Source organism: Dama dama, chromosome 30 (assembly GCF_033118175.1).
Source record: "Dama dama isolate Ldn47 chromosome 30, ASM3311817v1, whole genome shotgun sequence".
NCBI lineage: Eukaryota > Metazoa > Chordata > Mammalia > Artiodactyla > Cervidae > Dama > Dama dama.
The window spans coordinates 50,908,364-52,061,796 of record NC_083710.1 but is presented as its reverse complement, the minus strand read 5'-3'; the positions used below and the strand labels follow the sequence as shown (position 1 = coordinate 52,061,796).

General features: G+C 39.0%; 1 protein-coding gene, 1 long non-coding RNA gene and 1 other non-coding gene across 12 annotated transcripts; 1 reads left to right on the top strand and 2 right to left on the bottom strand.

The window, feature by feature from the left end:
• Positions 1–182,261: 182,261 nt before the first annotated feature.
• LOC133049283 (uncharacterized) lies at positions 182,262–430,803 on the bottom strand. Of its 2 annotated transcripts, none has more exons than XR_009691281.1 (3): positions 430,654–430,803; positions 389,722–389,907; positions 182,262–182,337 (listed from the first exon to the last, which is right to left on the bottom strand). It is a non-coding gene; the product is annotated as an uncharacterized LOC133049283 (long non-coding RNA). The 2 variants fall into 2 exon arrangements; XR_009691280.1 differs by lacking the exon at positions 182,262–182,337 and adding an exon at positions 257,456–258,265.
• KLF12 (KLF transcription factor 12) lies at positions 417,058–1,074,744 on the top strand. 9 transcript variants are annotated; one of them, XM_061133271.1, is made up of 9 exons: positions 564,390–564,565; positions 727,312–727,375; positions 771,837–771,889; positions 800,489–800,578; positions 912,034–912,580; positions 940,223–940,358; positions 991,261–991,323; positions 1,044,465–1,044,622; positions 1,065,034–1,074,744. In XM_061133271.1, the coding sequence occupies exons 4-9, from the start codon at positions 800,513–800,515 to the stop codon at positions 1,065,213–1,065,215; spliced, it is 1,152 nt and encodes a 383-aa protein (XP_060989254.1). In that variant the 5' UTR covers positions 564,390–564,565; positions 727,312–727,375; positions 771,837–771,889; positions 800,489–800,512; the 3' UTR covers positions 1,065,216–1,074,744. The 9 variants fall into 9 exon arrangements, with proteins under 9 accessions (XP_060989252.1, XP_060989254.1, XP_060989248.1 ...); XM_061133272.1 differs by lacking the exons at positions 564,390–564,565; positions 771,837–771,889 and adding exons at positions 564,633–564,838; positions 826,740–826,825; XM_061133270.1 differs by lacking the exon at positions 564,390–564,565 and adding an exon at positions 564,633–564,838.
• On the bottom strand, positions 478,356–478,427 carry TRNAC-GCA (transfer RNA cysteine (anticodon GCA)). The gene has a single exon. It is a non-coding gene; the product is annotated as a tRNA-Cys (tRNA).
• Positions 1,074,745–1,153,433: the final 78,689 nt, after the last annotated feature.

The following is a 1,153,433-nucleotide window of genomic DNA, read 5'->3' as shown; positions in this document are numbered from 1 at the left end:
TCAGTTGAGTAATAATGTGAAGAATGGATTGAAGAGAGATAAAAGTTGATGTGGAGGGACCATAAGGAAGCATAGAAGTCCAGATTGCTTGGGTAGGTTAGTTTTAGTGATGTGACAGAAGTAGCAAGGAAGAGAAAGGGACAGATTGCCAAGAAATTTAGGAGGTAGACTTAATGGAACTTGTTGAGTCTTCAGGAGTTAAATATGGGCTATGTATATATAATTTTGGATGGCAAAAGAGACATCAGCTAAGGAGACTATTAAGGAGCGAACAGTATGGTAAGAGAAGAATGAAAGAGTGCAGTTTCTGGGAGGCAAAAATGTGACAAGTTTAAAGAGAAGGGAAAGCTCAAATGGGGGGAAAGCTGCTGAAGTTAAGCTCATAGGGAGCAGTGTGACTAATCGTTAGTCCTAACAAGTGAAATTATCATAGTGTGATGAGGGCAGAAGTCATGTTGGAGTAAATTAAAGATGGAAACAGATTAAAAAGTAACAAAATTGGAGAAATATTTATTTATTAATTTGGTTGCACCAGATCTTAGTTGTAGCATGTGAAATATTTAGTTGTGGCATGTGGGATCTAGGTCCCTGTCCAGGGGTGAAACTTGTGCCCTCTGTGTTGGGAGCGCAGTCTTAGCCACTGGACCATCAGGGAAGTCCCAAAAATATTTTTAAGTTTGGCTGTTAGTTTGTTATAGAGAGTACAGTAACTGGAATAAGGGGATATGAATATTATTCTGAGTTGAAATTTACACATATAATGAAGTCTGATATATTCCCACCACTCTCCCAATTATATCTGGTGATAATAATTTAGAAAAGACAATACAAATTGCCAATAACAAATCTTCCAAAGTTTTTTATTTATATGACACCATTCATGGGCATATTTCAGAGGGTTTTAAGATGAAAGAGAAACACTGAGCTGATTTCTTATACTGGAAAAGCAGAAAGATTGACACCCAATATGATGTAAATGTAGCTTTAAAAAATAATAGTAAATACGCCCTGGCTAAGACATGCTTTTTAGGCTATGGGCTTTGGGTGAGAAGTCTTTGGATTTCCCTCACCTCATTAAAGAGATAAGTAGCTCAGATCCCAAATCTGCTCATCTTCAGAGATGTGGAACTGGTGCAAGTTCTCAATGTCCTCGTTCTTTCATCCAGAACGCTTTAACATCGGGCAATAGCTCTTTCAAAAAAATATTTATTATTATTATTATTATCATTTTTTGGCTGTGCTGGGTCTTCATTGCTGTGTGGGCTTTCCCTAGTTGTAGCAAGTGGGAGTTACTTTCTAATTTCAGGGCTCCGGGCTCTCATCACAGTGGCTTCTCTTGATGTGGAGCATGGTCACTAGAGCACAGGTCAAATAGGCTTAGTTGCTCCAAGACATGTGGGATCTTCCCAGACCAGGGATGGAACCTGTGCCTCCTGCATTGGCAGGCATTTTTTTTTTTTTAAACCAATAAGCCACCAAGGACGTTCTGGAGAGTAACTCATTGTATATTTTAAGTGCCCACTGGCAAGTTGTGCTTTCACTAGGCTTGAACACCAAGGACATTAATATGTTAATAAAATTGGAGAAATATGTTGCTGGAATCACAATATTGAGAAATTTACTTTGAATTGAGGAAAATAAATTTTAAAATACTACTCTCAAGATACTGTAAAAACGATATAGCTCTGAATGTGATTTTTGCAACAGCATAAGAGGACAACTAGCTAAAACTATCACAAAATGATCCTTGAAAAAAAACTGAATTTAGTACATGGTCGATGCACACCAATAAAATCTCAGGGATATATCTTAAAAAAAGTGAGACTCAGAAAAATCTCATCTCTTGATTGGCCATCCTGAAGAGCCATGATCCCTAGTTTTGGGCAGAAGAAGGGAAGATAGGGTAATTTATTCAAATAACTTTTGTTAGCATAACACTCATTGAGAAAATGCCCAGATGATAAGCTCATGGACTATTACAAAGTGAATACACCCATGAGACAAGCTCCCAAGTCAATAAATAGGCCAGCACCCCACACAACAGAAGCTGCCTCAGGCCCCCGTCCTCCACAAGGTCCACTCTCCTCCCAGTTGGTATCTCTTAGCCTTTCTTCTAAACCCCTAGACTAGCTTTACCTAATTTTCACTATATACATATTGGAATTTTTACAGGACATATTCATTTCTGTTTGACTTTTTTGCTCTAAATTATATTGTCAAGTCTAGATGTAGTTCATTTTCACTGACGCACAGTATTCAGTTGAACAAATCTACCACAATTTATTTATTCTTCCTTTGTTCTACATGAAGGGTTTTTCCAGTCTTTGGATCTTAAGAACAATGCTACTATAAATACCCACACACACCCTCATCCTACCATCCTATTACTCCCCACATTTTTGTTTGTTATATGCCTAAGGACAGAAATTATTGGATCACAGTGGAGTCATACGTTCATCATTAGTAGATGATGTCAAACTCTTTTCCAGAGTGGCTGTACCAATATATAATCTTCCTAACTTTAGCAATTCTGTGTGTGTAGTGACACCTCATTGTGGTTTTCTTTTGCATTTTCCTGATGACTAACTAGTAAGGTTATGTAGCTTCAATGTGCGTATTAGCTATTTGGATATCCATGTTTGTAAAGTGCATATTCACGCATGTCCATGTTTCTCTCACTTTTGTTTCTTTTTGTTACGAATTTGTGGGATTTCTTTATAGATTTTTGGTTTGAGCCCTTTGTTGGGTATATGTATAGGAAATATCACCTCCCACTCTTTGACTTGCTTATTCATGCTATTAATGTGACTGCCAACAGATAAGCATCTTTAATTATAAAATCCATATCATTTTTCCCCTTTTTTTCTGGTTAGTGTTATTTGTGATTATAACATATTCCCTGAGGAGTTCTGCTCCCACTTAGCAGCTAGAAGTCTTCAAGATAATATTGCTCCCATCCTAATAAAAAGAGAGCTGAATAATTAACATCATGTATTTTCTTCAACCAGCCAGAGATCTAAGGTTGCAAAACAATCAAATGAACTTAAGTTCAGAGTGACAAGCCTCTCTGAATAAAACCAGGAAGCTCAGATTTGTTTCAGGTCTGACATAGTACAAGACGAAGACATAGAAGCAATTAGAAGAAATCATCTGAAATCTGAACAAATTCTTAAATTTTGAGCCTGAGCTTGCACATCATTTTAGGGTTTCTGGGAGCCCAGACAGAAAGAGTTTGTACTTTCTCTCTGGCTCTTTTCAAAGGGTCTGCACTGGTGTCTTGCAGGAAGAAGGTTATCAGCTGCTGTTAGGGGTCAAGTGTGAAACATCACCCAAGTCCTCAGACAATTTACTCATAGAATAAAATGCTATAAGCCATCAGGGGAGGAGAAACAATCCCCCAGGTACCAAAAGCCACCAAGGTAAAGACTAGAAGTGAAAAGCCTATATATCCTTCTACCGCCTCTGGTAGAAGGATAGGAAGAGCCTAGCAGGATCAACAGTAACCATCCCCCGGGGGAGGGACAAAAAGTAGAGGGAGACCGCTTCCTTGACACAGGAGGGGCAGAGACTACTAGGCACACGCTAAACACAAAATATAAGAGAAATATACAAAAAGTCAATTGTATTTCTATATACTAGCAATAAAAATATAGATGCATGCTAAGTCACTTCAGTTGTGTCCAACTTTTTGCAACCTGTGGACTGTAACCTGGGATTCTCTAGGCAAGAATACCTAGAGAATTGGGTTGCCATCGCCTCCTCATTGGAATCCTGCAGCCTCAGGGATCCAATCCACATCTCTTATGTCTCCTGCATTGGCAGGCAGGTTCTTTACCACTAGCACCACGTGGGAAGCCCAAGAATGTAGATACTGAAATTAAAAATTCAATCAGTTCAGTTCAGTCACTCAGTCATGTCTGACTCTTTATGACCCCATGGACGGCAGCACGCCAGGCTTCCCTGTCCATCATCAACTCCCGGAGTATCCTAAAACTCATGTCCATCGAGTCAGTGATGCCATCCAACCATCTCATCCTCTGTCGTCCCCTTCTTCTTTCAATCTTTCACAGCATCAGAGTCTTTTCTGATGAGTCAGCTGTTCACATTAGGTGGCAAAAGTTTTGGAACTCCAGCTTCAGCATCAGTCCTTCCAATGAACATTCAGGACTGATTTCCTTTAGGATTGATTGGTTGGATCTCCTTGCAGTCCAAGGGACTCTCAGAACCTTCTCCAACACCACAGTTCCAAAGCATCAATTCTTCCACGTTCAGCTTTCTTTATGATCCCACTCTCACATCCATTCATGACTACTGGAAAAACCATAGCTTTGACTAGATGGAACTTTGTCAGTAAGTAATGTCTCTAATATGGTGTCTAGATTTGTCATAGCCTTTCTTCCAAGGAGCAAGTGTCTTTTACTTTCATGGCTGCAGTCACCATCTGCAGTGATTTTGAAGCCCAAGAAAATAAAGTCTGTCATGGTTTCCACTGTTTCCCCATATATTTGCCATGAAGTGATGGGACCAGGTGCCATGATCTTAGTTTTCTGAATGTTGAGCTTTAAGCCGACTTTTTCACTCTTCTCTTTCACTTTCATCAAGAGGCTCTTTAGTTCTTCTTCACTTTCTGCCATAAGGATGGTGTCATCTGCATATATGATGTTATTGATATTTCTCCCAGCAATCTTTATTCCAGCTTATGCTTCTTCTAGCCCAGAGTTTCTCATGATGTACTCTGCATATAAGTTAAATAAGCAGAGTGACAATATACAACCTTGACCTACTACTTTCTCAATTTGGAACCAGTTTGTTGTTCCATGTCCAATTCTAACTGTTGCATCTTGACCTGCATACAGATTTCATAGGAGGCAAGTAAGGTGGTCTGGTATTCACATTTCTTTAAGAATTTTTCCAGTTTGTTACGATCCACACAGTCAAAGGCAGTAGCATAGTCAATGAAGCAAAAGTGATGTTTTTCTGGAACACTTGCTTTCTCAATGACCCAAAGAATGTTGGCAATTTGATCTCTGGTTCCTCTGCCTTTTGTAAAACCAGCTTGAACATCTGGAAGTTCATAGTTCATGTATTGTTAAAGACTTGCTTGGAGAATTTTGAACATTACTTTGATAGCACATGAGATGAGTGCAGTTGTGCAGTAGTGCAGTAGTTTGAACATTCTTTGGCATTGCCCGTCTTTGGGATTGGAATGAAAACTGATCTTTTCCAGTCCTGTGGCCACTGCTGAATTTTATAAATTTGCTGGCATATTGAGTGCAGCACTTTCAAAGCATCATCTTTTAGAATTTGAATTAGCTCAGCTGGAATTCCATCACCTCCACTAGCTTTGTTCGTAGTGATGCTTCCTAAGGCCCACTTGTCTGCATACTCCAAGATGTCTGGCTCTAGGTGAGTGATCACACCATCGTGGTTATCTGGGTCATGAAGATATTTTTTGTATAGTTCTGTGTATTCTTGTCACCTCCTCTTAATATCTTCTGCATCTGTTAGGTTCATATTGTTCCTGTCCTTTATTGTGCCCACCTTTGCATGGAATGTTCCCTTGGTATCTCTCATTTTCTTGGAGAGATCTCTAGTCTTTCCCATTCTATTGCTTTCCTCTATTTCTTTGCATTGATTGCTGAGGAAGGCTTTCTTATCTCTCCTTGCTATTCTTTGGCACTCTGCATTCAGATGGGCATATCTTTCCTTTTCTCCTTTGCCTTTTGCTTCTCTTCTTTTCTCAGATATTTGTAAGTCCTCCTCAGACAACCATTTTGCCTTTTGCATTTCTTCTTCTGGTGGATAGTTTTGATCACCGCCTCCTGTACAATGTTATGCGCCTCTGTCCATAGTTCTTCAGGCACTCTGTCTATCAGTTTGAATCCCTTGAATCTATTTTTCAGTTTCACTGTATAATTGTAAAGGATTTGATTTAGGTCATACCTGAATGGTCTAGTGGTTTTCCCTACTTTCTTCAATTTAAATCTGAATTTTGCAATAAGGAGTCATTATCTGATACAATACCATGTACAGTTATTTTTGAAAATACATATATCATGTACAGTAATTTTTAAAAATGAAATGCTTGGATGTGAATCTAATAAATCAATATATGTAGTATTTATAAACTGAAAACTACAAAATGCTGATAAAATAAATCTAAGACCTAAATAAGTGAATAGATAGGCATGTTCCTGGTTTGGCAGATTCAACATGTTAAAGATGTTTATTCTCTCCAATTTATATGCATGTAAAACACAATTTCTAGCAAAATTCTAGCAAGAATGTTTATAAAGATGAGATTATGCTCAAATTTATCTAAGATGGGAAATGAACTAGAATAGGTGAAACATTCTGAAAAACAAGATTACAATGGGAAGAATCCTCCTACCCATCCACTTATATAATCAACTATCATATACATACAATAGCTAAGATTGTGCAGTTTTCCCAAAGGTATAGATACACAGATAAATGGAATAGAATTGAGAATACAGAAATAGAGCCACACAAATATGCCCAACTGATTTTTGATAGAGCTATTAAGTTGAGGAAAGATCATCTTTTTAATAAGTAGTGCTTTAGTAATTTGAAAGTCAAAGGGAAAAAATAAAGATAAACCAAATAAACAAGCAAAAGAAAACCCTCAACCTAAAACTTACACACTTAGATATAAAACATAAAACTGCAATATGAAATGAAAAAGAATAGGAGAATATCTAAAGGACTTAGAACTAGACCAAGAGTTATTAGACTTGACACTGAAAGCACTATCCATAAAGTAAAAAACTGACAAATTAGGCTTTATGAAAATTAAAATGCTTCCTCTGTGAATGATCCTATTAAGAGGATGAGAAACAAGCTACAGATTGGGAGAAAATATTTGTAAACCGTGTACTCAACAAAGGACTAATTCATAGAATATATTAAAAATTCAGTAGCAAAACCAAACAAACCAATTACAAAATGGGTAAAAGACATAAAAAATATATCAGCAAAGAGGATATACAGATGGCAAATAAACCCATGAAAATATGTTCAACAACATTAACCATTAGGGGAGGTAGATTAAAGCCACAATGAGATAATATGATTAGAATAGCTAAAATAATAAAGAGTGATATCATGAAATGTTGGTGAGGATTCAGAGAAGCAGGATCATTCTGCATTGCTGGTGAGAATATAAAACAGTTCTGCCAATGAAAAAATATTCTTTAATTAGACACGCAACTGTCACGTGCTGTGCTGTGCTTAGTCGTTCAGTCATGTCTGACTCTTTGTGACCCCATGTACTATAGCCCTCCAGGCTCCTCTCTCCATGGAGATTCTCCAGGGAAGAATACTGGAGTGGGTTGCCATGCCCTTCCCAACCCAGGGATCAAGCCCAGGTCCCCCACATTGCAGGCAGATTCTTTACCATTGAGCCACAAAGGAAGCCCACCATACAACCAAGCAATTGTTCTTGTGGCTATTTATCCCAAGAACACGAAAACTTATATTTACACGACAATGTGTGCACAAATGTTTTGGGCAGCTTTATTGATAATAGCTCCAAACTAGAACAATACAGTTGTAGTCCTTTCACATGCTAACAAGGTTATGCTCAAAATCCTTCAAGCTAGGCTTCAGCAGGACAGGAACCAAGAACTTCCAGATGTATAAGCTGGATTTTAAAAAGGCAGAGAAACCAGAGATCAAATGGCCAACATGTGTTGAATCATGGAGAAAGGAAAGGAATTCCGGAGAAAAATCTATGTCTGCTTCACTGATGGTACACTAAAGCCTTTGACTGTGGATCACAACAAACTGTGGAAAATCTTAAAGAGACAGGTGTACCAGACCACATTATTACCTGTCTCCTGAGAAACCTATATACAAGCAAGAAGAAACAGTAAGAACCAGTCATGGAACAACTGACTAGTTCCAGATTGGGAAAGGGTACATCAAGGTTGTGTATTAACCTACTTATTTAACTTATATGCAGAGTACATCATGTGAAATGCTGTGGGTGGATGTATCACAATCTGAAATCAAGATTGCTGGAGGAGAAATATCAACAACCTCAGATATGCAAATAATATGACTCTAATGGCAGAAAGTGAAGAGGAACTAATGAGCCTCTTGATGAAAGTAAAAGAGGAGAGTGAAAAAGCTGGTTTAAAACTCAACATTCAAAAAACTAAGATCATGGTCCCATAACTTCATCCCATCCCCACTTCATGAGAAAAATGTGGAAACAGTGACAGATTTTATTTCCTTGGGCTCCAGAATCACTGGGGATGGTGACTGCAGCCATGAAATTAAAAGACACTTGCTCCTTGGAAGAAAATATATGACAAACCTAGATAGTGTATTAAAAAGCAGAGACATCACTTTGCTGACAAAGGTCCATATAGTCAAAGGTATGGTTTTTCCAGCAGTCATATATGTATGTGAGAATTGGAACATAAAGAGGGCTGAGTGCTGAAGAACTGATGTTTTCAAACTGTCTTGTTGGAGAAGACTCTTGAAAGTCCCTTGGACTGCAAGGAGATCAAATCAGTCAATCCTAAAGGAAATCAGTTCTGAATATTCATTGGAAGGACTGATGCTGAAGCTGGAGCTTCAATACTTTGGTCACCTGATGCAAAGAGCTGACTCATTGGAAAAGATCCTGATGCTGGGAAAGATTGAAGACAGGAGGAAAAGGTGATGACATAAGATGAGATTGTTAGACAGTATCATCAACTCAAAGGATGTAAATTTGAGCAAACTCCAGTAGATAGTGGAGGACAGAGGAGCCTAGCAAACTGCAGTCCAATGGGTTGCAAAGAGTTGGACACAACTTAACAACTGTAAAACAACAACAAAAAGAAACAATGTCCACAGTGGGTGAGTGGCTAAATAAACTGTGATACATCATTCCTTGGAGTACCACTTAGCAGTAAAAAGGAATAATCTATTTATTTATGCAACAACCTGACAAATTTTAGGGAATTTTCCTGCATGCAAAAAACCAATCCCAAAATACTGCATGCTGTATTTTGCTTTATATAACATTCCTAAAAGGACAACACTCCCAAAATGGAGAACATTATAGGGGTTAGTTTATTGGTTACCAGGACTTAAGAAGGGTTTGGAGCCAGGAAGGAAGCAGATGTGGCTGTAAAAGGGCAACATGGGGATCCTTGTAGTAAAAATGGTCTGTATTTTCACTTCATTCATGTCAGTATCCTGGTTGTGATACTGTAAGGTGTTACCATTGAAGAAAACTGGGTTGAGTGCCCATGATCTCTCTGTATTATTTTTTACAACTGCACGTGAGTCCACAAATTTTTCTGTATTATTTCTTACAATGGCATATGCATCCACAATTATCTCAAAATAAAAGTTTTAACTAAGGAAAAGTATATGGGGAACTAGCAAGACATAGCAGTTTTTGAAAAAGTAGCCATTTTTGTTATGTTTTTCACCTATGATGAAATGTTACTTTGTTACTAAAAACATTAAAAAAATAAGGCCTGTATAATTTTAGGCTTTTTAAAATGTCTAGCATATAGAAGCTGGTGGTTTCTATTTTGAACTGGCCATTGTAAGTGGTATAGTGCCAGCTTCTGGGTACTGCACACTAAGAGGAACTTACAGGAAATTCAAGATCAAAATATAGGATGAAGATGACACTGAAAACCCTGGCACATGTGAAATAGTGAGAAAAATATACAGCGTTTATGCACAAGAGAGGAGTGGTGGACACAAGACTGTACTTTTTGATTATCTGAAGAATTACTTTAAGAAAGGATTAGTGGACTTCCCTGAGGTCCAGTGGTTAAAACTTCTTCCAGTGCAGAGGATGTGGGTTCAATTCCTGTTCAGGAAGTTAAGATCCCACATGCCTCTCAGCCAAAAGACCAAAACATAAAGCAGGAGCAATATTGTAACAAATTCAATGAAAACAGTCCGCATCAAAATATCTTTTTTTATAAAAAGGGTTAGATTTCTCTATACAACCCAAGAAGTGAAAATAGAACCATCTGGTAGAAAGTATAAGAAAAGAGATTTCAGTTTGGTTACTAGGGGGTGGGGAGTGAGGGAAATGGGGAGAGGCTGGCCAAAGAAGACAAACCCCTGGTTATAAGATGGATAAGTTCTGGGGATCTAATATACAGCCTGGTAATTATAGTTAATAATACTGTATTATATACCTGGCAGTTGCTACGAGTAGATCTTAAGGGTACTCACCACTAAAAAGAAATGGCAGCTATGCAGTGTGATGAAGGTGTTAGCTAACACAGTGCTGGTAATGTTTTTGAAATATATAAATATATTAAATCAACACTTTAAATGTATACAATGTTGTGCATGTGTGCATGCTAAGTTGCTTTGGTTGTGTCCGACTCTTTGCCATCCTATGGGCTGCAACCCACCAGGCTCCTCTGTCCATGGGAGTCTCCAGACAAGAATACTAGAGTGGGTTGCCATGGCCTCCTCCAGGGGATCTTCCTGATCCAGGGACTGAACCCATGTCTCTATGTCCCCTACATTGGCAGGTAGGTTCTTTACCACCCTTGGCACCTGGGAATGCCATACAATGTTATATGTCAGTTGTCTCAGTAAAGATGGCCAGTTGAGGGGATGGTGTGACCCTTGTCTGGAGTGAAAGATCTTTCCAACAAAAATGTAGCCAGCCCCCTTTGCAACATTAGTTGTATGACTCTGAATAGGTAAACATGGGTTGGTACATGTGGCCAGAGTGTGGTTGTGTGGAGTTTGAGTTTGGGCAGGATTTCTATTCTTAAATACATTGGCTTTACCTGGGCTAGTGTTACCACCACCAGTCTTTCTTCAGGATATTCACATGTGGGCCCATCTCCTTGGCCAAGTATCCAGTGGTTCAGCTTGAGGTAGTGTCACTCAGAGTCCAGAAGGACGGGGTGACCTGGGTGCAGCTGGTGTAAACAGTCTACAATGCAGCTGTGTTCCTAAAGAAAGTGGATCTGCGCCAGATACGGGACACAGAGCTATGACAAAAGATGCTCCTCTGCTCTCTCATCTAACATAGGAAGAACGGCCCAAGTGAGAATTATCCTATCTTACAGGAAAGGACATCCTTCCAAAAGAGATGTTTGCACATTCTGGAAGAACCATACTGAAGTGCCAATAAGGATCCCTTAATTTCTAATCTCCCCATGGAGCACATGGTGAGGGGTTGTGTGCATGGCTTGGGAGAAAGGCCTCACCTCCAAACTTTGTGCTGTTTTCTGTATGAGGTCCTTGAAGAAGCCCTGCTTGTGCCCACAAGCACACAAAGTTCCTTAGAAGAATACTATTAACTTCTGTCTCCTTAGCTTTTGAATGTACAAATTATTTGTATGCTACTATGAAAGTGAAAGTGAAGTCACTCAGTCGTATCCGACTCTTTGAGACCCCATGAATTGCAGCACGCCAGGCTTCCCTGTCCATCACAAACTCCCAGAGTTTATTCAAACCCATGTCCATTGAGTCGGTGATGCCATCCAGCCATCTCACTCTCTGTCGTCCTCTTCTCCACCTGCCCCCAATCCCTCCCAGCATCAGGGTCTTTTCCAATGAGTCAACTCTTCGCATGAGGTGGCCAAAGTATTGGAGTTTCAGCTTCAGCATCAGTCCTTCCAGCGAACACCCAGGACTGATCTCCGTTAGGATGGATTGGTTGGATTTTCTTGCAGTCCGAGGGACTCTCAAGAGTCTTCTCCAACACCACAGTTCAATAGAATCAATTCTTCAGCACTCAGCTTTCTTTACAGTCCAACTCTCACATCCATACATGACCACTGGAAAAACCATAGCCTTGACTAGACAGACCTTTGTTGACAAATTAATCTCTCTGCTTTTCAATATGCTGTCTAGGTTGGTTATAACTTTCCTTCCAAGGAATAAGCATCTTTTAATTTAATGGATGCAGTCACCATCTGCAGTGATTTTGGAGCCCAAGAAAATAAAGTCTGACACTGTTTCCACTGTTTCCCCATCTATTTCCCTTGAAGTGATGGGACTAGATGCCATGATCTTAGTTTTCTGAATGTTGAGCTTTAAGCCAACTTTTTCTCTGTCCTCTTTTACTTTCATCAAGAGGCTCTTTACTTCCTCTTCACTTTCTGCCATAAGGGTGTCATCTGCATATCTGAGGTTATGGATATTTCTCCCAGCAATCTTGATTCCAGCTTGTGCTTCCTCTAGCCCAGCATTTCTCATGATGTACTCTGTATATAAATTAAATAAGCAGGGTGACAATATACAGCCTTGACATAGTCCTTTTCCTATCTGGAACCAGTCTGTTGTTCCATGTCCAGTTCTAACTGTTGCTTCCTGACCTGCATACAGGTTTCTCAAGAGGCAGGTCAGATGGTCTGGTATTCCCATCTCTTTCAGAATTTTCCACAGTTTGTTGTGATCCACACAGTCAAAGCCTTTGGCATAGTCAATAAAGCAGAAATAGATGTTTTTCTGGAACTCTCTTGCTTTTTCGATGATCCAGCAGATGTTGGCAATTTGATCTCTGGTTCCTCTGCCTTTTCTGAAACCAGCTTGAACATCTGGAAGTTCACGGTTCATATATTGCTAAAGCCTGGCTTGGAGAATTTTGAGCATTACTTTACTAGCATGTGAGATGAGTGCAATTGTGCGGTAGTTCAAGCATTCTTTGGCATTGCCTTTCTTTGGGATTGGAATGAAAACTGCCCTTTTCCAGTCCTGTGGCCACTGCTGAGTTTTCTAAATTTGCTGGCATCTTGTGTGCAGCACTTTCACAGCATCATCTTTCAGGATATGAAATAGCTCAACTGGAATTCCATCACCTCCACTAGCTTTGTTCATAGTGATGCTTTCTAAGGCCCACTTGAGTTCACATTTCAGGATGTCTGGCTCTAGGTGAGTGATCACACCATCGTGATTATCTGGGTCATGAAGATCTTTTTTGTACAGTTCTTCTGTGTATTCTTGCCACCTCTTCTTAATATCTTCTGCTTCTGTTAGGTCCATACCATTTCTGTCCTTTATCGAACCCATCTTTGCATGAAATGTTCCCTTGGTATCTCTAATTTTCTTGAAGAGATCTCTAGTCTTTCCCACTCTGTTCTTTTCCTCTATTTCTTTGCATTGATTGCTGAGGAAGGCTTTCTTATCTCTCCTTGCTCTTCTTTGGAACTCTGCATTCAGATGGGACTATCTTTCATTTTCTCCTTTGGTTTTCTCTTCTCTTCTTTTTACAGCTATTTGTAAGACCTCCTCAGAAAGCCATTTTGCTTTTTTGCATTTCTTTTCCATGGGGATGGTCTTAATCCCTGTCTCCTGTACAAAGTCACGAACCTCCGTCCATAGTTCATCAGGCTCTCTGTCTATCAGATCTAGTCCCTTAAATCTATTTCTCACTTCCACTGTATAATCATAAGGGACTTGGTTTAGGTCATACCTGAATGGTCTAGTGGTTTTCCCTACTTTCTTCAATTTCAGTCTGAATTTGGCAATAAGGAGTTCATGATCTGAGCCACAGTCAGCTCCTGGTCTTGTTTTTGTGTAGCCTACTAAAATCCTCTGCCCTTGGGATTCTCCAGGCAAGAATACTGGAGCGGGTTGCCATTTCCTTCTCCAGGGGATCCTCCCAACCCACGGATTGAACCCATGCCTTTCCACATTGTAGGTGGACGCTTTACCATCTGAGCCACCAGGGAATATAGTATACTGAAATTAAATACATCACAGTGCCTGCCAGGCAAACACCATTCCTCCTCTCCTTCCTTCTTCTTTACTTTCTGACTTTCCCTTCTGCACATCCTTCCTTTTTCTCCAGAAGTTCTTATGAAATGATTGAAGATAGATTTTGGTATATGTGGTTATTGTTTTTCAGTTGCTATGTCATGTCCAACTCTTTGAGACCCCATGGACTGTAGCTCGCCAGGCTCGTCTGTCCATGGGGTTTCCCAGGCAAGAATACTGGAGTGGGTTGCCACTTCTTTCTCCAGGGGATCTTCCCGTCCCTGGGATTGAACCCATCTCCTTCGTTGCAGGTGTATTCTTTACTGCTGAACCACCAGGGAAGCCTTTATATTGAATAGACAGTGATATTAAAATTCTCTTAGAGCAATGTGATATGGCCTCAGACAATTAAAACAGATGCAAATTGTGGTGTTCCCCTCCTGTGAGGTGTTAACCCTTTAGTTGCTGGATCATGGATCAGTACTATCGAGGGGCTGTGCATAAAGGAATGGCACGTGGGGGCTCAGGGAAGAAGCTATAAGTCAACCAGTATAAATTATTCACCATCTGCATGGCCATCCTGTTGCATATCTTCTCTAGACTGAGAGAAAGTGTGCATAAGGAAGGGAGAAAGGACATATGGTGAAGGTAGGAGATACTAAAAGTCAGGCAAAAATGTTTGAGATATATGTGGGTCACCCATGGTGAATCTTTAATCTTGTTTGCAGGTCTTTTCCTAAAAGATCTGCAGGCTTCCAGAGGAGAATCCTTTCCCTGTTGACCTCCCTTCACATCCATTCACCAAATTCATGTGTACTTTTAGAATGCAAACTTATTCGAGTTTTAGCCTGCACAAAATATAATTATGAAGCTTCCTTTGCAAATCTGCTGGAGGAAAAAAAGCATTAAATAAATTCAATTTCAAGTGAATTAAAATGCATTTCATTTCTCTCTGCATGATATAGCCAAAAGACTGTGAGATGGTAAACCAGGAGTGAATAGAATTGGGTTCGGTTTTTCTTATTGTCCTGCTAACACTGTATATGTTACTAAACTTCTCTAAGTCTTAATTTCCTCCTCTATAAAGTGAGAGAATGAGACTAAACTTCTAAATTAACAATAAATGTTTGAAAAACACCAAAAGGGACAAAAGTAAGAATATAAACAATATATTGAGTTGCTGGTAAAAGTACAGCAAAGAAAAATATTGTTGAATATAAGATTTCTTAATTTTATAACTTTTCAGACATTTTATCATAGTTTATATTTACATTTATTAAACATAATATATATTATGGCTAAAGTCTATTGTTATTCCTCAGGATGGCGGGTTGAATCTAACTCACACCTAAATGGTTTATTTTATAAATGTTTCATATTCTCATTAAAAACAATATTCAAAGGTAAGGTTAAGAGTTAAAGTCAATAAGCCTTAGGATAAATGAAAGTCAAAGCACAATCTATCACTTTACAACCTTTAAATAGAAATTTGCAGCTTGAAAAATCAGTTAAAGTCTTTGCTAACATTGGTTACTGCATGGTACTAGGCTTATGGACATTTTTCTTCTTTATTCTCTTTGAACATTTTCTGCAAGGAGTATGCATTAATCTTGTGATCAGAATAATAAATTTTTATTGAAAATAATTGAAAGGCAGTAAGTAGAAGGCAGGAGGATAAGAATAATCTAGCTACCTGATGATCTTTGGTAGATAGCAGCTAGTCGTTAGCCCCTAGGTCTTAGTTGAATGGTAATACTTTGAATTTACATAATATCACATACAAGGAATTAAAGTGATTTGATCTTTATTTTTTTAGCATAGCTACTTTTATATAACTGAGGGAACATATCATACATTTTGAAGATGGATCCATGGAGAAGATAATATTAAATTTTAAAAAGGAAATTCCTATACCTAATTGACTATTCCACTTGCATTAAAATAATCATAATGGAAGAGTTTTGGAGGTAGGAGTTGTTTGTTTGCTTGGATTATTTTTTACGTATAAAGAGCTGGCATTGTTTCTGTTGTCTTCGATGTCTTCGATGATCCCTTTGAGGAAGATTACTTAGCCCAATTTGATGAAGCCTCTATCCTTCTCTTACTTACAGAAACGCTCAGGGCACATAGTAGGACATATCTCCAGATCGTACTTGCTGACTAGAGTAATTGCTGCAAGAGGGACTCCCCTGGCAAAATTTTTGTGAGTGGCTCTAATAGAGCTGCATTTAACCCATGTTGCTACTAGAGGTGCAGTGAGGCAAAGGGCAGCTTTAATTATTATGCATTTGTAAATTTTCTAATGAATTCTAATATGATATGATTAGTGGTAAAGAATCTGCCTGCCAATCCATAAGATGTAAGATACACAGGCTCAATACCAGGGTCAAGAAGATCCCCTGGAGAAGGGAATGGCTACCCACTCCAGTATTCTTGCCTGGGGAATTCCATGACAGAGGAGACTGGCAGGCTACAGTCCATGGGGTCGCAAAAAGGTGGACACGACCTAGTGACTGAGCACACACATTTAAATCAGAAAACAGGCTTAAATACATTAACTTATTCACACTCACTGTCTAGCTAGTATAAGTATCTCATGTTTAGATGCCATTTCTCTTTACTCCCTGGTAAACTCCCTGGTTGTACTTCCCTGCTGGCTCAGCTTAAAAAGAATACACCTGCAATGCAGGAGACCTGGTTTTGATCCCTGGGTTGGGAAGATCCCCTGGAGAAGGGAACGACTACCCACTTCAGTATTCTGGCCTGGAGAATTCCACGGACAGAGGAGCCTAGCAAGCTATAGCCCATGGGGTCACAAAGAGTTGGACACAACTGAGCAAATTTCACTCTCTTTACTCCCACCTGGGTATAGACCTCTAAAGCAAACATGGCCTTATAAAGGTGATTAGGCCACCACTGAGATGAACGGTTTCTTTAGATGTCTTCGTTTGTAAAGATTTCCTTTGGATTACAGGTGACCAGTGATAACACTCATGTATCACTACTTTGACATAAAGGAAATGTCACCTAATGAGGTGAACCTGAGAAATATGCTTCCAGGAAACAAACCAAATGACGTTCTTTTAAAAGCACCTAACAGTCCCAAATGTCAGAAAATAACAAAATTTATTATTGTTTTACTCTCAGAAAAGAAAGAGAACACGGACTAAAGAAAACAAGAGTTAATTTTAAATGGTTAGTTTTATTTTATTATTATTTTTTTAAATGGTTAATTTTAATTTAGTGCATGGAATAGAATTCTTAACAATATAACTAGAAGGATCCCTTTTCTATGGCTTATATTGATGTTTTGAACAGTTTTTTATCTAATACTCTCAACAACACAAACAGAAAACCAATGAGCATCTCTTCTACTGTTTCTGGTTTATTCACTGTTTGTTTACATTTCTCCACATTGCATTGTTACTCAAATTATCTCATCCAGAGTTTCAGGGTGCACTAGTGTGTGGAAGCTCAGGCAGGAGCAAGGGGGTTTGGAAGTAGCATACTGTGGAAACACAGGAAGAATTCCTCAACAGCTGGTAGTAGGACCCTGCCTTGGGGCTGAATTCCAACTCTGGTGTGAGGGAGATCTAAAGAGATGAAAAAAATCAATATAGGGTCTCAGTTTTAAGAAGCTATGATTCTTACTACTAAATAAGAAATAAAGCTCAATATCATAAGACAAGAACTCAGTGATGGAATCTGGCATACAAGGTTGGAAGCTGCGTATGTAGGATGGCTCACTTTTTCCCTAATGTCCTTAGACAGTATCTCTGGTGGCAGAGAGAATTATATTTATGCTTCTTATAATTAATAATTATGATCAACAAGATTTATGAAGAATCTACCAGTCCTCAAATACTGTATCTTATCTTTTAACACAGATTATTTAATTCCTTTAACAATCTGCCTGAATTGATACACAAAAATTTTTTAAAAAGATTAAAAACACACAGTCCAACTGTGGTATTCGTTTTGCATTTATGACATTCTATTTTGAGTTGGTTTCTAAAGAAATTAGATCCAGCATTCTGACAAGTTCTCAGCCTTTTGAAATTTATTACAAATACAGATTATATGTCAAGATTAAGTGTGTCGTTACATCCTTTTTGAGTGTTTGCAAATCATGAAACTCATCATCAATTTGAGAGAAAGTGGAGACTGGCAGATAGGTGCAAACTGATCCAAGGAGGTTATACCATTTTTTCAAAGTTAAGAACCATTTTATGTATCATATGTCTTCGCTGTCAATTTTTAATCATCATGTTTTATTTAATTTGTAATAAAGTTTCCAAGAAAAAGATGCTTTTGAGATTGCAGCTCTCTCAATGTATCTGCATTGTCATCTTCCCATTTTCTTTACACTAGCATCATTTTGTCCCTTCCTCCAGCTACACTGAGAACTTTGTAATATCCTTTAGTTTCTCATGACCCTCACTCAATGACAGGGCTTCCCTGTAGCTCAGATGATAAAGAATCTGCCTGCAATGCAGGATACCCAAGTTAGATCCCTGGGTCACGAAGATCCTCTGGAGAAGGGAGTGGCAATCCACTCCAGTATTCTTGCCTGGAGAATTCCATGGACAGAGGAGTGTGGCAGACGGCAGTCCATGGGGTCACAAAGAGTCAGACACGACTGAGCAACTAACACTACCTCTACTCACTCAGTTATGGGAAAACTACACATAAACACGCACCGAGACACAGATATGCACTGTCAACAGCTGCAGGTATCTTCTCCTTGCCCACAAAGATCTTTGCTTTGAGATGACCTCTATTTATACATTCATCCCCAATGAATGAACTAGAACCATACGCCCCTATTTTTGTTTTATGAAATAAACATAGAATGTATATTTTAATTTTGATTAGATATGTATATACTGACCTTTTGAAACAAATCTTATTAAACTTGAAAATTTCGATAGAAAAATATCTTAATGAATTATAAGCAATAATCTAATCATTCTGTAAATGAAACTATCTATATACCTTTTTCTAATTTATCACACAAAATTGCATTTTTAGAATCACTATTTTGAAACTGATATTAACACAATTCAAAAAGCATCCTTATGCACTTGGAATATGATTATACTATAGATTAAATTGATAGACCATATTTATAGGGTTTTCCTGCACTTGTGATGATTTAACTGGTATATGTGTTACATAATAACCTGAGTTTCATTTTGATATTTATTGCTGAAGAAAGCTCTTGTTGCTTTTCCATATTATTACTTGTACTAAGAGTTAAACATGACTGTGAGTCTGATCACTATTGCTGAACTGATTTTTTCAAATTATTTATTCCACATATAACTGATACATAATCATCTCCCCAATGAGATATTTTGCCATTCACGTCATGTGAAATAAATAGAAATCCCCATCTTATGGATCAGTAAACAGCTGGTATTGTTTAGTCCCTCAGTCATGGTCAACTCTTTTGCAACCCCGAGTAGCCCACCAGGCTCCTCTGTCCATGGGATTCTCCAGGCAAGAATACTGGAGTGGGTTGCCATTTCCTTCTCCAGGGACTCTTCCCAACCCAAGGATCAAACCTGCGTCTCCTGCATTGCAGGCAGATTCTTCACCACTGAGCCACCAGAGAAGCCCCCAGCAAGCAGGGGTTTAAGTTAGTAATGTTGATGCCAAAATGAGTTCTCTCTATTCTGAGGCATTACCAGTATCTCTTAAGCTATTGAAATACTTTGAACTGGCAACCTAACTACACATGGGAAGTTCTTTCAAGCTATAAGTTAATCATGAAAGTCTGTAAGTTCCATGTGACTAGAGACTTCATCTATTTTCTTCAACTGTTTCTGGTGAGAGGCATGCTGTTTCACCAGGAACAGTTACTGACACAGAATGAGCCATCGATAAACATCTATTCAACAGATAGTAAACCAGAATGCTAAATTATTAACATTATTTTTGAGTTTTTATTTTTTATGATAATAATGAAAGGTTGGCCAACAGATTCCAAAGGATAGCAAGGAGAGATAAGAAAGCCTTCCTCGGTGATCAGTGCAAAGAAATAGAGGAAAACAATAGAATTGGAAAGACTAGAGATCTCTTCAAGAAAATTAGAGATACTAAGGGAATATTTCATACAAAGATGGGCACAATAAAGGACAGAAATGGTATGGACATGACAGAAGCAGATATATTAAAAAGAGGTGGCAAGAATACACAGAAGAGCTATACAAAAAAGATCTTCATGACCCAGATAACCACAATAGTGTGATCACTCACCTAGAGCCAGACATCCTGGATGTGAAGTCAAGTGGGCCTTAGGAAGCATCACTATGAACAAAGCTAGTGGAGGTGATGAAATTCCAACTGAGCTATTTCAAATCCGGACCTGAAAGATGATGCTGTGAAAGTGCTGCACTCAATATGCCAGCAAATTTGGAAAACTCAGCAGTGGTCACAGGACTGGAAAAGGGCAGTTTTCATTCCAATCCCAAAGAAAGGCAATGCCAGATAATGTTCAAACTACCACACAATTGCACTCATCTCACACGCTAGCAAAGTAATACTCAAAATTCTCCAAGCCAGGCTTTAACAGTATGTGAACTGTGAACTTCCAGATCAAACTGGATTTAGAAAAGGCCAAGGAACCAGAGATCAAATTGCCACCCTCTGTTGGATCATTGAAAAAGCAAGAGAGTTCCAGAAAAACATCTACTTTGGCTTCACTGACTATGCCAAAGCCTTTGACTGTGTGGATCACAACAAACTGTGGAAAATTCTTAAAGAGATGGGAACACCAGACCACCTGACCTGCCTCCTGAGAAATCTGTATGCAGGTCAGGAAGCAACAGTTAGAACTGGACATGGAATAGCAGACTGGTTCCAAATCGGGAAAGGAGTATATCAAGGCTGTATATCGTCACTCTGCTTATTTAATACATGTAGAGTGCATTATGAGAAATGCCAGGCTGGAGGAAGCACAAGCTGGAATTAAGATTGCTTGGAGAAATATCAGTAACCTCAGATATGCAGATGACTCCACCCTTATGGCAGAAAGTGAAGAAGAATGAAAGAGCCTATTGATGAAACTGAAAGAGGAGAGTGAAAAGCTGGCTTAAAACTCAACATTCAGGAAATGAAGGTCATGGCACCTGGTCCCATCTCTTCATGGCAAATAGATGGGGAAACAATGGAAACAGTGAGAGACTTTATTTTCTTGGTCTCCAAAATCACTGCAGATGGTGACTGCAGTCATGAAATTAAAAGATGCTTGTTCCTTGGGAGAAAAGCTATGACAAAACAAGACAGCATATTAAAAAGCAGAGACATTACTTTGCCAACAAAGATCCGTCTAGTCAAAGCTATGGTTTTTCCAGTAGTCATGTATGGGTGTGAGAGTTGGACTATAAAGAAATTTGAACACATGCTTTTGAATTGTGGTGTTGGGGAAGACTCTCGAGAGTCCTTTGGACTGCAAGGAGATCCAACCGGTCCATCCTAAAGGAAATCAGTCCTGAATATTCATTGGAAGAACTGATGCTGAAGCTGACACTCCAATACTCTGGCTACCTGTTGAGAAGAACTGACTCATTGGAAAAGACCCTGATGCTGGGGAAAGATTGAAGGTGGAAGGAGAAGGGGATGACAAAGGATGAGATGGGTGGATGGCATCACTGACTCGATGGACATGAGTTTGAACAAACTCTGGGTGTTGATGAAGGACAGGGAAGCCTGCCGTGCTGCAGTCCATGGGGTTGCAAAGAGTTGGACACGACTGAGCAACTGAACTGAACTGAACTGACCAACAGGAATAAATATCCAATGCCCAGAACACTTCATTATAAATCAAAAATTAGTTACTACCTATGCTAAGATATATTATAAAATCTGGCTTAATATTTAATAGCTCAAATATCAAGAGTGTATCAGATACAGTTGCATCAATAAGACTTGCAGAAAACAGCAGTCACTCTACCAACCTCAAGCAGAAGAGATTTGTAATAGTACATTAAACAGCTAAAGATTTGCTAGGAAAGCTAAAGAAACAGCCGTTAGACTGAGCCTCTAGGAACAGCATAGGCAAGCTGGGCTGCTGTAGAAATTTTTGCCTTGATTAGGAAGTTGTAGTCTCAGAAAATTGTCAGTGAGATTGGGAAATTGGTGATTATTGTCATCATAAACTGTGCAAACAGAATTGATATTTCTAAGCCTGACTCTTTCCCAATCTAGTTTGGTTCAGGACTCACAGAAATATGTCTGATTCATAGAATCTGAAGCTCATCATGAAAGCTAGCTGGAAGGAATACTGGGAAATGTAATTTTAGCATTCCAGCCTCAGTATTATATAAAGTCACATAATTCACTATAAATGGCTTAGAACTTTTATCTATCCCCCCAAAACATGGTACTGCACCAAATTCAGTTTTGTAATTCCTTCCTAATAAATTAGACGGTTGGTCATTAGACCAATCCAAGGTTATGGGGTATGTGAAGTCTGATGAGTTTCCACATCACCCACCAGTCATGTATGAAATGATGATAACAAATCCCCGAACTAATTGCCACACCATAGTTAGAAAGCCATATTTAGTGCTACACCACTCTCAGATTAGATATTTTGCTCTATTAACAGTTTGAAAGCATAGAAGACAGTAGAATGCTCTAGCTGAAACAGAATTATAAACAAGGAAGTAGGGAAAAAAATGTAGCATAGTTTTGGCACAACAGAAACTTCAGCAACTGGGAAGCCAAGCTGGCATCCAGAACATGCTGGCTATATGATTCCTGGAAATGTCTTAATCTCTCTGTGTTTCAGTTTCCTTAATAATAAAATAGAGTAAATAAAAGTATGTCACTTACTGGGTTTTATGAAAATAATTGGATTAGAATCGTGCCTGGAATATACTAAGTAAACAATAAATGTCAGCTATTATAATTAGTCAGTTAGCTAATAAACCAAATTTGTATTTAATAATTAACCTCAACACTAGGGCCTGAGATTGATGCATTATAAAATGAGACACACTTAGAGTTTAATTTAGAAGAAGTAGAAATACAAGAGGTTAGAAAGCATTTCATTTGAATTGCAAAAATAGGAGAAAGAGCATGGACTTGGTTTTTTGTTTTCTGTTTTAGTAAAGGCCTTAGGAAGATTGGAAAGTGGAATTTCAGAGAGCAGCATTTTTGACAAGTAGAAATTGCCAGTATAAAACAAGGGAAGATCTAGAAGTCAGCATGCTGAACACAGTTGGGCTCATGTGCATCTTTCCAGCCAAGCTAATATCTAATAAAAGCCATTACAGGTTATAACTTTTTCTATGACTCAGAGGAGGTATGGTCTTAGATAAAATGTATCAAGCTTCTTCATTTTTATTTTGATCCTATTTTTTCTATAAACAAATAACATGAGTAATCAGGCATCCATTCAGCTGCTTATATAGCATTTGTGTGATAAAGAGGGAATGGAACAAAATTAAAAGTCAAAAAACATGAAAGCGATTCGCTTTGAAAAGTAAGTCCAAAGTATGCTGCCTCTGTGTGTGCTCAGTCATGTCCGACACTTTGCTCTGGCTGCTCTCACGAACTGTGGAGTTTTTCAAGTAAGAATATTGGAATGGGTTGCCACTTCCTACTCCAGGGTGTCTTCTGACCCAGGGAGTTGAACCCACATCTTACTTCTCCAGCGTTGTTGTGCTAAGTCGCTTCAGTCCTGTCCCAACTCTTTGCAATCTTATGGACTGTAGCCCGACACACTCTTCTGTCCATGGGATTCTCCAGGTGAGAATGCTGGAGTGGGTTGCCATGCCCTCCTCCAGGGGATCTTCCTGACCCAGGGATTGAACCTGTGTCTCTTTTGTCTCCTGCATTGGCAGGTGGGTTTTTTCCCACTAGCACCGCCTGGGAAGCCTCATGGTATAGCATTAAAGCAAGCAATAGGAAATGCAATCATCTATACATCTCAAGGTACAACCAGCATCTGGCAAGAAACAGTCAATTTATGTGGGATTTCATTTTTCTGTAAGTGCTAGAAGAATATCCATTTTAATAAAGCATTGTTGTGGAGGATTTTCTGAAGAGGAGATGTGAAATATTTCCTCCTAAATCCTCTTAGGATGATGAACTTCTTTCTTTTCATATAGCCAGGTGCTTCACAGAAAGGAATATTCTTTTGTGATTATTTAATAGTCCAAGAGAAAGCTTTTTATCTAGAATTGCAATAAACATCTGATTCCCCAAGTTTAAGGGAAACAATATATTCAACATACATTTACTGAGCCTCTGTTCCAAGCTTGACACTTACCAGGTGCTGTAGGAATACAAAGTTAAAGATGAATTCTCTGCTTACAGAGACTTTCAATCTAGTTGGTGGGGCAAATTATACACAGATAAAAAGGCAAATAATCAATTTTGATTTCCTTAGGGTATATGCCTAGGAATGGGATTGCTGGGTCATATGGTGGTTTTATTCCTAGTTTTTAAGGAATCTCCATACCATCTTCCACAGTGGCTGGAAGGGTGGGATGAGGAGGGAGATGGGAGGGAGGGACCAAAGGGAGGGGATACAGGTACACCAATGGCTGATTCATGTTGAGGTTTGATAGAAAACAACAAAATTGTGTAAATCAATTATACTTCAATTAAAAATAAATTTTTTTAAAAGGGCAAGCAATCAAAGTTATATAAAAAAATACAAGGTAAGAATTAATATAAATACTAAGTTTTACAGGTTAAATGTTATAGATATGTGATTACTGAGGCCAAATATGGAGCAAGCAAGAAAAATTAATTGTGGAGGGAGGGAAAATGATGGAAGTTGAACAGAATTAGTAGAGAGGAAGAAAAGGGCATTCCATGGGGGTGGGAAAGAGCATGAGCAAAATGCATTTGAATGAATCTGTAGAGTTCAAATTGTTGATGTAGAGAATATTCAGAGTGGACCAAGAGAAAAAAGAAAGAAAATGCTGATTGGAGACAGAGTGTGGAAGTCTTTGGATGCCCAGGTAAGGAGTTGATGGATGAGGGAGTTCCACTCAGGGCTTTCAGCAGGAGAGGAAAAGATGAAATGGGTCTGGCAATATGAGCAAGACAATCTGAATGGAGGGAGGCAAGCTGGAGAATTTTATAGAAAGTCAGGCTTGATGTGCTGAAGGTCTAAAGTAGGCTGACAACTCTCAGCAGAGAGAGGGGTGTATGGAGGTAGAAGATATTTTTAACGAAGAAAGGAGAAAGAGCTTGGTGCTTATTAGGGAATAATTGGTAGCCTTGTTTTAGGTTGGCCAAAAATTTTTTTCTTAAGATAGTACAGAAAAACCTGAATGAACTTTTCGGCCAACCTAATAAAACTGATGAAAGTATTTTTCATTCTTGATGAAACAGAAAGATGGAGACAGAGAGAGAAAAATAGGTTTGACTTATTTTCAGATAGAGTTCCAAAGGCAAAAACTATTAAAAACTGTGGGCAAGAATTTTGTATTTTAATTCTCTCTAAAAAAAAAAAAAAAAAAAAAAAAAAACAAGGAAGGGAGATGTTTTCAGTTGACCAGTGTGTAAATTATGCTTTTTCATCTTCTAAGTAGTAACATACTGATAGGAGCTTTTTGACACTGTTAAGTTTACCGTAAGTCTCTCAGATTAGCATACTGCGGAGATCTAATAACCTGCTTCTGGTGAAACAATTAATTGAAGAGGAGTAGTTAATTGCTACAAAATGGTCATCTAAAATAGTCACCCATTACCGGTTCAAAGGAAAACCCACTGTGTTGAAACCACAGCAGCATTGACTTTATAGAATACCTCCTGAACCTTACTCACATTTCTAGGATTCTTCTGGGTCACCCACGTAGATAAATATTGATTTACCATCAAATCATCTCAGTAAATAAGCCTACAATAATCATTATCATGAACACAAAACAAAATAGAATGCTTGCGATAAAGTGGATTTCAGGGTGAGAGAATGGGAAGTACTCTGCACCAACTAGACGAAATCTTTAGGAAGCGACTGGTTTCATTTTCCTGGACCACTTTCCTTCCTGGCTAGTACTTTATGAGCACAATAGAAATACCAGGTATCAAATGAAAAATATCTATGTATTCTCCATTTAAAAGCATTTAATTTAGCATGAGAATTCTACATATGGCATTATCAAATGTATTATCTGAATTATTGGAAAGGCATATTTCTACACGTTAAAGGTTACCTTGTGGCTATGATGACTAAAAATTAACCCTAACCAATGCATCCCTCTAAAAGCTCAGTGAAATATTAAATAAGGAGCTACTGACATAGGAAGGTCCAATTTTGATTACTCTGTTAGAAGCTGTTTACTGAAAACTATCCAAAGAGTTAAATGGTGGTGGAAGAAAGGTATACTCGCAAGAAAAACAAACAAAAAACCAATGAATGAATGAATGCTCTTGCTGTAAGTTCTCCCCAGTGTAGAATCTACAATTTTCGTTGTCAATGCATATTGTGAACTCATTTTTGAAGCGGTGTCCTTTCAGTTCTGAAACAAATCACTGCAAAGCAAAATGCAGTGCCCAGCTGGGAAAGCAGGTGTAAAATGGCCCAACTAATTATAGCCTTGTCAAGTAATGGCTACGAGGCAACCAGTGACTGCCCTCCTAGTGAATTTTGGGTGATTTCAACCAATTGGATAAGAAAACACACATAAGAAGGAAAAAAAACACATACAAATCACAGAGAAAGACGAGACAAGACTGGAATGGTTTTTGATCTGAGGAGAGAAAGGATAGAGCTCCTTAGGAAACAGACTGTTAAGCCAAACAGAGAGAGAAGAAGATGGTTAGCTTATTCAGGGCAACTTGCAGGTTCCTCACTCTAGTTTATTTGCCAGAATACTGAGTTAGACTTGATCAAAAAAGGAGCCCGCAGATGGGAAACCCAGCTCTCCCATTCACCATCCTCAATAGTAGATTCAGCAGGCTTTCTGACAATCTTTTATGAAGCTATAACTATGAAAACTCTCTGAATTGCGACCAAAAAATAAAGAATCCGTAGTACCCTGAAACAGTCAACAGTAAACAAAGCTTGAATGTCTGGGACAGCAGCCGCATTTCAATTCTGATATCCTGGGCCTTTTCTTTAAAACCTTCACGAAATGCAAGCAGGCTCTAAATCCCAAAGGGAAAGGCAAGTTATTACCAGGATCTATAGGGCTGCCTACTCCCCCCACAATTCTTTGCCCAGAGGCCAGGAATACAGCATTTTATCAGAGCCCTGCTCAGTGGAGTGGAGGACACATATCCAGATGGCAGAGTCACCTGCTTCCAGGCAAGGCATAGAAGCAATTATTGCTCTTTGGCTTCAGTCCAGAGCAAAAATAAAGAGTTTAATATATTAGGTCCAGTCACTATATCCCAGTTGATCCAGGAAGTTTTAGGTAAATCATACAATCTCTTTAAGAAAGGGTTTCATTTTGAACTATGATGGTAAAAAATACCATCAATACTTTTAATAATAATCTTACTACATTGTTATTTTGAAATCTGGCAATTCTTAAAAAAAAAAAAACAAAACCTCTAGATCAGTGTTCTCTAATCATAGTTTAGAATATGTCTTTGTGTCAGTAAAGACACCAAAAATGTAAACAAGAGGCTGGTCTATAAGACAAATAACTGTTGTTAGCATGGGTTTGTTCACATTTGGAAAATAGGTCATTTCTCCTGAGCCAGGATTCCTGCTCCTTCTCAGTCATGTCCGACTTTTTGTGATCCCATAGATTGCAACCTGCCAGGCTTCTCTGTCCGTGGGATTTTCCAGGCAAAAATACTGTAGTAGGTTGCCATTTCCTCCTCCAGGGGATCTTCCTGGCCAGGGATTGAACTCGCATCTCCTGAACTGGCAAGCAGATTCTTCACCGCTGAGCCAAGAGCCAGGGTTACATGAGAATAATTCAACATTTGTATAGCTATAATCCCTTACTAAGTTAATTAATGACAAGTGAGTGAAAGTTTTTCTTAACACAAAATTACTTCTATTAGACTTACAACCATCAGTTGCTTATTGCTTCCCACATGAAGTATAATTCCTTAACATAATTAATGTCATTTTTTTAAATAAAGAGGCAAAATGGCCCTCTTCTTACTTTGTTTCAAAAGTAATTTAAGAAAGTATATAAAAATTAAGAAAAACAGATGAAGAAATTGGGAAGGGTGACAGTAGATATTTCCAGGTTCTGATTGAGAACTAATAATTTACTAGTAATTCTGTGTTTCCCCTCCATCTAATGGCATGCCCCCATCCCAAGAAAAATCTATTAAAATATTATTTTTGAACCTACCCAGCCTGGAAGTCTTTGGACATTTTGTCTCTGAGTTATATGACAGCCAGCATATACAACAGCCAACTGCACTCCAGTATTCTCATGGAGATGAAAGACTCTCCAGATTCAAGTCACCATCATATATAATAGAACGATGCTAAACCCTGCATGACTAGTAAAGTCTTAATAAATGAAATATCTTTATATCTTCAGATTAATCCAATAGTGTTTGGATGGGCTTCTCAGGTGGCACTAGTGGCAAAGAATCTGCCAAGTAAGAGACGTGTGGTTTCAGCCCCAGCTCAGGAAGATCCCCTGGAGTAGGAAATGGCAACCCACTCCAGTATTCTTGCCTGGGAAACCCCAGAGACAGAGGAGCCTGGCAGGCTACAGTCCAAGGGGTCACAAAGAGTCAGACATGGCTAAGCGATTGAGCACTGGAAACTCTGCATTACTAGTAAAGTCTTAATAAATGAAATGTGTTTATTTCATTTATAATCTGAAAATATAAACATATTTTCAGATTAATCCAATAGTGTTTGGAAGATTTGCAAAAGCTAAAGTTTTCTAGTAAGATCCTTTCTTCTTATTCCCACTCATTTAAATTGCAATCCCTTATTGTCGCCAACATGTGCCCCAAGAGTGACGTGTGTATTGAACTCCTCAACAAATGTCTGTTGAGTGTTCAATATAGACTAGATGCTCAGGGAGGTCAGCACTGCACCCTAACGTTGGCAAGCAGCCAACAGACAACTAGTTATCTCACGCTTGCTCTACTTCATCCCCTGTCTCACCTTATTCTTAGCCCTCCCTTTGTAATGACAGACAGGGGGAGTTGATCGTAAGACAAGGGTGACAATAATGAAAAATAGAGACAGAGAAGGGAGGACACTCAGAAGGAAGAAATCAGCATGTCTTGTTTATTGTTTGCCCGGGATGAGGGTGTGGTTGGGTGTACAGAAAGAGGAGTACCAAGATTCATTCGTAGCTTTCTAACTTACGAAGCTCAGAGCATGCTGATGCCATTCACCAAATAGGAAAAACCAGAGAAGGTGCAGCTGGAAGCCAGGGCTGGCAATCACGAACTCGGTTTTTCTTTTAATGCTACATTTAACCGGTTTTAGAAAATTTAGAGTTGGGATGTGGTTGTACAGGTCAGAAGTGTCAAGTGGACAGAGGGAACAGATGGAGATTTTCCAACAGTTACATCATAGTTAAAGTGTGCAAGCACCTGAGATGAAGCAGGAAAGTGAATGGAGAAGTGTGCCAACGTCAGGACCCTATGGGTTATCCATACTTAAGAAACATCCTCAGAAGAGAAATGCATCTGGAAGCTGAGAAATAAAAGGCAGGAGAGATCTGTGTTAGCCTGTTGTTGAGTGTGCTGTGGTTGTCTGTGTGCTTATTCGCTCAGTCGTGTCTGACTCTTTGCGACCCCACAAACTGTAGCCCACCAGAATTCTGTTCATGGAATTCTCCAGGCAAGAATACTAAAGTGGGTTGCCATTCCCTCCTCCAGAGGATCTTCCTGACCCAGGGATCAAACACTCATCTCCTGTATCTCCTGCATTGCAGGCAGATTCTTTACCTGCTGGGCCATTGGGTAAGCCCCTGTGTTAGCCTAGGTTACCCCCCCAAACCAGAACCTGAGACAGTATTTTGGTGCAAGTAGTTTATTTTGATAACCCACTCCAATGAATAGGGACAAGTTGAACAAGGAGGGGGGAGTGTCAATCTGAGGTGTCTCGTGTCTCATTGAGTTCACCATGACCTTGGGCAACAGAGATTTAGTTCTGCTGGGGACCTCTGAGAAGCCATATATAATGCAGTCCAAAATTGTCCACCCCACGGGACATAAAGGGGCAGCATTTAGTGATAGGCTCTGATTCCCAGCGGTCAATTTGTTTCTTGGGTTGTCAGTAGCCTTGCACTTCCAGGTTTATGCTTGTGTCAGGATGAGTGAAAAGGTTCAGTGGTATGAGGAAGCTCTGAGACAGAAAGAGATCTATGAAGGGAGATGTTTTCAGTTGACCAGTGTGTGCAGCCAGATACCATAGTAATAGCTGGAGTAAAAAGCCAAGGATGAGAGGTGTGACACAGATATGTCTGCTCTTGCATCACTCATATCTGCTCATGCTCCTCATTAATAGCAATCCATCCTAGATGCTCTGATTATGTAGCTATCTATAATCTCTAAAAGAAAATACTTAATATACAAGGGTGAGTGGACAAACTCCAGTTCCAGCTAATGTCATCCTAATGCCTTTATTAATATTCATCATCTTTCTTCTACCACCCACTCAAGTTATCTCTCATACTCAATTAGCACTTAAGGGTGTTCAGCTTGCTTGCTCACACAGAGGGGTGACTTCATCCAGGAGAAGATGGAGCTCACAGTTGTTTCATTCTTGCTGGATTGTGATTGCTGCTATTGCTTCTTTACAGTTTTCGCTGGTCAGGGACTTAGGTGTACTCCTTGGGATCTGATAGCAATCAGATCACCATGAAGTGGCTGGTTGGAATCCTCAAGAGATGGAGTCAGCAGTGGTTTCTGCTGCTGAAAGAAAGGTGGGCCTTTGCATAGCTCTCTTCCCTGCTACCATGATTTATCACTTTGGATCCAGTCAGGGAAGATAAATCACACAATAATTTGACAGAGAAAGTTCAATTACAGAATTATTGGCTATAGCTTAATTATGGTGATCATTTCACAATGCATACATGTAACAAAACATTGAGTTATGCACCTTTGTTCTTGTTCAGTTGCTCAGTTTTGTCGAAATCTTTGTGACCCCATGTACTGCAGCATCCCAGGCTTCCTTGTCCATTACAGTCTCCCAGTTTGCTCAAACTCATGTCCATTGAGTCACTGATGCCATCCAAACATCTCATCCTCTGTCATCCCCTTTCTCCTCCTGCCGTCAGTATTTCCCAGAATCAAGAGTCTTTTTTAATGAGTCAGCTCTTCACATCAGGTGGCCAAAGTATTGGAGCTTCAGCTTTAGCACCAGTCCTTCCAATGAATGTTCAGTGTTGATTTCCTTTTAGGGTTGACTGGTTTGATCTCCCTGCAGTCCAAGGGATTTCAAGAGTCTTCTCCAGCACCACAGTTCAAAAGCATCAATTTTTTGGTGCTCAACCTTCTTTATGGTCCAGCTCTCTTAAATATATGCAATTTTTATTTATCAATTATGCTCTCAATAAAGCTGAAAAAAGAATTATTACTTGTAAGTGAGTGTTTGAATAATAAGAGATTGGCTAGCCAAAAAAACAAAGGGAACCCTAAAGAATACAGAAAGAGCAGATGTAAGGAGCAGGCAGTGCCCCTAGGATGAGACGCAGCACCCAAAGAAGTCTAAACTGCAAATCTGGGCCTGTGATCAAGATCTTGTTGGAGACACAGCTGTGTCTCACTGGGTGGCTGTAAAGTTAGTGTGCTGTCATACCAACAAAACGTGCAGAAAATCTACCCTCTGGGGCTGGTTTGAAATCTGCTCTCTAGGGTGCTGGGGAGAAGTGGCTCATGGTACCACACAAGCAATGTGCAGAAGGAGGGGGGCTGCTGGGTCTACTGGCAGCCCTGGCCTGCCCAGGCAACTCAGTCCTGTGGCACTGAGCTAAATGGATCAGAGTATCCTTTTATTGTCCTTGGCACGGTGATGAGTCTGGTGAGGTCACAGAGTCATTATGTCACTGGTCCTCTCAGCACTTTGGAGCTGCCAAGAGGGGCCTGAGACAGCAACATCCTCTGAGTCAGTCCCCGTAACCATTGACAGCTTTAGCCATTTATCATTTTCCATGTGCATCATGACATGAACATAAATGAAGTTGCGAGAGGTAGCAAATAAAATGAAAGTCACTCAGTCGTGTCCGACTCTTTGCGACCCCATGACTGTAGTCCACGGAATTCGCCAGGCCAGAATACTGGAGTGGGTAGCCTTTCCCTTCTCCAGGGGATCTTCCCAACCCAGGGATTGAACCCAGGTCTCCCACATTGCAGACAGATTCTTTACCACCTGAGCCACCAGGGAAGCCCAAAATAAAGTATATCTGAGAAAATCTTTCATAAAAGCTGGCAGAGAAGGACAAAAAGGAAGTACAACTCTGGCCTGCCAAAACTCAGATCGTAAGGGGCTTGATGTGTAGTGTGGAGGGATTTTCAGTATGTCTGTGTGTGAGAGGAAGGAGGGAAGGAGAAGAGAAGAAAGGAGAGGAGAGAGTAAAAGAGAGGACTGGAGGGAGGAGGGGAGGGGAAGAGAGGAATGGAGAGGTATAAGATCCAGGAACAAACTCCAATATGGAGAAAGTTCTTTAGGAAACAATCCCATATACTGGTGGACAGATTATCCTTATACGCAATAAAATATGCTTTTACAAAGTGAAAGTTTCCTAAATGAGTTTTCCAAATAAGACTTCAGAAGACACGTTTTGTATTTGCATCACATTCTTCACATAGCATCCGAGTGAGGTGCCAGTCTCCAGTGAATCCCTAAATATAACTTGACTGAGTTAAACACAATGTTCTCCATCTGAACTTTTCCTTGAGTATTAATTAGAAGTTCATGGAAATAGATTCTCAGGTTCAGGCCACTAGACCCCCAAACAACCAGATAAAGTCTGTAAGAATGAACAACATCTGTAATGGAATTTTTAAAAAATTAATATGAATCTATTTTTTAAAGTCAGAATAGATTATATATGTGTATGTGTATTTGAATTGTTATTGTTCAGTTGCTAAGTTGTGTCTGACTCTTTGCAACCCCATGGACTGCAACATGCCAGGTTTCCCTGTCCTTCATTACCTCTCAGAGTTTGCTCAAATTCATGTCCATTGAGTCAGTGCTATCTAACCATCTCATCCTTTGCCGCCTTCTTCTCCTTTTGCCTTCAATGTTTCCCAGCATCGGGGTCTTTTCCAACGAGTTGGCTCTTTACATCAGATGGTCAGAGTATTGGTGCTTCAGCTTTAGCATCAGTCCTTCCAGTCAATATTCAGGGTTGATTTCACTTAGGATTGATTGGTTTGATCTCCTCCTATATATATTTTTATAGATTATCTAATTATTATATTTTATTATATTAGTATTATACATTGTTTCAAGCTTTTATTTTCTAATAGAAAGAGCTGACAAAAGTTCTAAAGAGAAGACAGTTATCCATTCAGCATTTGATCTGATTCTGCTTTCATTATCTCTGTTGATGGGCTCTGTTTTTAATCTCATTCTGTTGATTCTATTTTTCTATTTTGCATATTGACAACTTATTCGATTCTGGAAAACGTGTCTTTTCTTGTTGGTACGTCTCAGTATTGGTATGTCTGCTGTGCGGAACTCATAAGAATTCATCACTCTTCTTTGCTAGATTTACACGCACATGTCTCTAACCCTCAGGCAACTCAACAGAATCAGGTTACTTTAATATAATAAATACTCTGCTCTAGTAAATATGTAAAACAGTGTAAGCAGTATGACACCCATGGCAAAATCCAAGTAGAAACAACAATTTGCACAAAGCTGACAAAAAATGAGGTTAATTCAGAAGCTCAAGAAGCCGGGTTTAACAGTGTCTTTTGGAGCACTTTCAAAACCACAAGAGCATCATCATGTTGTAGCATTCCTGTATCCTCAGAAGCCATTTGTGCTCCTCCTAATGGTCTAAGCAAGGATTACTTAATTGCTGTTTTTTCATCTGTGAAACATGAAGTATTGCATTTCATGCTTTCATTCTATTGGGATCTTCTTCCTCCCAAAGAGTTCTCACTCTGTTTGCATTGGTATGTGAACTCGTTCCTTCACACACACATACACACACATACACACACGTCTTGCAAGAACAAGCAACATTTTACAACTGGGGAAAAAACATTTCTTCAAACCTCTGTGCTTGCCCCCCTCTCCAATACCCTAAGGAAAAAGGACATTTTAGCTTAAGAGATATAGTTCTACCTCAATCATATTTGGAGCAATTTACTTTTCAAAGTAAAATATTTACACTTTAATTCAGATTAATGGTGATTTTATAGTTTTTTTCCCCCACAATATGCTTTACATGGATCACTGCAGGTCTCATTCTGGGATTTTCCCTAACACAATGAGTTATTTTGAAATAAATTGAAATATACATACTGATAAGGTTTTTTTTGAAACAAAACGCAGCCATACATTTGCATAGCCTATGAATGCAGGCTAGCTACTTCAAATGAAAGATAGTTTTGGTGTAAAGAATTAACTATGTTGTGAGTACCAAACTTTTAAAATTAAATTAATGACTTAGACCCCATATGACGTGACTACTGATAATTTACTGACCATAAAGGTAAAATATTAGTCTTTAAATTTTATCTGTCATTTTAAATTGTGTCAGCCAAGGTCTGTGTGCTATTAAATCCATAACATTTAAAAATATTTCCTCATTAGTGACACTGCTGCAGTTACTGCTTTCATTTGTGATCCTGGTTTATATTAATAAAACATTATATAAAGTTCAATATCTATTGCTGCTCATTATTTTTAATCATATGGAGGTGAACAACATGATTTGCTGAAATATGCAGACCAGAGTTCATATAACAAAGTGCTGTGACTTAAGACATTTAATGATAAGGCCAGTTCTTACAATAACATCAGGTTGTGTAAGATCTGTATTGAAGCAAATACGCATGAATACATAGGCCATATATTATTATTTATATTTAGGAACTGTAGTAGTATTAACAGGCATAAAAGGGAATGGTAAGAACATATATCCTACAGAACATCATAACTCACAGACTTTGTACAGAAAGCCTAACCATCACTGCCTAAAAATGGGGAGAATGTCTTGAGACAAATGAATTCTCCCATAACTTTCCCTTCTCATTCCTTGAACTATTTTAACCATAATGGTATAAAACGACCTACTAAATTTTGAAATTAGAAAAATTTTAAGGTTGGCTTCTATTAAATTTTTCATTAAAAACAATATTTTTAGTTTTTAGGAGCAGGAAGCAAATCTAATGCTTCCTTCTCCCAACACTCAATAAATATTCCTATGTGAAATAGGCCTATGTGTTGGAATGTTGTTACAGTTATTATTTTGTTTTAATGGAATCAGTCCTTTTCATTTCAAAATCATGAATCTTTCATAGTTGTATTAGGTTTCCATAATCTTTTCATTTTAAAATAAAAGATACTCAGATATTTATGAAGTATAGTTTGCATACTCTGATTAATTTCTCCTTTCTTATTTGTCAATAGTATTTCTCAAACTGCTTATATAAAGATTGACCAAGTTAGAGAAGTTGGCAGCTACATGCATTTAAAGACATTCTGAGTGAAGTGGACTTTCCGAGTGAAGACATTCTGAGTGAAGTGAAAAGATAATGATCTTACCACAAAGTTTGCAGAGGCACTTTCGTAGTTACTTGATTTTACAATTCTAATCTATGAAAAATGCCAGTTCACGTCATCTAAATGCACAGCCACAGCAGTAAGTGAATCAAACTGAAAGATGCTCAGGAAGAACATTCTTCCAATCGAGGCTTCTATTTTGTTTTGATGGGTGTTAACATCAAGAATTTCATAAGGTAAATACTGGGCTTCCCAGGTGACGCTAGTGGTAAAGAAACCCCCTGCCATTTCAGGAGATGTAAGAATCGCGGGTGTGATCCCTGGGTTGGGAAGATCCCCTGAAGGAGGATATAGCAACTCACCCCAGGATTCTTTCTGGGAAAATCCCAAGGACAGAGGAGCCTGACAGGCTACGGTAATAGAGTCGCAAAGAGTTGGACACAAATGAAGCAACTTGGCATGCATGCATGCACAACACACACACACAAGGTAAGTACTCACTTGGACCGGCCAGACTGACCAAGACTTTTCAAAGGATTTTAAACCTGCCTCCTCCACAAATAGAACCCTACTGCTGGAGATTTTTTTTTTTCCTATAGAGTTTCAATCACTTGGATTTTGGGTTTAGCATGAAGGTAAAAGTACAGCCCCTCTCTCACAGAATTTTGACATTTTAAGTCTGTCCAAAAGGGAATATGCTCATCAGAAAAATATATCTCTGTTGTTCTCAAGCTCTACAAACAATTGAGGATGTCTCTCTAATCTTGGAGAGGGAGTAAGACAGAGAGAAGGTTGCATCCAAGACCTATGAAGGGAGTTTTATGGCCTCAAATAGGCGTTCAACAAACATTATGAACTACTTTATGAACCAAACTTCCATGTCAGGATATAACGAGCTGGGCTTTCTGATGGCAGAACTGGCCCGACATTAAAGCCAAGCAGCTCAGCCTTTGCATAAACACCACTAAAGGAAATGTAGTTAGTAGCTTTTTTTTTTTTTTTTTAATTTATTTATTTTTTCAGTGGGTTTTGTCATACATTGACATGAATCAGCAATAGATTTACACGTATTCCCCATCCCGATCCCCCCTCCCACCTCCCTCTCCACCCGATTCCTCTGGGTCTTCCCAGTGCACCAGGCCCGAGCACTTGTCTCATGCATCCCACCTGGGCTGGTGATCTGTTTCACCATAGATAGTATACATGCTGTTCTTTCACAACATCCCACCCTCACCTTCTCCCACAGAGTTCAAAAGTCTGTTCTGTACTTCTGTGTCTCTTTTTCTGTTTTGCATATAGGGTTATCGTTACCATCTTTCTAAACTCCATATATATGTGTTAGTATGCTGTAATTTTCTTTATCTTTCTGGCTTACTTCACTCTGTATAATGGGCTCCAGCTTCATCCATCTCATTAGAACTGGTTCAAATGAATTCTTTTTAACAGTTGAGTAATATTCCATGGTGTATATGTACCACAGCTTCCTTATCCATTCATCTGCTGATGGGCATCTAGGTTGCTTCCATGTCCTGGCTATTATAAACAGTGCTGCGATGAACATTGGGGTGCACGTGTCTCTTTCAGATCTGGTTTCCTCAGTGTGTATGCCCTAAAGTGGGATTGCTGGGTCATATGGCAGTTCTATTTCCAATTTTTTAAGAAATCTCCACACTGTTCTCCATAGCGGCTGTACTAGTTTGCATTCCCACCAACAGTGTAAGAGGGTTCCCTTTTCTCCACACCCTCTCCAGCATTTATTGCTTGTAGACTTTTGGATAGCAGCCATCCTGACTGGCATGTAATGGTACCTCATTGTGGTTTTGATTTGCATTTCTCTGATAATGAGTGATGTTGAGCATCTTTTCATGTGTTTGTTAGCCATCTGTATGTCTTCTTTGGAGAAATGTCTGTTTAGTTCTTTGGCCCATTTTTTGATTGGGTCATTTATTTTTCTGGAATTGAGCTTCAAGAGTTGCTTGTATATTTTTGAGATTAATCCTTTGTTTCTTCATATGCTATTATTTTCTCCCAATCTGAGGGCTGTCTTTTCACCTTACTTATAGTTTCCTTTGTTGTGCAAAAGCTTTTAAGTTTCATTAGGTCCCATTTGTTTAGTTTTGCTTTTATTTCCAATATTCTGGGAGGTGGGTCATAGAGGATCTTGCTGTGATTTAGGTCGGAGAGTGTTTTGCCTATGTTCTCCTCTAGGAGTTTTATAGTTGGGAAAGCTGGTCAACCACTTGTAAAAGAATGAAACTAGAACACTTTCTAATACCATACACAAAAATAAACTCAAAATGGATTAAGATCTAAATGTAAGACCAGAAACTAGTTAGTAGCTTTTACAGCCTTATTTTGGCAGTGCATGCAGCTCACTATTGACTACTGCTTGTGATACAATTCATGTGTGTTCATCATTTGTTGTTCTGCGTATAAGAAGTAAGTTATAAAATACAGAGCAAATTGTGTTTGTAGAGTCTGATCATAGTACCTTGTATGTTTGTGTTTCAGCTTAGTTTCTTTTCTTTATAACATAATCTTCAAGTTACTATAGTACCTGAAGATGGAATAAACAGAGATTATTATTTCATTAATTCATGCTTGTGGACAGAAATGAATTCATAAAGTTATCAAAGAACTATAAAAGTGCAGTAATTGGCAGCAGGAAGACTGCTCATCCAATAAATTTTCAGTGTTTTTCTTTTTATGGTTTTGGTTTTATTTCTGTTTATTTTTTAGAAGACATGGCTTTTTTTTTTTTTTTTTTTACATTTTCCCTTAGCTTATAAAGAGTATCTATTCCAAGTAATATATTTGAAAATCAGTAAAATTTTTCATACAAAAGAAGTCATTAGTTCATGATTACATTTTAGCCCATGACTGTCAATCATTAAAATTCATGTTATTACAGTTATTTCTAAATTCACAAAAAGACCCCTTTGTGTGCAATGGCCTGGAGAAGTAATGTAATATATAATTATGGCCCTTCTGAAAATGCTAATTACAGGATGAAGCTAAATGTCCTCTGTACCATGACTGGAATAACCATATGACTTACTCCTATCTCATAGCTAATCAGATATACCTATATTGGCTTTTAGCAAAGGACCCCAACTTGATCAACTGATTTAACTGTCTTTAAACAGATTTGTGTATATGCTGGTTGTGACAACTCAATTGTATATTGTGTTTTTCATATATACTTCTTCAGAACTAGTCTCTCAAATAAAATTTAAGCAGTGCACCATAAAAAGACAAATGTGAAGCTGAATACTTAGGTCAAGGCTCACAAAATAATAGCTAGAAAATGAAAGAAAGGACGCACTTGAAAACTAAGGTAAAATAGCTACATTTGTTAAATTGAGACTCAATGGACATGAGTTTGAGCAAACTCTGGGAGATACTGGAGACCAGGGATGCCTGGCATGCTGGAGTTCGTGGGGTCACAAAGAGTTGGAAATGAGAGAATGACTGAACAACAAATTGTCGATTTACAAGTTTGTGTTAATTACTGCTATACTGGCAAGTGATTCAGTTATACATAGACATACATTCGTTTTTTTATATTATTTTCCATTATGTTTTATCCTAGGATACTGAATATAGTTCTCTGTGCTATACAGTAGGACCTCATTGTTTATCCATTCTATATATAACAAAGCTTACTTCTGCTAACCCCAATCTCCTTCTACATTTGATCAACAAAGGCACATCCCAAGCAAAAAGGAGACAATGAAAGGAAGCAGAATGGTTCACTGGGAGAAACCACTTTTTCTCAGCGTTATCCTGCTCAGGACAAAGTCTATTTGTCACACTGTTTTTGGTATTAGAAGTGATGAATACATTTGTAGGCCTGTTGATTGCTATAGGATTTAATAAATAGTAATGATGAAAACTTTATTTGTTTATTAAGACAGTCATTAATTTCAAGTACATATGCACAGTGGGACTAGGCAGGATATTGTCAAACAGATAGAATCTGCTTTGTTAATATAAGAGAATAGTTTCTCTCCAGAATCCTGTTCCTCATGGTCAGTCTACAAACTGTGATTTTTAAATGAATGCTTTGGTTTGTATAATACCCACCCTATAATTTCCAATCATCTGGATTTAGAAAATGTGAAAGAGGATTTTGGCGTCAGATTAAATCTTGTGCTGCATGTTCCGGAAGAGGCTATATGGTCCAAATCAGAGAGATTCAGTACCAGATTAATGAGTGAATTAATTGGTGATTTTCTTAATCAACTACTATGTACAGGGGCTTCCCAGGTGGTACTAGTGGTAGAGAACCCACTCCTCAATGCCAGAGACTTAAGAAACTCAGGTTCGACCCCTGAGTCGGGAAGAAACCCACTCCAGTATTCTTGCCTGGAGAATCTCATGTAAGCTGCCATTCATAGGTAACAAAGAGTTGGACGCTACTGAAGCTACTGGCTCAGACAGTGAATAATCTGCCTGCAGTGTGGGAGACCCAAGTTTGATCCCTGGGATGAGAAGATTCCCCTGGAGAAGGGCAGGGCAACCATGCATTCTCCAGGATTCTTGCCTGGAGAATCCCATGGACAGAAGAGCCTGGTGGACTACAGTCCATAGGGGTCACAAAGAGTCAGACACAATTGAGCAGCTACACTTCCTTTCTACGGGGTACAGAGCACATATCAGACCTGAAAGAGGAATAAGACTCATCTCATTCAGAGTTGACAAATTTTTTCTATGAAAAGTCAAATAGGACATATTTTCACTCTGTGGTCTACTTAACTCTTCGGTTTTATTGCAAAAGTAGCCAGAGATAATATGTAAGCAAACAGGTGTAGCTGTGTTGCGGGAGAAATATCAATAACCTCAGATATGCAGGTGACACCACCCTTACGGCAGAAAGTGAAGAACTAAAGAGCCTCTTTTTTTTTTTTTTTTAAGATTTATTTATTTATTTATTTTTTATTAGTTGGAGGCTAATTACTTCACAACATTTCAGTGGGTTTTGTCATACATTGATATGAATCAGCCATAGATTTACACGTATTCCCCATCCCGATCCCCACTCCCACCTCCTTCTCCACCCGATTCCTCTGGGTCTTCCCAGTGCACCAGGCCGGAGCACTTGTCTCATGCATCCCACCTGGGCTGGTGATCTGTTTCACCATAGATAATGTACATGCTGTTCTTTCGAAACATCCCACCCTCACCTTCTCCCACAGAGTTCAAAAGTCTGTTCTGTACTTCTGTGTCCTAAAGAGCCTCTTGATGAAAGTGAAAGAGGAGAGTGAAAAAGTTGACTTAAAGCTCAACATTCAGAAAACTAAGATCATGGCATCCGGTCCCATCACTTCATGGCAAATAGATGGGGAAGCAGTGGAAAGAGTGGCTGACTTTATTTTTCTGGGCTCCAAAATCACTGCAGATGGTGATTGCAGCCATGAAATTAAAAGACACTTACTCCTTGGAAGGAAAGTTATGACCAACCTAGACAGCATATTAAAAAGCAGAGACATTACTTTGTCAACAAAGGTCCATCTAGTCAAGGCTATGGTTTTTCCAGTGGTCATGCATGGGTGTGAGAGTTAGACTATAAAGAAAGCTGACTGCCGAAGAATTGATGCTTTTGAACTGTGGTATTGGAGAAGACCCTTGAGAGTCCCTTGGACTGCAAGGAGATCCAACCAGTCCATCCTAAAGGAGATCAGTCCTGGGTGTTCATTGGAAGGACTGATGTTGAAGCTGAGACTCCAATACTTTGGCCACCTGATGCGAAGAGCTGACTTATTTGAGAAGACCCTGATGCTGGGAAAGATTGAGGGCAGGAGGAGAAGAGGACAACAAAGGATGAGATGGTTGGATGGCATCACCGACTCTATGGACATGGGTTTGGGTGAACTCTGGGAGTTGGTGATGGACAGGGAGGCCTGGCATGCTGTGGTTCATGGGTTCCCAAAGAGTCAGACACGACTGAGCAGCTGAACTGAACTGAACTGAACTGAACGGTGTGCCAATAAAATTTTATTTACAAGAACAGGCAGTAGTCAGATTTGACCCACCTGCCCTAGTCTGCCAAACTTTGAGCTAAGTAAATAGAATGGATGCTCACCTTTTTTTCTAAGTTTTTTAATTTATTTTTTAATTGGAGAAAAATTGCTTCACAACTTTGTGATGGTTTCTGCCATCACAAAGGCATCACAGCTGCCATCACAGTAAGGCAAATCATCCATAGTTATATGTATATCATGGATAAGGGAATGTCAACCCACTCCAGCATTCTTGCCTGGGAAAGCCCACAGACAGAGGAGGCTGGCAAGCTACAGTCCATGGGGTTGCAAAGAGTCAGACATGACTGAACCTGCATGAACCCATGCATACATATATCACCTCCCTCCAGAGCCCCCTTCCTACTGAGATGTTCATTGACAGATAAATGCATAAAGAAGATGTGGTACATATATACATTGGAATATTACTCAGCCATAAAAAAGAATGAATTTAAGTCAATTCTTGTGAGGTGGGTTAGCCTAGAGCCTTTTATATAGAGTGAAGTAAATCAGAAAGAGAATTTTGTATGTTAATGCACATAGATGGAATCTAGAAAAATGATTTTGATGAACCTATTTGTATGGAAGGAATGGAGCTACAGACACAGAGAATGGGTATGTGGGCACAGTGGGGGAAGGAGAAAGTGGGACAAATGGAGATAACATGGACATATATACACTATCATGTGTAAAATAGATAGCTGATGAGATACTCAGCTTTGAAATGCTGGAGACAAAAGGTTTTTTCCTGTCTTGGATACTTTTTAACCAGCTTGTGCTCCACTGGAGTAGAATATCACTTTGTAATGGGTTGGGAGGACTATCAAAAAAAGAATGGTTGAAGAGTTCTTCATGATCTCCTCCTGCAAATCCCAGCCCTTGATGACCTTTTCTTTCCTGATTTAATTATGGAAACACAATCTTCAATGAGATTTCTTTTTTATCTGATATAAACTTTGGAAAGAATGAGAAAATTTCTAGTGCTTTCCCATAAAACTACTTTGGTTCTCATATTTATTCAAATAATACAATGTTCTAATTGATCCTTATGAGCCTGGCATGATACCCATATTTTTTAAAATCATGTGATATTCAAGGGGTTTTAGTATCATTAGGGCATCCACACATACATATTAAAATATTATAAGAGAATACAGTGAAGAAAATAAAATAAGGACATTAAGACAAGGACATTGATAAATCTGTGTTGGAAATCCTCTTCATTGGAGCCACTAAGTTTGTGGATCAAACTGACAGCATTGTGTATAATCAATAAATATCTTCTGACATACCATGCAGATTTACTGAAAAGTGCAGACAAAAGACAGTAAGCAGTGTTCTTATTTTGGCAAGTTCTTCCTGGGAATTATTTAGTTACTATCATTCTGGCAAAGAAAGGGGGGAATGTTAAAAGGAAGGCAAAGTTCTCTAATAATTGTAGATTATAATCATTTTTTTTTCTCATGGATGTGAGTTTGTTTTACTTTCTAATTTTATTGCTATTTCATATGCCACATCTTCTGCCAGCCACTGAACTGAGAAGCAAAGAGGATGAAAATCTGGCAAGTCCACTGAACTCTCAGATGTTATAGTGGAATCTATGCATATTAAATATAAAGTGGAAAAGAAAATCAACTTTCAATTAAAAATAAATCTTTATTCAAAATATTTGGAACTTTCTGTCTGTCAAGGAGAAGAGAAAAAAGCTTTCTATCCCCAAGCCTGGATATAAAATTCAGTTTGTTCTTTCCTTATTGAAACATAATATTTTAACTTGTGCCAAGCATTATATGAGTTTCTGTGGGAGACTTTTTAAAATTAATAATAACATGTTGTATTTAACCTCCATGAGCTTATAATTTTCTTTGGTAAAACAAAACAAACATAAAATAAGACAAACATAGCCTTGTGTTTAATCACTGATACATTGCTTATATATATGTGTACACTGCATATATATATGTGTGTGTGTGTGTATATGTGTATATATATATATGCTCTATTTGAGAATGGAAAACAGCATTGTCAGATGAATAAAAAGATAAGATTTCATGAAACTGAGAGAAATGAATTCAACTTCCAATGACTGTTAGAATGAAAATACAGATAATATACAGGTCCCTAAAAGTATAAAAGGGCTTCCCTGGTAGCTCTGACTGCAAAGCAGGAGACTTGAATTTGATCCCTGGGTCAGGAAGATCCCCTGGAGAAGAAAATGGTAACCCACTCCAGTATTCTTGCCTGGGAAATCCCATGGAAGATGAGCCCGGCAAGCTACAGTCCACAGGGTCACAAAGCGTCAGACACAACTTAGTGACTAAAACAACAGTGACAAAAGAACAAAGAGCAGTTTGGCCTTGACACTCAGGTAATTGGGATCTATTTCAGTGTCCTGAAAAGGAAAGTGATAATGAAGAAATTTGTATTCATTTACTTATATAATCTCGAAATTTCAAAAATATTAAATGAAAGAACTACATGTATGTATATATGAAGTTCTCAGCATAAAATAAAACCTTGGCTATTATTACGATCTCTTAGAATAATCTCTTCAGTTTACAGATAAGATCTCCAGGTCCCTGAGTGGTGTAGTGATTTGTTCCATGTCATACAAGAGAGTTGCTTATAGGGCAGGCCTCCTTCTACTAAATCATGATTAAGAGAGATAAGCCTGGCCTGTTATGAATGGCCTTCCTGGAGTTCTACAATCTGGCAGCTTAAGCTTGATGGACTGTTTTACTGGTCTTGCATGCTAACAACTTAAAAATAGATGTAGAATTTAAATGGAGAAGGAAAAGACAGCAATCTGGCTTCCACTCAGGCCAAATTCTAACCCCCAAATCCCTTTTGCCCAAGCAGATATTAACATGTTTCTATTTAAGGTATTAAGCAGATTGGGTTTGAATTCTGGCTCTATCATTTAGAAAATGAGAGGCTTCTAATTTACTGAACTTCTCTGTCTCAATTTCCTTATCTTTAAAATAGAACATAGCTCATATAGGTGAAAAGACAGAATTATTTGATATCTAAAAAGAGATTAAGAGAGAATCTGGCATAGAGTAGACACTCCATAAGTGATAGCTATAATAATTGTCTACTAGACTTTGCTCATTAAATTTCTTTATTTATTTTGAATCATACCTAAATCAATATCACAGTTTCTTTGGAACTTAGAATGCAATGGAAGGAAATTTGGTTGACTAGGTAGATAAGATGCATTCATTTTTCTGTAGCCCATCCTGAATTTCTAGTATTTTGAAATTAAAGGAGGTAAAGGAGAAAGTAGTAAAAGGCATACACAATTTTAAATAAGGACAGTGATCAAAGGGGAGGATATGAAAACAGACAAGAGATGTTAACACAGCTTTGAAAGTTGGACAGCAGATAACTGAAGTGTAATTATTAGAGCAGCAACACTGAAGCATAACTTCCTACAGGGAGAACTAATTTTCATCACAGAATCCTAGAAAGGATTCCCAAAAAAATTGGAAGCACGAGTTATCTCTGAAAATGAGTATTAATGGATTAGGCTGAAAACAGGATGACTGAAGATTTCTCTAAGGAACAATTAAAATCCTTTCCTTTGTCCCACATATCTGGGCAACCCTCAACATTCCTGTTGCCACAAAGACTTGAGAACTAACCTCCTATCTAGTCCTGCAGAAGGGCTGGGCACAGCAGAGTTTAAAAATAGGACATCATGGATCCCATAGTTTTCATCAACTGACTGCCCAAGTTCACTTTCTATGCATGCTTTTGATTGGCAGTTAATGCAACATCACCCAGTGCTCAGAATTAAAACTTCTATAAATATATTTTGATTATAAATAGTACTCAGTTCAAGGTTATGGCCAGGAAAAGCCTTTCAAAATCTTTTTGACTTTCTTTATTTTCTTCGATTCCAATTAATATTTGATTTCATCAGTATTCTATTCTTTGATTCCATCAGTAATTATTGTAGTAGATGGTGACTGAATAAGATACCTCAAAGAAAGGCAGAACAGTCCTTGAGTAGAAAAGATTCATGTCCACTTTTTATCTGATACCTGGATAGTGACAGACTACATAAGTTTGCTGGGTAAATGTGGTGGGAATTCAAATGGCTACTTTGCGATGTTACTTCTCTGACAGCCTCAGGTAGTCTCCAAGATTCTCCCTCAGCACTAGAAGCATCTGTGTTCTCTAGAAAACAGAGGAAGCTAGTTGAGGGACGACTGGCAGATCTGGTACTGATCTGATGGTCAGGAAAAGGAAGACAGGCATCTCATGGGGAATGAAAGTCTCATCAGGTCCTACATGAACAGATGTATGAACCCACTTGAGATGCATGAAAATCAGATATAGTTACATCTCAGCCCACAAAGATCCATGTAGTCAAGGCTATGATTTTTCCAGTAGTCAAGTACAGATGTGAGAGTTGGATCATAAAGAAGATTGAGCACAGAAGAAGTGATGCTCTTGAACTGTGGTGCTGGAGAAGACTCTTGAGAGTCCCTTGGATAGCAAGGAGATCAACCCTGTGAATCCTAAAGGAAATCAACCCTGAATATTCATTGGAAGGACTGATGCTGAAGCTGAAGCTCCAATACTCTGACCACTTGACGTGAAGAACCGACTCATTGGAAAAGCCCTGGATGCTGGGAAAGATTGGAGGCAGGAGGAGAAGGGATGACAGAGGATGAGATGGTTGGATGACTTCACCAACTTGGTGGAAATGAGTTTGAGCAAACTCAGGGAGATAGTGAAGGGAGAAGCCTGGATGCTGCAGTCCATGGGGCCACAAAAAGTCAGACACAACTTAGTGACTGAACAACAGCCCACTCTGACCCTCCTCACCAATCACATGGTACATGTGCGCCTTCAAGGACTTAGTTGTCTCTGAGCCGCAAAGCAGGAGCAGGGAGAAATACTGAACTAACTGAATTTAAACCTGAAAAAAACCTGGAATTTATTCACCAAAGTAAGGTTTCTGCATTTGGGGGGGAAAAAGAAAACAGGAGTTTGAGATGGAAAACTAAATGAAGTTATATTTTTGGCAAAGTTAGATTTTTTTTTCCACTGGAAAATTCATACCCACTGGCCTTGTAACTCCTCCTCTACTTGACTTTTCCTGGAACCGATTCCACCAGAGTTGTATTGTGTTTCCTTTTCCTCTCACTGTATTTTCTCTTTGGTGACTTAGTTTTTCACATGATATTAACTCCATCTCTGAGAAGATGAATCCAAACTCTCTTCATGTTTAATCTCCATTTTCCCTTAAATTCCAGTCCAAGTTTCAAGCAGTTTCTATACTTACTTCAAATGCTCTCAAGATGCCAAGTTGCTTTTCCTGTCTTCATACTTTCTGCTAGCCCTGCATATTCATCCTGGCCAGCTGAGACTAAATCACAGCATTTTCCCTCGAACCGCTTCCCCTTCACTCTTGGCCCGCATACACTGGCTCTCTCTCTCCAGGACCTAGATTTCTGACTTTACATTCTGGATTTGGCACCTTCTTCCGGCACTTTGACCTCTGCACTTCCGTGCTCTACGTTTGAGTTCCTGCTTAATTGTCAGGTTCACTGGCTCCCTCAGGCTTGTATACACTATGGCAGCAAGTAGTCTTCCCTGTCCCTTCCAATCCCACATATCGGCCTGGAGGTGGCAAATCCTGCCATTCATAGGCCTCTTGTGTGCCATCTTCCTAAGTCACCCATCTCGGAATTCTCTTCAGAAACTTCCTCCTCAGAAACTTCTGGGTATCCTTCCTCTCTCTTACTTGGTGCCTACTTCTTGTCTTGCGTGCGTGCTCAGGCCCTTCAGTTGTGTCCAATTGTTTGTGACTCAATGGACTGTAGCCCACCACACTCCTGTCCTTTGGAATCTCCAGGCAAGAATACTGGAGTGGGTTGCTATGCCCTCCTCCAGGGGATCTTCCCAACATAGGGAATGAACCTGCGTCTCTTATGTGTCCTGCATTGGTAGGAGGGTTCTTTACCTCTTGGGAAACCCACTTGGAGACTTAAGTGCTCATAATTCGGTCTTCTAAGTGTATTTAACATTGGTTTCCTCCTTTGCATTCTCATTACCCTTTGTTAACTGAAATGGCATCTTACCTGGTTGCACCCCTTACAAGTCTCCACCCCTGAAATACAAGATGTATTGCTGTATGAACCAGCTTCCTAGAATTTTCCTGTTTATTCTCAATCTTATTCTTTAAAAGACTTATGTGGAAAATCAAAACAAAACGTTATTCTTCCCCACCCACCTTCAATGACTCCCCATTGTCCACAAACAAAATCCAGACACCACCTGCTTTTATAACCTCACGCTCACCATGTCTCCTTGAGTCTAATTTTCCAGGTCTACTGTACCCCTCGCCATGTACAATCTAACATGTACTCCTCTGTTTCTAAATATTTATCCTCCTTTTCCACCTTCCAAGAAACCTGTTCCTCCCATATCTGCCTATCAAAACTTTGCCCTCCTTTTATATACAGTGTAAGTGTCCCTTCCTTCTTGAAGGCTTTTTTGATCCTATAGTTATAATTAAATTTATTAGGATATGTATGTGCAATCTAGAAAAAGTGGTACAGATTAACCCATTTTCTGGGCAGGAATAGAGACTAAGATGGTGAGAATGAATGTGGATACTCAGATGGGTGAGAAGGAGAGGGTGGGACAAACTGAGTAGCACTGACATATATACACTACAATTTGTAAAATATATAGCTAGTGAGAACTTACTATATAGCATAGGGAGCTCAGCTCAGGGCTCTGTGATGACCTAGAGGGGTGGGATAGGGGTGTTCAAGAGGGAGGGAATTTGTGTATACATATAGCTGATTCACTTCATTGTATAGCAGAAACTAACGCAACATCGTCAAGCAATTATTGTGTTGTTCAGTCACCCAGTTGTGTCTGACTCTTTGCAACCCCATGGACTGCAGCATCCGAGCCCTCTCTGTCCCTCACCATTTCCCAAAGCCTACCCACATTCATGGCCATTGCATCAGTGATGCCATCCAGCCATCTCAGCCTCTGATGCCCTCTTCTCCTTCTGCCCTCAATCTTTCCCATCATCAGGAACTTTTCCAATGAGTCAGCTGTTCGCATCAGATGACCATGATATTGGATTTTCAACTTTAAATTGAGCATCATTCTACTAAAAAAAAAAAAAAAAAAAAGTTACCTGATAGTTACCTGATAGCAAAAGGATAGTTGCTTTTCCTATCTATCCTGAACTTTCTATATACCTCTACCCAGCATGGATCACACTTTACCTGGCAGAAGATTTATTCATTCATGTCTCCATCACTAGATTATTGTTTCTTTTAATGATAATCCCCATGTTTTTCCCATGACATTTAAGAGTGTGCCTAGCACATAATGGGTGCTCAGTAGGTGAACGTTGAAATCAGTATACTAGAATTGCAGAAATATACCGGTAAAAAACACTATCCTTGCTTAAATCCAACTGCTCACCCTCTCTAATCTTCCTTCTTCCGTTCTGTTCGTACAATTGCATTGAGCTAGAGAAAAAGGTACACGCATGTTTGGGTTTCTTGCCTTTAAGGCACAGTCCTATAACTATCAGCCAATCAAAACAAGTAGGTACCACCAACATAGAGCCAAAAGAAGTGGCATCTGCTCTCCAAAGCTACCACATAGTAGCACTTTCAGAGAGAAGCTATTCACTTAGTCTAATTATTTATCTGTAAAGAAGGAGTGTACTCATAATCTTTATATTTAGGATGATTCCATCATGTTCTGACATTCATTCCAGAGAGACCTCAAGAGAATTTGTGGGCTGGATGTGTTCCATGCTCCACATGTTACCATGCCTTTAGTTTAAACCTGACAAAAAACTGTTCTTTTATCAAGGCTGATTTTTGTGCAGAAACTTTAAAGCAGCAGGAAAATATTTAAAATGAATTCTTTGCTTGCAAGTGTTTTGATTTAGAGGCTGCGAAATCCCACATTTCTTTGTGTTGAGTGGAATGGAACATCTGTAACTTTCAGAACTCAGAATATGTATTCCATAGAAGGGTTTAAGTGAGCATGAGTGATTTCTTTAACTAAAAAAATAGATTATTACTTTTTAAAGTATCATTCTGAAAGTATAGTTATTTTATCCTTTTGTTAAATATTTGCAATGTACTCATTAGGCAATTTCTGTGTTAGATGACCATTAGAATGTGGCTACGATTCAGTCAGAAGCTTCACCCACCTTTAAATAAATGCCATGAGGCATATAATGTACATGACACATTTTTCTCTGTATTATTAAGGAAGATATCACTGAATTGGCTCTTCCGTGTTTCTCATATTCACACGAGAGAATAAAGTATATTAAATCAGAGAAAAATGGAAAGGGTATCACAAATGAATCCTAGAGAGTTCATTCAAACAAAAGAAGGATGTAGAAGTCACGGAGGCTTTTTATGATCAGCGGGCTTTTTTTGACACCTCCTTCACTTAAGCCTTTCTGAATGGACCTGGAGAGTCTCCTTCCACTAATCACTTTGCTGTGACCTTCTCTCCCGGATCTCATCTGGAGTAAAATTATGAGTTGCCTCAGCTCTGCACAGGGTTAGTATCCTAATCAAGTGTACCCTGAAATCCAGCAAAGATTCAATTAGTGCTGGTGAGGTGAGACCCCATGGTGCCCGCTGCTCTCTGTGAAGGTAGAAGACTAGAAAAAGAAATGGAAAGCTATGATGGCAGCTGAGGAAATGGAGGTTCAGACTTCCAAGTCCAAATAACGGTTGTGGAAACCTCTTGCCTGATTGTCTATATTCTCTTTGGGTTTAATTCCACTAAAAGCAAAACCAAACCTGTAACTCTTAAACGATATGTGTGAAACACTCTTCCTTGGAAATATACTATATAATGGGGATAGAATGATGGACGTGTCCAAATTCCATCCAAAAGAAACTTAATTCTACTGAAAGAGATAAATTTGAATAGAGATGACTGTAAAACCTGGCAGAATAATAAATACTCTGAGTGATGTGAAAATTCTTTAGGAGGTAAGAATAGTATTTTTGTGGTTTTTAGGTGGTTAAAATTAGGGGAGGTTTCACTGAGGAGTTGGTATTTAAATAGGATTGTAAATAATTGGTAAAATTTCAAGAACTGGGTGGGAAGCATTGGCATTGGAAACTCTGAAGCAGTTTTGGAAACTGCAAAGTAGATATAGTGGAAAAACAAAACAGAGAGGTTTAAGCTGTTATCTCTCTTCAAGTAAGGCCAAAAAGGCTAAATGAATTATATAGATCATTTCCATCTGTTTTACAGGAGGAATTGAATTTGTTATCCTGAAACTATGTAAGATACTATACTTCTACTATGAACACAAAGTGTATGTTGATATGTTCCCATCATTATGTAAAAATTCAGACTGAATTGTTTGTTGTCAAGTCAAAGAGTAGGGAAGATACTTTTCTCTTTTCAAACCTAAAAAGTGATGTTTTAAATAAGAAGTACTAGATGGATAAGACATCCAGTATTAATAAGAAACACAGTTGTGTCTATGGATTCCAAGAAAGACTAAGTTCTCTTTGCTTCTGGTGGGATAGTCCAGGATGGATGCAGAATGCAAAAAGATGTTGCAGTCACTGAACATCTGGACTGAGAAACTTTTGATAAGAAGCAAATAAACCAAAACACATGTACTTTCCAGCTGTGAGCATTTGAAGCAGTCTAATGCTCATATTTCTGATTCGTATGGAAGACAAGAATTTCCTTAATGTAAGCTCATGCATTCATGACGCTATGACTCTATGTTGGTACTATAAGTTCCTCTAGTTATGTAGCAGCATCTTTTCTATATTTGGAAAATGTAAAAGCTTATGAAAGATTCAGGTTTTGGAGGCTATTTGAATTCATTTTAGATTTCTCAGAATATAACTATGTCAAACCTAAATACAACCACAAATATGACCAAGTCTTAAAATTACCATGTATGCCAAATCTTTTAGAATACTTCATTTGAAAGAATTTGTTTAGTTCAAGTTTTCAGAAAAGTAAAAAATTATATGAATAGTGGAGTGGAACAGCAAATGCATGAATAGCACTACTATTTCTTTAAAAAAGGAAGCAAGATGCTAACAATGAACATTGGGATATTTCTATAAATGTGTGACCTCCTCAAAGTCTGAGTAAATCAACATTGAAATGACACAGAAATATGCAGGCCTGGCTTCAGACAGATGTGCCTGAACATCACACTCAATGGGAGCTCCTGTTGTGGTGATTCCTAAAAAGATAATATGATACGGGCATCTCTCAGCAAAGGGGAAGTGGCATTAGTAAGATTAGCAATTAGACAACCAGACATTTTTCCAGGATTTTGGACAAGTTTCTAAAACCCTCCCAGGATCGGTTTACTCTGGCATGGATTTAAACAAGAATAAAATGAAGTAAAATAGATATCATGCTAATTTCATGCTGGAACCTAGTAAGGATCTAATCAGCACTTCCCAGGTGGTGCAATGGCAAAGAATCTGCCTCCCAATGTGGGAGATTCAGCAGATGTGGATTCGATCCCTAAATCAGGAAGATTCCCCTGGAAGAGGAAATGACAACCCAAAATGGCAACCCACTCCAGTATTCTTGCCTGGAGAATCCCATGGGCAGAGGAGCCTGGTGGGCTACACCAAAGAGTCAGACACGACTTAGCGACTGAACAACAACAACAAAGGATTCACTAAATGTTAGTTTTTTTTTCATCTCTTCTGTGAATAAATAGAGAGGGTTGAGTTGGTACCAAAAGACCCTTTGGCTCTGTTTTTAGGACAGCATATGGGGATTTAGCCAGGCACACAATTACAGCTCATTAACAATGACAGTTGCTTCCAGGCCAAGTTCCTTTCTCAGACCTCAACACAAATCTTTAGCATATGGCTGAAGCAGCCTTAAAGATTTAAGGGTAAACATCTCCTGTTTGTCATGAAACTATGTATTTGCTAACTCGATTACTTACCTTTTGAAAGAATAGGAAATACATTTACATTCATCTTTCACATCTACAGTACTCTTACTCCCCTCCCAAGGAAACCTAAAGAATTTCTATCAGTTTTGGCAGGGCATAAGCAGCCCACCTTGATGAGAATTATGCTTCCTTTTTACTTTGGATCCTTGAATTATAAATGGTTAAAGAAAATTGTAACTGGAGAACAAAAATTCTGGATAGCTATGACTTTTTGATTGTTATTAACATAGGTCTCCAACATCTGTTATATCTTATTGAAATGCATCAGGGTAAACACAGCTGCTATTCCATTGGAAAGTGGGAATAAGGAATGGAGGAAGTGAGGAAGGATTTTTTTTTTTCCTTTGTGAAAATAGGAAAAAGAAAATACTTTTTTTTTTTTTTTTTACTGTTGCTTAACTTGAGTATCCTAGGACTTTCTTGGACTTCCTGAAACTGTAGCATAGCAGACAGACAGATGTAATAAGTATAAACTTAAAACACCCTTTAGAAGAAATATATTTCACGCACCTTGTGAACCGAGGAAAACTGTACTAAAGTGTGTTTCTGCTTCTGAAAGAAATGGGTACATCTTTGTGTAGTAATTTACAGTTTCTCTTTCTCCCTAAAAGCAGGAAAATCAGTCATACAGGACATCATTTCTTCAAAAACTGAAGTGCACCCATACACAAAGTGTCATGGTAACTAATGTCTACAGGTATGAGGTGGTCAGTGGTGTCACTGGACACAAAGGTGAAGCTATTCATAGCTCCTGAATCAGTGCTTCTTACCCTGTACTGTTTCCTCCACTTAGCAGCACGCATCAATCTATATTAGAGACTCAAGCACATTTTTAAAAAGATCATTTCCTTTACTGAACAAGTACTTCAAAATAATCTGAAAAGTGACTAAAAACAAAAAATTCAAATTTTGCATATTTCTGAAACATGACCTTGGAAATGACCAGATGCGCCATTTTCCTCTCCACTTTCCTTCCCTGGTTTATTTTTAGAAAGGCAAGGGCAATGTAGCACCTTGTTGTGTCCCATATATTGAAGCACAATAAATGGATGAGAAGTCAGTGCTATTCATCTCCATATTCCCCAACAACTCAGTGTAAGCTATCTGTGAACTGCAACACTGAAATCAAAGCACATTTATCATGTTTTTATTTGAAACCTTAATGCAGAATAAAAGGGGGATGAGATGGTCTGTAATATATTTAGGAGACGTTTCAAAAAGTGAATAAAATCTTGCTCCAGGGAAGAATCTATTATAGACAATTTAGGATCCACTGCAGTTGGAGTTGAACTTGAAAACATGCAAATGATGATATAGCACTAAATTTCAGAAACTTGAATGATCTTGAGAGTAGATGAGAACCAGCACCATGACATAAATTGTTCAGTCAGTGTGTCTAGCTTTTCTATTTCTTTTCCTTTCATTGCAAACTTGTTTATATGAATGCTAACACATATGAGATCCTTGGATACAAAATGGTCACAAATTTTTATGATTCAAGCACTCCTGTTCAGATTTCTAAGTGAAGAAAACCATTCTGATGGGCTGTAAGGCAGTGTAAGTGGGAAAATGGATTGGAGCAAAGCCTTCCACCTGTATTGCTAAAGGCTCTTCTTAACCTGATGACATATTTCTCTAACACCCTTGTGCACACTTGCCATTACATTCCTATTTTCCTCATCTCACTAGGATCATTAGAGGATTCTCTGAGCAATCAGACAAGCAATTGCTGTACCGCAGTCTCAATACTAGCTAGTCAACGTGGACTCAGCAGCCAATGTACTTAAGTCAGAAGGCACCATTGCTAGTAAAGGGCATTTATGCTTGCAGAGTGTGAGAATGTGCAGAAGAAACTGGGTTCAAAAGCTTAGCAAGTGAGTGCCTTTGTTTATTTCCATCAAAGACTTGGCTCTGGTGAATATTTAGGAAAACAATATTAATGCTGCTGCTTCAGAGGATCCTCAGGGAAATCTGATAAATATCTGATTAAATTTGTCTCCAACATAATTACATTAAAGTCAAACTTGTTTAACTTTTTCTATGCTTGGTTATCTCTACACAGCCAAAAAGATGTTAATTGGCAACCTAGCTTCTAATGTATTTATACCACTGGTGGTTTATTAGGTTCAGATTTTAGAATGCAAATGAGAAGAAAATGAAGCTTTTTTTAAGGTTAACTCAACTTTGAGGTTTTTAGTTTTCAATGAAGGTGATGAACCCTTCAGTTCTCTCTTTTTTTTAATATTGCTCTTTTAAGAATGTAAATTTTTGGAAGATATTAGATGTGCATAGAAGTTTTCTGTAACCCTATACATTAGAAAATAGAGTCTAGGAAAATTTAAAACATTAGAGAGACCCTACCCAACCCACACTGGCAGTATTAGAGAAGGACTTTTCCTTGAGAATTTACCATAGGAGAAAGGTCTTCACATTTGAATTGCCTTCTCCAACTCTATTATCAGTTATGTGGCTTGGGTTTACCCTTAAAGAGCTTATAATTTAACACAAAGACTTCCCTGGTGGCCCATTGATAAAGAATCCACCTACCAATGCAGAAGACACAAGTTTGATCCCTGAGTCAGGAAGATCCCCTGGAGGAGGAAATGGAAACCCACTCCAGTATTCTTGCCTGGGAAATCCCAGGGACAGAGGAGGCTGGTGGGCTACGTCCATGGGGTTGCAAAAGAGTCAGACAACCTAGCAACTAAACAACAGCACAAGGAACATGACATAAAAAAGGGCACAAGGGACTTCCCCGGTGGTCCAGTGGTTAAGGCTCCACACTCCCACTCCAGGGGATAGGGTTCAATCCTTGATTCAGAAACTAAGATCCCACATGCCTCAGTTCAGTTCAGTTCAGTCGCTCAGTCGTGTCTGACTCTCTGCGACCCCACGAACCGCAGCACACCAGGCCTCCCTGTCCATCACCATCTCCTGGAGTTTACCCAAACTCATGTCCATTAAGTTGGTGATGCCATCTAACCATCTCATCCTCTGTCGTCCCCTTCTCCTCCTGCCCTCAATCTTTCCCAACATCAGGGTCTTTTCAAATGAGTCAGCTCTTCTCATCAGGTGGCCAAAATACTGGAGTTTCAGCTTCAAAATCAGTCCTTCCAATGAGCACCCAGGACTGATCTCCTTTACGATGGACTGGTTGGATCTCCTTGCAGTTCAAGGGACTCTCAAGAGTCTTCTCCAACACCACAGTTCAAAAGCATCAATTCTTCTGCACTCAGCTTTCTTTATAATCCAACTCTCACAGGGCATGGCCAAGAAAGAAAAGCCAAAAAAAAGAACAAAAAGCCCAAAAACAATGTTTCTAAAAATAGAAACAGTGCATTAAATCACTATATATGCAAAGAACACAACTGCCATCTATATTCCTAAGTTTTATTGAACATATTGATGGATTTCTATATCCAAATGAAACAGGACATTAAAATGGAAATTGTCCTTTGTCTTCATTCTGGATAAAGCCCCAAAGTTAAGACAAATTCTGTTCAGTGCTTACACATTCTTAATAGTGGAGCCAAAACATCTATGCATGATTTGCTAAAGGTTGATAGCAAATCTAGTCCAGTATACCATAGACAGTCACCACCTCCAGGATATATAGACGGGAATATGACTGATCAAAGTGTACTGGTATAGAGGGCTTCTTCAGAGAATCTATTGTCAGAGTACTGTGTTCTGTCTCATGCAAACATTGGAAGAGAGTGACATCTGTCTGCAAGTAGCTGTCTGGAGGACCCTGTAGCTGCAGAGCTAAGAGATAGTGCTGCTCTGGGAACAGCCTACACTTCCTGGTTCAGTTCAGTTCAGTTGCTCAAACGTGTCCAACTCTTTGTGACCCCATGAACTGCATGCAGCACACCAGGCTTCTCTGTCCATCATCAACTCCCGGAGCTTACTCAAATGCATGTCCCAGAGTGTAGCTGAACAAAAAAACTTTTATTTCCTGTGGACACATCTGAACTCGGTAGAAGGGTGGGGAATTGGGTCCTTCATAGAGACCCTGCCCATGAGGACTGCTTGAAGGAATGATGTGGCTCTTACAGAGATGAAATAATAGAGTCATGGACCATGTGGAGAGCAATAGGCAGCCAACTCAAGTGTCAGGAAGCATTTAACAAGAGGCTTCCTGTGTGCTGTTTTGGATCTGTCAGGAACCCTCTGGCCCTTATTGATTCCTGAATATTCAGGAATTAAGAGGAGAGGCACGCCTTTCCCAGGGCTGAGGAATCCAGGCATTTCTCATTACAGTGATAAGTACCCTCTTCCTTTTTATGAGTCATACGGTAAAAGGTGATTGTTTGCAACTCTCTCTCTTTGATAGGGATCATCTTACGTTTTGTAAGTCTGGAGTTTTAATCTTTGTCTTTGCTGAGAATAACCACCTTGTAAGACAGTATATATGCCCACGCCATGTTGATTAAAACACCTTTGCTCCATCAAAGCTTTGGTCCCCGTGTTTTTCTTTCTTTCTTTCTCTTTCTTTCTTTCCTTCCTTCCTCCCTCCCTCCCTTCCTTCCTTTCTGTCTTTCTCTCTTTCTTTCTTTCTATTCGTTCTGTCTTTCTCTCTATCTTTCTATTCTTTCTGTCTTTCTCTCTATCTCTCTATTTCTGGCTAATTCCTTGGAGCACGGAGGCCTGCTGAGCTCACTTTCTTGCCCGGGCTTCTAAGCCCCTCTAGAGAAGGCGCACTGTGGCTTCACCCACTCGAGAGGGCACCTGGTGCCCACGTGCAGCAGCGCGAGCCCTAAGAACAGGGCTCTATTGGCTTTCCACGTAAACCAGGGGATGTCAGCCTTTTTCTCTCTCTTACTCTCGGAACCACCAGGTTCCGGTCCATTAAAGGACCAAAAAGCGCTCTCTCTTACTTTCTTATCGTCGACTCCGGACCACCAGGTTCTGGTCCATTAAAGGACCAACACTCAAGAAACATCAACCTATTATGGAGCCACAGATGGAAGGCTCCCACTGGGGATTACTGAGGGGCCCCTAGATTCACTTGTACCAAAAAAGGGCCATTAAGCACCCAAAACTCCTAGAGGGCATGAGTAACAGGTTACACCTGTAAACTCCAGGTTTTTCTGAAACTTATCTCTCATCCCACTTCATCAAGAGACTGTACAGTAAAAAGGGCTGGGAGCAAAAATCATGAAGAAGAACACCACAAATCCCCTCCCCTCTGTAATTTTCCCAATGGTACCTAGCAAAGAGGAAGCTTCTCTTAAAGATTCCAAAATTTGTCTATCTCACCAGGTTTCATTTATTCTTGTACATTCAAATGTTCAATATTGTCTATCAATGTGCATTTAATATTAATGATGATGATATGGTGATGAGGGTGGTGGTGGTGATGGTGATTGTAGGGGTAATGGTGATGATGAAGTGGTGATGAAGACTACACCTACCATTGTGAATGTTAATGTGCTAAGTGTTTTATAAGATTTATTTCATTTAGTCCTTACAATAAACATGTGAAATAGGTTATATTGTCTCTAATATAGATGAGAAAATTGAGCTCATCAATTAACAGAGATTTAATAATTTTTATGTTATTCAGATTCTTAATGGATGATGCAGAATTCACACTTGTTTGTTTAAAACATAGTAAAAATTCAAATTGAAATTATTTTCTCTATAAAGGTTATTCTTACAAGTGTAATATGCACAAGAACTATTTCTTCTGTCCACTTTGGATTTTATTTTCTCTTTTTTTTCCAATTTGCTAAGGTGAAAGTTTAGATTATTGATCTTAAATCTATGTTTTTCCTTCAGTTATGCTTTCAATGCTATATATTCCCACTAAGTACTGTTTTCCATGCATCCTACAAACTTTGATATTTTGTGGCCCAAAACATGATCTATCTTGGTGAGTGTTCTATGTGAATTGAGAAGAAATGTGTATTCTACTGCTGTTGGCTGCCAATTAGATTCAGTTGACTGATGGTGCTGTCAGTTCACTATGTCTTTACTGACTTTCTGCCTACTGGACCCATCAATTAATAATAGACGGGTGTTAAAGTTTCCAACTAATATAATAGTGGATTTATATATTTCTCCTTGCAAATGTATCAGTTTTTGCATCACATATTTTTGATGCTCTATTATACGGCACATGTACATTATTGATTGTTAATGTCTTCTTAAAGAATTTACCCCTTTATCATTATGTAATGCCCTACTTTATCCCTAATAATTTCCTTTTCTCTAAAACCTTTTTTGTAATGAATTTAGTTACTTCAGCTTTCTTTTGATGAGTATTAGCATGGTATAACTTTTTCTATCTCTTTACTTTTAATCTATATGTCGCTTTATATTGAAAGTGAGCTTCTTGTAAATAACATACAGTTGTTTCTGTATCCACTCTGAAAGTCTCTGACTTAACTAGTTTATTTAGATCATTGATGTTTAAAGTGATTATTGCTATGTCTATATTAATATGTAAAATGTTTATATTAATATGTGAAATATTTATTACTGTTTTTATTGATTGCTCATATTCTTTGTTTCTTTTCTTTTTTGCCTTCTACTCTTTTTATGCTTTCTCTAGTTTAATCAAGTATTTTATATTATTGTAATTTTTCTCCTTTTAATTATACTACTACTTATTCTTTTTCACTTTAAAAAATTCTCTTGAGTTTGCAATATATATTTACAGCTAATCCAAAACCTCTTTCAAGTAACATTATAACACTTCATGGCTAAGGCAAGTGGCTAAGGAAAAAGAATTCTCAATTCCTCTTGCCCATCTCTTAGGATAATGATGTTATTAATTTCACTTATTCACAACCAATAATCACTAAATAAATTGTTTCTATTGTTTTTTTAACAAACTTTCATTGTTAGATCAATTAAGAGTAAGAAAAAAGGATTTTGTTTTACTTTTGTCTTTCTATCACGTGCTTCCTTCTTTTACATGGATTGAAATTTCTATATCATTTGCCTTCTTTCTGTATGATTTATTTTAGCCTTATGTTTTTGCAGGATAGGTGACAAATTCAATGGATTCTTATTTATCTGAGAAAGGCTTTATTTCTCTTTCACTTTTAAAGGAAATTTTTGCTGGATACAGAATTCTAGGTTGATTTTTTTCCCTTTCAACACTAAATATTTCATTCCATTCTTTTTGTGTGATTTCTGAAAGAAGTCCAATGTAATTCTCATCCTTGTTCCTCTATATGTAAGGTAACTTTTTCTTCTGCCTTCTTTCAATGTCTTTGCCTGTTATCTATTAACAATTTGAATATAGTGTAACTAGAAATAGTTTTCTGGTATTTAACCTTAGTATTGTCTGAGCTTCCTAGATCTTAGATTCCTGGCTCTGTCATTAATTTTGGAAAATTCTCACCTATTAATACAACTTCAAGTATTTTCTTGTTTCTTCCTTTCTTCTCCTTTTGGTACTCTCATTATGTATATGCAGCCATTTTGCAATCATTTCACAGTTCTTGAATATTACATTCCATCTTTTTCTTTTTATTCATTGTATTTCAGTTTTGGAAGTCTCTATTGATATAACTTCAAGCTCACTGATTTTTTTCTCAGTTATGTCCAATCTACTGATGAGTCCACAAATGACATTCTTCATTTCTATTACAGTGTTCTGTTTTTCCTACCATTTCCTTTTGATTCTTTCACAGAATTTCCATCTTTCTGCTTAAATTGCCCATCTGTTCTTGCGTATTGTCTATTTTTTCCATTAGAGCCCTGTCAAGTGTTTAGCTGAGCTGCTCTATGCTATTGCTGCCTTGGTATTTATTTTGCTTGCCAAAGTGGCTTACTGGGACCTTAAACTGACATCAGCTCCCTCATGCAAGCACATGCTCTAGATAATGGTCAATAAGCAAATGTAACTTCCTGACAGAGCTTCTCATCAGAAGTCTCCCCTACCTCTGTGGGCCTATCCTTTGCTCAGGTTTAGACAAGACCCCTATGGAGCTCACCAAAATTCTGTTTTTTTGTTTGTTTGCTTGAAATCAATTCAGCCTTAGCCAGGAACTTCAAATTACCCCAGCTACAGACTCTTCTAGAGGCAAGGACCCCAGGTCCTGCCTCTCTCTCTGCCGGCACCCTTTCTTGACCTCCCCATGTGGCCCCCTCAAATCATTCTGTGTACTTTCTCCAGCACCTGTGAGTAATAAACTTCTCTACTTCAATTTATCTTGTGGTCTTTTGAGGAACTGCATCTGCCCCCTGTGCTGTGTTTAATAAATGTTAATTTTACAAAGTCACAACAAGCCCTTAGTATGTTATTCATAGTTATTTAAAATTCCTGTTCTAAAAATCCCAAAACCTCTACCATATCTGAGACAGGTCCCTATGCTGTGTCCTACTCTTCAGGCTGTATTTCTTTTTTTGCCTATTTTCATCCTTGTATGTATTGTTGAAAGCCAGAGAAAATGCATTAAGTAAAAAGAATAGTGGTAGACAGGCCTTTTATATGAGATTTTATGTTTTTCTAGCTAGAGGTTAGAATATATTTCCTGTTTACTGTAGTTGTGGTGTCAGAGACTAAGTTTTCCTCTGTTGTGTTGCTTCTGTCTCCATTGTTGTTTCTAAGTTTTACTATTTCTGAAATAGGGTTTGAGGTTTGTAATTTTTAGCTGTGTTTTTAGCTGCAGTCTCCTGTTATCACACAGAAGCCCTCTTGATGTGTAGGTAAGTTGTGTGGGCAGAGGTGTGTTCTCCAGTGCTATGATTAGGTCTCAGTCTTTTAGTGAGACTGAACTAGGTATTTCCCTTCCCCCATGTCAAAGGCTAAAGGGGGCTGGGGTTGGGTGTTTCTTTTCCTCTAGATTTATTATGTTCAGGTAAAATAGTTTCCCTTTAGGGAAAAGAAGCCCTCATGTAAGAAAACAGAGAGCTCTGGACATACTTCACATTTGTTCCTTTTCTTGCCCCCTTGCTACAAGCAAATGGAGATTTTTCTCATATCTTCACAGTGGGAGTTTGATAGTGATCCTGGAGGCTAAAACTTTCAAAAGTATGGGGGCTCTTCCAAGACTAGCTTAGAGTTAAAAACTCCCAGGGGTCCCAGTGTTCAGGGGAGGATTTTTTTCTCAAGGTGAATTGGTAGGTTGTGGTAAAACTGGTGGGGTTCAAGAGAACTTAAGAGTTTGATCTGTTGTCTCCTAGGATTATGCTGATACCCAGTACTTGATACCTGACTGTTTAAGAACAGAGGATATGAAAAGTGTACACCCAACTGAGACAGTATCTTGAGACTGAAAAATTAGGCAGGCATCTCTGTATAATCAATGAATCAGTTTATTATAAGGTAACCCTTAGGAAGGGCTTCCCAGGAGGCTCAGTGGTAAAGAACCCACCTGTCAAGCAGGAGATGTAGATTCAATCCCTGGGTTGGGAAGATCCCCTGGAGTAGGAAATGGGAATCCACTCTAGTCTTTTTGCCTGGAAAATGCCATGGGCAGAGAAGCCTGGCAGGCTATAATCCATAGAGTCGCAAAGAGTTGAGCATGACTTAGCAACTAAACAACTTACAGGGTGGAATCAATTAAACAATGACACAGAAGCATTCACAGCCACACTCCACACCACCAGGAGGCCATTGGAACAATTCTATAGTTAATTCTAGAGTATTGGGGTACATGCTTAGAAACAGGAAGTGCATGCCTAAGTCAAGATTTATGGATGGTAACTAGGTTCGTGAGCACTAGGAATACATCAGTGAAGGTCTTCATCATCCTAATGATTACTAAACAAAATGTATTAAATACAAAGCCGTTGATGACACAGAAGTGATTTACCATGCAGTACAGTCTTGGGCAGGGCCAGTGGAAGGACAGGAGGAACTGGAGGGGCTCCAGATGGTGTCAGTTTTGTTAATAGCCATACACTGACGGACACCTGAAGGGACTAAAAGCAGGAGCTGCTCCAATGACAAAATTTGGTACAGTAAAACAAATGTGAGTTTTGGGGTGGCAGCAACTGAAGACTCAGTGGGAGGAAACCAGACTGGTCATTATGAAAGGAATTCCATTCAAATGGAATGTCAGACAAGGCGATTCCCACAGTGGTTATAAACCACAGAAAACCAGAAACTGAAAATGGAGCCGTTAGTGTCCTGCTATAGAAAACATCACTTGCATTAAGGTATTGCAGGTGATGATGAATCCCCAACAGGAAACTATGAAAACACCAGAGAGATTTCTTCATTTGGAATCCTCCACACTCGGCACGAAGACCGGGTTACAACTGTCGTAGTCAAGTAAGCTGTTCTGCCCTGTGTCACATTCTTTTCTACATTCCAACTCTGGAGCAGCAAGATGCAGCCTGGTGCATGGAATAGAAACAGTAAAAGAGATAGCTGGAAAAATTAAGAAACTTTACCATGTCCCATAATCCCAAGTACACCTGAGATGGGAGATAAGTTTTAAGGAAAGTGGTTTGAAGTCACTGTGATTATTAGAATGAATGAATGAAAGCATTTATTACCTACAACTGACAATAAAAGCTATGAGATATGGCAGAGATTTCATCTAAGGTAGCGGTCTCTAACATTTTGGCACCAGGGACGGGTTTCACAGGTTCCATCCCTGGGTCAGGAAGATCCTCTGGTGGAAGGCACACCAACCCACTCCAGTATTCTTGCCTGGAGAATCCCATGGACAGAGGAGCCTGGCAGGCTACAGTCCATAAGATTGCAAAGAGTCAGACACGACCGAAGCGGCTTAGCAGGCATGCACACACAGCTCCACTCAGATCATCAGGCAGTAGGTCCTAGAAGTTGGGAACTCCTGATCTAAGAGGTTGAAGACTGGTAGTATAAGTTGAGAGAGTAGATTTAAAGGAGGTTTGTAGGAAAAGGATGGAATTACTTTCTGTTCATATGTGCTTATTCCCTCAGCTGCGCCTGACTCTTTGAGACTCCATGCTCTGCAGCCTGCCAGACTCCTCTGTCCATGGAATTCTCTAGGCAGGAATATTGGAGTGGGTTGCCATTTCCTTCTTCAGGTGATCTTCCTGACCCAGGGATCAAATCTGTGTCTTCAAAGTCTCCTGCATTGGCAAGCAGATTCTTTACCACTGAGCCCCCTGGAAAGTCCTTCTGCTTCTATAAACTCCAGTTAATTCAAGCCAGTTACACTTATAATAAGGCCACAGACAGCAAGCATGAGGACTTGAATTAAAGTTGATTGTGTTACTGAAGGATTTGGTATACAGGAGCCTTAAGAGTGCTAGAATGTTTGCATCTAATGCGTGAGGTAAAGCCATAGTACGTCTAGGTCTGCTGTGTATCATTGGGGCCAGTTTTTGGCAGAGGAAATAAGTGCTCCCTTTATGAGATAAGACTGCCAAGCCCTCTTTAAACAGATGGCTGTTATTTCATTATTCAACATATCTTCCCTGGACACTTCTCTCTGTGACAATTATTGCTGCAGATATAATACTTTATTTGGGAGAAATTATAGTTTTTGAGAAACAGTATCCAAAGGCTTGAAGGATTTTACTCTATTTCTTTATCCACCTTCCAATCTGCATCTGAAATTACATTGGCGATAAACTAAGACTGATTTCAATCATTGATAGTTCACAGAGAATTACATAAACCATTTCAATTGATTGATCTTAGTGACTTAGTACTGGCTATCTCAAATCCTTTTTGGAGTGAAGTAGAGATACCTAGTTGGGTATATAGCCATACATAGATATATATCTTTCAATGAAAACTTAGAATTTCACAGTTGAAAAGAATAGTTAAGTTCATCTATGTCTCATCCAATAGAGGAAAGCCATTTCATGTAACTGATATGGATATTTTGTAAGCAGAGTAGGATGCTGGCTTTAGAACTCTATTTTATACAACCTCTGAGCCTTGCTTATTCCTTGGTAGACTTTTTCTTGGACAGTAATTCCCTACACAATGTTAGATAAGGCACTGGATAACTCTAGTCTTGTAATATCCTGCAACTAGACATCCAAGACCTGTCTCTTGAGAAATCTGTGTGCAGGTCAGGAAACAACAGTTAGAACTGGACATGAAACAACAGACTGGTTCCAAATCAGGAAAGGAGTACGTCAAGGCTATATATTGTCACCCTGCTTATTTAACTTACATGCAGAGTATATTATGAGAAACGCTGGAGGAAGCACAACTGGAACCAAAATTGCTGGGAGAAACATCAATAACCTCAGATATGCAGATGACACCACCCTTGTGGCAGAAAGTGAAGAAGAACTAAAGAGCCTGTTGATGAAAGTGAAAGAGGAGAGTGAAAAAGTTGGCTTAAAGTTCAACATTCAGAACACTAAGATCATGGCATCTGGTCCCATCACTTCATGGGAAATAGATGGGGAAACAATGGAAACAGTGACAGATTTTATTTTGGGGGGACTCCAAAATCACTGCAGAAGGTGACTGCAGTCATGAAATAAAAAGATGCTTGCTCCTTGGAAGAAAAGTTGTGACTAACCTAGATAGCATATTAAAAAACAGAGACATTATTTTGCCAAAAAAGGTCCATCTAGTCAAAGCTATGATTTTTCCAGTAGTCATAAATGGATGTGAAAGTTGGACTATAAAGAAAGCTGAGCGCCGAAGAATTGGTGCTTTTGAACTGTGGTGTTGAAGAAGACTCGAGAGTTCCTTGGACTGCAAGGAGATCCAACCAGTCCATCCTAAAGGAGATCAGTCCTGAATATTCATTGGAAGGACTGAAGCTGAGGCTGAAACTCCAATACTTTGGCCATCTGGTGCAAAGAACTGACTCATTTGAAAAGAGCCTGATGCTGGGAAAGATTGAAGGAAGGAGGAGTAGGGGATGACAGAGGATGTGATAGTTGGATGGCATCACTGACTCAATAGACATGAGTTTGAGTAAACTCCAGGAGTTGGTGATGCATAGGGAGGCCTGGCATGCTGCAGTCCATGGGGTCACCAAGACTGAGCAACTGAACTGAACTGAACTGAGTCATCCAAGAGAAGACAGTGTCACTTTCACAATGATTCTAAAATAAGTCCTAGGAAGAACTTCTGCTTGTAGTGGAGTTCATGAGTGTGGTATCAGAATTAGGATGTCATAGTAATCAGTGTCAGAAGCCAAAGAACCCAGAATTCACAGCCAGATGCTGGACTCATGAAAACAGTGAGGTGACCCAACAACTGGGATACAGGATATAGGACACTGGGGAATCTAGTTAAACCAAATCCTACAGATATTTTTTTGAGTAACTGTTACATGCAAGCCACTGGGAATTGTAATTAAATGAAAAGATAAGATGTAGACTTTATTCCGAAAGAGGGAATAAACTGCTAGAGAGACATAAGAGAAAGGCATTATGAGAATATACACGAGGAAGAGAACACTGAAGATTTAAGGATGTTCAAAGGATTTATTACAAAATGTTTCATCGAACAGGTGAAATTAGAAATGTGTCTTGAAGAATGGGTAAGATTTTGATAGGCACACTTAGAAGTGAAATGAGAATTTTTCAGAGTTGCTATATAGCACCAAGAGCTCAGCTTGGTGCTTTGTAATGACCTAGAGGAATAGGATGGTCAGGGTGGGATAGGGGCTCAAGAGGGAGCAGATATATGTATACTTACGGCTGATTCAGAGTGTTGCACTGCAGAAACTAACACATTGTAAAGCAATTATCCTCCAATAAAAAAATAAAATAAATGGGGATAGAGATCACAGGGTTTGTTATGCTAAATTTCAAAAACCGGTTCCAGATTTTGGAAAACTGATGCTACAAAGTTAGGAAGTACCCAGCAGTATGGCTGATTTACAATACCTGGCCCTTCAGATGCTTACTATGTATACAGAATGTCTGGGGGGGCAAAGGCACATGTGCTTTATCCCTGAGTCACAGACAGATTGCTCCAAAACCAGCCCACACCAAAGGCTCAGGAAAGGTTAACAGATGAATTTTTGTCTGAGACTGGCGAGTGTGTGAGGGCATTCAAAATCAGTGTTACTCAAAATGTTTTGGTTTTTTAGACACTGAAAACAGTACTAACAAAGCATTTTGGTGAGGAAATGTACATTTTAGAGAACAATCCCTTCAACATAATGAAGAGAATTCGTTGTTCAGGCTTCCTTAACTTTTAAGTGAATTTAGAGTTTGGGGTAACAACTCAGAGAGTTGCTTAAGCTTAATATATCATAGTAGCTATAAATGGAATATAACCTTTAAAAATTGTGAATCACTATGTTGTATACCTGAAACTTACATAATATTGTACATAAACTATATCTCAATTTTTAGAAGTTGTTCTCTATAGTTACAGTCATTTTCAGATAAAAGCTATCATTTTCAGAAAAAAAAGATTTTTTTGAATTAACACGAGGTATTATTTTACTCTGGCCTATGACTTTCAGCCATAAGTCAGTCTGTTGGCACTGCAACAATAAAATATTTTCATCCAACTTATTGTGGTTAAATTCTGATTTACAGTATAAAGTAACTAAATGGTAGTTTAATGATTATCAATTATTTCTTCCAGGGATATTTTCTTTTCAAAACTTATTTTTGCATGTTTAGGATGGATATCATCATTGTATATTCTCAGTCACTATATTAGCTGTGTGTCAGAAGGCTCTTATACTCTAAATATGGACATTTTGGATACCATTTTTCGCTCAGATATCGAGATGACTTTTTGTATTTCATCATGTCACAGCAATTTCAGAATTGGTAGCAAGTGTTTCATGCATTACTATTGAAAAAACAGCAGGAATCTCAGTTTGGTGCCAAATTGTAGCCATTCACTCATTTCCCATTTGGCAAAGGATTTCATCTATCATGAATGTACTCTAGCGACAGTAATGATTTCCTTTCAATTTCCTAATTCCAAACACCTAGGAAACCTGCGTTACCATAGAAATTACTTTTCCATTTATGTATAATTTAACTCAGCTAGGTTATTATTTGAAGAGATTCCAAATTTGATCACTGTTAAACTACAATCATAATCTTTCCTATAATGAATTCACACTTCTAGGATTCTACTCTGGCTTAAAGTTACAATCTTGTACAATAGTACATTCGAAAATGTGAGACATAGGGGGATTTTCAGTCTTCAATGTGCATTCTAATTACCTGGAGACCTTGTTCAAATGCAGATTCTGATTTAGTAGATCCAGGCTGGGGCCTGGGATTCTGCATTTCTGACAAGCTTCCATATAATACTGATGCTGCTCATCCTAGCTAGGATCACACACTGAGGACCAAGGGGATGAAGAATCTATTTTGTTGTTCTTAAGAAAGTTTAAGTGTTTTAAATTATTTTAATAATACTTTATATTTGATGTTTGGTAATTTATCAAAGATTGCTTCTTTCTGTTGATCACAAATTAGTTAATAGAGCACAGACATATACGATTGTATCAAGTTGAGAACTGAGAACAATGTAGGTTAAGTAACATAATAGGAACCACCATATAGTCATATCTCTTTATCACAAGCACTTGAAGATCAAGTCAGTAAATGTCTTCCTCTTGGAATTTTAAGAACAGCATTTATCATAGGTATAAATTCTGCTGATATGGTCTCTTCAATACAGAGATGAAAGAAAGAAATATCTCTAGTATAAGAGACGTTTATTTCATAATACAAAAAAATGTGGAGTTCTTTAAGAGTTTATTTTTCTTCTGACCTCCAATTTAAATATAGAATACTGGTTTTCACAACATTAAAAACGATGCCGGTGTCTGAATCCAAAAGTATTCTCTTGATGCTAGCTGGTAAAGTGTTATTTCTGCAAAGCTAAAAATATTTCACAACACCACCCCTGCAAAAACAGGTAGAAATACACAGGTATGATTTCTGTCTTTTGGAAGCTGAATAGCTCTTCTCCAAGGAAACACTTACAGAGCATGAATCAAGGCCCTCTTTTCAGGGTAACTGGAGAGACCCTTGAGAAGACAGTGAAACTGAAAAGAAGTTTTAAGGGTCCGTCAATCATGGATGCCTTTGCTGAGACTAAAGCATCTAGCTTACCTATTCCAAATTCTTGTTTTCTGTAACCAAGTCTTCAGTGGCTCAAATTGAAAATATAAGCAAGACAATCAAAATAAACAGCTTTTGCATCTCCCAGCTGAATAGCAGTAATGATTTTAGACACTATTTCTCTAATAGCTTAATACCAGTAATGTCATCTCCCATTTGAAATAATGTTCTTGTGGAGTAGATAACTCTAAAGCACATAAGATGACAGTACCACGGGCTTAAAATAAATACTCTGGATTATTACTTAAGGAATCATGGAGTCAAAGGCAGACAAGCCAAGCAGAAAAATCTGTGCTTTAGTTTCACAGGAAAGGTAAGGTGGCTTAGGCAAAGCTTCTTTTGCACCCCCAGCCCATTAAAAAGAAAATCTTCAACAATCCTTATATCCAAAAGAAAAAAAGGAAAATTTCCACTTATCCATATCTATAATACATTATATACTTAATTTTAGAAGGGTCAATATTTTGATGAAATTTCAGTTTTTCATTTCCAATTGATAGACTTTTATTTTTACAGTCTCCCATCATTTTCCATCCTCATGCTAGATCTCTCAAAGAGACCTGTATTTGCCTTTTCTCTTCTTTTGACTTTAGAAATGCTTAGACTGCATAGAATGTGACCGTTCATCTTGGTAACACCTGTCTTTCAATGGTTCTCTGTCACTTAGAGTCCAAATACCATCAGTTCAGTTCAGTCACTCAGTCGTGTCCGACTATTTGTGACCCCATGAATCGCAACACGCCAGGCTTCCCCATCCATCACAAACTCCCGAAGTTTATTCAAACTCATATCCACTGAGTCGGTGATGCCATCCAGCCATCTCATCCTCTGTCATCCCCTTCTCCTCCTGCCCCCAATCCCTCCAAGCATCAGGGACTTTTCCAGTGAGTCAACTCTTCGCATGAGGTGGACAAAGTATTGGAGTTTCAGCTTCAGCATCAGTCCTTCCAATGAACACCCAGGACTGATCTCTTTTAGGATGGACTGGTTGGATCTCCTTGCAGTCCAAGGGACTCTCAGGAATCTTCTCCAACACCTCAGTTCAAAAGCATCAATTTTTCGGTGCTCAGCCTTCTTGAGTCCAGCTCTCACATCCATATACGACTACTGGAAAAACCATAGCATTGACTAGACGGACTTTTGTTGGCAAAGTAATGTCTCTGCTTTTTAATATGCTGTCTAGGTTGGTCATAACTTTCCTTCCAGGGAGTAAGCATCTTTTAATTTCATGGTTGCAATCACCATCTGCAGTGATTTTGGAGCCCCCCAAAATAAAGTCTGTCATTGTTTCCACTGTTTCCCCATCTATTTGCCATGAAGTGATAGGACCAGATGCCATGATCTTCGTTTTCTGAATGTTGAGCTTTAAGCCAAATTTTTCACTCTCCTCTTTCACTTTCATCAACAGACTCTTTAGATCTACTTCACATTCTGCCATAAGGGTGGTGTTGTCTGCATATCTGAGGTTATGGATATTTCTCCCAGCAATCTTGATTCCAGCTTGTGCTTCTTCCAGCCCAGCGTTTCTCATGATGTACTCTGCATATAAGTTAAATAAGCAGAGTGACAATATACTGCCTTGACATACTCCTTTTCCCATTTGGAACCAGTCTGTTGTTCCATGTCCAGTTCTAACTGTTGCTTCCTGACCTGCATATAGGTTTCTCAAGAGGTGAGTCAAGTGGTCTGGTATTCCCATCTCTTTCAGAACTTTCTACAGTTTATTGTGATCCACACAGTCAAAGGCTTTGGCATAGTCAATAAAGCAGAAGTAGATGTTTTTCTGGAACTCTCTTACTTTTTTGATGATCCAGCAGATGTTGGCAATTTGATCTCTGGTTCCTCTGCCTTTTCTGAAACCAGCTTGAACATCTGGAAGTTCATGGTTCACGTATTGCTGAAGCCTGGCTTGGAGAATTTTGAGCATTACTTTACTAGTGTGTGAGATGAGTGCAATTGTGTGGTAGTTTGAGCATTCTTTGGCATTGCCTTTCTTTGGGATTGGAATGAAAACTGATCTTTTTCAGTCCTGTGACCACTGCTGAGTTTTCCAAATTTGCTGTCATATTGAGTGCAGCACTTTCACAGCATCATCTTTCAGGATTTGAAATAGCTCAACTGGAATTCCATCACTTCCACTAGCTTTGCTCATAGTGATGCTTTCTAAGGCCCACCTGACTTCACATTCCAGGATGTCTGGCTCTAGGTGAGAGATCACACCATCGTGATGATCTGGGTCATGAAGATCTTTTTTTTGTATAGTTCTTCTGTGTATTCTTGCCACCTCTTCTTAATATCTTCTGCTTCTGTTAGGTCCATACCATTTATGTCCTTTATTGAGCCCATCTTTGCATGAAATATTCCCTTGGTACCTCTAATTTTCTGGAGGAGATCTCTAGTCTTTCCCATTCTGTTCTTTTCTTCTATTTCTTTGCATTGATCGCTGAAGAAGGCTTTCTTATCTCTCCTTGCTATTCTTTGGAACTCTACATTCAGATGGGAATATATTTCCTTTTCTCCTTTGCTTTTCACTTCTCTTGTTTTCACAGTTATTTGTAAGGCCTCCTCAGACAACCATTTTGCCTTTTTGCATTTCTTTTTCATGGTGATGGTCTTGATCCCTGTCTCCTGTACAATGTCACAAACCTCTATCCATAGTTCATCAGGCACTCTGTCCATCAGATCTAATCCCTTAAATCTATTTCTCACTTCCACTGTATAGTCATAAGGGATTTGATTTAGGTCTTACCTGAATGGTCTAGTGGTTTTCCCTACTTTCTTCAATTTCAGCCTGAATTTGGCAATAAGGAGTTCATGATCTGAGCCACAGTCAGCTCCCGGTCTTGTTTTTGCTGACTGTATAGAGCTTCTCCATCTTTGGCTGCAAAGAATATAATCAATCTGATTTAAGTCTTGACCATCTGGTGATGTCCATGTGTAGAGTCTTCTCTTGTGTCGTTGGAAGAGGGTGTTTGTCAAGTGTGTTCTCTTGGCAAAACTCTATTAGCCTTTGCCCTGCTTCATTCCGTACTCCAAGGCCAAATTTGCCTGTTCCTCCAGGTGTTTCTCGACTTCCTACCCCACATCCAAGGAGCGGCAGCTACGGGAGCACAGGAGGGCCGAGAGGAGCTACTTCACGTTCAAGGTCAGGAGGGGCGGCCATGAGGAGATACCCCTCGTCCAAGGTGAGGAGCAGTGGCTGCGCTTTGCTGGAGCAGCCCTGAAGAGATACCCCATGTCCAAGGTAAGAGGAACCCAAGTAAGATGGTAGGTGTTGCCAGAGGGCATCAGAGGGCAGACACACTAAAACCATAATCACAGAAAACTAGCCAATCTGATCACAGGACCACAGTCTTGTCTAACTCAATGAAACTAAGCCATGCTGTGTGGGGCCACCCAAGACAGACGGGCCATGGTGGAGAGGTCTGACAAAATGTGGTCCACTGGAGAAGGGAATGGCAAACCACTTCAGTATTCTTGCCTTGAGAACCCCATGAACAGTATGAAAAGGAAAAATGATAGGATACTGAAAGAGGAACTCCTCAGGTCAGTGGGTGCCCAGTATGCTACTGGAGATCAGTGGAGAAAGAACTCCAGAAAGAATGAAGGGATGGAGCCAAAGCAAAAAGAATACCGTTGTGGATGGGACTGGTGATAGAAGCTAGGTCCAATGCGGTAAAGAGCAATATTGCATAGGAACCTGAAATGTTAGATCCATGAATAAAGGCAAATTGGAAGTGGTCAAACAGGAGATGGCAAGAGTGAATGTCGACATTCTAGGAATCAGCAAACTAAAATGGACTGGAATGGGTGAATTTAACTCAGATGACCATTATATCTACTACTGTGAGCAGGAATCCCTTAGAAGAAATGGAGTAGCCATCATGATCAACAAAAGAGTCCGAAATGCAGTACTTGGATGCAGTCTCAAAAATAACAGAATGATCTCTGTTCTTTTCCAAGGCAAACCATTCAATATCACAGTAATCCAAGCCTATGCCCCAACCAGTAACACTGAAGAAGCTGAAGTTGAATGGTTCTATGAAGACCTACAAGACCGTTTAGAACTAACACCCAAATACCACAGAGTAGCATAATAACGTCGTCATGGTTTTGATTGCAGTTTGTATCCTCACTTCAGCCTCAGTTTCTATCATCCTCACCACATCTTCTTACCCACGTTATGGAAGAAACCCTGACCCTAACACAAGAGCAGCAAGGAAGTGAGAGGTAGAGTCCACACCCATGATAAACCCATGACATCTCTCTCTTTCAAAGGCTTTATCCCTAGAAACCAGTCTTAATCTGTATTCACAAACTTTAAATAGTGCCTCTTCTTCTTAGGAAGTGACGTTCTTTGGACGGGAACCTATAACCTTAAATATTACTGGAGATTTAAAGGTATAAATAATTGTTCTCCTTTTAAAACTCACTACTCCTATCAATTTATTTACATCTTTTCTGTCCATCAACACCTTGTGCTTCCTATAATCAGATGCATATTATATTTATGCTTATTACAAAATAACTAGCATAGGATTCAGCATATAGTATTCTTTTAAAAAGTTTAACACATACATGAATATAACACTGTTTCTCCTGGCAGATTGTGTGTACAAGAGTTAGGAATTAATTTGTCATTTTCACTAAAGATTTGTCAACAACATGTAGATCTCCTTAAAAGGTGTTGCCTCGAAGTTATGTAGATTTTAGCTGCTTAGTGCCTTGAAACATGTGGCTTTTTTTTTAAATTATGAAATATATTTATACAGTAGAAGAGAGTATAAAACCTATATGACTATTTTAAAGAATAATGAGTAAGCCAACATCAAAGTAGCCAAAATGCTCTTTTTTTTTTTTTTTTTTTTAATGAGACTAGAAAGGAGTAGCTTTATTGATTTGCCAGCCTAAGGGGGACCATAGCAAGCTAACAGTTTCAAGACTATGCCCTGCTTCCTGGGAAGTTGGAAATGTCTTATCGTTCTAGGATGGAAAATGGGGCTGAAGATAAGGGTCAGGGTTGATATGAGCCTACATTCTCCTCCTTCTCCTGGGGGCACTGAGATCATTAGGGCTGGCTTCAAGTGATTCCATGACAGCTTCTGGTGATCCCCAAGGTCATTGTCCCATGACATTCTTTCTGGAATGAAGAATGCTCCCAGAGGAAAGGAGTGTTAGGGAATATTGTCTTGGAGGGGTAAACATCAGGTGTAGCTAGAGGGCAATCATTTTCAGATTGCAATTAAGCAAGTAAAAATGAGAGCACAAACATCTGTAGGTTGAATGGGTTGAGAGAACAGGGACTGGATAAGGGCTAACAAATGGGTTGCCTCATTAGTTTCTGCTACACGAAATGCCCCACTGCTAGTTCATTTCTTCCATTTCAATGGAAAAAGAGTATGGGCATTGTTCTCATCTGGCTGCTTCCTAATGAGTGGGGATGGGAGGGGGAGGATGAAAAGGGGTTCTTCTTGTGAAAGGAAAGAATGTTCTTATGCCAGCAAAATGCTGTTTAAGAAATAAGCACTACCAGTAATTTGCAAGTCTCTGACCCAGTTGTCTTTGATGGCATATCCTTCTCTTCCTATACCTACTATCTCTATCTAGGAGGATAGTAACTAGTAACTACTATCCTCACTGATGTAAGAATAACTTTGTTGCTGTTTATGATTTTAGCATTTTCTATATGTTCTCTCTAATAATGTATTATTTGATTTTGCTTGCTTTTGAATTGGGTATAAATGGAATTATGCCATATGAATATTTTAAGTTATGTATCTTTCATTCACTGTTATGTTTGTGAAATTTGATGATGTCTGCAGCTATAGTAAATTCATTTTCACTGCTATATTATGTCATTGACTGACAGCATCCCACTTTATATATTCAATCTAGTCTATTAAGATCTAGGCTGCTGTGAATGCAAATGTATTCTGTATGCATAAATAAGAATTATCTAATTTTTTGAAACTTAGTAATAGAATCGCTGGGTCATGGGGCATATGTACTTCATATTCAGGTAAAACCAATATGATTTTAAAGAAAGTTTTGCAATTTATGATTCATTGAGCAATGTATGAAAGTGCCTGTTGATTCATGTCCTCTCTAATGTTCGATAATATACAGACATAACATTTTCACTAGTTTAGTGTGTGTGATATGGCATTTCATTCTAACTTTTATTTTCAATTTCTTGATTATTACTGAATCTCAGTATGTTTTCTCTTGGTTGTTGTTTATTCAAATCTCCTCTTCTTTGAAGGGCCTATTCAACTATCTTACCCAATTTTCTATTGAACTATTTAAAATTTTCCTCCAGATGAGCTTGCCTTGTGGCTCAGCTGGTAAAGAATCAGCCTGCAATGTGGGAGACCTGGATTCCATCCCTGGGTTGGGAAGATCTCCTGGAGAAGGGAATGGCTACCCACTCCAGCATTCTGGCCTAGAGAATTCCATGGACTGTATAGTCCATGGGGTCGCAAAGAGTTGGACATGACTGAGCTACTCGCACTTTCCGGATGTTAGTCATTTCTAAACTTCATGTATATAAATATATTCTCAGATTTTGTGGCTTGAGTTTTTACTTCCTATAGAGTGTCTTGAGCAGAAAATCCTCATTTTTTTATATAATCACACATTATCCTACATTTTGCTTTGCACTATTAGTATTTTAGTCTATCCAGACTTGATTTTTTGGTTTCATAAGAGTTAGAAATATAATTTTCTTTCCCTCCCCACAGTTAGCACCATCTACTGCACTGTCCATTGTATTTCCCCTACTTGACATCCAATAGCATGACTGTCAAGTAACAAGTGTGCATGTATATGAAGTCTATTTCTGAGCTCTTATTTCAGTTTTTCATTGGTCTTCTTGTCTCATGGGATAACAATTAGAGAAGAGAGAAATAGCACAAGAGAAAAAGGAAAGAGCTACACATATTTTAGAATGAAGTTATGGTTGGTTGTAATATAAGCATTAGGACTATTTATTTTTTAACACCAAAAGTACCACCTCATGGACTATTTGGGCAGAACTGTAAGTCAGATAAACAAGACCACCTATGTGATTTGGAGAACCCAGTAAAAAATGGAAATAAAAGACCCTTTGTTAAAAAGTATTAAGAATTTCAAGCAGGTGCTATCAGAGCATTAAATCAAGCATGGGCCCCTTCTGAGAATGGGGCCCTGTGAAATTGCACAGATCACATAGCCTTGAGGTCAACCCTGCAGATAAAATGTGATGAGCTAGTTCACTTTTCCTATGAGAAATATAACATGATGCAAGAGTGAGACCCAAATTCTTACAGAATATAGCTTTCCATCATGAAAACTAGATATCCAAAAGAAAGAAAACACCCAGCATGGAATCAGGTAGAATTGTTAACACTAAATTACATTTAATACTACTCAATATTTCTATAATGTCAAGGACTCCAACAACTAATGAGAAGAATTAGTTTTTAAGTTTTCTGCTTTTATCCCTCTTCTTTAAAAGTTTGAATCTCTGACTTTTTACATGTTATTAAGAGATGGAGCCAAAGCAAAAACAATACCCAGTTGTGGATGTGACTGGTGATAGAAGCAAAGTCTGATATTGTAAAGAACAATATTGCATAGGAACGTGAAATGTTAGATCCATGAATCAAGGCAAATTGGAAGTGGTCAAATAGGAGATGGCAAGAGTGAACATTGACATTTTAGGAATCAGCAAACTAAAATGGACTGGAATGGGTGAATTTAACTCAGATGACCAATGTATCTACTACTGAGGGCAAGAATCTCTTAGAAGAAATGGAGTAGCCATTATAGTCAACAAAAGAGTCTGAAATGCAGTACTTGGATGCAATCTCAAAAACGACAGAATAATCTCTTTTTGCTTCCAAGGCAAACCATTCAATATCATGGTATCCAAGTCTATGCCCTGACCAGTAATGCTAAAGAAGCTGAAGTTGAACGGTTCTGTGAAGACCTACAAGATCTTCTAGAATTAACACACAAAAAAGATGTCCTTTTCATTATAGGGAACTGGATGCAAAAGTAGGAAGTCAAGAAACACCTGGAGTAACAGGCAAATTTGGCCTTGGAGTAAAGAATGAAGCAAGGCAAAGACTAATAGAGTTTTGCTGAGAGAATGCACTGGTCATAGCAAACACCCTCTTCCAGCAACACAAGAGAAGACTCTACACATGGACATCACCAGATGGTCAATACCAAAATCAGATTGATTATATTCTTTGCAGCCAAAGATGGAGAAGCTCTATACAGTCAGCAAAAACAAGACCGGGAGCTGACTATGGCTCAGATCATGAATTCCTTATTGCCAAATTCAGACTTAAAGAAAGTAAGGAAAACCACTAGATCATTCAGGTATGACCTAAATCATATCTCTTAGGATTATACAGTGGAAGTAAGAAATAGATTCAAGGGATTAGGTTTGATAGACAAAGTGCCTGAAGAACTATGGACGGAAGTTTGTGACCTTGTACAGGAGACAGGGATCAAGACCATCCCCATGGAAAAGAAATGCAAAAAAGCAAAATGGCTGTCTTAGGAGGCCTTGCAAATAGCTGTGAAAAGAAGAGAAGCAAAAAGCAAAGGAGAAAAAGAAAGATATACCCATCTGAATGCAGAGTTCCGAAGAATAACAAGGAGAGATAAGTAAGCAGGGTGACAACATATAGCCTTGACGTACTCCTTTCCTGATTTGGAACCAGTGTGTTGGTCCATGTCAAGTTCTAAGTGTTGCTTCCTGACCTGCATACAGCTTTCTCAAGAGGCAGGTCAGGTGGTCTGGTATGGCCATCACTTTAATAATTTTCCACAGTTTGTGGTGATCCACACAGTCAAAGCCTTTGGCATAGTCAATAAGGAAGAAATAGATGTTTTTCTGGAACTCTCTTACTTTTTTGATAATCCAATGGATGTTGGCAATTTGATTACTGATTTCTCTGCCTTTTCTAAAACCAGCTTGAACATCTGGAATTTCATGGTTCACGTACCGTTGAAGCCTGGCTTGGAGAATTTTGAGCATTACTTTACTAGCGTGTGAGATGAGTGCAATTGTGTAGTAGTTTGAGCATTCTTTGGCATTGCCTTTCTTTGGGATTGGAATGAAAACCGACCTTTTCCAGTCCTGTGGCCACTGCTGAGTTTTCCAAATTTGCTGACATATTGAGTGCAGCACTTTCACAGCATCATCTTTCAGGATTTGAAATAGCTCAACTGGAATTCCATTACCTCCACTAGCTTTGTTCATAGTGATGCTTCCTAAGGCCCACTTGACTTCACATTCCAGGATGTCTGGCTCTATGTGAATGATCATACGATCGTGATTATCTGGGTCATGAAGATCTTTTTTGTATAGTCCTGTGTATTCTTGCACCTCTTCTTAATATCTTCTACTTCTGTTAGGTCCATACCATTTCTGTCCTTTATTGTGCCCATCTTTGCATGAAATATTCCCTTGGTATCTCTAATTTTCTTGAAGATATCTCTAGTTTTTCCCATTCTATTGTTTTCCTCTATTTCTTTGCACTGATCAACGAGGAAGACTAACTTATATGCAGAGTACATCATGAGAAACGCTGGGCTGGAGGAAGCACAAGCTGGAATCAAGATTGCCAGGAGAAATATCAATAACCTCAGATAATCAGATGACACCACCCTTATGGCAGAATGTGAAGTAGATCTAAAGAGCCTGTTGATGAAATTGAAAGAGGAGAGTGAAAAAGTTGGCTTAAAGCTCAACGTTCAGAAAACTAAGATCATGGCATCTAGTCCCATCACTTCATGGCAAATAGATGGGGAAACAGTGGAAACAATGACAGACTTTATTTTGGGAGGCTCCAAAATCACTGCAGATGGTGACTGCAGCCATGAAATTAAAGACGCTTACTCCTTGGAAGAAAAGCTATGACAAACCTAGACAGCATATTAAAAAGCAGAGACATTACTTTGCCAGCAAAGGTCCATCTAGTCAAAGTTTTGTTTTTTCCAGTAGTCATGTATGAATGTGAGAGTTGGAGTATAAAGAAAGCTGAGCATGGAAGAATTGATGCTTTTGAACTGTGGTGTTGAAGAAATCTCTTGAGAGTCCCTTGGACTACAAGGAGAACCAACCAGTCCATCCTAAAGGAAATCAGTCCTGACTAGTCACTGGAAGGACTAATGCTGAAACTGAAACTCCCATAGTTGGCCACCTGATGCGAAGAACTGACTCATTTGAAAATAACCCGATGCTGGGAAGGATTGAAGTTGGGAGAAGAAGGGGACAACAGAGGGTGAGATGGTTGGATGGCATCACCGACTCAATGGAGATGAGTTTGAGTAAACTCTGGGAGTTGGTGATGGACAGGGAAGGCTGGCATGCTGCAGTCCATGGGGTCACAAAGTCAGACATGACTGAGCTTCTGAACTGAACTGAACTGATACTTTTCCTTGAATGTCATACCATATTACATGTAACAAGCTTAGATTCAGTGCCATAACACAGCAAACTCAATATATTCTTTACATAGTTTCCTGCTGCGTTTACTTTATGATGTCTTAAATAAATGTCGAAAAGAATTTATAGCTCCCCCATACTAGCTCATGTGCCAAGAACTCTTAACTGAAAGATTATTTGAATTAGTGCCTGTGGATGTATCCTCTTATAACCTCTTATTAGATGTTTTAGTACTTGCTAAAGGAATAAGCTATTTGTAATGTTAAAAGTTGGCTCAACTTTGTATAGAATATATTAAATAACGTCTCTGTTATGCAGTATTGTTATGGATTCTGGTATGCCATTTAATTAAATTTTAGAGAATACAAAAAATTGCCATTTTTTTCTTTCTTCATTTTTTAATTGGAATATGATTTCTTTACAATATTGTATTAGTTGCTGCTGTCCAACATCATGAATCAGCCATATGTATATTTTATCTATATCCCCTCCATCTTAGGCCCCCCTTCCTCCACTCCAGGGCATCACAGAGCACCACGCTGACCTCTGTGTGCTATAGAGCAGCTTCCTGCTAACTATCTACTTTATACATGGTAGTATGTATGTGTCAGTGCTATTCTTTCAATTCATAAAACAACGTTTTACCATTCTTTTTCTACACTGAAAATAAGACCTTTCTGATCTTTGCAATTTACTACCTTGACTTTGTAAAAGAGTATCTCAAACATTACTTAACCTTTTCTTTATAGTTTGGATATCATTGTAGGCTTTATTTTGAACACCAATTGTTGGGCAGGTTGTAACAGCTAAGTCATCTGTGGATATAGTTGTTGAACCTCATTTCATTGATTCTTCTGCTCACTGATTCTGAGTTAGATTGTCAACTACTGCTTGAGCATATTCACATGCTTTCAGATTATGCCCTGTTGTAATTTGCTTTCCTTAATGTGATTAGGAAAGTGCTTATTAATTTATGAGAATTCTGTGTCAAATAATTCAGAGGCTTCAAAGAAGCAACCAACCTAGACAGAAGCACATGAATTTTAGTACCAGCTCTTTTGACTGATTTAGATCACTAACCAACCTTCCATTCTTAACATTTAGATTCACTGCTCTGTTCTGAATGTGCCAAAGAAAGAACTCTACTGATGCATTTGGTATTGTAATGAGTAGTTAATTCTCCGAGTCTGGCTTATTCTTCGTTTATGGACTTCTTATTCCTCCAGTATTTATTACATTTCTTTCCTGCTGCCTGGAGTTTTGTAGCTCCTGTGCCCAAATCAGTGCCAAATAACTCAAATTAATTTGTTCATGTGTATGTATAATTACAAGGAAATAACAATTATTGTATATCTACCCATGAATAACCTGATTATTTATCCACACACATACACAAATAAGAGAAATTATTACTATCTTAGAGATCATAAAACAAAACCTTTAAGAAAATATAAAGAAGTTATAAAAATCACCCATGTTTATACATACATCACAGACTAACAAAGCATGTGCCAGTTGAAGAGTCAACAAATATTTCTTAAATAAGTGAATGTTATTCAATGCATTTAATGTCTGGCTTCAAAATAGCAGATAATATCACAACATAAAGGAGATAAGCAGAGATGGTGACTTAACTGAAAGCAGATTTGGAATTATTCTTTGTTGTTGTTTAGTCACTAAGTTGTGTCCCACTCTTTGTGACCCATGGACTGTAGCCTACCAGGCTCCTCTGTCCAGGAGATTTCCCAGGCAAGCATATTGGAGTGGGTTGCCATTTCCCTCTCCAGGGGATATTCCTGACCCAAGGATCAAACCAGAGCCTCCTGCATTGACAGGTGGATTCTTTACCACTGAGACACCAGGGAAGCCCTGGGATTATTCTCGGTTTTCATTTAATTATGATAAGCTTTCTATGGCAGAGACAGTATCAAAATTAAATGTACTAAATAACAAAAATTTAAAAAGACTCAAAATGAGTCTCAGAGTTATAACCCACAACATTCCACCATCATAAGAAAGCAAGATAATCCAGCATGTGTGCCTATAATTCTGGTTAATATTTACAAATAGATAATCTGTGATAGGAAGTTATTATAACTGCAGAAACTGTTAAATTCAGAAATGTCAGTTTGCTGTGCTAAAGACTATTGAATAAGATTGAACCGTACCTATTCGAATCAACTAATACTCAGAAAGCTTTATTTGTATAGAATTGTTTCAAAAGAAAGAAATCCCAGCTTCTTTCCTCATTTATTGATGGTGGCTTTTCTTCCATCTAGTTCTATTGAGATGTAATTGACATATAGCACTGACTAAGTGTAGGCTTCCCAGGTGGCACAGTTGTAAAGAATCCGTCCACCAGTGCAGGAGGAGCAAGAGATGGCTTTGATACCTGGATCAGGAAGGTCCCCCGGGGTAGGAAATGGCAATCCACTCCACTATTCTTGCCTGGAAAATTCCATGGACATAGGAGGCTGGCAGGCTACAGACCAGGGTGTTGCAAAGAGTCAGACATGACGGAGTGACTGAGCTTACACACACTGAATAAGTTTAAGGTTACAGCATAATGATTTGACATATATATCTTCAAATGGTTGCCACAAGTTTAGTGAACACCCATCATCTTGTATAGATATAAAATTAAAGAAATATAAAAACATTTTTTTCCTTTTGATGAGAACTCAGGATTTAACAGCTGTCATTCACAATATACTGCTGTCTTAATTACATTAATCATGTTAATCATTAATCATCTCTTGTAATTGGAAGTTTGTATCTTTTGACTATCTTCATCCAGTTTCCCCTGCCCTACATACCCTGCCTCTGATAACCACAGATCTGATCTTTTTTTTTTCCTATGAGTTTTTTTGTTTGAATGTTTTTGAAGTATAATTGACCTAAACTGCTGTTATTTCTTGGTATATAATATTATATGACATTCCTATACATTTAAAAATGATCAACAGGATAAATCTAAGTTACCATCTGTCACCATACAAATATGTAATTATTGACTATATTCTTCACACTGTACATTTCATAACCATGAAATTTACATTTCATGTAAATAAATGTACATGTAAATAAATTTACATGTACATTTCATTTATTTTGCAACTGGAAGTTTGCACCTCATAATCTCCATCACCTGTTTCTCAGTCTCCAAATCCTCCTCCTCTCTGGCAACCACATGATTCTTCTCTGTATCTATAACTCTGCTTCTGTTTTACTCCACTTCATGTTTTGTTGTTTTAGATTCCAAACATGAATGAAATAACACAAATGTTGTATTTCTCTAGATGACTCATTTCTAGAATAATACACTCTAGATCATTCCATATCATTACAAATGGCAAGATTTATTTTTATGACTTAGTAATATTCTCTTGTATATTTTTTTTCTCTTGTATATTTTAATATGTACTATATCTTCTTTGTTTATCTTTCATATGTTGCTTTCATATGTTGACTATTGTAAATAATGCTTCAATGAACATAAAGGGTGCATACATCTTTTTAATTAGTGTTTTTGTTTTCTTCAGATAAATACTCAGGAGTGGAATTATTGAATCATACAGTATTTCTACTTTTAATTTCGTTGAGGAATCTCCATACTGTTTCCCATAGAGGATGTATCAAATTCCTTTCTCACAAACAGCACATGAGGGTTCCCTTTTCACCACATCCTCACCAGCCTTTATTATTTGTTGTCTTTTTGATGATAGCCATTCTGAAAGGTAATATCTCATTATGGTTTTGATTTGCATTTCTCTGATAACTAGTGATGTTGAACATTTTTCAGCCCACAAATCACCCTAGATCTCCACTGCATATTCCCTAAGTGTGAAACATTTCTCCAAAGAGTTACCATCCAGCATCCACTGGTTGGGGGTATAGTGAGGTAGGAGATTGAGCTTGCAGGGAGAAGGGTGCTAGTCTCTTGACATGCTAGATCATGGTTACTCTCAATACAGCTGCTCCACCACCTTCTCTGTATTCAACTATTTTGTTGTACTTCTAACTTCTCTGTTGCTTCTGGACTGAGAAATCAGAATTCTCAGGAACTCTTGGAGATTTCCCCAATCAACAGTTAATTTGTACTTTTCATTAGGCTTCATCTGAGTGCTTTTGAATGGTAATGAGTAATCATAATAATAAGTAGTAAATAATTTTTCTGTAATAGAATCAAACTAAATTTGCAGAAGTTTGGGGTGAAAAACAGTAATAAATACACAGTTTATTCATTATTATGAGCTAATATCATTTTGACAAGACTATGTATTTTAATAACATGGTAAAATGACCATTGATATAGACACTTGACAATAAAAAAATTCAAAGAAGGAAACACAAAACTAAATGCTAAATAAATATCATTAAAAGTATTGAAAGATAATACCAGTAATACATAAAATATTTTAGTTATTTTTCTTAAAATTAAAATTTAAAGCACACAAAGCATTTACAGTTCCATCAAATAATCCTGATCTTTATTTTGTTACAAATATTACGTTTCATAGAAAAAGTCCTTCCATTTTATGACGGTGTTGGTAGAGTGGTCCAAAAAAGGTTCAAGTTGAATGTTAGGCTATATGTTACTTCATAAAAGTTCATTTCCTTTTTAAATGTTGAAAATATTTCACTCACTTGCCTGAATTTGCTTTTGCCATTGAAATCTACTTTGCTTTTGCTGGTTCAGTTTTTAGGTCAGATGCTAATTCTATGTCTGAATATTCTATAACAACATTCTTATTTTCTTTCCTTGCCTTGCTTCTGTTAGAGTATAAGTTGAGCATCAAAGAATTGATGCTTGTGAACTGTGGTGTTGGAGAAGACTCGCGAGTCCCCTGGACTGCAAGGAGATCCAACCAGTCCATCCTAAAGGAGATCAGTCCTGGGTGTTCATTGGAAGGACTGATGCTGAAGCTGAAACTCCAATACTTTGGCCACCTAATGTGAAGAACTGACTCATTTGAAAAGATCCTGATGCTGGGAAAGATTGAAGGTGGGAGGAGAAGGGGATGACAGAGGATGAGATGATTGGATGGTATCACTGACTCGATAGACATGAGTTTGAGTAAACTCCGGGAGTTGGTGATGGACAGGGAGGCATGGCGTGCTGCAGTCCATGGGGTCACAAAGTGCTGGACATGACTGAGTGACTGAACTGAACTGAACTGTAGCCTATGGAATATTTTCTAACATTAGACAAAGCAACCCAATATCGTTGAGTAGTATTAGAGTAACACAACAGTTAACAGTACTACATAGAATCAAGTGTGGAAACTGCCAACTACACATTGGTATATTTAAAATGCATAACCAACAAGGACTTACTGTATAGCACATGGAACTCTGCTCAATGTTAAGTGGCAGCCTGGATGGGAGGGGAGTGTGCAGGGAATGGATAAATGTGTATGTATGGCTGAGTCCCTTTGCTATTCTCCTGAAACTATCACAACTTTGTTAATCAGCTATACCCCCCCCCCCAAAAAAAATAGAAAATTTTAAAAAAATAACTTATTTTACTTATGGAACTTGCTATTTCTTGGAACAGAGTCTAAGGATTTATATAAAGCATGCTACACATATTAATGCATTGACATTTATTTCATTGGCAAGAAAGCTACTGTATGACCTAGCAATCCCACTACCGGGCATATACTCTGAGAAAACCATATTTCAAAAAGTCGTGTGTATCTCTGTGTTCATTGCAACACTATTTACAATAGCCAGTACATGGAAGCATCTAAATGTCCGTTGACAGATGAATGGATAAAGATGTGGTATATATGTATATAGTTGAATATTACTCAGTCATTACAAGGAAAGAAATTGGATCATTTGTAGTGATGTGATTGAACCCAGAGTCTGTCATAGAGAGTGAAGCAAGTCAGAAAGAGAAAAACAAATATCATATATTAATGCATATATATGGAATCTAGGAAAAAAATGGCACAGATGAACTTAGTTGCAGGGAAGGAAGAGAGATGCACATAGAGAACTGATGTGTGGACACGGGGAGGGCGTGGATTGAATTTGGAAAGCAGCATTGACTTATATACACTACCATATAAAGAACAGTAGGAAGCTGCTGTAAGCACAGGAAGCTCAGTGCTCTGTGGTGACCTAGAGGGATGGGATGGGGGTAGGGAGGGAGAGAAGCTCGAGAGAGAGGGCATATATGTACACATATAGCTGATTCGCTTTGTTGTATAACAGAATGTAGCAAAATTATATTCCAATTATAAGAAAAGCAATTATACCCCAATTATAAAAAAAAAGAATGATATCCCCTTAACAGTAGATGGGGTCACAAACACACATGGCAACAGACCCTGATTAGATCTTAACTGCTTCTCTCCACCTGGCTCATGCCCGAGTTCTGAAAATGTCCATTGATATAGACATTACCCTTCAGCTCGGCACCTCAGTAATTATTGCACTTGCTCCCACTTGACATCAGTCTATTTATTCAAATTAGTAAACATAGCCATTGTGGTTATTAAGCTTTAATTCTAGTAGGGGAATTGAAATTCTTTTTCTTATTTTCCCAACTGATTTTTTATTTGGACTCAGAACATAAAATTTCTCCAAAATTCTGGAAAAGAATCCCTTTGTAGAAACTCTGCACCACCCTCCATTCTATCTGGGGTCCCTCTAATCATCAGGGCTCTCACAATTCCATGAAGTAAACTGGCTCATTCCTTACCCCTCTGCAGTAATTAGGTTAAATTTTGCCTATTTTCCTAAATTGATTATTTTCCTTTTGCTTCTCATCTCTCCACATTTCATTGAATGTCTCATCTACTATTTTCTTTTTTCTAGTTATTTTTGTTCTTATGGACTAATATCTTTATGCAAATATTGGTGATATTTGGGGGGGTTGAAAAGAGACAGAAGTGAGGTATGATTCGATCATTTTTACTCATGCTCTGTCTCACCTTTTCTGTGGGTTAACTTACCTACCCATAGATGATAAAGAGAAACCTTTATGTATCACACAACTCTACCCTATCTCCTACACATCACAGATTAGAGAACAAATAGTGAACTCTAGCCCCAAGCTGTATTTGTCAGATTCTTTCATTCAGATAGTTTAAATTGTATTACTAAAAAATACACAGCAAGAGTAATCTCTAATGTGGAAAGAACTGACCCTTCGTTTTTATGTATCCTCACTTTTTTCATTCATTTTTGTGGGCTCAGTCGTGTTCAACTCTTTGTGACCCCATGGACTGTAGCCCTCAGGCTCCTCTGCCCAAGAAATTTTACAAGTGAAAATACTGGAGTAGGTTTCCATTCCCTTCTCCAGGGGATCTTCCTGACCTGGGGATCAAACTCACATCTCTTGTGTCTCCTGCATCTGCGGGCAGATTCTTTAACACTAGCACCACCTGGGAAGCCCATTCATTTATTACCAGCTAATTAATTGAACATCTATTATGCACCTAGTTACAGAAAAGTTTGGCAGGCTACAGACCATGGTGTGGCAAAGAGTCAGACACAACGGAGCATCTAACACTTTCACTTTTTCACTTTACTTTGTGTAAGTACTATGATTACAAAATGAATGATTCATACTCTCTGCCATCCAGTCTCATCTAAGGCATAAACAAGTCAACAGATAATTATCCCATTATGTTTAACACGGATATATTTACTAAATGTTTATAAAACAGAGAAAGAAGTGCTTATTTTCCAGGCTATCAAGAAAGGCTTCACAGAGGACCAGAACATTGAGCTGTGACATTGAGCTGATAAGATGGAGGTGGACAATAAAGGGACCAAAAAAATCTAGATGGAGCAAAGTGTATATGCAACATCCTAGAAGTAAGAGAGAAAAGAATGTGTTCAGGATGAGCACAAAATACCACAGGATGGAGAATAAGGTGCTTGGGTGGAAGGTACAATATTTGGAGGTTACAGGTGCAGACTGGAAAGGATAATGAAGGAAAAGTTTGACATTTATTCTGAAGACAGGAACTTTTAGACATGAGAGTGATATGGTTTTATTTGCATTTTTATAAGATGATAGTGATATTGTGGGGGTTTTGTGAGTAGCTGAGAGAGGTGCCAGGTTGAAGGTCCTAAGGCAGTTTTCACATTAAGTCAGGAGAGAGGACAATGGTCCAAAAGTTATAGGCTTTTTTTTTTTTAGTGGGGATATCAGAAAAGTAAGTGTATTTTTCACATTCTTCAAGAAGACTTTCCTGTCCACTCTACAAGTCTGAGTGATATTTCACTCATCCTTAAAATTATCACACACTTTATCAGAATTCCATATTTAGTTTTTGGCACATTGAAGGCAATGGTGATCTAGCTTTATTTATATCTGTATATTTAAGACCTAGTGAGACTTATGGAGACTACATGGGTACCCAAAAAGTATTTATTGAGTAAATGAATAAATGCAAGATAACTTTCTGAGACACCTCAAGCAGTCACTACATTCTCCCAACTGCTAGGAAATAGGAAATGATGTACTGATGTCTATAACATAAACACAAGAGCATCTCAAGAATGGTAACCAGACCACCAGCAGCTATAACATCTGGGAATTGGTTGGAAATGCAAATTCATGGAACCCATCCTAATCCTATTGAATCAAAAACTCCGAAGTCAGGGGACCAACAGTTGGTGTTAACAAGCTCTCCAGGTCATTCTGATGCAAGCTAAAGCTTGAAGACCACTGATACAGCCCATTCCAAAAGTAACCTCAGTTCAGTTCAGTTCAGTTCAGTTGCTCAGTTGTGTCCGACTCTTTGCGACCTTTGCAAAAAGTCTATGTGGTCTTTTTACTGCACTTGAAATCCTATGTTCTGTAGCCACAAGTCTGTAAATGAGGTTCCACAGGACTAGAAGGGTATGAAATGAAGACTTTTATTGTCACTATCCTGAATAGAAAACTCAACAATCAATACCCATCTAGTTATAAAAGATCTACATGCTAATTTCATGAACAAGAACTCGTTGCATGGGACCATCTCAATGACTCTCCTGGGAAGTATAATTGAACCACTTCAGTCCTTAAGCAGACAGTTCTGACTTACATTGAATAGATGTGTCAAATCAGACCACATTGCCACATTGACATTCTATGGACTTCTTTGGTTCAATTCTCTAATAAATGGAAATGTGGCAATTGCTGTGTTGGAATCAGTAATATCTCATCAAAATGTGCACTTGATCAATTTTATTTTCACTTCTTTTGGTAACTGCCAGAATTCTAGCTCTCTCTGTCTGCCAGGCCAGCGGGATGTCCTAATCTCAATCTGAGTTAAAGTCATCAATGAAAACAGTATCAAGATGGCCATAATTTTTTGATTAAGCCCAATGAAAGTGATAGTGCTAATAAAGACATGCTAATCTTATTCAAGCAAAGAGTGACCGGAACAGTCACTCTAGGAGGGCTTATTCAAGAGCAATTTCTTTTGCTCACTTTTTCACATCCTTAGTATTTTAATCATTTCTTGTTCTGTTATGTTCCACCTTCACAGTGAATATACATTACATAGCTCAAGCATACTGATTTTCACTTCATGAATCTATAAACCCTATAATTCTTACCCAAAACCTGGCAGTTTAACCTGTCTTTGGAGGAATGATTTAATAACAGAGACATGTAATGAGAGCTCTTATCACTAAAATGTCACTGTATTTACAAAATATACTACAGGGCACTTACTAATATACTACAAAGTGCTGTCATAAATCATTTAGCCTAGGCTACACTTTAGAAAATACATTAATAAAGTAGAAATGGTTCAGTATCCTTGGCTTTACAACACCCATTTTTTTTCTAATCTGAAATGTTTCAAGTGCTCTCAATTACCACTTTATGTCTTTTCTTTATTTAATACTCTCTTGTTGATAGTTTTTATCAAGCACTAACTTGAAGATAGCCTACTGTACACTTTTACTATATTTATAGATAATACTAGATGTATCAGGAGTTAAGGAGAAAAAGAACGGTAGAAAACAACTATTGAATAAATGCTAATTATAACACTGCCATTGATCTTTATCTACAAGGTGACAAGAATAGCACATAACCTCACATGCCCAGTATGGGTAGGCTGCTGAGTAGATGCTTAATACACACAAGAAACCTGTGAAGTAGGTATTAGGGGTTTCGTTTTGTAGGACAGGAAACAAAGGTACAGAGAAGGTTAGCACCCTACCCCAGGACTAAGGACTGCTGCTGGTGGTGGTTTACTTGCTAAGTTGTGCCCAACTCTTGCGACCCCATGGACTGTAACCCACCCTCTGTCCATGGGATTTCCCAGGCAGAAATACTGATGTGGGTTGCCATTTCCTTCTCCAGGGGCTCTTCCAGACCCAGGGATAGAACCCATGTCTCTTGCATCTCCTGCATTGGCGGGTGGATTCTTCACCACTGAGCCACCTGGGAAGTCCCCTAAGGTCTATCAGGGAACTCTGAGATCTATCACCTCAGAAGAATCAGAAAGAGTGTTATGAAAAGCAATTAAAATTTTGACTAAGAAAGAGAGAGAAAGTGTTTGCTTTTCTGTGACATCTTTGAAAATACTGAGAGAGACCTGAATGGTAAGGAAATACAAAAAACAGAGGATACATGTAAATATATAGCTGATTCACTTTGCCATATAGCAGAAACTAATATAACAGTGTAAAACAATTATACTCCAATTAAAAAAAAAAAGAAAGAAAATACTGAAAGAAGAAATTACAAGCACAGGCACCATGAGCCTGTGCTCCTTTACCAAACACTCTCCGTCAGTATCCACACTTTTGGTCCTCAGTGAGGAAAACCTAACATTCCAGGGTTGGCAGTGTACAATATACAAATTAGAGAGTGTGAGGAAAGCAGTTCCTTTTCTACCTCCATTCTTATCCTGACTTTTCTTAACAATTATAAGAATTCAGATCACCTTAGGCCTTTGAGTTTCGAAATTACTGCAATCAAGCCCTAGTAAAATTTTCATCATTAAAGTTTCTTTCCTCAAAAAATAAAGATTACCAGACATTAGCTACTTCCCCATAAAAGGAACAAAACTTCTGAAGCACTCTTGATGAAAATGAAATCAAGATTCTTATCAAAACTCTAGATTTACCTACCAATACTAAGATGTGTAAGAGATAAAGATATATATTAAGCAGTAAAGAGGATACAATCAGGAAATGCCAAATGTGAGACATGCTGCAAAACAAAAGACCTAATTTCTTCAACAAATAAATAACAAGGAAAAAATAAAAGAGATGATGGAGAAACTTTAATATTAAAAAGATAAATCAACTGATTTCAATGTGTGAACCTTGTTTATATACTGATGAAACTTTAAAACAAATTATAAAAATATTATGATATTATGGGATTGTTAATTCTTTAAGATATGATCATTAAGTATTAAAAATTATTTTTGAAGAGTCCTTAGATTTTAGACATATACTGAGATACTTACAGAGGAAGGTAATATGACTTTGATACTTCCTGCAAAAAACTCCAGTGATTTTATGAAAAAGTGAAAATATAGGTAAAGTATTACAGGTCATCTGAGGATGTTTGCTGCAGCTAAGCATGGGTAGTGTATGAAGTATGCATTACTATTCATCATTCTCTACTTTTGTGCATACTTGAAATTCTCCAAAACAAAGTTTATAAACATTGTTTTATCTACTATAAAATCAACTTACTATGTGTTTCCCTTGAAATAAATAGTGATCTGAAGGGGAAAAGACATTATAATCTCACTAGAGGTAAGTTATACAAGTACATGCCATGATTTACAACTTAGTTTCCTGAGTAAATTCTATTATACTATTTTTAATATTTCAAAAAAACTAAGGAAATCACTACCCAAAAGTTATGCAGGCCATCCACCATACCAAGTTACTTATGTTTTGACTGAAGTAATATCAACTTAGTGTTACTCATCTGGTTATCTTATTTTTTAAAATATATTAGTTAAAATTTGATAGAAAAAAATCTTTCACAATAGTGGTATTCCATGTGAGATTGAATGATTTAATAATTGGTTTCTTTGACTAATTATTATAAAACCTTGGTGCTGTGGACAGAATTGTGGCACCTTGATCTTAGACTTTTCAGCCTCTAGAATATCAGAAAATTCATTTTTGTTGTCTAAACCATCCAGTTGATATTACTTGTGATAGCAGCCTAAGCTGACTGAGACACGTAGTGTATGCAATCATCACTTCTAGAGAGTGTTTAAAAGAAACAAAGACAAAACTAAAAATATATAATTGCACTTTGAGACATCTAGACTCTGCCCCAGTCCCACCCATGCATCTGAAGTTGTAAGTAGCTCACAGGTGACACTGGTGCTCACCAGAAATCATGTTCATGTCCATACTGTGTATGTGTGGAAAGCATCCACAATCAAGGACGAAACTCTGGCACCGGTGCCATGTCCCTCACCTGTTTTATACTGCATTTCCAGAAAAGCAGCTGGAGTTGCACTCATTCTCTTTGCAAATCAGAGGATCAATTTAATAATGTTTAAAGAACCTCCTTAATCAAAGCAGCTGGAAAACCTAAAATGTTCTCTCCAGATGGAAATGTCGGCAAAGATTCAGTTAGCACTTTATATACACTGTTTTCTAGCTGCTCTCCCTTCAATGGAGAAGAACTACATTCTTAACTCATGTACAATTAATCAATAAATTAATGTCCAGGAACTTAGAATTCCAGAATCTAAACAGAGTAATTAAGGTTTTCAGACACTATAGGAGGGATAGGTCTTCTTTTCATTTTAGTAATTTTCACTAATAATTTTCACTCCAGATTAGTTTCCCCACTGAATCAATGGTTCATGAAAGAAACCAGATTTACATAGTTAGAGTCAAAATAACAGTTTTTACCCATATTTTAAAATTAAAACATAATTCAAACATACAAAAAATACAAAAGCCAATATAGCACTAATGTGTCTACTGATTTAAATAAAACAAATAATGCTAAAATTGACCACTTTTAATGAAAACTTTTATCTAGTGGCCCTGTCAAAGTATAATTTACATATAATTGAATCAACCAGTGCTAAGTATAAATTTAGATGTTTCAACAAATATTTATATACTGTCATGTAATCACCATCACAATCATGATATGAAATATTTCCAACAGTCTCGGGAATATTCTCTCATTCCTCTTTGCACCCAATGCTCTCCCTCCCTCTTAGATCCTAGCAACCACTGATATGCTTTAAGTGAAAAAGCAAGCCATGGAAAAGAAAACATTTGCAAGATAGATATCTGATAAAGCATTAGTACAAAGAACTCTTACAACTCAATAAAACAACCCAGGGTGGGAGGTGGGGGAGAATGAGCAAAAGATTTTAATAAAAACACTTTCCCAAAGAACACAAATAGAAAATTAAAGGATACCCAACATCACTATTATTAGACAAATGCCTATTAAAACCACAAGATACCACTGCATACATTCTACTGGTAATAGATTGGCCAGAATCACGCTGATAACAAAACTAGATGAAGACATCACACACAAAACAGAAAATTCCAGGCCAGTGTCCTTTAAGAACATAGATGCAGAAATCCTCAACAAAATGTTAGCAAGTCAAATTTTTACAATGCATTGAAAGAATCATACATTATGGTCAAGTGAGATTTATTGCAGAAATGGAGGGATGGTCGACTACATGGAAATCAATCAATATGACATACCACATTAACAAGGTGAAGAATAAAAATCTCAGTAGGTACAGAAAAAGCTTTTGACAAAATTCAATGTCCATTTATGATAAAACCTCTCAACAAAATGGGTATAAAAGGGACAAACCTCAACATATGAAAGGCCTCATAATGACAAATCCACAGCCAACATCATACTCAGATAGTGAAAAGTTAAAAGCACTTCTAAGATCAAGAACAAAGCATGTATGCCCACTCTCACTACTTTTATTCATCGTAGTATGAAACGTTCTAGCCAGAGGAAACAGACCAGAAAAAGAGATTAAAGGAATCCAAATTGGAAAGGAAGACATAAAACTCTCTCTTTTTGCAGTTGCCAAGATTCTATATATAGAAAATTCTAAGCATGCTACCAAAAAATATTACAACTAATAAATGAATTTCAGTAAAGTTGCAAAATAAAAAATCAATATTCACAATTCTGATGAGTTTCTACACTAACAATGAACTTTCAGAAAAACAAATGAGGGAAAAAAATCCCGTTTACAATTGCATCAAAAAGAATAAAATACCTAGGAATAAATCTAACTAAGGAGGTAAAAGATATGTACTCAGGAATTTATGACACATTGATAAACTAAGTTGAAGATAGTAGACACAAATAAAAAATATCCCATGTTTAGGGACTGAAACAATTTATATTATTAAAATAACCATACTACCCAGGGCAATATACAGTTCCAGTGCAATCCCTATCAAAATAACAATGGTATTTCTGACAGAACGAGAACTAATAATTCTAAAATTTGTATGCAAATTCAAAGACTCCAGAGAGCCAAAACAATCTTAAAAGGAAAACAAAGCTGGAGGTATCACAGTCCCTGATTCAAACTATACTACAAAGTAACAGTAATGAAAACATTTTGTTATTGGCATAAAAACAGACTTATAGATCAATGCAGCAGAATAAAAAAACATAGAAGTGAACTCATAATTACATTGGCAATTAATCTATGACAACAGAGATAAGACAATATAATGGGGAAAAGACAGCCTGTTCAATTAACACTGTTGGGGAAATTGGACAGTTACATGCAAAAGAATAAAATGGGACTACTTTCTCACACCATAAAGAAAAATAAACCACAAATGGATTAAATGGTTAAAATATAAGACTAAAACTATAAAATTCCTAGAAGAAAACATAGCTAGTAAGCTATTTGACATAAGTTTTAGCAATATTTTTGGGGTCTGTCTCTTCAGGGAAGGGAAACAAAAGCAAGAATAGACCATGAGACAATATCAGACTAAAAAGCTTTTGCATAGTGATGGAGCTATCAACCAATCAAAAAGCACACCTACTGAATAGGAAATGATACTTGCAAAAGATGTGTCCAACAGGGGATTAATATCCAAAATATTACAAAAAACTCATACAAGTCAACATCAAAAAAAAAAAAAAAAGAACCTGATTAAAAAATGGGCAGAGGACCTGAATATACATTTTTTTAAAGAAGACATACAGATAACTAACAGACACATGGAAAGATTCTCAACATCACTAATCATCAGGAAAATGCAAATCAAACCAGTGAGGTATCATCTTACACCTGTCAGCATGGCTCTTATCAAAAAGACAACAAATAACATGTGTTTGCAAAGGATGTGCAGGAAAGGGAGTCCTCATGCACTGCTGGTGGGAATGTAAATGGGTGCATGTTCATGCTCAGTCCCTTCATTTCGGTTCAGTTCAGTCACTCAGTCGGGTCTGACTATTTGCAGCCCCATGGACTGCAGCACGCCAGGCCTCCCTGTCCATCACCAACTACCGGAGTCTACCCAAACCCATGTCCATCGAGTCGGTGATGCCATCTGACCATCTCATCCTCTGTCGTTCCCTTCTCCTACCCTCAATCTTTCCCAGCATCAGGGTCTTTTCCAATGAGTCAGTTCTTCACATCAGGTGGCCAAAGTATTGGAGTCTCAGCTTTAACATCAGTCCTTCCAATGAACACCCAGGACTGATCTCCTTTAGGATGGACTGGTTGGATCTCCTTGCAGTCCAAGGGACTCAAGAGTCTTCTCCAACACCACAGTTCAAAAGCATCAATTCTCCGGCACTCAGCTCTCTTTATAGTCCAACTCTCACATCCATACACGACTACTGGAAAAAAAACATAGCCTTAACTAGACAGACCTTTGTTGGCAAAGTAATGCTTTTTAATATGCTGTCTAGGTTGTTCATAACTTTCCTTCCAAGGAGTAAGCATCTTTTAATTTAATTGCTGCAATCAACCTCTGCAGTGATTTTGGAGCCCCAAAAAATTAAGTCAGCCACTGTTTCCCCATCTATTTGCCATGAAGTGATGGGACCAGATGCCATGATCTTAGTTTTCTGAATGTTGAGCTCTAAGCCAACTTTTTCACTCTCCTCTTTCACTTTCATCAAGGGGCTCTTTAGTTCTTCTTCACTTTCTGCCATAAGGGTGGTGTCATCTGCATATCTGAGGTTATTGATATTTCTCCTGGCAATCTTGATTCCAGCTTGTGCTTCTTCCAGCCCAGCGTTTCTCATGATGTACTCTGCATATAAATTAAATAAGCAGGCTGACAATATACAGCCTTGACATACTCCTTTTCTTATTTGGAACCAGTCTGTTGTTCCATGTCCAGTTCTAACTGTTGCTTCCTGACCTGTATACAGGTTTCTCAAGAGGCAGGTCAGGTGGTCTGTATTCCCATCTCTTTCAGAATTTTCCACAGTTTATTGTGATCCACACAGTCATAGGCTCAGTCCCTTAGTTGTGTCCAATTCTTTGTGACACCATGGACTGTATGCAGCCCGTCAGGCTCCTCTGTCCATGAAATTTTCCAGGCAAGAATACTGGAGTGAGTTGCCATTTCCTTCTTCAGAGAAATTGGTGCAGCTTCTATGAAAATCAGTATGACATGCCTTCCATCACCACCCCACCGCAAATTAAACTAGAACTATCATAAAATCCAGAAGTTTCACTTCTTTGTATTTTTCCTTATAGAACAAAAACACAAATTTGAAAAGATATATATATCCATATATTCATTGCTTGGTGGCTCAGACAGTAGAGAATCTTCCTGCAATCCAGGAGACACATGTTTGATCCCTGGGTCAGGAAGATCCCCTGGAGAAGGCAATGGCTACCCAATCCAGCATTCTTGGCTGGAGAATTCCATGGACACAGGCGCTTGGCAGGCTACAGTCCATGAGGTCGCAAAGAGTCAAACACATCTGAGTGACTAACACTTTCACTTCATATTCGTTGCATCATTATTTACAATAGCCAAGATGTGGAAGCAACCTAAGTGCCCCTTAATAAATGATTGGATTAACATATCACACACACACACACACACACACACACACATATGTACAATGCAATATTACTGAGCCATAGAAAAAGGAAATCTTACCATTTGTGACAATATGGATGGGTATTATGCTAAGTGTAGTAACAGCCTCCTATTGCTACTAACCCTAATAGTACTTCCCCATTCTTTGTCAGTTTCTCTTTTATTATGTGATCTTTTTGTGTGTGTGTTTCAGTGTCAGTTTCTCTTAACCCTTGGTTTCAGCTCTGTAAACAGTCCCTTCATTAGGAAACTGTTTTCAGTTACTTTTTTTAAAGTGTATCATCTATTTCCTGCTGGGACCCTGACCAATAGAATGGTTTTTCAACTTATGTATCCACACTTGAGAATTCCTGTTTCATCCTTGCCAATATTTAATATTAACAGTTCTTCATTTTGCCAATTGGATGAGTGTGAAATGAAGACTCATGATTATCTTAATTTGAATTTCCTGATTAGAAGTAGAGCATCTTTTCATATTTATTTTAGTTATTTAGATTTCTTCCTTAGGGAATTATCTTTTCATCTTTATTGCCCATATCTTATTGAATCATCTCTTTCTAACTGATTTGTAGAAATAATATACATGTATATATATACATACATACATATACACACACACACACACACATATATATATATATCCTAAAAACTAATGCTGTGTCAATTATGGGCATTGAAAATACCTTTTAGTATTTATAAACAATTTGTGGCTTAAAATAAAACTTTAGTATGGTATCTTTTATAGTGCATAATTTGTTTGAATGGCATCTAATTTATCAATATTTATGTTTTCATGATTTTGGCTTGCTTAGGAAGTTTTCCATGCTTTCATGTCATTAAATCATCCTATTCTTTTTCTAAATTAAAAAAATTTAATCTTATATGTTTTGTTCTATACATCTGGAGTTTTTGTTTACAGTATGTTGATACAGTGTTATCATCTTCCATATGGATAGTTGATTGTCCCAACATCTTTCAATGAATAGGCTATTCATTTCTCATTGAATTGTAATGATACTTTGTCATTCAATAAGATTCTTACATGCATTAGTCTGTTTCTATGCTCCTTATTTTGTCCTACTTTTATATTTGTCTGACACTACACAATATCAACATGTATAAATCATTCTAGCTGTATAGAAGTTTCATAATAGGAGTTCTTCCATTTCATTTCTCCTTAAATTGCATTTTTAAAATTTATTTTGGCCAATTGCTTTCCTATGTAAATATTATAATAAGCTAGCAAAACTCTCCAAAAATAAAAATCTGCTAGAACTTTGACTGGCAGTGAATAAAGTTTTTAGATTAAACCCAGTGGATCTGACTTCTTTATAATATTGACTCTTGCCATCTATCCATGATTACTGTATCTCTATGTACATGTGTGTGTGCCCACACCTGTGTGTGTCTATATATATACACATATATGTGCATGTCCTTCATTTAGTTCTCATTTTGAGAATACTTTCTGTAAAATTTTGCATTTTTTTTGCATCTATTCCTGAGAATCTTATATATTTTTGTTACTATTGAGGATGAGATCATTATATTCTCTAATTGTTATTAGTACCTGGGAAGGCTGTGTACTGAAATTTCTATTTTGAGACTTAATTTAGAAAATTTTCTGAACACTTTTATTAGTACTGAGTCAAACACTTTCTTAGGTTAATTTTACTAATGCATAATTTTATCATTTGAAACAACTATGATCTTGTTTCATCCTTTTCAGTTCTTATACTTTCACTTTTTTCTTTGTTGCCTTATTTTCTTGTTTCACTGCACTTTATTTTCTTGTCTTATTGCACTTTTGCATTCTCTAATACAATATTTAATGGTAGACTAAAAACAAGTGTCCTCATCCTAACTCCAACTTTAAAGAAAGTGCTTCCTACCTCTCACTATTAAGTATGTGGTTCCTTTAATGTACTGAAGATATATTTTGTAAGATTAAGGAAAACAGGTTTTTTTCATACTGCTAAGAATTTGTATCATGAGCTGGAATTGACCTCTTCATGCATTTTTTTCTACATTTTTTTAACTTAGCATTCTGCTTCTTTTTTTACTCTATTCTCTCTTCAATGAATTATATTAATAGAGATTAAACTATTATTTAATTCATTGGGTAAAGGTTTCAGTGGTTACATTTGATTGCTCATAATTTATTTTTTTTTAATCTATGATAATAAATGACATTTGTCCACAATTTTCCTTCCTTATATTTCCTTACTCATGTTTTGTAATGTACACCTTTGGATGAGGAGTGAGGAGTATAGGAGTTGCTTATAAGATTTTGTTTGTTTGGACTTTTTATTAATATGAATCTACATATACAATTCTTTTGTCAATCATATAAATTTAAAAAGCATCATCAACATTATTATTTATGTTTTTCATTAATTTTGTAAAGTTACTTGCCATAGTTAAGAATACTGTCTTTACATTTTCTCTTTGCTCTCCTTTTGGAACTCCAATTTTGGTTATTTAAATTCTAGCTCCCATGTCATTTGACATCTCATATGTGCCATTTCTTTATCTGTGTACTGAAGTCTAGTTTTTGAGGTCCATTTTCCAAATCACTAATTTTTCCACTCAGCTATGTGAAATATGCTAATCAACACATTCCTTGATGTCATTTCAAAGACCTTTTTTCACTTCTTGACGTTATTTTTTTTAATTTTGTCTCTTCATGTTTTCATAATAATCTGTTCATTGTTTGTGATACCTTACCTTTTCCTCCTTATTTATATTTTCTGAGTCTTCCAAACTGTTAACAAGGTCAATTCTTATTACACACAGTTGTGTTTTCCAAGGAAGGCCTATCAGTTCAGTTCAGTTCAGTCGATCAGTCATGTCTGACTCTTTGCAACCCCATGAACTGCAGCACACCAGGCCTCCTTGTCCATCACCAGCTCCTGGAGTCCACCCAAACCCATGTCCATTGAGTCAGTGATGCCATCCAACCATCTCATCCTCTGTCATCCCCTTCTCCTCCTGCCCTCATTCTTTCCCAGCATCAAGGTCTTTTCCAATGAGTCAGCTCTTCACATCAGGTGGCCAAAGTATTGGAGTTTCAGCTTCAACATCAGTCTTTCCAATGAACACCCGGGACTGATTTCCTTTAGGATGCACTGGTTTAATCTCCTTGCAATCCAAGGGACTCTCAAGAGTCTTCACCAACACCACAGTTCAAAAGCACCAATTCTCCTGTACTCAGCTCCCTTTATAGTCCAACTCTCACATCCATACATGACCCCTGGAAAAACCATAGCCTTGATTAGATGGACCTTTGTTGGCAAAGTAATATCTCTGCTTTTTAATATGCTGTCTAGGTTGGTCATAACTTTCCTTCCAAGGAGTAAGCATCGTTTCATTTCATGGCTGCATTCACCATCTGCAGTGATTTTGGAGCCCCCAAAAATTAAGTCTGACACTGTTTCCACTGTTTCCCCATCTATTTGCCATGAAGTGATGGGACCAGATGCCATGATCTTAGTTTTCTGAATGTTAAGCCAACTTTTCCACTCACCTCTTTCACTTTCATCAAGAGGCTCTTTAGTTCTTCACTTTCTGCCATAAGGATGGTGTCATCTGCATATCTGAGGTTATTGATATTTCTCCTGGCAATCTTGATTCCAGCTTGTGCTTCTTCCAGCCCAGTGTTTCTCATGATGTACTCTGCAGATAAGTTAAATAAACAGGGTGACAATATACAGCCTTGATGTACTCCTTTTCCTATTTGGAACCAGTCTGTTCCATGTCCAGTTCTAACTGTTGCTTCCTGACCTGCATACAGGTTTCTCAAGAGGCAGGTCAAATGGTCTGGTATTCCCATCTCTTTCAGAATTTCCCACAGTTTATTGTGATCCACACAGTCAAAGGCTTTGGCATAGTCACTAAAGCAGAAATAGATTTCTTCTGGAACTCTCTTGCTTTTTCAATGATCCAGCAGATGTTGGCAATTTGACCTCTAGTTCCTCTGCCTTTTCTAAAACCAGCTTGAACATCTGGAAGTTCACAGTTCACATATTGAGGAAGGCCAATAGTAAAATCCATATCCACAGCATTCGTAAACGATTGTTTTATTTTGTACTATGTTAGGGGTATTATTCGTCATGATCTGATGTCTGTTAATTTCATAAATCTGGGGTCTTACACCAAATGCCTTATGAGTAATGTAAAATTGACCCTTGATACTTGTGTTGAGCAGCCTTATTGTTTCAACACCTCATACACCCCAGGTGCTTTTTTCTTGGTCCAGCAGGGATGATCTCTTTTATCCCCTTTCATGGAGAAGGCATATATTCCAAAGTCCTGACGTTATGAAAAGGCATTATTTCTTTTCTTTTCCCTTGCACATGCCCATTGCCATGCCCTCCAGGTGGGTTGCCAAAGACCCTTCATGGCAGATAAAATTTCATTCCCTGGCATTTGGTTCTTTAACTGAGCCTGATAGCCCCAAAACTGCCCCAGTGTAGGTTCATATGCTTACTTCTCAGACTTTGAGTTTCTTCTTTGCTTTTGGCATCTGAAGATTTCTGCTGTTCTTTTCAAGATTAGACCAGTAGATAAATAAATGATAAATACAACATTTTGCAGCATATCTATGCATTAGAGGTATGAACAGTCTACTTTATGGCATCTTACCAGAGTGCTGGAACCAAATGTGTGGAGTGCTTCTGTCCTCAACTATCTCCCTTAACTCTTTCCACTTCTAACCTCTGTTAGGTAAACTTGGGCATTTTGATCCTTGTACACTGTGTAGGCAATATGGTGACAGCCCTGGCTAAAGATAAGGGTTAGAAGGACACGCTTCCACCTTTTTTCCAACAAGTTTAGAAGAGACAGACTCACAGCAGAAATCAACACAAAGTTGCTGCTCTTATTGAACCCTTGGGCACATCCTCATCCTCTCCCAGGTGGGAGAAATTGATTAGAATCTGGTTATAGGAAGGAATATAGGATGGCATCACCAGTGCAATGCACATAAACTTGGGAAAACTCTGGGAGATGGTGAGGGACAGGGAGGCCTGGTGTGCTACAGTCCATCGGGTTGCAAAGAGTCTGACACGACTGAGTGTCTGAACAAGAACAACAACATAAGAAGGAAGAGCCCCCCACTCTCCCAGTGGCAGAGAATCTGCCTGCCGATGCAAAAGATACAGAAGACGTTAGTTCGATCCCTGGGATGGAAAGAGCCCCTGGAGAAGGAAATGGCAACCCACTCCAGTATTCTTGCCTGGAGAATTCCATGGACAGAGGAACCTGGCAGGCTGCAGTCCGTGGGGTCGCAAAGAGTCTGACATGACTGTGCAACTGCGCACACACCCATCCTCAATCTCCCGACTATAGTGAGCAACACACCAACATTTTGCAGTGTCGAGTAGCTTTCTTTGGGTCTGTCCTAAGCAACCCAAAGCAGGAAATCCTAGAGTGCTCCTAAAATGATCTGTAAACTGCCAGCTGTGCTCTGAATACCCATAGGACCAAGGTTGTTTGGCTGAATTTCAAAATGTATTTTGGCTTTTAAAATACATTTCATAAGAAAATAAACAGTTCAATTATATTTCAAATCTTGATTTATTTTTATCAAGTATACACCATTCCTCCTAAGCTTGTTCTGTTTTCACTAATTTGTATTAGCAACCCAACACAGCATAAACTGGCATTACTTCAGATGTCTTTGTGTGTCAGTGGGAAAACAGTCATCAGGATATTCAAAGGGCATCACGATTTTCAGAATCACCAAAAGGGACCTTTGTGGTGATTTTATATTTTCCAAAGATTTTCCCTCAGTGGTTGTAAATATCCTTGAAAAGCCATGTGAATGGTATCACAGTTGTTCAGGAGAAATGTTTGCTTAATTTGTCAGCTGAGATACTTCCATAAACAATAGGCCCCCATGAGAAAGCCAGATTCCCAATGTGGTTGACTAACAGTTTGCTGTATTTGCCAAATTGGAGAATTTGGCAATATTATATTCCTCTCTGTGGCAGGATGGGCTTCCCTGGTGGCTCAAATGGTAAAGAATCTGTCTACAATGCAGGAGACCCAGGGTCAATCCCTGGGTGGGAAAGATCCCCTGGAGAAGGAAATGGCAACCCACTATAGTATTCTTGCCTGGGAGATCTCATGGACAGAGGAGCCTGGTGGACTACAATCTATTGGTTGCGAAGAGTTGGACACGACTGAGCGACTAACATGCTCTGGCAGGAATTATTTATTCTTTCGAACAAAATGAAATTATTTCAGTTATATGTAAAGTCAACAGCAAGCTTCTCACACTGGACCTCTCAGTTTTACAGATCTTTGGGTCTGGTGTCTTTATGATGTCTCTTGGTCTTGTATTTAACACTTTCTGAATTAAACGTCTGTGGCTAAACTTCGCCTGACATAACAGAATCAGATGAAAACAAGAGGAGGTGAAGGTTGTACTTTGAACGTTTTTGCCTGTGCATGACACTGTTGATTTTCTTATTTTCATTACACAGTACTAGTTGTATGTGAAAGTAAAAGTGTTAATTGTTCAATTGTGTCCAACTCTTTCCAGTTCCAAGGACTGGACCCCACCAGAGTCCTCTGTCCATGGGATTCCCCAGGTAAGAATGTTGGAGTAGGCAACCATTCCCTTCTCCATGGGATCTTCCCAACTCAGGCATCAAACCCAGGTCTCCTGCATTGCAGGTGGATTCTTATACCATCTGAGTCACTTGTATATTTCCTCTCAAAGGATATTTAAGCATATTCATTTTGAAAACATATAAGATGGTATTTACTACACAATGTTTTTAAGAGCAAGACACTAGTTTGGGCACTTTCACAAGCAATATGTTATTTAATCTGAACATACACCTTTTGCATGAAGGAGACATCAATCCTGGCTGTTACTTTTTATGGCCAATTCCATTATCTCTTCTCCTATAATTTGTCTGCATTTCTTCTTTGCCTCCCTTCCCTTAATGCTAAAGTCCTCATTCTTACCTTGGTTGGAACACACACATCAAGTGGCTTTGACACTCAGGTGCAATTACCAATGATGCATTTGCCTCGATGCAAATGTCAGAATGTAGCAGCAGAAAGGTTACCTCCCACACTGCAGGAATAATCACCCTGCAAAGTGCCAGAGCTCTATTCACTCCATGTCTCTTTCGGTTCCAGTTCCAGAGAGGTTTCTCTCATCAGTCACCGAAACTGACCCCTAAATCTGCGTCTCCCAGGACAGTCGCACTAATTGGCAATCCCAGGTTTTGTTTTCTCTGAATGCTCAGGGAAGGAAGTTCCTCTGTGGAAATATCAGGTGGATTTGACTTCGGGGGACCCATTCTTGAAGGGTTTTTACCTCCCATCTGATAAAGAGCTTCGGTCTTTAGAGCCCGTGGGTCATCCCCTGTTGATGTCTTCGAGCTGAAAGTCAGGGGGACGTGACATCGGGGTTCATTATGAATGCCTGGCATCCCTGTCTCCTTCAATCTCTGAAGATCTCATCTCTCTTTTTTCCCTGTCTTTAATGATCCCATTAAGGAGAAGAACAGGTGAAGCCAGAGGCACTTCCGGGGGCTCGGGGAGAGAGTGGGAGACAGGAAAACAGGGAACTGGCGTGGGGTAGATGGAGGAGTACATTTCAGCTCTGGTGGCGGCTGCTATTTTGCTCCTCTCTCTCTAGTTTGGAGAGGAGGTAGGGACACTCCTGCTGGCTTTCTCTCCAACGCAGCTGAGACCTTTATGAAATCACTGCAGAGGCAGGGGCGGCAGGCACTATTTTTATCTCCAAATTGATTCAGCTGCAGGGGCTGCTGTGCCTCTGACTTCCTTGCTGCCCGGCCCTCCCCCTCGCGACCCCCCTCCCTGCCTCCGCCTGATTTGGAGACATCTCTCCGCTCAGCCCCGCGGCCCGGCGGGCGGGGCGCGGGCCGGGCTCTGCGGGTTGCTGATAGCGGCGGGAGCCGACCCTCGGCAGGCTCTGACAGCCCTCGGAGGCGCCCAGCAGACAGCCTCTCGGGCCACGCCAGCCTCTAATTGTTCTCCCTCCAATTTCCCCTGCCGTTGGGAACACGGGTTCCACAAAGAAATTTCATCAATTGAAATGCTGCGCGCCTGAACATTTGCCCAATGCGCGCCATCCGAGGAAGGTCCGGGGCTTGCAGACGCTGTTGCTGGGAGGAAAAGACATTTACAAGCAAGCCTTTTCAGCTCCTCTTCCTTCCCTGGTTGATGGGCTTCAAACTGAAGCTTTTGGAGAAGGCGGCTTGCCTGAGGGACTGAGGGAGATTTCCTTGTTGGAGGACCAAAGGCACATGGCTGCCTGTGCCACCTCCGTTTTGCATGGGATGCTTGAGACTCTCTCTCCCTCTCTCTGAAATGCTGGGAGCTTTGCCAGCACCAGGTAGTTCTATTCACATCTCCCTCCCCTGTGCCTAGTGAGTAGGGAGCTGGTCCTCAGAAACCCGTGTTACAGTGGGCCCTCTGGGGGCAGAGAGGAGTGCTTATTTAAAGGATCACAGCCTTATGCCCTGTGATGACTTAGATGGATGGATGAAGGTGGAGGGTGGAACAGAGACCCAAGAGGGAGGGGATATGTCTATACATCTAGCTGATTTTCTTCCTTACATACCAGAAACTAACATGACATTGCAAAGCAACTATACCCCCAATAAATTTAAAAAAAAGAAAGACAAAGTGTTCATTGGTTGTGGATCAGGCTGTCTCCAGGACTCCTTGGTCAATTACTGAAACTCTCAGACTTGACATGGATCCTGCACTGAGCCTGGTGAAGGATCAGTGAAGGCAGGTGGGTGGGCTGGTGGATTAAGTGAGTGACTGAGTGACCTCATTCAGGGCAAGTTGTGATAGTCTCAGCAAACACTGGATATGGTGGTCAATGTTCTGGGGGGCAACACAGTTGATTTCACTAGAAGGAGCCTATCACCTAGTAAGGGACGTGGAATATGAGCAACTCCAAAATGAGGCCTCGATGGAATTAGATACAAGGTGAAAAGGAAGGTGACCGGTAAGGGTTTAAATGCAGGCCTTCAGGATACTGATTCCCTGGTGGATTGGATGGTTAAGAATCTGCCTGCAATGGGGGAGACCTAGGTTTGATCCCTGAGTTGGAAAGATCCCCTAAAGAAGGGGATGGCTACCCAAGAAGGGTATTCTTGCCTGGAAAATTCCATGGACAAAGGAGCCTGGCAGGCTACAGTCCATTAGGTCACAAAGAGTTGAACAAGACTGAGCGACTCTCACTTTCTTTGACTTTCAACCTATGTTAATACAGTTCAGTCGCTCAGTCATGTCCGACTCTGCAACCCCATGAACTGCAGCACGCCAGGATTCCCTGTCCATCACCAACTCCCAGATCTTGGTCATACTCATGTCCATTGAGTTGGTAATGCCGTCCAACAATCTCATCTTCTGTCGTCCCCTTCTCCTCCTGCCTCCAATCTTTCCCAGCATCAGAGTCTTTTCCAATGAGTCAGTTCTTCCCATCAGGTAGCCAAAGTATTGAAGTTTCACCTTCAGCATCAGCCCTTCCAATGAATATTCAGGACTGATTTCCTTTAGGATAGACTGGTTTCATCTCCTTGCAGTCCAAGGGACTCTCAAGAGTCTTCTCCAACACCACAGTTCAAAAGCATCAAGTCTTTAGTGCCCAGCTTTCTTTATGGTACAACTCTCACATCCATACATGAATACTGGAAAAATCACAGCTTTGACTCTTTGGACAATTGTTGGCAAAGTAATATCTCTGCTTTTTAATATGCTGTCTAGTTTGGTCATAGCTTTTCTTTCAAGGAGCAAGCGTCTTTTAATTTCATAGCTGCAGTCACAATCTTCAGTGATTTTGGAGCCCAAAAAAATAAAGTCTCTCACTGTTTCCATTGTTTCCCCATCTATTTGCCATGAAGTGATGAGACTGCATACCATGATCTTAGTTTTTTGAATGTTGAGTTTTAAGACAACTTTTTCACTCTCCTCTTTCACTTTCATCAAGAGGCTTTATAGTTTTTCTTTGCTTTCTGCCATAAGGGTGGTGTCATCTGCATATCTGAGTTTACTAATATTTCTCCCAGCAATCTTGATTCCAGCTTGCGCGTCATCCAGCCTGGCATTTCACATGATATACTCTGCATATAAGTTAAATAAACAGGGTGAAAATATGCAGCCTTGATGTACTCCTTTCCCAATTTGGAACCCATGTTGTTCCATGTCCATTTCTAACTGTTCCTTCTTGACCTGCATACAGATTTCTCAGGAGGCAGGTAAGGTGGTCTGATAGTCCCATCTCCTGAAAAATTTTCCACAGTTTGTTGTGATCCACGCAGTCAAAGGCTTTGGCATAGTCAATGAAGCAGTGGTAGATTTTTTCTGGAACTCTCTTGCTTTTTCGATGATCCAGCGGATGTTGGCAATTTGATCTCTGGTTCCTTTGCCTTTTCTACATCCAGCTTAAACATCTGGAAGTTCTCAGTTCACATACTGTTGAAGCCTCACTTGGAGAATTTTGAGCATTACTTTTCTAGCTTGTAAGATGAGTACAATGTGCGCTAGTTTGAACATTCTTTGACATGAAAAGGACATCTTTTTTGCGTGTTAGTTCTGGAAGGTCTTAAAGGTCTTCATAGAACCATTCAACTTCAGCTTCTTCGGCATTACTGGTTGGGGCATAGACTTGGATTACTCTGATGTTGACTGGTTTACCTTGGAAACAAACACAGATCATTTTGTCATTTTTGAGATTGTACCCAAACACTGCATTTTGGACTCTTTTTGATGATGAGGGCTACTCCATTTCTTCTAAGGGATTCTTGCCCACAGTAGTAGATGTAATGGTCATCTGAATTAAATTCACACATTCCAGTCCATTTTAGTTCACTGATGGCTAAAATGTCGATGGTCACTCTTGCCATCTCCTGTTTGACCACTTCCAATTTACCTTGATTCATGTACCTAACATTCCAGGTTCCGATGCAATATTGTTCTTTACTTCCAGCATCGGACTGTACTTCCATCATGTTTTAGTGTCATATCTTTTTGCCTATGTACTAGGTAATGATAAATGGGTATTATTTGGACATGAAATGAAACAGAAGAACAATATTTAGGTCTGCTGCTGTCCAACAAGGCAGCTACTCAGTAGCTTGGAGTGATTGGAGTGGTGGACACTTAAAAGGAAGCAATCAGAAATCTAGAGACAAAGGATACTGCTATACTCAGTTGCTCAGTTGTGTCTGACTCTTTCTGGCCCAGTGGGCTGTAGTCTGCCGGGTTCCTCTATGCGTGGAATTTTCCAAGCAAGAATTTAGAGTGGGTGTCATTTCCTACTCTAGGGGACTAAAGGGTACAGGCTACTAAATATGAGGCTTAGACATTTAAACATATTTTGCTGGTAATAGATCATCCTTGAAGGTCCACAAGCAGGGAGGTGACTTGATCAGAACTCTGTTTCTTAAAGATACATATACTGGCTGTGCCTAAGGTAGTTTTGAGTGTTTTGTTTTCTGATTTATCTATTTATGCATCTATTATAGAATTTAATTCTTAAAACAAGCCTGTGCATAAGGTAAAGCAAGTGATATAGATAAAAAGTTTCCATCATCACCAGAAAGACAGAACCATGAAAAGAGCCACAGAGAAGTAAAACAAAACAAACTCATAGCTTTGAAAAGCAGTTTTCTTACTCTGCCACATTGACCCATAGGTGAATTTCTTCTTCTTGTGTCATAAGCTATTGATATGTTATAGTCCCAGGAGTTGAACTACAGTGCTAGACACCAATAACCCTGAAGAGAAGGCAAAAGTCATGTGACAAAGTAGCTTCAAATTTGACTTAAGAAAGACAAAAATCATAACAACAACAATTCAGAGCCATTTAAAAGAAAACTATTTGGCTTCCTTTGGTTGCTGTGATGGTAAAGAATCTGCCTGCAATGCAGAAGACCCGGGTTTGATCCCCTGGAGGAGGGAATGGCAACCCAGTCCAGTATTCTGGCCTGGAGAATCCCATGGACAGAGGGGCCGGACAGACTACTGTCCATGGGGTCACAAAGAGTCAGACACAACTGAAGTGACTTAAGCAGACATGAGCATGGCCTTGGGTAAACTAATTAACTTCTCTGACCCTAAACTTTCTCATAAATTTGTAAAAAATTATAGCTATTAATATTTCTCAGGGCCATTGAGAGGATTCATTGTGAGCTATATAAACCATGTAGTGAGTGACCAGTATACAGTTGAAGCTACCTGAAGATAGGTATATGTGTATTAACATGTACATAAAAGGCAAATAGGCTATTTTGGCTCCAGATCAGGAAACATGAAGAATGTTTATCAGACCGATATAAAGTCTTCATTCCAAGTTCCTAAAAATTATCACTCCTCTTTTGAAAAAAACCACAAGTTTTTCCAGCTCCCTGGTGAGAGACTGTAAATTCACAGACAGAATGTTGCCTGTTTCCCTCCCATCAGTCTAGCCATGGATGTGAAACACAAATAGAGCTTGGTCTTCTGAGAGAGAGTTTATATGGATTTAGTCAGGTGCAAATCCCAGTGTAAAGGTAAAGTTTGATTTTTGTTACTGATATAAACCAGTTGCTTCAGGCCTAAACTACTGTCCCCTCCCTACCCTTAATCCTGCATTCTTTCCAGACCCCAATAAACAGAGCAAATTTTACTGGCTGCCTCATTCACAATACATTATTGCCTCTTTTGTTTGTGATATATTCCTGGCTTAAATAAGCTGCGGGCACTTATAAGGCCATTTCCTCTTCTGGTTGCACCAGTAACAATTGCAACATGAAATAGTCCTGTTTTTTTTCTCTTAGCTTCTTCTATTTGGGGAAAAGGTTTTCCTCTAATTTTCATCAAAGCAGCTGCCTCTCCCAATCTCTTAGAAAGCAAAGTAAATGGAAAAAGAACCTTCTTAAACAAGCTAAACCAAGACCACTGTTTAAAAGGTCTTTAAGAAATAAAGAGAGCATTTGAAGTGAGAGAAACAAATGCCTTGTGAAGCTTAGAAACTAAATCCCCTGAGATGTAGGGGTAAGCAGATACCTTTTCTTCCATCGAAGCACCTCCAGTGCCTCTAAGGAGCTCGCTAGCCTAATCTTTTGCTGGCCCACTCCAGCTAAGAAATACGAAAGAGCCCAGTTAAAACTATATTCATCTTCTGGAAAAGGCAACTGAGAGCTTTGAATGCATTTTTTTTCATCATCCTTCTTCTTGCAGCCCCAATTATTCTAGGTTCTTCTGAGTTTCTGGCCATTGAAGATTCTTTTTTAATAGAGCTTGGGTGGTCACATGAGCAACCTTCCCATGAAGCCTGGGTTGTTCATGGATGAACCAAATGTTTCTTTAGCATAATGTTTTGGAGAGGTAGTGGCATTTCTTCAGATCCAAATAACAGCTGTTTTTAGCATTAAAGGTGGAAAGAAAGGGAAAGGAGAGAGAGGAAAAGAGAAGTTCGTTAGCCTTTCCATACTAGGTGTCCAGTGTTTTCCTAACATTTTCAGTGCACCGTCCTGTGCTTGCAGAGCTGCTCCTCGGTCTGCTCGGTGCCGAGGAAGGGAGGCCACCTCGCCCAGGGCGAGAGAATCTGGCTCCAGTGATCTGAATGTTAGGAAAAGGAGGACCATCTCAGCCTAGATCTTTATGCTCATCCAGCAGGGAATGCCAGGGAGGACCAAATTAGACAGTCTTTAATGGGGAGGCTCTCAGAGGCCTCCAAATGAGGACAGGGTGTGATTGGGAGATGGATTGCTAATTTTTAGCAAGGAGAACTGTTCAGTGAAGCTTCTGTACTATGGGAGGGACCTAGGGGGAAATCAAGAAAACTAAACAAAACAAAACAAAAAATGTGTTCTTTGCCTGGATATCTTTACCTTGGGAACATTTGAGCCACACTAATGACTTTGTGAAAAAAATGCGGAGGCTCAATTTTAAAACACTTTTGTAGTTGAATTTTGATTTGTTGTTTTGACCAAATGAATATGGAAGAAATTACCAAGTTTTCCTCTTATTTTTAAGTATATTTTTCCATTGTGTATATGAAAGAAAATTTCAAAACAGCAAAAATTAGTGGCAACTTTGCTATTTTTGACTTAAAAAATAGTCACAATCTGAAAGGTGAAACTTATGTTTTATTCATCAGAAATTTTTAGGACTTAAGCCCACAGGGCAGCATGTCAAGTAGCCCTGAGAGAACTGCTCTGAGGAGGAGAGGGGAGAAGCCAGGCTGTATAGAAGTTTTGCAACAAAGGGCAGGTAGTCTGAACATCAAAAGACTATTGTTAATTAAAGAAAGCCAGCTGTCCCAAGTTAAGGAATTTAGTGCTTTGCTATGTGTGGGAAGATGCAAGAGACTGAATTCACTGAAATCATTCATTCACATATATCTAAGCTATCTGGGCTTCCCTGGTCGCTCAGACAGTAAAGCGTCTGCTTGCAATGCAGGAGACCCAGGTTTGGTCCCTGGGTTTGGGAAGATCCCCTGGAGAAGGAAATGGCAACCCACTCCAGTACTCTTGCCTGGAAAATCCCATGGACAGAGGAGCCTGGTAGGATACAGTCCGTGGGGCTGCAACGAGTCAGACACGACTGAGCGATTTCACTTTCACACTATCTGGGGCCAGTGTTCTGTGTTTTTCACATCCTGAAGTTCCTTCGGGCTCACCATAGGGAGTGACTGCAGCCTGATGGCTGCTGATTGCAGGTGTTTTTCTCCTCCCTGAGTGCCCTGGAGGGCTGGAAACCCTGATGACTGTGACATCCTTGTTTATTGATATGGCTGGAAGTATTCCAATTCTTATTATCTTTCATAAAAAAAGAAACCACAATCATCACTGAGCTGGAATACTGCAGCCCAATTTTGGTGGCTCAAATGCTGGTAAGAGTAAGCACATGGTAGGTAATGCCCATAGTTCAAGGCCGTTATGAGTTTCAAAGCACTCATGTTATACACACATCATGGCCTAAAGTGGGTTCTTTGCACAAGTAGGAATGTTTGTTACTGGCATGCAATATTTTTTTGTAAGGGATAGAAAATGTGCATGTTATAATTTCATATTTACTTGTGCTTCCCATGATATAGCACATCTTCAAAGTCTTGGCCATTAAAGACAATTGTCATTCACTTCAACAACAAAAAAAAATCATAAATTGGTTCAGTAGTCATAAAAGGGAGAAGGCAATGGCAACCCACTCTAGTACTCTTGCCTGCGAAATCCCATGGATGGAGGAGCCTGGTAGGCTGCAGTCCATGAGGTCGCTAAGAGTCAGGCACAACTGAGTGACTTCACTTTCAGTTTTCACTTTCATGCATTGGAGAAGGAAATGAAAACCCACTCCAGTGTTCTTGCCTGGAGAATCCCAGGGACGGGGGAGCCTGGTGGGCTGCCGTCTATGGGGTCACAGAGTCGGACACGACTGAAATGACTTAGCAGCAGCAGCAGTCATAAAAGAGTTAAAAAGTAGCTGGACTTTCATGTTTCCTTCTGTAATAGACATTCTCAAAATACCTTTTTTCACCTAATTTTTTACTAGATTAGTTCAAATAATGAGATTAAAAACTATTTTAAATGTATATGAAAATGTCCATCAGTGCCAGGGACAATGTAGGTGCTCAATAAATGTTTTTGTTTCCTTCCAAGCAGGTTAGTCTGGCTCAGGTGGCAAAAAACCTGCCTGCAGTGCAGGAGACCTGAGTTCAGGCTCTGGATCGGGATGATGCCCTGGAGAAGGGAATGGCTACCCACTCCAGTATTCACACCTGGAGAATTCCATGGACAGGAGGCTGGTGGGCTACGTTCCATGGGGTGGCAAAGAGTGAGACACGACTGAGTGACTAACACTTTCAGTTCACACAAGCGGGTTAAAAATATTTCAGTCTCATTAGTGAGATCATTTACTATGCAAACCAGATATTTCCAAAGGGAAAGGCTTTGAATAATGGGAAAGGCTCTTCCAAGATATCAGCCTTAGAATAGAGCCTTACTTGGAAAGAACATAAGACTCATTCTTTTTTGACAAGGAGAACATCATGTCCATTAGCCTTGGGAAGAATTATGTAAAATACTCATGTCTTTGCATGAAGACCGAGTTCGTGTCATGGAAATTAGGGCCAGGAAGAGGAAGAACTATATAAATGATGAATTCCATGTACCTGAGGCAGAAACACTGAACTTTGAAACTGGCACTTTGCCCAGTTGTAGACAGAGTTTGCCCAATACAAAAGATTCCTGATGTGAGCGTATTAGCATTAACACTGAGAACTGATACTGTCAGTGTGGCAGCCTGCCAAGCAGAGTGAATGATACAGATCATCAACATGAACAGCGACAAACAGAAGCGTGACCTAGCCACCTCTGACCATAGATGAGAAAAGATGGCAGTTAATGAGAGGGTCAGTCTTGTGAGACAATTTACATACCTCATTTAATCCCTGTAGCTTCAAAAGGTAAATATCATTATTACCATTTCAAAGAAGGAACTGAGGTTGTTTAATTTCCCCTTCGGCCATCTGTTAAGTAGTCGAACAAGAAACTGGACCTGGGTATGTTTAATTTTAAAGCTCAACCTCTTATACCATACCCTTTCCTGTTTTATAATTTTATCTAGTTTTTATTTCTAAAACATTCAAAATAACTGCAAGTGAATTCTGAAGTGTATAATATAAAATATTTTATTTTTTCCCAGTGAATCTCTTAATTGCCTCTTGGAAGCCCCAAGTGAAAATATCACTTTCAGTTATTTCTAAAAATCTGGATCAAATCTAAGTGGTCCTAAGTTGATTGTTTTCATCAGTGTTGAAATGATGGGATAAAATGGAACATTTTTCTGTCACCAACTGATACAAGATAATGAAAATAAGCACTAAAAACTTCTTTAAAGGTGCATGGTGCCTTAAGGCAATGGGTTTTAATTATCATCTTCACCATTATCATTATCATAATTGCAATGGACTGAATGTTTGTGTCCCTCCCAATTTCATAGGTTGAAATCCTAACCCCCAATGTGATGGTATTAGGTGATGGAGCCTTAGGTCATGAGGGTGGAGCCTTCAAGAATGGGATATGTGTGTACTAAGTTGCTTCAGTCATGTCCAGCTCTTTGCGACCCTGTGAACTGTAGCCCGCCAGGCTCCTCTGTCCATGGGATTCTCCAGGCAGGAATACTGGAGTGAGTTGCCGTGCCCTTCTCCAGGGGATCTTGCCTCACGAATGGGGTCAGTACCCTTGTAAAAGAGACCCCAAAGAACTAGCTCTCTTGCCCCTTCTGCCCTATGAAGAAACAAGGAGTCAACGGTCTGCAGCCAAAAGAGAGCTCTCACCATAGCCTGACCACGCTAGCACCTTGTTCTCAGACTTCCAGCCTCTAAAACTGCAAGAGACAAATTTCTCTTGTTTTTAAACCACCCTGTCTATGGCATTTGGTTATAGCAGCCCAAACAAGACAATGATCATTATTTTTAGTCATCCGAGTGTGAACTGATAAAACAGAAAAGCAGGGCTTCTGGGATTAAAGCCAGGTACAGGTAAGCGAGGCCTGCAAGACACCCCTCTCTCTCTCTCTCCTAAACTGCACTGAGGGGACTCTGAAGGATTCCTATTGTGCAGGAAACCCAGCTGGAAAATTCCCAGTTTAGCCATTCATTAGTGTGTGTGTGTGCTTTATTTGTAAGAATTGTGGTAGCCTTGTATATACTATGAATGTAAAGGTAATTCAGATAGGACTTTTGACCCCCCAAAAGTGAACAATCTAGACATGAAGCTTCATTTTCATGCAATAAGTGGTCAGTCTCTGTCCATCATCACTTTCCCATGAAGGCATCACTAGCTTTTCCTCATATGCACTGCTCCGTTTTGGTGCTCACCTACACATCTACTCAGAAGACTCAGTATCGCAGTGCTTTTAGCATGTGTCTAGTCTGTTCTCTTATGAGTCAAAGGAGTTGGTGGGGAGGTGGGGGGACCTAGCTCTCTCTTCTCCCTTCTTGTCATTTGTCTTTTGCTAATTAAAGTTTTTAAGTATATTTTCATTGTTCAGAATATGGATGGAACCAAATTATCAATTCTTTAGAAATGTACTTAATATTTCTATTTAGAAAACTACAGCCATTTCTTAAGTTCTGAATATATAACATATGGTAGCAGGACAGATCACCCCTCAGTGTCTGGGCAAAAGACCTATTCCCCAAAGCATCATACTCCCTACTCAGTGTGTGCTGAGAGAGGTTACTGCTTTTGCTCTTGTTTTCTTTCCTTGAATCTGTCCATCAACATCTAACATGGCTGTAGCAAGGAACTTGGGTCCGCTATGAGCTGCTATAATTCCATCTGACTGTGCCATATGGAGTGGAATATTCTATGGAAACTATTGTATAATACTAGACTGACCCACACTCTTCAACCAAGAACACACAAACACACACACATGGTGGTTATAATACTAGACTGACCCACACTTTTCAACCTCGCATCCAGTGTGTGGAACAAGAAAACAGGAGCTGGTACCTCAAGAAAAGGAAGGAGCAAGAAGTAAGGTCTCAGTAAGTAGTTTTGTTATAACTGGCAAGAAACAATTAGCATCAGCTATATTACTGATAAAAATAGCATTTATGGCCTACCTGTAAAATCCTATCTTTTTTACTGGTATTTCTCTGGAATGTGCATATATATATCTAAATTATTAGAGTATAATTGTGTGAACTTTCAGGTACTTTCCTGTGTAGCTGGAATTTAGAGATGATGCCATGATAGGCCCTAATGTGGGCATTTGGTGGCTTCCTGTATCATGGAAAGAGCCAATTTTTCTGCAACTTTGTCTCAGATTCTCTTTCTCTAGGCTCTAGAGTCAGGCTCCTTAAGTTCTATCCTGCATCCTCCACTATTTAGCTGTGAGACTTTGGAAACTTGTGATCCTCTGTAAAATGTGGATTGTATCACATACCGTTTGGGCTTCCCTGGTGGCTCAGTAGTAAAGAATCCACCTGCAGTGCAAGAGACCAGGGTTCGATCCCTGAATCAGGATAATACCCTGGAGGGCATGGCAATCCACTCCAGTATTCTTGCCTAGAGAATCCCATGGACATAGGAAGCTGGCAGGCTACAGTCCATAGGGTGGCACAGAGTTGGACATGACTGAAGCAGCTAAGCAGCAGCAACAGCACGTACTGCTTACTTTGTAAGTTGCTACGAGGATGGAATGAGTTAACGCATGTGGCATGCCAGAACAGCCCCTCCCAAATAGTCACTCTTCTGCAAACTTCTCCTTCTCCACTCTCTCCGCCTCCTCCTCCTCTGTCATCATCACCATCAATTCTCATCGGCCAACACCTTCCCCCCTCCATGGTACACACCTCATCACTTTCTATCTCCTCTTCTCATTGCATTTAACTCTCAGAGTTATCTCACATCAGCAACCTTCACCAAAGAAGTTTTGTTTATTTTTCTATTCTTTTTTTCTTTCCTTTCTCTACTTCCTTTACAGTCTTTCTTTGGGTAATTCTAATCTCTCCTTAAATAACACATGTATGCAAATAATTTTTCTAATTATATTTCTAAATGTATCTTCCCCCCAATATCAAGTCCCACAAATCCAGCTCTGCTATTAACTATATCCTAGATGTAACACCACAATCTCAAACCAAATCAACATCAGCTGAAGTAACACTTGATATTACCGTGTGCCCCATGAGGCGCTGAGAAGCAGTTCTTTCTACTCAAACCCTCATAATGACACAAATAATCTCAGCATTGCACTGACTGTGCAAGTTTCAAGAAAGCATTTAAGTTTCCCTCTCACCTCAGAGAATTAAGATACTTCAATTCACCCACACTAGACCTATAAATTTTCTCGGAATGATTGATCTCAAATGAGAAGTTTTCAAATTGCATAATTAGTTGAAGTTTTTAGGAGTTGTTCAAAATCAGTTCTCCAGTAGAATTATGGATCTTTGTGCTCGAGGGAATTTGGGCCTCCTGCCATCTCCTGTGTATGTGATAAGCACAAGTCACTGAGTTCAGTGTTAGGCATACAAAGAAATCCAAGATAAATCTTTCCTTCAACCACATGCTGATTTATTAGGATTGAAGATATGCAAGAAAGTTGGGTAGACTACTGTGTGCCAAGATCTAAAATGGCAAATCCTACAGAAACATTAAAAAGAGCAAACAGGGAATGGTGGCCCAACTCTTCAATGGTATACAATTATCTCTAATTTGGACAAATTACAAAGATTTGGGCTGATAACTCAGAGGAAGCATAGTTTCCTTATCTCCTCCCTCAGCTTTCAGTGTATCCACCAAGCCAGTTGCACACACAGTCACTGAAGTCTCTAGTTCTTACCCACCTGAAGTTAAAATTTTCTTTCTTGCTTGCTAAATGTGAGTAGTTGCATGGTGGTTAATCTCTCCCTCCCAGTTTGAACCTTCTTTGAGTGTGCACCGTTATTCTCTGTTGTCACAGGCTACTTCACTGGGCAGGTTTGGGCTCCTTCACTAAAAGCACTAACCTCATACTTTTGAGAGTGGGTCTGGATGCAAATATAGTTGAAATCACCACATGGTACAAAATAGCTTCTGTATTCTTCAGATCCAAATTGCTCATTACATTTGAGCATTTAATTTTTCCATCATCGAAACAGTACATTTTAAATATATTTAATTAACTCCTATGTCCCACAAACCAACTGTACCATATAGAGCCAAAGGTAATTTAGTGTGTGGGCAGTTCTTAATAAGAACCAGGTGCTTGGTTTTCTATGAACGGTACTCTGACTTTCTTAGTGTTTTCACAAGGTTCTTGCCATTCACAATATATTTCTTTTGCATAATGGAAAGAAAAGAGTTAGACATATCATCATGCCTATTCCTTACATTTTGATCCTTTAGTGTGAAGTTGAAACACGCTATAAATTTCTTTCCTGTAAAGCACAGGTCTGGCTCCAATATGTATGGGGCCACTGTCCCCAGAAGTTTGCCTCCTGATATTTGAAAAATTCCACTCCAAAAGCTCAACTGCATTGAGGTCTGGTGTTAAATGTTACCATTTTATTCCATTTTGTAAGCCTGTGGTCTTCGTTAAAAATTCAGAATATCCTTAATGTACATATATAGTATCTAGAGAAATAGTACTGATGTACCTCTTTGCAGGGCAGGAAGAGAGACACAGATGTGGAGAATGGCCTTGTGGACACAGTGGAGAGGGGAGGGGAGGATGAACTGAGAGTGGCATTGACATAAATATGCTATCTTGTGTAGAATAGTTAGTTAGCAGGAAGCTGCTCTATAGCACAGAGAGCTCAGCTCAGTGCTCTGTGATGACCTAGGGGGACAGGGATGGCAGGGTTGGGGGAGGTTCAAGAGGGAGGGAGTATATGAATACACATAGCTTATTCATACTGTTGTATGGTAGAAACTAGTACAACATTGTAAAGTAATAATCCTCCAATAAAAATAAATTTTAAAAAGTCAAAATGTCCAAAATCACAAAAACAAACTTAAGCTCCTACTATATCAGGGTACTAAACTAGGTAGTATGCATGCATGCATGCTAAGTCTCTTCAGTCGTGTCCGACTCTGTGCGACCCCATGGACAGCAGCCCACCAGGCTCCTCTGTCCACAGGATTCTCCAGGCAAGAATACTGGAATGGGTTGCCATTTCTTTCTCCAAAACTAGATAGTATAATTACAATTAAAAAACCCACTGAGTTCTAAACTTTCATAAAACAATAGGCATGTTTCAGTTACTCGAGCAGAGTACTGTGCTCACAGAGGGATTCCTCTACCTTTAGCAAGAAAGGAAAAATGATGTTCTATTCCACTTCATATTCTTGCCTTGAGGACCCCATGAACAGTATGAAAAGTTGAAAAGATATGACACTGACATATGAACTCCCCAGGTTACTGGGTGCCCAATCTGCTACTGGAGAAGAGAGGAGAAATAACACCAGAAAGAATGAAGAGATGGAGCCAAAGTGAAAACAATGCCTAGTTGTGGATGACTGGTGATGGAAATAAAGTGTGATGCTATGAAGTGCAATATTGCTTAGGAACCTGGAATGTTAGGTTCATGAATCAATGTAAATTGGAAGTAGTCACACAGGAGATGGCAAGAGTGAACATCGATATTTTAGGAATCAGTGAACTAAAATGGACTAGAATGGGTGAAATTAAGTCAGATGAACATTATATCTACTACTGTGGGCAAGAATCCCTTAGAAGAAATGGAGTAGCCATCACAGTCAACAAAAGAGTCTGAAATGCAGTACTTGGATGCAATCTCAAAAATGACAGAATGATCTCTGTTAATTTCCAAGGCAAGCCATTCAATATCACAGTAATCCAAGTCTATGCCTCAACCAGTAATGCTGAAGAAGCTGAAGTTGATCGGATCTAAGAAGACTTACAAGACCTTCTAGAATTAACACCCAATAAAGATACTCTTTTCACTATAGGGGACTGAAATGCAAAAAGTAGGAAGTCAAGAGATACCTGGAGTAACAGGCAAATTTGGCCTTGGAGTACAAAATGAGGAAGGGCAAAGGCTAATAGAGTTTCACCGAGAGAATGCACTGGTCATAGCAAACACCCTCTTCCGACAACACAAGAGAAGACTCTACCCATGGACATCGCCAGATGGTCAACACCGAAATCAGATTGATTATATTCTTTGCAGCCAAAGATGGAGAAGCTCTATACAGTCAGCAAAAACAAGACCAGGAGCTGACTGTGGCTCAGATCATGAACTTCTCATGGCCAAATTCAGACTTATTGAAGAAAATAGGGAAAACCACTAGACAATTCAGGTATGACCTAAATCAAATCCCTTACAATTATACAGTGGAAGTAAGAAATAGATTAAAGGGCTCAGATCTTATAGACAGAGTGCCTAATGAACTGTGGACAGAGGTTCGTGACATTGTATAGGAGGCAGGGATCAAGACCATCCCCAAGAAAAAGAAATGCAAAAGGGCAAATGGTTGTCTGAGGAGGTCTTACAAATAGCTAAGAAAAGAAAGGAAGCCAAAGGTAAAGGAGAAAAGGAAAAATATACCCATTTGAATGCAAAGTTCCAAAGAATAGCATGGAGAGAAAAGAAAGTCTTCCTCAGTTGTCAATGCAAATAAATAGAGGAAAACAATAGAATACAAAAGACAAAGATCTCTTCAAGAAAATTTGTGATACCATGGGAACATTTCATGCAAAAGTGGGCACAATAAAGGACAGAAACCGTATGGACCTAACAGAAGCAGAAGATATTAAGAAGAGGTGGCAAGAATACACAGAGAAACTATACAAAAAAGATCTTCATGACCCAGATAACCACAAGAGTGTGATCACTCACCTAGAGCAAGACATCCTGGAATGTAAAGTCAAGTGGGCCTTAGGAAGCATCACTATAAACAAAATTAGTACAAGTGATGAAATTCCAGTTGAGCTTTTTCAAATCCTAAAAGATAATGCTGTGAAGGTGCTGCACTCAAGATGCCAGAAAATTTGGAAAACTCAGCAGTGGCCACAGCACTGGAAAAGGTCAGTTTTCATTCCAATCCCAAAGAAAGTAAATGCCAAAGAATGCTCAAACTACCACACAATTGCACTCATCTCGCACGCTAGCAAACTAATGCTCAAAATTCTCCAAGCTAGGCTTCAACAATATGTGAACAGTGAACTTCCAGATGTTCAAGCTGGATTTAGCAAAGGCAGAGAAACCAGAGATTAAATTGCTACCATCCACTGGATCATCAAAAAAGCAAGAGAGTGCCAGAAAAACATCTACTTCTGCTTTATTGACTACACCAAAGCCTCTGACTCTGTATATCACAACAAACTGCGAAAAATTCTGAAAGAGATAGAAATACCAGACCACCTTACCTGCCTCCTGAGAAATCTGTATGCAAGTCAAGAAGCAACAGTTAGAACTGGACATGGAACAACAGACTAGTTCCAAACAGAGAAAAGAGTATGTCAAATTTGTATATTGTCATGCTGCGTATTTAACTTATATGCAGAGTACATCATAAGAAATGCTGGGCTGGATGAAGCACAAGCTGGAATCAAGATTGCTGGGAGAAATATCAGTAGCCTCCAGATGATACCACCCTTATGGCAGAAAGTGAGGAAGAACTGAAGAGCCTCTTGATGAAAGTGAAAGAAGAGAGTGAAAAAATTGGCTTAAAAAACTCAACATTCAGAAAACTAAGATCATGGCATCCAGCCCCATCACTTCATGGCAAATAGACAGAGAAACAATGGAAACAGTGAGAGACTTTATTTTCTTGGTCTCCAAAATCACTGCAGTTGGTGAGTGCAGCCATGAAATTAAAAGATGCTTGCTCCTTGGAAGAAAAGCTATGACCACTCTAGAGAGCATCTTAAAAAGCAGACTTTACTTTGCCAATAAAGGTCCATCTAGTCAAAGCTGTGGTTTTTCCAGTATTCATGTATGGATGTGAGAGTTGAACTATAACTAAAGCTGAGCAGTGAAGACTTGATGCTTTTGAACTGTGGTGTTGGAGAAGACTCTTGAGAGTCCCTTGCACTACAAGGAGATCCAATGAGTCCATCCTAAAGGAAATCAGTCCTGAATATTCATTGGAAGGACTGAAGCCAAAACTCCAATACTTTGGCCACCTGATGCGAAAAACTGACTCATTGGAAAAGACCCTGATGCTGGGAAAGGCTGAAGGCAGGAGGAGAAGGGGACGACAGAGGATGTGATGGTTAGATGGCATCACTGACTCGATGGACATGAGTTTCAGCCAGCTCCGGGGGTTCCCCACACCAGGGAAGCCTGGTGTGCTGCAATCCATGGGGTCACAAAGAGTGAGACACAACTGAGTGATTGAACTGATGAACCGATTCCTTCCATATTTTAACTCAAAATTCAGATATTCCACTAATACCTAGCAGATAGAGAAATGGTGTTCACAGTTGCCATAAGATCTGAGGTGTACAGCAGTGATGACATTTACTACCAACCCCACCAGCTGCCCCAGAAGAAGCAGTTTAGCTGGGGTGGCAATTCCATGTTAAGAACTATGGAACTAACACCTCTGTTTTGTGTAGCGATTGAGGAGTTAGTCTCAGAAAGCATTTATACCATCAACCACCAGAAGAAATCTGTCCATGCCATTTAAGTGTGATAATATTTATAGATAATTCCAAAGTTCACATTATTCTAATTAACTGTAAAAATGCTCACCCTCAGATCTCAAGTTTTGTTCTAATATATTGCTACTTCTAAATGTTTGTAGTCATCAGGAGCTGAGTTTCAGTATAATTCCAGGCAAGACCTTTTGTAATGGAGTGCTAATATTTTTCAAAAGAATAATTCTGAGACATTTCCCATATCAGCATCTGGCTTTTTCATAGCTCCCTATGGAAAGGACTTACAAGGGAAAGCAGTGGAATAATTACATTTATTAACAGTTTATTTTATGTGTGAAATTTTCTGCACATCTGTAAGCAGCCCACATTTTCAGGTACCAACTGGTTCTGTTTTCTTTTATTTGTCTCTGAATACCTGACATGAATGATAACATCTAGCAAGGCACCTTGCCCAGTACACACACACACACACACACACACACACACACACACACACACATGCACGCACGTACACTTCAGTGGGTGTTCAATAAGATTCAGTTCCATAATAAATATCTGGAGTTCATTGGGTGGAACACATTATTCCAATACACAAACTTTTCTTTTGTAATCAAATTATTTTCAGGAAATGTCACTAGTCACACTAATTTCAAATTAAGGAACAATTAAATAGACAGAATATGGAGGAGAGTTCAACAGCCCAGACATGTAAATAGAAATAATAGGAGAGCAATAGTTCTTCAGCTCCACTGAGGTAGCAAAAGAAAGACAAGTGTGACCATGCAAATATTTGCAAAACGTGGACAATATGCTGTTTTTTTAGGAAAAGGATCTATAAAATTCACTGGATTCTCAGTGAGACCTACTGTCCTACCTCTTTTATTATTCTTTACTGTAAGTCATTATTGAATTTCAGAAAATATCATGAGAATACAGACAATATTGGATTATTTAAATGTAGGTAATAGTAAGCTGCCTTATTTGTTTCAACATAGGATTTATGAAGTCATTGGGTCACCTTAATGTGAATTAAAGAAGGTCTCCCCTCAGGCAAAGTATACCCTAATAAAGGAGACATATGTGTACATAGACAAATATAATAGCAGGCACGATGCCATAAATGACCTAAGTGGAACAGACATAATTTCTATAGGAATTCTGAGAGGCCTAGATTGGCATTAGAACAGGGAAAATAATCCATGAAGATGGCTTCTAAGCAGAATTTTGAGTGATGCTTAGAATTTCATTTGGTGGAAATGATGAGAAATGCAATCCAGTAAGAAAAGATTAAATATCGTAGAAGTAAAAAGAAAAATATTAAGTGGGTGTTGTCTCACTGGAATGTATAGTAATCTTGAAACATAACATGGGGGAGATGGTTTGGGATAAAGTTTATGTAAAAATAAATGAGGAAACTTGGATATTTGAGCAACTGGTTGCATGAAACATAGATAAGCCACTGAAGCATGGGAGAGAAACAAAAAAGAATATTTAAGTTATAAAATACAGCTTTTAAACTGTGAGGATAATGAGTCTGGTTATCAGAAGATACCATTGTTTTCCTACATATGTGGGTACTGCTGCAAATAGAAGTTTCAAGGTAAGAATTGAGAAAGTATTATTCTGTATGAGGGGACAGATAAAAATGTGAAGTTCCCAAGGGAAAAAAAATCCAGGAAAAAGATCAGAAGAGTCAGATTAGATACTGTTTGGGAAAACGGCCAAAGGAGAAAAAAATTGTTAAAGAACGGTCAAAGAGAGGTTTAAAGAGGGTTAAAGAAAGAGACATCTAACAAGACTTTTTTTTTCTCTTTTTATTTTTAATTTATTTATTTTAATTGGAGGATAATCGCTTTATAATATTGTGATGTTTTATGTCATACATCAACATGAGTTTGCCACAGGTTCTTTTATTTTTAATTGGAGGATAATAGCTTTATAAGGTTGCATTGACTTCTGCTGCATAACAGTGTGTATCAGCCATAAGTATACATATGTCCTCTCCCCCGTGAACCGCCCTCCCTTTCCCCACCCCAGCCTTGGGCTTGTTACAGAGCACCGTGTTGAGTTCCCCGTGTTATATAGCAACTTCCCACTAGCTATCTGTTTATGTATTGTAATGTGTATGTTTCAATGCTACTCTCCCAATTCATACCAAGACATTTTTTAAGTTGTTCTCTGAAGTCCTTGGATATCAGTCCTTTTGTCTGTCTCTCCCATGTATATGTTACACCCTGTAGCAGATACACTGGCGTGCTGAGTTCTGTACCCATATGGGAGAACTCCTAATAGGATACCTAGAAGCACAGACCATGAGAACTGATGACATTTGATATATGCATTATCCCAGGGGGATGGGCATTGATCTTCAGAGCAAGGAGTCTGGATTTCATCAACCAGGTAATGAGGAGCCACTGAAACTTAGCTTCTCTTGTTTTTTTTTATTTTAATCAAATCTGCACTTTAGAAATATGCCTCTGACAACAATGTACAGAATATCTTGGAAAAGTAGAGGTTGGGAAGGAGAGAAACAGATGAGGAAACTATGAAATAATCTGGTTTAGTGGAACTGTTCAACTGAATTGGGGCCATGGCAGTAGGAAAGGAAATGGAGAGAGAGTTTTTGACAAGAGTTTGCCAATAAAGCCAAAAGGAATTGGCACACCATCAGTTACAATGATGTTGAAAAAGTGATCTCAAAGATCTCCTGGCAAAGAAAATGCAAGCTGCTTTCAGTAATCTGTTAGGAATATTATATTCTTATTTCAAAACTAGCTTACAAATAACATTTCATTAGTTAAACTAAAACTAGTATTTTCAGCATGAGATGATAAATACAAAAATTCAACCAAGAAATTAAGTAAAACCACATTATTTTATATTTTATTGTAAATATCACTATCAGCTCACTATTTTTTTTTCTTGTATGTACCTATTTAGCTCTATCTTCTGAAATTTCCCAGAAGCAATGACAAGTGATAGCAATGAACACTCCAGCTCTTTGACTGTTGTCTCTCAGTATCATCTTCAGATCAGTAGGAAACAGAATCCAAATTGAAATGGCTTCCACTGATCCAAGATGAGACCATTTGGCGTTAAGCATCCAAATTCAGAATGTGGAATATTCTACAAGACAAGTTACACATTTCCTCCAACAAATAATGGCATATGGAAAAGTTTCAAGATGCCATTGTAACATAAAAGATATTTAAGAAACATAATATTAAATGCAATATATGGTTTTTATGTAGAGCTCATTAGAACAACCCACCTGTTCAAAATTATCATGAAAACATTGGATGGCATTAAGAATGTGCTCTTCATCATGCATGCAAGTGGCAAATAACTATGTAGTACCCCTGAAACTAACATAATATTGTATGTCAACTATATTTCAATTGAAAAAAAATAAAAAGAATTGGCTCTTTATTCTGTTAGGTGTACTTTTAGTAGGAAGAAGGAGAAAGAAAGATGTCCTTATAAATCAAAGATGTAGTCTAAAGCTTGTTTATCTCTGGTGAAATTATATGATATTCTATGTTTGCCTCAAAATACTGAAGGAAACTATTTGAAACAAAAGGTGTGGAGATGGAGGTGTGCAGATTGAAATCAACTTGGCAGAATGTTGAGTTGAAATGGGTGATAAGTATATACAATTCATTAAACTATTTTCTCTAAATTTTAGTATGGAAATTTCCACAAAATCATATTTAAAGAAAAGATCACTCCTAGGCTTTACATTACAAAGTAGAATACTCCAATAACCTCATAGCTGGTCTCCCCATCTTATGTATATCCCTGTTTGACTCAACTCCAAAACTGTCACCATGTTCTGTTTTCTTGATCATGTGTCTTCTCCATGTCCATAGATTTCAATGGCCCCACATTGCTCACCAAATTAAGCAAAATCTCACATAGGTTCTGCCATTTAAGGTCCCTGACATTTAAGGTACTTTTCAAATTGAGATGAGATTCATGTAACATAAAATTAATCATCTTATCATGAACAATTCAGTGACATTTAGTACATTCACATTCACAATGTTCAAACAGCATCTCTATCTGGTTCCAAAATATTTTCATCCCTCCAAAAGGGAATTCAAACCCATTAAGAAATTACTTTATTGTTGTTGTTGTTGTTGTTTTTAGTGGCTAAGTTGTGTCTAACTGTTTTGTGACCCCATGGGCTGTAGCCCACCAGGCTCCTCTGACCATGGAATTTCCCAGGTAAGAATACCAGAGTAGGTTATCACGCCCTCCTCCAGGGGATCTTCCTGACCCAGGCATTGAACTCATGTCTCCTGCATTGGCAGGCAGATTCTTTACCACTGAGCCACCAGGGAAGCCCCCTAGGTCATTTTTTAATCTGGCCTAAACTGGGGAATTAACTGATCATGGCATCCAGTCCCATCACTTCATGGCAAATAGGTGGGGAAACAGTGGAAACAGGGGCTGACTTTATTTTTTTGGACTCCAAAATCACTGTAGATGGTGATTGCAGCCATGAAATTACAAGACGCTTACTGCTTGGAAGGAAAGTTATGACCAACCTAGACAGCATGTTAAAAAGCAGAGGCATTACTTTATCAACAAAAGTCCATCTAGTCAAGGCTATGGTTTTTCCAGTAGTCATGTATGGATATGAGAGTTGAACTATAAAGAAAGTTGAGCGCTGAAGAATTGATGCTTTTGAACTGTGGTGTTGGAGAAGACTCTTGAGAGTCCCTTGGACTGCAAGGAGATCCAACCAGTCCATCCTAAAGGAGATCAGTCCTGGGTGTTCTTTGGGAGGACTGATGTTGAAGCTGAAATTCCAATACTTTAGCCACCTGATGCGAAGAGCTGACCCATTTGAAAAGACCCTGATGCTGGGAAAGATTGAGGGCAGGAGGAGGAGAGGACAACAGAGGATGAGATGGTTGGATGGCATCATCGACTCAATGGACATGGGTTTGAGTAACTCCAGGAGTTGGTGATGGACAGAGAGGCCTGGCATGCTGCGGTTCATGGGGTCGCAAAGAGTCGGACACGACTGAGTGGCTGAACTGAAACTGAAACTGGGGAATTAGCTGTGTTTCTGAATATGGTCAATGTCTTTTTTGTTCCCACATTTGCTTATATTTATTCTCCAATAATGCCTTCCCTGATTTCTGTCTTTAAATATAAAACTCAGTTAAGGCCCAGACCATACCCCACCCCAGTGATGAAGTCTCAACAATGTGATCAATCAGGCAGTTTTCCACCTGCTCTGAATTCCAGCCTTGACACGTCTTTTAAAAATAAAAGATTGTGCTCTTTAATATATAGAATTATACTAAACATAGAGTTTATGTTTCACAGTTTATTATTTCAATGATAACAGAGGAAAAACGACCCTTAGAAGAAATTAAAATTTTCCCCCAACCAGTTTTTTTGCTCTGTTATATCTAAGGGAAAAAAAAAAACAAAAAACAGAGAAAAACAGAGCCCACAGCTCTGCAATAGCTAGATGTTCTGAACGAGACTGACTCCACATTAAGTCACAGTGTGGGGGAGAAAGGTACCATGATTGCCAATACTGTCAAAGCGTCTAGTAAGAGAGAGGCTTCCAAAATACTTCTCAGAAACAAAATGAAACAAAATGTGCGGTGAGGCTGAAAATAATAATGAGGAAAATCTATGGGTATAAATGTTCAGCCTTTGAAAATTCTCCACAAGGTCATTGCTGGCAAATATGTTGTGGTTGGTTTGGTCTGGCACTCCAACTGTGCAGGAGAAACGGAGCCTTCCAGATCCACCTGGTTCCGCTCCATGGCACCATCTGAGCCTGGCACAGGTGAGGATGGATCACAGAATCACAGAAATACTGGAATTAGAAAAGCCTGTATGCTTTAGACAACCAAGTCCAATCTCCTTATCCTGACAATGAGGAAATGGGGCACTGAGGAGGGGATATCAGGTTTCCTAAACTTACTTAATTAGTATGTTAAACCCGTCTTTAGACTTAGATATTCCTGTCCTGATTGGAAAACTCTTACTGTGTTAAGACCTAAGCTATTTATTTACATATTCATTTACTTTATTAGATTTTAATGAACTTGCTTATTTCATTTTTCTAGACACAGGAGTTTTCTTTAAAAGTCTGGTTGGTGGTTATCTCTCTTTTCCTGGAAGAAAAGAGACTCATAAGCATCAAATTAATTTATTTGCTTTATTCAAAAGTAAAAGACACTTTATAGCAATTTGCTATAATTTGCTAAGTAGTATTAGGTCTCTAGACCACAGTGCTAACAGTAAAGAGAGGGGGAAAATGAACAATAAGTTCAACAGAACTTAGAGAGTTCTAAGAGAAGAATTGATGCTTTTGAACTGTGGTGTTGGAGAAGACTCTTGAGAGTCCCTTGGACTGCAAGGAGATCCAACTAGTCCATCCTAAAGGAGATTAGTCCTGGGTGTTCATTGGAAGGACTGATGTTGAAGCTAAAACTCCAATACTTTGGCCACCTCATGTGAAGAGTTGACTCACTGGAAAAGACCCTGATGCTGGGAGGGGTTGGGGGCAGGAGGAGAAGGGGACAACAGAGGATGAGATGGCTGCTTGGCATCACTGCCTCGATGGACATGAGTTTTAGTAAACTCCGGGAGTTGATGATGGACAGGGAGACCTGGCGTGCTGCCGTTCATGGGGTCACAAAGAGTCAGACACGACTGAGCAACTAAACTGAATGGAAGAGAAGAAAGTTCTAAGAGAACTAAGAGAAGAAATGCATCTCTTCTTGGGAAATAAGTCCAACATCTGACTCAGTTTCTGGCTTTCCTGTGATGTGCACCCAAATAGAGGCCCAGCTCAGCCAAGCTGTGGGCCACAGAGAGTGTCTAAGTTTGCATCCACTGCAATGATCTTTCAGTCCTGTGTTTTTTGAATTTGTTAGGGCTGCTGTCACAATACACCACAAAGTAGGTGGCTTAAATAACAAAAAATTATTCTCCCAGCTCTGAAGACTAGAACTCTGAGTCAAAGTGCTAACAGGGTTAGTACCTTCTGGGGGCTGTTCCCTCTGTATCAGGCCTCTGTCCCAGCTTCTGGTGGTTTTCTGACAATTTTAGGCATTCTTGGCTTTTAGACACATCACCCCTGTATTAGTATTTATTTCCCATAGTTCTTGAGGCTAGGAAGCCCAAGATCAAGATGCTAGGTGACTTGGGGTCTTGTAAAGCCTCTTCCTTTCTTATAGAAAGTCACCAGCTCACTGCGTCCTTACATTGTGAAGGGTTTTGGAGAGAGACAGAGACAGAGAGCACTCTGGTACCTTATAATGGCACTAATTCAATCAGATTAGAGCCCCACCCTGATGACCTTATTTGACTTTCATTATCTGCTTATGGACCTTATTTCCAAATATAGTCACATTGGGGGTTAGGACTTCAGATGATTTTGGGGAGGACAAATTCAGTCCATAGCAACCCCGATCTCTGTCTTCAAGATTACATGGGGTTTACCCTGTGCAGATCTATTTCTGTCTCTAAATTTACCTTTTTTCATAAGCACCCGGTTCTATTAGATTAGGGGTCTGCTTTAATCCTAACAAATTTTATATGCTACAACTTAATTTCCAAATAATGCCACATTCTGAGGTACTACCCTGATAGACTTCAACACCTGAATTTGGGAGGGGCTACAGTCCAACTTATAACATGTGTGTTGATCCTTTCCTTGGACCACGATATCCAACAGTATAGGTGGTGTCTTGGTTTTTGTTCTTCCATAAGCAAATCTCAAGACAAGACTTTGAGTGAAAGTAGTTATTTGGGACGGAGAAGGCAATGGCACCCCACTCCAGTACTCTTGCCTGGAAAATCCCATGGATGGAGGAGCCTGGTGGGCTGAAGTCCATGGGGTCACTAAGAGTCGGACACAACTGAGCGACTTCACTTTCACTTTTCACTTTCATGCCTTAGAGAAGGAAATGGCAACCCACTCCAGTGTTCTTGCCTGGAGAATCCCAGGGACGGGGGAGCCTGGTGGGCTGCCGTCTATGGGGTTGCACAGAGTCGGACACGACTGAAGCGACTTAGCAGCAGCAGCAGTTATTTGGGATGTACACAAACATGAGCAGAGATGTGGGGAAATGACTTGAGAAAGATGTGTAATTGAGACTGCTGCCATAGTGGTGACTAGGGATACCCTGTTAATCCCATAAAGAAGATAAAGGAAGCAGAGTTATCCCTCCAGAGATAAGGAAGTAGGAGTATTTCAACACCAGTTTCCCTGTCTGTCATTGGTTGGAAGCTGCTGTGTTCTTCCTCCTCCTCCCCTTCCCCCCTCCTTCCTCTTTTCTTCTTCTTCCCCTCCCCCTCCCTCTTCTTGTTGTTGTTTTTCTCCTCCTCCTCCTCTTTCTTCCTTCTTCTTCTCCCTCGCTTGTTCTTTCTCTTTTTTTGCTTTAGCTTAGACCAACTATCTCTGTGGAGAATGCGTTTACACATCAAACACGCACCACCAGTGTCCCAAGTCTACTTCAGCACTCTTTAAATACTAATCTGGATTTCTGCCAGTTTTCTTCTGTCATATCTGGGAATAACACTTAGAAACATTCCCAGTAAAAAAGATTTTTCTCTCCTGTATCTCACATCTGGCATCAAAAAATCTTCCATAGCCCAGCCTCACTCTAGACACTGAGCTATGTTCCCAACTTAGAATCTTACTCTGGAAACTATGCACATGTATCTACATTCTTTATCTGCCACTATGACAGAAAAACAAACAAGCATAACAGATGTGAAAAAAATTTAGAATCTATTTGCTTATGCTATGTGGCAATCTTAATGTGTACTTGTGTCTTATCAGTAAAACTTTGCTAACAGAGATCCCATTTTTGTGTAAAATCATTTTCGCCATAAATGGCAGCTTTTCAGACTATCTCTAAATGTTCCTCAGTTCCTAGAACATTTGGCCCATGTGCATAACTGGTGAAAATAAACAATATAAACAACCCTAAACTGCCTACCAAGTTTTAAAAAAGACACATCCAAAAGCACAAAGAAAGACTACAATTTAAGAGCTACTTGCAAATATCATTTCCCCAAATTATTTCATTGGAAACGATGAAGGGGTAAAATTGACAAGTGCTTGAAACTGGAAGTGGCAGATAGGAGAGAGTGGTAAACTGTGTTGACCGCTGCAAGTTTGGGTAAAATGAAGATGGAGAATTAGCTGGTGGGTTTGGCAAAATGCAAGCTGAAGCTCCAATACTTTGCCCAACTGATATGAAGAGCTGACTCATTGGAATAGACCCTGATGCTGGGAAAGACTGAAGGCAAAAGGAGAAGAGGATGGCAGAGGATGAGATGGTTGGATGGCATCATTGACTCTATGGACATGAGTTTGAGCAAACTCTGGGAGATAGTGAAAAACAGGGTAGCCTGACATGCTGCAGTCCATGAGGTTGCAAAGAGTCAGACACAACTGAGCAATTAAATAAGACATTAATGAGTTTGATAGGAGGTCTTTCAGTGGAATGGTGGAAAGAAGATTTAAATTTAATTTAATTTAAAGTAAATTGGACAGAAAAAACAAGTGAGAAAAGTGGAAAGGGTGAATATTGCCGACTCTTCTGAGATTTATCTATTGGGGAGCAGAAAAGAGAAATGGTATTTGGAGAGCGGTGTGAGGTCAAGTAGAAAAAATATATATATATATATATTTATAATTTTAGAATGTATAATATTAAGTCATGTTTTTAAATAAATTAAAATGATCCAGTCGAGACTGATGATATTACAGAATAGAAATGGGGATAACTGGGTGAGCAAATTGAGTAAGAAAGTATAGTGGAGAGGTTGTCTTTGATAAGAAAGCCCCTAAGAGAAGAGAAAGCTATCCAAACAAATACAAGTGGATTTATGAGTTTGGTGAAAATATGAGATTGTTTTCATCTGACTGCATCGATTTTATGAATGAAATGCAAGATGACATCACCCAGTGGTGGGAAAAGAGGAACAGAAAGGATTAGAGTTATGAGACAAGAGGGTTGTGTTAGTTTCCTAGAGCTGTATGAACATGCTGGATTGTTCAGTTTTTCTTGCCACTGCCTTACTCAGTGGCTGCCTATATAAGATGATCCCAAGGATCATGGGTTTACAGGATTCAAACCTCAGATCTTGGGCTTCTCCATGTACTTTGTCCCCTCTTCTTAGGACACTCCCAACCCCTAAGAGACCCTCTTTGGTGGCTTAAAAGATGGTCCACAGATTCTCCACCTGCCTCCACCTCTAGAGGCAGAGCTTAATCCCCTCCCCTGAGGAAGGGCTGGACTTAGTGACTTACTTCTATTGAATATCAAAAGGCAGAAGTGAAGGAATAACACTTTAAGATACACTTATATGAAGACTTCAAGTGGGACAATGACTCACTGCCTCATAGCAGATAGGTGAGGTTGAAGTTCAGCTCTCCTTCATCCAGCTGACAACCTTCCAGTGGAAGGATAGTACCAACTCACCCAGAGGGCATCAGATCAGCTCCTCTCTGACACCCACTGCCACCACAGGGCAAACATGCCAGTAACCCCCAAGCCCACCTCCTACCACCTCATCCAGCCTCTGTGAACACGGAGCTTTCAGAAGTTTTTCTCTCGAATTTGGGCTGGAGTAGGGTGAATATTTCTGAAACTTTTTTCCTTAAATAGACCATTGTTTCCCCCATCCTTTGGCAAGAGGAAACAGGGTTTTTCTTGGAGCTTTTTATATCTGTGCCTGATGCTGATGATGGGTTGGCAGCTTCTGAGGCACTCTCTGGGATGTATGAGAGGAATTATCTGGGGAGGCAACCACCACCATACTGTTTCTCAAGTCCGAAAGTCCTAGGCAATCAGTCTCCTTTCAGCTTTCAGAGACTTTCTCTGCTTGTAGTATGTCTAGGGAATTTCGCTGTTGCTGTTGTTAAAGGGGAGGAGCTGGGAGGAATGGGACTACTGCATGGAGGAACGGGGAGCCTAGTTTTTAATTTTGATCAATATCCCGCCATGTCCTAAGTTTTAAAGGAGGAAACACAAAGTTTCAGGTTTAAGACTGCAAAGGATGGACTGACAATGATGATTAGTGTAAATGCCGATGAAGATTTGATAGCTTTCATTATGTTTGTGTTCTGCCTACAGTAGTCCATAGGTTTTGAGTCCCAACCCTATTTTGCCTATGAAAGTGAAAGTGTTAGTTGCTCAGTTGTGTCCAATTCTTTGCAACCCTATTAACTGTAGCCTGTCAGACACCTTTGTCCATGGAATTATCCAGGCAAGAAGACTGCAGTAGGTAGCCATTCCCTTCTCCAGAGGATCTGCCTGACCCAAGGACTGAACCTGGGTATCCCGCATTGCAGGCAGATTCTTTACCATCTGAGCCACCAGGGAAGCGCCTATAAGTTCTGTTAATTTCTAAGCACTCTTTTGCAGTTTACAAAGGTTTTTTTTTCTGGAGCATTTATATAATGTTAGAACAGACATATCTATATTCTGTAATCTGAATTTGTAAAGTATTTATCTTCAACAGGTAAACTCACCATCTCGCCTCTCTCTTAACACACTTACTTTAACTATCTGTTATGTATTAGCTTGATTTCCTCTAACAAGATCTCTTTCAGGTAAGAATGTCTGTCATTATAAGGTCTGTCCCTCTTTGTGGTCCATCTACTAGTTAGGATGTCACTTGAGAATGCTCCCTCACAAAGGACAATCTATTGTCCTATTCCTGTTCATAAAGTACAATTGAGCACTTTAAATATTTCATTTATTTTTAATACCTTCATGACAATAACCAGTTCAATGGACTCTGCAGATAAAATACTCCCAAAATGCAGTGTTTCTTTCCTTTCACAAATGGCTATTTTTTTTTCATATCACACTACATCTATGCTTGAGTCAATAAAGCAGAAGCCCATGCATATGTAATAATCATGTATTTCACTTCCTCCTTCTAGGTTGGATGAAGTATTTAGTTCGGTCTAAGAGAGATGGTCTTGAAGATCCCCTAATTATTACATGTTCTCTTATTTTTAAGCACCTACTCTATAGCCCCAGTTTTCTTAAAATAAAACTAGCTCTTTTCAAGAGGTAGGTACATTCATCAAATTCCTTTTATCGATACAGTCCTTAATATTTATAAATATTTTCTCATATCCTTTTATTTTGACCTCCTCAATAGAAATAAAAGTTAAATAGGTAGCAGTCTTTTTAATTAGCATTTTTCAAGTGAGGAAATGAAATCTCAGGTTAAATGACATGTCCAGACTCCACATGGAATGAATTATGGTATCAGGGATTAAACAAGGACTTCTTGATATCCTAATATATTAAATCATCAGGAGGAAAGACTATCTTTTACATGTGAGCAAATTCAGATCTGATAGTTTGGGTTATATGCTGAAACCATCTCAGGGATGGTTCTCATACTTCATTTTATGCAAAAAAAGCAAAACCCCCTCCCCTACCTTTAACAATCTGTCTCTCATTATCTTCACTTGTATTTCACATGACTGAGTTTGCTATTTCAGGAATCATCAGAGTATTATTCCAAACGGAGGAAAATCAGATAAAACCCAGTGTTCCTGGCTACGGTCTGTGTGATTATGAACACAATACTGTATTTACAGTAGGATGCTGGAGTGAATAGAGGCGGCTGCCTTTGAAAGGATGAGCATTCGTTCTGACCTAATAACTATCTAACACTGGGTACAATTATCTTTCTGCAAGTGGCACATTATTATTTGACACATTAATTGTGTCATTTCTTTCGGAAAGGCAGATTGGGAGTCTAATACAAACCAGAGGCTTTATGAATTATCCATGTCATATGCTTCAGCACTGATGTACCTTTCCCAAAATAAAATCAACCAAATCTCATCTTCTGTTCTCAATTACCATGGGCCAATCTGTGCCACCCTGTGACCCCGAGAGCCTTCTTCCTGTATCTTGGCATTTCTGATAAACATCAGCCATGGTCCACTTACTTACTACAGCTATGAACGCGTTCCTCCTCATAGGCAAGCCACAGAGACATATCTTTAGTAGCAGGAACATTCTTTATGACATAGCTTTTGCCTTGGGATTATTGCACCAGAGTAATAGATCTCCTTTTACTGTGTCCCTTTGACCTTAGTTCCACTCTTTTCCAGGAAGGGCTCTTTGGATCGAGAACGGTTTCCAGGGCAAAAAGACCCCAGCAAGACCCAAACATTCAAGTCTGAATGACCTTCCATTGCTGCAGCTGCCACTCGGCAGCCTTCGAAGCTGATGGGCTGGCGGCCCTGGGTTTGCCTCTGGGCCTGTCATCTGTCGTGTTGTTAGACCGCTGATGGGCTGTCGCTGCCTGCGCTCCCCGCCTTCCCCCAACCCCCTCAACCCCGAAGCTCGCAACTCCTTAGTCCAACGTGGACTGCCGCTGGATGATAAAATCAGGCAACCTCGCAGCCCTTCATCCTCCTCCAGATCCCCGTGGTTGATTCAGTCTCAAAGCAGAAAACACAACCTTCCCATTGTCCTCCCAAATACACTGGGTGTGCATATTCCACAACAAATTACCTTTTTAAAAAAAAAATCAGAATTAGAATGCACTTGATGTTCTGTACTTCGCTGCTAGTGAATGCCACGCCCCCCGCAAGACCCATCTCCCCTTTGGTTTTAATTGGGTTCTTTCTGTTGCTTTCATATCAGTTTGCACCTGACTGACATATACTGCTGCTGATTACCAAGTGAGTTGTTCGGTGAGCGAGAGGTATGATAAATTAAACATGCTATGTATCACTCACTGCACCCATCTTTGGTTGCTTCATGGTACATTATAATTTGGGAAGGCACTATTAAAATGAAATATTAAAGAATAAGCAGAAACAGCCCACTGTTAACATGTCCAATGGCAAGAGAAAATTACAGGTTTCATTGTATATGCGGCACCATCTGCCTCTTCACCGAGGCTGAGCCTTCGGCTCTCCCGGGGGAAATTGCTGTGGATAAGTTATTCAATTAGAACAGCATTATTGGCCAGCTCCCTTGGAGAATTGGGTTGATGATGTTGTGATTATCCTGCTCTGCATTCCTTCATGTGTCTGGCGGGCTGCAGTGCAGGGCAACTTCCTTAAGTGTTTACCGAGCCCTACAGTAGAGGTGAACAATTGGAATGAAGAATACCAAGGATTCCTGAAAGAAAATCAATTTTGAATGAACTTTTCTTGCTTAGCTACAGCTTCAATATTCTGAATCATACTGTATTTTGGTGGACTTTCATTGAAGTAAGCGATAGAAAGGGCACTAGAGAGGAAAGTGAATTTCATGATATGCATTTAACCTGTGGCATTGCACAAAATAGTCCTTCATGTGAGATTACAAGAGAAATACTTCAGTGTCCTCAAATAGGATATTAATCTTAGAGATGGGGAAATCTCATAGGAGCTCATTGCTTGTTTTAATAAAGACTTTAGCGATCCTTCAAAAACATTTGTTTTATAAAAAGTAATAATTATTTATGAGTCACTCTCTACCAAGAGGTCAGAGCCCTTCCTTTACAGATCAAGCCATTCAGCCAGCTTCCTAAATGGAAGGTTGTTGGAGTTGTTTATTTTTATCTGTAGATCCCGTGGTTTGCAACTGAAGATCTAACAGTATTCCTTTTGCCTCATGCAAATAGACTGTATATACCTTACATGTATATATAGCATATGTATATATATGTAATTTTTATATTTTTAAAAATTATAACTGACCACTGCAGAAAGTTGGAAATACAGAAAGATATTTAAAAATGAAATTCTAAAATCATTTATTTTCACACTTCTCATTAACATGTATATAGACATACACTCTGCTATGGCAAATATTTCCAAAGTGCTTATTTGCATCCTGGGGTCAGTCGGGACCAGCTTTTATGATTGCTAATTGAGCAGGAACTCAAATGTTCCCCTCATCGCTGGCTCAGATGCTGATGGATCTGGAAGGTGGCTGTCTGTATTTCAGCCTTCATGAACTGTAAGAATTTATAAGCTCATATTCTTTGTTCCCATTCTTTCTTGACAAGCTGGTGTTAATAGTCCCTCATTTTTTAAGACCTCCTTATAATATGAGGATATTAACCTTTTATTGTCAGTGCATGGTTACAGTAAAAAGCAGAGGAACTTTTATTCCATTAAATTAACTTTCTACAACAATACACCCTTTTGTACCGGTAGGCAGCCAGAGCTGATACCTCCCACCAACCTGTCCTTGGTAAACCACTGCCTGTCAGATTCTTGCCGTGTAGTAGATTTCCCAATATAAGACGTCCTTCTATTCCTGGAACCAGAACTATTTGGAAAATTCTTTTGGATTGGGTTGGCCAGAAATTTCATCCAGGGTTTTCCATAGGATGCTATGGAAAACCTGAACAAGCTTTTTGTAAAACCCAACATATACACTATGTAAAATTTGGTTTGTAGATCCTTTATTTAGAATTATTGCTTCTATATTTATATTAGAAATTGGTGTATAATTTTGGGGCAGTGAGAAGACATCATATTACATTAACAATATAAAATAAGTTTAGTAATTATTCTTGCTTTAATATTCATTTAATTCAGAAGTATGCATGCATTTATTTATTCTAAATTCCATAAACTTAGGAACAGTATACATAGAATGGGGATTATTGATTCCTTAAGAGCTGGAAAGAACTTACCCATTACATTGTCTATTTCCTTAATAAACTTTTAATTGCATTTCATGTTTTTTGTAGGAGTTTCACTCCTTAATAATGAAGAAAACAAGCATTTTACTGATTTTTTAAAAAAAATATTGACAAAGTTATATTTTGTTGTCTCTTGGTTGCCCTAATTAGTCCCTGTTTTATATGTCTCAGTGAATTCTAGTGCTCCAGGATTATATTTTTAAAATTTTGTCTGCATTTTTTTAAGCTATGAGAAGTTTATCATTTGTTTTCTGCCTTTAGGTATTCTGATTCACTCATTTGTGTTATTATCTTGGTTTCTATTTTGATTTTTTTTTTTTTGTTAACTTTCCTTCTTTAATTTCTTCACTTAATGAATGCATTTCCCCCTCCATTTCTTAATTTTTAAGGCAATAGGGAATAAACTGGACTGTTAATGGGTAATAGTATCTTTTTCTTTATGTTCTACATAATCCTTTTTTTTTTTACATAATCCAATAATTTTAGATATTTCTTTGGTACAATAATTATTTAAGATCTTTAAATTTTCTATAGTTTTCTCTTTTTATTTCCTAAATTTTGTTATTACTAATTCTGTTATGGCCATTGAAGATAATTCAATTTTTGTTTTTGGGTGAAGAAATTTTTGTGGCCTAGTAAATAGTCTTTATAATGTTCCATGTTTGATCATAAATAAATTTTGTTGAAATGCATGTTTATTAAAATTGTGTTATCTACAGACCTTTGATGAAAACAAAAACTAAATTTGCAAATGAAAATCATCATTCTGAATTCCAGCATGGTTCACACAAAATATGCCTTTTTCAAGGACTTTCAATAGTAATTGAATTGATGCCACATCCGTTTTTATATTTGTACTCGATATCATCATTCTGAATTCCAGCATGGTTCACACAAATATGCCTTTTTCAAGGACTTTCAATAGTAATTGAATTGATGCCACATCCGTTTTTATATTTGTACTCGATATAGAGAGACCTGTGTTCACACCTCTGCTTTATTGCTTACACACTAGCTTATGACCCTGGAAAAGTCACTGACATTCTGACCCCTTAGTTTCATCATCAGTAAAATGAAGACAATGATGGGACCTACTAGAAGAGGTCTTGTGAGGATTAGAAGGATAAATGGATGTCAAGTGCAATAATAAAGTGTGCCAATAATGAACACTAAAAATGTCAACCCTTCCTATTTGAAGACTTCTAGGCAGGGTTTCTCGTGATGATTTGTGAGACCCAGATGATTCTTTGCTCTACCTGTTCCGAGAACACCTTTTCCTTCTGCTCTGTTGGCTCTCAGTATACTCAGTTCTACCGTCTGTTCTGCACATTAGCAGTTGGGGGAATGTTATACCATCTCAGTTTTTGATAGAAAGAATAACTGTTGTTCTTAGAACAGTTATAGGCTGAAATTATATATCTCAATTCCCTGAAACATGAATTTTTTTGACACTTCCTGAGTGAAAGAATGAGAAGAGCAGGTAGAGAATTTGACTGCTTGGCCATTTCACAAATTCTGTACTGAGCATGACTGGTCTCCATTGTGTGTGTGTGTGTGTGTGTGTGTGTGTGTGTGTATCTGATCAGTGAAACTTACAGATAACTTTAGTGATCATTTGTTTCTGCTAGCAATTTTTCACACTAGAAAATGGACACAAAAGCATTAGATTACTGCCAAAACCTCTGATTAACTTGCCCTTTGAGCTATGTTATAGAAATATGACTCGCTAGTTAATAAATAAATAACTGTATTTCAAAACAGCTAAACCATTATGGAATATTTTAATTTTTTAATTTGTAAAATGTGTATTTTTAGCACAAATTTTGGCACATATTAAGTACTCAGCAATACTTCTTGATTTGTTAATTTTAATTTGCTGAAAGTAAAACACAGAGAGTCTTCTCTATGAGGTTTGGAAAAAGGACAATAAATCATACCCTTTATTTTTATTCTGCTCAATATGGAAAACCAGCATGACATTACCATCTTTTTACCAAAAGTGCAGTTGCCTTTGCAAAGTCCTAAATATTTTCCATAATCAGAAAGCATGTGTCTAACTATTAATGTAGGATCTATAGCATTCTCATTGCTGATCATTGTTTGCAGAGATGCTTCTGTTAATAATGTCACTATATAAATCTGCTAATGAACAGAAAAGGTCAACCTGTGATAGTTTTTTGGCAAAGAGCATTGCCCAAATCTGAAAAGCAAATAATATGAGAATGTGCATGTGTGCTAAGTTGCTTCAGTCATGTCTGACTCTTTGCAAACTATAGATTGTAGCCCTCCAGGCTCCTCTGTCCGTGGAATTCAGGCAAGAATACTGGAGTAGGTTGCCATGCCCTCCTCCAGAGGATCTTCCCAACCCAGGGAACTAACCCTCATCCCTTATGTCTTCTGTAGTGGCAGACAGGGTCTGTACAACTAGCTCCACCTGGAAGACTAATATGAAAGCACTTAAAGTCTTTTGGCGATTACAGAATATGAATGAAGTTTGTTAGTAAATAGATCATCAGATCATGTCATCTTTAACTCAGTTAACTATATGACAAATTCCCGTGAAATATTATTTTCAATGTAGTATGAATTTTGAAGCATGTCACAGGTATCATTGCACTTTCATTAATTACATACTTCATAGAATGATACAAGACCTTTTACTAGACTCTACTAAACTCATTGGCTTCTCTGGTGGTTTGGTGGTTAAGCATCCATCTGCCAACGCAGGAGATGCAGTTTAGATCCCTGGAGTCAGAAAGATCCCTGTGAAGGAGGGGAATCCCCACAGATCCCCTGAGAAGAAAGTGTCAATGTACTCCAGTATTCTTGCCTGGGAAATCCCATGGACAGAGGTGCTGGTGGGCTACAGTCCCAAAAGAGTCGGACTTGACTCAGTGACTAATCAATATAGCAACAGTAAACTAATCACAGTAATATTATGAGTTATAGTATTATCTTTATTGTAAAACTAAGAAAACCAAGTTCACAAAACCTGTGAATGTGGTAATTCATTTTGAATCATGTGTGTGCATATTTATTTATTGATATACATATTAATACACACAATATAATTAGACACATTATATAATATATACATATACAATGATATGTGTGTGCTCATACTTGTATTTTAATAAAACCAAAAAAATGAAAGAATTAACATTAAAATTTGGCAGAAAAAACTAAAATTTACATGGTGGAATATTGGAATAAAGTAAAGAGAATGGGAATAAAAGGTAGATTTTGGAGCATATACCTTATCATCCCTATTAGGAAACCCATTTTTATGTTCAATCTAAATTGTTTTAATGCCTTGACAGCAGAGACTACATCCAAGTTGGTCAATTGTCCATAGGTGGTAGCATAAACAGAATCCCCTAGAAATCTTCTCATCATGTCTCATTGGCCAAAACTTACATCAGTAAGTTTCTGGAAAAGGAGGAAAAATCAACTACCCTCATACTTGTGTATTGTAGGGCTAAATACTGTAACAAAACTGATTTGTTCGAAAAGGGGAAGGAGGAATGAATACTGTTATAGGCAACCCAATATGACTATTTCAGTGATTCAATGGAAAACGTCCTTGTTATTTATCTTTACCAAATCCCCAAGATATATTTTATATGATCATGTCACTTGCATCTTTGTTAGTGGTCAATGGCTCATATGAAAGCACATCTCAGCTAAGGCTAGTGAGAATCAAATATGTAGCCTGACTTTCAACTTTATTCAAGTGAGATTGAACTGAGAATTCCTAAATGAATGAATTGAAAGCACTTCCCTTTGACTTGAGTTTTCTAACCCAAATTACACTTTATTAATTTTAAAATTATTTTAAGACTTCCCTAGTGGTCCATTAGTTAAGAATCTACCTGCCAATGCAGGGGATTGGGTTTGATTCCTGGTCCAGCAAGTTTCTACATGCTACAGGGCAACTTAAGCCTGTATGCCAAAATGACTGAAGGATGTGTGCGGCAGCTATTGAAGTCCATGTGCCCTAGACCCAGTGCTCTGAAACAAGCCACAGAATGAGAAGCCCATGCACCACAATGAAGTATAGCCCATGCACAGCAACAAAGACCCAGCACAGTAAAAAATAAACGAAGTTTAAAAACATAAAGTAGTTGTATCATTTAAAGAAATTATTTTAGGTTACTTCTATGGCAAGAACAGGGTTTCTCAGTGGTAAAGAGTCTACCTGCCAATGCAGGAAAAGTAGGTTCAAACCCTGGGCTGGAAAGATCCCCTGGGAGGAGGAAATGGCAGCCCACTTCAGTATTCTTGCCTGGGAAATCCCACGGACAGAGAAGCCTGGTGGGCTACAATCCATGGGATTATAAAGAGTGGGACATGAGTTAGTGAACTGAGCATGCAGCAAGCATGACAAGAAACTAGGATGCTAGTATTTTCAAAAGGTAGATCCATAAGCATAAGAATGAGAACTAGTCAGAAAGACGGAAAAGCTATCAATTATAATGTTTTCTCACCAGGAGGAAGACCATTTTACTTCTTGCTATAGGAGTTCCAAGAAGAAACATCATTTTTACTTGAGAATGTGTCATTGAACAGGCTCTAAGCAAAGTTCTTAACAGAGACCATAAACTTCCACACTAGGCAACAGGACAGTGTATCTTTTCCTGAGTCATTTTCAGAGGATGTGTTACCATAGTCATGCCAGACATAGAGTAATCTTGGAAACATCCTTGTAGGGAAATGAAGCTAAGCATCATCACCAGTGAAGGCCAACATGGCTTCTTGGCCCATTATATCTATCATCTCTGGAGAAGGAACTGACAACCCACTCCAGTATTTTTGCCTGGAGAATCCCATGGACAGAGGAGCCTGGAGGGCTAGAGTCCATCCATGGGATCGCAAAGAATCAGACACGACTGAGTGACCAGCACGCGCACACACACACACACACACACACACACACACACACACATCTACAACCTCAATACCAAATATATTCTCTAAATATGTAGAATTATTTTAAAGAAGTCCATTCAACATTAGGGAATTTCTGTCACAAGATAAGCTTGTAGTTTTCTCATAGTTACATAGAGTACATCTTATTTAACAGCAGATTCCAGAATCATTTGTCTCTTAAGGCCCCACTTGTTTCAAACTGTTAAAGATGTCATTACTTACTAGAGGGGCCCATAAATAAACCTTACTTTAAAAAGCAATCAGATCACTAAAGATAAAGGGAAATAACTGAATCAACACTAGAAACTACTTTAGAATAACTGAAAATCTGTGTTAAGCTCCTGCATCTTGGCCAGTAGCCATTTTCCTGTCCACAGAATCGATGACAAGGGAAAAGTTAGTGAAAGCTACCAGGAGACTTACCTTGATAAACTGCTGAGAATTGTATTCAGCTGCATATTACGGAAATCTGACAAACAATGGCTCAGACAACTAAGGATTTTCTTTTTAAATCTCACATAATAAGGAATAAAGTTGAAAGTCATGTGGGACCATACAAAAAGAGCCAGGCTACTGCTATCTCTGGTCACAGAAGACAGAAAGGCAGTTATATTTCTAGGCACCACATCTACATTCAGTGAAAGAAGGATATAGATGAAGTGGCAAAAATTTACACCAATTCACTGAGTCTATGTCTGTGTGTGTGTTTAATGCACTCATACTTATCTAAGTTACCAGAAAGCGCCATTTGCCCATGAATACCTCCACTTACATCACATTAGCTCCATCTGGAAAACAAGACCACCTTTAGCTTCAAGGGAATCTAAGAAAAGAAATATTTTAAATTCAATACATCTCGTCTCTCCAAAAATTAGGTTTCTGCTGAAAAGCAAGGGAAAAATGAATATTGGGAGGACAGTTGGGAGTATCTGCTTCAATAATTTTTCAGAGAGTTCTCCATCATATTAAAAAAGGCACAACTGCAAATTTTTTTAAAAGTTGGACCAACCTCTACTTGTTCTTCACATTGCGTGTGTGCGCTCAATTGTGTCTCTTTGTGACCCCAGGAACTGTAGCTCACCAGGCTCTACTATCTGTGGAATTTTCTAGGCAAAAATACTGGAGAGGGTTGCCATTTCCTACTCCAGTGGATCTTCTCAACCCAGGGATCAAACCTAGGTCTCTCACCTTGCAGGCAGATTCTTTACTAGCTGAGCTATCAGGGAAGCCCCTTCACATTATACACTTCAAATATCTTCCCATTATACATTGGGCTAAAAAGATACTGGATGCTTTTGAATTGTGGTGCTGGATAAGACTCTCGAAGGATCCCTTGGACAGCAAGGAGATCAAACCAGTCAATCATAAGGGAAATCAATCCTGAATACTCATTGGAAGGACTGATGCTGAAGCTGAAGCTCCAAATTTTGGTCACCTGATGTGAAGAGCCAACTCATTGGAAAAGAGCCTGATGCTGGGAAGATTGAAGGGAAAAGGAGAATAAGGCATCAGAGGATGAGATGGTTGGATGGCATCATGGACTCAATGGACATAAACTTCAGCAAACTCTGGGGAAGCCTGGTGTGCTGCAGTCCTTGGGGTCACAAAGAGTCAGACAGACTTAATGACTGAACAACAACCACCACAGCAACAAGATATTTATCTGTTCATTCAAAAGTCATTATTATATGCAGATTCTGAGTAGGCACTGTTGTTTAGATGTTGAGACAAATGAGACATAAAGCCACCCTCAAGCAGCTTACAATTTGGTAGATAAGAAAGACTATTTAACATTAAAATATCCAAGGAGTAAAGGAAACCAGAATATAGTGCCCCCAAATGTGCCTTGTGATGTAAAATTTCCTTTAACATGAAGGCAGCTAAATGAGCAAGAAAGAAAAATCTCCCTCTTTCCTGCCTAGACAGGATATAAATTCTTTTTTACTGGAGAAAGACTCTTATCAACCTAGAGACCATCTGCAAATGAATCTCCCTCCATTAGTGTTCAGCCTAAAACTGCTATCCTTTGACATGTCATTTCTCTATCAAGTTATTGTCCTTTGTGGAAGATTCTAGATAAGCTGGAATTTTAAACCATCTTTTTGAATTACCTACCTTTGGTTTAGTGTTCTTCCACCTGATGTGTACTACATCAGTAATAATCTGTGTTTTTCTCTTGGTAATCTGTCTTTTTGAGTTTCAGCTGCAAACCTAAGGTGGGTAGAGGTGGTTTTGCCTCCCTACAGGGATTTTTGTCCAGGAACCAGGGGTAACAACAGAAATAGTGATGCATTTTACCTGGGGAGAAGAGAAATGAGAATGTCAGAAATGACTTCATGCCAGAGTTAGTCATGATCAGACTTTTGAAAGGAAGTAGGCTTCTGCTAAATAGATTGCCTGGGGTGATATGGAGGAAATAGGACATTTCCATAAGTTTAAACAAAATCACATAAGATTCAGAGAGCTTAGAGCTTAGTATTTACAGGAATCACGATTTTCTTTTGTGGCACAAAGCTGTGAGGGAATATCAAAATTAAACTCTAGTGAAAAGGAAAACACTTTGTGTAAATATAGCAAATTATCAAATAAGCCATTTTCAAAACAAAATATGATTCCCCAAGCTTTTTTCTTAGAGAGGAAGTTCCAATAAATCTTAGATTGAGTTATTCTGAGAATTTAAATAAAAATGGTGGTTCCATTTCCCTGTCCGAAGCCACTCAATAGTGCTAAATTAGCTTGCAATAGTGGGGATCCACACTGCTGGCCTGGGGGTTAAAGCAGGATCTGTAATTTCATTGTTTGTCTCTCCCAGCTATATTGCAAAATCCATCACTTCCTCTGGCTCTACAGGAAGAAATGTCTCTACGGAGTGTCTCACAGCATCTTTATTATTCATCATTTCCATTTTCTTGATCCAACATCTTTTCAGTGGCTCTAAGGCAGGAGATAGATGGGCCCCAGGCCAAACAGCTGGAGTTCATTCCCTGTGGACAAAAACTCCATAATAGCAGGAGGCTAAGCCCTGCCCAGATAAGAGATGAGAGACCACGTATTTCTCATTCTCAAAGTCAAGGAGATCTTCCTGACCATAAATTGGAGGTCAAAAGAAGAATGATGTCCAGACTACCCATAGGTCTCTTTCCCAGAATCTATCTTGGCTAAGAGATGCTCACGCATGTGGGGAAGGATCCTAGGATATACCAATTATTGACTGGAACTGGGCAAATCAAAATGATTGGCCAAAGGAAACCCAGAATAAATGTCCCATAAAAGTGATTCAAGCTACCAAAAGGACAGACTCTCTGAGTCTGCCCATGTGTCCATCCACATGTCTTGCACTATTCTCCTCCTCATAAATACTTGTTTCTCTCTTTGTCTTTGTGGGAATTCTTTTCTGTTAAGCTGAAAGGCCAGGATCTTGTCACTGACCACTGGTCTAATGGCTAGGGTTCAGTGCTCTCACTACTTCGGCCCAACCTCAAGCTCTGGCTGAGAACTGAAACCCTGCTTCAATCTGCTGCAGGCCAGAGTTACCTGAGATCAGACAAATGCTGATTGACAATTTCTAGTGAAATTGAAACTTCCATGAAACATGGATACCAGGAGGAAACAGAAGTCATTTTCAAAGGTTCATAGAAAGAGATTGTAATAAACAAATAATATATAGAAGGAGTGAGCAGGATTAAAAGTGACTCAGTAGGTAAAAAGTCCACCTTCAATGCACTAGAAGTAGGAGATGTGGGTTCCATCCCTGGGTTGGAAAGCTCCTCTGGAGGAGGAAATGGCAATCCACTCCAGTATTCTTGCCTAGAGAATCCTATGGACAGAGGAGCCTGGTGGGCTACGTCCATAGGATCGTAGGGAGTTGGACACAACTGAAGCAATTTAGCATGCATACACAAGGAATTAAGAGGCTTCTAGAGATTAGCAATAGTCATAGCTGTTCTAAGCTGGCGCTGAAGAAGAGGCATTTTCAGAGATCAGTGGGAAAGGCAAGTTAGAACAAACTGCAGGGCGGTAGGTGCGATTGTGGAGAGACTTAGCACCAAGGAAGGAGGGGGGATACATATGCTTTGATTTTCTCCTCCCCCCTCCTCTGTCTTATATGGACCATTTTTTCTGGCCAACCCCAAGGGAAAACCAGGGCGGGCAACTTTTAGGCACAGAGCAGGAAAGGGAGTAAAACAGATCTGTTACAAAACAAGAGAAAGTAGTAACCAAGGAATCATTCTATGTATCTTTTAGGTTGACAACACTTATTTTTCATATTCCAGAAAACTCCAAGTATCAGATAGCAAGTTACATTATGCTCTGGTTCAGATCAGATCTCTTGGCACTTGGACACTAAAATAATGAGAGGAACTGAGTAACATTGACTCCAACATTTTTTTTTTAACTCATATTTTTTTAAAAACCTGAGTTTGAATTGTGGCTGTACTAATTAACTTTGTTAAGTTATTTTGTCTCTATGAACAGTTTTCCCATGTAACAAATGGGACAAGTTCAGGAGAAAGGTAAATATTAAGGAAATAATTTCTGTTAAGCAATCATCACAATGACTATCACATTGCAAGCAGTTTGTAAATATTAGCTATTATTATCAGAAATTATAAATGGCTATTTTAACCATGTAGCTTTGGATACAATAATACCTACATCAGAAAATTGTGAGAACTAAATGAATAAATGAATAAATACATGGAAAGCGCTTAAGGAAAAAAGATCAAAAAAGCTAGTATTGTTGTTATTATTAAAAAATCATTATTTAATAGTACATTCATTGAAATTTTTATAAGGTTAACAATACATTGTTATATTTTAAAAAGCAAGGGATAATAGAACACATATGGTGTGGCCCCATTTTTGTAAAAATTTAATGTCCCATGATGCCCAGTGAAGAACTTTGAAGTATTGTAGCAAAATGAATACACATCAAAGTTACTGGCTGCTAGTAGTAGAAATAACACACCAGCACTGGGGAACATGACTCTGCTTTGGAAAGGACACCAGGATGGCCATTTAGCTTTACACACTCTAGAAAATGACCCTCATCATTGACTAGTCCATAGATCAGGGAGTCTCTGTGATAGACTGTGGTTACCGACTTTAGGAGCAATGATGTCTGATGCACAATTATTCTCTTTGGCATCATAATTCTCTTATGGTACAGAATTTCTCTCGTGCCTTGGACAGTGAAATAAGACATTGTATCCATTTTGTGAGATGAGATAGTTTTAAGAAAGGCAGTGTAGGACTGAGAGCGATGATGAGAACTGTGTGACTGTGAATTACAAAAACTCTAAAATGAATAAAGGGAGAGCCTTTTAATCATGAAGAAATTCAGTCCTTTACCTGCTTAAAATGCTTATGGTCTAAGTCTGAATGTATGCATTAAGTTGAGAAAAATTGAGACTTCAGTGTAAATCATTCAGCATCCAGTTGGTATGATATATAAAGATTTTATTAATAGAAAGATAAAGATTGACAGGCAGACCATAATGAAAGAACATCTAGATTAAACATCAGCATTTTGAAATACTGAAGATATTGATTTGATTTCCCCAACAAAATGAAGTTGAAAAATATCAGAAATTATGAAACATGATGCAAATGAATGTTTTAAGCTAGAAATGATATTCACCAATTATAGTTTAAACTGCTGCCCCTTTTTTCTTCATTGTAATCACACTGCTGCTACCGCTGTTTAGTTACTAAGGCATGTTGGATTCTTTGTGACCCGAAGGACTGTGGTCTGCCAGGTTCCTCTGTCCATGGGATTTCCCAGGCAAGAATACTGGAGTGGGTTGCCATTTCCTTCTCCAGGGGATCTTCCCTACCCAGGGGTCAAACCCATGTCTCTTTCATTACAGGCGGATTCTTTATCAATAAGCCTCCTGGGGAGCCCCTGTAACCATACTATTTCAGATATAATCATGGCATGCTAAGATCTCCTGAAACCCTTCAATGGCTTCCATTTGCACTTGGAATAAAACTAGAACTTTATGCTTTTATGTTGAAAACCCTATCAGGTCTTACTCCTGAATAGTTTGAAATCTCATCAACAAATCTATTTACCAACTGTGTTCCAATAGTTGGTTGGATATGGGACCATTCTCCTTGTCTCAGAGACTTCACATTTGTCCTTCCTTCAGCCTAGAACATGTTCCTCCAAGATAGTCACATTGCTGACTTTTTATTTTGATTTCTTTTTAAACGTCACTCCTCTGAAAGGCTTTTGATGACTCTCATTTCTAAAGCATCTTAAAAGTTTACTTTCTCTGAGGGTCATCTTATTACACGAAATTTGAGGTTTTTATTTATTTTTCTGCTCTTGTGTCTGTCTAGTTGGCCTGGGGAGAATCAGTGGAGGTGTACTATCTGGGTAGCTTGAAAGCTCCACTGGAATGTAGAATTGATTAAACCTGGTTGAGGCTGACCAGCTGCCATCAAGTATTCACTCTCACCTCCATGTTAACCGCAGCTCCACCTTCCCCACCACCTTTAATCCAGGTATAGTACAACACAACCTAAGGGTGCTGCCTCTCCTATATCTGCTTATTTTTAAGAGGTGTTACCTGGCCAAAAGTTAGCAAGCAGAATCTTTATTAGTGGTTCTGTGGCACTTGGATTTCTCCGGGCCTAAGTTCATCCCCTCCCTCTTTTCAAACATACAAGGAAAATATACTGAATATGGTAACTGGACTTAAAACATAAAAAGAGATATTAAACATATATATATATACCACATTGTGATTTAATAATACATGCTATACATCTATAATATATACAACAGAAAAGTTATTTTTAAAAAAGAACCAAGTGGTGGTATGAAGTATAAAAGTATATATGAAGTATAAGAAATAGAATGGGAAAATACAGAACACAATGCTTGGGGGAAAAGTAGGATGAACCTTCAAGTACAATAAATTAGAGGGCTGAAATATCAAGTTAGGAAAGTCCCTGTTGCAGAAAAAAAGGAAAAAACTGAGCAAAAATAAAAAGAGACATGGAAGATACAAATGGAATTGCCAGATCCAGAAATTAGATGCCCTAGAAGGAGAGGAAAAGAATGGATAGAATGAAATATTTCAAGTAGTCCCCTGAATTAAAGGAAGAAAGACCCAAGTGTGATAGCACCAAATAGATTGTCAAAGGGAAGCCCCCACACTCAGACTATACAGTAACATTAAATTATATCAAAGCACAAATCTTAGAGGTTTGAAGGAGAAAGCACAGATTATCCAAAAAGAACATCAAGAATCACTGACATCATGCATTTCAGCATGAATTGAAGATTGGAAAGCCAAGGAGGTAATGTTTTATTTCTTTTTAACTATTTATCTATGCTTTTATTTCTTCTTTTTTTAATTAATTAATTTGTTTATTTATTTTACTTTACAACATTGTATTGCTTTTGCCATACATTGACTTGAATCTACCATGGGTGTACAGGAGGTAATATTTTAGAGTAAAATAATTATGACACTAGAACTAGATGTACAACCAAATTATCATTTAAAAGTGAGGGTATAATAAAATCTATCCTTGCAAGTAAGTCTTTAAAATTTTTTTCACAAAGCAATCCATTTTTTAAAAAGAGCATTTCTAATACTCTTGGGATTTGATTTAGGTCCCTGAATGGCCTAGAGGCTTTCCCCATTTTCTTCAATTTAAATCTGAATTTGGCAATAAGGAGTTCATGATCTGAGCCACAGTCAGCTCCTGGTCTTGTTTTTGCTGACTGTATAGAGCTTCTCCACCTTTGGCTGCAAAGAATATAATCAATCTGATTTCAGTGTTGGCCATCTGCTGATGCCCATCTGTAGAGTCTTCTCTTGTGTTGTTGGAAGAGGGTGTTTGCCATGACCAGTGCATTCTCTTGGCAAAACTCTGCTAGCTGTTTGAATGCAGAGTTCCAAAGAATAGCAAGGAGAGATAAGAAAGCCTTCCTCAGCAATCAATGCAAAGAAATAGAGGAAAACAATAGAATGGGAAAGACTGCCACAGGACTGGAAAAGGTCAGTTTTCATTCCAATCCCAAAGAAAGGCAATCCCAAAGAATGCTCAAACTACCGCACAATTGCACTCATCTCACACAGTAGTAAAGTAATGCTTAAAATTCTCCAAGCCAGGCTTCAGCAATATGTGAACCGTGAACTTCCAGATGTTCAAGTTGGTTTTAGAAAAGGCAGAGGAACCAGAGATCAAATTGCCAACATCTGCTGGATCATCGAAAAAGCAAGAGAGTTCCAGAAAAACATCTATTTCTGCTTTATTGACTATGCCAAAGCCTTTGACTGTATGGATCACCACAAACTGGAAAATTCTGAAAGAGATGGGCATACCAGACCACCTGACCTGCCACTTCAGAAACCTGTATGCAGGTCAGGAAGCAACAGCTAGAACTGGACATGGAACAACAAACTGGTTCCAAATTGGGAAAGGAGTACTTCAAGGCTGTATATTGTCACCCTGCTTATTTAATTTATATGCAGAGTACATCATGAGAAATGCTGGGCTGGAAGAAGCACAAGTTAGAATCAAGATTGCCAGGAGAAATATCAATAACCTCAGATATGCAGGTGACACTACCCTTATGGCAGAAAGTGAAGAAGAACTAAAGAGCCTCTTGATGAAAGTGAAAGAGGAGAGTGAAAAAGTTGGCTTAAAGCTCAACATTCAGAAAACTAAGATCATGGCATCTGGTCCCATCACTTCATGGTAAATAGATGGGGAAACAGTGGAAACAGGGGCTGAACTTTATTTTTCTGGGCTCCAAAATCACTGCAGATGGTGACTGCAGCCATGAAATGAAAAGACGCTTACTCCTTGGAAGGAAAGTTGCGACCAACCTAGATGGCGTATTAAATAGCAGAGACATTACTTTGCCAACAAAAGTCTGTCTAGTCAAGGCTGTGGTTTTTCCAGTAGTCATGTATGGATGTGAGAGTTGGACTATAAAGAAAGCTGAGCACAGAAGAATTGATGCTTTTGAACTGTGGTGTTGGAGAAGACTCTTGAGAGTCCCTTGGATTGCAAGGAGATCCAACCAGTCCATCCTAAAGGAGATCAGTCCTGGGTATTCTTTGGAAGGACTGATGTTGAAGCTGAAGCTCCAATATTTTGGCCACCTGATGTGAAGAGCTGACTCATTTGAGAAGACCCTGATGCTGGGAAAGATTGACGGCAGGAGGAGAAGGGGACGACAGAGGATGAGATGGCTGGATGGCAACACCGACTCAATGGACATGAGTTTGGGTAAACTCTGGGAGTTGGTGATGGACAGAGAGGCCTGGCATGCTGCGGTTTACTGGGTCACAAAGAGTCAGACACAATTGAGTGACTGAACTGAACTGAACTGAATACTCTTAGAAATAATGAAACAAGAAGGGCATTAAATTTTAGAGGTTTTCATAAGAGATATAGGAAATAGGGGTGATAAAATATCCTCAAATTCCAATATAAACACTGTTCTCAAAGACAAAAAAAGATTATAAAAATTTTAAGAACTCAAAATTCTAGACATATCAGAACAGGTAGATGGAGACCAAGTGAATAAGAAAAATATGCTGAAATATATATTTTATGGAAAAAGATATGTAAGCAGCCATAAATTTAGAAAATTAACACAGGTAAATAAACATGATTGTTGGGCTTACTTTAAGGGTAATTGCAATAAAAGCAAAGTTTAATGTATAACTCTTAAGCCAACTTAGAAAACCTTGATTAACCCAATAAAAAGCAGGGGAAAAGAAAAAATAAAGTGCACAGTGGTAAAAAAAAAAAAAAATATATGGAAGATATGACAAAAGTAACTCAAAGTTATTTTTTTCATGTAAAGTGTTCATAATCATCAGTTAAAAGACAAAGAATTTGCTTTTCTTCCTTACAATTTTGCCGTATGGTTTCTGCAAGAGACACACTGGATATAAAAAGGCCCCCAAAAAGGTCAAAAATGAAAATTTGTAGAAGACAATTTCAGGTAAATTTGAGCCAAATAGATCATGTGTAGCCACATTAATGAAAAAGAAAAGTATTTTATTTTTTTGAAAGCTATTTTAAAATGCAAAATGGAGGTTATAAATTGGTAAAAGAAAAGACAGAGCAGGAAGATATGATTTTATGAGCAAAGATATATATAACAATAGAATTTCAAAATGTATAAAGAAACAACTGACAGAATTTCAGGGAAAAATTGATAAATCTCATTAATTAAAAATTTAGATTTTAATATACCCTTTGAAACCCCAGTTCAAACAGAGAAAAAATAAATAGTAATATCAAAGATTTAAACAAATCAGTTAATAAGTCAGGCTATCGGATAATATAAAACTGTTGAACAAAAAACAGAGAATACATAGATTTTATGCACACACATAGAAAATTAAGCTTCTATATATTGAGCTCAAAGAAAGCTTCATTTTAATCCAAGTGTCAGTGTCATGAAAGCTGTGTTCTCTGACTATAACTCAATAATGTTAAAAATAACAACAAAGTCATATGATTGAAAATGAGAAGAAAAAGCATTTCATATAATTAGCATTGAATTAAAAAGAAATTATAAAGGAAACTGAAAAATGCTAGAACTGAATACCAATGAAAACAATAAAGGGCAAAAATTGTAAGATAAAAATTATGCTAAATATTAATTACAACAAAAGTTCAAGTCTAAATACATTTATTGATAAATAAGAGAAAAATAAAAATTGAGTAAGAAAGTACTCAAAGACTCAAGAAGAAAGAAAATAATAAAGATATAGTAAGATTAATCAAGTAGAAAACAAAAAATATTAACAAAATCAGTAATTGGTTCTTGGAAAGTTTAATGACATAAACTTATCAGACAAGTAACCAAAATATGAAAGAATATACAGATAACAATATAAAATGAAAATAATGAAATAACTACCAACTAACAGAGGTAGAAAATTACTGAGAGAATAATATCAACAGCTATATTTTTAAAAATTGACCAAGTGGATAAAAAATCCAAAATTAAAGAAGAAATAGCAAACCTGAATAAACCAACAAGCATTAAATAAACCAAATGATAAGAAAAAGTATGCCCCTCACCAAAAACCCCAAACTTTTATTGTTTTATAGATAATTCTGCCAACATTTTAAGGAATATTTAACTCTTATCATAACTCAGCCATCCCAAAAATTAGAAAAAATAAAATAAATTAGACTTGCCTGACTAATCTTTGAATCTGATGAAATCTTGATTCCAAAAACAGATAAGGAAAACCAAAGAAAATAAATTACAGCTCCATTTTACTTACAGACCCAAATATGTTAAATAAAACAGTGATTTTATAAGGCATACTTAAAATACATATGGTCAAGATTAATTATTCCAAAAATGCAAGGATAGTTCAACAACAGAAATTTCATTAATTTGCAACAATTGCCATAGGGGAAAAACACATATTTACCATAATGGATGCAGGCCATGCATAGGATAAAATTCAACATTAATTTACATAGCAAGAAAACATGGAAAATATGGAATAAAACAGAATATCCCTGTTAGTGAAGATTATATAACAAAACCTATCACAAGTATTTTTAATATAGAAGCATTAAGACTGGGAAAAGACAAATATATTTCTTTCAATACTACTATTTGATATAATTTTGGAGATTCTCCCAGCACTAAAAGGAAAAGAAAATAAGATGTAAGAAATGATATAAACTGGTAAAATTATCATACTTTTAGATTTTAAAATATAGTCCTCAAGCTATTAGAAATAATGAGAACTCTACAAAGTAACTGACTTCAAGATAAATAAGTTCATTTGAACCCTGAAAAAAGAGTACAAACGAACTTTTTTACAAAGCAGAAATAGTGATGTAGAAAACAAATTTATGGCTGCTGCTGCTACTGCTGCCAAGTCGCTTCAGGCGTGTCTGACTCTGGGCGACCCCATAGACGGCAGCCCACCAGGCTCCACTGTCCCTGGGATTCTCCAGGCGAGAACACTGGAGTGGGCTGCCATTTCCTTCTCCAGGGTGGAAAAGGGGTGGTAAATTGGGAGACTGGGATTGACATATACACATTACTATATATAAAACAGATAACTGATAAGGACCCCCTGTGTAGCACAGGAAATTCTCAATACTCTGTAATGGCCTGTATGGCAAAAGAATCTAAAAATGAGTGGATATATGTAAGTGAAATGAAAATCACTCAGTTGTGTCTGACTCTTTGTGACCCCGTGGAAAGTAGCCTGTCAGGCTTCTTTGTCCATGGAGTTCTTCAGGCAAGAATACTGGAGTGGGTTGCCATTCCCTTCTCTAAGGGATCTTCCCAACCCAGGGATCGAACCCAGCTCTCCCTCATTGCAGGTGGATTCTTTACCATCTGAGCCATCAGGGAAGCTCAGATATAACTGATTCACTTTGATGTACACCTGAAACTAACACAGCATTGTAAATAAACTGCACTCCAATAAAAATTTTTAAAAATGCGACAAACTTTCAAAGAATCTATAGCATTTGTCTATACCAGAAATAAGCTAGGGAGCATCATTCACAATGGCAAAGAAACTAAAAAATGTCAAATAAATAGCTCAATTAAAATGCACAGCATCTTTGATAAATTACATAGATGCATGATCCAGCAGGCTCATTACAGGTAGTAAGGTATCTATCCTAACTATAGCCTCATGCACAACAAGCTCTTAGAGCATATTTATTGCAGTATATGTTGAGTTGACAGGGAATTGGAGTCGAAGTATCCTTCAATGGCTATTAGATACCACCAGGTAAAATACACCTGGAGTAGAAAATGACAACTACTCCAGTATTCTTCCATGAAAAATCCTTTGGGCAGAGGAGCCTGGTGGGCTACAGTCCATGGGGTTGCAAAAAGTAGGACACTACTGAGCAAGCATGCGTGTAAGTAGAATACAAAGTAATATTAGAAGCAAAGAGTACATGTATACACAGCAACCTGGGGAAAATGTTCAAAGCATAATTCTCAGTGAAAAAATAGTCAACCAAATGAAATTTTTACTGCAATAGCATTTATGCCAACTTACATTTTAGGTGCACAAAATAAAAGTTTTACAAGAACACACAAAAATATAAAGCTACATGAGGTGTTTGAATGGTTGTCAATTGTTGTGTCTAGGGGTATGGAAGGGAAGAGTGTGAGACATGGGGTCAAAAGGAAATAATAAATTAAAATGTAACTGAAGTAATAACAAGAAAGGAGTTTGGCAAGGACAAGTAAACGTAGACTGCCATAAACTGAGAAGTATAACTAACCCAATCTTTTGCACCTTATATCCAGAAAAATAAGATAAGCTCATCCTCTATTTTTAAGCACCTGTCTTCAGAGCTATGGCAACAATGGCAACAGAGAAGAGGTGAAATGGTTAAGGCCAGCTCCGCTGGTAGCAGACCCACAAGATAAATGAGGCAAGGGAGCAGCACCATTGGTTCTGTGCTGTGTCCATCTTTCTTGCAGCAGCGCAAACAAGACAGCAACACATTGATTTACAGTAAAAGGACCTATCTTTGCAACCAGAAGGATTGGAAACTTTATTTTTTTTCGATAAGAGCAAATCACTCTTTTAAGAAAGTCGCTGAACATCTAAAGAGAGGCTTTGAAAAATAAGTTGATAACATAGCTGGGTGCTTTATGTGTCTTCTCAAAGAGCATCATAATTTTCAACTTTATAGGAGCCATTTTTCCTTCCTTACCTGGTTCAACTGCAACCCAGGTGATTACAGACATTATTGGGGACCATCCTGAAATGGGGATTTGCTAATGATAGCCTGTATTGCTAATTTGAGGTTCCTTACGGTATAATGAATAATATTTAACATCATTATTATGCGCTAGAAAAAGAAAGGGGGAAGGGGTTTGTTCATGGAGTGATGAAGCTAGAGACTTTAGACTGAATCTCAAAGGTGACTGGTATTTAGGGAAATGAGGGATGCTATTTCCTGCAAACGATTCTTGTATGCTGCCAAATGCCAATTTAGGATTCACATAATACAATGACTGCCTTGCCACTTGAACTCCAGAATGAAATAACCTCTCTGTCTGGGGCTTCGTCAACTGCTTTCAGCTAGTTCGTTTTGGCTGGCTACCTGAATTTTGTTTCATTCATACAAATCTATCTGGAGAGAAAAATTATTTTCTCTTTTGCAGGAACCCAATTTTTAAGCTCAATGGGGAAAAAGAAAGAATGATGGATTTTGGCAAGCTTTTCAAAGTTATTTCTTTGGAATCTGAAATGATGTTATTAATCTCCTGATAAAGGCATTATATTTATTCCATTAAGGGAAAAATTGAATATTTTTCTGTTTATCTAAGAACCTCCTGGGAATTGAGAGCATAACTTCAAGGAATACAAAATATGCCAGCAATGTAGTCTCCAGGGTATAGAGACAATGTACTAGGGATAATAAAATGCAACTATTTGACTTTTATTATCTCCAACATTTTTATTGTTCATTTCAGCTCATGGTCATTGAGGATCTGATATTTCTAGGTATTCTGTGTGATACAAAATAGAAACATGTCTTAACTCCTAGCCTCAAAGAACTTGAATATCAGAACTTAGAGAAGAGGATATATACACTACTAATTGTAACTCAATATGAAAAGTGAAAAAGTTAAAGTGTTAGTTGCTTAGTCATGTCCAACTCTTTGTGACTCCATGGACTGTAGCCTGCCAGGCTTCTCTGTCCATGAAATTCTCCAGGCAAGAATACTGGAGTGGGTAGCCATTCCTTTCTCCAGGGGATCCTCCTGATCCAGGGATCGAACTCAGACCTCCTGCACTGCAGGTGGACTCTTCACCACATGAGCCTCCAGTAATGCAATATATGATGCAAAAAGTAACACAAAAGACATCTAGAGAAAGTAACATTGGCAGAAAGAAGAGCAAGGAATTAACTTCTGAGAAGGGAATCTAGAAATACTCAATGGAGAAAGTGACATTTGAACAAATCATTTAAGGATGTATAGAATTTCACTGGAAGACAGGGGAGTGCAAACTCACTCTGTGCAACAATATCAATACATACAGGGGAAGGAGTAGAAGTTGCACATCTACGGAATAATGAATAGTTTCTACCATTGAAAGTATGGAACAGCTGTACTTCTCAGCACATAAGGCCTGGTGGTAGAAGGCTTGACCTTGATGCAAAGGAGACTGGGTTTACTATAGGGATAATATTCAGGTGCCAAAACCTACTTGAGAAGAACATATATAAACACGCTTTCTCAAGTTCATTTTTCTATGACTTTTGCCCTCTTCAGCCAGTGGCAGATATGACTTATGAATTATTAGGACTATAATATTATTATGTATGTAATATGTATGTAATATTATTATGTAATGAATTATTAGGACTATAATAATAAAAGTGAAAGAGAACCTAAAAGGCGATATTGAGCTGTTAACCATTAAGAGAAAAATTTGACAATAACCTTTAAGACTAGCTCTGTCATATCAAGATTACTTATGAAAAAGAGAGAGAATGAAACCTGGAAAGACAGATCACTTTTACAAAAGAGACCTCTGGGAACTTGTGGAACTATGTTAAATAGGAAGAGATGATATACCTCAAATTTGCAGTTTTGAGTACTCACAACACCCGATTACCCACCACCATCACCAGAATAAATAAGCTGTGAGCTCAAAAATGATATTAGAATCAGAGATAAATCCACGAACCTATGGACACCTTATCTTTGACAAAGAAGGCAAGGATATACAATGGAAAAAAGACAACCTCTTTAACAAGTGGTGCTGGGAAAACTGGTCAACCACTTGTAAAAGAATGAAACTAGAACACTTTCTAACACCATGCACAAAAATAAACTCAAAATGGATTAAAGATCTAAATGTAAGACCCAAAACTATAAAACTCCTAGAGGAGAACATAAGCAAAACACTCTCCAGCATAAATCACAGCAGGATCCTCTATGACCCACCTCCCAAAATATTGGAAATAAAAGCAAAAATAAACAAATGGGACCTAATGAAACTTAAAAGCTTTTGCACAACAAAGGAAACTACAAGCAAGGTGAAAAGACAAAAAGACAGCCCTCAGATTGGGAGAAAATAATAGCAAACAGACAAAGGATTAATCTCAAAAATATACAAGCAACTCCTGAAGCTCAACTCCAGAAAAATAAATGACCCAATCAAAACATGGGCCAAAGAACTAAACAGACATTTCTCCAAAGAAGACGGACAGATGGCTAACAAACACATGAAAAGATGCTCAACATCACTCATTATCAGAGAAATGCAAATCAAAACCACAATGAGGTACCATTACACGCCAGTCAGGATGGCTGCTATCCAAAAGTCTACAAGCAATAAATGCTGGAGAGGGTGTGGAGAAAAGGGAACCCTCTTACACTGTTGGTGGGAATGCAAACTAGTACAGCCGCTATGGAGAACAGTGTGGAGATTTCTTAAAAAACTGGAAATAGAACTGCCATATGACCCAGCAATCCCACTTCTGGGCATACACACTGAGGAAACCAGATCTGAAAGAGACACATGCACCCCAGTGTTCATCGCAGCACTGTTTATAATAGCCAGGACATGGAAGCAACCTAGATGCCCATCAGCAGATGAATGGATAAGGAAGCTGTGGTACATATACACCATGGAATATTACTCAGCCGTTAAAAAGAATTCATTTGAATCAGTTCTAATGAGATGGATGAAACTGGAGCGCATTCTACAGAGTGAAGTAAGCCAGAAAGATAAAGACCATTACAGTATACTAACACATATATATGGAACTTAGAAAGATGGTAATGATAACCCTATATGCAAAACAGAAAAAGAGACACAGATGTACAGAACAGACTTTTGGACTCTGTGGGAGAAGGCAAGGGTGGGATGTTTCGAGAGAACAGCATCTAAACATGTATATTATCTATGGTGAAACAGATCACCAGCCCAGGTTGGGTGCATGAGACAAGTGCTCTGGCCTGGTGCACTGGGAAGACCCAGAGGGATCGGGTAGAGAGGGAGGTGGGAGGGTGGGATCGGGATGGGGAGTACATGTAAATCCATGGCTGATTCATGTCAATGTATGGCAAAAACCACTACAATATTGTAAAGTAATTAGCCTCCAACTAATAAAAATAAATGAAAAAAAAAATGACATTAGAATTATATAAACGGACTTCCTTGGCAGTCTAGTGGTTAAAACTTCACTTTCCAAGGCAGAGGATGCAGGTTTGATCCCTAGGTGGGGAGCTAAGATCCCACCAGCCTCGTGGCCAAAAATCAAAACATAAAACAGAAGCAGTATTGTGACAAATTCAGTAAGGACTTTTTAAAAAATTGTAAAAAATATAAAAGAATTATATAGGATATGAAGTTACATGTTCATTGTGCATTATCAGTACTCTACATAATCAGTGGTGGTGGTGGCGTTAGTTGCTCAGTTGTGTCCAACTCTTTGTGACCCCATGGGCTACAGTCCACCAGGCTCCTCTGTCCATGGAATTCTCCAGGCAAAAATACTGGAATAGGTTGCCGTTCCCTTCTCTAGGGGATCTTCCCAACCAGGGATCGAACCTGGGTCTCCCACGTTGCAGGCAGATTCTTTACCATCTGAGCCACCAGGGAAGCCCACATAATCAATAGTACTTGCTAACAGATTAAAAGGGCTCAGAGTAAAAAAATAAAATAAAATAAAATAAAAAGGCTCAGAGTAAAGGGTAATGGGTCAGAAGAAAACAAATAGCATCCAGACTTTGGAATCTGGGTTAAAGGAGGATAATGGTCTCAGTAATTGAAGTAGGGAAGAAGGTAGAGAGATGGGATTAATAGCATCTGTTTAGAGCTCTTGATGCTTAAGCACCAACCTGGCTTAGCTGGCAACTGGAACTAGGTATCTGGGTGGGCATCTATACTGGAGGGTCAGCCCATCAAATTGACTTTAGAAGCCAGAAGTAAATACAATTTACTTCCTGTCTTAGTACAGACTGCTCTAACAAGGTACCATAGAGTGGCAGTTTGAACAACAGACATATATTTCTCACAGTTTTGGAGTCTGTGAACTCCAAGATCAAGGTGCCAGTAGATTGAGCTCCTAGTGTTAGCCCACTTCTTCACTTGCAGCTGGCCACTATCTCACTGTGTGCTCACAGAACCTCTTCTTTTCACATGTATGGAGAGAGATCTCTATGTCTTCCTTTTCAAATAAGGCCACTTATCCCATCATGGAAGGCCCCACCCACCTAACCTCGTCTAAACCTAATCATTTCCCAATGGCCTCACTTCCAAATATGATAACACTGTGGGTTAGGGTTTCAACTTATGAGTTTGAGGGGAGACACAAACATTCAGCCCATAGCACTTGCCTTGGAATAAAGTAGAGGGGGAAAGAAAAAAAGGATGAGAAAATATCCATAAAAACAAACCTTTAAGATGTGTGTGTATGGCAGGTGGCAGCCACAGTTATAAGAAACTAAGGATAGAGTAGAATCAGTCAGAGAAAGAGGAATAGAAGCAAGAGTGAGATATGAGAGTGTCAGAGGGAAAGAGAACATTGAGCCAGTGGATGTTCTAACCAGGCAAAATGTTTCAGAAAAGGTAGCTCTGAAAAGGACCAGAAACGGCCACAGAGTGTGGCTGCTAACAGTGATGGTATTACTTGATATGCTTTCTACCTCAACATTGCCAGCTGCTGTCTTAATTGTTCTTGTTTTAATAATAATATTATACAGGCTCCATAAAGACATTTTATCTAAATCAGCTTTGCCCTCTGGTTCTTTATCTGAGGTATAAAAAATAATGCAGGTTGTCATTCAGCTAGCTTATGAGCATATTAGGAAATTTAATTAACGCTTTTAAGTCAGTGCTGCTCTAGTGACCAAAATAATGGTCTTGAGTCCTGTCCAAGTTAACAAAGCTTCCCAAGTGTTTAATTAATGGGCAAATTGAATAGCATTTGCAATAGAACAATTTCTTGTGCTCTAAGTTCCTCTCTGGCAATGTTTTCTGCAAAGTTATCAATTAGTGACCTGTGACGACTAAATGGATTTTTCATTCCAGTTTTCACCATATGACCCCTAAATTTGCTATTGCTATAATCAATCACTATGGTGTATACATAGTACTTAGAACTGACTCCATAAAATAATTGGACATTACTTTCCTACTAGCATTATGAATTTGAATTCAGAATCTCGGATTAAGATTTCAAAAAGCATTACTTTAACCTTTTTACAAAACCAAACTAAGTGGTCAATGGTGGAAGACAATCCAACAAAAGAAACACTTGCAAAGTAACCCTAGGCTTGTAGCATCAAATAAAACACATTTTCTATTTTAGTTCTTAATATGAGCATGAAAAAATTAAACATAAATGTGGTTATATTATCAGTTAAAGTAATAGTCAGGCTGGACTTCTCTAGCGGCTCAGTGGTGAAGAATCTGACTACCAATGCAGGAGATGCAAGAGATGGGGGTTCGATCCCTGGGTGGGGAAAATCCCCTGGAGAAGGAAATGGCAAACCACTCCAATATTCTTGCTGGGGAAATCCCATGGAAAGAGTGGCCTGGTGGGCTACAGTTGATGGGCTCACAAGAGTCAGACATGACTTAGTGATCAAACAACAGAAAGGAGGTTATATAGCTAGTATCTTGATTTAAAATGACTGTGAACATGCCAATTTATAATGAGAGGCTTAAAAGAGATTCCTAAAAATTTCACAAAATATCTATATAAATATATTATAGAATCTTGGTTTCTTTCCACAAAAAAATAACACTAGAAATGGCAATCAAATGGTTTGTTATTGTTTTGTTCTTTTAAAAGCCAATTCTGAGAGAAAATATGGCTGACAAGAAATGATAAATCCAGTGAAGCATACCAGTACTCGGATTATTAGGCAGCAAATGGTCAAGCATATCATGTGCCTAATTGTAGCTTTTACTAAAGAATGATAAATAATCATAGTAAAAATAGTAAGTAACGGCAAGATCAATTTAACTCTTATTTTGTGCTAATATTCGAAATGTTTGTCATGCAATATTTAGTGAATCTTCACTATAACCTTCTGCAGTAAACACTATAATTATCTATTCTAAATAATACTATACTTGACACTATTTTACAGGTTGGAAAAATGAAGCCCAAGAGGTTAAACAAGTTTCCCAAAGTTGTAACACTTTGGGTTTCTAAGTGATAGTTCCTACATTTCTCATCTCTTTGATAAGGTCTGTCTCTTAATAGTCTGAAGAAGTTATGTGGGAGAACTGACTTTTATGAACCCATGGGATATGGGGAAGACATCTCTTCTACCCACCATTAATGTGTAAGCCTTATTTTCATTATTTTTGACTTAATTTGTATCTTTCTACCTTCACTTGCTGATCTCCTTTAGGCCCCAGATCAAAGTATGTTGGGTGTTACATTTTAAAACAAGCCAATGGGCTCCTGGGTCCTCTGGGGAAAAATAAAAGAACATAAGAAGGCTTGCTATCTTGAAAAAAGATAATAGTCAAGAGTACGAAGTGAATTCTATCTCAGTTGTTGGATGGCTCAATACTTGTGAACTCTTGATCTTTTTTGCTAAATGAAGGCAAAGGAGAAATTAGCCCTGAAAGTATTTTTTAAAATGTAAAACTCAGCATCAGTACTATGTCTTTCAAGAACTGTACATTGAATCGGATAGTTCTGATATACAGTAAAAATAAACCAAGATATGATAACTATTGAGGACATTACAATATTGCTGTTTTTAAACATTCTCATTTGCCTTTTTTCTCCATAAATGATCATTTTTACAATTATGAGGTTACCAATGCTGCATATTCTCCAGATGCCGTAGGTATTAAATGAGATGGTGGTTATGAAGGCATTCTATGAACCCTAGCACATCATAAAAAGATAAGCTATTTTGATTATCATAACTGGGTTGAAACAATCCACTATGGCATTAATTCTCAGTTATGGAGATAGCGGTGAGGTGCTCTGAAACTATTGCTCTTGTGAGAAACAGAGGTAGAAATTACAAGCTGCTCCACAGTCCACTGAACCATGACCTTGGTATTCACTCATCACTCTTAGAAACTGCATTTCCCCTCCTCCGTTCCCATATCTCTTTTTCTTCCCCTGCTTCCTTCTCTGTCTCTGATTGATTGTTAAGGCTCCAGTGACTTTAATTAGGCTCTCCCTCTGGCATATTCTCCAGCTCAAAAATCTAGAGGAGTTGTTAGCCTGTTTATTTATTTATTTATACACTGATTGTTTTTTCTCTCATAAAGGCTTAGGGGTCCTAAGAGGTTAAATTATTTTTAAGAGTATATTTCATTCCCCAAATTATATGCTTGATGCAGAGCTCAGAAAGGCACCATTGCACAGACTAACACTTGCATTAGATTTCAATCCTTATCCTTTTAATAAAAAGAATGTGCTATGAATTATTGAAGTGGTGTTTTGTTTTGTTTACTAGTCAAGCACCATACTAGCTTATCTACTTAATTTTCCCTGTTGAAACTGTCAATAACCCTGCAAAGGAAATTTTACTTTCCCCACAATAGAGATGAGAAACTGAGACTCGGTATAACTAATGTAATTTGCCCCAAATGACACACAAGCTAATGTATGGAGTCAAGATTCAAATGCAATTCTGGTTGACATCAAAAATATTACATTGCATTAGAGGAGTTTGTTTATTTTTTTGTTTGAACTCATTCACTAAATTTAAACCCCATTATGCTTATGAGCATAAAGCAACATAATAATCCCCTTAATGTTGTATAGAGCAGTGGTCCCCAGTCTTTTTGGCACCAGTGAACAGTTTTGTGGAAGACAGTTTTTCCAGAGATGGGGGTGGGGGTGGGGGGACAGATGGTTCAGGCAGTAACATGAGCCATGGGGAGCAACAGATGAAGCTTTGCCCACTTGCTGACCATTAACCTCCTACTATACAGCCTGGTTTTGCCCCAGGCACTGGGAACCCCAGAGGATAATTTAGTCTAATTCTCTGTATAATCTACTAGTGTGTGTAATAATTTCCATCTACACTTAAACTGGTGATTCTGTTATTTACCAAGAATGAAACTGATTGCCAAAAAGACATCACTAGTCATGAACTTTGGAGTAGAGTAGGCCGAGTCACGTTCACAACCTAGACACACCTCCCTGGAATGCTTGTTCTCCCACTAAAAGTCATTTTTAAAAAATGCAGTGATTCATGTAGCATAATGTCTTCATGGTCCCCTCATGTTGTTGCAAATGCCAACATTTCATTCTTTTTATGGCTGAGGAGTATTCCACTGTATTTATGTACCACATCTTCTTTATCCATGCTCCCACTGCAAACAACTTAGGTTATTTCTGTATCTTACTTTTTGTAAATAGTGTTATAATGAACATATGGGTACATATATCTTTTGAACTTGTGTTTTCCATTTTTTAAAATAAATTCCCCAAAGTGGAAAAGGATTAAGAGGCTCAGACACCCAGCTATAAAATAATAAATCACAAGGGTATAATATACACAGGGGTACTATAGTCAGTAATATTGTAACAACCTTGGGACTTCTCTGGAGATCCAGTGGTTAAGAATCTGCCTTCCAAAACAAGAAACAACACACACCTGTTGGAATAGCTGTCATCAAAAAGACAAATGACAAAAATTGATGATGATGAAGAGAAAAGAAAAATCTTGTACACTGTTAGAGAAAATGCAAATTGGTGCAACAACTATGGAAAACATTATGGAGGGTCCTCAGAAAAACTAAAAATAGAACCACCATGAGATCTAGCAATTCTACTCCTTGGTATATATCCAAAGAAAACAAATACATAAATTTGAAAAGATACACATAGTCCAATGATCATAAGAGTGTCATTTTTAATAGTCAAGATATGAAGCAACCTAAATATCCATTTAGGCTACATGGATAAAGAAGATGTGATATACATAGTGGAATATTACTTAGCAGTAAAAAGACTGAAGTTTTGCCATTTGCAACAACATGAATAAACATGGAGGGTACTCTGCTTAATGAGGTAAGACTTCAGTGAAGTAAGAGAAAGACAAATACACTGATACGTGGAATCTGAAAAATAAAACAGTGTATATAACAAAATAAAAAGAAACTCCAAGATATAGAGAACAAACTAGTGGTTACTAGTGGAGAAAGAGAGGCAGAGAGGGGCAAGATTGCCCTATGGGATTAAGAGATATAAGCTTCCATGTATAAAATAGGTAAGCAACATGGATATATTGTTATACCACAGAGAAATACATGCATTATTTTATAATAACTTCAGATGGAATATAGTCTATAAAAATATTGAAGGACTATGTTGTACAACTAAAGCTAACATAACATTGTAAAGCAACTCTACTTCAATTAAGAAATATTTTACTCAGCTTGGCATGAGGTGAATGAAGAATCCTTGAGTAGTTTGAGTGTTAAAGGCTTTACCACTTTGAGGAAACCTTAGCAGCCCATCTAAGGCTCAGCCTCATTCCTACTTGAGAGGCCATGCAGTCAGCAACCTGGCAAAATGGAAAGGACAGGGAACTCACAGGCTGAAAATGAATCTTGGCACTGTTATTTACTATTTGCATGGTTATATTCACACTTCACAACATAAATTATAATATCTGTAAAATGGTGTTATGAACACCAACCTTATTTAAATGCCAGGAATTTCAAATATGTATAATACATATTATATTATACATTATATATTATTATATATTATATATAATATCTATTATAAAACTATATATATTATATATAATAATATATACAATATATTATTATATATTATAAAACTATATATTATATGTATTTATATAAAATAAATATATAAATTATATTATATTATACTTATTATATTATTTTATTAATTAATATTTAATGAATTATATAATTGTATTGTCATATCATTTTTATATTTATTATATTATTTTATTATTATATTTTATTATTAAATATATTATATTTATATATTAATGTATATTTATTATATATATTATATATAATTATAGTCAATTAATATAATTAATTATATATAATTTTATTATATTTATTATATATTATTAAATACATTATATTTATATATTATATTTTATAATTATAAATTATATAATATATATTTATTACATATATATATTTGAAATTTCTGACCTTTTTGCAAAATTCAAACTTAAATTGAAGAAAGTAGGGAAAGTTGCTAGAGCATTCATTTATGACCTAAATCAAATCCCTTATGATTACACAGTGGAAGTGACAAATAGATTCAAGGGATTAGATTTGATAGACAGAGTGCCTGAAGAACTATGGATGGAGGCTTGTACATTGTACAGGAAGCAGTGGAAAAAACCATCCCCAAGAATAAGAAATGCAAAAAGGGAAAATGGTTGTCCAAGGAGGCCTTACATAGAGCTAAGAAAAGAAGAGAACTGAAAGGCAAAGGAGAAAAGATATATCCATCTGAAGGCAGAGCTCCACAAAATAGCAAGGAGTGGAAAAAGCCTTCCTCAGTGATCAATGCAAAGACCTAGAGAAAAACAATAGAATGGGAAAGACTAGAGATCTCTTCAAGAAAATTAGAGATACCAGTGGAATACTTCAAGCAAAGATGGACACAATAAAGGAGAGAAGTGGTATGGACATAACAGAAGCAGAAGATATTAAGAAGAGGTGGCAAGAATACACAGAACTGTACAAAAAAGATCTTCATGACCCAGATAACCACGATGGTGACTCACCTAGAGCCAGACATCCTGGAATGTGAAGTCAAGTGGGCCTTAGGAAGTATCACTATGAACAAAGCTAGGTGACAGAATTCCAGCTGAGCTATTTCAAATCCTAAAAGATGATGCTGTGAAAGTGCTGCACTCAATATGCCAGCAAATTTGGGAAACTCAGTGGTGGCCACAGGACTGGAAAAGGTCAGTTTTCATTCCAATCCTAAGGAAAGGCAATGCCAAAGAATGCTCAAACTACCACACAATTGCACTCATCTCAAATGCTAGCAAAGTAATGCTCAAAATTCTCCAAGCTACTCTTCAACAGTACATGAACTGAGAACTTCCAGATATTTAAGCTGGGTTTAGGAAAGGGAGAGGAACCAAGAGATCAAATTGCCAACACCTATTGGATCATAGAAAAAGCAAGAGAATTTCAGAAAAAACATCTGCTTCATTGACTACATTAAAGCCTTTGATTGTGTGGATCACAAGAACCTATGGAAAATTCTGAAAGAGATGGGAATACCAGACTACCTGACCTGCCTCCTGAGAAACCTGTATGCAGGTCAAGAAACAATAACTAGAATCAGACATGCAACAACCAACTGGTTCCAAATTGGGAATGGAGTATGTTAAGGCTGTATATTGTTACCCTGCTTATTTAACTTATATGCAGAGTACATCATGCGAAATGCCAGGATGGATGAAGCACAAGCTGAAATCAACACTGTCAGGAGAAATATCAATAACCTCAGATATGCAGATGACACCAACCTATGGCAGAAAGTGAAGAGGAACTAAAGAGTCTCTTTATGAAAGTGAAAGAGGAGAACAAAAAAGGTGGCTTAAAACTCAACATACAGAAAACTAAGATCATGGCATCTGGTCCCATCACTTCATAGCAAATAGATGGGGAAGCAATGGAAACAGTGATAGACTTTATTTTCTTGGGCTCCAAAATCACTGCAGATGGTGACTGCAGCCATGAAATTAAAAGATGCTTGCTCCTTGGAAGAAAAGTTATGACCAACCTAGACAGAATATTAAAAAGCAGAGACATTACTTTGCCAACAAAGGTCCATCTAGTCAAAGCTATGATTTTTCCAATATTCATGTATGGATGTGAGAGTTGGACTATAAAGAAAGCTGAGCACCAAAGAATTGATGCTTTTGAACTGTGGTGTTGGAGAAGACTCTTGAGAGTCCCTTGGACAGCAAGGAGATCCAACCAGTCAATCCTAAAGGAAATCAGTCCTGAATATTCTTTGGAAGCTCCAATACTTTGGCCACCTGATGCGAAGAACTGACCCATTTGAAAAGACCCTGATGCTGGGGAAGATTGAAGTGGGGAGGAGAAGGGGATGACAGAGAATGAGATGGTTGGATGGCATCACTGACTCAATGGACCTGAGTTTGAGTAAACTCCGGGAGTTGGCAATGGACAGGGAGATCTTCTGTGCTGCAGTCCATGGGGTTGCAAAGAGTCAGATACGACTGAGCAACCAAACTGAACTGAATCAATGCAGATGGTGACTGCAGCCATGAAATTAAAAGACACTTGCTCCTTGGAATAAGAATTATGACCTAGACAGTTTGTCATTAAAAAGGAGAGACATTAGTTTGCCAACACAAGTCCATATAGTGAAAGTTATTGTTTTACCAGTAGTCATGTATAGATGTGAGAGTTGTATCATAAAGAAACCTGAGTGCCAAAGAATTGATGCTTTTGAATTGTCGTGTTGGAGAAGACTCTTGAGAGTCTCTTGGACTTCAAGATCAACCCAGTCAGCCCTAATGGAAATCAATCCTGAATTTTCATTGGAAGGACTGATGGTGAAGTTGAAGCTGAATACTTTTGTCACCTGTTGCGAAGAACTGACTCATTGGAAAAGACCCTGATGCTGGGGAAAGATTGAAGGCAGGAGGACAAGGAGATGACAGAGGATGAGATGGTTGGATGGCATCACCAACTCAAAGGACATGAGTTTGAGCAAACTCCTGGAGTTGGTGAAGGACAGGAAGGCCTGGTGTGCTGCAGTCCATGGGGTCACAAAGAGTTGGACACAACTGAGTGACTGAACGGAACCGAACTGAATATATTCACACAGTGTCTGACACATTACATGGTAGCCCCCTAATTGTTAGTAATATTATTATTATTATCATTAAATTAAGCATGAAATGGTAAGGTTTTATTGCATGGTTAAACATACCCAAATTAATTGCAGTTTTTTTAATGATTCCATGGATCGGCTTGGTGTTCTTCCAGCCTAGCTCATTTCGGATTATTTTGTTCAAGACCACTTCAGTCACATGTCTGGCAGTTGGCACCTTATTGGTCTAAGAGGACCTGAGCTTGGACAATTCATTTTTGCCTCATATAGTATCTCCTGTTCTAGCTAGTCTATCTTTCTTCACATGGGAGTCTCAGAGTTCCAAATAGGAACATGAAAGCAAGGATCAAAATGCAAATGCTTTCTGAGTTTCTGTTCACATCATGTTTGCTAGTGTCTGAATGGCCAGGCAAATCATCAGATAGACCACTAGGAGGTAGAGTCTATGTGAGACAGTGCTCCCAAAGACATGGATAAAGGGTATGAAATGACTGGTAGACATTTTCACCAAGATCTACCAAAATCCCTAATTATATTAGCGATATATTATCCCTCTTTGGAGCCCATGGCACAAAAACAATCTGTAAGTTTCCCTCATAATTTAACATTTGTTTCATTTATTCCATTTTGTTTGTCATGAATATGTCTATTTTCTCATTTCTAATTGTTTTCCATCAAATGATGTTATCCTAGGATTGTAATACTGTATGTGTTCAATGTACTCACAACTAATTTATTTTGAAAATGAAGACGATGTACTAGTGATTCTTCTGTCTGGAAATGTGTGTGTGTGTGTGCGTGTTAGTCACTCAGCATGTCTGACTCTTTGTCACCCCATGAACCATAGTCCACCAGGCTCTTCTGTTCATGGAATTCTCCAGGCAAGAATACTGGTGTGGGTAGTCATTCCCTTCTCCAGGGGCTTTTCCTGACCCAGAGATCGAAACCAGGTCTCCTGCATTGCCGGCACATTCTTTACCATCTAAGACACCAGGGAAGCCTCAGCTGGATATAGGAATCGCTAAATATATAATACTGTAAAGCCATATCACACTGATAAAACATAAAGGATTTTCCTAATATCTGTCACTCATAACTATGCTGTGGGACTTGTTGCTATTTGAAGAATGGTGTCCTGGTGCAGTAGACAGTAATTTTGCTCAAACTAAGTCACCCTGTCCTTGGCTGTTGCATACTAGTACATTCTCTCGGCTTTAGTTGTTTCTCTGTTCTCTGCTGTGATGTTACATTGCTTCAGGCTGTGATTCAGTGAATCCTTCAAAAGCATCCTTGGCCACTCGTGCTCAACCAATGTCCTCGAGCTTAATCTAAGCTACTTTTCAATGTACTTTATTTTTCCATCACTCATAATCCTAACATGTTTGAGCTCAGCAAGGGTGAATTTCTGATATTTGAGTATCTGGCTACTAAAAGCTTTGTCTATCACATGTTATGAAGAAAAATTTGTGAGAAATAAGAACAGAATTTATCCAAATAGCTAAATGGGGCATTTGTAAGTATCACAGTCACATAAATAGGAGAGGACATTTTCACATCGTGTAAGCTGAAACATTATAAGGAAACAAGTTCCAGACCAAAATCAGCTTTTCCATCTCCTGAGGGAGTCAGTGACATATGAAATTCAGACAATTTAAAAAATAAGATTACCAGCTTTCTGGACATGATGTAGTTTTCCACAGCTCAGCAAGCAAACATGGTCTTAAACACAAAACTGGCTTCTTCCTGGAAGATTGCTGCATTATTTATAGTCTCTGAAACAAGGATGATTTTCTCTTTCATGTTGGTTTATTTTGAATTTTGAAGCACTTTACTCCGAGCATGACCCAAGCTTCCTCTGTTACACAAGTTGCTTTAACTCCTGGTTTCTCCTGTGGCCGTCCATCGTTGACTGGTTTGGGAATCCTGAGGCTGTTTTGAATCACAAGAGGTTAATCAAAAGAACTGGTCACAATACAATAAAAGGGGAAATAGTCTTGAGTTTGTAAAACCCACCAAGAGAACTCTCAAGACAAGTGGAAAGTTCTCAATTTAGTCACAAAACCTGAGCTTCCTCCACTCCTGCGGTCTTCACTGTTGTACCCAGCCTGTCACTGAAGCGAGATGCTTGTCTTCACCTTCACTGTGGAATGGTCATACGTGTTCATTATACATGCTGTTGCCACTAGAAAAGCAGATATGGGCGCATTCTTCTTAAGAACAGTTTAATTCTTTGGAGGGACTCCCAAAAGTTGCTTCATTTTGTTCTCTGCTGTTTGAAACAGCCCATTCCAAGTCTTAATCCTCTCACCTTGAGATCAAGTTATCAGCATTTTCAAAATCCTCAATATCATTTATTCTAAGAGATCCACTAGATAGCTAGGCTAATAAGACTCTTATCACTGCAGATAGCTGTTCCTAACTTCAAAATATTACAGCAGTTAGCTTTTCAAAACTTAAACCCTGCTGTACCAATAAGAGCCAACTTTGTGAAAGGGTGACTTTTCACCTTTCTCACTTACTTTTCTAAGACTCTCACAGATTAAAATGCCTTTTGTTCCTTCAGTAATCATATTTCATTGAATGAGATTTAAAACGAACTCATTACTTTGTAGCAAAGTGAGGCACACTTGAGGTTCCGTTGGACCCCGTCTCTGAATTCTGCTCTGACATCACTCCCATCTACATCATTCTCTTTTCCATATCCTCTTATTTTTCCCCATTGTCTTATGTTTGTTTGTTTGTTCTTCCACCCCACTTATCTATCTCCTATTCTTCATCTTTATTGTTGTTGTTGTTTAGTTGCTAAGTCATGTCCAGGCTTTCATCTACCTCTACTAATTATGGATTCTTCTCCCTCCAATCCTCTTGTCAGTGATACAATACTGTTCTACTTCTGTGCATGCCATGCCATGCATGTGTGTGCTCAGTTATATCCCATTCTTTGAGACCCTAGGGACTGTAGCCCACTAGGCTCCTCTGTCTATGGGATTTTCCCAACAAGCATACTGGAGTGGGTTGCCATTTCCTCCTCCAGGGGATCTTCCCAACCCAGGGAATGAACCCATGTCTCCTTCATTGGCAGAGGGATTCTTTACCACTGAACCACCTGGGAAGCCTGTACTGTACAGCAAGAGAGATTTCTGTAAAGTATATCCCCACTTCCTGTATGTGAATCTGTGTGTATACACACATATGGTTGCATACCTTAATTCATTCATCCCAGAGTGGATGCCTTAAACATTTGTTTTTTTAAGCTAGGGAGTTCGCGATCAAAGCACCACCAGATTTGGTATCTGGTGAGTCTCTGCTTCCTGGTTCACAGACAGATATCTTCTAGCCATATCCTCACATGCCAGAAGAGTCAAGGGAGATCTCTTCAGTCCCTTTTATAAGGGCAGTAATCCAATTCATGAAGACTCTGCCCTCATGACCTAATCAACTCTCCATCCCCCTAACAGCATTCCTAACAGCATTATATTGAGGGCTAGCATTTCAGCATATAAATTTGGAGCATCACAGACATTCGATCCATAGAGTGCAGGTGTGCTTTTGTGGTGGGCGTGGGTGGGAAGTAGAGACAGTGATGGTGTTGGTCATTGAGGCAGAAATCTACTGCATGGTTTTTATAAGTGAGATTATTTAAATATTCTCACCCAAAGGAATCCAATGGACCTATGTTAACACATAATAATGAAGAGAGATTCCTTTCAGATTTAATTCAGAATCTTGAAACATTTAGTGAAATGTGCATTTGCCCTTTCGGGGCTTTTAAGTACAGAATATTTTGGATTATATAAAATACATAATTTATTCAAGTAATGATTACTTAATGTTTTTTCTAAGGTAAATTTCATATTATCTTGCTCTCATTTGCTATTTTCTGTTCATTTGGGCAACAGCATTCCCTACCTGATCTGTCATGTACATTTTCAATGAGGCTCCCTGAGGTCATTACTGTGATGAATAAAGGAATCTGTATATTTGTACTACACAGTCCTCACTGAATTAATGAGAGCCGTGCCAGTGGGGCTAAATCAAGCCTATCATTTCTGAAAGGCTTTGATTTTTGGACATTCATGCCAATTACCATGTTGTTGTTGACAAGACAATGAGATATCCAGCATAACATTGGTCAAAATTATTTTTACTGAAGGGAGATGACTAATGTTAACCTAGATGCAGTATGAGTTTTTCAAAGGGTAAATTTTTTATGAAGAAAAAAAAATGAAGGGGAAAAAACCTTCTACCTTCTGTTGGAAATGAAACATAGATGTACTTTGATTTTTTCATTTCATTCAAACTAGAGTTGGTGGAACCCAGCAGGGTAGTGTTGAGGACATTCTCTAATTTCCTGGTCTTTTTCTTCAGAAGCATATTAAGCTTTCTAAAACATCAATCAGGAGACAAAAAACAACTTTTGAGGTAAAAACAGAAGGTATTGCCTTTTTCCTTCATGTGTTTTCTCCTCTCCACTCCTCCCTACTACCTGCTATTCTGTTTCTTCTTTCTTTTCCCTTTCAGACAACATAATCACCACATTCTTTCTGCTTACTGCTACTCTCTGCTCTCATTCCAGGGCCGACTTTTGAAGTCCCAGTATGGTTATTTGGTAATTCATTCATTTATTCTGTCAGTCAGCTCTTCATCAGACATGTGAATATGTACGGTAGATGGAATATTTGTATCTGATTAATATATTTGTGGTCTTTGTATATTTTTATGAAGTAAAAGCATAATGACTTTATGATTTGGCCAGCATATAGCAGACATCACTATGAAACAATTTCCTACCATAAAAGCTTGCCAAAGATGACAATTATGAAACTTAGAATTTAGGAGAAATTAAGTGGAGTTTGAGAAATAAATGGGAATTTTTTTTGAGATTAATTGTCCTCCTTCTTCTCCTAAAATAGGTCTATAAGTTTGCTTCAGGGATATTCAGTGGAGTCCACAACTTCCAGTCTTATTTAAACTCTGGATGGCCTTTTTCTGTCTTGAGGTTGGATGAGATAGAAGAGAAAAGAATGAGCTTAGCTGTCAGATGTCTGAGTAGCCAGTCAAGTGCTCAACTTGCTGAGTCCTGTCCAACTCTTTGTGACCCCGTGGTGTAGCCCACCAGGTTTCTCTGTCCATAGAATTTTCCAAGCAAGAATACTGGAGTGAATTGCCACTTCTTACTCCTTGGGATCTTCCTAACTCAGAGATCAAATCTGCATCTCCTGCATCTCCTGCCTTGGCAGGTGGACTCTTTACCACTAGCACCACCTGAGAAGCCCAATCAAAGCACAAGTCAAAAATGAGAGAGTAAGCCTTTAACCACTTACTATGGATGTTACAAGTAGAACTTTAAAACCCAAGGAAACACGGTTCTGTTTTCCCCCACGGAATGTCAGCTTGGTCCAGAGTCAGGTAGAACAACACAGAGGTGGAGATCATCTCTATGAACAAGCCTCTGGAGGTTTTATGAACTCTAGGATCATGGGGAGGATGTAACGGAAGGACTAGGAGTAGAACAGAAGTGGGTACTTAGTCAGAGTGGGGAAAATTATCTTCAAGTTTTCTCCTTCCTCTCCTCATAAGAAGGCCTTAGCAGAGGCATCTGAAGAAGACCTTGGCTCAGAATGTCAGATAAAGAGACCTAAGAATGAATGCACTGGGACTGGATATAAAAATACATGACAGAACATGACTAGCGAGACCTGAATTCTTGACCGCAACTCCCTTCTGAGACTATATTGCCCTGGCCAAGCACCAAGTCTGGTGTGGGGAGAGCAGTTGTCCCATGGAGGCCTGCCAAGTAAAGCCATTGTCATTGCCTAGGTTCCAGCCTAAAAAAAATCTCGCATAGGTTTTTAGCCAGAAGACCAACCCTTCATCCTTTATTTTCCATGTTGGCATAAAAAATAGAGAACGAACATCAGAAGCAAGATTAATAGGTAGGTTTCAGACAGTATCAGAAAACAAACAGACAACAGGTTTAAAAGGTTGTGGTATAATATCAGTACCCCAAAACCACAGCCTCAAGAAAAAATATATTCATAAAAACATTTGGAAGTAGATTGCTTGTTTCAAATATCATAGATATTTTAACATAGAACAGACATGCACACATCCTCAGTCACTCAGTTGTGTCTGATTCTTTGCGACCCCATGGACTGTAGCCCACCAGGTTCCTCTGTCCATGGGATTCCCCAGGCAAGAATACTGGAATGGGTTGCCATTTCCTCTTCCAGAGGATCTTCCCAACCCAGGGGTCAAACCCGGGTTTCCTGTGTGGCAGGTGGATTCTTTACTACTGAGCCACCTGAGAAGCCCATAAAACAGACACAAAGACATAAAAGATTTCAGCCTCTTTTTAGAATTCCTGCATTTTCCCCACTCCATTTTGCTCCATGCGATCCTAATCTCTTGAATTATCTTTAGCCCTAAGTTACCTGTTTGTTTCTATCTTATCAAGTATAGGTGGCATGGAAGGATAGACCCATGTGGCGTTAGGAGAGAACATGAACTTTGGAATTAGTGCTGCAACCTTGGACAAGTTACTGAATCTCTGTCTCAGTTTCCTCACCTGTATGTTGAGAATAGTAATACTGAACTAATACCTACAGTGGGGAATAAAGGAGATAATCCATGTACCTTCACATTCTACTCAGTTATTTAATGGTAACTTTTGTTCCTCTTCCTTAGTTCTGAGAGTACCAAGTAAATTGCTACGTGAAAATTTCTAGTCACATATCATGAGTGTAGGTGATGAGAAAGACACAGAAGATGAAGAGGTAAAGGTATTTGTGATCCAAAATTGATCCCAGCCTGAAGACTGTGTTCCAAAATTCAGGTTATGAGGGCTCTCTGGTGATACTGAAATGATGGTTAGAGACTGGATTAGCTGGAATTGCCTGGTGATATCCCTAGTGATAGTGTTTAGGTGCTCTAAGCACAGGATATAACAATGCCCCTATTTGTAAGCCAAAATAAAAATATACTAACTTAAAAAATAAATTTAATGAAATCAAACAATATTTTGTCTATACTTACTACTTTGATGCTTAAAAAAATATATTAAATAAAAAATTCTTTAGAAAAAAAGGGACTTCCCTTGTGACTCAGACAGTAAAGAATCTTCCTGCAATGCAGCAGACCCAAGTTTGGTCCCTGGGTTGGGAAGATCCCCTGGAGAAGGGAATGGCTACCTACTGCAGTACTCTAACCTGGGAAATCCCATGGACAGAGGAGCCTGGCAGGCTAAAATCCATAGGGTTGCCAAGAGTCAACTATGACTGAGTGATTAGACACTCTGGAAAAAAAAATAGCTTTGCTTTGATGGTATATGGGAATTTGCTTAGTCTTCTTAATTGGAAATTTAGCTAAGGAAACACCTAGATCCTTTCCATTGACTTTTATTTCCCCACACTTCATTATGGCCATTATGCTTAAAAGTCCCCTGTTCAAAACACTTCAGTGAAATTCTGGTTCCAGACAAGACCAAGCAATTGATTCTTTTCCATTTATCCCACTGAATGCAAATATAAAATCCTGAAAGAAGTCAAGCAACCATCTGAGGACTCAGGAAAGTAGATGATAGCAGATATCCTCACATTCTGAATTAAAAAGTGGGAAAGGACACTCCTGTATTGATATCATGGGGGAAGGTGGCACTACAAAGAGGCATTTTGGGGATATGGGGGGAGGTGGAACTGTTTTTCATCCTTATTGCAATGGTAGTTCCAGTAACCTATATGTATTAAAGTTCATAGACTCCACACACCAAAACATGTCCATTTCACTTGGTGTTAACCATAAAAATTAAAGCAGGCTCAAGGTAAAAATAAGATTATGGGCAAATTCTGTTTCCAAAGGCCATTATCTAATACTGGGGTGCATGTGTGCATTGCCAAGTCACTTCAGTCCTGTCTGACTCTGTCAGAGTCCAAAGGGTTTAATTGATAAAGGAGCTTTCTCAAAGACTACAGTTAGTGCCAATCATGGCACACTCCTATTTCTGGAAATACCTGAGAGCAAAAATAAATATTTGTTGTTGTGAGCAACTAAAATTTTGAGGTTTTTTGTTTTTTTTTTACAATTTCTCTTTTCTGCTACTATATTGTGTGTGTGTGTGTGTGTTGAAGGACAATGGGAGTGTAGGGAAGCAGATAACTTGTATTTTTACATCAAACTTTCCAGACCAAGACAGACTATATTCACATCTAATGTAAGGACTGTTGTGAATCCAGAGATTTGAAGACTTGAGTTCAATGCTATGTCTAAATAGGATTGAATTGTCTCAAAGAAGAGAAAGAGGTCTCTTAGAGGAGGTCTTGAGGAAGAGATGTGTGTGTTCCACAAGTAATAGGAAGAGTCAATTCTATAATTTGTGACGAGAAGACAGATTCTGGTAAATTTGTGACTCAGACTGAAGCACACAAGCAAGGATGTGAGATATTCTTGCACTCTTTCCTCTTGCTGTGATGACAAAGGGGCTGTGTTCCAGGTGTTCCAGGTGATGTAATCACAGAATGGTGGATCCTTTGAGTCTGGATCCCTGAATGACCATATGAGGCAGAAACCTCCCGCCACACTGGCCCCTGTGAACACACTACAGACATAGAGCAGGATTTGTGTCCTGACCAAGGTACTCCTCCACCTTCACTTCTGGGTAATAATCTTTGGTAAACTGAGAATCATCTTGGCCATTCATTCCACAATGACACCATGAAGAAGACAGAGCTGATGAAACTAGCACATTGGTGAAAAAGATAGAGCCCAGTTTGGTCATCTGAGGGTGACACACACACAAATTGCCTTTCAAAATAGGATTACAGTGCCCTCATGCCATAATATTAGCTGTTCTGGTCATCTGAGGGTGACACACACACAAATTGCCTTTCAAAATAGGATTACAGTGCCCTCATGCCATAATATTAGCTGTTCTGCATATCCATCTATGTAAGAAAATATGGCCTTGCACACATAGCTCATTTCTAAACCATTTCCACTACAAGTCAGCTACATGTGAGATGCATGATTATAAATCCAGAGCTTACAGAGTAATTTTCCAACGCAAAGTAACATGAAGAGAGTAATTCATAGATGCATGCCTCTATTCACCAGTTCAGTTTATGTCCACATTTTAACTTTTAGGCAAAATCCAATATTTACCAGCAAATAAAAGAGTGCTAATAGCGCTAACTCTACTAATCGAAGAGGTCAGTTCTTTTGCTCTCTTATTTGTGTTCATTCTTCTTCAAATCAGTAGAGTTGGGTGTGTGGGGAGACTGACAATAAGCTCTCTTTCTGGTAAATACCAGTTGCTACTGGGTTGGCATGGGGGAGATTTTATTTTCCATTTCCTACCACTGCATCTGGGACTGTTTATTAGTTTCCTTTTGATAGATGGGGAGAAGATGAACAAATCACAAGATTTATTTTTCAGGGCACCTATCATAGAATCAGAGACCTTTCACCCTTCTATATACTGCCTGGAAGAGTCGAACCAGACCAACGTAATATGATTGGGTCTCCTCAGACTTTGTTAAAGCAGCTCTTTGACAGATAAAACTGTACCAAGCTGCTTTTTTTTTTTTCTTTGATGAAACACAAGTCTAAGACAAAGTCATAGATCAAGGGCTACATGAAACATAACATATCCAGTTTTTCTTCATAAAAGATTTTCTGTGATGGTATAGATAATGGATAAGGTCTGCATGAAATACATAACACCTTGACAAGTTAACAAAGCAGTGTCTCTGAAAGATATATTCAATTTCTAAAATATATTCACTGGGAATAACTAACCCACTATTGAGAACTGAAAAAAACAAATAACAAAGACATATGTGAAGAGTATACTTCAAAACTGCCTCATGGCAGTCCCAGAGTTTCCAAATCAAAGTTTGGGGATTAAAGACCTGTGAGTCTCTACTGGTGGCCTAATGAGAGTTTTTATTTGAAAATCTAATAAAATTGATGGCTACCAGAGTGAGTAAGTAGGCGTTTAGGGAAAAGAGTAGACAGAATTTTCCATGTTCATAAATTTGACTTATGAATATATGTAAGTATATTATCTAAACAAAATTAACATTAAAATAATTTTTAAATAAGTGAAATAAAATCCAATCAAAATGTATTTGATGTTACTCAGAAAGCCTTGAGTATTGACCAACATCAAGTACAGACCACCAGACTCTTTAATTCATCCCACATTGATTGACCCCAATCCTCCTGGTTAAGACCTTCTTTGTATGAGCAATTCCAACCAAGTGGGAGTGTGAGGCCCATGGTCCGCAGTCTACTGGTCTTTCTTCTATTACATTATCCCTTTTTTCGGACTGCTCTCTCCTCCCCTAATTATTCTCTCATTCTCTCTTCTCATCTTGACATATCGTTTAACATCGAGAATACACACTTATTGCCATTTTTCAAACTTCAAAAAGAGAGGAGAAAGGAAAGGTTGGTGGAAACAGAGGAAAGATGGGGTTGAGGGTAAGCAGAGGAGTTTGGGAAATAAGTTCTCTTCTATTACTTGGCTGTGCTGACCCATTAGGAAGAAGCCTAGAAAGATTTCAAATCAATAAGGAAAACAAACCACTGGAGCCCATTATACAGAGTGAAGTAAGCCAGAAAGATAAAGACCAATACAGCATATTAACGCATATATATGGAATTTAGAAAGATGGTAATGATAACCCTATATGCAAAACAGAAAAAGAAAAACAGATGTACAGAACAGAATTTTGGACTCTGTGGGAGAAGGCGATGGTGGGATATTTCGAGAGAACAGCATCGAAACATGTATATTATCTATGGTGAAACAGATCACCAGCCCAGGCTGGATGCATGAGACAAGTGCTCGGGCCTGGTGCACTGGGAAGACCCAGAGGGATCGGGTGGAGAGGGAGGTGGGAGGGGGGATCGGGATGGGGAATACATGTAAATCCATGGCTCATTCATGTCAATGTATGACAAAAACCACTACAATATTGTAATTAGCCTCCAACTAATAAAAATAAATGAAAAAAAAAAACCACTGACTGCCTCAGAATTTGTCTTTCCTCAGGGACATTGGGTTTCCTTTCATAAAAGACATGAACAGAGGCTGGACAAGTTGGCAGGGTGTTGTAAAGGGGACTGAACGGCATTCATATTGGAAATAATGTCCCGGAACTGATTCTGCCTTGAAATATAAAGATAATTCCACAACTCTTATGGTATACTTTGTCTTTGAAGATCCACTCAGTCCTTTCTCAATGTGTTTCTGAACCAGTCTAAGATTAACATCTCTTTGCTAAACAGATGATTAATCAGGAATAGGAATTTCTGACATTAGCCCCATCGTTTGTAATTCTCAAAATATGTGATACTATTCAAAGGTTGTCCATGATCTACACATTTATTGACATATTATAACTAGATTCCATTGTCTTTGTGCTTCAAAAAATATATTCTAAAATAGCATTTATGAGTTTAAAAGAATTAATAGCTCTTTTTTATTTGGCCACCAAATACTTATACAAGATCATATATTAACCACAATTTTTGTACACAATCAGATGACACTGGAAGAGAAATATTAGCTGATCGCTTCTGAAGCTTTAAATTGCATTAAGTTTTTAAAATGTATAAACTATAATGATAGAATTACACTACGAATCCTTAAGTATTTTTCAAAAGAATGAAAACTTTGAAAACTTTTCTTGTAACTATAACAACCCATCAAATTACTTTTGCTGTTGTTGAATCAGTGAAGAAACCAACAAAGAAAATAATTTCTTCCCTTTGCATAAAAAAGAAAATTTATACTGACAGTACATTACATTTTCAGGCATTTTGGGTATAGATTTATTTTGTTTTTATATTTGTTTGTCAACACCTAATGTGCAGTTGTTGAGTCATATAATCAAAATTATTCCAAATGTATCTATAAATTCTGCCATGTAAATTAGTAGAAATTAGTCTATAGCATACAATGGATGAATCAGGGTAGAATTGTTTTCAGTTTGCAGAAGAATTTTTTTAAAGCAAGATTCCTTAAAAATTAAAATCCCCTATTTCCCTTAAAATAAAATTCCAGCTGCTTCTATTTACATCCAAATTTCCTGGACACACTATCGTATAAAATGAAGGATATTGATCGTTTTCATGCTTAAGATTTTATAATTACCTGACAGACTTCCTTTCCTATTTTCACCTCCAAACTGAATCTTTTCATTTTGTCAAAAATGATTGTATACTACACAGCATCTTAATTGCATGCTTGCTGCCAAAGTTGAAATTAAGTGAATAGTCCACAGTATCGAATGGGAAGATAAAACTGTTTTTACCTCTGTAATCTCCCACTCTAAATGGATTTGTGTTCATTTGGAGTTGGAACACTTTTGGAAACGATGTCACCATGATGTTAACCAGCCCTTGGAGGCCTGAACTTCATTTTTATTTCTTCAGAAGGGATGAAAGACCAGTAGCTGTTAAATGAATATGATTTGAATACTGGAAACAGTTTCGGCAAAGATGTTAACAGAGACTTTTTTCATGACAAATCACCACAAGAATTCCTAAGAAAACCAAATTTTTTACTCCTTTATCTATCTTTTCTTTAGGTAAAAAATGAGGCAGGTTAACTTTCCAAACAATCGTGCAAACTGTTGGAAAGCATATGTTTCAATTAAACACAGCTCAAAGTAGGTTTTTACAACAGTGAACTGAGTACCAGGGCCATTAAGCATTTTATGTTTCCTTTGCTCATTATCCTATAATTCATTGTCCTATTTGTATGTGCAAATTACAGAATACTGGTTAAAATATTTACTTCTTTATTCACTGTTAATTCCACCTTCACTGTTTTGGCTGTCTGCATATATAAAATATACTTTTGAGGGAAATTATTTGCTTTATAATCTCACCCTAAAAGGAAAATATTTCCTTTACAAAATAAATATTTGTTTCCTATTTTTTATATTGCTGGTGGAAAGATATGCCATATACATAGGTATGCCAAAAAGGGAAGGAGATTTTAGAAAACAATCTACTCTAAATCAGGTTTTCAGTATCTCTATCTTCTGAGTATGAAAACTATTAACATCTACTTGAATAAGTTTCAATCTTATTTTAAATTTATTATTATAGCAGAGTAGTGTTGTGAGTTTTTTTGCACACAATGCAACTTACAGCACCATTTTAAGCCTCAGAGATCTAAAGACTACATGAGATGAAAGGGAATCAGAAGAATCCTTCTGAACCACTACAATATTGTAAAGTAATTAGCCTCCAACTAATAAAAAATAAATGAAAAAAAAAAAAAGAAGAAGAATCCTTCTGGTTTATAGATATCTGAAGTCAGTCTGTTAATCTTACCTTGAAGGAAAGCTTTCCAGAAATCATTAAGGCCCCCTCTCCATGTCTCACAATATTCCAACTGGATCACAAACTGTGTGTATGCCCTGACAGATTTTGAATAGAGGTGTGGCTTAAGAATCCACCACAATGTTAAATCCCAACTTCAGCAACAGTTAGGCAATGATAGTTTCACTTTGTGGCATCTCACGTCTCACTTATGAGTTTCTGTTCCCTTCAAAAGTCCCTTCATAGATGCTTCTGTTTTAATTTACTAGTTTGTTAGCTTATTTATCTATCTAATAAACATTTTGTGAACACCTGCTTTGTGCTGAGCATGAGAAAGGATGTGACTATGAGAATAAATGGCTGAGGAGGGGAGAAGTTGAAAGTCTAGTGACCAAAAAGCTTAAAATGCTGACCACATGTAACACAGACTAGCCTGTGAGTGGGCCACTCTCAGTATGGACCACTAACTCATCTACAACAAGGTATATATAGAATTTGTAAGTCTTAGAAACTTTCATAGCAATTTGACACATCTCTGATGTGATCAATGGACTCATCTTGTTGAACAGGATGACTCATTTGATGTGGTTGAATTCATGTGGTTACTTGCCTGTGACATGAACTTGGTAAGGCTGTATGTAAGTCCTCAGCAGTTTTTCAATAGATAGTTTCAGGCACTTGCCTAAAAAAAGATATAACAATCTTCAGAGAGCAAAACTTTTCACTTTCAACTAATCTATGCTCTCTAATGACTTTTAACAATTCATCTGATGTGTGCAGATCAGAGGAAACAACATAGAAGGCAAGATACTAACAACTTTTGCGCTTTGCCAAATATTAATTTTAGACAAGTTGGCATAGTCTACTGGATCCACTATTATCCCAACTTTCTAGTAAAACTGATTAAATAGTTATAGCCAAAAATAAAAATCTACTTTCAGTCTGGTGTGTTTTAAACACACCTAGATCCATAGATGCAATGGCACTCACTCCAGTACTCTTGCCTGGAAAATCCCATGGACGGAGGAGCCTGGTAGACTGCAGTCCATGGGGTCTCAAAGAGTCGGACATGACTGAGTGACTTCACTTTCACTTTTCACTTTTATGCATTGGAGAAGAAAATGGCAACCCACTCCAGTGTTCTTGCCTGGAGAATCCCAGGGATCAGGTCACACAGAGTTGGACATGACTGAAGTGACTTAGCAGTAGCAGCAGCAATCAGTTAGACAAATCCCTAATAAGGCCATACTTTCCCTTGCATTTGGCTTGAAATCAAAAGTTTTGTCAAAAAATTGTTATTAAGACATTCTTGATTCAAATGTTAACAGGAATCAATTATTTAAAAAGAATATTTATACTTTTCTTTTGGAAGGACGAAAAGTGAAAGTTGCTCAGTGGTGTCAAACTTTTTGTGACCCTATGGAGTATACAGTCCACAGACATCTCCAGGCCAGAAGACCTGAGTGGGTAGCCTTTCCCTTCTCCAGGGGATCTTTCCAACCCAGGGATTGAACCCAGGTCTCCTGCATTACAGGTGGATTCTTTGCCAGCTGAGCCACAAGGGAAGCCCATAGAGTTGAAAAATCTTTGGTCTTATTAAAAGGTAGCACTTAATCCTTATGCTCTTCAGTGATGTTAAGTACAAGAACACACAAATGTGGAAAGTACATATTGTTCAATATGATTTCCATGTAAAGTCTTTGAGATTTAAGTAGAAAATATTCCTTTCATTTAATCAACAAAATTGTTGAGAGTCGGCTATGTGCCAGTTACTATAGACAGTCTTGGGGGAAATGTACAAAAGATGTTTCTATTCCACTGAAGCTCAATGGTCTCGTGTGGAAGACAGACATATATAAATAATGACAACCCAACAAAATGCTATCACAGGCAGTTCTTGCCTTGAATAATCCTATGAAACAGTAAAAATGATTATGCAAGCTGAAATTAAGCAGATAAAACTTAATCAATAGGAAATATTGCAATTTTTCTGTGACCAGTCTATTTTTTTTTTTTTTTTGTCAAAACATTAAGGCTGTCTTGCTGTTGGTTATAAACATATAGGTAATTGAAAAAATATAAAATCAATATTTATTTAGTACACTGTCACCCTACATACCAGAAATTTTGAGAACTGAAGTCCTTCATCTCATTTTAAGAAACTGTTAAAGTTGTTTAAACAGTGCTTTCCTTCCTCTGATTGATATGGAGCAAGGATCTTTTTAATGCCATGGTCAGTTGCCATATTCCCTTCTAAGTATGAATCAACTTCCAACATTTTATCCTTTTTGCTTTCAATGTCATGAAACATCTTCAAGAATTCCTTTCATTTAAAGTACTCTTTTGCCATTGTCTCTCCTTCTGGGACATCTCAATCCTTTCCTACTCACCACTTTCCTCACTTATGTTCATCAGTTCACCTTTGCTGAATCTCTTGCCAGCACATCTAGAGTGTCTTGAACGGTGGCCGTGTTCTACACTTCATGGTCAACTATTTCTGCTATAATACTATGTTCAATTCAAATTTAATTTAAAGCACTGCTATAATACTATGTTCAATTCAAATTTCATTTAAAGCACTATCACTTTTTATTTCTTTACTACACTTTCATTATTGATGACCAGTCCCATTTTCATTATCCATTATATGAAATATCATGTGAGTTTATCCCTTCAAAACAAGAAGCCAATCAAACTACATGCTTTGCAGTCTCTTCAGAACTGAATAAGAGATGTGTAATGACCTATCACTGAGACTTCCCTGGCAGTCCACTGGGTTCCCTAGTGGTTCAGACAGTAAAGCATCCATCTGCAATGCAGGAGACCCAAGTTCAGTACCTAGGTCGGGAAGATCCGCTGGACAAGGGCATGGCAACCCACTCCAGTATTCTTGCTTGGGAAATCCCATGAACAGAGGAGCATGGTGAGCTATGGTCCATGGGATCAAAAAGAATCACACATGACTGAACAACAAACACACAGAATGACCTATCACCAACAGATTTTAAAAGAAGCAACATAACTGGTCACTGATCATGATGCACGTATATTATTCAAATCGTGATTTGTACACTGAAGAGCTAGCAGCAAAGGTTGTATGTTATACAAATACTTTTAGTTGAGTTACCCTAGTAACTGAAATTTGAAATGTGTTGTTGAGGGACTGATGTTATTTAAATAAACCATAGTAACTGAATTTATGCATAGTGGAATGATGAAAATCAACAACTGCCTAGACGTAAAGACACGGAGACCTTTAACAAATAATTAAAAGCATAGTGTGTCCAGGGAGGGCCAGTCAGTCTAGATGTAACCAAGTTTGTAGGAGGTAAATGGAGGTCATGCAGAAATTGTAAAGATGAGGTTTGAGACAAGATTCTTTGGCATAAAATCCCAAGTAACCACTGATGCCCTGTCTGGAAGGAAGCTATTCGTAACTTCATCCCTATTCTACCTAGTTCCTTCTGTATTTTACCAAAAGTTGCCCAGACATCAAAACTGCAGACCCTACATCACCCTTTCATTTGATCATTTTAACCTGACCTTTCTGGTGAGTCTGAGAATTCTGGGGACCATTTTCTCCTCTGTGCCAGCATGTAGCTTCCTCTTTACAGCCAGCTGAAACGATAGCAGAATTCAATCTGGAACTGTCTCAACTTTTCTGATACGGAAAATTCTTTTACTTTTAGCCCAGTGTAAAGGGGCTTTCCAGGTGACAATAGGTGGAATCCACCTGCCAATGTAGGAGACATAAAAGAGATGTGGGTTTGATTCCTGAGTTAGGAAGATCCCCTAGAGGAAAGTATGGCAACCCACTCCAGTATTCTTGCCTGGAGAATCCCAAGGACAGAGGAGCCTGGTGGGCTACAGTCCATAGCATCACACCGGACAGTACTGAAGCAACTTAGCATACAGCAACAATGTAGTGAGAATCATGGACATTAACAATAACTGTTGTCATCTGTATCTGGCTCTGGCAATTGAGTGAAAGAGTGAAAAGGCCAGTGGATGCAGTCAAGCAGTGTGTTTCAGTTCCTAGTCCACCAAATAGTATTCTTGAGCAATTTATTTCACTTCCCTGAGTCTAAGTTGCCAAAAGATAAAAAGATCTCAGACCTCTCAGACATACTTCTCTAAATGCTATGCTTATCTGTGGTTCATCATGTGTTTTCTCAAAGATTACATCAAATGAGATGTTAAGTGTGAAACAAGAGAGAAAAAGAAAAAAGTTAAATAGAATACACACTTTCTTAAGAATTGATGAAGGCTCCTTAGACAGCTATGTTCAGAAACAATGGCTTTTTCTCCAAAACAATCTTGAAGAGTTCTGGTAGTCTTCCTTTCCCCAAACTTCCACACAGTTGAGTCTAAAGTTCCATACAGTAGTGAAGTTCTACCTTAGTTCTCAAATTGCCTCCAACAAAATGCAATTGCAGCTTCCCACTACAAACTCCAGTTCTTTCCATAGACTGGACCAAGATATTTTTCACCTAGTATTAAAAAAATTAATTATGAGGAAAATATATAAATGGCACCATCTAAGAGACAGAGGAAAAGAAACAAATGATTTGAAATAAAAAATAAGATTGAGGTCTTCAGAAGAATGTAAGAGACTAAATTCATGTGAAATTGTAGTGAAAATGAGTAATAAGGATAAAGTTAATTTGGAGAATGTGTAGGAGCAGAAAATCGGAGGTGGAAGTGGTGATAGGTGAATAAGGACTAGAGATGGTTATTCAAAACCTAACTCGGTCTTAAAATTTTCTAGATCATTGTGTGTGTGTATGTGTGCATGTGTGTGCTCAGTTGCTCAGTTATGTCTGACTCTTTTTGACCCCACGGACTGTAGCTTGCCAGACTCCTCTATCCAAGGGATTTCCCAAGCAAGAATACTGGAGTGTGTTGCCATTTTTTTCTCCAGGGAATCTTCTCAACCCAGGGATCGAACCTGATTCTCCTGCATCTCCTGCATTGCACACGGATTCTTTACTGAGGTTATTATACTGCCTTTATATTAGATACAGAGGTGGGAATCCAAGAAACAGAACGTACAAGGCATTACCCTTGACTGTCTACATACATGTATAATGCACTTTGAAAATGCAAGGGAAAGTGAGTATTTGAAACAAGCAACTTGAGCTGGACAGATTTGGTAATCCCACATAATGAGCTAACAATAGCCATAGAATTAAATTTTTCTCTTCAAAAGAAAATCTTGATTTGAGGAATTTTCTCAAGACTACAGCAACAAAGATGGAATATAAAATTCGCTCATTTCTTTTCACTGTATATTTTTCAGACAAGCAGCATAAATGCTGCTTTTCTGTCCTTCCCTGAGGAAGTACAAAACTTGAAAAATGAGATTGAGTGCCTGAGATAGCTAGAAGTGAAAGAATCACACCTCAAAATAATGTTCTTCCACTGTTTTTTAAAAGAAGTTTCCACCTAACCTAATGTCACAGTCATTTTTTTGTCTTCACTTTTTTCAAAGTACAACTTGACTGACAGTGGCATCTGAATTTCAGCAGATCTTACCAGTTAAAGATTGGCTGTGCAAAGCATATGGAATAAACTGGAGGTCATTACTGTTCTATTGTTAGTTGCTCAGTCATGTCTGACTCTTTGAGAACCCATGGACTGTAGCCCCCCAGGCATCTCTGTCCATGGAATTCTCCAGGCAAGAATATTGGAGTGGGTAGCCATTCCCTTCTCCAGAGGATCTTCCCAACCCAAGAATCGAACCTGGATCTCCTGCATTGCAGGCAGATTCTTTACCATCTGAGCTACTAGGGAAGTTGTTCTTACTTATCAACAAACCAGATAAGCCAAATAAATCAATAAAATAAGTCAATTGGAAATTTTGGCTGATTCACAGGTTGGCAGGGATATTTAGTTTGTTTTTCATTCAAGGATTTTCTAAAATTTCTCCCTTTTTAATGACCTCTGGATATTAGCATAGAAAAAAAGAAAAGGTAGAACTCTGGAAATCTATTAGAATAATGAAAATACTCTCATTTACAAGTCTTTGGTCACATGTACAAAAAAAACATGTAACCTTACTCCTGAGCAACTATTTTACAGAACCTCTCAACTGATTAGAATTTCTCAGGTGGCCTGATGACCTACCAAGGGGCTCATTGTTGCCTCAGATGCTGCAAATATGATTTTTACAGGGATAGAATAAAGAGAGATTTAGATCCTCCCAAAAGAGTCTCCATTTCTGTTTTGAGAAACAGATCTCATAAAAGCCCATGAAGCAAACTGTCTTAGAATATATCATACAAGTTATGGTGGAGTCTACATTTTGTAACCCTAATTTTACTATGCAGTTAACATGTCAGGTCACTCAGAAGTGCTCTAATTTGTTGTTGAATAAAGTCATGTTATTTGGCTTTTGAGATCATTTCTTTCTAGGTTTCTGTTGAAGCCATGGCAGTTGTAATAATTGATCTGTATTTGAGATTGCAAAACATTTCTTTCAGTTCCACATATACATGTCTACTTGAGCAGGCACAGGGAAAAAAAAGAATGGAAAATTAGTAGACTGGAAAAAGTCATTAGTAGAATTCTAAAAAATTAGTAGACTGGAAGGACAAATTTTATTCATGCATAGATCAATGGCTACAGAAGTGCTATGAAATCATGGACTTTTTCTTTCTTCTTCACGAACTTTCACTTGATAGGGAGATCTTTTTAAACTTTGTTATTGTCTGGTCATTGAAACTGCTTCAGAATTTCTTATAGCCTGTTTTATCTCCTTAGAATCTTTTATTATAAGTTTTCATTTGCATAAATCACATTTTTTATAAAACTAAACAATACATGCATTTAAAAAATACAACATTGTGTGTCTTTTTCCTAACACTGAAGCCAAACTAATTCAAAATTGAAATAAAGGCTTATCTTTGCAATTCTTTTATTCCCATTTGCTTTTCCTTAATTTAGCCTCCTCATTTAAGTTGTGGCATATTATTTTTCTTGTAATTATTTCTTCTATGTCCCTTGAATCATATTACAGCATGAATTTCATTTTCCTTATTTGGATTTATGAAGTTCCTTAAGAGCTGAAATTGCACCTTGTAATTATTTTGTATGATATGTAGCCATAATATAATTGATGTTTTTAATTGTATTGAACTATAACCTAAATGTAGAAGTATACAAAAATCCTAAGTGCACAGTTCACTGAATTATAAAAATTAAATATGTCCATGTATCCAACTATCAAATCAAGAAACAGAACACTATCAGCATCCCCAGGAGTTCTCTTCATACTTCCTTCATCACTTGATCTCAACTAGGGGTAACCACTGTCCTGACTTCCTAACATCACTGGTTAATTTTGCCTGATTTTCAACACTAAAAAATAAAGTCATCTATGCACTCTTTGTGTCTGGCCCTTTTTGTGTTTCTTATGTTTGTGAGATCCATCCATCTTGTCACAAATAGTTTCAGTTCATTAAGTCTTTTCTCTTTACAAGATTCTATTGACAGAATATACCACAATTAATTAACTCATCCTTTCCACTCTTGATATTCTGGCATTTGACAAAGTCCAGCTCTTGACTAGTATAAATATTGCTACCAAGAGAATCGTTATACACATCTTTTGGTGAAAATATGTACCCACTTCAGTAGGATATATACTTAGGAGTAGAATTTTTGAGTCATGGGTTATGTATATTTTCAGCTTAACAGATGCTGTAATTGTTGTTCAGTTGCTAAGTCATGTCTGACTCTTTTTGACCCGACGGAGTGCACCATGCCAGGCTCCCCTGTCCTTCTCTGTCTTCCAAAGTTTGCTCAAATTCGTGTCCATTGATTTGGTAATGTTTCTAACCATCTCATCCTCAGTTGTCCCCTTCTCCTCCTACCCTCAATCTTTCCCAGCATCAGGGTCTTTTCCAATGAGTCATCTCTTCACATCAGGTGGCCAAAGTATAAGAACTTCAGCTTCAGCATCAGTCCTTCCAAAGAAGATTCATGGTTGATTTTCTTTAGGATAGACTGGTTTGATTTCCTTGAGTCTAAAGGAGTCTCAAGAGTCTTCTTCTTCGGCACCACAATTCAAAAGCATCAATTCTTCAGTGCTCAGTCTTTTTTATGGTCCAACTCTCATATCTGTGCATGACTGCACAGATATGAAAAAACCATAGATACTACCAAGGAGTTTCCAAATGGTGTTACCAATTTCTACCCCCAAAGCAGTATTGGAAATTTCAGATTATTTCAAATCCTTGTCAACACTTGAATTTGTCTGACTTTTCCTTCTTAATCACTCATATGAGTATGTATTATAATAATACATAATGCTATAACATTATGCTTTTAATTTACATTTCCCTCATGAGTTTCCCTCAATGTTTGGTACTTTTTAATGTTTGTTGCTATTTCATGTGTCATTTTCATTTCATATGTTATTCGGCCATTTTGATATGTTCTTTGTGATATGCCCTCAAGGCTTTTGTCCATTTTCCTTTTGAGGTGATTAGCTCTTATTGGTTAGTAGGCATTTTTTGTGAATTCTAGATAAAGTCTTTTTCAAATATATGGAAATATTATATCCCCTGATGAGGCTTTTCTTCTCAGTTTAGTAAAATGTCTTTTTAAAAAATGAAGTTCATAATGTAAATATAGTTCAATTTATCCATTTTTTCCTTTCTGCAGAGTTCTTTGCCAATTTCACGGTAACTTACTCAAGGTAACAAAGACACTCTCCCATATTTCTTTCTAAAAGTCTTTATGTCTTTTATCTTTTGAATTTAGATCTGCAGTACATCTGGATTTGGTTTTTGTGTATGGTGTGAGATCAAGCTTACATTTTTTCCAAGTGGATGTCAGCCAAACCAGCATCACTTTATGAAAAGACATTCCACTGTACTATAGTATCACATTTGACATCAATCTGGCATCTGTGTGTGTGGTTAATTTCTTGGGAGAAGATGGTCATTTTTCTCTTTATTACGTGGTTAGTCTAGTTATCTATACTTGAACTAATACCAACTGTGATTATTAGTTTTCAATAAGTCTTGAAATCTGGTAGGATAAATCCTCTTGCTTTGTTTTACTAATTGAAATTGACTTAACTCTTCTTGGTCTTCTGATTTCAATATAAATGTTATTAAAGAATGTCATTTCCAATGAACAACTTCCTGATTTTAATTGACATTGTGAAAAATCTATAGAATAGTTTGAAGAGGTTTGACATTTGACATTTTGTCTTCCAATTGATAAGCGTGCTGCATTTCTTATTTCAATACTCCTTAAGAACTTTAATAATGTTATTTTCAGTGTGGAAGTGCTAAATATCTTTCTTAGATATTTTGCTGGATACGTCATGTTTTTTAATATATTATAAGTGGTATCTTTTACAATTTTACTTTCATTTTGTTGCTGCTGCTGCTAAAATTGATTTTATATTTCCATTTTATTCAGCAATTCAGCTACTAAGTTCTAGTAGTTTTCTTATAATCTTTTTTTACATTTTCTACATACACAATTGTGTGGTTAAACAAGCAAAAAGACAACCTACAGTCCTGTTTCTCAATTATTTTACATTTTTGGGAGGATCGAATGTAATGTGTTTTCTTGCCTGATTGAATTGGCAACAGCCTACAACACATTTTAATATAATTATCTTTAGCTGTTCTCAAGCTGAGGGAAAAGCTTTGGATGTTTCACCACTAAGTATTATATTTGTGATCAGTTCAGTTAAGTCACTCAGTTGTGTCCTAATCTTTGTGACCCCGTGGACTGCAGCACACTACGCATCCTTGTCCATCACCCAGAGGTTGCTCAACTCATGTCGATCCAGTCAGAGATGGCATCCAACCATCTCATCCTCTGTCATCCCCTTCTCCTCCAGCCTTCACTCTTTCCCAGCATCAGGGTCTGCTTCAGCATCAATCCTTCCAATAAATATTCAGGACTGATTTTCTTTAGGATTGACTGGCTTGATCTCCCTGCAGTCCAAGGGACTCTCAAGAGTCTTCTCCAACACCAAAGTTTAAAAGCATCAATTCTTCAGCACTCAGCTTTCTTTATGGTCCAACTCTCACATCCATATCTGAATACTGGAAAAACCATAACTTTGACTATACAAACCTTTGGGAGCAAAGTAATGTCTCTGCTTTTTAATATGCTGTCTAAGTTGGTCATACCTTTTCTTCCAAGCAGCAAGCATCTTTTAATTTCCTGGCTGCATTCACCATCTGCAGTGATTTTAAAATAAAATCTGTCACTGTTTCCATTGCTTCCCCATCTATTTGCCATGAAGAGATGGAACCAGACGCCATGATCTTAGTTTTTGAATCTTGAGTTTTAAGTCAGCTTTTTCACTCTCCTCTTTGACTTTCATCAAGAGGCTCTTTAGTTCCTCTTCACTTTCTGCTATAAGGGTGATGTCATCTGCATATCTGAGATTATTGATATTTCTCCTGGCAATCTTGATTCCAGCTTGTGCTTCTTCCAGCCCAGCATTTCACATGATATACTCTGCATATAAGTTAAATAAGCAGGGTGATAATATACAGCCTTGACTTACTTCTTTCCCAATTTGGAACCAGTTCGTTTTTCCTTGTCCAATTCTAACTGTTGCTTCTTGACCTGCATACAGGTTCTTTGAAGACAGGTAAGGTGGTCTGGTATTCCCGTCTCTTGAAGAATTTTCCATAGTTTGTTGTGATCCACACAAAGTCTTTAGTGTAATCAATGAAGCAGAAATATATGTTTTTCAGGAATTCTTTTGCTTATTCTATGATCCAACGGATGTTGGCAATTTGATCTCTGGTTCCTCTGCTTTTTCTAGCTCCAGCTTGCACATCTGGGAGTTCTTGGTTCATGTATTGTTGAAGCCTGGTTTGGAGAATTTTGAGTACTACTTTGCTACCGTGTGAGATAAGTGCAATTTGTAGAATTCTGCAATTCTGCAAAAATTGTGCAGAACTTAGAACATTCTTTGGGATTAGAATGGAAACTGACCTTTTCCAGTCCTGTGGCCACTGCTGAGTTTTCCAAATTTGCTGGCATATTGAGTGCAGCACTTTGGCAGCATCATCTTTTAGGATTTGAAATAGCTCGACTGGAATTCCATCACCTCCACTATCTTTGTTCACAGTGATGCTTCCTTATGCCCACTTGAGTTCAGATTCCAGGATGTCTGGTTCTAGGTGAGTGATCACACCATCATGGTTATCTGGGTCATGAAGATCTTTTTTGTATTCTTGCCACCTCTTCTTAATACCTTCTGCTTCTGTTAGGTCCATACCATTTCTGTCCTTTATTGTGCCCATCTTTGCATGAAATATTACCTTGAAATCTCTAATTTTCTTGAAGAGATCTCTAGTCTTTCCCACTTTATTGTTTTCCTCTTGTTCTTTGCATTGATCACTTAGAAAGGCTTTTATCTCTCCTTGCTATTCTTTGGAACTCTGCATTCAGATGGATATATCTTCCTTTTCTCCTTTGCCTTTTGCTCGTCTTTTCTCAGCTATTTGTAAGGCCTCCTCAGACAGGCATTTTGCATTTCTTACTCTTGAGGATGGTTTTTTGGGGGATCACTGCCTCCTGTACAATTGACATGAACCTCCATCCATAGTTCTTTAGGCACTCTATCAGAGCTAATCCCTCGAATTTATTTGTCACTTCCACTGTATAATCGTAAGAGATTTGATTTAGGTCATACCTGAATTGTCTATTGGTTTTCCCTACTTTCTTCAATTTAGGCCTAAATTTGGCAATAAGGAGTTCATGATCTGAGCCACAGTCAGCTCCTGGTCTTGTTTTTGCTGACTGTATGGAACTTCTCCATCTTTGACTGCAAAGAATATAATCAACCTATTACGGTATTGATCATCTGGTGATGTCCATGTGTAGATTCTTCTCTTGTGTTGTTCGAAGAGGGTGTCTGCTGTGACCAGTCTGTTCTCTTCTCCAAACTCTGCTCACCTTTGCCCTGCGTCATTCTGCACTCCAAGGCCATACTTACTTACTACTCCAGGTATCTCTTGACTTCCTACTTTTGCATTCCAGTCCCCTATGTTGAAAAGGACATTTGTGTGTGTGTGCGTTTGTTCTGGTAGTTTTTCTTAAATTGATTTTTAAACAAATATTAGATTATTTTTATATCCAAATGAATGTCCATTTCAAAGTGTTTTAGGAGTCAACATATTAAGTTCATTACTCAGAAGATTTTCATTTTCTTCTTGGGTCTTGCTACTAGAACTTTATAAGATATATATAGTATTATAGGATGTATATACATATATGTATGTATATATATATATCAGCATTATCTTTAGAAATTTAATGCCTTGCTTTAAATCTCAAGATAAAGATTATTTCATTTGTTTTTTTTCTATCCCTTGTATTTCTCTATAACTTCTCTCTAAAATTCTTTAGTTGCTTGTTTTTCAATCAATATGTGTTAACTGATTACAAATCAACTTTGAAGACTCTTCTCCTTTACTAAAGCCAAATTTATTACATTGCTTTACTATAGTTTACTGTAGCTGCCTCTTATTTACTTTTCTAATGTTGAGATTCCAACTTAAGGCTCCCTCTTTCACTATATAAAATCTGGTTACCAGCTATAGTCACAGCATGCCTCAAAATTTAAAAAAAAAAAAAAAAACATTGATTAGGCCATTTGCCAAATGCTACACTTAGCTCCCCAATGTACACATTAACTGTTATGCTCTCTTTTGAAAGTACTGGGATCTCTGAGAATTCCTAGGGCTTAACTTGGTTACTTCTAACAATTTCTTATTCTCAGTGAACTGCTGGTCTCACTCATGTTATTGTTATCCTTGGCAAAGTTAGCTAATTGCCCCTCCACCCCAGTATCCGTTCTCACTCATCTTTTGACTTAGAATTCCCCTCCTACCAGGCTTCAGCAAGGCGCAGCATTAGTCAGATAGAGACTTCATTTCCCAGTTTCTTTTACACCCAGATGGGACTATCTGACCTTGTTCTGGCCAGTGATGTTTAACAGGAAACAATGTTTGCAACTTCTGAGGCATTGCCTTCTACAAAGAAGCTGTTCACCTTTTGTTCTTTTTTTTACTTTCTGCTGGTTAGAAGTCAGTAATAATAACTTAGTCAACTTGGGCCCATAAATGCTCACTAACCTGGGTCTCTTGATGACCTGGTGGAGAGTTGCCTGCCTGACTTGGACTGATGACTGACCCTTGGACTGTGAGATCAAAGAGAATTGAACTTCTGTTTTATGTAAACCACTGTGTTTGTCTGTTCCTTGTTACAGAAACTTAGCTTGTATTCTATATTACTCAGCACTCAACTCTTCTCTCTTCTGTCCCACACTGTCTGTTTCTTCTCTCTGTCCCATCCAGGTTAAGGCTTGGATCAAAGATCTTTTACCTTGATTTTGTGCACATGCTACTCAATCAGGAAGTGATAGAAGTTTATTGAAGATTTGGGGATAACAGCACTAGTCACATTAGACAGAGAACAGCTCTGCTGATAACCTAATACAGAATATTGCATCTCACTCTCTGTAGAAAAGTATCCAAGTCCTACCTGCTGTTATGGGCTGAATTGTGTCCCCAACGAAATATTGAACTCTTAACCCTTGGTACCTGTGAACATGATCTTATTTGAAAATAGGATCTTTGTTGGTTAATCAATTTAAGGTGAGGTCCTTGGGGTGGGCCCTAATTCAACATGACTGGTGTTCATGTAGAAGAGAAGAGAGCCATGTAGAGCTCCAGACACATGAGGAGAATATCATGTGACCCTCAAGACTGAGTTTGCAGTGATACAGCAAAAAGTCAAGGAACACCAAGGATGGCCAAGGATCCCAGAAGTTGGAAAGAAGCAAAGAAAGATTCTTTCCTACAGGTTTCAGAGCAAGCGTAACCCTACTAATACCTTCATTTTGGATTCCTAGTGATGCTTTTGCGCTGTGGTGCTGGAGAAGATTCTTGAGAGTCCTTTGGATGGTAAGGAGCTCAAACCAGCCTATCCTAAAGGAAATTAACCCCGAATAGTCACTGGAAGAACTGATGGTGAAGCTGGAGCTCCAATACTTTGGCCACCTGATGCAAAGAGTTGACTCATTGAAAAAGGCCCTGATGCTGGAAAAGATTTAAGGCAGGAAAAGAGGGCGACAGAGGATGAGATGGCTGGATGGAATCACTGATTCAATGGATGTGAATTTGGGCAAACTCTGAGATGGTGAAAGACAGGTTGGCCTGGCGTGCTGCAGTCCATGGGGTAGCAAAGAATCGGACATGACTTGGCAACTAAACAGCAACAAGAAGCCTCCAGAACAAACCTGTTATTTTAAGTCACTCAGTTTGTGATACTTCATTATGGCAAGCCTGGAAAGCTAATATACATCCATGAGGTGTTTCCCCTAGACCACCACTTTCTTCCTAACGTCCTTAAGCCTCTAGTTGAGATGCCAATCCTGTCTTTCCCCAAAGTATTCTGTCATCCCAACTCCCCAGTGTTCTTCTAGAGCAACAGAGAAAGAAGAGATTCCAGAGTGCCATTTCAGCTTGCATAACTCCAAGACAACATTTCTAAAGTTTCATCTATATGAAGTTGCCAACAACAGTAAAAGGTATCAACTGTATGGTAGCTGTAATTAAGAAAACTATAGATTTCTCCAGAATATCCCCAAACACACATTTGGCACATGCTTTTCTTTTTACTGGTGCCATTCCTATAATGAGATCTCTTGCTAAAATTTCCAAGTTCCAAGAATATGTTTTCATACCCTGGTAATGTAGCTCTATACACGTGTATATATATATATATATATATACAATACAATATTTTATGTATGCTATATATAACATTGTGCTCAGTTGCTAAGTTGTGTTTGACTCTTTGCAACCCCATGGACTCTAGCCCAGCAAGCTCCTCTGTCTGCAGAATTTTCCAGGCAAGAATACTGAATTAGGCTGCTAATATAGTATTTGTTTACATTATATATTTAATATAATAACAAATTTAATAATCTATAAAATAAATTTATTAAATATAATAAATAAATTTAATGATATATTTAATAAATACATAATATAATATATTATAAAACAATAACATATTATTTACATTATCATTTTATTATTGGTAATTGTGAAAAAATCAATTACTTTAAAAACCCAAGATTTGATATGACTTTGGCTTCCTAGATAAATACATATTTCTTACGTTGACTAGGAGCTTAATTGGATTGAATTGAATCAAATTAAGTTGTGGGACTTGGACATGACATAGCAACTGAACAACAACATTTCACTTACTTAGCTCTATTCTAGAATAAAAAACAAAAGTTTTTGAAAAATTCTGCTTTTATCATAGACACACTTATTATTAAATGATCTGTTCATTGTTGTCCTATTACTTCAAGATTGTTCTATATTAGAATCATTGCAGCTAAAGATAAATTTATTTTATTCCCTGATGATTCCTTTTTTGAGGTACAGACATCAGAGTGATGCACATTATACAGTCTGCTTGTCAGAATGAAAGTCAGTGTCTTTCCTGAATATTTTCTGATTCCATTTTTGTGTAATTGAGCTCAAGTTACATAACATTCCTGTGCTGTAAACTACTGATTTTGTCAATGTTTTGTGATTTTTAAACAAGTAAGACCAGAACATGGTAGACAGTTGTGGTACCAGAAATGGAATGCTCAGCTCTGCAAAGAACAAACGAATGATATTTTTTTCATCTCATTCTACATTCTGACAAAGCTGGAGACCTACTTATATTTTCAGCATTTCAGTTCCACTTCAATAGGCTTTTAACAGTGACTCTACCATGTAAATAAATATATGTAAACACATGTATATATAAATTTAAATGTTGCTTACAATTCTCATCTCCCTCTTCCTCTCTCTGATCACTCAAAATAATGTTTTCTTATTTAAGAGACTATGGCTTTCTTAGAGGAAAAATGCCACCAGATTCATTTATAGGCATAGTTATTTAGTAGAAAACTTTGCTGCTGGCCTTCTCAATTTTTATTTTCTATTGCTCCCGTTCCTTTCCATGTGTCTACTCTTTTGATCAGTACCATCTTCATTATAGGTAGCCATACATCACCCTCAACCTGAGTCTGTAAGTCTGCATATCCATGCCTTGACAACCATTCCCTTTATCAGTTCCAGTTTTCCATGAAGGCATTTATATTTTTGCTCTGTTTTTTAGGTGTCTAATTTTCTTATCTTTCACAAAATACTCAAGAGAGTTTTCTACATATAATTTCTTTTTTTTTTTCCTGCATCTCCCACTAACTCTCTGACAGGATAATGTCTTTCTGATCACTTCATCCAAACTGCTCTCATGGAGGCCACTGATGGCCTGCATTGCCAAAGTGGAGAGACAGTTCTTCTGGGTCCTAACATCTCAGCCACACCCAAGATAATCAACTCTTCTCCTTTTCATTAAACAGTCCCTTCTTTTGGCTTTTATGACTCAACACTGCCCTGGTTGATGTATCTTAGGGTTCTTTTCTTTTTCTTTTGCACTCTCTATGTGATCTTCCTACCCTTGTGCCTCCTGTTACATCTAAAATCATACATTTGTATGATGAGATGCCCCATGATGGAGGGAATAAGGTATAGCCAGACACTGGTTGAGCAGAGGGAGCTAAGATTATAACCAACAGCAGTAATGAGGTTCTTGCATGGTGAGAAATAAGAATAAAATTTTTATAAGTGATGACATAAAGGAATAGCATCCAAGGAAGATAAAGAGTAAGGAGAGAAAGGAATAAATGGAGGAATGATTGGTAGAGTGGGCAGGAACAGGAGTAGTGAGGTAGAGGTTTATGTTGCCTCTGCCCTCTCTCTTGCTATCTCACACACCTTGCCACCAGTGAGCTTTAAAACAAGACAATAGAGACAAGAACCAGGATCAAGTAGTGAGAACAATGAAGTGGTAAGGAGCTAAAAGAGGGTGATATGGTCTGGGATCTGCATTTTTAAAAAAAATAAGGGAAAGGAACCAAAATCAACTTGTGAAATAAGCATCTGCAGTAGTAAAAGGGCATCTCTGCTGGAGTATCCAATTATATGTGAGAAATACATTGCATGTTAATTAAAGTAATGCCAGCAATTGGAATGGATGAATTCCAAAACGTGTAATGGCTCATGCACAAGAGAAAATTGTTTCTCATGTATGTAAAGACCAGAGCAAGTATTCCTAACTAGAATACAGCTTCCTTTGAATAGCGACCCAGACTTCTTTATATTTTGGCTTCTCCATCTTTAAAACATGCATTCCAAATTCACTGTGCCCAACTGCCTCAAACCAGCACAAGATGTAAGAGTGTGGAAGCTCGTGCCTGGGAAGATGTCATGGGCCAAGTGTGGAGATGGAACACATTTCAGTAACCAAAACTCAGCTACATGGCCAGACCTAACTTAAAAGGAAGACTAGGAAATACCATCTGACTACTTGCCCAGGAGGAAGAGGAAGGCAGCTAATTGAACAGCTAGTAAGTTTCTGACACACATGGTAAAATAAGAATACATATGCTTCCAGAAAGAGTGCACTTAAATGTAATGTGTTCATCAGTGGCCAATGACTTACTGGCAACCCAAGCACAATTGAAGTTGAAGGCCAATGGCATGTTGAGATGCTCTGATGAAAATGTGTCCATTGAGCATATTTCTATATTCTTGAAATTGAGACATTCAATGTAGTTCTGTCTTAAAGCTTGGTGCAAAACAGCGTGTCGGGTTTGATATGTTGCTTCTTATCCATCACATAATATCATTGTGCATGCAGGAATATTTGGTAGTGTGCCTTTCCTTGTGGGTTTTCCAACTTCAAGTCCTCCCAAGAGTCCTTTAATTTCTGAAACAAGGGCTCCATGCCCAAGACTTCAGACTTCCCTGCACCTCAGAGCCATGCCTATCAGTGGATTAAGTGAGAAACAAAGAAAGCACCAGGAATTCATTAGCTCTAGAAGGAAATTCCTCGGCCACTTCTGCAATTGCAAATGTCATCATTCTCACATAGTGATAGAATATCACTTGAATCAGTTTCTCACTAACTGATATGACAATAAAAACAAGTTAGCCCTGCTGGCTAATTTTCTCTTTTATGTGGATTTTTTGGCCATGAGGCACTAACCTTTCCCAGTAAGCATGACATTTTGGAATTATACATGATGAAAGTATACAGCTGTAGGTGTGCATTTATTGCAAACAGAATTCATATATTTTTAGATGAGCAGTTGACCAGTGTGCTCTACACAGAGAAAGTGTTATTAGAGATATTAGTTGAGTGCATTAGGATTTAGAATAGCATGATATATCTTTCACTGGGTGGGAAACAGATTTGGAGAATTTACTTGTATGTATCTCTAAATGTAGTATAAATTGAAAATGTCAGTCTTTCAGTCATGTCCAACTCTTTGCAACCCCATGGACTATATATAGCACACCAGACTCTTCTGTCCATGAAATTCTCCAGGCAAGAATACTGGAGTGGGTTGACATTACTTCTCCAGGGGATCTTCCCGACCCAGGGATCGAATCTGAGTCTCCCACATTGTACGTAATTCTTTACCATATGAGCCACCAGGGAAGCCTAAATGTAACATAATTCATATGCAAAGATCTTTGCTGTTTTTTTATATATAAACTTCCTTTACTCAAATGAAGTTGATCTTTCTCAATATTTAAACATAGAAATAATAAAAGGGATAAAGGTCCAGAAAGGAGGAGTAGAATGACAAAAAGAATCAATGCTTAAAAAATAGATATCCTTTCTGAAATGATATATTCTAAAGGATACATTCTAAAAAATATATATCCTTGTCTTTTAATTATTTATTTCTTCATTCAATAAATCTTTCAAGGGCCTGTAGAATGTTGTTAATCAAAGCGCAGTTTTCAGAGCAGCAACAGGGGCAAAACTTAGAGCTTGTTAAAAATGTACCACCTTAGGATCCAACTCAGATTTCCTGAATCTGACATCCAGTGGACAGAAGCCAAGGACGCTGTGAAGCAACCTACAAGGCATAGAACAGCCCCCCACAACAAAGAATTATCCTGCCCAAAACGTCCATGGAGTCCTGGTGGGAAGCCAGAACTTAAGCATGTGTTAGAATGACCTAGAAGGCTTGTTAGAATGTAGGCTGCTGGGCTCATCCCCAATCTTCCTGATTAGGTCTAGGGTGAGGCCTGTGAATGTGTGTTTCTAGTAAGTCCCGAGATAATTCCAGTCCTAAAATTCCAGAGACAATTTCAGTGACAAAGCTAATCAATGCTGAATTCCACTGCTGCCAGTTCTAAAGCCATACTCTAAGAAGCACTGGTAGAGAGTGAGAGGGGAGGCTACTTGTCCCATGGGGGCCTTTTACTTTAACCTCTTGAAGAATCTGGAAACTCCTGGTGCCTTGATAGTTAGAGGTTGACAAGAGAAGCTGAGGATTGCTGGGGGGGTGGGGAGGTGGTGCAGACAGGGCTGAGTCAACAGAGAAGATACAGGGCCATTGTCATTTACAGATGATACCAGATGGCAGCTAAATTCAGAGTCCAGACTGCCTGAAGGGCTTGCTAATTACAAGAGACTTCAGCTGCAGGAAACACCCTAATCACCCCAATGGCAGCTGGGCAGCCCCAGGGAAGGCCCGATTGCCAGTAAAAAATTTTTGTTTGGTATAAAGTAGGACTGGAAGGGTAAAAATGACAAGTTCAATTTGGACCATATTTAACAGCGAAGAGAGGGAGAGAGAAATATATTTATGATGGGGGTGGTAGGGAGGGAACCAGGGGGATAGCTCGATCTGATAGGAATCAGCACAGAAGATGATGAGCAGCTAGAGCCCAGGGTGGGCCTCTGAGAGAGGCCCAGCCCTAGCCCCACCTGACCCCAGCCCCCCATCTCACCCCCTCACACACACAAATGTCCCAGGCATCCCTGCCCACCACACCTAAAAGGATGGCCGTGGCAGGTTCTCCAACAAAGACTCAAAGGTGGAACTTCTGGTTCTGACCACCCCTGCTGTATGCCCTCTCCTTCTTGTTATTCCTTTCCCAAAAAAAGCTATTGGTGTTAACACCTTTAGGGAGGAAGGAAGACATCTTCTGCTTTGTTTTAATCAGCTAACTGCCTTTCTTTGGTTGGCACGAAGCACTGAGATAATTTTGTTCTACCCGCGGCATTTAGCAAAACCCCGGGACTGTGAATGAGGACGAAGCCGCAGGGAGGGAACTACCCAAGCAGCTGCTTCTGGGCTGCACCCCAAGTCGTGGGGTTTGCGCCAACTTCACCGTATTCTCCTCTCCTGAAAATTTTAACAGAAGGTCCTTAAAGGGAGGAGTAAATTGGAGAAATGCACCTAAAATAAAATTGCTTACAATTTAATATAGTGGGACATAAGATTTTTTACAAGACTTTTTTTTTTAATTTGGTGTTACACCAACCAAAAAAATTAAGAAGAATAGAATTTCAAGTGTGTTCATATGTGAATACCACTTAAGACTTTATGTGGCCACCTGATGCAAAGAACTGATTCATTTGAAAAGACCCTGATGCTGCGAAAGATTGAAGGCGGGAGGAAAAGGGGACGACAGAGGATGAGATGGTTAGACGGCATCATGACTCAATGGACATAAGTTTGAGTAAGCTCCAGGAGTTGGTGATGGACAGAGCGGGCTGGCGTGATGCAGTCCATGGGTATGCGAAGAGTCAAACACGACTGAGCAACTGAACTGAACTAGGAATTTATTTTGTGTCTCTCTGTTGTATCCTGTAATTTTGCAAAATGTGTAGAGAGAGGTACATTACATTTCTGGAGAGAAAACATTAATTAATAGTCCTTCCCAGTCTTACTTTCCTTTATTTTTCCTCTCCGGGAACCTTTTGGTGCATATGCAATATAGCACAGCCCCAACAGTATAGCTGGGGGCCTCTTTCCTGCCAAGATTCTGGTCACACCCTTTATACCACAAGAGTGGGGCCAAGATTCCTATGCAGCCATCTTGCTCTCAGGCTACCATCTTTCAAATTCTTCATAAACCTGATTCAACCACCAAATTAAGCTTTCTCTTTTTAACATGGGAGCTTCACATGTATCTCAGTGGTAAAGAATTCGCCTGCCAATGCAGGAGACGTAGGAGACACAGGTTGGATCCCTGGGTTAGGAAGATCACCTGGACTAGGAAATGGCAACCCATTCCAGTCTCCTTGCAAGGAGAATCCCATGGACAGAGGAGCCTGGCAGGCTACAGTCCATGGGGTAACAAAGAGTCAGACAGGACTGAGTGACTAAGCATGCATGCACGCACTTGTTAATATGGCATGGTGAACTCACAGCTCCTAGTTATGCTAGAACTCTCCTTTCCTATTAGTTGAAGAGCAGTTACAGGTCCACAATGTGAAAGTTGCAACTCTGCTCTAACAAAAAGTAAAAAAGCTGAACAGATTTTGAAAAAATGAACTCCTCTTAGATCCATAAAAGAAGTCAGGTCACAGGGCAAACCGCTGGCCCCCAAATTGAAGAGACCGATAGGAGATGACAGAATCACAATTACAGAAACACAAGCACAGAAACTTCCCTGGGAACCAAATCAGGGGTATCAGCATGAAGAGATAAGTAAAGGAGAAGGGAGAGACCCCATCTACCAGTCTTTCACTCAGCTACACACACGCTTTTCTTCTTCCTTCCCACTTCCCCACCCCCTACTGCAGAACACTGAGTGTTTCACATTGGTTACTAAAACTCCGCATTTATAATTTTTGGACTGATATTAAAGGGCATTCTTTATATGAAAATAGTACTTTGACTAGTACTTTTTTTTCCCCACCTATGAAAGTCATTCCTAAAAATATAATCATTTCTTTTGTGAGAACAAACAAACTTAGAGGCAAAAATCTGGTTCTTGTTTAGTCGCTAAACTGTGTCTGACTCTTTTGTAACCCGCTGGACTGGAGCCCACCAGGCTCCTCTGTCCATGGGATTTCCCAGGCAAGAATACTGGAGTGGGTTTCCATTTCCTTCTCCCACTTGGCCCTTGACTGATGGACAAAACAAATTTTCTTGTCAAGTCCTTACTGTAAAGCCCAGGAAGGGCTCTATTCAGTGCACAACCAAACCCCGTGTTCATACATTCTTTACCCTGAGAATCACACCATAGGTTCAAAAACAGCTTCTGTTTTGTGGGCATGTGCTCATTGTGAGGATGTTCAGACAACTGGAAAAAGAGCAAGTACTGAATTGCAGCAGCTACCAAACTCAAGCTACCTTGGAGTTTTAATATTTTGTTCAGGATAACATAGCGCTGACAGTTATCCATAGGATTTTAATTATAAACACATCATACACATATCAGTATAACAAACTTGAACCTAATTTTTAATAGACACACTACAATTTTTATGATAATTATAAAAAGAATGTGTTGTTGCTTATCTACTGCCATTAAGCAAAAGTATTGGGCTAAGAGGCAACCAGTAAAGCTTCAAATTTTAGGCTATGTTTATTTTTCAATTAAGAGATCTAGAAGTGAATCTTGCTCTATCTCAAAGGTATGGGTACATTTTAAATTCTCAGTTCTCTTTATCTTTTTTTTAAGATTTTTTTAATGTGGACCTTTTTTAAAGTTTTTATTGAACTTGCTACAATATTGCTTCTATTTTATGCTTTGGTATTTTGGCCCCAAGGGATGTAAGATCTTAGCTCTCTGACCAGGGATAGAACTCACACCCCTGCATTGAAAGGCGAGTCTTTACCACTGGACCACCAGGAAGTCCCTCCATTCTCTTTATTAAAGATGTTCACTTACCTGCCGTAGGTTTAATAAGTCCTGGCTCTGGAATGTACATATTTAAATGTTGTATTATTAATTTATTTCCATATATTTCCTTTGTCTCCCTAACTAATTCCATACACTTTCCCTCTAGTTAGGGACATAACTAAACACATAAAGTTATGCTTAGTTCGAGAAACACATGGAAGGTAGAATAGTGACTCAGAAGAAGCAAAAATGGGGGAAGGGTGGAGGGCAGCCGTAGTTAAGGAGTTTGGGATCGACATGTATACACTGCTATATTTAAAACAGATCACCAACAAGGACCTACTCTATAGCACAGGGAATCCTGCTCAATATTGTGCGGGGGCCTGGATGGGAGGAGAGTTTAGGGGAGAACGGATGTATGTATGTGTATGACTGGGTCGCTCTACTATACACCTGAAATTATCACAATGCTGTTAATTGTCTACACTCCAACACAAAATAGAAAGTTTAAGAGAAAAAAGAAGAAAAAGCAAAAGGAAGTCATTCGTGGTGCCCAACTGACTTTGGAATTCTGAGAATTTATAGTATTTAAATAATGTCCAAGCACATGGGAACATTTCTTTAGAATAAAATGCATAAACCATTTTGTAGTGGGTCAGAAAGTTTTCTTCTAGTCATCCCCTTGAAATAGAAAATTTTTACCAAAATAACAGCACTAAGTATTTCTGTGAAGGGAAACTTGCTTTAGAAGCTCAGAAGGAAGAAGGAGGCCTTACTGGAAGCCCCAATGTCTCAATATTAACCACAAGGCATTTGAAAGTATTTAAGAATTCTTAACAGTAGGTTGGGACATAACAGAGATGAAAAATACTTTCACAAGGCAAAGGGGGATAAAGCAGAGGCTTGGTATGCTAATTTTCCCCAGAGGCTTAATTTTCTTACTCTTGTGAATCCAAAGCTTTGTTGTAGTCCATATCCCTGGGTGTATTTGATGTTTGAATCTTTATGGCTAAGGATAATTGACCTTAAAAAAATGGAATAATTTTGACCTCACACCGACATATGCACATTCACAATTTTGTAGCAAAAATGAAAACTTTTACCAGAGGTCCAAATAGTGCCCATTAAAATGTTAAGGGGTAAAGTTAAGAGAGGAAAATTTGTTTTAAATTCAAATCATCCAATAGTGATTCTACTTGGTTTTTCCTAAGATTTCTCTGGAGTCCTGCAAAGGTCTTCTCTGACCTTCCCCCTCTTCAGCCAGGGGGGTGTGACAGCTACCTTCTCTTCTTCTCTTGCTCTTTCTCCCACTTAATGGCACTTTATTTTTCAATTGAATTATTTGCTGTACAATACTATATAAATTATAGGTGTATAACATAGTGACTCACAATTTTTAAGGTTATATTCCATTTGTAGTTATAAATTAATAGCTATATTCTCCCACATTTTATAATGTGTCTTTGTACCATATCTTATACCTAATAGCTTGTATCTTCTACTCCCCAACTGCTATCTTACCCCTCCTCCCTCCCTCACCCCACTGGTAAGCACTAGTTTGTTCTCTATATCTGTGAGTCTGTTTCATTTTTTATTATACTTACTAGTTTTCTGTATTTTTTTTACAGTCCACATATAAGTGAGATCATACAGCATTTGCCTTTCTCTGACTTACTTCACTTTAGCATAATACCCTCCAAGTACGTCTCTGCTGTAGAAAATGGCAAAAATTCATTCTTTTTATGGCTGAGTAATATTTCTTTGTGTGTGTGTGTGTGTGTGACATCTTCATCCATTCATCTGTTGCTGCACACTTAGATTGTTTTCCGATCTTGACCGTTGTAAATAATGCTGCTATGAATATTGGGATGTATGTATCTTTTCAAGTTAGTGGGTATTTTTTTCAGCTATATGCCCAGGAATAGAATTGCTGGGTCATATGGTAATTCTATCTGTAGTTTTTTGAAGGACCTCCATACTGTGTCTGTACCAATTTACATTCCCACCAACAGTGCACAAGAGTTCCCTTTTCTCCACATCCTCGCCAACATGTGTTATTTGAGCTCTTGTTGATGTCAGCCATTCCGACAGGTGTAAGGTAATACCTCACCACGGTTTTCATTTGCATTTCTCTGACTATTAGCAATTCTTTACTCTTTGACGTTTTGCCTCAAGCACTGGGTAACGTGTAATTTTCATTGACACAGGCAAGGGACACCAAAACAGGAGATGATAGAAAAGGAAGGACTCCCTAAATGCATTCCTGCTCCTGGTGCCTCTCTGAAGAGTGCTGACCTTGAAGGTCAAGCCAACACTGTCTGAGCACTCAGTATATGCTAAACACTCTTTCGGGTGCTTTTTATTGGTTCATTTAGCACTCATGAGCCTCAAGGAGGTGGATACTGCTGTTATTCCCATTTCACATATGAGCAAACTGAGGCACAGAGAGCTTAAATGATGCTTTTAACTAAGGTGATATGCCTAGGGATATCTAGAAGCCAGTGAGTCCTAAAGATGAGAAGCACAGTTTCATCTTACTTTTTTCTTTAACTGAGGGAAAAAAAGAATGAGAATTCAATTATAGAAACAATTTAAAAATTTAAAAAGAGATATAACAAACAAACCTCACACCCCTAAACCTGGACAAGAGGGTTTCACATACTGTAAGAAGCTCTACCAAATAAAAACAAAACTTGTGATTTTTATCAGCATTCATTTTTCTTCAGGATATAGTTCAAACAAACTAGTTACCTGGATCCTGAAGAGCAACAGAGTCAGTTAAACTTGGTCAGTTTCCACGTCTATAGAATGAGTATTCTAATAAATAATTCCTGCCTGATCTACCTCCTGGAGTTGCTGGAATCATATGAGATATGGTGTGTAGAGCTCTGTGATCACAGACAATGTGGTGTAAGTTCCTCTTCCACATTATAAAACATTTTCCCATAGGAGGCGCCAGATTCTGTACTCAGATAATGCACTGAGTAGATGCATTTCTTAATTGTAATCATGATAGCAAACAATTGTGGAGTAAATTCCGTGTACCAGATCATATCAATGTACATTTAAGTTCCTCAAGAAGACTATGAGGAAGGTACTATTATCATCCCCACTTTACACATGGGGAAATGAAGGCATAGCTAGGTTGCCTAAGGTCACACTGCTAAGGAGAGTAAGAACTGGTATTGAACACAGGAAGTTAAATATATATATTATCTCTAAGGAAGTGATCAATTGAAGGCAAAAGGAGAAGGGGGTAGCAGAGGATGAGATGGTTAGATAGCATCAGCAACTCAATGAACATGAATTTGAGCAAACTCTGGGAGATAGTGGAAGACAGAGGAACCTGGTGGGTTAAGGTCCACAGGATCACAAAGAGTCAGACACAGCTTAGTGACTGAACAACAAGGATATAATCATAAAAATAGGATCAAAAATATGCACATCTCTTTTTTGCTAAGAAGGGATTTTATAACAAATAAATCATCTACATTCAAACTAGCAGTCAAGATTTTGCCAGTGTGTTTAACTACCATGATTCTAGAATTACTGAAGTGTTTCTCATCAGCTTTGAAAATCCACAAATGTTGACTGAACACAGGCTACATATCCTATGAGGAGATAAAGAAATAGGGCACAGTTCCTCCCCTAAGCATTTAGATTCTACCTAATAGAAAAGAATTCTTTAGTAGTTGGAAATTGTTTTAATGTTTAACACTTATAACCTTGATTATATGTATGTGTGTGCTACGCTCAGTCATGTCTTATTTTCTGTGACTCTGTGGAGTGTAAACCTACAGACTCTAGGCTCCTCCGTCCGTGAGATTTTCCAGGCTAGAATACTGGAGTGGGTTGCCATATAATTGAAAATAAAATCAGAATCTAAGAAATGAGTAACTAAGCTTTTAGGACTCTAGTGCCATCCTATAGGCATTTGTTGTGAAGTGAAACTGTTACTCACTCAGTCACGTAGCCGCCCAGGCTCCTCTCTCCATGGAATTCTCCAGGCAAGAATACTGGAGTGGTAGTCATTCCCTTCTCCAGGGGATCTTATTATTGATTAACTGTCAGGAATATAATAATGTATCCCTGACCTTGAGAAGTTTGAAGTCTAGTGAGAATATTAGACTATTAAATAAATCATATTGATAATATATGACAATATTGTATGTAAGTAAAAAGGACCATGGGCTTCCCTGTAGCTCAGACCATAAAGAATCTGCTTGCAATGTAGGAGACCCAGGTTCAACACCTGGGTCAGGAAGATCCCCTGGAGAAGGAAATGGCAACCCACTCCAGTATTCTTGCCGGGGAAACCCCATGGACAGAAGAGCCTGGTGGGCTACTGTCCATGGTTTTGCAGAGTCGAACACAACTGAGTGATTAACACTTTCACTTTCAAAAAGAACTATACACAAGGTGCTTATGGAACACATATAAAGTGAGAGCTCATAAATTCATTCTTAAAGGAATTAGGAATTGGTTTGGTTAACTATGAGAAAGTTTTAGATGGAAGTCTGTAAATTCAATCAACTCCAGTAGTCTTGCCTGGAGAATTCCATGGACAGAGGAGCCTGGCAGGCTACAGTCCATAGGGTCGCAAAGAATCAGACACAACTGAAGTGACTTAGCACACATACACACTATATAAATTCATTTGCTGTATAGTTTTGATTGATGTATTGGAGGGAGAGAGGGGAAAGGAAGGGGGTGAGAGAGGGGAAAAAGGAGGAGTAGGAGGTGACACAGGAGGAAACAGGAGGAGGAGTCTTTCAACATTAAATATATTAACTGTTGAGTTTTTAGTAAATGCTTTTTATTGTGTTAGGTTTTGTTTCATTACTAGCTTTTAAGTGCTTTTAGCATTGCAAGGTGATGGACCTTTTCACATGCATATTTGCAAATGTATACAGGTCTGGAGTTTACTCTTATTTTGATATAACTATCTGGTTTGTGCATTAATGAATAGTATTATTTTCAGGCTACTGCTGACATTACAAAGTGTTTAGGAAGTGTTATCTTCTTGTCCTTGGAAGAATTTTTATGTATGCAGCTATTTCTTCTTTGAACATTTTATAGAATTCACTAGTGAAATCAGCTTTTCTTTCTCTGAGTATTAACTAAATCACTTGTTGTAAGTCTGCTCAGATTTTCTATTTCTTCTTAAATCAATTTCAGCAGTTGTCTTTCTAAGAATTTGCCTATTTCATCATGGTCACATAATTTGTTGACATATAACTGTTCATGGTATTCCCTTATAGTTCATTTTTTCTGTAAGGTTAATAATAATGTCTCCCCTCTTATTCATGATGTTAGTCATTTGAGTCATCTGTATTTTTTTCTTTTTTTTCTTGATTTGTCACATGTTTTTAAATAGCTAAATTTTTGTTTTATTGATTTTTCTACTCTCTATTTCAATTATGTCCTTCCCTCTGCTTGTCTGAGTTGTGTTTCTTCTTGTTTTTCTGGTTTCATAATATGGAAGGTTAGATTATTAATTTATTATTACACAGTTCTTCTTTTCTAATACAGATACTTACATCTCTAGGCATTGTTTTTGCTACATTATACAAGTTCTTGATGTGTTCTATTTTTGTTTTTATTCATCATGTTTTCTAATTTCCCCCATGATTTATTCTGTGACCCACTGATTATTTAAGAGTGTGATGTTTAATTTCCACATATTAGTGATTTTCCTAGATTTATTTCTGTTATTGATTTCTAATTTTATTCCCTTTTGGTTGGATAACATACTTTATGTGATTTTAATAATTTTTTATTTATTGCATGAATGTTCCGTGTGCATGAGGTATTTTGTTCATGTTTGTGCTGAGAATTACAATTGACATTTTAATTTATCTTTTTTGGATTAAAAACAACTAATTCCAATGATATATGAATAAGTTATAAAACCAGATGTTCATTGCTGGTATAAGAAAGCAGTTGATTTTTTTGACTGCATTGGGTCTTTGTTGCTGCACATTGGCTTTCTCTAGTTGTGGCAAGCAGAGGCTACTGTTTGTTAAGTTATTCAGGCTTCTCACTGCAGTGGCTTCTCTTGTTGTGGAACATGGGATCTAGGTGAATGCGCTGCAGTAGTTGCAGAATATGGCTTCAGCAGCTGTGGTGCATGTGGGCTTAGATGCTCTGTTACATGTGGAATAATATTCCCAGACCAGTGATCAAACCTGTGTCCCCTGTGATAGCAGGTGGATTCTTACAACTAGGCCACCAGGGATTAATTTATATATATTAACCTTCTATCCTACAACCTTGCTGTAACTTATTAGTTCCAGGAGGTTTTTTTGTTAATCATGTGACATTTTCTACATAGACAATCATGTCATCTGCAAAGACAGTTATATTTCTTCTTTCCCACTCTACATACCTGTCATTTCTTTTCCTGCTGGAACCTCCAGTACAATGTTGAATAGGAGTAGTGAGAGTGGACATATAGCCTTTTTCCCAGTCTTAGAGATAAAGCATTTACTTTGTCACCATTAAGTTTGGAGTTAGCTATAAATTTTTTGTAGATGTTCTTTATCAAGCTGTTTAGTTTTTCATTGTCCTTTTTTGTTTCTATTCTTTAAACCAGGTAATCTCAATTGACCAGACAATCTTCAAGTTCACTGATTCCTTTTTCTGCCCACTCAATCTGCTGTTGAACCTCTTTAGTAAATTGTACTTTTCAACCCCAGAATTTCTTCTCTATAGTTTATATCTCTTTTTTGATAGTCTCTACTTGGTGATAAAATCCTGCTCATAATTTTTTTAATTCCTTATACATTGCTTTAATTCATTCTTTGAACATATTTATAATAGCTGGTTTAAATTGTCTAGTGAGTTTGATTTCCAGTAGTCATGTATGGTAAGAGTTGGACCATAAAGAAAACTGAGCACTGAAGAATTGATGCTTTTGAACTGTGGTGTTGGAGAAGACTCTTGAGAGTCCCTTGGACTGTGAGGAGATCAAACCAGTCAATCCTAAAGGAAATCAGTCCTGAATACTCACTGAAATGAGTGATACTGAAGCTGAAACTTCAATACTTTGGCCACCTGATGTGAAGAACTGACTCATTGGAAAACACTCTGATGCTGGGAAAGACTAATGGCAGGAGGAGAAGGGGATGACAGAGGATGAAATGGTTGGATGGCATCACCAACTCGATGGACATGAATTTGAGCAAGCTCCGGGAGCTGGTGATGGACTAGGAAGCCTGGCGTGCTGCAATCCATGGGGTGTCAAAGAGTCGGACACGACTGAGCAACTGAACTGAACTGAACTGAGTTTGAATATCCAGCCTTTTTTCTCTGTGTATGACTCAGACCTTCCTGTTTCTTGAGATATCTCATAATTTTCCCTTGAAAATTGGACATTTTCATTAATATAATGTGGCAACTCCAGAAACTGCAGAAATTCTTTTTTCCCAGGGTTTGTTATTATTGTTGCTGCTGCTGATTGATTATTTAGTGACTTTCCCAAGATAATTCTGTTAGATTTCTGTTCTTTGACATCTGTAGCCACTGAAACCTCTGGTCAGTTAGCTTCAGTTCAGTTCAGTCGCTCAGTTGTGCCTGACTCTGCGACCCCATGAAGCGCAGCACGCCAGGCCTCCCTGTCCATCACCAACTCCCCATGTCCATCGAGTCGGTGATGCCATCCAGCCATCTCATCCTCTGTCGTCCCCTTCTCCTCCTGCCCCCAATCCCTCCTAGCATCGGGTCTTCTCCAATGAGTCAACTCTTCGCATGAGGTGGCCAAAGCACTGGTCAGTTAGCTTAGTGGTCAGCAAACATTTAGACAAAGATTTTCTTAAATGCCTTGATCCGTATGTTTCATAGCCTTTGTCAGTGTGTTTTGAATGAGTATTAGAGCACATATTCAATATGTATTAAACTTTCACTTCTATATATGCTAAGCTTCAAGGTGAGCCCTGTATTTGTGCATAATCTTCTAGCTTCCCAGGGTTATATAAGAGCATTTCAGAGCTCTCTCTGGATATTTCATGCCCAGATTCTGCTTTAAAGTGTTCTGGTCTGCCCCTGTTTGCCCAAAATACTACTTTTGCCTCAGGCACTAGACTAAATGATTGCCATTGATTGTTTTCATCAGTTGCCTCACAGTGAGTGACTGCTGTGTCAAGTCCAATAAGGATGAGCATTGCAGGCAGGAAATTCTAAGTACCCAATGATCCAGGACTACGTAATCCATGAAAAAGCAATGTCTAGAAGCTACTTTTCGTGTATTTTCTTATCTGTGCTTTGTTCATTTACTCTTAGTTTCTAACATAAGTTTATTGTTAAGTATTGGGTCTCTATTCCTGCCCTGCAAATAGGTTTATCTGTACCATTTTTCTAGATTCCACATATATGCATTAACATGCAACATTTGTTTTTCTTTTTCAGACTTATTCCACTCTCTATGACAGACTCTAGATTCATCCACATCACTACAAATGACTTAATTTTGTTCTTTTTAATGGCTATGTGTACCACATCTTCTTTATATATGTGTGTTCCACATTTTCTTTATCTATTCATCTGGATGAACATTCAGATTGCTTCCATGTCCTGGGTATTGTAAATTGTGCTGTAATGAACATTGGGTGCATGCGTCTTTTTTAATTATGAGATTGACATATGTCCACCATCAAGTATAAAACAGATAGCTAGTGGGAACCTGCTGTCTGGCACAGGGAGCTCAGGTCGGTGCTCTGTGGTGACCTCGTGGGTGGGATGGGGGTTGTAGATTCAAAAGGGAAGGGATATATGTGTACATATAGATAAGCCATTTCATTGTGAAGCAGAAACAAACACACTGTAAAACAACTATACTCCAACTTTCTTAAATGATCTTTTCTTTGCTGAATGAAGCAGAAAAGATATTTTCCCCTTTCCAGTTGGGTGATCATCTGCCCACTGTTGACTGCAGTGATAGAAAATTCTAGAAGCAAGGATGGACAGGTGTGCTATGAACGCCAGGAAGGGCAGACAGACAGGGAAATTTTGAGAAGTTGCTTGTTTCCTTTGCTGGCTAGTCCTTTTCATGGTATAATGAGAGAAATAGTAGCATTCCTAGAAGTAAACACTGAATCTTTTTTAACAGTGTATGTAAATTTCTCTTCTACAATAGTAGTTTTTCTTTTTTCTTTTCTTTTTACAAATTTCAAATAAAAACACTATGAGAGAAGTTCTGTTTTCAAATTTCCTTTAGCATTACCTATTATATACATAATTTAAATTTTTCACAATGAACGTAGAACTTTGAAGAATTTACACATGAGAAAATAAAAATAACGGTATAAGACAGTACAGAAAAGCAAGGGTAATATGAGACCAGAGGTCAGAAGGTTATTTTTAATCTGTTTCTTAATCGTCTTGTATAGGAGCCAATCTCAGCTAGGTGCTTTGGCTAGAATGTCAAAAATGCCAGAGTTTGTGTCTCAGGAATTCACAGCTTAGCAGGGAAGAAAAATGTATAAACAAACAATCAGAATATAACATGAACAGTGCTGATAACATGAAGTAAGTCTCTAGGGAATGCAGAGGAGGAGGTGGGTGATGCTCAGCTTGTGGGTTTAAGGAAGAGAATATCTCACAGAGACAAGCTTCCCGTCTCTGTCTGGGAGTAGCTTTTCCATGTGAATCTGCCCCTGACAAGCAGGGTGAGATTTCAGTCAACTTAAGTACAATGTCTCGTTGGACCTCGTCACTGTGAAAGCCCTCCTCAAAGTCTCTATGGCACTTTTTGTTCAAGAAAGAAGTTGGTATTATATGAGTTCAGATAAAGGTAGGATGTCCATTTAGTATATTCACACCATCTTATTTGCCCTACTTCTGAGCAATCCTGGCTATATCCACCCTAGAAATGTTTGGATAACTGGCCATACACATTCTTTTGAGAGGAAGAGCAGGCATCTCACTCCTGAAAGAAGGTATACAATGGAGCTTGCCCCCACCCCTTTCATTTCTCATCCTCTAGATCAGCTATCAGAGTTTTCCAAAGTAATATTCATTTGGGAACATGAATATTACAGCAACTATGTTTTTACTTTGACCCCATCTTGACACGGTTTTCTCTCTTGGCCTTTGGGAAATATTTTGAAAATGATGTGAGCATAACATGTTTTTTCAATATTGAGTCATAAGATTATTTCATTCATTTTAATATCTTTGTTTGGAGAACTCTAGTTTATGCATACTGCAGGAATCTGCAGAGTTCCAACTCACATATGTTTGCCTGTGTAAAATTTGCCTTTTACTCTTGAACCTCATGATCCCCTCAAGATAATAACAAGTCTTACACACTGTGTCTTTATCTCATGGTCATGCTACCACACTCTTGTTTGGTTTGCATGAGTAACATGCTATAAAGCTTTGTAAGTTAGCCTAACCTTACCTAAAAAAAAGGTCCATTCTAGCCCAGAGAGCAAGTGGCTCAGTGTCAGAAGTGAGAACAGATGCTCGGTTTACAGAATATTCTCAGGGACGCACAGACAACGTTACTAAAGGTATCATGATTTTCTCCTGTCACTGCAGAATTTGTTAAGGATATCCCCTTTCTTCCATAGGTAGTAAAGATGGGAGGAAAGTACTAGACTGGAGACGTGTATTTTCCATTCCATTCTCAGTGGAGAGTTTAAGGTTACAATTTGATGAACTGGGATAATTTGAAAGTGGTGTGGAGTTCCCAGGTGGGGGAACTGGATTGAGAGAAGCGGCAGAAACTGGCCTTGGCCAGAGCGTGGGCAGCTGAGAGGGGCAGAGGCAAGCCAAACCCAAAGGGCACACAGAAGAGTTGGGGAAAGTGTGAGCGAAACCAGAAAAGAAGATCCAGGAGAGATGCACATCAATTTCTCAATGGCTAAAGCACTGAAGCCTTCGCTCGTTGTTTTCCCAAGTTTGCCGTGTATAACGGCCCAGGACAGTCCTGTGAGGAAAGGTCAGCCTCCTGACCTTGCTGCCAACACAGTTTCCATCAACAGAACGCCTAGTATTTTCTTCTCTTGAAGTCTTTAACATCAGAAAAGTAGTCATCTTTTCTGTATTTCTCTTAGGAAAAGAATTAGTGAGTTTTCCTCTCAAACCTACAGAAAATGATTCTAGCTAAGGTATATGAAATGTATTTATTGAATTCATAAAACTCACAAATTCAAAAGGAGCTTGGACAACAAGGTTCTAAAAATACCAGGAAAGATTCAGATGCCATGTTAGCATGAATTAAGTGACAGTATCTTTAGGTCTATACCATGGGGATGAATGTGTCCCAACTGCTTTTGTTCTCTGTCTCTGCTTCACCCTCCTCAGAGTTTGGAGTCTTGGCAGAGAGAGTGTGGGCAGCACCAGTTGAATGATGATGCCTATCCCCTGGGGAAGGCAGGTGACTTTTTCAGGGAACCGAACCTCACCTACAAACAGTAGAAAAAAGTCACCCCTAATTGAATTCATTACTAAAACAAGAAAGGATAGAAACAGCAGATAAAATATTCACAGTGAGAGTCATGGCAACATGCTCTCCAGTTTCCTAAATTAAATAAGATTACTTTTCTAGTAGTAGGAGGAATTTTTTGGTAAAAGTTAGGCTTAAATAAGAGCAATGGTAGTCAAGAATGTAATGCTGAAAACCAGAACCAACACCAACAGAGTTAATGAAAATTAAGAATTCAGTGTCAAGTTAAGTGAATTAGCCTGAAGCCCAAGACAATTACTCAGGTCAATCCATGAAGACACTACCCATGGCAAAATACAGTGGGAGAATGGAGTAACAATCTATGTTCATGACCAACGCTAGAGCCCCCAGTGAAGAAAAGATGACATTGTCTAATGAAAGTAATAATTTGGATGGGGAGAACTTCTGAGCTGTAATGAAAGAAAATTCATATGAATAAATAAATGAGAAAAAAAGGATAGCTCTTCTCTACAGTAGTATTCTAATTAATAAAAATAAATTAATAGTGGAGATGGAAAATCACAATTTGTCCAAAACCATGGACAAATCACTGTTGCAGGTAAGAATCATCTATATGATAATGTAGCATCACAATGATCTTCCCATGAGGTGCTTATCAATTACAAAGGAAAAATTTTAATTTACAATGGAAAACCCTGGCAGGAACCATGTTAACCAAGTGATTGGGTGAAGTTAACATCACCAATAAGACGACATATAAAACTCGTGTATCTTCTGGTGTGATATATTGGGAAGGGCACAGCATCTCTTTTGTGATATTCTTGCCAATAATGCAAAACTTCTTTTTGGTAAAGTTCTACAAAAAACTAGCTGGTACTCTTCAAATTTGTTGGGTTGATTAGACAGAGAAAAAGAGCCATTGAAATCACCATGCTGAAGAGAAAAGAGATATGCCGTCTAAATGCAACATGAGATCCTAGGTTGGATGGTAAAACATAAAAAGATACATGAGACAGTTGGCAAATTTCAAAAAGTGTATGCAAATTAGCTAATAGTATTGGATCAATATTCCCCTTCATGGATCACAGCCTTGTCTTGGAAAAGGGTCTTGCACAACCCAGTGAAGCTATGAGCCATGTCATACAGGGCCAGCTAAGATGGACGGGTCATAGTGAAGAAGTTCTGACAAAATGTGGTCTCCTGGAAGAGAGAATGGCAAACCACTCCAGTATTATTGCTACCAGAACCCCATGAACAGTATGAAAAGACAAAAATATATGATAAAATAAGCCCTTTAAGTTGGAAAGTATCCAATATGCTACTGTGGAAGAGTAGAGGGAAATTACTAATAGATCCAGAAAGAATTGGAGAAGGAAATGGCAACCCACTCCATTACTCTTGCCTGGAAAATCCCATGGATGAAGGAGCCTGGTAGGCTACAGTCCCTGGGGTCACAAAGAGTCAGACTCGACTGAGTGACTTTACTTCCTTCCAGAAAGAATGAAGCAACTAGGCCAAAGCAGAAATGACACTCAGCTGTGGATGTGTCTGGTGGTGAAGTAAAGTCCAATGCTGTTAAGAACAATATTGTATAGGAACCTGGAATGTTAGGTCCATGAATCAAGGTAAACTGGACATTCAAGCAAGAGATGGCAAGAGGGAACATTCATATTTTAGGAATGGGTGAACTAAAATAGATGGGAATGGAAAATTTAATCCAGAAGACCAAGTATATCTGCTATAGCAGGCAAGAATCCCTTAGAAGAAATGGAGTAGGGCTCACAGTCAACAAAAGAGTCCAAAATGCAGTGCTTGGGTAAAACTTCAGCTCATTTCCAAGGCAAAGCAATCATCGTTATAGTAATCCAGGCATATGCCCCAACCACTGAAGTGGAAGAAACTGAAGTTGGCTGGTTCTATGAAGATCTACAATACCTTCTAAAATTAATACCAAAAAAAGACATCCTTTTTATCATAGGGGATTAGAATGCAGAATTAGGAAGTCAAGAGATGGCCAGAATAACAGGCAAGTTTGGGTTTGGAGTGCAAAATGAATCAGAGGCTAACAGAGTTTTGTCAAGAGAACACACTAGTCATAGAAAACGCCATTTTCCAACAACACAAGAGATGACTCTTCACATGGACATAGAAAGATGATCAACACCAAAATCAGATTGATTATACTCTTTGCAGCCAAGATGGAGAGGTTTTCACAGTCAGCAAAAAGAAGACCTGGAGTTGGCTGTGGCTCAGATCATGAGCTCCTTATTGCATATTTCAGGCTTAAATTGAAGAAAATAGGGAAAACCACTAGCCCATTCAGGTATGACCTAAATCAAATTCCTTATGATTATGCAGTGGAGGTGATGAATAGAGGCAAGGGATTAGATCTGGTAGAAAGAGTGCCTGAAGAACTATGGATGAAAGTTCATAAAATTATACAGGAAGCAGTGACCAAAACCACCCCCAAGAAAAAGGAATGCAAGAAACAAAGTGGTTGTCTGAGGAGACTATAAATAGCTGAGGAGAGAAGAAAAGTGAAAGACAAGGGAGAAAGGGAAAGATACCACACTGAATGCAGAGTTCCTGAGAACACCAAGGAGAGATAAGAAGGCATTGTTAAATGAGCAATGAAATGTAACAGAGGAAAACAATAGAATGGAAAGACTAAAGATCTCTTCAAGAAAATTGGAGATATCAAGGGAACAATTCATGCAAGGATGGGCACAATAAAGGACAGAAATGGTATGGACCTAACAGAAGCAGCAGGGATTAAGAAGAGTTGGCAAGAACACACACAAGAACTGTATAAGAAACTCTTAATGACCCAGATAACCGCGATGGTTACCTAGGTCACTCACCTAGAGCCAGATATCTTGGAGTGTGAAGTTAAGTGGGGCTTAGAAAGCAATACTATGAACAAAGCTGGTGGAGTTGACAAAATTCCAGCTGAGCTATTTAAAATCCTAAAAAAATCATGCTGTTAAAGTGCCTCACTCAGTATGTCAGAAAATTTGAAAAATTCAGCAATGGCTACAGGACTGGAAAATGTCATTTTTTCATTCCAATCCCAAAGAAGGGCAATGCCAAGGAATGTTCAAACTACCATATCATTGCTCATTTCACATGTTAGCCAGGTAATGCTCAAAACTCTTCAAGTTATGCTTCAGCACTACGTGACCTGAGAACTTCCAAATGTACAAGCTAGATTTAGAAAAGACAGAGGAACCAGAGATCAAATTGTCAACATTCATTGGATCATAGAGAAAGCAAGAGATTCCAGAAAAGCGTCTACTTCTGCTTCACTTACTATACTAAATCTTTGACTGGACCACAGCAAACTGTGGACAATTCTTAAACAGATGGGAATATCAGACCACTTTACCTGTCTCCTGAGAAACCTATATTCAACTCAAGCAGCAACAGTTAGAACCAGACATCAAACAGCTAATAGCCTCCAAATTTGGAAAAGAGTTTGTCCAGGCTGTATATTGTCACCCTTCTTATTTAAATTACATGCAGAGTACATCGTGTGAAATGCCAGGCTGGATGAAGCACAAGCTGAAATCAAGATTTCCTGGAGAAATATCAATAACCTCAGATATGCAGGTGACACCACCCTTTGGCAGAAAGCAAAGAAAAAATAAAGAGCCTCTTGATGAAAGTGAAAGAGGAGAGTGAAAAAGTTGGCTTAAAACTCAGTGTTCAAAACACTGAGATCATGGCACTCCTCCCACCTCTTCATGGCAAGTAGAAGGGGAAAAAGTGGAAGCAGTGACAGAATTTATTTTCATGGGCTCCAAAATCACTGCAGATGGTGACTGCAGTCGTGAAATTAAAAGAAGCTTGCTCTTTGGAAGAAAAACTATGACAAACCTAGACAACATATTTAAAAAGCAGAGACATCACTTAGCTGACAAAGGTCTGTACAGTCAAAGCTATGTTTTTTCCAATAGTCATGTTTGGATGTGAGAGTTGGATCATAAAGAAGGCTGAGCACCGAAGAACTGGTACTTTCAAGTTGTGGTGCTGAAGAAGACTCTTGAGAGTTTCTAGGACAGCAAGGAGATCAAATCAGTCAACCCTAAAGGAAATAAACCCTGAATATTCATTGGAAGGACTGATGCTGACACAAGCTCCAATACTTTGGCCACCTGATGCCAAGAGCTGGTTCACTGGAGAAGACCTGGATGATGGGAAAGATTGAGGGCAAAAGAAGAGAGTGGCAGATGATGAGATGGTTAGGTAGTTTCACTGACTCAGTGGGTATGAATTTAAGAAAACTATCAGAAATAATGAAGTACAGAGGAGCATAGTGTACTATAGTCCATGGAATTGCAAAAGCTGGACATGACTTAGTGACTGAACAGCAATCATTATTAACTTACTGGTTTGGATAGCTGTGCTCTAATTATTGAAGATATTGACATCTTGGAAAAGTATATGAGAACTCCAAGTATTATTTTTACAACTCTTTGTGAAGGTCTAAAATATTTCAAAATAAAAAGTTTAAAAATATTAAGAATAGAAAGAAAAAAGGGAGAGAGAGAGGCGAGGGCTCTTGCTTCTCTAAGTGATACTGCCAACATAATTACTCTCCATTTCTAGGTACCTTCATTGACCCTACTGAGCTCCATTCACAGCTAAGCTTGCTGTTACGGACTGAATGTTTATTTCTCCCAAAACTCATGAGCTGATATTCCTTCCTCTGTACTGAGGGTATTAAAAGGTGGGAGCTTTAGGGTGCTTATGTTATGAGGGTGGAGCTCTCATGAATGAGATTAGTGCCATTATATAAAAGACCCCAGAAGACTCTCACCTCTTCCACATGTGAGTACACAGAAGATAGCTGTCTGTGAACCAGGAGGCAGGTCCTCACAGACACCAAATCTGCAGGCACCTTAATCTTGGACTTCTCAGCCTCCAGAACTATGAGAAATGTATCCTTGTTTAAGCCAGTCCATCTATGGTATTTTTGACACAGTAGCACTGAACAGACTGACATCTCCTAAGACAAACAGCCATTAATTCTATGCCTCAGTTTCTAGTTGAAACAGCAATCAGCCAAATAAATGATATTTTCAAATACACAACTATTTGTTAATTTTTTTTATCTTGTAAAAAGAAATTCATTTCATTTTTTTTAAGTTGGGAAATTATTTTTCATTCTTTCTTCATCTTATGATTAAGAGTAATGTGATTTTCTTTCTACCTTGTTCTCCTGTGTGTCTCTAGTTTTTCCTGAATAAATGCTAAATTCTAATCTTCCTACATATACAGAATCAAAGTATGTAAATATGTGCTGTGAAAAATGAATTTCTGCATGTGAGATCATCTCTTTTAATTGATTTTCACTGTATATATTGTGTCTGTGTTCCTATAGAATAAAATTTAGTCTTCAAATGATATGCACAATTAGAGGAATATTTGACCAACCATACAACCATGGATCAACACAATAACTTGATTTAGTTTCTGATGCCTTTCCAGTAGAGAGATAGAGTCATAATCAATAACCTACATAGCAATCTATATCTCAAGAACTTCTGCTTATGGATTGTTCTCACACAGTTTGAATGTGTTCTATATTTCTTTATGAAATCTTTCCAAATACCACCTTCAGAGCCTTTGTCAAAATATTATTGGTTATATAATACTCCAAAGTCAAGAGAAATGGTTTCTAAGAGCCCAAGAATACAATGAGTCTTTACTTAATATGTGTGGCAAATGTGGATGAAATCTTTCCAATAATATTTTGAATTTATTTTAAGACTTTGTGAATATGTTGTTTCTCAGTGATTTAATGTAAAACCACTGACTTGCAGGCCAAATGGGAGTAGAGGCTAGTGACAACTGTAGACTGGTTAAACTTGATGATAATCTGAGATTTAAAAACTAAGTCCCAAAGCAATAAAATATCTTTGTTAAAATAAGTAATGTTTGCATGTTAGGACCTTTCAAGCAGCAAGTGCAAAGCCACCTTCAGATACCTCATGTAATAGAGTTTTATTTTAAAGGATGCCCAAGGGAGTAAGACAGACAAGAAACAGCTGCATCGCCAGGTTTTCAAGCAACTAGGATAACTTTCAGAATCCTCCCACAATAACAAAGCTGGGGCTCATGGAGAAAAGAAATGCTGTTCAGAATACAACCTGGCTGGGAAGACCTTGCTGTCATTTTATGCCACTGGGAGCAGGCTCCCTTTATGCACTGCTCAGCATGGTTATTCAGCTCCTCTCTGCCACTGCTTCTTCTGCTCCAACTGCTCCTGATGAAATGTTCTCTGCTCTGCAATCTGCTGCACAACTCTTTCCTGTTCACAACATCTGCTCCCTTGTAACTTCTACTGGATTATCACATCTTCTTACTACCTTCTCTCTCATCAAGCTCCATTTCTGCATCACTTATGTGTTTGTGTCCCTCTCTGCGTCTTCTAAAACCCCCTAAAAAAGAAGATTTTATCCATTTTACTACTTAATTTGGGGGTCTAGCTCTCATGGCAGGCCCCCTCATTAAGGCCACTGACTAGTCTACAAATGATTGGGTTTTAGTTGACATTCATTTCAAGTCTAGTTCAAGAATGCTAGTATTTCCAGGTCAAATGAACCAACGTAGAGTTACTATATATCCTTTGTGTAGAAATCGCTAAGAAGACAATGTGGGCATGGCAAGTTATATGCAGATTCTCAAAAACAGGCTATAAGCACTTTGCCTGGCTTACCCATTCAACTTTTCACACCTCTCTGAATCCAGAAAGAAAATACAGCTTTAAGGTTTTATCCATAAAGTTGGTTCTATTACTGGGATCAGCTGGATATAAGACTGCCATGTAGGATCCAAATCACCATCGATCATGACTAAACAAAGCAGTTAACTGTCTTATGGAGCTGTAGTGCTTTTTCCTGCTGTGACCATTAGCACAGCTAACCAGCTCAGCTAACCAGCTGTTATAACCAGTTATAACACATAAACACACTCTCACACCTAAACACAGCCATCACTAGCAAAGTGCATCAGTGATGAATGAGATTCAATCAGCCTTCTGGCCTTCCAGGCTCAAGATAACATTCCTGCTATTGATAGTATCAATTTATAATTTAATTTCAGGTCCTAGCTCTTAAGAGATAAGACTGTTTGCAGAGCTAAAATCTAATCCAGTGGGGGGTTTTGGACAGAGTTCCATAAATTCTGATGATCACAAGATAGTCTGATTTCCTTAAACCTCTGCTAGAATACATTTTATAAACCTGAATTTCTAAAACAAGGAATAATGAAAACGATGATGCCAAATTTAATCTTTGCTTATCCATTTACCCAAATGCATGAACTGGATGATCAGCCTCAATGTACTCTTGTAAAGAAAAAGGAAAAAAAGGAAGCAATCTGCTTGTGATCTTCACAAAAGTGCAGGCAAATTACAGCTTCCTCTGAGTTGTCAGTGACAATTGAGTCCATATTTTTATTAATTTAATATTGACTTTTTAAGAAAACAACACTTGCTTATGGTGAAAGTCTCAAACCATACAGAATGATAAACAGAGGTCATTACTAATCATTCCATATCTGGCTTCTTCGTTGAGGGTCTGCCTTCTGTGTATTTATTTCAGGAGATCTGCCGCTGTAAACCCTGCCACCTTCAGCTCTCCTTGAGGGCGAACGCTCCTTTCTGCTCTGGGATTGATGTAGGCGTAGACTAAGTTATCAGGCGGCTCCTGACCCATCCAAGGAGGATAATTTTATTGTGTGTCTGTTTAGCCTCTGTCTTGTGCTCTCTTGAAGGCATCAGTTCTCTCAGGTAAAGAACACAAATAAAATTTAGAACTGCTCCCTCAGGCTAAAGGTTAGGAATCATGCCAAGATTTCGCTGAATGAAGTCACTGTCTGCATAATCTCCCCTGCTCTGGCCAGCTCTCTCTACAGCATGCTGCCCTTTGATTAGAGAAGTATTAAAGGCAATGGAAAGTCACTCAGGGGTTTGATTGCCAGTCATTTTCTTCTCTTATCCAGTTTCTGTTTCATAGGATAATCCCAAGATGATCACTTGTTCTGCCCTCTCTTTTGCCATTTTTCTTAGGCACATATGTGTGGCAAGTGTGTGCCTGAAACCTATGAAACAACTAGCAACAATAAGCATCTCCTCAGTCTTTTTCTTTGGCTGCACCACACCCTCCTCCTCTCCTAACAAAGAACTTTGGAGAAATCGCCTTTCTCCTAGTGTGGAGCAAAGTCATTAAATAAAAATTATAGGGTGGTTTAGCCAATTTCTCCACTCTACTGTGAATTCTTCAAAGCTGTTATCCCAGGATGCTGCCTGCATATTTCTTCCTATTCTAAGCATCTTCCACTAAAGTATAAACAATGATGAGTCAGTTCATCAAAATGGTCATAGATGTAGAGTTTAGCTCTTGATTATCAGCCTCCATTCTTCCTCCTTGGGCCAAGTTTCTTCTTTACTCATCCTAGGGCACTGGATTCTGAAATAATGCAAAAGTAAGTTCCTTGTAAAATAAACGTATTCTTTGAAAATCTGAATAAAGATGAAACACATTCTTCACATTTTACATGTAAATACTTTAAGTCTAAATTGTGTAAAAATATTCATTATTATCAATAGCAAAACAACCACCTGAGTAGTTGGGAAATTAAAAAAATCAAAAATTTTGCTAAGCCTGAATGTTGACTAATTTTTTAAAATGCATTTTTCCCCGGATTGACAAATGTGTCCTGGAATCTCATTGTACTGACATCCATGGAACTGGGCATCTAATCCTAGTTTTACCTCTTCTTCATTGTGAGTTCTGGGCAATTTATTCTCCCTCTTTTTCTACACCATTAAATGAGATGATTGGTTTCATAGAACTCTAGCATCTTTCCTTGCTTTCTTATCCCTTGGACATCAGGGAGAACACTAAATTCCCTCTTCTCACCTATCCATAGGGAAAGACTTCCAAAAATGATCATTCCAGGCCTCACCCTCACATCTCTCCCAATTAATGAATTTGGAAGTCCATTCCTGTGGAGGCATCAGCCTGAACCCACAAAGCATACTTCCCCCATTCTTCTAAGGCTCAAGTTTTCCAGTGCAGACCTCTGGTGGAAAAGCCTAGTGTTTTCTAACTCAGAATGTGACTGGATGAGTAAATTTAATTCCGAGGTAAAGTGTAAGTGTATCTTCACATTCTGTAGAGAATAGGTAATAAAGCGGGTACTTTGATGTTCCTTTTTTTGCCTGACTCCTTATGGTTATCTCTCCATTGGCTCTAAACTTGAGGGAATAGGAAAGAACTGTTATGTATTAAGTTCTCTGTAAAATCTCAGTCAAAGAAACAAAGTCTTGGTGAGAAAAACTAGAATCAAGGGAGAGAGGGAGGGAGAAAGGAGGAAGCAAGGAAAGAAGGATTGAAAAAATATTTGTTGGATAGGTAACTGCTGCTGCTGCTGCTAAGTCACGTCATTCGTGTCCGACTCTGGGCGACCCCGTAGACCACAGCCCACCAGGCCCCCCTGACCCTGGGATTCTCCAGGCAAGAACACTGGAGTGGGTTGCCATTTCCTTCTCCAATGCATGAAAGTGAAAAGGGAAAGTGAAGTCGCTCAGTCGTGTCCAACTCTTAGCGACCCCATGGACTGCAGCCCACCAGGCTCCTCCCTCCATGGGATTTTCCAGGCAAGAGTACTGGAGTGGCTTGCCATTGCCTTCTCCACTGGATGGGTAAACTGATAGGCAAATCAACAAATGCCTCTTATTACTTGTTAGCAGAACAATTTTGCATAGATGCTTATTTTAATAAAGTAGTCTGACATTTGCTGGATTATTACAAATGAGTGTACATGTTTTATGTACATGTGAGTGTACATTTTTTGTCTGTATGTAAATATACTTTATTCTGAGCAAATTCCATACACAAAGTATATTGTCAGATTACACGGTGTAGTACCACATCAAGGACTATTTGGGGCTTCTTTGATGCCTAATAAACTCTAGATCGCAAGCTCTTATAGAGTAGGAAGGGCTTCCTCAGTGGCTCAGCGGTAAAAAAAAAAAAAAAAAAGAAAAGAAAAGAAAATGCGCTTGTAATGCAGGAGATACAGGTTCAATCCGTGAGTTGGGAAGATCCCCTGGAGGAGGGCATGGCAACCCACTCTAGCATTCTTGCCTGGAGAATCCCATGGACAGAGGAGCTTGGCCAGCTATAGTCCATAGGGTCGAAAAGAGTGGGACACGACCGAAGCAACTGAGCATGCGTGCAAGGAGGAGGAAACCTGTTCCTTTTGGTTTTCTTGTGCTTACGATGTAGCTTAGCATTTACGTTTATTTGCTAAAATAGCAGGATGATACCTTGGAGGTGCTTCCCAGTCCTCTCTTAACTGAGTGCTTGCTGGATGCAGATGCCAATGATCAATGACCCTGAATTCTGAACCAATTCAAAGGGAACCTTGACAGGATGCTTTGAAAAGGAAGGAAGCTAGTATTCAATTCCCTTGTGACTTAGCTGTAAAGAATCTGCCTGCAATGCAGCAGACCTGGGTTTGATCCCTGGGTTGGGAAGAACCCCTGGAGAAGGGAAATGCTACCCACTCCAGTATTCTGGTCTGGAGAATTCCATGGACTGTTCCGTCCATGGGGTCGCAAAGAGTCAGACACAACTGAGTGACTTTCCCTTTCACTTTCTTGAATATATATAATTTATTTAATGATGGAAATCACAACTGCTACTTGAATATTAGCTTTAGTTTTCAAATTAAAATGTCTTCTTAAAAATAGAAATTCCTTCATACACTATTGGTGGGAGTGTAAATTGATACATACTTTTTGTAGAATAATTTGGCAAGATTTATCAAAAGCTTCAAAAATAACTGCTAACTTTCACCCAGAAACATCTCTTTGGGAATTTATACTAAGAAAACCATTATGCCTGTGCACAAAATTTTTTCAGTAGATAATTCTTATAATAGTAAAACTTTAGAAACTTTGAAAATGTCCCAAATTAGGAATCTTTTTTGAATGTAAATCTATATTTAGGAACACAGCATCTTATAAAATTATGGAGCAAAAAGCACAAAATATTCTCAAGTTTATGACATAGTATTACTGAAGGATCTAACTTTTTAAAGTAAATATGTTTGTCTATACATATCCGCCCTCCCCCCAAGATGCCATGTCATTCTTTTTACTACATATTTTAGTTGTAATTAGTTTATATATTTGGGGATCTCTTTTTATGGGTCTCTTGCATTTCTGTTTATTTCTCAAGTATTGACTACTCTTTTTTTAGACTATCTTTCTGGGAATGCTTGTGTTGTGAACAGTCTTGGAAGATACAGGTAGTTTCTCCTTCTGTAGCAAAGGGTACTTGGGTGTACTATTCAGTTTAATACAGATAGTGTCTCCTCTGAGACCAAGTTCTGACAGGCTATTGCCCGTAAGAAATGATTCAGTGTCCGTCTTCTGGAGTACAGTCCACTGTGCGTAGGGGTGCTCTTGGGCCCTCTTTGTGTGACCCGGTGGCAATTGAGGCTCAGAAAGTAGATGAGGACATGCCGATACTCTCTTGTTGTAATAAACTGTCGTTTATCCCTAACATAGGAGACCATGTCTTCTACCAGCATCCGTAAAACTATGACAGGCTAAGCTTGCAGCTTGCAGTTGTTAATAGTGTAAGTTGTGTAATTTGTGATTCTTTACATGCTGCAATCTTCCTATAATAAATACAGATAACTTTAGAACCAGATGTTTAATGCTGCTTTTTAAAACAATCTGAAAGCCAGGCGCAATGTCTCAATAATGTGCCAATAATAGCATCAGAGGGTCTACACAGCAGGACTCGGGGGCGAAGCAGCTAAAGAGACTCTGCCTGTTGGTAAACTGGGATCTTCTGGTGATGCTTTTCACGTGTCAAAATCCTTGAGGGCTCTGTTTTCAGTTTAGAGCCTATTGAAGTCTCAGGCAATCCACTGATTATTCTTTTATGCAGTTCATAGGGCAAGGAACTGTCCCAACAAAATAATTTGGTCTCTTGGAAAAAATGTCAGCTGCAACATCTGACAGGGAACAGGTGTTTAGTGCATAGGATTCAGAGTCAAGAACCTTCTGCCTTTAAGTGTAACTGTCAAGTGATAAGCGTCCACTGGCAAATAGCACTGGGAACAGTGCCTTTCTTTATAGAACAGATGAGACTTTATAGTCGCTGGAGGTTATAAATGTTTGTGAATATGGCTGTGCATGCATATGTTCTCTCATCAACATCCTTTGGAACACAGAAGTAAAATGGTTATGAAAATGTCTTTATCCGGTGGTAGTTTCATTTCTATAATTTGAAGTAAGATGAAATGAATAGACTGTAATTATCTACAGATTTCTTTGGCATATATTTCCACTCTACCTTGGAACTCAGCAATGGTGGTTTAAGGCAAATAAAACAAAGAGAAGGAAGAGAGGTTCTTTACTTGCCTCTTAAGCCATTGTGTTAGATTCTCAGGAACAGAAAGGGGAGGGCTGAGTCCATGTCTGATTGATTTCAGGGAATGCAGACTTAGAATAATTAAATTGGGGCTTTCTTTCATTCCTAAAAGAATTTTAAAGTTTTAAAGTAACTACTGCTACATAAATCCAACCTTTAAGAAGCCCCTTTAAGTAGAAGTTGACTCAACAATTAAAATTTTAATCCATTATAAATGAGTACAAATAAACCTAATCCAGTTTCCTAGCACACAGTTGCCTCCCATTTACTCTTTTAGGTTTAATGTGGATTTCTGAATTGGGCTTCGATTCCCAGGCCCCTTTCTCATAGACCTCTAGAGTCACATCAGTTTTTACTTTACAGCACACTGTTAGTTTCTTCCACCAACATCCATCATCACTGTCCACCTTAGTAACAGAACTCAAGTTTTATTCAGGATGGCTGTGCTTTAAGGTCAAAGACTACAGTTCCCAGGTTTTTTGTTTTGTATTGTTTTCTATGATTAGATGTAGCCAATGACTAATTTTTGATCAAATACAAGTACCCTGCTGATTTTCTAGGAAGTTTCTTTAGAAGGGAAATAATGCTTTCTCCTCTTCTTTTTCATTTTTTAAATTACGAAAGTATGATAACACATTTACAGAGACTTGGAAAGTATGGAACAAAGTTATTAATACTTAGAGTTACACTATGTATTACAACTATTTTTTAAGTAGATAAAGTAAGATTTTTAGTTGAAGTTTCAATATCAAACTCTCAAAAATTAACAGAATGAATACATAGAAAAGTAGAAAGATATAGTAGACCTGAAAGAAAGATAGCGTTGAGTCATGTCCAACTCTTGCTCCCATGAACTGTAGCTGCCAGGCTCCTCTGTCCATGGGTTTCTCCAGGCAAGAATACTGGAGTGGGTTACCATTTCCTTCTCCAGGGAAACTTCCTGACCCAGAAATTGAACCCAGGTCTCTCCCACATTGCAAGCAGATGCTTTACCAACTGATCCCTTGGTAGATCTGAAAAGCACCATAAACCAATTCAACATAATTAAGATCTATACAATTTTCAGACAACAGTAGGATACAAATTCTATTCAAGTTCCCATAGACTATAAGCTAGGAGACACTGGAACATACCCAGTGAATTTCTCCTCTTTTTCCCCTTCTCTCTCTCTCTCCTTTTTCTATCTCATTCTTGCAGATGAAATCACCGCAATTATCTTGCTAATGCAAATCAAGGAGCACAGAAAGATGGCAGTATCTTGGGCTCTATGAATTTTGTGCTTTCTCCAGACAGTCTCCTCTGAATATTTTTGTTATTGTGGTTGTTTACATAAAAGAATACACTCTGGGAGGACAGCTAATTCAATAACTCTAACTGAATCAAGTGATTCTAGCTTACACAGATTGGCAGCCCACAGATTAGACATTTATCACAAACTGATTGGTCAATGTTTAAAATGGATTAGAAAATTTATCTCTCTTAAAAGAGATAAAGAAATGGTGTAAGGTAGATTAAAAAAACCTAGGCACTGAATTAGAAGGAGGATTATATTGTTGGCGATGGAATTCCAGTTGAGCTATTTCAAATCCTAAAAGATGATGCTGTGAAAGTGCTGCACCCAATATGCCAGCAAATCTGGAACACTCAGCAGTGGCCACAGGACTGAAAAAGGTCCGTTTTCATTCCAACCCCAAAGAAAGGCAATGCCAAAGAATGCTCAAACTACCTCACAATTGCACTCATCTCACACGCTAGTAAAGTAATGCTCAAAATTCTCCAAGCCAGGCTTCAGCAATATATGAACCATGAACTTCCAGATGTTCAAGCTGGTTTTAGAAAAGGCAGAGGAACCAGAGATCAAATTGCCAACATCCATTGGGTCATCAAAAAAGCAAGAGAGTTCCAGAAGAACATCTACTTCTGCTTTATTGACTATGCCAAAGCCTTTGACTGTGTGGATTACAATAAACTGTGGAAAATTCTGAAAGAGATGGGAATACCAGACCACCTGACCTGCCTCTTGAGAAGCCTGTATGCAGGTCAGGAGGCAACAGTTAGAATTGAACAGGGAACAACAGACTGGTTCCAAATAGGAAAAGGAGTACGTCAAGGCAGTATATTTTCACCCTGCTTATTTAACTTATATGCAGAGTACATCATGAGAAACTCTGGGCTGGAAGAAGCACAAGCTGGAATCAAGATTGCTGGGAGAAATATCAATAACCTCAGATATGCAGATGACACCACTCTTATGGCAGAAAGTGAAGAAGAACTAAAGAGCCTCTTGATGAAAGTGAAAGAGGAGAGTGAAAAAGTTGGCTTAAAGCTTAACATTCAGAAAACTAAGATCATGGCATCCGGTCCCATCACTTCATGGCAAATAGATGTGGAAACAGGGGCTGACTTTATATTTTTTGGGCTCCAAAATCACTGCAGATAGTGACTGCAGCCATGAAATTAAAAGACACTTGCTCCTTGAAAGGAACCAACTTAGACAGCATATTAAAAAGCAGAGACATTACTTTGTCAACAAAAGTCCATCTAGTCAAGGCTATGGTTTTTCCAGTGGTCATGTATGGATGTGAGTTGGACTATAAAGAAAGCTGAGCACTGAAGAATTGATGCTTTTGAACTGTGGTGTTGGAAAAGACTCTTGAGAGTCCCAAGGACTGCAAGAAGATCCAACCAGTCCATCCTAAAGATCAGTCCTGGGTGTTCATTGGAAGGACTGATGTTGAAGCTGAAACTTCAATACTTTGGCCAGCTGATGCAAAGAGCTGACTCATTTGAAAAATCCCTGATTCTGAGAAAGATTGAGGGCAGGAGGAGAAGGGGACAACAGAGGATGAGATGGTTGGATGGCACCACCGACTCAATGGACATGAGTTTGGGTAAACTCTGGGAGTTGGTGATGGACAGGGAGGCCTGGCGTGCTGCACTTCATGGGGTCCCACAGAGTCAGACATGACTGAGCGACTGAACTGACTGAACTACATTGTTCTATATTTGAAACTGTTACTGAGTCCAAGCTTGCTCTGCTCACCATATGACAGGCCAATGAATCCAAGAGACATGATGTTTATTTTTTTTTACTTTGTACATGTGTTCCCCATCCTGAACCCCCCTCCCACCCCCTCCCATCCCATCCCTCAGGGTGATCCCAGTGTTACCAGCCCTGAGCACCCTGTCTCATGCATCGATCCTGGACTGGTAATCTGTTTCATATATGATAATACATAATACATGTTTCAATGATATTCTCTCAAATAATCCCGCCCTCACCTTCTCCCACAGAGTTCAAAAGACTGTTCTATACATCTGTGTTTCTTTTGCTGTCTTGCATATAGGGTCATAGTTACCATGTTCTAAATTCCATATATATGCATTAGTATACTGTATTGGTGTTTTTCTTTCTGACTTACTTCACTCAGTATAATAGGCTCCAGTTTCATCCACCTCATTAGAATTGATTCAAATATATTCTTTTTTAATGGCTGAGTAATATTCCATTGTGTATATGTACCACAGCTTTCTTATCCAAACATCTAAACAAGATGTTTAGGCAAGGAATACAACCTTATTTGGGAAGCTAGCAGACCAAGAAGATGGCAGACTAATGTCTCAGAGTAACCATCTTGCTGGGGCCTGGACACCAGGTTCTTTTATAGAGTCAGAGAGAGAAATAGACAATGAGGAACTAAAGTCAAAAGGAAGATTAGAGAGGGAAAGGCAGTGAGGAAGTAAAGTTAAAATGGTCTTCAGTGTTACAAAAAATCTCCAAGAAGGGTCAGCCTTTGGAGAGGGTGTGTTAATCTCTTCTATTCATAGGTGGGCAGGGTCAGATTATCTTTCTATTAGCTGAACAAAGCACTTTAGTTTACAGTCAGGCAGAGGGGCAGGGTCCTTTAAAAGGCAGGTTATTATGTTATTATAATAACAAAAGCCAACAGAAAGCAAGTCAAAGAAACAGTTTCCAACATGGAGTCAGAAGTGGCTTCTTTTCTGAAACAAAATTAATGGATAAATACATGTAAAAAGATTTTCAATAGTTCATTCTGTTTTTACTTACATCAGAGAGGCATTATAGTGACATGATCTGAAATCAGATAGCTTGGATTTGTACCTGGTGGCACGTCAGGCCAGCATGTGAAAGTAAACAAGTTTCTCTCTATTCTCTCTTTCTCTCTCTCTGTTACAAAATGAAGTATATGACTTGTTTGTGTTTATGGATATTGGAGGAGGGTCAACATCAGAGGTGATCAGACTGTCAACAACATGGAAAACATGCTTCTCCCTTTCCCTCCAAACTCTCTTCCCCATCTATCATCAACGATGCCACAAAGTAAATGGTAAAGTTGTTCAAGTATGTAAGAAGTATGCCTCCTAAACAGACTAAATTTTATTTCTTATGTCTGCATTCCCAGCTCAAAATAATAGGATTTGAGGGTATGTGAAAAATGCAATCTCACTTATCTTCTGCTATCTTGCTTTGGTTTATGATCAATTCAAGGATTAAATCTGCAGCCTAAATCTTTGCATGTATATAAACAATTTACATCCATTTTTAAAATTTTATTTAGGGCAAGTCTTACTTATTGCTAGTCATCTGTAGTTACATCAATTGACACTCTTTTTCATGCATAATATATGCATTATATTTTTGAATAACTGGCTGTGTATAGGGCAAAAAATATTCTCCAATATATTCCAGTGTTCATGTGGTTCGTTATTGCTGACTTTATTCATTTCTTTTGTACATGATGGGAGCATAAGACAGATCCAAGTGCCCTTATATGCCTTTACTTAGATTTACTTATCCCACCCTTTCCTCCCTTTATGATGTTGCATTTCTAATTCTTTTATGTTTTTATTTTTATTTTTATTTTTGGCTGCATCAGGTCTCAGTTGTGCCTTGCAGGATCTTCACTGTGGCACACAGACTCTCTAGTTTCGGTATGTGGAATCTTAGTTCCCAGACTAGGGATTGAATTCACATCCCCTATTTTGCAAGGCAGATTCTTAACCACTGGATCATAAGAGAAGTTCTAAATTCTTTTCTGTCTTTATTCTCAATTACTTTCTGGTATTTCTTAATCATCTACATTAAGGTTGCCCATCATCAAAATTTATTATTCTGTAGAATTCATCCATGGAAAGGAATTATCTGTTCATCACTGAATTATGCCTTTATAACCATGGGGTCACAAAGAGTCGGACATGACTGAGCAACTTTCACTTTCAACTGAGTACTACACAATAATTCCCTTCTGGTTCTCTTTCTTGCATTGAGGATCAGTCAGTTCAGTTCAGTTCAGTCACTCAGTCGTGTCCGACTCTTTGTGAACCCCATGAATTGCAACACGCCAGGCCTCCCTGTCAATCACCAACTCCCGGAGTTTACTCAAACCCATGCCCATCGAGTCAGTGATGCCATCCAGCCATCTCATCCTCTGTCGTCCCCTTCTCCTCCTGCCCCCAATCCCTCCCAGCATCAGGGTCTTTTCCAATGATCAACCCTTCACATCAGGTGGCCAAAGTATTGGAGTTTCAGCTTCAGCATCAGTCCGTCCAATGAACACCCAGGACTGATCTCCTTTACGATGGACTGGTTGGATCTCCTTGCAGTCCAAGGGACTCTCAACAGTCTTCTCCAACACCACAGTTCAAAAGCATCAATTTTTCGGTGCTCAGCTTTCTTCACAGTCCAACTCTCACATCCATACATAACCACTGGAAAAACTATAACCTTGACCAGATGGACCTTTGTTGGCAAAGTAATGTCTCTGCTTTTTAATATGCTATCTAGGTTGGTCATAACTTTCCTTCCAAGGAGTAAGCGTCTTTTAATTTCATGGCTGCAGTCACCATCTGCAGTGATTTTGGAGCCCCAAAAAAAATAAAGTCTGACATTGTTTCCACTGTCTCCCCATCTATTTCCCATGAGGTGATGGGACAAGATGCCATGATCTTAGTTTTCTGAATGTTGAGCTTTAAGCCAACTTTTTCACTCTCCTCTTTCACTTTCATCAAGAGGCTTTTCAGTTCCTCTTCACTTTCTGCCATAAGGGTGGTGTAATCTGCATATTTGAGGTTATTGATATTTCTCCCAGCAATCTTGATTCCAGCTTGTGCTTCTTCCAGCCCAGCGTTTCTCATGATGTACTCTGCATATAAGTTAAATAAGAAGGGTGACAATATACAGCCTTGACGTACTCCTTTTCCTATTTGGAACCAGTCTGTTGTTCCCTGTTCACTTCTAACTGTTGCCTCCTGACCTGCATACAGGTTTCTCAAGAGGCAGGTCAGGTGGTCTGGTATTCCCATCTCTTTCAGAATTTTCCACAGTTTATTGTAATCCACACAGTCGAAGGCTTTGGCATAGTCAATAAAGCAGAAATAGATGTTTTTGTGGAGCTCTCTTGCTTTTTCGATGATCCAGCGGATATTGGCAATTTGATCTCTGGTTCCTCTGCCTTTTCTAAAACTAGCTTGAACATCTGGAAGTTCTTGGTTCACCTATTGCTGAAGCCTAGCTTGGAGAATTTTGAGCATTACTTTACTAGCGTGTGAGATGAGTGCAATTGTGCGACAGCATGAGCATTCTTTGGGATTGCCTTTCTTAGGGATTGGAATGAAAACGGACATTTTCCAGTCCTGTGGCCACTGCTGAGTTTTCCAAATTTTCTGACATATTGCATGCAACACTTTCACAGCATCATCTTTCAGGATTTGAAATAGTTCAACTGGAATTCCATCACTTCCACTAACTTTGTTCGTAGTGATGCTTTCTAAGGCCCACTTGACTTTACATTCCAGGATGTCTGGCTCTAGGTGAGTGATCACACCATTGTGATTATCTGGCTCATGAAGATCTTTTTTGTACAGTTCTTCTGTGTATTAATAGTTACTGATTATTTACCTTCTTATTATTTCTTAACCAACTGGAAAGATATTTTATGTACTATCTTTAGGAATAGTGAACCAGTATAGTGTATCAGTCAAAATCACATTTTAATAAAATAATTTCTTATAAACATGCATTCTACCACACTGTCTAACCTTCCTGTAACGCACTTGTTTTTTTATTTCTAAATCCATACCTATCAACCATCTTTGCCTTATCATGTCACTGTTGACCATTGGTCATATTGTGGATATTTCCAAATATTCCACTCAAGATCCTTAGTTTCAGTGTATAATATTTTCTGAATGGAAAATATTTTATGAGCTCTCAAACCAAGCTATTTAGAATCCAGCTTCTTATTGTCTCAAAGCAAAGAAACTAGAATCACACTAGCAAAGTGAAGAATATCTCGAGAAGACGTTTCAAATGAGTTCAAAAAGTTGCCATCTCCCAATTATCCTCAGTTAGGATGGACAAAAAATTTTGACTGGCAACCCACTCCAGTACTCTTGCCTGGAAAATCCCATGGATGGAGGAGTCTGGTAGGCTGCAGTCCATCGGGTAGCTAAGAGTTGGACACGACTGAGTGACTTCACTTTCCCTTTTCCCTTTCATGCTTTGGAGAAGGAAATGGCAACCCACGCCAGTGTTCTTGCCTGGAGAATCCCAGGGACGGGGAAGCCTGGTGGGCTGCCATCTATGGGGTCACACAGAGTCGGACACGACTGAAGCGACTTAGCAGCAGCAGCAGCAGCAGCAACAGACTTCAAAAATGATATTTAAGCCTTTGGTTTCACTCATATCCCCCTATACTTTTAACAGCATTGCTTATTTACTGCAGATCTGGTCGTACCAAGTTTTCTAAATTTTGTTTTCCTTGCCTCTCTAACATTCTAGTTCTGCTGACCTAATTCTTTTAATAATTTACTATAATCACCTCTGTTTCTCTCTCTAAGCTATGCTTATATCATGTAGACTGTAATAGAATTTCAATAAATAGCTGTTTGAGGTAAGGAAGGACTGGATGATACAGAGAGGAATGAAAAGACTATTAAATCTTTAAGTAGATAAGTAGAAGGAAGAAAAGGAGGGGTGATGATCATGGTCATGGACAATCACCTGCATATGTCAGGCTGTTATATAGATACCCAATGCATTCATTTAAAATTAAAATCAGGCACTGGCATTTGACTCCTGATAACTTTTATAAGACACTCTACCATTCCCCATGTTGAGTTCTTCCCATCTCTCTCTCTTTTTTTTTTGGATTAACATGTTAATTTTCCTTTCTGCCAAAGCAGTCATTTGAGATAGAAACATTAGTTCATTGGAGCAGAAGTGTCAATATCACTCGAGAAGGAAAAAAAAAAAAAAGGCTATAGCCCATACAGAGCTGAAAAAACAGGCACAATTTTCATCCTTTTTAAAAACCTCAAAAAAAATAAATAAATAAAAAATGAAAACCTCTGTCACATGGAGCATTTATTAGAATAAGAGCAAGGCTGCCAGGTTTTTCTAGGACTGGTAGAAGTTCAGGCCCATTTTTAATATGTATTATTGTCCTTAATCCTCACAACGGTTGGAACTGTGGGGAAAGGTTAAGAGTGACGTCAAGCACAACAGTATCTCTAATAGAAAATATGCTTAATTAGGAATAAGTAGATTTGAGTTCTGGTTCCAATTCTGCCACTAACTACCTTGAGGAATTAACTTGAGTTACTTGGCTCCTCTGGGATTTAATTTTCTCATCTATAAAATGAAGGGCTTAGACAGTAAGCTCTAGCTATAAAATTCAGTGTGCACTTTCATCAAAGAAAATGCATTTCAGCCACTCATTTCAAAGCAAGGATTCTTATTACTAAAGTTAGAAATAACACAGGTGGCTTAAGCATCATTGCAAAGGATGAGCTACCTTCTTTTTACGTGTCAGAATGTCACTCCCCTTTGCCCAAAAAAGCCCATGGAGTTCTCTGATCATATTTTACATGGAAAATTGTTTCCTGCCACCTCCCTATCTTCTCTTTCCTGTTGCTAAAGGTCAGTATTTGGCTTCCAGATAAGACATTGGAAAGGTAATGCCATGGGACCAACCTACAAGATGTAAATTTCAAAATTTTTGAAATTTACTAGTACATGATACTAGGAAGAATGCTATCTGTATACCAGAAATTTTGAGGTGCTTGGAATGGCTGGACTGAGTAATCATTAACTAACTAACATGCCTTGAAAGTTAATGGAGGAGACAAAGCAGAATATCCTTACATCCTCTAAACCAGAGGGAGAAGAGAGGCTGCTTCAGGTACAAATAATATAGAAGCAGTAGGAACTCCTCTCTGAGCTAATGGCCAGATGTGCTGACACTGGGGAAAGGCCTCCTCCAGAAGGGAGTACTACCTAGTTGTAGATGTACAGAGCACATTTAAATCTTGGAGCAGAGCACTTTTTTACCCCCTCTTTTCTATGCAATAAGATTATTTTCAGTAATAATCGTGAAAAGAAGCAAATTACAATAATGATCAAGAAAAAAGCCACGGGTATAGAAAATTCTTTTCAGTAACTTTGTCATAATTATCCCCATAAACTAAACTTACTAATTAAAGAAAAATCAATATTAGAGTAATAGTGTAACTAGAAATAAAACATAAATCTACATACAGGTCTGTTGCAGTAAGTAATAAAAACAAGAACAGGCCTTAACTTAAACAGATTAGAAAATGATGTCTAAAAAACTATTTTTCCTTCACATATTCACATTCATAGACAGTGCAGCCTTGTTGCTATAGTTGCTCTTAATTGAGCAAAAACTATTTTTATTAATTTTCATTTCAAAACTATTTTTTTAATAAAGCAATGATATACATACAAGGAAAGCTTTAAATATAATTTTTGCAAATAGTTATAAAAATTTCATTTAACAATAAATTCCATAACCTGCAAACTGCCTATGTCATTGCTTCTTCAAAATTGATCAAAGCAGACATCAGATTTCTCTACAGTCAAAAAATTTCCACCAAAGTAGCTTCACCAGAGAATTCATTATGTCTTATTTCTTCTAATTTAAAAACCACTATGCTCTTTTGAGGGGCTTACCCGGTGGCTCAGAAGGTAAAGAATCTGCCTACAATACAGAAGACCTGGCTTCAGTCCCTGGGTTGGAAACATACCCTGGAGGGGGAAACGATAACCCACTTCAATAATCTTGCCTGGGAAGTCTCATGGAGAGAGGAGCCTGACAGGCTACAACCCATAGGGTCAGAAAGAGTTGGACACGATTGAGCTACTAGCATACACACATGTTCCTTTGTTCATTCTGTATCTGCTATTTAAATGCTGGAATATCCACTTCCTCAGGAGCTGGGAAACGACTCCCCAAGCAAGCTTACATTATCATGAAGTTTTAAAATTTACTCTTCAAACAAGCATGTGTAGCTAATCTCTGTGTTAGAAGCTGACTATATAATTTGGAGTTCTCTGAATTACCTTCCATAGAGAATATGATGTTTATCTAGTGATAAGTAATTTTAAAATGTACTAATTTGTAGCCCTGTATATGTTATTAAATCTCAACCATAACCATGTCAATTGCTTAGAACTTAAATCAACAAAACATTTTTTAGGAGAGGAGTATTTTATCACTGTGGTGGTTTAGTTGCTAAGTCATGCCTGACTCTTGCAACTTCCTGGACTATAGCCCACCAGGCTCCTCTGTCCATAGGATTTCCCAGGCGAGATTAGTGGAGTGAGTTGCCATTTCCTGCTCCAGGAAGGTTTCTTCCCAACCTAGAGATTAAACCCGCTTCTCTTGCATGGTAAGCAGAGTGTTTACTGCTGAGCCACTAGGGAAGTCCTATTTTATCATTAACTTTGTTTAAATTTGCTGGTACATAGGAATAATAAAAAGCAGATTAACATTGGTCAGTTATTTTGTTGTTTGTGCGGATTCTCTGCAGTCAATACACACCCTTATTGTCTACACCCAAGCTGACCACTCCCATTACCTCAACTTTGGTCCATTTCCAGCTTCCAAAAGCTAAAAAGCAGCCAGTACCAAGGCTGTCCCAAGAAGAAAGGAACACTAGAGAACTGAGTCTAAGTTAGTCTTTTGTACCACAGTACAAAACATGGCTTAAACTCATGTCCAGAGTTGATGATGCCATCCAACCATCTCATCCTCTGTCACCCCCTTACCTCCTGCCTTCAGTCTTTCCCAGACTATTTTTTGAATTTATAGACATAAATACTTGAACTATTTCTTCTATATAGACTAAGTATATGTCTATACTAAGATATGTCTATACTAAGATATAAAAACAAAATGCGAAATAGGAGACCTTGAAGATCACTCCGTGAAACAGAATGCAAAACCCAACTCTAGTCAATTAAGAATTGGGTCTATGACAAAAATGGCATTTCAAGTTGGGAAAAGGAGAACTATGTATTGGGGTAGCTGCATTTATAGGCACTTGTGAGTTCAGTCGCTCAATAGTGTCCAATCTTTTGGGACCCGCTGGACTATTGCCAGCGAGGGTCTTCTGTCTATGGGATTATCCCAGGAAGAATACTAGAGATTGGTGCCATTTTCTCCTCCAAGGGATCTTCCTGACCCAGGGATTGAACCAGCATCTCCTATATTGGCAGCTGGGTTCTTTACCACTGTACCACCTGCAAAGCCCAGACAACTGTATAAGTACATGTAAAAGATATAAATGTGGTTCATTTCTCATTTCACACACACAAAATGATTTCCAGATAGTCCAAAGAGTCAAATTTAGTAAAAAAAAAAAAAAAAAAAAGAGAGAGAGAGAGAGAGAGAGACAAAATCCACAAAACACAAAACAGAAAGGAAATATATGTGAGTTTTTATATGTTATTGGGTCAAGAAAGCAATCTCAAGGCATAAAGTCAAAGATAGACTGACATCATCAGTGGCATAAAAATTAAATTTTTATACTTTAAAATAAACCATAAACATAATGAAAAGGCAAGTAGAATCCTGGGAAAAAATACACTGTGTCACGTATGACAGAAAAAGAGCTTTCACAGATCAGTAAAAAAAAAAATATTAATAATAATGGCTATTATTATTATTATAGTAATAATAATCTTTTTTTCTTTTTTTCATTTATTTTTATTAGTTGGAGGCTAATTACTTTACAATATTGTAGTGGTTTTTGCCATACATTGACATGAATCAGCCATGGATTTATATGTATTCCCCATCCCGATCTCCCCTCCCACCTCCCTCTCTAGCAGATCCCTCTGGATCTTCCCAGTGCACCAGGCCCGAGCACTTGTCTCATGCATCCAACCTGGGCTGGTGATCTGTTTCACCCTAGATAATATACATGTTTTGATGCTGTTCTCTCGAAACATCCCACCCTCGCCTTCTCCCACAGAGTCCAAAAGTCTGTTCTGTACATCTGTGTCTCTTTTTCTGTTTTGCATATAATCTTGAATGAAAAATGAACAAAGAATATGGAAAGGCAATTCACAAAATCAGGAACGTGGATAAAAGAAAAAAGTTCATCAGCATTATAAAATGGAAAAGAAGCAAACAAAGCAACAATGATGTAAGCAAACTCAAGTTCAGCAACCTGCTGCTTGAAAGTCAATACTTGAGAGTTAAGTGTTAGTTGAAAAAGGAAAGATTGCTCCATTCAGGAGGCTGGGAACCTGGGGGAAGGAAGACTCATGTCCAAAATCCAACTGTGAAAATTGCGTTCAACCATGAAAGTTTTTAAAGGGAGACACATCTGGAGGATCTTCACTATCTTCCAGTGTGTGCAGACATTCTTCTGATTGATTGTAGTAACAGGGTGGTGTTCTGCAAATACTGTGCTCAACCAGTAGTTACGATCCTCCAACCTGGGTGGAGGCCTTTGTTGTTGTAGTTCAGTCATTCAATTGTGTCCCACTCTTTGCTACCCATGGACTGCAGGATGCCAGGCTTCTCTGTTGTTCACTATCTCCCAGCGTTGGCTTAAACTCATGTCCAGAGTTGATGATGCCATCCAACCATCTCATCCTCTGTCACCCCCTTACCTCCTGCCTTCAGTCTTTCTCAGCATCAGGGTTTTTTTCTATTGAGTCAGCTCTTCTTATCAGGAGGCCAAAGTATTGGAGCTTCAGCTTCAGCATCAGTCCTTCCAATGAATATTCAGGGTAGGTTTCCTTTAGAATTAAATGGTTGGATCTCCTTGCAGTCCAAGGGACTCTCAAAAATCTTCTCCAGCACCACAATTCAAAAGCATTGATTCTTCAGCATTTCTTTATGGTCCAAAGCTCGCATGACTATGGTCCATCCGTACTGGAAAAACCAAAACTTTGTATGGACTTTTGTTGGAAAAGTGATGTCTCTACTTTTCAATATGCTGTCCAGTTTCGTCATAGCTTTTCTTCCAAAGAGCAAGTGTCCTTTAATTTCATGGTTGCAGTCACCATCTGCAGTGATTTTGAAGCCCAAGAATAAAGGCTGTCACTGTTTCCATTTTTTCCCCATCTATTTGCCATGAAGTGATGGGACCAAATGTCATGATCTTAGTTTTTCGAATGTTGAGTTTTAAACCAGTTTTTCACTCTCCTCTTTCACCTTCATCAAGAGGCTCTTTATTTCCTCTTCACTTTCTGCCATAAGGATGATGCCATCTGCATATCTGAGGTTATTGATATTTCTCCCAGCAATCTTGATTCCAGCTTGTGCTTCATCAAGCCCGTATTTCACATGATGTACTCTGCATATAGTTAAACAAGTAGGGTGACAATATACAGCCTTAATGTACTCCATTCCCAACTTGGAACCAGTCCATTGTTTCATGTCTGTTTCTTCTTGACCTGCATAAAAGTTTCTCAGGAGGAAGGTAAGATCGCCTGGTATTCTCATGTCTTTAAGAATTTTCCACAGCTTGTGATTCACACTGTTAAAGGTTTTAGCATAGTCAATGAAACAGAAGTAGATGTTTTTTCTGGAATTCCCTTGCTTTTTCTATGATCCAACAGATGTTGGCAATTTGATCTCCGGTTCCTCTGCTTTTTCTAAATCCAGCTTGAATATCTGTAATTTCTTGGTTTATGTACTTCTGAAGCCTAGCTTGAAGGATTTTTAGTATTACATTGCTAGCATGTGAAATGAGCACAATTGTGTGGTAGTTTGAACATTTTTGGCATTGGGCTTCTTTGGGATTGGAATGAGAACAGACCCTTTTTCTGTCCTGTGGCCACAGCTGAGTTTTCCAGATTTACTGACATATTGAGTGCAGCACTTTAACAGTATCATCTTTTAGGATTTGAAATAGCTCAGCTGGAATTCCATCACCTCCACTAGCGTTGTTCATAGTGATGCTTCTTAAGGCCCACTTGGCTTCACACTCCAGGATCTCTGGCTCACACCATCATGGTTATCTGGGTCATTAAGTTTTTTGGTTTGCTTATTTATTTGTTTGTTTTGAGAAGGAAATGGGAATCCACTCCAGTATCCTTGCCTGGAGAATCCTATGGAAAGAGGAGCCTGGCAGACTATAGTCCATGTGATCGCAAAGAGTAAGACACAACTTAGCAACTAAACAAGAACAACAAAATCACCTATGTTTTCTACATGTTCTACAATGATCATGAAACCAAATAGGATTCTGAAGAGCCCTCCCAGGCTCAGAAACTTTTCTGTATGCCCTATTTCTTGTTTGCAGGAAAAAGGTTTCATCCTCCATCCCTGGGTTCCAAAGAGCAGCTTCAAACTGCTACTAATTAGGGAAGTGAGAGAATTATTATTGTTCAGTCACTAAGTCATGTCTGGCTCTTTCCAATCCCATGAACTGCAGCATGTCAGGCTTCCCTGTCCTTCATCATCTCCTAGCGTTTGCTCAAGCTCATGTCATCGAGTCAATGATGCCATCCAACCGTCTCATCCTCTGTCGTCCCCTTCCCCTCCTGCCCTCAATCTTTCCCAGCATCATGGTCTTTTCCAATGAGTCAGGTCTTCACATCAGGTGGCCAGAGTATTGGAGCTTTAGCACCAGTGCTGTTGCTGCTGCTACGTCGCTTCAGTCGTGTCTGACTCTTAGCGACCCCATAGACTGAAGCCTACCAGGCTCCTCCGTCCGTGGGATCTTCCAGGCAAGAGTACTGGAGTGGGGTGCCATTGCCTTCTCCTAGCATCAGTGAGAGAATACCAAAATGAAAAAAAAGTACAGCAATTGGGCAGGTCTTGGTTACCCCTTGGGTAATGTGCATAACAACCTGATACAAATCTCTAAGTTCTTCTGTAGGAGCTGGAGCCCCCACCAAAGGGTTGATGATTGAGATTCCCAGAACACCACCCTGTTAGCTCCCCACCAATCAATCAGAGGAAGGTCACACACCCTGCAGCCCTCCCCCCCCCCCCAAGCTTTGCCTATAAAAGAATTCTCCCTAGAAACCATCAGGGAGTTCATGTCTTTTTTTGAGCATGAGCCATCCTGTTCTCTTTGCTGAGTCCTGCAATAAACCTTTCTCCAGTCCAAACTCCAAAGTTTCAGGTTATTTGGCCTCACAGTGCATCAGGCATGTGAACTTGGATTTGGTAACAATCATTTAATGCTTTCATAATCTGAAAGAAAGCAACGAGATTATAAGAAGGAGAAAAATGGACTAAACTTGGTATAGTCCATTGACTTTATATGGTATAGTCCATATGTAAACTCCATTGATTCTGACTGCCACCACAATCTCTGTGCTGAAAGGATTCCTTGCTGATTTCTTTTGTAGGAGGAGGGAGGCGGTTTTCTCCAGGGTTACCCCTTTTCTCCAGGCCAAGATTAGTTCAGCAAACCATTATATGAAGTGACATGATTTGTAATATATGTAATTTGTAATATTTGTAATATCTCCTCACCAGGGTCCTCCAAATAGTTCCTCACCAGAGATAAGATTTGTTATGGGTTGAGTCATGTCCCCCATCCCAAATATTCTATTTTGAAATCTTAACCCTAGTTAGTACCTCAGAATGTGACCTTATTTGAAAATAGGAGGGTCACAGATGTAATTGGCTAACTTGGATGAGGCTCTACTGGATTAGGATAGTTGGAATGGGGTGCCTCTAATCCATTATGGGCTTCCCAGGTGGCTCAGTGGTTAAAAATCCACCTACCAGTTCAGGAGCCTCAAGAGACATGGGTTCAATCCCTGGGTCAAGAAAATCCCCTGGAGTAGGAAATGGCAACCCATTCTAATATACTTGCCAGGATAATCCCATGGACAGAGGAGTCTGGCAGACTACAATGCATGGAGTTGCAAAGAGTCAAACAAAACTGAGTGACTGAGCACGCGCACACACACACACACACACACACACGCACATGCACACAATCCACTATGACTGGTATCCTTATAAAAAGAAAGATTTGGATGCAGAGATATGCAGAGAAGGAAGATGGACAGAAGACCTGGGAAGCACATCACATGAATGTGAAGGCAGAGATTCAGGTGATGCCTTTACCAGGCAAGGAAAGTCAGAGAAGGGAGGGCAGAGCATCTTGCTTACCACCATCCAAAAGAACCAACTTCACCAACACCTCAATCGTGGACTTCTAGAATTTTTATTTATTGTCTCCAGAGTTGTAAGCAATAAATGTTGTGGTTTAAGCTACCCAATTTGTGGTACTTTGTTTTGGTAGACCTAGGAATCTAATATAGACTCAAGTATTCTTGGCACTTGATCAGGTGTCTATTTTTCTAAAGGTTGAATCCAAACTGAAGGGAAATTGTGATTTTTGTCCAGGGGGTAATCATTTTGCAATCTTTCTGCCTTGGCAAATGTAAAACATAAATCTCACTCTGCAGTGGTGAGACCCAGAGTGGCACTAATGGTAAAGAAAAGTGAAAGTGAAGTCGCTCAGTCATGTCCCACTCTTTGTGACCCCATGGACTGTAGCCCACCAGGCTCCTCCGTCCATGGGCTTTCCCAGGCAAGAATACTGGAGTGGTTTGCCATTTCCTTCTCCAAAAAGAACCTACCTGCAAATGCAGAAGATGTAACAGACACAGGTTCTGTCCCCGGGTAGGAAAGATTCCCTGGAGGGGCGTGGCAACCCACTCCAGTATTCTTGCCTGGAGAATTCCATGGACAGAGGAGACTGGCGGGCTCTCTGGATCCATAGGGTCCCAAAGAGGTGGCCACGACGGAAGCGACTTAGCATAGCACAAGATTAACAGGTTTAAGAGCTCTGCAAAATAACATTGAGATGCCCTTCACCAGGGATGGAATTGTACACTTGCTGATACTTTTTACTGAGAAACATGCATTTCTCTCTGGTTGTGGCAGTCAAGGGGAGGGGATGGACCTATCATGGGGGAGGAATAAATGGAAGAGAGTCACTTTGGAAGCAAGAAGTACCTGCAGGTACTCAGGCTACAGACTACAGGCTGGGGAGAAAAAGTGGTCCTGCTGGGAGAGCCTGGGTTATGAACTGGGAAAGGTTATTTATAGTTTCCGGCTTTGTTCCCTCTGAATTGCAAATCTTATCTGCTAGCCCCAAACCTTCAGAAAATCTTCTCAAGGATTATGGACTCACTTATCACTGTGGGGAATCAGAGGCCAGGGAATGTAACCCATGGGGGGTAGATGGGAAAGGATTGATAGCCTGTTGAGAGAATCCAGCCTCAGGACCACAGGTGGTGACTCACACAAAAGTCATGCTGGGTCTAGAGACCCTTGGTTGGCTCAAGTGGCAGATGGCCGCCAGGACAGATTTGGGAAACAAGTCCATTTTCCCTGACAAATAAAACTGGTAAAAGACTAAACTTCCTGAACACTGCCAGGGCGGTACTTACACTACTGCTTTTTTAGGTACTTAGTTTTCGTGAGATATCAAAACTGAGCAAATCTGGGACATCTTTATTTTTTTTTTAATTAAAGTAGTAGTTGACTTACAATATTACAGGATGACACAATTCTCTATAACACTATGCCAGATACCCAGTTTTTTCAAGATGTTCATGCATTCAGCATTTTCTTTTCAACTGCTCTCCATAGATATGGCATCAAATCCACAAAGTTATAGGGACAATACTATCCCAGTAATATTTCAGCCTATAGATTTTATTCGAAAGTGTTGCTACGTCTTAAGAAACGATATAAGCTTAACCAAATGATAATAATCAGTATCGCGCTTCCCAGAAGGCTCAGTGGTAACGAATCCGCCTGCCTCTGCAGAAGACGCAGGAGACACGGGTTCAATCCCTAGGTCAGGAAGATCTCCTGAATGAGGGCTTGGTTGCCCACTCCAGTGTTCTTGCCTGGAGAATTCTATGAACAGAGGAGCCTAGCGGGCTGCAATCCATGGGGTCACAAAGAGTCAGACATGTCTGAGAGACTGGAGGCGCGCACACACACACACATTTGTCTATGCGGTGCTCTCTTTTTTCTTTTTTGATGAAATAGATAAATCACAAATAGGTTGTCTCTATCTTCCCGTGGCTGTAGTCCAATCTACCATAACCTCTGATTTAGGCCTCCTGCATCTCTTTTATTTTCCTTCAATCCATTTTCTCTCCAGGAGTTAAATTAACTAAAAATGCTAGTTTAACTCTGTAATCTTCAGTTTAAAAGTCTGCAATACTTCACCAAGGAAAAAGAATTAAATTTGTCAGGGACATGGAGCAGGCTTTATCTCTACCCTCATCCCCTTCTCTATCTGGAGATTTTTTCTCCTCACTTAGCCTAATTCCTAATTTTCCTTCAGGTTTTAAATTTAACAGCACTTTCTCAAGGGAGTCTTTACAATCTTGAATCTAAGTCACCTGCCTATATCACCCTACTCTTTAACTGTCTTCAATTAAAACTGTATCTTCTAATTATGTATTTGTTAATGTATTTGTATAATATTCATCTTCCCCATTTTTAAATTCTTTTAAGGCATAGATTGTTTTCCCACTGAGTTGTGCTCCATCCCAAGGTTCTAACAGAATTTCTCATCTATCATAGCTGTATTATAAATGCTTAATAAATACTTGTTGAATAAGTAAGTAGATGCCCTTGAAATAGTACTTAAATTTTGTCTTAAAGAAAACACTCAAATATACTAAATTCTTTTTTTTCAAGGCCAAGATTTTTTTTTTAAGCAAAGGGTGAAATCTTCACACTTGCTTAAAGATGAAAAATTTCATCTTCTTGAGAAGATTCTTGAGTCTTGAATTTTTCAGTTTCTCAGAAGCAAATCTTGTAAAGCTTCTCAGTCCATCCACCATTTTGATGAAGTAAGAGTATCTCTGAATCAATTTTAATGATATACTCGACTGAAAGTCCCTCAGAATAATTTTTTTCTTCCACCCCAAGACCTTCCTTGGACATGGTTTGGTATTGTGTTCTTCAGCTTTAAGCAAGCATAGTCTGTCCCTTGAATTTCTTTTCTCCATGAAAGAAAATATAATCCCTTGCCTTAAGTATATAACTCTGACTTCAATTTCTTCATCTATCAAATGGGAATAACAACCAAGTTCCTAACTAACAGAGCTATTTTAAGGATCAAGTGATTAATGACTGAAAATGTAAAATTCCTTATTTTATAATGGCAAAGTATTAGACACAGAACTGTTTCATAAATACTATTGGTGCTAGCATGCTAAATCACTTCAGTCCTATCGAACTCTTTGCAACCCTATGGACTGTAGCCTGCCAGGCTTCTGTCCATGGGATTTTCCAGGCAAGAATACTGGAGTGGGTTGCCATGCCCTCCTCCAGGGGAATCTTCCAGACCCAGGGATTGAACCCACAACTCTTATGTCTCCTGCATTGGCGGCCAGGTTCTTTACCACTCTTGCCACTGGGGAAGCCCAAATACTATTGATATGCATAGCTAATTGTTGCATTTCCAATGAGTTTATCTAATGATGTGTGACTGGTGTTTTTATTTGTAAACATACATCTATTAGTAAGCGTCAACCTATATATAACTAATCAAATAAAAAGTCTAGGAATATATGGAGAAAGAAAAAAATACAAACCAAATTTGATTAATAAAATAGAAGCAATGAATTTAAGGTAGAAATAAATTACCCACTCCAGTTTTATGCATTTTATTTCTAAAGTTTATGCAAGTTCCCTTATATATGGTCTTAGTTTTACATTTTGACAATTTTATTAGCAATACTGAAAGATTTTAAACTGTCATTACATTTAATCTTCTTCCTAAAGCTCCTTGTTTCATTGGCAGTAAAGACATAAATTGTCATTGCCTATTCCTATTCAACTTTGACGTATAATATTCTTTTTGTTTAGCTAACCTAAATCAGCCATGTAATGTTGCCCCTTTGGGTAATAATTATACCTGAAATATGCACCTGAGTAGAAGAAAGGAAAACATCTCAATTCCAGCTTCTTTTCATTTTGCTTTATGATTACTGATTTATGTATTTCTTGGGTCTCCTATTATTCAACAGAAATAAACCTCTCCACCTCCCAGGATATTTGCAAATATATGTCAATGAATTATGTAGCCCTCCCTCCCCCCTACCACCACCCCTACACACAAACACAGACACATAATTTTAATTTTTTGTAAATTAGCATAAAGCACATGTTGCATGTCATTATTTGACACTAAATCATTTCAACAACTATATTTTAAATCAACTTAAAAGTAGCAAAATGAAATTTTAGTAAACTGCACTCAGTGTTGCCAAAAAAAAACTTATATTCTCAAAATATTTCTACATTGTAATAATAAATTTTTCACATCCTCATCAACAACCTATAAAATTAATGTTGATAAAGGCATTATACGCTTATTGGGAAAACAGTTCCCTATCGAGTCATAAAAAAGAAACTCTAGGTCAATTTCAAGGTTGTTCTCATTTTATAGTGAGGATATTCAAGGAATGAGTCTTCTGCAAAATGCTAAAGCAAGATTTTGCTTTTGTTCGTGGTTGTTTTTGACACTAAAAAGACAAGCAATGTGAAGATTGGTTAGGGCAATGCGCCTGGTGTTTAAGCTGTCCTCCGCTGGCAGCCGCTGCAGCACTGGGCAGGGTGTCATTTACTATCAGGGTCATTGTCACTGAGTCACCCTCCCTGCCTGTCTCTCTCTCTCTCCCCCTGCCTTCTCTTTCTCTTTCTCATTAATCAACTTGCATGACCAAATAAATAGTCACAAGGAACACCCTTTTATAATATCATCCCCATTCCCTCAGGTTGCCAGACTGCATATTGTGCATACTTCCCCATTATTTGCCTTGATTGAAAGGGACCTTCAAGAGTGTTCCTTCAGAGAATGAGAGGCTGAGTTCCTTTTCCAGATTATAGCCATTAGTGAGAGTCATGGTTAGTGAGAGAGTCAATTCCTAGGCAAGTTGATAAGAAGTCTGGGTCCCCAAGGAGGAGATAGGGGTCTGGAATTCTCAAGGAGGAGCAAAGGACAAGCAACTTTTTTTTCTCTACATTCCTTAGTCTTAGTCACATAAAACTTTTTTTTTTTCTTTAAGTCAGGAATGGGTGATTACACAACAAACAACTCAGTTTAAACACTGCTCACTTCAGTTCAGTTCAGTCGCTCGGTCATGTCCGACTCTTTGCAAAGTCCTGAATCGCAACACGCCAGGCCTCCCTGTCCATCACCAACTCCCGGAGTTTACTCAAACTCATATCCACAGAGTCGGTGATACCATCCAACCATCTCATCCTCTGTCGTCCCCTTCTCTTCCCTTCTTCAATCTTTCCCAGCATCAGGGTCTTTTCCAATGAGTCAGTTCTTCACATTAGGTGGCCAAAGTACTGGAGTTTCACCTTCAGCATCAGTCCTTCCAGTGAACACTCAGGACTGATCCCTGTAGGATGGACTGGTTGGATCTCCTTGCAGTCCAAGGGACTCACAAGAGTCCTCCAATACCACAGTTCAAAAGCATCCGTTCTTCAGCGCTCAGCTTTCTTTATAGTCCAACTCTCACATCCATACATGACTACTGGAAAAACCATAGCCTTGACTAGATGGACCTTTGTTGGCAAAACAATGTCTCTGCTTTTTAATATGTTGTCTAGATTGGTCATAACTTTTCTTCCAAAGAGTAAGCATCTTTTAATTTCATGGCTGCAGTCACCATCTGCAGTGATTTTGGAGTCTGATAAAATAAAGTCTGCCACTGTTTCCCCATCTATTTACCATGAAGTGATGGGACCAGATGCCATAATTTTAGTTTTCTGAATGTTGAGCTTTAAGCCAACTTTTTCACTCTCCTCTTTTACTTTCATCAAGAAGCTCTTTAGTTCCTCACTTTCTGCCATAAGGGTGGTATCATCTACATATCTTAGGTTATTGATATTTCTCCTGGCAATCTTGATTCCAGCTTGTGCTTCATCTGGCCCAGCATTTCTCATTATGTACTCTGCATATAAGTTAAATAAGCAGGGTGACAATATACAGCATTGATGTACTCCTTTTCCAATTTAGAACCAGTCCGTTGTCCCATGTCCAGTTCTAATTGTTGCTTCTTGACCTGCACACAGATTTCTCAAGAGGCTGGTCAGGTGGCTTGGTATTCCCATCTCTTTAAGACTCTTCCACAGTTTGTGGTGATCCACACAGTTAAAGGTTTTGGCATAGTCAATAAAGCAGATGTTTTTCTGGAACTCACTTGCTTTTTAAATGATCCAATGAATGTTGGCAATTTGATCACTGGTTCTTCTGCCTTTTCTAAATCCAGCTTGAACATCTGGAAGTTCATTGCTCTTGATGCCTGGCTTGGAGAATTGTGCAGTAGTTTGAGCATTCTTTGGCATTGCCTTTCTTTGGGGTTGAAATGAAAACTGACTTTTCCAGTCCTGTGGCCACTGCAGAGTTTTCCAAATTTGCTGGCACATTAGGTGCAGTATTTTCAGAGCATCATCTTATAGGATTTGAAATAGCTCAACTGGAATTCCATCACCTCCACTAGCTTTGTTCATAGTGATTCTTCCTAAGGCCCACTTGACTTTTTATTCCAAAATGTCTGGCTCTAGGTGAGTGATTATACCAACGTGATTATCTGGGTCATGAAGATCTTTTTTGTATAGTTCTTCTGTGTATTCTTGCCACCTCTTCTTAATATTTCTGCTTCTGTTAGGTCCATACCATTTCCGTCCTTTATTGAGCCCATCTTTGCATGAAATATTCCCTTGGTATCTCTAATTTTCTTGAAGAGATCTCTAGTCTTTCCCATTCTATTGTTTTTCTCTATTTCTTTGCACTGATCACTGAGGCTTTTTTATTTCTTCTCCTTGCTATTCTTTGGAACTCTGCATTCAAATAGGTATATTTTTCCTTTTCTCCTTTGCTTTTTGCTTCTCTTCTTTTCACAGCTATTTGTAAGGCCTCCTCAGACAGACATTTTTCCTTTTTGCATTTGCTTTTCTTGGGGATGGTCTTGTTCCCTGTCTCTTGTACAATGTCACGAACCATAGTTGATCAGGCACTCTGTCTATCAGATCTAATCCCTTGAATCTATTTCTCACTTCCTCTATGTAATCATAAGGGATTTGATTTAGGTCATACCTGAATGGTCTAGTGGTTTTCCCTACTTTCTTCAATTTAAGGCTGAACTTAAGTCTGAAGTCTGCATTTTAAACTCTGTACTAAGGATTATATAACAACAATGTATCCAGTTTGAGGACAGTTTCTCCTTCCTGAAAACCTTCTGACTAATCCTGATATTTTAGAATGTACATTATGGGAGTGGATCTGGTAAAATCTTTCTATCGTTAAGTTCTAATCCTGTTATCTTAAAATGTAAACTGTGGGAGTGGGTCTAGTAAGATCTTTACAACCCTGAGATATTCTTTTGATTTACTGTAATAATCAATTTAAAAAGTATATAACTCCCTTGCTAAGACTGGCAAGGGGGGGCACTCTCTGTCCGCCTTCTGATTATGTCAGAAGCTTTCTCTGTCCCTTTTCCACTTCAGTACAACTCTGCTACAAACAAAAGCTCTTGAGTGATCAAGCCTAGTCCCTGGTCCCTGGTCCCGATGCTAAATCTTCTTTGAAGATCATGAATCCAACATCATTCACCGTAAAATCTCTGTACACTTTAAAAACAATAACAAACTTTAAAGCCAATTCAGTACTTCTGGAACAGATCAGTGTTCATATTTACTAAAATAATACATACCCATGGTAAAACGTTAAGCATAATACAAAACATTCAAAATAGTCATAATCTTAAGTATATTACAAAACATGCACAAAAAAATGGTCATTATCTTACTTCCTAAAGGTAAACAATTTTGAAAATTCTCGATAAACAGTGAGTGCAAACATTCAGAATACAAAATCCCTATTATATATTTTTAAAATAGTACTTCTCACCTTCAGGTAAACATTCCATCTAGTAGCCAAAACCTTATCTTATTTAATTCAGTGTTAACTCATTCCCACCAGAGTTTGAGAAGTCAATGAAGTGTTTTCACAGAAAAAAGTATAATTTGTTCAGTCAATTAGGCTTTCCCACTATCCTTATCTCTAGAATTGTATCCAGTTTTTTATTTAGTTCGAGATACTACACAGGTGTCGGGGCAGAGATGTGGATCCTCTCCCATGTCGTCTGTTCACACAACATTTGCTTGTTCACATTTACTCTTGTTGGCCTTTAATGAGATCTCCTATATACCATTTAGTCTTCCTTCCCAAGGTCAAGCCTTCTACATCCTCTTTCCACAACAAGCCCTTTTGATTCTCAGTTCTCAGCTACATCCAGACCCTGTTTGAGGGATACAGAAGCAAGTACTAGTTGACTATGCTCCTCAAACTCTGGAGCTGCCTGAAACCCATCAGCCTGGTAACTTCTGCAACCATTGCTACTCCATAGCTTAGGGATCATGCAGGACACAGGGCATGCCAACATAGAAGGCATGCCGACATAAAAGGTTTGCCCACTCTCCAGTCACCCTTTGAAATACAAGTCACAGGCACCTTCTGTATTCCATGCTGCCCTGCCCCAAGCGCAGTAAGAGGTTGTAGAACACTCTACCTGCTAGCAGTTCAGTTCTAGGTTATCTTAGGTAAGTGACAGTTCTCGATACAAGTTTCTAAAGCAGAGTGGTGGCATCCTTTTCAGTCCTCCTCCTTCCCCCAGTTTTGACAATATTTAACCTAAGGTCCAAGGATAGGCTTCTGTTATCTTTCCACACTATTAGTTAGAGAAGCAACGGTATGTCTTCTGGCTTAGCCTTTTAGAAATACAATATGCTGACCCTTACAGGTCAAAAGCTCTGGCTTTCAAGACTATGTCTCTACTATGAGTCTCAAGAGTGTATTTTGGAACTCAGAAGCCAAGGTATTGACATTTTGTCCACTATATTCAATGTAATTTATCCCCTGAGACATTGCGTGTTAATGAATTAATAGGGGAAAGGTCACTGGGAAAAAAGGGAAATAGATCATATCACATAGAGAAGAATTTCAGTTAACATAATAGGATTCTATGCATCTGTCTAGCCAACTGCATATTCACATATTTATCTTTCTAGAGAACTATTTTTTTTCTCTAGAGAATTCAGACATGTCCATCGCTTATTTCTCAGAATTTTTCCATTTTCCCACTTTGTCTGAAGCTGTGCTTTAGCAAATACACCATGCATTTCTTCTGCCTTCACTATCATTCCATTTTATTTATGATTGAGTTCATTGGTTACCCCTTGTTTATGCCCCAAATCATAGGGTTTCAGAGGAAAACAGCATTGTTTCACAGGTAATACATTACTATTTTCTGACAAGTTAGAATATCAGAATAGACTCTTCTTTTTCTTTTTGTCTACTCTTTTCCTTTTTTTTTTTTTTGGTGGGGGGCAGTATTTTGGGGAGTGGGGAGTAGGTGAAGTGCCTATAACTCACACTGAGAAAGCTATGCAAAAAGTTGAAATGTAATAACTGAAGGAGATCTAAACATAAAAACCTCTTAGGCATTTGTCAGTAAAATTGCAATAAAAATTCTTCAGTGTTCATAACTATTTCTTTCATTCTTACTACTAACCCTGTAATTAGTCTAGGTCTCCATGATTGTCATGTAGACCAAGAGTCTGAAAACTTTTTTCTGTTAATGACCAGATAGTAAATATTTTGGTCTTTGCATACTATCTGGTCTCTGTCACAACTACCCAACTCTTCTGGGGCAGGGCAACAGCTACCATAGAAAATATACATGTGAATGAATATGAAAGAAAGTGAAAATGAAGTTGTTCAGTCATGTCTGACTCTTTACAACCCTGTGGACTATAGCCCACCAGGCTCCTCCTCTGCCCATGGGATTTTCCAGGCAAGAATAAAAGAGTGAGTTGCCATTTTCTTCTCCAGGGGATCTTCCCGACCCAGGGATCAAACTCAGGTCTCCCACATTGCAGGCAGACTCTTTACCCTCTGAGCCACCAGGGAAACCCAAATGAGGTTGGCTGCATTCTATTAAATGTTATTTACACACACACACACACACAAAGCAGGTGTCAGACCCCTATTTAGACTATCTAGACACTATCTAAAAGTGTCCTCCCTTTTTAATCCATTCTGCATTTTCTGTCCTATGAGTCTGTGGAGTGTACAACTTCCCCTGATGAGATGACATGACTTACATATGGATCTCTTAATATTTCTCATACTGTTCTTTAAGATCCTCTACAAGATGACCGTTAGTAAGGGAAAGAAAACTGGAACCAAGCGGAAGAAAGTGTTGGGAAATCTGATCTGACCATGGGTTCTGATTTTGGCAAGGACAGTTCAAGGAGACTTTTCAAAAGATGTAGAAACTTCAGGCATAAACCAGGTCACTATGCCTGCTCACCTCTCTCGGAATATTGGACACCAGAGGGGAGGATCCAGATGGTCATCAAACATTCAGTGGCCAAGAGGCATCATTTGCAGTTTTTTCTCTATATGAAAGGCCCTCAGCCAGGAATCCATAGAGACAGAGACGAGCTATAGTACAGTTCTTGAGCCAGGCACTCAGCAAGTTTATCATAAATTCACAGTCAAGCCAAATCTTTGTTTCTAGGCCTCTGGATACCATCCAAATGGCTAGAGTTCATGGCAAAGCCAGAGGCTGGATACATATTAAGCCAAAGAATTAGATTGACCAAAGAGTTGGGAGCAAAGATAGACATGATCCTAACTTAGAGCAAACACTGTAAAAACCTATTCAGAAGGATAAAATTGGTTGTGGTACCATAAAGGGAAGGCTACCTGGTTCTGGATGGAGTCGCCCTAGGAACTGCCTCAATTAGTTAAGTCACTTAAGGGATCTGTACATCTGTACATTCTTCTGCAATGAATGTACAACCTCTCCTTCTTGATGGTGGTCAGAAAAATAGGTGATGAGAGACTGAAAGATTGTAACTTAAAAGCATCTAAGACTATAGAAGTCACATAAATCCTGACTTGCATATACTCAATGAGAAATCTAACTGACACAACGAGCAAATTACTGGCCTCAGCAAGTGCTCAGCTGCAGTCTGGTTTTCAGAGAAATCAAATAATATTCAAAGACCACTTTATTAAGTCATCTTAAAAAATCATTGTCATAGATAACAAAGGTATTTATCATCTGTATGAGCAATTAATGTTTGCCTGCAGAAAAAACTAATTGAAAAATCAAATCATAATTAGATAGTAACTAAGTAAGCAGGGGTGATATGCTATATAAATTGCTTAATGACATTAGGCTAAGATAACATAAAACACATCTACTTTATCATAAAATTTTCCTCTTATGAATGGATACAGAACGTGCTGCGTCCATAACCTTCAGTTCCTTGCATCTCTTTTCACAAGAGGGATATCTTTCTTGGGAAGGAAGTTTTTGAGTCTCAAAGTGGGTATTTAGAAGGCAACCGTTCCTTTGACTATTCTTGCATTAGCGCAGCCAAGATTTATCTCCTGTAACTCTTCATGTTCTATATTTCTATGACTGGCCAAGCTTGATTTTATAAGACACAGTCTTTAGTTAAATAAATCTATTTGGATAACCACATCACAATCAGATCTTGCTGCATGAAAACTGTCCTTTGCTTTTCCCATAACTTATCTGTTCTTTGCTGTATTACCTAACATTTTTACTCTCAAGGGATATTCTTTTATTTAATTTGCAAGATAGTAAAAGTCTTCACAGGCTGTCAAAGAGACAGCCTTGAACTGGAAACCTCAGAGGCACATAAAGCATAAACAAAACACATTGGATTCCTATCTGGTTGGCAGACATGGACACGTGGGGGCCCAGCTGTTGGAGTTGAGATCAATGGATCTTGTTAAAGTAATTTAATTCCAAGACTCACTACACCAAGATCTACTTCCTGCCTCAATTAGCATTGGCTTAGGAACAGATGTGGAACTAAACCTGGGGGGGTTTTTGGTGGGGGGAGGGTACATAAGGGTATGGGGCTTATATATCAGAAGATTTAGATGCTGGGCAGCTGGTGAAATTAGAGACAGTGTGACACAGAATGCCAGCCATAAAGGAGAGTAGGAGCTTGCAGTGGGGAAATGAGTAAATATTGGCCTGGGTGAATGCAAGGGGAAACAAAGTGATATTCTAGGGAGCTGAGAGCCAGGAATCTGTCCTGAACACAATTTGGAATATTAGCTACACAGGATGGAAAACAGAGAAAAGAGAGTGGGAAAATATAGCAGTAAGTACCAATGAAGAGACTATTTAGTATTCTGAAGTCCTCAGTGATGGGTTGCTTAACTACAAACAAGTCTCTGACACTCACCAGCTTATTTAAAAAATGGGGACAATAAAACTAACTCACTGGGTTATTGAAAGATAGCCCATATAAAGTGCTTATTATAATAAAATTTATAGCTTATTATTACTATTAAAAACTCAACATTCCGAAAACTAAGATCATGGCATCTGGTCCCATCACTTCATGGCAAATATATGGGGAAACAAGGGAAACAGTGACAGACTTTATTTTCTTGGGCTCCAAAATCACCGCAGACAGTGACTGCAGCCATGAAATTAGAAGACACTTGCTTCTTGGAAGGAAAGCTATGACAAATCTAGACAGCATATTACAAAGCAGAGACATCACTTTGCCAACAAAGGTCTGTATTGTTAAAGCTATGGTTTTTCCAGTCGTCATGTACAGATGTGAGAGTTGAACCATAAAGAAGACTGAGTGTAGAAGCATTGATGCTTTCGAACTGTGGTGCTGGAGTCCCTTGGATAGGAAGTTCACACCAGACAGTCTTAAAGGAAATCAACCTTGAGTATTCATTGGAAGGACTGATGCTGAAGCTAGAGCTCCAATACTTTGGCCACCTGATACAAAGAGCCGACTCATTGGAAAAGACCCTGATGCTGGGAAAGACTGAGGGCAGGAGGAGAAGGGGATGACAGAGGATGAGATGGTTGGATGGCATCACCAGCTCTATGGACCTGAGTTTGAGCAAACTCCAGTAGTAGTGAAGGACAGAGAAGCCTGGCATGCAATAGTCCATGAGTTTGCAAAGAGTCATACATAGCAACTGAACAACAACAAATTTTTATTATTATATCTGATACATGGAATACTGATAAAAACTACTTTCCTCATCTCTAATATAGAAGATCCTTAATGTGAAATCTATGGCCCAAGGGAGAATCATAATTGGGTATTTGCAAACAAGTGAACCACTTGTTCCAAAGTGGAACCACTTCAAATTGTTTACAGAAATTTGTGCGTGTGTGTGTGTGCACTTTTCGGAGAAAAGGGTTTATATCTTTTATCTGATTTTATCTCAAGAATGCCCATGACCTGAACCAAGGTTGAGAAGCACTGAGCTGGTACGCAGGAGTGAAGGTTTTCACAACTCACTCACTAGTTGGCAAAAATGTGATCCTACTATATTAGCAGGCCAGTTTCCCATGGATTCAGCCTGGATAGGACAATACTTTAGGAAATAGTCCTTTCATTCTGACAGCTGGATATGGCAACTGTGTTTGGGAGTGAAGAGTAATTGTACAGCAAACAACACTTTGGTTGGTGACTCAATTCCCTACTTGGATCTGTTCACACATTGGAACTTTTCTCTCCTTTCTGCTTTTTCTTCCATCATTAACTGAATCATCCTCATGATTGGTGCCTGACCTTGTATTCCAGGATGACAAATGTTTCCATACTTCCTCTGGTTCTTCCTGGTCTGAAAGCAAAAAGACAGTCATTGTAACAGAAATAAAAAGATTCCAGAAGCATTCTCCTGCTTTTATTCAGATGATCTCTTTTGCCAATATTTATCAACTAGAACATATTTAGCACCAGGTTGTTGATAGAGGATTATGCTAATAAAATGGATGTTTTCATTCATAATGAAAACAATGATGACAAATAATATTCTGTATAAGGACAATTGCAACATCTGGATCTACTTGACAAAGTAGAAGTAACATTCAGAAGTATTGAAAAAGAGATTTTGCATTAATATAAAATAAAGGTCAGGTCTGAATATAATCCATATACCATGTTTTGGAATGATAAAATCATTAATTATTCTGTATACAACTGTGACGATATTATATTGAGACATAAAATACGGTTTTTCATAAATTAAAAATAAGTCAATATAAGTTCTTTGTCAAAGTTCATCTTACTAGATAAATAGGAAAACATAGGATTAATAAATATGCAGAGTCATAACTCTAGCACTTTAACATATTCATGAGCCAATTAAGAAAATATGGTTGGCATTCCATTATTGGTGGTGGTAGCTTTGGTTCAAAGAATAATTGGTCTTCTGGTGCATGAGATTATATGCTGAATTCTTTCTCATATATAACCTGCAGAAAATTAAGGTCTATTTTATGTCCTTTTTAAAAAATAATTTTGGTGACTATCAATAAAGCAACAAGAAAATATTTCTAAGGACAAAATGATATTTTTTTGCAGATGATTGTCAATATATGAATAAGTACTTAGTGAATATTGTATTTAAAGAGCCATCAGTTCCCTTCTAAAGGGGCTGCCCTATTACAGATTGAGGGATTTGCATTTACATTGCTTTACTTGTCAATCAGTTTTACTCACTGAGCTTTAATGAAGCAAGCTTAGAAATGTGAACCAGAGGAGAGAAAATGGTAAAACTTTCAGTACATCTGTTTTAACACCTCAGAATCATGCAGGTTTTAGCTGAAATATTTTACAGGTAAACTATACCACTGCTAACTCAAATTTTCACCTTCAAAACACCTTAAAAATCAGTTTTTATGTAAAGATCAGTGTATAGGTCAGTAAACAAAAGAAGGCCAAGTTAAGTTTTCAGATGATAGGAGCAAAAGGTAGATATGATGAAAACTGATAACGAAAGATAGATGCAGAGATATAAGATTTGACATAATGAAAAAAAGAGAAAAAAAACAGTCTATATATTCCACACAGACAGGGATTGTGTTTGCTTCAATGTGGTATCTCCATTTCTTAGGACTATGTTTGTGTCAGATAGCAGGCACTCAAAAGTCTGAGTGGATTTGTGACTGATACAACTTTAAAGCTGAGTCAGACAACATGTTGCTGGAACACTCCAATAAAGACAGAATAACAAGGGGCTAGAGATGCTGCTACAGCAGAGATGTTGAATGAAGGGCTCAAGTTTCACTAAACCGTTTAGACTTAAGCGCCATTATTTATGGCTCTGCTTAATTATGAACTTACATGTCTTAGCATAAGAGAAACATGGTGAGTACATGAGTCCTCTACATATGAACCTTCACGTTTTGAACTTTCAAAGATATAAACATGGACTTACTGTTGAAGTACTGTTGGAAAGGAGTCCCAGAGAAAGAACCAAGAGAGTCGAGGGAAAGTAGAAGTAACTGAAGAACCAAAGAGACTCATGATGCAGGAAACGGCAAGGGGATTTTCTTAATCTGAGAGGCACTGTTAATTTTTGAGGCAAAGCACCCCAACATAGACTGGCACACGAAGGTTGCAGCAGCCATTCAGAATGCAATCCAGTGTTATCATGTCATCTGTGATGAGAAAGCTTCCCTGACAGCTCAGTTGATAAAGAATCCGCCTGCAATGCAGGAAGATCCCAATTTGATTCCTGGGTTGGAAAGATCCGCTGGAGAAGGGAAAGGCTATCCACTCCAGTATTCTACCCTGGAAAATTCCATGGACCGTATAGTCCATGGAGTCGTGAAGTGCTGGACACAACTGAGCGACTTTATTTTCATGATGAAAAAAAAAGCTACCACCCAGACATCACTGGATCATTTTTTCATTTTTTCAATCTATCTACCGATAGAATTAAATCCACAAGAAACCAGAACCTGTGCCATCAGTGTCGGGCATGAGTGAAATTTCAGCTTGCCCTCCATCTCCTATTGCTGATGATCTTTCAGCTCTGCACTCTTCCTCCTGCAGTCAGTAACTCTTCTTGGCTGTGCACTTGATGCCAGCCCTGGTATGCCAGCGTGGTACTATACTATTGTACTTTTCAAGGTACTGTACAGTATGATTCAAAATATTTTATTTTTGTGTGTTTGTGTTTGCTCTTTATATATTATTTGTGTGAAAAGTATCATAAACCTATTAAAGTACAGTACTATATAACTGATGCTGAAAAAGATTGAAGGCAGAAAGAGAAGGGGATGACAGAGGACAAGATGATTGGCTGGCTCACCAACTCGATGGACATGAGTTTGAGCAAGTTCTGGGAGTTGGTGATTGACAGGGACGCCTGGCATGTTGCAGTCCATGAGGTCGCAAAGAGTTGGACACAACCAAGAGACTGAACTGAACTGAATTATATAACCAATTGTGTTTGTTGGGTACTGAGGCTAACTTTGTTGGACTTACGAACAAGCTGGACTTATGAACAAATTAGACTTACAAATATGCTCTCAGAATGGAACTTGTTCCTATATAGGAGACTTACTGTAATTGAGTGTGGATGCTAAGTCTCTTCAGTCGTGTCTGACTCTTTGCAACCCTATGGACTGCAGCCCACCAGGCTCTTCCGTCCATGGGATTCTCCAGACAAGAACACTGGAGTGGGTACTGTGATTGTATACCTCATCTAAGATAAAAAGGAAAAATGATGTGTTTGTCTACAAAATATAGATTCTCAAGTTTCTTTTTGAGCCCTTGTCTAAAGAGCCAGAATAAACTGGAAACACTTCCAAGACCAACTAATAAATAAGATGTTCATCAAACATGTTTTTTATATCAAATTTAATCACTAAAGTTAATTTGATTGAGCATTTAAATTAGCAGAAACCAAATTGAGAGTAATTTTTCAACTTTCAGGTAAATTGGAGTGTTTAGCACAATCTAATTAAGAGATATCTGAGCTAGTTGTTATGGGTCACTAGTTACTACTAATCAGAAACTCTTGAATATATTTGTAGAATTTTTCTACCTCAGTCTTGTATTGAATTTCTTTCCTTTCCATAAGATTAAAAATCTGAGTTTTTTTTTAATTGGTTTGTTTGAAGCGCAAACTTTTAAACATCTTTCTAATGAAATTGCTTCTTTAGACAGGCAAATAATTTGTGACAAATTGTCAGTTTCAGTGATTGGCTTGAAACAAGACCATAAATATTCAGCTTGACATCACAAAACATCTGCTCTTTGATTGCAATATGCTACTTTTATGTTTTGGTTTCAAGAACCCTGACTTTTATTTACATGTACCAGATTACATCCTTTTATAAAACTTGAAATGATGGTTAGCATTAAGACTTGCAAATAATATCAAAATATATGCACACACATATAAGCAGACATGTTGGCCTTCATATTCTTCCCTCATGGTACAGTAGTTCATAGTCAGCCAGTAATTCCATGGAAGAGAGGCAAGGATCCAGAGATCTGGAGTTCATTTCATTCCTGACTAATTTCACACATATGTAAAAGACATTAATTATAGTAGAGTTCACTGCTAAGGCTAAAAAGCAAGATATATGTGAGGGGGCAGGAGAGGGTGGGGGAGAGGTGGAAATCTACCTCTTATGAATATTGAGTTACTCAATTCAGGAAAAACATCGTGTTTTGGACTGATCTGAGTCCTCTTTATAGAATGAGAATTCTCTTGCTTTCCATTTTCTGTCTCTTTACCAAAAAGCTTATAGTTCCCTCACTACAAACTGATTCTAAGGTTTGGCTTCTAAAGTGCTCTTTTCAAAGCTCTCAATTACTTGCAAATCCCTGAATTTTCTAAGATCCCCCAGGTGCTGTATTTATTTTAAAGGAATTGTGTGTACATGCTTTGTTCATTAATCACAAATTGGGAGGTGTATTAGCAGTTGAAAAGATTCTTCAGGAACTTTACAACTGAGAGTACTGAACAATAAATTCAGAAATATTGGTCAAATAATGACAAGAGAAAAGCTTGGCTACCATTTTGTTTAATCCATCACTGAAACTGGCTGTTCTGTTTAGAAAATATTTCTTGGAAATCTTGTTTTTTATTTAGTCTGTTTGGTGATGTTTTTCATTGGCAAGCATAAGAAAACAGAACAGTGAAGTTTGCAAGTCTTTGCTTGTTTGTGTGTGTGTGCTCAGTCAGGTCTGACTCTTTGCAAACCCATGGACTGTAGCCAGCCAGGGTTCTCTCTCCATGGAATTTTCCAGGCAAGAATACTGGAGTGGATTGCCATTTTCTACTCCAGGGGATCTTTCCCACCCAGGGATTGAACACATGTCTCTTAGCAGGAGTATTCTTTACCACTGTGTTATCTGGGAAGTATTCTTTACCACTGTGTTATCTGGGAAGTATTCTTTACCACTGTGTTATCTGGGAAGTACCACTTTCTTGAGGGTTGGGCTAAAAAACAGGAACTGATGCCCAGCATCAGAGTCAAGAGTCATTCAGTCACTGAGATTCACCAACACTTTCCAAGTCAGCCAGGAAATGCTGAATTAGAAGCTCATCAATGAGGCTAACTGGGCAGCTTTGCAGATTTATATTCAGTTAGGAATATTTTTCCAAAGATCTTGAAGTTGACTTTTGCAAGAATTTTTCTTAATCTCTTTGAATACCTGAAAAATAGATTTGCATACAGGTCTGTATAGGAACTGTTTAAATAATGCAGGGCTATTTCTCTAATTAAAGTCTTAAAAGCTGTATTCATGGTCAAGCTTAAACCTTTAGGAAGGATTTCCCCCAAATGATTTGATTCATATTAGGATATATATTACTTGTACCTTACCAAGAAAGAGACTCTCCTAGGAATTAATGAAATGTTCAAAACTTCTTTTATAATACATAGCTTAAATGAGCAGAATTTTGAGTGGATATCCAGAAGCTAACCACTTTAACTGGCAAAACATTCCCTTCCCCAGTTACTCAAGTATGGAACACCTTATTTGTTATTAATCTGTGTCTTATGTTTGTGATGTTAAAAATGAATTAAAGTGATTAGCCTCTCAATACCCCTCAAAATTCTGCTCATTTAGACTATATATTATAAAAGAAGTTTTGAATGTTTCATTAATTGGCTTCATAATTTTAAAGAGAATGAAGACTAGCCCACTCATTTATATCACCTAACACTGTTTGCCTGGTAGCTCAGCAGGTAAGGAATCCACCTGCAGAGCAGGACACCCGGGTTCTATTCCTACATAGGGAATAGCCCCTGGAAAACGGATACCCTACCCACTCCAGTATTTATCGGCTTCCCCGGTGGTTCAGAGGGTAAAGTGTCTGCCTGCAATGCAGGAGACCCAGGTTCGATTCCTGGGTCGGGAAGATCCCCTGGAAGAGGAAATGGCAACCCACTCCGGTACTCTTGCCTGGAAAATCCCATAGATGGAGAAGCCTATAGGCTACAGTCTATGGTAGGCTACAGTCTATGGTAGGCTACAGTCTATGCGGTTGCAGAGAGTCGGACACAACAAAGGGACTTCATTTTTCACTGGTGGCTCAGACAGTAAAGAATCCACCCTCAATGTGGGAGACCTGGGTTCGACCCCTGGGTTGGGAAGATCCCCTGGAGGAGGGCATGGAGAATCCCCCTGGGCAGAGGAGCCTGGTGGGGTCGCACATGGGGTCGTCCATGGGGTCGCACAGAGTCAGACACGACTGAGCGAAAAAGCACAGCGCAACACTGTTTCACCAAGTAAAAATGTTTTGCTTCAGTAGTGTGCGACCACATGCGACGATAGCCCACCAGGCCCCTCTCTCAGGTTTCTCCAGCCAAGAATACTGGATTGGGTTGCCATACCTTCTTCCCAAGGATCTTCCCCACCCAGGGATCGAACCTGCGTTTCTTATGTCCCCTACATTGGCAGGCGACATCTTTACCTCTAGCGCAACCTGGGAAGCCCCTACTTAGAATCTAATAACTGCAAAATGTTTAAGGAATTAAACCTGCAATAATGCTGTAGTGATTGTCATAGTTTATCTGCTTTGAAAATGAATGCCTAGAAATTTTTCTAGCAATCTTAGGTAATGTTTAACCCCTATGCTTATTGGATAACTTAGTTAAGAAGCTCTGGGTGGATTATTTCTATTTAATCATGACAAAGGCCCTCGGGGATAAGTAGAACTTCTGTTTACTGTTCTCCATGTGATCAAGTGAGTACACTGATATGTATTTATTTTCTAAATTATCTCCAAAAATGCAGGTGTAGAAATAACATCCTACATGATGTATTTCAACTTAGAGTTTTTAGGTGCTGAAAATATACCTGCACTATTATATGGCACTGTGAGCTATTCCATTTTTCACTCCTTTGATATAAATTTAAATTTAAAAAAAAAGAATGTGGTTATATTCCCATTCTTGATTCTCCTCTATTTTTAATGCACTGGTAATCAGTCCAAGTTTATTAATTTTTTTTGCCCATTCAATAAATTTTCATTAAGACCCACAATTTCCATGGATTAAATCATTCACCAAAATAGTCTTGCAAATACTCTAGGCTTCTAAGAACTAAGGATGAAGAATATTCATTGATGAAGAATATTTAATACACACAATACATTAATTTACATTAATTTTGTGTGGACACATGGATATGAAATGTAACACCTCAAACATCCAAGATTTGTTTTCAGATTTATTATGAGAGAAAATGAGTGACCTTGGAAATACCAAAATATTGAATAGTATAAGTTTCAAAATGGGGCATATTGAGAAAGAAATGAAAGATAGCATCTAACACAGTGATTTCAAAATAGTAAGCACTTGAGAAAAAGTCTTTGTTAAACATTACTTGAGTGTTCTATAAAATAAGTCAAAACATAAGCATTACATAAACTTTTCCTTAAGGGCAGTATATTACTAAAACATTTCAGGAAAAAAAATAACAAAGTTCACGATGAACTGACTTATGAAAAAACAGCATTATGATATTTTTAGGCCAAAATTATGATCTTATGACTATTCCCCCAAGGCTTTAAAGTATCTGGGCCAGATTCAGCTTAACCAATGGCTTATTTTCCGGAGTCTTCCCACTGGTCCAACAAAATCTTGGTTCTGAATCTTGGTTCCCATTTAAACTTGAGGAAGCCAACTGCAGCAAATGCTAGGAATACCCTCCTCAAAACCTACAAAATAGGTTAAAATAAGGAGCAGCTTTCCCTGTAGTCAACATAAACAGTAACCACTCTTTCTGACCTCCAGAAAACATTAGGCAAAGAGAGTCAAAGACTGATATTTAAAATCTGAAGTTGTATAAACTTTTAGGATATTTAAAGTGAGATATATCTTTTATTGTCTTGAAAGTGTTACTCAACCAAACTTGGATCCCCTCTCCCACATGCAGTAAAGTCAACATAATGACGTGAGTTTGTCGTGAAGGAAAATACAGTGTTTATTGCAGGGCGTCAAGCAGAGTCCAGAGCAGCTAGTACACAAGACACCTGAACTCCCCAATGGGTTTCAGAAAGGCATTTGTTTAAAATTTTATTGGAGTATAATTGCTGTACACTGCTGTGTTAGTTTCTGCTATAAGCAAAGTGAATCAGTTATATATATACATATACCCCTCTTTTTTTTTTTTAGATTTCCTTCCCATTTTGATGATCACAAAGCACTTAGTAGAGTTCCATGTGCTATCCAGTAGGTTCTCATTAGTTATCTGTTTTATGAATAGCAGTGTGTATATTTCAGTCTCAATCTCCTGATTCATTCCACCCCCCACTTCCCACCTTGGTCCATAACTTTGTTCTCATATCTGTTCTCTACAACTAATGGACACCAAGCTTTATAAATAAAGGTTGCCCATACAATTTTTTAGATTCCATATGTAAGCCATATTGTGCAATATTTGTTTTTCTCTTTATGACTTCACTCTACATGACAGTCTTTAGATCTATCCACATTTCTGCAAATTGCACTGTTTTATATCAACAGAGGAATGGGTAAAGATGTGGTACATATATATCATGGGATATTACTCAACCATCAAAAGGGATGAAATAGTGCCATTTTCAGCAGAGCATTTTTACAGACAAGGTGAGGGAAGGTCATTTCAGGGTATGTAATAAGTGATCACAGTCATCAAGTAGTTAATTTCTTGCATTTGATGGGGGTTTTAGCATCTGTAAAACAGCTCAGGGAATGTGCACCAGATACTATTACCTAGGTACTTCAGAGAGGAGCTGAAGCAGAGGAAATGAGTGGGTGTCTGCCCCACCAAGGCCCCATAAGGCCCTGCTTCCTTACACAAGAAGAGACACTGCATTGGCTATAATCATGGAGACAAAGGCAGCTCACCTCATCAAGTGACAAGATAGATTAAATCAAACTCTACCAACATGCCAAATTAAAATATCTTCAGTACCAGTTGAACTTGATGTTGGAAAACCCTCATTAGAGAATTTGCACATGTCCTTGGCATCTCAAGTAGGAATGCTTCACCACCCACTCAGTCCCTGGAGATCCTTTCATACCATCTTCCCTCCCTCTTCACTTCAGAGGAAATCATCCCCTAGTTCCACTGCCAGGAACTGGATCACAAAAAGTCTTGAGCTGCTTTACTTCAGTTTTTATCATAGTCACTTTCCAGTCTTCCCGTTCCTCCCTTCTGCTTGTGACCCATGAGATTCTTAGCTGGGCTCCTCTCTTCCACTCCCTCCAGAAAACATTGTTCCCTCTGACTTCCTGAGGGCATTTCCCCTTGTGTTCATTCAACAGACTCGGGGTTCCTTCTCTTGTTTCTTCTCCATGCATTCAATGTCTTTAAATATCAAGCTACCAGGCATTCACTCAACCCAAAGGTTTTTTTCCTTCTCGTTGTTTCTTTTGTTTGTTTGAGAAGGAGGTGAGGGGATTTTTGCTTTTTAGTTTGTTTTTGATAGGTTAGAAACCAGCCTTTTTAAAAGTATTTGTATGTGAATAGGAGATTGGAAAGTAAAAGGGCCACACTATGGTGTGACAGTGTGCACAAAGGCATGCACCCCACTAAACTCCACTGTCCTAGACTGTCTGCAGGCAGCAGTTTGGAACTTGGTGTGACTGGAGCCTCCAAACAGGTCTCCTGAAATCCAGCTCTTCCAGTTAGCCTTCTGTCGACCAAAGCTACCCATGTCCCTCACTCCACTGGAGGATGGAGAGGGCCACCGGGTTGGCTGAATGGGGAGGTTTTCTTTGCTATTCATAATGGTCTTTTCTCAAAGAATTCAGTTCTTGCAAGACTTCATGTCTTCCCAATGATTGTCTAAGTAGTCAGGAGGCAGCGGTCTACCAGAAACTGAGTTCTACCAGTCCTCCACTGAGTTTTGTCCCAGAAATCAGAAGCCTTTTCCTGGAACAGCCAAATTCACAAGGGAAAAAAAAATCACATTTCAGGTCCATACTGGCTCATGCAACACATGGACGGATGGATGGGCGGACCACACACAGACATACACATTCACACACACATTGACAGACACACACACACCTCTGCCATGCAGATATGGGGAAAGGAGGTAGGGTCCCAGCAAGTAGGAACATGCTTTCCATGACACTCAGTTAGATGCAGTGGTCTTCATGCCACCCCTCACACAGCAACAAGTCTACCACCCAGACCACCCCCAGAGCACAGTGATGAATACTGAAGCCAGTGCTCCTCAGGTTGCCAGAGCCTTCCAGTAGCCTCTGTATGTGGGACTCTTGGGAAAAGGTGTTGAGGTCAGCAGAGAGGAAGATGGGCTGGACACAGGTGCTGGTGTGGGCCATCTAGGAGGTTGCTTCAGAGTAGCAATGTCAGCATTGAGCAGGATGAGGTTGTAGTTGGGCTGCAGAATGATAGCAGGAATCTGCAGTTTCTGGATAATTTTTTCATCCCAGTTGTCATCCTGGTCGTATTTCCCCAGAGGACTTTGAGGACTGCTGTCTTAATCACAGTGGCCTTCCCCAGGTGGATTAGCACTGACTGGGGCCAGTCAGTGCTCTGGTTCACCGTGGGCACTGCAGACTTCAACCGCGCATCCTTCTGCAGACTGCCACCATGTACTCCTCTGGCCCTCCAGTAGAGGGCCACCTGCAGCAGCCAGCACACTCCATGGGTTTGGGAAACTACTGTCTCCATTTTCCTAGACTATGGAGAAAGCCCCAGCTTAGTAAAGATAAACTCAGATCTCCCCTTCCAAAGGGTAATGTATCAATCCCTCAACCAGGAAAGTACAAATCTGGAAAGGTGGTCCCCATGACTGTGATGACCGCTAAGCCACCTGGCCTCTTTTTCTTTTTACTTTAAATAGTAATCAACTACCTTGACATGGCTAGCAACAAAGATCAAGGTTAAAATTAAAGGTTTTGAAAGCAAATGAAATCTGGGTTCCAGCCCCAGGCGCTTACTGGCAATAAAGTGAAAGTTGCTCAGTATTGTCAAACTCTTTGCAACCCCATGGACTATACAGTTCATGAAATTATCCAGGCCAGAATACTGGAATGGGTAGCCTTTCCCTTTTCCAGGGGATCTTCCCAACCCAGGGATCGAACCCAGGTCTCCCGCATTGCAGGCAGATTCTTTACCATCTGAGCCACAAGAGAAGCCCTAATGACAAGAAGACCTTGGACAAATCGCCAAATCTCTAAAAGTCTTCTCCTGCCTATAAGATGAATATAGTAGTGCTGTTCTTAGTCACTCAGTCATGTCCGACTCTTTGTGAATCCACAGACTGCAGCCTGCCAGGCTCCTCTGTCCATGGGGATTCACCAGGCTAGAATACTAGAGTGGGTTGCCACGCCATTTTCTCATTCTTCAGGAGATGGGATGATATGATGCAGGTAAATAGACTCAAAACATCATTATAAACATGACCACCATGAACTAAGTCATACTATTCTCCTCTGACAAAAAGAATGGAGAAGGTGGCTTAGTGTGTGCAAGACTCCGCTCAAGGGTTTTTAAAGCTTTTTTCTTCTTACTATAAAGAGAAAAAAGAAAAACAAATATCTGCAGTTTGACTTGAAATATATAAAATTTATGAAGCATAGGGAAAAACTGAAAGAAAATATTGGAAATGTCAATAGTTGCTCTGGTGGGCTTTTTTCCTACTTTCCTGCCTCCTTGTATTTTCTATTAGTGGGCCTGTCTGATTTTCACAGTGAAATATTACCATCATTTTAAGATATAAAGAATTTGTTTTAAAAGTTCCATCTTCTTGTTTTCTTTTTGATACATACATAATATTTTTAAATTTAAAAAACCAAGCAGATGATTACAAAACATTGTATGATATATGACTTATTACATATTTTGGTTAAGATACAAATTGGAATCTACAATAAACCAAACAGCAAAAATGAGACTTGTGATAGACATTTTCTTTTAAAATCTTTTAAAATCTATGTAAGTTTACATAGTATCATAAAATCAATATACTTCCAAAGGAAAGCAAAAGTGTTCCTGATTCTTTTTAAAAAACATAGATCTAGAAACACAGATTATAATTCTGGTATATACACATTTGTTACTTTGAGGAAAATGAACAATAAAATTATATTTGTATTTTCTACATGTATAGATGTAAGAGTTGGACTATAAAGAAAGCTGAGCGCAGAAGAATTTATGCTTTTGAACTGTGATGCTGGAGAAGACTCTTGAGAGTCCTTTGCAAACGGCAAGGAGATCCAACCAGTCCATCCTAAAGGAGATCAGTCCTGGGTGTTCACTGGAAGGACTGATGCTGAAGCTGAAACTCCAATACTTTGGCCACCTGACGCGAAGAACTGACTCATTGGAAAAGACCCTGATGCTGAGAAGGATTGAAGGTGGGAGGAGAAGGGGACGACAGAGGATGAGATGGTTGCATGGCATCACTGACTCAATGGACATGAGTTTGAGTAAACTCCGGGACTTGGTGATGGACAGGGAGGCCTGGCGGGCTGTAGTCCATGGAGTCACAAAGAGTCAGACACGACTGTGCGACTGAACTGACTGACTGATGTATTCAGTTACCTTCCTAAGGTTTTATTTATCAAATTTTTTCTTTCTACTTTTAATATAAAATGCATATTGATTTGCATATTATTTAATAATGAGCATCCTCCATAAGTCACAGCTATGCAGAGAAGCAGGACGTCCTGCAATTTTGGAAGAGCATCCATCAGTTCAGTCTTTCTCAGCATGAATGTTGTGTCTCTCTGTCCAAGAAAACAGGGCTCTAGAAATGCTTAAAAGGTGGAATTCAGTAAGCTTGCGAGTTTCTATACTTAAGCGTATACTTGAACTTGTTATCTAAGTATTCATTCTGTGAGCGCTTTGTATTCTGAGGTTGCATACAGAAGCAAACATCATCCTAATCTGAAAACTTCTCTAATAAACTGGTGTCATTCCATAGATGACTCTAGTGTCTACTGATACACGGGAGCACAGGTCTCTCGATGATTTTGGGATATCTGATAATACTACACATTTCCCTTGCAAATGGAAAGTGAAGTTAAAAGATTACTTAAAACATACACAAAGTTATTGATAAATTAATGCCCAGCAAAATTAGACTTGTCAACAATCAGTTTAGAGAAAAAGGAAAGAATGATAGGAAGAGACAAGAATGATGACTAAATAAGGATTAAAAGAGACATTTAAGATAACTGATCTTCAGGACAAATGACTTCATGATTACAATGCATAAGGATGAAGTGAAAATTATCTGTTTTCATATTATTTTGTCTGAAAAATTATAGCCATCAAAATCAAACCTTGATTCATTCTTGGTCATACAAATATAACATACATAACATTGTATAAAATATAATTTCATTTTAAGATGACATTATAATCAAACCTTTTTTTCTTTCTTGGCTGTTTACCATGATATTTTGGTCTCTTTTAAGTGGTCTTTTTACTCAAAGTGTCAATTTTTCTCATGTTAATGAGACCATGAGTATATTATTTTACAACATAAATCTTAACAAAATTAAATTTCTTTCAGGAAAGGGAGAGAGATAGTTGTTGTTCAGTCACTAAGTTGCGTCCGACTCTTTGAGACCCCATGGACTACAGCAAACCATACTTCCCTATCCATCACCAACTCCCGGAGCTTGCTCAAATTCATGTCTATTGAATCAGTGATGCCATCCAACCATCTCAACCTCTGTCATCCGCTTCTCCTCCCTTCAATCTTTCCCAGCATGAAGGTCTTTTCCAATGAAAGAGTCAGTTCTTCGCATCAGGTGGCCAAAGTATTGGAGCTTCAGCTTCAGCATCAGTCCTTCAAAAGAATGTTCAGGATAATTTCCTTTAGGAGGGACTGGAGATTGAGTTAAACACCAAATGACCAATAATTTAATCAATGTAACCTACATAATAAAACCTCCATAAAAATCCCAAACAAAATGGGACCTAATTAAACTTAAAAGCTTTTGCACAACAAAGGAAACTACAAGCAAGGTGAAAAGACAGCCCTCATATTGGGAGAAGATAATAGCACACGAAGCAACAGACAAAGGATTAATCTCAAAAATATACAAGCAACTCCTGAAGCTCAATTCCAGAAAAATAAATGACCCAATCAAAAAATGGGCCAAAGAACTAAATAGACATTTCTCCAAAGAAGACATACAGATGGCTAACAAACACATGAAAAGATGCTCAACATCACTCATTATCAGAGAAATGCAAATCAAAACCACAATGAGGTACCATTACACGCCAGTCAGGATGGCTGCTATCCAAAAGTCTACAAGCAATAAATGCTGGAGAGGGTGTGGAGAAAAGGGAACCCTCTTACACTGTTGGTGGGAATGCAAACTAGTACAGCCGCTATGGAGAACAGTGTGGAGATTTCTTAAAAAACTGGAAATAGAACTGCCATATGACCCAGCAATACCACTCCTGGGCATACACACCGAGGAAACCAGATCTGAAAGAGACACGTGCACCCTAGTGTTCATCACAGCACTGTTTATAATAGCCAGGACATGGAAGCAACCTAGATGCCCATCAGCAGACGAATGGATAAGGAAGCTGTGGTACATATACACCATGGAATATTACTCAGCCATTAAAAAGAATTCATTTGAATCAGTTCTAATGATATGGATGAAACTGGAGCCCATTATACAGAGTGAAGTAAGCCAGAAAGATAAAGACCAATACAGTATACTAATGCATATATAGGGAATTTAGAAAGATGGTAACGATAACCCTATATGCAAAACAGAAAAAGAGACACAGATGTACAGAACAGACTTTTGGGAGAAGGCGAGGGTGGGACGTTTAGAGAGAACAGCATCGAAACATGTATACTATCTATGGTGAAACAGATCACCAGCCCAGGTTGGATGCATGAGACAAGTGCTCAGGGCTGGTGCACTGGGATGACCCAGAGGGATCAGGTGGAGAGGGAGGTGGGAGGGGGGATTGGGATGGGGAATACATGTAAATCCATGGCTGATTCATGTCAATGTATGGCAAAAACCACTACAATATTGTAAAGTAATTAGCTTCCAACTAATAAAAATAAATAGAAAAAAAAATCCCACACAAAAGTGTTCAGAATACATCTGAATCAGTGAACAGACTGAGGAGCTGGGGAGAGTGGCTTGGCCAGTGAGGGCACGGGGGCCCCGTCTTAAACTGGTCCTGAGTCCTGTCAGCTCCTCTGGAAAATGACCCACCTGAGGAGACGATCAGGGAATCCCCCGTGTGTAGCTGGTCTGTTGAATAAGCATGGGAGGCCTGGGGCTTGTGATAGTACCTGAAGTGGAGGCAGTCTGTGGCACTGAGCCCTTAACATGCGGGATCTCAGACTAGGTAGTTAATGTCAGCATTGAACTGAATCACTGAACACCAGCTGATGTCCAGGGAGTCAGAGAATTAGTCATCAGTGTGGAAAAAATCCACATCTGGTATCAGAAATCTTGTGAACAGAGACTGTTTTCCTTTAATTATGAAAATAGTTTTGGCTTTCTAGATTTCTAAATGGGTTCTAGGGACCCCCAGGCTTCTATGAATCGCATTTTGAGAGCCTCCACTCCATCATAATAGCAAAATGTATCATTCTACAAAATATTGGGTTAGCCAAAAAGTTCTTGTATGATCTTACAGAAAAACCCAAATTTTTTGGTCAAACCAATAATATTGACACTGGTTACACAGAGAAAGATATGGAATCTTTTTTTAATTTGTTTTATTGAAATACAGTTGATTTACAATGCTGTGTTAATTTTGGCTGTACAGCAAAGTGATTCAGTTATACATATATATATATATATATATATATATATATATATTCTTTTTCATAATGGTTTTTCACAGGATATTGAGAGAGGGAAGATAATTCCTCACTCTGCATACCTCATCCTACCTCTGCAAACCACACCTTCCTCAAAGGCCAAAGTGTTGGTAGTTCGTGACTATTCTTTCTATTGGCATAGGTAGAAGTGGGGAAAGAAAGCAACTTTCCCCCTTATGGACCTCATTCCACTTCATTTCAAGCAATGGGTAAGAAATAAACATGGGGAAAGTATGCCTTGGACAGAAGACACATCTCGTACAAACACTACCCAAACATAAAAATATTCAACATGGTTTAAAGACATCAGGATAGTGGAATACTTAGATGCTTTTCTAAGGTAGTTATGAATGTGCTCAACTCCTCAGTCATGTCCAACTCTTTGCAACCCCTTGAACTGCAGCCCACCAGGCTCCTCTGTCCATGGGATTTTCCAGGCAAGAATACTGGAGTGGGTTATAAATAACCTTATAATATCAAATAATTGATCTCTAAATAAAAACTAATAAATTTAGAATATCCACCTTGGAAAGAGTAATAAAAAGAATATTGATTTTATAGCACACTAATATTTTTGAAACAATAAAAATATGTAGTTATTCCAAAATCAGCTGTGATGCAATTAAATATAGAGGCATTTCATTGCACCTCCTACTATCTGACATTTATTTGAATGAAAAGTAGCATAACCCTCTTGAATTGCTACTCTTTCAGAAAGCAAAAGAAGTGTTAGAGATGTTATTTAACCTATGAAATACTTAACCTAATTGTGTAAATAATTGCATCTTGAATCCAAACATAATAACATAACATACACTATCTAATGCAAGTTGAAAGTATGGTCTAAACTTTTCTTAGCCATTAAAATTTTTGTGGAGGTTGCATGATTTTGGTGGTGAAACTGATGAAACCTCATGCATATAATGCAAGAGAAAAGAGAAATTGAGACAATCTGGAAATCTGTACCTATTCCCTAAAATTCCACTTTCTAGTAGAGACCTGCATTTGAGTTTGCTAGATGTCTGTGCAAGAAGAATGTCAGCTCAACAGAAATGCAAAAAAAAAACCAAAACTTCAAATCCTTTGATGATGCAAAGTTTTGAACACAAAAGTCAATCACTCTTCAATTAACAGTGGAAGAATATATATTGAATTATTTCTAGGTTTAACAATTATACTTAACATCTTTTTGCTAAAATCCACATTTCCTGTAATAAAAGATGATCACATCTCAACAGAAGGCCTTAATGAGTGCTGGAAAGTAAGCAAACATTACGCACAAGTGAGCTAAATTGACTAACAGCAAACACTCTCATTGGAATCCATGAATTTCTGCTCTGTTAGATCCGGATCACATGACCAAGACATTATTGCTCCCACACTTAACAAGCTGGAGAAAGTACAAAGTCATAACCTCTCTCTCTCTCTTTTTTTTTTTTAAACTCATCATAAAGTTGAGTACACAAAGAGACTTCAATGAACAAAATCCCAGAAAGTGGTAAACTTTTCATATGAAAGACCTGAGTCTACTCTCCTCCTTAGAAAAATAGAATAAGGTAACCAGCCAAACCATTAATAGGTGTTTATTGGTAAAGTGTGAGCAAGCATGACAGATAAAAATTCTAAGGCAGTACATACACAATAGAGGACTGAGCCAAGATGAAAACTCTCCCAGAGATGCTCATTGAGTGTTCAGGAGTTTTGCACTATCTCCTGGAGGCAGGCAGGGGAACAAGAACAGAATGACAGGAGACTTCTTGTCAGAGAATGTGTAAGCCAAAAGACAACAGAACAACATAGAGGACTGGAAGAAAATAGCTGGCAACCTAGATTTCTATATCTAGCAAAAATATGTCAAAACATGAAGGTAAAGAGAAGATTTTTTTTAGAAAAGCAAAAGATGAAAAAGTGTGTTACCAGCAGACCTATAATAAGAAACATGATAAGGACAGTTTTTCAAACTGATAGAAAATGCCACCAAATGAAAACTTGGATCCACAGAAAGCAAATGGTGCTAGAAATGGTAAGTATGTAATAAATAGGAAAGACATTTTGTCATTCATTACCTCTTTAAAATTTAATTAAGGGATGAACTGAAAACTCACTAAAAATATTTGAAAATGAAGCTTAAAATTGAAATGTTTTCAACCTCACTCAAATTAGAGAAATTAAAATATAAATAATGTGTGTGTTTGTGTGTGTTGGTCACTCAGTCATGTCTGACTCTTTGCAACCCTGTAGACTGTAGCCCTCTAGGCTCCTCTGTCCATGGAACTCCCCAGGCAAGAATAATGAAGTAGGCTGCCATTCCCTTCTACAGAGGATCTTCCTGGGATGGAACCCAGGTCTACTGCATTGCAGGTAGATTCTTTACCATCTGAGCCACCAGGGAAGCCCAATGTAAACAATACTAAAGTATTATTTTTCATATATCAGACTGGAAAAAGTTAAAAAAAAAACAAGAAAAGCTTTCTTTTGGCAAGGTATGGGGAAACAGACACTCTCATACGTTGTTCTTGGGAAATTGTTATGTCCCTTCTGGAGAAAAATGTGGCAATATTCAACAAAATTACATACACATTTACCTTCTGACTCAGCAATCCCACTTCTAGGAATCTCTCCTGGAGATACTCTTCTAGCAATATAAAAATATATATGCATGAGGCTACTCATTGCAGTGTTGTTTGTACAGACTAGCCTCAAACAGTATACAAGTGCATATGTATGAGGTTATTTATTGCAGTATTGTTTGCCCAGCTGGCCCTTGGATAAAGGTCCCAGGGGTCCTCTACGCACTTAAAAATGTGAAGGACTTTACAGTCAGCCCTCTGCATTCACAGTTCTGCATCTGTAGATTCAACCAATCACAGATTATGTAGTACTACAGTGTTTATACAAAAAAAAAAAAAAAAAATCCACATACAAGTAGACCCAGGCAACTCAAATCCATGTTGTTCAGGAGTCGACTGTATTTGAAAATTTTAGAAAGAAAACAGATATCCATAAATAGGAGAATCATTGAATAAATTATGATATATTTATATAACACAATAATCTGCAGGTATAAAAGAATAAGGCAGATTCCTCTATACTGATTTGGGTATTTTCTAGGACATATTGTTAAATGAGGAAGTAAAATGCAAAGGAGTAGCTATAGTATTCTACACTTCATGTGAGAAAGAAGGGACTACTAGCTTGACTATAATAAAAAGATGGATAATAACAAGTTGACAAATGTATAAAAGTTAAAATTCTCACAGCACTGCTAAGGAGAATGTAAAATGCAGTGGTGCAGCCACTTTGGAAAAATAGTCTGGCAAGTCCCCAAAAGGTTAAACATAAAGTCACCAGATAACCCAGCAATTCCACTCCTAGCCATGTATTCAAGAGAAATGAAAACATATATCCACACAAAATTTGTATGCAAGTGTTCAGAGCAACATGATTTATGATAGCCCAAAAGTAGAAACAATCTAAATGTCCATCAACTGATGAATGAATAAATAAAATGGGGTATATCCATACAATGGAATATTATTCAACCATAAAAAGAAATAAAGTACTGATCCATGCAGGGGTGAAGTTTGAAAATATTAATATTATGCTAAGTACAAGAAGTTGGTATTCAAAGATCACATTGATTAGTGATTATATAGGACTGGGAGTGGGAGAGGATGATGAATGGGTGCAGGATTTCTTTGGAAGAGATGAAAATGTTCTAAAATTGATGAGGTAATAGTTGAACAACCATGTGAATACACTAAAAACCAACGGCATGTATACTTGAAATTAGTGAATTTTGTGGCATGAGAATTACGTCAACAAATTTGTTATATTAAAAGGGGATATTAGAAACTACACATTACACTCATATGCAAAATAAATACAGGAAGTGTAAATCAGAAAATAAATAGATTTGTTACCTACAAAGGGTAAGTATGAAAGAGAAGAAAGAAGAAGGAAATGGGAACCTAGTGACGGTAATTAAGAAGGAGCAATATTTCCTGATGATTGATATTATCCTGGATACAATCATGAGGTTTCTTGAGCAAGGCAGCTTACTATTACTCACAGTAATAACCATATCAATTCTAGGGCAACCATGAACACACATTCACGGAGATATAACTTTAGAAAAGCATTTCTTAAGAAAAAATGAAATATGAAAAAGTATGTAGTTCATTCAAAAGAAGTTAAGATGAGGGGAACTGAGACAAAGAACAAATAGGATACATAAAAACCAAAAGTCAGAAAACTACAGGCCAATATCACTGATGAACATAGATGCAAAAATCCTTAACAAAATTCTAGCAAACAGAATCCAACAACATATTAAAAAAATCATACACCATGACCAAGTGGGCTTTATCCCAGGAATGCAAGGATTCTTTAATATCCACAAATCAATCAATGTAATATACCACATTAACAAATTGAAAGATAAAAACCATATGATTATCTCAATAGATGCAGAGAAAGCCTTTGACAAAATTCAACACTCATTTATGATTAAAACTCTCCAAAAGGCAGGAATAGAAGGAACATACCTCAACATAATAAAAGCTATATATGACAAACCCACAGCAAGCATCACCCTCAATGGTGAAAAATTGAAGGCATTTCCCCTGAAATCAGGAACAAGACAAGGGTGCCCACTCTCACCACTACTATTCAACATAGTGTTGGAAGTTCTGGCCACAGCAATCAGAGCAGAAAAAGAAGTAAAATGAATCCAGATAGGAAAAGAAGAAGTAAAACTCTCACTGTTTGCAGATGACATGATCCTCTACATAGAAAACCCTAAAGACTCTACCAGAAAATTACTAGAGCTAATCAATGAATATAGTAAAGTTGCAGGATATAAAATTAACACACAGAAATCCCTTGCATTCCTATATACTAACAATGAAAAAACAGAGAGAGAAATTAAGGAAACAATACCATTCACCATTGCAACAAAAAGAATAAAATACTTAGGAGTATATCTACCTAAAGAAACAAAGGACCTATACATAGAAAACTATAAAACACTGATGAAAGAAATCAAAGAGGACACAAACAGATGGAGAAACATACCGTGTTCATGGATTGGAAGAATTAATATTGTCAAAATGGCTATTCTACCCAAAGCAGTCTATAGATTCAATGCAATCCCTATCAAGCTACCAACGGTATTTTTCACAGAACTAGACCAAAGAATTTCACAATTTGTATGGAAATACAAAAAACCTCGAATAGCCAAAGTAATCTTGAGAAAGAAGAATGGAACTGGAGGAATCAACCTGCCTGACTTCAGACTCTACTACAAAGCCACAGTCATCAAGACAGTATGGTACTGGCACAAAGACAGAAATATAGATCAATGGAACAGAATAGAAAGCCCAGAGATAAATCCACGAACCTATGGACACCTTATCTTTGACAAAGGAGGCAAGGATATACAATGGAAAAAAGACAACCTCTTTAACAAGTGGTGCTGGGAAAACTGGTCAACCACTTGTAAAAGAATGAAACTAGAACACTTTCTAACACCATACACAAAAATAAACTCAAAATGGATTAAAGATCTAAATGTAAGACCAGAAACTATAAAACTCCTAGAGGAGAACATAGGCAAAACACTCTCCGACATAAATCAAAGCAAGATCCTCTATGACCCACCTCCCAGAATATTGGAAATAAAAGCAAAACTAAACAAATGGGACCTAATGAAACTTAAAAGCTTTTGCACTACAAAGGAAACTATAAGTAAGGTGAAAAGACAGCCCTCAGATTGGGAGAAAATAATAGCAAATGAAGAAACAGACAAAGGATTAACCTCAAAAATATACAAGCAACTCCTGCAGCTCAATTCCAGAAAAATAAATGACCCAATCAAAAAATGGGCCAAAGAACTAAACAGACATTTCTCCAAAGAAGACATACAGATGGCTAACAAACACATGAAAAGATGCTCAACATCACTCATTATTAGAGAAATGCAAATCAAAACCACAATGAGGTACCATTACACGCCAGTCAGGATGGCTGCTATCCAAAAGTCTACAAGCAATAAATGCTGGAGAGGGTGTGGAGAAAAGGGAACCCTCTTACACTGTTGGTGGGAATGCAAACTAGTACAGCCGCTATGGAGAACAGTGTGGAGATTTCTTAAAAAACTGGAAATAGAACTGCCATATGACCCAGCAATCCCACTTCTGGGCATACACACTGAGGAAACCAGATCTGAAAGAGACACGTGCACCCCAGTGTTCATCGCAGCACTGTTTATAATAGCCAGGACATGGAAGCAACCTAGATGCCCATCAGCAGATGAATGGATAAGGAAGCTGTGGTACATATACACCATGGAATATTACTCAGCCATTAAAAAGAATTCATTTGAACCAGTCCTAATGAGATGGATGAAGCTGAAGCCCATTATACAGAGTGAAGTAAGCCAGAAAGATAAAGAACATTACAGCATACTAACACATATATATGGAATTTAGAAAGATGGTAACGATAACCCTATATGCAAAACAGAAAAAGAGACACAGAAATACAGAACAGACTTTTGAACTCTGTGGGAGAATGTGAGGGTGGGATATTTCAAAAGAACAGCATGTATACTATCTGTGGTGAAACAGATCACCAGCCCAGGTGGGATGCATGAGACAAGTGCTCTGGCCTGGTGCACTGGGAAGACCCAGAGGAATCGGGTGGAGAGGGAGGTGGGAGGGGGGATCGGGATTGGGAATACATGTAAATCCATGGCTGATTCATATCAATGTATGACAAAACCCACTGAAAAAAAAAAAAAAAAAAAAACCAAAAGTCAAGATGGGAGACTTAAATCCAATCATTTCAATGTTACATTAAATGTAAATGAACTCAATTTCCAATAGATAGAAATTGAGTTAGAGGCAGATATTATCAATGGATATTTTTAATAAAAGCTATAAAATTACTGTCTTTAAAAACTCATTTTATGTATACATACAGTGAACGTTGTTCAAACTGGGACTCTTGAGAGTGAAGGGGGTGCTACTCATAATTATGCCAGAATAGTGATAAAAAACCAGGACTGATTGTTACTCCACTTATCAACAGTTGGTGGTATGGGTTTCTCTAGCCAACAGGGTTTAGATCATAAATACAGAAGGCCAGAATTTGCAAGTTTCTTGTCTGCTCTCTGTTAGCTTTTAAAATTTCCATATTTTTTCCATGGTTTCACTACTAGTGAAAGAGGCAGATGAGAAGCTGGATAAAACCATATATAAATGTGCTGATTCAGGGATATTAAAATGAACATGAACAGCACAGAGCTGAATTTTTCCAGGGAAGTGGTAGAATGTTTCTGAGATGAGGAGATATTTGTGTCTGCATCTTAAAGAATAAATTAAAAATAAATAAAACAGAGTCAGAGAAGGCTATTCCAAAGGAGAGAATAGCAGATGGAAGAACAGTTATAAGTGGGTCTGGTGTTTGGTTAATTGTAAAAATTTCAGCAAAGCATCTTAATGAATTGAAGATTAATGTTTTTGATTTATTAAGACACATATTGTAATGAACTGAAGATTAGAGGAAGAATGGTGAAAAAGAAATCTGGACAGATGTGGGGAGATGAGCAGATTGTTAAGGATATTATAACAGTATAATGAGTTGGAATTTGGTCCTATAGTTTGGGCAAAGGAAACTAACAGAGCTTTCTAAAGAAAGTGATGTGATCAGGTTTACAAGAGTCCGGTGCCAGGGACAGTATGAATTAGACCAAAAAAAGAGACTAAAATAAGATAGTGAAGAGGAGAAGTTGCTTCAGCTGTTTCGACTCTTTGTGACCCTACGGCCTGTAGTCTGCCTAGACTACATAGACAGCCTCCAAACTGTCTATGGAGTATTCCAGGCAACAGTATTGGAGTAGGTTGCCGTTTCCTCCTCCAGGGGGTCTTCCAACCCAGGGATCAAACCCGTGTCCTCTCCTGCATTGGCAGGAGGGTTCTTTACCCCTAAAGCCACCTGGGAAGCCATAACAAGGTAATGATAGGGACGAGGAAAATAAGAGCCAGATTCAATAGAGAGATTGAAGGGATGAGGAGAATCATGGCAGTCAGGCATACAGCATGGCATATAGCATGAGTGAATTTTGTACAATAAAATGGGTTCTAAAACCAAAGACAGAACTGATTTTGAAGAGAAAAGTGATGAATTCCCTTCTATAAACTCTGGTAAACCTACAATAGCTGTTAATAAGGATAATATTTTTAGAACAGGAAGTAACCTAATCTGAGACAAGTTTCTGAGTGTGTTCACTCAAAAACCCAGCCAGGAACTGGACGGGTCATATTCCATGGAAACTGCCCAAGAAAACAGGGCATATATGCATCATTCTGAATGAGCCTGGGAAGGTTCTCTTAATTTTCCCATAATTATATTTCTCTTCATTTTCCTTCACATTTCTAATATTTCTTTTGCTTCAAGTATTATAATGCTACACTATTTTTTATAATAATCACAACTCGAAGAGCTACAGGGAGAATTGCTCCATTTAACAATTGTAAATGTTGCCTTTTGTCTTAATGTTTGTGTCCTGAAACAAAGAATGTTATGCTTATCTTTTCTGTTTGCATTTGTGTAAAAATTCTTTCTTGCCATTTTATATTAAACTTTTCTGTATCATATAGATTTAAATGCATCCCTTGTAAAACAGCACACAGTTACATTTTAAATCTTTCTAAGTCTTTGCTTTTTAAGAGTATAAAGAGTATAAACTGTATTTCTTGAAATAATGAATCCATGTCAGTTTATGAATACATAATAGCTTTTTGCATTTCCAAGCTATTTGCTTTATTTTTTACTTAGATTCTCCCCTTTTCCCAGTTTTATTTAAATTTAACTGACATGTAGCAATATATAAATTTAAGGTGTACATAATGATACATGTAAATATCATGGAATGATTACCACAATAAATTCAGTTTAATACATCTATCACCTCACACTTACAATTTTTTTCTTATGATGAAATGTCTGATTTACTCTTTAAGCAACTTTCAAATACACAATACAGTATTTTCACCATATGTAATTAGCATTTTTTTATTTTGAAAACTTTAAAACTTAGTCTCTTAGCAACTTTTAAACATGCAATACCGTATTATTAACTAGTCACCATGCTGTGCAATACATCATCAGAGTTTATTTCTCCTATAGTAACTGGGAGTTTGTACCTCTGATCGCCAGCCCTGGTCTCTGGCAACCACCTGTCTGTTCTGTTTCTATGAATTTGGGTTTTTTTAGGTTTCACATGTAAGTGAGAACATATATTATTTATCTTTCTCTGTCTGACATTTCATGTAGCATAATATCTTCCAGGTTCATCCATGTACTTGCAAGCGATGGGATTTCCTTCTTTTTTATGGCTGATTAATATTCTATTGTGTATACTTACCATGTTTCTTTATCCATGAATAGACACTTAGGATATTTTCATGTCTTGACTATTGAAAATAATGCTACCGTAAACAAAGAAGTGCAGACACCTCTTTAAGACAGTGATTTTATTTCCTTCATATATATAGTCAGAAGTGGAATTGCTGGATCATATGGTAGCTCTATTTTTAACTTTTTGAGGAAGCACCATAGTTTGCTTTTTTAAAATTTTATTTGTTTATTCATTTTTGGCTATGCTGTGTCTTCACTGCTGTTTGGGGTTTTCTCTGGTTGGGACAGAGGCTCCTCTATCCTTCTCGTGCGCAGCCTTCTCACTGAGGCAGTTTCTGTTGTTTCTGAGCACAGGCTCTAGGGAGTGCGGGTTTCAATATTTGCAGCACATGGGCTCAGGAGCTGTAGCTCTCAGGCTCTGGTTCAGTTCAGTTCAGTTGCTCAGTCGTGTCCGACTCTTTGCAACCCCATGGACCGCAGCACGCCAGGCTTCCCTGTCCATCACCAACTCCCGGAGCTTGCTCACACTCATGTCCATCCAGTCGGTGGTGCCATCCAACCATCTCATCTATCATCCATCTCCTTCTCCTTCCACCTTCAATCTTTTCCAGCATCAGGGTCTTTTCCATTGAGTTGGTTCTTCACATCAGATGGCCTAAGTACTGGAGTTTCAGCTTCAGCATCAGTCCTTCCAATGAATATTCAGGACTGATTTCTTTTTGGATTGACTGGTTTGATCTCCTTGCAGTCCAAGGGACTCTCAAGAGTCTTCTCCAACACCATAGTTCAAAAGCATCAGTTCTTCAGCGCTGAACTTTCTTTTAGTTCAACTCTCACATCCATACATGACTACTAGAAAAACCATAGCTTTGACTAGATGGACCTTTGTTGGCAAAGTAATGTCTCTGCTTTTTAATATGCTGTCTAAGTTGGTGATAACTTTTCTTCCAAGGAGTAAGCGACTTTTAATTCCATGGCTGCAGTCACCATCTGCAGTGATTTTGGAGCCAAAGAAAATAAAGTCTCACTGTTTCCACTGTTTCCCCATCTATTTCCCATGAAGTGATGGGACCAGATGCCATGATCTTAGTTTTCTGAATGTTGAGCTTTAAGCCAACTTTTTCACTCTCCTCTTTCACTTTCATCAAGAGGCTTCTTAGTTCTTCTTCACTTTCTGCCATAAGGGTGGTGTCATCTGCATATCTGAGGTTATTGATATTCCTCCCGGCAATCTTGATTCCAGCTTATGCTTCATCCAGCCCAGCATTTTGCATGATGTACTCTGCATATTAGTTATATATTCAGGGTGACAATATACAACCTTGATGCACTCCTTTCCCAATTTGGAACCAGTCTGTTGTCCCATGTCCAGTTCTAACTGTTGCTTCTTGACCTGCATACAGATATCTCAGGAGGCAGGTCAGGTGTCCTGGTATTCTCATCTCTTTAAGAATTTTCCAGAGTTTGTTGTGATCCACACAGTCAAATGCTTTGGTGTAGTCAGTAAAGTAGAAGTAGATATTTTTTTCTGGAACTGTCTTGGTTTTCCGATGATCCGATGGATGTTGGCATGTTGGCAATTTGATCTCTGGTTCCTCTGCCTTTTCTAAATGCAGCTTGAACATCTAGAAGTTCACAGTTCAAGTACTGTTGAAGCCTGGCTTGGAGAATTTTGAGCATTACTTTATTAGTGTGTGAGATGAGTACAATTATGCAGTAGTTTGAACATCCTTTGGCATTGCCCTTCTTTGGGATTGGAATGAAGACTGACATTTTCCAGTCCTTCTGAGTCTTCCAAATTTGCTGGCATATTGAGTGCAGCACTTTCACAGCATCATCTTTTAGAATTTGAAATAGCTCAGCTGGAATTCCATCACCTCCACTAGCTTTGTTCAGAATGATGCTTCCTAAGACCCATTGGACTTCACACACCAGGATGTCTGGCTCTAGGTGAGTGATCACACCATTGTGTTTATCTGGGTCATGAAGATCTTTGTATAGTCCAACTCTCACATCCATACATTACCACTCAGGCTCTAGAGCACAGACCAATTGTTGTGGCACTCAGGCTTAGCTGCTCCGTGGCATGTGGGATCTTCCCAGATCAGGGATCAAGCCCATGTCTCCTACATTGGCAAGTGGATTCTTTACCACTGACCCACCACCAGGAAAGCCCCATAGTATTCCCCATGATGTGGTGGTCATAATTTATATCTCCATCAATAGTGCACAGGGATCCCCTTTTCACAACATCCTCACTAGCACCTGTCATCTAATGTCTTTTTGATGATAGCCATTCTAACAGATATGAAATGATATCTCATTGTGGTTTTAACTTGCATTCTTGATGATTAGTGACACTGAATTCCTTTTAATGTATTTGCTTACTATTCAAATGTCTTTTTGGGAAAAATATCTATTCAAGTCCTTTGCCCATTTTTAAATTGGATTATTTGGAGTTTTTTTTTTTTTTTTACTGTTGGGCTGTATGAATTCCTTATATAATTTTAATATTAACCTCTTATTAGATATATGATATGAAAAAAATTTTCCCATTCTGTAGGTTGCTTTTCATTTTGTAAATCATTTCTTTTACTGTTCAGAAGCTTTTTAGTTTGACATGGTCCCACTTGTTTATTTACTTGTGCTTTAAGTGTCACATCCAGAAAAATCACTGCCAAGACCAATATAAAGGAATTTTCCCAATATTTTCTTCTAGGAATTTTATGGTCTTATATTTACATCTTTGGAGAAGGCAATGGCAACCCACTCCAGTACTCTTGCCTGGAAAATCCCATGGATGGAGAAGCCTGGTAGGCTGAAGTCCATGGGGTCGCTAAGAGCCGGACATGACTGAGAGACTTGACTTTCACTTTTCACTGTTATGCATTGGAGAAGGAAATGGCAACCCACTCCAGTGTTCTTGCCTGGAGAATCCCAGGGACGGGGGAGCCTGGTGGGCTGCCCATCTATGGGGTTGCAGAGAGTTGGACACAACTGAAGCGACTTAGCAGCAGCAGCATTTACATCCTTAATCTTTATCAAGTTAATTTTGGAGCATGTAAAATATGGGTCTGGCTTCATTCTTTTGCATGTGAATATCCAGTTTTCCCAACACTATTTAGGAAGATCTAAACAGTGAAGTTGCTCAGTCGTGTCCGACTCTTTGTGATCCCATAGACTATACCCTACTAGGCTCCTCCATCCCTGAAATTTTCCAGGCAAGAGTACTGGAGTGGGTTGCCATTGCCTTCTCCAGGGGATCTTCCTGACCTGGGGATCGAACCCAGGTCTCCCGCATGGCAGGCAGACGCCTTACTGTCTGAGCTACCAGGGAAGCCCCATTTAGGAAGGAGACTATCTTTTCTCCAATGATTATTCTTGACTCCCTTGTCAAATGCTAGTTGAAGGTATATAAGCAGGTTGATTTCTGGACTCTTGATTCTGTTCTGTTGGTCTGCGTGTCTGTTTTGAATGCCAGTGCCATACTGCTTTACTTACTATAGCTTTGTAATATAGTTTGAAATTGGGACATGTGAGCTTCCAGCTTTGTTCTTCTTTCTCAATAATGCCTTGGCTGTTTAGGGTCTTTTGTGGTGCCATGCACGTTTTAGGATTGATTTTTCTATTTCTATGAAAAATGCCATTATAATCTTGATAAAGGTTGCATTGACTCTGTAGAGTGCATTGGGTAATATGGACATTTTAACAATATTAGTTCTTTCAACTCATAAAGATGGTATATCTTTCCATTTATTTGCATATTCTTCAATTTTGCTCATCAATTTATTATAGCTTTAAGTATATATACATATATATATTTAACTCAGTTAAATTTATTCCATTTTAATTTTTTATACTATTGCCAGTGGCACTGCTTTCTTTATTTCATTTTTAGATAATTTTTAATGCATAGAAATTCAACCAATTTTTGTATATTGCTTTTATACCCACTAACTTTACTAAACTTGTTTATTGGTCTAAAAGTCTTTTGGTGTTGCCTTTAGGATTTTCTACATATAATATCATGCAATCTAAAAATAATGATAGTTTTACTTCTTCCTTTGTGATTTGAATGCCATTTAATTTTTCTTTTCTTGCCTGATTTCTCTAGCTAGGTCTTCCACTACTATTCTGAGTAGTAGTGGTAAGAGTAGACACTTTTGTCTTGTTCCTGATCTTAGAGGAAAAGCTTTCATGCTTTCCCAAGGAACATGATGTTGATGGGCTAGTCTTATATGTTCTTATATGAGAACTATATATAGTTCTTATACGTTCTTATACTATGTTAAGTTTTATTCCTTCCATACCCATCTTGTTGAGAGTTTTTATCATGAATAGGGTTGAATTTTGTCAAATAATTTTTCCACATCTATTGAAATGATCATGTTTTTTTCAGTTATTCTTTTATTTATTAATGTGATGTATCACACTGAGACTTGCTTGCATTGCATCATCCTACTTGATCATAGTTTATGATCCTTTTAATGTGCAGCTGAGGTTCAGTTTTCCAGTATTTTGTTGAGAATTTTTTGCATTTATATTAACGAGGGTTATAATTCTCTAGTTTTCTGGTTTTGTCCTTATTGACTTTGGTATCAGGATAATGCTGTCCTCATAAAATGAGTTTGAAAGTGTTCCCATCTCTTCAGTATTTTGAAAGAGTTTTAAATAACAGTCATTAATTCTTCTTTGAATGTTCAGTAAAGTTCAACAGTGAAACTATCTAGTTCTGGACTTTAGTTTGTTGGGAGGTTTTTGACTACTGGTCTAATCTCCTTACTTGTTATTGGTCTGTCAAGATTTCCTATTTCTTCATAATTCAGTTTTAGTAGGCTGTATGTTTCCAGGAATTTATCTATTTTTCTAGATTGTCCTATTTATTAGCATATAGTTAATTCACAGTAATCTCTTACAATCCTTTATACTCTGTAATATGACTTGTAATGTCTCCCTTTTCTTTCATAATTTTATTTATTTGGGTCCTCTCTATTCTTGGTCAGTATAGCTAAAGGTTTTGTGAATTTTGTTTATCTTTTTAAGGATCATAATCTTAGTTTTTATAACTTTTCTATTGTTTTCCTGTTCTGTATTTCATTTATTTCCACTCTAATCTTTATTACTTCTATTCTTCTGCTAACTTTGAACTTAGTTTGTTCCTTCTTTCTAGTTCCTTGATATGTAAAGTCAAGTTGTCTATTTGAGATATTTCTCATTTTTTAATATGTGTATTTAATGCCATAAACATGCCTCTTAGAACTGCTTTTGCTACATCCCATATGCTGTCATTCCATTTTTGTTTGTCTCAAGAAATTTTTTGTTTCCCTTTGATTTCTTCTTTGATCTATTGATTGAACAATGTGTTCTTTAATTTCCATGTATTTGTGAATTTTTCATTTTTCCTCCCCCTATTGATTTTTAATTTTATACCAATATGGTTGGAAGAAACTCTTGGTTTTATTTCAATCTTATTAAATTTGTTAAGACTTATTTTGTGGTGTAACATTTGATTAATCTTAGAAAAGGTCCGGTATTCTAGGTTTCAAATTTACTTCCTAGCCCCACCAGGGCTGTGGAACAGGCTCTATGACTAGTGCGGTTTGTTGACTAAATCAGACAGTACTGTTCACTGAGATCTCTGGCCAGCCTGGGCTACAAGCTTGGCTCTGTTAATGGCCAGAGCTGACGGCTGGACTGTCTGCTCAAGGGCCACTGCAAGCAGGGACGTAAGGTGGGCCCCACAGCTTCCCAGGTGCTCTGCTTAAACCTCATGGTCAGGTAAGACTGATGGCTATATTCCGCAGTAGGCACAGCCACAGACCTCCCTACTTGTGAACAGTGGGAGAATAGGCTCCAAGACCAGCGTGACTTGTGGTTGGGGATATGAATTAGCCAGCACTTTCCACCAGGTTCCATAGCTTGACAAGGCCACTGACTGGGATCTGAAAATGAACAGAGCCGTTGGCTGGGTTCTCTGCTCAGATGCTGTTAAAAGTGGCATTACGAGGTGAGCTACATAGCTTCTCAGATGCTCTATTTAAGCTTCCTGTTCAGATGGGGTTGGAAGCTATATTCAGTAGCAGATGTGGTTTCAAATTTGTTTTCCTGCCCTGACAGAGTTGTAGAACATTCTAAGGCCAGAATATCTCAACTGGGGACTCAAATCAGGCAGCTCCTGCCTACCACTGGCCAGAGAGTGCCACCAGCTCAGCTCTGCAGATGAACAAAGCCACTGTCTGGGCTCTCTGCTAGGTATTTCCTGTGAGGTGAGATGTAAGTTGGTCTCCTGGTAGCATCCCACAAAGTTGGGGAAGCTGGATGTCAATCTTGAGCTCTATTTTCCACACTGGAGAAGCCAGAGACCTAGAGGAACCGTCTCAGTGGACCCCTGTGCCAGCCTGGAGGAGGGGCAATGTGGCTAATGTTCAGCCATTCTCTTACCCTTCTAAAGAGGTCCTTCTTGGCCCCTGTGGCCCAGAGGTATGCTTCAGCCTCAACTCCATGTTCTGGGGTTTTCCCAATGGTGTCTCATCTATGGTTGCTAGTTTGTTTCCTTGTGATGGGAATTGAAGTCAGAAATGACCTCCTGTCACCATCTTGATGATGTCACTCCTCTTTTTGATTTAGGTGAATGAATATTGTATTTATTTTCTTCTAATGCAATGATTTGAAACAAATATGTTTTATTTTAATCACCCTAGTGATAACCTTTAAGTTTTTCTAGAACATTACTTAGTTAAATTCCTCTAATTATCAGAATAACTAATGAGTGAATCTTCCTAATACTTCTGTTTGTAAGATCAGGGCACATGCAGGTTACATGACCCAGGTTTTACTGTCTCTATTGGGCCAGCAGTGCTTTTTATATGTAAAACTTAATGGATATATTATTACTCACTGGCAAATAAATTGGCATGAATACAGTAAATGTTGATTTGATGCAAGGGTAACATATGTTAAAGAAATGAAAACTTATTGCCTAAAATAAAATCCACTTAAGAGGTACTCAGTATTGGATTTTTGTTTGTTGTTGTTCCCCTTAACTAAGGGTTTAGGAAAAGAGCACGTTAGTTTCATTCTAACCTAAATTGAGGGCACCAGTAGAGTGACTGCAATTCAATATTCAAATAGCTGGCTTTTCCTGGAGGAAAAAAAAAAGGCTCAAGTTGACTTAACAAATTCCATTTATTGAAGGCACATCCTAAGCTTCATTTTCAGCTCAGACTCCAGAAACTGACTTAGTTAATTGGGACAATTAAGAATCACCAAGGGTATAATTGCCCCTTTCATTTTGCTTTGGAAGGAAAGAGAGTGATTTATTTCAGAAAACAAGAGCCTAGGGGCCTGCAAAGAAAGAGAATGAGAACACTTGGGTTAAAGAGAAATATCAGGAAAGCTCTTTTGCAATCAACTCAAGAGATGATAAGCCCTCACCTTCTCTCTACGACAATAGAAATGAAGGAAAGTCTACAATTGATGTTCTAAAACTCCTACAATCTATGATTTCTAAAAGGGAAAGAGCCTGTTAGCCATTTGTATCAGCTGCTACCCTTGGTCAATGCTTCACACACACACACACAGACATGTTTACAAACACTCACCAGAATAAATGTAAAAATGAGTGCTGATTTTACTGGTATGATAAGAATATTAGTATTCAAATCAAAAGTATATTTTAAAAAAACTTCCAGATTCTAGAACCTGGGTAAATTTTAAGCCACTCTTACAACTTAGTATCAAACATATGCATAGATCACATCAAAAAAATTGCAGAGGTCTCATTTATTATATATATTAAAATTGGATACTGTTAAGTTTAATAATTTTAAGACATATATCACAGCACAAACTCATGCAGATGTTTGAAAATATAAACTTTCAATCTTTTATTTATGATTCTACTATTTGAGCATATCATAATTTGGTTATTGTCATTTTAAAAATATAGCCCCTTAACTTCCTAAGTGGGTTGACCATACGAATCTGGAAAAGATAAAGAATCCATTGTAGAATTAGCTGTCTTTTATATTTGTTGTGTCTACCCAAAACCGAAGTACAAAGTTTAGTCAGATATTCCACTATTTTGTCTATACAAGGCCACCCATCGGGCTGTGAAGTCTGCCTGTATTACATTGTTCTTCTCAAAAGGAATATTTTGCTTGATAAGAATAAAAGATTATTTTTATCTTCCATTTTGAAAACACTGGAATGTCATCTAGTCTTTTCTTTGGGCATTAATTTCAATTTTGTCCTGGAAAATTATGATAACATTTGATTCTCAGATTATTAGACCAAATTAAAATAGTTTACGTAAGAAATAAAATTGGTTTTTCCTTTGACCACTTTGAGTGCTCCATGCAACCTGTAAACCTAAAAAACTGGCATAAGTATTCTGCTGAGGCTTGCTCTGCCTTGCTCTGCTTAGCTCTGCCCTCGATATGAGAAAGAATATGGGAGATGCCCTGTGTCAAGTTACAAAAATTGACATGAGAAAGGAGAGGAAATTAGATCTATGTTAGCTATGAAGACTGAGGAAAGCAAAGTGTGAAACTGGAAAAGGCAAATTTTCTACAGCCCATCTCTCTTGCCAAGTCATCTGTGTGAGTGAAAGAAGACCTTTAAGTGAACTCTTCGAAGGCCTGCGGGCATATTTCTTAGTCTGTTCCTGAGAACTGCTTATCTCCAAAGAAAGCCATGTGCATGCTCAGTCACTTCAGTCATGTCCAACTCTTTGTGACCCTATGGACCATAGCCTGCCAGGCTCCTCTGTCCATGGGATTTTCCAGGCAAGAATATTGGAGTGGTTGCTATTTCCTACTCCAGGGGATCTTCCCAACCCAGGGATCAAAATTGTGTCACTTACATCTCTTGCACTAGCAGGTGGATCCTTTTTTAATTAATTTATTCATTTTAATTGGAGGATAATTAATTTACAATATTTTGATGGTTTCTGCCATACATCAACAAGAATAAGCACAAGTATACATGTGTCCCCCCGATCCCAAACCCCTCTCCCACCTCCCTCCCCATCCTCTGGTTGTCTCAGAGCACCAACTTTGGGGCACCTTGTTTCATTCATTGAACTTGCCCTGGTCAACTATTTTACATATGGTAATGTACATGTTTCAATGCTATTCTCTCAAATCATCCCACCCTCACTTTCTTGCACTGAGTCCAAAAGTCTGATCTTTACATCTGTGTCTCCTTTACTGCCCTGCAGATAGGATCATTGGTACCATAATTCTAAATTCCATATATATGCATTAATATACAGTCTTTGTCTTTCTCTTTCTGACTTACTTCTCTGTATAATGGGCTCCAGGTTCACCCATCTCATTAGAACTGACTCAAATGCATTCCTTTTTAGAGCTGAGTAATATTCCACTGTGTATGTGTACCACAACTTCCTTTTCCATTCATCTGCCAATGGACATCTTGTTGTTTCCGTGTCCTAGCTATTGTAAATAGTCCTGAAATGAACACTGTTATACATGTGTCTTTTAATTTGAATTCTGGTTTCCTCCAGGTGTATGCCCAGCACTGGGATTGCTGGGTCATATGGCAGTTCTATTACCAGTTTTTGAAGGACTCTCCACAGTTCGCCATTGTAGTTGTACCAGTCTGCATTCCCACCAACAGTGTAAGAGGGTTGCCTTTTCTCCACACCCTCTCCAGCATTTATTGTTTGTAGACTTTTTGATGATGCCCATTCTAACCAGTGTGAGGTGATATCTCATTGTAGTTTTGATTTGCATTTCTCTAATAATGAGTGATGTTGAGCATCTTTTCATGTGTTTGTTGGTCATCTGTATGTCTTCTTTGGAGAAACGTCTGTTAGTTCTTTTGCCAGTTTTTTGGTGAATTCTTTACCACTGGGCCACCTGGAAGCCCAAAAATGTATGTCCTTGATTTTAGGCAAATAGTGGGAGGACAGAGAGGTCTTATTAATATTTGTGTGTTTGTTTTTAATCAGTTTCTTTGCAATTGCCTTAAGCGCCTTATGCCAAAGTGATGTATTTTTGGCATTTTCTGCCACCCTTCACCATGAAGACTGCTTTTCTGCACTCACACAACATGTCTGAAATCTTTTGAACAATGAACTCACTGTGTTGCATCATCTCTACAAAATTAGAACTGTGTAGAAAACTAAAATTTGTTGCATTGAATTATATTTTTCCTTTTATTTGAAGGAGAGTAACTTTTGCCAACACTATAGCAGCTACAATTTCTGTACTCCAGGGATTTAAGATTATTTATTTCCAGTTGAAGTGTTTTATTAATTAGAGTAAGTGAACAGTTGTCTGGAATAGCAATTAATGAAGTATATCCAACAGACTTTAAATACGCTAAGAGATGGGGATTGGCATTATGAAGCATCTCTCATGGGTCAATATTAAGCTTGGCATGTTAAGCCTTTGTCTTAATAAAGGGTTATCACAACCATCCTGTGAGATAGGTGTACCTGCCTTTTATATGCTGGGAAATGGAGATTCAGAAATGTTAAGGAGCTTATCCAGGGTCTTTGTTATAGTAAATAGTAATCAGTATTGTGACACAGGTCTTTCAAATCCTGAAGCCTATGCTCTTTATATGATAAAAAGCTGTTTAAATAAACTGGGTATAGGCACATGAGTTTTGATAAAAAAAATAATAATAATACATAATGGAATTTTTGTAGGATGGAATCCAATAGGAAATGAAGTTTGCCCAACATGCTTTAATTGACTCTCTTTCAAGAGTCATTTAGTAAACTAAGAATATTAGAATGTTCATGAGATAAAATATAATATTCATCTATAGTTTTATTTCTCTTTTTCTGTTTTTTTATAGCTGTATTTCTCTTGGTCCAAAAAAGTTTAACTTATTTCTATAATGATGCAAGTATTATTTTAAATACTCTATTTTTATCTGTGGAAATATCCTGACTGGCTGTTGGTGAACCATTTCTCCTTTCCTCTGAGTACTTAACAGGACTACAATTCGAAGCTCCCACTGTATTTAGATGTGGCCAAAAGACTGAGTCTCTGCCAATGGAATGTGGGCAAGCACAATTGCATCATTTCCAGGCAAGGTCCATAAATCTTCCTGGATGGTAACACCCAGTGTACCCATAGAAGCCACATGTTGAAGATAAAAATGTCTCTATGAACCTGGGCCCACAAATAATTGTATAGGCTGAACTTCAAATTTCCACCACTGCACCAGCTCCTCTTTATTTAAGTGATAAATAGACATCTATTATATGAATTAAAGTGACTCTATGTCCCACGACACCCAAAACCATCCCAGTTTATACTTCTCAGCCCAGTATATTTGATAAAAGTTCTCCCTTTCATTCTCAAAATGCTCCAATTTGAATAAAAAATGTGATCTTTGCAAAGTGCTGGCCACAGAGACTTACATGTAAAATAAGTGTTTAGTTGCTCAATCATGTCTGACTTTTTGTGACCCCATGAACTATAGCCTTCCTGGCTTCTCTGTCCATGGGGATTCTCCAGGCAAGGATACTGGAGTCAGTAGTCATTCCGCTCTCCATGAGATCTTCCCAACCCAGGGATCAAACCCGGGTGTCCTGCATTGTAGGCAGATTCTTTACTGTCTGAGCCACCATGGAAGTTCCACAAATAACATTACTTTCATTTAAATCATTGGTTATATTTGTTTTATACTGTTCATTTTCTTTATCATATAATTGCTAAGCAGGCTGTTTTCATTTTAAAAGTTTAACAAAAGCAAACACAATAAATTGCATTTTGTTTGATTTATTATATACATTTAAGACTCTGGTCCCATTTGGCTAGGTCCATTTCAGTGAGTATGTGTGTGGATGGAAAGGAAATAATATCTTCTTGGTAGATATAAACCTAGGTTTAATGACTGGCATATAGCAATAACCAATTAAATATTTATTGCTAATGCTATCTGTTCTTTTTCTATTTTTATTCTATTATTTTTAATTACCTGATCATTAAAAAATATTAATTAATGCAATCTTTTTGAAAAGTAATCTGGTAAAATTATTAGTCGGTGTTACCTATGTCTAAATAATCTCATTTCTAAGAAACCTGAGCCATGAGAACAGATCATTCTGATTAACCAGCTTGATCTGGTTTAATGGGGGTATATTGATTTTCATTATTGAGGTGGTGCTGGTTAGGGGAGAGGGGATGATTGGTTAAATAGCCCCACCAACGTCACATGGTGGGCAGTACTTACTCAAATGAGACAAAGATGGATAGACAGACAAGTTAACAATAATCTCTACAAAATGATAGATACATAACCAAACATATTGTCCATTACATTATTATATTATATATTATAATGTTGTAATGATATGCCCATTGTATTATTACTTATGTTTGAAAAAATTCATACCAATTTCACATCCAGCAAGGGAAATATTTAATAATAGTTAATGATCTATCCCATAAGATTTAAAATTATGTCATCATAAAATCATGGCTTTGATAAATAATGATATGAGAATGTTCATGACATACCATTCCTGATGGTTACTCTGATTGTCAACTTGACTGGGCCACAGGATATCCAGATATTTGATTAAATATTATTCTAGGTGTTTCTCTGAGGATCTATCTGGTTGGAATTTGTAGACTGAGTAAAGAAGATTGCCCTCCCCATTGTGGGTAAGCCTCAACCATTTGGAAACCTGACTAGAATGAAGAGGGTAGAGTAAAAGAGAATTCATTCACTCTCTCTGTAAGCCAGTCTTCAAGGGGGGATGGACATCAGTCCTTTCTTCTCTTCAAGACTGATTCAGACTTGGACTAAAACATACCATCAGCTCACCAGGACCTCGAGCTTGCTGACTACAGATCAGTAAGTGCATACGTGCTCAGTCTTGTCCAACTCTTTGCCACCCCATGGACTGCAGCCTGCCAGGCTCCTCTGTCCATGGGATTTCCCAGGCAAGAATGTAGGAGTGAGTTGCCTTTCTCTTCTCCAGGGCAATCTTCCCTATCTAGGAATCAAACCCATGTCTCCTGTGTCTCCTACATTGGCAGGCAAATTCTTTACCACTGAGCTAACTGGGAAGACTTGATAGCAGATCATGTAGTCTCTATAACTGTATCAGACAGTTCCTTACAGTAAATAAAGCTCTGATTCTGTTTCTCTAATACAGACTAATACAATTGCACTCATCTCACATGCTAGCAAAATAATGCTTAAAATTCTCCAAGCCAGGCTTCAAGAGTACATGAACCGTGAACTTCCAGATACTCCAGCTGGATTTTGAAAAGATAGAGGAACCAGAGATCAAATTGACAACATCCATTGAATCAGCAAAAAAGTAAGAGAGTTCCAGAAAAATATCTACTTCTACTGTATTGACTATGCCAAAACCTTTGACTGTGTGGATCACAGCAAACTGTGGAAAATTCTGAAAGAGATGGGCATACCAGACCACCGGAACTGCCTCTTGAGATATCTGTATGCAGGTCAAGAAGGAACAGTTAGAAATGGACATGGAACAACAGACTGGTTCCAAACTGGAGTATGTCAAGGCTGTATATTTTCACCCTGCTTATTTAACTTATATGCAGAGCACATCATAAGAAATGCTGGGCTGGATGAAGCACAATCTGGAATCAAGATTGCCAGAAGAAATATCAACAACCTCAGATAAGCAGATGACACCACCCTTATGGAAGAAAGTGAAGAGGAACTAAAAGAGCCTTTTGATGAAAGTGAAGGAAAGTGAACAAGTTGGCTTAAAACTCAACATTCAGAAAACTAGGATCATGGCATCCAGTCCCATCACTTCATGGCAAATAGATGGGGAAACAGTGGAAACAGTGAGAGACTTTATTTTTGGGGCTCCAAAATCACTGCAGTTGGTGAGTACACCATGAAATTAAATGACGCTTGCTCCTTGGAAGAAAAGTTATGACCAAACTAGACACCATACTAAAAAGCAGAGACATTGCTTTGCCAACAAAAGTCAATCTAGTCAAAGCTATAGTTTTTCTAGTAGTCATGTATGGATGTGAGAGTTGGACTACAAAGAAAGCTGAGAGCAGAAGAATTGATGCTTTTGAATGGTGGTGTTGGAAAAGACTCTTAAGAGTCCCTTGGACTGCAAGAAGCTCAAACTTGTCCATCCTAATGGAAATCAGTTCTGAATATTCATTGGAAGGACTGATGCTGAAGCTGAAACTCCAATACTTTGGCCACCTAATGCAAAGAACTGACTCATTTGAAAAGAGCCTGATGCTGGGAAAGATTGAGGGCAGGAGGAAAAGGGGATGACAGAGGATGAGATGGTTGGATGGCATCACCAACTCGATGGACATGAGTTTGGGTAAGCTCCAGGACCTGGCAATGGACAGGGAAGCCTGACATGCTGCAATCCATGGGGTCGCAAAGAGTCAGACATGACTGAGTGACTGAGCTGAGCTGAATACAAGTACTTTAGTGGGAAACTCAGTATTTAGTATCAATCCTACAAAATATTTCACAAACTTGTTACTTCCTTCATTGCTTCAATAAACAACTTATTTTATATGAATAAAATGATTATATATTCCTCTTTATGATGCAAAGGAAGATATGCGCACAATTTTGCTTAAGATCATTGTAAAAGACAGAATATTAGATAGAGTTTGAAAAATAAATGATCAGATAGATGAAAAATTATCTCTACCAAATAGGAAATTAGAGTTGCTGTCCTTCCTCTTTCTGCAAGGAAGTTGAGTGCAAAAAAAAAAAAAAATTTGAGCTGAAATGATTGAAATATAATGGAGCAATGTTCAATTTCAGTTTGATAATATCTTCTGTGTACCTATCTGTGGGCAGCACTGTTCTGGGCCCTGAGTGTATAAGGTTGAAAATAGCTTTGAAGAACATTCTATGTCAACATGGAAAATAAATACATAGTTGAAATGTATCATGGTAAAGCTAATCATAATGATGTTTAGGAATCTTAAGGAAGTACAGAGGGACTCAGGTTGGTTAAAAAAAAGTTTGGATAATCCTTCCTGGAGGATGTAGTACCTGAAATAAGTCTTCATTACTTAGTGAGGAAGGGGAAACAGGAATAGAGTATATTTCACATAAGAGAAAGAGCATAAACAAGACCACTGGTTTATATATTAATGTATACTGTTTGAGGAGCTAATCTAGCATTTTTGGACATCAGATGTGAACATCAGTGAACATAAAGAGGAAAGTAGGGACCAGCAAATTGTCGACTTTGTATAATTCATCAAAGAAATTGAATGCTATCTGATAAGTGATGGAGAACGACTGATAGATTTTAGTGGAGTAAGGGGTTTAGTTTATATTCATTTCAGATAGGTCATGCAAGTATTAGTATGGCTGGTAAATTTGAGAAGGGCAAATTTGGAGACTGGAACGCAGTTAGGATGCCATTATAACATTCCGGGGCTTTGGAATGGGCAGAAAGAGTGTGCTACTAGGTAGTGACAGCAGGATTAGAGAAGAGGTGACAGAATAAAAATACCGTTGGTATATCATTAACACTTAGGGCTTCACTTTTAATGGGGTGGGGGAGGCAAGCAGGAAGTGAGATAATGGTGATAAACAGGAAGTACTTTAGGATGACTCCCAGGAGTCTCTATTGGTTGACTAGGTTAGGCGATGTTGTAAACTGGCTAATGAAGAAGCAGGATTCCATTTAAGGATTCGAATGAGGGAAGAAAGTAAGTTCCATTTCAGACGTAGCAAATTTAAGGAGAGAATTGGTGTTTCAGTGCCCAGGATTTATTTACTATGTAGTTGGAAGTAAAAAGGCGAAGTTGGCCAGAGATACATATTATTAAACTTTCAGAATATGGATTTTAATTGAACCACTAAGTGTTCCTGTGGAGAGGGCAGTGTAGAGCATTGCACACAGTGAAGAGAGAGGAGGAAATAAAAGGAGAGTGCCATAGAGGAAACCAGCAAACGTCAGAGATGCGGAAGGAGAAGCAGGAAGAAGTACTGAGAAAATATCTGAAAGAGCAGACAGGTTTTTTTGTTTGTTTGTTTGTTTTGATTTTTTTTTCATTTATTTTTATTAGTTGGAGCCTAATTACTTTACAATATTATAGTGGTTTTTGTCACACATTGACATGACCCAAGGATTTTTGCCAGTATGTATTTTTTTTTAAGAAATACATACTGGTAAAAATCCTTGGGTCAAACAGGTGACTCTCCATTGGAAAATGTGTGCTTCCCTTTCCTTAGTAGAAATTGTACTGGCCAACCATCCAGGACTCTACACATCCTCCTCAACTTATCACAGGGTTTACATCATAAACCCACTGTGAATTGAAAATATCAAGTCCAAAATGTATTTGATACCTTTAACCTGCCAAACATCACAGCTTAGCCTAGCCCACTTAGAATGTGCTCAGAACACTTATGTTAGCCTCCAGTTGGGCAAAATCATTTAACACAAAGCCTATTTGATAATGAAGTGTTGAATATCTTGTGTAGTTTATGGAATACCGTGCAGCTGGGTGGCATTGGAGCAGCAGTGAGGAGATACCCCATGTCCAAGGTCAAGAGCAGCAGCTGTGCTTTGCTGGAGCGGCCGTGAGGAGATACTCCATGTCCAAGGTCAGAGAAACCCCAGCAAGAAGGTAGGCACTGAAGTGGCAGCCACACAGTGCTGAGGCGGCTGTGAGGAGATACCCCACGCCCAAGGGCAAAGGAGAAGCCCCAGTAAGATGGTAGGAGGGGCGAATTCCCGTTTAGAATCAAACCCCATTCCCGTCAGAGACGCTCAGAGGGCTCAAACAAATCTTGTGTGCACCAGGACCCAGGAACCCCACAGAGACTGAGACAGAACTGTGTTTGAGCATCTCCTGTGGAGGTACGGGTCAGCAGTGGCCTGACGCAAGGACAGGGGCTCTGGGTGCAGCAGACGTGGGTATGGCATAAGCCCTCTTGGAGGAGGTTGCCATTAACCCCACCATAGAGCTGCCAGAACTTACATGGGACTGGGAAGTACTCTTGAAAGGCACAAACAGAACCTTGTGTGCACCAGGACCCAGGAGAAAGGAGCAGTGACCCCACAGGAGACCAACCCATACTTGCCCGGGAGTGTATAGGAGTCTCCAGCAGAGGCGTGGGTCGGCGGTGGCCTGCTGCAGGTTTGGGGGCAGTGAGTGTAGCAGTACATGCATGGGATCTTTTGAAGGAGTTCACCATTATCTTCATTACCTCCACCATAAATTGGCCCCAGGTAAATAGCAGGGAGGGAACACAGCTCCACCCATCAACCGAAAATTGGGTTAAAGATTTACTGAGCATGGCCCCACTCATCAAAACAAGACCCAGTTTTCCTCTCAGTCAGTCTCTCCCATCAGGAAGCTTCCATAAGCCTCTTATCCTTCTCCATATAGGGCAGACAGACTGAAAACCATAGTCACAGAAAACTTAGCAATCTGATCACATGGACCACAGTCTTGTCTAACTCAGTGAAACGATGAGCCAGGCCGTGTAGGGCCACCCAAGACGGATGGGTCTTGGTGGACAGTTCTGACGAAATGTGGTCCACTGGAGATGGGAATGGCAAACCACTTTAGTATTCTTGCCTTGAGAACCCCATGAACAGTATGAAAAGGCAAAAAGATAGGACACTGAAAGATGAACTCCCTAGGTCAGTAGGTGCCCAATATGCTACTGTAGATGAGTGGAGAAATAACTCCAGAAAGAATGAAGAGACAGAGCCAATGCAAAAACAACACCCGCTTGTGGATGTGACTGGTGATACAAGTAAAGTCCAATGCTGTAAAGAACAATATTGCATAGGAACCTGGAATGTTAGGTCCATGTATCAAGGCAAATTGGAAGCAGTCAAACAGGAGATGACAAGAGTGAATGTTGACATTTTAGGAATCAGCAAACTAAAATGGACTGGAATGGGTGAATTTAACTCAGATGACCATTATATCTACTTAGATATATCTATAAGAATCCCTTAGAAAAAAATGGAGTAGCCATCATAGTCAACAAAAGACTCTGAAATACAGTATATGAATGCAGTCTCAAAAATCACAAAATGAGCTCTGTTCGTTTCCAAGGCAAACCATTCACTATCACAGTAATCCAAGTCTATGCCCCAACAAGTAATGCTGAAAAGCTGAAGTTGAATGGTTCTATCAAGGCCTACAAGACCTTCTAGAAATAACACCCAAAAAAGATGTCCTTTTCATTATAGTGGACTGGAATGCAAAAGTAGGAAGTCAAGAAACACCTGGAGTAATAGGCAAATTTGGCCTTGGAATACAGAATGAAGCAGGGTAAAGGCTAATAGAATTTTGTCAAAAGAACACATTGGTTGTAGCAAACACCCTCTTCTGACAGCACAAGAGCGGACTCTACACATGGACATCACCAGATGGCCAACACCGAAATCAGGTTGATTGTATTCTTTGCAGCCAAAGATGGAGAAGCTCTATACATTCAGCAAACACAAGACGGGGAGCTGACTGTGGGTCAGATCATGACCTCCTGATTACCAAATTCAGACCTAAATTGAAGAAAGTAGCGGAAACCACGAGACCATTCAGGTATGACCTAAATCAAATCCCTTACAATTATACAATGGAAGTGAGAAATAGATTAAAGGGATTAGATCTGATAGACAGAGTGCCTGATGAACTATGAACGGAGGTTCGTGACATTATATAGAAGACAGGGATCAAGACCATCCCCAAGGAAAAGAAATGCAAAAAAGCAAAATGGCTATCTAAGGAGGTCTTACAAATAGCTGTGAAAAGAAAAGAAGCCAAAAGAAAAGGAGAAAAGGAAAGACATACCCAATTGAATGCAGAGTTCCGAAGAAAAGGAGAGATAAGAAAGCCTTCTTCATTGATCAGTACAAAGAAATAGAGGAAAACAATAGAATGGGAAAGACCAGAGATCTCTTCAAGAAAATTAGAGATACCAAGGGAACATTTCATACAAAGATGTGCTCAATAAAGGACAGAAATGGTATGGACCTAAGAGAAGCAGAAGATATTAAGAAGAGGTGGCAATAATACACAGAAGAACTATATAAAAAAGATCTTCATGACCCAGATAATCATGACAGTATGATTACTCACCTAGAGCCAGACATTCTGGAATGTGAAGTCAGGCAGTTCTTAGGAAGCATCATGATGAACAAGCTAGTGGAAGTGATGGAATTCCAGTTGAGGTATTTCAAATCCTAAAAGATGATGCTGTGAAAGTGTTGCACTCAATATGTCAGCAAATCTGGAAAACTCCACAGTGGCCACAGGACTGGAAAAGGTCAGCTTTCATTCCAATCCCAAAGAAAAGCAATGCCAAAGAATGCTTAAAGTACTGCACAATTGCATTCATCTCACACACTGGTAAAGTAATGTTTAAAATTCTCCAAGCCAGGCTTCAGCAATACGTGAACCATGAACTTCCAGATGTTCAACCTGGATTTAGAAAAGGCAGAGGAACCAGAGATCAAATTGCCAACATCCGTTGGATCATCAAAAAAGCAAGAGAGTTCCAGAAATCATCTATTTCTGCTTTATAGACTATGCCAAAGCTTGACTGTGTGGATCACAACAAACTCTGGAAAATTCTTTAAAAGATGGAAATACTAGACCATGTGACCTGCCTCTTGAGAAAGCTGTATGGAGGTCAGGAAGCAACAGTTAAAACTGAACATGGAACAATAGACTGATTCCAAGTAGGGAAAGGAGTACATCAAGACTGTATATTGTCACTCTGTTTATTTAACTTATATGCAGAGTAAGTACATCATGAGGAATCCTGGGCTGGATGAAGCACAAGTTGGAATCAAGATTGCCAGGAGAAATATCAATAACCTCAGATATGCAGATGACACCACCCTTATGGCAGAAAGCTAAGAGGAACTAAAGAGCCTCTTGATGAAAGTGAAAGAGAAGACTGAAAAAGTTGGCTTAAAATTCAACATTCAGAATACTAAGATCATGGCATCCAGTACCATCACTTCATGGCAAATGGATGGGGAAACAATGGAAACAGTGACAGACTTTATTTGGGGGGGCTCCAAAATCACTGCAGATGGTGACTGCAGCCATGAAATTAAAAGACGCTTGCTCCTTGGAAGGAAAGTTATGACCATCCTAGACAGCATATTAAAAAGCAGAGACATTACTTTGCCAACAAAGGTCCGACTAGTCAAGGCTATGGTTTTTCCAGTGGTCATGTATGGATGTGAGAGTTGGACTATGAACTGTGGTGTTGGAGAAGACTCTTGGGAGTGCTTTGGACTGCAAGGGGATCTGACCAGTGTATCCTAAAGGAAATCAGTCCTGAATATTCATTGGAAGGACTGATGCTGAAGCTGAAACTCCAATACTCTGGCCACTTGATGCAAAGAACTGACTCATTTGAAAAGACCCTGATTCTGGGAAAGATTGAAGGTGGGAGGAGAAGCTGTCAACAGAGGATGAGATGGTTGAATGGCGTCACCGACCCGATGATTGCTGCAGTCCATGGGGTTGCAAAGAGTCAGACATTACTGAGCAACTGGTCTGAACTGAACCGTACCAAAAGTGTAAAATGGAAAAGGCTACATGAGCACAGAGCTGTCATTAGTTTATCAGTTGTTTACCATCATGATGGTGCAGCTGGCTGGGACCTGCGGCCCTCTGCCCTTCCTGGCATCACGAGAGAGTACCCTACTACATATCACCAGCCCAGGAGATCAAAATTCAGAATGTGAGTATGGTTTCTTTTGAATGCATATAGCTTTCACACCATTGTGAATTTGAAAAGTTATAAGTCATCATAAGTCGGGGATAGTCTGTAGCATCATCATAAATACAATAAAAACTGAAAATTGTCCATCGAATTTAACTAGGGAATGGTTGAAAACACAGGAATAATTGAATAGTAGCTAAATAGAGATGGAACATCAAAGAAGGTTTTTGTTCTGATAATAGGACCAGAGGAGATTTAATCACATTTTACAGGCTGAGCAGGAGAAGCCATTATAGACAGAATGGGTCCAGAATAGAGTAGGAATCAGTCTAGGAACAAAGGTCATGGAGGAGATCCTACAGTGGGGGCGGGGGTAACCTTGATTACAAGGACCAACACCTCTTCCTATAACTGTAAGAGGATGAAGGACTGTAAAATAATGAACAGATATAGAAGTAGGTTAAGTCTGAGGAACACTAAGATTTCAGTTAAATTACAGCCATAATAATAAACATCAAAGTTGTACAGATTTTGGCAATTAAGTATTGATTGTAATATTTTAAAATGTGCAAAGATCCATATGAAAACCCCTGGTATCCTGTCATTTCCTATCTACCATTACTGAAAAGGAGACCTTTTACATTTCCTTTTCTTCAACTAGCTCATTCTCATTTAATTCTATCAATACTTTAAAGGTGATATATAAGACAAAGAGCCCTTCTCACTAAACAACATCACCATAGCTCTAACATCAAATTCTGTCCCTAGAAAAGAATTGCCTATTAAGAATAATTCTATCTTCGACACACTTCTTCCCAACTGAGAGCAACATGACAAGGCAATCTGATGATTCGCCTTGGTAGTTTGTAATGTTTCTGGCTTATGGATATATTTATACAGCCCCATTGTGGGACTGAATCTGAAATAACAAACACTAAGCTAAAAATGTCCCCAAGTGCTGGAAATGATGGAAATGAATGGGGGGATGGAGGAGAGGAAGTGATGGGAGGAGGACAGAGAAAGAAAAGTAGTGCTCACTGTCTGTTATATTCAGTTTCTGGAAGAAATGGTCAGTGCCTCCCAATCTAAACCCCCATTTTCATGTATTATTACATTTTCATGATAATGTTATTTGGTAACTTCTTATAATCAATATGTTTGTGTAATGTGAGACATTTTTGTTAAATGTACCTGATCTATGATCATGAAGCAACTTTATTCTTTCTTAGATGGTCCCTCTAAACCAGCTCTTTGAATTTGTGGGGGTTTTTTTTCCCCTCCCTTGAAGAAATCTCAGGCAGGTTCTAAAGCTTTTCAAGACCCTCTCAGTCATTAGAAAAGTCCCATGTCAGCTAGGAAAATAAGCAGATTGATGAAATGAGGACAAATTTTAACACCCTTCAACTCAAAGCTTTTTCTCTGCTGTTGAAGAACTCTTGCTCCATCTCTCCTAACTCCAGCTCCTCGACCCTCACCGGCCAACATCATACCAAGCAGGAGAGAGTCTCTGGGGAAATAACACACTCTTGGGGTATTTTCCACTGGTTCCTTCTAGACAGGGGCCACTCTTCAGTCTCCCCTCACCCCCTCAGTTTCATGGAGTGCCCTTGTAGGGTATATTTTAGCAGAGGGAAGGTAGGGTAACCCTGCATCATCTCTCTGGGGTAGATTATAACACTCCTCAACAGAGTTTAGGATCCTCTCCCTTAGCTCTTGGGGGCATCAGTTGATCCACCTCCCACCTTTCTTTTGGAGGTCAGTCTCTTCCTCCAGGCAGTGTGCTGGAGCTCTCCTGTGTCCACAAAGAGAACTCACTCGTCCTAATCCAGCACTTTAGTAGAAGAAATGCTTCTCCCAGAGCAATATTTTTCTCTTTGCTACCAGACAGGCACAACCCCCTCTACACTCTTGGGAGGAGCAAGAGTGCCTTCCACATCTTCCTGGCACATATGTCAATCAAGCCCTCTCTTAAAGCCCTGACAATGGCTCTGAGGAATTCTCTCTCATTCTCTCTCTCTCTTGTTCTCACCCTCGGTCTTGATCTCAATTTCTTCTCCACTGTTTTCTGGGTGGGAGGTGAGAGGTAGTGACAAAGACTCTTTGCTTGAGCAAACTTCAGTCAAATTCCTGAGACCTCTTCTAAACCCACCTGTGCATTTCCTTATAAAATCTAGTTGTAGAAAGATTTCTTGGTAGCTGATCACCCTCAATATCTAAGCAGGTTCCTCTCCTCCACCATCTCCCAGATAGTGTCTGATCACCCTGACCTAACTTCGCCAAGAATCTTGTTAGATTGATTTAACCATAGCCCCCTTACCCCCGATGTTTCCTCTTAGTAATTGTCCATCCACTGACCCCCAACCCTGGTCTCTGGCTACAGATTTCTACTGCCTATGCTGTATTTGGGGTTGACCCCAATCTCTCTTATCTCTTTCTCTCTCTCACCATAAAACTGCATTGCTGTGGTCCCTATACTATTGTGATGGTCTTCAATAAACTCTATTTTCGCATCTGTAACAAGTATCATGAAATATTTTTTTTAACCATAGTTGATGCTGCTCTGGCAGAGGGTTTGACCACTGGTGTCTGCTACATTAGTAATCTCTCCTTTCCCTTAGGGATACTAAGTAGCTTGGAAGTCTTTGTGTCCTTCTCATTTTTGAGAGAGGAAACAAGGACAAAAAGAGCCCCTTTACCACATCTTGTACATTATTTTTACCCCACCCCACCCCCAACACCACCCTCCAGACTGAAAGCTCCATGAGGGCAGAGACAATTGTGCACTAATGTGTTTCTCAGTACCCAACAGTGTCTGGAATATAGTATGTACTCAATAGATACTTGTTAGATTAATTCTGTTCCATTTATTCATTTCTGAGAAAAAAAATCTCCTTTTTTAACATAATTTCCCAAAGCCCAAATTAGCAGCAGCAAAGTACATCCCAGCTTTAAGAACGGGAACATTTTGTTTCTCTTTGCCATACAAAAATAAATCTTCATATAGGTTTGCAGTAGTTAGAGAATGTCTCCATTATTAGGTGTTTAAATGAGTTGATATCAACTCACATAATTTAACTGACAGAGGAGACTTTAGAAATAACTTAACTACTCAGTTTAAATGACAGAGATGGAGTGATTTGTGCAAAATCTCGAGATCAGCTAGTGCTTGGCAAGACATAAGGCAGAACCCAGACGGCTTTCAGTCTGCCATGACGGCATGTTCCTTTCATTAAACATGAGGCAGTCTCCATGCTACTTCATGGAATGCCTGCCAACATGATCAAGTTAAAGTTTGTATTTTGAATACAATTGACAGACTCCATCATTTGTAATTTTCTTGGAATAGTGGAGATATTTTTCAAATGTGTGACTTTTTTATACAATTCTAACCAAACTAGACATATTGATTATTTAACTAACTGAGCCTGAAATGCTTAAAGGGGATTTTTTTTTTTTTTGCAAGTCCTTTAAAGTAATTATTTAAGATAGAAATCTGATCATAGGAAAATTGTTTCTATTTTTTTTAACTTTGCCGTAAACTGTTTTCTGCAGCAAAAATTCCATTTACTATACCTCTAACAGCATGGAGGGTTTTCTCTCCTTCCATAGAATTCCCATAGAAGTTATGGCTGGAATAGGAACCCTGCCATAACAGTGGTGGGTTATTGCTAGCTCTTGTCCATGGGCAAACATATTTCTTATGCTCTCTGTTATATTATAAGCAGCTTGTCAACAATGCATACAATTTTGTGCCTTCTCACAGCACCTAGCATGGTATAAATATTCTTTAATATATTGTTGAATTGTTGCTGTCGTTCAGTCACTCAGTCGTGTCCGACTCTTTGCGACCCCATGGACGGCAGCACACCAGGCCTCCCTGCCCATCACCAACTCCTGGACTTTACTCAAACTCATGTCCATTGAGTCTGTGATGCCATCCAACCATCTCATCCTCTGTTGTCCCCTTCTCCTCCAGCCCTAAATCTTTCTGAGCATCAGGGTATTTTCCAGTGAGTCAACTTTCTTCTCTTCAGGTGGCCAAACTATTGGAGCTTCAGGTTCAGCATCAGTCCTTCCAATGAAATTCAGGGTTGATTTCCTTTAGGATTGACTGGCTTGATCTCCTTGCTGTATAAGGGACCCTCAAGAGTCTTCTCCAGTACCACAATTTGAAACCATTGTATATATGCATCAAAATTTAAAGTTTGGATAGTTTCTCTCTTGGAAATATGACAACATCTTCTTTAAGTAGTATATTGTAAATATCTTAGCAAATATAAATTTTAAAAGGAATGGAAAATTACTAATAAATTCAGAATATTTTCTTATAAGTAAATCATCTTTTTTTCCCAAATTGTGCTACTTTACCATTTTATGGTGTTCGCAGACATCACTATTTACAATATCACTTATTACAATGATTGTTGTCCTTAGTATGACTGCAAATGCACACAATTTTGTTTTGAACTTACAGGGCTCTTACTGAGTTATTGTCAGGTAACTTTCTGAGCTCACACCTCACACCAGTTCATTCAACAATCTTGGAGGAGCAAAACATCTAAATGACGTTGAAGACAAAAACTTTTTTCAGAAATAGCTGGATTTAGATCTTTCTTTTACTGCTTTATGACGTTGACAATTTAAGTAATTTCTTAAATCTTAGTTTCCTCTTTGATAAATGGAGATAATAGCAGAACCTATCTCATAGAGTACTTATGATAATAAGTAAGAGAAGGGCTGTCAAACATTGGGCATTGCCTGATGCTTAGGTACTCGGTATATTTTGTTAAAATGTTTGATCATGATTATCAGAATTTAACTATATTTCATTGTACTAACTACATTCTTGACACAAAGGCAACAAATCACAAGAAATCATGTGCAAATAATTCCATGATGATAGTCTGAACATCACAGGATATAAGTGATGGTGACAGTGGTGTGCAGGTTACACAGTGAAGCTTCTTAAGAATACATGATTTCTTAAGTAAGATTCGCATGTGCGAACAAGTACAGGAAGGACCATTACAGCAATACTTTTCAAAATCAAGGTTCTTAGAAATGCTATGGCAGTTCAGAGGAGAAAGTGATCGCTATATGTTAAGAGACGAGAGAAGACTGGTAGAAATTGGTCTTCCCTGGAGAAGTGGCATAGGAGTGAGTCTTAACGGATCAGTAGGATTTAGAGAGAAAAAATATAGGGAGAATGGCACAGCCATCTGAGGGAATCATGCAGGGGGCCTGAAGGGAAACACAGGATGTGTTTGTTGAGCTCCCTTCTGGTCTCAGGATCTTCCCAGGTGGCGTGGCGGTAAAGAACCTGCATGCTAATGCAGGAGACATTAGAGACGCTGGTTTGATCCCTGGGTCAGGAAGATCCCCTGCCCACTCCAGTATTCTGGCCTGGAGAATCCCGTGGACAGAGGAGCCTGATGGGTTGCAGTCTATGGGGTCTCAAGGAGTCGGACACGACTGAAGCCGCTAAGCACACGTGTACCACGTGTTCTCAGAGTGTGGTGACTGTTGAAAGTGGAAAGGTAGGGGGACCTCCTTGGTGGTTCAGTGGTTAAGAATCCACCTTACAATGCAAGAAATGTGAGCTCAATCCCCTGTCGGGGAATTAAAATCCCACATGCCATGGGACAAGTGAGCCTCCAGGCCACAACTAAGACCCAGTGCAGCCAAATAAATAAATAAATATTTTTTAGAAAAAGAAAGGGCTTCCCTGATAGCTCAGTTGGTAAAGAATCCACCTGCAATGCAGGAGACCACGGTTCAATTTCTGGGTTGGGAAGATCCCCTGGAGAAGGGAAAGGCTACCCCACTCTAGGATTCTGGCCTGGGTCACAAAGAGTTGGACATGACTCTGCAACTTTCACTTCAGTATACAAAAAGAAAGAAAGTAGAAAGGTAGGTCCATGAGCAATCATAAGAGTTCCAAATGTCTTACCAGAGGACTGATCTCTCTTCTGAAGGCAAGGTTCAGGTCTCTTTTGAATCCATTGCAGATTTTGGAAGCACCATATGGGTAGTTTAAAAAAAAAAAAAATGTAGGGTGAAAGAACAATTTAAAGAAAGAAACTCCTATTGAAGTTACAGCAATAGTGCAACTGAGGAGTGACAAGAATCTAGGCTTTGTCAATGGAACTGGAGGGAAAAGTTAAGGCTAACAGTGGATTTGGCAGCACTGGTTACTATTCAGAAAACAGCAATTAGATGATAAAGAAATAGTTATTTGTCTTGCTTTTCTGCATAAACTGTATTTCAGGGTAACCAAATAGTCCTAAATGATGTGAGAAAGTTATTTTTCAAATTGAACTAGTTAATATATATGGCAAGACAATATTAATAGAAACTACATTTTGCAACTCTTAAGAAAATAATTGATCCAAGCAACAGTTATCAGTGGATGAAACCATTAGATGAAACTTCAATTGGAAATTTCCAATGGAGGGTTCTGGCTATCCCATTGAAAACAGGAAACGAGAAACATGAGTCCTTCTGATAAGATATAACACATAGCCCACAGTTTCCCAAAGTACCTCAGCCAAAACACTGTGTGCCTAAATCTATTCAAGTTTCCAGAGCTAAACTCCATTTATAAAAATTATGGAAGGTAGCAGGGAAAATAAAATGATACCACAAGAAAGCAAACAGACAAATCCAAAATGTGAGAAATTCTGCAAGATGACAATAAATTCAGTATTACTTGATTCAGTTTCAGTATTAAATCAATTGCAGTGGATAAAAGGAGGCAGGGGTAGGGAGATAGGATCTAAAATATTTAAAGAACTAAAACAACCAAATATGATTTGCGGACATTGTTTGGATTCCTATTCAAACTAATCAATTTCAGAAAACATTTCTGAGAAAGTCTGAGAAATTTTATATGGATAGGTTACTAAAGGAGTCCAAGAAATATTATTTTTAAATTAATTACATGCAATATAATGGCATCAGGGTTACGTAAGAAAGGGTTCATATTTTGTAGCGATATGGGGGTGAAATGGCATGATACTCCAAATTGGCTTTTTAAAAAGAAGGGAAGGGGAGGTGGGAAGGCGAGAAGGAACGGACAGAAGGAAAAAATAAATAAATTTTTAAAAAAAGGACAGAAGGACAGAGAAAGCCCAAATGGAAAAATCTTGATAATGTTGGAATGTGGATAATTATTATATTGAGGTTCTTTTTATTTCCTTATTTTGTGCATACTTGAAATTGTGCGTATAAAAAAATCACTTTTTTGTTTGTTATATAACTTGATGCTGTAAGTTTCATATCTAAAAAAGCAGATGCTGATACTTTTGTGGATCTTATTTTTTGGAATTTTTTCATCATTTCATTAGTATATGACATTCTGCACCAAAATGATCTTTTGTTAAAATTTATTTTATTGAAATATACTTGATTTACAATATTGTCTTCATTTCTACTATACAGCAAAGTGATTCATTTACAGATATTCTTTTAATATCCTTTTCCATTATGGTTTATCACGTGATATCGAATACAGGTAGCTGTGCTATACAGTAGGACCTTGTTGTTTATGCATTCTGTATATATCGGCTTGCATCTGCTAATCCCAAACTCCTAATCCATCCTTCACCCACCCCTTCACATTTGTGAGTCTATTTTTGTTTTGTAGATAGGTTTATTTGTGTCATATTTTAAATTCCACATATAAGTGATATCATATGGTATTTGTCTTTTTCTGACTTACTTCACTTAGTATGCTAATCTTTAGGTCCATCCATATTGCTGCAAATGACATTATCTTATTCCTTTTTATGTCTGAGTAGTATTCCATTGTATGTATGTACCACATCTTCTATATCCCATTCATCTGTCAAAGGACATGAATTACTGTTTTAAGAAATCTCGTTCTCAGCATGTATTGATCCTAAGGACAGAGAACTATAGTAGAAATTATTAAAGTTAAGACAAAGGATACAAAAATATATGGACCTTAAAAATATATCAACATAATTACTCCTACACTCACTAAGTCAACATTGTCTTGATTCTCATTTTGTTATAGCAAAGGATTTAGTCATTATTGTTAGTAATGGACTTAGATACAAGGAAAAATGATTACTTTTACTGCCTACATGATGATTTTTAAAAACTATAGATTGCAAGATGTTTAATTACTTCTGATTCCTCTACTGCTGTTGCTCATTCTATGACAACAATCTAGCATCTTCGAAGTGATTAATTATATGCTTAAAGCAAAAGTATTACTACATTTATCTTTGTTGATCTTGGCTATTTTGTGTTCTTGATAAAGGAACAAAATGCACTTTTTGTATGTTTTAACCATCTGAGAAGTAAATATGTTCTTACAATCCTCAAGTATGAGATATAGCTAAATTGCACACTAGTTATTTTTCTTTAATATTACTATGAAATAAGCAGAAATTTCAAAGATGGTGAATAACCAAAACTAAAATCTAAGAATGAGACTTAACATAAGAGAACATAAGATATCTTTGAAATAGTTTTCCCAAGTTAATCATTTTTTAATGCCTATAACTCATGGAACTATGAAAAATACTACAAAAATCTAACTTACAAAATGCCTTAAGCAATAATGAAATTATTCACTCTGGAATCAGTCAATAAATCACAGTTGATTTATTAGTCATATATTTCCTGTAGTCATGTACAGATGTGAGAGTTGGACCATAAAGAAGGCTGAGAGCCGAAGAATTGATGTTTTCAAACTGTGATGCTGGAGAAGACGCTTGAGGGTCCCTTGGACTGCAAGGAGAACAAACCAATCAATCCTAAAGGAAATCAACCCCAAATATTCATTGGAAGGACTGATGCTAAAGCTGCAATACTTTGGCCTCCTTATGCAAAGAGCTGACACATTGGAAAAGACCCTGACACTGGGAAGATTGAGGGCAGGAGGAGAAAGGGGTGATAGAGGATGAGATGGTTGGATGACATCACCGGCTCAATGGACATGAGTCTGAGCAAACTCAGGGAGATAATGAAGGACAGGCAAGCCTGGCCCATGGGGTCACGGAGAGTCAGACACAACTTGGTGACTGGACAGCAACAACAAGCCATTTTCTCACAATAGACCTTTGAAAGCACTCAGATGATTACTTTCATTTTACAGAGGGAAGTGGCTTCATAGAGGGCTTAGGGATCTATCTGAGGGTCGACTGCTGGTGGGAGGGGGAGGCACTGAGACCCAGATTCAGAACCTGCAGCCTGAAGTTCACTCATTCACCCCTGACAGCCCCAGAATGCCCAGTATTAGGAACAGTCTCTGGCACAGATGAAATTCTAACATGATCAGAGACACAACTGATCTTCCCACCAACTCCTAACCTAATTTGTGGATTACAGGCCAGACAAGTGAAATTCTTCATAATAACACAAGACAAGAATTCAGGAGTAATCCCAAAATAGACCATGATGCATTTCCAAATGAATGAAGGAGAAATACTTACTGACATAAGCTGTTTTATTGTCAGTGTCCCTAACTCCACATGATAGAGGAGGAAGGATGTGGTATGTTATATATTAAGGTTGTTACATTTCTTTCCTTCTTATAAGATATAACTGTGGATTCCTGAGTGATTATAATCAGTTGTAATTGGCAAAATAAGATGCAAGGAATATATCAATACTATGATTCTGACACTACATTGTCTCATTTAGTCAGCAAGACAATCCTGAGAGGTATGTTAGTGTTACACATTTTACTGAGAGAGAAGTAAAGTCTTAGATTAAGTAATTTTTCCATGAAAACATAGTTAGTAAGTGAGACCAAAGCCCAGCACTGTCCAATTCTCAAGCCTACATTCCTCACCACAAAACTATGCTTTGCCTCCCTTTTCCATCCCTCCCTGCAAATAGCAATTACAGCAACATTCCAAAGGTTATGCAGAGAGAAAACATTTTCAAATAAAATGATTTATTCATTATTCCAATATATTTGTACTGAGCCTCATCTTTACACATAAGCATGCGTTACGTGGTTCCTGCTATATAGGAGTTACTCCCTATGTAAGAAAGCGAGACACACCACACACACACACACCCTAGCACAATACTACTCACACTAACACTGATTGCTTCTTGTCACCAAGGTGTTCCTATGTGTCCAGTTGTTCGAATGCATTCCATGTGGTAGTACAGTTAATTCTCAGAGTCCCGTGATAGAGCATTCCATTTATCTGATTGCATATTATGTTGCCTGATGTTTCAGATTATGACTTTCATATTTCCAAGATGGAACGATTATAGTTCATTCTATAATAATCCAAACCCAAATTGTCATTTTAAGAAAGTCATTTTACGGATGTTCTTCCTTCAAATAACTCTCAACTATGTAGCTCTGTAATTTTAACTTCAAATCATTCATTCATTCAATAAGTGTTATCAAGTACTATATATGTACTGCCTTTAGCCAGTTGTTATTAAGAATACTTAAGTATGAATAAGTATCTCCAAGGAGCTTATTAGTAGGAATATAATGATCAAACCAACTTGTGTACCATCAGAAATGATGTAGCATGTCCTTGCCCTGTTTCTCCTGCATCTGCCTATGACAGCTACTATTGGTGTGCCCACTAACAACCCCTCAGAGCAGACTCAGCGCTATTAAGTTTCCTAAAGCACATAAGATAATGGATACCTTGCCCCCACCAACTGGTGGGTCTTGGTAATCACTGACATCCTACATCTAAATTTTAATGGTCAGGTACATATTTTTCTGGTATTTATAGAACATCTACTATGTTCCAAGTGCAGTAGTAGGTCCTGAGAATACAGCAACAAACAAAGCCTTGCCCTCATAGAGTTTGCATTCTGGTGTTGGGAAACAGAAAATCAACAAAGAAATATATAGTATGACAGGTTCTAAAAACAGTTGTGGAGAAAAACAAAGAGAACTGGGGAAAGACAGTGTAGTCTTTTCCAGTAAGATAAAACATGAGCAGAGTCTTGAACTAAGTGAAGGAATAAACCATGTGGACATTTGCAGGAAACACCTTCCAGGCAAGGGCCGTTGTGTGTGCAAAGGTCTTGATGACAACATATCCAGCCTGTTAGAGGCTGCAGTTGGATGAGCACGAAGGGAAGTGTTCAGAGATGAGGATGCAGCTGAGCAGAAGCAAGAAAATGCGTGTTCACTTCACATTGCCCTCAAGAGCCCTCTTAAATCAAATAGAGCCTGGAATACATACACCAGGAAGGAAAATTCAATGTGCACAGAGTCCCCAAATAACATAGTCAGGATTCAGCTTTGCCTTCATTTTAATTCTGTAGTCTGCCTGCTTCCCCCACTCAGAATCCAGTCTCAAAATAGTGAAGTGGGCATGAGAAAGTAGAGATAGGTGCATTCTAAATGCAGGCAAATCATCAGTATCATCTATTATTGTTCTTTAAAGTCAGGAACCCATCCTTCAAGTCTGCAGAGTTTGGATGGATTCTCTATACACTGCCTAGCTCTTATCATTACCTTTTTCCTGTATCAAAATGTACAGCACATTGTCTATTAACACATATATGCAGAATCTGGAAAAATGGTAGAGACGAAGAAGCTATTTGCAAAGAAGAAATAGAGACACAGATGTAGAGAGCAAATGTAAATGCAAATACCAAGAGGGTACGGGGTTCGGGGATGAACCGGGAAGTTGGGATCGACATATATACACTACTATATATAGACTAGATAACTAGTGAGAACCTGCTGTAGGGCATAGGGAACGCCACTCAGTGCTCTGTGGTGACCTAATAGGGAAGGAAATCCAAAAAAGAGAGGATATACGTACAAATATAACTGATTCACCCTGCTCTAAGTAAAATTAAAACACATTGTATACAAAGCAACTACACTCCGGTTAACTTTTTTTTTCAATATCCAACTAAGGGCTCTGCCATGATGAATAAATCTCCTAGGAGAATAAAACCACCACCTTGCCTAGCACCTGATATACACCTTCCATCCTTTACTTTTTTGGAGAACTCATATCAGCAACAGCTGAATTCAACTGTGAAACTTTTGTTTCCCTTGAGTGCTGAGCCCAGACTACCTGATACCCTCCAGGACTAATATTTTAAGTCCATTGTGTTTCCCCTAAACACTTCTGGCTTGAGGACCAGGCAGTCCTGAGTCTTCCCAGGTCATAGTAGGATAAGGCAAGTAGCAAATGCATGGAAACAGTGTAATAAGCCATCACGCCATCCGGGTGATGATAAGGGCTTTATGGAGGCAGTGACAGCAGAACTGTCCTTGTCTCACCGATGCTCTGGCTCCCTCACGGCTGAGGCCACTTGTACTCACACTTAACGCTGACTTGTTTGATTGTCCTATTCACTTCTTGACCCACAATCAATCAAGGCAGGACATGTGTCAGAAGCCTTCTACAAATGACTTTGGTTGATGAAATTAAGGGTCGTTCTCAGAACTGGAATTGGATGACTTCCACTTTAACCCCTTCATCCCTCCCCTTCATCTCCAACCATTCAAATGATATTGACAAACCATCCCTTTGATTCAACATGGATGTCACACAGAAATATTACCAAGACAAGTGACCCAGTGCCAGCTGCTCCATCAGGGAACTGTAACTCAGTAGGCTGAAACCAGGCAGATGTGGTTTCTCTGTTGTTGTCATTGTCATTACTGTTGTTCATTCACTAAGTTGTGTCCAACTTTTTGCAACCCCATGGACTGCAGCATGCCAGGCTCCTCTGTCACCTGCTACCTCCCAGAGATTGCTCAGACTCACATCCATATTTCTGTGTGACATCCATGTTGAATTAAAGGGATGGTTTTTCAAAATCATTTGAATGGTTGGAGATGAAGGGGAGGGATGAAGGGGTTAAAGTGGAAGTCATCCAATTCCAGGTCTGAAAATGACACTTAATTTCATCAACCAATGTCATTTGTAGAAGGCTTCTGACACTTGTCCTGCCTTGATGCTGTCTAATCATCTCATCCTCTGCCATCCCCTTCTCCTTTTGCCTTCAATCTTTCCCAGCACCGGGGTCTTTCCCAATGAGTGAGCTCTTCACATTAAGTGGCCAAAATATTGGCACTTCAGCTTCTACATTAGTCCTTCTAGTGAATATTCAGGGTTGATTAGGATTGACTGGTTTGATCTCCTTGCTGTCCAAGGGACTGTCAAGGGTCTTCTGCAACATCATGATTTGAAAGCATCAATTCTTTGACATTCAGCCTTCTTTATGGTCCAACTCTCACATTTGTATGGTTTCTTTGGTCCTTCACAAAGCCTTAGTGCATGTGATGTGAGTCAATGACAGATGGAACCACCAGTAATGTATATTCAATGTCTGTTCATTGAACAATATTATTCAACTTAAGCCCATAATATTTCTCTTTCTTCCCCACTCTAAGGAACTATGCTTTATTCATTTTAATCTTAGTTCCTGATACATGAATGATGCTTAATAAATAACCTAGTGGATTACTGACTTAATTATTTAGCTAATTAATACACAAGCCAGATACAAGCAATGAGGTGCAGAGTTGAAGTGATCTCTCAGCTATACACTCCCTAATCATCTCTTTCTCATCCCTGTATCTGGGAATAGATTTCAACCTTGTTTATTCACTGTATCATGAGCTTACTTACCCTACCTGGTAGTTCAGTTCCTATATAGGACTTTAATTTTACCCTGAAACCCAGTTGATGACTAGGATTTGCAGGCAAATCAATTTTCAGCAACCATTATTTCAGAGAGTTAAGTCATATTCTTTGTATTCCCATCCCTGTAGCAAGCAGACTTTCTCTATTTCAAATATTAATAACTTCCAAATCCACTGCAATCCCACAAAATTTCAAAGTTAGGAGTCTCCTGAAATTTGGGCAGGACTTCCTGTACTTTTGTCTAAGCCATATTTTGTCTTTCTGTGTCTTTTAGACAGTTGGCTTTAGACAACTTCTGCTGCCTCTTTGGTCAGTATCTCTTTGCATCCTAGGCTCTACAAAGTGGATCACAACTAAAACCCAGAATCTTTTCCTCCCCACACTTAGTGCAAAGGAATGAGCACATTCTAGTTAATCCTTAAAAGATGGACCGTATTTTATAACACATGTATTTAAAGGTGTTTCAGGAAAAGCGGTGAGCAAGTATATAGAGTTTAAAACATCCATTTGATTTCTTTGGGGAATGGAAAGTAATCTTGTTTGGAACATAAGGTTTATTTCAGAGAATAGATTGAAATGATTAATGTGATATGAGTATAGATGACTGTATATAATCTAAATATTCTGATATATGGAAATCTTGCATATTAATTCAAATAACTGTCAAGCTGGAACATTGGAACCTAAATATATTGACAATGGTTTTTGTTTAGTCACTACATCATGTCTGACTCTTTGCGACCCCATGAAGTGTAGCCCACCAGGCTCCTCTGTCCATGGCGTTCTTCAGGCAAGAATACTGGACTAGGTTGCCATTTCCTTCTCCAGGGGATCTTCCTGGATCAGGAGTTGAACCCACATCTCCTGCATTGGCAGGTGGATTCTTTACCCCTGAACCACCAGGGATACATTATATAAAATAAAGCTGCAGTCTTCTGAGAGTAGGAATAGAGCATCTTTAGATATGGGAGACATTCACTGGCCCAGATTTAGAGATTACAGTGGAATATGGCATGGTGGCTGGTATGCACATGTGTGTGTATGAAGTTGCTTTAGTCGTGTCCGACTCTTTGGAACACTATGGACTGTAGCCCACAAGGTTCCTCTGTCCATGGGATTCTTCAGGCAAAAAATACCGGAGTGGGTTGCCAAGCCCTTCTCCAGGTGATCTTCCCAACCCAGGGATTGAACCCAGGTCTCTCAGGTTCTTTACCACTAGCGCCACCTGGGAAGCCCTGGTATGAACATGCTGCTGCTGCTGCTGCTAAATCGCTTCAGTCGTGTCTGACTCTGTGCGACCCCATAGACAGCAGCCCACCAGGCTCCCCCATCCCTGGGATTCTCCAGGTAAGAACACTGGAGTGGGTTGCCATTTCCTTCTCCAATGCACAAAAGTGAGAAGTGAAAGTAAAGTCGCTCAGTCGTGTCCGACTCTTAGCGACCCCATGGACTGCAGCCTACCAGGCTCCTCCATTCATGGGATTTTCCAGGCAAGAGTACCTTCTCCGGGTATGAACATGAGAAGGTGCTAAAACATTCAAAGCATGGAAAGCAAACAGATGAGTTAGGCAAGACCTTCCCCACAGCAGGTGTCTCCTCTCGGATATGTTAAGATGCACAGGTGTTACAGGTTGCATCATTGTAATTCTTGCAAATAAATTTAGTTCGGGCTACAAGTCACCAGAATTTGTTAGGCTAGATCTGCATTCAAATTTTGGCTCATTTATTTGCCAACTGTGAGTCCTTGGGCCATAATTATAACCTCTCTAATATTGTTTTCTTCTTTGTGAAATATAATACCTACTTCACAGATTGCTAGAAGGATTACATGAAATAATCTAAGTACAAGTGTACAACACAGTGCCTGGAATATAATAAATGCTTAGCAAATGTCAGTTTTTCATACTCTGTTAAAAGAATTTATTCTTTCATATATCCATGTTCATACTTGGATAGAGATAACATCTGCTTTTACTATTGAATAAAAAACTAAAGAGGAGATACTATACCAGATACTATACCAGGGATTCAGGATACCAAAGGCAGACAGGGTGAAATCCCTTCCAGCGTGAAGGAAAGCTGTAAAATACCACCATGTATATGTAGGAGGGTTATTTCCAGGGTGCTATGAGAGCAGAGATAAAGCGGAGCCTAGTTTTGCCCAAGGAATGAAATATACCTCATAGGGGAGGTGATAACTAAACTGAACCTTGAAGATTGAGTAGAAGTTAGACAGCTAGGCAAGGAGATTTCAGTTACAGTGTGTAACTATTTTTCTTCCACTATCATCCACCCAACCATCAATGCTTATATAAACACACACCCCACTCACACACACACACACACACACACACTCTTGTATAATCCTCCCTTCCCATTCCCTTCTTCTATTTCTTGAAATTTAAGTTTGTTGATGGAGGAAAAGATCTATTAATCAATGACATAATTTATATCAATTATTGAAATTTCTTGAAATTTGAAGCAGCAAATTTCATTTTAAAGATGGCGACAGGTAAGTGGTTATTCTGATGTGATTACAGTATCATCAGAAACCACTACCTTTCACGTCACACCCATGAGACACACCTTACTCAGCAGAAGCTGAGTGAATTAGTGGATCTCAAACATAGGAGTGTATCAGAATCTTCAGGGAGGCGTAATAAATACTCAGACACACAAGCATTCCTCTTCTCTCCCTCCCCATTTCTGACACCATGTCTTTGCCCAGACCTATTGAGTCAGAATTTCTGGTGATAGAAATTGAGTTTGAGAAACTAAGAAATAAAGTTCTCCATATAAATTAAGAGTTTCCTTGTTAAGAAATTTGCACCCACTGGGAAGACCCAGAGGAATCGGGTGGAGAGGGAGGTGGGAGGGGGGATCGGGATGGGGAATACGTGTAAATCTATGGCTGAGTCATATCAATGTATGACAAAACCCACTGAAAATAAATAAAGAAATAGATAAAGGAGAAACTGAAAAAAAAAAAAAAGAAATTTGCACCCATGTATATCTCCATTTGCATTTTCTGATGCTATGTAGATGTGCCCTGCATAATAGAGAAATTTTTTTATTTTTTCTTAGAGAATATTTTTTATTTTTACTAAGAGAAATAAATGAATAATGTTCTAAATCATCTGAACCACAAGTTGTTAATTTAATGGAATATTGTTTAAAAAAAAACAATCTACCTGATTTTAAAAAATAAAACCCACTTAACACAAAAATAAACCAGGTAGGTCTCCCTTCCTCAAGTACCTTCTCTTCTACAAACTGCTAAGTTTTAGAGCTAGTTGGGGCTTCCCTGGAGGCTCACACAGTAAAGAATCTGCCTACAATGCAGGAGACTCAGGTTCAACCCCTGGCTTGGGAAGATCCCCTGGAGAAGGAAATGGCAACGCACTCCAGTATTCTTGTCTGGAGAATTCCACGGATAGAGAAGCCCGACAGACTACAGTCCATAGGATTGCAAAAAGAGTCATACATGACTGAACAACTAAGCGCACACACACACAATAATTAGGATAAAAGCTAAAAAGATGTAGCAAAGAAGCCAATAATACAATAACTAAGGTAAGGCAGAAGTTCATTTCTCACACAGCAGATTGGCCAGTATAAACTGTCGGCATATCTCAGTTCCACAGTCGTTCATGGATCAAGGTTCTTTCTGTCTTCCAACTATCCCTCCAGTATTATCCTTGTCTCCTTGGAACAAAAAAGGCCAGGGACATGTTTATTTTCCAGAAAACAGGAAGGAGGAAAGAGTCAAAGTCCAGGGCAAATAACTTTTGATCATATCCCATTGGCTCAAACACAGTCACAAAAATGATGCAGCAGGAAGAAAGCTACGAAGTCTAGACTCTGGCTGTAAAGCCATGAGTTCAGGACAAAGGGAGAAACAGATTATAGGGAACAAATAGTGACCATCAATAATAGTAAAACAGTTTACAGAGTTGCTCATTAAGACAACAGATCAACTTCAAATTACAACAGCTCTCTGATAACCTCAATTTTTGCATTACACCCAGAATGCAAGAGTAAGTCCCCTCTGAAATGCATGTACTTACAACAACAACTCATCTACAAAATAGAATTAATATAAGTTTTCCAATGTTTACCCTGCAAGTTGTGATGAATAATCAGAGACTTGTGTTTTTCAATATTGCTCTCTTGAGTTTAATATGCTGCATCTAATAATTGCATAAGGTCATTATACAAGTATCACAATTTTCATTTTTGACCAATACAAGATTATTTCTCTCTAGAAAATAAAATTAAAATGTTAACACTCTTCTTTCTATATAAAAGTGCAAGAAACTCTCTTTTTGAATATTCATGGCTTTTAATTTTCAAATTCTTAATTTCCCAAATTGTACCTAATTGTGATTTACTAAACTATTATACTCTGGTTTTTACAAGTCCCATTTGGGATTTGTTTTAGACAGTACAAGCAAAGTTCTTTTTCTATATGCAAAATGTCATGTTGAACAGATTGTCCCTTTTATAACACAAGTTTCTGGAAGAACTAAGCAGAGGTATATTTTTCCCTGACACAGCAAGTTATTATTTTTTTTCAAGTTGAATATTTAACCTCCGTAAGTCATCTCTACATGTCTTAAGTGACAATTATAACTACAAAATATTGTCTTCTTGCATAGTGACTATATACTCTAAAGAGTCCTGATCCCACAGAAAGAGTATGTACAAGTATAAGAAAGAGCAAAGGCACCATTTATCCATGTAGATGAAACTTAGTACCTATATGTCACTGTAACTTTACATTAGCCACACAAAAAAAAAAGCAAGAGAGATTTGAAAAAAATAGGCATCAGGCATATAACACTTAAAAATCTAACAGTATTAAATCTAATCCCAACACTCGCCACTCACCAAACACACACTCAAACATACTATGCTATTTGTGTTTTCACCTAGTTCTTTGCTCAAACTAGCTTCCATATGGCTTTATCTTTATATTTTATTTTCCCCAACTCATTATTTTCCCTAAGCTCATTAGCTCAATTCAGTCACTCAGTCACGTCCAACTCCTTGCGACCCTATGGACTACAGTACGCCAGGCTTCCCTGTCCATCACTAACTCCCAGAGCCCTCTCAAACTCGTGTCTATCGCGTCAGTGATGCCATCCAACCATCTCATCCTCTGTCGTCCCCTTCTCCTCCTGCCTTCAATCTTTCCCAGCATCAGGGTCTTTTTCAATGAGTCAGTTCTTCACATCAGGTGGCCAAAGTACTGGAGTTTCAGCTTTAGCATCAGTCCTTCCAATGAATATTCAGGACTGATTTCCTTTAGGATGGATTGGTTGGATCTTCTTACAGTCCAAGGGACTCTCAAGACTCTTCTCCAACACCATAGTTCAAAAGCATCAATTCTTCGGCACTCAGCTTTCTTTATAGTCCAACTCTCACATCCATACATGACTACTGGGAAAACCATAGCTTTGATTAGTTGGACCTTTGTTGCTAAAGTAATGTCTCTGCTTTTTAACATGCTGTCTATGTTGGTCATGGATTTTCTTCCAAGGAGCAAGTGCCTTTTAATTTCATGGCTGTACTCACCATCTGTAGTGATTTTGGAGCCCCCAAAAATAAAGTCTCTCACTGTTTCCACTGTTTCCCCATCTATTTGCTGTGAAGTGATGGGACTGGATGCCATGATCTTCGTTTTCTGAATGTTGAGTTTTAAGCCAACTTTTTCAGTCTCCTCTTTCACTTCCATCAAAAAGCTCTTTAGTTTCTCTTTGCTTTCTGCCATAAAGGTGGTGTCATCTGCTTATCTGAGGTTGTTGGTATTTCTCCTGGAAGTCTTGATTCCAGCTTGTGCTTCCTCCAGCCCAGCATTTCTCATGATGTACTCTGTGTATAAGTTATATAAGCAGAGTGACAATATACAGCCTCGACGTACTCCTTTCCCTATTTGGAACTAGGCTGTTGTTCCATGTCCAGTTCTAACTGTTGCTTCTTGACCTGCATACAGATTTCTCAGGAGGCAGTTCAGGTGGTCTGGTATTCCCATCTCTTGAAGAATTTTCCACAGTTTGTGTGATCCACACATTCAAAGGCTTTGGCATAGTCAATGAAGCAGAAGTAGATGTTTTTCTGGAACTTTCTTGCTTTTTTGCTGATCCAACAGATGTTGGCAATTTGATCTCTGGTTCCTCTGCCTTTTCTAAATCCAGCTTGAACATCTGGAAGTTCACAATTCATGTACTGTTGAAGGCTGACTTGGAGAATTTTGAGCATTACTTTGCTAGCATGTGAGATGAGTGCAATTGTGTAACAGTTTGAACATTCTTTGGCATTGCCTTTCTTTGGGATTGGAATGAAAACTGACCTTTTCCAGTCCTGTGGCCACTTCTGAGTTTTCCAAATTTGCTAGCATATTGAGAGCAGGACTTTCAGGGCATTATCTTTTAGGATTCGAAATAGCTCAACTGGAATTCCATCACCTCCACTAGCTTTGTTTGTAGTGATGCCTCCTAAGGCCCACTTGACTTTGCATTCCAGGATGTCTGGCTGTAGGTGACTGATCATACCATCATTGTTATCTGGGTCATGAAGATGTTTTTTGTACAGTCCTGTGTATTCTTGCCACTTCTTAATATCTTTTGCTTCTGTTAGGTCCATACCATTTCTGTCCTTTATTGCATTTATCCTTGCATGAAATGTTTCCTTTGTATCTCTAATTTTCTTGAAGAGACATCTAGTCTTTCCCATTCTATTGTTTTCCTCTATTTCTTTGCACTGATGGCTGAAGAATTCTCATTTTTAAAAATTTGTATTTCAATATAGTTGATTTACAATGTTGTGTTAGTTTCTGCTGTACTGCCAAATCAATCAATCAGTTATATATATATCCCCTCTTTTTAAGATTCTTTTTCCTTATCGGTCACAAAAGTGTACTGACTAGAGTTCCTTGTGCTATATAGTAAGTCATTATTAGTTCTCTATTTTATATATAGTAGTGTGTATATACTAATCCCAATCTCCCAGTTCATCCTTCCATCCTTCCCCCTCCCTGGTAGCAACAAATTTGTTTTCTGTATCTGTGACTCAATTCTGTTTTGTAAGAAAGTTTATTTGCACCATTTTTTTTTATATTCCACATATAAGCAATATCATATGATGTGTCTTTCTCAGCCTAATTTACTTCACTCAGTATGACAGTCTATAGGTCCTTCCATTTTGCTGCAAATGGCATTTTCCATTCTTTTTTATGACTGAGTAATAGCATGTTAAAAAGCAGAGACATTACTTTGCCAACAAAGGCTCATCTGGTCAAGGCTATGGTTTTTCCAGTGGTCATGTATAGATGTGAGAGTTGGACTGTGAAGAAAGCTGAGTGCCAAAAAATTGATGCTTTTGAACTATGGTGTTGGAGAAGACTCTTGAGAGTCCCTTGAACTGCAAGGAGACCCAACCAGTCCATCCTGAAGGAGATAAGTCCTGGTGTTCATTGTAAGGACTGATGCTGAAGCTGAAACTCCAATACTTTAGCCACCTCATGCCAAGAGTTGACTCTTTGGAAAAGACCCTGATGCTGGGAGGGATTGGGGGCAGGAGGAGAAGGGGACGACAGAGGATGAGATGGCTAGATGGCATCACCAACTCAATGGGCATGAGTTTGAGTAAACTCTGGGAGTTTGTGATGGACAGGGAGGCCTGGCATGCTGAGATTCATGGGGTCACGAAGAGTTGGACACGACTGAGCGACTGAACTGAACTGAACTGAATATTGCATTGTATATAGGTACCACATCTTCTCTATTTCCTCTTTTAATGGAAATTTAGTTTCTTTCCATGTCTTGGCTATTGTAAATAGTACTGAAATGAACATTGGGAATGCATGTATCTCTTTAAATTATGGTTTTCCACAGATATATGCCCAGGAATGGGATTGCTGTATTACACGGTAATTCAATCGTTAGTTTTCTGAGGAAATTTATACTGTTTTCCATAGTGGTTGTGCCAATTTACATTCCCACCAGCGGCATAGGAGGGCTGTGTCTTCACATCCTCTCCAGCCTTTATTGTTTGTAGATTTTTTGATGACGGCCTCACTCAGTTCAGCTCTTGTGTCCTCTAGGAGCTCTCTCTGAGCCTTCAGGATGGGTTGAGTGCTCCTTCTCTATTTATTTCTTTGATTATATTTACTATGATGTGATGATCTCTTTTTATATCTGCTTCTTCACTTGGCTGGAAACTCCTGTGCATGCATGCATGCATGCTAAGTCGCTTCAGTAGTGGCCGACTCCTTGCGACACTATGGACTGTAGCCCACCAGGTTCCTCGGTCCAAGGGATTCTCCAGGCGAGAATACTGGAGTGGGTTGCCATGTCCTTCTCCAGGGGATTCTTCCCAACCCAGGGATTGAACCCGCATCTCTTATATCTCCTGCATTGTCAGGTGGGTTCTTTACCATTAGCACCATCTGGGAAGCCCATAGCAATGTATTTTATTCCTCTATATATATAAATGCCTAACTGAATACCTGATACATGATATGTACTCAATATATATGTGTTGAAATAAGCTAATGAGCTCAAAAATATCATAATATCTGCAACAATAATATAATGCCACATCATTGAATTGTAAGGGTTTTAGAGGCATAACTTAACCAAAATTATTGTCGACATTAATTAAAATAATTATTTTAATGTACTTTTTTAAAAAAGAGGAATAAGTTACTTTTGGTTTAGCATCTATTATAAACAGAACTTTTTGGCACATATTATCTCAACTCTTCCTTCATTCAACAAATATGTACAAATTGCATACTGTGTGCCAGTAACTATTTTAGGCAATAGAGATGCACAGTAAAGAAAGGAATGGAGGGAGAGAAAGAAAAGAAGCAGAGATGGAGGAAGGAAGAGGAAGGAAGAAAACCTCTGCCTGCGTGGGACCATGTGGGGAAAGGGCTGGATGATGAAGGGCCAGCAGGGGGGGGATGAGACAGAAAATAAATGAGAAAATTACCTGAAATATATTAAACAGTGCTAATTTCTAAGACTGGCAGGAAATATGAGATAGATAGCAATTTTCACAAGGATGATATGTTATACAAGTACAGTAGGAGAATGTTTTGAAATTTTTTATTGTTCACAATAAAAAAAAAATAAAATCTACATAGAATTATATAACAAAGGCCATGTGCCCACCATTCAGCATCAGCAGTTACCAACTCTTGGCCAGTTTTATTCCATCTCTGTCCTCACCTACTTCCCTCTCCCACAGTCAAATTATTTGGAAGTAAATAAGCATCATATCATTTTAAAAGTGCAGTCGCTTAGTCGTGTCTGACTCTTTGCAACCTCATGGTTGGATTTCCTACCAGGTTCCTCCTGATTTCCCACCAGGCTCCTCCGTCCATGGGATTTTCCAGGCAAGAGTACCGGAGTGGGTTGCCATTTCCTTCTCCAGAGGATCTTCCCAACCCAGGGATCGAACCCAGGACTCCCACATTGTAGGCAGATGCTTTCCCATCTGAGCCACCAGGGAAGTCCTTCATATCATTTTATCGGTATTAATTTCAGTTGAAGAGTTAAAAATAAGTAATTTTCATGGCTTACTTATGTAAGAACAAGGGTGGAAAAAACATTTAAGTTCATCATCTTTGGCAGTACCCAAGTTCAAGATCTACAAAAAAAGTTGTATTTTTAGATGACCATATGGGCTTGGAACACACCTTGCCTCCTTACTGTTTTTCAACTTGCACATCAAGGCCCTCAATATTCTGGTCTCGTCTTTTTTTTTTTTCCACTCTTAAACTCTTTTCACACATGTTTATATATTTTAATTAATTTTTTAATTGGAATATAGTTGATTTACAATGTCTTTAGTTTCTGCTCAACAGCAAAGTGAGTCAATTATACCCACACATATACCATTCTTTTTAGATTCTGTTCCCATGTAGATCATTACCGAGTATCAAGTAGAGTTCCCTGTGCTATCCAGCGGTTCTTATTAGTTATCTATTTTATATACAATAATGTATATATGTCAATTCTATCTTACAAATGCAAACTGTTTCCCATTGTCATCCTCCTTCACTGATGCCACAATCAAACCCGTTTGCCTCTCTCAGTTTTAGAACACCGCTTCTCCTCTTTCAAACGCAACACCTCTTTTCCAGCTTAAGTGCAACCTTCTTGGAGCTGCCCTCCTGAAGTAGTATGAATCACAGTAGCTTCTCATTTCTTAACCCAATTGCTCTTAGAGTTGGACCTTCACTGTGCAAAATTTTGTTACATATACTCTTCTGTGTTGGTTTCCCAACTTGATTTAAAAAGTTCCTATATAACAGGCATTATAATTTATAACTGATTTATATCTTAACTTCGTAGTATCTGTCACAGAACTGGTTACATAGCCAGTGCTCAGTAAATATGTATTGGACTTCCCTGGTAGTCCAGGGGTTGGGAGTCCACCTGCCAATAATGCAGGGGACACGGGTTCGATCCCTGATCAGAGAGAATCCCACATGCCGAGGAGCAGCTAAGCCTGTGTGCCACAATTACTGAATCAGAGCTCTAGAGCCTGTGCGCTGCAAAAAGAGAAGGCACACAGGTATCACACCTAGAGAGTAGCCCGTGCTGACCGCAGCTACAGATAGCCCAGGAGCAGCAACGAAGAACCAGCACAGCCAAAAATAAATAAATAAGTAAATAAAATGTACTTAAAAATATGCATTCATTTAGTGCTTCCCCGGTGGCTCAGTGGTAAAGAATCCACCGGCAATGCAGGAGTCACAGGAGATGCAGGTTCAATGCCTGGATCAGGAAGATCCCCTGGAGGAGGGCATGGCAACCTACTGCAGTATTCTCACCTGGAGAATCCCATGGACGGAGGAGCCTGACAGGCTACAGTTCATAGGGTCACAAACAGTCGGACACGCTGAAGCGACTTAGCATGCAGGCATGTATTCATTTACAAATGGATTTAGCAGGGCCCAATAACTACATGGGACTGGATGTGCCAGACTGAGTTTCTTAGCATGAAGGATATGCATTTAAATGTTCAAATTGCTAAACTTCTGCCAAAGGGAAATTTACTAACTGCCTACAGCCTGTTAGCACATTTTAAAAAATCAAGACTCTAATTTAAACTCCTCAAGATTTGATATTTACCTAATCATGATAATAGTCCTGACATAGATTTCCGGGGTATTTATTTCTTATAAAGTCACTGAAAGTCATCTCCTTAAGAAGTACCAGGAACACTTCAGTGGAGACTGAATGTTCTTTCTTATTTCAAGAGATTTCATCATAAATGCTGAGTAGGGGACAGCCTCGAAAATAGCACTACTCAATCTATTTCATTTATATCGCAAAGCATTTGAAAATGGAATATTTTTATGTGCTGAGCCAATTTGATTTCTCTGTATGATTTGCCATTCATGTTTTTTCTTCTTCATCTCAAACCTATGATTTCAATAGTGATTATGTACAGTGACAAATGTGTGAATGAAAGTGATATGGAATTTATTATTCTTGATAGAAACAGTATGGTACTATATGAAAATTTGATATTAAAATGCATTCCATGATAATCTTAGAAAGAAAATAACCTAGCTATCTTGACAATATTCATTAAAATATCTGGAGTAGCTATTGACAATCATTAGGTGTTATTATTTCCTATATTAATTATCTCTAAACTGCAAACTCTATTATGTCAACTTTTGTTTACTGTTTCTACTATCACCGGCACCTGATATGTGAGCACATGCATGCTAAGTCGATTCAGTCAGGTCCGACTCTTTGTGACCCTATGGACTGTAGCCTGCCAGGACTCGTCTTCCACGGGATTCTCCAGGCAAGAATACTGGAGTGGGTTGCCATCCCTTCTCCAGGGGATCTTCTTGACCCAGGGATGGAACTCACATCTCTTATGTCTCCTGCATTGGCAGGCAGGTTCTTCACTATCAGTGCCACCTGGGAAGCCCACCTGATATGTATGTGCCCCATAAGTACTTGATGGGAGGAGTTATTTGAGTTACGATGTTAATGTTCTAAAGAAGCAAGAAGGAAGATGCCTCTCACTGATAGTATTTGGAAGAAAATACTCTCCAGGTAAAATGATAATTTGTTGTTTGTTGTTTAGTCACTCAGTCATGTCCAACTCTTTGTGACCCCATGAACTATATCCTGCCAGGCTCCTCTGTCCATGGGATTCTCCAGGCAAGAATACTGGAGTGGGTTTCCTTCTCCAGGGGATCGTCCCAGTCTAGGGATGGAAACTGCATCTCCTGCATTGGCAGGCAGATACTTTCCCACTGAGTCATCAGGGAAGCCCATGAACTGATAAGATTCCATCTTAAATTTTAATCCCCAATAGGAGAAAGTCAATGGGAAGGAAAGGATTGTAAACCCCTCTCCATATTCTCCCCTTATGCTGGAAGGTCTGACTACCAACACTCAGAAATTCCAAGTCTCAGCCCCTAGAGGAAGTAGAGAAATAGCACTGTGGCTTCAACATCAAGATAAATGATAAAAACCTAAAATGATAAAAACCTAAAACACAGTGCTTACAGTGCTTACTCTGTGTCAATCACTGCATTAAGTGCTCTGCAGGCATTATCTCCTTTTAACTTCGTCACAAAACTTTAAGGTGGATATTATTTTATGTCCATATTGCAGCCAAGGAACTGAGAGCTCTGAGGTCCTGGGTCATTAGCATAGAGCCCTCACACTTAGCTTCCCTTCATCCTGCCTCTTCCCCAAGAAAACTCCTCTCCACTGGCCCTTATCTTAGCACTTATTCTTCAACATAGGTCACGGCCTGTATCCCAACCCCCAGTGGTAAATTTCCAAAACCTGCCACTGTGACTAGTTAGTGTGACCTCATTCATTTGCCCACAATCTTAATGTAACCTGAAGCCTGTTGTGTTGCACTTGCTCACCATCTTCCCTTGTGAGAGGTTTATCTTCCAATAATATAAGAACTGCTATCAAACATGACCCCAGTCTTAGACATTTCACTCAGCCTTCTCTCCCCTAATTGAATGAAAGGCCAATGTCTGATTGAACTTTGTCCTTTGTCACAGTACAAGCAACCTGCCTGCCCAGCCTCAGAACTGAGCTCCAGGTCTTAATCCAATCTCCGGGACTCACATCCTCATCTTAGTCTTCCATAATGAACTCTTGAGGCATCACCTGGCTCCTAGTGCCCCTTCTCCCTGGGACCCAGCCAGTTTGCTTCTGCTCCTCTGCTCACTCAGCTTCCACCCTCACAGAGAGGGAAGTCATTGCCTCAGTCTGGCAGGGTTTCCTTCTCCCCCAAGAAGTAAACCTTCAGAAATCTGTCTGGCTCCAAACCCTATGTGGATGATACATTCAAACTCGATATTCATTTATAGTAGAAGTAACATTTTTGAATGGAAATATGAGTTTGTACCTGAAATTGTAACTTATGTTACAATTTTAATTATTTAAATAATTTTAAGTTTAATAATTTAAAATTATTTTTCAGCATCCTTTGGTATCCCCCAATAGATGATGTCTAAAGGCCATCCCTGGATACACAGAGCCATGGGGAGACATGAACCCAAATACCTCTGGTTTTCTCATTTGTACTTTTTTCCTCAATTATGTACCCTCTGCACAAAAAAGGGGGGCTCAAGTGAAGCCAACTTTGGCGCCTGAACTGGATCTGGTCTCCTCGGAGAATGTACTGTCACTTAACACTATTTTCACTTTTTTATTTCACTCAAAGCAAATTTTGAAAAATGACCCCCAACTTTTTTCTCAAACAGACTCCTTTGACAAACAAATTTACATCACAGTGGCAATTAACTTATAACCGCTCATGCTCCATCTTTCTTGATAACAGCTATATATTTAACGAGCACACTTGGAAAGCAACCCACATAAACCAAAACAATATGTTTCTAGTTATGAAGTTTCAGGAAACGTGATAGAAGATAAATTAGATTAGAGAGATTTTCTTTATGTTTCTAAATTGACACCAACTAAAAACAGCTCTGTTGTTTGGCCTTGTAGTTATGTTTCCAAATGTATATAAAGATGTACTATCTTTAGAGAAGAGAAATGATATTTCTTGAGCACTCACTCTGTTCCTAAGTATTGTGTTTTGCATATTCAATGTCATTTAATTCCTAATTATTATCCCCCATTTCACAGTTGCAGAAATTGGGGCCCGATAACATTAGGTAAGATTCTAAATTGTTCTCAGTTAAGTAATAAGTCTAGATTTGGAACCCGGGTGTGCCTGTCTCTCTACCATATCTTTTACTCACACTGTTCGATGTGACCCTGCCCACTGATGGTATGTTACCTAAATGACTGGCCTGCAGTCCTCACTGATGGATCATTTTGTACTGTGGTAACTTACATGATGAAACAGACTTTCCAGATGTGATTAAGTGTATGGACACTGAGATGAGGAGAGCATTATGGATTATCCAGGTGGACCCAATGTAATCACATGAATCTTAAGAGTGAAGAACTTTTCCAAGAGTTGGCCAGGGGAACAGATGTGAAGACAACAAAAAGGGTTTAAAGGAGATGCCACATCTCTTTGAAACTGAAGGAAGTAAAGGGCCAAAGCCAAGGAATACAATAGCCTTGAAAATCTGGAAAAAGCTAGAGTCTACAGAAAGGAACACACTGTTGCTGACCCCTTGGATTTAGCTCAGAATGACCAGTGTCAGACTTCAGTCTTATTGAGCTGCAAGATCACATATTTGTGTTGTTTTAAGCCTCTACATTTCTTGGCAGCTATTGCAGCAGCAGTTAATTAAGTTCAGTCACCCAGTCGTGTCCGACTCTTTGCAACCCCATGGACTGCAGCACACCAGACTTGCCTGTCCATCACCAACTCCTGGAGCTTGCTCAAACTCATGTCCATCAAGTCGGTGATGCCATCCAACCATCTCATCCCCTTCTCCTCCTGCCTTCAATCTTTCCCAGCATCAGGGTCTTTTCTAGTGAGTCAGTTCTTCGCATCAGGTGGGCAAATTATTGGCGTTTCAGCTTCAGCATCAGTCCTTCCAATGAATAGTCAGGATTGATTTTCATTAAGGTGGACTGGTAGGAGCTTCTTGCAGTCCAAGGGACTCTCAAGAGTCTTCTTAAACACCACAGTTCAAAAGCATCAATTCTTCGGTGCTCAGCTTTCTTTATAGTCCAACTCTCACATCCATACGTGACTACTGGAAAAAACAGCTTTGACTAGATGGACCTTTGTTAGTAAAGTAATGTCTCTGTTTTTTAATATGCTGTCTGAGTTGATCATAACTTTTCCTTCCAAAAAGCAAGTGTTTTTTAATTTCATGGCTGCACTCACCATCTGAAGTGATTTTGGAGCCCCAAAAAAATAAAGTCTCACTGTTTCCATTGTTTCCCCATCTATTTGCCATGAAGTGATGGGACTGAATGCCTTGATCTTCATTATCTGAATGTTGAGTCTTAAGCCAACTTTTTCACTCTCCTTTCACTTTCATCAAAAGGCTCTTTAGTTCTTCTTCACTTTCTGCAATAAGGGTGGTGTCATCTGCATATCTGAGGTTATTGATATTTTTCCAGGCAATCTTGATTCCAGCTTGTGCTTTATCCAGCCCAGCATTAAGCATATACTCTGCATATAAGTTAAATAAGCAGGGTGACAATATACAGCCTTGACGTACTCTTTTGGAACCAGTCAGTTGTTCCACGTCCAGTTCTAACTGTTGCTTCTTGACCTGCATACCGATTTCTCAGGAGGCAGTTCAGGTGGTCTGGTATTCCCATCTCTTGTAGAATTTTCCAACAGTTTGTTGTGATCCACACAATCAAAGGCTTTGGCATAGTCAATAAGGCAGAAGTAGATGTTTTTCTGGAACTCTCTTTCTTTTTCACTGATCCAATGGATGTTGGCAATTTGATCTCTGGTTCTTCTGCCTTTTCTAAAACCAGCTTGAACATCTGGAAGTTCACGGTTCACATACTGTTGAAGCCTGGCTTGGAGAATTGTGAGCATTACTTTGCCAGCGTGTGAGATGAGTGCAATTGTGTGGTAGTTTGAACATTCTTTGGCATTGCCTTTCTTTACGATTGGAATGAAAACTGACCTTTTCCAGTCCTGTGGCTACTGCTGAGTTTTCCAAATTTGCTGGCATATTGAGAGCAGCACTTTCACAGCATCATCTTTTAGGATTTGAAATAGGTCAACTGGCATTTTATCACCTCCAGTAGCTTTGTTTGTAGTGATGCTTCCTAAGGCCCACTTGACTTTGCATTCCAGGATGTCTGGCTCTAGGTGAGTGATCACACCGTTGTGGTTACCTGGGTCATGAAGATTTTTTTTGCATAGTTCTTCTGTGTATTCAGATGACCATTATATCTACTACTGCAGCAGCAATACAAAACTAATATAGTGGCTTAATATTTGTAGACCAAATAAATGAATTAATCCACAGGTTGACCTTGTTTTTATGAACTGGACATGCATATCAAGGATAAAAATTGCAAAGATTTAATACTTCCTAGGTGGCGCTAAAGTTAAAGCACCTGCCTGCCAATGCAGTAAACGTAAGAGATGCGGGTTTGATCTTTGGGTAGGAAGATCCCCTGGAGAAGGAAATGACAACCCACTCATGTATTCTTGCCTGGAGAATCCCATGGACAGAGAAGCCTGGTAGACTATACAGTCCGTAGGATCACATAGAGTCAGACACGACTGAACCAACTTAGTACTGAACTCTCAGGTGATCTTCTGTGAGGAGCCAGTTTTCCATGGAGTTTGCTAAATCAGGAGTTTATGATTCAATGAGATTTACATCTATTTAATTTAGTTCTACACTGTATATTTCAACAAAACATATTTGCCTTTGGATCGATCTAATCAAAGGATCACAAAGACCCATGTACTGAGAGCTATGAGCTTAATTACACTTGTTTTTTCCTCTACTTGCTCTCATGGTCATGTAAAATCAAGCTTCAGATCAGGCTGATTGCCTCTGTCCTAAAAGAAGAAACATGTTTGTTCTTTAATGATGTCTAAATGAGTCTAAACACAAAAATAAGCTAGAAAGATGGGAGTACTGAAGATCCTCAGCAACATACTCCAGTGAACACGGTCATCCTCAGATACAATAGGCTAGTATCTTACATGCCCTAGAAATGAGAGCACTTTCCTTGCTGTAAAAAAAAAAAAAAAAAAAAATAGTCTTTGCTACAGTTGAAAGAGTGTGTTGTTTCTTTTGGTATATTTCTTTCTATTTAGCCAGAACCTTTTAAGTAAAATAATTATTAAAATATATTCTGGGGCTTCTAAATACGATTTTAAAAAATCTTAAAATGCACCATTTTTTAAAATCAAAGAAATATTTATCTGGCAAGTGCAAAACAGCTAAAAATGTAAGAGATCATTAGTGAATTCTCAAAATCAAAGATCCAGAGAAAATAAGAAGGACTAGAACAGAAGCATTTAAAGGAAAAAGTAAAAATTATCAAAGAGACAAGAGAGTATTTTAAAATACTGTATGAGCTTTTTTTTTTTTTTAATTCCAAGAAAGTTTATCTGCTGAAATTCCAATGTCAGGAGTTTAGAATGAAAGGAAGAAAACAAGGAAGGTACAGAGAAGGAAGGAAGAAAAAGAAAAGGAGGGGCATTGGGGGAGAATTAAGGCAGTTGTTTCAAGTAAAGTAAGAGGTGTTTTACATACTATTTTTTAAAATACCTGGGATGATTTTCTTCATGACAACTGTTACAAAGACTTTTCAAACCACTGCGTTTTAGTGACGTTAAAACAAAAGCTTAGTTCAATTCTTAACACCCAAATTTTTAATACTTCAACAGTTACTCTGTATCTATAGCACCTATTATCAAGCTGTCTGTGATATTATCAGCCCCATTTAGAGAAGATTTCCATCTTTAGTATCCAAAGTATCAATACCATGCATACATTTCCCCAAATCGACTGAACAGAATGACTGAGGTCATTGAGGGTTCTCCTGTGGGTACTAGAAGCTTACGCTGAATGAAAATAAAGCTGATGTCTTTAAGTACAAAGTGGGCACATAGGGAATGATTCAAAAGGAAAGGTGACTTGGCTTTTCTGTGACTAGGAAAATAATAAGATCCAGTGGGTTGCTGAGAGAATAGGAATGAATCAGTTGAAGACAGTGAGTGTAGTAGTAACTTGTAAGGAGGTTTGCTGCAGAAGGGAGCTGAGGAAACTTTGGATGAAAGTGTTTGCCTCCGTGTATAGCTTTCTCTGATGTGCTGATTTACATACTGGATTTGCTTTATCAGTTTTTACTATTTTGAGGGACTGGAGATTATGGTGATCATTAGTGCAATTCACTGAATATTTCTGGATCTCCCTTCAGAGCACATGGAAGGATTGAGCTTGCTCTCTCCCCACGTGACCAGTTGTGGGAGTGATGTGTGTCATCTTCAGGTGGAAGCTTGAAGAATTAGTGCAGAATTTTCTCTCCTGCACTAGCAAATAACCACCTTCAAAATAGGGTCTGCCCCATCAGCCTGGGTCCTGGCGTGAGGATGCATGAACCAGGGTCTTCAGTCAAGACCTGATAGCAGGTCATGTACCTAAGATATAAATCTTTGTGGCTAAAAGCCAATAGGTCTCAGGACTTTGTGTTACCACAGCATAACCTAGTCTAACTCAACTGACACAAGAACGAATCAAATATACTTATATTTTTAACGATATATCAAAAAAAAATTTAAAGACCCAATATACATTCAAGTTATCTAAATGTCACCTAAACTGAAGCTAACACCATATTTATCCCACCCACTGTAATAAATTACAAAAATTACATTCAAATGTCATCTCCTGAAGCTATTAATATAAGAAGTCTTATAGATGTTGAATTTCATTAACCTGATTGAATCTAACCCCCATTTAAGTGACAGTTTTAGGGAAAAAAATCTATCAGCTTGAAAGTAAGGATAGTCTTAAGTAAGGATAATAATAAAATATCATAGTTGGGAATTCCCTGGCTGTCCAGTAGTTAGGGTTCTACACTTTCACTGCTGTGGCCCGGCTTTAATCTTTGGTAAGGGAACTAAGATTCCACAAGCTGTGTGACCTGGCCAAAAATATACACATATCAGAGATTCTGTGTGTTTTTTTAGCTCGTTTAGGAACACTTGAAGGCCTCTTCTGCTTAAAAAAGAAAAGTAATGTGTCATGTTTATAAACAGTCACTGAATCTATTACTCCAGGGTAATTTTGGATCTTTCATATCTCAATCAGAACCAATTCAGATTAGGACAATATGAAACTTCCCTGAACCCAGGTTAAAAAAAGAAAGAAAAAAAAAATACTGAACATTGTAGGTGATCTTTTAAACAGGTACAACCATAATCATTCACCTTGACTATGAGAAAAATTTTGTCTCTCATCATGTTACACACAGACTAGTCCTTAATTATGTCAAAGATATAGACACAGAGACAAACATAGTCTTACAAAGTTTCAATGGATTTTTCATTCTCAGCAATGAGAAGATGCTGTTCGCTTTATGTGGTGCCCTTTGACATGGCATCGAGCTTTTCAAAATCATTCCTTGGCTGGTTTGGAATCATTTCCTTTTACCATTTTTGTACCAATGATAAAAACAAACAGTATTGGTGCAGTCATCGCAACCCCTTTAGGTTCTAAAAGCAATTTCCATTTATGGTATGAAGCTAGCAGTTTCACACCACAGGGGTCTGCTGCTTTTTATAATCTGCTTTTTATAATTCTTAGACACAGAATGGTGTCCATTTGCAAATCGCCCCCTTAGTGCTAACTTTCTCTCTGCTTAGTCTGTAAAAATTTTCCGCTAGAAGAACCAAAAGGCCACAAAGCCCTCATATTCTCTATGGGCGGGCAGCAATGTGGAGAGCAGAGTAGGGAGCTGAGTGTGTTTTGGCAGAGAGCCATGTGAAGAGACAATTCTTGGCTACATCGAGCTGCTCTGTATTTATCTGTGATTGAAAGATGTGTAAATCATAGATCCAGCAGAAGTGCTTACACACAGTAGTCACCTTGTAAAAATGAGTGATTCTATAGCTTTTATTTGACATTGTTCTTATATAGACATATGAACAACTGTAGTGAAAATACCAATTTAAAACACAGCTGTGACACTTGCTTTATGCTCTTGGAAAAATCATTTCATTGCTTATCTGACAACTCACTTCCAACACATGTCTCTTTATTTTTCTTTCAAATTCCTCCTTTCTTTACTTTTATCTTCCACCTTTAAAACTGGAGACCTGGTGGAGGTGGTTTAGTCACTAAGTTACGTCGGACTCTTGGGACACCATAGACTGTAGCCCACCAGGCTCCTCTGTCCATGGGACTCTCCAGGTAAGAATACTGGCGTGGGTTGCCATTTCCTTGTTCAGGGGATCTTCCTGACCCAGAGATCAAACCCGAGTCTCCTATACTGCAGGCCATTTCTTTTTCACTGAGCAGCAGGGAAGCCCAAAACTGGAGATCTAGTAGAGGGTCATAATCTTCATTTCTCCTGGGCAAGAGATTGTGTTCCTAAGTGTCTGAATGGTGTTTCTTGTTATTAGGATTATGCTATTATAATAAAACAGATAGAGCTTGGACTCTAGATCAAGACTGTCTGGGATCTCCTATTATCTGTTACTCTCTGGTTGTGCAACTTTATCACTTATCTTTATCTCATCTCCTTATATGTTCCTATGAAGATAAAACTATTTAATAAATGTAAAGATTTTAGAAAAGATTCTTGCACATAGTAACTGGTATTTATGTTTTCCATTGTTACTCATAGAAAAAAGAACAACTCACTGCAGTCCATTGGTTCCAAGAAAAAGTCATTATAGTGGTAAGTTTATGCTGCAGGAAAAGGGCATGGCAACCCATTCCAATGTTCTTTCCTGGAGAATCCCATGGACAGAGGAGCCTGGCGGGCTGCAGTCCACAGGGTTGCACAGAGTCAGACATGACTGAAGCAACTTAGCATGCATGCAATGCAAGGTTATTCTGAAGACCTTCAAATTTCCAAGAACAAAAGATTCAATTACAAGCCAGTTGAGAGAGCCACTACTTGAAGAGAGAAGTTAAATAGCATTCCAACCTTATACACCTTTATCTACCTAATAAAAACTCTAATCGTTAATGTCTTGATCACCTTCTACCACAGTTCTCTGGACTTGAGGCCATGGAAGCTCACTGAAATAAAGCCTTTATCTGCATAGCCCCATCTAATCACAATTCTCACAAGGTATGTAAAAGGAGCACCATCACTTCAGTTCAGTCGCTCAGTCATGTCCGACTCTTTGCGACCCCATGGACTGCAGGACACCAGGCCTCCCTGTCCATCACCAACTCTCAGAGTTTACTCAAACCCATGTCCACTGAGTCGGTGATGCCATCCAACCATCTCATCCTCTGTCGTCCCCTTCTCCTCTCACCGTCAATCTTTCCCAACATCAGGGTCTTTGCAAATGAGTCAGTTCTTCACATCAGGTGGCCAAAGTATTGGCATTTCAGCTTCAGCATCAGTCCTTCCAAAGAACACCCAGGACTGATCTCCTTTAGGATGGACTGGTTGGATCTCCTTTCAGTCCAAGGGACTCTCAAGAGTCTTCTCCAACACCACAGTTCAAAAACATCAATTCTTCAGCTCTCAGCTTTCATTATGGTCCAACTCTCACATCCATACATGAATACTGGAAAAGCCATAGCTTTGACTAGATGGACCTTTGTTGGCAAAGTAATGTCTCTGCTTTTTAACATGCTGTCTAAGTTGGTCATAACTTTTCTTCCAAGAAGCTAGTGTCTTTTAAAGAGCACCACAGCCACCTCTAAAGACCTATACACACTTGGCAATGCAACAACTCACAGAGCAGAATTAGCAATTTCCATGAAGTAAAAATGACATATTAAGTTATTATTGTCGAACCCTTCAGAAGTCACAGTTAGAAGCAGAATACTGCTAATTCTGCTTAGCAATATTGCTTAGCAGAATATTGCTAACTAACATTCTTAATGTTATAAACATTAACTGATTTTATTCATTCAGTTACTCAACTTAAAAATGAACTCATCAAAGACAAATTTTGAGACCTCCATTTTAAATAGGGAAGAACTCAGTAATTAATATCATATCTGTCATTGAGGAAACCAATGGTTCTTTTATTTAATTTCTTCAAAACAACAAAAAACTAACAAGACAGTGAACAATTTCCTGATTAAAAAACCTAAGGAATTGAGAAACAGAAAGATCAGCCGGTCACTCAATGTTTCTTTATCCTGAGGTCATTTGTTAATTGCTGAGGCTGGGAGGAAACAGAGGAAACAATAGCTGACTTTATTTTTCTGGGCTCCAAAATCACTGCAGATGGTGACTGCAGCCATGAAATTAAAAAACACTTACTCCTTGGAAGGAAAGTTATGACTAACCTAGACAGCCTATTAAAAAGCAGAGACATTACTTTGCCAACAAAGGTCCATCTAGTCAAGGCTATGGTTTTTCCATTGGTCATGTATGGATGTGAGAGTTGGACTGTGAAGAAAGCTGAGCGCCTAAGAGTTGATGTTTTTGAACTGTGGTGTTGGAGAAGACTCTTGAGAGTCCCTTGGACTGCAAGGAGATCCAACCAGTCCATCCTAAAGGAGATCAGTTCTGGGTGTTCACTGGAAGGACTGATGCTGAAGCTGAAACTCCAGTACTTTGGTCACCTGATGCGAAGAGCTGACTCATTGGAAAAGACCCCCCTGATGCTGGGAAAGATTGAGGGCAGGAGGAGAAGGGGATGACAGAGGATGAGATGGTTGGATGGCATCACCGACTCAATGGACATGGGTTTGAGTAAACTCCGGGAGTTGGTGATGGACAGGGAGGCCTGGCATACTGCGGTTCATGGGGTTGCAAAGAGTCGGACATGACTGAGCGACTGAACTGAACTGAACTGAGGCTGGGAGGAGATCATCATTAACAGAGTAGCACTTTTGCAGACTACTGGAACTGTCAAAGCCCAGAATTCAAAATTTGAACCTTTGATAAACCAGACCCCAATTTCAGCCCCCTCCAAGAATTGAAATTAGCTGAATGAATAGGTTTTGCATAAGATTAGACATAGCTAAAGAAAGAATTCATGAACCAAAAAATAGATAATAAAAAATTATTAAGAAAGTAAAGAAACAGACAAAGAAATGAAAATGCAGCATAGAGAGACAGAAAATATAGTGAACAGAAGGATAGGTCAGAGAAAATGAAATAAAGGCATTAACAAAAGGTATACTTAATCCCTAGAACTAAGGAGAAACATCAATTCACAGAACCAAGAATCCCAAGAGATCACCTGCAGTATAAATGAAAAGATATCCATATCTATACATCATAGTAGAGAAAAACAGATAATTAACATAGTCTCACCCCACAAGGCACTTACAACCTAAAAAGTTAGGCATCAGGGTAGGACGTGTACCAGCCACGAGCCAGCCTTATTTTAAGGTTTGGTCTTGTTCTTGATGTTGCACCATTAAACTTTACACACAAATCACTTTTCCCCCATTTTACTTAGATGCAAAAGAACAATTTCACTTTTACTTAATCCAGGATACAACAGTGAATCCACAGGAAATGTCCACCTCCCCTGGCCTCCCTCAGTTCCACAGGGACACTCGGGGCAGCAAATAAGAATCTGAGAAATCTAAGAAGCCCTCATCAGTTCTCAACAATGTAAAAGTATCTCACAGCCTACTTTCATGCCAGCAGTCAGAAGGGGGAGTTTACAAACAGACACCCCCACCACACACACATATAATCATTTCTGAGGGAAACACGTGAGCTTCCTCCGTGTCTCAGGGGTAAAGAATCTGCCTGCCGAACAGGAGACACATGAGATGCTGATTCGATCCCTGGATTGAGAAGATCCCCTGGAGGAGGGCATGGCAACCCACTCCAGTATTCTTGCTCAGAGAATCCCCATGGACAGAGGAGCCTGGCAGGCTACAGTCCACAGATTTGCAAAGAGTGGGATGTGACTAAAGCGACTGAGCACATACGGGGGAGACACAAAGATGGCATTTCTACTTAACCAGTAATATCCAGTGCATTTCTCTTAACAGAATGCTTCAACTTAGTAGAGTATACATTCAAAATGCATATAATATTTTTACTTCCAAATAGAAAACAAAAACCAAGTCTTGTAATTCCATAGTTATTAGTACCTAGAAGAATACACACAAGAAGCAGTATTTATTATAGTATAATATGAAATTTATCATTCTTCTCCCAATCCAATGATTTAATAGGGAGCATGATGTAATGGACCAAGACAAAGTTTAGTTCCAGTCTCAGTCCTGTCATTTATTGGCTGTGTGGTCATGTATGGGTTTCTTATCCTCCTCTCTGGGCCTCCATTTCCTTGCCAATGTATTGATGCAGTAGACAACAGTGGGACTGAGTATGTGGCATATACTCCTGACCTACCACTTCAAGTATCTTTCCCCCAATTATCTATAATGCTCTCCATCACTATATGTTGTAATAGACCCTGGAGCCTAAATACTTGGGTTAAAATCCTGGTACTTACACTTATTATATGATCATGGGCAAGTAAGTTAAATTCCTCATGCTTTACTTTTCTAAACTATAAAATGAAGATGATTATAGCATTTAACTTTTAAGGTTGTTGCAAATGTAAATGAGTAAACATCTGTAAAGTGCTTAGAACAAGGCTTGGCACATAGTAGGCACTCAATTGCATTATTATTACTATTAGCTATAATTATTAGGTTGAGTGATGAAATTGCTATTCTTAAGAAGATAGTACTGATTTCATATAGTTCACATAATATTGTATGTTCCTGCCGCATGTCACCTCTGAGTACCTGGCCAAAACTGAACTAATGAATCTCTTCCCAGGCATTTTTTTCTTTCTTTTTTTTTTTTTTTTTGAGTAACAGCAGTTATGCTGAAAGATATAAAGCTCAGGAGTCATTAGCAACAATGCTTCCATTATGGAGAGAAAACCAGAAATAAACAGGAGAAAGAAAGAGAGGGGGAGGAAAACTAAGTCCACAAACAGAACAGTGATGATAGACAGTATCCTGATGGCCTTGAGATCTAAGTCTATCCAGCTGTCTGCAGAGCCCAGCTGCAGTCACAGCTGGTTTATTCTGAGATAACCTGGCATACGTGTGTGCACGCATGCTGTCACTTCAGTCACGTCCAGCTCTTTGCGACCCCATGGACTGTAGCCCGCCAGGCTCCTCTGTCCTCTGTGGGATTCTGCAGGCAAGAATCCTGGAGTGGGTTGCCATGCCCTTCTCCAACCTGGCATACTTCTCCCTACAAATTAAGCTTTCTGCTTAAACTTTTTCAAACAAATTTTCTCTTTCTTAGAACAAGAGAGCTCCAACAAATATACTGTGTTTATAAGCTTAAAATAATCACATCTATCATGGAGGATTTTGAGCTTATTGAAGGAATGGATATAATGTATGTGATGATTCATTCAAAGTGTCTGGCATGAGAGAAAACATGGTGGCTTATATTAATTCTTTCACTCTAATCTAAATTATCTGGTACACATGTTGTGAAAGACAGACAAATACAGAGGCTTAGATTATACCAGATGAGATGCAGATGTGATTCAAGACAGTTGGAATAAAACCTTTTGCCTGGCCATTTTTTAATAAAATTTCCAAGAAAGCATATCTCCAAGTTCTAGCTCTGTGAAAGTTTTCCAACTGCAAGCTTTCCCAAATAGATTAATCAGGCCTTTATTATGAAATGAAATTCATCCAACTCCAAATTGTGCTTATGTTAAGGCTTTGTTCCAATTCATCTAATTTCTTTCCTTTTTAAAAAGACTTCCTAAGACTCCTTGGCTTCCCTGGTGGCTCAGTGGTAAAGAATCCTCCCGCCAATGCAAGATACGTGAGTTTGATCCCTAGGCCAGGAAGATCCCCTGGAAAAGGAAATAGCAACCCTCTCTAGTATTCTTGCCTGGGAAATCCCATGACCAGAGAAGCCTGGTAGGCTACAGTCCATAGGGTTACAAAAGAGTAGGACAGGACTTAGTGACTAAACCACAACAACAAACAAAACTGCTTACCTGTTACTTACTTCTAGTCTTTGCCTTTGTGTTCCATGTTTTTTTTTTTTTTTATCCCAAGAACCTTCAGAAAAAATCATCCTGATATGTATTTTGCCTTCTTCATTGGTCTGACTCCTAATCAGGAGTTTAGGAGTTAATGCAATTAACAAGGCATTCCTTTGGAATTAATCATTGCATTTAGCAAAGTCACTAGATACAAGATCAGCATTATATTTCAAAGCAACTTTATGTCTTTATAATAGCAACAAATTTGTATAAAATAAATTTAAGAAATCACATTTACCATGACAATGTTAAACATGAAACATTAAACAATAAATGTAATTTCAAAAACTATCACAAACTCTACACAAAGATGATATAACATTTTTAGGAAAAATTAAACAAGACTTAAATAAATTTTCATAATTTGAAACACTGAATTCTCTCCAAAATGATCACTGCAACCCCCTTAAATAAAAGGTCCTCAGATTACATTTTATGGAAATGTATACAGTTAATCTAAATGACCAAGAATAACTGAGATAATTTTAAATAAGAATAAAGGTGAAAGATTTTTAGTTCTATAATGTTGCTATTGTAGTTGCTAAGTCTTGTCCAACTCTTTGGGACCCAATGGGCTACCCTTCTAGGCAACCTGGTACACAGAATTTTCGAGACAAGAATACAGTAGTGGGTTGCTATTCCCTTCTGCAGGGCATCATCCTGATCCAGGGATCAAACTTGAGTCTCCTGCACTCCTGCTTTGCAGGTGGATTCTTTACTCCTGAACCACCAGGTAAGGCCCAAAGTTTTATAATAAAGCTATGCTAATTAAGACCATGTGGTATTAGCAAAAGGGTAGAGAAGGTCCAGAACAGAAACTGCAGAACTAGAACAAAAGAGAAAATCCAGAAAAACACCCAGGCATTTAAGGACACTTGACATTACAAAAATGGTACTGCAAAAAGTGATACTGGGAAAGGATGGACTTTTCAGTAGATGATCCTGAGTTAATTGGATGAACACATGGAATCAACTGAATGTTGACTTCCAACCAAGACCACATACAATCAATTCCAGATGGATTATTAATCTAAATGTTAATGGTGCAAGATTAAAGCTTCTAGAAAATAATGCAAGAAGTTGTCTTCAAATCTTTGCAATAGGCAAAGATTTTCTAAACAGAAGTAAAAATTCATTAATCATAAATTAAAACTAAGAAATTCTGTATCTCAAAAGAAACCTTCAAGAGAGTTTAAGAGGTTAGCCACAGATAGGAGAAAATAGTGTCTGAAACATTTATAAACAAGTGACATTTAAGGCAAGTATATGAAGAACTTAATAGAAAAATGACCAAAAGTCTAAGACATTTCATAAAAGAGGATATACCAACGGCCAGTAAACACAGGAAAACATGCTAGTCTCATTAGTTATCAGGAATTGTAAAATAAAACTTGACATAACATTACACACCCCTTGAAAAATTTAGAAAAGCTGAAGTTAAATAGATTGACGAAACTAGGGGGTACTGAAGAAATGGAAGAACTGGAAATTTTGCATACTGATGAAGGAATGCAAATAGGAAAAAAAATATTTTGGAAAATCTATGACAATAGTGGGAAGTAGAAGGGAACTTTTTAAGTACTGGGAATATGCTGTTTCTTGATCTATGTGGTGGTTATTCATCAAGCTATATTCTTACAATTTGTGCAAATATCACAATGTGCAGTATGTATGTTATACTGCATTGAACGTATGTTTTGTTTAGTTTTTTTTTTTCTAGCCAAGCTCTTTTCACACATTGATTAGGTATTTTATAAGTTGCTGGTAAATTGAATTTTATTTCTTATTTTCAATGACAATATAATCTCAGTGGTGAAAATTTGATCTTAAAAAGATACTACAGCCAAATTAGAAAAAAAATACATATACAAACCATTATAATAGATAATAAATATTACTGCATTTTAGCCTCAGCAACATAATCATCCTCAAAGACTCCTTCTTCAGGGAACCTCTCAGCAAGGGTAAAAATAGTGAACCAAACAGGCTCTCTGACGTCTGAGATAGATCAATCACCAAATGTTTACAGGCTCCTTATCATATATAACATGAGATACTACAGAGAAAGAAATATAAACTTGATCTCTTTCTAGGAGGTTTGAATTGCTCTTAAGTACTTGGGGGGTGGGGGAAGCATTTATTAATCCAATATATTAAGTGATTGTATTAAATTGCACAGGTTGCCGAGAGAAAGAAAGCATTTTAGATGGGCCTGGTCAAGGAACAGTTTCTGGAGGAGGTAGTTTTATCAGAATTATAGTAAATATATTAAGGGTGTACTGAGCACTGGAGGCTAGTGATTAGATAAGGTTGGAATGGTTAAAATTAAGTCATCATTGAATAAATGAATGTTGGATACAGACTGTGTAAGCCTAAGGAGAGTGGAGAACCACTAAAGGTTTTGAGCCAAGAAATTATATGATTTGTTCCCCTAAGAAAAAGTTAATCACTTGTTTCTCCCATTACATGTATCGTAATCAAATTCTGGTATGAATTATAGTTTGTTCTTCCTATGCTTATCTTGTTCATTAGATAGCAACAATAGCTAGCCTGACTATCTATAGATAGTCTTAGATAGCTTGACTCTTGAAGTCAAGCATCAATTAACAGTCATCTTTATTCATCCTAGGACATCCAGATTAGAGCCTTACATGTGGTTCACTCTCAATAGTTGTGTGTTAAGTTAATCAATCAATAAATCAGTCAATAATACAGGTAAAATAAAGATACCCATCAACAACCACATAATAAATCTAGAGTTGTGACTTTAATGAATTAATTGTGAGATTACAGAAATGTAAATGGATGATTAAAAGCATTAGGAAAAAGCAAAATGGGTTCTTAGTGAATCTAGGAGAAAAGAAGACCCTGAGCTGTCTGGGGAATCTGCCAGAGAGCTTAGAAGCAGTCAAGACAGTCAGTGCTTGAAGACTTCTTGGCTCCTGAATTGGTAGTGACTATGAAATGCTTCATAGATTGGAGACCAGCTCCTTTAGGACCAAGTAGGTTGGTATTTATGGACTCTCACCATAATAGTATTTACTTTCTTTTGGAAATTAATAGATAAATCTAGTATTGTAATTAGTTTTGGAAGTCATGAGATGAAACATGCTCTATAAGAAGCAAATTATATATGTTCAACCATTTAGCTGTTTTCAGCTTCTAATCCTTACTACTGAAAATATTCAAAACTAAGCAATAAAAAGAGAAGCATTCATTTTTCGTGCAGCTTTTAACCAAGTTAATGATCTTTAAAGTGGCTTTTGGTGTATTTAAATGAGGAAGCATTACTGTGTAGCTTTAGTCAAACAGCTCTGAGTAAACCTGTCTCCTTGACCATGATCAAGTTACATTTCCTCTTTACTAGCTAGTATCAAAGAGAGCATTAAGTGCATTAAAGCGCATACAGCACCCAGTATAATAGTTAGATCATAGTAGGTATTCAATACATGTTCATTTTCCTTCAAGTATGCTAAACCAGGTAAAACACAAGTTAACACATTATGAATTAGGTAAAGATTTTTTCCATACAGATATTTTGCTTTCAAATAACTCTGACCACACTAAGCAGACACTATTGTGTATGCTTCTGCCGATCTTCAGTCGCTAAGTCATGTCCAACTCTTTGCAACCACATGGACTGCAGCCTGTCAGACTCCTCTGTCCATGGGGTTTTCCAGGCAAGAATACTGGAGTGGGATGCCTTTTCCCTCTCCAGGGATCTTCATGACCCAGGGATTGAACCTGTGTCTCCTGCTTTGCAGCGGATTCTTTACCACTGAGGCACCTGGGAAGCCCTTATTGCTGTGTATGCGAAGTCGCTCAGTCTGTCCGACTCTTTGCAGCCCCATAGACTGTAGCCTACCAGGCTCCTCCGTCCATGGGATTTTCCAGGCAAGAGTACTGGAGTGGGTTGCCATTTCCCTCTCCAGAGGATCTTCCCATCCCAGGGATCAAACCTGGGTCTCCCTCACTGTAGTCAGATGCTTTACCATCTGAGCCACCTGGGAAGTGTATACATGTCATTAAATTTATTAATAATTAAATTATGTTTGTTCATTAAATTATAATAATTCAGTTAAATTTTTATGACAAATTATCTTTCATAACTTGACATCGAGTCCTTCTAATCTTTATCATCTTTAACATCTTTAACTTCTTGGACTCTCATATTAAATACATTCCAAACAGAGGTACTCTTTTTAAGAAGTCAAAGGCATCATCCTACATCATCATCAAAGCAGAACATCATCATACAGAACTCTAGTCAGTCTTACAGATAGAACTAAATTAGCAAGGAGAAACCATAGCTTTGCACCAGGGTTAAAGCTATACCAGATATAATAGGAATGTGACGCAGTTCTAGTATCTGTATCACCACATACATAGAATATGGAATCAGAGATAAAATTTGTCTTAGCATAATAAAGTCCAGTATGATCAGTTGACTGTTGCAGCCAAGGTCAAACTGAAATTACCAAAAAGGGAATCACAAGATATACTTCCAGCAGGAAGGCAAAGTCTTTCTAGGTTATTGCTTTGGCTCTCATGGGGCTCAGTGTATTTTCTATAGGCAGTAATTATAAAATCATAATTGTACCGGCTTCTAAATGTCATCAATCTGTACCTCATGTAATTAGCCATCCTGTTAGACTATTTTGCTCAATGGTGTTGTGGTAAACAAACAAACAAATGAATTATTAGGACAATAAGCTAACATAACCCTTGGCAAATTCCAAGATGATGTATATGCCAGGTTTTCTTCCAGGTCAAGCATTTCTTTAATATATTTACTTATAGTATGTATAGCAGGAGCTGCATTTATGTTCACTAAACAAAATGGGCCATATTCCATTAATAAATAGCTTTAAATTACAGACTATTTTTATTTATTAATAGAGGGAAAGAGTGTTAGCACTACCCTTTCTGCCTGTGTTTATTTAGTGCCTTCTAATATGACTGTCTAATGCTACATGAACTTTAAGCAGACTCTCAGTTATGTGGGAAGATTGTTTTTTCCCCACTCTCTTTCCTTGATGACTGTTGTTTGATGGATTCTGTGTGAGGGAGAATGTGGTGTTTGGTTGATGTGTTGGGGGCAAGAAAATACTGCATTCTCAAATAAATGACAGAAATTCCTTCCAGGAAAAGAAGGGAAATCTTTTAGAAATGAACTCACTGAATACAACTGCAGTAGATAAACAGGCCACAACCATGTAAGTAATACCTTGAATACTCTATGACAAAAGTGTCCATTAGTCACCAGTGAGAGAGAATCCTTAGGTAAGAACAAATCTCTTTATGCACATCCCTGTTGCTACTAAAACTCAACCCTCAGAGGTTGCTTGTTTATCTCATGCACGTTGAGTCTACAACTGAAAATAAAATGCATGTTTAGTTAGCCAGATCTGAAAGGTACAACTGTACATTTTGTGGCATGGTTTGGGAGGCAAGCAAACTCTTCTGAAAAACCTGTGGACTTAGTCCATAAAGAATGTGTGCTTTAAAATTGTTGTTGTTGTCAGTCGCTAAGTCTTGTCTGACTCTTTGCAAGCCCATGAACCGCAGAATGCCAGGCTTTCCTGTCCTCCACTATATTCTGTAGTTTGCTCAAACACATGTCCATTTAGTTCACTGATGCCATCTAACCATCTCATCTTCTGTCATCCCCTTCTTCTCCTGCCTTCAATATTTCCCAGAATCAGGGTCTTTTCCAGTGAGTTGGCTCTTCACATCAGGTGGCCAAAATATTAGAGCTTCAGCTTCAGTGTCAGTCCTTCCAATGTATATTCAGGGTTGATTTCTTACAGAATTCACTGGTTTGATCTCCTTGTTATCCAAAGGACTCTCAAGAGTCTTCTCTAGCACCACATTTTGGTAGTACCAGCTCTTCAGTGCTCAGCCTTCTTTATGGTCAGACTCTCACATCCATACATGATTCCTAGAAAAACCATAGCTTTGATTATACAGACCTTTGTCAACAAAGTGATGTCTCTCCTTTTTAATATGCTATCTAGGTTTGTCATAGCTTTTCTTTCAAGAAGTAAGCGACTTTTAATTTCATAGCTGCAGTCAAAATCCACAGTAATGTTGAAGTCCAAGAAAATAAAATCTGTCACTGTTTCCATTGTTTCCTCATCTATTTGCTATGAAGTGATGAAATTGGATATCATGATCTTCATTTTTTAATGTTGAGTTTTAAGCCAGCTTTTTCACTCTCCTCTTTCAGTTTCATCAAGAGCCTCTTTAGTTCTCCACTTTCTGCCATAAGGGTGGTGTCATCTGCATATCTGAGGTTATTGATATTTCTCTGAGCAATCTTCATTCCAGTTGTGCTTCATCTAGTCTGGCATTTCCCATGATGTACTCTGCATGTAAGTTAAATAAGCAGGGTGACAATATACATTCTTGACATAGTCCTTTCCCAATTTTGAACCAGTCTGTTGTTCCATGTCCAGTTCTAACTGTTGCTTCTTGACCTGCATATAGGTTTCTCAGGAAGCAAGTAAGACGGTCTGATATTCCCATCCCTTGAAGAATTTTCCACAGTTTGTTGTGATAAACACAATGAAAGGCTTTAGCATAGTCAATGAAGCAGAAGTAGATGTTTTTCTGGAGTTCTGTTTCTTTTTCCTATGATCCAGTGGATATTGGCAATTTGATCTCTGGTTCTTCCTTTGCCTTTTCTAAATCAAGCATCTGGAAGTTCTCAGTTCACATACTGTTGAAGCCTAGCTTGAAGGATTTTGAACATTACCTTGCTAGCATGTGAAATGAGTACAACTGTGCAGTAGTTTGAATATTTTTTGACATTTCCCTTCTTTGATATTGGAATGAAAGTTGACTTTTTCCAGTCCTGTGGCCACTGCTGAGTTTTCCAAATTTGTTGGCATATTGAGTGCAGCACTTTAGCAGCAGCATCTCTTAGGATTTGAAATAGCTTGGCTGGAATTCCATCACCTCCACTAGCTTTGTTTGTAGTGATGCTTCCTAAGGCCCACTTGACTTCACATTCCAGAATGTCTGCCTAGGTGAGTGACCACACTATTGTGGATACTGTGTCATTAAGACTTTTTTTTTGTATCGTTCTTCTGTGTATTCTTGCCACCTCTTCTTAGTCTCTTCTGTTTCTGTTAGGTCCTTACTATTTCTTTCCTTTATACTGCCCATTATTACATAAATGTTTCCTTGGTAACTCTAATTTTCTTGAAGAGATCTTTAGTCTTTCTTATTCTTCTGTTTTCCTCTATTTCTTTGCATTGTTCATTTAAGAAGGATTTCCTATCTCTCCTTGCTATTCTCTGGAACTCTGAATTCAGTTGGATATATTTTTCCCTTTCTCTCTTGCCTTTCACTCCTCTTCTTTCCTCAGCTATTTTTAGAGTCTCCTCAGACAACCACTTTGGCTTCTTGCATTTGTTTTTCTATAGGATGGTTTTGGTCCCTGCCTCCTAGTTAGTACAATGCTACTAACCTCCATCCATAGTTCTTCAAGCACTCTATCTACCAGATCTAATCCCTTGAATCTATTCATCACCTCCACTGCATAATCATAAGGCATTTGATTTAGGCCATACCTGAATGGGCTAGAGTTTTAACTACTTTCTTCAATTTAAGCCTGAATTTTGCAATAAGGAACTGATGATCTGAGCCACAGTCAGCTCCAGGTCTTGTTTTTGCCAAATATATAGAGCTTCTCCATCTTCGGCTGCAAAGAATATAATTAATCTGATTTCGGCATTGACCATCTGGTGATGTCCAATTGTAGAGTCCTCTCTTGTGTTGTTGGAAAGTGTGTTTGCTATGACCAGCATGTTCTCTTGACAAAACTCTGTTAGCCTTTGCCCTGCTTCATTTTGTACTCCAAGGCCAAACTTGTCTGTTACTCCAGGGATCTCTTGACTTCCTACTTCAGCATTCCAATCCCCTATGATGAAAAGGACACCCTTTTTTGGTGTTAGTTCTGGAAAGTGTTGTAGATCTTCATAGAACTGGTCAACTTAAGCTTCTTCAACATCAGTGGTTGGGGCATAGACTTGGGTTACTGTGATCTTAAATGATTTGCCTTGAAAACAAACAGAGGTCAGTCTATTGTTTTTGAGATTGCACCCAAGTACTGCATTTCAGACTCTTTCGTTGACTATGAGGGCTACTCCATTTCTTCTAAGGGATTCTTGCCCACAGTAGTAGATACAATAGACATCTGAATTAAATTCACCCATTCCTGTACCTTTTAGTTCTCTGATTTCTAAAATGTCAATGTTCACTCCTGCCATCCCCTGCTTAACCATGTCCAATATACCTCGATTCATGGATCTAACATTCCAGGTTCCTATGCAATATTGGTTCTACAACATCAGACTTTACTTTCACCACCAGACATACCCACAACTGGGCGTCATTTCTGCTTTGGCCCAGCCTCTTCATTCTCTCTGGAGCTATTTCTCAGCTCTTCCCCAGTGGCATATTGGACACCTACTGATCTGTGGGGTTCATCTTCTGGTATCATTACTTCTTACCTTTTCATACTGTTTATTGGATTCTCGAGGCAAGAATACTGAAGTGGTTTGCCATTGCCTTCTCCATAGGACCACGTTTTGTCAGAAACTCTCCAACATGACCCATCCTGCATGCCGAAACTCATAGCTTCATTGAGGAACTGGCTGTGGGGAAAACTGGGTCTTGCTCTACTGGATAAGGCCACATTCAGTAAAACTTTAATCCAATTGTCTGCTGATGAGTGGGGTTGTGCTCCCCCCCTGTTAGTTGTTTGGCCTGAGGCAATGCTTTCCTGGAGTCTATAGACTCTCTTCAGTTCAGTTCAGTTCAGTCGCTCAGTCCTGTCCAACTCTTTGCGACCCCATGAATTGCAGCAGGCCAGGCCTCCCTGTCCATCACCAATGCCCGGAGTTTGCTCAAACTCATGTCCATCGAGTCAGTGATGCCATCCAGCCATCTCATCCTCTGTCATCCCTTTTTCCTCCTGCCCCCAATCCCTCCAAGCATCAGGGTCTTTTCCAATGAGTCCATTCTTCACATGAGGTGGCCAAAATATTTGAGTTTCAGCTTCAGCATCAGTCCTTCCAATGAACACCCAGGACTGATCTCCTTTAGGATGGACTGGTTGGATCTCCTTGCAGTCCAAGGGACTCTCAAGAGTCTTCTCCAATACCACAGTTCAAAAGCGTCAGTTCTTCGGCACTCAGCTCTCCTTATAGTCCAACTCTCACATCCATACATGACCACTGGAAAAACCATAGCCTTGACTAGATGGACCTTTGTTGGCAAAGTAATGTCTTTGCTTTTTAATATGCTGTCTAGGTTGGTCATAACTTTCCTACTAAGGAGTAAACGTCTTTTAATTTCATGGCTGCAGTCACCATCTGCAGTGATTTTGGAGCCCAAAAAAATTAAGTCTGACACTGTTTCCACTGTTTCCCCACCTATTTGCCATGAAGTGATGGGACCAGATGCCATGATCTTTGCTTTCTGAATGTTGAGCTTTAAGCCAACTTTTTCACTCTCCTCCTTCACTTTCATCAAGAGGCTTTTTAGTTCCTCTTCACTTTCTGCCATAAGGGTGGTGTCATCTGCATATCTGAGGTTATTGATATTTCTCCTGGCAATCTTGATTGCAGCTTGTGCTTCCTCCAGCCCAGCGTTTCTCATGATGTACTCTGCATATAAGTTAAAATTAGCAGGGTGACAATATACAGCCTTGATGTACTCCTTTTCCTATTTAGAACCAGTCTGTTGTTCTATGCCCAGTTCTAACTGTTTCTTTCTGACCTTGAATCTATTTGTCACGTCCACTGTATAATTGTAAGGGATTTGATTTAGGTTATAGCTGAATGGTGTAGTGGTTTTCCCTACTTTTTTCAATTTCAGTCTGAATTTGGCAATAAGGAGTTCATGATCTGAGCCACAGTCAGTTCCCGGTCTTATTTTTGCTGACTGTAAAGAGCTTCTCCATCTTTGGCTGCAAAGAATATAATCAGTCTGATTTTGGTGCTGACCATCTGGTGATGTCCATGTGTAGAGGACTCTCGTGTTGTTGGGAGAGGGTGTTTGCTATGACAAGTGCGTTCTCTTGGCAAAGCTCTATTAGCCTTTGCCCTGCTTCATTCCTTACTCCAAGGCCAAATTTGCCTCTTACTCCAGGTGTTTCTTTACTTCCTACTTTTGCATTCCAGTCCCCTATAATGAAAAGGATGTCTTTTGGGGGTGTTAGTTCTAAAAGGTCTTGTGGGTCTTCTGAGAACCGTTCAACTTCACCTTCTTCAGCATTACTGGCTGGGGCATAGGCTTGGATTATCGTGATACTGATTGGTTTGCCTTGGAAATGAACAGAGATCATTCTGTTATTTTTGAGATTGCATCCAAGCATTGCATTTCGGACTCTTTTTTTGACCATGATGGCTACTCCATTTCTTCTAAGTGATTCCTGTGCACAGTAGTAGATATAATGGTCATCTGAGTTAAATTCACCCATTCCAGTCCATTTTAGTTTGCTGGTTCCTAGAATGTCGATGTTCACTCTTGCCATCTCCTGTTTGACCACTTCCAATTTGCCTTTATTTATGAATCTAACATTTCAGGTTCCTATGCAATATTGCTCTTTACCGCATTGGACCTAGCTTCTATCACCAGTCCCATCCACAACGGTATTCTTTTTGCTTTGGCTCCATCCCTTCATTCTTTCTAGAGTTATTTCTCCACTGATCTCCAGTAGCATACTGGGCACCTACTGACCTGAGGAGTTCCTCTTTCAGTATCCTATCATTTTTCCTTTTCATACTGTTCATGGGGTTCCCAAGGCAAGAATACTGAAGTGGGTTGCCATTCCCTTCTCCAGTGGACCACATTCTGTCAGTGCTCTCCACCATGACCCGACCGTCTTGGCTGGCCCCACATGGCATAGCTTAGTTTCACTGAGTTAGACACGACTGTGGTCCTGTGATCAGATTGGCTAGTTTTCTGTGATTATGGTTTCAATGTGTCTGCCTACTGATGCCTCTCACAACACCTACCATCTTACTTGAGTTTCTCTTACCTTGTATGTTGGGTATCTCTTCACAGCCGCTCCAGCAAAGCACAGCCACTGCTCCTTACCTTGGACAAGGGATATCTCCTCACGGCCGCCCCTCCTGACCTTGAACATGGAGTAGCTCCTCTCAGCCCTCCTGCGGCAGCCGCCGCTCCTTGGACATGGGGTTGCTTCTCTCAGCCGCTGGCCCTGACCTCGGGTGTAGTAAGGCTAAAACTATTGAGCCAACAGGTACCTCCCAGGACTGCGGCTGACAGTGCCTTTGTCCCTGCAGCCGGCCACTGCAAATGCACACCTCCACAGGAAACCCTCAGACACTCACAGGCAGGTCTGATTCAGTCTCTTCTACTTTAAAATATTGATCCTAAAATTTTAAGACTCATAAGACTTTCTCTACAGAGCCTGAATGCCAAGTCAGACTCAAAGAGGAAATTTAAATTGCCGTGTTTTAACATCTAAAACATCTTGAGTAATATTGAATGATACCTAGTGTGAACTTTATGAATTACATGATCCTAGAAAATTGAAACCATCATGCATCTGATTCCAAGGTGAGAGGAGATTGTTGGAGAAATTGCAGAAGGAGCTATTTGGGAATTAACTGTGAAGGGTCTCAATATTCCACCTTCCTCAAATTCAAAAAGAAACTTCCTTCCTCCCTCCCCCAAGTTTTTTTCAGTACATTCCAAAGCACCTGGAGCCTTCTAAGATTAAATTTTAGCTAATTTAGTAAAATGCAATGACAGTATTTTTTAACTTTCAAAAACCACGTTTGCCATAGGACAGGGGTGATGACAGTGAAAGTGAAAGTTGCTCAGTGATGTCAGACTCTTCGCGACCCCATGGACTATACAGTTCATGGAATTCTCCAGGCCAGAACACTGGAATGAGTAGCCTTTGCCTTCTCCAGGGGATCTTCCCAACCCAGGGTTAGAACCCAGGATTCTCACATTGCAGGCAGATTCTTTACCAGCTGAGCTACAAGAGAATAGATTAGATGAATCTATAGACAGATAGATGAATCCCGCATTCATTCTTGTGTATGAAAACACTGGAGGTGGCTGGACGATGGGTATCATGGATTTTTACTAGCCTGGAACTGTCATTCAGAAACAGGATGGAAAGCAAGACTGGTATAGTCTATAACCAGAAGAAATTAAACTCATGATGTTTAGAAAATCATTTTCCTTTTCAATAAAAAAGGTGTTTTGCAGCAATAGGAAAAAATATTTAAGCTGGATTTTTAATAAACTAGCTTTTTAATCCTAAAATTGCTTTTCCACTTTTGTTCCAGGTTCAGAATTTTAACTGAAATGGCATAGAGCTCCTAATTCTCTCTCATCAGTTTTAAAATCTACCTTGTTTTGTTTTTCCATTAGATAGAACCTTGGTATTCCAGACATCTCCTTGAGTTGACACTACTCTTTCTATTTCATTCTCTTTTCTGATTTCTTTCTTTTGTAGCTCTTAAAGCATGTACATTCTAGGCCTAATAACGAAGTTGGTTACTTATAAATTGCTATAAATAGTATGTAACAAAAATTATCTTTGAACTGCTCAATATATGCTATAGCTGGGGCCAAAAACTGCCGGTTACTAATGCGAGTGCTTCAGGATTTTCCTAACCATATTAGGTTACCTAGAATCTAGTTCAAGAATTATTCAGTTCAGTTCAGTTCAGTCGCTCAGTCCTGTCCAACTCTTTGTGACCCCATGGACTGCAGCATGCCAGGCCTCCCTGTCCATCACCAACTTCTGCAGTTAACTCAAACTCATGTCCATTGAGTCGGTGATGCCATCCAACCATCTCATCCTCTGTCGTCCCCTTCACCTTCCACCTTCAATCTTTCCCAGCATATAGGTCTTTTCCAATGAGTCAGTTCTTTGCAGCAGGTGGCCAAAGTATTGGAGTTTCAGCTTCAACATCAGTCCTCCCAATGAATATTAAGGACTGATTTCCTTTAGGATGGACTGGTTGGATCTCCTTTCAGTCCAAGGGACCCTCAAGAGTTTTCTCCAACACCATAGTTGAAAAGCTTCAATTCTTCGGTGCTCAGCTTTCTTTATAGTCCAACTCTCACATCCATATATGACTACTAGAAATACCATAGCTTTGACTAGATGGACCTTTGTTGGCAAAGTAATGTCTCTGCTTTTTAATATGCTGTCTAGGTTGGTCATAACTTTTCTTCCAAGGAGTAAGCATCTTTTAATTTCATTGCTGCAATCACCATCTGCAGTGATTTTGGAGCCCAAAAAGATAAAGTCTGCCACTGTTTCCCCATCTATTGCCATGAAGTGATGGGACCAGATGCCACGACCTTAGTTTTCTGATGTTGAGTTTTAAGCCAACTTTTCACTCTCCTCCTTCACTTTCATCAAGAGGCTCTGTAGTTCTTCTTCACTTTCTGCCATAAGGGTGGTGTCATCTGCATATCTGAGGTTACTGATATCTCTCCCAGCAATCTTGATTCCAGCTTGTACTTCATCCAGGCCAGCATTTCTCATGATGTACTCTGCATATAAGATAAATAAGCAGGGTGACGATATACAGCCTTGACGTACTCCTTTCCTTATTTGGAACCAGTCTGTTGTTCCATGTCCAGTTCTAACTGTTGCTTCTCAAGGTACATACAGATATTTCAGGAGGCAGGTCAGGTGGCCTGGTATTCCCATCTCTTTCAGAATTTTCCAGTTTGTGGTGATCCATACAGTCAAAGGCTTTGGCATAGTCAATAAAGCAGAAGTAGATATTTTTCTGGAACTCTCTTACTTTTTCGGTGATCCAATGGATGTTGGCAATTTGATCTCTGGTTCCCCTGACTTTTCTAAATCCAGTTTGAACACCTGAAGTTCAAGGTTCATGTACTGTTGAAGCCTGGCTTGGAGAATTTTGAGCATTACTTTACTAGTGTGTGAGATGAGTGCAATTGTGTGGTAGTTTGAGCATTCTTTGGCATTGCCTATCTTTGGGATTGGAATGAAAACTGACCTTTTCCAGTCCTGTGGCCACTGCCAACAATTATTGGAGAACCTTTATTTTTACATCACATTACCCTACCTTGAGATATAATCTAGTGATGTGATCTTCAATTTTATTTCCTTTTTCAAAGGTCCTTTGTCATTTATTAAGTTTCAAACCTCTTTTTATTTTGTATAACCAAATTTATTCCTTCTATGTTTACACAATCAATGCTTCCATAACCTCAATTTTTCCTCACTTTAAAAAAATAGACTTTTCTGGTCTGTGCGTAATAACTTATTCCATGGTTTCTAATACACTTGAGTTTTGACTACGATTATATTTGATTAATCAGTGCATTCCATTGCTTTCTCACCTATGATATGTTTCAATTGGCTAGAACATAGTTAATCTCATTTTGAGACTTTCCACAGTACCTTTTGACGAACCAAGACACCCTTGTATGCCAAAGCAGTCTTCTTAATTTACTGTTTCCAGTGCCAGCTATGCTGTAGCCTTGGTAATAGCTTCCAGATTCAAGAACTATATCTGAATCAGAATTGACTCCTTGTGCATCCCTAGAAGGACTTCCCAAGTGGTGCTAGTGGTAAAGAACCCTCCTGCCAATGTAGAAGACATAAGAGATGCAGGTCCATTCCCTGGGTCAGGAAGATCCCCTGGAGGAGAGCATGGCAACCTACTCCAGTATTCTTGCCTGGAGAATCCCATGGACAGAGGAGCCTGGTGGGTTACACTCCTTGGGATCACAAAGATCGGACCCAACTGAAGCAACTTAGCAAGCAAGCAAGTAATCCCTAGAAATCTTGGAAAGCAAAAGTTATGGGAACACAGGAGTGTAGAGTGAGAAGAGATTATACCAAATGCCTCATCTTTCAGAGGAGCAAACTGAACCCTGGACAGTGAAGGGACTCCCAGGGTCCAGGTTCCAGTGTTTAGGGCCAGGAGCCAGGGATTTGGGTAGCATTCCTTTCCCTCTTTCTGAGTTGAAGACTAAAAAGTTAGCTAACTAGATGGTACAATAGCCTCTGAACTTTAAAATGACATGCTGATGCTTCTTGAGGAATATGTGTTTAATGAGTGAACTTTAAAACAACTTAATTTACTTAAAGAAGGAAATTACTGAATTTGTGCTAATGTAGAGGGTAGGGGCTAAAACAGCAGCTAAACTCTTTCAAATGTTTTGCTAATCTTTTGCTAATTAGTTCATGAGTCTCAGTTCCATCTTTAGAGAAATGACACTAACAAGTAATACCTGATTGGGTTTTTTTTCCTGGCATTTCCAGCTGTGGGAATAAGTGCACTGTAAATACACACAAGCACAGGCTAAGCATGTGTCGAGGACCATTTTTGTTGTTGGTGTTGTTTAGTTGTCAGATTCTTTGCGACCCCATGGACTGCAGCATGTCAGGCTCTTCTGTCCTCCACTGTCTCCTGGAGTTTGCTCAAATTCATGTCCATCTAGTAAAAGGCACAGTTTTTCGTCATGTTTGGATGTGAGAGTTGGACTATAAAGAAAGCCAAGTGCAGAAGAATTGATGCTTTTGAACGGTGGTGTTGGAGAAGACTCTTGAGAGTCCCTTAGACCACAAGGAGACCCTACCAGTCCATCCTAAAGGAAGCCAGTCCTGAATATTCATTGGAAGGAAGGACTGATGTTGAAGCTGAAACTCCAATACTTTGGTCACCTGATGCAAACAGCTGACTCATTGGAAAAGACCCTGAAGCTGCAAAAGACTGAAGGTGGGAGGAGAAAGGGATGACAGAGGATAAGATGGTTGGATGGCATCACCGACTCAATAGACATGAGTTTGAGTAAACTCCGGGAGTTGGTGATGGACAGGGAGGCCTGGCATGCTGTAGTCCATGGGGTCACAAAGAGTTGGACAGGACTGAGCAACTGAACTGAATGATTAATCATTATGTGATCATTTAATTCATTAAGTGACCGCATATAAAACTACTCCATATTTCATAATTCCATGTGAAAAAGTAGACTATCCCATGTGAATTTTGTGGAACCTTCATTCTAGACTATTCCACATGAATTTCCATATCAACTACATTCACCTTCAAACACATTTCTCCAGAGGCAAAAATATACATGTATGTGAGTATGGTAGATATAGATAGATAGATAGATAGATACAAACATATACACAAAGAGAGACTCTTCAACTTGATTTACAAAAGTGTCCTACAAAACAATATGAAATGTTTAGCTGATCTCCAAGTTTTCTTGATAAATGTCTTGCATGTTTTACAGATAAGCATAATAATTATAGTACTACCGGTGGCTATGCTTTTCTTCCTAGCCTCATTTGGCAAATTCAATAAAAACTCTACAGGAAGATAATGATTCAAAAAAGTTCAATCACAAAATGCAGGGTTGCATTATTGGGAGGGTACAAGTTGTTGGGTTGCCTCCATTGGGATGATCTTCACTCACTCTTCACTACAGTAGCTCACTCTCCTAACCCACACTATTATTGACTGAATTGTGGCTCTCTAAAATTCACATCTGAAGCTTTAACCCCCAATGTAACTGTATCTGGGGACAGGGCTTTTAAGGAGGTAATTAAGGTTAAATGAGGTCATGAGGGTGGATCCTAATCCAATAAGACTGGTGTCTTTGTAAGAAAAGGGAGATACCAAATATGCCCACCTACAAAGGAAAGACCGTGGGAGGACCCAGAGGGAAGGTGGAAGCTCTAAGCCAAGGAGACAAGTCTTGAGAGAAATCAACACTATCTGGATCTTAGCACCTTGATCTTGGGTTTCCAGATTGTGAGAAATAAATTTCTGTTGTTTAAGCCATCCAGTGTGGGTATTTTGATGTAGCAGCCCTTGCTGACTAATACACTTGGCATGACTTTTAAAACCATAAAGCACAAACTGTTCTTTTTACCACAAAAGCCAAGCCTTCCAACTTACCACTTTTCACCCCCAAGTATTCTTCTATCTAAGCTCATTGAGAACTCCAGTCCCCAAATGTTGGCTTTTATCCCACATTTATCTCTGGAGAGCTGTTCATAAGATAGTTCCAATCAGTAGGTAGAGCATCCACCAGCTGACAGTTCACAACACATGTTGGCATGTGGACTCCTGTACTAAACCTATTCTTTCCAAGGTTACTAATGATCTCCATGATACACTCAAACCAATGGGAATTTGTATGATTTTTACCTCACTTGACTTCTCTCCAGAATTATTCTCTCGATCACTCCTTCTTCTGGAAGCTCTTTTCTTCCCCATGATTGTGAAACACTGCTTTGCTCTGTTTTATTTTTCTTCTGTCTGAACATTTTCTTTCTCTGTTTTCCTTTCTGGGCCCCCTTACTCCAGCTGCCCCCTTTGGATGTGATGCCCTGGGCTCACAGTCAGCTCCCTTCTCTTCACATCATTATATTCACTTTCTCATTGGATGATCTCATCCACATCCATGGCTTCGAAAATGATGCATATACCCACATCTCCCCAGTGTGCAGCCCCATCTTTGATCCTTGATTTCTCATCTGACCTCTAAGTGGAAATATAATTGTCTTTTCTGTCTAGATATTCCAGGAGCCTCCAAATGTAACTTTCGCTAGACTGAACACAGCATATATCCATGAAATCCTTTTTATCAATGAAAAAATAACAATTCATCCATTTTTCAGGAATAGAAAGCACAAATTGTCCTACTTAAAGGTTTCCATTTCCCTTTGCTCTCTCTCTCTCACACACACCCCTCCCCGCCTCCACTAGCCAATACCATTGAGTCTATCTTCTTAAAATCTCTCATATCTATTTACTTTTCCCAAGCCCCACTACCTGACTTCAGGTCTTGCTTGTTTCTGTCCTTAATGACAATGTTAGGCAACCATGCTGGATATTTTTATTTCCCATCATACTCCCACCTCAAGACACTTTCTGTCTAGATAAACTTATTAGTAAAGCAGAAATAGAGACAGAGACATAGAGAACAAATGTTTGGATACTAAGGGGGAGTGGGGATGGGGTGGATTGGCAGATTGGGAATGGTATCAATACACTCAGTTCAGTTCAGTTCAGCCACTCAGTCGTGTCCGACTCTTTGCGACCCCATGAATCACAGCACGCCAGGCCTCCCTGTCCATCACCAACTCCCGGAGTTTACCCAAACTCATGTCCATCGAGTCGGTGATGCCATCCAGCCATCTCATCCTCTGTCGTCCCCTTCTCTTCCTGCCCCCAATCCCTCCCAGCATCAGGGTCTTTTCCAATGAGTAAACTCTTTGCATGAGGTGGCCAAAGTATTGGAGTTTCAGCTTCAGCATCAGTCCTTCCAATGAACACCCAGGACTGATCAATACACTACTATTTATAAAATAGATAATTAATGCAATCCTACTGTAGAGAACAGGGAACTCTACTCAGTGCTCTGCAGTGCCCTAAATGGGAAAGAAATCCAAGGAAGAAGGGAAATATGTAAATGTGTGGCTGATTCACTTTGCTATACAGCAGAATTAACACAACATTGTAAAGCATCTATACTCCACTTCTTTAAAAAAAGATACTTTCTCTTCATTTCTCTATAGAACTATCTTCTACACCTCAAGAGGTAATCTCTACTTACTGCAATGTCTAGCTTTTCTTCTCTGCAGCCTCCCATTGGTTTCAGCTTCTGGTAATAAATATAAAGCACGAAGAGCTTCCTACTGTTATGGTTCCCTGGGTGCCTCACCATCCTTTGCTAATTCCCTTAACCCTGCTCACACCCCTGTAAATAGTCCCTCAATAATCCATCTACAGTTAGCCCCTGGAAAGTGCCACCTCTTTCCTGCTGAGACTTCAACTGAACCTCAGGCTAACTTGTATCCCCAGTTTCAGTCCATTGCCATCCTTCTTATGCTACCACTAGACTAATAGAGCTCAGTCAAAATCTAATGATCATTCCTCAGTGACCTACAGTGGTATTCAAGTTAAAGTCCATATCCCTTGGCTTAGCCCACAAACCTCCATGATATGATCATATCCATCATCTCGTCTCCTCTTCCACACTGCTCTTTCCTTCTGTAAATGGAAAACTTATATGGTGTTCCTCAAACAAACCATGCTAATCATTCCTCCTTTCCTTTCCATTCCATTTTCTTTAACAGAATTCTTTACTCTCCCTTCAGTTAGCTAACTTCTATTTCATAAAAATTCATCTCAAATATCCCATTTTTGGGGATCTTTCAATCTCATTGAGATGCCCACCATTGTATATATACCTGTTGTATTTTTATCAGATTTCAGTAGTAATTGTAAATTAATGTCAATTCTGCCCTCCCTCATATAAAACACCTTGAGGGCAGGGAAAGTGACTCCTTTTACCTTGTAGGTCCTAGAAAGATTTGATCTAGAAACTTACCTATATCTCAGGCATGTATTTGGTGACCACACACTTGGTGTTGAAACTCTTGACCAATAGGTATGTCCCTGAAACTTTTAGCAGAGACAAAATAAGAAAGGGTTCTCTCTCCTTTCTAATGACTGTTAAAAAATGTTCTTAAATCTCTGAAAACTCTAACCTAGGGCCTTGAATCCTCATTATCCGTCTTTATAATGGGAAAACAAACACTAGCTATTCTTTCCAGACCAGAGTCTAAGAAATAATAAGTAAAGGATCTCTCTAGAGATCACATTCTCAGTAGCCACTCCTTCTCTTGCCATAGATCAGTTGAGCCCCTTACAAGGCACGTGGCTGAGAACAGGAATCTGGGAGGTCTCCTAGTTGAGCAGGTTTGCACTAGACACGGGTTTCCCAGTTTCTCCTTGTGGGAATGTATAGGGTATATGTGTGTGTTTACATGTCTTTAAGGGACCAGAGAGTCAAATTCTTAGGAGAGTGGGTATGAGACTCTAAAAGAGACACTGATTCAGTCACACCTGTCATCTCCTGGTCCTTGTCTATAGCCCTAAATTTTAAGAGAAGGAGATAGAGACAGACAAACTGACAGAGACAAAGAAAGGCAGACAGACAAAGAGGTTGACACTCATTAGTAATGCAGTATTATTGTCATCTCCTGAATGAGCAATCTAACCATGAAAATTTTTCTTTTTTTATGAAAACATCACCTTCCCCTACATCAAAATCTTCTGCCTCAGGTGGTAGAAATGGATGCAGAGGGGGTGCTGGAACCCTAACCATCACCCCATCACTTTCACTCAATCACTGAAAGCTCTTCATAACCCTCAAATCACACACATGGTTTTGGTTTATAAATCACCATGGTAATAAGCACGACACAAATAACTCACAGAGTTCAATCGGAAAAAAAGCTAATGACGAAAATGAATGAGGGAGTAGGGGCTTGGTGCACTAGTTCCAACTACACTGCTCAAAATAAATAAAGCACTTGTACTTTCTTGAATCTGTGGGTGCTGGCCCTTTTTGCCTACAGAGAATAAAAACAGAAGTAAAAGAGAGAAAAATAGATTTACTGAGTCAAACATAGTTTAAAAATAAGGAAAATAGCCTGAAGAGTAACAGGAGAAATAAGAGCAGCTTCAATAAAAATAAGCTTAAAATTTTTTTTTCTAATGTTTAAAAGAAAAAACTCTCCCAACAGGTTAGAGTTAAATATAAAATTGGTGACTACAGTGAAGCCAAATAAGCCTAGGAAATGGTTAATAATGTTTTGTCAAGTTCAGTCATGATAGCATGAACTAGAAAAAGTCTGTCTTTTAATATTTTGGCAAAAGTCTGATAAAGAACCAACAGGGGTTTTCACTCAGCACCTTAAAAGCCTGTCTTATCCTTGGGGTTTCTGCAGCCAATGAAAGTTTGTCATGATGATGTAATGCTCCTGAGTTGTTTCAGCACCGGGTGTGTGGTCACCGGATACCATGCCTGAGATGTAGGTAAGTTTCTGGATCAAATCTTTCTTTCCAGCCTGTTCCCCTGCTTAAACTAATTTCAGCAGAGATCATTTGTTTCTGGTCTATTTTACTATCTCTGAACAATTTTTTTTTTTTTTTTTTTTTTTTTTTTGTAATGTGGCTAGGGTGATTATAGGATTGTAAAGACAGCTGGTAAACAAAATGATGGGATCTTAGAGTCAATTTTCCTCTGTTATTAGTGTGAAGGCTTTTACTCCTCAGCAATTTATCATCACCGCAGAGCGAAAGAGCAGCAAACAGGGTTATGTTTTATTTGTTAAAGGATTCCTAGTCATTTAACAAACACGTTTTACTAGAAAGATGTTTTCAGGGAGATGGGGAAGATTCTTTTTAAGGATTCACACTGAATTTGACTTCTTAAGTGAGCCCCATTGAACTGTAAGCAAAGAAGAAAGTTTCATGTTTATTATAAGGAAAAAATATATAGGTCCTGCCCTCACAAAGTTTAAATCCTAGAGAAAGAAAGAGAGAGGAAAAGGCAGCACACTGTTTTTTCCAATTTTAAGTTAAAAACAATTGAGAAAGAAAAAAAAAGCTGAAGATTTAGTAACCTTTAATAGCCTCAATAGTTATACAAAGTTAAATGAAGAAAAGTTAAATGTAAATAACTAAGCCAATTCTAATACATGACTGTGCAAATACTTTTATCTATAAGCACCATTTTAAAAGTCGGAGTATTTCAAAAATTGGAACCAGGTAATCAGCATAGCCAATGAAAATGTAGCTCTTTATTTCCTCTCTATGATACCCCCTGCAGATGCGGAGATTTTAAAAGAATTCTTACTAATACCAATCAAGCTACATATATTCAAGTAATGTGAACTGTAGAAAACATTTATCCAGATAACTCAAGGTTTCTAAAAAATTCAAGAGTGCTACTGGGGAAAATAAGAATGAGACATGGGGAAAGGGCCACAGGGAGGGGAAGAATTTAATAGTGTGTTCCCAGAGACACTGATTGAATTACCCAGATAATTAGTCATGTTTCACCTTAATTCTGACCATATAGACATAGACTCTGAGAAGAGCATCTAAAATAAAACTGTGACTATTGCTTTAATTAGTTCTCTTATAATTACATGGAGATTAATTTTCACTCTGAGTATCAAATCACAGAAATCAAATAAAAATTTATTGAGTGTTTAAAAAATAAAATAAAAGTATGAAAAAGATTTATCATCAGTCATGAGGAATGGCAGAAAATGTGAAATGTTGTGGAATTTCTAACAGGAAAAATATTTTTTCTTATTTTGTAAAACATGATGTCTGATGGGAACTGCTGCATGTCTTCTTTTATTAAAAACTTCTCGGCTCTCTACTCAGAGCTACTTCTCTCTACCTTCGGCTGATTTTATCAATTACACATCATTTTCCACTGCATTTTCATTCACCTTACTTCCAAAGAACTTGGTCATCTCTCTACCATACTTTCTCAATGGTTACGAGATATTCACCCCTTACATGAAATTAGCCTCTTCTCTTCCGTTCCTTAGTTAGTCATTTTTTTTCTCAATTTAATAGCTGAAATCCCAAATACTTGGTATCATAAAGTAAGCCTTACATAAATTTTAAACTGTATTAGTCAGCATAATGTTAAATGACTCATTTTAACTGTTTTTTTTTTAATATATTATTGCTCTGGTGCAGTAATTGGTACTGACACTTGGGACTTAACAGATGAAATTCCATCTGTTAGTAGCATCTTATGCTTTGTTTTCTGCACCATCCACTCTAAACAGAGAGCCAGTGTGGCGACAAGAAAGGGTACAGTGTCCTACTCTAGAATTGAAAGAATGAGTAAGAGGTGCTTTAGAATGACTGATAGAAGGAGAAAACATTTCCAAGAGAGGGAAACAGAATGGATAAGGTGGAGAATAATGAGAACAAGAGGAAATACCCTGGCTTCTGATATGGAATTTATTTGGTTTGGGGCTTTGGTCTATGCTGAAAGCTGAGGTCTTCATCACAGAGCTGTGGTGGAATAGGATTTGCTTATTTGACTTGGGCTCCCAATCCTTCCAGCACCCAACTGGAAAGCAGGCTCATTAGTTGTCCACTGGGCCTTCGAAGAGACCCAGAAGGAATCTGCTTGATGTTCTGCTTGACCTAGTGAAGCTCTTTGATCCTCATTCTGAGATGCAAAGATGCAGGAAAAAATCAAGATTTTTTAAATCTCTGTCTCATCAGAAATATATTGTTTCAAGAAAGTCCTTAGGATGTAATCTGAATAGGAACCAGGGACCAGGCACATGCCCTTGTGATTCATTTTGAGGATAGAGTGGACCTCGGAAAAGATAATTCAGCGTAGATCTGGTGCGCATAAGATCAGAAGAGTTCAGTCTGATTTCAGCATTCCCCTGATCACAGAGTCATTTCTATTCAAAAGACAACCTGGAGGATTTTTGAGTAAGTCCAGTAACTCTGAAAGGTAGCTTGGTTGGGAAAAACTATGATAGTGTTCCATTGTATGTAATAAAGTAGGTGCCATCTGATTTTAAGAATTAACTTTTAAAATACCTTGCTTTCCATTCCATCCCCAAAGCATTTTTTCATTAAGTAATTAGAATCTTCCATAAGTGGAAATGGTCTAGGCTTATTTAGTTTTTACCTTACACTCTTTAGTGGGGAGGAAGCCACATTAGTGCCACTGTCAGAAGAAAAGAGTGATGATAAGCAAGAGGAAAAGGAGTTAGCCATACCTCCCAGTGTGGATATTGGGAGCTAGTGCACTCTCTAAATGCATGGGAAATTTAAACGTGGGAGTATGTGTGAGGAGGAAGGATAAAGACTTCATAGTCGTACTCAATTATAATTCCACAGTGAAGGTCCGTGGGGCACCTACCATGTGCCAAGCATGAAATGAGATGCTGGGTACACGAAGGAGAAGCCACCTTTTCTATCGTGTGAGAGCTTTCAGTTTCTCTTCAATTGCTATGTCTTAAAGAATAGAGTAGGTTTTCATCAAGCACAGAAAAGTAGATAACACGAGGATGACTGTACATCCCAGTTTGCCAAAGACATCCCAGCATATGCCTCCTGCCCTGGGGTAATTACCAGTTGCACTTCTGTGCATTCTCCAATGTTCCCTAGCTTGGCACTAACAAATGAGGAACTTTTCAGAGATTTAAAATATGAGTTAAAGAAGGGGGACCACTAACCTGGGCAAGATATTCAGAGACCTTGACCCAGGGCTGGGGTCATGATGATAGACTGGAACAGACAGCAGTCATTTCTCCAGCTTTTAGAGACAGTCCCCCCACCTCCTTCGGGAGAATGTCTCCTTCCTGGCCCTTTATGTAAATTAAGGGCACTCTGTTTTCTTGAAGCCAAGGGGTGGCATGAGATCCATGAGGCAATGGGACACTCTCTCCCGGAGCTCTGCCCCTGGAGCACAAGGAGGAGATGAGAGAAGATGGGGCAGGGCTTGGGGAACGGGAAGCTTGGAGAAAGAAAGCTCGCAGCAGTGTCCTGATTCAGTTTCACCATGTGGTTCCTGCTGCAGAGACCCCCAGAAGGGCCTGGGTCCTGTGGTCTGGGGAGTCGGTTTCTTCAGCCTTTCTTTCATTCTGTGAGCCTTCCAATAAATATCTTTTTGGTTTAAAGTGGCCGGAGTTCGGTTTCCTCCACTCACAACAAATGAAGCCACATTGATCCCGATGTTTTGTCAAGAGGCCGTACTTACAGATGAAGGGGATGAAGGAAGGAGGAATGATACTCTCACTAGCCAGCACTTTTCTTTTTCGCTCTGTATCTTAACCATTATTTTTGCACGGGAACACCATGCCGTAATCTCCCTCCATCGCCGCATCACTGTAAAATGCTCTATCTGCTTCCCTGCTTATTTGTCAACCATCATGTACGTATGCTCACAAATGGAGGTGCGCTCTGTAAAAAGCTAATTGTGAGTAGTGACTTGGAAGGTCTTGCCTCTCCCCCTGAGAGTCCTCCAGCCCTCCTGTGTTGGTTCCCATGCTGCCGCAGGGGCTGCAAAAACAAGGCTAGGATTTGACACGAACAACACAGACTTCTCAAACAGACCTTTTCTTGGAGCTTATTTGTCAATGAAATGAACGTGCGTGGGTGACCTGAAAGAACTTTTTATTGGGGCACGTTCTCCTTGAAAGCATTCGCGGCACGGAGTGATGGCTCTGCGGTTCTAAGGGCTGGAGGGCGCTGAGCAGTGGTCTAAGGCGGGCAGCACAGGCTTGCTTCAGGTGGGGAGGCGAAGGAAAATCGGGGCGGGCACGCCTGCACACCCCGTGATTGGCTGGATTTTGATGCAGCAAACACTCTAACGTCCTGAAATATGGGATGCAGGAAGTCTCCACAGATGCACTCTGCTGCAGTTCTTGAAAGGCAGGAACAAATTTAACTGGGTTTTGTAAAAACAAATGACATCATTCCTGCACGCTCTTCTGAAAAGCTGCAGCCCCAATGGAACATTTTCCCCTTTTGCTCTTTTCTGTGTCCCACTGCAGGGCTTCAGGTTTTGATGAGCACGTTTCACTGGCTAAATCTTGCAGGGAATAACCTTTCATCACTTGCCTCTAAAAATAATAAAATCCGAGAAGAAAATATAGAGGCACACGTAAAAGTTCGTTTAAACTCACATTTCATCTCCCTGCGCTGTTATCTGGAGACATGACAGCGCATGGGAAGAATTCTAGGGATGTGAAGGGAACAATAACAAAATGCTGTTTGGGGGACTGTCATCATGGAAATTATAGCACTGATTTATTTTGGGTGGCCTTCACTGTACAGTGGGTGGTGTGGGTGACTGGGAGACTAGGATTTCCATGTAGGGATTTTTCAGAGTTTGCATTGTTAGCTGCAAAAGTAATCAGGGATCTGGAATAGTTACAGTAGTCAGTTAAGAGCTATACTGAAATACTGTTCCCCGTTGTAGAATTCTATATTAAAAAATGCAAGTTTAAAAGATTTTTTAAGACACAGCAGAGTTAACAGACTTTAAGAATGTGGTTTTTTCATCTTCAGAAGCTAGATACCTAGAAATGCAATAGTGAATCATCAACATATCAGAGCGTGATGGAAATTTTCTCACCAAAAAAATACTTGTTTAAGCACTGTCTTTAGGTAAAGGACGTCCCAGGAAGTTCCCTATTTGTCAATGTCAGTCCCATAGGAGCAAGTCCATGAGCAAGAACAGTGAGAACCCACCCAGGTATGAAGCCGACCTGGTTTTCTCAGTCCCATCCCGAAACCCAGACCCAATTATTCACTTTCCTAAAACCAGCTCCTGCAGCTAATTCTGGAAACAGCTCTTCTTTTTTGAGCAGACTATTAAAAATCTTTTTAGTTCAGTTTTATTCAATATTATGATGAGATGGCAAACAAGAAATGAATTTTATCTTAAAAATGACATTCAGTGACATCTAAGCTGAGGTTTGACACCACATACCTCTCAAACTTATGGCAAATTTTTATTTAGGAAAGCAATATGATGATTGTCTTTCTCTCTGAAATGAAGCTAGCCTAGGGAGAATCTTAAGGAGAAATGGAAAAACAAGTCCACATACACACCCCCACCCTCCCCCTTAATATTAATTTTATACCTCTGTTCTTGATTCTTGGTTCTCCATATACTCCCTTTGACCATCAAAGCCTAGAGGTCATCTCTGAGAACCACACTCTCATTTATGCTGCCATGAATCAAATGATGGCTACTATGCAGACCCAAATAAAGTCACATGTGAGCAATCAGAACAATCTCTAACTAGAGCTACATTTAGTAGTCAGGAAACACAAGAGAGTATTTTCTTTTTTTTTTCTTTTTTTTTTTTTCGAGACTATTTTCTTATTATTAAGGATACCATTTATTTATTTTCATTGTCCTCTTGGCTCAGACAGTAAAGAATATACCTGCAATACAGGAGACTTGGGTTTGATCCTTGAGTCAGAAAGATCCCCTGGAGAAGGGAATGGCAACCCACGCCAGTGTTCTTGCCTGGAGAATTGCATGGACAGAGGAACCTGGCGGGCTACAGTCCACAGGGTCAAAAAGTGTCAGACATGACTGAACGACAAACACTTTCATTGTCCTCTTCTTCAAAATTTCCCTCTCATTCTGAAAGAAATTTTTTAAAAATATTTTTCTGCATCATTTTCTCCATTCAACTGAAATGGTTTCCACTCAAAAAGGAAACTCAACTAGGTCTTCACATGGAATTAAGGAATTTCTTCTTGGTGTAATCAGATACTATGATACTTTTTATACATAGATGAAATTTGCTTTATTCTATCCAGTCTAGGAAAAGAAGAAGAGAGAACTTTCTAGCATTTCTCTCTCTTTCTGACTTTCTAGTAGACTCTCTTCCTCTGTCTTATTTTGTCATCTTTTAGCGCCCCTGGACTGCTGGAACTGAAAAAACAGAACTAGAAGCTTGAGGCCATTGTTGCTGCTCTTGCCCTCCTTTGGGCCGAAGTCACCTGAGCTTTAAAAAACAAACCAAAAAAAAAAATTTTTTTTTAATATTTTTAAAGAAGAAATAAAAAATAGGAAGGACACTTGACAATTTCTAAGGTCTACTCTCTTTGCTTTGAAGTCCCTCCCTGGAATGCACATGCTGTTGGAATTTCCCTTCAAAATGTATCGTACTGGCACTTAAAACTGAGAGTTTATAAAAAGAGATGAGGTTTCAGGAATTATGAAGAAACTTTCATTTGCTTTTGCTGATAGTTGCTGCATAACCTAAAACAAGTTAATGGCATTTAGAATCAAATAGAAATTCTACCATTAATTAAATTTGCCCAAATTTTTGTAGGAAAGAACTCCACAATGCTGAGGTAATCATGTATATGTTCTACTCCAGTTTATAAGGAAAGCAAATAAAAAGGTATTTTGAGAGGTATATATGGGGTGCAAGAACAGAAAATCACCAGAAGAGGGTAAGTCAGATCCCACGGCTGTTTTGTTCAGAACTTTCCATGGCTTCCCATCTCTTGGCAAAAAAAGCCCAGTGCCTTTGCAAAGGGCCTTGATTTCCATCTGCTCTCTGCCCCTCCTTCCTGTCTCATCTCAGCTTCTTCCCTCTCCTTCTCATTCCCTCAATTCCAGCCACACTAAACCTCTTGTTTATTGGACAGCCCAAACATATGTCAGCCTCAGGACCTTTGCATAAACTGCTTCCTGTACTTGGAACAGTGTTCATCCACCTCCACAAAGCTCCTGCATTTCGTTCAGATCTCTGCTCAAATGCTGTCCTTTTCATCAGATTTTCTCTGACCACGTTATGTAAACCAGCAGCCTCCACTATCAGTCAATGGTACTTGCTACTTCCAGTATCATGATTCCCTGTAGCCTTTTTTATTTTTTCCAGAACACATATCAACATCTGACATTGCATGTATTTGTTGATTTGCTTATAATCTGCCCTCCCTCATTGAAAGGCAAACTTCATTACAGCATGGACTTGGCTTTACTCCCCAAGTGTTGACAACAATGCCCTGCAGAGAGAAGGGCCTCCACAAATATTTGTTGAATAAATGAATGAAGAATGACTGAAACTCCAGCTTTGAAATCCTGAGATAATTTCATATTTCTAAGCCCTCTTTATTTTTGTGTATCTGCAGCAAAATCATACATACCTTTGTTCCTAAATCTTAAATCAGTGACATTGGAATTAGACATGTTTAACATTAAAATAAAAACTAAGAGGTTTTTTCATATTTAAAATTATACATAGATGTTAGTGACATATTTCTTTCTAATACAGTCTTCTTTGGGGCTTGCAGTATTATACATATTGCCTTTTCTCTACTTTTCTTGCTTAAAAATTAAAATAGTAGCATTCCATGGTCTTTACAGTGAATTTTCACACAGTAATTTCCTTGATTGGTTTCAATCTGTGTTTCATTTGGCTCCAGCTCAGGAAGCTCTCCTCCCCCTTCTCTTCATTCCTAATGTTTTCCCCATTCCTGTCCATGTCTCTGAAGCCTATTCCAAGTGTCTAAAAACTGACCTTGCACATGACAAACACTCCATAAATGATGTTCATACTAGTTATTATTAAAGACAAATGGATTTACTTGTAAAATATATGCACTGTTGTTGTTTAGTCACTAAGTCATGTCTGATTTTTTGCTATCAGACTGAATCCTACCAGGCTCCTTTGTCCACAGGATTTCCCAGGCAAGAATACTGGAGTGGGTTGCCATGCTTTCCTCCAGGGGATCTTCCCAACTCAGGGATCGAACCAAGGTCTCCCGCCTTACCAGGCGGATTCTTTACCAGCTGAGCTACCAGGGAAGCTCCAACACAAAGTACTACTTACTGATAAAATCCTGGCATTTTAGCCTCTCTTCTTTTTCCCTACTCCTAACTCTCACATGGATCTGATTCTGTATATAAATATTGTTGTTCAATAGAACTTTCTGCAGTAATGGAAATGTTCTGTATCTGTACTATTCAATACAGTAACCACAGTCACATGAGTCTAGAGCATTTGAAACATGGCTGAATTTTTAATTTCCAGAGGCATCTTTAATGAAGATAAATTTCACTACCAAACAGGGAAATAGAGGATGATGGTCAGTTTACAATCTATTTCTATATCCTCCTGCAAACCCCATATCCTTATCTTCTCTCAGTCACACACTTTATTACTGCCAATGGTTTTCAGGCAAGTTTCTTAGAAAAAAATAAAATTACTTTAACAGTTATCCCTCAGGTATCTGTAATGAGAGAGTACATGTTTATCAATAACAAAATGATGCCAGGACTGCACAATAAGTTTAGGTTTAAAATCTTGTACATTGACTCTGCTACTGCAATTGTACAATAAACTTAATTTTATTCCTGTTGATCACATTGTACAGGCCATGATTTCCAGATGACAAAATTCAGAGTAGAAAGAGAAAGTGACATCAAGACCTTGAAATCAGACTTCTGAAATACCACATATATTTATTGTATAAAATTTAAATTCTCCCATTTTTGTCAGTTCACTATTATTACCTATGATAATTGAACATTAGTTGAAAATCAACAATATTCTTAGCAATACTGTGGTTTTAAAACAGAGAATTTCAGGCTTATCCAAATGAAGTCATTCAAAATGTATTTATAATACTGTAGGAGATTCGGTTGATTCTTAAATTTTCGATCTTTATAATTACAGAATCCTTCTCTGTGTTTTTACAGAGGATTTCTTTTTCATTACTCTGTAGACATCAAGTCTGCACTGGGTTGCTACAATGACGCCACACCAGTGAGCAGGACACTAGCCCACAGCCAGACAAAATAATTTGAAAGCCGGAGGGGAAAACACACTTGTCCAGAGCATAACAGTATCTCCTCTGCAGACTAGTACTTTTGAGATACTCCCTGAACAAAACAAATCGAAGAGACAGCAACTTTACTCTCCCTGGAGAGCAGTGATACACATTGACCTCCAGAGTCTGGAAACTTCAGTAGCAAAGAAACCTGTTGACTTTTTTTCAAACTCAGTGTTTCTCTGTGACTGTGACCTTAGAACACTTTACATTCTCACTTAACATCTCTTAATAGCCTAAGGAACTAATGTTCCAGGGAATACACTAGGCATTAAGTATTTTAGGTATCAATTTCCTGTTCCCAAATATTCTGACTTATTCTAGATGTATACAGATACATTGAACCAATTCAGAAACCCTATCAATTTAACAGAATGTCAGCTATGTCTAGGTTAAGGGGTTTCCAAGAGATCAAAGAGACCCTTAGATAAATAAATAAACTAATAAATAACTTCTACTGCGTATTCCTAGAGTCCCCACTGAGAACTCTTCGAACAGTTTTTCATTGCTTTGCCAAAAGGCTTCAAACACATTTGGGGTCACATTTGCTCTTCAAGCTACAAATTTGTCACTAATTGTAGATGTAATTAACTATACGATTATTGTCTATAAGTTGTTGGGCTTATAACCTATTGTCTATAGGTTCTTGGGCTTCCCAGGTGGCACTAGTGGTAAAGAACCTTCCTGCCAATGCAGGAGATCTAAGAGACGAGGGCAACCCACTCCAGTATTCTTGCCTGGAGAGTCCCATGGACAGAGGAGCCTGGCGGGCTACAGTCCTTGGGGTATCAAAGAGTCGGACATGGCTAAAGTGACTTAGCACACAGCACAGGCTCTTGTAGACAAGATTTCCTCTCCTGAAAATACCTAGAGTCTGTTACAAATAGCAGTTCCCAAGACCAGATAACATACAGTAGTTTTCATGACCAGCCTTACTTTCAGCTTGTTTTCTTTGAGACTATAGGAAAAAGCTCTCCTACATAATTTATTTAAGAAAATTATCTGTGTGAGGACTGCCTATGAAACTAATGTGCGACAAAAAATGAAAAGTATCTTTGAAAGTCAAAAAGGCATCATTAAAATGGTTTTCCCTCAGGAAGAAGACTGCTTAATGGCTTCTTCAAAACAAATAATACGTGAAAAGAAAAGGATTTACAAGGTGTCCAGATTTTAGAAATTTACAGTTCTGAGTTATGTTTTATCTACTAATAATTACTCTCTCCAAACCATTTAAATATATGACTGTCACAGAGGGTGGCTTTATCTGTGTCACAAATTCTTCTCTAGCAGAGATCTCTACCCATGATTTTAACCTATATTTAAGAGGAAGCTGAAACCAGGTTATAACAGCAGATTGCATGAGATAATACTGGGTAGAAGACAAATTGAAATCATAAAGACGTAGTTCAAATCCCTACTCAAACAACTGTAAACTGCATGACCACAGAGGATATTTAATTTTTCTGAATGTCAGAGTTTCTGTATCTGTGAATCAGATAGTATATCACCTACAATAAAACATCATCAAACGAATCTGATGAGACACTGTGTGTAAATCACTTAAAATCAGGCCTGAAAAACAGTAAAATATGTTAAATATGCTTAAAAGTGGGGATTGTTACTCTAAACAACTATTTTGGTCTAAAAGAAATTTCAGAATTATTTTTTCTATGTAGTTTCTGGAATATAATACTCAAGCATCCATTTCTTAAACTACATACCACATTGATTCCCTTCCTTTATTAAACAAACACTCACGTTACTAAGGATCAGGAAATAAGAGAAAGTCCTGGCCACTGAGAGGTCACCACCTAGCTGAAAGATAGCTAAGGCCCAGATCACAGCAGTACATCACTGCAAGTGCATTATGGGAGAGGTGTGGTCACGGTGCTGTGGGAAGACAGGAAGACAATGGTAAGTTCTACCCAAGTATGCAGGTTCTGTCTTCTCAGGAAAGAAAGAGGAGAAGCTGTGCCTTGAAGGATGAAGGGGATTTGCCAAGTGAAGGACAATAGGATGGGTCTTTTGGCAGATGTATCAGGAAAAGCAATGTTCAGTGAAGCTAAAAAGTACATGCATGTGGCCTGTAGGGAGCGGAGGGAGGACAAGAAGACAGAAGTTCAAAAATGTTCACATCAGAGGTTTAAAGGCCAAAAGTGGTCAGACTGGAAAGAAACAGGGGGAAAAGGTAATTAAGTTCTGAACAGGGCCTCCCAGGTGGTTTAGCAGTAAAGAATCTGCCTACAATGCAGGTGATGCAGGTTTGATACCTGGGTTGGGAGGATCTCCTGGAGCAGGAAATGACAACCCACTCCAGTTTTCTTGCCTGGAGAATCCCATGGACAGAGTAGCCTGGTGGGCTACAGTCCATGGGGTCACAAAGAGTCAGACATGACTTGTGACTAAACCACCACCACCAAGTTACTGAACACCTACTGTGGCTGGCATCATACCAGGCACCCCACTACAATTTTTCATTTAAATCATAGGACAACACTCAGAGATAAGCAGTATTATCTCCATTGTGCAGACGAGGAAAGTGTGGTTCTCTGAAGTTAAGCAAATTGCTCAAAAGTACATACAAAGAAATTAAAGAAACTTGGATTCCAGCCCAGGTTTGTTGATAGAGTCTACACCAACCTCTATTTTAAGCAAGGGAACCAGCAGGGGTCTTTAATCAAGGAAGTGACCTCATCAAAAAAAAAAAAAAAATGTGTTTTGGAAGGAAAGTATGTGACAGAATATAAAATGTTGGCTTGGAAGAGGAGATGGCTGGGAATTAGGAGATTAGGTAGAAGTTATAGCAGCTTTGCAGGGGAGAGATGAGGAAGTCTTCAGTGAGCAAGCTCCTGTGCAGATGGAGAGAAAAGAAACACTTCCTAGAGAGACTCCAAGAGGCTTGGGTGACAATTGGATGTGAATATGCTTCAGAATGAAGTCTCTGAAAACAGATATCTTAAAATGTAAGCGAGGGAGAATAGTAAGCTACTTTATTTTAAAATGTTACATTAAGTGGGAAGGGCAGACTCAAACTTATGGCATTGTGCCATCTAAACCTGTCTACCCAAAATATGGTCCACAAGCCACCATGTCATTTCACCTAGAAGTTTGTTGGAAATGCCAAATTTCATGCCCTGAGCATTTTAACAAGATCTTCATGTAAAAGAAGCACTAATCTACAAGATCTAAAATTGAAGGTAATAGAGGAGGTAGGTGTCAGAGAAGAGAGGAAATTTTCTTTAAAAATAGGCTCCAAAGCTTGAAATCTATAATCTTTCAAATGCATTCTGCTTAGCAATGATCTTATTTCCTATTACTTTTATTATGCTAAGAAGTTTCTAGAAGTAGCAGCCACAGGTGCTGACATAGCCGACATAGCCGAGTGCAGAAGGCAGATGCTCCTTCAATTCAGTATTTTATAAAGACTGCCAAATCCAAGCTGTAACCGAATGATTAGGTGGCATTTGATCTGCTCATTTGGAATGTCAGCAAGGATAATGCTTACATAAGCACTATGCTGTCTTATATTGTCCTTCAGTGAGGTACCAGGAAAACAGAAATCCAAATGCAAGTCTATTTTATCATTATGACTGACTGAAAGGGGGACAGAACAGAAAGATCTTAAAATATTTTCTGAACTTTCAATCCATTCAATCAATACATGTGTATATTAATGTGTGTGTGTGTGTGTGTGTGTAATGTTGAGAAAGTCTTAAACCCTGTCCTGAATTAACTTTTCTCTCTAGTTGTTATAGATCCAAAGTCTCTAGATTGTACACAACAATTACTTAGAACCAGAACCAAGACAGATAAGTTCAGTAGAGCCTGGAAGGGGAAAAAAATGAAAGAAAGGTACACGAGCTAAAATTCTTCACCCAGTTCTTCACCCTGGAATCTCTTCTAAACCAATGGCCCAGTGATTGTACCAGCTTTCTCCCATTCCATCTACCCTGATGACCATTGGTACCTTTTGAAAAGAATATTGGGATCATATATTTCCCTTGTCTTATAACTTGATCCTTTAGATGTGTTGGGCAAATTTAAATATTTCATCTTGCCTCAGTAAGAAAAGTTTGTATACATTTTTAACATTGGCAAGAGGCCACTGTGATGCTTCCTCCTTGGTCCATGCATTCATATCCCTGTAATGGCAATATCCTGGAGAGCGTAGGGTTTCATTGCTATCTTCATCATCATGTTGTTTGTTATCAAACTTTTTTGAGAACTTGCTATGATCAGGCAATTGTCTAGGCTCTGGGGCACAGAGGTGACCAAAACCACTGCTCACACAGACCTGACATCCAGGTGAGTAAAACAGATGTTGAACAAATGGAAAATAAATCATAAAGTAATGTGTCTGTGAGTGATAAGTGATCATGAAAAAGCATGAATGTGATGCTATGAGAAACAGCAACAAGGATGCTGTTTTAGACAGGGCGTTAAGTCAGATTTCTCCAAGGAGTAGATATTTAAGCTGAGACCTGAATAAAATAAAGAGGTTAGACCTGTGAGGAGAGACATTCCAGGCAAAAGAAGCTGCAAAGGCAAAGTTCTTTGGGCTGAAGTGCATTAGGCATGTTTGGGAAATTCCTAGGTCAACATCCTGCAGCAAAGGGAGAGGGAAGAGGAGAGGAAATGATCAACCAGGTGCCATCATGTAGGCCCTTGACAAACCCTGAAGGTCATAATAGAATTAAAACAAAAACAAAGAAATCTTTCCTACATTGAGATGATGCTTGAATCTTTCATACACTACATATACTACACTGACAAAACCTACCTACATTACTCAGACTAATCCTCACAGTAATCCTATATATGGGCATCTCATTATCCTTCAAGAAAAATGACACTTAGATTAATGAACATGACTAAGGTCAGACCAGAGAAGGCAATGTCACCCCACTCCAGTACTCTTGCCTGGAAAATCCCATGAATGGAGGAGCCTGGTAGGCTGAGGTCCATGGGGTCACTAAGAGTTGGACGCAACCGAGCGACTTCACTTTCACTTTTCACTTCCATGCATTGGAGAAGGAAGTGGCAACCCACTCCAGTGTTCTTGCCTGGAGAATCCCAGGGATGGAGGAGCCTGGTAGGCTGACGTCTATGGGGTCGCACAGAGTCGGACACGACTGAAATGACTTAGCAGTAGCAAGGTCAGACAGCTACTGTGTTGGACCTGGAATTTGAACTCAGGTCTGTCTGAGACCAGAGGCCATGATACTTTCCACAATTCCACAATGACAGCTGAATCTCTGGAATCAAAATTTATGTACAGTTAATTACTAGAAATACTATGATATTTAAGCAAAACAGACATGATTGTGGTTCCTTCTACATTTAACAAAAGGGTAGAACTATATTCTCTAGTCTTTACCACAATTAAATTTTATTTTTGGTCACATTTTCCATGCTTCAACACAGTAGGATTCCCACTGAATGATCAAAGTCCACAATGATTTTGTACAAGGATTTACATAAATTATTACATAATCAAATCTTTATAACATCTAGTTAACCTCTCATCAAAATCAGCAGACAATAAGCCATCATACACAGCTGTGAAGACATACTTATTTCAGAAATATTTGATACTGGGTACTGAATTTAAGCAATGGATGTTCAAAATATTTGGTAGTTCCTACTTCTTCCTAATTTACATCATTGTTGTTAATTTGTGCACCTGTTTTTCTAAATTTAATCTCACAATAGGTTTTCAAACCTATTTGCAGGGGTTTCCTCAGAAAAGCCCTAGAATCTCAGTGAGCTGGACACACATTTTAATGACACAAAAACCTACCTGATTTTAAAAAATAAAATCTACTTTAACACAAAAATAAAGCAGGTAGGTCTCCCGTCCTCTAGTACCTTCTCTCCCACAAACTGCTAAGTTTCAGAGCTATTCAGGGCTTCCCTTGTAGCTCAGATGATGAAGAATCTGCCTGCAATGCAGGATACCCAGGTTTGATCCCTAGGTTGGGAAGATCCCTTAGAGAAAGGAATGGCTACCTACTCCAGTATTCTTGCCTGGAGAATTCTATGAACAGAGGAGCCTGGTGGGCTACAGTTTATGGGCCACAAAGACTCGGACATGACTGAGGAACTATCACTTCTTTTTAGGAAGCTCTGTTCCATGGGGCAAAAAGTTTTTGTAAGACAAATGGAAAAATTTGTTTTCCATTAGGTCAATGCCAACAATATTAAGCTTAGCAAGACCTTTCTATGAACACGTCAATGAAAGCTCTGTTCACATAGTTTTTTCTTTTGAGCAAAAGGTAGACTTTTCTTATCCTGCTGTTATACTGCAAATGGACATGACATCAGAGGCCATGTAAATCAGGTATAAACTATAAAAGATTTGTATTTATTTTCAGGGCTCTAGTGTTAAAATACTCTATAGTCTCCAATAATTTGTTGAAGTGCAGAAGCTGAAAAAATTCTGGGCTTGTAAAGAAACTGCAGTGTCTAAAACTCTCCAGGAGCACCCAGAATGACAGGGCTCTTAACCAATAAAATGTGAGACACAAGGAACACATTGTCACAACTCAGCAAATAACAAGGAGCAGGTATAAGTATGACATCACTGCAAAACCCTCTCATTGGCGGTTCCTCTGTGTGCTGGTTACTGTTCTATTTGTGGAAGCAGCAGCATTATTCAAATTAACCTTTTCAGGCAGAGGGGAGGAGGGAGGTGGTGAGTAATACGCTGCAGTCTTTTCCCTGAAGGTGATGTGCTCTCAAATTCACTTTACATTGCCTGTGAGCAGGCAAAATAAAAATAAATTCAGCTGTGGCAGTGTTTCACAGGAATAATAGCTGCTGGAATTAGATCAGGTCAGTGCAAAGGAATGGAATAGAAGCTGTTTTGAGTTCAAACAAATTTCTGAATTTTCCCTTCGTTTTTATTCCTTCCCCCCGCCCCCCTTATTATTTCTCCGTGTCTCTTCCTGGACTCAATTGCTGCACAGACTAAACTTGGTATTCCTCCAATCAGCCATTTGGGGGAGGGATTTCTTTGAATACTAATACCTCCAGCCAGTGCCATCTAGCCAACAGGTCAGGTTAATGAATGGTTCTGTGCCATGGTAGAAATACTCAGGAGTATGAAGCTGATGAGATAATTTAATCACATTTACTGTAGTCTGTGAGGAACTGTCATTTTCCATCCTGTTACTGTTATATAACATAGGCCCTCCAGCTACATCCATGATACACAGGAGGGTCCATGCTGTTTTTAACTCTTAGTTCTTTGCTTAACTCGGGAAGCTCCAATGTAGGGGGCAGTCCCTATGCCTGGTCCCCATCTAGACCCGCTTATAGTGGTCTGCACAGCTTTGCTCAAATAAAATGCTTTGGATCTTTGGCTTTATTTCCTTTACATCCTCAAACTTCTCTCTTGTCATCTGTGAAGACCATCTACAATACAAACCATGTAAAATTTTGAATCCTGCTTTAGAGTAAATTGGCAATTTTTTTTTTCTGAATTTTATATTTTCTTTCCTTCTGTTGCCACCTCTTCCTTCCTACCTCAAAATGTGTCTACTTGTCAAAGACAAATTTTAAAACTGCAAGTGAGAAAGGTCTTCACAATGTTGACAAACTATAACATGGGCCACAATCTGGAGTGTTTTGGTCCATTTGGGTTCCTAGGGCTTCCCAGGTGGTGCTAGTGGTAGTGGTAAAGAACTTGCCTGCCAATGCAGGAGACATAAGAGACATGGGCTCAATCCCCGGGTCGGGAAGATCCCCTGGAGTAGGAAATGGCAACCCATTCCAATATTCCTGCCTGGAGAATCCCATGGACAGAGGAGCCTGGCAGGCTACAGTTCATAGGATCACAAAGAGTTGGACATGACTGAGATGACTTAACACACAAACAAATTGCCTCTGACTGAGTGGCTTTTAAACAGCAGAGACATATTTCTCACAGTTTTGGAGGCTGGAAGTCTGAGATCACGGTGAGGTGAGGGATCTCTCCAGGTACAGATTTCTCCTTGTATCTTCCTTGGGTCCTCACATGGTGGAAGGGGCCAGGGACCTCTGTGGGTCTCTTTTATAAGAGCACTAATCCCATTCAGGGTCCCATCCTCATGACTTAAACCCCCTCAATGGCCACCTGAGAATACCATCATCTCTGGGGGTTAGAATTTTAACATACGAATTTGGGGGTGGGGGAGACACAAATGTTCCGATTAAACCTTAGGCCAAAATGGCTTTATTTCAGGCCAGAAACAAGTTGTTACATAAAAAGAGCTGGCTCTTTTTACTTCAAACATGCTCCATGTCCTTAAAGAGGTGTTGACTCTGAGATCCTAGTGAAAGTGTAAGTGTTAGTCACTTAGTCGTGTCTGACTCTTTTCGATCCCATGGACTACAGCCCACCAGGCTCCTCTGTCCATGGAATTCTCCAGGCAAGAATACTAGAGTGGGCTGCCATGCCCTTAATATCAATAATCTTGTCATCAAACATTAATGACAATGGCACCAGCATGACCCTACATGTTACCAAGCCATTTGGACTCTGGGCCTCTGTTTTACCTCTGTAACTTACAATTCCTTTAAATTATCTTGGTCTTGTAGCTGTTACTGGGTTCTGAACAAATCTATACAGAAAATAGTAGCTTGTCTGAGGACGGCTAGAGCACTACAATTTCATCACCGCTGAATAAATAATGCAAGAGAAGGTGAACCTGAGGAAGCCTGAGAAGCAGGTTGGCTGGTGGGGAGCAGGTGTGCGCTGGGGCGATGGGCCGAATGGAGACAGGAAAGATGGGGTGTAGACTGCCGAACTCACTGCCACCCTCCTGAACTGGCCCTGCCCAAGCCCTGGCAGCTTTTTGCCAGGGACCACCGAAAACTGTGGGCTATTTCAGGAGGAGTTGCTGAGACCCCAGGAACGGGTGTCTGGAGCAGTTTTCAGCACGGCTGTCTGTCTGTCGCTGAAATCCAGCAATCCTGTGAGCCCAGCTTTCCCTTTTTTGACTTTTTACACCTTTCCCTGCCTAATCCCAGCCCTTCCTTTGAAAGGAGACTGTTCTGGGGCCAACCTTGGCAAGCCACTCGGGGAGAGACGATCTCAGGGGTCACTGGCTTGACCTGGCGCACCACGCGTCCTTCGCTCACGCAGCTTGAATGCGGCATTGTTCCCGTGCTGAATGAAGTTTTAGAAAATGACTTTCAGATGTTACATTCCCATTCTGGGGCTGTTTTACCCCCTTGCTGTTTATAATCTAATAAAACCCATCATCTTTGTTTGGCTCTGGACAAAAATGAAAAGACTCATAAAACTGCATCCTGGATGAGATGCACTGATATCTGCTGGCAATGCTTCCGCCTAAGACCACCTCCAAATACCTGGACGATTGTCCTTCCACTGGACTTACCTTTTGGATTTGTCTGTTTGCTTCTTTTCTGCCACTGTCAAATCCGCGGGGTTATTTTAGGCGGCGCCCGCAAATGACTGTGACCCTCTTTATCTGAACTCTGATCAGAAAGCTGCCTAGTTCTCCTCCGTTTTTTTTTTTTCCTCCCCCCACTCCCCCCTTCAAACCAGAAAAGTAGCTGCTGAAAGCAGAACAGTTGCCATGGCAACCTCTTGGCAGCTTCCTCAGTGAGTAACAGTGTTGATTTCCCGAGGAGGCCTGGTGGGAGGGGGTGGAGCTCTGAGGAGGGAAAGGAAGGTTACTGTGCACTTAGTTAATATGCAAAACCACTTACGCAGTGCTGGATGCGCTGTGAATAAGCGCAAACAAAGCCACGCTTGATCAGCTAACACGGACTTTGCACACTAGTTGATCTGTCCAAGGAGGCAGATGTTGGCTCCGCAAGAAATTTTGCAGTTGGACAGTAAAGGACACCAGAGGTAGTCCGACAAGAGGTTAAACACTATTTTTGTAATGGCTGGTGAATACAGAAGAAAGGAACAGACCTGAGGTGTAATTGCCTGGCTCCTCTTTGCTTTGTTCAGAGAAAAACACAGCAATCTAAATCCACAGGCATGGTGTTTTCTCAGAAAATCTAACATACTGAAGTTCAAGTTTGCATCAATTAAACTCTATGTAAGATAAACCAATATGTTCAGATATAAGCAAGTATAGCATAATTGGGTTTGTGCTGGAACAAAACATACGGCTCAAGTAGCGTCTTTCACCTCGGAGTTTTCAGACAAAGAAGCAACGGTATAGTAACTTGGGGCTGGAAGTGGGGGCGGATACTGTCTGCTCCTCTCTCTGCTCCTTCTCTCTCTTTCTAACTTTGATGAATCCCTGCTTTTTCCTGGGGGCCGGACAGGTTGAAAACCAAGCCCCCGAGAAAGTACTGGGAAGACTCCAGGGCAGTACAGTCCTGGCAAAGGTCACCTACAGGAGAAATGAGCAGACTGGCTGTGAGCTGAGGAGGCTGCCTGCCAGCCCCTTACCTCTCGGCCTGCAGCTTTGCGTGTTAAAGAAGAGATAGGCGGATGGAGCCTGCAGTAGTGAGCTGAGGTCTGCCCAGCAGGTGTCACTAGGGATTTAAAGCTTACCAGACCTTTGGGACAAGGCCTAGGAAACAGCCTAATAATGATTAATGAAGCTTACTTTAAAATATTTTTGAGAGGTTAGATGGGACGTAATTCCAAGGTGTTCTCCTTCCAAGGGGCATTGAAACAATAGCTGCAACTTGGTTTAAATGATTCCTGAACAATGGTCTCCAAGGTTCTCTCTCCATTTCTGAGCCCCCATTCCAAAAACCGCCATGGCCTTGAACACACTGAATCCAACACAGTGGGGAAGTTACCCCACAAAGCCAAAGCAAGTGCAGAAAATGATGACTACGGTAGTGTCCCATTTACAAAGTCAGCTTCCAGGTCTTAACACCACAGATGTTGATTTTGTGAGTCATCTCAGGGCTAAGATCAGAGTTCACTGTATAAATGCAGATGCCCCCAGGAGTCACTGTGAATGTGAGGTCAGCTTGTATTTTATCAACGTGAATATTGTTAACAAAGTCATATAAAGACTATCTCTACTTTTAAAAAACTGCATATACGATGGTATCTCCTGAATACTTTTTTTTTTTACTGTTTTTGTCTTTGTCTGCCTGGAAGTTCAATGTTACATTGCATCATGAATTTCAGTAGCTTCCCAGACTTAGAGTTGCTTGTATAATTTTTCCTCCATTCATTTCACATTCCAGTAATGGCCTCCTACCTTGTTTTAATCAGTTTATAGCTTCAATGTATTTGTACTTTTCAACTGTGCATATCCCCTCACATCCATTTTGGTGTGATATACCCATTTAGAAGGGAGAGAAGGAGGAGGAAAGAGGGTAAAGAGAGAGGAAAAGGAAGAAATAACACAACTCTGTTGTTAACACTCAACATCTTATGATAAACTCGTTCATTGCATTTATCTTGTTACCCTTTGCAAGGTGGAGAAGGGGAGCTAGAGTAGTGATTTTTGGGGAACTCAGCTTGACTGTGCACAAGAGGCCTCCTTGTGCCTGAGAAAATAACTTACACACTCTGGGCATCTGAACTGGGAGAAGAAGTGTGAACGGACAAAAGAAGTACACCTGTTTCTGGGGTTGGCTGAGAATTATTGGAGAGTGTTTATCTTTCTTTTAAATTACAAAGCATCATTCTGTGCAGTTTTTTAAAGAAGCTCATCAAATTTTATTAAACATTTGGATACAGATTTAATGTATCTGATTCTCTCAAACACTTCAAATTCTCAACATCAGATCTACAGTCAGTGTTCATTGCAGGAAACAGAAACACTCTAGGTGTTTTAAAATTCTCCAGGCAAGAATACTGGATCGGGTTGCCATTTCCTTCTCCAGAGGATCTTCCCGACCCAGGGGTCAAACCTGCACCTCCTGCATTGGCAGGTGGATTCTTTACCACTGAGCCAAATGGGAAGCCCATACAGGATTTAGGTACTGACAAAATTGTTGGAAGAAATGGAGGAGTGGGCTCAAGGTGCACCTGTAGGTATAACTCATGTGTAATTTTACTTGCAAACCAAATGAAATTTCTGCCAAATAGACATAACTCCTCCCATCTCACAGATGAGAGAAACTGAGGTTCAGGGGATGCTATCCTGTAACAGCCACAGGGCATTATATAACAGAGTCAGGATGAGGAACTAGCCCTGTGCTCACATTTCTGCTATTGATAACTCCAGCCTGGAGAGAATGAAAGAAAACCACAGGACACACAGCGACATCATGCAGAAAAATGCCCTGTGTTCTCTTCTTCCTCCTGGGGATGCCCCATCACACAATACCACCAAGGAAACTCTCCCACAGATTAAAAATGCCAGTCTGCAGTGATGCAATTGTGGCAGAATTTCATTACCTTCTTAGTCAGTCATTATATTTATTTCTGTTTCATGAGGGAAGGAATAAATGACTTCAGCAATATTGATGTCTACAGGCCCATTTTCTAACCACAACTCTAACCATTCTCTAATCACTTAACTGATGTTGTTTTAATGAGAGCTATTGTTATTATACATTATTAATAAAGGGCCACCATTGCTATTAATATCACTTAGGGAAGATTCTATAAAGAGCTTTGAGACTGCAGATGCAATTAACAAGAGGCCAAATTCTCCATGGTGTGAAAAATATCAGATAGGGTTGGTGACACATTTGATCTTATAAAAGTGTTAAGGGGGTCATAAGTGGATTTCACATGCCCAAAAGAAAAACCATGAACTCCACAAAGATTGATGTATGTGATAACTTCTCCTCCATAGAGGAGAAAGTTGATGAGCTGAAAGGGACTTTCATAAACCTCTGATCTCATGACCATGACAATGGAATGTATGGATATAGCACGTCATATTTCAGGGACTTTGTGCTTATCTGAAAGGTCAAACTCATGATGGATAAAAACAAATATTTACACTTTAAAATAAGGATGTTGGATAATTCTATGACATAGTCTAAATAAACCGTGAAGCCCTTCATTCTCATAGGCTTCATAGTATATCCAAGCGCTGAGAACTCCAGTGTGGGGCAAAGACCCCTTACCCATGTCTTCCTTTCAATCATATTTCCTCTGAAAGTCCTTCCCAGACCCCCAAAGCTGCCATTGCTTACCAGGCTCAGAGATGTAGGATCACTCTGTCTCTCTGTTGGGAAGGGCTGAATTAGAAGCAACTTGAGCACAGAAGGACAGAGCCTCGGCTTCTGAGTCTCCTATCCCATAAATGGAAAAGGAAGACTGGGCTGTGGTCTCATCCCCATCAAGGTAAGCATGGAGTTCTGCATGCTAACAAAGAGATCACCTTAGCAGAGGGGGCCAGTTGACTCATCATCCAGGGAGCCCTGTGTTTCACTAAAAGCATGTGTTCTCTGAGTTGCTATCATTGTTCAGTCATGTCCAACTCTTTGTGACCCTATGGTCAGCTGGGTGACCCAAGGGCAAAAAGGGTGAGTCCATTCACAGTTAAATCATAGGCAGACCTGGACATTTTTAAGGGCTCTGAGAAGCTAACAAAACTTTCAGTCATGTTCAAAGATTATATTTTTTGCCAAAAACCTCAGTCTTACTGAAATAACAAGAATCATTGTATGCTTAACTAGGAATGCATAGTCTTTAGCACAATTATAGATTTTCAAATTCTATAATTTAATCTCACATTGATCAGGTGAGTATCATTATCCCCATTTTAACAGATGTGGAAACAGAGGCCCAAGGTTTAAGAGTGGAGAAAGTCATAGAGTGAAAAATGAAAGAATTTAAAATAAAATCCAAATTCCCCTGACTTCTAGCCTAATGCCTGCCCTACTTATTAACATATGCTCTCTTATTAATTAATGAAAACTCAGAACACCTGTGACAGAGTATCTACATGGAAATGTATGTATCTTGAGTTTATGCCTTGTCTGGAAGAATTGATTTTTCTGATTTATTCTTGCAAGGCTCTTGGGTTATTCCACTGGACTTATTTGCATTTTTATTTGTTTTGCTCTTTTTCAAATTATGGCTCGGCAGGTAATAGCTACAAAGCGTTCACAAAAGCTTTGGATTATGCCAATAATATCTTCTTAGTGGTTTTATTAATCAAGAGAAAACATCCTGTTAATGTTAGAATACCCATGAAGTAACCATTGGAAGGGCTTCCCAGGTGGCTCAGTTGTAAAGAATCCACCTGCCAACACAGGAGACATAGGAGCTGTGGGTTCCATCCCTAGGTTCGGAAGATCGCCTGGAGGAGGAAATGGCAACCCACTCCAGTGTTCTTGCCTGGAGAATTCCCTAACAGAGGAGCCTGGCAGGCTACACACAGTACACGGGGTCTCAAAGAGTTGAACATGACTGAGCTACTAAACAACAACAATAATTGAAACAATATTGTCTTGAGTTTTTGGAAGATACTTTCTAGCTGGCTTAGATGATTTACACAGGTATAATTTTTCTGTGCAGTTTTGTAGTATATTTCCTCTGGAATCTCCAGTAGGTTCAGTTCAGTTCAGGTCAGTCACTCAGTCATGTCCAACTCTTTGCGACCCCATGGACTGCAGCAGGCCAGGCCTCCCTGTCCATCACCAACTCCCGCAGTCTACTCAAATTCATGTTCATTGAGTCAGCGATGCCGTTCAACTACCTCATCTTCTGTCATCCCCTTCTCCTTCTGCCTTCAATCAGGTTGGGAACTAATGTGCATATTATTTTTTAAGGTTGAGATTTTTGTGAATTTTAAGTCTTCTTTTGGCTACTTTTAAACTAATATTCTTGTTAAATCATTGTAACATGTCATCAACAATCAACACACTTGTGTTTTGCTGTAATAAGCTGCACGAACATATTGAAAGTCAAAATATGAGCGTAGAGATAATAGAATACTAGGATGTTAGAATTATAAAATACCACATGAGTCATATAGTCAAAACACACCTGGGAAGGAAACTATGACCCAGAGAAATTAAGCACCTCACCCTCGGTCACACAGCACTCAGGAACAGAACTCAAACTGTCATGAAGGTCCTCAAGCTCTGGACTTATCCTTGTGTCATTACCCTTCCTAGTCATTTTTGGCTTTTTAGTTCATTTTTGTTCTTTGGTTCACTTTTTCTCCTCCCCTATGAAGTTATTATGCTCATATTTCCTTTTGCACACACACTGTTGTGCAGTCACTCAAATTTTGCATCACACGGCCTCTCAGCGGAGGCACCTCCTTCTCACTGAAGTGCAAAATCTTCACATCGTCACCCTGTAGCCCCCGGGGATACTCAGACCATCAGCATTCTTCCTGCCTGAAGGACAACTCCACAGGAAACAATGACAATAATGTGTACGGTTCACACGGAGGGAATACAGAGCTCTGATGGCCCAGATTCATCAGGCACCCAGGTGGCCCTCGTGGGAGAGAACTCCCCTGCCAATGCAGGAGACCTAAGAGACTCGGGTTTTATCCCTGGGTTGGGAAGATTCCTGGAGAAGGAAATGGCAACCTACTCCAGTATTCTTGTCTGGAGAATCCCATGGACAGAGGAGCCTGGTGGGCTACAGCCCATGGGATCCCCAAGAATCGGACACGACTGAAGCAATTTAACATATAAAACCACATATGCAGTAAACAGAAGCACTGAGTTTCAAAGGCTTGCCACCAAGGCAGCATCTTAATCACATAGTACCTGCTTAAGTGTGCCGAATCTTAAGGCTGACTCCTTTACTAAGCTGTGAGCTCTGAGCTGAATATTAAACTAGGATTTGGAAAGGAGAGTGTGCTCCTTCACAGAAATGCATTTCGATTTTAACGTTTAATTATGAAGCTGCCCCACAGAGAAGCTTTGAGCTTGTTGCCCTTAGAAACTGAGTCATACTTGCCAGGGCTGTGGTCAGATTGCAAGTCCCTCCCCCACCTTCCGCCAGCGTTCTCCAATAATTACTGACCTTCCTAAGGTTCGCTGGGCTGAACTTTGAGACGATCCAAGGTGTTCAGCGGCTGCAGTGTGCTTCTCAAGGTACGTGGAAATGACACTGTGATGGCAGAGGAAAGCCCTTGCTGGCAAGAATTTCCAAGGAAAGCTTTCCGTTGCTGAAGCTAGCAGTGCTTAGCAGAAACAATTTGACATCTTCCTGAAGAAAATATCAACAAAGTTTTCATTTATTTCAGACTTTAGTGAGAGATATTGAATTATTGTGCAGGAAACAAAATATTTTCCATACCTACCAGGAAGATTGCGACAATCTTCCAAAATGGAGAATGTCTTGTAACCAAGCACATACATCAAAAAGTGATTTATGTAAGCCATTGAGTTTGTACATATTTTGATACTATTCATTTTTATAGCCTTATTCTGTTACCTTGACAGAAGAAAATTCTCTACTGCTTCTAAACTTAGCTTCTAGCTAATTTTGTAGATGCATTTATAGTTTTTAGGTAGTTAACAGCAGTTTATTGTATTTTGCAACAAAATATATAAACTAGGACTTATTTTATTCATAGTTATCTAGCACAAGAACTGATTTTTTACTAATAACTGCATTCATATACAATTTTTAAATGCCTTTCATCCCTTCTTGTCATGCCAAAATACTTTCACATTCCATATTCCTTCATTCTTATTGTCTTAAGGTTCTGAGTGGAAAAGGGACTAGAATAACTTTTTCACCTTTTCCTCTGATGACAGTCATTGCAAAACTACTCCAGCATCCCAGTGTGGAGAGCAAAGACCCTCCCCATCAAGTGCTATTTCTACCTGAACAACTCATGTCGTGTTGTGAGAAATTGTGTGTGGGTTTCTCCTAATGAGACTTGATTTAAAAATAATAAAGAAGAAAGTTGTAAACATCATCCTTTAAAAGGATAAGGTTAAAAGAAAGGAAAAAATTGGCAGAAAAATAAAATACAGTAAAGTATGGACAGATAAGAACGTGGGAGGTAGAAGTCTAGGAGAAACATGATGACCAATTAGTAATAGATTGCAGATAGATTTTACTCCTGGCTAATTAGTCAGGGAGAGAATACTAAACAGATGAAAAGCAGTGAGTATCTTCAGAGAAAGTGTGTTCTTGAATTTATTTTCTCCCTTTTTATGGGACAGTCTTTGATTAGAAAGTGAGTGTGATTTCTATATCCTGCTAGACATTTTTTCAAAAGTAAGTTAGGGAAAAGAGTAGAGAGGAGTGTTCACAAAACAGCATTTCCTGTGATTCTCTGTTATATCATACTGTTAGGTCTGATACCACCCACTAGGGCACTGTCTACCATCAACGTGGAGAAACCGAGGGAATGTGGCCAGGGATGGGGTTTTGACCTAAGATCCATTTCCTCACCGTGTCTCCTTCATTAGTCTCTCCCACCACGCTCACAGCCATGCAGTCTTCATTCCCATGGGATCCAATCTCTACAGCTTGTAAATTTACAGTGTGCATTTTTATCTTATTAGAGAGTAGAAACAGCTTAACTTGACTTTGTTCCTTCGAATGCTGACAAAGGTGAGGTTAGGAAAGTGGGCTTGCACGATTACCTGATTACCCTCCGTTGTTGTTCTGTTGTTCTTCAGCCTCCCTGTGAGTTAAGGCTGGGCGACTGAACAACCAGGTAATCGTGCAAGCCCACTTCCCTAACCTCACCTTTGTTAGCGTTCTAAGGAACAAAGTCAAGTTAAGCTATTTCCAATTGTTTCAGTGACTTTAAAATTGAGGGGAACAGGGAGGAAGCTATTCATCAGACTCTCCACCCATGAAGAACAGTAGATCATACCAGGGTGCAGTCATGGTTCTGGAAACTTGGACTACTTTCTTAACTGCTCTGAGTACCTGTTTCCACATCTAGAAAGGAAACATGAGAATGACTTGCAGTTCTGTGAGGACTGGTGCTTGTTCCTATGACCCAGAGTAGGGATGTAATAAATGATTTCCCTGGTGGTTCAGTGGTAAGAATCCACCTGCCAATGCAGGAGACGCAAGTTTGATTCCTGGGTAGGAAAGATCCTCTGGATAAAGAAATAGCAACCCAGTCCAGTAATATTCCCTGGGAAATTCCATGGACAGAGCAGACTGTCAGACATGACTTAGCAACTAAACAACAACAACAAAACAGTTACTAATCTGCTCACCACCATGCAGGGTGAATTTCAAAAAGATTTGCATGCCTACTTTCAATCCTAGGGGTATCCTGCAGTGGATGGTAGCAAGAAACATTACTGCTTAGACCCATTTCTTGTTCCATAGTCCACACCAATGACATTCAACCCTTCCAGTATTCTGTGATTAAGATAACATCTTTGTACACATCATTCCTTTCAGAGACTTTCATTGTTTCCATATATTTACCCAAGCCTTAGATTCTCTTTACCCATGAGAATTAGTTCAAGCTTCTTAATGTGGAATTTAAGGGTCCTTAAAATCCCAGCCCAAACAAGCTTAACAACACTTGACAATGCCCATTATGTACTCTGCGCGCTTTCTCGATTGAGACCACTATGAAACAGCCCCCTGATGTATTTCCCTGTGCGATGTGTTTTTGTTCCCGCTAAACTCTCAGACAGTAATGTCACCCACCCTTTTGTTCACTGGTTACGGACCTGATGTTCCCGACTCTGTGCTTATTCAGCGCTTCGATTCTATTCCTCACAGGGCATTATGACTAAAGAAAATGTCAATAGAATTCCTAATTATTTCAAACTATTGTGAGGGATACTGAATTATTGCACAGAAAAAAGACATTTCTCTTACCCACCAAAAGTGATGCCACCATCTACTAATATGAAGAGTTTGCTTCAGGATGTTAGTTAGCATTCCTTCCATCCTAGAGGCCTAGCCAAGAACCTAAGTGCAAATGCATTCCCTTTAGATAAAGCTGTCTAGTAGCAGCTAAATTAAAGAGTACAGTCCATCCATCCTAACTCACTGTGGTCCTGTCCAACTCTCTGCCTTCCCATGGACTTCATGCAGCACACCAGGCTAGAATACTGGAGTGGGTTGCCATTTCCTTCTCCAGGGAATCTTCCCAACCCAGGGATCAAAGCCACATCTCTTACATCTCCTGCACTGGTAGGTGGGTTTTTACCACTAGTGCCACCTAGAAAGTCCCAAAAAAGCACAGTAGGGCTTCCTATCTCAGGACTTCCTATCTCCTGTTATGTTTTAACAACCCAACATGGTGATGGAAAAAACTCTCCCCTGGGGGATTTTAAGGACATATATGTTCAAGAGGCAAAGAGTTAAGTCTAGGAATTGTTTGGGCAGAGAAGCCTGACCCATTGATACCTGGGAAGTGGTACAAAGGATATGAGCTATCTTCAGTTTCACCAGTGTTGATAACACCATAGCTCCTTGGGTAGTAGTGAGAAAAGATGCTCTGCCCTTTTCTGTGGAAAGCAGATAGTCATTTCCCTACTTTGGAAGTAAAATGATCCATAGAAAAAGCATTCCTACTTAACCATTATTATAATGCGGAGATGTAACTGGATATTAAAATGGAATTCTCTATTTCTATTTTGGCTGAAGCATGAATATAGCAGATGTTACAATTCAAAGTGAGATTTGAAAAATTTAGGATGGCAAAAAATTAATTTTGTAGCACCTGAGATAGCAGCATGCCTTTAAAAATTTGGGAAGAGTTGAGAAAAGTGAGGAGAATTTTTGGAGAGGAAAGGTGTGGTACTCACCCTCTGCTTCAAGTTAGAGTTTTAAATGGACAACTGGAAGGATTCAATATATGTTCTTATCTAGTTGGGAGATACGAAGGACTGATGCCTGATTCTTGCTTGGAAATCTAACGCATAAGAGGTGGGCTGACAGGTTCCTCTGTGGAAGGGTGAAATAGTTGTTGCTGAATTAAGATCAGTGTGTAGACCCAGAATTTATTGCAGTAGGGTATCAGAGATGAGAGGGAGCAGGAGGCAATGAGAGCATGCAAGTTTCCATTGGACCAGATGTAGTCAGATAAGTAAAAGAGCAATCATCTGGAATGTTGACCTAGAAAGCCACCCAAAGTTGGCACAGACTCACCAGAGAAACTGGCTGTATCACCAGAGTCCTTGGGCTAAGGGAGCAGGAAACAGACAGCTCAAAGAAAAATAGAAATCCTCAGCTACTGGTGGAGGCAAGGGAAAGGATGCTGGGAGAGTAAGGAAGCTGGAGGAAAGAGAGGGTCCAAAGAACCCATGAGTTAGTGTTAGGGTTAGGGTTAGGGTTAACTGTAGTAGAAAGTACCAGCATTAAGTATCCACCAAGACCAGAGTACAGCCCTGCATGACCCTTAAAAGTAACATAACAGACACTAAGGATTATCTTGCCCCAACCTCTCTCTTCTACCTTTCTCCCCCACCAGCTCTGATTCTGAAGGGAGAAAAAGAAAATCCTATTATTAATAATGGGAGGAGGCAGAGAAGTTGATGAACAGGCAGGAAGGGAGAAGCCATCTGTTCTCTCTCCCTCAGTTTCAGATGGTCAGAGTTGCCTCAACTTGACAACAAGGCTGAGGCTGTGTGTGACATTCTGTAGGACGTGTCATTCTAATTACCAAATTGAGAAGGGGTTTTGTGCCCTAAGAGGGGACTGTAGAAGTCCTAGGTCATCCAGGAGACAGGGAGGGACACCCTACAAAGCTCGTTTTAAGGGGCTTCAGGAAAGAAAGCACAGTGGTTCCATGATTCCATCCCCACGAGCCACGTTTGTTTTAATATATTATTTTCATATGCCTCTCTGCCCACTTTGGCATCTCTGATGGCAGCCACTCTGTCTTGCACTTGTCAGTTTTGTACTCTCAGTATCTAGTCTAGTAACTAGTACCGTTACATGGCACTGAGTGTTTGTAGTCATACGAGGGAAGAGGTAAAGAGAATTATTGGGTTGCCCAAAAAGTTTGTTTGGGTTTTTCATAATATCTAACAAAATAACCCAAATGAAATTTTTGGCCAACTCACTGCATGGGTGTGAATGAGAGAGAAACCACAGCCTGTTGGAAAGCTAGAGAAGACTTCATGGACATGGTCATCTATGACATGTAAGATTAATATTGCACCAGTTATTCATTTAGAATGACAGAAATTCAAGGAAAAAAAAATGAAGCAGCAGGAGAAAAGCTATACAGGTGAAGAGATGCAGCTAGCCTCTAGAAATTAAAGTGCCCCTGTTATAGATGGCTATGTGAAGGTATGTATAATCACTTTCTAGTAAATGAGAACAGAAAGTAAGAGTTGAACCACAATGAGATTGGAGAGGCTGAGGCCATCAGATTGCTGGCAGATCCTCAAATAGAATCAGGTGAAGCTTATTCTAGGAGAGTAGACTGGGAAACTCATCAGAGGTCCATCAAGGGCACTGCTATGTCCATCATTCAGAAGATGCTGCCAAATGAAGGGTCAAGTTCGATGACGAGGGCAATGTCGACCTGAAGTTTATAAAGCAGATTCATTTTCCAGACGTAAAGGGACTTGGCTTCTCCAGTCATCAGCTTTACAAACAAAGAAGGATTAACTCACTCTAACTGCAGGTAAAACCATAAGAACAAAAGATTCAGCACAAGTATGGGGAAGATCTTCACGGCCCAGATAATCACTGTGGTGTGATCACTCACCTAGAGCCAGACATCCTGGAATGCAAAGTCAAGTGGGCCTTAGGAAGCATCACTCCAAACAAAGCTAGTGGAGGTGATGGCATTTCAGTTGAGCTATTTCAAATCCTAAAAGATGATCCTGTAAAAGTGCTGCACTTAATATGCCAGCAAATCTAGAAATCTCAGCAGTAGCAATAGGACTGGAAAAGGTCAGTTTTCATTCCAACCCCAAAGAAAGGCAATGCCAAAGAACGCTCAAACTACCACACAATTGCACTCATCTCACATGCTAACAAAGTAATGCTCAAAATTCTCCGAGCCAGGCTTTAACAATATGTGAACTGTGGACTTCCAGATGTTCAAGCTGGGTTTAGAAAAGGCAGAGGAACCAGAAATCAAATTACCATCATCTGCTGGATCATCAAAAAAGCATAAGAGTTCCAGAAAAACATCTATTTCTGCTTTATTGACTATGCCAAAGCCTTTGACTGTGTGGATCACAACAAACTGTGGAAAAATCTTCAAGAGATGGGAATACCAGACCACCTGATCTGCCTCTTGAGAAACCTGTATGCAGGTCAGGAAGCAACAGTTAGAACTGGACATGGAACAACAGACTGGTTCCAAATAGGAAAAGGAGTACGTCAAGGCTATATATTGTCACCCTGCTTATTTACCTTATATGCAGAGTACATCATGAGAAATGCTGGGCTGGAGGAAGCACAAGCTGGAATCAAGATTGCCAGGAGAAATATCAATAACCTCAGATATGCAGGTGACACTACCCTTATGGCAGAAAGTGAAGAAGAACTAAAGAGCCTCTTGATGAACGTGAAAGAGGAGAGTGAAAAAGTTGGTTTAAAGCTCAACATTCAGAAAACTAAGATCATGGCATCCAGTCCCATCACTTCATGGGAAATAGATGGGGAAACAGTGGAAACGGTTACAGACTTTATTATTTTGGGCTCTAAAATTACTGCGGATGGCTTGCTCCTTGGAAGAAAAGCTATGACCAACCTAGACAGAATATTAAAAAGCAGAGACATTACTTTGCCAACAAAGGTCCGTCTAATCAAAGTTATGGTTTTTCCAGTAGTCATGTATACATGTGAGAGTTGGACTATAAGGAAAGCTGAGCGCCGAAGAATTGATGCTTTTGAACTGGTGTTGGAGACGACTCTTGAGGGTTCCTTGGACTGAAAGGAGATCCAACCAGTCCATCCTAAGGGAGATCAGTCCTGGGTGTTCATTGGAAGGACTGATGTTGAAGCTGAAACTCCAATACTTTGGCCAACTGATGCGAACAGCTGACTCATTTGAAAAAACCCTGATGCTGGGAAAGATTGAAGGCAGGAGGAGAAGGGGAAGACAGAGGATGAAATGGTTGGATGGCATCACTGTTTCAATGGAGATGAGTTTGAGTAAACTCCAGGAGTTGGTGATGGACACGGAGGCCTGGCGTGCTGCAGTCCATGGGGTTGTAAAGAGTCGGACAATACTAAAGGACTGAACTGAACTGATAGGGAAGAAGCCAAAGGTAAGAGAATGAAATGAAAAGATGGGTTTGGCTGTGTCAAACTAGCTGGTTTAAATAAGATTGCTGTTTATCTCTTCTGTATATAGTTTTTGTTATTATCCCCGAATTCCCTACCTCTGTTATAAATTTTTTGTTTTTGTTCATTCAGATGACTCATGTCTTACTGATACCGATAGTGCTTCAGATAAATCTAGAAGGGCAAGGCCATTTTTCACAGTGGTGAAATATTTTGAGGTGGAATCAATTTTCCCAGTTCATGGAAAGAGAAAGTTATTTCAATGAAATGACGTGATAAAGGTCATTGGAATGCCTTTTTTAGAAGCTATCTCTGTCACAGAAGATAATTTCTCAGGATATTATTTATTAACATTTTAGAATGATTTAAAGAGAACCAGTTTATATAAGACTGAGAAAATGGAGAAAAAATATAAAGTGTGAAGGCTTTGGGGTACCAAAAGGCCTTAGATACTAGGAAGAAGCATCATCTACTTTTTGTCTTAAATCTTCCATGTGAAGATGAAACACAGACTGCAAAGCAAGGAGGAAAATATAAATCACTAGAAAAGTCAAGAAATAAAAATGTACTGAGTGACTATTTTGTGCTTTCTTCTACATGACTTACCTTGTTTAATCTCCATAAAAGCCCTCTAAGGGGTGATTATTATCATCACAACATTGAGGAAACCAAGACTCAAACAAGTTAAGTAAATTTTAAGGCAATATAAATGGCAGAACCAAGATTCAAATCAAGACTCACTAAAAATCAAGACCTTGCTTTCTCTGAAATACCAAAATGTCTTACAGTACAAAGTGTAAGCAGCAAAGAAATTAGAACACTGGTCCTCCACACAATGATTAATTAGGGGAAAAAATATTTTTTATAATACTGAAATCAAGTTAAGACAAATATCAAGGTATCTTAAGACTAAAATCAACTTGAGAACTATGTAAGAACTAGATGTGGCAAATGGAAAGTTTTACTAGAGGACTTTAATGAGGCTTAAATTACTGAAAGACAGTATTGTGCTGATTTAAATTCTTGCTCAAAATAATCTGGGTGTGTAATTCAAATATCCAAAACCAATGGAATTTTTTAACTTGATCATAACCTAAAAGTTTATATAGAGAAAAAAATGCCTGAAAAGAAGCAAGAACAATTTGAGAAAAGATTAATAAACAGGAATCTGCCCAACTAAGATTTCAAATCTATTTTAAGGCACAAAATTATAGCAGTATTACATTCATGCAAGAAAAAGTCAAGAAACTAAAGCAAACAAAATGGAAGTTCCAAGTATATATTAACTCTAAGTATACATAAGAATTTAATAATTTATGCAAGTTACATAAAAAAAAAACAAAAACCCCACAAGCTCCTATCTCTAGAGAAGTTATTCAATAAATAGTTTGAAGTCAACTGATTAAACTATAGTATAATAAAGAATAATGCCATTAAAATGAAAGGTAAGTCACATGACTTCTGTGCTTAAAGCTCCCTAATTGTTTCCCACTGCTCCCAGAATAAAAGATTCAGAGTGACCTTGACAGCCCAATGCCACATGGCCCATAATTTCTCCCTGACTTTTTTGTTATTTTTCTCCTCCTTTATTCATTCTGCCTCAAACATACTGTTTTTTGGTTTTGTTTTGTTTTTTTGCTGCTCCTCCAACAATACAGAAAGGTTCCAGTTACAAGGTTTCTGCATTTGTGGTTCTCTTTGCCTGGAATGCTTCTCCCCAAAATATGCATATGACTTCTTCTTCATCTGCTTCAGTGTGTGTGCTCAGTCACTCAGACGTGTCTGACTCTTTCTGACCCCATGGACTGTAGCCCACCAGGCTCCTTTGTCCATGGAATATTTTAAGCAGGGATACTGGAGTAGGTTGCCATTTCCTACTCCAGGGGATCTTCCAGACCCGAGGATCAAACACAAGTCTCTTGCCTCTCCTGCATTGGCAAGCTGATTCTTGACCACTGTGCCACCTGGAAGGAAGCTATTTCGTCTGCTTTAGATCTTTGCTCAAATGTCACCTTCTCCCTCATGTCTTCCCTATTTCTCTAAAAAAGACAAATTCTAAGAAAGAAAATATATGTGAATATTTACATAATCTGAAGGTGTTACTAGGCCCCTTATCAATTCACAACTTACTGATAATTTTACTATATAATAAATAAATTTTACTATATAAAAGTTTTAAACTTCTGCCTGTTCCAAATATGACAAAATAAAATAGCAAGCAACAAGTTGAATAATATGTGGTAATATGTGCCAAGTAAAGGTTAATTTCTTTCCTCTGAAAAAAACCCATCACATGCAAGAGAAATACCAACCGAAAATGGTCAAAGGAATGAAAAAGAAAATTCCTACACACATGTGGTAATAAATTACAAGCATACATAAAAACTATCCCTCATCATTGATGAGAAAATAAGTGAAAATTAAAATAAAGCGAGGCCAAAATATCAAAGATGAAAGAAGGGTAATTGGCAAGGATAAGATGACACTTTTGTTTCTATGCAGCCAATAGATGTATAAATAAATAGTCTATCTCAAGAGCAAGTTGGCAATATGAATTTGAAAAGAATAGTTTAAATGTGCTTACCTTTTTTTAAATTTACTTTTTTTTTTGAAGGATAATTGCTTTACAGAACTTTTTTTTTCTGTCAAACTTCAACATGAATCAGCCATACATGTATCCCATTCTTTTTGAACTTCCCTCCCATCTCCCTCCCCACCCCACCCCTCTAAGTTGATATAGAAGGTTGATACTCAAACCCTGTTTGAGTTTCCTGAGCCAACAGCAAATTCCTGTTGGCTATCTATTTTACATATGGTAATGTAAGTTTCCATGTTACTCTTTCCATACATCTCACCCTTGACCCAGGACTTTCACTTGTGGAAACTGGTCATACAGAAATGATTAGGGACAGGTGAAAAGATTTAACTGCAAAGATGAAATAAAACAGTAATGGTACAACCTTAGAAGGAGTGAAGTAAGTAAGAGGAGACAATGCAGTCTTGTTGATGATGAGGACCTAGAGAGGGGATCTCTGAGATGGTTGTATGTAAATAAGCTTCAGGTCTTCTTCTTTTTTTTTTTTTTATCTTTAAGAACCATCTGGAAGTGGCAGCTGTATTGTATCTTAAAGCTAGAAGAGGAAGTAGTGGGCTTAAGCTTCCACAGAGGGATTTAGGTTAAATATAAGAAAGTATTTCCTTACCAGATGATTTGTAAACATTGATATTGGATTAAAGTGGATGTATAATCACATTCCCTGGAGGACTTTATACCACAGAAAGGAGTTTTGTCAAATTAAGATGATGTTGGTGCACACCTACAAGAAGCAGGTTTGATGTTTAAATTCACATTCAGTCTATTTTTAATTACACTTCAATGTTGGATCCGTCTATTGTTCATTGTGTAGTATGGGTTCATGTTAGAGTGACTGTCACCTCATCTCATTAAAATAATACTTAAAATTACTCTTTATTATCCAAATAGGTTTCTCAGTAAGAATTAAGGTGGGGCCCTCTGGCTTCAAACCACCAGCTGCCATGCATTACATAATCTCAGTAATATCTGAAATCCTTTGGGTGATCTTGGCTTTTCTCAGAAAGCTGTAAGTCTGAAATCAATTTACCAACCCTCTGAAAGGCCAAAGATATTCCAAGTCCAGTTTTTAGTAATAGTGGGAGTAAGTTTTCTGGTTCACATAACATTTAAATCTATTATTAGTGTTGTTATAGTGCTTTTACTGAGTGCTCATCACTAAGATGATAACAAATATTAAATACAATTCTATTAAAATATAACATATTAAAAAGCAGAGACATTACTTTGCCAGCAAAGGTCTGTATAGTCAAAGCTATGGATTTTCCAGTAGTAATGCATGGATGTGAGAGTTGGACCATAAGGAAGGCTGAGTGCCGAAGAATTGATGCTTTTTTGTTGGAGAAGACTCTTGGAGTCCCTTGGACTGAAATTCTAAAGGAATTCTAAAGGAAATGTACCAGTCAATTCCAAAGGAAATCAATCCTGTCATTGGAAAGACTGATGCTGAAGCTGAAACTCCAACAATTTGGACACCTGATGAGAAGAGCTGACTCATTGAAAAAGACCCTGATGCTGGGAAAGACTGAAGGCAGGAGGAGAAGAGGGCAGCAGAGGATGAGATGATTAGATAGCATCACCGACTTGATGGACATGAGTTTGAGCAAGCTCCGGGAGATAATGAAGGACAGGGAAGCCTGGCATGCTACAGTTCATGGGGTTACAAAGAGTTGGACACGACTGAGCAACCGAACAACAACAACAATTGGGGAGATCTGATACAAAGGGAAAATTTCACAAATATGAGAAAAAGATTTGTACACATGGACATCACCAGATGGTCGACACTGAAATCAGATTGATTATATTCTTTGCAGCCAAAGATGGAGAAGCTCTATACAGTTAGCAAAAACAAGACCGGGAGCTGACTGTGGTTCAGATCATGAACTCCTTATTGCCAAATTCAGACTTAAACTGAAGAAAGTGGAGACCACTAGACCATTCAGGTATGACCTAAATCAAATCCCTTATGACAATACAGTGTAAGTGAGAAATAGATTTAAGGGACTAGATCTGATAGACAGAGTGCCTGATGAACTATGGACGGACGTTCATGACATTGTACAGGAGATAGGAATCAAGACCATCCCCAAGAAAAAGAAATGCAAAAAAGCAAAATGGCTGTCTGAGGAGGCCTTACAAATAGCTGTGAAAAGAAGAGAAGCAAAAAGAAAAGGAGAAAAGGAAAGATATTCCCATTTGAATGCAGAGTTCCAAAGAATAGCAAGGAGAGATAAGAAAGCCTTCCTCAGCGATCAATGCAAAGAAATAGAGGAAAACAAAAGAATGGGAAAGACTAGAGATCTCTTCAAGAAAAGTAGAGATACCAAGGGAACATTTCATGCAAAGATGGGCTCAATAAAGGACAGCAATGATAGGGACCTAACAGAAGCAGAAGATATTAAGAAGAGGTGGCAAGAATACACAGAAGAACTGTACAAAAAAGATCTTCATGACCCAGATAATCACGATGGTGTGACCACTCACCTAGAGCCAGACATCCTGGAATGCAAAGTCAAGTGGGCCTTAGGAAGCATCACTACGAACAAAGGCAGTGGAGGTGATGGAATTTCAGTTGAGCTATTTCAAATCCTAAAAGATGATGCTGTGAAAGTGCTGCTCTCAGTATGCCAGCAAATTTGGAAAACTCAGCAGTGGCCACAGGATTGGAAAAGGTCCGTTTTCATTCCAATCCCAAAGAAAGGCAATGCCAAAGAACTCTCAAACTACCACACAATTGCACTCATCTCACACGCTAGTAAAATAATGCTTAAAATTCTCCAAGCCAGGCTTCAGCAATATGTGAACCATGAACTTCCAGATGTTCAAGCTGGATTTAGATAAGGCAGAGGAACAAGAGATCAAATTACCAACACCTGCTGGATCATCGAAAAAGCAAGAGAGTTCCAGAAAAACATCTATTTCTGCTTTATTGACTATGCCAAAGCCTTTGACTGTGTGGATGACAATAAACTGCGGAAAATTCTTCAAGAGATGGGAATACCAGACCACCTGACCTGCCTCTTGAGAAACCTGTATGCAGTTCAGGAAGCAACAGTTAGAACTGGACATGGAACAACAGACTGGTTCCAAATAGGAAAGGGAGTACTTAAAGGCTGTATATTGTCACCCTGTTTATTTAATTTATATGCAGAGTACATCATGAGACATGGTGGGCTGGAGGAAGCACAAGCTGCAATCAAGATTGCCAGGAGAAATATCAATAACCTGAGATATGCAGGTGACACCACCCTTATGGCAGAAAGTGAAGAAGAACTAAAGAGTCTCTTGATGAACGTGAAAGAGGAGAGTGAAAAAGTTGGTTTAAAGCTCAACATTCAGAAAACTAAGATCATGGCATCCAGTCCCATCACTTCATGGGAAATAGATGGGGAGACAGTGGAAACAGTGGCTGACTTTATTTTTCTGGGCTCCAAAATCACTGCAGATGGTGATTGCAGCCATTAAATTAAAAGGCGCTTACTCCTTGGAAGGAGTTATGACCAACCTAGACAGCATATTAAAAAGCGGAGACATTACTTTGCCAACAAAGGTCCGTCTGGTCAAGGTTAAGGTTTTTCCAGTGGTCATGTATGGATGTCACAGTTGGACTATAAAGGAAGCTGAGCACCAAAGAATTGATGCTTTTGATCTGTGGTGTTGGAGAAGACTCTTGAGAGTCCCTTGGACTGCAAGGAGATCCAACCAGTCCATCCTAAAGGAGATCAGTCCTGGGTGTTCATTGGAAGGACTGATGTTGAAGCTGAAACTCCAATACTTTGGCCAACTGATTCGAAGAGCTGACTCATTGGAATAGACCCTGATGCTGGGAAAGATTGAAGGCAGGAGGAGAAGGGGAAGACAGAGGATGAAATGGTTGGATGGCATCACTGTTTCAATGGAGATGAGTTTGAGTAAACTCCAGGAGTTGGTGATGGACAGGGAGGCCTGGCGTGCTGCAGTTCATGGGGTCGCAAAGAGTCGGACACAACTGAGCGACTGAACTGAACCAAACTGAATACTCAACAGAAAAGCTGCCTTTCAAAACTGTTACAGGAGTAGATTGACATTAAGACAAATCAAATCATTTTTAAGCAGTACAGATACATTCACCAAGGGGGAAAAAATGAGCCTAAGAAGAAAGAAATATAAATTGCTTATATGGAAAAACAGGGGATATCACTGTATTATTTATAACTTAAAGAATCATGTGTTCATATTTAATAAACTCCAAATAGTCTCATTTTTCAAACAAACAACCTGACATCATTTCACCAGTTGCATCATAGCTATGTGCCACAAAATCCTGAATTCTGTAATGACCACCTAATGATTATTTCTATCTTTAGATTTTTCCAGGCAGGAAAGAAAAAACTAAAATGAGCACTATTTGAAATTATACTAGTAGAATACACCTCTTCCAAAAGGAAAAAGAATACTGAATTTGTGGTTTCCCCAGCTCATTTCACTCAATTGCTTCAATTTATTTTAAAGCAATATGTCTTCCTTCCCTACATCTTAACCTTTCCAGCAAGGAAATGGCTACCCACTCCAGTATTCTTGCCTGTAGAATTCCATGGACAGAGGAGCCTGGTGGGCTGCAGTCCATGGGGTCGCAAAGAGTCTGACATGATTGAGCGACTAACACTTCACACGCTATCCTTTTAAAAACTCACTTTTACCTTTATTCCTTGGCCACACCTGGTTTATCTTGCTCAGAAATCTAAGTACCTGGCATATCAAATTTTTTCTGTCAACAAATCAGACCCCTCTCTTGCCATCAGGAAAATTTTGCTTCTCAAATTACCTGAATTCAACCTGACAAGATTCCTGAATCATTCCCTCTCCCTTCTGGATACACACCTTCATTCTAAGTATTTATTACTGAATTTTTCAAAATATCCCTTATTCTGCTTCCCAACTGGATATAAACATTCAGTGATATTTCTTCCAACTCTTTACTCCAACATTCTCTAAATGCTCTGCCTATGTTCCTTCCTAGGTCGGTGTTAACCCCTGAACCTGATCTTCCTTTCCAGAGCTTCATACCTAAACCTCTGCAATCTTATCTTCAGGCCATCCCGTGAAGAGATATTTCCTTCTCAAATACTTTAATATGACAACTACCTTACTTACAACTTATAATACTTCAGTTTGACAGAGTAGCTCTGCAAGTTCTCAATCCATACAATTATTTTTAAGGTTTCCTACACTGCCCTCCCAATTTGCTCTTCAGTGGCAATTCGAAAGAGTGACTAATGGTTGGTTCCATCAAAGGACTATAGAGAAAGTCTTAATATTATCTAACATGAAGATTTAGCCATTAAACAAATTCTGAATTGAGAATCCATCTATTAATCAGCTATTAAATTGGTGGACATGTAAAATAAATCCCAGGTTAGATAGGAATTTATAAGATGCAAATAATTATAAACAGCCCATAGAAGGTAAAGAAAAGAATATTTCAATTTTCTTTATGACCCTGATTTTTATTTGTGATGCCAATATAAGCAGCAGAAAAATAAACTACAATCCCAGACTCCCTTTAGCTAAGCTTGTCAAGGGACACAGTTCTGGCCAATAAGATGTAAATGGAACTCATCAGAGGGCATTCCAGAAAAGTATTTTTAAAGGAGCTGCCTACACTGGCATGAGTTCTTTGCCCCTCGCCTTTTACCATTCTTTCTGTCTGAAAGGCTGGTTTCCATGCCCATAAGGGCAAGAGCTATCTTATAATAATGAGAAAAAGAGCATATATTCTGGGGGGAAGTTAGAAGGAGACTAGGTCTTTGAATGACATTGTGTATACCATGCTTAGCCTGCCTACTACCAGACTTCTTTCACATAAGAGAAAAATTAACCTCTATGTTTTATGCCACTCTCTTTTAGTTTCCTATAGACAACAGTCTAACACATCCTTAACTGATACAGTTGGTAAAAAGTTTGATATAAAATTTTAAACTAACAAAGAGAGATATTTCAGGAAACAAGGTTCATCGTTGAGAAATTGACTCTTCTTTGGAGCAAAAATTAAATAATTATTATAAATGCAGTTCATTATTTTTTCTTAAGAGGTGTTTCTGCTTCACAAATGTTTATTTTCTGTGATGTGAAAATACAAAATGTGCCTACTATTTTGCTTTTTTACTGTCTATTGTTTATAAGTTTGCTCAGAGAAGAAAAGAAAATGGACTGCTTAGAGTCTTCAGATCAATGTCTAAAGCATACCCTCAGTTCCTATGAAAGCTTTAGTAGCTCTCCTCTATCACTACTTCAGCCTGTCAAGGTACTTGATTGCAAACAATGGAAAGGTACTCTAACTTATGTAAGAAAAATAGGAATTTATTGGAATTATAGCAGGTGTGCAATAGTGTGATTTGTATGAAATACATATTTAATCATCAGATGACCAAAATATATTATCCATATATACTTGGTCTTCATTCAAGGTTCCTGGATCACAGGAATTTCCTTAGTGATGAGAGTCATAAAGATGTCTTATCTCATGCTAATGAGGTGATTTTTGGACCACACCTAAGGATGGGTGCTGTTTGCCATGAGAATTAAAGGATTCAAACTCTCAGCCCCACCCCCCAGCCTCTGGAGAATGAGTCGATCCCTGACGTCAGAGGATTCAAACACTCATGCCAGTGTAATGTGTGTGTGTTAGCGGTAGTTGCTCAATCGTGTCCTACTCTTTGTGACCTGGTGGACCGTAGCCCACCAGGTTCCTTTGTCCATGGAGTTCTCCAGGAAAGAATAATGGAGTGGGTAGCCATTCCCTTCTCCAGGGGATCTTCCCAACCCAGGGATTGAAATCTAGATCTCCTGCATTGCAGGCAGATTCTTTATCGTGCGAATCACCAGGGACCCCCCACCGATGTAATGAAAATTCCATAAAAAACAAAAAGTACTAGGGTTTGGGGGTTGGAGAGAGTGGTACACCCAGAGATTATGGAAGTTCCCGGCCCTTCCCTCATACCTTGCCCTGTGCTTCTTGTTCATTTCACTCTTCCTGAGTTAAATCCTTTCAGAATAAACCAGTAAGACAGTACATCTCTGAGTTCTGTGACAGGCCACTCTAGCAAATGAATCTTACTAACCCGAAGAGAAAGTGGAGGGAACTTCTGATTTATAGCCAGTTGGTTAAAAACACAGGTAACAATTGGACTTGCAATTGGCATGTGAAGTGAGGTGGGGGGTAGGCAGGGAGAGCAGAGAGGACCGAACCCTTAATCTGTGCTATCTGATGCCTTCTCAGGGTAGCTATTGATAGGATCAGAATCAAGTTGAGTTCTAGATACTCTGCTGTGATCTAAGAATTGTTTGTTTTCAGTGTGGGGAAGCCCCCTCCTAACATGTCCTGGAAATTGGTCTCAGAACCACCCCAAAGAGGGCGGCTTACAGAATTGACAAGAAAGCTGAATGCAATGCAATTCTGATCTTAAGAACCTGGACTGAGGCCAAATTTCATGTTTAAGAGCACAGTCCTCTACAAGAATCCCCTCTCTTCACAAGCTCCAAGGTTCTCAGGCCTCCTTCTCCCCAGCTAGCTACAAATTCAGGTTTACCCTATTCCCCCAGGTTAGATAATTCACTGGAATAATGAACAGAACTCAGGAAAGTGTTACGTGTGCATGCATGATAAGTCACTTCTGGTGTGTCTGACTCTTTGCAACCCCATGAACTGTAGCCTGCCAGGCTCCTCTGTCCATGGGGATTCTCCAGGCAAGAATACTGGAGTGGGTAGCCATGCCCTCCTCCAGGGGATCTTCCCGACCCAGGGAATCGAATCTGTGCCTCCTGCAGCTCCTGCATTGCAGGTGGATTCTTTACCACTGAGTCACTGAGGAAGCCTCAGTGAAGTGTCATACTACTTACAAATTCAATTTTATTTTAATTTAAATACAAATCAAGACCAGCTGAATGCACAGATGTTTAATATATGGGATCTGGGAAGATCCAAAACACAAAGCTTTCATGTCCTTAGGATATTTCACACTCCTAGCACATAGCTGTATGGTTACCAACCAAGGAAGTTTACTAGAATTTGAGTGTCCAGGGTTTTTATTGAGGCTTCCTTCCATAGATGTGATTAGTTGCACCATTGCTCATGTGATTGAACTAAATCTTCAGCTCCCCAGCCTCTGTGAAGGTCAGCTGGATACCACATAGCTCAAAGCACTGAATCTCTAATCCCATGGTTGGTCTTTGTGGTCTGAGAGCCTGGTCTATCTCACTAGTGAAACTATCCAAGAGTCTACCATCACTTTCCTTGTTAGTATAAACTACTAGATGTGATCTGAAAGACCAACCATTAATAGCAAAGACACTTCATCACTCAGGAAGTCCAGGGATTTAGAAGTTCCCTCCTAGTAGCCGGGACATAGCCCAGCCAAATTCTGTGTTATACAACATTGAAGAAAATCAGGAAATTTTCTTCAGTAAATCAGCAGGAACCAGGATCACAGTCAAGACCTTTCCACAGGAATGATTGTCTTAGAACACAACTGCCAACTCCACAGACTTGCCTGGAATTCACCAGCATTGCCACAAACAGCATCATCCACGCTAGACCCCATAGCACCAATGACATTCTCAAATTGAATGGATATTGTAGCTCCTTTGCCTCACTTCTAGTTTCAAAGCTCTTCGACATGAGCTTTTCACAATCCAAGTTTAGGTTGTGTGCACACACCCTAGCTTGCAGAGAAAAGGAATATTTATCCCGTGTGAGCTTCTAACGTGGAAGTATATAAACCTTATTTTGAATCTTCAAATAATGGAGATTTTCCCCAACTGAGGAGCTTGGGAACTTGGGCAGCAAAAATATGAAAGTTACCCCTATATTCCACCTTTTCCACTACTTAGCATCCATATACATCCTTCTTCTCCCCAAAATCTACTTCTGTAAAATATTATCTCTTGTATAATTGAAACACACTCTTTTACTCTTACAACATGGAGAACATTCAAAGTCCTATTATATACAAATCCAACTACATGTCTCAGATCCTTGGGTAGCATCCCTTCCTTCTCTAGTTTTGCCTCCATCCCACAGAAATATCCCATATAAATATTGTTCAGCTTCTGGATTATATGTATATATATATACTCACTATATATAATAGTGAGTGCAAATGAGCAGGAAATGAGAAACATTAGTTAATTATATACATATGTAATATACATATAATGTATATAAAATATATAGTCATATATGTGTGTATATATGGAGCAAGAGAGCAAGTAAGATCATATACAAGGGACTGCAGTCCCTGTTTATTCAAAATCATGAAGACAAATAGGCCTTTTCCACTACCTAGTGCATGTTCTCTTTGCCAGCAGCCAGTGCAAAAGCTGGTTGAGTAACTTTGCCCCAGGATACTTCAAACCTTTATTCCTAAGAGCCCTGGGTCTTGGATGGTCCTACTATATATGATTGAACTTGCCTTATATATATATATATATATATATATATATATATATATATATATATATATAAATGAATATACAAAGATCTCCAGCCCTACTCTCAGCTTGGCTGGCTTTGTCCACATTGTTTTTTGCCTCCATTGTGAAGTAATAACCCCATTTTTCCTTTGGTGTCAGGATTAATCATCCAGACAGCCCCATAATCCCTCTTTTCCATACATTCAACTCACAGTGAAGACCAGTGATAGTCTCCAGTTCCAACTCAAAAGAACCCTTATTATGATGCCTTGTAGGTATATTCATCCCTTGTTTACCAAATCCTTGAAGCCAGAAGCCTTGGAAGTTAGCACAGTTTTCTGGAGTACATTATGAGGTGTAATCTTAAGTAACACCAAACACCATCTACTCTTACCCAGACTCATCTATTCCATCTATGAGTTAAAAGGGTCCCCACAGTTCTTTTCAGGTCCCCAAGGTTCTCCTGAAAAGGCATTCCAGTCTCACACACACGATCACTCATCTGGGACTCAAAGGGAGTCTTCCATAGGCCATGCAACCATTCTATAAGTCAGCTGCTTTTGGATGATGGCTATACAATAAAACCAATAATCCCATGAGCAGCAGCACACTGCCTGATTTTACTCACTGAAAACCAATTGTGTGGCCAGAGAAATGTTGAACATAATCTTCTGATGAGGTAAAAAGATTATATGTTAAGTCCACAATCAATGGTGCTTTCAGAAGGAAAGCAACAGGCAGGAAAAGCAAATCTATATACTGAATGTTTGTTGGAAATTGTCCAAAATAGCAACCTGCCAGGACTTCCACCCAGGTCCTCAGCGCTTTGTTCAGGGTGAACAAATTCTACTGGAAAATTGAGCCCTCAGCAATGATGACAGTAAAAGAAGCATTATATAGAGAAGTCCCAATTTTTGGTACATTCATTTCTGTAAATGCCATACTAAATTAAAACCACAAACTTGGTAGTTCATCTCTCATGGTTCAGAGGCCAGAACTTAGAAAGCAGGGTGTCAGTTGGTCCTATTCCTTCCCTCACCTCTTATAACTTCAGGCATCCCCTGGTTTATGGCTACATAACCCCCATCTCTGCCTCTCTATTCACCCAGCCTTCTCTGCGTCTGTGTGTTCTCTCCTCTCCTTCATAAGGACACTTGTCATTGGATTTAGGATCCACTCAGATAATTCAGGGTGATCTCATCTCAAGATCCTTAACTTAATAACATCTGCAAAGACCCTTTCTCAAAACAATCACATTCACAGGTTCTGGGGTTAGGACAAGGATATATTTGAGAAGGGCAATGTTGAGCCCACTATAATAAATTCCATCATTATCACCATTGCTACATCACTCATGAGACCACTAAGTCAGCACTAGTCAGAAGGAGAGGAGCTGACTGACATTTAGAGAGTACACCATCTTATCTATTCTGACCTTTTAGAGATTCTTGATAACCATTTAAATGGCATACTAATATTTTCCCACCTGGAGCCATCCCAAAAGGTTTATCTACATACCTCTAGTAAAACAGTCTTATTACCCTCAAACTCCTAATTGCCTGCTCACACTACTAACCACTATTAGTTTGTGTAATTACTTAACTCAATCCATGACTATTTCTAGGCAAATTAGAGGATGTCATGTCTGACTCTTTACAACCCCACGGATTGCAGCATGCCAGGCTTCCCTGTCCTTCACTATCCCCTGGAGTTTGCTCAAACTCATATCCATTGAGTTGGTAATTCCATCCAATCATCTCATCCTCTGTCGCCCCCTTCTCCTCCTATCCTATATCTTTTCCAGCATCGGTGTCCTCTCCAATGAGTCAGCTCTTCATATCAGGTGGCCAAAGTATTGGAGCTTCAACATCAGTCCTTCCAATGAATATTCAGGGTTGGTTTCCTTTAGGATTGACTGGTTAGATTTCCTTGCTGTCCAAGGGACTCTCAAAAGTCTTCCCCAGCACCACAGTTCAAAAGCATGTATCCCCCCTCTTTAGAAAAACAACTGTAATAAATGATGCAGTATGGTAGAATTAGATCCACCTAATATTGGTTCCAAAACACCAGGAAGAAATGTGTATATGGCTTCTCAAGCTACTAATTAGTCATGGGAACACCTCCGTGAGGTCATTCTCATGGTATAGAGAGGGAAAGCGGTAGAACAGGAAGATATCTACGGGGAGGAGAAACACCCTCCTTGTACAATTCAGCTTATCCATTCAACACTGGTGTGAGTCCATTCCTCATGCAGATGTGAGCCTGAATGTATATTCCACTTGATGGACTACTGCTGGGTATGTCTCACTTCATGATTTGGTGGATAAGCTAATGACCAGTTCATAATGGGAAGCTCAGTTCACAGAATTGGGCTTTGAGGTTCTGCTGAGGTCCAGTAGCAATTCAAGAGGTATTTCTCAAAATAGGAACAGTTACTTGCTGAAAAGCCATAGCTTATATTTCAAGAACGATACTATGAGTCTTACCCCTGAGTTGACTTCTGGGGCTCCATAAAGCACCCCAATCTGCTACAGACAGCTCAGGCTTCATGGATCTGCTGGATCCCATGGGCTGCCTGATAAAACTGGTTGCACTTCAGCCTGGAATGACTGCCAGCGGCAGGACTGATCTGAGTTAGTAAGGGAAAAACATCTGGAACAGCAGCTGCACTTGGAAGCTTCCCCTAATTAAGTTTATGATAATCCCCTCTCATTCTCCAATACCCATTTGTCTTCCCCATCAGCCTAATTGGAGAGTTAAATGGGGCTGTGATAGAAATGACCACTCCCTGGGTGGTAGCACTAATCTCTGGGTTTCCACAGGGATGTGCTTTTTGCTCTTGGTTTACCCTTTCAGTGAGGAAGTTGAGATCTAGGGCTTCCATCATCATTGGTCCTTCCTCTCATAATAACCCATTTTGAGTCAGGATGCCAATGTCAATATCAGGCCATTGCCTGGTATTTTTCCCCAGCATACACTCAGGAAGTGGAGGGAAAATAAGAGGATGTGTCTTCAGGTCCCACTGTGCCCACTGTGTGGTGTACTTGGCTCAAGACTCTATTCATCACCTGACCACCAAAAGCTTCCACTCTGATCATTGAACCACAGTGCCAATTTTCCTTGCCAGGAATGTGCTATTTTGGATCCATTATCCCAAAACAGGGTGAAAGGTCTACTTATATTCCTTTCCTCAGAGTGTACTGACACCATAAAATGACCACAGGTCTAGAAATAGAGATAATGACTATCTCCCTTTTGGTGAGCTCTATGAAGAGACATGGATTTTTTTAATGCAGATTTGTTAGGAAATTTGTGAGTGGCCTATACATTTCCATAGACCCGATGATCAATAAACCAATGTCAAATCCCTTGTGTCTCTATTAGATAAAGCACAACCATCTAGTCTCTGGAGGTTAAGTGCCTGACTTGTCTTCTGCACCTGCCCACCTCCACCATAGGATCTTCCCATCTCCATTGTAAACAGGCAGATCAGTTCAACATTAGTGTCTCCCAGTAAAATCCTTGATCTACACGGAAAACCACAATCATGTTTTTTAATTTAATTTTTATTTTATACTGGCACAGAGTTCATTTCTTTTTTCCATTTTTTATTTAAATATTTTAAAAAATCTTTACCTTGTTGAGTTTCTGCCCTAAAACAATGTAAATCAGCCATAATTATACATACATGCCCTCCCTCCATAACCTCCCTCCCTTCCCTGCATCCCGTCCCTCCAGGTCATCACGGAACATCAAGCTGGTCTCCCTGTGCTACACAGAAACTTCTCATCAGCTGTCTATCTTATATCTGATAGTATGTATACACAATTACACTTTCAAAGTATTTCTCAAGGCTTTCTCTGTGCCTATTTAGGAAGCACAGAAAGTACATAGGATTCATATCATAAATCTAGTTTGTTGATTCCCGTCTATATATTACGGCAAATCATGAATGGCATCTTAATCTTCTTTAGCGTAATCACCATTCAGTACAACTTTCTGTCAGTCAACCTACCTAGGAATTAAAATTAATTTGCCTTCGCAATGAATTCAGATAATTGCACGTATGATTTTATAAAAATCAGTTTAATGTAAAACTATAGTTTTTCACTCTTTAGCATGTTTGGGATTTAGTCCTATGTATCTCTCCTTTGTATATTATAATATAAATTGCTAAATATACTTATTTTATTGTATAAATATATGACTATGGTAAACAACATAATTGAGTATTCAGATAACAACCCTCGTTATCAATTTGAGATAAACATTATGGAAAAGAAGCTGAGGACCCGAGGAGAACAGACTCAATCAAGAAAGGGAGGACTGGCTCACCAAGACTAAGAAAAGAATCTCCATGAACTGCTTGGGTTGCGTCCACTAGCAGGAGAAGCTTAAAATATTTGGGGTTTGTGGATAATCCAAGTCCTTCAAACCCTCCCATGGTTTTTATTTCAATGTTCTGGGGCTTACTCTGTTTCACTAAATACTTTAACCTTTTCCAGAAGATACCTGGAGAGAGGGCATAGTAAATAATGTGTTAACTTAACAATCCATGGTCAGCCTGTTCCTTTGTTTGTTGGGTAGCTTAGCTTTGCAGCTGTAAGGGTCAAAAGATTCTACCAGGATCATCAAGTAGAGTCTCCTGGGTTTAAGTTGGTGACTTGAGTTTCATATTTAATCTTGTAATTCTCTTTTTTAAAAAAAAAGAAAGAAAAAGTAGTCATTCCCACTCCCACTTGAATTCCTTCATGCTGTTATGTAATAGCAATAGGTTGACACTCAAAGCCATATTTTCAATGTGCACGTGATTCCAAGTGATTGCGGGAAAAGAAACTGTTTCACCACTGCTCACCATGATCTCTCACCTTTCTATCACTGACAAAGACTGCACTTTCACTAATTTTAGCCTGATTATGACAGGTAAAAGCCCCAGATTTCCTTTTTATCAGAGGCCTAATGCAATAATCTACTCCTGGAAACAGATTCCATATCAGTCAAGGCTTTTGATTGCCCAAAAGTACAAGTATATGTATTTGTTAATATATAATATTTACATGTTATTTAAAGATGGAGACTTATATACAGCCTCCTACATGATATTTTGCCCCTTTATGACTTCCTTTATTATCTTTTTTTAATTTGGATAATATTCCAAAAAAGCTAGCATGTTTCTACCCAATCTAGTAGGGGCAAATGAACTCTCCTATCATACTAGATTGAATGCTTAAGCCAAAGTACTTTTTATTTTTATTTTTTTTTAATTTATGCTCTGCTGAGTAAATATCTACATATATATTTATTAAAGAAATTTAGTCCATAAGCAGATAAAATAATATAGATATAAAGATAATGTTCTTCTGTTCTATTCTCTAATTGTATTATCTTGCCAAGAAAACATAGCACATTTAAGAGTAATTTTCTTTGATAGTGATTACTGAGATTATTCTGTTAAACACTAGATCTTTTCAAAAGTGTCTCTGTTATTTTAATGTATATTGATTTAAACTGATCAACATGTTTTGCATTTTCAAAAATTTAGTTTGCTTTGCTCCATCCTCTATTTTTTTTTACAGAATTAATGACTGCAAATCTTGTGCTTGCTTCTGCTCCTTAGACTAATTTATTTTTCTTAGTGTGTCTTATTAAGACCAATTGGCACACATATCCCAATATTTTTATCTTCCCAAGCATTCCCTGCACATTCAGAATCAGTGTCTATTTTCAGTAACTTCATTATCCTTCCTAATCACAGGATATATTTCTTCACTGTCTTTCTATTTGAAACCCGATTTTATTATTCAGACTCTCTCCTGCAATTAATTTACTCTAGTTGAATTTTTGCTGTACTTCACCTGGGGAGAGCAGCATGCCTTTGGTGGGCCAAGTTAGCTCTTACCGAAGCATGCAGTGTGGGGCCTTGGAGTCATCAAGTTAATTTATTTACAAACATATTAAGCTCCTACTGTATGAAGTGCATTGCGTAGAGCACTCCAGAGGGAATACAAGAGAAATAATCTCCACTTTAGATTTATAATAGATTTATAAATTCATGAGGAAAACACCCAGAAGTCAAATCAATTCTTCTTTAACATGTGAATCAGCCCCGAGTGGACTAGTTTCTTCATACAGTGATTTAGCAAATTTTAATCCATGCCTACTATGTGCCAGTCACTAGGTCTGATTCTAGGAATGCAGTAAAACCGCGGTACCTGGTCTCATGGACTTTGAAGCAAACTCTGGAAGGCCGGTGGTGAACAGAAATAATCGATTACAAAGAACAAGCATGGAATTATCTGGGAGCAGGCAATATGGAAATCTAATCTAATCACGGGGCACCAGAAAGACTTCCTTGAATTAATAATGGGCTTCCCTGGTGGCTCAGTCAGTAAAGAATTTAAAAATTTAAATTAAATTGCAATGCTGGAGACCTGGGTTCGATTCCTGGGTCGGGAAGATCCCCTGGAGAAGGAAATGGCAACCCATTCCAGTATTCTTGCCTGGAGAATCCCATAAACAGAGGAACCTGGCAGGCTACAGTCCATGGGGTCGCAAGAGCTGGACGTAACTTAGCGACTAAACCATCACCACCACACTAAAAAGATGAATAACGTTAGATAGGTAAAGGGGAAGAAGTAGAATACAAGGGCTGAGAGGGTATTGACCAAAGGATTTACTGCAGAGGCCTTTGGAAAGAGAGAACCCCTGAGATGGTATGTAAATCAATCTGAAAAGAATTATAAAGCATTAGCTATGTTCTTTGTAAAAAACTTTCTGTGTACTGGAAAGGACACAGATTCATGTAAACCATTGATGAACACATTCCAAGTGGAAAGAATAGCTTAACAAAGAATGAAAGGCAAAATCACGTGTGTAGACTGGCTTGATCACGGAAGGAAAGCTGAGGAGTAGCGTGAAATGAGGTTGCATAGAGACGAGGAAAGTCAGCAGAACACTCAATATCTAAGGAGATGTTCTAGACTATAAATATAAACTAAATGAGAGTAAGGAGAATTAGAGGCTAGAAGATAAATCTTTGGAGCAAGAGGAGTCTTCTTGTCTGGATGAGGGGGGCACAGCACATGCCATTGGTGCCCTCCCCAAATCACGTTGGCATCACCAGTCCTGTCTCCACACTCACCACCTGCCTCCTACACAAGCATCTGTGACTCTCCACCCTCAGGCTTTCTGTAGCCAAGGGAGATGCCCTGGCCTATCCAGAGAGCAAGCAGGACTTCTGGAGGAGTTCAGGCTTGTAAGAAGGACAGGATAGAAATACAGTACATCAATACCCTGGTTCTCTCATCCCAGCAGAGAGGGAAACTCTGATGCAGGTTCTCCACCTTCCAAACGTCCCAGCAGGATGGCACATTGAATGTCTTTCTTCTCTTCTCCATGTTACTCCTCTACTCTCCTATCAATCTTCCTGGGACCACCTCCAAGTAAACTACTTCCATGAAATCCTCATCTCATGGCCCACTTATGGGGGAACTCAAAGTTAGCAATTAGTTCTTGGGGAAGTTGAGAAAGAAGAAGGAGTGTTTGGGCATGGTGATAAAGAGATGATCCCTTATTGGGTATCTAATCCATGAATTGGGCTTCCCTGGTGGCTCAGTGGTAAGGAATTCACCTTTGATGCAGGAGATGTGGGCTCAATCCCTGGGTCAGGAAGATCCCTTGTAGAAGGAATTGGCAACCCACTCCAGTATTCTTGCCTGGAGAATCTCCATGGACAGAGGAGCCTGGTGGGGTACAGTCTATGGGGTCGCAATGCAGTTGGACAGGACTTACGGATTGAGCAGCCACCACTTATGAATTACTTGCCCATCCCTATAACCTGTAGCCAACTCCATATTCTCCTAGTAACAAAGATAGATCTTCTAAATTGCACTGTTTATCCAGATCCAGAGTTGCAGATCACCAATGCTAACAGGGACAAAGAGACAGGGTCTTTCACTTACACAAATCAACCAAAGTATTGTAATATAATGCAGTATAATATTTAATGTCTTACCTAAGTGTGTCCCAGCTACTGATCTCAGTTTGTTTTGGTTACCATCCCACAGAGAACAAGTACCCATGGAACCAGGACATCTCTGCATTAATAAGGAACTAAAAGACACTTAGCTGGAGCCCTCCTACAGGTAAGGCAGATGAGGTGCAAAGAAGAGAAATGACTTTGATAAAGTCAAACAGTCAGTGAGTGGAGGCCTGCAAATAAGACCTAGTTTTTGTCGTTCGGTTGAGTGCATGCAACCCCACAGTAGTCTGCCAGTTGGGGGAGTGAAGGGGAAACCTTCAAACATAAGAAGAAACTGTTGTTTTAGCATATATATGGTAACAGACTAGACAAACAGAAGGCAGTTGCTCTTAGTGCTCATAAAAGAGCAGACTTTAGACAGAAAAATGATAACTCATAAAATTCTAAAACTTCTTCTTTTGCCACATATGTTTTTATTTCCCCCTGAACTGAAAGATAATACAAGTTAATGTGTAAAAACAGCAGTTCAGTACCCTCAGGTAATGATAAGATATGTATCTAAGTGACCTTGGTTATTTAATACAAACCAGACTGTTCAACTGGAACAGAGAGTAGCTGTTAGTTACTTATCAGAACACCCCCACCACCAGCGCTCAGAAATGAAAATCCAAAAGGGAAGAATGGGATCGAGCTGAACTCATCTAGAAAAAGGCAACCAAGGAACCCAATGTCGCCCTGGAGTTTCAGCAGCTATCAGTACGGTCACTTTGTGGAAACTAACTTGGGTCCACAAAACAAGACCTCCAAGTATATCATCTTTATTAGCCTGTAACTAGAATTGATTTCCGTAACAAACTCACAGTCTCCCAGGTGACAAAACTTAATTTCCATCCAATTATGACCTTCTGCCAGGGTTGCATCTAAGTTTCTAGAGGCCATTATGGAGGGTGGGGGCGGGGAGGGTGGTGTGGGGTTGATCTGACAAAGTCCCAGAGCATCACTGGAAGTTGAGGGGCTGGTAAGATTTGTTTTTGTTGCTTAGTCACTCAGTCGTGTCTGACTCTTTGCGACCCCATGGGCTGCAGCACACCAGGTTTCCCTGTCAATCACCAACACCTGGAGCTTGCTCAAACTCTTAAGTCGGTGATGCCATCCAACCATCTCATCCTCTGCCCTCCCCTTCTCCTCCTGCCTCCTACCTTTCCCAGTATCAGGGTCTTTTCCAATGAGTCAGTTCTTCGCATTAGGTGGCCAAAGTATTGGAGCTTCAACTTCAGTATCAGTCCTCAATGAATATTCAGGGTTGATTTCCTTTAGGATGGACTGATTTGATCTCCTTGCAGTCCAAGGGACTCTGCTTTGGATCTTACTTATTGATCCACACATTTTCCTACATCTGCCTCATACTCACATGAGACCTGCCAGCATCCTGCACACATTTGCATCACTCTGGGCTGCAAGGGAAAGTGGTCTGCCTTCCTCACACCACGATTTATTTAAGTCATATGTTTGGAATTGTTTTTGCTTTATTTCATTTATTTTTCTTGTTTTTAGCCACTGGGCCATACTGATTCCAGTGTTAGTCATTATCAGAGACTTGAGCCAAGTGTACTTTAAACTTGAAGCTCTTCATTCTTAATTTCTTGACATGAACTGGGTAACTTCTCAGTCGATGATGACATTAGATTGGAACCAAAGAAAACTTTATTTGAAATGTATGGAAATACATGGAGAGCGTGGGAGCCTAGGGAGCTGATGCAGGTCCACCCTCCCTGAACACTGCTTGTGAGGTTTCTTGGGCTCCAGAGCCACGCTGCTTTCCCCAGCCCTCCTCAGCGAAGGTGGCACAGACTCTGCTCTGTCTCAGGTTTCCAACCTCTTCAGGTCCCGGGCCTCTGGCCAAGGAGGACAGAAGCAGGAGGATTTCCAGGGAACAAGCCAAGCTCTATGCTCTTACCTCCCCTGGGCCACACGCCTTCCCCTGTCTAGACTCTCTAATTGGGAAACTAACCCTGACTGATTAAAACTTCTCTCAGATTTTGCCTTGTATCTTGATGTTACCTTTTGAAAATCCCAAAATCCAAACTTTTCACTTTATTTTTTCTCTGTTGTTCGGTGCCTCATGGACTAGTGGCTTGAATAGAGAAAGGATCAAGAAATAGCAAATGCAATGCCCCAGAAAGTGAGGATTGATCACCAACAATCATATATAAAAATATGTGTCCAGTGACACCAATAGCAGTTTTAATCCTCATTCTTCCTTTTCATATGTAATATAAAATTTAAAGGGCTTCCCCAGAGGCTCAGCTGTAAAGAATCCACCTGCAATGCAGGAGATGCTGGTTTGATACCTGGGTGGGGACAATCCCCTGGAGAAGGGTGAGGCAACCCACTCCAGTATTCTTGCCTGAAGAATCCCATGGACAGAGGAGCCTGGAGGGCTATGGTCCATTGGGTCACAAAGAATCGGACACGACTGTAACGACTGAACATGCACACATAAAATTTTAAATGTGATGAAAATTGAGACTGCTGAATGACAGTGAGTTTCTTTGTAATTCCTAGACCATTTCCAAAACAGTATGGCAATAATTAGGAATACCTTAGAGAAAATCACTACTCAGAATTTTCCACTGATGAAAGAGAAGCTTCATGCTGATAAACCTACCTCCCCGTCCCCCACCTCACCTCCACCAATGAGCAGACACACTGGCTCTCCTCCATTTCAACCAGCAACTAAAGGCCTTCTGATCCCACCCACTGTGATTTACCCATTGGGTTGAGTGGCCCTTGTTGGTTATTTCAGTAGGATTGTTTTACTGCAGTGATCTTTAATATAGTCTCACCCAAATCCACATTGGTCCTCATCTCTTCATCGTCACAAAAAGATGAGAAGGGCAAGTTTCAGCCTCTTCCTTTGTGATGTACAGGACCCAAAACCATGAAGCAAGGCATTGACAAATCTTGGACTAGAGTCCAGACATCTTTATTTAAGTCATATGTTCAGAGGGGTTATTTTTGCTTTGTTTTGTTTATTTTTCTTCTTGTTTTTAGCCACTGGGCCATGTTGATTCCAGTGTTAGTCATTATCAGAGACTTGAGCCAAGTGTACCTTAAATTGAAACTGTTCATTTTTTTATTTCTTGGCATGAACTTGGTAACTTCTCAGTTCAGTTCAATTCAGTTCAGTCACTCAGTCATGTTCGACTCTGCAACCCCATGGACTGCAGCATGCCAGGCTTCCCTGTACATCACCTCCCTGAGCTTACTCAAACTCATGTCCATCGGGTCAGTGATGCCATCCAACCATCTCATCCTCTGTCTTCCCCTTCTCCTCCCACCTTGAATCTTTCCCAGCATCAGGGTCTCTTCTAGTGAGTCAGTTCTTCACATCTGGTGGCCCAAGTATTGGAGTTTCGGTTTCAGCATCAGTCCTTCCAATGAATATTCAGGACTTATTTCCTTTAGGATGGACAGGTTGGATCTCCTTGCAGTCCAAGGGACTCTCAAGAGTCTTCTCTGATACCTCAGTTCAAAAGCATCAATTCTTTGGTGTTCAGCTTTCTTATAGTCCAACTCTCACATTCATACAAGACCACTGGAAAAACCATAGCCATGACTAGACAGATGTAGTCAAAGCTAGATGTTCTCTGCTTTTTAATATGCTGTCTAGGTTGGTCATAGCTTTTCTTCCAAGGAGCAAGCGCCTTTTAATTTCATGACTGCAGTCACCATCTACAGTGATTTTGGAGTCCAAAATAATAAAGTCTGTCACTGTTTCTATTGTTTCCCCATCTATTTTTCATGAAGTGATTGGACCGGATGCCATGATCTTAGTTTTCTGAATGTTGAGTTTTAAGCCAGCTTTTTCACTCTCCTCTTTCACTTTCATCAAGAGGCTCTTTAGTTCTTCTTAGCTTTCTGCTATAACTTCTCAGTAGATGGTGACATTAGATTGGAACCTATGAAAACTTTATTTGAAATTTATGGAAATACATGTTTCTCCTCAATATGTAGCAGCAGTCACTAGATAGAGTTACTTCTCCTGTATATACATATATATAAAAAACAGTCTTTTTTAGCAAAAAAAAAAAAAGACTTTTTCTTTAGTTTTTTTGCATTGTACTTTTGTGTTTTTTTTAACCTTATTGAAGTATAATTAATTTACAATGCTGCATTTATTTTTGCTGAGCAAAGTGATTTGATTATACATATACATATATATACATATGTACTCTTTTTCATGTTCTTTTCCATGTGGTTTATTACAGGGTATTGAACGTAGTTCCCTGTGCTATACACTAGGACCTTGCTGTTTTTCGATTCTATATATAGTAGTTTCCATCTGCCAACCCCAAGCTCCCAATCCTTCCTTCCCCTACTGTGCCTCCCCCTTGGCAACCATAAGTCTATTCTCTTTGTGAGCCTGTTTCTGTTTCATAGATAGGTTCATTTGTGGTGTATTTTAGATTCTACATATAAGTTATATCATACGGTACTTGTCTTTCTCTTTCTGATTTACTTCACTTAGTGTGATAATCCCTGTCCATCTATGTTGCTGCAAATGGCATTAATGAAAGGGTTTCTTAGAAAATACTTTCTAGACTAGGGACACAATTTTAATTAAATAGAAGCCATTAGATAAAATAGAAGCTACAGACAACTGCTCTGTGGATGTTCTTCTGAGGTCAGAAATAATTTGATCAAACACCTTCCTGAAATTATGTCTGTGTGGAATCTCACTATATCATGCAATTGAAATTCAAAGGAAACTCTGATGAGTAACCTGCTACTAAATGATACAATGTAAAATTTAGATGCCAAAAAATTGATAAGCAATTAAAAACTCAGCTAGTCTTCATACCTTAAGCAAATGAATATATTTCAAAAACTATGATAATTCTCATTATTAATCTCAAACTTATACTTTAGAACACTCAATGCACCAAGTGAATTTTTTTTTCCTTTGTGCCCAAACACCATTCCATTTAACCTGGAAAAAATTTCATTATCTCTTATTAACCTGTATTTATGGAGCACCTACTTGGAACAAGTTACCATGCTAAGCATTATGGATATTTTAAAGGGATAATAAAAAGTGTCCCTTTCTTAAAGTAGTTTACTAGATACTTGTTACAGAAGATGTGCTTTTAAAAAATACTGTATTTCTAAAAATAAGTTCTCGATATTAACAAAATCATCTTGATAGACTAATCTCTCCTGGTGTTCCTCTCCTCTGGCAAACAATCCAGTGCCTGCATTATGAATGGGGAAACTATTCTCCATTTAGCTTGATGGCCTAGTCTTGGCCATCTTACCTTTTGTTTGATTACTCATAGAATACCTGAAGTAAAGCCTGTATATTGATTTATTTTAAAAATATGTATTTATTTGCCTGCGCCAGGTCTTAGTGGGGGCAGGCAGGCTCTTCGATCTTTGTGGCGGCACTCAGGGTCTTCTTTGGCATGTGGGATCTAGTTCCCTGACCAGGGATCAAACCTGGGCCCCCTGCATTGGGATCTCAGAGTCTTAGCCACTGGACCACCAGGAAAGTCCCAAGCCTATATATTTAAATGTGGTTAATTAGCAGTTAAAGGAAAACAAAAGACAAAATAAACGCACACACCATGGCACAAGATCATGGGCTCTAGGATGTGTATGTATTTATCTTCAGCTTGGGCGCCTCCTCTTGGCTGCTCTTACTCTCATTTCATCTGGAAGAGGCTGCCTTCAAACTTCACCACCTTGGGATCACCCTCAAGGACTTCTAGATTTAGCAGACTATGAGCAGAATGATCGTGATCATGGGTTTTGAAGTCTCACAGATATGAGTTCAAATCCCGATTTGGCTACACACCTGCGTAGATTGAAACCAGTAGCTATGTACTATCTTTAGGACGATAGCATTAATAACGCCTTCTTCGTCGGGTTGTTTTTGGAATCAGAAGAAATAGCAAGTACTTAGCACACTGCCCAGCTTAAGTGCACAATACATGGCAAGTATTATCATGATCAAAATAGTAATGATCATTTAAAACCCCTAAAAAATAGCAAGACCCAGAGTGAATGGAGTTCCCTCTCTATTTAACTAAAGCCTGCATCTCAGTTTTCCTTTTCTGTCTCAGAAGCTGCCTCATCTTAACAGCACCAGCAAAGTCCACTCCCATGGAGAAAAACTTTGCATGCCGTACCAGTACACGTAAACAGGACAATTCACTCAATAAAATACACCAAACACACAGTCATGCATGACACATACATAAACTGATCAGAATTACTTTAGTTACAAATGCATAAAAGGATGAACAATAATTACAGGAGATAGTTCAAGGCTCCAAATGATTAATTTGCAAACATAAAGCATATAAATGACAAAGAGACAAATGTAGATAAATGTTATGCTTTTGAAAAAGACTCTTTGTTCAAGTAAGTTTCAGAAACCCTGATTTTTAAAAAGTTAAGTTTATTAATGCAAGGCTAAGCATAATCAATAACAAGTCATGGAGCTTAAATAGTGAATATATAATTGGTACTATTTCCCTAATTTATGAATCTGAATTTTCAGAAACATGTCAATCTTTTTCTACAGTGGCGGGGATAGTTTAAGAGCCAGTTTTCTATGGAACATTGGGAATGACTGGTAAATTCGAAAAAGCTTTGTTATTCTAGAAGACAGATAGCTCTATGGGCTCTAAGAGGCTGGCAAGTTTTAATGGGAAAGAGATTTAATCTCTTTGAAGAATGGATAGGATAAAGCATTCAATTCCTATTAAGAGGAAAAATAAACTGATAGGTAGCTACTTAAAGATATTTTTACAAGTTCACTTATTTACATCTTTCCATTTTCGCTCACTCATAACTTTAATAGCCACGAAGGATTTGAGGTGGTTCCCGACACATGTTTACACCTCCCGTCCACTAATCCCACTTCAAAATACTCCTTTCTCTGGTGCGATGCTCTGTGGTTTATGACTTCTTCATCTGCAGAGTTCAGGAAATATAATGTGCCTAAGAATGGTGGGGGTTGGGGTAGCAGTCTTGTCAGTGACACTGCTTCTCAGCCCAAACACAGATTCTTGCACTTTAACAAGCATCTCAGGTGACTCCAGGAAGGTAATGCAAGACTATAGTTTTTGAATGTGGTTTTAGATTAATGTTACTTAGAAAAAAATGTCTAATCACAAAGGTTGATCTCTAATCACACTCTAAAAACAGAGATATTTCTCTGGATAGATGATGATGATACACAGATGAAAGATGGATCCCAACAGTCTTTTAAATTGAAATATGCTTGATGCACAATATTATATGTTATAGGTATACAATATAGTGATACACAATTTATAGGTTACACTCCATTTATAGTTGTGGAGTCATGTTGAGGTTTGACAGAAAACAACAAAGTTCTGTAAAGCAATTATCCTTCAATTAAAAAATAACTAAATTTATAAAAATGTTAGCTATATTCCCTGTTTTGTATCTTAGTAGCTTATTTTGTAATTAAGAGTTTGTGTCTCTTAATCCCCCAACTCTAAATTGTCCTTCCCCTTTTCGCTCTCCCACTGTAACTACTAGTTTGTTCTCTATATTTGTGAATCTGCTTCTTTTTGATATCTTTGTTAGTTTTTTGCATTTTTTAGATTCAACATATAAGTGATATAATAAAAGCTATGGATGCAAAGAGTGTTAAAAATGAAAAGTATGAATAGGAATAATTGAAACTAGAGATTTCTCATTCTATGCTGGAATAAATCGATTCCAGCAGGAATATGACTCATACTTTTAACTTATTTAGAACTCTGGGCCAGGAAGAATAACTCTACCCAGCCCTTGAGTTCAAGTGTGCAGTGTGTGGTTTTTCTTGAGAGTATCTTCCTCAAGGTGGGAAATCAGGAACCTGATTCTGAACACCAGCCAGAAAGTCAGGAGCTGGGCCTTTCTCACCTGGCAGGGGAGAGTAGGAAGATGGGAGAGGATAGAAAAATTTTAATCTCCAAGGAGAAGGAGGCAGGAAGTAGGGAGCAATGCATTAGGAACTTAGCCAAGCAGACTGTGGTTTTGGGCAGGGACCCAGTCACAATGAAGTTCCGGAAAGTAAAAACCCACACTACAAAAAGCAAAAATTAGAATGTCAAAGATGAAGATTACAAGGAAAGCCTCAGTTTAGTGAACACTTGGATACTTAGGTAATTTATCTAGAGAGGTCAGATGCCAGGCTGAGGTCTATAGTGAAGAAGCATTCCTCAGACTTGTACCTAAGGCATTATCAGTGTAGCAAGCAGGTATGGCTATATCCAGGAGACAGAGATTCTGCGTACTGTTGGGAAGAACTGGGTAAGGCTGGGATCAACTTTCATTGGTGGTATTAAAACAGCAACACTTTTCATTAATTATTCTTTGAATGTTGACATGTTTTCTCTATCACTTTTGGCACATCTTCTTCTCACTGCTCTTTGAGCGTAGTGACTAATGCACATAATGGTGAGAAGAAAAACATAAAACCCAGCAGTGCTGGGTTCATTTTTATTGCAGTCTTGATATTTTCTGAAGTTTGATGTAATAAGATCGTCAGTCCCTGGTGTGTTAGGCATGATGAGAGCCTGACAGACGTAGCACAGTATTTGAGTCACCAGAGTTTCTGCTCTCAGAAAAGGGCTTAAGCTCCTTCTCTGGGAGGCCAGCTCTGGTCTGCTTTGCCCTCATTTCTTCTTCTCTGTGGCATTCTTCAGCACTTCTTTTAGTGGTCTCTGAGGGTTCTAACCTTTCTCTTTTTCCATACTCCCACCCCCAGCTTCCCATCCCTCCTAAGTCCTGCCCAGTTCCCTTCTGGTACCTCCTGCTTTTCACTTGCTGGTTCTTCTTTATTTTTTTTCACCTGCCGGTTCTTGTCTGCATCCCATCTACTCGTGACCTCGCAGACATCCCTGTCCATGATTTTCAGATCTCTCTGGAATAGTTTGACATTTCTGTCATTGAAATTTCTTACTATCTAAGCACAAAGAAAACAGATCTCCTCCTTTTTCCAGGCACACTCTGTGATTTTAAAACTCCTTGTCTTCATCAGACTCATTTTTTGACAGGCTAATCCTGCCCCGAGCTAGTCAACATTCTCTCTCAAAGCATGGTTTCCTTCACAGATGCATTCATTTATTCATCTATTTTCTTGAGAGATGGCTGGTCTATAACAATGTATAGTTTCAGGTATACAACATAATGGGCTTCCCAGGGGGGTTAGTGGGTAAAGAATCCACCTGCAATGTAGGAGATGCATGCAGACATGAGTTCTATCTCTGGGTTAGGAAGATCCCCTGGAGGAGGGCATGGCAAACCACTCAGTATTCTTGCCTAGAGTATCCCATGGACAGAGGAGCCTGGCAGGCCACAGTCTGTAGGGTCACCAAAGAGTTAACACACCTGAAGTGACTGAGCACGCATGCAACATAATGATTCATATTTCTTTGTATTGCAAAATGGTCACCACAATAACATCGGTCACTACACATAGTTACAATTTTCTTCTCTTTTTTGTGATGAGGACTTTAAAGATCTACTCTCTTAGTGACTTTCGAGTATACCATACAGTATTGTTCATTAGTACCATCATGCTATACATTATGTTTCCAGGACTTATTTATTTTATAACTGGAAGTTTGGTGTACCTATTTGTCATTTTGGTTTTGTATTCACTTGGGTCTCTCTATCTTTTGCATTACCTCCCACTCTTTTTCTCCAAACTTACCTCAGTACCTCAGACATATGTCATTAATATGTCTCAAATAAGTCTCATTACTGAGCCCCAGATCAAGTAGTTCCAGCAAGGCTATTATGGTTAAAAAGTTGGAGACCATTAACTGACATGATTACCAAAGAGAGAGCTTGACCTCACTGGGTGGAACAACCACCCTGCCCCTTCTCCAGCCTCAGAGAGACTCTCCCAGTGATGCCTCAAGAATGACGAACTTTCAGAAAGTATCTACTGACTCCACCAAAACAATCAGGGAATAATTGCAGAATCTCCTCTTTATGATATTCATATCCAAAAAAATTCTCCAAGGAACCCATAAAGAATTTCCCAGTCAAGTACTCCTCAAAAGGATAGCAACAAATAAATCTAAGTATTTTCTATGTAATATTAAAGCAAAAAATTTATCAGCACTTTCAGTTTTCATATTTTTTCCAAATATAATTATGGTTCATGAAAAGCAAATCTTAAAAATAAGAAAGCATGTTGTTTTTTCTAATTCTCACCTACCATGTTCAAACTCCTCCTTCTCTACCCCAATTCCCACCTAAACCCACCCCAGGCCCAAGCTGTGGGGAGAAATCCTTGAGAAACCTCATGGTCCAGACTCATTTATTAACAATTTATCAGGGCCTGGCTCTATGATCTCTTTTCAGCAAACATTTTTTGTATTAGGATGTGTCTGTGTCTGAGTGTGTGTGTGTGTGTTTGTGTGTGTGTGTGTGTAAGAGAGACACACAGATAGAGAGAGATGCCCAGCCTTTAAAGCACTTGCTATGCAGTAGAAATACAAGAGTTGACATTTTCTGAAGGATCAAATATTTGCTATTCATGGTGCAAAGTTATTTATATCCATTATGTCATAATCTTTGTAGCTTTTTCATATTATTATTCCCACTTTAGAAATTAAAAATATAACAGCCTGAGACTGAGAAAAACTAAATAACTTGCACCATCATACAGCAAATTTCAGGGAGTGGTTTTGTTTCAGACCCTCGTTTGCCTAGATTTTCTCAAACAGCACACTTGTCCACCACCATTTCCCATCTTTTGAATTCACCCTCTAGGATGGACTATTCCATAATCTCCAGCCTCCCTGAAACTGACAGTTCACTGATCCTATTTTTTTTTCACACACACCCCCACACACCCCTTCCCTCTTTACCCAGCTTAAAATCCATGATCCACCTGGAACACTCCTCAGCACACACCTTCAATACCTGTGTGGTTTGTCTCCTTTGCAGCTCACTTTGCAAAACCCCAACCCTAGTTAAACCCAACCCTCCATCACCTCTGTGTCTGCTGCCTCCCAGCTGCTCAAGGCAAAGAGAAACAAAAAGCCAGGAAGACAGGTTTTTTATGAGACAAAAACTATGTCAGCCCTTATGGCAGGCATTTCGACAGTTGTTCCAACTTGTGTCTAAATGACTGGCCAGAACATCAAACTGAATAAGTCCCACAATTTCTAAATGCTTTCCAAGACGAAGCTTGCCTTAGATGTTACTAATCATTGGATGAAATTGTATTCATCGGTGAGGGCTATTTCTCCTACTTTCCTTAAGCTCTCTTTTTCTTCCTAGTAACATATGAAGCCTACTTTTAGAGCCAATGTGGTCACCTTCACTAAGTTAATTTTTTTAAAAAAGATACTCAAATAGCTACTACAGAAGCATGAATAGTTTTTTCTGATCAACAGTGTTGCACACAAATGTCATCAGAAGAAAACAACTGGTTGCCTCCAAGTGGACTCACAGCAACAGCATGTTTACCCTCAGTCTCTCAGGCTCAAAAGCCTAATGTATTCAGGTCACCAAGAGCAAATACAAGCACTCAGTCTAAACTCACAGTAACCAAACTTGTTGACAAATGTATAAAACCAGAATCCAACTACAGATAGGCCTATTACCATGTCTGTAACACTGAAATTAGCATCACCACTGTTCCTCTGCTATATAGGAAGCCAAATCAAAAGTAGAAGTTTGTCTGATGAGCTTATAATCAAAGAAGATAATTTGCCCTAATTAAGTACATGTTGTCATTAGTTTAAGGTAACCCAGGGCATCCAGTGCCACAATACTGACACCTTGCCAATGGAACCGGAAGTTCATCATCAGTTGGCTTCATTTCCCCTCCTTGACTTAGCTGTTTGGATGAACGCTTGTTGAGAGTGGCCTCTGTCATCCTCCTTTTGTAATAGAGAAAATATCTTTCTATAATAATAGCAATTCATTCAATCTGGTTACTGTTCAGTAACAGAGCTACAAACCAATCTGTCTATGATAACTTGACATAACTCTGATTTTTCATTCCTTGTTTTCATAGATAAATTCTCAGAGTTCAATTGTATACCACAGACTTACAAATTCTTGGAGAATCCCTTTCTGCAGCCTCTTCATGACATCAGTGGGGATTCCAGAATAAGTAGGGGGAAAGTGCAACTTGGGGATTCCCAAGCAGTGCTAGGGATAAGGAACCCACCTGCCAGAGCAGGAGACATAAGAGGCACAGATTCGATCCCTGAGTCAGGAAGATCCCATGGAAGAGGGCATGGCAATCCACTCCAGTATTCTTGCCTGGAGAATCCCACGGATAGAGGAGCCGGGTGGGCTACAGTCCATGGGGTCACAAAGAGTCAGACACTACTGAAGTGACTTAGTCCCTTAGTCCTTCACAACTTGAGGTCAATTTGGGGAGATAAGAAAAAATCAGGTAGGAAGCTTATGGCATTTCATGGCCCTTTTTCACCTATGTTTATGGCTGATACATCTTGATATGTGTCAGAAAACTGATCACAGAGAAAAATTCAATTAATGATTTCAAAGATTCCTCCACATGGTGTCTCTAATATTTTTTTCAAAGTGTTATCATCACAGTGACATGCTCCTATTTAATCTGTGTCATTCTTGTGCACCAGAAAATCTGTAGCAACAAGGAAACTCTTTTCTATTATATGGTCTTATCAATGCAGAGCAATCTAAGCCATCTTTATCACCAAGCGCACTTGTGATATCCATTCTACTGCACTGTAATAAGCAAGATATCAAAGATATTGTTTTCTCCGCTTTGTCTTTCCTGCACTCTCAATTTGTTTTCTTTGAAATTCGGTCAAAAGAACATAGCTTCCTGTCGCCAAACTCATTATCAGTACAATAAGATAATTTTCACAGAAAGCAATAACCATGGATGGCATTCAAACTGCTGATGTCTATATTAAGATCATATTTTTCAACCAAAAGAGTCTTTTCTTAAATTAATTACTGAATACCAGTTAACTCCTCTGAGCATTTAGATTTTTTTACCTTAAGTAATTAACTCCTCTGACCCTCCCTCATCTTTTGAACACTGTGAATGGCTGTCGTTAGCAGCCTGTCAGATGTGCCTCTCAGACTCTCCACACGCAGATGCAGATCTCAGCCGCATCACCCTGACTCCTAACTGGAGACTGCACACCTCAGCCTGAGACCCCCTTTCGTTGGAGGCTTCCTGCACACAGACTCTGATTTCTGCAGAAAATGCCACCAAGGTGATCTTCACCATCTGCCCGGCGTTGCTGGGGAGCCATCATGGGCACGTGCTGGAAGAAAAGTCTATGTTTCCCTCATGTTGGTCTGTGCTATTTTTTCCACCCACCAAGCCAGGAAGCTGCAGAAATCTCTGGCAAGCGGCCACTTTCAGTTTTCTCAGAAGCCAAGAGAGTGGTTCCCCTGTATTTTAGAAAAGGCAAATGCTGCCTTGTTCAACCTAATCATTACTTGGAGAACAATTGCAAAGAATCAAGCCCACTGCTTTTTAAGCCTAAAGAAGCAGCCTGGGCAGCCTTTTGAATGCTTCCACTTCTCATCGCCCGAGGACAGAAAAGCCATATAGACAATGGGCTCTGTTCCAGGGGAGCCACCCACCTGCTGACGCTCTGAGTATAGGAACATGCTATTTCTATTCCATCCTGGAACTCCCAACCGGAATGGGACCAAACCCTGGTACCAAGTGACCCACCTAGGAAAGTACACAGTCGTCATCCACTTCAAGCAGGATGCAGCCACGTATAACAGAAGCCACCCGAGATTGCTCGCTGACTCTTTCCTCTGCCATCTGTGACTGGGGTTTCGGGTTCATGTAGAAGTGTGGGCTCTTGGGGAAAGCAGGGCTGGGTGTGGTGTCGAAGCAGGAGGATTAGGGCACTGACGTGGAAGAGGATTTGAGAAAGAGAACTCTGAAAGCAAAGAAAGAAGTTCTCAGGGGAGCTGAACAAGGGCCAAAAATAACCCTTCTGCAGAGAAGTGTCTGGGGAAAAGTTATGAAAATTCCCTTTGCAATGGGTCTTAGGTGGTTATTTTCCACTGCTACTTTAAGATACATGGCTGTGATTTTTTTTTTTATATATTCCACTACTAGGCTTACAATTTGATGTGAGCTGCCCCAAATAAAGTTATTATTTACTCTTATTCCCACAAGCTATTTTTTTAATTAATTAATTCATTTTAAAAAACTGTATTGAGTAACTGCTCTTTGAGAAACACTTAGCCATTTGCCATGGTGGATGGGAAACTCATGAAACACTATAAATTTTATTGATAAATCGAGATCAGTTAAAATATGGTAAGAACATGCAACCAGGAATTGAAAATAAAAATGTTCTTAGGGTAATCCTTCATTATTTGTAAACCTTGACTTCTTAATTTATAAAATAGAACTTTATGTTAAAAGGTCTCTAAATGTGTTTACAGTGTTATCATTCCATCATAGACCTTTCTTTCTTCTCCCTTATTAGCTCTATTTTCTTTAGGGCCCTCTTTTTTTTTTTTTCCTTCTGTGAAACACTTTATCCTTCTGACCCTATATTAATTTCTTGGGCAATTTCATCAATTCTCATGGCTTTGATTTCCACTTAAAGACAATTCCCAACTGTAAATAGGTAAATAATAGCTAAAGGGCAGGTTGGTAGGTAGATGGGTTTCCTTGATAGCTTGGATGGTAAAGAATCAGCCTGCAATGCAGGAGACCTGGGTATGATCCCTGGGTCGGGAAGATCCCCTGGAGGAGGGCATGACAACTCACTCCAGTATTCTTGCGGGGAGAATTCCATGGACAGAGGAACATTGCGGGCTATGATCCATGGGGTCGCAAAGAGTCAGGCACAACTGTAGCTACTGAGGACACAGATATGTAGGTGGATACACAGATAGATGAGTGATTGATTAGATACACAGGTAAATGAATGATTGATTAGAGAGATAGATGTAAATGAGCAACTTATCTCCTGATCTCCAAATCTGATATTGGTTATTCTACCAAATGTACATTCCAAAATCATCTCACCTTTCATGTGCAAAGTTGAAAATCTTCTATTTTTGTATTTATTGTGATAAATAATTAAACTATCTATTCAAATACCAAAACCGAGAGCTGAGAACTTTCTTCAGTCATTTGTATTGCCATCCAGTTGGTACCTATAACTATCAATCCATCCTTCCTCTAACATCCCCATGCCTTCAGTCCATCTTCTGAGCCACCATCAGAGTGACCAAATTTCAGTGACACTAATGCACTCCTTTTCTCTCAGTTTAAAACATCTAACCACAAGTTTGTTGCGAGCACCACCTTTTTTAGTCCTACCATTGGTTCCCCATCCCCAGGTTGTGTTTCTGAGTCTGAAATACACATTCCTCAGGAGTTCTGACAGTGTGCCAGGGCAATTGAACACCTCAGGAAAACATCTTGGGAACTCAATTTTACTTGATGGCAAGGAATGTAACATATGCCTTTAGTATTGAAACAAGTGGAATACACAATAGCAAAAATATGAAAGGAGACTTCAAATAAATTTTTCACTTGTGATGCCTCTCCACCCAAAGCCTATGGTGGGAGACAGAATATTCTTCTCACTTCTTTGGGATACTTTGGAACAGACAAAATGTTTGAGAAGTACTGTAAATGAAGAATGGGCTTCCCAGGTGGTGCCATTGGTAAAGAGTCTACCTGCTGCAGGAGATACAAAAGACTCAGATTTGAACCCTGGGTGGGGAAGATCCCCTGGAGTAGGAAATGGCAACCCATTTCAGCTTTCTTGACTGGGAAATCCCATGGACAGAGGAGCCTGGCAGGCTACAGTCCATCAGGTCATAAAGAGGCAGACATGACTGAGTATGCATGTAGTAAATGAAGAAAAGAACCAAAACTTCTTGCATTTGCAAATCATCTAGTCCACATCTATTATCTCAACAGCCCCGTATTCTTCTCCTGCTCCCTTTCCACTCAGGGCTCCAACAACGTAGCAAGTTACTTTTATCTCAACATGCAAAGTTGTTTCATGCACAAAGCCATAAATTAGACAAAGGAGTGGGATATGGGAGACCAATGAGTCATTCATGACAGTCTAAGTTTAGGGATTGGGAATAAAAAGAAATGAGTTTGGAGAAAAGTTGGGAAGAATTCTTGGGGTCAGTTTGGGAAGAGCATTGTCTTCCACAGGTTAAGACTTAATCATGTAGGTGATGGGGAGTCCTTGATGTTTTAAGGCAATGTAGGATCACCTGTCTTTCAGAAATGAAAGCTCCAAGCCAAACATTACCCCTGGTAGTAACATGTTGTATGGGTCAAAGACTGGAGTGGAAGCTTCAGGCAAGAGTCCAGGTGAAAGATAAAAGTTAACAATCACTGAAGAGTTGACCCGTGGGAATATAAGTGACACTTTTCACTCTAGGGTTTTGAGGTTAAAAACAAAAAATTCAACCACAACAGGAACCGCGATAATGATTCACTTGGTAAACATCCTGTAGATGTTTCAGGTATCTTATTAGTGAAAGCACTTCAGTTTTTCCAACTCTTAACATATATAAATTAAAATCAATGAGACAGATCACAAGGCACACCAGTTTCAGGCCTCTTTGGCATTGCATGTGCCCATTGATAAGGATGCCCTTATCATCCCAGATTTTATTCCACCTGCAGAACCCTTAGCTCTATTTCAAAACCCAGGCCAAAAGACACCTCCTTAGAGAATGCTTCATCACTGCCACTCACCTCAGCAGCATCAGGAACCTCCATCTTTATGTGCCTAGAAGTTCTGTGTCCACGTGGTCCAGATGGCCTCACCTCACTGTAACACAAGTATGTCTCTGTATGTTCATCTCCTCTTTAGCCTGTGAGCTTCTTGAGAGTAAGGCCACACCTGCTTCCCTCTGAATCATCAGCATCCTGCCTTAGGACTGGCACCTGTTAGACACAGTTTATTGCAAGTTTATTTAAAAAGTCATAAAGAAACTATTACACCTCATATTTGCTTAGTGACTCATTTGTGTCTGACCCTTTGTGACCCCATGGACTCTAGGCCCTTGGATTCTCTGCCCATGGAATTTCCCAGGCAAGAATACTGGAGTGGGTTGCCATTCTCTTCTCCAGGGATCATTCCAACCCAGGAATCAAACCTGGGTCTCCTGCATTGCAGGCAGATTCTTTACCGTCTGAGCTACTAGGGAAGCTCTACACCTCATATATATACATGTATCTCAAAGAAAATACAAGAACGTGTAAGCTCATTTCAAAGTCAATGCCTATCTTACAAGACTAAAGGTACATTCTATGAAATGTGACTGTTCAATGGATAAGTATTTTCTATAAATAGCACAGTCATTAACAATTTTTTATTTGAGGGAAAACTGATTCAGTCATGCCAACATGCGATTCTAAGTTGTCTATCTGAATTCTCAAATATTCTGAAAAGCATGCAGAAGAGTTTTAATATTCTACTTTAGAGATTCAGTAACTGAGAATCAGAGTCAATGTGTATATCTGAATCTTGCTGTTGACCCTCTATTACATACATGCTATTAAGAAATTTGTGTTTATAATAAAATGCCAAAATAACAATATGTAAAGGGATGCAGATAAATCTGTCTGGTTTTTTTGTCTCTGCTTTCATGGATGTGCCTTTCCTACTCCAAAGGAGAGAAATACTTCCCATAAAAGGATGACTTTTTTAATTATAAAAAGCAAATAGAAATAGTTGTTGTTAATAGACCAAGATCTTATCTCATCTGTACTACTTCACAAACACCTATAAAGAGGGAGCAAGATCAATTATAACAGATGTATGTACTTTGGTCAAGTGTTAGTTGTTCAGTCATGTACAAATCTGTGTAGCCCCATGGACTATAGCCCACCAGGCTCCTCTGTCCGTGGAATTATCCAAGCAAGAATACTGGAGTGGGTCGCCATTCCCTCTCCAGGGGATTGCCCCAACCCAGGGATTGAACCCAGGTCTTCTGCCTTGCAGGAAGATTCTTAAGCATCTGAGTCAGCAGAGAAGCAGAGTAGTCAAAGACGGTTTCTAACTATTTTCCTCTTTATCTCTCCTCTGTCTTTTGTAATTGCAGCCATGAAATATTACATCATTTCAAGTCATGAATCTAAATTATAACTGCTAAACTTTTTTTTTTAAACTGCTAAACTTTTTAAGTGAACATAGGGAAAGGCAGTTTCTATATAAATACTTGTGCAGAATAACTGAGATAAACTCTTTATGTTGTTATTTAATATACACAATATTCTGCTTTTCCTTACCAGCACCTACTGCAAATAGCTGCATGTGCTCTGTAAGATGAATGTGGTGCCTTGGTGATTTATACCAAGTACCAAAACACGAGGAATGAAAGTCTGATTTTTGTTTTAATCAACAGGGTTAAAATAGCCTGTATGGTCCTCAAAGCTGAGATGTATCTGCCTTCATGAGTTTGGTGGTAAACACCCCAGTAACTATCTCTTTAAAAGTCAGGGAAGAAATGCTCATTTAATCAGTTTTGGTTTCTTGCATCTTAACTGTATTATGTGACATTTGAAGATTTTTAAGATGTATGTATATATATTTAAATACATACGCACATACTCTATAATATTCAAGAGAAGACTTAAGAACTACCTTGGTCTCCAACCATGCATGCCAAAAATGTAAACATTTTCATAAATTCTAAATAAAAAAGAAAAATATTTCAGCTAAAATCCAAGAGAGACATGTGTGTATATTAATATATATGTACAAAATCCAAATGTATATATATATGTGTGATATATATATATGTCCATACACATATTTGCATTTTATATATATATATATATATATATAATGGTTTTGAGCTGTGAAAAGAAATTTTAGGAAGATATCTTTGATGCATTTTTCAAAATTCCAAATAAGAGTGACAAAACCTACAAAGCTTAAGTAAGTAAACCTACTGAATGGTTTTAAAATGTATGTATAGCCAAATAAATTAATGACTTTTCCTTTTTTGCATAATGACTTCCCCTTTCCTCCAGTAACCTTTCTTATTTCTGGCATAATTCCGTTAGCTTTTGAAATCTGGACAGCTTTAAATGTAGACTCATACATTAAGAATTGAATAGTATTAGTTATTGGACATTTACAGAGTGACATGCAGTGTTTTATGTGATTTGCCAACAAAATCTCATTTTAATGAGGTAATTCTTCTTATACATGCTTTACAGATGATGCAAATAAAGTTCAGGAAAAATAAATCCACTTGCTTAGATTCACACAGCTTTTATAATTTGCTTAGTTCAGATAGGAACTCAGAACTTTCCAATTCTAAAATTTTAATTGTTTTATTCTCTGTCTTCACAGAGCTAATGTAGCCCACTGAAGGATCTCAGTATATTTTTTCAAGTCACTTTTAATTGACTATGATCATGCTTTTTCTAACTATAGTGTACAGTTAGAAATAAAGGCATTACACTTAATTATTATACATGTCGAATCTGCATGGACAAAGTGTGTTTCCAGAAGAACTCCTGACAATGATGCTTTCTTCCGTTGCTTACATAACATTCTCCCCCAGATGCTCAGACTTTCTTCCAGCTGTGGACAAGTGAAATAGGCCCTATGGGACCTGTTGCCCCCTGTAGGAATGCTTCTTATGATGTTAGTGAGTGGAGCATGTCAAGGTTGCCAGACCTTGCATCAGAATGAACCAAAGGAGCCTTTAACAGGTTGCAGAATCTTGTACAAAAAAAGTCTTGTCCCAGTGACAGCTGTCTCTATTCATGTATTCATGTGAATGCCCAAGTGTGAGCAAGTGATTTGTTTGTTTGTTTAGTGAGTGATCCTTTGTCTTTAAGCCAGGTTCACAGTGGTCCCGTTAAGAACCAGGGAATCCAAGCTCTCTAACTTTAAGCAGAGAGACCCTCTTGTCTCTGACAGTGACCTTGGTGAGACTGTGTACTCTGTCCTTTAGATCCGCCTCTGGAAAGAGAAAATGTGATTCTATTGCAATTGTCAACCTACCTGGAGTGCCATAAATAAAGATCCTGACGTCAGATGGTGGAGGCCTATCACTTTTAAAAGTTTTTGAGACACTGTATAAAAATACTTTTGTTTGTGTGGATTCAACTCTCACAGGTTCAGTTCAGTTCAGTTCAGTCGCTCAGTCATGTCCAACTCTTTGCAACCCCATGAATCGCAGCACACCAGGCCTCCCTGTCCATCACCAACTCCCAGAGTTTACTCAGACTCATGTCCATCGAGTCGGTGGTGCCATCCAGCCATCTCATCGTCTGTCATCCCCTTCTCCTCCTGCCCCCAATCCCTCCCAGCATCAGGGTCTTTTCCAATGAGTCAGCTCTTCGCATGAGGTGGCCAAAGTATTGGAGTTTCAGCTTCAGCATCAGTCCTTCCAATGCACACCCAGGACTGATCTCCTTTAGGATGGACGGGTTGGATCTCCTTGTAGTCCAAGGGACTCTCAAGGTTAAAAGCCCTCAAATCTGGATAGGATACTCTTGGACTGGAAAGTAGATTTCTCAAAAGGTTTTACTGAGCATCTTTTAGAGCCACAGAATTATGTAGAGATATGAGAGTGTGAATGAGTGTGAAGACATACCAAGAACAAGAGTTCCTTATTACAATTTAGTTCAGGCCGTGGGACAAACTTACATGAGGAAATAAACTACAAAGGTCAATTTTATGTGGCAGAAACTGAAACTGCCAACTAGGATCCTTAAAGAGCGCCCTTGTAAAGAATCATGAAAATCTTTTTGACCACACTTATCAATTTGGAAAGAGTAAACCTGTTCAGAGGGTTTCCCTGATAGCTCAGTTGGTAAAGAATCCGCCTGCAATGCAGGAGACCCCGGTTCGATTCCTGGGTTGGGAAGATCCCCTGGAGAAGGGATAGACTACCCACTCCAGCATTCTTGGGCTTCCCTGGTGGCTCAGCTGGTAAAGAATCCACCTGTAATGTGGGAGACCTGGGTTCAATCCCTGGGTTGGGAAGATGCCCTGGAGAAGAGAAAGGCTACCCACTCCAAAGCTGTTCAGAAATGTATTTCCATGTCATCTTAATCTTCTGCACACTTTGGAAAGGTAAAGTTTTATTGTTGCTGCTGTCACTGTAGTTTTGTTGCTTAATAAGCCGTTCTCTACAAAGCCCATGATGAAATCAACCCTGCCTCCCTCCTCTCTTCCACTCTGCCCCACAACCTCTTCCAGTGATAGCGTTGGTCTGAAGGAAGATGATTACTTACAAGGTAAAGCACTTTAGTTTATGTTAGTCCCAGATCTTGTCACACTATGAATTCATCTCGAACACGGCTTCTAAAATTTTAGCATCAATACTTTCTATTATCAATTCAGACCAAAAAATTAAATTTCTTTGGAATATTTAATAAGTTAAATGCTTTCTGCCAATTTTTCTCCAGAGTATACCAACGTAAAGTAATAATGAGTATATAGACAATAGCCAAATCAGGTTTCCTATGCAATAAACCATTTTTATCCACAGATTTTAAAGCTTGGTTGAGATTATTTGCAAGCATATAATAGTACTCTCTGTTTCTGAGGCTCTGTATTGAATGATGTGCACTCTCAAGATGGGATACAGAAAAGAGGCTTTTTGTTAGGAGGGTTCAAGCTGGCTGTCAAGGGCCCATATCCACCTTATGGTTTCCATAATTTTGAATTTTGATCTTTACAGGAGATATTTCCAAAGATGATACATATTGTAGAATCACACCTTGGGATAGACAAGCCTGGGGACCCCACAAAACTTTATGTAAAACTTGGCATAATAGGAAAAGTATGCTTTTTAGGGGAACAAGGTTGAGTTCAAGGCCAAGCTCCCAATGCCACTGTCCTTATTACCTTAGGCACATCCCTTAACCTCTCTGGGTCTCAGTTTATAAGTTTGCCCCACCTCTGTTAATGATGGTTTTGTTTAGCAAACAAAATGATGCGAAGTTGAGAGCAAAATAAGGCATTGTTACAGATATTGAAGAGGTTAAGAGAGGATGTGGCAAGTGATTCAATTATTTCTTCCTCCTCTTTCTTCTCTTAGCTTTTGAGGCTTGGCAAAATGTTTTTTGAGTATTTGCTAAATTCCAATGATTAACACCAGAGATTCGCAGATAAAGTGGCTTGGTCCTTACCCTGAAGTAGTAACAGCGTGATCTGATCTGACTTTCATTTATAAGGATCACTCTGGATGCAGTGTTGAGAATGCATGATAGGGAGGTAAAGGCAGAAGCAGAGATACTTGGCTTCTAGACCTATGTATCGTTTTGGGCAAAAAAATAATGGTGTTTTGGACAAGGGTGGTAGCAGTGGAGCTAGTGAGAATTCAACTAAGATGAGGTTTGATAACTGCATCTTGGATTTAGCATGGCAAAAAAAGAACTGGTATCTTTTTGGCAGAGACAAAGTTCAATCAAAGCAAAGTTACTTAAAAGAGAGAGTTACTTAAAAGAGAATGAAAGTTTGTAAGCATACTGGAAATATTTGTGGTAGAAGCCAACAGGAGAGGCAAGAGTAAGAGGGAAAAACCATCAGGTTCAGAGAGACTTGCTTTGGAGGCGATGAATAAAGGTCTGATAAGCATGAAAACATGTAATGTCCTTGAGGTTAGGTCAATAGGAGTGTGGTTCCTCTGAGCAGAACTCATCTCGGGTATAAAGGGGAGAAAATCTGTCTTACCCATCGTTCAATTCCATCCAAAACCAGCTGCTGTCCATTCGGTTAGGGAGCTAAGATAAATATCTTAGAATTGAAGATGTCTGAAGTGGAAGCAAAGAATCCTAACCCTTGACTAGGGTTCTGCCACATAGTTAAGGGGGTGGAGCTTATATAATTATGCTTTTTATGTTCTGAGTACTTTTTCTGCCACATTTAATCCTCACAACAGAAACCTAAAAGACAGATGCTATCAGATTACACTAAAGATGGGAAAATTGTGACTCAGGAAAATTAAGTAAGGTACTCATCTACCTGTCTTCCCACAGTGAGCGAGTGACAAAACTAACATTCTACCTGCTCTAGCTATCTTTCCTTTTTGCTTTGAAGGACCATGGAGATGTATCTTTCAGAAGGTGAAAAGGTGGGATTAGTTGGAAACACAACATGTGGAACACTGGGAAGAGAGGACTAAAAGAGAGTCTGTATAAGAAATAAAAATAGAGTTCCCATACAACGCTGCAACCCCACTCCAGGGCACATATCCAGAGAAAACAACAATTTGAAAGAATACATGCACCCAAATGTCCACTGCAGCACTATTCACAATAGCCAAGACATGGAAGCAACCTAAATGTATACCAGCAGATGAATGGATAAAGAAGATGTGGTATAAGTATACAGTTGAATACCACTCAGCAAAAAAAATAGAATGAAATAATGCCATTTGGATGGACCAAGAGATTATCATACTAATTGAAGTGAGTCAGACAGAGAAAGACAAATACAATATAACTTATAAGTGGGATCTTAAAAAAAAAAAAGATACAAATGAACTTATTTACAATACAGAAATAAACCGACAGACATAGATAGCAAATTTATTGTTACCAAAGGGGGAAGGGACAGAGGGAATAAATTAAGAATTTGGGGTTAATACATATACACTAATATATATTAAATAGATGAACAATAAGGTCCTATTTTTAGTAGTATTGGAAAATACACTCAATATTTTGTAATAACCTATAAGAGAAAAGAATCTGAAAAACTGTGTGTGTGTATATATATATATACATGTGTGTGTATATATATATATATATATAAAAAACTCTATTAGACTATAAATATCACCTGAATGGTCTCCTAAGAAACCTGTATGCAGGACAAGAGAAAACAGAACCAAACATGAAACAACAGACTGATCTAAGATTGGGAAAGGAGTAAAACAAGGCTGTATATTGTCACCCTGCTTATTTAACTTCTATGCAGAGTACACCATGTGAAATGCTGGCTGGATGACTCACAAACTGGAATCAAGGTTGCTGGGATAAATATCAGCAAATTCAATTATGCAGATGATACCACCCTTATGGCAGAAAGCAAAGAGGAACTAAAGAGCCTCTTGATGAGAGTGAAAGAGGACAGTGAAAAAGCTGGCTTAAAACTCAACATTCAAAAAACTAAGATCATGGCATCTGGTCCCATCACTTCATGGCAAATAGATGGTGAAAAAGTAGAAACAGTGGCAGATTTTATTTTCCTGGGCTCCAAAATCACTGCAGACAGTGACTGCAGCCATGAAATGAAAATACGCTTGCTCCTTGGAAGAAAAGCTATGACAAACCTAGACAACATATTAAAAAGCAGAAGCATCACTTTGGCCAACAAAGGTCCATATAGTCAAAGCTATGGCTTTTCTAGTACTCATGTACAGATGCAAGAGTTGGACCATAAAGAAGCACTGAAGAACTGATGTTTTCATGTGGTGTTGGAGAAGACTCTTGAGAATTCCTTGAACAGCAAGATCAAACCAGTCACTTCTAAAGGAAATCAGCCCTGAATGAATATTCATCTAAAGGACTGATGCTGAAGCTGAAGCTCCAATAATTTAGCCACCTGATTCAAAGACCCAACTCACTGGAAAAGACCCTGATGCTGGGGAAGATTGGCAAAAGGAGAAGGGGGCAACAGAGGATGAGATGGTTAGATAGATAGCATCCCCGACTCAATGGACATGAGTCTGAGCAAACTCCAGGAGACAGTGAAGGACAGGGAAGCCTGGCGTGCTGCAGTTCATGGGGTCGCAAAGAGTCAGACACAACTGAGCGACTGAACAACAAAACTAAATTGCTATGCTGTACACCCAAAACTAACACAACATTGTAAATCAACTATACTTTAATTTTAAAAAGAAATGGAACTGAATTGGGGTGAGCTGTGGTTTTCAGCCTTCCAAACTGATTCCCTGAGCCTCTTCAGGTTCAGCCACTGGTTATTAGTGACTTCTAGGCTGCTCTCAAGGACCTATGAAAAAATTGCCAAGTACTAGTTATGTTTCAGTGTAGAATATGAAAGAAGTTATTATTCTAGATGACTTTTCAAGAGTTAGTAGGAATGAACAATTTTTTTTTTAATGAAGACTCTCATCATAGGCTCTTGCCTCTTCCAAATTCTCACCCTTTCAAGTCTGACAAGGAATTAAAAATGTTGTTACCATGCATCACCTTCTCCAGCACTTCCTTAATTTTACAAGCAGATGTGCACATTATGGGGCTCAGGAAAACAGAGAATCATTGCCAAGCACAGGTTGGACCTGTGAACCCTGAATATTCAAAACCATGAATAATGAGTCCAGACTCAGAGGCCATTTTTTTGGCTAAGATTTCATTCTTCAAGAATGTATTCTTCAGACTGCTTAGGAACATATAACTTATTCTGTATTTTTACCTTGGTTCAAAGCCTTTGTTACTAAAGGCTATTCCCCTCTATAGTTTCACACAGGATAATGTACCTTTGATGATGAGATCCAAGAATTCAGGAAGCTAGGAATATGGCAAATTTCTTTTTGTTTAATACATACTGCCCTCCCAGCTAGCCACTCTAAAGAAGCTTATTTGTTTCCTTGTTTGTTTTTTTAAGATGTTATGCATTATTGTGTGTTTTAGCATATAAAGTTCAGATCATAAGGATTCAATATATTTAACTTTAAATGCTATATGTACTGAGGATTCTTAATATTTGATAATGGAGATTTAAATGGTATTCAAATTATTCACTAAGTGTGGAATACTGGTGTTGTTTTCTTCATTTTTCTGCTTAGTCTATTTAAAGAAGACAATGAAAATGGATAAAACAAAAAATATACCATTTACATTGAAAAACAAACTAAAGGGTACAGGAAAAATGAAGACACAAATAAATTTTGTGTTAGTTATCAAGTATCAGATTTGGGGGAACAGTTTTGATTTCAAATACTCTGTTTCATTGTTTCCATTTGAGTCAAATTAGACTCAAATATATACCCTAGTTTTAAATTCAGACACTATAGACAGCAAACTAGAAGTAAAAAGAGACATATATCCTAGAATCATTCAAGTTAAATTCTCACTTATGCTCGGCTACTAATTTCTGCATGACCTTGGAAAGGGGACTTAGCATTTCTAAGTTTAATATTTCCTTATCCTTGAAGTGGTACAATTGGTCTAGATGACCTCCAAAATCTCATCTCATTTTAAAATCTTATCTGTAGATAATACTTTGAGGGAAAATGATAACTAAATACTATTTCAAAGATTAAAGAAATGTAACCTACTATTTTAGAATATGACATGTCCAGCTTTCACTGGTTTGCTTTTCCAAAATATATTATTTTCATTCCAGTCCAATTTGTGACTCTTTTTCAAGTTAAGTCTTGAATTGTTTCTACTATATAACATAGTTTCAAATTTTTCAACATACAGTGCCCAAAATGCTCTATAGCAAAATGTATAAGAAAAAGATAATATTTCTCAGACATGGATAGTTATGAATTTCATCCAAGTAGACAGGTAAAATAAACTTAAGGAGAAGAAAACTGACATTTAAAATTGGTAGAGATACAAGTATTTTTGCAGAAATAACATCTTATACTTCTACAGCAATCTGTCTTCTTTTCTTTCTTCCAAACACATGAAAAAAGGCATTTCGAGTTACTGATTAACTTCAACATACTGATCTTTGATTCTGTCTAAGGTCCATGAAAATTGACTAGATTCCCTTCTACCAGAGAGGAAAAACTAAAAATTGAACACATTTTTTAAAAGATTAGATTCTCTGTTATTCTGATAAATCAGCCTAAATCTCATTTGGTTGGACTATATTTTTATTTGTTCCTTTTCACCAAAGAAATTGGCAATATCTAAGAGTTATTTTCTAACTATGAAACTATATTTTATTATCAGAATAAACTATAAATTTTTATGGGCTACCCTCTTTCCCTTGATAGTTTCCACTTTAGAATGAGAAGGCTAGAATTTTGGGCAGTTGATTTTATAACCACTGGGATTCTTAACTATTGTTAGCCTTGGCTATAGATGAAAATCAGGAGGGGAAAACTTAAGCAGGGAGTTGTTTTGACTAGAAATGTAAAATCTTAGATCAGAGAATCAAAATGAATATACCAATTGAAAATGAGTTATCATATATGGCTTTATGGGCTTCCCAGGTGGCACTAGTGGTAAAGAACCCACCTGCCAACGTAGGAGACATAAGAGAAGTGGATTCAGTCCCTGGGTTGGCAACCCACTCCAGTATTCTTGCCTGAAGAATCCCATGGACAACAGAGCCTCGTAGGCTATAGTCCACGGAGTCGTAAAGAGTCAGACATGACTGAAGCATCTGAGCATATGACTTTATAAGGTTAAAAAGAGAAAAATATGAGGGAGTACAGACAATGTCAACCATTACTATTCAACCACTCTGTAAGAGACTGCCTATTCGCTCAGTCGTGTTTAACTCTGTGACCCCATGGACAGTAGCCCGCCAGACTCCTCTGTCCATGGAGATTCTCTAGGCAAGAATACTGGAGTGGATTGCCATGTCCTCCTCCAGGGGATCTTTCCAACCCAGGGATCAAACCCAGGTCTCCCTCATTGCAGGTGAATTCTTTACTGTCTGAGCCACTAAGGAAACCCCAGAATACTGGAGTGGGTTCAGTTCAGTTCAGTTCAGTTGCTCAGTCGTGTCCAACTCTGTGACCCCATGAATCGCAGCACACCAGACCTCCCTGTCCATCAACAACTGCCTGAGCCTACCCAACCCCATGTCCATTGAGTCGGTGATGCCATCCAACCATCTCATCTTCTGTCATCCCCTTCTCCTCCTGCCCTTAATCTTTCCCAGCATCAGGGTCTTTTTAAATGAGTGGGTAGCCTATCCCTTCTCCAGAGGATCTTCCAAACTCAGGAATCGAACTGGGGTCTCCTGCATTGCAGGCAGATTCTTTACCAGCTGAGCTACCCGGGACCACAGTTCAATTTGGAGTAATACAAAAAATGAACAAGATAGCTTTTTTTTCCCCACAGTTTATATAAGATAACTGAAGGCCCCCGCCCCCTGCCGCCGCCGCCTCCCAGCTTTTAGTGTGATCAATTGCTAGTGATCTTGTAAAACTGCATCCTTCATCTTTCTGCCCAGTACAAACTCATATTTCTCATTGCTGAATGGACACATCCACATAGACGTTCCACAATCCTGGTAAATGGGCATATATCTAAGATAAAATTCATCTCTCTCTCTGCTAACCTACTTATGTTACTGTCTTTCATTATCCACTCAGTCTCCCAAGCCAAAAATTCCAAAGATATCTATCCAAATCATTAACAAGTCCTGTCAATCTTTGCTCAGAAACTTCTCTGAAGATTTTCCCTCCTTTGTTCCCCAAGATACTGCTTTTCCTTGCTTCAGATCTCTATCCGTTCTCACCTGGATTATTGCATTGGTTTTCTTTCTGATTTTATTGCAGTCTCCTCCTCAAAACCATCCTCTACACAACACAAAGGTATCTTCCTTTTAAATAAAAAATCCATTCCCATCATTCACCTGCTTAAAAGTCCAGATATTTACATGTGCCTAGAAAACAAAACACAAACTCTTGAGTATGGCAGGCAAAAACACTTTAAATGTGACTGCAATACAACTTCCCAATAGCTGGTCCACATACTCAAGTTCTAGCCCCATTCAATGCATCACCATTTTGGTGAATGGCCACAGTAGGAGATTGTCCTTCCAAGGCCACTGCACATGCTATTTGGTCTGCCTCAAATGTTCCCTTTCTCTCTTTCTAAGCCTGGACATCTTTTCATCGTTTAATAACCATACCAAAGCTTAGTTTTCCTTCCCTAACACTGCCTGACAAAATGAGTGTCTGCCTATATCTATAGAGTACACTGTTTCTACCTTTATTCCTATTCTATTGGACTTCACCTGTTTATATATCAGAGCATTTCCAATAGACAGGCAAATTCTCAGGGTATAGGCTGCATTTCATTACCTTTTATCTCTAGGTCTCAAATTAGCCTGATAAATGAAATGTGTTCTGTAATTGTTTGTTGAATGAATAACTGATTATCACTATCACTGTTGAATATAGTACAAAAAAGTAATTACCCATTAGGAATAATTACAATGTAGACCACGACTACATACAATACTTCATGGAGAAGAGATAAGAAATTAATGGTGATTTAGAGATTCATCTGCAAGGAATGTTTTGAAAAAATATAACTATATCTCTGTTAACAACATAGCTTTGGTAGCAAAGAATCAAATAACACCGTTACAAGAAGCGTGAAACCAGAAAGACTCTGGTTATGGAGAACTTAGGGATATTCATTCTAGTCCTGAGTATCTTCTCTGTAAGGTGGTAATTGAAACTTTAATAGGATGAGGATATCAAGGGATCAAGTGTAGTGAGAGAAAAGTACATACATAATCCATGATGACGTTCAAATTCTTGCTGAAGATGCCACAGTCAAAACATTTATATTTCTAAAAATGATTATAGCATTATGTTTTCAGTTCAGTTCAGTCGCTCAGTCATGTCTGACTCTCTGCGACCCCATGGACTGCAGCACGCCAGGCTTCCCTGTCCATCACCAACTCCCGAAGCTTACTCAAGCATTATGTTTTAGTTTCTGCTTAATTCTGTTATGTCATTTATATTTTCTATAAAGTCATTTAGGAGTAAGAATGCTTAGTAAAATTACAATATTCATCTTAAATTCAACATGGTCTTCATAATATTTATCTACTGTACTAGTTATTAAGAACTGGTTACATGATAGTTTGGAGGAAAAAAATACCAGAATCTTAAAACTATAAAGTGCTCCCACTCTAGTGTAGATTTTCATGCATTGTGTTCCCATTTACCTAGTGGAGATTTAAAATAGTTTCAAGCAGCTACATGCTACAAAGTACTACTGGATCTACATGTAATGAAACTTGGGAAGAGTTCAAACACAAGGGTAATGGAGAAAAGATCATTTCCTCTCTTTTGATCTCTGTGGCTATCCACTCCAGTATTCTTGCCTGGAAAATTTCATGGACAGAGGAGCCTGGCAAGTTACAATCCATGGGGTCACAAAGAGTCAGACACAATTGAGTGTCTAACACTTTCACTTTTCAATCACATTGTATGGTTGGGTAGTTGGTTGGTTGGCTTCACAAAATGTTGATTTTTCCTATACAGAAAGTTATAAGATCCTGGATTTTATAGACCTCACTAACCTGGGTGTCAGAAATCCTGGGATCAGGAATTCTCAGATCTAGGAAACATGTTTATATTGTTCATTTCTTTATTCCCAGTAGGTAGCCCAGGGCCTGAAATAGATTCATTTTTAATTGAATAAGTGGTCAAACCTCTTTTGTATTTCTGCAGATTGTCAATAAAAATATTGATCATGTTGTCTTATTTATCAAGTTATCAATGCACATACATTCTAAATTTTGGGGAACTGCATGAGTTAGGATGAAAATATTTATGGGAACATGATACCACACCTTTGATGGATTCTCTTTCTGGAGTGAAAGATCAACATTACTGGGGAAGATTTTGCTTCTTAGGGGAAATACGCAGTAGAGCAGATAGGAGGGGCAGCCAGTTTCCCAGTTCTTCATTACATAAGGTCCTCTTCTCATAAATGAATGATGATCTACATTCACCTACAGATGGTAGATGAATCCACACTCATCAAGAGATGGTAAACATAGCAAAGTTAAACCAAGAGAAATGTGCATGTGTGCATAATACAGGGTTGGTGACTGTTCATCAAACTCAAATGGTTATAAGGCCCACAGAATAGCCACACTCAGGTGGATCCTTAGTAATATGGTTAGCAGTATAGAGGCAAAACTCCGAAGTTGAAAGGTAACAGATAAAATTGACTGAGACTGAGTCCATCCTAAAGGAGATCAGTCCTGGGTGTTCATTGGAAGGACTGATGTTGAAGCTGAAACTCCAATACTTTGGCCCCCTGATGCGAAAAGCTGACTCATTTGGAATGACCCTGATGCTGGGAAAGATTGAGGGCAGGAGGAGAAGGGGACGACAGAGGATGAGATGGTTAGACAGCATCACTGACTCAATGGACATGAGTTTGGGTAAACTCCGGGAGCTGGCGATAGACAGGGAGGCCTGGAGTGCTGCGATTTAGGGGGTTGCAAAGAGTTGGACACAACTGAGTGACTGAACTGAACTGATATGTTTTGGGGATGTCTTGACTTTGAGACAGCTCAATGTTAACTGCCCAATGTAAAAGTGGTGGGATATGACTGCTCCTAGCTTTTTGGACCATAAGAAAGTCCATCTTTTCTGTTCCCACTCCATTCAGGATATATATATATATATAAGAAGCACACACTGGATTCTAGTGATAGTTCAAGATCTTTAGCCCTTAACATAAGAAAATGTCCCTCATCATCATTTGGAAACTGTCTCATTGTGCTGGAAAACAGCTAGAGAGTAGGTCCTAGTGGAATCCAGAATAAATGAATACTAAAACCCATTAACTATTGTGGGATGCATCAGCTGTGATAAGTGCCTAAAAATTTAGGCTAAGGTTCTCAGATTTTGAAAGCTCTGCTCACAAACTCCCAGATATGACTCTCAGCACCTATGGTTCCATCAACTCCACACAAAGTCACAGTTCTCTAATAGAAGAACACAAATGTGTATTGTTTTAAACAGAAATGTAAAGGAACTGAGCTATTTACAATACTGTTGTTCACTCATAAAATAAGTTACTCTTCCTCCCACTTTCCACCAAGAACATTTGAGCCAATTAAATTAAGCCCCTTTAAAATCTGCAGAGCACCACAAAAAAGATCCAGATGTTTACAAAAAGCAAAAGGGTGGGGTATTATGTGCTTGTGGGCTTCATTTCTTGGACTGTTTGTTTCAAAGCAATTTTTGCATGTTAAATCAAAGTTTTTTTGCTTGTGAAACAAACCAGTGTTAGCAGTTACTTTCCTAAGTTTTATAAACCAAGAATGCTATTTCTAAAAAAACAGGAATTCATTTTTATTAAATTCAATGATTGATTCATTCTACATTGTTGAGTTCTTAGTCCACATGATGCATTGTGTTAGGTTCTGGCAATATGTTCGCGAACAAGACCAACATTATCACTGACTCATAAAATAACATATTTTTCTTTTTAGTTATTTACAAATAAATGTTATCTCATGCAGATTTTACACACTGTATTTTATTTGGACTATCAGATTTTCTATTTGAGTTAATGTCAAATCTCTCCATGTTTGTCTGAAAATTTAATGCAATCATATTCAAAATTCCCATACAACTGCTTCAGAATTGTCCATTGATTGTAAAATTCTTTTGGAAAATAAATGCTGGAAACTAACTAAGCTATTTTGAAAAAGTAGAATAATGAGAGTAGGCTTGCCCTAAGGTATCAATACAACACAAAATTTCAATAATTAAAAGAGTGTAGTAGTGGTGCAGACCCTGATGACTAGAAATGTTTAGGAATAAAGATTCCAGAAACAGATTTGTGTCCATTTTATAATGGATAGAGGGATTCAGATATTTACCCTGCTCTTTCCCATGAAAATTACCAAAACATCAGAAAATCAAAACCATGAATTCCTTTAAAAAAAGAAAAAAAACTCTAAAAATACAGAGAAATTTTATCAAAACCCAAAGAAAATGCCAAAAGTTAACTTATTGCCCTCCAAATCTTGGTTAAAGTATATATTTCTCTAAAAAGAAAATTAGAGAGCTCCAGAGCAGCTAATCAACATTTTTTTTTTAATGTAACTACAAGAATTGGGATTGTGGGTGGGGGAGGAAGAGAGTAAGAGTCAAATTGTACACTGTCAAATGGTGGGAGTCATGAAAAGATAAAACCTATGTAGAAATACATATAAAATACCATGTCAACATCCATATTTATTATCGCTATCCTCTCACCCAACTAACTCTAACACTGGAAAAAGAGCTTTCAGGTCAGGAGAGGTAAAGGGGAGAAGAGAACCCACAGGCAGAATTAATTAAGCAGAAGTAAATCACCTCAGAAACGACCTATGAGCTCTAAGGCTTCACAGTGGAACTTGGTGACCTCCTACCTCTGTGAGCTGCCCATCCTGAAGTGTGAGCTCCTGAAGTGAAGGAGTGAGTGATGAGGCCCTAGATAGAGTAGATTCAGCCAGAAAATTGTTCTGAAACAACAAACCCAAACTGAAGCTGTTTCCCAGTTCCCTCAAACCATGCTCCCCTGAGTTCACAGTATCAGCTGACAAAACTGCCTCTTGTGAGTGCCCAGCATCACCAAACATCAGGTGAATGCAAATCAAAACCACAATGAGATATCATCTCATACCTGTTAGAATGGCCATATTCAACAAATAAAAAAGAGCAACAAGTGTTGGTGAGGATGTGGGAATAGGGTACCCTCATGCACTGTTGGTGGGAAAGTAAGTTGATGCAGCCATTGTGGGAAACATAAGGCAGGTATTCCTCAAAAACTAAAAATGCAGCTTCCATATATGATCCAGCAAGCCCACTTATGGGTGTATACCAATGGAAATGAAAACAGGATATTAAAGAGATACCTACAGCCCCATGTTCACTGCAACATTGTTTATGACAGTCAAAATATGGAAATAACCTAAATGTCCATCAACAGATGAATTGATAAATAAAATGTGATGTATGTGTGTGTGTGTGTGAGAGAGAGAGAGAGAGAGAGAGATACACACATGTATATAAATGCGTTTATAGATAGATAGATATGGGGCTTCTCTTATGAAGTCTGAGTCTGTGGCTCAGAGAGTAAAGAATCTGCCTACAAATAGGGAGGGCTGGGTTCAATCCCTGAGTCGGGAAGCTACCTTGGAAAAGGAAATGGCAACCCACTCCAGTAATATTGTCTGGAGAATTCCATGGACAGAGGACCCTGGGGGCTACAATCATGGGGTTGCAAAGAGTCAGACATGACTGAGCAACTAATACATGCATGTGCGCGTGCACACACACACACACACACACACACACACACACACACATATAATTCAGCCATGAGAAAGAAGGAAATCTTACTATTTGTGATAACATGAATGGACCTTTAAGGCATCAGGCCAAGTGAAATAAGCCAGACAGGAAAAGACTAGTATTGCATGCTATCATTTATATCTGGAATCCAAAAAAAAAAAATGATCAAACTCTTAGAAACAGAAAGTAGAAAAGTAGGCTGAGGGATGAGGAAAATAGGAAGAGATTGTAAAAGGATACAATCTTTCAGTTATAAGAGGGTTAATATCTGAAGATCTAATGTATAACATGGTGACTAGAGTTGATAACATTTGTGTAACTGAAATTTGCTAAGAAGGTAGCACCTAATTGTTCTTGCAAAAAAATATAAATGTTTGAGGTGATGGATGTAGTAATTAACTAGATGGGGAAATTCTTTAATAATGTATCAAAGTGTGTTAGTCGCTCAGTCATGGTGGACTCTGCGAATCAATGGACTATAGCCCATCAAGCTCCTCTGTCCATGGTGATTCTCCAGGCAAGAATACCGGAGTGGGTTGCCAGGCCCTCCTCCAGGGGACCTTCTTGACACAGGGATCGAACCCAGGTCTCCTGCATTGCAGGCAGATTCTTAACCAATCTTATACATATATGTATATACACACACATATATACATATATATAATATATAATATTATATTACATTATTATATAATTAATATGTTATATTATATATAAATTGTTGCAATTTACATCTTAAATATCTTACAAATTTATTTATCAATTATACCTTGATAAAGCTGAGAACAAAACTGCCTCCTTTCAAATCTAATATTGACTCCATTTAAATATAGACCAAAGTCATACAAATGAGACACAATAACCTATCACAATATAGAATGTAAGTATTACAAACCTTGAGAGCTAAAAATAATAAAAGAAAAAATGGAGAACTAGGAATTTGTAAAGAAAAATAATTGTGCTATGCTAATTTCTTCATTTTTATGTTAGAGAATTAATGATGCCCTGTAAGGTTTATATACCAAGGAAATTAGGTTTAAGTAAATTGGTGTTATAGAAGTAACATTTAAGACTACATTACAGCCTACAGAGTTTCCAAGTGACCCAAAATGTGGACAAAAACAAAAAAGGAAAAAAAAAAAAGCATAGACCAAATAAGAAAAAAATAAAATCAAAGGAAACATTAAAAGTGGAAAATATAACCTTATTTTTTTAAAGACTATATGTGCTGTATAAGCTTCCAGTGATAGCAGGCTATACATATCAAAAAAACCTGAGATGAAATATTTTAAAGAATCTTTTCACAGTGTTGGAAAGATAACAGGATGACTCTTTCTAGACAAACCTAGAATAAGAGAATCTCGAGAACTAAGGAAAGTACTCAAATCCATTTTTCTATACTACAACCAAATTAATAAGAAACCGTGAGTTTATCAGCAGCTGAGACATAACTAAAGAAAGACTCGCTAGCCTGGAAGTTTCATCAAAAGGAATTACCAGAACAGTGCACCAAGAAACAAAAAAGTTAGAAAATACAGAAGAAAAAGATATAAAAGATATAGTAAGAAAGTTCCACAAGAGTAGGAAGTTGAAGTAAATGTAATATTTAAGAGATAATGACTAAGAAATTTCCAGAACTGATGAAATACATTAGATATTAATAGAAGTATCAAGTTAAACAAAAAGAAATCCACACTTTGAACACATTTGAGTTGTAACTGTGCAAAACCAGACAAAGAATTCTTGAAAGCAGCCAAGGAAAATAGATAGATTACCTTCAAAGAACAAGTTACACTGAGAACTGATTTCACAACAACAACCTTACTCAGAAGGCTGTGGAGTATTTCCTTCAAAGGACTAATCTGAATTCTATCCACTGCAGAAATATCATTCAAGAATAAGCTGAACTAAAGACAATCCCAGAGAGAAAGTTAGTAAACACACATTAAAGAAATTTTTTTTTAATTTTTGTAACATAAAATGTACTCACCCATAGTTCTCCAATCCTAGGAATTTGTCTTAATAAAACAAACATTAAAAGATATATTTATAAGATGTATATACATTATTACAGGTTTCCTCATTTTATCAAAAATTTGGAAACAAGTCAAATCTGTATCAAAATGGAACAATTACATAAAATAAGATTCATTCAGAATTTGCATTAAGATTTCACAGATATTTGTGTATTGACATGAAAATATAATCTCAGTATTACAATACACAGAAAAAAAAAGAAAGAAGTATACTATGGAGAAGCATGGTTCAGTATTGGGAGAAAATTATAAATCTGTTCATTATAAGTTTATATTTCCAGAAAAGTCAAGGATATATATATATATATATATACACATATATATACATACGGTTATTTTTCATGGAGTGTGAAATAAGAGGAAACTTTTTCACATTTTGTTTTATTTGCTTTCTTTACCACCATCATTTTCATTTAGGAAAACAAAAATCAAAAGCTTTTCAGGAGTATCTCATAATTATTAAGACTTTTACTAGAAACATTACGTTTATTCAGCTATCAGCATGGTGTTTTAGAGCTGGCCTTGTTCCCTTGTTTGAGTGGGTCACAATGGTAATGAAGCTTAGTCTGAAGTTTTGCTCCCTGCGTAGGTCAATTAGCTCTGCACACAGAACAAAATGTCCCTTTTGTACATTATCTAGCAGCCAAGGAGCCAGGCTTTCAAGTCTTTACCTGCGTCTCATGGTAAAAGAACTTGAGTGGATGCTGCAAACCATAGAAAATGGAAAACCAACTCAAACCATGTGAACCCAGAGGAGGGGGCAGTTAGTATCACTTTCACCTACAAAGAAGGACTCACATCTTCTCTTTGAAATATCTTCTTTTGATATTCCCAGACCACGGTGTCTCCCAGGTTACAAGTCCAATCAAAACAAAACTGCTTTAAGCAAGAAACTCCCTTTTCTTAGAGCTCTCCCTTTTCATTTGCCTTATTTCTTTCTCCCACTATCCCTGAGCTTCCCTTCTAGCTCAGTTGGCAAAGAATCTGCCTGCAATGCAGGAGACCCAGGTTTGATTTCTGGGTCGGGAAGATTTCCTGGAGAAGGAAATGGCAACCCACTGCAGTATCCTTGCCTAGAGAATTCCATGAACAGAGGAACGTGGTGGGCTACATACAGTTTACAGGGTCGCAAGAGTTGGACACAACTGAGAAACTAAACCATTACCACCACCACTTCCCATGCTCAAGAGGATTTCCCCGTTTTTCCTCATATTCATTCTCATAATAAATGACCTCAAGAAATAGAAGCTGATCTAACCACTCTCCATGGCCTTGAAAAGGAAATCTCATTTTTTTCTTCATGGTGAGGAACACCAGTGACTGGGGGATTCTAATCTCACGAGTTTCAGGCCTGCAGTTTTACCCCTCAACTTTAGAGCAAGTAAAGCTTGGTAATATTTTTTGGAGGCTTATGTCTTATGAAATCTGCCTTATAAACCTAGAGCTTCATTCCAATCCAAATGTATCCTTGTCAGCTTATAACTCAAATCATGGAAGGAATTTGAGCAACTTGGATTGTTTATACTGAATATTAATATTCTGATAACCGAGAAGAAAATCAAATAAGTTCCAGAAAACTTACGACTTGGGGTTTTCTTTTAGAAATCCCTGGATAGTTCCTAAATACTTTCTTCTAGGGAATGTGGAAGAAATAAATGTAGTTAACAAAATGAATGTCAAGTTATTTTTTCAGATATGCTGATTGCTAGCTAGATAATTAATATGAAGCCATAAATTTCCATAGAAAACTATTTCACTATTTTTAAAATGAAAGTGTTGAGTGGAATTAATTGTCAGCCAATCATATTTATTTTTGAAGCTCTTCTTCCTGTCAAGATTGGTTAAGACTTCTTGCTACACAGGATTTTAATTAGGGTGAACATAGATTCTGGTTTCTGAAACAGTCCTGACTGGCTTGAGTCCATTGTCGCTGAGTATTTACTGATAGTGTCCCTTCTTGTTTTCAGAACTTGGAAACAAGAATTACATGATCACTCCATTTTAATGGGCTTTTCTAGTAGCTCAGCTGGTAAAGAATCTGCCTGCAATGCAGTAGACCCTGGTTCGATTCCTGGGTCAGGAAGATCCACTGAAGAAGGGATAGGCTACCCACTCCAGTATTCTTGGGCTTCCCTAGTGGCTCAGCTGTTAAAGAATCTGCCTGCAATGTGAGAGACCTGGGTTCAATCCCTGGATTAGGAAGATCCCTTTGAGAAGGAAACAGCTACCCACTCCAATATTCTGGCCTGGAGAATTCCATGGACTATATAGTCCATGAGGTCACATAGAGTTGGACATGACTGAGCAACTTTCACTTTCTATTTTAATAGTTTGATCACCCATTTTCACACCTTTCCCTTCACTATGTCTCTTGATGTACACTCCTCTGAGAAAGTCAGGATAAATGAAAAAGGCAGAAGCATTGTCCCTACCCACCCTGGTCATTCACCCAGGACACCTGCTGGGGCTCAGCCAGGTCCACCATGTTGCTCAATTCTCAGGAGCCCTTCACAGCATGATCTCTAGGGACAGTGACCCCACTCTTTTTCTGTACTCATCCTGTTAGGGAAAACTTATTTACATAGATTAAGCTGAATGAAATAACTCTTAACTCTATATCTCTTCCTCCTTTCTCTTATGTGCAATCGTGTCCAAACCTCAACTCGATCACATGTGAACGGAGTTTATCTTCTCTTTTCAGTTACTCTCATTTCACAAATGAAAAAGCTCTGGCAAATGTCACGTTACTGGTAGAATCATGTGTCACATGAAAATGTCTGGTGTTCATGTTTGGCTCTATTTTATTCTAATTTTCAGTGCCAACTGACACTATTTTATGTACATAAATTATGTCCCTCTGTTCTGCTGATGTTTAGTAATCACTTAGTTACAACATTTCCTGAAATACATGACTGAATTTCTCTGTATGAGAAAATCTGAGTAACATACTTCCATATACATAGTACAACACGCAAGGTTTAACTATGGTATACTCCTTCTAGCACACTATATATGGATAAAATAGTGTTAAAATGTCTGTATAATGTGATACACAATGTTCTTAATAAAAACTGTCATGAATGTTTCTAAATTTATAATTTAAAATAAATGAGCATATAACCTGTGACCAGTGAAAGAGCAGGTAGGGGACACATTGTGTCATACTCTCTAGGCATTTCAAAGGAAGTTTGATTCTAGGTGCCAAGCAAAAGCATTGAAGAGTTTTAAGATGGTTAAGAAAAAAGCAGCTTGATTCACACTACTGGATTCACATAGGCCAAATATATAGTAAGGAGTTCAATTAGGATGTAGTAGCAGTAATTCTGACAAAAGAAGGTGATAGCTTAGACTAAGATACAGAGAGGGAAAGCTTTGGAAGAACTGGGTCTATTTTGGAGTGATAATAGACTGGCTGAGAGTAGGGAAGCTGGGAGGAAAGTTATCTGGCTCTTCCTGAGTTATGTGTGCTTAGTCGCTCAGTTGTGTCTGACTCTTTGCAACCCCATGGACTGCAGCCCACCAGGCTCCTCTGTCCATGGGGAGTCTCCAGGCAAGAACTGAAATGGGTTGTCATCCCTCCTCCAGGGGATCTTCCCAACCCAGGGATCGAACCCAGGTCTCCTGCGTTGCAGGCAGATTCTTTACCGTCTGAGCCACCAGTTAAACTCTTTCATAATAAACTGATAATCTAGTAAAAATAAAGCAAAATGAAATAAATGAACACCTAAACATCACACACACACACACACACACACACACACATCAAAGGTAGATGCCAAAAAGGAAAAGGGAAAGGTTTATACATTTGACTAAATTGATTTACTTTTTATGTCCAGTTAGACATGGCCAATGAAACAAATGCATTTTTAAGCACCCAACTCCACTGAAAGAAAATTAGATTTTTTTTTTTAAAGTATAAATCCATCCGTACATTCAAGAGTGTAAAAGAGACCGTAGAGAAAAGGGGAAGTCCTGCAACAAAATGGCGGGTATCCAAGAGCTGGCCCATCAAGTGGCGGGTTCTGACCACATGTGTTCAGGACCTTTCTCCTAAATATGAAGGTTTGAAGCTTATCAGAAATTTGAGGGAAGCATCTAATTTCATAAAAGGCAGGGACACAAACAAATAAAAAGGAACTCAAAGAAAGCAAAGCTATGATAGATTTTTTTAAAGTTAAAAATCCTAGCATTATTCTCGGAGGTTTAAGGAAAGATATGGCATCCATGAAATAGTTACAAAAGAGGAATAATCAGAGAACAATTTTTTTTTTATTGCAATGTAAAAATAAGGTTACTAAAATTAAAAAGTCAACAGAAATGTAGGAAGTGGGGCCCAGAAAGCATAATTTAAAAAGGCAAATATATGAAATATTGGAGAAGAAAAATAAGGAAATGGTTCAGGAGAAAAAGTTGCCAATAAACCAAAGTTTATGAAAGAGAATATACTTGGAGGAGGGGGGAATAAGATGGGAAGATATTATAAAAAATTATTTCAAGAAAATGTTTCCAGAACTTCAGAATATGAGTTTGCAAAAGGAATCTCAACAAAATAAAATTTAACGTACCCTGTTTAATGCACATCTCCTTGAAATTTCATCCAGAGCACTAGAAAGAAGTAAAGTACTATAAAATCTATCAGAGAGAAATAAAAAGGTTCTGCAATCAGAATATTACCAGACAACTCTACAACCACATTTGAAGCTAGAAGATGACAAAACAATGCCTTCAAATTTCTAAGAGAAACTTTTTATTCAACCTAAAATTCTGTTCTCAATCAAACTATCAATCTCTATCAAACTATCAATCAAGTATAACAACCTATTAGAACATTTTCAGACATGCAGATGAATGTGCAACTCACTCAGTTGTGTCTGACTCTTTCCGACCCCATGGACTATACAGTCCATGGAATTCTCCTGGCCAGAATACTGGAATGGGTAGCCTTTCCCTTCTCCAGGGGAACTTCCCACCCTAGGGACTGAACCCAGGTCTCCTGCATTGCAGGTGAATTCTTGACCAATGCAAGCCCTAAACAAAGTATCTCCCATGCACACCCTCTTAAGTTCCTGGACAATGGGAACATAAACTAAAATAGAGGAAGAAACCAAATTTTCAAATAAGGGACTCAAAACTGGAGAAAGGAGAAATTCCAGCTTAACAGCTATGCACTGTTAGCACAGTACTGAAGAGAAATTAGTCTATATTGGAGTAGAAGGATGGAGGGCTCCAGCATGGATGCTTCCAAGGATGGGTCAGGACAGGACGGGTGTTTGTTGGGGGGTGTGGGTAATTGATAAAACACCAGATGTTTTTGACCATATGGAAATTAAAATCTAAAAGGATTTTATCGATCAGTTGGAATAAATACATAAACTTAGACAAAACAAAAATAAAAACAAAGGTATTACTAACTCTTTGGATTTCCCTAGTGTCTCAGCTGTAAAGAATCCACCTGCCAATGCAGGAGCTGCTGGTTCGATCTTGGGTCAAGAAGATCCCCTCGAGAAGGAAACGGCAACCCACTCCAGCATTCCTGCCTGGGAAATCCCATGGACAGAGGAGCCTGGTAGGCTACAGTCTCTGGGGTCACAAAAGAGTCAGACACAACTTAGCGGCTAAACAACAACAACAAATTATTAACTCTAGGCAAAACAAAAATTTCACAAGATAGAAAATATAATATTTGGCTCAGTTCTGACCAATACTAATAAAGTCATGGTAAGATGAATCCTGATCATGAATTCAACAAAACTTACTGATAAGACTATGCATATTGAGACAGTAGAAAAATATGACATGATGTAGTAACTATAAATCCTCATTTCATAAGAAAAATATAAAATAACTAAAATTGACAAGTTAAGAAGTAGCACTATAAAATATAAGAAATTAAATGCCAAAAGAAATAGCCAGAAAACTTATGAAAAAAGAACATAGAAATAGGAATTTTGGGGCTTGGGGAAGTGCTTTTCAGTATCAGTCTTGTAGAGGTATTTTACTGTTTGAACTACATATCTTTATTACTTAGAAAAAATAAAACAATATTTCACTTAGAATAGAAATTATTTAAACTTAGAAGGAAGGAAGAGAAAAGAAAGAAAGTAGAAAGGAAGAGAAGAAGTGAGGGAAGGTGGTTCCATCCATGTATTTCATTATATCCACCAGTTAAAGGAGATAATATATATGGTCCATTCTATCAGTTCAGTTCAGTTCAGTTCAGTCGCTCAGTCGTGTCCAACTCTTTGCGACCCCATGGACTGCAGCACGCCAGGCCTCCCTGTCCATCACCAACTCCCAGAGTTTACCCAAACTCATGTCCATTGAGTCGGTGATGCCATCCAACCATCTCATCCTCTGTCGTCCCCTTCTCTTCCTGCCCCCAATCCCTCCCAGCATCTGGGTCTTTTCAAATGAGTCAAATTTGGCATGAGGTGGCCAAAGTATTGGAGTTTCAACTTCAGCATCAGTCCTTCCAATGAACACCCAGGACTGATCTCCTTTAGGATGGACTGGTTGGATCTCCTTGCAGTCCAAGGGACTCTCAAGAGTCTTCTCAAAAAAAAAAAAAAAAGAGTCTTCTCCAACACTACAGTTCGAGCATCAATTTCTCGGCACTCAGCTTTCTTCACAGTCCAACTCTCACATCCATACATGACCACTGGAAAAACCATAGCCTTGACTAGACAGACCTTTGTTGGCAAGGTAATGTCTCTGTTTTTTAATATGCTATCTAGGTTGGTCATAACTTTCCTTCCAAGGAGTAAGCGTCTTTTAATATAGAATGATCCATTCTATAGATGATGACAAAAAATTTGATAAAATTTTGTACCCATTGCTGAAATAAATAAAAGAAGTCTCATAATAAAATAGCTTCCAGAAACCTACAGCAACCACTATGATATTAAAATGACAAATGAGAAGAATAGTTGTTCTCAACATTAAAATTCGGCAATGTGCTCACAATCTAGCCAATGCCACAAAGAAATTTTTCATGTTGTCATGAAAAATGGCCACAATATATTGCTAAATTGGAAAAAAAAAAAAGTCTTAGTATGCTCCTATGTGTGTGTGTGTGTGTGTGTGTGTGTGTGTGTACATAATATTCAAAAGGAAATACGAAATAAAATTTAACATAGGCTTTCTCTGGATATAGGGCTTCCCTGGTGACTCAGTGGTAAAGAATCCTCATGCTGATGCAGGAGATGCAGATTTCATCCCTAGGTTGGGAAGATCCCCTGGAGAAGGAAATGGCAACCCTTTGCAATATTCTTGCCTGGGGAATCCGATGGACAGAGGAGCCTTGTAGGCTACAGTTCATGGGGTCACAAAAGAATCAGACACAAGTTAGTGACTGAACAACTTGTCACAATCGAACCCAGGTCTCCCGCATTGCAGACGGAGGAGACACGGGTTTGATCCCTGGATCGGGAAGGTCTCTGGAGGAGAGCATGGCAACCACTCCAGTATTTTGCCTGGGAAATCCCATGGACAGAGGAGCCTGGCAGACTACAGTCCATGGGGTTGCCAAAGAGTCACACATGACTAAACAAGTTAAGATATTTAAGTCTCTCATCCCAAAGTGATGCTGCCCAAGGTTCTGACCTAAGCCCTACATAATCTGATATCAATTGTTCTGAGATAACGTAATACCTCATGCATGCCTTGGCTTTTGGTTCTGAGCAGTTTTCTCAATGAAACTCCAATTATTATACCTACAACTAAGTGATTGATATCGTGTATTCCTTTGTTAAATACAATGGCTGATGTCCAAAGCATGCTAAAAATCTCCTAGCTTTCAGCTGTTCTCCAGTATAACCATGAACTATTCCTGCCAGTTGAGTTGCACATTTCCAAAAACTTGGTAACATTTCTTCCAAACCAGTTGTCTCTGCTATTTTAATTACATAATTAAATTTTATGTTGAAACTAGTGAAATGCTATAAGAAAAGAGACATGTTTCTGTGATAGCATATGTGACTATATTTAAAACACTGGATAAAGTTGAGTTATTAAAAAATAATTCTGTTAAATAAAGTATTGACAAGATAACTCAGATACTTGTTTACAAAACTAATACAACTCCAGGAGAATCTGTGCTCAGTACTTTGCATGTTTCTTTAGTTTATCATTTCATTTTTTAAAAATACAAACATTAAACCACACACCCTGCATTATATATATGGTTTATGTAAGAAAAATCATGCAAAGAAAAGGCTTTTGCATATCAAAAAATCAATGAATGTATAACTTTATGTTTTAAATTAAAACATTAAAGGGCATTTTAAAATTCCCTCCTACAACCACATTTTTATTTGGTTAATACATCAACTTCTAAACCAAATTGCATTAGATAAAAGAGCTTCAACTGAATATAAATAATCACTTATTTGTTTTCTTCCTCCCCTACTGGAATGTTAGCCCCTTGAGAGAAAATATCACATATTGGTCTTATTAATCTTTGTTCTCTAGGACTAATGAAATGCCTGGGCACTTAATAATTGTTTGCCTCAATTTTTTTCAATGTATCTTCCTCAAATGAATACTGTCAAATTTTTTATTTGTACATTCAAAGTTTCCAATGAATTTTTTTTTACTTCATAATGCAAATTGAAGCCAGAAGGCAAACAGTTTTGTGTGACTTGCTTCAAAAATTAAAAATTAACAACTATTTATCTGCCTCTCCTCATGTGGTTCTTCTACTTGGAGAGTCCTCTCACCAACTTCAGTATTCCATTCAATCAAATGCTCAGTATGAACATTTCCTCCTCTGAAATCACTTCCCTGACTCCTTCCAGCTCACATGATGGTTGGCTATTTTCATATTTTAGTATTGAAGCACAAGTCAGCACCTGTGGAAAATTTGGGGACTGGTTGATAACCCAAACACTGGACTGAGAGAACGGACGAGGCTCAAAGCTAAACGCAGGACATGGAACCAACCTAGATGTCTGTTGACGGGTGAATGGATAAAGAAGTCATGGTACATATACACAATGGAATATTGCTCAGCCTTAGAAAGGAAAGGATCTGAGTCAGTTCTAGTGAGGTAGGTTAGCCTAGAGCCTGTTACGCAGAGTGAAGTAAGTCAGAAAAGGAAAAACAAATATCATATATTAACACATATATATAGAATCTAGAAAAATGGTACTGATGAACTTATTTGCATGGCAGGAAGAGAGACTCAGACAAAGAGAACAGACTTATGGACACAGTGGGGGAAGGAGAAAGTAGGACTGAAATATGTACGTTACCATGTGTGAAATAGATAGGTAATAGGAAGTTGCTGAGTAGTGAAGGAGCTCAGGCTGGTGCTCTGTGACAACCTAGAGGGCTGGGATGGAGTAGGCGGTAGAAAGGAGGTTCAAGAGGGAGGGAGCACGTGTCCACCTATGGGTGGTGCTAGTGGTGAATAATCTACCTGCCAAGGCAGGAGACACAAGAGACTCTGGTTCGATATCTGGGTCAGGAAGATTCCCTGGAGTACAAAATGGCAACCTACTCCAGTATTCTTGCCTGGGAAATGCCATGGATAAAGGGGTCTAGTGGGCTACAGTCCATGGAGCCACAGAGAGTCAGACACAAGTGAGCAACTAAGCAGGTACATATATGGCTGATTTGTGATGATGTGTGGCAGAAACCAACACAACATTCTAAAGCAATTATCCTCCAACTAAAAATAAATTTTAAAAAAAAAGGTAAATGCAGAAATTCAGAGATGCCATTGAGCAGCTAAGATATAGCACCTGTCAACCTTAAAAGTTAAATCTCATTTCAGACAAGAACAGGCCCAAGACTTCCAAAAATCCCAGAGCACAGCAAAGATATTTGTAGGCTGAGAAACACAGTAATGAACACAGCCGGCTGGAAGGAAGGCTGCCGTCATCCCTCGGTTGCCTTGTGAGCTCACAGATGTCAGCAGGAACTCAGAACTTGTGCAGGCTACAGGACCATGTAATAGGTATGAACTCTCTTCTCCCAGCCTTTGCTGGGCAGGTTTACCAGCCCAGCTTTGGTCCTTACAGAACAGTGCAAAAGCCAGATCAACATAAGCTCCACATGCCTATGAGCTGGCAGAGAGCTAGGAGCTGGAGGTAAAATAAACACCTAGCAGTATCCTAAGGGAATACTGGCTCTCAAGTTTGGAGCCCAACAGAAATAGCAATTTACTACGAGAGCTCAAAAAACCAACTGGATCGTCAAGTCCCACGTCGTGAAAGAAAAATGAAAGTGAAAGTTGCTCAGTCATGTCCGACTCTTTGCAATCCATAGACTGTAGCTTGCCAGGCTCCTCTGTCCATGGAATTCTCCAGGCAAGAATATTGGCCATTCCCTTCTCCAGGGGATCTGCCTAACCCAGAGATCGAACCCAAATCTCCCACATTGCAGGTGGATTGTTTACTGTCTGTGAGTAGTGACTAAAGCACAAACCAGAAAGAATGGGGAATTGAAAAAGAGGCACTGAAGCTACAGATACGGCTCTCCGTATTAGAAAATGGACAGGAAATGGTTGGATCATAACTTGTATACAGAGTGTCTGTCCTGACAGATTTTATGACCTTGGAAGAGACATAGATGGGGAAAATAGCATAGCCTCACAGTTAAATCACTTTAACCTAGAAATGGCTGATGTTATTTTGTAGCATAGCTAACACAGAGATTACTGGGTAAGTCTCCTAAAATAGATTTAAAGTACAGAAGATTTTAGAATCTTTGAACAGTTCTTGGTGGTAAGCAATTGGGTGGCATACATGGTACTCAGTACCTAAGTTGTGCCTGACTCTTTGTGACCCAGGGACTGTAGCCTGCCAGGCTCCTCTGTTCATGGGATTTCCAGGCAAGAACACTGGAGTGGATTGCCATTTCCTTCTCCAGGGGATCTTTCCTACCCAGGGTCAAACATATTTCTCCTGCTCTGGCAGGCAGATTCTTTACCACTGAGCCGCTAGGGAAGCCCCGGTTGGGTTGCTGTTGTTCAGTCGCTAAGACGTGTCTAACTCTTTAACACCATACCATGCAGCATGCCAGGCTCCCCTGTCCTTCACCATCTCACAGAGTTTGCTCAAACCCATGTCCATTGAGTCAGTGATACCATCCAACCATCTCATCCTCTCTCATCCCCTTCTCCTCCTACCCTCAATCTTTCCCATCATCAGGGTCTTTTCCAATGAGTCGGCTCTTCCCATCAAGTGGCCAAGCTATTGGAGCTTCAGCTTCAGTATCAGTCCTTTCAATGAATATTCAGGGTTGATTTCTTTAGGGTTGACTGATTTGATCTCCTTGTAGTCCAAGGGACTCTCGAGAGTCTTCTCCAGCATCACAATTTAAAAGCATCAATTCTTCAGTGCTCAGCCTTCTTTATGGTCCAACTCTCACATCCGTACTTGACTACTGGAAAAACCATAGCTTTGACTATATGGACCTTTGTTGGCAAAGTGATATCTATGATTTTTAATACACTCCTTAGATTTATCATAGCTTTCTTTTCAAGGAGCAGGCATCTTTTAATTTCACAGCTGCAGTTGGGTGGAGGGAAGTTTAGTTCTATTGACCTGAGTACCTCTCAAGAAGTTTCTTGATTCACCAAAATGATTTTTAAAACTTTGTCAGTCAGTTATCAAACCAACATACTCTAGAACTATGTGTCTGGATTCCTAGAGAATGTAGTTTCCTGCAACTTGATAAATCTTGTCTACCACTCTTCAGATCCTTTAGCTATTAATTAAGGATGGAAAGGCAGTCTTTCTAAAATTTTTGCACTAGTGTTTTGAGTTTATTCATCCTCCATTTTAGAATATTGAAACCCCAAATAATTTTGTAAAGAATAAATTTTAGCACAAGTTTTACAAATGCAGCAAAAACCTACCTTCCTCCACAAAATACTACCGGGTTTGGGGAATTTTCTTAAGTGCTACAAATCAGTTTCACTTATTTGATCAAAGAATTGGAAAAAATATATCAACACTATAGCTTGATACATTTCTCTTTTTATCTTGGTTTTATTATATTTGTTACTTAGTGTTAGTTGCCTCAAATCTTTTTAAACATAGACAGGTGGCAAACAATAATGTAGTTCTAATTATCAAGCACTTATATGCAAGAACTTAGGCTGGGCACTTTATTTACATTATTACATCTAATCTATACAAAATTGTATTAGACATGCAATCTCATATCTGCCATTTTGCAAATGAAGAAACTAAGGTCCATTTAGCTTAGTAACTTGCCCAGGATCACACAAGTAGTGAGAGGTAGAGCTGGGATTTTCAAGCCAGGTCTCGAACTTTTAGGTTTTATATTTAACCACCACAGTGAATGTGTGTAGAGGGGTGTGTGACAGATACTAAAATGTTCTCTCTTTCCTTCATTTCTTTAAGAAAAATTTATTTTCTCTTTCAGAAGTCCATTGAGTATTCTGTGCATTAACCAATATATAGGGTATTCAGTGGGCTTCCCTAAGCACAGCACAGTACAGGGCATTCAATGGGAGTCAGAAAAAGTTTAAAAATCAGTCTCAGTGCTCAGAAGCTTATGTTGTGTGTGTGTGTGTGTGTGTGTGTGTGTGTGTGTGCATGCGCACACTTGCTTCGTCACTCAGTCGTCATGTCCAGCTCTTTGCAATCCCATGGACTGTAGCCCACCAGGCTTCTCTGCCCATGGGATTCTCCATGCAAGAATACTAGAGTGGGTTGCCATTTCCTCCTCCAGGTAATCTTCCCAACCCAGACCCTGAACCCAATTCTCTTGCGTCTCATGCTTTGACAGGCAGATTCTTTCCCACTGTACCACAAGCAGATACTAAATATTTTCCAACTAAAATGACAGCTTTTTAGCTGGAAAAAAATAAAGAGGACCGAATGCTTGGCCCTCAGAGTTAGCCTAGGAAATTCAGATATCACAGGAAGGAAATTAAGTGGCTCTCACTGCACTTCACAGAGAGTTACTTGAACATTGTGAAGAACAGAATCCAGTATCTATTGAATACAAATGGGGTTTGTGTCATTATCCTTGGCTGTGGAACATATTTTTAATATGTTTGTCTGTGCGATAAGATTGTAAGTTCCTTAAGTGTTGAGCCTTTTTTTATACTTCCACACTGCCACGAAGTCTGGTGCACTGTTGTGTCACTCAAGATTGTGGTTAATTGAATTGAGATAGGATCTCTTATCAGTATTTAGTGCATTTTCATGAAATGCTTGGGAAATTTCTCATCTTTCTTTCTTGCATAGCACTTAGGCCAGTGCAAAGATAATAAAAAAGTGTATGGCCACTTTTTTAGAGTTTGCCCACAATTCTCCTTCCCAAGGCAAAATTAAACTCTGCCCCTTCTCTCTTTCTTAGGGAAGTGTTTCACACTCTTTTTTAATTATGTTTTCAAATTATTTATTTATTTATTTATTATCATTTTGGTCTTTGTTGTTGCACTCAGGTTTTCTCTAGTTGCAGAGAGAGTGGGCGGCTACTCTCTAGTTGTAGTGTGTGACCTTCCCATTGCGGTGGCTTCTCTTGTTACGCGGCACGGTCTCTAGGGCACTCAGGCTTCAGCAGCTGTGGCACATGGGCTCGGTAGTTCTGTCTCACTGGCTCCAGAGCACAGGCTCGGTAGTTGGGGCACACGGGTTTAGTTGCTCTGTGGCGTGTGGAATTTACCTGAACCAGGGATTGAACCCATGTCTCCTACATTGCCAGGCAGACTCCCCACCACTGGAGTCACCATGGAATCTCCATACACTTTTAAAAATTTATTTATTTTTAATTGAAGGATACTTGCTTTACAGGATTGCATGGGTTTCTGCCATACAACAACATGAATCAGTCATAGGTATGCATATGTCCCCTCCCTCTTGAACTTCCTCCCACCCTTTCCCACCCTCTCTAGGTTCCCATACACTTTTTTATATGACCCTTTTCCTAGATTCTCACAGAGCAATTGAGAATTATGAATCCAAAAGATTTTCTGACGACCCATTTTGATAAGAAAGTAGAAGTTTGAAAGATTAGTATTTGACTTTAAGGACTCTGCCTTTCAAGAAAATGATATAAAATCTCTTTAATGTTAAAATATCACTACCAAAAATATTAACATTAGAAATAGTCTCAGACAAAATATGCATCTGTCTTTTAAAATAGATATTTAGTTTTCTAGTACTTTATCTTTCTTTCCTTGCTAATTACATGACTGATGATATTTTGGCCTCCAAGAGTTCAAATTTTGATGCACCATGCTGCAGCACTCTCAGTTATCTGCGTTTGCAAGATTATGTTACAAAGTTTTAGAGTCAGTTTCCTCTTGAGATTTCAGAGATATACTTTGGACAAATTTTACAGAAAAGAAGCAATCTCCTTAATGTATTTCACTCTAAGAATGCAAGACTGTAGGGTCACATTATTATTGTGAAAATATACTTTTTTCATTGTGTCATACCTCTTGACCTAACAAATGAGAGTCTTGAATGTGGATATTTATAATATAAAAAAAGAATTAACTTATTTGAACTTAACTAATAACTACATTTTTTTTTCTTTTTCTTTATTCTGTAAATTCTCTCTTGTAATTTTTGTTCATTGAAATTAAGATTTTTAAAAAAAACTTTAATTCAGGGGCTGCGCAAAGTGGTCAAAAGACTTCAACTTCCAGTTATGATATACATAGGTTAGGAGGATGTAATGCATAGCATAGTGACTATAGTTCGTGATACTGTTAGGGGAAGCACATTGACTGAAACCACTCACCCTGGTCAGGCACCATAGTAACCATTTGCATGAGTTGTTTCATGACAGGAGGTTCTGGTAAGGAGCATGGAACTAATAAGCCACCACCAACCGTAAGAGTTGAGGAAAGGTCAAAAGGAGACACCACATGTCCGACCACCTCCCAGAATCCTTCTCTCTGGCATCCATCTTGGTTGAACAAGACCTGCACCACCAGGAAGGAATGAGTCAGAATGATTGGCTAAAGACAACCCGGAAACTAATCCCATCACCATAAAACCCGAGACTGCAAGCCACATGGCAGAGCTGTTCTCCTGGGTTCCCTTACCCTACTGCTCTCCACCCTGCTGCCCTTTCCCAATAAAATCTCTTGCTTTGTCAGCACTTGTGTCTCCTCGGACAATTCATTTCCGAGTATTAGACAAGAGCCCAGTTTCAGGCCCTGGAAGGGGTCCACCTTCCTCAGTTCAGTTCAGTCACTCAGTCGTGTCCAACTCTTTGTGACCCCATGGACAGCAGCACACCAGGCCTCCCTGTACATCACCAGCTCCTATAGCTTACTCAAACTCGTGTCCATCGCGTCAGTGATGCCATCCAACCATCCCATCCTCTGTCATCCCCTTCTCCTCCCACCTTCAATCTTCAATCTTTCCCAGCATCAGGGTCTTTTCAAATGAGTCAGCTGTTTGCATCAGGTGGCCAAAATATTGGAGTTTCAGCTTCAACATCAGTCCTTCCAATGAACACTCAGGACCGATTTCCTTTAGGATGGACTGGTTGGATCTCCTTGCAGTCCAAGCGACTCTCAAGAGTCTTCTCCAACACCATAGTTCAAAGGCATCAATTCTTCTGTGCTCAGCTTTCCTTATAGTCCAACTCTCACGTCCATACACGACTACTGGAAAAACCATAGCCTTGACTAGGCGGACCTTTGTTGGCAAAGTAATATCTCTGCTTTTTGATGTGCTATCTAGGTTGGTCATAACTTTCCTTCCAAGGAGTAAGCTTCTTTTAATTTCATGGCTGCAGTCACCATCCACAGTGATATTGGAGCCCAAAAAAATAAAGTTAGCCACTGTTTCCACTGTCTCCCCATCTATTTCCCATGAAGTGATGGGACTGGATGCCATGATCTTAGTTTTCTGAATGTTGAGCTTTAAACCAACTTTTTCACTCTTCTCTTTCACTTTCATCAAGAGGCTCTTTAGTTCTTCTTCACTTTCTGCCATAAGGGTGGTGTCATCTGCATATCTGAGGTTATTGATAGTTCTCCTGGCAATCTTGATTCCAGCTTGTGCTTCTTCCAGCCCAGAGTTTCTCATGATGTACTCTGCATATAAGTAAAATAAACAGGGTGACAATATACAGACTTGACGTCCTCCTTCTCCTATTTGGAACCAGTCTGTTGTTCCATGTCCAGTTCTAACTGTTGCTTCCTGACCTGCATAATTGACCTCACACAATTCATTTCCAAGTGTTAAACAAGAGCCAAGTTTCGGGCCCTGGAAGGGGGTTCCCCTTCCTACAACAATACTGTATTGTATATTGAAAAGTTGCTAAGAGAGAAAGTCTTGAAAGTTCTCATCACAAGAAAAAAAGTGTAACTATCTGAGGTAATGAATGTGAACTAAACGTACTGTGGTAATCATTTTGTAATACACATATAAAGTCATCATGTTGTATGTGTGTGCATGCATGCTCAGTCGCTTCAGTCATATCCAACTCTTTGTGAACTTATGGAATGTAGTCTGCAAGACTCCTCTATCCATGGGATATTCCAGGCAAGAATTCTGGAGTGGGTTGCCATGCCCTCCTCCTGGGGATCTTCCTGACCCAGAGAACAAACTGCATCTCTGGCATCTCCTGCATTGCAGGCAGATTCTTTAACCACTGAACTACCTGTATACCTTAGATTAATGTAGTTACATGTCACTAATATCTCAATAAAATGAGAAAAAAAGAATGTCTAATTCAGTGGGGAGTCATGATCTGTACCTCCAACAAACATATTTATAATTCACTTGGAGGACAACAGAGCTACATAACAGGAGTTTTATTTTCTACTTTTCACCATAGGCTCAGATGATAAAGTGGTTTCCTTTGAATTAAGAGATCCTTATAAGAAAGGAATAGTTAAATAAGCATATGCCTCAGTGGTTTGAGAAGTGAACAGGCTGTCAGTAGATTTGAGGATGGATGGAAACCTCTTTCTAGCACTTCCTGTGTGAGCTGTCCTGTGGAATGAGGACTATTGCACTTCCCTGTGCCATTCTGCGTGCTGTGTATGAATTATATAAGGTATGCAAGAAGAATAAAAGCGCTTGTTAGCTCATTACATTATTACTGGCAGATACCAAGTGTTTAGAAACTCTTGAAGACAGGCTTTAGATTCTTAACTGTTCTGGATTTTGTTCTAATGCAGAAGGTTAAATGAATTACCAATGTGCTGTGTTGTACTCTGTTTGGTTTTCCATAATTCTATGCATAGTGAGCCTGCTGCCTCCCAAGAAAAACGAAGTATAGTTTAAACCACCCCTTCTCACCACAGTCTCTTTCATTCTCATTCTAGAATCAACACTTTACATTTTCCTTGTTAGAAAATTAGCAATGTAGCTCCTATCTCTTAGATCAGTGGAAGAAGGGAAGAGATCATTTGTGTAGATTACTCCATTTCCTGTGGGTGAATGGAAACACAAAGAGAAAGGAAGAATAGAGAAGGAAAATACCAGAGTAGCCAGAAACAAATGGGTCACTCAAAAGAGGTTGCCTGCAAGTTGGGGAATGAAAGCCTGTGGTCATTGTTTGAAACTGAATAACTCAATTGTTTGATACCATTTTAAAATATTTGAAAGTCCATAACCTCTAAGTAAAGTCAATGTTTTTATAACCAAGATAACCAGAGTAGTACAAAGCCAACTCTCCTTCTAAAAACACTTAAAATATAATTATTATAGTTAGTTTATAAAGTATCTTGTGTAAAGTACCCATTGTAAAATTTTTAATATATTCTAAAATAGGAAGTGGCCTCTAATGGGAAATAAAAGCAGGTGAGACATTCTTTCTTGAGAACTAGATTCACAGTTGGGTACCATTGTATAAACTTGAAGTAATGGTTAATGAAATGGATCATAACCAAGAATAGGAAGAAAAGAAAGACAAAATGATATCTTCAGTACGACTGTTTAATTCAGATGTTCTATGAATAAACGTGTATCTTGTGGCGTCTCATATCAGATATTACTTCTGAGACACGTAGAGGCCTGGTCTACGACATTTGGAAGCTGTTAATTTCTGGGGACAGAGTTAATATTTGACAGTTCTTTCCCACAACTATAATATTATAACCTCTACAGTCTGGAGAAAAGACTCATACTTCACAACCACGTGGCCCTTCATCCTTAGTGTAAGCTTCAAACTCAGCTAAGCATGTCCTCAGGTTTGATCGCTGGGTCAGAAAGATCCTCCAGAGGAGGAAATGGCAACCCACTCCAATATTTTTGTCTGGGAAAAATCCCATGGACAGAGGAGCCTGGTAGGCTCCATGGGGTCTGTGAGGTTGCAGAGTGTCAGACACTAGTGAGCAACTGAGTACACTCATAAGAATGTGTTTGCTGAGTCAGAGCCACTCACCATTTTTTAGGTAATTTTTGCTTCGCTCAGTACACTAGAGTAGGAAGAAGGTCTCATGACAGGATGGATCTCTCAGAAATCTCAGACTACATGTTAGCTTCTCCAAAAGCCTAGTAAATCTCAGAAATAAAAATTCTCGTTGTCTTGAAAGAATGAGTTTTCATTTCACACTGGATTTGTTCACAAAGAACTTCATCTGACAACATATTCTGATGCAGTAAAAGTCTGCTGGTTGTCTAAATTATGAATTTATGACACTGGCCTAATTTGACAAAGTGCGTTTAGTGATTTCTCTTCTCTCCAAGCTGGGTGAATGTGCTGTCAGTCTATGCCCCTCGGGTATTTACCCTCTAGTTAGTGTACTTGACCACTAGGGAAATAACTTTTTAGAATATTTGCACAGCAAAATATAACCAAAGATCAGAAAGATATATGGTGGCTATGTCAAAAGTTGAGGGAAGTTCACTTTCTAAATATAACAATAAAGGATATATGAGAAGACAACGCGATGGTCATTTTCTGTCATTGGTATATGCCCAGTGATTTATTTTAGACTGGCTCTGGTTTTGTAAACAGTCCAACAGTCAGAGGGCTGGGGAGACTCCTGAAGTTTGCTATAGTGGTAATAAATTTGAAAGAAGTTGCTAGCAAGATGCTACATAGACCAAAGCAGCCCAAATATTCCAAACACGCAGTGATGGTGGGGCAATCATCCACTCAACCACAAATTCCTGAAGTCCCTCCAGATGCCACACAGAGACCTGGGTTTCTGAATCATCCAAGAAATAGCCAGTCTCATACACAAAAAAGGATCTTCAACATGTTTTTAAATCTGAAAATTGCTTAAGATTTAGGGAAAAATGGAAGCCATTCCATTTATTCCTTCAAAACTACAGTGAATTCACCTCAAATTGTAGGGTGAAATTTCTAAAAATCTAAATAATTTTAGTGGGAAGGACTTTGTGGTTGACAGGCTTTCAAACTTAAGGTAATTGAGAAGAATGATTTTATAATCATTCGTAAGAGAACCAAAAAGAGTTCTTACAGGTATTTTTGCATTTACTAACAAAGTGATTTAAAAGTAATAGCTATCATTTCAATACTTCTCATGTACCAGGCACTTTGCATATATTTTCTCAGTTTTCATAATGTTGCTAACCATGTGCTACTCACTAAGTCATGTCCCACTCTGGGAACTCATGGACTATAACCTGCCAGGCACCTCTGTCCATAGGATTTTTCAGGCAAGAATACTGGAGTGGATAGCCATTCTGTTCTCCAAGGGATCTTCCTGACTCACGGACTGAACCCAGGTTTCCTGCATTGCAGGCAGATTCCTTACGGTCTGAGACACCAGGGAAGCTCAGTGATGCTAAGCAACACCCCATTCTCTGGATGAAGTTAGGGTTTAAAACCAGAGCTCTATTGCTTCAAAGCCCATTCAATAGCAGAGATGGCGGGAGCACTGCAAACTTCATTTACTTCCTGTAATATCTCCATGCCCTTCTGGTGTTATGCCCTTAAACTTTTTTTTTTTTAATTTATGTATTTATTTTAACTGGAGGCTAATTATTTCACCATATTGTAGTGGTTTTTGCCATACATTGACATGAATCAGCCATGGGTATACATGTGTCTCCCATCCTGAATCTCCCTCCCTCCTCCCTCCCCATCCCATCCCTCATGGTCGTCTCAGTGCACTGACCCTGAGTGCCCTGTCTCATGCATTGAACTCCCTTAAACTTTTAAGAAACAATGTCCACGTCCTCTCCATGTCTTCTTTTGAAGGTCTCTTTGTATCCAATCATTCAAGTTTTGCTCTTTGCTTCTTCTAAGCTGCCACCGATGTACTATTCGAAGTAGAGTCTTTGGGGACTGATACTGATAAAGCTGTTTTAAAATTGGCAACTGCCTCCTATATATTCTTCAGTAGATATGTCTGAAGGCAGGAGGAGAAGGGTACGACAGAGGATAAGATGGTTGGATGGCATCACCGACTTGATGGACATGAGTTTGAGCAAGCTCTGGGAGTTGGTCATGGACAGGGAAGCCTGGCGTGCTGCAGTCCATGAGGTCACAAAGGGTCAGGCATGACTGAGCAACTGAGCTGAACTGAGGAATGTCTGGGTGATACTGTAGCTCTCTATCTGAGTAACCTGAGTGCTGGGTCCACCCTCTCCTTGGCAGCTGCGTTTCTCTGTCATAATTAATGTCCTGTGTTTTGTGGATAGGAGGACATTTTAAATCTTCTTTGCCAAGAAGAGTCACTTCCTGCTTTTACTCCACCAAGCTGAATACAGATTTTCACATTACATATAATCATAACGCTTCCTGTTTTTCATTGTTATACATCTCAATGGCAGCTGCAATACATCAGCATTACCTTTAATTACTTTATTCTAATAACCAGGTTGCCTTAGCTCCTATCAGATAGTACATAATGGTCTTATTAAAAATCTTTTTGTTGGAGAAATTGAGGCTTGATTTTTTTTTTTTTTTTTTTTTTTACTATTGGTGCTATTAATTTATAAGTCTGATGAGGGAAAATATCTCTAAAAAGTAGTGCTTCATTCACAATTCATTGTGCCACCATTTTTTTTAGTGTTAATCACTTTAATGTTCCAAAGTACGAAACATTTAATCGTTTTAATGTTCCAAAGAATAGCAAGGAGAGATAAGAAAGCCTTCCTAAGTGATCAATGCAAAGAAATAGAGAAAAACAATAGAAGGTAAACCACATAATTGTTTAAAACAGCACATTATAGTATTTCAGTGATTCCTAATAAATTAGAGGATTTGAGTCTAACAATAACTAAGTACTTTTTTAATTGAAGCATATATTTGCTGTACAATATCATATAAGTTACAGGTGTACCATATAATGATTCACAACTTTTAAAAGTTATTCCTCATTTATAGTTACTATAAAATATTGGCTATATTCCCCATGTTGTACAATGTATCCTTGTAGCTTATTTTATACCTTATAGTTGTACCTTTTACTCCTCTACCCCTATATTGCCCCTCACTCCTTCCCTCTCCCCACTGGTAACCACTTTGTTCTCTATATCTGCGAGTCTGCTCCTTTTATATGTTCACTAGTTGTTTTTTTGTTTTTTATTTTTTTTAGATACCAAATATAAGTAACATCACATAGTACTTATCTTTCTCTGTCTGAGTTATTTCCCTTAGTATACAGCCCTCTAAGTCAATCCATGTTGCAGCAAATGGCAAATTTTCATTCTTTTTCATGGCTGAGTAGCATTTCATTGTATATTTACATCACATTTTGCTTATCCATTCATCTGTTGATGGATATTTAGGTTGCTTCCATGTCTTACTTGGCCACCATCTTTTTGCTTGTGGTCTTATTCCAGGGTAGAGAAAACAGAAGTTCTCAAGAAGTAGGTTGAAATCTGCAACCTGTGAACAATGACTCCCAAGTCCATTATCTCCAGCCAGATCTTACCCTCACCTCTAGATTTGCATTAGTTTATTTGCAAAAATACATCATCTCCCAGATACCACCACACATTCTTCAAACTAAATATACCTAGAAATCAATGTTGAAACCAACTATCTCTTGTTCTCTTCAGAGAACCTCTTCTAACCTATTCATGTAAACCAGAAATCTAAGCATTTGATGATCAATCACTGAGTTCTGTTCTGTCGTTCTCACCTCCTAAATAGCTTTCAATCAAATCCCTTCCTACCTTCTCCTGCCACTTCTTTTGTTGGCAACATCAAGTCTAGTCATGCTGCCTGCCACACCCACATAGAGTTTTCCCATCTGGCTTGTTTTTTGTTTTGTTTTTTTTTTTTATCGGCTGTGCTGGATCTTTGTTGCTGTGCATGGGCTTTCTCTAGGTGCAAGGAGCTGGGACTACTATTCCTTGTGGTGCCCGGGCTTCTCACTGGTGCGTTCTCTTGTGGAACACAGGCTGTAGGGCACTCGGGCTTCAGGAGTCGTGGCATGCGAACTGAATAGCTATCTCCTGGGTTGTAGAGCACAGGCTCAATAGTTGTGGCACAACGGCCTAGTTGCCGTGAGGCATGGGGGAATCTGCCCAAACCAGGGTTCGAACCATTGTCTCCTGTATTGGCAGGTGGATTCTTTACCACTGAGCCACCAGGGAAGCCCCCTATCTTGCCTCTTTTATGAAAGAAGCATTAGTCCTTTCTTTTTGATCAAGGACTCAAATTTGAACAAAGGCTGCCAATAAACGGACCAGAGCAGACTCACCTGTGCCAAGAATCTAGCCAGTGATTAATGAGGTCACTTAACTCAGAACATTCTGTTCAAGAGGCAGCAGCATCTAGCAGATTAGCTCCTCCGGAATTCGGGTGTGGAATATGCAAGAAACCAACCTATCCATAGAAAGAGGAGGGCAGAGCAGACAAGCCGAGTGAAGCCAAGAATTTTATGTCAGAGAAACAGAGGGAGACATTAGTTCTTGGAGGTGCTGAGTCATACGCGGATTGACTATTGCAAATCTGGCACACCAGTACTCGTCAATGAGCACTCACTTGCAGGAGGGTAATTGTCACTTTTATTAAGGAAACAGTCTCTCTGCCTTACCATCAGAAGGAAGTAGCTGACACAAAGAGAGGGGTCAGAAGAAGCCTCTTAGTCACAGCGCCTTAGATGGGGTGTGAATCTGTTTGTAAGGTTGAGGAAGACTAGACAACCCACTCCAGGATGGAAGGGCAAGACATCTGTGTGCAGCAAAGATAAAGTGGATACTGTCCTGGCCAAAGCAAGGCTTTGGTGCTTTTGCCTTGGACCAGTTCCAAGGAAATAGGAAATGCAAGTGAAATTCTCCCTCCCTCTGTATCTTTCTCCTTGTCCTGCCCTTTCTAGGAGAGGTACCATTTTTAAGTGGTTACTTTTGGATGAAAAAGTGGTTACTGTTGGATGATGGAAATCCAAGAGGCTTTTAAGATCTTTCAAATTACTTGTATTTTTTCCCCAACCATGTACATGTTCTGATTTGAGGATAAAGAAATAAGAAAGCAAAAATGAAAAAAAAAAAAGATAAAAATTAAATTCAAGGACCCCAGAGCTGGATGACTGCCTCTCTCTCTCATGCTATTAGACATTGGCACCGGGAAGCACATGCTCTGGTCCCCAGTCGCCTGGTCGAAAGCAGATAAGGAAACACAGGGCCACCATATGACTTGGCTTCAGGAAACCCTTTCTATTTGTAACTGGTATTCTGAGACCACTTAAAATCAGATCCAAAACTAATAGTTCCCACTGCTGAATTGCAATGTCAAGCTGAATTGTCTGACTTGCCAGGTTTCTATGGTTAAAATTAATGCCCTGCTTGGCAAAGACTGTCATACTAGCAATTGGAACCGTGTGAGAGGAGCCAGTGCAGTCTAGATTTCCAGAATCCTGGGTCCCTTTGAATTATATCTCTGCATTCATCTGCTTCCCCCAAGAGTGAAATGAAGTACAGGCCAGTCATAAGGATTCAAGCACAGCATTAGACCCAGTGATGTACAAAATCCAAATATGGGAAAAAATACTATTAAAAAAAAATCACAGGAGTCGTTCCAGGATTGTGGGGTAGAGTTTCATGAGAATTTGTAAAGGAGAATTTGACATTTGCTTGACCAAAGTGTACAGAACATCACCTGAGACAATCTAGCCAAATTCATTCCAAACTTAGGATGAGAGGAAGCCCCTCTCTTGATCATTAAGAACAGTATAATAAGAGAAATCACCTTGGTAATAAAAGCTACCTTCTTGACTAGGCTTCATGGATAGTAAAGGAGACAGCTATTAAAAAGCCAGGTAGACCTTCTGAGTATATCCACACTAAATGAAATAGTAGCACCCAAGCAGGCATGAGATTCTAGCGCTCTAGGACGAAGCCTAAAACTCATTTGTCTATGCTTTGGAACACAAAACTAGGAGGAAACCAAATTGAAAGGCAGTTCAGTAAAGATCATCTTCATCTTCGTAGGGGAAAGACTGATATGCAAAATGTATTCAAGGAACTGGAAAAAAGAAAATGGGAAGAATGGGCTATTTCATAGAGTGGAGGAGTGTATAACCACAGAAACTCTCAATGAGATTGAACTCACATCACAGACATGAGATTAGCCAGTCTTCACTGTTTCTACATTCAGTTTGCATGTTAGGACATCCCCCCTCCTTTTTTTAAAATCTGAGTTTGCTTTGGGGAAACGAAAGATGCAGGCTAACATCTCTCATTCAGTCTATGTAAGCTAGTCTTACATTCTCTTATCTTCAGTTATTCCCCATTCCACTCTACCTGCCATTTATAATATTTGTTAAAAAAAAAAATCGGGTCACGTTATTCTGCCTTCAAACCTGTCTATGACACTCAGTAGGATCCTGCAAACTTTTCCCATCCTCGCCCTTCACACATCATCACAGATGCTCATGGCTCTAGTCACAGAACCATCTCCAATGTATCAACTCTGTTGCCTTAGTAAACTTAGACCTAGTTTTTCTCCTCTCCCTGCTTCAGTTCCTGCCTGATTCTCCCAGGCAAGCTTGGTGCATTCCAGATGATGCAAGCCTTAGCTCAGAAGATCACTATTGCCTTAGGGAACTTTCACTGACTAGGCAAAGAAATAGATGTTTCCCTTCTTCTGTTCTTCTAAAGCTCCCTTCCCTTTTGTTAATGGTGCCAATTCAATTGTGTCTTTGTTTACCCTCTTGTTTCTTGCACTGGAATATAATCTCCTTAAGACTGGAAAGAATCTCTTTGAATCTGTAGCTCAGTTCAGTTCCATCGCTCAGTCATGTCCAACTCTTTGTGAACCCATGGACTGCAGCACGCCAGGCTTCCCTGTCTATCATCAACTCCCAGAGCTTGCTCAAACTCATGTCCGTTGAGTCGAGCATGCCATCCAACCTTCTCATCCTCTGTTGTCACCTTATCCTCCTGCCTTCAATCTTTCCCAGCATCAGGGTAGACTATAGCCTGCCAGGCTCCTCTGTTCAAAGAATTCTCCAGGCAAGAATACTGGAGTGGGTTGCCATTTCCTTCTCCAGGGGATCTTCCCAACCCAGGGATTGAACCTGGGTCTCCTGCATTGCAGGCAGATGCTTTACCATCTGAGCCACCAGGGAAGCCATTTTGAATCTGTAAATTATCTTTAAATATCTTGAAATGCCCAGCGCTTGGCACAGTTACTAGGATGCTATAATGTTTACAGATGGAATGACTAGTGATCATTACCTACCAGATGTTCCCAAAGGTCACAAGCAGTGCCCTAGACAGAGCTCGGGACTGTTAGGATGAAGTCTCTGTGAGGTGTTCAGAGGCATATTATTCCCCCATCTCTTGTATCTTATCATTTTGAGAAGCTCAGTGACTCCTGAAAAATGAATTAAATTTGTATCCCCTTTCCCAGGACAGATTCCCATGATATGGAAAACTTCCTTATCTGATGACTTACTCAGAGCTTTATTGTCAATTCACATGTCATGATTCTCTTACCTAATTCATTTATTTTGTCTAAAATATGGGGCAATGGAACTGAAGAATCTGAGCCATCCTCATTCTGCTATGCATCTATTTTTGAAATGTGACATTTTTTTAAAGCTCCCTTCAACATTCCAGCCAGCCTTTATTAAGACTGTACTGTATGCCAGGAATGATTTTTACTGTTAAAATTTATTGGGAGTATGACAGGGTCAATAAGTTATGCGCTACCAGTCAGGTGTGAAAGAAATACAGTGTCTTTATTTTCTACATCTGACTTAATTTTGCTCCCAAGGTATCATACTGCTGGATAATGGAGGGAAGCGTGACTGTTGAATAACATTATATAATCTCTTTGGGGCAATCACTTTAAAGTAAATCTTCGGTCCTTCTGTTCTCCACCCTCATTCCTAAGATGGCTTCTTGAATGTACAGGGAACTTTAAAGTCCAGAAGTTACTGGGAGAGAAGACACCTTGGGGCCACTCCTAGAGACCTCAGAAATGGATGACTTGTGATCCACATTGGCTTTGACAGTAATGCCCACCATTCACGGGATGTTCCATGGGCCCGTGGTGCTGACATCTGGTGGAACCCATGGTGCAATCATGGGTTGCTCTCATAGTGGCCCCACGAGAACATTTTGGCTCTCTCCCTAGCCTTGTAGACCTGCCTGAGTATCAGTCTGGTCCTTCCTCTAGCTCTGGTTTAAGCCATCTATTCGGCGTCTGCTCTTGTTCCAATTGTTGGCTCATAGATTCTCACTTGAGGGACATTCTATGTCTTCTCCTGACTGGTGGACACTACTGTAGAAGTCAGTGAGGACCACAGGTCATCCGTTCCTGGGATCTCTAGGGGTGGCCCCAACATATCTGTCTTCTATCCCAGTAACTCATGGCCTTACTTTCTCCTGGATTTCTCCCATAGCCCAGAGAATCAAGCAAGTGGAAGGAGTTTGGAAGAAAGAGAGAAGTCTGACCTCCAGCCCTCTCTTTGACCCCACACGCAGCCACTTATAGCATTTCCTTCAGGATCACACTCCTCAAACTATAGTGGTTTCCTACCCCTGCCCCCAATCCACTGCATCGTATTTTTTTGTAAAATATGATAAAAATAAATTATTAGAAAAAGAAAATAGCAAAGAGGCACGTAATACAAGCCTCATTTTTTAAAAAGCTATGATTTGATTCAATAGGTTTAAAATCAACTGTCTTTGTCTGGGCTCCTAACAGGAAAATATTATAGATTATATGGCTTAAACACAACAGATAGTTATTTCTCATAGTTCTGGAGGCTGGAGGTCCAAGATGAGGGTTCCAACAGGATCAGTTTTGCTGAAAACTTTCTTCCAAGTGGCAGATGATCAATGTGTTATGTTATCTTTACACAGAGGAAAGTAGAGTAGAAGCAAGCTCTCTCCTGGCCCTTCCAAGGGCACTAACTCCACACATGAGCTATCCACCCACATGTCCTCTAGGAGAGTAAAAAAGATGGCTTAAAACTCAATAGTCAAAAAACTAAGATCATGGCATCCAGTCCCATCACTTCATGGCAAATAGATGGGGAAAAAGTGGAAGCAGTGACAGATTTTATTTTCTTGGGCTCAAAATTCACTATGGATGGTGACTGTAGCCATGAAATTAGAAGATCCTTGCTCCTTGGAAAGAAAGCTAGGACAAACTTAGACAGCATAGTAAAAAGCAGAGACATCACCTTACCAACAAAGGTCCATAGAGTCAAAGCCATGGTTTTACCAGCAGTCATGTATGGATGTGAGAGTTGAACCCTAAAGAAGACTAAGCACCATAGAACTGATGACTTTGCATTGTGGGGCTGGAGAAGACTCTTGAGAATCCCCTGGACAGCAAGGAGCTCAAACCAGCCAGTCCTAAAGGAAATCAACCCTGAATATTCATTGTAAAGCTCTAATACTTTGGCCACCTGATGCGAAGACCTGACTCATTGGAAAAGACCCTGATGCTGGGAAAGACTGAAAGTGGGAGGAGTAAGGGGCAACAGAGGATGAGATGTTTAGATAGCACCACTGACTCAGTGGACATGAATTTGAGCAAACTCCTGGAGACAATGAAGGAGAGGGAAGCCTGGTGTGCTGCAGTCCATGGGGTCACAAAGAGTCGGACACACTTAGTAAGTGAACAACAGCAACCCTCACGACCTCATCTTGACCTAATCACCCCCCAAAGACCCCACCTCCTAATGCTATGACATTGGTGGATGGAGTTTCAGCCTATGAATTTGAAGGAACACAAGCATTCAGTCCATAACAGTAGTCTATCAAATTGCCATAAAAGTTTCCAAACACCCAATCCCCATTTCAGAACTGACCTCACTATGGATTACAGGCCAGCACTTTCTCAGGACCACACTCTGAGTAGCACAGGCCTAAAATGTGCCCATGTATCACCAAGAACTTGTCTAAGATGATCTTTAGTCTTAGGCAGTGCCCTAGGAAGGGAAGAGCAAGTTCAACTATGCCAGAATTCTGCATTTTCTCTGTTTTATTTTTTCTAAGAGCCTTCAAGCACCACGCCCAGCTGTACTTATGGTCAACATGCCCCAGGGTTTAGACTCAGGGGTTAGAGAGACACCTTCCCTCCTGGCCCTGGTCCCTCTCAACATCTGTCTCACAAACCAGGAGTCTCTCCATTTCCTCTCCTTCTTGGGGTTTCTAGACAAAGCTATCTGTCTTTTCTTTTGATATGTGACCAGTAGGGACTTTTTTCCTTCCGTATGTTATTCTTTCTTTCTCTCTCTTTTTTTCTTTTTGGCATTTTAGAAAACTCTTTTCAGTCTCTAAAAGGCTCAACCCTCTTGCTGGAATTTTTTTTCAAATTGGCTTTGGAATTCAAAGCTGATCAATGCCCTCTTTGTTCCAGCTGGTACCCGCCTTCCTTCTGGGAGGACAACTACCATTGACAAAATGGGTGGGGAGCCTCGGAGGCAAAAAAAAAAAAGTATAGGGTATGAAAATATTTCACAAAATGCCTATTAAACATATCCTACAAATAGGAGTCATTATAAAGGATTTTAAAACACTTCATCACTATTTCATACCACTTGCTTAATAACTGCATTAAAATGATAATTTGAGGCAAACTTTTATACATCCCTTCATTCATCTTTACTCATGTTTCCTCATCTCACAATGAGACAGGAATTTCAGGATATATATCTTTATATATATGAAATCAAAAATAATACTGCTAATATAAAATACAGTTAAACTGAAAGAGTTATTTTGTGTGTGTGTTTTTGTATGTGTGTGTGTGAATAACTGGCAAGAGAATTAATTTCTTACTGTGGGATCCTTATGCACTCCTGGGGTTTAACTTCACAAACATATTAACGTCTGCTTTACTCTCAGGAAAACTGAGTTGCTCAAAGAAAATTAGATAGTTCCTGCTGGATAGTCTTATATTTCAAAAATTATAATTTTGTAAAGATGCCTGCAAACTTACTTGGTAGAATTCAAAACAGCCATCAGAAGAAACTAGACAATCTAGACAGTGTGCGTGTGTTTTTTCCTTCCATTATCAATTATTTATTATGACCACATAAATAATTCTAGCCTTTATTTCTATTTCAATACCTATTACATACTTGAAAGTATTGTAAAAAATAAATTCCAGTTTTCTGAGATCTTATCTTTTTAAGACTTAGAGATGAACACAGGTTGCATTCATTATACTATTTAAATTCTTTTTTCCTCAGAGCCTGGCATAGCAAAGAAACCAAATAAATATTCACCAAATTAATTATTGGGAGTGAAAAGTTCTCCTTCCCCAAACTTCTACTGGAAATACGATCCTTCGAGGTATGCACATTTTAAATTAAATTAACTTATTCTAAAAGCTGTAGGAAACACAGTTTTTTAAAAGCTCTAAACAAATGCTGCTATATGTATCTACAGTATCTTTCAACAATGCATTCTCAGGGTATTAGTAGAGTCCAGGTAGGAAGGAGATGGCACAATCAGATTGTATATTTAGGGAGAATTTAATGAAGGGATTACTTTCAAGGATGTGGTCTCAGTGTAGAGAAACTACAAAACATAATACATTACCACAAGGCTGGTTACCATCCTCAAGTTAAGGAACCATATGGAAGATGAACCCCAAGATGGAGAACAAGCTAAAGAACATAAATGTACATTTCTGTTATAGATACAAGAAGCATTTAAACAGCATCAACATTTAGGTTGCTTAGCCTAAAAGTCCATCAACAGATGAATGGAATATTACTCAGCCATAAAAATAAATGAAATAATGCCATTTGCACCAACATGGTTGAACCTAAAGATTATCAAACTAAGTGAAGTAAGTCAGACAGAGAAAGACAAATATCATATGATGTCACTCATAAGTGGAATTTAATTTTAAAATGATCAAATGAACTTATTTACAAAACAGAAATTGATTTACAGATATCAAAAACAAACTTAACAGTTACCAAAGCAGAAACATGGCAAACATGGATAAACCAGGAGCTTTTGAGAAGGAAATGGCAACCCATTCCAGTATTCTTGCCTGGAAAATCCCATGGACAGAGGAGCCTGGTGGGCTATACTCCACAGGGTAGCAAAGAGTCAGACACAATTAAACGACTTCACTTCACTTTGATTAACCTACATATACTATTGTCTAAGATAGGTAACCAACAAGGACCTACTATATAGCATGGGGAACTCTACTCAGTATTCTGTGATAACCTATATGAGAAAAGAATCTGAAAAAGAATAACTATATGAATGTGTGTGTATGTGTGTGTGTGTGTGTGTGTTGTTGTTCAGTCACATCTGACTCTTTGCAACCCCATGGACTATAGCCTGCCAGGCTCCTCTGCCCATGGAATTCTCCAGGCATACTGGAGTGGGTTTCCATCCCCTTCTCCAGAGGATCTTCTCTACCCAGGGATCAAACCCAGCTCTTCTGCATTGCAGGTGGATTCTCTACTGTCTGAACTACCAGGGAAGCCCAATTAGATGAATAAGTATAACTAAATAAATCACTTCACTGTAACCTGAAACAACACAATTTGTAAATCAACTATACTCTGATCAAATTATTAAAAAACAAGCAAACAAACATGGAGTTCATTCTACTTTCCCACTACTTACTGTCACTTTTTGACAATATTGTAAACTTATGGGCCTTTGGGTCAAGGCATGCAGCTAGCCCAAAGTGTATTCTGCAAGAAAAGAGCCTGGGAAAAATACGTCTTCAATCCTGCTGGTGCTCCTCATTGGAAAACTCAACCAGAAGTCAGGAGCTAAGGAGGCTACCACTAGTCAGAGTCCTAAGTCCAGAGAAGGATGGAGGGGAACAGAAAAAAAGATTGAGTGAAAAACACAAGACATCTAACAGACTCAGGGTGCTGTCTTGCAATGTACACATGGTTGCATGTGTGCTATTTAAAATACTTTGTACCGGACAGAATGTCTATATATGTATAACTGAGTCCTTTTGCTATACAGCAGAGATTGGCAAGACCTTGTGAATCCACTATTTCTCAATAGAAAATAGAATGTTTTGTGCCTGATGTGTGCTTTAAAATATGAAAGAGCTAACAAAAGATAATATGCATACATATCAAGAATAACCTAATTTATCTCATTTTTTCATAATACCTCTGGTAACAATAGCAAATGCATTTTCTTGAGCTTTCATTAAGTTCCAGGTACCATACATTCTTGGGCTTCCCAGTTGGCACAAGTGGTAAAGAACCTGCTTGCCAATACAGGAGATGTAAGAGACATGGGTTCAGTCCCTGGGTTGGGAAGATCCCCTGGAGGAGGACATGGCAACCCACTCCAGTATTCTTGCCTGGAGAATCCCAGTATTCTTTCCCTGGAGAATAGACAGAGGAACATGGCAGGCTGTCATCCATAGGGTTGAACAGAGTCAGACACAACTGAAGCAACTTAGCACCATATATTCTTGGGTTGTAGTAGGTTTGTTGTGCTCTCTGGCCACCAGCTATTAAAAATCTCAGGCTCGTTTTGGACTTTCCCTCTTTGTGAGTCTTGTATCCCATGGTCAAAACCAGGACTGACTTTCCCAGCCTCAGGCATGGAGCCTAGGTTAGGCTCATCAGACTCCTCCAAACAAGACTGAGTTTGGGAAGAGGAAAGGAGACCGCACATACCTCCTTCCACGGGTTGGTATGGCACAGCAGAGTGGAGTGGGATGGGGTTTATAGCTCTAAGTGTTCTTTGCTCAGCCCTGCTCAAGGACTGAGGGCCCTCACCCAGCAAGGGTGTGAATTCAATATTTTTCTTGGCCGTGAGGCCTCCATGTCTGACTTCCTGGCCTCTCCAAAGATTCTGTAAACCATCTTTAAAAACTTTCTTCTCTACTGAAACTAGCTACATTAAGTTCTGGGTTTTTCTAAGGTTGTTTCTTTTTTTTTTTTTTAATCTGGGTAATTACATATTTTCAACAACATTTTAATACAATCTTATGAAATGTAGTTGCCAATAAAAAAACTGGAGCTTGGAAAATTAAGATGACAGAATTCATAAGCAGCCAGAGGGCCAACTGCAGAAGTTCACTCCCCACAATGGCCTCTTTGCCCCACACGCCAGCTAGTGCACCTGTGAAGTCAACAACAAACTCTGACAAAGAAGGGAGTCCTGAAGAAAATGCTTTTGAGAGAGCTGAGGCAAGCAGATAATTATCAGTTGAGGGGCTTTTATAGATCAAACTTGTCAATGAAAAAGAAATAAACAGATTATTTCTCCATGTGAGTAGGAAAAGGATGTCATCTGGGAATTACAGCTACTTCAAGCTGAAAACATTAGAGCTTCCTTTTGTTTGTTAGTTCTCCCTTCTCTTTGAGCATCTTCATTGTCATCCAGACCTCTTTTGACCCTTGGAGCATAACGTATATGTGGTGTCATCTCCATTCATTCAAACTGGCAAAATTGTCTATAGAACTCTGCTCTATTCACTCCGTTCTGGTGTCTGAATTCCCGAATGCTCTGCTTAAAAGATACTACCTTTACCTGTCCCCTTTTGTAAAAAAAAACAGAAGACTTTATCGGAGATTTATTGGCACAATAAGGGGTTACACTGTATTTCGTGCATCTTTCTCGTACCTTACTTCCTTTTCTCTTTTCTTGTCCTCCCTTCGCTCATAACTTCCTTCCCAGATTGCCCCCAGTTCTCCAAATTATATTCCATTCAGGAAAAAAGAGAAGTGAAGTCATTCCCTTACAACAAACATATATATCCAAACCCATTAAAATGTTCAACAGAACAAGAATCACCATCCACTTAATGAGACCCACGTCCTCAGAAGGCTATAACAGAAGTCAAAGAAACCAAGGCCGAAGAACATAAACATACATTTCTGTTACAAATACAAGTAGCCTTTTCAATTATTTAAGAAGGATGCATTAGCAAGCACTGGGATTTTCCCTCAGACAGAGATGACCAGAAGAAAGGCAGAGAATAGAAATCCTAAGGGCATGTGGGTCAACAGAGGAAGTGGCCAGGGCTGGAGGCAAGGGGTAAGCTTAAAATCCTGCTTTCATCCACATCTTACTAGCTCTTTAAGAAGAAAAGTTCCGTAAGAGTTTTCAATCTGATTCTAACCTAGAAGCACATCTATGTTGTATGTGGGTCTGTGGTAACAAAATTTGAGAGGAGACAGCAAGGAGTGAGAAATAAGAATAAACTTCTATGTCAACAAAACTGGTTTTGTTTGGAAATCTATTTATTTTAAGAATTTTTAGAACTATAGAGTTCATTTCACCTGCTATAAAAAATGTCCAAGGCATGAAAATAATATCAACATTCCATCTTTTTTTAACAAAAAGCATCCAATTGCAGATAATAGTTTGCCATTGACCTGGCAACTTGGACCCATTTTATAAGTGTGTGAAACTACAGGAATACAAAGTTATGAAACCTGTCTCATGACACATACCAAAACCCATTTCATTACCTTGTAATCAGATCTCACACTAGGTGAAGCCAAAACATAATAAACATTCATAAATCACATTACAGAGTCTTGACACCTAATATATTCATAATATCTTTTTAACAGAGCCAATGGGTGTTTTTAGATTTCCAGAAAGTAATGTTTGAAAAAGTAAAACTAGGGGCTGCATTAACACTGGAGAGGAAAGATCAGGTAACCTAGACTAGTTTAAACTGTCACTTCCATTCCTGGGAGTTTAACATATTGTGGTTTTTTAAATATATAATGTAGTTTGTAAAAGGAATTGAGCTGGAATGACCAGTGAAAAGCAGCATCTCGGAAGGAGAGAGGATATTAATTAACAGATTACTCGGTTCAAGTTTACTGTAGGTCCACTGTGGGTATTCTGTTATGGTTTCCCTTTTTTAAAAAAAAAAAAGGTGGGGGGATTAAAATGTAGCCAATATCCAAGGTTCTCCCCTTGACTTGTCCTTCTGCTCTCTGGAGAAGGACATATTCCTCAAATGTTCATTAGTTTCCTGCCTGTTGTTCACAAGGCTTAGTTATCATCAGAACTTCGAGTGTGTTTTCTGAGGTGTTTTTTTTTTCCCCCATTTATTTTTATTAGTTGGAGGCTAATTACTTTACAATATTGTAGTGGTTTTTGCCATACATTGACATGAATCAGCCATGGATTTACGTGTGTTCCCCATCCCGAACCCCCCTCCCACCTCCCTCCCCATCCCATCCCTCTGGGTCATCCCAGTGCACCAGCCGTGAGCACTTGTCTCATGCATCCAACCTGGACAGGCGATCTGTTTCACCCTTGATACTATACATGTTTCGATGCTGTTCTCTCAGATCATCCCACCCTCGCCTTCTCCCATAGAGTTCAAAAGTCTGTTCTGCTCATCTGTGTCTCTTTTTCTGGGTTATTGTTATCATCTTTCTAAATTCTATATATATGCGTTAGTATACTGTATTGATCTTTATCTTTCTGGCTTACTTCACTCTGTATAATGGGCTCCAGTTTCATCCATCTCATTAGAACTGGTTCAAATGTATTCTTTTTAATGGCTGAGTAATATTCCATTGTGTATATGTACCATATCTTTCTTATCCATTCGTCTGCTGATGGGCATCTAGGTTTTAAATGAGGTTTTAAAATGGACAATGACCTGAAAAGCAATGATGCCCAGTCCACATAGATGATTTGAAGTGAAAGGACATAATCTCAAACCTTAACAATTTCTTTTAAAAATTGGAATTATAAAAATTCAAAAGAGGGGATTTGAACCATTTCTGTTTTTCAAGTGGAACTGGTGAAAGTAAAAATAATTATGACAGGAGTGGGTGTGATCTTGGGTGGCTTCAGTCTGCAGCGGCTTGTAGCTGGATTTCGGTTCCTGAGCAGAGATTGAGGTGGGGCAGAGGCTGTCAGAGTGTTAACCCTAACCACTAGACTGGTGGTCAGTGACAAGGCCCTGGCCCTTTGGCTTCGCAGAAAAAGAATTCCCACAAAGAGGGACAGTGGCAAAACAAGTAGTGTTCACTAGGAGAAAAAGAGTACAGTTAGTGAGGATAGACATGCAGGTGGGCTCAGAGAGATAGCTGTGCCCTTGTGGTGGCTTGAATCACTTTTATGGGGAGTTACTTCTGGGTTTCCTTTGGCCAGTCACTTTGACTTGCTTGGTTCTGAGTCCATATATGGTACATGTCAGGATTCTCCCGTGTGTGTGCGCCCATTTCTCAGCCAAGATGGATTCCAGCGAGGAGGCCTATGGGTAGCTGTGGGAGCCCAGCCTCCTCTCTCCTTTGTCCTGCTATTGACACTTTGTAGTTTCTGCCCATAGAGAATGAGTTCCATCTGCTTACCCTGGTGGGGGTCCATCTACCTCCTTCCTCAGGTGCATAACATTTTGAGGCTTCTATACATACCAAATGTATGTGTGTATGTGTGTGTGTGTTCAGTCGCTCAGTCATGTCCAACTCTTTGCGGCCCCACGGGCTAGCCCACCAGGCTCCTCTGTCCATGGGATTCTCCAGGTGAGAATACTGAAGCAGGTTGTCAATTCCTTCTCCAGGGGATCTTCCTGACCTAGGGACCGAACCTGCATCTCTTGTATCTCCTGCATTGGCAAGTGGATTCTTTACCACCCATGCCACCTGGGAAGCCCTGTGTATATCAAACATCTGCCCCTTAACTTGCCAGTCTGACACTCCAGAAGTTCTCTCAAGAGTGTTATGACATGAGAGCCCCTGACTCAGGGGCTCCACACTTCCTATCCTGTCCTCTAAAGAGGCTGGTGGGCAGAGCCGGACAGAGCTGGGCAGCCCCTCCCCAACCCTTCCCAGAGTCAGAATTTCTTCAAGGTGATCCCAGGAAAACTCCAAGAACACTTATTTCCTTGTGGCCAGAGACCTTCTGGATCCCAGATGCAGAGATACATGCCTCCCCTAAACCTGAGAAGAACTGATTTTGCGTGAGGTGAGCATCAGCAGACTGAGAAGCAAGAGCAGAAATGAGCCCCTCCCAGGACTGCATCGGGATGCTCAGGCCTTAGGCTGTGAAACTCAAGTGGAAAGAAAACTAATTTAACCTGAGAAAAGACAAAGGTTTCAGAGCTCTGGGTGTTTCTGTTATTGTTGTTGTTTAGTCGCTAAGTATTTCTACCCGGGGTCTGTCTACTCTATGGCATTATGAGTGGACAAGAAGAAGGAAAATTCTATCTCGCGATAAAGCAACAATAAAGGAACTTCAGAGGTGGTTGAGGCAGACAGGAAATGATAAATCAGCCACCTGTATGCCCAGATGCCAAGCTCTTTGAATCTCCTTACTAATTCCCAAACAGAATATACTGCTTGTCACATGCTTCACATAAAATCCTTTGAAAAGGGAATTCATTAGAGAGACAGAGTTCACAAGATAATGAAGCAGACATTTATTGCTAAAATGATTGCTGACCTGGCTTTTTAGTTATTTTGGTTCACATTAAGATACTCCTGGCTTCTAGTTTCAAAAGCATCTGGAGAGTAAAGTAATGGGCAGTGATGCCCTGTGCTTCCACAGGTCACATGCAGAGCAACCCCAGACCCGGCGAACACATCTGGGAACCCAAACATAAGTAGAGAAAGGGGTCTTTGAGCAAGGAGGAAAACAGTCATCAAAGCTCATGCCCTTTCTTCTGGAGGGACGAGAGAGTTAAAAAGGCCCTTGGAACACCAAATCCCAGCTCTGCCATATATGTAGCCTGACTACTAGTAACATTGAACAGTAAGATGCAAATAATAATATCTACCAGATAAGTGAAAGTCACTCAGTCGTGTCTGACTCTTTGTGACCCCATAAACTATACAGTCCATGGAATTCTCCAGGCCAAAATACTGGAGTGGGTAGCCTTTCCCTTCTCCAGGGGATCTTCCCAACCCAGGGATCAAACCCAGATCTCCCACATTGCAGGCAAATTCTTTACCAGCTGAGCCACAAGGAAAGCCCAAGAATACTGGAGTGGGTAGCCTGTCCCTTCTCCAGCGGATCTTCCCGACCCAGGAATCAAACTGGGGTCTCCTACGTTGCAGGTGGATTCTTTACCAACTGAGCTGTCAAGGAAGCCCATCTACCAGATAAAGTCTCTATAAAGAATTAATCAGATTTTGCATACAAACATCTATCTGAACCACAAAAGATATTTAATAAATGGTAGCTATTAGAAGTTAGTATTTTGAAGTCTAGGAACTTCTTTCACGCCTTTCTTCAGATGATAAAATATTAATTAAGGGAACAGATTAGAAACCAAGAGGATATTCATACAGACAAAAAGCCACAGCTGAAAGAAATTAAGTAGCCGGAAAAAACAATGGAAGCACAGCATTCAGAATCCAGTCCCATTCCTGGCAAAAAGCCTCTAGCCCTCACTACCTTTTAATGTATCACTGCATTAGAACACAGAATTCATGTCCATAATGTTGACAGCTAAACATCAAAGAACCATTAGAAGGATTAACTTGAAAATAAGTTGTGTAAGAGGGCAAGAAAAATAGGCAATATGTTCTTAAATAATTTCTATAAAAGTTTTTTCAATTAAAAAAATCCAAATTTAAAAGGTCCTAAGATATCTTTTTCACTTATAAGATTTGCAAAAAGTTTGGTACTTTTTGATGTGCTATCATGGGTATAGGTGAAAGAAACACTTTTAAATATTATTGATGGGAGTGCATATTGCTATAAGTCCTGTGGAAGTTAAGCTGACAATATCTATGAAATTACTGATGCATATACTCGGACTCAAAAATGCAAATGACCAACATACTCTCAAGGATGTGAGCTGATTAACGTGACCAGGTCATTCTTTGCAACAATATTTACATGCATACAAGAGCAAAATTTTGAAATAATGGTGTTAATCAATATCATATTAATTAAATAACTTATGGCACAAAGGGTTTGGTGGAATATTTTGCACACAGTAAGCAAAAAAGAATATGTGAACTCTTCAAGTACTGATCAAAAATAATCTCTGATATAGCTTGTTAAGGAAAAAAAGAGTTGTGAAAAGTATTATAATAGACATTAGTGGTGGAGTTAATATGCATGCATATATTGCCTGTATATGAATAAAATATCGCTGGAAGGATATACCAGAAATTAGCAACATTAACTGTACCAAGTGTTTGGAGGACTGAAGTGGAAGAGAGATTTTTCACTCTTCTGTACCTCTTGAATTTTGAGCCATGTAAATACACTACCTATTCCAAAACAAAAACAACTTTTTGTTTCAATAGTCTGTGTGCACAAAGCCTGGAAAAAGAGGATGACAGACATAGAGGATGTTGCAAGGGAGTGTGTTGAGCAGGGGTGGTTCCACATACAAGATCAGGTCCATGGATGTGCATATTTGTCCATTGCCGTCAATAGAAAGAGAGGTATCTGCTGTGAAGAAGAACATGTGCCAAATATAGACATTGTTTAGGAAGGAAAGCTATTGATCTTGGTGCATTTTTATTGTCCTGTTGTTCATCTTACAAAACAGGATGAAAAATTGGTTCTTTGATTTTTTTTCTCTTATGAGCCTACCATTGTCTATAATTCCTTTATGCCCTGAAAATAAATTACAGAGGCGGCTTAGCAAATATTTTTTCCAAAATTTGTTCAGTAAAACAATCGTCCAGCAAAAGAATCCACTAGAAAGAGGGTTCCGTGATCAAATAGGTTTGGGAAATCCTGAGTATTAGTCTTTATCCTTGGATATTCATGAAGCACAGATATATTTCCAATGTTATTTATGCAGGAAAGTCATTTATTGCTTTTAAGATGAATACCTATTAACAGTTCATGGAAAATAATATTCAAAATTCTGATTTAGAGACATTGGCCCCTGTTAACTTTCTCAGATTCTACCATCATGTTTGTGCTAGGCATAATAGTTGAGCCACAATTTCATAGATATATTTTAAAGAAACCATAACATTTTTTATTGTATTTACAATTTAATAAAGATTATGCAATTTAGAACCATAGAACATTCCATTATTGAGTTCATCAACTTTATGCTATTTTCAGAAACGTATTGACATTGAAGCAACATAATTCTAATGTAACTTTTCTATTGTACCGTCTGCTTGATACAATTTTGATACGTTTTGTTCACTGATAAGTCTGAAGCTCCTAGAACAGTGCCTGGCATACAATAGACAGTTAAGTGTTTGTTGAATAAGTAACAGCATGACTAGAATACACTAATTAATATACTTGAAAGTGTTAGTTGCTCAGTCGTGTCTGTTTGCAACCCCATGGACTGTAACCTGCCAGGCTCCTCTGTCCATGGGATTCTCCAGGCAAGAATACTGGAGTGAGTTGCCATTCCCTTCTCCAGGGGAATCTTCCTGACTCAGAGATCAAACCTGGGTCTCCTGAATTACTGGTGGATTGTTTACCTTCTGAGCCACCAGGGAAGCCCTAGTAATGCACTAATTATCTAAGAATTCAGTACACAAAACAACAGAAATATGTTAAACTGCTCTTTCTCTTATTATTTCAAAGGTACATCCAGACCTTATACCACATCAAAGGGACAGCATGGTAAACATTACATTTGTTTTATAGACATTTTTTTAAGGAATAACTGTCATTTTAGTAAGCTCATTAAAAATTCACAAGTATTGCATTTCATGAGCAATGTTAAGTAATAATTGACTTTTCTTCTGGTTACGTCCCAGCCTGCAGCAACTCTCAGCACCTTGGGACTGGCCTGGCTTGGGTCTGTCAGAGTCTAAAACCATGAGATGTGTCAGAGTTGGGATCATGTCAAAGTCAGATGGTGCCCAAGCAGCTTAGCATATCACTGTCAGATGCCAGAATGAGGGTTTGCTGAGTCACCCTGGCACCTCCAGGGAGCAGGGAAATGTTATACAACCTCTCTGGCCCCCAGTCATCCCTGGGGCAAATCAAACTTGGGCAAATTAATTAAGTTTCATGTCCATTCAGTCATTCATTAAATATTTACTTACTGTCTACTATATTCCCAATGGAAGGCTGAGTATTAAATCATTCTGTATAAGCTCCCTACTAACAACCAAAGTTCATCAGTGGTTACTATGTACTTAGACTTCTGCAAGAATTTTATATGATACCTTATTTAATCTCACAGTAACCCTCTGAGATGCTCCTCCGTTGACCCATTTTACAGATAATGATAGGGAGGCATATGAGGTTATATAGTTTGCCCATGGCCACAGTAAGAGGTGGCAAGCTTTTATCCAGGTTGACTAACTGCTGAGCCTATGGTCTTAATCTCAGCAGTAATGGACTCTGCCCTCCCTAGATATAAACATATACATCGACTCTTTTTTTAATTTTTATTTTATATTGGAGTATAGTTGATTAACAATGTTGTGTTAGTTTCAGGTGTACACCAACGTTTTAACAGAAGGGGAGGTAAAATTTTTGAGCGTCTCCTATGCGCAGTCCTGTGTTTTATATTTTTTGTGTGGTATCTCATTTAATGGACTTTCCTGGTGGCTCAGTGGTAAAGAACACTCCTGCCAATGCAGGAGATGGGGGATCGATCCCTGCGTTGGGAAGATCCCCTGGAGAAAGAAATAGCAACCTTCCTCAGTATTCTTGCCTGGGTAATCCCATGGACAGAGGAGCCTGGTGGGCTATAGTCTATGGAGTCGCAAAAGAATTTGTCACGACTTAGGAACTAAACACCAACAACAATCTCGTTTAATAGACTTACACACTGAAGCAGTAGACAGGACTTCCCTGGCAGTACAGTGGCTAAGAATTTACCTCCCAATGCAGGGAACATGGGTTCAATCTCTGGCCCAGGAACTAAGATCCCACATACCAGGGAACAGCTAAGCCCATGCCGCAACCAGTGAGCCCATGAAATTCAGTTAAAGAGAAGCCCACACATCACAACAAAAGATCCCACATGCTGCAACTAAGACCTGAAGCAGCCAAATAAATAAATAACTATTTTTAAAAAGGAAGAAATAGTAAAGAGCAGAAATTAAAAGCTCAAGATCGGTTAGCTAAACTCCTGGGTTCAAATCTCAGCTCTTTCACTTACTGGCTATGTCCTTAAACAAACTTCTTTCATTGTTTATTGCCTCAGTTTCTTCATCTGTAAAAGAGGAAAGTACATACCTTATAGAGTGAATACTATTAAAGGAGTTAATATATGGGGAAAAAAACACTTAGAACAGGGCTGGCTTATAGTAAGCACTATACATCTTAACTAATATTTTTAATTTAGGGTTTTTTTAATTTTTTAAATTTAAATAAACAACTAAAGTCACTTTAAAAAAATTCATGTCAGAAAATGTGTGGGTTGGTGGAAAACCAAAAGATAACTTCTCTGCTCTACATGACACCATGGGATGCTATGTAGTCAATATCCTCAGCTCTGACATCAGCAAGATGATGTCTCTGAACCTCCATCTCTTGGTGTCCATCAAATGCAACCTTGTCAAAGGTTGCATTGAATTGTCTTCTGAGAATTCCCAGCCACTTTGCCCCATGCTGACTCAGGATCCAGGGACACTGCTTGCTTTGTCAGGGAGACACAAGCACAGAACCCACCTATCCATTCTATCACATCTGAAAATAGGAATTGGGTTAGGTCTTTATGGCCTCATATCAATATCTAGGAAGAAAAAGATGGCAAAGTAGGAAAAGTTGAAACTTCTAAGTTTGAAGTGAAATATTTTACAATTTCAAGAGATTAAAATGAACATACGCCAACAAAAGAAACTGTTTACAAATTGTAAAACATTGTAGTCTCTTATATATATCTTATGGGGAAAAAACTTTTTGAAAATATGGTCATTAAGACTGTGTTTCCAAGTTATTTGTTGCATTCATCTTTTGAAGTCTGGTGATTGCTGTATGACTGCACAGTTAAAATACAGTATCAATTAGTGTGTATAAAAAGCTCAGTATTTTAAAGTCCTTCATTAATCATTAGCCATAGCAACAATCTTAGCTCATCACTTTTCTGGTTACAGAACTCCAGGTGACCTATAGCAAAGTTAAGAGGTCTTATGAGTCCAAGTCACTAGACTGGCCATTGTTAGCACCATTCCACACTGAAAACTCCAAGGCTATCACTTAACTTCTGCTGCCTCTCCCCACTGTTCTCCACAACAGCTCAAACTTCTTTGGCCCTAAACTAAGCCTGTCAACTTACAATGCATAATAACCTGCCAAATGAAGTTGATATTGTTAACTGACCGATATGTTTACTGAGGAACTAGTTACTATATTTGCCAGCTTCACTCTGTCCTTGATCTTCGTCGTTATTTGTGAGTTCTCTCTGATTTAAGTTTATTGCTCTAAATTATGACTATTTAGGAACACTTGGGAATGAAAGAGAAGGATCTCAATAAGGAATTTCTTAATATATATATGACTGTATGGGAACAAATATTTCTTTAGTTACATGTAGTTTATTTCTCAGTGTAGCTTAAAGAAAATATTGGCACATGTGTAGACTCTATTGGGAAACTTGACTCCATCTTGCTTGCTCTAGACAAGAACAGTAAAGATAAACATTACAGAGTCAATAAGTTCCTAAGTGGGTAGGACCATATTTATCTACACCACTAGTACCTGATTAAAGAGGTACTTCAGACATACTTATTTATGATGGTGAAGTGTTTACAATAAATCACTATGTAAAATTTGCACCCACCTTGTACTTTAATAGTAAAATGCATAATCTTAACCACATTTATTAAAGTAAAAAATTACTATGTATTTTTAGACAAGTAGTGTAGTTTTTTCTCCATAAAAAAATAATTGTAAAGTTAACTGTTGTTTAAAAACAGAACCAATGAAAATATTTTTATTTCTGTCTGCCCTACTGGTCAATAGTGTTCTATTGGCTATTGTGCTACTAAGTACTGTGTCTCCCAGCTCCAGCGAATTGTTGTAGGCTTCTATGAATGCAACCCTTAGTCTACTGTGACTTGCACTAAGCTTGCATGCCAATTACAAAGTCTCCAGTAATTACGGTTTTTCTCTGAATACTTTTGAACATTTTATAATGGAGAAAATATTTGCTGGAGGGAGTTCTCATCCAAACATTATTTGTAAGAATGCTGCTTACACAGTTCTTTCTCAATGCATATTACTGTGTTCCATAAATAACAGTGTTAAATATTACAGGATTCTTGGAAGATAGTCAAGTGGGAATAATATATTCATATTTTTATAATTTGAGAAAACTAAAACCTTTTTTGATTTACCACATTGAGTTACACACCCATTCTGGGGCATTCATAACAGCTTGTCATCCTTACAAAAAATAATTACTACTGAAGTACAAAATTTGATGTATAAGCTTTTTTAATAAGATTACTTTTGAACTAATATGCTTTGTCTTTGAATGAATAAAAGAAATGTACTACATAAGTCCATTTTACCACTTAACCTATTATATATGTCTGTGATATGTTTGAACAAAACGGAAGAATTATTGTATCAGTTAGAATTGTATAGATTATTTAAATATCAGTGTAAGAACCAGAAATAAACTGACTTACTCTCATTTGTATTTAACAAGATCTATTATGTATCTACTACATACCTGATAAGGCTTTGAGGAAACAGAGATGGGAAATTATGGTCTCTGTCTCTATAACCTAGTAAGGGAACAGCTTTAGAAAAAAATGAAAGCAACAATGTATTATAATATCTGTAATTATACTGTGAGTACACAAGAGAGGAAGTGATCACTCCTTCTAGGGAGGAATCAAGGGTGAGGCCAAGATGGTATGACAGCTGAGAAGTAAAATGTGGATGACTAGTAGGATCCTGCTATATGTTAGGCACTGTGCTAAGAAATGCCAGAAATGGGAGAGTACATGGAAAAGTTTAATATTTACTCAACAAATGTCTATGCTTTATTCACTGTAATATAGTAAGTTATAATCTCTATTTTCAGAAAGTTGACAGTCTAATTTAGGAGATAAGGCATATATGTGAGTGATCGTGTGTGCACAGGTGTATTAATAACGAAGTATTTGAATGCTAAATGAACATAATGGAAACCAGTGGTAAAGGAGGGAGGAAGCTCTGAACTCAGCTGATCCAGGAAGGATGCAGGGTGATGGCAGAACTTGAGTAGGACCTAGCTCAGTGGAAAAGTGGCTATTTGCACCGGAGAGAATGCCACGGTAAAGATCTGGGCCCTGGGCTTCGCTGGTGGCTCAATGGTGAAGAATCTACAGGTCCAGTCCCTGGGTCCTGGAAGGTCCCACATTCGGCGGAGCAGCTAAGCCTGTCTGCCGCAGCGACTGCGCTCGCATGCTGCAACTACGGAAGCACCTAGAGTCTGTGCTATATGACAAGACAAGCCACCTCAATGAGAAGCCTACGCATCGCAGCTAGAGAGCAGCCCCCGCTCACCGCAACTAGAGAAAAAGCCCACACAGCAAGGAAGACTCAGCACAGCCAAAAACACAAATAAAATTATACATATTATATATATATATATATGCATGTATATATAAAAGATCTGGGCATTATAAGGATTAAATGACTTAGGATACTTCAAGTGAAAGCAGCAGAAACTCAAGACAAATGGGCTTGAGCAGTAAAGGAAATTTGTCCTCAGGGAACCGTAGGGTAGAGCGGAGGTAAGGATTTAATTCACAAGGCTCCAGGTCTTGGGCTCATTTCCTGTGATTCTCTCAGCTCTTCCTCCTCTATCCCCTACTTTGTGCTAGACTGGGTTTTCTCCTTCTCAGAGTGTTAGGAATGGTTGCATTATATCACAAGGCAAAAATTCAGAGTCATAACATTCCAGGCGTAATTCACGAGATCCATCCTAACTGGACTGGCTCAGGGCGTTTGCTACTCCTGAACTTGTCTTTGTTGAGAAGGATAGAAGGTGCTGACTAGATTAGCACTGGTAGAGCCACTTCCCAGGAAATATAAGAATTTTATAAGCAGAAATAAGGGGACAGTTGGGAAGTCACTGCCCTAGAAAACATTGTCACTCTTCCCTATGCCATCATTGCCAAGTGCCATGTTCATATGGCTTATGAACACTTAACCTGATCACTTGCCTTGTATCTGGTTCCTCTGGTAGAGTAGGAAGTTTTTGAAGGCAATCATATGTCTTATTCATCTCTACATCTCCAGCAGCAAGCAGAGTATACCCATGTAGTAAGCACACCATAAACGAGTGCTATTCTATGAATTAATGTAAAAAACAACTTTGTTATGGCTATAGCATGTTATGGCACAAAGGGAAAAAGAGACCCAAGTTAAGAGCCCGTTGTACACTTGAGACTTGAGTTGAAAATGGTTTGGTCAAGGGCAGCATTTTCCAAAGTGTGTTCCAAGAAATACTAGTCTCACATGATGCTCCTGGAAAAAGAACCAGTGGTCAAAACAGTTTGAGAATTATTGCATTCTGTGTCCTGCACATACACTTCCTGGGACGCTTGTTGTATGTATTAAGGTATTACACACATGTAACATTTTGTGGGAACAAATGCTTAACACCTCTAACTAAGCAGTCCTCAGACTTATCTGACATGTGCCCATTCCTCATTCTTCTCCACGTAGCATCTTTTCAATGTTTGTGGAAGCAGTATCTTGGTTTCTATAAGGAAATGTATCACTTGTTCCTTTACAGGAAGGCCAAGAACATTTTTTCCCTGTGTATTCTTACCTGTCAGCATAAAGGAGGTTGTTCATCCCTTCTTAGATGAACTGTCCAGCTCAGCTAGAGGGGATTCCTGGTTTCCCTCACTGACTGGTGAAGACAGGAAGGGGCTCCTCCCTCTCATCTTCCCCACCATAAAGCTAACACAAAAGCTTTCCTCCTCTTACATCCTCACCAAGTTAACAGGAAGTGAAATAAACCCTAGCCCCTACCCCAGAATCACTGTAGCCTGGGGCAGACTGTAACATATAGTAGGTTGCTTGAATGGATTCAAACCTAGTGACACAAAAGGCTGTAATTAGCTCATCCTCTCTTGTTCTCTGCTAACTGTGGACAGAGAAAATAGAATCACCCGTGGACAAAAGTGACTCTAGCTTTATGTGTGGAGCTTAAAGCAATCCCTTGTTAAGAAAGCCTAACCTGAACAGCTAATACAAGAAAAGGAAGTTTCCAATTCATGTATTTGCTCATTTCTGAGGCAATGAATTGTGATCATAATTTTTATTGTTGGAAATTTTTAATCAAATACAAGCAGAAGGACATTCTAAAAATAGCTTTGTACTCATCAATCAGCTTGAATAAATATGACATTTGTCGGATTTTTTTTACTCTTCCACCCTTTTTGTTGTTTCCTAAACTATCTTAGAGCAAACTCCAAAGGTTATGCCATTTCTGCTGTAGATTCTTTGTTCTTCATCTCTGATTATATATATATACTATATATTATATATATTATATTATAATATATATTTTTATATATATATAGTATATATTATAATATATAATTATATATTATAATATATACTATATATATATATATATAATGGTTAATGGCATGATGTATCATGCCATAATTAAATCTAATAGAATTAACAGTAATCTCTTAGTATTATCTGATAGCAAGTTCATATTCATGATCCCCAAATTATTTCAAAGATGCAGAGTGTGTGGTCAAATCGAATCAAGACCCAAACAAGGCCCATATGCATTCAGTTGTTACTTCCTGATTTATTTCATCAATCTTAAGTGCCCCTTTCCTTTTTTTCACTTTTGTCATTATTTTCTACACTCTATTCTTTTATGCTCGATACATTTTTAAGATACATTCATGACTCACTGTTCTCATCAAAGGACATGAAAAAATAAAAAAGGTAGATCATCTTTTAAATTTGGGCACAGAACATACAAAATTAAATAGGCTTTATATTTTATCCTTTGTGTTGTGACTGTCCCTTATTTAGCCTCAGATATTTCTGAGTAGGGAGGGGAAAAGCAATAAGCTCAGGATTCAGAGTTTCTGAGACATAGTTGTATTTTATGATTTTATGTTTATATTTTATAATTAATCACTCCTAGAGGTGAGGGAAGACAAATCTACCCAAATCTACTGATTCCATGGATAACAACATCCATTCCTGATGAAATAAGATAAAACCTTAAGTGTTCTTCTCAAAAGTTTTGTCTATATGCATCTCAATTTCTTAATTTATTTTAAATTATTAGTTGTTTGGCTCATGCATGTTTCAACTTTCCTACACCATGATTGGGAAGAAACTTAAAAAGCAACATCTCATGATGATTTTCAGAAACAAGATCCAAGCTTATTAAGAGTTTTGCCAGTTAGCCACCCATGTTTCAGAAAAGCTACATGCTAAATGGGTAACTTCATTGGCAAAGGCAGTCATTTCTGAGGCTTTATTTAGAAGAGATGCAGAAAGAAAGATAAATTGTGAAGAGAATTAGTAACACAATCTTTCAATTGCAAGTATTTCAATTGATTAACTGTCAGACCAAGCATTTCCCTAAATTCAGCAAACCAACTCAATCTGTCTTTTGACATATTCTTTGCAATTTGTTAAGGCTTTTGGCCCACTCGAGAATGCCAACCACTGACTATTAGTTTAGGTTTGATTTTTCCATAGAGAAATCTATACATTGCATGATAATTCCAGAACCCAGTTAATCCAAACTCTTATAACAGTCAAGGAATGTGCCAGAAAGTCTTAAATAAGTTACTAGTGATTTGTAAAGATATCTATTTATTATTTTCTCCCCAATTTGTTGCAACTATGATACTCTTTCATGCTCTGAACTTAAATAGAATGGCTGTAAGTCATTTCTTTCGAACATGGGTAAGAAACTTTCTCCTCCTTTAAGTACAAGTTAATTATGTAATCATTCATCATTACCAGATGCCGATTTAGGGGATTGTTTGGAAAAAGAGGGATTGTATACCTGTAGTCTCATTTCTAAGGATATATTAAAGTAATTATGAGTTAAAAGCTCTGTGTATTCACTGAAATAAACAAGAGGGATAAAGCTGTCCATTTTCAAGCCACATGGAATATGCTGTTCTCCAGTGTTGATCTTGATAAAGCAACCTCAATTTCAGAAACTACTGAAAAACTAGAATTTAACTAGCTGGCAGAAGAACCATGGCATCAATATGTCTTTAAATGGAGGTCAGGGAGAAGTTAAATTACTGAACCAAGTGGGTAAAAATCTTTCTTCTGACATATAGCCTTATTTTTCAGTACATCTCCAGACAAGATTGTGTGGCTCCATTCATTTAAATCATTTTGCTTCATCATAAGAGCAGGATGGGTAAGATGTGACACTGGTGCTCAAGAAGGGCAGTTTTAGATAGCTAAGAGCACCTTCCTTGACACAATACCAGTTCCAGAGACGCGACCATTTCTCCTAAAATATGGATATAAGTAGTCACGTTGCATGTCTACATGAGTCAGTTTATGGTTTTATTCATCTCTACTAATGAGCGTATATCTCAGCCTCTGCAGCTGTAATGGGCACCTGCCCAAACGGGCTCTCACTCACACATGAGGCTTTCTTGGCTCTCTCCTCCTCATAACCAGAAGCTTGTGGGTCATGGAATCTGAGGTCTTTGGCAGGAGGGACCTGAGTGTTAGGTCTGATGGGCAGCCTAGATGTGGGGAAGGGAGGCAAAGGATTAGAGGAAGCTGTAGTGCATGAAGCATAGCAGAAACTCAATAAGTACTATTGACCAGCAACTGACTCTACATTGTATCTATAATCTCATTTTTTAAGCAAAAGGCACAGGTTGTGCTTTTAATTTTTATTTATTTATTTATTTATTTATGGCTGCACTTGGGTCTTCATTGCTGCTTGAAGTCTTTCTTTAGTTGCGGCAAGCAGGGGCTACTCTCTAGTTGCGATGTGAGAGCTTCTCACTGCCGTGGCTTCTCTTGTTGCTGAGTATGGGCTCTAGAGCTTGTGGGCTCAGTGGTTCTGGCTCACAGGTTTAGTTGCCCCGCGGCATGTGGAATCTACCCGACCCAGGGATCAAACCGGTGTCCCCTGCATTGGCAGGCTGATTCTTAAACACTGGACCACCAGGGAAGTCCCACAGGCTATATTTTTTAAAGTAAAAAGAAACACTAAAGAGTAACAGATGAAGTTAGTGACACTGGGGATGGAGCAAACATGAGACAGCATTAGTTCCAGGGGTTTCTTAGTGAAGGAGATGTTGCAGGAAGACGCTGGGACCAGAGAGAGTCCAGTGGGAGAGCTCACCCTCATGGAAGGGTTGTCCTGGGCTCAGCTTCAGCCTATAGATTGGGGTACATACAGGAATAAGAAAATTGTCTTAAAACCAAGGAGATGAACCAGCCTCTCTTGGTAAATAAAAGAAATCCTTTATAGGAAGATGATCTTTCTTCTGCGACCATCCTCATTCAATTTTCTAGTTTGGTATCAACTTGAACCCACTTGAGTGCCATTAAGAAGCACAAGGAAAACCTCTAATCTTTCTAAATCAGAGATGGTCAAAACAATCAAGGTATAATGATGTCACCTCCCTCCTATTGTGTGTGTGTGTGTGTGTGTGTGTATGTGTGTGTGTGAGTGTGTATGTGTGTGTGTATGTGTATGAGTGTATGTGTGTGGGGGGGCTGGGGGGGTGGGTGTGGGTGAGTGTGTATGTGTGTGTGAATATGTGTATGTGTGTGTGTGAGTGTGCATGTGTGTGTGTGTATGTGTGTGGGTGTGGGTGTGTGTGTGTGAGTCTGTGTGTGTGAATGTGTATGTGTGTGTATGTGTTTGTGAGTGTGTATGTGCATGTGTGAGTGTGTATGTGGGTGTGTATGTGTGTGGGTGTGGGTGAGTGTGTGTGGGTGGGTGGGTGGCTGGGTGTTGGTGAGTGTATGTGTGTGAGTGTATGTGTGTGTGTATGTGTGTGTGTGTGGGTGTGTGGGTGTGTGTGAGTGTGTATGTGTGTGGGGGGGTGAGTGTGTATGTGTGTGTGTGAATGTGTGTGTGAGAGTGTGTGTGTGCGTGTGTGGGTGTGTATGTGTGTGTGTGTGAGAGTGTGTGAGTGTGTGGGTATGTGGGTGTGTATGTGGGTGGGTGGGTGTGAGTGTGTGTGTATGTATGTGTATGTGAGTGTGTGTGTGAGTGTGTGTGGGGGGGGTGGGTGTGGGTGTGGGTGAGTGTGTGGGTGAGTGTGTATGTGTGTATGTGGGTGTGTGTGAGTGTGTGTGTGTGTGTGAGTGTGTGTGCAAGTGGGTGTGGGTGAGTGTGTGTGTGTGAGTGTGTATATGTGTGTGAGTGTATGTGGGGGGGTGTGGGTGTGGGTGTATGTGAGTGTGTGTGTGTGAGTGTGTATGTGTGGGTGTGGGTAAGTGTGTGTATTTGTATGTGTGGGTGTGAGTGTGTGTGTGTGTGTGTATGAGTGTGTGTGTGTGAGTGTGTATGTGTGGGTGAGAGTGTGTGTGAGTGTGTATGTGGGTGAGTATGTATGTGTGTATGTGAGTGCATGTGTGTGCGAGTGTGTGGGTGTGGGTGAGTGTGTGTGTGAATGTGTATGTGTGAGTGTGTATGTGGGTGAGTGTGTATGTGTGTGTGTGAGTGTATGTGTGTGCGAGTGTGTATGTGTGTGTGTGGGTGTGTGTGTATGTGGGTGAGTGTGTATGTGTGTGTGAGTGTATGTGAGTGCGAGTGTGTATGTGTGTGTGAGTGTGTATGTGGGTGAGTGTGAGTGTGTGTGCGAGTGTGTATGTGTGTGTGTGGGTGGGCGTGTGGGTGAGTGTGTGTGTGTGTATGTATGTGTGTGTGTGTGCATGTGCACACACAGAAGATTGGGTTCAGCATGCTTGTACAGTGGCAGCACTTACTCCTGTACTCGGAGCTATTCAGCTAGAGCTTGCTTTCATCCTCTGTGGGTCCCACATTCTTCTGAGGAGTCTATTGAAGTTGAGAACATCTTTCTGAGAAACCTCTCTCCCCCGACATGTACATAAACTCTCAGGGGTATCCTGGAGCGTTCAAGCCCATACATGGCCTTGAGTTAAGAAGGTCTGGATGGGGTAGGTGGTGCCAAAGGACTGCCCGGTTCTGCCCTTAGTGGACAGGCAGTGTGGAGCAGTGATGAGAGCTTGGCTTTTGAACCTGTGGCTTTGGTTCCAACCCCTCCTCAAACCACCTCCCTTTCTAGATGCTATGAAAGACACTGCTCATGCTTGTTTGGCTATTTTTCCTTTCAAGTGAACACTGACTGTTTCCTGTCTTGCAATGTGGGTAATGAAAACACTGCTTTTCCAGTCCTTCTTGCACTAGGAGACAAAGTGATGAAGCTGTGGTCCACGTGGTGGAACTTTCGGGGAACACTGCACATAAGGGGCAAATCAGCCAGAGAACATCTTTTGCCCTTTGATCCTCCCCTTTGACCTTTATGGAATATACACCCAAATCTGGTTGGTGGCTATGAAGTGAAAGTCATCCTGTCTTAGTCCGTCCAGGCTGCTATAACAAAATATCACAGACTGGTGGTTTATAAAGAGCAGAAATGTATTGCTTACAGTACTGGAGCTAGTTGTCCAAGATTGGGGTGCCAGGATGGTAGGGTTCCGCTGAGAGCCTTCTTCCAAATTGCAGACTGGAGACTTGTTGTATTCTCACAGGGTGGAAGAGGGGAGGAAGATTTCTTAGACCTCTTTTATAAAAGTGCTAATCTTATTCTTTAGTGTTCTGCCCTCATGACATAATCACTTTAAAAAGTCTTCACCCCCTAATAACATCACCTTGGACATTGGGTTTCAATATATATGAATTTTGTGCGCAAACATTCAGCCTATAGCACATACATTTAGAAAAATTGCAGAACTGAAAGCCAGAGGAACTGACAATCTGGTGGCATTATAGAAGGCTATATCAGTCTTGATATGGCACCTGACTCTAGTTTTCTTATGTTAGAAAATAAAAGTCCTAGTATATTTAAACCTAGGTTATAGAAATTTCTCTTGCTCACATTCAAACACAATCCCCAAGTGTATTTCATTCATTAATATAATGTATTGCATACATTAGTTCATTAACATTTGATGATCTAAAATCCTCTGGGGTAGGAATTATTATTACAAAACCAAAGTGCACTACCTGGTATCAAATCTTTCGCTTATCTTGAATGCTTCTCTCTCTCTTAAATCACGAATCCAATTTCCCCCAAGTCTTTCTGGCCTCTTTTCTTCACCTGTACCATTATGACCTTAGATCAGACTTCCCTCATCTGAACTGTTGCAAAAACCTCCCAATTACCCTCTCTACTTCCAGTCTCATTCATTCATTTATATCTGCTGTGACTCTTTATTAAGCATCAAGTAGTAGATTGGAGAAGGCAATGGCACCCCGCTCCAGTACCCTTGCCTGGAAAATCCCATGGATGGAAGAGCCTGGTAGGCTGCAGTCCATGGGGTCGTGAAGAGTCAGACACGACTGAGAGACTTCACTTTCACTTTTCACTTTCATGCATTGGAGAAAGAAATGGCAACCCACTCCAGTGTTCTTGCCTGGAGAATCCCAGGGACGGGGGAGCCTGGTAGGCTGCCATCTATGGGGTCGCACAGAGTTGGACACAACTGAAGTGACTTAGCAGCAGCAGCAGCAGTAGTAGATGAGGCTTCCCAGGTGACTCAATGGTAAAGAGTCTGCCTGCCAATGCAGGAGATAAGGGTTTGATCCCTGGGACAGGAATATCCCTTGGAGGAGGGCATGGCAACCCACTCCAGTATTCTTGTCTGGGAAATCCCATGAACAGAGGAGTCTGGCCAGTTACAGTCCATGGGGTTGCAGAGAATCAGACACGACTTAGCGACTAAATGAGGACAACAGCAGTAGTAGACGCTGGGGAAAAAGTGAACTAGGAGTGGCTCATGTCATCGAACATCCTGGGTTCTTCCTTCTTACAGTCATCAGTGATCCTCCAAAAATACCTATATGATTACATCATTCCCTATTTAAAATGCTAGAATGACTTCTTATAACCTGTAAGTAAAAATAAAACTTCATATTTCACGTAGGATCTTTCAGAACCCTGCAATATGCTAACTTTCCAACCTCATCTGACCACCTTCCATCACTTCTTTCTCCCAGGTTCCCTATTTTCAAGTTCACTGAACTGCTTGCTAGGTAATGTATTTAAAGTGCCTTATACAAGGCTGGCAAAAATAGGCACTTAGAAAATATAGCTTGCTTTCCTCAGCCCTTCCTCGAAAACACTATACACTTTGACACCTTTTGAATTTGCCTATAATTTTGCCTGAAATTTCTTGTTCACTTTCCCTCACAGATGAGTTTCTATTCAGAGTTCAAGATTCAGCTTCAATACAGTGAACTCTAGTTGTCCCTGATGATATGGAGAATCAATTTTTATGCTTAGTACCTTCCTTCCACATCCTAGAACAGGAAAGTTACTAAAAATGTTGAAAAGAATTACTGATAAGTGCACTTACTTTGCTTCAAATAAATTTGGTATTGATCATTGGTAGTAAACCACTGCTAAATCAAGGAAGATTAGAGCTGACTATCATAGGAAGCTGATTGTAAGAGATTCCTAATAACCCAAAGGTGGCTAAAATGCTCCACTCAACTATGGTCTGACACAATGATCACATCTAAGGCAAGAAGTGCAACTAATTAATTCAGTATTTATTAAGTACCTAATGTGTGGACCTCAATGGAGTTGCTGACAGAGTGGACAGATTGCTATAAAGCAGGTGTTTTCCTGGAAAGTTGGGAAGGAGGGAAAAGTGTAAGTGTAATGAGGCAAGAGTATGGAAAGTAAGATAAGAGAATAAACTACCAGGCCCTGAGTTTAGATCAGGTACAGAATGAAATGAACCTCAAAGAGACTGACAAAATTAGGAGAAAAATCAAGAGATTAAGCACCTGAATGTCTGAATATGATCAAAGGATCTGTTTAGTGTATGTAATAGGTAAAAATGCTAGAAGAGGAGATGGTGATTAGAAAATAGGGCACAAACTTATGGTTACCAGGGGTTATGGGAGAGGGAGAAACAAATCAAGAGATTGGGATTGACAGGGACATGCTACTATATAAAATAGATAACTAATAAGGACCTATTGTATAGCACAGAGAACTCTACTCAATACTTTGTAATGATCTATATGGAAAAAGAATCTTTAAAAGAGTGAATATATGTACACTTATAACTGATTCTCTTGGCTGTATGGTAGAAATGAATACAACTTTGTAAATCAACTCTACTCCAATTAAAAAAAGAGAGAGAGAGAGTGAAAGAAAATGGGAAATCCAAGTTCAAGGTTTCAGTGTCAAAACAGTTCCTGGGGATGAACATTCAAGTGAATAGGGGGGAAAGAGATTGCCAGACATTGAGGTGATGAGGACAAGAAACCATGAGGTTAGAACAGTGGCCTTGTGTGTATGGACAGACAAGTCATTTAGAATAATGGCTAAATAAGAGTTTAAGATGAAGAATGTAAGTCAGATGAAAGTGTCTAGATATTTGTAGAAGGTCATCTATGAGGAAGCCTGGTGGGTACATACGGAGAAGGCAATGGCACCCCACTCCTGTACCCTTGCCTGGAAAATCCCATGGACGGAGGAGCCTGGTAGGCTGCAGTCCATGAGGTCACTAAGAGTCGGACACGACTGATCGACTTCATTTTCACTTTTCACTTTCATGCGCTGGAGAAGGAAATGGCAACCCACTCCAGTGTTCTTGCCTGGAGAATCCCAGGGACGGGGGAGCCTGGTGGGCTGCCATCTATGGGGTCGCACAGAGTCGGACACGACTGAAGTGACTTAGCAGCAGCAGCAGCAGTGAGTACATAAGCTGAATGGTTTAACCTCCACACGTTAAGGGCTATTTACACAATGATGGAAGAACAATGCTTTCCAGCCAGTCCTGGGGATTCTGTCCCCCTCCAATCACTCACACACATACCAAACCCTCATGCTGAAAGTGAAAGTGAAATTTTTTCAGTTGTATCCAACTCTTTGTGACTCCATGGACTATACAGTCAGTGAAATTCTCCAGGCCAGAATACTGGAGTGGGTAGCCGTTCCCTTCTCCAGGGGATCTTTCCAACCCAGGGATCAAACCTAGGTCTCCCTGATGCTGAAAAGGAGGAATGATTGATTTTAGTGAAGAGGGCTAAAGGAAATTGTATTCTTAGGAGAAAACTAGATTTAAATCAAATCAAGAAGGTTTAATGAGTCTTCTGTTAAAGATGATTAAAATGATGGAATTTTTCTTCATCATGAAATGAGATTTCTTGAAAATGTAAAATATTGTGACAGTTAGATAGTACGGGGCTGGCCAGAGGGGAGGAAACACATAAAATCATCAGTATAAAAAAATATGAAGAGACTCGATGAGACTCCTTTTTTTACGAGGTTGATGGGTGACGAGGCATAGTGATTTAACTGGCATCAAGATTTTAAGGAAAGAAGGGGACAGATGGTTTGAGGGCTGGCTCAGGCTGAGCTTCAGGTACATCCTAGGATAGGTGGGGTAAGTTGTCCATGATCTCTGGTATTCTGGGTTCATGTGTGAACCTTCTTGAGAAGTTATGGCGGTGTCTCTAAGGAAATTCTAACCCACATGGTTTAGAATTAAAATTACATACTGTCCTCCTGGTGGGAACCTTCCAATGAGATGGATGACTAAAGTTTCTGAAGGCATATGCTGTGGCCTGGATTGGATCTTCTCTCAGGAATGCCCCTGGCAGAGGTGAAATCCCAGAAAAGGAGATCCTCTGTCTCAGAGACATAAAAAGGTCAGGAAATCAACTAATTGTGTGGCTGACACAAGAGAAGGACAAGCAAGAATTGTTGGGTAAATGAATATAAATGAATTTAACAGTCAGTTTTAATGCTCTGCTAGGAAATAGAAGCTTTGATTGCACATTTTCAAATTGCTTACAAGGACAGTAGGAAATCTTTCTGGCTGCTTTGTATCTGAGCCACTTCTCTACTTGGGGGAGTTCCCATTTTATGAGGCAGAGGGAGACTATGCCAGCTCCTCATTTATCCAGCCTCCCTTGCGAGTCAAGAGCATGGTTGAGACCTGCCCATGTGCTAAACTGCTTCAGTCATGTCCGATTCTTTGTAATCCTATGGACTGTAGCCTGCCAGGCTCCTCTGCCCAGGGGATTCTCTAGGCAAGAATACTAGAGTGCATTGCCATGCCCTCCTCCAGGGGATCTTCCTGACCCAGGGATTGCCTGTGGTTCCGGCATTGTAGGCAGATTCTTCACTGCGGAGCCACAGAGGAAGCCAATGTATGAGACCTAAAGGCTCAGCCAAAGAGATGCAGCTTCCCAGGCTTTACCCTGGGATCTGGAATGGAGAATAGCAAAGACGTATTTCTTGTGGCAGAGGACAGAGCAGCAAGGTTAGTCCCCTAGAATAGCATTAGTGACAGCATCCGGAGCTCCATGCTGGTGGCATGGAGCCGCAGCAGCGTGGGCTGCGGGTTGTTGGACTCAGCGGCAGTGGAAGTTATTCTCAACCAGCTAGTTCTGCAGGTGCTTCATGCCATTGCTCCTGACACTTCCTCCACGCCTATTCTAGCCTGCCACATGATTCCTATCCAATATCTTCTCTGTAAATTCAGTTGCTCTTTAAATCAGAGATATGGTTTATTATTCTTTTATGTATTTATGTCTGTGCTGGGTCTTCATTGCTGCACGTGGGCTTTCTCCAGTTGCAGTGAGCAGGGCCTACCCTCTAGTTGAGATGGGCAGACTTCCCATTGCGGTGGCTTCTCCAGGCACGCGGGCACAGTAGTTGTGGCATGTGGGATCATCCCAGACCAGGGATTGGACCCATGTCTCCTGCATTAACAAGTGGATTCTTAGATATGATTCATTTTTCTGACAACTATTAATTCTGTTGATACAGATGATATTCCAGAAGTGGAGTGTTGAAAGCAATGGAAACTAAAATGAGGAATTGAGTAAATGGTAGTGAGGAATCTGACTGGTAAGTTAGTGGTTCTTCTTCTGAGTCTGGAAAGCAATAGGTTAAACTATCTCTTGCTCTTGAACATAGATCCTGGGCCTGGAAGATCTTGGTATTAGGGGAAATGGTAGGAAGATCCGAGGATGCCTTTCAGTGAAGTTCCAATGGGAAAGAAACAAGTTAAAACTAACAATAGACTATCTTAAAGAAGGAAGCGGGAGATTTAGCAACAGCAGATAAATTTCAGCCAAAAGACAACCTTAAGCTTCCAGACCCGTCTTAAACAATTTTTATAAAGCTGTTTCTGCCTGATGAAGAGAAAAACCCAGATGGCCAAGATTGGATTATGAGTATTGCCTTTCTACCCAAGGTTATTGTTTTAAATTGCCTCGGGGCAGAGGTCATTAATCTGAGGTCCAGGAGGACCGGCATCATGTAGAAGTCCCTGGCATGGAGTCAGGAATTCTCAGGCTCACAGTCTATTTCTAGAAAAGCTCTCTGGCTGTGTTATTAGCCCATGGAGTTGACTGGAAGCACCTGAAGCCTACTGGGTTCTTACAGGAATTGTATTACCAAAGAAAGTCCAAGGTTAGTAAACAATGGCCGGTGACTACTCGGTCTCTAGGGCAAATCCCTGAGCACCTAAACTCCCACCAACAGGATGTAGAATACTGAAGCTGTGCAGCCCCCCAGTAATAACATATGCCCTGAATGTTCACCTCTACTGTTGCCATAAAGAATTATATTGGTATGGGTAGGGTGACTGCCATAACAAATAAACCCACTGTTTAAATGCTTCAAACACATTGGAAATTTTATTTCTTATCCACATACCAGGACTGAGCGACTGAAGAAGTGGGTGGTACAGCTTTCACTGTGCAATAATTTGGGGGTTCAGGTTGAAAGAGGAGTTCCTACCATATTCAACATCATCTTTTAACTATCAATCTCCGCTTGAGATACTTGATAGTGAGTTGGAAGGAGGGGAAAAATGACACTTAAGCACACATCCTAGTGATTTTATGGGCCCAGCCTGGAAGTGATGCATGGCACTTCCACTAGTATTCTCTGGGCTAGAATGCAGTCTACATGTCTACAACTCAGTGCAAGAAAGGCTGAAAAAGGTGTCCTAGTTGTGTGTCCAGTAAGAAGAAGAATAGGTGTTGGAGAGCAATTAACCATCTCTGCCACAACGGAGGAAAGAAAGACCCATCCTGAGAGCAGTACTGGGGCTGTCCAACTAAATTACCAAGTATTTCTCCCTACTGCCTGGATAAGAAGCCCTGCCACTCTCATCTAGCAGAATATAAGTGCTATGGACCAGTGACTATTGTCAGGTGTTTCTACATTTCCTTCTCAGAATTGGAATTGATTTGGTGAGGGGTTAGAGGGAGAATAAACTATATTTTATATTAAGTATGCTAGTGATGAACATCTTTTTTTAGCCATATGTGCACAGACTATGATAGAAGAATAAATGTCCAGGGATCCCAGATGCAGGTTGGGTGTATTGACTGATGAGATTTGGGACTGTCTTTTATTCAGAAGGCGGTGGTATATTTTATGTAGATCAGAGCATTTTTAAGCAAATGTGAATGGGACAAGTTGATGGTTGGGCAAGGGGTCAGCCCAACAAGGCATTTTTAAATTGCTAGCCCACCACTGATTCTCCTGTTTCCTGCATTTCAGCAGAACTAACATATTTTTCAGGTACCCCATTCGCTTCTTGACTTTAATGAGTCAACAATGGTCATCTCATCCCAGGTGCCTGCAGTACAGGGACATATACATCATACAATTCTAGTCAATGAAACATTAACGGAAATCTGCTGGATGGCTTCAGAAAGAAATTTTTCACTACATATAAAAGGAGACTTATGGGGGAAAATGAATCTCTTTTTCCATTTGACCTTGTACAATACCTGGAACGATGCCAGCACTGTGTGACCATGAAGGGAGCTGGAGTGAGGCTGAGGCTACAGGAGCGCGATAGCTGAAAGATGGAAGGAGCATCGATTGCAATCCCGGTACCTCTAAGTCACTAAGCTACCTGGCCTTGGAACCCCACAGTGAGAGGCTATAGCCTTCTTATTACATAAAACAATAAATTTTTATTAGTGTTTAAGACATTTTGAGTCAGGTTTTTCTGTTACTTTTAGTTTAAAGTCTCCCAGCCAATAAAGATTCTTTGTGTTATCCAGTCCAGACATCTCTTACAATACATGAGGAAACCTAAGGTTTAGTGCCTTGTCATGGAAAATACACTGTCTATATCTGATAAGTATATGCTTTGTAGATAAATATAGTCCTGGGAGTACATGTCAGTAAAGAATGTGTGTGTGTGTGTGTGTGTGTGTGTGTTTCATGAGGGTGATACATTGGGATGGGTCCATCTATATTTTCTCAACCAGTTCTCTTTGTAACTGAGAACATATATTTGACATCCAGTTGAGTGGAGTCAATGGTATAGTGCCTTGTTATGAAATGGGTTGAAGTTACGTCAGCATAGAACTGATTGTCTTGGAGCCATTAGGATGTTGGGCCAAATATCAGAAGGTATGCTTACTCTGAGAGTAAAAAGAACTGCTTTACAAGTCGTAAAACATGGAAGGAATTGAGAATTATCCTACAGATTCTATTTTACACTAACTCTATTGCTTTGGACCAATACATAGCAAAAATAAAGCTTTGCAGATGTGGGTGGCTTAAATGGTATTTTAAGATCCAGTGTTTGTGTTGGGATTTTTTTTTTAGCAGCTGAACATTTCCTATGAATGTTTCTGAAGTTCCTGCAAATCATTTTCTTCCCACTCCATTATATTATACTCCACTTCCACCTTTCAATTATTGTGAATATGTAATGATGAAAATAACTACTATAAATAATGCATTGACTTTTTATATCTTCTTTCCAACAAAAGAAAAATTCATGCCGAGCTGCAGGGAGAACAGGATAGCAGCTGGTGCAGTTTCTCAAAAGACTGGAAGGAAGCAGTTTGTCCTCTTCTTTGGAATGAGTTGCGAGGGGCTATGGATAGTAGCCATATTGGTGTTCTGCAACCATACCCTCACCCCTGTTTTTAACATGGATAATCTCCTAAGTGAATATGTAAAAAGCTGGGAATGACAAGAGCAGTGTTCTTTTGCTTATCCTTCTTTCTCAGGAATTAAGGATCTTTAGTTTTTTATTTTTAATTTTTTAGACTGCGCTGGGTCTTCATTGCTTTGAAAGGATTCTCTCTAGTTGTGGCAAGTGAGGGCTAATCTTCGTTGAGGTATGTGGGCTTCTTGTTGAAGTGGTTTCTCTTGTTGTGGAGCATGGGCTCTGGGAGCAGGGTCTTCAGTAGTTGCAGCTTGTAGACTGAGTAGTCGCAGCTTCCGGGCTCTCTAGCAAGGGCTCAGTAGTTGTGGTGCCCAGGCTAAAGTGTTCACAGCAAGTGGAATCTTCTCCAGCCAAGGATTGAAACTGTGTCCCCAAGTCCAGGCTTTAAGGATCTTTAAGAAGATGGTATCAGCAATCATATGGACTTGCACAACCGTGGGTAGAAAATGTAACTGTTTTATTCTTTGGGACAGGGCATTTGGTACAATCCTAGCTTACCTTAATCTCAAGGGATGGGTCATTCTAGAAACAATGTGGAATTTGGAATCCGCAAATGAGATGAAGCTCCAGCTCTGCCACTTCCAAGCTTTATAACTTTGCTAAAGTAGCTTCACCTATCTCTGAGATGAAGACAATAATAGCCAAATTATTCCTTCATTTTTTCTTTATTTTCTCATACAGATCCTCTTTCAGAACATTTGAAGTAGATTATGAAAAATTGTATGTATAATAATCACCTGAGGCTGATGAAACAGAAATAGAAAAGCAGAACAAAGAAAAAGGAGAAAGCATTTCTAACTCTAAAGGTTGATATAATAGCCATAAATATACATTACATTAGAATCTGAGGTTCCTAGAAGCCAGGGCATGAAGGAAAAAATGAGGTTACATATATTTGGTTTTCATTAAGGAAAGTGAACATCAGTTCCTCTGAGGACATATAGCATTTTCCTGGCATAGCATTCTCCAAGAAATTGAAACCATATAAGGGTAACAATGCCTAATTCCCAGGATTGTCAAGTGAATTAAGTATATTTAAAAGCTTTTATAAATTTCAAACTATTATTGAACATTAATTAATGCATAAATATTGATTAAATATATTTAACATAAGTTGAAAGCAGAGAACAGAGTTTTAACATCTTACTTTTTTTCAATGGAAAGAATTTGTATATCGTATCTATACTTTCCTATCTTCCTCTCTTCTAGAGCAGAACACACAGGACACAGAGCCGCTTTTAGAAGGGGTTTGAGAGTTCATGAATATAAAAATCAATGATAGTAGTTGCAGTACATATAGCTATAAATATAGATGTGAGAAAACTATATGGCATATAAAGATGAATGGAAAGACCCACCAACGGGTCTGACACTTGCTTTCTAGGAAAAAAAAAATCACCAATCTTTGTTTGCTTTTAAACAATTTGACTCTTGTAAAGGTGGAGTGAAAAATGTACAGCTGTTGACCCCTTGGGCAGTGTAACACAGCTGCCTTTCTGTAAAACTAATTAGTGAACTAAACTTGAAGCAAACAGCCTTCTCCCCAGTGATTATCACAGTCTCCAGATTCCCTACACAGTCACTGTGTCTCTTCCTCCTCAACACCATTCAAAGCCTCATTCCTAGTTTCTTGATCACAACTCAATGGGCCAGGGTCATCTTCTTTTCAGCTTATAATTCCTTTTACACCTCATTTAACCAGTTTGAGGATGCAGTGTGTAGAAGGAGCATATCTTAGTACTTGAAGAAGTTATCCAAGGGCAAAGACTATGGTCTAGTCCAAAGACTGTCAACAATGTAACAATACCCAACAGTAGTTTATCAGTTTAAATGTCTCCTTTCAAAAAAAATAAATAAAATAAATGTCTCCTTTCAGTACAAGGAAGAGATGGAGGATTCTAAATACAAGAAACTATCATCAATATCGTCAATTATACAGATTTATATCTGTATAATCACCTTAAGCTCAATTACCTTGCTTTTCTCACTTAACTTGCCTCCCATTCCCAATGTCTCTTTTGCCTTAAGCTGTAAATGGTATTCAAGGTGGTGACTTGAGCCATTTTGGAGAGTTATTGCTTTCCAATGTATCTCTCATGTATACTAGAGGTATTTGTTGTTGTTGTTTAATCACTGTGTCATGTCCGACTCTTTTGCAACCCCACGGATTCTTGCCTGCCAGGCTCCTCTGTTCATGGGATTTTCTAGGCAAGAATACTGGAGTGGGTTGCCATTTCCTCCTCCAGGAGATCTTCCCAACCCAGGGATCAAACCCATGTCTCCTGCATTGGCAAGCAGGTTGTTTACCACTGAGCTACCACCAAGGAAGCCCATACTAGAGGTACACATGCTATTAAACTCTGTTTTTCCCTTGTTAATTTTTCTTTTATTATAGAGTGGTTTCAGGCAAGTACCTAGAAGGGTAGGGGAAGTTTCCTCTCCTATATTAGGTGGAAATACCTGTATTATCTCAATACATTATTTTAAAAAAATCTTGCACTTACAAAAAAAAAAAAAAAAAAAGACACAGAAAATTTCTGTCACTGAAGCAAATTTGGGTCTGCTTGCCCAGATGCACAGTAAAACCAGCCTGCTGACACTGGGTTGTGGTGAAAGAAAGTACAGAATTTAGTGTAGGTGCCAATACAAAGAGAATGAGTGGCTCATGCTCAAAAACCTTGAATTCTGGGAAAGGTTTCAGCAAAGATTTTTAAAGGCAAAAAGTGAGAATGGAGAGTGCCAAGGTATGTGATCGGCTTGGGCACAATTCTCTGATCAGTTGATGGTGAGGTAACACCCAGCGTTTGTTGGATAGTGTCACAAGCGTTAATATTATCAATCCTTAGGCACTAGTAGCTTTAGGGGCTATGTACTCATGATCATCAGGGAGTTAATTTCTTCCATTTGCTGGTGGTTTTAGCATCTGTAAAACAACTCAGGAAATGTGTATCCATTGCTTTTATACAAGGATACTTCAGAAAGGAGTTAAAGCGACAGTAACACAATAATAACGGGGGACTTTAATACCCCACTCACACTTACGGCTAGATTAACCAAACAGAAAATTAACAAGGGAACACAAACTTTAATTGTTACAATGGACCTGTTAGACCTAATTCATATCTATAGGGCATTTCATCCAAAAGCAACGGATTTCACCTTTGTCTCAAGGGCACACAGAACATTCTCCAAGGTAGATCACATCCTGGGCCACAAATCTAGTCTTGGTAAACTTAAAAAAAAATTGAAGTCATTTCAAGAATCTTTTCTGATCACAATGCAGTAAGATTAGATATCAATTACAGGAAAAATAAACTATAAAAACACAAAAATACAGAGGCTAGACAACACACTTCTGACTAACCAACAGAAGAAATAAAAAAGGAAATCAAAATATGCCTAGAAACAAATGATAATGAAAACATGACAACCCAAAACCTAAGGGATTAAGTAAAGCAGTGCTACAAGAGAGGTTCATACCAATACAAGCCTACCTCATGAAACAAGAAAAATATCAAATAAACTTCCTAACTTTACACCTAAAGCAACTAGAAAAAGAACAACAACAACAAAAAAAACACCCAAAGTTAGTAGAAGGAAAGAAACCATAAAAATCAGAGCAGAAATAAATGAAAAAGGAATGAAGGCAACTATAGCAAAGATCAACAAAACTAAAAGCTGGTTCTTTGAGAAGATAAACAAAATAGATATCTTTTTGATCTAGAAAAAAGGGAAAATTAAAATCAAGAAAAAAAAGGGAGAATTAAATCAATTAAATTAGAAATGAAAATGGAGAAATCACAACAGACAACACAGAAATACAAAAAATCATAAGAGACTACTATAAGCAGCTATATGCCAATAAAATGGACAACTAGGAAGAATTGGACAAATTCTTAGAAAAGTACAACCTTCCAAAACTAAACTGGGAAGAAATAGAAAATTGGAACAGACCAATCACAAGCATGAAAATCTAAACTGTAATCAAAAATCTTCCAACAAACAAAAGCCCAGGACCATATGACTTCACAGGTGAATTTTACCGAAACTTCAGAGAAGAGCTAATATCTGTCCTAGGCAAACTCTTCCAGAAAGTTGCAGAAGAAGGCAAACTCCCAAACTCATTCTATGAGGCCACCATAACCCTGATACAAAAACCAGACAAAAATGCCACACAAAAAGAAAACTGCAGGCTGATATCACTGATGAACATAGATGCAAAACTCCTCAAAAACTTTTTGGAAACAGAATCCAACAACATATTAAAAAGATCATACATCATGATCAAATGGGCTTTATTTCAGGGATGCAAGGATTCTTCAATATTCACAGATAAATCAATGTGATACATATTAACAAATTGGAAGATAAAAAAGGTAAGATTATCTCAATAGATGCAGAGAAAGCCTCTGACAAAATTCCACACCCATTTATGATTAAAAACTCCAGAAAGCAGTCATGGAAGGAGCATACCTCAACATAATGAAAACCATATTTGACAAACCCACAGCAAACATTATCCTCAATGGTGAAAAATTGAAAACATTTCCTCTAAAATCAGGAACAGACAAGGGTGCCTACTCTCACCACTACTATTCAACATAGTTTTGGAAGTCCCAGCCACAGCAATCAGAGAAGAAAAAGAAATAAGAGGAATCAGATTGGAAAAGAAGAAGTAAAACTCACTGTTTGCAAATGACATGATTCTCTACATAGAAAACCCTAAAGATACCACCAGAAAATTACTATAGCTAACCAATGAATATAGTAAATTTGCAGGATATAAAATTAATACACAAAAATCCCTTGCATTTCTATACACTAATAATTAAAAAACAGAAAGAGAAATTAAGGAAACAGTCCCATTCAACATTGCAATGAAAACAATAAAGTACTTATGAGTCAGCTCAGTTCAGTCGCTCAGTAGTGTCCAACTTCTTGTGACCCCATGGACTGAAGCATGCCAGGCCTCCCTGTCCATCACCAACTCCTGGAGTTTATTTAAACTCATGTGTACTGAGTCGGTGATGCCATCCAACCATCTCATCCTCAGTCATCCCCTTCTCCTCCTGCCTTCAATCTTTCCCAGCACCAGGATCTTTTCAAATGAGTCAGTTTTTTGCATCAGGTGGCCAAAGTATTGGAGTTTCAGCTTCAGTATCAGTCTTTCCAATGAATATTCAGGACTTACTTCCTTTAGGATGGACTTGTTGGATCTCCTTGTGGTCCAAGGGACTCTCAAGAGTCTTCTCCAATACCACAGTTCAAAAGCATCAATTCCTCAGTGCTCAGCTTTCTTTATAGTCCAACTCTCACATCCATACATGACTACTGGAAAAACCATAGCTTTGACTAGATGGGCCTTTGTTGTGTTCAACTCTTTGTGATCCCAGAATATATACAGTCCACAGAATTCTCCAGGCCAGAATACTGGAGTGGGTAGCCTTTCCCTTCTCCAGGGGATCTTCCCAACCCAGGGATCAAACCCAGGTCTCCCACATTGCAGGCAGTTTCTTTATCTGCTGAGCCACAAGGGAAGCCCAAGAATACTGGAGTGGGGTAGCCTATCCCTTCTTCAGTGGATCTTCCCAATCTAGGAATTGAACTGGGGTCTCCTACATTGTACGTGGATTCTTTACAAACTGAGCTATGAGGGAAGCCCATATACTTATGAATAACTTTACCTAAAGAAACAAAAGACCTATATATAGAAAACTATAAAACACTGATGAAAGAAACCAAAGATGACACAAACAGATGTAGATATATACTATGTTCGTGGATTGGAAGAATCAATATATTGAAAATTAGTATACTACCCAAAGCACTATAGATTCAATTCAATCCCTGTCAAGCTGCCAATGGTATTCTTCACAGAACTAGAACGAATAATTTCACAGTTTGTATGGAAACACACCAAAAAAAACTTCAAATAACCAAAGCAATCTTCAGAAAGAAGAATGGGATGGGAGGAATCAATCTTCCTAACTTCAGACTACACTACAAAGTTACAGTCATCAAGACAGGATGGTACTGGCACAAAGACAGAAATATAGATAAACGGAACAAAATAGAAAGCCCAGAGATAAACCCACACACTTACAGACAACTTATCTTTGACAAAGGAAGCAAAAATATACAATAGAGAAAACACTGCCTTTTTAACAAGTGGTTCTGGGAAAACTGGTCAACCACATGTAAAAGAATGAAATTAGAAACTTCCTAACATCATACACAAAGATAAACTCAAAATGGATTCAAGATCTAAATGTAAGACCAGAAACTGTAAAACTCTTAGAGGAAAACACAGGTAGAACACTCTCTTACATAAATCACAGCAAGATCCTCTATGACCCACCTCCCAGAATAATGGAAATAAAAACAAAAATAAACAAATGGGACCTAATTAAAAGCTTTTGCACAAGGAAGGAAACTATAAGCATGTTGAAAAGACAGCCTTCAGAATGGGAGAAAATAATAGCAAATGAAACAACTGACAAAGAACTCATCTTAAAAATATACAAGCAGTTCAATACTAGAAAAATGAACAACCCAATCAAAAAGTGGGCAAAAGAAGTAGACAGACATTTCTCCAAAGAAGACATACAGATGGCTAATAAACAGATGAAAAGATGCTCAACATCACTCATTATTAAGGGAATGCAAATCAAAACCACAGTGAGGTATCTCATGCTGGTCAGAATGGCCACCATCAAAAAGTCTACAAACAGTAAATTCTGGAGAGGGTGTGGAGAAAAGGGAACACTCTTACACTGTTGATGGGAATGCAAACTGGTACAGACAGTATAGAGAACAATGTGGAGATTCCTTAAAAAACAGAATAGAACTGCCGTACGACCCAGCAATCCCACTGCTGGGCATACACAGTGAGGAAACCAGAACTGAAAGAGACACATGTACTCCAGTGTTCATTGCAGCACTATTTACAATAGCTAGGACATGGAAGCAACCTATAGGTCCATTAACAGGCAAAGGGTAAGGAAGTTGTGGTACATATACACAGTAGAATATTACTCAGCTATAAAAAGGAAAACATTTGAGTCAGTTCTAATAAAGTGGATAAAACTGGAGCCTATTATATGAGTGTAGTAAGTCAGAAAGAGAAACACAAATGCTGTATATTATCATATATATATAAAATTTAGAAAGACGGTAATGATGATATTTTATGCAAGACAGCAAAAGAGACAGATGTAAAGAGCAGACTTTTGGACTCTGGGAGAAGGTGAGGGTGGGGTGATTTGAGAGAATAACATTGAAACATGTATATTAGCATATGTAAAACAGATGACTGGTGCAAGTTCCATGCATGAAGCAGGGCACTCAAAGCCGGTGCTCTGGGACAACTCAGAGGGAAGGGGTGGGGAGGAAGGTTCAGGATAGGGGAACACATGTGCACCCGTGGCTGATTCATGTATGGCAAAAACCATCACAATATTGTAAAGTAATTATCTTCCAATTAAATAAATAAAATAATTTTTTTTAAGAAAGGAGTTAAAGCAAAGAAGGAGGGGAGTGTCTGTCCCAGAAAAGGTCCCAAAGGGTCCTGCTCATTACACTTCCTTATAAATACCTTCATTTAATCCTCACAGTTCCTTTGTGGATTAGTTACTATTTACTCCAGTTTTCAGATAGAGTCAGACATACAGGAATTTGAAGCTTGTTTCTGCTGCTTATTAACTATAGGAGCCCAGGCAAGCTATTTAATATTATGAATCAATGTCCTTACCTATAAAACAGGAATAAAGACTGAATAAGATAATGTCTGTGAAGCATCTTTAGAGGGTCAGACATAGAGTAAGTACATAATAATGGTGATTATTATTATTGTATTTCCTGAACAGAACTCTTGTAACCACAAAAAATTATAAATTACCTATTAAAATATTTCAATATTCTTGAAAGTCACAGTCATGTTCTTTTAGAATATTTCCTCAGGTAATATAATTTTCTTAGTAACATTTTTATCTATAGTTTGAATTTGTCAATAACATTTGTTTAAAAAGAGTCCCCAAACATAAATTTATTTCTTCAGAATAAACCATAAAATCTTCTAGGACTCTTCTCATGAAGCTACCAGGTGATTAAATCAATAAGAAGAATTTCTGTCTGAAGCCTGTGTTAGTTTGCGCTCTGAATTCAATAAATGCAAAGCAGCTGCCATGCTGTAGGACTATGAATTTTAATCCTTAATATTTTCATGTTATAGGAACCTCAACAATTGGTGCAAAGAAATCTTTTTTTATTTGATTCATTCCAGAGACATCAGATTATTGTTTATGTGTCTTCTAGATTAGATTTACCCAAACAGCCCAACTTCTTCAGGTTGGCAAATTGTTTAAAGGTGATTTATCTGAAAACAAGTCACAGATATTTTTCAGCAGCAGCCTCCTGATGTGCTTGAGTCTTTGTCACAAGTGCCTTCCATTTCTTATAGCACACTTCATTCTAAATGGCCAACTCTGGCCTTGAGACAGTGCACTGTGGCCCCTATTTCTGCTGATACAGCCCAGCTTTTCAGCCAGCACTGGGTCAGACTTGGAGAGAGCTTTGATCTTTTCACTGAGAGGCACATGTTCTCTGTGTCAAATATCACCAGTGGCACTATTTCACAAGTTGTACCCAAGCTGGCAAGAGGACTGGGCCAGAGTTAAAACTCAGAGTCAGGGATAGGTGTACACAAGCAAACACTCAGAGCCAAACACACCAGGGCCAAAAGAAAGTTGTAATACAGGGAGCAAAATAAAGTACAGAGCCAGAGTCCAGTCCAGGGTCAGAGGGCAGAAAAGAGGCTGCAAGGCATCTAAAACTGCCATCCCTTTGCTAAAGTTGTTCATACTGGACCACCTGCAAAGAAAGTGACTAGCACTTAGGGACCAGAAATGTCTCACAAATGCCACTTACAGCAGAGATGAGTCGGGATGCAAAGAATTTGAACTACCATTTCACATCCTTGCTATGTTATCAGGTAAATACACCTAAAACTCATTGACTTAAGGCCAGCTCCATGCCGTGCCGTGCCAAGTCGCTTTAGTCATGTCCAACTCTTTACGACCCTATGGACTGTAGCCTGCCAGGCTCTGTCCATGGATCCTTCAGGCAAGAATACTAGAATGGGTTGCCATTTCCTTCTTCAGGGGAATCTTCCCAATGCAGGGGTTGAACCCAAGTCTCACACTGCAGGCAAATTCTTTATCATCTAAGCCACCAGCCAATGATAAAGTCACTGATTTGTATATAAAGTGAAATATGCATTTCATTTTTGATATATCAATTCCAACCATTCTTGGAAATTTTTGAATTCTTATAGGTTTTCTTTTAAAAATTACTGGTTTTGACTCATTTAAGGTTGCTTATCCAGTTTGTCTAACCATTCTTTCACTTTAATTTCATATTTTCAAAACATACTCATGGTAACTGTATAGATGATTCATTAAATACATCCTTTGTGAGTATCTTGCATTCTTTAGTGAATACTTTCACAAACAGTATAAATTAAGTAAATTAATACATAACTTGCATTTGCTCCCTTCTAATGAAGGATTGCTGTTTTGATGATAATAAAGAGAAGATCTGTTATGACTATATTATGTAGATATCAGGAACAATGAAGTGCAATGGAGGATTAAATTAAATAAGAGATAAAGTATAAAATCACAGTAACTGGCATATGTTAGCTGCTTTGTTAATAGTAGTTCCTTTTATAGAAGTGAGAAATTCATTCTTGTTACCAAGTTGACTTGCTTGATATTTTGTATATCTGACTCACCAGATTTTTGCTTACTTTTTATTTCACATGGAATATTACCAGTCTCATTTTTTATGATATGAAGAAATGTGAAAGTAGATAAAGAAATACTTCTAGAATCTCTGTGGTTCCCGTTTGCTGTATTTATTTCCCTAACTCCAATTAGGGACAGCCTCTGGGAAAAGGAGTTATTTCCACTTTCCCTATAGTGGCTCTAGTGTTCCTAATACTAAACCTCTAGCCTTCTGTCCTCTCCCTTCTGGCTTCAGTGAGCAAAGGGAGGGAGGTATACCAGATGTTGCAAGCCTTGCCTCTCCCCACAGGACATGCTGTGGGCAAAGGAGCCAACTCAGCTATGCTCAAATGCATTCTTTGCTTGAGCACATTGATATAGTAGCTGGTGAGATGAAAAGGCAGAGAATAAAAAGGAAAGAGTTAACAAGACCCAGGATCAGAGTGTGTGAATGTGGGAAAAGAGACTGGAATGTATTAGAATGAAAGCATTCAAGGTGAGCAGAGAGAAGGATCGATACATACTTCTAGTCTGGTGAAAGAAAAAAATATGGCTTTGTTTGCCTATGTTTGCTTCTGCATAATGGCAAAGGCACGATATATAACCTGCAAATATCTATGCAGAGAAAGAATGGAGAGAATCAAAGTGTATATTGGGCACCTGGATGATATAAATCAATTAGATAACCTGGTTTCAGTGGGAGAAGAGCCAAGTGTTGAAGTACCCATCTGAAAAAGGTTAAGTGTGTGGAGGAATCCCAATGAACTATTGTATCAAACATGCAGTGCTGTGTATTTAACATTAGAACAAAGTAGATGGTGAGTCAGAGTCTAAAGAACAGAACAAAGTGAAAAAGTAATGGGTAGACAATAAAGAATGGGGGTAGGAGTCAGTGCAGAAAAGAATTAAAGATAAAATAAATAGTAGAAATCAATATCAAGAGGTAGAAATATGTAAAAGGGGGATAAGGAGGACTTAAGTACTGTATTGTTTCTAACAGGGATGAGATTTTAGTTGTTAAGAAGAAAACATGTATATACTAGTTCAAAATCCTATTTAATTGATACATCCTGAACTACCAATCACCAATTAAATACATTCTCTAGAATTTGCCCATATAAGTCTCTTAGATATCACAAGTCTGTTTGTTGGGGGCTCACCCAATTGTTGTCATTATGCTTTTCCTATCTGCTAAGTGAAACAGCCTTTTGCAGTAGGCAAAGATCTGATTTCAAGCAAGATAGGATGCTGACTTAGCTCCAAGGAATGAGTCATGACTGGTCCAAGTCATTTATAATAATCTCATTCCCTTCTATTAATGGATTTGGTCCCAAATTAGCATGTGAATCAGTTCTGGTTAATGATACATCAAGGGAAACCTAGTATTTTCCTTCTAGCCTCAAAAGTAGTATACAGGGACTTATCCATTCCTGCTTGTGATACTGAAGTAAAGACATAATGCCTGGAGATGTGGCAGCTGTCTTGCAACCATGAGGTAACAAGCGCAAAAGGATGGTGAAGTTGAAGGGTGAAAAGGGTGAGGGTTTTGGTTGAGCCCATTTAATAGCTAAGGCTGTTTCAGCAGCTGCCAGTTACCAGATGTGCTACAAGAGTAAGCTACTGTTTAGTTGGATTTTCTGTTATTTAAACTGAAAGCATTTAGTCACTCAATCATATCTGGACTCGGACAATCAACTTATAACCTTCATTGTGTCTTTTAGGCTTTAAAAGAATGCATTTGTTTGGTACTTCAGGAAACTATTTAAATGAGTCATCTCAAACTAACATATTTAAAAGCAATTTAGTAAATTCTTTTGTTGTCACAGATCCAGAGAACTTAAGCATGACAAGTTGTTCTACCTGTTTTTATGTGTTATCACCTTCTACTTGGAATATTAAAAGAAATTACAAGAAAATTAAAATATAAATAAATTATAGTAAAAGCATAAATATTCAATATATGAATGTAGATAATAAAAATAGCACTCCCATATTGCCTTCTGATTAAAACTTAAATTTATTTAAGAATACACAAAGTCTTTATTTATTTATTCATTTTGCCATGCTACGTGGAATCTTGCATGTGGAATCTTGGTTCCCTGACCAGGAATCAAACCCAGACCCCCTGCAGTGTAAGCTCAAGTGTTAGCCATTGGACCGCCAGGGAAGTCCCAAGAACACATAAAGTCTTAAGAGAGCAAGAAGCCCATATATGTACTCTTATTTTACCTTGGGAACAAACTAGAAGGGTTAAAAGATGTGATTGTTTAACTTGACAGCAGCAAGTAGAACAAGAGTACTATCCTTCTTTCAGGCAGAAGACTTCCTCCTCCATCATCTTGGTTTCCAAAGGAGACACATAAACACTGTCATAAATTATTGAAACCTGTTCAGTAGAAGGCAATGACCAGATGTGGCCACTCCTGAAATATACCTTTTTGTTATCTTCAATTCCTCCATTATTATCTCTATCCATTTTCTTATGCATCATGCTAGTGTTTCTTCTTCTTTTATTCTTTCTCATTTTCCTCTATTTTATTTGTCTCCTCTATACTGATGACCTCAGCTTTCCCTCCCATCTTCTCCTGATTATCCTGTCTCATTTTATCTAATACTTCTTTTCAATCTTCCTCCCATTCTTCCACTAACTCCAGTACCCTGTCCCCATCCACTCATCCATCCACTTTCTCTTCTGAACATAAACACCTAGGACTTTAGCAGCTCATTTTTTTTCCTTGGTTCTTTTTATTTATTTTTGCCTGTATAGTCTTTGGTACAGTCTGTTTTCATTTTCAAGTCCATCTTTTACACGTGCTTTTTAAATACATATTTTAACTTCAGAATTATTATTTTATTCAGTATAATCTGTCATTTTCCTCTGTTAACAGAGCAGTAATAGTCGTAAGGACCTTGGCCTGGCACTCAAAGCAATGCCACTGCTGACCTGTAATGCCACGGTTGACCTGCAGACCTCTGCCAGGGGTGGAAAATAAAGGCTGAAAATGCTGACAAGGGAGGTGAGGAGAAGCGAGCAGAATCCGGAGAAGCAAGAGAGCACTGAGGAAGCAAAATGAAAGAGAAGAGCAAATAAACAGCCATTCATAGAGCCGTTATTATTTTATACACACACACACACATACAGGCAAGCTTTCAGATTGTTAGGCTGGACTAGCATCTGGCTTTATTTATGAACCAGACCTGAAGAGGTCAGTGCTAGGACTGTGAGAGCCTGGGTTAAGGTTAAAGATAAAGGAGTCATTGGTCAAGGTCTTGTCAGTGTTGATCAACCTGTGTTGCCAAACCAGAGGGTTCTTTGGTGGTGTCATTTGTCCACTGTGTTTGAGAAGGAGGAGGACATTGGACAGAGAGCAGGAGAAAGACAATGTTATTTCATGAGATTCAAAGCTGACTTGAAGACATAACATAACATCTTTTACAAGAGAGGTCCAGTGGTCCTAACTGTGTTGTGATGACAGGTTTTACCGATTTAAGATTCTGTAGCAGAAAACTCTCTCTTTTGCAAATGGAAGTCTTGTCTCTTGCTGCCACTTTCCCCATGGTCACATTGCCATGGAATCTGTATACTTTATTAAAAAGAATTCCCTGTGATAGGAAAAATATTTTCTTAAAGACAAGTTGCCAAAATGATAGAAATAAAAACATATTAGTTTAAAATAGAATAATTTAGGGACTTCCCTGGTGGTCCAGTGATTAAGAATCCACCTGCCAATGCAGGGACATGGGTTCAATCCCTGGCCCAGGAAGATTCCTCATGCTCCAGGGCAACTAGACCTGTGTGCCACAACTGCTGAAGCCTGTGGATCCTAGAGCCCTTGCTCTGCAAGAAGAAAAGCCACCTCAATGAGAAGCCTGTGCACCACAACTAGAGAAATCCTGCATGCAGCAACAAAAACCAAGTGCAGCAAAAATGAAAACAAATGAAGTAGAATAACTTAAAATCTTGTCTCTAACTTAAACAGGGAATGAAAAGAGTATTTTGAAAATTTCTTATGACTCCTCCTGACCCTTGAGTCTTTATCTGTGAGTCCTTTTGGGTGTGTTGTTTGCTTATGTCTAAGGAGTGCATGAGGAAGGCAGAGGTGAGGAGAATTAAAATTAATCTCTATTCAGTTGCTAAGCAAACAACTATGCCATCCACATTTCCATGGGCCACACTTCCCAGGATTTAAAATTGAGCAAGGTGGGTTGTGTGTTGCCTTCCTAGAAAGGCTACAACAAATTGCCAGAAATTTGGTGACTTAAAACTAAAGAAGTTTATTTTCTCACAGTCTGGAGGCCAAAGGAGCTTCCCCAGTGGCTCAGCGGTAAAGAATCCACCTGTAATGCAAGAGACACAGGCTTGATCCCTGGGTCAGGTAGATCCCCTGGAGGAAGGCATGGTGACCCACTCCAGTATTCTTGACTGGAGAATCCCATGGATGGAGGAGACTAGTGGCCTATGATCTTATAGAGTCACAAAGCGTTGGACATGACAAGCAACTTAGCATGCACACATGGAGACAAGAAGTCTGAGATCAAGACATTGGCAAGGTGGTACCTTCTGGAGTTTCTAAGGGAGAGTCTGTTCCATACCTCTTTACCAGCTTCCAGTGACTGGCAACACTTGGCATCTCTTGATTTGTAGCTTGTAGTTGTATTACTCCAATCTCTTTCTTTTTTTTTTATTGGAGTATAATTGCTTTACAATGTTATGTTAGTTTGTGCTATTCAAGGAAGTGAACTAGCGTTAAGTATATATATATATATGTATATATATATATATCTTTTTCCCTCTTGGACCTGCTTCCCCTCCCCCCACACCCCCACTAGTCTAGGTCATCACAGAGCAGTGAGCTGAGACTATTTCCAAGATAGGAATAGAGACACAGATGTAGAGAATGGCAGAGCTGGGGAAGGGGAGGGTGGGATGAATTGGGAGATTATTTATGATTGATGATAAATACACTCCCGTGTGTAAAATAGCTAGTGGGAACTCGCTCTAAAGCACAGGAAGTTCAGTTCACTACTCCAATCTCTTTATCTTCATATAACTTTTTCTCCCTGTGTCTCTGTATGTGTCTAAGTCTCCCTCTCCTTTCTCCTATAAAGCCATCAATTTTTGGATTTAGGGTCCATCCTAAATCCATGTTTTGGCTGCCTCTTGATGTGCAAAAAAGAGGAGAGTGAAAAAGTTGGCTTAAAGCTCAACATTCGAAAAATTAAGAGCATAGAATCCAGTCCCATCACTTCATGGCAAATAGATGGGGAAAAATGGAAACAATGACATGTTTTATTTTCTTGGGCTCCAAAATCACTGTGGATGGTGATTGCAGCCATGAAATAAAAAAACGCTTGCTACTTGGAAGAAAAGTTATCACAAACCTAGACAGCATATTAAAAAGCAGAAACATCACTTTGCCAACAAAGGTCCATATACTCAAAGCTATGGGTTTTCCAGTAGTCATGTACAGATGTGAGAGTTGGACCATAAAAAAGGCTGAGTGCAGAAGAATTGATGCTTTTGAAATGTGGTGCTGAAGAAGACTCTTGACAGTCTCTTGGACACCAAGGAGATCAAGCCAGTCAATTCTAAAGGAAATCAATACTGAATATTCATTGGAAGGATTGATGCTGAAGCTGAAGCTCCAATCCTTTGGTCACCTAGTTCAGAGAGCTGACTTATTGGAAGAGACCCTAATGCTGGGAAAGATGGAGGGCAGGAGGAGACAGGGGCAGCAAAGGATGAGATAGTTGGATGGCATCATCGACTCAATGCACATGAGTTTGGGTAAACTCCGGGAGATAGTGAAGGACAGGGAAGCCTGGCATGCTGCAGTCCATGGGGTTGCAAAGGGGTGGACATGACTTAGCAACTGAAAATCAACAACTAAATCCAGAATGATTTCATCTTAGAACCTTAGCTCATTACACTTTCAAATACTCTATTTTCAAACAAGACTACATTCTGAGATTCTGAGGGTACATGAATTGGGGTGGACACTATACAGCCCACTACAGGCTCTAGCAGCAATTTTTAAAGTGTGGCTCAGCTCAGACTAACACATTTGCAATAGCTCCAAGTCAACCACCTTCCTCAAATCCTGCCAGTCCAGTTTAATGACGCCTCACCAGAACGGCTCCAAAACACCCCGGAATGTCCCAGATTGACACCCTTGCTCCATGACACAGACATCTTCCACATGAATGACATGACCTCCTCTTTATCCTACCCACTGTGGTTCCATCGCAGCTGCTCCCCTGCTCTGTTCTAAAGGATGCCCTGGTGAAGAGGGTAAGAAGGAGCTATTCTTCCTTATGCTTATCAGAACTGTAAAAGTTTCCACAAGCAGTGAACTTTGTGTACTAGCACTTTGGGTTAATTAGAGCAGACCAAAGCCTGACTGAACTTCAGACTTTCTTGGTCAGAAGTTCTTTTGAGTCAACTACTCAGAATGATTCCTCACGCTGTCCTTTTCCAGTGCATCCCCCACTCTCCATCAACCCTGACCTTCCTGCACTTTTTCCCTTTCCAGTTCATATGCTTCTAAGACCAAGGAGGGAACTCGGTAACCTGATTTCTCAAGGTGGGGCTGCAGGGAAGGAACACAAGGCCCATGTGTCCCCTCATCATTTTTTATCTCCCTCAGACTCATCTGACATTTACATAAAGACGTTTCATTTTTGTTCTATGCTCTCTACCCTTTGGAAAGGTCTGAGTATGTACACAGATTTAGGCTGAGACCTTCCATAGAAAACAAAACAGAACACTATCAACAGATTCCCTAGTTCTCTTCTATTTGCAACAAAATATATATATGAATATATCCCACATTGGGAATTCCCTGGTGGTCCAGTGTTCAGGGCTCAGCACTTTCACTGATGGGCCTGTGTTTGATCCCTGGTTGAGGAACTAAAATCCTGCAAGCAGCCCAGCCAAAACTTTAATTAATTAAGATTTCATAAAAGAATACATCCCACTTCTTTGTATTTAGGGAGCATTTAGTTATAAGATGGTGTAAATAAGATGGGTATGAGAAACAGCTAGAGACTTACCTGCTTTATTTTTTAATTTTTTTTGATTAATTTATTTAATTGGAGGATAATTACTTTACAATATTGTGATGATTTTTGCCATACATCAACGTGAATCAACCATGGGTATACATGTGCCCCCATCCTGAACCCCCTCCCACTTCCCTCCCTACCCTATCCCTCTGGGTTGTCCCAGAGCACTCTGCTTTATGCATCAAACTTGCACTGGTGATCTATTTTACATATGGTAATACACATGTTTCAATGCTATTATCTCAAATCATCCCACCCTTGCCTTCTCCCACAGAGTCCAGAAGTCTGTTCTTTACATCTATGTCTTTATTGCCGCCCTGCATGTAGGATTGTCATTACCATCTTTCGAAATTCCATATATTTGTATTAGTATACAGTATTTGTGTTTATCTTTCCAACTTACTTCCCTCTATATAATAGGCTCCAGTTTCATCCACCTCATTAGATCTGACTCAATGTTTTCCTTTTCATAACTGAGTAATATTTCCTTGTGTATATGCACCACAACTTCCTTATCCCTTTGTCTGCTGATGGATGGACACCTAGGTTGCTTTCAAGTCCTAGCTATTGTAAATAGTGCTGCAATGAACACTGGGGTACATGTGTCTCTTTCAGATCTGGTTTCCTCAGTGTGTATGCCCGGCAGTGGGATTGCTGGGTCGTACGGCAGTTCTGTTCTCAGTTTTTAAAGGAATCTCCACATTGTTCTCCATAGTGTCTGTACCAGTTTGCATTCCCATCAACAGTGTAAGAGTGTTCCCTTTTCTCCACACCCTCTCCAGAATTTACTGTTTGTAGACTTTTTGATGGTGGCCATTCTGACCAGCATGAGATACCTCACTGTGGTTTTGATTCACATTCCCCTAACAATGAGTGATGTTGAGCATCTTTTCATGTGCTTATTAGCGATCTGTATGTCTTCTTTGTAGAAATATCTGTTTAGTTCTTTTGCCCACTTTTTGACTGGGTTGTTCATTTTTCTGGTATTGAACTGCTTGCATATTTTTAAGATGAGTTCTTTGTCAGTTGTTTCATTTGCTATTATTTTCTCCCATTCTGAAGGCTATCTTTTCACCTTGTTTATAGTTTTCTTCCTTGTGCAAAAGCTTTTAAGTTTAATTAGGTCCCATTTGTTTATTTTTGTTTTTATTTCCATTATTCTGGGAGGTGGGTCATAGAGGATCTTGCTGTGATTTATGTTGGAGAGTATTCTGCCTATATTTTCCTCTAAGAGTTTTATGGTTTCTGGGGAGACCTACCTACTTTAGACTGAGTTTCATTGAGTGCTGAGGTCTCCTTGAGTACAGAATTTTGCCTTCAGTGTTCAGATGAAAAATACACGTACAAAGAGACAGACGCATGCACCATCATGCCATGGTCCTACACTAAAGAAGATACTATGTTCTTACATTTTTAAGTTCTGCAATTGGGTTTTTCTACCATTCTATGTTTCTTTATTTATTTTATGGAAGTATAGCTATACACACATACATATATATTTTTTCATAATCTTATCCATGATAGTTTATTACAGGATATGATATTATCACTTAAAAGTGGAATAGAAAATATGAAAGAAATGAACTTGTCCATGAGACAGACTCACAGACATAAACATCAGACTTGTGGTTACCAAGGGCGTGGTGGTGGGGAGGTGGATTGGGAGTTTGGGTTTAGCAGATGCAAACTATTATATATAGAATGGATAAACATCAAGGTCCTACTCTATAGCATGGGGAGCTATATTTAATATCCTGCAGTTGGACTTCTAATTCTCTCTGCTGAGCTAATTAATTCACATTAACTACATTGCAAAACATTGGTAAGCCAAAATGCCAATTTACTAATTTACACTGAAAACTATTACAGCCAGGTGGATTGTAATGCTCACTTCGACCAGTTGGAGTAACATCTTCTCAATAGAAACATGTCCTTCAGAAATAAAATCAAAATTAGAGGATATATTGGATTATTGAATGAGAATAAAAGAAGTAATTAACCTTAAGACATACAGCAGCTACTCTACCTTGAGGTTACAGGTGCGATGCATCAAAATTTCTCAGTTGCTCCAGAGTACACTCAAGTAATAATGGAATATGTGCCTTAACCAGCTCTCAAGTTTCAGTATTCTTTATTATTGTGCAAAAGTTTCTGTGACTGACATTGCACTTGGTGTCAGAATTTTTGGCATTATGACAGCCATATCTCCCTCCATGATTTTCAGAATGTTTCTAGATTTGGGTTTCCTTGATGGGAATTCAGGAAGGTATTGTTATCTTACCTGTGACATTCTCATTATGATTCATCTTAATGTGATAGTACATTTTTGAAAAAATATCCTTTCCAAAAGGCTACACTCACTGTTTTGTGTCAGCGCCTGTCATTTCAGTCAGACTGAAGGGTGCACCCTGTTTTGGATCTGCTGTCCCTTGTGTGTACTGCACAAGGTCTCAAGAACACAGGTAGACAAAGTTTCCTCCAGCGCACTTAATGCCTAGAAAGAACATGAACTAATGGGATGTGAAAAGAACTAAGATTCAGGATCTCTGGGTTCCAGTCTCAGCTTTGCCTTGAAGTATCTGAGGGTAGGAAACTCATGTCTGTTTCCTCCTATTTAGGCAAAGAACTGGGGTATCTTTATTCTAATCCCTTTGACTAACACTAACCTACTACTAACATAGTAGGTATTCACTATGTGCTAATCAACCAACCACCTCCAATAGCTCTTTTAACTCTAAAAATTTTACAAAATCTTGGTGAATTACAGTCCAGATTAGTGAATGACTTTTTATCAATTTGTTTTGTCTCTAGTAGTAGAGTTTCATTTGTTCATCTGGTGAGCATTCATTGCAAACTGCCTATGTGTCAGGCAAAATTCCACAAAGCTTGTTAAGAGTAACACTTTCAAGCTTTTTCCTCTCATGTTCTACATCCTTCTTCCCCTACTCAATGCTTGATTTCCACATGGGATCTTTTTATTCAAGTAATCTAATCATCTCTCTTGACAATCAATTTGGTCTCTCTGTTGTTTCCCTTTCCCACGATCGCCCTTGCAGATTTACTTTTCTTTGGGACTCAATTTGTTTTGAACCCTTTTTTTTTTTTTCTCAAGAAGCTTGACGATAGCTTTGTAATCCAAGTTCAGAAGTTTAAATAAAGCAGATTCTCACCAAGAAGCAGGAGTCTGAGTGCTGGATTCCAGGGGCCTTCCACCTACCTAATCCTGGAACTTGAATTGCTCACATCTGCAACCCTGGAAGGTCACTGCCGGCTTCTTCATCCTAGAGGAAGATTGTTCCAAGAACTCAGAGCACCTCCCAGATCGCCTCTATCTTACACTCCCCCTACCTCCCCCTCCCCGCCCCACAAATCCCCCACCGCATGGCTGGGAAGGAATCCAGCCCAACATCCTGCAGCCGCACATGTGTCTTCACTCATCCTCCAGCAGCCTCTGCAGGTCCTGCCCTCCCAAGGACCTCCCAGACCACCCACAGGGCCCTCCCCTGGAGTCCTGAATGTCCATCACCTCCCCTGCTCTCTCGTCTCAGCCATGCCAGAACCTGCACCATCCAGGTTCCACTTATTTCCACCAGTCATTATGAAGAGTTTACAGAGAAACATGATTTTAAGTGTCATAACATTTAAAAGTTGAATAAGAACAAACCGACAAAGTACAGCAGAAGCAATTGGCAATTGTTCAGTCGCTCAGTCGTGCCCAACTCTCTGAGACCCCATGGACTGCAGCACCCCAGGCTTCCCAGTCCTTCACAGTCTCCCGGGCTTTGCTCAAACTCTGCAACTTACAGAGCAATGTATATAGGAATGAACTGACAACAACCTACTTTATAGCACAGGAACTATACTCAGTACTTTTTAATAATCTATAAGGGGAAAGAGTCTGAAAAAGAACATATGTATATATACATATATATAAAACTGAATCACTGTGCTGAACATCTGAAACTAATAAGACGTTGTAAATAAAAATTAACATAAATTTTCAATAAAAATAAATTAAATAAACTTTCAATACAAATTTAAATAATTCTTAAAAAATGAAGAGGAGAGAGGCACAGGAAGCAGGCTGTCCCTAGGGCAGGGAGGGTATTGGTTGGGAGTCTCCCTGGTGAGCGCCATCTGAGCAGAGAACGTCTACAGATTCCACTGGCCATCTTCCCCAGTAGCAATTAACCAAGACCCAGGACAACTGGAATCCCAGATTACTAATTTCCCCTGCCTAATGGTTTTCTCTGATCCAAACAACTGGCCTATCCCAGCATGTTGACATTTCTGGTCCAGTTTTTCAGGGCATGATGAAGATTAATGACAAGTCTGGGGTAAAGTTCAGGATTTTGTAATGGATCCACAGGAAGCTGAAGGGATCAGGCAGACATGGCTTAAGCTGACCGTCTCCAGTGACCCCTCTGAGCTCCTCGTTTGTGCTATACTAGTGTTTGGGCGCACTGTGTCATGGGCTACTGCTCTACCTCAGAGTGAGTGAGCGCAAGCAACTTCCATCTCCTTCCCCACAAAAGGTAAATCACAGTTATAGCAAAACATCATTTTAAAATTACAACAATTATTTCTCTAAGAATCATTTCCTGGTCTTATTTATACCTAGAATAATGTGATTTTACAAACACCTTCTGCCCTGCTTTGGGGATCTTGGCTGTAGAATCAGGTAAACCAGTGTTTGATCAGATGAGTTCTACAAGTTTTCTGCAAGTTCTGCAAATTCTAATATTTGAGACAAGAAATGTCTCATAAAAAGATAGCTGTGGAAAAAAGATACATGTATAAGAGTATTTATCACAGCATTTTATATATTTGCAAAATATTGATTAATAAATTGTCATGCTTACATATAAAATGGACACTAGAAAGTCATTAAAAGGGTATCTCTTTATTCACTGATAAAGAAATCCCCTGTGATTCATTGTTAGATGCAGAAAGGAAGTCAGAAAACATTTATGACCCCACTTATGATAAGTTTATACTAACATACCTGCCCCACACAGATACAAAAGATATTAACCAAAATATTGAACACTCACTGTCAAATCTCCAAAACAGAGTTTCATGTGATCTTCAATTTTTTTTATTTCTATTTTTCTGTATTCTGTGAATTTTCTACAGTAAAATAAATAGTTATTTTTTTTAAGGATTGGAGAATATAAATTAATTAACTACCTGAATTTTGAGGATAGGAAAAGGACACTATATGGGCTTTAAAATCAGGCTGAGGTGGTTTCAAATTGTGATTACTTGTTATTTGACCCTGGGCAAGTCATTTAACCACACTGAGCCTCAGGCACTTGACTTACACAATTACTCACTACCTATCATAAGGGCTGCTTCAGGGCAGTATGAGAGAATAGTGCCAAATGTTTTAAAATATTACTCAGTATATCTTTCTTTTAACTCTTTTTCAATGCTAGAGCCCTTCCACCACTCAAACTAGAGTGACAAAAACAGAGACTCAGGAAAAGGAGGACATAGAAGAAAATAGTGAGGAAAATAGATAGTGGAATCAGCAGTCATATTTTTGTCTTTAAATTCTAAAATGATTGAAAATTTTAGAATAGACAAAGAATTGAAAAGCAAAGTGCAATTTTAACAATTCCTTTCATGCTTTTTTAATGTTCTCCTACTGCAAGTGTTACTCTTGAAATAAAATACTTTTAATTTTAAAAGAAAATAGTTAAACCTCAAACTTACAAATAAATCTCCAAGAAACCAAGTTCAGTTACTTGTCACAGAACACAAAGCTACATTCATTCAACAAATTTTTGCTTTCCAAACATTTTTCTAAGCACTGAGAATGTAGCAGTGAGAAAAACAAACAAGAAGTTCTGAATTTTTAAAATGTACCTTGTAAAGTAGCCAATACACTCTTATGATACATATATAGATAAAGGGAAAGGAAAAGAGTGGAGGGAAGGTATAGAGTGGAAGAAACTGGAGCTGATGGCCGATTCTAAATGGATTAAACTCGCGTGGAAGAGAATGTAATATTATGCTGCAAAGTGAAATATCTGGTACTCTATGACACAGCAATCCTGTGCCTAGGTTTATTTCCAAGAATTGTAACTTGCACACCTGTATCAGGAGACTTATACAAGAATGTCTCCAGCAAAGATGTTCACAAGAGCAAAACACTGAAAACCATTTAGAGGTCCACCAACAGAAGAATGGGTTAATAAAATGAAGTGTTCTCAGACCGATTTGATGTTTTTGAACTGTGGTGTTGGAGAAGACCCTTGAGAGTTCCTTGGACTGCAAGGATTTCCTAAAGGAAATCAGTACTGAATATTCATTGGAAGGACTGATGCTGAAGCTGAAACTCCAATACTTTGGCCACCTGATGCGAAGAACCAACTCATTGGAAAAAAACCCTGATGCTGGGCAAGATTGAAGGCGGGAGGAGAAGGGGACAACAGAGGATGAGATGGTTGGATGGCATCACCAACGTGATGGACATGAGTTTGAGTAGAGTCCAAGAGTGGGTGATGGACAGGGAAGCCTGGCATGCTGCAGTCCATGGGGTCACAAAGAGATGGACATGACTGAGCGACTGAACTGAACTGTTCTCAATGATGAAAACAAAAAAACCATGACTTATCTTTGAAAGACAATTGTGGCAGAGGATATTTTCCCAAAACAGCCACAGTATTATTTCTGGTCCCGAATGTTCTTCCAGAACCTTCTCCACCCTCTCCACCACCTCCCACACCAAGATGTGGAGTCTGTTTTCTCCCTTTGAATTTGCCTTGTCTTTGTGACTGCTTCAACTCATAAAGGACAGAGGCTATGTGGTTTCTGAGTGCGCATCATAAAAGGTCGTGTACTTCCCTCTTGGCCTTTGGAGTGCTAAGCTACTTCGTAAGGAGTCTGATGACCCTACAGTCACCAAGTTGAAAAGACCCCATGGAAAGAATACCTAGAAATAGAGGTAGAGCGAGAAGCTATGCTTGTGTTACCCGCCCAGACAGCAGCAACATGAGTGAAGATGTCTCAGAGATGACTCTGGCTCTAGAAATCATTGGACTTCAAACACATAAGAGACTCTGAGCCACAACCATGCTTTTCTTAAACTCCTGAATCTAGAGATAGCATGAGATGTCCACTTACGTCCATCAAATACAAATGATGTTTGCTGTTCTAAGCCACTGAGTTTTGGAGTGATGACAAAGGGACAGACAAGGATAGATGACTGGGATGATGACATTGAGTGAAAACGAAAGAAAAGTCCCAGAAAAGTTCTTACTGTATAATGTCAGTTTCTTAGTGCTCAAAAATAACTCAAACAAAACAATAAAATTATTTCTTAAGTAATCGAAAAGATAAATGCAATATTTTTAGATTTTCATATGTTTCTTATTTCATTGCATTAGAATCAGAACATTTGTATTATTTCTACTTTGCAAAATTCATCAAGGTTTTCTATGTAGCATAATAAGTGATCAATTTTTATGAATGCAACTTGAACACTTGGATGTGTAGTTGCTCTGTTCAACACTGGATATATACATCTGTATGTTTGTATCAGATCTACCCTGCTAATTATAATTGTCAAGTCTTTTAGTCACTTAATTTTGGTCTGTGAGAAAGGTAAGTTAAGGGTTTGTATTGCTAGTATGTTTCTCCCTATTTATTTGTAATTTTTAAAATTTCTGCTTTATTACTATTTCACTCTTGTTTTGGGCAGAGCACGAATATCCATACCTGTGTCTCCACTGTGAATTGTAACCTTATTAGTTTTATTTAATGCGTATCGGCCTGAAACCCCATATCTGATACTAAGATCATGACTCTAGCTTTCTTTAATTTTTGTTTGTTGAAAGGTTGCCCAGCTTTTAATCTACAATCCTTTTAAGTCAGAATGTTTTAGCTCTGGCTTATAGGTAGCAGCATAGCTTTGGCTTTTCATTGAGATCCATCCAAGAAACTTCTTCTTTCATAGAGAGTGAAACCTACTTACATTTATTAATGAGAGATATCTTAGTTCTATCATTTATTGAGTGTCTTCTACTCCAGGTATCATAGGAGCTGGAAATACAAAAGTGATAGATAGATAAATAGATAGACAGATAATAGAGGCACCATTCCAGGCATCAGGAATGTTGATTGAAAGAAGTGACTCTCTCTCCCTCTCTCTATTTACCATCTAACATTCGTCTTTTCATCTATCTATCTATCATCTATGATCACTTCTATATTTTCACTTTCATGTAGCTTGCAATCTAACAGGAGGAAAAGACTAAACATAATATTATGTTTTCAGTTTTATAGGCTATTTAAGCCTTTAACTCTATGGCCTATATTCTTTGTGTCTATGTGTTTGTACAGTTCTATTATTTAGAAATTTGGTATTCTTACACCAGTGGAACTTTTATAATTATAACAATATAATATCCTTAGTTTTTCATTTCTTTAGACAGTACCTATTAGCTTTCTATTATGAGCAATGATAAAATTAGCATGTTTCCTGTTTCCTCTCGCCTCCCTCTCTCCATCTCTAATATTTTTTTCAGTTCTTAATAGTATGGTTACACGTGTTAATATTTCTATTACTCCATCTGTAAACTTGAAATGATATCTCCTGACTCTCAAATATTTTAGATGAAGCAATCAGCAAGTCTGCTCTGACCCATTTTTCCTTAATCTCCTCCAAATTTTTCTCTGAGTTAAATACATTCTAAGTTGTGAGGGCATATAACACACATATATCTGTTCTATCACCACCTTCTGTCACATTTGGTTTACATTTGGACCATATGCCCTGTGTTCTTCATGTTCAAAACAGTCTGGACAGACTTCAGTCTCTATATTCAAATGCTAGCTTGGCTGGATATTTAATCTTTGGTTTATACTTCCCTCTGGGAATATGGTTAGAGGTACTCAAAATATTGAAAGTTTGATGCTTGCTCTTTATCTGTTGGGAAAAGTTGTTGTTCTTTTAAATATTTTTTTTTCTTAGAAATCTTTTCATAATGCTGTAGCACCTAGGCTTTTTGCTGGAGATCATGGAATCTGGAAGACTAGCCTGGGGATCTTCCCAGCAGGAGCAATTCTCCCCCTGCTCTAGCACAGAGGGAGGCTAATTTCTGCAGTCATGGCTTATCTGTGTGCCTTTGTTCGCCTCTACCTTTTCTGTTTATCTGAACCAAAAGGCTCTAAAGGGCCTCAGCTGAAGCCCTGCTCACCCCTGTTCCTGACCCCCCTCTTCTAAATAAGTAATGTTTGCACTTTAGGGAGAGCTCCTTGTCTTCAGGAGGTGGCTCAATCTGAGGACTGGAGTTTTCTGGGCTTCTGTCCACCTTCTCCCATGACTTTTGGTTATTCTTACATGATTTTGAAGTCAGCTGATTTTGGTGGATTATATGTGTAATTTCACAAAAACTTAAGTTTGCAAGGTCCATTTTTAAAGCCTGAGGCTTTTGCCTTTTTCCTAGGAGAAGGGGTAAAAAGCTGACTTATGCAACGTTTTTTTGTGTCATATATTTCAAATCACTTTTGGTTTGCCAGAACTAGACTTCATGAGAAAGAAAAGCATTTGTGGGGTCCAAAGATCCAGAGCTTGGTTCACTCAGAGCATAGATTTTATACCATAAACTACACTTTTATGGAAGTAGAACTAGAAAGTTCTTCCCTGGTGGCTCAGATGGTAAAGAATCCACCTGCAATTCAGGACACCCAAGTTTGATCCCTGGGTCAGAAAGATCCCCTGAAGAAGGGAATGACAACACACTCCAGTATTCTTGCCTGCAGAATCCCATGGACAGAGGAGCCTGGTGGGCTACAGTCTATGAATTTCCAAGAGTCAAACAGGACTGAGTGACTAACACTGACATGTAGAAAATCCCTATGATGTTTACAGAGCAGGTTCCCTCATCCCAAATGTGATAAGAGAAAAATCAGATGGCTGGAATGAATTGAGTTGGAGGAAACATGACTAGATCATATAGAAGCCTCTAAGAAGTTCCCAGGACTCTGTCCCAAATTAAAATCTGAATTATAAATAGAGATAGCAACATAAACTCTTTATTTGGGGGAGATTCTCAGAGCATAAGGACTAGGGCTGAGCTACCCAAGATATAACTTGGGAAGGTGTTTTTTTGTTTTTCCCTGATTGCCCCACTATAAGATTTTGTGTATACAAGATATACTGTGTATGTAATTTTAAATTTGTTTATTTAGTTTTGGCTGCATTGGGTCTTTGTTGCTGCGTGTGGCTTTCTCTAGCTGCAGCGAGTGGGGGACATTCTCCAGCTGCAGTGTGTGGGCTTCTCATTGCAGTGGCTGATCTTGTTATGAAGCATGGGCTCTAGAGCATGTGGGCTCTGTAGTTGTGGTACTCGGGTTTAGTTGCTCTGTGGCACATGGGATCTTCCCAGACCAGGGATCCAACTTGTGTCCCCTGCATTGCCAGACAGATTTTTAACCACTGGACCATCAAGGAAGTCTGGGAAGCCGTGTTTTGAAGAAAGTCTCCAACCTAGCACCTGAAGAATGGGAGAGGGGGGCTAAGGAAGTCATCTCTGCAAGAAGTTCCCATGGGCACGGAAGTGGCACAACCAAGAACAAAACAAGAATGTGTAGACTCTGAGACTAGAGGCCATGGAGGAACCACAGATATCAGTAACAGATGCCAGGATACTGGCAGAGATCATTCAAGTGAGCTTCACCTCCCTGGAGGCCAGCAAGTTCAGAAGACATCACTTGGACCAAACTCCGCTCCCCAATGCCAGGATGATGCAAAAGCAACAGCATTCCTCCCAATGCAGCTTATCCCAGAAAAGAAGAACAGAGAGGAAGAGAATAGTCAAGTGATTGAATATTTCACTTGATTCGGCCACACAAAAGTTGCAAATGACTGAGTCATCTTGAATTGCTCTGATTATCTTTGTATGATCTTTAAAAGGAGAACTTTCAAACTGAATTAATTTCACTTGTAGAAAAATAAATACTATTAGAGTTCTGCACCCATAGGTTAGTGAGTGTAAAACTTTAAGTCTGCTGCATGTAGGAGCTTGCTGACATTCCAAGGAACATTCATCTAAGGCATACTTGCACCATGAACTAATTCAAACCTTAGACAAGAATTGGAGCAAGAATTGGAGCAAGAATTGGAGAGAACTGTATGCAGAAAGCCCAAGTTTGGAACCCCAAACTGTGAAATTCACTGCGACTCTGAAATGCCAAAAATTAAACCTCCTACTCATAGAAGGAAGACTGATTTTAGGGGCACCAGCTTAGGCCATAAACATGGTGATCGCAGATAGTTGGAGAGTTTTATTTTGGAAGAAAAAACAAGATTTTCTGCTCAAGCTGTGAGGACAGCTCATAGCTAGTGATATAGAAGCTCAGTAAACTAGGGAGGGATCCTTGAGACCCTGGAGAATGGAGACATCATGATCTTGCAAGAGCCAAGGACTAATTAGTCAGGGTCTGTCCTCCCTTTGGGCTTCCAAGTGGCCAGTGGTAAAGAACCCACCTGCCAATACAGGAGATGCAGATCTGATCTCTGGATTGGGAAGATCTCTAGGAGAAAGGAATGGCAACCCACTTCAGTATTCTTGCCTGGAAAAACCTCATGGACAGAGGAGCCTAGTGGGCTACAGTTCATGGGGTCACAAAGAGTTGGACAAGACTTAGTGATTAAACAACAAATCCTCCCTTTAGCCAGACTGCCTTTACACAGTGATGGGAGAATTGCTACTCCTGGGAGCCAGTGGACATTCCAGGAGGTTTGGACTGGGGTCATATATATCATTTCCTATAACCCTCAGAAAAGACCCCTTAGTTATCCCAGCATCACAATAGCCCCTTCTGTAGTACAGACTACCTTGGAGGGGAAAGTGAGCAAAGAGAAATTCTTGGGAAAGCAGCGATGATCCTATAGTGGAAGCGAGTGACATCTTTACCCATGAGCCACATGTAACTCCTTAATATCAGAGACTGAGGGGAGTAGATTAGGGGTTAACAAAATTTAAACTATGATACTCTTGGCAAAGTATTCCCCTCCCTAGGGATGCAAATATTTATTAAGGAGATAAAACTCAGAAGATAATCTTTTTAAAATTTTAATTAATGCAATTTATGGTTGTAGTCATTCTTAAGTTCTCAGTAGTCTCAAGACTCTATTAACTGAACAAATAGTATTCATTGCTTAAGGAGGGGGCCAAATCCAATTTAGAACACAAAAGTCACCATTCCATTTGGTGGTAGGAGTTTAAAAAAATCCCAATTAGGCAAGCAAGAGGGTCAATTCAAGAGGGTCAGTGATGTCTAGAAACCCAAGATGGGGCAGTCAAGAGGTTCAGGGGGGATCCTGGGAGGGAAGGGCAATAACTTGGCTTCCCTAGGTAAAGCCCACACGTTCGGTACAGCACTGAATGTTTCCTAGAGGTTTAAAACCAGTATCAAACCAAATGCTGTTAACTAACAATGGTTGAATCAGGTCTCTGAGTTCTCAGGCCTTGCACTGAGAGAATAGGTGGGCCAAAGGAGACCTTATGTTTGGAACAAGGAAGATGAAGGAAGCATAGTCTGACAACTGGGGAGGGAAATGGATCAACAGTGGATGTACAGATACTCAAGTCCAGAAAGGACCAGATATAACTTACTGGACCAAAAAGCACAGAGGACAACATCTAGATCAGATCCCTAGGCCAAGGTAGTGTCTTTACCAGCATCTCCCTCAATTCCTTTCTGACCCGGGTCTTAGTTCAACCTCTGTCTTCAAAGAGCATGAGGGAGAATCGCTGGCTGACTGATAGAAAACTTTAAATTGGCCACAATGAGTTCAGAAAATTACTGAGAAATTTGAATTGGCAATGCAGAAGTTTCCATCATGAGAGAGATCAAGAGTTCTTAAGTTTCAGTGGTTTCCATTACAACAGGGGAAAGAAAAGCATTTTCATATTTAACACCCAGATTTTGTGACTATGTGAAAATTATACCCAATGTATGTGTTAAAAGTGGCAGATATGTAGCAAACATTTAATAAATGATAGCTACTAATTGTTCTTAGAGCATTACATCTTTCTACTGTTTTCTGGACTTTATGTTTTGCTTCTATCAGCTTTTAGGTCATAAGAGATGTCCATAAAAGCAAACATCTTTAAAATGTCCTGTTAGTTTATCAGGTGGCACAAAAGCACTAGCAAATAAAATATCTGGGTCTTAGGGAGGTAATACAATTATGGAAATAGGGTGGAGGGAGCATTCTAGAAATTTTTATCTAGTTCAGAATTTTGCCTAGAAAGGAAAACAAGCTCATCTGGCCCCCAAGTCACACATGAATTATTTGTACCAGAATGACATTTAAATAATTAATAATGAGAAACTTAGCTTAATATTCCTGCCAACCAGCCTGTATTGAGAAATCAAAATTTTTTTTAACATCTTGGTAAATCTGGGATCAGAGTACACGTGCTGGGTGTTCTTGCAGGCTATTTTCACCACATTGTAGGAGCCCAGTGACCTGCTTTTCTCTCCATTCAAAGACTGTACCAGGGCATCTATTTATATTCCAAAGTCAAGCCACCCACCCGCTGTCTTGGAAAATACTGCCACAAATGAAACCCTGCCATTATCAACTGCCTCTTCTTGTTCTTTAAGAGTCCCACCACGTTTCACTTTGTATTTGTCCACCTCATCTTTTTCTTTTCAACATGCACTTTTATTTTTTTTTTCTTTCTTTCTTTTTTAATTTTTATTATTATTATTTCTTTTCCCCAGTGGGTTTTGTCATACATTGATATGAATCAGCCATGGATTTACATGTATTCCCAATCCCGATCCCCCCTCCCACCTCCCTCTCCACCCGATTCCTCTGGGTCTTCCCAGTGCACCAGGCCCGAGCACTTGTCTCGTGCATCCCACCTGGGCTGGTGATCTGTTTCACCATAGATAGTATACATGCTGTTCTTTTCAAATATCCCACCCTCACATTCTCCCACAAAGTTCAAAAGTCTGTTCTGTGTTTCTGTGTCTCTTTTTCTGTTCTGCATACAGGGTTATCATTATCACCTTTCTAAATTCCATATACATGTGTCAGTATGCTGTAATGTTCTTTATCTTTCTGGCTTACTTCACTCTGTATAATGGGCTCCAGCTTCATCTATCTCATTAGGACTGGTTCAAATGAATTCTTTTTAATGGCTGAGTAATATTCCATGGTGTATATGTACCACAGCTTCCTTATCCATTCATCTGCTGATGGGCATCTAGGTTGCTTCCATGTCCTGGCTATTATAAACAGTGCTGCGATGAACATTGGGGTGCACGTGTCTCTTTCAGATCTGGTTTCCTCAGTGTGTATGCCCAGAAGTGGGATTGCTGGGTCATATGGCAGTTCTATTTCCAGTTTTTTAAGAAATCTCCACACTGTTTTCCATAGCGGCTGTACTAGTTTGCATTCCCACCAACAGTGTAAGAGGGTTCCCTTTTCTCCACATCCTCTCCAGCATTTATTGCTTGTAGACTTTTGGATAGCAGCCATCCTGACTGGCGTGTAATGGTACCTCATTGTGGTTTTGATTTGCATTTCTCTAATAATGAGTGATGTTGAGCATCTTTTCATGTGTTTGTTAGCCATCTGTATGTCTTCTTTGGAGAAATGTCTGTTGAGTTCTTTGGCCCATTTTTTGATTGGGTCATTTATTTTTCTGGAATTGAGCTGCAGGAGTTGCTTGTATATTTTTGAGATTAATCCTTTGTCTGTTTCTTCATTTGCTATTATTTTCTCCCAATCTGAGGGCTGTCTTTTCACCTTACTTATAGTTTCCTTTGTAGTGCAAAAGCTTTTAAGTTTCATTAGGTCCCATTTGTTTAGTTTTGCTTTTATTTCCAATATTCTGGGAGGTGGGTCATAGAGGATCTTGCTTTGATTTATGTCGGAGAGTGTTTTGCCTATGTTCTCCTCTAGGAGTTTTATAGTTTCTGGTCTTACATTTAGATCTTTAATCCATTTTGAGTTTATTTTTGTGTATGGTGTTAGAAAGTGTTCTAGTTTCATTCTTTTACAAGTGGTTGACCAGTTTTCCCAGCACCACTTGTTAAAGAGGTTGTCTTTTTTCCATTGTATATCCTTGCCTCCTTTGTCAAAGATAAGGTGTCCATAGGTTCGTGGATTTATCTCTGGGCTTTCTATTCTGTTCCATTGATCTATATTTCTGTCTTTGTGCCAGTACCATACTGTCTTGATGACTGTGGCTTTGTAGTAGAGTCTGAAGTCAGGCAGGTTGATTCCTCCAGTTCCATTCTTCTTTCTCAAGATTACTTTGGCTATTCGAGGTTTTTTGTATTTCCATACAAATTGTGAAATTCTTTGGTCTAGTTCTGTGAAAAATACCGTTGGTAGCTTGATAGGGATTGCATTGAATCTATAGACTGCTTTGGGTAGAATAGCCATTTTGACAATATTAATTCTTCCAATCCATGAACACGGTATGTTTCTCCATCTGTTTGTGTCCTCTTTGATTTCTTTCATCAGTGTTTTATAGTTTTCTATGTATAGGTCCTTTGTTTCTTTGGGTAGATATACTCCTAAGTATTTTATTCTTTTTGTTGCAATGGTGAATGGTATTGTTTCCTTAATTTCTCTGTCTGTTTTTTCATTGTTAGTATATAGGAATGCAAGGGATTTCTGTGTGTTAATTTTATATCCTGCAACTTTACTATATTCATTGATTAGCTCTAGTAATTTTCTGGTAGAATCTTTAGGGTTTTCTATGTAGAGGATCATGTCATCTGCAAACAGTGAGAGTTTTACTTCTTCTTTTCCTATCTGGATTCCTTTTACTTCTTTTTCTGCTCTGATTGCTGTGGCCAGCACTTCCAACACTATGTTGAATAGTAGTGGTGAGAGTGGGCACCCTTGTCTTGTTCCTGATTTCAGGGGAAATGCCTTCAATTTTTCACCATTGAGGGTGATGCTTGCTGTGGGTTTGTCATATATAGCTTTTATTATGTTGAGGTATGTTCCTTCTATTCCTGCTTTTTGGAGAGTTTTAATCATAAATGAGTTCAACATGCACTTTTAAAACACTGTAAATTAATTACAGATCTTTTTGGTCTTATTAATTGTGGTTGACGACATTGATCAGTATATATCAAGAGCCGTCTTTATTCTTCATGCTGTGACTGCAGCAACTCCAGATCACACTGAAGATAGGTTCCTTCCATCAAGTCTACTTCCTAAATCACCTATGTGTAAGTTGCAATCATTTCCTGGTCAGAATTTCTTACTGTTCCTTTGACTTTCTCCTAAGTTTAGGGATTCTTTGTACTTTGGGGGCTTGTACACTTTTGTCTATTGACTGTAAATGCCTGATCACATTTTATATAGTTGGAATTACAATTTTAACTGTAAATGATGATATGAAAATGCCCCTCAAGTGCTATTTTTTCCTGCTCTCAAGGCTTATTCTTCAGAACTATTACTTGTTAGTCTTCTCTAAGACCCTAAAAGCAATTCACTATACACATCTGTAATCACGTAAGTAAGTTTATATTCATAGAACTAATTGTGGAAAAAAAAACACCCAAAACTCACCACCTATTATGAGTCCTAAAATTAGTCATCAGGGATGAAGCATTGTATTTTATTACATTAAAGCTGATTAATGATGATAACAGAAATTTTGTCTTTTAATTCATAGAAACAAAGTCCTCTTATTTAAACTACTAATACTCTGTATGAGTGCTACTGTTTTCATGTATGGTGATATTTGGGTAAGAAGAATTCTTTCAACATATATTAGAGAGGTATTCATTAGTTCATTCCATAATGAATTCAATAGATGGTTCTTGTGTGCATGCTAAGTCACTTCAGTAGTGTCCAACTCTTTGCAACCCCACGAACTATAGCCCACCAGACTCCTCTGTCCATGGGATTCTCCAGGCCAGAATACTGGAGTGGGTTGCCATTCCCATCTCCAGGGGATCTTCCTGACCCAGGGATCGAACCCAGGTCTCTTATGTCTTCTGCATTGGCAGGCGGGTTCTTTACCGCTAGCACCACCTGAGAAGATGGTTCTTAAGTGCCAACAAATTTGAGGCACTTTTCTAGGCAATGCAAATACATAATTGAACAAAATAGACAAAAATGTCTGTCCTTCCTGAGATTACAATCTACTGGGAAGAAGAGAGAAAATTAAAAATAAATAAATAATGTTTACTATTGATTTGATATATGGAGAGAAATAAAGCAGAGAAGGGAGGTGGGACAGGGTGGGGAAGACGTTGCTATTTTTTGAAAGGTGGTCCAGAAAGGCCTCCTTGATCGGGTGAGAATATTCACCAGGCACAGATCTCAGGGCAGAGGCAGCAGCAAATGTGGCCTGGTGTGTTCAGGAACAACCAGGAGGCCAGAGTGGGTGGAAAAGTATGAAGGAGAAAAATGGGAGGTGGGTTTTGGAGAGGTAAAGCCCTGACATAGCCACTTGGGAAGGCTGCATGAGGCCTTTGCTAATAAATAGTGAGAGGGGGACTTCCCTGGCAGTCCAGTGGTTAAGACTCCATACTTCCAGTTCAGGTGGTATGGGTATGATCCTTGGTTGAGGAAGATCCCACATGCCTTTTGGGGTGTTGGGGGAAAAAAAGAGTGAATGTGTACACCGCTGTGAGGCATTGAGCCCAGGAGTAATAAGATATGACTCATGTTTTAAGAGGTTCCCTCTGGATAGTGCCCTGAGAAGTGTCTGTAGGGAGGGGAGGATGAAAGCAGAGCATCTATTTAAGAAGCTTCTGCAATAATCTGGGTGAGGTGAAGGTTAGTGAAAATAGAGCTGGTGAGAGAACACCAGATTCTAGATAGAACTTGAAAGAAGCATCAGTAGGACTTGCTTGCTTATCATACATGAACATATAGGAGTCAAGAATGTATCTGAGATTTTTCACCCTAACAATGAGGGAAGAGAAGTGATTGCTGTCTACCATGATGAAGAAAATGACTAGGAATGGTAAAAAAGAGGGGGAAGGTAAGATCTAGAGTTCAGTTTTAGATAAGTTAATTTCAGGTATCCATCATACACAGGAGTGTAGCAATAGAATAAAGAGAAGAATATATAAATCCGGAGTGAAGGGCACCTTGAGATACACATTTGAGAATGATCAGCATAGCGATGGCATTCACAGCCATCAAGAGTGGATGAGATCACCAAGGGAGTGGGCAGAGACAGTTAAGAGATCCAATAGTGACATGTAGGCAGTCTGACATAGGAAAAATTAGGAAAACAAAAAGAATAAGATAATGGGATATTATGGAAAGCAGGGGAAAAAATGTTTCGAGGAGAGGGTGTTTTACTGTCTCTTTAACCATCAGTTGGTGTTTGTGTTAGACTTCATCTTCCTGACCTCTCTGTGCCATGTACAGCTGATAGATCAAGATGATGCAAACTGAGCATTTACTGCCAGATCAAAACACCAGATTTCATTTTTGCTGACTTTAACAAATGCAGTTTTAGTAGGGCAGTGGGGATGAAAGTCTGATGGAATTGTTTTCAGGAGAGAGATGGGAGAACAGAGATTGAGTACAGACAAAAATACAGCACTTCTTGACAGACTTTTGTTACAACAAATAATAGAGAAATGAAGTAGGAGCTGGAAGAAACTGTGTGGTCAGGTTTTCAAATGTTTTTCCTAAGATTTGGTAAATTATAGGGTGTTGTGTGCTAAAGAAATTGATTCAGTGGAGAAGGAAAAACTGGTGATGCAGAAGTGAGGAAACAGTTATGGAACAGTATACATGAGTAGGTGAGAAGATAAGGACTTTCATGCTAAAGGTGGAGGAGTTAGATACAAGCTCCATGGTTTATCCATGGTACCAGAAAGGAAGGTGGTGCTGTAAGAAGATGGCTAACTGGGGTGTGAAAGCATATAAGTGGAAAATTTACTCCTGAGGGCTTCTGTTTTCTCTGGGAAACAGGAAACAAGACTATCAGCTGAGAGTGAGGATGGAAGATGAATGTTGAAAGAGATGAGACAGGAAGTGTAAACCGTCAATGGGCCAGAAAATGCCCTAGGAACGTTGGGCAGCACTTATACCCCAGAAGAGCATTTTGGAATTCAGGTTCTTTGGGAAATTATTCCCAGAGCATTCAAAACACATTTGAAAACCAAGTGAACAAATATTTTGGAGAACTGCTGTATGCTCTGTTGGCCCTCTCTTCAAAAGTCATGATGTCAATTACAGGGCTAACAGCAACTACAGCATGATCTTCAAAGATGTTTAACGCTGTATCATTAATATTTGTCCAAATGTTTGAGAATGCAGAACTCTTTGTGTTGCATTACCTGTTAGCATCCTCCAGAACAATGCTCCATGGTCTCCAGTTTGGAAAATCACTGCCACAAGTACAGCGTCACCAAAGTCGTGCCTTAGTTCCCTGAGAGAAGCTCTTGCGCTCTGCACTGTGTTGGCTGTTAGTGGCTCAGTTGTGTCTGACTCTTTGCAACCCCATATATTATAGCCTGCCAGGCTCCTCTGCCCATGGGGATTCTTCAGGCAAGAATACTGGAGTGGGTTGCCATGCCCTCCTCCAGGGGATCTTTGCAACCTATGGATTGAATCTTCCCAACCCAGGGATTGAACCCAGATCTCCCGCATTACAGGCAGATTCTTTACAGTCTGAACCACCAGGGGAGCCCAAGAATACTGGACTAGGTAGCCTATCCCTTCTCCAGGGCATCTTCCCGACCCAGGAATCGAACCTGGGTCTCCTGCATTGTAGGTGGATTCTTTACCAGCTGAGCTACCAGGGAAACCCTGCATTCAGCACTATGACATCTATGAGAGGCAGCATCTGAACTAGAATAAAAACTAAATAGACTCTATGTAAACAATTAGAGAATATAGAATTAATTTTTTTCTGAGGTTTCTCAATCATGAACCCTAACGGAGGTATAGAAAGCCTTCAATGACAATTCAGTCTAATGAGAGCAACGGTGTGCCAGGATACACTAATTCAAACCTCATGTACACAGACTGGGCAATCTTGGCGAGTATTCAGCACTTAAGCATCTAAATGTTCACTAGTAAGTTTCTTCCACCAGCTTTGGGAACAGACTACATAGTGATTAAGAGGACTCATCTGACATCCGTCAGCCCAGGGACAAATCTTATTTCCATCTCCTACTAGCCATGTCACCTTGGAAACAAGTTAATATCCATGGATCTTGGTTTTCTTCTTTGCAAAATAGAGAAGATGGTATCACCTACCTTGCCAGCTATTATGAGCATTAAATGAGAAAAAACACATTAAACACTTAGCACATTGATTTTTTTTTAACATGTATATTTTAACAAGCAATAACTAATAGGGAGTGCTTTTCTAAATGAAAAGTCCTATGAAATTGCAAAGCAGCATTAGTTCTGTATTGACAGTGTGGCAAAGGAAATTAAATTAAGAAAACATATAACAGATTGGTTTGGTTTTTAAAAGTAGGAAACCAACCCACTGCGTCTTCCTACTCTATTTTCTCTTCAGTATTTTGACAAAGTCTACACCAGAGGTTTATTGAACTTGTACTGCGTTATTGCAGAAAGGAATGGCTTTTCTGTTGGGGATAATAATAGGAATAAAATAATATTATTTTAGATACATGGTCTAGCATTTCTTTTACAACCAGGTATTGTTCCTAATGGGAAAATAAAGATTAAGAAGGGTTAACCAACTTGGCCAAGGTCACTCATAGAGCAGTAGTAAAGTCTGTATTTCTGACATATTTATAACTCTATGGTTAAGATGCTGGTTTAATGTTCTCTTTTATTCAAAGGTCTCTGACCACTTAAACCTTCCCCCCTTTATCTTAGGTGTGCTTTGTTAGTGATTAGAGTCCTTTAAGTACCTGCTTTAAGCTCACTTTAAGATCTGGACCTACCAATTTTCAAGACTTCTACTTTGACCAAATTCCAAGATAATTACAGTAGTTTTTAAAAACATGTCCCCGTGAAAAATAAGCCTTCCTTTAGATTTGAAATGTCAAAGAATTAAGTTTGCTTGCTTGTTGTAAGAAGATAATTCTTAGAAAACTTTATGATACTAAGACTAAAAAAGACATTGCACACATAGGTTTAAAATGTGCTGGAGTATGTTTGTTGTTAACCGTGGAACCTGATCCAAGACCAGGCTCAGAAGCAGGAGCTAAAAACCTGAAGTCTAGGTTTTGGTGCCAAATCCATGGAGGATTGCATATCTCCTTTGTAACTTTGCTGCTGCTAGATGAAATGGCAAAATATTTCTTTGCTGCTTGATTACATGTTACTAAATAAAAGTGGTATTTATAAGTATTGTTCGGGTGAAATGATATAAATATTTTTATTAGCACATGATTGTAAGAGATACAGATCCTAAATGTAGATGTGCATGAATGGACACAAGTCAACACACACACAAAGAGATAGAATTACGAATGGTGTGTGTCTCGATTTTCGCAGCCGACTTGGCCATATGTTTCTTGTCTAGGCGGCTGCCCAGCGAACTCATGCATGTGGATAGCAGTTCTAGCAGGCAAGAAGCCATATAAACAATGAACGTAACTCAAAATGAAATGAAGAAGGATGCTAATAGCAAACTGTATCCTTGTACAATACTACTCAACCAAACTTTTTTGATGAGTAATTTGGATAAACAGATAGATGATATATAATCATCCCAAATTAAAAATAGTCAAGTGTCTGATGACACTTAGCGTTTTCCACTGTAAAATGTGACTGTCCCATTCTCTCTCTGACTTTTGTCTATACTTGTCTTCACTGTAACCATCCTGGAGTCATCCAGGACAGTTCCAAACATGATGCCTGATACACAGTGGCTCAGTTCTACAAAATATCTTGTTTATTTTGTCATTGCAGTAGGAAAGAACTGCTTTCAGCCTCAAAGAAATAAATAATGAAATTTAAATTCTTTTTCGTTTTATGTAGCAGATAGAATGTATACTCTCTGTTAGTGTGGGGGCAGGGCGGGTAGTGTAATAGAGCCATAGAATTTCATTCATTTGGGAACAATTTGATATGTTAAGAGTAAGCCCTGTGTTTACTTGATGTTTTTCTTGAGAAAATACAGTCAACCTGCTTAATTCAATGAGAAAAATATTTAATAATTGATGAGGATTTGTGGAGTTGAAAATTGTAAACAAGACAGTATTTCAATACAACAGCTCTAAAATAACTAAACAGACTTCCTATGTTGTATTTATTTGCCCTTTCTATAGCACCTATCATCTTAATACGCAGACATAAAAGTACCAGGCATAATGTGAGAATGAAAATATTATGACTCTGTTTAATTTTTCTCTCTCAGTGAGTTAAAATACAATATTCAACTATATATTTATTCCCCTATGTTACACTACTTAGTTCCTGAGACTAAAGAATTCCTTATATACTACAAGTATGCAGTGTCTGATGCAAAATAGAAAGGTGTGACACTGTCTATTAACTCAAAAATCAACGTACAAATAATATGCAAATATACAGATATAGTAGCAGTAGCTAAAGGCCATGTATTCGATTTTCCTTGTCCTGGTTTTATCCTCATTTTTGAAGACATTATCTCTCCTCATGATCTCATGATAACCAGTTGAATTCCTGAGACTCAAATTCACCTTGGGTCTGGTGAGGTTATCAAGCTCTTTCATGCCAACAGTATATATTGGAGTGATTTCTATCATAACGATTAGTGACGAATTGTATAGTATCCTTATAATCGTAGCTTTAAAGATAACGTGATACAAAAGCATCAGATGCCTCAGAGTCCTCATCTATGTAATGGGAATGGTGTGGATTCTCCAATATTCCTTGAGGGCCTACTACATGCCAGGCACTTTTCTAACACAATGGGCTGCAGCAGTGAGCATGCAAGAAAAATCCTCTGCTCTAATGGAATCCCTCTCTATTGGAGGAGTCCTGCAGAGGGGCAGATAGACAGTAAGCAACAAAAATAAACCAAAATACACAGTAGCCTAGACTGTGAGACGTGCTGTATAGAAAAAGATAAAAGGAAGGAGGATCAAGAGTGCTTGTGGGCATGCAACTTAGGTGTGAGAGCTGGTGGTGACGACCCTGAGGAGGTCACAGCAGTGGTAGAGGCTCACAGGATTCTCGGTGGGATTGAATGAATTAGAAACAAAACAAAATGCTTTGAGCAGTGTGTGGCGCATGCGCCGTGTGGTGCTTAGTCGCTCAGTCCATGTCCAACTCTTTGCAACCCCATGGGCTGTAGTCCACCAGGCTCCTCTGTCCATGGGCATTCTCTAGGCAAGAGTACTGGAGTGGGTTGCCATGTCCTCCTCCAGGGGATCTTCCCGACCCAGGGATAGAACCCAGGTCTTCTGCATTGCAGGTGGATTCTTGACCAGCTGAGCTACCGGGGAAGCAGGGTTAATAGATGTCGGGTTGAAAAGAGGGTGTAACACTTAGGATTGTTTTGAGGAAAGTTTTTGTTTGTTCTGCAGACTTTCCTGTACTGGCCATGGCTACTTTTATCTGGAGTTTAGAATGGAATTGTATTTGAATTTTGCACAAAAGTTTCAAAAACCTAATGTGTAAACTGGATAAAAATAAAGAACTGGAAGACCTAGGTCCTTGTGGATTCTTGGATCAATTATCCACAGTTTGTCCCTGTCTTGAAAAAGGAAGGGGTAGGGGCAGGGAGAAGGAGAGAGGGAGGAGAAGAAAAGAAAATATATAGTTTAAATTATTTTAACTTCCAACTAATTTGGAAGATGGCTCAGCTAAAACATCTAAATTCAAACCTAGGAAAATACCAGTCTTCAGTAACTGAATTAACTGCGTCCAAACATTTTATTGAACTAACATAGAAATCTCATATATGCCTTCAGACAATTTTTCTTGACAAAAAGTTTATTATTCTAGTAGGTGACTATATTTAGGTGTACTTTAATAGTAAACAAAGAATGAGTTATTTGTATTAAAGAAATTAATTGTTCTGGCTAATACAAAAGGAAAATAAATAATCCTAGGGCACCCACAATGTGCCAGGCAATTTGGAAGTTACTCTCCATAAAAAAGTTTTAGGGACTTGTGTGTTGAGTGCTGAATAAGGCATTGGTGAGATAATTAAGAAGTGAAAAAAAAAAAAAGTGAAAGTGAAAGTCACTCAGTCATATCTGACTCTTTGTGACCCCATGGATTATACAGTCCATGGAATTCTCCAAACCAGAATACCAGAGTTGGTAGCCTTTCCCTTCTCCAGGGGATCTTCCCAACCCAGGGATCAAACCTAGGTCTCCTGCATTGCAGGCAGCTTCTTTACCAGCGGAGCCAAGTGGTCATGCACAATTCTTGTGAAGTCTCAAAGAGCTTGGTACTCAGAAGGCACATAGGCCCTCATTTATTCTCCACATCTTAACAAAGAAGGTGCCATCCCAGGGCAGGGAGGAAAACTGAAACCAAGAAAAACAAAGCAAGCTGTCAAAGGTAATTCAAGTGATGAAAATCCATAATGAGTTAGGGAATTTTCAGTTAACGGATAGAAGCAGTTAACACTGCTGATTCACTAATATTTGAGTATGAAATATGAATGCAGTTTATATCTATCTTTCTGATTGTGACTTGCTTTTAAAAATTAATGTTCACGTCTCAAAGACATGTAAATTGATAAAATAGAAAGATAAGCCACAACCAGACTATGTCACTGGATGAAGCTAAACTGGGATTCACATTTGCCTTAGATAAATTGCACACGGATTAATCTTAAATCGATGACATTATGATTTGTGTAATTTAATGATTTTTAAAAATCACATTGTGGGGAAAAGTACGTGTTAAGAAATATCACGAAGTCTTTTTTTTTTTCTGTCATTTATGAAATGGTGTCCTTACAACGACTGTGTCAATAACTTGTCAGCCTACAATGTGTTTTTCTTTTTTTAGTTGTCAGCCAGAATTCAACAGAGAGTCTCAGTAATATAATGGTTTGCAATTTAAGACTAAAACATTACACAAAATTATATAGTAAAAAGGTAGAGACTGTTAGTGGGCTGTCTCGGATTCCATCTAAGTTGTCCTCTTTCCTGTGACTGAACTCTAGGAAGCCACGTGACCTCGTTTTGGCCAGTGAGATATAGGCAGACGAAATGGGTGAGGCTTTGAGGAAAATCTCTAAAAGGAATGGGTTTGGCCTTTAACTTTAGCCTTTCGCCCTCTTCCTTCTATGGAGGGAAAACAGTTACACTTTAAGAAGGCCAGCAGAAAAAGAAAATGAACTTGGGGGCCCTTGGGCACCAGAGAACAGCTGCACAGCCTTGAACTCTAGCCATGTACCTTTGGACTTGTTTCATTGCAAGGGTGTGAGGGGGGCAGGTATGTATCTTAAGCAGATGTTAGCTAGGTTTTCTGTTGTTGCAGATGAAAGCAAAGCAATACTTCATCAATCTAGTGATGTTCCTCCCTTTCCTCCTCCTTCTCTCATTCTGCCCGTATTTTCATTTCATGTTATTTTATTCCCACGTTTCTGGAGAGATTTTAATTTTTTCTGTCTCTCTCTTCTTCTCTATCAGTTACCTAATTTGTTATTTTTAGTTTCCAATGTGGTAGGATTAAATATCTATTTAGATGTCTTACACCTTTATCGAAAGCAAAAACAAGGATGAATTCCATATTTTTAAGACCCTCTTTTCCTCTCTTATTACCAGGATTGAAAATTGAGGCAAAGTTTCTGATTTTTTTCCCCTTCTACCCCTTCCCCTAAATACTTAACAAGATGTTGAATTTCAGAGTTTGGATGCGTAATGTCTTTCACAGCTGTTCCAACACCCATTTCCTATTGTAGCCAGACTCGCATCCTCTTAGCCAGGCTGTGGCAGTAGCAGTTTGACAGCCCAAACATTCTGCCCGCCAATGTCGCATTTATATTTCTAGATTAGAGTTCAATTGTTACTAATAAAATGATTAAATTTCAAACCATTCTTGTTTACTATCTTAAAGTGCTTTTTTTTTCAAATTTCAAAACACTACCCAACCTGAGCAAGAACACTGGGAAAATAGCACTCTCATAAATGATGTGTCATGTTAAGCTGGTAAAATATTACGAAAATAATCTGGCAATGTGTCTCTAAAGTAATAAAAACAAATTCATAATCTTTGTTTCAGTTACACTATTGAAACTGATGGAAACTATCTAAAAGATACTTTAAAAGAAAGAAGATGTTTAATATAAGTACAATTGCAAACATTTGGAAAAACTTGAATGTGGTGGGGTAATTTAAATAGATAACAGCAATTCATTATTAGGAATAATAATGATATGGAGACTTTATGTCAAGATCAAAAATATTAATAATAAAAATTGCAATGAAGTGATAAACCCCAAGGTGGAAAGCAGTTACCCATGTAGGGGGGCTTCCCAGCTGAGACTAGTGGTAAAGAACCCACCTGCCAATGCAGGAGACATAAGAGACTCTGATGGCTTCTATCCCTTGGTTGAGAAGATTCCCAGGAGAAGGGCATGGCTACCCACTCCAGTATTCTTGCCTGGAGAATTCTTTGCCATGGACAAAGGAGCCTGGAGGGTTACAGTCCACAGGGTCGCAAATAGTTGGACACGACTGAAGCGACTTAGCATGCGTGCAGGTACCCTGGAGGGACAGGAGCGAGAGGCAACTGGGACGACCACAGCGGGTGGCTTAGAAAGTACTGGAAAGGATCTATTTCTTAAGTGAGGGAGAGGCCACATGTGCACGATGTATACTATTTCATGTACATGACACACTTCATGTTATTAAGAAATAAAAATATTCTACTTATCTTTTAAGTGCAACCTTCTCCCCAGTATTTCCAAACAGATACAACTTCACCCAGAGTATTTTAATCGTACATTGTGTTATTGTTACTCATTAGTTTTATCTAAGCTCATCTTCATATGCTTATAATACTGAGACTAGTCCTTTGCATTCAGCATGAAATTAAAGTGGTATTCTGTAAAGCATCTACACATTAGCTGAAGTAAATTGATTCATAGGGGTACAATTTTCATTTGTAAAATTTTAAAAGCCAAGGATAGCTATAGTTCCAACCTGATAAGCCTTAATTTGTTATATTTACTTATTTTTATTTACTTTTACTTTTTTGGCTGTGCTGGGTTGTCGCTTCTGCATGTGGGCTTTCTCGAGTTGCAGTGAATCAGGACAACTCTCTCCTTGTGGTGCATGGGCTTCTCACTGCCGTGGCTTCTTTTGTTGTGGTTCACAGGCTCTAGGGTGCACAGGCCTAAGTGCAGCATATGGGCTCAGTAGTTGTGGGGCAGGGGCTTAGTTGTTTTGCGGCATGTGGGGTCTTCCCAGACCAGGGATCACATGGTGTCCCCTGCTAGTGTTGGAGGGTCTCCCATAGAGGCAAGGATTGGTAGTGGCTTGCCGCCGGGATGGGGGTCCTGGCAGCAGCAGTCCTGGAAGGTGCCCCCTGGTGCAAGCCCTCCCAGAGGTTGCCATCAACCCCACCATGAACTTGCTATATTTAAAATTGAATACTATGTCTATCACAAAATTATAACTCCAATGTTTGCAACCGAAAAACTTGTGAAGTGCCATTTTTAAAAACAAATTTGCTGGGAGAATGTGAGGGTGGGATATTTCAAAAGAACAGCATGTATACTATCTATGGTGAAACAGATCACCAGCCCAGGTGGGATGCACGTGACAAGTGCTCCGGCCTGGTGCACTGGGAAGACCCAGAGGAATCGGGTGGAGAGGGAGGTGGGAGGGGGGATCGGGATTGGGAATACATGTAAATCCATGGCTGATTCATATCAATGTATGACAAAACCCACTGGAAAAAAAAAAAATAAAAAAAAAACAAATTTGCTGTGAATTTCCTCTCTCATATTGAAAAATTGAGTTTTCATTCGATACAGTATAATTCTAATTTTAATAAAACAAAAATTAGAGTTGATTGGATAATTTTGAAATGATTAAATATGATAGGGACAATAAAATTAGGTTAAAATTCTTCAAAGCTAATATATGCCTTTATGTACAAACTTTTAGAAGAAAGTTGCTAGAATCAGTGATCAAAAGGTATTTATTAACACATGCCAGGTTTTTAATATACGTACACACATGGAGACTCAGGTTTTCTGCTATATTGTATTTTAGTGACGTCATTCTAATTTTAGTAATTTTTAAATAGATTCCACTAGCACTCATTGATTACCTGTGCATGTGGGCATGCTAGGTCGCTTCAGTGTGTCGCTTCAGTGTGCGACCCTAAGGACCATAGTCCACCAGGCTCTTTTTTCCATGGGATATTCCAGGCAAGAATACTGGAGTAGGTTGCGATTTCCTCTTCCAGGAGATTTTCCCAGTCCAGGGATTGAACCCATGTCTCTTGCATCTCCTGAATTAGTAGGCTGGCTCTTTACCACTAGAATCAGCTGAGAAGCCCCATTAATTACCTACTACGTGCAAACTAGTCTGAACGGAAGGCTAAATAGATGGTTTAGATGTAGCTCTTATCCTCAAAGGGTTACCTGTGATAGGACAGCCAACAAAATGTAATGAAAGCCAAAAGACGCAAGTGCCATAAGAATAAGTGAGGGAATTGACATTTGCCGGATGCCTGCTCAGGCATACTTCACATTGGTCCAAGTAAGCATGTTAATTGGTCCAGTAATAAATGGTAATCCTTCAGTGTGAGGGAAATATTATTTAAATAGGTAGAAAAATTGAAAATCAGAAGGATAAAAAACCATCTGGTCAGTGGCTGAGTCATTCTTTCTATTATACCAAGGTGGGGAAAAAAAAACTCAGGAGCTTCCCTTGTAGTCCAGTGGTTAAGAATCCGCCTTGCAATGCATGGTTCTTAAGTTTGATCCCTGGTCTGGCAAGATCCCACAAGCCTGGGAGAAACTAAGCCCATTCACCACAACTAGAGAAAGTCTGAGTGCAGCAAAAAAGACCCAGTGCAGCCAAAAATAGATAAATAAATCTTTTTTGTTTTTAAAGAAGCTGAAAGAAGGGAGAGATGATTTTTTGATGATGGAGATTCACATATGTGTATGGAGCGCCAAGGCATCATTTTGGGAGTGTTCCACAGGAGGAAAAAGAGGGGGCTATTGAGTAAAGGGCTTCCCTGGTGGCTCAGCCAGTAAAGAATCTGTCTGCAGTACAGGAGACCTGGATTTCATCCCTGGGTCTGGAAGATCCCCTGGAGAAGGAAAGGGCTACCCACTCCAGTATTCTTGCCTGGAGAATTCCATGGACAGAGGAGCCTGGAGGGATACAGTCCATGGGGTCACAAGGGTCAGACACAACTGAGTCACTAACAACTTCACCTTCATTGAGAGTAAAAGCTTCCAGGATGGATGGGGCATTATAAGATGTCCACATGGGCTGGAACGGAAGTATGAGATAAAAAGCTAAGTGGTGCTTTAGAATATCACTGTATTGAATTGAAATTAATTTTTGCCACTTTAGGATTTTTAAATATAGGTATGCAATAATTAAGGTTTTGCTGTATAAGAGGAGAAATGGACGGGAAATTCAGAGTTGGGGGAGGAGATGTGGGAGTGGGGGCAGGGGGAGACGTGAATGAAAGTAACTCTGAAGTACCGGTGGAAAAGAAGAGACACATGTAAGGATGCGAGGAAGATTTTAAAGCTAAAATGACCAAAACTGTGTTGAGTACAATAAAACAAAGTTTTGAACGTTTTGTCCCCCTTAATTTCTAGATAGCCCCTCACTCAAATTGAAACATGTTGTCTACCATATTACCAGCTTTTTGCTTTTGTAGCAAGGCTTTCACAAGCCTTTCTCATACTTAAACAGGAAACTTCCCCTTTGCTGCACATTATTGGCAAAACTGACACAAGAAAAACAGAAATCAGGCACTGAAAACCCAACAGCACATATTCACTTCAGGCTTTAGGAAAAAATCACGATTATATTCTTTAACTTATTTAAAGCTCTGAGAATCACTTTTATTTTCACTTCAAGTCAGTTCTCATCTTTCAACACAGCTTTTACTTCTGAAAATGGACTTCATGCCCCCCAACCCCCACCTAAAACTATATTAGTGTTAAATCACCCATGCAGTCTTTGACAACACTGAGGCAATGGCTTAAGAACTTTACATGTACACAGATACTGAGGATAGTCATCACCTTAGACAAGTCAGGCTATGGGACAGGTGATACTCTTAATATGATAAAAGATTTTCCATCACTGATACTAGTCTTTCAAAGAGTAGCACAACTGGGCAAGTATAGGATCTGGCAGGAAGTTTCTGCGTAGGTAGCATTTACGGTAACAATTTAAAATCTCTAGTTGTAAATTTAGCCGCATATTTACATTGAATTAGGTATATTATTTGCTTTGAGGATGCATGTGAATGGTTTTTTGTTATGGTTGTTTTTGTTCTTGTTCTCTTCCTGACCAATATGTTAGGGAAAAGAAATCCAATATTTGTATAGGGTATGTGTATAAAAATGTCAGAATTCCAACCTTCATCCTCTTTCAAACAGTTTTACAAATATTTATTTAGTTGCATGGGTCTTAGTTTCAGCATGCGGGATCTTGGTTGCGGTGCACCCGCTCTCTGGAGTGCCTGGGCTCAGGGCGCACCCGGTTGCTCCAGAGCTTGTGGGATCTTAGTTCCTCGGCCAGGGATCGAACCCTTGTCCCCTGCATTGCAAGGTGGAGTCTTAACCACTCAGTTACCATGAAAGTTCCCTTTCATCCTCTTTAAATCATTCTTCTGGTTTGCAATACTAAAGACTAAATAAATGAAGTATAAAAAGTTAGGGAAACATGTTTGATCCAACTCATCTGGGTTTTAAACAGAATTAAGTATCAGAAAGAATTGGCATTTTACGTATACTTTCAACACTGAAATTTTATGATTCTGTAATTTCAACACATTCTTTTATGCAGACAGTTATATTTTTGTCATCTTTACATTTCCTGACTTTTCATATCCCCGAATACACATGGAAATAAAGAAGGGACTAAAGACAAAGATGTGCACACATTTTTTGCCAGGGTATGTGGACCTGTTTCTTACCTTCCCCTGTTATTTACACCTTAGTTTGGCTTCCCAGGTAGCTCAGACAGTAAAGAATCCGCTGCAATGCAGCAGACCTGGTTTCAGTCCCTGGGTCGGGAAGATCCCTTGGAGAAGGGAATGGCAACCCACTCCGGTATTCTTGCCTGGATAATTCCATGGGCAAAGGAGCCTGGTGGGCTATATAGTATGGGGAGTTGAAAACAGTTGGACATGACTTAGCGACTAACACTTTCACTTTGTTTAAATCCAAGTTCTGTACAGAGATGGAATGACATGAAATGAATTGGAAATGTACGCCTATACACAGACACACTCTCACATATAATTGTCTCCAGCACCCTAACTCCCAAAATATCCTGCTTCTTTATTCTCTCATTGTTTTCATTCTTCCACTCCCAGCTCACACAATGAAGTGATTCTCCCTCTTAAACTGTTTCCTTTTTATATCTGGGGAGTTGCCTTAACATTTGTATTCTTTCTTAATTCAATTTAACAAAACCTGCTAGTTTTCTTCCCCCTAATACTTGGTATACTCTCCTCTTTTAACCACATTACACAGATTCTAAATATTAACCTTGACCTATCTGTATTTTTCTTATCCCTCTGGTGTGGATTCTTCTATGTTATTTTCTATCTTCCATCATTCTATTAGCATGTGCACGGCTGGAGCCGTAGGTAGGAAATGCAGTTATGGGATGCGTATCCAAGTGCAGAAGCACTTGCTCGAGAATATATTTATGGTCACTGCAGCGCTCTAGGAGCAAGAATTGCTAGTACAAGGAATGCCACGATGACATAATTTCTTATAGCATCCTTCCACTCTTAAAACTCACCTCCTTCACTCCCTGCCCCACCTAGAGGAAAACTTCACACTGTTTCTAGTAGAGCCGAGTTTTCCGTTTAAATACTGTGTCTGTTGACGTTCTGTCGGTTTTCAAACTTGTCTTTTGACGATGTTTTTATCCAGAGGCAGAGGAATGTACAGGGCTGTTTACCCAGAGTCCAGGATCAAGCTAGCGGGTGGGGTCCTGGCCTGCTTTCCCAGGGAGAGACCCCGCCCCAAGGAGCGCCCCACAGCCCCCAGGTTCCGTTTTCCTTTGGGGGTTCCTGATTCCCTGGCCGCATCCACGTCTAAGAATGTGGTCTTCCATCACCTTCCTGCTCCCGAAGCTTTCCTAGTCCAAGGATACTTCGCTCAAGGACTGGGGCACAGTTATTCGGCCACTTTCACTTATTGGCTCTTGGAAATCCTAAGACCAGGATAGACCCCCTCCTCTCATGTGTCTCAGACGCAGGTCCCCTGGAGACTTAGAAGGGGACCGTGGAATCATCGTCCGGGCTGGACCACCTTGCCTAATGCTCACATACAGAAGGCAGGAGGCATGGAACACAATCAGGCAGTGCGCTGCCTTTGTTTTCATGAACACCGCACACAGGGCCTCTAGAAGTGTTTGGAAAACCGCCACACGAAATGTAGAACTGGGCTTTTTCCTGGCTAGAATGCGTCCTTTCGCTCTCATTTCCTGTTTCTCGGCCTCTGCCTCGTTTCTCTTCCCACCCCTACTTCGTGCCACATTTGCAAATCTTTCTCTCCTTAATATAAACTTCCCCTTCGAGGCCTTCCCACTGCCGAGGTGGTTTCCCACGCGGGGCGGGCTCAGGGGCGCCGTGCCGGGGTGTCCGGCCACCCGGGCGCCCCAGCGCGCTCACCCAGCTTTGCAGGAAAGTGGCGCACGCGATCGCCGCCGCGGCCGCTCCGCTCCCAGCGCGCCCGCTTCCGTCCGCTCGCCGCCCTGCCCCCGCCGACCCTTCTGCGCCGCGCTGACCCTGCGCCCTCCCGGCCGCCGCGGGAGCGCCGGGTCGCGCTGCCCGCCTCCTCTCCCTCCCGCCGCTGAATCGCGTCGACTCGCTCCCCGGGGCGCGGAGGCGGGGAGGCAGGGACCCTCGGGAAGGGCGTCGAGGACTCAGCTCCGGGCCGCTCGCTTCTCGGGGCTCCCTTCTGGGGCGCGGGGCGGGGAGAGCCGGACTCCGCTCTCCCGCAGCCCCTTGGCCGGTATCTACAGCTCCCGCTTCCTGCCCAAATTCCGAGCAAGGGCGGGCACCCCATCTCCCGGGGCTCCGGAACCGGGCGTGCGGCTCCGCCTCGCCCCCATTCATCCCGCCAAGGTGAAGCGCTGGGCGGGAGGACGCCCCCGCCTCGCCCGCAACGTGCGTCGCTCGAGAACCCAAACAATGATTTCCCCACCGCCTTCCGCACCCGGCCCTGCGCGCGCCCCACCTTCGCGTGCGCCCCCGCGTCCAGGGCACCGCCCGCTCGGGCTGCCCCGGCCGGGACCCCATTGTTGCCCGGCGCGGGCGATGCCCGGAGCCACGGGGGCGGTCCCCGCGAGCGGTCCCGAGACGCCGCCGGCCGCCGGAGCCGGCTCCGCCCACACCTTTCCAAGTTAGCTGGTGGGTGAGCCGCGGGGACGGCTCGGGCACCCGGCCCCCTCCCCGCACGTTTCCACCCGGGCGGGAGGGGAGCGGCGGGGGCGGAGGGGGGTGGGCCGAGCGGGCTCCGCGCTTTATTTGTCTCCGAATTCCCTTCTTAAGGCAGCCTAGCGCGCTCTGGCACAAAAGAGGGGACTTTCTGGCGGCTCCGCGCGAGTCCGCTCCCGAGGAGTTGAAATCGGGGGTTCCTCCCGCGGGCCCCCCGCGCCCCGCGGCTCCCAAGGCGGTGTTGGCCATGTGTGGGTTATTTTGGGTGCCGCAGCAAGGTGGTGCAGGTGATCGCGAAGCGCGGCCGAGGCCGGGGGGCGGGGGCAGGGGTGGGGCGGGGTGGGGCGGGGTGGAGGCTCCGCCGACCCACCCCCGAAGCCGGCGGCCCGGGCGGCGAGGCGAGGGCCGGGCAGTGGGTGTTGCCTTCTACCTCCGCGAGCGGGGAGGGGTTAGTTTCCCACAGGGGATTTCAACCACCACACTCAGAGCCCGCCTCCTAATCCTCGGGCGGAGCGGCTCGGGGGCCCCATTTTATGTCAATAAAGCGACTTAGCGCCTGCTGAGCGAGCCCCTCCCCGCCGCCGCCCCCGCCCTCGGCCCCACCCCGGGGCTCGCCCGCAGCGGCGGGGCTTTGTTTCTGGGGAGGAGGACCCGGAGCTCTTTTGTTTGGGGGTTTGGTGTTTTCACCACCCGCCCCCCCAACTCACCCCACCCTACCCCACCCCACCCCACCCCACCCCGCCCCCCCGCGCCTCTCCGGTTTCCTGAGCTGCGGGCTGCAAGGGAGGAGAAGCGGCGTCTTGCAACCCCCTCGGCTGGGCCCCGGGGTAATTCGATGCGGGCCTGGCGAGGCTCCCCACGCTAGACCCGGGCTCGCGTCTCGGCAGCCTCCACCCACCGGCCCACCCTACATTTAGCGCATCATGTGATCCGGGTAAGTCATTTGCAAGTACAACAGTTCCCTGGGTTGCCCCCCATTCATTTCCTGAGAACTGCAGAGAGCAGCTGAGAGGCTCTGCCCGTGCGTGTGCGAGTGTGCGTGTGAGTGTGCGCGGGTGACGCCGTGTGTGTGTGTGTGTGTGTGTGCGAGCGTGAGTGTGTGCGCGCGCGCGTGTGAGAGCGAGAGAAAGGGAGAGAGAGAGAGAGAGAGGGGGACTCTGGGTGAGGGAAAGAAAACAATTTCTCCTGCTCCGCAGCTTCTGTTCAGGTCTGTGCCGATTCCGTTTCTTATCAAAATAAACAACCCCCTCCTCTTTTTTTTTTTTTTTCTTCTGGTGCCATCCCAGATCAGACTGTAGTCTCTTAACGTGTTTTATTTTTCTTCTGTCATCTGCTCAAGTTAAATCATTTTGGTTGGTCTGTGTTCTTAAAGGGGGAAAGTGTTGGGAAGCGGGGCGGCGTGGGGGCGAGAGGGAGGGCGACGCTTTTGCAAAGCAAGTAGCGTCGGTTGGATTCGTGGAGAAGAAAGGAGGTTTCTCTCCCCCCCCACCCCATTTTTTTTTTTTTTTAAAGAACTTACCAAGTAGCGTGAATTAAGCAATATTTTTCTATCCCTAGTGGAATTGTTGTTTGCAGTGTTTGCCTGACAGTTGCCAAGGATGGGAAATAAAACACCAGGGCTGAATTGGGGGTGGGGGGAGCTTATGGAAGTAGTTTGCCCCCCCCCCCCCCCCCCCCAGGAATAGAGGGAGTTGAGTGACGAGCTGCCCCGCCGGGCCGTGTGGGCTGTGGGTGTGCATTGGAGAGCGCGGAAGGGAAGGGGTTAAAGCGGAGATGACACTGCTGGCATGAATAGTGGTCCTGGTGCCACATTCATTATTGTCTCTGGTCGTAATGATGTGTAACTGTCACTTGCTACAGTGCCTGGTCCGTGCAAGTAGCCGGGGGGCTGACCCGAGGCTGTTATTTTCAATGACGGGGGACCTGGCCGGAGTTGACAAGGGGCAACTTTGCTGGGCCACCCGGGCGGGAAGCCCGGCCTGGGAGCCACTTCTTGCCTTTAGCGGAGGACTCGTGCTTGACCTCCGCGACATTAGTTGGTGTTCGCGTTAGATGCTCCCCTACGGGGAGAGTCAGTCCTGCTTTTCTTGGGCAGAGAGCTGCCTATTAGAACTTTGAAAACTTTTATCTTTGGGGAAAAGGGTGGGGTGCACTCAAGAGTTCAGTTTCGAAGTGCATTTGAGGCAAAAGCTTGGAAAAAGTACCAATTCCTTTGTTACAAGCCCTGCAGCCTCCCAGCCCCCTTCACCCTGCGCGTCGAGTTTTGCATACTTTAATAGTAATAGCCTTAATTCAGCTGGTAAAAGCTGACTGTGTTGAGTTAAAGAGTATTAGTACAACGGAATGTGTAATCTGGATAAACAGTTTGCGTGGTTAATATTGTCAGCTCTCTAATTTAACTGTACAGATGGTTTAAGTGTCGCGCTGTATGGATTGTTTTAAGCAATTCCACTGGCTAATAGAATCCTCAGCCGAGCCCTCGGATGTTTTGTTTTAAATCAGCTTTAATATTCTCTCAGTTTCCCTGTAACACCAGGGAGAGGAGCAGCTCTATTTACATTTACTGCATGTGCATCTAGTGGCTTCGGTAGACATCTGCCAATCAACGGACGTCATTCTGCAAATCCACCTAGACGCCTCCATGCCCTCTTCCTACTGGAGGACAGAGTTGTTTAGCTAAGTAAATGCCTTGGAATGAATTTGGTGATTTTTAACGGGCAGCAGCTTGTGATGGGGGAATAGGAGTGGTCGCTTCGAAGCCTGGATGTATTCCTTCTTCTAAGAAAGGCTTTTTGAAATTGGCATTCAGCAAAAACAGTGACCCTTCACCTAAAAAATAAAATAGGCTGGTAGTGCTATTTGTAAACCTCATTCAGATGTTGTTTACATTCTTAAAAACCACATAGAAATGGGTTATGATAAAGGGGCATACTTTTAGGCTAGAAAATGTTTAACTTTAGCAGCTTAAAGAGATGTTGAAGGACAAACATTCGGTTGCATAAGTTGTATCTTTATGGCTGCAGCCTGGTCAATTGGAGTAGGTTAAACTCCTTTGAGTTGGGGAGAGAGGGTTTTGAGCATACCAGACTTGACAGGAATCTGTAATGTAATTAGGAAAGGGGTTTATTATTTTACCTTATAATTCATAACTACTATGAAATATACTGAAGCTGGTGAAAGTTGGGATGGTTTCACAGAACGTTGTAGTAATTTATGCCCTAAAACTGTATTATTGCTATGGGAGATAAAGAAGCATCCTTGAGGGGTCTCTGTGTATTTTTGAAGTGTTTCAGTTATTTATCTCTCAGTAGTGCATATTTAAAAGAAACTTCTGTCAGTTAAAACTTTATTTTGGAATGTTTTGAATGGCTATTTACTGAATGAAAATGGTTGCGCTCATGGGCCCTTTAATAGATATACTTTTCTCCTGAAAATTCCCTTGCCACAGCTGAATGTGCTTTGGGAGAACATTGGTCCTGGTGTAGCATTTGAGACCTTGACCTTAGCAACTCTTGGCTGGCGCTTGTTTACTACAGCTGCGGCGTATGTGTGTACAAAAAGGGAGGGACTGCAAACACTGGAGCGCTCTTTCCCCAGGCCGAGGGAAAAACAAATCAGGATGCTTGACAGTCTTTCCAAAGCGCACCCATCAGGCATGTAATAGTGTTAGTGTTCTGGTCATTTAAAAAAAAATATATATGTTCCTGGGGAATTACTTCCCAGCCTCCTGGGAAAGGTAAACATGCTGTTCCCCAGACTCAGAGTGGGTCTTAGATGTCATATCTTGAAGCAGGCTGCTGTCAACGTAATGAAATAATTCAGTCTTAAATGCAGGTGTGTCTTCTAAGATGACATAAGGGCTTAGGCCTCTAGGCCTGTATGAGAGCATTTTGAACTCAGGCCCATGTTGGTTAATCTGGTGTGTTGAGTATCTTGAACAGTGAAGTGATACTGCTAGCTAGATGAGCATATATATGTCTTGGACATTTTCATGGTGGTACAACATGGAATGTGTGGAATTTCATGTTTATGCAGATTAACATGAGGTTAATCACATTAAATTGGGGAGGTGTCAGATGGTTTCTTTATATCATAAGGGTAACAGTTATTTTCGTGTCAACTTCTTAAATCTAGCTGTAGATGATTTGTGTATTAATGCAAAATAGTTTGTAACCCACTAGAAATGGCACAAACTTATTTGAAAAGTTATTCTTTCTTTGAATTAAGTAAGTTTTCTTACTTGTGCTTCCATGTTGATTAATGAACACGAGCTAAATATTCCAGAGGAGTTTTGTTCAGAATTTACACCATGGTTATCTTTTTTTTTTTTTTGAACACAACTTTCATTTTTGTAAATAATTCCTAAAATAGGTTGCTGTGGCTTACCTTTATCATTTGCATTTTGAAAATCCCATAGGCTACTGTAGTGGAAATATCTGTATTTTTGCCCAGTGTCCATTTATTTTCCATTTGAAAATTTATGTTTATTTTTTCAGCCGGCAAATTACGTGCGCCTTTCCGTCTTAAGTATGGATAAAATGTAAGGGTGAAAATATTAAGATTAAGTCACTGGCAGCACCCTATAACCACAGCCTTAACTCATCTACCACAACCAGAGCTCTCAAAATCAAAATGCAAATAAACAGATGGGCCTTCCCCTGTGCCCAGAAGGGCAGTAGCCTTAGGGTCTGTGAGACCTGCTTGGTTTCCAGGTCCCAAGCCCTTCCAGAGAACTGTCTGACTTCAGCTGGCCAGAATTCATTGTCAGGGCCTAGACCGGCCACACCCCATCTGATGTCAGCTTTTGAGTTTTTGCGGTAGGGAACACATGCTGTGGATTAAATGGTTACTTTCTCTATATATTCTCAGTAATTACGTTACAAAAGGATTTTTCGGTTTAGGGTGTTTATTGTCATAAAAGTGGCTACTTGAGTAGTCCTGTTGCTCCATAAAAATTTGTTTTGGTCTGACAGTAGATTACAGGATACTCACTCAGAATTCTCAGAGATGGTCTTTTTTCCTGTCTTTTTTTTTTTTTTTCTTTTTAACTCAAAGTCATACTTTTCTTCTGTGGCTCATTTGATGGTGTGTATTTTTGAATATTTATTAAAAGCGGTTTTGGGGCTGGTTCCAAACAGCATTACTGTTTAGGTACAGATCCAGCAGTAGAAAGCCCTTGCTGCTTTATTGCTGTGTAGAAGATGAAAAAATTATAGAGCTTTGAGTTTTCCCATCCCCATCAGAGGCTGTAGAAGCTGCCACTATTAGAGTTTGCTGCCCTTCACATCCAGGAATTGTGTTTTATATGCTCCATTCACCATGCTTAACAGTATATATATGGCTTTTCACAATAATTGCTGGCACGATGTGTGTGTATATACTATATATGACTATAGTCTATTTTAGGTATGTACATATGTGTATATATATATATACACATAGTATTTATATTTATGAATGTGAGTTTTTGTATTCTCTAATTGTGTTGGTATATACCCCATACATAAACTGTATATATTATGACCACAAATGATGGTAAAAAGCCCCCTTCCCACTTGTGTATATATATATATATATAAAAAAAGAAAAACAGGCAAAGTTTGTTTTTTTTTTTTTTCAAATTCTATGTTGGGGGATACTACTCTTACTTAAGTTTAACAAGCCAACTTATAACAAAACATGAAAACAACCCTGCCCCAAAGAAAACAAAGCAACTGACCTAAATGACAAGGAACGTAAATGATTGTAAAACATCAGATAAATAACTGTAAAGGAAATCTTCGTTCATTTCAGAATTGGGTGTCTGCTCAGATCATACATCCTGGAATCAGGACTGATTTAAGTGGCAGAGATACTGCAGCTTGAGTGTTTCTGTCTCAGTTACTAACTCTGGATGACCTTGATTAAATTTTTTAACTCTTTCGAGTCTGTAAAATGGGAAAAACAGCATGCAAGTTTACAGGGTGGTGGTGAGGGTGAGACGAAATAGTGTAGGTAAAAATCACTTTGTAAACCTAAGGAACTGTGTGACAAGTGATTTGACGGAAAAATTTCTCCCTCCCCAGCCCCCATCCCCCATCCCCTGCCCTAGAAGGGATGAACTTTCCAGTCCCTCAAAGTGAGCATATAAATTACACTTATGGAGAAGGAATTTCCGAGTGTGGGTAGAAAACTTCTGGCAGTCAAAGGTCATGAATTCCATTCCTGTCTCACCAGAGATTTGCTCTATGACCTTGAGAAAGTCACTCTTAAAAGTTTTTATGTAGCTGACATAAAAGTTACTGATTGTTAATATTTATATAATGCAGGTGAAGCATCTGAGCTTTTTCAAAGGAAGATACATGAAAATAGTTTCTGTGATCATTTATAAAAAGTAGAAAATAAAGATCAACAAGGATTATTTAGAGATTATAAACCTCCGGGCTACTTCTTCAATGAGTGAACTGAAACCTCTATCAACTGGTCATTAAAAATGCCCTTAATTTTTTTTTTTTTATGGAATCATTAAATTTGTGCTGTTGTACTATAATTTAGAACCATCTATTGAACTGCAAATCCCCAGTTAAGCCAGGATTCTGTTGATTAAGCTATGTCTGATTTATGGTTGAGTCTCTTGGTTAGACTCAAACATTGTTGCAATACGGCATATGCACAATAAAGAAAGGTAGCGATGGGGATCTTAAATGGATATTTGAAAATATACTGCCACACATTTTTTTTTTATATGTGCACATTTTTCTGCCATGTGTGTTTTTTTTAAACACATATATTTTGGAGAAAATTAAAAGCAATGATAATTTACATAGTTTTTTACCTGCTACATTTTCCCTAATTAAGAAACACAAGTTTTTTCACACTCTTTGCTTTTAGAAACAGACTCAAAAGTAGCTCATCAATGTAACTCTTTCTGTGTCATACATACACCTTGCCCACCTCCTGTTCATGTTACAACTACCATTGTAAACATTACTTTCTGTGGGACTCTTTATTTATCATCCCTTGCTTGTAGAATACCCTGGGTTCCAGACTGTAATCTCTGGCTCCATAGCATACGATATTCCTTCTGGTGTAATTGCTCGTTGATTTGTCTTGTCCCTTCCCAATAATAAGCCCCTTGAGAGCAGAAAATGAATCTTCATAGTTACTTTCCTGGCTTCTAAAATAGTGACTGATCATATAGTGCTGAAGTACTTACTGAAGGAACAAATTGAGAACGGTCCATATGACTATCCTTTCAGTAACTAAGTGCCAAATATCATGGTCATTTCCTATCTATACCTTTTCATTTCTGGTAAATATATTCACCTCTGTTAGCCATTCCACAGCTCACTGCATTTTTCTGAACTTTTTTTCTCCTTGTAGTGGAGTTAACTGATGCTGGATTTAATACCTTAAGCAACCCAGTTTTTAGCCATCTAGCTGGGCAGGTTGGTTCTCCAAGTCTTAGTTCACTCATTGATAAAGAAAAACAAAAACAAGAATATGTACTGTCAACTTTGCGGAATGTTTTTGAGGGTCAAAATTGTGGTAATGCCTGCAAAGCCTCCAATATGTAGAACCTTGTACATATCTTGTTGTAGTTGAGTCACTAAGTCATGTCTGACTCTTTGCAACCCTGTGGACTACAGCATGCCAGGCTTCCCTGGCCTTCACTATCTCCTGGAGTTTACTCAGACTCATGTCCAGTGAGTCAGTGATGCCATCCAACCATCTCATCCTCTGTCTCCCCTTCTCCTCCTGCCTTCAGTCTTTCCCTGCATCAGGATCGTTTTTTTCCAATGAGTCGGCTCTTCTCATCAGATTGCCAAAGCGTAGGAGCTTCAGCATCAGTCCTCCCAGTGAATATTCACTGTTGATTTCTTTGAGGATTGACTGGTTTGATCTCCTTGCTGTCCAAGGATTTCAGGAGTCTTCTCCAGCACTACATCAGTTCACTGCATCAGAAAGCATCAGTTCTTTGGCATATTTAGTGCTCAGTAAATATTAGTCTGCTCAAAAGGTACCGACATCCAGTTATAAGATAAATAGTTCTAGGAATGTAACATGCAACATATTAAATATAATCAACACTGATGTATGTTATATACAAAAGTTGTTAAGAGTAAATCCTGAGTTCTTACCACATCACAGAATTTTATGATTTTGTATTTATATGAAACATGGGATGTTTACTGAACATTTTATGATATATGTTGTACTTTAAACTTCTACAGTGTTATGTATCAATTATATCTCAATAAAACTGGAAGAAAAAAACTTTAAAAACTTTAATCTCTTCCGGTATATTGATTCCTCTCTTAAAGGCAGTTGTTGACAAAATAACTACTCTGTATTGTGCAACTGCTATAATACAGAAATTAGGCACTGAGCTTTTCCAGTCTTAGGTTACTTAATATGTACCTTTTAGTAACCAGGCATGTATAGTTGACTTTCAAATAATTGCCACTTTGAATGCTATATGTGGAGGCTCCTAAAGTACCTTTTGTACAGTGGATTTTGACTTAGGAACATCAGTTCATGGAGGCATTTTTTTAGCTCTTGTAAGACGGGGCTGTCTGCCAGGTAGTAGTCTGCCCCCTCCTGCCAGCCATGATTTTGCCGTTTGTGATAATAATTTCAAAAACTGTTTGAGAATGTTGCTGCTCTTTGCCTTTCATTAACAAACTGAGTAGAAAAAAAGGGAAAATGAAATTCCTGCTTCTGGTTGTAAGAAGACCAAGCCAAGTCTTCAGTCGCTGTGACTGTCCTTTCAGTAGCTAAGTGTCAGATATCATGGTCATTTCTTACCTGTGCCTTTTTATCTCTAATAAATAGATTCCCTTCTCTTAACCATTTCACAATTCACTACATTTTCCTGAATTATTTTTTTTCTCCCTATGAAAAGAAGCCCAGTTGAGATAAAGAAATCATGAGATGTGCTGAAAATTGGTGAATCTTTATTGAAAATGTTTAATGGAGGCAAGCTCATAAATTGTTAAAAAAATAAGGTGACAGAACATACAAAATGCTATGCATCTGTTTTTAATAACACTATTTAAAAGAGTGTGTATAATTACAGATTTTGTAATATTCCTTTGGGAAGGGGTGTCCTTTAAAATGTCAGTCTAAACCCTTAACTTATACATATTTGAGTTTTGTACAGGTTTGTAGGAGTGCATTTATATTAGAAACATGAGATTCCTTCCTTTATTAAACGGTCATTGAGTATGTCTGCATGATATTATGGTTTCTGTTTTATAGATGTGGAAACTGATTTTCCGAGTCTGTCTTCATTGGCAATAGCCAGTTAGCTTTAAAGCAGAGATTTGAAGACTGAAAAACCTTTGAACTATCTTCTGTGTTACCCCTATCTCCCTTTAGCATTAAATATGCTATTCCAGTTAGTCTTACTGTAGAGAATTAGAGCACAAAAATGGGAGTCTTAGACAAATAGATGTTGTCTTTAGAGGCTGTTTTATTTTACTTGTAGATTAAGTTGATATACTTTTACTAGAATACATTTACTAGAATATTTACTTCAGTGTAGAAGCCATTTCTGTGTTTGCTGATGTATGTATTAAAACAAATTGAGATAATCCAAAGAAATTATTTTAGAAGGCAACTCTACAGAATGTTCCATAATGTTAATAGTAGACCAATAAATTCTGGCCAATATGCATTTGGTATTTGATAAAAGCTGAAGGCGGGAGGAGACGGGGACGACAGATGGCTGGATGGCATCACCGACTCAACGGACATGAGTTTGGGTAAACTCTAGGAGTTGGTGATGGACAGGGAGGCCTGGTGTGTCGAGGTTCGTGGGGTCGCAGAGAGTCGGATACGGCTGAGTGACTGAACTGAACTGAAAGCTGTTAAAGTCAGAGGCATAATAAAAGTAATAAAAATGTATTATATGTGTTAAAAATGCCTTACTTACTCATTTGATTTATGCTTATTTAGTTCCTACCATGTATCTGGAATTATGTATGAAAGTGGGTAGGACATCATCAATCCGTTGAAAATCAAGTGGGGAAGGTAAGACTTATGCAGATAATTATAATTCATAGTAATTTGTGATACATGGATCAAGTGCTCTAAGATGTTTCAACAAAATGTAGGGGAGAAAAATTGCTCCTATTTGGGAAATCAAAGGCTTCAAGTTTTTAGTGAATACGTGGCAAAAGTCCTTCATGGAAAATGTTTTACTTTATAGAAAAGAAAAAACAAACCTGCCAGAGGAGAGCAAATTAAAAACAGCTAGTTTGGCATCTATTTCACACCTCCTTTTCTGTTATCTTTTAGAGCTGATGGCTTTTGGTGTGTTGGCGAACCTCTTATCATTTGCTGTATCACCAGAAAATTTTCTTTTGCAAAAAATAGATCCTGGGATATGCTTGGCTACTATGCACACAGTGTTAACAATGAAATTTTTTTTGATTCATTATTTATTATTTCTTGAAATTAAAAAAAGTTATGTATTTTGATTGGTGGCTAATATTGTGGTGGTTTCTGTCACACATGGACATGAATCAGCCATGGGTGTATATGTGTCCCCATCCTGAACCTCCCTCCCCACTCATGTTACAATGAATTTAGAGAAGGTTTATTTGGATAATAAAAATAATAATGATGTTGATTAATAAAGTTAAAAAAAATACAGTTTATATGAAGCTGTCTTATGAAATTTTTTTTCATATTGCTGAAGAGGTTTGATATATATTTTATTTATAAACGATGGGAATTTTAGCCTTGACCGAAAGCCTTAACATATAAGAATAAAATGTTTTTTCTACCTAAGATCAGTGAAAGGGAAAACTTTAAAATTATCAATTTTACAGAAGGTCAGAGTCAGTTGAAGGGATATTTAGAAAGGAACTTTATGTTAAAGTGGTTGAATATCTGAAGAGGTCTATTCTGTGGAACTAGCATTAGCTTTTCTGCTGTAGGTATAAATACAGGACACTTAAGCAAACACATGAAATACTTCATTTTGAGAGATCATATAATAAGAAACAAATGAACTCTTAATGAGTCTATAAAGAGCATTGATGGAATTTTTATTGTACACTGAGCCGTCTGTTGAGTATATTGGGACTATACCAAGGCTCTAGGCAGAAGCAGTTGTGTTTTATGTATAAGTAGCTTTGTAATTAAGACAATTTAGTAGAATACCTGAGAAGTAGGGGCTGGCAAAAAAATTGCTTGGTGCTTTGAGGTTCATAAAGCGGTTTTAGTTTCATCCTTACAATCCTGTAAAATAAGATTGTGAGTGTAAAGCTAGGACCTTGATTTCCAACACCAGTAAGATAATTTGTTTCCATTTCATTCTATTGCTGTCTTCCTACTTGATTTAGTCTTAACAAGCCAACAGTTGGGTAGTCTACATTGTACACGGAGGTGTTGCTGCTAATGTTTAGCTTAGATGGGCTATTCAGTGAATATTATTGGCTGAATTTTTATCTCCTTCCAAAGCATTTTTAAGGAGTATATCAAATTCCATATATAACAGCTTGGATGGGTCAGCCCAGTTAATCCTAGATGAGACTGTGCAATTGGAATGCATCCATATTCTGAAGAAAGTTAGGGAGATGGTTCATATCAGGGGTGATACTAGGTGCTGAGAATATTTAGATAAAGAAAACACGGGCTTTGTTCTAATGAAAGCCCTAATGTATAGGTGGATTGGGAAAAATAGCACAGCTGAATCCAAAAGAAGGGCCATACTAGTGTATCCTGCTTGAGTTTACTTTCTTTATGTAGATCTTTTATGTGCCTAAAAATAATACCCTGGAGAATCTTAGGTTTATGTTTTAGTCTCTTCTAAGTACTTTTAATCTTAGCAGAAAACCTTTTTTTCCATTTAAATGTGATTTTCACAAGTTTTTTCTTTTTTCAAAAACTGTATATTGCACATTTATTATACATAAAATGTGTATATACATTTTAAAGATATTCTGTAATGTTTACAACCATCTCAAAGCTAGATATTTATGGTATTTAAATGTGAATTCCTTCTTTTATGACTTTTTAGTTTTTTAAAGGATTACCACGTCAACTCTACAGGAAATAAGCTTTGTAGAAACTCACTTGTTGAGCAGTGTTTACAAATATATCTCTTTGTTAAAAGTAGGTACATGAGTGTGGAGACTTTAAACTTCATTTTATTTGTTTATTTTGAAAGCATGTAGTATTTTTATTAACAGCATTTTTGTCTTAATTATTACACAATAATGGTACATCTTATAATCAGTGGATACAATGAAATATGGTAAATGTCCACTTGTTCATTTTTTTCTACTGTTACACCATCAGCATGCTCTGTTAGGAATGAGGGCATTCTCTTATAAAATTGTGATACTATTATTACATCTCAGAAAATGGACTCAGAAAACTCCATAATGTCACCTAATATCCAGTCTATAGTCAACTTCTCCAGTTGTCCAAAAATGTCTTTTACAATTTTTTTTTGTATCCAGCATTCAATCACGTTTCGTTCTTTGCAATTGACTAAAATTTTTATAGTAGCATTCTGTATCAACTACTCAGTAGGGACAAATTTGTTTTGTTTTAAACCTGCCCCTCCCCCCCTTACCTTTTAAGGCATTGGTGTTCATTTTGTTTCATCCAGTTTTTTATTTTTATTTTGTTTTTGGAGTATAATTACTTTACAGTGTTGTGTTTCTGCTGTAGAACAGAGTGAGTCAGCCTTATGTATCCATACATCCCCTTCCTCTCGAGCCTCCCTCCCCCCGCCCCCTTTCCACCTTCTAAGTCATCACAGGAAACCTCGCTGGCCTCCTGTGCCATCAGTAGCTTCCCACTAGCTATCTCTTTTAAACCTGGTGGTGTGTATATGTCAGTCCTGTTCGTCCAGTTTGTCCCTCCCTCTCCTTCCCCCACTGTGTCCACACTTCTGCTCTCTATGTCTGTCTCTCTATTCCTGTCTTGCAAATAGGTTCATCTGTACCGGTTTTCTAGATTTCATATATATACATTAATATACAATATTTGTTTTTCTTGTTCCCACTTCACTGTGTATGAGAGACTCTAGGTCCCATCTGCATCACCCAATTGTGTTCCTTTTTATGACTGAGTAATATTTCATTGTACTTATGTACCATATCTTCATTTTCCATTCATCTGTTGATGGGCGTTCAGGTTGCTTCCACTGAAAAAACAGTAAAAAACACATGGAGGCTAAACAAATGCTACCAAAAGATCCAAGAGATCACTCAATTTCATTTTTATAGTGAACTCCTTTCTCTCTTTTTTACTTAGCTTCCCTTCTTCCTGTAGCCAACAGTAGGATTATATTCCCCCGTTACTCTTGTCATCAGAACTATTATGTGTCTTCGTATTTATCTCCATATCCATAAGTGTTACAAACACTTGTGCACACATGGTTTTTGGTCACACTTAGAAAAAACAGATTTTTTTTTTGAGACCCTTTTTTCATTTAGTACTGCCTAAGGAAAATCCTCCCACTTAGCTGCACCAACTCTGATCTGTTAAAAAAACAAAACTAAACTGTTGCGTATATTTTAAGGGATGGTTTTATAGTCTGTTTAACTGTTAATTTACTAATGGGCAATACTTTGTTCCCAGTTTTTGCCATTAAAACCAATATAGTAATAAATGTATTACAGACCTATGGTATTGATTACCAGGGTGGGATTATTGATTCAAAATGTTGCCACATTGCTTTGAGGAAAGGTTTTTTTTACCAGCAAAGCAGGGGAAATAACCCATTTCCTAAAACTCCATCAGCCAAAGTTGACACTTTACTTTAGTTATTATTTCCTGGTTTCTAGTGATCTGGAACAATTTTTCCTGTGTTTGTAGGTAGATGGGAATTCTTATTCTAAGAGTTGCCCTTTATTCCTTGTTCATTTTTCTATTTGGTTATTGTTCTTTTGTGGAAGTTATTTATATATTCCAGTGGTTAACCTTTTGTCTGATACCTGCATTGCAGATAGTTTTTTCAAAAACTCATCTTTTGTCTATTGTCTGTTCAAGAAATAGCTTTTGGTATATAACATTTTAAATTTTAATATAATCTTTTTGCTGTGTTTCTCTGGTTTCCTGTTTTTGTCTCATGGTTTTAGAAGAGTTTATTCACTGATAAAGTAGACATATAATCTATACTTAGATTTAATTTTTCATTCCACTTTCATCTTCAGTCCATTTGGAAGGTTTAGTTGTATGTATGGTATAAAAGAGGGGATAGTGGGGGTCCACTTTTAATTACTTTCAGATGCATATTCAGTCCATTGTATCAGAACCATATTTAAGGTAATATATATCTTTTTCCCAGTCAATATAAATTCCACAGTTTTTTTTTTTTAGAGATATTTTTCTTATACTGGTTTCTAGTTTAATTCCATGTTTTTCAGAGTATGTATGATTTTGAGTCTTTAGAAATTTGTTGAGATGTGTTTTATGGCTCAGAATGTGGTCTGTGTTAGTGAAGGGGACGTGTAGAAAATAGAGGATCCTGCATTATTGGGTTGTGCAGTCTATGTCTATTAGTCAGTGTCAGTTTGGAATGTTGGTTCATGTTCTTCCAGTCTTCTATATTGTTAACTGATTTTTTATCTCCTTCTTCTGAAGAGTTAAAGTATTTAAATTCAATTGTATTCTAACTCTTTTCAGTTCTGTAAGCTTTTGTTTATGTATTTTGAAGCTCTGTTTTTAGGTGTAAACACATTTAGGATTGTTACGTTTTCTCCGTGACTTGACCCCTACATTGTCATGTAATAAACCCGTTTTTCTTTTGTAGAGAACATTTGATTAAGTGTTACTGCTTTTAATCTTACTCCCACTTTTATTTGGAATAATTTGGTCATTTGCATTAAACATTTTGATGTGATTAGGTTTCTCTGCTACCTTGTTTGTTTTCTGTTTGTCCCTCCTGTTCTTTGATCTTATTTCCCTGTTTTGCCTTCTTTACACTTGATTATGTTTTTAATATTCCATTTTATCTCCGTTGTTGGATTATTAGTTACAGCTCTTTGTTTTATATTTTTTATATGTAGTTACTTTGGGGTTTACAATATGCATCATTAACTTTTCACATTTCCTGTATGATGTCAGAATCTTAGTGTTACACTGCCATTTTTTCCTCTCTCATTGTTTATTTTCTTAATATTTTTACTTATACATGTTATAAACTATAATTTCTTAGTTACTATTTTTGCTTTAAAGGGTCAATTAAATAGGTTTTTTTTGTCTTTAATGATGTATTTTCTAGTTCCGGGGTTCTTTATTTCTTTGTTCTAGGTTTCTATCTAATATCAATGTTATCTTGCCTAAAGAAATTTCTTCAGCATTTCTTACAGAGCAGATCTGCTGGCAGTGACTGGTCTTAGCTCTTGCTTGTCTGAAAAAGTCTATAGCGTTTTGAACTCTAGGTTGACAATTTTTTCTGCATTACTTTAAGACATTGATACATTATCCTTTAGCTTACATAGTTTCTGAGAGACACCTTTTGTTATTCTAATCTTTGTTCTTCTGTAAGTAATATTTCTCTTTTTCTCTGTCTGCCTTTGTTTTTTGTTTTTAACTTTGGCTGTGAAGTTAAACACACATAGGTATGTTATCACTTGCAGCTGTCCTTCTTGGGGTTCTCTAAGCTTCTTTGATCTGTGGTTTATTATCCTTCCTAATTTTTAATGTTTTCATCTATTGTATTTTTGAGTATTTCTTCCGCCCCCTTTCTGCCTCCTCTTGTGTTCTATTTTGACAAGTACATTAATTGATATTGTTTCATAGATCTTAGTCTTTCTGCTTTCTCCCCTTCAGATTAATTTCTATTGATTTATCCTCAGATTTACTAATTCGTCCTGTTGTATCTAGTCTTTGTAAGCTCAGTGAAAGCATTCTTCATTTGCTATAATTTGTCTAGTATTTTCATGGAACTTAAAAAATTTTCCCACCTCTTTGATGAATTTTTGCTTATTCACATTGTTTATCTTTTTTAAGAAATGTTTTAATCATGAAACCTCTTTGATAGTTTCAGCATCTCTGCCGTCTCAGGGTCTGATTATGTCGATAGCTGTATCCCTTGACATTAGCTTTCTTTGCTTTGCTGTCTTGTAATTTTTGTGTGGTTGCATGACATGATGTAAAAGAATAGGACAGAGTGAGGTAAATATTACGCTAAGACGTGGATATGCCTCTTGCTCTGCAAGGTGTCACTGTCTGTGGATGGGGGAGTGAGTCTGTTCAGCTGATGTGTTGAGTTACTGCTTTGTTGCTGCTAGTGAACAGTTGTGTCTTCACCAGAGACTTCAAGGTCCTGCTGGGATGCATTGCTTTACCTGCTGACTTCTCTGAGACCTGGAGTGAGTTTTTCTTCTCAGTGTTCCTGATAGACCCTCAACTTTCCACCAGTTCTGAACTCCGGTGACACAAAAGATCCTTTTCTGGGCCTTTTGCCTCTATCTTGGCAGTAGTCCAGGGCATCCCTCATAGCTCAGTTGGTAAAGAATCCACCTGCAATGCGGGAGACCCTGGTTCAATTCCTGGGTCAGGAACATCCTCTGGAGAAGGGAAAGTCTACCCACTCCAGTATTCTGGACGGGAGAATTCCATGGACTAAAGTCGCATGGGTCGCAGAGTTGGACACAACTAAGTGATTTTCACTTTCACTTTGGCAGTAGTATGCGTGAAGTTGTGAATGCATAAATATGTGGGGGTCTCAGTTTCCCCACACCAGCTACAGTTTTGGTCTGGCCTGGATGACTGAATCGGAGCTGAGACTTTGTCTGCATGTCTGTCCCTTTCTCTTGGTGGTGCCAACTCTGCCGTGTGTCAATGGTAGGTTTTTATGCCTGTGAGTTCTGTTTCAGTTATGGCTGATATTTATATCACTGTAGAATTCTGGGCCTGAGTGGGTTTCTTCCCTTATTCCAGGACCAGATGAGTTTTAACCTAGTATTCAGTGCAGAGCAGTTGTGTTTATGACTTCTGTCTCTTATCCAACAGCTGCTATTCTTTGAAGCTGGAAAAAGGGATAGGCAGACGGTCTCTCCGTCTCTCTCCCAGTGGCAGATAACTTTTCCACCTCCAGCAGCAGTCCACTTTTTCTTGGAGGGAGCAGGAATATTTACTGTTTTCCTTTCTGTGGCAGATGGCTTTTGCTTAATTTGATATCAGAGACTGGAATGAGGCCAGTTTTTATGATTGTGCCCCAGTAGTATAAGCTGATCCCTACCTGTATGTCATCACTTCCAAGGGTGGCTTTCTTAGCTCTCTTGTTCTTTTTCTAGTCTTTTTGTCTTAGCACCCGGAGGAGGATTCTGCAGAAGAGTAGGTGAGTGGTTGTGGAGTGTCCTTGCATCTGGGTCTTCCTGATACTAAGTGACTTTGTTAGCCCACATTCAGCTTTTAAAAATTTATTATGTTTCTGGTAGTTTCCTGTTGCTTAAAAATTAAAAGAAAATTTGCAATTGAAGTTTAAAAAAAAGTAACAAGATTTATCATTTTAACTATTTTTAAACTCACAGTTCAGTGATGTCAGCTGTATTCACATTGTTACACTGCATGCTTAATCGCTCAGTCGTGTCTGACTCTTGTGACCCCATGGCCTGTAGCCTGCCAGGCTCCTCTGCCCGTGGGGATTTTCCAGGCAAGAATACTGGAGTGGGTCGCCATTTCCTTCTCCAGTTATGCTGCATATCTCAAACATTTTCATCTTGCAAAACTGAAGCTCTGTACCCATCTAACAGAAATTCTCTATTACCCTCTCTTATGGGACTCTGGTAACCATCCTTCTGTTTTGTGTTATCAGCTTTTATGAGTGTTCACTCTTTTCCCATTATCATGGCTGAAGGCAATTCCGGTTTCTCTATGAAGAGACAGTCCTATAAACTGAACCCAGTTCACCTAGTTGCCTTGTGACTTAAATTTTTGGTCTCAAGATCATGAATTTGGACAGTATTCATCTCACATAAGTATGTTCTTTCTTTACCTGTTTAGCTTCAATTTGCTTTGATGTCATTCTTTGTTTTCTTTTACTTTGGTAATACCCATTAAACTGTGTGTGTATGTATAAAATATCAGTTCAGTTCAGATCAATCGCTCAGTTGTGTCTGACTCTTTGCGACCCTATGAACAGCAGCACGCCAGGCCTCCCTGTCCATCACTAATTCCTGGAGTCCACCCAAACCCATGTCCATCGAGTCGGTGATGCCATCCAACCATCTTATCCTCTGTTGTCCCCTTCTCCTCCTGCCCTCAATCTTTCCCAGCATCAGGGTCTTTTCCAATGAATCAGCTCTTTGTATCAGGTGGCCAAAGTATTGGAGTTTCAGCTTCAACATCAGTCCTTCCAATGAACACCCAGGACTGATCTCCTTTAGGATGGACTGGTTGGATCTCCTTGCAGTTCAAGGGACTCTCAAGAGTCTTCTCCAACACCACAGTTCAAAAGCATCAATTCTTGGGTACTCAGCTCTGTTTATAGTCCAGCTCTCACATCCATACATGACCACTGGAAAAACCATAGCTTTGACTAGACGGCCCTTTGTTGGCAAAGTAATGTCTCTGCTTTTTAATATGCTCTCCAGGTTGGTCATAATTTTTCTACCAAGGAGTAAGTGCCTTTTAATTTCATGGCTGCAGTCACCATCTGCAGTGATTTTGGAGCCCCCCAAAATAAAGTCAGCCACTGTTTCCCCATCTATTTGCCATGAAGCAATGGGATCAGATGCCCATGATCTTAGTTTTCTGAATGTTGAGTTTTAAGCCAGTTTTTTTACTCTCCTCTTTCACTTTCATCAAGAGGCTCTTTAGTTCTTCACTTTCTGCCTTGTGCTTCCTCCAGCCCAGCGTTTCTCATGATGTACTCTGCATATAAGTTAAATAAGCAGGGTGACAATATATAGCCTTGATAAACTTCTTTTCCTGTTTGGAACCAGTCTGTTGTTCCATGTTCAGTTCTAACTGTTGCTTCCTGACCTGAATACGGGTTTCTCAAGAGGCAGGTCAGGTGGCCTGGTATTCCCATCTCTTTCAGAATTTTCCAGTTAATTTTGATCCACACAGTCAAAGGCTTTGGCATAGTCAATAAAGCAGAAATAGATGTTTTTTGGGACTCTCTTGCTTTTTCAGTGATCCAGCGATGTTTGCAATTTGATCTCTCGTTCCTCTGCCTTTTCTAAAACCAGCTTGAACATCTGGAAGTTCATGGTTCACGTATTGCTGAAGCCTGGCTTGGAGAATTTTGAGCATTACTGTAACTACTAACATGTGAGATGAGTGCAATTGTGCAGTAGTTTGAGCATTCTTTGGGATTGGAATGAAAACTGACCTTTTCCAGTCCTGTGGCCACTGCTGAGTTTTCCAAATTTGCTGGCATATTGAGTGCAGCACTTTCACAGCATCATCTTTTAGGATTTGAGATAGCTCAACTAGAATTCCATCACCTCCACTAGCTTTGTTTGTTGTGAGATGCTTCCTAAGGTCCACGTGACTTCACATTCCAGGTTGTCTGGTTCTAGGTGAGTGATCTCAGCATCGTGATTATCTGGGTCATGAAGATATTTTTTGTACAGTTTTTCCGTGTATTCTTGACACCTCTTAATATCTTCTGCTTCTGTTAGGTCCATACCATTTCTGTCCTTTATTGTGCTCATCGTTGCATGAAATGTTCCCTTGGTACTCTGATTTTCTTGAAGAGATCTCTAGTCTTTCCCATTCTAAATTGAGTTTGTTGATTTGTTTTAAATTAAATTCTTTTATTGTTCTATCTTATATTTGTTCTGTCAATTTGATTAATTTCCCATTCTATTGTTTTCCTCTATTTCTTTGCTCTGATCAGTGAGGAAGGGTTTCTTATCTCTCTTTGCTATTTTTGGAGCATTACATCTTGAGGATTTATTTATTCTATAACTAGAAGTTTGTACTTTCTGACCACCTTCTCCCATTTGCCCACACCTACACTCAGCCTCTAGTAACCACGAGTCTGTCTCTGTATCTGTAATCTTTGGATTTTTATATGTACCTATTTCCTTTGGGAGCTTTTAAATTTGTTACTTTGCAATAAAATTTAGTATTCCCTAATATTTCTGCAGTATCACATATGTAACTTTTTTGTATTTCCAATGTTGTCTGTTTTTTCTTTTTCTTTTTTACATTCTTTCATTAAATAGTCCACAAGGTGCTTTGCTGTTTTATTATTTTTCTTTCATAATTCTTTTAGATTTTTAATCATTTCTACTCTGTTTTTTTCTTGTTTTCTTTTAGTGACTTTTTGCTTATATGTTTTTCAATTCTCCTGTTCTGCTTTTTTTTTGCTTCATATTTTTTTAAGCATTTACTTATGAAAACTTTGAAGTTAGTAGTGTTCTGAGTATATCATTTACTATATTTTCTGTTTGTTTTTTATGAAGGAATTACTCTCCTTTTTTCTATATTGTAATTTTATTATTTAAGTCAAGAATTTCTAAGAATATGCTTTTAAATTTTTGATTATCATTTTTGGGTCTTCAATTTTGTGTTTGCATCTAAATTTTGATTTACATTCAGAGACTGTAATTTTAAAAACATTCTCCTTTTAAAATCACTGATTTTTTTTTTTTTAATGTCTAAGTATATGGTTTACTTTTCTAAATATTCTCTATCGATTTGAATAAAGATATCTTCTCTATTGAGGAATGTGATGTTCTATTTTTTTTCCTGCTAAATTGAGTTTGTTGATTTGTTTTAAATTCTTTTATTGTTCTATCTTATATTTGTTCTGTCAATTTGATTAATTCAGAAAATGGTGTATTTTGTTTTACATTCTAATATTTTAAAATCTTAGTTAAACTTTTAAAATGTATTTTTTGTTATTTTAAATTTTTGTAAAATAAAAGTGACATAAAACTTAACTGCCCTTCCCCATAGCCCTTGGCAAGCACCATCCTCCTTTCTGGGTTTTTGAGTCTGGCTGTTTTACATACCACATATAACTACAGTCATATATTATTTGTCATCTTGTCTCTGGCTTATTTCAGTTAGCACGTTGTCCTCAAAGACCAAGTTTATTGTATCATGTGTTGAGTTTTCTTTTGATTTTTGAGATTGAATAACATTGCATTGTATGTATACTGCATGAACATGGATGGTTGAAAGTCTGTTGAGTCTTAAATTCTTTTGGGTATATAACTTCAAGTGGAATTGCTGTATACTGTTGTAATTATTCAGTTTTTTGAGAACTTGCTATACGACTTATCACAGGAGCTGTACCACTTTGCATTTTCATCGACTACAAGGGGTCCAGTTTCTCTACATCTTGGCTAATACTTATTGTTTTCTGGGCTTTTAAAAAATACCTTTCTGGTGGGTTTGAAGTAGCATCTTGTGGTTTTCATTTACATTTCTATAAAGATAAGTGATGTTGAGCATCTTTTCATGTTCTTTCTGGCCATTTGTATATCTTCTTTGGAGGAATGTTTAAGTCCTTTGCCCATATTTAATTTGGATTTTTATAGCTGTTTTTGAATTATAGGAGTTCCTTGTATATTCTGGATACTAACCTCTTATCAGATAACATGATTTGCAAATATTTTTCTCCTATTCCATGGGTTCCCTTTTCACTCTGTTGATAGTATCATTTGATGCACAAAAGCTCTCAGTTTTCCTTTTTAGTGCAGTTTATCTTTTTTCCCGTCACCTATGCATTTGGTGTCATATCCAAGAAATCATTGGCAAATCCATTATCATGAAGCTTTTCTCTTGTGTTCTACTTTAAAAGTTTTATAATTTTATATCTTCATTAAATTTTGGTAGCTTTGCTTGTATATGTACTTGTGTATTGTTAGGTATATATAAGTCCATGACTTTTCTTAAAATTCTTCTTTTTTTTGGTATTGAATGCCTTTAAAGTTAAATTCATCCTAGACTGCTATTAATACTGACATTTTTTTTTCTTTACGAGAGAGACTTTGAATGTTTCTCATTTTACTGTACCAGTTGACTTAGTCTGTCATTAACTTTTTCTTGTTAATTTGTTTGTTTTATAACATATAGTAGTTTTTTTCATCATTTTCTTTTTCTTTCAACCCATTTTATTACCTCTTCTTTTTAATGGTCACATTAACATAAAATAACCATTCCTTTGTTTTCCTTGATTATGATTTTTTTTAGTCATTTCATCTTACTTCTGTGAATTTAATCAAAATGATATTTATGTTGTTAAAGTTCCTATGTGACCCCCATCAATTTGGAAGATGTGCTGTACTGTGCTCTTTGACCTACAGTAAGTATTTCAACCCCAGCTTCTTGTTTATAGCTCATATAGTGCAGATGTGTGACAAAAGAAAATGCACCATTTCTTTAAGACAACTCTGTTCTGCAATTTTTTTTTTTTTTGTGATACACTACCGTTGCTAGAACATTTTAGTAACAGATATACACATCTTCAGTGTCTACAGTGTGAAGGGCCCCCTCTTATGTGTGATTATGTGTGATGCCATTGGTTAGCTAATTGCTTGCTTTGAAAAGAGTCAGGAAATAGACTTTCTGCTACATCTTACAGTAAGGTGACTTGTTCTTCTTACATTCTCTCCTTTGTGAGTTTTTTTTTTATTGGTGCACAGATACAGTGGAGTACCAGTTCAGTTCAGTTGCTTAGCCGTGTCTGACTCTTTGTGACCCTATGGACTGCAGCATGCCAGACTTCCCTGTCCATCACCAACTCCCGGAGCCTGCTCAAACTCATGTCCATTGAGTCTGTGATGCCATCCAACCATCTCATCCTCTGTCGTCCCTTTCTTCTGCCTTCAATCTTTCCCAGCATCAGAGTCTTTTGCAGTGAGTCGGTTCTTCGCATCAGGTGGCCAAAGTATTGTAGCTTCAGCCTTAGCACCAGTCCTTCCAATGAGTTTTCAGGACTGATTTCCTTTAGGATTGACTGGTTTGATCTCCGTATAGTCCAAGAGACTCTCAAGAGTCTTCTCCAACACCACAGTTCAAAAGCATCAATTCTTCGGCGCTCAGCTCTCTTTTTAGTCCAACTCTCACATCCATACATGACCACTGGAAAAACCATAGCGTTGACTACATGGACCTTTGTTGGCAAAGTAATGTCTCTGCTTTTTATAATGTGCTATCTAGGTGTGCAATAGCTTTTCTCCTAAAGAGCAAGTGTCTTTTAATTTCATGGCTGCAGTCACCATCTGCAGTGATTTTTGGAGCCCAGGGCCCTTTATTCTAAGGATATGAGTCTATGGACACATTGTACTGCTAGTACTCTTGTCTAATTTGCTAGAGACTTCTGTTTTAAGAGTAGTTCATTGATCTCTTCAAACCCTGGATGGAAAAATTGCTTTAGCTGTATTCAGTTTAAAAAAGTTTTTGGCTTGTTATCCCAGTTTCTACCCTTATCTTGAAAATCATAAGAATCTTTGATCTCCAAATAGATAAAATATCTTCTGAAAAGTCTTGCTGTGAAATGATAAACTGTGTGGTGGAAACAGTCACAGTCGTGAAAATCAACTAATTCTGAATTCATATTTATTATGTGCATGAGATTGCATTGAGATCTTGGGTTAGTTTGTTTGGGCTACCTTGGTAAAGTGCTTCAGACTCAGTAGCTTAAGCAGCACAAATTTATTCTTTCATGGTTCTGGGTATTGTATGTCCCAGACCAGGGCTGGTCTGTAGTGAGGATTTTTTTCCTGGTTTGCAGATGGCCATCCTTTCCCTGTGTCCTTACCTGATAGAGTACTCTGAGGTCTCTCAGTATAAGGACACCAGCCTGGTTTGATTAGAGCCCTACCTAAAGACCTCATTTAATCTTATCACCTCTGTATGGACCTTATCTCTGAATACAGTCACATTGGGGGTTAGGCCTTCAACATAAACATTTTGGGCAGACACACACATTCTGTTCATAATAGATCCAAAGCCTAAATTCTGGAAATAGAAAGTTTTAACTTTTGGTTATGTTTCCTATCAGACTGAGTTCTTAATAGTTTGACTTTCAACTACTCAAGTTGTTAAACATTCATGTCTACGTATAATTTAAAGAGATTGTTACCTCACCCAGTGAAGGTCTTTATAAAATTACTGTGTAAATATGTGTGTTGGTTTGTGAGAAAAAGAATATATAACTGGACTTTTTTTCACACCTTAGAATAAAGATATGGCCTTCTAAGATAAAACGGTGTTGAAACTATGTAGAGTAATAGTTCAGTTCAGTTCAGTCACTCAGTCATGTCCGACTCTTTGCGACCCCATGAATCGCAGCACGCCAGGCCTCCCTGTCCATCACCAACTCCCGGCGTTTACTCAAACTCATGCCCATCGAGTCGGTGATGCCATCCAGCCATCTCATCCTCTGTCGTCCCCTTCTCCTCCTGCCCTCAATCCCTCCCAGCATCAGGGTCTTTTCCAGTGAGTCAACTCTTTGCATGAGGTGGCCAAAGTACTGGAGTTTCAGCTTCAACATCAGTCCTTCCAATGAACACCCAGGACTGATCGCCTTTAGGATGGACTGGTTGGATCTCCTTGCAGTCCAAGGGACTCTCAAGAGTCTTCTCCAACACCACAGTTCAGAAGCATCAATTCTTTGGTGCTTTGCTTTCTTCACAGTCCAACTCTCACATCCATACATGACCACTGGAAAAACCATAGCCTTGACTAGACGGCCCTTTGTTGGCAAAGTAATGTCTCTGCTTTTTAATATGCTATCTAGGTTGCTCATAACTTTCCTTGCAGGGAGTAGGTGTCTTTTAATTTCATGGCTGCAATCACCATCTGCAGTGATTTTGGAGCCCAAAAAAATAAAGTCTGACACTGTTTCCACTGTCTCCCCATCCATTTCCCATGAGGTGATGGCACCAGATGCCATGATCTTAGTTTTCTGAATGTTAAGCTTTAAGCAACTTTTTCACTTAGGGGTGAGCAAAAAATTGCTGCTTAGGCTTCTGGCTGTACCGCAGTGTTGCTTTTCAAGCAGGACATTAGCTAAAAAGGGTATGGGATAAAGGCTTTTCTTTTTCCATTTTTCCTCTTTTTGGGATTTATCTAGAAGACATATATTTCATTTGGATCTATGGCAAGAAAATGCATACATATTTACTGAATGCCCACTTCAGTGGGTTGAATAGTGGCTCTTAGAAAGGTTTTTCCATTTCTGAATTTGTCATGCAAATGTGATGTGAATGTCATCTAATTTGGAAAGGACTCTGCAGATGCAACTTAAGGTCCTTGAGATGAGGTCATTCTGGATTAGCTGCATGAGCCCTAAGTCCCATATGTGTCCTTATAAGAGGCAAGGGAGAATAGGTGATATAAGACAGAAGTAGAAATTGGAGAGGTGTAGTCATAAGCCAAGACCACCATGTGATGCCAGCAGCCAACAGAAGCTGGAAGAGGCAAGGCATGGATTCTCTTCTAGAGGCTTCTGAGTAGTGTGACCCTTTTACCACCTTGATTTTGGACTTCTGGCCTCCAGACTGTGGGAGAGGAATTTCTGTTAGGGCAGCCTCAGGATACTAATCCTCCTCCCCATCTCCCTGCCATGGGGAAGTTGTTTTTCAGTCCCCAAGTTGTGTCTGACTCTTTGTGACCCCATGGACTGCAGCACGCCGGGCTTCCCTTTCCTTCACTGTCTGCTGGAGTTTGCCCAAGTTCATGTCCATTGAGTTGGTGATGCTATCCAACCATGTCATCCTCTCTCACCCTCTTCTCCTCCTGCCTTCAATCTTTCCCAGCATCAGGGTGTTTTCCAATAAGTCACCTCTCACATCAGGTGGCCAAAGTATTAGAGCTTCAGCATCAGTCCTTTCAGTGAGTATTCAGGGTTGATTTCCTTTAAGATTAATTGATTTGATCTCCTTGCTGTGCAAGGGACTCTCACGAGTCTTCTCCATCACCACAATTTGAAAGCGTCAATTCTTCGGTGCTCTGCCTTCTTTATGGTCCAGGCATAGGAAAGACATTCTGCTAACTGCTAGGAGTGCAGGATTGGGCAAGACAAATAACCTTGTCACCAGGAAATCAGAGTTTTTAAAATGTAGACCAAAACATAGTAAAATATTACAATAAATTTTATATTACAGTAAATATTGTTATAAAATCTTGCAATGAGTTACAGTAAATTTGTACAGAGCATATTGGGAACACTGAAGGGTACAGCTAGTGTTGTAAATTTGGAGAGTTTGGAGGATTCATCGAGGATGAAACTTTTGATCTCAGTTTGAATGAGGAGTAATAAAGTGTGCCTGGAAGAACGGGGATGGGGGAGAAACATGTGAAACAGCTGGTCCTGCTCTTTTAACCCCTCCTGGGAGATGAGCTTCCATCTGAGGGCTCAGTCTGTTCAAGTATTGGGTGCAGAGCTATTTCTTGAAGTGACATTGTCAACCTGAAGCCGCCAGGTTCTAGTAGTCTGTTCCTGTGATACGTGAAAAGGTATCTAAAAAAATCATCCTCCAGCCATGCTTCGTCATTTAGTTTTCTGGCTCAGTACCTTTGGCAGTTCAGAGAGGAGTATGAAGTTAGTACTTAATGTGTTGCGAGTTAAAGCTCTGTATGTTCTGTGATTGGGGGTCTGCATACTTTTGCATCAAGGGCCAGAAAGTAAATGTTTTAGACTTTGTTGGCATGTCACATAAAGTGTCTGGGGGTGTGTGTGTGTAATAAGTATATATATACGTATATATTTATTTTCCTAAACACACACACATATATATATTTACAGCGTTTAAATATATAGATGTATGTGTGTGTTTGTGTGTTGTGTTTGTGTGTGTTTGTGTTGTGCATAGATGTGAAATAACCCTTTAACAATGTAAAAACTTTTAAGAGAACAGACCTTACAAGAACAGGTCACAGGCTCTGTTCGGTCTGCTGACTCTTGTTCTGTGATGTGTTAATGTCTTAAATTAGGGGTCCTTTTTGCTTTTGAAAGGAGAATCAAGTATTTCTGCTCTAAAGAATAGATACTGAATATAAACAGCTTAAAATCTGAGCCAGAGTATGATTATTGGACTTTATAGCTTTCTAATCTCAAAGATTGAACAAGTATAGAGATGACCAGATAAATGCTTGCTTTATTCAAAATTCTTGCCTTTTTAAAATAATAAATTGAACTTATAAAGTATATATATCAAAAACCCCCACAAAAGAAGAAGTATGCCATCTTGATGATTTCTCTGATTATACCACTTTGAAAGACTACATTTCTGTCTGGTAACTGATAGCGCTTTTAAAAGGTCATCTCTTTCCTCGGTGCAGATACTTCTCTATGTGAGATGTTGTACTTCTAAAGGTGCCTCAGAAGGTTGTGTTCTTTAGCATGAATGATTGAATGGACATGTCAGATCATCTTGTGAGAGAACTTAATATTAAATTGTCTTCTCTTTTTTTCACTCACAGCTTCCGAAACATCCCAAACAAAGAGCTTGTAGCTTTTAGAAACTGTCAGCAAATTATGTTAGAATTATTTTAAATTCTTTCAAGGTAAGCATGTATAGCTTACCTCAAAGATGACTTTATTTTTAGTTCCAGCAGTACTGTTGCAAATTAGGTGTTAGAAAAACATTATACTGAGGTTAAAATGAAAAGAATATTAAGGATATTTCAAAAACTGTGTTACCACTCAAACTTCTTGCAAAGTATAGTGCAGTTTCCATTTGTTCTTTTCTCCCCTCACTGAGTACACAGAGTTCAAGTGAATCGGTGAAATTTTCTGAGGCAAAAGGTAATTGTGGATTCAAATTGTACTATAGAGATCAATCTCAAATACAGAGTTAGAATATGTAGTAGTTTCTTGTGCTGCATGTGGTGCTTATATCCTATTTCTAGGGTATAAACCCCTCCTCGCCAACCAACACCACCAAACCTTAACCTCAGATTTCTTTTAGCCTCATCTCTCATCTCTACCTTCTTTCAGAGGAGACTATCAAGTCAATTGAATTCAGACCATCTGTGATGACCTTGGTGAAATGTGGCAAAAAATAAAAGGAGTTAGAATCCTGTTTCTTCCAGGGCCTGTTTAGTTGTTTAAACCCACTCATCTGTAAAATGGGAATGATAATGATATTTATTCTGTGTTTGTTGAGAGGATTACAGAAGCTGTGTGCAATGCTTCATCATAGTGCATGGCAGGGATATGGCCAGTAGATAGTAGTAGATATTATTGGATATTGTTCTACTCTCCAGTCTAGAGGAAGAGAGAGAAAATAGATCGAATAGCCTATAGTGTTAAAGTTGTGCTAAGAGCAATAGTAGAGGGAAGGTAATGGTAGTTCCTTGTAGAGGTTCTAAGAAACTCTGTAGAGGGATGGCTTATGAGCCCCACCTTGATGGGTGGGTTGCTTTGAATGGGTGGAGGGAGAGGAAAGGGCTGTCCACATACAGGAAGCAGCTTGAGCTCAGGGTGAGGCAGGAAGTGTTGGGTGTGTGTAGGGCTGAGGTCCACTGTGGCTGATTTAGCCCACAGCAATGCTTTCTTTGGAAATATACAATGCTTTAAAAAACTTGAGCCCACAGAAACACGAAAGATTTCATTTAAATCTAGATTTCATTGTGGTTTTGATTTGCATTTCTCTAATAATGAGTGATGTTGAGCATCTTTTCATGTGTTTGTTAGCCATCTGTATGTCTTCTTTGGAGAAGTGTCTGTTTAGTTCTTTGGCCCATTTTTTGATTGGGTCATTGATTTTTCTGGAATTGAGCTGCAGGAGTTGCTTGTATATTTTTGAGATTAATCCTTTGTCTGTTTCTTCATTTGCTATTATTTTCTCCCAATCTGAGGGCTGTCTTTTCACCTTACTTATAGTTTCCTTTGTAGTGCAAAAGCTTTTAAGTTTCATTAGGTCCCATTTGTTTAGTTTTGCTTTTATTTCCAATATTCTGGGAGGTGGGTCATAGAGGATCTTGCTTTGATTTATGTCGGAGAGTGTTTTGCCTATGTTCTCCTCTAGGAGTTTTATAGTTTCTGGTCTTACATTTAGATCTTTAATCCATTTTGAGTACCATTACACGCCAGCCAGGATGGCTGCTATCCAAAAGTCTACAAGCAATAAATGCTGGAGAGGGTGTGGAGAAAAGGGAACCCTCTTACACTGTTGGTGGGAATGCAAACTAGTACAGCCGCTATGGAAAACAGTGTGGAGATTCCTTAAAAAACTGGACATAGAACTGCCATATGACTCAGCAATCCCACTTCTGGGCATACACACTGAGGAAACCAGATCTGAAAGAGACACGTGCACCCCAATGTTCATCGCAGCACTGTTTATAATAGCCAGGACATGGAAGCAACCTAGATGCCCATCAGCAGATGAATGGATAAGGAAGCTGTGGTACATATACACCATGGAATATTACTCAGCCATTAAAAAGAATTCATTTGAACCAGTCCTAATGAGATGGATGAAGCTGGAGCCCCTTATACAGAGTGAAGTAAGCCAGAAAGATAAAGAACATTACAGCATACTGACACATGTATATGGAATTTAGAAAGGTGATAACGATAACCCTATATGCAGAACAGAAAAAGAGACACAGAAATACAGAACAGACTTTTGAACTTTGTGGGAGAATGTGAGGGTGGGATATTTCAAAAGAACAGCATGTATACTGTCTATGGTGAAACAGATCACCAGCCCAGGAGGGATGCACGAGACAAGTGCTCCGGCCTGGTGCACTGGGAAGACCCGGAGGAATCGGGTGGAGAGGGAGGTGGGAGTGGGGATCGGGATTGGGAATACATGTAAATCCATGGCTGATTCATATCAATGTATGACAAAACCCTCTGGAAAAAAATAATAATAATAAAAAAAAAAAATTAAAAAAAAAAATCTAGATTTCCAATTTTTCTTAAAAAGTTTGTTTACAGCTGTTGGTTGAAACTTACCACCATTCCTTAAGTCTCGTATTGTTTTAATTAATATATTTTAGCATCTTAATATAGCTCAAATGTTTAAATGCCTTGGTTATTGTTGCTACTTTATTCAGTGTGTTCCTGTAGGCAGTTTCTGTTGGCTTGGATTAATATTTTTTATCAGGTTAAGGAAGCATCATTTTTTCACCAAGAATTACTGTCAAGAATAGACTTTGAATTTTATCAAATGTTTTGGGGCATATTATGATTTTTCTTTTTGACATACTGATGCTTTGCTTATAGTTTCTTTTCATTGGTAAATTAGTAAGTTTCCCATGTTTTTCTGTGCTCTAGAGCATCAGAATAATCTTTTCTTCTAAAAGTTATTGTAAAATATATTATCTGTTCCATAAATGTTGGGAAACTTGATGTTTGTATCTATCTTTTTGAAATAATTGTTTTTTTCCCCCTCTAGCACCTCACTGAATCTGTCCTGTAGTGATTGATTCAGTCAGATTTCTTACCTCTTTTTTAAATCAATATTGGTTGATATCCATGGTTACACCAAAATAATTTTGTGGTTATTTTCAAATTCAGTAGCATAATTTTGAACATACAATATTTTCAAAATATTTTATTTGGTAATTAAAAGCAGTTCTTAATTTCATGATTTTTGTATCATATCTTTAAAATGAACTAGTTTATGATTTCTTTTTTACTTTTTTTCTTTCTGTATTATTGAGGTATATTAGACATGCAGCACAGTATAAGTTTAATAATTTGACTTATATTCTTTATGACATTACTACAATGGTAAGTGAACATTGTGGTTGTTCACTAAACATTTCACATAGGTACAAAGTGTTTTCTTGTAATGAGAACTCTCAGGATGTATTCTCTTAACAACGTTCATATATAACATGCAGCGGTGTTAATCCTGTATATTGCACACCTAGTATTTATCTTATAACTGGAAATTTGTACCTTTTGATCACTTTCATCCAAATCCCTCTCCCTCCTCCATGTACATTACAAAGTGATCACCATGTTAAGTCTGGTTTCCGTCACCATACGAAGACATTACAGTATCCTTGACTGTATTCGCTATGTTGTACATTTCATCTCTGGAACTCATTTATTTTATAACTGGAAGTTTTTACCTTTTAGGGAGCCATCTGTTTGTTTTGTCTATAACTGTGTCTGTTTTGTTAGCTTTGTTCATTTGTTTTGTTTTTAGGTTCCACGTGTAAAGTCATATGGTGTTTTTCCTTCTCTGACTTATTTCACTTAAAATAATACCTTCTCGATGCACGTTGTTGCATATGGCAAGGTTTCATTCCTTTTTTATGGCTGAGTAATATTCCATTTGATATAGACTTTACATTTTGTTATTTTTCAGTCAGGAAAGTCTGATTTACAATTCCTCCATTTATATATATAGATATGTTTTCTTCATCAATCTGTCAGGGAGCACTTAGGTTACTTCCATATCTTGGCTATTGTAAATAATGCTCTTCTCAACATAGGGGTGCATGTATCATTTTGAATTAGTCTTTTTGTTTTCTTTGGAAAAAATATCCAGAAGTAGAATTGCTATATCTTAAGGAAGTTCTATTTTTATTTTTTAAAGGAAACTATACTGTTTTCCATAGTGGCTGTGCCAACTCACATTCCCACCAACAGTGCACAGGGGTTCAGTTTTCTCAACATCCTCTTGTTATTTGTGGTTTTTTTGATAATAGCCATTCTGACATGTGTGGGGTGATAGCCCATTGTAGTCTGGTTTTGCATTTCCCTGATGATTAGTGATGTTGAGCGTCTTTTCATGTGTCTGTTGCCTATCGGTATGTCTTCCTTGGAAAAATATTTATTAAGTTTCTCTATTTTTTAATTGGAGTATTTGTTCATTTATGTTGAGTTGTATAAATTCTTTGTATATGTTGGATATTAATCCCTCATCAGTTTCCAAATATCTCCTCCCATTCAGTAGGTGGCCTTTGGCCTTTTCATTTTGTTGATAGTTTCCTTCACTGTGCAAATGCTTTTTTGTTTGATACCTCATTTTATCACTTAAAAAAATTCAAGTTCAGTAATTTTTTCTGTTGCATTTTATAATTGATTATTTCAAAGTGATTAGATTTTACATTTAGTTATTTTTTAATTAAAAAATCTGATTTACAATTTCTGGATTTTGGCATTTATTTAGAATCTTCATCATGGGAATATGATTAATTTAGATAGAATTTCTATGTATATTTAAAAATAAAGTTTATTTAACTTTAATAGAAAATTTGATGTAAATATGCTCAACTTTTGTCTTTTGCTCTTGAAGAGTTGTAGTTTGCTTCTTGAAGAAAGACCATATGTAAATGAACGTTAGAGTTTCTCAAAGTCGGAGACCAATTGGAATCAGTAGGAATTTAGTGAAACAGTTGGGCCCAGGAGATTCAAAGGAAGTCAGAAATACCTAGATATGGATAAATTATTATTGCTATCACAGAGAACTTAAGTATATATATATACATACTCATGGAGATGAAGGACATACTTTAAAATAAAAGGGCTTTTTTCTGATCTCTATAGAGTACTAAGCATCTATGATACAGTTAATTTCTTAAGCAAATTATACCGAATGTGGGCATTTTCCCTTTGGTTCCTGTACTGTGACTAAGCATAGGTGTACCGTCCTGCAAGTACAGGCCTAGCTTTCCTTAATTTCTTGTTTCTGTTGTGTGATTTATTTCTCTAAGCTGATTCTTATTCTTTAAATTGAGATATACATATACACACACACACACACATATACAGCATACATATACCTAGACACCTCATACTCAAACAAGTAGAATGTAAAATGATCTAAAAGGTGATGTGTTAATGGTTCTTTTTACTCTTATTTCTGTGGCGATATGAATATCTTGAAATTCAGCTTATTTATTTTAGCTTAGTATGATTATACTGTGATTTTAAATTTTGATTGGAAAGTTTGTAGAAAAATTGCATACTCTACCCAGGATATTTGCTCTTGGAAATTGGATCCTCAGTACACATGTGTCCTGTAGAGGTGGCTTTATTCCTTTTCCTTTGAGCTGTTTTGAAGTGGAACTAACTCCCTTGCCCAGATTTTACCATCATAATACAGAACAAGAATAGGAAAGACTTTCTTGAATTGTTTCGCTTGGCTGTATTTTGTGGTTAGTGGGAGATAGATTTGAGTTGCTAAGTTTACCTTGTTGTCTTTATAGACAGTGAAAAATACCTAACAATACTTGGGTTGGAGCAGGTGTCTAAAATCATCTGTTTAGCATAACACGATTTTTGTTTTCTAGGCAGTTACATTTTTTGAATTCAATTTAATATATGGTCTTGATAATGATAAGCAGATTTTCTACCAACAGTTTTGTAAGTATGTATTGATTTTGTTTCTCCAGAAAATGTCACTATTTCTTATCAATAAAATGAAGGTTTTGAAAAATTTTGAGCATTTGATAATTAAGAAAACACGTCTTGAAATGTAGTGCTGAGTAGAGGAATTGGAAATTCAATTTTAAAGTGCCCTAAATTAGTCTGTTTTGTTATGTTAGAAACCAGTAATTTCCCTTTGTAGTGAAGTATAATCGCAGTTTCGCCAATATTTAAAATAATAAATGAACTTTTCAGATAATTATATGAAAGTTTTATGTTAGGTATTTGAACTCAGTTTTAATGTCTAAGATGTCCATTTTCAAAAGGAAATTGGTGCAGACATCTGTTGAAATACCTGTATTGTCAAAACAGTCCTAAATAACCAGTTTGCCTGTTTATGAGTCTACAAGCATTTCCTGTCTACAGGTAAAGCCCAGATGAAGCCTTTAATAGCTAGGAAGCAGCAAATGTGATTATGAAATATAATTGACTGTGAGTGCCTTGAGGACAGGGACAAAGCTTTATAAATAGCCTTGAATTCCCAGTAACTGTGGTACAAGCTACAGAGTAGGGGCTCAATCAAGTGTGTAAAATTCAATTACACCATTTCTTTTTAAAGCTGACAAGAAATTGCTATCTCATAACTACCTTAATTTTATTATAATAAGAGATGAGGCCAAGTAGCAGTGTCTGGGCTTGAGTCTGTCTTTTTTTTTCCCTCTCCTCCGCACACTTTCTCCTTAAACATGGCAGCAATGTCATTTGCCCTGCCTTTCTTTCTCTTTACAAAAAACCTTCCTCTTTTCCTTTGGACGTCATTACACACTGTGTATTAGTTTTTTTTTTTCCTTTTATTGTCAGTGCTTGAATATTGCATTACTTGAACAAACACTTCATCCTTTCGTGGAAAAAGTCCTTCAGAGGCTCTGTTCCTGTTAACACCTTCAGGTTGGAAGCCAAGTAGTGCTGTCTTCTCCACTTGTACGCTGGTGAGAGCAGCCAAGAATTCTGCCACCCCCCTCCCAATCTCCCACATTCCATTCCGTATGAATTTACTCTTTTACCAAAGATCCTGTTCTTCTTTTTTCAAACTTCTCTTCCCCTTGCTTGCCTGTTCAGTACTATTTTTTTTTTTTAATTAAACTTTTGCTTTGTGGATGAATCTTCAGTAAGGTCAAATCATTCTCTGTGTTGTCTTTCCAGGTGGCTCAGGTAAAGAATCTGCCTGCCAATGCAGGAGATGCAGGTTTGATCCCTGGGTCAGAAAGATCTCCTGGAGAAGGGACTGGCAACCCTAAGAGTCGTAAAGAGTCAGACACGACTGAGCATGCGTGCACGCACGCATTCTCTATGTACTGTATGATGCTTCTGATTAAACTATTTCACATGTAATCATGACGTGACTTTATGTTTTTAGCCTTGCTTCCCATTTTCCCTTTATCGATCAGATTATATTTTAAAAATTTTAAATAAAGAACCTGTGATAAAGTTAAACATCATTAGGGATAAAACTCAATTTTATTTGGGATACAAAGCCCGGGTAGTTGTAGTTCCAGAAAAGACTTGCTTTTGAAAATTCTGAAATGGCTAAATAAGACACTATTTCCTTTTGATAGTTACCTCCTGACCTTCCTTACCGTCAGAACTTGGTGCTGTACTTGACTCTGGTGATGTACCACAATTCATGGTGAACTGTGCAGTTTATGGTCTTAAAAAAAGGTAAATAATTTCAGAAATTAATTTAAAGTGGCTAAAGAGCTATAGAGGAAAAGTATACAGAGTTCTTGTGGAACCTATATGGAGCATAAAGGGGGACCTGACCTACATTAGTAATGTTTACTCATCAAGTTTAAAATATATGAGAACCTATCTACTCCATATTTTATCTCCCAGTCACCATGGTTTCTTATGGCTATTCTGTTCGGTATGTAGGCATGCTCAGTCACTTCCGTTTGCAGTCCTATGGACTGTAGCCTGCTAGGCTCCTCTGTCCATGGGATCCTCCAGGCAAGAATACTGGAGTGGGTGGCCGTATCGTCCTCCAGGGGATCTTTCGTACCCAGGGATTGCACTCGAGCCTCGCAGCGTCTCCTGCATTGCAGGCAGATTCTTTACCTGCTGAGTCACCTGTTTCATATTGCTAGTCTGTTGCTTCCTAAACTAAATCTAATGAATTTAGAAGTTCATAGATTAATTAGTAAGACTATATATGTTTAAGGACTTATATCCTAAACCAAGAGAATGTTTTCTTGATAGAACATTCTGATTCCTGGAATTGTATGCCAGCTCTACTATAGTATATTTTCACTCTATGATACTGGGAAAACGGTGGTACCATAAAGAGAAATAAGGAGAAGCTGAGAGAGATGTAGGGAAACTGGAGATAACAGTAAAAACCATGTGACTTGACCAAGAGGTTCTGTTCATTCCAAGCATCAGGTACATGGATTCACTGAAACCATGTGATATTTACCACACATTTAATCTTTAATGATTTGGAGGTCACGCAAGTCAAGAAATTTTGGTATCTTACTCATCTTTATGAATTTCTCTTTATGTGAATATGCAGAAATGTCAGTCTGAAAAGTTGCAGTTGAGTGAATGTGGGGTGACGCAGAGCATGAGTTTAGAGATATTCACTGAATATCTCTACCTGTCCACAGAGAAATAGTGATACAATACTCAACACTGTGTAGAAACAAAGTGCAAATCATTGAAATAATGAGCTAAAAATAGATTCAGCTGTGACTTGCAAGCCCCAAAATCATCTTATCTGGGAAATTTCCTTATCTGTGTATGCCTCTTTATTTTTGTATGCAATGTGTGTGTATTATAATAATAACAGGATAAAATCAATATGTAACCCAGTTTTAGAAAGGTAATTTTTCCACTGGGAAAATTGTTCTCACCTTTTTTGTATTAAATTAACTTTTTAGGATCCATTACAGGGTCATATTTTAGCTAATAACTTCACCTACTTCTAATGTATTTCTATCATTGTCTGTAAATCACTATGTAAACTGTGATGCTGTAATAAAGTAGGTCTCATGTTGATGAGTTATTTGTGTAATCATTGTACTTTATTTGATAATATCATAAGAGATTAAGCCTTTTGAAATTAGGCAAGATTGAATTTTGGCTCATCATTATGTATTCATGGTGATTTTGAAGTTGTCTTTTTCCCTTGTGGATCATTTCAGTGCTAGGGAAGCATTTCTTTAATGGTGAATATTTATTTTTCACTGAAAATATCCATAAAGTCAAATACAAATAGCACATTATATCTTACTCAAATACCTCTAATTGAAAGTTGGACTTTATACTTCAGAATTCTCTGTGGGGTGAATTTAGGCTACTTAGGAGATTGTTTTCTTGTTAGTGACCACTAGTAGCCAGTATGTGTGTGCTTGTCCTGGTACACACTGCTGTTTTAGATTTAGAGTACCTCCAAATGGCATTTCCTATGCTTTGTGGATATTTCTTAGCATCTAGATGAATGTCTTGACACACACAAAGTTTAAAAAAAATTTTTAAAATTGTGTTTTACTTTTGGAGTTATGATTGTTTTACAGGGTTGCCTTAGTTTCCGCTGTACAGCAAAGTGAATCAGCTGTATGTGTACACATCCCCCCTCCCTCTTAAGCCTCTTTCCCATCCTGCCCCTTTAAGTCATTACAGGGCACAGAGCTGAGCTCTCTGTGCTACACAGCACACAGACTTTTAAAATCACACTGTTGTTTTAATTTGATACCATGAAGAAAGCCTTAAATGACCAGCTAAAAGGATACTCCCGTTTAGTAATGTTAAAAGTTGAACTTAAAAGTTTTTCAACAGCTAGGATGAAATTCTGCAATGTCCTAGGATTTGTTTTCTGATGGAATTTTTAGAAAAAAAAAAAAAAAAAAAGTGGAAAATTATTTACTTAATTTAAAATTTACAGCACTTTGCGTGAGTGGTACATTTATGCTACATAAATTGTTAGCATTTCAGTATGTTTCCTCTGTGATATACTGCACTCTCCTGTTATTTCTGGTCTCTTAAAACAAGTAAGAGTAAGCTTTAGACATTGTACACCATCATCCCTAAATACCTCAGTGAAAGATTTCCCAGGGAAGAACACTCATACACAACTGCCATAGTAAGGCAGCCAGCCCTCTGATCCACAGACCTCATTCTGATTTTACCAGCTGCCCCGTTGCTTATTTTCCCTTCTGGTCAGAAATCCATCCCATAATATACATCGCAGTCAGTGGACATACCTCTTCCCACTCTCCCACTCCTTGAATCAGGACCATTTCCTCAGTCGTTCCCTGTCTCTTAAGTGTAGACTACAGACCTACATCCTGGAGGAATATCCTGAGCCATTTGGTAATGTTAGTTTTGATCATCATATGTGTGTCTGCAGGATTTCCCTTCCAAAGGCACCATTTCCCCCTTTGTAACTGGGAGGTTATCTGAGATTACACCAGGATCCTGCCTTCATCAAAGCGCCATCCACCAGGCTTATTCTCCATTGACTGCTCTGCCTGAATCAGCCGACATAGGGATAGTTGCCAAGTGATGATTTTCATTTCCTGTCATTCCTTCTAATGGTGATCTACTTTATGGAAGTACTTTCCCTTCTTCCTCATTTGTTTATTTATTTTTTCATGTATCACAGATTCTTCATGTATTTAGGGGGTTCTGATTCATCACTATCCTTACTTATTTTGATGTTCACATTGTCCCAAATTTGGCAAATGAGGATCACTTTCAAAGTAGCTTGTGTGTCTTTTGACACATTCTCATCAGTCTTGGGTTTCCCTTGTGGCTCAGCTGGTAAAGAATCTGCCTGCAATGCGGGAGACCTGGGTTCGATCCCTGGGTGGGAAGATCCCCTGGGGAACAGAAAGGCTACTCACTCCAGTATTCTGGCCTGGGGAATTCCATGGACTATATAGTCCATGGGGTCACAAAGAGTTGGACACGACTGAGTGACTTTCGCTGTTACTTTTCTTTCATCAGTCTTGGAGCACTTTCTTACTTTGTGACACAAGAAGCTATCCCAGGCTTGTTTTTGCAACTTTCCTTGCCCCATCCTTTGCAGTAAGCTGTATTTTTCAGGTAGCCCTTGTTCCTGTCAGTGAACAGTGGTATTCAGAAGCTTCAGATCTGGGCCCTCCCAGTAGACCTGAGGAAACATGTCCATGCAAGTATTTTTGCCCACATGAACACACCTGGTGGCTCATCGGTAAAAAATCAGCCTGCAGTGCAGGAGATGTGAGTACCGTCCCTGGGTCAGGAAGATCCCTTGGAGGAGGGCATGACAACCCACTCCAGTATTTTTGCCGGAAAGTCTCTGTGGCCCAAGGAGTCTGGTAGGCTGTGGTCCATGGAGTCACAAGAGTTGGACATGACTGAAGTCACTGAACATGTGCATACTCATAAACATTTCGTCTGTGCTGCTGCTAAGTCACTTCAGTCGTGTCTGACTCTGTGCGACCCCATAGACGGCAGCCCACCAGGCTCCTCCATCCCTGGGATTCTCCAGGCAAGAACACTGGAGTGGGTTGCCATTTCCTTCTCCAGTGCATGAAAGTGAAAAGTGAAAGTGAAGTCGCTCAGTCTTGTCCGACTCTTAGCGACCCCATGGACTGCAGCCTACCAGGCTCCTCCATCCATGGGATTTTCCAGGCAAGAGTACTGGAGTGGGCTGCCATTGCCTTCTCTGGGGAGTGCATATATATATTAAAAAAAGCTAAATTCATAATTATACTTTCAATTCTAACCCCACGTGTCTTTCCAGCTTTTGCCCTTTGTATGTTTGTAAATACCTGCTCAAGCAACTGATCCTGGTTCGTGTCAGTATACACCCTTGTTTGCTCAGTCATGTTACTGTTTTCCCTATCCATTCTCTGTCTTACTGTCTGCTGTCTCCTTACTGTCCACCCCCTCACTGCCCTGTGACTTCAGTCACTGATGGATAGCTGCTAACATGCATCAGTACTTTTCCTTTCTGTACCGCTCTCACCCCCACCCCCAGCCCCACTTTCCAGGTGCTTGGGGCCAGTGGGTATGCTTATCTGCATCTGCTATCGCCGCTCCCCGCCCCCAACCCCGGCTCCACTCTCTTCCCCATCCTGTCAGCTCCCCATGTTCTCAGGTGCTGCTGGCCAAACAATGCAATAATACTTTATGGTAGAATTCCGTGGACAGAGGAGCCTGGCAAGCTACAGTCCATGGGGTTGTAAAGAGTCAGATACGACCGAGTGACTTTCACTTGTACCATCTTAACAACTTTGGTACTGTTGTTAGGATGTGTTATTAAAATTTTTTTCAGTTTAAATCAAATTTTTTTTTTTAATGAGGGATTACTCTGTGAGGGGTATCACACTGGGTATATTACAGAAATGAAGATAGACACAGTCCTGCAATGTGGGAGATCCAGGTTTGATTCTCTGGGTCGGGAAGATTCCCTGGAGAAGGGAATGGCTACCCATGCCAATATTCTTGACTGGAGAATTCCATGGATAGAGGAGCCTGGCGGGCTACAATCCATGGGGTCGGCAAGGAATCAGACACAACTGAGACTAATGCTTTCACTTTTCCACTCATTATGGGACCATGACTAGAGGGTGAAATAGCTGAATTTTACAAAGAAGAAAGAATGTTGAGGATGTACACTGAAAGTGTCTCCCTAGTAACCCTGTATTAGTGACTTCTTTCTCCTACAAGATTTCCCAAGTGAATTATTTGGTATTTGTGGTGTGAATATGTTATGTGGCCAGCCTAGAGGAATGATTTGGAGAGTAGCAGTCTCTGAGTAAGAGACCAGTGTGTTGGTTTGATGATCTTGGTATAGTGTTGGTCAGGCTATTTTTATTATTCAGTTTTTTTTTTTTTGCTTGGTTGGAAGGGACTTGCTGATGTTTCTGAGCAAGGTTGTAAAGGATTCATATGCTTATGGGGCTTGACCCAAGGCAAAGAGATTTCTCTAAAATCATTTTTAGAATAATAGGAATTTGGACTTCCCTGTTGGTTAGTGGTAAAGAATCCACCTGCCAAGCTGGAGATATGGATTCAGTCCTCATATGGGAAGATCCCCTGGAGAAGGAAATGGCAACCCACTCCAGTATTCTTGCCTGGAGAATCCCATGGACAGAGGAGAATGGCAGGCTACCATCCATGGGGTCGCACAGAGTCAGACACAACTCAGTGACTGAACAACAACGATTCGGAATATAAATCCAACAGCAGGAAAAGAAGTCATAAAAATAGCCTTTGCTAACTTCAGAAAGTAAACACATGTTAATGAAATGTCACTCATTTGTGTTATATAAAACAGGGCTTGTGGCATATAGCATATTCTCACTTTAAGGATTTAAAATAACCAGTGTCCCACGTGAGCTTGTTTACTTGTTTGCTAATTAAACATAATTGCTTAATAATAGTTGAGTGCTGCATGAACTAGCTAGAAAAATATTTTCTAAAAATTGTTAAGCCAATGATGAAGACTCCTTGCATAAAAATTCAAAAACAAAGGTTACCAAGGTCTGATTTATATAATGGCTCTTTTCTGTGGTATTGACTAACTATCTGGGAAGTGTGCATTCCTTTCTCCTGGCACAATCCATGTATGAGGTTTTATACGGCCATTCATTATTCAGTATACAGGTCTCCAGGGCTTGAGCCCTGGAGAGTAATGGGAGCTTAAAGGAGCTTTGGAAAGCATCTGTCTCCTGTAGATAAAGGTAAAGTGACTTACACTCGGTTATGAAGTTTGAGTGCAGTAGAGCCAGGGGCCCAGACGGAAACTAAGCTCTTCTGGCTCTAAGTCAAAGATCTGTGCCCGAGGTCTTAGTGCTTCTGGATTTGGGGGTGATGGTAGTGGTCATAATAACAGCAATAATGAATTGCATAATCATAACAATTTAAAATTTAGTTTATATAGTTATAGAAGTAATGTAAATACATTATAAAAATAAATTAATATGATTATATATTATATAAATAGTAGTTATATAATAATAATTATAATAATTATTATTTGATTAGCAAAACAGTTTGTAACTCCAAGCTTTTGCCAGGAGGTAAGCAATGCCAGTGGTTAGTAATTACCTGGACCATTTTTAACACTTAATTAAAATGGGCAATGTTCTCTTGTCAGTGTAATAGGCAGTGTTCTCTTGTCAGTGTTTAATTTCAAGAATCTGAGCAGTGAGTTCAGCTGTATCTGTGAGTGATAAGCTGACAAGCAGAATTTCCTTTGGTATAATGGCTAAAATGGTTCCAGTCCTGGAATCAGGATTTCTGGGACCTGAGGACAGAGGAAATTTCTGGGACAGAGGAAAATTTACAGGGCCTTAACTATCATTTGGTAGTAGATGCTAAATGGGCCTGTAAAAGTTAGTTTAGCTGGGTGTTTCCATTTCTTAGTTTCTTTCTTAGAGTTTTATGTATTTGAAAAGGGAGAGAATGGAAAATTGAATTCAGATTCACTGTGTGGTGGGCCAGTAGATGCACCTGTAAGTAAAAAGGAATATTTCAAAAAAGTATTTGGGGAGCATTTCTTAGAGTTGGAGCTTGTATTATGTGGAAGAGCATTTCATAGAGTTGGAGCTTGTATTATGGAGAAATACTAAGTGTTGCTTTAGAGAAAAGTCGCTTTGCAATTGCAGACATTTAAATCATCAAAGCACATGAATATATGTATAACATTTTAAAGTATGCTGTGTGGTTAAATGTTTGGAAAAATACTTAAGAATGTGTTACAAATGTTGGGATATAGTGTCTGAGTCTTGTTAAGCAGCAACTCTCAACAGCATATGTAGTGTTTGGATCTTCAGGCCAGGGTTGTGATGCTTTACACGTTACTGTGATTTAATAATGGCTTTTTGAAATTTAAAACTGTTTAAGCTCTCTGAAGAAGGAAATGGCAGCCCACTTCAGTATTCTTGCCTGGGAAATCCCATGGACACAGGAGCCTTGAGGGCTGCAGTCCTTGGGTTTGCAAAAGAGTTGGACATGACTTAGCAACTAAACAACAATGACAACAACAAATAAGTTCTACAGTTGTGTTTAAAACTCATCCATGTTGTGATTTCTCTCTCCGTTTTCCTCCTGTATTTGGTTGTCGATGAAAGAAAAAAGTCCAGGTACGTGGACCTGGCAAAGACGTATAATACATACTACCCATTTTCTCAGTGTTAAAAAGTTCACTTGCAGATGTTTGTAGAAATTATATACTCCATTGTGCTTTCTGAAAATGCCATGTCTCCTAAAAATCCTTTGAGAGGAGGGAAAAAAAAGCCTGTCCCCCTAAAACCACACCCTTATTTTATTATAGTATAAAGTCCTTGGCAGACTCCCAGGTTTGCCATGTTTGAATTGTGCTTAGATAGTCTTCAGAGACAAAATTATTTCTGAACATGATATTTGTATTCATTTTTAACTGAATTTGTATTACCATAATATGAACAATGTATTTTGTCTGTTTTAAGAGTTAGAAGTAAACTAACTTAAGTAAAATGAACGCATGTAGAAAAAGAGATTTGGAATTTGAACTCAGAAATGTCTGACACAAGGTTTCTAATAAATCCAGATTTTAAACATTTTCTGTTTTACCTTTCACAAAGTGAGTTAAGGTAAATGCCCCAAACTGTGTTGGGCGCTCACTGAACTGGATTACAAAGTGCTTTCCAGCTTTTTGGGGCTCTCTGGACAGATTTCTTCTGTTTGTTCTTCCATCTACCCCAGGAGAAGAAGCAGGCTGGGAAAGTGATATTCTAGTTCCCTTATCATTTCACTGATACTGGAAGGTAATTTTTTTTTCTTTCTAACAGGCTGCAGCCACATATATGAACCAAGGATAAAAGGGAAATGACAGAGGGAGAGTTTCCTTGTGCCAGGTATAACCTGCTGAGTTTCCTAGGAAACAGACCTGGTTTACAAATACTGGTTTGAAAAAGCTTTAAGGAAATCCTAGGTCACGGTTTCTGTCTTTCAAACAGTTTTTTTTCAGAGAGCAAGTTAAATAATTGAATCTTTAATGATTGTGTTTTATGGAGAATAGAATATATCTTGCATAGTAGGTGATTCTGTGAAACTTGGATTGAGGTTCTTTGCGATTGTAATCTTTGGTGCCTATATGGTTTCTTTGTTGGAGAAATGGGGGACTTCTTTTTTTCCTGTAACTGAGTACAGTCTGCTCAGCATCTTTTGATTTTCTGAGTTCTGTGACGAGTGCCAGTGTGAAAAGGGGCAGCGGGTACAGAGGAAGGTCAACATAATATATGATGCAGCTTAGAGTTTAATTATCGATAGAATGAACTCTTGTAGTCTATCTAATGGACAAACCTTTGAAGTAGTTTGAGCTCAGTACCTTTCTGTACCCCCAATTCATATAAAAACTTTTTAAATTTTATAATTAAAAGGAGGAGAAGAAGAAAGCTTCCAGAAACAGCTTCCAAGCCCTTGTCAGCACGTTAATGTAACTAAAAGGAACTGATCAGGATGTGTGTGTTAAAGCTGAGCCTCTTCAGACCAGAAGCTCTAGCTCGTGATATGATGGAAGGTGGTAGGGATGTGGGAGGGGAAGCCACTACCTTCACTAGAAGGTTTCGTGAAGGTGTAAGAGATACAGGGTGTGTTTGTCTGTGTGTGTGTAACTGTGTCCTTGATAGTGGCACAGTACCATGCTGAAGGCAACCCAACACACCCAGTGCCATTCTAGAATCAGATATGGAAATGGCACACGTGACTCCTCTCGGTAACTGATGTTCAAGATGGTAACCCCAAGTCTTTGTAAGGAATTAGTAATACATAATGCAGCTTTTGTAAACATGTCTTTTAAAAATTACAATAAAAAACAGGGGCACTGAAAATGTTCACTGTAACAGAAATTCAGTTATCTCTGAGGACTTCTTCCTTAAGGATTCTAGATAATTGAGATTTCGCTGAAAGCAGTTTTATTGTCATAACCTCCTGACATTTCTAATCTGAAATCCCATGTGGGGTTTTCAATCACATTTCAAGAAAGATATGAATCTGAAAAAAGGGAAATGAACTGATTTTTGTTCTACCTGGGGATTTGAAAAATGTGCACTTTTCAGGCTGGAGGGTATATGATCAGAGCCTGTGAAATGCCGACTTTATTGATCACATTTCAGAAATCTCAAATAGAATTGAAGTTTCCTGTGAAATCTGAAAGGTATTTCAGCATAAAGCAAATGAAAGAAAACAGTACTCTATACAATGAGTAGAATAATTGTAGAATAGTTTACTGATGTGAGGTGTTTAATTTTCTACAGCCAAATCCGTAGAACAGTAGATCTTAAAGGCTTCTGGTTATGGAAATAAACATTTTTACTGAGTCCCCCCTCTATGTGCCAGCCCTGTGCTTGCTTGTGGGGACTCCTGGCCCAGTCCTTTCCCTTCGGAAGTGCACATCTGGGGAAGGAGATGACCATGTGATCTCAGGAGAAAGTGTATTCGCTAGGGAAGTCTGTGGTGCTCGGATCATTTCTTCCCGCGGCATGGACACTTGCTTTTTTTAAAGCCAGAAGCTGTAGTTTTCTAAATATGTCTGTTTTATAGTTATTAATAATAAAACCACTGTCCTTTGCTTTCCTATCTGTTCGTCAGGGGATTAAAGTATACTTTGAATAAATGGGATTTAAAAAATTTTCTGCTGTGTATATGTTTGTGTATGACAACTAATAGTATGGCATGTCTGTATGAACGATGTATTTAAAATATATAAAATCATATACACCAGAATCCATAAAACATACTGATTTAAGTTTTTGAATATATGTTTATGTAACTTAAATATAGGCTATCCCCAGGCTTTTTAAAAAATTGTTTTTTCACTAATACACCTGAGTATACTTTGACAAATTTGGAAAAACTAGTGCTTCTCTAAGGAAGAAATGACTTTCATGTTCTTACTTGGTAGGTTATGTTGAAGCAGAGTGGTTTAAATAGTAAATTGCTGTTAAACCAAAGTAATGCTCCTTTATGCTAGTTTGTAATTTTGATTTTACCTATCTAGAGGAATAGGCCTCAGGGATAATGTACTGAATTATAGTCCCTTTCGTTGTATATATTTTTACAGTCATTTCTTAACTTTCTCTGGAGAAGGAAATGATGACCCACTCCAGTTTTCTTGCCTGGGAAATCCCACGGACCGAGGAGACCAGCATGCTGCAGTCCACGGAGGTGCAAAGAGTCGGATACAATTGATTGACTAATAGCAGCAACTTGACTTTCTCTCTTTCTGTGTATGTGTGTGTGTACTTATATATACACATGTGTGTTACAAAAGTAAATGTGTTAGTCGCTCAGTCATGTCTGACCCTTTGTGACCCCATGGACTGTAGTCCACCAGGCTCCTCTCTCCATGGAATTGTCCAGGCAAGAATACCAGAGTGGGTAGCCATTCCCTTCTCCAGGGGATCTTCCCAACCAAGGGACTGAATCCAGCTCTCCTGCATTGCAGGCAGATTCTTTGCCATCTGAGCCACCAGGGAAGCCCCAATATGTATGTGTGTATCTATATGTGTAATATATGTATAGCATTGTTGTTCAGTTGCTAAGCCATGTCTGACTCTGTGACTCCATGGACTGCAGCTCACCAGGCTCCTCTGTCCATGTTTTTGAAAACTTTGGAATTACAACTTTAGAGCTGCAATTCTTTGAAAAGAATTCTTTGAAAATTAATTTAGTCTAATTCTTTAAAGTTATTTGCAAACAAATGATAATGACTATATTATGGAGATTTATAGTTTACAAAGTTCTTTTTCATTAAATGGAACTCCAGCTTCGCCCACATCTGTTGCCTCTGTATTTTAATTTCTTTATTCTTTCTGTCATGTTATTTTGGACATCAATGTCAGCAAAGGTGACGGAAAAGGAAACAGTGGAATCTCCATGAAAAGTTGGAGAGGTTTTCAATTTGTGTGTTCATGTCAAACGTCAGTTCAGTTCAGTCGCTCAGTCGTGTCCAACTCTTTGCGACCCCATGGACTGCAGCACGCCAGGCCTCCCTGTCCATCACCAACTCCCGGAGCTTACTCAAACTCATGTCCGTTGCGTCGGTGATGCCATCCAACCATCTCATCCTCTGTTGTCCCCTTCTCCTCCTGCCCTCAATCTTTCCCAGCATCGGAGTCTTTTCCAGTGAGTCAGTTCTTCGCATCAGGTGACCAAAGTATTGGAGTTTCAGCTTCAGCATCAGTCCTTCCAATGAATATTCAGGACTGATCTCCTTTAGGATAGACTGGTTGGATCTCCTTGCAGTCCAAGGGACTCTCAAGAGTCTTCTCTAGCACCACAGTTCAAAAGCCTCAATTCTTCAGTGCTCAGCTTTCTTTATAGTCCAACTCTCACATCCATACATGACTACTGGGAAAACCATAGCCTTGTCTAGACGGAACTTTGTTGGCAAAATAACGTCTCTGCTTTTTAATATGCTGTCTAGGTTGGTCATAACTTTCCTGCCAAGGAGTAAGCATCTTTTAATTTCATGGCTGCAGTCATGTCAAACATATTGATTAATAAATGGGAAGTAATTGTAAGAGTTAAGGGACACTGACTATTATTTCTTCATATAGGTGGTAGGAAGAAGAATGACCTGTTTCTGATAAGGGAAGAGCAGAAGCTTGGGAAAAGTGAAACAAATAACTGAATGGTTTCTTAAAAAGTGGGAGACAAGTGATCAAAAGTAACATTTCTCTCTCCCGTTTTGGGTGTATTGCTCCCATTCTGTCCCCAGAAGATGATTTAGCTGCCTGATGATGTCCATTGTGACTTTTTTGTACCTCAATGAAGCAAAGGAAGCAGACACTCCCATTACTTCTCTGAGGTTAATCTTTAGAAGGCCCTTAACTGGGGTGGTGGTAGGTTATGAGGCAGTACTTGGCAGTCGGTGAGGGAACTTTTCAAGGAAGGCAGCAGCATGGTAGAAATGTTAATGTGGAAAGCTTCATCTGAGCAGCATGCAGATTGAGTTTAATGGGGAGAAATTAAGAGTCGAGGAGACTAGATAAAATGTCAAAATTCTGGTCTAAAGTAAAATCAGGGTGTTTTAGAATGCAAGAAATAGATAGAATTAAGAACATTTCATGAAGGTTGTTTTGACTTCTGAGAGTGCAAACATCAAGGGAGAAGAGGAAATAGGATTCTGCAGTTTCAGGGTTGGGTGGTTGAGAGATGCCATTCATAGGGGGACTCTGGCAGAGCTGATAACGGGGTTCGATTCTGTGTTTAGTAATGGTCTAGATTATGTAGGAACTGATACTAGGGTATTTCTGAAACTGGGACTTAGGTAACATCTTTGAGGTGGAAGAAGTTTTGAGCGTAGAGTTCTGAGTGAACTTGGAGATGTGATTCAATACACCAGGGGGAAACTTACTTTGCCTTTCTTCAAAAATAGCTGTTTCCACACTTGCCTTCAAGATTATATTTCTGCCTCACTTATCCACTAGCGTTTCCTAACTCTCTGATTTAGTCAATTAACATGTGTGTGATTAGGAGTAAAGAAAATGAACTCAGACTAGCTTTGATAAGAAAGAGGGCTTTGATCTGATCCTAGAAAGTCCACAGGGAGGTAGGTCTTCAGGATTAGTTTGGTTTAATGTCTCAACAGTATCAAGGATGTATCTATCTTTCTGTGTTGGCTTTAACATCAGTCTGGCTCCTCCTCAGCTCTGTGGAAGTGAGGTGGAAGGCGTCTGGTTTTTACTTGTAGAATGAGAAGAAGTTGGCTCCTGGCAGCCTCCCAGGTGAGGACGCTTCTTTCTAAGATGCCCATTGTGACTAATATGCTGTAAGATACCGTGACCATGGGATTTTTTTTTTCTTTGTTCATTCAGATATTCTTTAATTTCTTTCAACAGTATTTTATGGTTTTCATACTATAGGTTTTGTACCTCTTTTGTTAACTTTATTCTTAAGTATTTTATTATTTTTGATGCAGTCATAAATAGAATTGTTTTCTTTTTAAATTGAGGTGTAATTGATATTATATTAATTTCAGATTTACAGCATGATTTGATACTTGTATGTATTGTGAAATGATCACCACAATAAGTCTATAAACATTCATCACCATACATAGTTATAAAAATTAATTTTTCTTGCAATGAGAACTCTGAAGAATTGCTCTTCTAGGAACTTTCAAATATGCAATACCATATTATTAACTACCAGTAGACGTGTTTTTTAAAATTCATTTTTGGATTGTTTATGCAGGTATATAGAAAATCTATATGGTAGATTTTTGTATAATGATTTTGTGTCCTGCAACCTTGTATTCTAATTTTAACATGAATTCTTTCGGAATTTTTATATTCAGGATCATGTCATCTGTGAATAGAGTTGGTTTTACTGCTTCCTTTCCAATCTGAATGGCTTTTATTTCTTTTTCTTGCCTAATTACTCTGGCTAGAACTTCTAGTACAATACTGAAGAGGAGAGGCAAGAGCAGGATCTCTAGTCTTCCTGATTCAGGGGAAAGCTTCTTGCCTTTCACCATTAAGTATGATGTAATTTGTGCGTGTGTGTGTGTGTGTCTGTGTTTTGTGGCTGCCCGTTACCATGTTGAAGTTATTTCTAATTAGTTGAGTTTTTATCATGAAAGGGGATTGAATTTTGTCAGATGCTTTTACTGTATTTATTGATATGATCATGTATTTTGTGGTTTTTTTTTAGTATCTTGATAAAATTGATTTTCATGTATCAAACCAACCTTGCATACCTGGCATGAATCCCACTTGTCATGATATGTAATTCTTTGAATATGTTGCCAGATTTTGTTTGGTTATGTTTTGTTGATGATTTTGTATTAATATTCGCAAAACATTACAAACCTATAGCTTTCTTGTGATGTCTTTGTTGGAAATAATGAGTGAACGAGTGCTTAATCCTGTCTGACTTTTTGTGACCCCATGAGCTGTAGCCTTCCAGGCTCCTTTCTCCATGGAGGTTTCCAGGCAGAAATGCTGGAGCAGGTTGCCATTTCCTACTCCTGGGGATCTTTCAGACCCAGGGATTGAACCCACATCTTTTGTATCTCCTGTATTGGCAGGCAGGCGAATTGTTTACTACTGTGCCACTTGGGAAGCTCCCTTGATGGAAATAGTTTATTTTTAAATGGCTAGTTTCAGTTCAGTTCAGTCCCTCAGTCGTGTCCGACTCTTTCTGACCCCATGAACCGCAGCACGCCAGGCCTCCGCGTCCACCACCAACTCCTGGAGTTTACCCAAACCCATGTCCATTGAGTCAGTGATGCCATCCAACCATCTCATCCTCTGTCATCCCCTTCTCCTCCTGCGCTCAATCTTTCCCAGCATCAGGGTCTTTTCAAATGAGTAAGTTCTTCCCATCAGGTCGCCAAAGTATTGGAGTTTCAGCTTCAGCATCAATCCTTCCAATGCATATTCAGGACTGATTTCCTTTAGGATGGACTGACTGGATCTCCTTGCAATCCAAGGGATTCTCGAGAGTCTTCTCCAACACCACAGTTCAAAAGCATCAATTCTTTGGTGCTTAGCTTTCTTTATAGTCCAACTCTCACATCCATACATGACCACTGGAAAAACCATAGCCTTGACTAGACGGACCTTTGTTGACAAAGTAAATGGCTAGTTTAGATTATCTGTAACTTTTAACATGTTATTGATGCTAATTCTTCTTCACGGGTTTATTTAAGTGCACACATTAAATAAAATGGGATATCAATTAGTCTCTACTGTCATATTTCAAAGATTTTTTTTTTTTTTTTTCTGTAAGGATTGGAGAGAGAGCACATCAACACCTATTTTTACAGTGCAATGACAGTCTGTTGTGTTCATGAACCTACTGTGTTTTCTCTTAACATTTTATCTAATTTTTTTGTTTGTTTAGAAGTGTTTTTTAATTCTTTGTGTGTGTGTGTTTATAGGACTCATTTACTCCACCGTTTACGTGAAAAGCAATGAATATGTTGCAGTATGAATAAGATAAAGTGTATTATATGGAGATTAAGCTTAGACTTGTATTTAAGGTTTTATTTATTTATTTTTTTGATGATTAGAACATGAGAATTTTACAAATGATAATTGCACAGTTCGACTACAGGTAGCACAATAATTTATTGCACAGGTTTCTTTTTTCTTAGCTTGGAACACAGTACAGTTTTTCACAGTACAATTCAAAAAATTAAAGCCTATTGTCTTCAGACATACCCATATGCATAAAACTTGTTTCTTTAAATGTAATTCCTTGTGAGTGATTTTAACACTTTAGAATGCTTTCACACTTGTCATCCTATCTGGTCATCATCACGATCTTGTAAAAATGGGAGAGTTAATATTTTAACCTGAATTTACTAGAAAAACACATGCAGTCATTGAGAGACCTTAAAGCTGCAGGTCTTTGTAGTGGCGTTAGAAACATAGTAATCTAGATGATCGAAATCCCAGCAATATGCTCTTTCTTATAAATCAAATTATCTGCGTAACAGTACCACCTAATGACCATCTCTGATTGCTGAATGGCCTTCATCATTTTCTTTTTGTCCTTGGTGAACTAGAGCAGACAGCAAGTTGCAGTCAGCATTGTCACTAGTCCAGTAGTTTTTATGGTAGATTAAATTCCTCTGAAGGATGGTATTTATCCTCAGTCGAATTTCTGAGCAGAAGATTTGCTAAGCACTAAGAGTTGCTTAGCCTTTGGGCCTGATCTCACCATCTTTCGTGGAGTTTTTAGCAGATTCCTGTTTCTTAGGGTCTGCTCGTGTTAATGGAGCCCAGGACCATACTTTTGTCTCCAATCCATAGAATACCTGGAGAAGGCAATGGCACCCCACTCCAGTACTCTTTCCTGGAGAATCCCATGGACAGAGGAGCCTGGTGGGCTGCAGTCCATGGGGTCTCACAGAGTCGGACACGACTGAGTGACTTCACTTTCACTTTTCCCTTTCATGCATTGGAGAAGGAAATGGCAACCACTCCAGTGTTCTTGCCTGGAGGACCCCAGGGACGGGGGAGCCTGGTGGGCTGCCGTCTATGGGGTCGCACAGAGTCGGACACGACTGAAGTGACTTAGCAGCAGCAGCAGCTATAGGATATCACCCCCTTCTTCAATCTCTCCTCCCTGTGAAGTTTCAAAGGAGCAGCACGTACTGGTAAAGCCAGCCTGGATCTTGCCCTCTTGAGTACTCTCCTGGTTGAGGATGCACCTGGGTGCAGCATCTGGCAGCTCCTTTGTGCAGTCAGGGCTTCCTTGACAGCCCAGGTCTGGCTTCCCCTGTGCAACGCACTGAGAAACACCAATTCATTATATATTAGTACCTTACACTTTATAGTGTGTTAGTTGCTCAGTTGTATCTGACTCTGCGATCCCATGAACTGTAGCCCATCAGGCAACTCTGTCCATGGGGTTTCCCTGGCAAGAATACTGGAGTGGATTGCCATTCCCTTCTCCAGGGGATCTTCCTGACCCAGGGATGGAACCCAGGTCTCCTGCACTGCAGGCAGATTCTTTACCATCTGAGCCACCAAGGGAAGTCAGTGATTTGTACTTTATAGAGATTCTCATTTGATGCTAACAGTGGAAGAACGTAATTTACAAATAAAAAACCCAGAGACTCAGGAACTTTCATGACAGGCCAGAAACCGGCACAAACTGGGGCTAGGAAATTGACTTCTGTCAGATGATAAGTTTCCTGAGAACAGGGATTATGTGTTAATCAATGTTTTAGCCCTAGCACTCAGGGTGTATCTTGGCTCATATCAGGAGCCTGGATATGTATTGTATAAATGTTGAGCCCCCCACTCCATCCCACATGACCCCCACAGCTCTGCTCTTGTGAGATTGCTTATACAGAAGGTTCTAGACTGTTTCCTGGGAACCTCAGGCCCAGGGACATCAGCTGCTTTCAGAGATGAGGATATCCTGCCAGGATTTTTTTGAAGCCATTCTGTTCTTTTATCTCTGACCTACATAACTTCTGACAGAGTACCTGTGTCAACATTCGAATCACGAGCTCTTGCTGGTGGCCAGGCTTCTGTCCCATGTGCTTCTGATGGCAGAATTCATAGAGCTGCTGCTTGAGCTTAGCACTCATGTCTTGGGCCAGGCTTTCTATTCCCTACTCGACAAGCTGTGAGGTCAGCACTAACTCCAAGTGCAGTTATTGCCAAACAATGATATACCACTTCTTCAGCATCCTCAGGGGCAAATAAGTAGAATGTATTAGATGTTGCATGTTTGGAGGTTGCAGGAGAGAGGTATAATGGGTTTATGTTTCTAAAGCAGAAATGCTAATAGTTGATCATGAACATCTCCCTGTGCTTAAAATGTCAGTGATTTATTTAGCTTATGTAATTTTTTTTTTTAAGCAAAAACTGGTTTTTAAAATTTAAACCACTTTTGTGTTTATATAAAATGTTAAAAGCTCGGTATACCTTTCATAATATTAATGCATAAAAAATAGAAAGCAAGCTGAAAGTAAAATTTAGCCTAAAATGTACTTCAGGTTTTCCTCATTGAGGCTAATCATTTTCTTCAATTACAGTTTTAGCAGGCACTGCTAAAACCTATTCCAGCACAGATAACGTGGCCTTTTGCTTGGAAAATACATGGGATTGCAGTGTTTCTCACCTAATCCAGCACAGATAATGTGGCTTTTTGCTTGGAAAATGCATGGGATTGCAGTGTTTCTCACCAGACTTAACAGAAGTGTGTGTTAAAGTTCAGAGTCCTGGGCCTAACCCCACGTGACTAAATCAGAACCTTTTGTAGTCAGGGCCCGGGAATGGGCATTTTTGCCAGCTCCTTATTGATTGAGGTGGGCTCTGAAGTTAGAAGCCTGCTGGGTAGTAAATTGCAGCCATGGATCAGAGTCACAAAAATCTTGCAATTAATCGTTGTGCTATTTAAGCCTGCTGTGGTATTTTATATTGAGTTGCCCAAAAAGTTTGTTGAGTTTTCTGTAACATCTGGAAAACCTGAATGACCCATTGGCTAACCCAGTATCTGGAAATAGGGATGATGTAGCTAGGTCGGGGAGGATCCTGTGACCTCTGTGTTGCATTAGTGCTGTGTCTGGCCTACAGGGATGCAGTGGTCAAGAATCCACTTGCCAGTACAGGAGATGCAAGAGACACAGGTTCGATTCCTGGGTTGGGAAGATGACCCAGAGGAGGAAATGGCAACCTAACCCAGTATCCCTGGACAGAGGAGCCTGGTGGGCTACAGTCCATAGGGTCGCAAAGACTTGCACAAGACTGAGTGATTGCGCACAGCACACAACACACGCTGGTCTATAGCAAGTGCCAGGCACAGCGATGCTTGTTACTATTACATCTCACCCAAATGATGCAATAGCTGCAGGGACTCATCGGCTCCCTCAAATAAGACCGTTGAGAATGTTACCAGAAAAATAACTTGGGAGAGGCATGAAGTCGATGACAGACCCACAATGTGTTTTTGCAAATACAGTGTTAATTGCTCCACGGCTGCCCCGTTGTTCCAAGTATTGTCTGTGGCTGCTGTGGACTCTTTGGCCCACAGCGGAGGTGATATTGACTCTCTGGTGCTTGACGGGAAGAGTTCGCTGAGTCCTGCTCTGTACGGATGTGGTGTTTCAGTGGAAGCTTCCAGAGGCAGTCAGGCCTTGGTGATGAGAGCTGGGGGCAGTGCCAGGGTTCCTGTCTGGGCTCCGATGCTCCCGCCACACCTGCTGCTTCATGTCTCTACGTGGCTCCAGACCTTCTTCGGGTTCTTCTGCCGCCGCCTTCACACTCGGCCTCAGAGAGCCTGGACCATTTCAGCATCTGGGAAGCCTGCAAGCTTCCAGGACCCCCAGGACTCAGGTGTTCAAGTCCCCACAGGCAGTGACGCAGGAACGGGACTCAGTTTCTAGAGAACATGCAGCCTCCTCACTGCCAAGTTTGAGTTTACATCTAATTCTGGAAACACACTCTTGTTCATCTCCTACCCCTTCTACGTTGGAAACTGCAACCAAACTTGACTGTCGGATGAGAAAGAAAATGCGAAGCGGATATCAAACTGTGGAAGAATATGATTATGGAAACATTCATAATCTCGTTCTCTAAACCTAAAAGTCTAAGTGGAGCTACTACTGAAATTTGTGGTTATGTTTCACAAATTAAGGTCACCTCCTAGAACTTCTGTTCAGCAAGTGTTCTTTCAGGCTGAAGTGTTCGTGCAACAGTCGGTCCATAACATTTTGATGTTTTCCCAGTGGTTTTAATAATAGAAATAATTCATTTCATTCCAAGAGTCCTAGTTCCATCCTTCTTGTTGTAGGCTCTAATGTTGTCATGGACTTTAGTTGGAAAGGTGCCTCTGTACTGTGGATTTTTCTATTCAACCCTTAGCATAATTTCCCATGCCCCCTGGGGCAGGTGATGGGGTATTTCCATTTTTGCGTGTGTTCATGATAGGAAAAGAGACATCTGTTAGTCCTTAGAAAAAATGTTGGAGAGAGAGAGAGACATCAGAATGGTTGTTCTGTGTTCACCTTGATTTGATTGTAGGTGCTTTTCTCTCGTATTTCTGCTTCTTTGGTGTTTTGTATCTTTCTCCGTGTGTGTCTCATTTCTCCTTTACTTGGTCCCCTAACTCCATTCTTCCTCATCTCTTAACTGGTAATGATACGTAATGTACCCCTTGGGTCCTGCTTCTTTAACTAGTCATAATATGTAGTATACCCGCTGTGTCCAGTGTTTATACGTTATAACTTGTGTGGCATTAAATGTTTCTCCTAAAAAAACCAGCCAGACTATAATTAAAAGTCTTTTTCTGTGTCTTTTGATTAATATTCTTATTAGCTCACAGACTCTCTAATGAGAAAAAAATTCCTGCCCCCTGTTTTCTTGGCCTCTTTTTGTTGCTGGCTCCAACAACAAAATTTTTTTGATTACGTCTGATTGTTTGATCAAGTAGATAAAATTCCCCTGATGTTTCCTACTCACTCTAAATTTGAAATACACCTACAGTATTCTTTTAGGCTTTATTGTTTCCTAAACCATCTATTTAAATACAGTCCTCAAGCTTAAATGGAACAATGTTATTGTGGCTAAGAAGAATATGTGTAATGGAGCAGTAGATTAGATTTCATTATCATCCTCATAACCATGCAAAAGCCAGTATTCCCACAAAGCACTCAGTAAGTTCTTGTAATTATTAAATTTTGCCAGTACCATGGTAAATTTATAATGGTTACTTGCAGTGATTTGTAAGTGGAGTGAGGGAAAGAACTTGGCCTTTAAATCCAGTGGGACCTCTCTAAAGCCCTGAAGTTTGAAGCAGAAGCTTCCATGAGGACACTAGTCAAGGGGAAATCTGTTGCCCATCACTGAATAGATCAGCATTATCTTAAAGCATGCTTTTGCTGTATCTGAAGCAAAGCAAGGGGCTTGTAGTATATTGTGTTATATTGAGACTTCAATGAACTTGAGAGTGTTTGCAGCCCTTTTATAGGGCGTGATTGACTTGACATCTTCATTTCAGTTTCCTTATATTGCTTATCAGAAAACCTTTATATGTGTTTCATAATCCCAAATTTTAATTGGATTATGAGATATAACATCAAATTCATGAAGTGAATTGAATGTAAATTTTTAATAGTGAACCTTCCATACTTGTTCTCTGACATTAAAAAATAGATGATTCTTCCATTTGAATTATTCTGTTATACTTTCTGATCCTGCGCGTATGTTCTTGGTTTTCCTCAGCTTAAAATTCCCATCTGCTACTTCCTCCCCACTATATTCCCTCTTCTAACTATTCCAGCTCTCAAAACCTGATTCCTAGTTCATATGCCATCTGCTCTGAGAAGCTGTCCTGCTTTCCAAAGTCAAAAGGGAATGAGTTCTCTTCTTTTGCATCTGAATTTTTGTAATGTTAGCGGTATTTTGCCTAGACTTCTGTTTCACAGCTATTTTGTTAGTTTTCAGTGATAGGTATCATATCAGGCTGAACTATATGAAATTACCATTATTCAACTCTTTTTGATCCACAGAACATATCAAGTTAATAAAGTCAAACTTCGTACTTATTTCATCATGAACTGCACAAACTTTTGAAAATAAATGGTCTGAGTTACTTAAAACACAGCTTGGACTTGAATTTACATATCTCGGTGAGTTTCATACATGACAAATGTTTTCAAGAAATGTTCGTTGAAATGAGATCAGTTGGACTGTCTAAATTACTGTTGTTTTTTATAAACAGCTAATAATTGATTTGGAAAGAAAGCCTGTTCTGTGAGCCACATCCTTTGAAAGCCAGCATACACAGGGGTCCACCATGTACTCTGTATGGGTTATCCAAACCATTTCCATATTGTCAGATACCTAAAGTTAAACTTTTTGTCTCCATCACTGCTGCTTATGTTTTAGTTTTATATTGTTATCTTTGTGGAACGATTTTTCTTTTCTTTGCCTGTACTTGTTTTATTTTGCTTTACTTAATGCAGAAATAATAATTATTTTCTAATGTCCCTTTCTCAAAATTTTGTATCCACCTAAACTCTTGGCTGGAATTCTATCAGCGTCCTCTTGCCTCAGAAAATCCTCTCTGGCTTTCTTTATTTAGTCATGGAAAAAAAAAATCCTTTCCTTCCTTTGAAATATTTTGTACTTGCTAAAGGTCCAGTTAAATCACAGGACATAAAAGTTGTACTGACAACCTTGGGCATTCTCTGTCCTTTGCCAGAAATAGCAAACTAGATACGCATCTTGTACAAAAATATGTGCATGTTCATCCCCGCTAAAAACACTGTGTATTTGGTAGAGGGGTAGACGTCTAAGGCAGCTTGTAGTGGGGAATCTTGGGCTGGGGGTGATGAGTTGGGGTTGGCGGGGAAGAAAGGATGATCCTGAACAAATGGACAAAATTGTGCATTTTTCTTTATTGACCAACTTTTTAGTTTAATAGCATGCAAGCTGTTTCTCGGTTACATACAGTACACTGTGAAATTTCAAGACATTTCTTTTTTTAGCTCACTTACACTTTTTTCCTAACTAGAGGAAATTTTACATGAGAAAAGGTGATTCTAGAATTGAAAAGAAAGCACCATCCGTGAATATGTTGAGATGTTTCACAGCATAATGTATAAATATGGTTTTATGAATTTCTTTTGTTGTATCAAAAATTTTACTATAACATACTCTTAATTAGGGTAAAAATTCTCATTGACTGTTTTATAAGCTCTGAGGCATGTATAGACATTTTTCATTTTTAGACAGATCCCGGTGGTTGAGGTTGCTAGAATATGAGATTCTATAAACTATACAGATGGATTTAGTATAGTAATTAAATAAGGTAACTTATTCTCTGGTAGTGGAATAAGGGAACAGATTACTGTAAATCCATGGAAGGAGGCTTTCCATGCCTTATATAATGATATGTATGTGTTTCTGCTGTTGTGGTGAATAAGTCAGTAGAATGAACTAGATCTTATTGAGCCTAAATTGTAAACTTAGAAGTGGAGATCGGTGCACCGTGCCTGGGATGGTGCCTTGTACATGGCAAATCCGTAATTATTACCTGTCCAGTGAAGGTTGAGTTGATCAACTAACTACTCATTGCTTAATGCTATGTGATGAACTCTAAGGAACATAGATAAAAACATAATATTAGACTTGATCCTTGAGGTTGTATTTTAGAAGTAGAAACAGGAACCAGTGCATTTATAGAGTGATTGGTGCTGAACTCTGTAGTACTTCAAGTGATTTTTTAATATAACTGATAAGCAGTGGTGGTGATAGTGTCATCCAAAGAATACCTACTTTGTTTATTGTGCTAATTGGTTTACACGTATTATTCCAGTGAATCTTCATAATAAACCTGTGACTATTATTCCTGTTATTTGGAATGGATATTTCAAATATTTCAATATATTTCATATATTTCCTGAAATATCCATGAAATAAATCAAGGTTCAGTGTATTTCTCAAGATTACCTAACAATTAAGTGTCAGAGCTAGGTTGTAAGGCTTATTGTGTTGGCCTCTTTTACTCCAAGATTGGTCCATGATGGTAGTTGGGTACCAGAGGTTTTCTGGACTCCACAGACCCAGTAGAAGACGTTAGGTTCTTCTAAACAAAAACTGTAAGGCAGATATTGTTGTCAGGGGACTTGGACTCTACCCATTGATATTAGTGCAGTGATGGGAAGAGGGAATGTTGTGGAGGGACTTTGAAGTTGCTTCCTTTGTGTCTTTCATTATCAGTATCAGTATTAAAATTTACCCATTTTTGATGATCATTTCAAGATGATCAGTTTCCATTATAAAACATATTTTACATACACCCAAGAAAAGTTGTTAAAAACAAACTGAAGTGCTTGCATGGCTGACATTGTGTTTGAGTTACTTTGAGTTAGGAAACGGACTAACTTGATCTCCATTTGCTGGTTTTGCTTTCTTACATTACACATGCTAATATTTTAACCCAATCTCTAGGAAACCTATCAGTAGGTTCATGATAGCGATCGGGAAATCTGTTGATTGATTGCTTTTTAAAAACCATCCAAGCATTTGTGAACATACAGTTCAGTAGTGTGTGTTCATATTGTTTGTGCAATAGATATCCAGAATTTTATCATGCAAAACTGAAACTATATCCATTAAAACAACTTTTCATTTTTTCCATTTCTCAGGCTGTGGTAACCAGCTGTCTGTTTGTATTTGTCATTGACTTGTTTCATTTTGCATAATGCCTCGAAGGTTCACCTGCATTGTTGCATGTGACAGGATTTCCTTTTCAAGGCTGAATAATATTCCATCGATGTGTATACCACATTTTGTGTGTCGTTTGTCACTGGACATTTGGGTTGCTTTGACTTCTTGACTGCTGTGAATAGTGCTGCAATGATGTGTACAACTGTCTTCTCTAATCTGTTTTCAGTTCTTTTAGATTTATACCCAGCAGTAGGGTTGCTGGATCAAATGGTAGTTGTTTTTTAATTTTTTGAGGAAATGTCATACTGTTTTCCATATCAGTTGTACCATTTTACAAACAGTGCAGAGTTTCAATTTTTCCACATCCTTGCCAAAACTTTATTATTATTATTATTTGGATAGTAGCTATCCCAATGGGTGTGAAGTGTCAGGAAGTCTTTTAAAAGCCCGCTGGTGATTCTGATGGTGGAGTAAATGTGTAAACCACTATTTCAGCAAACGGTAAAGCATCTGTCTACAATGCGGGAGACCCAGGTTTGATCCCTGGTTCGGGAGGATCCCCTGGAGAAGAAAATGGCAACCCACTCCAGTACTATTGCCTGGAAAATCTCATGGATGGAGGAGCCTGGTAGGCTACAGGCCATGGGGTCGCAAAGAGTCGGAAATGACTGAGCAACTTCACTTCACTTGTGTTTCAGATACTACAACCATGCCAGCTTCAGGAATCAATTAGAGAATAGAAAATTTTCTCATTTAGTTCATTGAGAAAAGACTGTGTTTTTTCAAAAATAGAAGTTTCTAAGGAGAAATTAGTTACCTTATCAGGTTAACTAATTGGCTAGGTTGCTTAGGTACTTTTCTAGTTTAAGATTTTCATTGTTTTGTGATTTTGTTTTACATACTGGTTTTTTTTTTCTTATGAAGATACTTTTATTGTTATTTTTAATTGTGATAAAATGCACATAAAGCTTACCACCTTACCAACTTTTGTTTAGTTCAGGGCATCAAGGATATTCAGATTTTGTGCAGTTGTCACCGCTATCTTCAGAACTTTTTTCAAAACTAAAACTTTGTACCCATAAAGAATAATTCTCTTCTCCTCCTAGCCCCTGGCAACTACCATTCTACTTTCTGTTTATGAATTTGACTACTCTAGGTGTCTCCTATAAGCAAAATCATAGTTGTGTGTGTGTGTGACTGGCCTGTTGCAAATTTAAAAAATTTGAAAATATTTTGTTGCAGCATTTAAAATACGTTTATTTAATGAATTACTGAGTACTTTGGGAATAGAATGCCATGTATCTAGACACTCTCTCCCCCAAGATGCCCCTCACATACATTTAAACATCTCTGAAGGCAAGTTAGTATTTATACTAGTTAAATTGACCATTTTTTTTCTTACACATAAAAGAGCGGTATATTTTACAATCGATTGGAACTTGTATCCAGTGATGGTGCGTGTGTGCTAAGTTGCTTCAGTGGTGTCTGACTCTTTGAGATCCTGTGGACTGCAGCCCGCCAGGCTTCTCTGCCCATGGGATTCTCCAGGCAGGAATACTGGAGTGGGTTGCCATGGCCTCCTCCAGGGAATCTTCCAGACCCAGGAATCAAACCCACATCTCTTATGTCTCCTGCATTGGCAGGCGGGTTAGGGTAGATCATTTCCATAAAGAAAAATGAAAACCTAGAAAACATTAATTTAGGGATGCCCTTACGATTCTGAGTAAATGTTTTAATTTAACTAAAGAACAGAAAAGCTATTTGGTATCATTAATCAGTACATGCGAATCATTACTCTGAATGATTATGCTTCATTTATTTTGTGTCAGAATGTTTTCCATACAATAATAGAGAATAAAAGTGCATCATTAATTACAGGAGAGCAGCTTACACATGTTTGGGTATGTGTATTTCCATATCATCACACAGTGAGGGAAATTTAATACAAGAAATAATTTATCCTTATAGAAGAGTTGATGATTCAATTAAATAATAGAATTACATTTATGACCATTTATAATTATGCTTTATAATGGTTTTCAGTAATGTTTGCAAAAGTTTTAAAAACATTTCCATATATTTGTGTTTTCTAATTCTCAATGAGAAAGCCTTTTTAACAATATGGCTTTTATCTTTGGGGGATACCAATTACATGTGTTGGAGATAAGTGTAACTTTTTTTGTTTTGGAATGGGAGCAATTCATTTGCAGAGCTTCACTGTGGTGGGACTTCTGAAAGAGAAGACTAATTCTTGTAAAAAGTTAGGATTCTGTGCATGGAATTTTGGACTTATTCCTTTACCGTAAAGATGGGCCCTTCCTGATAAGAACTGCTGTGACAGTCTGCCCTTCTGGTTATCGTAACTCCTCTGTCCTTCAGTATCGTTCCTTTTAGCTCTTCCCCTTTCCCCTAGCTGTCTGGACTCTTGTCAGAAAACCACAGAACAAACACACAGAACCCACTTGCAGTATATAATTGCACTATTATAAAAGTACACAGTATTGTCCCGGCTCCAAAAGGCAGCTAAGGAAGCGAGTCCCCAGTTTGTTTCACCAGCTGCATTTATTTTCAGAGTAGAGGACTTTATAGCTCAATAACTGCTTAAAAGATGTATGTCTCTCTTTTAGAGATGAGAAGTTACATAGGCAAGAAAAACTTAGGCAGTTTAAATGATGCTACAAGAAAAAGTGGGTGGAGAACAAAGTTGGAGAGATTCTTGGAGAAAGTCATAGTCTTTCTCTCAACTCTGTCCTCTCTCTTTTTTTGTAAGAAAGCCAAAATCATGTCAACACTGTTTTTTCTAGCACCAAACAATTTTCATATGGTTTCTTAAATATTGCTTTTTAGCTTATTCTTACAAGGAGTTTCTGACTTACAATTTTTAAGGAAATTTTGAGTAATTTGTCTCAGAAAACTCATCCTAGTCAGAGCTAGGATTTGAGCCTTCTGATGTTTAGGCCTGTTTCATTTGCAAACATCACACTTAGTGATTCACTAATAACTTCATTACATTTCACTCCCTGGCCCCCAGTTATGATATCATTAATTTCAGTGTTGCAGCGTTAACTTTGAGTTAAAATTTTTTTTGCTCTAGGCTCTGATTTTTAAAAGCTGTTGAAGCCAGAATTCTTTCAGTATGGAATGTACCTTTGATTTTAGGAGAATATGAAAAAAGAAAATAAGATTTATACTAATACTTTGTATAACACCCAAAGTCTATGTAAAACTATGAAAAAACTCATTTTTAATATAACTGAGAAAATAAACCAACTTTTTTCTCTTTTTTAAAAGCAGATTTATTGAGATGGAATTCACATACCGTATAATTCACCTATTTAAAGTATACAACTTGGTGGTATTTAGCATATTCAGAGTTGTGCAACAATAACCACAATTAATTTTAGAACATAGAAAACCTACTTTTAAAAGTAGAAGTGTTCAGGGACATACGGATGGTTTTCAGTGTTTGGCTGTTATGAATAGCGCTGCTTTTAAAAAAAAGTATACGTAAAAAGTAATTTTTAAATTAATGTCAGAATCATATGTTTGAAATCCTTTAATTATATGGTAATTATTTCTCAGCTATTTAGAGAAATTTTTTGCCAGTGTGCTGAGCTGAAAAACTTTATGCCCAGCCTTTAAAAAAAGTTTTTTTTTTTTTTTTTTGTTATTTCGCTGACTTAAGGTTCTCTATTCCTGTTTTTGTAAGGTTTTGGTCAGGAAGGTGAAATGAACAATGTTTGCTTAAACAAATACCTTTCATATTTTACTGTAGGAGCTATAAACATACACATGATTAGATTACTGTTTTAGTTTATCATTCCCATTGGGTCCCCAAGCAGAAAACCTTATGTAGCATTATTTATTAGGCAGTAGTTCTCAATAATGAATACAGCTTAGAATCACATGAGTGTAAAAAGTACTAGTACGTTTATTCCTCACATATTGTAATTTAATTGATAATTTAATTTTGGTATGGTACCCAGGTGGCAAATTTTAAGTTTCCTATGAGATTTTCATGTGTGGCCAAGATTAAAACCTATTTTAGACTCATGCTGTCAAAAACATTTTTAAAAAACAATTTCCCTTTTGTCTGTCTGTCTGAAGGCTAAGAAAAAGAACTGATTCAATCAAGGCTAGATTAAAAAGTTGGAGGGGGACCCTGATTAAATCACTGGGCAACACCTTTGAAGCTCATATCCTCCGTACTTAGCAGATGTCTGCTCTGTGGAAGTCCCTTCCTTCTTTCCTTCGACATTTATTAAGTGCCTACTGTCTGTTCCAGCACTCTTTTATACCCTGAGGATATAAATACAATTTGGAGTCCTTCTTACATTTGAGTTGGCAAAAGATGCATAATAAATATTTGTTGAATTGAATAGAATCACAGCTGAGCCCTCTTGGCATACTGCTATGCAGTGCCTCAGATCCTTTGTGGAAATTATGCCTTTTTGATATCCAGGAACATTCCAAGCATTGTTTGTCATTTCCTCATTTCACTGCTCAGGGACACCCCAAAATCTAGCCAGGCTCGAGTCATCAGGATAGAGTTGGTTAGGACCGGTGATTGAGGTCTCACTTCTCCATGTATCACAAATACCTGGGTCCTACCGGCAACTGAGTTTTGGGTTTTCTCAACGTCAAGTCAGATGACAGATGAGGAAGGTGGAGCCGAAAATGAGAGGTGTGTGTCTCTAAAGGACTTGGTCTGAGAAGCCAGCCTTGCACTCAGCCCCGTGGTGCATTCCTTCCTGAGAGCAGGAAAAGGGGAGGCATGGTCTGTTTCTGTAGTAGTTAATACATGCTTACTGGGTTGATCATCTCTCCTGTGATTCCCTACAGTTGCTAGGCTAATTTAGAGTTGACTTTACTTATGGAAAAAAAAGAGTGCTTTGTACAAAATAATAAAGTTCCCTGTGTGTGCATGTGAGCCCAGGCTGTGTTGCATGTATGCACGCGCACTCGCACATACCCTTAAACATGTATTTAAGAGTGAGAAAATGGTAGCAGAGTGCTTCCCAGGTGGCCCAGGTGAAGAACCTGCCTGAAATGCAGGAGATGTGGGTTCAGTCCCTGGGTTGGGAAGATCTCCTGCAGAAGGAAATGGCAACCCACTCCAGTATTCTTGCCTGGAGAATCCCATGGACAGAGGAGCCTGGCGGGCTACAGCCCATGGGTCGCAAAGAGTTGGACATGACTTAGTGACTAACCAACAACAATCACTGCTGTAAAACAAACAAACAAAACAACAACAGCAATACAAAAACTCAGTTAATTTTAGCGTTTCCAGCCTTTCAGCATATAGAAAATACCTAATGAATAAGAGTAAGTGGGTGTGTGTTGCTGGCTTTTGTATCTTGCTGTGGTGCTTGTGATGGGTTTGTCACGTGGGGCAAGAAAGAAAAATTTCAAAGTTTAACAAGGCATTCCTCCTGGTTGAATTTTTGCTCCCATTTTTGGCATTATTAAATTTATATATGCAATAGTGAATAATGATATCTAAAGTTGCAGCCTGCCATGCATGCTTTTAGGAAAATATTTGAAGAAATGCATTCTGCTTTTACTTTATAAATGAAATGATGTTTAGTTGTCGAGATTTTCCCTCACACTGTGTTCCCCCCGCCCCCTCAACTTTTACACTTTCTTTTTGGGCTGTTTGGCTTGTTTATTTTGTTTTGCAAAGAGTTTATTCTCTGGACAGGTGTGGATGGGCATGTGCATTTTGAAGACTTTTGTTTGTTGGGGAGCTAGACATATACCAAAGGAGCTTCTGTGTGGCCGCTATTTGAACAAAGCTTCCTAATTTCAGTGTCATTGAGTCAGCAGCTGGTGCAGCTGAATTCAGAGGAACAAGCATACTTATTGAGTGTTTTCTCTAAAAATCAGCCTGAACAAAGCATTTCCTTAAGCAATGCTGAGCAGGATCTGGAACTTCCTATTCCTCAAAAAAGTCTCAGAAAGGTTTGCGGAAGTGCAGAGGTCAACTTGACTGCCTGTAACACGAGTCCTCTACCCCCAATCCATGGTAATTGACTCCTTTTAAAAATCTCCTATTTTCAAGTCATAAGATTGGCATCTGTAAGTAAAAAGCAACTGGAAAAACAAGGAAACGCTATATTACAAAAAAAAAAAAAAAAAATAGGAGTAATCAGTTGATAATCAGTAAATACCATGGTTGTATCAGCTAGATAATTGTTAGTAACGCCAGAGAAGTGCATGACACACATGCTGGTTAATTTAAGAATATTTAAAACATTGTAGCTTACATTATATTATGGTGTGCTATTTTCTCATATGATTGACTTATTTTCTTGCAGATAATTAAGGTGATTGTCTACATAATTTATATTTCTTCTATAAAGATCTCTGAAATGGTAGAAATTAGGAGTTAGGCAAGAATCCATTCATGCATTTTAAAAAAATAAGAAGCATTCTTTCATTACTTTATATGAAAATCATACTTTCAGTCTTTTTTTTTTTAGGGAGTACTCTCATATACCAGACACTCTATTAGTACTCACAGTGGAAAAGAAATGCATGATACTATGCAAAGAGTTAAGTAATAATAAAGGTAAAATAATAAAGGTAAAATATAATTTGGGGGACAAAGTAAGTGGCATAGATCTGCTTTCATCTGTTTTATTTCCAGATACACTTGCATTTCAAGGTAAAAATTTTTTTAGCAAGAACTTAAGGGTTCATAAGGAGGAGCCAGACATCCTAGAGTGTGAAGTCAAGTGGGCCTTAGGATATATTACTACAAACAAAGCTAGTAGAGGTGATGGAATTCCAGCTGAGCTCTTTCAAGTTCTAAAAGATGATGCTGTTAAAGTGCTTTAGTCAGTAGCAAATTTGGAAAACTCAGCAGTGGCCACAGGACTGGAAAAGATAAGTTTTCATTCAATCCCGAAGAAAGGCAATGCCAAAGAATGTTCAAACTATTGTACAATTGTGCTCTTTTCACATGCTAGCAAGGTAATGCTCAAAAGCTTTTAAGGCTGGCTTCAACAATACCTGAACCAAAAACTTCGGGATGTGCAAGCTGGATTTAGAAAAGGCAGAGAAACCAGAGATCAAATTGCCAACATCTGTTAGATCATAGAAAAAGCAAGGAATTCCAGAAAAGCATCTATTTCTGCTTCATTGACTACACTAAAGCCTTTGTGGATCACAAAAAACTGTGGGAAATTCTTAAAGAGATGAGAATACCAGACTACCTCACCTGTCTGCTGAGAAACCTGTATGCAGGAGAAGAAGCAGCAGTTAGCACTGGACATGAAACAACAGACTGGTTCAAAATTGGGAAAGAAGTTCGTCATGGCAGTATATTGTCACCCTGCTTATTTAACTTATATGCAGAGTACATCATGTGAAATGCCAGACTGAGTGAATCACAAGGTCTAATCAAGGTTGCCAGAAGAAATACCCAGCAACTTCAGATATGCAGATGATACTACCCTAATGGCAGAAAACCATAAGCAACTACAGAATTCGTTGATGAGGGTGAAAGGAGAGTGAAAAAGCTGGCTCAAAACTCAACATTCCAAAAATTAAGACCATGGCATCCAGTCCCATCACTTCATGGCAAATAGATGGGGAAAAAGTGGAAACGGTGGCAGATTTTATTTTCTTGGGCTCCAAAACCACTGCAGACTGTTACTGCAGCCATGAAATTAAAAGATGCTTGCTCCTTGGAAGGAAAGCTATGACTAACCTAGAGAGCATATTAAAAAGCAGAGACATCATTTTGCCAACAAAGGTCCATAGAGTCAATGCTGTGGTTTTTTCAGTAGTCATGTGTGGATGTGAAGAGCTGGACCATAAAGAAGGCTGAGTGCCAAAAAATTTATGGCTTTCAGAAACACTGGAGTGGGTAACCTTGCCCTTCTCCAGGAGATTTTCCCAACCTAGGGATAGAACCCAGGTTTCCCACATGCAGGCGGATTCTTGACCAGCTGAACCATAGGGAAGCCCAAGAATACTGGAGTGGGTAGCCTATCCCTTCTCCAGGGGATCTTCCCAACCCAGAAATTGAACTGGGGTCTCCTGCATTGCAGGCAGATTCTTTACCAGTTGAGTTACTAGAGAAGACCCCTTTGGATAGCAAGGTGCTCAAACCAGTTAATCCTAAAGGAAATTAACCCTGAATATTTGTTAGAAGGACTGATGCTGAAGGTCCAATACTTTAACTACTTGATGCGAAGAGTTGGACTCATTGGAAGAGACCCTGATGCTGAGAAAGATTGAGGGCGGGAGGATAAGGGGATGACAGGGGATGAGATGGTTGGATGGCATCACTGACTTGATGGACAGCAGTGAGCGAACTCCAGGAAATAGTGGATGACAGGGAAGCCTGGCATGCTTCAATATGGGGGGGTCTGAAAGAGTTGGACATAACTTAGCTACTGAATAACAATAATGAGTTTTAAATACTGCCCCTGCTTTCTGTACTTTTGTAATCTAAGTGTCAATGAGATACTGCGTTCTTGTTCCAGGGGAAAAGAAGATTTAAGAAATGTTATTAGATTATATTGCATTTTACATTTTTCTGTTTATACATGTAGAATTTCTCATACTTTTCCATCAGCATTTATTTAAAATAAGAAAAATCACCATATAGGGTCAAATTTGTGGCCAGTCAAGGAAGGTGTTGTTTTCTTGTAATGCCATAATGTGCTTGCCCCATAAAATAATCCACTGACAATTTAGCTTCTTTATGTTACTACTTATTTCTGTTGAATTAATTTTAGTTTTCTATTAATTTTTGTAACTTAAAAATAACTTTGTCTCACAGATTAAGGAATTATTTTATGTAGATTTACTACCTGACTTACAAAATGGTGACTTTTCATTTCCTAAATCTTATGCATATTTCTCTCAGGTTTTAATGAGATATTCCCGAGTATACTGAGGCCAGGATTAGGTAGACAGGTCGTGTTAGAGCATCCATGACAGGTACGACTCTCTAGATTATTTGGCTTCTGTTTCTAGGCCAAGACACCATATTATTCTCTATGGCTCTCTCACATTCTCATGAGCGTTCAGTTTAAGTAGATATTGTTTTTAACGTGCAATATTTAATAAGGTGTGGTGGTTAATACTGTGAAGAGCATCACAACTCTGCAAAGGTAATATCTGCTTTATTTTTAGTTCTATTTGGTAATGTTTACATTTTTAAAATGTGTTTCTGTGAGTTAAGAGTGTCCCTAGAGAGAGATCGTCTATGAGTTATTCATTGTGCCTTGGCACACATTTCCTACGTTTATTTATAACTTACCACCCATGATTCCGTAAACACCTGAAACTGATTTTTTGTTCTCACAAAGTGATTTATCAGGGAAATTTTACAAACCCACTTCCAGCGTCTCAGTAGGCCCTAGCATTGCACACAAGGGGAGTTTAAAACTGCATTGCCTTCCTTTCTCATTCCTTTTCCCCAAATAAATGCCATACTCACCCTCATGGATTAATGTTTGTGTCACCAAGACAGTAGGTCTCTGTGTCAACAACTTCTCAGCTTCTCACTTGACCAGTTTATGGTCTTATCACAGCCTAATTCTCTCACCATTCCTTCTCTCCCCTCTGAGACAGGTGACTTATATGAACTGGGGCTGTCCTGACGTTGGCGTCTTAGAATCTGTGTCCTTCTGGCTTTTCTCAATTGGTGCCCCCTCTGTGTCTCCCGTGACTCTTTTCATCACCTCCTCTGTCTGTGAAAATCTTTAAGGTTATATCATCTTAAGGATGCCAACTGCTTCCTTTATGTTTTTCCATTCTCTGAGAAGTGCCTTCACTTGCTTTTTCACTTCGTTTGAAGGAATGTTTCTTAAAGAGCTCTTTTGCACTTCTTGATCTTACAACTCCAACTCAAGGTCCTGAGCTGTTACACCTGCTACGAAGCTAGAATATCTCCTTTTGATGGTATAGTGGCATTTCAGACTTACCATGTGTCCATAGTTGTATTCTTTTTTTTTTAATCCTGCATTTCCTGTTTTTCTTTTTTAACTTATTTTTAAAAATTAATTTTGTGTTGGAGTATAGTTGTCTTACAATATTCTGTTAGTTGCTACTGTAGAGCAGAGTGACTCAGCAATATGTACACACATATCCCATCTTTTCTGGATTTCCTTCCCATTTAGGTCCCCACAGAGCACTGAGTTCCCTGTGCTAACAGTAGGTTCTCATTAGTTCCCGGCTTTATGTACAGTATCAACAGTGTATACATGTCCACCCCAATCTCCTAAATCACCCCTCCTCCTTCTCCCTCCCCCCACTCACTGTATTCATATGTTCGATCTCTGTCTGTGTCTATTTTTGCTTTGCAAATTCCAGTTTTTATTAAGGAATCTTTGACCACCAGGTGCTACATCCCTAAACCTGGGAACTACCCTTGACTCACCACTGTCGTCTCTCATCAGTCACCATGTCAGGCTGATTTTATCTCCTCAATATTGTTCTTCTGTTATTTTATGATTTTTAGTAGACTGTTTTTATAACCTCGTGTCATCACTGGTCTTTTTCCTTTCTGTATTATCTCCATTCATTTGCTTAACTGGAAAGATCCTTTGCTAATATACGAGTGTGATGGTGTCATTCCTTAGTTTTACATGTAACGATTCCCCACAGTTGATGGTCTGACACTTCAGTAACTTAGTCCCTCGTGACAAGGCCTCTCGTTCTCCCTCTCCAGTCCTCCCACAGTTCGGGAAGTTCTGGCGTCTGTTCCTCTGGTGTTTCCTAGTGTGGCTCTGCTTCGTCACATGGGCCGTGTCGTACTGTGCCTTCCTAACCAGCACCCAACACCTGAAATCACGCTTTAGCCTTACTGTAGCCTTACTGACCCTATCAACTCAGCCTCCTGTTCTCTAGACTGAGTTAGTTTTTTTTCGTTTTGACCCTTCATGTTTATTTACGACACTCAGTGTGACGCCTAGCCGTGCAGGAAACCCCGGTTCGATTTCTGGGTTGGGAAGATCCCCTGGAGGAGGGCATGGCAGTCCACTCCAGTGTTCTTGCCTGGAGAATCCCCATGGACGGAGGAGCCTGGCGGGCCACAGACCATGGGGTCGCAAAGAGTCAGACACAAGTGAGCACCTCAGCACAGTATATCGGGTAGCTGCTTCTGTCAGCACATCCATCTACCCCATTAAACTGTGATTCACTGGAGGGCTAAAACCTTCCTTGTATTCACAGTCTCTATTTTACTGCCTGGTACATAGTGGACTTTCTTCACAAAAGAAGTAAGAACAGTAAGACTTTCTTCACAAAAGAGGTAACAGTCAATAGTTGATCAGTAAGTCAGAAAAGTTAGTAAAATAGACATAAACATGAGGTATAGATATCTAGAATATTTTAGGCATAGAACTTTTTATTTTTTTCTATTACAGACCTTTTGTAAGACCAAGATGTTTTCTTTCACTGTGAACCCACAAATGGGATTATTAATCTTTCTTACCAAAACCAATAGTGAATTGTATGTTATTTCCAATTTGTTTCTTTTTAAAGTGAAATTAAAAGCCTTTGAAACATATTTTCCCATTGTACAGTTATGATGTCCATGCCTTATTCACTGGCAGCTTTAGAAATTATTACTTTATTATGGACTAAGCTTTGAAAATCTTGAAAACATGCAATGTATTTTTCATAGAAAATGAACATTTTCTTTTCCTGCTCCAATTTCACTTCTTTGATACATCACTGAATAAAAATCACATTATTAAAATATAACTGCATAAACAGGTTTAGGGTCAAAACTACTCTTACTACAAATATGCTTAGCTGATAGCAGAGAAACTTGCTCTGCTCCAAAAGGAGACTGCTGGTGGGGAACATCCCTGGTGCATCAGTTAGTATGACTTATTATACAAGGGGAGTGGGGCTCATTGGTCCATCTGGATAGTTGGTTAAGTGGAAGTTGGTTTAAAGCCTTCTACCATGTTTGTCTGATGCTGAAAAGATGGTTATCTCGGTTCCTTGGCATTTTGGTAATTAAAAGGGCTGGTTAGAAATGTGCCTGCTTTCCTGTGCACTCTGTCCTCAACATCATTTAAAAAGTGTTAAATAAGACCACTCGGAAGCACCTGTCTTCTGGACATCCTCACGTTTGTTTATCTGTTTGTCTGTCATTTGTCTCCTGCTTTAATCACAGTAAAATGGAATTTTTAAAACTGATCTTTGGTTTGCTCCAGTCTGTTGATAGGTCTGCAGTAGAATGAGTGCCCAGCAATACTCTGTCATCAATTTCTGTTTGTTTTTGTCTCTCAACATGTTGTTTTCTTCACTACTTGAAACTCCTTCATTTTGAAAATTTCTTCTTGGGCATTCTCATTAGCAACTGCATCCTCTGCACAGTGGTTGGTTGTAATGATAATTTTTTTAACTTAATTTTTTAATTGGAATATAGTTGGGTTATAATGTGTTTTCTGCTGTATAGCAAGTGATTCACTTATGCATGTATCCTCTCTCTTTTTTGTATTTTATTCTCCTATAGGTCATTCAGTTCAGTTCACTGTTAGTCACTCAGTTGTGTCTGACTCTTTGGGATGCCATGGGCTGTAGCCCACCAGGCTTCTCTGTCCATGGAATTCTCCAGACAAGAATATTGGAGTGGGTAGCCATTCCCTTCTCCGGGGGATCTTCCTGACCCAGGGATCAAACCCAGGTCTCCTAAATTGGAGGCAGGTTCTTTACCATCTAAGCCACCAGGGAAGGCCCGTAACTAGAATTTTATATTTGAGCCAACAGTTCTCAAATTCCACTTTGAATCTTTAACTGTATGATAATGTCAGTTGAATTTTTGTTACATCTTATTTAACAATTAGATTTAGACCTGCCTTTAAACGACTCTGTCAGTCTTTGATTTAGGTCCTGCAGTCTCTCTGTTTCAGAATTGGTATTTGCAATACTCTTAATACTTTAACGGATAAAGACCAAGGAAACAGTTATTCAGTTTCTTTCTGCCTCTCTCATGCTATAGTACATTGCTGCATGCTTTGCAGAAAATCTTACTTTGCTTCCAGAAGTTTTATCTTTTTAAGCAAATTTTTTTTTTTTTTTTTTTTAAATTGGCTTTGGAGGACTTTTGTAAGGTTACTGTCAAATTTTTTCTTGGCAGGCCTGATTAGTAGTTTGTCCTTGACCTACTAATCTTTGAGGGTTTCCTTGTACTCCTTGATAGGACTCTCATTTCGGTTTTTGATAAGCAGTTAGCTGTATGTGTCCTCTCCGATCCTGTTTCCTCTAAACCTCTACCCAGGACCTAATTGTTTGAATCCCTGGCAAATGTTTATCTTGAGCTATGGATAAGGTCTTTAAAATGGTCTTCAAAGTACCTAGGTTTATTTTCTTTAAGCTGTGTGTTTCCTTTTTAGGAATAATGCCCCATTTTTTTAAGAGTTGGCTAGTGACATGTTATTGCTGTATTCCAAATTTGGAGTGATGGTGCTGTCTTTTAAAAAAAATTTTATTGAAGTACAGTTGATTTCTGATACTGTGTTAATTTCTGTGTTATAGTGAAAGTGATATGGTTTACATATATATGCATATTCTTTCCCAATATGGTTTATCTTAGGGCATTCTCCTGTGCAGTAGAACTTTGTTCAGTTTATCCATCCTATATATACTGTTTTGCAAACTGTTAATTCCAAACTCCTAATCCTGCCCTCCCGTACCCTTCTCCCCCTTGACAACCACAAATTGTTTTCTATGTCTATGAGTCTGTTTCTGTTTTGTAGATAAGTTCATTTGTGTCACATTTTACATTTCACATATAAGTGATTTCATACAATATTTGTCTTTCTCTTTCTGACCGACTTTGCTTAGTGTGATAATCTCTTGTTAGTTTTAGCAGCACTTTCCTGGTCTTTGATTTTTCAATGTTAGGTGAAAACTCTTTGATCCGACAGCCAGAGAAATATACTCATATTACATTACTATTATTCTTGGTGTTTTCTTTTCACTATCATCTTATTTAAAACTCTGAGGCTGCTATATAAAGGATCATAAAAACAGTGCCTCATAGTTGAGTATACAGGCTTTTTCAGTATACAGTGTATATGAGTTGGAAGTGGCTATATTTCATAATAAAAGACAGTTATTTATGGATAAAGAAAAGCATGCTAGACTATTAGACTATTAGAGCAAGTACCTTAAGAAAGCAAGTGTTCCAAATATTCACCATCTGCTTCAATAGACATCTTGAGAATAATAGAGGACACTCTGAAACCCACAAACACAGGCGTCTCCATTTCCACTTCTCTTTCGCTTTCTCAGTATCATCTCTGCATCTACTGGCCTTGCTCGTCTGTGGATAGGAATGGACACAGAATTCACATTTCCTGTGATGCCCCTACCTGCTCCTGCAGGACTTTGAACCTCCTTTTTTAAAATTAGTTTTCACATTGGAGTATAGTTGCTTTTCAGTGTGGTGTTACTTTCTGCTGTGCCGCAGAGTGAATCAGCTGTATGTATGCATATATCTCCTCTCTGTTGGATTTCCTTCCCACTTCGGTCACCACTGAACAATGGCTAGTGTTCCCTGTGCTATACAGTAGATTCTCATTAGTTTTCTGTTTTATACATAAGAATGTATGTATGTTAATCCCATTCCCCCCAATTCATCCCACCCTTCCTTCTCTCTTCTTGGTGTCCATAAATTTGTTCTCTGATTCTGTGTCCATAGTTCTGTTTGGCAAATGAGATCATCTGTATCATTTTCTAGGTTCCACATATATGCGTTAATAAACGATACTTGTTTTTCTCTTTCTGACTCACTTCATTCTGTATGGCAGTCTCTAGGTCTGTCCATGTCTCTACAACTCACCCCCAGCCTCCTTTAAAGGCTACCTTAATCCTTCTGTGTCTGGGTGCCCAGGGACATCTTATATGTGCCGATGAGTTATTCCATCTACTGGTTACCGTGAAGAGTCTTCTCTATTTTTGTCTCTTGCTTGGTCACGTCCTCTTTTCCTAAAGTCCCTGAGAAGGCCTCATCATTGCTGGTTATAACTCCTGTAAGAAAGAATCCTAATTCTGCATATCTGGAGGCATCACTCAGAGCTCTCCAGGCTGTCAGCCCTTGAGTAGAAGAGAGAATGTTCCTTCAGGTCGCACTCTGTAGCTGGGGTCCTAAGCCATGTTGCTCATATACTTTCTCCACATCACTTCTAACACTGCTTTATTGCTTAGAAACTGGCAACTTGTCTTGAAGCAGGGGCATATAATACTATTCTCTGTTGCTGGTTGCTCTGCATCCATTCTTTACCCAGTATGATGGAAAACAGTACAGCAGAAACAATGCTAATATCCTCATTCTCGAGCCAAGGAGCAAAATGGATTCGAATGGATGCAAGTGGATACGCATGGGCTCAGGGGATTTCCACAGCATTGTATTTACCTACGCATGTCTCTTCCTCTCAAGTTAGGAACTTGTATGAGGTACACGGGCTTCCCTGGTGGCTCAGATGGTAAAGAATCTGCCTGTAGTGTGGTAGACCCAGGTTTGATCCCTGGGTCGGGAAGATCCCCTGGAGAAGAGAATGGCAACCCACTCCAGTGCTCTTGCCTAGAGAATTCCATGGACAGAGGAACCTGGTGGGCTACAGTCCATGGGGTTGCAAAGAGTTGGACATAACTGAGCGACTGACACACACAACGTTGAAGTAGTTACATGAGTGTCTGTTTAACATTTGAATTTCTCACACTGAAAAATAGTATTTTGAACATGAAGGTGATTTACTGTTTTAAATTTTATTAGTATGTATATATGCCAGTATGAAGTGTGTGACTATAGATCACATACACAGTAGTAGTAATATAAGGGGTGTGTGTGGGTTTATGGCACAAAGTAGTATGATGCATATATGAGTAAGTTGTAAGAACAAACTGAACCAGTAGTGTGATGACACACACATGTATATATTTGTGTATGCAAGTAAGTGTGTGTCAGAGCAGTGTAATGTATGTGTGTATGTATATATGAATTCAGCACAGTGGAGTGTCTGAATCAGAGTAATATAGTTTGTGTGTGTATAAGAACTGGGGGCAAGCAAGCATGTGTGCATATGTATGTTTGTATATGTTTCAGACACGTAGTATAAGGTGACTGTGTGTGTCTCTGTGTGTGTGAGAGAGAAACAGAGTAGTATAATTGGGAAAATACAGGATAAATAAAGCATATTGATTCCAAAATGATAACACCTCCATGACTTTGTATAAATCACGTAACTTTTCTAGGCACCACTAGTAAAATATGAGACTTTTACTAGATCTAACTACAGTCCTTTATGATTCTAAAATTTGGTGGTTAGTGCAGTCACCATCTGAAACTACTTAGCCTGTTCCATCACTGTGTGAGTTATTCTGTCTGTAATGACATTTATAACTGACTGTTCTGCATTTAGAATCTCTTGTTATATCTTTGTTTATTAGCTTCTGTGGGAGAGAGACGTAACTCTTTAATTTCATGGTTATTCTCCTGAAGTATGCCCCAAATGACCCCTGTGTGGTGTTGTTTTTTTTTTTTTTTTTTAATAATTAAGGGAATTCAACACTTCTTTGGGTATACTATTAAGAAAACACAGCAAGTTTTCTAAATCTTTGCATTAACAGAAGGAAAACCTTGCAGCAGTCTGTCTCATCTTGTTCAGGCCACCTGGCTCTATAATACCTAACTAAAGTGACTGAGAGAGTGAAAGCCTTGAAGGCAGTATTCATCTTTGTAGACAGTGCATAGATAATACTTGCCACTCGCTACATACTCGGCATGTATTTATAGAATGAACTTTATAGAATGAACAAATGATCCTACAATAGAGCGCGTTTTAATAATTCACTGTCACCTGTGTGCCCATGTGTTTTCTGAGGACTCCTTTGTGATGTTCTGGTTGGAGCTGGTGGAGAGGTGTCAGGTCGTCATGGCTGCAAGATGGCAGTGCTTTTGAGATGCTGCTGGTGACTGACAGAGGGGAGAGGAATTGAGGGGCAGTGGGAGTAGAGTGTTAGTGCTTTTCTGTCTTTTTGGAGCGAGTTCCTGCACCCCTTTTAGAGGAACCATCTTAAATCAGTGAACCACATGATTTCATTAGCTTGGTATCCATAGAGTCATATGGGGGCTCTTCCTCTGGGCATAAATCTTGTGTCCACAGGGCACTGAAGCAGTTAATCTAAATGCTCTGTTTTAGAATCAGAGTGAGTGCAGACCTAGCACTGAGTTATGATACTGGGATGTGAGCGGCTCCTGCTTTCCTTCTAGAATAGTCTCTTACTAGCCTGTATTTACTGAAAAGGGAAGTAAAAAAGCCCTATAAGGGAACATGATAAACATTAAAAGAAAATTTGGTAATTGAATACAAAAGATCACCTTTTCCACTGCATGAAATACCTTGAGCTTTTTGTTTTTTATTTGAAATCCGTTGGAGCATTCATCGCTGAAGCTTGCCGTGGTGGCAGAAAATGCCTTGTAGAGGACCTTAGTCAGCTTTGGTTGATTAGGTGTAGTGGTGATTAATTCTTCCTTTGATACCTTGTCAGCCTTCTTATTTGTAGAAAACAAGTAAACATGAGAAATGGGGCTTTAAAAGTGGGTGATTATTGGTTATCACACATGTTCTTCAGGAAGCTACCTGGCCCTAAAAATGAATGAAATGAGAACGTGTTATGTAATATAAGCTTGATTTCCCAAGCAGTTTTGATGTCCTTAAAGTTGAGCCTGAAAAATACTAATCTAGCCTCCAGGTTGTTTCATTTTGGCTGTCAGTTTTTAGTAGCTCTTTTCATCCAGGCCTCCCCACAGCATTTGGAAATTTTGGTGTTAAGGTCTGACTCTAACCTCAGCAAAGAGACTTCTTCCACAGTCAAAATGAAACCGAATATTCATATTAGGGGGCGCTGGGGAAAGGAACACTGCCTTCACTTCAGAAGCAGACTGCAGGCGAGTTCCGCCAACTGGCCGGTTTGTGAGAACTAGTGAAGTCATCAGGCTGGAGCTATTTTCATGCTCTGACACGGTGCTCCAAGGCAGCTGGAAGTGCTGCACGGAGGAAGCTCCGAGAGAGAGCGCTTTTCAGAAGCAGAAAATTTGCCTGCTGACTGACAGCATCACCATTTCACACCGGCTGGGGCTCTGACATCTCCAGGAAGCACGAGGGCTTGTGTAACAGCCCAGGCAGAAGGAGAACGGGGAGCGTTTCTAGCCTTCCCAGGTTATCTGAAGCGATGTCTCAGTATCAAGGCACCAGGGCTGTCCGACAGAGTCGGGGGCCCTGGATAAGGAAGATGGTGCTGGTGTAAAGCTGGAGATGAAATCTTTTTTGTTTATAGAGCAGCAAGACATTTCTTTTTTTTTTTTTTTGTACTTCTAAGTATTTAATTTTTAAGTTTAATTGAAGGATAATTACTTTACAATATTGTGATGGTTTCTGCCATACATCAACATGAACTGCCCACAGGTATACATGTATTCCCCCTCCCCACCATTCCTGAACCCCTCTCCCACCTCCCTCCCCACCCTATCCCTCTGGGTTGTCCCAGAGCACTGACTTTGAGTGCCCTGCTTCATGCATTGAGCTCACACTGGTCACCTGTTTTACACACGATAATGTACATGTCTCAGTGCTATTCTGTCAAATCATTCCACCGTCGCCTTCTCCCACTGAGTCCAAGTCTGTTCTTCACGGCAAGACAGGTTTCTATTTTCTTTTTCCTTTTTTTTTAAACTCAGAAAGGTCAGAAATGCAAAGCCTGCCCTTTCTGCTGGCATAGTCCTGTAGGGGTTTATGAGCAAAGTAAAGGAAGTGGGATGTGAACTATGTATAATTTATTAGCATATTGAAAACAAATTGAATGCCGTGCTGGACACTAAAGGACTGCAGAACAGCCCCAACATGGGAGAAAGTACTGTTCCATTGTATCTCTGAAACCCCTAAGAAAAAGATCTATCACTTGTAAACAATTTTTTTTTTTTTGGTATAACCTGAACTGTATTTAAATTTTGTGATTCTGAACTCTGCCTTGTGGGCCCCCACACTGAAGATCCTTCAGAAAAGCATAAGTGAATATTTGATTTGAGAATCACCTACCGGATGCTGTTTTAACCACTTCTAAAATCGTCCAAAAGTGTATGCAGAGCTCAGGCCCTTCGGAGACTTAGAAAAAGTCCAGCGACCTCAACCAAATGGAGATAAATTTAGAGATAATGAGATACTAAGTTTGAGCATGAGAAATTTGCTCCTTTTCAGCTTCACTGATGCAAGTATTTCCAATTCAAAAAGCAAGAGGTGTCCTCTCACAAGTAGTTTCCTACAATAGGAGTGAATCAAAGCAGACACTCTTTAGCATGAGTGCACTTAGGGGTCACGGCTGTGCACGCTGCCATGATTCAACCCTGTTGAGCAATGAGACGTCAGAGACAGGAAGCCGCCTTGTTTATTAGAAGTAGGGTAACCACAGTCTCAGCCAACTGAGGAAGGTTCTGCTGGCACTTTCATTCTGAATAGCACACCCTAGTGCAAGGAAAAAAAAAAAGCCAAAGTGTTTGGTATAGGTGTTTATATACGACTAAAGAGCTCTTGTTTACTTCTTAATTTTTTATTTAATTAAAAGAGCACAATCCTTACATTTCTTATTCAGTAACAGTTAACAGTTTAGCAGGGCTCTGATATAAGTCAAGGATGAGAGGGCATGGCCTGGATTTCTGCACATTTGAAGGTAATGAAACCTTTGTTTAGGTGGGTGCTTTCTTCAAGCTGTTCTAGAAGACATGTTTTCAGAGATTACACCATGTTTCAACAGGAAAAAGATCATTATTGCCTTAGGATTTTTGGGATGGTGTGGGAGGAGTTGCAGAATAATTTTCTATTATTCGATAGAATTGGGGGCATCATTTGGAACATTCTCAATTACAGATGAAGAAACTAAGACCCCGAAGTGTTGCTTTCGTAAAATCTCACGATCTAAGAAGTATTAGTGGAAATTAGATGAATGAATCGAATTGAGAGTTACTTTATGCTCAGTATTAGACTTGCTGTTTGGGGGAAAACTAAGAAAAAAACTGTAAATGCTTGTAGTAAAGCTTTCCTGGCTTTAATTTATTCTTTCTCTGATACTTAAAGAAACTTACAGATCATGAAATTTGGTATAGGTTTTTAAAAGCCAGGCTTGAAATCTGACTTCCCCTTTGTTGCTGGGACCCCGGGGAAGTGACTTATATTTGGGTCCTCAATTTCCTCATTTGTAAAATAAACTTAATAAAAGAACCTACCTAAAAGGATTGTTATGACATTTTGAAAGAACAGATCTGAAATGCCTTAGTGTGATGTCTGCTATGTAGAAAAAGCAAAGTAAACGTGGCCTGTTCAGATGATGACTTATAATGACTTATAATGTTGTTTTGTTTTACAATACCTCAAGGCCCTTGTTTAAAAGATTCATCTTCATTTCCATCTGAGTACTAGTCCCCACAAGGGACCAAGGTTTGCATTTGCCCTCACCCCTGTATATTGGAAAAATAATTTTCTTTCTGCTGAGCTGAAATGAAGACTCCATCAGGAATAAAGTTCAAGAAGTTAACACCTGTAAAGAGAGGTCAGTTGAACATTTCAAGAGGAGATTATAGGAACATCCCCAAGTTCACAATGACAGTTTTCATTCAAGGTCATTTTATATATTAAGGTCTCCTCTTTATTGCTTCCACTTCTTACTCTTGACTGTATATGGTATGCATTTTTATATGTGATTTTTGCATATATTAAAATTATTTAAATAATGATGAAGTTATGAGGAGTATTTCTTTGTGCCTGTTTTATGGATGAGAAAGCTGAAGCTTTGAGAAACTTGTTAAAAAGTGGTTGCATTAACTTTGTTTCATTTTTTGTTTTTTTCCTGTGTCTCCATCTCTCTTTTCATCCGGTTCTTTTCCTCACTGTACTTCTTGACTTCCTTCCTTTTTACCTTTCATTTTATTCTCCCTGTGTATGTTATTTTAGTCTTTCTCATTTTATTCTTCCGTTATTTTTCCTCATTCCTCATAGGTATAACAAAAATAACTTTTAAGAGTTGTTGTATCTAATGTGTTTTGAATTTCATACCCACTTTGAAAGGAGAGAATACATTATTTTTTTCTTAATAAAGCTGTTGAATTAGGTTATACTTTGTGGCCAGCTGTTTTAACTCGTCTCCCTTCCATGTCCATGGCAAGCTGACAGGAAAAGTAGTTTGTTACTCAAGTTTAAGAGATGGAGGCGACTCATGGATATATATATCTTGAAAATCTTCTTTGTCACTGATAGATAATTTGGCTTGTACTAACAGAATGCTCTGGTTTTAGAAGACATTGTATAGTAGCTTCTATTTCATTTGTATCTGTCTTCTCAGAGGGCAAAACCTGCTGTAACCTATTCTTTGAGAGGCCAGTGAGTTTAGTTGGGCCCTTTTTGAAAATAATGGGTGGAGGTCAGAGCCCCCTCTGGAGCCTGGGGCTGGGCAGAGGCTGGGACAGTGGGCCTGCTGCCCTGCTGTGTGGCTCCATCTCGAACTGACTGTCCCATCGCCCTTGGCACCTCCCCAGTTACGCTCTCAACCCCTTGCCCTTCCTTTTTATTAGAAGCCCCTTTAGCGTTAGCCTTTTGAAGATAAGGGAAACTGAAAGACGTCCAGAAGCAAACAAAAGCTTGAAACGGAATACTAGACCATATTTAAAAAAATTCCCTTGTCAGGTTCCAACAGCTATGCCTGGCAGCCCATAGTTGACCTTAACCCTCCTTCTCTCATCCCTCAATGGCTCCTAGTAACTTAAAAAAAAACAAAACAAAAACCAAACTTCTGAGCTCTTAAGTTATATAGAGCACTACAACTTTCTCTGACCCTCCTTTTCCTTATCTGAAAGTCATGAACGTTTTCTAACTCCAGGTCTTTCCCTTTCCCCTTTCTTTAAGAGGTCTCACAATGGAAGGAGGAGTAAGCGGATTTTTTTCCCACCAAGTTGGATTTCACCCTCTTTCCCTCCCAAGCAAGGCAGACATGACTTTTCAATATTTTTCCACTCTTCTTTTACAAGTAGAATTAAAGCAAAACAAATTATGGTAATCTTGGCTTTTTGGTTGAGTAGATTTTGGATGAGTTGAAGTTTACTGTAACTTTGAAATAACATTTTTTCAGTTTGACTGTAGAGTCGGGTAACACAATTTTCATTTTCACAGATTACTTTTCTGAGCCTGTTTGCAGACCAGAGCATGACAAACACATGAATAAGTTTCACATCTTTTCTCTGCATAGGAAACTCTTCATGTTTAATAGGATTCGTACATACTCAAAGGGATATACTGCATAATTTTACACCTAGTGCCATAGAAGTTGGATTTCTTATTCATCACACACCATATGCAGTGTTATTAATCTTTACTGTAAGTAGAATGACAAATGAGCAATAAAAACAGGCCTTAAAAACTACCAGCAAACATACAGGGAAAAAAAAAAATCTAACAGATGCTTCAGAAAGAAGTGACAGTCAGTGAAATGTGGGTTACATGTATGTTGCATAACTGATGTCTTGGTGTGTGCCCTCAATATGGTTCATGGTTTTCACTTCAAATTCTAGCAGGGGCTCCATGCTGTTCTCCTTGTTTTCCTCCATACCGCTCTCTTCCTTCTTCCCCTGGACTTCCCACACCTCTCACATCCTATTACAAGCTTCTTCTCTGGGTGGGGACTGCTTGACCTTTTCCTCTTCCTCTTTACTCTTCAGGCAGGTGTTACGTTTGTCTGTATCTGTGGTCCCAAGCGTGTCCATCTTCCCTGAACTGGGTTGAGAATCGCTTTTAAAGTGGATGGCCTCACTTAACACTTGATGCTTCCAGTCACTGTGTCCTCTGCTTTCCTTGCCCATCTGTACAACCCACTGTTGCTTGTTGGGCCCGTTCCTGAGTCTTCCTGCTCCACCCTTTATCCTGGTCCTGGGCTTGGTGCGTTATAGCCCTTGCTTCCTGGCTGGCTGTTGCCGGGAACAACTCTGTTTGGGGTAGATTAGTGCTGCTGTTTCTTCCGTCATCGTTGCTTACCCATGTCCTACTCTGTTAAATGTAAATCTCTCTTTGGACATGTCCTGGCTGTTTCATGTGCTGGGCCGCAGTGCACTCTGCCTGCAAAGAAGTTAAGACCAGCCCAAAGGCTGAAAGGCCTATCATACTGCCCTGGGGAGTAGGTTAAAGAATCTTGATCGTGCCTGCGATTTGTTTGCAAACTCCAGAGATAAGCATCATCTGTGCACGTTGATACAGAAACCATACCTACTGGGGTAAACCTGGTTGCTTTCTGTGACATCTTGTAAAGAACCAGGAAAAAACAGTTTACAAGTATCCTCAGATACTTTGATGGCAAAGTAAATGCCTTGCATTGATTTGTTATTGTGGTCCATTAACACAAGCACCATGTATTTTTTCTTCTTCTAATAAATGGCTTTATAGCCAGGGTTTTGCTTTTTTAAGTGACTAAAATGGATTTGAGAAGCAGAAGTCTTAAGTTTCCAACTTACTTGATGACTTGATGTTAAGACTACAAGGCATTTTGGGGAGAAAGTAAAGGGCAGATTTTGACTTCCTAAAACTTCCAATTAACTTTCCTTTGATTGTTTTTCTTGATACGATTTTTGTCATGTTTTTTAAATATACAGTAATGTTGTCAGTGATGTCAAGGTTTCCTGGGACATGAAGAGTTTCAGTCACTCTTATCCATCCCAGTAGATGCTCTTGAATAAAAAATTTAACTTCTCTTTCCCTGCCCATAAGATGTTAATTATTACAATTATTCCACACTTTGTTCATAGCAATGTCATGATGCTTTGGAATAGATGTCATGCGTAAATATGAAGTACAGTGTAACAATGGGATTTTTATCTTCTTTAACATCAAATCTTTGCTCATTAATTTTTAATTAGGATAGCTGTGCTTTGAAGATGTTTAAGTTTGTGAGTCAGTCTCCTTAGTAAGATCATAGGGGTATTACTTTTGCTTTTGTTTTTTAAGTTTTATAATTCTTATATAATTTTGGCAGATGGTTGATTTACAGTGTTAGTTTCAGTGGTACAGCCGAGTAACTCAGTTATACATATGCATAGATCCATTCTTTTCCGGATTCTTTTCCCATATAGGTTATTTCAGAGTACGGAGTCGAGTGTCCTGTGCTGGACAGGAGGTCCTCGTGTACTCCTTTTGTTTTCACTTTGGGAAATGAGGCATGAGCAGTTCTGTCCAGAATGGAAATTAACTCGGGGTTTTTCATTTTCTGGAGAGTCTAATGTAGTCAGTAAAGTATGTACTATGTTCAGAACACCAAAAAACGTGCATGAACAGCGAGGCGGCAGTACCGCTGCGAGAATGGCCCTGGGCTCTGACCTTGAAGCTGTCTCTCGTTAGTCGTGTGCTCCTGGGTACCTCCTGAGATGTTTTCTCATTTGTAAAATGAGTCATCTGAACCTGCCAATCCCAAAGTTTGCTGTGTTCTGTCCTCTTCCCCGCCCTTCCTTGCTTGCCCCTTCTATCCCTGGCAGGTTTTGAACTTGGCCCCTGCAAGGGAGCTGATGCAGACCTCACTCAGCTCCTTCTCTGTAGCACTGAAGTTGCTGATGAGAAAACGCCAGCTCCTAACAACAGGGCCCTGAACTCTTTTTTTTTTTTTTTAATGTCCTGTATCGTGCATAAATTATTTCTGGCTAAAGCATCTAGAAGTTTAAATGATCACTCTGAGTTACTTGTTTTGACTTTCTTTTGTGAATCATCCTTGCTATTTTGCCTAACTTGGTGGTTGTTAGTCTTTGAAGTTAGAGCTGGACTTTCTTGTTTTGATTTCAACCCCTTTGGGTCCAGGAATTTTGATGCTGTGAGTTGTCTGAAATACCTGTTGGAGACAGGAGCAGTTTCAAATTTAACATACCTTAATCCTAGCTTATGGGCTTCCCTGGCGGCTCAGTGGTATAAAGAATCTGCCTGCCAGTGTAGGAGACTGCCTGCCAGGTTCCATTCCTGGGTCTGGAAGATCCCCTGGAGGGGAGGGCATGGCAACCCACACCAGTATTCTTGCCTGGGGACAGAGGAGCCTGGTGGGCTACAGTCCATGGGGTCACGAAGGCTTGGACACGACTGAACAACAACAATCCTGTCTTAATGATAGTACACAGAAGAATTTACTGGGGTTGGAATTTTGTACAAAAAATTGTAACTTAAATTACTTTTCTTATAACTAGTAAACAAGGCTTTAAATGCCCATAACAGTATTCTGTAGTCACTTGTCCCACAAAATGAGTTTGTCTCTGGTGTTTCAATGAATGAGTCTCGCGTCCCTTTACCCTTCTTTCTGACTTTTCCTTCAGACATGCCAAAAGGTTTTCTGATTTTCCTCCACCTCCCTTTCCTTCTCATCCATCTACTCATATACTTTTCAGCAGTATTTTTAGCACATTTTCTCATCCAGAGAGGTCAGTGCAGTAATTTAAAATTTCAAGCGTTGATTTTATACTTAACATCTGCTGTGTGTGCCGCTGTTCGCGAAGCATCTGTCTGGCTTTAGGAAGCCAGTGGGGGCAGTGTGTTGGTGGTAAACAGCTCTAGCCTCTCACTGCTTGTTTTTGCATCCTGCCTTTTGGCTTACTGAGCGTGTGACTTTGGCCAGTCTTTACCTTCTCTCTACGCTGATTCCTTTTCTGTGAAATAGGGATGTTAAGCCTGCCTCCTAGGGTTGCTGGATGTTAAATGAATTAATACATTCAAAAGACTTAGTATGATCCCTGACACATCATAGTCCTTACTGTTTATTATTATATTACTGTCATTCATTGGTAGTGGTACTGTTGATGGTGGTAGGTGGTATTTCTTGCCATCATGCTTCTTACAGTTTTATGGAAAGTTGAGAGTTCTATTATATGGAATATGTATTAAGTATAAATTATGTTTGGAGTACAGTTTTTCACTACAAATGGCAAATAAAAATTGCTTTCTCTAGAAATGTTATATTTAATAAAATTCAGTTAGATACTGTATTAACCTACTTTGATACATAGTCCATCTTTAATTATTTTAGATGTTTCAATTTATGATAACAATTATCTGAAGAGTCGACTCATTGGAAAATACCCTGAAGCTGTGAAAGATTGAAGGCAGAGGGAGAAGAGGGCTTTGGAGGATGAGATTGTTAGACAGCATCACATACGCAATGGACATGAACTTGAGCAAACTCTGGGAGATAGTGAAGGACAGGGAAGCCTGGTGTGCTGCAGTCTATGAGTGGCGAAGAGTTGGACGTGACTTAGCAACTGAACAGCAGCAAAACAACATCTGAAGATGCTTATTATAAGCGTAGGCCAAGAAAATCTAGATAGAGTTTCCTGATACAATGGCTCTTTCCTGATTAGGTGTAAGTTCAAGTGAATGCTGGTGTGGCCGTGGTGGATGGAGAGGACAGGGCTGTCGGAAGACTCCAAAGGTTTTAGAGGGAAAGCCAGGTGTTGATTGACAGAGATGAAGAAGAGAGGCCTAGCAGCTGAGGAGTGGAGTAGTTTGGAAGTTTCAGAGACAGAAATGAGCAGGTTATATGCAAGGGAGAGAAAGCCATTGCCCTCCAGCTTTCCTCCTCCGCTGTGATAATGGGAGAATAGAACAGAAAAGGAGGGATGACATTATCTAGAAGAGATTATGTTTGATTCTTCTTGATTCTTGACTCATGGCTGTGAGTGGTCTGATCAAGTCCAAGGGACATTGCCTTTAAAATTGAGGGAACTGAAATAGAAACTTGCTTCAGGGAAAGAATTCTCCCATTTGAATTGTGTGTGCTGTGATTCAGGCCAAGACAATGGGGTGTGACATTGGGTGGGTGAGGTAGCCTGCTTCCTGGGGTATTAACCTGATTCTCAGTGTTGATAAATGGACCAATTGTGATTTCCTTTCCATGGAGTGTCAGAAAGCCTCTTTTCAGTAGAATTAGCCTTCTCAAGAGTGGGACTAGTAGAAAACGTACCAAAAAAAAAAAAAAAGAAGAAACCTTTTTTATTTGATTCAAAACTAATTCTCAGGATTGTCTGCTGGGTAGCAGGTGAGCTCCACGAGACTGCATGCCTGTGGCATGGTGTGAGAGACTCACAAACTGTGTACCACATTTGTGATGCCGCATGAGGGCTACTTTAAATTTAGACTGTCTTCCAGCTTCTGGGCCTCAAAGCAACCTGACATTGATGGGAAGTTTTCTAGTTTAATTCTCACAGTTATTGTAAGAAGTTACAGTATCTTCCTTTTTTATGCACAAGGAAAATGAGGCAGAGAAGATATATAATGTAAGAAAATACATAACTTGTTTTAGACGATATACCTAGAAGGGTTTGGGAGCCAGACTTGGAGTATATGTCTTCTGATTGCAAATCCTTTTTTTTTTATTTGATACATCTTAAATTTCTTCAGTCGTGTCCAACTCTTTGCAACCCTATGAACTGTAGCCCGCCAGGCTCCTCTGTCCATGGGATTCTCTAGGCAATAATACTGGAGTCTGTTTCCGTGCTCGCCTCCAGGAGATCTTCTCCTCCCAGGGATCGAACCTGCCCGCGTCGCTTATATCTCTTGAATTGGCAGGCAGGTTCTTTACCAGTGGTGCCACCTGGGCAGCCCATATTTCCTTCTACTTCATCTCAGTTCTGGTCTTTGTCTTTTTCTCTTTAAGGGCGGGGTTTCGTGGTGAATGGTGATGGTGTTTTGGATCCTCCGCTATAGATAGTTGAGTCCATCATGCTTTCCTTTCCTTTGTGGAGAGGAAGGCTCCTCTCCTGCTTCATTCACTCTACTTCCCTGCTCTTCTGGCATCCTCTTGCGCTCCTCTTCCGTTGGTCATGCCCTGCTCCTCCCACCAGCCAAGCACGCGTTCTGATGTGGAGTGTGTGTGCAGGGGTCAGAGTTGTCAGGGGTGTGTGTGTTGTAATGTTCATAACTGGTTCTATGCTATAAAACTCATTTTTCTTTCTTACAGTGCTCACCCAGCACTGTATTTTAAAGTTACATCCAGTGGGCTATCAATTTTCACTTTGGCACAGTATTTCAGACATTCCCTTGCTGTTTTACTTTTCCATTCCCTAATGTAAGCCTCGGTGGTTTCAGCTCCCAGCAGTACACTGTTGCCTTAAACATTTCAAAACAGGTGTCCTTATGATGAATGATCAGATGGGGCTTAGACAAACTTAATTTCACTAATTATCACCATATTTTTATTTTTTCTATACTGACTACTAGTTTAAACATCCACCAGCTGTGTGTAAAATTTTCTTTTTTCCCAAATCACTGCAAAGACTTAACACTGTTCTCCTTTCTGATTTTACACCATTCTGATAGATATAAAGGAATAGATTACTTTGATATGTATTCCCTTGATTTCCAGTCAGTATTACCCTCTCTCCTCTTCTCCCTCCCTTATTATATTATCCTTTACCTTTATGGATGTTCAGTTCAGTTCAGCCGCTCAGTTGTGTCCGATTCTGTGCGACCCCATGGACTGCAGCACGATAGGCGCCCCTGTCCATCACCAACTCCCAAAGCTTGCTCAAGCTCATGTCCATCGAGTTGGTGATGCCATCCAACTATCTCATCCTCTGTCATCCCCTTCTCCTCTTGCCTTCAGTCTTTCCCAGCATCAGGGTCTTTTGCAATGAGTCAGTTCTTTGCATCAGGTGGCCAAAGAATTGGAGTCTGAGCTTCGGCATCAGTCCTTTCAGTGAATATTCAGGACTGATTTCCTTTAGGATTGACTAGTTTGATCTCCTTGCAGTCCAAGGGGCTCTCAAGAGTCTTTTCCAACACCAAAGTTCAAAAGCATCAATTCTTCGGCGCTCAGCTTTCCTTATAGTCCAACTCTCACATCCGTACGTGACTACTGGAAAAGCCATAGCTTTGACTAGATGGACCTTTGTTGGCAAAATAATGTCTTTGCTTTTTAGCATGCTACGTCAGTCATAGCTTTTCTTCCAATGAGCAAGCATCTTTTATTTTCATGGCTGCAGTCACCATCTGCAGTGATTTTGGAGCCCAAGAAAATAAAGTCTCTTACTGTTTCCGTTGTTTCCCCATCTATTTTCCATGAAGTGATGGGACTGGATGACATGATCTTAGTTTTCTGAATGTTGAGTTTTAAGCCAACCTTTTCACTCTCCTCTTTCACTTTCATTAAGAGGCTGTTTAGTCCTACTTTGCTGTCTGCCATAAGGGTGGTGTCATCTGCGTATCTGAGATTATTGATATTTCTCCCGGCAATCTTGATTCCAATTTGTGCTTCATCCAGCTTGGCATTTCACATGACATACTCGGTATATAAGTTAAATAAGCAGGGTGACAAAATACAGCCTTGATGTACTCCTTTCCTGATTTGGAATCAGTCTGTTGTTCTATGTCCAGTTCTAACTGTTGCTTCTTGACCTGCATACAGATTTCTCAGCAGCCAGGTCAGGTGGGCAGGTAGTCCCATCTCTTTAAGAATTTTTCACAGTTTGTTGTGATCCACACAGGCAAGGGCTTTATTGTGGTCAATAAAGCAGAAGTGGATGTTTTTCTGCAACTGCCTTGCTTTTTTTGATGATCTGGTGGATTTTGGCAATTTGATCTCTGGTTCCTCTGCCTTTTCTAAATCCAGCTTGAACACCTGGAAGTTCATGGTTCATGTACTGTTGAAACCTGGCTTGGAGAATTTTGAGCATTGCTTTGCTAGTGTGTGAGATGAGTGCAATTGTGCAGTAGTTTGAATATTCTTTGGCATTGCCTTTCTTTGGGATTGGAATGAAAACTGACCTTTTCCAGTCCTGTGGCCACTGCTGAGTTTTCCAAATTTGCTGGCATCTTGAGTGCAGCACTTTCACAGCATCATCTTTTAGGATTTGAAATTACTCCATTGGAATTCCATTAGCTCCACTAGCTTTGTTCATAGTGATGCTTTCTGAGGCCCACTTGAGTTCGAGTTCCAGGATGTCTGGCTCTAGGTGATTGATTACACCATCGTGATTATCTGGGTCATGAAGATCTTTTTTTTTTTGTATAGTTCTTCTGTGTATCTTGCCACCACTTCTTATTTTCTTCTACTTCTGATATTGAGACCCTCATTAACTCTTACTTGTACCGTTGAAATATTCTAACTGGAGTCTCTGCCTCTCATTCCCCCGAGCCCCTTGCTCAGTGCTGCCAGATTCATCCTCCTAAACTTGTCACCTGAATCCTCTGCCCCAGATCTCTTAAAGGCTTTGCATCCTCTCTATATGAAGTCAGGTCCTCTGGTGTGAACTGCTTGCCCCCATCCAGCTCCACCACTGCGATATGGTTGGTCCACAGTGTATTTTTAGTCTTGGCTTCTACACGTCCTTATAGCCGTAGACATGTATTACGTCTCCTCACTGTGCATAACTCCACCTGGTGTGCCCTCCTAATTCTGTCAGAAATCCTTACTTCGTTCTTGTGTTTTTATCAAAACTTGGTTTGCACGTAGTTTAAACAGATTGACTACCACAGCCGGTTAAAATACAGCGGCAAGTCTTTTCTTGTTTTCTTCGTCTTTTTTTTCCATCCTCTGAGGAAATACTCTCAACTGTCTAACAAACTTATGGTTACCAAAGGGGAAATGTGTTGGGGGGATAAATCAAGAGCTTGGGATGAATATATACATACTACTATTAAGTATATATAAGATAACCAACAAGGACCTACTGTTATAGCACAGGGAACTCTGCTCAATATTCTGTGGTGACCTATATGAGAAAAGAGTCTAAAAAAGAGTAGATACATGTATTTGTGTATATGAACCACTTTGCCATACAACTGGAACTTAACACTGTAAATCAACTATACTCCAATTAAAAAAAAAAAAACTTTTGTATCTCTAAGTCGTACGCATTACTTAGTTTGTCTTTTTGTTTCCTTTAGTGTTCGCCCTTATCTGTGGGTTTCCCGGTGTGTGAGCAGGATTGAACCCTTTCCCACCCCATCTGTGCACCAAACCCCCAGCTTTGCTGTCTCTCCACTGTAGTTGGTTCAGGCCATGTTAAATGTTCACATAATTACAGCTATTCACTGTAATTCAACATTCACTCTTCCTTTCTTGTAGGTTGCATTGTCAGGTTTTTTGCTGGCTGAGTTGTTTGAAAACTCTTTTCCCTCCTGCAGTCCTGAGTTGTCTGATTGTCCTCTCTCTGCCTTCTTGTTGTGTCAGGGCCTTCTTCTTGGCATCTTGGCACGGCCCTGCCTCGTACACAGCTGTGGCCTGGGGCCCCATACCTGTCAGGCCTTTTGCTCTCTGTTGAGCCATGTGTCTCCTTAGCTCCTGGTTCCTCCCCCTTTGTTTAGCTCCTTTGCTTTGCATCTCCTCCTTCCTGGGAAGAGGCTGGTAGGAGAGGTACATATTTGACATCTAGCATATCTTCACTTTTGTATTTGATTGTAGTTGGGTCTGCAGCACACAGGGTTTTGCACATTGTTTTGCTTTGGGAGTTTGAAGGTATTCCTCCACTCCAGCTTCCATTTGAATGCCATTATGATTCTCAGTACTTTTGTTGATGACCTCTCCTTTCCCCTCCCCTCTTGCCTTTTCTCTCTGTTTGGAATCTTGTAGACGGCTATTGTTGGAGTCCCGAATTTCTCAAGGATATGCAGTTTTTCATCAAATGTGCGTGTGATCAGTTTTCATCATATTCTGTCGGTTCAGTCATTTGCAGCTGGTTCAGCCTTCTGTCCACTTTTAAATCCTTATTTTATGGAAATTCTTTTTTTTTTTTCAAATATGCAAATCTCTTGTTATTCAAATTGATTCATTTACTGAGTTCAGATAGCAAGCAACCAGACAGGGATATGTCAGAGGATCCAGGAATACTGTCTCCTCCAAAGCTGGCTCCTTCAAAATTTCTCGTCAACTATTCAGTTCAGGGAGTTTGGGGAGCATGGGAGGGTCATGCTTGGTTCATGCTGTCCTCATCTGTTTCCTCTTGAATGCCCATATTCCCAGGTTGAACCTACTGGACTTCAGTGCCACTTTTCTTCAATTCCAATTACTATTTTGCTCCTGTTTTGTCTTTGGTTCTACTTTCTGAAAGGTCATGTCATCATCATCTTCTCATCCTTTTATTTATTTTGTCCTACTGTCATAGTTTTAATTTTGAAAAGCATTTGTTGTTCTTACAGTAATCCTTTGCTCATGATGTCCTCTTTTTGTTTTTGAACGCATTTACAATGTCCATAATCTCTGATGGGGGCACTAAACAGCCTCCTATAAGCTCTGTGTTACCATGTGGGCTTCTCAGCAGGGTCACCTGGCTGGACTATGGTTTGTTGCGCCCCTGTTGGCAGGAGGTGTCTGTAGGCTTGATTCTAGGACCAGTTAGCTTTTTATAGTGGAGAAGGCAATGGCACCCCACTCCAGTACGCTTGCCTGGAAAATCCCATGGACGGAGGAGCCTGGTAGGCTGCAGTCCATGGGGCTGCTAAGAGTTGGACACGACTGAGCGACTTCACTTTCACTTTTCACTTTCATGCATTGGAGAAGGAAATGGCAACCCATTCCAGTATTCTTGCCTGGAGAATCCCAGGGACGGGGGAGCCTGGTGGGCTGCCGTCTATGGGGTCGCACAGAGTCGGACACGACTGATGTGACTTAGCAGCAGCAGCTTCTCATAGACAGATCTTCCAGACTCCTGCCTACAGGTTTAGGCCCCGCAGCCATGTGAAACGTGAATGGGAAGAAAACTGGCCAGCTCAGACTCTGCTTGCCCTCACCTCTATTCTCTGTATGATTCCCCCACCCTCACAGAGTCCCAGGACTCCAAGTAGAGGCCCCACGCTTCCCTCTATCCAGAGACCAGAGCATTCCTCTTCTGGGATTGGAGAGGGCGGCCGTGTGTATTCAGTGAAGTGTTGGAAGATCTAAGTAATTCTCAGAGGCGTTGTCAGCCAGTCTCCCTGTTATAGCTTAACTTTACCCCCGTTTCTAGAGTCACATGGAACTGACAGCCTCCGAGATTCTGGAAGGTTTTGTTGGTTAAGTGAGATTGCTTCTCAGTTTTCCTCCCAGTTGGCTGAGTTTCATTCAGCTTTCTAGGGTCTGCTAAATCATTTACCTTACCTCCATCTGCTTTTTGCCTTTCCATATATATATATATGTATTTGCTATTATTGACTCATCTCACATCCTGTGCCAGAAGAAAAATCTATTACCTCTCATTTTATTTGAATTGGAGAGAGAGTAAAAGTCAGTGTGTATGATCAATCTGCTCTTTCTTAATGTAAAAGTCATATTCTTGTTGGCTCTTTGTGTTTCCCTTTCTGTCAATCATTTATCCGTATGTTTTAGCAGATTTTCTATTGAGTTTCTTGTCTTTTTCTTTGTAGAATTTCCTTATATATTGTAGTTTTAGTTCCTTATTGAGTTTCTATCCTTATGTTAACAAACTTGGGCCATGTGAGAAAGCTCTACTCTCAAAATTTTAATTTTCCGAAATGTGAAGTTAGATGTTAATAGTACTGGATTCTGAGAGTGTGTATTGTTGTGTGAGATTCGCACAGCGGAAATACCGCAGTGATTTAATGCTTTAAAAGTTTCTCTCTTTGTTTTAAATTACAGTCATTGAAAGAACACCTATTATGTAGCATATGATTTGTATAAGTTGTCTTGGTTGGAAATTGTAGAAACTCAGACGGGCAGAGGCTGATTGTCCCAAAATATCTGTTCTTTCCTCCTTCTGCAACAGTAGAATTTCTCCTGGAGTGTATGGCGGCCCAGAATAAAGATGACTGACATTTTCTAGCTTCTAGAGGTGACTGAGGAAGTTTTAGCCAGCGAGATGTAAGTGGCTGCTAGGAACTCACCTGTGAAGTCACCTCATCGCTTCCTCCCTTTCTGTGTGTGGCATGCTGATGCAATGGCAGGAGGTCTATGTGTCATCTTAAACCCGTGAGAGGGGGTCAGATTCTTGGAATGGCTTTCCTGGTGAGCTGGATTGCGTGTGGTCCTGTAAGACCTGGGGAAGGAGAACTTCGTACCAGCTCTGCATTCTGAATGCTCGAGATACAGACTGCAGTTGTGTGCATCTAAGCCACCGTCCTTTTAAATCTGCTTGTTTGCTGACACTTGCAGCTAAACCCGATCTTAACTGATATAGCAACGCACACTTGCTTAATCAAAAACAGGTTTAGGGCTTATTGGCTTATGGGAATGGGTTCATCCAAGAGGTGAAGCGGTCTTAAGTCCTGCTCCATGAAGCAGTTTAAATTATGTCATTAGTACTCTCCTTCTCTATTCGCTTTTCAGGTGTGTTAACCTTTTGCTTGCTTTATTCTCAAACTGTTCAGATGTGGCAACAGTATGACTTCTGGTTGCCTCTGTCATGAAGACATTTATATTCTCAGAGAAAGAGCAAGCAGTTTTCTGATAATTTAACAGTTGTCCCTATTGCCTGTCCCCTAAACCAGTCAAAGGGGACCAGGGGAAGGATGCTCAGTTAGACCAGGCTCACATACCCATTCCTGGGTTCCAGGCAGAGGGACATCCATTCCCAGACTCAGGGACTTCATGGAGTTTCTCTGGAATGAAGGAGGGGCTGGTTCCGAGAAGATGCTGGGAAATTAAATATATGTTTGGTTGCATTATATATAATTAGCCATCATGTTGCTGTGATTTTAAAATACATATATGTTACTTTCTTGCTTTTTCTGTGTTTTTCAGTAACTCTTTCCAAACAATGTAATGAATGTTAAAATGAATGATTTTATTCATTTTATTCGTGAGGCAAATCAGTGACAGCAAAGAGATAAAAAATAAAACTAATAGAGCAGCAAGAATGTACAAAGTATTCTTTGCCTGTATAGAATAGTAGATAGTAAGATGATCAGATGAAAATACCTGTGATTTAAAAAAAAATCACAATATAATTTTACTAGAGATCATTTCTTAGTGATAATTAAGCATTCCTTATTAGAGTGGTTACAGTATATCTTAGCAGACTGTCTCAACTATAGTCAAGAAACAACCTAATAGAACTTATTTGCAGTTTGTAATCTTTGCCAGTAACTCTTCTTTCTCTCCCATGAGCCTGCTGAAAAGCCCCACCCAATGTCCCAATTGACTCCAGTTTCTTATAATCGGGTGGAAAAGCAAATCTCAAAAGAGTTCCTCAAAATGAAATGAAATATATTGTTTATTTTGGAAAACAAATGGAAAAGTATAATTTTAAAAATGCATTTTAAGAATACAGGTGTTGTAGCCTATGATCAAACTAAGTACTTCTATAAACGTTCTTTACAGAGTTATTGAGGTATGATACACAAAAAACTGCACATATTTAATGTATATAATTTGATGAGTTTGAACATCTGTGTACACCCATTATATCATCACCATAATCAAGGTAGTAAACATATCCATTGCTTCCCAAGAGTTTGTGCCTCCTTGCTTTTTTTTTTTTTTTTGTGGTTCAGTTCAGTCGCTCAAGAACACTTAAAATGAGATGTACCGTCTTAACAAATGTTTAAGTGCACAGCATGATCTTGTTAGTTATATTTACTGTGTTGTAGAGCAGATCTGTAGAACTTGCTCTTCTTGTATTACTATATCTTTATATCCATTGAACAGTAACTCCCCTTCCATAAACTTAAAAAGAAAGCCTTGCATAGAGGTGAGTCAGGCATTTTTAAAGATAAACTTTATATATATATATATATATTTTTTTTTTTTTTAAAGCTTTAGATTTATAGAAGAAAATGTGACAAGAACACAGAGCGTTTTCCTATACCCCACACCCATTTTCGCTTGTTACAAAAACTTTGTTCCTATGGTAAGTTTATTGCAATTATTGAACCAATACAGATACATTATTATAATAAGTTAAAACCTGCTTCCCATCTTTTCAGCTTTTACCCACTGTCCTTTTCCTGTTCCAGGATTTCATCGAGCACCCACACTACATTTTGGGGTCATACCTGTTTGGCCTCTTGTGGTTATGGTACGTTCCCTGTATTTGATGACCTTGACAGTTTGTGGAACACCGGATTAATGTTTTGTAGGGTGAATCTCAATTGGTGTGTGTCCGATGTCCTTCTGATTAGTCTGGGCTTAAAGGATTTTGAGAGGAGGGTCACAGAGCTAAAGTGCCATTGTCACGACGTCCGATCAACAGTATATGTGGTCAGAATGATTTATCACTGTTGATGCTGACATAGGTTACCTGGGTAACCTGGGTTACCTGGCTGAGATAGGGTTGGTCAAGTTTCTCCACTGTAATGTTACCCTCTTTCTTTCTTTCCTTACTGTTACTACCCTTTGGAAGAAAGTCACTGTGTGTCTCGTATTTGAAGAGTGGGGTGTAATGGTGTCTCCTTGAGGGTGAAGTGTATACAAAAATTATTTGGACTTCTTCAGCTCATGAGATTTGTCCATTGTACCTTATTATCTATCTGTCTCTTTTTATCTAAACGTTTGTATTAGTATAGACTTTGCTGTTTGTCGTTTTCTCAGTAAGTTGGGTCCCTTTGTGGCCCCATGGACTGTAGCCCTCTAGGCTCCTCTCTGTTCATGGAATTTTCCAGGCAAGAACACTGGAGTGGGTTGCTGTTTCCTAGACTTACGGCTGTTTATTTTATACTTTCAGTTATAATCTAATACTACTTAATTTTGTTACTCAAATTGTACTAGGTTGGCACTGGGCACTCTTTTCTTTGGTCCTTGTATCCTTTGACAAACCCTCTTAACTGTGTTTTTGTGTGTTTTTTGTTTTTCTCTTGTTTTTCCTCCCCTTTCCCTTTGTCTTCCCCTTCCCCTCCTCTTCCCTTCTCTTCTCTACTTTCTGTCTCTACAAGATGTTAGTTACACACTCATCTTCTGTATCTCCTGCCTCAGTCCTACAAGCAGCCTTTTCTCTCCAAGACCTGGTTTCTTTTATTAGAGAATGGTATTAGAAACCAAGAACTAGGTACATGGTGTGCTTATTATCTCGTTTATAGGTGTAGAATTGGAGAGCCCAAATAAAAATGGTGGTAATGGAAGAGGGTAGAAATAATTGTGGTCAGATTGTGGACTAAGAGGCCTGTGTCTGGGTAGTTTCTCTTCCATTCCTCTGCATTTTGGGAAGGTTTTTCTCTCTGATATTTTTTGTGAGGTGGTTTATTTTCCTGGGCTTTTTCATGAGTCATGTATCTAAGGGCAAAGTATAAGAGAATTTTTATTAATGTTCTGACTGGCGAAGTTATTGATTGATTGCACATCATTTTTTCTTTTTTTTTGCAGTTTGCCAAAAAGGCATACAATGAAATATGATCTGCTAAAGACTATTGTATATTATTTCTGACAATTAAGAATAGATGCAAAATTCCTTATGAGATTATTGGTGAGCATGAAGCCCTTTAGGACTATTTAATAGATATAATGCTGCTCACTCTCTACTCTCAACTTAAACAGCAGTTGCTCTGAGGATTTGCCTAATGTATTATAACTAGATCTACAGCCCGATTTTCACATTTTAGTCTTTATTGAAAACGTAAATATTATCTTGAGTAGAGAAATGCAAACCTTCCTCAAGAAACTCATCCTTAGAGAAAAATTTAAACCCTGTCTGATGGTATAGCACATACTGCTTTTGTCCTTTTGCATGAATTTCTCAGTGCTCTTAGAATGGTCTTCGCTGGTGGCTCGGGGTAAAGAACTGAGCCTGCCAGTACTGGAGAGGTGGGTTCGATCTCTGGATCGGTAAGATCCCCTGGAGGGGAAATCGCAATCCATTCCGGTTTTCTTGCCTGGAAATCCCATGGACAGAGAGGAACCTGGTAGGCTACAGTCCATGGAGTTGCAGAAGAGTCAGACACAACTTAGTGACTGAACAACAGTAAAGTTCTTTAGGAATGGGAGATCGGTAGCTTTTACTGGTTTTCCTGGTCAAGGATCAAGATACTTCTATAATCTGGATTTACTGTATTTCAGGAAAACATCAAAAAACCCTTCAGCCATTATGGAAGCAGAGAGTGTACACACACTTGTGCACACACAGAGGTTAATTTCCATTTTCCCATGAGGTCTGCTATGTATCAGGAAATTGAAGTGAGTTTTGTTTCATTTTCACTGCTACTATATTAATGTGGACAGAATGGCTCTCCATCAGGCTACTATGAATTATCTTATCCTTGTACTCCTTCTCCACACATATATTTAGCCAACTCTAAATAGATTCTGTTCTTTTGAAACATTTAAGCACATTATTTTTTGATGATTGAAATGGCTTTATTTGTCAAGGGATGAGGGTCTTAATTTTATTTTTCTTCTGACTGTTAGCAGAATAATTAGAAAAGCTTGAGCAGTGCTAGACCTGTACTTCATCCAAACTTTCGAGTTTACAGACTTAATGAAAAAATAATATTTCACAAAGGGAATCTTCAGTTGAACCTTGTGGAGAGCGTTTTTGGTCAGTCAGTCAATTAGTCAGACATTGCTTATCATGCATGAGGTCTTATACCTTTTTTCTTTTTCTTTTTTTTTTTTTTAAACTGATGAGCCTTTGCTGTTTTCTTGAATCTCTGATTCCTATTTTACTCTTATTTCTCCATACTTTGCTGTGTCTCCTGGGATATGTGGTAAAGTCCCTGCCCATAGAGATCGTTGTGCTGTCTCAATTTTAATTTGTGCCTCAGTTAATGCTTTTCTCATGTTCATTTAAATGCTTTATGAGTTTCTGTTCTCTGAAGCATCGATCTTATCTGTTTGATTGAATGACACATTGCAAATATTTAATGTTTCATATTTATGAGGGCCTTCTGAATTATTTTACTACCCTTTTGGACATACTTATCAGGCCTTACTTAATTGATGTTAAGACTCAGCAATCCATTAAGCCTTTTTCAATCAATTCAAACTGAGGCTGTAACTAGGATTCCTGTAGTCCTAACTCCCACATATTCACCATAGCTGAGTCAAAACAGAGATTCTTTTCTGGGTTAGCTTCTTTCTAGGAATCTTTAGGACCTTTGATCTCTTGCTATCTTTGTTACAGTAAAAGCATGGACTATTGCCTGGCCAGGAGAGATGCTCCCAGGTCAGATTCATTTTCAGGATTGGGTTCTCACATTGTAAATTGCATTTGAGATCTTATCTATTAAGAATTAGCCAGTAGATAACCTCATTCTAAATATTTAAGTAAGTTATTAATAAATCATATACATTAACAGAAAATAATAGTAGCAAACACTTACATAGCCCTTTTTAGCATATACATATTTTCTGTGAAGGAAGTACTGTGTCATAATATTTGTTTTGCAGGTGATGAAATTATGGTGCTGATAATTTATATACTTTGATTGCATTCACACAATAGCAAGGCAAGATTGGACCATTTTGACTCTAGAGACTGCTGTAAAAACTATACTCTCCTGCCCTGAGATCTGTCCCTTCCTTTGGAGAGAGTGAGGAAGGGTGTTGGGGGAGAGAGGCGGGGAGAGAGGGAGGGAGAGAGAGAAGGAGAGTGTGTGTATAAGTCAGAGATCTGGGGGAACTTTGTTGCCATATATTTATTTTTACTCGTTGATCATGCCCCGGGCATGTGGGATCTTAGTTCCCCAACCAAGGTTTGAACCTGCAGCTCCTACATTGGAAGCATGAGGTCTTAACCACTGGACCAACAGGAAAGTTCCTTATTGCCGTGTATTTGATGCTGGATTTCTTTTTCATGAAGTTGAGCTGCAGGTGTTGGTGATTCTGAAGAGTTTTAGGAAATCACAGTTTGCGCTGTCACTTGAAGTACTACAGTTCCTGTTTCTCCACTCATCCAAATGTTAGCCCCATTTACCCAGTGCTTTCATTTGAGAATAAGTCAGCATTTTAACATGAATGTTCAAGGTCAGTTCCATTTGATAAATATTTATCAGTCATCTCCTGTGCACAGCGTTCACAAGGATACATTCTTGACCTGGGTGGGACAAAGCCTTATCCTTAAGTAAAATACATTCATATTAGATACTCAGGTGAGTAACTACACTGCAAGGCATATGAATGGTAGAAGATATTGTGGGAGTTCAGAGGTGGTAGAGAATTAGGACATAATTTGTTTGAGGAAGTGGCTTTCAAGAGAAGTTATGAACATGGGATTTCTATTAGAGATATTTGAGATAGAAGGAATCAGAGGTGCTTGGAAAGGTGTGCGTGAGTGGTTGAGTATATGGTTGTTGGTTCAGATGTATACCTGGTGGGGAATAATTTCTGAGATGTGGTTTGGGGTTGTAGTGTGAATTTTATTCATTGCCTCTGTGGAAATTGTTGTGACAGTGAGAATGGAAAAGAAAGGGATCGATTTAAGATCCCTTTTCTCAGGATGCATAGGGCTTGATGACTAATAGAATGGGAAAGATACGGGTGGAGGAGGAGGGTTAAGGTTGATGTCAAGCTTTTAAGGTCAAGGAGACTTGGGAGGATGAATGGAGATCAGAAGAGATGGTTCTCTCAGATCGTACAGAGTCTGCCTGCGATGCTGGAGATCCTTGGATTCAGTCCCTGGGTCAGGAAGATCCCCTGGAGAAGGGAATGGCAACCCCCTCCAGTATTCTTGCCTGGAGAATCCCATGGATAGAGGAGCCTGGCAGGCTACAGTCTATGGAGTCGCAAAGAGTCAGACACTGACCGGGCGACTAACACTTGAAATTTTCACTTTCACTAGCCTGCTTTGCTGAGCAAGGATGATTTCTATATTCATTAGAAACATTTTTTGACCATCTCTGCCGTGGAAAACCTGGATCAAACGACTGCCTGTTGTTTAAAGGGTGTGTGTTTAAGGAGTGGGGACAGCTCCATGATGGAATTGCAGAGAAAATACCTCTTCATAACAACAGCTTTGTTAGGTAGCACAATCAGTGTGTCTGGATGAGGGATTCTAAGAGCCTCTTGTTCAGTCTTAAGTGGTTTGAAAATAAGGGAGAGAAGTTGTAGGCATACTTATGTTGGCACTGAGTTTGTAGTACTGGACTCCACTCCATTTCTGAAACTGTTTTTGGCTTGATGGTGGCTCCCGAGGTCTCTGCCATCCATTGTCCCGGTCCAGGCCTGCAGATGTTCGGTGCAGCCCCTGGGAGCATCAGATCTTCTCAGGAGCGGCGGGTGGTCTGAGTGTGCAGTCCTGTATTTTATGCACAGGTGGCTTCGAGCATACCTTTCTTCCTTGGCAATGCTCTCCATGATGGCATAAATACTGTCTGCTTTAGATGACTATTGAATTTTAGCACTTGGCAGCGTGTCTGATACATGGTAGACTCATAAAAACAGAAGTGAAGTGGTGATGAGTTGTTCCCATATCCTGTGGCAGATTAAGTTTGCAAACATGATACTCCGATGGTTGTTTATTAGGGAAAGTGTGAACTAAGGAACCTGTAGGTCTGATTTACCCTTTATCTATTTCAGTATGTGATACCTGTAGTTGGCTTATTTCAACCAGAATATTTGTTTAACACTATACTTATTTTTGACATTCATGGGTTCCCCCCACCCCACAAGTGTAATTTGGTTTTTATTGGTCCTTTATACTTATGAATGTATTTTTGGTCAGCTTATAAGTTTCCACAGGACAAAGACAACCCTTCCTGGATTCTTATTGGGATTGCATTGAATTTATACGACATATTTTTGGAGAGAAAGGACAGTTAAAAAAAAATACTTTAAGTCTCATAACTTCGTCTCCTCAGTCATTTGTTTAGGTCTGTTTAATGATTTTGATAATTTTTTAGATAAAATATGTTTTACTGAACAGGGAAAGGGTAAAAATTCTGTAACATAGTAAGTCATTAATTTTGCCTGCATGTCTTCTTTTTCTAGTTTTATTGAGATATAATTATACACTGCTGTGTGTTTGTGTAGGGCATAATGGTTTGACTTTGTATAAATTATGAAATGATTGTTATAAATTTAGTGTCCATCGCACAGATACAATAAGAAGAAATAGCCTCCTCCCCACCCCCACCCCCCAAAAAAAATAGGTTTTTTTTTTTCTTGTAATGATAGCTCTTAGGATCTGCTCTTCTGAGTTTGTTTCTGAACAAGACATCCTGCGTACTTTATAAATTGACTGTAAGGTACTGTTTTGTGTTGACTGATGGACGACAGGTCACGTGTGAAAGGTTTGGGGCAACACAAATGGTAGTGTGTGCAAGTCAGGACTTCTGGTGTGGTCAGCATGGCCATCTTTGCTTCTACGTTAGTCCAATGATCTTTCAGGCTGAGGCTAGAGATATTTGTAACATTGCCATCTTTCTCTTAATTGCATTAAGTTTTTGAAAGCTAATATTACTAAATATTACTAAAACTAATATTACTAAGTAATAGTCCTTTATTTTTTATTTTCTCCTTTTTCCAAAAGGAATATTTTTTGTAGTAAATCTTCAGTAAGACCAAAGCACAGCAATGGCATTATTTCTTTATTTTAAAGTGTCTTACAAAATTATGTTTTATTGTATAACATTTTCCAGATATGATATTAGAAGTATGAGGGAACCCAAATATTTTATCAGGCCAACTTGTCAGAGGGACTTATAAATTAAAATTAAGATATTGACATATTATTAATTGATAATCAGATTCAGGGAGACAGTACTTCTTAAAGATCTTATTTCTTTAAAGTGAAATTGTTTGCTTTTTACGAAACTTTTCCAGGAAGGCACATAACACGAAAAGTGAATTCATAGCTATTTTGAAAACTAGTAACCTCTATTTAAATATTCTTTAGTTATAGATGTTTGCATTTTAATAATATTAAGCATTTTTTTCCTGAGGGGTTATCACCCCTCAGTTTTACATGTTTTACATTATGCTATAAATCTTACTTGAATAATTTTTACATTTCCAAAGACATAGCTCAAAAAACAATTGAAAAGAAACACTGAGTGTTTGAAGTTAGACACAACCTTCTTTCTTAGTAAAGCGGTCAGCTTATTTTACCTGAATGTTTATTTGCTCTTAAGTTAGAAATACCTTGAGCAAAATCTATTCTCTAGGGTTGAGATTTTTAATGATGTGAACCTTAGGTTAATAGGGCTCTTTTATTCTGGTCATCTGTTTTGTGAAGTGGAGTGGTGATTGGCAAGCAAATTTGCTTTCATATAAAGCTTGGCTGACCAACTGCAGACCCTTACATGACCTTTCCAGGTGGAGGTGCATTGTACCTTCTCTTCCCATCCTCCATTGCTTTCCTGGGAGATGACCAGCTGTGAGTTTCTCAGGATCAAAGGTGATATCATTTCTGTGTCTCTAGCCCCGGTATGTCCAGCAGGGCCAAGCAATAGTATGTGCTTAATAAATGTGGGTTGAATGAGTACAATTAAGTGTATGTATTAATACCTATAGCAGACATTGTTTGCTACTGACAGATTTCTTTCTGAAACATTTTATTTTTAAATAATTAGAGGTTCACAGGAATTTTGTCCACCATACCCTTGAGATACAAGGGAGATCTTGAATTCCTTTATCCTGTTTCCCCTGGTGGTGATATTTTGTGTGACTGTTGTGTGAAATCAAAGCCAAGAGATTGATCCAATCTGCTAAGCTTATTCAGATTTCGCTGGTTTCACATGTACTTAATGTGTGTGCTTGTATGTACAGTTCTGCACGGATTTGTCGCATGTGCAGATTTATTTAACCACTGTCTTCCCTGTGCTGCCCATTTATTGCTGACCCCCCCCCCTCCACACAATAGGTTTTTAATAGTGCTGACTCTGCTCGGCTGTTGCTTATACATTATTTATGACATATAACAGAATGATGTTTCTGTTCTCTGTGTCTGCCTCTCCACTGCTGCCCTGCAAATAGGTTTATCAGTACCATCGTTCTGGATTCCATATATGTGGGTTAATATACGTTATTTGTTTTTTTCTTTCTGACTTCATTTTGTATAATAGGCTCTAGGTTCGTCCACCTCGTTAGAACTGACTCAAATACATTCCTTTTTATAGCTGAGTAATGAAGAAAGTGCTTCCCTGGTAGTTCGGCTGGTAAAGAATGCAATTCCTACATTGCAGTTCGCCTGCAATACAGGAGACCCTGGTTCGATTCCTGGGTTGGAAGATCCCCTGGAAAAGAGAGAGGCTCCCCACTTCAGTATTCATGGGCCTCCTTAGTGGCTCAGGTGGTAAAGAATCCACCTGCAATCCAGGAGACTTGGATTTGATCCCTGCTTGGGAAGATCCCCTTGAGGCAGGCATGGCAACCCATTCCAGTATTCTTGCCTGGAGAATCCCCATGGACAGAGGAGCCTGATGGGCTACAGTCCGTGGGGTCACAAAGAGTAGGATACGGCTGAATGACTAAGCACAGCCCAGCACAATCAAGAAAAGGGCTTCCCTGGTGGCTCAGATGGAACATCAGTGATAGGATTCGTGGCTGTTCCCCACTCTAAAGGTCATCTCTCACCCACAAACGGTTTACACATTTCCTGTTTTAAAGAAACATTATCTCAAAGTTGGCTTCCGCAAAGTAGGGAATTGTCAACACGGATAATGAGAGTCCACTCCCGTTAGTTGGAGTTTAGAGACCACGTAGTATAGTCGTTATCCAGAAAATGCATGAGGTTGCAAAACATAAATTTAATGCTAAAAATGGGGACCCAGTGTTAATGAGTTAGATGTTGACAAATGAATCTTAGGAAATGATCTTAAGCGTAATAAATTGATGCAGGCTTGCGTGCCCTGAATGGGTGTGTCCAGCGGGTTTTAATTGATGTGACCACAGGTGCTTTGTGCATGGTGGAGGCTGTAAGGATGGATGCACACAGTAGGCCTAGTGTGTCTCAGTGTGTGACTTTGCATGTTAAAAGGGAACTCGTCCCTTGGAGTGAATATAGCAGCCTGAGTTGCAGATACAACCACCCATATTTAGATAAGTACAGAGGAAGCTTTTTGTATGGAAGGGAAAAAACAGTTGCTTGTTGAAATTTTTGCTTTAGGAAGTAGTGTGGAGTTTTGATAATGAATCTCTTCTACTCTCAAGTTCTACAGATCCTATTTGTATCTCTTGTCTGGGTATGAGAGAGAAGGTGGTGTGTCTCTCCCTTCTCTCATCTGCTTATTCTTTTACTTTCATTATGCTGGAAGGCAGACTTGCGTGGTGGCTCAGTGGTAAAGAATCTGCCTGCCAGGGCAGGATATGCGGGTTCCATCCCTGGATTAGGAAGATTCCCTGGAGAAGGGAATGGCTACTCACTCCAGTATTCTTGCCTGGAGAGTTCCATGGACAGAGGAGTCTGGCGGGCTTACAGTCCATGGTGTCGCAAAGAGTTGGACACGACTGAGCGATTTAGAGAGATGCTGGAAGGCACAGTGGTGGAAGTGACTTGGGAATTTCATCACTGGAAGTGAAGGAACTTCCCCTGCTGATTCTACTTCTTGCCTTTCTTCCTTTCCTGCATCCTCCAGCCTCTCTCAGGCTGCCTGCTGGGCCAGAAGCTATTGTGAAAAAAACTTTTATAGAGAAAGCCTCCAGGTGACACTCCCCAAACCTTGAGATCAGAAAAGTACTGCCACCTTCTCGGGTTGAAAAACCTCAGCCTGTCTTGGGAACATCGGGTCCCTGTTGGGCGTGGAATGCGGGTTTGTGTGTACACTCTGAGCGGGTGTGGGAGCCTGCCGGTGGGCGTGGGGACACCATGTCTGGGTTAGTGTCAGGCTAAGCCTTTAAAAATAGCTTGTTTTTTTCATTTCTGGAATATAGCCTCCCTGTTCCAGTTTATTAACTCTCAAATTTTAAACTCTTGTACCAGGTGCTGTGGGAAGTTAACAAAAAAGTCTTTATCTTGAGGAACTCACAATCTCTTCAGAGGATTTATTTACTAGTGGGAGACAAAAGAGATTTACCAGGAGTGCAAAATAACAGGCCAAGGACTTAATTTTAAGTGCTGAGAGAATATGTTGTTAGCCTGATAGAAGTGGTCTGGGTACAGTCTGTGAAGATTGGAGCATGTGTGTATCCAGATGGTTCACAAGGAGTGAATGACTGCTGGGCAGTGAAGAAGGGGGCGCTTGAGAGGCAGGGGTTTTGAATGTGACTCCTGTGTGCACTGGGGTGGGGGTAGGTTGGAGTTCTGGGTTCAGGTCCTTCCACTGACTAGCTTTGTTAATTCAAGTTGAGTTCCTTCCCTGACTATATAATCCTTGTTGTTGATTTAAAAAAAAAATATTGCACAACCTAAATGTTAAGAATTATGTTTTATTTGGTGGATGAAACTGAGGACTTAAGCCCAGGATGCAGCACCTCAGATAGCTCTGAGAGACTGCTCCGAACAGGCAGGGAGGGAAGCTGGGCTGTATAGGAGTTTCGGCCACAAGGACCAGGTGGTCGGAACATCAAAAGATTGTTGTTGTTCAGTTGCTAAGTTGTGTCCGACTCTTTGGGACCCCATGGACTGTAGCATGCCAGCCCTCCCTGTCTTCCATTATCTCCGGAGTCTGCTCAAGTTCATGTCCATTGAGTTGGTGATGCTTTCTAACCATCTCATCCTTTGCTGCCCTCTTCTCCTTTTACCCTCAATATTTCCCAGCATCAGGGTCTTCTTCAATGAGTTGGCTCCTCACAACAAAGATTAGGTAGTCAGAACACCAAAAGATTACTGTTACTTAAAGAAAACCAGACATCTCAAGTTAAAGAGTTTAGTACTTCTCTTTGTATGGGCAAATGCTAGGAGTCTGGGCTCACTGAAGTCATTCCTTTGGTGTGCACCTCAGTTCTCTGGGGCCAGTATCCTGTACTTCCTCATCCTGTGTCCCCTCAGGATGTACCACTGGGGTGGTTACAACAGTTCTACTGCTGGATAGCGGGCACCCCATTTCTATCTTGAGTTCCGTCAAGGCTCACCTCTGTGGATACTGTAATGTGATGGCTTGATGGCTGCAGCATCCTTTGTTTATTGATATGGCAGGAAGTATTATTCATTCATACAGTAAAACTGTGAATACTAAATAATGTTTATAAAAAAGCTCTATAAGCTGAAAAACTGTACACAGATTTGAATCCTTATTCTTTGGATACCATTCTTAGTAATACATTTTAAAATTTCTTCTGTATACTCTGTATTTAAAAATACAGTGTGTTAGAAAGGACACTAGTATTTACCTATGTATAAGAGCATGAAATGGTACTTAAATAACCCAATTCAGCAGATCGTTTTAGGATGAAACATATATTCCCCTTTCAACTCGTCAGGAATGAATTTTTCGAATGAGTGTGATTCTCTTCAGCTTTTCTAAAAATGTGTGAGGGAAAGATGGATTACTTCCAAAATAGGACTGTGGCCCAGCTTTTTGTTTGGCTTCAATCTGACTTTATATTTTTCTTAGAAAAACAAACAAGTGCCAACAAACAAGGCAAAAAGCTGTATTGGGAACTTCCGTTCCTCCTGGAGGACCTGTTTCTATGTCAGCTGCTGCAGTGGGGATCAAAAATACTCATCATCTCTGCCGTGATTCAAGTAATCAAATTAATAAAAATAAATGTATCTCTTCCAACCGAGATCCACTGTAGAATCAAGGGGGAAAGTCTGCCTGCTTTATACCCAGCACCTGTGAGGCTGTTTTCCCTGAGGAAGTAATTTGAGTACAGATTTGAAGTAAGCTGTGGGATAAACAGGCCTGGAGAGCAGAACAGAGGTCTATGGATTGAGATAAAAATTAATTGCTAAAAATATGAAGCCGCTGTATATGATTTGCCTTTTTATAATATTCTTCCGTGGAAGCTTAGATAAAGCTGCTTCTATATCTTCCTTAATACAGTGGTTTGGCTAAGCATTATGCTTTGTTCGACCTGAGATGTTTTCAGAAATAATTCTCTAAGATTTCAAATACATCTTCCTCATACTTTGCTTCATAAAACTGAATCAGAGTAATATATAAGAGTACTAAAGTAAGATTCAGGTGAATACTTTTATAAATCTGCATGGAGGAAGAATTTCTAAGGGATGAGGCTGAATCCAGAAATCATAGATTGGAAATAGATGGATATATTTGACTAAAAATATTAAGCATATCTTTATGATAAAAATTTGATAAGTTGAAATGACAGATTATAATGTGGAAAAACTATCTGAAATACATATGGCAGTGAAAATTTGTATTTTTAAGGAAAGAACTCTCTTAACCAGAATAAGGGCAACTGCACCAATATAAAGATGGGAAAAGATTTGAACAGGAATTTCAGAAAAGAAGACTTACACATGACCAGTTAACCAATCAATTCATGTTTAATCTCGCTGAATTCATGTTTAATCTCACTGATAGGACGTCCAAGAAGTACAAGTTTAGAACCATTTTTTTTTTTTTTCACTGTCAGTTTGCATAAGATTAAAAATATGACCAGACCAAATGTTGGGGAGGATGTGGTAAATACTCATGTATATGCATTGATGAAGCATGTGTAAGCTTATACTTTTCTGTGGAAGTATGTATAAACATTTAATATATGAGTACCCTTTGAACCAGAAATTTTACTTTTAAGAAGTTATTTCAGAAATGTGATAACGAATGTGTTCAAAGGTCTGCGTACAATCATGTTCACCAGAGTATGGTTATCCCTAAAAATGAAGGAGTCAAAACATGTAATAGAGAGAGAGTTAAATCAATATAGTACATTGACAGAAGAAAACACTAAGCTGCTGCTAAAAAGACAACAGATTTTTGAATTTATTGATAGGGAAATTTGTCAGTGAAGTGTTGTCAGCTGAAGGACGCATATTACAAAGTGATGTTTGTATTAGGGGTATATAGTAATGTTGAAAATGTGCCATATGTTAGAATGTTTGCTAAGTGCGTTACATTGATTATCTCCCTTAATGACCATGACATTCCTCCTCCTAGATATTATTGGCCCCATTATACAGATTAACAAACAGAAATATCAGGATGATAAGTAGCTCAAGGTTGCACCAATAGGAGGTGTGGAGCCAGGATTTAAAGAGTACTTTCTAGAATTTATACTTTTGTGTATGTGTATGCTTATGTGAGAGGGCTCAGCAAGTGTGGTTAACAGTTCTTTCTGTTTGCTACTAATTTGTCAACTAACAAATGATTTAAGTTTTCTTATTTATACCTTTAGGTATTCTCTGAGGAGTTTAGAATATGTCCATTGTACTTCCCTAATCAGAAAAAGCAAAGCTATTTTTATCTTTTAATGTTTGTACTATACAAGTAGTAGTTGTTAGATTTTTACAAGGGCAGGCACACCCATTCTAATTTGTATAAAATGTGTCAACTTTTACTAAGAGGAAGAGTTGAAGAAAACTATGAATGGTCAGCATTATAATTGGCATTTTTCATAACATCCATAGGACATTGCATATAGGAAATCCGTAAGTGATGTTTTCTGTGGTACTTTTTAGGGTAGGTACAACAAAATTGAGTTTTAAAGAAAAGCAATTTAATATTGAACATATTTATTGGCTTAAAAATTTATACTTTTTAAAAATTAATAAAGTCCATATAAAAGTAATTTTATTTTTATCAGCAAGCTTTAAAGTATTTACTGTATATCAAGAACTTACAGGAAAAAAGAAGTGTAAAAGATGCATAATTAACAATCTAGTTGTACAAACAAAACCTCAGAAACTGATAATCTGTATGTACTGGGTTGGTCAAAAAGTTCGTTCGGGTGTTTCTGTAGGATGATATGGAAAAACCTGAATGAACTTTTGGGTCAACTCAATATTTAAAATAGTAAGTTGTCAGGTGGTGCATTGTAAACTTCAGATGAAAATATAGAAATAAAACTTAAGTCATGAGGGTAGGGTTATATGTAAGTATGTATTGTATGTACTACACAAGGGCGCTTATAAAGTATAAGCTGGATAGGGTCGAGTAATACTCAAGTGTAATAGGGAAAGTACATGGAGAAATGAGGATTGGTTTGACCCTGAACACTGGCCGTAGGTAGCCTGAACCGAGTGGTCCAAGCCAGAGTGAGCAGGATGGGAGCAGGCCTTTAGTTCAGTGACGGCTGGCAGGTGATGGGAAGTAAAGAAGGGGAGGTCAGGTCATAGAGAACTTCCACTGTGAAGACAGTTGGACAAATTAAACAGAAAAGTTTATGTAGACAGTAGGACAAATTAAAAAATCCTTGAAGGCCATTTTCAAGGCTTAATGATAATTGTTTTCTAGAAGTTTCTCTTCAGTTTGATAGATATATTAAGGAAAACCCTTTAATCAAAAAGAGTCCTTGCCTAACAGATTTGGAAGTTCTTGTTATACACCCCAAGGTTTTATTTTCAGTTTTCAACCTGTGCTTTTATGAAATATTAACAGTATCCTAAGGAATTACATGAGAAATAGTGAAGCTGATCAGTCTAATTGGAGTTTTGTGAGTGGTGTTCTTAGTTAAGAAACTCTGGTTGGATGGTGTTTTGAATATCATTTAGTTTCATTTCTCACCTCAATAAAGGTATTTCTTCTGTCATAATCTTCAAAGGGAATCATTTCTGTTTGTCTAAAATGATGAATAGAGAGAAGAGGATGAAGACTTGAGTTTGTTACTTAGCTCAACGTTTGAAGTAGCCTGTTTTAGCTGTTAATGCATTTGTCTATAGCTGAAGGAAAATTTAAAAGCACACACCACTTGTGTTCTTATAGAAGATTTGTACTTATTGGGGAAGGATCATGTAGAATACTAAATTACCACTTAAGTAAATTTAATCTTCGAAATGCTTTTTTTAAAAAACTATTTAATCTTTAATCACAACTAGAAAAAATATCTTTAAATCTCTTAATCTGGCAAATTGACTGTTTTTTTTGTCAGTGACATCATAAATATTTTAGTTAACTTTGTCAAGTAACAACATGCCACTTGATCTTTTTGCATGACTGTAAAAATAATGTATCAGATATTAAGCATACCATGTTTGTATTCTAAGATAATTTTTTTATTTGATTGTCTCACAGTGTACTTTTTATAATACTCAACATGACAAGTAGCATATTAAAGGTGTACACAAAAAGTATTCACTTCTGGTTTGACAGAAGATCAATTTCTTTGTTAGTAATAATTTAAAATAAGTTGATTATTACTAAGTAACAAATGCTTGTGTACCTCACATGATTATGGATTATTTCCAATAAGATATGGATCCTGTAAGTAACATAAGAGACCTATGGTGATAGTTTTTCGCAGAGAATTATGATTAATCTACTTCTCTGCACCTGAGATGCTGCTGTCAAATTATGTTGTATACTCTCCTTGGTATTCCATATGCAGTGTACTGTTTGTGCAGCTGGTCATTTAGAACAAAGTAAATTGTTGAATGTAAATTTAATGCACCATATCTTCAAACAAAAGAAATTATATAACTGATTTTAAATCACACACAATATCATGCACAATAGCATCACTAGACTGATTAACTAAGGGGACTTAGTTAAGAAAGGCATTATGGATTAAAGTGAGCAAGAGTTTTGAAAGGGCATAAAGATAGTAATTAGTGGACCAGGGCAGGTTTACCTGTATAAGGAATGGTGACCCTGTGTACCCATCAAGACTTGAACTATTGACCTAATCTTTGGATGTAGTATAGAGCCTTGTACATATTGGTTCTCAGTTCTTTTCTTCCTATTCTTCTCCTTCATCTCATCCTCCTGCTCTTTCTCCTTCTTTTAAATATAGTGCCTTTCAGATTTTAAAAATGGTAGAAAGTAGATTTTTAACAACTTGCAGTATAATTGAGTGTTTCAGAATTCAGTTTGGCGTTGGAGAGATGGAAGTTGATTCCTGCCTTAATCACTTGCTTCATCTCTGTGATATTGAGCAAGCTTTTTACCTTCAACTTACAGTTTCCTCATCTGTACTGTGGCAGAGCAAGAGCACCTAACCACAGGTTCCTAACTTGTGATTTTAATGAGATAAATCTTGCAAAGCCTTTAGCACTGTGTTAGCTTAAATGTTACCCTTAAATAAAAGGGACATGGGGTATGGCAGAATGCTACTTTTGTGGCCTGTGTTAACATATAAATGTATTCTTTATGGCCTACCTTAAACTTCTAAGAGGTGATACTAAATTCCTTGACTATTGTCTGTAGAATATGATTATTTTCTCTTTAAATTATATTGATTGGAAGTGGGCTAGAATTAGGGAGGGTGTTGACTGTGAGCATGTAATGGACAAAATGGCCATTTTGTTCTGGAGTGGTGGATCATCATCTGTTCAAATTTTTGTCCCTTCTACATGTAGGTATTTATACAGTTTTTGTTAAAGTGGAAGTGTTAGTCACTCGGTCATATCCAATTCTTTGCAACCCCAGGGACTGTAGCCCACTAGGCTCCTCTGTCCATGGAATTTCCCAGGTAAAAATACTGGGAGTGGGTTGCCATTCCGCCCTCCAGGGGATCTTCCTGACCCAGAGTTTGAACCCGGGTCTTCTGCATTGCAGGCAGATTCTTTACCATCTGAGCCACCAAGGAAGCCCAGTTTTTGTTAATGCTCATTTAAAGTAGAGTGTGAGATCCCTGTGCTAATGCAGTGAAAGTGAAAGTCGCTCAATTGTGTCCGACTCTTTGCGACGCCATGGACTATACAGTCCTTAGAATGCTCCAGACCAGAATACTGGAGTGGGTAGCCATTCCCTTCTCAGGAATCGAACCCAGGTCTCCTGCATTGCAGGTGGATTCTTTACCAGCTGAGCCACCAGGGAAACCCGAGAATACTGGAGTGGGTAGCCTATCCCTTCTCCAGCGGATCTTCCTGACCCAAGAATCAAACCGGAGTCTCCTGCATTGCAGGCGGATTCTTTACCAACTGAGCTATCAGGGGAGCCTAAGGAATTGGTATTCCCCTGGACCAGAGGTTGACTTGAGTCAAGATACAGAGTCTGAAGCAGGAAGAGGAAGAGAGAGGCAGTGATTTAGGAGAGAAGTGGCCCAGTGCTGAGCAGAGCCTTGCCCACTGTGCCCCAGATTTTCCCCAGTGGCTGCTTTTCTGGCTTCTTAATGCTTTCTCCTGAGAGGTGGCCCTTCGGTCTCCAGTGGATTCTGTTGTTGGTCATCTTCTTTTGCTTCCTGTTTTCCGGTAAGCCCTCTACCATTTTGGATCAAGCACAGGGTGCCCTCCCCTGGGTTCTGGGATGTCCACGTCTCCCAGGGCCTCCTGACTTTTATGTTTGCCCGTCAGTTAACTCGGGTAATTCAAGATAGGGAGAGGAAAGGGAAGGCGCTCAGTCGTGCCCGACTCTTTGCGGCCCCATGGACAGTAGCCTGCACCAAGCTCCTCCTTCCATGGGATTTTCTAGGCAAGAATACTGGAGTGGGTTGCCGTTTCCTTCTCCAGGGAATCTTCCTGACCCAGGGACCGAACCCAGGTTTCCCACATTGTAGACAGATACTTTACCGTCTGAGCCACCCTTAAAACATTTTAAATGTAATCTAAAAAGATCTACTGTGTCATTTTATGAAGAAAATTCATGTCTCCTCATAAGAAAATACAGAATTCTAGGTACCTTAGACCCACCTGTGAGTGAATCAGGTTCTACCAGCAACAAGAACTCTCTCTTCCTTTCCAGGCTTATTTCACTAGGCCTTGGCTCTGCACTTAGCCATGGCCTAGAGGTAAGAGTTAATAAAGCAGTGCCTTTAAGATTAAGTTACAGACCTTAACTTAGAAGGAACTAATTATGTTGTTCAGGAAGGAGGTAACTTCAGGAGAGGACTGAAGGTGCTGTTAATATTAGAATGCAAGGTTCGTTCATTCTAGAAGCTGAAACTTACCTGGTGTTCAGCGTTTAAGACCTGTATAGAAGAACAAATTGGAATAGTGATGCTGGGTGCCCTCGAGGCCCAAACGCGACCACAGGTCTTCCTAAATACTTACTTTAGAAATCCTGAGGGACTTAGAAAACACACACAAAAATGGTAAAAGCATATCTGATCCAGCATATTCTGGCAGATTGTTCTTGGTGTAGCTAAATTTGATCTAAAGCGTATTATGATCTGGAAATATGCCTCTGATGGGCCTTTCCTTGTGGTCCAGTGGCTAAGACTCCGCATTCCCCATGCAGGGGACCTGGGTTCGATCCCTTGTCAGGGAACTAGATCCCACATGCCACAACTGAAAGTTCACAAGCTGCAAGTAACGATCCCACATGCTGCAACCAAGACAGTACAGCCAAATAAATCAGTAAATGTTAAAAAAAATGAAGTTAGAACCACTGTTAAAAAAAAAAGTGCCTGTATTAATTTTATGATCTTAAAGATACAGTTTATATTTAGTTGGAAATATTTAATAGGAAACCTGTTGACTATAATGTGATGACTAACCATGATGAAGTTTTCTTGTCATAGAGTTGAAAAGTTCTTCTATTTCAAGAAGAACAGATAAAAATAGCTGTGGAAAAGCAAATCTAGTGGGGTTATATAAAGAAATGTAAAAGTGCTGGTTTTATGTGGTTTATACATGTTTTCTTTTAAAGTGTTTGGAGAAAGGATGCAATAAAAGATCAAAACTTGGTTCAAGTCCTAATTGCACTCTTGATTATTGGTTGGGTCTCTTTCATGTAACTGTGGACAAATTATAGTGAAAGTGAAAGTCGCTCAGTCGTGTCTGACTTTTTGTGACCCCATGGGCTGTAGTCCATGGAATTCTCCAGCCCAGAATACCTGAGTGGGTAGCCTTTCCCTTCTCCAGGGGATCTTCCCAACCCGGGGATCGAACCCATGTCTCCTGCATTGCAGGTGGATTCTTTACCAGCTGAGCCATCACGGAATTCCAAGAATACTGGAATGGGTAACCTATCCCTTCTCCAGCAGATCTTCCAGACCCAGGGATCAAATCAGGGTCTCCTGCATTGTGGGCGGATTCTTTACCTACTGAGCTATGAGGGAAACCCCATGAGCTATGAGGGACAAATGATATTCCTTATCATTTGGAAGCTTCAGTTTCCTCACCTGTGAAATGCAGTTGCTAAAATTTAGTTGGTAGTGTTGTACTGAGTGTGAAATGATAACTATGTAGAACATCTGGCAAGGTATCTGGAAATTAGTACTCAGTGAATGATAACTATTGATGATAAAAATGATAAGAGCAATAATGGCAGACTCCTTTCTTTGCATCATACATTATTTCTGGTTATTTCTCAGGAGTACTGTAATTGGTCATATCATGTATGACCTTTCTAAAATTGAAAAGGCTCTTGTTCTTTATTTCCTCTTGTAGTGTAAGCTTTCCGTAATGATATGATTCTCTTCCCTTCTGTCTCTTACACATTGTAATTCTCTGCAGCATCTAGCAGGTACTTTTTGAAAGTCCTGTTAAAACATGAGGACTAATTGAACATTTTGAATCTTGAAGTGTTTTCCACTTAAGAGCCATATTTATTTTATTCTCTCTCATTTTAAGACAAATATGAGAGTGACCTGATTAATCTTGATAGTTTTTCAGTCAACACTGCTATTTGAAATCAGTTTATTAATATTTGAAAGTAATATTAAGAAAGTATTAGGAGATACACTTATTTTAAAAGTAGTGTTAGGAAATATACTTATAAAAATATATCTAGTTTTTTAGAAAAATATTATGGAGGTATGTCAGTAATGCTAATTAAGTTAGGGAAAATCCTATCAAACCACCACACCACACTTACTCAACAGATATTTTTGTGTGTTTTACTAATTCTTAATATACAAGTTATTTTTACTTAATATTGCTCTTTCCCCCATCTTTCTTAAGTATAGTTTGTGATGGCAGCATCATAGTCCATACATTGTTTTACCATGGTTAAATTGGCTGCTTCCTTGTGATGAACTGGAACTGTTTTTAGGTTATAAATAGTGTTAACAGTGAGCCTTTTATATTTGTAGACTTCCTTCCTTCCTTCTTTTTCCCCTGCCTCCATACCTCTCTGTCTCCCTCCCTCCTTTCCTCTTTTCCCCCTCCTCTGCCTCCCTTCTCTTCCCTTTTTTTTAGGGGGAATGATTAATTCAGGAATATTACTACTGGGTCACAGGTTATTAACAGTTTTGACTTGTGAAACATGAGTGCCTTTCAGAGGATTCTGGTAGTTTTTATTGCCAGAGACAATGTATGGGTGAGACGATTCTACCATTTTCTAACAATGAACATAATAGTTATTCATTTAAAATTGGCTAATCTAACTGATGCCGAGTGTATCTCACTGTTTCTTATTTCCTTACAAGGGCCACAAGTGATCTTGTTGACATGTATTTAGTTTCTGATCGTAGGCAGGACATCTGGTCATGTCTTGTAATTTTCTGGAATTCATTGTACAGTTGTAATAAAGTACATCTTGTTAGAACTCATTTAAAGAAAAACTCTGTAATGTAACTTGTTGACTTGTTATATGATGAACTTGTATGCTCACAGTTAAAACTACTTATCGGAAAAGTCTTTGAAGTTAAAAAGGTTTTTTTAAAGGTATTTCTGGCTTATAGATCTAATTACTGATTATTTGGCTTAATGTATTAACATATGCTTTAAACTCTATCTGCAGCCCCAGTCACCAAATATAGAATTGGAAACCACTGTTCTGGTTTTATGGACATTTTAAAATAGCTTCAAGGGATCTTTATCTTGAGTTTTACTCTTGAGGCCAACTACTCTATTCTCCTTGGCTTACTCTTTTTTAACCTAATTTGTGGGAGGATGGATCTTAGTATTTACTCAGGGTGCTCCCTGCCCCCTCATCCCACACCGCCCCTCCCCGCCAGGCAAAACATAGGCAGGTTGGATGAATAGAACCTAAAGGGGCAAGGAAATTTCTTTGGGATTAGATGGGAGAAAATGGAGGAAAGGGTGAGAACAACAACAACAGAATTTAGAAGGAGATTAGGGAGAAAGACATGCACTTACACAAGGGCATAGATTTGAATTTTCATTGCCTTCCAGTTTCTTCACCAACTCCTCTGTAAGCCTTTAGATTTATTGAGGAGTAGTTGATTTGTATTTTTAATCAAACTAATTCTGTATCTCTCCCCACCCCCCCCCCCGCCCTTTTTTTAATTTTCGATTATTTTATCTTTCCGAGATGCAGTCGGACTTTCTGGTTCCTTCTGCTTGGCTGTCAGTGCACCTTCAGCCCAGCAGCTCCCCCTCCGTGTGAATTTGCACTTCAGGGGCACCATTTCCTGTCAGAAACCCAAGGCAGGCCCCTGACATTTCTAGGTGGCTATTCACACAGGAAAGGACCTGAGACGTTTCACAGGCACCTGCCTGACTGTGGGAGGGGCTGAGCATCATCGCGCACAAATGGGTCCCTCTGTCCCCATACCTCTTGGCCTCCCAGGGGTCTAAAATCAGAGTGGTTAGAAAATGGAAAAGCTCATGTAACTTTATGCCAGAATATAAATTATCGAAGATTAGATTTGATGTTCACATTCACCTGGATTGAAATCAAGGTGACTGATACTGATATTTGATTCCAAGTAAAGTGATTGTTTTTATGGTAGTAGAATTTGCATAGCATAAACTTTACCTTTTTGACCATTTAAAAAAAGTTACTTACTTGACAAAGGTAAAACTTTTCACACTATACAAAGAACTTTTCTAAATCTAGGACATTTAAAGATGAACAGAGCCTGATTCTTCAAACAGCAGAAGTAGAGTTAAATCCATATATTTTCACATAGCTGTATCTAACTGGAAATATGTGTCTGCATATGAAAACCATTCTGTCCCTATTTTAATGAATAGGGAAACCTCTAAATAGCACTTCATTTTTATTTTTAATTGTGCTGAAATATATATGACAATAAAATTGACCTTTTAGACATTTTTAAGTTTATATTTCAAGGTGATTTTTATTCACTGTGTAAGCATCGGGGGAATTATATATAGTTTTATAACAGAAGCATAATGCTAAAAAAGAATTTGATTTGCAAATCTTTCACTTTTTTTTGGAATTAAAATAACTGATTTTCTTCCTCTTCCGCCTTTCTTCATTTTTTACACATATATTTTGGTAGCTGAACTATTGCCAGGTTATTTTAGACCTGTTTTTCCTCTAATGTAGAGCCTTTTTTTTCCCCTCAAGGTCTAAAAGAAAAAATACTTTTTTCATGGGATATGTTTGCAATCTGTGTGCTGTTATTTATAATTATTTTATAATAATAAAAAATGTGAAATTGATAATTGTGAATGTGTTTCACTGGGCATGAATTATGTTTATTAATAAAGTTAACTTTTGAGTGAGGGTACCTAAAATTCAGCTGTTTTGCTGGGTAAACATTAGCAAGTCTGTTTAAGGAAGTAACCTTTGCATTCTGTAAATAGTATTTTCTTTCTGTCATAAGGACTCTTGAGTGATTATTTATGGCAATAATCAAGTTAGATGCCATCAGTATCTTCTTGATCTCTTCATTTAGCTGTATCTGCAGTCATTTAGTTATCTCATCAGATCAGTCTAATGCATTTCATTTTGCTTTATTGATTGATGATACATTCTGTGTTATTTTGTATTTATGACAGTGACTGTCGTAGTGAAAGAAACTGTTAGTTGCTCAGTCATGTCCGACTGTTTGCCCTCTAGGCAAACTAGGGACTAGTCCCAAACTAGTCCTCTAGGGACTGTAGCCCACTAGGCTCCTCTGTCCAGACAGGGATACTGGAATGGGTTGTCATTCCCTTCTCCAGGGATCCTGACCCAGGAATTGAACCCAGGTTTCCTGCATTGCAGGCAGATTCTTTACCGTCTGAGTACTGTCTGAGTGAGCCACTAGAGAATGCTCTAGGAAGCTGTCGTAAGTCAGAGCACAAACCTCTATGATTCTGTCAAAACGCAGAGCATAAACTTCTATGATTCTGAATTCCCCTTTGTATCTTTCATGCTCAGTGTATGTCGTCAATTATTATTATGGGCTAGATAGACCTATGGCCATGAAGCACCAGAGCCTTTGCATCTACTTAGACTGTTGATTTTCTAAAACTGCAAAAAGAATGAAATGTCCCCCATGTGTAATTTACTAATGTCAGTAGCTAAATTAGTAGCACAATTAACCTTCAAATCCACTTTGAAGATACACAGGGGTAGTTGGGGCATCAGATATATTTGGACACTTCATCTGAGTGGATTAGCAACTTTTAGTTGGTAGTTGGAAAGGAATGATATTTGCATAAAGGCACTTCCTTTTGCCACCTTTGAAATTTTTTTTTTTTAAGAAGTGTGGTTTAATCTTACCTCATTATTAAACTGCTTTAAGCTTCTTTTTAAGTTATCAGAGCCAATTGAAGGATTTATTTCCTTGCCTGTTCTTGAAAACAGTGCTGTCAAACAGAGTAAGAAAAGGCAAGCAGTGGAGATACAGCCCCTGTGTTTTCAGTTTATTTGCATTTGTTCATACTTCTAAGGTGTTTTAAACTCCCAGAGGAGTTTGCTTGCTCTGTTATATATAAATTGTTACCTAAAAGGGTCTATAAGAGATCAAAGTAAATGTCAGCCTAGTAAATAGTTTTTTTTTTCTTCCTCTGAGCTACATTATAAAGGGAGATTTCTTTTGCTTTATTTATATTTAGAATTTAATGTAGTTAGGAAACAGTGAGTTATTAAAGTTTGAAAAGCGTCAAGAGTCCCATATTTGAAATCTGTTGAAAGCAAAAAAATCAATGAACACTTTTTGATTACCTTAGAGTTTCTCCTAATTTCTCACATGTTAGAGAGGCTTTGCTTTTCTCTTGCTTAATGCAGACAAAGCTTGGCTAAACCGTGTCATTCTGTCCATTTCCGTTAAAACAGTATTGAAATGAACAAGACGAACTTGTTTATATTGCTGGATATTTAAGGCTAAAGAAGTTAACCAAGGGACCAAACTAATTTGTGTCCATGGAATAATGATTTTTGTCAAAAAGTTTTTGTAGTTCATATATTTATTATACATTTTCCCTCGCCTTTTTTTCTGTCTTGGTAGTAGTTCAACTGATGGCTGTAAACATTATGGGGTCTCTTAGTGTATCACAGAGTTTTCGAGCATGACAAAATAATTAACATCCTCTTTGATTTCTTTGGTTATTGGAAACAAAACGTCTGTGCTGACTATTGCTGTGCTTGTATTGCTCAGTTGCTCAGTCACGTCTGACTTTTTGCAATCTCATGGACTTAGCTTGCCAGGCTCCTCTGTCCGTGGGATTTTCCAGGTCAGAATACCGGAGTGGATTGCCATTTCCTCCTCTAGGGGCTCTTCCTGACCCAGGGATCTAAGCCGCGGCTCCTGCATTGGCAGGATTCTTTACCACTGAGCCATCAATCTGTCACTAGTGAGGACAATTAATATATAAACCATTTGATTGATACCCAGAGTGGTAAATCATGGAAAGTTGATTATTTTGCTGAGTGTTTGTTAAGAGTATGAAGTTGGAATTCAGAATACATTTTCCCTGAAATATGGTTGAGTATGTGATTATTAGAGGTAGTTAATTCTACAAAGCACATTTCCTCAGTAATGCTTGCCTAGTAAGAATGTGGTACTTCCATTGTAACTCTAAATATGACAGTGTATCTCTTGGAAATTGTTTGAATTCTCATATGAATTTTCAGGGACAGTGCTGTAACTCTTGACAACAGAAGTACAGATTTGAACGTTCTAAGGCATAGGCAACATGATATTTCAGAGGCTGGAATTTGGAAGTGGTACCATTGCACTGGGGGTGATAAACTGTTAGGGCTTGGAATCTCTTCCAGGTTATCTTTTAGGGGCACTCTCAACTCTAGCTCTGTTTCATGTACTCCTTTATTTTCTTCAAGGTCCCCAGAGACTAGATTACTCTACTACTTGTTTGTAATCAACACTTATAATTCTGACCAGAGTTGCTATTTTCTCCCCCTTCTTTTCTGCTGTACAAGGTTGATTGGTGCCCCCCTAAAATTCATATTCTACTTGTGACTTCCAAATGGGACATTATTTGGAAATAGAAGTTGTTGCAGATGCAATTAACTCGGTGGAGGTCATATTGTAGTAGGGTGGGCCCTTAATCCAACCTGTGACTGTCATCCTTACTAGAGACATAGACACAGTGGGGGACACCATGTAATGAGGGAAGCAAAGACTGAGAAGATACGTCTTCAAGCCAAGTAGCACCATGATTGCTGGCAACCCCAGATACTAAGGGGAAGACGTGATTCATATTCTCCCCTACAGGAGAGAAAGCCTCCCCTAAGGCTTTCATAGAGAGCATGGCCCTCTGGATACCTCTAGCCTCCAGAAGTGAGAGACAATAAGTATCTATCATTACAAGCCACCTAGCTCATGGTACTTTGTCTCAGCAGCTCTAGGAAACCTGTGTACCTGCCCTTAAGCTGAAGAGAACAGTCTCTGAGTTTCTCTACTGCAAGTCTGTTTTTGAGACAAGTGTTCATGTAACTTTAAAGTTCTGTAAGGGTCAATCCTACTAGAAATGGTACAAAAGTAGAATATAAAATCGAAGAAGGCAATGGCAACCCACTCCAGTACTCTTGCCTGGAAAATCCCATGGATGGAAGAGCCTGGTAGGCTGCAGTCCATGGGGTCACTTAAGAGTTGGACACGACTGAGCGACTTCACTTTCACTTTTCATGCCTTGGAGAAGGAAATGGCAACCCACTCCAGTGTTCTTGCCTGGAGAATCCCAGGGACAGCGCCCGGAGCCTGATGGGCTGCCATCTATGGGGTCGCTCAGAGTCGGACACAACTGAAGCGACTTAGCAGTAGCAGCAGAATATAAAATAGGAAAAATTATAATACTTCAAGGAATTTCCTAAAACAAAGCTGAGGCTCTCTAGTTGGAAGAGCATTACAGTAAGTCCCCTACATATGAATAAGTTCTGTTCTGAGAGCGTGTTGGTAAGTCCAGGTTGTAAGTTCAGCAAAGTCAGCCTGTGTACCCAACTAACACAGTTGACTATACTTGCTGCATTTACGCTTGCATTCCAGATATCCTGGCCTTGAAATAAAGATACTGTACTAACTGAACTCTGTACAGTATTGCACAGTAAACAAAAGGACAGCCACTTACAGAGGACGCACCCACATGACAGTGTATGCCAGACGTGTGAACTAACTTACCTGATTAGACATGTGAACACATGTTCCCATCTTTGAAAGTTTGCAACTTGAAGGTCTGTGCATCACGGACTTACTGTAGTTTCAGCTGCAGCTTTTGATCATTATCTTGTTGGAAGGTGTTTCCATGCCTGAGAGATTATAATTTAGTTGGTTTAGGGTGAAGCCTGGCATCTGTATGTGTATGCTTCCCAAGGGGATACGGGAACATGCAGCTCAAGGTGAGAATCATGAGTGTCGAGTGTGGAGTAAGAACCCTTCTGCTAGAACAGTGGTTCTCAGCCTGACTGTATCCTGGAATCACTTGGCCATCTTTGAAGATCTACTGATGTGTGAGCATGTATCCCAGAGATTTTCTGGTCATTAATCAGGGATTCTGATGGCTCAAAGGGAGTTTTATAGCTCCTAATGAATTCTGTTGTCAAAGTTGAGAAATAGTGGTCTAAAGGTCTTTATATCCCAGAGAATAACCAGGATACTTATTTTAAAATTTTGGGGGTTATGATGGTGGTGATGATGATTTTTGGTTGCAGTGGATAGATCTAGGGGCTTCCCTGGTAGTTTCAGATGATAAAGAATCTGCCTGCAATTCAGGAGACCTAGATTTGATCCCTGGGTTGGGAAGATCCCCTGAAGAAGGGAATGGCTTAACCACTCTACTCTTCTTGCCTGGAGAATTCCATGGATGGATTTAGAGTAATGTTACTTTCATTTAGAGTAACATTTACAAATGTTACTCAATTTAGAGTAACATTACTTTCAGCAAGGCAGAAGCCAATTTATTACCAGACTCCTCAAAATGCAAGATTTCCCAGACATCTCTGAGGTAAGAGGTCAGTGAGTTATGTGTCCCTTGGATGTGTTGGGAAAATTGGAATAGTCCCTGGTGGCTGAATCTCGGTTGGGGTGTGGGTTGGTATTTTTTTCGTTGAACTTTTCTCTCTACCATTGCTTTTCCACTGTTTGAGAACCTGTTTTGGGACCCATGAAGAGAGATGAGAATGAGTTGAAAAAGCATGGAAGATACTTTTATTTAGTATCTAGTTACTGCTTCTGCTACTGTTTAGTCGCTAAGTAGTATCTGACTCTTTTGTGACCCCACGGACTGTAGGCCCCCACGCTCCTTTGTCCATGAGATTTCCCAGGCAAGAATACTGGAGTGCGATGCCATTTCTTCTCCAGGGTATCTTCCCGACCCAAGGGATCGAACCTGTGTCTCTGACTTGGCAAGCAGATTCTTTACCACTGAGCCACTGGGTGGATACCACTGCGAAGCTCGTAGTATCTAGTACTGATACTTAGTCTAGTTAGGACATGATTCTCTTTTATGACACAGAAATGTGTACATATAACCAATCACATTCTTTTTTTCTGAAGTTCTGTTTGCAGTGACTGTTACCGTTGTAACGTGTTGGTTTCACGAGAGCACATTCCTCCTGGTCTTCATCCACCTTTTACTGGGTAGACTTGACAAGTAGGCAGTGCCTTTAGTGTTATGGACTGAGGGCTAGTTAATGCTTGTGATGCTTCCTAGGGGCTTATTTCTAGTATTTCATTGTTGCCATTTCTTACACAGCGATGGTATATTTAAAATATGTAGGAAGACATTAAAAACAGATTTAGCGTGGGTCTGCTTCACATAGAAGGCTTGGAATGAATGCCTTTGTGTTGATGTCTCCTTTTGTGCTGGTTTCCTTGTCAAGCTTGCACGCTTTGATAGCTTCCCAGTGACCTTAACTATTTTCCCTTTTGTGTATTTGTTTCTAAACTCCACTGCTGTTTTCACTGCTGCTGTCTAGCCATTTGAAGCCTGTGGTCTAAGTGTGACCATGAAGCGGAGATCTCATTACTGGTGAAATTCTTTGAGGTTGTTTTCTGTGATATATACTTGATGGCTAATTCTTGAAAGTACTAATAGTCATAGCCATTTGAAGTTCTTGTACGTCTACTAAGCACTCTTACATTATAGTATGTAATTTTCATATGGAGTTTTTGAGGTAGATGGTAGCACTCGTCTTTTATTGGTAAAGAGATGCTCTCACTGAGCACGGTAGTTTGGATCTAACCAGGGCTATACGGGAAAATTGCTTTCTGAATAAAAGGTCTGATTTGTTTTATGTGTGATTTAGTCACTAAGTTGTGTCCAACTCTTGGACACAACCCCATGACTGTAGCCTGCCAGGCTCCTCCTCTGTCCATGGGATTCTCCAGACAAGAATACTGGAATGGGTTGACATTTCCTTTTCCAGGGGATCTTCCCGACACAGGAATCGAACCCGGGTCTCCTGCATTGCAGGCAGATTCTTCACCAGCTGAACTATGAGGAGAGCCTTGTTGCATTTGCTGATACAAATATACCAACCAGGATGGATTCCAAGCTAAAAAAGTGTAGTTACAGGGTTGTGTAGAGATGCACATAGTCCTCTTCCTCGTGTCTATCTGAACTAGCTCCAGCTCCTCTCTGGCTGTTTCACCAAAGCTAATGTTGTGTTTTCCTTCCTCCCTTCCTTTCTTCCTTCTCTCCTTCCCTTTCTTTCTCCCTCCCTGCTCCCCCCAGGCAGTTATTTTATAGAATCTTCTGTATCACTAGCTCAAGGACATCATGTCCTGTTTGTAGCTTCTTCTATTGGGAATTTCTTGAGAGACATGGCATTATCATCAAATGTTCACATCTAGCACCCTTCTTGCCTTAAACTGAAGTTGAATTAATAGAATTTATTATATTGTCTCTCTTTTTTTTTTTTTACTCTTGATAAGAACAGTGTTTGAGTATGCTGTCAAGTCAAATGCCTGATCATTCCAGATGTGAGCAATAACTTTGTGAGCTTATTAGTAACAAGTCAAACTGATTTTATTCACAATACCAAGTGTTCTTAGTTTAACTCAGAACGCTTTTTTCTTTTCCATGCCTTCTTTTCCCCTGCATAACCTGTACCCTAAACCCCTTTTTCTTCAGGATAGGATTTGGCTGACGTAGCTATGTAGTAGCCGAGTTGGGAGGATGCTGGACCTCAGGGATAATGAAAACTGTGAGAATCATCAGTCATCTTCATTCATAATTGCAAAGGAAATGGCCAGTGTTGCAATCTCCTTTTGGTTGCATATTCTGATGGAAAGTCTAAACACTTGTCTAATCTCCTTCCCCTTGTCAGTTTCTACCTGATGATAAATCTCAGAAAGCAGGTGTCTTAGAGTTTTCATTTATCGTGTTTCTGGCTGCAACACTGACTTTCTTGAAAATTGGAGTGCACTAGAAGTCATTGCATTTTGTCAAATGCCCTACTCTTGCTGAGACCTCGAGCGGGATGTCATGGACAGCTTGCTGCTGCCATCTCTGAAGGATTTGCCCCGGTGTGATTAGGATACCCATCTACTTGCTTTAGCAGAGCCCTGATAGGTGAATGGAAGTAGGGAGTGCTTGAATCCATCAGTGGGCCTGGATTGCTTGCTTTTTCTTCATTACTTGACTATAGAGAAATTGCGTTAGTCCACAAGTTCTGTGTAATTTGAAAAAAAAATTGTTCAATCGAATTTCTGAAATTGCTTCTAGAAGCTTATCTATACATGGAAAAGTATTTTAGCCAATATAAATATGAGGCTTGTAAAGTCTTCCTTACAACCAAATTCTGTGTAAGAATGACCTCGTTGTAAAGGTAGACCACGTTTTTTCTTTTCCATCATGTCAGACCTCTAGAAGACATGGCTGCAGACTCTGGGATTTCCCACTCAGAATGCCATCTTATGTTTGACCCCCAAAGATTTGGGAATTGTTGAGATTTTATGACTGGCTGACACTTACATTTAATGCTCAGGCCACAATATTGAGTGATGAGAGCAGATGTCCATGGGGTCAGGGGCTGAGTTTATGTTACTATTACAGAGGGCACTGAAAGAAAAGCCTGGAGGGTTCTAGTGCGGTTTGCATTGTGGGAAATTTATTTTGCTTTTCTCGAGGAAAATGTTAATGGAGTAGATTTTATCATCTTAGATGTTAAAGTTGGAAGCATTTTCCACAAGACAAAGAAATTTCCCAGGAAAAAAGAAATGTTATTTCTCAGTCTAATTATAAGAAAGATGCAAAGTGGAATGGATCTGTTTTCTGCTTTTATTTCAACATATAAATCTTTGATTGCAAGGGACTCAAGTTAAAAAGACCTGTTGTGAATAAGCTTCTTGACAGTTAAAACATTTTCTATGTGAGCAGTACAAGGAAACTACTTTCTCTCTGTGATCATTCTAAAATAATTGTACTGATTTATGATGAATATATTTGTTATCCAAAGAGACTTACATCAAAACGGAATTAAATTCAAATACTTTAGAGCCAAAGAAGTCTTTCAGTTTGAAGTCTTCGTATGGGGAGTAAATATATATAGGAATGGAAATATATACATTTTTGGTAACTTCTCTTAGATAATTGGGGCTTCCCTGGTGGTTCAGCGATAAAGAATCTGCCTGCAGTGCAGAAAACCACCTGCCAAACAGTAGACGTATGTTCAGTCTGTGGGTTGGGAAGATCCCCTGGAGAAGGAAATGGCAACCCACTCCTGTATTCTTATCTGGAAAATTCAATGGACAGAGTAACCTGTCAGCCTACAGTCCATGGGATCGCATGAGTCGGACACAACTTAGCAACTAAATCACCACCATTAGATAAATAAAGCATGCCTGATGTTTATTGTTTGTTTACATCAGTAAAGGGCTTCCCTGGTGGTTCAGCAGGTAAATTATCTGCCTGCAATGCAGGATACCTGGATTCGATTCCTGGGTTGGGAAGATTCCTCTGGAGAAGGGAACAGCTCCCCACTCCAGTATTCTGGCCTGGAGAATTCCATGGACTGTATGTATACTCCATGGGGTCACAAAGAGTTGGACACGGCTGAGTGACTTTCACTTTCACTTTTCACTTTACATCAGTAAAAAGTAAGAACACGGTGCTGTTTTTCAAAGTAATAAGTCATCTCTGATAAGACTAGGATGTTGCCTAAATATTTGCATGTTAGACACTGAGATAAAATTTTTAATGAAACAGAAATGAAATGTCTGGTAAAAACTACATTTGTGAATGTTTTCAACAGTGATCCATTCCCAGAAGTGAATTTGGAAAATTCACTTGTTGAAGTATATGTGGATCTGTTTGTATACCTATTCAACAGTGGCTGCCTTCTTAGGGCATTTCTGCATCTTAAGTTGTGTCTGCAAGAGATGATTAGCCATGTGTTATACGTAAGAAAGTGCGATACTTGAAGAGAGGTGGAGAGATCCTGGAAAATTTTTAGTGAGCAAAGGTTTGAAAATGAAGAAGTCATTTTGTAGAAATCTAATTACTAATTTAAAATTGCACGGAAGTTATTTCCTTCTTGGGGATGTTGCCTCTTTAGCGTTAAAAAAAAAAGGTAGTCAAGGCAATAATTATAAGGACTTTCAAAGGTTTTCTCATGGCTTTGGTTGTTCCCACCCTGATTTCTCACCTTCTCTTGTAGCTGGTGTTCTTGAAGTTAGCTGGAGCTGGCAGGCACCTCTGAATAATCTGATGCCCCCTGCACCCTCCCAGTCTGTGCGGAGTCAGCAGTGCCCCTTGGCCTCAACTCTCATCCTGTCTGTCGTGATTCTTTCTTACCCACTCTGGCTTCACCCCTGCAGGTAGACAGTGGTTGATATGCCTGGACTTGTGCTTCTCTGTGTCTTTTCACTGCCTTGTGCCAATTTTTTTCAACTCAGACCATTTGAGAGCTTTGTCTGACTATATAAACATAAATACATGGAGTGTGTGTATCATTTCTATCTCTTTTGACAGTTGCCAGCTTATCTCAGGAAAACTGCTTTCCTTCTTTTTCTTCCATGTGTAATAAAAAGATCATGACCCCATTTCAGCTATTCTGTCCCTTTTTATGGCAGTGTTAAACCTGTGTATACATAGTTTATATTTAGCAGATAGATTAAAATAGAATTTCCCAATAAAGAGAAGAGATAGAAAAAAGACGAAGATGTGATCTCAAATAGAATCAAGTGACTGGCCAGATTTAGAGGATTTCAGACTTCCTGGAGTTGTGTGCATCATCTGTGTTGACTTTTTTGTGTGTGTGAATTGAGTGCATTTATGTATTCATTTATTTTTAGCTCACGTTTTCACCAAAGTGCAGGTCAACTGCAGAAGAGTGCACATGTACCAAGTGTACAAGTGGATGAACTCCACAAAGTGAACATACACACCCCATGATCACTTAGATCCATTCTTAAAAAATGAGCAGCAGCCACACACATACCAGTCAGCTGCTGTTTCACCTCCATCACTGTAGACAACAGACAACTGTCTGTTCCTGATGCTACACAAGGACACGTGGTCTTTTGTGTCTGTATTATTTCATGTAACATTATGTTTAAAAAATTTTTAATTGATGTATAATTACTTTACTGTATTAGATATTACAGGGCTTCCCTCATAGCTTAGTTGGTAAAGAATCTGCCTGCAATGCAGGAGACCCTGGGTCGGGAAGATCCACTGGAGAAGGGATAGGCTACCCACTCCAGTATTCTTGGGCTTCCCTTGTGGCTCAGCTGGTAATGAATCAGCCTGCAATACGGGAGACCTGGGTTTGATCCCTGGGTAGAAAAGATCCCCTGGAGAAGGGAAAGGCTGCCCACTCCAGTGTTCTGGCCTGGAGAATTCCATGGACTGTACAGTCCATGGGGTCACAAAGAGTCGGAGATGACTGAGCGGTTTTCGCTTCACTTCCCTTCATTACATCTTACAGTGCATGTGCTCAGTTGAGTCTGTATTCTTTGTGACCTCACCGACTGTAGCCTGCCAACCTCCTCTGTCTAGGGGGTTTTTCCTGGTTAGAATACTGGAGTGGGTTGCCATTTCCTACTCTGGGGGATCTTCCCAACCCAGCGATCAAACCCGTGTCTCCTGCATTGGCAGGTAGATTCTGAGGCACCTGGGAATCCCTACTGTTATTTATAGTTATTTAAACTTTAGTTACTATAAAATATTGGCTATATTCCCCAATTGTGCAGTATATCCTTATAGCTTATTTTATTTCTAATAGTTTGTATGTCTCACCCCCTACTCCTCTATTGCCCCTCCCCTTTCCTCACTCCCCACTGGTAACCACTAGCTTCTTCTCTGTATCTGTGAGTCTGCTTCTTTATTATCATCATTAGTTTGTTGTATTTTTTAAGATTCCATATATAAGTGACATCTACAGTATTTGTCTCAACATTATATTTTAAGATACATTCTTACTGTTTTTTCATTGCTACATAATATTCTATCGTAGGAATTTATCCAGAAGCTTCCACAGATTTATTTATCCATTTTATTGTTGATGAGCATCTTGGTTGTTTCTGCTTTTCAGCTCTAAGGAATATATTGCTATGAATATTCTAGTGAATGCTGTTTAGGTACATATTTCTTCATAGCATATTAGATAGAAGTGGAATTGCTGAGTCTTCAAGAATGTATTTTCATTTTTGTGGATACTGCCAGTTTTCCTTACTGACTCTACCAATTTAGACTTTCATCAGCAGTGTATAAAAGACACAGGTGCCCCACATTTCACTATTTTCTGTATTTTTTCGCTCTGTTTTTGCCATTCTGATAGATAGGTATTGATGTCTTAGTGGTGCTTTAGTTGACATTTTCCTAGTCATTAATGGGAGTTGCATATCTTTCACATGTTAAGGTCATTTGGCCATCTTTGGGGATAAACTTGTCCAGGTTTTTTTGGTCAATTAAAAATAAAAACCCTGGATGATCTGTCTTTTCCTTCTTGTTCATGTCTAAAATTGAGCCATATCCTAAATCCAGGATGATGTTTGGTGGGAAGGATGAGAATCATGGAAAGGTTATTCAGGTGGAAATATGTGTGTGTTCATTCATTTAACAAAGAATTACTGAACATTCCTTTTGTTCTATACCTTTGAATGGTAAAAAGGTAGTGTCTGCCTCTGCAGTGTAATGGGGTGTTAAGGCAAGTCAAAGACATCAAGAAGACTGAGGGTTAAGTGCTTTGCTAATTAGCAACAAGGAAAAAGTCCAATGAAAATGTGCAAGCAGGACGCATAATAGGCTCAGAGTTTTTAAGAAAAGGAACCAAAACTTAGATGGAAAAGAGCAATTAGCCAGATGAAAATTTAGAATGAGGAACAGTTTCAGGTGGAAGAAACAAAATCATGAGAGATGGGAGTGCCTGTGGAAAGGAGGGGTGTGTTTTTGTGTTTATAGGGGGCTGTTGAACACTGTATTTGTTAGTTTCTTTTAATTGCTATTTTCTGAACACCTCTAGTAGGCCAAACCCTGTGTAAATTGCAAAGACTCAAGGGTGGATAAAATGATTAACCATAGCAATGATAGTATATAACATTTCCCGAGTGCTTTTTGTGCTCGGCACTGTGCTTGCACTGTTGCACTGAATTCACGCAGCCAGTCTATGACAAAGGCACGGCTGTTACTCCTGTTTTATATTTGAGAAAATCGGGTGCTCCAGAGGTTAAATAACTTCAGTAAGCCTAGAAAGCCTCTATACTTTCTAGAAAACAGATTTGTTGGGGGACTTCAGAAATTGCACATAGAATTACATGTACAGATTGTAATTGCGTTGAGGTAGCAGTAAGTTAGATATGGGCGTGTATGTGGTAACCGGATAGATAAGAGTAAACATTTTCCAGCATTGTTTTAAAATTGTCAGGAAAGTTTGTAATTTCCTCGATTCTGTCTCACTGCAGCGAAAATTTGAAGTATCGGACGGACCAGTGTTAGAGCTCCGTGTTACAGCTCAGTTTTATTTGCAAGCAAGGGAGAATACATCCTCAAGGCGTGAGGGTGGGCTGACCCAAAAGACACTAAGAGAAGAGAAGCCCCAAGCTGAATTTTGGCTCCTCTTTTTATATGTTTTTTTCCCCCTCTCCCTGAGCCTGCCCTATGTAAACTGGGCTAGCCAGGAGGCTGTGTGCTTCACCTGAGGTCCTCACTCAGGTCCTGAGACTTTCCTTTGATCTATTTTGAAGGGCATTACTCTTCTCTGTCTTCTAACCACCACTGTTCTGGGCTCCTTCTTCTGATTCTAACCACGTAACATTCCCACCTCAAGAGACGGGAGGCCCTTCTTTTGGAATAGGGGCATCCAGGTCTCTCTGGCTACTTCCTGCTGAACTGAGATAGTGAGGGCCTTTGAATCTCCCCTTCTTGTTAGTCTCAAACCTCAGAGCCCATATAATGGTGTCCATCTAAGGGTGAGTGATACTTTCTGTGGTCAGGTGTAGTTTTATATATCCTTGTTGAACTGGCACTGCATGCTGTAGCTTGTTGTCAGGTATATTGAGTGTCCTCTTTTGTTTTCTTCCACTGCTTGACTTGTGAGTAGTGAATGCAGGAGTTGTGTCCTGGAACCTTGATTGCTGTGGGGTAGAAAGTATTACAGGGTATGGTCCCATCCATGTGGGTTGGAGTTGAGCCTCTGGGGACCCATCTTTCCAGACTTTAATTAGGACTTAAGTCCCTGGAGCATATAGTTCAGTCACTCAGTTGTGTCCGACTCTTTGCGACCCCATGAACCGCAGCATGCCAGGCCTCCCTGTCCATCACCAACTCCCAGAGTCCACCCACACCCATGTCCATTGAGTCGGTGATGCCATCCAACCATCTCATCCTCTGTCGTCACCTTCTCCTGCCCTCAGTCTTTCCCAGCATCAGGGTCTGTTCCAATGAGTCAGCTCTTCGCATCAGTTGGCCAAAGTATTGGAGTTTCAGCTTCAGCATCAGTCCTTCCAATGAACACCCAGGACTGATCTCCTTTAGGATGGACTGATTGGATCTCCTTGCAGTCCAAGGGACTCTCAAGAGTCTTCTCCAACATTACAGTTCAAAAGCATCAATTCTTCTGTGCTCAGCTTTCTTTATAGTCCAACTCTCACATCCATACGTGACCACTGGAAAAACTATAGCCTTGACTAGATGGACCTCTGTTGGCAAAGTAATGTCTCTGCTTTTTAATATGCTGTCTAGGTTGGTCATAACTTTCTTTCCAAGGAGTAAGTGTCTTTTAATTTCATGGCTGCAATCACCATCTGCAGTGATTTTGGAGCACAAAAAAATAAAGTCAGCCACTGTTTCCATTGTTTCCCCATCTATTTGCCATGAAGTGATGGGACCGGATACCATGATCTTAGTTTTCTGAATATTGAGCTTTAAGCCAACTTTTTCACTCTCCTCTTTCACTTTCATAAGAGGCCCTTTAGTTCTTCACTTTCTGCCATAAGGGTGGTGTCATCTGCATATCTGAGGTTATTGATATTTCTCCCGGCAATCTTGATTCCAGCTTGTGCTTCATCCAGCCCAGCGTTTCTCATGATGTACTCTGCATATAAGTCAAATAAGCAGGATGACAATATACAGCCTTCACGTACTCCTTTTCCTATTTGGAACCAGTCTCTTGTTCCATGTCCAGTTGTGACTGTTGCTTCCTGACCTGCATACAGATTTCTCAAGAGGCAGGTCAGGTGGTCTGGTATTCCCATCTCTTTAAGAATTTTCCACAGTTTATTGTCACATAGCGGTGGCTCTTTAGAATCATTTGGGTCCTGGTTGACTCCCCACAAGCATATAACTTGTTGGAATTGTGCAGTGACCATGGTATAAGACCAGAGGGTTGGAGCCTCTGGATCTAGGAAGAAGTCATTGACATAAGCAAAAGGTCTCCCATATATCATCTCAGAAGGACTAAGACCAGCCTGTTGTTTAGGGTCAGTAGGGTGTGGAGGAGAGCTATTGGTAAAGCCTCCTTCCATCCCAGAGAGGTCTCCTGGGTTATCTTTTTTTTTTTTGTTCCTGGGTTATCTTTTTTACCAATGATTTTAAGAATTGGTTGGCTCTTTATACTTTTCCTGAAGACTGAGGCCTCCAGGCACAATGGAGATAATAAGTAATGCCCAATGCTTTGGAGACCCCTTGGGTGACCTTAGAAGTAAACAGTGTCCCATTGTCACTTTGTAATGATCTGGGCAGACCAAATCTCAGAATGATGTCGTGAAGCAGTTTTTTTTTTACCACCACGTCAGCCTTCTCAGTCCGAGTGGGTGAGCCTTCAATCCATCCTATGAATGTATCTTATCATGATTAATAGGTATTTATACCTTTGAGAAACTGGCATCTGGGTGAAGTCCATCTGCCAGTCCTCTCCTGGGTAGGTCCCAGGTCGTTGGATGGGCTGGGCCAGCTGGGGTCTTCGAGCTCCTTGGGGGTTGTTTATTTGGCAAGTGGTCCAAGAGGGACCACTGTCTTACAGTCAAATAGGGGCCTGTTCTGTGGTCCCTGGTGGATCAGATGGTAAAGCATCTGCATACAATGCGGAGACCTGGGTTTGATCCCTGGGTTGGGAAGATCCTCTGGAGAAGGAAATGGTGACCCACTCCAATTCTCTTGCCTAGAAAATCCCATGGACGGAGGAGCGTGGTAGGCTACAGTCCATGGGGTCACAAAGGGTCAGACATGACTGAGGAACTTCACTTTCACTTTCTTTTCTTTCCTCTGAGGCACCTTTCTAGTAATCTTTGGAGGGCCTTCTCCCCTAAATGAGTGGTGGCATGTAAGGAGTTAACTAGCTTCCCTTGGAGGTTCCCAGGAAGGAAAAGGAGCCCCTCCTTTTGGAACCACCCCATATGATCTTCTTGAAAGCCCTCACTCTTAGCTTTAAGAGTCTCACCTTCAGTATATGAAGGAGTTTCTAGCAAATTAGTCTGTGGAACTAAGGTGGCAACCCCTATTAGGTCATGGTTCTGTAATGCTGGTCTTTTAGCTGCCTGATCGACTGCTTGGTTCCCTCGTGCCACTTCTGTGCTCTGTTTTGGTGTCCTTTACAATGGGAGACTGAAACCTCAATGGGCAGATGGACTGCCTCCAAGAGTCTAAAAATTTGATCACCTTAGTTGACTGGGGACCCTCGGGTGGTCAGGTGGCCTCTTTCTTTCCAAATAGCAGCAGGTGCATGTAGCACCAGAAAGTCATGCTTGGAGTCAGTGTAAATGGCTACTCTTTTTCCTTTTCCCAGCTCTAAAGCTGGAGTCAGGGCTATGAGCTCAGCTAATTGGGCTAAAGTACCTGGTGGCAAAGGTTTACCCTCTGTGGTCTCAAAATTGGAGACTACTGCATGTCTGGCTCTTCTTTTTCCATCCAAGATAAAACTGTTTCCATCAGTGTATCAGATTTCCTCAGGATTGGTCAGAGGATCTTCTGACAATCCCTCTCAGGGTTTTATCCAGTGGTCCAAAGTTTCTAGGCAAGAGCCCTCGGGGGTAGGCAGGAGGGTAGCTGAGTTAAGAACCTCACAAGGGGATATAGTCAGGCCTGGATTTCCCATCAGCACTACCTGATATCTGAGGATTATTTGATCAGACCTCCACAGATGGCCTCTCCCAGTTAGAAGTTGTTTTACTTGGTGACTGGTAATAATAGTTTGTCCTCAAGAGAGAGTTTTAAAGCATCTTGTATCAGGACTGCAATAGCTGCAAGATTTCAGAGGCAGGGAAAGATCTCTTCCCAATAAGGGAGTAGGACACTCAGTAACCACCAGAAACTGGTGGGAAAATACTTGTCCATTCCCCAACAAAGTGCTGAGTTCAGTTCAGTTCAGTCACTCAGTTGTGTCCAACTCTTTGCAACCCCATAGACTTCAGCATGCCAGGCCTCCCTGTCCATCACCAACTCCTGGAGTTTATTCAAAGTCATGTCCCTTGAGTCGGTGATGCCATCCAACTGTCTCATCCTCTGTCATCCCCTTCTCCTCCCACCTTCAGTCTTTCCCAGCATCAGGGTCTTTCCCAGTGAGTCAGTTCTTTGCATCAGGTGGCCAAAGTGTTGGAGTTTCACCTTCAGCATCAGTCCTTCCAATGAATATTCAGGACTGATTTCCTTTAAGATGGACTGGTTTGATCTCCTTGCAGTCCAAGGGACTCTCAAGAGTCTTCTCCAACACCACAGTTCAAAATCATCAATTCTTTGATACTCAGCTTTCTTTATACTCCAGCTCTCCCACCCATACATGACCACTGGAAAAAACATAGCTTTAAGTAGGTGGGCCTTTGTTGACAAAGTAATGTCTCTGATTTTTAATATACCATCTAGGCTTTCTTCCAAGGCGCAAGTGTCTTTTAATTTCATGGGTGCACTTATCATCTGCAGTGATTTTTGGAGCCCAGGAAAATGAGGTCTGTTACTGTTTCCATTGTTTCCCCATCTATTTGCCTTGAAGTGATGGGACCAGATGCCATGATCTTAGTTTTCTGAATGTTGACTATTAAGCCAACTTTTTCACTCTCCTCTTTCACTTCCATCAAGAGGCTTCTTAGTTCTTTGCTTTCTGCCATAAGGGTGGTGTCATCTGCATATCTGAGGTTATTGATATTTCTCCTGGCAATCTTGATTCCAGCTTGTGCTTCATCCAGCCCAGCATTTCTCATGATGTACTCTGCATATAAGTTAAATAAGCAGGGTGACTATATACAGCCTTGATGTACTTCTTTCCTGATTTGGAACCAATCTCTTGTTCCATGTTCAGTTCTAACTGTTGCTTGCTGACCTGCATACAGATATCTCTAGAGGCAGGTCAGGTGGTCTGGTATTGCCATCTCTTTCAGAATTTTCCACAGTTTGTTGTGATCCACACAGTCAAAGGCTTTGGCATAGTCAATAAAGCAGAAATAGATGTTTTTCTGGAACTCTCTTCCTTCTTTGATGATCCAATGGATGTTGACAATTTGATCTCTGGTTCCTCTGCCTTTTGTAAATCCAGCTTGAACATCTGGAAGTTGACAGTTCATGTACTGTTGAAGCCTGGCTTGGAGAATTTCGAGCATTACTTTACCAGTGTGTGAGATGAGTGCAATTGTGTGGTAGTTTGAGCATTCCTTGGCATTGCCTTTCTTTGGGATTGGAATGAAAACTGACCTTTTCCAGTCCTGTGGCCACTTTTGAGTTTTCCAAATTTGCTGGCATATTGAGTGCAGCACTTTCACAGCATCATCTTTTAGGATTTGAAATAGCTCAACTGGAATTCCATCACCTCCACTATCCTTTTTCATAATGATGCTTCCTAAGGCGCACTTGAGTTCACATTCCAGGATGTCTGGCTCTAGGTGAGTGATCACACCATCATGATTATCTGGGTCATGAGGATCGTTTTTGTATAGTTCTTCTGTGTATTCTTCCCACCTCTTCTTAATATCTTCTGCTTCTTTTAGTTCCCTTCCATTTCTGTTCTTTGTTGTGCCCATCTGTGCATGAAATTTTATAACCTTGTTATCTCTAATTTTCTTGAAGAGATCTCTAGGCTTTCCCATTGTATTGTTTTCCTCTATTTCTTTGCAGTGATCACTGAGGAAGGCTTTCTTTATCTCTCCTTGCTATTCTTTGGAACTCTGCATTCAAATGGGTATATTTTTCCTTTCGTCTTTTTCCTTTCACTTCCCTTTTTATACCTGTTTGTAAGGCCTCCTCAGACAACCATTTTGCCTTTTTGCATTTCTTTTCCTTGGGGTTCGTCTTGATCCCTGTCTCCTGTACAATGTCACAAACCTTTGTCCATAGTTCTTCAGGCTCTCTATCAGATCTAGTCCCTTGAATCTATTTGTCACGGCCACTGTATAATTGTAAGGGATTTGATTTAGGTTATAGCTGAATGGTATAGTGGTTATCCTTACTCTCTTCAGTTTAAGTCTGAATTTGGCAATAAGGAGTTCATGATCTGAGCCACAGTCAGCTCCCGGTCTTGTTTTTGCTGACTGTAAAGAGCTTCTCCATCTTTGGCTGCAAAGAATATACTCAGTCTGATGTTGGTGTTGACCATCTGGTGATGTCCATGCGTAGAGTCTTCTCTTGTGTCGTTGGAAGAGGGTGCTTGCTATGACTAGTGTGTTCTCGTCTCAAAACTTGATGAGCCTTTGCCCTGCTTCATTCTCTATTCCAAGGCCAAATTTGCCTGTTACTCTAGGGTATCTTGACTTCCTCCTTTTGCATTCCAGTCCCCTATAATGAAAAGGAGATCCTTTTGGGTGTTAGTTCTAGAAAGTCTTGGAGATCTTCATAGAACTATTCAACTTCATATTCTTCAGTATTACTGGCTGGGGCATAGACTTGAATTACTGTGATATTGCATTGTTTGCCTTGGAAACGAATGGAGATCATTCTGTCATTTTTGATATTGCATCCAAGTTCTGCATTTTGGACTCTTTTGTTGACTATGATGACTACTCTATTTCTTCTAAGGGATTCCTGCCCACAGTAGAAAATATAATGGTCACCTGAGTTAAATTCAGCCATTCCAGCCCATTTTAGTTTCTTGACTCCTAAAATGTTGATGTTCACTCTTGCCATCTCCTATTTGACCACTTCCAATTTGCCTTAATTCATGGACCTAACATTCCAGGTTCCTATGCAGTATTTCTCTTTACAGTATCAGACTTTGCTTCTATCACCAGTCACATCCACAACTGGGTATTGTTTTTATTTTGGGTCCGTCTCTTCATTCTTTCTGGAGTTATTTCTCCACTAATCTCCAGGAGCATATTGGGCACCTACCGACCTGGGGAGTTCATCTTTCAGTGTCCTATCTTTTTGCCTTTTCATACTGTTCATGGGGTTCTCAAGGCAATAATACTGAAGTGGTTTGCCATTCCCTTCTTCAGTGGATCACATTTTGTCAGAAGTGTCCACCGTGACCCGTTTGTCTTGGGTGGCCCTACACGGTATGGCTCAGTTTCATTGAGTTATAAAAGGCTGTGTTCCATGTGATCAGATTGGGTAGTTTTCCATGATTGTGGTTTTACTTCTTCTGCCCTCTGATGGGCAAGTTTAAAAGGCTTATGGAAGCTTCTTAATGGGAGAACTTTCCTGTAGCACCCCCAAATAGTACAGGTTTGGGAGCAAAAGACTCTGGAGTAGGAGACCAGGGCATAGTAGGCAGCCCCTGTATCAACCAAGAAATTCTCGGACCTACTTGCCTCATCCAGTTTCACCCTTGGCTCCAACCCCATGATGGTTATGTGTGACAGGTGGGCTGGCTGGAGCAGCTGCTTCAGTCCTATTGAACCATCATGAGGTAAGGCTTGGTGCTTGACCTTGAGGCTCTTTGGTCCCGAGGACAGAGTGCTGCCCAGTGTCCAACTCATGGCATTTGTAGCAAGCCATTTGAGGAGACTTTCATGGTTTGGACACTTTTTGGCCCATTGTCCCACCTGTTTACAGATTAGGCATTTGCCTTGTGCCTTGTCCTTCAAGGACTTGGGGCTTGTCATAGGGCTTTGCTGAAGGGCGGCCAGCATCTGGGCATGCCTCATCTCTTTCCTTTTCTCCCTTTCCTGGGCCTTGGCCTCCCTCTCCTGTTCTCTGTTATAAAAGGTATTGTTGGCTGTCAGGACCATCTCAGCTAAAGAGGCAGCAGGGTCCTGGTGCTGTTTCTGTTGTAAATTTATCCTGATGTCTGATGCACATTGGGACAAGAAATTTATCCTTTGAAAATCACCTGTTCCTTGTAAGAGTCTTAAGTCCACATTGGTAAACTTTTGGAGGGCCTCTTTTAGCCTTTCCAGAAAGGCAGTGGGGTTCTCATTGGGCTCCTGAGTTATTGGTGAGACTGGGCACAGCATGACAACTAATAGGCTTCCTTTTATTTTTATGGGTGGACTTCCTTAAGGGTGAGTCTTTCTGAAGCTTATCGTACCCAATACTGTTGCAGCCTGAGAGCCGGGCATCCCCAGGTCAGGGTGCAGATCCTCAGGCAGGTTGAGGCATGACAGCCTCCTGGAGATCAATTCCCCAGGCAGGTCGAGGCATGTTGGCATTCTGAGAATTGGGTCTCTGGGCAGGTCAAGGCTTGTCGACCTTCTGGGACCCTGGACTGGTGGATCCCCAAGCACGTGGAGGCGTGACAACCTCCTGAGGACCAGATCCCTAGGCAGTTCATGGCAGGTTGACCTCCTGGGACCCCTAGACTAGTGGATCCCTGCGCAGGTTGAGGTGTGATAACCTCCCAGGGACCAGATCCCTAGGCTGACCTCCTGGGATCCTAGTCTGGTGGATCCCCAAGCAGGCTGAGGCATGGCAATCTCCCAGGGACCAGGTCCCTAGGTAGATCGAGGCAAGTCAACCTCCTGGGACCCCCCCCCCACCCCAGGCTGGAGTTGGGCGGCCTCAAGGTCTCCAGCATGACCAGTGTTGGGTACAATTAAGGGGTTGTAATCTTAACTCATTGCTCATTTGTCTACCATGGATAGGAATAGATAAAATGATGTAAAGCAGTCCAAGCCTGTGCCCTGAACTGGGAACCTGGTGCAATAGCCATAAGCCTTATCCTCTTATTCCTCTGAGGGAATATAAGTCACTGATTTCTTCCCCTAGTCCTCCATAGGAACAGCTTATTGTGTTTCCAGTGGTAAACAGTTCGTTGTTCTAGACCCACTTTAGGTAATAACAGAAGTAACGACAAAAGAGTGGGTTATCTGTTATCTGGTCCTATTAGGGGCATTAAGAGTATTTTAATAATAAGTGGGGTGGAGTGATGTTGCCTACAGAGGGGCAGGGTCCTGGTTGTAGGAGTTAATAAGTGGCTTAAGAACAAACTGCTAAGAGGCAACAGACCAGATGTTCCATAAAAGTGGAGTGAAGATTTGATCCTGGGCTTTGTTTGTAATTTTAGGAGAAGGGTGGCAAGGGTTTGGGCCCAAACAGCCTGCAGGGCTAACTTCCAAAGTGGCAGACATTATCCCCGGAAGCTCAATTGCCCTTGAAGGGATGCTGCCCACAGATGGACTTCTAGTGAGCATTGGGTGCCTGTCACCTGCCCTAGCCGGTTCACTGAGAAATGCTGTTGTTGCACATGTTCTAGGAAATGTGGAACATAAAGTCATTGGATATTATACAGTATTTCTCTCCCAAGGGCCAGCTATTTTCTGGTTGTCCCTCCAGAAGATTGTAGAGGCAACATTGTGGGTCCAGACGGAGCTCAGGAAAAGAGCATGAAAACAGGAGAGAAGGGGGCAGGGCACAACTTTTGAAAGAATCACATAGCCCAAGGGCATAACATAAACCAGTTAAAATCAAATGGGTCCAAGATGACAACTAAACTAGTCAGATTGAACTGAACCTTGATCCTCAATCTGCAAGCTAAATGACACACCCAGAGGTGCCAGGACAGTTCCAAGGCACTGTCAAAAGACTGAGGAGGAGGTAGTTCCCCAATTGTTGGAATGATCCTCCCACTCATTAGTGTATGAAAACACCCAGCTAACTAAACACACCACATTCCATGGCCATAGCACTTGCCCTCTGCCATGGCCCACACCCTGTGCACTGTGCTTCTTTCTGAATCCGAACAAATCTACCTCTTACCTATTGCTGTGTCTCTCTCTGAATTTTTTCAATGAGACATCAAGAGCCTGAACTGCATTAGGTCCTGAAGCCAGGCACCGTGGGTTTTGGAGGGTTCAAGTCCCAGTTGGATACGACTGAGGGACTAAGCATCTCCCAGAGTCCCTGCCACATGGGTTTGAGTCCCAGTCTTAGGTAAACGGTTTCAAGCACAACTTTTAGAAATGGAAAGATGATCTGCCCAATACTTTGTAAACAGTGGCATAGATGGAGAGAGGAGCTGAAGGACGGGAGGAAAAAGCAGTGGGAAAAATGTACCAAGGAATCCCCTTCATTACCTGCCAGAAAATTTGCTAAATACCTGACCTGTGCTCATGGTTTTCATTGACCTGATCCTTGCACAAAGAAGATTAAGGTCAGAAGAACCCCTACCCTCTTGGGCAACAGCTACTAAGGCACAGCAGATAGTAGAACCTTCAGGACTCCCCGGAGCACCCAGTGCCACTTGCCTGCATGGGGGTTTTGAGGAAACAAGGGATGAGAGATTGTAAAGGAATTAAGATTTTGTTAGCCATATGTCCTTCCAGCCAAAGGAGTGAGGACTTCCTACCCCAACCAGAGGTCTTATGGAATCTGAGAGTGAGCTTTCTGCTGAGTTTGTTTTGCCATCCCAGTTTCCAGCACGCTGGGCTTCTTGTCACTTCCGTCGCGCTGGGTTTTCTTCATGTTTAGCTTCCACTGCAGGATCTTTCGCTGAGCTGGGCTTCTGCTGTGTTTTTCCTTTGCTTTGCAGTGGCCAAGCTGAGGTTGTATCAGTCAGGTTATATCCGAGTCACAGCATCATATACGTCCCGGAAGTTTGTAATTTCCTCGATTCTGTCTCACTGCAGCAAAAATTTGAATTATCGGATGGACCAGTGTTACAGCTGCGTGTTACAGCTCAGTTATATTTGCAAAGAGAAAGGAAAGTATATCCTCGGGGTGTGTGAGGTTGGGCCGACCCAAAAGTCAGGAAGAGAAGAAAAGCCCCAAGCTTAATTTTGGCTCCTCTTTTTGTATGTTTTTTCTCCTCCCTCTGAGCCTGCCCTGTGTAAATTGGGCTAGCCAGAAGGCTGTTTACTTCACCTGAGGTCCTCACTCCGGTCCTTGGACCTTCCTTGGTTCTATTTTCACGGGCTTTACCCTTCTTTGTCTTTTAGCTACCACCATTCTGGACTCCTTTTTCCTTTTCTAACTACCTAACAAAATGATATAGGAATGTAATAGGTATATAATGTAAGTAAATAACACCACATGTATATTATATATATACTAATATATAAGTTATTGGATATAAAAATACTTCTATCTACTTACGATGATGAACAGGCAAATTATACTAGCTAACACAGACTCTGGAGTGGAAATCCTTGAGTTTGATTCCCACTCTACCATTTATTATTAAACTAACCATGGCAAACTCTTAACTTGTTTACTTCATTTTACAAAACTTTGTCTTAAATCCCTACTATTTATTTCAAAATTTGCTGGGCCTGTGAGGGAAAATACTCAAATTGGCCTTTGGTCTTTTTCCTGATAGTTTCAATATGTTGAACACTACCAAAAATCATTTGTCAACAGAGGCCTCGTAAAGTACGTTAGATTGGGGTCTGCAGACAATTTTTGGGTTGAACTGAAGGTGCTGAAAATGGAAGGTTATAATTGAGATGTCAGCAAATATGACCTTAACAATTCTAGTTGATGCTCTTGGAATATTTAATATCCCTGTTAAGTACATCTTTCCTTTTCAGGATATGAATTTTAATATGCATCCTCTATCACTCCAGCCATATTTCCTATATCAACAGTCCCCTGTGGCAACTTTATCTTTGAATACAGACCATTCTTGTTCAATATTTGCATAGTGATAATGAATTTTATTCTGTAAATAACGGCCTTAGTACCCTAAACTACAGCCCAGCATAACTTTACCATTTGTAAGAACTACAGTGTTTTATATTCTAAATAGCAATTTTAATGTTTTATTCATTACACTAAACAAATGCGGAATACAGTGAGAAAACTGTTGATTAATGTAGAATGAGCAGATCTGTTGTGTGAGGTGGGTGCCCTCTCTTCACTGGGCTGACAAACCTGAACGGCTGAAATGCGGTGTTCCAGGAGCCTTCTTGAACGTTTGGACAGTGTGAGTTATATTTGAATTAGCCACCTAAGAAGCCCAGAGCTTCCCCCAAACTCCAAACTATGAAAGAATTTTTGAAAATCTTACTGTGCTCAGAGCCTGTTTAAGGGGTTCTTGTCCTCTCCGAGGGTTGCCCAATCGCTTACTCTTCAGACTTTTCCTTAGAAAAGGACAGGCATTCCAGGTATGTGGTCAGTGTAGCCTGCTGCAGGCAGTGAATTTATTCTGACTCTGTTGTTTTATGTTACTTAAATCATGTGATTTTTGAACTGTGTGCATAATATACTCAGTTGGCTTGAATACAGTTTCTCCAAAAACAAAACAAAAAACTCGAAGTGAAATTGATGCTTCTCTTAAAAATACTGTGCTTTATTATGAGAATTTACTTTCTTCCTGGAACACTGTTGCAAAGGCCCAGAGAAATCTAGGGCCTCTGTAGTTTGTTATTTCCTTGGCTTTCTAGATATTTTGAATCTGAAGGTCAGAAGAGTACAGAACATATCATGAACTGACTGATGAGTAGATGGTGTGTATTTGTTTTTCAGTATGGCAGTACTTTTTTTACAGGAGATCTCTTAAGCAGGTATAGAGTCTTCCTTTCATTTCATATAATTACAGGGGGAACCATTGTCAGAAGCTGAGTAGCAGCAGCCCTGTCCAGAGAGGACATTCTTCCTCCCTCCTCTTCCAGCCTTCTTTTGGGTGGCTCCATTGTTCCAACCTCCTGGCTCCTGGGAGTCAAAGGTTCATAGCTCGCTCAGTACCTTAGCCTAGAGCTCCCCATTTGGTGTCCTCGGTGTTGGTTCCAGGCGTGTTGAGATACTGGTGTCCTCAGACAGTTGAGGATGCTGTGAAAGGATTGGGAAGCACTGATTCAGTCTTTTGATAACTTCATGTGTGGCCTGTACCCCCACCCCCAGGATGCCCCATGGTTGTGATTTGGGACATGTTTTTCACCTGAGAGACTCTCTGTGTTTATATCACCCTGTGGAGAATGGTTAGCTCGCTCTTACAGACCTTCTGCCGAATTAGAAGTAATAAATCCATGGGCTGTTTACCAAGTGGATCCTCTCTCTGAAGTCAAAGGCTTTATCACCAGTAAACTGGTGGCTCAGATGGTAAAGAATCTGCGTGCAATGCAGGAGACCTGGATTCAATCCCTGGGTCAGGAAGATCCCCTGGAGAAGGGCATGGCTACCCACTCCCGTATTCTCGCCTGGAGAATCCGTTGGACAGAGGAGCTTGGCGGACTACAGTCCATGGGATTGAAAAGAGTTGGACATGACTGACCTCAAAGGACAAGGAACCCCAGTCTAGCCTTGCTAATGTTGCCTGGTATAACACTCATAACATCTCTCACAGGAACTGAGCCAGCAGGGATATTTGGTAGAAATCCTATGATTAAAAACATGAGTTTTCATGTAACTCCATGAAAAAAACATGAGGGCTGATATGAGTTATAATATGTGTTTTTTTTTTTTTTTTTAAGGTATTGCTGCTTGTCAGTGAAAGAGCTAGAAAAAAATTCTTTAAATAAATATACAGTGAACTCTTTTCCCAATTTTACATATTATGAAAATGAGAAACCCTTAATCAAACCTGTTTACTCAGAAGAATACCTAAGGAGAAACATAAAAATGCAACAGTGAGACACAGAATGGATGAAAATGTTATTGTCAGTAGGTTTGACATTTAGAAATTTTGGAGGATTATTTGGCCCGAGTTACAAATGATGCTGTAACATAATACACTTTCCTGTGTTCAGTTTAATGATGTATATATTGTCCAATGCATTTTCCGTCAGCGGTAGAGTGGAAGTGTGGTACAGAATACGTTACGTTTTATTTATTGATTTAAATACAGCTATGCTTCAGGACATAAACTGGATGTTGGGTTATATTTCTGGCCCTCTGGGAATCTTTTAGTTTTAATAGGCTGTGAGTATTAGGGAAAACCCTTGACACTTGAGTTCAGCCATGGCTGTGCGTGCTTTACGGAAGATACACACAAGACTTTTGAGATCACTTTGCAGACTTTTCAAAGATCTGAAGATTGATAATCTGGTAAAATAAATATATGGTAGCAGCAAGCATCAAATACGTTCTGCACAATTATAGCTCTCCGAGGGTCTGAAAACTGTGCTCAGTTAACAGGACCTGTTGTGATATATTCATATCCAGATGCATTAAATGCTAGATTAAACAAGAAAACATATCTTTAGGGAATTTAGTGGTAGATAAGTCATTAAGGTCTCTATAAAATACAACTAGAGGCCAGGAAAATGCCCAGTGTGTTGAACAAGGCTTTGAAGTTGTAGGACCTTGACTGGTGCTGTTTGATAGAAATATAATGTGAGCTGCTTCAGTTATTTTAGGGTTCCTTTTATGTTAGAACATAAGAAATAGGCAAAATTAATTTCAATAATATATTCTTATATATCTAAAGTCTTGCCATTTCAACACATAATCAATATAAAATGATAAATGAAATATTTTAAATTATGCTTTTTTGGTAAAAGGACTTCAAAGTCTGGTGTGTATTTCACACTTGCAGAGCAACTTGATTTGGACTAGATACATTTCAGATGTTCAGATATGGCTGGTGGTTACTGGAGTAACCATTGGAAATCCTTGACTTTTAGTTTCTTTAACGCTGTGGGTAGAGATTTTATGCTTTTCTAGTGTATACTTACATGGTAATTAAAAAATTCTGAAATCAGTGCGTTCTGAAACCTAGCTGATGTTCAGTCGCTAGGTTGTGTCTCACTCTTTGTGACCCAGGGACTGTAGCCTGCCAGGCTCCTCTGTCCATGAGATTTCCCTGGCAAGAGTACTGGCGTCATTTCCTTCTCCAGGGCACTTTCCCAGACCAGCGATCGAACCCACATCTCCTGCATTGGCAGGTGGATTCTGCACCACTGAGCCGCCAGGGAAGCCCTTGTATTGGTGTACGTTGTTGTTGTTACTCAGTTGCTAAGTTTTGTCCAGAGCTTCGGGACCCCATGGACTGCAGCACGCTCGGCTTCCCTGTCCTTCACTAGCTCGAACTCTTGTCCATTGAGTTGGTGATGCCATCCAACCATCTCATCATCTTTGCCCCCTCCTCCTCTTGCCCTCAGTCTTTGCCAGTCTCAAGTTCTTTTCCAATGAGCTGGCTCTTTGTATCAGGTTATTTTTTTTAATATTTAAAAAAATTATTTATTTTTTAATTGAAGGATAATTACTTTACAGAATTGTGTTGGTTTCTGCCAGACATCAACATGATCTGCCAAAACATAACATCAGCTTATTTTTAACTACACCAGGAAATTAGTTGGAAAAAGGAGGAAGGGAGAGAAGTACTTACCGATTCATAGGAGAGAGATCAAGGTGTGGATTTCTGAATAATTACAGGAATAAGATGGATGGCAATAAAGAGGCAATGAAAGAGAGGGTATAGAAGTTATTGAAAATAAAAATTTGACTGACTGTGGAATAGATATAATATTAACATATTAAGTTTTAGAAAATACAGCCAGATAATCTCCATAAACAAGAGTTCTGGATGATGAATTTTTCAGCATGATCTTTACTTCTGTGGGTTTTAGTTTATTTGGATCATACTACTATGAAAAATTGTAGACCCATCTCCCGTTGCCTCATTTCCTGTAAAAGAGGAGTATGATGTATTGATATATGCTTTCTAGAAATCTGGCTGTCTTTAATAACTATTTTTCTTTCCTTAAATTAGTATAATTTAATAATACAGGATACCCAGAGAAGTGCATGTGGTTTTTCTTCTGATCTCTTTCTGACTCCAGCAGATTCTGTGACCTAATAGTATTGCTTAGCTCTGTGGTTTTACAACCAAAGTAGTACTTATCATTAAGAAAAAAGATAACTGAATAACTACCACTTTTCAAGTGCCTTCTGCATGTTACATATCTGGACATAACAAACATTCTACCAGTAGGCATTATTGTAGCCAGTTTTTAGCCAGTTAATTTTTCTAGAATTCAAACCTGTATTCTAAAAATCGTTACTGGGCCATGGCATTATAGCTTCAAAATAGAAAAGCTGAATTTTTAATTCAAGTCTCTAGGATGTTAAATGTCATCAGGAGGTGACATCCACTTCCTAGCATCAGGAGGTGGATAAAGTACTGCACCATCAGAGGGCTTCCTTGATAGTTCAGTTGGTAAAGAATCCGCCTGCAATGCAGGAGACCCTGGTTCAATTCCTGGATTGGGATGACCTGCTGGAGAAAGGAATAGGCTACCTATTCCAGTATTCTTGGGCTTCCCTTGTGGCTGAGCTGGTAAAGAATCTACCTGCAATGCTGGAGACTTAGGTTCGATTCCTGAGTTGGGAAGATTCCTGGAGAAGAGAAAGGATACCTGCTGCAGTATTCTGGCCTGGAGAATTCCATGGACTGTATAGTCCATCGGGTCACAAAGAGTTGGACATGACTGAGAGACTTTCCCTTTCTTTTTTCATCACAGAAAACTAACCAAAATAATCATATGGATCCAGCCGTGTGCAACCCATTGATGCTATGAACCAGGCCATGCAGGGCCACCCAAAATAGATGGTCATGGTGGAGAGTTCTGACAAAACGTGGTCCACTGGAGAAGGGACTGGCAAACCACTCCAGTATTCTTGCCTCAAGAAGCCCATGCATGAATGGTATGAATAGGCAGAGTAATAGGAGGAGGCATGATTGCTTCTGAAGAACTCTGCAGGTATTGTTCATGGTCTTATAAAAATGGGGGGGTGGTGAGCAGCTTTCCAGTAACTTCTGAGACTACTGGAATCTCTGGGGGTGTGTGTGGGCGAGTTCTTGCATAATACCTCCGAGAAAGGCTACATGAAAAATAAAATGCATTGGCAAAAGGAACTCTGATATCCTTTGTTTAATATGGATCCCACTTGAAGATTTCCCTGGCTGTCTGGTAGTTAAGATGCCATACTTGCAATGCAGGGTGGTGCAAGTTCAATCCCTGGTCAGGGAACTGAGATTCCCCCATGCCAAGTGGCACAGCCCAAACAAACAAACAAACCTGTTAAGATAAACCCTGTTCCATCCACAGAGCATCCATGGGGAAATGCTGCCCAGCTCTAGCAACAACAAGATTTGGCCCATCAGTGGCCCCTGGTTGTAACTGAATGTCTTCAGTGACCATCTGGATCCACAAAGCGATGTTTGTTCATTTCAGTGCGTGGTAGCACTCCTGAGCTGGTCGCCTCTGTCACTGGGTAAATGTGTCCTGGAATAGTGCTTCCATCATGCTCACACCTTAGGAGCTTGTAGTGAGAGGCCCTGTGGTGGGAGGAGAAGAGTTTGGGATCAGACAGACGTGTTCAGATCCCTACTGTGCAGTTCAGTAGCCATGAACCTGGCTTTGCTTGTAACGTGGAGGGTCACATCCCTTCTTCATGGTGAAGGCTGCCTTAGGTAACGAGATAAAGTACCTGCCACATCGCCTGGTGTGTGCATGGTATATGGATTATATTTTTGGTGCTAAGATACTATTGGGAATAATATATGTCTATGTAATTTACACAAAACAAAGTGATAGATAGGTTTCTGAGCATTCCAAGTGGCCATGGTAAAACCCTAAGGGGAAGATTACTCCCAGTCACAGATGAACACATTATTATAACAGTGCTTCATGGAACTGTGCTTAGAAAAGGAATTGTCCCTGCTCACCTTCAGAATTGTCCACGTCCAGAGGAATTGTTCAGCTACTGGTGTGTCCCACGGGCTCAGCTTTGGAATAGTGAAAATATTTCACTTCATTGTCCCCTCTTTATCAGTTGAGAATTTCTCTCCAAAGTGCCATGTAGTGAAGAGATGTGGTATCCTCAGGTACCACTCTGGTCATTAGTCATCCGTTGTGTTCTGCCCAGAATCTCCCAGGTGGCGCTAGTGGTAAAGAATCCACCTGCCATTGCAGGAGACCCAAGAGACGTGGGTTCAGTCCCTGGGTCAGACATGACTGAGCATAATGCAAAATGTATTTTGCCCAAAGCAGATTAGTAGCCGCTGGGAAGGAGAAGTTTTGATAAATTTCCCTGCATTCACCAATTCAGAGATAGAGCTCAAACTCCATTAACTAATATTTATTTATCCCAGTTCATAGCATATGCTCTGCAGACTTGTGCGTTGTTTTCAACAACAGCTGTTTATTCCACTTTGAAAGACTTTCAGAGATAGAACTCTTCAAATAATTTCTGTTATAAATACCATTTTTTTTTTACAGTATGAACCTAATGAATTGCAGTCCATAAATTATTTTCAGTGATTTAGTATGATTCTTTTTTTATGTGCATTTTTCACATAGAGGTTTCTTAGATTCCACAACCTTATAAGGGAAGAGAAAACTGAAAGATGTATCAGCTCCTTAATTTCACTGATGCGGGAGCTGTGGCCCAGATTGGTTAGCTAATTTACCACTGGAACCCAGTATCGTAGGTAATGGTAGTATTTTACTCTCCCTAATTTAACATGAATTTCATCAATCAAATAATGTTCAGTGGTAAGCTACCAGAATTCAGCATATTGCTAAGAAAATAAGACACTCCAAACAAAATGCAAGGATTATTCAAGAGAGTTGGAGCACTGGATATTTTTCAAGTTGCTTTCCCTCCTGTGATTACAAATGCCTTGTGTAGTCTCCTCTTCATAATTGATGGGTCCACAGGACTTTCCTAGTGGCTCAGATGATAAAGAATCTGCCTGCAGTGCAGGAGACCCGGGTTTGATCCTTGGGTCGGAAAGATCCCCTGGAGAAGGGAATGGCAACCCACTCCAGTGTTCTTGCCTGGAGAATTCCATGGACAGAGGAGCCTGGCAGGCTACAGTAGATGGGGTCACAAAGGGTCGGACACAACTGAGTGGCTTTCACTTTATGGGTGATAGCTAACTTTGGAATGACTCGTGTATATATACACTGGACATCATTCTATAATATCTGTGTGGGAAAAAAAGGTAGAGCAGGATTTTAGCAAAAGTTTAGGCTTAGAGAGGTTCATTTGTGAGGTAATAGTCAAATCTCTGGTAGGGGAACTTCCTAAGAGAGCAAAGGCTGTTGTAAAATTAAGGGGAATTTTTGTAAGATATCACCCTGTAGGGAGGTAGACTGTTCAAAAGACATCCAGTGGTAGCACAGAAATTGGAGAGAAGAATCCGAGACCTCATTGAAATGGGGGGAGGACGATTGTATTTCCAACTGGAGTTGCTAAATAAACATGAGTTGTCAGAGAGACCATTTCAAGATGGGGGAGGTGGATCACAGGAGAGTGAATGAATTGTGATCATGTGTCTTGAGGAAGGATAGAAACTGTTTTCTAGTTACATGAAGTTGTAGTAGAACTGCCTGAATGTTAGAACTGAGATGGAGATTATCTGAATATTTTTAAGGAGAGAGAGAAGATGCATATGGTAGAAAAGAGTATGAAATGAGAACCCGGATGTGGTGAGGGAAATAAAAACCTTTAAAAGGCTAGCTGGGATGGATGTGCATGCCATCAAGCATTTGAACCTGAGGGTTGAAGCATATTGAAGTTTAAAGCTTGTGAGTGAAAATTAAATAAATGTTCATTATGTAAGTTATCAACCAGCAGCCTTCACAGTGAAGGAAGTTTTGGACAAAGTCTCCAAATAGTAATAGAGAAATAGACTTCCTATATTTTGCAGAAAGTTCTTCAAATATTAATAACAAAATATTAATGGTATATGGCTTGCTCTTGTGTGACAGTTGTGTTCACTTACTGAATGCTCTTTTCAAATTCAAGTTGAACAGTAGAGTCATGTGCGTACTTCATAACCCTGCTCTGGATTAATAGTGAGTTGTCTATTTGGTTGGGTTGTCATCTATTTGGTTCTCATGAATTGAAATGCAGTTATTTTCATCCTTCACACCATGGCTTTCTGCAAAGATGAAGTATGTGTAAAACCACAACACCTGGTTTTACCATTCCTTTTTTGCAGGCTCGGTAGTTACCCAAATAACAGTATGCCACCTCCAGCCATTGTTAATCTTAAAATATATGATTGTTGAGTTCAGTCGCTCAGTCATTTCCAAGTGTTAGCGACCTTAGGGAATGCAGCACACCAGGCTTCCCTGTCCTTCACTGTCTGCCTGAGTTTGCTCAAGCTCTTATCCATTGAGTCAGTAATGCCATCCAACCATAACATCCTCTGTCACCCCCTTCTCCTCTTGCCCTCAGTCTTTCCCAGCATTAGGGTCTTTTCCAATGAGTCAGCTCTTCGCCTCAAGTGGCCAAAGTATTGGAACTTCATCACCAGTCTTTCCAATGAATATTCAGAACTGATTTCCTTTAGGATTGACTGGCTTGATCTCCTTGATGTCCAAGGGACTCTCAAGAGTCTTCTCCAGCACCACAGTTTGAAAGCATCAATTCTTTAACACTCTTTATGGTCCAACTCTCACATCCGTACATGACTACTGGAAAAATCATACCTTTGGTTATACGGACCTTTGTTGGCAAAGTGATGTCTCTGCTTTGTAGTACACTGTCTAGGTTCGTCGTAGCTTTTCTTCCCAGAAGCAGGCAGTCTTTTAATTTTGTGGCTGCAATCACCATCCGCAATGATTTTGAAGTCCAAGAAAATGAAATCTGACAGTTTACAATTTTACCCCACTTGTATGCCATGACTTGATGCTGTGATCTTAATTTTTTGAATGTTGAGTTTTAAGCCAGGTTTTTCACTCCTCTTTCACCTTCATCAAGAGACTCTTTAGTTGGTTTTTACTTTCTCCCATTAAACTGTTACCTTCTGCATATCTGAGTTTGTTGATATTTCTCCCGGCAGTCTTGATTCCAGCTTGTGAGTCCTTCAGCCCAACATTTCACGTGATGGACTCTGCATATAAGTTAAATAAGCAGCGTGCCAATATAAAGCTTTGCCGTACTCCTTTACAGTTTTGAACCAGTCGTTATTCCATGTCCAGTTCTAACTGTTGCTTCTTGAACTGCATATGGGTTTCTCAGGCAGGTAAGGTGGTCTGGTATTCCCATCTTTTTAAGAATTTTCCACAGTTTGTTGTGATCATCACGTCAAAGGCTTTAGTGTAGTCAATGAAGCAAAGGTTGATTTTTTTTTTTTAATTCCCTTGATTTTTCTATGATCCAGCTGGTGTTGTCAGTTTGACCTGGTCCCCTTGCCTTTTCTAAATTCAGTTTGTACATCCGGGAGTTCTTAGATCACATAATGCTGAAGCCTATTGAAAGATTTTGAACATAATCTTGCTAATATGTGAAATGAGTGCAATTGAATGGTAACTTCAACATTTTTTGGCATTGCCTTTCTTTGAGATTGGAATGAAAACTGACCATTCTCAGTAATGTGACCAGTGCTGAGTTTTCCAAACTTGCTGGCATATTGAGTGCAGCACTTTGGCAGCATTATCTTTTAGGATTTGAAATAGCTCAGCTTGAATTCCATCACCTTCACTAGCTTTGTTCATAGTAATGCTTCTTAAGGCCCACTTGACTTCACACTCCAGGATCTCTGGCTCTAGGTGAGTGATCACACCATCATGGTTATCTGGGTCATTAAGATGTCTTTTATAGTTCTTCTATATATTAGTACCACATCTTTTTAATCGTTTCTGCTTCTGTTAGGTCCTTGCTGTTTTTGTCCTTTATTGTGCCTGTCTGTGCATGAAATGTTCCCTTGGGATCTCCAGTTTTCTTGAAGATCTCTCTGTTCTTTCCCATTCTGTTGTGTTCCTCTATTTTTTTGTGTTATTCACTTAAAAAGACTTTCTTATCTCTCCTTGCTATTCTCTGGAACTCTGCATTAAGTTGGTTATATCTTTCCCTTTTTCCTTTGCCTTTTGCGTCTTTTCTTTTCTCAGCTATTTGTCAAGCCGCCTCAAGCAACCACTTTGCCTTCTTGCATTTTTTTTTCCCCCTCTTGGGGATGGTTTTGGTTACCACTTCCTCTGCATTGTTATGAAACTACGTCCATAGTTCTTCAGGCACTCTGTCTAGCAGATCTAGTCACTTGAATCTGCTCATCACCTCCACTGTGTAATCATAAGGGATTTGATCTATATCATACCTGAATGGCTTAGTCGTTTCCCTACTTTCTTCAATTTGAGCCTGAATTTTGCAATAAGGAGCTAATGGTTTGAATCACAGTCAGCTCCAGGTCTTGTTTTTGCTGACACTATAGAGCTTCTCCCATCTTCACTGCAAATAATAAAATTACTATGATTTTGGTGTTGACCATCTGGTGATGTCCATGTGTAGAATTGTCTCTTGTGTTGTTGAAAGAGGATGTGTGCTATGACCAGTGCGTTCTCTTGTCTAAATTCTGATAGTCTTTGCCCAGCTTCATTTTGTACTACAAGACCAAACTTGCCCGTTATTCCAGGTGTCTCTTGACTTCCTACTTTTGCATTCCAGTCCACTATGAAGAAAAGGACATCTTTTTTGGTGTTAGATCTAGGAGGTCTTGAAGGTCTTCATAAAAGCTTTCAACTTAAGTTTCTTCAGTGTTAGTGGTTGGGCATAGACTTGGATTACTATGCTACTGAATGGTTTGCCTTGGAAACGAACTGAGTTCATTCCGTCATTTTTGAGATTGCAACCACGTACTGCCTTACAGACTCTTGTTGACTATGAGGGGTACTCCATTCCTTCTAAGGAATCTTACCCACGGTAGTAGATACAATGGTCATCTGAATTACATTTGCCCATCCCCGTCCATTTTAGTCCAATGATTCCTAAAATGTTGATGTTCACTCTTGCCATCTCATGTTTAACCACATCCAATTAACCTTGACTCATGAACCTAACATTCCAGGTTCCTATGCAGTATTGCTCTTTATAGCATCAGACTTTACTTTCACACCAGACACATCAACAACTGAGTGTCCTTCTGGTTTTGCTTAGCCTGTTCATTCTTTCTGTAGCTATTTCTCAGCTCTTCCCCATTAGCATCTTGGACACCTATCGACCTGGGGGACTCATCTTTCAGTGTCATATCTTTTTGCCTTTTCATACTGTTCATGGGGTTCTCATGGCAAGAATACTGAAGTGGTTTGCCATCATCAAAATATATGATAAATGAAGTAATGATAAATGAAGAAAATCCTTTTGTGAATAAAGTTAGAGAATTTAAGGACTGTCTTTGTAAAATCTGATGGTTTTTTGATAGTGTATTTGAATTAAAGTATAAAAATAGATTTTCCATACATATTGGGGAAATACATGTGAGCACTTTGTTGTTTACTCCCAATAGTTATTTGATAAAGTTATTTTACTTGCCAGCATTTCTTGGCAATGATAAATGATTAATCCATGTATTATATATACATATATCAGACTGATTCTGATGTTTATATCTAAATAGTTTTATGTTTGTATTCAAATAGGCTTTCAAGCCTGCAGGTGGCCAGTTTTCGTCTTGAGATTATTTTTCAAAATGCCTTTGTTGTTCTCGGCTATACTGTTATTTTTCAAAATCATTTAAAATAATTTTCTGGAATATTTTTAGAAACGAAAAACTTACATAACTTATGTTTGCATCAGGAAATTCTCTGTAATTAGGTTTTTCACTAGTGCTTGACTGTGCGTGCGTGTATGTGTGTGTGTGCACATGTGCTATTGGCATATTTTCACTGCTTCATATTTGAATAGTAAATATTTTGAAATATTTTATCCATAAGGGTCAGTGATGTCAGAAATATCTTCAGTTGTGGAACATAGCATATGAAAAAGGCCTTTTACAGTCATTTTCCACCATGTAATTAGCTTCTTTACATGATATTTTTAATATTGTTGGTTTAGGATACATAATATAAATATTATGTATACATATGTATACAGTATGTTAGGATACATAATATAAATCCCTTTATATTATAAGACATGTGTGCACCTAAGAAATTATGCTATCAGGATTGGTTTGATTATTTTTTTGAGATGGACCTTCTCTCCACTGTAGAGGCTTCTCTACCGTGTCCGAGCTCCTTGTTGGGTGACATGAGCTATCTGGCGTAGGTATGTCAGCAAGGATGCTCAGTCATATATATGTGTGTGTAAATTACACATGTCTGTACATACAGACACGTGTGTGTGTTCTCAGAGTCAGATTTAAATTTGCTCTTTCCTGATATACACTCTTTGACTTTTCAAGACTTAGCTTCATTTCACCTCTCTGTGGGTTCCCTGAGTTTCCTGCTCTATTTTATTACTTTCACTAGAGCTCCTATGAATTATTATTAGGATTTCAACTTGATACATGTTAGCGGATATGGACTTTAATTACAACCCAAAATGGAGGTGTTCACACTGGGTCATTGGAATAGCTATGCCTTGTACATGAATTTATTAACTAATATTATAATAATGCCTTTGTTGTTGCTGTTCAGTCGCTAGGTTGTGTCCAACCCTTAGTTCATGTTAAACATATGATAAACATCCACTACGTGGTATCGATTAGTGTTATAATTAATTTACTTGTTTATATTTTTCTCACTTTTGTTGTCCATGAGCCTCTTTAAATCAAGTATTGTGGTATATGATTTGTAACGTCCTCAAATTTTGGCATATAGGTGAATCATGGATGAATTAATAACAGAATATAGGTACCATGTAATAAATGTCAGTGGACCCTCAATCAAGACCTGTTAGCTATTGCTTGTGTTATATTTGAATTGACTTCCAATTTCAGTATTTTTTAGTTTCTCAAGTCATGTTTTTGATCCTTTTAAAGAGGAGTCCACCTTATATATCACTTGTCATTCTCAATAAATAGTATTTTGATTTTTTTGGTATTAATTATGAGAGAAGCAGTGAGAATCATATGGTTATGTAATACATTTGACAGTCTACTAATTTGCTCATCATTGAGAAATACTTATTGATTATATATTTGCTATGACAGCCAGCTATCTGTTATGGGGCAGTGATTATGATGTCTGAATGTACACACTAGATTAATGAGTTTAGCTGGTCAAAACTGTTATTCAGTAAGACAAGATATTCATTACAGACATCACATTAATTCTCTTGTTTCTGTATCATTATGTCACAAATGTCAGTAAAACAAATCTGTTTACTTCTTTGATCCATCTTTCAATTGCATTTTAAAATCTGCCTCTGTTAAAACTTCTTTGGGTTCAGATGTGTGAAAAGACTGAAAGTGTCCTAAAAATACCTCAAATCTGATATTTTCTAATTCTTGTTAAATATTTGGAAATTGCAAATTTCATTTAAATGTCAACTGTAATTAAGTGTGTGTCATTTGTTTTCCTACTCAGGTTTTACAGTTTGATGGAATGTTTTCCTCACTATTTAATAAATATTTGTTTTATTTCACATTAATTAATTCAAAACTGGGTAAAAGAAACATGTTTTAATCAACTATTGTTGTGATGGACTAGAAAACAAATTTATTCCCTAAGCAAACAGTTTACTATGCATTGAATGGGATTTATCTTTCTTAGCATTGGGAAACTAAACATAGAAGGCAATAGTTAATAGAAAAGCCAAGTATGTTGACTGCATACTGAATGAGGCAACTTATTTTTCTTGACTATGTCATTGCTCTTTAGTGTATAAAATTTGCAATTACCCCATAATATATACACCCAGCTATGTTCAGACAACACCCATTGAAGTAAAGTAGTGTGGAAATTTCTAGACTTTGTGAATTATGCATGTATTAAATAGTACCAAATGTGTGTTTATCATGATTTTATTTTCATTTGTTTTCAACACTTGATGTTTGCTTTTCTCTGCATAAATCACACAACCACATTTATATTTATAAAAAGTGCTGGGAAGTAAAGTGGAGATTCATAAGTAGCTGGGACCCTGTTATTCTCTCCTGTCAGCCTCTTAAGATCCCCAAAGGTTTTTCGCATATTAACGATAATGGTTTAAAACACACCCTGATGCAGTTAGGGGAAAACTATTAGTGCCCACCCCCGCCCACCCCGCTTCCCATGTGAGAATGGAAACTCTGTGTGGCCAGGTTACTTTTAGTAGAATGTAGTGTTATATGCAGTAGCTTTCCATGCAACTACAAATTGCACACGCTCATATTTGTGCTGCAGTCTAAATCACATAAATTAGACATATGAAGACAAGATTTAATCATCTTGTCATTCCTTTGCAATACAAGTCAGATTTTTGACTACGCAGTCCCGGTAAAATGGCAATTACACTTGAATATGAGCATAGCATACAGTACTTTTCAAACCATTATATTGAGCACAATATATGTAAAAGAAAGGCTTAATTCATTTGTTACGGTTACTTTTCTTCTAAAGGTTTATTTGTTCTCTGTCTGTATAGAATGATTGGGTGTAATGCAAGCCGAAAACAGATTGAAAGTGTCATTTCTATGTCAGCGTGCTTTACAGAAAATGGGCTGTTTATTCAGTGAGCTCTGTGCTTAAATGATTGTGCAAAGCTTGAGGGCATACCTTACTCCATGTGGGACCTTCCTTACTTCTGAGAAAGTTTGCTCTTTCTGTATTGTCTGTTTTTCTTAATAGTGAAGAGTTCCTGGGTGTAAACATAATTTCAGAGGAACAGAGCTGGGCATGGGAAAGAACAATTTTACAATGGAGAATTTTCAAACGATTTATATGTAACTAACAAGTCCAAGGGGGTTATTGTGGGGCATGAGTTCTTGATGACCTTACAACAGTGAACTCTCTTAATGGGCTTTTTATAGACACTATGCTGTGATGCCCTAGAAGGGCTTCCCTGTTGACTCAGATGGCGAAGAATCTGCCTGCAATCCAGGAGACCTGGGTTCGATCCCTGGGTCAGGAAGATCCCCGGGAGAAGGGAATGGCTACTCCAGTATTCTTCCCTGGAGAATTCCATGGATAGAGGAACCTGACAGGCTATAGTCCATGGGGTTGCGAAGAGTCAGACACAGCTGAGCAACTAACACTTTCACTTTCACTGTGACACCCTAGAGTGGAGCTCCTGTTGTCTGTATTCTCAGGACTTTTCCTGTAAGAAACATACAGTCATGGTTGAAGGTGGTATGGAGTAAGGGTAACTTGGGCTAGAGTAAGTCATTGCTTCTTCCTAGTTCTGGGGGAAGCTTAAGTGGAAGTAGGCGATTGGGCGCTTGATTATTAACATAGGGAGTATGGACGGGACTGACGTTTGTCGAGTAACTAGTATGTGCCAGGTAGTGAGCTGTGGGCAATATATTGTCTACACTCTCATTTCTGGTGCCCCTTGCCCAAAGGTTTCATTTTACCAGCTTAATAAATTACAAAAAGGGAGTACACGAAAGTGAAGCAACCCGCCCCAAGTCACATGACCTCCAAGTGTTCCTTCTCTCTGGCATTTGTTCCTGGATATTTTCCATGACCATCAGCACAGCCCTTCTTACAGGAGTAGGCATGCCACTCATTCATGTGAGATCCCAGAATTCTGGGCATGGAAGAGTCCCTGAAATTTCTGTGTCATCCTCTGGATTACCCAGTGAGCAAAGGATAGGGGGTGGAACTTCGTCCCTTGGTTTTTTCCTGGAGAAAGGAAGGTAATGCTAGAACATAGGTATGTAATTATAGAATGTATCTAGGAAGTAATCTCCATTGAAGCTTTGCATGCTTTTCTTTTTTAATTCATCAGATCTTTGATATGATGATCTGGTATTAATAAATTGAATAGAAATTGAGTTTTTTTTTTAATAAGGCATTGCTTTCTCTATGGACTCTACCTACCCTTGAAGTGACTTGAAGTTGAAATGACTTCAATTAAAAAGTTTGAAAATTTCTCAGTGGGATACAAAGAAGAATTATCCATGTTTAATCTTTATTCATAAATCATGAAAATTTGTGTATTTCATATGCAGATATTAGATTATGGAATCGCATATACTCAGAATGGACAATAAGCAAGTTCCCTTGTCTATTTATTTATTTTCTATTTATTGTGAGAGGCATCTTTAAAATAAGATATTCATATAGATGTGATTTCCTGACTGCCTATGGCCTGTATTTTAAAATATCTGAACCTTAGTTTGCTTCTCTACAGAGTGATGTGTGTGCCGTGGAAATCCGCGTGTCTTTTCTCAGCAGTGAGATGTCTCGTGCCGTACAGGTTCAGAGAAGATACTGTAGGTGTCACCTGTTACCTAGCAACAAGCTTACTGCTTTGTGTCTTTACTGTCTTTTCATTTTAAGTCAAAATAGCTCTGAAAATGTAGCACTTAGATTTGCATTTATCTCCAGAAATATTTAGATTAACCTTCAAATATTTTTAGTTCCCAAGATAACTCACCACGACAGGTGAAACAGAAATAACTTTAAATGAAAAGAGGCAATTTATAGATCGGAAACCTTGATACAGAGTAAGGCCAACCTGGATCCTCTTATATAATATCTCAGACTGGAAGGCACAGGCCTGCCTATGGGTTCACTAATCAGCTCTAAAAGTTACAGTAACTGAGTTGAATGGTATATACATCTTTATAACTTGACTTTTTTTTATCAGTGCTTGAAAACACAAGATCACAACTAATGAAGTAGTGATTTTATAAAGCTGAATCTGGAATTCCAAATGGGATTACTATTCCAGCACCAGGATTCAAGTATTTGAAACAGAGCAAACTAAATTCCCTTTGAGCAAAGAGGAGTATACCCTGACTGGTCAGATGTCTATAAATACTTTTGAAATGTGTTTTTCTGTCTCTCCTTAAAGATACATAAAGGGATTCTCAGAGGGACTAGCAACAAGTGTACTTGCGGATCCTGAAGTATTAAGAATGTATTAACAGTATCCTTTAAATATTGCGAACATAATAGATCATTTAAGTTGTGATGAAGAGCTAGCAGCCTGTTACCGGAGGGTAATATGATGCCTGTACTCCGAGGTAATTATTCTGAAGTAACTCCTTATTCTTTAAGAAGGAGAGCATTCACTTTCCTTCTGGCCAAGGTCATCTCTGTTATGTAGGATGTGTGTGTGTGCTGACTCACTTAGTCAGCTTAGGCATGTCTGACTCTCTGTGACTCCATGAACTGTAGTGCCCCAGGCTCCTCTTCCCATGGAATTTTCCAGGCAAGAATTCCGGAGTGGGTTGCCGTTTCCTACTCCAGAGTATCTTGCCGACCCAGAGATCGAACCCGCGTCTCCTGCATTGGCAGGCGGATTCTTTACCACTGAGCTGATACTCTCTTTGAATTTTTATCGAAGCTGGCTGGCCATCTGTGAACACCTTAGGGAAGAAACCAAGAGTTAGAAAGTGAAGAATGTGGACAGTCATTCTTTATGGCTTATAGCTACTGAAGAGAAACATGTATAAGTAGAATTTCACGAAAAGAAAAATAAACCAGTATTTACGATTGCTTCTACAAAAAAGCAACTTTTTTGTTTAAAAGTAAATCTAAAATTCTTTCTAAAATATGTTAATGATTTTTGTTACTTCTTGTGTTTCTCATATTTAGATAAGATGACTGCCCTTGGTTTTTCCTCACCTGACGATTGAGAATCACTTTTGGAGCCAGGGAAATGAAGGCCAAAAGCAAGCATGATGAGTTTCTTGATGAGCAAAGTGGACTTTAAAACTTCTGGACTTAGGAATGATTTAGTGGATAATTTCACAAACCTGTTTGGCAGAGTTTAGTCGTCTTTTAATTATGAAATTGATGAGATAATAACTGTTAGTGGAAATATGCCAGTTTTCTATTTTATATCATGGTCTGGGTTTTGATGGGGTGTATAGGATGGATAGGTAAATCAAGTATTATCTTTGCTTCTGTGGAGAATGAAGTTGAGCCTCAAGGTTGATTGAGTTGTTTACTGTCACATGCTCATAGATGAGAGAGGAGAAACTAGGGACAGGTTTTCTCAAACTTAAACTGCGTCTGTTTTCTGTCATTTGTGCTACTTAAAGTATCGGGTGGCCACCGCAGAGCAAAGGACGATGGTGAGTGTTCATTGAAGAGCTTGAATTGAATGGAAAACAGAAGTTAGCATTGTACCAAGCTGTCCCCAGGCTTAAAATATACTGTTGTTGTTGTTCAGTCGCTGACTTGTGTCTGTCTGTGACCTCATGAACTGCAGTACACCAGGCTTCCCTGTCCCTTACTATCTCCTGAAGTTTGCTTAAACTCATGTCCATTGAGCCGATGATGCCATCCAGCCATCCCATCCTCTGTCTCCTCCTCCTCCTATTGCCCTCAATCTTTCCCCACATCAGGGTCTTTACCAGTGAGTCGGCTTTTCACATCGGGTGGCCACAGTATGTACTGAAGTCTGCTTTTAATTTGTAGGTGGTTACAACGAAAAGCTGCAAAGAGCCATGCCACAACATTTGAGTCTAATTCAGGGGTTTTGTAAGGACCCTTCCACTCTCTGACTTGTTACTTTGCATATGAAATTAACCTCTGATCATCACTGTCAAATGGATCTTAAAAGTGTTGATGTGCTCAACTTGTATGTAGAACTGGCTTCAGAACAAATACTATCATTAGGATACTTGGTCAATCCCCTAATGCTGTAAAAATGTATGATATTACATTATGTATAACTCACAAAATTGAATGTTTATTGTAGTATGTAGCTTAATTGCATATAAAAAGTACAAATTATGTAGTTAAGGCCTTAGTTCCTTGGTTGGACTTCCCCAGTGGCTCAGCATTAAAGAATCCGCCTGCAGTACAGGAGACACAGTAGATATAGCTTCCATCCCTGGATCGGGAAGATCCCCTGGAGAAGGAAATGGCAACCCACTCTAGTTATTCTTACCTGGAAAATCCCATGGACAGAGGAGGCTGGCAGTCTGTGGGGTCACAAAGAGTTGGACATGACTGAGCACGCATGCATGCACATTCCTTGGTTAAGAAATCTCCACACACTTGATATAAAAGGAGTTTCTTTTTCTTTCCTCATCCTTAGCTTCTCTTACTCATTTGGCAAACCTTTATTAATCTCATAAAGCTTGCAGGGCAGTGGGCTGTGTGCTGGGAAGTGGATGGTAGTAGAACTGGGTCAGCATGTGCTGCTTCTGCTGGTGGGAAAATAAATTGGTGTGAAAGTGATGTTTCTCGGTCGTGTCCGACTCTTTGCGACCCCATGGACTGTAGCCTACCAGGCTCCTCTGTCCATGGGATTTTCCAGGCAAGGGTACTGGAGTAGGTTGCCATTTCCTTCTCCAGGGGATCTTCCCAACCCAGGGATCAAACCCAGGTCTCCCTCAATGCAGGCAGACACCTTGCCATCTGAGCCACCATGGAAGCTAGCCTGTATAAAAAGCAAGTTGAGTAATATATTTTGAAAGGCTGAAAAAAGCTTATATTACTCTGATCCAGGAATGATACTTCTGTGACTGTATTCTAAGGCAATAATTAAAGGTGCACATCAGGCCAGCTGAGTACAGTGGTGTCGGATATGGATTCCTGGCTGAGGGGTAAATACTACAGTGGGCTTCCCTGGCCAGGCCCCACCTCCGGATGAGTCTGTCTATGTCTTCCCAGAGCCGGCATCCTTTCTAGTTTCCCAAAGGCATCCTTCAGGCTGGCAGAGGTCCCAATGGACATGATTTACACAGAAGGATGTGTATTGTCAGTAATAGTAAAACATTGTAAACTACTAGACAAGAATGAGGGAGTAAATAATCCTGTATCTTTATAATGGAGTACTCTGAATTTGGAGGTAAAGCATTAATGAGTTGAATGTCATGTCAAAATGTTCGTAGTTTATTAAAGTGTGAAAAAGTTGTAGAACCAGAATGTCAGCTTGCAGTGAGTTTTGAAGTACCTGATACATTCTGCTGAGAAGTTGCAATTGATGGATTGAAACAGGTTTTGAAGACTAGAAAGGACAAGATGTATTTGATAGAAACATGGTGTTCTAGATAACTTCTAGAGCAAGGGATATCTTTCAAGGGATAGCCTATTATGATTTCATGATATAAAACAGAAGAATTATCCTCTGAATTTCAGGAGAATATTTGTTTGACATTGTCATATTAAAATATTGCATTTATGTTCTGTTGCTTCTTAGTGGCACTTCTAGTAGTGGTGAAAACTGTACAGTATATTAGGGGATGTGTGTTTAAGTCAGAAGAGGCATATCTTTATAATCTAGAGGGAGAGATGAAAGGAGATAGGGCAGGAGGAAGAAAGAGTCATTGCTTGATCAATTGATTGATTTAAAACTGGAATGAAATTAAAGGCCACTTCATCTTCCAGACCAAGCCCATGAAACATATACATTCTGGTATATTTCTTTTAAGGCTTTATGAGTTTCCACACATTTTCTGCTCAGATGTGTGGAAACACATGCAAAGGAAACATGGCTGGATACTGCCTGTGTAGGTGTTGGCACAGAATGGGTACTGCTTAAGAACTCTAAGGCGTATCCCCTCTGAGTGTAATTCCAAGTGGAAAAAAAAAAAAAAATGAACTATGCCTAATAAGCTGGCTTAACTGAATGCCAAAAAAAATTTTGCCTTGTGAAATGGAAATTCTGAAGCAAGTTACATAATACTGAGAGAGAATAAATAGGAGGACTTTTGAGATGTATCCAAATGGGGCAAATGGTGTATTGTAATCGAAACTCTCCAGTCCAGTGATATTTAATTCTGTTTGCTGAGATCCACATGGTCTTGGGGATTTGGAAGCTTTTAGAGGCAGCATAAATATTTACTTTATGTTTGTTTAATTTTTAAGTCGTGACATATTTTAACTCAGATCAATTTTTAAAAAGTTACTTGGGTATTGGCCAAGATGGAGTCACCAACAAGTATTCATGTTAATTATTCTGCACATTTGTATCAGCTATAAAGAGGTGAAAGGAGACAATTTCCTCTGGAAAACAATGTTTCTTTAACAGTCTCTTAGTTACTAAGAATAATGGAGCCAGCTACTTCAGCTGAAACATTTGTGTCTTCTCTTTCTGATATTCACTTTGCTTTTAAACCAGTTTCTGCCATTTTACCCCCACCCTTCTCTCCCTGTTTCATCCCTCTTTTTCTTCTCTCCCTCCTTTATCTTTATGCAGATTTTCATACCTGTGCCCAGGATCTGTCAGTAGTGTCATACTTGGAGTCCTGCTTCTGTTTCTGCACTTCTCCATTTTCGCCTTTCCATGGCTGTTAAAGAGGAGGCAAAAGCCAAAACCGTTTTTCAGCTATCACTTTTATTATGTCACTCCACTAATCAAGAGCTTAAAAAAATTGCAGACTCAAGATTTTCTTTTCTTTCCTCCAATGGCAGAATGTTACCAACATGTGCAACATTTTTTAAATCATTTTTTAAAATTGAAGTATAGCTGAAGTGCAATATTATACAAGTTACTGGTATGCAGTATAGTGAATCCCAGCTTTTAAAGGTTACACTCCATTTATAGTAAGTTTTGTCTATATTCCCTGTGTCATACAACATATCCTAGTAGCTTATTTTATAATAATAGTTTATACTTCTTAACCCAGTACCACTATATTGTCTCTCCCTACTTCCCTCTCCACACTGATAACCACTAGTTTGTTCCCTTTATCGGTGAGTCTGCTGCTTTTTTATCTTCGCTAGGTTGTTGTATTATTTAGATTGCACATGTAAGTGATATCACCCAGTCTTTCTCTGTCTGACGTATTTCACTAAGCATAATACCCTCCAAGTTCATCCATGTTGTTAAAAATGGCAACATTCCATTCTTTATGGCTCAGTAGTTTTTTGTTGTATATGTCTACCACATCTTCTTTATCCGTTCATCTGTTGATGGTCATTCAGATTGCGTCCTTATCTTTGCAGTTATTTGCATTATTCTAAATAATGCTGCCGTGAACTTTGGGGTTCATGTATCTTTTTGAGTTAGTGTGGTTTTTTTTTTTTTTGTTTTGTTTTGTTTTGTTTTTGGATATATCCTGGAGTGCATTTATTGGGTCATATGGTGGATCTAATTTTAGTTTTTTGAGGAACCCAGTGTCTGTACCAATGTACATTCCCACCAACAGTATACAAGGGTTCCCTTTTCTCACCCTTGCCATCATTTGTTATTTGTTTTCTTTTTGATGAGAGTCATGCTAACAGGTATGAGGTGATATTTTATTGTGGTTTTTAATTTACATTTCCCTGGTGATTAGCACCTTTTCATGAGCCTGTTGTTATCTGCATGTCCTCTTTGGAAAATGTCTACTTAGATCTTCTGCCCATTTTTAATTGGGTTATTTGTGTTTTTGATATTGAGTTGTATGAACTATTTATATATTTTAGATATTAACCTCTTAGCAGTTCTCATTAAGTTTTTGTCTGCTTTTCTTTCAGGATCAATGTGACTCTAGAAACAAATGGATGAATGAATATCCATATGAAGAGGAAAACAATAAAGGTTGGTTAGTCAAATTGTATAATTGCAGTGGCAGTCCTATTTTGAACATTAATTTGGGGCAGTTATTTTCATTAGTGCACTGCTTTGCCTATGAGGGAAAGGTCAATGCTTAGACACATTCATCTGTCTATAAAGTGTAGTTTTTTTTAAACCCCTAAGTATAAAAAAATTACAAAGAAGCTAGACTTTTTTGTGCAAGTCAAGCAATCATCAGTTTCCAAAACCAAAACTGTTTTAAGAATCAACTTTAAAATGATAATTAGAAAATTGAAACTGATCACTGGGACCAAAAAAAAAAAACAAGCCAGATTTTCCTACCACAAGCATGATATTCATCTCAGCCCTGGATGGCATCTGATTGCTGTCAAATGCTGTCCTCTTTGCACCTGCAGTCTTGGCTTTCTTCAGGGATAGGATAGGATGACAATGAGAGGCTTTTAACTGGCTTTTTCATAGCAAAGTTCAGGTATAAATTGGAGGGTAAAAAAAAAAAAAAAAGCCAAGAATTTCAATAGTTATCAAGTGCTGGCTATCATTTTGTGGTATTTATTTAAACTTACCTTGTACTGCATACTGGTCGTAATACAAAAATCACACATTAATGCTAAGAAAATGACAATATGTTAAGCCATTTCCATTTCATAAAGGCTGGTACAGAGGCATGTGGCTCATAACCCTATATAGTCGCATAGCACATACAATTTCATACTTTCCTCCTTCCATTGCTCCTGCTACTTTCACATAAATGTACATTATGTCTTTCTGCCAGCTCACCTTCACGTGTGTGCATGCTAAGTTGCTTCACTTGTGTCCGACTCTGTGACACCATGGACTCTAGCCCACCATGCCCTCTGTTCATGGAATTCTCCAGGCAAGAATACTGGAGTGAGTTGCCATTCCCATCTCCAGGAGATCTTCCCAACCCAGGGATCAAACCCAGGTCTCTTAAGTCTTCTGTATTGGCAGGTGGATTCTTTACCACTAGGGCCACCTGGGGAGATGGTGCTACTTAAAAATGATTTTCCAGATTATATCTCTCACTTGAAATTGCCTTCTTCCAACTCAACATCCATTCATAATAAGAAATATTAACAAATTAGGCCTAGAAGGAACATATCTCAATAAAGGCCATATATGACAGGCCCACAGCTAACATCATGCTCAGTGTTGAAAGTTTGAAAGCTTTTCCTGTAAGATCACAAATAAGGCAAGAGTGCCCACTCTTACCACTTACATCCAGTATAGTACTGGAAGTCCTAGCTAGAGCAGTCATGTAAGATAAAGAAATAAAAGTTACCTGAATTGGAAAGGAAGATGTAAAATTGTCTTTATTTGCAGATGCCTTGATTTTATATAGAGAAAATTTTAAAGACTCAACCAAAAGACTGATGGATGATCAGTGAATTCAGTAAAGTTGCAAGATACAATATAAGCATATACAAAATTCAGTGGCATTTCTGTAAGCAACAAAATTTCTGAAAAAGAAATAAATTGATTCCACTTAGAGTAGCATCAAGGGCTTCCCTGGTAGCTCAGACGATAAAGTGTCTGCCTGCAATGCGGGAGACCCGGGTTTGATCCCTGGGTCGGGAACATCCCCTGGAGAAGGAAATGGCAACCCACTCCAATATTCTTGCCTGGAAAATTCCATGGATGGAGGAGCCTGGTGGGCCACAGTCCATGAGGTCGCAAAGAGTTGGACGTGACTGAACATCTTCACTTGGACTTTGTTTTCACAGTAGCATCAAACACAATAAAATACTTAGGTATACATTTAACTTAGGAAGTGAAAGATCTCTATGCTGTAAACCACATGACATGGATGAAAGAAATGGAAGAAGACAAATGGAGAAGTACCTCATGTTTGTGGATTGGAAGAATTAATACTGTTAAAATGTTAATATTACTGAAAGCCATCCATAGATACAGTGCATTCCATATCAAGATTCCAGTTACACATTTTATAAAACTAGAAAAAATTTCTGAAATTCATATGGAACCACAGAAGGCCTCGAATAGCCAAAGAAATATGGAGAAAGAAAAAGCAGGGGGGTGGTCTCACATTATTCTTTCTGATTCCAAGTTATACTGTAAAGTTGTAGTCATCAAAACAGCATGACACTCCTGAAACAGAAACCAGCAAATAGACCGGTGGAACAGAATCGAGAGCCCAGAAATAAACTCAAGCATATGTGATCAACTAATATTTGACAGGGGAACCAAGAATACTCAATGGAGAAGATGGTCTCTTCAATAAATCGTGTTATGATACTTGGATTTTCATGTGTGAAAGAATGAAATTGGACCCATATTTTACACCTGTCACAAACGTTAAATCAATCAATTACAGACTTAAATGTAAGACTTGAGACAAAGAAACTCCTATAAGAAAACATAGGAACAAAATTTCTTGACATAGATCTTGCTAATGTTTTGGATATGACACCTAAAGTACAAGCAACAAAATAAACAAATGGGATTATATCAAACTAAAAAGTTTCTTCACCATAGGAAACCATCAAAAAGTGTAAAGATAACCTACAGAATGGAAAAAAAAATTTTGCAAACTATATATCTGATAAGGAAGGGTGTAATATCCAAAAATATAATGTACACTTGTTATCAATAGAAAAAGAAAACCCCAAATAACCAAATAAATGGTCAAAAGTCTGAATATGACATTTCTCCAAAGAACATGTATCAACAGCCGGGTTCATAAAAACATGCTGAATATCATTTAGGCATTTAGGGGAATGCAAATTAAAACTACAGTGATATAACATCACAGACCTTTTAGAATGACCATAATTAAAGAGAGAAGAGACAATGCTGGTGTGGATGCAGAGAAAAAGGATGTGTGTGCTGGTTGGTAGGATTGTTAATTGGTGCAGTCACTATGGAAATTTTCTGGAAGATCCTCAAGAAATTAAGACCAACTACCATGTAATCCAGCAGTTCCACTTCTAGGGAAATATCTAAAGGTAATAAAAACACTCAACAAAAGATATTTGCACCCCCAATAATCATTGCAGCATTATTTATAGCAACCAAGATATTGAAACAACCTCTGTGTGTGTCAACAGATGAATGGGTAAATAGGATGTGGGGTGTGTGTGTATATATATGTATGTATATATATAAACACATATAATGGAGTATTAGTCAGTCATTAAAATGAGGAAATCCTACTATTTATGACAACATGGATGGACCTTGAAGGCATTATACTAACTGAAATAAAGACAGATACAAATACTGTGTGATCTCACTTGTATATGGAATCTTTAAAAAAGAAAAAAAAGTGCCTTTTTCCTCCCTTGCTAAAATTTCTCCTTTGTAATATTTGTTTCTGGAAAATACTCTAAAAGGGAGTATCAGTTCAGAGATGATACAGGGAGATTTCTGGGTGTGTGATAATGTTCTTTTTTTATGAGCTCATTATTACCTATATAGATGAATTAACTTTGTAAGAACTGATTGTACTGTGTACTTACTTGTATGTGGATTAGTGGTGTGTTTGTAAACTGACTCTAGGGCTTTGGATGTGAAGGCCTGATCTGAAGTGTTTGTCAGTTCCCATGGTGTAAATATTCCCACCAGTTTCAGTGGTTTAAAAAAGAACTTGCAAGATTCTTAAAATTTAACAGTTGGCTCTTATGAGCTGGTGATGAGCTAACTCCAGCAACTACTGATAATTGCATTTATAATGTAAAGATAAACAGTTTTCTATACTCCTAAGACAAATAGGGCAAATGTAAATTCAAATAGTCTCAGCTCATTCCTCTGTCAACATGAAAATCTTCACTCATTGTCATACAAGAAGTTATCACTTTCCTTATATATGAATTTAATACTGTATTTATGTTTTTGTTCAGTTATTTTTATGTTTGAATGGATCAGTGTTAAGTTTTGTACGTTTATACATTTTGACAGTGTCATTGTTGTATAACTAATTTTGTGACAACTGAGGATGATGGCAAAGAGAATCATTGTATTAATACTTACCCTGAGGATAAACTGAAGATACTCTCTTGATTAGCTATAATATATTATGTGTGATTCATTCTAAATGATCGTGCCTCATAGCTCATAAGTCATGAGTTCAGAAGTCTTTATAGAGGGAGGCACAGTGAGTATTTCACTTAATGTGTTTGTCCCGATGAATTACATTATTTATCTGCTGTTTTTTATATTTTTAAATCTGTGCTTTCAGTTATAGAGGCTTCAGAACAAATTCATTGATACTTGTTTTTAAACCTGCTTTGATCAGGTGGTGTTAGTTTTCATAAGGTCTGATTCAGAGAGAAAATTGCAGCTTGGAAATTTATCTTTTCTATATTTCACATATATTCCCAAGGTCAGTTTTAAGATGACGTTTTTAAAATGTCAGCAGTGGATGCAACATTTCCACTGTCTACATAATTGAAAAGGGATTTGAATATGGCTCTTAAAACTATTTTGTATGTTTCCAATTTGCCAGTGGTGATAAAATCTTGCCAGAGCTACAGCATATGATGTGGTGCCTTTCTGCTTAGGTTCTAACATTTAAACAGCCTGAATAGCATTTATAAAATTTCTTTTGTGGCCATATCAAGAGTCTTCTAGAAGTGGTCTTTTTTTCCCTTTTCCATCAATGAATCAATAATGTACAAATATAAATATATATAGTGTATAAATATATATTTATATAAAATATATCTATATAAATTCACATTAACTTCTTTAGTCAGTTTTTAAATTCTTTCCTTTTGTCCCTATACCATCTGCCATTAGATAATATTAAATAAATTCTAAAAAGATTCCAGTTACCATTGATTACTACTCACATATATCAGTATAAAACCTGGTCTATAAGCTCTTTAACATATAGCAGTTTCTCTCATTGTAAATGTTTGTGGACCTGGCTCCACAGACCTGACTTTGCTCCACTGTTTTCCAGCCATTTCAGTATGTTGCCCAGTACTCTGAGCAGCTGGTTCAGAGCAGGTGTCCAGAACATATGCATGTGTGTACATTAGTCCAGCTTATCAGAATTCATGTTCAAACTTTTGCTCCAGTGTTGGCAGTGGATAAGTTTGGAAAGCAAGAGGACAAGAGCACACTTTTCTGAGAAAGTTTTAATTCCCTACCAAAATTTTGTTTCATAGCAATGGACAGGTATAAGGTGGTTACTTTAAATTTCTTTTCCATAAAGTTTCAAGACGATCTTCACACAAAGTAGAAAACTGTACCAGCAACAAGCCAGTCTTTTCTCCCATTTTGAGCTAAGATGGCATAATTGTTGAGAAAGCCCAGGTTGGTATAAGTGAACTATATTGTCAGCACTGGGCTACTCTGCATTTAGGTAGTCACCTGGACCATAAACATGGAATCAGAAAAAGTGAGGTCTTGCTCTGCAGTTCTTTGTCTGTAGTATCTTGGGCCAGTGACTTCTTTCTGAATTTTAATTATCTGAACTGCAATGTGGAAAAATAACACCTGTCCTGCCTATTTCAAGAGTTGTAATAGGGGTGAAAGGAAATGCTACATATTTGTGAAAATAATTCAGAGCTGTAGAGTCCTAAAGGTGTGGGTAGCGCTTGATACTCTTATTTATATAGGATAAGACAGAGATTCATGACTTTCTTGTATGATGTCACATCAAAGTCAAGTATTTTAAGAACTGAGAGTGCCCATGAAGGTCATCGAGTCTAACATGTGCTTGATATATGGCTTTCTCCCATAAGAGTTGGTTGGTTACTTTAGCACTGTATCTTGAGTACTCTGCAATTTCTTACTGCATGTGGAAGTTCATCCTGTTTCCATGCATACTAGTTATATTAAAAGTTTTTTTTCTTGAGCCTAATCAGTAAATTTGATAATGATCCAAACTAATAGGTATATCTCATATTTATTAAAATATCATCCTTTGTGAGGTCATTCTTCTGTCAAGTCCCTTAACTCTTCACTGTCTAGTTTCTTAGACCTGGGATATAAGAACACAATGATATACAGGGGTTTGAGAAACATTATGCCATTATTGAAGTAGGATAAAAGCTTTATTATTTGAAAAGATGATGCATAACTCATTTAAAGAACACTACAGCATACAAAGCCTCATCACTTCCTTGCCTCATACTTGTTGGCATTTGGTGAGCATTATTGACAGCATCTGTGTGTACATATATACAAGAAAATAGAGATGGTTTTGCAAAAGTAGGACCATATTTATATTTTGCTTCTAATGTAGAGTTATTTTTTGTTTGCTTCTGATGTAATGGAATATTTAGAAACTGGGTTTAAACCAAAGAATTTACTATTTTTAAGTTAATATCCTGTCACCAAAGTGATGCTATTACTTGAGAATTAAGAGAAAGACCAAAAATAAAAATAAACAAACTGCTTTGAATTCTGGTATTTTTGTCTTTTTTAATGACTGAATTTAACTCTAAAGAACATCTTTTGACTTTCTGCTATGAAAGATGGGTAGATTAATGACATTTCTTTTTAACTTGCTTTTCTTTTCTTCTTTTACTGACTTCTTAAAATTTAGGTTATTAATATTTATTTTCTGATTGCTAACTATAGTTATCAAAACTATTTAGTTTGAATTCTTCTTTTTCTCAGAAATATGGAAACACTGCTTTATTGTCATCTGGCATTTGGTGTCACTGTGAAGCCTGAAGCAAACTGATCTTTGCACTTGTTCTTGTTTTGCTTTTTGTTCAGATGTCCATGGATTATTTTCAGTAAGCTAGAAAGACATTCAGTAGCTTCATCAGTTTTTCTTCTCATTTTTTCTCATTCTGTATCAGTTTTTCTTGGATCTTGCCATTTAACTCTGAGAAGGAGACTCTCTTTTTATGTCCTCATATTTAAATACTGGGCTTCCTTTGTGGCTCAGCTGGTAAAGAATTCACCTGCAATGTGGGAGACCTGGATTCGATCCCTGGGTTGGGAAAATTCCCTGGAGAAGGGAACGGCTACCCACTCCAGTGTTCTGGCCTGGAGAATTCCATGGACTGAAGGTATCTTTTCCTTTTGTTCTCTTCTTTATTAACTCTGAAGATAGGTATAACATTTCTCCTTGGTTTCTTGTATCATCTTTAACTTTTTTATTTCACTTGAGTGTTCATTCTCATTCAATATTTTTTTCTTGCTATATTTTCAGCCAAATTCTTTGTTATTTTTCAGTTTCTAAAGTGGCTTTTCATCTCCGTAGTATTTTATAACCCTGTCCATTTATGTTCATCTGATTCAGATATCTTGTATTTTATCATTTGGGCCCTTGTACTTCTTTCCTGAACATTATTTTCTTTTAAAGCAAGAGCCATTTGTTTAAATTATTACTATTATTATTGGGTCTGTGAAGTGTTATTCAAATTCTTCATCTGTTTCCTTGGGTAGTTCTTATGATGTTTGTTCTTCATTGGCCTCTTTCTTCCCTTTCTGTCTTGCTTTTGATATTTGCTACTTTTACACACTGTTTCCTTGTGGCCTGTCTCTGGTTTTTACCCATCTTTGAATGGGGCCAGTAGTTCCCAGTGTGGCAGGTGGTATTGTGGGTAGGGGCACCAATCATTTTGGACAGGAGCCAGCTGTGATGGATAAGTTTGTATGTCAACTTGACTAGGCCACAGGGTGCCCACATACAGCATTATTTCTGGGTACATCTTGGAGACTATTTCTAGGTGAGGTTGGCATTTCAACCAGTGGACTCAAAAAGCAGATGGTCCTGCCCAGTGTGGTGGGCATCATCTAATCTGTTGAGGGGCCTGAATAAAACAAAAGTGGAGGAAGGAAGGGATTAGTCCCTTCTTAGCTGCTTAAGCTGGGATATTAGCCTTCTCCTGGCCTTGGACTTGGATTCACATGATCTGCTTCCTTGGTTCCCAGGCCTTTGGACTTGGACTGGAATTACACCACTAGATTTCCCAGTCTCCAGCTTGTAGATGCGGATCATGGGACTTCTCAGTCTGCATAATCACATGAGCCAATTTTTACAGTAAATCATGTATCTCACATATAGATGTTTTGTGTTCAGGTGCTTAGTCATGTCCAATTCTTCGTGGCCCCATGGACTGTAGCCTGCCAGGCTCCTCTGCCCATGGAATTTTTCAGATGAGACTACTGGAGTGGGGTGCCATCCAGGTGCCATCCTACTCCAGGGAATCGTCACCACCCAGGTATCAAACCTCTGTTTCTTGTGTGTCCTGCATTGGCAGGTGGATTCTTTACCATATACCTGCCATACATACACATATACCATATACCTGCCATGTGGTACACATGCCATATATATACAGACACATGTATACATACATACATACACACATATATATGTGTGTGTATATATGTATCTCCTATTCCATTTCTCTGGAGAATTCTCACTAATATAAAATAAGCTGTCAGCATTCTGTGAGTGAAACAAACAAATGCTGCACCAACTAACTGTGGCATACCCAGTCAGCTCAGGTTTGATTTCCTCCAAGAGAAAGCCAGATGTATCTATTTCTTATCAACACAGAGTAACAATTTGGAAATCCCTAGTTAGACCCTGAAACCAGAAGCTGAACTATAAAGTAGGTACCCCCAGCTACGTGAGTATATCCCAGCATTTCTTCAGTCAAAGGAAATAATACTGACCTGAAAAGCAGATTTTCCTAAAGTCAAACTGACACAATTGTAATGTGTAAAATTACAATCATGTGTAACATGATATAAAATGATGAAAATGACTATTTTAATGACAACATAGTAGCTAGCAGACAGTATGCAAATCCTTTAGCATTTTTTCTCATTTAACTTTCACAGTAACTATATGGACATATAAAATTAACCGTCACATCTGTGCTGTAGTGTGAATGGGTTTAGTAATCATATACTTAGACTCTGTTATTTGTTAGTTATTGGGCTACAAAGACAAATTATATTTAGACCCTGATTTCAGGGTTACATCATCTCAGGAAAAGGCAAATAAGTTATTACAATCTTGATATGATTAGTGCTATGATTTAGTGAATCCTAGGGAGTTGATGTGAGCCATAGAAGGCTTCACTTGTGAAGTGACCTTTGACCTGGGCCTTGAATGATGATGTCACATTGACTGGAAGAAATAGAAAAAAGTCATAATATCCTGTTTAAAAATAAAAAATTCTAAGTAAATATAAAAGTATATTGTCTCTCCTTTGGGCACAAAAGTGCCCTGCATAATCTCCTTTTAGAGTTAAAGGTAAATGTGATATTCAGTGATACTATTCAATATTTCAACCAAAATCTATTGAGGCTCACTTGTGTGTCTAAATGATTTTTTCTTTCTCTCCACCTCTGTCTCTCTCCTGTTACGTCTGCCTCTCTCACATTTTCATTCTCTGGCCTTTTGATTATAGTGGCTCTTCAGCTAAGCTTTATGTCATCCTATTTAGAGTACATTACGAAAGTAGTTTATATAATGTATTTTGCCAGAAATTTTCAGGAGTGATCATAAAAATGATATGAACTTCTTTTAAACATAACCATTTCAGTTGAACAGTTTTGATTTAATGAGAACATCAGAGTATTAAAGCAACAGGGTGATTGTTGAAAACATTTGTTGAAATATAACATCTATCTGGTTAATTTTGTTATTCTCAACATGTGTGCATTTTTTTTTAAAAAAAGTGTAGCCTCCTTCACTTTTCCCCTGTTGATGTTAGCTGAGAATTAATTTCTTACTGTTCTCGAAAGAGACACTTGTTTAGTAAAATCATGAATAATTACTGACTCAACAATGAGAGTGGTTCTTTACCTTATCCATAATTTAGTCCTTCAGTATAATTTATGCCCTAATAGAAGTAAAACTTACAAATATTACAGTTTAAGAGTCAACTGGTTACTTATATTCACCATGCTTTGTTTTCCTGTAATTTTAGATCTGGTACCAAATTCTGTATCAGGCAAGGTTTACTCAGAGAAATCGAACCATGGGAGTGGTAGAGAATATGGGATTTATTACGAGCATTTGACCATATCTATTTGTAGACATTAGTTGAGCAAGTTAGGCATGGTTGTTGCTTCTGTATTTTGGATATTAGACCTAAATCCACAGGGCAAGCAGTCAGCAAATAAGGTGCTGGAGAATGGGGGTGAACCAGAAGCCCTGAGGATGAGCTGAGTGCACACAGACTTCTCGCTGCCCCCTAGGCTCTAACCTCCAGGATGCTCTGCACCACAGGGGAGGCGGGCGCCTTCCTAGTCAGACATATCAAGGTCGGGAATCAGATAAGCTGATGGAGAGCCTGCAGGCCGGCCCGCCCCTGAGCGCAGAGTGACAGTGGGCGTGCACCGCACCCACGTCCAGAGCCCTGGAGCCCTCTTCCTCCTGTGAGGAGAACAGGGGGCTGCTGCACCTCTGCCTTCTTGAGTCCCACCAACATGTTCCTTGTAACCCAGGAGCAGTGCTGGCAATGTAACCCAGGAGAGCTCAGCCAAGCTGTGACGGTTCATAACGATTCATGGACTGCTGAGTCCCTTTGCCCATTCTCCATTTTCCTGCAGGAGTCTCCTTCCCAACCATTCCCAGTACTTTCTGAGTATTGGACGCCATCTATCTTTTCTGATTCCTGCCTTCTTAGTTGTTACTTCCGTTCCTGTCCAAGGACTGGAAGCACTGGACCTGGGACCCAGGCTTGTAGTGGAGATAACCTTCCACACAGAAAAGTCTCACCAGCTCTGGACAGCCACCTCCCTGGAGTCACTGTTTTTGAGCTCTGCCCATCTTTTGAGAAACAATAGGATCTCTGCTCATCTCTTGAGGAACTGCAGGATCCTTTGTGGCCTCATGGGGTACTTGACCAGTTTTGGGGGCTTCCCTGGTGGCTCAGAGGTTAAAGCATCTGCCTGCAATGCGGGAGACCTGGGTTTGATCCCTGGGTTGGGAAGATTCCCCTGGAGAAGGAAATGACAACCCACTTCAGTATTCTTGCCTGGAGAATCCCTGGACAGAGGAGCCTGGTGGGCTACAGTCCATGGGGTCTCAAAGAGTCGGGCACGACTGAGTGACTTCACTTTCACTTTCTGCTTCCTGTATTTTGATTGTTCATCTATGATGTCAGAGAATGGTCAGGCTTAGCCCAGGACCATGTGCCGATAGGGAGCTTTGATTGCAAGCATAGGAAGATCAGATATACCTTGAGAAAGAGGGGAGATTCTGATTTTATGCATGGTGAAATTAAGTGGGGTATCTGGATGTTAGGGGTTTTTCCAGGTGGTTCAGAGTAAAATTATGAGCAGGAATGAGATGGAGACATCATACTCAGAGGGAATGAAGAATACCAGGGACAGTGTAGGTTAGAGGTGAAATTGACAGGCAGTAACTAAACACAGTTGCTGGGGAGCAGCTTAGGACCAGGCATGTGTTAATTCACACTGAGTTCAGGAACCAGCAGGCATTAACACTGAGGGAAGAACACGGTGGGTTATTACAGGGCAAAGGGTAAGACTGATGGGACTGCAGAAATGGGAGCATGCTGGCATCAAGGACGGTGGAGCCTTCTGGACAGACTGGGAGGCCAAGTGGCTCTCTTTCTTACATGTCAACTCTCCAGTGTTGGGGAGGCTTCCTCGAGGTCTGTGTCGAGCCATGGTATGGAGCCAAGAAATCCTGTACAGTGGACATTCCTGGAACAGGAGTAGAGGAGAACATTTAGTGAGGTGGGTGAAGGTCAACAGGAGAAAAGTATTAGCTTTTTGCTGAGCTTGAGGGGGAAAAGAAGAAAAGCGTTTGAAAGGAACCTGCCTTCAATTCCCCAAATTCCACCCATAACCCCAGGATGGACTTGATTCTGATTTGTGGTTTAGAGGACGTTCAGAAGAAGCATTCTAATCAGATAGAGAATAAGAGCAATTTGTTGTTTCTCAGGTGCTCAGTCGTTTTCAGTTCTTTGTGATCCCTTGGACTGCAGCATGCTAGGCTTCCCTGACCTTCACCATCTCCCAGAGCTTGCCTAAACCCATGTCCTTTGAGTCGGTGATGCCATCCAATCATCTCATCCTCTGTCGTCCCCTTCTCCTCCTACCTTCAGTATTTCCCAGCATCAGGGTATTTTATAATGAGTCAGCTGTTTACATCAGGTGGCCAAGGTATTGGAGTTTCAGCATCAGTCCTCCCAATGCATATTCAGGACTGATTTCCTTTAGAATTGACTGGGTTGATCTCCTTGCTGTGCAGGGGACTCTCAAGAGGCTTCTCCAACAACACAGCTCAGAAGCATCAATTCTTCAGCGCTCAGCCTTCTTTATGGTCGAACTCTCACATCCATATATGACTACTGGAAAAACCATAGCGTTGACTAGATGGACCTTTCTTGGCAGAGTAATGTCTCTGCTTTTTAATATGTTACCTAGGTTGGTCATAGCTTTTCTTCCAAGGAGCAAGTGTCTTTTGATTTCATGGCTAAAGTTAACCATCTGCAGTGATTTTGGAGCCCAGGAGCAATTAGGTTGCTAAAAAAAAGTTCAGATATTGGTAGAACTTACCAGTTTATATTTTTGCATTTATAAGGTACATGTGTGTGGGCGGGGGGCAGGGGAGAGGTTGATTGATTCTAGTTTATGGGTTGATGGTTGCTAGATTTTTTTCTGAGTTTTAGTTACTTTTTAAATTTAATCACTGCATTACTTTTAAACTGAACTGTAAGTGAAATGCACATTCTTAAAGACCAGGATCACACAAATTGAGACACGCTGCCTGCTTGTTCCCTTTGTGAACTCAGTTCTTTGCATTGGTGACTGCTTTTCATGGAAATTAATGTTGCTGACCTTTAGTTGGACATCACCAGATTTTACCATCACCAGATGGTAAAATATTGGAAATCAGATTGAGTATATTCTTTGCAGCCAAACATGGAAAAGCTCTCTACAGTCAGCAAAAACAAGACTGGGAGCTGACTGTGGCACAGATCATGAACTCCTTATTGCCAAATTCAGACTGAAATTGAAGAAAGTAGGAAAAACCACTAGACCTTTCAGGTATGACCTAAATCAAATCATTCATGATTATACTGTGGAAGTGACAAATAGATTCAAGAGATTAGATCTGATAGAGTGCCTGAAGAACTATGGATGGAGTTTTCTGACATTGTACAGGAGGCAGTGATCAAGACTCCCTAAGAAAACTAAATACAAAAAGGCAAAATGGTTGTATAAGGAGGCCTTGCAAATAGCTGAGAAAAGAAGAGACGCTAAAGAACGAGGGAGAAAAGGAAAGATATACCCATTTGAATGTAGATTTCCAAGGAATAGCAAGGAGAGATAAGAAAGCCTTCCTCAGTGATCAGTGCAAAGAAATAGAGGATAACAATAGAATGGGAAAGACTAGAGATCTCTTCAAGAAAAGTAGAGATACCAAGGGAACATTTCATGCAAAGATGGGCACAATAAAGGACAGAAATGGGATGGACCTAACAGAATCAGAAGATATTAAGAAGAGATGGCAAGAATACACAGAAGAACTATACAAAAAAGATCTTCATGACCCAGATAATCACGATGGTGTGATCAGTCACCTAGAGCCAGACATCCTGGAATGCAAAGTCAAGTGGGCCTTAGGAAGCATCACTACGAGCAAAGTTAGTGGAGGTGATATAATTCCAGTTGAGCTATTTGAAATCCTAAAAGATGATGCTGTGAAAGTGGTACACTCAATATGCCAGCAAATTTGGAAAACTCAGCAGTGGCCACAGGACTGGAAAAGGTCAATTTTCATTCCAATCCCGAACAAAGGCAATGCGAGAGAATGCTCCAACTACCACACAGTTGCACTCATCTCACATGCTAGTAAAGTAATGCTCAAAATTCTCCAAGCCAGGCTTCAACAGTACAGGAACTGTTAACTTCCAGATGTTCAAGATGGATTTTGAAAAGGCAGAGGAACCGGAGATCAAATTGCCATCATCGATTGAATGATCAAAAAAGCAAGAGAGTTCCAGAAAAAATCTTACTTCTGCTTTATTGACTACACCAAAGTCTTTGACTATGTGGATCACAACAAATTGTGGAAAATTCTGAAAGAGATGGGAATACCAGACCACCTTATCTGCCTCCTGAGAAATCTGTATGCAGGTCAAGAAGCAACAGTTAGAACTGACCATGGAACAACAGACTTGTTCCAAATTGGGAAAGGAGTACATCAAGGCTGTATATTGTCACCCTGCTTATTTAACGTATATGCAGAGTACATAGTGAGATATGGCCAGGTGGATGAAGCACAAGCAGGAATCAAGATTGCCAGGAGAAACATCAGTAACCTCAGATATGCAGATTATACCACCCTTCTGGCAGAAAGTGAAGAAGAACTAAAGAGCTGCTTGATGAAAGCAGAAGAGAAGAGTGAAAAAGTTGGCTTAAAACTCAACACTGAGAAAACTAATATCATGGCATCTACTCCCATCACTTCATGGCAAATAGATGGGGAATCAGTGGAAACAGTGAGAAACTTTATTTTCTTGGGCTCCAAAATCACTGCAGATGGTAACTTCAGCCATGAAATCAAAAGATGCTTGCTCCTTGGAGAAAAGCTATGACAAACCTAGACAGCATATTAAAAAGCAGAGACATTACTTACCAAGAAAGGAACATCTAGTTAGAGTTATGGTTTTCCAGTAGTGATGTATGCATGTGAGAGTTGGATTACAAAGAAAGCTGAGCACTAAAGAATTGATACTTTTGAACTGTGGTGTTGGAGAAAACTCTTGAGAGTCCCTTGGACTGCAAGGAGATCCAACCATTCAATCCTAAAGGAAGTCAGTCCTGAATATTCATTGGAAGGACTGATGCTGAATCTGAAACTCTAATACTTTGGCCACCTGATGTGAAGTATTGACTCATGGGAAAAGGCCCTGATGCTGGGAAAGATTGAAGGTGGGAAGAGAAGGGGATGACAGAGGATGAGATTGTTGGATGGCTTCCCTGACTCAATGGACATGAGTTTGAGTAAGCTCCGGGAGTTGGTGATGGACAGGGAAGCCTGGCGTGCTGCAGTCCATGAAGTCAAAAAGAGTTGGACATGACTGAGTGACTGAACTGAATTGAACGTATAGATACAAAGGACAGACTGTCTTATTCATGTTTATAAACTCCTCTCTGCTCCACAATGTACTCAGTTTGCAGAGGAGAAAATGATGGACGTTGGTGGGAGTCTAGCTTCTTCCCAGATTTTTACTTCCATCGGTGATAACCTTTGTCATTCCCTGAAATTGGGAGAGACTTGCCTAAGGTTGTACTTCAGTTAGTAGAATGTCATGTATTTAATTTTTGTTTCATAACATTTATTTGTACATCATTTCTAAAAGTGCCATGTAGAAAGGCCCCAGTAGAGAAATAATTGTGGAGGTGGTACTTGTGAAGGTATTTGTTTGGGAGGAGGAGAGGTTGAGTGATGAGAGGTAGAGGAGAGTAAGCGAAAGTTGTTGTTTTAAGCAATTAAATGATTTCCACTTATAATGTCTTCTGGTTCTATTATGGATCTGAAATGCTTGCTCATCTAACTAGGTAATTATTGCATCACGATCTCACCTCTTAATTCTCTCCATAGAATTTGAAAAAAACAGATATCAGATTTTCAGAGGTGACCCTGAAACTTTTCAGAGGTGACCCTGACATGTAGTTTCAAGCTCCCCAGCCCTTTGCTGGCTAACTTGGTGCAAATAATAAGGGGAGATAAAAAGAGAAAAAGCCAAGAGATTTCTGTGTTGCAACTCAGAGCATGAATTGACTCCCCTTCCCTGTTTCTAATCAATTATGCAACAACGCTTATTTTTATTTTGTTGGAAACAATATATGTTGTTGTAATGTAAGAATTTAATTATAGTGAAGTCTCTAGTGCTTTTTTTTTTTTATTAGTTGGAGGCTAATTACTTCACAACATTTCAGTGGGTTTTGTCATACATTGATATGAATCAGCCATAGATTTACACGTATTCCCCATCCCGATCCCCCCTCCCACCTCCCTCTCCACCCGATTCCTCTGGGTCTTCCCAGTGCACCAGGCCGGAGCACTTGTCTCATGCATCCCACCTGGGCTGGTGATCTGTTTCACCATAGATAATATACATGCTGTTCTTTCAAAACATCCCACCCTCACCTTCTCCCACAGAGTTCAAAAGTCTGTTCTGTATTTCTGTGTCTCTTTTTCTGTTTTGCATATAGGGTTATCATTACCATCTTTCTAAATTCCATATATATGTGTTAGTATGCTGTAATGTTCTTTATCTTTCTGGCTTACTTCACTCTGTATAAGGGGCTCCAGTTTCATCCATCTCATTAGTACTGATTCAAATGAATTCTTTTTAACGGCTGAGTAATATTCCATGGTGTATATGTACCACAGCTTCCTTATCCATTCATCTGCTGATGGGCATTTAGGTTGCTTCCATGTCCTGGCTATTATAAACAGTGCTGCGATGAACATTGGGGTGCACGTGTCTCTTTCAGATCTGGTTTCCTCAGTGTGTATGCCCAGAAGTGGGAGTGCTGGGTCATATGGCAGTTCTATTTCCAGTTTTTTAAGAAATCTCCACACTGTTTTCCATAGCGGCTGTACTAGTTTGCGTTCCCACCAACAGTGTAAGAGGGTTCCCTTTTCTCCACACCCTCTCCAGCATTTATTGCTTGTAGACTTTTGGATAGCAGCCATCCTGACTGGCGTGTAATGGTACCTCATTGTGGTTTTGATTTGCATTTCTCTAATAATGAGTGATGTTGAGCATCTTTTCATGTGTTTGTTAGCCATCTGTATGTCTTCTTTGGAGAAATGTCTGTTTAGTTCTTTGGCCCATTTTTTGATTGGGTCATTTATTTTTCTGGAATTGAGCTGCAGGAGTTGCTTGTATATTTTTGAGATTAATCCTTTGTTTCTTCATTTGCTATTATTTTCTCCCAATCTGAGGGCTGTCTTTTCACCTTACTTATAGTTTCCTTTGTAGTGCAAAAGCTTTTAAGTTTCATTACGTCCCATTTGTTTAGTCTAGTGCTTTTTGAATGAGAAATTAAGTCTCCATGTTACTTTGCCTCTAACTGTGAAACTGAGATATTGCAAAAGCCCCAGCAGAAGCTGCTGGTAACGTTAGCTGCTCTTTCATTATTGAAATATGTTGAGCAGTTGAGAGAGGTGACTAAAGAGACCAGTGGGTTAGTGAATTGTCATTCTTTTTATGCTGGGTCCATCTTGTTCAGTAGTTCACCATGCAGGGTCTACGCTTCAAGGAAATGATGTTGTTGCCCTCAAGAGCAGTTTCATTCTAGATTTTTATTCTCAAGTAATGTTGAAAATTTCAAACATTTATATTAGAAACATAGAAATTTGAAGTTGGGTGGTAGTATAAGAAATATCTCATTCAAGTGGATTTGTGTAAGTAAGATAAAAAAATCAATTAAAATGAACAATTAAAAAAGCAATTTGCTCAAGGTGATAGCCTATTATAGAGTGGGAGATTTGGGAGAAAGGAAGGCATAAAGGCAACATTATTACTTGTAGTTCACAGATTTTTGAAACCTAATTTAAGCAAGTAGGTTTACCTTTTGCCTGTTTTTAACTTTAAAGTGAAAAGTATCTGATGGATTATCTTTTCATTGAATGTTTGAATAAACGATGGATGGAGGATGAATGAGGACAAAGGAAAGAGCATGAAGGAGAAAATGAGTCCAATCTCTCACCTACATTTTCCTTCTTTGAAAAAAGTGTTAAGGAGTGTGACCATGTATGATGGAAGAGAGAGAAAGATGAGATCCTGAAACATTGGCAAGTGGATCACACAAAACGTGAAACCCTGAAAATTTATTAAGGTTGAGTTTTCCAGTAAGTGGTAATTGAGGGAAACAATGGTTTCCTGGTTACAGGAGCTAGCCATGTGGAAAATGGCAAGAGAGGATTTTCCTAAACACTATGCTGATGACATAAAAATATTCTGAATACTGCTCAAACTGTGGTTAAATATAATAACAAATATGAAGAAGATATTTTCTTGTACTAAGTGTTTATGATTGTTAGTGATAGACCAGCAATTTTATATGAAGGCATCTAGCAGCATGACCTTGTTTTAATGGATAATATAGAGCTTTGGTAGTTTGGTAAGTTAAGTGTTCTAAGAATTTCCCTTCTACTCTGCTTTTCTTAGTACTTTGGAAATTAAATTTTGATTGTTATCTTAAAATAATTGCTTGTGTTATGAGATGACTGTGTAGTGTTAATAAAGCAAAATTCTAGCCAACTATTATTTTATTTCAAAATTAGTAACTTTGAAAATTCTTAATCAATGTAAACAATTCTAGTTGAAGGAGTAGAAGTAGGTGCTTTCTTGAAGTTACTAACCATGTGCTCAGTCACGGCCACCTCTTTATGACCCCACGGACTGTAGCCTGTCAGTCTCCCCTGTCCATGGAGTTTTCCAGGCAAGAATCCTGGGGTCAGTTGCCGTTTCCTTCTCCAGGGGATCTTCCTGACCCAGGGACTGAACTCGAGTCTCCTGTGCCTCCTGAGTTGGCAGGCAGAGTTTTTGACCACTGTGCCTCTGGGAAGCCCTATTAAGTATTTGGTGGACATAAAAGAATCTGTGTGCTGTATATGTAAGTTATAAGCGCAAGGATATAGTGAAACTCACCTTAAAAAGTAGACTATTTCCAATATTTGTAAAGATCCCTTTTAGTCTCCTTGGAGAAGGAAATGGCAGCCTGCTCCAGAATTCTTGCCTGGGAAATCCCATGGACAGAGGAGCCTGGCAGGCTACAGTTCACGGGGTCACAAAGAGTCAGACATGACTTAGCAACTAAACAACTTTTAGTCTCAGACATGAGCTTTATCCTTTTAGCTTGCTTTTTATGATACTTGTCATCATATATAAGGACATATTCAGGAACTATATATGGTTTACTTCACCTTGTTGGGGGATCTCAGATGAGTAGGGTCGCCCTGATAGCTCAGGTGGTAAAGAATCCACCTGCAATGCAGGAGACCTCGGTTCAATCAGATTTGTTGGAGAAAGGATCGGCTACCCACTACAGTATTCTTGGGCTTCCGTTGTGGCTCAGCTGGTAAAGAATCTGCCTGCAATACAGGAGACCTGGGTTCCATTCCTGGGTTGGGGAGATGCCCTGGAGAAGGGAAAGTCTACCCACTGCAGTATTCTGATCTGGAGAATTCCATGGACTGTACAGTCCATGGGGTCACAAAGAGTTGGACATGACTGAGTGACCTTCACTTATTTAGGGACTTCCTAGTGGTGCTAGTGGTAAAGAACCTGCCTGCCAGTGCAGGAGACATAAGAGCTGCAGGTTCGATTCCTGGTTGTCCCCTGGAGGAGGCAACCTACTCCTGTATTCTTGCCTGGTGAATCCCCATGGACAGAGGGACTTTGTGGGCTACGGTCCATAGGGTCTGCAAAGAGTCAGACATGACTGAAGCGACTTAGCACATCAGATGAGTAGGGTTATGCTCTTTTCTTTTGTAACTTGCTTTTCTTACTTGTATTTTGTTTCTGATTTTCATCCACACTGGTGTATGTAGGTAAAATTATTTATTTCCACAACTGAATGGAGCTGTATTTTATTATGGCTGTACTATAATTTATCCATTCTTCAGCAGTAGATGTTTCTATTTCTTGTAGCTTTTTTTTTTTTTTTTTTTGCTATTTTAAATAATACTGCTGTGTACAGTCATTTACCTGTGTCTTGGTGCCCAGGTAGAATGTTTTTCTGGAATATATGCGTAGGAGTAGAATTGCTGGATTGTAGAGAATGCACATTTTCAGCAACACTACATAGTGCCCAGCTGATTTTCCATATTGTTGCAACACTTAAATAGTGCTGTTTAATAGTTCCATTTCTCCACATCCTTACCAACTCTTGGTTTCTGCTGATGTTTAGAGTTTTGTCAGCCTGGTGTTGGGTTAAATATAGTGTTTCCTTCCAGCCTTAATGGTGATTTGCTGTTACTAAAGGTTTATGTGTTTATTGGTTATTTGGGTTTCATCTGTGGAATTCCTTTTCACATGTTTTGCCTATTTTTCTATTGAGTGGTAGTCAATTTTTTTTCTCCGCTTGGGGTAGATAAACAGGACTGATTAAATACATTGAAAGTATTTTCTCCAAGATTGTGGACCTTCTTTTTACTTTTTAAATAATGTTTTTATTTTCAATTTGGCTGAATATGTATCTATTCTGTAGACATCTTAGGTGGCGCTAGTGGTAAAGAGCCCACCCGCCAAGGCAGGAGATATAAGAGACACAGGTTCGATCCCTGGGTTGGGAAGATCCCTTGGAGAAGGATATGGCAACCCACTCCAGTATTCTTGCCTGAAGAATTCTGTGGACAGATGAGCCTGGCGGGCTACAGTCCATGGGTCATACAGAGTAGAACATGACTGAAGCGACTGAGCATGCATGATATCTATTCTATTGTTAGTGTTTTGTATGCATTTTGTCATGATAATTTTATATAGGATATTTGTATCTACTAAGTGAGTTTGACCTGTAATTTTCTTTTCTTACACTGTTTGGAATGGATTTGGTATCAATGTTAGAATCTTCCTGTTTCTATTCTTTGAGAGCATGTGAATAACTTGAATAATCTTATCTTTACATATATGGTAGAAGTCACTTATTAAGCTATTTGGGAGTAGAATGTTCTTTGTGGCTAAAATTTGAACTTGAAATTCATTTCCTTTAGTGGTAAAAAGACTAGGTTTTTAATTTCTTCTTCAGATGATTTTGGTAAGTTGTATGTTTCTATAGCACTGTGTTCTATAAAGTTGTTCATTTATTTTAAGATTTTAAATGTATTGGCATGAAGATTTTATTAGTTTACCAGAAGTATCATAACAAAATATCATAGACTTGGTGGCTTCAGTTCAGTTCAGTTGCTCAGTCGTGTCGACTCTTTGCGACCCCATGAATCTCAGCACACCAGGCCTCCCAGTCCATCACCAACTTGCGGAGATTACTCAAACTCATGCCCATTGAGTCGGTGATGCCATCCAACCATCTCATCCTCTGTCGTCGCCTTCTCCTCCTGCCTTCAGTCTTTCCCAGCATCAGGGTCTTTTCCCATGAGTCAGTACTTCACATCAGGTGACCAAAGTATTGGAGTTTCACCTTCAACTTCCATCCTTACAATGAATATTCAGGACTGATTTCCTTTAGGATGGACTGGTTGGATCTCCTTGCTGTCCAAGGGACTCTCAAGAGACTTCTCCAAAAAAAAAAAAAGAGTCTTCTCCAACACCACAGTTCAAAAGCATCAATTCTTTGGTGCTTAGCTTTCTTTATAGTCCAACTCTCACATCCATACATGACTACTGGAAAAACCATAGCTTTGACTAGATGGATCTTTGTTGGCAAAAAGTAATGTCTCTGCTTTTCAATATGCTGTCTAGGTTGGTCATAACTTTTCTTACAAGGAGTAAGCATCTTTTTATTTCATGGCTTCAGTCACCATCTGCAGTGATTTTGGAGCCCCCCAAAATAAAGTCTGCCACCGTTTCCACTGTTTCCCCATCTATTTGCCATGAAGTGATGGAACCAGATGCCATGATTTTTGTTTTTTGAATGTTGAGTTTTAAGCCAACTTTTTCACTCTCCCCTTTCACTTTCATCAAGAGGCTCTTTAGTTCTTCTTCACTTTCTGCCATAAGGGTGGTGTCATCTGCATATCTGAGGTTATTGATATTTCTCCCAGCAGTCTTGATTCCACCTTGTGCTTCATCCAGCCCAGTGTTTCTCATGATGTGCTCTGCATATAAGTTAAATAAGCAGGGTGACAATATACAGCCTTGATGTACTCCTTTTTCTATTTGGAACCAGTCTGTTGTTTCATGTTCAGTTCTAACTGTTGATTCGTAACCTGCATACAGATTTCTCAAGAGGCAGGTCAGGTGGTCTGATATTCCCATCTCTAGAAGAATTTTTCACAGTTTATTGTGATCCACACAGCCAAAGGCTTTGGCATAGACAGTAAAGTAGAAATAGATGTTTTTCTGGAACGCTCTTCCTTTTTTGATGATCCAACGGATGTTGGCAGTTTGATGTCTAGTTTTTGGTGGTTTAAATAACAGCAGTTTATTTTCTTAACATTTCTGGAGGCTAGAAATCCCAGATAAGGTGTTGATGGAGTAGATCTATCCTGAGGCCTTTTTCTTTTGCTTATAGATGGCTTTTTTCTCTCTGTGCCTTCGCCTGGTCTTTCCTTTGTATACCAATCATATTAGATTAAAACCTACCCATTTGACCTCGTTTTACCTTAATTACCTGTTTAAAGGCTCTGTCTCAAATACAATCACATTCTGAGGTACTAGGACTTTAACATAAAAAATTTATGGGAGACTCATTTTAGGCCACAGCAAGGATGTTCATGGTTGTCCATTAATTACATCTTTAATCCTGCCATATTTGTAGTATGTCTCCCTTTTCAGTTTATTTAATTTATTTCAAAATGATTGTTTTTGCATTTTTCACTTCTCTTTTGTTTCCTGTGGTAAGTCCTGCCAGAGATTTGACCATTTTACATCTTTTCAAAAACCTCCTATTTTGTTATTGTTGCTTCTTTCTGTTATTTTTGTTTTATATATATTCCTAGTTTTTGTCTTTAATTTTTTCTTGAGTTTATTCTCATATTCTTTGTCTAATAAATTTAGTCACTGAGCTAATTAATTTTTTATACTTTAGAATTTTAGTATATAATTAGCACAGCAGTAACTCTCTAATGATTTTTGATATGAAGTTTTGAACTATTTATTTTCTGTATTCCACTATAATTTTTCTCTGAGAGTCTTGAGTTATTTATAGATCCTTGACTCATATTGAAGTTGTTCCTGATAAACCCATCATTATTTGAAAATATCTTAAGTTGAAAATACATGAATATACCTAAAAAACCAAGCATCATAGCTTAGCTTAGCCTACCTTAAGTGTGCACAGAACAGTTAACATTAGCCTACAGTTGGATAAAATCTAACACAAAGTCTGTTTTATAGTAAGTGTTGAATGTCTCATGTAATTTATTGAAAACTGTTACAGAGAGTTGAAAAGCAGAATGGTTATCTGGGTAGAGAAGGTTGCATGTTGGTTGTTTACCTTTGTGCTTGTGTGGTTGACTGGTAGCTCTGGGGGCTGCCACTGCCCAATATCACCAGAATATCAGACTACATATGTCACAATCCTGTGAAAAGATCAAAAGTCAAAATTTGAAGTACAGTTTCTACAGAATGCATATTGCTTTCATACCATCATCAAGTTAAAAACTCATACGTTGAACCAGCCTAAGTTAGGGACCAAATGTATAAGTTTTAATTTCCAAATGTACTTTTCGGTTCATTTCAGTTGCTCAGTCATGTCTGACTCTTTGCAACCCCATGAATTGCACACACCAAGCTTCCCTGTCCATCACCAACTCCCAGAGTTCACCCAAACCCATGTCCATTGAGTCGGTGATGCCATCCAACCGTCTCATCCTCTTTTCGTCCCCTTCTCCTCCTGCCCTCAATCTTTCCCCGCATCAGTGTCTTTTCAAGTGAGTCTTAGTTGTGTTTAAATGATCAACTTAGCTGCATTGTGTTGTACTTACAGTGTATTGTCTGCTTGTCTGCTTGATATTAAATATTTATAGTATTACTATATGGCCTACTCCCGGAACAATTTTTGTAAATGCTTTGTGTTTGGAAATAGTGTATGATCACTTATTGTTATTATATCACTTTGTTCAGTTGATAAAGCTTTTAAATTATTTTGCTCAAAATCTTTATAGCCTTACTGATTTTTGCTTAGCTAATCTATCCATGACTGAAAGAATGGCTTAAAAATCTCCATTTCTGGTCATGGTTCTTTTAGCTTCTCATTGTTTCTATATATTTTGGCTATATATATTTTGAACTATGCTAGCAGATGCATACTCATTTAGAATTTTTAATATTCTTAGGAGATATACCTTGCATCTCAATATTTAGTCATTTTCCTTTTTTTCATAATGCATTTTATCAGAATTTACATACTGCATCTACTTAGTTATTACTGTGTTTCAGCATTGTGAGGACATTATTCCATTTCACTTTACATGCAGTCATAGTCTGAAAGACTGCAAGCAGGAGATTCATATGGTCAGGACATCTGAGACAATGGCATGGACTTCTGTATGGATTGGAAGGTTGCAAAAAAACTGAAGTTGGGTCTATTATAGGGCAGCATGAGATGGTGGTGACTTGGCTTGGAGTGTTAGCACCTAAGGTGGAGATAAAGATGTCTGGTAATTAGAACAGAAAAAGGAGCCCAAGATTGGGGAACCAAGCAGAGGGTTAAAAAAGAAAAAGAAAAAACAAAGCCCATGAAAGGGGTAGCTTGAGGACCAGAGTGAGAACCGCTGGCAAGAAAATCCGCCACGAACACACCCTCTCCCCCGATTGGTCCTGGGCATAACCAATCAGGTGCGTGCTGGTGCCATTTCCCCTATTTTGCGTAAAGCATAGCCAATCAGACTCCAGCTGGAAGAGACACGGTATATAAAGGGAAGCCAAGAGGAATGGGGGTCTTTTTTGGGGGGGGGGGGTGAATCTGCAGGTGTATCTGGAGGATCTGTTGCCTGCTTGAGCTATAACTGAGGTGTAACTAGTTTGTTATGGAGAAGGAAATGGCAGCCCACTCCAGTATTCTTGCCTAGAGACTCCTGTGGACAGAGGAGCCTGGTGGGCTGCTGTCCATGGGGTCGCACAGAGTCGGACACGACTGAAGTTACTTAGATGCACGCATGCATTGGTGAAGGAAATGGCAACCCACTCCAGTATTCTTGTCTCGAGAATTCGAGGGACAGAGGAGCCTGGTGGGCTGCCATCTATGGGGTCGTACAGAGTCAGACACGACTTAGCAGCAGCAGCAACTAGTTTGTTTTTAGGAATACTGACTGCTTAATCAAATCACTGGGTGGATGGTGCTACTGGGAGGATCAGGTTTGCAAAACATGATGCAGTGTTTTGAAGTTGTGAGATTGGAATTTCCTGGGAGAAATCCAAAGGGATTTTCCTGGGCGTATATTTGGGCCTGTTACTTAGGAAGTCAGTGAAACATTGATGGCACTAGAAGCTGTCAGAGTAGATGAGATGAGCCAAGTAATGTTTTTGGGAAGAGAAGAGAAAAGTGGGAGGGTCAGACATGGAGAAAATTGATATAAAACAAGTATAAAAGACTTGAATGCAGTAATGTGATGAAATTCTGTGAGATAATATAAACCATTGATGGAATTTTTAAAGGGAATAGTCCCGGTCTGTTAAAAAAACAAGAGAGTCTTCAAGTGAGATGATCATTGAAGAATGATGGCTAATACTGAATAACTGTGAAACAGAATGATTCATCTAGGAGTTATACAAATAGTCACACACAAAGAGAAAAGGAGCATAACTTTAGAAACCAGTGAATAGTATAGTTTAGGACAGAAGAGAAAGGTCAGTTGGGGCCATTTTATAAAATATCTAATGCATTATAATGTTAGAGTACGGTTTAATGTATTTGAATGAATTCTACTAGTGTACCTTGTAAAAGTAGCTGTTTCTATTTTATTAACCCATGAGGTCACAGTTAACAATTTGTAGGTATATTTTATTCTTAATTTTTTCCCTTTGAAGTGATTAACTGCAGTTCTTTTGAGGTGGTTTTTGAAAATCTGTTTCTTTTTTAAAAGAAATATTGAGGTTGTATTTCAGGAAATTTATTAACACTGAATTCACTCATCTGATTTCACTTGTAAGTTATTTAAGTAAGTGTGCATTAATTAAACGGTAGTGTTTAGAGGAAAAAAAGTGGTTGAAATGAATCAAGGTAGTTTTAGACGGACTACTTTGGCAGGCCTCCAATAGTAAAAAAAGAAAAAACAAACTTGAGAGTGAATAAATGGGTAAGCTTTTGTCTTTCCATACTTTCTCTGTAATTTTTTATTAGGATTTTTAGAGTTATACGGTTACTTTTGAATTACATACTTGATATATAGATGATTAGAATTTAAGATGTTTAAATGGAAGTGGTTGCTTTATTTATGAAATAATATTTTAATGAGTATATAATGATGGCTTTTGCAATTAAAAATTCAGTTAAGTGTCAAGGTTGCCTTTCATTGAATCAGTTGAGCAATTAGCAAATCTTATTGATTGTGTAGAGCTGCTTACTGAGCCTCTAAAAAAGTAGAACATTTGTATTGTGTTCTTAAAAGTTCATCAGTTAGTTAAATAGCAAAATATTTAAATCAGTTTGCTGTTCATCAGCTACATTAGTGTGGTGTTCATTCTGGTCCTCTCCCATGGCTTTTCTGTTCTGAGTTTCTTTTAATTAATATCTTCATCAAGTAGATTTCATTGTCAAGTAATTGTAAGAAAATATCTTAACACCCTGCAGTCTCTCAAGATATTTTATGTTTGGGCACATTAAACAGATGCTTTTATACCCTAATGTCAGATTGATTTAATAAAAGAATTGGATCATACTTTCCCTCAGAACTCTGTAAAACTTGAGTGCTCAAGTAGTCTTTTTGCCATCATGTCTATGTTAATAGCTTGTTTTGTTGTGCTTAGTCACTCGGTCATATCTGACTCTGCAACCCCATGGACTGTAGCCCTCCAGGCTCCTCTGTCCTTAGGGATTCTCCAGGCAAGAGTCCTGGAGTGGGTTACCATGCCCTTCTCCAGGGGATCTTTCTGACCCAGGAATCAAACCCAGGTCTCCTGCATTACAGGTGGATTTGTTACTGAGCCGTCAGGGAAGCCCAGTAACTTGTTTGGCTGGATCCTATTATTGAGTAGTTTATTTTATGAAGGACTCATGGATGCTGTATTCCCTGACTTCTTGCATATTTTACTGTTTCTTTTCTATTCAAAGGATATTTTGCTTTATTGTAAAATTTTGGGATCCCACTTAGAAATCTGTAGACATTGCTATTTTGTCTTCTGGCAGGGAATAGTCTCCATAGAACAGTGAGTCTAGTTTGACCTCCTCACCCCCACCCCCAAACCCCACCTGCCATGTGCGTGAATTGGTCTTTTCTGCCTGAACACCTGTAGAATGTTTTTTTCTGTATCTTGAAGTTCAATGACTGAAGGATAGAATTCTTTTGGGTCATTCTATATTAATTTTAAAGTGTCATTGCATCTTTTTCCTGCTTGGTATGGGGAATTCGTAGTATCATTATTGAAATATTTTTTTAGTCAGTTTTGGGGCTCTTTTCTAGAAAATAAGCAGTTTTCAGTTTCTTCTTGGTGCCTCTTGTCTTTTCTCCATTAACAAGTGTATTTGTCTTTCTCTATATATTCACTGGAATTAAATTAAGTATTTTGGAAAAAAACACTAGTAATTCACTTTGTAGCCTTTTCTTCTCATTTCTAGTCATATCTCCTCATTTCTGTGGTGCTTTTGTTTTGTTTATTAGTACTGATTTGATACGTTTTCTGTCTTCAATATGTTTTGATGGTTCTACAGCATCTTTTTAACTTTTCTCATTTCATCGTTTCATCTCTGAGCCCCTGTTCACTGATAACAATTGTAAAAAATCCCGCTATTACAGAATGGGAAGCTTTTTGTTTTCAGGTCGTCTCTTCTTGAGAAATGAATACTTTCCCCGTCCTTTCCTTCCTTTTCTCTCTCTCCCATTCTTTCCTTCCTTAATCCTGAGATATGTTTACATATTTCCTTTTGTGCTTCATTTTGTCATGTGACCAGATATTCTGTGGCTGAGATGCAGTGCTGATGAGTCTGTTTTCTTTCCTTCTATGATTTTTCTTCATTGCTGCATGTTGAGAATCAGTTACTGTCTCTCATTTTGCAGTAATTCCAGATGAGGAGTGGGTTAGCCTTATTCTGGAGAAGTGGGGGAGGAAAGGGCATGGTTATGTGAGCTGTGTCTGAATATTCTGGGCCTTCTCCCAGCGTTTTAGCCAGGTGTGGACAATGATAATCCTTTTAAAGGAGCACATAGGTATAACTTCCTCATGAAGGCATGCATGCTATTTCTGCAGTTTTCAGCTAAGTGGCACAAAGCTAGTCTGTAGGGAGCTCAGTGATGTTTTGTTTCATCCTGTGGCTTTCTTGACACATAGGAGACCTGTTTGATAGATTTGTATTTATTAAATTCTCCAGAGTACTTATTTGAAGTATTTAAGATTACTTTGGTGGCCAGTAAGAGCCTCTTCAGTGTTAACTCACAGGGTCATTTTATACATTTTCTAGAGTGAAACATCTTTAGAGATACTGAAAGGGGTTCCCCATATCTCCTTTATATATTGCCCTTGCACCATTTCCGGTTGCTCACATAGAAGCATCTTACTCTAAAGTGCATATCTTTTTAAATCATTCACTCATTAGGCATCCTGGTTTTCTGTCATTCTTGGTGTTTCAACATACAAGGAAGTATTTATAAAATAAGGACATAAGCTGCATTAAATCATTATGTCCAGTACTTCATAGTCTTCTGTGTATGTATCTCCTGGAAAGAGAATGATCTTTTTTTTTTTTTTTCGGTGCTGACATAAATCCACTTCTTACATGGGCAAAACCAGACAATCTGCAGTGTTCTCCTGGTGATTCATTAAGTCTTTGGAGTGCAGAAGGCCAATGCTGGGTCACACTAGGGCAAGATTTTAGCTGAGAGTCTGTCACCTTGTATCGATCTACTAGTTATTTGTTTCATTTATGTGTGAAGATGCTCCACTGTAGCTGTGATTACTGTGAATTCAATCTGAGACATACAAGGTGAGAAAAACAAACTGAGATTTATACAGTTTACCCCCCCAAAAAGAAAGAAGAGTCAGGCTTTATGTGTGGTTTTTTATGATTATATTTAAATGCAGTTGATGATATTTTCCCTTCTTTTGAGATGGCCCGGAAGGAAATTATTTGTCATATATCATAAAGATTGACTATCTGTGATTGATGAACACCATGCTGTTCTAAATGATTATTATTAATCATAATGATAATGTTTTTGATTGGATTAATTATAGGGAATCAAACTTTGAAGACTTTTTTAAAGACTGTCCATAATTTTTTAAAGACACATTAACAATGAAAAAGTATCAGCATAATGGGGGATGTTTCATGTGTTGGCAGTGTTTCTTTATTCTGATCATTCAAAACTCAGTATTAGAACAGTCATAAATTCTCAAGCTATAATTATATTTAATAGGTTGCTGTGATTTTTACATACTCATGCATATTAAATTTTTTTCTTTTTTTTTTTTTGGTCAGAGTAAAGCATTTTAAAATTTTACAGTTTGCTTTTTCATCATTCTTTTCCTGAAAGCATTTTTGTGCCATTAACTTTGATTTAATAAACATTTATCGATTGCATAATACCAAGAATATGATTGATTTGGTCAGTGCAGTTGTGCAACCAGTTAATGTGTAAGTGGGAAACAAACTAGCAAACATGCAAAAAGGCTTTTAAAACTCCTTTCAATTCAGGAGGAAAAAAATGTATTCGCTGTCTTTATTCATAGATCACATTGCCAACATGAAGGTAGTATTTTCACTGGCATCAGTAGTTATACACAAAGTCTTGAAAATTGGTGGTGATGGAACCTATTTAGCCATCATTTCTTTGTTTTGAGTCTCGGGAGAAATATTCATCTTGCATTTTTTGTTTTAATTTTGGCCCACAAAATGTTTTATTTTTTTACTGGATTATACCTGCTTTACCGTGTTGTTAGTTTCTGCTGTGAAGCATGTGAATCAGCCATAAGTATACATGCATTCCTCTCCCTCCTGAGCCTGGCCTCCACTCCTGAAGCCACCCGTCTGCGTCATCACAGAGCCCCAAGCTGAGCTCCCTCTGCTATGCAGCAGCTTAATCAGGGCCTACAAGGAATCAACTTCATAGTTCACACTTAAGTAACTTTTTCTGTCTTGGAGCACCACATCATGCAGGTGGAACTAAACTGAAAAAGGGTGATGTAGCCCAGATGAATTATATATGCATTACAGTATTGCCTAAGACTAGGGGTCAATAGTTCTCTGGTCTCTTCTAGTATATTATCGTGTCTTTATAGTCTGGCAGCTTATCTCAGGCTCTGTCTGGCTTTTGGTCCCAGAGTTTATTTTGCTAAGGAAGTCTATATATTTGGATTGCATTATGTCTCTCCCCCAAATTATTAACTTCCTGTATAAGAACCCTTACATGTCTTTGTGATTGATGGCTTATTAAAAAGATCTGACAGGTGAAGGGTTTAATTTATAATGCTTAACTTCTTGACTTCCTGCTTGATTTTATCTTTTTTGGCATCTATTTTTATTGATATATTACATATTTGTAAAAATAGCACAGTTTTTTAATCTCTTGCCAAGTTCTGATAACTTTCTCATTTTGTAATTATGTTTATAAATTTTTACCATGTGCAATTGGTATAAACTTTGAAAACCACTAGCAGTGCTTTTGTTTTTCAAGGATGCCCTCCCACAGTTGACATTAATATTTTTTTTTGCAGCTTATGTAATTTTGTTTAAAAAATATTCCGTGCCCTTCTGCTACTTCCAGCCCTTGATTTAACCCACGAAAAATGGGTACTTTTGACAGCATCTGTACTGGGAAATGCTTTCCAAATAAAACATTTGTTAGAACACACAAACGATTTATTTGGGTACATCTTAGAGCCTAAATATTGGATTCAGCTGCCAGTATGTGCTTTATTGGCTAATGTGTCTGCTGTCTTTTCCCCATTTTTATATGCAGGCAGCCAAGTTGCCCAGCAGTCTGATACCTCTCAGGGAGTGGAAGTGGGTGTGTCTGTGGGCAATTGGTGGCACTAGACCTCTCCTCTCTGTAGCCAGTTGCTATATGTTAGAACTGGCAGAAGATGGCCAGAGGGAACCTGGAAGCATCTGTCTATAACACAGAAGTGTATAAATACTAACAGATTTCCTCAACCTGTCCAGAGTGGCTTGAGGAAGCCCACACAGATCCCCTGTGACATTGATCCAAGGAAATTAGAACTCTTAGAGCACCTTGTTCAATCATATTGGATCTAAAGTAAAGGCATTTAATACAGCTGAGCTCTAATAAGACTTCATTGTACAAAGATATATTATGGGAAAAAATACATTGGTAGTGCTCTCTGGTTTATAAAGTACACTGTTGTGTTTCCTCATTTGATCAGTCAAAATAAACTTGTGAAGTAGATGATGTTATGCCCATTTTACAGATAAGAAGTAAGACACACAAGCTGGCAATGTTCATATTGTTCTTTAGTCGCCAAGTCATGTCTGATTCTGCCACCCTATGGATTGTAGCTTGCCAGGCTCCTCTGTTCATGGGGTTCTCCAGGCAAAAGTACTGGAGTGGGTTGCCATTTCCTTCTTCAGAGGATCTTCCCAGATCAGGAATCAAACCCGAGTCTCCTGCATTGGCAGGTGGATTCTTTACCATTGAGCCACCAAGGGAGACCAGCAATGTACTGTGACTAAATCCTCATCATTGGATTCCATCTTATTTATCCTCTCACTGTGCTACACAGGAAATAAGGCATGGCCAATGGAGGATGGACTGACTAGTATAATATAAATTTGCATCAAATAGACATCACATTGAGGACCCAGAACTCAGTGATTCAGAACATCAACATCAGGTGATCAATTGGCAACAGGTCATTTGTTGATTGTAACTAAGCAGTATAGAATTTATAAAACTTTGATTAGATGTGATCTAAAACTATAAGTAGGTCTCTATGATTAGAAGAAAAAAATGAAGTGGAGATGCACATGTGTACCTGGCTAGTGTGTGTGATCAGTTACATATGTGTGTGTTTGCTTAGTTGTGTCCAACTCTTTGCAACCCACTGGACTAGCCCGCCAGGTTCCTCTATCCATGGCATTTTTCAGGCAAAAATACTGGAGTGGGTTGCCCATTCTTTTTCCAGGGGATCTTCCCAACCCAGATATCAAATTTGCGGCGCTTGTGTCTCCTGTGTTGCAGGCAGATTCTGTACCCACCGAGCCATCGGGGAAGTCCCTTAGTCTTGTCCACCTCTTTACAACCCCATGGATTGTAATTCTCCAGGCTCTTCTGTCCATGTAATTTTCCAGGCAAGACTACTGGAGCAGGTTGCCATTCCCTTCTCCAGGGATCTTCCTTTGGAGAAGGGATCAAACCCACCTCTCTTGCATCTCCTGCATTGGCAGGCAGATTCTTTACCACTGTGCCATATATTCTCTCTCTGTGTATGTCTTTACTGCAGTAAAAGGAAGATTTGGTGATAATCCTATGAGGAAGCTTTTTAGAATGGTGTTCTGTTAACTGGGATCTGTGAAAGGGCTTCTGTCCCTTGCATGGACTGAATGCTTTCCATAGATGTGCTTAGTCTCAAGCAGTATGCCAGGGACTGGGGTGTAATCATAAAGATGGTTAATATGTGTGGTTCAGCCCTGAGGAGGAACTGACAGTCTAGTGGGGAACTGGAGAGGAAATGACTTCAGTTTTGTAGATTTTGTGGACTAAAATGTCTCCCCCAAGTCCATGTGTTAAAGACCTAACCCCAGTGTGATGGCATTTGCAGGTGGAGCCTTTAGGGGATAAGTAGATCATGAGGGTGGAACCCGTGTGATGAATTAATGCCATTAGAAAAAGAGATGTGAGGCATGAGAGCTCTCTCTTCCTATGTGAGGACACAGACAGGAGATGGCTATCTGCAGCAGACCAGAGATGACTCATAAGGAACCAAATAGACCAGCCCATTGATCTTGACTTCTCAGCTCCTCAAACTGGAAGAAATTAATTTCCGTTGTTTAACCCACCAGTATATGATGTTTCGTTAATAGCAGTCTGTGATGACTATTATAGAAGAGTCAGAAGACTCTTTACAGACCCATATTTGAATAAGGGCTTTAAGGATGAGTAAAAGATATGTTACCAATGAGGAGCAAAGGGTATTCCTCCCAAGATAAACAGTGTGATCATGCCCTAATGTGTAGAAGGGAATGTAAAAAGATACATATTGCATGCTTAAGTATTTATATTACTTTCCAGCTAAGTTTCCCTGACTTATTTTTTTAAAGAATATACACAAATGAGAAGCAGAAAATTTGCATAAAGCATTGTGTGCTAAGTCACTCCAATCATGTCTGACTCTTTTTGACCCTATGGACCATAGCCTGCCAGGCTCCTCTGTCCATAGGATTCTCCAGGCAAGAATACTGTAGTGGGTTGCTGTGCCCTCCTCTAGGGGATCTTCCCGAGCCAGGGATTGAACCCAAGTCTCTTATGTCTCCTACGTTGACAAGTGGGTTCTTTTCCACTAGTGCTACCTGGGAAGCCCCTTACTTAGGCCCAGAGATGTTTAGTGACATATTTAAGGTCATTTACCTAGAACAGTAACGTAAATCAATTTGACTCTTAGTCTGATGTTCCTTCTATTTCACCCCAGGGCACAAGGATCTTTCATTTTTGGTTAAAAAAAAAAGTGATAATAATGTTGAGAAGTAAAAGCCTGACAGACTATAAAATGCAGATCCAAGAACTCAGGAAGCACCGTAGTTTCAGGTCATTTAGTGTAGACACACTTTAGTGGGCCCTGGAGTTATCTCTCTGTGCAGCATTGCGTAGTCATTGAGGTTCGTAATTATTGGTCTGAGGCGTCAAAAAATTATGTCCCTTACCTTCTATGTAAAATAGGTTAGGAATATTTGCATCCTAAGACTTTTCTCTTTTAAAATTGTACTTCATAGAGATATACCCTTGCCCTGTCCAGAAAGTGAAACTCTCCGGAGCACAGTGTCCAGGCAGTTTCTTTTACTGCTGAAGCCACCCAGGAAGCCCAAGAATGCTGTGTATAGGAGACTTACTGTTAAGGGATAGGTCTCTCTTATGTCATTTTCACTCTTTCATTAAAACAAAAAAATGTGTGGACGTGGGATAGTGGGGGAAGGGTTAGGATACGGTGGGAGTGACAGATATACACTACCATGTGTAAAAGAGATAGCTAGTAGGAACCTGGTGTGTATCCCAGGGAAGCTCAGCTTGGTGCTCTGTGATGACCTAGAGGGGTGGGATGGGGGTGGGGGCAGGAGGGAGGTCCAAGTGGGAGGGAGACGTTTATACATAACCCTGATTCACTTCATTGTGCAGTGGAGACTAATACGACATTATAAAGCAGTGATATCCCAATTAAAAAAAAATGACAAGACTTAAACGTTTGATGCAGAGAATAATATACCTTAAAGATGCATGACCCTATTTAGAACTGAAGCCTTCAGGTATTTAGAGAAAGGAAGGATCTCTTAGATGCCTTGTTGACAAAGCTCTTGGTTTAAGGGTCATCCTATGCAAAGTGTGAGAGCCTCCACCTGACTTTGTCTTACAAACTGGTCCCTAAGTTTCCTTTCACACATTACTTACCTCATCCTTCTGTCCTTGAAGACCACCTTGCTTGAGTTGCGTCATGGGATTGTGTATTTCAGTCTTGGCTGAATCCCTCAGCCTGGCTCAATCTTCTCCATTTGGTGACTAGCAGAACCCTATTTTAACTGCGCATTCTTAGTTCAGTATGCTCGGCTGTCAACCTCTCCACCTTCTACCCCTTTCACTGGGCTAGAAGACTGATTCCCAAGTCATAGCTACATTTAATTATGGATTTGGGAAGTGTTCCATTTGTCTTCATAGGAAGTTATCAGAAAACAAAATTAGGGGCTTTTCTATAGCAAAGGAACTTCTCAGAATTGATCTTGTTCATTTGTCTCCAGCTATATCCATAAAACTTAGAGGTAAACACAGATAAGATTTGAAATAAAGGCTATCTTTTTTTTTTTTTGGTCTCAGTTTGGCAAATGTAAGTGGCTGAAGTTAAATTAAATTAATGTGGAAAAGTCAGAATTCATTTGTATGCTGCAGAATGTTAACTCACGTTCTCCTGTGTTTTCTGAGTAAAGTTCTGGCAAGTGGCTGGGCCTGTAAATTCAAGGTCATTGGGTTTCAGTGTCCGGTGTAAGACCTTGGGGGTCACCTTCCCTTGAACAGGGGAAAGGATTGTGGAGGATCAGAGGCAGCGTATGAGATGGACGATTTTGTGTGTCAGCGAGTGAAAATTGTATTTTGGCTCAATCCTTTTGCGCATGGAGCCACAAGAGGCCACAGAGGTTAGCCTTGCATTCAAGCTGTCCTCAAATGAAAGTTGGCCCCCCTTTTCTTACAAATCCCCAAGGAAAAGAGATTCTGTGACCTCGGTTGACTGCACATTTCAGAGCTTCACAGTCACCCTTGTCGGGAGTTCTCCCTAAAGCCCGTTCCTAATCCTTCCTCTTTTAGTTAGTTTCTTTTTTCTGGAATACTGAAAAAAAAAAAAAAAAAACCCAAACCAACTCCTGCACTGTTTTCCCTCTTTACATTTGCCTTTATCAAAACACAGCATACTCTTTATGTACTCAGAGAAATAGTAGAAAACAGAAGAATAAGTCAGATAAGAAAAGTAAACCTACATAATGTTCATTACACTTGGAATGAGGTAACTTCTTAGATGCTATTTGTATTTTGATTTTTATGTTTAGGAATATGTAGTACAAACCTGTGTATGTCAGTGGGCTATTTCTGCATCTCTAAATGACCCTTTATGGTATTTTATTTTACAGCCTTATGGTAATTTATTTAAACACCATCCTATTTTTGGACATTTAGTTTGCTTCCAAGATTTAGTAATTCCAAGCAGCAAATAAATAAATGTTCTTTTGTGCATCCTTAATTATTACCTTAGGATGAATTCCAAGAGTTAGAATTACTAGAGCGAAAGGCATGTGCATTTTATGGCTTTTAATATTTTCTGCCAAATTGCCCTGCAGTTTACAGCCCCACCCACTAGATAATGAGAGTAGCCTTCTCTTAATTGATTTACATTGCAACTACATCCCAAGAACTTGGAAAATATAGTTTGCTGGCATGAGATGGTCATTTTCTAGTTTGAAGAGCAGACTATAATAAGGGCTTAATTACTATCATTCTTTTCCTCTACTGAAATTCCTGTCACCTCATGGCTTTTGGTTAGAGTGGGAAACTTTTATATATTCAATCTGTTTTGAAAAGGAAACATGAGTGATAAAAGGGCAACAGAAGTTTTGGAGTAATGTGCAGTTGTGTGCGTAAATAGTCTCTGCATTTCTTATCCTGGGGATGTCGACTCAGCTTCCAGAATGTTTCTCTGTAGATTGTGGGTAGTGGGATCATAAACAGCCCTGTAGATGTGAGTGCAGGGTCTCTGAATGGCTGACAGCTAGGATTCCCATCTCTCCCATCCAATTCTGTAGACCCAACCAATCTCTCTCTGTATACGACCGAAACAGAGATCATTAGAGACAGACAGCATTGTATGTATTAGAGTAATCAGGCTAATATACCATTTCTGAATTTTGTGGAAGAACAAGAAATGGGCCATCAAAAATAAACTCTTTTAAAACACAGTATTTCTTATGGAGACCTTGTTAAAATAGTGTCCCTTGAGGAGTCTTTCATCTGAGCTAAATATGTAAGAAATTAATTTTCTTAGGAAAATGTGACCATAGATATTTATCTGTTAAAGTGTAAGGATACTGATGGTGCTTTGATTCATAGCACTACTTTCTTCTAATTAAAAATTTTTTCTCTTATTAGAGTATAGTTGCTGTACAATATTATGTAACTCACAGGTGTACTGTATAGTGATTCACAGTTTTAAAAGGTTATACTCCCATTTATAGTTATTATAAAATAGTGGCTATATTCCCCATATAGTACAGTATAACGTTGTAGCTTATGTTACACTTAACAGTTTGTACCTCTTAACTTCTCCACTCCTTTATTGCCCCTCCCCCTTCCCCTCCTTACTGGTAACCACTAGTTTGTTCTCTTATTTCTGTGAGTCTTGTAGCACTGTTCTTTATTGTTGTTTTGACTATAACCTAACTATGCTGAGGGTATTTGATCCTAGGGCAGAGACTTTCAACTAATACGGTATCAAGTCACACTGGTGCAACACAGATGGGTTACGCGTATTCATCTCTTGAGCGTTTGAGACTGTCTGCCAAGGCCAGCCTTGTCTGATTACCTCTCTGTGCAGTAGAGCCATTAATTGTTCTTTATATTCCATCATGTAAAAACAGTTGGGAGGCACTGCTTTATAGATCTGTTGTGGTTTTTGGCTCCCTTGGAAACCTAGACTCTAGGTTCTCATCAGCACAAATGTGTCTCCGCATCCTTATGCAGCCACCTGTAGTTATTCTGATAACATCTGGGGAGAGTTGAGGGATCCAAAAACTTTTGAGATATACACTAGACCTAGAATGAATGAGAGTTATCTAAGATTCTCATAGAGTGATTCTGAAATTCAAGGGGTAATTTCGGTATCTTCAGTGCCCTTTGCCCTAAAGAAAGAAGACCTCTTGGGAGGTCAGGAGGGGTTGGGGAGGGGGGGGTCACATGTTTGCCTATGCCTGATTCATGTTGATGTATGGTAGAGGCCATCAAAATATTGTAATTAGCCTCCAGTTAAATACTTGCTACTTGCTAGACTTGATTTTGCAGCCCTGTGTTCTATGAACTGTACCACAAACAGTGGGAGGTGCAGAGATAATCAGTCATGGTTGAGAGCTGTGGAGGAGCTTACCATTGCATGGCCTGCTTCTTACTATTTGTATTTCCTTGCAGAGTATCTATCTCTGCATCCTTGGCTGTAATTTATATAGGTGTGAAAAAGTCCCAGATACTTGGGTTTCCTCTTAAAAGTTTTAACCGTAGAACAGATCATGTTCTCATTGACTTAAGTTTTGAATGGAAGATTCTGACTGGTATAAAATTAGACATTAGGCATTTGTAATAATACTGTAGGAAGGACCTGTCATCTTTGTCACATTACCAGCTCTGTTGGCATCATTGGTAATAAAATATAAAAGTTGGACCATGTGTTGAACCTCAGATTCCGCGGCTACTTAGGTTTCCATCTTGATCACAGAATGTGATGTTTTCCTCTCATCTTGCTTTGAGGGCCAGAATCTTTTTGCCAATTCTCCTGATTGTTAGCACACACCAACCAGGGAACCAGTTTTTAGCAGCTGAGTGGTACATAGGTTCTTACTTAAAAATTAACAGCTTGAAGAAATATAAGCATAGGATGCTGTATTAAATGATTATGTTAATTCTTTTACCATTTTCCTATTGTTTTTCCCTTGACAGCTTATTTTCTGCCAGAATATTAAAGCTTGTTCAGTCAGATACTTTAAAATGAAACATTTATCTCTTGGTGATTATTGTGTCATACCAAGTGCTAAATGATGGCTCAGCAGTAAAGAATCCACCTGCAATGAAGGAGCTTCAGGAGATGTGGATTCGATTCCTGGGTTGGAAAGATCCCCTGGAGGAGGGTATGGCAACCCACTCCAGTATTCTTGCAGGGAGAATCGCATGGACAGTGGAGCTTGGTGGGCTACAGTTCAGAGAGTTGCAAAGAGTTGGACATGACTGAAGTGACCTAAATGCAAGCAACAAGTAATAAGTTGTCGCAAGATTTTTCCGTACAGAGAAACAGAATTGTTTTGTTAAACCCCTTTTAAATTAACACATAATTAGTAGAAAGAAACATTTTGAAAACACTGTTAAGTGACCTGTCCTCTATATTAGAGTAGTAAGACTTTCCACCTAAGACTGTTTTTTTTTTCATGATTATATAATATGTTCAAAACTGGAAACGATTGAAAAGGTTAGTGAAGACAGTGTGCTGTCTTCAGCATCACCATTGTTTTTCCCCCTGTACATTTGTTGTTATTCAGTCGCTCAGTTGTGTCCTATTCTTTGTGACCCAATGGACTGCAGCACACCAGGTTTCCCTGTCTTTCACCATCTCCCAGAGCTTGCTCAAACTCACGTCCATTGAGTCAGTGATGCCATCCAACTATCTCATCCTCTGTTGCCCCCTTCTCCTCCTGCCTTCAGTCTTTCCCAGCATCAGGGTCTTTTCTAATGAGTCAGCTGTTCGCATGAGGTGGAAGAAGTATTCAAGTTTCAGCTTCAGCATCAGTCCTAATGAATATTCAGGATTGATTTCCTTTAGTATGCACTGGTTGGATTTCCTTGCAGTCCAAGGGATTCTCAAAGAGTCTTTTCCAACACCACAGTTGAAAAGCATCAATTCTTTGGCACTCAGCCTTCTTTATGGTCCAACTCTCACATCCATACATGACTACTGGAAAAACCACAGTAGTGGCTTTTGACTATATAGACCTTTGGCCACAAAGTAATTTCCCTGCTTTTTAATACGCTGTCTTGGTTTGTCAGAGCTTTGCTTCCAAGGGGCAAGCGTCTTTTAATTTCATGGCAGCAGTCGCCATCTGCAGTGATTTTGGAGCCCAAGAAAATAAAGTTTGTCACTGTTTCCATCATTTCCCCATCTATTTGCTATGAAGTGATGGGACCGGATGCCATGATCTTTGTTTTTTGAATGTTGAGTTTTAAGCCAACTTTTTCACTCTCCTCTTTCACTTTCATCAAGAGGCTATTCAGTTTCTCTTTGCCTTCTGCCATGAGGGTGGTGTCATATGCATATCTCAGTTTATTGATATTTCTCCCTGCTATCTTGATTCCAGCTTGTGCTTCATCCAGTCTGGCATTTTTCATGATGTACTTGGCGTATAAGTTAAATAAGCAGGGTGACAGTATACAGCCTTGATGTACTCCTTTCCCAATTTGGAACCAGTTCATTGTTCCATGTCCAGTTGTAACTGTTGCTTCTTGACCTGCATACATATTTCTCAGGAGGCAGGTAAGGTGGTGTGGTATTCCCATCTCTTGAACAATTTTCCACAGTTTGTTGTGATCCACATAGTCAAAAGCTTTAGTGTAGTCAATGAAGCAGATGTAGATGTTTTTCTGGAATTCTCTTGCTTTTTCTGTGATCCAGCAGATGTTGGTAGATTGATCTCTAGTTCCTCTGCCTTTTCTAAATTGGCTTGAACATATCTAAGTTAATGGTTCATGTACTGTTGAAGCCTCACTTGGAGAATTTTGAGCATTACTTTGATACCATGTGAGATGAGTGCAGTTGTGCGGTAGTTTGAACATTCTTCGCCATTGCCCTTCTTTGTATAGGAAACTGGTCTTTTCCAGTCCTGTGGCTGCTGCTGAGTTTTCTGTATTTGATAGTATATTGAATGCAGCACTGTCACAGCAGCATCTTTTAGGATTTAAAATAGCTTAGCTGGAATTCCATCACCTCCACTAGCTTTGTTGATAGTTATGCTTTCTAAGGCCCACTTGACTTCGCACTCCATGATGTCTGGCTCTAGGTGAATGATCACACCATCATGGTTATCTGGGTCACTGAGATAACCCAGATATTTTTTAGAGACATGCAAATCGAAGTCATATGTATATATATGACATATATTAATAATATATAAGAATATGTATACATATACACATGTGTATCCTTTTATCTTCTGGCATAAGAATGACTGTTTTGTTGCTTTATTCAGTTGTGTTTTTGTCTTATATATAACAAATACACTGGGTAACAAACTTTTTACTGCCAGGAGAATAATGATTAAGTGCAGAGTGATATATTTGCCCATTTTATTTCATAGATTATTACCCAATTCTTTCTTTTGGTCATGAGAAAATGTGTTTATAATTAAAGTGATATATAACATTTGAATCACTGTTATATAAGTATGTTTAACTTATTTGGGATAGTGGTGTATTTCTTCACAACTATTGTGACAGCACCTTGTTGCTTTTTGTAGTTTTGTAGCTTTGGCAGTAATGATTGCCTTTAGAAATCAAATTTCTGATGTCCTCTGAATGAGGAAAGAAAGGCATTGTTGAATTGCCCATTTATTTTTAACAGCTTTTTGAGACTACTTTAAAGGATATAGTCTTTCTTTTAATTGAAAAATGGAATTTGTGATTAAAGTTAGCAGTAGAGAATTTTCTAAATAATAAACTTTATTTTTAGAGCAGTTTTAGATTCATGGCAAAACTAAGCAGAAGGTGTATAGAGTTCCTGTGTACCCACTGTCCTTATTCAGGCACAACCTGCACAACTGTCCGCGTCTCACACCATTTGTTACAGTAGATGAACATGGATACATCATCATAATGCGGAGTTCACAGTTTACATTTGACTTTGCTTTTGGTGCTGTAAGTTATGTGGGTTTGGACAAATGTATAACGCCGTGTGCTCACCATTGTAGTATTACATAGAATAGTTTCACCGCCCTAAAAATGCTTTATGTTCTGCTGGTTCATTCCTCCCTCCTCTTTAACTTCTAGCAGCCAGCTCTCTTTTTACTGTCTCTGTAATTTTACCTTTTCTGTAATATCATATAGTTGGAGTCATGCAGCATGTAGCCTTTTCAGATAGCTTTCTTTCCTTCAGCGATATGCATTTAAGTTTCCTCTATGTCTTGATGGCTTGATAGCTCATTGCTTTTTAGTGCTCTTTAGTACTCTGTTGTCTACATGTATCACATTTATTCCTTCACCTACTGAAGGACATGTTGATTGCTTTTATTCTGTCAGTTGTGAAGAATACTACTGTAAACGTCTGTGTGTACAGGCTACCATGAGGTCGCAAAGAATCGGACACGACTGACTTAAAGAACAGCAAATTTTATTTTCAAGGAGATAAATTTTCATTTCATTGGAGTAAATTCCAGGTGGTGTGATTGTGGACACTATAGTAAGTTTTGTTTTTTAAAAAATTCCCAAACTATCTTCTAAAGTAGCAAAACCACTTTGCATTCCAGCCCGTAACGTGTAAGAATTTGTTTTGCTCTACATTCTTGCCAGCATTTGGTATTGTCAGTGTTTTGGATTCTGGTCATCCTAATTGCTGTATAGTGGTATTTCATGGTTTCAGTTTGCATCTTTTCATATACATACTTGCCATCTGTATATTTTCTTTGCCAAGGTGTCTGTTAAGGTCTTTGACACATTTTTAAATCAAATTGTTTGCTTTCTTATTGTTGTATTGAAAGAATTCCTTCAACTCAACAGTAAGAATATTTTGAGTAATAGTTTTATATCAGACATGGTTTTTGTAAGTATTCTCCCAGTCTGTGGTGGCTTTTCTTGTTCCCTTGAAAGAAACTAAATAAAGCCTAGCTGATGAATTATTTCTTTAATGAGTTGTGCCTTTAGTGTTACATCTGTAATGTTATCTCCATACCCAAGGTCATCTAGCTTTTCTCCTATCTTATTTTCTAGGATTTTTATAGTTAGGTATTTCATATTTATGTCGCTGATATTTTTTGAGTTAATTTTTGTGAAACGTGTAAGGTCTGTAATTTTGTTATTCGTTTTTTTGTTTGTTTGCATGTGGATGTCCACGTGTTTCCTACTGTTTGTTGACAGTGTTATCTCTGCTCTATTTTATTGCCTTTGCTCCTCTTTCAGATATCAGTTAACTGTATGTGGGTCTATTTCTAGGCTTTCTAGCCTGTTCATGGATCTATTTGTTTTTTTGCTGATACCACACTTCTTGATTATTGAAGCTTTCTAGTAGGTCTTGAAGTTGGTTATATCAGTCCTCTGGCTTTGTTCCTCTCCTTCAATTTGAATTGGCTAATCTAGATTTTTTGCCTATTCATATAAATCTAATCAGTTTATTGATATCCACAAAGTGATTTGCTAGAAGTTAGATAGAGACTGTGTTGAATCTAAAAGGTTGGAAAAACTGCTATCTTGACAGTATTAAGTCTTCCTATCCATGAACATGGGACATCTCATCATTTATTTAGTTCTTTAATTTCTTTCATCAGAATTTTGTAGTTTTTTTCGTATAGACCTTGTAAATATTTTCTTAGATTTATATCTAAGTGTTTAATTTTGGGAAGCACTAACATAAATGGTAATATGTTTTAAAATTCAAATTGACTTTTTCATTGTTAGTATTTCAGAAAGTGATTGACTTTTGCACATTAATTAATGTTCTATCTTAAAACCTTATAATTGTTCATTATTTTAAGGAGTATTGGGTTGATTCTTTGGAATGTCTACATGTCTTTTGTCAACAAAAATAGTTTTATTTATTCCTTTTCAATCTGTATACCTTTTGTTTCCTTTTCCTGTTTTTCCTAGGGCATGTGATACCTGTATGATGTTGAAAAGCAGTGGTGAGAGTTGACCTCCTTGCCTAGGTCCTGATATTGGTGGAAAGCTTCTGGTTTCTTGTCATTACATATGATGTTAGGTGTAGGTCACTTGTAGGTATTCATGTACATCAGTGTTGTCTAGAAAAGAGAATTGTAGGATACATAAATATAAGACTTATGAGAATTGGGTCAGGCAGTTATGCAGGCTGAGAGATGCCATTGTATGCCACTCAACAGTTAGAGAACCAGGAAAACTGTTGGTATGATTCAGTCCAAGTATGAAGGCCTAAGAACCAGTTTGAAGGGTGGGTGGGGGTGGGGGACAGGGGAGCTGAAGGTTTAAGTCCTGTAGCCCAAAGGTCAGACAGATAGGGTCTCTGTTGTCTGAGAGCAGAGTAAGATGGATGTCCGAAGTTAAGAAGAGAGAGAGAGAATTCGACCTTCCTTTGCCTTTTCTATTTGGACCCTCAGTGGTTTGGTTGATGCCTGCTGAAGGCATAGGTGAGAGTCAATCTTATTAACTCAAATCTACTGATCCAGAAATAATGTTTTACCAGCTATCTGAGCATGCTTTTTACCCAAGTCAAGTTGACATAGAAAATTAACTACCACAATGTTTTTAGCCAAGTTGAGGAACTTTCCCTGTAATCCTAGTTAACAGAGATTAAAAAAAAAAATCATTGATGTGTGTTAGATTTATGCTTCTTTTGCATGCAGTCATGTGATATTTTTCTGCTTTAATCTGTTGATGTGAGGGATTATACTAGTTGATTTTCTAGTGTTGAACCAGCCTTACATACTTTGGATAAATCTCACTTGTCTGTAGTGTAAAATTCTTTTTATGTTTTTACATCCATTTTGCTAATACTGAAAAATTTACAGCTCTGTTTATTAGAGATTTCAATCTGTACTTTTCTTGAAGTGTCTTCGGTTGGTTTTTAGTAATATGGTGATACTGGTCTCTGAGTTGGGAAGCCTTCCCTCTGATTCTGTCTTCTGGAGGAGATGGTAGAGAATTGGTATAATTTTTTCTCCAAATATTTGGTAGAAATCCTTTGTATACTTATCTGGACTTTGTCCCTTTTTAATGGAAGAATATTAATTATTGACTCGGTTTCTTTAATGGATTCAGGCCTATTCATATTGTCTGTATATTTTTTTTTTGCATTTATTTTTATTAGTTGGAGGCTAATTACTTTACAATATGTCTGTATATTTCTGTGTGTGTTGTGGCAGCTCATATCTTTCAAGGTAGTGGTCTATTTTGTGTAGGTTAAGAAGTTTGTGGGTGTTGAATTATTCATAATAATATTATCTTTTTATTGTCCATAAAGTCTCTAAAGATGTTCCCTCTTTTGTTTCTCATATTATTAATTTGAGTCATCTTTTTTTTTCTTAGTCTGACTAGAGACTTACCAGTTTCATTGACCTTTTTAAAAGGTCAGCTTTTGGGTAAGTTAATTTTCTCCATTGATTTCCTGTTTTTAATTTCATTGATTTCTGCTCTGATTTTTATTATCTCTTTTCTTCTACTTACTTTGGGCTTAATTTGCTCTTTTTAAAGTTTCCCATTGTGAATGTTAGATTGTTGACTTTTTGTATTTCTTTTTTTAATGGTATATACATTCAGTGCTATAAATTTCCCTTTAAATACTTCTTTCCCAACACCTTACAAATTTTAATAAAGTTGTATTTTCATTGTCATTTAGTTAAAAATATTTTAAAATTTCTCTTGAGATTTCTTTTTTGACCCATTTGTTGTTTAGAAGTATGTTGTTTATCTCCAAGTATTTTGGAATTTTCCAGCTATCTTTCTGTTACTGACTTCCAGTTTAGTTCCAATGTGGTTAGGGGGCAGATACTATAAAATTTCTTTTTAAAAAACTATTTAAATTGTATTATGGGCCAGAATGTGGTCTCCCTTGGTGAATAATCCGTGTGATCTTGAAAAGAATGTGCAGTCTGCTGTCATTGGATAAAGTAGGCTGCACTATAAAGTATAGCCCGTTTATTGATGGTGCTGTTGAGTTCAGTCATGTCCTTACTGATTTTCTGTTTGCTAGTTCTGTTCATTTTCAAGAGGGATATAAACTCTCCAACTATAATGGTGTGTTCATTTCCTTCTCCTTGAACTTTTTTTTTGTCTTACGTATTTTGGCATACTTTTGTTAGATGCATTCAGATTAAATTAAGCATTGTTACATCTTCTTGGAGTATTTGACCCCTTTATCATTATATAATGTCCTTCTTTATCCCTGAGAACTGTCCTTACTTTGAAGTCTGATCTGCTTGGAATAATATAACTACTTATGTTTTCTTCCTTTTAATGTTGGTGTGGTATATCTTTCTCCATACTTTTATTCTAACCTACATATGTCTTTATATTTAAACTGAGTTTCCTATAGATCACATATAGTTGGGTCTTGCATTTTTAGTCCACTGTAACAAATCTCTGTCTTTTAATTGGTGTATTTATACCATTAGTGTGTAAAATAATTTATTTTAGTTGGATTTATATCTGCTATATTTATTATTTTCTATTTGTTGCCTTTGCTCTTTGTTCTTATTGTTTTTGTCTTTCCCACTTTTTTCTTTACTTTTTGTGGTTTTAATTTAGCATGTTATATAATTCTTTCTCTCTTTTCTTAGTATATTGGTTATATTTATTTTTTTAGTAATTGTCCTAGGGTTTGCAATATACATTTATAACTAATCCAGTTCACTTTTAAATAGCACTATCCTGTTTCATGGAAAGTGCAAGTACCTTATAATAATAATAAAAAAAATCATACTTTCCTTTATCTGCCTGTGAAAAGCATTCCTCATTTCTCTTACAATGTTTTTGATTACTTGTATTTCTTTTTGAGTCTCTCTTAGCACTTTAATATCTCTACTTACATTACTCATCTGTTCTTGCATGTTGCCTATTTTTAAAATTAAAGTTCTTAGCATGTTAATCACAGTTTTAAAATTTTCTGAAGCTGAACAAGATGGCGGAGGAGTAGGTGGACGTGGAGTACCTCTCCATGACTACATCAGGAATACACCTTCAGACACAGAAGTGCATGCAGAACACCAGCTGAGAGCAGATAGGAGGACCTGACCAGTGGGAAAGAATATATAGAACCGCACAAAACTCGGTAGGACGAAGGAACTAGGGGGAGAACAGGAGTGTTAGTAGGACTGGACCTGCCCTTGGCTGGTGGGGGGAACTGAAGCAGGGGTCCAATCCCCACATTGGGGCAGTTGTCTGAGTCAGAGGAGAAACATTTAAGGCTGAGAGTGAAACAGCTGATCTGGGGCAGCCTAAATGGAATGAGAATCAGATAGATCTTGCCACAGCCATACAGGGATGTGGTACCTGGACAGGGATGCAGGTCCCCTGGAAGGCCCAGCAGTTGGGAGCTGGAGTTTAGGGATTGTGGAGCAATCCCAGGGCGAGGGCTGCTGTTGACTGTGGAGAAACAGATTGAGGGGAGGTGAGGGAGGGGATTGTGGTGGGAAATGCCTGTGGAGGAAAGCCAGGCAGCCATGGAAGCAAGCCAGTACTGCTGAGTCACGTGTAGGGGGTGGAGCCATCACCTATAGCCTCTCTCTCCCCACACACCAGCATCAGCAGCTGAACAATAGAGAGGCTGGCCCATCAAACCCTGATGCACTGAACTACAGAGTAGGACCCCACCCAGGGTGCCCCTTTTAAGTGCCTGATGCGCCAATCTACAGAGTAGGACCCGACCCAGGGTGCCCCTTTAAATGCCTGGTGCACCAATCTACAGAGTAGGACCCCACCCAGGGTGCCCCTTTAAGTGCCTGGTGCACCAATCTACAGAGTAGGACCCCAGCCAGGGGGGCCCCTCTATGTGCCTGATGCGCATGAACAACAGAGAAGGACCCAGGCTAGGGAGCCCTCTTAAGTGCGTGAACCGGCAGAACTATGGAGAAAGACTGGCCAAAGAGGCCTTCTAATTGCCAGCTACAAGAAGCTCAAAAAAAGACCCTGACAGAGCCATAACTCCTGCGGTGGAGGCAGTCCTTGTCCCCGCACACTTGGCATTGCCAGGGTGCCTGCAGGCCAAGCAGCTACACCATCTTCATGCTCAGCTCCCACTGGGGCAGAGATGCTACAGGCAAAAAAGTCTTGCCTCTGTGCGCACTTGCCTCTTGTCACTTTGGTAGTGTCCGACTCTGCGACCCTGTAGACTGTAGCCTGCCAGAGTTCCATGTTAGGGAGAGGAGTTCTCCAGTCAAGGATACAGGAGCCTATTGGCCAATACTGATTGCCATACCCTTCTAGAGCACTATATTTCCTGCTTCCCTAGCTGCCAGCCCCCCTGAGTACCTGGTGCTGCCAGAACCCCTGCGACCCAAGCAGCTGCACCACCTCCACACCTGGGCCTCACAGGTCCAAACCCAGATCCTCCAGGGAAGCCTGAGAAGCTAAACCCCAGTGGACCACCATGTGCAGAGGTGGAAATAAAACCACAGTTGAAACCCAGGGGCAGTGTGGCTAAGGAAGAAGACCCAAAACCTTCCCACCAGCTGTGCAAGCTGCAGGTTAAACCCACACGACCAACTAAGCAGACTGTGTCTACGGAATATATAAAAGGCCCTTGAGAGCTCTCACAAAAGAAAACACTAGCTCTGATAGCTGTGGACATTGGAGGCAAGAACACAGAGGAGTAGGACCAGATTAGAACCTGAGCTGCCCCCACAGCAGGTCCAGAGATCAGCGCAGAGTTGGAGGGCATCCTAGGGAGGTGAGGTGGACTCTGACTCCCAGGGAGGGAAAGGACTCTTGACAGCAGGGACACAAGGAAAACATTTATTTTTCTTATTTTTTGACTTGTTCTGTAGATTCTTTTGGATTTCTTCTTCTTTTTTCCTTCCCTTTTTTTCCTCCCTGTTGTCAATTTTATTGGCACTATGAAACCCAGTTAAGCTTTTTTTTTCCTCAGTCACATTTTATATTATTGTCATAAACCTCTGCCTCTAAATTGAGCTTTTGCAGTTCTGTGGAGTCTTCCTTTTTTCTTTATCTAATTTTAATTTTTTAAACCTATTATTATTTTTCTACATTTATTCCCTTGCTTGTTTTTCCTCTTGTTCTCTTCCCCTTGCAGTTAATAGTTAATGTATATAAATCTTCTTTATCTATCTGTGCTTAACTTTGCATATCTATTCTTTCTTTCTTTCCTTTCCCCTCAACATGTATGTTTGTTTTATTTTCATTGCTTTATTCCCCAATTGGCATCTTGCTTTAGTTTTGTTTTCCAATTTGTGCTTTAGTTAGTTTTGTTCAGGTAGATATAATTTTTAGTTTCCTTTGTTTGTCGGGTTGATCTGTTATACTTTATTCTTGTTGGACTGTTTTGATTTTGTATATGTGTGTATATGTGTATATTCAGTCACACTTTTTATTGTTGTTATAAACCTCTGCCTCTACATTGGGCTTTTGCAGTTCTGTGGAGTTTTTCTTTTTTTTTTTTTTTTCCTTTTTTCTTTCTTTTCCATATTTTTCATTTCTCTTTTTTACAATTTTAATTTTTTTAAACCTATTATGTTTTTCTACATTTATTCCTTTGCCTTTCCTACTGTTCTTTTCTCCTTGCAGTTAACTTTTAATGTATATAAATCTTCTTCATCTACCTCTACTTAACTTTGCATGTCTATTCTTTCTTTTTTTTATCTTTCTTTCCTTTCCTCTCAACATATTTGTTAGTTTTGTTTTCATTGCTTTATTCCCCACTTGGCACCTTGCTTTAGTTTTGTTTTCCAGTTTGTGCTTAAGTTAGTTTTGTTCTTAACTTGCTAATATAATTTTTTATTTCCTTTGTTCACTGGGTCAATCTACTGTACTTTATTTTTCTTGGACTGTTTTCACTTTGCTCATGGGTGTATATGTGTGTGTTTATTCCATTATTTTAATTATTATTAGCCTGGTTTTGTAGCTGCCATTTGTCTGGGGTTCATCTTTGGTTTCTTGTTTTTGGATATTTGTTTTAATCTTACTTAATGCCATACCAAACCACTTGTGGAATCTTTATTCCTGACCAGGGATCAATCCCTGAGCCTTTGGAGTGGGAACACTGACTCCAAGACCCTAGACTACCAGAGAACTAACCCTAGGGAGTATGAAAGAGTGAGAACTCCCACAAAGGAAACTGCTTGAATACAAGACCCGGCATTACTCAACCAGCAGTAGCACACTGTGCAAGACACCTCTAAACAATAAACAGGAAAAATACAAACCCAGTCATCAGCAGACAGGATTACCACCTCACTCAGCCTTGCCCATCAGAGGAAAAACAAACAAACAAAAACTCAGCACAAATCTCACCCTATAGGAAGCTTTCACAAACCTCTGGACCAACCTTGCGAGGGCAGAAACCAAAAGGAAGAAAGATCAACCTTGACGCCTAGGAAAACGAGACCTCAAACACAATAAGTAAAAAAAAATATAATGAAAAGGCAGAGAAATACTACGCAAATGAAGGAACAAACTAGAAACACAGAAGTCCAAATAAATGAAGAGGAAATAGGCAAACCACCTGAAAAAGTATTCAGAATAGTGATAGTTCCCTAAGATCAGGAGCAACAAATATGTCCCACTTTCACCTCTATTTTTCAACATAGTTCTGGAAGTCCTAGCTACAGCAATCAGAGAAGGAAAAGAAAGAAAAGTAATCCAGATCAGAAAAGAAAAAGTAAAGCTCTCACTGTTTGCAGATGACACGATACTGTACATAGAAAAGCCTAAAGATAGTATCAGAAAATTACTAGAGCTAATTAGTGAATTTAGCACAGTTGTAGGATACAAAATCAATACACAAAAATCACTTGCATTTCCATATACTAACAATGAAAGATCATAAAGAGAAATTAAAAATCAATCCCATTCACCAAATCAACAAAACAAATTAAATATCTAGGAATAAACTTACCTAAGGAGACAAAAGAACTGTACACAGAAAATTATAAGATGCTAATGAAAGAAATCAAAGATGACATAAACAGATGGCGAGAGATTCCATGTTCCTGGGTAGGAAGAATCAATATTGTGAAAATGATACAATGTACAGGTTCAGTGCAATCCCTGTCAATTTACCAATGGCACTTTTCACAGAACTAGAACAGAAAATTTCACATTTCATACAGAAACACAGAAGACCCCGAATAGCCAAAGCAGTCTTGAGGAAGAAGAATGGAGCTGGAGGGCTCAACCTTCCTGACTTCAGATTATACTACAAAGCACAGTCATCAAGGCAGTATGGTACTGGCACAAAAACAGAAATATAGACCAATGGAACAAGATAGAAATCTCAGAAATAAGCCCATGCACCTATGGCTACCTTATTTTTGACAAAGGAGGCAAGAATATACAATGGGGCAAAGACAGTCACTTCAATAAATGGTGCTGGGAAAACTGGACTGCTCCACGTAAAAGAATGAAATTAGAACCATTTCTAACACCATACACAAAGATAAACTCAAAACAGATCTAAAGACCTAAATGTAAGACCAGAAACTATAAAACTTCTAGAGGAAATCATAGGCAGAACACTCAATGACATAAATCAAAGCAAGGTCCTTTATGACCCACCTCATAGAGCAACGGAAATAAAAACAAAAGTAAACAAGTGGGACCTGATTAAACGTAAAAGCTTTGGCACAGCAAAGGAAACTATAAGCAAGGTGAAAAGACAACTCTCAGAATGGGAGAAAATAATAGCAAATGAAACAACTGACAAAGGATTACTTTCCAAAATATACAAGCAACTGATACAACTCAATGCCAGAAAAACAAACAGCCCAATCAAAAAGTGGGAAAAGACCTAAACAGACAGTTCTCCAAAGAAGACATACAGATGGCTAACAAACTCATGAAAAGATGCTCAACATCGCTCATTATTAGAGAAATGCAAATCAAAACTACAATGAGATATCACCTCACACTGGTCAGAATGGCCATCATCAAAATGTCTACAAACAATAAATGCTTGAGAGAGTGTGGAGAAAAGGGAATGCTCTTGCACTGTTGGTTTGAATGTAAATTGATTCAGCCACTATGGAAGATGGTATGGAGATTCCTTAAAAAACTAGGAATAAAACCACCATATGACCCAGCAGTCCTGCTCCTAGGCATATACCCTGAGGAAACTGAAAAAGACAGTTTTGAAAAGACAAAATTGAAAAAGACACATGTACCCCATTGTTCACTGCAGCACTATTTACAATAGCTAGAACATGGAAGCAACCCAGATGTTGATCGACAGATGAACAGATAAAGAAGTTGTGGCACATATACACAATGGAATATTACTCAGCCATAAAATGGAACATGTTAGAGTCAGTTCTGATCAGGTGGATAAACCTAGAACCTGTTATACAGAGTGATGTGAGTCAGAAAGAGAAAGATAAACATCGTATTCTAACAAATACATACGGAGTCTAGAAGAATAGTACTGAAGAACTTGTTTGAGTGAAGTTGCTCAGTCGTGTCCAACTCTTTGCAACCCCATGGACTGTAACCTACCAGGCTCCTCTGTTGATGGGATTTTCCAGGCAAGAGTACTGGAATGGGTTGCCATTTCCTTCTTCAGGGGATCCTCCCGACCCAGGGATCAAACCCCGTGTCTTCTGCTTTGTAGGCGGACGCTTTACTGTCTGAGCTACCAGGGGAGAACTTATTTACAGGGCAACAGTGGAGAAACAGACATGGAGTATAGACTTATGGACATGAAGCGAGGGGAGGAGAGGGTGAGGTGTTTGGAAAGAGTAACATGGAAACTTACATCACCATATGTAAAATAGATAGCCAATGGGAATTTGCTCTTTGGCTCAGGAAACTCAAACAGGGGCTCTGTATCAACCTAGCGGTGGGATGGGGAGGGAGATGGGAGGGAGGTTCAAGAGGGAGGGGATCTATGTATACCTATGGCTGATTCATGTTGAGGTTTGGCAGAAAACAGCAAAATTCTGTAAAGCAATTATCCTTCAGTAGAAAAAAAAAAAAAAAAGAAATTCTGGTTTGGTTATTACTGTGTTCTTGCCACATCTGACCATGGTTCTGATGTTTGTTCAGTCTCTTCAAATTATGTTTTTGTTTTTTGTTTTTGCCTGCTAGTATGGCTTGTAGGTTTTTGATGAAAGATGGACATGAGATAGTAGATAAAATGAACTACAGTTAATAGGCTCCTATTTATCAGTAAGGTGTAGTCCTTACTGATAGGACTGTAGTCAGGTCTGAATCTTTTTAGCAATCATGTACCTCTCAACTGTGTATCTCACCAGTACTTCTGCATCCTTCCCATCCCTTTCATGGGACAGAATGGCTGAAACTGTATTTCTCTTCCTGCAAGCAGGTTAGATGCTTTTAAGACTCAATGGGTTAGACTTCGGTGAGAGTTTCTCCTAAGGGAAGGTCTTGTTAAGAACTTAGGGCTCTGATAGATTTCAAATAGAAATCCTCATGATGGAAATATTAGAGGATTTTTGTCCAATATTCACTGTAAAGACATGGTGCAACTCCTGGAAAATAAAACTCAAAAAGTCTGGGGACGTTCTATAATATTCTGTAATTCTTGAATTTGTCCATCCTGAGCCTCCAGGAATTCTTCAGTTACAGTTCAGGTTTGTCTTACCTGAGCATCCAAAGAGGTTTTGGTTCAGGGGATTTTGCTCTTAGCAGTTTGCATCCTCTTGTCTTTCTTTTCAGTTTTTGGAATAGCACTTTGCCTTATGACCTCACTTCTCTGATGGATCTAACAAAAGTTGTCATGTCTGTTTATTCAGCTTTATACTTGTTGTCATGATGGATTGATGACTTTAAGCTTCTTACGTGGTGGACTGGAAACTGAAAGTCCCCAAGGTTATTTTTAGTTCTTCCGAAAATGCCTCTTGAGAACCTGGTTTTTATTTCTTTTCCTCATTACTCTCTAGGAATTTTCTCAGATAACAATTCCAAAATTGCTATGTAATCAGAGAATGTGGCCTTAACGTTTCAAAGCCCAGTGAAGTGGGAGATCTACACAGAGGACAGAGAGTATAGTAGTTTGTGGTTATTTTAAGAATGTTTTGTTTAAAAGCTTAACAAGTATACATCTTTTTACTTCAGTGCTTCTCTAGACAAGAACAGAAAAGGCTGATTTTTTTCCATAAGACTGGAATCTTTTAAAATATACTCACCCACTGCTCAATGTAGTGGAAAAAACAAAAGTATTTGTCCCATGGTTTCCTTCTTCAGAATGCTAAATTCTTTGCTCAAGATACTAGTACAGTGTACCCACTTTGTGTGTGTGTGTGTGTGTGTGTGTGTGTGTGTGTGTGTGTGTAATTGACTGGAACTTATAAAAGATTATAGCACTTTCAAATTAGATACCAGTTTATCATAGATCTCTGCATAATAAAAATATTTGTAAATATCAGATACCTCATGTGAAGCAATATAACAGAATTCCATGAATCAATTACAAATATAACTTAAACAATAAGTTCATTTAAGTTTTGCTTTTTTTTTTTGATTTGTAGTAGTTAAATTTTAACTGCAGCATGAATATACATGCAACTCTGTGTGCGTGTCCACTTTTCTTGCTAGAGAGTTGATGTCACCTTTTCATACTTTATGAAAATTAATATGGATAAAAATGAATTTATTTCATCTTTTTCTTTTAAGCTGTTTGGCTCTTCTTTACAACTCAAAATTTGAACACGTAATTATTTCTTTTAATTATACAGATAATATATGAAATTCATAAAAGTGAGAGCATTTGTCAAAACATGTGAAAAAATCAGTCTATGTTCTGTCAGGTCCGATTTTTACTGCATATCCTTTTAGCTCTTTCCTTCCTCTCCTCCCTCCCTTCCTTCCTTTTCTTTTTTTCTTCCTCTTCTCCACTATTCTCTTTGTCTCTGTTAAAGCATTGTTTTTAAAGGTTCAGGAACATATTCTATTATTTCTCCTTTTTGCTTAGTTATGATCAATCTACTTTGAAGACGAAAACTACATATCATAAAGTTAATGAATAAATATTACTCAGTGATTTGTATGTCCCACAATCCATTTAATCAGTTCCCTATTGTTTGGCATTTAGATTGATTTTGGTTTCGTTAACACCTTAAGTGGGCTTCCCAGGTGGCTCAGTGGTAAAGAATTGGACTGCCAGTGCAGGAGACACGGGATATGCAGGTTTGATTCCTGGGATGGTAGCATTCCCTCGAGAAGGAATGGCAACCCACTCCAGTATTCTTGCCTGGAAAATCCCACAGACAGAGGAGCCTGATGGGCTGTCGTCCATGGGGTTGCAAAAAGTTGGACATGACTGAGCGCGCACACCAAATCACCTGAGCAGGACATTGTTACACATGCTTAAGTATGTGTTTGTTCAGTCTTTTTCTTAGAATAGCATTTTCTGTTAATTTCATTATTTTTACCAGGATGCTAGTAGGTCTTGATGTTTCTCATCTATTTGTGTATCTCCAGCTTTTTTCAATTTAGTAGGCTTTCAAATTAATGTTGAAAAGAAAAAAAAAAAAAAAACCCTGCAATTTGCAGTGTTTGCAACTGTTGTCCCAGTATTTTTATGCATTCAGAAGGTGGTTTGGGTCATCATCGTCTGATCTTTAGGAATAAACCATGTACTTATGAGCAAGATAAACTTTACCATGCTTTATCCTTTGAAAATCTAGCAGAAATGTTTTTGTTTTTAAAGGTAGCACTTATCTGATATTGTGCTCAAAAATAATGCATCTAAAATCTCTTTATATTTAAATAATCATACATGCTAACTATATATTGTGTATACTATGTAAATATATTATTTGTATTATACATACAGCACATAATCATATACATGTTTTATATATAGCCACACACAGAAAATGTAACCATACGTAATATAAAACCAAATATAATATTTAAGTGTTGTTAAAGTTATCAATATACTTTATTATTTTTCCTTACTTGATTCTTTTTGCTTAAAATGAAGTCAAATTTTCTAAGGTACCCTTGTGACCTTAAATTTTATCTACCATCAGAGATCAGGGAGGCTTACCCTCTGAACTGGTTAAGTTTGTTCGTTGAGCCTTAGACATAGTTAGGATATTTCCCCTCTGTCCCAAGACGTCTCCTATAGCAGAGTAGAAGAAGGGGGCAGGAAGGCTGTCACTTTCGGGACAAAGACTAATGGTAACTGATAGTAGAGGCTGACTGTGATGGCTAAAGGTTCTGGTGACACAGTTCTTATCAATCAGGAAGAAAAAGGTTTCTAGTCTGAGAAACAGTGTTGATGATGAGGTCCTTCCTTGGGGGACAGTTCATTAAGCAGAGTGAGATTTTCCTGTTTCTTCCCTTCCTTCCTTTTTCCCTTCCATCTATCTTTTCTTCCCTTCTTCCCCTTACCCCTCCCTCCCCACTTCCATCCTTCTTTCCCTCCTTCCTTCCCTCCCTTTCTCTTCCATCCTTCCTGTCTTCCTTTCTTTTTGGGGGAAGGGGTGTATGGGGATCAGAGATACTGTACTTAGTGTGGATTAGTAAATCATGGCCTGACTATGGAATGTCTAGTTGAAGATGTTGACCAGTCAGTTGGAGTAAAGTCTTAAAGTGAAAAACATCAGAGCTGAAAATTCAAGATTGGGTCCCAGCAATTAGCAATTGCTGCCATTTGGCTGGTTGATTATATTCCCTGCCACCTTGTCAGTGGAGACACAACTGTAGATAGCTGAATCCTTCATTTCACGGGGCTGACTCCTACTCTGAGGAATTTTAGTACTCTGGCATTAAAGGCCGGTGACACTCTGCCAATTTTGTAACATTCAAAACTTCTCACTTTTCTGTCCTACCCTGACCCCACCCCAGTTTCCAAAAGGACTGGGGAAGCTGGAGGGAAGATCATCATCTCAATAGAGGTTGAGGTCTACTGAGGTGATAGCATGTAATGGTTTTGTCCAGTAGGCATGGAATGAAATCCATATGTGTAGTTCTGAATTTTCTAGTACATATATTAAAACAAAAAATTAATAATATATTTTATTTATTCCAGTATATCCAAAATGTCATTTCAATGTGTTCAGTCAATTAAATGGAGGAGGAAATGGCAACCCACTCCAATGTTCTTGTTTGGAGAATCCTGTGGACAGAGGAGCCTGGTGGGGTACAGTCCATGGGATCACAGAGTTGATCCTGAAGCGACTGAGCAATCAATTAGAAATTGATGAGATATTCCACATTCTCCTTTTCATATTAAGTCTTCCACATCTAGTGTGTGTTTTATATATAAAGCACCTCTAAATTTGGGCTCAACAGTTTACAGCTGTTCTGTAGCTGCATGTAGCTAGTGACTGCCCAGGCACCATAGATGTAGATTGTGTATATCCTAGTGGAAGTGAATTTGTGGTTTGCCTTTCCAGCATGTTCTCCTGTCTTCTAAAAAGGGTCGTTCTTTTATTCCTGTGAGTCTGAATCAGTAGTAAGATCCTCTAAGAACCTGCTAGCCACCACAGCTTTTTATATTTCCTAAGAAGGGACCCTTCTTCCTCTTCTTTATTAAGGACATTGTTTCCTTTTTAATTTACATAGCTTTTGGTGATTTACATTTGTTCCTTTGATCCAGTACAACTAGATGAAACTAGTTCTGGAATGTTTGCCCTTGTTTTCTGGGAAATTTTGGATATGAAGAAAGAAGAGAAGAAATGAGAACAAGATTATAAAACCATCTTATAAAACGTTTCTAATTTCCAAACAACTAGATGAAACTAAATCCTACAGTTCAACCAGGATGTATTGATTTCTGTGTTATCTAAAAGGTAACATTCCTAATGAAATTGAGAAAATATAGACAGCTTTATATTTCAGTGCATATTGTGAAATTCTTTGTTCTTCATAGAAGGGATAGTTCTGGTTTCAATGAAAAAAAAGCCAAGTATCTGTCATCCAGAAAATTAGAATGAAAACTCTTTTAGTTTCTTATTGAAAGTTGAGTCAGCATATTCATTTGGGTAATTACAGTTTCTTACATTGAAGGGTTTTGAGACTAATTTGGTAGGTTCTCACTGGCCGTATCTAAGAGTGAGGCCAGAAGCTCCCTTGACTTGTTATATTAATATTGATATCCTTACAGGTTTCTTTCAGTTTCCGTAGCTTGAACTAATGAGCAAATTCTTGAAACTCCTTCCTGGAATCTTTGCCCTTGTTTCTGGGAAAATTTGGATTTGCAGAAAGAAGAGAAGGAATTAGAACAAAATTATAAAACCATCTTAAAAAATGTTTCTAACTTCCCATCAGGTATATTTTAAAGTCAACTATAGATAGTCTTTATAATCAGGTATTAGTTTCTATTAATACTGGGATTGTATTTATGCTACTGGGTAATATAATCCCACATAATGTTAAGATTCTTTTGTAATGAGTTCATAATATCATTAATTATAAAATAGTTCTTTCTAGATGGGGCAGCTGCCTTCACCTGCCGTTCCCCTTTGCCTCTCCCTTGACATTTGGCCATTTCTAACAGCATTTTTTTTATTGTAACGACTGTTGGGGTGAAGGGATGTTTTGAGATCTAGTGGTAGAAGGCAGTGGTGCTACTGAATATCAACAAACAACTATCTGGTCTAAATGTCATTGGTACAGATGTTGAAAAGACCTGGTCTCAAAGAATACTTGAGTTACAACAGTGGACCTCCTTAACAAAACATGTGTCTTCTCTCTATGAGCAGCATTTAATTTAGACTTAATTACTATGAAATAGCAAGAAAGGTAATAGAAACTTCCTGGATACAGTGTATTACGTTTGTTGTTGGTCAGTCATTGAGTTCTGTCCAACTCTTTGCGACCCCGTGGATGCAGCATGTCAGGCCCTTCTGTCCTCCACTATCTCCCGAGTTAGCTCAAATTCATGCCTTTTGAACTGGTGATGCAATCTAATCATCTCATCCTCTGCTGCCCTCTTCTCCTTTTGCCCTCAATCTTCCCCAGCATCAGAATCTTTTCCAATGAGTCGACTCTTCGCATCAGGTGGCCAAAATATTGGAGCGTCAGCATCAATTCTTCAGTGAATATTCAGGGTTGATTGCCTTTATGATTGACTGGTTTGATCTCCTTGCTGTCCAAGGAACTCTCAAGAGTCTTCTCTAGCACCATTATTTGAAAACATCCATTCTTCGGTGCTCAGCCTTCTTTATGATGCAACTCTCACATCCATATGTGACTACTGGAAAAACCATAGCTTTGACTATAGAGACCTTTGTCGGAGAAGTGATGTCTCTGCTTTTTAATACACCATCAGGGTTTTCATAGCTTTTCTTCCAAGGAGCAAGCTTCTTTTAATTTCATGGCTGCACTCACCATCTGCAGTGATTTTTGAGCCCAAGAAAATAAAATCTGTGACAACATCCACTTTTTCCCCGTTTAAAATGATGGGACCAGATGCCGTAATCTTGGTTTTTTGAATGTTGAATTTCAAGCCAGCTTTTTCATTCTCCTCTTTTACTCTTATCAAGAGGCTCTTTAGTTCTTCACTTTCTACCATTAGAGTGGTATCATCTGCATATCTGAGGTTGTTGATCTTTCTCCCAACAATCTTGATCCCTCCCGTAATTTTGCATGATGTACTCTGCAAACAAGAAAAGTAATCAGGGTGACAATATACAGCCTTGACATACTCCTTTTCCAGTTCTGAACCAGTCCATTGTTCCGTGGCCGCTTCTGTTACTTCTTGATCTGCTTACAGGTTTCTTAGGAGGCAGGTAAGGTGGTCTGGTACTCCCATCTCTTGAAGAATTTTCCACAGTTTGTTGTGATCTCTACAGTCAGAGGCTTTAACATTATCAGTTTTGTAAAGTAATTAGCCTCCAACTAATAAAAATAAAGGAAAAAAAAGTAACATAATTGGTGTAGCAGAAATAGATGTTTTTCTGGATCTTGCTTGCTTTCTCCATGATCCAACAAATGTTGGCAATTTGATCTCTGGTTCCTCTGACTTTTCTAAATCCAGCTTGTACATCAGAGTTCTCAGTTCTTGTACTGTTGAAGCCTAGCTTGAAGGATTTTGAGCTTAAACCTGCTAGCATGTGAAATAAACACTGTTGTGTGGTGGTTTGAACATTCTTTGGTATTGCCTTCTTTGATATTGGAATGGAAACTGACCTTTTCCAGTCCTGTGGTCCCTGCTGAGTTTTCCAAATTTACCAGCATGTTGAGTGCAGTACTTTAACTGCATCATTTTTTAGGATTTGAAATAGCTCAGCTGGAATTGGGTCACCTCCACTAGCTTTTTCCATATTAATGCTTTTAAGGACCACTTGACTTCACACTCCAGGATGTCCGGCGCTAGGTAAGTAACCACACCATCATGGTTATCTGAGTTGTTTAGACTTCCTTTGTATAGTTCTTCTGTGTATTCTTGCGGCCTCTTCTTAATCTCTTCTGCTTCTCTTAGGTCCTTACTGTTTCTGTCCTTTACTGTGCCCATTCTTGCATGAAGTGTTCTCTTGATATCCAGTTTTCTTGAAGCAATTTCTAGTCTTCTTCATTTTACTGTCTTCCTTTATTTCTTTGCATTGTTCATTTCAGAGGACCTTTTTAATCTTTCCTTGATATTCTCTGGAACTCTGCATTCATTTGGCTATATCTTTCCCTTTCTCCCTTGCTTTTTGCTTTACTTTTTCCTCAGCTATTTATAAAACCTCTTCGGACAACCACCTTTCCATGTTGCATTTTTTTTTTTTCCTTTGGGATGGTTTTCATCACTGCCTCCTATATGGTGTTATGAATCTCCATGCGTAGTTCTTCAGGCATTCTGATCCCTTGTATCTACTCATCATCTCCACTGTATAAACATAAGGGATTTGATTTAGGTCGTACCTGTATGACCTAGTAAATTTCCCTACTTTCTTCAATTTAAGCCTGAATTTTGCAGTAAGGAGCCCATGATCTGAGTCATAGCTCCAGGTCTTGTTTTTACTGTCAGTATAGAGATTCTCCATCGTTGGCAGCAAAGAACATAATCTGATTTCGGTTGTGACCATCTGGTGATGTCCATGTGTAGAGTCATCTCTTGGGTTGTTGGAAAAGGGTGTTTGCTATGGCCAGCGTGTTTTTCTTGTCAAAACTCTGTTAGCCTTTGCCCTGTTTCATTTTGTATTCCATGGCCAAACTTGCCTATTATTGCCGGTATCTTTTGACATCCTACTTTTGCATTCCAATCCCCTGTGGACATTTTTGTTGTTGTTTGCTCTAGAAGGTGTTATAGTTCTTCATAGAAACTGATCAACTTCAGCTTCTTTGGCGTCAGTGGTTGGGGCATAGTCTTGGCTTACTGTGATGTTGAATGATTTGCTTTGGAAATAAAGCAAGATCATGCTGTTGTTTTAAGTACTGCATTTTGGACACTCTTGTTGACTATCAGAGTTACTCTATTTCTTCTAAAGGATTTTTGCCCTTAAAAGTAGATAAAGTGGTCACAATAGTAGATGTAATGGTCATCGAATTCAATTCGCCCATTCCTGTCCATTTGAGTTCACTGATTCCTAAGATGACCATGTTCAGTCTTGTCATCTACTGCCTGACTACTTCCAATTTACCTTGATTCATGGACCTAACATTCCAGGTTCCTATGCAATATTATTCTTTACAGCATTGGACTTTACTTTCACCACCAGGCACATCCATGACTGAGCCTTGACCCAGCCACTTTATTCTTGTTGGAGCTGTTAGTAATTGCAGTTCATTCTTCCCCAATTCGATATTGGACGCCTTTTGACCTGGGGAGCTCATCTTCCAGTCTCATTTCTTTTTGCCTTTTCTTACTGTCCGTGGGGTTTTTCAGGCAAGAATTCTGGAGTGGGTTGACATTTCCTCCTCACAGTGGACCACATTTTCTCAGAACTCTTCAGTATGACCTGTCCGTCTTGGGTGGTCCTGCGTGGCATGGCTCATAGCTTCATTGAATTATGCAAGCCCCTTCGCCTTGACAAGGCTGTGATCCATGAAGGGGACAGTGTGTTACACAGATTCAAAATTGTACTGCTTCTGGTTTTGTGGGTGCTGGTTATTAAGAGGTTGGAGGAAGTAACAAGGCCTAAACAAATGCCATGCAGTTACATAATTCCTTAATAAAAAGTATATTTCAGAGTTCTGTTGAGTAAACTTTGTCTCTTTTCTGATTTTCCTTGTGTTGCATTTTAGAACTTTAAAAGTACTGTTTTATAGGGACAGTAACCCTAGATTTTATTTATCTACATACACACACACACTCTCTCACACAGCCTTTATAGAAATTCTAATGTGGCATAAAGATGAGTGATAAAAGGACATGCGGAGGTGAGGGAGGGGCATTCAAGATGACAGCAGCCTGGGTGACGGCATGGAGGTGTGAATATCACTGGCTTCATATTGCCCTGAAACACAGACAGATTTTAAACTTGCAGCCGCTTGGATTTTTGTTTCCTATGTAGTTCTGGTTTCCTCTAATAACTTAGTGTAAGTTTTCCACAGCTCAAATTACAGGGTACTCTGTAGATTTGTTCTCCTACAGAGAATATGTTGTAGTTGTAAATATCTTTCTTCAAAATAATGTGTTTCTGGGTAATGACGTGAAGGAGAACCATAAGAAAAGGCTTTGAGCACTGCATCAAATAACAATTTGATTACTAGGAAGGGCTATCAGACACTACATGGTTGTGCCCAGCAGTTGGAGAATACTAAACGTCTTCATTGAGATGCCTGTGGCGAGGTCAGCTGTGTCTCTATTCTTGGTGTTCATCCTCACAGTTTAAAGCTGATAAAATAGTTCACTGTTTCTGTTCATCATGAGAAATATATATTAAATGTGTAGATTAATCTTTCCTGCATTCCTATTAATTGTATTTTTATCAAATCTGCCATTTTCATTCTAGTTATATAGTAGTTCATATAGAGAAATCACACACATAAAACCTTGAGGGCTCTGCAGAGTTTAGTAGGATGGGTGAAATAGTATAACTACTACTAATTAAAATTCCTTAATATTAACTAACTGTTAACTGCTTTGTAAAGTATGTGGTATGCATGATCTCAGTGCATCCTTAAAATCTGTGAAGTAGACTGTTATCTGTATTTTACAGGTAAGAAAACTGAAACCATGAGAACATCATAACCCAGGAAATGTGTTCCTGGGCCCGTGTTCTGGGCAATCTTCTAACTTACACTTCTGTATAATTGTTTAAAGTGTACAGAAAAAAAGCGCAGATCTGGAAGATAGAATGCTTTTTAAAAAAGTGAAAGGTGCGGTAGTCAGAATTCTTGGAGATGAAATTAGATAAAGTGAAAGTAGATGTGTAAGAGCATTACCAGTAAAAATGTCAAATTAGTACAGAATTTGATATCATCATTATTACAATTAAAAACATTGTTTGAAGAATCTGGAGAGATAACGGCTAGAAGTGGATGTACCTGGAACTGACAGATTAAATTTTGGGTTGAGCCTATGTATTTTGCCTTTGGTAGCTAACTAGTGATGTCTTTCTCTATTGCCCTCCCTGGACCTAGAGTTTTGAGGAAGAGAGGAACGACCTTTCCAGTGATGTGCCTTACATGATTGTCCAGGCGATGCAGTGGTTGCACCATTGTATTTTTGATATAATCCTTTAAAAGCAATTACTTTTGTTTCACCTTTTAGTAACATGACAAACACTACATAGAGCTTTTACATGCTTTGACAATCCTTCTTAGATAAAATAAACTGTAAAGGTCATTTGTTTTAGCTTTACTTTTTTCAAACATACTAGGGTTTTCAAGGAATGTGAGATATTTGTTACAAAATCTTAACCCAATAATATGTTTAATAAGGCAGTAAATATAAGACCTGATTTATAAGTTTATGTATTTTTCCGGCCACTGTGGAGACCCTTGTGGTTGATTGTTTCTTTTTGTTTTCATTAGAATAGTTCTAACGGGGGGAAAAAAAAAGTTAACTTGTATTTTTGTTTTTCCTCAGATTTTTTTTTTTTTGCATATTCCCAATTCTTCAGTGCTGTTTCTTCAGGCTATACCAGAGACAAGCACTCAGCAGCTCATGTTTTAATAAGATAATCCGTTTTGGGTTTGATAAGGACCCATTTGACATCACTGTAGGTCAGGAAAGGTGGAGATACAGGTTAATAGTCATTTCCTTTGTTTCTTACAGAAAATAAATGACTTAATTTTTGATAGTAATCTTCATTGTCCCTAGGCACAGAGGACCAGTGATGTTATTTCATTGCATATTCTGTTCAGTGTTCTGCATTTTTTTCATTACTGTCCAAATGACTTTTCATAAAGGAAAGTGGTGATGAATACGTTAATATATAGTACTCTTAAACTCATACTTTGGCAAATACCTATTTTGTTCTAAGTTTTGATAACCATGAAAGTCTGTAAAACACTAAATCCCAGGAAAAAAGTGAAAGTAAGGACATAGTTAATTCTTGTCTTGAATAGATAATCTTACGAGATGACTTCTTTATACAGTTTTTTCCCCTTATTTTAACCAAACCCATGTTTGAATAAATTTAACTGTATTAATATCTATTATAATATTCAAACATACTCAGCTTGTGAGACATTTTCTTCAATGTGTAACAGATTCCTGAGTAAGCAAAAATATGTGCAAATTAAACAATATACCCAAATATTCATGTATCCCAGAGTGTAGTAGGTCCTTTCTGGGATGTTGAAATCTTTATGGCATGTTTGGCTTTTCCTACTGGACTTCCTGCCTCATGCTTCATGTACAATGTAGAAAACCAGTGCCATTCTTAACATTTCTGCTGCCTCTCTCCCCATATTTCCTCTTCCTCGTCAGTCATCCAAAGCTGTTCCTTCTTCCTGTAAACTCTCTCTCAAAGAATCTCCCTCCTCTTCATTCCCACTGCCACTGTGTTGAGTCAAGACCTCACCGCCTCTCCCCCGAGTTACTGCGGTAGCCTGTGGCTACTGCCTTTGCATCAAATTCTATATGTATATAAGCCATCTCCCAAAGCAAGTCCAGTGCTAGCTTTCCAAACACAAACGTTAAACATGTTATGCTTTTGTTTCATGATGCCTCGCCACCTGTTGTGTGTTGCCCAAACACATTTCTTCCTCACTTACCTCCAGTTTTCTTAAGACCGGGAGTCTTTCTCTCTTATTCACTTGGGCTTCTTTCAACTAGCACACTGCAGTCACTAAAAAACACTTTTCAGTGAATTACCATACCATGTAAGACCATTTGCCAGTTAACACCAAGTTTCTTATCTGCTCTTACCTCTAGTTTCTTTTCCAGTGAACCACATGATGTTCCAGCCACACGAAATCTGTTAATATTCTTCACAAATATGAGACTTTCATTGTCCTTCATTGCTTATGCTCTTTTTCCCATCTGGAGAAAGAAATGGCAACCCACTCCAGTATTCTTGCCTGGAAAATTCCATGGACAGAGGAGCCTGGCAGGCTAAAGCCCATGGGGTTGCAAAGAGTCAGACACGACTGAGCACACATGAACCTCTTCCCATCTGTTTCTCAACAGTTATCACCTGGGTCAGATGAACTCTGGGCATGAAATGATTTTAGATTTATTTACATTTATTCTTTTCATTAACTCAACAAACATTTACTGAGCATGTATTATGTATTGTTTGTGTGTGGCTCAGTCACTCAGCCGTGTCCGACTCTTTGCTACCCGATGGACTCTGGGCCACCAGCCTCCTCTGTCCGTGGAATTTCCCAGGCAAGAACACTGAAGTGGGTGGCCATTTCCTACTCCAGAGGATCTTCCTGACACAGGGATTGAACCCACGTCTCTTGTATCTCCTGCATTGGCAACCAGGTTCCTTACCATCGAGCCACCTGTTAGACACACATATAAACCTGGGGATAGGCATACTCTGATGAACAAAAAGACAAAGTCATGGTCATCCTGGAACTTACATTCTGGTGTAATAGCAGATAAGGAATTTGTCAGCTAGAGATGGAACACAAAGATGGAATCGAATATACAGAGACTTGGAGGACCAGCATATTTGACCTGGTTGAGGTGTAACCTGAGCAGAATGGTAGAAAACAAGGTTGGGTAACTGGTTAGAGGCACATCGGATGAATGGTTCGAGGTACTTGTTCTAGAACAAGGTAAACCTTCAGACACGGCTGAGTGACTGAACACACACACACACACACACACACACACACACACGGCTGAGTGACTGAACACACACACACACACACACACACACAGCTGAGTGACTGAACACACACACACACACACACACACACACACACACACACACACACACACACACACACACACACAGACTTCAGAATGACCTTAACATCATCTCCCTTCAGTGTATCCGGCTGAGTGACTGAACACAGACACACACACACACATGGCTGAGTGACTGGACACACGCACACACACACACATGCACGTGCACACACACACACACAAGGACTTCAGAGTGACCTGAACGTCCTCTCTGTTCAGTGTGTCCATGATCAGCCTGCCTTGGCCTTGCTCCTCCCACTGTAGGCCGGGTTCTGAGCCTTTTGGTGGAACAGCCTGAAGGACGTTAGCTAGAGTGGCTGAGATACTGCTGGGCTCATGCACCTTTGAAGCCAGTGTCAAAGCACCCAGTAGTTAAGAATCTCTATCCCAGGTAGCAATAGAAAATAGAGATTAGTCTCAGATACAGACTAGTGATCATTTTCATAACCTTGGACAGATTGCTTAATCTCTCTGAACCTGAATTTTCTTGTCTAATATGCACATAGTTAAAAAAAAAAAAATGTTGGGAGACTAAATGACTAGAATGGAGCTCTATAGAACTTCCTCTTTTGTTCACTGATGTTTCCTAAATATCTCAACAGTGCCTAGTACTCAGTGTTTTTTGAATGAATGAATGATAATATAAAGCATCTGAAACAACCCTTGGTACATAAATGCTCAGTAAATGGTACTTTGTCTTGTTATTATAGTTGTTTCTATATATGTGTTTATAGGTATTGTAGTTGTTACATAATTACTTTTTGAAATTATGAGACCCTGGAGTTGTATTGTGGTTGTGTTGCACTAGTTTTCCTAGTGTTAACCTTGTTTCTATTCTCTAGTCCCTGACTTTGCCCCATTATGTCTTGTAGTGCCTCATGGTTCACAGACATGGCTTGGATAGAATGAAATAACTTGGCTGTAGCAGAGACCCTCACTGCCTGTTTAAGGAGAGATTTGGTCAACTCATGACCAAATAGTTCAGAATATGAATGACCTAATAAGTTTTATTATAGTTTGTATTAATGCTGGGGTGGAAATTTTTTTGTGTGTGTGTGCTTTTTTTTTTTTTTTTTCCATTTATTTTTATTAGTTGGAGGCTAATCACTTTACATTACCGCAGTGGGTCTTGTCATACATTGACATGAATCAGCCATGGATTTACATGTATTCCTCATCCTGATCCCCCCTCCCACCTCCCTCTCTACCCAATCCCTCTGGGTCTTCCCAGTGCACCAGGCCCGAGCACTTGTCTCATGCGTCCAATTTAAGTGCTCAGATGATGTTTCTAAAAATTTTAGTGTAAACTACCTATTAATAATTTAACACTTTGTGCTGTGTACTAATTCACTTCAGTTGTGACCAACTCTTTGCAACCCTGTGGACTGTAGCCAGTCTCCTCTGTCCATGGGATTCTCCAGGCAATAATACTGAAGGGGTGGCCATGCCTTCCTCCCGGGGATCTTCCCGACCCTTTACCAACATAGAAAACAGTGATTCTTGCTATCAGGAAAATACAAGTTACTGCATTGCGTGTGCAGTTTTACCAGTTCTTAAGAAAGACACAATTCCATGTTTCAGTGTGAGGTGATTATGGAAGGGTTTTGTTTTTGAGACTGAAGACAGATATTTAAGAAAAATGTATATATGGATCATTGAAACCAGTGAAGGGGATTTAAGTTGTGAGTCCCAGTGTGTCTATAGTTGACTGCTAGTGGTCCCAGTTAAATATGGTCATTAATGTGACATCCACTCTGCCATACTGCAAAGCAATGAAAAATGAAAGTGGGCCAGAGTGGCAGTCTACATATGAACTAGTGTTTATTTTGTACCACTGGAGCTACTCTGATTATGTGTATGCCCACTACAAAATTGATTTACCAGTGTTGAGGCTATGTGAGCTTAAAAAATAAACTTTTATACTTTAAGTGATTATAAATTATATGTGAGGCCCAAATGTATGTCTCTTGAATGTAAAAGGTAGAAGACAGAGTTCCTATATCATCTTAAGTGCCTGAAACTATTGTGAAAACATTGAATGAGCCATCGAGGATATGACTGTTTTCAAAACAGGTAGCAGATGAGATTACCATAGATTTTTCTGGATGTTGGATTCAGGATGGGACTGACTGAATTAATTATGAGATGTTTCTACGATAGGAATATATAATCGTAGTAGGCCAAGTAAATATGTTGAAAGATTGATTTAAAGAAGAAAATGTGGAATAGCTTTGATACCAGTGACTTATTTGAATTCTTATTGTTATTCCCCGAAATGTTGATACCTCGTTGATGATTGGAAGTTGCACGTCCCATTTGTTCAATGACTGAATCAACTCAGCCCTGAGAGGAACCATTGACGGAGATTCAGGAGTTCCTCTGTTGGGGCCTTCAGTAAGGGGCTCGTGTCTTTTCCCGTGTTGATGAGGGTTGCCTGTGAGCATGTGTGCACAGAGAAAGAGGAAGTAAGAAGGAGAGGGACAGAGGAGTGTAGTGGGTGGGAGCTTAGCTCGGACTCAGGCTCAGTTGATTTGCAATCAAGCTGCACCAATTACTAGTTGTGTCACCTTGGACGGTTTAACCTCATTGTGTCTCAAATGCCTCATCTTCTGATAACAGTCTTTACCTCTTGGTTTACTATAAGGACTAAATGAGTACAAATCTCTTAGCAGAGGGTCTAGTCCACAGTAGATATGCAAATAGGTGTTATTATTTGTTTGCTTGTTGTTGTTTAGTTGCTTAGTTGTGTCTCTTTGTGACCCATGGACTGCAGCCCGCCAGGCTCTTCTGTCCATGGGATTCTCCAGGCAAGATTTCTGGAGTGGGTTGCCATGCTCTCCTCCAGGGGGCCTTCCCAACCCAGGGATTGATCATGTGTCCCTGAGTCTCAGCAGGCAGATTCTTCATGGCTGAGCCACTGGGAAAGCCCATTGTGTGTGTTACCAAGATATTAATAATAGTAAAATGATAGTTGTTTTATACTACCTGTTGTTGCATAACAGCAGATAATGGAAGCCTTGACTAGACACTATTCTGATCTCTGAGATGTGTTGATCCTTACAAAGAGCAAAAATTCACTCATTCTCTTGGATTTCAGGCAAAATTTGGGAGTTGGATCAGTTAATGTCTTCTCTGAAGAAATGACCTATTGGTGGAATGGCATAAAGGCTTGAAAAAAGTTGTTATCGTTGATTTTGTTGTTCTGTTAGAATTGAGTCAAAAAGAGTAGTGATTGACTTTTCTATGAAATGGTTTTTTAGCAAAGTCTAATTTCCTTATAATCTGATACTTCTGCTTTTCCTTTAAGAAAGTGAAAGTCACTCAGTCATGTCTGGCTCTTTGCAACCCCATGGACTGTAGCCCCGAGGCTCCTTTTTCTATAGAATTCTCCAGGCTAGAATACTGGAGTGGGTAACTGTTCCCTTCTCTAGAGGATCTTTCCAACCCAGGGGTTGAACCCAGGTTTCCTGTATTGCAGGCAGATTCTTTACTGTCTGAACCATCTGGGAAGCCCAAAAAAGTAGTCAAAGGGTGATGCTTTTCACTAGTTGGTATGTTCGCGTTAGGGCTTCCAAGGTGGCGCTAGTGGTAGAGAACCTGCCTGCCAGTGCAGGAGACCTAAGAGTCGCGGATTCTATCCCTTAGTCGCAGAGATCTGCTGGAGGAGAGCATGGCAGCCCACTGCTGTGTTCTTACCTGGAGAATTGCATGGACAGAGGAGCTTGGCCGGCTACAGTCTACAGGGTCTCAATACAGGGTCTCAGAGATTCATACACAACTGAAGCGACTTGGCACACACGCACGCATGTTTGCATTATAAACTCTTCAGAATCTTTTCTGAACGTACCTCAACCAGTTTAGTGCATGCATCCTGAATTGCTACTATGTCCCTTTGATCACTGTTGAATGTAACATGGGCATGGGTGGGGGCGATTCATATTTCTCATTCAGTTCAGTTCAGTTCAGTCGCATTCGACTCTTTGCAACCCCATGAATCACAGCACGCCAGGCCTCCCTGTCCATCACCAACTCCCGGAGTTTACTCAAACTCATGTCCATCAAGTCGGTGATGCCATCCAGCCATCTCATCCTCTATCGTCCCGTTCTCCTCCTGCCCCCAATCCCTTCCAGCATCAGGGTCTTTTCCAATAAGTCAACTCTTCACATGAAGTGGCCAAAGTATTGGAGTTTCAGCTTCAGCATCAGTCCTTCCAGTGAACACCCAGGACTGATCTCCTTTAGGATGGACTGGTTGGATCTCCTTGCAGTTCAAGGGACTCTCAAGAGTCTTCTCCAACAGTACCTCTAGCCAAACATTGGAGATTCATGATGGAAGCATGTTTAAATGAATATGTCCTGCATCTTGAGAAATCACAACAAATCTCAGTAGATACTTTTGGCTTATGAAGGGAAACCTGGTTTAAAAATTAGATTTATTGAATGTTGACTAGTTTGTTCTTTATTACTTAAATTGTCCAAACTGGATAACCCATATTCTGGAGGAGGGAGTGGAGGAGACCTGCATTCTGGGAACTGGGGGATTCCAATCTACCACTCCAGATTGTAGTAGTTGACTTGGAAAGTCATCCTTGTTCTCTGCTTTTTATGAGAGATTATCAGTAAGCATCCTTTTTTTTCCTTTCCTTCATGTTCCATTCAGAATACTATGATATGCCAGGATTGAGCACTGTTGGTTTATACCTCCTTTGACTGGGAGAACTAGTATCAGCTGGAATGCTAAGCGCCAAATCTTATTTGGCAAGTACGAGTGTCCAGAGTACCCTTCTAATCCATTGCACATGTAACTGGTCAACAGTCAGCTAATCTGTTGGTAAATTTGGCTATAATTGATAGAGTTTACTCATATGAAATAAGTAGCATAGGTATATAGATGTGTGCATGAATATAAACACATGCACATAAATTATATAGGGTTGTATAATATCACAAAGTCTGTCACAACATAAAGAGTACCATGTTACTAAAATTGATGACTATAATTTTATTTTCCTCTGGGGACTCAATCGGGCAATTGGATTCTCCTGTAAATGCATTTTGATCAAGATCATGGCAAGATATGTTTGACAGCAATTTCAAATTATTACAGTTTGTTACATATTTAAAGTTTGCAGTCAATTGAGACTGTATGTATCTGATTTTAGCTTAGAGAGATAAATCTCTTTATTGTGTTTTGTTCCAAGGACTATACTCTTAATGCTGTAGAATTATCATGGGCTTTATAAAAACCATACACCTTGTTGGATGGTCTGGAATATGGTGTGATGCATGGAATATGTGTGTTTCTTTTTGTGCTAAACAAGGTTAGAATCATGAATGCAGAGATTAATGTCCTTCATGTGTGTATAGTCTAACTTTCAGGCATATGTATGGATTGAATCTGTATTAGTTGCAAGAGTTTCTTAAAGATTGGTTCCTTAGCTGTGAACAGTGTTCTTTATGATGTTTATTATGGCTGTTTATTATGTGATCCTGGAAAAACCAGAGGAAGAGAAATATTTGCAGGGCAAACTTTATTTAAAAAGAAAGTTTTTTGGAAAATGTATTGGATTTTTGTTGACTTTTACATGAAACTGAAATGTAATCGTGTCTTTAACACATCTGGAATTATTGGAGTACAGCAGCAACACAAATGATATTGCAAATGCAGTGACATTTAAATGTACTCAATGGAATATGAACCCAGTCAGGTTTTTATGATTTATCTGTTTTTAACTTCAAAGACTCTGGTTAGCTTGCCTTTTTTAAAAAAAAAGAATGAGTTGATCACAGCCAGCCAGGAAAACAGCTGAAGTATATCAGCTGTAAATTGGTACAAAGCACTAAAAGGGACATTAGCCTCTAATCAGATTCTAACAGTTCATTAAACCTGCCTTTCCAGAATCGTTCTTTGTCTTTCCCCTTTCTTTGCAAGGCATCTTCTTTGCTTTCCACCTGGGCAAGACCTCCTCCGGGGTAGGAAACTATATCAACTCATCCTTCATTGTCTACCAACCAAACAGCCTCCCAGAAGCTTCGTTAGGGCAAATTCCTGACTGCTCTGAAAGACTGGGCACTGGAGGGTTGGGTACCTCCTTCCTAGGCTTCCCTGAGGCTGAGAGGGGGCAAGCCCAGCTGGCCACTTCCAACCGTGGAAGCAAGTGCTCCACTGGGATTTGAGATCCATGCCCGATGTGTAAGCAATCCATCAGCCTCCCTGAAAGGATTTTAAGCTTGGAACAAATGCACTGAGCTCGCCAGTTAACACCAGATTTCCTCCTATTCTAAGCCATGAGGGTGTGAAAATCCCTCCAAGATAGGGACAAATCAAAAGCAAACATTAAAAAAAGTATCCTACCAGTGTTAATAATATTGTACTTTTCTAAGAGAGGAACATGACAGTAATTTTCTTTTTATTCCCTAACAAACTAGGTAGCATGGAATTTCTGAATGCTTATTAGTTAGCTTTAGTGTAAATTTGCTTTTTTCTTCTTGCTGTTGGTTTCTTTGAGCAAATATTTGTCATGAGTGGCTCCATACATTTTATTTCTTAGAGTATTTTTGTTAAACAAAAAAGAGAGTCAAGAAATGGGAGAAATATTTAGAGCTTCACCATGCTGCGCTCTATTGGTATTATTTGGTAATAAAAGCATTTAATTTATGATGTGTTGAAGTGGGAGTTTTTATTTAACTGTCTGCTGGGGAGAAAAGCAACTCTATGAATGGGGAAAACTTGATGGTTTAGAAGTGATTTTAACCTTTGTCGCCATGTAGGCAAACATTTAGAAAATGTCTTTTTTCCTTTAGTAAGACCACTTAAGTGTCATGGTTACATTCTATAACCAAGCAAAGAAACTATCCTAAAAATTCAAACTTAGTGATTTTAATTTCTGGGTTTAATCAGTATTTGAGAGTAAAGTTGGCATTCTCAACGTATTTTAAAACATGAGCCTGATTTTGGCCTGAAGCAAAACTGATGTGTGGCTTTATGACTCTCTTCCTAGGTTATTGACTTCAGAAAATCCCCAAAGTCGTGGGAATTAGTCAAAGATAACCTTGATTTAATCTTTTTATAAATGTTGTTGGAAATTCTGTTGAACCACATAGAAGTAAGGTTTTCCTTTCAAGAGGTGGCAAATGGAGCCAAACACATACAAGAACAGAAAACAAATTGTTGTTTATTCTTTGATTATGATTTCAGCTTAAGAATTCATTCTTAATCCAATAGTTACATTAGTTGTTTTCGAAGAAGATGTTTGAGGTTGATAGGTAGAAATTTTCATTGCGTCAGGTATGCCACAACACCAGAATTAACTGTCTAGTATTATATTTTCTTGCTTTTAAAATTATTTAGACTTTGACAGGAATATGAGAGTATATAAATTATTGTGATCTGTTTTGTTCTTTATGGATTTCTGTATGCAGTACAACCTCCAAAGCTAAAGGAAGAAAGAAACTCGCCTTGCATTTCCTTCCACTATTTGCAAAAGCTTGATGAATTATTCCGGCCCCATATAAATTAATGTAAGGTTTCCTCACTCCAGTTTATTATCATCTGACCTGCAACCCAGAGGTCAGAGAATCAGACTGATTAATTCAAGTTCTTGGTCATTATTTCTAATGAAAGTTCAGAATGGGGGGATAATTGGTGATGCGGGTATTCTCATTTAATTATACTATATTGTTAAAAATTAGGTTAGCGGTACTAAATGTGCTACAGTGATGGCAGATTCTACCAGATGTCCTCCATTGAACACTTTATAGCTGAACTTCCCTCTCTCCCTTTTTTTTTTATTCTCAGAATATCAACACCTTCGAGAACAGAATGTTAATGCTTGATGGGATGCCGGCAGTCAGAGTCAAAACAGAGCTTTTGGAATCTGAGCAAGGGGTAAGCGGAAGTTTCTGACGACGCCCCACCCCCTTTTCTCTCAGACCCTGGCAGGCATTCATGTCCAGAGTGTTTTGAGGCTTGCAGAACACTTCTGATTTTTCACTTGCTTCAGCTTTTGTCTCTTGAGTAACAATCCTCTGAGACGGTGGGTGATTCTTACCCATATACAACCTCAGAATTTTACTAACTTACCAAAGATAGCTTCCTAAATTTAGAAAGACATAGTGACCGTATGGCTTTGTTTAAATGGATGCATGTTTTGGAAAGTATAAAAATCCAGAGCACGGGGGAGGTATTAACAAAATAAGATGAGCCTATAACCTCAATGTCAGTATAGATGGGTTCTTACCAAGTCAGGAAATTGCAGAGTACAGGTAGGGGAAGGTTTATTGTTTGTTGGATGGACTTCTCTTTTGACATTTGTGTTTACCCTTTCTTAGAGTTGATGAAATTTAGGTCAGTGAGTTCAAAAAGCACATAAAGGGAAAAGAAAGCTTGTTGAACCATAACATAGCCAAATGACAGTTTATGGCTACTGAGGGTATGAAGACTTAAGAGCAGAGCTAGCTTTTTCTTTTTAATAAGGATGTGGGTGATTTTATAATTGTTAACATTTATATTAATAGGTTCACTTGTGAAAACCATCCCCAGGGCAGTGTGTGTCTGACCACCTTTTATTGTTTAAGGGAGAAAGCACAGTCTATATATCTTATTAAGCTAGCATTACAGAGCAAGTACTTATGACCAAAACAAAAAAAAAAAGGACATCAGTTAAATATTTATTCTTATTTATGTATCCTTTATTTAAATCAAGATCAAAGCAAATCTTAGCAACGTTTTATAATTGAACAATCAAAAGATATTTTAAGTGTGAGTAAAATCTCATAGTTAAAAAAAAATCAGTGTGCATGAGTTCTTCTGGGACCCCGTTCAGGAGGTTAGGATATTGGTATAGCAAAAGGATTTCATAATGAGGACAGTCAAGGGCAAGGATCTTGAGGGTTGCATTTAGAGGGTCTTCCAGTAACGCCCCATTCTTGAGCACTCTGTGCCAGGCTGTGTGGCTTTTCATAATAAAAAATTTCTCTTCTGTATAAGCCAGTGTCTGAAACAGACTCCCATCATGTAGAGGATTTCATTTCATCTTTATGTTCAGTGTAGACTAGGGAGCTCTGAAGTGAGCATTGTGGAGTATGTCAACCAAAAATACAACCCCACAGTTCTCTATGTGATGTAATGACTGATACCCAGAGATTGAAGCAGTAAGCCATGGTGAAAGAAAAGACTATATGTCAGTTATTAATAATTGTTTTCTAATTTTAAACAAACCTTCAGGAAAAGTCATGTGTTCACCTGGATTTTCTAGCCTGATACTCAGCATGTTAAATCCTCCAGTTTTTTGCCTTTATTGTTTAGCTTAACCACAGTAGAATGTGTTTTATTTTTTCACGGTCTGTTTTCTTAATCTAAATACATTAACATCAGTTTAATAAAATACATTTCTACACGGCCTACGTTTAACAAAACATACAAACCATAACATCTCATTTGGAGAAGACAGCCTGATGGAAAAGAGAAAATAGTGTATTTCACAGCGTTGCTTTTATTTCACAATATGTTCCTCAACTTGAATAGCAGCAAATCTGTTCAAGTCATACATGTCGAAGGAAGGCAGAAAACCCCAAAATATACTGTATGTACAGAAGACCAGTTAGAATATATTACCAGGGCTACTAGTCGGAGCCAGGATGGTGCACTGTTCTCACAGTCTTGGAAATCTTTAAGAACATCTAGGCACTTCTCTCCCCTTTACTGTCATTTTCCAATTTTAAAGTAAGGCTTGCACGAAAGATTTAAGTACATAAAAAACAAAAGCCAGTATTCCCAGGGGTTTTACAGCGTGCATAAGTAACTCGTGTCACATTATTTATAGAAAGTATTTTTTGGTCCTCAAATAGGGACAGAAAAAGTTGTAAGTTCTAGGTTTTACTTAATTCATTAAAATCAATTTTTCTCCTTGTGAATGAGACTGATGTTGATATTTTAGCCCTAATTTAGATTTTGTAAGTTGGAGGGGAATAGAAGCTGAATTTATTCTTTTTCTTAGCAATATATGTACTTTTCTTAAGTACATGGCAGATATAACCGCATTCTCTTTGACAATAAAACTTTAAGAGAAGCACACCACACTATTTAATGAATTGTATTGTGATTGATTATTTATAGAGTATAATTAATTAATTGTATTTAGTCATTTATAATACTTTTAAGTCAATTCTTCTTTAAAGAGATCAAATCAGCAATTTAGTGAACTTTAATTTTGGTTCCTTTACTGAAGTATTTCACAGAGGATGATAGGATGGGTGATAATAATGTGGAATTTCAGAATCTCAGGACTATTTTAAGATAAGGAGTGCTAGATTCTAAACATGATTTCCATGTTACAGAACTCTTTCCTTATTGAGTATTAAAGTCTGGTTGAAGTTTGATTCTCCATAATAAAATATAAATATATTAGTGAAATTAAAATCATCACACATACGATTATGGGCTTTTGAAAACGAGATGTTGTGGTGAACAAAATTATAGAAATGTACCTATGCATCATAGCAGTGAATGGAAAGGCTGAAGCTTGTGTGTTGGTGGGTTTCTGTAATCACTCAGGAAACCTAGTTTTAAGACTTTTCCATCAGTGTTTAGGACAAGGAAAGTGAACCTGCCTTTCAGGCTGTAGGCAGCATTGTAAGATCTGCTACTGCACATGGACCTCCTGTCTCAGGCGCCATGAAGGCATCTGTTCCTTCTCTCTTTCTTGCTATAAATAGCCCCTTAGGTCTCCAGCTGTCAGCTGGTCTCTGCATGTGCCCCCACCCCTCCAAGGAATTCAGGGCCGGATGAGCTCATTTTAGAGCTTAAAGAAAGATTGTGGAACAGGCCAAAGTTGGCCACTCGGTTCACTCTCGGAAAAGTTCTGGCTGCCTTGCCTCATCTCCTTAATAGTTTTATGATGTGTGTATGTGGTCCCATCTCTTCAATTAGATTATCAGCCCTTAAAGAGCAAGAACTATTTTTTTGTCTTTTTCTTGTAGTTCTGGCACTGAGTAAATACATGGTCTATGTAGCTCCTCCAGGCATTTTAACTGGCATAATGCAAAATATGAAATCAGTCAACAGCTAGTTATAAACCTGCTCCGTCTACCTTGTAAGGTTGTTGTGAACATAAAGATAAGCATTGAAAATAAGAGATTGCCATTGGTGACAGTCTTCGTCTTGCACCCGTGTTAACTGGATAGATAAGGGTGGCTCATTCAAACCACTTCTGAGTGTCTCCCTTCTGTTTGGAACCCTTGAAAGTGAAAGTGTTAGTTGCTCAGTCATGTCTGACTCTGCTTTTTAGCCCGCCAGGCCCCTTTGTCCATGGGGATTCTCCAGGCAAGAATACTGGAGTGGGTAGCCAGGCCCTTCTCCAGGGGATTTTCCCAACCCAGGCATTGAACCCGGGTCTCCTGCATTGCAGACAGATTCTTTACCTTCTGAGCCACCAGGAAAGTGGTTAGTTGTATTGAGGTCGCTCATTATTCCAGTCTCCTGAAATGGGACTTCAGTTTTCTCCAGGCTCATTGGTAGTTCATCACATGCTGCTGTGTGGTCCATGGCAAGGTCACATGCTCCTGTGATACACTCCAGGGGTCCAGCGTGGAGTGTGGGGTGACTTTGTCTGTGACCTTTGGTGCTTGTGTTCTTCTGGGACAAGAGCTGCCCAAATCCTGTCAGCCTTTGAATATTCTAATGTGTTACTGAGCCCAGGACTAAAGCAGGAGGAGGAATTCTGGAACTATTACACCTAGAGATAAGGCTGTATTCAGAGAACGGGCACCACCTCAAAGACATAAAACGTGATTTTATTCGTGGCCCTGCAGCTCCCCAGCTGGAATGGCATTGGCAAGGAACTGCCCACCTCCAGGCCTCTGTGTCTTCATCTCTGCAGCGGGGGTGTTGAGATGAGGCCTTCCAAATTCAGCCTGACCGTCTTTAATTCTGTTAACAGGCATGATGTGAAAGAAAGTGAAACTGTTAGTTGCTCAATGGTGTCCAACTCTTTGTGACCCCATGGACCATAGTCTGACAGGCTCCTCTGTCCATGGGATTCTCCGGGCAAGAATACTGGTGTGGGTTGCCATTTCCTTCTCCAGAGGATTTTCCTTACCCAGGGATCGAACCCCGGTTTCCTGCATTGCAGGCAGGAATGAGAGAAAGCATTTTTAATTATGAATCTAAAAGTGATACTGCGATGCAAATGCCTGTATGTGAAAGCAGAAATGCACTGACTTTACGGTGAGACAGGCCTGCGTTCAGGTGCTTCCTTAGCCAGGGGCCTGCTCTGTGGGCCCCTTTGGCCTCCGGTCTCTGTCCACCTAGTCATCCTCACCTGGGAAGTGAAGCAGACTGTCTAGCCTCACAGGAAGGAGCCTGCCCACATGTGGTGGATGCTCACCGAATGTTCTCCTTTTGAGGAAAAACAGAATTAGAAAGGGCCCCATTGCTTCACTTTCCATTTCTGCAGTTCTCATAGTTATTGAGTAGCGATTTCAACATCTGCCTTAGTTTATAATCCTAAGAGAGGATTTAAGTAAATCTCAAATCAGAAGCGTTCTTTTTCATTTTAATTTCTATTCAAGCATGTTTGGAAAAATGTTTCAAATTCTGGTCAGATATTATCTTGTAGAAATACAGAATGAATGCAGCCATCAATTATTATTTTAAGACAAAAGTGATATCACCATTTGGTGTGATAATTGTATTTGACCATAACTTTTTAAAAAAGGAACTCTGGGTTCGCCTTCTTTAAAGATAGTTATTGATGATTTTACAGATGAAATGATTCAACATCTGGGATTTGCTGCAAAACAGAATGGGAGGGTGGATGAATGGAGTTAGAGATATAATAAGAGTGGTCATGATTTCATCATTAGTGAAGCTGGGCAGTGGGTACAGGGGGGCTTGTTTAACTGTTCTGCCTGATTGTATATACGTTTGAAATTTTTTAAAAAGCTTTCAATAAAAATATGACAGATACATAGTAGGTGCATAGGCGTCAGAGGGGGACAGGCAGGAATCACTTCTCATTCAGTCACCTTCATTCTTCATGTTCTAAGACCTGAGGAGTCTTCCACGGGGGTGGAGCAGAGTCCCTCCTCTGCTCTTGGTTTCTCCTCCTCTCTCTCCTCTTGTCCAGGCAGGTGCAGTTCTGACCAGTGGGCTGGTAGGCAGAGGGTAGTGGTGAGAGAGTGGCTGAGACAGAGGAGGAGATTGGATGTTCTGCCCATTAAAAAAAAAAAAACAAAAAAAAAAAACAAAAAAGGAGTATATTCGCTTTACAGTGCTGTGTTAGTTTCTACTATTCAGCAAAGTGATTCAGCTGTACCTACACATATGTCCCCTCTTTTTTGGATTTCCTTCCCGTTTAGGTCACCGCAGAGCACCGAGTTCCCTGTGCTAACAGTAGGCTTTCATGTCTATTTTATACAGACCACAGCCCGGGAGCTGGGAAGGGGACAGGTGTGGCCACAGAGGAGAGATACATTCCATTATATCCTTCATGGTTTCCTACCAGAGAGCATCAGCCCTGGTTGGACCAGAGATTCCTGAGTGCCCTCATTTTAGAGTTAGGACAAAAGAGAATAATGGTCTTTTCTCTGGAGTAGCTTTTGTACACCGTTCTTCAGGACATCCATAACAAGGTGTTGAAGGTATTTCTGTGTCACAGAGGACTGACTCGTGCCTTTAAGGTGACTATGTTGCCGCTTCCTTAAGAGCAGAGCTCATGCTTTATGTTTCTTGTTATTCTTCATCCTCCCAGCACAAACAGTTGATTGGCAGGGCTCAGCAAAGTGTGATCAATGCAGATGTTGTTTGTTGTAAGTGGGAGCCAGAGTCATACTTTAGAACTGAGAGGATTTGGAGACAGGTGCCTTTCTGGAAAAGCCCCCAGTCCTTAGGTTTAATAAACAAATGGAAACAGGTGCAAGTGTTGTTATTGCTGTTTAGTTGCTAAGTCATGTCCAACTCTTTGTGATCCCCTGGACTGCAGCATGCCAGCTTCCCTATCCTTCAATATGTCCTGGAGTTTGCTCAAACTCATGTCCATTGATGGCATCAAAGATGCCATCCAGCCATCTCATCCTCTTGTCACCCCCTTCTCCTGCTGCCCTCAGTCGTTCCCAGCATCAGGGTCTTTTCCAATGAATCTGTTCTTTGCATAAGGTAACCAAAGCATTGGAGCATCAGCATCAGTCCTTCCAATGAATATTCAGGGTTGATTTCCTTTAGGATTGACTGGTTTGATCTCCCTGCAGTCCAAGGGACCCTCACTGTAGTTGAACCTAGATTGGAGATTGGCAGTTACATTAGAATTCAGTGGTTTTAGAGGAAAAGAAAACACACTCAACAACACATCTAGCTTCTTTTTCCTCAGTAAACCACTATGTTTAATTTAACATAAAAGATTTAATATACATTTGTGTGTCAAAGCTTAGTAAGACAGTGTTACTTTAATGACTTCATCAGAAGAGACGAGAAAGCATTATAAAAATGCCACTTGCATTACCCTTCAGCAGCACCTCATTATTACCTCCCCTACTGTGGGAACAGGCGCCAGCATAGCTAGTAAATTGGCAGAATTATATTAGACATATGAATTTGCTTATCATTTAATATTCTCTGATGACCCACTACTTGAGATCTTTTGATCTCTAGTCAAATCTTTGCATGTCACTACCTGGCTTCAAAGAAAAACATAGGCAGAAGCTGTGTTATTGCTAATATGAGAAGACCGTTTTAAAAAAAAAAAAGCAGGAAAAAAAATACCTATTCTTAGAAAACTCACATTTTAGGGAAGAGCTCTCTTCCACTATAGAAGCAGAGTTGGACTGATTTTTAATAATGTCAGAATGGCCAATAAATGTATTAATAGAAAGAATTGAAAATCAATGAGCTGTGATAGTAATTACAGATAGCACCCAAGGGAAATATAGCTGGCAGCCTAATCCCTTCCCTCGGGGCCTGCCCTGGGCAAAGCTATGAAGTTGATAATTCTGCCCTCCTCTTTCCCATTAGCAATGTACTTTTTCCTTCAGCTTCATTCCTTTTTGCCCACCACCCAGACACCCTGACCCTCTGTGCGGTGATGGTTCTCTGTATCCACAGATGACTGGTTCTAACTGCAGTCTCATTAGTTGCGGAGAATGTGAAGTGCTGTTCTTTTCAAGCGTTATTTGCGTCTGCATAGGGTCAGTGCTTTGTAAAAAGGAGCACATTTTTAAAGCAAACTCATGCTCTGAGTCTTTTGGGAATTTTGCTTGGGGGAAAATTAACCTTTCCAAAATATTTCAGCTTCTGAATGATGATGTTCTCCTTCATGTACTTGTCGTTGTGGGAGAATAAGGAAAAAAAAAAAAAATCTGGAGCATGAGGTGTGTATTTCTCTATATCTGGGTGTGTTTTCTTGTGCTAATGTTTACAAACTGATGCATAGTCTCTAAGTGTCTCACAAAAATATCTCATTTAGCCCTTGGAGGACTTTTTTTCTTGACTGTGAGAGATTAACTGCTATGGGTATCAACCTCTTACTGTAAACATTAGAAAACCATACAAAATATATGAAATGTTTTTTACCTAGTGGACAACAGGAAGTTATAGTCTGTAATCTCTGGGAGTGGGAGGACAAAGTATGTGATTTGACTCTTGCCTCAACCTCCTGGAGCCAAACAGAGAGGACCCGGCAGTCACACTGAGGTAAGCAGGCAGGGTTTGGAATTTGGAGAGGTCAAGGCAGCTAATTTTAAAGTGAACAATAACAGAAAGATAGTAGCTGTACAGAGAGAGGGCTCTGGGGATCTTTAAACTGGTCCCCGTAAGGGTTTGGCTAAGTAGTGATCTGCCTGTGTGGAGAGGATGGCAAGGAAAAAACCAGGATGGCAGTTCAGTTCAGTTCAGATGCTTAGCTGTGCCCAACTATTGCAACCCCATGGACTGCAGCACACCAGACTTCCCTGTCCACCACCACCTCCTGGAGCTTCTGCAAACTCATATCCATCGAGTCGGTGATGCCATCCAACGATCTCATCCTCTATTGTCTCCTTCTCCTGCCTTCAATCTTTCCCAGCATCAGGGTCTTTTCCAATGAGTCAGTTCTTCATATAAGGTGGCCAGAGTATCAGCACAGCATCAGTCCTTCCAATGAATATTCAGGACTGATCTCCTTTAGGATTGACTCTAGTGATCTTCTCACTGTCCAGGGGACTCTCAAGAGTCTTCTCCAACCCCACCGTTCAAACGCATCAAACCTTTGTCGCTCAGCTTTCTCTGTGTTCCAACTCTCACATCCGTACACGACCACTGGAAAAACCATAGCCTTGACTAGACGGACCTTTGTCGACAAAGTAATGTCTCTGCTTTTTAATATTCTGTCTAGGTTGATCATAACTTTTCTTCCAAGGAGCAAGCATCTTTTAATTTGATGGCTGCAGTCACCATCTGCAGTGATTTTGGAGCCCGAGAAAATAAAGTCTGTCACTGTTTCCCCATCTATTTGCCGTGAAGTGATGGGACTGATGCCATGATCTTAGTTTTTTGAATGTTGAGTTTTAAGCCAACTTTTTCACTCTCCTCTTTCACTTTCATCAAGAGGGTCTAGTTCTTCTTCACTTTCTGCCATCAGGATGGACATATGTCATCTGCATATCTGAGGTTATTGATACTTCTCTTGGAAGTCTTGATTCCAACTTGTCATTCATCCAGGATGGCCACGAGTGGAACAGTTCTTGGAAGAGCTGGTATGGATTACTGAACTCAATGGCTAAAGAAGAAATTAAACAGAAATTGCTTTAGGTAGTTCAAATGGAAAGTGAGTTTTTAAAAGTTACTCTGTGTGAATAAATGGTCCTATATTTATTTACAATGGCTACTTCCTAAGCAAGTGTTGGCTTTGACAAAACTCTTCTTCTGACTAGAGAACTAAGTTGTATATGAAAAGTGAGGTTCCAGTTGAGAAACATGTAAAGGTTAGGAGTATCAACCCTCTACGCTAGTTGGATATATAATTATAGTTTATATTCAGCCCTCCATATTCAAGGTTCCTCCATGTTTGTGTTTCACATCCACAGATTCAACCAAGTTGGTGGTGGTTTAGTCGCTAAGGCGTGTCTGACTCTTGTGACCCCTTGGACTGTAACTACTGCCAGGTTCCTCTGTCTGTGGGATTTTCCAGGCACAAATACTGGAGTGGGTTGCTATTTCCTTCTCCACAGGATCTTCCGGACCTAGAAATTGAACCCGAGTCTCCTGCACTGCAGGCAGATTCTTTACTGACTGAGCTATAAGGGAAGCCTCAACCAAGGTGGACCGTGCAGTATTTACTGTTGAAAACAATTCATGTATAAGAGGTCCTGTATTGTTCAAGGATCAGTTTTAATAGTTAAGTCATCTCAGTCCTGTGGATCACTCAGATCAGAAATGGAACTCTTAACATCTGAAAACATTTTCATCATTGAAAATTTTGTGTATACAAAACCAAGAGTAAAATAAAAGGCATGATCACATTGCCTTGAAATAAAAACTGTTATAGTTTAGAATGTTTTCTTTTCAGTTCAGTTCAGTTGCTCAGTTGTGTCCGACTCTTTGTGACCCCTTGGATTGCAGCTCTCCAGGCCTCCCTGTCCATCACCAACTCCCGGAGTTCACCCAAACTTATGTCCATTGAGTCAGTGATGCCATCCAACCATCTCATCCTCTGTCGTCCCCTTCTCCTCCCACCTTCAATCTTTCCCAACATCAGGGTCTTTTCAAGTGAGTCAGCTCTTCGCATCAGGTGGCCAAAGTATTGGAGTTTCAGCTTCAACATCAGTCCTTTCGATGAACACCCAAGACTGATTTTTTTTAGGATGGACTGGTTGGATCTCCTTGCTGTTCAAGGGACTCTCAAGAGTATTCTCCAACACCACAGTTCAAAAACATCAATTCTTTGGTCCTCAACTTTCTTTATAGTCCAACTCTCATATCCATACATGAGCACTGGAAAAACCATAGCCTTGACTAGATGGCCCTTTGTTGGCGAAGTAATGTCTCTGCTTTTTAATATGCTGTCTAGGTTGGTCATAACTTTCCTTCCAAGGAGTAAGTGTCTTTTAATTTCATGGCTGCAGTCATCATCTGCAGTGATTTTTGGAGCCCAGAAAAATAAAGTCTGACACTGTTTCCACTGTTTCCCCACCTATTTGCCATGAAGTGATGGGACCAGATGCCATGATGTTAGTTTTCTGAATGTTGAGCTTTCAGCCAGCTTTTTCACCCTGCTCATTCACTTTCATCAAGAGACTCTTTTGTTTTTCACTTTCTGCCATAAGGGTGGTGTCATCTGCATATCTGAAGTTACTGATATTTCTCCCGGCAATCTTGATTCCAGTTTGTGCTTCATCCAGTCCAACGTTTCTCATGATATAATCTGCATATATGTTAGATAAGCAGGGTGACAATATACAGCCTTGACGTACTCCTTTTCCCAGTTTGGAACCAGTCTCTTGTTCCATGTCCAGTTCTAACTGTTGCTTCCTGACCTGCATACAGGTTTCTCAGGAGGCAGGTCAGGTGGTCTGGTATTCCCATCTCCTTCAGAATTTTCCACAGTTTTTTGTGATCCGCACAGTCAAAGACTTGGGCATAGTCAATAAAGCAAAAATAGATGTTTTTCTGGAACTCTCTTGCTTTTTTGATGATCTAGCGGATGTCAGCAATATGATCTCTGGTTCCTCTGCCTTTTCTAAAAACAGCTTGAACATCTGGAAGTTCACAGTTCACATATTGCTGAAGCCTGGCTTGGAGAATTTGAGCATTATTTTACTAGCGTGTGAGAGGTTTTCTTTTAGAGAATTAAGAATTTTGTAATAGACCTTCTTTTAAACAAAAAGTAAAAGGATATGAAAAGATGTATCATGTATATATACATCAAATCACAAAGCAGATATGGTGCCCATATTAATATGAGATAAAATGGACTTAGAAACCGGAGGTAAAATAGAACATTTCATAATGGTAAGAAAGTCAGTTTTTAGAGGGCCTAACAGTCCAAATTGGTTTTTTACCATAGTAAACCCTTGAGTCAATATAGCATTATCCTGATTAGTAAATAAAATTGCAGAGATAGCTTGCGTCAGAGATACCATTAGTGAGTAAAAGGGATGTACTTGGAGTTTATGTATTCTGAATCTGAGTCTTTTCACTATTGCAAGCTGTCTTAGATAGTATTATAATTAGTGATCACATTTCATATTATCTGAGTTCAAATAATTTCTACTACAATATTAATGTTTAAGAAAAATTGTAGCAGATCTTATGAAAAGTTTTAGTTCACTACCCCAATAAGTGCACATTCACCAATAGAGGTTCTGTGGCCTTTGTACACAGTATCCTGAAATAAATATGAACCCTTGGAATCTCTCTTTAACCTTAGCTCAGCTGATAAAGAAGCCACCTGCAATGCAGGAGACCCGGGTTTGATTCCTCGGTCGGGAAGATCCAGTGGAGAAGGAATGCGCTCCCCACTCCAGTATTTTTGGGCTTCCCTGGTGCCTCAGTTGGTAAAGAATCTGCCTGCAATGTGGGAGACTTGGGTTTGATCTCTGGGTTGGTAAGATCCCCTGGAGAAGGGAAGGGCTATCCATTCCAGTATTCTGGCCTGGAGAATTCCATGGCCTGTATTGTCCATGGGGTTGCAAGGAGTCAGAGAGGGCTGAGTGACTTTCACTTTCACTCTGATGAGGTTGTTGAAGAGGAGAGGATTAAAAATACTTGACTGCATAGTATATGTTTTAATATAATGGTTTCAACAATTTAATCGTCGGTAAAAACGTGCAAAAATATTCCCTGCTCATCACAGTGGAAAAATCACACTGTGATTCACTGTGTGAATCAATTTCAGAAATCAAGAAATTGAGCAGAGCTGACAGCACATATTAGATTCACCTTCTTGAAAACTCTGTCTCCCTGTCCTGGTATTTTGAGAATGTAGAATTTCATAAATAAGTAACAACATAAGGATGTCAACAGTTGCTTTTTTTTTTTTATTGCTTTACAAATTATGTCAGTGTCATCACTGAGGAAAATCTATGCTTTGCTACCAAGGCATATTCAACCTGGTGGCAGGTTTGATCAGTTTCACATGTTGCTGAGTGGTCGTGTCTGTGGCCTATGGAAAAAGGATTGTGTCTCTATGATCTGGTCAGTCCATTTTATTGTCTTAAGGGCATTTTGTCAGAGAGTTTTCTTAATTAAGAAATACGTACTTGTCAATCATAAATGAGCTGTGATGTTCAGATGACTCATAGTCTCCATGACCAATTCTATTTCCAACTTTGCAATTTCATTGTTATACTCTTAATTAATTATGTCTTTTCAATAAAGCCATGCAGATGATGAGTGATATAGTCTTAAATCCTGTATCTACTAAACAAGACAGTCTTATTGTTCTTTAAACTTAAGATAAAGAATGTACTCTTCTTAAATTTTTTTTTTTTTTACCTAGGTTATATATTTTTTACTTTCAACTTGAAAGAAATTAATGCACCTGTGGGTTTAAAACCTCAAACCTCCCTTGGCTAAATCAGTTATAGCAGGATAGTAGAATAAGTCTCCTGGGTCACTTCAAGTTATTCACATCATGTAAAGATTCACATCATACAAAGTATTGAAGCCCTTTAAAAATGATTCATCGGGGACTTCCCTGGTGGTATAGTAGTTGAGTCTCTGTGCTTCCAATGCAGGGAATGCAGGTTCCATCCCTGGTCACAAAGCTGAGATCTCACATACCACATGGCACAGTCAAAAGACAAAAAACTTTTTTAAAAACATTAAAAAAATCAATATATTATGATATTTGCTGAAGAAAATAAAGAGGCAAATTGTTTGGAGTGTAAAGTATTTTCTATGAATAGTGCAGAGCCTGTGGGTACATTTTAGGAAGCTGACTGTCTGGAATTCATTTTTAGGCCCATATGTATAACCTGTTCATGTACAAGATCATAAATTTTCCCCTCAGTCAATCTTGTACTCACTAAAATCTTTTGTCTTGCTGAAAATGTCTTGATTCTTTGCCAATCAACTATTTTGCAAAGGGCCATGATTTTCCTACACATAATTATTAATATGGTAAATAAATATCAATTACATGGTAAAACCCTTAATGTCTATTATATCAAGTCATAAAATATGACGTTATCGCTTTCTGTTCACCTTGCTCTCAATTTGCTCTCTTTTCCCTCCCACCAAATTTTATTTGCCATGGTGACTTCTGATTTCCACATCAACATTCCATAAATACATAAAAGTGGAAATTTTGTCTTTGTCCTCTTTGGGTTGTTGTCCTTGGAGTATATTCACATTTCTGTGCAGTGTTTTTGATTGACAGGAATGTTTCTGAGAAGGATGGGGAACATTTTCCTATGTATTTAAATTCAGGGATAGTAAAGGGTATTAGAATTCAGCTAGAATAGTGAAACTATATACATAATCCTTAACATAGTATCCTGTGTATTAAGTAATTAATGTAAGAAGCAACTGCTCTTGGGATTGTTGTTCATCTGAATTTCTCCTTAATTTCATCAAGTAAAATAATTTGTATATGTAAAGTAAAATAGATGTTCATTTATTCATGTGGATTTTGGGAAAACTGAACATTGATGATGCTCTAGAGTTACTTTGTTTCATGTGACTCCATTATCAATTAAAAAATGGTACTGTGAATTTATGTTTATACAATAGAAATAATACATATTGATTTTGTGTTATTAATAGCTACCTTTATGCATAATTTGCATTTAAAAATAAGTCTTTAGTTCTGTATTCTTGAACTTTACCCAGAAATACTGTATCTCATTGTATGTAGTTAACTTTCCTTAAAAATAAAAAACTAGAAACAATCATCACTGTAGAAAGCAATTGAAGTGTTATTCAGAAATAGATATGGCTATGATAGTTAAAGGAATAATGATTCAAAAATTACTTTCTGTTTTGTTAACCAGAGCTAACTCTTTTCTAGTGAATACTTAAATAAAGCATTTTATTTCAAACTCCTGTTTCCACAGAGATAAAATTATGTTGTCACCATTCAAAATTTCAGTTGTCTTGGAAAATGATTCTTCTATGGAAGTACAGGAGAACTAACTATAAGAGGCAGAAATAGTACATGATACATAATGTGGCTGGTTTTGTTAATTAATATCTTTTGCTTTTTCTTATAGGAAAAATGACGTATCTCATTATGCTATATAGCATTCTGAAATTGTTGGGGAAAAAGTCACCAAGTAATTGATGATATTAGTTCTTGAATTACATGAATTATCATCTTTATGCCTTGCACAACACCTTGCCATTATGAGACCTAAGGCCTTTGTTAGGAAAGAGTAAATTGTCCCCAAATGCAGTGAAATTGTACCTACATGATGTGACCTTCCTTTATGTAGCTGACATTGTTTGGGAATGACCATTGTGTGTAGAGGCCCCTTTGCAATCGTCTGACGTCTTGTGTTTATCATCTTGACTTTCTGTTAGCTTCCCATATTGTGATTTCAGCTCCTCTTATAGAATCTTTTACCAAAAGGAAAAAGGAAGCCGTAACACCTTGCAGTTCCTAGACTCTCTTGCAGTTAACAGGACTTTGGCCAGTGAGCTGCACCCCCCTGTAGAGAGATGTAGAATGGACCGGGCTGGGCCGGCTGTCTTTTGGGTGAGTGCAGTGGCAAGAACTTCCAACTTGGGGTTGATGTAACTTTCTGGCAGTGGATGCTAGAGGATGGTAGTTGTAAAATTTTCACTGGTAGAGACCTGGGATGTGGTTTATTTTTCCTCTTAACTATGTATGTTCCTATAGTATGTAAGCCTAGTTCACTGACCTACCAGATTTTCTGAACCAACAAGGACCTACTGTGTAGCACAGAGAATTCTGCTCAGTGCTATGTGGCAGCCTGGATGGGAGGGGAATTTGGGGGAGAATGGATACATGTATACATGTGGCTGAGTCCCTTCGCTGTTCATTTCAGACTGTCACAACATCATTCATTTGCTATAACCCAATACAAACTAAAACGTTTTTTAAAAAATGAACTTACATTAAAAAAAATATAGTTCTGGTAGTTCAGCTGTTAAAGAATCCACCTACAATGCAGGAGACCCCAGTTGGATTCTTGGGTTGGGACCATCCCATGGAGAAGGGATAGGCTACCCACTCCAGTATTCTTGCTGGAGAATTCCATGGACAGAGGAACCAAGCAAGCTACAGTCCATGGGGTCGCAAAGAGTTGGGCTTCCCTGATAGTTCAGTTTGTAAAAGAATCCATCTGCAATATGGGAGACCTGGATTAGATCCCTAAGTTGGGGAGATCCTCTGGAGAAGGGAAAGACTACCCACTGCAGTATTTGACCTGGAGAATTCCATGGACTGTATCACAAAGAGTTGGACGTGACTGAGAGACTTTCACTTTCTTTTTTTATTTTTTCTTTTTTTTTTTTTTATTATTATTATTTTTTTTTTCCCAGTGGGTTTTGTCATACATTGATATGAATCAGCCATGGATTTACATGTATTCCCAATCCCGATCCCCCCTCCCACCTCCCTCTCCACCCGATTCCCCTGGGTCTTCCCAGTGCACCAGGCCGGAGCACTTGTCTCGTGCATCCCACCTGGGCTGGTGATCTGTCTCACCATAGATAGCATACATGCTGTTCTTTTGAAATATCCCACCCTCACATTCTCCCACAAAGTTCAAAAGTCTGTTCTGTGTTTCTGTGTCTCTTTTTCTGTTCTGCATATAGGGTTATCGTTATCACCTTTCTAAATTCCATATACATGTGTCAGTATGCTGTAATGTTCTTTATCTTTCTGGCTTACTTCACTCTGTATAAGGGGCTCCAGCTTCATCCATCTCATTAGGACTGGTTCAAATGAATTCTTTTTAATGGCTGAGTAATATTCCATGGTGTATATGTACCACAGCTTCCTTATCCATTCATCTGCTGATGGGCATCTAGGTTGCTTCCATGTCCTGGCTATATAAACAGTGCTGCGATGAACATTGGGGTGCACGTGTCTCTTTCAGATCTGGTTTCCTCAGTGTGTATGCCCAGAAGTGGGATTGCTGGGTCATATGGCAGTTCTATTTCCAGTTTTTTAAGAAATCTCCACACTGTTTTCCATAGCGGCTGTACTAGTTTGCATTCCCACCAACAGTGTAAGAGGGTTCCCTTTTCTCCACACCCTCTCCAGCATTTATTGCTTGTAGACTTTTGGATAGCAGCCATCCTGACTGGCGTGTAATGGTACCTCATTGTGGTTTTGATTTGCATTTCTCTAATAATGAGTGATGTTGAGCATCTTTTCATGTGTTTGTTAGCCATCTGTATGTCTTCTTTGGAGAAATGTCTGTTGAGTTCTTTGGCCCATTTTTTGATTGGGTCATTTATTTTTCTGGAATTGAGCTGCAGGAGTTGCTTGTATATTTTTGAGATTAATCCTTTGTCTGTTTCTTCATTTGCTATTATTTTCTCCCAATCTGAGGGCTGTCTTTTCACCTTACTTATAGTTTCCTTTGTAGTGCAAAAGCTTTTAAGTTTCATTAGGTCCCATTTGTTTAGTTTTGCTTTTATTTCCAATATTCTGGGAGGTGGGTCATAGAGGATCTTGCTTTGATTTATGTCGGAGAGTGTTTTGCCTATGTTCTCCTCTAGGAGTTTTATAGTTTCTGGTCTTACATTTAGATCTTTAATCCATTTTGAGTTTATTTTTGTGTATGGTGTTAGAAAGTGTTCTAGTTTCATTCTTTTACAAGTGGTTGACCAGTTTTCCCAGCACCACTTGTTAAAGAGGTTGTCTTTTTTCCATTGTATATCCTTGCCTCCTTTGTCAAAGATAAGGTGTCCATAGGTTCGTGGATTTATCTCTGGGCTTTCTATTCTGTTCCATTGATCTATATTTCTGTCTTTGTGCCAGTACCATACTGTCTTGATGACTGTGGCTTTGTAGTAGAGTCTGAAGTCAGGCAGGTTGATTCCTCCAGTTCCATTCTTCTTTCTCAAGATTACTTTGGCTATTCGAGGTTTTTTGTATTTCCATACAAATTGTGAAATTCTTTGGTCTAGTTCTGTGAAAAATACCGTTGGTAGCTTGATAGGGATTGCATTGAATATGAGTAGCTTTCATTACAGAAACTACTCAGAGTAGTTGCTGTTTATAGCTGATACAGTGAGGTTTACTCATTTTCCAGCTCAAATCTATTAGGACTTAGCTCAGTGAGTCTCTGTGGTAAAGTGTGTGGACTCTGGAGCCAGACTGGGTGTGCTTATGTCCTGTCGCTAACATTTTTCCTGTGACCAAAGCAAACTACTTAATCTCTGTCTTATTTTCTTTATCTGTAAAATGGGAATTACAGTTGTTGTTCAGTTGCTCAGTCTTGTCTGACTCTTTGCGACCCCATGGACTGCAGCATGCCAGCTTCCCTGTCCTTTACTGTCTCCAAGAGCTTGCTCAAACTCATGTCCATTGAGTCAGTGATGCCATCCAAACACCTCGTCCTCTGTCATCCACTCTCGTCCTGGCTCCAATCTTTCCCAGCATCAGGGCCTTTTCCAGTGAGTCGGCTCTTTGTATCAGGTTGGTGAAAGGCTTGAAGCTTCAGCTTCATCCTTGGAAGCATTAGTCCTCCCAGTGAATATTAAGGGTTGATATCCTTTAGGATTGACTGGTTTGATCTCCTTGCTGTCCAAGGGACTCTCAAGAGTCTTTTCCAGCACCACAGTTCGAAAGCATCAATGAAACTCTCAGCCTTTTTATGGTCCAATTCTCACACCTGACTACTGGAAAAACCATACCTTTGACTATACAGACCTTTGTAGGCAAAATAATGTCTCTGCTTTTTAATATGCTGTGTATGTTTGTCATAGCTTTTCTTCCAAGGAGCAAGCATCTTTTAACTTCATGGCTGCAGTCACCATCTGCAGTGATTTTGGAGCCCAAGAAAATAAAGTCTGTCACTGTTTCCATTGTTTCAGGGAAGATAAAGGAGTTGATGCCCATTTGCTGCTAGCTGTTGCTTCAACCTAATACCCTCTCTGTCCCCATAGTTTGTTGAAATCATGGTTATCCTCCAAGTTGCAAGACAAAATTCTTTCTTGCATTTAGCATTCCCATTGATCTCTCTCTTCTCTGCACTTTTATCGACTCTGTCTGTAGTCACAACCCACCCAATTTAGCACTTAATTGAGCTCAAATGGCATCATGCATATTAACTCTCAGCTTGATTTCCAGCATTTTCATTTGTTAGTTCAGTCTCAGAACAATCATTTATGGTGGTGGTTGTTAGGAACCAAGGTATAGTCTGACTTGAAGGCGGCCCATGGTTTAGCTGGAGGAGAAAATGGCAACCCACTCCAGTATTCTTGCCTAGAGAATCCTGTGGACAGAGGAGCCTGGTGGGCTTCCGTCTATGGGGTCACACAGAGTCGGACACGACTAAAGCAACTTAGCAGCAGCAGCATGGTTTATCAAGAAGACAATACTAATATTAATATTCCCAAAAAGAATAGTTACGGAGGGTGCTATTCGTGGGCACTTACGATCCCTGATACCATCTCATCTAACATTCCTGGTAGTCCCACAGTGATCATCTGTACTTTACCAGTGAGGATGGGTGTGTTAAGAATGGTTATGTAATTTCTCTGAGATCACATGACTTCTCGGAGTCAGAACCAGCTATGTTTAACCTCGAGACAGTGATTTTTTTTGTGCTACTAAGCTGCTCTTTAGCAAATGCTAGGTTTCTAGCATTCTTGGTGAAACTGTCATGGAAAATCATTGATTTTTACAGATCTTGAAGAATAATTCTCATTTTCTTATCATGTCTCATGAAAAATATTTATTAGAATGTTATCTATTGATTAGCTGAATGAATTTGACTTGGCTAATCTAACTTTGCATTTCTTTGGCATTGGGAATATACTTCCTCTGATTTCTTTAGAGTTTTGTCTTCTGAACTGAAGGAAAAATAATGACAACACTACTACTTTGTATCTGTATGTATCCTTTGTGTAACTCTGAGCACTTTATTGTTTGTTATTGTTTGATGTTGGCATAAATGTAGTGAGAAGATAGAACAGAATACTGTGATCACTATTTTTCATATGAAAAATTGGGAACATAAGAATGCAATCAGTTGCCAAAAGCCCAGAGATGATATGTGGCAATTGTGAGAATTTTAACCCGGGGCTTCTAACCCTTTAGTTAAAGAGTTTGAAAGTGAAAGTGAAGCCCCTCAGTCGTGTCTGACTCTTTGTGGCACCGTGGACTGTAGCCTACCAGGCTCCTCCTTCCATGGGATTTTTCCACGCAAGAGTATTGCTGCCTGCAAATTTTAAATGCTGATGGGTTTTCAGTAGAGTTGTGGACAGACAAGCACCCTAGAAGTCCTCTTGGCCTTAAGTGGTGCTGGTTAATGTTGGTAATAGGGAGTACCAGCTTGGTGATACCGATGGAAATGGATTTGGTCTCGATGTCATGGTTTGGAGAGGAAGTACAGAGAAGATGAAAAGATATTCTTGAGTAGATGGAGATAGTGTGCAAACACATCGATGGGGATGGGGCTTATCTTTCTATAATATGCCATCTCAGTGCAGATTTTTCAGAGTTAAAGAAAGTGTAATTCATCCCTTTGTTTGGACAATGAAAGTTTGTTACTTGTATATGATGGAAGGATGCTGGTGTAGTAGTAACTTTTTGGGAGTGATCCATGCTCTCTCGGACTCTCCCTCTCTTAGCCCATGTACTGGTTTCTCTCCTTCTCTTCCTCAGCTCCTCGTCTGGGTTTTCCCCCACTTTTGCTGTGGTGTTGAATTTTTAAGCCTGTGCAAGTGTGCCAGAATTCATTTAGATGAATTTGGAATTATCGATATTTGTTCACATAAAAGCTGTGTTATAGTTAAGTGGCTAGACATTTGAGTGTCATGCTTCACACCCTTTTAAATTCTTTATGCCATTTCATTTATCCAATATGATTTCATTATAATTCTGTGTAACACTTTGGGAATCATTCATGGGATTGCTTTGGGCCCATTATTTTTATGCACTCCGAGTGCTGCTTCTGTCATGTTCTCAGTTAGAGTCTTAAAATGGTGCGAGTGTGATTCTGGAGACGCTCCGTTTTACTGAAATCATGCAGTACTATAGATGTGCAGTGTGTTTAGCTTGATTCTGTATAGCTACAATTACTTGGGTAATTCAAGCAGAGAAACCACACGTGCTTAAAACTGAACCGCTTATTATGTCTTTCATGGATTAGAGTGATTTAGTCTGAGCAGTTCTGCAAAATAAGTTATCCTTCTACAGCACCTTTGGTTCTGTTATTTATGTATTTATTCACTCTAAAAAAGATACAGGGCGAGGGGCATTGAGCAGATATGCCTGGGAGAACCCTGAAAATACAAAGTTAGGTGTGTATGTCAGGTTTTAGGATATCCTACTTTGTTGTGTATTGATGTACTTTGTTGTTTATTGAGCTGGTCATGCTGGCCCAGAGTGCCACTTTGCATCTACGAATATCCTTTTCATGTATCAGAGCAGTTTTCTGTGCCTTATTCCTTGATGTTTGTATCAGTTCAATGAGAAGGTAGAATTGGTCCCTTTAAAAGTCAGTGAGGATTGTGAGGACATTGCAGAGAGAGTAGATTGAGGGGGATTCTGATAGTTCTGGGCCCTCTTTCTCCCTCAGCCTTTGAGGTCCTGTGGAGCCCAGCAAATTCCCACTGTCAGGCTCCAGCATTCTATTTTCGGTGCCAATTACCATTGAATTGTGAGATATATGCTTAACTCTGCCTTTGAAGAAGCAGTTCACATTTTCATCAGTGACATTTTATTTTACATCTTCTCTACTAAGAGAGTGAATGACTCATTTGGGTGTTAAAAAATACTTGAACTGTTTAAAATATTGATGTTATAAGTGCCATAACTTAGAAGCTGAGACATGAAAATTGGCATTTAAATGATGTCTCCAAAGATTCCGCCTCTTTTGTACAGAATGAGACTCGCTATTGGAGTGAAGCTGCGATGTCAGGTTCTGAATTCAGCTCTGAGAGCCTGGCAAGCTCCACATAAAGCCACCCTGCAGAGGGGCCAAGGGGTTAATATCTACTCTCTGCTCTCAGGGCCAATCAGGAGCCCAATGCATGATTTTTCTAGGGTAGTTTTTTCTAATTGCTCATCTGAATTGGTGTCTTTTTTTTTTTTTTTTTTTATAGTTCGAACAAGGCTTTGAGGTTAGCCAAAGTCTCACACAATACTTAAGGCAGTATATACGGAAGGTTCTTGACAAGTATTTGTTTCCTTTTATTTTATCAAGCTTGACTAGAAATCCGAGATCCTCTGTTTACGTTCACATGACATGGTTTTTGAGGTTTTGCTGCCTAGATTCCTGATTCTGTCTCTTCTGACATGGATGGTGTCACCTCTGACATGGATGGTCTGAGAGAGTCTGCCTTTCTGCTGGAGGAGATGGATCATGTCTGAACAGAACAAAATATATAAAATAAGACCCATGTCACACTATTCCCTTCTCTCACTTTCCCTTTCATTTTCCAACATCCTGTCTCTCATGTCCCTTTGGTAGTGAAGTTTCTGCCTTTGTTATCCTTTATCAGTTGGAGGTAAATGTAGGTGAAAGTTGAATGTTAACATGAGAGTCAACACAAATACCCCAGTGTATGTTTTTTTTTAAGTCAACATTTTATTGTTTTAAGATGGAAAATAGTTATCTCACAAATATTGTGTATGTGTGTGAGAAAGAGAAAGAGAGATTGAAAGTCCACTTTGGACACTTTGGCTATAGGAAAGGAGAATAATGACTTTTATTTAAGTAATCATGGTTTTAGAAAGATTTGCCAGAACTATGAGAAAATGGTAGTTTTAACTGTTCTTAATAATAAAAATAATATTAAAAATAACAGCTTCTCTATTTTCCTTTTTCTTTTAATACCTAATTCTTTTACTCCCCCCCCCCCCTTTTTTTTTTTGAAAATAACTTTTTGTTTGGCCTGTAAAACAGTTCTGACTTGAGAACACTCTTTGGAGATGAGTAATAATGGTAAACTATTTCTCTTGTTGGCAAAATAGCAGCTATCACTTATACTTTCTATCACTGTTATGAAGTCTGGCTGAAATCATCTTGAGGTAAGTACCACTGATGTCTGGAGTTTTTAGGAAAATTAGAATCATTGAAGAAAAACCCAGCAAAGCCTTTGTTAGTAAAATATTTCAGAAAGTTTTACACAGTGGGCTAGCTTCTTGATTTTGCTGGTCTTCTCCATGGACACAAAGATGTTAAGCTCATCTTCCGTTCTGTAGTGTACTTGAAATACTCAAGTGATCTATTTATCACACAAGGAGAGTATCTGTAGGACTTCCAATGTAGGCCATTGAAGGGGCCGGAAGAGGAAAAGGCAAACACAGGTTTGACCCTCAATTCATATGTAAAATCTCTAAGGCAAAGACAGGATCAAGTAATTTTCAGTATATATAGAATATGGATATTTTCTTCTTTGGTGTGTGCATGCGTGCTCAGTGGTGTCTGACTTTCTGCAGCCACTTGGACAGTAGCCCTCTAGGCTCATCTGTCTGGAAATTTCCAGGCAAGAATACTGGAGTGGATTGCCATTTCCTCCTCCAGGGGATCTTCCCAACCCAGGGATCGAACCTGCATCTACGTCTCTTGCCTTGGCAGGCCGATTCTTTATCCCTGTGCCACCTGGGAAGCCCTTGGAGGTAATGTATAATTGGGAAACAGTTCAGTTGAAACTAGGCAATAAATTCATTCAGTTAAATGGAATTTAGGTACCAGAAAGCATCTTCCAGTAGTCGAAATCAGATTCTTTGCACTGCTCAAAGCATATGACTTCCCTATGGAAAAACAACAGCAACAAAGATTTTGTGCAGTGTTGTTTATTGATCCTGCAAGAATGTAATAGGAAGTCCACAGATTCTGAAGGTTTTTTTTTTTCTTTATAACTTGTGGGTGTGATAACAGAGTTTTAATATTTCTTTTGATCCTTATCCTATGAAGAGGTTATTTCCTTCTACCTGATGGTATGGAGAACAGCTGAAATAACTTCAAAAGACATGGTATCCAGAAATCTTACCACATGGATTTTCAGGCTGTGTGCTGTGTACTTCCTAGGGGAGGTATTTTTAAAATACTTGAGTTACTCTAACACTAATCAAGAAAAAAAAATTGAATTTATCTCTAGATATTAAATTGACAGGGCAGGTGAGACCAGTGTCAGATATTTGTTTCAGTCTTTGTTTTTCTTTTTTTCTATCAGTTTTTGGCTGCATGAGGTCTTTGTCTCGTGTGCAGGCAGCTTGCAGTCTATGGGCTTCTCATTGAGGTAGCTTCGACTGGTACAGAGCACAGGCTCTAGAGCTGGTGGGCTTTAGTAGTTGTACATGGGCTTAGTTGCCCCATGGCATTGGGGACCTTCTCAGACCAGGGATCCAACATGTATCCCCTGCATTGGAAGGCTGATTCTTAACCACTGGACCAGCAAAGAAATCTCTGTCTTTTAATGTATATGATTACATTGATTCTTATAGTGTCAACTTCAGTGGAGGAAATAAAGTCTCAGAAGTGTTGTGTCCATCTGACATCAAATCTTAGGAATATTCTTTCAACTAGACACAGAAACTGAAAAAGTGCTATCTTAAGTGCATTCTCTGATAGACGTGTAAGATAGGGAAACCTAATATGTAAGCATTTATCCCCTCTGCTTTTCAGCATCTTTTTTGTTGTGGGTCTTTGTTACACAATATCTGGAGAATTAGAGAAAGACGACTTTTGAGGGTGGGGCAGTAGAAGAGGTAGAACAGGAAAAGAGCATGCTCTCATTTATTCTGGAAAGGGCAGAACCCTGTTGCTGAGGGAGAGAGTAATTGATTTTGAGAGTGTGCAGGGATGGGATAGGGAGATTGAGCATAAGACCCAAAGTAAAATTTTCGCAAGTTTGAATAGAGAGTTTAACAATTTGGTGGGTGGGGCAGGATAGGTCTACCAAGTGTTCCAGGTTTTGAAAATGGAAGAAAGGGCATTTTGCTAGTTTGGGATTATGATCACATTTTAACTTTTCATTTTTTGAGAGACTTGACTAAACATCTCGCTTGTTTGTTGAAGATTGGGTTGGAATTTCTTTGAAGGGCACATTGCCATGCCTGGCGCATGCAGTACCTCGCTTCCACATGGGTTACAGTTGGAGTTGGGTCATTTGTAGTGTTGGGGACGGACCTCGAGCCCATCATACAGAGGGAAGTAAGTCAGAAAGAGAAAAACAAATGTTGTATATTAACACATACATCTGGAGTCTAGAGCAGTGGTACTGATGAGCCTATTTCCAGGACAGCAGTAGAGACACAGACATAGAGAATCGACTTATGGGTACAGTGAGGGGAATGAGAGAGTGGGACAAATTGAGGCAGTAGCATTGACATATATACACTACCATGTGTGAAACAGGCAGCTGGTGGGAAGCTGCTGAATAACACAGAGGGGTCATCTCAGGGCTCTGTGATTACCCCAGTGGGCATGGGATGGGGGAGTGGGACGGAGGCGCAAAAGAGAGGGGATATGTATATATGTATACTTACAGCTGATCCACATTGTTGTGTAGAAGAAACTAACACAACATTTTAAAGGAATTATACTTCAATTAAAAGATAAATTTAAAAAGTAAATGCACTTACATGCACACACTCATACACTGCATATATACACATATATGAATACAGTTATACATATGTAAATATGTGTTATACATTTATACATATAAAAATACAAATATATATGTGTACATAATTATACAATATGTATGTTTATATAACTTACAGTTATTTTGCACATAAATAAATTTGTATGCACGAATACCAAATGCTTCTCATAGTATTGGCAGATTGTTATAGTGTTTAGAACAGGTTTTTCAAACTACTTTATATTTCTCCAAACTTGAATGGGAAAAGGCGTCAACACTGGAGCCACTGACAGGAGATGGGGAATATACTGACAGTGTAATCCCTCCGTGGAATCTGGGGTAACTGCTGCTGCTGGCTGGACTTCCTTCCTTGCCATATGTTGAGAAAATTTAGGAGACAAAGATTTGTAAGAGATAAAGCATTGATAGTAGCAGTCAACTTAGGTGTCTCTCAGATGCAGTCGAGAATCTAAGGATACATCAGAGTCTGTGGAAGGGCCATCCTGATGTACTAGAGCATGCCTTGCATGAGGATTGAAAACATTTGCTCTTCAACATTGTGAATCCTTGAGGAGTTATTTTGCTTTTCATGGTGTGTTGATTACAATACCCAGAATTCTGGATGCATTCAAATGGTATGCTAAAGATTACTTCATGACAGCATGATGTATTATGTTAATAATATAGTTAGGAATTGAGGATTAATAATAAAATGTAGCATAAAATAAGCAGGATCATTTGACCCATTAGGACAAACTGCAAAGTAATGTAGCCAGTTTTTATAAGTTGAGAGAATTTTAAATGTTGATGCAAGGTAGTCTTAAAAAAGGTTCACTTGATTTTCTAACTAGACTGTTCAAGATTTAGGATTTAGAGGAAGACAGCTTTCTTCCCTATATCAAGCAAAGACAAGAGAGAAAATGTGCGTTGCCTCTGAGCAGCTTAAAGATATCATACCCTTGAGTGCTCATGGTATAGTCAGTGCTAGGTCTTGCTATAGCAGTCAAAATTCTGTTGGGGTCAGGGGGGAGGTTAGGAAATTTTCTGGATTTGCTAACTAATTTGTGCATAACCCTTCTAGAAATTTTCATGGGAGTTCTTGAGTGGCTCAAACTCTAATTAGTAGCCCTCTGTATTAGAATTTTTCAAGGAACACCAGAACTTATTCTGTGAGTCCTCATCAATTTTGAAGGTTTTTAAAGCAACCATTTGGCATCTGTCTGGATTCCTCCTTCAGTGTAGGTGCACTCCTGGGGTGCTTACAAGGACTTCTATTGGCTCTCGAAGCCCAGGGTAGGACCTGCTCAGTGAGTTAATATCCTTTGTTTGACTGCAGGACTGCAATTTTGCTTGTGGCATTTGGCGGTGTTCTCCAGAGTCTGACTGGTTTTCAGAAGAGTCGAATTGACCATCTATTCAGAGGTACTGATGTGTTTCAGACCTTCAGGACTTTGGCAGCACAATTCAAAATAGAAGAATTAAGAGTAAATGAAGCAACATTAAAGGGCCTAATAGGAGTAGGGTTGAGAGCACATCAGTGGAAAAGCTCAATGGCAAATTAGGGTTCTCTTAACAGTCCTGAGGTTCTGGCAGGAGAAATCCAGTGTCTAGCCAAAGGCAGGATCAGGTGGTAGGAAATAAGTCCTTGCTGAATAACTCTTTTACTGGCAATCTTTCTTTTCCTCTGGTTTTGATTGTTAAGTAGCTCTCTAAATGTTTTCTTTGTATTCGGTAAAGGTCTTGAATTTGAACAAGCTTAGGTCCTGTATGGTTCACATCCCAGGAGCTGGGTTTATTTACTTTGTTATCAAGTATTAAAATGTAACAAATGTTAGAAGTATTAATATAGTCCTGTGTAAGAACGCCTGTACAGTACAAGGCAATGAGATGAAACAGGTGCCCGGTAGACATTTATGTAGTTCATCTACACTGTGGAGGGGAGAAGTGAGTTTTTCTAGAAGCAATTTAAGAGCAAGAGCAGTAGAAATACTTGCAGACTGGATGTAGACATTCCAGTGATGGAATTTCAAGGTAAAAGCATATTGCTATGGAAACAAATTTGAGTAGGAGTCAGGAGAGGTAAGAATTGCGGAGGGAAGTATATTTGGAAAAAATGGAGGCGAGAAAAATGAGTTTTTCAGTTTAACTCACTCGTAAGTGTGTTTGCCAAGTCAGCACTCACTTGTGTACAGTCCTGCTGGTTCTTTTCACTCACAGTCTTATATGTGAAATATCGATATACATGTATATTTTTAACTAGACTAAACACTTAAAGATTAACTGCTCTTTTACTAGACCCAGCTTTTAAAATAGAATAAGCCATTAAAAATGTAAATAAAGGTCAAGAATGATGTCTTTTTCATTTTTTGCTGTGCCTTCACAATGGAAAAAGCTAAAAAAATGGTCGATTTGTATCCTTAATTTGTTTTCTTTGTAAAAGTGCCTTCTGAATACTGATTGTGTGCAGGGCATTGTTCTAGGTGCTGTAGGCACCCCAAGCACATAAGACATAATCTCTGATATAAAGAGAGTTTACTCAGAAAGCAGAATGAGGTTGTTGCAGGAAGAATAATATTAGGTAATTGTATTTATAACTGATTTGCTAGATTTAGCACTTTACATTATTTCATTTAATTCTTCTGGCACACCTAGGGGTTAGGTATTATTCTCCTCTTCCTCAAAAAAACTGAGTCTCAAGAAAGATATGCCAGTCGTTGTGACAACTGCAAGTAGGTGGCAGGGTCCATCTTGGTGCCTGGTGTAAACCAAAGCCAGGCTCTTAAAATATACCATTGTATTGCCATCGTATATGTGTAGGGTAAGCAGTATGGGCAAGTACAAAAGTATAGGTTCTAAAAACTATTAAGAAATTTCTGAGCATGGAGTAATTATATTACAGTTCAGCAGATCTGGAAAAACTCCAAAGTGGTGACATCTGATACAGACCAGGAAGAGGTTAGTATGAGCCTGTGAGGAATCAGTCTCAGCAGAGGGAACAGTATCAAGAATGGTGTTGAAATGTATAAGTTTCTGTATGAATGATATGTTTTGACTGTTTAGTAGCACTTATAAAAAATAATCACTTTCCTAGCATATAAAGTGGATACAAAGAAAATGGAGTGTTTTCTCAAGCCAGTGCTTAGCAGACACTCAGTATGCAGCACATGCTAGGCCTCAGATGGTATTTGTTTACTGATGTTTATTCAAATTTAGACATTAGTTAGAGTTGTATTTAAAGTCGTGACTGTTGGGACTTCCCTTGTGGCCCAGCAGTTGATCGCACACTTCTAATGCAGGGAGCACAGGTTCGATCCCTGGTCTGAGAATGAGGATCCCACACGCTGTGTGATGCAGCCACATAAATAAATAAAGACATGACTGACGTTTGACTTAGTTGGGTGCAATAGTGGCCCAGGGAATACCAGTGTACACGTTTCTACCTTCAGAATCATTGTTTACAATGTTTTATTGCTTTGAAAATTTGTTCTATACCTATTAAATGGGGGCAGATGAAGTTAACAATTAAATAAAATTATGCCATCAGGAGGGCATAGTGCTAGAATACAGATAGCAAGATGCAGACATCCTACTTCCTTATCTCCCATTTCTTTGTTAAATATTAATACATTAATATATATGACCACAGTCAGCCACTGACATTTCTGCTTTATCTCCCCATACATCAGAGTTACGTGACAGTACTTAAGCCTTCATTTACAAAATAACTTGCACATTCTGGCTAATTCATCATAATACTTCCTAAGGATCCTTATTTAAATACTAGGATTGCTATTCTATAGGCAGAGAATAAAGGCAAAGACACTGACAGTCTTTATTTGCATTGACTATAAAGTATTATACTAGAATGCTGTGTTCAGTATAATGATATTAATTTCACTTTGGATTTTTCAAATTTTGGGTTCTGGGATGGTTGAAGGGTAGATTCTTGCATGGGAGACAGTCTTCTACCATAGGCAACTAGAGATCTTTACTGGATTTGACAGCTCTGGTCCTTGTGGTCTTTGTCAGTTCTGGAATTCAACAAGTCTATAGTTTAATGAGGTGTTATTTCTCCGAGTAACTACACAAAATAGTAGCCATTATGTTACATCATTAACTTTTTGAAACCTTTTTTGTGTAAGTAACAGGTTTTCACCAAATTGGAATACTGTTTATTTCCCTGTTTCACAAAGGATTTACACTTCTTTTTTTAAAAAAAGTAGTTTATTGAGTTTGTTACATTGCTGCTTCTGTTGCTTATACTCTCAGTTTTTGGCCACCAGAAATGTGGGGTCTTAGCTCCCCAACCAGGAATCAAACCCACAGCCTCTTGCATTGGAAGGCAAAGTATGAACCACTGGGCTGCCAGTGAAGTCCCATTAATGCAGTCAGATCACTCCAGGTACCATTCTAAAAATCTACGCAGATCAGCAAGAATGGTTAAAACTCTAAAACCCCAGGCTTTAAATGTAGTAGTAAGACAGAACACTACGAACTTCAAATTCTCTGTAGTAGGAAGGTAAACACAAATGTCTAGAAAATATATTTCTTATTTCCCTGCTCAAGCCTTTGTGGAGACCTGGGTTTTTCATAAAAGTATACAGAAAAGTGAAGATGGAATTGAGCTAAAATCAACCCTCAAATGAGAAAATCAATCCTAAATTCAAAAGCACTACAAAAGATGCATGGGTAGCTCAGAGCACTGACTGCAGGAAAAGGATTTGAAATGTGTTTGACCCATACTGTGTTTGACCCATACTTTACCCCAATAGGGGTAAAGAACCCTCCTGCCAAGGCAAGAGACATAAGAGACATGGGTTTGATCCCTGGGTCGGGATTCCCGATTCCTTGGAGGAGGGCGTGGCAACCCACGCCAGTATTCTTACCTGGAGAATCCCATGGAAAGAAGAGGTCAGTGGGCTACAGTCCACATGGTCACAAAGAGTTGGACGCTACTGAAGCGACTGAGCACTCACAGATGATCCATGCACGCAGTCTTGGAAAGGCAGCACATCTGGGGAGAAGGAGTGGGGGCTAAGTAAATGGCCCCTGAAGATGTTTATGTTAGAATCCTTGGAATCTTTGAATTTTATCTTATTCTCTGAAAAAGGAATTGTGTACATGTGATTACATTAAGGATTATGTGTTGGGATGATCCTGGGTTACCTGGGTGCACCCTAAGTGACAGCAGGAGTGCCCTTATTAGGGGGAGGCCAGTTGGGACGTGAGTACAGAAGAGAAGACAATGTGAGGACAGGAAACAGAGGCTGAGTGATGCAGCCACAGGACCAGGAACACCAGAATCCACCAGAAGCTAGAAGATTAAGAATAAATTCTCACCTAGAGCTTTCCCGGAAGGAATGAGTTTCACTGGCACTTTCATTTTAGCTACATGTGATTTATTTTAAGCTTCTGGATTCCAGAACTATAAAAGAATGTAAATTTCTGTTATTTTAAGCCACTAAATTTCTGGTCATTTGTTACAGCATCCAAAGGAAGAGATTAAATGAGAAATTTACCTTTAGGAAGTCTCTGGTGAAAGCATGAAGAAGCAGAGGGGAATTTAAGATCCTGAAAGACACAACACACTGAAAAATTGATGGAAAGCATAAAACTTCCCCAGCTCATCATCCTCACAAACGATTCAATGAAGAAATGTTTGTATGTTTTACAGTGTACAAATTTTGTACAATTCATGCCAATTAAGGTACATTTTTGCTACACTAACAGAAGAGGGCAGTCTAAAATTATGTAAATCACACCAAGCCTCCACCATTTTTTTTCATGAAATGAAATTATAAACATTCTTCAGAACTATTCTAAGATAAAAACAAAATGAGAATAAAAATCTCCTTAGTTGATGAATATTCCCTTCATAGAAAACTAACACAGCACTGCAAACTGAATTAAATATTCCTAAACAGTTATTTGGAACTATAGGGGAGAAGGGATTCCCAGGTGGTGCCTGGTGGTTAGAACCCGCTTGCCAGTACAGGAGATATAAGAGATGTGGGTTCAACCCCTGGGTTGGGAAGATCCCCTGGAGGAGGGCGTGGCAATCTACTCCAGCATTCTTGACTGGAGAATCCCTATGGACAGAGGAGCCTGGCGGGCTATAGTCCATGGGGTTGCAAAGAGTTGGACATGACTGAAGTGACTTAGTGTATGTAGGGGAGAAAACCTTTCTGTTAAAACTTTAAGAACAGAGATGGACTAAAAACAGAAAGAAGTGAAATGCAATTTAATTGAACATAGGAATGAAATGGAAAAGTAATAAGCTATAAAGTCTATAAATTGTCAGGGGCTCAAGGTGGGGAGTGGATTAAAATAGGAAAACTTAATGAGGGGCATTGAAGATATAGGCACATAACTAAGAGAATGAAAATAGAATGAAGTTAAAATTAGTTTCACAGAAAATTGTTGAAGTGGAAGATAGAGAAGATCTAGTCTGTGGATAATTGGAATCCCTGGAAAAGAAAAGTGAAACAGTGAAACAGGACTAACGTTTAACATCAGTTATCTACTAACATTTTATAACCCCCCAAAACTTGCTTGAATTAAAAGAAGACCTGAAGGTACATATTGGAAGGTATTTCCAGGTTCCTAGGAAAATTGTAAAAAAATGATCTACTATCTGCTCCTGCTGCTGCTAAGTCGCTTCAGTCATGTCCAACTCTGTGCGACCCCATAGACAGCAGCCCACCAGGTTCCGCCGTCCCTGGGATTCTCCAGGCAAGAACACTGGAGTGGGTTGCCATTTCCTTCTCCAGTGCATGAAAGTGAAAAGTGAAAGTTAAGTCGCTCAGTAGTGTCCAACTCTTTGCGACCCCATGGACTGCAGCCTACCAGGCTCCTCCATCCATGGGATTTTCCAGGCAAGAGTACTGGAGTGGGGTGCCATTGCCTTCTCTGGATCAACTATATATTTCCTAGTAAAAAAGTTGTGAATTTTGAAGAAAGTAATCTTATCATCTATAGCAGGTGTTGGCAAACTACATATAATGGCCAGTTGTGTAGCATTCAGGCTACAAACTGCTTCTACATATATTTTTTAAAGAGTTACAAAACAAAAATATGTGGCAAAGAACATATGTGGCCCACAATGCCTAAAATAATTTACTGCTTAGCTCCTCACAGAAAATGTTTGCTGACTGCTGGCCTACAGGCAAAAGCAAACAAAGAATCAATCAAGTAATAGAAGTATTTAGCATGGCATCAGACATCTCCAAAGAATATACAAAGAAAAGCAGCAGTTCAAGAAATTCAAGTGTGAATTCCAAGTGTGAACCATGAATTTCATATCCAGCCAAACTCTTCATCAAGTATAAATATGTAGAAAAACTGTTCTAAACATGTGAGAGCTCAGGGACTTCAGCATCCAGTGAGCTCGTCTTAAAACATCAAGAGGATGAGTTTTGGCAAACAAGACATGACTGGGAAAATATTGGCAAGGTGTTGTGATAGTGAACATTTAACCTATTTACTTGTAGTTCTAAGCTTGGAAAAAAAATGTCGATTCATAAACGGGAGAATAATACATCAGTGTTCTGACATCGTTGAAAGAAAGTACTCATTTGGTTTTAACATGGTTTGTAGGTTAGTTGCAAGTATTGACTTTGATAATTAGAAAATGATTATGTATGAGTGTATACAACTCAGTATATACATGCTGATGTGCTAAGGATAAAAGGGCTCTGTATCTGAAACTTATCCAGAAATACTCAGGAAAAAAAAAGATATATTTGTACACAGGTGTGTAATTGTGTATGTACATACCTGTGAACACATTTTTGTGTGTTTATATCTGTAAATGTTTTTAGATAGATGTAGATGTATGGACACGGTTAAGTGAATGGGTATAGTCATGTTCAAATGCATATAAAAAGAGTGACATTTTAAAACCCTGGTTGAAGGGTATATGGGATTTTTATTGTAACTTGTTATAATTTTCATGTACGTTTAAAATTATTTCGAAGTAAAATGTAGCCCAAAAAATGACACAAAAGGGGTAACAAGAGAGAGAGACTGCTGTCATAGCCCTGAGTGTTGTCTCCTTCATTTTTGTTTTTTGAAGAAAGAGCATGAAGGTAGAGGCACTTTTGTGTGGTGTCCGCCAACCTTATTCTGGTTTTCCAGAATCAGGCATATAGTCAAAAGCCTGCCAGAGAATTTAGCTATTTGGATATTTATAACTTTGTAGATACTCATTGAAGGGGAAAGTTCACTTGCTCATTCAGTGTATATTGGGTGCATGATTGTAAATGCACTGGAGATTGAGAGGTAGTGAAAATGTCTCATTTCAGTGAAACTTTTGGGCCTGAAACGTGCTGCACAACTTTGCCGCTGTGAGGGTATGCAGCTAGGCCAGGGTCCCAGAGGATGAGTAGATGTGTCTTCTCGTGGCTGCCAGGACTCACAGCAGAATGATCCACGCAGGAAGAGTGGGCCTGTGAGAGGTGGACACGAAGGACGAAGTCAGGGCTTTGTGCTGTCTGACTGAATAACATCATCAGGGCGGGATTGCAAGAACAAGACTTTCAATAGGAACGTCGAGGGACAGGATCAGATGTCAGACATAAGTCAAAAATGAAATTTCAGCTTGGTCAAAGTAAAGTGGTTTGGGGTATACACTGGAAAAGTCTAGGTTCATGGGCTTTTTGTTGATGTTGGCAAGAAACAGCCAGTTGGCTTACAGACCTAGGACTAGGCTGGCCAGGGACCAGCAAAGATGAAAAATCAATTCATTTAATTCATAGAGATACAGTGCAAAAAGTTTCTTACAAAACACTTGACTGAGCTCATCCTTTTTTACTGACTTTTTTCTTTCAACAAGAAAAATACTTCTAAAGCTATGTAAGATGCAATCATAGTGTGTATTGCTGCATTTAGAAGTTTGGCATATACTGCTTTTACTGTATAGTCTTTAAAGTGTTGTAGTTAAAACAAGGCTTCCCTGGTGGCTCAGTGGTAAAGAATCCATCTCCAGTGTCGGAGACGCGGGTTCAGTTCCTGGGTCAGGAAGATCCCCTGGAGAACGAAATGACAACCCACTCCAGTATTCTTGCTTGGGAAATCCCATGGACAGAGGAGCCTGCTGGGCTACAGTCCATGGGGTCACAAAGAGTCAGACACGACTTAGCTACTGAGCGTGAGCATGAGTTAACAAGAGCAGTTGAAAGTATATTGAAGGTAATATTAATTTATACTAAAGTGCTTTAAAAATATAATAAATTTTAGCAACACCTATGTTTTATTTGAAAGGTGTGGAAAGCTTATTTTGTTTCTGTGTGTGCTAAGTTCAAATCTTAGCACCAAAGAATTGATGCTTTTGAAATGTTCTATTGGAGAAGACTCTTAAGAGTCCCTTGAACTGCAAGGAGATGAACGCAGTCAATCCTAAAGGAAATCAGTCCTGAATATTCATTGGAAGGATTGATGCTGAAGCTGAAACTCCAATACTTTGGCCACCTGAGGCAAAGAACTGACTCACTGGAAAAGTCTGATGCTGGGAAAGATTGAAGGCAAGAGGAGAAGAGGGTGACAGAGGGTTGGGATGGCATCACCGACTTGAGGGACTTGAGTTTGAGCACGCTTCGGGAGTTGGTGATGGACAGGGAAGCCTGGTCATGCTTCAGTTCAGGGGGTTGTAAAGAGTCGGACATGACTGAGCGACTGAACTGAAGTTCAAATCTGCTCTTTTGGTCATCACTGGCATCAATGCTTGCTTTCATTTCCTGAACCATCCAGTTCCAGCCCCTCTATTTTTCTCTATGAGAGTCAAGGGGGTGAAAATCCACTCCTGGGCGCTTATCTCAAGGTAAGGGAAGAACAGTCATGTTGATACTTAACCTCTCACATTGCTGCTTCACCTGCCTGCTGATTAACAGGACAGACAACCAGGCTGAATGGAATGCAGACCCTGACTTACAGGTGATGGTGAAAATTACGGCAAAGCTGGGCTATGGGTCCCAAGTGAAGTACCAGCTGGGTTTTTTCCTACAGGTATATCTAAGGATTTTCTCCAAGGAAGCCCTAAAGTCACCTACTAAATTCTAAATTGAGGATTACATGGTACATGACGGAAAGGGGATGTGAAGAGAGGAAGGCACATGATAATAGGAGTAGGAGTAGGTATTCTGAGCCTAGTACTAAGTTTGGCTCTGGCGGTGCAACGGTGAGAAATGGTGTCATGTCAGAGCCGACAGTGGACTGGAGAAGACAGGCGTGTGTCGCAGATTTGTATGCTGTGCTTGGGGGAAAGAAGCCCCACACAGAACCCAGCCTGGGAGGAGATTAGGTGACGTGACATGGAGAAGGTAACTCAGAGATGAGCTCGAAAGATACATTGATGACGTGAAGAGATGTGGAGAAGAGTGGTCAAGAGAGAGGGAAAGTTACAGGCCAAGGGGAGGAAGCCTGAGGCTACATGCTGTGAGTGAGGGCAGTGTAAGTACCTTGCGTTATAGGAGGAAGAAAGAGAGAAAAAGAAGGCGTTAAGAACGACTCACAGAACAAACATGGTTGTTGCAGGGGAGGAGACAGTTAGGGAGTTTGGTATGGTCATGCACACACTGCTGTGTTTAACATGGGTAACCAGTACGGACCTACTGTGTAGCACGTGAAACTCTGCTCAATGTTATGCTGCAGCCTGGGTGGGAGGGCGTTTTGGAGGAGAATGGATACTTGCATATGTGTGGCTGAGTCCCTTCATTTTTCACCTGAAACGGTCACAGTTTTATTAATTGGTTATACCCCAATACAAAATAAAAAGTTAAAGAAGACATGGGTATGTCAGATTACAGCAAAACTTGTGTCTTCAAACAACAGAAATGGATTGTCTCCCACCCTTGGAGAAGTCCAAAATTAAGCGTTGGGAGGGCCACACTCACTGTGAAACCTGTATAGGGAGATCCTTTCTTAACTTCTTTTAGCTTTTGGTGTTTGCCAAGGTCGTTGGCCATTAGATGCGTTACCCCAACCCCTGTCTCCTTGTGTATTTCTGTCTCAATGTCTCTTCTTTGACCAAGTCCTGTCAGAGTGGACTAAGAGCCCACCCTACTCGAATCTTCACTATATCTGGAACAACTCTATTTCCAAATAAGGTCACAGTCTGAGGCTCTGGAGATTAGGAATTCAATGTATCATTTTGCAGGACACAGTTGACCTAGAAGAGTATCTACAAAGGAGTGTTCATGTTTGTGTTTTCTCTTCGGAGTTGCTTGAAAGAAGGCCAGGCTTCCCCAGTGGCTCAGCGGTAAAAAATCCGCCTGCAATGCAGGAGACCCCGGTTTGATCCCTGGGTCAGGAGGATCCGCTGGAGGAGGGTATGGGAACTCACTCCAGTGTTCTTGCTTGGGGAATCCTATGTACCGAGGAGCCTGGTGGGTTATGATCAACGGAGCCGCAAAGAGTCAGATGTGACTGAAGTGACTGGGCACAGCCCAAAGGCCGGCCGCTCATTGGGAGCCTTCACTTGTGGCCTCATGAACTCTGGTGATTTTTCAAACAACATATGGAGGACAAATGAGCAGACTTTGCCATAGTGAACTTAGAAACCACTAAATTAGCTCTAGTAGCTCTTGTTTACAAGTAAACAATTGGTAGCGTTTTTTAAAGAAGCTAATTTAGAACCTACCTTCTTCTGGGAGCTTTTGTGAAGGAGCAGTAAATAGTTAGGCTCTTTAGCATAGCCTTACTTGGGGCAAAACAAAACAAAACAGAAAACAACAACAATGGCAGAAAAAACCCAAACCATTCAACTCTGGACGTATCCTACCTTAAATCATTGCACCTTATAGAAGCAATAAAGGAGCAGGAACGTTGGAGAAACTGTAGGCCTCTGGCCTACAAAACAGTTTTATTTAAAAGGTTATGTTTACTTTGAAATGATCAGAGTCATAGAATGAATGCACAAAGATGCAGTGTACCTTTCTGTGGTTCAAAATTTAGGGAATACAAAGTTTTGGTCTAGTGTTTATACTGTTTTCATCTGAATACTTTTCTTCTTTCTGTAACTCTTGATACATTTATTCTATGTACATTACAATAATTAATTCATCAATTAGAACAAGTTAAAATATATATATATATATATCCTCCACTTTATAGAAATGTATACATTTTTGGATTTCCCAGATGGCTCAGCTGGTAAAGAATCTGCCTGCCAGTGCAGGAGATGCAAGAGATGTGGGTTTGATCCGTGGGTTGGGAAGATCCCCTGGAGAAGGGAATGACAACCCACTCCCGTCTTGCCTGGAGAATTCCATAGTCAGAGGATATAACTGAGCACACTCGCATGCACATGCGTCTTTTCTGTGAACTTAAAAACCAATCTTCAGTGTTTCTCTATTGCTGACTTTAGGAGTGTGCTTGACTGTTAATCTCCTGGATGAATGGGCAGTACTGAGACATTCTGTTGCATCTTCAAAGATTATCCCGAAATTCCACTAATTTATATTATTAGAGGGGCCATTGCTATATATCATCTTAAATTGACCTTATGAACAAAAACTAAAGTAATACAACATTTCATTTTAATAAGCCAAGAGATTTAAAAAACAACTCATTCATTCATATACTACCATACCTTATCCTCTGTCTCTTATAATTATTTTAAGTTTATTTTTTAAGAGCCACAAGGTTGAATTCAATTCTATGTAGTTCAGTATTCCCGTTAGCTGAAAATTTTGTGACTAGAATTCAAGTTGCCTTAATACAAGCAGCAGAATAATCTGAAACTTTAGCTTATAGTGTTACATTTATGTTTTGATTACAAACTTTTGTCCGTTATTGAGGTATTTGTCTTTTAGAACACATGAGAACTAAAAATACAGAATTAAACTGCTTTTATTTCTGTCGAATCTTCAGCCTTTAACTATAGAGCAAATACATAAATGCCGAAAGCTGTTGAGTGTTAGAGTTGTTGTAACCCCTCCCCCAATTTTTCTTGTTTTTCTTTTTTAGAGAATATCAAATATATTGTTTAAACTAATGTGGAGTGAACATGGGTGTTTCCTAGAATCAAAGCCTGCTCAGAAGCAAGGCAGGTTGGAGGAAACCTGAAACAAATGAGGAATGAAGCCTTGGTGTTTAATACCAGCCCTGCACCTAACATTCTGTAACCTCTGTGAACCCCTGATTATATTTTAATACCAAGGGCTAGTAATTGCTATTCTCTTCACATTGCTGAGCCATTGGATAGATCCAAAAATTATGGCTGGAAATTTTAAATTTAAAAATTGATAAATTTTAAGGAACTGTACCACTATAGGGTGATGATATACAAAATTACCCAACGGAAAAGCTTCTTTAAACAGTAGATCAAGGAAAAACCAAACACTTTGTTGATTTTAGCAATTCAAGAAAATGGTGAAGCTTCCTTTAAGTTATTTAGATAAGATGGAAAAAGGTGGACTGAACGAGAGGAATGCAGAGTAGATTCATAGATAATGAAACATCTATTCAGAGTTTTTTGTTTTGTTTTTTAACACAGTAAGTCATGTCTAGGTCATAATGGATGTTCACTTCCATGTAGATTGATAGTGAATGGCTGACTGGATATCACAGCTCTTAAAATTTCTTTGACTTTGTACTGGAAATGCTACAAATGTCCTATGAGGGCAACAGACTTTACTTTGAGAAAATGGCATCACTTTAGATGCAAGTGGTCGGGATGGTGAAGGATTTGAAGTCAGCTCACATTAACATAACTGTGTAACAGATTTAGCCTCCAGAACAACAGACATAGAAGGATACTCAATAGATGTTCAGATTTTTGAAAGTTTATCATATGTAATTGAACGTAGTTTAGAAGACAATATTATTACAAACCAGAAGTTATAGGAAGTCAGGATTGATATATATGAGGAAGGGAGAGGTTACTAACAAGTAGCATTGTTTGAAAAACAAGATCCTCTTTCTGATGAGTGCTCTGTGCTCTATTACCAGTAGGGTGGAAACAGAATTTAGTTGAATACTTTGCACGGATTTTACTTGGCATTCTTGCCCAGACAGTGTTGGAGGTGATCTTTTAAATTCCTCAGCCAAAGATTTTGTAAATCCATCAAAGATCTCATGTGTTAAGTTTTGGGTCTGCGAGCAAGTGTAGGGAGTTGAGATGAAATATTTGGTGTGGGAAAGAGATGCTTGATTTTAGGTAAGTTAATTTTGAGGGGATCATGCCATATTGAAGTGAAATTTCACGAAAAGGACCCATCCTTATGAACATGAACATTTTTTCTGATGTTTAATTTGAGGAAAAATGTATTACACAACCAACAAGTTTTGTTTTACTATCTATTCAGTGTTAAAAATATAAGGATCCCTTTTAGTGCAGTATTTCAAGATGGTCGCTGCTTTTATGTATGTATTATAAGTATATCAAGGGACTTCCCAGTTGGTACCCATGGTAAAGAATCTGCCTGCCAATGCAGGAAACCATCTGTGATGTAGGAGACATGGGTTTGATCCCTGGGTTAGGACGATCCCTGGGGGAGGAAATGGTAACACACCCCAGTATTCTTACCTGGCAAATCCCATGGTACAGTCCATGGGGTCACATAGAGTGTGACACGACTGAGCACGCGTGTGAACCTAATGCTGTCGTGAAAAGGGGACAGTGCGGGTAAGTGCACCTACTAAATTAATGGGGAAATAGCTCTCTGGAATTGGAATTTTCTTATTAACATAAATTAACAATGGCAAGAATACAAGAACTAATGCTTATAGAAATTCTTGAACTTGAGCACGAAAGTCAGAGGTGACTGTAGCACAGGAGTGGTGGTCAGCTTCAGGTAAAATGTGAGTAATGAGAGTCTTTCTTAAAAGGGGAAAAAACAGCCTGAGACCTCTACAGTAGTATAGGATTTTCTTTGTTTATAATACTGCATGGTGTGTGCGCGCATGCTTGGTCATGTCCAACTCTTTGTGTCGCCATGGACTATACCCCACCCGGCTGCTCTGTCCATGGGATTCCCCCAGGCAAAAATACTGGAGTGAGTTGCCATGCCCTCCTCCAGGGGATCTTCCTGACGCAGGGATCAAAGCCACATTGTGAGTGCCTTCTCTTTTACAGTCAGATTCTTCACCCTGAGCCCCCTGGGAAGCCTATAATATTGCCTTAAATAGATACGTATTAAAACAGGCTTAAAACACTAGTGTAGCTGGTCTCATGTAGCCATACAAACAGGACAGACATGCACATTAAATTGAATCAACATTTCAGGAATCTGTAAAGTTTAAATTAATATCATACCTGTGATGGATGATGATTTTTTTTGCTGAGTGTAAATTGCTATCAAAATGAATGGCTTCTGACTGCTAAAGCACACAGGCCTTTTGAGTCTGATAATCCTGTCTACTGAATTCTGTGTCTTCCTGCCAGTTTGAATTACTGGAAAACATCATCGGGCTCCCAGCTCATTGTCCTTTGGCCCATGCTTGGGTCATGGGCATCACTGCCAAGCCCACCTCCATTCCTTTTCCACTGCATTAGCCCTTGCTGTTGAAGTTGTATCTTAGAATGTTGCTGCTACATTAGCAAATATGTATACAAGTGCAGACACTGAAATTACATGACAGTCCTATAATAAAATGATTGAGAATATAGTTATACTATTCTTTAAGATCATTGCTGAAATGAAATGACGAAATTTCTTAGGGATAGCTGGGATTGGTGACATTACTGTGTCCTTTGGCTTGTTTGGACCTGAATTTCACAGTAAGCTAATGGAATCAAAATTAAATAGATTGAGTTTATAATTTAAAAAATACACATGAGAAACTACCTTTCCATCTCTTAGCGAAGTTGATAAATGGTGCGTTATTCTGTTGTCAAATGCAAATTACATTTGCTATATATTGAATGACCCAAGGAAACAGAGAATTCAGAGATTTAAGGGAAGTGGTTGTTATTAAGTCAGCCTGTACATCCTAGAAAACGTGTTGCAGCAGAATTAGGAGGAACTGTAGGGTTGTAGGTTTTTTAATGACCCTTGATAGCTATAATTGACATGTACAACATTTGAACCTGATTGGCAATTTTTCCCTGAAGTCTGTGGTTGAGATTATTTTGTTTGCTTCAGTCTGATCTATTGAATATGCATTTATAGCCATATCTTTGCCTATAACTGCTATCCAGAAATTTACTTTGTAGGTTGTTGATTCCCAGTGTTGTAATTGTCATTAACAAGAATTGATCGTGATCCTCCTTGATGTGAACCATTTCTTATATTCACTGTGTATCTTTAGCTTGACTTTGTTATATATAGCCTGAGCCAAGAGTAGGGGAAGGTTTTGAAGCTTCTGGGGCGTTAACTTTCTCACGTGTCCTTTTGTTAAAATTCAGTTGATCTACCTATTTGATGAAAGTGGTACCTTTCAAATGTTATATTTGTGGGTAGTGAAACTCAGAAAAAAACTACACAGTCCCATTCTTGAATTTGGTTTTAGAGTCAAAAACCCTGTTCTTCATAATAATATGAATATCTTAGAAACATGGCCAGATTTTTTATTCCTTTCCTATATTTTAAAAATATCCTGTCAAATACATCAATCTGTGTTATTTTCCTTGTACAGCTGAACTTACAGGTTTATGATGTATTTGTGGGATGCCATAATTAATAAGATTTCAGACATTCTGGTTGATTTTGGTGTTTCTTGCCCATCTCCTGAAGTGAAGATCACTTCATCACTATGTCAGTATGTTTTGCCACACACAAATGCCACACACAGACAGAATCTTTATTAAGAAAAATGGTACTGCTTTAAAAATTAAGCTATCTACTAGACAAGACCAAGTGACATGATATCTTCTGTTAGACCACGTTACCTAAATCTTTTTTTAGCATAGATGAAAAAGTATAATGTCTTGATTTGTGGGCTTTCTTGGTAAAAATTACATAAAGAGAAATTTTCAGTGGCATACGCAGAGGAAACGACCTGAATAAATCAACTGTCTCCTATTCCGGTAAACTAACAAAGACTGTTTAGATGGATCCCTTTGCGATTCTCCAAAAGAAATAGCATTAAAAAAAAAAAAATGAACTGAACCAAACTCAGGGTCATATTTCTGGACAGCACTTATTTTTAGGTTTCTCCTTGTGTGAGACTTTCACTAATCTTAGTTGCATCATCATCTGATTGAAATTTAACAGAGGACTATTGTTGTATTGGGTCTTTAGTAGTTTGAGAATAAAAGGATAGAAGAAATCTTTAATATTCTTGATTTAACAGCAGATCATTACTATGTGCTGAGGAAATTTCTTCATTGTTTATGGTAAAGAATATTTTAGAATGCAGTGTGTGTCTAGTAATGCTGTTTAATAAAGTGAGACCCCAAGTAATACCATAATAATGTAGTCTTGCAAAACTCCTGGCTATCGAGTTATTTTCACTTCCCGGCAGCTTTGTGAGCAAGTCTGCAGACTTGGGCAAATCGGTTAATCTTCCTGAGCTTTGATATCCACTCTGTAATGATGGCAAAACACTGCTTCCACCTCTTCCCTTGATAGTGTTTTAGAAATAATCGAGAGAACACATGGTAAACGGCTTCATCTAATGCCAGTAATTCTTGAATTAAACAAATTGCATATGTAAAGTGACCAAGAAATAGAAAACCTACTTCAGAGTAGCTGAGCATTAAAACTTTCTGTACCCTTCTCTGCCGTTTCTGACACTCTTAACCCCCTTCTAACACCCCTCCCCGTACCTTCCCTCCTTGCCTGCTCCCTGACATCCTCCATTAAGTATTTTATTGTTGTTCAGTCATGTCCAACTCTTTGTGACCCCGTGGACTGCAGTATGCCAGACTTCCCTGTCCATAAGTATTTGGAGATAATAAAAGTCTAAGCAATTACATTTTTTTTGTATATTTACTTTCTTAAATATCTTCCATATTTAAGATTTTGTGTTTAAGTTGTCCCCAAAAGAAGCCCATTAAAATATAAGCCCTGTAGATGGCTCAGTTCTGTCTCATTCCTCTGGTCCCAAAGAGTATATACTATGGATATGTGAAAGGAACATGGATGTTTTAGCTCATAATATGCCTCAGGGAAGTTCATTTGATTCTTTTAAAAACAACTTTTAGAATAGTTTATTAAACAGAATTTCAACCTCTGCTCCCTGAATTCATGACTCCTAAAATGTTTTTCATGTTTGGGTTGACATGATGAAGTTTCTTTCTTCATTTCGCGGCAGCTGCTGCTACCTTTTCTTTAGGAAGCCACTGACCCCAGAGGTTAGAATGAGGAAAAGGAGTATGGAGAATTCTTTGCTGAGCTTTATTGCTTTGCTGCATTATGAAAGTTTGCAATCGAACCAAGGGAGCAAGAACCCATTAATCAGGGGCTGCTGTCACTGAGAAGATTTGTGTTCTCCTTTTGGGGGAATGTTTTAGAGCTACGGACTACGTATTATTTATATCCAACAGGACAGGGTAAATTATCCTATAATTTGGGCTAATATATGCCCCCAAGCCATCCCAGCTTGTGCATGTGGGCATGCGTACTCCTCACTCAAACACGCACACACATGCATTTGCACATACACCGTTAATAGCAGGTTAATGTGAAGGTAATGTTTCATGCTGAGGACAAGGTGGCCTGAAGATATTTCTATGGCAACGGAAAGGTCCCTCCAGATATCTGTCTTCTGAAGTTGATGCTGTTTATTAGAGGCTGCCTGTTCCATAGGCTGTAATTATCATTAGGTGAAGAAAGGTTGTTGAACGTGGGTGGACTCCTTGGCTGAGGCTTTCTGACTGATTTGTTTAGCACAGCTTTGAAATAAATTTCAAAGGAATGTTAAGAACCTGAGATCATGGTGCTCCTTGTCTCTGTAGGTGAAGCCACAGCTAATTATAGAATGTCTGCTGAATGTGGGTTCAAGTTTTTGAAACGACTACATAAACAGCAACACAAAAAGACTGTTAAGAGTGATGGGTCTGTGTTAAACGATTTTAGGGTGTATGCAGTTACACTGTTTAGAGAAGTCTATTATTTCTTTACTTCAATCAGAATGGCCATTGAATTAATCAAGTTGTCATTGGCATTTTCTTCCAGGGCTAACAGTCTGTGATTCAGAGTTTATCTTCTGTTTTTACAACCAGGACTTAGAACTTCCAAGATTTTTCTTGATTCTTGGCATGCAATTTAAAGCAGATGGGCCAACAAAAATCTCACTCTGATTAGGATATGTGTGAAGTGTTTGGTATGCCTGCATTTATAGTCATGAGCAGTATATCTAGTAAGCCAATAGAATGTTTTTACAAAAGGGGAGACGTGTAGAAATTTGGTAATTTTGGCCACAGAATTGAATATTTTCACTTTTTTTTTCAAGAATGAGATTTCAGTTGAAATGTTACAAAAAGCAATTTCTTACCATGTATGATTAGTTTTTTAGAAGTTAAAAACTATAGTTTTAAATTATAGTTTCAGAATCATGAGTCTATGTACTTAGTGAGATTTTTCATGAGCGCTAATGTAGTTGCTTAAGACTATAGTATTTGAAAATCATGTAATCATCCCAGTAAGACATAGAACTCTGAATTTCACTGATGTTTACATCATTCTATAATACATTAAATTGAAAAAAAAATGTGTTAAAAGGTTTAAGCCATATTCTCATATTTTGTGAACATCTATTTCAGTCGTTATTATGACTAGCATTTAATAAAACTTAATGAAGATAGAGGTGGTTGGCAACAGAATGATTCATCTATTCAGTATTATGCATGTGTGTTAAGTGGCTTCAGTCACATCCGACTCTTTGCGACCTTGTGAACTGTAGCCCACCGTCTCCTCTGTGCATGAGATTCTCCAGGCAAGAATACTGGAGTGGGTTGCCATGTCCTTCTCCAGTTGAGTATTAGGGAAGAGCTTAAATACATTTTGTCACTAATATGTGGTCTTCTTAGGTGTCAATTCCACTCTCCCAGTTATTATCTTAGATGGTTTTATTTTTTTGATGACTGAGATTTCCTCAGTTTACTGAACAATCTGAATTTGGTAAAGTATAAACCTGATATTTTATTTTACATTTTTTCCTGAGTCTGTTGGTTTCCCATTTGTATCCTTTAATTGACATCTCATCTCCAATATTTTTAAAACTTATTATAGTTATAATATATTATATATATATTGTAGTCACTACTTTTGGTTATTCAAAGAGAAAAAACTTTCAGTCCATTTTTATACTTCAACCTTATATCCAACTATAAGTGCTTTTCTTTTGCAAATGACTCAGAGAAGGGAAGTGAATCCTTAAAAGAAATTTTTTTTTCTTTTTTTCTTAACTTCATCTTATTCCTCACCTTGGAATGTGTCTCAAGAAATGGGGAGGAGGGCAGTGTTGGTTTCTGCATCCTTCCCTCCACCTAATAGGTGGGAATGGGAGGTGACCGGGGAGAGAAGATCGTAATGAGAGTCACTCGACAGTTTGATCTGACTTGGGCTAGCTCTTTACCACTCGTGGCCTCAGTGATGTGGAGTTCTCCGTATAGATGGCGTTCACTTTTATTTCACCTTCTCACAGGACCTGCCAAAGCTGGGCAGCCATGTGTCCTTTTAGTCTGTCAGTGGTCCATGCCTCCAGCCCCCTCTCTGGGCAGGGTGCCTGGTGGCCTCCTGGGCCTACACTGTATAGTTCCCTAGTATGAGACATCTGATGCTAGCATCATATTTTTCACCCCATGTTGCTCAACTGTTGTCATCAGACTATGGTTGTTTTCTGCTGCAGTTGCCTTGCATGGCTGCAGATTCTCTTGAGGTGTAGCGTCCTTCTGCGAAGTCCCTTAATTCATGGAACTCTTCACATACTATATGCCAAAAGGTGAGGGTGTAGGCTGCTCATGCTTTCACCCTTCACTACCTGTTGGTCTCTCTTTTTTGCCATTTTTAGGTAGTTAGAAGGATAATAAATGTATTGCTAAGTACATGTCCAGCCAAGATTTACAACATAAAATTTCTCCTTCTTATAAGTATTATATTAATGATAGAATTGGTTGCTCTCCATCCTGTTTACATTTGGTTGAAATAAGCATGTAATCCCCTTCCTCCCCTAGCCCCCAAACCAGGCAGAAGACACCTGGCTCCACAGTTCTCTCATTTTCTTCTCTAGTCTCTTTCTTAAGGACTTCGGAAATGGGTCAGACTTGGATGGATGATAGTCATGAGTAGCGGAGCTTTTTCAGCTGCTTTTAAAAAGTCTCGAAGGAATTGTCTGGCGCTAGATATTTATGACTCTCTTTAATTATTAAGTGATTTCTCTCTCTGTCTTCAGCTTTGTGTTAGTGGACAAATTGAGTACAAGTGAATAGAGCCTAGAAGTATCATGGAATAAGGTTTTCTTTGAGAAAGAAAGAAAAAGGGAGGGGAAGAAATTATATATTGCTGCTGTTTGTATCTAAAAACCAACTTGAAGATCACTTTCTCACATAGGTTGATTTGCTCTTTGAACATTTTTTAGGAGTTTATTATCCATCAGGCAGAGATCATACAAAAGGAGAGAAAGATTTTAGAGAAAGAGAAGTTCTTTCAAAGAAAGTTTACATGAGGGCTTCCCTGATAGCTCAGTTGGTAAAAAAACAATCCACCTGCAGTGCAGGAGACCCTGGTTCGATTCCTGGGGTGGGAAGATCCTCTGGAGAAAGGATAGGCTACCCATTCCAGTATTCTGGCCTGGAGAATTCCATGGACTGTGTGTAGTCCATGGGGTCACAAAGAGTTTGACAGACCCAACTGAGTAACTTTCACTTTCATTTTACATGAAGCGAGGCTGCTTGACACAGATTTTGGAGGATGCTGTCTTTCCTGGAGGAAGTGAAATCAGAGTAAATGATTAAACGAGATGTGGGAATTAGGCAGGTTACAGGAGCAAGGGAAAAGAGTGTTCTCTGAAAGGCGTAACTATCAGAATGAAGAGAGAACATGGAGACTTTAAGTCCTGAAGGTCTAGAATATCCAGAACTTACAGGGTAACAAGGCACTGGTTAGAGTGATCTTATCTGATTGTAGGGAAATAAACAGAAACCAGATTGTGAGAATAATTTGAAAAGTGTCCTAAGAGAATTGGAGAACTAGTGAAACATTTTATGAAGGGGCATGGTATCATGAAATTTGCATTTTAGAATAACCACTAGTATCCTGGGTTCAACAGATTGATTAAGGCGTGAAGAATGCAGGGAGATGAGTTAAAAAACTATTGCAATGTTCCATGTAGTATATGCTGGATGGTAGCCTAGAATAGAGTGGGATAGCTGGTGTAGAGAGAAATAGACAAATGAGAGAGCAGTTTGGCATGTGAAGTTGTCAGCCTTTGAAGACGGGTGGGATTTATGGGTTGGAGAAGAGGGAGGAGTCAAGAATGAGGCACCATTGTCTGTCCTGAGATGCCAGGTAATTTGAAATTGGTATGTCCTGGGAGAGAGGACACTGAAAGGGAAAAGACCTGATCCAGATGGAGAAGATGATGGATTGAGTTCTTCACATGAACGGTCTGAAGTGCCCTAAGGCCAAAAACGTGGATATGTCAAGTAGGCATTTGAGGTATCAAAAAGTATTTGGCCAGGAAAGATTGCATTTGGAAAGATGAACTCATTACCCAGGCTGTTAGCTCATTCCGAGTAAGTATAAGCTGATCCTTATTCTGCTTTCTTGACAAGAATAAGAAGACTCATATTCTGCTTTATTGACATGTTACGGTACTTAGGTGAACAAACTCAACTTTTTCATCTGTGACTGTGTTTCCCTCATGGAAATGATTTAGTAAATGTTTTCAATATGTTGTAAATTTTACATGCCCTCCTTCCACCATAATTTTGGAAATTTTAAGGTGATATTTGCCATGGGAACCAAATTTAGAGCATGAGTGTGGGTGTACACAATGTGGGTACCATGACCAACACAGATGTGCTGGACCTGAAAACAACCATTAATTTTGCAGGCCTGTTGCCTGTTGAGAATATATATGAAACAGGAGAAAAACCTTTGCCCAGGAAAATAACTTTTTGTATTATGAGTTTAGAATTTTTAATGTGATAAAGAAATAATAAAGTGCAAGTCTTCAGTATTCCAATAGTCCAGTTTCATATTGTCTTGGAGGGGACAAACTGTTAGCAGTTGTATTTCATCAGAAAACCTGAGTCCATCATTTAGGGCCCATACATACAGATATAGGCTTCCCAGGCGGTGCTAGTGGTAAAGAACATGACTGTCAATGTAGGAGACATAAGAGGCGTGGGTTTGATCCCTGCATCTGGAAGATTCCCCTGGAGGAGGGCATGGCAACCCACTCCAGTGTTCTTGCCTGAAGAATCCCATGGACAGAGGTGGCTACAGTCTATAGGGTCACACAAAGTCGCACACGACCAAAGTGACTTGGCACGCATGCACGCACGCACATATGGATATAATGAATCTCCATGAACAAAAAGAATTTTCAAGTTTTAGGGTAAAGAACAAAATGTGAAGAGAATTGCCAGTTCTAAAGACAAAAGCCTAGATTTAGAGTATAGTCATTAAAACACTTCAAGGAAGAAGTGAATTAGGTGGCAATGAAAACTCAGCTCTAGTGTATGCTTTTCTGATGATTTTTATTTTTATATGAGCTAATCCTTCAGAGATGAAGCTAAATATGCCTCAGTGTCACTGTCAGCTTGTTATAATGTCTTGGGGAAAGACTGAGAGGCTCCCTGACCCTGTAGCTGGCCTCAGCAGTCACCTTAAGCTTATTGCTGACACATAGTGGACATTCAGAAAGTATTGGTTCCACTGCTGCATTTAGAATGGATAACCAACAAGAACCTACTGTATAGCACAGGGAACTCTGTTCAATGTTATGTGGAAGCCTGGATGGGAGGGGAGTTTAGAGGAGAATGGATACATGTGTGTGTATGGCTGAGCCCCTTTGCTATTCACCTGAAAATACCACAACATTGTTAACCAGCTTTACTCCAATACAAAATAACAAATTTAATTTTTAAAAAGTTATTCGTTTCCTTCCCTCATGTTTGCATTGCTTTTGGAAAAAACATAGTTTTCAGTGTGAGTTTGATTCCATCAGAAACTTTCTTATTCAAAGATTTCAAATCAGTAAATTTGGGAACATTTTGTTCAAAATCACTTACTGGTTTATAATGGACTAAGGGAGACAGTGTGTGTACCTTACAGCAGATAGTTTTCATATAAACTTCTTTTGAATGTGAAACATGGTTGGGACATGATTCCTCAAAAACTCATCTTCTATTGTGGCCACTTTGTTTTCTTCCCACCTGTAGAACCCATGATAGTTTCTCTTCAATCTGTTGTATTACTATCAGGCTTCTGATACAGGACAGCAAAACTTAAACCTGACATCAGACTACCTTACTGCCCATTCCCTCCACTGCAGTGAGGTCAGTCCTTTGTTATCCCATCATTCATTCCTCCCTGGTGGATGCCCCACACTCATCCATGCCCAGGGTCATGCCATCCACTCTTTGACACATGACCTCTTAATTCATTCTGTAACCTTTCTCTTCAATGTCAGCATTACTTAATCACCCACTGTGAAGATATCAGAATGACTGGCATAGATCAGAGCCCCTCATTTGCTTTTCTAATGTTTCAGGTCCTAAATATAATTCATATGGGAAAAGTTCCATTACCCAAACCAAATGGACAAGAGGAAAATTATGGTATGTGAAAAATATTACGTGGTTGGCAGGCTGAGATCTTGGCTTCAGACTACTAGACACTTCTGAATACTATTGGAAAAAATTACTTAACTTCCTGGGCTTTAGCTGATTGGCTTTTTGTTTTTACTTTCTAAGTTCTTTAGCACTTCTAAGATCTGAAAAAATTAATTCCTTTGTGACATAGAAGTTAGGCCTTAAGTAAGCTCTTGCTTAGTCCCTCAGTCATGTCCAACTCTTAGCGACCCCATGGACTGCAGCCCACCAGGCTTCTCCGTCCATGGGATTTTCCAGGTAAGAATACTGGAGTGAGTTGCCACTTCATTCTTCATCGGATCTTACTGAGCCAGGGATCAAACCTGCATCACCTGCATCTCCTGCATGTGCAGGCAGATTCTTTACTGAGTCACCTGGGAGGCGCTAAGTAAGCTCAGCCATCTAGGGTCTGGGAATTGAATTAAAAAATAATAAGTAAAAGGATTTGGCAGAAAAGAACCAGCTTCTTGTTTCCTGCCAGTGATAAAATTAGTGAAGAAATTTAGAACCACAGATGTAGCTCAGACTGTGATTGTGTGGTTCCTGAACAGAGGAACAACCACAAAGAAAGAAAGAAATACTTTTGTTGTCTGGTTTTATTATAATGCCAAGACATTTTGGGTATAAGCCAAGAAATAGGAGGATTAAGAGGAAAAGGAGATAGAAGAGGAATAAAAAGGAAATATATTGTTAAGTAAGAGGAACTATTACTCTATAATCCTCTCAATAAATTCTGACATTTCATAGAATTCAACAACCATTCCTTACAAAAATACTGAAAAATAAAACTTATTTAATGTTGGAATAGGTATTTCTTCTGACCAGTAGTCAGCAGGGTGCTTAATGGCGGGGGCGGGGTGGGGGAGCATTTTCTTTAGAATCAAAAAGAAAGCAACCTGCTAACGCAATCATTATTTTGCTTTAGAAAATCTACTCAGTTTGTATCTGAAACACAGTACTACCTTAACTTAGATAAAAATGTTATTATATTGAGAGAATGTGATTGAATAAATCACATTAGAGGAATAGGTGGTTAAATTAAAAGTAAATAGCTTGAGTTTAGTATAGGTAACAAAGTAAATAGCATATCTATGGTTTGTTAATAACTAAATTAAAAAATTTAATGGCATTCATGGTGGGAATCCCATTATGAACTACCTAGAGATAATGGAAACGTAGACACTACCGTTCGTCGAATAGATAGCCAGTGGGAATTCACTGTATGGCTTGGGGAACTCAAACTGGGGCTTTGTAACAGCCTCGAAGAGTGGGAGAGAAGGCAATGGCAGCCCGCTCCAGTACCCTTGCCTGGAGAACCCCATGGACGGAGGAGCCTGGTGGGCTGCAGTCCATGGGGTCGCAAAGAGTCGGACACAACTGAGCAACTTCACTTGCATGCATTGGAGAAGGAAATGGCAACCCACTCCAGTGTTCATGCCTGGAGAATCCCAGGGATGGGAGAGCCTGGTGGGCTGCCGTCTCTGGGCTCGCACAGAGTCGGACACGACTGAAGTGACTTAGCAGCAGCAGCAGAGGAGTGGGAAGAGGTAGGAAGTGGGAAGGAGGTCCAGGAGGGAGGGGGACATACACATCCCTATGGCTGACTCATGTTGATGTAGGGCATCCCCAGGCTGTACTCTGTATACTTATTACAGAGCACTGTTCCACTGTCCCTGTGACTGAACACAGATTTTATACATGGTGCATGTGTGCACTGGCATGCATGTATATGTATGTCTGTGGCTTGTAGACATCTGGAAAGTATAAAGCTTTACAGACGTATTAATCATTATTTCATCATTAGTCAAGTCTCGATGTCTCTTTGCATTTTCCATTATCTCCCTGCAGATTGTGTTTCCCAAATTTGCTTGCCCACTGGCTTGTCAAGAAGTCCGGCCAGTGGGAAGCATTGGCAGACAACCTGGAAGCTTGAAGGGGTGGGGAAAACCGTGGCTAGAGCTTTCTTCCTTGGGTAACATCTTCCAGGGGCTGTCTCTTGTGCCCACTTCATCAGGTAACTCTCACTATGGATCTAGTTCCCTCTGGATAGAGCTAGCCTAGGTTTTAAAACATCCTCTCTGGCCTTTGTCTTTCCAGTCCTGGGGATGAGGGGGTCTTTTTGAGGTTTTGCTGTTGCTACTACTTCATTATTTGCCTTTTGGCAGCTCAGCTCTGTTGTCACCTGTAGTAAATTTCCTCTGAATAGCCAGCATAGCACCTGTTTCTTGACTGGGTCCTGATTTAGAGAAGCACGTGGTTTTTCTTCCTTCCTCCCTTCTTCCCGCCTTTCATTCATTCCTTCCTTCCTTTCAAAAAACCTAGCTCTGGCACATAGTAAACCCTCAGTATTGTTGATTGAATGCATTCTTAAACAAATGAGGCTGAGGAAAAATGATCAAATTATTTTCAGGTATTCAGTTAACTAAAGCTAATAAAAAGATCTGTACCCTTTCCATAATTAAATTAGATCACATGGATTGTGTTTATTCAGTCATTAGAAGATCGATTGCAAGATGCCCCTATCTCTGACCCTATGCTAATTGGAAGACTAATGCAGAGGTGTGGGTCATGGATCAGTTGAAAGGAGTGTTCAAAATAAGATGTTAGGCAATCAGGTTTGGGGCTGATAAGCAGCCCACAAAACAGGAAACAGCTAGGGATTTTTGGTTTGGTTTTTATTTCTAAAGCTCTCTTTCTGAACCCAGTATCTGAACACATTTACATTGCCAGCAAAGCAATGGTCGGTTTTAATTATGCCTTTATTTTTATTTTAACAAAAGTGATATATTCTTGTGATAAAAATTTCACAGAAGTTTGTGACTAAAAAGTAGCCACATCCCACTTACCTCCATCCCTCCAGAGGAAGCCAAGGTGAATGGTGCATTGTGACTACCATACAGTGGTCTCTGTATATTCGTTCTAAGTCACTTCAGTCATGTCCGACCCTGTGGACTGTGGCCCACCAGGCTCTTCTGTTCATGGGGTTCTCCAGCTAAGAATACTGAGGTGGGTTGCCATGTCCTCCTCCAGATCTTCCTGACCCGAGAATTGAACCCGTGTCTCTTATGCCTTTTGCACTGGCAGGCGGGTTCTTCACCACTAGTGCTATCTGGGAAGTCCTTATATGTGGGATCTAGTTCCCTGACCATGGATTGAACCCAGGCCCTGTGCATTAGGAGCATAGAGTTTTAGCCACTGGACCACCAGGGAAATCCCTCTGTATATATTCAGAATATGCCTACTGTATTTGCAAGGCATAATGTTTTGCTAAGCTTTGCTTTACTGTGCTTTTTTTTTGCTATACTTTCTTTGCTAAAGAGAATAACTTACTATACTTTTTTTGCTAAACTTTTCTTTACTAAGGATAGTAACTGAGACATCTCTCTCAAGTAATCCAAAACTCTTTGCCTTTCATTTTAGTAGCTTCATAGTGCTCTGTTGTACGGTTGTAACCTAGTTTAATTGACAGATTCCTTATTAGTTGGCAGTTCCTTACATTTGGCAGTGGCTTCTACCCTTGCAGATAGGCAACTTTAAATAAAAGATGAAGGCTTTTTTTTTTTTCCAATTGTCTCATAATGTTCCTGTTTTATATAAACATCTGAGAGAGTAGATTAAAAACCGTAATAGTTATGAAAATTCTACAGCTTTCCAATACATAGGAATATACCTGTGGACATTTGATTTTGGCATCTTGTAAAATCTTCACTGAAATTTTATTACTTGAGAACAGGTGTACTGTTCCCTTGGGTAAGGAGTCAGAGTTCATCATGAAGTGAGGTCACTGTTGCTTAATAGTTTCCTCTCTTTGCTTCCATTATTGTCCTGTTATTTTCATGGGTTATTACAGAGTCATGTTTAGATTACCAAATATTTCAAAATAGATTCCTGATGAAGAACTTTTAGGTTTCAAATAAGGCCTTTGTGAGATATTTAAATCCAAAGTCTTTGAATTTAAAAGTAAATATCATTAAAGTAACATACTGGGCCGTAAAATAAATTCTTGCCACAGAGTTGCTTCTTGTATTAACATAGCAATAATATTGTGGATGAATGCTATTGACTTGTCAGCCATGCGCGGCAGTAGTGAGGAAGCCATGTTCTCGATGGTTGGTGACACTTGGGAAATTATTTTACATTGGCTTGTGAGTCAGTATTTTTATTCAGTAATTCAATATTTTAATGTTTTATTGGAGGATAATCAATTTTATATTGATGAGGAGTTTGGACCCAACTACTCTGCCTTACTAATAAGAGAGAAATGATCCAAAAATGCAAACTTATCAACAGAAACTTCTTTAGAAATAAAATTTATAAATGTAGAATTTGTCAGTTTCTATGCAACAATAACTATGTCTTCAGAAGAAGACAGAAGCTGGTGTAGGCCTACCCAGAGAAAGACTGTAATATCTCCATTTTGGTTAAGAAGGCAAGGAGATGCACATTTATTTTAGAAACTTTCCCCCTCCCAGAACCAGCTTTGATTAGAACTATTTTCAAAGTATGCCCCTCCAAACTCATTATTTCCCATGGTTCTTGAAAACTGTATTTCTGGACCTTCATTTATTTGCAAGTTTCATTTTTAGGGCAGAGTAATTGGGTTACTGAATGTATTAATATTAAAAATATTGAAGAACTGACCTTTATTTGTCCCAACTTTAATATATTCAGCTGTTCAGAGGAGAGGAGAGAGTTCTTACTCTAGGTCATTCTAGACAAGTGGGATTTTTATCCTTATATAGAAAAAAATGTGTGAGAGGCAATCAATGTTTTTGAAATACATGAAAATTTATTTTAAATGACATATGATTTTTAATATAAAAATGTAAATTTTTTCCAAAGTTTATTCTTGTGGTCTTTCCTAATATAGCTATACTCATGAAAATGTATTTGTACATATGTGTGTATCTCCTGAAAAAGTAGAATGCCCTAGCACAATATTTTCTTTCACCTTCCTATTGTAAATACATCAGTTTTTTTTTTTTTTTTTAATTTTATCCTTTCAACTTTTTCCCCCTTATTCATATGAAAAGCAGTGTTGAAACAGTCTAGGAAAATGCATTCCATATTTTGAGGTTTCAGTTAAAAAGTTGGAATTCAGATTCTTAGAGATGTTTACACATGTTTCAAGCACTTTCCCAAAGATGTATGCTTTTGTTTCCATCTACAACATTTTCATTGTCTTTAAATGTGGAAAATAATTACTTTGTTTAAAATTCTTTATTTAGAACACACCATTGAATTGTATGTGGTTAAAGTCTTCTAAAGTGCGTGTTTTTTGACTTTTCAAAGCTTTCACTAGAAAATTAAAATATGATCCCCTTTAGTCATCGTTGTCTCAAATTATACTGAAACAATTCCACTTACAAGTATATAAAATATGTTTTTTAAAAATAGCACTTAATGGAATAAAAAAAATTATTTTACTTTATGGGAAAATCCTGACATGAATTAATTTTTGCTTTTTTTTTATGGTAGGAATATTTGGGATTTCTGGTCAGAAAGTTTAGCAAACAGAAAGAACCTTTATAAGATTAACTTCTCATTACTTGGTAGAAGGAGGCATTTTGGGTGATAATTTTTTTAATTACTTCCCAAAGGCTTTGTAAAATTCATGACCCTTGAAACTTACATGAGGTAGAAGATAAAGAATATAGGTTAGTGGGTGGGAACGAGTTAAAGGAAATTTATAATTATTTACATGATAATGAATTGCAAATAATGCTAGATATTATTCTGCTATGGACATGTTTAGTTTAAAGACATTTTGTCTGCTTCATATATGTTTAAGGTCAATATGCATGTGATAAATTAAATCTAAGAATATTCTTTATTAAGTCTCATAAATCATTACTTAGAGGAAATTTTGTAAAAAAAATAGGCCCAGAAACTCACTCTTTTAATTAATTCTTTACTCTTTTTATTTAAAATAAAATTACAAAACCTATCATGTACTAGAAAGTTATTCTCACAACCTACTATTTGAAAATATGATTATATTTAGTTCCTTTTAGTTTGTAGTATTCTAAACAATGGAGAAGGAAATGGCAACCCACTCCAGTACTCTTGCCTGGAAAATCCCATGGACAGAGGAGCCTGGTAGACTGTAGTCATCCATGGGGTCACAAAGAGTCAGACATGACTGAGCTACTTCACATATTCACATTCTAAACAAAAGTAGAAGCACAGCAATATTTTGCTTAAGTATTTTAAAAGATTATTTACCCAACTTTTCTAGATTTTTAAAAACTATTAGCTTCTTATTTTACAAAAATGGTTCAGAAACTTAGTGATACTCTTCGGTTCTCTTAAATGAAAAATAGTTTTTCAAGACTTGATTTCTAAATGCATGTATGTATATATATTTTATCAAAGGAAAACAATACTTTAAGTATATATGGACGATACCAAGGTAAAATGGGGGTATTCCTTTATTTTTAGATTGAAAACACCTGTATGTCATTGGGTTTTCTATAGGTATGCTTTAGTAATCAAGCATTAAAATCATGGTACTTGGACTTTCTCTGTGTTTTTTCTGTATCATATCTGCATGTAGCAACAGCTCTGCTTCTTCCTTTCTAATTTGTATTTTTAAAATTTCTTTTTCTTATCTAATTGCTGTAGCTAGGATTTATAATACTATATTGAATAAGAGTGGTGAGAATGGACATCCATGTCTTATTCCTAATCTTAGAGAAGTATTTTTCAGCTTTTCAGCATGGAGTATGATGTTGGCTGTTGGTTTGTCATACATGGCCTATATTTTGTTGAGGTGTGTTTCTTCTGTACCAACTTTCTTGAGACTTTTTATCGTAAATGAATGTTGAATTTTGTGAAAAGTTTTTGCTGATTCTATTGAGATAATTATACAATTTCTGTTCTTCGGTTCGTCAGTATGTTATATCACATTGGTTGACTTGTAGATAGCCTTACATCCCTAGAATAAATCCCACTTGAGGAGAGTTTATGATCTTTTATGTGCATTTTTAAAATTTGATCTGCTAGGATTTTATGGAGGATTTTTACATCTATGCTCATCAGGGATGCTGGCCTGTAATTTTCTTTTTTGTAGTGTCCTTAGCTGGTTTTGGTATCAGTGTAATGTTAAAGACCTCATAAAATGAGTTTAGAAATATTTTTTACTCTTCAGTTTTTTGGTAATAGTTTGATAAAAGTAGATATTGGCTCTTTTTTACATATTTGGTGGAATTTACCTGTAAAACTGTTTGGTCTTAGATTTGTCTTACTGTGAGTATTTTGATTACTGATTCTATTTAACTACTAATGACCAATCTGTTCAGATGTTCAATCCTTGATTTAGTCTTGAAAGATTTTAGGTTTCTAGGAACTAGACCATTTCTTTCCCCCCCCGCCCCCCCCCCCCCCCCCCCCGTCATGGATCTTTTTTTTTTTTTTCCATTTATTTTTATTAGTTGGAGGCTAATTACTTTACAATATTGTAGTGGTTTTTGCCATACATTGACATGAATCAGCCATGGATTTACATGTGTTCCCCTTCCCAATCCTCCCTCCCGCCTCCCTCTCCATCCCATCCCTCTGGGTCTTCCCAGTGCACCAGCCCTGAGCACTTGTCTCATGCGTCCAACCTGTGCTGGTGATCGGTTTCACCCTTGATAATATACTTGTTTCAATGCTGTTCTCTCAGAACATCCCACCCTCGCCTTCTCCCACAGAATCCCAAAGTTTGTTCTGTACATCTGTGTCTCTTTTTCTGTTTTGCATATAGGGTTATCATTACCGTCTTTCTAAATTCCATATATATGCGTTAGTATACTGTAATGTTCTTTATCTTTCTGGCTTACTTCCCTCTGTATAATGGGCTCCAGTTTCATCTATCTCATTAGAACTGGTTCAAATGAATTCTTTTTAACGGCTGAGTAATATTCCGTGGTATATATGTACCACAGCTTCCTTATCCATTCATCTGCTGATGGGCATCTAGGTTGCTTCCATGTCCTGGCTATTAGAAACAGTGCTGCGATGAACATTGGGGGTACACATGTCTGTTTCAGATCTGGTTTCCTCGGTGTGTATGCCCAGGAGTGGGATTGCTGGGTCATATGACAGTTCTATTTCCAGTTTTTTAAGAAATCTCCACACTGTTTTCCATAGCGGCTGTACTAGTTTGCATTCCCACCAACAGTGTAAGAGGGTTCCCTTTTCTCCACACCCTCTCCAGCATTTATTGCTTGTAGACTTTTGGATAGCAGCCATCCTGACTGGTGTGTAATGGTACCTCATTGAGGTTTTGATTTGCATTTCTCTGATAATGAGTGATGTTGAGCATCTTTTCATGTGTTTGTTAGCCATCTGTATGTCTTCTTTGGAGAAATGTCTGTTTAGATCTTTGGCCCATTTTTTGATTGGGTCATTTATTTTTCTGGAATTGAGCTGCAGGAGTTGCTTATATATTTTTGAGATTAATCCTTTGTCCGTTTCTTTATTTGCTATTATATTCTCCCATTCTGAAGGCTGTCTTTTCACCTTGCTTATAGTTTCCTTTGTTGTGCAAAAGCTTTTAAGTTTCATTAGGTCCCATTTGTTTATTTTTGCTTTTATTTCCAATATTCTGGGAGGTGGGTCATAGAGGATCTTGCTGTGATTTATGTCGGAGAGTGTTTTGCCTGTGTTCTCCTCTAGGAGTTTTATAGTTTCTGGTCTTACCTTTAGATCTTTAATCCATTTTGAGTTTATTTTTGTGTATGGTGTTAGAAAGTGTTCTAATTTCATTCTTTTACATATAACAGTCCAGTTAGAAAGGCATTTTTTGTTGATAACTTTTTAATTACAGCCCAAAGCGAAAGTGAAGTCGTACAGTTGTGTCCGACTCTTTGTGACCCTGTGGACTGTAGCCTACCAGGTTCCTCCATCCATGGGATTTTCCAGGCAAGAATACAGAAGTGGGTTGCCATTTCCTTCTCTAGGAGATCTTCCCAACCCAGGGATTGAACCTGGGTCTCCCACATTGCAGGCAAACGCTTTACCATCTGAGCCACCAGGGAAGCTCAAAGGGAATGTAAATGTGTATAGCAACTATGGAAAACAATATCAATATTCCTCAAAAAATTAGAAGTAGAACTGCCCTACAATTCACCAATTGTACCTATGTGTATTTTTCCAATAAAAACAAAAATTTAATTTTAAAATGTATATGCACCTCTTATGTTTATTGTGGCATTTGTTGTTTTTCAGTCACTCAGTCATGTCTGACTGTTTGCAACCCCATGGACTGCAGCAAGCCAGACTTCCTGTCCTTCAGCATATCCTGGACCTTGCTCAAATTCATATCTGTTGAGTCAGTGATGTCATCCAATCATCTCTTCCTTTGTTATCCCCTACTCCTCCTGCCTTCAGTCTTTCCCAGCATCAGGGTCTTTTATAATGAGTCAGCTGTTTGCATAAGATGACCGAAGTATTTCAGCTTCAGCTTCAGCATCAGTCCTTCCAGTGACTATTCAGGGTTGATTTCGTTTAGGATTGACTGGTTTGATCTCCTTCCAGTCCGTGGAACTCTCAAGAGTCTTCTCCAACACCACATTTCAAAAGCATTAGTTCTTCGATGCTCAGCCTTCTTTATGGTCCAACTCTCACATCCATACGTGACTATTGGAAAAACCATAGCTTTGCCTATAGGGACCTTTGTCAGCAAAGTAATGTCTCTGCTTTTTTTTTGTTGTTTGTTTATTTTTTATTGAAGGATAATTACTTTACAGAATTTTGTTGTTTTCTCTCAACATGAATTAGCTGTAGGTGTACATAAATCCCCTCCTTTTTGAACCTCCCTCCCATCTCCCTCTCCATCCCACCCAATTTGGTTGATACAGAGCCCCTGTTTGAGTTTCCTGAGCCATACAGCAAATTGCCGCTGGCTGTCTATTTTACATATGGTAATGTAAGTTTCCATGTTACTCTTTCCATACATCACATCCTCTCCTCCCCTCTCCCCATGTCTGTAAGTCTGTTCACTATGTCTGTTTCTCCATTGCTGCCCTGTAAATAAATTCTTCAGCACCATTCTTCTAGATTTCATATATATATGTGTTAAAATATGATATTTATCTTTCTCTTTCTGACTCACATCACTCTGTATAACAGGTTCTGGGTTCATTCACCTCATCAGAACTGACCCAAATGTATTCCTTTTTATGGCTGAGTAATATTCCATTGTGTAAATGTACCACAACTTCTTTATCCATTCATCTGTTGATGGATATCTGGGTTGCTTCCATGTTCTAGCTATTGTAGATAGTGCTGCAATGAACAATGGGATACGTGTGTCTTTTTTAATTTTGGTTTCCTCAGGATATATGCCTAGGAGTGGGACTGCTGGGTCATATGGTGGTTTTATTCCTAGTTTTTTAAGGAATCTCCATACCGTCTTCCATAATGGCTGTATCAATTTACATTAAAACCAGCAGTGCAAGAGCGTCCCCTTTTCTCTACACTCTCTCCAGCATTTATTGTTTGTAGACATTTTGATGATGGCCCTTCTGACCAGTGTGAGGTGATATCTCATTGTAGTTTTGATTTGCATTTCTCTAATAATGAGCGATGCTGAGCATCTTTTCATGACTTTGTTAGCCATCCGTATGTCTTCTTTGGAGAACTGTCTGTTTAGGTCTTTTTCTCACTTTTTGATTGGGCTGTTTGTTTTTCTGGCATTGAGTTGTATCAGTTGCTTGTATATTTTGGAAAGTAATCCTTTGTCAGTTGTTTCATTTGCTATTATTTTCTCCCATTCTGAGAGTTGTCTTTTCACCTTGCTTATAGTTTCCTTTGCTGTGTCAGAACTTTTACGTTTAATCAGATCCCACTTGTTTACTTTTGTTTTTATTTTCCATTGCTCTATGAGGTGGGTCATAAAGGACCTTGCTTTGATTTATGTCATTGAGTGTTCTGCCTATGTTTTCCTCTAAGACTTTTATAGTCTCTGGTCTTACATTTAGGTCTTTAATCTATTTTGAGTTTATCTTTGTGTATGGTGTTAGAAATTGTTCTAATTTCATTCTTTTACATGTAGCAGTCCAGTTTTCCAAGCATCATTTATTGAAGCGACTGTCTTTGCCCCATTGTATATTCTTGCCTCCTTTGTCAAAAATAAGGTAGCCATAGGTGCATGGGTTTATTTCTGGGCTTTCTATCTTGTTCCATTGGTCTATATTTCTGTTTTTGTGCAAGTACCGTATTGCGTTGAGGACAGTAGCTTTGTAATATAATCTGAAGTCAGGAAGGTTGATTCCTGCAGCTCCATTCTTCTTTCTCAAGACTGCTTTGGCTATTCAGGGCCTTTTGTGCTTCCATATGAATTGTGAAATTTTTTGCTCTTAGTTCTGTGAAAAATGCCATTGGTAATTTGATAGGAATCACTTTGAATCTGTAGATTGCATTTGGTAGTATAGTCATTTTCACAATATTGATTCTTCCTACCCAGGAACATGGAATCTCTCTCCATCTGTTTATGTCATCTTTGATTTTTTTCATCAGTGTCTTATAATTTTCTGTGTACAGTTCTTTTGTATCCTTAGGTAAGTTTATTCCTAGATAGTTAATTCTTCGTGTTGCAATGGTAAATGGGATTGATTCCTTAATTTCTCTTTCTGATCTTGCATTTATGTATGAAAGTGCAAGTGATTTCTGTGTATTGATTTTGTATCCTGCAACTCTGCTAGATTCATTGATTAGCTCTAGTAATTTTCTGGTACTATCTTTAGAGTTTTCTGTGTGCAGTATCATGTCATCTGCAAACAGTGAGAGCTTTACATCTTTTTTTCTAATCTGGATTCCTTTTATTTCTTTTTCTTCTCTGATTGATGTAGCTAGGACTTCCAGAACTATGTTGAATAATAGTGGTGAAATTGGACACCCTTGTCATGTTCCTGATCTTAGGGGAGGAATGCTTTCAGGTTTTCACCATTGAGAATAATGTTTGCTGTAGGCTTATCATAAATGGTCTTTTCTGTGTTCAGGTAGCTTCCTTCTGTGCCCATTTTTTGAAGAGTTTTAATTATAAATAGGTGCTGAATTTTGTCAAAGCCTATTTCTGCATCTACTGGGATTATCATACAGTTTTTATCTTTCAATTTGTTAACATGGCGTATCACATTGACTGATTTGCATATATTAAAAAATCTTTCCATTTCTGGAAGAAACCCAACTTGATCATGATGTATGAGCTTTTTGTTGTGTTGCTGAATTCTGTTTGCTAAAATTTTGTTGAAGATTTTTGCATCTATGTTTATCAGTGACATTGGCCTGTGGTATTCTCTTTTTGTGTTGTCCTTGTCTGGTTTTGTTATCAGGGTGATGGCGGCCTCGTAGAATGAGTTTGGAAGTGTTTCTTCCTCTGAAGTTTTTTGAAAGAATTTTAGGAAGGATAGGCATTAGCTCTTCTCTAAATGTTTAATAGAATTCTCCTGTGAAGTCAGCTGGTCCTGGGCTTTTGATTTTCGGGAGATATTTGGTCACAGCTTTAATTTCAGTGCTTGTAATTGGGTTGTTCATAATTTCTCTTTCTTCCTGGTTCAGTCTTGGGAGATTGAATTTATCTAAGAATCTGTCCATTTCTTCCAGGTTATCATTTTATTACCATATAATTGTTCATAATAGTCTCTTATAATCCTTTGTATTTCTGCATTGTCTGTTGTAATGTCTCTGCTTTTTAATACACTGTCTAGGTTTCTCATAGCTTGTCTTCCAAGGAGCAAGTGTCTTTTAATTTTGTTGCTGCAGTCACCATCCGCAGTGATTATGGAGCCCAAGAAAATAAAGTCTGTCATTTGATTCTACTTTTTTGCCATCTATTTGCCATTAATTGGTGGAACTGGATTCCATGATGTTAGTTTTTTTTAATGTTGAATTTTAAGGCAGCATTTTTGCTCTCCTCTTTCACCTTCATCAAGAGGCTCTTCAGTTTCTGTTCGCTTTCTGCTGTAAGGGTGATGTTTTCTGCATATCTGACGTTATTGATAATTCTCTTGGCAATCTTGATTCCAGCTTGTGCTTCATCTAGCCCAGCATTTCACATGATTTACTCTGCATATAAGTTAAATAAGCAGGGTGACAGTATCCAGCCTTGATGTACTTCTTTCCCAATTTGGAACCAATGTATTGTTCCATGTCCAGTTCTAATGGTTGCTTCTTGACTTGCATACAGGTTTCAGCAGAGGTAGGTAATGTGGTCTGGTATTCCCATCTCTATGAATTTTTCAGTTTTTGTGATCCACACAGTCAGAGGCCTTAGTGTAGTCAATGAAGCAGAAATAGGTGTTCTTGAATTCTCTTGCTTTTTCTGTAATCCAGCATTTATTGGCAATTGAGTCTCTGGTTCCTCTGCCTTTTCTAAATCCAGCTTGAACTTCTGGATGTTCTTGGTTCAGGTACTGTTGAAGATTCAGTTCAGTTCCGTCACTTTGGCGTGTCCAACTCTTTGTGCACCCATGAACTGCAGCACGCCAGGCCTCCCTGTCCATCACCAACTCCCTGGAATCCACCCAAACCCATGTCCTTCGATTCAGGGGTGCCATCCAGCCATCTCATCCTCTGTCGTCCCCTTCTCCTCCTGCCCCCAATCCTTCGCAGCATTAGGGTCTTTTCCAATGAGTCAACTCTTTGCATGAGGTGGCCAAAGTGTTGCAATTTCAGTTTCAACATCAGTCCTTCCAATGAACACCCAGAACTGATCTCCCTTAGGATGGACTGGTTGGATCCTCTTGTAGTCCAAGGGATTCTCAAGAGTCTTCTCCAACACCATAGTTCAAAAGCATCAGTTCTTTGGTGCTCAGCTTTCTTTATAGTCCAACTCTCATATCCATACATGACTACTGGAAAAACCATAGCCTTGACTAGATGGACCTTTGTTGGCAGTAATGTCTCTGCTTTTTAATATGCTGTCTAGGTTGGTTATAACTTTCCTTCCAAGGAGTAAGCGTCTTTTAATTTCGTGGCTGCAGTCACCATCTGCAGTGATTTTGGAGCCCAAACAAATAAAGTCTGATACTGTTTCCACTGTTTCCCCATCTTTTTGCCATGAAGTGATGGGACCAGATGCCATGATCTTAGTTTTCTGAATGTTGAGCTTTAAGCCAACTTTTTCACTCTCCTCCTTCACTTTCATCAAGAGGCTTTTTAGTTCCTCTTCACTTTCTGCCATAAGACTAGCTTGGAGAATTTTGAGCATTACTTTGGTAGCATGTGAAATGAGTGCAATTGTGTGGTAGTTTGAACATTCTTTGTCATTGCCCTTCTTTGGGATTGAAATGAAAAGTGACCTTTTTCAGTCCTGTGGCCACTTCTGAGTTTTCCAAATTTTCTGGCATTTTGAGTGTAGCACTTTAACAGTATCATCATTTAGGATTTGAAATAGCTTAACTGGATTTCCATCTGATTTAAATTTAATATTTAAACATTTATGAAATAATCTAAAATAGCTTGTTCGTAGTGATGCTTCCTAAGGCCCACTTGACTTCACACTCCAAGATGTCTGGTTATAGGTGGGTGATCACACCATTGTGATTATCTTGGTCTTTTAGATCTTTTTTTGTATAGTTCTTCTGTGTATTCTTGCCAACTCTTTTAAACCTTCTGTTTCTGTTAGGCAGAATAAAGGATAGAAACAGTATGGACCTATCTTTGCATGACATGGTCCTGTGGTATCTCTGATTTTCTTGAAGGGATCTTTAGTCCGTTTCATTCTGTTGTTTTCTTCTATTTCTCTTCATTGTTCACTTAGGAAGGCTTTCTTATCTCTGCTTGCTATTCTTCAGAACTCTGCATTGAGATGAGTGTATCTTTCCTTTTCTCCTTTGCCTTTAGCCTCTCTTCTTTTCTCAGCTATTTGTAAGGCCTCCTCAGACAACCATTTTGCCTTTTTGCATTTCTTTTTCTTGGGGATAGTCTTGATCACTGCCTCCTTTACAGTGTCATGAACCTTTGTTCATAGTTCTTCAGGCTCTCTGTCTATCAGATCTAATCCCTTGAATCTATTTGTCACTTCCTCTGTGTAATCGTAAGGAATTGGATTAAGTCATACCTGACTGGCCTAGTGGTTTTCCCTACTTTCTGCAATTTATGTCTGAATTTTGCAATAAGCAGTTCATGATCTGAGCCATGGTCAGCTTTCAGTCTTGTTTTTGTTGACTTTATATGGCTTCTCTATCTTTGGTTGCAGAAAGTATAATGAATCTGATTTTGAAATTATTCACAGTAGCCAAGAGATGGAAACAACCTACGTTCCCACTGACAGACAAATGGGTAAAGATATATATGTATGTGTATGGACATATGCAAGGGACTACTAGCCATGAAAAAGGATGAAATCTTGCAGTTTGTGACAGCATGAACAGAACTAAAGGGTATTATGCTGAGTGAAATAAGTTAGAGAAAAACATCATATGACTTTACTTTTAGTTGAAATCTAACATAGCAAAACAAATGAACACATATAACAAAAGAGAAACATAGTGTTCAATAAAGAGAACACACAGGTGATTGCCAGAGAGGATGTTGTGTGAGGCGTGAAGGGTTGTGTGAAATAGGTAATGAAAATTAAAAGGCACTAGCTTCTTGTTAAAAAATAATAAAGTCATGGGTATGAAATGTACAGTGTGGGAAATATATTCAGTAATTATATAGTATCCTTGCATTGTGACAGATGGTAACTAGATTTATCGTGGGGTCATATTTAATATATATAAATACCAAATCAGTGTGTTGTTTACTGGTAACTAATATAGTGTTGTAAGTCAGTTGTACTTCAAACAGACAGAAAAAAAAAAAAAACAAGCTCAGTGAATAAGAAATCAGATTTGTGGTTACCAAAGATAGGGGTCAGGGGAGAGGAAATTGGATGAAGGTAATAAGAAGGTAGAAACTTCCACTTATAAGTGACTACTAGATATACAGTGCTTAACATGATTAATACATTTAACACTACCCTTACGTTGTATGTAAAAGTTAAGAGAATAAATCCTGAATTATCACAAGGAACAATTTTTTTTCTGTTTCTTTTATTTTGTATCTATATGTAATGATGAATGTTCATTCAACTTACTGGGATAATCATTTCATGATGTATGTAAGTCAAGTATACCTTAAGCAATAGTTCCTTAGTTATATTTCATTGAAACTCAAAGGAAAAACATCATACTACTTGGTCACTGAGAAAAACAAAGACTAACTGACTGGATTCTAAATTTATATGGTGGGAAACTAAAGATTGTGTCTCGTAGTTCCAGTTTCTCAATGTGTGTAGTGAACATTATAATTCTCATATTGTAGATCTTCAGCTAGTATACTAACTCTGTATCTACCCAGGTGTTCGAAGACACCGTTATCATTGCTTCTTAGTGTAATTTGATCTTTAGACTCATAATACCATACGTCACTGTATGGTACATCACTATATTTAGGAAATATAGATAGAATTAAATTTTCATTCCATCTAACACATGTCATGCATGCATATGTATGTAATTTATATGCATACATATTTTATATATATAATTGTAGCTTCTGCTTATCTTATGGCATTCTGTGCCATTACCCAACCCTCCAACTCCCTTCTAAAAATAGGGGAGAGGGGCACATATTTGGATTTCCCTAGACACTAGAGTGAAAGAAGATTCATGATATGAAAAGATTCTGGCAATTCTAAGTCAGTCAGTCTGGATCTAAAATAATCTGTGAAGGCGTGTTAGTTTACATGATCAATGTGGTTACTGTCCTACAAGAGATTTATAGGAACACAATTACAGAATTTTTAGTGTTTTTTTTGATCATTTCTCAGTGAGTCTTCCAAATACAGCACAGCCTTCATAGTTAAACTCTTTACAGATAAAGGAAGAGTACAAAGCATGACTGACAGTGGCAGAGAATGGACTTTGAGTCTCACAAATCCCCTAAAATCTGAAGAGATTTCTTAGTTTTCAAATGACATTTTATTATCGTAAGAACGGTTCATAAAGCATAAAAAGTGATTTTTTCATAGAATGGTTCTTTCTTTCATTACACGTTCAATATGTGCTCATCTCTTTTCCATTCTGTTTTTTTCTTTTTTGGACAGTTACGTACCATATTGTTTTCAAGACGTTGAAGCAGTATAACCTTCTCTTTTTAACTAATGGAGATGAAAGACAAAGAAAATCTATTCTTCTACTGATAAAAGTTTTAATGGAATAATGAAGGATAGAATTACGTATGCTGAGATTTGTCTTTAGTGCTCTGAACAGCAGTAAGATCTAATTTACCCACCAAAAGCCTTCGTAATTAAAAGACAGTCTTAATGATTTAACACACCTTTTATGGTAAAAATATTGAAAGAGGTAACCTATATTCACCTTAGTCTAAATTATTTTCATTTAAAAAGTACAAGGTTTTTTCCATCAGATATTTAAATGTAATGATCAATAATCAGTGTTTCTCTTATAAATAAAGCAAATTTAGTAGTGGCCATAGTGTTCTCATGTATTCAGTCACTTTTTGTTACGCAATCCTATATTTTGATTTGTTTGAGAAAGCTGTTTCAGGATTCTTTTTTTAAATTTTTAACTCATGGGGAAAAATTTTGGCCAATTTCAGATAAATGTTTATTTGGAGCTTGCAAATATTTTGAAGGTTATTTTGATGAATTGATGAATAGGAAGGTTTTATTTTAAGAAAACAGTTGGAACTTTTTTGAACTTTAAAGAATGGTACCTTTGTTAACTTTGCTGACTTTAATTTTTTACATTTGTCATATTTGTGGATGGCTTGAGCACTATATGTAGATTAAAATTGGGCAGTTGCTACTCAGTAGCACAGATGTCACTTGTTTCTATTTTTTAAGATATTTGGTTTTTCTGATGATGATTAAACTGTAAGAGTGTTTGTAATCAGAGCTTTCTGATCTGACTCTCCACACTGAAAACAATTTTAATTCGATTATTTTAAACATTTTCATCTTTTGACGTACCAATGGATTTGTTTCTCTGTCTTGTGAGATGACTATGCCCTCCTACAGAAAGAGCCCTTCCTTGTTCGACGGTGCTACTTACTAGTTCACTTTGTTCTTTGCCTACTACTGGAGGAGCATGGATTTTTTGTGACTGAGCACAGATTTCATGCAGAATTAAAGAATGTCCCGGACAGTAACTGGAGAGAATCAGATTCTGTGTGTTCCTTGCTCATGGATACAACTTTCTGGCTTCTCTATTTAACTAGTAGGAATAGCCAATTTCCAGTGTCCAAAAGATCACTGGGCATATTGTGGGTAAATGGCATCTGGAGGCTGGAACCTTACAGTTCCAACTTTGTAACATTCTAGAATGGTGCCTGGTGACCTTAGTCCCTTTTTGGAGCCCGCTTATGGGATATCCTTACAGAACCATCACCACCAGCATTCACCTAATTGGTGAATTCCATAGTCTCCTTCCTTATCTCAGTAGGGAGCACCAATCTTCATCAACTGTATGAAGTGAAAGCCATAGGAATTATCCTTGATACCCTTCATTCCTTTGTCATCTGCATCTACTTCATAACTTCTAAATATGAGTTTTATCTGAACTCATCTCTGCCTCCCCAAGTTCTCAGTGGAACTACCCTAACAGCCTCTTTAAATAGATTTCTTTATCTTCTGTTCTCTCTCTCCCCTCAGCCCGTTCTCCATATAGCAGATTTCTCTTTCAAACTTAAAAACCTTTTAATGTCATTCCATTCCCCCAAGAGTAAGACATATTTTTCATTCATAGCTTAAAGTTCTTGCTCGTCTGCCCTTCTAGACTTCTCTTTCTCTAGCTATTTGCATAGCTTGTTCAACTCTTGTTTCAGTTCTTGATTCAGATGACCACTATCACTAAACCCTTCCATTACCACCTGTTTGCAAGTGTACCTGCTTCAGTGGGTGAAGAGTTGTAGGAATGGTGGTAATGAAAGCAAATGTGGATGCAAGAAGACAAGTGGGCAGCCTTCTGTAATAGTCAAGACTAGATGGTGGTGACTTGAACCAGGTTTGTGGTATTAGAGATAAAGTAGCATAAAACAAGTTGCAATGTATCTGAAGGTTTAGTAAATATCAGAGTATTGTGTAATTAGCATTGGGAGAGGATAGAGGGCAAGATAAATTGGGATGTTTATCTACATCCATAGATGCAAAAGCTATTAATATTTGAATCTTGTTTTATAAACTCTTGAAAAAAAATGAACTTTTGAATTTGAAAGGACCTCATAATTTTTAAAAAACACTATTTTTTGATGTATAATTTGGAAATAATTGATCTTTATTGTTGCCATAATTTAAGATATAAACTTGAATAAGGAATATTATATTGCACAAACTGAGGTTAGTTGACTAAGAGTAGTTGACCGGCCATCAGAGCGTGAATATCCCCAGTTCTGCTCTGCTATTCATGAGTTGCAAGAACCTGGGCACCCAGCTTTTCCTATTTGTGCCTCAGTTCAAACTTTCTGAGATCTCTAAGCTATACATTTAACATTGAAAGGTAAAGTTTTATGGTTAGGACTTTAGGAATTGGGAATGGGTAAACTGGTATTTTACTCAATACTCTTTAATTTTTTCTTGAAGACAGTGCTTTTTGTTATGCTAATGAAATAAAGCCTTTAGTTCCCATGCGGGGAAAAGAAAAAGATCCCACTGATGGATTGGATTTGGGGGCTGATGAAAGACAGGGGGAACTTCCTGGGTGGTGCTCACAGTAAAGAACCCGCCTGCCAATGCAGGAGACATAAAAGACGAGGGTTTGATCCCTGGGTTAGGAAGATCGTCTGGTGGAAGCCATGGCAATCCATTCAGTATTCTTGCCTGGGAAATTCCACAGACAGAGGAGCCTGGTGGACTCCAGTCCATGTGGTCACAAAGAGATGAACATAACTGAAGCGACCTAACATGCACACACTCACAAAAGACAGGGAATTCAAGGATAACCCCTTAGTTTTTTATCTTGAGTTACTAGGTAGATATTGATGCTATACAGTGACATAGGGAAGACTAGATTAGGAGAGGGCTTTTTATAGATGAGAGAATTGAATGTTCTTCTGGATTTGTTACATTTAGATACTAAGTGAAGATTTCAAAAGCATCATTCTATGAGAATCTGTATTTGGAAATGGAGGTTTCATAGATTGACATCCTGATGTAAGGGATTACCTTAAAGATCATAAATAGAGTAGAAGGTACAGGATTGGGCTCCAAGGAGCTTTAGTTCTGAAAGTTCTGAGAGCACAATAAGTGCAGCCAGCAAAGAGGCCTAAGAAGACTCACCAGTGATACAGGCAGAACACCAGGAAAGTGTGTCTCAGAGGTCAGAAGAAGCAGGTACTTAATGAAGAGGTGATTGTTCCGCAGTGTTGAATGTTGCTGGAACATCAAGTTGAAAATAAATAATAGATTGACAGCAAGGTGATGGGTGGTCTTCATGAAAGAATTCTCAGCTGCCAGAATTGTGGCCACAAGTGCCATGTGGCTTTTACATTTAAATGTACTTTAATTTAAATAAAATAAAGTTAAAAATTCCTCCACCACACTAATCATATTTCGTATGTATAATAGCCACAGGGGCCTGGTGGCTGCCATACTGGATCTTGTCGCTACCTAGCATTTCCATCATTGCAGAAAGTTCTTTTGGAGAGAAGGCAAGTGCAACTCTGAGTGGGCATGTCCTCTCTTGGCCTGACAGAGTCTTCTCTCTGGGGTAAGGATGTCACTAAAGGACTCTGGTCTAGTCTTTAGTGACATCCTTACCCCAGGCTAAGTGGTAAAGAATCTGCCTGCCAATGCAGGAGATATGGGTTCAGTTCCTGGGCTGAGAAGACCCCTCAAGTGGGAAACGAACACCCACTCCAGTATTCCAGAAAATTCCATGGACAGAGGAGCCTGGCAGGAGCTATAGTCCATGGGGTCACAGAGAATTGAACGTGACTGAGCAATCACTGTCTGGCCCAGTACAGTCATGAAGATGAAGGCATGATTGGAATGATCCAGAAGAGGTAAAGAAGTGCAGACCGGCTGTAGATCTCTCTGGTTTAGAAGACAATGAAGATGATCATCACAGTTCTTTTGTCAACTGTAATTGTTAAATTGTTTTATACAGGGACACTTCAACTGGGAGGTCAAGAACACCCGAGGTGATTGCGAGCGCTTTTGTAGTATGGGAAGGTTTAATTCCGTAGATAGTACTTCATGTTAGCCTCAAGATGAATAAAACTCAGATCCACAAAGGAGTATGGATAGGCCCTTCAACTGAGGGAAGAGGAAAAACACAAGTACAGTTGTGTTTTAAACATATTAAATTCTCAGAAGAACTTCAGGAGGTAGGTATTATTACATCCTTGTTATCCAGATGAGAAATGAGTTCCATTTTATTCTGAGAAATGAGACTGACTGATAGTAAGTCAACTGAGGACCTGTTCTGTAGACCTCTGAAAACCAAGTAGGAGACTTAAATTTTAACATGATGTCCAAAAAAGACTTGTGTTTTCAAAGACTTTTTTTTTTCCAACTGTATTAAATTTGGGGTAAGTGCCCCAGAAAGGCTGATCTTTTCTCTCATCACTTCTGCCTATAGGTTGGCTGTCACTCCATTTTTTTCATTTTGTCCTTCATAGTAAAATAGCCAATCACTGTGATATTGGAATGTGGTTTCTCTCGCACATTGTCATATAGCACATGCCCAAATGGAAACTTTTCTAACAAAAAATTAACACTTTGTTAAAATACAGAAGTTAATTATCAACTGTTTCAGAGGCAAATGTCCTGCCTTTTGTCACATTGTGTCTTATAATGGGATTTGCTAAGATTAATACCTGCCTATTTTTCACAGTGGCTTGTACTTTCCTTGAGGTAAAAAAGTGGATGTATATGTGTTTTACTGTGGAGTGCCTTGCTCAAAGCTCTGCAAATAGTTAGATATTGAATGGATATAGGTGGGGTTGAATTAACACTCTGTGTTAATGCCACTGAATCAGTTTCCAACCAGAACTATTTCCTTTTCGCTTTCCTTTTGAGCTTGACCTTATATTGCCCTTCCCTGTCACTTCATTCCAAAGTGCAAAAAGAGAAAAACCCCTAACTGTACCTCTTCCTCTTCCTGCCATCCTGTTTATGTAAGGCAGGTTATCAATACTACAAAGGCAGATAAATGTATGTGTCTTCTAGAGGCCTCTGCCACATATTCTTAAGGCTTATACAGTAAGAATTGCTGCTTTGTCTTTTTCAACAGAGAAACTTTTCCAAACTTGATAGAATCACTTGGTTTTCTCTTATGCAAGTAACTTAGTATTTAATGACTTTACTGCTTTTCTCATTAAAGTTGCTTATTAACTTAAAAAAAAAAGATGTATTGGAAGGGAGGGTGAAATGTATTGGGAGATTGGGATTGACATATGTACATGACTATGTATAAAATATGGGCTTCCCAGGTGGCACAGGGGTAGAGAATCCTGCCAATATAGGAAATATGGGTTTGATCTGGGTCAGGAAGATCTCCTGGAGGAGGAAATGGCAACTCACTCCAGTATTTTTACCTGGAAAATTCCATGAAAAGAGGATCCTGAGGGGACTACAGTCTGTGGGGTCACAAAGAGTAGGACATGACTGAGCGAATAATTGCATTGAATGTATATTAATTTGTAATGCTTCTGGTTTGAAACATTTGCAGTTGTTTTAAAATGCTTATAAAACAAAATATCTGACATAGAAGCATTTATTTTGAGTTTTAGCATTGGCTCTTGTGGTTTAAATACTATAATTTTTATTTGAGTCCTTTCTTAGCAATAAATTATGGTTTAATGGAATATGATTACCTAAGTATCCTCTTGTTAGTAAAGCCAAAATTCAAAGTTTATAAAATTAAGTTTTGCACTTGATATCCCTCATAGAGACTGTACTTTGAAAACTAAAGTTTTATTTATTAGTGATTTACAAATATCTTCATGCCTACTCAGGAAATTCACGTACTTGTTTTAAATTCAGAACTATTTAAATCCCCATACATTTGGTATAACAAATCAAAATCTAAGCACAGATTTGTTTCTCTCTTTTTTTTTTAGTATATTTTGTATGTCAGTATATTCCTGGTGATCATAGTTTGGATAAAATTAAAAAGTGACCACATTAAAAATGACTTTGGAAGATACAGTTTTGAGAAAATGTACTGGGTTTACATAAGAATATCATTCAGTCATAAAAAGAAATCCTGCTATTTGTGACAAACTGGATGGAGCTTGAGGGTAATTATGTTAAATGAAATAAGTCAGAGAAAGACAGATACTGTATAATCTCACTTATATGTAGAATTAAAAAAACAAACTCTAGAGAATAGATCGGTGCTTGCCAGAGTTGGGGTGTGTGTGTGTGTGTGTGTGTGTGTGTAGTAATGAAGGTGGTTAAAAAGGTACAGACTTCCTGTTAGAAGATAAATAAGTTGTGGGGATTTAATATACAGCTTGGTGACTATAGTTAACATGCTATATTGTATATCGGAATGTTCCTAAGAGAGTAGATCTTAAACGCTCTTATCAAAAGTAAAAAAATTGTAGCTACGTAAGGTGATGTTTGTTAACTGAGCTTATTGTGGTGGTCTTTTTGCTGTATATACATATATAAAATCATTACGTTGTATGAAAGTGAAGTGAAGTCGCTCAGTCGTGTCCGACTCTTTGCGATCTGTGGACTATAGCCTACCAGGCTCCTCCGTCCATGGGATAAAACTAATATGATAGTGTGTGTCAACTATATCTCAATAAAACTGGGAAAAAGAGTTCTAGAAAACTACCCAAAGAGAAGCTCCTTCAGACATTAAAGAACAGGAGCTTTTATACTTCAGATTTTATCTGCAGCGGTCAATATTTCTAATGCCTGTGATGGATATGTGTAGGCAGCAGAAATCAGAAAGGCTGACCAAGTGAACGACAAGGAGAGCAAAGCTGCTGCTGTCCTAGTTGAGCATAACATGCCCCCGCTTTTCTTTAACATGTAGTGAACTCAAGATTAAATGAGCCAACAAAACATTTCATAAGCCCTTACTTTTTCATTTTTATTCTCTTTTTAGACAAACCCATAAATCACGTTGTTTGTTTCAAGTTATACTGATGAATAAGACCTGGTTACATGACTTAATTTTATAATGAATTTTATTCATGTCTTATAAACAACATAATGCCGCATCATTCGAGTTAAGATTCCATTCTACCCCTCTATTAGCACTATTAGTAAAAAATGGAAGGAGAAAATTAATGATCTTGTGTCAGAATCACTAAACAGCAGTTTGGTTTTTAAAAAAATTCATGGTGGGTCAAAAACAAACAAAACCCCACCTATCTAACGTCTGCTAAGGAGGAAAGGTTTATGACAGTGAAACTGTTTAAAAAATCCTTTCATATGGGAAGGTAGTTCTGTGCAGAAGCTTAGAAAATGAAATTCTCTTGACCTTTCTAAACTATAATTATACCTGTATTGTCCCATTTTGTATTAAATACTTCATTTCCTTAGATTTAAAAATTAGGAGAACATTGACTAGAGTCTACACCTATTTTGTGTAGGTGAACATGGTTGAAATTTTTATCCCTCGTATTAAATATAAGAAAAATTATTCCTTGCTGAATAAATGAGAGCAGTTATTTTACAGCTTTAAGATTTTAGGAAAGTTTAAAGAAAAAATATGGTACTCTAAGTTTCTTTTATCTTCTTTTCTTTCTTAAAAAAAAACAAAACCCATTTAATGACTCTATCCTGGTGCCAAATACAGACATCAAAATGAAATCTATGACTTTGTAAATAATGATTTATAAATCTGAGTCATAAAAATGGAATTGTTCCCACTAATTTGGCTTTCATTTCCAGAACTGTGTTCCCTTAATTTCTGTTCAGTTTTGCTTGGCAGTGACTCTTGAAATGTGATTTTAGTTTTGTTATCTTTAGAGAGCATGTGTAGGGATTAATGACTGTAAATAGGTACATGAAAAGTTCTAATCTATTTTAAGTATTAACATTTTTAGATGCCAGACTTGCTTAAAATTGGGTACATGCTTTAGTTTTAGCATAATAATAATGTAACATCTGTTTGCTAATAACATCAAATCTCATCTTTTTAAAAGCAGTAGGGCTTTACAGATTTTTTTCTCTAAGTAGGTCAAGGTGTAGTTTTCCATTCCATAATAGTTCAAGTAATTGTAATAGGTTTCTGGTTCAAGAATAACATCCATTTGAACAGAGCCAAGAATCTGGAATTTAGAAAAATTATCTTTGGAAGAGCAGCCCTGTTCATACACCTGTAGAAAAAAAGATCCCATATAGCCTTAAAAACCTATATATTCTAATTTTAGATACCAGTTTTACCACATGTTTGCTTTATTTTCCAACTCTGAAAGTAGTTTTGAGGCAGCAACCTAGGAAAGGCATAGGTGAGTCATGGTTAGAGGCATCTGAAAGCTGCTGGATGTGACAGAGGACCTTCATCATAGGTTGGAAGCAGTTCCTCATAAGGTCCAAAGACCCTGTGAATACATTTTATAGGAACCATCCTTTATAAACACTTTTCCTAAACATATGATATGTGACCAATTTACCATGCTGACTTGTAAGATGCAAGCAGTAAAGCAAATTTGAATTTCTTTCTGATCCATTTAACTCTCTTAGTCTGGGTCTAATGCCAACCACATAAGTGAAAAGTTGAATATGTGTTCCTTTGGAGGAGAAATGCATAGTCCACAGAATATTTCCTGGTCTCAGCATTTGATATTTAATTGGGGTGTGTGTGTATGTTCTGTGCTTAATCATGTCTGGCTTTTTGTGACCCCATGGACTCTAGCCCTCCAGGCCCCTCTGTCCATGGGGATTCTCTAGTCAAGAATACTGGAGTGGGTTGCCACGCCTTCCTCCATGGGATCTTCCCGACCCAGGGATTGAACCCGCATCTCCTGTGTCTCCTGCATTGCAGGCTGATTCTTTATCATTGAGCCATCTAGGAAGCCCCTCTAGTTGGGGTGGCAGGGATATAAATATTGAAAACGAAGAAAGTTGTGTGTGCAGTTCCAGGTATGCATGAGTCAATGGGGATCTGACAGGATTCCTTGCACACTGGACAGTGAGGAGGAGCCTTTTGTTAGAGAGATGGCGAAAAGGAGAAATGAACTTAGCCAGGCAGGGGTAGAGAACCTTGCTCCAGGCAGAAGAATTGGCATTGACAGTCACTGGAGAACCAAAGGAACAGGATTTGAGTAGTCCTCCAAGAGTAGAGGAGCTTCTGGTGACATGTGATAGAACAGAGCTCAGCTAATTCTTTCTGTAAAGGGCCAAATAGTAAATATTTTAGACTCTGTAAGTCTTATAGACCATATGCTCTGTTGCAGTGACTCCATAGAAAATATATAAATTAGTGGACATGGCCATGTTCCCTGATTATAATTTATAAAAATTGTCTTGTTGAATTTGGCCCTAAGGCTCCTGGTGTAGAGGCTGTGTTAGCACCAAAACTCTACTGCTCTGAGTAATTTTCTTGTTGCCTTTGGTAATATCTTCATAGGATTGATCTGACTGGTATAGTATAGATCAAATTAAGAAAAACCTTTCTGTATTTCCTCCTTAAATTTTTTTTCCCCTGTGTTTTAAGTTTGGTAGTTTTGTTATGTATTTTAGTATTTGCAATTTGCTTTCTCTTCTGGAGATTCTAACATGTATTTATCATAGTTATAGATAATAGTTGCTAACAGTGTGTCTCATTACCTTCATATCTTTTGTTCTGTTTCCTTGTTTCTCAAGTTTGTGTTACATTGAAAATATCACAGTAGCAGAAAAAACATTGAATATCTAGAGGTCATAGACGCAGGCTTTATGGAGCAATAACATTGGAGCTTGCCCTTGAGGGCTAAGTATAATTTTGCCAAGCAGTGGGGAAAAAAAAAAGAAATGATATTTTGAGCATGAGAAACAGCATCAGCAGAAATAAAAAGATGTGAAAGGCAGTGCGATACTCACTGAACATCAGGTAGTCCAGAAAATCAGAAAACCTGGAGGATGTAAATCTATCCTCTGTTTTAAAGTATCTTAATTTATCTTCTTAGTTTTTCGGGTTTTTCTTGCAGCCTATCGAAAGTTCTTGCTCTTCTGCAGAGTCTGTTATCCCTGTCACAGCTAAAATGATTCTTTTAAGTGTCAATCAGACCTTCTCACAACTCTGGTTAAAACTCTTCTTAAAGATGGTAACGTCAACCCTATATGCAAAACAGAAAAAGAGACACAGAAGTACAGAACAGACTTTTGAACTCTGTGGGAGAAGGTGAGGGCGGGATGTTGCGAAAGAACAGCATGTATATTATCCATGGTGAAACAGATCACCAGCCCAGGTGGGATGCATGAGACAAGTGCTCCGGCCTGGTGCACTGGGAAGACCCAGAGGAATCGGGTGGAGAGGGAGGTGGGAGGGGGGATCGGGATGGGGAATACGTGTAAATCTATTGCTGATTCATGTCAATGTATGACAAAACCCACTGAAAAAATAAAAATAATAATAATAATAAAAAAAAATAGAATCAAAAGCTATTGCTAAAAATAATAGCATAAAGCAAGGATATAAGTAAAAAAAAAAAAAGGGAAGAAATAGAAGATTTGGTTGCTTCTTTAGGTAAGCATGTACATCTTATGTAAGAGAGATTAAAAATTGTTTCTCTTTCATCACTTTAAAAAAAAATAAATAAAACCTAGACTTTATCATATAAAGTGAAGTAAGTCAGAAAGAGAAAAACACATATCGTCTATTAATGCATATATGTGGAATCTGGAAAAAAAATGGTATTGACTATCTTATGTACAAAGTAGAAATAGAGACACAGGTGTAAGAACAAGCATATGGATAGCAAGGGGAAAGAGGGGCATGGCATGAATTGGGAGATACGGTTTCATACATACACACCATTGATACTATGTATAAAATAGATAACTAATAAGAACCTACCATGTTGCATGGGGGAGCTCTACTTGGTGCTCTGTGGTGGCCTGAAAGGGAAGGACATCCAAAAAAGAAGGGATATGTGTATCCACAGAGCTGATACACTTTGCCAAAGGGTAGAAACTAAGACAGCATTGTGAAGCAACTATACGTCAATAAGAATCAAGAAAGAAAAAAGGGCTCCTACCCATCTCCTAAAACATCCTACGTGACCTGACGCCTTCCTCCCCTGTCTGAACTCACTTTCCCTCATGTTTTTTGCTCCACCTCCACTGGCCTCCATTAAAATATCTCAAGGTTCCCAGCACCCTGCATGCTCATGGCACTCATTGATCCTCTGGAGCCCTCTTCTCAACAATGTCTCCCTTGTTTATCCAGGTTCCGATTCAGTCTCACTCTATCAGACAAGCCTTCTATGAACACCCTATCTCAGTAGAGATGTCTTTCACTCTCTGGAACCTCTCTGGCTTCTTGTCTTTTCTTTTCATGATAGAAAAATCTCAACTTCAGTCCAGTGTCACTGTGAAAGTAAGTCTGCAAAATAGTTGAAGACCTTGGCTGAGGAATTATGAGAAGAATGTAACAGAGCAAATGCTGGATATTCCAGGCCAGAAATATTTTTAAATAATTAATAAAAGTTTTGTACCTCTGTGACCTTTTTATTGTTCATTCCTCTTTTAATTTTACCTTCTTAGAACCTCTCCCAAAGCATGTGGAAATGAGAAAGTCTGTTTTTATGTGAGAAACATCAAGTTTTGAAGGTTAAATTTTATGCCTATTTGGCCTCTATAGGAAAATGTAAAAAGAGCTTTCCCTTTTTTATTAGCCTCTGTATAATTTTATGTCATTATTCATACATAGAATGTAATTTTCTATTGTGAATAGAGGTTGTGAAGTACATAATTTAATTAAATTTACTTTGAGTTTATGCTTTCCCAAAACTAGGTATAAAGTCAGTGTTACTCTTAAAACTCCTGAGGAGTCTTAAGATTCATGGGAGAGATCCATTAGCACATTTTCAAATTTGAAGGTCAAGAGAAAATGCCAGTAGAGTTATTATTGTATTATTGAGAAGTTCTTTATGACAGCTAAAAAAATTGGGAAAAGTAGCAACTAATGATATATAGCAAGGATTTGTTAACTAGATACACATCTGTTTGTGGAAAAAATACCCAGAACAGGAAAGGATATATATCGAACAATTATTTTGTATCAACTAAGCTGCTATATGTTCTATCCTAGGGCACCCGACATTTTCTGGGACACAGGATAAGATGTGAGAGTACTTTCAGGGAGAAGTGAATAAACACAGGACTATTTGTAGTTATTCCTGATTAGCAGCTTAGCAACCTTTTTCTTTCTTTTGGCCATGTGGCTTGTGAAATCTCAAGTTACCCAACCAAGGATTGAACCCAGGGCCCTCAGCAATAAGAGGGCAGAGTCCTAGCCACTGAACCACCAGGGAATTCCCAAACTTTTTTCCTTCTTTAATCTTTGCCTCTATCCACATATCAAACAGTGAACTGTGATAGGGAAATGTTTGGGGGAGAATATGTCAGCAGCATATCGCTGAGTATGAAGTAGTCATTTTTTCCCAACTTTATTGCCTATACTACATAATCATGCCTAAAGAAATGTACTCTGGTCATTTTAATTGTGTGTGTTACTTTGATGGCCTTTCTAATTCTCTCAGGTGAGACTTAGTGTGCTGGTTTTTATATTTGGCATGTACTTTATTCACAATATGGGACATAACTTAGCATTATAGGAAATTGTATTAATTGTGATGGAACAAGTGGCTGTAATAAAACTAATCTCTAAGAGCAATGAAGAAAGCAATTAAAAAAAATCATGATTAATGAAAATGATTTGATGTGTTGTTGTCTATCGACAATATTTCCAGCAATATGGAGGAATAACTACTCTGAAAAGTCATCCTACTGTAAAACAGAGATGAGAACAAATAGAGGAGATTTTTCAGATCTTTCCATCATTCCTAGTTGTTTCCTTCCCAGTCAAATCAATGACAAATACACACACTACACATGCATATCGTGAGGTCATAAATTGGAATTACCCTGCGAACAATGTCAGCTTGAGACTAGAGTTGATTGAAATCAAGAAGCAACTAAAATTGTTAAAAATAAAATGTATGGGGCTTCCCTGGTGGCTCAGCGGGAAAGAATCTGCCTGCCAGTGCAGGAGACTTGGGTTTGGTCCTTGATCCAGGAAGATCCCAAATGGCACAGAGCAACTAAATCTGGGTGCCACAACCATTTTTTAATTTTATTTTTTGTTTAATTGGAGGATAATTGCTTTACACTGTGCTGGTTTCTGCTATACAACAGTGTAAATGAATCATAATTATATGTTTATATCAGAACTATTGAGCCTGTGCTCTAGGGCCCAGGAGTCACAACTACTGAAGCCCTGGGGCCCTGGAGCCCATGCTATGCAGCAAGAAAAGCCACTGCAATGAGAAGCCCATGTGCAACTAGGGAGTAGGCCCCACTCTCCCCAACTAGAGAAAAGCCTGTGAAGCAACAAAGACTGAGAACAGCCAAAAATAAATAAATAAACAAATAAATAAAAAGTATAACCAACTCAGTGGATAAACTGTCAAAACTGAAAAAAAAAGATGAAGTAGTTCATAAAAATAGCAAGAAAAAAGATATCACAAAGAAAATAGCAATAGAGACATCAAACTTCACAGTGCCAACAGTGGCAGCTAGAAGACTCTGGGATAATATTTTCAAAATGTTAATTATACATGTCAAGATAAAGTTGTGTGATCACTCACTCTGAGTCTGTGAAATATCTTCTAAAAATACGAGCAAAAATTAGGGTGTTTTTGAGTGAACCTCAAGAACCTAAAGTAAAGGACATCCTAAAGTATTCAACTAGAGGATTCTGACATAGTAATACTTAAGGAGGAAAGAGAATGATCCCCAGAATTTGGTCTTAAATGTAAAATAGGAATGATAACCAAAGTTGGTAAACATTACATAAATTTACACGTTTCTTCTTGGGATACTACTACTAACATTTAATTTGTAGGATTTTTATATTATGACAGAACTGAAAATTTGAATTATAATATTTAAATTTGGATTGGAAATTGGTTTCTCTGAGGTCCTTACATGTCTATGACATTGTTAATTATGCTTGGTAAAAATTCAAGAGTAACTCCTAAAAGAGAGATACGATATATAATTTCCAAAGCTAGAAGATTGGAGGGAAATGTGTAAAACAGGAAAAAAAGCAAAGTATGGGCATCTTTCTTTTTCTATGTGTTTTTTAACATCAGTGCGTGTGTGCTAAGTTGCTTCAGTAGTGTCTGACTCTTTTCAACCCTTTAGACCTTAGTCCACCAGGCTCTTCTTTCTGTTCATGGGATTCTCCAGGCAAGAATATTGACCTGGGTTGCCATGCCCTCCTCCAGGGAATCTTCCTGACCCAAGGATTGAACCTGAGTCTCTTGTATCTCCTGCATTGGCATGGTTCTTTACCACTGGTGCCACTTCGGAAGCATTTAATGTCAGAAATGGTAACAGATAGATAATAAAGGCAGAGTAAATGTAAAGCCAAAAGTGAGATGATAAAAATAATGCCAGATGTCACTAATCATAATAAATATAAATGAATGTGATAAAGTGAGTTCTGGGTGGCCTCCAAGGTTTCTGGTCTGCCCCACCCATGGGTGCATGGTAATACACTGTCCAGAAGAGGACTCTGGGTCAGCTGAAACCTTGATTTTAGCCTATGAGACTCTATGCATAGCACCCAGCTACAATATACTAGATTCCTGATCCACAAAAGCCATGAGATAATAAATTTGTGTTGTTCTGAGCCACAAAATTTGCATTAACAACTTATTCAGCAATAGAAAACTAATAAAATGGACTAAACACTAAAGCCAAAAGATAGAGATTGTAGTGTTTGCTAAGTTGTTTCAATTGTGTCCGACTCTTTGTGACCCTGTGAACTGTAGCCCACCAGGCTCCTCTGTTCATGGGAATTCTCCAAGCAGGAATACTGGGAGTAGGTTACCTTGCCCTCTTCCAGGGGATCTTCCTGAACCAGGGATCGAACCCATGCCTCTTATGTCTCTTGCACTGGGAGGCAGGTTTTTTTTTTTTTTTTTTTTTTACCAGTAGTGCCACTTGATTTTATAAGTGTAATTATATATGGTTTATAAGAGAAATATCTAAATAGAAAAACACATAAAGATTAAAAGTAAAGGAATGATAAGTTTACTGAGGAAATATATCCATTTTATTTTAGGTCATTCAGACTTTTAGTACCGAAAATATAATTAGGTAGTGATAGAGTTTTACTACATATGTTCCATGTTATCAGCATGATACAGCAATTACAAACCTGTGAGCAACTAAAGTAGCGTGAAAATATATAAATCAAAATTGATTTAAACATAAAAATGGAAAATTCTTATACACAGGGAGATTTTTAAGGGAAGGTAAATTTTATACCTTTGTCAATTATTTTCATTCCAATCAGAAAAAAGTAGTAAAGATAATGATGAATTCCTAAACATAAGGTATAAGTTGAATAGAATATATAGATCCTTTCATTAGTAATAGAGAAAATAAGCATTATTTCAAAGTTTTCAAAATTGTAAGAATGTATAAAAAATATGCCATAAAAGCAAGCCTCACCAAATTTCTGAAAATGCCTATCACACAGCATTTAATTTTATTTTCTGACCACTGCATTTAATTAGGAGTCAATAACATAGAAAACATTGAAATTTAACATCTTTACAAATCACTCATGAATTAGACAAACAAATTTTAAAAGTAGAATTGTATTATAATGAAAATACTATATATCAAAATTTGTAGGATACTATAAAACTCATATTTATTACCTTAAAACTTTATAAAGGTGCATATTAGACAAAATCTAATCTTGGATATACATTTTCTTATAGTTCATATAAATATGTTAATATTTATTATGCCTACATATATAATTGCATTACTTTAATATTTAAAATATTATAACAATTACTAGTTCAATTCTTTTTTAATATTGAGTGGTCTTTGTAACTTTGCAATAATTACTATGTTCTCTCCAAATAATTATTCATTTGCGCAATATATACAAAAAATTAAGAGGACCAGTGTTGAAACAGATGACCAGTGTTATTGAAACAGTATAGTAAACAAGTAGTTCTTAGTCCTGTTTTTATTTTCTATATCATCATTGAAATTTCTAGTTAAAATCTGATTTTTAGCAGTGACTAGATACTTGCACTGTGATATGGACAAAGTGCCTTAAAAAATGGGCTTCCCTGATAGCTCAGTTGGTAAAGAAGCCGCCTGCAATCAGGAGACCCCGGTTCGATTCCTGGGTCAGGAAAATCCCCTGGAGAAGGGATAGGCTACCCACTCCAGTATCCTGACCTGGAGAATTCCATAGACTGTATAATCCATGGGATCGCAAAAAGTCGGACACGACTGAGCGACTTTCACTTTCAAGGGCAAAGAGCTATGGTTCTTAAAATTTCTCTTTAGATAACATCTAATCCAAAGAAGAATGTTTAAGTTCTTCCTTAAAAGAGAGCTTACACTGAAAATCAAGCTTTATTATCACTTGATAATAAAGTAAATACTTGTTGAGTTATGACAGTCAGTTGTCTGTCTATCCCATGTTACTTAGTTCTGATGACCTGAACTGGTAATGGTTTCCCTTGAGGGAGACCATTGCCAGCGTGATGGGTGGTGTTAATAGGAGGTCCTTGTCAGCTTCCCAAGCGTGTACAAGTAGTTGCTTAACTTTGGTTTAAAGTCAACACCCTGTGCTAAAGAAAATACAAATTCATTATTGGGTGTATTATAATTCAGAGTAGACTGACATTGCTGCAGTTACATTTTCCTAAATAACTGAATTTGTCACTATTGAATTTTATTGTAAAAAGGGCATCATGTCATTTGTTTTACATGACATTACGGCTTCTGGTAAGATTGACTAATTGATTTATAATCTATTCTAATTTACTGTAGTGCATAATTGCTTAAACTTATTGAACAGGCATGAAATGTTTCACAAGGGATGTTTCCCCTCTTTTGTCTTTCAATAATCTGAATGATTTACCTGCAGAGAACTGCCTGTTTTCCCTATAAAAAGCGATATATCTAGTGTCCATAAAAGTCCCAAGGTCAGAAGATATTCAATGAATTCATAAATACCTCATCTGAAATCATCACAGTGAGCTTTGCTCAGTAATAAAAATTCAGAACTGCTACTTAATAAGTAGTCCGCAGCTCCGGAGGCTATACTTGACCTCATCAGAATTTTCCCTTGTGAACAGTCCTCAACCTTGTGTTTTCTACTGCCATAGTAGCTTTTGGTTCCCTGACTTGCTTTCTCTAACCAAGTTCACTTGTATTCATTTACATTTTTAATGAATTATTTGCTTCAGTGCCTTCTTTTGAGTGGTGCCATATGTTTACTATTTTCATCATAAATTATAAATGCCTTCTTAATTTAAGTGCTACAGTAGAGCTTTTGAAAACATCACTGTGAATTACTTCAAGTACTTTGAAACATATTAATACATGTAACTGTCATTTCATAACCCTACATTTTCTTTCTTCTGAGAATAGTTTATTAAGTCTTTTCATTTCACATACTTTTACTTGGAGCAGAAATAAAACACAATTCTCATGTATTATAATTTTTTAAAATAAAATAGTTCACTTTTAAGTTTTTAGACTGAACAAGAAAGTTCATGTAATTTTCAGAAAAATCCACAGAAGCAAATTTGGACTTAGGAAAATAATAATAAAGTAGGGATTTAATAGCTCATTTCCTAATGCTTTGATTGTAAGATTTAATTTTGTTCAGGGTGTACTATATAAATTGATTTTAAGCTGTGTTATATCTAAGATGCATACCGTTTGTAAAAGTAAAAACACAACAGTCATACCAAAGTAAAGCAAAAGAAAATTTGGCCAACGGCATTTTGAGCATTGCCATCTATTTAAAATTAGGCTAATGATAAAATGAGAGAAATTTCAGGCCACTTTTCAATAAAGCTCTCTTATGAAGCCTCTCAGTGTCTTACAAATGATTCTCTTGGCTCATTTCATGTTTAGGCTTATCCTCCCTCTTATTTATTTTTAGAGGTTAAATCTACTACAGTGATTTCTCTATTTATTGAAGTTCTTACTTAATAGGAAAGCAGAGATGAGAGCAAAGCAGGTCAAATTGATCATTGATTAGGTTGTTTTAGCAGGCTATTATCAAATGGCTAAGGCTAATAAAATCACTCATTTAGATCAGTTGCTGAATTCATTATAATGTTCCATGGTAAAATTAAGTGATTAGTTTTCACCTTTGATTTTAATGCCACTCAGCTTATATTTGTTATTACCCATGTGCACAAACACACAGACTTGATGTCAAGAAAGTCTTGCTTTAGGCTTAAAACTGTGAAAATGTAATAGGTGCAGTGGCCAATTCAGTGACCAAAGCAGATAACCAAGGGGAAAATGAGTCAGTGTGATAAAGAAACGTGCATAATAGCACCAGCCTCATTCCACTCATTTATTCAGCAAATGTTTCAGTATTGGGGATGCAGCAGTGAAGGAAGTAAAATTCTCTGTTGTCATGCAGGTTCATTTATTTCTTCTGGCTGGGATTGTTATTTTTAAGCTGAGCTTTGAGTCCTCTACCCCTAAAAGCTTGACTCTGTTTTCCTGATTATTTCAAAATTTATCAGACAATAATACTTTTCTCTTTTCCTTATTCCATTGACCTCTTCCATACACCCTTATGGGGATGTCTTAGTCAAATGAGATATCAAAACTTTATAAGACCAGGTAGAACCATGATTGATCAGTGGCTCAGGGAACCACTTTGGCAGGCAGGCAGGCAGGTTCTTTACAAAAAGGGATTCTGGCCATAAGAGCCAAATACTGTGCTAATCAAGAGTTCTGCAAGATCCAACAATGGCCGCATCTTCTTTGGTTCTCCTAAAGTTAATCCCCTTTCTTCTAATCAATGAAGTGTGACCCCCATTGTTTTGGACAATGGTCCATGTTTCTGGCAGAGTCCAATCTCATCATTTCCCCCTTCCCAGTTCTAGCATACCTGTCTACCTGCCTTACTCCTGTCCTCAGGTAAGGCATGGAGGAGTATTGGTAATCCATAAACCATCTGCAAACACTTGAGTTCAAAATGCTGAACAAATCTCGTAGTTTTTCATTCCTGTTTTTGTGTTTATGTATATATGTGCACGTGCTAAGCTGCTTTAGTCATGTCCACTCTTTGTGACTCTATGAACTCTAGCCTGCCAGGATCCTCTATTCATGGGATTCTCCAGGCAAGAATACTGGAGTGGCTTGCCACGCCTTCCTTCAGTTGATCTTTCCGACCCCGGGATTGAACCAGCATCTCTTAGACTCCTGCATTGGCAAATAGGTTCTTTACCACACCAGCTCCACCTGGAGAGCCCTTTCGTATTTATATATGTCATTATATTGAAAGGGATTTGAAGACCTAAATGAGAAACTTTGGCCACTAAATTAGTTTATACAGGCTTAAGGCGTGTGGTGCTGACATAAGATGTGTAGATTAAGTTTTGAAATGTACTTGCAGTGTGAATGACCAGACATGAAATCCAGACCAAAAAAAAAGTCATTATTCACCACAGATAGGGCCTTGGGCTTCCCAGGTGGCTGGCTCTATGGTAAAGAATCACCCTGCTAATGCAGGAGACGCAGGTTCAATCCTTGGGTTGTGAAGATCCCCTGGAGAAGAAAATGGCAATCCACTCCAGTATTCTTGCCTAAGAAATCCTACGGACAGAGGAGCTTCCGCGGGGTCACAAAAGAGTTGGACATGACTTAGTGACTAAAGAGTAACAGCAATAATAGGATGTGTTATAATTAGTTCCCTTTTTAAAAGATTTAGTTTTAGTTGAAGGGTAATTGTTTTGCAATATTGTGTTGTTTCTGCCATATGTCAACATGAATCAGCCACAGGAATACATATGCCCCCTCCCTCTTGAACTTCCCACCCCATCCCCGCCTCTAGGTTGTCACAGAGTCCCTGTTTAAGTTCCCTGAGTCATAGAGCAAGTTTCCACTGGACGTCTGTTTTACATATGGTAGTATATATGTTTCCATGCTACTTTCTCCATTCATCCATCTCACCCTCTCCTCCCCCTACCCCATGTTCATAAGTCTGTTCTCTATGTCTGAGTCTCCACTGTGAAAATGAAGTGAAAGTGAAAGTCACTCAGTAGTGTTCAACTCTCTGGGACCCCATGGACTGTATAGTCCAAGGAATTCTCCAGGCCAGAATACCGGAGTGGTTAGCTGTTCCCTTCTCCAGGGGATCTTCCCAACCCAGGGATCGAACCCAGGTTTCCCACTTTGCAGGCGGATTCTTTACCAACTGAGCCACCAGGGAAGCCCAGGAATACTGGCGTGAGTCCCCTATCCCTTCTCCAGCCAATCTTCCTGACCTGGGAATCGAACTAGGGCATCCTGCATTGCAGGTGGATTCTTTACCAGCTGGAGCCAGCAGGGAAGCCCTCCACTGCTGTCCTGCAAATAGGTTCAATTACTTCCTTTTTTATAGGGAGCAGGACCTAAGTATATAGTCTTCTACATTAGAGAAATAGTTTACCACGAGAATCAGAAGTTTCTCTGGGAAATCTTGCTTTGACTCAAGCCCTAATGTAATCCATTCCATCGATTTTTTTCATTCCCTTTAAAAACTGAACCCTGTAAAAAATGTAAACTTCGACTCTACCGAATGAGGGATTTCGTTAAACTGATACAGTTAGCCTCTTCACACTGTTAGAGCAATGAAAAATATAGAATTGTTCTCTCTTTTATTCATTTGACAAATATTTTTTGAATGTAGTCCCACACTGAAAGGACCTCACAATATTCTAAGAAGGACACATACATGGGCTGCTGCTGCTGCTGCTGCTAAGTCGTGTCAGTCGTGTCCGACTCTCTGTGACCCCATAGACGGCAGCCCACCAGGCTTCCCCGTCCCTGGGATTCTCCAGGCAAGAACACTGGAGTGGGTTGCCATCTCCTTCTCCAATGCATGAAAATGAAAAGTGAAAGTGAAGTCGCTCAGTCGTGTCCGACTCTTAGCGACCCCATGCACTGCAGCCCACCAGGCTCCTCCGGATTTTCCAGGCAAGAGTCCTGGAGTGGGTTGCCATTGCCTTCTCCGACATACATGGGCAGGTAATTTTAATACAGCAAAGTAAGTGGAAAAAATGGTTGGACAGGGGAAAAAAAGCTGCTAATTGGACTAGACTGAGTGTCAGAGAAACTTTCTGGATGGGGGGACACACCTGAATTTCATTTAGAGGTATCTAGAAGTTAGAAAAAGTGGAGGGTAGAGAAAAAGTGTTTGGGAGAGAACTGTGTACTTCTCTTCAGAGGTAACTGAATGTGTGAAGGGTCCCAGAATTTTTGACAATGTAAGGAAACTACGTGCAATTTGAGACAGAAGAGTGGAGGGATATGAGAGGCAGCTGTGGGACTGTCAAAGGTTATCAAAGGTTATCATTTGTGCTGTATTAAAGAATCTAAAATTCATGTTTGATGATGGGTAACTGCATTTTAACCCCCTTATCCATATGCATATCTTTTTTCCAACCACCTAAGTTTTAAATAATAGTTATAAATCAGTTAGATTTTAACACAGTAATGCTCTCGGAATTGAGTGGAATTTCAAGCAGCTAGCAATTTAACCTGGAGAATTAGATGTTTATGTAATTCACTGAAGAGAGGGAGTGTCTGAAGGTGGGTTTGCCTACCATTGATTTCAGGACACACCATTCATAGCTGAAAAGTAGAGATAGGTAAGCCACCACTCTTGCCGTTACTCCTAAGACTCAAACAGTTTTCAGACAAATAATTCAACCCTACAGTGTTGAACATTGCTAGCAGCCACAGCTTTAGCTCACATCCAGCTTCCACTACTTGCATAAGGGTACCTTCCTGGCAGAATCTAGAACCTTATTCTTTAAGAAAGCTTATTGCTCTAGCCCCTGTGTTTCAGGGAGATGTAAGGAAACAGTAGTAATGGATGATAAGCAAAAACTAAACACTTCTAGTACAGTATTCTGTTTTATATTTGTTTATATAGTGCATAAAATGCTGAATATGGTTTTTCCCTAATTCCCTAAAGAGTCTATCTTTAGGATGAAGGTGATATCAGAGAGGGTAAAAAAAGATTATCAACAAGGGAGTGAAAAATCTGGAGAAGAACAGACTGGCTGGCATAGGGGGGAAAAATACATTTGAAGGATAAAAGAGATGGCAGTATTTAGAGGGAAGTCCTCATTGTATTAATAGCTAATTTTGGATTATTGTCAGTGATCATCCCTTTACACTAATTTCTACTTTAACCTTCTGTTTTTTTCTACATAAACCCTCAGAGCTCTGAAGGCAAATGTTCTGGCATTTTGCATTTCATGAAGCTGAATGATCATATAGGCCTGAGAACAAAGGATCACTTTAAGAATGTGTTTAAGACCACTAATTTACACACACACACACACGCCCATACACATACACACTCTTAGCAGTCAGTTACCTCTGAGTGCATTTGAAAATATCTTTCCTCTGTACCAGAATAAAAAGCAAGCTGTGGATTCAAAATGAGGAACATTTGAAAAGTGAGGGCTATAGAATGGAACCAAATTTGTGTTGACATGTTCTTCACAATGTTTTTGTAAAACGGATATAATGTGTAAAGTTGTCTAACTTATGTAAGTACAGTATTATTAGACTGTATTGTTAGGGCCTCTGGTAAATCTCTGACTTGTACAATTATTCATTTATTTTTTCTTGAAAGATGAAAAAGGAGGCATTGAGATGAAACTTATGATGCTCTAATTAGGTTGTGAATAAGAACAGAGAACCACTTGGTGATGGCAAAATGATCACAAGCTGTGGAGAAAGGGAATTTTTTTTTATTTTATTTTATTTTATTTTATTTTTTTTCCAGTGGATTTTGTCATACATTGATATGAATCAGCCATGGATTTACATGTATTCCCAATCCCGATCCCCCCTCCCACCTCCCTCTCCACCCGATTCCTCTGGGTCTTCCCAGTGCACCAGGCCGGAGCACTTGTCTCGTGCATCCCACCTGGGCTGGTGATCTGTTTCACCATAGATAGCATACATGCTGTTCTTTTGAAACATCCCACCCTCACATTCTCCCACAGAGTTCAAAAGTCTGTTCTGTATTTCTGTGTCTCTTTTTCTGTTCTGCATATAGGGTTATCGTTATCACCTTTCTAAATTCCATATACATGTGTCAGTATGCTGTAATGTTCTTTATCTTTCTGGCTTACTTCACTCTGTATAAGGGGCTCCAGCTTCATCCATCTCATTAGGACTGGTTCAAATGAATTCTTTTTAATGGCTGAGTAATATTCCATGGTGTATATGTACCACAGCTTCCTTATCCATTCATCTGCTGATGGGCATCTAGGTTGCTTCCATGTCCTGGCTATTATAAACAGTGCTGCGATGAACATTGGGGTGCACGTGTCTCTTTCAGATCTGGTTTCCTCAGTGTGTATGCCCAGAAGTGGGATTGCTGGGTCATATGGCAGTTCTATGTCCAGTTTTTTAAGAAATCTCCACACTGTTTTCCATAGCGGCTGTACTAGTTTGCATTCCCACCAACAGTGTAAGAGGGTTCCCTTTTCTCCACACCCTCTCCAGCATTTATTGCTTGTAGACTTTTGGATAGCAGCCATCCTGACTGGCGTGTAATGGTACCTCATTGTGGTTTTGATTTGCATTTCTCTAATAATGAGTGATGTTGAGCATCTTTTCATGTGTTTGTTAGCCATCTGTATGTCTTCTTTGGAGAAATGTCTGTTGAGTTCTTTGGCCCATTTTTTGATTGGGTCATTTATTTTTCTGGAATTGAGCTGCAGGAGTTGCTTGTATATTTTTGAGATTAATCCTTTGTCTGTTTCTTCATTTGCTATTATTTTCTCCCAATCTGAGGGCTGTCTTTTCACCTTACTTAAGAGTAGTGGAGGGGTGAACTTTAAGAAAGCTGAAATTTTTAAAGTGCTGCAAACAGAAAAAAAGTTATTTTGGTTCAGAATAAATGTTTAAGTATTTAAATAAGAACTTCATTCTTCGGACAGTTCACATACAATGTTTTATGGATTAATGTTAACCAGTAGTAAGGTCTATTCTAAGGATTTGACTCCTTTTTTTTTAAGTATGTGTCTTCTTTTAAATATAATGTATAGCATACACACAGAAAAGTGCACAAATTATATGTGGTGTTTGTTGAATTTTCAGTAAGTGAACGCAGACATGTAACTACCACCTACATCAAAAAAGAGTAATTTACATGCCCTATTCATGTTTCATCACAGCCATTACACCACCTCAATAATAATGACTATGTTGGCTTCTAAAACTAGAGCTTAGTTGTGCCTGTTCTCACATTTTCTTAGTTTTTGATCATAGGTATGCCATCCTCATAAAAAACATTCAACATATTTTCCTTTTTTTTAATTCTAGAAGATTTTGCACATGATTTGGGTTATTATTTAACTATTTCATAATTTGTTTGAAGTAATGAATTCATGAAGCAAAATCGGGGCCTAGAAATTTGTAAGTCAGAAGAAGGTTAAATCAGTTTCTGAAAGGGCATTTTAGATTTTCCATTTTTTCTTGCATCAGTTTAGATAAATTATACTTACTAAACAATTTCTCTATTTTATCAGAATTTTAAAATCTGTCAACATAAATCTGGTCTTAACATTCTGTTACTATGTCTTTAATGTCTGTAGGCTTATGTTTTTCTCAAACCTGATATTGGTAATGACTGCCTCTTCTCTGTTATTTTTGCTCCAGGTTTATTGATTTATTGGTTTATTGAAATGATAAGTTTTGAGAATAAATTTAGTTTATGTTCTCTGTTGTGCATTTGTTTTCTATTTAATTAATCATACTCATTATTTTTTTCCTATCCTTTCGGATAAACTTGGTTTTCTTTTTCTAACTTCTTTAGGTAAATGCTTAGATAATTGATTATAAACCATTTTTCCTTTGTAATTATGTTTTAAGTACATAAGTTTTCTTCTGATCACAGCTTGTCTTTATCCCACAGGTTACCCATACCATATTTTTATTCTTGTGTGACTCAAAATATTTTCTATTTTTTTGTTGTAAGTAATTTTTCAACCAATGGGATGATTTTAGGTATACTGCTTAATTTCTTAGTGCTTTACAATTTTCCAAGTATCTTTTGTGATTGATACCTAGCCTTATTCCACTATGGTCAGAGGAAATATGCTAAATAATTTTAACCTTTTGGAATTATTAAGACTACTTTACAGCTTACCCTATGTCAAATTTTGGTAAAACAGCTTCTCAAACAGAAATACATATAATTATTCTCAATTTGTAACTACCCGAAAAATAGCCTTTAAAAACATAGAAATAAGGAACTAAAATGAGAAGTAGAAAGACCCATAAAAATAGTGTGAGATCTTTAGCACACGTTTCTCAAAAGGTGACAAGTAAAGGAGACAAAAAAAAAAAAGAAGAAAAAGAAAAGGGGTATAGTCTATAGAAAACCAAGAAAAACAGTACAGTTAACAAACATACCTTAGTTGATCAACTTTGAAAAATGCACTTGATATATCCCCAGTTTTAACAGAACTTCCCAAGTACTCATGAACCTTTATTATCTTTAATAGCTTTTTCAGAGTGCATTTTTTACATACTAATGTCCACCATAGAGTAATACTTGTACTTATATCTAGACATGGTGAATATTTTGGGATATTTTAGCTCTATATGTCCATCTCCTTCTGTATATCCTGGATATGGATAGCCACATCCACTGGGCTTCCCCAGGGGCTCAGCTGGTAGAGAATCCGCCTGCAGTGCAAGAGAACTGGGTTCAATTCCTGGGTTGGGAAGATCCCGTGCAGAAGGAATAGACTACCCACTCCAGTATTCTTGGGCTTCCCTGGTGGCTCAGCTGGGAAAGAATCCCACTGCAATGAGGGAGACCTGGGTTCAATCCCTGGGTTGGAAAGATCCGCAGGAGAAGGGAACAGCTACCCACTCCAGTATTCTTGCCTGGAGAATTCCATGCACTGTATAGTTCATGGGGTCACAAAGAGTTGGACACGACTGAGAGACTTTCATTTTCATCCATCTACTTATTTGTGCTACATTTAAACCTCAATGAAGTACTATTGCTATTATTATTGATATATGGTCATTATTCAATTAGATTTACATGTATTTACCTTTTTCTTTTTCTCGATGCTCTTTTTTTGAGTATTTCCATGTTTTTATATGATTGTTTTCTGTGGGCCTGAGGAATTTTTTTTTGTATTTATTTTTGTATGGTTCTGCTGGCTAAAAATTCCCTGTTTTTATTGAAAATGCCTTTATTTTGCCTTGATTTTTGATAGAAAAATAGGGTTGCCAGTTGGTTTTTTTTTTCCATTCAGCAATTTAAAATAACTTTCATAGTTTTCTGACTTTCATCATTTTTGTTGAAAAGTAATTCTCCAGTCAAATATTGTCCTCCTTTCTTCAAGAATTTATAATTTGTGTGTGTGTGTGTGTGCACATGCATGCACATTAGATTCCAGTTTTGGAGTAAACTTTCCTTTCATCTCTTAAGTATGTTACTACCTTTTTTTTGAAAGTCTGTATTTGATAACTCCAAAAATTCTGAATCGCCAGTGCATTTTTATTGTGTATTTGTCTTCTTTTAGTTTTAAGAGATGTGGAATACTCTCCTTCAATATTTTGTAGTATTTAAGGGACTATTAAACATGTGATTATGTCTCAAAAGAGAAGTAAAGTAGTTAGAATGATAGCATCTCTCGTTGTTTTCTTTCTTGGATCTTAGACCTTTAAATCTTAGTTACTTTAGCTGCTCAGTGTCTTAAAATTTCACTTTTTGAAGTGTAATGCATGTTCTTTTATTGTTCCTAGAAGTCTAGTTAGTCTTACACAAGCTGTTCTGCCTTTGCTGAAATGAAATTTAGCCCTTTTCCCACATTTTATCTGTTATAAATTACCTTGGTTATTTTAGATTATTTTCTGTCTCATCACTTCATCACCATGAACCTTCTCATGAAAAAGTTTTGCATTTTAATACATAGTATGAAACAATGCTGAGAAATATATGCAATCCACTTTTGAGAGAATATGATCTATAGAGCTACTTCAGTATTACTTTTTTATCCTCATAAGATGCACAAAGTTATGTTTAAAATTCACCTATCAAGTTGACCTCAACATTTGCTTTTATTTGTAGATTCTATTTTCCTATAATTATTTTTAATTATTTTATTTTTATAATGTGTTTTTCATCATATATTTTCTATGATGATTGTCCCTATACATATACTGTACTTGGAAACTGAAGCTTTTAAAGCTGTTCATTCTTAATTATGTGCTTTCCTGGTAGCTCAATCAGTAAAGGATCTGCCTGCAATGCAGGAGACCCAAGGTTTGATCCCTGAGTTGGGAAGAACCCATGGTGAAGGAAATGGCAACCCACTCTAGTATTCTAGCCTGGGAAATCCCATGGATAAAGAAACTTGGAGGGCTACAGTCCATGGGGTTGCAAGAGAGTCAGACATGACAGTGACTAAACCACCACCATTTATATTGAATTGAAAACTATCACTCTCTACCAACCTATGCAGAGTTGTCAACATTAAATCTTCATAATCCTTATTCTTATGGTGTTTCTTTATATAACCCTTTTATTGCACTTTTATTCCATCATTTCTCTGTGAACTTCTCATGTCAGGTATTCCAGAAAATTTATCACAAGTTGAATGGTGAACTTTATGTTGATTAATCTTCCTGTTGAATAGAATTTTCAGCAAGTTCTGCCTTTCCACACTAATTTCTGAACTCCTTTTATCTTAAAATCCTTCTGGTTAGACTTATAGCCAGTAATGTGTTCCTTTACTCATAGTAAGTATATTCTGTGTCAGTAAGTGGTATAAATAAACTCTTTCCTTCGATCTTTTACAAATATACCTCAAAATGTTATCCTTACTGTTCATTTGGGGAGTTTGTAGTGTGGTATAGTTTATGTGTATTTGTCGGAAGATAAAATGTAAATCAATGATTTCCCTTCAGACCCCAGCGCCTTTTCATATGGTATTGCTTATGTTCTATATCATCTACTGACTAGGGAAAGTATCAAAAAATGTAACAGCTCATTAAAACTCAAATCTAGTAATTTAATCCAGCTAACCAGTAAAGCATAGCTATGAAAGAAATCAGTTCATAATTGAAATAAAGGGGAAATGGATAATGCCACCTACATGTAACTTTTTATGAATCAGAATGTCTGCCATATTCCTTATAAAATTAAGGAATAATGATTCAAGTTTGAATTACAGTTTAGAGTTACATTTGCAAGAAATTATCCAGCACCAAGTTATTCAAACCAAGAGAAGGATATCTTCAGTCCTTAATTATCTTACCCTTTAACTCTGTGATACATAGCACAACTTTAATGAAAAAAATATAGAAATGATTTTTTGGTATCATGTAATCCAGTTTCATAATATCGGTTAAAAGTTCTGAAAACTTAACAGTTGAAAAACTCATTTACAATTAAAACCTGGACTAAACCAATGTGAGAATATTTATAGTTTGTATTTCTAACACTCAATGCAAATGCTCCTTTGCTTTACTGCCGAAATATTACTGTGAGAAGGCAGTTCCACTCCAAACCCTCTTGGCAGTGTACTATTTGCCTTCCTAGAATCCTAAAAGTTTTGACATATGTATGTGGCCTCAAAAGTTTAAAACTTTTTAAATCGTGCATTTCTAGTATATTCCAAGTGTTTTTGATAGTTAGATCTTAAATATGTCCAACCATCTTCTGCAGAAAGATTATGAAGAAATTTTAACACTTGACCCTACAGTGTGCTAATATAATATATTGAATAATCATGGCAGTGACATTTTATGGAAGCTTGACTGATAGAGACTATCAGGTATATAATAGTTATCTCTGATTTTAGCTCTAGAATAAAATAGATCAAATAAGAGCTATAACCAAAAAATGCGAACACAACTTTAGTGGAGTACTTTGTGTCAGGCAGTGTACATTCAATAATGTCATCTTCCAAGTGCTCGGGGCTGGTGCACTGGGATGACCCAGAGGGATGGGATGGGGAGGGAGGCGGGAGCGGGGATGGGGATGGGGAACACATGTAAATCCATGGCTGATTCATGTCAATGTGTGGCAAAAACCACTACAATATTATAAAGTAATTAGCCTCCAAATAATACAAATAAATGAAAAAAAAAATAGTGTCATCTTCAGAACTCCTTTTAAATGTAGGTAAAAATATAAATACCATTTGTTAATGAGGAAATGAAGTTTAGAAGATAAGCAACTTGCTTGTAGTCACATACCTGGGGCAGAGCTGGGGTATGAACCTAAGTCTGTTAATGTTCATAGTCCATGACCTTTATCCCCCTGCTATGGTGTTAAAATATATCCTTTTTATTTAATCATATAAGACATTTAATATGAAATGCAGTTTCACAAAAAACTCTTGATTGTTTTCATGTCAATTATCTTCGGGAAGAAAATGCTAATAGCAAATCAACTTCCTTTTGTCATCTCGCGTGTATCTGGGATCCTCCCTTCTGCTGTCAGTTGGCTTGTGCTCAAGAAATACAAATGAATTTTAATATGAGCTTGAGAAAGAGAATATAATTATGGCAGTAAATCTGCTGGAATCATATAATGAATTTAAAACCCAACATAAATGCGTTTTGGATTATCTGTCATTTGGGATTACTTAGATAGTGATCCCTTATAAGACTGTAGATAATTGAACATTGGTTATTTTACTGCAGCTGAAAGTACTGATGGTAAGGAGAAAATGAACTATGTAAATATGAGTTTGCTTATTTGTTTAATAATGAATTTGAGATTTCATCACAGGCATTATTTAAAGCCAAAACACAGAGTAACTTTATCTCAGGGGAATTAAAGTTCTATTATTTCAATCAAAAAGGTGATTAATGTGCCTGATTCTTTTCTTTTACTTATTTATTCAGTAATACATAATTGAATAATGTGCAGTTGTTGTTTTCTTAGAGCCATTATGAGGAAACTAATGAAGGAAAAATAATTCTATTAATAACAGATGTTTGTGAAGTCCATGAGAGCTTTTACTTAACCTTTTTGCTCCCTTCTTCTTTATGAGACACAGTCATCTTTGAATTGCATGAAGTAAAAGGAGAATGTCCTATGGCAGTGATTATAGTGACTTCAGTCTTTGCTGATCCCCTGGAGGCATATGGTATAGACTCAGGTGTGGAGATCAGTGTTTTATTGCAGTTGGGGTTTGTTGTCAGGCACCATGCAGAACTGTGTCTTGACATTGCCACTTACCACTGGAGTACCACTGGCACTTTTTTTAACCTCTTTGAGTGTCTATTTTATATCTGTAATGTGTAACTAATAATAGTTCCCTATATTGGGGTGTGAGGATTAAATGTATATATCACAATGAATATTCACATGTCTGTAAGTATTGTTATCATTCAGTCACTAAGTCATGTCCAACTCTTTGCGACCCCCCCCCCCCCGCCCCGCTTTATACATGGTGCAGGTGATTCAAGTTTGAAGTCTAGACAGAGCTGGCAGTAGCCATCATTTTGTTGTTGTTGTTTAGTCTCTAAGTCAGCTCTGACTCTTGTGTGACCCCATGGATGACCCCTTGGCCCCTACCAAGCTCCTCTGTCCATGGGATTTCTTAGGTAAGAATACTGGAGTGGGTTACCATTTTCTTCTCCAGAGGATCTTCCTGCCCCAGAAATCGAACCTGCATCTCTTCCAGTGGCAGCTGGATTCTTTATTGCTGAGCTACCAGGACTTCCTAGCCATCTTTTGGGTGATACCAGAAGCTGCCCTGGAAAGACACATGCTTAATTAATGCAGCTTAAATCATCAACTGAACTTATTACTTAAACTCTTTGAGTCAACCCCAGCCCCACTTGACTTTTACAAAAAGCAAATATATCTGTATTCTTCTATTTATGCACCTAAGCACAAGTATGAGAGGTAAACAATAAGTACATGTAAAATCAAAGCCTATAAACACACATATACATATACACACATCCACATATGTAGATCATAAACTCCTCAAGTTAATTTTTGTGCATATTCTCACTGTATACATTACATACCCAGTGAGCGCATGCGCACGCGCGCGCGCACACACACACACACACACACACACACACACACACACACGCGCGCGCACACACACACCCTCCTTTAATTTTTACATGTACTGTATGGTAAAAGTCAGAGGAGTGTCCACATGCTAACTGGCATTCATATTAATGTAGAAACCATACCCACTTGCCCACAGAGATGAACATACTAATATTTTAACTGTATAGATCGATTTACATGATTAATGCATATGGAGAAAGTTGAGGAGGGAAAAATGAGAGGAAAACAAAGGAACCAAGTTTTTTTTAAATATGCAAAATAGGACAGTAGAGGGTAAATGATGGAAGAAGAGCAATGGTAGCTTAGTACGTCATTTCTCAACCTCAGCCATATTCAACTTAAGTCTTTGTTGCAGAAACTGGCCTATTACCCTTGCCCCTCAGTTGTGATGATCAGAAATGTCTTCAGACACTCACTCGGTGCTCTGTACCCTGTGGGAAAAACTACCTACAGTGAACTACTTCTTTAGTTGTAAGAAAGAATGTCAGATACATCGGTGAAATTGTTTGGTAGTGAGAGAAATTAATAAAATGGCAATCAGTCAATTTTTTAAATGAAGGAATGGACAGTTGGAAACTTGAAACACCAATTTTTATATGTTATAATTAAGTTAATAAGTATATTTACTGTTTGTTAAGTTTCCAAGATGGGGTAATTTTATAGATTTATTCCAGTTTAAAGTTAGTGAGGGCTTTAGAGAGCAAATGGGACTTGTACTAGGGACGCTGATACATGCTGGGTGATGAAAGAACTGTATAAAGTGGTGTTTTGAATGGGCTCAGTGTCTGGTTAGAGGAAAGACCGAAACCTCAGAGTGCTTTGGAAGCACAAAAGAGTGATGTCTCATCAGGACCGGTGGAATCTGGTAAAGGTCAGGTGATAACAGAAAAGTGTGCAAAGGCATAATTAGAGTCATTTTTGATTAGAAATTAAAGGAAGAGAGTAAACTGGTTACATAAAATAGAACTTTAACTGGAACTCAGACAAGTACTCTTTTTACAAAACCACATTCCCTCTCACTTAGTTTTCCCTTTACTGAATTTCAGCTGCTTTTATTGGGGAACATACATCTTTGGTCAAGCATAAAGCTTTTTTTTTTTTCTTTCATTTCTGAGTGTTTGGTTTACAAGAAAAGGAACAAAAGAAGTTACAATAGGTGGTGAGCTGACTTTTTTCACTTGTATTTCTAATGTATTGCTTACAAATCTAATTAGATGTTTGTTTTTTTTTTTTTCATTTTATCCCCCCATCTTTCCTCATTTCTTTCAAACTTACATCACATACAGTGTGGCCAGAGCACCAAATACAGGATGGTGTTCCTAAGTTACAAATGATTTTTCCAGTTGTGATTATCAAGAATAGTGGAAGGGGTTGCCATTTCTTCTCCAGGGGATCTTCCTGACCCAGGAATTGAACCCCTGCCTCCTGCATTGTAGGCAGATTCTTTACTGTCTGAGCCACCATGGAAGCCCAAAACTTAATATGGAAACAAATAGGAAATAAACATGAAATAGACATTATAATAACTGCCTCATGCCGTTAAATTTGTTGTGTGTTGGATATATTGGGAAAGTGATCTGGTGCCTACCATACAGCTTCTAGGCAGTGCTCATTTTTATATGTTTTTATATTTGCCAAATATTAATTACACATGAACTGCAGGAAAAAAATTTCTCAAAGACGTAAGTCCTCACTGACTTTGCCTTCTCAAGGCTCCCTAGGACAGCATGGAAGGTAAATTCAGTCTTAGGAGTCACTCTCAGATTTAGATCACAGATCCACATTGCATTGTTCTTTCAACTTCTGGGAGGATGTGTTTTTTAATAAAATTGGAGAAAATTTTACCAGGTAGCATGTAGTAAATTTTAAGTATATTTAGTTTTTCTGCATTTAAAAAAAAGCAATCATTAATATTGCTTTTATAATTAATTAGTATTGAATTAACTATTTTATGATCTCAGGATCTCTATAATACTTATTTGAATGTTTACTTGTCAATTTAAAGAGCACAATTTTGTTTTCTCAAATTCCTTTTTAATGCTTTCCATTCTTTATAGCACAAGGTCAAAACATTCCCCATTGTTTATACATTTCATGTTTTCTGAATGTAGTTCACAAAAAAGTGATAAGACTCTCTTTAAATCTCTGGGTTGGGTAACAGTTGCTTCTATAGTGGCAAACGAGAAAATCCTATTGTAGTATCCTCAGAATTTTGACAATGCTGTACTGATTATGTAGTGGTGGTCACTAAATATTGATTGAGTGAAAGCTTTTCATCAAAAACACAAAACTTTGTAGTATCCAAACATTGATATATAATTGTTGACATTAGTTTCTCAAGGTTGAAAATGTTTTCCAGATAAACTATGATGTAGCAGCTTGAGATTTCCAGAATAATTCATAGTTTTAACCCACTTGGGTTACTGCAAATGCAGACTTTTATTAATAGTTACCAGTTATATTTAACTCTTTTCTTAGTTTTATTGCAGGTTATATAGGTGGCTATGGGGCTTCCCTGATAGCTCAGTTGGTGAAGAATCCTCCTGCAATACAGGAGACCCCGGTTTGATTCCTGGGTCGGGAAGATCCGCTGGAGAAGGGATAGGCTACCCACTCCAGTATTCTTGGGTTTCCCTGGTGGCTCAGCTGGGCAAGAATCCACCTGCAATGCGGGAGACCTGGCTTTGATCCCTGGCTTGGGAAGATCCCCTGGAGAAGGGAAAGGCTACCCTACCCATTCTGGCCTAGAGAATTCCATGGACTGTATAGTCCGTGGGGTCACAAAGAGCTGGACATGACTGAGCGACTTTCACTTTCATATAGGTTGATGGGCTTCCCTGGTGGCTCAGTGGTAAAGATTCCACCTGCCAACACAGGAGATTTGGGTTTGTTTCCTGGGATGAGAAGATTCCCTGGAGAAGGAAATGGCAACCGACTCCAGTATTCTTGCCTGGAGCATCCCATGGACAGAGGGAGGCTGGTAGACTACAGTCCATGGAGTTGCAGAGTTGGGCACACCTCAGCGTGGTTGATTCACACTCTTGTGTTAGTTTCAGGTGTATAGCATAGTGGTTCAGTTATAAGCATGTTCATTCCTTCTCAGATTCTTTCCCCATATAGATTATTCCGCAGTAATGAGTAGAGTTCCTTGTGCTATGCAGTAGATCCTTGCGGGTAATCCATTTATATATATACTGTATGTACGTTAATCCCAAGCTCCATATTTATCCCTCCTTCCACATTTCCCCTTTGGTAACCATAAGTTTATTTTTTTTTTGAAATCTGTGAGCCTGTCTATGTTTTGTAAAGAAGTTCATTTATATCAGTCTTTAAAATGTTATTACTTGTTTTAAGGTATTTAACGACTCTTGAGACTTCACTCACTAGCATTCCTGAAAGTGTGTATCTGACACTTACACTGTTGTCCTGCAACAGAATAGAATGTCCCTTTACTACGTCCTTGTCAGCATTACTAGTATCATTTAAAAATCTGTGTTTCTTTTAATGCTCTGTCCCAGCCAGGAGGAGTGCCGAGCTTAGATTTCCCCAGTCTCTGTCAATCACACCTGGTTAGCAGCAGTCTCCTCCGCTGGCAGCTTCTCTTTTTTCAGTCAGATCAGTCTTCCTCTGTTCTGTCTTCCTGTTCTGCCTTCATCTTCCCTGAAGCTCTAGTCTGCCCCTTCTCCTCTTTTGCTCAGATGCTCATTTGATGGATGAAATCAACAGGGGCTTGACGTGTATAGTTAATTCTCCACGTAGACATATTAATTATGTACGCCTCTGTGTGCCTCGTGGCAGTCACAGCTTAATGAGGGACCGCCTCAGAAAACCTTTGGACAGTCTCACCCTTTCATAGCCTTAGAAAGACCTGTGTGCATCTATATTCCATTTACCAGGAAGCCAAAATATGAAGCTAGAAAAGTTAGTTTGCATGAGTGCATTTTGCTGATTTGTAGGGGGAGCACTTAAACACTGTTGCTTTTCTGCTTCTGCCACTTTCCTGTTGTTGCTCCCTCTGACCTCAGGGGTGGGTGGAAAAAAATGGATTTCTCTCAGCTTTGCCATTAGTCTTCTTTGGCTTGTCTGTGGCTCTCTTTAAAGGCATTTTCTATAAGCAGGGAAGCATGTCTGGCTTCTCTTGACTACTTGCTTGCTTTAAATAGCCAGAAAATAAAACCTACATTTTGCAAATATAGCACCCTTTACATAAAAAGTGTGTTACTGCTGTTTAGGTTTGTAATGTGTTATGGTTTGCAGTTGTATCATTGGGTGTCTCTGCTTCTCTGAGGTCATTTACCAGTCTGAAATTTGATGTTTTCCAGTACTATGAAATAGCCTTACAGAAATAACTCTTGTGGTGAATGTTTTGTGAAATCAAAAGCAAGGTCCATCTGGTAGCAGACAAGATTAATCTGTTTGAGAATGGTAAACATTTTGCATATTTTAAAATATGTAACTAGCACAGAACATTTGCCTCAGGCACTTGAATAAGTCTGTGGTTTAGGGTGAAGATTCAAATGAACTTTTTATTCCTATAAGTCTATAAGATATGCTTTCTTGTCTTGTATGGTAAAACTTCAGTGTCTTAAATCAGTCACTGAATAATAATACTCTTTTAAAAACAAAAGAACAAAAAATAAAACATGATATAGTAAAGATAAGCCTATAACAGTTAACCCTTTTTTAAAACATTGCAAGTATTATAGTAATTTTGGTTTATTAATTTTACAAAGAATTGTAAATAAAATAATAGATAAAATTGAATCTTACATTGAATTCAAATTAATTTTAAATAAGTAGTGGGCTTTACTTTTTTGGTAGAGATTCATTACTTTCAGAATAATTTGGCAGAGTGTACTTAAGAATTCCATATACTCACCCCACTCTTTGACAGTTTCCTTTATATAGAGGCTTGCATGAGTGCAATGTATTTGTTGGATGTAATGATTTAATGAACCTGTATTGATTCATTATTAGGTATAGTCCATGGTTTACATTAAGGTTAATTCTTTGTGTTGTACACTTCTGTGGGTTTTGATAAATGCATAGTGACATGTAACCATCATTGCAATAGCATACAGAAGAGTTTCATTGCCTTAAAAATTCCCTGTGGTTCTCTTTTTCATCCCTTCCATCCTGTCCCCCAAGCCCCTGGCAACCACTGATCTTTTTACTGTCTCTGTAGTTTTGTCTTTTCTAAAATGTCATAGAGTTGGACTCATATAATTTATTTTAACATGTATTTGCATGGTTTTCTGAAGTTCAGTTTAACAGTAATTGCAGGAAAATAGGAGCAAAACTAACTTCTTACACTGCCTTTTTTGACACTTCTTATAGTGGCACTATTTCTTTACCTCATTTGACCAGTTAAATGGGATTTAAGTGGTTTAATATTTTGAGCATAAATATTCTCATCCAACAAATGTGTTTGAGTGTTCACTGTTTATGTGGTTGTACAAAATAGGATTAATTTACATGTTGCACATCATGTTCATATCCAAACATGTTTGTCAGTCTTTTCATTGCCTAGGAACATATGCTATTAATTTTTTTTAAAAATGCACAGATAGAATAGAATTGCTTCTGTCCTCTACTACCCTTTAGGAGAAGCCTCCTCAACTCAGGTTTGATCCCAGATTTACAACACATAAGTCCTAAACTAGAATTTCAGATGTGCAGTCAACTGTTAACATAAATTCTGGTTGCTTTGGGTAAATGATAAGATTCAGGAAGGTTCTGGGAATAAATAACTCATGGAAAAATATAATAACTAGGAAATAAGGAAACTTTAGGGTAAATTTAAATGTGTGTATTGAATCTTTTAAAAAAGGCCAGCATATTTGCAATTTGAATAGGAAAGCATAAAAACATAAATGTAAAATCACAGAGAGTCCATTATGTTATGCATATGTTCTGAATTTTCTTACGGAATCAATCATTTCTTAAATTGACACTTGAGAGATTGAGATAAAGTAGTTGAATTAAATATTCATTGAAATATCTTCCCCTTTATCTCAGTCAATACTTTGGAAACCAACTTCCAGATTGTAAATGTAAAAGATTTCTACTTGTTTCCTTTTATTCTCTTGTCCATGCTATTTGAAAAAAATATACTTTGTCTTTCCTTTTTTGAGTATATACTCTGCTTTAATTTCTTTCTTGGTCAGTTTTCTAAAGTCACACTTTCATAGCAGTTGTGTTTAAGAGTTTGCCCTTGAACATGTAGAGTAAAGAAGAAAAATCACTGGGCTTGAAAGCAGTGTGAATGATGATTGTTAGGGCATATGCAAGACAAATCTTGAAAAACAGGCTTTCCTTTTTAGTAAAATAGCACAGTAGAGAGGAAAGTGAAGTCCATGCTTTTTCACAAATTGATGTTTGGTGCCTTTCACACTGAGGGCAAAGATGGCCAGAGTTGAGCATGTTACTTGCTTTAAGCATGGTGCTCATATTTTTAAAATTTCATATAGTAATAAGGAAAACTAAAATGTATACCTGTTGTGCATTTCATGTAAAAAGAGGAATTCAGCACTTTAATTAAAGTGTATTTGCATTTAAGATAATGCAATATAACTTAAAAACTCAATGAAACAGTATATAGAGTCATAGTTTATTCCCTTTTTATGTGAAATGCATAGGAAGCTTCTTTTTTTTAAATTATTTTTTATTGAAGGATAATTGCTTTACAGAATTTTGCTGTTTTCTGTCAAGCCTCACCATTAATCAGCCATAGGTATACATAAACCCCCTGCCTTTTGAACCTCCCTCCCATCTCCCTCCCCACCCCACCCCTTTAGGCTGATGCAGAGCCCCTGTTTGAGTTTCCTGATCCTTACAGCAAAAGCACCTCCCGTGAAAAGTGCATATTCAACTACTCACCAAGTCAGACAGTGAACCGTACATAAACTGATTGTCTACTGCAACACAAGAAACAGTTGTTTCTCAGCAGTTTCATCTCATGATGAGACTGTTAAACAATGGCTGACATCCCTAAACAGTTATTTTAATCTATTTATGTATTATTGTCATAATGGATTCAAACTGATTTATGGATTGATAGAGGATATTTATATTGTGCAACTGAGAGATAAAGCCAGTCAATTAAAATATATTCCATCAACTGTTACATGATCATCCTACAGGCCTAATGAAGCTAAAAAAGAAAAAAAAATTAAACAGTGTCAAATGACTGTCTTCTGTATGTTGATGAATGTGTATTTAAAATCTTATGTGGAATGTAAAAGTGCTTACAATATCTCGACACGTTCAGCTACTTTTATAATATATATTAGGTTGTTTAGTGAACAGAGCATCCCTACAGTGGCTGCATTATGCAGCCCTGCATTAGAATATCTCTTATGCTGAGTTCTGTAAGTCAAGTCACTCTGAGAGTGACAATAATAGATTAGGTTCTGTTTGGAATTTTAGTTCTAAAACAGGAAGCTCATGTGTTTCTGTCCCCTAGTCTTAGTATTACTTAAAAGCACTTAATGCCCTTCATTCAGTCTTTACAACAATTTTATGAGTTTGGAATTAGTATTACTCTTGGATAAACTCAGGCCTAGAGCTGTCCGTCATTATCAGTAACCAAGATGAAGACTTGGTTAACGACATGATGGATTTGAAGGTCAGTGAGGGAGACTCCCATTCCAGTACCCTTGCCTGGAAAACCCCATGGATGGAGGAGCCTAGTAGGCTGCAGTCCATGGGGTTACGAAGAGTCAGACACGATTGAACGACTTCACTTTCATTTTTCACTTTCATGCATTGGAGAAGGAAATGGCAACCCACTCCAGTGTTCTTGCCTGGGTAATCCCAGGGATGGGGGAGCCTGGTGGGCTGCCGTCTATGGGGTCGCACAGAGTTGGACACGACTGAAGTGACTTAGCAGCAGCAGCAGAGAATTTTTAATGATAATACCAAAATTGTATAGCTCACAACAGGGCAGGTCATGAATTCAAGTATTTTATGTCCAAATCAAATTATCTTTCTATGATAACCACATAACAGGCTATATAACCATGAAGTCATTGAGCTATATACTAGGCAAGTCACTCTACAATCTTTTCTAAACACTCCCTTGAAGTGATTTCTCAAAAAGTTATAAAGGTAAACTTAAACATAATCTATTTAAATTCTTGCTAGCTTACTGGTTGGCTGGATGAATAGATGCATAGAGTGGGGGATGGATAGATAGATGGTTTGACGCATCTTTTTTGTGTATATGCCTGTGTGCGGGCTTCCCTGGTGGCTCAGTTGGTGAAGAATCCACCTACAAAGCAGGAGACCTCAGTTTGATCCCTGGGTTGGAAAGATCCCCTAGAGAAGGAAATGGCAGTCCACTCCGGTATTCTTGCCTGGGAAATCCCATAGACAGAGGAGGGTGGCAAAGAGTTGGACACAACTGAGTGACTAAATCACTGTGTGTGTGTGTGTGTATGTGTAATGTCTAATCTTCTCTAGACATAAATCCCTGGTGCCATTAAAGATGAGAGTTAGCTTATAAATCTTGGAGGACATATAGCAGAATATTACCCAAGTGTTCCTCAACCATGACTACACATAGGAGTCTCTGGAGGGGTTTCCAAAGATGAGGTGTTGTCCAGGTATTTTTTTTTCCTTTTTCCTTTTTTTCATTTATTTTTATTAGTTGGAGGCTAATTACTTTACAATATTGTAGTGGGTTTTGTCATACATTGACATGAATCAGCCATGGATTTACATGTATTTCCCATCCCGATCCCCCCTCCCACCTCCCTCTCTACCCGATCCCTCTGGGTCTTCCCAGTGCACCAGGCCCCAGCACTTGTCTCATGTATCAAACCTGGGCTGGTGATCTGTTTCACCCTAGATAATATACATGTTTCGATGCTGTTCTCTCCAAACATCCCACCCTCGCCTTCTCCCACAGAGTCCAAAAGTCTGTTCTGTATTTCTGTGTCTCTTTTTCTGTTTTGCATATAGGGTTATCATTACCATCTTTCTAAATTCCATATATATGTGTTAGTATGTTGTAATGTTCTTTATCTTTCTGGCTTACTTCACTCTGTATAATGGGCTCCAGTTTCATCCATCTCATTAGAACTGATTCAAATGAATTCTTTTTAACGGCTGAGTAATATTCCATGGTGTATATGCACCACAGCTTCCTTATCCATTCATCTGCTGATGGGCATCTAGGTTGCTTCCATGTCCTGGCTATTATAAACAGTGCTGCGATGAACATTGGGGTGCACGTGTCTCTTTCAGATCTGGTTTCCTCAGTGTGTATGCCCAGAAGTGGTATTGCAAAATTACCAGGTGATCTAAATATCAATACACGGCAAGCTTTAAAAAGAACTCACTTGAGGACTGTAATGAGCTTCATCTGATGCTAGTGGCTGACTTTGGGAAACACAGCAGGTACTGTGAATACTCACGTATAGGAAGTTTTAGATACATTTTTATATTCACTCAACAAAATGCCTAAAGCTGAAGTTAGAATTTAAAACACTTGTTTAGGAAAAAGGTGATCTGATTAGAACAGCTCACATGTAATCCTCATCTCGCTGAAAGGAATATGTTTACTGGAATATTGTGCATTGTACTTTATTGAGTGAATTATTTTGAATCAAACTGACTTTCAGACTCTTGAAGAAACAATATGATACAGCAGTATAATCCTATGTATATTATCTTTCAGTTTTCATACCTTCTTATGAAGTAGATTGTTACATTTACCAGACTTGTGGATATTTATGCATTTATTTCTTAAAGAATGAGAGGTGAAAAAATTATTGTGGACCCCCTCCAAAATATTACTTCATTTTTTGGAAAATGAAAGTAATTCTCATTCTCTTTGACATAAAATGCAGGGTGCCCTGTTATCTTCACATCTTTAGAAGGAATTCTGTTTCTGTTGATAATATTGAATATGTGTTTGATCATGTTTTCCACACCAGGGTCATCAGCAGGAAAAGTTCAGCTAGACGTTTCCCCCAAACAGAGATCTTAATGGTCTTTTATTTAAAACAAACAAATAACAAAACAGCAGCAGTGCTTAGTAGATGGATGTTGCTGCAAGAATTGTCCATCAGTGTTGTGTCTAGAATGGAATAGTTAGAGACCAAGGGCAAAATTTTTGTATGAAATCCTTTCATTGTTCTTTTTTTTTTTTACAAAATTTTCTTTTCCTAATTGGGCATAAAACTTTTCTTTGTGATTTCTGTTTTTTTCTCAGTGTCTTTGCCTCTTACATGCTGTTTCCTGGTCACATAACCATCCATATCTTTTCTCTCTTTCTGAAATCTGCGTAGGATTTCTCAAGTCCTTTCATTCCTAACTGCTCTCAGGACTTCTTAGTTGGTTTTTCTCCAGCTTTCTTTCTTTCTCGGCTACTCTCCCATGGCCTCCCTACAGTTACATGTTTATGAATTCGTATATCTTGGTCAATGCATTTCTGGCACTTTCTAAAATCCAAGAAAGTTAATTTCTAATAACAATTTCAGGATCAAACCTTTCAGGTCTTTTCTCTTTCCTAAAAGGAGGAGTGTGCATACACTGTTTGGGAAACTTATTTATATAGTATTGCTGGTCTTATGTGTGTGTATGTGCAGCTTGAAGCTGGAATTATGGATGGTTTACTGGCCACATTGTCACAGGAGAAGTGATTGGTAAGGGCTATGAGAATATGATATTATGTCAACACTGTAAATAGTTGAATGGTATGATGAGGGTTTTGTCCTCTTTATACTGATAAAGCATTGCTTTCAGATGTGCTGGCTGTTTCATCTGCTACATGTGAAATAGGAACCAGTATATGCCTCTGTGATGTTCAAATTCATGCATGATGTGTCTAACGTTCCCAAACAAGATATGTCTGTCATCCAAAGGTTTGGTTGATCCTTCCTGATTTTTTTTCATCATTTTCTATATTGTGGTTTGAGCTTATGTAAAAGCTGTGTAATTATCAAGGATTTGAACGCACCTAGGGTTCTTAGCGGGCTTCCCTGGCGACTCAGATGGTAAAGAATTCACCTGCACTGCAGGAGACCTGGGCTCGATCCCTGGATCAGGACAGTCCTCTGGAGGAGGGCATGGCAACCCAGCCCAGTATTCTTGCCTGGAGAATTCCATGGACAGAGGAGCCTGGCAGGCTACAGTCCGTGGGTTCACAAAAGAGTCGGACACCACTGACTGACACACGTAACAATACGGGGCTCTTAGTATTAGATCTTCTTAGCATTCTGGTGTATGCAACAGAATTACCAGAGGAACATTCTTTTATTTTTAAAAAGCAATAAAGAGTAAATTCTTTTAGTGAGAGATTAAGCTATATTACCTACAAAATATAGACTTGTGTTCATAATATACAGAAGTCTAAGCAGTTTGTAAAGCTCATTGAAGCTTGATGCCTCAGAAGCCATCTTCTTGCAAATAAGCTCCAAATCTACCAACTGTATTGTCATAGTCTGGTAAAGTACTCTTTAATTTACTTTACGAAGAGTTTTCTGCAATGATGAATTATATGTCAGACTTGGGTTTTTAAACCTATGCTGAAACTTTGTGTCCAGGTATAGTTAGGAGGAGGTTTGTGATGGAAATTAATCACTATCTCCAAAATTAGAATTTTGGAGCTCACTAATATAGTAAAAGAGAGAAGTTAATCTCAAGACTACATTCGAAAGCAAACCATGTTTGATAGTATGTGCTTAATGACATATTTTACAATTTTAATGACAAACCAATTGGGATATTTTATGAAAGCAGCCTCAACAAAGAATTCTTGTATGGGTATAACACACTAATAAGAAACATTCTACCTTGTTCTACAAAGACATCAAATGATAATACTGGTACAAATTGAAATCCTCTTCTTGTTAGAAGAATAGATAATGCTATTAGCTTTTTATAAAAGTCGCTCTATTTATGATATTTATTTTTGTTTTCCTTTGTTTCTTAACATCTGAGGATATTTAAGTTCTTATGTCTCAATTTCAGCACATGAAATCTTGTCATTTAAAATTTTATGCAGTATATATTTTGGATGGTTCATTTTGATATTTTCTAGTTATCTTTTTGCGGGTAAGTAACCATGTTAACTTAGAAGAAAAAAATAAAACATCAACTCATTTTCCTTTTTAGTTGTTCTGGTACTATTGTTTAGCTTATTTCTTTTCTTTTCTCATTGTTGCTAAATAAAATGCCCATGCACTATTGTATTTTCTGAATGGAGCTATAATTTATATTCTACAAAGAAAGATTTGAAGAAGCATGTTTTGTTCTTTTAAGTGTACGCTCAAGTTGGAGAGCAATAGCGAACCAAATCTTTTATTAAAGAATGAAATGAGCCAATTTAATATAATTTTAGGCATTGTTCTCATACCATAATGAAGCTGAAAAAAAAGAATTTTTGATCTTCATGTAATAGAACAACAATGTCCCTGCTAGCCTGGTCAGATTATATATAACCAAAAATAATCCATTATAGTCTTAACTCTCTGTTAAGGCTAGACAGACACAGACTAGTTTGGAGGCCATTTTAGGCCTTGGAAATAGGCATTTAATAAATATTTCTTGAATTTATGAGTGAATAACTGTACAAGTAAATTATATTTATGCTCAATAATAACACACTGAACCCATTAGTTTGGGTGGAATCTTGGATTCTTTATTATTATTGTTTGTTGTTCCTATTATTATTATTAAATTTTGCTCATTAAAACTTGAAAGAAATGAAAACAAACTTGGACAGAATTGTTACCATTGTCTTAAACAACATAAGTGTAGGCAATTTAAAATTTATAGAATAAGTTTTTTCCTAAAATTATTATTTCCTAAAAATGTCTGTTGTGGAATTTCTGTATATTATTTTGAGAAAATCTTTTTCATTGTTAAGAGCTAAGTTATAATCCAGTTAAAGAATTAGCACTCTTTCGTAATTGAGTGTGGGAAGTTGGAGAATTTTATGCCCTGTTTTAATGCTCAAAACGAGAACGGTATGGTGGATATTTCTCCAAATATGAAAGCTGAAATGTTGTAATGAGTTTCTCCCATGTTGTTGCCATGCCTCCTATAATAGTATTGAGTAAGGGTTAGAATCATGAAAACATAGAATTTTAGAGCTGGAAAGGATATTTAAGGTTATCTAATCAAAGTTTCCATTAATTTATAATGAATGGAAACTAAAACTCATAAGTGTAGTGATGGGTCAGACCAACAAAATGAATGTTTATAACTTTAGTTGTATATATAATATTTTAAGAAGACAGTATAACTACAACTAAAGACCCCATGCTTAGTCCATGGAGTCACAAAGAGTTGGCCATGACTGGATGACTGAACAACAGCAAAAGAAAATACTTTGTACTCTGAACTTGTCTTTTAGAAGGTTTTATGTAAAATCGCTGTTCATTTTTAGGTTCCCGTGGCCTTTTTTCTTCTCCATAGTGCACTTATTTCCCTGGATTTTAACAATTATGTCTGTTGCTCTGCCAACTGTCTTGTTGTACCTTTGTCTCATCTTTAATTATGATGACTGTCACAGATCAGTATCTCAGATGCTTGGAGAGTGAATTAATCTTCCACAGCAATAAGAGAAAAATTAATAAACATTCAAGTCATACATCGTACATCTATTAAGGGATGTGATTAATGGAGATAAACATGTTCCATTTTTCTCCCCACAGTCTCCAAACGTCCACAAGTACCCCGATATGGAAGCTGTTCCCCTGTTGCTAAATAATGTGAAAGGGGAACCCCCGGAGGACTCATTATCTGTAGATCACTTCCAGACACAAACTGAGCCAGTGGACTTGTCCATCAACAAAGCCAGGACATCCCCTACAGCCGTTTCATCCTCCCCAGTTTCCATGACAGCGTCCGCCTCCTCACCTTCTTCAACTTCAACCTCCTCATCGTCCTCTAGCCGTCCAGCCTCATCCCCGACTGTTATAACATCAGTATCTTCAGCATCATCTTCGTCGACAGTATTAACTCCAGGGCCCCTCGTTGCCTCTGCCTCTGGTGTGGGAGGCCAGCAGTTTTTGCACATTATCCATCCTGTTCCGCCTTCAAGTCCCATGAATTTACAGTCTAACAAACTGAGTCACGTTCACCGCATCCCCGTGGTGGTCCAGTCGGTGCCTGTTGTCTACACAGCTGTGCGGTCACCTGGCAATGTGAACAACACTATCGTAGTACCACTTTTGGAGGATGGGAGAAGCCATGGCAAAGGTAAGAGACACAAGCAAGCCTTGCTTTATTTTACCACTAGCAGTAACTTATGCAAGGAAGTTACAACTAAGAAGTTCTGTGCACAATGACACAGAGGAACAACTGGTCTGCTCCTGTGAGTACAGCATGGTTTAGTAGAAACTAACCTCATATTCATATAGGTATATGTCTCAGAATTACTCAGTCCAAATTTTTATGTATCAAGTCATATGCTGTCAGAATTCAAATATGTAAATTTGCAAAATAATGTTTACCTTCATAGGAAGGACAGTCTATAGTCAGCATCACTGCTTGTGAGTTGTGAATCCCTCCTAGAGATTAATAATTATGAAAATTTTAAAAAGTGTATCAAGGTGTTTCTTCCTTCTGTTGTTCAGACTGGAACTTATTTGTCTGGTAATAATATAAAATGACATGAAGTTCTAATGCTTGGTATCTGTTCATTCACTTTTGAGTAATTTGTAAATTAAGTTGCCATTAAAGTAACTCTAAAGTTAGGTGTTCGGCTAGAAATGCATCATATAGTTAGAGTTCTTATCTTCATGTAAGTCTAAGTTATTATTTTAAATAACAGGAAGCTTCTGTGATAGAAATAATTAAAAATGCAGTATTAATATTTCCTTCTGGAGATTAGAAGCAGAAAGATACTTTGTTACATGAATTTATGTAATAACATCAAATTAATTATATATGAAAGCTGCTCATGAAGTTATTTTTCTTCTTCTAAGTTCTTTTTTTTTTTCTATTTTTAAGTCAAAGGAATTGTAATAACATAATGTTGTTGATATTTCCCTTTCTGTAAATCTAAAAAAATAGCCACCTTTCTATAGAAATGTAAAATGCCTATAATCATCAACTCATATGCATTTGTTTCATCTTCAGAGTCTAGAAATAATGATGGATTAAGACTTAGGTTGTAGTACATTTTGCTTTGAATACCATATTACTGCCAAGGCCATAATTAAAATATGATGGATGAACACATAAAACATTGCCTTTGTGTAAAATGCTAGTAAACATAGTTGTTTTGGTTCTTATAAAAGGTAGGATTCAGTGCATAGGAATAATATTTGATCATGAACTTGGAGAATTTTTGCAAACATACAAAATTGTGCATTCATCTTTCGCAAGTTCTTATTTTATCTCCAGTAAGTTTCTTCATAGCACATGACAGATTGCACCTTTTCAATTTTACCAAGTGCAAAATCTCATGGCTTACAATAGTCAGAGGTTTAGACTGCACACTTGAGATCCAGATACTATGCTTACCTGACAACCATTTTGTATTTTTGGTGCTATTATGGACAATGGCCAGGAAGTAGTCTCACCACTATCTTTGTGAACTAGGAAACAAAGAGGAAGAAGGGAATCTCTACATAGATTTTATTTGAGTCAAACCTTTCAGTTCAGTTCAGTCGCTTAGTCGTGTCTGACTTTTTGCAACCCCATGAACCGTAGCACACCAGGCTTCCCTGTCCATCACCAACTCCCAGAGTTCACCCAGACCCATGTCCATTGAGTCGGTGATGCCTTGCTTCGTTCTGTACTCTAAGGCCAAATTTGCCTGTTACTCCAGGTGTTTCCTGACTTCCAACTTTTGTATTCCAGTCTGCTATAATGAAAAGGACATCTTTTTTGGGTGTTCTAGAAGGTCTTGTAGGTCTTCATAGAACTGCTCAACTTCAGCTTCTTTAGTGTTACTGGTCAGGGCATAAACTTGGATTACTGTGACATTGAATGGTTTGACTTGGAAATGAACAGACATCATTCTGTTGTTTTTGAGATTGCATCCAAATACTGCATTTCAGACTCTTTTGTTGACTATGATGGCTACTGCGTTTCTTCTAAAGGATTCCTGCCCACAGTAGTATATAAAACCTTCTTTGATATTACTATTATTTCTAATCCAAATGAGCTAATCGATTTGAATAACAGTAACATAATTAAAGATCACATTAGGTATTTATTTTATTTATAATTTACAGATATGCTTTAAATATTTTAAGAATTAGCAATTAGAAAAAATATAACCTTGTATATTACATTATTTTATATATGTGTTTACCATAGAATCCAATCTTTGTGCAATATCACTTATGAAAGCTATTGCTTTTATTGTGGAGATGATTGATAAGGATTTTAACACTGTTCATGACCTTTTTTTAAAAAACAATTTTGGTGCATTAATGATGGAAACAGATATCTCCTTTACTTGCCATTGTCATTTTATGAGAGAGATTACTTTTATTTAAAGTTTACTGCCAAAATTTAATTTTCTGAAAAATTTATCTTTGTAGAAGAACTGTATTAAGACTCATGCTATAGTCTGTCCTCCACATGAGTACTTTTGTTAGTTCCATACAGTGTTTGTATTCAGCAGTTTTCACATGTCAGGAATAAACATATAATCATCAACACACTAAATATGATATGGACATTAATAGCATGAAATTTGGGATCAAGGATGCATGAGTTTAGAATCCTAGTTCCCTCACTAGGAGTTTAGTTTAGAATCCTAGTTCCCTCACTTCCAGCTTTGGACTGGGCAAAGTTATTTAACCTCACTAATCTTCATTTTCTTCAGTATAAAATGCAAATAAAACATGATATATCTTTGAAGATAATTGGAAATATAAAGAGTTTATGTGTACATGTCTAGCACTGATAATAATTTATCATTATTATATCCCCCCAAATACCTGAAGCAATAATGTTCAGAAATTTTTTCTCTGTATTGTACAAATAGAAAGATGGAAGAAAAAAGACTTACTGAATTTAAAAGTGATAAACTGCTCTCAAGAAATGCTTCTCAAAGTTGTTACAACAAATTGTAAGGGATGAGGGTTTAGGATGATAAATCATCTGGAAAATCCCATACTTTTTATGTTTATTAATTTATATTAAGTTTTTATAATCCCCATATTCTACAAATATTGCTATAGCATTTTATAAGTTTTTTTTATTGTTTGATTAATTAGATGATAATAAAAGTATAGTGGAGGAGGCATGCCTACCTCACAGAAGGAATAAAGGAAAGGGCATTTCAGTAATTCCTCACATCTTTCTGCTGCAAATATGCACTTGGGCACTGGGCCAACAATGAAATGGCTGAGTGATAAAAGGAGGTCTATTTCTATTCTTACGTAGGACTTATATTTCTGGTATGGATGAGCAAAAGAAAATATAATAGGGGAGTTGGATTTTCAAATGCTAATAATAAAAACTAACGCACATAAATGTGGGTGATTGTACTGGTTAATTAGTTTTAAAGTTTTTAAAACATATCTGGTCTATAGTAAAGAAATAGATTACCTTATGTCACATTACACAAGGGACTAAGAATGTATATGTCTGTATCTGAAATGAATTGAGTCATTTGTCCATTCAAGTATTGATTGAACATCTCTCATGGATTAGGCATTTCATTGGCACCAGAGATAGTGTTGAGCAAAACAGATGCTGTTTTTATCTAAGTACTTACAGTCTACTAGGAGATCTTGCCATCAAAAAAAAAATCGTACAATTAACTGATAGCTGTGGACAGAGTTATAACGTAGACTAGCCATGGATGTGCCTATGGGGGAGAGGTTAGTTCTAACTGTAGATGGAGAAAGCTGTGTTTGACTGAAGTGTTTTCACGTAGAGTGTTATATGTGGTTGGAAAAAATGTTTTTGTTGTGATGCTCAGAAGGGGGTGTTTGGGGTTTTGGAGTTGTGGTAGGATGGAACTTTGCATGGGTATGTTTGGCTAATAACAGAAGAGTATGAAAAAGTATTCTAATGAGGAGAGAACTCCAGCCCATTCAGATATTTACAGAATACGGTCTAAAGGAATGGCAAGTCGGTAGCTAACCCAGGGCACCAGCAGAACTCAGCTGGGTCTTGATAAGATGTAATATGAAGAAAATGGCATGATGTTCTGGAAGGTGCAGTTAATACAGTGTAGACTAGAGCCATGAGAGGAATGCTGTCAGAGAAGGTCTCCTGAAGGACGCATTTTTCTGCTTGACACCAAAAGACAGAGTAGCATTGAGCCCCCCGAAGTGACAGTGCTGAGAGCTAGAAGACTCTCCACGGGACCTGAGACATGTTGTTTATAAACAAGACCCTAAAGGGGTTATTTGACCTTGTAACAGAATTTAAGTTGAGCCTGGGAAAGTTTTTGGTAGATTTCTCAGGAGATTTTCATTCGTTTTCACAGATAATTAGCAGCAGGAAGCATAGAAGGTTAAAAGAAAAAATCACAAGCAAAATTGTTCTTGGTTTATTGCTTCAATAGGCATGTTTAGGATTCTCCTTTCTTTCCTTTTGATCCACTATTAAGGTAAAAGAAAGGGTATTTAAGAGAATACAAGTGAAGATAGCATTGCAGAAAGGAGTTGTCAGATTATCAAAAGCTTCTAAGAGGCCAAATAAAATAAGGACTGAGCATGGAGCATTTGGGGAAGGATGGGTTCATTGGCAACACCATGTCATTGGGGGACTGGGGACAAGGGACAGACTGAAGTGAGTTCATGTTCTGATGGGAGGTGAGGCGGGGTAGACCAGAAGTCTAGATGGCTGGTTGGCCAAGTTTTGCTAAAAGAGTTTTGGAGAAATGGCATGATAGCTGGAGAGGAATTTATGCTCTCAAGGGAGCAATTTAAAAGAGTCAGAAAGTATAGCATATTTGTATTCTGTCAAGAATAATCCAGTAGATAGTTGAAAATGGGTAATTCTAGAGAAGGAAGAATTACAGAAGCAAAAGTTGTTCATTGCACATTAGTTGCTTATATTATTTTGTGGAAGTAATCTGCATCTTGCAGTAATTAACCTGAATTCTGAAGTCAGTTTATTAGATTGACAAAGGTTTTGGGAAAAGATGCATAATGGTAAAGGAAAGGAAATGCAGAAAACAGCAGATAATGGTCTAAGATTGACAATGGAAAGCAAACAGATTAAAGGTTCAGTAAAATGTAGGTTCCACTGAGAATTGTAAAAATGATACCAGCATTAATATGAATATAAGATCAAACATTTCTCATTCATCACATACTGGAACATACAGAATAATTAAAAAAAGATAAGCCCCAAGCAATTTGTAATTGTTGTTTAAAGACATTTTTATAATTGAATATTTATAGATGTGTACATTTTAGAAATGCAAAATACTTAAAGGACAAGGCCGTAACCAACTGAAGAGCTAAAAAAGAAAATGGATTTATTTTCTCCCTCCTATTCCTGAGCTGGACCTTTCCCCATGTAGCGAGAGGAACATAATATCACCTTGATGTCAAGGAATGAGGCTTGAACAAAGGTGTAATTGATGTTGGCTTTGGAAAAGCCATCTGAGGAACACTGTTTTCTAGTTTTCTTCCCTGACTGCTATCCTGTCCTTCATTGCTTTATGTAGACCTTTTGGTTTGTCTTCTCCTCCATTCCCCATGTCGTCGTTGTCTTAGCCACCCAGACTCACCAGATGTCCCCATGACTATAAAAATGGAAAACTGCCTAGTAGAAAGAACTCAGCCTGTTTCCTATGCAACCACATTCTCTCTCTTGAAAACGCAATCCCAAGAACCCAGCCTATCAGAATTTTTACAGAATGTGTTTATTGCATCAGACTTTTATTACAATAGTGTCATACTTGACTAATAACTTAGCATTGGTCATAAGTGCATTATTCCTGACTTCAGACATTTATAGGATAAGAAGTTTGAGTTTAAAGTACTTTTCCCCAAAATATCTGACTAGAGCCTGTTGTAACTGCTGTGAAGAAACCAACAGCCCCATATGGGCATGCCATTTCTTTGATCATCTCCATTAATTTTTTAAAAAAATGTTATTTTTCTATTTTTAGATGAAATGGCAAATCCTTCAAAACCATACCTATTCTCATAGCACTGGTTCAGGAATTTCAGAGGGCTGGGGCTGTGGGCACATCTGAAATAGTCACACCCCATTTCTTCCTACAGGCTGTTGTTGCTTTTCTCACCAGCCCACAGGAAGAAGCCACAGTGTATTTTTAGTCCTGGGCCATTTATACTTGTGAAAGGAAATCTGGCCATCCTAGCAATTGCTGCAGCGCTGGTTGGAGGTTATGACTGTAACTCCCGACCATTGAATGCAACCGTGGTTGCATTCCCATGAAACTCCCCACTTCAGATCTCTTTGTTTCACCAGTGTTCTTCTGCTCTTGACTCTCCCACTTGTTGATATTCAAGATGTCTTATTTTAGGTCCAGGTTCCTTTTGTCACAGACTCGCTTCTCCTGGCTGCCTTACACATGACTGTCCTCTTTTAGGTCACCGTTCAATGGAATCCCAGTGTCATCTGTCCGTGTAACCAGAATAGTCCTGGGCAGCTGACATACACTCATGCATATGGTTGTCTTGGCTCCTTGACTGAACTACCCCAGCTTCCTTTGGTAAATGTGTTCTTCTTCTTATGTTTAATTATGATAACTACTAGATATAGGCTCCTGTTTTCTATCTGATTTTGATTGACAAACCTTCTAATTACTTAATCTTTTACTGTTAATTTTCAGCATTGCTTATTGGGAAGCAGGACTGGATGGTTGCTCACTTTGGCTTATTTTTCTTAATTTTAGACTTTGAAAGGATGTGAGTGTTTCACTACTGTCGTTATAAAACAGACAGTAACTTGTTAAATAGAAAAGCAGCTAATAGTTATGAAAAACTGAATTTTAAATTAGAGGACAGAATATTTTATACAGATACATTGGTCATTTGTTTTTAACCTGATTTTAACAAGGAGTAGAAACCCATCTGTATTTTTTTTCACTTCTGGCCACACATAGGAAGTTGAATGGATTCCATCCACAAAAATGACTTCTTATGCTCTTGTTTATCTGAAATATCTTTAGTTTATTGACTTCTCTGTTTCATCTGGCATAGATTGTTAGTTGCTCAGTCATGTCCGACTCTCTGTGACCCCATGGACTGTAGCCCACCAGACTCCTCTGTCTATGGGATTTTTCCGGCAAGAATACTGGAGTGGGTTGCCATCCCCCTCTCCAGGGGATCTTCCCGACCCAGGGATTGAACCTGGGTCTCCTGCACTGCAGGCAGATTCTTTTACTGTCTGAGCCACCAGGGCATAGATTGGGTTTGGTCTAAAATTTGACAATTGGCTGAAGAGAGTTGACAGAAATTATATGTATTGTTCTAAGAAATTATTAGCAGAAAAGAAAAAACTCTGTGTAAGGTCCTTGTAAACTGTAAAATGTCAAGGTGTGAGTTTGGCTTTTCCCACACACATTTAATAGTAAATAGAAGTACAAACTGGAAAAGAAGAGGAAAAAATATGACTAGCAGAGGGAGAGGTGATACTCCATTCAGAGATAGATACTGTGTAAGGAAAGCAAGATATAGACAGGAGAAAATCCATTCAAAAGATACAGTAGCTAAAGCAAGGGGCTACCAGAGTGGGCTTTGTGTTCGTTCTGTTATAATTTGTTAGGTCAGGTTCCTTCTAAGACAAATCGGTCTAATTTACATTTAAGTAGATAGATGCTTAAATGTGATGTATTACTAGAATTTAAGTCTAAGAAAGTCTCTATATTCATTTTTTACCACACCTTAAATATTTTCTCCGATTATATTTAACACATTGCACATTAACATGTTGAATCTGGAAATAAATCTTTCCTTTCCTCTGTAGTTTCATTTTGAAGAACAAATTTTTTCTCTCCTGAAGTAAAGTTCTACCTAAATGTAAAGCTTCTAATTTCAAATAGTACAGGTGATGTTATGCTACAAGGAAATTCTTATTTTACATATTAGATTGCAGATATTTATAGGATTGTTTCGATGATGTTTGGATATATATACTCATTGCAAGAACCATTTGAATATTGGACGGATATATCTAGATGTATATAGATAACTACAGAGCTGTATCGGTATCTTTATATATCTAGATATAGCTATATAGATATAGATACTTTTTTGCAATTGGACATTTTACCCAGTGACTCTCAAGACCTGGAAGGAACAAATGAAAGAAGAAAGAATGTAAGATCCAAAAGGGAAACTTGGTCTTAGAATCATTGCCAGCACTGTTTTAAATTGGCTTTTTAATTATTTACAACTCTCTGGCTGTGGTTTCTGTTTCCAATTTTTTTTACTCCATCAGCAGTAATTCTTTTTCTACTCCAAGCTCTGTTACTATTTTCTCAGCCCCTTCTCTCTGCCTGTTTTCCATTGTTAATGGAGAGTTTGATTAACTGGTGTTCTTCCACTTTGGGTTCTTTAGAAAAGAACAGATTGATATTTGTCTATCTAATAAATAAAAGAAGAGCTACCAATTTCCAGAGTGGTAATCACATACTCGATCTTCCCTCCAGCCCCCTTTATGTGGGGGAAATGCAACTTTGACCATTGGCCAATTGTATACGTGTTTTCACAACCAGGCAGCTTCACCTTCATTTTTCTTCTGTAATTAACTTTTTCAACAAATGTTTTATGGACCAATTATATGGCCAGGAATTTCAGTGTGGTGATTTTTAAAACAACTTTTCTTAAAAGTCAGCTGTAGTTTGCAACACACTAAAATAATATTATTCATACTGTGAGTCATTTTCCTTTTGGTGAATCTTGCTATCAGTATACTAACTCATCATCAACATTTTAAAGGAATTAAATAGGATGGATATGGTTAAGAAATATGAGAGTATCACCCACAGAAGTGTTATATCATGTAACTTTTGTTTAGTACCTGACTTACTTGCCTCAAATGCAGTACTGTGTGTGTCTGTATATTATCTGTGTACTGAGTCATATTGAAATATGTATTTCTTCCTACAGTTTCTATTTAGAAAGTTTGAGTGAGACTACATGAAGTTCTTCTCCATCTCCTGCTCAGATACCCATCTTGAGTCCAGTTTGTTTTCTCTGCATTCTCACTCTTCCAATTCCCTTCCCTTTTTATCTTTTTTTTTTCTCCTAGATATATTTCTCTCTCTCCGTCCATGTTTCACTATTCTACCTTTTCTTGAATCTTGATTCTTCTTTATCTCCTATATCTAACCAAATCACCTATCTCATAAGTGCTGTATTTATTATGGAACTAAGAAACCTATATTGAAAATGATAGCCTTTGTATTGCCATCTAGTGGTGGAATTTTAAAATAATGTGAACTGAAAGAGTTGGAAGAACTCTTATGTAGTCTACTAATTTATTCTGTCATTGCTCTTAGATTTAATGAACTAGTTGAGGGCTGTCGGGGAGTGCAGTGAATATGCCCTTTTAAAGTAAAACTCGGACATGAATTTGAAACCTAGCTTATCTACTTTAAGAAGCATCACTTCTACCCTCTTGTCCTACTTTCCATTCTGTACATATGTATGTGACTTCTGTTTAGTAGAAATAAAATGCTACTTTCTACATATCTATGATTAGTTTCTTTGTAACTATGGGTAATGTTTGTTGAGTTCGTGGAAGCAGGTATATGACAACTTGTGAACTATTAAGTTCTATTCACTGTCACAGAGAAAAAATAAAAAGTGAGACAGCAGGACTATAGGAAGACAGAAAATAGGAGAATTTGGTAAAACTGCTAAGTGGGAGTAGCCCTTAGAGAATTCATCAGAGAACTGCCTTATTGATAGCTAGGGACTTAGGAAAAGCTCAATAGCAACAGAAGAATTGCAAGATATTCCCATGGTGTATGGGCTTCTCACTTTCTCAGTGAGAGAAAGACATAGTGAGACTTGGGTGACCTATGATAAGAATAAACTTCTCTATTGACAAAAACTGTAGTTGCTCCTATAATGTGACACGTAGATGTGTGCTGCGTCACTTCAGTCGTGTCTGACTCTTTGCGATGCCGTAGACTGTAGCCCACTAGGCTTCTCTGTCCATGGGATTTTCCAGGCAAGAACTGGAGTGGGTTGCAATGCTCCCCTCCAGGGGATCTTCCCAAATGAGGGATCAAACCCGTGGCTCCTGCCTGGCAGGCGGATTCTTTACTGCTAAGCCACCAGGGAAGCATAATGTGGCATGTATTATTATATATACTTACTCGTAGAATAAAATAGGCTGGCATCTCCGCAGAGCCACCTGGCCTCATTAGCTATGATTTCCTCAACACGTTGCATTGGGCCTGACACTAGTACATGTTCAGTAAATACCTACTGACTGAAAAGATGAATGAACTAATGAATTCATCCATGTAGGCACAGTGTTCTATATGAGATGCTCCATTAGAAGGCTGTGGCCAGGGCTGGTCTCTAGTCCTAAACCCTACCCATAAAAGCAGCCTCCCCTTGTGTGGTGAAGTAGAGAAAGCAACAATATGCATTCCTCACATCCCCAGAGCCTGACTTCTACCACCCACCCCTCCCACCCCTCCCCACCAGGCTGTTGCCTTTCCACTAAATACGTGTCACGTCTCAGCCATCTTTTCTACCTCTCTGTGATGACAGTTCTCCCTCTAGCCATGTTGCTTCCTTTTCCTGGCTGGCCATTTCTTTCTCCATCATAAGACCTGGTTGAGATGCCTTCTTTTCTAGAAAGGCACATGCCAAATTGTAATACAATTTATGTCGTATATATACATACATAGATATACATGCATGTGCATACTTCAGTTGCTTCAGTTGCATCCAACTCTTCGCAACCCCCTATGGAATGTAGCCCGTCAGGCTCCTCTGTCCATGGGATTCTCCAGGCAGGAATATTGGAGTGGGTTGCCATGCCCTTCTCCAGGGGATCTGCCCAACCCAGGGATCGAACCTGAGTCTCCCAACTCCTCTGCATCTCCTGCAGTGGCTGTCGGGTTCCTTACCACTAGCACCACCTGGGAAGCCCATAGATACATATATATATACAAAATATATTCTCTTTACTCAATATATTTGGCTCAAGTATGTTATATATATAATATAAAATTACAGTAATATCTATATCATAGCCTTACGCCTGATCCAGTGTCTGGCACACAGTGAACAATAAATGTTTGCAGAATGAATGAGTATCTTTCCCAGAGCTGCTGTTCTTTTATGTCAGTGGGCCATCTGTAATTCCCTGGTGCTTCTGAGTATATTGTTTCTGCTATTTCCCAAGTTTTTGTTTTTGTTTTTGTTTTTTTTTTCACTGTACTTAATACTGAAGAATAATATTTGGTGGTACATTACGGATGCTTGATGTGATTTAGATTTGAATAGTTTCTGGAGTTGAACTCCCAGTGGGTGAGAAATATTCTTACGGCTTCTGAACAGTCTTAATGAAAAGATACCGTTGCATGAGAGTTACTGCCAGTTCTTATTATTCTTTTATGCCCAGGTAAAATATTTTACCTGTGAAACTAGGAGAAATAACGGCTTTGATTGGATCTGGGCAATTAATAGAGTCTGTGAGGTTTCTTATATAATAGTAATGCCGATTTCGCTTCCCAGTCAGGGTGAAACAAATTATATCTCCTGTCCCACTGCAGTTGACTGTGTCAGCATCACAGTACCATAAAATCTCAATAAAATCTGAAAACTGTGGAGTATGGATAATCCCACTATAAATTCTAATAAAAATTACCCCTCCAGACTCTATATTCTCTCCATTAAGTTCATAGACACTGTCTCTTTGTACATAAAGTTTTATGAAATAAATCGACCAGTTCTCCTGTCCTTACCAGATAGCAAGCTGTTTTGATTTAAAAGCTGATAAGAGTACAATCAGTTTTTGGTGTTTGCAGTGCATTTTAAAAACATAAATTTCACCTAACAAACCTTAAGTAGAAGGAAAAATGCTGCTTTTATTTGCACTATGCCGCAAAGGTCTCTTTGTGAGAAAGAATAAATGACATTTTTACTGTGGTGGGCCCATTTGTTGCAGCCATAAAACAAAGATTTCGTTTCCTTCCACCAATCTCTAATCTTTAAGGTATATTAAGCAAACCCACACACAAATCTAAAACAGCTCTGCTGAATTGCTTCAAATCTGCGTTTAGGAGTTGTCAGTTTCATGATTTCATTTTTGTCTCATCTGTGCTAAAGCCCAGGGCTCCCTAATCATCTCTGGTGTGACCTTTGTCACCTGACCTTTGTCAGGCATGGATGTTTTCAATTAGTCCTCTGTAAATACAGAGCCCATTAAAACAGGAAATCTTCTAGAGACCTAGGGTGGAACCCCCCCAAAGAACATGAATTTGAGCCTGGAGGAAGTCATATGGTACAATGAAAGTAGAGTGTGTAGCATTTGAGGTGCAAGTTAAGAAACATAAGGCTTTGCTTCTCGGAGGAGGCAGACATATTCCAGATAAGGAAAAGGGTGAACAATGGTGGAGCTTTACTGAATCATAGGCTGGGAGATGCACGCACACACAAACAGCATAGGATGTAAAACATGCATTGCGTACATGATATATACTATGAATTACTTATAAGAGAGGACCTGACGTCTCCTTTTCTGAAAGAGAAAGCCTTTTAACTCTCACTTTAGATGTACTTCTTACATCCTTTGTGAATATCCTGCTGTGCCTCGAGAGGAAGCAGTGAAAGAAAATGGCAAAAGAAAAGTATAGGAGAGGGTTATTCTCAGTTTTTATTTTTATAACTCATGTCCCCTGAAATGTTATCTCAGTAGATTTTTATGTATTCCTAATAGCCACAAAAATTGTGTAGCATTTTACTTCCTGTAGTTTTCCTTAGGAAAAGAAATTCCTGATGTTGCAGTACCCATTTACAAATGCTTGAAACCCTCTGGGATTCTCACCCCCAAACCCCCGCCCCCTGTCCAAATTAGGAATTTCCCTTTCTCTATAGGTAGACTAAGGTCAAAAGAGTGGCACCTCAGAAAGGAGGTGTCAAAATTATTATTAAAATAGGAACTTGAAAAATCACAGCGAGGTCTGTTGGGATTGGAGTAAATAGGCTTACACAGCTCTTTAGTCCTTGGAGGTAATACTTTATTACAGCATAATAATTGCTTTTGAAGTAATGACCATTAGTAATGAAGGAAAGGCTAAATTATGGTCTGTCTGAAGTAGGTGGCAAAGTAGGTAATAAATCTTACAAATATATTTATTAAAAATCATTTCAATAATTAACCTTTATTGAATGCTTATATGTTCTTTGCACTTTACATACATCATCTTTAAGTCTTACAGTATAACCAGTGTATAAATATTATTGCCTGTCTTTTATAGATAAGAAAACCAAGACTCATACCTTTCTCTGTTTCTTAATAAGGTCACAGCTTACTAGTGACAAAGCCTTGAACAAAATCAAAACTTTTTAATACTTTTGCCATACTTGGGCTTTGATCATTTAAAAAGTATGTCTTAGTTATGTAGAGAATTTGTCAATATTGAATAACCCAGTTTCATATTTTTTTCAGATCAGGTACATTGAAAGTTTAAATCATTTTATTTTTGTCAAGGTTTAAAATGTTACATAGGAAATCATCTATATTTAAATTCATATGCGTGTGTGTGTGTGTATATGAATTGCATGAGGTAATTCCATGTGGCTAAGTATTGATGTTATGGTACCATATTATGTATTTCCATTTTCTCCAGCTTCTTGCAGTATTTTGCAACAACAGCTTCAAGCTATAGGTTAACATTTCCTAGGTGTAGGGAAATTTTGTCAAAGTGTGGTTGACTGAGTTTCAGAGATCGACATCTGTGTCCTTTTCCCACAAATCTGGTCCCTGCCTGGAGCGCTCTTGAGCAGGGAATTGGTTAGACAGGCATACACAGCACAGACGTGCCTGATCAGGCTTGCCTTGTCATGGTAGTGGTTATTTTCTGAAAAACACAAGGGAAAACCACCAAATAAAAATATAGCCAGCGTTTATTAGCACCGTTATAATTGTATTTATTTTTCTTAGATTAATGAGTTCAATAAAATTCTGAGTACTAGCCAATAGCTAATAATCATTACAACATTACAGCTTTAAAATTATCCTAGCTTATATAGCAGATGTTCAGAAATGCCTTCTTCAGAGTTGGAAAATAAATGCCAGAAAATGTGTGTTTGGTTACAGAGAATAGCTTCATAGTAAAATCGGACATTTTCCAGTTTTTGTGTCAGTTTCTCTTGAGTCTCATCTGCTACTTTTCTATGTTTTTATAGTTTTCTTCCTATTTTATGAAGTTTATCAGAGAGTAAAATATGTTGTATGATTTCCAAAATGGATTGGTATCATGATATGTGGTAATAGGTATTTTCCAACCTACTCTCAAAGTGATGGTTGTCATGAAACATGACCTGCCTCTCATCTAACAAATGGACACTAACTGGCAAACCCCTGCTTCCTGGCATCCTTGTACCCATTGGTTGGTATGATCTACAATAATCAAGGTGCCATTAGCCTCCAATTATTTTCATTATCTACCTTGCAAGTAGGACAGCATAGTAACTGGCCCTTTTATTTCCTTCCTTGGCCAATTGTGATCATTTTTTTTGCAGTAATCACCACGATAAGCCCCTCACACTTAACAAGTAAACCCCTTTCAACTATAACTTAAACAACTTTTAACTGTGTAATTTTGCATGGTCTAAGTGGAAAGTTAAAACGTTTGCAGTTTACAAGCCACCGAATGGTTTATAACTGTCCTTCAGTGTTGTGCTCTGTATTTTTAATTATGGTAAACACAGAACAGAATTATGGTTAATCAGCAGGATTAAGTCAGCACACTCAGACTCTTCTTGTTAACACTATTTCATACCTCATTCCAGAGACCGTATAAGGAATACTGGCCATATTATTACTATTCAGCCAGTTCGTGGTTTATTTAGAGACACTTATGTGTTTGTAAGGTACAGAATGCAGTGGTCACTTCGTATCTGGGCATGTTAGAATACGCTCAAAGAAGAGGTTGATGCTGTTCCTTATTTAAGCATGTGTTGTGATTGAAAGGAATGATGCTAAAGCTGAAACTCCAGTACTTTGGCCACCTGATGCAAAGAGCTGACTCACTGGAAAAGAGCCTGATGCTGGGAGGGATTGGGGGCAGGAGGAGAAGGGGACGACAGAGGATGAGATGGCTGGATGGCATCACCGACTTGATGGACATGAGTTTGGGTGGACTCCGGGAGTTGGTGATGGACAGGGAGCCCTGGCGTGCTGCAGTTCATGGGGTCGCAAAGAGTCGGACACGACTGAGCGACTGAACTGAACTGAGCTGTGCTCGTTCTCAGTCGTGTCTGACTCTTTGTGACCGTGTGGACTGTAGCCTGCCAGGCTCGTCTGTCAATGGGATTTTCCAGGCAAAAACACTGGAGTGGGTTGCCATTTCCTACTCTAGGGGATCTTCCTGACCCAGGGATGAAACCCGCGTCTCCTGCATTGCAGGCAGATTCTTTACTCACTGAACCATTTAAGCATGTATATATAAATATAAATACATGAGACATACATATATATACACATATATTCATACTTTTAAAATTTTGCCACCTAGAAACTGTTCTACTTTATAAACTAGATGAAACAAGTTGACTTGTTATATAAACTTCTTGAATTGTATTCCCTATGGTGCAACATTTCAATAGGGGAAAAATGTCTTCACACTTATCATTAAATGAATATGATGATTTTAACACTGTTTATTTTCTTCCTATGTTCTTATTCCTTTACCAAAATTAAGTAAAGTTGGAAATGCCAGGTTAATTTGAAAAAATATTTCTTATTTTTTTAACCTTTCATGTCACCTAGGAATTATTCAATGTACTCCTTTTCATTCACTTACTCGTTTGATTAATGCACATTTATGATTCAGCCCCCTGTTCGATGCACTGACAATACCCACAAGAAGCTCATAGTTGAATGGATAAAGGAGACAAGACTATAGTGAGATGAGTGCTGCAATACAGATAAGTGTAGAGCCACAGAGATAGACTATAAAGGGATGCAAAGCTTAGAGGTTGAAAGGGAGTGATTGTAACTTCAGGAGAAGGGTGTTTCTCAGAGGAAAGTGTTACTTACATCATCCACATAAATGAGGAAGGAAAAGCAATTAAAAAACAAAAGATGCAATGTCCTAGCAATATGTCAGACCATAGTAGATCCTAGTAGATAGAGACATTATCCAAGTAGATAAGTTGGTATGGTTCACTTGTAGGGTATTTATCAGAAATGAAGTGGGGTTCTAGAGTTATCTATGGATCTGGTTATCCCAGGCCTTGTAAGCCAAACTGAGAAGTCTGTATTTACCGAACACTCTAGGGAGACAAGCATGTAAATAGATGGGAGTAACATGGTAATATTTAAGTCTGTGGATGAAGGACTGAATAAAAGAAAGGAGAAAAGTTAGGAAGCTATTTTAGGAAGCCAATGTGAATGGGTATCTGATGGACAGAACTCATTGCCCTGATGGTTGTCAAGGAAGAAGAAAAAAATATATCTAGGATAATTCCCAGATTGTTATTTTGACTATGTTGAGAAAGTTCTTTAGTGGAAGAATATATGAACTGAGAGATCTTACTGAGAATTTTACCCTGAAAACAAGGCAATGTTAAAAAAAAAAATTTTTTTTTGGGGGGGGGACCCAAAACATGAAGGAAAAGTTAAGGGCATAAACTGAAGTGTTCCAACATCTATCTAAAAGAACTTTTATAAAATAGGTCTAAATAGAATATATTCAGAGAAGCGATATTCAGAGGAATGGCTTGAGAATTTTGGAGAGTTAAAGGATAACATGAATATTGGGTTATAGACAAGTCAGTAAAAAGAAGTCCACCTCTGGACACAGAGTGGTGAAATTGTCAAGCATGAGTCATAAAGAAAATCTCGAAAGCTTTTCTACAAAGGAATTAAAGAATGACAGAGGCTGTCAACAGCAACAAATACCAGAAAGACATGCCGTAGTCTCTTCAAAGGACAGTGAGGGATCCTAGAATTCTGTTCCCAACAAAAGTCAGTTCAACTGACAGTAAGATTAAAAAAAAATAAAAATAAAAAATCATACATATATTGACTAAGTTTACCACCCACACAAATTTGCTGAAAGAACTATAAGATAGTTCTTTGAAAGAAAAGAACCTGAAATGGAAGCTGAGCTTAGAAATGATTTTAAAAAATATAACTATCTGCATGAAGAGATAAGCTTTAACTCTTGACAGTAACACATGAAGCAGAATACTGGGCTACAATGAAAAAGAACTTGGCTTGCCCAGTGACTCCGTGGTAAAGAATCCACGGGCAGTGCCGGAGATGCAGAAGACTTGGGCTGAATTCTTGGGTTGTGAAAATTCCCTTGAGAGGGAAATGGCAACAGACTCCAGGATTCTTGCCTAGGAAATTGCATGGATGTAGGAGCCTAGTTGGCTACAGTCCGTAGGGTCACAAAGAGTCAGATACGGCTGAAGGGACTGAGCATACCCAGCACATGAAGACCTACAACACCTTCTAGAACTAACACCAAAGGAAGAAAGATGTCCTGTAGTGAAAAAGAACCTGGGGAAGGTGGGAATGACCCCTGGGGTAGTTGTAGCATGCTGCGTCCTTCTTGTATTTGGGAGAAGAGATACCTAGAGTGACTTTAGAAAAATTAAGAATATAAATAAATATTTCACTCAACATATAATGTTGAGTGAAAATAAACTGTAGAATTTTATATATGTACTTTCTAAAGAGCAAACCCTCATTGGTGGTCACTCATTGATACATACCAAGTAACAACGTTAAAACTTATGTACACTTGGACAATATAGAAGAGGGAAACAAAATAGGGGGAAAATGCAGAGTCAACTCCCTCTGTGATATTTTACTTTCTTTAATGATCTGAAAGAAGTACTGTGAATATTAAGTTTTTTCATCTTTTGGGATAATCAAATAAGTGATCAGTCTGTGTGTATGTGGAATTTCTTAAATAAAAATAGCATCAGGGAAAAGCTGTAAATAATGTAACTCAATTTTGAATCAAGAGTATGAGAGGGCAACTGTTGGGTCCTAAGTGTGATGTCTGTTCATATTTTATGTTTATGTCCACAATGGTTGGATGTGAGAGGCCGTGGGAGGGATTGGTTTTCAGGATTTGGAGTGGCTGAAGGAGAAAAATGACTAATGATACTGAAGAGTCACTTTGATCCTTGACATCTTATTTAATTGACAGTGTGAATGGGGTGGACATGGAGGAAGAGCTCTATTTTTAGCAGATGAACTTGCATGGATTAAAATGACCCATCCGCGCCTCTCTGATCTCAGCTTGGCCTCAGGGCCAGCTGACGCTTAGTGCTGAGGAGGTGTTGTGGCAGCTTTGGTTAAGGAAGTCAGGGTGGATGATGTACAGAATGCATACTCTTAGAGCCGCGGTCCCCACGGTCTTTTTGGCACCAGGGTCCAGTTTCGTGGAAGACAGCTTTTCCATGGACGGGGGGCAGAGAAGGAATGTTTTCAGGGTAATTCAGGGCATTACATTTATTGTACTACCATTCATTTGGCAGGAGGCAGAGCTCAGGCATAATGCAAGTGATGGGGAGCAGCTGTAAATACAGATGAAGCTTTGCTGTCTTGCCCACCACTCGCCTCCTGCTGTGTGGCCTGATACCACTTCATGGCCAGGAAGTGGGGGACCCCTGTGTTAGAGCACTGTAAGTTTTAGAAGTCACCCAAACATCAGTGTCGCAAGTTTCTACCAATTAAAAATCTGTTTTTCCTTATTATTATATTCAAAGAAAATAATATCAAACATTTGTGCGTGTTTCATGCCTAAAGAGTCCATGAGGACACGCGCATACCTGAGGTCGACAGCAGCTTTGATTATAAACATGCTGTGATACTCTCACGTGCCAAGTTGTTTTAGGGTTTTTTTGTTGTTGTTTGTACTTTTGGGCCATGCCACACAGCGTGTGGTATCTTAGTTCTCTGACCAGGTATCGAAATTGTGCCCCCTGCAGTGGAAACACACAGCCTTAACCACTGGACCGCCAGGGAAGTCCCATGTGCCAACTTCTTTAATCTTTTTACTTTGAAACTAGCAAAAAATAACCCCTTTCTTGTAAATGGAAGTCATTTCCATATCAACTAACTATGCAGAGCTTCGTTGATACAAAAACGGAACTATTAAGTTCAAAGTAGATTTTCTTCCATTTCTGAAGTGTTTATTAGATCTGAACACTTGATATTAAGTTGAGGATCATGATTCAGTGGTACTTAAAATCATTATAGCAGGTCTCTTATCTGTTTCTTGCAAGATTCAATTCTACCCAGTTGGCAAACCAGAAAACACAGAGCAGAAAGACCAAGTAAGTGAAATAAGAAAAGTGGATTAAAATGCCATGGATTAATGTCTAAAGTCATCTTCTTTGTGCCTTCCAAAGGAAAAGGAGTTTGACGATCTCATTATTCACCATATGGGCCCACCACCAATTCACTTTACTTTTAAGTGTTTTAAATCATCTCTTCTTAAAGGAGATTCAATTTTGAATAAATCAGTTGGAGCTGGTTAGCTTGGGTTTTGAGCAGTTGTAATGAATTGACAAAATGGAAATGGAGAGGGAAACAGTGGTCTGTGAAATCTCAGAAGACTCTTGGAGTTCAGAAGTCTTGGCCAACTCTGGAGAGTTACATAACGTTAGTGGAGGCACAGTGTAAAATTCCACTTATTAATAGAAAATTTTATGAATTTTTTTAATCACAAAAGCCTTGTGTGCTCTGAGGCATAGGTCCTGTGAACACAAGACAATTGTAAATCTCTATTCTTGTTCTTTTTATTAATAAGAAAAGTAGTTTTAGTCATTCTTTAGAAAGGTAAAACCCTAGTTAATATTGTGATAATCTCAACAAACATTAATTTTAAATGGTATTTTAAATGAGTGAATTCCTCCTCTTCAGTTTCCAAGCAGAAACTCATATTGTAGAAGTGACATGTATGTTGTTGTATTTAAAATATTTTACTGAAAGAAAAGAAAATCCTATTAAATGTAATTTACCTTAAAAAGTAACCAAAAAATTAAGAACATTTTCCTTCCATGTTATTCTATGGCCTTATACAAACCCTAAAATATATATAATTAACTGATATTTTATAGAGTAACAGAAATTTAATGATTATGACTTTTGCCCCATGAATGTTAATATTAGAATATAACTCAGAATGTAATTTTTAAAATAAAACCTGACATAGACACTTTTATCATTAAATTGCAAGCTGGGAACCACTGTGATCAGTTCAAGTAGAGATCTGCACTTATTACCATCATCTTCATCAGTAAATATTACTTTTTACTGTGTACAAGGGAATATAATCAATATGATTTCTCAAGGAGTAGACCGAATAAAAAGGTGTGTAAAATAAGGATCCGTTCAGTTCAGTCATTCAGTTATGTCCGACTCTTTGTGACCCCATGGACTGCAGCACTTCAGGCTTCCCTGTCCATCGCCAACTCCCGGAGCTTGCTCAAACTCATGTCCATTGAGTCAGTGATGCCATCCAACCATCTCATCCTCTGTCGTCCCCTTTTCCTCCTGCCTTCAGTCTTTCCCAGCATCAGGGTCTTTTCAAATGAGTCAGTTCTTTGCATCAAATGGCCAAAGTATTGGAGTTTCAGCTTCAGCATCAGTCCTTCCAAGGAATATTCAGGACTGATTTCCTTTTGGGTTGACTGGTTTGATCTCTTTGCAGTCCAAGGGATTCTCAAGAGTCTTCTCCAACACCACAGTTCAAAAGCGTCAGTTCTTTGGTGCTCAGCTTTCTTTATAGTCCAACTCTGACATCCATACATGACTACTGGAAAATATAGGCTTAAGTATAATTCAAAATGGAAAGTGCAAGAATGCCATGAAAATACATAAGTACAAAAATATGAGCATTTTTTTTAAAGGAACGTTTACATTTTGTTAGAAAATGAACCGAAGGTTTGTAAAAGAAAGTATTATTCTTTAGGAAGGGTGTAGAATTTTTTTGACTGAATTGTGCATAGACGGGAGACGGGAATAACCATATGTATTAATAACTGGATTAAGGGACTTCAGAGATAGGACACATAACAGTGCCAAATGAAAAATGAAATTGTAGGATGATTAGTGGGGGCTGCTGAACCTTTTTTGTTCAGGTGGTGGGAAAAATTCAGTGCTTTCAAATAAGGACTGATTGAGGAATCTATTTCTCTAGACATCCTTCATTCACTTAATTACTAGGGAAATACCACAGAAGACAAATGAAATATGTAGCAGTACTTTGAGGAAGCTTATTGAGTTTATTATGAAAAGAAAGGAAGGGACCTCCAAAGAACTGTGGGGTGAATGCAGTAGCAGTTAGTATCTGGTTGAATGAAAGGCACACCCATGAAATGAGAGCTCTCAACCTGGGTGACCAGAAGAATGATGGGTCTCCACTGAGGCTTGAAAGAAGAATAGGACTGGACTTTCAAATTACTTTTGGACATTCAGATGGAGTAGAATGCAGGAAATATGAATAAAATGGGATTGAGGGCAGAGGTTAGAGCTGGGAACATGAGTTTAGTGTCCATCTCCACTGAGACAGTAACTGAAATTGTAGAAATTGTGGAATTACTGAGAATAAAGAGAGACAGAAATAAGAGGGTGGGTAAAGAGATTTGAAGGGGTACCTAAAATTTAGGTATACGCAGAGAGAAGATTTGAAGAAAGTAAGAGGGAGAGAGACTCAAAGGAATTAAACAGTCTACAGCAGAGTCAGCAAATGCTTTCTCCAAAAGGCCAGATGGTATTTTATGGCAAGCCATATGGTTTCCGTGACAACTACTCAAGTCTGTCATTGTAGCCCTAAAACAGCCATAGATAAAATCATGAGCATGGTGGAATAAAACTTTATCTATAAAATCAGGTGGCAAGACCCACAAGCCTTAGTGTGCCTACCCCTGAAGTCAAGGGACGGAGAGAGATTTAGCACATTATTGACCAGGGACATATTAATATATTTTAAAGAGTGATACAGTTAACAATCACTGTGCAGAGTTGTTAAAGCTTCTGGCAGGGCATATCACTAGAGCTTAAAATTGATCAAGGGTTCATTATACAACTTACGGTTGTCATTATCATTCACATTTTGCTCCGTTATGTTCTTGTTCCAACCTTGTATATATTATAAATGTCAAATTTTCAAAAATGATGCATCACAAAATTTTGAATGAAGAAGAATTTTTTTGGTGAATTTTATGTAGATTACTTTCTGTTACTGTCCAAGCGACATATGTGCTAGTGTCTCAGAAGATGATAGTTCTTCATAACATAGTTCTGATTCAGTGTGAATATTAGACCAGCAAAGAGACAAAAAACCTTAGTGATTGATTCTGATACAGAAAGTGAAATGAAACTCATGGTGCAGTGCTGGAGAATGCTGCTTTCGCTTCTGCAGAAGAGGGGACTGAAGATAACATGTCAAGAAAATTAGAAGACTTTACAGGTGTATCAGGTGTAACCATTGAATGTAATAAGCCTCAAAGTGTTAGTGAAATAAGAGAATTAATTTTTGGTTGGCCGAAAGAAAAATCACCAGCCACAGGTACTAGTTTCCCCCCAAATCCCTCAGTCAATATTAATTAAGAGGCTGGGCATGAAAATGAAAAGATACAACCAACAGTCTTGAAAGCTGCAGAGATTTCCAATGGTACTATCATTTAGAAGAAGACCTTGCACTAGGGAATTATAATAACATTATAAAGTTAGTATTTAATATAATGGGGGAAGAAGCCATTACACTGTCAAATGTGCAGATAGGAATTTGGGGAAAATGAATAAATTGCATATATATTAACACAGTACCCACATCCCAGGATTTACATAATTGATTGGATTTTTAAATCTTCATTGGGGTTACATAGACAATGACACTTGCTACTATGAAGAGAAGTAGTCTCATTCAGTTCAGTTCAGTTCAGCCGCTCAGTCGTGTCCGACTCTTTGCAACCCCATGAATCGCAGCACGCCAGGCCTCCCTGTCCATCACCAACTCCCGGAGTTTGCTCAAACTCATGCCCATCGAGTCAGTGATGCCATCCAGCCATCTCATCCTCTGTCGTCCCCTTCTCCTCCTGCCCCCATTGGCAGTAACAAAAATTTAGAAAGTAAGACAACAGAGCATTGTCAAAGCATCAGTAAGTAGAGTGAGAGCCAGAAGAGCCAGTTCTGATCCTGAAGTTCACTGTCCTCTGAGTCAAGCTTTATTTACTTATGAATTTTTCTCTCATCATCTATCTTGATATGCTAGAAAAGTCAAGCCTATATTTGAGCAACTGAAGCCAAATGACGTCAGCATATCAGTTGTACAAATGTATTATGAAGAGTGTGTTCCATAGTCCCATATGTAATTAAGTCCTAAGTTTTAATTGACTATAGGCAGCCATATGCAAAGGTCCATTTAGTAAAAGCTTTGGTTTTTCCAGTAGTCATATATGGATGTGAGAGTTGGACCGTAAAGAAGGCTGAGAGCCAGAGAGTTGATACTTTACAACTGTGGTGCTGGAGAAGACTCTTGAGAGTCCCCTGAACTGCAGGGACATCAAACCAGTCAATCTAAAGGAAATCAACCCTGAATATTCATTGGAAGGACTGATGCTGAAGCTGCAGCTCAATACTTTGGCCATCTGATGTGAAGACCTGATGTGAAGACTCATTGGGAAAGACTGATGCTGGGAAAGATTGAAGGCAGGAAGAGAAGTGGGTGACAGAGGATGAGATAGTTGGATGGTATCATTGACTTGATGGATGTGAGTTTGAGCAAACTCCGGGATATGGTGAAGGACAGGGAAGCCTGGCGTGCTGTGACAAACCAACCCCCAATTTATTAGACTGGCACGTGAAAGTGAGAGTCACTCAGCTGTGTCTGACTCTTTGCAACCCCATGGACTATACAGTCCATGAAATTCTCCAGGCCAAGACTGGATAGCACTCTTTTTATTTACTCACAGTTCTGTAAGGCAAACATTTGAAATGGGTTTAGCTGGGCAGTTTTCATGCTAGTCACTCCTGTGAATGCAGTCATCTAGTGGCTGGAATGTGTCCACTCAATCTAGAATGACTTCAGGTCATCTAACCAAGTCCATAGTTGCTGGGGGAAGCAATCACACAAGGGCATGAACTCAAGGAGACAAGATTAATTGGAGTGATCTTCATGGTGACAGTGGTTATAGGTGGGTGTTTGAAAGACTAAATAGGTTGAAAGAGTAAATAGGTTCAAGTTCAGGTGTTGGGTTTCTGCAGTTATCCTCTCAGGATTTCATGACATGGAGTGAATTTCACACCATGTTCCCAGTACCTCTCTCTCAGGGATGACACTTTGTCCAGCAATGAGTTAGACCATCTACTGCTGTCTGATCCCTTTTTCATTTAAGAGGAACAAAATCTGAAATGTAGATTCTTTTCAGATGCTTATAGCATTCTTTTCAATGGTTTCACTTGGTACTCTCTTACTCAGAGAGAGAGCTGTTTTTGGTTCTAATGCCCTGGTAACTTTTCCATTTTCTGTCTGTGGGCACCTCAAAGAATTAGTGTTCCCTAAATGAGCTGAGAAACTCAAAGACTATTGGAGGTTAGGGAGGGTAGATATACCCCTACCCCACATTTAATAAAAATAGAGTGGAATTATGCAACTATGTAGATTAGCTAATCATCTGACCTAATCAGCAATGCAGATTTTAAGAAGCTTTTCTAATTACTTCCTCAACTTGGCTGAAGGTATGGGTAAGAAGAGTTTCCCAGCATGATGGCAGCAGATGTATTTCATAATATTTATTGAAAATATTGGAAAGAGATCCTCAATTATAATGTTCCTGAAAAGTACATCAGAAAAGGCATTATATTTAACATATTTTAAGCTTTCATTAAGATATAAACATAGCATAATTTAGATGATCAACTCTCACACCAGTTATTTGGAATCTGTCACGCAGTGAGACTAACTTTCCCAGCCAAATTGGTTGCTGTTTAAGTGCCTGTGTCTTCCTTGAGTGATACGACTTCCCAAGTGATCTCTGTTTGTCTTGATGAAAATGGGACCACCAAAAATATCCTCTTTTCTTTGGCTATTTGTTCATTTGATCTCTTGGCAAAGGAGTCCTTAGTGCATGGTGTTTCAAGAACTTTAAATGTTAAATTGTTGATGTTTACAGGTATATGTAAGACCACACAATGAGTCTGATACTAAATTTCTTGACTCAGTTTAGCAGTTATGAACAAGTGTTAAAGGAATCATTTTGTAGTGGGATTGCACAACAGGAGACTTATCTGTGAATTTCTGGTTGATCTGTCTGCATCATCCCTGTGTCTTGGGCTACCTGAGTTCTGGTTGTTCATCTGTACCTTCCTTTCTGTGAGCTGCTGAGGATCATTCCAGGGGCTTCCCAGGTGGCACGGTGGTAAAGAATCCACCTGCCAGTGTGGGAGACTTAAGAGATGGAGGTTCAATCCCTGGGTCAGAAAGATTCCCCTGGAGGAGGGCATGGCAACTCACTCGAGTATTCTTGCCTGGGAAAAGCCCCATAGACAGAGGAGCCCGGTGGGCTACAGTCCATAGATTCTCAAAGAATTGGACACGGCTGAAGGGACTTAGCATGCATGCGCATTCATTTAATATGAAGCAGCCTGAGCCAGTTTCTGTTGCCTGGAGCCAAAATACATCTTAAATGATCTAATGCCTTCAGTGCCTTTGGAATGACTGAATGCCTAAGTAGCTGTATGTTATTACGTGGTTGTGAAATTGGTTACTTTCCTCTACAAAGAGTTTCTCCAACCCCCTCTGCTAGGGACTCTTCTCTAGAGATCAGATGGAAAAGAAACAGTCTTTGTCTCACCGTGTGGTGTGAAGACAGCACTCAAGAATTTAATGTGCATCATTGCATAATTCCTGGTGTTCGAGAAAGTGAGGGCTGTATTGGTGGAAGTGACCAGTGATGAGTCACATGATAGTAGATTGTTTTATTTGAGGATAGACCCAGAAAAGATGGCTAATCCAATGTATGATTTGATTGCTTTGCTAGAGACTTTGAAACTAGGACATAGTTATGCATTTGAAAGTTATAAGATGTGATACCTTTCTGTCCAAATTCTTAAATGTCTAGATCAAAGTTTCTCAGCCTGGTGCTACTGATATTTCAGACTGGCTCTTTGTCCTGGGGCCATGACTGTCCTGCACACTGTATTACATCTAACAGTACCCTTTGCATCTGCCTACTGGGTACCAGTAGCATCTCCCTTCCTTCAAGTTGTGATGAATCACTGTGTCTCTAGACATTGTCAGATGTCACTTGGGAGGCAGATAAGTCCTCAGCAAAGGACCACTACTTTAGATTAGTTTTATTATTTTCTCTTTAATTTAGCCAACGTTTACTAAACTATTCCGTTATTCAAAGTACATTTTGGTATGTTTATACTTGCAGAATGTATGTCAAGTATACTTACACCTTAGATTTCAACAGATACTAGCACCTTCCTAACCAACTTTAGTTAGAAATCTGTCAGAACTCTCAAGATACAGTTTTTCTGTTCATATAGTCAGAATTAGGTAAAATCATAAGAAATTATCTTGTGTGGGTTAAGAAAATGGGAAAAATCACCATTTCCCTGTGACTCTACCTGATGTATGATGCACAATAACAACAACAAAAAAAAAAACAAAAAAGAGGAAAAAAATGAAACTAAATATACCCAAATGTCATTGTAACCATGATTTTAAGTTCATTTTGCCTTGCAACTAGTAGTGGTTTTAGCAGTTTTATGTAGGCATGTTTGAAGAGCAGGAATCTGGTTGGAGCTGGCTGAGAGTTGAAACCACATATTTTAGCAAAAATGCAGTCATGTAGCTAGCACAGTGATTTCCATTTAAAAGGTGCGCTTCTTTGGTGCTTGAAGTGAGGGCTGATGGAATTCCTAGTTGGTGGCTGCTAAAGCTGTTCATAGAAAGAGGTGGAAGTGAAACCAGTTTTGAAAAATATACATTAATATATTAAATGTTGATGGTAACCCTCTCATTTGACAGGATCTGGTGGTCCCTATCAACAAGGGTCAGAACATTGGGCTATTTCTTGCCTCAGCAAGCATGCAGTGAAGGAGACTCTTACCTGGAAAATGCTGTTTTGGAAAAGGAGATCAGGATAATGATGAAGGGCACTGTCTAACACATGTAAATACAGTTAAAATGACAGGCTGCTAGTTCTGTTATTTTCCTGCTCTCAGATCTCCACTTAGAGCAACAGTGAACTATGAGACAAGGATTCACTGTGCTATGAAAAATACCTACACCTTGATATTCTTATAAATCTTGTTCTTCTCTAAGCTTCTGATGAGAGCTATAAGCAAACAAATCCTCTCCCTCTTGCTCTCCACCTTCCAGGCAGTGTTAGTATGCAACAAAAGGGCCAGAACTCTGGCAGCAGAAGCAAGAAGAAGCCAGAAGGTAGAACAATAACTCACGAGCTACCTAATCATCTTCTGACCACTCAGAAGTTGGTAATATCATGGATTTTATACGTTCTATTCTGTAATCATCCCCTGAAACTCCCGAGAGCTGATGGCGGTTTTATAAATCAGATGAACAAGGGAAAAGAGTCAGTGAGTGCTCAGTCCATAAAATACGTCGCTTTTACTAATTCCTGGGATTTCTAGAGGATGCCATGTGAGTGATATACACAGAAGAGACATTCCGTGCTTGATGTTGGTCCAGGACAAGGTTAACTTTCTGCACACTAATTTTAATTCATTATATATGCCTTTTTTTCCCAGCACAAATGGACCCCCGAGGCCTATCTCCCAGACAAAGTAAAAGTGACAGTGATGATGATGACCTGCCAAATGTGACCTTAGATAGCGTTAATGAAACTGGATCTACGGCCCTTTCCATAGCCAGAGCAGTACAAGAGTAAGTATCACATTCTCAGGATGAAATAAGAATTGCCAAGGTGTTCAATGGATAATGGAAACAGCAGCATCTCCTTCCCCAGACCTGTCATTCTAGCTCTGACTGGGTACATGTGTCAGCATCTTTCCATTCAGCCTGAGTTCTTTGGGAGGAGATCAGGGGAATCATGGAGTGTTTTACGTAGTTAAATATTTGCGTTTGAATAGAAATGAGACTTCTTTTTTAATACTTCCCATACCTTCCCAACTCTGAAAAGAAATATGCAATATATTACATTCTTTTTGAATGTCACTATCTAATTATCATCTTTATCATTTTCATATAGAACAGTCAAGAGAAATAAAACCCGACAAGCATTATTATCTTGTGTTGATAGGAGAAAATATAGGATAGATTTTTTGAAATTTAAAAATTTGAAGATAATATGTTACCTCTTTGAAAACTCAAATCATATGTTACTTTTGAAGGGCTCTTTCTTGCTCCTTTAACTGCAACACAGGGTTAGATTTTAGCCCTCATTTATTGAATATAGCTGCTTTTTCGTCATTCTCAATTCTGTGTCTAGAATTGCACCCATGACTAATCCATGTATATTTTGTCTCTAGCATAATTTTTAATAACATAATCTTAAAGGAGGATTTAAATTAAGCCACTATTACAATATGCTGACACAAAAGTTCATTAACACTTTACTTAAAATAATCTTGGTTACCTTCCATGTATTAATTCTTTTTTTCCCAAGTATTGACTAAATACTCTATTTCATGAATTAGGTCTTGAAATTAAAAAAAAAATTAGTGAAACATTTTAGAGTTTAGACCCTATATGTGGGTATTTGTATGTGTGTGTAAAATGAATAATATACCTCCATGTTATATAGGCACTGGGTATTATATATTTACATTATATGTGTATACACACGAACATATATGATATATTTGAGGAAACAATATATTGCGAATCTAATGAAATTTGCAGTTAGATTTGGATTCAAATTTACATTCAAGCTCTTAGTAGCCATGTGATGTCTGGCAAATTAGCCACTCTGGGATGTTTCTTCATCTGTAATAAGAAAGACTGCTTACCCTACAGGACAACTGTGAGGGTGTCATATAGTTACATGGCATGAAAATTGAATTGAAAAATTTTGACAGATGAGAGCCTCAAGGAAGGGTAAAATTAGTAGTATTACTAATGATAGATAGTTGTTACAATAATAGAAATAGTGTGTAGTATAAGTACGTGACAACTAGGAAATATAAATATTGCAAATGTCGTTATGCTGATATCACTATTGAAGACACTGAGGATCAGAGAAGCTCAGTGACTTGTCCAAGGTCACATTATAAGTGGTGATGAGACAAGGTTTAGAACTTCTGACTCACAGAACAGGTCTTTTTCTATGAGTGCCCTGTAATGTCTGTTAACAATCATATTCTTCCACTTGAACATGTATAAAAACACTTTCTTCTCCCATTGTTCAAAAAACTGTTTGTAGTAACTTAGTTTCTCTGTGTGGTGATCAGCATAGCAGTTGTGGTTTTGTGGGAGTGAAATCTTAAGGTCAGGGATTCCATTTTCTCACCTGTAAGATTAGACTGTTGTAAAGGTTCAATTCTGAGATGAATCATAAATTTCACAGACATTTTAATCACACTTGTTTTTCTGTGCCATATAATATATACATAATTTGTGTGTACGTATGTTATGGATATGTGTGTTTCTTTTATTTCAGATGTTAGGGTTTGGCAGTGTGATTACTAAAATCTAAGTTATGCTTATTCCATTTGGAGCTGATAGAGCAAATAATGGGTACTAGCTTCTCAAATATAATCACTTTTTATGCTTCTAGTATTATGTTCTGATAATATAATAGTATATTTTAATATGAAACTTTTAACAGCAGCCTCCGGAATTGAAGCTTCATTTTCAACATAACTTCTCTGATCTGCTTTGTGAAAACGTTTGGAAGCCACGATAGTTTGTTCCTACTGTGCATATGCCTGCCTTTATTACTATTAGAAAAGTTGCATGTGTATCTAGGGAAATGCCAGATTCATTATTCATGCAAGTGTTTTCATTAAACGATTAGTAAAGAATACTGAGCTGTCACTTGGGAAGCCCTAGAATGCCAGAACCCATCAATAGTTAATTAAGCATCATTCAAGAAGGAGTATGTGTGTGTAACAACTAAAAAGTGATAACATACTGTGAGGTGAAGTGAAAAGAATGTTCTACAGAGACCTCTTAAATGTAGGTACATTTCAAAACTTTTAACAATATGTTGAGGAAAATTTTAGGCTCAGTATATAGTGTATACTATATATAGTATATAGTCCTTGTTAGAGAATTAAAAAAAAAAACAAAAACTGTCCTTAGGTTTACCCAGAGTTAACTTTCAGTGGACATGTGTTTCTGTTCTTCTCTTAATTTCTCTTTCATTTTTTGTGCATATCTGTTTCACTATTAATTTCTCTTTCCTCTTTTTGTGTTTGCCTTTGGATCATGAAGCCATCTATTAACACAAAAGCTGGACAATGAACAAACAAGCAAAATTCCAGTATACTGTGCTCAGTACAATAATGTATCCCATCATAAGAGGACAGAACATTGTTTTGGCATGTACCAGACAAGAGGATTTCAAAAGATATCTGTGCATCTATTTCTGGCACTTTCAGAACTTTCCATAGAGTTAGGTGAGAATGATGCCTGTAGGTAGGGAGGTGATAAAATCAAGGGTTTATGTGCACTAGAGGTAGCACATTTTAAAAGCCCTGAGCAACCAAAGCACATTTGTCTCTCTAATTAAGCCATGGTTTAGGAAGAGTTCTTACCTCATTGGCCACCAGTGTGGTGTCAAGGAAGAAAGGGGGAAGATGAGGTAGGAAGATATTAGGAAAGACTGATAAGCAGAGAGGGATTAAACTTGTCTTGTCCTTCAACAAGATCCTAACCCACAAGATGACTGTCTCCAACCTTCTCTCTTCATTTTCTCCCTTCACATTCAGGTTCATAGCCTTGCCTCTGTAGTCATCACCATAGTTTGAATTTTTGATTTGGTGGCTCACTTTTTGACACTATATTTACATAGCATAAACCTTAATATGCTATTAAATGCTGTTGTAACATATTTGGTATCATACATGTTACTGGTTTTTTTAATGAATGCTCTAAGTCTTCAGTTGAATATTTTCCCTTTGATTTGAAATGTAGGAGTTGTTAGCCAAAGCTTCATCTCTCCTCACCCCAATATGTTTAGCTATTCTTGTCTTTAAAAAAGAACTCTGCTTGGTGGCTTGAGCATCAACCTGAGTCCACTTGCATCAAATAGATTTTTATAGAGAGGCTCCTGAACTATGCTTGAACTGTTCATTTCAGCTATTTTCATTGGTTCATTTGCTTCTCATTTATCAGCTCAGCATCAGTGAATTCAGATAAGCGGGAAGAGCTGGCCATAGAGAGGCCCTTCTTGTATTTCAATTGTGGAGGCACTGTCCAAGCCAGAGACAGGTATCCAGTAATTGTGACAAAGCCAGCTTCCAGCAATTCATAGAACATCTGTTTTGCTTTGGTCTGGTTTTTTTTTTTTTTTTTCCTCCCTCTGATGCTGTAATAGGGTCATTACCCTTAGCTACTTGACAAACATAATTATGAAATAAATGTTTGGAAAAAGAGAAGTACAGGCACATGATTAGAGCAAATTATTATAATTAACTCTAACCCTCAGCAAAACTATTTTTTAAATAGGTAAAATTTGGCTCTCTTATCCAGAGCCTCTAATTTCTGTACCCCTTTTTCTTCTTTCTAGTTCTAAAACTTCATACTCCTCATTTGGTGATGCTAGTAGAATAATCAACTTCCTTCAAACTAAAGTGTAAATGCATACCAATATCTGAAAGAGGGCTTTCCTCAGAGAATTTCTATTCAACCAGGAACAAGCCTTAAGCTGAAAGAAAAAGATCTAGTCATGATACGTTCTGTAAGAGTGAAGTGGGAAAGGGTAGAGCAGAGGGTGAGGAAAGCAAATGAAGATGTTAAAGAGATGGACTTGTTTTTTTCAGGGTCAGTTTTTGCAGAGTTGGTAAATGCACATTATTTTTTAACTCACACAGTATCTGAATTCTCTACCCTGTCTGATCTTGATGATAACTCTCAGAGGGTGGGAAAAAAAAAAAAAAAAGCAATGTAAATTAGTAGCAGTAGTAGTTTTTTGCTTTAGTTAGCATCCCTAAAATCTGCACCTGGTAAAAAGATATTCTTTTAAATGGCTCCTTGTCGATTACATTTAAGCTAATTAAAACACTGCTTTCTTACCCCTGTTTTTTATTATATTGCTTGTGTCAAGTGCCCTTCTTCTTGAAGCAAAACAATTTGTGAATTCTGGAAATGAAGAGTCCTATATCTTTGTTACATTTTCACTTAGATGCTCTTTGAAAGAACAGATGTGGCGGCAAGTTTGTCCTATTACTTCCTTCAGATTCTGTTACTGGTTCAAACATCATGGTTCTTAATTTAGAAAGTTGGCCTCTGATGATCAAAAATAGTCAGAAATCTTGTAGGTTTTTGATGGGGATTGTGTTTCTCATTGTCCTTACTTTAAAATTCTCGATCTTTATTTCTCAATTTCCTTGTATCTAACTGGGTTAATGTCTTTTAAATGATCATAGAGAACAGTCCTAGAGATAAGAGAAAGAAAAAGCTGTTACCGACTGCCTGTGAGTGTGTGTGTGCTCAGCCGTGTCCGACTCTTTGCGCCCCCGTGGACTGTACCCCCCAGGCTCCTCTGTCCATGGCATTCTCCAGGCGAGAATACTGGAGTGGGTTACCATTTCCTTCTCCAGGGGATCTTTCCTACCCAGAGATGGAACCCGCATCTCTTACGTCTCCTGCATTGGCAGGCAGATTCTTTCCACTAAGCCACCTGGGAAGCCACTGGCTGCCTAGTTTCAGGCAGATTCTATGAAAACTCATATAGGTTTCGTTTAATTTGCCCTATGCTCCCCTTTTTATGCACAAATAAAGAAAAGGAAGCCCAGAGAGCTTTAGTCTGTCTCCAGAGGTCCTACAGCTGGTAATTTGCAGAGCTCATTTTGAAATCAAAGTTTATCTGACTATAAGCCCAAATTCCAACCCCCCCCCCCAAATTCCTTTATGGAGACAGCTCCTGTTTTTATGCTGTGGCTTTAAAATCTCTAAACCATAGCTATCTAAAATTCACACAGTTTTTTTAAGCCTTGAATCCCAATAAGAATACAACTTTTATGAAATAATTTCTGATTTTTATTTCATTTTTAAACTCACTGTTACTTTAAATGTAATCTGACGTAAGGGGAGGGGGGATTCCCTGGTGGCTAAGACAGTAAAGAATCTGCCTGCAGTGTAGGAGACTCAGATTCAATCTCTGGATCAGGAGCATCCCCTGGAGAAGGACATGGCTACCAACTCCAGTATTCTTGTCTGGAGAATGCCATGGACAGAGGCGTCTGGAGGGCTACAGTCCATGGGGGTTCACAAAGAGTCAGGCATGACTGAGCAGCTAGCACTTAAGGGGGAGATAATTCGATCAAATGCCTTCTCAGAAATGGTTCTTAAAAAGGTATTCCATTTTGTGAATCACACATAACATTATATTGATATGTAAAGAAATAAAGTACAAATATTCTTTATATAGCACTGTTGCTATTACTTTAAGAAATGATTATTTCAGTATAAATAAACACATGTGCTGACATTTCCCAAATGAACATCCTTTTTAGAATTGCTTTCTGTCAGTCTATAAAAGGAGAAGTTTGTTCAAGGGCTGAGATGGTACTGTGTCATCTAATTTTGCTTCTTCACCTGAAGACTTTGAAGGCATTGGGTCATGCCTTTTCTGTTATCTGCTGATTAGAATGAACCCAGCTGAGCTGATGGTGCCCAGAGACTAGCCACAGAGCTCAGTATGTCAAATAATTTCAGTTCTTTTGTTTTAAATATTTCCCAAATTCTTGTTTCAATATACAAAGCTATATTTTTATTTAATAAGTCTGTTGTGTTTATGCACGTGCCTGGTGAGTCGCTTCAGTCGTGTCTGACTCTTTGCAACCCTATGGACTATAGCCTGCCCAGAAATTGAACCCGCATCTCCTGCATTGGCAGGAGGGTTCTTCACCACTAGTGCCACCTGGGAAGCCCATAATGTGTTTGGAATACCTTCAAAATCCCACATCATGTCTTACCAGAGAAATAGCTTTGGTTCAGTTCTGTAGGTGAAAGCTAGCTCTCTAACAGACTAATGATAGACATCATGGCTGATGAGACTGCTGCTGATGGGTAAATCTGAGAGGCATTCACTGTCTTGCAAAGGAAATAAACACTTTTATGTTGCTCTTCTTCTAAGGTAGGTCAAAAAAGCTCCTGATTTCTTTGTGAATGAGTATAGATAAAGTCTAAAGTGTGTACTTAGACTTCATCAACCCAACATTCTTGCAAGATTTAAAAAAAAAAAGATAATGGTCACTGGGTAACTCAATCCCTGGGTGTTTAATAGCAAAATGAAGCCTGTACTCTTATACCATCACTTTTATCTGCTTTGATGAGATCCTGTTGGTCCCTCTTTCACTTAAAAAAAAGTTTGATCAGTTTTTATAATAATTTGATATTTGAGCTGTTTTGTGAATTAGCAAATTAAGTCATGTCTTCATTTGGTGAATAATTAATTCATTTATTCAACTCTGAGTTACCTTCTGGAGATATGGGATGACTGAGTCACAGTACCTTATCACAAGGGGCTCAGAATAAACCTACATGAGGCAAATTAAAGCCCAAAGGGATGAAAGCATGAAAGAGGAAAGGAAAGGACACGTAGCTTATCCAGAGTAGGGGAGAGACACATGGTAGGGTTGCACAATGACAGGCGTGGAGCTGGTGTGGTGAAGACCTGGGAGGGGAAGCTGCTTCGGGAGGTGTGTAGGGACCTGATCAGGAATGATGACTTTATTCTGTAGACAGTGGAGAGACATCAGTAGATTTTAAATAGGAATGGCATCATCAGCTTTGAGTCTTACACATTTCAGTCTCGAGGAAGCTGAGTATGGTGGTGCAGGTTGAAACTCTGCATCCCAAAGAGTGCCATTTCTACGAATGGTGCTGCCTAGCTGCCCACAGCTTCCACAGTTAGACACAAGAGCTTGTGGCGTAAAGATGCATATAAAGTGCTTTATATATCTGCATGTATGTACATATGTGTGTGTGTGTGTAGACACCCCTGTGTCTATTCTTATGAGTCTCTCCCGTATATGGAGCTGTTCAGAGGACGGATAACATGTCCTCCTTGTATCTCCAGGGCTGGTAGCACAGTGTCTGGCCGGGGACTCTTTTATACACTAGAATAGCATTGAATAAAATAGACAAATGACTGATTTTGTGGTGCTTATATTCTAGTGGAGGGTGTGAGAGAACACAGACAGTAAGTGAATAAAACCTCCAAAGAGAGCTTCGCTGGTGGCTCAGTGGTAAAGAATCCGCCTGCCAAGGCAGGAGATGTGGGTTTAATCCCTGGGTTGGAAAGATCCCTTAGAGAAGGAAATGGCACCCCACTCCAGAAATCTTGCCTTGGAAATCATGTGGACAGAGGAGTGTGGCAGGTTACTGTCCATGGGATCATGAAGAGTTGGGTATGACTGAGCATGTGCACACAACATACACACACCTCTGGAGAAGGGAAGTGCTATGGAAGTGAGGGAAGCAGGTATGGGTGCTGGGTGGGGTGGAGGTGGTAGACAGCGTTTATAACTTCATTTAAGGCATTTGAAGAACTCTGATAAGGTTATATGTTAGGAGAGCCCTAAAGAGATATGAGGTCAGTTCACTAGGTTATCTGAAGGAACAGCCCTCCAGGCAAATAACAAGTGAACAGATTCTAAGGCAGGAATATTCCGGAGTGAGTAAACAGACTCACTGACCAACTAGAGAACATGAATTAGAATTCCTTAGTTTTGCAGAAGAAACTGAGTTCTGTAGATACTGACTGTTCTAGCATCACTTCCCTAGGGCGAGGGAGCCAGGACTGAGTCTCTAGTATCTACTCATAGTTTTCCCTCTATGCTGTGATTAAAGTTCTTCTTCTTTTTTTTTTTTTTCCCCAAAGGAATCTGCAGTTATTTAACCAAAACGGAAGTCCATAAACCAAAATATGCAAAACAATTTTTCTTTCAAAACACTTCATTACTTTCAAGTTACTTCTTTTTGGCTGGGTTCTTCCAATCTAATTTTGTATCCCCGATGAGTCAAAAATATTTATTATCCTAGAGAGTTTTTTAAAAATAATTGTTACTATATCATCTAGGAACCATTAGCACTTTTTCCCTAGAAATGATGCAGCTGTTGTTCAAGTGAGAACTTACCCTGAGGATTTTTTATGTATGAATCTTTTTGATCACTCAGAAGTAAAATAAAGTACAAGGCACCAGAATCCCCTGGCCGCCCAGTGGTTAGGACTCTGTGCTTTTTTCATGGAAGGGTCCCATGTTCAATCCCTGGTCAAGGAACTGAGATCCTACAAGCCATGTGATGTGGTCAAAAAAAAAAAAAAAAGAGGAAGAGAATACAAGTAATGCAATTTGTTCTAGAAATGCCAGAAAGTACAAAAACAAATGTGCAAAGCAACAAGAAAAATAGCAAAGAAAATAAAAGACATCATATATGGAAGCTTCTACACAGATGCTGCTGTTGAGACTGATTTATATCTTATCTCTGTGGCAGGCATTTGATACCTCATGTGTAATGCTAAGCAATGAGTTTAACCTTCCCCCATCCCAACTGAACTGAACATCATCTTTTGGTATATACTACAGATATAAACAGATTATTTGTTTAGCTTTTGTAAGCACTTGGAAATTGTTGTTAACTGAATGTTGATTTGTTTTTTAAGCTCTCATACCTCATTCTAATGTGAATTTATTGCTTCTAGATAATCAATTTAAAAATATGTAGAAATCAAGCTTTTTAAAGCCAACCCTTTTGTTTTTATATTTATTTTTAAAGTTAGAGATTCCAAAGTTATACCATAGATGGAATGAGTCAACCACTTTTATTTGAGAGTGGCTACAGATTTTAGCTGGTAATTGCTGAAATGACCCATAATTTAAAATAAAATGGTATTTCATGTGGTCATGCAGTATACTCCAAACTGATGGCAAGTATTAATTTGTTGTTAATTGTTTGACCTACTTCTCTGTGTGAGATCTTTGTATAGCTTTTTATTTTCTATATGTTCTACCTATAATTGCATTGCAAATTTGTGTATGCCATTTGTATTTCTCATCCATATATTCCTAATGAGTGTAACTAGTAAGTATAGGTAGCCATTTCTCATGTATTTTTGATGTGTGTTGACATAGATACTCAATGATTATGTTGAAATATTAATAAGTTTCTCTAGAAGTTCCCAGAACTATTCATCACTCTTTCATTTATTAATATAGTCAGAGAAAGTACACATGATAGAAAACCATACTGTAATATATTTGAAATTAACTCAATTCACCAGGCTATCATCTCTTCCATTTTCAGTCAAATGCTCTAGATACTCTCTCTTCTTATTACTCTTCATGAGTTATTGCCATCATACCATAATTTTCCTTCACTTTATAGCACTTTCCCACACGTGAATCTCATTGAATACATTTACTTACATGCATCAAATGGAAGTAGAAAATTAATGGGTACGTTTTCATGGAGAACCTGCTGCTATAGAGAAAAATCTGACATAGATAAAAAAAGATAGCTTGGATTAGATAGACTCTTATCAGGATGACATTTGACCACAACATTGTACCGTCTTCTTTCACAGTCACAAACTTAAGAGTTGCCACTAGATTGTAATCTAGTACATTATGCATTATGGCTTATCATGACAATTAAATCCCAAACCATGTGCAGTTAGTGTAGTAATAATGCCAGCAAATTTTGAGGCATTTTCTGATTAATCTTTTGAAAAATTATTTTCATGGGAGAAGGAACTCCAATCTAAAATAAAATTAATTCTGTCAAAGTGTAGTTTCACAATTTGCTGACATATTTATTATTAGTGTTATTTTACCTCTACTTGTGGAAAAGCAAATTAATATATTAAAAAAAACTGAAGTTTTGACTTAATTTAAAGCTAATTATGTATTCTCACTAAAGTGATCATTTTAACAACTTAATTTCTAATATTCAGTTCAGTTCAGTCACTCAGTCGTGTCCGACTCTTTGCGACGCTATGAATTGCAGCACGCCAGGCCTCCCTGTCCATCACCAACTCCTGGAGTTTACTCAGACTCATGCGCATTGAGTCTGTGATGCCATCCAGCCATCTCATCCTCTGTCGTCCCCTTCTCCTGCCCCCAGTCCCTCCCAGCATCAGGGTCTTTTCCAATGAGTCAACTCTTCGCATGAGGTGGCCAAAGTACTGGAATTCCAGCTTCAGCATCAGTCCTTCCAATGAACACCCGGGACTGATCTCCTTTAGGATGGACTGGTTGCATCTCCTTGCAGCCCAAGGGACTCTCAAGAGTCTTCTCCAACACCACAGTGAAAAACAATCAATTCTTCTGTGTCAGCTTTCTTCACAGTCCAACTCTCACATCCATACATGAGCACTGGAAAAACCACAGCCTTGACCAGACGGACCTTTTTTGGCAAAGTAATGTCTCTGCGTTTTAATATGCTATCTAGGTTGGTCATAACTTCCCTTCCAAAGAGTAAGCGTCTTTTAATTTCATGGCTGCAGTCACCATCCGCAGTGATTTTGGAGCCCAAAAAATTAAAGTCTGACACTGTTTCCACTGTCTCCCCATCTATTTCCCATGAGGTGATGGCACCAGATGCCATGATCTTAGTTTTCTGAATGTTAAGCTTTAAGCCAACTTTTTCACTTTCCTCTTTCACTTTCATCAAGAGGCTTTTTAGTTCCTCTTCACTCTCTGCCATAAGGGTGGTGTCATCTGTATATCTGAGGTTATTGATATTTCTCCTGGCAATCTTGATTCCAGCTTGTGCTTCCTCCAGCCCAACGTTTCTCATGATGTACTCTGCATATAAGTTAAATAAGCAGGGTGACAATATACAGCCTTGACGTACTCCTTTCCCTATTTGGAACCAGTCTGTTGTTCCATGTCCAGTTCTAACTGTTGCTTCCTGACCTGCATATAGGTTTCTCAAGAGGCAGGTCAGGTGGTCTGGTATTCCCATCTGTTTCAGAATTTTCCACAGTTTATTGTGATCCACACAGTTGAAGGCTTTGGCATAGTCAATAAAGCAGAAATAGATGTTTTTCTGGAACTCTCTTGCTTTTTCAATGATCCAGCAGATACTGGCAATCTCTGGTTCCTCGGCCTTTTCTAAAACCAGCTTGAACATCTGGAAGTTCTCGGTTCATGTATTGCTGAAGCCTGGCTTGGAGAATTTTGAGCATTACTTTACTAGCGTGTGAGATGAGTGCAATTGTGCGGTAGTTTGAGCATTCTTTGGGATTGCCTTTCTTAGGGATTGGAATGAAAACTGACCTTTTCCAGTCCTGTGGCCACTGCTGAGTTTTCCAAATTTGCTGGCATATTGAGTGCAGCACTTTAACAGCATCATCTTTCAGAATTTGAAATAGCTCAACTGAAATTCCATCACCTCCACTAGCTTTGTTTGTAGTGATGCTTTCTAAGGCCCACTTGACTTCACATTCCAGGATGTCTGGCTCTAGGTCAGTGATCACACCATTGTGATTATCTGGGTCGTGAAGATCTTTTTTGTACAGTTCTTCTGTGTATTCTTGCCACTTCTTCTTAATATCTTCTGCTTCTGTTAGGTCCATACCATTTCAGTCCTTTATCGAACCCATCTTTGCCTGAAATGTTCCCTTGGTATCTCTGATTTTCTTGAAGAGATCTCTAGTCTTTCCCAATCTGTTGTTTTCCTCTATTTCTTTGCATTGATCACTGAGAAAAGCTTTCTTATCTCTCCTGGCTATTCTTTGGAACTGTGCATTCAAATGGAAATATCTTTCCTTTTCTCCTTTGCTTTTAGCTTCTCTTCTTTTCACAGCTATTTGTAAGGCCTCCTCAGATAGCCAGTTTGCTTTTTTGCATTTCTTTTCCTTGGAGATGGTCTTGATCCCTGTCTCCTGTACAATGCCATGAACCTCCATCCATAGTTCATCAGGCACTATATCAGATCTAGTCCCTTAAATCTATTTCTTACTTCCACTGTATAGTCATAAGGGATTTGATTTAGGTCATACCTGAATGGTCTAGTGGTTTTCCCTACTTTCTTCAGTTTAAGTCTGAATGTGCCAATAAGGAGTTCATGATCTGAGCCACAGTCAGTTCCCGGTCTTGTTTTTGCTGACTGTATAGAGCTTCTCCTTCTTTGGCTGCAAAGAATATAATCAGTCTGATTTCGGTGTTGACCATCTGGTGATGTCCATGTGTAGAGTCTTCTCTTGTGTTGTTGGAAGAGGGTGTTTGCTATGACCAGTGTGTTCTCTTGGCAAAACTCTGTTAGCCTTTGCCCTGCTTCATTCCGTACTCCAAGGCCAAATTTGCCTGTTACTCCAGGTGTTTCTTGACTTCCTATTTTTGCATTAGACTGAGTCAAATAATATTTCTGGGAACAAGTTTGAATCTCTTTTGATACTGTGAATAAAATTATGTTTACCTACCTATTCATATTTCCTTTCAAATATTGGTTAATGTTACTTTTGGTTGGAAGTAACAATTCATGTTACGAGAAAGCTTAAACATGGAATTATTAGCAGACGAATGGATAAGAAAGCTGTGGTATATATACCCAATGGAATATTACTCAGCCATTAAAAATAATACATTTGAATCAGTTCTAATGAGGTGGATGAAACTGGAGCCCATTATACAGAGTGAAGTAAGCCAGAAAGAAAAACACCAATACAGTATACTAACACATATATATATGGATTTTAGAAAGATGGTAATGATAACCCTATATGCAAGACAGAAAAAGAGACACAGATGTACAGAACAGACTTTTGGACTCTGGGGGAGAAGGCGAGGGTGGGATGATCTGAGAGAATAGCATTGAAACATGTATGTTATCAATTGTGAAACAGATCGCCAGTCCAGGTTTGATTCATGAGATAAGTGCTCAGGGCTGGTGCACTGGGAAGACCCAGAGGGATGGGATGGGGAGGGAGGTGGGAGATTGTTTCAGGATGGGGAACACATGTAAATCCATAGCTGATTCATGTCAGTGTATGGCAAAAACCACCACAATATTGTAAAGTAATTAGCCTCCAATTAATATAAATAAATGAAAAAAAAAAGTAAAAAGCCCAGGAGATTTGATGCAGTAATGCCGGCCAGTTCCTGCGAGTTATTCTGTCAGTTTTCCTCAGTAGCTCCTCTGAATGGACTCACATAACATATTTCATCTCTACTAACTAAGCCTAAGAAATTTCCCTCCTAAAATGAAACTTTTTAATTTTGATGAAAAAAAAACACATGGAATTATTTTTCTAGGATAACAAGGAGTCTGGAGTAATAAGCAGGACAGGCTGCATGGAGTATCCTAAGGTTTATCTTGTGGTTTCTTCTCTCTTCCTGCTTTGTTGTCCTTCAGTTGTGGCTCCCAGTACCTGCAGTGCAGGAGACCTGGGTCTAATCCCTGGGTCAGGAAGATCCCCTGGAGAAAGGAATGGCTACACATTCCAGTATTCTTGCCTGGAGAATTCCATGAACAGAGGAGTCTGGTGGGCCCCAGTTCATGGAGTCGTAAAGATTCAGCAATGACTGAGCAGCTAACCCTTTCAATTTTCACTTTTCAATGGTTATATGAAGTCAGCTGCATCTCCAGGTATCCTGCCCTTACAAGAGACAGAAGGGAAGGGGTAAAAGCAGAAAGAACAAACTAACCAGAAGACCATACCAGGCAACTGTGTTACTTTTAAAAAGTTTTCCCAGGAGACCCACCATATGATTTATATCTCCTTGACCAAAACTGGTTTATGTGTTCCCAGTTATTTGAAGTATGGCTATAGAAAAGAAAAGCATGGACTGACAAAGTTAACCATTAACATTTACCACCAAATTTCAGTTTAATACCTAAGAAAAATATGGCACCACCCCAAATTTAACATCATGGTATTTTTTTTTTCCTAATCAGTCGTATAATGCTGTGTAGGCAGTCATTCCAAATCTCAGTAGCATAGCATCATAAAACATTTATTTCTCTCCCATGTATCAACTGGTTATTTGGAGCAGGTCTTAAACGGTTGTTGGAGCAGGACTGTTCACTCATTTTTCTAAACCCAAAACAGCCCAGGGCAAATATATCTCAAAGCAACACTAGAGCACATGTGGGCAAGCCCTACTGTACAAACAAAATATAAGCCCTTGCTCATGTCCCTCATCTGACAGCATCCCATTGGCCAAAAAAAGTCACATGACTAAACCCCACACCAGTGTTGAGGAAATCCATTCCTTCCATGGACATGTGAAGTTTTAGGAGAGTGATGACTAGTGTACTGGTATTTCAGGGAAAAAAATTGCTGTTGTTTACAGAAACAGTGGAAATTATTTTTGAAATCTTAAGTTTTAGCAAATTTTAGTCATATTCTCATGAAATTTCTAGATGGCTTTGGTGGATCTTCTTTCTAGATTTGCTTTCTAGATCTTCTTAATAATGTATGTTTTAGAATCATTAATAGCAGGTACATTTATTGAATCTTGATATCTGGATTTCATAGTGTGAATTTATCTCCAGGCCTTATATTCTCAGAGGTACTTAATTTTGTTCAAAACAGGTGTAACAGAGCTGTATTGCAAAATGTAGCACTTAGCAAGAAGCTGATTCTAGCTGAAGAAGCAGAGTCTGTGAAATGTTATCTGTCTCTAAACTCAAATTAACTTTGATTAACCTATTATGGTGCACAAAATGACAAAAAAAAAAACAAAAATAACATCAGCTAATGTGCCTTTTCCCCTGATTTCTGGAATTAAATAGACTCTATAGTGACAAAATACAAAAGTTATTATACAGATAGTAGAAAATAAAATCTCTGAGCTAAAATTTCATGCCCTTTCAGCAAAAATTGTTTTTGTCTTCATTTCTGCAACCATTCTCCACTTTGTTCTGTAAATGTAATGATTGATTATTACAAGTGAGAGAAAACAAGATATTGATTCATATAGTTTCCTTTTTCTAATGCAGATATAAAACTCATTTTAAATTTTTTGTACATTTAGAGAAACTTTTTCTGCTATGTGATAGTAAAGTGCAATCAAGGAAATCTATTAGAAAAAATAAGTGACTTCTTAAAATCAAAAGATTAGTGTATCTTCTTGTCAACTTGTATTGGGTAGATTAAATTGTGGGGTTAAGATATTAATTTTTGACTGTAGCTTTTTTTATGAGGCTTATTATGTAAGTCAAGTCAGTAGATCAGTAAAGCTTTTATGATGGGAGAATATCCAGAAAAATTATTAATTATCAAGAAAACAAAATAGTTGTTGAATTAAAAGCATGTGATCTCTCTACATACTGAAATCAACCTGGTTTTTAAAAATATACTTACAGTCTTCACTTTTTACTCCTACATTTTTACCTAAGCTTCCAGATTGACAGTTAAAATAAGTTTCAAAAAACATCAAGATCACCCTAGTGTTTTGAAAGGGCTTGCATAATGAATTATTAGTCATGAAAATGAGTAACAAGTTGGTCACATGCCCAAAAAAATCAGGAAGACTATATCGGAAGTTATTGAAGTAGTTCGCACACGAGCACCTCTGGGCCTGGGCCAGGGCTCCAACGGTGGCTTTTGAACCAGTAACAATATCCCTAAGTGTTATATTAAAAATGTCCTGCTTTATGAGTCTCAATTTATTTTTATCATGTACCTCACCATGTTCCTTAATATAGCAGTGGATGAATTATCTCATTGTATTGAGAACAATACGACTCAGAAAAGTTAAGTATGTTAAGCAGGTATCATAGAATAAGGAGTGATATTCATAATGTCCAATCAGATATAGTTTTACAGTACATGTTAAAAGTGCTCCTTGCTGCATTCTGTCTTGAAGGGAAAGGATTTATAATTTATGTCTTAAAGAAATAAGTAATCATTTTAGTGATAACTAGACTCTAAAAGAATAAGATAATGGCAGGAAAATTGGCCATACCTTTGAACTGAATAATGTAATTAAGTGGAGTGGGCGGAGTTTGAGAAATTGGTGAAATTTACAAATGGAACTATCCTGTTGGAATTTTAAAATCTAGAACTGAAACTGATTAGAGAAGGCTGGAAATGTAGAAGGCTGTCACTGGCATAAGAATGATTATTAAGATTTATTTTTTTCTTTTTGAGGTGTTATTTGCATGCAATAAAACATATTTTAAAAGTATAGTTCAAAGGATTTAATAATTGCATATACAGTTGTCCTTTGGTGTCTGTGGAAATTGGTTCTAGGATCCATGTAGCCCCACAATCCCTGGATGCTCAAGTCCCTTTTAAAAATGGCTTAAAAAAAAAAAATGGCTTAGCATTTGCACATAACCTATACAACATCTTCCCTTATACTCACTTTAGATCATCTCAAGATTCTTTATAGCACCAATATAGTGTAAATGTTATGTAAATAGTTAATAAATACAATATGAATATTATGTAAATAGTTACCAGTTCCTGGCAAATTCAAGTTTTGCTTTTTGGAACTTTATGGGTGTATTTTTTTAGTATTTTCAGTCCATGGTTAATTGAATCCATAAATGCAGAACCCTCAGATGGGGTGGGCATGGCTAGGGGCCAACTGTACTCATACACCCCTAACCAAACCCAAGAAACAGAACCCTTCCATCACCCCAAAATTTACCCTTTGCCCCCCACAGTAAATCCAGTGCCTCCTCCCAACCCCCAGCCAACCATTTTATGATGTCTGTCACCATGGGTTAATTCTAGAGTGTCATTTGTGGAATTGTATGCTATGTATTCTTTGGTTTCATTCTTCTCTCACCCAACATGATGTTTTTGAGCTTCTTGCATGTTGTTACTTTGCTAAGTACTATTCTGTTAGCTGGATGCAAATATATTTTGTTTATTGTTTTACTTATTGATGAACATGTGGGCTGTTTCCAGTTTGTATTTATTATATTAGGAACTTTTGAAGATTCTGTGCAACTCTTCTCTGGACATACCTTTTCATTTCTCTTAGGTAGCTACCTAGGAGTCGAGTTGCTGGGTCAAAGGACAATATATGTTCATCTTTATAAGAAACTACCAATTTGCATGCTCAGTAGCTCAGTTGTGTCTGACTCTTTTGTGACTCCATGGACGGCAGCCAACCAGGCTCCTCTGTCCACGAGATTGTCCAGGCAAGAATACTGGAGTGCGTTGCCATTTCTTCCTCCAGGAGATCTTCCTGACCCAGGGATTGAACCAGTGTCTCCTGCATTGCAGGCGGATTCTCTATCACTGCACCTCCAGGGACTAAAAAAACCAGTGTCCAAAATATTTGTATCCTTTTACATTCCCACCAGCAGTATGGAGGAGTTCCAGTCACTCTACATCTCCAACTAACTAGTCGTAGTCTTTTTTTTTTTTAAGACATTCTACTGATTATTTATTCTTTAAAATCAGATCTATTTTCAGTTCTTCCTAGTAAAAACCGGATACCAAGCACCCGGTTTTGGAGGAAGACAGTGAGGAGACAGATGAAGAAATTAAAGTTGGCAAATTGAGCTAGTTATAATTATGCCTCATAATGACAATATAATAAATGGATATCCTATAAAGTCTTGAGCAACGGGTGAGAGGGACTAAGAGAAGCATCAGGAAAGTAGGGAGGAGTGATTTTCAGCCAGATCCTGTCCATCTGAGGTTTTAGGACAATGAAAAATGAGAGCTGTAATCAATTTAGCAAAAAATGAACTAGAGACAGTACAGATCTTGTTGAGTTGGGAAAAGAACATATAAGCTTGGATACTTCAGGTTAATTAGGAAGAAATCATGAGCACTGAAGTGGTAGGAGACTTAAGTTTCGAGGAAGCAAATGTAGATTCGTGACTGTGAGAGAGATGAGAATAAGAGGACAGCCAGAGGAGTGATGTTCATTTCTGTAAACTAGAGATCGACCCAGAGTGAAAAGAAAGATTGAGACCGTTATTCAAATAACTGTGCTTGGGGGGAAAAAAAAAACAACTTTAGTTATTACATGTTTTTTTTTTTTTCCCTGAATATATGAATTTGATTATCTGATAATTATCTGGATAAGTCAATGTAAGTAGCAATTATGAATTTTTATCCATTAAAAACGTACTTATTAAAGGCCCAGTATATGCCAGAGTCACTTGTGTCTCCTCCACTCCATTTTCATTCCAGGTACATCTTTGTCTTCTTATCCACATGAACTTTGAAATTCTCCTTCCTTTGATCTTTTAACTTCAAACATGAATACGTATTTGTAAGCTTTAAACCCAAAATGTAGGTTGGGTCTTGGTTCATTCCAATGAGAAAATAAGGAGTTTTTCTTTTAGTAATAGCTCTTTCATTTGCTGCTGCTACTAAGTCACTTCAGTCGTGTCCGACTCTGTGCGACCCCATAGACGGCAGCCCACCAGGCTCCCCTGTCCCTGGGATTGTCCAGGCACGAACACTGGAGTGGGTTGCCATTTCCTTCTCCAATGCAGGAAAGTGAAAAGTGAAAGTGAAGTCGCTCAGTCGTGTCGGACTGTTAGTGACCCCATGGACTGCAGCCTACCAGACTCCTCTGTCCATGGGATTTTCCAGGCAAGAGTAAACTGCATAATATTTTATAACGCTCTCACCTTCCCATTTCTTAATCAGTTAAAGATAGAGCCTCTTAAGAATTTTCCAGAATTCTGTGCTTATATAGTGCTCAGGAACTTTAGTTAACTGTTTATATCACAAACTAAAATCATAAAATCAAAGTTGCAGATAAATATTACTGATTCATCCAGATACTTCTACCAGATCATTTGAGTGATTGTTTATTGTTCTGTATAATGACACTATAAACAGTAGAAGGGAATAACTTCCTTCTTAGACTTCATTCATTCAGTGCTTAGCAAATGCCTGCCATGTGTAAAAAGACTACGCTCAACTTCATGAGGAGAAAAGTAGAAAATATCTAACATGCCAAGAATGGCTTCATTTTCTGTCCACCATGATATCTAGGATATTTATATTCAAAGAAAAATTCTGGTGAATTTAAGTTTTCCCATGCATTGCAGTAATTTCTGTTATCTATCATGGAAGCTTACATTTCTTAAGCTTCAAATATATGCCAGCAATCACCGGTCACTGTGGAAGGTCTGCATGGGTCAGGCAAACCCATCTTTACTACAGGGGAAAAGAAAAATTCAAGATTGTTTCACATGTATTCCCACTTAGGAGGGAAAACGTGTAGTATTTCCTTTTTACCAAATCTGATTTTTTTTTCTAAACCTGGTTGTTCATTTTGAAATTAATTTAAAGAAATAGAGCAGAGTAATAATAACTTGGCTCTGGGTGGAAGGCAGAAAGTCCAAAGATGCATATTATGCAGTGAAGGGCACAGAGTAAGTAAGCAATCTAATAAACTTGCTGGTCTAGTGGTTTCTTAATTTTGTGAGCTGGTTAAAAAGAAAGCCTGCCTGGGACAGGTTAATCTAAGGATTCCTTCATGATCCTTGCACTCTGCTTACAACATCCTTTAAAGAAAACTATGGGGAATTGAAGATAGTGCAAGGATCAGAATGATACTCTGACAGCTTTTGAGAGTTAAAGCTTTTGGGATTGCTTCATCAGGACAATGGGGAACTTCAAGGTATTTTCGAAGTTATGTTTAAATACATTGAACATTATCAGACAACAAGCAGGGTTGGCTGGTGTTTCAACTGAGAGATATAAAGATAGAATGAGGACTCTACATATACACATAGTTTCCTTACTATAATGTATTCCTAGGTGTGTGTATAACTATGTGCTTGGCAGTTTTTTAAGATGCTATTCCAGCGTGTTGCAGAGAATCACATCTGTAAAGGTGGTTTGAGAAGCTGGTTCAGCTCCACAAATGTCAAAAAGTGAATCCAGAGCCTAACCTAACCCAACCCAACTTCTGTGGGCTTTTGTTTTTTTTCTAATCTGAAAACAAGGGGTTTGGACTAGATTCTCTCTCAATTCCTAGTCAGGTCTCTTAAGTACTGAGTCAATGATTATTAACATTCTTGAAAGACTTGAGCCCTCCCTGGTAAATATAACCTCTGGTAACCACTTAATTATGTGGTTCCAAGTTTATGTTTCTACTCAACTGCCATGATGCATGATAACTGTGTCTGGAATCATAACTTCACCCTAAGTTGTAGAGTGTGTGGTTTAGCACAGTTTGATTCCCATTTATATATTTGTTCATTAATAATCAATTAAATTTAATGAAGAGTTTGGAGTTTAGAGTTTTAGAACTGAAACTTTAATAAGATTTGATGTAATGATAATAGATGATTTATACGAGAATAATAGAAACTATCAGGAACCTGCTTTACATATGAAAAATATTAATCATGAAGACAGTAGTTGTTTAGGAAAGGAATGAGCCAGGAAATACATTCACATCATGTCTTCAAGCTTATTCATTGCTCCTGTGGGATAAGGAAAGGAGTTTGTGAGCTATAAACTCTTAGAATGAGAAGATCAGCATTTGGTGTCAGAAAAGTTCCTTTGCTGATGCCTTTCAAGATGTATCTATAGAATGCTAGATTTTAAATGTCTTAGGTTCATTTTAACAAAATTCAGTTATTTTTAAAATTGCAATTATAATCACATGTAAGAGAGAGTTGCCAACCAACTTTCTTTTCTACAAATTTGAAGCTTATAATTGCGTTAATTTGTATGACAATATTATTTTATTTTAGGGGCTGATTGCAAAAGAGATCTTCTGCCATCTCTGTTCCTATGTTTAAAACTCCTGCAAATGCAGTTCTTGAGGTGGTGAATGCAGGAAGTTGGCACAGTGCTTGTAATGTAGTAAAACCTTAATAAATGTTAGTTGTTGCTGCTTCTTGTTATGACTCTTTTTATTATATACCATTGGTTATAAAGGTTGTCACTTTGCACAGATTCTTTTCAAATTCATCTCTACAGATGTCCACTCACATAAAATTGCACAGCTGAGTACATTACTAAAGCACACATGTGCCAGACTCAATTAAATGTCAGGCAGAGTCAGGCACATGTGTTCAACATGTGACCTCACCATGGCTTAGCCGTCACTTGTTTCAAGTGACTCTTCATAGCATGTGTGGCAAAGATAATATATTATAAATCATTTTGGTTCTTATTTCTTAACTCTAGTAATAATAATAAGCAGTGTACACTTACATTAGTCATTTTTATTAACTAATTTAAAAAAACATTTCCATTACTTTCTTTTACGTTTCTAGGTCATTGTTTTGTTATTGAGATGTGGCATGTACCTTGTTAAGGGTACAGATCTAAATGTACAGCTTAGTGATGAACACACTCATGGGATCTTTGTATAAATCAAAATATAGAATAGTTCGAATACCTCAGAAGGTGCCTGTATCCTTCCACTCAATACAAATTTAAATTATTTAAGTACTTTTCCACTTAGTGAAAATCGACATTATTCTGATGAAAGAGGATTCTTAGATTGCAAAATGGCAAGTTAAATAACTTGACTTTTTTTTTACCATGCTGCATGGTTTGTGGGATCTTCATTCACCAACTAGGGATTGAACCCATGCTCCCTATGGTGGAAATACAAAAAGTCTTAACCACTGGATCTTCAGGGAAGTCCCTGTATGATCATTTTTTGACTTTGAATTTCAGTGGTTCCAGATCCTGCTGTACTCTCTTATGACAGGGTCATTTGGATGCTGCTGTTGATCTTAGAAAAACCCTCACTTTTTAGTATTTATCAAAGCACACCATTGTTCTTTTCACATTCATTTTGTAATCATTATTAAAATGTCCATTCATGAAATAAGTTTATTATAGCTGCATATTGCTCTTGTCTCTTTTATGCTTTGAGATTCTGTGTTAAATTTCATTGTAAAAAGGCTTTTTGCCAAATAGTTTTCATCTAAGATGTGGATACAAATTGGTGGGCTAGGACTCACGGGTATATTATAATCAGTTAAAAAAGTGGAGTTGCAGCTAACTGTCCAGAAATATCATTTAACCTGCTGTCTGTCCCATAGTCACAAGTGAGTGACCTTCAAAATCTGAGTTTATTGTGTCTATTTTCTCATGAGAAGGGAATGGCAGAAGATGAGATGGCTAGATAGCATCACTGACTCAGTCTGGGCAAACTCCAGGAGATAGTGAAGGACAGGGGAGCCTGAGTGTCACAGTCCATGGGGTCGCAGAGAGTCGGACATGACTTAGTGACTCAATAACAAACAACAGATAAACCTGAGAATTCTGTCTGTGAACATTGGGAGAAAAGCAGTTTCAACAGCTGATTTGGGTCACTGGCTTGCCACATATAGTGCATTTTACCATTCAAGGTAGCACATTGTGGGGAATAGTTTTTGAAACTACTCCAGCACAGTGGGTAAGGATAAGAGGCTTATGGAAGCTTTCTGATGGGAGAGACTGACTGAGGGAGAAACTGGGTCGTGTTCTGATGGGCGGGGCCATGCTCTGTAAAGCTTTTCTGTTGATGGGCGGGGCTGTGTTCCCTCCCTGTTACTTGACCTGGAGCCAAAGTATGGTGGAGGTAATGAAGATAATGGTGACCTCCTTCAAAAGGTCCCATGCAACTACCTGACAATTGCACTCATCTCACAGGCTAGCAAAGTAATGCTTAAAATTCTCCAAGCCAGGCCTCAACAGTACTTGAACTGAGACTTTCCAAAAGTTCAAGCTGAATTTAGAAAAGGCAGAGGAACCAGAGATCAAATTGCCAACATTCATTGGATCATCGAAAAAGCAAAGAGAGTTCCAGAAAAGCGTCTACTTCTGCCTTATTGACTACGCCAAAGCCTTTGACTGTGGATCACAACAGACTGTGGAAAATTCTTAAAAAGATGGGAATACGAGACCACCTTACCTGCCTCCTGAGAAACCTGTATGCAGGTCAAGAAGCAACAGTTAGAACTGGACGTGGAACAACATACTGGTTGCAAATTGGGAAAGGAGTACGTCAAGGCTGTATATTGTCACCCTGCTTATTTAACTTATATGCAGAGTACATCATGAGAAACGTTGGGCTGGAGGAAGCACAAGCTGGAATCAAGATTGCCAGGAGAAATATCAATAACCTCAGATATGAAGATGACACCACCCTTATGGCAGAAAGTGAAGAACTAAAAAGCCTCTTGATGAAAGTGAAAAGGGAGAGTGAAAAAGTTGGTTTAAAACTCAACATTCAGAAAACTAAGATCATGGCATCCAGTCCCATCACTTCATGGAAAATAGACGGGGAAACAATCGAAACAGTGACAGATTTTATTTTGGGGGCCTCCAAAATCACGGCAGATGGTGACTGCAGCCATGAAATTAAAAGATAATTGCTCCTTGGAAGAAAAGCTATGCCCAACCTAGACAGCATGTTAAAAAGCAGAGACATTACTTTACCAACAAAGGTCCGTCTAGTCAAAGCTATGGTTTTTCCAGTAGTCATGTATGGATGTGAGAGTTGGACTGTAAAGAAAGTTGAGCGCCGAAGAATTGATTGTTTTTCACTGTGGTGTTGGAGAAGACTCTTGAGAGTCCCTTGGACTTCAAGGAGATCCAGCCCGTTCATCCTGAAGGAAATCAGTCCTAAATATTCATTAGAAGGACTGATGCTGAAGCTGCAATTCCAATACCTTGGCCACCTGATGCGAAGAACTGACTCATTTGAAAAATCCCTGATGCTGGGAAAGATTGAAGGCGGGGAGAGAAGGGGATGACAGAGGATGAGATGGTTGGATGGCATCACCAACTCGATGGACATGAGTTTTGAGTAAGCTCTAGGAGTTGGTGATGGACACGGAAGCCTGGCATGCTGCAGTTCATGGGGTCACAAAGAGTCGGACACCACTGAGCAACTGAACTGAACTGAACTAGCCTGATGCCAGTGAGCTAGATTCCTGTTTTGATGATTGTGGTTTTTTTGGTTCACAGGGATCAAAATCTCAGGACAGTAGCCATGACATTTGGTCTGAAAACAAGACTGAAGACTATATTTCTTTACTTATTCCCTTTCCCATTTCAGAAGACATTTGGCCATAATTTATAAAAATGTAGTGTAGTGTGAAAGTAGCTCAGTCATGTCCAACTCTTTGCAACCCCGTGTACTATACAATCCATGGAATTCTCCAGGCCAGAATACTAGAGTGGGTAGCCTTTCATTCTCCAGGGGATCTTCCCAACCCAGGGGTTGAACCCAGGTCTCCCGCGTTGCAGCAGATTCTTTACCAGCTGTGCCACAAGGGAAGCCTGTAGTAGAGTATGATCGAAGAATTAAGAACTGGACAAACAAATCAATGTACAGGAAAAATAATGTGACGACAGATAAAGCTAAGAAACTTAATAGCTATTTATGCCTAGCATGCAATCCTGCATAAAAAACCCGGGCAGGATGCTGGTGTCATCCATGTATACTAAAGGTCACTTCATTAATAAGGCTTTATTCTCAGAGAATAGCCACTAACTATTGCCCTTAAAGAAGACAATAATTTTTTTGACCTGACAGCTTATATGGAATGACAAACAGGTAATGTGGCAGAAAAAAAAAATGTCAAATCAATGAGGAACTATGACAGATTGCATTGAAATTCTGCTCCAGTGTTACTTATAGAAAAATACTCTTTCAGCTGAATCAGTAGAAAATAGTATAATAATTTGTTGCTTTCTCTATGTCTTAAGTAACCACATGAACATACACTTGTATTACTTGAGTCCAGTAAATATTTTTACTGTCTTTATAAAAATGTAAGTTGTGTATACCTACTCAAATTATCCTATTTTGAGTCCATTTAATTTTCAGATAACTTTAAGGAAACAGGAGTTCTAGGAAGCTATTTGGGGATCTTGAGAGGAATGCAGAAGAATTATTTTACAATTTATTTCTGGTGAATTTGAAATGCAGAACATGTTTTCCAAAGGGTAGTTCCAAGTTTTCATCAGCAACATAGATAGACCTAGAAATTGTCATGCCCAGTGAAGTAAGTCAGAAGGAGAAATATCCTTTGACATCCTTACATGTAGAATCTAAAAAGAAGTTATGCAAATAAACTTATTTACAAGACAGAAACAGGATCACAGGATTATAGAGAATGAATTTATGGTTGCTGGGGGGAAGGATGGGAGAAGGAGCAGTTAGGTTGGGATGAACATGTACACACTGCTATATTTAAAATGTATAACCAACAAGGACCTACCATATAGCATAGGGAACTCTGCTGTCTTATATGGCAGACTGGATGGGAGGGCAGTTTGGGGGGGAATTGATACCTGTATGTTTATGGCTGAGTTCCTTTGTTGTCCACTTGAAGCTATCATAACAGTGTTAATCAGCTATACTCCAATATACGCTAAATTTTTTTTAAAAATGCAAAGTGAAAAGAAATTCAGAATTAGAATAGAAAAATGTTCTGGTCACTCAGTGGGTTGCTTTTATTTCCTGGAAGGACATAAGGGACTTTCATGGGAGAAGGAGTATGATTCGTGAAAGCCCAGGGCTCTGAGTCTGTGGTTCTGAATTTCAGTTCCCCTTGTATGTTCTGTTGGCACCGTTTGCAGGTTGCCCAGCCTTGGCACTCATGAATCTGCAGAGTGGAGATGAGGAGAGCCGCTCCTTCCTCTGCTCTTAGACTAGATGAGGGAAGCATCAGGATTAGCTTGGAGAGTTCTTACAACTTCTTTGTAAACTTGGTTCTCAATGCATGGTGGTATCCCCTGAAAATTCTCTTAAGATGCTCTCTGAGCAGTATTTGACCTCATGACAATGCCCAGCACTGCATGCGGTGGATCAGATGCAATGTAAAATTCTCTGTCTCTCTATTAGTTGCCTTTGAGCGCCACCCTAGAGGGTCTTGGCTTTTATTGCCGCCGAGTAGTGTCAGTGTGGGTCACTTCACAAAATACTTGATCAAGGGAAGGATTAACTTCCATTCTAAGCACCAAACAGTGCAATTTTTAAAAGAAATTAACAAAAAGAGATGTATGACAAATGTGTTGACCAGAGCAGACTGATGTGGGTTTTGACTTACCCTTTTGAAACCTTAAATGATAATAAGAATTGTATGTTTACTGTTTGGTCTAGCATTTTAATGAAAAGGACTGTATATAATAAACATTGAAGAATTAAAAGAAACATAAGGCTTGCCTGGCAAAGTTAGAAACAAATATATTTAAAACCTACTTTTGTAAGCACCTGAGGATTGCTGAAGTGTTTATGAAATAAAATGTGAAAGGTAGGTACCATTATGAAAACAGGGAGTTGGGAAGAGGGCAAGAAAAGAATGTGTCCTGAGCAGTGGTTACGAGCCAGATACATCACATCCCTTATCTCTCTTCATCCCCACATCTACAGAAGTGAAGTGAAGTGTTAGTCGCTTAGTCGTGCCCGACTCTTTGCCACCCCATGGACCGCAGCCCACCAGGCTCCTCTGTCCATGGGATTTTCCAGGCAGGGATCCTGGAGTGGGTTGCCCTTTCCTTCTCCCCATCTACAGAAAATAAATGTTAATTTTCCCACTTACAGCTTCTCTGGTGGCCCAGTGGTAAAGAATCCACCTGCCAGTACAAGAGATGTGGATTCGATCCCTGCGTTGGGAAGTTCTCATGAAGAAGAAGTGAAAACCCACTCCAATATTCTTGTCTGTGAAACCCCATAGACAGAGGAGCCTGATGGGCTGTAGTCCATGGGGTTGCAAAGAGTCAGACACAACTTAGCAACTAAACAACAATAACACTGCTCACCACTGGGGTGAAGGGGAGCTCCAGAATGCTCTCTGGCTCCAAATTATGTTAAAGTAGTAGAAGAAAAAAACAGGTGTAGAATTGATGCTCATTTGTGACTGACTGGTACCATGGCAACTGTGGTGATAACCCAGCAAGTCCCTAACCCATATGGTGCTCATTCATAGAATGCAGATACAATAGCCTTCCTGCTGTAGGCTTTTGTGACGTGTGATGAAACAGTGATGTGGAGGTGTTCTGTCCTCTTAAGGCACTTCTCAAATGGAGAGTATCCCTGATCCAGCACTCACAGCCCCACTTAAAGATACAATGAGTGAAAATATTTGTAGAAAAACAAAGATGTGCAAACCTTACCTTTATAGGATGCAGTTTATGAAACCATTGTGTGTCCCCCAGAGTGTTTATAGTCTTCACTCACCAGAGTAAAACAAAACTTGACTCTCAGTAGTTTTGAGTATTATTAATGATTCAAACTGTTATAATTCAGAAAAAAGTGGAGTCTTAATAGCTTTCAGAAGTAGCAGTAAGCTATTTTGAAGTATACACAAAGTGTGAAATTTTCTTTAAAAGGAACTGAGAAGTTTGCTGAGACGACAGGTAGAGGATGTGGCAGGAAAACAAGTCAGTGTTCACTAGATTATGACTTTTATTCATATCCTAATTAGCAGAATGTGTAGGTGTAAGTTTCACACTTTAGAAGAAAGTGACTTGTAGAGAATCCCATTTGCCTGGCTGTTTACTTAATTTTGAAAGTTAATATGTAAAGTTGAAATGTTCTGAAACAAAAACGCAAAAGGAGATGACAGCAATTCCATTTAAAACAAAACTGAAAACAGGTATGAAGGCAAAGGGAACATGACATATGTTTGATACAAGAGTGTGGACATTACTTCTACATGTCCAGTGTAGAGCCGTCCTTCACAGACTTGCTGTTAACAGTCACTGGGAATCCTGCAGTATTACTACCCTGAAGATTCGCTCTAAAATGCATCTGCTTTCCAATGTGTTTGAAATCTGGGTGTATTTGTCATCTTCTTTAGGCCATCATTTGTCTCTTCATTGATTTCCTGAGTGACAAAAAAAAATACGGAGAAAGGAACAAAAAGACCCTCATAAAACGATAACAAATTTAAGTTGGACTAGAATTACCTGCTCAAATTTAGTTACTTTGAAACCCAAGATTTGAAGTAAGTTATGTTTGAGTTCTCTAAGAAAATAAGATCATCTGCATTTGCCAAATTTAATATGGTGATAATGTTACCAGGGGAAGGTATTAAAAATAAACCAGTAGATAAATGGCAAACTGTAAATTTGCATATTAAGAGTAAGTTAAATAAGGAAAGAATTAGTCAGAGAAGAGAGTCTTATTCAGCAAGGAGACTTAACAAAAGAACCCCGAGAGATTTAGTCAGTAATTATTTTTTTTTAAATAAGATATAGGCAGGCTAATATGGGAAGGATTAGCATACTGGGTGACATCCTCTCAAACTTTGAGATTATTTTTCTCCAGGTTCATCTTGCTCTGACTCTCCTACTCTTTTCTTTGACTTTTTTTTTCCTTCAATTTTTCAAATGTAAGGCTACTTCCACGTCTTGCAGACTAGAAGATTTGTCACAGTAATCATGATGACTCTTGTAACAAAGAAAATTACTGTGATGCACTTTATTATTTAGTGCTTAAGAAACATTTCATTGAATGGCCTTCTGGTCAAATCATTGTTCCCTTTAGAACAGAAATGTTTCTTCTAGTGGGTAGTGCATGCATTTGGAGCCAAACGCTTGGGTTCCAATCCTAGAAGTGGATTGGCACGGAGATCCTGGCAAGTTACTTCATTTCTCTAGGTGGCAGTGTATTTTTTTCATCTTTCAAACATGTAAAGTAACAAATCTTGTGGTGGTTGAGTGGATTAAATAAAACATTGCTTGTAACATGCTCAGCAGAGAGCCTGGCAAATAGTGAGTGCTCAAGAAATGTTCCTTTGAAAAAAATAATTCCCTTATTATTCAGTTGGTAGTTGGATAAACTGTCTATTAAGTACCATCTTTTCCCTAACTCCATGACCTTGGACAAGCCATATAATACTTGTTTCTGTTTCATCATCCATTAAATGAACCAAGATGGTCACCTGGTTGTCCAGGAATGAGACATAAAAAGTGCCTACAACAGCACCTGACAATAGTAGGTACTCAATAAATTACTTGTTATGGATGATGTAAGTTCCTCCCAAGAGGATATTTCAAATCTTTTGACTATGTGTTAGAAAATTATTAAGAATATACGCAAGCATAAGTAAAAAAATATAGTTTGACAATGTAATATATCCTGTCTGTCTAGAGGAGGCAAGACTGAAGAATCACTCCTGCCTGAGGTGATCAAGGAGGGCTTCAAGGAAGAGGTGGATCTTATTCTGTGCTTTGAAAGATAGCTAGAGTTTAAATGTCAGAGGAAAAGACAAAGGAATTTCCAGTAAGTGAAATAGGTTAAGCAAAAAAAAAATTAGAAGCCTAGATTGGAGAGTTCTTATAGAAAGTCGTGTGAAATAGTACTGGTCGATGAGGGCCAGAATGTCAGGGTCTTTAACGTGATGGTAAGGAGTTAGGGCTTTATACTATAGACATCAGGGACCCCTTTGATGGTTATGACCTGAGGGTTTAGAAAAGTTGCCTTTTTAGTTGCTGATAATAGAATCCACCCTAACAATTTTTGGTGAAAGGGAGTTGTTAAATGATATGCCAATAGAACAACCAGAGGGCACTTGTAGCAAAATACCTCTGATTCCCCCATCCACCCTTTGCACGCCTGACTGACCTGGATGCCAGGATCTCCTCTCAGCTCCCCCAGAACGTCTGTCTTTGTGGTCAGCCTTGTTGGGAGACCCCCTTTCTACCCGTGGCTGCTTTCCCCAGTTGCTCACATCTACCTTGTTAGGGCTTTGTGGAAGCAGCTCACACATGGAAATGCAGTGACACAGATCTCTTGGAAATGTAGTGTTTCAGTTTCTCTTCTTTAGAAAATCAGAAACAAAGAGGCTGGAATGATGCTGAGTGAGCAAACTTCCATATCTGCCCAAATGGCTAATCTCTTAGGATGTCACGTGGATCGGCAGGGACAGAGATTGATGCGTGACATTCAGTGGGTATGATTGTGCTATGTGTCAGGTTATAACTGCCTCATTAAAGGGGTTTCAAGAACATAGAAAATAAAGGTGAGTTCAGCTCAGTTCAGTCACTCAGTTGTGTCCGACTCTTTGCGACCCCATGAATCACAGCACGCCAGGCCTCCCTGTCCGTCACCAACTCCCGGAGTCCTCCCAAACCCATGTCCAGTAAGTTGATGATGCCATCCAACCATCTCATCCTCTGTCGTCCCCTTCTCCTCCTGCCCTCAATCTTTCCCAGCATCAGGGTCTTTTCAAAAGAGTCAGCTCTTCGCATCAGGTGGCCAAAGTATTGGAGTTTCAGCTTCAACATCAGTCCTTCCAATGAACACCCAGGACTGATCTCCTTTAGGATGGACTGGTTGGAACTTCTCGCAGTCCAAGGGACTTGAAAGAGTCTTCTTCAATACCACAGTTCAAAAGCATCAATTTTTCTGTCCTCAGCTTTCTTTATAGTCCAACTCTCAAATCCATACATGACTACTGGAAAAACCATAGCCTTGACTAGACGGACCTTTGTTGGCAAAGTAATGTCTCTGCTTCTTAATATGCTGTCTACGTTGGTCATAACTTTCCTTCCAAGGAGTAAGCATCTTTTAATTTCATGGCTGCAATCACCATCTGCAGTGATTTTGGAGCCCAAAAAAATAAAGTCACCCATTGTTTCCACTCTTTCCCCATCTATTTGCCATGAAGTCATGGGACCAGATGGAGAAGGAAATGGCAACCCACTCCAGTATTCTTTCCTGGAGAATCCCAGGGATGGAGGAGCCTGGTGGGCTGCTGCCTATGGGGTCGCACAGAATCAGACATGACTGAAGCAACTTAGCAGCAGCAGCAGCAGATGGGACCGGATGCCATGATCTTAGTTTTCTGAATGTTGAGCTTTAAACCAACTTTTTCACTCTCCTCTTTCACTTTCATCAAGAGGCTCTTTAGTTCTTCTTCACTTTCTGCCATAAGGGTGGTGTCATCTGCATATCTGAGGTTATTGAGATTTCTCCTGGCCATCTTGATTCCAGCTTGTGCTTCTTCCAGCCCAGCGTTTCTCATGATGTACGCTGCATGTAAGTTAAATAAGCAGGGTGACAATATACAGCCTTGACGTACTCCTTTTCCTATTTGGAACCAGTCTGTTGTTCCATGTCCAGTTCTAACTGTTGCTTCCTGACCTGCATACAGGTTTCTCAAGAGGCAGGTCAGGTGGTCTGGTATTCCCATCTCTTTCAGAATTTTCCACAGTTTATTGTGATCCACACAGTCAAAGACGTTGGCATAGTCAATAAAGAAGAGATAGATGTTTTTCTGGAACTCTCTTGCTTTTTCGATAAGACAGTTTAATCAACAAAGGTCATTGCTATAAGGTGTATGAAAGAAGAGATCAAAAATACTTACATAGCTGCGAACTCTGTTAACTTGAAAAATACTCATTTTACTAATAAAAACATGGGTGGTAAATTGATAATGGAGAGAAGATATATGCTGAGTTTCTATTAATAATGAGATATCCAAGTGGACAGATGCAGTGAGGAGTTAGAAATGAAAAATCAGAATTTGGGCAGGATTTGAGGTAGGAATGTAACTGTGGGAGACACCGGCATGATATATCTTTGGAAACTAATGGGAGAGGAGGGAGAAGAGGAGTAAAGAAAGGTGATAAGGGCATGTCAGAGGTCGCAGGTTACGGGAGTCCCAAGAGAAGTGCAAATTTCTGTTGTGGGAATGTAAATTGCTGCAGTCATTGTGTAAAACAGCATGGAGGTTTCTTAAAAAAACAAAAATATAGCTACCATGTGATCCAGCAATTCCATCCCTGAATATATATCCATAAAAACAAAAATGCTAATTCAAAAATATACACGTACCCCAGTGTTCATAGCAGCATTATTTACAGTTGCCAAGATGTAGAAGCAACGTAAGTGTCCATTACAGGTGAATGGATGAAGAATATGTGATGTATACACACACACACATACACACACACACAATAACACTACTCAGACATAAAAAACTAAATTTTGCCATTTATAGCAAGATGGATGGACTTAGATGGCATTATGTTGAGTGAAATATGTCAGAGAAGGACAAATGCTGTATTACATCACTTATATGTGGAATCTAAAAAATACAACAAACTTGTGAAAGTAGCAAAAAAGCTGACTCACAGAAGTAGAGAACAAATTAGTGGTTACTAGTAACAGGGGAAGGAGCACTAAAGGGTAGGGTTAGTAGCTACAAACTCTTGGGTATAAAATAACCTGCAAGAATATATTGTACACCATGGGGAATATAGCCAATATTTTATGATAACTATAAATGGAGTGTAATATTTAACAAAAAGGAAAAGAGAAGTGCAGGTTTCAGGTCTAGTGTGAAGCAAGTGGGGGCCCAGCCAGGCTAGAGTGAATTTATGCTGAATTAAAACCAATTCCAAAGTAGCAGAGGTAGGAGCCAGATCACAAAAGGTAAAAAAGAAAGTGATGCCCAAGAACTAGAGTCAAGTGTTGACCACTTGTTGCAGAGGGTAAGTTGTGAAAGAAGCAGTAGAAATTGTGGGTGTTTTTTTGCTCTCTTTCTATTTAATAGAAAGCGTGTTCTGCATATTCTTAAGGTTGAGGAGGAAAGAGGTAATATAGGAATCTTTCTTTCCATTGCACCTCACTTTATTGTGCTTCATAGTTAATCATTTTTACAGACGGAAGGTATGTGAGAACCTGCCATTTTCCAAATGGCATTTGCTCACTTTTGCCTGTATTGCATTTTGGTAAATCACACCATATTTCAAACTTTTTCATTATTGTTATGGTGCTCTGTGATCAGTGATCTTTAATGTTACTATTGCAAAAAGATTATGACTCAAGACTTAGATGACTGCATTTTTTAGCAATGAAGTATTTTTTAATCAAGGTATGTATGTTGTGTTTTAGACATAATGCTATTGCACACTTAATAGTCTATAATATAATGTAAACATAACTTTTATATACTCTGGCAAACCCGAACATTTGTGACTTGCTTTATTGCAACATGAAAAACAGGATGGCATAATTGAATTTAATAATGTGCAAACATATTTCCATGTTGCGTGCTTGTGGATTAATTCATGGTCAGGGTTCAAAAAGGTAGGTTGTTCCATGCTCTTAATGAGACTACGCGGCATTCTGCAGGAATTCACAGTGGCAACATAGAAATATTCTCTTTTTGAAACCCTTGAACTGTTATGCTGGTAATGCTGTTACCTAAAAAAAAAAAACCATAATGTAATCTGTCTGTGATTTGCTTCCTGTGATGTGAATGAGTCAAACCGGGGAGCAGGTCTGTATTTAGCATAATGATCTGTGTGTGAACTGGAGACGATCTCAAGGTCCCTGCTCATCAGCCCTACTCGGCATACCGAAGGCGCTAAATCAGTCTGACTGACTGTCCTGTTCCACCCTGCCCAGACTGATGCCGCGTTTATAAACACAGCCACAATTAGGAGATGTCTTGGCAAATTAGAGCCCCTGATACCAGAACAGTGAACTGCCTCGACTCCTGCCTCATGCCTCTTCTCTGATATGCAATCAACACCACATTTGAATATGGATAAGCTCAAAACTAAAAAGTAACTAGAGTCACCCAGCCACTGCTGGGGCATGCTTCCTAATCAGCAGATAATTCGTCTAGTTAGTTTAACATTTAATTTCTGAAATATCAGCTATTCTGCGATTCTATCAGAACGCAGTCCACTGCAGCTATAATGAGTTGAATTTGTTTTGCTCTTTAACAGGATGTTGCAATACTCTGGTGACTTTTTATTTAAAAATTAAGCTTTTACATTTCTTCATGATGGATTTTGCTAGTTATGGACAAATTGGGAGCTGGCTGTTTTGAAATAGTTTTTATTGTTGTCTCTTAGCATTTACCGGCTTCCCTGATAGCTCAGTCGGTAAAGAGTCCACCTGCAATGCAGCAGGCTCCAGTTCAATTCCTGGGTTGGGAAGATCCGTTGGAAAAGGGACAGGCTACCTGCTCTTGGGCTTCCCTTGTGGCTCAGCTGGTAAAGAATCCGCCCGCAGTGCTGGAGACCTGGGTTCGATCCCTGGGTTGGGAAGATCCCCTGGAGAAGGGAAAGGCTACCCACTCCAGTATTCTGGCCTGGAGAATTCCAAGGATGGCAAAGAGTCAGACACTACTGAGTGACTTTGACTTAGCATTTAGCCTGTACCCAGTACCTAGAGACATAGCATCCTCCTAGTAGTTGTTCCTGGTTTCAGAGGAAAGTGAAACACAGAGACACAAGAAAGCCCTGAGCAGTCTTTACCACTGCAATATGGGACACCTGGGAAAGGTCGAGATGGTCTTGGTTACCAAGACTGGTCCAGCCCTTCACAAGCTGCACTCCAAGCATTGTTCTGAGTGAGAGGATATAAGTACTCTCATTATGAAGATGGGAAAACTGAGATGTAGATTAGATATCTTATCCAGATACCAAACAACCGGTAATGGTAGAACCTCATAGTGGTTGAACCCAGGCAACCTGGACCAAAATCCATACTCAGCACTGTGCCACGTAATCCTGCAATGAAATTCCTGTAATGTTCGAACTCTTTAGCCTGAAAGCTTTTCAGGGCAGGATCCATAGTTTGTGCATTTGTAAATCACCAGTGTTTAGCACAAGGCCTGGCAAACTATAGAAACTAAGAAATTCTTTTAATTTGTTAATTATTATTTTCAAGTGTTGAATTGTCATTTTATCCCTTGTAAAACTAGCTGAATCATATGGCTTTCTATCTCAAATCTCCAGGGCAGGAACACAAGAGTGAAAACATCAGCTGTTTCTATTTCAATTTTATAATTTCTTTAAAAAAAAAAAAAATAGCTGTATTTTACTGTTTGGTAATATGCAGTTTTTAGGCCTGTATTTTGTGTGGTACTGTTTAGTACATGTATGGAGTTTTTTTTCTAGGTTGATTCTTCTCATTTCTGTAGTTTTCTCAGGGACTCTATGAAAACTCTTGCTTGCTTTTATTCAAAGCAAAAATAATTCTAAAAAATAAGGATGCATTTGCAAGCAGTTTTCAGACCCTGCCTGTTTTGCGTAACACCTGTATTTAATCAGAGACTACAAATTTAAGCAAACCACTCTAATCATATTTTGTAAATTCAGTTTGTCTTGATTATTTGAAAGAGAGTATGAAGATTGGTAGATTTAAGTATGAGTTAATTCTACTTAATGGCTGTTCATCCTTCCATATTTTCTAATAATTAGATTGAGGGAAAACGGTCCCTAGATTTTTTTGCCAAATTTTTAAAAGATAATTTAACTTGTGCCTATGTTCTGTCACTCAGTTGTGTCTGACTCTGCGACTCGGTGGCCTGTAGCCCACCGGGTTCCTCTGTCCATAGGATTCTCCAGGCAAGAATACTGGAGTGGGTTGCTGTTACTTCCCCCAGGAGTCCTCCCAGCCCAGAGATTGAACAAAGCATCTCCTTGCATTAGCGGGCAGATTTTTTTTTTTACCACTGTGCCACCTAATTTATCTCACAGACTTCAAAAGTCATGATTTCGCTTTTTGACAGTGGCACGTTACTCTCCTGTCTGGCCAGACCACATGGTAATTTAAGTATTATGAAAGTTCAATATGAAAATGTTTTAAATATATGTATAAAATATTTTGTTTTCTGAAACAAGATCCAATTCTCCAGTCCTCTGATAACAGCAGAATGTCCAGCAATTCAGTTCAGTTCTGATGCTGATCACCCAGAGCTATCAAAAACCCACAGGTCAAGAGCTCTGGCCTGTGGGACTGCCCCACTTTAAATGCCTGCCACATGTGGGGTCCCAAGGCTGCCTGGTCAACTACAAAGTTGAGGGTTCTCAAGATCCCCTCTAAGTTCAGTAATTTATTAGAATGATTCACAGAACTTGGAAAAGTGCTTTATTATATTAATGTATTATGATAATAGATACAATTTAGGAACAGTGAAATGAAAGAGATGCAATGGGTAGGGTGTGGGGGAGTGGGATGCAAAGCTGCCATGCCCCCTCCAGGTACACCACCCTCCTTATTCGTTGTTGTGTTCACCAGCCTGGTAGCTCTCTGAATCCCATCATTTGGGGGGATATATGGTGATTCATTATGTTGGCATGATTGCTGAAATTGTTGGCCATTGCTGATTGAACTCAGTCGCCAGTCCCTCTCCCCTCCATGAGGTAATTCTGAAAGTTCTAGCTGTCTGATCACCTGCTTGGTCTTTCTTGATGACTAGCCCTCCTGCTCAAGCTAACTGGGAGCCTGACCCTGAGTTACCTTACCACCTAAAACTCACTGTAGTCAAAGTGGCTTATGAGGAATAACAAAAGACATGCTGTCTCTTAGGAAGTTACAAGGGTTTTAGAAGCTCTGTGCCAAGCTTTTGGGGCAAAGACCAGATATTTATATTTTCTTATACCATGTATATGTGAGCTACTATGACTGAGGAGATGTGGGTTCGATTCCTGGGTCAGGAAGATCCCCTGGAGAAGGAAGTGGCAACCCACTCCAGTATTCCTGCTTGGGAAATTCCATGGACAGAGGAACCTGGTGGACAGCAGTCCATAGGATCGCCAAGAGTCTGACATGACTGAGCATATATTAAGAAATATGTGTGATAAGCAATATTTTGAAATTTGATGATCATTTGAGAGTTCAGACTATTTTAGGACTACTTATAAACAGAATTTTCCACTATAAGCAGCACTGTTTGGTAAACATGAAACTGTAAGCAACTGAATTTTGCATTATGTTCTACTCTTGTAGCTGTTCTCCAATTAACATTTTTTAAAAATAGAGTTACTTCTTCACTCAAAAAAACAAAGTGGGACATTGTTTAAGAGTACGGCATGGAGTCTGTGAGGCCTGGACTGGAGTTTCAGTTCTGGTGTGTGCCCCAAGGCTAGGTTTAGCAGAGCTCTCTCAGATTGGTTTTTCCTTACCACCAAGTGGGAATGATGACACCAGCCAGCCCCATGGGCTGCTGTATGGAGAAGTGAGACTCTCCAATACAACTCGAACCATGTACCAAACTCACAGTAAGTTCTCACTTTGAAGAAGATATTTGTGTATGTGTCACTGCTGTGTGTCAGAGACACTTCTTTTCCATTGTACCTTCCTCCTAGCTTACAGAATGACAACTTCACTTTTCTTTGGTTTAGTTGCTAAGGCGTGTCCAACTCTCGCGACCCCATGGACTATAGCCCGCCAGGTTCCTCTGTCCATGGGATTTTCCAGGCAAGGATATTGGAGTGGATTGCCATTTCCTTCAGGGGATCCTCCCAACCCAGCAATCGAACGTGGGTCTCCTGCACTGTAGGCAGATTCTTTACTGACTGAGCTATGATGCAAAAGAAAACATGAATGCTTTTTTTGGTCTCATCTGGCTATTCTAGCCATTGCTCTTCCTTCATGAGAGAGCGTCTCCAACAGAAGTTGTTTTTCAGTATGCTTTTATCCGTGTTTTTTAACTTTTTAAATGTTAAACTTTGTTTTCTTGCAGAAGTTTTATGTTCTTGACAAAACTGAATGAAAAGAATGGTAATCCTTTTTATTGCCTGTACCCACCATCTCCTCCATTATTCATGTCCCACACCAGAGGGATGTCTGTGTATGCTCAGTTGTGTCCGACTCTTTGTGACTCCATGGATTGTAGTCTGCCAGGCTCCTCTGTCTATAGAATTTTTCAGGCAAGAATACCGGAGCGGGTTGCCATTTCCTACTCCAGGGAATCTTCCCCACTCAGGGATCACAAACTCACATCTATTTTGTCTCCTGCATCTCTGCATTGGCAGGCAGATTCTTTTAACACTGAGCCACCTGGGGAACCACACACCAGAGGGATGCATTGTTGCAATAGATGAACCTACTCTGATACATCATCACCAAAGTCCATAGTTTACATTTGTTCTTGCCCTTATACATTCTATGGATGTATTGACAGATGTATAATGATATGTATCTCCCGTTGTAGCATCATGCAGAATAGTTTTACTGCCCTAAAATCTGTGCTTTGCCTCTTCATCCATTCCACCTTCCCCCTTGGCAACCACTAATCATTTTCTGTCTCCATAGGGCTGCTTTTTCTAGAATGTAGTAAAGTTGGAATCATATGCTTTGTAGCCTTTTTAGACTGGTTTCTTCCTCTTAGTAAGAGGCACTTAAAGTTCATCCGTGTGTTTTCACTACTTGATAGTTCATTCTTATTAGCATTGAATAATATTTCACAGTCTGGACGTACCACAGTTTACTTTATCCACTCATCTACCAAAAAGGCATCTGGTTTATTTCCAGGTTTTGGTAATTGTCAATAAAGTTGCTGTAAACAATGGTGTTCAGGTTTTGTTTGGATATATGCTTTTTTTAAAAATTTTTATTGGAGTATAATTGATTTACAGTGTTGAATTAGTTTCTGCTCTATAGCAAAGTGAATCAGTTATATGTATACCTATATCTGCTCTTCTTTTAGATTCTTTTCCCATATAGCTCATTACAGAGGATTGAGTAGAATTCCCCGTGCTGTACAGTAGGTTCTTATTAGTTACCTACTCTATGTATGCTGCTGCTAAGTCACTTCAGTCGTGTCCGACTCTGTGGGGCCCCATCCCTGGCATTCTCCAGGCAAGAACACTGGAGTGGGTTGCCATTTCCTTCTCCAATGCATAAAAGTGAAAAGCGAAAGTGAAGTCGCTCAGCCATGTCTAACTCTTCGGGACCCCATGGACTGCAGCCTACCAGGCTTCTCTGTCCATGGGATTTTCCAGGCAAGAGTACTGGAGTGGTGTGCCATTGCCTTCTCCGATTTTATGTATAGTAGTGTGTATAAGTCAGTCCCAATCTCCCAATTTATTCTTCCCCTCTTCCTCCTGGTAACCATACATTTGTTTTCTACATCTGTGCCTCTATTTCTTTTTTTTAAATAAGTTCATTTTTGCCATTTTTTAGATTCCACTTATAAGAGATACCATATGATAATTACCTTTCTCTGCCTGACTTACTTTACTCATTATGACAATTTCTGAATCCACCCATGTTGCTGCAGGTTGGACCTAACTAAAAACATTTGAACAGCAAAGAAAACCATAAACAAAACAAAAAGACAACCCTCGGAATGGGAGAAATTATTTACAAATGAAGCAAATGACAAGGGATTAATCTCCAAAGTATAGAGTTCATACAACTCAATATAAAAAAAAAAAAAACCCAATCAATAAAAGGCTCTAAAGAAGACACACAGATGGCCAAAAACACATGAAAAGATGCTCAACACCGCTCATTATTAGAGAAATGCAAATTAGAACTAAAAGGAGGTATCACCTCACATAGGTCAGAAAGGCCATCCTTAAAAATTCTACAAACATCAAATGCTGGAAAAGGCGTGGAGAAAACGCATCCCTGCTACACTGTTAGTGGCAATGTAAATTGGCACAGCCACTATGGAGAACAGTATAGTGGTTCCTTAAAAAAAAAAAAAAAAAACAGAATAGAGCCTCCACATGATCCAGCAATCCCACTGCTGGGCATCTACCCAGAGAAAAACTATAATTCAAAAAGATACGTGCACCCCAGTGTTCACCACAGCACTATTTGCAGTAGCCAGGACACTGGCTAAAGCACCCTAAATGTCCGTCAACAGATGGATGGATAAAGAAGATGTCATATATATATATGACATACATTTATATGATGGAATATTACTCAGCCATAAAAAAGAATGAAATAGTGCCATTTACCACAAAGTGGATGAACCTAGATTGTTATCCCCGTTTTGAAGCTTTTAACACTCTAGAGCCTGACACTCATCACTGCTGTAACTTTACCAAGAAACTTTTCTTAGGACAGTTCCCCATTGACCACGTAATGGGCCTTCTCCAGTTCCCACTCTCATTCCTTTTAGCCAAAGTAGCTCTGTTTACTTCTCATAGGTTCTTCTTTTATATTAGCTTTCCTCTTATCTCACTGGCTTCTCCTTCTAATTCCTTGATTGTTCCTTTGCCTCTCACTCTCAACCATAAAGTATCTCAGAGTCAGCGCCTCTTAACTCCTCTGCATTGGCAGTTTTCCTTTAGAAATCTCACCCACTTTCACAGCTAGTTTTCTGCTCTGTTTATGAAAATCAAGTCCAATGCCTGCAAATCTGCCTTCCAGCTGCCTAAAATTAGAACCATGTTTTCTACCGTTCTTTTAGTCTCTCTTGAGTCTCCTTTTACCTTCCTTTATTCACTGTCAACAGATCATGCAGATACTCCTTATCTCATCAATTCCTTTCTCCCTATTCCCTCTGAACCTCTTTGGTTTTGACTTTTTGTCCCTTTGTATCCATACGGATGCAGTATCATTACGATTGTCTGAGTGTTAGTCATCTGCACACCACTGGCAGATAATTCTTAATGTGATAATGTTCTCCTGTGGAATGAAATTTTCCATCAGCTTTGCACTTTCTAAGGAGAATTCCAAAACACCTATCACCAGTCGTCAAAGACACTCCACCTTCTGAGCTGCACCCCGTTGCATGAACTACTTCTGACCAAGGTAACTAACTACATGCTCTACTCATCTTTCCCACCTCTTTCTCCTTGCTCCTATTTTATCCTCACCTTCATGCTTGAGGGCTTCATCGTGCTGCTCAGGAGATATAGCCTGGGCAACCCAGCACCATCCCATACCCTTTTCTTGAAGTAGTGTTTCCTCTCTTCTACCCTCTTAAAGTTATCAATATTTCCATTATTTCATCATCTACTGTCTTGTGACAACTCTCCTATTTGGAGAACTGACATTCTTTATTTTATATTAGTATTTCTAAGGTTCTTGGATACTTACCTAGTTGCACTATAGTCTGTTTTCAAGGTCAGAGGCCATATCTTGGATTAGTATATTATCACGTAAATTGGTTGGCAAGTGCATAGCGCCTAATACACTTTAATCAGTTCTTTCCTCTCTATCTTTTTCAATCACAGTCATGGTCTGGTGCTTCACAAACAACCAGAACAACAATGTTGCAATCTGTATCAAATTCAAAAATAACCAAATTAACAAAACTAGCTGCACTTGAGCTTGCCTATTTTGTTAATGTCATACTAGCCCATAGGTGTGTCTGTGGAAAAACTCTGTAGTCTCTTGGGCCAGTGCTCCATGAAGCAGTGGAAAGAAGGTATCAATACCAATGGCTGATGGTGGGAGAGGAGGTAATGGTGAATGTGAATGCAATTAGTGTAAATGATGGTGTTCAGCTGTAGAAGGCCTGGTTCATTTTGGCAGGGCTTATATGGTGGGTGCATTGCTCTCTGTCCAATTTTGTTGGTAAGTGAGTGTGTGATATTTCATATATTTCTTGACAGTCTCCACAAGTACCTTTCACGCTGTGAGTACTGATGGATGGGTTTGGCACCTCTTGGGCTCCGATGCCACATTCTAAAATAAAGTGTCTCTGGATAAGCCAGTAAGTCATTTCCTGGTTCCTTTCCCGCAAAGTCCTCCAAGTTTGTTGGCGGTCAGTTTTGGCAGTGAAAAAACAGCTTCTTACAGCTGTCTGCCGATCAGCCTGCTCTGGATTCAATGTTGAGTCCACCTCTTGGGTACCATTCCTTTTGATTTATTTAATATCTAGTTAAAGAAAAGCAAATCAGGCTTTATACACACACATACAAATCCATAAATCCATTTCTTTTAAATGCATTATTAAAAGAGAGATAACAGTTACATTTAATTACCAAGTTGAAGTTTTTCTAGCATTTGAAATTTTATTGTAAGTGAAATGTAAAGCTACATTTTCTTTTAGTGATGGCTTATCATCTTTAGGGTCTCCTTGATGCCATTTTCATTACGCCTGTGAACCAAACGATGTAAAATTTTGTCTTACTCAAAGGAAAAACAGTGCAGCCCAGTGAGCTATAACACCTTCTTGAGAGAGTGCCGAGTTGTAATAGATCCAATTTGGGGTGACAAAATGCCCACGTTGCATACTTTAACTTTGCCTCTTTTTTTCAGCCTAAATGAGGCATCTAAGAATTAATGCAGCCAGAGGCAGTAAAACCGTTTGAAGTAATTCTTCAACTACTTACTCCTCTTTCTTGACAGAGCACACCAAATAAAAGGCATTGGCAGTGTGACTAATAGAATAACTACCAATCAGAATGCCTGTCAATTCATGAAATTCCTCTAGCGCCATCCACACTGATGACTGAGTCAAAGCATTTCAGTTCACATATTAAAAAGATGGGAACCTTAATGCACCGTATACTGAACGCTGAAAAATAATATGTCAGACTTACAAACATGGAAAATGAAGTGAAAAATTGAACCAATTATCAGGATAGCTCAGGTTGGAGCAGCAATGTGGAATCTCTATTACCTGGATAAGTGTCAGGTCTACAATATAGGTTGTTGATCTGTAGTCATGATCTAAATTTCCTCCCCCAATCTCATCACAGCTTTATTTTTATTAACCTTTTAAAAATGACTTCATTTTGTATTCTTCTACTCCTTTCTTTCTACCACTTTTCAACCTACCTGTTACTAGTAATTCCCTACCCAGTGCATGAAAATTATGATGGTGAAAGCAGTAGAATTGTTGATTGATGAGTTTAATTACCGCCCAAAAAAACCGTGTGAGAGTGTACACACAGAGATATACTATATGTAAATTCATAAAATAAAATGACTGCTATCGATAATAACAAACTGTTGAAAAGCATGAAATGAAACAGGGAAAAAGGAGTTCTTAGAAGACTTGTATTGCTTATATTCTTATCCCAGTAAAGGAATAGCATTTTAGAAATGGCTTATTTTTAAATAATTTTAATTTTTTAAAACTTTAATATTTAAAAGTTGCAAAAATTCTGTAGAGAATCTTTTCAACTTCTCTGTGGTTTCTGTCTTACGTAAACCATAGTGCAGCGGTCCCAACCAAAAAAATTATTATTGGTTCAACAATATTAACTGAACTGTAGACTTTATTTGAAATTCAGCAGTCTCTCCACAAGGTCCAGTGATTTTCCACGAATTTCTCCAGAGATGAGGAAGTGACAGAAACATCTGCTTTGGTTTCCTGGCCCTGGATGGGTCCTAGGCCCACACTATGCTGGGCACGGGCTCATAGAAAGCCCATCTCATGTGGGGCCAAAGGAGGCAAGACCCAGAGCACATTTATTTTCTTTCACTGTCTCTTCTACTTTGCCTTTTGTCATGTATATGCATGCCTGCTAAGTCACTTCAGTCATATCCGACTCTTTGCAACCCTATGGATTGTAACCTTCCATCCTCCTCTGTCCTTGGTGATTCTCCATGCAAGAATACTGAGGTGGGTTGCCATTTCCTCCTCCAGGGGATCTTCCTGACTCAGTGATTGAAACCACATCTTTTATGTCTCCTGCATTGACAGGTGGGTTCTTTACCACCAGCACCACTTAGGAAGCCCCTATCATATATATTAAGTATACAAACAGGAACCCAGGTGTGTTTCACACCATCTCTGACCCTTTTGCCACAGGTGATTCATAGAAAAGGCTGGAGCTGTTTGCCACAGAACAGTATATGTGCCTGTCCAGGACTCTGAAAGGCTGTTGATGTTCAGTCGCTAAATTGTGTCCCTTTCTAATCCCATGGACTTTAGCACACCATGTTTCCCTGCCCTTCACTATCTCCCAGAGTTTGCTCAAACTCATGTCCATTGAGTCAGTGATGCCTTCCAACCACCTCAGTCCTCTGTTGCCCCTTATCTTCCCACCCTCAATCTTTCCCAGCATCAGGGTCTTTTCAAAAGAGTCAGATCTTTGCATCAGGTGGCCAAAGTATTGGAGTTTCAGCTTCAACATCAGTCCTTCCATTTACATATAATGAGGGGAAAAATAATTTGTAGACAATATATGACATTCCTAATGGTCATCTTATCACTGACTTGATGAAAACTAAGAGCAGAAAGGGCCTACTTGGCTTAAATAATGGAGTCATGCTCTGGTCAAGAGTAGTGTGTGTGTGTGTGTGTATTTATATAACATGATGAAAGCATCCAGAGTAACCTGAACAATCATGAGAACTTGTATTCATTATAACTTTGTGTACGTAGACAGGAATATCAAGAATTATTTTAAAATGATCTTTCCTGTGATTCTACATAGGAAAATTCTGTACTTACAAATAATTGTAGAGTCTTTTCTTCCACAGATGTAGCAAACTGAGTTGTTAAGGTGTGTGTTTTTTCAAATAATTGCATCAATTTATGGAAGAAAGTACAGGTTTTTGATTATATAACAGGAGAAAAGTGATGTGCACCTGAAACTATGACAACATGGTTAATCATCTATAATCCAATATAAAACTTAAAAGTTTAAAAAGATAAAAGTGAATTTAAGAAGAGAAAATTTGTGTATATAATAATTTCTCCAGATCTTATAATGAAAATCTCTAATCTCACTAGATAAGCAGTTCCCACAATAACTATTTTATGGGTCTCTGAAATAATAATTTATTCAGATTTCTCTCAGTATTGATTAGCCTGTCTAACATATGGGGCATGAGAGCGTGAATGACTGAAGTACTATTTCAGGGTTGCAGCCGGGTGAATGAAGTGGCCATTTTCGAGCCTGGGAAGATATGGAGAGGAATATTTTTTTTTAAAGGGTAAAGTTGGTTGGGATTCAAAAACCTGTCTGGCCTGCTTTGGGGACAGGGCTAGAGATTGAAATCCTGGAAATATTGTTATATGGATGGTAACTAGGGCCTAGAAATGGATGAGATGATCAAGGGTATGAGGGGGCTATTTTGGAGACTCCTTCATCCAGGGAGTGAGTTGAAACAGAGTAGAGAAAAATCATGGGAAAATCATCCCTAGACCATGCTAACGTTTAGAGTTCAGAAGAATGGGTGGAAGAGGCTCAGGCAAAGGAAAAAAAAACAAAAGGAAGAGGAGGAAGAAGACTGGGAAAATGTCACTGATGCTGAGCAGGGTCAAGGATGGAGTAATCAGTTAGGTGAGTCACTATGGAGAGTTTGAGAAGACAATTGAGACTGACCCATTAGATATGAAAACATGGAGGCCATTGATGACCATAACGAAGATGGTTTCATCAGACACCTGCGGTCACAAACTGAATGGGATTGGATTCTCAGGAAAATGGGAAGTGAGGAAGTGGATTCATTTTTACCATCTCCAGCTTACACATTGTGGGGAAGTTAACAAGATGGCGCCAGTCAAGCTCTCCCACCCCATGTTCTGTGAACAGTGACTTTGCAGGGTTGTGTAACTGCTGAGATCACTTATAGCACTGTGCATGCACATAATGAGGTACTTGCTTGGTCACGGACTATTTTGTGCAGTATGCTAGTATGAGCTTCACTGTGAAAGCCCTGGCTGCTGCTGCATAGGGGCTCCATTGAAGCAACGTCATGGTTATGTTATATGAAGTTATGTTATGGCTCCGTTATGGCTACTTCGTCAGCCAGAAGAGAATAAATGTGTCGTCATTTCATTATGGCTGCTTGTGCCTGCTTCCAGGCTCTTAGCTCACACCTTGCCTACCCTGGGTGCAGGGAACAGTGCAGACAGTGTGAACAGCAGGACAGTTGGTGCTGTGAGCAGGAGCAGCCGAGCTCATGTGTTGTACATTATATATTTAAATGGAAACACTAATAGCAAGAAATTTCCACAAAGAGTTAAAAGGAAAACAAAGTGTATGACTGTGATGCTATTTCTGATGAGTCCCTGAAAGCTTAATATTTAGCTCAGTGCCAGTTTTAGGCCAGGAAGACCACCTGCTTATACTGTAGAATGTTCACTTGGGCTTAAATAAATGCTGAGGTTCATTAAGACCCCTGGTGCTAATTCACTTTATTGCAGCCTCTGGGGTAGCGGGGAGGGAATATATGTGAGCTCACAAGAATTGAATGATAATCTGGAGGAAGATAGGTCGTTCACACGTTTGTCCAAGTTCTGATTTTGCTTTTTTCCCCTGCAGCTCTAGCAAGTTACTAACTCTTCTAAACCTTGTGTTTTCTCAATGGTGAAATGTGGATATTAATGATGAGGAGAAAGTAAGATAATGTGACTAAAGTAAATACTTAGCACAGTCTGCACCCAGTAAGGGCTCAGCAAGTAAGAGTGACTTTGTATGCTATAATTACTAACTTAAAACTACAGAAGATTTGTCTTCTAATAGGACTTCCCATTTAGTGGTAAAGAACCTCCCTGCCAATGCAGGAAATGTGAAAGATATGGGTTTGATCCCTCAGTCAGGAAGATACCCTGGAGGAGGGCATGGCAACCCACTTCAGTATTCTTGCCTGGAGAATCCCATGGACAGAGGAGCCTAGTGGGCTACAGTCCATAAAGAATGGACAAAATGAGATGCCAAAGAGGAAGCCATACCTTAGAAACCACAGTATTTGGTTCATGTTACTCTATAGGTGTTTATTTCTCTTTATTTCCTCACCTTGAGGGAAGTGATACAAATGTAGTAATCAAGACTGTGGGCTTGTAGAGCACATTTATCTCAATCCTGTGGAATTAACTGGATATTCCAGTTCCATCTTCATATCCTTTCCAATTCAGTTTCAGCACTACTAGTGATAATAGCTAGCATGTATGGACTGCTTCCTGGGTAGTTAGCACTGTTCTGAACACTTTAACATTATTAACTAAAATCTCACAGAGCTAGAAGGTGGCTACTATCATTGCCTCCACTGGTGCAGATGAGAAGACAGAAAGGCAGACAGGTTTAAGTACCTTGCCCTAAGATAACACCTTTGGTAAATGGTGGAGTTGGAATTCAATCCCAGACACTTACATAGTTTGTTCTGTCTACCACTTCATTTCAATTCCACTGGGGGCCTTAAGATTGGATTTAAGTGGTCACAGCTTTTCTGCCTCGGGGATCAGGGTTTCACAACCCCCTTCCAGCCACCAGCCATTCAGGTAGGTTCAGTAAAATATTGAAAAACAGGAACAATCACATTGTCCTGATTAACTATAAATGTTAGTCATTACCGTGCAAGATTTGAGGGTCAGGTCTTTCAGTGCTTATACCCAAAGAAGGAAGACTGATTTGTGTAAGAAGGTATCTAAAAAGTTCTCACATGCTTAGCAAGAAAGCTAAATTAAGCCTTGTGTTGGGTAAAATTATAAACATGCTGTCTGCCTCAGATGAGTAAGTATATATAAATAGAACAGTTGGTGTACATGGCCTTAATGTTATAGCTTCTTTTTTTGTGTAATGTAAATCACCAAATAGGAGCATTTCCATCTGACATGAACTGTCAGTCTTAGAAGAGCACGTTGTAGGATTGAATGCATGTTATACAACAATGAACCTTGCCCTTCCTTGCAGCCTGGTGATTTTTTTTTTTTTTTCTTTCCCTATCCAGTGGTTAGTACTAAGGCCTGAAACCCGCACTTAGAGAACAAAGTGGCTTAGTAATGGAGCCTGTGTGAGGCTAAAAGTAATGAACATGCCCTGCAAGCTTCCTGCCTAGATGCAGGTGCAGGAATCAGGAGGTCATGAATAATGCATGACATGCAAATTAGACGGTGGTTTCTCCTACTGGGATTTTGACTTTGCTACCTGCCTAGCTGCTATATGTGGAAAGAAGGTAGGCGATGGTAAGAAGTGTCACCACTTAAAAGACAACGCACACAGAAATACAGCATATTTCTTTGAAGAAATGAAATTTGGCAAGTAGCTGAAATGCAAATTGATGGTCTACTTTCCTCAGATAAAGTAAGCTCTGAGTTATCAATTCACTCACTTCGGGAAAGGAAAAAAACCTTTCTTATTTTACCATTTTAATGTAAAAGGCTTTATAATTATTTGATCACACAAAATCAGGAATTATTTGAAGAACTTAAACCATTATAAAAATTATCTACTTACAGTGTTTGATCTGTGGGTCAATAGAGTTTTGCTAAAAGGTACAATTACCTAGAGAATATTGTACTATAAGTTGCATGTGTGTATGTGTTCAGTCATGTCTGACTCTTTGCAACCCCATAGACTGTAACTCACCAGGCTCCTCTGTCCATGGGATTCTCCAGGCAGGAATACTAGAGCAAGTTGCCATTTCCTACTATAGGGGATCTTCCCAACCTAGGGATCAAACCCAAGTCCCCTGTGTCTCCTGTATTGGCAGGCAGATTCTTTACCACCGCCTCACCTGGGAAGCCCAGCTATAGGTTAAACAGACCCATTTTTTCCCCAGTGATACATGCAATGAGAAGCATTAGTGGGAGAATATTTCTATATTATCAAACTTCACCTGGTAGAATTATCACGATGACTAGAAGTAAGGTTAAGGAGGAATCAGTATGCAGTAAACATAAAAGAGTGCAGAATGAATTAAAGAATGTGTGTGTATTTGGGCTATTACTTGTTAAAACTGTCTTCAGGCAGTAGGATTCTGACACCCCAGGGGGAATGTAGGCAAGGCTCAAGAGGATTTCCTTCATTTTCCCCTAGGTCAGGGGACTTCAACTGGACAGACATTTTTTGGCTCACAGTTCTTCCATTTTCATGATTGTATTTCAAGCAGACAGACTGAAAGAAAAAAGCAGAGCAGGGGAAAAGAGAGCCTTGTTACCTTGTGTGTAACTCTTGTGCATTTTTATTGCATGTTTGTTCACTCTGTCCCCAATTTGGGGTACTGGAATATGAGCTGGCTTTCATTTCTAGCTGAGTCTGTCATTTCCGCTAGGCCCCAGGTTGGCCAAATGCCAAGACCAACAGGTGATCCTTGTAGCTGCAAAACAGCAGGAAGTGGGCCGTACTTGAATGAGACAGTTCACCAGAGGGGCTGTCTGGCCGCTCTCCATCTTTCTGCATAATTAACATCCCCTCCCCAACATGGAGCAGGAAATCTGCGCTGAGCAGCTCAGCTGCAGCAGCCATTGAGAAGGGCTGTGAGGAAAAGAATGTTAATAAGGGATGTTGGAAGAAATAAGCTTACTGAGTGCAAAGTGCAGTCTGGCTCTGGATTTACAGAAAGACTGGATTTGGCCCTTCAGAGGGGCTAGAACTGTTTTGTCTGCTTTGAAATGATTCTCACTCTCCGAACAGCTGTGGAGAATGGGAATTCGAACGAACCTTGGGGCTCTTGGTTCTAACTGGACTTTTAAGACCTATTTAAAATTCCGGTTTACTTTCTTGTCTTGCGAATAAGAGTAATGACTGCGATCTAAAGGGTAAAGATAGCACAAGCCTGAGCACTGCCTAGATCTCGCAAATAACCTGGTAAAGAGAGAAGAAAGCAGGAAGTTGGCCACGGGGACAGGAAGTGGAACAAATTGTGCTGCCAGTAAGTGACCCACAAAGAGGTGGAGGTTCATGGAGGTTCAGTAGCTAACTCCGGCTTGGAAGACATCAGCAGTCCCTAGAAATTTCAAGCATTTCCACTGGATGACTCCAATCCAAGGAGCTTGTACAACAATATGGTCTTTACTGTCTTTCCCCCATTATTTAGCTAAAGGTTTGAATTGACATGGTCTCCTTCAAAGCCTGGCTAGGGAGCACCACATATAGAAGAGCTTTCACCTAAACATAACTACTCACCCATCCTTCCTCCCACAGATTCTGTGCGGGGACATTTGGATGAAGTTACTATAAGGGGCCAGCACCCCACTCCAGTATTTTTGCCTGGAGAGTTCCATGGACAGAGGAGGGATGTTGGAAGAAATAAATGTTCTGAGTGCAAAGTGCAGTCTGGCAGGCTACAGTCCATTGGGTTGCGAAGAGTCAGACCTGACTTGAAGTGACTTGGCACAGCACTGTAGTTTAAGGGATGGGGGTTAATTTTTGCCTCTGCCCTCTAAAGTTTAGTGTCTGAAGGTGTGCAGATTAAACTGACAATAGGTACATTAGCTAGAGGAAACAACAGTTTATTTACACATAAGACATGCACTCATGCTTGCAGGAATACTCAGTGATGAGTAATTCAAAGGGCTGGTTAGAATTTGGGGCTTATATACCACTTTAACAAAGGCAAAAAAAATGTGGAGGCTTGCTTTGTCAAAAGACAAGGGAGTCTGGGCGTCTAACGGGCTACATTTTAGGGAGGTAGCAAGGAAGTGTATGGGGGGGAAGTAATGGTAAATAAGGGTTGTTTATGCCAGCTCATCTCAGTACCGTTTCTGGTGATGAGTTGTATGTTGTATTCCTTCTCCTGATATGGGGATTGTTGGATGGAAGGCCTTTACAAATTAAAATTTCCTTTACAAAAGGGGAATATATGCCCTGCCTTTAGGCATATAGAGGAAAGGTAGAGAGCTCTTCCTGTGTTTGTGATTGTGGCTGCCTTCAAATCAAAATAATCATTATGCCAAAGTAACATATTTGGGGAGGGTGTGTATGCTGATCTCCTTTGCTATGTTACTTTAGGGCTTTAAATCTAGAAGTTGACTGAGGGAGTGTGTACTTAGACTATCTCTTTTTGTCCTTATGGGAACAGGTAGCAGAAAGGGTTTGTTGAGGGTCAGCATTAGACCTTATGTTATTTTTATGCACTCCTAAACCTGGCAGGGATTAGGTTGGCAACAGTAACTTTTTGTTGGACTGACTGAATGAATCAACTTATTAAAACTGGTCCTGCTTTGGGGGATCTTCACAGGGCACATTGTGACAAATGCTTGTTATGTTAAAAGTGGTGCAAAAGGAGAGAGAGACTGCAGGTCTACAGCCATAGGGATTGAACTGCATTCATTTACGAAGAGGTGCTTAAGCCATTTTACATTAAGCTAATCTGAAAGAGATCATTTATAAGCCTGATCACTTTTTGTTCACTTGTAATCAGGAAAATGCTTTTTTAATGACTGGATTATTCTCATCTACCTACTACAGGGTACATCCGTCCCCAGTATCAAGGGTCCGGGGAAATCGAATGAATAATCAGAAGTTTGCTTGGTGAGTATACAGTCAAAGTGATGAGAATTTGTAAGTTCTCTGGGAATTTTTAATAGGACTGTGTCAGTTATTCCTGGTTCTCTGTAGAGAATACATTTCTACTGCCTGAACTACATTATTTCCCTTTCGTTTGGAAAATTCTAAACAAACATGAATAGAGTTCCTTTCCAGCCAAAAGTCTTCCTTCACCAAAAACTGAGTGCAACATTTTTTTCCAAATAGATATGGCATATTTCCCAGGATTATCAACTGTTACATTTTTAAAGAATGTGTCCCATTTTTTGAAGACACTATGTTTTTAGTAAGATTTAGACAACTCAGAGTTTTCTCAGGTACCAGCTTCTATTCCTCATGAAAATTTTCATAATAAATTAATCTATTACATTAATTTTGATGATTACTATTTAGATGCCCTTTTTCTGGCCTTAGCCTTAAATATCCAGGCATCTGATTTTTTAATCTGGGGAATATGAAGATCTTTCACTTGAACAAAAATAGAGATGAAACTTACCAGAAATAACCTGAAAAGTTATTTTAACCACAGAATATTGATTACTGACTTTTTTTTTGTTTTTTGGCCATGTGAGCCCTTGTCCCCTCTGGTGGAAGCACAGAGTCTTAACCACTGGACTGCCAAAGAAGTCCTGACTACTGATTCTTTAAAGAGGAAATTTGAACTGTTTCACAAATATTTCATATAAGACAAACAAAACTCAATGTAGTTTTATTAGTAAAATCCATATTTGTTTACATTACTTCATTCTCTAAAATTAACCTTTCCACACATAGTCTATCTTCAAAAAAAGAAAGGAAGAAGTGAAGGAAGGAAAGGAGGGAGGGAAAAGAAAAGAAAAAGAATTGAATCGTGTACTATCTTACTACAAAGGTGAATGGAAATTCACAGGTCTCCATTTTTTTACTTGATTGAATTGCGGTTAGAATGGGATTTTGATTAAAAACCATGGCTTTTTTTTTAAGTATGGGAAGATGATTACCAAAGATTGAGCTTCCAAATTAATTTTACTCCTAAATGAGGATTATTTTTAGATACAAAATAATGATTCTTTGAATTTGAATAGTGCCTAATCAGCTCGCCTCCCTTCCCCCATTAAATCTAATTAACCCTCACAATAGCTGGATCTTGTTGTTAAATATTATGCTTTGGTTTTTCACAGAAGGGGGAATGGAATCCAGAGGAAGCAGCCATTTGCTTACACACTGTCTAAAGGCTGGGGCATCCCTCACAATCACTATTTTTCACAATCACTAAAGCCTATTGTTCCTTGTCAAACCTGGGAAGCTGAGAGGATAATAATGCTGATGGCCATTACATAAAAGGAAAGGGACAAACCAGGTCCTTTTTTGACTGCACAGAATTGCTATTACTTTTGAGTCCAAAGCACATCACACTAAAGAAACTTCACCACAGATGGAGAATATGAGATCCTCAAGTGAGTGACGTAAGCTAATGGGTAGAGTACCATGTTGTCAGGGGTGAAGCCCAGTTTCTGCAGCTTATATTTCAGTGCTAAATGTGGATCACTGAGTCCACAACACATTTTCGTTTCTTCGCTTTTCCTTCCTGGAGTATTAGAGTAACAATAACTTGTTCCTACATAATTTATAGCCCATTATTTGGTTAGTAAGTTTAAACCAGTTTTATCTCCAGAGAAGTAATCCATGAAAAACAAAAAGGATCTTTATTGAGAAAATTCAGCTTGTATTTATTCAGCAACATTTATTTACACTCCCAAGCACTAGATTAGAAAGATAAATAAAACATGGTTTCTGTCTTTATGGGGCTTACTGTCTTGAAGGATCTGTGTGTGTGTGTGTGTGTGATGTCACATATATATAAAACATACAATATTATGTAATACAAATAACATAATAAAATGTGGATAGTGGTCTAAGAGATACATTCATAGTACAACATCCAGAGGAGAATAATTATCAACTTTATTTAAGACTAGTTTGGGAATGGACAGTATGGAAGGGGAAAAAATATAAAGGTGGAAAAGGATTGTCAGAAAACTGATTCCCAAGAAGGTTTTCAAGTAAAGGCTCAAAATTAATAGAAAAAACAAGAGTCCTGACAAAGTGCTTTATTTATTGACTGAAACACAGATACAAGGACCTGGAGACATTTCTAACTTATTTGGTTGTGAGTTTAGTTAAAAATCCTGTTGCGTATACTACCTTGAATTTTTCTTACGTAAATATTATGAAACTGTTATATGGAAATAAATCATATAGGAAAGCTAGGAAGAAGCCCAGTGAATCATCCAACATCTACATCTACTTAAGTGATGAACTGTTGCTCTTTCTTTGTGAAATATTCTCTCTGAAGATCTAGATGTTTTAAATACTCATGCTAGCCATGGATATGAAAGCGATAGTTGCTCTTTCCAAAATAGAAGTTTTGGGATAATTTACAGAATTAGATACCAAATTCAACACTAACTTGGTTCTGGCTTGAGTTATAGTGCACCAGCAGCACTATATGTAAGTGGTATTGGGTGAAGCCAGCAAGTGCTCCAATTAGTTAAAATTTAATATTGTTCATCATATAAACAATTAAATCTCAGTAAAAGATGAAAAAAACTTGAATCTGTAATGCATAGCCTGAAATGCATAACAACTGGTAGATTTTAAATGTCAGTGGCTGTGGTTGAGGTCTCAAACCAATGCTTATTATTGAGTAAAGATGGTTTAACATTATAAGTAGTGTTTTTCTTCGCATAATGTTAATATGAGAGGCAGTGTCCATCCCCTGGCCTCATTCCTGTGGCAGGAATTCCTCTGGAGCTGAAGAAATGTGTGGAAAAAAATGTCTGTTCAAGACAAACAAACCTGCTGGATGGAAAGAAAATATGGTTAAAAAATGTACATAATCAGGAAGGAGTTGAAAGCACCGGGATGTAAGGGGTCCAGTGACAGATGTCTGTTATTAGTATATGCTAACTTTCAGGGATTAAGGAAAGGCAGTAAGAACTTCTTGCAAGATATATTAGCACCCTAATAAAAAACATGAGATCATCGGACAGCTCATTTAATATTCAATTAATCAGCGGTAGCAATCCAGACCAGACTATAAACTCTGCCCATCAGAATGACTCTCCCCTCTCTGCCATTCCACTGTAGTAATATTTGTTGATTTGAGGACTGATGAAGTGTTTGAGGTTCAGCATGTGAATTTCATTCGCTGTGTCGGGTCACAGCTCTTGTTTCATGCCTTCCTTTGTCTGACAACTATGTGACCCTTTCTTAGAGCATTTTCTATTTTTCTTGCATATGATAATGACAGGGAAAAAAATATTTTGCTCCTTATGGGGCAAATGGGGGGAAATGGGGTCAGTCTTCTTAAAAGGTTGAATCTACAGGTAGACTTTTCTTCTTCACAAGTCTTTTTGCTTGAAACTATTGTGTTCTGATACCAGACCCACAAAGAGTGGCTGTTTCCAAGTCTTCTTTCAGCCCTTTCATCCCCAGAGCTATTCTAGAGTCTGAAATGTGCAAACGTGTTTGGTGTGGATGTGTAGGTTGGACCAGGACCGGGCGGGGCTTGGTGGGGAGTGTCTCTGAAATGAACATTGAAGTTGATTTAAGGCTCCAAGCTTGCCATTCTCAGTGGGAGGATTCCAAAATCCTCATTTTTAGCTTTTCATTTTTTCTTCTGTTTATATACTTTTCCTTCCATCCAGCCCCAGTCCAAAAGTTTTCAAAGACTTGGGTGTATATGGTTGTTTGATGATGGCGTAGTCATGGTTATGCTGTGTACCCAAAACATTTGCGTGGGGCTGTTTTGTGCAGAGGTATATGTGTCACATAGTAGAGACTGTGGACTATTTATATTATGATGGAGAAATTAGGCATTGTTAATAGGAATTGTCATTAGTAAAACAGGATTAATTTTCTCTTAACCATCCAGATGCTGTCACCACCAGTCTCAATTATGATTCCTTTCTTACCAACATGCCTGAGATGTTATGTAGCTGTCTGCAAAAGAAGCTCTAGTTTTAATAGCATATCCATGCCAATTATGACACATTTCTGGGTGTGGATCACATTTCACATTTGGAAGTGAAAAAGTTCTGTGTCACCAATTTAGGGAAGGGCAGGAAGAGCCTTTTCACACTTTGATGTTTTATGGTTGGATGTGCTATGCTACAATGATCTTAAATGTTTATATGCATATAGTTGAAAATGTTAGACATTATTTCATTGAATCTTTTTGAATGGTGTAACTAATATGGATTTTGGTCATAAAAAATAAGAACATTGCTTCTTGTTTAAACTTTTTGCCTGAATAGAGGAGGCACTCAAGTTGCTGCTAGTGGAAACCTTTAAGAAAGCTGAGATAGAACTAGCTCTTTAAAAGGGGGTGGTAGGGACAGGACACTTCTGAATCCAGTAGTTATCAGTTGTGGGGCTGAAAAGGAACTGTTGTTGTTTTAGGCACTTACACATGTCCGACTCTTTGGGACCCCATGGACTGTAGCCCTCCAGGCTCCTCTGTCCATTGGATTTCCCAGGCAAGAATACTGGAGTGGGTTGCCATTTCTTTGTCCAGGGGATCTTCTTGACCCAGGGATCGAACCCACATCTCCTGCATTGGCAGACAGATTCTTTACCTTGAAGCCACCAGGGAAGCCCTTTGAAAAGGAACTGTAAACGTCATCAAGTTCAATTTAACTTCTCACTCTTTCAAACACAGAGATGGAGATCCAAAGACAGAAATGTGTTCCTTGTCAAATGCGGGCATAAGCCCAGTTCTCTACACTCCTGTCCGGCCACCTTTCTGCTACGTGCTAGTTAGTTACCTGTGGGCAGAGCAAGAGAAATGCTAAAGATTAAGTCAGATGGATGTTTAATTCATTAAAAGCTAAGCAGAAGGCTTTTGTCTGGGAAATTCCCATGAGATTGATGTGATGGGGGAGAGAGAGAAGAAAGGCCTGATAAAGACATTGCTTTCTCTTCCAATGTGGCAGTTGATCCCTGCCAAAATGTTTACTCATCATCTTGCAGATCCTTGCATGCTCATTATTTATAGATAATATTGACTATGTTACTTTAATTACCAGAGCATTTCACTGCTCCTTGACTTACAGGGCAAAAATTATGATACTGTGTCTTATCTTTAATATGTGAAGATTCCAGTTCCCAGAATGCCTGCCTGGTCTTCATTTTTTTTTTTTTTTTTTAAAATCCATACGTGTTGGCAAATAAGTAACAGCAGGCTGCCTTTAGATTTAGTTTGGAAGCTTGTTCTCTCCAGTGTTTGATAACAGATTTGGAAAATGGGCGGCAGTTTATATAACCATAAAGCAGTTTGCAAGTTCTCTGTACACTGAATTACAAGGCAAAGAAGCTTCCACAGTGATGCTACATTGAAAATCCCTTCAAATTCCTATCTTTTCTTATGTTATAATCCAGTGTCAGCTAGTAAATTCTTCCGTGACTTCCACCAGCTCCTCAAATTTAGCTTGGTGACAATTACGTATACTTTAAACTTGTGTGCTGTGTTTGAGATTTCCCTTAACGACCATTGGTCTAATTTTGTTTAATTCTCTGTTACCCAGTGCAGCAAGAACAGTCATGATAAAAATGTTTCGCATTCCTGTTAATATCAGCTGATTTTTGTATCTAGTATTCCTTCAACCACAATAAAGATGACTTGGGGAAAAAAATTAAAGTAGGTTATTTTCTACAGTTATTTTCTAATTATGGGAGATATTAAGGCTATAAGATTCTGCTGAGCTAAAAGGTCACCACTTTTGAGATAGTTCTCTATTAAAAGTCCATTCATAATTTGTTTTTACCAACCAGCTGCTCAGAACCATATTAGTCTTTTACTTGGCCTGTCGGTATACTCTCTGATATTCCTGGCATCTTAGTACTGGATCTATGTGTGGTACTATTGTGTCTTAAAACATCTCTACTGTATTATTAACTAGTTTTATTTTATCTTATATATATATATATATATTTTTTTTTTTTTTAATTTATTTGTCTGCACCAGGCCTTAGTTGCGGCCTGTAGGATCTCGTTTCCCAACCAGGGATCACACCTAGGCTGTCTGCATTGGGAAGGCGGAGTCTTAACCACTGGATCACCATGGAAGTCCTTGAATTAACTTATTTTAATATGGTCCCATATTCATTCAATGTTCAAAAGGACTTGTTTAGAAAAATCTAAAAATGCACAGAGACTTAACAACGTACTTCTATGTAATGCATGGGTCAAAGAAGAAATTTCAAGAGAAATTTAAAAGTACTTTTAACTGCAGTTGACCCTTGAACAAGTGGGCATTATTGGCACCGACTGCCTGCATGTAGTTGAAAGTCTATGTATAATGTTATAGTTGGGCCTGCGTTTCCATGGTTTCCTACATACGGTTTCAGTCAACCTCAGATTGTGTAGAACCATAGTACATACTTATCGAAAAAAATCCCCATATAAGTTGACCCACACATTTTAAACCCGTGTTGTTTGTTTAAAGGTCAGCTGTAAATGAAAGTGAAAACACAGGTTATCAAATTTTGTAGGAAGCATCTAAAGTAGTGCCTAGGAGGAAATCTATTGCATTGAATGCATATTTTATAAAAGAGGAAGGCTCTAAAATCAGTTCCCTTAAGCTTTTACCTTAGGACACCAGAAAGAGGAGAGCAAATTAAATCCATAGTAAGCAGAAGAAAAGAAGCAAGAAAATGACTTGTTTGTAATTCTGGGACTTGTAGCATAGTTTTTATATAGTTGTTGTTTCTTAGCTTAAAGGTATAATCAGGAATGATGACTGAATCTGGGAAAGCTACTGAAACTACAGCTTTATTCAGTTGTCAGTTGTGCAGTGGGCATTATTCTCTTATCACAGTCCCCTCCCTGTTAAACTTGTGAAATATAGACCTTTAAAATAATGGTCATGTTGTAATGAAACAGACAGATAAGGGGGTTGGGGAGTCATTAATGAATAAGGCTTCCCTGGTGGTTCAGATGGTAAAGAATCTGCCTGCAATGCAGGATACCCAAGTTCAATCCCTGAGTCAGGAAGATTCCCTGGAGAAGGAAATGGCAACCCACTCCAGTATTCTTTCCTGGGAAATCCCATGGACAGAGGAGCCTGGCGGGCTACAGTTCCTAGGGTTGCAGAGTCAGACATGACTTAGTGACTAAACAACAAATGAATAATGCAGGTAAAAAAACTTTCCCAATATGAAAAAAAAGATATATCTTTGATGGTAGAATTACAAGTTCTCTAATAATTAATGTGAGACATTAAAACAATGAAAGTGTTATGTTTGTTAGTCGCTCAGTCATGTCCTACTCTTTGCAATCCCATAGACTGTAGCCCTCCAGGCTTCTCTGTCCATGGAATTCTCCAGGCAAGAATACTGGAGTGGGTTGCCATTTCCTTCTCCAGGGGATCTTCCCAACCCTGGGATTGAAGTCAGGTCTCCTGCATTGCAGGCAGATTCCTTACCATTTGAGCCACCAGGGAAGCCCAAAATGATGAAAGGTCTTATTCTGTATCTATCTAGAGGAGCCACAGTCTTTCTTAGTCTTCCACAGTATTTTTCAGTGGATACATTTGGGCTAAAGGATTAGCTAGTCAAAACTGCCTTCTAAATATATATTTGAAAGAATAATGACTTAATGTTAGGACCCAATCAGAAATCCTAATGTGTTCTTGAATATGCTGGGAATATTGCTCAGGTCATAAATCTTAAGGGGGTTCCCTTGAGGGAATCCTTGGGGTAACAAGTGGGTTTGTTTTGATTTTCATCTGTCAGTTATATTTGTGGTATCATCTTTCTAGCCATGGAGATTTCTCTGTAGACACATGGACAGTGAACTAGCCATTGAAAATCAAATAAGATATCATCCTACTATAATTTTTCTCAGTTGACCACTAGATTTTCATAAAGTTTCTTAATACTTTCCTTCAACTTGGCTATTTATTACATTTCTTAGTAGAGTACTAGATTACTTAAGGAAGGACCAGTATCCTCATAATGAATATATTTCTTTTCATCAGTTTTAAGATAGCAATAGTGTGTGACCTATTCGCCCACCAATTAAAACCAACCAATATCACATGTAGGCTTCCCAGGTGGCACTAGCGGTAAAGAATCCACCTGCCAATGCAGGAGAAGCAAGTTCCATCCCTGGGTGGGGAAGATCCCCTGGAGAAGGAGATGGCAACCAGCTCCAGTATTCTTGCCTGGGAAATCTCATGGACAGAGGAGCCGGGCGGGTTACGGTCCATGGGGTCACAAAGAGTCAAACACGACTGAGCATCTGAGCACAACAGTATCACACAGGTTTTAGTCATAGTTGCTTCACATAAACCCTCAGCTAGTAGCTGAAGAGCTGAGGACCCTGCTGGAATCCGTAGTCTGTAGCCATTACCTCCGTCTCAATTTTCATTCAGTCCAGTCTCCTTTAGCAGGTGAAGTTCTTTGGTTGGAAGTAATGGAAATCGACTGAGTCTGTCTAACGTACAGGAAAGGTAATTTTGTTGAAGGACATGAGGTGGGTTATGGAGTCAAAGGGAAAAGTGAGGAGTGGGTCCTTGGGAAACCCAGGGAGCAGAGCAGGACCTGGAAGCAGGTTGAGTAAGAAGGTGCAATCTTGGAACGAGACAGCCCCAGCTCCTGGATGACCGCTGAGGACACCAGAGTCTGATCAACCCAGCCCAACCTGACACGGGTGCCCAGCCTTTGACCGAGGTGAGGGCAGGGGACCTTGGTTACCAGTCCCACTAAAACCACACACAGTGAGGGATTTCCCAAAGGAAGAGGAGGTGCTGGTACCAAACAGTGATGGGGAAGATGCTACCTCTTAAACCAGCACCATCCGCTTGCCATGTTACCAGTGAACTAGAAGCTACCACTAAAGGCAGTTGATGAAAAGTGAAAGTCACTCAGTTGTGTCCAATTCTTTGCGACCCCATGGACTATACAGTTCATGGAATTCTCCAGGCCAGAAAACTTCAACATTATTCCTTGGAGTCAGTCTTTTCCTGTATTTTGGATGACGGAGGCACTCTTACAATTAGTAAGTAAAATTTAGTAATAAAAATAAATGGGTTCTCCCTGGCCTTACTCTTAATTAAATGTTCAAAGCATAATAAGAGTGTTGAGCCAAAATATTAATAGAATTCATTCTGAAAACTTACTAGCTGTATCCTAATCTCCTCAAACCATCCATTTTCCTAGAAATCCTACTTTGAATGGTATATTTCAAAAATTTTAAAACCAAACACAGTTATTGTGAAAAGATAGAGGAGCTTCCTAGGAAATGAATAAAGCTTGAAATCTGCAGGCTTAGGTTCTAGTATAAATTTGTCACTTATACTAAACCAGACTTTCTGCTTCCTTCACCTCAGTGTTTCTATTGAATGAATGATTTCTGGCCTAAACTATTCAAATTTGGTCTTGGGAAGAGTGCAACAGATAATACTCATCATAATATCACCTTGAAAGTGCTTTATAAACTCTAGGTATTAACCCACAGTCAAAGGCCAGTACATAAAAGGAATCTTTTTCTACTGCCTGCATGATTTTTTTTGACATACCTAGCAGTTATTATAACCCCAAATGAAGGGATAAGTTATTGGGTTGGCCAGAAAGACTGTAACATCTTATGGAAAAAAACTCAAAACGTTTTTGCCAACCCAGTACTTCGACTCTCTTGGGTCCTTCTTGACTTTAATGATTTAGAACCCTGAGCAAGTGAGTGTGCTTAGGAAGGACTGTGGTTTGATACATTAGATAAATACAAACTCCAGGAAGGGCAGGTGTTACATCCAAGCAGAAATGATAGCTTTTCTGGTTACAGATGTAGCCAATTTACTTCTGTTTCTACCAAGGCCAAATTAACAGAAGGGTAACACCCTTGGGCTTTCTAAGTGGCTCAGTGGTAAAGAATCTGCCTGCCAATGCAGGAGATGCAGATTTGAGCCCTGGATCAGGAAGATCCTCTGGAGAAGAAAATGGCAACCCACTCTAGTATTCTTGCCTGGGAAATTCCATGGACAGAAGAGGCTGGCGGGCCACAGGATGTGGGGTTGCAAAGGATCAGACATGACTTAGCAACACAACCAGCACCACCTCAACACCGTGTATGTTATCAACTCTGTGTGAGTAGTAAATATTCCCTTCCAGCCTCCTACATGGACATGTTGGGTTAGATCTTTTAGAAAGCAATGATTTAAATTACCCATAGGAGTAAATTAATGTTCTTGTAAAATAGAAATCTCTCCAGTTCCATCTGTTTTCCCACTCCTATACCCTTTGCCTTTTTCCTTAGAGGACTGTAAAGAAAAAGAAACATTGCTTTCCTTAGAGCATATAGTTGATAGTTCTGGAGAAAGAAAGAAAATAACTTTCTATTATTTTTCACTTTAGACCTGAATTATTTCAGACTCTTTGAAGAACCCTGTTGCTTAACGGAAAGAATAGACTGGTTTCTTACCGTGCAAGTGGCTTACAGTAATCTTCCCCAAACTTTACAGGCTGTGAAGTGTTTATTTGAGAAAGAGAAGGGAAGGTGAAATTATAGCGACTAGGAAACAAAAGGCCTAAGGCGAGGGTGTTGAGAACAGAAGGAAGTTGCTGCCACCTAGAGGTAGAAGTTGGTAAATGGCGGGTGTACTGGGCTCCTGGGGTGATCCTGAAAGGAGACATGGAGGTAGAATCATCATAAAACTGAAAATGCTTCTGGTTGACTCACTCTCTGCCTCAAAGAGGGACTAGACTCATTCTCTCCTCTTTCCTAGACTCATTCTCTCCTCTTTCCTGTTGGTAGTCTGCCAGTATGTCCTATGAGATTTTGCTGACTCTGGTAGGCTTTTGTGAACAACAGTCTTGTAATTGATCATGAAAATGTCTGTTAAGTCTTTGAAAGTCATTGGAAGTCCTCTGTAGTGGCCATGTGGTCTCAATTATTTGGAGGATTCCTTATTAGCTTGGCTAATAGAGAATGTCTTTTTCATAATCCATTCCACATTATTTCAAATATGACCTCAGGAGCTCCTCAAAGGTTGCATGCTCAGTGAATTGTGCGGCTGACCGTCTCCTGAGTCTCAAGAAGATGCAGGTAGGAGGCAGACCTTTTTGATGGAAGCAGAGAATCCTGGGAATACCATTGAGAGTGAGGGGTCCTGAGACTCCTTTGGGTTATACCAAACCTAAAACCAGTACAGCCCAGCCTCAAGAATCTGCCACGTAGCCTGTTTTTGCTTTTGTTTTCAGGAACTGGCTGTCCATAGCACTGACTTTTTTTGGCTTGTTGGGACATTTTTCACAGAAAATCCTCTCTCCTAAGGAAGTCTAGACAGCCATGACTGTTGCCATTTTTGCTGCCACTTTTGCCTGGTGATTCTCTTTCCGGGATGGCCGTATTGCACAAGCCCAGGGGGCCTATGTGGAGGGTGCCTCCCCGAGCACTAGAGCAGATCTCACTGGCATGGAAAGGGGAGAAAATAGGAAGAGAATATTTGTGTGGATTTACACGTTGGCCCCTCTCTCTTCTGCTGAATGGGAGACTTGGCTGAATGCTGTAGATGATTATGACGCTGGTTTTCACGGAAAGGGGCGGGGGAGACTTAAAATACCAGAAGATAGCACCAAGATCTTTTAGAAAGTGGGGCTCACAGTCTTAGTGTTCCTATGTTCCTCTTGTTTTTTAAATGCTACTGCTGCCCTAGGACGCTTTTGCCGAAGCTCTCTTCTGTCCACCTGTTTTGTGGGCCTGGCTTGCCATTTCTGTTCTTTCGGGCTTCCCTGGTGGCGCAGTTGGTCATGAATCCACCTGCACTGCAGGAGCCTGCCTGCACCACAGGGGATGCACGTTCAAGCCCTGGGTCGGGAAAATCCCTTGGAGAGGGAAATGGCACCCCGCTCCAGTATTCTTGCCTGGGAAGAGTGGACAGAGGAGCCTGGTGGGCTACAGTCAGACAGGGATGAGCAACCAAACCAGCATCTTAAGTATTTACCTTCTATGTCACTTGCACACCTGGTCACTTTTGACATTCCGGAAGTTTTGTGCAGTTTTTGTTGTTTTTTACTTGATAGCATCATCACTTTTCTAGAATACTTATTTTCATTCATTTATTCCCTCATTCGGTGAAATTGTGGCATGTGCAGTGATCTGGCCACTTTCCTGCACTCTGGGGACACTGTATTTAGTAAGACAAATGGGCCCCTGCTCTCCTGAAGTAGAGGAGGACAGATAACTAGCAAGTGTCTGGAGGTGAGAAGTGCTCAGAGGAAAGGGTAGCCAGGGGTATGTTGGGGATGCCTGGAAAGCCACTTCAGGGGCTTGGTCAAAAAAAACACCTTTTGAAAGAAGGAGACACATAAGCTAGGAGATGCATGAAAAGGAGTCCACTGTGTGAATGTATAGGAGAAATTGTCTAGGTGCTCGAAGCAGCTCACACCAGAGCCCTGGGACGAGGACACATTTGGAAAATTCAGGGAACGTGAAAAAGTGTGTGAGGGGTGGTTGAAACAAAACAAGGGTGTAGAGAGGTTACGTCGCAATATGCACATTGTGAGTGAGTGGGTGAGTGACTGAAAGTCGCTCAGTCATGTCCAAGTGAGTGAGTGAAAGTCACTCAGTCGTGTCTGACTCTTTGTGACCCCATGGCCTATACAGTCCATGGAATTCTCTAGGCCAGAATACTGGAGTGGGTAGCCTTGCCCTTCTCCAGGAAATCTTCCCAACCTTGGGATTGAACTCAGATCTCCTGCATTGCAGGCAGCATCATCAATATATAATTGATACTTAAATGATACTTGACAAGGGGTGGACGTGTCTATATCTGATGATGAGAGAGAAGTTTTTGAGACCAAGAAAAGCTAAAGGTAAGTTTTTCAGACTGTCCACTGGCAGCTCTAATGTACAGTGGTGGAGCCACAGATACCCACAGGTAAATCAGACAGAAACTATTCATATCACGGTGCACTTCACACAGCGAGCACGTGTCCTCAGCATGCATGGAAACTGAAGTGTGAATTTCAGTCACCTTCTTTGCCCCACCTGCGCATGCTGTCAGCATGCACCACCATAAAATGATGCTAGCTGCCCCAATGTGTGTCCAGCCCAGAGCTGCTTGGTGAGACACCCAATCTCAACTAAATAAATAGATCTTAACACACAAAGGCATCTTTTCCCCAAAATACCAAGCACCCTGACCTCTTTCTTCCTGCGAAAAGGCACTGGAAAAGAATCCATTTGTTCAGATCCTCCAAGCCCACTTTTCTTCCTGTTCTCCACCTACACAATCACACAAGCCAGAAACCTCACAATAACATCAACTCTTTGAACCAACATCCATCCGTTTAATCACCCAGTCTACTGGGTGATCTAGTGTTGTTCCTCCTAAATATTTCTTGGCCATGTTAGCCCATCTCTTGCTTAAAGATTTAACGTAAGCTCCTAAGGGTCTCTTTGGATTCTGATTCTTTCTACTCACCCTGCAGATCCATTCTCCACCTTGCCTGCGGTTGATGTTTGTCAGATGCAGATGGGATTTCTCTTCTCTGTCCTGCCATTCAAAGCCCTTAGTGCAGTTCATGAGATCCTTTGCTAAACGACTGTTTTCCTGCTTTTCCACCTTGCTTTCCCTAAATGTTTTCCATCCTCCATGGATCCTGCATTCCAGCTACACAGAATTTATGTTTTGCAGAACACGTTGATTACCACGGAATCTAATTCTGAAAGGCTCAGATTAAGAATTCTCTTCTTTGGGAAGTCTTTCCTCCAGTACCCCCATCCCCATCCACCCCTTCTTCCTCCCTGATCCAATACCACTATATGAACTGCGTTACCATCCTCATCACGATTTAGTGTCCTCACTGGTTTGCCTGTGTGTGGTGATCTTCCCACCTTTCCATCTGCAGATGGCAAACCATTGTCATTTCCTGGCTTCCCACATAGCACATGGGGAAGCAGACCCAGGGAGTATTCATCAATGAAATGAATAATCTCAACACCCTTATCTTACCTTGTAGGAAAACTGAGACGTCAAGAGCTTAAAGGATATTGTCCAAGTTTGCACAGTGAATTTGAGCTGGGATCAGAACTTCATCTCCTGACTTTGATGGTTTCTCCTCCACTTTTTCATGGCCGTTTTCCATCCTTATTCAGTATTTTCCACAAAGTAAAAAAGCGCAGATTCAGAGGGCAACAAGAATTTTTTATGTTAGAAAAATCTTTAGACTTGAGTTTTATCATCTCTACCTTTTCTGTGCTTATAATTATTATACTCAACAAAACGTTTGAAGGGTAATCGTAGAATACTGACCTAAATTTCAGAGATTGGGGACCTCTTCTGTCATCCTCTTAATTGTCTGATCTGAGACAAGATTGAAATACACTTGCCTGTGTATTTCACAGAGATTATATGAAAATAAATGGAAGAGATTTTATAGGAAAGGACTTTATGCTCTGGGAGGTAAGATACTAAAAAATGCCTCAGTGGTATTTTTGGTCACTGTTCACTTCTAAATGTAACCTCCCTTTTTGTTGCTTTATTTGATAGCTTTTCATTTCTTTTTTTGTTTCTACAATTGTCTAGTTTCATAAAGGATTAAGATTCCAGTTACCTCCATCTGACTTTTCCATTTATGCCCTTCCCTCTGATCCACTTGATTCTGAATTTAATTATCAGGCTTACATTAACACCGTCTCTTTGCTTTCTTCCTGCCTAGCAGTTCTTCATGGCTGAGTGAAAAGAGCTTGATTAATAAAAGCTTGCCCTTTTATATTTCCTTGTAATTAGTCCAATGAAAAAGGGTCACCTCCTGGATAGGCTTTGTGTGGGTGATTTTTTTTTTTTTTTTTAATTCTTTGTCCTTTGGGTGTGCTAATTCCATGGCTTTTTTGTTTCTGGTATATATTGATGGATTTGGAAATCAAACTTCTGGTTGATTATTGCCACACTTTCAAAGACAGACATCCACAAACATCACAACTCTGGAAATAGGATTTGGAATGAGATTTTAAATGTTGGCTCTGTGGTTTTATAGGATTAAGGCTTGGGACATTGTCAGATGAACAAAGAATAATTATCTTTTTCTTTTTAATTGATTAGCTAACTCAACAGGTCCTGAATTTTAAGTGGCCCTATGTAAAATATCAAATCCATGTTGGTATGAAGAGTTAAATCATTTATCCTCCCAAGGGCTGAGAAGCTAGACCTCCCCAGGATCATAGCATCTGTGGGCCCATGATTGCAGAGCATACACCAAAAAGGGCCTCCTGATGATAATAAGGAAGGATTGTTTACTTTGTGGGAAATGTCCATCAAAGCAAATCCAGAGCTGTAATTGGCCACAGAGGGAGAAGTAGCCTCAGAAGTACTGGATGTAGATTTTCTCTTCTCCAGTAATTTTTTTAAGGCCTTTAAAACTGACCTGGGGTGAATAAATATAAAATCAGAAGTCCAAGCAACTCAGTGGAGGAAGCACAGGCTGTGGGATCAGGGGATGCTAGTTCAAATCCTGTCCTCTGCATGTATTGGCTGTTTGGCCTTAAGCAAGTCAGCACATCCTCACTGCTGTTTTCCTTGGAATAAAAGTCCAACAGAAATATCTCTTTCCTCGAGCTCAGCAGATTAACATTTAAATGTGTAGATTCAGGTTAAAGATCTGGCTGGAGCAGGATCATGTATGTTAGTTATTATTTTTATCAACCTGATTATCTGCTCCCTCAAAGGCAATCGTTTGTGTCTGAGTCTGCCTTCTCTGTGGGTCATGCGCTACCTCCTGACGAAGGGAACCCAATACGGAGTTAAAAGTGGGCTTTGAAATCAATAGTTTGCTCCCGGGCATGCCTGGGGTAAATAATTCATCCTCTGGTGGTGGACAGTAAGTCTCCAAAGTGATTCTCCACAAACTCCTCATTTTTAACACTTCTCTCCAAAGGGAAACAATGAAGTCTGGTTTTCTCAGAAATTGGACAGCATACTTGGTTACAACAGCCTGTCAATGATATTGTACCTACCTATGCTTTTTATGGTTTTATGCAGTTTCATACATATCATTCCATTTATTCTTTATAATGATTCTGGGAGATGTTGTAAAAGGTACCATTATCTAATCTTTAAAGTGAAGAGAGGCAGAAGAGAGTGGGAATTAAAGCATCATTCTACTTATTTTTGTATTGCAGTTACCACATATTAACTCTGCAACCTTAGGTAAATGTTTTACTATCTGTGTGCCTCAGTTTATATAAAACCATAAATTGGAACTTCCTATCAATCCTTTTGCTGTGGTTTTTGTGAGGATTAAATGTACTAATACCTAGAATACTCTTAGGACAGGGTTTAGCAGACTCAATAAATGTTGACTATTAGTATTTTAAGGGAACGCAAAGCTAACTTATTTAAAATGTTAGTCACTCAGTCATAACCGACTCTTTTCAACCCCTTGGGCTATAGACCTCCAGGCTCCTCTGTCCATGGCATTCTCCAGGCAAGAATACTGGAGTGGGTTGCCATTTCCTCCTCCAGGGGATCTTGCTTACCCAGGGATCGAACCCAGGTCTCCTGCATTGCAGGCAGGTTCTTTACCATCTGAGCCACCAGGGAAGCCCAGTTTATGTAAGGCCATAGCTAATATATGGCTGACATTAGTTCTTTATGTCTGGAAAGCATTTTGACCCTTCTACAAATAACAAAATGGAGACCTAGATTAACTGAATTTCCCAAGAAGGTGTATTCAGTTGACCTTGATATTTCCACTACATTCCTCCTGTTAACTTCTCTCTCTTTAGAAGTGAAAGAAAGAAAGTTGCTCAGTCATGAGCAACTCTTTGTGACCCCATGGACTGTAGCCTACCAGGCTCCTCCGTCCATGGGATTTTCCAGGCAAGAGTACTGGAGTGGGGTGCCATTTCCATCTCCAGGGCATCTTGCCAACCCAGGGATCGAACCCAGGTCTCCCACATTGTAGGCAGACACTTTACCGTCTGAGCCACCTACCTTAAAATGTTCACGTTTCCTAAAGTTCCATGTCATTGTGCATAATCTTTCTTAAAGCTAATAGCCTTCTCTACAATTTCAGTCCACATCCCTTTGCCATTGACAGCTTGGATTGACCTCTCCCTCTTCTGAGTCCCCACCAAGCCTCTCTATCACAACCCTTCCGTGTGTGTGCATATGTGTGCGTGTGTGTGTATGTGCCTCTTTTTTAGATGATAAGTGTCCAGTATCTTACAGAAGGTCTGACCCATGAGTAGCAGACACTCTGGAAATATTTGAAGAAGGGAGAAAAAGAGGGATGGGACATGGCTTTAAACTGAAGTGTTCTAATCCTTCTAGAATATTTTCCAGATATTCTGAAATATGTAACAAATTTTTCCAAGATTTTCTCAATTAAAGAAATCTGTTTATTGGAAGTCTGACATATCTTGAGCACCCACTCTGTGCTAGGGAATCCAGGGACTAGAGGTGTCTACACAGAATGTCTGTCTTTGGGGAAGAGCTTGAACTCTCAAGAATGAGCTAGCAAAGTTATGTTGCTGCTGTGTATTGATGGTCTTTTATAAAAATCATGTCACCTGTTTGTCACAGGCAGGGCTTTCTATGCCTCACTACTTTAACATATTTAAATATTGCATCATGTGTTGGCCCTGGGCATTAGCAGTGTTCAAGATAATGGAATTCATGCATAGAAAATTATTTGCATTTTTTAAAGTTCACTTAAACATTTTTTTGAAAGTGTCTCCATTGCCTTTGTTCCTTCTAATGCTTCTCCTAGTGTGATTTACCATGTCTAGAAACTGAAAAATACTTGAACTAATAACAGTTCCATAACTGTTTGCCCACATGCACATATACACACTCCTAATTGTAGTAACACAGTTCTTTTTGTTTGTGGATTTTGTCTGTAGATGTTTATCAGCTTGATACTACTCCACCATATTGACATTGGAATGTCATTAGAATGCTGATTTCTCTCTGGGTTTAGAGACCTATTTTTGAAGGCATCAGACATTCAGTAAGACTTTTGCCCAGTGTAGACAGTATGTGTTACCTGGGTAGTAGGGCATTACTACCCTTGAAATGTAAAAATGATATATCATTAATCTCATGACCACTGATGTTCTTGCACTGTTATTGATTCAGTTGTGTAGTGGCATGCCCTTGACTTGCATGCTTTCAAACTGTTGAGTATCTTGAAAATAGCATTAAGTGAAAGCAGAATCATGGCTGTTATTGCCTGGTGTTATCTGAAGCAGTGTTTGCTTTTATAAGTTGGTGCTTATCAGTAAATTGGGAGGCCTCTGATTCTAGAGACTGTAGATGTAATTGTTGACAAACGAACATTTCCTTTTCTTCTTGCACTTGGTGCTTTGACTTAATGTGTGAAATACAGTAGTTCTTGCATGTGATAGTTTCACAAAATATGGAATTGCTCATTGTCACAAACTGGGCATACCATGATCTTTGTTAAATACACTTGGAATAATAATAATAATCACAGGCTTCCCTGGGGCTCAGATGGTAAAGAAACTGCCTGCAATGCAGGCGACCTGGGTTCAATCCCTGGGTTGGGAAGATCTTCTGGAGAAGGAAATGGCAACCCACTCCAGTATCCTTGCCTGGAGAACCCCATGGACAGAGGAGCCTGGCGGGTTACAGTCCACGAGGTCTCCAAGAGTCGGACACAACTGAGCGACTAACAGTTTCAATAATAATCACCATTAATAATAATACAGTTAATATGTATCAATATGCATGATTAGGATTAGGTTGGTTGCAGTATGTCCTTCAGGTCTCACTCCAGTTGGCCTAAATGTCACACGATGTAGTCACTGGAAGAGAAAAACCAGAAGCCTGTTCCCTGGTTCCTGACACAACCCCCTTCACAATGCAGCTTCATGACTGTAGTCACAGTGAGGTAAGATCAGTGCTCCCCTTTCCTACATGAAACAGATCCTTTAAATGAACTCGCATTTGCAATATGCATTCTCCTATGTCCCCAAAGGCTCAGAGCTTGTGTCCAACCTTTGGGACATGAACATGAGATATCATTGACCCCATTTTGTCAGTGATGAAATTAAGGGCCCAAAACAGAGATTCAGTGATTCGTTCTCCGTAACCAGCCACTGTGGAGCAGGGCTGGCACTCTGAGATCGTCTCAGTCCAGATTTAGCAGTGGATCTCCTACCCGTGCTGCTGACTCCTAACGGGAGTCAGCTGGAATTCTTATTTGTGGAAGGAGAATTTCACAGCACACACACCAGCTCTATTTTATTTTAGTACAAAGATTCCACAGATCTTGGCATTTGGTTTTGTCTGAGGTGTGGAAAAATATTTGTCGAAAGGGAAAGAGTTTCCAGATAACCATGAGAAGTCCCTGAGGTTCTTGAAACTGCTTTTCAAAACCTTTTTAAAGGTATAGATTAGTTTTCCCTCTGGAATGCTTGAAATATTGTAAGCACTCTCAGTGTACCCTCTAGTCAAATGATTTTTCTCTCTTTTCTGGACTCCACACTTTCTATCAACCACCATCATGGTTTTTCTCATTTAACACAGTGGGACTTTAAGGTGATTATTCTGAAATTGTCAGCGGTTCTGAAGCAGATTGTTACCAAAATGATTTTTAAGATGTTCTTCTTAAATCAACTTTTTCTGAATACAAATAAATACACATAAGCTTGTGCATATAACAGTATACATATTTATTGTTTATACATATTTCTTGGTGTTTTTTTTTTTTTTTAGAAGCCACTTCAAAAGAAGTTCCCATGTAACTTTAATGGAATGAGAAAACATTCCTTTTCGTACTCCCCCCTTAATTTATAAATGCATTCAACCTGTTAAATACTCATATAGTAAGTCTTCAGGCAAAGCTAAATCCTCTGGTGCTTTCTGGAACTTAAAGCAGAGGTCTATTTTAAGGAACCTGGCACTGATCAGATAACAGATTTTTAAGACTGTCTACATAAGAAGAGTCAGTCCTGAAGGAAGGCAGGTTACAACTCCTTCCGCCAACATTCTCTGAGAGGAGGCAGTAGGAACAGCCCCCAGCACATGCAGTACTTAAGTAATTCATAGATGACTATGCCATCCTCCAAATGTGCTCAGATTCTAAACTCAGATTATAGAAATGGAGTGTAGCCGGAGATGAAGGGAGAAAGCAGGTCTCAAACAAGGCTGATGTCCTCAGCCCATCTGAAATGTAACAGGCTACTTCTGGCAACTTTTCTTCTAAGTGGAGAAACTAATGGGAAGATGGGGGATTTTCTTACATAAGAGAAGGAAAGACCAGAAGAGGGTTAGGACTCAAGAGTAACTTTTTTTTCTTTATGCTCAAAAAGAACATGACTATACTGTGATTCTCCCCAACTTAAGAGCATAGTGAGAAGAGCTGACAAACAATCACTCCTTGGGGCAGGGGGGACTGAGCCATTTCAGCCCCTCACAGGGAGCATTGACTACTCTTTGTTCTGGATAAGCTGTTTCCTAAAAAGGAAAATCATATTGGAATACTTAGCTCCCATTGAAAGTGTACACTCTGCTGTTTCATATCTTCAGTGCTAAGAGGGTTGATGTTGCTCACATTCTACTATTTGACCTCTTTAAGATTGTTTAATCTGCCTGAGCTTTATTTTACTCATCTGTAAAATGGGAATAATAATACTATCATCTTAGAGTATTTGAAGAACTAAATAAAGTGATTCATGTAAAAGACTTAAAAAAGATTCAGCAAATCTTAATTTGCTCTGTAAATATTAGCTGTTATGATGTAAGCACCCAAAAGCTAAGCAAAAGGAAAATCCCTATTTGTAATAACCTTAAGTAGAGACTGTGTGCATGTGTGCTAAGTCTTTTCAGTCATGTCCAGCTCTGCGATCCCATGGACTGTAGCAAACCAGGCTCCTCTGTCCATGGGGATTCTCCAGGCAAGAATACTGGAGTGGGTTGCCATGCCCTCCTCCAGGGATCTTCTCGACCCAGGGATCAAACTGGTTTTTTACCACTAGAGCCAGCTGGGAAGCCCTAAGTAGAGACTAAAATCCATATAACTCCCTGTCTTTTGAGCTCAGGTTGGACCGGAGTAAAGCTAGCAAGTAATTTCAGAGGTGTGATTCTGTTCTTAAAATTTTCTGCTTTTCCAAGTGAAACATCATGCATGTTCCACAGAATACCTTAAATATTCTGGAATCCTCCCTGAGTCTAACGACTGTAGCAAGAATCTGAAATAAGAAGCACTGCCCTTGGCTTGTGCCACTTTTTTTTTCTTGACTTCACTTATATCTCTAAATACCCAGCATTTTATTAAATTGACCCTGTTGGCTCTGCTCAGAAGCCACAAAACGAGAGAGCCTGCAGCAGGTTGGGCTTGAAATGCACCGTGTCAGTAGGCTTCCCAGCCTCTTTGCAGAGGTCAGTGTGCGTGGCAGCCTGGGGAGGGTGTTCGGCAGATGACAGGGGGGGACTGTCACCGCTGTGCCCACTGCCGAGCCCCCAGAGCTCAGATCTGTGCTTGCACATAGTAGCGCTCAGGGAATGTTTGTGAAATACTGAAGAAGTAACCAGTCTCACAAGGAACAAGTCTGAAAAAAATCTTGAGATTTTCTTCAAAGCAACTGAACCTTATACTTTTGCAGCTAAATCTCACATGGAATATTTAGAAAGAGAAGAGTGGTAACTTGCTAGTATAAGCTTATCTGCTGTAAATTTAGGGTTCTTTTTTTTTTTTAGTTGAAGTATAGTTGATTTGCAATGTTGTGTTAATTTCTGATATACAGCAAAATGACTGTTTCATTTGTATACATATATGTTCTTTTTCATATTCTTTTCCATTACAATTTATTATAAGATACTGAATGTAATCCCCTGTGCTATACAGTAGAGCCTTATTGTTAATCTGTTTTATAGATAGTAGTTTGGATATGCTAATCCTAAACTTCTAATTTATCCCTTCCTCACTTTTGCCTTTAGTAACCATGTGTTCTATGTCTGTGAGTACATTCCTGTCTTATCAATAAGTTCATCTATATCATATTTTAGATTCCACATATGTGATATCATATGATATTTGTCTTTGTATGACTTACTTTGCTTAATATGACAGTCTCTAGGTCCATCCATATTGCTGCAAATGGCATTATTTCATTCGTTTTTGTGGCTGAGTAACATTCCACTGCACTTATATACCACATCTTCTTCATTTGTCTGTGGATGGACATTTAGGTTGCTTCCATGTCTTGGCCTTAGTGCTACTATGAACACTGGTGTGCATGTTTCTTTTCAGATTAGAGTCTTTTCCAGAGATATGCCTAGGAATGGGATTGCTAGATGATATGGCAGCTTTGTTTTTAGTTTCTTAAGGAACCTCTACAATGTTTTTTCATAGAGAAGTGAAGTGAAAGTTGCTCAGTCGTGTCTGACTCTTTGTGACCTCATTGACTATACAGCCCATAGAATTCTCCAGGCCAGAATACTGCAATGGGTAGCCTTTCTCTTCTCCAGGGGATCTTCCCAACCCAGGGATCGGACCCAAGTCTCCTTCAGTGTAAGAAGGTTGCTTGTTCTCCACACCCTCTCCAGTACTTCATATTTGTAGACAATTTAGTGATGATCATTTTGACTGGTGTGAAGTGTTACTTCACTGTAGTTTTGATTTGCATTTCTCTAATCATTAGTGATGTTGAGCATCTTTCATGGGCCTGTTGACCATCTGTATGCCTTCTTTGGAGAAATGTCTAATATATTGTTTTAAAGTCAACTGCTGAGAACAATGAAGCTGTTGAAATTCATCATTAGAGGATCAAAGTTGAGACTTTCAGTCTTTTATTAGCCTCACGTGCTTGAAATTAAAATAATTCAAAATAGTGGCCCTGAAGCTCTGTAGGTTCCAGTGACGTCAGACAGATGTCATGGAGCTAAGAGAGACTATGCTGTTAGCCTAAGGATTTTAAGAACTGTGATCCAGGGGATCACGTTGGGAGGCTTTGCTGTTATTCTTTGTAGAGATGAAGGCAAGATTCTTAGCCCATAAGGAAAACAGAATTTACAGCTTTGAAACACCAGCTGTATCTAACCAACCAAAGCTTTTGTGGGTCTTGCGAGCGTTGTTGGTGCAGCCCACTCCCAGGGCAGGGAGCAGCCCTGCATGCTTCCCTTTGTGGGGAAGGAGGCATTGCTGGGCCATGCAGAGCACACCTGTCACTTTCCTTCTGTGCTCACCCACTTGGGCTTTGGTTTTTCTCTCCTCTAAGATGCAGAAAAGTTTCTTTTCCATGGAAACACTGTCAAGATGAATTGGAGCTTTAAAAATGAGTAAAACATTTTTAGAGGAAGTTTAACCTCTCTGACAAAAGATGCTATAGGAATGGAAGGAGTTATTATAAACTTTTTAAAGATGGGGTATGTAAAAATGCTCTTAGCACTTTGAGGAGAATGTGTCCCATTTTGCGCCTGCTATTTTTGCCTTTGCTCCTGGAATCTTTAAGCCCGTCTTACGAATGTGGAGATCGCATTAGCAGTGGGGGGAGCTTCTCATGAGCTGCACTGTCTGTCAGAACAGACGCTCTGCTGTTTCTCCTGATTCTACTAAAAGTCTCAGTGCACACTGGTAGGCTCACACTTGGACGTATACCAGAGCACGAAATGCTTTTCCCTGGGGATGTGCAGAGGGTGGATCAGGAACGCGTTCCCTGCTTCCTGCTTCTGAAGATTAAAGAACATCTGGCTACGAGTGTTAACTAGTCTCTTTGAGACGATAAATCAAGAGATGAACTCATTTAATCAAACTAAAGGATACATGACATGGCTAGTTCTAAATTGTCTTCATGATGAGGCTTAAGCGGGTTTACCCGGCAACACTTTGATCTAGTACCTTCTGTGACTGTTTCTGGGACGGCTTCTTGTTACTTGGACAACGTGTGGCCAGGTCTCGGCTCTTACTCACACAGTCCACAAAATTGAATCATTCTACAAGTGCTGTCCCCTTGCAGCTCGCCAGATCAGCTCTCAACAGATAGCTGAACATATCTTCCTGCATATCTTATCAGTGTTGAATTGTCACACCTCAGAACATAGTTATGTTTCTGCTAAAAGAAAAAAAAAAGATTATTTGGATTTGAAAATTAGAAGCTTGTTTGAAAACTACAACTATCCAAGAATGTGCTAACCCCAGATAAATTTATAAATGTTTTCATTATTGTCAAAGAGAGTGTAATATGTTTTCTGATTATTTATCATTCAGTTCAGTCGCTCAGTTGTGTCCGACTCTTTGCGACCCCATGAATTGCAGCATGCCAGGCCTCCTTGTCCATCACCAACTCCTGGAGTTTACTCAAACTCATGTCCATCGAGTTGGTGATGCCATCCAGCCATCTCATCCTCTGTCATCCCCTTCTCCTCCTGCCCCCAATCCCTCCCAATATCAGGGTCTTTTCCAATGAGTCAACTCTTCGCATGAGGTGGCCAAATATTGGAGTTTCAGCTTCAGCATCAGTCCTTCCAGTGAACACCCAGGACTGATCTCTTTTTATCTCTATGTAAATGTAAGAATGATTCAGATATTATTAATAGTCTGTGGTGGTGCAAAAGAGTCTCTAGAAAATATCAGGTAATACTAGTGAAAAGGGGCATAAATGACATATTCATTCCCCCCCAACCTTTGCTCCCCCAAGCACCTTGAGCTATTTTTTAGAGAAATAAAACTCCTTACATTGTTTAGTAACTTTATGCCTTTATTTATACATCCCATATGGGGCATTGCTTTTTAAATTGATATAATTGACATACATTACACGTTCATGCCTTTATGTATCACAGCATGCTTACCACGTTAATGCTAACACCTCCATCACATCCCATGACTGGGGCTTCCCTGGTGGCTCAGAAGGTAAAGAATCCGCTTGCAGTGAAGGAGACCGGAGTTCCATCCCTGGGTCAGGTAGATCCCCTGGAGAAGGTAATGGCAACCCACTCCAGTATTTTTGCCTGGAGAATCCCATGGGCAGAGGAGCCTGGTGGGCTATAGGCCATGGGGTCACAAAGAGTCAGACAAAACAGTTCTTCTTTTGTGGTGGCAAATATTCAGACCTAGCCTCTTAGCACATTTGAAGTCTGTAGTATGATATTGTTGAAGGTTTGTTGTTCTTCAGCTGCTAAGTTGTGTCCAATGCTTTGTGACCCCATGCATGGACTGTAGCCTGCTTGGTTCATCTGTCCATGGGATTTCCCAGGCAAGAATACTGGAGCAGCTTGCTGTTTCCTTCTCCAGGATCCTTGACTATTTTAACATGCATTTTTCTAACCGAATTTTGTTTGCACACTTTTTGTAATTTTCTTTGAGTTTAACAACAATCCTTGATATGTTCCCAGACCAAAATTGGAGGACAGAGCGAGGTAAGATCTATTGAGGCTGGCCAAGTAGTAAGTATGGTCGTAAATGCCTTACACGTATGAATTCATTTATCCTTATAACGACCCTGTAAATTTGCTTATCTGTTCCATTTTACAGAAAAGAAACTGAGGCATTGAGGCCTTCAGTTATTTGCCCAGAGCTATACAGTTAGATGAATGACGGTGGGTGATCTGACTCCATGCAGCCCTAATCACGTAACCACAAGCCTCTTCCAATAAGAGATGGCCAACAGACCAGAGTTTAATAATAATAAGCAAAAGCTTCATACCTTCAATTGGTTATGTTTATCATGATCTTTTCCGTTTACAACTTTTCAGCTGTGTAGTACTTTAAGGGAAATCTTCAGTTCAGTTCAGTTCAGTCGCTCAGCTGTGTCTGACTCTTTGTGATCCCATGGACTGCAGCACACCAGGACTCCCTGTCCATCACCAACTCCCGGAGTTTACTCAAACTCATCTCCACTGAGTCGGTGATGCCATCCAACCATCTCGTCCTCTGTTGTCCCCTTCTCCTACCACCTTCAATCTTTCCCAGCATCAGGGTCTTTCCCAATGAGTCAGTTCTTCGCATCAGGTGGCCAAAGTATTGGAGTTTCAGCTTCAGCATCAGTCCTTCCAATGAATATTCAGGACTGATTTCCTTTAGGTTGGACTGGTTGGATCTCCTTACAGTCCAAGGAACTCTCAAGAGTCTTCTCCAACACCACAGTTCAAAAGCATCAATTCTGCGCTCAGCTTTCTTTATAGTCTAACTCTCACATCCATAGGTGACAACTAGAAAACCATAGCCTTGATTAGACGGACCTGTGTTGGCACAGTAATGTCTCTGCTTTTTAATATGCTATCTAGGTTGGTCATAACTTTCCTTCCAAGGAGCAAGCGTCTTTTAATTTCATGGCTGCAGTCACCATCTGCAGTGATTTTGGAGCCCAGAAAAATAAAGTCAGCCACTGTTTCCACTTTTTACCCATCTATTTGCCGTGAAATGATGGGACCAGATGCCATGATCTTAGCTTTCTGAATGTTGAGTTTTAAGCCAACTTTTTCACTCTCCTCTTTCACTTCCATCAAGAGACTCTCTAGTTCTTCTTTGCTTTCTGCCATAAGGGTGGTGTCATCTGCATATCTGAGGTTATTGATATTTCTCCTGGCAATCTTGATTCCAGCTTGTGCTTCATCCAGCCCAGTGTTTCTCAAGATGTACTCTGCATATAAGTTGAATAAGCAGGGTGAAAATATACAGCTTTGACGTACTTCTTTCCCAATTTGGAACCAGTCTGATGTTGCATGTCCAGTTCTAACTCTTGCTTCCTGTCCTGCATACAGATTTCTCAAGAGGCAGGTCAGGTGGTCTGGTATTCCCATCTTTTTAAGAATTTTCCAGTTAGTGGTAATCCACACAGTCAAAGACTTTGGCATAGTCAATAAAGCAGAAATAGAGGTTTTTCTGGAACTTCCTTGCTTTTGCGATAATCCAATGGATGTTGGCAATTTGATCTCTGGTTCCTCTGCCTTTTCTAAATCCAGCTTGAATATCTGGAATTTCACAGTTCACATACTGTTGAAGCCTGGCTTGGAGAATTTTGAGCATTACTTTAACAATGTGTGAGATGAGTGCAATTATGCAGTAATTTGAGCATTCTCTGGCATTGCTTTTCTTTGGGATTGGAATGAAAACTGACCTTTTCCAGCCCTGTGGCCACTGCTGAGTTTTCCAACTTTGCTGGCATATTGAGTGCAGCACTTTCACAGCATCATCTTTTAGGATTTGAAATAGCTCAACTGGAGTTCCATCACCTCCACTAGCTTTGTTTGTAGTGATGCTTCCTAAGGCCCACTTGACTTCACCTTCCAGTATGTCTGGCTCTAGGTGAGTTATCACACCATCATGATTATCTGGGTTATGAAGGTCTTTTTTGTACAGTTCTTTGATGTATTCTTGCCACCTCTTCTTAATATCTTCTGCTTCTGTTAAGTCCATATCATTTCTGTCCTTTATTGAGCCTATCTTTGCTTGAAATGTTCCCTTGGTATCTCTAATTTTCTTGAAGAGATCTCTAGTCTTTCCCATTCTGTTGTTTTCCTCTATTTCTTTTCACTGATCACTGAGGAAGGCTTTCTTATCTCTCCTTGCTGTTCTTTGGGACTCTGCATTCAAATGGGTATATCTTTCGTTTTCTCCTTTGCTTTTCGCTTCTCTTCTTTTCACAGTTATTTGTAAGGCCTCCTCAGATAGCCATTTTGCTTTTTGCATTTCTTTTTCTTAGGGATGGTCTTGATCACTGTTGTGTCATGAACCTCCATCCATAGTTCATCAAGCACTCTGTCTATCAGATCTATTCCCTTGAGTCTATTTCTCACTTCCACTGTATAATCGTAAGGGATTTGATTTAGGTCATAGGTGTAAGGGTAATCTTACACCCTGGTTAATTCTCTTGGCACTCATAGATTCTATCTGAATCACTCCATAGTTCCTTACATTTGGTCTTTTGTTATTGTTGTTGTTTCATAGACATAATACATGTTGACTTACCCATATTTTAAGTTCTAAAGATCAGAGACAGTGTCTTTTACTACTTGTCTACTTGCCACAAAGAAAAGACATGAAAATGCGGGTATAGCGTAACCTCTTAAAAATGTATACCATATGAGGTGGATTTAGGAAAAATAAATAATCTTGATTTTTGTTAAACTGTTTTTTAACATCTGCCAAAAGGTGATCCTGAGATATTCTGGTGTCAGTGGTTTCCAGTCACATGTGCATTTGGCTAATTTATCATCATCTGAGAGACTCTCACAGACCTTTCTCCAAAGAAGACGCTTAAGTAGTTCTCACTCATAATGTACATGTTATTTAAATAATTTTCTTACTGAAAACACACACACACACCAGATTCTGGATAAAGGTAAGTGAGACCATTTCAGGTATATCCACAAATGCATTGAAGTACATTTTTATTCCCCAATAAATGAGAAAAATTAAACTGGTAATTAGTATGAAATTTGTATCTGATTCACAGATGTTTTCTGATAACTTGGTCCTGCAGTGTCATTGCCAGTAAAACATTGAATACTTACTAGGTTTCTAGGCGTATCAACTTTTTGAAGGGTCTTAAAAGTTGCCTTCAGGTTGTCTGTTTAGGAGACAAAAGAAAAAGAGGGCAAGAAATCTTAGAAATCTGTGATAAGCCATTTTGTTACAGCATGAATTTAATTTTAGAAGTTAGTATGTACTGAAGACTTTTTGTAAAAAATCAAACAAAATGCTTCATGGGTTGTTCTACAACTTTCTTTTCAGAAGTGAAAGCTAGAAACTCTAGATGTTGTATATTGGAGTATAGTTATTAGTAGGTAGTTTTCCCCAGGGAAGCCCTTCTGTTTTGCTCACTCTCTTCATAATAAGCATCAGTACTTTATTTCTCTGCTTTACCTTCTCTTTGAATGAACACAGACTTGCACCAATGATGTCAAACATGCCTGAACAGTGAATCACCACCTGCTCTGTTAATCCTGCACAGCAGCAACCTGTCTGATAACCAGCCCCCATATTGTTCTTCAGAAGCCAAAATACACATCATGTGGAGATTTGCACCAATACTTGTAACATGAGCTTCACCATTGCTTAGTAATATATATGTAAGTTTCTGTTTGACAGTGTGACGTTTAACTTACCAGCACTTAGACAGCACCCGCCTGCTTGCTGTCGCTTCAGGTTTGTCCAGTTCTTTGTGACCCTGTGGACTGTAGCCCGCCAGGCTCCTCTGTCCACAGGATTGTCCAGGCAAGAATACTGGAGTGGGTTGCCATGACCTCCCTGGAGGGATCTTCCCCGCCCAGGGGTTGAACCCGCCTCTCTTACCCTCTCCTGCATTGGCAGATTCCTTACTGCCTGAGCCACCAGGGAATGGTGCTGTGTAAACCTATAGAAACTATGAGATAATGGGAGAAGTCTTAAAATGGTGAATTTTCTAGTGTTTGAGTTATTTTTACTGACTCTTGGAGTCAGGCAGATAGTCTGAAAGTGCTATAGTTTATGTTGACAGCTGAAGAATCAAATATTTATTATATTGATAATTAACTCTCTGAGTTAGGAGGAATAAATTGTAATTCACAGAAACACCAGGCTTTCTGGAGACATTATCCTTAATTAATGTCACTAAACTATGAAACAGTCTCAAACTTCACATCCATTTTCCCTGTAAAGGAGTTGCATTATATAGGTTTTGATGATGAGCCCTTGAATGGAGGAGCCAGAGGGCATGTCAGATGCAACTAAGGAATTTCAATGAGTAGGGCTTAAGTAGACTAGCCAACTAGTAGACTTGCCTTGATGTATGCATGCTTGGAAGCATGTGTGATGTTCAGGAGAGCTTTGGGAAAAGAGGAGATGAGTTTTAACCACAGGTGGTTATTAAGATGGAATAAATTTCTGGGCAGGGAAAGGAACCCTAAAAATTCAGTGCATAAAGAACAATGACAGGTAATTTGTCTCAGCATTCAAAATCTTCACCAAGACTGGCTACGCATCCTTATTTCTTACTATGCATCCCTGTCTCACCCTTAGTCTCAGAGACGTTTGCCCACCTGTTAAATGCGGAGAGTACTGTTAATCTCATAGGGTTGTGAAAATCAGATCATCCATATGTAGCACAGTGCTTGTCTGCATGTATTAAGTACTCAATAAATATCAGCTAACATTCTTCCTCCTCTTCTACTTTGCCAGAAGTGAACTCTGAATTTCTAGTAGACCACTTTACCCAGTTTTGATCAAATACCCCTCTTTCCTTTTTATCCCCAGTCAGTACTCAGGTGATTCATCCCGCCTGGAGTGTGACCCTCTCCACCTTACCCTATAGCTCCCTTCTCAAAACCCCACTCAAAGTCAGGGTCCTGCTCAAAGGTGATTTTTCTCAGGATGACATCCTAACCACCACAGCCTCCAGGGGTGGCTCTCTTCTCTGAATTTCTCTAATGACCGTGAACAGTCAATGGAGCACCAGCTTGTTGTCCCTTCTGTTGTTGGGTTTCTTTTAAATTATGTATGTAGATACACGGGCTTCCCAGGTGAATCAGTGGTAAAACAAACCTGCCTGCCAGTGCAGGAGATGCCAGAGACACAGGTTTGATCCCTGGGTGGGGAAGATTCCTGAGAGGAGGAAATGGCAACTCACTCTAATATTGTTGCCTGGAGAATCCCATGACCAGAGGAGCCTGGCAGGCTACAGTCCATGGGGTCACAAAGAGTCGGACACAATTGAGTGTCTGAGTACAGCACGTGTAGGTATATGCTTTGTTATACCACTCATTAAGCAGTATGCGCCTAAAGGAGAGACCGAGAGGTATTATTCTCTGGGTGTCTTGCAGAGTGGCCTGGAGGAATAAGTAACAAGCGTTAGAGCCAGACAGCACCTGTCTGGGATTCCTGGCCTGCACTTCCTTGCTATGTGTTCTTGGTCAGTTTACCTTTCCTGAGCCTTAATTTTCTCATTATAAACTGCAGACAACACCATAGAGTTTTTTAAAAATTAGTGGTAAAATGTATCAAGCACCTAGTGCAATTCTGGGCACAAGTAAATGCTTAACAGTGTTATTGTTATTATACAGAATATATGTTATAATCAATAGATACTTTATAGCTGATCAGTTCAGTTCAGTCACTCAGTCTTGGCTGACTCTTTGCAACCCCATGGACTGCAGCATGCCAGGCCTCCCTGTCCATTGCCAACTCCCAGAGTTTGCTCAAACCCATGTCCATCAAGTTGGTGATGCCATCCAACCATCTCGTCCTCTGTCATCCCCCTCTCCTTCTGCCTTCAATCTTTCGCAGCCTCAGGGTCTTTTCCATTGAGTCAGTTCTTCGCATCAGGTGGGCAAAATATTGGAGTTTCAGCTTCAGCATCAGTCCTTCCAATGAATATTCAGGACTGATTTCCTTTAGGATGGACTGGTTGGATTTCCTTGCAGTCCAAGGGACTCTCAAGAGTCTTCTCCCACACCACAGTTCAAAAGTGTCAATTCTTCAGCACTCAACTTTCTTTATAGTCCAACTCTCACATCCATACAGGACTACTGGAAAAACCATAGCTTTGACTAGATAGACCTTTGTTGGTAAAGGTCTTTTTAATATCTAGGTAGATCAAGTTGGTGTCTAGTTGGTGTCTAGTTCTTCCAAGGAGCAAGCATCTTTTGATTTCATAGCTGCAGTCATCATCTAAAGTGATTTTGGAGCCCAAAAAAATAGTCTCTCACTGTTTTCACTGTTTCCTCATCTATTTGCCATGAAGTAATGGGATCAGATGCCTTGATCTTAGTTTTCTGAATGTTGAGCTTTAAGCCAACTTTTTCACTCTCCTCTTTCACTTTCATCAAGAGGCTCTCTAGTTCTTCTTCGCTTTCTGCCATAAGGGTGGTGTCATCCGCATATCTCAGGTTATTGATATTTCTCCCGGCAATCTTGATTCCAGCTTGTGCTTCATCCAGCCCAGTGTTTCTCATGATGTACTCTGCAGATTAGTTAAATAAACAGGGTGACAATATACAGCCTTGACGTACTCCTTTGCCTATTTGGAACAAGCCCATTGTTCCATGTCCAGTTCCAACTCTTGCTTCCTGTCCTGCATACAGATTTCTCAATAGGCAGATCAGGTGGTCTGGTATTCCCATCTCTAAGACTTTTCCACAGTTAGTGGTGATCCACACAGTCAGAGTCTTTGGCATAGTCAATGAAGCAGAAATAGATGTTTTTCTGAAACTTTCTTGCTTTTTCAATGATCCAATGGATGTTGGCAATTTGATCTCTGGTTCCTCTGCTTTTTCTAAATCCAGCTTGAACATCTGGAAGTTCACAGTTCACGTACTGTTGAGGCCTGGCTTGGAGAATTTTGAGCATTACTTTACTAGCGTGTGAGATGAATGCAATTGTGCAGTAGTTTGAGCATTCTCTGGCATTGCCTTTCTTTGGGATTGGAATGAAAACTGACCTTATCCAGTCCTGTGGCCACTGCTTAGTTTTCCAAGTTTGCTGGCTTATTGAGTGCAGCACTTTCACAGCATCATCTTTTAGGATTTGAAATAGCTCAACTGCAATTCCATCACCTCCACTAGCTTTGTTTGTAGTGATGCTTCCTAAGGCCCACTTGCCTTTGCATTCCAGGATGTCTGGCTCTAGGTTGGTGGTCACACCATCATGATTATCTGGGTTTTGAAGGTCTTTTTTGTATAGTTCTTCTCTGACTGATCCAACTAGTCCATCCTAAAGGAGATCAGTCCTGAGTGTTCATTGGAAGGACTGATGTTGAAGCTGAAACTCCAATACTTTGACCACCTGATGCAAAGAACTGACTTATTTGAAAAGACCCTGACACTGGGAAAGATTGAAGGCAGGAGGCGAAGGGGATGACAGAAGATGAGATAGCTGGATGGCATCACCAATTCAATGGACATGAGTTTGGGTAGACTCTGGGAGTTGGCGACGGACAGGGAGGCCTGGTGTGCTGCAGTCCATGGGGTCGCAAAGAGTCGGACATGACTGAGTGACTGAACTGAACTGAACTTCTGTATATTCTTGCCACCTCTTCTTAATATCTTTTGCTTCTGTTAGGTCCCTACCGTCTGTCCTTTATTTTGCCCATCTTTGCATGAAATGTTTCCTTGGTATCTCTAATTTTCTTGAAGAGATCAAGAATATTTGCTGATTAAGACAATAGCAAATTCCCACCCCCTCCCCCCCAAAAGAATAAGACATATATGTTTGAAATTGTAAAGGATATTTTGTCGTTTCTAATGAAACCAAGTAAGTAGATTAAGATTCTTTATCTTAAATATGATCCTCTGTGAACATTCCTTCAAGAATTAGTGCCTGCCATTTGTATAGCACTGTTCTAGATACTTTGAATAGAAGAGTAAATAAGATAAATCTGAGCAGTACAACAAACTAGTGAATATAACAAAAACGAAACAGACTCACAGATATAGAGAACACATTAATGGTTGCCAGAGCGAAGAGGGAATGGGGAGGGGCACGATAGGGGTGGGTGAGTAAAAGGTGCAAACTCTTAGGTATAAAATAAGCTACAAGGATATACTGTACAATATGGGGAATTTGGCTAATATTTTATAGTAAGTATAAATGGAGTGTGACCTTTAATAATTGTGAATCACTATATAGTACACCTGTAATTCTGTAATATTATACAACAACTATTATTGTTGTTTAGTTGCTCCATGGTGTCCAACTCTTTTGCATCCCCATGGACTGTAGCTCGACAGGTTCCTCTGTCCATTGGATTTTCTAGGCAAGAATACTGGAGTGAGTTGACATTTCCTTCTCCAGGGGAATCTTCCCAACCAGGGATCAAATCCAGGTCTCCCTCATTGCGGGCATATATTCTTCACCACTGATCCAGCAGGGAAGCCCACGCTGTACACCAACTTTAACAAAAAAAGGATCTTTTATAAAAAAGAAAAAAGCCACATCCACATCTCTGGTAAGAGAGATGAATGAGGAACAAATTAATATACTATATAATGTTAGAATTGATCAGTAGTTTGAAGAAAAATAAAGCCATAGACAGTGAGAGGGTAGGGGAAGGCGTATGGAAGAGATTGTGTGTGTCCTCTCTGAGGAAGTGACATTTGATTAGAGACATCAATTAAGTGAAGCCAGAAACCATATGGTGAGTGATAGTTCTAGGCAGAGGAATAGCAAGCGTGAAGGCCCTGAGTTGAAATGAATTAGACATTCCAGAAACAGTTAGACTGGGGCAGGGTGAGCTAGAGAAGGAATAATAAGGTCTGAGGGCTCCCAGAATGACTTGTAGGTGATAATGCAGACTTCGACCTTTGTTCTTAGTGAGATAAGAAACCACTAGTATTTTGATAAGACATTGTTTCTTTTGTTAGGAAAATTCTAGGAGAATTCTGCCTGTGATATGGGAGACCTGGGTTCGATCTGTAGGTTGGGAAGATCCCCTGGAGAAGGGAATGACTAGCCACTCCAGTATTCTTGCCTAGAGAATTCCATGGACAGGAAGCCTGGCGGGTCGCAAAGAGTCAGATACGACTGAGCAACTTTCACTTTCACTTTTTCATAGGAGAATACTTCACGACCATTAGGATGGCTATTATTTTAAAAAAAAAAAAAGTCTAGTATTCATGAAGATGTCGATAACTTCGAACCTTCGTGTATTGCTGGTGGGAAAGTAAAATGACGCAGCCACTACGGAAGGCAGTTTGATGGTTCTTCAAAAGTTAAACAGAATTACCTTGTTGTTCAGTCACTCAGTCGTGTCTGACTTTTTGCGGCCCCATGGACGGCAGCCTGCCAGGCTTCCCTGTCCTTCACTATCTCCCAGAGTTTGCTCAAACTCATGTCTGTTGACTCAGTGATGCCATCCAACTGTCTCATCCTCTGTTGCCCCCTTCTCCTCTTGACCTCATTCTTTCCCAGCATCAAGGTCTTTTTCCAAGGAGTTAGTTGTTCGCATCAAGTGGCCAAGGTATTGGAGCTTCAGTGTCAGTCCTTCCAATGAATATTCAGGGTTGATTTCCTTTAGGATGGACTGGTTCAGTCTCCTTGCTGTCCACAGGTCTCTCAAGAGTCTTCTCCAGCACCACAATTTGAAAGCATTATTTCTTCAGCTCTCAGGCTTCTTTAGGGTCCAACTCTCGAATGGCTACTGGAAAAACCATAACTTTGAGTATTCGAACCTTTGATCCAGCAATTCCATTTCTGAGTATATACCCAACAAATTGAACACAAAGATAGGTGTACACCGGTGTTCACAGCAGCAGCGTTAACAATAGCAAAAAGATGGAGACAACCCAAATGCCTGTCAGTGGATGAAAGGATAAAGAAAGGGTAGTTACAACTACACCCCATGGGATATTATTTGACCTTAAAAAGTGAACTGCTGGTACATACTACAAAGTACATGAATCTTGAAAACATTATGCTAAGTAAAATAAGCCAGACACAAAAGGACAAATACTGTGAAAATGAAAGTGAATTCGCTCAGTCGTATCCGACTGTTTGCGACCCCATGGACTGTAGCCTGCCAGGCTTTCCTGTCCTTCACTGTCTCCCAAAGTTTGCTCAGACTCAAGTCCATTGAGTTGATAATGCCATCCAACTATCTCATCCTCTGTCATCCCCTTCTCCTCCTGCCTTCAATCTTTCCCAGCATCAGGGTCTTTTCCAATGAGTCAGTTCTTCGCATCAGGTGGCCAAAGTATTGGAGCTTCAGCTCCTCCATCCATGGAATTTTCCAGGCAAGGATACTGGAGTGGGTTGCCATTTCCTTCTCCAGGGGATTCTCCTGACCCAGGGATTGAACCCGGGTCTCCTGTACTGCAGGCAGACTCTCTACCATCTGAGCCACCAGGGAAGCCCAAATTCTGTATGATTCCGCTTACGTGAGGTACCTAATTTAGTCAAATTCATAGAGACAGAAAGTACAGTAGAAGTTGCCAGGGGCTGAGGCATGAGAAGGATGAGCTCTGACTGTATTATTGTTATTACTGTATTATTGTATAATGGGAACAGAGTTTCTGTGTTAGGATGCTGAGAAAGTTCTAGAAATGAATAACAGTGATGGTTATACAACAGTGTGAATGTACTTAATGCCCCTGAATTGTACACTTAAAAATAGTTAAAGGGTCAATTTTATGCCACATATATTTACCATAATAAAATAAATTGGGGATGTGCGGGGGGAAAGGTGTGCAAGCAGGGATTCCAGTTAGATGCGGTGGCAAGAAATCGGTTGAGAAATGCATGAGTGAGGAGATGGTGGAAAGTTTTCAAATTCAGGATCCACACTGCAAGTAGAGCCAGTAGGTTCTGTTGACTGATTATGAATGGCAGAGGATGATCACAAAAGACTCCTGTTTTTATTCTGAGCCACCAGGAGAATAGGGGTTGTTTCCTGAAATAGAGTGTACTGGGGAAAGAGCGAATTTGGGGGGGGGGGGGAGGGGTATCTCATATTCAACTTTCAACATGTTAAATTGGATGTCTGATTGGCCCTTGAGTGAAAGGTCAAGAAAATGTCTGAGCCTGTAAAGATACTAATAGGTGGTGACATGCAGAAAGATGGTGTAGGCAGCACCTATGTGAAGTGTGGGAGTGAATGGGTTCACCCAAGGAATTGAAAGAGAAGTGGCCAGAGACCTGAGCACAGGGGCCCTCTGGCATTCAGAGGGACATAAATGTGGGGGTGCTTTTCATAAATACTAGCAAGTTTCTGTTGAGCACCTCCTCTCCCAGGCACTGTTGCAGGTGACTGGGACAGCAATGACTAAAAAAAGTCAACCCCTCCCCCCAGTATTATTTTTTGCTCTTGGGCAAGTTACTTAACTTGACTGAACCCCACATTCCTCATCTGTAAAATGGGATTGACATTGAGGTTTGTACAGAACATAACAACAGTAATTAAAAACATTTCCTGATTAGACACCTGTTTATACAAGGTTGTTTTATTTTCATAACTATTTCTTCTTATAACTCTGGAAGGTAGATATTTTTTTCCTAGAAAAAAATCCAAAGTTTAGGGAAGCTGATAAATTTTTCTGAGACACAGCTAAAAATTTATTTTTGTTGGCAAGATTCTTAACCCAGGTAGTTCTGAAGTCACATCTTTTGGTTCATCCAATATTTCAAGCCATTCTAATATGCAAAATACTCAGCAAGCCGCCTAAGGCAGTAGTTACTGCTTCAAAATGTGTTTTCTGTCGTCCCTACTTTGTCTTCCCCTCCACTTAAGTGAGTCTCTTTGAGGTCTTGAAAAACGAACTTCTATAATTAAAACCAATCAGAAAAGCAATCACCTAGGTCATCAAGTATGTAAACTGCCAACTATAAACTTAATAATATCCCTAAATGAATGTAATGAATGTTAATTGACTGAATAAACAAAAACTGTGCATTTTCAGTCTAATTTTCTCTACAAAGTACCTGGCCTTTAGAATTTACAGATTGGACAGCACTTACTGAAATTCTATTACCATTAACCTAAATTTATTTTATAAGCTTTCTTCTATAAAACACATTCAAGATATCCCTGGAAATAACTTCTTTATGAACCTAGTTTATACTGCCCTTTTAAATTATTGCTTGTCTGGCAAATGAAAGTGCTACTCTGCTGTCCTTTTTTTTAAAGAAATTTTTATTTATGTTTTTGGCCAGATTGCTTGACTTGCAGACTCTTGGTTCCCCTACCAGGGATTGAACCTGGGCCCTCAGCAATGAAAGTGTGAAGCCCTAGCTACTGGACTGCCAGAGAATGCCCTCTGCTATGTTTAAATTTTGTTTATACATAGATTAATTGTAATCATTAGTGTCTTCTCTCCTGGGAACTCCAGGATGTTTAAGGACATTATTATAATATTATCCTGGTCACTTAGACTAAGCTGCTGGGGTTGTTCCTCCCCCTTCTTTATCTGCCATCCTCCAGTCAATTACCAGGAACTGACAGACCTACATCTGCAATGCCTTGGAATTGGGCCCCTCTGAATCAGATTTAAAGATACTTCTTTGGTTCAGCTTAGAATCCACTGCTTAGATGATGACCATAAATAGCTCTCTAACTGATAAAAGCTGTGACTTTCATCACCTCCTCACCAATGAATCCTATTTTTATAAGCCATGATTTTCCTCCCAAAACTAAAAGAAAAAAAAAATCCTGACATTTCCAGGACATACAAAATAACGATTCACTATAAGGAAACACTCAAGAGTCCATGGTTTCTGGCCCAGTTCATCCTGTCCCTGTTTCCTGTGTTCTTTTCCCCTCTCACATGTTCTTTTAAGACCCACTTCTTGGTGTCCTACATTAAGCTTGCTGTGATCTTTCAAGACAGAATTAGACCCTCTCTCCCTTTACTCCGATAACACTTTATTATTCCTCTTTATCACATAACATTTTTTACGACTTTTATAATTATGATTCTCATACATAATAAATTGGAGAAATTCTTATTATCCTAACAGCTGGCACCAGGCTCCTCCAGAAGAATCCCCCTTGGTGTGGAAAATATGCCTATAGGAATGCTTGGAGGGAGCACGACAGCTGAAGCCCACTCCCACGTCCCTGGCCAAGGACTTGATGTAACCTTAGCCCCGGGGTTTTTACCAGGGGAAATCAGGCCTGCGTGTGCCAACGGGAGGGGTTTGTTGTTTTTTATCTTGAATAAAGATGAGATGGGGGTGGGAGAAGAAACCAGAGAAGAGGCGAAGGAGAGAGAATGCCTGGTAAAGAACCTCCCTGCCAGTACAGGAGATGTAAGAGACCCGGGTTCGATCCCTATATTGGGAACAGCCCCAGGAGAAGAACATGGCAACCTACTCCAGTATTCTTGTCTGGAGAAGCCCATGGACAGAGGAGCCTGGAGGGCTAAGTCCGTGGGGTTGCAAAGAGTCAGACACGACTGAAGTGACAGCGTGCACACTCGGGAGTGGGGAAGAAGCTGGGGACGAGGTGAAGGGAGGAGAGAATGCCAGCAAGATGAACAGTTGCCTGAGGCTGGAGGGGACCAGTGAGCAGCGCAGAAGTATGCAAAAGCATTTTATAAATACAAGAACACTAGGCAGAGAGAGCCAGAGCCCCAAGAGTGCCTCACCGTCTGTGGTAAAAGGGCTGCTGAGCTCAGATGTGTGAATATGGTGGTTCTTGGTGTGAAGACTGAAGAAGGGGCTGATTTTTACATCAGGATTAATGATAGAAGCCTAGAGAGCCCTGAGAATATAAACCTCCCAGAAATTTACATACATCTTCTGAGAGTTAAGATTAGACTTCCACATGTCATATAATTGGTGTGTTTGAGTCTTTTGTCACCTGTTTGAGGTGGATAAATATCCAAATCCTACACCTCACCATACTATAAACTCTTTGAGGAGAGTTTTGTATATGCTCATTTGCTTTTCTATGATGAACCCACAGAAAATGTTTGTTGTTTTATTTGATTAAATAAGTAGTGTTAAGTTGAAAAATACCTATATATCTGACTGCCACTTATTTAAACTTTCATCATACAGATTTTCTCAGCAGGAAACAGCCAAGTTTAAAAAAAAATGCCAACAGTGCAAATTATATTTAATCAACAATAAATATGGTACAAGAGACTTAGCGTTGTTATCTTGATGTTTTATAGATTTTTCATCTTATTTTAGGAATGATGTGATGTAAGAGTAAGTGTGGACTGGAGGTCTTAAGTCTCTCTTTTCTCAGGCACTTACCCATTCTAAGCGTCTATTTTCTCAGCTATTTCTCAGCTGTTAGACTTCCATTAACAGTATCGACCCTACCAATCTTTCTGTAATTTTTGTGATGATTTCTAAGTTTATACATGTTGATATAAAAGCCCTTACTCTGCCACCTGCAGTATTTGATAGTATACAGTAAGTTTACTATAAACAGCATAGTATTCACTGAAAGGCTACCAGTCAGAACTGTGGACAGGGTTTTACCAGGAATGAAGTCAGAAACATTAAGTGGTATTTACCTGATGCATGAAAGCTTACAAAGTTTTAATCTAACCCTTCTGCTTAGGTGAAGAAAGATGGGCCAGGGCCATGCTTTTGGTGGACAGTGTGGCTCTGAGATTTTAATGATCTATGAAGCTGTAGGTGAGCAGTTCAAGGCCAATAGCATAGAAATGTCAGAAACATCAGCTCCATAGAAGCAGGCTAAGAGCAAAACTGAGGTTGGAAAGAAAGTGTCAGTATCAGCAAATAGGAATGTAGTAAGGAATGGCTCCTGTAAACATGGTTTTGTGGAACCCGAGGTAAAGAAGGAACCCAAAACACTTCTCAGTCTCTTCTATAAGAATATCATTCCCCAGATACTAAAACCAGATACAGATGATAGAAAATAGACAAGATCCTTTATACAGACTCAAGAACCCTCAACATAAAACAAGCAAACTGAATCTAGCAACATATACAAAAGAGCATATACCATGACTGTGTGGGATGTAGCACAGAAATGAGGCTGGTTTGACTTACGAAAATCAATCAGTATAATATATTGATAGACTTAAACACAAGACCACATGATTATCTCAATAGGTACAGAAAAGGCATTCAGCATTTTTTTTTTCATGATAAAAACACTCAGTAGACTAGAAATAGAAAGGGATTTCTAAGATCAGGAACAAGGCAAGGATGTTTATACTCACTGTTTTTTTTTTTAATTTTTTAATTGGAGAAAAATTGCTTTACAATGCTGTGTTGGTTTCTGCCGTACAACAGTGCGAATCAGCCATAATTATACATGTATCCTCTTGCTTTTGATCCTCCCTTCCCTAAATCTATCATATGACCCAGAAACCCCCACTACTGGGCATATACCCTGAGAAAAGCACAGTTCTAAAAGGCACATGTTCCTTAATGCTTATTGCAGCACTCTATAGAGTAGCTGTGGCAGTAACCTAGATGTCCCGTTGACATCTAGATGAGTGGATAAAGATGTGTACATATATCCAGTAAAATACTACTCAGCCATAAAAAAGAATGACTTTGGGTCAGTTCTGGTGAGGTGACTGAACCTGGAGCTTGTTATACAGAGTTAAGTAAGTCAGAAAGAGAAATACATACCACGTATTAACATATGTACATATGGAATCTGGGGCTTTCTAGCTGGCTCTGGTAAAGAATCCGCCTGCCAATGCAGGAGATACAAGAGATGCAAGTTTGATCCCAGGGTCAGGAAGATTTCTGGAGGAGGAAATGGCAACCCACTCCAGTACTCTTACCTGGAAAATTGCATGGACAGAGAAGCCTGGCAGACTACAATCCATGGAATTGCAGAGAGTCGAACATGAATGAGCCGCTGAGCAGTCACATACATGGAATCCAGAAAAATGGTTTTGATGAGCCAATATGGGGGGAAGGTGGAGATACAGATTGGAGAATGGACTTGTGTACTCACCACCTTCATTCAGTACTCTAGCCATGGCAGTTAAGGAAAAGAAGTAAGAGAATCCAGATTGGAAAGGAAGAAGTAAAGTTAGCTCTATGTATAGATGACATGAAAGGAAGGAGTGAAATTATCTCTGTTTATGGTTGACATGATCTTGTATATAGAAAACCCAAATGAATCCCTTCAAAAAACTATCAGAACTAATAAAGGAGTTCAGCATGATTGCTGGACATAATATCAATATACAAAAATTGACTGTTTCTATCCAGTAACAGTGAACTATCCGAAAATGGAAATTAAGAAAATAATTTCAACACAACCTTGTAAATCACCTGTACTTCAGTGAGAAAGAAAATAATTCCATTTACAATAACATGAAAAAAAGAAAATACCTAGGACAACAGGTAGCTCAGATGGTAAAGACTCTGCCTGCCATGCAGGAAACCCAGGTTCGATCCCTGGGTTGGGAAGATCCCTGGGAGAAGCAAATGACAATATACTCCAGTGTTCTTGCCTGGAAAATCCCAAGGACAGAGGGTTACAGTCCGTGGGGTCGCAAAGAGTTGCTTTGCTCATGACTGAGCAACTAACACTGTCACTTCACTTTCAAATTTAACTGAATAAGGACAAGGTTTGCACACTGAGGACTTTGAAGCATTATTTTAAAAAAACTAAAGGACCCGTAAAAGGAAAGACTTCCGTGTTTGTAGATTGAAAGACTTAACGTTGAGTAAATGGTAGCCTTCTACCAAATGGTAAATAAATTCACTGCAATTTCTATCTAAATTCCAACTGCATTTTCTTTTGCAGAAATTGACAAACTGACCCTACAATTCATATGGAAATAATCTTGAAACAGATGAATTTGAAAGACTAAAACTTTTCAATTGTAACATTTGCCTCAAAGCTATAAAGTTAAGACAGTGTGGTACTAGACTAAATATGCACATATAGATCAGTGGAATAAAGGTGAGATCTTAGAAATAAACCATTACATTTATAATCAGTTGATATTCATGAGATTTCCTAGACAATTTAATGAAGAAAGAATAATCTTTTTAGCAAATAATATGGAGACAACTGTGTATCCACATGTGAAAGAATGAAATTAGACTCCTTCCTTCCTTATACTGTACACAAAAATTAACTAAAAATGGGTCATAAATCTAAATATAAGAGCCAAATCTATACAAAGAAAGCATAGGAGTAAATCTTTGAGACTTAGGTTAGCTCAAGCTTTCTTAGATATAACCACACACACACATACAACAAAAGAAATGTTAAATTGGACTTAATATTTAAAACTTTTGTGATTTAAGGACCACAAGAAAATGAAAAAACCCACAGATTGGGAGAAAATATTGGCAAATTATATATCTGATAAGTGACTTGTTTCCAGAATATATGGAAGTTTCACAACTTAACAGTTAAATGACAACACAATTTATAAATAAGCAAAGTATTTGAATAGATATTTCTCTGAAGGAGATATACAAATGGCCTGTGAGTATATGAAAAGACTCAACTCCATTAGTTGTTAGGGATATTATGAATGAAAACTGCAATGAGATGCCACTTTACATGCATTAAAATGGCAAAAATTCAAATGACAAACATAATGCGTTGGTGAGAATGAAAAGAAATTACAAGCTTCTTACAGTGTTGGTGAAATTATAAAATGGTGTGGTCACTTTGAAAAACAGTTTGAAAACTCACAATATTAAACATAGAATTACCATATAATCTAGTAATTCCATTTCTAGGTATATGGCTAAGAGAATTTAAAACACATGTTCACACAAAAGCTTGAACAGATATTCGTAGCAGCATTATTCCTAATACTCAAAAAGAAAAATCAATCCAAATGGCTATCAACTAATGAGTAAAAATATGGTGTGTCTGTATAATGAAATACTATTCAACTATTAAAAGGAATGAAGTATTAATCATTTCATGATATATGTAAATTCATTATACTGTACATCTCAAATTTATACAGTGCTGAATATCAATTATGTTTCAATAAAACTGGAAGAAAAAATAGGGATAAACTATTGATGCGTGCCACAACATGGATAAACCTTAAGGACTTTATGCTTATATGAACAAAACTAGCCATAGAAAGCCCATATTTTATTATTCTGTTTCTAATAAATACTCAGAATAGCCAAATCCATAAAGGCAGAAAATTGGATTAGTAGTTGCAAGAGCTAGGAAGAGAGGGTGTGTGGAATGCATTAATGAACATGGAGTTTCCTTTTGGGGGTGATGAAAATATTTTGAAATTATATAGAGGTGATGGTTCCAAAACATTGTGAATATAATGAATGCCACTGAATTGTGCACTTTATAGGGTGATTTTATGGTATGTGAATTATATCTTTTACATCTTAATAAAGATATTAACCAAAAAAAGAGGAAGAAGAAACCCAAGTTTAAGATATATTGGACATTGTATCAGGTTTTCATTATTCTAGGCTAATCTTCCTGTATGTGTGCTAAGTCGTTTTCATTTGTGTCTGACTCTTTGCGACGCTATGGACTATAGCCTGCTAGTGTCCTCTATCCATGGGATTCTCCAGGCAAGAATACTAGAGTGTATTGCCATGCCATTCAGGGGATCTTCCTGACCCAGGGATCGAACCTAGGTCTCCCACATTGCAGGCAGATTCTTCACTGTCTGAGCTACTAGGAAAGCCCAATAAATTATAATAAGCTATAATTGATATGTAAATTTTCAGATCACAGCCTGTGCTTTTTTTCCTAGGAAACGCAACAAAAAATAGGATTCTTGTTTTCTTTTTTTCCTTAAAGATAATAATAAGAGCTTATTGATTGTAAAACTTTAATTTAGAAGTCTGCATATAAAAATGAAGATTCAAATTTCACATCATTTCCTCCATTTTTAAGATCAGCATGTTCTGTTTTTGTTTTCTTTTGCTTGTTTATCATTAATACTTGACCTAGTTCAGAAATAACTTTATGAGACGTACACTTAAGAATTACTATTGTATCGTTAGAATGGGGATAAACACACCAGGCCCTAGGCTAATGTGCCTGAGTTTCCTGGCAGCCATAACAAAAATGTAAATAGGGTGGGGATTTTTAGTTCTAACTATCTGATGAAATAAAATTTTGTGTATATATATATATTTCAGTTTTGTCAAGCAGGCTTTCCTTCATACCAAATAAAGATTATAACATAGTTCTTTGTCTCTTTCTCCAGTTTTACTGAAGAGTGAAAGGATCCTAGCTTGAAGAGTCAGGAAATACACTAATACCAAATGTACTACTGTTTAGCTGTGTGGGTTAGTTTAATTAACTTTTTGAGCCCTGGTTTGCTTATCTTCTAATGTCTTTCAGGTATAAATGTGGGTCACATTACTATACCTTATAACTTTTATAACATCAATTTGGCAGAGTACTCAAAAGTTGAGTTTCAAGAAGGAAAATAAAAACAAAATATTTCCTCCATTAGATGGGAAGATTTTTGGTATTCTCCAAAATTCAAATACATACACATGTTATGGAAGGACAAATGCCTATTTGTGGCACCAGATAGTCCTTTTGGCCAAAAAAAAACTCAAGTGGGATATTACTAATTAGTTCTACTTGGCCATGTTATTTATATATCCCTGTATGAGTAATTAAAAACTGTTTCAATAATTTATGTAAGCGTAAGTACCAGATATTAACTGGTATAATTTCAGTGCGCTTTAATAAAACAAATCTCTAGTGGAACATAGACTTTGTTAATGATGAGCATAAAATAGATGGAGGCTGTGTTGATGGTTACTTAAAAAGTTTATTTATGATTGCATTACAATAACTCATAAGAACTGTATATTTTGAACATTATATATATGTCTTAATATTTAAAACACCAAGTCTTATTATATACTGTCCTCACCTAGTGCACATCCGTACAACTTTGTTATGATTGGATCTGCATTATAAGAAGATCTTTCTGATATGGAAAAGTTAGCATGTTTATATCAAACACCAGTGTTTGCCCTTGGGAATGTCCTCATGGGGTGGACTGTGTTCCCCCAGCTCTTTCCTCTTTCCTTCTCATCACCCTTCCCAGCACCTGCTGATATGCCAGGTTCTAGAGAGGCATGCATGTAACCACATCTTCATTGTTGAGGAGTTTAAAGTTTATCTTTAATAAAATAAAGAGAACAGTCCTGGAGGGTCTCAAATCCAGATGGGCTCAAGGACCACACCTATAAGGTAAATGCGCAGTGCTGCCTTTATAAGGCAAGAGTGGTAAGGCTTGTGCCAGCCTGGGGAAGACAGCACCCACCTTAAAGGCATCCTGATTATTTAATCCTATTCAGACCCAGAAAGTTATTTTAAGGCTTCAATGATCCATTGAGCTACAACCCCTAGCATGAAATATAATTTAAACACCAACGTTTCTTGAAGAAATTTTGTGGAAACGTTCTTCTGAATATTTTGGCAAGTTTTATGTCTTCTGTTCCATGTCCAGTATAATTCAGAAATATATACTTGTTTCAGGGCCCTTGTTCCATCTTACATTATGAATTGATTTTATGGGAAAAAAATCTTTACGATGAATACAGTGTCACCCCCAAAGAAACTATTTTGAATAGATAACTGTATATCTGAAATGGGTCTCCCCCTTTTTTTTTTTAAATCCTCTTTCAGCCTGTAAATTCATCATAATAGGTTAACTATATAACAAATCACAGCAGATGCCATTAATAATTCATTTTTCTATTTATCCATGTATCTATTTTATCTTTTGCTTAAACAGCTTATGATCTTACTTGCTAAAATATGATGAATCAAAAAACAGCAGAGTCTAACAGTTTTGAGTATTTTAATGGTCCTAGATAATGATTAAAATTACTGAGTGGCTGCTGTTATTTTTAAAGAAAATCATGATATACTATAAATCTATCTACAGACTCACCTACAAAAAGTTCATTGGTAAACCAGTGAATCAATCTTTTAATTAGTAGGATATTTCATTTATTAGAATAATTCAAAATACATTCTGCACATATTCTGTTCGTATGAAAAAGTGTCAAATTCTAGTTGAATAAGTGCCAAGATTGAGCTTTTTGGACGTATTTCATTTAAGTATTACTCTTGATTTATACATTTCATGAAAATGGATTTATTTTTATTGAATTCAAATTTGAATGTAAAGTGATGTAGTGTTTTTGTCACAGCTTCTGGAAAGATTGGTAACTTCTAATTTTACAATTTCAATGTGCTCAAAGGTAGTTTTCTGTAGGAAGCCGTGGGCAGGAATGAAAGTGAAAGTTAGTCGCTCGGTTGCTTCTGACTCTTTGCAACCCCTTGGACTGTAGCCCACCAGACTCCTCTCTATGGAATTCTCCAGGCAAGAATACCAGAGTGGGTTGCCGTTTCCTTCTCCAGGGGATATTTCTGACCCGAGGATGGAACCAGATTTTCCTGCATTGCAGACAGATTCTTTACCCTCTGAACTACCGGAGAAGTCCATGGGCGGGAACGAAAGAGGTGAATCAGTGGATTTGTGCTATCTTAGAGTGAAGCTTCTGGGGACTGAATAGTGAATGTATCTAAATAACCCCCTTTCTCTAATTAATATCCCAGAGAAGACCTTGACGTGGTTTGATAGAAGCTAGAGTCTGTGATAGTATGGAAGAGAAATAGGAAGATTCCTGCTTCTGAGAGCCATCTGCTGGCTAAGAAAAAGCCTGCAAAAACCTACATGTGTCTGGTTTGTCCACATGAATAGAATCTCAAGTACTAAGATTTATGTAACTCCCTGGTTAACTGAAATTCTCATTGACTCTATTTTTTGGCTTGTGGCCTCAATATTTCATTCCCAACGTGGTATTTGATTTACTAACGAGAAAGTAGTTCTCACTTCCGTCTATTCTGTGGCAGCAGCTGATTCAGAATTCGTGTAGGTGATATTTACGTTCTATTGAAGATCATTTTAAAACAAGCTTTGGAAACAGTACAAAATATACTTTCAAAACTGAATGTGCCCCCTTCCTTTAAGGTAACCCGGTTGTGCAACTAACTGTAAATGCTTTTTGGTACCATTGTAAATAAACAAAGATGGCAGGGAAGGAACAAGTACTCTGGTCTTGATCGTCGAGGAAGACTTAATCGCATATCACTGCCAAACTCAATCTTCAAAAACGTTTCCCTGGAAAGATACATGTTTTACAAAGTTAAGGAAGTATTTTTAAGGTAGATTATTAGTAAATAGTTACACTGTCTGTCTGTACTGGCAGTATTTATAAAACAGTTTACTGTAAATTTCTCAGGAATAAAGTGTATGCTTTATCATAGCAGGCTACATTTAAGAATGCTTTTATGTACTGTTGTTTTCTATAATAGGATTAGATGGGAAATTTAAATGATTCAGGTTATTTTGTTGCTTTTTTATCTTTTATGGGGCTTCCCAGGTGGTGCTAGTGGTAAAGAACCTGCCAGCCAGTGCTAGAGACCTCTAAGAGATGCAGCTTCAATCTCTGGGTCAGGAAGATTCTGCTGGAGGAGGGAATGGCACCATTCCAGTTTCCTCGCCTGGAGAATCCCATGGACAGAGGAGCCTGGTCGTCTCCGGTCCATAGCATCGCACAAAGTTGGATGCGACTAAAGTGACTTAGCATGCATTCATGCATGCATCTTTTATCAGATGTGGTTTATATTCCTAAATACCTGAGTGAGTAGAACACAATAACTCAGGGGGATTCTAGTGTCCAGCCCTTGAGTTCAGATCCTGGTGTGGTCACCCAGTCTGTTTGGGCCTTGATCTTAACCTCCCTTTGCCTCGGTTTCCTCATCTGTAAACTAGAGATACTAATAATATTGACCTCCAAGAGCTGCTTTGAAGCTTAAAGCATCTAGCGCAGTGCCTGCCCACGGCAGGCATCCTGTCAGTGTCGGCTCTTCTTTGTTATCCTCAGTCAGCCTCCTTGATGTTCTGTTGAGATGATGTGTGTGAATTTGCTGAAGGACCTTCCATCCCTCTGTTTTCTGCTCTTGTTTTAAAATTTAGGATGTGTTTGTCCTCTTCCCAGTCTTAAAAGATTGTCCTGGGTTTTTCTTTTTAACTCCTGTAGAAACTCCAGTTTCAGTGAAGGGCATCTCGCGGTCACACGTGACAAATGGCCTTTATTACCTGCTGATTACAGTTAACCGTCATTCCTTTCATGACAGCTGCGTGGTGCCTTCTGCTTAAATAGAGCTGTTCTTGGATGTGACTTTTCGAGCCTCTCTGAGTTTCCTTCTAATTTAACTTACCATTCCAAGTGGGACTGTTGTGTAACTGAAGGCATGATTCACTCATTTGTTCTCTCTCCATCTAATTATTACGACGTAGTGCCTATGAGGCCCCCTCGGGCGTTCATTTACTTCTCTAAATGGTCTAGCCTTCTGGGGAAGGGAGTGGGCCTTTAGTTATTATTTATGAACTGTATGGATGTATTTAGTGCAATGTCTGGGAACACACTAGCAACTGTGTTCAGTTGTTGAATGGTCCTGACCGTTTTCATCATACCCAGCTTATTACTTAGGATTATTGGAAGAATCCTCTGCTGGCATAGGCAGTCGTTTCTTGCACATTTCCATTCTTCAGAACGAGGCCAACTTTTGAAGCCCAAAAGTCAGTTTGTGTGCATTTGGGGATACCTTAAAAGCTGTGGAAACAGAGGCCACATGGCTCAGAAAGCATAGAAAGGGAAGAATATTTTAATTTCACTGAAAATTTTAATTGTAAGCCATGCTTTAGAGTGCCATTGTCTTCGAGTTAGAGCAAAGAACCAAGACACTCAGGGGAACATATGATTTTAATGGTTACCCAGAATCCCTGGTATTCAGTCACCACTTTGTATATTACAGCACTTAAAATATGAAACAAACAAAATAGATATGCAACAAGCAGTGAAGTTTTACTGTATAGCACAGGGAACTGTAGTCAATATTTTGTAATAACCTATAATGGAAAATAATCTGAAAAACAATATATGTATATATATATAACTGAATCACCTTGCCATGCACCTGAAACATTTAAATCAACTATACTGCAATAAAATATATGCATTATGAAAAAAATAAAATTTGAAACAGGGAAATGAAGGTAAGAGTAAGGAATTGAGTAAGCATTATCAGAAGACTTGACGTCAAAGGATCCTGGTAAGGATTAATTAACCCATTAAAGGTTAAGTAGTTAGTTGATTATATTGAATTAAAAATTAAGAATACCTGACTTAATACATTAATCCTTTCATCCATCCAACTATTCAGTCATTCTATTTAGCAAACATTTCTTGAATGCCCACCTGGTTCTTGGCTCCAGAGACACAAAAGTACTTGGTACCAGCACCTTAACTATCAGATTTCCTGCTGTGGACTTGGCGTGGCCAAACACCCTGTCCACAGTTATCTTCAACTACCATGTCCCCCAACTCCAGGATCGAGCTGTGGGCCCAGTTCGGCAGCAGTCCTCCATGGACTTGGGTTTTCCTCTCCTCTCCCTGTGTTCTTTAAGCTCATCTGCATTTCTGATTCTTTTTTACTTCAGCCCCGTTTACCTGCCTTTCCACAAAGAGATCAAATAAGTAGTTCTTGTTTGAAAGGTACAGTCTAGCGTAAGGTTCTGTGACATCTGAGGGTATCTCTGCCATTTATAAGGGGGAACCAGGGGAAGTTTTACCCATTGAATGTCATTTTAAGGTTAGCTTGGTTGGGTCCATTTATTCAATGCACATACCTCTTTAAAAATTATTTTTATCATCATCATGCAGATATCTTTAGGTAGTTGTTCTTTATAATGCCCTAAAACATTTCACTTTAAAATGAGGAAAACCGCGTTATGAAGTTTTGTAAAGGATTAAGGCCATCCACCTAACATGTCTTCAATTTTGACGTAAATTCAAACATCTGACTGAAGTGGTTTCCCGCCATTCTGTAGCCCTGCTTTCCTACCCTGCCCACCACATAGTCCAGTGGCTGACTGTATAGCAGCGTTACCTCCTTGGTCCCTCATAGACTTGCTTAGTAGTTACTAGGTTTTGATTTTAGATTTATTTTTTTTACTTTTTTCTGCATATATGAACATATAGCAGGATAAATAGCTAAAATCAACAGGCCAAGCAATTTGTGTGTGTGATTATGCTTAGTTACATTTAGACTTCTGTATAGAAGTCTATGTATAGTGTTTAGAAAGCATTGTACAAAACAAAGGGTTCTTACTATAGGCTTTATGTTACAATTTGAGGGACATAAATACCATGTCATATTCTTGATTTGAAAGGTGTAAAACATACCACGACACGAAAGTTTCTATTTCTGAGGCCCCCAGTGACAAAATCCATATTTGTTTTTATGACTAGATAGTCAAGAAATTAATTACTGTTGCCTTATTATCACATATAGAGTCAATTTGTTCACAAGAATCACACCCTATGCCAGAACATACCTTGTTGGGAGTGACTAAAGCCCTTCTCTCATGGGACAGACCAGTCACACTGTTTTGACTCTTTTCACAACCAAGCTCCAATCCCTACAACTGAGTCAATGATGTGGAAAACCACAAAGCCGCATTGAGTGATAAGAAGGCTGAAAAAGTGGCTTAGCCATCCCATTTGTTCTTTCCTTCAACTTCTTAGAAATCTTGCACAAAACTGTTTAAGATACAGGCAGATAAATGTCACTTATATTTGATCTTAGCTAATAATATAAAGCATTGGCTACTGAATCTGTTACTTGTACAGGTGAAAAGATGCTTTGAAAATTTGGGTGGCTCGGTCAGTAAAGAGTCCGCCTGCAATGCAGGAGACCTGAGTTCAATCCCTGGGTCGGGAAGATCCCCTGGCAAAGGGAAGGGCAGCCCTCTCCACTGTTCTTGCCAGGGAAATCCCATGAACAGAGGAGCCTGGCAAGCTACAGTCCAAAATGCTGCACGAATTGGACATGACTTAGCAACTAAGCCACCACCACCATATGGAAGGAGACACTTTAAAGTTTACTGGAGCAATGTTGCAGTAAAATATTAGAAATAAATCTATATGTCCATCACTTAGGAAATGAATTTTTAAACTCTGGAATGAATGGTCATTGGACTACTCCCATATTTCATCTGAGTCAAGTATTAACCAATTATAGCCCATGGATCAAATACTGCCCACTGTTTGTTTTATAAATAAAGTTTTATTAGAACCTAGACATACTCATTTGTTTTATTTATACTCGTATTTATCTATAGCTGCTTTCATTGCTACAGTTGCAGGGTTGATTTGTCACAACATAGACTGTATGACTCTTGGTCAAAATATTGACTATCTAGCCCTTTATAGAAACAGTTTACCAACTCCTGATCTAGGTAGATTAAAACACCATCTATTGTGAAATACACCACTGAGAAAGACAAAATATATCAATTAAACCATGACCAGCCATCAAATGTCAGAGGCATCCTGATTTTAGAGACACTGAAATATTAAAAGATTCATCTTAGGATCCGTGCACTATGGTATATAGCACTTCAAATGAACAAACCACTGTGTTTATATCAGTATAAACAGATCTCAGATCCTCAGTATTGAGTGAAAAAAAGTCAAGTGTGGAACAATTTGCAGAATGATGTGAACAGCCTTTTATCTATATGTCTCTTAAAAAACACAATATAATGAGTTTCCATGAATGCAGATACCAGTAAGCATAATTTAAAAGAATTGAAAGGATTTGTAGAAAACTGATGATAGAGATTTTCCCTGGGAGAACAAGGGATCAGGATAATGATGTAAGAAAGAGGGGGAAAGTTATCTTTATCTGTAATGTTCATTTTTTTTAGGACTGATTTATTCATAAAAAGTAATTTTAAAAAACACCGAAACCTAGAAAAGCTGGAAGAAAATAATGTCAAAGTATTAATAGTGGTAAATCTTTTATAGTAGGAATATGAGAGATTGCTTTTTTATTGTATTTCACTGTAACTTTAAAGAACTTCATGAATAACTAAGAAAAATGAGTCATATTCTTCATTTCTATCTCAATCAAAAGAGATTAATGTTGGAAGAAGTACATGTTAATCAGTTACCTGGCATTACAAACTAATCCTGTTTTTCTACTGTGGCATTAAGATTAAACAATCTACAAGTCAGGGCCAAATTTCATAGTTAAAACTTTTTTTTCATAATGTAGTACAGCTAATCTTTAAATACAATGCACTTGATTCCTCACCGTGAAAAACCACCAACGGGAAGAGTTAAATGTCAGGTGCATTTTGCAGAACCAAAATAGCTTGTCATGAGTCATGTTATTGATGTACTGATGTCATTTCTTTCAGCCCAACCTCACTTGTTTTGAAACGTACATTGTGATTTTACATGATTTTATGTGTTGTCACATGCAATTCAGACCCTCATGTTACTTATTAAATGCATTCATTTTGTCATTTGTCTGTAGCACGTGTTCCTAAAATATTCTCTGTAAGTGTCTTCGCAAGTTCAGAACTTTAGGCGATTAATTTTACCACCACCGGATAATTTCTTTTGATGATGGAGATCTACTCATTCACCACTGCTTTCATTTCGGTTTTTGGTTTTTTCATTCTGTTGTTATTTTAAGCATGTCTTCCTCTCCCGAGGAGTGTTTCATCAAAAATAGGTCAAGCCACCCGCCTTCGAGATTAAGCAATGAAACATGTCCCAGAAAGTGACATCAGTAATGTGGACATGGGGCCTTGAGTCTGTATGAGGCTGCAGACTGTGAGCCTCAGGTCTCACGGCACTGGAACCAAAGTGCTGTGTTTGCTCACCGTTTAAGTCTCCTTTTTCTTTTTCCAGTTCAATCTCACCATTTAGTATTGAGAGCACAAGACGCCAGAGAAGGTCTGAATCCCCAGACTCGAGAAAACGGCGTATCCACAGATGCGATTTCGAGGGCTGCAACAAAGTGTATACAAAAAGTTCTCACCTGAAGGCTCATCGAAGGACACATACAGGTAACAGCTCTGCGGGGCTTCTCACCCGAGGGTCACTGAGAGCCCAGACAGGGCCGGCTGCTTGACTTCAGAGCCCTGGGTGTGCTGGAGTATTCTGTGCTCACCCATCATGTCTGAGCAGAGTGCATTCCCTCTTAGTCGAAAAAGGCTTGAGTCTTAGTGAAATTTAGAAACAAAGAAGTGTTTCTTCTGTGTCTTAAGGACTTATATTAGTATGAACCCAGTGGTCTAGACTTTTTCATAGTCAGAGTTGCCACTTAAATGCTTGTCTAGGTTTTAAAATGTCCACATAACATACCAAACATGCTGAATAAAATCATTCTCTTTTCTTAAAGTTAGCATTTTCACCACCACTTAGATCATGTTTTTCTCCCCTTGATCTCATCCCCCAAATAACCAAACCGATAAACAGCAATAACAACAAAAACATGAAATAAGATTGACATATACATAACACTGCAAGGAGTTGAAAACTTTATTTCCCCATGATTCCATTTGATTCTCACTGGTATTTTTTTGTGTATGGAGAGGATTTTTTATATTCATAGTTTGCAAAGCAGGAAATTGAGATCACAGGTGACTCGCTGACTTTGTCACCATCCATTCACCCAACACATCTACCCTCCCACCGATTCACCCTCCCAGGAAAGAAGCCGGTGGTTCTTCACTTAGCTCCCTGCTCACCCCATCCATCACCGCATACATACCATGTATGTCTCTCACTTGGCATCCCCTCCCTGCCTGCCTTGCTTTCTGGATCCCATTGGGTACCACTGATAGGAGGCTCTGGGAAGAGACCAAAGACCAAATTCCACCCCAATTGCGGAACCTTTTCAAGGAAAAGTGACTGGTGACTGGAATGTGTGAATCTCAGAGAAGAGGGAAATTCATTCATAGGCATTCCAGAGATCAAGACAACTCAGTTCAGTAACTATCCTGGACAGGAACCCGCCTCCAGCACCCACCTCTGGGAGCTTCATGTATAACAGACCCCGTGGGGCCATGTAAATAGTGCTCCCATCTCAGATACATTAAGGTAACCCCACTGTGTGAACTGTTTCCCAGCTGAGGTAGCAAATTCATTTAAATTGGCATTCTTTGCCATATATTGAGTCATGTTATTATAGCAGATTGTTTGAAGGTTTCTTTACAGAGACTTTCATGATTTTGATCATTGAGGTGGGGCATCTTTGCGTGTGTGATAACGTTATAGCACAAGATGCTGCTTGAATTCAGAGAATCTTTATAGAGTCTGCAGTTTAGTTTTGCTCATCTAGCATGTTAATGCTTTTGCTGTTTCTAAGGTAATTCAGCACAGAGTGCAAACTGCCTCTTCCCATCTTTCTTCCCTGTTTCCCAGCCCTTCTTCCTTTTCTTCTTAATTCCAGATCCTTCCCTCTTCCCTGATCCTGAGCTCTCCCGGGAGACGTTTGCATCTATTTCTTAGACACTCATTTTGTTGTTGTTGTTTTGTTGGCCACACTACACGATATGTGAGATCTTAGTTCCCTGACCAGGTATCAAACCTGGGCCCCCTGCAGTGAAAGCACAGTCTCACCCCTGAACCACCAGGGAAGTTATCAGGCACTATTTTTTAATCCATTTTCTTTCTTGTTTTTGGATCTGAAAAATTAAGCCATTTAGTATTTAAGTTAGGTTTTTATTGGGGTACAGTTGATTTACAGTGTGTTAGTTTCAGATGTGCAGAGTGATTCACTTGTACATACACACATATCTATTTTTTCTAGATTCTTTTCCCTTATAGGTTATTATAAAATATTGAGTAGAACTCCCTTGCTATACGGTAGGTCCTTGCTGGTTATCTATTTTATATATGGTAGTGTGTATTCAATTTTCTTATGAAGACCAAGAATGAGTATAGAGACATAAAAGTTGAATAAGCATATTTCATCCTATCAGTAGATAGTGAACACAAATCACAGGATTAAGTATGATCAGGTTGTATTACTGACTTTTTATGGGAGCATTTCAGTTATAAGAGAAAAAAAAAGAATGACCTTTTGTCAGTGAATCCTCATATATTTTGAGTTATTCCTATTTTCCTTGAACTTTCTGAAATAACTATTAGCCCCATTTTCACCAGACAGCCTCTATTTCAATTATAGTGAAAGAGAAGAAGGGGTTTAATGAGATACTATGAAAGGATTTTAATGTTATAGCATTATAAGATTGACTCAAAGGTTTTAATATATATTGTGAAAGTGGGGGAAATGTGATGTATACATTGTAATTCAAAGCAATATAAACCTCTAATGCTGAAGCAGAATTAATCAGCGTGACTTATTAATAAGATGAAATCATTGACGCCTAAGGTCCAAATGGACCTTCGAAGTCACGGAGTTCATTTCCTCATTTAGAGGAATCCCTTGGGTGTCATCTCTCACGGACAACCAGTCCCTACCATGCAGTTTTCTGCACACTTTACAGATCTTTCCTTTCATTTGATCCGCACAACACCTGGTATCATTGTCTCCTTGGTAACGAGAGTGGCTCCCAGTCGAGTATTATTTTCTACCTCTCCTTAAATTCGTCGAGTAACAGAGAGCTTTTGCTTCTGCAAGACAAGTTGGGTGATGTTTCTGAGGGCGCAGTCCTTGTCTCTGGCAGCCCTGAATTGTCTCCTATGGCTCTGTTGGGCTACTTTGTAGCTCCAGCCGTCACACTGTAATTTTCACTTCCGGGCACTGGTGCTCCTGTCAACCCTGCCATAACCACGGGCATCTTCATTTCTCCAAAGCAGACACCCTCAATTCTCTCAGCCACTTTTTTCTAAGTATACCCTGACATATCACTGTATCTTCTAAAGTTTTCACCCCCCTAGTTGACGTAAGAGCTCTTGTTAATGGACATCTCTTAATAGATGTGAAGATAGAGTTAAGTCTTTTAGGAAGTTGTCTTTCTCTGTTAGGTCATCTATATCAAAAACTGCTGAAAACTAGATCTTTCCGTCCCTTGTAACAATAACATTTCTTTTAAACCAAAGAATGCGGTGTTGTATTTGTCGTTGAACCTGTCAAACGATGGCTGCCTTGAGAGTGGTGGGTTTCCCCTCGCTGAGGTGTTCGCCCCAGGCTGGATAATCTCTTGTGGGAGATACAGGACAGTTATTGCTATGGGAGCCGCACATACCCTTTCAAACCTTAGAAATACTTATACTGTATATACTATATCCATTTGATTGATGTGAGCTCATTATTCTAATAAATTGAAAAGACTTTGGAGCCCCTCCCTACCCACTTTGCTTTTAGTATTTTAGGTGTCTTCTTCAGCTTCTCCATTTTTTTCAAGTACTGACTAGAACAGGTTCAGGAAAAAGGACTCAGATGTGGTCCTGGAGACTTCCATCCAAGTGGATCTCAATTCATTAACTTACAGCTAAGAATTTACCTACTTGTCCCACCTCCAATCTATATTTCTTGATCTCAAAGCTCCACCCAAAAAGTCCATGTGCAATTTCTGCTCCAAACCCAGATATGCCACATTCATCCATCCACTTAGCAGAAAAATACTTATTCTGGGCAAGGCAGATGCTCCTAAACCACCAGTAAAATAGCAGTACTTTTAAAAAGAAGGAATTAAATGGGGTTGATTTGCTGCCACCGGTTCAAAGTGAGCCCATACTGGTTTCTGATTTATAATTACGTGCAAGATTTCATAACTTTGTGCTCAAAATGAAATGAACACTAGTTCTATAGGGATTCAGGTTGGCTTGCTTTGCTTTTAATAAATATCTTCTCAGCCTTACCTTTGCTTCAGGCATATTGAGTAAGTTATTTGTGTGTGACCAGTAATAATGAATGTGAAGTATGGGATTATAACAGATGACTTATGAGGACTACACACGCAATGGGAGGTGAACAAGGGACAAGAAGACACTTTCTTTGAGAAAGTCACGTTAATTCTGCCTTTAACTTGATCTTTTGTGCTTTCTCAGTAAATGATCAGTCATCTGTTTAGGACGTAGATATAAAGTAGATTAAACATATCTATAGGAGTGTGAGAGAGGTTCATTTTCTACATATTCCTAAAGAATTTAGAATAAAACAAGAAATGCTGGAGTACCTTCTTAAACTGAAAAATAACTTAGTCTGATGAATGTGCATTTTAGATAATAACATAAAAGTTTGGCCAAATATTTTTAAATGCCTACTAACACTTCCCTTTGGCAGATTGTTTAAAGCATATTCAATAGAAGGAAAAAATATATCTCGACCATCTAAATGTGATGGTCTTACCCTACCGTCAGCAAATATAATAATTATTCCTATTCACTAGTCTGAATTGTATGTCTCCTCTGCATGAAGCTGTGTACAGTGTATTTAAATGAATTGCACTGTGTTGAAATTAAAGGTCATTTAAATCTGTATGATACATAACTATTATGTACAATGAATTTCTCTGATTTTAAGAATTTTACTGCTTATTAAATGATCTAAATATGAATTTTAGAAGGTAATGGTTTTACAAATTTGGTATTACCATTTATAATTCTCTTTATTTTCCAAAAATGTGTGCCATCATGTTTTCTATAAATAAAATGCAGTACAAGGAAGTAACACTCAGGCACCAGTGATTCTTATAGCCACTAGATGGCACACAGCAACCAGATGTTGGGTCTAGTTTAAGAGGGTCCAGGAGTCAGCTGGAACCCTCTAGTGGTACATTTATAAAATGGTGTGATTGTCCCTGTTCTGCGGAATACTATTATTTAATGATGAACAAGGAAATGGCAAGAGAAAGATTTAAAACTAGGGTTTTTTTTTTTAATAAGTATTAATAATTTCAACATGTAAGAATATTTAGTTTCAAATGAATCTTAATTTGAAAATTTCAACTTGATATCCTCTTCTCTAATAAACTTTTGAGGCTCATTTAGCCAATCTTGCCTCATAATTACTTGAATTCGTATGAACACTCTACACCTAAATTTTAAAAAGTAATGAACACAAGGCAGTCACATTTCTTATCTATCTGACTGTAGCAAAAGTAATTTGTATCTAAATTTTACACATCAAGGAAGGTAACTCATATGGATACTTTAAAAATACTAACCAATTTTTATTTAAAAGTCCCTCATTATTTAAAGTATTTAAATATGTCCTTCCTTCCCTTTACAAATGAAGGAAATATTGTATTATTTAGCCCTTCCTTTAAGGAATAAAGCCTTTGTAGCTAATATCATGTCCTGTGATTTAATGTCATGGGGTTGCAAAGAGTCAGACACGACTGAGTGACTTACACTTACTTTCACTTTCACCTTTTTTCAATGACCGATGGACTGGCTCCCAGAGGGTACTAGTAGTAAAGAACCCACCTGCTAATGCAGGAGACATAAGAGACACAGGTTCAGGCCCTGGGGAAGATCCCCTGGAGGAGGGCATGGCAACCCACTCCAGTATTCTTGCCTGGAGAATCCCCATGGACAGAGGAGCCTGGTGGGCTATAGTCCATGGGGTCGCAAAGAGTCGGACGCTGAAGCGACCTAACACTGCATAATGACAGTGCATGTAGTATACTGCAGATAGTGAAGGACAGGGAAGCCTGGTATGTTGCAGTCAGTGGGGTCGCAAAGAGTCCTGAACAACAGAAACAACAAAAATGACTACACACACATGCACGCACTATGATCTGAAGTGCTTGTACATTCCATGCGCTTTCACTTTTTACTCGCCTCGCCCTTTCTTATTGCTCTTCCTCTGTTTCTTGCTTCCAATTTGGCATCTTATTTTATTGGGTGAGATTTTGAAGTGACTTGATAATATCCTACACAGAAAATCATGAGCTGTGCGCCAGCAGTGCATCTTGACGGCCTTTTGTTCACTAGCCTTGGGGTTGCTAGGTCTTACCTTCAGGCGGTGGGGTGCTGCTTATGTGTTCACATCTATCTCCATTATTTAAATAACTCATTCCATGTAAAGCTCGTCAGACCCTCTGTCTAAATTCATTGTTAGATAAAGCATAAGGCTTAATGATGCCAGGATAATGAATCACTTAAGGACAGAGTGACATTTTTCAAGAAAAAAATCCTCTCCGAATAAGTTGTTTGCGTATCTTAGCAAAGAGCTTGCAAGTATGCACCATGTTGGTAACTGCAAAGAAATAGGAAACTATCATAGAAATAGCACTAAATTTGAAGTCAGTAAGCAGAAGTTTATCTTTGGCCCCTAACTGGTTGGTGAGCTTAAACAAGCTACTTAACTCAGTGAATCACAGGTTTTCTGTTTTTTTTTTAACTGTGAACATAAATATAGCAAGTTGTGGCATAATTACCATGTGTGTGCATGCTAAGTCACTTCAGTCGTGTCTGACTCTTTGTGACCCCATGGACTGTAGCCTATCAGGCTCCTCTGTCCGTAGTGTTTCCCAAGCAAGAATACTGGAGTGGGTTGCTATGCCCTCCTCCAGGGGATCTTTCTGACCCAGGAATTAAACCTGCATCTGTTATGTTTCCTGCATTGACACGTGGGTTCTTTACCACTAATGCCACCACATGCCCAGTCAATGCAGTGAAAGTGAAAGTCACTCAGTCATGTCCAACTCTTTGCGACCCCATGGACTGTAGCCTGCCAGGCTCTTCTGTCCATGGAATTCTCCAGGCTGGAATACTGGAGTGGGTAGCCGTTCCCTTCTCCAGGGGCTCTTTCCAACCCAGGAATCGAACCCAACTCTTCCACATTCCTGCTTCTTTACCATCTGAGCCACCAGGGAAGCCCCAGTAAATGCAGGGACTAACATATTATAGGTAGGGGCCCAATCATTATTTGTTGAACTGAAATTATGTATGTCTTATATTGATATTGATACCTATATATGTTATTAATGTGAACAGTAGGTTCAAGGCAAAAATGTTTGTATAATTTAGAGTATTCTTATCATTAATCAACTGTTCACTCCGGATTCTACTAATTTAAAATTTATATAATAAATTGTTAATAAAAAAAGTTGTTGGGGTAAAACTAGCAAACGAACCAATCTCCGAACATGCCCAACTGTACGGAGCTCACTGCACATTCTTGCCCTCTTCCTGAAATGGCCTGCCTGAGTGCCTCCATTTTTTTCTTCTCGAGTTGGTAAACCTCTGTTTATTTTTGAAAACTGCCTCAGTGTCTCCTTGTCTGTCAAACTCCCTGACCACCCTTCTTCGCTCGGCAAGTAGAAATCCGTCGTCTCTGATCCTGGAGCACTTGCACGCGTCCCTGTCACAGCAGCGCAGTGGGCAGAGAGGGGCCATGTGGGAAACGGTGGAGCAGTCGAGAAAGCAGGGCATGGCATCTGCTTGGACATGAGGGCAGGGTTCGGGGAGACTTGGAGGACATCTGGGGTGCATCATTAGGAGGAAGGAATGCTGAAAGCAAACACGGAGACCAGTGATGAGAGAGAGCCAATATCTCCTGAGGCCCTGCCGGGCCCCAGGCTCAGAGCTCTGCTAGTGCTTTCCATAATTTAATCACATCTGTAAGTCCTTTGAAAAGTCAGAGGAGCAGTCCCCAACTTTTGGGGCACTAGAGACCTGTTTTGTGGAAGACAATTTTCCCACGGACCGGGGGAGGGTTGGTTTCAGGATGATTCAAGCCCATCACATTTATTATGCACTTTATTTCTGTGGATGTTACATCAGCTTCACATCAGATCATCAGGCACAAGATCCTAGAGGCTAGGGAATCCTGGGTTAGGGCGCTCTTTGCTGTCATGGAGTAGACAAGGAGGCAAGCTGAAAGGCAGACTTTAGTTTCTCTAGAACCTGTTATTCTACTTTTCTAGAACTAGTTTTTTCTAGTTTGTGTTGTTTTCATTATGCCTATCTCCGACAAGTGTGCCAATAACCTCCCAGTCTCTCCCAGTGGGGCCACACAGGTCTAGCCAGTGGTCCCTACCTGCTTAGAGTTGGTCATTAAGGTACTTGGAAGTGTTAAGATAGCAGGGGATGTTAAATGGCCAGTTTTTAAAATTTCTATTTATTTATTTACGGCTGCAGTGGGTCTTCGTTGCTACATGTGCTTCCTCTAGTTGTAGCGTGCAGGCCTCTCATCGTGGTAGCTTCTGTCATTGCGGAGCCTGGGCTCTCGAGCACCCAGGCCCAGTAGCTGTGGGGCACGGGCTTAGTTGCCCCACAGCATGTAGAATCCTCCTGTATCAGGAATCGAACCCATGTCCTTTGCATTGGCACATGGATTCTTAACTATGGTACCACTAGAGAAGTCCTGAAATGGTCTATTTTTAAAGTTTTTCATCGTTAATGTGAACTTGCCTCTTTTTTTTTGGCCAAGCTTCACAGCTTGCAGGATCTTAGTTCCCTGACCAAGGATTGAAATCCAGGCGCCCTGCAGTGGAAGCATGGAGTTCTAACCACTGGACCGACAGGGGATTTCCAGTCTTTCTTTACCGTCAACTAAAGTCTCTGAAGTTGTTAGAAAGCCCGTGAGAAGACAAGGACCAGCAGCATTAATAATTAAATGAAAAGAGCAACTCTTGAGTGCTTGCTCTGCACATAGCTCTCTGAATAGTAATGGGTTCACCTTAAAGATGAAGACAGCAAGGGGTTTGAAATTGGTAGTGGAGCCATATCTGCAGAGATCTGGATCAGTAACATAAATATTATAAAAATATTTGCTTGTTTTCATGTATGAAGGAGTTGTTTTAATCTGTCCTAGAGAGTTACTACTTATAAACACATTGAAAGTAGAATCTGTTACTGCTTCCACTTTTTCCCCATCTGTTTGCCATGAGGTGATGGGATCAGATACCATGATCTTGATAGAGATGATTTAGTCGCTCAGTGGTGTCCAACTCTTGCGACCCCATGGACTGTAGCCCACCAGGCTCCTCAGTCCATAGGATTTCCCAGGCAAGAATACTGGAGTGGGTTGCCATTTTCTCTTCCCAGGGTATCTTCCTAACCCAGGGATCGAAACCACGTCTCCTGCATTGCAAGCAGATTCTTTACCACTGAGCCACCATGCCATGATTTTAGTTTTTTAATGTTGAGTTTTAAGCCAGCTTTTTCGCTGTCCTCTTCCACCCTCATCAAGAGGCTCTTCAGTTCCTGTTCACTTTCTGAAATTAGAGTGGCATCAGGGAACACTTGATGGGAAAGCCCTGAGCGAGCTTGATGCAGGTTGCTGTAGCAGCCCTGAAGGGGTCTTTGGTCCCAACTGCAAGGCTGTGGCAACCATCACCTACCCATGGGAACCTGCAGGAAAGGGTCAGCTCTTAAAAAGGAAGCTGAAAAATCAGATCAGTAACAAAATGTTTTGAAAGTATTTACTTATTTCCATTTATGAAGGAGTTATTTTAATCTGTTCTAGAAAGTTACTACCTAGAAACACAGTGAACCTAAGATTTACAGTTGTCTGAATATAAGTATGAATGCTGTTCACATTTGATTCAATTTTGATTTTAAAGTGTTACCTTATTTAAAAACTAAAGTCATCTTTTTCATATATTTAGAAAGGTAAAGACTTCTAAGACAGTCTATCAATTATTACCTCAGTTGAATAAGCTGCTTGCTAAGTGAGTTTGTTTCTTGTTTTTATTAGCACACAGATCGTCAGTGACCGTGGAAAGTTAAAAATACTGTGGGATCTTATCACCATGCTCCTCATTTTCCTCCCTCTGCTTTTGGGTTTATTTTGTCCATTCAGCTTTCAAAACTGTGTTGTAAGGAGTGGGGTACTAGTATCCTCAGTCCTTGTTCTTTCTCATGTCCTGCTGAGTAACTAGATTATGCCTCCTGGCTTAATTTTGCTGAATGACAAAATTAACTACTACTAATAGAAAATGTGTGGCTTTAGTGGAATTATTAAGGAACTGTATTTTTGTAGAAAATATAGTTACCATTAAAGAGTTTATTAAAGTATTATATAATTTATTTATAATTTATAAATAAATATATTTATTTATAAATATATTAATAAATTAATGATTTATTATTAATAACAAATAAATATTTAAATAAATAATTAATAAAATCAATCAAAATAAATAATTGATAAATATATAATAAAATATAGTTCATAATAATATATTATTTATGTATAAGGCTTAAGATAAATTCAATAAAAGCCTTTCATCACTAAGAATAAAAAGAATTGTAAAGTAAATACATTGCTTAAAGATTAAAATAATTGATGCTCATTAGAAAAAAATAGACTCAATCACAGATCATGTTACTAATTTTAACATCACATATCATGTTACTAAATTTAAAAAATTTTAAAAATGAGATATTTATTTGTAGACTAGACCTTTAAATGACACTGAAAATAAAGTCTCCTATTATTTTCCCTTTCAAAAATATATAGTCTAGGGATTTCCCTGGTGGTCCAGAGATTAGGAATGCACTCTGTACCGCAGTGGACACAGATTCAGTCCCTGGTCAGGGAACTAAGATCTCGCAGGCTGAGGGGGCAATTAAGCCTGCTTGCTACAAACTACAGAGCCTGTGCACTACAACTCAGATCTGTCACAGCCACATAAACAAGTAAATATTTAAAAAGCAAACAAAATATATATTCTACTTAATTGAAATGGGAAAGGGTTGTAGAAGGGGTAAAATGCAAGCAGTAAGCTCTTTGTTTCACAAAGAGGATTGCTCTTCAATTGACTCTTGTATGTTAAACTTCAACAGAATAGGAGGCATTTGAAATCAAGCTGTTTCCTTCATTTAATCAACAAGCGTCTGTTAGCACAGAGCAGAAGAGTATAGAAAAGGCACCCTCAGTACTGCACTACTGAGGGTGATGGACAGGCAGGAAATCTCTTGTCACCATGGGATGCGGTGTGAGGGGGGTTTAATCACAGGCGTGCCCAGGGTGCCAAGGAGTAGCATGATCACACTGTTTCAGAAAGTTTTCCTTACAATACAGACACTCAACTGGAGGAAGCAGGACATGAGACAGGGAAACAGGCCAGTAGAAGTTGGTACTCATGAAAGGTTGTGCGTGCATGCTCAGTCATGCCTGACTCTTTGCAACCCCTTGGACCACCAGGCTCCTCTGTCCGTGGGATTCTCCAGGCAAGAATACTGGAGTGAGTTGGGTGCCCTCCTCCAGAGGATCTTCCTGATCCAGGGATTGAGCCCATGGCCCCAGAGGCTACTGCATGGGCAGGCAGATTCTTTACTACTGAGCCATCTGGGAAGCCCATTGAAAGGTGGGGAGACTCTAAAAAGAGGGAGACCATCTTCGTGGAGATAAACTGGAGAGGGTGTTTTGAAGGCAGAACTGACAGATACAATGATAATCGGGTTGGGGCAGGTAGAGAATAACAGATAGGAAAGAGTCCAAGAAATCTCTCCAGCTGGAGAGATGTATGACTTGATACCTGAGGAGGTAGGGTTGTCTTGTTTCCAGATACTAAAACAGAAGGAGGAACAGGCCTTGTCTAAGTGGTAGATGCTGAATAACACCTTGGTCACGTGGAAGTTGCTTTCTGGCTGCCAACTGGAAATGTCTCCCCTGCCATGGTGCTTGGGAGAGAGACTGAGATGTAACACTTGGGAATCTTTGCCTTAGAAGTTGTGGGAGCAGCCATGGGTACCAAGGAGAACCTCTGCAGGTGAGGAGTCAAAGCCTGAATCTCAGTGAACATTTATGTGACAGGTAAAAGAAGGTGTGTGAGAAGAAGCTGAGGGCAAGACAGCCAGGAACAGGAAAATCAATACTCTTACTCCCTGGAAATATGGGCTTCCCAGGTGGCGCTAGTGGTAATCAACCCTCCTGCCAATGCAGGAGACATAAGAGACATGGGTTTGATCCCTGGGTTGGGAAGATCCCCTGGAGGAGGTCCTGGCATGCTCACTCCACTATTCTTGCCTGGAGAATCCCACGGACAGAGGAGCTTGACTGGCTGTGGTCCAAAGGATCGCAAAGGGTCGGACAGACATAGCACCTGGAAATATAAACTCAGAACAGCCAAATAAAGAATTACCCTTAGACCTTGAACTGTTGTTTTCACTGAGTGAGTGAGTGAAGTCGCTCAGTCATGTCCGACTCTTTGTGACCCCATGGGCGGTAGCCCACCAGGCTCCTCCGTCCATGGGATTCTCCAGGCAAGAATACTGGAGTGGGTTGCCATTTCATTATAGGATATTTTTTACTTCCCTTTTATTTTATTTCTAGACGCAGGGAGCTAGGCTCTTGTGGGTTAACATATTATTTCTCCTATCAGTAGTAATTGGTATTCTCTCAGTCTGCTTAGCCAGGTCTGACTGGATATTCTGGTTTATGAAAGCACTGATTTAAGGTTGAGAAGCATTATAGGGAAATGGTTAAGACTGTGACCTTGGGTGTCAGATCCTGGGTTCAAATCCCACCTCCACCTGCCACATCCTAACTCTGGGTGAAGAGGGGTTGCTTATAGCAACTTCATGAGATAAATAAGTTCAGATCCATACAGCTCTTAGGACCAAGTGGGATACATGGAAAATACTATCTACTGTAGCAAAGATTATACTTATCAAAGAAATTCATTATCGAATTGTATGGAAAAGAAAGAAGAGACCCACTTGTTTACACATAATGAAAAAGAAAGTCAATTAATTCAGTCCAGACAGTTCTTGGGGAGGATGCTAAAATACTGATCACTTGTCTGAATTGACAAGACCAAATGAATCAAACAAATTATAGAATAGATTGGTCTGCTTGGCCTATAAAGAAGTTTTATACTTATAATATTAGGAAAAATCAGTATCAGGATTGGCATCCATTTACCTGCAAATCTTAATTCCTTCCTGAAAAATAACAAATGGCATTTATTTTTAGCTTCATGTTATTTTTATTTCTTGGCAGAAACAGAAAAACCTTGAATTTCATAACTGTAGAATTCAGTCTCCTTTACTGAGCACCTCTCATTTGCTGGGCATGTGGCATGTGTGTTTCTAAGCTTCACAACTGGAAGAGTATTCCCATCTTATAGACCCACAGGGTGGGGTTGGGTGGGGATGGAGTTTCAGAAAGATTCACTCTCTAGCCTGGGATCCAGTCACAGATTGATGACTGAGCCTCATTGTATCATGCATTCCGCTTGACCATGCATTCCAGGTGTTAGTCATTCAGTCATGTCCAACTCTTTGTGACCCCGTGGACTGTAGCCCTCCAGGTTCCTCTGAAATTCCATGGAATTCTTCAGCAAGAATACTGGAATGGGTAGCTGTTCCCTTCTCCAGGGTATCTTCCTGACCCAGGGATCAAACCTGAGTCTCCTGCATTGCAGGCAGATTCTTTACCATCTGAGCCACGAGGGAAGCCCATGCATTTAAAGCCTGTGCTATTTTCTGCCTCTTTAACACCAGCAAGAAGGCAGGCTGCCTTGTCTACCCCTGGACAAGTCAAGGGCCTGTAATCTCAGCTCTAGGTTTCTGTTTCCTCATTTTCAAAGTCCCTGATTTCCTTCCAGATCTATAATTGTGTGAACTCTTATGAACTAATGTGACAGAAACCAGAAGACAAGATAGGAATCTTGATTCTGGTGTTTTTTCCCCTCATATGCAAATACCATTCCTCAAGTGAAACCAATTGTCACAGCAAGTATGTTGAGTCTTGAGTGTAATGAAGCTCATTTGTCAGTGTCTGGGGCCCCCTGACTTTATAAAAGTTAAACAGAGACACATTTCAGAAATGCACTTCAGCACTGAAGAAAATGCCTATGTTTCCTGTTGCAGAAGATGTTTGTTTTGTTTTTGTTTTTTTTTTTGATTGCTTAAGAAAATAATAGAGAAAAGCTGATGTGAGGACATGGGTGTTTTGTTTGACCGGGAGCTTTGGCAAACTGCACATTGCTTTTCTGGTGTTGCTCACACGTCATTTTAATATGAAAAGGCACCTGTCTTTTGTCTCAGGACACATTTACCTTTCAGCATTTCAGATGGTGAAATGGGAGGTACCCGAAAAAGTTATTTTTGTTTCATGGGTTTGGGGAATCCATTCAATACCTGGTGTTTTCTTTAGACTGTATTATGCCTTCTGCTGGGTAAATGTCATGGAAATGCACTGAGTGACTCTTAAGCCTTTTCTTTAACCAAAATTGAAAGAGACAGCAGTTCTCATAATAAGTTAGTTTGTTGACTGTTCCAATAAAAAAACCCTGATGAGAGTTCTCATTTTCCCAGGATACTTAATTAGAATATTATTTAAATAATGCTTGTGAATATACATGTATAAACACACATACGGAGGCCATCGTGGATATAAAAATTGTATTAACTTGAACCCCCAATGTGGAATTAAGAGTGTTCTCAAAGAAAAATTAACAAACCCTCTTTTTTGGTATGTGCTCTTTTTAATTTCTTCAGGACCCTTTAAAGAAATTGGAAGGCTTGTTATTAGTTTTGGTTAACATTTTCCTTTTTCAGAGATTTTCATAATTTAGATCAGTTTTTACAAAGAACTGAAAGAGGACAGGTTATGCTGAAAAATGGTCAAAAGGTAGAAATGGCTTATGGATTTGTCATGGGACTTACAGACCTTCACTTCAGAATCGAAAGCCTAAAATAATAACTGCACCCCAGGGTGAGAGCAGTGTTACCCATCTTGTTTCTTTGATTTTTCTTATACATTAGCAACTTGATGTCTGCACTTAAAAAAGAAAAATCACTAAGACTTATTGATGAAGATATATAACACACCATTTTCTATCATTTTATTACTCCATAGGATTATTACAGGAAGTAAAAATCAAAGGTGATCTGATGGTGGAAGCAAAACTTCTGATTATTTTGAAAAAATATTTAAATACATTTTCAAAGACTTTGCTCCTGAGGATTTTAAGTGTATTTGTGGGTTAGACCAAAAAAAAAAAAAAAAGATAGGCATGCTATTTTATTTTTAGCCTGTTTCTAGGAAAAACAGTTTTGAATAACACATTTGCAGAATTCCGATTCAGATGAGTTTAAGGACAATTCACCATTCCTGAAGAAATTGCTGGAAATTCTGTTTACTGTCACCACCATTCAGGTTGCTGCAGAGCAGCTGTGTATCAGAGAAGCACAGATCCTGGGAGATAGATGTCCAGCTCCTATTATTGTCCAAATCAACCCTTTCCATCGGAAACTGTTCATGGAAAATTCATCTCCTCTTCTGTCCCCACCACATTAGAGTGAGCGTTCTATTTTCCAGTAAGATTTAAAGGAAAGAAGGGCAGATGGATGAAGGATTCTCTCCATTATATCTTTTCAGGACTCATTTATACATATTACAGTATATCTTACAAACTTATTATCATCTCAATTAGTTTTTACTCACATTGTGAAGTTAGTTTTTCTTACTGTAATTTTTTTATAAGATTGTACCCCTTAAATTGCTTCAACACACAAGCATACACTATAATATGCAGTTTCAATACAAAGTTGTAGCCACTGTGCATCATTTTTGTATCCATTTTTAAAACTTAACTAGTCCTAAGAGAGCATTGATTGATCTTTATTTTTTAATGAAATGCTGGGCACTCAGCAGATACGACAGAAACCTAGGTCGGTCTTGAGCAAGGAGCAGAAGCCTACTCTCTACCTGGTCCAAGCAGCCGTCTTGTTCCCTTCACACCCAGAGCTCAGCCTCTAGTTGTGAAGAGAGATTTGAAGATCTTATTTTCTTCTTCTCCCCTCTTCTTTTTTCAAAGTGTGGAGGTAGAATACCCAAACTCTTGTTTTATTAATGAGGAATTGGGTATAAGAAATACTGTACAAGAAATAATTCTGAATATTAAAAAGAAAATATACATTTTTGTAAGGAAAGTTTCAAGGAAAACTCATCTACTGCTCACATAATTGTTTACTATTTTCTGATACAGGTTCTTCCTGACCCTCCCCACCCCAGATGAGAATATTTACATTATTTTTTTTATGCATTCATTCACCACTTTATATTCTTCTCAGTGGTAAAGAATCCACCTGTCAATATAGGAGATGCGGGTTTGATCCCTGGGTCCAGAAGAGCCCCTGGAGGAGGAAATGGCAGCCCACTCCAGTATTCTTGTCTAGGAGCCTGCCAGGCTATAGTCTCTGGGGTTACAAAGAGTGGGACATGACACGAGTGAGCACGCATGCATTAACCACTTACCCCCTAATAACTTATAAGCTTATATATTATTTTCATTGGTTTTATTCATGAAGTAGGGTTATATCTGCCTCTTAAATATTTTGGTGGCCTTGTCTTTCATGATCATTATTGTACCTGATTCCACCTCACAGAATACTTCCCAGGTTTTGCACTAAGTTTCCTGCTTCATATTAGTGGGCCCACAGAAATCCTTGCCGTAGTTGTTGCTTTCTCTGCTTCTCTTTTAAAATGTCCACCTGAGAAATGATGCCAAACATCTGAGCTCCTGTTTTCTGATCCTTCCCTGTGTGTGTGTCCTCCTTTCCAGACTCAGTAGAATGATAGTTCCTCATCATGCATGGTGGTCATGGTAGCACAACAGTATTGAATGGTGATAAGAGTTGGGTAGGGCTCCATCACTGTAGAATCAGTGCTATTTTGGTTACCAGCTAAAATATACAGAGATGTTCCTGACCCCACTCATCCTCATAGGGAAGATTTACTCATTATTGTGCTTTTATAATGAGCAGAAGAGATCCTGAAGACTTTTAAAACCCTGATGGAATTGGGTGAGGCTTTTTAGAGAACCACTCATTTCGTGAACCAGAACCTTCAGTTTAAAGCAATAGACATGAAATCTCATGTGTGTTCATTACTGAGAGGACTGTTAGAATTTTAATCAAGGATCCTGAGTTGAGAGTAAGTGATTATTTTATCACCAAAATATTCCCTCACCTACCCATCCCAGACTAGCAATGTATGTTATGTAACCTGATTAACTTAACATATCAGAAAGCCTGCCCCAAGCTGAGGCTTCACTTACATCAAGGGTCAGCAAACTTCCTGTAGTAAACGTTTTAGATATTGCAGGTCATACCTTCTTATTGCAATGCTCAATTTCACTGTTACTGAAAAACAGCCATAAACAATATGCAAACAAGTGAGTGAGACGGTGTTCCAATAAAAGCTTATTCATGAATACTAAAATTTGAATCTCATATGGTTTTCACATGCCATGAAATAGCCCTCTTTGGTGTTTTTTGTTTTTTGTTTCCTTCAATGATGTAAAAGTGTGAAAATTGTTCTTAGCTTGCAAGTTGCACAAAACAGGCCACTGACTGGATTTGGCCGGGGGACCAGAGTTTCTCACACCTCCTATAGATTTTCAAGTGGAAAGGGCACAAGTACCATTATTAAACAGTCAAATTGAAAGTAAGAGTATGTCTGTTATAATCTGGAGGAAGAAACTGGAGAAAATAAGTGCCTAAATTGGGTGTACAAGGAAATTCAGAGAGCCCCTGAGACAACAGACTGTCCCCATGGTGGCCATGCCAGCCTCTAGCATCCTTCTTGCTCTGAAACCAAAGCCTGTCTCCTTCTATTACCTCTCCTTACTTCTAGGCCCATCCCAGGTCTGGGGCCCCTTCCTCTCACTTTAACTGCAATAGCAAGGTGAAGAGTATGGCAGCTTTTCTAACCCTGGTCATACACATACTGCACTTTCCCAGCAAGATACACATGTCCTCCCAGCACACAACTAAGCAGTGCTTTTCCTCAATTAAATTTTTTTATTCTTTTCTTCTTAGACCTGTACTCATTGTAGCTGGTTCCATACACAACAAGAGATATCTAGGAGATGCCTGTTGGTGAAAGAGACTCAGTGAGCAGAGCTCAGTGCCCCAAAAATGAATGTGCTTTTGAAGATAAGATTTTTATCAAGTTCAGCTTAGTAGAACCTATGTTCATGATGTAAACTTCAAAAGCTTGTAGCGATGACATGTCACCAAAAGTATTTTAGCAGTTGCCATGGATATACTGTATGTGCATGCATGCTTAGTCATAGCCAACTCTTTCCAACCCTATGAACTGTAGCCCACCAGGTTTCTCTGTCCCTGGAATTTTCAAGGCAGGAACCCTGGATTGTGTTGCCATTTCCTCCTCCAGGGGATCTTCCTGACCCAGGGATCAAACCCACATCTCCTACATCACAGACGGATTCTGTATCACAAAGCCACTTGGGAAGCCTGGATAGCCTGTATAGTGGACTGCCAATCTTCTTAAGTTATGGGTTTTGCTGACTTTAAAAAAAAAAAAAAATTCTGTTAATTTCTGATCAGTTAATACCTGTAAATGCAGATTTTTGTCTCTAGAGAACATCCAGAATGAGTCAGAAGTGAGGTTTTGGATTAAGCTGGTCCTTAGGCATTCTACTTGACAGGAGCCCTTTTGGAGTAACCTGGAGCTTTCTGTGGATCCCAGGTAGTGCACCAGTATTTCTAGAGTTAACCGAGCTGTACTATACACGCGGTTCTGGGAAAGTGCCGCTGGATCCCAAAAGAACCTATATGGTTCACATTCATTTAACAGTTGAAAAGAAACTGCTGAGTCTGGTTCAGTCTAGTTTTCCCATGTAGGCGTGACTTGTACATCTCATTTACAGGGCCTAGTAGTTGCCTCTGTACACACCTCTGTGTGAGCATGTCTGTGTTTATGTTGCAGTTTTATTAATTTATTCAAACACTATTTGACACATACTCTAAGCTCTGAGGATACAGAAATAGATATGTGACTCTTAATCTCTATGTATTCAGAAAGTGGTAAAGGGGAAAAGCATCTAGACAAAATCTGTATGATATATTGTGATAGGCGACTTAATAGATTTAATAGGAGTTGAATAATCGGAAAGTATCTAAGGAGGTAGAATCAGCATTATCTGAGGATGTGACAGAGTTTTGATGGGAAAAAGAATTTGGAGCACAGTGAACAACACTGAATTTGGAACCAAACACATCTATTTACTGGCTTCAGGCAAGTTATTTTACTACATTCATCCTCAGTTTTATCACCTGTAAAATGGATTTAACAAAACTCACTTTGCAACTCTGTACGTGTGCGTGCTTAGTCACTAAAGTCGTGTCCGACTCTTTTGTGATCCTGTGGACTGTAGCCTGCCAGGCTCCTCTGTCCCTGGGATTCTCCAAGAAAGGATACTGGAGTGGGTTGCCATGCCCTCTTTCAGGGGATTGCAGCTCTGTCTCTTGAGATCTAAAAGTCATGTGGCTCAGTTGTATAAAGAATCTGCCTACCAAAGCAGGAGACACCAGAGACACGGGTTAAATCCCTGGGTCAGGAAGATCCTCTGGAGAAGGAAATGGCAACCCACTGCAGTATTTTTGCCTGGGAAATCCCATGGACAGAGGAACCTGATGGGCTATAGTCCATGGGATTGCAAAGAACTGGACGCGACTGAGCACCCACACATGTTGGTGTCAGCCAGTAGCTCTGCTCCCTGCCTTAGGCCTTTTCACCAAACTCCACATAGGGCCACGCAGTGTGTGGTTAACTACTGGATGAAGGGGGGCAGAAAAGAGCTCAGTTCTTGTGGGGTTACCTGGGGACAGGGCTTCCATTCTGAATGAGAGCCAGGAAAAAGCACACCTGGGTCAACTATTGTCCCTGTCCCCCGGGAACTCATTTGGACAATGGATACAGTATCTCTTCCCAACAAAGCCTTTGCATATTTTACTGTCTTTACAAGTTGACTGAGGGATGTGGTCAAATTACATACTTCTTCGGACTGTTTTTTACTGTGGGTTTCAACACTCAGACCAACCTGATGATTCTTCAGGACTTGCCCTAATTCTTAAGTCCCTGAAGAAGACATTTAAACTTCACACTACTGAGATATCTAGGATTCTGTCCCAGTAGACAAACAGTTGTTTATTGTTATTTAACTGCTAAGTCATGCCCAACTCTTTGCGACCCCATGGACAACAGTAGTTTATACATAATATAAATAATAACTGTTTATAAATAATAAGTGCTTAGTACCTAATTTCCGGGGGTGGTAGAGTGCTTTACCTTTTAATGAAATTTTGTGTGACTGATAAAAGGACACTGTACCTTAAAATAGCCTTTAAATATCTAAGTGATGCACTTTTGGGAGCAGTATTGCAACAAAACATACAAATCATTACCCTTTACAATTCTTTGTGCGTTTCAATCCTTTAGCCACATCAGCCTAGGTAGAGCTCTCTCCCATGTGTTTCTAGTCTACCGATGGTGATTATACCCCAGAGTTATCAGTCTATGCCTTCTGATTGTTTGACTGCAAAGTAACTTACCCATAACTGAAGATGCAAGTGTTAAGTAACCTCCCCATTGTCACAGCAAGAGAGAGTAGATTGAAACCCCCATCTGTGGGACCCAAAAGCTGCTGGTGGGGTGGTTAGGTTTCCTGACAAAGGACCGCCAGACGGAAAATCCACTGAGAGCAGTCATGTCCCCAGATAACCGCGTTGGCCAGATTGCTCAGGAGAAATGATGGAGCACAGCGTTCTGTCCCTTTGTCTCTTCCAGGAGAGAAACCCTACAAGTGTACCTGGGAAGGCTGCACCTGGAAGTTCGCTCGTTCGGATGAACTGACGAGGCATTACCGCAAACACACGGGAGTCAAGCCATTCAAGTGCGCAGACTGTGACCGCAGCTTCTCCCGGTCAGATCACTTGGCACTGCACCGCCGGAGGCATATGCTGGTGTGAGGAAGGCTCCCTGTCCAGCTGAGCGTAAGAGCTGGATCTCTTAGCGGCACCCCATTCAGCAGGGCTGGATCCCCTTCACAGTGTTAACACAAAAGGGCATCACCATCCCACGATGTCTGAAAGCAGAGCAGGAAATAAGAAGTGGTAACACTTCTTTCGGTCTGAAGGTAACCCCCCCTCCCCGCCCCCCGTCACGACTACACAAGAAACGACTTCACGCTGGCCTGGGAGATCGGTGACACAGATGCTGAAGAGACAGGCATTGTTTTCCGTGCTGTGTCCTCTGCCATTTCAAGATGTTTGTAGTTTGTATGTTTTCTGAGCTGTCAGACGTTTTGTTATTGATACTTTTAAAGGTCATCTACCACAAATTGATGGCTAGAGCAAGACCTTGTAAATTTGGATTATTCTCCCATCATCCCACCCCTGAACCCCTTTTTACAAGTAAGATATTAATAGAACCCACATCCAATCTGTTACCAGCAAGCAGCCTGAAAGTAGAAAAGAAGAAACTTTTGGAGAGGTTCCATTACCTGAAAAGAAAGAAGTGCTCAGGCAGCCCTTTTGCAATAGTGATGGTGACCACTAGATATCACCTGCGACTTGTCATTATGCCATGCCCTGGAGAAAACCAACATTGATTCTTTTCATCTGTTTGTTGTTGATTGTTTTTGTTTTGTTCCGCTTCTGTTTTGTTCATCTGTTTGAGCAGAGGGGCAGCGACATTTCAGCTGGAGTCTAGTCCTGGTGTCTGCCCTAGCGTGGACGGGCACAGAGTCGTTCTGTAGTTGAATAGGAAGAGCCTGTCTAAAAAAACTACTGCCCCACTTCAAATTGCAGTGTTCTGTCAGCTAGGCATCATCTCTTCCTGCCCCTAGTATTTGATTACAAGGAATCGGGGGGGAAAAAAAGCTTTCTTAGACACACTGGCACCAAGGTAAGAGGTGGGGCGGCCCAGGCAAAGTCAGTGAACATGAAAAAATCAGACAAAGCAGAGATGGAAATAATGCGCCTCTTGAGGAGAAAAGCAATAACGCATAAAAGGACTCTCCTACAATCACTTCACTGAGGACTCACGTTACCAATTTTCATACTTACTAAAGGGATTGTAAAAACACCCCAGCATTTTAGAGGTCTTGGCTACATTTACAGCACTGAGGTAATCTTTCTGCTGTTTGTTGTCCTGCTTGGTTGAGTACCACAATTAAAGTTTATGCTCCCCCTTTTCTTGTTTGAAAACAGTCATTTGGTGACTAGAGAGGCCACAGAGGCATAGCTGGGAATTAACTCTTGGGCGAATGGGTCAGTTCTCCTTGGAACTGAGTCAGTGGGAAGGGAATGCTCCCCAAGGAAAGCCTGACATGGTGCTAGTTCCCACCCTTGGAGAGCCAAGGATAAACAACTCTCCAATAGGTTCTTCTCTATAGATTTCATTTTCTAAACTATACTAGGACTCAATACAATGGCATCTGCAGGGATGAACCCACTCATCCTGTGCTGAGGGTGAGAGGAAATTACAGTCCCGTAAACCCCCTTGAGTTATGAGCCTTTTTTGCAACTAGCGGAGTCTATAGTAAACAAAGCAATACATCACCAATGAGCATTCTTTCAGAAAAATTATCATATTTTTTCCCCCACTAAAAGCTGAATTTTTTCAGCTCTCTGTAGCCAAGGGGCTTGGTAAGGTTTTATTGTCATTGCTGTTACTGCTCAGATTTTTTTTATAGCTTAGATATAAGAAGTTGCCAGCATAGACCTTTGCATTATATTTTAATTACAAACACTTGATTTGAGGAGTTGCACAAATTAACCTCACAATATTACTAGCTCATTTTTAAAGATTTGAACATTCTGAAATAATTTCTGGTTCTAGAACTATGCTCTTTAGGATTATCTTCTAATTCAGATAATCTTAATTCTGATGAAGCAAAAAACTAGAAACATTGGAACAAGGATAACTTGCGTTGGATGGCATTAAAAGGAATGTTTTTAACGTTCAAGCAAGAGCATAATGATTTTCAGGTCAAATTCTGTCTTCAGAAATACATGCTTTGTATTTTCTGCCAGGTCTGAAAAATTCATCAGGCAATTTCCCTCCAACAAGGGCTGCAGTTCTATGGGTAAATAGCTTCTGTAGCTACACAGTATACTACCCACCAAGCACTGGGTTTTTGGCTTTTTGTTTTTTTCTTTTACACCAACTGAAAAGTTTTACCTGTACTGTAAGCAACTCGTACATCTCATTGCCTGTGACCATTTTGAATAGAAAGGCCAGTGTTGGTTACCAGTCAGTGGCAAAGAACACAGAGCATGATGAACACAGTGTGGTGAACACAGACGTGAAGCCCTCTACTAGTCCTAGAATTTAGTTGGCAGGTAACAGGTGAATCACTTAGGTGAAGGGCAGACAATTTAATTCTGCTTTCTCTCGTAAGAAGGGCCAGTCCTTTTCTCTGCTGAGAGATCCTGAGAGTGTTACAGGTAGAAATGGTTTTTAGAATTTATAGAACTGACAGGCAGTGGGAGCTTCCTGAACGATAGCTTGATTTAAATTTAGCACAGAATGAGATGAGCGGCTCCCCTCTAATAGCATAGGAAAAATTAAGGGACTTGAGCTTGTCTGCTTGTCTTCTGAAGGTGGGAACCCAACTGAGACAGTAAGTTTACTGATAAAACCTGTCAGCATTACACCATTTCCCCCTTTTGATGTATTGATACTTCTAAGGAGGGAATCTAAGCACAAGTAGTAAATGAATTGCTGATGTAGTCCCAGACTGAAACTTACCTGAGGCTTGTCTTGAAACATAACAAATAATCCTTGGTGAATTTTCTACAAGTGTTTCCCCATAGAAAGGAAGGTGGTTTGGAAGAGAAGGAATTACATTTTTAAGTAAGAATATCTTCAGACAAGGAAAAGCCTCCTGCATCTCATCTGATGTCTGTTCTAGCCTGTTTTAAAAAGCACAGTAGATGATTAACAGCAGAAAAGGAGTAAAATCCAAAGACTTTCTCAGTTGTACCCTAACTGTAAGCATTCTTTGGTGGTAAATTTGAAGTCATTCAGTTTGCAGCTAGGCATATGTATATGTTTGGGAATTTAGACGCAGGTAGCTATAATGGCTTTGGAAGCTACAGTTGACCTGACTGTCTTTTTGCATTGTAGAGATTGATTTCAAGGAAGTTAATGTTATTTGAAAAGTTAAGAAGTTCAGACATTGAAGTTTTAATAGATTCCCTCCTCATATTCTGATCTTAAGTTGTTTGGGTAAAGATTCACACTTCCCCGTCTAGTTCCAGCCCCATCCCATCAACTGCATGTGGACTTTGAGAAGCCTGCTTGATAACTTGTCTTAAGTTTTATTAAGGCATTTAGAGTGAAATTTCTAATGGCTTTACCATAAAATTACACTGTTGCCTGGAATTACTTTTATGGAACACTATGGGACATTTATTTTCAAAGGCAGTTGAATAACAGTAACACAAACCACATTTTTTATTTAAAAAAGAGCACTTTTGTTCACTTTAAAGTTTAAGTGGAAAATAGAAAAAGGAGCTTCAGGTGAAAAAAAACTTGCAAAATACTACAGTGTTTACAAATGCCAGTTCTAGATGATTAAAAAGGCCATTCTCATTATGGTTGAAATTTGGATCAGCTTATACAAAGATTGTGTTCATTTTTATGCAATTGTTTTAACTTCAAATTGCTATTTGTGTTTTCAACATAAATACAATTCTGCACTTTGAAATCAGTTCATTAGAGTGATAACATATATATGGATGAAGATGCAGTATTCCTTACTCTGTACTTAATTTATTATACTTACCAAAGTTGCAACTGAGTAAATCTGGTGAGGTGAGGCCTTCAAATGTATTAATACGCCTTTGTTATATTGTTATGACTGCTTAGAAGTGTAGCCATGATGTTGTTATAAAGGTGTCTTAATGTTTATAGTAAGGACTGACAGAATTTCAGCAGTGTTAAGAATACCAGCATTCGTGATATGTTGAGTTACAGTCTTTGTAAAGGATTGAGCGTGAGATAACTCATGTGAATCTTAGTAGGCCTAGGAAGCCTTAATACTCATAGCCCATAATCCAATCTCAGATTTTACTCCTTACTGATTAAGCCTGTAAATTTAGGAGGTAAATGTATTCTACAACTTCATTGATCAGATCTCTTCCTTCAACTTTTCTGAGGTAGTGCATTTCACACACACAAAAGATGTTTCCATTTGATTTGGTTTGGTTTAGAAAAGGGGTTTGGTAAGCCATGTCTTCCATATCACATTTCTCCATATCCCCACAATGCCTTCCACTTACCTGCACTGGCACCCCCAACACATGCACACCTGTATACACACTTGTATATGCAGCAGCCAGTGGACTAATAAATATCAACAAAGGACTTTTTTAAAAAGAATGAATTTGTAATAATCCATGCTGTCTAGAAATGTAAGTTATTTACCTTATTAGGGAATCAGCTTATAAGGCTATATATGACTTTGCCTGCATTTTATAGTTAAGAAGTGTACATAAAAATTTTAAATGCTATATTTTCACAGTTTCATTATAGAAATGTCTGTTTAGCAACCCATGTCCATTGGTACTTTAAATATGCTAAATACTGTGCAATGCAATAGAAATTCAGATTTTCATAAGAAAATGAAATAGGATACTGCATCTTAAAAAATAGAGTGAAGATATTTTACTGTATTAGTAACATATGTGATAGTGGAAAAAAGTATTTTCAAACTCACAAATTTTACAGAGGTTGTAAATAGTTTGATGAAGTATGTTGGGAAAAAGAGCTTCTAGTTTTCATCACAATTAAAAAAAAAAAAAAAACTTGTTCAGATATGCCTTGTGTATCTTACACACAATTAGTGATATTGCCATGGGGACTCTGTTCTGCCTTGTCAGAGCATACCCCTTGTGCTCCCTAACAAAATGGAGTGGCCACTTGTCTCAGTTTAGCCAGGATGGTTTAGAATGCAGTGAAGTCATTTTAAGTTGTAGCAAACTGATTCCAAATGCATGCACTTTGCCTGTAAAGAGAAAAACAGCAGCACAGGATTTCCTTGTGTTAAAAAGAATCATCTAGCAGTTGTTCTCTTTTCTCAGTTACCTTCCTCCTCAATGCAGTAATTCTTGATCAAAACAAATGCACACCCTCTGCACGTGTTTGTTTTTGTTAAATCCCAGAGGGAGTTCTTTTAGCAGTAGCTACCTGTTGACAAGATGAATGCTATGGATATGGCCACATGTGAAATGATTCTATACTGGCAATATGAATAAACTAATGCCCATTTTCAGAAATGAATTAAAAGCTGAAAGTGCCTGTCAATAAATTTTATGACCAATGAGATATTCCTGTACTTTTACACAGCAATAATTCTTTATCAAACTGGGTTTTTCCCCCACCTTTGGGAAACACGCACACAGAGAAAATATATGCACACAATAAATTGAATCTGTTCATATACGCCCTCAAAAATTGTTTGGTGTGTTTTAAATATATTTCATCTTGCTTATGTTAGCATTTCTTAATTTAATCTTTCTTACAGAATATAAGAACACCTGTCTGAACTTTATGATTATATCCGGTATACATCCTGGCACGTGACATTTATAGTTTTGAGATGAAAACTTCACTGTGATTTGTCCAAAACTTATGAAGCACTTGTTTGTAGTCCAAAAAGTTTTGCTCAATTAACAAAAGCCAGTTTATTAAGAGCAAAACACTATAGACATCTGTTCCTTTTCCTTTATTTTATCCAGTAATATCAAATGCACAAACCTATACCTTTCTTCATTTCCCTTCCCCCTAATATTTCCTGTTATCATCTAAGAACCATTTTGGGGTGAATAACACAGTTGTTTCTCCCCAAATGTCCACTAAAGTAAAACTGACATGTAGTAAGCCTAGCCTTGACCAAGGTTTACAGTTGGTCCTGGAAATGACCAGATTTACATTCAGAACAACACAATATGTTCCTACCATTATTTTACTGCTAAAGGTAAAGTCGTGAATAGGAATATACAGGCAGATTATATGAAGAGACAAGAGCCCTGGAAATTCTCCAGTCCCATCATCTCAGAGCACAAATCCATCCAAACAAGCTATCAAGGGGTATCAGTAAAATTACACTCTTTCAGAGCCAAACATTTGGTAAGAGCAATTTTTAAAGTATAACTGTGATTAAACACTCAGACTTTAGACAATGAAGACTACCATGATGGACAGTGTTCTCCGGAACCAGACCACAGGACTATTAAACCATCTCCTGTTTCCCCCTCTACGTTTCAAAACAAAAAAGAAGGAAGTATGCTAGATGAGGGTATAAAATAATGATCAAAGTGTCAGAGTACACTGCTGCGTTCCTTAATCGTACTGAAGGCAAATCTTTTGAGTGGGCTGTTTTCTGCAAGTTGTCTGAAAGTACTAAAAGAACTTGAAATGTCAAAAGTTCAGCAAACCATGAAAATACTAGCTGTTCTTTAGTAAATCCTTACTATATGCCAAGCAGTATACTGGGTAATTTTTAGACATATCACCTCTCGTGTACAACAGTTCTAGATTTCATGGATGGGAAACCAAGGCGCAAAGAGGGTGGCTGAGTTGTCTGCAAACAGAAATCACGAGAGTAGGAGTGGAAGTTCACCTCTCTCAGGCTCCAAAGCCTGTATTCTCCCTAAGGCACTGCTGCACCTGTGTTCCCAAGAGCCAACTTTCCATATCTAACCCTTAAGTAGTTTTATTAGGGATGTGTAGTCATCAAATTTTCCAAATAAGATGTAAGGACATGATTTGACAGTGGTACATAAGATTTAAAATCAGTCTTCTGAAAACTCACACATGGAGAATCATGATAAACAAACACACCAATTGGCTATCTCCCTGGACTTCTCAGCTGCCTCTGAAATGTTCGACCTGGAGATCCAAAATGATTTAAACATTTCCCTACTTGATGGCATTTTAGAGCAGATTTTCTTGATTCTACGTATTTCTTTATAGATGGAATAAAGGGTTTTCCACTTGCGTGGACCTTCCAGAGTGTGTTTAATTTGCATTTGAAATGTTACCTCCATGGAACTAGTTGTTGAAAACAAGAGTCAACTTTTGGCCGTTGTGAGCGGGTTGGCAGTTGGGAACATTCAGATGATGAGCGAGAAGAGAGAACGGAAAATTCCTTTTCAGATTTCTCACCTAACAGTACCACCTTGTAATGTTCTCAGTAGTCCTACAAATAATTTGCCTGTAGTGTTATTGTTAGTTTCATTGAATTTTATCTAGGAAACTGTCCAACATCAGAGAAATGACCCCACCCCCACCCCTCTTTTCTGTGTAGAGCACATTCTCTTGACAGTATTGATTCATGGAAGTACTAATGGACTTAGAAAACATTTGGAGAATGTCATTTCTCATGGTGTTTCTTTTTCTGAAAATGAATCTCCTGAATTACAATCTTTCTCCCTGTTACTTGGCTGAGGGAAGAGATAAAACTTGTGTAAACAAATTTCCTCCCATGCTGAAAGCAAGTGTTTCGTGTGCACACAACCCATTGCAGAAAAGGGCGCTCTCCTCAGTTAATTGGGTTTCAAAACGAGCAATAATTTCTCCACAGCAAAACCACAACTTTAAGCAAATTGAAAAGAGATGAATGGTGGAAATAGTCACATCGGTACTTTATCTTTCTGGATTACATCTCTAGAAATTTTAAATGTTTGAGACAACAGAGTCTGCCCTTTGTGCAAAGCAAGAGCCAATGACTTCTTGTGTGAATTAGTATATCTTGCTTTTTCCAAGTGCAGGTTGAAAACGAGGGTAGAATTTGGATCAAATTCTAGTCAAAGTGCTCAAGTAATCAAAAGGTAGGATATTTTAGGGACATACCAACATCTTCCCTTTCTGCTAATGTCATGCTCCTAAAATATAAAACATTTTAGAAAATGATGTTGCCCTACTTGTGTTTCTAGTTTTTCCATAGCAGGATTTTGTATTTACATGCAGGCTACAGGATGTATTTTGTCCCTCAGAACTCGATTATATTGGATGGGTATAGTTGAACTGGGGCACTGGTGCCTATATTCAAGGCTCTTTCCTATCAACTTGTCTGTCTACACTTCGTTGTGTTTAAAAATTCATAAAAAAAAAAAAACCCACCATTCCTACCCCCGCCCTCTGGAATGGTGGCTGTATTGTTTTGTTCATGTCTATGTGGGACGCATTGCATCACATGGCAAACCAACTCCCCGTGGATGTGAGATAACTACTTACAAAACCAGCTTGAAAACATCGTCTTCTGTATTATGTCATCCTGTATCATAAAGCAATTATGTGTATCATAACATGCTCATTTTAAAAAAGAGAAACCAGCAAATTCATGTTTGTCCATAGAAGAATGTACTCAGAACTTTCTGTGTTGTGAAATGATGAGAACAGACCACGTTTAAGATATACCCACCTGCCACTTAAAATGACTTAGTTGTAATTAGTAGTAGTCTAGACGTTGCTCTCGGTGTGTGGGGGTCAGTTCAAACGTCATCCTCTTTTGAATAAATCTCTCAGTGGTATTTGAAAAAAATACATGGGAATAAAGAAAAATATCAACTTTGGCCAAATCAAGCAGGCATCTTTTTCCTTTCCTTGACACTTAGCTCATTCTACTTGGTGATTGGATTACAAGAGCTGTGTAAAAAATACAAAAACATCCTTTTGTTTACAAAACAGTTATTCTAGGCTTGAAGCCTCTGAACAGCAAATCAAATAGATGTACTGCGTCTGATTCACTTAAGGTAATTTTACAAAAGGCTCCTGGGTCTCTGACCCCAGAGAGTTGGAATACCCAGAGTAGGTCCTCTGCATTAAAGGATTAAAACCCCCAACGATGCTGGCAAGCAAATGTATTAATTTCTTAAATCTTCATTTGGTTTTCTGTTCAGAGTTTTAATTGCAAATGAATTTATTTCTCCAGCTTATCTAAAGATCTAATTTCCCAATAGTTTCCTCTGCATTTATATACTCTGTAGTGTTTAGGCAACCCCTGTTATAAGTTTATTAATATTATGTAAGTGTTGTTCTTGTATTTATGTATAGTGTATGTATTGTAAATATACTCAGAGCTTTTTTCCTTTTACTGTAAAATGGTGATCTTTTTTTTTTTTTTTTTTTTTTGGCCCTATGATAATGTAAAGGGAGACCCTCCTAATGAGATTCTCTCAGAGGATGATTATTCCAGTCTATTCTCAGAGATTTAAATGAACAAGTGTTAACGTTTTTAATGGTGTCTCAGACATATTCTGTTGGTGCATTGCTTTTCTGTATTCAACTTTCCTATGAATTGAGCTGTGAACCGAAATAGAGTTTAAACCTTTAACTGTATGCATTTGTATAATTATCTGAATGAAGGCATGAAGGTTAAATAAAGCATTTTGTATGGAACGAAACTCCCTAATTATTACTAAGGCTGATTCAGACACTTTGGAAATCATAGTTATTACCATACTAATTAAACCTTTGTTATGAAAAGTTTTACCATTTGTGTATAGTAATTTAAAACAGAACAAGATAGACTGTATACTAAAAGTTGAATAGAGGATGTTTTATTTCATAACAGCCAGGACCTAAAGTGGGATTCCTGAAAATATTTTAATGAGTGTAAAATTAATGGTTCAGAAATATGAAGTGATATGAAAACAAGATTTTTTCAGAGCCTAAAATAGAATCTCTGTGAATGAATGAATTACATTATTTTTTGGACTTTGTGTCTCATTTAAGTGTAGAATGATCTATCTAGCACATGACAAAGTTGGTTTATTTCTATAAAATCTTAAAACAATTATAAGGTTTGGAAAAATAAGACTATTAATGAGTGGAAAAGTGAAAAAAAGTGAAAGTATTAGTCACTCAGTTGTGTCCCAACTCTTTGTGTCTCCATGGACTGCAGCCCACCAGGCTCCTCTGTCCATGGGATACTCCAAGCAAGAGTACTAGAGTGGGTAGCCACTCCCTTCTCCAGGGGATCTTTCCGACCCAGGGATCGAACCCTAGTCTCCTGGATTGCAGGCAGATTCTTTACCTTCTGAGCCACCAGGAAGCCCTTTAATTTAAATAATGCTTAAAAGGCACTTGAAAAATCTTAAGTATCCTCCAGTTGTTGTTCAGTCACCAGGTTGTGTCAGAATCTTCGTGACCCCATGGACTGCAGCATGCCTGCCGGGCTTCCCTGTCCCTCACTGTCTGGGAGTTTGCCCAAGTTCATGTCCATTGAATCAGTGATGCCATCCAACCATCTCCTATTAGTATCCTTCACTTGAAGACCTACTGGAAAAATCCATTCAACAATGAGAATGGTAGGAAATACTACTAACAATTATATTAAATGGTGGTAGGTGATAATAAAAATAATATTTGAGTACTTCCTAGATGCCCAGCAGTGTTCTAAGTGTTATATTTGTTCTCTTTATTCTTATAAAAATCCTGAGTTAGGTTCTGTTATTATCCTAATTTTACAGAGGTAAAGGTAAGGTACTGTGTTTAGGCAACTTTTCCAGTCAGCCTGGTTCTAGCAGTAGAGTCCTTAGCTACTAAAGGGTTGCAGGTTAAGAGGATGGAGAAACGATAGAAGGTGGGGAGAGAGAATGAGCAGTGATGAATATCATAGAAATATTCAACAGATATCTGTTTACGTACAAATAAATATTAATAAACCCAATTAATACAATTCTTCGTTTCATACTTGGCAAACCATAATGTAGTTTAATAACTCATAAAAATCAGAGACTGAAATAGATTTTGGCTTACTTTATTACTGATTCAAATCCTTTTGTAAATGAACTTGGAGTTTGGTGAAATCACTGGGTTCCACTCAGAGACACTGCGCGAGGAGAGCCTCAAGGGCTACACATGTGTTCTGCTCCATCCAAGCTGCTTAGGGCTCCGTCTTTGACACTCCCAAGTCTGGTTGCATAGAGCATCTACCTGAAGGGAGCCTAGAGGAGTGATTCCTCAACCAGTGCCAGCTTCCTTGGTAATTTCACAGTGATCACAATGCCAGTTCTACAGAAGAAATCACTCACTAATTAATTATAAGATTCTTTGACAGTTGAAGCAATAAACTCTAAGTACATTTTTTTATTGAACTATTCATGAAGATTTTAGTTGCACATTTTGGAAATATTCCATTCAGGCAGAAGCCAATAAATTAGGATACTCTCTCTCGTTCTACACTCTGGTGAAGCGTGGCAGTCACTTGTAAGACTGAACCTAATTCATTCAGGGTTTTCATTTTTGGATATGACTTTGTAACAAAGTGGTAAGTTGGACATTAGATTTATGTGTCTTGGGCCTGATTTTTCTGACTGTTCTCTTTAGGCCGTACCAAGCAAGTAAGCCAGCTCTCCAGCTTTGTTCTTGCTTTCCAGTTCATCCCAAGAGACTTTGTCATAAGTGTAGACCACAGAGGCCAGTCTTATGGAATAGATCACCCAATACTATTATACCCTCAAGGTAATGTATTTGTCAGTGTTTCTTCTACCAAGGGATTCCCCGATCCTTCAACAATAAATGGAATTCTATGGATACTAGGGATTCTGAAACTTCCTCAGTTCTTACCTTTATTCTTGATGTTTTGCCATAGCTGAGATTTCTCAGCTGAATATTGATGGTTTCACTGTTCCTGATTCTCTCCAAATTAATGACTGCCAGGCCACAGCATGAAAGAATTAAAAGTACAGAAGCAGCTATGTGATTAAGTGTAGAATACCATGGAGCTTTATCAAAAAAGAAAAATACTTCAGTGCTTGAACAAAGTCATACTCCCTAAAAAATTATTTCAGTCCCAAACGGCCACTGAAGGTTTTCATACCATATAGTACATTGTCTTCCCACCAAAGTTGCATGATTTCCTTCAACACAATGAGTTCCTTGTGCTTTGTCCGAGTGTTGTCTGGATTTAATATATTTCTCTCCCAGCAGTGTAATAAGTATAATCTGCATCACTTCCTGTTTAGTCTAAATTCATCAATCAACACCTACACAGCCATACACTTGAATGATTGCCTTATTTCTGAAATAAATTACATTTTCTTTATATAGGAACAATTTGTACATCGTCTTTTTCTCTCATATTTTTACTGTGGTAAATTCATGGGTGTATCTACATGTAACTCAGTTTTATAAGGCCATGATGGCATCAGCAACATCAGACTGAAGCAGGTATGCTAAAAAGAAGTTCATTCGGGGAATGTTCCAGAATTGCTTAAAAGTATGTATAGCCATCGTGGTGCCCTCCTTTTTTGAGAGCTACAGTTTATATAATGTAATATGTATATTTATATATTGTAATCCATGGGCTTCCCCAGTGGTACAGAATCTGCCTGCCAATGCAGGAGACAGTTTTGATCCCTGGGTCAGGAAGATCCCCTGGAGGAGGAAATTGTAACCTACTCCAGTATTCTTGTGGGATAATCCCATGGACAGAGGAGTTTGGCAGGCTACAATCCAGGGGGTCACAAAGAGTTGGACATGATTGAAGTGACTACACACACACAAGCACTGTAATCCATTACCTTCAAGAGGATTGCAGGGCATTTGTCTGTGACATAGCTACTGTAATGTCCATGTCCCTTAGAGCTTTCAGACCATACTGAATACTCAGGTCAGTTCAGACATCTCAAGGGCAGCCCTGCTGTGCCCCACACTCCTCTGAGCTCCTCAGCTTGACCAGAGAGCAACTCATGAGGTAGATGTGGCTGTGAAAGGCTAGCATAATTGATAATCCTCAGGGCCCTTAAAACTTACGTTAGTGCAGCCTATATATTCCATTGCTAAACTGAAGTCAGTGGACCCTATCTCACTTTTCATGGCTAATTTGGAGCCACAGTTTTGTAATGTGCTCAGCATGGATCCACACAGTCACTTGGATATTGATGTTGATTCTTTTGATAATGTGCTAAGTTGCTTCAGTCATATCTGACTCTTTGCAACCTCATGGACTGTAGTCCACCAGGCTCCTCTATCGGTGGGATTCTCCAGGCAAGAATACAGAGTGGGTTGCCGTACCTTCCTCCAGGGGATCTTCCCAACCCAGGGATCGAATCCAGGTCTCAAGTCTTCTGCGTTGGCAGGCAGGTTCTTTACCACTAGCACCACCTGGGAAGCCCTGTTTTTATTTGGTGAGTCTAAAACCTAGGACACAGTCACACAATTGCACTCATCTCACACACTAGCAAAGTAATGCTGAATATGCCAGCAAATTTGGAAAACTCAGCAGTGGCCACAGGACTGGAAAAGATCAGTTTTCATCCCAGTCCCAAAGAAAGACAATGGCAAAGAATGTTCAAACTACTGCACACTGCACTCATCTTATACACTAGCAAAGTAATGCTCAAAATTCTTCAAGCGAGGCTTCAACAGTATGTGAACTGAGAACTTCCAGGTGTTCAAGCTGGATTTAGAAAAGGCAGAGGAACCAGAGATCAAATTGCCAGATCATTGAAAAAGCAAGAGAGTTCCAGAAAAAATCTACCACTGCTTCATTGACTATGCCAAAACCTTTGACTGTGTGGATCACAACAAACTGTGGAAAATTCTGAAAAAGATGGGAATACCAGACCACCTGACCTGCCTCCTGAGAAATCTGTATTCAGGATAAAAGGGAACAGTTAGAACTGGACATGGAATAACAGACTGGTTCCAAATAGGAAAAGGAGTACGTCAAGGCTGTATATTGTCACCCTGCCTATTTAAATTATATGCTGAATACATCATGAGAAACGCTGGGCTGGAAGAAGCACAAGCTGGAATCAAGATTGCCGGGAGAGATATCAATAACCTCAGATATACAGATGACACCACCCTTATGGCAGAAAGTGAAGAGGAACTAAAAAGCCTCTTGATGAAAGTGAAAGAGGAGAGTGGAAAAAGTTGGCTTAAAACTCAACATTCAGAAAGCTAAGATCATGGCATCTGGTCCCATCACCTCATGGAAAATAGATGGGGAGACAGTGGAAACAGTGTCAGACTTTATTTTGGGGGGCTTCAAAATCACTGCAGATGGTGATTGCAGCCATGAAATTAAAAGATGCTTACTCCTTGGAAGGAAAGTTATGACCAACCTAGACAGCATATTAAAAATCAGAGACATTACTTTGCCAGCAAAGATCCGTCTTGTCAAAGCTACGGTTTTTCCAGTGGTCATGTATGGATGTGAGAGTTGGACTGTGAAGAATGCTAAGCGCCGAAGAATTGATGCTTTTCAACTGTGGTGTTGGAAAAGACTCTTGAGAGCCCCTTGGACTGCAAGGAGATCCAACCAGTCCATCCTAAAGGAGATCAGTCCTGAATATTCATTAGAAGGACTGATGCTGAAGCTGAAACTCCAATACTTTAGCCACCTGATGTGAAGAACTGACTCATTTGAAAAGACCCTGATGCTTGGAAGGATTGAAGGCGGGAGGAGAAGGGGACGACAGAGGATAAGATGGTTGGATGGCATCCCCAACTCAATGGATAGGAGTTTGAGTAAGCTCTGGGAGCTGGCGATGGACAGGGAAGCCTGGCGTGCTACATTCCATGGAGTCGCAAAGAGTCAGACATGACTGAGTGACTGAACTGAACTGAACTGAAAACATAGGAGAATGGTTAGGGAATTTCATATACTTTATTCAGCCCCTCATAACAATGTTTTCATGGTTGCTAGTAAGAGGTTTTACATACATAAAGTGCACATTTGAGTTACTACTCCATGAAGTATTATACTAATTGATATGGGATATAAAATTTGCACCTCAGACGTAATCTCTGACAAAAACTCTTGCAGCCTTTTGGGGCAGATAGATACACAGTTTCTACAGTATCAAATATAAATGGATAAGTACCACCAGAACTGACTGAGGTGTTGTGAAAATTTAAAAGTAAAGAGAACAGCTTCTATAACACAGGTAATCAGCTGGATCTCCACATCCCCAGAGATCTCTATTGCATGGAGATGCTCAGATTCCTAATTCCATGCCCAGCAAAAGACCAGAGCCCTCCCTAGGATTCCTGTTGAGGGCATGTTCAGCCCTGGGGGTAAAGGAGGTAAAGCTGTTCACTTTAGCATCATCACCTCATTTTCTTGGTTTATCATTTCAAGGGCTGAAGTGTGTTGTCTCTGGTTTCTGACTGGTCATGTGTGTGTAAATGGTACATTCATTGTTTGCTAACTGAAGTTTTGTGATCCAAGAGTGGCGAGGAAATCCATTTAGTGGATGAAGATGAAATTTTTCAAAAATTAAAGAATGGAATGCGATGGTAGAGGACAGGATGGTATGGAGTAAAATGAAATGCAAGTAAAGGAAGAGAAGAAAGAGCCAAGGAGATGAAGAGTAGCTTTTGTCTCAGCTATGTACATGAGAGCTTGCATGTGACAAGGCACAATGCTAAATATAAAGTTTAAAAGCCTCTGGTTGACTGGTCTCTCTCTTTCCTTTTCTCCTGTCCCACATCTCCAATGGCATATCCAGGTGTGCTATTCTCACACTGAGCAATGTATCCATTGTGGTGGTGAATTTTATGTGTCAACTTGGCTGGGCCATGGTACTCAGATATTTGGTCGAACATTATTCAGGATGTTTCTGTGAGGTGTTTTTGGATGAGATTAACATATATTTCTACTTTATTGACTATGCCAAAGCCTTTGGCCGTGTGGATCACAATAAACTGTAGAAAATTCTGAAAGAGATGGGAATATCAGACCACCTGACCTGCCTCTTGAGAAACCTATATGCAGGTCAGGAAGCAACAGTTAGAACTGGACATAGAACAACAGACTGGTTCCAAATAGGAAAAGGAGTACATCAAGGCTATATATTGTCACCCTGCTTATTTAACTTATATGCAGAGTACATCATGAGAAGCGCTGGGCTGGAAGAAGCACAAGCTGGAATCAAGATTGCTGGGAGAGATATCAATAACCTTAGATATATGGATGACACCACCCTTATGGCAGAAAGTGAAGAGGAACTAAAAAGCCTGTTGATGAAAGTGAAAGAGGAGAGTGAAAAAGTTGGCTTAAAGCTTAACATTCAGAAAACTAAGATCATGGCATCTGGTCCCATCACTTCATGGGAAATAGATGGGGAAACTGTGGAAACAGTGTCCGACTTTACTTTTTTGGGGCTCCAAAATCACTGCAGATGGTGATTGCAGCCATGAAATTAAAAGACGCTTACTCCTTGGAAGGAAAGTTATGACCAACCTAGATAGCATATTAAAAAGCAGAGACCTTACTTTGCCAACAAAGGTTCGTCTAGTCAAGGCTATGGTTTTTCTAGTGGTCATGTGTGGATGTGAAAGTTGGACTATGAAGAAAGCTAAGTGCCGAAGAATTGATGCTTTTGAATTGTAGCATTGGAGGAGACTCTTGAGAGTCCCTTGGACTGCAAGGAGATCCAAACAGTCCATCCTGAAGGAGATCAGTCCTGGGTGTTCATTGGAAGGACTGATGCTGAAGCTGAAACTCCAATACTTTGGCCACCTCATGCGAAGTGTTGACTCATTGGAAAACACCCTGATGCTGGGAGGGATTGGGGGCAGGGAGAGAAGGGGATGACAGAGGATGAGATGGCTGGATGGCATCACCGACTCGATGGATATGAGTTTGAGTAAACTCCGGGGGTTGGTGATGGACAGGGAGGCCTGGCATGCTGCGATTCATGGGATCGCAAACTGAGCGACTGAACTGAACTGAACTGAACTGAACATTTAAATGGGCTTCCCTGGTGTCTCATGTGGTAAAGAATCTACCTGCAACGTGGGAGACCTGGTTTTGATCCTTGGTTGGGAAGATCCCCTGGAGGTGGGCATGGCAACCCACTCCAGGATTCTGGCATGGGAAATCCCACGGACGGAGGAGCCTGGCGGAATACAGTCTGCAGGGGTCACAAAGGTCGGACACAGCTGAGCAACTAAGCCCAACATTTAAACAAGTGGACTTTGCATAAAGCAGATTACCCTCCATAGTGTAGGTGGGTCTCTTTCAATCAGCTAAAGTGAAGTCACTCAGTCGTGTCTGACTCTTTGCAACCCCAGGGACTGTAGCCTACCAGTCTCCTCCATCCATGGGATTTTCCAGGCAAGAATACTGGAGTGGGTCGCCATTTCCTTCTCCAGGAAATCTTCCTGACCCAGGGATTGAACCCAGGTCTCCCACATTGTAGGCAGACGCTTTACCATCTGAGCCACCAGGGAAGTCAATCAGATAAAGGCCCTCATAAAATGAAGACTGACTGCCCCTAAGAAAGCAGGCACTCTGCCAGCAGATGCCTTTGGATTTGAACTCCAGTGTTTCCCTGACTGTAACCTGCCGGTGCACCTCAACAGATTTTGGACTCACCAAGCTTCTACAGTCCTTTCATCAGTCTTTTCTGACTATAGGTCTTTTACCTCCTTGGTTAGATTTATTCCTAGACATTTTACTTTTCCTGGTGCAACTGCAAGTGAGGTTGTTTTCTTGATGTCTCTTTCTGACAGTTCATTGTTGGTAAATAGCAACACAAGAGATTCCTGTGTGTTAATTTTGTATAGTACAACTTCGCTGATTTAATTTACTAGTGCTCATGGTTTTTTGATGCTGCCTTTCTGTATATAGTATCATGTCATCTGCAGATAGTGACAGTTTTATTTGTTATTTTCTAATTTGTATTCCTCTTATTTCTTTTTCTCACCTGATTGCTGCAGCTAGGACTTCCAATACTATAATTGAGTAGAAGTCCTGAGAGTGGGCACCTTTGTCTTATTACTGCTACTAGAGGAAATGTTTTCACCATCAAGTATGATGTTGGCTGTAAATTTGTCATAAATGGCCTTTATTATGTTGAGGTATGTTCCCTCTGTACCCACTTTGTTGAGAGTTTTTATCATAAATGGATGTTGAATTTTATCAGAAGCTTTTTCTCCATCTATTGAGATGATCATATGATTTTTGTTCTTCAGTTTGTCTATGTGGTGTAGCACATTTACTGATTTGCAATTATAGAACCATCCTTACATCCCTGGGATAAATCCCCCCTTGATCATGGTGTGTAATCCTTTCAATGTACTTTTGGATTAGACCTGCTAATATATTTTTAAAATATTTATTTGGCTGTGTTGGGTCTTAGTTGTGGCATGCTGGGATCCTTTTAGTTGCAGCATGTGGAATATTTAGTTGCAGCACATGGGACCTAGTTCCCTGATCTGGTATCAGACGCAGGCCCCCCCGCGTTAGGAGCATGGAGTCCTAGCCACTGGACCACCAAGGAAGTCCCAGTTTACTAATATTTTGTTGAGGATTTTGCATCTATATTCATCAGTGATATTGGTCTGTAATTTTCTCCTTTTGTTATATCTTTGATTTTGGTATCAGGGTTATTATATCTCATAAAATGAGTTCAAAAGCAGTACTTCCTTTGCAATTTTTTAGAGTAGTTTGAGAAAGATAGGTGTTCATGTTTTTGTAAATATTTGATTGAATTCATCTGTCAAGCCACCTGATCCTGGACTTTTGTTTTGAGAAAGTTATTTTTTTTAATTAATGATCAAATTTCATTACTCATAGTCTGTTCATATTTTCTCTTTTTTCCTTGTTCAAACTTGGAAGATTATACATATCTAGGAATTTGTCTATTTCTTCCAGGCTGTCCATCTTATTGGCACATATTTGTTCATAGCAATCTCTTTTGAACCTTCGTATTTCTGTGATGTTGCTTGTGCCTTTTCCCTTTTCATTTCTGATTTTGTTTATTTGGGCCCTCTATTTCTTGATGAGTCTAGCTATCAATTTTGGTTATCAATTTTGTTTATCTTTTCAAATAAAGTGCTTTTAGCTTCATTGATCTTTTCTATACCTTTTAAGTCTCTATTTCATTTACTTCTGTTACGAGCTTAATGATTTCTTTCCTTTTACTAACTTTGGGTTTTATTTGTTCTTCTTTTCCTTATTCCTTTAGGTATAAAGTTAGGTTGTTTATAGCCCTAAACTCTTTTGAATGTGATGATTTTTTTCCCTTATTATCATTCCTATCTAATAGGGTTATAATCCTTACCAATATTGAAGTGACTGTGTAGATACATAGATCTAAGACACTGATTCTCAGCTGAGGGCAGCTTTTTCCCCCACATGACATTTGACAATGATTTGAGACATTATTTGAGACATTATCTGATTATTACAACTGGGAGAGAGAATGCTACTGCAACTAGTGGATAGAATCCCAGAATGCTACTACTTATCACCCTACAATATTCAGGATCGTCCCCCATAACAGAGAATTCTGTCCAAACTCTCAATAGTACCAAGGTTGGACAACTCTGGTCCAAGGTCATGTCAAAGTTATTAGGTTCCCATAAGCAACCAACATCATCTAATCTGCCGAAATCACAGGATGAGACTTAATAAAGGGATTTAATGGATAAATGGCATTTGGAAGGTGGTGAACTCCTACACTCTTTATCCTAGAAAATAGTCAAACATCTGTACCTGAGCAGATCTACATTCCTGTCTTAAACTTGTGTGCCTGTATAAAGAACATCATTTTCTATGTGTCAATTTAGTGAATTCTAATTTATTCATTACTCCCCCTTTATAATCTTCCTTAAATCTATTATCTATCCAGCCAGGAAGTGATTGGCATTTCCTTTTGTGCCCTTGACACACATCAAATATTGCACTTTTGATACTGTGAGTAGCTGATTACATATCTTCTTCGCTAGACTTGAACTGCTTGAAAGTAGAAATTGTGTCTTATTGATCTTTGAATTGCAAAGCCTGGAATGTGGTAAATACTCAATAAGTATTTGATGGCTACATACATGATCCAATTTCTAGATAGGATTTTAATGAGGGAATAGAAACAATAAAATTGAAAGAGTATTTCTGAACCAGATCACAGAGGGCCATAAAGGCTAAATTCTGGAATTTTACTTTTATGATTTAGGCAATAGGGAGTGATATTTTTATTCCTAAAAATGAATGTTCTGATAAATTTTTTGAAGATTAGGTCATATTTTAAATGCACTTCCCTACACATGCCTCCATGCACACAAAAATATATTAGGTATTTCATTAAAGAAAGCATAATAAATAACTGATAATTTAAAATTTATTCACATGTCAAAATTAACATCAGTGGAGGCTTATCAAATTGTATTCCATAATTTTTCATGGGAACTTGTGTGTGTATATATATATATATACACACACACACACATATATGGTCGTGGTGGTGGTGGTTTAGTTACTCAGTCATGTCCAACTCTTGCGACCCCATGGGCTGTAGCCCACCAGGCTCCATGGGATTTCCCAGGCAAGAATACTAGAGTGGATTGTCATTTCCTTCTCCAGATAGTGTGTGTGTATATACATATATATACATATAGTAAAGTATGAAATTTCTTTTTTTCAAAAAATTAGAAAGTAGAATTCTATCAATTTACCAAGCACTTTATAGGGAGGCATTTTTGTGAAAATTTCAAATATTATGAAAATTACGAAGTGCCAATTTACCTAAAAGTCTCTGTTCAGACTCTGTCAGTGCCCAGCATCTGATTACCTTTTCATTATTTCAATCCACAGAGTCTTTGACAGTTTTTTTTAAGTGTTTTGATTCTGTGACTTTAATATTTGTTATCTTTCAAAAGAAATTCTTTGAGAAAATGAACATTTGGAAAGCCCTAAATTGATACCATACCTCATATATGAGTCACTGTTTAGAAATAGCTTTCACTTGATCATTTGATTATGGTTGGGTTTTAAAAACATTATATAATACAGAATTTTGAAACTCAGAATGACAGCTGGTATACAAAATTCACTGCAATCAAAAAATAAATTGTTCAAGTAGGGGCAAAAATATGTTGACGATAATGATGCTTTTGCTGAGCAGGTAGGACTGTGGCTGAGAAACTTAATTTACTAGTCAGAAATGTTGTTTTCCCTCAAGTCACAGCATACAGGTGGCTTGGTAGCTCGCCTCTGTGACAGCAGATAACTCAGGAACGTGAAGACCTGAGTTTCCACAATACTTCCTCATAGTCAGGGCAAGTGGGAACAGGCTATGTCTTCACACTGTTAATTGATGTTTTCTTTCTTCCTTCAATTTTAATGTATTTTTTTTTGCTAACATTGTCATTTCCTGTCTTTTGTGAAAGATCCTGTAACAGAATCATTCATCCCATCTGGGGCCTAAAGAAATTTTGTATTTCCTTTTTCAAAAATGCATCTTCTGTACTGATGTGTCTGTCTTTATTCACATAAAACCAAAATCATAGTCCCCTTTTTAATGATATATATTTGTTTAGTGATATGCTGATTGTATCATGTAAAGTAATATTTAATTTGATTTTGTGTCTATGAGTGAATTGCTAATCAGGGACTACTTATTTTCTACAGAGAACAAAGGAGCCTTGTGGACTACAGTCCATAGCATTGCACAGAGTTGGATACAACTGAAGCAACTTAGCACTATTTTCCACCGTGACCCTGGAAAGCTACTGTGATACTTTAATGTTTTCTTTGCCTTTATTTATGATGACTGTGCTTTGTGAAAATCTTGTCACCCATGTGAGAGATATGGGTGGCATTTTCTATGAATCTCTAAGCTGTAGAAGGGGCACCTCTCTATTAGACCTTTATAACATCAAAGATGACAAAGGAAACCTTTTACTTCTTTTCTGCTTAATCTCTTGGCATTCTGTGTATATAGAGACTATCACTGGTCAGAAAGCAGTAATAAAACCCAGAAGTAGATAAAAGTACAAACAGTGAAACGAAGGTATTTGTAAAGCTCTATAAATCTGCTAACCACAAGTTGCCGTTTAATCTTTACATACAGTGAAGTCTCAAGGTTAACTGCTCCATAAAGCTTTACATAGGTCCTGGTGTTTGGCGTCTCTTCACTTCCTTATTAACTAAAGGACCCTCCCATCATATTTCTTAAAATTCTTTTTATTTTGACTGGATTATCAATGAGAAATTTCTCTACCTTAGATGGAAGGTAATGCCATTGGCTATTGGCATCGATGTGCAATTAGGACATGTTTGATATAAATGCAAAGAAGATTGAGATTGGCCTCAGTCCATTGTTGATCAATGGTGTAAAGATGGCATTTTTGATTCCATGATGAGGAAAAAAAAAGATCTCCTCCTACCAAAATAGAAAATGAATTCTTCTCCATTTGTGCTAGAGGAGCTAGGTAGAAGAATGAAACTGTGAGGACAGGTTAAGAAAGAAACATTTGATGAAATATACTGGTCAAGTTATGACCTTTGTCTTTGTTACAGAAGGTTGAAGATTTTTTAAAATTTTATTTTATGAAAGTATAGTTGATTTACAATTTTGAGCTAACTTCTGCTGTACAGAAAAGTAATACATGTATATGTGTATTATATATATACTCTTTTGCATATTCTTTTCCATTATAGCTTATCACAGGATATTGAATATAGTTCCCTCTCCTATACAGTCAGACCTCATTGTTTATCCATTTTCTATATAATAGTTTGTGTCTGCTAATCCCAAACTCCCAGTCCATCCCTCCCCCAAGCCCCACCCCCACAAGTCTGTTCTCTATATCTGTCAGTCTGTTCCTGTTTTACAGATAAGTTCACTTCTGTCATAGAAAGTTGAAGATATTTAAAACATTGGCACAGTGGAAAGAGTATTCACTTTAAGGTCAGATGGGAGTGTTTTTAGGTATCGGTTATTCAGTTTACTGGCAGAGTGATGCCTGCAAGTTCCTTGCCTGAGGAAACACATCTTAAACTGGGGGTAAAAAAACACTGCCTTCCAGGGTGTTTCAGGGTACACACAGGATCATATATACAAAATTACAACACAGAACTTGCCCCAAACTTAGCCTTTGTTGTCATTCCCTGTTGCTCAAGTTCATAAAGGAAAGAGATTTCCATTTTACTCCACAGGAAGGAAAGTTCAGGAAGATCATCTCCAGCCATTCGCCTCCCCTCTGTGTTTCCTCCTTAAAGGAGTAGGAGTAACTTGTCTGTTTGGTGAACTTGAGTAAAAGAGGCAGAACATAGTGGCTCAGCCCGTCACCCTCTCCCAGGACACACTCCCCTTAGAATGCCCAGGTTCTCAACCTGACTTACAGCACAGATCCCTTTATTATCATTGCCTTCTGCAGAGTTTGGGGCTTTCTCTCAGTGATCTCCAGGAAGGGCAAAAGTGATATTTTATTTTGTGAATGTGGTCTTTAAATGTTGGAACAAAGGAGATCACAGCAACTTAAGTAAGAAAGAGTACCTGCCTTAAGTATACACAGATTGTGTGTGCTAAGTACTTGCTAAATCACTTCAGTCTCTTTGCGACCCTATGGACTAGACCATAGCCCATGAGGCTCCTCTGTCCATGGGATTCTCCAGGCAAGAATACTGGAGTGGGTTGCCATGCCCTCTTCCAGGGGATCTTCTTGACACAGTGATGGAACCCACTTCTCTTATGTCTCCTGCTTTGGCAGGAAGGTTCTTTACCACTAGCGCCACCTGAGAAGCCTGTACACAGATTCCTAGCTACTTTTTTTTGATGTTCAGCTAAAAATATTCCTTCTAGCCCTCCTCAGTAAATATATTCCCTACATATGCCCTTGGTGTTTGAAGTTACCTGTTAGACTTCATTTATTTGCCTAAAGTGAATCACTCACTAAATAAGCCTGAAGCGCAGAAGTGGTGACCTTAACAATAGTCACACCTTAGTATGAATGAGTCTATATGTATTTAGAAGAGCAGGTTTAGGTTAAGAGGGAGAATGCAGTTAGTAAAAACACTCCCCTCATGTGACTGTGTGATTTTTTTCTTGGTTGTGGTTGCTTGTAGTGGCTGGGAGTTACAGAAGTGGCAAGGGGTAAAGAGAGAGGTGTACAGAGGTTCATGAAAGAGAGACAAGAGCCCTGGGAAATAATCTTTTCCTGGTTCATTGTTTTGGTCAGGGAGATTCTACCTAAGAAGTAAAGGGTGTGTCACTCATCTGTGTAGCCCTGTTGAGTAGGAGGATTTGTCAAAATATACTTTCATGCAGTGGAATCCATACAATGTAATACCCAGGTGGATTACTCCACCTAGTAAATAGATGGAAAAACTGTTTTACAGTTTTCTACAAAATACTTCACTGAAAATATGTCTCTTATTTGAAAGTTCTGGGCACATCAAATCTGATTTGATAGTTTTCACTACTCAGTCTGCTATTTGATTGCAAATGGCTATCAAATACCATTTTTTAAAAAACAGCAAATGGGAAGAAGACTAGAAATGCAAAAGCATGAGTTGGAAGAATTGTACTTTCTTTCCTGTTTATTTCTGTTCTTTTTTCTCAGAGAATTGAATGTCCTTCAGGGAGTGGTTGAGAAATGGTCAAAGTAGCAAAAGGATTATTTTAAAAATTTACTGATATCTTGCAATATTTACATTAGAAATGTATCACCTTTCACTGATCAGAATGGCCATCATCAAAAATTCTACAGTCAATCAACGCTGGACAGGGTCTGGAGAAAAGGGAACCCTCCTACACTGTTGGTTGGAATGCAAATTTGTACAGCCAGTATGGAGATCAGTATGGAGGTTCCTTAAGAAACTAAACATAGAGCTACTATATGGCTCAGTAATCCAACTGCTAGGCATGTATCCAGAGAAAACCATAATTTGAAAGAATGCATGCACCACTATGTTCATTGCTACTGGCCAGGACATGGAAGCAACCTAAATGTCCATTGACAGAGGAATGGGTAAAGAAGATGTGGTACATGTATCCACCGGAATAATACTCAGTCATAAAAAGGAACAAAACAATGCCATTTGCAGAGACGTGTATAGACCTAGAGACTGTCATAGAGTGAAGTTAAGTCTGAAAAACATACATTGTACAATATTGTTTATATGTGGAATCTAGAAAAATGATAAAAATAAACTTATTTACAAAACAGAAACAGAGTCACATATGTAGTGAACAAACTTATGGTTACCAAGGGGAGGCAGGGTGGAATGGCTTGGGACATTTGGATTGACATATATACACTACTGGGGCTCAAATGGTAAAAAAAGCTGCCTGCAATGTGGGAGACCCAGGTTCAACCCCTGGATTGGAAAGATCCCCTGAAGAAGAAAATGGCAACCCACACCAGAATTCTTGACTGGAGAATCCCATAGGAGCCTGGCAGGCTACAGTCCATGGGGTTGCAAAGAGTCAGAAACGACTAAGCAACCAACACTAAGCGCTATGTATAACAAAGGGAACTCTTCTCAATGCTCTATGGTGACCTAAAGAGGAAGGAAATCGAAGAAAGAGTGGATACATGAATGCCTATGACTGATTCACTTTGCTGTACTGCAAGAAATTAATACAATGTTATAAGGCAACTATGTGCTCAGTCACTCAGTTGTGTCCTACTCTTTGTGACCCCATGGACAGTAACCCACCAGGCTCCTCTGTCTGTGGAATTTTTCAGGCGAGAATACTGGTTGTGGGTTGCTATTTCCTTCTCCAGAGGATCTTGCTGACCCAGGGATCAAACCTGTGTCTCCTGCATTGGCAGGTGGAGTCTTTACCACTGTGTTACCTGGAAAGGCCAAAATAAGTATACTCCAATAAAAAGTAACTGTAAAAAGAAATGGTGCATCACAAAACAGATTTCAGATTATATATACATTCTTATATTTAAGAGTAAAGTCATATTTATGAATTTATGGATAAATTCATTCAGCATCATTTTAACTTCCTAAATCATTCAGTGTCTATCATTTGGGAAACACGGTTTTATTATCTGTCATTTCACAGAATGTTTAGTGTGATAATCTAAATAAGCTGAAATTCAGTGGAGCAAATTTTCATGCTGTAGAGCTGTAGAAAAATTTTTCAAGTATGTCAACACACCTTTATTCACTTTACAAAATCTAACACCCCTAAAGATCTCTTCTCTGTATTGAAAAAAAAAGTATTGAGTTGTACAATGAAGAAAGAAAATAAACACACACATACGTACTCACAACATTTTTTTCTGAAGAAACAAAATGGAAAGAATCATATTAGAGAGGAAAGCTCAAGATTTGACTAGGCTGAATAACCCAGCCTTGGGGACCAGCCCTGTGGCTTACTAGCCATGAGTATCTTAGGCAGATACATCAGGCCTGCTGGTCTTCAGAATCTTCATCTGTAAAATGGGTATAACACACAGTCACAAATTCTTAGGATGCTAGATCATGTAAAGAAAATACAATATCTGAAGTGAAGAGCTCTGCTGATTTTTCGCCTGACAGTACTTATTCTCTTTTACCCACTACATCCATATAAAAGTATGTCTTTGTGGCTCTGATGGAAACAGAGGGCACCATTTGAGGTTTTGTTTTTGTCCATGCTGTTGCTTGCCTTCATTGAAATGTCTGACTTTTTATTTGCAATATGAGAAGCCATGCCTTGTTTCGGGACAATGGATTTTTAAGAAAATATTGAAATAAGTTGATATGTACACACTCGGCAAAACTCGCCATCCGTCTCTTGTTTTAGATTGGTTCCTGATTTTTACCAGTGACCTTTTATTCAGCATTAGAGTGAATAAGCCCTGGACTTTCCCAGATTAAAGATACACATAAACCTGGAAGCAGCTCCCACAAAATATCACTGTGTAAACATGATAAAATGCAGAAGTAGATCATTTACATTCAATGAGTAACAAGGTATTTGCAGGAATTAGCTGCCCTTGACCAGCCCAATTCTGTCCATAGAGCGTATGCTTTCACTTTATTCATGCCTATACATAAACATTGCTTGTCTCAGTGTGCTCTGGTTCAACATTCAGCACACAAAGGGCTATATTTTACAACTGTGGGCTCTGTAGCTCACCTTCCAGGGACATTGTGATCCCATCCTCCTACATAGGCTGGTGTCTGCTGTGAAGGTCTGCATCTCTGGGACTTTGAGTTAGAATCATAATCTGTTGCCTGTGGGCCAGTCACCCACAAGTAAGTCTTCCCATCCTTCTGTTCCTTCAGGCCATGTTTGGGAAGTTTTCATCTCTTCATAATGCAGCTATTGTTTTGGAGAAAGAAGTGAAACTAATATCTATGAGAGCAAAGGTTTGTGAGGATGGCAGGGTAGATGTGGAAATAGTTTCTGTTTTTGCTCCTGGATAATCAATGCTGCTGCTGCTAAGTCACTTCAGTCGTGTCTGACTCTGTGCGACCCCATAGACGGCAGCCCACCAGGCTCCCCCATCCCTGGGATTCTCCAGGCAAGAATACTGGAGTGGGTTGCCATTTCCTTCTCCAATGCATGAAAGTGAAGTCGCCCAGTCGTGTCCAACACTTAGCAACCCCATGGACTGCAGCCTACCAGGCTCCTCTGTCCATGGGATCTTCCAGGCAAGAGTACTGGAACGGGGTGCCATTGCCTTCTCCATGGATAATCAGTAGTTCAATATAAAATGCAAAGATTCGAAGGAGACCAAGCTTATATTTGAAAAATAGTTTTGTCAGCCAAGATGGCACCAAACTCTACCCACAGGTCTATATGGAATTTAGAAATGCCCCCTTTGCTCTTAGCTTGCACTCGTTGAGAACTTATTATGTACCAGGTATCGAGCTACGTGTCTGAAAGGTGTTATCTCATTTAAGCCTTCCGTATTCCTGTGAGGCAAACATTACCCATCTTAGAGGTAAGGACTGTAAAACAAAGAAGTTGAGAAGCTGCCAGAGACACATCATGAGTAAGTGGCCAAGCTGGAATTTTCTGCCCCCAACCCAGTTCTTAATCACACTATTGCTATGTATAATCATCATAATAATCCAGTCTTTGTCAGAGTCCACATCCCAGCCCTAGTGAAAAAATCTTAAGCAATGTCTAATCCTTATTCAGCAGTAAATGGATGACGTTAACCAAGTCTTCCTAATTTTATTTTCCCCTAATTTTTCTACATCTAGAGCATTTTCTAGTTTTATTTGAGAACTTGTAAATGGAAAGAGTTCCCTTAAGAAGTAATTATAAAACTTCTATAAATATTTTTTGAGGAGCTATGACCATCGTCAAGGGAAGTAGTACAGAAGACACAATTCCTGCCTTAATGCATATTATTTAACAAATGATTATTGAGCACCCATTTTTGTGTGAGGTCGCATTAGACCCAGGAGTAAAACAGTGTTTGTAGCTGACACTGCACTCACAATTGTTGTTAATTCCATGAAGAAGATTAGGTCAGAAGAAAAAAGTGGACTACAGTTTGAGAATTGCTCTGGCTATCACTTGAGTATATTGTCTGGGCACTTAATCCAAATTTGGCCATCAGGGAGAACTTCTGGCAAGAGGTAATACCTGAATGTGTGCATGCTAAGCCACTTCATTTGTGTCTGACTCTTTGCAACCCAATGGGCTGTAGCTCACCAGTCTCCTCTATCCATGGGATTCTCCAGGCAAAAATATTGGAGTGGGTTGCTCTGTCCTTCTTCAGGGGATCCTCCCAACCCAGGGGACTGAACCTGGGTCTCTTATGTCTGCTGCATTGGCAGGCAGGTTCTTTACCACTAGTGCCACCTGGGAAGCCCCTTAGAAAACACTTGTGTAGACCAATAGTCCCAAAGAGTGGTCTAGAGACAGATAGTATCTACATCGCCTAAAAATACAAATCCTATGCATAGTATTGAGGGGAGGTGACTGAGTCATTAAAACATGTATTTCTGGGAATACCACCCCTACAGTTTCTGATTCAGTAGGTCTGGGGGCCTGAGCATTGGCATTCCTAACAGTTTCCTGGGCTTCCTTGGTGGCTCATGGTAAAGAATCCATGCGGGAGACCTGGATTTGATCCCTGGGTTGGGAAGATCCTCTGGAGGAGGGCATGGCAACCCACTCCAGTATTCTTGCCTGGAGAATCCCCAGGGACAGAGGAGCCGGGTGGGATACAGTCCATGGGGTTGCAAAGAGTTGGATACAACTGAGTGACTAAGCACAGCACAGCACTGTAGGTTCCCAGGGGATACCAATCCTGATGCTGCCAGTCTGGGAGCCATACTTTGAGAATCACTGGTCAAAGGCAGTGCTTCTCAAACTCTAATGTGCACATAGTCACTTAGCAAAATTATTAAATTGCAAATTCTGGTTCAGTAGGTCCAGGGTAGGGCCTGAAGTTCCCTATTTCGAGCCAGTTCTCTGGTTGTACCAGTACTGCTGGTCATCAGATGATGTATTGAGTGTAAGAAAACAGATAAGATGAGGTGAAGCTGGAAAGACAATTAAAGACTAGATCATGAAGAGCCTTATAATGTTTAAAGTGATTTCAACACAGTTTTAAAAGATTAAGTCATGGCATGTTCACAGTTGGTTGGTTTCTTCCATCATTTTCCATTCTTCCAGGACATCATCTTCATTTTGTTAAGATAGCAACCAAGAGGAATCAAGGCTATAGTCTTTTATTGTTTACCTCAACATGGGAAAAGAGGGAATGCTCCTATTGATAGAATAAAACTTCCTCACTTCAGTCTTAGTTTGGCTCAATCTAGTCATACCCACAGCTCCATCAGTAAATATCATCAGTGGAATGTCCAGCATCAGTTGTCTCAGTCCTTGGTTCCAAAATCAATCATTGGCTAGGGGTGTAGGATCATCATGATTGGCTAGACTAAGTGAGTTCTGCCTCTCAAGCAAGTGTCAATTCCTAAAATTATTTTGCTGCATAGAAGGATAGGATTGAGAATGGAGGGAATCAATACATACTATGAATGTCTTAATCTTTTTTTTTCTGAGGACTTTCAGGAATCATTGAAAATTTTTAAATAGACAGGCTGTAGCATCAGATATGCCATTGAACGAGAACACTAGATTTTGGGGGTAAATAACTTGTGGTAGTCTAAGAAAGTCCATGCAGAAGATGTTGCATTCATCAAAAGTTAATGGTGGCTTCATCTTAGGTCATGGTATGGCAAATGGAAAGGTCTAGGAAACTGGGTAAGCAATTTGATATAGATTAGGGAAGGAGAGGACTCAGAAGCCACTTATATGTTTCTGGTTTTGACAAGGAACATATAAAGAGGAGGTTTTGGCTTGGAATGGTAGAAGAGGGAGGAGGTTGGAGCAATGAGCAAGATGGGTGGAAAGTGATAGGTTTAGTTAAGGCCTATCATTTGAAGTGGCAAGGAAACTTCCAGATAAAATTGTCCAAGAGTAGTTTGAACTACTTATATAAGTTTGGATCTCAATGGAAAGGGAAGAGCTGAAGATGTAGAATCAAGAATATCTATTTTACAGATAGTGGTATAGCATATGAAAAGAGGCGAAGATAGAGTCATGGGGGAATAGACGAATCCTGGCACTCGAGGGGAGGACGGAAAAAAGAATGTTTATAAATGAGACCGAGAAAGATCAAGTTGATTATCAGACAGACCATGGAAGAATGTGGTGCTGCAGACACTCCTGTTCATGGTAGACACTAAAGTTCATACCAGAACAATGTTCCAGAAATACAGGAAAGTGTCAAGGGAATTAAACTGCCACAGCCTAATTAAATAATATATATTGGAATGGATAGACTTGGAGCAGAGAGAGGAACAAATGATTTGAGGTGGTGGAGTTAGCGGGTATAGATAGTCCTTCCATGACAATCATCTGTCAAGGGCTGTTAACTAAAAGGGAATTTGGAATTTTTTTCATTGTTACTGTGAAGGAGAAATCGAAATTATGGAAGTCATTAAACTTATTGTGAGTGCCAAAGAATTGATGCTTTTGAATTGTGGTGCTGGAGAAGACTCTTGAAAGTCCCTTGGACAGCAAGGAGATCAAACCAGTCAATCCTGAAGGAAATCAACCCTGAATATTCATAGGAAGGACTGATGCTGAAGCTGAAGTGCCAATACTTTGGCCACCTGATGTGAAAAGCTAACTCATTAGACTAGATCCTGATGCTGGGAAAGATTGAAGGCAAGAGGAGAAAGGGACAACATAGGATGAGATAGTTGGGTAGCATTACCGACTTAACGGACACAAGGGAGCGAACTCTGGGAGATAGTGAAGGACAGGGAACCTTGGCGTGCTGAAGTTCATGGGGTCGCAAAGAGTTGGACATGACTTAGTGACTGAGCAGCAACAACACTTATTGCAGGTGTGTTTAGGAGTAGGCTCACACCAACTCTTGAGAGAAGTGTATTATTGTTATTATTATTAGAGAAATGCAAATCAAAACCTCATTGTGGTTTTGATTTGCATTTCTCTAGCAATGAGTGATGTTGAGCATCCTTTTTTGTGTTTATTAGATATCTGTATGGTGTCTTCTTTGGAGAAATGTCTGTTTCGTTCTTTGGCCCACTTTTTGATTAGGTTATTCGTTTTTCTGGTATTGAGCTACATGAGCTGCTTGTATATTTTGGAGATTAATTCTGTGTCAGTTGTTTTGTTTGGTTTGCTATTATTTTCTCCCATTCTAAAGGCTGCCTTTTCACCTTGATTTTTGTTTCCTTTGTTGTGCAAAAGCTTATAAGTTTAATTAGGTCCCATTTGTTTATTTTTGTTTTTATTTCCATTATTCCAGGAGGTGGGTCATAGAGGATCTTACTGTGATTTTTGTCAGAGAGTGTTCTATGTTTTCCTCTAAGAATTTTATAGTTTCTGGTCTTACATTTAGATCTTTAATCTGTTTTGAGTTTATTTTCATTTATGGTGTGAGAGGTGTTCTAGTTTCATTCTTTTACACATGGTTGACCAGTTTTCCCAGCACCACTTGTTAAATAGATTGTCTTTTCTCCCACTCCAGTATTCTTGCCTTTAGAATTCCATGGACAGAGGAGTCTGGCAGGCTACAGTCCATGTGATCATAAAGAGTCAGAGATGACTGAGTGACTAACATACAGCTACAGAATGCAACCGTCTTTAGTAAAATTTTAGAAGCTAGAAGGGAATTTTCATGTTTTTGAACTTCTCAGCATCTAAACTCCCCTTGCTGTTTTTGGAGTTCCTGATTTCAAAAGTCCTGGTGAGGAATGGAGTTTATCTTCCACTTCCAAAGCTGAGAAGATCCATGCCCCTGGCAGCTAGGATTAGAATACATGCACTCCTTTCTGGACTTTAATTCTGAAGAAAGTGGTAATGGACTTTAAAAAAGCGTAAGAATAGTCAACTCCAGTTATACAAAAGAAGAACAACTTAACAACCGTAAAGCTGGAAATTGAATTAGGCAGTATCAACACAAGAAACCACAAATTTAGAAAAACTGGCAATGCACTTGGAGGAGATAGTTTGCATACATAGAAAAAAGATGATCACATGGAGCATATAAATCAATAAGAAAAAGGCAAATCACCAACAGAAAAATAGACAAGAGATATGAACAGGTAATTTACAGAAAAAAAGAACCAGAATGGAAAAATTTGCAAAAAGATGATCAAGCTTGCTCGTAATTAAAAATTAAATCAAAAGAAAAATAATTTGAAATACAATTCATACTTGGATTGGGAAAAATGAAAAAGTCTGAAAATATCACATGGTAGCAAACAAGCAGAAAAAAAAATCTTGCAATACTAATAGGCTATAAAATAGGTAGAGTTGCATTGGGGAATAATTGTGTACCCAGATTTTCTACTTCTCTTTCTAGAGCTGTAGTTCTCAACTAAAAGCAGCTCATTAGGATTACCTGCAAGGCTTTTAAGAAACAGCCTTGGAGATTTTATCTTAATAAGTCTGGTATATGACCCCAGAGGACCATTGCCCCAGAGAAGTGGTTACAGCTGTGTGCAAGGAGACAGGGAAATGTACATAAGAGCAAAAATTTGGTAACAAATGGCTATCAACAAGGGAATGTCTAAATAGTGACATACGTGTTTGTAAATGTAATAAATGTGTATATATGTTTACAGAGGCACACACATCAGAAAAAAAAGAGATCTGAGACATGTTTACTTGTTAATGGGAAAGTGGAAATGTAACAGAGAACAAAACTGAATCCATACTGATTCTATTCCTTTAGCTCTGATCCTTGTGCTCTGTTCCCTGTGCTTAGTCATGCTGGCTCTGCTTCTTTTGTGTAAGAATGTTGCCTCTAGCCTGAAATATACACGATAGCCCATTCTTGAGGCTCTGATCCTAAAAAGTATAACAGTTTCCCACTCATATAGAGATAAAAAGTTGCAGAACAGAGAATAACATTTGTTCTGTTGGAGGTTTACAGGAATATGATAACCAGGCCTTTGTGGACTGCTGCAAGAAGAAAGGATTCTTGCACCAAGAAGTTTACAACAACCAGCAACACCTTCTCCCCTTTTGGTATTAAAAAAGCCTAAATTCTACCTTGGGTAAGGTGGTTCTTTGGGACACTAGCCTATCTTCTTCTTGGTCTGTTGGCTTTCTAAATAAAGTCACTAATGCTTGCCCCAACAACTTGTATCTTGATTTATTGGCCTGTCATATGGCAAGCAGTATGGGCTTGCACTCTGTAATTGAAAGAGCCAGGAGAGACAGAAGGTGTATAAGAGAAGGATTGACTGATTCAGCCAGGTAGGTTCTTGATGAGGAAGGATCCAAGAATTTCTTTGAAGGGTGGAGCTAAAACACAGGTGGATGACTTGGTCTTCAGAAGGCTTAGTTCAGCAACAGGAGAGAGTCTCTTCTACTTGACAAACTAAAGGAGTCAAGAAGGAGTATCTGTGCTCATCCAACATTTCCTCTCCCAACAACCATTTATGAAATGCCTGCAGGTAAGTATGCAGTGACGCTTTGGGAAGTAAACTTGAAGGAATTTTGTCCAGGATAGTCTATCTCCTCAATGAAGTGATGTAAATCATCTGCAGAGTGGTGGAAAGTTACGCAGCAAGGCAGTTAGTTACTGTATTTCTAAAACTCAAAAGTGCTTTAAATACTTTTTATTGTTTTTCAGTTTACTTGTTTAATACAATAGAAGTGTTTTCATTTTTAGAGTTAACCTTCTGTTTCTAATTTTTTTCAAGTCCAGAGCCAAGTTTTTTGTTTTTTGTTTTTTTTTTAACTTGAGCATTTAAAGTTGGCATTTTGTAAACCGTCACCAGGACAATCATTTACAGAGGAATCCATTTCTGCATGTGGCTCATGACATCAGAGACAGATCTTTGAATGATGCTATTCAACTAGACTTCATAATTCCTAATACAAGGACTTCACAATTATTTGTGGATGAAAATAAATTTATTTTTGGAACACTAGTGATATTTTCAGTTTTATTGGCATCTAAGTATTGAACCAAATCAATTGACTGTAAGTCAGAGACAGACTTAAGTTGAGAAACTGTACTTCCTGATTAGAAATTGAGGCCACACATCTTTTCCCAAGGGCATACGCAAAGGTTTGAGCTCTCTGAAAAGGCGAGCCAGCAGCATATGGATAGAATGTATTAAACAAAAGAACCAACAATGTGACTGCAATTTTTGAAGGCTTCCAAAAAGAGCAATTGAACTAATTTTGGCATTAACTATTTTACAAGAAAAGAAACTATGAGAAAACGGAGATCTAAAAATGTTCTTTCACTGGAGACCTATTATCAATTGCACACACAGCTATTGAAGTTGCTCTTACAATCTACACCTGCAGCATTGTGTGAGATAATTATTTTATTCTTTGCTCATTAAAACAAACAGACCTCCCAGAAAGTAATGTGCATTCTTATTTTTTTAATGGATTTATGGACTCAAAGTATTGAATACCAAATTTTCTGTGGGTTACTAAAAAGGCACAGAGGGATTCTAGAACAGACTGGTTGTCAGAGTCCAGCCTCCTTGTATCCAAGGAAATGGACTTAATTTAATCCAGGTGACTGGCTATTCAACACAATCTTTTCTTAATTAATGGTACCTTGACCTCTTCTTGTGGAGTCTCTTTCATGATCTACACTTCTTGCAACTAACTAGTCTTATATTCCCACATGACTTCCCACGGTTTAACTGTCATAGAAAATCTTTTTTTTTTTTAATTCCTTCAATTTGAAGTATATCCAAGTAGCTGAGAAGAGGCAACTGTTCTTTGCACAAGTTTTGTGAAGGTAATTTTTTCCCCATAATGAAAATTGTGAAAGACAGTTCTTGGATCCTCAAGAATCTCAGCAGCAACATTAGTAACAACAGATATTTAAATAGGGAAATGTTTTCCATTTCAAGTGTGGAAGGCAGATTCTAAGATAACCCCCAAGATTCCTGACTCTAAGTATGTACATATTATTCCAGTTATTCAGCCAAAAGTTAATCTAGGTACTGCTGTGAAGGAATTTTGTAGATATAATTATAGTCCCTAATCAGCTGACTTTAAATTGGGGAGATTATCCTGGACCTGACTTCACTAGGTGAGCCCTTAAAAGAAGTCACAGAGATTCTCCTGTTGGTCTTGAAGAAACAAACTGGCATGATATGGAGAAGGCTATGTGACAGGGAACATGTGTGTTGGCGGGAGGGGGGGGGGGGGTGGCGGGGAGGGTAGTGCGGGGGTGCTCTGAATGCCTCAGTCTCAGACCCACAAGAAACTAATTCTGCCAGCAACCAGTGAGCTTGAAAGAGGGCCCTAAGCCTCAGATAAGACCAGAGCCCCAGCTGATAACCTTGACTTCACTCCTGGGAGACCCTGAGCAATGACCCAACTAAGCCGTTCCCTGACTCTTGACTTTCCAATACTGTGAGGTAAAAATTGTGTCTTGTTTTAGGCACTGTTTATAGGGTTTCCATAGAAAAGTAATACACTAAGGGAGTGCCAATCGAACTTCTTGACTTGAAGGTAGAATATTAACTTTTCACTGGTCTTCTAGTTTCCAGAGCATTGGGGTCCAGCCTCTGTATGAAATACAAGTTTTTAGAGAGTCAATTGACAACTTTCAATTGTCATCTGCATAGTCCTGTCAAATGTCCAAGTGAGAGAAATGGTAGAGAAGATAATCTAAAACAGAATTCTCAGACTTTTTTGATCTTCAAGCACTTGATGAATGAAGCTTGCCTTAGTGATACTCTTCCAAGACTGTATCCAGTTCAGTTCTCATGCCTAGTCCGTAACTACATCCCTTTCTCTTCATGGTTAAAAAAGCAAGTGATTGAAAGAAATATCATAATAGTGATACTCTTGAATCCACTCTGATTTATTTTAAAAAGCAATTTACTTTCAATATTTAGAATTTTAGGTACTAACACACTTGTGATAGGCCTCGCAACTGATGTTTCTTCATCAAAGATGAGTGTCTTCCTTTTATCCACCTCCCTCTTCCCCTCCCCTCCTCCTCCTTCAGATTCAGTGAAGACTGATTGAGAATGTATTGTGTAAAAGACTGTAGTAACTACTATGAAAGTGGCTTCCTATGTTCGCTATCCCTAGATATTCCTATTAATTGAATCCAGAAGATCTATGATTACCAAGTTCTTTTCCACCTATCAACCCCTGACCACACCTTTAACTTTCTAGTCACTTTTTTTTTTTTTTAATCAAATTCAGATTGGAACAACATCAGACTGTAAGCTCCGTAAGGCTTCTCTTATTTGTCACTGGAACACACATAGTATTTGATAAACACAATTTTGAATAAATGAGCAACTGAGTAGCTACAGGAAGATGCTCTTTCCCCAGGAAGATATGTCTGAAGATTCCTTTTTTTGTTTTTTTTTTTTTACATAGTTCGTATTAAGATTTAAATAAATATATACATTTATGTAGGGAACTTCCCTCATAACTCAATCAGTAAAGAATCTGCCTGCAATGCAGGAGACCGGGGTTCAATTCCTGGGTCAGGAAGATCCCTTGGAGAAGTAAATGGCATCCCATTCCAGTGACTGGAGAATTCTACAGAGGAGCCTGGCAGGCTACAGTCCATGGGGTCCTAAAAGTCGGACATGACTTAGTGACTAAACCAAAACCATACATTTATGTGCACTATATACTCTTTTGTCTATGTGATTCATACAAGAAAGCAAAACAAGTATAGTCACTAAACTACAATAGAGGACTGTTTTCTGAAACCCAAAGAAGGCATGCTGCTAAGTCGCTTCAGTCATGTCTGACTCTTCGCAACCCCATGGACTGCAGCCTACCAGGCTCCTCTATCCATGGGATTTTCCAGGCAAGAGTACTGGAGTGGGTTGCCTTTGCCTCCTCCAAAGAAGGCATAAGAGTGTTTAAAACTGAGGGTACAAAGAATATCAGGGAGTGAGGTTTCAATGCCATTACAATTTTGAATTGTATACAGGTATTGATATTATGTGATTGAACTGGGTCAAGTTAATGTTTGCCCTTTGGAATGTTTTGTTAGCTATTTAATAATATTTTCCTTAAAAAAGTACAACATTCCAGGAGAGCAACGTTAAACATAATACTATTTGATCACATCCAAAGCAACAGTTTTCTCATTCTACTCGCTTTTGTGTTTCATTTCTCTCTTATGAAATCAAAGGAAAAAGGTGAGGAAAGAAGTTTGAGGGCATGAATCAAACTCATTTTACTGCAGAATTCTGAGCAAATATTCTTCTCAATGACAATTTAGATCCTTGGTGAAGCTCTTTCTTTTTCTTTAAACCATTTTATTGAGATATGATTGACATTTGAAAAGCTGAACATATTTAATGTATACAGCTTGATGAATCTGGAGAGAAGTATATGCTCATGATCTTGCGGTGCTCAATTGAAATGCCAAACATTAGTTATGTTTGGAAAGAACTAAAAGAGCAGCTGGGTGGAGATACTGATTCCAAAGTGAAGTGAATGGTCTTTCTCAAAGGAAAGCAGGGTGTTTGCTTTGATATCCCTACTTCATCAGTAACAAAAGTACAGAAAAAGTGGCATGATTCATGGCGCTGGCAGCTTTCTGTGGCCACAACCAGAGCTAGAAGGTCCAAGGGAAGGATATCGCAACTTCCAAGGACAGCGGGAAGGCAATCGAGGCTTCAGGGGACAGCGCGAGGGCAACCGAGGTGTCGGGGGACAGCGGGAAAGAAGTAGAAGCTTCAGAAGACTGCGATCAGGAGGTGGCAACAAAAGTAACAGATTCCAAAAAAAGGTCAGAAGCAGAGTTTTAATAAAGCATTTGGACAGTAATTTGAAGTAGAGGATTTATTTGGCAAAAACAGAACTATGTTCATCAACATGGAACTGAACGTTATCTTTCATATAAGGCTAAAATCACATTGCATTTCTTTCCTGACCACTTGCCCAGTCCCCATCTCTTTGAGAGAGAAAAGCTTCATCTAAATTATTTCATCTGATTGATGACTGTCATTTATAACTTTATTGCTACTTCTGTCTTGGGTATTCCTTTGGAAAAGGTATATGGATTCATTACATTTTCTAATGTATTGTCTACAGATTATAAGATAAAGTCAAGCATGTACCTGCTGATACTTTTTAAGCTGACCTGTCTTTATACTTAGAAATGTCTCTTAATAGTAGGCTTCCCTAGTGGCTCAGATGGTAAAGACTCTCCTGCAATGCAGGATCCCTGGGTCAGGAAGATCCTTGGAGAAGGAAATGGCAACCCACATCAGTAATCTTGCCTGGAGAATTCCATGGACAGAGGAGCCTAGCAGGCTACAGTCCATGGGGTTGCAAAGAATCAGACAAGACTAAGTAACTATCACTCACATATGCTCATGAAAATATCACCACAGTTAATGCCATATACATATCCATTGCCTCCAAAAGTATCTTCCCATCCTATTTATTTGTTTATGTAATAACACTTAAGATCTACCCTCATAGCAAAAATTTTAGGTATATAATACAATACTGTTAACTACAGTCACTGTGCTGTAGAATAATTTCTAGGACTTATTAATATTGCATAACTGAAATGTTTTATCCTTTTCCCATTTCTCTCTCCCTCTAGTCCCTAGCAATAATCATTCTACTCTTTGCTTTTATGTTTGACTATTTTAGATTTCTCAAATGAGTGGGATCATGTAGTGTTTGTTCTGTGTCTGGCTAACTTTACTTATCATAATGTCCTTCATGTTCATTCACGTTGACACAAGTGACAAAATTTCTTTCTTTTTAAAGGCTGAATAACATTCCATTGTATGTATATATCCATTCTTCAGTAGATGGACCTTTAGGCTGCCTCCATGTCTTGGTTATTGGGATTAATGCTGCAATGAACATGGAAATGCAGATATCTTTTTGAGATACTGATTTCAATTCATTTGGATATGTACCCAGATGTGGGATTGCTAGATCCTATGATAGTTCTGTTTTTAACTTTTTGAGGAATTTTCTTACTGTATTCCATAGTGGTTGAACCAATTTATGTTCCACCAATAGTGTACAGTGTTCCCTTTTCTTCACATCTTCACCCACCCTGTTTATCTTTTTTGAAAAAAACAAAATGCTATCCTAGCATACGTTGCAGTGATATCTTATTGTGGATTTGATTTTAATTTTTCTGATAATTAGTGATGTCCAACACATTTTCATATACCTGTTGGCCACTTGTATGTCTTCTTTTGAGGAGTGTCTATTCAGGTCCTTGGCCTATTTTTTAATTGGGTCATTTGAGGGTTTTTTTTTTGTTTGTTTGTTTTTTGCTATTTAGTAGGAGTTTCTTATATTTTTGGGTATTAACCTGTTACCAGATATATGGTTTGCAAATATTTTCTCCCATTCTTGGAGCTGTCTTTTCAGTTTTTTTATTTTCTTTGCTCTCCAGAAGTATTTTGGTTTAATATAACCCCATTTGTCTATTTTTGCTTTTGCTGTCTGTGCTTCTGGTGTCATATCCAAGAAATACTGCCAACACCAATGTTAAGAAAAGATTTTTCCTATGTTTTCTTCTAGGAGTTTTACAGTTAATTCTTACATTTAAGCCTTTAATCCATTTCAAGTTAATTATTGTATATGCTGTAAGATCAAGGTCCAATTTCATTCTTTTGCGTGTGAGCATCTAGCTTTTCCAACAGCAATTACTGAAGAGATTATTCTTTCCTCATTGTATTCTTGGCATCTTTGTGAAAGATAAGTTAACCATAAATAACTGTGTTCATTCTCAGGCTCTCTATTCTGTTCCCTTGGTTTATATGTCTGTTTTTATCCTAGCACCATACTGTCTTGATTCCTGTAATTTTGTAACATATTTTGAAATCAGGATGTGTGAGGTTTCCAACTTTGGATTTGTTTTTCTATTTTTGTAAAAAAAAGTGCAGTTAAACATTTGATAACAATTGCATGCAGTCTGTAAAATACTTTGGATAGTGGACATTTTAACTATATTAATTTTTCCAGTATGGGATATTTTTCCAATTTTGTGTCATTTTAAATTTCTTTCATCAATGTTTTATAGTTTTCTTTTTTTTTTTCATTTTTAAAAATTTTAATTAGTAAATGTTATGTGAATGAATTATATTTATCAAAAAACATGTAATGGTTTTATGAATAAACCATACATAATACATTATCATATTCACCTATATAGTTTTCTCCTTCTGAAAGACACAGATTTTCTCACCTTCTTGGTAAAGTTTATTCTTAAGTATTTTTTAGAGATTTTAGAACAGGATAGAAAACTAGTCATAACCTCTTCATAGTTTTCTTGTAAAGCCAGAGTTGAAAATGAAAGGAGCAAGGATATCAGAGTATTCTCAGAGCTCAGTCTGCAACCAGATTGTTTAAGTGTGTATTATCTTGACAGGTCCTAGACTACAACAGGGCACCAAGAGCCTAGGAAAAGTCATCTGGAGGAGACTCAGGAGAGAATGCTTACTCCATGCATCTGCCTAGCATTTAGGGTCCACTGTGCTGTGCTTAGTCGCTCAGTCATGTCTGACTCTTTGTGACCCCAAGAACTGGGTCCTGCCAGGTTCCTCTGTCCATGGGGATTCTCCAGGCAAGAATACTGGAGTGGGTTGCCATGCCCTCCTCCGGGGGATCTTCCCAACCTAGGGATGGAACCCAGGTCTCCTGCACTGCTGGTGGCTTCTTTACCATCTAAGTCACCAAGGAAGCCCAAGAATACTGGAGTGAGTAGCCTATTCCTTCTTCAGGGGATCTTCCCAACCCAGGAATTGAACTGGGGTCTCCTGCATTGCAGGCAGATTCTTTACCAGCTGAGCTACCAGAGAAGCCCTTAAGGTCCACTACAGAACTGGTATGAAAACAGACTGGGTTAGGGAACATGAAACTTGCCTGGAAGGAACATGATTTTCATGGATATGAAATATCGCTGACTAAAATACATCCCATAACTCATCCACCATTGTCCCCACTGACTGATAAATCATTGAAACTGGGAGAAATCTGAAGAAAGTCATCTTTTAGGCAAGGATCATGGGTCCACAGGCCTCAACTAACTCTATGAATGCCACTTGACCTAAGTTCTGATTTGAGTGGGTTTCTAAAGAGACCTGGAGGCTCCTCTACCTACAGGAGGAGTTTGGTAGAGACTTGGGAAGGGGCATGCTGATTGAGAGGAACACTACAAGGCTGAGTGAACATAATATTGTTATGGTGGGAGAGGAGAGACCATGGGCTAACACAGGGGCTAACAAGGAGAGTGGCCTTGGGAGGAAAGGAATGGTGGGTGAGGGAGGAGACAATATTAGAACAGAGTAGACCCAATAAGCAGAGGTGTGGCCTTGTGGAATGGTTGCAGTGGGTTAGAGGGAGCATGATTACAATGGAGCACAATGAGTAAGGCCCAAGGGTCTGGGTATGGCCACAGCTGAATTCAGAGGACACAACCTGGCCACAACAAGAGGACAAGGAGGTCGGGAGCATCCTGGAAGGAACAAGAACAACTTTGTCTGGGAGGTTGTAGTAGGATCAAGGTAGAGTATAGAAGATTGACCTGGAAACGAGAAGCATGATACATAGGGGAGAAGGAATTTGGACATAGCCATGAATAAACATCCGGGGCATGACTGGCAGTGACCAGAGGAGTGGATTTAAGAGCAGGAGGGAGCATGGTCCAGAGGGAATATAGGGGTAGGCATAGCCATAATTGAGGGGATATGGCTCCTACCGTATAGACCAAGTGAAACATTACAGTTCACTTATCTATATCTAGCACAGTTCCTTGTCTCTTCTCAAAACCGCTCTTCTTCTATTATTCTTTGTTCTTATCCACAATTCTTTGTTCTCTCCCACAAATCTCTGTTCTCTCCCCAAATTCTCTCTCTCCGTAAATCCTCTATTTTTCCCATAATTTCATGTCTCAACTACAACTGTGGGTGGTCCTAGCAGGAATGGGGCAGAAGGGGGAGGGTCACAAAGGAGCAAAGGTGGTGAGGTTTTGGTGGAGGGGCTTGACTCAGACAGACTTGAGAGGGTGGCTGGAAGTGTCTGTGTGGTGGACCCTGTGGGAACGGCTGGTAGACGAGCAGCTGTGAATTCTCTCTCCCCACATATCTTCTTTTCAGTAATTCCCTCTCTCCCAATTTTCTGTTCTCATCCACATTTCTTTCTCCCACAATGCTTTGTGTGCACCTACACTCCTCTGTGTTCCCCCACCATCTTCTATGCTCTCCCACAGCCCTCCCTGTTCTCCCGCGTTTCTCTTTTCTCTCCCAGAATTCTCCATTCTCCCTCAGAATGCTCTGTTCTCTCCCACAGTGCTCCATTCTCTCCCCAAATTATCTGAATGTCCCAGGAGTCTCTGTTTTTCTCCCACAATTCTCTGTGGTGCCTCAGTAGAGGGAATGGCTTCTGATGCTGCACTAGTGGCCTTGAATGGGAAGTGTGACCTTGGGGACCCTAAGGGAATGGTATTAGTGGGAGAGGTAGGTTTGCAGCATTTGAGGGCATGATGGTCATGAAGGAGCTAAGGTGGTGTGATGGGTTCTGGAGAAGCAGGTCAAAGTGACCAAAGCTGAAAGATTCTAATTCAGTAATCCTTTCTTCTTCCCTTCCCTCCTTCCTTCAAAAGTGTATCCTTTTTGTATTTGCTCTTGAAAGGCGACATAGTTGAATCAATAAGGTCACTTTCTTATTTAATGTAATTCAGCCCAGAGTTTACAGAGGAATTGGAGGTTATTCTTCAAATCAGCTACGCAAAATAGCTTCTGTATTTTGGGGAATACAGTAGTTGAAGGCAATTATTCTTTTCCTCAACAAATATTTACTGAATGAATCTATGTGCCAGACACTGGGCTGAGTGAGAGGGACAACCTGATAAATAAGAAAATATGACACGGTATATAAAAGTGATATTAGTCACTCAGTAGTGTCCAGCTCTTTGAGAGCCCATAGTCTATAGCTTGCCAAACCCCTCTGTCCATGGAATTCTCCAGGCAGGAATACTGGAGTGGATTGCCATTTCCTTTTCCAGGGGATTTTCCCAACCTGGGCATCAAACCCGGGTCTCCTAGTTTGCAGGCAAATTCTTTACCGACCGAGCCAATAGTATGAGTTTTAATAAAGGCACAAATTCAGTCTAGGAATCACAGAAATGTTTGCACTATCTTGAAGAAGCAGTATTAACTGGAAAGACTTGAGTGGGAAAGGAGCAGTGAGAAGTAATAAAAGGAATTGGGAATACTGAGCATGAATAAATTGATTGGTGACTGCTTCAGGTTTGGTAAGTGAATTGAGAAAGTAGCATTTACATATACACATTATCATGTGTAAAATAGACAACTAGTGCCGCTGCTATATAACACAAGGAACCCAGCCTGGCACTCTGAGATGACCTAGGAGGGGTGGAAAGGAGGAAGGAGGCTCAAGAGAGAGGGGATATTGTTGTTCAGTCACTAAGTGGTGTCTGACTCTGCGACTCCATGAACTGCAGGTTTCCCTGTCCTTCACTGTCTTCTGGAGCTTGCTCAGACTCATGTGCATTGTCAGTGATGTCATCCAACCGTCTTATCCTCTACTGCCCCCTTCTCCTCTTGCCCTCAATCTTTCCCAGCATCAGGGTCTTTTTCAATGAGTCAGCTCTTTGCATCAGGTGGCCAAAAGGTTGGAGCTGCAGCATTATTTCTTCCAATGAATATTCAGGGTTGATTTCCTTTAGGATAGACTGGTTTGATCTCCTTGCAGTCCAACGGACTCTCAAGAGTCTCATGTATGTAGTTAGAACTGGTTCATGTTGATGTACAGCAGAGACCACCACAACATTGTAAAGCAATTATCCTCCAATTAAGAAAAGAAAGAAAATGGAAGAAGCCTAGTGGTGATGGTGGTAAATGAGACTCCATATGTGGATAGAGGACTGTGATCTTTAAGATAATGAAGAGCCACTCAGAAGCTTTATTTAGGATCCTGGCACAATCATACCTGGGTTTTAGAAAAGTCGGTCCTACAAAACTATAGAAGACAGGTAGGAGCAGATAAGACTAGATTGAGAGAAACTGGTTACAAAGTGAACCTAACAATATATGTAGGAAATGATGAGATCTTGAACTAAGATGGTAGTTAATATTATGAAGAAGAGAGATACTTAAGAGATGTAGAGTATCTTCCACAGACAATAAAGAATCTACCTGCAATGCAAGAGATCTGGGTTTGATCCCTGGGTCAGAAAGATCTCTTGGACAGGGAATAGCCTATCCAATCCAGTATTCTTGCCTAAAGAATTCCATGTACAGAGGAGCCTAGTGGGATACAGTCCATGGGGTCACAAAGAGTCGGACACAACTCAGCAAATAACACGTTCACTTTCACTTTCCCTATATAAAAGGGTTAGAAAATGTCTTGTGTCTTGAGTTGGAAAGGGCATGTATTTTAGACTCAGTCCTCAATTTAAATCTTAGCTCTCTACATATTAGCTGAGTAGAGAAATATCTCAAATAAGTTCCTTATTCATAAAATAAGAATAGCAACATCTAACTCACAAAGCCATAAACATTAGGAAACTTATAATAAAGTCTTATCATATAATGGGAAATTTGTGGTTGACCTTTCTTTGTGTTACTCACATATTTTAATTTTTTGTTTAGATTACAGGAAGTTTAGAGTTCAATGTAACAATAAGCAACAGAAATCCTGTTAGACTTTATGACTGACATATATGCTTTTACTATCTCCTAATATTTCTATCATATTAATGCTATTGAATAGTTAGTCCTTTTCTGTAAATGATCATGTTTCTTTTGGGGAAAAGGTGAATAAGAAATAAGTAGATGGATGGACTGATAAGTGGATGAATGAGTGGATGGATCTGTGAATGTCAATCAGTATAACCTTGAGCTTGACTAACCAACACCAAATTTAGTGGTTTAAAACAACCCTTTTTTATCTCACAACTCAATGTGTCAGCTAGAATGACTTCAGTTGGGACAGCTCATTTTTGCTCCATTTGATATTAGACCACAATCACAACCTCACTCACACTGTCAGTTGCCTGTTGGCCATTGGCAGGGACAAAGAAGGTAACTGAGCTAACCTAGGCTGTAGGAGTCTCAGGAGCAGTGTGCACTGAAAACACTTTTTAGTTCCCTTCATCATGTTTGCTGATGTGACAGTGGCCAAAGTAAGTACCGTGGCCGACTCTAGACTCGAACAGAGAAACTAAACTCCACCTTTTAAAAATATAATTTTGTGTATTTACTCATTTACTTTTGGCTGTGCTGGGTCTTCATTGCTTTGTTTGGGCTTTTATCTAGGTACAGCAAGAAGGGGCTGCTCTCCAGTTGCAATGCGAGGACTTCTCACTGCGGCACAGGCTCCAGAGCATGTAACTTCAGCAGTTGCAGCATGTGGGCGCAATAGTTGCAGTTGCTGGGCTCTAGAGCACAGGCTCAATGATTGTGGTGTACCAGCTCAGTTGCTCCATGGCATGTTGGATCTTCCTGGGCCAGGGATCAAACCAGTGTCTTCTGCAATGGCAGGTAGATTCTTTACCATTGAGCCACCAGGGAAGCCCTAAGCTCCACCTTTCATGGGAGAGCTTCAGAGTCCTATTGCAAATGGATGGAAAGAATTTATGGCCATTTTTTTGCAATCTACAACCACCTGGGCTAGCTTAGGCTTTCCTATGGTAGCTGTTTTGGAGTTCCTTAGACTAAGTTTCCATGGCTATAACACAATAATCCTTCACCATTCATGTCCCTGCTATTTGAGGATCTCCAACTCCCTGTAAAGTCCTGAGAGTGCATCCTAGGAGTCCCCCAGAGAGTGTCTCATTTTTCTTAGTTTCTTCCTACTTAAGATGTGTTTATATATCAGTCTCATTTCCCCTCATTGGATATCCTAGACCTACCAGATGCTGCTCTCCTCATGGGCATTTAATCTACTTGCTGACGGTCTTTTGGGCATAAAGCTATATAGTATCCTGTGACACTGCTGGAAGAAGACCATTCTTTTCTTTTCACAATTCTACTCTTGGTTAGTGGAATATGAACACTGCTTGTGCCTCAGTGCCTCATAGTGATTTGAGAACACACTTATAGATTCTCCACACAGCCTGCCTTCCCTTCCCAGCAATCACAGCTTGATTGGCTCTAGGGGAGTTGTGAGAACATTGAATCAGAAGATGAATCCAAGTTTGTAACTAACTTGTTTTCAGGATGCCCCAATCAGTGACTAAATCTTGTCCACCTGACTCCTTCCTTTATTGTGAAGGAGTATTGTGGGCTGTTTTTTATTCCTATAGATTCTTGGAACAATAATATCAGTTCAAGAAGCATAGTCAGACATGTCTGAATCTCAGATAAGCACTGTTATTGGCCCTAATTTGTAGATGGGGAAACCGAGACTTAGAAGAAATTCAGGAAATTGCTCTTGGTCTCGTAGCAGGTTCATAGCATAGCTGGAATTTGAACCCAGGCACTCTGACTTCAAAGCTTATTCACTTAGCTTCACTATAGCTTGTCCCCTAAGCAAATTATGCCACTGGGTATACATGCCAGCATTTCTGCTTTAAAATTTAGGTGTTATGAATTTAATGCAGAAGAGCTATTATTTCTTCCTGCTAAAAGAGGACAACTGAAGGCAACCCACTGAAGCCAACCCCAGTAAAGACAAGAAAGTTTCTCCTTTTAGGATAAATTCCAGTGTAACTGTGTAATAAAATAGTAGCTGTCTGGTTTGTTGCTCTATACTTTGTGGTATAATATATTATTGTACTATTAAGTATGCTACTCTGGAAGCCATGGAGATGATGGCTTTGCCAGAGAAGAAAGGGAAGAAAAGGAACTGTGGTAGAAACAGAAAAAGAATCTACTTGGGACATGCCTCCAAATGTCAAGGGTGTCATGTGATGTGATAAAAAGATCATGAAACATGTATTTAGATTTTATGGGTCCAAAAACTGATTTTCCCATTATTAGCTGTTATGTTGAGCAAATAATTTAAACCTCATTTTATCACCTTCCATATAATGTTGAGAGTGTTAAGTTAATGCAAAACACCTTAGCCTAGTAACTGGCCCAGAATATGTTCCATTTAAGACACTCCATGTATTATTAAAATTTTAAGCCTTTTGAAACAAGGTGGAAAAATAAGTAATTATTATAATCCCAAATAAAATTAAAAATTTTCCAGCCAACAAACATTCATTCAGTATTAGTACTGTTGTAGCCAACATGTTCTTAGCCTGTTCCCTATTCTTTTCCATGTTTTTCCCCCCCAATCCTGGCTCCATAGATGGGTTAGTTCTCATTTCTCCTAAGATCAGTAGACTTCTTTGTAGTTTTCCTTTTGTTTTCTTTTTCTTCAAATACTGTCCCATAAAAGTCCTTTGAGGAGTGCCTTTGCACTGAACAATTCAATGGGTAGAGAATACAACAAATGTGATCATGTATGATATTTTCAAAGACTAGTGAGCAGTTTGATGTGTCTGGAACAGGATATTACCGGGGGAATTTTTTGTTAAGGGAATAAGAGGCAAAGTGATAAAGGACTGTGAACCCCAAAGTAAGAAATACAATTTGACTGTGGGCAGTGGGGGCTTTTGAAGTTCTGTGATGAGGCAAGTGACATTTCAGATGTGTATAACAGGAAGATAACTGTGGTATCAGTATAAAATTAGATAAAAGTGAAAAATGGATTTAAGCAAACAGAGACTGGAAGTGGGAAGACCACTTAAGATCATTTAAAGTCATGGGAAGAGTCCTGAAAAGCTATGAAGATGAGTTGACCCAGGCAGAACAGTGGGAATGAGAAAATAGGATGGCTCTAAGAGGCATTTGCTATGTTGAATTCACATTTGTTCAGTATCAGGTGTCCATTCCATGGCCATCAAAGACACAAAGTGGACACAGCTGCCAAAAATCCTGCCTTATTGGAGACCTTCAGTGGTGATGAATGTGCTGTAGAGTAATATAGTTGGGAAGGAAAAGCGGAGCCCTGGGTGACAGCTGAGACTTAGAGAACTTAGTGTGGGGGTCTTTAATTCAATGACAGACAGTCCATGATAGAGTAAGCTTGGGGATCCAGCAGGGAGATAGCTCCTGGAAGAGAAGCCAAACTAGGGGCTTCAGTGTGAATTCTTAGACCAACAAAATGGTTAGACTCTAGAACAGGAAGCAGGAGCGTGAAAGCACTAGAGACAAGCAAGCAGGGGTGTCTAGACGCTATTTCTTGGGGGTCATTTAAAAGATCTTTTGGCTTTTACTCTGAGTGCAGTAAAAGCTGTTTTGCATGTTTTGTGATTCATTCTTTTTTGGGAGCAAACCACATGGTACGTGGGATTCCCTGATGAGGAATAGAACCTGCGCCCCTTGCAATGGGGTGTAAGGGAACTGGAAATCCTAGATGGGGGCCATTATTTCCCATAGGTTAGTCAAGACAGGGCTTTCTGATATAGTGATGTCTGAGCCATAGAAATGGATGAGTACTCAGAATTAACTATAGATCTGCAAATAGAAAGGGAAGAGAAGGTAAGGCTGAGCCCTGGGCTTTCCAGAGAGAATAGAAAAGGATTTTCAATAAAGACTAAGGTGGTTAGAGGTAGGATGGGCTTCCCAGGTGGCTTTGCAGTAAAGAATCTGCCTGCAATGCAGGAAACGCAGTAGACATGAGTTCAATCCCTGGGTCAGAAAGATCTACTAGGGGAGGGCATGGCAACCCTCTTCAGTATCCTTGCCAGTAAAATCCCATAGATAGAGGAGCCTGGCAGCCTATATAGTCCATGGGGCCCCAAAGGGTCGAACGTGGCTGAAGCAGTTGAGCATGCATACATGCAGCAAGGTAGGAGAAGAACCAGGAGATGTGGAAAATGAGAAGCCCAGTGAAGAAAGAGCCTCAAGAAGAAGGGGCTGACAAGCTGTAATCAGTGCTGCTGGTAGTGTGTATGAGTGAGATGACTGAGCACTGACCATCTGTGGAAGGCTGGCCTCTCTGAGATGGCATTTGTGCCTCTGGTCCTCTACTTCCCATCTACACAGGTCCTTCTTCATTAGGTTTGACTTCTTCTACTTGCTCTGTGAGCACATTTGTGCAGCTCCAGAAATCAACCTACTTCATTGAAGCCATATTCAGGTGTGGGGCCCAATGAAGCTAAGACCCTAACTACTACCAGGGATGAAAAAATTTCCCTAGGTTCCCTAGGTTCTTCCGGTGGTCTAAGAATTAAGTTGATATAGACAGATTAACAGAAGAAAAAAAAAAAAGATTCATAACACATGTACATGGGGAAGACCCAGGAAAATGAGTAACTCACTAAAATGGCCAAAGCTCCCAAATCCAATTTTCAGCTAAAGACCAAAGATGATGCTGGGGGTAGTGGTTTGGGACTTCACAGGGGAGGAATGAAATTCATGTGGATATGGAAAAGCAAAGGTTTGATGTGTGTGCATGCTCAGTCGCTAAGTCATATCTGGCTTTTGCATCTTTGTGGACTAGAGCCCACCAGGCTCCTCTGTCCATGGGACTCTGTAGGCAAGAATACTGGAGTGGGTTGCCATTTTCTCCTCCAGGGGATCTTCCTGACCCTGGGATTGAACCCTTATCTTTTGCATCTCCTGCATTGGCAGGCCAATTCTTTACCACTGAGCCACCTGGGAAGATAAAAAGGTTTGATAAACAAATATTTAGTGGGCCATGCAAGGACAGTGGGACACAGAATGGGCTGTGATCTATAGGCCCATGCTTACCATACCTACCCCATATTCTTTGCAGATGTCTCTGCTGAGAGCTCTACTCAGGGAACAGGCCTTCCATCTAAATTCTTTTTGGCAGTTAGGGAGGAAGGTTGAAGGTTTTCCCTGAGTCTTGGATCTTAACAACCCAAAGAAACACATTTTGGGGTAGAAAATTTTGCTCCCCTACACTACTTAGACATAGGAGGAAGCTATTTCTTCAGGAGAGGCCTAGGACTTCTTTTGAAGTAAGTTGATGCAATGGAAAACAGGTTTCTTCTCTAGGTTTTCAAAATCCATTCAGAAGACTCTGCTATCACCACCTTAATATTTCTCGAAAGGGGAAGGAGTGAAGCCTAGGGTCCTTTTCAGAGACCAACCAGCATCTAATTTCTCCTTTGACTTCCACTTCTACATTTTCCTCCAACGTGGGAAGATTTTATTTAGTGGAGGAATCATGGGTGGAGATTTGTTACATATTTTCTCTTCTATGTTGTTTAAACTGAATTCTCTCAGGTTCCCTTAGGATCTACACCTTTACTCAAAACATGAAACTTTCTTGGATTGTTCAAACACACTTCCCAATATGAGGAGGCCAGTGTGGCAGCCACTTGAATTCTGAAAAAGATTAGAAGATAAGGGAAAATACTGAGGTGAGTCTTGTTTGTATCTCAGTTTCTTTACCTCTTTTTTTCTTTTCTTTTCTTTTTTACTGTCAGTTGTTTCATTTTACCTACAGTTAGCATTTCGACACTTGAGAAAGGGGAGTGATCTCTACCATCTTCCTTTAATCCTTCCCTGTGTACTAAATTGCTTCAGTGGTATGCAACTCTTTGCAACCCTATGGAATTTAGCCCAGCAGGCTCCTCCGTCCATGGGATTTCCCAGACAAGAATAATGGAGTGGATTGCCATTTCCTTCTTGAGGGAATCTTCCCAATGAGGGTTTGAACCTGTGTCTCTTACATTTCCCACATTGGCAGGTGAGTTCTTTACCACTAGCACCAGCAAGGAAGCCCAATCTTCCCCTTGTTGCTGTTTAGTCGCTCAGTCATGTCTGACTCTTTGTGACCCCATGGACTGCAGCATGCCAGACTTCTCTGCCCTTTGCCATCTCCCAGAGCATGCTCAAACTCATGTCCATTGAATTGATGAATCCATTCAATCATCTCATCCTCTGTCATCCCCTTCTCTTCCTACCTTCAATCTTTCCCAGCATCAGGGTCTTTTCCAATGAGTTGGCTCTTCGCATCAGGTGGCCAACGTATTGGAGCTTCAACTTCAGCTTCAGTCCTTTCAGTGAATATTCAGGGTTGATTTCCTTTATGATTGATTGGTTTGATCTCCTTGAAGTCCAAGGAACTCTCAACACCACATTTCTCCCCTAAAGAAGAACAATTATGATTTGGGTCTATCTGCTCCCAAGGTGCTGAGTGGAAGATATCTTCCAGGGGACAAGCATCACCAGAAATACCCTCACCTTCTGTTTGGTTCTTGCTGCTGCAGGCCAAACTGCTTCCTTATGGGAGAATGCAGGATCTTGGGCTCTTGCTTTCATTCTGGCTCTCTCTCCTTTCATGTTTCCTCTTCTTCAAGCTTGGTAACCAAAGACTTCTGCTCCTGCCTGGCTCAGGCCAACTTGTTTGTGAACACTAGAAGTAAAAAAACTCTTTTTTAATTTCACTTGTTAAAAAATATTTATTTAGCTGCACTGGGTCTTAGTTGCAACATGTGGTATCTTTAATCTTAGTCCATGGGATCTAGTTCCCTGACAAGGGATCGAACTCCCTACATTGAGCATCTTAGCCACTGTACCACCAGGGAAGTCCTTCCACTTTCTTTCCATTGTTGGTGTTTATTTTCTTTCTGATTTTAGTTTTCTCTGTTACCAGCAGAAAAACATAATTCTAGCCTTTCCTTCCACTATAGTGATAAAACTGAGTTTGGCTTCAGAATGGAGGTCAGAGTAAAGAAAACAAAATAGACTTTGTGGCCTGCTTTAAAACAAAACCTTTTATTTTTTAAATTTTATCCAGAATAATTCACATAACATAAAATCCATCATTTGAAAGTGTACAATGCAGTGGTTTTAGTATATTTACTATGTTGAAGAACCATCATCATCATCTAATTCTAGAACATTTGCATCACCCTCATAATGAAACCTCTTGCTTGCCAGCAGTCACTTTCTAATTTTCCTTCCCTCAGCCCATGGTAATCACTCATCTAGTTTATGTCCCTTTGAATTTGCCTATTCTGGACATTTCATATAAATGGAATTACACATATGTGGCCTTTTGTATCTGGCTTCTTTTACTTAGCATAATGTTTATGTTTTATTAGTTTAGAGAAATGGAGACTTCTATATGGTTCTGTCCAGCTCATCAGAATTCAGAAATGGCATTCACAACTCAAGACTCAGTGTATCAATGTGGAATACTGGACCTTTCATGGTTTATTTGTCATTGAAATCATAAGTATTAGGGAGCCCATAGTCAAGGCTGGCTTGGCCCACTGGGTATTTGGATATTCTAGGACACTTTGATCATAGTATCTAATAACAGTAAACAAAGGACATAGGTATCCCATTTTTATAGAAACAACATGTTTCATTCCCATTGTGGGAGGAGTGAAAGTACATATCCTTTGAATATTATAAGAGGAGTGAAAGTACATATCCTCTGAATATTATAAGAGGAGTGAAAGTACATATCCTTTGAACATTTTCTTTCTATGTATTTTATTTGTCTTATTCTAATAGTATTTCTTCATTGTCTTAAATCTTGGCCAAGTCTCTCAGTGTTGAGGATAAGTTAGTATAATTGTGTGATTGAAAAAAATACAGTTGTACTACCTCATATTTTATATCACCTTGATTTTTTCTTAAAGCTTTCCAACAATACTGGACCACTTATATATGAAATGTGGTGTGTGTGTGTGTGTGCAGGTGTGTTCCAGTCTGAATTTACTCAGTATACTTTATTGATCTTAGACATGTCTGGTCAGATGTGGCAAGCTGGTGGAAAAATCCATGCAAGAATAATGTCTCCTTTGGTGGAAGCATGAGGTGCTCCTGAGACAAATGTTAGCAGTGGGCTTGGTCTTCTAAAAATGCTCCTGGTGGCCAAACACAAGCATGTCCAGGATTCCTGTACTTGTGCTAAGTCACTTCGTGCATGTGTGTTAAATCGCTTCCATCATGTCCAATTCTTTTTGACTCTATGTACTGTAGCCCACCAGGCTCCTCTGTCCATGAGAAGCTCCAGGCAAGAATAGTGGAGTGGGTTGCCATTTCCTCCTCCATGGGATCTTCCTAATGCAGGGATAGAACCTGTGACTCCTGCATTGCATGTGGATTCTTTACTTCTGAGCCTCCAGGGAAGCCTATTCAGGCTTCCTGGCAATGGTCAACCCGATCCATGGCAGAGGAATTGTTGCCAGCAGCAATGGCTGTTCTGAGAGCACCACATGGGGCACAGGTAGCTGTGAGAATTGTGAACCCAACTCAAGCAAGTCTGCTTGTAGTGCTGAGAGGACCTGTAGCTGACATCACTGGGAGCAGAAAAGAAGAAACACTGGATACCATATGGTCGATAAGAAGACTTAATAGTGAGCCCACATGAGACACCCTTGAAGACTCTTTACAGTAACTGAAGCTAGTCTTCAGGGGGCCCATGGTGGTATCAATATGTGACTAGGAAAGGTAAAGAAAGATTTTTAGCATAATCTCATTTTCACCCCTGAACTGATGCACTTCTCAGTTTTATAAACAAGTGAAAAAATATATGTGATACTCATACATATTTAAATGTAAAATTATGTTATATATATATAGTTTTATATATATTATATAAATTGCTTTATATATCTATTATATATATATTGTTTTATATATATATAATATATATATAGTCTATATATATATATAATTAGCCTATAAATTTAAACAATATATATTGTTTAAATTTATAGGATAATTTTTTTTAGGCCATGCTGCACATTACGTGGGATCTTAGTTCCCTGACCAGTGATTGAACTCATGCCCCCTGCATTGGAAGCATGGAGTCTTAACCACTGAACCTCCAGGGATGTCCCTATAGGCTACTTTTGGATTATTTCCAACCATGCACTTAATCAAGTTCTGAAAAGATCACTTAAAAGAGCAATAACTCAAATAACTGGAGAGGTCTAATCTCAAGGAAGAGTTTCCTAATTAGCTTGAGGGAAGTAGTAGTATTTCCTAAAAAATACTTCCTGCTTCCCACTCTCTTCTCTCTCCCATCATTTTAAGAGACAATGTCCCCAAAAGCAACTAAAAAAAGAAGAAATGAAGCACTCCAGGGTTAGTAGAAGGAAAGAAATAATAAAAATTAGGGCAGAAGTAAATGCAAAAGAAACAAAGGAGACCATAGTCAAAATCAACAAAGCTAAAAGATGGTTCTTTGAGAAGATAAATAAAATAGACAAACCATTAGCCAGTCTCATCAAGAAAAAAGGGGAGAAGAATCAAATCAACAAAATTAGAAACGAAAATGGAGAAATCACAACAGACCACACAGAAATACAAAGGATCATAAGAGACTACTATCAGCAACTATGTGCCAATAAGATCGACAACTTGGAAGAAATGTACAAATTCTTAGAAAAGTATAACTTTCCAAAACTGAACCAGGAAGAAATAGAAAATCTTAACAGACCCATCAAAAGCACAGAAATCAAAACCATAATCAGAAACATTCCAACAAAAAAAAGCCCAGGACCAGATGACTTTAAGCTGAATTCTACCAAAAATTTAGACAAGAGCTAACACCTATCCTACTCAAACTCTTCCAGAAAATTGCAGAGGAAGGTAAACTTCCAAACTCATTCTATGAGGCCATCACCACCCTAATACCAAAACCAGACAAAGATGCCACAAAAAAGGAAAACTACAGGGCAATATCACTGATGAACATAGATGCAAAAGTCCTTAACAAAATTCTAGCAAACAGAATCCAACAACATATTAAAAAGATCATACATCATGACCAAGTGGGCTTTATCCAGGGATGCAGGGATTCATCAATATTCACAAATCAATCAATATGATACACCACATTAACTAATTGAAAGATAAAAACCATATGATTATCTCAATAGATGCAGAGAAAACCTTTGACAAAATTCAACATCCAGTTATGATATAAACCCCCCAGAAAGCAGATATAGAAGGAACATACTTCAACATAATAAAGGCTGTATATGATAGACACAGAGAAAACATTATCTTCAATGGTGAAAAATTGAAAGCATTTCCCCTAAAGTCAGGAACAAGGCAAGGATGCCCACTCTCACCACCACTATTCAACATAGTTTTGGAAGTTTTAGCCACAGCAATCAGAGAAGAAAAAGAAATAAAAGGAATCCAGATTGGAAAAGAAGGAATAAAACTCTGACTGTTTGCAGATGACATGATACTCTACATAGAAAACCCTAAAGACTCCACCAAAAAACTACTAGAGCTAATCAATGAATATAGTAAAGTTGCAGGATATAAAATTAACACACAGAAATCCCTTGCATTCTTATGCAGTAACAATGAGAAAACAGAAAGAGAAATTGAGGAAACAATTCCATTCACCATTGCAATGAAAAGAATAAAATGCTTAGGAATAAATCTACCTAAAAAAAACAAAAGACCTATATATAAAAAACTATAAAACACTGATAAAAGAAATAAAAGATGACACACATAGATGGAGAGATATACCATGTTCATGGATCAGAAGAATCAATATAGTGAAAATGAGTATACTACTCAAAACAACCTATAGATTCACTGCAATCCCTATCAAACTACCAATGGTATTTTTCAGAGAACTAGAACAAATTATTTCACAATTTGTATGGAATTACAAAAAACCTCAAATAGCCAAAGCAATCTTGAAAAAGAAGACTGGAACTGGAGGAATCATCCTGCCTGACTTCAGGCTATACTACAAAGCCACAGTCATCAAGACAGTATGGTGCTGGCACAAAGACAGAAACATAGATCAATGGAACAAAATAGAAAGGCCAGAGATAAATCCATGCACCTATGGACACCTTATCTTTGACAAAGGAGGCAAGAGTATACAGTGGAGAAAAGACGATCTCTTTAACAAGTGATGCTGGGTAACTGGTCAACCACTTGCAAAAGAGTGAAACTAGAACACTTTCTAATACCATACACAAAAATAAACTCAAAATGGATTAAAGATCTAAATGTAAGACCAGAAACTATAAAACTCCTAGAGGAGAACATAGGCAAAACACTCTCTGACATAAATCACAGCAGGATCCTCTATGACCCACCTCCCAGAGTAATGGAAATAAAAGCAAAAATAAACAAATGGGACCTAATTGAACTTAAAAGCTTTTGCCCAACGAAGGAAACTATAAGCAAGGTGAAAAGACAGCCCTCATAATGGGAGAAAATAATAGCAAATGAAGCAACTGACATAGAATTAATCTCAAAAATATACAAGCAACTCCTGCAACTCAATTCCAGAAAAATAAGTGGCCCAATAAAAAATGGGCCAAAGAACTAAACAGACATTTCTCCAAAGAAGACATACAGATGGCTAACAAACACATGAAAAGATGCTCAACATTACTCATTATCAGAGAAATGCAAATCAAAACCACAATGAGGTACCACTTCGTGCTGGTCAAAATGGTTGCTATCAAGAAGTCTACAAGCAATAAATGCTGGAGAGGGTACGGAGAAAAAGGAACCCTCTTACACTGTTGGTGGGAATGCAAACTAGTACAGCCACTATGGAGAACAGTGTGGAGATTCCTTAAAGAACTGGAAATAGAACTGCCATACGACCCAGCAATCCCACTGCTGGGCATACACACCGAGGAAACCAGAATTGAAAGAGACACGTGTACCCCAATGTTCAACGCAGCACTGTTTACAATAGCCAGGACAAGGAAGCAACCTAGATGTCCACTGGCAGACAAATGGATAAGAAAGCTGTGGTACATATACACAATGGAATATTACTCAGCTATTAAAAAGAATGCATTAGAATCAGTTCTAATGAGGTGGATGAAACTGGAGCGAGAGAAGTAAGTCAGAAAGAAAAACACCAATACAGTATATTAACGCATATATATGGAATTTAGAAAGATGGTAACGATGACCCTATATGCGAGACAGCAAAAGAGACACAGATGTAAAGAACAGACTTTTGGACTCTGTGGGAGAAGGCGAGGGAGGAATGATTTGAGAGAATAGCATTGAAAAATATATATTATCACATGTGAAATAGATCGCCAGTCCAGGTTTGATGCATGAGACAGGGTGCTCAAGGCTGGTGCACTGGGATGACCCTGAGGGATGGGATGGGGAGGGAGGTGGAAGGGGAGTTCAGGATGGGGAACACATGTACACCCATGGCTGATTCATGTGAATGTGTGGCAAAAGCCACCACAATATTATAAGGTAATTAGCCTCCAATTAAATTTTAAAAAAAATCTTAAAAAACAATGTCCCATAGGATGAGTTTTCTATTTAGCCTGAGGGAAGTAGTAGTATTTCCTAAAAAAAATACTTCCTGTTTCCCACTCTCTTCTCTCTCTCCCATCATTTTAAAAGATAATGTCCCATAGGAAAAAAATAGAGAAAGCTGAGGAGTTCTGTACTTACCAGCTGGTGATCTTAGACAAGTTAAGTAATCTCTGAACTTCAGTGTCCTTGTATGTAGAAAGGAGGGTAAAATACCACCTACCTGTTGATATCTGGGGAGGCTCAACTGGATTTGGATCTGTCAAGGGAGTAGCAAAATGCCTCCCATGGTGGGCTCTCAGTTAGTAGTAGTTCTCTAGGCTTTCTGACTGCTGTGGGCAGGAACCCTACAGGAGACCACCCTGGATGGTGTTTGTAAAGGCAGGTTCCAGAGGCAAACTCTCTGAGGAAGTCCATGGCAGCAGCTCCATGAACACACTTCTCTCGGGGAATGCCATCAGCTGCTGCCTCTGAGCATTGTCCAGTGGCTCCTTCCTTGCCTGTTCTTCAGATGCCATTTAGCACTGGACTTCTAGCCAGTAGAATGGGCAAGGTCTCTGCAGGCTCACACAGAACTGGGCAGCCATTGGCACCTCTGCATCACTCTCTCTGCCCCGACCCTCTTACCAGGCAGGACCAGTCCCTCTCACCACTCCTGACCATCCAGGGTTCCACTTCTTACACCAGTATCAAAGGTCCACCAAGGATAAAGCATCGTCATCAGACCTCCCTTCTCAATTTACATATTCTTCTCTCCCCCTCCTTTCCCACATCCCACCTCAATTTTATTCCTCTCTTCCATTTTCTTGGGTCTCTTTTGAAGTTGATGAGGGAGAAAATAAAGCTCAATAAGCAAAGGATACCATGTCTCAGTATTTCTAGAAATGACTGATTAGTATCAACTCTGCCAAACTGAAAATCATCATACTTTTTGGCACTCCCTGAAGCTTTTATGTTGTTGTTCGGTTGCTCAGTTGTGTCTGACTCTTTGTGACCCCATGGACTGCAAGCATGCCAGGCTTCACCATCTCCTGGAGCCTGTTCAAACTCATGTCCATTGTTGATGCCATCCAACCATCTTGTCTTCTGTCATCCCCTTCTCCTACCCTCAATCTTTCCCAGCATCAGGGTCTTTTCTAATGAGTTGGCTCTTTGCATCAGGTGGCCAAAGTATCAGAGCTTCCCTTTCAGTATCAGTCCTTCCAATGAATATTCAGGGTGGACAACAGGAAACAATTTTACCCTTGCATGAGGAAAGATCCCAAGATCATCCCTAAGGAAAAACCTGACCTCCACATTAGACATCCTATGACCATCCCCTGGGAAGGTGCTTCACTCTTTATTTGAATGTGGAGTCAAGTCAGTTGTATGGACTTGTTCAGAAGTGTCCCTTATTATTTTCCTGGAATCCAACTTATAAGGGTCTCCTTTCAGCTGGGAAATTGGCATTGATTCTATGTCATGTAGAGCCCAGCTCTGGCACTAGGCTCCTGAGATTTGAAACTAGTGGTAACAGGAAAATAATCTTAACTTTCTTATATATATATATATATATACACACACATACACACATATATATGTATTATATATACACATATAATATATGTGTTATATATATAATACATATATATATATATATATAAAGTAGAATAATGATTGTTACCTCATAAATTTGTATGAGACGTGCTACAGTCAAGACTTGGAACATATTACCTGTTCAAGAACATAAGCTATTATCATTGTTGTTGATATAATTATTATTATTTTCTAAGATAGGGCTGGATAACAACTTTGGGCTGTTTTAAGAAAAACTGAGGCAAATACAGATATGCACATAATATGAAAAAAGATACATAAAGATGATTGTTTGTCCCCAAACTTTCATATGCATTAGAATTACTAGATGTCTTGTGGGGATACAAGTTTCTGGCCTCCATTCCAGAATTTCTGTCAGTAGGTCTGGGGCCAGGAAAGAAGATTTGCATTTCTAACTAGTATCAACTAGTCACATCAACTGGTGTGACTAGTCTACAGGCCCTACTTTTAGCAGCACAAACTTAGGGTATTTCTCATCTAGAAAAGTAATTTGGGTTTCATCAATGGTTGATAGAAAACTTGTTTCTATAAATTTTCTTCTGAGAAAGCAGAGCGGAGGTGTGGCTCACTTGCTGTCAATACCCTGTATAAGCACCCATGTAAGGCTGAGGCTTCACTCAATAGTCTTATGAAGCGAGCATCTGTGATACACCAGGGAACACCCCTGGAAATATATCAGTGGGTAAGACAGACACTCTCCCTCACATCACAAAGCTAATCATCTTCTGGGGTGATAGGCATTCAGCAAATAATTACATGGATGCAAAATTATATTCACTATTGAGTGAAAAAAAAAAAAAAACCTTGCATTTTCATATCAACTCTGTGAAACAGTACAAATATTATGGCTCCTATTTTAGAGCTAAGAAAAAAAAAGTACAGAATCAAGGAATTTTTAAGGCTGGCACTGCCCTTAGAAATCACTTTTTAAAACTCTAATGCAAATGGAGTTAAAGAACTTCCTCAAAATGACAGGAGTAATTGGCATCGATGCTAAAATTAGATTTTTATTTGAATTTTCTTTTCATACTGCCTGAAAACTGAAAACATGGCCTTGGTATTTTATAGCACATGTACTATGTGTAACATACCAACTGTGGTAGTGAGAATGAAATAAAAGCAAGAGAGTTAGCAGGCAACATAAAGAGACTTTCTGCTGCATTGATTTAGAGCTTTATGTGGTTTTTAATATAATTTCACTCATACTTCTCTTGGTGGCCTAGAAGCCAGCCATTATTCCTCCATTATTTATATGGTGAGTGTTTTTCTCTCTAAATTTTGAAATACATTCTCAAATGGACACTTGGCCATGATTGATGGATTACTAGAAGTCATTTTATTTAAAATTAGAGAGTTGGTTTAAAACAGTTGATAATTTCTAAAAACAAGTCACTTTTCAGATATTCATAAAAATAGAATTATAATTCTTTTGTAAAACACGTCTCAGCCAGATACTCAATGAGGTTGTTAAATTTTTTCCCAGTTGAAACTAAAAAGTTTATAGAAAGTAAATAAGAAATATTTCTACCAATTAGAATATATTAAAAAGAGTGATGAGAAGCTTATATATACACATACACACACACACACACACACACACACACACATATGTATATATATATATAGATAGATAGATAGATAGATAGATAGATACAGAAGGTCACACATTTTATGGAATTAAACTTTTAAGTTGAAAGTGAAAGTCGCTCAGTCATGTCCAACTCTTTGAGACCCCATGGACTATAAAGTTCGTGGGATTCTCCAAGCCAGAATACTGGTGTGGGCTTTCCCTTCTCCAGGGGATCCTCCCAACCCAGGGATGAAACCCTCCCTCATGGCAGAGGAGGATTCTTTGCCAGCTAAGCTACCAGGGAAACCCTTTAAAGGTTTGACCCATTTTAATGTAAGCTTCCAATTCTCATATAGTCCAGTGAATACATCCCATTTAAGTTACATCAGACGAACCCACTACATACATTTTGCTTGGTGAGATATTAGCCTCTACTGAATAGTTTCTGAACCTGATTACAAGAAATCCTACTTCTACATGCTGCAAAGGGGTGGGGGTGGGGTGTGAATCATGGTGCCCTTCCTTACTTACCAGGAATGGGTGATCACCAAATTTTAAAGGCACAAAACTAGATAAAAAGTTTTAAAAAATAAAGTTAGAATTTCTGGAGTCAAAAGGAAATATGGAAAATTGTCTTCTCTTACCTCTCATTATATGGATGAAGAAACCAAGTCTCAAAGGAGAAATGGCCTTTCTGTGATCATGTGGCAAACTCCCAATCTTCTGATTCCCTGTCGGGGGCTTTCCTATAAACAATGGCAGCAGTATAGTGCCCCTCCCCCCACACCATGGCTGTTTCTTTAGCCCAGGCAAGTTGGAAATTTCTTTTTTTAAATATGTGTTATTTTTTTAAAATATTTTTATTCAAATATAGTTAATTTGTAATATGATATTAGTTTCAGTTTCAGTTGTATAACATAATGATTCAATATTATATTTTTATAAATTATATTCCATTTAAAGTTATAAAATATTGGAAGCATTCCCTTTCTGTACAATATACCCTTATAGCTTATTTTTCTATACACAGTAGTTTTTCTTAATCCTTGACCTCTATAATGTCCCTCCCCCCCACAATGATAACTACTAACTTGATTTCTACATCTGTGAGTCTTCTATTTTGTTACATGCAGTCATTTGTTTTATTTTTTAGAGTTCACATGTAAATGATAACATTGTTTATCTTTCTCTATCTGACTTCTTTAAGCCTAATACCCTCCAGGTCCTTCCATGTTGTTGCAACAGCAAAATTTCATTCTATTTTATGGCTGAGTAGTACTCCATTGTGTATATGTGCATCTCATCTTTATCTATTCAGCTGTTGATAAATGCTTAAACTGCTTCTATATGTTGACTATTGTATATAATGCTGCTCTGAACATTGGGGTGCATGTATCTTTTCAAAATAGTGTTTTTGTTTTCTTTGGATATAAGGTATAACCACTATGAAAAACAGTATGAGTTTCTTGAAAAAAAAAAAAAATGTATAGAATTACCATATGACTCAACAATTCCACTTCTGGACATATATCCAGAGAGATCTTTTTATTTAACTTTTTAAAAATTTTTAAATGAATTGTTATTGCAGTATAGTTAGTCTACAATGTTGTGTTAATTTATGCTCTACAGCATAGGGAATCAGCTATATGTATACCTGCATCCCCTCTTTTTTCCCATTTAGATCACTACAGAGCATTGAGTAGAGTTCTCTGTGCTATGCAGTAGGTTCTCAGTATATATTTTATACATAGTAGTGTATTATATGTCAATCCCTATCCCAAAGTTCTTCCCACCTCTTCTTCCCCCACTATATGTCCATTCTCTATGTCTGTCTCTATTTCTCCTTTGCAAATAAGTTCATCAGTATCGCTTTTATAGATTCCACATATAAATGATATTATATGATATGTTCTTTTGGACTTGCTGACTTAGCATCGACAGAGAGGAGAAATCAGTGTCCAAAAAGTCTGTTCCTGTTTTGAGGGTTTCATAAACCTAGATCCTAGAACAATAGGATAATGATTTGAAGAGCAGGACTTCTTGCCTTCAAATTAAAAAAAAATCTGGGATAAGCAAGGAAAAGTTCAAAAAGCAGATGCAAAGAACTTGTGCTTGTGCTCAATCAGTTGTGTCCAACTCTTTGTGACCTTAAGGAGGGGCCTGCCAGGCCCCTCTGTCCATGGGATTTCCCAGGCAAGAATACTGGAGTAGGTTGCCATTTCTTCCTCCAGGGGATCTTCCTGACCCAAGGAAGAAACTGCAAATTGAAACTGCAAAAAATCTCTTGTGTCTCCTGCATCGACAGGCAGATTCTTCACCACTGAGCCATATGGCTTAGACATGGTTGATTTCTGAGAAGGGAACGCATGATCTACTTTTCTCTAGCCAAACACCTAGGGGAAGAGAGTGCATGGAAACCCAGGATGCAGTTGGAAGGCCCAAGGATTCCCAAGCAGATCTGAGTCCTCAGCCACTGGAGAGGGAGTGAATTTCCAGCGGCTCTGGCTTTCATGGTGGGGCTGCAGGAGCAGTGTTGGGCAGGTAGGCCCCAAGCAGCCTCATTGAGCTCTTTATTCTACTCTTTGTCATAGCACCAATGAAATGAACCTTTTCACCCAAGAGGGATGGACATGACCCAAGGGTAGGAGAGTCATGTTACTGAAAGCTCAGCCTCTCTGTACACTGATGATGAATCAAATCCCAGAGACAGAGTTTTGGGTGAAGGAGAAAATAATAGCTTTATTGTTTTGCTAGAAAAAGGGAGAAACATTGGACTTCTGCCTCAAAAAACTATGTGTCTCAACTCCAGAGAACTTGATGAGGGTTTTTATAACAGTGGGTCAAAGGTGGGAGTCTCTGACAAGATTAAGGTGTGAGCACTCCTTTTAGTCTCCTTGCAGGTGGTCTGTCTCCTAATCTTCTTTGGTCTCCTTAATCTTACAACAGATGATCTCTTGACTGCTCCAGCCTTGATTAACAGCTTATTCTGGAATTCAGGGAAGATCATAATGACTGGAGTCTTGCCTACAAGAGATAGGGAAGAAAAAGGCCTCCATGCCTGGGAGCCCCACAGGCCTCCAGCTTGGTTTCAGTCATATGGCTCTGAGGTTGTGAATAAGGAAGAATGCAACAGTGACCTATAAGGACAGTTGATGACTAGAGGCAAGATTGAGACCAGGATCCCTCATGAATGCCAGTGTGGATGTTGTCTCCTCTCCAGCCATCCCTACACCTCAACACCCTGTGGTGGTGGTGATGGTTTAGTCGCTAAGTTGTGTCTGACCCTTGGCAATCCCATGGACCGGGATCCTCTGTCCAGGGGATTTTCCAAGTAAGAATACTGGAGTGGGTTGCTATTTCCTGTTCCAAAGGATCTTCCTGACCCAAGGATCAATCCTGGGTCTCCTGCACTGCAGGTGGTCTCCTGCATTGTAGGCAGATTCTTTAATGACTGAGACACCAGGGAAGCCCCTAGTCACCTTATATGTAAGCCTAATCCTGGGGAAGCAGAGAGTAAGTGAAAGTAGGAGGAGGAGACCACACTGTATAGACTGAGATCAAACGTCCACCCTTTTGGCCTAACGGGAGATAGAAATGAACATTAAGTTCAGTGACAGCAAAATAGAGAAATTTCTTGTTACAAAAGAGTCTGTGGGTTTTTTGCCAGTTATAAACATCACAGCTTACTTGGCATGAGTATAGTTTCCCTAAATGGCAAAGAGTTGCTTTTCTGAATTCAGCTTAAAAAATAACTTAATCCAATTAGTCAACATGTAAAAATGGCCTTAAATAACATTTTAGGAAACATGACAACTCCTTTTTTAAATGGAAAGCTGTTGTGAAGAACAATTTGTGTCTTAAAACATTTTAATGTAAAACTTGTGTTGGTATTTCATTTTGGACTTGAACACCAACTCAGCCCCCATACATTCCCTCTTAACATCCTGTCTAAGGAAGCTTCCAGAAACTCCACTGCTCTGAGGGCCTCTCGACAAGACCTCCCAGCTTCCTTTGGGAAACACCCCCAGATCCCTTTCCGCAGAGTACATTATCATTTTCTTATTTAATCCAAATTACTTTGCAGTGTTATTGTTATTTACACATTTCAGCTGTTCCCATATTTGTTCCTGAAGTGCATGCAGTTAATGTTCAGCTAACATTTGCACATGCCCTTGAGGGTTACCACTGGTTTCTTATATTTTTCAGAAAGGCACCGTGGGTCTGCTTCCCCTTTCTTGAGTGGGTGGGTCAGGAAGGGGCAGGCTGTCAAGGTCAAAGTTCAAGCTTTAGAGCCCCTCCAGGCTCTATCACCTACAGGCTTTGGACCTTTAAGCAAACCTTTCTCTGCCTTAGTTTCTTCATTTGTAAAGTGAAGATAGTGATGTTTCTACCTCAAACAATTGCATTTAGTGCAATTAGTGCAATTTCTGGCAAATAGTGTTCAAAAAAATCTCAGCTATTACTATTATATGACCTGGAGCCAAGAATTTGCCGCATCTGCTCTCTACACCACCACAACCACCACCCCCTCCACTAATTTTCTTCCTCTTTTTGTGCTATTTTATTCCCTAATAAATGCTTGGTGAAAGTATTCTGAATGAACCATTTGCTTTCACTTTTCAGTTCTATAAACTTTAATTAAACCAATGTGCCAGACCGTTGCAGTGTCTCACCATGGTACAGAGACAAGAAAAAGAATAAAATTCTGTGTTCTTCATCTTCTAGTGTAAGAGAGACTTAATAACTTCACATTTCCATGTGTTGACTGTAAAGGAGCACAAGAATGTTACTGAAGACTTCCTGGAGGAAGAAACCACTGACCTGAATCCTGAGCCATGTGTGAGAGTCAGCTAGGGGAAAAATGATGGGCAGGTCCTTCTAGACAGTGGGAAGGATCTGGAACACAGCAAGAAACAACATGAAGACATGGTGTGTTGTGGGGGGAAACACCCTGGACATTTGCAGGTATCAGGGCAAGAGTGCAAATGGCAGCAACATACCTTATGTGTATTTAGAAGTTATAAATCAAGCTAGCAAAGTGCTATACAAAATAAGTTTTACCCTCTTATCTTGACAAATAGCATCCTCGGAGGCCAGGTTGTAAGTTGGAATATTGGAATTTATTGGAATTCCAGGCTAGAAATGTGATGCTGGGAAGAGATCCAGCTTTAGCCCACAGCCTACCTTCTTCTTGACCCATTCCTGGCTCCACTGCCCACCTCCCTTTCTTCAGCAATAATGCTAACATTTGCCCCTTGACCAGCCCACCCCAGACCTGCCCAAGGTCATGGTCTATCCTTCAGAGCATAAATTCAGGGAAGAGACCCATGCAGGTGCTGGAAGGGCTCTGGGCTATTTGTTTAGGGAATTCAGGAGACAAAACTTTAGTAGCACATTCCATAAGGAGGAAGCATGGCATCTGAGTGAGTACCTCCCCTTAGCACGTGGACAGCTGTGAGGAGGACCAGGAAGCACAAGAACAGTGACCTCTAAAGAGCAGAGGTCTTAGAACTGATACCCTATCTGCCGGGATGTAAGGGTGATACCAAAGAGAAATCACACTTCTCCATCATGAGTGCATAAAGACTAAGGCAAAGAGTGGGGTAAGAGACTGGAGGGAGCAGATAAGAGCCATGCCTTGGATGCTTTATACTCCACTGAAGTTGAACTTGAAACCCTTGGTTTGTTGGTGTGCCTGCTAACTCGCTTCAGTCGTGTCCAACTCTCTATGACTCTGTGGACTATAGTCCACCAGGCTCCTCTATCCATGGGACTTTCCAGGCAAGATACTGGAGCGGATTGCCACGCCCTCCTCCAGGGGATCTTCCCAACCCAGGGATCAAACCCACATCTGTTATGTTTCCTGCATTGGCTGGTGGCATCTTAACCACTAGCACCACCTGGTTTAGTAGAAATATTGAAAGATTTTATGAAACTAAAGTCATGGTCATAGTTTTTGAATTATTGGCTACAAATTGGAGGACAGATTGAGTTTTAAGAGAAAATAAGATAGAGGTGGTGGGGCCAGGTTGGACATAGTTAGTTGAAACATTCAAGCTGCATTTTGTGGAGATGGGAAGATGGGACAATACATGGTTTGGAGGTAAAATTGGTAGTGATTATTGTTCAGAGATGGGACTGTTCAGAGTGTGAGGGAGGGATGGAAGACTGGGAGAACTAGAGGGTGACTCCCGTATGAACTAGTCGCTGTGTGTTGGTTTTTTATTGTTGTCACAACAAATCACCACAGATTTAACAGTTTAAAATACACCCATGTGTTATCTCAAAGTGCATCTCAGCTGGGTCCCTTGCTTAGAGTCTGGTAAGACTGGATTCCATTCTCTTCTGAAAGATTCAAGGGTGAATCTGCCTCAAGCTCTTTCGGGTTGTGGGTTAAATTCAGTTTTTTGAGGTTGTAGTGCTGAGGCCCCTATTTCCTTGGTGGTTGTCAGCCAAGGGCTGGTCTTTGCTCCTAGAGGGGGCCCAAATTCCTTTTCCTGCTTTCCAAATAGACTCCTCGGGCAACAGCGGAAACGGATGGAGTTCCTCACACTCTGAATCTCTCCAGCTTCCCTTTCCCTTTCATCTCTCTGCTGTATTTCTCTCCTATTTTCCTTTTCTTTAACCAGAAAAATGATTCTCTACTTTTAAGGACTTATGGAATTGAGTTGAACCCACCCTGGTAATCTAGAGTAATCTCGATGTCCTTAAACTTCACCAGATTTTCAAAGTCCCTTTTGGCATGTTACTCTGTATATTCACAGGTTCCAGGGGGGCCTAAAGATGGGGATTGGGGGGGTGATTTTTAAGGGGACCATTCTCTCTAGGCTATTAAAATACTTCTGAGATTATTTATACTAACCAACCTGTTCACTCTACATGTGTGCATGTGTGCTAAGTCGCTTTAGTTGTGTCCAACTCTTTGTGACCCTATGGACTGTAGCCTGCCAGTCTTCTCTGTCCATGGGATTCTCCAGGCAAAGAATACTGGAGTGGGTTGCCATGCCCTCCTCCAGGAGATCTTCCCAACTCAGGGACTGAAGCCACATCTCTTGTGTCTTCTGCATTGGCAGGAGGATTCTTTACCTCTAGTGCCACCTTGGAAGCCCAAGGTACTCATTCCACAGATGTCCCTTGTTTAAGGCCAGGCAACTGAGTGGTGGCAGGAGCTGGGTGAAAAATCCACCCTTCCTGATTTCTAGCCCAGGCAATCCATGACCATGCTATCTAGCAGCCCCTGACTCTATCTTCTTCCACCTTCACCCAATTGCTCTCCATCAAATCACCTTGTTTATTTCCTTCACTAAATCCATGAGACCCTCAAATAATGTTACTAGTTTATTATCGACTGGCTGTCTTCTCTCACAAGTATTTCAGCTCCCAATTGAGCTACAAGTCTAAAATAGGGATTTTTGCCTGGTTTGTTCACCATTAAAGTTCCAGTGCTGCAAATAGTGTTTGGTTCACAGTAGTAATCATCAATAAATGCTTATCAAATGAATAAATAAATAAGTGAATGATAATGGTAACATATGGCCTGAGTAGATGAGCCTTGAGAAAAAGACACAGTGTAGCAGGCCAGATTTTTTTTTAATCTTCACATTGTTATTAAAATCAAAGAGTATTCAGTTATCCTATATTTCTTTTGGCAAACCCTCTTGATTTCAAATATGCATTTGCATCATACCCACTCAAATGATAGCATCAACATTTAAATCAGTTGAGATTGACCGGTTGGATTTTCCCTAGGTTAGTAAGCATGCATGCAAAGCAGGCCATTTAAACCTTCTACAGTAATACATCTTCCAGAAGTAGTCCTATTAAAATAAATTAGCAATATTAAGGCATAATTTTGCTTTGTATTAATGAGTTTATGATGGCCAGCTGGACATTTGCATATGTTTGTATTTCATCTGGTGTTTTATAATAAATTTAAACTTTACTTGTCATATGGGTTGGAAACAACTCAAGAGGTCATCTTGTCCACCAACTCTCCTAAATTACAAATATATGAAAACCATTCATAATGTCAGCTGAGTAGCTTTTTCTTAAACAGTCTCTAAAGAATAAGTTCCTTTATTAAAAGCCCCAAATTTCACAACTATTAATCAAGTATATTCTCTCCAAGGCATAGCCTTTCTTTTTTTGCATTATTTTTTAAACTGCATTGACTTAATTATCTTTCAGTGAACAGAGCAACAGCAAAATAATTTATATCCTCCATTCTTTTTCAGGCTCCCATGGTAGTTGAGAACTGTAAAGTTGGTTTTTATTCACCAGGATTTTTTTTTTTTTGTAAAAATTGACTACGCTATTTTCCAAGTTACATCTCATTGATGAGACCTTCAAGTGAACACAGTGTTTTAATGAAGTTCTGGTTCATGGTGTGTGTGGTGAGTAGATGACTTCTCCCTGTATAGGACATTCCTCAATATACGCAGCATTTCCTTTCCAATCTCTTACTCTTTTGGGATCTCCTGTGGCTTATATAAAAAGAGTGCCACCTGAAGTGAATTCCAAGTGACTTTAGATAGGAATTAAGTTAAAATAAACTCCAGAAGCATTAAAACAGGTGGTTGATGAGTATCGCCTTAGATATTTGATCTTGGTAGCCAATGTTTTTGTAGTGTACAGGCCAATTTTAAAATCTCCAGCTTTTAAATACAGTTTTCTTACCTTTGTCACACACATTTCTGATTTTCCTTTAGTGGGTGTGCATGAAAACTCATTTTATCACAGAAATGTACACAGCTTCGCTGAGGGCAGGATCCTGTTACGGAGGACCTGGTGGGGGGGTCACCAAGCATGGGGCAGTGACACAGGAGTCTGTTGATGGTGTCCTGGAACCTCCGTGGTCTTCATAACTTCTCCAAAGACTGTTTTCACAAGCCGAATTTAGATTCCAGTTGGTTTCTTTGGTTTTTTTAACTTTTTTAAAAAAATTGCAGTATAGTTGATTTATAATTTTGTGTTAGTTTTTGCTGAACAGCAGTTATTCATATACACATAAGTTATGCATATATATACATACCCACAGGCTTCCCTGGTAGCTCAGACAGTAAAGAATCTGACTGCAATGCAGGAGACCTGAGTTCAATCCCTGGGTCGGGAAGATCCCCTGAAGAAGATAATGGCTACTCACTCCAGTATTCTTGCCTGGAAAATTCCATAGCAGAGGAGCCTGATAGATTACTGTCCTTGAGGTTGCAAACAGTCAGACACAACTGATTGACTAAAAAAAAGTACACACACATACATACATATATACATATTCTTTTTGAGATTCTTTTCTCATACAGATTATTATAAAATATTGAGTAGAGTTCCCTACACTATATAGTAGGTCCTTATTGATTATCAATTTTATATAGTAGTAGTATGGACTATAGCCCACCAGACTTCTCCATCCATGGGGTTTTCCAGGCAAGAATACTGGAGTGGTTTGCTGTTTCCTTCTCCAGCGGATCTTCCCCACCCAGGAATCGAACCCAGGTCTCCTGCATTGAAGGCAGACGCTTTACCCTCTGAGCTACCAGGGAAGTCCCAGTATGTATATATGGGGCTTCCCTGGTGGCTCAGTGGTAAAGAATCTGCCTGCAATGCAGAAGACCTGGGTTCGATCCCTAGGTTGAGAAGATTCCCTGGAGGAGGGCGTGGCAACCCACTCCACTACTCTTGCCTGGAGAATTCCATGGCCAGAGGAGCCTGGTGGGCTATAATCCATGGGGTCACACAGAGTAAGACACAACTGAAGTGCCTTAGCAGCAGCAGCGGTGTATATGTGTGCATATGGTAGTGTGCACATATTAATCCCCCAACTCCTAATTATCCCACCCAACACTTTCCCCTTTGGCAACCAAGAGTTTACTTTATCTATGGGCCTTGTTCTGTTTTGTTTATAAATTCATTTGTACCATTTTTTTTTTAGATTCCACATATAGGCAATATCATATGATGTTTGTCTTTCTTTATCTGGCTTACTTCACTGAGTACAACAATCTCTAGGTCCATTATGTTGTTGCAAATGACATTGTTTCATTCTTTTTTATGGCTGAGTAATAGCCATTATATATATATATATATATATATATATATATATATATATACACACACACACATACATACATACATTGGAATATTTATATATATATACACACACACAATATAATATATATAAATCATATATGTGTATGTATTTAATGGAATATATATCATATATATATAATGGAATATATATATATATATATATATATATATATCACACCTTCTTTATCCATTCATCTGTCAACGGACATTTAAGTTACTTCCATGTCTTGGTTATTGTAAATAGTGCTGCAATGAAATTTCAGGCTTATCTGGGGGTCTCATTACTGGATACAGATCTTTTCTTGTTCATCTAACTCCAAATTTCTGTCTTACAGCTTCATGTTCTATAGAGGTACCTCGCTCCTATGTACTATTAAAGGCAATGCCTAAAAAGTAAGCAATGTCAGGCTTGTCTTTAGAAACTATGGAGATAGTTCACCAATTATATGATGTTGACTCTGTTTAGGAATAAAGTATAGAGGAAAGGGAGGTGGGTATCATGGTAACATCCACAATGCTAAGTCCCTCGTCCACTGCTGTCTCTGCCGGCCCTTTGGATGCCCCCTGAGTGTGGACTGCCACCATGATATAAACAGAGGTAAATGTTGATTCACTGTCACTTTTCACATGGTACTAATTTAAACTTTATTAAGTTTTACAATTTTTAAAATATGAACTTGTTATAATTTCTTTAACCTTTGTGTTGATCCTTTAAGAGATAAAATGCCCTGGTTATAATAAATATTATGGGTCATTATTTGACCCAAAATATAAAGAAATCTGTGTCTTACTATGTAAATATTCTGAACTCTCCATACTCAATTTCTATAGAAGATTCTGACTCAAAAGACATTCAAAAGAATATATTAATTCTTTTCTCAAGCCTTACATTTTTGTCTGGGAAGTTAGTGAAATTTTCCTACATTTTGTATTTTGTTGAATGGTTATTACTTGTAAGTTTTGCTTTTGTTCAATACTTATAGCTCACCATAACTTATGCCAAGACTGACTTTCTTTTTATGCATCTTCAGGGCTGTGTGCCCAGACCTAGAGTGGTGCTTGTTATCAAATATACTCCTTAGGAAAATCTAATACATGATTGCTTTGTAAATAATATCATTCCATTCAAAACCAGGTTCTTTTCTATTGGCTAGATAAAATATACACATGTAAATGCATGTACATTCTTTTTGTACAAACAATGGGTTAGTTTCTTTAATGCATAATAAATCACAGCCCCAAACCTCCTGAGAATGTGTGTATGGAGACAAGATCGATAAACAGGTAAGGCAGAAACACATCATAGAAACCCCATGAACCACAGTTTAGCATATTACCAGTTACATCACTGTTTCTTATTGCTATACGTTGAACACCTCACAGCTTTCTCATATGCTCTTGCCTTGTCAGAGAGTCTGAAAGTGTGAAAGTGTTATTGCTCAGGCATATCTGACTCTTTGTGACCCCATGGACTGTAGCCCACCAGGCTCCTCTGTCCATGGGATTCTCTAGGCAAGAATACTGGAGTGGGTTGTCATTCGTTTTTCCAGGGAATCTTCCTGACCCGGGGATTGAACTTGGGTCTCCTGCACTGCAGGCAGATTCTTTACAGTCTGAGCCACCAGGAATCCTATGGGTTAGATTAAAAGCTATTGAAATATGGACAACTGGGTAAACAGAGCAAAATATTTTTGCTCTACTGATAAAAAAGTTGAGATGATGTTCCTCTTTCTGAATCAATTCAGTAGTGTTTTCAAAACTGTTAAAACATGCTAATCATTAGAAAGGAAAAAAATATCCTGTACAGATATAGACAGGAGAATGGGAGTGATGATGGGAGAATGAGAGTGATATGGTGTTGACTAAAAAAAATGCACAATTTTAAAAGTTGAGAATTGTGTTCTATTCAGCAGATTTTCTGAGGACTTAAGCCTGGAAGACAGCCTCTCAGATAGCTCTGAGGGACTGTTCCAAAGAAGTAAGGGAGGTAAGAGGATATACAGAGGTTTTACAAGAAAAAACAAGTGGCCAGAACATCAGAAGACTACTGTAAAAGAAAATCAGACATCTCAAACGAATTCATTTAGTGTGTTTCTAACTCATGGGAAGATGCCAGAGTCTAGGCTTATTGAAATCATTCCTTTGACATGTTCCTTAACTATGCAGGATGAGTATTCTGTTTTTTTCCATCCTGAATCCCCTAAGGGTGCACAGTTAGGGGCAGCTGCAGTGGCTGCTGGTTCGATGTCTGAGAAAATTCCTTTGTTTACGGATATGACAGGTAATATTTTTCATCCACAATAGGTTCTAACACCTGGTAGATTGAGTCCTGTGGGCTTCAGCACCTGGCCTGTGAGCCCTTCCCATCTAAATCTGAACATATTTCTATCCCTTCTAAGGCAGGTAGCAGGCCTTATATCCCGGGGTTTATAAAACCAACAGCCAAATGGGCACAATCCATACCAGCAGGAACACTGAGAATGAATAAGAAAGGACATTGAGATTATGAGATATCAGTCCGATCGTGACTGTTGTTGGACATCGCTCATGTGAATGTTGAGGTTATCAGGTTGTGCTCTGACATGGTTTTTCATTTGGGACGCACAAGGGTCAGTTCTTACCCATTAGAGTCAGGAATGAATATTTTATGAAAAATAAAGTTTATTCTTTCTGTCCATCACCAGGGAGAGGTGGATCTCCAGATAGGAAGGACACCATGTCTAGAAAGGATTATCAGGTAGGTGAGAGAAGTCAGAATTTGGGGGGTTTGGGAATCTTTGACTGGGTTCCCACTAAGGGGAAATCCTCAACTTTTAATAACTATGGCTCCTTGGGTGTAGGAATAAAAACAGACCTTGATTTTCTGGTGTTAAAGATTCTCAGGAGGTTTTGTTGACTTAATTTCACATTTGTGCATTCTAATAATAGGAGCAGGCCATGGGTGTGCCAAAAATACTTCTAAACGGTTCCTCTTATCTCTCTCTCTCCTTCTCTCTTGTGCACATGTGGGCACTCAAGTGTGCAAAAAAAAACCCTTTAATCATTTCAGAATTTTCCAATTTTCTCTCAGTTCCTCACTCACCCAGTCACCATTTTAGCACAGATCCCATAATAAGCAGCAAGTGTGTTATCAGCAGAGAGAACAATGTGATACTTACCGCCAATTTGACCTCAAAAATCTTTCTTATCTTTTTTTCTTGTGAGCTTCCAGAATCTTATTACAGAGAACACAGTCCTTGACCAGTGAAAATATTTCCAGATAAATCTACACCTGAATATCTTTGTACTAAAGGTATCTCCTGGATCCTGCCTCGTGTCCCACATCAGTAGATCAGATGGAGATTAAAATTACATTTATCTCACATGCTGATGAGGCAGAAAGTGAAGGCCAAGGTTCTAAGGGGAGGAGGGGCACAGCTTATAGCTATTCCAAAGATAAGCATGGTGCAGAAACCAGTGGCTACAGGGCTGGATCTGAAGAATGGAAGAAGGAGAAACCAGTTCACATCTTCCAACTTAAGCAACAGACCAGCAGGATCCCTCCGAGTTCAGTAGAAATCCACCTCAGTGCTGCTTCAGGGTGTGGAAGCTTGTTGAACACTGCGGCACTGGGACATGAAACTTGGGAGGAGGGAACCCTAGCAAAATGTCCTTTTCCTTCCTGGGGTCTCCTGCACTGGGGAGATGTATCTCTCAGCTAAGAGAGCAATTCAGTGTCATATGCTATGGTGTTTGGAGCCAGGCACTCTCTCTATGTCTATTTCTCTTGTTTTCATTCCTTCAAGTCGCTTCAGTTGTGTCCAGATCTTTGCGTCCCTATGGACTTTAGCCCTCCAAGCTCCTCTGTCCATGGGATTCTCCAGGCAAGAATACTGGAATGGGTTGCCATACCCCCATCCAGGGGATCTTCCTGACTCAGGGATCAAACTCACATCTCTATGTCTCCTGCATGGGCAGGCGAATTCTTTACCACTAGCACCACCTGGGAAGCCCGTTATGTCCTTATAAAAGGAGGATATCTGGACACAGAAGCAGATACGTGTAAAAGAAGGACAATTCGGAGAGATATGAGGAGAAGATGGTCGTGGGCAAACCAAGGAGAGAGGCCCTGTAGAGTCTTTTCCTCCACAGCCTCAGAAGAAGCCAACCCTGCAGACACCTTGACTTTGGTTTCCTAGCCTCCAGAATTGTGAGACATCAAGTTTCTGTTGTTTAAGCCCCTCCCCACTCCCCATTATGGTGTATTATTAGAGCAGCCCTAGGAAGTGAATACAAATTCCAGTTATGCTTTATCTCCATTTCTGGCTTAGTTCTAAGCAGAGGAAAAATTTATGATCACAAGCAGAGTCTATTTCCCTACCAATCAGGAGCAACTCCGAGATGCCCACAGCCATCACCCAGGGCCTTTCCCCTTCCTATGTAGAAGGTGAAATTGCATACCAGGCACTGGGGTGCTGCTCACTGGATCCCTTATTTGTCTTAAATAGGCAGATTCTGAGGGTTTCTGGATTTCTCTTGTTAACTTTCATTTTCTAGTTAAGTATATTCAGAAAATGGTTTGATTCCCCAGAACCGTGGTCTTTCCTCCTGCCTAAAAGAGGGTTAAAGTTCCTTTCCCTAGGTATTCATTTGGTTTCAATCAAGCAATGAGGATAACATACCTTCCATATACCAGTAACTCAAAGTACCTTACTTCCATTTCTGTTTCACTTTTTCCATTGACCAAATTTACTGAGCGGTTAAAACATAAACCCCTCACTGTGACTCAAATGACTCTTCTACAAAAGAGGATAATGATAGGACTTTGACTTTTGTGGGGTGTTTGTATAGATGAAATGATTACGTGTAAAACATGTAGCACTGAGCCAGATGTCCTGGAGTACCCAGTCGCTGTTAACTGGTGCTATTCCTCATATGGCTGGAACCCTTAGCTCCCAGTAGGGACGACAAGCTTCCATTTAATGACATGACCATTCATCTGAGGATAATAATGCCAACAGGAAAATCTAACATGTGAAAAAAATTAACATTTAAATAAATGAATGATTGTTTCATTTGATGGTTTTGTTTGTGTCGTTCATTTGCTCAGTCATGCACAACTGCTTGCAACCGCATGAACTGCAGCACGCTAGGCTTCCCTGTTCTTCACTACCTCTCAGAGTTTGCTCAAACTTATGTCCATTGAGCCAGTGATGCAATCTAACCATCTCATCCTCTGTCACCTACTTTTCCTCTTGCCTTCAATCTTTCCCAGTATCAGGGTCTTTTCCAATGAGTTGGCTCTTCGAATCAGGTGGCCAAAGTATTGGAGCTTCAGCATCAGTCCTTCCAATGAATATTCAGGGCTGATTTCCTTTAAGATTGACTGGTTTGATCTCCTTGAAGTCCAAGGGATTCTCAAGAGTCTTCTCCAGCACCACAATTCATTCATTCAGCTAACCTTTATTTTTCCATGTAGGGGACTGAACCCAGTACATGGTGCTTATTCAAAACAAATGAAGGATCCAATATTTCACCTTATTTCACCTTTCAGCCCTCGAGTCCTGTCAATGCAATTCCACCTCATACAGAGGAGAAGGAAAAAGTCCCTTATGTGATGCATGTGGGGATCCAGGAGGTAGATTGTGCTTATGATCATAAATTTCTCCTCAGTTTGGAACCAAGTGGGCCCCAGTGGTGAAGCACCAGTACCTAAAGCAAGACCTTCAAGGTTAGGTTTCAATTTAGGTCTCAGGTATTTCTCTTAGAAAGTAAATAAAATGTAAACATCATCTGACAAATCAATGTTTCCAAGTAAAATATTTTTCTTGATTCAATACTATTAAATGGTGTGGGTCAGAAGTGTTTTCATGATTATACTGATTTCCACAATAAAATTGAAATGAGGAAGATTAAAAAATAACATTGAATAAAGAAGAAACAGGGGAGAAAAGCTTCAATAGCTATATCTGAAGATATAGCTACAAATGCAAAGTTACATGGCTTTGAAGAAATACTCTGGAAAAAGTAAAGGAAAACTCACTTTTGCTTCAAATAATCTAAATACCAATCAGAATAACTTGATAATTAACTCATTTCTCCATTTTATGTTTCTGTTTAGCTTAGCTTTAGGCAGGCATCAATATAGTAGGAAATGTTTTCCCAAGTAAAGCGAAAAAAAAAAAAAAAACGCTGCCCACACAATCATGAATGAGTATCATTGCTAGGGGATGAAAATCCCTCATGGGCAGCGTTATTTAGGTAGTTCTATCACCATGGGGATGTTAGAATGGAGAACAGTGGGCGTCTTGTAAGATACTCACGTGAGGAAAGGAACCTCGCCAACGCCTCTGCAAAGGAAAACATTTCGCATTCTACTTGCACAGGTCAATCGTGGACACAACAGAGTTTTATTCCTTTTGGCAGTCTAAAGGCAGCTTCTGTGCTTGAGATCTTCCATACATCACCCAGTAACCTCAACACAGACTTTGCTTCCTCATGGAAACTTCTCCTCAGGTTACAAAGTACATGAAAACAAGAGGGAGGGTTCGGGGGGGGGGGGGGGAAATTCCACTCTCTAGTTAGTTCACTTGTATAATTTCAACAACAGTGACATTGATCAGTTTTACTTCTATGGGAAAGTTAACAAGAGCTGAAGTTATTGCCCAGTGGTAAAGGTGGACTTCCGCATCTCTATTTTGGGAATAAATACTCTTTAAGAAATCCTTGAAGTGAAGGACTAACACATGGATTGCCAAACAACAAGACAGAAGATTTGCAGACGTGGGCAGTGGAACTTCCCATTTCCTGGTTCAGCTTAAAGGGGGCAGCAGTCCCCTCCATGTCCCACAATGCATAATGTCCCCAAAGGGACTCCAGAGTGAGGCATTTCTGGTTGACCTGAGGTTTCTGCTTGTAGTCTAAAGAGAAATGATGCTTTACAATTTGTCTGGATTTGTCTCTGATTTTTTTTTTTTTTTAAAGAGCGATTTTGTTCCAGCTAAGAAAACATTTTTCCAGCATATTTAAACAAAATGGAGGCAAGTTGGATATAAAACCCTGGAAAGAACACATCTTATATAATTTTGCCATATGAACTTCCTTATGCAAGATTTTCTTTAAGAAAATTTTGTTCTGCCTAAGAACATAAGTTGGGAAACGATGTGAGAATGACTAAGCTGAGCCTAGTCTAAGAAGAGTAATTAGACACAATGATGCCAATTTAAAAACAACATTTAAAATAAAACTAAATCAATCTCGAGGATCTTACAGACTTCATGTGTAGCTGTGACATGAATCCTTCTAGTGGCCTGAGCGAGGGTGGGGCTTCACATTGCAGGCTTTGGAGGCAGACAACTGGAGATGGAAATTCAGCTTTGTCACTCTTGGTCTGTGATCATGGGGTATTTAACCTCTTGGGACACCAGTTGTTTCATCTGTAAATCTGACAACAAAAGCACCTCCTACCTGGGGTTGAGAGTATTAAATGAGATGATGTCTTTTATATAAGACATGTGAAATAAATATTATTTTATAATATTCAAAAATATAGGTAGCAAGTCTATTGAGAATGTTGAAAAGTTAACTGCTCAGTCATGTCCAACTCCTTGAGACCCCATGGACTGTAGCCTGCCAGGCTCCTCTGTCCATGAAATTCTCGAGACAAGAATACTGGAGTGGAATGCCATTCCCTTCTCCAAGAGATCTTCCCAACCCAGGGATTGAACCCAGGTCTCCAGATGCCTTACCGTCTGAGCCATCAGGGATGCCCTTTACTGACTTCCTAATAGAAATGTGAAGTGGAACTAACCTTGGGAATATATATGTGTATATCTAGCTTCCCTGGTGGCTCAGACGGTAAAGAATCTGTCTGCAACATGGGAGACCTGGGTTTGAAACCTGAGTCAACAAGATCCCCTGGAGAAGGAAATAGCAAACCACTCCAGTATTCTTGCCTGGGAAAACTCATGAACAGAGGAGTCTGGTGGGCTACAGTCCATGTGGTTGCAAAGAGTCAGACACAACTGAGCAACTAACACACAAAACATATCTAGCCAGTGATGCTGTGTGTACTTAGGACTCAGCAAATCTGGACAGATCTGCAAGATAGCAGAGGAGAGCCCTTTAAGATTGAGATGGATACTATGAAAAGTCTCATCTTGGGACTTCCTCGGTGGTTCAGGGGTTAAGATTTGGTGCTCCCAAGCAAGGGACATGAGTTTGATCCCTGGTAGGGGAATTAAGACCCACATGCACCATGGCACAGCCGGAAAAAACAAAAGACAAAATAGCAACATAAATTAAAAAATGAAAAGACTCATCCTAAGTAATAGAGAATGAATCAAGGACACAGGGCTGATGTTGGAGCTGGAGAAGGGACTGTGAGAACTACCCATGCCCGCCACTCAGATATATGACCTTGTTTCTAAAGAATACTTGACCAAAAGGCCTTGCGTGGCAATAAAAAGGACCCAAAATCAATGAAAACAAAATAAATGGAAAGGGATTTACTAAAATTTGCTTGGGATGTTGAGTGCCAAGTGGCAACTCAGGACTAGCAGCGTGGGCAATGATGAAAGATGTTGCTGGGGACTTTTGTCATGGACATGAAAAGCTTCAGGACAGACACTGCAGACAGCTCTAGTGTGGGCATCTAGTGAGAGATTATTCTGAAGGCATCGGCAACATGACTGATGCGGTCAGTGGCAGTAGCATCTCTACATCAAAGGATACTTCTATAGGGACCCTGAGCAGGAAAGAAGGAAATGATGGCCATCACATAGCAAAGAAAAGAAGCAACTGGCTGAGCACAGGCAAAATCACCCTGGTGATTCAGAATTGTCAGGGCCAATAGCTACAATGAATCCTAGGAAGGGCACTCTTTCACCCGGCAAATTCCTCTGGTCCAACTTCTGATGCTCATCCGGCAGAATTTTTGGGTGTCTGTTCCCACCAGGACCACATACCTAAACAACTTAAGGAGTCTTAGTTGGAAACATTTATAACAAACAAGTAGTTTTAATTTTAAATATTCTTATAAAGATGCTATAATTGAAATTTTCTCTTAGAGCTAAAAGTTTGCAGCCCTTACCTATTTAGCTCCTTTGTCTCTGACTCAGGATCTCATGCCTTTGGTCAGCATTCATGAAACTCTGGTAGGCTAATGTGCAAATATGATAACATCTCAAACCCTTGATAGTCCTTGATAATGTTCAAGATCATTACTGTTAGGGGGACACAAATGAAAAGACAATGAGTTAGCCACTACATATCTATTACAATACTGAAGTTTAAAAAAAACAAACAAGCACTGGCAAGGATGTAGAGCAACTGGAAGTGGTGGAAATACAAAAATGGAATGCCCATTTTCAGTTTCTTATAGAATTAAATACATGTGTGGCCTATTATAGTAATCCCACCCATAGGCATGGATTAATATCTAAAGACATCAAATTTTATGGTTACACAAAAACCTGCACAAAACTGTTAATAACTATCCTATTCATAATTTTCGCAAATTTTAAACAATCCAAATGTCCTTCAGTGGTTTTGATAGATGAAGAATGGTACATATCCATGCAAGGGAATACTACATGACAATACAAAAGGAATGAACAGAAGAAACACAGAACAAATTGAATGAATTTCAGAGGCATTGCATTGAATGAAAAAGTCAAGTCTCAAGAGATTACATAATGTATGATTCCATTTATATAACATCCCTAAGTCAAAACTATAGGAAGAGAGAATAGATCAGTGATTGACAAGGGTTAAGGATGTGGGGAAATTGTGACTACAAATGGGTAAAATGAAGGAGTTTTGGGGGGATGATGAAACTGCTCTGTATCCTGATTGTGGTAGTGATTCCATGAATCTATACATGTGTTAAGATTCATACGATGGCATAAAACAGGTTTATTATATATTATTTTAAAAAATAAAATTAAAAACTTCACTAAAATTCTTATCAGTGTAATCCTACCCACCCTCTCATAAGTTTCAAAACAATGCATATTTTTTTGAGAAATAATTGGTGCATAGTGAAATGCATGTATCTTAACTGTACAGGCCAGCAAGTTTTGACAAACTAAACAAGTGCATAACTTTAGGCATACAATTTAGATCTTTCTTTTGAGAAACATACCTTTTAAAAAAATATTTTTATTGAAATATAGTTGAATTAAAATGTTAATTACCATTGTACAGCCAAATGACTCATATATCTTTTTCATAGTCTTTTCCACTTTGGTTTATCACAGGACATTAAGCATAGTTCCTTGTGCTTTATAGTATGGTAAATCAGTGGTAAAGACTCTGCCGGCCAAGCAGGAGATATGGGTTTGATCCCTGAGTCAGGAAGATCCCCTGGAGAATGAAATGGCTACCCACTCCAGTATTCTTGTCTGGGAAATCCCACAGACAGAAGAGCTTGGTGGGTTACAGTCCATGAGGTCAAAAAGAGTCGAACTCAACTTAGTAACTGAACAGCAGCAAAAGCATTTCCACAGTAGGAACTTGTTTTTTCTCCATTCTATATATACCAGTTTAGAGAAATATGCCTTTTTCTTGTCATTTTCTCATCATGAATGCTATTATAGCACATCTCAGTGATGCTATGAAATTACATTTTCTTATCTATTCTATGTACCCTATCATGTACTCAAGGGTCAAAGGCAATAACAAGTTTCAGTTAATTCATCTCATTTGAATGAATATTTTAAGGTAATACTTTACTTTTTCTATTTCATCCATAATAAGACTCTACATTTTAATTATTTTAATACTGTAAATATAACCACATTATAATAGCTTATAGAAAGTTTCAGCGGTTGCACTAAAGCTTTAAAAATTCAATGTTCAGCATAGACACTGTTCAACCCGCTGGCGTAAAAATAAAAAAAAAAAAAAATAGTAAGAAGAGACTTTTATATAAATGGCAAAAGAAAATTTTGAAGCGTTTATCTTTTTATATATCTATGACTTTCAAATATATTGACAAAAAATAAGCTTTCTAACCAACTCCATTATGAAAATGTACAGAAGTTTTATAATCAAACTTGCAGCATGATAACTCCTAAATCGTGACCAAAAAGAAAAAAAAAACCCTAAATGGCCAAGAAAGTCATAAGTAAACATTGGAGCTTATTTTAGCTAGACTCAAAAGAATTTGTAGTCGGAATAAAAGGTAATCAAATAGCTTTAAGAGAACACAAATAGCTATAATAAATTTTATTTAAAGACAATGAGAGCTAAATAAGAGCTCATTCACAAAGCACAACTGTTTTACAATTTTTACATTTTAACCGTGAAGAAATCTAGTGACAAGACCAAACCTGTTCTTTAACCAGTCAAGCAAGTAAAAGAATAAGATCGATACTGTAAAAAGAAAATCTAACCCCAGCAATTCTAGTGTTGAGAATGAGGTAATTCTTGGGTAACAAGCAGGGAATCTCTTTGATCAGTGGTTTAACACTTCCCAGCATCTAATTTAGCACTTTTTGAGATCTCACGTTAACCTGAGCAGGTAACCTGCCTCTTTCCAGATTCAGAACGGAATGAAAAATAATGAATGTCCCAGAAGAAACTCCTGGCAGGCATTTCCAAAGGTGTAGCCTCTCCTTAGTCTACTAAGAGAATGATATAATTCAGGCCCACTTCTGGCTCCTCTTTTAATTTAATGCCCCCCCTTCAAAATCAGTTATAAAATGGAGTCCTTCTATACCTGAATGAGCCTGATTCAATCTGATTCTGTGGGAGGCATTGCTAGTCGTCCCCCTCTCTCCCTAGGGCCCTGGTAGCGGTTAGATGTGGCACATCTTACCTGTTCAGGCTTCCACTTTAATAATACTGGAATAACACTTTAATAACACTGGAATAATACTGGAATACTTTATTTCAGGAATTTGTAAATAGAACAAAAGTGGGTAGTTTGGATGAAACTCTTACACAGGATCACTATACGGCACACCAAGCAGCTAACCTCAGTATTTAGTACCTTTAAAACAAATTATGAATCACGTATAAGGCTGTTCTTGTTTAACCCCATCCCATGCCTCTTTACACAGGAATTGATTGGTACATAGGCGCTTAAGGCAGGGTGACTAAGAGAAAAGTCTTTGTTCTGCTCCTATCCTGACCCTCTTCATTTTCAGCCATCCTGTTTTTATGACATGCATTAATCATCTTCTGGGGACTATATTGTTTAATTTACCATACTGATATTTTATCAGGACTTCCCTTGAATGGCAGAGTGATATCAGGCACTTTCACTACAAATAACCAAAGTTTAAAGTTCATATTCTCTGCTTGCCAGCTGTGTGAAATATACAAAATAAATCTCTCGGTGCCTCAGTTTACTTGTCTGTAAAATGGAGATGATAACATGACTTACGGCTTTGTTGTGGGGATGAAAGGGATTGGTAAGTATAAGAGGTTATAAGAGTCCTTTTCAGCATGGGTACTATATAAATTCTAGCTGTTTATTTACTAAATTGTGAACCACATAGAGCCTATTGATAACCAGAGGTCTGCATGGCATGGACCCAAAGAGGAAAACATGTAAAGGAAAAGGGGTATGAAACAAAACTCTATGGCTCAAAGTGTTAACTCCTGCAGGATTTCTTTTCTGTGAGGAGATCTTTTGTGGGTATGAAGAGGTTTCAGAGCTCTCTTACCCCCCAACACACAAGAGTGTGTGTCCTCAGTGTCCAAAATAAGGCTGAGTACACCCTGGTGGCTCAGACAGGAAAGAGTCCGTCTGCAATGGGGGAGACCTGGGTTCGATCTATAGGTCGGGAAGATCCCCTGGAGAAAGGAATGGCTAGCCACTCCAGTATTCTTACCTGAAGAATTCCATGGACAGAGGAGCCTGGCAGGTTACAGTCCATGGGGGTCACACAGAGTTGTACATGACTGAGTGACTGACACATACATACATACATACTTGAAATAGGCATTTAGTACATGTTTCTGGAACGAAAGCTACTGACAGTATGAGTGGGATATGGACCATGGGAACAATTCTCCTGTGCTTAGGCCTGGCTCTCCTTTCTCTCTATAATCTGGGGAATGTGAAACTCAATAGTTGAGATCAAACTAAAAGTTTGGAGAACACTTTTTGAAGTTGTGGAGGGTCAGGGACCTGCAGGCAGAGGTATAATTCCAACAAGTTGACCAAATGTGAATGTCATAAGCAGCAATCAACACAGGACCCAGCTTGAGAGGCTGTTGACATTCTATGTAATTACTGCAAGTGCACCCTGGGTAGCCCACATTATTGTAAACGGCATTTCCAACGCTGTATGGTATTAAATTAAAAAAAAAAAAAAAGCAGTGAAGTTATAGCCATTAGCGAAGCTGAATTGGAACTCCTAGAAAAATGTCAAGGAGATCTTAATTGTACTTTATATAATGGTCTCCTAGGCTAATAAGATATGATCTAAAACCATTAGGTATGAGAAGGTAAACATTTTAAGAGCACTTTTTTTGCCAAAAGGCTCTTCATTTCTATTTGACAACTCTCGCTCAGCCTTGAGGTAAAGCACTGCAGTGTTCTGAAAGAACAGATATTGTTTGTGACAGAGGCCGTGGGGCCCTGTGGTGTGGGAGAGTACCCCAAGATAATGTAGACAGAGCAACACAGTCTATAAATCTGGTTCTTAAGTTGCCAATCTCCGTTCCCCACCTCCCACCCTGGCAGAGGGGGTGGGGAGGTATGCTGTAAAAGTTATTCCCCTGTCACGTAGCATGCAATTCCCAAATGCTGGGAAACACCCATTATTCTGACAAGCTTCAGAACACATAAATCTATTTAACCTTATAAATGACTAAGATTCATTCTCTCAAGGTCGGAATCGTGCCAACAAAGAGCCATATATTTATGTCTGTTTTTTTTTTTTTCAATGAGCTAAGCTAAGACAGTGGATGCTTGAATCTTAGCTTCTGAGCTAAGACAGTGGATGCTTGAATCTCTGTAGCAGCTGGGGGTTTCATAGAGTCTCTGCTCTCAATTATTGATAGAAGTCACCAGCAATCAAGTACACGGGTCATTATAATCTGTCCCTTGAACTCCAAAGGCTGGTCTTCTATTCCTGGTTAAACAGCACACTTTTTGCCTTAGTTCAGCTTTTTCATTGATTTCATGTTAAAATAGCTTGAAGAAATATTATCTACTCCTCATAAGATGTATGTCTAAGTGAGAGGTAGGGTCCTTTCTACCTACTTTAATGTTCTGTTAACAAAAAGGACTAGTTCCCGACTATCCCTAAAGAGGGATATATGTGGGGGAAAAGTACCAAGAATTAATCTATGTTTGGATTTTACAAGTGTGTCCAGTTAAAATTTATTACCTGAAAATCCAATTACCAAGGCAGAATTTAACGTAAATAGTTACTCTGGTTAGAAATGGTGAGTGGTTACAATTTGCAATTTAGTTCTGTTTGTAAACACAGCTTAGAAATCATTGTTCAGAGGTGGATTTTGGTTCCAGTTTGTCTCAATCTTGTGTGTGTTCTGGCAAACAATCTAATGCTTCTTTTTACCTTTGTTTCTCTATTGTCCAGGGGAGAACATTACCTCTAAGTGAAATTTGTATAGTGCTTTGGGACACCTGCACAAATTGTGCCGTTTCAAATAGATATTAAGATGGCATTTGTTTAATCTAGTGCAAAAACAGAATAATGCTTTCCTTTATGCTGGTTGGGTCATGTTTACTAAAGTGTGTTTGTTTCATTAAACATTAGCCGTTCAGGATTAAATGTTACATGAAACGGTCTACTTTTGTCAAATATATTTATGAAACCCTAAGGTAAACAAAGTTAAACAAGGCCTTGTTACGGGACTTCTCAGAGCCCTTAATATGCTAATGAGTATTAAGACTCTCCTAGATGGGTATAGTACGGGGTATTTCCCAAACTTACTTAGCAATAGCATTTGGGGGAGAGAACTTTTGTTTGGGGGTCAGAGGGAAGGTTTTGTGACATGTTTGGCAGAAGAAACAGCACCATTAATAAGTGCAATTCAAAGTTTTTTTCCCAAAGATTTTAAAGAGGAAGCAGTGTTGAAAAGCATGTCTGTTTTTTCAATATTATAATAGAAGCTGCCTTGGTGGACATGCATTTAACTTAGAACAGCTTTTCATGACTCTATAGAATATATTAGTTGAATTGTTGATTTTGCGGGTCAAAAAATGATGAACAACAGCATTTTCAAGTATGTCTACCTAATATCAGTGACCCTGGTAGACTGAACCATTGGCCTAGTGGGTTAAATTCTAGTATGGCTGCAAACTTCTCCAACAAGTTGAACTTTATATTGACCAGAATCAACTTTGTTTGTTCCTAAACATTTTACGACAGTTATGCTTATTCTTGCAACTGCATAATTTAATTATATTATGTAAACCCATAGAGGGCTTCCCTGGTGGCTCAGAAGTAAAGAACTGGCTGCCAATGTAGGAGATGTGGATTCGATTCCTGGATCGGGAAGATCCCCTGGAGGAGAAAATGGCAACCCATCAGTATCCTTGCCTGGAAATCCCATTAACAGAGGAGCCTGGCAGGCTACAGTCCATGAGGTTGCAAGAGAGTCGGACACGAATTAGTGACTAAACAACAACACAACACACCCATGGAGTATAAATACTAGAGTATGAAAGAAAGTTGGTGGATTCTATATAAACTAGATTGAATACTTTATCAATACTTGGTTTAAAAATTGCTTTTAACTGAGGCATTGATGGGATATTCTAAAAGATTGGGGGTGGAAATCTTAAAATTGTAGACATATGCACTCTGTATTTTTAAGTGATTTTTAATTCTCACTATACATCAAAGAAATGAAACTGGAAATTTAGTTTGATATGTTATGGGTGTGGTTTGAAAGAATCAGAATTCCGAACAAAAGACCTATACTCAAAGCAGTGACTTTGATCCTATGTCAAAAGATCAATGAATATAGAGGGATTATATCCAAATATTTTAAAAACTGGTATGGTTTTGACACTGGCCAATCAGAATGGATGCCTGTCACATTGGAAAGGAATCTCAAACTTAAACAAATACATATGCTGGCTGAATGTCAGCTGTGCCTACAAATGTTTTAGGTTAAAATATATCATTTTGATAGCTTACATCATTTTAAAACAATTCCTTGTTTTAGACAAATATTTTGATTATAGAGCCAAATGCTACTCCTGGTCAACTCAGAGAAGACTTCTCTTGAACTACTACCAGTATTGACACAAAGAGGAACTAGTCTGATAAAAGGTACTTTCCTCATCCATCATTTCTTTTAACGATCAGGAACTGAAGAAAAGCAGGTTGGCCCCTATAAGCAAACTTCCTGGAAGAAGCAGGTGGAGGATTTAGAAATCAGAATTTAATGACAGAAATAGTTTCCTTGTTAATCATTGCATGAAAGGAAAAGGTCAGAAAAAGGGGAAAAAAGGAAACATAGAGTCAGAACCAGGATTCCAGGTTTGGGCAGAGCAAAGAGAATATTTGCTGCTAGAGGGCGTTCCTGTCAGACATGATGTACTCAGTTGGAGGAAATTGGGGGAACACTGTATTGAGTAACTGACTGACCCAGTGTCGCTCGCATTCTAATCTTTGTTCATTCCCCGGGGTGGGTAGAGGCTGTCCAGCCACATCTCACAACCATGGTAAAGCATCTGCCTACAATGCAGGAGCTTCAGGAGACACAGGTTCAATCCCTGAGTCAGGAAGATCCCTGGAGAAGGAAATGGCAACCCACTCCAGTATTCTTGCCTAGAGAATTCCATGGACAGAGGAGATTGGTGGGCTACCATCCATGGGGGTCACAAAGGGTCAGATACGACTGGGCGAATAACACACACAACCAGTAAAAAACGAGGCTCAGAAATCAGGGTTAAATCCAGACACAGAGAAGAAAAATACCACAACAAACTCTGTCACTTGGCAAAAATAATAAAAAGGTCTACCCACAACTGTCAGTTTTTAGTTAGTTGGAAATAATATAGTTGAGAGAAATTCCAGTGTTCTCTGAGGCTGTAAAACAAGTATAAAATAATGATTTTGTTAAATTAAAAAAGTGGTGGTTATGCCAAGGTTTTATTTTTCTTAAATTTCACTCCTTTGAAATCCACCATCTCTTCTTTTGAAATATCAGTTACTGTATATCTATGTTTGGAGGAAGTCTGTGAGTTAGAAGCTGGTCTTGCCATCTGCAAGTGCCTACTGGCATTGTTGCCTCATTCCTAGCTGTATGTTGGGATCATCTAGGGACTTTAGACAAGTTCTGATGCCAGTGGGCCACTCCAGAGATTCTGGATCAAGTGATCCGTGATGCTACTAAGGCACCATATCTTAAAAGCTTCCTGTCTCAAGTGTTGTCCATGGGCCAGTTGTGTTCACGTCACCTGGCATCCTTTTAGAAATACTGGATGGCTTTCTCTGGTGGTCCAGTGGTTAAGACTCAGTGCTCCCAATGAAGGGACCCTGGATTTGACCCCTGTTCAGGGACCTAGTTTCTGAAAGCCAC

Coding starts and splice junctions, on each gene's coding strand:
- KLF12 (XM_061133269.1), top strand. CDS start 727,343: ATGAATATCCATATGAAGAGGAAAACAATAAAG. Junction 727,376..800,488: donor TGAAGAGGAAAACAATAAAG/GTTGGTTAGTCA, acceptor TTTTATTCTCAG/AATATCAACACCTTCGAGAA. Junction 991,324..1,044,464: donor AATAATCAGAAGTTTGCTTG/GTGAGTATACAG, acceptor TTCTTTTTCCAG/TTCAATCTCACCATTTAGTA.